Source organism: Budorcas taxicolor, chromosome X (genome assembly GCF_023091745.1).
Source record: "Budorcas taxicolor isolate Tak-1 chromosome X, Takin1.1, whole genome shotgun sequence".
In the NCBI taxonomy this organism is placed as follows: Eukaryota; Metazoa; Chordata; class Mammalia; order Artiodactyla; family Bovidae; genus Budorcas; species Budorcas taxicolor.
In genome coordinates, this window is record NC_068935.1 from 81653565 (window position 1) to 82744948 (window position 1091384).

Sequence of the window (1091384 nt, forward strand, 5' to 3'; positions counted from 1 at the left end):
TTCCAACGCAAACACCCTCTTCCAACAATACAAGAGAAGACTCTACACATGGACATCACCAGATGGTCAACACCGAAATCAGATTGATTATATTCTTTGCAGCCAAAGATGGAAGGCTCTATACAGTCAGCAAAAACAAGACTGGGAGCTGACTGTGTCTCAGATCATAAACTCCTTATTGCCAAATTCAGACTTATATTGAAGAAAGTAAGGAAAACCACTTGACCATTCAGTTATGACCTAAATCAAATCACAAAGAGAGTATGTGGGTAAATATTTAACTACTTACCAGTCACAGAAAGCAGAAGAGAAAACAAAGGGTGTATTTGAGGACCAGGAGGAACTCCAGTGTATCTGGACACAAATTCAAATTAGTTAGTTAGTTAGTTAATGTTAGTCTCTCAGTCGTGCCCAACTCTTTGCGACCCCATGGACTGCAGTCCACCAGGCTCCTCTGTCCATAAGATTTTCCAGGCAAAGATACTGGAGTGGGTTGCCATTTCCTTCTCCAGGGGATCTTCCCAACCCAGGGATCGAACCCGGGAAGCAGACGGTAAAGCGTCTGTCTACAATGCAAGAGACCCAGGTTCGATCCCTGGGTTGGGAAGATCCACTGGAGAAGGAAATGGCAATCCACTCCAGTACTATTGCCTGGAAAATCCCATGGACAGAGGAGCTTGGTAGGCTACAGTCCATGGGGTCACAGAGTTGGACATGACTGAGCGACTTAACTTACTTATGATTATACAGTGGAAGTGACAAATAGAATCAAGGGATTAGATCTGATAGACAGAGTGCCTGAAGAACTATGGAGGGAGGATTGTGACATTGTACAGGAGGCAGTGATCAAGACGATCCCCAAGAAAAAGAAATGCAAAAAGGCAAAGGTGATGGAATTCCAGTTGAACTATTTCAAATCCTAAAAGATGATCCTATGAAAGTGCTGTACTAAATATGCTAGAAAATTTGGAAAACTCAGCAATGGCCACAGGATTGGAAATGGTCAGTTTTCATTCAAATCCCAAAGAAAGGCAATGCTGAAGACTATTCAAACTACTACACAACTGCACTCATCTCACACACTAGCAAAGTAATGCTCAAAATTCTCCAAGTGAGGCTTCAACAGTATGTGAACAGTGAACTTCCAGATGTTCAAGCTGGATTTAGAAAAGGCAATGGAACCAGAGATCAAATTGTCAACATCTGTTGGATCATCGAGAAAGCAAGAGAGTTCCAGAAAAACATCTACTTCTGCTTTATTGACTACCAAAACCTTTGACTAGTGGATCACAAAAAACTGTGGAAAATTCTGAAAGAGATGGGAATACCAGACCCCTGACCTGCCTCCTGAGAAATCTGTATAATAAACAGTTAGAACTATACATGGAACAACAGACTGGTTCCAAATTGGGAAAGGGGTACACCAAGGCTGTATATTGTCACCCTGCTTATTTAACTTATATGCAGAGTACATCATGTGAAATGCTGGGCTGGAGGAAGCACAAGCTGGAATCAAGACTGCTAGGAGAAATATCAATCACCTCAGATATGAAGATGACACCACCCTTATGGCAGAAAGTGAAGAACTAAAGAGTCTCTTGATGAATGTGAAATAGGAGAGTGAATAAGTTGGCTTATTCAACATTCGGAAAACTAAGATCATGGCATCTGGTCCCATCACTTCATGACAAATAGATGGGGAAATAATGGAAACAGTGAGCGACTTTATTTTATTGGGCTTCAAAATCACTGCAGATGGTGACTGCAGCCATTAAATTAAAAGTCACTTGCTCCTTGAAAGAAAAGCTATGACCAACCTAGACAGCATATTGAAAAGCAGAGACATTACTTTGCCAACAACGATCAGGCTAGTCAAAGCTATGTTTTTTCCAATAGTCATGTATGGATGTAAGAGTTGGACTATAAACAAAGCTGAGCACCAAAGTATTGGTGCTTTTCAACTGTGGTGTTGGAGAAGACTATTGAGAGGCCCTTGGAGTTCAAGGAGATCAAACTAGTCAATCCTAAAAGACATCAATCCTGAATATTCATTGAATGGACTGATGCTGAAACTTAAACACTTTAGCCACCTGATGTGAAGAACTCACTAATTTGAAAAGCCCCTGATGCTGGGAAATAGTGAAAGCAGGAGGAGAAGGGGGCGACAGAGAATGAGATGGTTGGACGGGATCACTGACTCGAGGGACATGAGTTTGAATAAGCTCTAAGAGTTGGTGAAAGGACAGGGAAGCCTGGCATGCTGCAGTCCATGGGGTTGCAAAGAAATGGGCATGACTGAGTGACTAAACTGAACTGAGACCATTTTCAAAAGAACTCATTTCACTTTTTCATGTGTGGAGAAAAGTAAATGATTAACAAGCACTGTAAGAAATATTTTAATGAATCTAGCTAAGGTCCCACACGGGAAAGATGAAACAGAAACTGGCATATTAAGTTAATACTGGATATTTATTTTGCTTTCTTGGGGAAGTATATTGCCTTTCCTAAAAATCTATAACATCTAATTTCTTTACTTCCCCTCTCCTGATTCCCTCTGGTTCTGGTTCCAGCATGAAGGATGGACAGACAGACACATCAAACTAAGCTCTTATCCTGGATGACCTGAACAGGATAAGCTCTTATCCTGGATGACCTGAACTGAACATTGTTGACCCTTAGAGCTGTCCTGCAACTCCACCTTGGAGTAGTCCACTAAAATGATTAACTCAGTTTCATGTTCTAGTTCTTAAACTCTGAGAATCTTTGCCATGTTACAAAGCTGCAGACCCTGTGAGTATTCTGAAAGTTGAGATAGCATATTAATTACACCACAAACCAGATTAGAGTTTCTATGTGAGTTGAAATGTTAATTACTCTGAATGTGCCTTTTTAGTTTCCTATGATGATGAACAGGAATCAAATTATGTTATTAGAAAGAGAGTGAGAGAGAGAGTAATATTTTCTAGGAATATCGTTGTGAATAATGACTCCTCCCTGCCTCTGATGCTATCCATCAGAACAAGAACAATGAAAAAGCACTGGATTCAACCAACATTTATCAAGGAGTTATTATGTGCTAAGGACTTCCATATACATTACCTATGGTTAATCCTTAGAAGAAGGTACTATTCCAAGGATAGTTTACATGAGTTGCTCAAGGTCACAGCATTTCTAAAGAATGGAGTCAGATTCAACATCAGGCCTCTGTTACTTGTATTTCTTCAAATTCAGTATTCTTTCCACAGCATCACAGCTGAAATAGGATGATTCTTTAGGGATGAGGTATTTGTTGTGAATTAAGACTGTGGAGGTGGTGTTACTTTGACATACAACATGCATGGGAAATAAGATTTCTGTCCTTCCACAAAAGTTTAAAGACTTTATTTTTAGGGCAGTTTTAGGGTCACAAAAACTGAGAGGGAGGTACAGAGATTTCCTCTATATCATTGCCTCCAACATATGCATAACTTTCCCTCATTATCAACATCCTCCACCAGAGTGGCACATTTGATGAACTTACATTGAAACCACATCATAATCACTCAAAGTCCAAATTTTACACTAGGGTTCACTCTTGGTGTTGTACATTCTATGGGTTTGGACAAATGTATAATGAAATGTATCCACCATTATTATATCATACAGAGCATTTTTACTGCTATAAAAATCCTCTGGTATTCTACCTATTCCTTTCTCTCTTCCCTCCTCACAGTCCTGGAAACAACTGATCTTTTTACTGTCTCCGTAGTTTTGCCTTTTTTAAAATATCACATAGTTGGCATCATTTTGTATGTAGTCTTTTCAGATTGACTTCTTTCACTTAGTAATATGTGCATGTGTTTACTCCATATTTTTTCATGTCTTAATAGCTCATTTCTTTTTTAAAAAATTTTTATTGGAGTATAGTTGATTAACATTGTTGTGTTAGTTTCTGCTGTACAGCAAAATGGATCAGTTATACATATACATCACTTGCCTGGAGAATCCCAGGGATGGCGGTGCCTGGTGGGCTGCCGTCTATGGGGTCGCACAGAGTCGGACACGACTGAAGCGACTTGGCAGCAGTTCAGTTCAGTTCAGTCGCTCAGTCGTGTCCGACTCTTTGTGACCCCATGAATTGCAGCACGCCAGGGCTTCCTGTCCATCACCAACTCCCGGAGTTCACTCAGACTCACGTCCATCAAGTCCGTGATGCCATCCAGCCATCTCATCCTCTGTCGTCCCCTTTTCCTCCTGCCCCCAATCCCTCCCAGCATCAGAGTCTTTTCCAATGAGTCAACTCTTCTCACGAGGTGGCCAAACTCTTGCATCCATACATGACCACTGGAAAAACCATAGCATTGACTAAACGGACCTTAGTCGGCAAAGTAATGTCTCTGCTTTTGAATATACTATCTAGGTTGGTCATAACTTTTCTTCCAAGGAGTAAGCGTCTTTTAATTTCATGGCTGCAGTCACCATCTGCAGTGATTTTGGAGCCCCAAAAAATAAAGTCTGACACTGTTTCTACTTTTTCCCCATCTATTTCCCATGAAGTGATGGGACCGGATGCCATGATCTTCGTTTTCTAAATGTTGAGCTTTAAGCCAACTTTTTCGCTCTCCTCTTTCACTTTGATCAAAAGGCTTTTTAGTTCCTCTTCACTTTCTGCCATAAGGGTGGTGTCATCTGCATATCTGAGGTGATTGATATTTCTCCCAGCAGTCTTGATTCCGGCTTGTGCTTCATCCAGTCCAGCGGTTCTCATGATGTACTCTGCATATAAGTTAAATAAGCAGGGTGACAATATACAGCCTTGACGCACTCCTTTTCCTATTTGGAACCCGTCTGTTGTTCCATGTCCAGTTCTAACTGTTGCTTCCTGACCTGCATATAGGTTTCTCAAGAGGCAGGTCAGGTGGTCTGGTATTCCCATCTCTTTCAGAATGTTCCACAGTTGATTGTGATCCACACAGTCAAAGGCTTTGGCATAGTCAATAAAGCAGAAATAGATGTTTTTCTGGAACTCTCTTGCTTTTTCCATGATCCAGCGGATGTTGGCAATTTGATCTCTGGTTCCTCTGCCTTTTCTAAAACCAGCTTGAACATCAGGGAGTTCATGGTTCACGTATTGCTGAAGCCTGGCTTGGAGAATTTTGAGCATTACTTTACTAGCATGTGAAATGAGTGCAATTGTGTGGTAGTTTGAGCATTCTTTGGCATTGCTTTTCTTTGGAATTGGAATGAAAACTGACCTTTTCCAGCAGTAGCAGTAGCATACATATATATCCACTCTTTTTTATAGATTATTTTTCCATATAGGCTATTACAGAGTACTGATTAGAGTTCCCTGTGCTATATTATATATCCCAGGACAAGTTCCCTGTCCTTATTTTATACATAGTGGTATGTATATGTCAATCCCAATCTTCCAGTTTATTCCCCCTCCTACCCTCCACCCCACTCCTGTAACCATGTTTGTTTTCTACATCTGTGACTCTGTTTCTGTTTTTTAAATAAGTTCATTTTTATCATTTTTTTAATATTCCACATATAAGTGATACCATGATAGCACATTTCTTTTTAGCTCCGAATGATATTCCATTCCATGGATGTATCATAGTTTATTTATCCATTTACAAATTATGAGTAAAGTTGAAAGGGGAACAATTTTCAAATCACTAAATTCATTTAGTACTATTTGCTAAATGATGTTTGCTAAATAGTTGCTAAAAATGATTTGCCTTTCCCACTTCTTTTCCCCACCTCTTTTCCCCAGTCTCTAAAAAGAAAAGCATACCTTTCAAATGTCAGGAATCTTACTGTGATACTTTGACTCAGGCTGCATAAACCCTTGAGGCTAAGTAAAACAACAATTCAAATATTCACAGCCAGGAATCTTCTTTAACTCAAGACCCTGTAACCTACCTCTTCCTCATCCATTTCACTAATGGATGCATTTCAAATAAAATTTTATATTTTATTTTTTAATAATAATCACGATGTATAATATCTTCATGCTATTCTTACCTATTGTGTATGTATAACAATTACAACTATAACTCAATCTAGAAGACTTTTGATAATTAGACACTTATGGCTACAAGGAAATAAAAATAATTCAATTTCTATTTATGTACCTATTTTGTTGCAGAAAAATTCAATATGGAGTTCAGTAGAGGACTTTCAACTATAAAAATATATTATGATAGGCTATGATTCTATAGGAAGAATGTAATGGATATTTGATTTCAAGGAGAAAAAAGAAACAATGCATTTTTCCTGATGGTTAAAGAAAAGTTAACACTTTCAAGTTTAATGTTTGATGATAGACATCAATTGCCCTGGTTTCTAGAATCCAATGAATATCTTTAAATATGTAATGTAACAGTTTTATTTTAAATTGTCAATATGTATAGTATGCTAGAAATTATACCTTTTGCAACTGCTTAAACATGATGAAAAATTTAGATGTTAACTTAGAAATGAGTGAGGGAGTAAATAGCTTCTCAAAAAACTTTTAGGAATTATGTGAACAGACATTTGAAGATCCCAATACTATAGGGGGTATTGTCAGGGTTAGGTTTAGTGTGTGCAAAGCATCTAGGATAACAATACTGCTATTAACTGAAGGACTAAGTTCTAATTTTAACCCTCTTTCTTCCTTGGTATTTGTTCCAGGACACTTTTATAAAGGATAACACAGATGACTGTAAATCACTTTGAGTGCAGGGATTAGATGATAGCTAAACATTAGTAAGGTTAATGATAATTTTCATCATGATGAAAATATAGGCATAAGCTCTATAAATCAAGAAATAAAGTAGGTGTTCAATAAATGTTTATTGAATTAGTTGATGAATGTTATAGGGAATATTCCTAGAATGAAAGACCATTTACCCATTCCTTGGGCATCTTCCCTTAGTATCTGCATTGGTGTTTTTAAAGAAAATGGACATTTTCTCATAACGAAAAATGAGTAGGAAATAAAATCCTTTCCTGGGATGTGGCTACCTATTAATTCTCAGAAAGTTTCCTCATTGGACTCTTGTCCATTACTGTGATATAGTGTAGTGGTTAAGAGCAAGGTAGGCTCCACATGTAGGTCAGATGGCTAGTGGGAAGCTGCTATATAGCACAAGAAGTTCAGCTCGGTGCTCTGTGATGGCCCAGAGGGGTGAGATGGGTGGTAGGAGGGAGGTTCAAGAGGGAGGGAGCTCAAGAAGGAGTATATATATGTATACATATAGCTGATTCACATTGTTGTACAGCAGAACTGTACACATGTCACTCTAAAGCAATTATACTCCAATTGAAAAAATTTAAAAAAAAGATTTTTTTTTAAAAAAGCTGGGTAGGTTCAAGTTTGCACTAGTTGAGGTTAAGTCACTTAACCTCTCTTCAACTCAGCTGTTTCATCTTTAAATGGATATAATAATAACAATACTAACTTCATAAGATTGTTTTGAGGAATCACAAAGTCGGTTATGGGCTTCCCAGGTGGCTCTAGTGGTAAAGAATCTGCCTGCTGATGCAGGAGATGCACGTTTGGTCCCTGGGTGGCGAAGATCCCCTGGAGTAGGAAATGGCAGCCCACTCCAGTATTCTTACCTGGAAAATTCCATGGACAGAGGAGTCTAGTGGGTTACAGTCCATGGGGCCCCAAAGAGTTGGAAATAACTGAGCCACTGAGCATGCATGCCCCCATACATGTGCAAGTTGGGTTGTGGGATTATAGACTGTGTGGAAAGTAAAGAATATTTCTTCCATAGACATCCATGTCACAATCCCTAGAATGTGTGACTGTATTGTCTTACATGGCAAAAGGACTTTTCAGGCTTAAGTATCTTGAGATGGGGAGATTATCTTGGGTTATTGGTGGGTCCTTATAAGAGAAAGAGGGAGGCAGGAGGGTCAGTGTCAAAGTGATGCAGTGGGAGAGAGCCTTGACTGGCTACTACTGGCTTTAAAGATGGAGGAAGGGGGCTATGAGCCAGGGGATGTGGACAGCTTCTAGAGGCTGGAAAAGGCAAGGAAATGGATTCTCTCTTAGAGTCTCCAGAAAGGAACACAGCCTGTTTGGTATCTTGATATGGCCCACAGAGTTGTATTTTTAATTTCTGACTTCCAAAAGTGTGAGATAATAAATTTGTGCTATTTCAAGTCATCAAAGTTGTGATTATTTGTTACAGCAGCAATAAGATACTAATAGAGGTAGAGAAGCTGTTACTATTCTATTTACAATCTCCTTTAGTTCTGGCTTTCTTCACAAGGCAATGTAATCTAAACACTTTCCCAAAATTGAATTCAATCTTTTTTGCTCATGTACACACTATTTTCCAGCCCCTAGTTACTGTTAGTCTAAAGGCAGCCACCTGTAAGAGTAGCCCTAGTTCTCCTACAATAGACAATGGACAAGAGGCCTCTCAGGGAAGCTGCAAGACAGTTTATAACATCCTCTTTATAGCTTTTCTAGTTACACATGGAAAATCACATGCTTTAATCAACAGCCAATGCAATGAGTTGGATCACAAAAACCACACTTTGTGGTCCTATTCAGGGAAAAATGAATTCCTAATTATGGCCTCCTTTCCTCTGGCAGGGGGTTCTGAGCTTAACACAGAGATCCAAGAGCAGGAGTCAACCCTTCAGGTAGAAGGCACATGGGAATTAGAGCTCATAGAAATGGGAAAGGGCGGAGAAATAGAAGTGGGTCAGTCAGAGGGAAGCTGGAAAAAGAAAGGGAAAAAACAACAACAAACAATCCAGCCAAATAAAGAGAAGTGAGAGACATCATCCCACAGTTGATCTCTCCTGGGTTCTCACTCCCTCCCATTTTGGAAACTTTCCAGAAATACTCTAGGGGCTTCCCAGGTGGCTTAGTGGTAAAGAATCTGTCTGCTAATGCAGGAGATGGTGGGGAAGATCCCCTGGAGAAGGAAATGGCAACCCACTCCGGTATTCTTGCCTGGGAAAGCCCGTGGACAGAGGAGCCTGGTGGGCTACAGTCCATTGAGTCGCAAGAGATTCCCACACGGCTTGGCGACTGAAAAACAACAACTAGTGCGGGCGCACCTGCCTCTGGAGGCTGCGCTGGGACAGCTATTAGCTGGGGTGGGCTGGGAATACTCTTTGTGAGAGCGGGCGCCCTGGCGGGGTAATGCGGAGATAGCAGGAAGGAGTCACAGGGCGCGAAACGGAAAGACTACATCTCCCAAGCCGCCACGCTTTCCAACTGGAGTCTAGGGCGCTGACTGCTCCCCAGTTTCCGTAGGGAAGCGCCGGGCTACCGCAGCTATTGTGCGTCGCGCTGTTGCCCTCCTCTTCCCGTTCGGGCGTCTTTGGAGGAAGGCTACGTTTCATTGTCGCCCGGCTTAACACCTCTGGCGCTTAGCAGGACAACAGGCCGCTCCCTCGGACCAGGAAGAACTTTAGGAGACGGCAGATTCTGGTAAAGAGACCCTAGGGTGCAAGTAAGATACAGTTTAAGGAACCCGAGTACCCTGCCTCGGTACATGGGCTTCGCCGGGAAAGGGCGGAGGCGCTGGCTTTAAGAAGGGGGAGGGGACAGTGCACTCCGGGTTACCCGCGGAGCTCGGCAAAGGAAATCTTGGGCTGGCTCTGCAGTTGGGAGCAAGGAGAGGCACCTCCCACGCTCAGCGCTCACCCCCGCCTACACCCTGGGCGGGCCAAAGTGTCACGTTTGCAGTTGCTCGGGAAGGATCCAGCCGCTCTCCGGAGAAGAGACGAGTTGGTTTCTGCTGCTTGTAAGGGGAGCTATGACTAGGGGGCATGTTGCTTGTTAAGCAGCACCCCGCCGGGATCCAACTACGTTAGTTAGCTCTCCCCGTCACCTGAAGCAATCGCCGGGCCGCCCGTTTCCGGTACAGACCAGCCAGTTCTCCCCAGGAATCTCATCTGAACAGGTAGGTATCTGTCCTCTAAAGGGAGGGAGGCTGCAGCTTCCTAAACGGGTCCTGCATTCTGTGCAAACCATCTTTTCCTCCTACTGTGCCACTGATGCTCTTGGTCTTTATGTCTTTCCTTTCTCCTCCCAGTCCCTGTCATCAGAACCATGGGGCATCCCCCGCTGGAGTTCAGCGACTGCTACCTGGACAGTCCTGATTTCCGTGAGAGGCTCAAGTGTTATGAGCAGGAACTGGAGAGGACCAATAAATTCATCAAAGATGTGATCAAAGACGGCAACGCGCTTATCAGCGCAATGAGAAGTAAGTGGAAGACTTAGATGAGCAGTTTCTGTGAGCTGGTGGTTCTGGCCTTTGGAGATCTTCCACACCCCAGCCCAAGTGTCTGAGGCTCATGGTTTTCCGGATATTTTGGAAGTGGGGTCAGTAGAAGTGGAAGTTGGTGGCTACAATTAGAATTGGGGTTTTCCCCTTTAGTGGTTTTGGTTTTATAAGACAGGATCTGTAGCTGAGGGACTGTCTTGTTCAGCAGCTATCCTTTCTTGTCAGACTCCTGTTCTAAAGGGACAGGCCGCTTGTATTGCCAGACATGTTTATACCCATGTATGAAAGGGACATCTAAGCTGACCAAGGAACTGCCCCACAACCTCCTAAAGAACTGGGAATTCAGGCCAACAGCTTGAGTCAGGGTTTTGTTCCTGCTTGGCCTCTGGTTGCTGCAGATAAATATGGGGGTAGTGAAAAATTGCCAATGGCAAGTTATTTTCTAAGGAAAGCACCTTTGCTCTTTAAGTTACTGAGTTATGGTTGTGTTCAAGGTTGGTCTAAGTTTAGAATTATTAAATGACCTCACGTGCCACTGAATTCTCCTTGCAGGTGGAACAAAGATTTGCCTAGTCCCTATTAGGAGGAGCCCAGATCCCTGGGAGCATAGAGAACTCAGGTTGAGAGTCAGCAGGTTGAAGGAACCTTACCTAGCTTGGCTTTCCAGGTCCTCAGAACTAAGAACTCTGGGATCCTCCCCTGCTTCCCCACTGTGTATAGATTTTTTATTTCTGCTAGTTGGCAGAAGGTTTGGAGTAAGAGAAAGAATAATAAACATCCCCAACAAGAGTGCAGGCAGATCAATCCATTGTGCCAAAGTATATACCCAGAAGAATGGAAGATAGGGAATGGGTGGTAATAATCCATTTTTTCTCTTCTTGGTTGAAGGATGATTATGAAAAATAAAGTCAAAGTCACTGGCAAATATATTCTGTATACCTGTAATATTTTTTTTCTGAGTGGATTTATCCCACAAATAGTGTGTCTGATCCAGCGTGGGGACCTTCTTAAGGCAAATACAGCCAACCAAGAGCAAGGAGAAAGACTTGGGAGCCACAGTGCAATGGTTTTTGTTGTGCAGCTCTCCTGATTTGCCCCTTGGAGTCTGGGCTTTCCCTGTATATGTTATCTGCCTACTTTGGTCGTAAGTGTTGCAAGTTCCTACTTGTTGTTTCATTGAATTGGATCATGTGATGGTGTGTCTTATTTTAGTCTGAACAAGAGTAAACTCTTGGTTGCATCTTAAAGATGGGGTATTTGAAATGCTGATCCGTAGAGACTTTTAGCCCAGGGTTTGGGGTGTTTTGCGACTTAATAGACTTCATTGAGAGGTTAAAGATATGCTGGCTGTGCTACAAAAGTAGTTAGAAAGGTGAGGGTTCCTGAAAGGAAAAGCGGGAAATGTTTGGGTTTTTTGTTTTGTTTTGTTTACTCGTTACAGTAAACTACTTAGTGCAGTATTCATAGTTAAATGAAGCTCATCCAAGCCCCCAGAAGGGACTGGCTTTGTGAAGTATAGGATAAGCTGAAAGTATTTGTGAAAATACAGTTAATAAAATGGTGGGGGAAGGGCAAAAGTTTTCTAGGCAAGTGGTAAATTGCGGTTTTTATTCTTTCCTTTTGGGGGATTAAAAGTGGTGAGAGTCGACAATTATGCAGGTTTAAACCTTTGCATATGGGCAGAAGATCCAAGAGTTATTTTGGCTCAGGGGGTTCTTGGTATTTATGGTGGTTTTCCTTTCTTGAGTATACACAGAAAGCCAAAAATAGGACAGTTAGGAAATAAAACCCAGCAGCTAACCCAGACTCCATTTCTTTTCTTTAAGTTACATGATTCTAAAAACATGATTTGCTAGAGGCAAAGACAGGATGTTTCCTGCTGTCTTGACCACAGTAATGTTTATACTCCCACTCTGCTTCCTCAAAATGGGCTAGCTGGGCAACTTTTTCAGAGTAAGTGAGGTAGACGCAAAACAAAGGTATACTTTTGCTTTGTATGGAGGAAAAAGGAAGAGAGAACACTGGAATTAGATTAGAAGACCTGGGTTACAATCTTGGCTTCACCATTTTGGGATAGGAAGGCACATATCATATATTTCAGATACAAAATGAGGGTAATTATATGCACCTCACAGAGTTGTTTTGAGGCTCAAAGGAGTTAATGGATTGTGAAAGTATTTTGTAAGTGGAAACGGCTAAATATTTTAAGTTGTTGATAATACATCTTCAGGTTAATAATATACTGGCTGAATATACTTTTTGGTAGGTTGCTAAAGGGAAATCCATAAACAAAAGTAGTTGGAAACATTTTTTTTGCTGTCATCTTGTTGGAAAATTCATTCCCTATATTGGCATGGCTCAGTGATTAATTTTGTATATGTGTGTGGATTCATTTTGTCATTTGGAATCTGGCATTAAAAGTAAAGAAGAATTATTGTCATTTTTTCATTTAATTTATTAAATTGGCCATCAAATCAACTGGTTAGTATTTCTGGTAACCAATGAAACCTGGTGCTTCATGCTGCAAAAATCAGCTGCAGTTTTTGTTTAAGTTGTTAAGCTAGTTGGAAATTGATTTCCAGCTTGTGTTTGATTTTGTACAGAGCTCTAGATAAGGTTTTAGTCACAGCTGTGTGTGATAATTAGTTTATTAAATATGGATTCTATTTGAATATCTAGATTTTCTTAGATCTGTGCTCAGAGGTAATTGATGTTATGAATGATATTCAGTATGTCTTCTTTGGGAAAGTGACTGATTTGCTCCCTCCCCTTAAATGTGATCTATTCATAATCATTGGAGTTAAAAATGGTGATTATAATTTAAATCAATGACAAATAAAAACATTGGCACCCTGAAAGGTGAATATATTGCCCACTTTTCTTTTTGTTCTATTTTAAAAAATATTTATTTATTTGGTTGCATTGGGCATGTGCGATCTTTTGTTGTGGCTTGCAGGCTGCCCCATGGCATGTGGAATCCTAGTCCCCCCCACCAGGGATTGAACCCATGTCCCCTGCATTGCAAGGTGGATTCTTAACCACTGGACCACTAGGGAAATCCCTGTTCTTTGTTTTTATATTGGCAGCTTTGGTCCTTGATGTTGTATGAATATTTTCTATGCACTTAGGCTAGGTATTTACAACAAGTGAACATGATACACCTAATAAATGTTATAGAATTCAGTGAACATGTATCATTCATTCAGTAAATACTCATTCATATACTAAATTCAAGCCATTGTTCTCAGGGTTGTTACAAATGTTACAGAGAAAGTCACAGATGGGATCCTGCCCTCAAGGAGGTCCTAGATTGGTAAGGGAGATAAGATATGTGTAGAGATCACTGAAGTATAAGGTAGTAGATATGGATCAGAGCCATAGAGTGGGACAGGTGGATATTATGGTTTACAACATGACGGAGAGGTCATTTCCCTGTGGAAGGATAAGGGAAAGCAAAGGAGAAAGTAGCATTGTAATTGGGGAGAATTGACTTATCACTTATTTAGCTGTTCCTATATGTTGTTGTTGTTCAGTTGCTCAGTCATGTCCTACTCTTTGCGACCTCATGGACTGCAGCAGACCAGGCTTCCCTGTCCTTCACCATCTCCTGGAGCTTGCTCAAACTTGTGTTCATTGAATCAGTGATGCCATCCAACTATCTCTTCTTCTGTCATCCCCTTCTCCTGCCTTCAGTCTTTCCCAGTATCAGGGTCTTTTCCAATGAGTTGGCTCTTTGCATCAGGTGGCCAAAGTATTGGAGCTTCAGCTTCAGCGTCCATCCTTCTGATGAATATTTCCTTTAGTATTGACTGGTTTGATCTCCTTGCAGCCCAAGGGACTCTCAAGAATCTTCTCCAACACCACAGTTCAAAATCATCAATTCTTTGGTCCTCAGCCTTCTTTATGGTCCAACTCTCACATCCATACATGACTACTGGAAAAACCATAACTTTGACTATATGGACCTTTGTCAACAAAGTAATGTGTCTGCTTTTTAATGTTCCTGTATGCCAAGAATTAAAATCTTATAATAGACTTATGAGGCAAGGATTATTATTTCCACTCTTTATGTGAGAAAACTGAAGTTCAGAGGAATTAAGTAACTTTCTTAGTTGATAAGGGCAGGAGTCTGAATTAGAGCCCAGACCTGACTCTGAGGGCCCTGCATTGCACTATATTCAGGACAGGGGATTTCATGTAGTAGGAATGACATAGAGAATGTAAAGGGATAGCAAATAATTCAGGTCATCTGGGTTATATGGTGCAAGAAGAGAAGTTTGGGAGATGACCTTGAAATGGAAGGTTGAGGGCCTTGACTGTGCATGACCTGTTAAGTACTTTAGGCTTTTCTTTACAGGCAGGGAGTATTAAAAACATTTTTGATAGCACAGAGGCATGGTCTGAACTGTGTTTTAGGAAAATTGATCTGCGAGTGATATAAGATGTTCCAATTCTAAACAAATATTTGTGACTTTTCTGCAGATTATTAGGAACTTTAAATTTTCTTTGATATAGCTCAGGGGTCAGCAGACCTCTTCTGTAAAGGGCAATATTTTAGGCTTTGAGGGCATGTAGTCTCTGTGGCAATTACTTAATTGCCATTGTTGCTAGAAAGCAGCTATAGATAATATGCACATGAAATGAGAGTGGCTGTGTTCTAATAAAACTTTACTTATTGACATTGAAAAGTAAATTTCCCATAATTTTCATGTCACAAAATATTATCTTCCTTTGAATTTTTCAGCTGTTTAAAAATATAAAAACCATTTTCACCTTAGCTAGAGCAGGGGCATACAGAAATAGCTATGGGCTGGGTTTGATTCAGTGGTTGTAGTTTGCAGAACTTTAAATGAGTAGTTAACCTAAATGGATTTTTTTATTGGTAAGGCCGTGAATATAGTTATTGGTAAAACATAATGCCATATGTAATATTTTCCATTAGTTTATTTAGTTTATTTTACTTTGGTGTGCTGTTAATTATGCCTGCACTGGATTCAGGGTTCACAGGTTCCAGTGCTGTCTCCGTGGCCAAAGAGAAAACAGAAAGTATGAAGCTATTGGAAGTGGGTTAATAGGACTGGAGTAATTGGGGTAAAATACAGCAGCTTCATCTCATTACAGAAGCCTTCACTTTCTTTAAAACTGTGGTAGCTAACTGAAATGTATTCACAGCCTGGATTCAATCAGGTTGCAATTCCTGAGCTAGATGATCTACCTCTAACAGTCTAGGAGTATTGGAAATGGGCTAGGAAAATGAAAAGTGATAGTCTCCAGAAAGAGATTTCTCTGGGGAAGCACCACTAGACACTGCAAATGGAGAGAGGCAGAATGATGGTATAGTGGGAAAAAACCCTAGATGTGATGGGTATGGTGATGGTTCTGCTACTAATAGGATCTGTGACCTTGGTAAGTCTTTTTGCTGGGGTTCTTGGTCTGCAGCTTTACATAAGTGAGGATTGATAGGGGATATGTAAGCCCATTTTCAGATCTAACATTCCATGACTTTTTCATTGCATATTATAATTTAATCATTTGGGAAGGGAATGAGTAACTTAATTATAGGATCTTATTTTATACCTACATACATTTTCACATTATATTGTGTACTGACAGTATTTAATTAAATACAAAAAATTTAACAGAAATTTAACAAAAATTTAAAGTAATCTTTCAAAAACCAAGGATAACGTACTTTATATGTAGAAAACAGATGTCAGAAAAAAGAATTATATCATTAAGCTCACTCATATACATGCACAAACCACAAACACAGAGGCTGTCTTGGACTAATGGAAACTTATGTTTTAAAAGAATGCAAAAATGTCACTTTCTTACATTCTGTACTTTTAAAGATAAAGAGTTTTAGATGTTTACATTAAGGTGACCTTTTGGGGTACCTGTTCAGCTCTTGCTTTGGCAACTGGGACACCTATTTGGTAAATTTTTGTTTTCCTGAAAGGATGGGTCAGTTCCATCTTTGAGGCAAATTTCATATTGAATATACTTTATGGAACCATCTCTAGCTTTACACACAGAGAACCTGGGTGCTGGTTCCAACTGTGCCACCTCCTAGCTATATGACTCTGAGTAAGTCTTTAGTTTCATGAACCTGAGTTTTCCCATTTCTAAAATTAGAGGTTTTGTCAGTGAGTTTTAGGGTTCCTCCTGGTTTCCTCATTCGGTTTTCTGGGCTGCCACTGTATTGCACAGCCAAGCAACCTAAATTGATTCCATTGTAAACTTTGGAGCAAATTCGCCTTTCCTCTGAGAGAACGGACAAAATGAAAATTGAACTGATATGTTCGATGTGAATAAATAACATGAATCATGCTAGCCTATTTGATTATCCTCTTGATGAATGCTTCTTGAGAGGTCCCAACCCAGTGCCTTTCAGTTCTGTCCTGAATAGATCTATACTGAGGGAGACCAAAGCTTTTAATCCCTTTGGAGTGGGTATAGTGCTATATGGTGTGCAGGGAGGAGTTGAGGATGTAATATATACATTCTCAGTCAGCAGATATCCTGTCATTATCCTGGTGATAGTTAATCAGTGCCTTGGAGGACATGTTGTTACAGTCGGCTCTGTATCTGCAAGTTTTGCCTCTCTGGATTCAACCAACTGGGGATAGAAAATATTTGGAAAAAATTCCAGAAAGTTCCCCAAAGCAAAACTTGATTTGCCACATGCTAGCAACTATTTACGTAGTATTTACATGAGATATTATAAGTAATAGGAGGCTGTGGGTAGATTATATGTAAATACTTCTCCATTGTATATAGAGACTTGAATATTTTGTGGATTTTGGTATCCACCGGGGTTCTGGAACCAATTCCCCACAGATACTGAGGGAAGGACTGTATTTTAGATGTTCTGAAGAGTAGCTCAGATCAATGTAATGAGTATTTTATATGGTATTGCTCTTAGTAGGTATGAAGCAAAGTCAAATGAAATTTGCAGAAGGCAGTATTACTATATTCATAGAAGGCCCTTGGAAGACCAGATTCCAAAGTAGCCAGACGAGTGCTGTGGGGACTAGGGTGCAAAAGTGAACCGAGCCAGCCTTTCAGTGTGTGACCATTTACAAGAAGCGTTTTTTTAAAAATGGATGGTGAATGGTACAGGGAAGATTATGCCTTGATTTGCTTATTAAGAAAAGTTTTTCAGAGCTTAAAGTGATGAAGGAAAATTAGTTTTCAGCTTCATTTTTACAGCCTTGTTTTGTAAAGCATAACCCAAACCTTCTGTTTAATCTGACATCTGTTTCTCTAATCAGTTACTATAGAAATTTCCTAAAAGTTCATAATGATCTGGAAAGATACATGCTTTTCCAGAGGAGTTTTCTGGAAATCTAGAGCTGAATTTTTCACCTCCTACCTCCATCGGGTGGAGGGCCCTCATGATGCTTTACTGGGCTTGTATCAAGTGCTAAAGCCTTACACAATGTACAGGTAATTAATTTTAATTCGAAAAGGATTTACGAAGCACCCACTCTGTGTCTGGCAACTGGAGATACAATGGTGAATAAGGCTGATACGGGCTTTGCCCTCTTGGAGCATACATTAAACGTCTGATTACTCACATAATATAATTACAGTTATGAGAAGAGCTATGAAGAAGTTCAGGATATGATATATATTCTGTCACATATTATAAAAGTGGATCATTGTAGGGGAAAAATGAGCTAGACCATGGGGATGCAACTGTCCATAGCAAAAAAGAATAAACTGAGGGAAAGAATTAAGTCAAAGATATCTGCTCTATTGCTGTGGTAGTTAATGGTCATAATAACGAGCAAGACTCTTTAAGTGAATGAAGAGTGCTGGTTAAACTCTCAGTAGGGTATAGTATATCTCATGGTGTCTTTGGTCATACTGCATGGCTTGTGGGATCTCAGTTCCCTGATCAGGGATTGAACCTGGGCCACAGCAGTGAAAGCATGGAATCCTAACCACTAAAGCCACCAGGCAACTCCCCTCCTTCTCCTTTTATAATTATATTAAAAATGTTTTTTGAGTAAGTAACACATGAACATGGTAAAAATTTCAAAAGATACAAAAGGGTAAACCTTTTTTTGTCTCCTGTGTCCCAGTTCCCCAGTTCTTCACACTAGAGGTAACAACTGGCGATTTTTTGCTTACCGTTTGGAAAGACTTTTCCTAGTGCTTTTTTCAGCTTCCAGTACTCAGGAATGTGTTCATTGTAGGCAAATTGTTAGTCATACTGGAGCAAGGTTTCTTTAGGGTTGTACTTGGAGGGAATGGTAAATTAAAGATCTCATAAAATCAACTCCTCCATAAAAACAAAAAGGGCACTGGCAAAAATTGATAAAATCAACTTTTTCAGAACTCTGTAAATGAACCAAAAGGCTCATGACAATCTGAAGAGTGTTTATTGATGGAAACACATTGAGCCTTAGTAGCAGCAGATTTTGTGGCATTTTAACTTAACCCTGCCTCTCATTCCCTTTTCCAGAGCTTTGTGGTAACCTTGAAAACTAACAGCCCTTTGACCACAGTAGCCATGGAAACCAGTAACCTTTTAACACCTTAGTGGGGAGACTGGGTTTGTAGTTCCTCAAAAACTCACAAACCTATAGTCTTGTCATTATTTAATATGTCTTAAAGCTAGCTAGAGAAGCCTCATTCACACAGCTTCTCATTACTTTACCTGACTTAGAGCTACCTCAGAGGGAAAAGTTCTGTCCCCAAAATGTTTAACATCTCAGGTAATTTAGACGAACTGAAACTAACTAGGGCAAACAAAAACCTGGCCAAAAACAGAAAAGGGGAATGAAACATATACTGGGGGCTTTGAAAAGATCTGACATATTCCTGGGATCTAGATGGCCACGTGCATGCCCTGGGCTGTACATGTGCCTAGAAAAGACCTGAGAAGGCCTTTTAATAATTTATCTCCTATGGCTGAACTTGAGGTAGTTATAAACTGTTTGGCTAAATGTTGAAGAAATGATCCAACATGCAACACAGAGCACCTCAGAAAAAAGTAGAAGACTTAATGATTCAAGACATTTAAGGAGATCTGTGAACAATTATTAGCTGGCCACTTATCTAACCAGGCAGAGATTTCAGGGGACACACTCCAAGGAATACAAACATTATAGAATCTGTCTAAGAAATATGTCTAAACAAACAGCGACAATGACAGTGACAAAAACAATAACAACAAAACCTGGGGGAAATCTGATTTCCAGAAGAACCATATTATATTGTGTCTAAACTTCCCATTTTCTACAAAAATGATCAGATATGCAAAGATACAGAAAAGTATGGTCCATACATAGGAAAAAAGCTGTCAATAGAAACTGTCCCTGCTGGAGTCTAAATGTTGGAATTTAAACAAAAAAATTAAGTCAGCTAATATGTGTGTTAGTCTCTCAGTCATGTCTGACGCTTTGTGACCCCACAGACTCTAGTAACCTGCCAGGCTCCTGTGTCCATGGAATTCTTCAGGCAAGAATATCGGAGTGGGTAGCCTGTTCCCTTTCCCAGGGGATCTTCCTGACCCAGGGATCAAACCCAGGTTGCCTGCATTGCAGGCAGATTCCTTATCATCTGAATCACCAGGGAAAGAACTAAAGGAAACCATGTCTAAAGATTTAAAGAAAAGCCTGAGAACAGTGTTTCGCCAAAGGGACAAGGAAAGCCTGAGAACAGTGTTTCACTGAGACGATATAAAGAGATGAAAATAATAAGGAAGAGTCAGATAAAAATTCTAGAGTTGAAAAATAAAATAGCTAAAATGAAAAATCCATTAGTGAGTTTCAACAGTGGATTTGAACTAGCAGAAGAGAGTCATAGAACTTGAAGATAATCCAGTCTGAGATTATCCAATCTAAGCAAAAGAAAGAAAAGATGAAAAGAAAATGAACAGAACCCCAGAAATTATGTGATGCCATCAAGTGTATCAACATAGGTGTAATGAAAATCCCGGAAGAAGATAGAAAAAAACAGAAAGAATATTTGAAGAAATAATGGCCAAAACTTTCCAAATTTGATAAGCAACACTAATATCCAGATCCAAGAAGCTAAAAAAACCCAAGTAGGATAAACTCAAGAATATCCATACCTAAGATACATTATAGTCAAATTGATGAAAACCAAAGGCAAAGAGAGAATCTTAAAAGAAGCAAGAGAAAACTAACTCATCAGTTGAAAAGCACCCTCAATAGGATTGAGAGCTGATTTCCCATCAGCAACCATGGAGACGGGAAGGCAGTGGCTTGGCATATTCAAAATGCTGAAAGAAAAATGATGTAAACTAAGAATTCTTTATCAAAACTATTCTTTTAAAATAAGGGAGAACATTCAGAAGAACATGTACTTCTGCTTTATTGACTATGCCAAAGCCTTTGACTGTGTGGATCACAATAAACTGGAAAATTCTTAAAGAGATGGGAATACCAGACCACCTTACCTGCCTCCTGAGAAATATGTATGCAGGTCAAGAAGCAACAGTTAGAACCAGACATGGAACTACGGACTGGTTCCAAATTGGAAAGGAGTATGTCAAGGCTATCTATTGTCACCCTTCTAATTTAACTTCTATGCAGAGTACATCAGGAGAAATGCTGGGCTGGATGAAGGACAAGCTGGAATTAAGACTGCTGGGAGAAATATCAATAGCCTCAGATATGCAGATGACACCACCCTTATGGCAGAAAGCAAAGAGGAACGAAAGAGCCTCTTGATGAAACTGAAAGAGGAGAGTAAAAAGGCTGGCTTAAAACTCAACAATCTAAAAACTAAGATCATGGCATCTGGTGCCATCACTTCATGGCAAATAGATGGGGAAACAATGGAAACATTAACAGACTTTATTTTCTTCGGCTCCAAAATCACTGCAGATGGTGACTGCAGCCATGAAATTAAAAGACACCTGCTCCTTGGAAGAAAAGTTATGACATACCTAGACAGCATAGTAAAAAGCAGAGACGTCACTTTGCCAACAAAGGTCCATATAGTCAAAGTTGTGGTTTTTAGTCATGTATGGATGTGAGAGTTGGACCATAAGGAATGCTGAATGATGAAGAATTGATGCTTTTGAACTGTGGTGTTGGAGAAGACTCTTGAGAGTCTCTTGGACTGCAAGGAGATCAAGCCAATCCACACTAAAGGAAATCAGTCCTAAATATTCATTGGAAGGACTGATGCTGAAGCTGAAACTCCAATACTTTGGCCACCTGATGCGAAGAACTAACTCATTAGAAAATACCATGATGCTGGGAAAGATTGTAGGCAGGAAGAGAAGGAGATGACGGAGGGTGAGATGGTTGGATGGCATCACTGACTCAATGGACATGAGTTTAAGCAAGCTCTGGGAGATGGTGAACGATGGTGCAGTCTATGGGGTCACAAAGAGTCGGACAGGACTGAGGGACTGAACTGAACTGAAGACATTCTCAGAATAACAGAAACCAAAACTGAGCTAGCAGGACTGCCTTACAGGAAATACTAATGGGAGTCCTTCAGGATGAGTTAAGCAATGATGTATGGTAATTTAAATTTGCACAAAATAGGAAGAGTATCAGTAAATGTAACTACATAGGTATATATGAAAGATGGTATAACTGTGTTTTGTTTTGTTTTGTTTTGTTTTTTAGTAACTCCTTTCTTCTCCATCTGGTTTAAATGACAACTGCATTGTGCAGTAGTTAGAAAACTTAATCAGCTTATAATATATAAAAATGCAACATGCACAAAGGAGGGGGATGAAACAATTATATTGTAGTAACATTTCTGTTGGGTTCCTCCCTGTAGCTCAGATGGTAAAGAATCTACTTGCAATGGGGGAGATCCTGGTTCGATCCCTGGGTGGGGAAGATCACCTGAAAAAGGGAATGGCAACCCACTCCAGTATCCTTGCCTGGAGAATTCCATGGAGAGAGGAGCCTGGGGAGCTACAGTCCATGGGGTCACAGAGTCAGACATGACTCAGCGACTAACACTTCCTTACTTACTTAACATGTCTGTATGTTTTCTAAGTTAAGTTAAAATTAATCTAAACAATATTGTAATTTAAATTCTGAGATCAGTCACTAAGAAAATAAAAAAATATAGTGAAAGTAGTAATGAGAATCAAAATAGTACAGTAGACAATATTTAACACAAAGTTAGTAATGGGAAAGTAGAGGAAAAAAGATGACATATAGAAAACAAACTAAATGGCAGACAAATCTTTTCAGTAAGATAAAATGTAAATGAAATGCACACTTTTAATAGAAAGGTACAGATTGGCAAAGTTGATAAACTGATCAAAAATGGATTAATTGATTGAAATACATGCTGTCTTTTAAGATACACATTTTGTGCTCAAAGATACAAATAGGTGGAAAGAAAAAGGATGGAAAAATGTACCAGGCAAACAGTAACCAAAGAGAATTAGGATGACTATATAAACATCAGACAAAATATATTTTAAGACAAAATTTTCATGACATACAGACAAGACATTTTATAATGGTAAAACCATAAATATATCAGGAGAATATCCATTATAAACATACGCACCTAACAACAGTGCCCCAAAATTCATGTAGCAAAAGTAGACAGAAGTGAAGGGAGAAAGAGAGAGTCTAACAGTAATAGTTGGAGACTTTAATACTGTACTTTCAGTAATGGATAGAACTACTATACAGAACTCAATGAGTAAATAGAGGAATCGAACAACACTATAAACCAAGTAGATCTTCTATAGACATCTGTAGAATACTCGTACAGCAGCAGAATACACATTTTTCTTAAGAGCACATGGAACGTTTTCCAACACAGACCGTCTGATAGGCCATAAAACTTGCCTGAATATATTTCTTTATACAAATTATGTTCTGTAGCCACAGTGGGATGAAATTACAGATCAAAAACAGAAGAATATTTATGCAGTTCATAAATATGTGCAAATTAAATATCACACTCCTGAATAACCAGTTGGTCAAGGAAGCTATCACAAGGGAAATTAGAAAATATTTTGGAATGAATAAAAAATGAAAACTCAATGTGCCAAAACTGATGGGATGCAGCTAAAGCAGTGCTTAGGGGAAATTTTTATAGCTTTAAACAACTATATTAGGAAAGAAAAAAGATCATAATTCAATAACCTGACCATTAAGAAACTAGGAAAAAAACAAACAAATCTGAAAGCAAGTAGAAGGAAAGAAATGATAAAATTACAGTAGAACTAAATGAAATAAAGAATAGGAAGATCTCTTTTCTCTATATAAAACAGAAAATTTTAAAAATCAATAGTTGGTTTTTAAAAACAACAACACTGAAAAAACATTAACTAGACAAGAGAGAAAAGACTCAAATTATTAAAAGCATAAATGAAGGAGGAGACACTATTACCAAACTAAAAAAATTAAAAAGAACAAATGGAAATATTATAAATAACTGTATGCTAATAAATTATATAATTTAAGATAGAATGGACAAATTTCTAGGAGGACCCAAACTACCAAAATTGACTCCACAATAAATGGAAAGTCTGTATAGACCTATAACAACTAAAAATTAGTGGGCAGTACTGCCCACAAAGAAAAGCCTAGGCTTAGATGGCTTCACTGATGAATATTTCCAACCTTTTAAAGGAAAATTAATACCCCATCCTTCTCAAACTTCCAAAAGTTAGCAGTTTCTTAACACATTGAGGCCACTCTAACTAATTAAGATACCAAAACCAAAGACATCACAAATAAACTATTGACCTAATTCCCTTAAGAATATAGAAGCAGACTTCCCTGGTGGTCCAGTGGTTGAGAGTCCAGCTGCTGGTACAGGGAACATCGGTTGGGTCCCTGGTCCAGGAGGATTCCACATGCTGTGGGGCAACTGGGCCCAGGCGTAATTACTGAGCCTGCACTCTAGGGCCTACCAGCTGCAATTACTGAGACTGTGTGCCACAGCTACTAAAGCTCTTGTGACCTGGAGCCAATGCTCCACAACAAGAGGAGCCATAGCAATGAGAAGCCCACCCACCACAATGAAGAGTAGCCCCTGCTCACCACAATTAGAGAAAACTCGCATGCAGCAGTGAAGACCCAGTACAGTCAAAAATAAATAAATAAATATATTCAAAAGAATATAGATGCAAAAACCCTTAACAAAATACTAGCCAAACCAAATCCAGCAGCATATAAAAAGAATTATATGTCATAAGCAAGTTAAATTTATTCCAGGAATGCAAAGTTAGTTTAATATCTGAAAATCTTTCAGTATAATAGTGTAATATTTATATCATACATAATAATTGGAATAAGGGGAAAACATTATTATATGAACAGATGCAGGTATTTTTAAAAGTCCACTACCTTATTATGCTAAAAAATTTAAATGAACTATGTATGTTAAGTGACTGGTTGTCTCGGGCTGAGAGAGAGGGTTAGGATTATTTTGACTACTAATGGGTAAAGGATTTCTTTTGGGGATTGTGAAATTTTTCTAAAATTAGATTGTGATGATAGTTGCACAACTCTGTGAGCATACTAAAAACCACTTAATTGTACACTGTAATACATGAATTTTATGGTATGTGAGTCATATCTCAAAGCCATTTTTTTTTAAAGACTGTGCTTGGAGAAACAGAGGTCCTTGGCTTATGTACCTACATCTTCCTTTGGCTCTTCCTTATAGAACAAAAGACCTGGGAAGCTGTTTAGAAAGCTTCCCATCCATTCTGTTGAGTTTATATCTAGAGAAAGGAAGCAAAGAGAGAGAACTGCCAGGGGTCTAGAGCTAGAGTATGAATTGGGACGAGAATCAGGTTTTCTGGTTTCCCATTCTAAGGCTCTTTCTATACTGTACTCCAAAGTAGGTACATTGTGTTAAAACTCTGGATGTTCTTTACTGGGGCTGGGGGTGCTTTTGTTTGAAGTGACTCACTTGGCAGTGAAGAACTGTGCTAGTGGAAAGTTTCCTCTCTTTTTTTTCCCTCCATTATCATGGCTGTGATCAGGTGTTGTCCCTGTTGAGCAATATAGCCCCAATTTAATTAGGGCCTGGTTATGTTTTCTTTTTGTCCCAGAAGAATGGCAGTATATTACATCTTGGTGGTGTACCACCTGTCCCCTTTGTTTCCTGCTCCAAGAGCCTACACCAGCTGGTTGGGCAGTTCCAGAGGCTTCTCGTCTTTTCTGCTCATCTGTTGGCTTTTTACAGCAAATGCAGCTGCTTTTCATGTAGAATATAGTGTATATTGGAAAATGTGTGGTGTTACTAAAGGGTGACAAAGTTCTCCCCCCGTGTTATTTTTATCCCTAGGCTGCATGGAATTTCTCATGAGAGGCAAGCAGTAGGCCCAGCCCTATACTACCATATTAGGAATTTCAAGGCAGTTCTTTGCAAAAGGTTTTCATTAAAAGGACTTCCCAGAAGCAGGAGAGCCACATTTCAGCTTCCAGCTCTCTTTCCAGAGTCAGGCTATTGTGGAAAGAGCCTTTCCCTGTGATTGAAAAAAATATGTATTATGCATGTGGCAGTTGACAGCTGGAGACTAATCCTGAACTCATCCATCCTGAATTCATTATGTGGGGGGAGGAGGATGGATAACAAGCCATTGAGGTATTTTATAGCTGCCCCTTACAACTTCTGCTTAGAGCAGGAAAAAAAAAAACTGAAAAGAGAGTTCTTAAGAGAATGTCTCTGCTACCATTATCACTATACTGAATTTCTCGTGCTCTTAACATGGGAAATATTGATATCTTTCCATATTTGGTTTATCTGGAGTGATTTGTCTTCTAGATTCTAAGCCCAGTGTTCCAGGGTTTGTGGAAGTGAATGTTCTGTTGTGGTACTAAATGGGAAAGCAGTTGGGTAACAACTCAGTCAGGGAGTATATGGCTGAATCAGCAGAATGAAAGGGGAGGGAAATCTGGGGTTTCTTGGCATTTTGTTTGCATTTCCTTTGTGAAAAGCAGATGCTGTGTAACTGTTCCCTTTTCTTTCTGATTAATGGGCAGTATCTTGCTGGAAATGGACTCATAGAATTCTAAGGGAATTAAGAGAACATTTCGTTTAACTCTTCCATATTTCAGATGAGGAAACAAACCTAAGAGGGGATGTTCATTGTCTAAGGTCACTGAGACAGTTAATCACAAAGTCAGTATGGGAACCCAATAATCAGTCCCATTCTTGGGCTCTGTGCAGTGTCACTGTGCCTTTTGAAAACAGTCTCTACCCTTCACCAACCTCCTTTTTGCTGAGCCTGTGATTTTTTTTCAGAATCAGTTTCAGCTTGTGAAAGAAAATAATTATTTCCTCTTCACTTCTTCTTGCCAAGAATGCACCTCCAGTGTTGATCTGAAGGCAGCCAAGCATTTCACAGACCTGCGAGAATGGAGTAGGGGAAGGTCAGGAAATCTGAAGTCACTGATGTACTTTTTCTGATTGGCCCTTGATTAGTAGGAATTTGATGAAATGGAAGATGAAAAAACAGACCTTCTATGATAGAACATTTACCCCTAGATATGTGGAATTTAGAGAATCCAATTACGAATGAGGAAGAAGCAACTCTAATACAAATTGAGTTGAGATTTAGGATTGGTCATGTTCGTACTGGGCGATAGCAAGGCTGGGATCCGTGAACATGATCTCACTCAGTTGACCAATTACCTGGATGTGAGCAATAGATATAGATATGGGCATAAGCTAATATTTGCAGAGCACTTTATAATGTACGAGGCACTTTCACATACATATTTAACTTAATCTGGGAAGAAAAGTGTTACTTCTGTTTTGTAGATGAAGAAACTAAGGCTTAACAGAGTTTAAGAACTTTCATGGTGCTAGTCAGTAGTAGAACTAAGACTTAGATTTTCTGAATATTTGCACTGTTCCATTTTTATTTTATTTCCTTTAATAATGAAAGAGAATATAAGTGCTGTTCAGAGGAACATGTGGTTCAGAAAGTAGAGTTATGAAGACGAGACATAGGGCCTTCTGTAGAGAAATGGGAGCAGCCATTTCCAGTACACACCTCTACAGGAAGTAGCCATTAGGATAGGCTTGTAAGCTGGAGAACAGCAGTGGATGAATGGTAGCGAATAGGACTAATAGACCAGAGCTTTTGGTAGAGTTTCTGGCGTCATCAAACTTGGGCTATTCTGTGAAGGTTCCTGTTGAGAAGACTATCTAGACCAAAGTAGAGGCCTTAAAAGGAAAATTCTCTGAACCATTCTCAGTGGAGGTGGTTAAAAGGAATTAGGGAAGCTTCATACTGGATGAGAGAGAGGGTGATCCTAGGCTTTTTTGATTATATCTTTAGGATGGAATATAAACGTAAAATTGTAAATTAGTTAACAAGGAAGAAAAATAGGGACATATTTTAATAGGCTGTTTGGTTTTTGATTCTGAAAGTTTCATAGGTGGTACAGACATTTTTTTAGCCCAAGTTATCTGTGAGTATTGAATTTTGGGGCTAATACACATCTTGTTTAAAACCAGCTTAATTCTTATGTGAAGTTATTTGTTTAAACTGTTACCATAAATAATAACATTTCATAAGAATAATAAAAGTATAACATCTTTCTTCATATTTTTCAGTTCACCAAACAGTTTGATCTCTACAACAGCCCTGTGAACCAATCAAGCAGGGTACTGTTAATGTTCTTTTTATATAGATAAATTAACAAAGGGAAGATAATGGTTTCACAGTTTTATAGATAAGGAAATTGAAATTCAGAGTAGTTAAGTGATTTGCTTAGAGCTACTCAGCAGTGTGTGGCAAATAAGATCAAAATCCAGATATTCTGCTTCCTAAGGGATGCAAATTTTCTACTATGTTCTGATGTATGCTCTGTAGAAAGGGGTCAGTACTTATACCTTACAGGATGTGTATGGGAAGTTTGTGTCTCTGGCCTTTCCTGTATGGTACATTCCTGTAACAGTTACCTTGTTGCAGGAAGGGAGAGCCCTTCCAGGGCCTGAGAGTGGACTCTTGCCTAACACTTGGAAATGAATTGTCTGAGGATGCAAATGTGCTGACAAAGCAAGAGACTTTATTGGGAAGGGGCGCCCTGGCAGAGAGCAGTAGGTTAAGGAAACCCAGGAGACTACTCTGTCATGTGGCTCACAGTCTCAGGTTTTATGGTGTTGAGATTAGTTTCTGGGTTGTCTCTGGCCAATCATTCTGACTCAGGGTCCTTTCTGGTGGCACATGCATTGCTCAGCCAATATAGATGGCAGTGAGGAGGATTCTGGGAGGTGGTAGGACACATGGCATCTCCTTTTGACCTTTCCTGAATTCTTCCAGTTGGTGGTGGCTTGTTAGTTCTGTGTTCCTTACCAGGACCTCTTGCCATGAAATAACTCACACAAATGGTTACTGTGGTACCTGGCCAGGGTGTGTGGTTTTAGTCAGTGTGTTCCTGTAACAACTTCCCCTTGAGATACTTCTTGGGAATTGGGTTGGAGGTTTCTTTCGTCTGTAACTACGTACAGCTGAGAGTTGTTGTAGTCCTGCCTAGTAGAGCAGAAGTCTCCCTCTACCTGATCTAAATCAAGGTATTCTGTGCCTGAAACCAGTTTTCACCCACGTAGTAACAGCAGTTCAGCTAGAAACTGTTGGACCCTGTCAGAGATGAAAAAGATAGGGGCCAAACAGGAGGCCTAACAGGACAGTCATCACCGGGCCTAGAAAAGGAAGGCAACATTTGGAGTGAGGGATGCAGGATATGTGACTTTCTTCTGATTGATTGGTGGTGAGGTAGCAGTGTAGTACTCCAGGAATCTTGCACTCAGCCTGGTTACCATACTTCACTTGGTTGGGGACTCCAGTTCTGCAATGAAATCAAAGGCATTGCTATGGATATTCCTTGAATAGGAACCAGGACCTTGCCCCAAGGCTGTACCACCACTTTACTGCTCCTCCCCTGTTTCTGTATCCCCTCCCTTCCCTGACCAGCAGTGGTTTGAGTCTGCCCTTTGGAACTCAGGGAAGGTCAAGGATGCTGAACAAAGCCTATATCCTACAAACAAGAAATAGGGGACACAGAAAGGATTTGTACTGAAGAGTCCCAGAGTCCTGCTCAGTGTTAATTCAGGGAACTGGGCAACTATGGCTCTGACAACTTCCTGTCAAAATGGGGCATAGTGCTGCCTTCAGTTTGGAGAACAGACACTGAATTGGAAGTATTTGAGTTCCAAGCCCTGGATGTGAGTCTTGTATGATTAAAACCTCAATCCCTTGGTGTACCATTTTATTGTAACAGACCCAATTAGAAATAGTCAGAGGAGTGACAACTAGAATTTTAATAGACAAAATAAATCTCATTTCTTTTCAGAAGAATAAGCCTGAAATCCAGTCTGGACCTGGCATTTTGGGGGGACTTATAGCCAGGTAGCCAGTTGTTTAGTTTTATCTGCTGCTGCTGCTGCTGCTGCGTCTCTTCAGTCATGTCCGACTCTGTGCAACCCCATAGACAGCAGCCCACCAGGCTCCCCTGTCCCTGGGATTCTCCAGGCAAGAACACTGGAGTGGGTTGCCATGTCCTTCTCCAATGCATGAAAGTGAAAAGTGAAAGTGAAGTCGCTCAGTCGTGGCCGACTCTTAGCGATCCCGTGGACTGCAGCCTACCAGGCTCCTCCGTCCATGGGATTTTTCCAGGCAAGAGTACTTACTGGAGTGGGGTGCCATTGCCTTCTCCGTTAGTTTTATCTAAGTAGGTTTTAACATTTAAAGTAGTATTGACGTACAGATAACAGGTGCTATTGGTAATCATACATGTCTCTTCTTTTTGTTAATGTATGATCTAAAGCAATTTCTTGTCTAAAAATGTAATACAAGAAGAAACCTTTAAAAAGTAAGGTTACAGTTACTGGCTGCCAGCAGACATTGTTTTGAGAATATCCAGGGACATCTGGTGGGATCCATAAGTCTGACACAGCTCAGAAAACTCAAGTTCCTGTAAAAAAACTTGTCTGAATTATACCCATAATGTCACCTAGGTATTTCCTTGGATGTCTGAACCATAACTACTCCATTTTGACTTCGATTATCCTTAGTAGCCAAGGCAGATGTCACCATTAACAATGTTAGTGTTTCTCTAGGTATGAGAAGATGCAAGAATTGGGACTCATAAAATCTCCTGAAAATATCTAGCTATGTGAAGGCCTGTTCTGCCAGTGTTTCCCAGAGCACAGAGTGCCTCATTCCTGATCTCCACCCTGAACTTCTTTCAGGGAGTGTTGCAGGTCAGAAGTTGCAGTGGCCATGGTCTAATCTTTGTAGAGGTAGATGGCAAGTGCCAGTTTCCAATTGGCAGGGCTTATTCATGGTCATAAATTTGATCATGGTTTGGGTGGTGCATTTCATGACCACTTCATCCCATGATGCTGGGAATGCTCATTCTCAGGTCTGGCAAAGAATTTGCTGATAGGCTACTCAATGTGTTGTTACTGGATTAGGCCCTAAAACAGTATCCAAAATTCTCTGGACCACCTCTCTATATTAGCCTCTTATGTATGAGGAAAATAAGTGTGGGCTCTTGTCTAACATTCAGAAATGAATTGTCAAAGGTGACACATGGGCTGACAAAGCAAGAGACTTTATTGGAAAGGGGCGCCCGGGTCAAGAGCAGTAGGGTAAGGAATCCCAGGAGAACTGCTCTGCCACATGGCTCGCAGTCTTGGGTTTTATGATGATGGGATTAGTTTCTGGCCAATCATTTTGATTTATGGATCCTTCTTGGTGGTGAACACATTGTTCAGCTAAGATGGATCCCAGCCAGGAGGATTCTGGGAGGTAGTAGGACACATGGCATCTCTTTTTGGCCTTTCCCAAATTCTTCCATTTGGTGGTGGGTTGTTAGTTCTGTGTTCCTTATCAGGACCTCTTGTCATAAAATAACTCACACAAATGGTTACTATGGTGCCAGAGTGGGCGGTTTTAGTCAGTATGTTTCCCCTAACAATCTGATTCTTCCCGATGTCTGTCTCAGCTCTGACCTGGCTTTGCATCCAGCCTTCTGTTGTTCCTTGAGCCTTTCCTCCTAACACCATCTCCAATGCAACTCATTCTCTGTAAAACCCTCACTGTTACCTGTTGCCAGCTGCCATTTCCTTCTACCTCCCTTTCAGAGACCTTGCCTTAATGTTCCTTGTTTTTATGTCTGGTTACCTGTCCTTACTCTGAGGTGTCATCTGCCAACCTCCAAATTGTGATTTAAATTCTACTGGACCCTCTCATGCCACATGTTAGCCCCCTTTCAAAGGAGCTCAAAAATATTGGTGGGCTTTGGTGCTATTTAGGACCAATTCTTTTTCCTTTCTCTTAACCCTGTGCCTTTAATCAGCTTCTGCTTCCCTGGCAGTATGGGAATAATTGGCTTATTTCTTAGTCAGAGCCCATTATATAGATTTCTCTGACAGCAGGCAATTTTGCCCTAGTCCATATCTGGCATTGAGTGAAAGTCACTCAATCGTGTCCAACTCTTTGCAAACACATGGACTATACAGTCCATGGAGTTCTCCAGGCCAGAATACTGGAGTGAGTAGCCAGTCCCTTCTCCAGGAGATCTTCCCAACCCAGGGATCAAATCCAGGTCTCCACATTGCAGGCGGATTCTTTACCAGCTGAGCCACCAGAGAAGCCATATCTGGCATTATTACCAAGGTGATTGCTATTGTTTTATCAAGTCTAACAAGTCCAGCAGGTCTTGCTGATTGAAGCATTGCAAGGAGGCACTTGCTTGGTAAGTCTCTCCAGAGAGAATTCTTTTCTTCTGTTAGTGGTCTCACCCTCAAGGAGTTAGTAGCCCCCTTCAGGACTGACTTTCTCAAAGTGTGGCCCTCCAGGAATTTCTGGGTGTTCTGAAGCCTGCTGACCAGTTGTAGCTTTGATGTTTCTTATGGGATGTTATCTGAATTTCTGCATCAGGCTGGAATTATTAACATGATATTTAATAAAATCCATGTGTCCTCCCATTGGCATACCAGAGAAGGTATTTCTGATCTGTCCATTGGACCAGTGAAGGTTTTTATTTTCTAATGGTGATAAGTACAATTAAGTAGAATGGATACTCACAGGCCTTGTTTACTTTGAAGTATTTTATAGTCTCTAACGTTGAGAATAACTGATTGAGGAACCTTCTAGCCTTGCACCTTTGGTCTTTGTTCCTTCTCAGGAGTTCTGGGCAGAAGGGCAAGGGAAGAACAAAGAGTAACTTGATTTCTCAAAGAGGTCTCCTTGCTTACTTTGCACTAAAGAAGGGTCAGCATACTAGGGCCCATGAACCTAATTCTGCTCACCACCTGTTTCTGTAAATAATGTCTGTTTTGTTTGTTTGTTTGTTTGTTTTTAGATTTTTAAAAATTTTATTATTATTTTTAAAATATAAATTTATTTATTTTAATTGGAGGTTAATTACTTTACAATATTGTATTGGTTTTGCCATACATCAACAATTATCCGCCACAGGTATACACGTGTTCCCCATCCTGAACCCCCCTCCCTCCTCCCTCCCCGTACCATCCCTCTGGGTCTTCCCAGTGCACCAGCCCCAAGCATCCAGTATCATGCATTGAACCTGGGCTGGTGACTCGTTTCATATATGATATTATACATGTTTCAATGCCATTCTCCCAAATCATCCCACCCTCTCCCTCTCCCACAGAGTCCAAAAGCCTGTTCTATACATCTGTGTCTCTTTTGCTGTCTCGCATACAGGGTAATCGTTACCATCTTTCTAAATTACATATATATGCGTTAGTATACTGTATTGGTGTTTTTCTTAACATTTTATCAGCATGTAGCCACACTCACTTGTTTACATATTGTCTACAGCTGCTTTTCCTCTAGAATGGCAGAGTTGAGGGCCATTATATTTCTCAAAGACTAAATTAAGCTGTGAATTTATTGGCTATTGTTGGATAGGGCAGGACATTGAGTTTGTTGAGTGTTTCCTGGACCTTCTTATTGTTCTCCATCTTGAGCTGAGTATGTGAAGAGAGATATGCAGGGAAGTGGTTTTGGAAATAGCCTACTTCCTCGTAAATAATGAAGATTTTTAGAATCCATATGATGCTACTAGGTGTTTTCTTGTTTGAATGGGCAAAATCTCCATTATCAGTGATGCATTCCTAGTACCTACCCCAGGGCCTGACACAATTTCAGCTCTGGTATCAATAAGCTATCATCCAGGGGTTCTGTTTTTCCCAGTGGCCAATTAGAAACATACTACTTCTCCAATGTAGAAACAGTTTGCTCTTTTTGATTGTCTGTTGTTATTTCATCATGGACCCTTATTTCTTTCCCATTATAGACAGTCATTGGATTTTTTACAAAGGCCCTGCATAGTTTATATACATTTATTGATTTTGAATTTTAAACTGGTCTATTAAATATTAAGCCCCAAGGTATACGGTGTATGTGTGTGTTAGTAGCTCAGTCGTGTTTGACCGTTTGTGACTCCATAAACTGTAGCCCACCAGGTTCCTGTGTCCATGGAATTCTCCAGGAAAGAATACTGGAGTGAGTAGCCATTCCCTTCTTCAGGAGAAGTTCCAGACCTGGGGATTGAACCCAGATCTCCTGCATTGCAGGCAGATTCTTTACCATCTGAGCCACCAGGGAAGCTCAAGGTATATGAAAGTGGAAGTGACAGCACTCAGTCGTGTCTGACTCTTGGTGACCCCCATGGACTATACTCCATGGAATTCTCCAGGCCAGAATTCTGGAGTGGGTAGCCTTTCCCTTCTCCAGGGGATCTTTCCCACCCAGGGATCAAACCCAGGTCTCCTGCATGGCAGGAAGATTCTTTACCAGCTGAGCCACAAGAGAAGCCCAGTATATGGTACAACTAAATAATATATAAATAATGTATGGCTCTGCTGGAAGGGAAACCTATGATTTCTGATGTATTATTTATCATGAGATAAATTAAATGACAGGAATCTCCTTCTCTCTCTGACAAATTTGGCAACTGCTGGTTCATTAAAGGGGCTAGACCAGCATTTCCCTTTATAGTTAACAATGATGTAATATACCAAGTAGTGAAGGTGACAGGACAGGAACCACAAAAGTCACAACAGGGCATGTTGCCTAGTCAGACTTTCTCCACTGGTCAGATAATATTTCACTGAGGTCTAAAGAAATGAAATGTCACGAACAGGAGTACCTCTCAGCTTCCATGGTACTTATTCATTCCTTGTGATTGATTGGTATGATTATGATATTTTGCTGTGATTATTCTGATATAATTTAAAAGGAATTTTTAAAATGTGACAGTTGCTGGATGCAATTTCATATTATTGGTGGTACTTTACTAAAATGGACCAATTAGGCATCTAAAACCTGGTCGTATAGACTAACCTATATTTTATTCTCCTATATAAATAGGGCAAAGAGAATAAGAGCTATAGTGTTGGGGTGGGGGTCTGGGAGTTCATGGAGTCCACTGGAGTGGGAGTGCTTTGTTTTCCAGGCATCAAAACCAACCAGTATAGGTAAGAGCTAGAGAAAAAATTAGATTGTTGCCTTGGTGATGTTTTTCATGATTAATTTCTGTCCTTTGGGAACACTAGAAACTAGTTTGTTAGGGAAAATATAACTTTTGGACCCCAGGGCTTTATAATTAACTCTTCTTTTTAAAAAAAAAATCTCAAATGACATTTGGGACTAAGTGGTCAAAGATACAGTTTTGGTTGAAGTTATGGTATTGAGTTTAGGTATTTCAGCATATTCTCTATCTAGGAAAGAGAGCTAGCTCATCAGTAAGGCAGCATGGTAAGGCTTAGCACAGTGGTTGCTCTTGTGGGAATAAGTGTTGTCACTGAAAGAACACAGACCTATGTTTGTATTCCATATCTGCCATGGATTAGTTGGGTGACATTTGGCAAGCTACCAACCTCTTAAAGTATCAGTTTCCTCAACTGTAAATGGAGACAGTAATACCAGTATTGGGTCATTAAGTGTATTAATAAAATAACATTTAAAAGTAACATGCCTTTAATAAATGTTAGTCTCTGTTAGCTAGGAATTTTCTTACAAAACATATTTTTGATTGAAATGTAGTTGATTTACAATATCATGTTAGTTTCAGGTGAAGAACACAGCAACTCAGTTTTGTACACACACACACACACACACACATATTCCTCTTCAGATTTTTTTTTCCTTATATGTTATTGCAAAATATTGAGTATAGTTATCTGTGTTATACAGTTAAAAAAACATTTATGGCTTTACTTGTGGCATGAATAAACTTTAATTTAATTAGCAACTTGGTTTGAGTTTGGATATGGGCCATTTCTCCAGAATTCAAGAACATGTTTTACAAAGAGAAGAGCAAAGAATGTGAGTCATATTGCTTTCTGTCATACAGCTCTGCAGTTACTCTAGTGATAGTAAAGTAGGGACTGATCAGAAAACCTTCTAGGCTGGCTTATAAAAGCAACTTCATTCACAAAGAAAGTATGGGTATGCCTGGTCTTGGTCTCTTTTTCTATAATAACCATTTGAGTAAGATTAACATTGTTATTTGTAGTGCCCTTGAGTGTGATGTTACATGATACCTTTGCTTTGATTCTACTGGCACTGAGAAAGAGAACACTTGGTAGGTCTGGTCAAAGTGCCTAATCCTTAGTATTCTCTAAATGTTTTATTTGAATTGAGTAGGGATACCTTATTTTACAGCAGATGAATTGAGACACAGAACAGTTAAATAGCTTATCCAGGAATTAACACACAGAGACTGTAGCCTTGTCCGTATGGGACCTGGTTTCCTTCCCTGGTTTCTTAACACACATCCTTCTGTTTCTAGCCTGTCTTTCCTCTTACTCAAAGCATATTTTGCAGTATAAAGACTTCCTTCCCCTTTCCAGCTGGTGATTTGCTTTTACCTAAATTAGGGGAGTGGGTTAAAATGCAGTCAGAGTGTATATGGCAATTCAAATGTTTTATATAGGATTTTGCAGTTGAAATCACAACAAACAGGGACAACACTTTTTGTCTGTTTCATCAGAGCTGAGGTTGAACAAAGGGTCTTGGGCGGGGCTGTGGAAAAGGATGGGTGGTCATGGCATAGATTTTTATAGACAGATGGTGTTGGCTTGGAAGAAAAACAAACTAACAGTGGTGTGTGTGGGGGGTTATAGAGAGTATATCTCCTCCTACAGCCTGAATCTTTGAATCTGGTTACATTCCCCAGGGACTTTGCATTGATTTACTTAAAGTTGCTTATTCTGATAGAGAAAGTCATAGGAGGAAGGCTAATGTACATTAATGGAGCTGTGTGTAGAAATCCTCTCTTTCAATATGCCAGACATCCTCTGCCTCTAGAAAGCTGGCCTCTGTTTGAACTTATCACTATGCTCCAGTTGTTGCAGAAGTAATTTAGAAGCCCCAGAAGAAATACGTTAACAAGGTCTATTACACACCAGGCTTAAGTTGGAGAGGAATAGTTTCACATTTAATGACAGACTGTTTGGCCTGTTTGTCTTTCCTCTCCCTTTGCTTCCTGTCTGATGTTGAGTCATTGCAACAGCTCTTTATGATTGTAGGGAGCCTTGGCCAAGGAGGGAATGGAACCCAGGCATTTTGATTTCTGATCTGACATCTGGACTACCTTCAGAATGCTCCTGGAACTTGTATAAATGAAGAGATGCTTTTAGGATTGAAGTGAAGTGAAGTGAAGTTGCTCAGTCATGTCCGACTCTTTGCGACCCCATGGACTGTAGCATACTATGCTCCTCCGTCCATGAGATTTTCCAGGCAAGAGTACTGAAGTGGGTTGCCATTTCCTTCTCCAGAGGATCTTCCTGACCCAGGGATCGAACCCCAGTCTCCCACACTGTAGGCAGACGCTATACCATCTGAGCTACCAGGGAAGTTCAAGCTTTTAGAATTAATACTAGACAAAAAATTAAACACTTCTGTATGAAAAGCAAGCCTTAGTTGCTTAGTTGTTTTCTTTCCCTTTCAGGTCCCAAGTACACAGCTGAGATGGGCTTATTGTCTTTCTTTCATATACTGTTTTAGACAAATTCTTCTCTGTTCATAGTTCCTTCTGATTATCAGTACTCCTTATGAGGTCAGGAAAGAGGTATGTTTAATAGAGTCTGATGAATAATTTAATATTGTTTCTAATTATGGTAAAACATATATAACATAAAATTTACCAGTGTAAACATTTTAAGGGTTCAATTCAGTGATTTTAAATAAATTCATATTGTGCAACCATGACCACCATCCATCTCCAAATTAATTTCATCTTTCAAACCTGAAAGTCTATACTATTAAATAATAATTCCCATTTTCCTTTGCCTCAGCTCGTGGTAACCATCATTCTGCTTTCTGTCTCTGTGAATTTGACTCTTCTAGGTACTCCATATTATGGACTCACACTATTTGTCTTTTTGTGACTGGCTTATTTCACTTAGCACAATGTCCTTAAGGGTTTATTCATGTTGTAACATGTATCAGAATTCCCTCTTTTTTAAAACTGAAGAATAATTGACTTACAATATTATATTACTTTCAGATATACAGCACAATTATTCAATATTTTTTACACATTACAAAATGATCACCATAATAAGTCTAGTTGCAATCTGTCACCATACAAAGTTTTCACAATGCTATTGACCATATTCCCTATGCCAAATAATAATTACTTCTCTGTGATTTATTTTATAAGTGAAACTTTCTGCTTCTTAATTTCCCTCACCTATTTTACTCATCCTCCCCACCCCACTCTTCTGTCAACTGCCAGTTTGCTCCATGTATCTATTAATCTTTTGTGTTGTTTTATTATGTTCATTAGTTTTGTTTTTGAGATTCCAACTGTAAGTGAAATCATGTGGTGTTTGCCTTTCTCTGCTTGACTTATTCCACTTAGTATAATACCCTCTAGGACCATCCATGTTGTTGCAAATGGCAAAATTTCATTCATATTTATGACTGAGTAATTCTCCACTGTATGTATTTATGGATGTATGTTGTTCAGTCGTTCGGTCATGTCCGACTCTTTGCAACCCCATGGACTGTAGCATGTATGTAGCATAAAGATATCTTCTTTATCCATTTGTCTGTTGATCGGCACTTGGGTTGCTTCCATGTCTTGGCTATTGTAAATAATGCTGCAATAAATATAGGCATGCATATAGCTTAAAAAATAAATTTATTCATTTTAATTAGAGGCTAATTACTTTTCAATATAGTAGTGGTTTTGCCATACATTGACATGAATCAGCCACGGGTGTACATGGGTTCCCCATCCTGGATCCCTCTCCAACCTCCCTCCCCATCCCATCCCTCTGGGTCATCCCACTGCACCAGCCCCAAGCACCTTGTCCCAAGCATTGAACCTGGGCTGGCGATCCATTTCACATATGATAATATACATGTTTCAATGCCATTCTCTCAAATCATCAAACCCTTGCCCTCTCCCACAGAGTCCAAAAGACTTCTACACATCTGTCTCTTTTGCTATCTCGCATATAGGGTTATCGTTACTATCTTTCTAAATTCCGCATATATGCGTTAGTATACTGTATTGGTGTTTTTCTTTCTGGCTTACTTCACTCTGTATAAGAGGCTCCAGTTTCATCCACCTCATTAGAACTGATTCAGATGTATTCTTTTTAATGGCTGAGTAATATTCCATTGTGTATATGTACCACAACTTTCTTATCCATTCATCTGCTGATGGACATCTAGGTTGCTTCCATGTCCTGGCTATTATAAACAGTGCTGCAGTGAACATTGGGGTACATGTGTCTCTTTCAATTCTGGTTTCCTCGGTGTGTATGCCCAGCAGTGGGATTGCTGGGTCATATGGCAGTTCTATTTGCAGGTTTTTAAGGAATCTCTGTACTGTTCTCCATAGTGGCTGTACTAGTTAGCATTCCCACCAACACTGTAAGAGGGTTCCCTTTTCTCCAAACCTTCTCCAGCATTTTTTGTTTGTAGACTTTTGGATTGCAGCCATTCTGACCGGCGTGAAATGGTACCTCATTGTGGTTTTGATTTGCATTTCTGTGATAAAGAGTGATGTTGAGCATCTTTTCATGTGTTTGTTAGCCATCCGTATGTCTTCTTTGGAGAAATGTCTGTTTAGTTCTTTGGCCCAGTTTTTGACTGGGTCATTTATTTTTCCGGAATTGAGCTGCAGGAGTTGCTTGTATATTTTTGAGACTAAATCTTTGTCAGTTGCTTCGTTTGCTTTTATTTTCTCCCATTCTGAAGGCTATCTTTTCACCTTGCTTATAGTTTCCTTCATTGTGTAGAAGATTTTAAGTTTAATTAGATCTGAGTTGTTTATTTTTTCTTTTATTTCCATTACTGTGGGAGGTGGGTCATAGAGGATCCTGCTGTGATTTATGTCGGAGAGTGTTTTGCCTGTGTTTTCCTCTAGGAGTTTTATAATTTCCGGTCTTACATTTAGATCTTTAATCCATTTTGAGTTTATTTGTGTGTATGGTGTCAGAAAGTGTTCTAGTTTCATTCTTTTACGAGTGGTTGACCAGTTTTCCCAGCACCACTTGTTAAAGAGATGGTCTTTTCTCCATTGTATATTCTTGCCTCCTTTGTCAAAGATAAGGTGTCCATAGGTGCGTGGATTTATCTCTGGGCTTTCTATTTTGTTCCATTGATCTATATTTCTGTCTTTGTGCCATTACCATACTGTCTTGATGACTGTAGCTTTATAGTAAAGCCTGAAGTCAGGCAGGTTGATTCCTCCAGTTCCATTCTGCTTTCTCAAGATTGCTTTGGCTATTCGAGGTTTTTTGTATTTCCATACAAACTGTGAAATTATTTGTTCTAGTTCTGTGAAAAATACCATTGGTAGCTTGATAGGGATTGCATTGAATCTATACATTGCTTTGGGTAGTATACTCATTTTCACTATATTGATTCTTCCGATCCATGAACATGGTATAGTTCTCCATCTATTTGTGTCCTCTTTGATTTCTTTCACCAGTGTTTTATAGTTTTCTATATATAGGTCTTTTGTTTCTTTAGGTAGATATATTCCTAATTATTTTATTCTTTTTGTTGCAATGGTGAATGGAATTGTTTCCTTAATTTCTCTTTCTGTTTTCTCATTGTTAATGTATAGGAATGCAAGGGATTTCTGTGTGTTAATTTTATATCCTGCAACTTTACTATATTCATTGATTAGCTCTAATAATTTTCTGGTGGAGTCTTTAGGGTTTTCTATGAAGAGGATCATGTCATCTGCAAACAGTGAGAGTTTTACTTCTTCTTTTCCAATCTAGGTTCCTTTTTTTTTTCTTTTTCTGCTCTGATTGCTGTGGCCAAAACTTCCAAAACTATGTTGAACAGTAGTGGTGAGCGTGGGCACCCTTGCCTTCTTCCTGACTTTAAAGGAAATGCTTTCAATTTTTCACCATTGAGGATAATGTTTGCTGTGGGTTTGTCATATATGGCTTATATTATGTTGAGGTATGTTCCTTCTATTCCTGCTTTCTGGAGGGTTTTTATCATAAATGGATGTTGAATTTTGTCAAAGGCTTTCTCTGTATCTATTGAGATAATCATATGGTCTTTATCTTGCAATTTGTTAATGTGTTGTACTACGTTGATAGATTTGCTGATATTGAAGAATTCTTGCATCCCTGGGATAAAGCCCACTTGATCATAATGTATGATCTTTTTAATATGTTGTTGGATTCTGTTTGCTAGAATTTTGTTAAGGATTTTTGTATCTATGTTCATCAGTGATATTGGCCTGTAGTTTTCTTTTTTTGTGGTATCTTTGTCAGGTTTTGGTATTGGGGTGATGGTGGCCTCATAGAATGAGTTTGGAAGTTTACCTTCCTCTGCAATTTTCTGGAAGAGTTTGATTAGGATAGATGTTAGCTCTTCTCTACATTTTTGGTAGAATTCAGCTGTGAAGCCATCTGGTCCTGGGTTTTTGTTTGCTGGAAGATTTTTGATTATAGTTTCAATTTTTGTGCTTGTGATGGGTCTGTTAAAATTTTCCATTTCTTTCTGGTTCAGTTTTGGAAAGTTATACTTTTCTAAGAATTTGTCCATTTCTTCCACATTGTCCATTTTATTGGCATATAGTTGCTGATAGTAGTCTCTTATGATCCTTTGTATTTCTGTGTTGTCTGTTGTGATTTCTCCATTTTCATTTCTAATTTTGTTCATTTGATTCTTCTCCCTTTTTTTCTTGATGAGTCTGGCTTATGGTTTGTCAGTTTTATTTATCTTGTCAAAGAACCAGCTTTTAGCTTTGTTAATTTTTGCTATAGTCTTTTTTGTTTCTTTTGCATTTATTTCTGCCCTAATTTTTGTCATTTCTTTCCTTCTACTAACCCTTGGGTTCTTCATTTTCTCCTTTTCTAGTTGCTTTAGGTATATAGTTAGGTTATTTATTTGACTTTTTTCTTGTTTCTTGAGGTAAGCCTGTTGCTGTGAACCTTCCCCTTAACACTGCTTTTACAGTGTCCCATAGGTTTTCAGTTGTTGTGTTTTCATTTTCATTCATTTCTCTATATATTTTGATTTCTCTTCTGTGATTTGTTGGTTATTCAGCATCGTCTTGTTCAGCCTCCATATGTTGGAAGTTTTAATAGTTTTTCTCCTGTAATTGACATCTAATCTTACTGTATTGTGGTCAGAAAAGATGCTTGGAATGATTTCAGTTTTTTTGAGTTTACCAAGGCTAGATTTCTGGCCCAGGATGTGATCTATCCTGAAGAAGGTTCCGTGTGCACTTGAGAAAAAGGTGAAATTCATTGTTTTGGGGTGAAATGTCCTATAGATATCAGTTAGGTCTAGCTGGTCTATTGTATCACTTAAAGTTTGTGTTTCCTTGTTAATTTTCTGTTTAGTTGATCTATCCACAGGTGTGAGTGGGGTATTAAAGTCTTCCACTTTTGAAATTAGTGTTTGTTTTAATATTTAGGATTTTCTACATAGTATGGTAGTGCATTTTTAACTTTTTGAGGACTCTCTATTATTTTCCATAGTGGCTGCACCAGTTTACACTTCCATGAAAAGTACATGAGGGTTCCTTTTCCGCCACATCCTCACCAGCACTTGTTTTTTGTTTTTTTTTTTTGTTGCTAGCCCTTCTGACAGGTGTGAGGTGGTATCTCACTGTCATGTTGAATTGCATTTCCCTGATAATTAGTGATGTTGAGCATTGTTACATGGGTCTATTTGCAATCTGTATATCTTCCTTGGAAAAATGTCTATTCAGGTCCTCTGGCCATTTTTTAATCGTGTTATTTGCAGGTTTGTTGTTGAGTTGTGAGTTTTTTGTTTATTTTGGATATATCCCCCATCAGAGTTATTGTCTTCAAATTTCTTCTTCCATTCACTAGGTCACCTTCTCATTTTGTTATTTCCTTCAATGTGCAAAAACTCTTTAGTTTGATGTAGTCTCATGTATTTATTTTTGTTTTTGTTGTCTTTGCTTGAGGTGACAGATCTAAAAACCATTGCTAAGAATGATGTAACAAAGTGCCCATGCTTTCTTTTAGTTTTATAGTCTCAAGGCTTAAGTTTTTAATCCATTTTAAGTTCAGTTTTGTAAAGTTGTATTTTATATATGGTGTAAGATTAGTTTTTAAGATTAGATTAGTCCAGATTAGTTTTTTTACATGTAGGTATCCATTTTCCCCAACATCATTTTATTGAAGACACTGCCTTTTCCCACTGTATATTCTTGTCTCCTTTGTTACAGATTGACCATATGTGTGAGTGTGTTTAATTTTGGGCTGTTTTGTTCCACTGGTAGGTGTGGAACAAAATGTGTGTTTTTCTGCCAGTGAAAGTGAAAGTGAAGTCGCTCAGTCGTGTCCAACTCTTTGCGATCTCGTGGACTGTAGCCCTCCAGGCTCCTCTGTCCATGGGATTCTCCAGGCAAGAATACTGGAGTGGGTTGCCATTTCCTTCTCCAGGGGATCTTCCCAACCCAGGGATCGAACCCAGGTCTCCCGCATTGCAGGCAGACGCTTTAACCTCTGAGCCACCAGGGAAGCCAGTATCATAGTGTTTTCATTATTATAACTTTGCAGTACAGTTTGAAGTGATTCCTCCAGTTTTGTTCTTTCTCAAAATTGCTTTCACTATTGAAGTTTTTTTTTGTGTGTGTGTGGTTCTGTACAAATTTAGGATTATTTGTTCCAGTTCTGTCAAAAATGCCATTAATATTTTGATAGGGATCACATTGAATCTGCAGACTGCTTTGGGCAATATGGACATAATAAAAATATTAATCCTTCTAGTTCATGTGCATGGAATAGCTTTTAATTTCTTTGTATCTTCTTTAATTTCTTTCCTCAGTATCTTACAGGTTTCAGAGTACAGGTCTTTAAAAAAGATGTTAGTTGCTCAGTCATGTCTGACTCTTTGTGATCCCATGGACTGTAGCCTGCCAGGCTCCTCTGTCCATGGAATTCTCCAAGGAAGAATAGTGGAGTGGGTAGCCATTGTCTTCTCCAGGGAATCTTCCTGACCCAGGGATCTACCTTGGGTCTCCTGTATTACTGTCTGAGCCACCTCTTCAGTTAAATTTATTCCTAGAGTATGTTATGCTTTTTGATGCAATTGTAAATGAATTGCTTTCTTAATTTCTGTTTCTGATGGTTTGCTCTTAGTACATAGAAATGCAATAGATTTCTATATATTAATTTTATATCCTACAGTTTTACCAAGTTCATTGATGAGCTCTAGTAGTCTTTTTGTGGTATATTTAGGATTTTCTATGTATAGTGTCATCTTCAATCAGAGACAGTTTTACTTCTCCCTTTCCAATTTGGATTTCTTTTTTTTCTTGTCTGACTGCTGTGTTTGATTCCAATACTTTCAATACTGTGTTGAATAAAACAGGTGAGAGTGGTCATCTTTGTCTTCCTCTTGATTTTAGAGGACATACTTTCTTCAGCTTTCACTATTGAGTATGAGGTTGGCTGTAGGTTTTTCATCTGTGGCCTTTATTATGTTGAGATATGTTTCTTTATACCAAATTTTTAAAGAACATTTGTCATGAGGGTACTAAATTCTGTCAAATGTTTTATTATGCATCTATCAATAGGATCGTGTGATTTTTATCCCTTATTCTATTAGTGTGCTATATCAAGTTCATTGATTTGCAGGTGTTGAGCCATCCCTGGAATAAATCTTAATTGGTCATGGTGTATGATCCTTTTAATGTGTTGTTCAATTTGTTTTGTTTATCATTTGTTGAGGACTTTTGCATCTGTGTTCATCAGGGATACTGGCATGTAATTTTCTTGTAGTAATTGGCCTGTGATGTCCTAGTCTGGTTTTGGTTTGGGTCAGGGTAATGCTGGTGTCATAAAATGAGTTTGGAAGTATTCCCTTCTCTTTAATTTTTTGAAAGAGTTTGAGAATGACTGGTATTATTTCTTCTATAAGTGCTTGGTAGAATTCACCAGTGAAGCCATATGATTCTGCACTTTTGTTTGCTGGGAGATTTTCAATTACTGATTCAATCTCCTTACTAGTAAGCAATCTATTTAGATTTCTTTAAGATTCAGTCTTGGAAGGTCCTATGTGTCTAGGAACTTTAGACACTTCTTTTGGGTTGTCTAACTTTTTGTCATATAATTGTTCATAGTATTCTCTTACGATTTGTGTATATCTGTGGTGTCATTTTTTAATGTCTCCTCTTTCATTTCTGACTTTATTTATTTTAAAAAATATTATTTATTTATTTTTACTTTACAATACTGTATTGGTTTTGCCATACATTGACATGAATCTGCCACGGGTGTACATGAGTTCCCAATCCTGAACCCCCCTCCCACCCCCCTCCCCATATCATCTCTCTGGATCATCCCAGTGCACCAGCCCCAAGCATCCTGTTATTTGAGCTATATCTTGATTTCTTGGTGAGTCTACCGAAAGGTTTGTCAATTTTTGCTTACCTTTCAGGTCTTGGCTTCATTGATATTTTCTGTTGTCTCTTTAGTCTGCATTTCATTCATTTCCACTCTGTTCTTTGTTATTTCCTTTCTTCTACTGACTTTGGGTTTTGTTTATTCTTCTTTTTCTATCCTGGAGGAGTAAAATAAGCTGTTTATTTGAACTTTTTTCTTATTCTTGATGTAGGCATGTATCACTGTGAACTTTCTTCTTAGAACTGCTTGTGTTGTATCCCATAAAATTTTGTATACTTCCATTTTCATTATTCTGAAGATATTTTTTGATTTCCTTGTTGACCCATAGGTTGTTTAGCAGTATTTTGTTTCACTCTACATGGTTGTATTTCTTCCATTTCTCTTCTTTTTTTAAAAAAAAATATTTTTAAATTTATGTTTGGTTGTGCTGGGTCTTTGTTGCTGCACAGGCTTTTCTCTAGTTGCAGTGAGTGGAGGTTACTCTCTAGTTTCAGTGCACCAGCTTCTTATTGCAGTGTCTTCTCTTGTTGTGGAACAAAGGCTCTAGGGTGTGTGAACTTAAGTAGTTGTGGAAAGTGGGCTCAGTAGTTGTAGTTCCTGGGCCTGAGAGCACAAGCTCTGTAATTGTGGCACATCAAACCTGGGTCTCCTGCTTGGCAGGCAGAGCCACTAGGGAACCCCCATTAGGTCTGTTAATGCTTGTCATATATTTAGGTTCTCCTATGTTGGGTGCATAAATAATTGTTACATTTTCTTCTTGGGTTGATACTTTTTATCATCATGTAATGTTCCTTCTTGTCTCTTGTTACAGTCTTTGTTTTGAAATTTGTTTTGTCTCATGTAAGTATAGTGATCCCAACTTTCTTTTAGTTTCCGCTTGCATGGCATATCTTTTTTCCATCCTTTTACTTCATTCTTTGTTTGTCCTTACATCTGAGGTGAGTCTCTTGTAAGCAGCATGTAGATGGGTCTTGTCTTTTTATCCATTTACTCACTATGCCTCTCTCAATTGAAGGTTCATTTCTTGATTTAGTTCATTTACACTTGAAGTAGTTTATTGATACACATGTCTGTATTGATTCCTGGCTGTTTTATAGTTTCTTTCTTTTATTTTCTTCTCTTGTTCCCTTCCTTTGTGGTTTGATGATTTTCTTTAGAGGTATGCTTAGATTCTTTTCTCATGTTTTTTGTATATACTATAGAATTTGCTTTGTGGTTTTCATAAAGCTTACATATAACAATCTATTTTTATAGCAGTCTGTTTTAAGTTGATAACATTTTAAACGCATTCTGAAACTATATTTTTACTCCCCCAACATATTATGTTTGTGATGTCACATTTTACATCTTTTTATCTTGTGTATCCTTTATTGTACCTATAGTTATCTTTACTACTTTTGTCCTTTAAAGCTTCATATGTTGTGCTTAGTCATTCAGTTGTGTACGACTCTTTGTGCCCTCATGAAATGTAGCCTACCAGGAGCCTATGTTAATGGGGATTCTCCAGACAAGAATACTGGAGTGGGTTCTTCCCAAACCAGGGATTGAACCCAGGTCTCCTGCATTACAGGAAGATTCTTTATTGTGTGAGCTACCCAGGAAGCCCTTAAAGCTTCATATTTGGTTTATAAATGATTAATCCACTACTGTGACTATGTTTTTCTTTACCAGAGAGATTTATAATTTCATATATTTTCTTGTTAGTAATTAACACCCTTTTTTCATCTTAAAGGAGTCCCTTTAAAATTTCTTATAAGGCCAGTTTAGTGGTGATGAAATCCTTTAGCTTGCTTCTACCATTTCACTTTTGTGAATAACACTGCTGTGATCATGGATGTACAAATATCTCTTGGAGACCACACTTTCAGTTCTTTTGGACATATACCCCAAAGTAGAATTTCAGAATTATATGATAGTTCTATTTTTATTTTTTGAAGAACTTGATAAATATTTGCATGGACTAGTCATAAAAGCATTAGTTATACCACTTTGATTCAGACCCATGATCTGTTCAGCCCAAGGTTTTTGGACATTGGACATTTGTTTTGATTTAAACCCATTATAAATGGTTTATGGGCAGAGTTACATCACCTCACAGAATTATTAGATACTAAAAAAATCTGAATTCTCTGGCTTGATTCCATATTAATTTTTCTTACAATTGCATTCCACATACCTTAGAGTAAAGAATTCCATGAGTCTACCACATGAAAATATTACATTCTTTAATTTGTCCTTAAATTGATTATTTTGAAACTTCAAGAGGATACCTCCTTAACTTTTGTGTTTTTCAGTTCAGTTCAGTTCAGTTCAGTCACTCAGTTGTGTCCGACTGTTTGCGACCCCATGATTTACAGCACGCCAGGCGTGTCCATCACCAACTTCCGGAGTGCACTCAAACTCATGTCCATCGAGTTGGTGATGCCATCCAGCCATCTCATCCTCTGTCGTCCCCTTCTCCTCCTGCCCCCAACCCCTCCCAGCATCAGGGTCTTTTCCAATGAGTCAACTCTTCACATGAGGTGGCCAAAGTATTGGAGTTTCAGCTTTAGCATCAGTCCTTCCAATGAACACCCAGGGCTGATCTCCTTTAGGATGGACTGGTTGGATCTCCTTGCAGTCCAAGGGACTCTCAAGAGTCTTCTCCAACACCACAGTTCAAAAGCGTTGATTCTTCAGCACTCAGCTTTCTTCACAGTCCAACTCTCACATCCGTACATGACCACTGGAGAAACCATAGCCTTGACTAGATGGACCTTTGTTGGTAAAATAATGTCTCTGTTTTTTAATATGCTAACTAGGTTGGTCATAACTTTCCTGCCAAGGAGTAAGCATCTTTTGACTTCATGGCTGCAATCATGATCTGCAGTGATTTTGGAGCCCCCAAAAAACAAAGTCTGACAGTGTTTGCACTGTTTCCCGATCTATTTTCCATGAAGTGATGGGACCAGATTCCATGATCTTAGTTTTGTGGATGTTGAGCATTAAGCCAACTTTTTCACTCTCCTCTTTCACTTTCATCAAGAGGCTTTTTAGTTCCTTTTCAGTTTCTGCCATAAGGGTGGTATCATCTGCATATCTGAGGTTATTGATTATTTTTTTTTGTTTTTAGACTTGCTAAAAAATATATTAACATTTCCTTACCTTGTGTGACTCTAAACTTCTCTATTTTCAGCCATTAGCCTCTAACTTTTCAGACAAAAGAATTGTAATTTTTCTATTTGCACCTCATTTTTAAATATATTAGTTTCTTGGCCAGTTTATTTTGGTCCTATCTCTGGATCATCTCCAGCTTGCATATGAGGTTCTGAACATTGTCCTTAGCATTTCAGCTCATTGCCAATCCTTGGAAAGAGATTTTAGCCTTCAAAGTTTATAATCCTCTGCCTGGTGATGATCCCCGTTTACTTTGGCTTGTATTTTGGGGGAAGGAGTCCATACTTCCTCCTCTCTAGGACTGTAGCTTATAAAATGTTCCTCAGAGATACTGTACTTGTAGAGATGCTCCAGAGTGTCCATCAGAGTCAGCAGCATGAGCACTGGCCTGGGATTCCTAGAACCAGAATTCAAGTCCCAAACTTTCAGTAACCAGATCTTCAGTTCAGTTCAGTTCAGTTCAGTTCAGTCGATCAGTCGTGTCCGACTCTTTGCGACCCCATGAATCACAGCACGCCAGGCCTCCCTGTCCATCACCATCTCCTGGATTTCACTCAAACTCACGTCCATCGACTCGGTGATACCATCCAGCCATCTCATCCTCTGTCGTCCCCTTTTCCTACTGTCCACAATCCCTCCCAGCATCAGAGTCTTTTCCAATGAGTCAACTCTTCGCATGAGGTTGCCAAAGTATTGGAGTTTCAGCTTCAACATCATTCCTTCCAATGAACACCAAGGGCTGATCTCCTTTAGAATGGACTGGTTGGATCTCCTTGCAGTCCAAGGGACTCTCAAGAGTCTTCTCCAACACCACAGTTCAGAAGCATCAATTCTTTGGTGCTCAGCTTTCTTCACAGTCCAACTCTTGCATCCATACATGACCACTGGAAAAAACCATAGCCTTGACTTAAAGGACCTTTGTTGGCAAAGAAATATCTCTGCTTTTGAATATGCTATCTAGGTTGGTCATAACTTTCCTTCCAAGGAGTAAGTGTCTTTTAATTTCATGGCTACAGTCACAATCTGCAGTGATTTTGGAGCCCCAAAAGATAAAGTCTGACACTGTTTCCACTGTTTCCCCATCTATTTCCCATGAAGAGATGGGACCAGATGCCATGATCTTAGTTTTCTGAATGTTGAGCTTTAAGCCAACTTTTTCACTCTCCTCTTTCACTTTCATCAAGAGGCTTTTTAGTTCCTCTTCACTTTCTGCTATAAGGGTGGTGTCATCTGCATATCTGAGGTTATTGACATTTCCCCCAGCAATCTTGATTCCAGCTTGTGCTTCTTTCAGCCCAGCATTTCTCATGATGTACTCTGCATAGAAGTTCAATAAGCAGGGTGACAATATACAGCCTTGACATACTCCTTTCCCTATTTGGAACCAGTCTGTTGTTCCATGTCCAGTTCTAACTGTTGCTTCCTGACCTGCATATAGGTTTCTCAAGAGGCAGGTCAGGTGGTCTGGTATTCCCATCTCTTTCACAATGTTCCACAGTTGATTGTGATCCACACAGTCAAAGGCTTTGGCATAGTCAACAAAGCAGAAATAGATGTTTTTCTGGAACTGTCTTGCTTTTTCCATGATCCAGCGGATGTTGGCAATTTGATCTCTGGTTCCTCTGCCTTTTCTAAAACCAGCTTGAACATCTGGAAGTTCACGGTTCACGTATTGCTGAAGCCTGGCTTGGAGAATTTTGAGCATTACTTTGCTAGCATGTGAGATGAGTGCAATCATGCGGTAGTTTGAGCATTGTTTGGCATTGCCTTTCTTTGGCATTGGAATGAAAACTGACCTTTTCCAGTCCCATGGCCACTGCTGAGTTTTCCAAAGTTGCTTGCATGTTGAGTGTAGCACCTTCACAGCATTATCGTTCAGGATTTGAAATAACTCAACTGAAATTTCATCACCTCCACTAGCTTTGTTCGTAGTGATGCTTCCTAAGGCCCACTTGACTTCACATTCCAAGATGTCTGGCTCTAGGTGAGTGATCACACCATTGTGATTATCCAGGTCGTGAAGATCTTTTTTGTAGAGTTCTTCTGTGTATTCTTGCCACCTCTTCTTAATATTCTCTGCTTCTGTTAGGTCCATATGATTTCTGTCCTTTATTGAGCCCATCTTTGCATGAAATATTCCCTTGGTATCTCTAATTTTCTTGAAGAGATCTCTAGTCTTTCCCATTCTGTTGTTTTCCTCTATTTCTTTGCATTGATCACTGAGGAAGGCTTTCTTATCTCTCCTTGTTATTCTTTGGAACTCTGCATTCAGATGCTTATATCTTTCCTTTTCTCCTTTGCTTTTTGCTTCTCTTTCACAGCTATTTGTAAGGCCTCCTCAGACAGTCAGTTTGCTTTTTTGCATTTGTTTCCCATGGGGATGGTCTTCCCTTTCTCCTGTACAGTGTCACGAACCTCCATCCATAGTTCATTAGGTACTCTATCTATCAGATCTAGTCCCTTAAATCTATTTCTCACTTCCACTGTATAATCATAAGGGATTTGATTTAGGTCATACTTAAATGGTCTATTGGTTTTCCCTACTTTCTTCAATTTAAGTCTGAATTTGGCAATCAGGAGTTCATGATCTAAGTCACAGTCAGCTCCTGGTCTTGTTTTTGCTGACTGTATAGAGCCTCTCTATCTTTGGCTGCAAAGAATATAGTCAGTCTGATTTTGTTGTTGACCATCTGGTGATGTCCATGTGTAGACTTCTCTTGTATTGTTGGAAGAGGGTGTTTGCTATGACCAGTACATTTTCTTGGCAAAACTCTATTAGTCTTTGCCATGCTTCCTTCCATATTCCAAGGCCAAATTTGCCTGTTACTCCAGGTTTTTCTTGACTTGCTACTTTTGGATTCCCGTCCCCTGTAATGAAAAGGACATCTTTTTTGGGTGTTTGTTCTGAAAGGTCTTGGAGGTCTTCATAGAACCATTCAAACTCAGCTTCTTCAGCATTACTGGTTATGGCATAGACTTGGATTACTGTGATATTAGATGGTTTGCCTTGGAAACGAACAGAGATCATTCTGTCATTTTTGAGATTGCATCCAAGTACTGCATTTCGGACTCTTTTGTTGACCTTGATGTCTACTCCATTTCTTCTAAGGGATTCATGCCCGCCGTAGTAGATATAGTGGTCATCTGAGTTAAATTCACCCATTCAATCCAGATCTTATGTACAGCTAATCTTTTAGAATCTCAGTTTCCTTGTGTGTGAAACAGGATTAAAAACACTTGTACTCTTTACCCCACAAGATTATTCTGAGAATCTAGTGAGATCATAGAAGTTAGAGTATTTTCTTATTAAGTGCTTGAAAGAAATGTTGAATAATTGAGACTTAAGTACTGTGTTGTTTTTAGTTGCTAAGTTATATCTGACTCTTCTGTGACCCCATGGACAATAGCCTGCCAGGCTCCTCTGCCCATTGCAATTTCCAGTCAAGGATATTGGATTGGGTTGCCATTTCCTCCTCCAGGGTATCTTCTTGACCCAGGGATCAAATTGTATCTCTTGCATTAGCAGGCGGATTCTTTACTGCTGAGACACCAGGGAAGCCCCTTAAATACTGGCATCCGTGTGTACTAAGTCACTTCAGTTGTGTCTGACTCTTTGTGACCCCCAGGGCTGAAGCCTGCCAGGCTCTTCCATGCATGGGATTCTCCTGGCAAGAATACTGGAGTGGGTTGACATTTCCTTCTCCAGGGGATCTTCCCAACCCAGGGATTGAACCTGCATGTCTTAGTCTCCTGCATTGGCAGGTGGTTCTTTACCACTAGTGCAGCCTGCAGAGCTCCCTAAAATACTGGAAGGTGTATCAGATAATTTTGCTTCCCTGGCTTAATTTATTCTGGCCCTTGGACCAGTTGCTAAGAATAATCAGCTTATCATTCATAACACTGATCTCATTGCTTCATTACAGTAATAGCATTATGCATTTGGATGTTGTTATTCTAACCTTAACATCTAGAATACAACTGGTACTCTATAGCAGTTCACCCCCAAAGGCCTCAAAGACATAAAGTGATTTTCAGTGGGTACTCTAATTCATGGTAGAGGATATGTTTTCCTACTCCTGAGAACTTTAGAAGTAGAAACTAGGGATATGAATGTGAAGTGGGAAGAAGTATAGAAAAAGAACTTTGAAATAAAATGTTATTCGCAATTGAAGTGAAATTCAGCAAGAGACTGAAAATACCTGAAAAACAGATGTAAAGTATCTAAATCATTGTGCTTTGGGCACATTTTGTGTAGGAGTAAGTAGTTCTACTTACTTGAACACTCAACAAGTCTATGACAAATTCAAATTAATTGTTGATGTCATGATGATAAAATTCAGTTATGTAAAATTCATTTAAGAAGATAGGGAAGGTATTAAATGTTAGCTTTCCATTAAAATGGTTAAAACAAAAAAAATTCTCAGTGCTTAAAAGGATAAGCTTTATTGATGTTGGTAATTAGTTTTCTTTAAGTTTATTATCTCATAATGCTAAATAAATAGGATATCACTGTATTAATATTTTATTAGTCATTATATTATATGATTATTTTTATTTCTTGCAGTTGGATAATTTTTTATTTTTATTCCTAATGTATAGGTAGAGAGCATTGACAGGGTATTATTATGCCAAGCTTATAGCATCACTGGGAGAGGAGAGGAATATATGGTTCTTCCTTCTGGTATATTACCAAGGTCTATAAATTATAAATTGTATAGAACTTTCCTATAGGCATAGTCTCATTTTACCTCCATCATGATCCATTGAGGTACACATTGTTACTGCTGTTTTACAAATGAGAATGCTGAGGCTTCTAGGATCAATACAGTCTGATCATATAAGTGGTAAAGCACTGGATTTAAATTTCGTCTTTGATTCTATAGCTTTTGTTTTTACCAAGTCTTACACATGGGTATCATCTTTTGCTTTGTGTTTTAGAACACTTCTGGAAAGGAAGTTAGGGCTTATAGGCATCCTTACTCTTATTTTATTGTCTGAGGAGATTGAATGGGAAGATCAATCCATGTGAATTGCCAAGGGTCACATGATGGCTAGAATCCAGGTTTACTGATTTCTGGGACATTCAGTTCAGTTCAGTTCAATCGCTCAGTCGTGTCCGACTCTTTGCGACCTCATAAATCGAGCACGCCAGGCCTCCCTGTCCATCACCAACTCTTTATTTTGAATTGTCAATACTTTCAAACTTACAGTGAAGTTTAAAAATAATACAAAGAACTTCAGTACATCATTCATTCAGATTCACTGATTGTTAACATGTTGCTAATTCTGTCTCTGAATATTTCCATATTATTATTTTTTCTCAGCCATTTGAGAATAAGTTGCATATATCATTAGCCTTTCTCTTGAATTATTCAACATGTATTTCCTAATAATAAGTATGTTTAGAATGGAATCAAGATGGTGGAGGAGTTGTTGGGTGTGGAATACATCTCTCTCCATGGGTGCATTACAAATATATCTACAACAATTCTCCAGAACACTGGCTGAATATTAGTGGGAGTCCCTGACCACTGGAAAGGATTATATGAATCCACACATGGCTGGGTAGGACAAAAGAAAGAAGGGAGAAGGAGGAGGAGAGCAAGTAGGACTGGACTTGCACTTTGGGGTGGGGGACCTGAAGTAGGGGAGAGACTCCTATAACCAGGGCAATTGGTTGGGACAGAAGCAAAGCATTTAAGGCTATCAGAGGAAGGTGAAGCAGCTGATCTGTGACAGTCTGAATAGAGAGAATCACACAGATAATCTGTGCCATGGTCCTACACACCTCGGACAAGGTTGCGGGTCTACTGATGTATGCAGGGGCTGGGAGCTGGAGCGTGGGGTTTGGAGAGAAATCCTGGGGCGAAGACTGCTGTTGACTGTGGGGAGATGGCTTGAGGGAACTGGAGGGAGGAAATCCGCAACAGGGAATGCCTTTGGAGAGAAACTGGGTAGCCATGGAAGCAGGGAGCTACTTCTGAGTCATATGCAAGGGGTAAATCCACCACTATAGCCTCTTTCTGTCTACAAGAAGGCACCAGTAGCTGTGAAATAGAGAAGGATCCCAGCAAGGGAAGCCCTTTGAGTGCCTGCTGCTGGAGGCTAGAAAAGGCTCCTAATAGAGTCATATCTCTTGTGCCTATGGCCACTGGCTTCCCGTGCACCTGGCCCTGCTGAGTTCTCTGCAGTTCAAACAGGCATGCCACCTCGTTGCTGTACCTTCACTGGAACAGACCCAAGTACTCCAGGGTATCCTCTTGGAGCAGACTCCTGTGGGTGGCCCACACACAGAGGTGGAGATAAAACCACAGTGAGCTCTAGGGGTGGAGCAACTAAGGAAGAGGATTGAAAACTTTTCTTATCAGCTGCACAAGCTGCAGATTAAATCCACATGATTAACTAAGTAGACTGTATCTATGGAATATATGAAAGGACAATGAGTGTTCCTCAAAAGAAAACACTCTAGCTCTGGAAGCTGTGGATATTGGAGGCAAACACATGTGGAAGTAGGGCCAGATTAGAGTCTGAGCTGTCCCCATGCCTGGAGACCAGACCTCCCCAGCACTGGAAGGACTCCTAGGGAGACAGAGGCGGGCTATGACTTATAGCAGGAGCAAGGGCATTGAAAGCTGGGACCCTAGGAAAATACATATTAGTTTTTTTGATTCATTCTGTTGTTGGCTCTGTTTTTATTTTATTTTTCTTTTTCCTCTGTTGTTGTGGTTGTTATTATTATTGTTTAGGCTTTTGGGATTTTTTAAAAATCATACTTTTGATTTTCTTTATATATTTCTACAACTTGGCCTTTCTGCTGTTCTGTGTCTTTTAAATATATATATCTTTTAAAAATATACTTCTATTTTAACTTTGCTTTTCTTTCTTTTTTTTTTTTTTTTACCATTTTTGTCTGTTTGTCTTGTTTGCTTTATTCCTCAGCTGGTGCTCTGGTTAGGTTTTGATTTCTAATTTGTGCTTTAGTAAGATTTGTGTTTAATCGGTTGATTTCATTTTTGGTTTCTTTTGTTCTCCAGGTTGCTCTCTTATAATTTGTTTTCTTTTGTCTGTTTTGGTTTCTTTTGTGTGTGTATGTTCCTTCATTTTTGTCTCTGTTTGTCTGGTTTTGTTTTTACCATTTGTCTGGATTTTGTTTTTTTGTGTTTTTTGGTATTTTTAAAAAAATCTTTTTTATTGAAATGACAAACGGCTGGTGGAGTCTTGGTTCCCTGACCAGAAGTTGGGCCTGAGCCTCTGGTGTGGGTGCACTGAGTCCAGAACTCTAGACTGTCAGAGAATTCCTGACCCCAGTGGGTAGTGATCAGTGAGAACTCCCATGAAGGCCTCCATCCAAATCTAAGACCCAGCACTACCCACCTGCCAGCAGCACCCAGCACTGGATGCCTCACTCAAACAACAAACAAGACAGCAACACAGACTCAACCATCAGCAAGCAGACAGACTGTCCAGATACCCCAAAACACAGCATGTCATAGGGCTCTGCCCATCAGACAGAAAAAACTGACTTTCACCCACCAGAATGCAGAAAAAAGTTCCTCTCAACATGAACCTACACAAGCCATTGAAACACAGTCACCCACTAGGGGCAGAGGCCAGAAACAAGAATTACAACTTTACAGCCTGGGGAAAAGATACCTCACACATAGTAAGTTAGTAAAAATGAAAAGTCAGAGAAATATGATGCAGATGAAAGAACAGGGTAAAAACTAACAAGACCAAATAAATGAAGAGGAAATAGGCAAATTACCTGAATAAGAATTCAGAGTAATGACAGTAAAGATCATCTAAAATCTTGAAAATAGAATGGAGAAAATGCAGGAAATATTTAACATATTTATCAAGGACCTGGAAGAAATAATGAACAAACAGTGATGAAAAACACACAATTACTGAAATTAAAAATATTCTAGAAGGAATCAATAGCAGAATAACTGGGACAGAAGAACAGATAAGTGAGCTGGAAGATAGAATGGTGGAAATAACTGCTGAAGAGCAGAATAAAGAAAAAATAATGAAAAGAACTGAGGACAGTCTTAGAGACCTCTAAGGACAATATTAAACACAGCAACAGCTGAATTATAAGGACCCCAGAAGAAAAGAAAGAGAAAGGGTTTGAGAGAATATTTGAAGAGATTATAGTCAAAAACTTTCCTAACATGGGAAAGGAAATAGTCAAAGTCCAGGATGAGCAGAGAGTCTTATTAGGATAAACCCAAAGAGAAACACACTGAGACACTTATTTATCAAACTAATGACCTTTATTAAAAACCCACAGTATATCTATTAAAACCAGGATATTTAACACTGATCTACTACTACTATCTAATATAAAGTCCATACTCAAATTTCACTAATGTTCTAATATTGACCTTTATGGCTGTTTGTCCAGGTCCTAGTCTAAGATTATGAATTGCTTTTATTTCTCACTGGATTATTACTCTTTATATAATAACTTGTTGCTTCCCTTAGCCCATTTTCTCCTAAAACTTTATGAAACATTTCTTGGATGAAAGATGTACATAAAGTGAATTAAAAGATAATAATGGGAACATCGGCACACTTTACTTTGTACTCACCTCAGGTTGCTTGAGGTTCCTCTCTGGAACCTCACCTACCACCTAGACCCGATGAAGATGTTTGTGCCATCCCTCCAGTGTTCTTGAGATGTGATTATGGCACTTTTCTTTTAGAATTTTCCTTGATCCTATGTGGTACAGCTGTATCCTTTGCTCAAGAAATGCTTTACTAATCAGGCATTGTTTCTGGTACAGTTCCTGATGTCATAGTGGTCAGAATGCTGCTTCAGTTGAGACTTATTACTTCTCCTTTGCATTGTGCTCTTGAGCCTGGGAATGCATAGAGGACATATATGAGGAAGCTGCCAATTGGCACAGCTTTTTCATTGATAGCGAGTTTTCCATTTTTAGAGTTAAAAGGCACAATTGTTTTTTTATTTAGCTGCTGAGCACCGAGTCTCTCTTTATATTTTTACAGATTTAAAGCAGATATCATTTCAACATAAAATTCTCCAAATATAACACACTCCTGCACTCATGCAAAATGATTGCTGATCTGTAGAGATGAGTGACAGTTTTAAAAAAAAGCAAATTATTTCTATATTCCAATTGTAATAGTAAACACTATCATTTTCTCTAGGATATTTCCTATCAGGAGTTGTTTCTCCCTGATTTGAATTTTTAAAATTTGGTTTCCATTTTATTTGGTGCCTTTTCCTCTTTCCATAAGGATCATCTCAGTAATCTATTGTGTTAAAGTTAAAGGCATTTGACTGTTTTTTTTTTTTTTCTTTTAAACTGGGCTCTGATGTAGTAGTGTGAAAGCTTCTAACATGAGACCTCTGACTTACAGATTCCTGAATAAGGTGTCCTATTGGAGTCTGCAAACTTAAAATATTTGGCATTGTTCTCCTTTTCCTATTCAGCACACAGGAGCAGTTGGCAGCTGGAATTGTGTCTTAATTCTCTGTCCTAGGCTTTGTTTCCTTCATCGTCTTTCCAGTTCACCCACTTCATGCTGGCCTGTTAAAGTTCTGTCTTCTAGGAAGTTATCATTTTTTCTAGGCAGGCTATCAAAAGGTTAGATTTTTATTTCAAATACTTCTGTATAACTCTTTGTAGAGTTTTGTGGAAATTCCTTTCAGTTTTATATTTTAATGTGTGAATAAGTGCTAATGTATGTTTTTCTCAGGGAATAAGTCTATAGAGTTCAATTCCCAAAGTTTAAAAACTGCTGGCCATATTCAGAAGTGAGTGGTATGATATATGTAAGTGATGAGAGAAAAAATATACAACCAAGAATATGTACCTGGCAAGGTTTTCATTCACTTTTGAAAAATAAATCAAGAGTTTTACAGGCAAGCTAACATTTTAAAAGGCCAGTACCATAAAAGCAGCTTTATAAGAAATGTGAAAGAAATTTTTCTAAGTAGAAATGAAAAGGCCACAACTAGAAATATGAAAATTATAAAAGGAAAAATCTCATTGGTGAAGGCAAATATACAGTAGAGGTAGGACATCAATCACTTGTAAAGGTAGAAGGAAGGTTAAAAGACAAAATTGGTAAAGTCATCTATATCCACAATAAGAAGTTAAGGGATTTATAAAACAGAAAGATGTAAAATATGGTGTCAAAAATGTTAAATGTGGTTGAGGGTTGTAAAAATGTAGGGTTATTAAAATGCATTCAAACTTAAGAGATCAGCAACTTAATCACATATATATATAGATTGGTATATGTAAACCTTATGGTAATCACAAACCAAAAATTTATAGTAGATACATATACACAAAAAGAATAAGGCTTTTAAGTATAACCCTAAAGATAGTCATGAAATCACAAGGCAAGAGAGTGAAAGAAGAAAAAAGGAACAAAAAAGTATCAAAATAATCCTCAAACATAATAAAATGACAATGAATACATACCTATCAATATTTGCTTTAAATGTAAATAGACTAAATGCTATAATCAAAAGACATGTATTCACTGCTATATTTTAAATGGGTAACCAGCAATGACCTATACTGTACAGCACAGGAAACTCTGCTAAGTGTTATGTGGCAGCCTGGTTGGGAAGGGAGTTTGAGGAAGAAAAGATACATGTATATGTATGGCTGAATACCTTTGCTCGCCACCTGAGATGATCACAGCATTGTTATTTGTCTATACAGCAACATAAAATAAAACTTTTTTTAAAATAGAGTGGCTGAATGGATAAAAAAGCAAGACCCATCCATATGCTGCCTGCAAGAGACTCACTTCAGGGCCAAGATACATACAGATTAAAGTAAAGAGATGGAAAAGACATTCCATGTAAATGAAAACTAAAAGAATGTTGGGATACCATTACTTACATAAGACAAAATGAAGTTTTAAACAAAGACTGTAACAAGAGACAAAGAGGGTCATTATATAACTCTAAAAGGATTAATCTAAGAAGATATAACAATTGTAAATATATGTGCACCCAACATAGGAGCACTTAAATGCAGAGGGCAGATATTAGTAGATATAAAGGGAGAAAATAAGAGTAACAATAATAGTAGTGGACTTTAATATTCCACTTACGTCAATGGACAGATCATCCAGATAGAAAATCAGTAGGAAAGTACTGGCCTTAAATGATACACTAGATGAGATGGAATGCACATACACACAGACACACATAATATTCCATCCCAAAGCAGCAGAATGCACATTCTTTTCAAGTGCACATTGAACTTTCTCAAGGATAGGTCACATGCTAGGCCACAAAACAGGGCTCAGTACATTTAAGAGATTGAAATTATATCAAACATCTTTTCTGAACCCAATGCTGTGAGACTAGAAATCAATTATAAGAAAAAACTTGCAAAAATACAAACTTCGAGGCTAAAATATATGCTATTAAACATCCAGTGGGTCACTGAAGAAATCAAAGAAGAAATAAAAAATAAATGTAGACAAAAACACAATGATCCAACATCTATGGGATGCAGCAAAATCAGCTCTGAAAGGAAAGTTTATGATGATAGAATCCTAACTCAGAAAAGAAGAAAAAATTCAAATAAAAAACCTAAAGTTACATCTAGAGGAGCTAGAAAAAGAAGAACAAAGGAAACCCAAAATTAGTGGAAGGAAATAAATAATAAGATCACAGCAGAAAAAAATGAAATAGAGACTAAAAAAAAAAAGGTAAGGTCAATGAAACTAAGAGCTTGCTCTTTGAAAGGTAAAATTGAAAGTATTTAATCAGACTTATCAAGGAAAAAGAGAGAGGGCTCAAATCATACTTTCAGATGGTATATTTGACAATAGGTTAGCATCCAACATATACTAAAACCTTATATAACTCAACATTAGAAAACAAGCAACCCAATTAAAAATGGACAGAAGAATTGAACAAAGAGTAAATCATTTAGTAAATCCAAATAATTATCACAAGGAGAAATACATTTTTCCATTTTAATTTTCTACCTATATGAAATGATTGATAGTCATTAAACTTATTATGGTTATCATTTCATGATGTAAAAGTCAAATCATTATGCTGTACCATTTAGCTTATACAGTGCTGCATATCAATTACATTTCTTTAAAACTGGACAAGAAAACCATAATCATAATACCAAAAAAAAAAAAAACACTCCTGGCTATATGTTGAACCTGTCTTGGTCCTTTTCATTATGAATATGTGTGGAATTATTTGAAAACTTGATTTTATAAGAACTCATCTGAATGTCTTATCAGGGCTTATTTCTTAGGTCTCTAGTTCTTGGTATAGCACTATCTATAACTCTTATTGGGCAGTTTGAAGAGAACAGATCATGATACCTGTCAAAATAAGATATGCAACAGGATTATTTATACTTGGGCTTTAATGTTTTGATTTATGCTGACATTTAGTCAGCATTTTCTTTGTCTTTGTTTTGAGTCAAACCCAGCTATGCATTTTCCCCACATCCTGCTGACTTCTTTATTTGATTCATGGCGTCCCCAATTTTGTGAGTTGGCCAGACTTGAAACCTCAAAGACAGCTTCTCTTTCTTTGTGCCAAGAACCTCACATCCAATAAATGGCAAGCCTGGGAAATTTACCTCCAGCAATGTCTTTTGCATATCGCTCTATCTTTCTTTCTCCTTCCCCCTCACACCACATTTCAACCAACCCTTTTACTTTTTGCCTGAGCAAAAACTGTTCCCCAGCTGTTCCTCTCTTTTTCATTTAGTTCATCCTTTACTAATTCCAGACGAAGTATTCCAAACCAAAGCATCCATCATACCCCTTCCTATGTAGGTAGGCTAAGTGGCTTATCCTTCTGTGAACATCTGTTTTTTTTTAAAGGAATATTCAGCCTGACCTTCAGGAATTTCCAGATTATGCACTCAGCTGTCTTTCTCCGTCTTGTTTTCTGCCACTTCCATTTCTATCCTTTGCTTCCAAGCTAAATTTGATTCCTCAGTGTTCTCCAAAACTGTGCTCAGCTTTGTTCCACTTCAGTCCTTTTTACTCAAGCCATTTATTTTTCCTGGAATGCTGTTACCTCCATCCATCTCTGTTTGTTGTAATCCGACCATCTTGCAAGGCCCATCTCAAATCTCACCTTCCTGTATTCCTCCCAGGTACTCTCAATTGAATATGATTTCTTCCTCATTTGAATTGTTATCTGTGTCACATGATGCTTGTGTAAGCTTTGATGTTAGATATTTATACACTCATCTTCACTGCTACATTGGATGCTGTCTTTGGAAGACAAGAGATGTTTCTTAATAATTTTCATGTTATTAAACAATATGAGGCCTGACATCTTGGGACTATCCAGTTTTCAGTTTATTTGCACAACCAGAGTTGTTTTCCTTAGTTTTTTTTTTTAATTGCTCCAAGTTTATTTTGAGTCTTTGTAGACCAGTCCCAAATACCACCTTCTGAGTTAGAATTACCACTCCCCACTTGATTGTGACTTATATGTTGTTTATATAGCCGTCTATCTTAGTCATATTTGTGAATATATTCCCTACCTTCATGAGAGAGGCATTGGTTCTGACTGATCTTTGTATATCTCATGCCACTTAGTACAATACCTGGCTCACAGAAAACATTGTTACCCTTAGGTGAATTGAGTAACTCTTTCAATACAATTATCTTAGTTGTTATGTTGTTTTCACTTTTTTCCAAGGTAGGTATTCTTGTAACCGATGAATTCAGGTGAAGGAGTTATTTATTGTGGTCTTGATGGTTTGCCCTTAGGTGGGAACATCCCTATGCAGACTGCACGTGCTAGTGCCTATGGTGGGAGAGCTGTATTTGATGAGGACACAAGTCATGTTTTTCTTCAGGTTGTGCTGACAGCTATCACCTTTGTAGGGTATGGGGCTGAAGTTGGAGGGACTATTGCTGGATCTCGGTGTGAAGTGTGACTTCCCCTCTTCTCAGTGGCCATCACCACCCTAGTGGGAGTGCACTATAATCCCAGGTTGTTGGAGCAGTAGTCCTGAGGGCCAGTTCTGAGTGGGCTCTGTTTCCTTTAAGTGTGTTATTTCTATCTCAACCCTGGAACTTTAGCCCTAAAGTGAGTAGTGCTGAAGCAAAGGGGACCCAGGTGGGTTCTCCACTTGTGTTGTCTGTAGACAGAGTTTTGAGATATCTCTGATGTGTTGCCTGTGCAGGCAGTGGCAGTTGTTCCCCTCACTCTGGATGCAGCCTTGAGTCAAAGTTCCCTTTGTCCCTCATGGCCAATCACTGTACCCACTGTACTCCTGTCATCCCTGCCCTGTTTTGGAGCCAAACCACAAGGCAGGCAGGCCCTGCATGGACTCTGGGTATATAATGGGTTATGAACTGAGGTGACAGGCCACAGCCAGTGTTCTGGGCTATTGTTAGCACTGTTTGAGTATGTGCCAACAATGGCGGCTGCCTCTCCACCCAGATGCTGCCCCAGTACTGACTTGCCTTTGCTTTCAACAGCTGAGATTTTTGCTTAGTCATTGCAGTCTTAGATCCAGTGTTATGCTGTCTTGTTAAGTAAGTGGGAATGTGGTGTGCATGCTCCTCACAAGTGGAGTCCAGTCTTCCACAGCCCTTCTGGTAGTCCCAGTGACTCTCCATCTTCCCTGTGTAGGACCACAAGACTGGGATGCTCAATCACACCCTAGGGTGTGTCTCTGCCTTTTCCTCCCTTTTCCTCTGAGATCCCCCCAGACAGAGCAGAGTTGCCAACTTGATCACTTTTTTTCTCTTCCTACCTGATTATGTGTGGATTTTTCTTACAGCCTTGGTTGTACAGGAGTCCTTCTACCAGTTTCCAGTTAGTTTTCAGTGAGAATTGTTCCACATTCAGATGTACTTTTGATGTGTTTGTGGAGGGAGGTGAGTTCCATATTCTCTTACTCCACTATCTTGATAAATCTCCTCAAAGGTTTATTTATTTATATTTTTATTATCATGCATGTCCTTGGAGGTTTGGCTGCGCACTCTACTTATCATAGATTCTCAGACTGAGGTTCATGGTGCTTCATTTTTATACATGCTTTCATGATCACTGGGGAAGGGGAAAAAGAACATGAGGGATTTCTTTGTGGCTCTCAAAGCTTTTATTAGAAATGACACATATCACTTCTGGTCATATTACATTTGCTAAAGTAAGTCACCTGGCCATAGCTGCCTTTATGGGAGGTGGGGAAGTGCAACCCTAGTAGATGCCTTGATAGAGGAATCAGCAATATTTGGTGAGCAGCACTAATATTTACCAGGGCTTCCCAGCTGACTCAGTGGGTAAAGAATCTGTCTGTAATCAGGAGGTACAGGAGACGCAGGTTCAATCCTTGGGCAGGGAAGACCTGCTGGAGGAGGGCATGGCAACCCACTCCAGTATTCTTGCCTGGAGAATCCCATGGACAGAGGAACCTGGCAGGCTACAGTCCATAGGGTCACAAGGAGTCAGACATGGCTGAAGTGACTGAGTATAGCACAGCACAACCCACTAATATCTACCACACATGGTAGTAACTTCATGAAAGGAATATCTCAACAATCAAATTCAGGATGCTTAGGAAGGGTAGGTGAGAGGGATAAGGAAGTGTTCAGCTCAATCAGAACTCAAGTCCTTAAGAAGTAGTTAGCAATCACCTTTTATATACTAGGCATTGGATAGTGTGGTGAACAAGACTAACATGGTCTCTGCCTTCAGGGAATTTATATTCCAGAGGCAGGCAAACAACAAGTAAGCAGACAAATAAAATGATTATAAGTTATGATAAAATTGTGAGGGGACTAAACAAAGCCTGAGAGAATAACAGAGGGAGGCCTTATTTTGGTAGTGTGGTCATGAAAGTCTTCTTAAAAGAGGTGATATTTAATTTGAGAACTGAATGATAAGAAGGCACCAAACATAAAGATCTGGGTAGGATATTAGGAAGAACTTTCCAAGCATAGGGAACAGTAATGCAGAGACTCTAAGCTTGCTTTTTTCCCCCCTTCAGGATACTAAGAGGAGCAGTATGGTTGGAAGGTATTGAGTAGTTGCCTGGTCATTCAGAACCTATGGGCCAGATAGGGAGATACAGTATGAATCCATCAGAACATTTAAAGCAGGAATGTTCCAGTGATGTGATTGATATTCTGAGCTTACTCTGGCTGCACTGTGGAGAATTACTTCAGGATGGGCATTAGGTGGTAGCTGCAGTAGAGAGATGATGATGGCTTAGACTAGAAATGGAAAAAAAAAGTGTGTTAAAGACATATTTGTGAGTTTAAATCAATGGGATTTGGTGATGGATTAGATATGGAAGGTGATGGAGAGAGAGAGAGCATGTATGATTACCTGGTTTCTAGATGCATGGCAGGGCTATTCTATGAGATGAGGGATTCCTGGAGAGGACCAGTTGTTTGAGGGAAGATTGGATGTTCGATTTATATATATTGAAGAGCCTTCAAAACTCACAGTCTGAGTAATCACACTGCCTCTTGGTCAGTGCTTTAACTTACTGATTTTGTGTAAATGTTACCCTCATTTAAGACAGAAGTACCAGAGCAAGTGGTGTCTTCTTTTTTTTTAAAAAAAAAATATTTATTTTTTAATTGAAGGATAATTGCTTTACAGAATTTTTTGTTTTCAGTCAAACCTCAACATGAATCAGCCATAGGTATACATATATCCCTTCCCTTTTGAAACTGCCTCCCATCTCCCTCCCTATCCTACCCCTCTAGGTTGATACAGACCCTCTGTTTGAGTTTCCTGAGACACACAACAAATTCCCATTGCCTATCTATTTTACATATGGTAATATAAGTTTCCATGTTAGTTTCAACATACGTCTCACCCTCTCCTCCCCTCTCCCCATGTCCACAAGTTTATTCTCTATGTCTGTTTCTCCATTGCTGCTCTGCAAATAAATTCTTTGGTGCCATTTTTCTAGATTCCATATATATGCATTAGTATATGATATTTATCTTTTGCTTTCTGACTTACTTCACTCTGTATAATAGGCTCTAGGTTCACCCACCTCATCAGAACTGACTCAAATGCATTCTTTTTTATGGCTGAGTAATATTCCATTGTGCATATGTACCACAACTTCTTTATCCATTCATCTGTTGATGGACATCTAGGTTGCTTCCATGTTCTAGCTATTGTAAATAGTATTGCAATGAACAGTGGGATACATGTGTCTGTTTCAATTTTGGTTTCCTCAGGGTATATGGCTAAGAGTGAGATGGCTGGGTCATATGGTAGTAGGAAACTTTAACACCCCACTCACACCAATGGATACCTCATCAAAACACAAGTCTTAAATGATACATTAGATGAGCTGGATCTCACTGATTTCTTCAGGACATTCCATCCAAATGCAGAAGAATACACCTTTTTCTCAAGTGAACATGGAACATTCTCCCAGATAAACCACATCTTGTGTCACAAATCAAACCTCAGGAACTTTAAGAAAATTGAAATCATATCAAGCATCTTTTCTGCCCACAATGCTATGATACCAGATATCAATTACAAGAAAAAAGTATAAGAAATACAAACACATGGAGATTAAATAATACATTTCTAAATCACCAACAGGTCACTGAAGAAATCAAAAGGGAAATCAAAAAATTTCTAGAAACAAATGACAATGAAAACATGACAACTCAAAACCTATGGGATGCAGCAAAAGTAGTTCTAAGAGGGAAGTTTATAGCATTACAGTCCGATCTCAAGAAACAGGAAAAACGTTGAAGAAGCAACCTAACTTTACACCTAAAACAACTGGAAAAAAGAACAAAAAACCCTGCAAAATTAGAAGGAAAGAAATCATAAAGATCCAAGCAGAAATAAATTAAAAAGAAATGAAAGAAACAATAGTAAAGATTAATAAAACTAAAAGCTGGTTCTTTGAGAAGATAAACAAAGTTGACACTTAGCTAGACTCTTCAAGAAAAAAAGAGAATAATCAAATCAACAAAATTAGAAATGAAAAAGGAGAGGTTACAACAGACAATGCAGAAGTACAAAGGATTATAATAGACTATTATGAACAACTATATGGTAATAAAATGGATAACCTGGAAGAAATGGACAGATTCTTAGAGAAGTTCAATCTTCCAAGACTGAACTAGCAAGAAATAGAAATTATGAATAACCCAATTACATGCAATGAAATTGAAACTGTGATCAAAAGTCTCCCAAAAAGCAAAAGTCCAGGACCAGATGGCTTCACAGGAGAATTCTATCAAACATTTAAAGAAGAGCTAATACCTATCCTTCTAAAACTCTTTGAAAAATTTGCAGAAGAAGGAACACTCCCAAACTCATTCTGCGTGGCCACCATCACCCTGATACCAAAACCAGACAACGCAAAAGAAGACTACAGGCCAATATTACTGATGAACATAGATGCAAAAATCCTCAACAAAATTTTAGCAAACAGAATTCAGCAACACATTGAAAAGCTCATACACCATGATCAAGTTGGGTTTATTCCAGGGATGCAGGGATTCTTCAATATATGCAAATCAATCAATGTGATACACCATATTAACAAATTGAAAGATAAAAACCCTATGATCATCTCAATAGATGCAGAAAAAGCCTTTGACAAAATCCAGCAAGTGATTTCTTTACAAGCCTGGCAGCCCTGTGTTCCTATGTAGTTTCTTTTCTGCCATTAAATGCATGGTCAAAAGTGTTGGAGACATTTTTGTGGGTTTGAAAATTTCAAGTGAAAAATGTTTTGGCTTGAAATCTTTGGAAACCATTCCGTAGGGTTGTTAAAGCTATAGCTGACATCAATTAACGGAACAGCAAATTAAAATCCAAAACATCCAAAGATTATTCAAATGCTGGGGCACTGTTGAAGTGACTTTACACCCCACTCTCCAACTCTCCCACTTTCAGTGGGAGAAAGGTCACTTTCTCCTACTGCATAGAGCATGAGAAGAATGTATACACATGTGGTCGTGAAAAACTATTAAAGTGTCTCCTAAGAATAATAGCAAATGAAAGCTAGTAAATGGAGGTGGAGAGAAAAGACAGGAGGCAACATAAGATCAAAATCAGCTCTGGTTTCTTTGCAGTACCTTGTCTCCCAGTCTGGTAATTATCCTCCACATGCTCTGGTCTAGATAACATCTTGCTTCTCAGTCATTCTTTGAATCCCACTTGCCCCTGAATCCCCAAACAGAATCATGGAATTCTATTTTTGTTAATGTTACAGGATGCAATAGGAAGGAGCCAGATCTGAGAAGAAGTAAAAAAAGTAGAAAGGAAGAACAATGTTAGATATGCCAATGCTAAAAAAAAAAGCTGGTGGTGATAATGAAAAACGTGTTAACTAGTTAACCTAACAGAAAAATAAAAAGCCAAAAGAAACAGGCCCTAGGGCTGTGTTGAGGTCACAGTGTGGAAACTGTTCCAGCTACCTGAAAATCTGCAGGTTTGCAGTGAAATATAATTGGCTTCACTGATAAGAGGCTGGGATACTGGGGGAAGCTTGTTTTGTAAGCTTTTGGGAATCCTTTAGGAAACACCTGTGGTCCCTAGTTTATAGCCAGTTAGAAGTCAGGAGCAAATAAAACAAACAAACAAACAAACAAACAAAGAAGGAAAAGGTTGTTATTCTTGCTATCAGTTCAGTTCAGTCGCTCAGTTGTGTCCAGCTCTTTGCGGCCCCATGAACCGCAGCACGCCAGGCCTCCCTGTCCGTCACCAACTCCCGGAGTCCACCCAAACCCATGTCCATTGAGTTGGTGATGCCATCCAACCATCTCCTCTGCCCTCCAACCATCTCCTCTGCCCTCCAACCATCTCTTCTGTCATCCCCTTCTCCTCCTGCCCTCAATCTTTCCCAGAATCAGGATCTTTTCAAATGAGTCAGCTCTTTGCATCAGGTGGCCAAAGTATTGGAGTTTCGGCTTCAACATCAGTCCTTCCAATGAACACCAAGGACTGATCTCCTTTAGGAAGGACTGGTTGGATCTCCTCACAGTCCAGGAGACTATCAAGAGTCTTCTCCAACACCACAGTTCAAAAGCATCAATTCTTCTGCACTCAGCTTTCTTTATAATCCAACTCTCACATCCATATATGACCACTGGAAAAACCATAGTCTTGACTAGATGGACCTTTGTTGGCAAAGCAGTCTCTGCTTTTTAATATGCTGTCCAGGTTTGTCATAACTTTCCTTTCAAGGAATAAGCGTCTTTTAATTTCATGGCTGAAATCACCATCTGCAGTGATTTTGGAGCCCAGAAAAATAAAGTCAGCTGCTGTTTTCACTGTTTCCCCATCTATTTGCCATGAAGTGATGGGACCAAATGACATGATCTTAGTTTTCTGAATGTTGAGCTTTAAGCCAACTTTTTCTTTTTTTTCATTTGAAATATTTTTATTATTATTTATTTATTTTTTACTTTTCAATATTGTATTGGTTTTGCCATACATCAACATGAATCTGCCATGGGTGTACATATGTTCCCAACCCTGAACCCCCCTCCCACCTCCCTCCCCATACCATCCCTCTGGGTCATCCCAGTGCACCAGCCCCAAGCATCTTGTATCCTGCATCGAACCTAGACTGGTGATTTGTTTCTTATATGATATTATACATGTTTCAATGCCCTTCTCCCAAATCATCCCACCCTCTCCCTCTCCCAGAGTCCAAAGCCTGTTCTATACATCTGTGTCTCTTTTGCTGTCTCTCATTGGGGTTATCGTTACCATCTTTCTAAATTCCATATATTTGTGTTAATATACTGTATTGGTGTTTTTCTTTCTGGCTTACTTCACTCTGTATAATCAGCTCCAGTTTCATCCACCTCATTAGAACTGATTCAAATGTATTCTTTTTAATGGCTGAGTAATACTCCATTGTGTATATGTACCACAGCTTTCTTATCCATTCATCTGCTGATGGACATCTAGGTTGCTTCCTTGTCCTGGCTATTATAAACAGTGCTGCGATGAATATTGGGGTACACATGTCTCTTTCGATTCTGGTTTTCTCAGTGTGTATGCCCAGCAGTGGGATTGCTAGGTCATAAGGCAGTTCTATTTCCAGTTTGTTAAGGAATCTCCACACTGTTCTCCATAGTGGCTGTACTAGTTTGCATTCCCACCAACAGTGTAAGAGGGTTCCCTTTTCTCCACACCCTCTCCAGCATTTATTGCTTGTAGACTTTTGGATTGCAGCTATTTTGACTGGCGTGAAATGGTACCTCATTGTGGTTTTGATTTGCATTTCTGTGATAAAGAGTGATGTTGAGCTTCTTTTCATGTGTTTGTATGTCTTCTTTGGAGAAATGTCTATTAAGTTCTTTGGCCCATTTTTTGATTGGGTCGTTTATTTTTCTGGAATTGAGCTGCAGGAGTTGCTTGTATATTCACTCTTCTCTTTCACTTTCATCAAGAGGCTCTTTAGTTCTTCACTTTCTGCCATAAGGGTGGTGTCATCTGCATATCTGAGGTTATTGATATTTCTCCTGGCAGTCTTGATTTCAGCTTGTGCTTCCTCCAGCCCAGCATTTCTCATGATATACTCTACATATAAGTTAAATAAGTAGGGTGACAATATACAGCCTTAACATCCTCCTTTTCCTATTTGGAACCAGTCTGTTGTTCCATTTTATCTAAATAGAACTTACATTGCAGGCTGAGAGGGAATTAAAAAAAAATTGTGTTGAACTGTTCTGGAGGCTATTTCCACACAGCTCCTGCTTAGCAGTCGTGGTACTGCTCCCAAGGTGAGAGCTACTTACCATGGGAAGGTAGTTTTTATTAGCCGCACAAGGAAGATTAACCACAGGATCGAGTTTTTTGCAGTCTCTCTGAGCCCTTCAGTCTAGAGACAGCCACATACCTCTGGGGGTAATCTCCTCTGAGAAGATGGGGAGTGATGCATGACTTTCTAACCAGTTACTACTGACGGACTCAAACTGCAAACAAGAGTATTCATTAGTATTGAGTCAGGAACTCCCTAGCAACATCAAACTAGGTTTTAGGCCCTAGATATAAGAAGAAGGCATGTGGCTTTACTTAGGTTCCCCAGCCTTGATGCTTATTATCTATACAGGGAAGTCCTGCCTTGTTCTGTCTCAGGGAGGAATGGGTGAGAGTCCTACCAGCCAACCTCCACCCTCAGTAATCTCTTGGTCTGAATATGTAAAATGCCTTCAAAGAAGGACCCTAGACTCCTTAAGTATCCTGAAATCATCCTGAAATTGCCTTCGTATAAAATAGTAACAGAATATATAATGGAAGAAAAGACCCCATTTAATTAGCAACAGAAAAGAGAAATACCTAAGAATAAACACCTAATATACAAGTTGTACATGAAGGAGAGTAAGTATTAGTGAGGAAAACCAAAGAAGACTTAGACTAATAGAAAGACACTTCATATTCTTAAATGGAAAGATAATATAAAAATATCAGTTCACCTAAGAGTAGGATAAATTAAACTTAGTTCAAATAAAGGTACATTTTTTGGTTAATCTGGTTGTAAAAGTCATATATAAAAACAGGGAAGCATGGGACTTCCCTGGTGGTCCAGTGGTTAAGATTCCACACTCCCAACGCAGGGGTCCCCAAGTTTGATCTCTTGTTGGTGAACTAGATCTCACATTCTGCAACTAAGAGTTTGTGTGCTGCAACTAAAAGACCCCACTTGCCTCAATTAGAAGATCTCACATGCCACAACTAAAACAATAATAATAAAAACAAGCAGGCCTGAAAACCCAGAGAAATTAGGAAACAGGGAGTAGTTAGGGGAAATTCGTTTCAGCAGAGATTAAAAGTAAAATGCCATTAAGCTGCAGTAGTTAAAACAGTGTGGTACAGGTACATCTGATAAAGATGGTATTGCAGATTAGTAGGGAAAAATGAATTATTTAACAAAGTTGTTGGGACACCTTCTTCAGGAAGGAGAGTTATTTCCATACACCTCATACTTAACACCCAAGTAAGTTACAGATAAATCAAATAATTAAATGTAAAATATAGGGCCATAAAACTTCTATAAAAAGTGGGAGTGTTTAAAATTAGAGTATGGAAGGATTTTAAAAATAAGATATAAAATTAGGAAGTAATAAAATGAAAAGTTGATATCTCTGAGACCATGAAACTCAAACTTCTATATGGAAAAAGAGCATCATATAAAGTCAAAACTGAAATGAGTGTTCTTCATACATGGCTGTAGTAGAAACTGGCAGAACTTCTGTGGAGGTAGTTCAGAAGTTTAAGTCAAAATTTTAAAATGCACATACCTTAACCTAGGAATTATACTTCTTTGATTTTATTCTATAACTATACACAATATCTCCATACATGTGCACAAAGATATATGTGCAATGATGATCTTCATTGCCAGTGTAATAAATTACCACAAATTTAGTGGACTGAAACAACACAAATTTATTCTCTTATAATTTTGGAGGTTATAAGTCCAAAATCAGTTTCACTGGGCTACAATCAAGGCATAAGCAGGGCTGGATTCTTCTGGAGACTCTGAGGGGAGGCTCTGCTTCTTTGCCTTTTTCAACTTCTAAGGCTGCCTGTATTCCTTGGCTTGCGGCCCCTACCTCCATCTTTAAAAAGCATCACTCCAGTCTCTTCTTCTGTTGTCACATTGCTCCCTTCTCTCCCATTAACACTTCAGCTTTCCTCTTATAAAGACCTTTGTGATTATATCTAGACTTATCCAGAGAATTGGTGATAAATGCCCTATCCCCACATCATTGAATTAATCACATCTGTGAAATCCATTTAGGAATGTAAGATAAGATAATAATAGGTTCTGGGGATTAGGACATGAACATCTTTGAGAGAACTTATGCAGCCTACCATAGACATGTTCTTGTATACCCTATTTCTAGAAGAATAAGAAATTGCTAATGATAAATGTTTTTTGGACAGAGAAACCTGGAGGCTGAGGGACAAAGGACAAAGGGACAAAGGACAAAGACGCTACTGCAAACCTCTTGTGCTTTTTGTTTATGTATCTGTAGTCTCTATTTTTAAAAATGTGATATATGGTCATTATAGAAATTTTAGAAATTGCAAAAAAGAGAAATGCATAAAATATTAATCATAATCAACCATATAAGCTGAACAACTGTTAATGTTCCTGGTGTATTTTCTTCTATCATTTTTTCTATTCATAATTATGTTTGTAGTAAACAAAATAAATGGCTTTCCAAAGATATCCAAACCCTAATCTCCAGAATTTGTGAACATGCTGCCACACATGGTTAAAAGGACTTTTGTAATGTAAGTGAGGATTGTGAGATAGGGAGATAATCCTGGATTATCTGGGTGGACTCAATGTAGTCACAAGGATCCTTATAAGATGGGGTTGCAAGAAGGTAAGAGAAGGAGAGAAGGTGATGTGTAAAGGAAACCAGTGGTACAGTTATGCAACAAGGAGCCAAGGATAAGTATAGCCGTTAGTAGATGAAAAATGGAATGACTGAACTCCTGGACTTCTGTCCTCTAGAATTGTAAGAGAATAAACATGTCAGTTAAAAATATTAACAGTTTGGTAATTTGTTACATTTAGGAAACTAATGCAATGTCTTTAAATGATAAACATTTCCCCATGTTCTTTAACATCTTTTGTGCATACTATAATGATACCTTACATAATATTAATATTTATGTATTTGCTTTCTCTTCTAGACACTAAATTATACAAGGTCAGGGACCGTTTATGTCTTTTCTCCCAACTTTATTAAGGTATTAATAACGTATGTGTCTGTTTAGAGTGTACAACATGATGATTTGATATATGTGTATGCATGCGTGCTAAGTCGCTTCAGTTGTGTCTGACTCTGTGTGACCCCATGGACAGCAGCCTACCAGGCTCCTCTGTCCACATGATACTCCAGGCAAGAATACTGGAGTGGGTTGCCATTTCCTTCTCCAGATATGTGTATATATTGTGAAATTATTACTGCAATAAGGTTAGTTAACACCTTTGTCTTATCACATACTTTTATTGGGTATGTGATGATGACATTTAAGACCTATTCTCAAAACTTTCAACTATCAATATATAATACTGTACTGTAAATTATACTATACAGTTAATATTGTACTGGTGATAGACAGGGAGGCCTGGCCTGCTGCAGTCCATGGGGTCGCAAAGAGCTGGACACGACTGAGTGACTGAACTGAACTGAACTGAGCTGTTAACTATAATCACCACACTGTCCACTTGAGCCCCAGAACTTATTCATCTTATATCTGGAAGTTGGTAATCTTTGACCAGTATATCCTCGTTTCCCCGAACTCCTAACCTCTAGTGAGACCATCAATCTACTTTCTACTCCTTTTTTAAAAATAAAATTTTATTGTTGTTATATTATCTTTTGGCCACAGTGCACAGCATGTGAGATCTAGTTCCCTGACCAGGGATCAAACTCGTGCCACCTGCCTTGTCAGCACAGAGTCTTAACCACTCTATCACCAGGGAAGTCCCTCTCTATTCCTTTTTTTTTTTTTTTTTACAGTGATATAAGTAGTTGTGTTTATTATAGTAAGTCAATAACAAATGAATTCATATTCTAATAGCTTTTTTATACCTAGTACTTTGTACCTCTTAATCTCCTTCCCCTACTTTGTTCCTCCCCTCACTCCTAAACCCACTGATAACTGTTAGTTTGTTCCCTATATTTGTGAGTCTGTTTCAGTTTGTTGTATTTATTCATTTTATTTTTTATATTACACATATAAGTGAAAGCACAGTACTTGTCTTTCTCTATCTGGCTTACTTTACTAAGCATAATATTGTCCAGGTCCACCGATGTTTTTGCCTTTTATTTATTTTTTAATATAGATTTATTTATTTTAATTGGAGGTTAATTACTGGCAAAATTTTATTCTTTTCTATGGCTGATAATATTACATTGTGTGTGTGTGTGTATATCACATCTTCTTCATTGTTTCATCTGTTGTTGGAAACTTAGTTTGCTTCCATATCTTGGCTACTGCAAATAATACTATTATAAAACATTGAGTGCATATATCTTTTTAAATTTGTGTTTTTATTTTCTTTGGATATGTACCCAGGAGTAGAATTGCTGAATCATATGGTATTTTGAGATTTTTGAGGACTCTCCATACTGTTTTCCACAGTGGCTGTACCAATTTGCATTCCCACCAACAATGTACTAGGGTTCCCTTTGCTTCACATCCTCACCAACATTTATTATTTGTTGTCTTTTTGACAATAGCCATTCTGACAAATGTGAGGTAATATCTCATTGTGGTATTGATTTGTTTTTTCCTGATGATTTGTGATGTTGAGCATCTTTTCATGTGCCTGTTAGTGATCTGTGTTTATTCTTCAGGGAAATGTTTATTCAGGTCTGCCCATTTTTTAATTGTATTGTTTGTGTGTGTGTGTTTTTTTTCATTTTAAGTTGTATGAGCTCTTTATTTTGGACAAAAGTGAAAGTGTTAGTCGCTTAGTCGTGTCTGACTCTTTGTAACCCCATAGAGTGTAGCTGACCAGGCTCCTCTGTCCATGGAGTTCTCCAGGCAAGAATATTGGAGTGGGTAGCCATTTCCTTCTTCAGGGTATCTTCCTGAACCAGGGATCAAACTCAGGTCTCCTGCATTGCAGGCAGATTCTTTACCATCTGAGCCACCAGGGAAGCCAACTTGTTAGACATATCACTAGTAAATATTTTCTCTCATTCACCAGGTTGTCTTTTCATTGGTCGATGGTTTCCTTTACTATGCAAAAGCATTTATATTTCTTAGGTTCTATTTATTTTTGTTTGAATTGACTGAGGAGACAGATCCGAAAAATATATTGATAAAACTTAAGGTCAAATGAGTGTGCTGCCTACATTTTCTTCTATTAATTTTATGGTTTCTGGACTTATATTTAGATCTTTAATCCATTTTCAATTTCTTTTGTATATGGTGTGAGAAAATGTTGTAATTTCATTTTTTGACATGTAGCTGTTCAGTTTCCCGAAGACCACTTATTGAAGAAAATGTCTTCTCCTCATTGTATATTTTTGCCTCCCTTGCCATAGATTAATTGATCATGCATGTATGGATATATTTCTGGACTCTCCATTCTGTTCCATTTGTCTTTCCTAGGTATTTTATTCTTTTAATGTGATTCTAAATGGGATTGTTTTCTTGCTTTTTCTGATTAGTATATAGAAAAACAACAGATTTCTATATATTAATCTTATATCCTGCAACCTTACTGACTTTATTAGTTCTAATAGAATTTTTTTTTCATGGATACTTTAGGGGTTATATAATTGAAAGGAAGAAGTAAAAGTGTCGTTACTTGCAGATGATGTGATACCTGTTATTTTTCTTTTATGATTGCTGTGGCTGGGACTTCATGAACTCCTTATTGCCAAATTCAGACTTAAATTGAAGAAAGTAGGGAAAGCCACTAAACCATTCAGGTATGACCTAAATCAAATCCCTTATGATTATACAGTGGAAGTGAGAAAGATTTAACGGACTAGATTGGATAGACAGAGTGCCTGATGAACTATGGAAGGTTCCTGACACTGTTCACGAGACAGGGGTCAAGACCATCCCCATGGAAAAGAAATGCAAAAAAGCAAAATGGCTGTCTGAGGAGGTCTTACAAATAGCTGTGAAAAGAAGAGAAGTGAAAATCAAAGGAGAAAAGAAAAGATATAAACATCTGAATGCAAAGTTCCAAAGAATAGCAAGGAGAGATAAGAAAGCCTTCCTCAGCAATCAATGCAAAGAAACAGAGGAAAACAACAGAATGGGAAAGACTAGAGATCTCTTCAAGAGAATTAGAGATACCAAGGGAACATTTCATGCAAAGATGGGCTCGATAAGGGACAGAAATGGTATGGACCTAACAGAAGCAGAAGATATTAAGAAGAGGTGACAAGAATACACAGAACTGTACAAAAAAGATCTTCACGACCCAGATAATCACCTCGAGCCAGACATCCTGGAATGAGAAGTCAAGTGGGCCTTAGAAAGCATCACTACGAACAAAACTAGTGGAGGTGATGGAATTCCAGTTGAGCTGTTTCAAATCCTGAAAGATGATGCTGTGAAAGTGCTACAATCAATATACCAGCAAATTTGGACAAGTCAGCAGTGGCCACAGGACTGGAAAAGGTCAGTTTTCATTCCAATTCCAAAGAAAGGCAATGCCAAAGAATACTCAAACTACCGCACAATTGCACTCATCTCACATGCTAGCAAAGTAATGCTCAAAATTCTCCAAGCCAGGCTTCAGCAACACATGAACCGTGAACTTCCAGATGATTAAGCTGGTTATAGAAAAGGCAGAGGAACCAGAGATCAAATTGCCAACATCTGCTGGATCATTGAAAAAGCAGGAGAGTTCCAGAAAAACATCTATTTCTGCTTTATTGTCTATGCCAAAGCCTTTCACTGTGTGGATCACAATAAATTGTGAAAAATTCTGAAAGAGATGGGACTACCAGACCACCTGACCTTCCTCTTGAAAAACATGTATGCAGGTCAGGAAGCAACAGTTAGAACTGGACATGGAACAACAGACTGTTTCCAAATAGGAAAAGGAGTACATCTAGGCTATATCTTGTCACCCTGCTTATTGAACTTCTGTGCAGAGTACATCATGAGAAATGCTGGGCTGGAAGAAGCACAAGCTGGAATCAAGATTGCCGAGAGAAATATCAATAACGTCAGATATGCAGATGACACCACCCTTATGGCAGAAAGTAAGGAGGAGCTAAAAAGCCTCTTGATGAAAGTGACAGGGGAGAGTGAAAAAGTTGGCTTAAAGCTCAGCATTCAGAAAATGAAGATCAAGGCATCTGGTTCTATCACTTCATGGGAAATAGATGGGGAAACAGTGGAAACAGTGTCAGACTTTATTTTGGGGGGCTCCAAAATCATTGCAGATGGTGATTGCAGCCATGAAATGAAAAGATGCTTACTCCTTGGAAGGAAAGTTATGACCAACCTAGATAGCATAAGCAGAGATATTACTTTGCCAACAAAGGTCCATCTAGTCAAGGCTATGGTTTTTCTAGTGGTCATGTATGGATGTGAGAGTTGGACTGTGAAGAAAGCGAGCGCTGAAGAATTGATGCTTTTGAAGTGTGGTGTTGGAGAAGACTCTTGAGAGTCCCTTGGACTGCAAGGGGATCCAACCAGTCCATTCTAAAGGAGATCAGTCCTGGGTGTTCTTTGGAAGGAATGATGCTGAAGCTGAAACTCCAATACTTTGGGCACCTCATGCGATGAGTTGATTCATTGGAAAAGACTCTGATGCTGGGAGGGATTGGGCGCAGGAGGAGAGGGGGCGACAGAAGATGAGATGGCTGGATGGCATCACTGACTTGATGAACATGAGTTTGATGAACTCCAGGAGTCATTGATGGACTGGGAGGCCTGGTGTGCTGCGATTTTCATGTCGCAAAGAGTTGGACACGAGTGAGCGACTGAACTGAACTGAAGACTTCCTATACTGTATTGACTAGAAGTGATGAAAATGGACATTCTTGTCTTGTTCCTGATATTAGAGGAAAAGTTTTCATCTTGTTACCATTGAGTATGATGTTAGCTGTGGGTTTATCATAAATGGTCTTTAGTATGTTGAGATTATGCATTTTCTGCATTTGTTAAGATTGTCATGTGATTTTATTTTATCTTTCTTTCCTTTTGTTAATATGGTGCATCATATTGATTTGTGAATATTGAACCATCCTTGAGTCCCTGGAATAAATCACATGATCATGGTATATGACCCCTTTTATATATTGTTGAAATTGGTTTGCTAAAAGATTTTGTGAAGATTTTTGCTTCTGTAGTGATGAGAGATGTGTGTGTGCTGAATCCCTCAATGTGTCCTACTCTTTGTGACTCCATGTACTGTAGCCCGCCAGGCTGCTCTATCGATGAAATTTTCCACGCAAGGATACTGGAAATATTACAGGGGATCTTCTGACCCAGGGAGCGAACCTGCATCTCTTGTATTTCCTGCATTGGCAGGTGAATTCTTTACCACTGTACAATCTGGGTAATATCTTTGCTTTGGTGTCACGGTAATAGTGGCCTCAAAAAATGAATTTGGCAATGTTTCCTCTTCAATTTTTTTTTTTTTTTGGCAGTAGTTTGGGAAGGAGAAGTATTATGTTTTCTTTGTATGCTTGGTATTCAATAGAATTCTCCCATGAAGACTTATGGTCCTGTACTTTTTTGGGGGGGAGTTCTTTGATTACTGATTCAATTTCAATCCTAGTAATTGGTCTGTTCAGGTTATATCTTTTTGATTCAGTTTTGGAAGAATGTATGTTTCTAGTAATTTATGCATATCTTCTAGGTTGTCCAATTTGTTGGCATATAACTGTTCATAGTATTCTCTTATGATTGTATCTCTGTGATATCTGGGGTGAATTCTCCTGTTCCATTTATTATTTTGTTCATTTGATTCCTTGCTTTTTTCTTACTGAGCCTGGTTAAAGGCTTATCAATTTTGTTTTCAGAAAACCAGTTTTTGGTTTCATTGATCTTTTTTTTTTCCATTGTTCTCTATTTCATTTATTTCCACTGTCATGTTTATAATTTCGTTTCTTCTTCTGACTTTGAGCTTTGTTCTTTGTTGCTAATTCCTTTGGATGGTAATTTAGGTTGTTTATTTGAGATAGGCTTGCTGCTATTTTGTTACTTGTTTTCCCATTTTTCTCATTTTCTGTGTGTTTCTTATTCTTTAGGTATTGGTCCCTTGTGGTTTGATGATCTTCTTTTGTGTTTTATTTGTGTTCCTTTCTAATTTTTGTGTATCTATTGTACATTTCAAGCTGGTTTTAGAAAAGGCAAAGGAACTGGAGATCAAATTGCCGACATCTGCTGAATCATCAAAAAAGCAAGAGAGTTCCAGAAAAACATCTATTTCTGCTTTATTGACTATGCCAAAGCCTTTGACCCTGTGGATCACAATAAACTGTGGAAAATTCTGGAAGAGATGGGAATACCAGACCACCTGACCTGCCTGTTGAAAAACCTGTATGCAGGTTAGGAAGCAACAGTTAGAACTGGATGTGGAACAACAGACTGGTTCCAAATAGGAAAAGGAGTACGTCAGGGCTGTATATTGTCACCCTGCTTATTTAACTTATATGCAGAATAATCCATGTGAAATGCGGGGCTGGATAAGGCACAAGCTGGAATTAAGTTTACCAGGGTAAATATCAATAACCTCCGATATGCAGATGATACCAGCTTTATGACAGAAAGTGAAGAAGAACTAAAGAGCCTCTTGATGAAAATGAAAGAGGAGAGTGAAAAAGTTGGCTTAAAGCTCAGCATTCAGAAAACGAATGGCATCTGGTCCCATCACTTCATGGGAAATAGATGGGCAAACAGTGGAAACAGTGTCAGACTTTATTTCTTTTTGGGTCCAAAATCACTGCAGATGGTGATTGCAGCCATGAAATTAAAAGACACTTACTCCTTACAAGGAAGGTTATGACCACCCTAGATAGCATATTCAAAAGCAGAGACATTACTTTGCCAACAAAGGTCTGTCTAGTCAAGGCTATGGTTTTTCCAGTGGTCATGTATGGACGTGAGAGTTGGACTGTGAAGAAAGCTGAGTGCCGAAGAATTGATGCTTTTGAACTGTGGTGTTGGAGAAGACTCTTGAGAGTCCCTTGGTCTGCAAGGAGATATAACCAGTCCATCCTAAAGGAGGTCAGTCCTCGGTGTTCATTGGAAGGACTGATGGTAAAGCTGAAACTCCAATACTTTGGGCACCTCATATGAAGAGTTGACTCATTGGGAAAGACTCTGATGCTGGGAGGGATTGGGGGCGGGAGGAGAAGGGGCGACAGAGGATGAGATGGCTGGATGGCATCACCTACTCAATGGACAAGAGTTTGAGTGAACTCTGGGAGTTGGTGATGGACAGGGAGGCCTGGTGTGCTGCGATTCATGGGGTTGCAAAGAGTTGGACATGACTGAGCGAGTGAACTGAACTGATTGTACATCTTTCGTTTGTGTTTGAAATTGATAATCCCTTAAATTCAAACACATTCTAAAAATCTACATTGTTCAGTCTTGCCTCACATTTTGTGTTTTGGATGTATTTTGCATCTTCATGTGTACCCCTTAACTGTTTATTGTAGTTATAGTTGACTTCCCAATTTTTGTCTTTTAATCTTTGTACTTGCTTAGTTAAATGATTGATCCACAGTTCTTTACTATATATTTGCCCTTACTTATTGGTTATTTGTTTTCTTACAATTTATCTCTTGTAGCCTTTATCACCCGGAGAAGGCAATGGCACCCCACTCCAGTACCGTTGCCTGGAAAATCACATGGACGAAGGAGCCTGGTAGGCTTCAGTCCATGGTATCTCTGAGTCGGAGAGTACTGAGCGACTTCACTTTCACTTTTCACTTACATGCATTGGAGAAAGAAATGGCAACCCACTCCAATGTTCTTGCCTGGAGAATCCCAGAGACAGGGGAACCTGGTGGGCTGCCGTCTATGGGGTTTCACAGAGTCGGACATAACTGACGCGACTTAGCAGCAGCAGCAGCAGCAGCAGCAGCAGCAGCAGCCCCAGCTTTTTTCACATAACGAAGATCCTTTAACACTTCTTGTGAGATGGTTTAGTGTTGATGAACTCTTTTAGTATTTGCTTATCTGAGAAGCTCTTTATCTTTTTCAATTCTAAATGATAACCTTGCTGGGTAGACTGCCCTAAGTTGTAGACATTTTTTCCATTCAGCATTTAAAATATATCATGCACTCTTTCTGGCCTGTAAAATTTCTACTGAAAATTCAGCTGATAGCCTTATGAGGATTCTCTTGTATGTGGTTTTTTGTTTTTCTCTTCAGTTCAGTTCAGTTCAGTTCAGTCGCTCAGTCGTGTTTGACTCTGCGACCCCATGAATCGCAGCACGCCAGGCCTCCCTGTCCATCACCATCTCCTGGACTTCACTCAGACTCACATCCATTGAGTCCGTGATGCTATCCAGCCATCTCATCCTCTTGCTGCCTTTAAAATTCTCTCTTCATCTTTTGCCATTAACATTTTGATACATCTTGGTGTAGGTCTCTTTGCGTTCATCTTGTTTTGGACTGTCTGTACCTGAATATCTGTTTCCTTCTCCCTGTTTGGGAAGTATCCAGCCATAATTTCATTAAATACATTTTCTATCCCTTTCTCTCATCTCCTTCTGGGCCTTATATAATATGAATGTTATTATGCTTGATATTGTCCCAGAGGTCCCTTAAACTATCCTCTTACAAATTTTTTCCCTTTTACTGTTTTTATTGGGTTATTTCAAATATTCTTATTCTATCTTCCAGTTCATTTATGCATTATTTGCTGTCACCTAATCTGTTAATTCCTTCTAGCGAATTTTTAAATTCAGGTGTTGTATTATTCAGCTCTGACTGGTTCTTTGCATATTTTCTAGTTTTTTGTTAAAATTCTCACTGTGTTCATCTATTCTTTTCTCAGTTCATTTAGTGTTCTTATTACTATTGCTTTGAACTCTTTATCAGGTAGATTATCTGTATCATTATGGTTTTTTTCATATGTGGCCTTGTTCTTTTGTTTGAAACACATTCCTCTGTCTTTTCATTTTAACTTTTTCTGTCACTATGATGTTAGGTGAAACAGTGACCTATCCAAGTCTTGAAAAGTGTTCTTGAGTGGTAGCTCCATTATGCAGTCTACATGTGTCCAGTGGCTTTCGTGGGAGAACTGGACTTTAAGTGGGCAATGGCAGCATCTTTGCCTGGGGTACACTGGCAGCCACCACCTTGGTGGGAGGTAGGGCTGGAGCTGAAGCAGCCAGAGCCGGAGATAGAGCCATGTGTGAGCCAGAGCTTCTCCTATTCTCAGTGGCCATTATTGTCATAATGGGGAAAGTGACAGGACGTGAGAGGCTGAAACAGGAGTCCTGAGGGAGTTGGGTTCTCCTGGGTGTAATGGTATTCTTTGCTTTGGTTGGGATCGTGGTTGGAGCTTGGGACTGCAGTTTTGTGCTGGTTTCATTCTGTTGTGTGTATGCCTTGGTTAGAGACTGGTTTGGGGCCAGAGGGGTTGGTGCCACACTAATGAGCTGCTTTCTTTCCTGCTGCAGATGGTGGTCTCTACTCTAGAGCTAGGTTTGTTCCTCTGTAATCTTGGTTTGGACATGTACACTGACAGTGACTTCCTCTGCCCTGTTTAGAGGCAAGGCTGTAGTCCAAGCTGGCTCCATTTCCTCTAAGTGTGAGCACACTAATTGGCAAAAGCAGCCTCTGCCTTAGTGGGCAGCAGCACTGGAGAAAGAGGAGCTGGAGCAGGATCCTGGTATCAGCTGGGTGTGTGTAGTGGAGCAGTCCTACCAAGCTGGCTAGAGCCCAGGCAGCTTTGAGTATGCTGCCTCTGTATGTGCATTCTTCAAGTGTAGAGTCTTATTTTCTTCCAGCTTTCTGGTAAACCTGACTTATTTTCAAACCAGATCCTAGGACTGGGGTGCCTAATTTTCTTCCTGTCAGATTCTGTGTGGATCTTCCTTTACAGTCTTGGTTGTGAAAGAGCTGTTCTGCCAGGTTATTTTCACATGCAGTTGTATTTTGGATGTTTGTGAGGGGAGGTGAGCTCAGCCTTCTCCTGCTCAGCTATATTTATCTCTCTCCCCTACTCTCTAAATTCATCTTTTTTTTTTTTTTTAGATTCTACGTATAAAGGAGAATATATAGAACTTGTTTTTCTTTCTGACTTATTTCACTTAGCATAATGCCTTCATGGTCCATCCATATTGCTGCAAAATGCAGGATTTCTTTCTTTTTAAATGGCTGATTAATATTACGTTATAGTTATCCAGGCAACATTATGTTGTTTCCGTGTCTTGGTTATTGTGAATGCAATGAACATGGGGATATAGGTATCTCTTTCAGATAGAGTTTTCATTTTCTTTGGAAAAATATATGGGAGTCAAATTGCTGGATTGTATGGTAGTTCTATTTTTAATGTTTTGACAAATTTAAATACTGTTTTCCTTAGTAGGTACACCAACTTACATTCCTATAAACAATGCACAGGGGTTCCTTTCTCTACATCTTCTCTAACATTTATTGTATTAAATTTTTTATCCATTCTAATAGGCATGAGGTATTATTTAACTGTGGTTTTGATTTCATTTCATGATTAGAGATATTATGCATTTTTTCATGAACATATTGGGCATTTGTATGTCTTTTTTGGAAAAAATATCTGTTCTGGTCCTTCGCTAATTTTTAAATCAGGTTACTCTTTTGGCTGTTGAATTTGAATTCATTATACATTTTGGATAATGTCTAATCAGATGTCTAGTTTGCAGATATTTTCTACCATTCTGTATGTTGTCTCATCACTCTCTTGATTGTTTCTCGTGCTTTACAAAACTTTATTAGCTTGATTTGGTCACATTTGTCTATTTTTCTTTCACTTTTATTGTCATATCAAAAAAACGTTTTAAAGACCAATGTCAAGGAGCTTTTCTCATCTGTTTTCTTCTAACAGTTTTACACTTTGAAGTCTTGCATTCAAATCTTTAAGCCATTTTGAGTTAATTTTTTTTTTTCAAATTTTAACATGGTAAATCTTTTTTGGGTTTTTTAAAAATTAATCTATTTATTGAATGATAATTGCTTTACAGAATTTTGCTTCTTTCTGAGTTAATTTTTGTGAGTGGTTATAAGATAGGGGCCCAGTTTCATTCCATTGCCTGTGTGTATTTAGTTTTTCCAACACCATTTATTGCAAAGGCTATCCTTTCCCATTGAGTATTGACTCCTTTGTCAAATATTAGTTGACCATGTATATACATGGGTCTATTTCTGGGCTCTTAATTCTTTTCCACTGTTCTATGTGTCTGTTTTTATGCCAGTAGCATTCTGATCTGATTACTATAGCTTTGTAATAAAGTTTGAAATCAGGTATTATGATTTCTCCAGGTTGTTTTTTTCTTTTAGCTCAGGTTGCTTTGGCTATGTGGGTCTTTTGTTGTTCCCCATGAATTTTAGGATTTTTTTTTCTATTTTTTCTAATATGCCATTGGAATTTTGGTAGAGATTGCATTGATTCTGTTTATGGCTTTAGGTAATAATGGGAATTTTAATAATACTAATTCTTGCAATCTATGAACAGGAGATATCTTTCTATTTATTTGTGTTTGTCAGTTTTTTCATCAATGTTTATAATTTTCAGTGTATAGATCTTTCATCTTTTTGGTTAAATTTATTTCTAGGTATTTCATTCCTTTTGATGCTATTGTAAATGGGGTTGTTTTCTTTATTTATCTTTCTGATTAGTTCATTGTTACTACATATAGATGTAGCTGATTTTTATATAGTGGTGCTATATAAGAAGGTATAACTGCCTTCTGTTTATGTCTTGATCAGCATTAGAATTCCACTGTCTTTTTCACAGTGGGCCCTTACTGGCTACTCATTTAATGTCAGTGAATTTGCAATATCTTACTATTATTTCATTTTAGATGTTAAGATATTAGATATTTTTCCAGTGCTTTGCCTTTTTTAAGTAGCTCTAGCTAAAATATAGCTGATAATGCTATTGCTATTCCTACTGCTACTACTACCACTAAGCTCTTAAGTGCTGTAATTACTTTATTTCAACTTAATCTTTATGAAAACCTCATGGGATTGGATGCTATTATACTCTCCCTTTTTCTGGGTCACAGTAAGTGGCAGAAACCTAGTTCTGTCAGATCTATCACTAAACTGCTCCATCCTACTGTCAACCCACAAATTGGATCATATCGTATATGCTAATTTTGATAACTTGCTTTTTTACTAAATTAAACATCATAAATATCTCCTTGTCTGATTACAAAATTTTTCTATCATATAAAAATGTTGCTTAATGTTCCATTATATGTATCTATTCTTAATTTATAGGTCTAAGACTTTATTACTAAATATTTTAGATTATTTCCACTGCACATGTAATTAAATTTATTTCCAGTTTTAACATGGAAAAATCTAAATATGCACAAAAGTAGAGAGGATAATATAAAGAGCAGTTATGTACCTGTCATTCAGCTTCAATAATTGTTAATATATGGCCTATCTGTTACCTCATGCAGTACTTTTCCCCTGGGCCTGGATTACTTTGAATCAAAATTTGCAGACTGTCATTTCATCTGTAAATACTTTATCACTGAACACAGTTTTTATACTCTACAGTTAGAGTGATAGTTTCCTAGTAGCTTACTAATTCAAGTTACCCTAGAAATGAGTATTCAGAGACAACCTGGTAGAGCTAATATCTCACTTTGGTTGGAAAAAGCACAGTTAGATGTCTATCCTCCATGATCTGTAAAAGAAAATTTTGTGTATTCCAAGAGGGGGAAAAAGTTCAGATCTATGGTTCTTAATCTTGGCTGAACACTGGAAATACCTGAGGTACTTTAAAGGTATTGATCTCACTCCCAGAGATTCTGATTGAATTGGTTTAGGATGGGGGCCTGATAATTTTTTTTTTGTTATTTTGGTAGAATATACATAACATAAAGTGAATCTTTTTAACCACATTTAAGTATAAAATTCAGTGGCATTTACAATATTCACAATATCATACAACCATGACCACCCCACATTTCCAGAACTTTCATTATCTCAAACAGAAGCTCTGTACCCATGAAGTAATAATTCCCTGTTTCCCTGTCCCCTCAGCCCCTTGCAATCACCATTATTCTTTTTGTTTGTATGGATTTTCCTATTTTAGATATCTAATATAAAGTGGGATCATATTGTATTTGTGCATTTGTGTTAGGCTTCTTTCACTTAGCATAAAAATTTCAAGCTTATTCCACATTGTAGCATGCATCAGAATTTCTTTTTTGGAGTAATATTGCATTTATGTATCACCACATTTGCCACTCTGTGTATCTGTCAATCTGTTGATAGACATTTACATTTTTTCTGCCTTTTGGTTATTGTGAATAATGCTGCTGTGAATATTGGTGGTTGAATATTGAATATCTGCTTGAATTCCTGCTTTCAGTTATTTTGAGTATAAATCCAGAGTGGAATTATTGCTTGATCATATGGTATTTCAATATTTAGTTTTAAGAGGACCCTCACCCTGTTTTCTACAGTAGCTACACCATTTAATTTTACCACCAGCAATACACAAAAGTTATAATTTCTCCACATCCCTGACAATGCTTGTTCTTTCATTTTTTTATCAGATCAGTTCAGTTCAGTCGCTTGGTCGTGTCCAACTCTTTGCGATCCCATGAATGGCAGCACGCCAGGCCTCCCTGTCCATCACCAACTCCCGGAGTTCACTCAAACTCACGTCCATCGAGTCAGTGATGCCATCCAGCCATCAAATCCTCTGTTGTCCCCTTTTCCTCCCGCCCCCAATCCCTCCCAGCATCAGAGACTTTTCCAATGAGTCAACTCTTCTCATGAGGTGGCCAAAGTACTGGAGTTTCAGCTTCAGCATCATTCCTTCCAAAGAACACCCAGGGCTGATCTCCTTCAGAATGGACTGGTTGGATCTCCTTGCAGTCCAAGGGACACTCAAGAGTCTTCTCCAACACCACACTTCAAAAGCATCAATTATTCGGCGCTCAGCTTTCTTCACAGTCCAACTCTCACATCCATACATGACCACTGGAAAAACCATAGCCTTGACTAGATGGACCTTTGTTGGTAAAATAATGTCTTTACTTTTGAATAAGCCGTCTAGGTTGGTCATAACCTTCCTTCCAAGGAGTAAGCGTCTTTTAATTTCATGGCTCCAATCACCATCTGCAGGGATTTTGGAGCCCCCCAAAATAAAGTCTGACACTGTTTCCACTGTTTCCCCATCCATTTCCCATGAAGTGATGGGACCAGATGCCATGATCTTCGTTTTCTGAATGTTGAGCTTTAAGCCAACTTTTTTACTCTCCTCTTTCACTTTCATCAAGAGGCTCTTTACTTCTTTTTCACTTTCTGCCATAAGGGTGGTGTCATCTGCATATCTGAGGTTATTGATATTTCACCTGGCAATCTTCATTCCAGCTGTGCTTCTTCCAGCCCAGTGTTCCTCATGATGTACTCTGCATATAAGTTAAATAAGCAGGGTGACAAAAACAGCCTTGACATACTCCTTTTCCTATGTGGAACCAGTTGTTCCATGTCCAGTTCTAACTGTTGCTTCCTGACATACATACAGGTTTCTCAAGAGGCAGGTCGGGTGGTCTGGTATTCCCATCTCTTTCAGAATTTTCCACAGTTTATTGTGATCCACACAGTCAAAGGCTTTGGCACAGTCAAGAAAGCAGAAATAGATGTTTTTCTGGAACTCTTGCTTTTTCCATGATCCAGCAGATGTTGGCAATTTGATCTCTGGTTCCTCTGCCTTTTCTAAAACCAGCTTGAACATCTAGAAGTTCACGGTTCATGTATTGCTGAAGCCTGGCTAGGAGAATTTTGAGCATTACTTTACTAGCATGTAAGATGAGTGCAATTGTGCGGTAGTTTGAGCATTCTTTGGCATTGCCTTTCTTTGGGATTGGAGTGAAAACTGACCTTTTCCAGTCCTGTGGCCACTGCTGAGTTGTCCAAATTTGCTGGTATATTGATTGTAGCACTTTCACAGCATCATCTTTCAGGATTTGAAATAGCTCAACTGGAATTCTATCACCTCCACTAGCTTTGTTCGTAGTGATGCTTTCTAAGGCCCACTTGACTTCACATTCCAGGATGTCTGGCTCGAGGTGAGTGATCACACCATCGTGATTATCTGGGTCATGAAGATCTTTTTTGTAGAGTTCTTCTGTGTATTCTTGCCACCTCTTCTTAATATCTTCTGCTTCTGTTAGGTCCATACCATTTCTGTTCTTTATCGAGCCCATCTTTGCATGAATGTTCCCTTGGTATCTCTAATTGTCTTGAAGGGATCTCTAGTCTTTCCCATTCTGTTCCTTTCCTCTATTTCTTTGCATTGATCACTGAAGAAGGCTTTCTTATCTCTTCTTGCTATTCTTTGGACCTCTGCATTCAGATGCTTATATCTTTCCTTTTCTCGTTTTTGCTTCTCTTCTTTTCATAGCTATTTGTAAGGCCTCCTCAGACAGCCATTTTGCTTTTTTTGAATTTCTTTCCCAGGGGGATGGTCTTGATCCCTGTCCCCTGTACAATGTCATGAACCTCCATCCATAGTTCATCAGGCACTTTATCTATCAGATCTAGTCCCTTAAATCTATTTCTCACTTCCACTGTATAATCATAAAGGATTTGATTTAGGTCATACCTGAATGGTTTAGTGGTTTTCCCTACTTTCTTGAATTTGAGTCTTAATTTGGCAATAAGGAGTTCATGATCTGAGCCACAGTCAGCTCCCAGTCTTGTTTTTGCTGACTGTATAGAGCTTCTCCATCTTTGGCTGCAAAGAATATAATCAATCTGATTTTGTTGTTGACCATCTGGTGATGTCTATGTGTAGAGTCTTCTCTTGTGTTGTTGGAAGAGGGTGTTTGCAATGACCAGTATGTTCTCTTGGCAAAGCTCTATTAGCCTTTGCCCTGCTTCCTTCCATATTCCAAGGCCAAATTTGCATGTTGCTCCAGTGTTTCTTGACGTTATAGTAGCCATCTTAATGAGTGTGAAGTGGTATCTTCTAGTTTTTATTTATATTGTCTTAAATGGCTAGCGATGTTCAGAGTCTTTTCATTTAGTTATTGGCGATTTCTATATGGGAGAAATATCTATTCAAGTCCTATGCCCATTTATTAATTGGATTTTTGTTGTTTTGAAAAATTTTTGTTGGAGTATAGTTGATTAACGATGTTGTGTTAGTTTAAGGTATACAGAAAAGTGAATCAGTTATACATACATATATAATATATATATATCTCCATTGTTCTTTTTTTAGGTTATTTTCCCTTATAGGTCTTTACATAGTATTGACCAGAGAGGTCTGGTAGGTTCTTATTAATTACATATTTATATATTGTAGTGTGTATATGTCAATCTCATTCTCACAATTTATTCTTTACTCCCTTTTCTCCTGGTAACCATAAGATGATTTTCTACATCTACATTTGGTTGACTCAAATTCCATGTTGTAAATCAGTTCATTTGTACCCATTTTTTAGATTCCACATAGAAGTGATATCATGTTATATGGCTTTCTGTGTCTGACTTACTTTACTTGGTATGACAATCTCTAGGTCCATCTATGTTGCTGCAGATAGCATTATTTCATTCTTTTTAATAGGTGGGTAATATTCCATTGAACATATGTACCACAACTTCTATATTCATTCATCGGTCATTAGACATTTCAGTTGTTTCCATGTCCTGGCTGTTGTAAACAGTGCTGTAGTGAACCCTGGGGTGCTTGTATCTTTTTGAATTACGGTTTTCTCCAGGTGTATGCCTAGAGGTGGGATTGCTGGATCATATGGTAGTTCTATTTTTGGTTTTTTAAGGAGTCTCCATACAGTTCTCCATAGTCTCTATTAGCAATTTACATTCCCACCAACAGTGTAGGAGGGTTCCATTTCCCTACACCCTCTCCTGAATTGATTGGTTTTACATTGTTTGATGATTGCCAGTCTGCCTGTTGTGAGGTGATACTTCATTGTAGTTTTGATTTGAACTTCTCTAATTAGTGATGTTGAACATCTTTTCATATGCTTTTTGGACATATGTATGTCTTCTTTTGGAGAAGGAAATGGCAACCAGTGTTCTTGCTTGGGGAATCCCATGGACAGTGAAGCCTGGCAGGCTACAGTCCATGGGGTCGCAAAGAGTTGGACACAGCTAAGCAACTAACACACACGCACACACACACATACACACACACCCCTTCTTTGGAGAAATGCATGTTTAGCTCTTCTGTCCATTTTTGATTGGGTTGTTTTCTGGTATTGAGCTGGTCTTTTTATATTTGGAGATTTTATATTTTATATTTTGGAGATTTTATTTAAATTTTAATCCATTTTGAGTTCATTTTTGTGTATGGTGTTAGGATGTGTTGTGATTTCATTCTTTTACAGAAGCTGTCCAGTTTTCCCACCACCACTAATTGAAGTGGGTATCTTTTCTCCATTGTATATTCTTGCCTCTTTTGTCAGAGATAATGTGTCCATAGGTGTGTGAGTTTATCTCTGGGCTTTCTACTGTCCCATTGATTGATCTGTATTTCTGTTTTTGTGTCAATACTATACTGTCTTGATTCCTGTAGTTTTGTCGTATTATCTGAAGTCAGGGAGCCTGATTCTTCCAGCTCTGTTTTTCTTTCTCAGGATGGCTTGGGATTTTTGAGGTCTTTTGTGTTTCCAGAGATATCATAAAATTTTTTGTTCTAATTGTGTAAAAAATCTCATTGGTAATTTGATTAGGATGCACTGAATCTGTTAATTGCTTTGGGTGGTATAGTCATTTGCACAATATTGATTCTTCAAGTCTAAGAATGTGGTATATCTGTTTGTGTCATCTTTGATTCCTTTCATTAGTATCTTGTATTTTTCTGAGTACAGTTTTGCCTTCTTAGGTAGGTTTATTCCTAGGTTTTTATTCTTTTCATTGCAATGGTAAATGGGATAGTTTCCTTAATTTCTCTTTCTGATCTTATGTTGTTGGTGTAGAGGAATACAAGAGATTTCTATGTATTAATTCTGTATCCTGTGACTTTACTAAATTCATTGATTAGCTCTGGTAGTTTTCCAGTGGCATCTTTAGGATTTTCTGTGTATAGTATCATGATATCTACAAACAGTGACAGTTTTACTTCTTTTCTAGTTTAGATTCCTTTTATTTCTTTTTCTTCTCTGGTTGCTGTGGCTAGGACTTTAGAACTATGGCGAATAATAGTGGCGAGAGTGGGCACCCTTGTCTTGTTCCTGATTTTAGAGGAAATGCTTTCAGTTTTTCACTGTTTGGAATAATGTTTCCTATGGATTTGTCATATAGGGCCTTATTATGTTGAGGTAGGCTCCCTGTATGCCCACTTTCTGGAGAGTTTTTATCATAAATGGGTGTTATTTTTCCCTTGCTGCTTTTAATATTTGCTCTTTGTGTTTGATCTTCGTTAATTTGATTAATATATGTCTTGAGTTGTTTCTCCTTCCATTTATCCTGTTTGAGACTCTCTAGGTTTCTTGGACTTGGGTGGCTATTTCCTTCCCAATTTTAGGGAAGTTTTCAACTATTATCTCCTCAAGTATTTTCTCATGGCCTTTCTTTTTGTCTTCTTCTTCTGGGACTCCTATGATTCGAATGTGGCATTTAACATTGTCCCAGAGGTCTCTGAGATTTTCCTCATTTCTTTTAATTCTTTTATCCTCTCTGCTTCATTTCCACCATTCTATCTTTCATCTCACTTATCCTCTCTTCTGCCTCAGTTATTCTACTGTTGGTTCCCTCCAGAGTGTTTTTGTTATCAGTTATTGAATTATTCATTATTGATTGATTCTTTTTTTAAATTTCTTCTAGGTCCTTGTTGAACATTTCTTGCATATTCTCAATGCTTGTCTCCAGTCTATTTATCTGTAACTCTGTTTTGTTTTCAAGATTTTGGATCATCTTTAGTGTCATTATTCTGAATTTTTTTTCGGGTAGACTCCCTATCTCTTTTTTTTTGGTTTGGTGGGCCGTTTATCATGGTTTGGTGGGCATTCCTTTATGTGTTGAATATTTCTCTGCCTTTTCATTTTGTTTAGATTGATGTCTTTGGGGTGGCCTTTGTGTAGGCTGGAAGTTTGTGGTTTCTCTTTATTGTGAAGGTTGTTCCCTCTGAGTGGGCTTGGACTAGTGTCTTTTCAAGGTTTCCTGGTTAGGGAAGCTTGCGTCTGTGTTCTGGTGGGTGGAGCTGGATCTCTTTTCTCTGGAGTGCAATGTCCAGCAGTGAGTTTTGTGGTCTCTATGGGTTTGGCATGACTTTTGGCCATCTGTATTTTAATGCTCAGGGCTGTGTTCCTGCATTGCTGGAGAATTAGCATGGTATGTCTTGCTCTGGACCTTGGGTGGAGCTTGGTTTCAGTGTAGGTATGGAGGCTTTTGGATAAGCTCTTGTTGATTAATGTTCCCTGGAATCAGGAGTTTTCTGTTGTTCTCAAGTTTTGGATTTAAGCTTCCTGCCTCTGGCTTTCAGTCTTATTCTTACAGTAGCCTCAAGACTTCTCCATCAGTACTGCACTGATGATAAAGCATCTAGGTTAATGATAAAAAGATTCCCCACACTGAAGGACACCCAGAGAAGTTCACAGAGTTACATGGAGAAAAGAAGAGGGTGGAGGGAGATAGAGGTGACCAGGAGGAGAAGAGGGGGAGTCAAAAGGGGAGAGACCAGTCTAGCCATTAATCAATTCCATAAGTGTTCTCCACAGCCTGGAACACCCAGAGAGATTCACAGAGTTAAGTCGAGAAGAGAAGGGGGAGGGAGGAGATAGAGGTGACCTGGGGGAGAAATGGGAGAGTCAAAAGGGGAGAGAGCAATCAAGCCAGTAATCACACCCCTAAGTGAAAATGGATACTGAAGATTAGATTCTTCAGTTCAGTTCAGTCGCTCAGTTGTGTCCGACTCTTTGCGACCCCATGAATTGCAACATGCCAGGCCTCCCTGTCCATCGCCATCTCCTGGAGTTCACTCAGACTCATGTCCATCGAGTCTGTGATGCCATCCAGCCATCTCATCCTTGGTCGTCCCCTTTTCCTCCTGCCTCCAATCCCTCCCAGCATCAGAGTCTTTTCCAATGAGTCAACTCTTCACATGAGGTGGCCAAAGTACTGGAGTTTCAGCTTCAGCATCATTCCCTCCAAAGAAATCCCAGGTTTGATCTCCTTCAGAATGGACTGGTTGGATCTCCTTGCAGTCCAAGGGACTTATGGGTACAAAATTGATAAAAATTCCAAAAAGTAAAATGTAAAAATCTAGACTAGAGGTTAGACTTTCAAAGAAAGAGTATTGAAAATACAAAACAAAATCAAGCACAAAAATTATAAAAAATATATACATGAAATTTGCTTTAAAAATAGGGTCTTTTTTGGTAAGTTAATAGTAGCATATAAAAATGAAAATTAAAGGCATAATAAAGAACTTAAAAATAAAAAATAAAAATGATAATAGTAAAAATATATCTAGAAATTCTCTGGAGCTGTTGTGGGCAATGTGGGGTCAGATAGCTCCTTGTTCCAGCTTGTGTTTCTCCAGGTCTTTAGGCCCCTTCCAATGCTTAGTCAATGTTAACTACAGGGTTCTAATCTGTTGCACCTGTAACTTCCAGAGTGGTTCCCTCTTTATTTATTTTGGCTTCCTTTGTTTTCAAGTCTCTTCCTTGTTTAATTTCCACCCTGACACAAGGGGGCGAAGGTGGTCACTTATTTAGGCTCACTTGTTCAGTTGTGCTGTGGGGAGGGAGGAACACTGTAAACAAATATCACTGGCATGTGTAAAGAGTTCTCGCAGTGTATGGACCACACTGGGTTTGTCCAAGCTCATGGTGGTTTGTGCTTTCCGGGTCTATACTGCTCAGGCTCTAAGATGCTCTGCAGAGGTACTGTCCAAAGCCTGCACTGCATTTCGTGCACTTCCAGGGTCTTAGCTGCTCAGTTTCAGATTCTTGGGTACTCTGCAAGGGCACAGACTTGGTTGGGCATACATTTTTTTCCCTTCCCAGGTCTGAGCAGCTCAGGTGACCAGGTGCTTGGTGAGCACACTGTCCCAGGTGGGCTGTGCATCTTAATCACATCCTTTGTCCTGGCTGCTTGGTTTCCCAGGTGCACTGCAAGAGCATCATCTCAGGTGTGCCATGTGTCTCTGGGGAGCTGATCTCAGGCTGTGACCCTCCTGGCCTGTATTCTGCGTCTGGAAAAATTCCTTTAGCATTTGTTGTAATGCTGGTTTTGTGGTGCTGAATTTTCTTAGCTTTTGCTTTTCTATGAAGCTTTTGATTTCTCAGCCAATTCTGAATGAGATCCTTCCTGTGTAGAATAATCTTACTTGTAAGTTTTCCCCTTTTATCACTTTAAATATGTCTTGCTACTCCCTTCTTGCCTGAAGATTTTCTGCTGAGAGACCAGCTGTTAACATTATGGGATTCCCTTGTATGTTATTTGTTGCTTTCCCCTTACTGCTTTTTTTTTCTTTGTGTTCACTTTTTTGTTACATTGATTTACATGCGACTCTGCATGTTTTTCATTGGGTTTATCCTGTATTGGACTCTCTGAGCTTCCTGGACTGGGCGACTATTTCTTTTCCCATATTAGGTAAGTTTTCAAATATAATCTTTTCAAAGATTTTTCAGAACCTTTCTCTTGCTCTTCTTCTTCTGGGACCACAAGAATTTGAATGTTTGTATGTTTAATGATGTCCCAGAGGTCTCTGAGGGTATCTTCACTTCTTTTCAATTTTTTTCTTTTTTCTAGTCTATGGTAGTTATTTCCACCATTCTATCTTCCAGCTCACCTAGCTTATCTTCTGCATCAGTTATTCTGCTTTTGATTCCTTCTAGTGTATTTTTAAGATGTTGTACATCATTCTTTGTTTCTTAGTGCTTCTAGTTCCTTGTTAAATGTTTCTTGTATTTTCTCCATTCTATTTTCAATATTTTATATCATCTTTACTCTCGTTACTTTGAATTCTTTCTCAGACAGATTGCCTGTTCCCTTCTCATTTATTTGGCCTTAAGCATTTTTTTTTTTACCTTGCTCCTCAGTGGCAACATGTTTCTGTGTCTTTTCATTTTTTTAACTTACTGTTTTTGGGATCTCCTTTCCACAGGCTGCAGGGTCTTAGTTCCTCTTCCATCTGTTGTGTCTTCGCCCTGTTGGTAACAGTGGTCCAGTGGCTTGGGTAGGCTTCCTGTTGGGGGTCACTAGTGCCTGCATTCTGGTGGCTAGAGATTGATCTTGTCCCTCTGATGGGCAGGGCCATGTCAGGTGGTGTGTCTTGGGTAGCTCTGAGCTTTGTATGACTTTAGGCAGCCTGTCTGTTAATGTGTGGGATTTTGTTTCTGTCTTGCTAGTTGATTGGTGTGAGGCATCCAGCAGGGGAACTTGCTGCCAGTTGCATGAGGCTATGTCTTGGTATTGATATGGAAACCTCTGGGAAATCTCTTTGTGATTAATAGTCCCTGGTGCTGGGAGATTGCTGGCAGTCCAGGGTCTTACACTTGGCTCGGACAGCTCAGAGGCTCAGGCCTGACCTCTGGTCAGAGAACCAGGACCCCACAAGCATCAGAGCATAGAAGAGGAAGAAAATAATCATTAAAGAAAAAGAAAAAGGAAAAGAAAGCTAACAGACAAATCCCCCAAGACAAATGGTAAAAGTAAAACCAAAGAAACAAAAACACACAAAGAAACACCCACAGACACACAAACTGACAAAAAAAGAAAGAAAGAAAGAAAATGAAGGGAGTAAACAAGCAAATAAACCTCAAACCAAAAATGAACTATAAAAACTAAAGTAAGAAAAACAAAGCAGCAAGCAAATTAATAAAAAGAAAAAAAGATAAAATCAGAACTAATGAAAGAAGAAAACAGCAACAAAACACAAAACAAAAAAATATGTAAAAATGGAAAATTACAGAATATAGTTCAAAAAGGTGATAAAAACAAAAAAAATGAAAATAAGGAAAAACTGCCATATAGAAAGAGGTAAAGTAGAAAGTAAAACAAAATAAGATATATATTACAAATGGAAGCATAAAAAAGAAAAAATAAATAAAAATAAAAAAATAATAAAGGAAAACAACAATAGAACAGAATGAAACAAAAAATAGTACTACTACTATTAATATTATTGCCCTCAGCTGTCAGTTTCCTCATCCCCACATTGAGCCACAGCCAATCTTCACCTTCCCAGGAAGTCCTCTGATAGTTCTAGGTAGGTCTCTCAACATGCTGTGGACATTGTGGTACCAGTTCAGGATCTGACCTGGCCCAATTCCCCCATGTACTTGCCCCCAGAGTCCACAGTTATTAACACTAGACCAGCCTCAAATTGTGGGAGCCTTCATTTGTTCAGATATTCCACAGCTGCAAGGGTTATTAAGCCAATTGTGGGGATTTAATCTACTGCACTTGCTGTTCCTGTGCTCTCTTCTCACTGAGAGAATTCCTTCTTTTCTTTGGTTGTACCATCCCTGGGGCTCAGCAGGCTGATTCGGGCACACTTAGGCAGGTTGAAGTGAGGGGTGGATATGGCAGCCACAGTTGGGATGTGTGGGGAAAGCCTGCAGCCTTTAGAGGATGGCAGGAAGCTGCAACAGTCTGGGACATGCCCAGTGCTCTCCCAGGGATGTTGTCCCTGGATTATGGGACCCTTGGCAGTGGCAGACTGCAAACCCTCCCAGGAAGGTGTAAGCATTGTCTTGTGCTTGCTCACAGGACCCTTAGAGGGACTGGTGGCAGTAATAGCAATCCCTATCTTCATTCTTTTGTATGTGGATGTCTAGTTTACCTAGCATCACATGATGAAAACCCTGTTCCCCATTGAATGATCTTGGCATTTCTATTGATAATCAATTGATCATATATGCAAAGATTTATTTCTGGGATCTCTATTCTATTCCATTGTCCTATATGTCTGTCTTTATGCCAATACCACATGGTTTTGATTACTATACCTTTGTAGTAAGGTTTGGAATCTGAAATTATGAGTACTCCAACTTTATTCTTCTCTTTCAAAATTGCTTTGGCCATTTTGGGGTCCAAATTGAGGCCATTCAGATTCCTTATGGGGTTTTTCTGTTTCTGTAAAAACTGCTATTGGGAATTTTATAGGGCTTAAATTTAATCTGTTGATTACTTTGGATAGTATTGCCATCTTCGTGATATTAAGTTCTTCAATCCATGAGCATTCTTGTTGGTCTTTAATCTCTTTCAGCAAATTTTAGTTTTCAGTGTGGAAATCTTTCACCTCCTTGGTTAGATTTATTCCTAAGTTTTATTATTATTATTATTTTTGATGTTACTGTAAGTGGAATTGTTTTCTTACCTTCCTGTTTGTTTTGTGTATTACTAGTATTTAGAAATACAACTGAGTTTTGCATGTAGATTTTGTATCTTGCCACTTTGGTGAATTTGTTTATTAGGTTTAACATTTTCTTGTGTGAAATCCTTAGGATTTTCTAGACATAAGATCATGTAGTCTGTGAACAAAGATAATTTTACTTTTCCAATTTGGATGCTTTTAATTTCTTATTATTCCTTTAATGCTCTGGCTAGAACTTCCAATATTATGTTGAATGAAGGTAGTGAAAGCAGACATCCTGGTCTTGTTCCTGGTCTCAGAGGAAAAGCTTTTTTGTTTCACCGTTTAGTATGATGTTAGATATTGTTCATGAGGAAAGAATACTGAAGTGGTTTGCCATTCCCTTCTCCAGTAGACCACATTTTGTCAGAACTCTCCATCATGACTTGTTTGTCTTGGGTGGCCCTAAATGGCATGGTTAATTGTTTCATTGAGTTAGACAAGGCTGTGATCCATGTGATCAATACATTAGCCATCATTAATTTTGTTGGAGGTCTGGTTATACATTAGGTAATGCAAGAGGCAACAATCTTAGAAAATAGATATAAGTAATATAGCTGCTGCTGCTGCTAAGTCGCTTCAGTCATGTCGAACTCTGTGCAACCCCATAGATGGCAGCCCACTAGGCTCCTCTGTCCCTGGGATTCTCCGAGCAAGAATACTGGAGTGGGTTGCCATTTCCTTCTCCAATGTATGAAAGTGAAAAGTGAAAGTGAAGTCGCTCAGTTGTGCCTGACTCTTAGCGACCCCATGGACTGCAGCCTACCAGGCTCCTCCATCCATGTGCTTTTCCAGGCAAGAGTACTGGAGTGGGTTGCCATTGCTTTCTCTAAGTAATAAAGCTAGTAACATTAATAAGGTTATTATACAGCAGAGAGAGACACAAAGCATAAATAATTTGAAAATAACAAAAATATAACAAATTTTCAATAACTGCTATCAGTTCAGTTCAGTCGCTCAGTCATGTCCGACTGTTTGGGACCCCATGAATTGCAGCACGCCAGGCCTCCCTGTCCATCACCAACTCCCGGAGATCACTCAAACTCACATCCATCGAGTCAGTGATGCCATCCAGCCATCTCATCCTCTGTCGTCCCCTCTTCCTGCCCCCAATCCCTCCCAGCATCAGAGTCTTTTCCAATGAGTCAGCTCTTCACATGAGGTGGCCAAAGTACTGGAGTTTCAGCTTCAGCATCATTCCTTCCAAAGAACACCCTGGACTGATCTCCTTTAGAATGGACTGGTTGGATGTCCTTGCAGTCCAAGGGACTCTCAAGAGTCTTCTCTAACACCACAGTTCAAAAGCATCAATTCTTTGGCGCTCAGCTTTCTTCACAGTCCAACTCTCACATTCATACATGACCACTGGAAAAACCATAGCCTTGTCTAGATGGACCTTTGTTGGCAAAGTAATGCTATAGCTAGTTGTAATTTGGTCACAAAGAGTTGCAAAGAGTCAGACATGACTGAGTGACTGAACTGATGATGTTAGATGTGCACTTTTCATATATGACCTTTATAATGATGATAAGGTTTTTGTCTACTCCTATTTGAGTATTTTCATCATGAAAGGGCGTTGAATTTTGTCAAATATTTTTTGCATTGATTAAGATAATCATGTATTTAGTTCTTCTTTCATTGCATTGATTGATTGATTTGCGTGTGTGTGTGTGTGTGTGTGTGTGTTTAAATATCCTTGCATTCCAGGAATAAAACTCATTTGGTCATGGTCTATAATCCTTTTAATATGCTGTTGAATTTGGTTTGCTTGTATTTTGTTGAAGAGTTTTGCATCAGTATTCATAATGGATATTGGCCTATGGTTTTCTTGTAGTTTTTTTAAAAAAAATTAGTTAATTTATTTTCATTGGAGGCTGATTACTTTACAGTATTGTGGTGATTTTTACCGTGAAGCAGGGCACTCAAAACTGGTGCTCTGGGACAACCCAGAGGGATGGGGTGGAGAGGGAGGTGGAAGGGGGCTTCTTGTAATATTTTTATTTGGGTTTGTATCAGGGTAATGTTGGCATCATAAAATCAGCTGCTGCTGCTAAGTCACTTCAGTCGTGTCCGACTCTGTGCAACCCCAGAGATGGCAGCCCACCAGGCTCCCCCGTCCATGGGATTCTCCAGGCAAGAACAGTGGAGTGGGTTGCCATTTCCTTCTCCAATAAAATCAGCTAAGAAGTGTTATCTCCTTTTCTGTTTTTGATGAGCTTAAAACTGATTGGTCAATGAGATTTTTTAAAGCTCCCAGGTAATTCTAATTGGCAGCCAGTGTTGATAGTTATTGCTCAGCAAAGTGTGGTTCCTGTGCCAGCTGCAATGACATCACTTGGGAGCTTATTGGAAATGTAGAATATTGGGTTCCTCCCCACACCTGCTGACACAGAATCAGCATTTTAAACAAGATCCCTAGTTGACTCCTATGCATGTTAAATTTTGGGACATGTTGGTTTATATTAGAATTATGACAAGTGACTGAGATTACTTGATAAGGCTTATCTGGGGTAACTGTTTCCCAGGCTCAGATAAGATCCACTGACTCAAACTCTGGATGTGAGGAGCCTGCTAAGCTCTCTTGTAAAAAAAAAAAAAAAAAAAAATTGAAGTTCTTATTTTCTGTGAAAGTTTTGAAAAACTGCCTAGGTGATGGAGCTAAGCAGTGCAATGATTCTCAACCTTGGGTATTCTGGAGCAAAGGGACCTAGTTGAACACCAGGGTGGTAGGGGATCATGGGGGAATGGTTGTAGTCCTTGATGCAGGAGGTAGGACGAGAGACTGTTTTTAACTCATACCCTTCTGTACAGGTTGAGTTTTTTCTTCCCACGAACATATATTGTTTTCAAAGATTAAAAAAAAAAAAAAGAAACCCTAAAAGTTGATTTACATTCTGAGAGATTTAGATATACTAGTTCTGGGGTGTGGAGATGGCAATGGCAACCCACTCTAGTACTCTTGCTTGGCAAATCCCATGGATGGAGGAGCCTGCTAGGCTGCAGTCCATGGGGTCGCTAGGAGTCGGACACGACTGGGCGACTTCTCTTTCACTTTTCACTTTCATGCATTGGAGAAGGCAATGGCAACCCACTCCAGTGTTCTTGCCTGGAGAATCCCAGGGATGGGGGAGCCTGGTGGGCTGCTGTCTCTGGAGTCGCACAGAGTTGAACACGATTGAAGCGACTTAGCAGCAGCAGCAGCAGCAATAGTTCTGGGGTGGGACTAGGAATCCATGATGTTTAAAAATAATTTCTTAGCTGAATTGGTAGCAGGTGGGCTTCCCTTGTGGCTCAACTGGTAAAGAATCTGCCTGCAATGTGGGAGACCTGGGTTCGATCCCTGGGTTGGGAAGATCTCCTGGAGACGGGAAAGGCTACCCACTGCAGTATTCTAGCCTGGAGAATTCCATGGACTGTATAGTCCGTGGAGTCACAAAGAATCAGACAGGACTGAGTGACTTTCAATTGCTTTGCCTCTCTTCAGTTTGTGCACTCTTGCCCCTGTTGCCTGGGTTATCTTCCTAAAAAACAGATCTGATCAGTAGATATATCTTGGATAGATGAATCCCTTTTACTCTTTGCTTGCAGTTGACCCCTGCCCCGTCTAATACCAAACTTCTTAATAAGACATGTTTAAGATCCTTTATAATCTGACTGCAGCCCATATCTTCAAGCTTCTTTTTCTATCATTTTCTTCTCTCTATATATGTATATTCTCTGTTCCACATACCAAATTAATTACTGTTTTTTGAACATAACTGGAAGTCTTGTGCCCATATCCTTGCTTAAGATGCCATTCTTTGCCTGTGCTCTTCTCTTTGTCTGCCACGCCCTTCACACATTTTATTGGTCTGGAAAATGCACTCACTCTTCAAGTTCCAGTTCAACTTTATTCTCACCCGTGAAGCTTTATGCATCTCACCCAAACACGGTCAGGAGATTACTCTGTATTGTTCCAGTGACTTTCAGTGATCTATCCTTTTTTAAAACTGCATTCACAGCATTGTGTTGTAATTATTTAATGTTAAATCCATCCTGTGACTTCTCCAGGTCATGGACCATATCTTCTTTGTCTCTATTGCACATAACACCTAGCAGAGTTTTGTCAGATAAGGGCTCACTGACAGTTTATTGAATAATCATTTATTTATTCATTCTGAAAATATTTATTGAACATATCCTGTATGCCAGGAACAGTTCTAGGTTTGTAGATACAGTAATGAAAGAGACTGAGTCCTTTCTCTATGGATCTTGAATTTTAATGGGGAGAGACATAAAATACACTAGTAAACAAGATATTTTATGATAGTTATTAGTTCTATAAAGAAAATATAACAAGATAACAGGATAGAGAATACTATGTATATTGTATTTTTAAAAGAGAATTCTGGCTTCTGCAAGTTTAATGGATTGTAGGAGTAAGGGTCGAAGTAGGGAAATCAGTTATAAGTCTATTGCAATAATCTGGTCAAGAGATGATGATGGCCTGGACTAATATGATGGTGGAGGTGATGAGAAGCACCTTGGGATTCAGGATATACTTAGAAAGTGGAGCCATTTTTGCTTATTTCTTGTCAATGTATTAGATGCGGGGGAAGGGAGGGGAAGGGAGAAAAATCAAGGATGAGTCATAAGTTTATTTGGCTTGAGCACCTGGATCATGTGTGTGTGTGTGAGAGAGAGAGTCAGAGACAGAGACAGAGAGATATTGAGAGTTCTGTTTGGACATAATATTGGATTAGCCAAAAGATTCATTCAGTTTTTAAGTAAGAATAATAGACACATTTTTTATTTTCACCAAGAACTTTATTGAACAATGTACTCACCATTTGGTTCGACTACCTTCTGCCACTTTTCAGACAACTTTCTTAATTGCATCTTCCCAAAACTTTTTATCTTTTTGAGCAAAGAACTGTCCCAGGTGCCTTTTACAGTCTTCTAGGGAATTGAATGTTTTTTCCATTCTGAGAATTTTGTAAAGACCTAAATAAATGGAAATTTGAAGGTGCAGTGTCTGGTGAATATGGTGGATGAATCAGAACTTCACAGCCAAGCTGTAACAGTTTTTGTCTGGTCATCAAAGAAACTTGAGGTCTTAAGTTATCCTGGTGGAAGATTATGTGTTTTCTGTTGATTTATTCCAGTTGACTAATTCCAGATACTTTTCATTAAATGCTGCTTTCAGCTGGTCTACTTGCTGAAAGTAATCCTTTGGTTATCTGGAAGGAGCTCTTAATAGAGGACTCCCTTCCAACCCCACCATGTACATACACATCACCTTCTTTGGATGAAGGCCTTTGTTGTGGTTGGTGGTGATTTATTTCACTTGCTTTATGATCTCTTCTGTTTCATGGTTTTATACAGAAAACATCTCCCATCACAATTTGTTTTTAAAATAGAACATTTTCATTATGTTTCAGTAGAGAATCACATGTGGAAATATGGTAAAGAAGTTTTTTTTTTTTTTTTTTGCTTAATTTACATGGAACCCAAACTTCAAAGTGATGAACATAACCGGGTTGGTGCAAATGATTTTCAGTGCTTGACTTGGACATTTTCAGTACTTCAGCTATCTCCCATGTAATATAAAAGTTGATTGTTCTCAGTTAATGTCTCGATTTGATCCCTATTAATTTCGACTGGTCTATCTGATTGTGGAGCATTGTCCAGCGAAAAATCTCTAGCACAAAACTTCCCAAACCACTTTTGGCATGTTTGATCAGTCACAGCACCTTCTCTATATGCCACACAACATTTTTTTTAGCCTTTTCAGTTGAGTTTTTACCTTTCCTGAGATAATAAAGCATAAAATGCTGAAAATGTTTTTTCTTCAATCTTCAGCATTAAAATGGCTACATAAAAATTCACCAATTTTGATAAGTTTTTAATGCACACTGATATGACAGCTGTCACAATACAATCTAACAAAATTGTTTCAAATGAAGTTTAAAGACAACTAAGCACTATTTATAGCCATCTTACAGAAAAAAAAAAAAAAGGATGAACTTTTGGGCCAACCCAATAAAATTTGAGATATCTTTTTGATATGAATAAAGCAAGATTACTTTTATTCAGTCTAAAATTTCTGAAAATCAGTTTGCTGAGGCATGAAAGTTGCTAAAGTTTACCCAGGTTTCTTTAATATTGTACATTTTGCAAATGTTAGATGGAGACAAGATGTTGTTTTCCCCTCCCCTTCCTTATTCAGTTTACAAAATAACCTGACCGACACAACTAGTCTTTAACAAGGGCTATTTAGGTCTATGAAGGTTGTGGGTAGACTTGGCCAGGATAGGTTAACTTGTCGATGGCAGGGAAAATAGCTGAGTTGTCAGAATCAAATATGGGTATTAGTTCTTCCAGAATAGATGAGAATTTACTGGTAGCAAAATATTCTTAGATATAAGATACTGCTAAACAGTAAGGATTATTGTTCAGTATTGGGTTTGGCCTTATTTGAAACATTAGACCCTAGAGTTTGAACAGCAGCCTAGTGAGGCCACTGGTGAAAAATACTAGCACAACTTAGGATTTTTATACTTCTGGAATTTGAGGCTACATTGTAGGAGACTGCTGCCAAGATGGGGCTGGCCACAGAGGTCTGCTTTTTCTCCCACAGAAAATTACTGCTGTTTGAAATACACCCTTAAAAGGAAAGGGCTTTTTCATTATAGCCTCTTGTCTAGTTTCAGGAAAGGGCTAAATTTGGCTTAGATAAGCAGTGGGTTTGGATGGAATTATTACCATTTGTGTCCAGAGAAATCAGAAGAGTGATTTTTTTCTCAAAGCCATCTTCTCAAAAGATTCTATTTAACAGTTGACCCTTCATTGGGGTGTGAGAGGCTTTGATTTTCTCTCTCTGGCTGCTGGTATTGTATTAGTGAGTTAACTGCCCGTTTATAAGTATGTGGTTAAAACCATGGGATTAGAATTTTTATTCCAACTGATTTACTTTCTGATTGATAAGTAGCAGACACAAAGAGTTCATTGTTTATAATCCATAAGGCAGAGTATACCATGCAGATTTGTGGGAAGAATTTCAAAGCAGACATTAAAAATAGTAAATTAATAAGCAAAGCTTCTTCAACTGCATCCTCTCAACTCTTGGGATGCAGCTGATAAAGAAGCATTCATGCTTTTTTTTTTTTTATTTTATTGGACTGAAACACATGAATCCAGCAGGGTGAACATTTTGCTGTTTTATGAATTCTTTTCCAAACTTCTCTTACTTGCCCCTAATTCAGATGTACTTGGATTTCAAATGTGAACAACAGCCTAATGGAATTCACTGTTTTTTTTTTTTAAACAAATGGTTGTTAAAGAACATCTGGTTACAGTTAATAAAGTTCCTTCTGTATGTGTGTGACTGTGTGTAATATGTCTCCAGAAGTAAGGTTCATTTCATTGCCAGATTTAGATCTTATTGCAAAGTGGGGAAAACTACTAGACCATTCAGGTTTGACCTAAACCAAATCCCTTATGATTATACAGTGGAAGTGAGAAATAGATTTAAGGAACTAGATCTGATAGATAGAGTGCCTGATGAACTATGGATGGAGGTTTGTGACATTGTACAGGCGACAGGAATTAAGACCATCCCCATGGGAAACAAATGCAAAAAAGCAAAATGGCTGTCTGGGGAGGCCTTACAAATAGCTGTGAAAAGAAGAGAAGTGAAACGCAAAGGAGAAAGGAAAAGATATAAGCATCTGAATGTAGAGTTCCAAAATATAGCAAGGAGAGATAAGAAAGCCTTCCTCAGTGATCAATGCAAAGAAATAGAGGAAAAGAACAGAATGGGAAAGACTAGAGATCTCTTCAAGAAAATTAGAGATACCAAGGGAACATTTCATGCAAAGATGTGCTCAATAAAGGACAGAAATGGTATGGACCTAACAGAAGCAGAAGATATTAAGAAGAGGTGGCAAGAATACACAGAAGAACTGTACAAAAAAAGAGCTTCACCACGCAGAATATCACGATGGTGTGATCACTCACCTCGAGCCAGACATCCTGGAATGTGAAGTCAAGTGGACCTTAGAAAGCATCGCTACGAACAAAGCTAGTGGAGGTGATGGAATTCCAGTTGAGCTATTTCAAATCCTGAAAGATGATGCTGTGAAAGTGCTACACTCAATATGCCAGCAAATTTTGAAAATTCAGCAGTGATCCAATCCCAAAGAATGCTCAAACTAGCTCACAATTGCACTCATCTCACACGCTAGTAAAGTAATGTTCAAAATTCTCCAAGCCAGGCTTCAGCAATACGTGAACTGTGAACTTCCAGATGTTCAAGCTGGTTTTAGAAAAGGCAGAGGAACCAGAGATCAAATTGCCAACATCTGCTGGATCATGGAAAAAGCAAGAGAGTTCCAGAAAAACATCTATTTCTGCTTTATTGACTATGCCAAAGCCTTTGACTGTGTGGATCACAATCAACTGTGGAAAATTCTGAAAGAGATGGGAATACCAGACCACCTGACCTGCCTCTTGAGAAACCTATATGCAGGTCAGGAAGCAACAGTTAGAACTGGATATGGAACAACAGACTGGTTCCAAATAGGAAAAGGAGTACATCAAGGCTGTATATTGTCACCCTGCTTATTTAACTTCTATGCAGAGTACATCATGAGAAACGCTGGGCTGGAAGAAGCACAAGCTGGAATCAAGATTGCTGGGAGAAATATCAATCACCTCACAGATGCAGATGACACCACCCTTATGGCAGAAAGTGAAGAGGAACTAAAGAGCTTCTTGATGAAAGTGAAAAAGGGGAGTGAAAAAGTTGGCTTAAAGCTCAACATCCAGAAAACTAAGATCACGGCATCTGGTCCCATCAATTCATGGGAAATGGATGGGGAAACAGTGGAAACAGTGTCAGACTTTATCTTTTGGACTGCAAAATCATTGCAGATAGTGATTGCAGCCATGAAATTAAAAGACGCTTACTCCTTGGAAGGAAAATTATGACCAACCTAGATAATATATTGAAAAGCAGAGATATTACCTTGCCAACAACGGTCCGTCTAGTCAATGCTATGGTTTTTCCAGTAGTCATGTATGGATGTGAGAGTTGGACTGTGAAGAACGCTGAGCACTGAAGAATTGATGCTTTTGAAGTGTGGTGTCGGAGAAGACTCTTGAGAGTCCCTTAGACTTCAAGGAGATCTAACCAGTCCATCCTAAAGGAGATCAGTCCTAGGTGTTCATTGGAAGGACTGATGCTGAAGCTCAAACTCCAATACTTTGGCCACCTCATTCGAAGAGTTGACTCATTGGAAAAGACTCTGATGCTGGGAGGGATTGGGGGCAGGAGGAGAAGGGGACGACAGAGGATGAGGTGGCTGGATGGCATCACCGACTCGATGGACGTGAGTTTGAGTGAACTCCGGGAGTTGGTGATGGACAGGGAGGCCTGGTGTGCTGCGATTCATGGGGTTGCAAAGAGTTGGACATGACTGAGCGACTGAACTGAACTGAACTGTTTGCACTGGGTTCTAGAAAAGATTTTGTTAAGTACACATTTTAGAGCATGATTAAATGTAGGATAAACTGTTCTATTTTTGACCAAGCAAAAGATGACTGGTGTTTCCCCTCTCTTCAGAAATAAAAGGACAATCACAGTGTAGCAGTTTTCTTTGGCCGATGGGGTGAAAGATTTTAAGGGCTGATGAGATCTTAATTATTTTATCCAGTTATTTCTGGACGGGACAAGTAATGTACTCGACATTTTGAGCAGCCAGTTCTTCACTGTTTGTCTGTGCTCTGGACATTGCTAGCTGCCCCTCCCTCCCCTGCAAAAAATGCCAGTAGTGTTCTCTGAGTCGTGCTAAACTAAATCACCTCCACACCTTTCCAGATGCCCCATGGGGTAATACTACCTTGAGATTGAGAACTGCTGCTTTACTTTAAACCCCTCACCTTTCAGAGGAGGAAACCGAGGACCACAGAGAGCTGCTCAAGGCATAGAACTATTGACAAAACTGGAATGAAATCCAGCTCCCTTGAATCCTTGCCTAGTGTCCTTTCTTGCACTTTATTTTGAAGGGCTCATTTAAATACTTCATACTGGTACCTTTAGTGGTTTTAGGGATTTTTTTTTTTTTTTTTTACTGCTGGTAAGGTATTCTTAGGCATTCATATCGTGAAAGGACAGTAGAGTGGAATTTAAAGAATAGCATGTTGTTGTTCAGTCTCTAAGTTGTGTCTCTGTGACCCCATAGACTGCAGCACACCGGGCCTCCCTGTCTTGCACTATCTCTGAGAGTTTGCTCAAATTCATGTCCATTGAATCAGTGATGCCATCTAGCAATCTTATCCTCTGCCATCCCCTTCTCCTTCTGTCTTCAGTCTTTCTCAGCCTCAGGGTCTTTACAAATGAGTTGGTATTCGTATCAGGTAGCCAAAGTATTGGAGCTTCAGCTTCAGCATCAGTCCTTCCAATGAATATTTAGCATTGATTTCCTTTAAGATTGCTTGGTTTGATCTCCCTGCACTCCAAGGGACTCTTAAGAGTCTTCTCCAGCACTACAGTCCAAGGGATGGACATGATAAAGGACAGAAATGATTAGGACCTAACAGAAGCAGAAGAGATTAAGAAGAGGCAGCAAGAATACACAGAACTATCCAAAAAAGATCTTAATGACCCGGATAACTATGATGTTGTGGCCATTCACCCAAAGGTAGACATCCTGGAGTGTGAAGTCAAGTGGGCCTTAGGAAGCATTTCTATGCACAAAGCTAGTGGAGGTGATGGAATTCCAGCTGAACTATTTAAAATCCTAAAAGATGATGCTGTTAAAGTTCTGCCTTCAAAATGTCAGCAACTTTTGAAAACTCAGTAGTGGCCACAGGAGTGGAAAATGTCAACTTTCATTCTAGTCCAAAAGAAGGGCAATGCCAAAGAATGTTCAAACTACTGTACAATTGTGCTCATTTCACAGGCTAGCAAGGTAATGCTGGAAATCCTTCAAGCTACGCTTCAACAGTATGTGAAATGAGAACTTCCAGATATACAAGCTGGCTTTAGAAAGTCAGAGGGACCAGAGATCAACGAATAGTATATTCTAATCTTATTTAACCAAGAAATTTTGTGCTTGTCTGTTGTGTGACAGGTGGAAAAATGGACCTCTCAGAAGCCTCTGCTCTTGACATAATATAAATGAAAATGGATGATGGTATGAAGGAAATTTCCTTAAGCATCTAGAGAGTGATCTATTTTAAGTTGATATGCAATGAAATGCTTACAATCCATTTTCTCTTTTCCTCTATATAGTTCCTTCCCAGTATTCAGTAGGAATCACCAGCAGCATTTTTTTTTCTTCAGTCACTCCTCCTCCATAAGTTGTAGATGATGAACAGATTTCTCCTCATTTTCTAGTTATTTTATCCAGATCTGAGTGTAAACTGATCAGGTACATGGAAAAGACTGTGACTTCTGGGTCTTGGCTTAGTCACCAGTAAAACTAAGGCAAACGAGAGAAGGAATTGAAAGTACAAGTTGGAGCTGTCTGAGCATCCTTGGGCCTTATCCCCTTCTGGACAGCCTATTGTTTCTCCATTTGTTTTTTTCCTTGCTTTCCATGTTGAGCTTCCCTTCGGAGGACTTTTCCCCAACACTTCTGTTTAGTTACTTTTTGATCATGGCAACAACCTAGATGTCCATCAGCAGATGAATGGATAAGAAAGCAGTGGTACATATACACAATGGAGTATTACTCAGCCGTTAAAAAGAATACATTTGAATCAGTTCTGATGAGATGGATGAAACTGGAGCCGATTAATACAGAGTGAAGTAAGCCAAAAAGAAAAACACCAATACAGTATACTAACACATATATATGGAATTTAGAAAGATGGCAATGATGACCCTGTATGCAAGACAGCAAAAGAGACACAGATGTGTATAGTGGACTTTTGGACTCAGAGGGAGAGGGAGAGGGTGGGAGAATGGCATTGAAACATGTATACTATCATGTAAGAATCTAATCGCCAGTCTATGTCCAATGCAGGATACAGCATGCTTGGGGCTGGTGCACGGGGATGACCCAGAGAGATGTTATGGGGAGGGAGGTGGGAGGGGGGTTCATGTTTGGGAATGCATGTACACCCGTGGTGGATTCATGTCAATGTATGGCAAAACCAATACAGTATTGTAAAGTAAAATAAAGTAAAATTAAAAAAAAAACCCAACTTTTTGTGAGTGGACTTTTCCAATCTGTAGCTTATCTTTTTAAAAATCCTCTTATAAGGATCTTTCATAGAACAAAATTTTTTACTTTTATGGAGTCCCATTTATTTAATTTTCTTTATAAATTGTGCTTATGGAGTCATGTGTAAGATGTCACATAACCATATGTCACTAAGATGTTTTATTTTTTGTAGTAGTTTTATAATTTTAGGTTTTATATTTAGATATATGATATATTTTGAGTTTATTTTTATATAAGGTTGTTGCTGTTCAGTCTCTCAGTTGTGTCTGACTCTTGGCAACCCCATGGACTGCAACACAGCAGGCCTCCCTGTCCTTCACTATCTCCTGGAGTTTGCTCAAACTCATGTCCGTTGAGTCAGTGATGCCATCCAACTATCTCATTCTCTGTTGTCCCCTTCTCCTCCTGCCTTCAGTCTTTCCCAACATCAGGGTCTTTTCCAATGAGTCAGCTGTTCACATCAGGTGGTCAAAGTATTGGAGTTTCAGCTTCAGCATCAGTCCTTCCAGTGAATGTTCATGGTTGATTTCCTTTAGGATTGACTGGTTTGATCTCCTTGCTGTCCAAAGGACTTTCAAAGGGTCTTCTCCAGCACCACAGTTTGAAGGCATCAGTTCTTTGGCTCAGCTTTTTTTATTGTCCAGCTCTCACATCCATACATGCCTACTGGAAAACCATAGCTTTGACTACATGATCTTTGTAGGCAAACTAAGGTCTCTGCTTTTTAATAACGCTGTCTAGGTTTGTCATTGTTTTACTTCCGAGGAGCAAGCATCTTTTAATTTCATGACTGCAGTCACCATCTGCAGGGATTTTGGAGCCCAAGAAAATAAAGTCTGTCACTGTTTCCGTTTTTTTCCCATTTATTTGCCATGAAGTGATGGGAGTGGATGCCATGATCTTAGGTTTTTGAATGTTGAGTTTTAAGTCAGATTTTCCACTCTCCTCTTTCACCTTCATCAAGAGGGTCTTTCCTTATTACTTTCTGCCAAAAGGGTGGTGTTTTCTGCATATCTGAAGTACAAGGTACCAGGTTTAAGTTGAGCTTTTTAAAAAATTTATTTGGTGAAGTAAGCCAGAAAGAAAAACACCAATACAGTATACTAACACATATATATGAAATTTAGAAAGATGGCAATGACGACCCTGTATGCAAGACAGGAAAAAAGACGCAGCTGTGTATAACGGACTTTTGGACTCAGAGGGAGAGGGAGAGGGTGGGATGATATGGGAGAATGGCATTCTATCATGTATACTATCATGTAAGAATTGAATCGCTAGTCTGTCTGACGCAGGATACAGCATGCTTGGGGCTGGTGCATGGGGATGACCCACAGAGATGTTATGGAGAGGGAGGTGGGAGGGGGGTTCATGTTTGGGAACACAAGTAAGAATTAAAGATTTTAAAATTAAAAAAAATAAAAAACTTAAAAAAAAATAAAAAAAAATAAAAAATAAAAAATTTATTTGGGCTTTTTTGACCTATGAATGTCCAATTGTTCCACACTGTTTTTTGAAAATCTCTGCCACTTCTTAACTGTAATATCTTGGGAAATGACTTAACCTCTCATGGATTTGATTTTCTCAAAACTGAGGATACTAATAGGTCCTGCCTCCTAAGGCTGAAGTGAGGATTTTAGACTATATGTTTAAACACCTAGTGCACAGTAGATAGTCGTAGCCATTATATTTATAGAATTTCAAATTTTGAGATTTTAGTTTATGATTTAGAAAATTTGAGAACGTATGATACATTATTCCTTTTAATCCCTTCCAAGGGTATTAGGGTATATGGATACATGCTGAGGTGGGGTTCTGATGGATTCTATTGAGATGGTGACTGAAATCATTTATAATCAGGAAGTCATAGCAATTTCTAATTGGGAAGGGAGCTGAGTCCAAGGCCAGTTCAATAAGGCAAGAGTGTGTAGCCAAAAGCAGGAAATGAAAAGCGAATTCAGATGCTGTGGAAGTCAAGAAGAATTCAAAAATTCTTCCTCATTAAATAGGTGAAAGTGAAAGAGTTTTAGACCTCAAGTATGGCCAAAGCAGGATATTGAGGTATATGGAGTACTTGCCCCATAGCTTTGTTTAATGTGTTGGCCTTGGTTTTTCACTTTAGGATGGATTTCACTAGCTGTGTATGAAGTGTTTTGCTCTCTGTTCTCCAAACAGATCTAGTCCAAGACTGTTTTTGCTGTGAGCACTGTTGTTTTGGTGCCAATAGCCTGGGGATGTGCCAGGTTCTCTTTGGGTAGTCTTTCTAAAACATACTGCTCAGGAGAGCTGAGAAGGCTGAAGAACCCTCTCAGCAAGCTGATTATGCCTGTGGTAGGTCTTCATCTGGGAGCCATTTCACAAGCTGGATACCACTGCCATTTTGTTGTTCCTTACTATGCTTTCTGTCATTTCATGCTGTGTCAGCTCCCCTGGAAGTCTCCTTAGCCTCCCTGAGAAAGAGCTGTCACCTTCAATGTGTGTGTATTTTACTTTCTTTCTGATCAATGTTATGAGATCCTTAGGTGAATTAATCTTTTGTGACAAGCATGTGCAAGATACCTTAAAAGGTATCTTGTGCTCTTAAATGAAAAAGTTGTAGTTACAACCAGTCTGACTAGAGATCCTTATCAGGCTGGTCAAGTGTAAAGTTTTATCACTTGGAGTGTTGTCATTGGAAACTTAGAATGCTGTTGAAATTGCCTGAGCTGCAGGATATGACAAAACACATATGTTTTATTGCACAGTGCTGAAAAGCAACTTAATGTTGTAATTTAGGTATAAATCTTCAAGATAATAATGGCACTTGACTTCAACTCTTTGTAGTTTAGAAAGCCCTGTGCTATTCTTTATTTAATTTGATTCTTACAAAAGTATGAGAGAGAGAGTACAGGGATTATTATTTATATTTTACAGATATAGTGCTGTCAGTGTGTTCCAACTGGCAGGGCCTGGGATATCATCCATGGTGGTCAAGAGCACAGGCTCTGAGGCAGATTGTTTACTCAAAACATTTATTTTCAATTTTGAACATAAGTGTTCAATTCAGTGGCATTAATTACATTTGACATGTGTAACTATCACCTCTGTTTCCCATTTTTTTCATTACCTCAAACAGAAACTCTGTAAGCATTAAATAACTTCCCATTGCTCTCTCCCCTCAGCCAGTAAAAACCTCTGATCTACTTACTGTCTGTATGAATTTTCCTGTTCCAGATATTTCCTATAAGTGGAATCATATGCTATTTATTTTTTTAATCTGGCTTATTTCACTTAGCATAATGTTTTTAGGGTTCATCCATTTTGTAGCACATATCTTCTTATTGCCAAAAAATGGATATTTTATACACACATACACACCACATTGTTTATTTATTTATCTATTGATAGGCATTTCACATACTGGCTATTGTGAATGAATAGTGCTGCTATAAACATCCATGTACAAGTTTTTATTTGAATATGTTTTAAGTAAGTCCCTTTGGGTATATACCTAGGAGTATATTTGCTGGGTCTTATGATAATTCTATGTATTGCTTTTTTGAGAAAGTTTCAAACTGTTTTCTAAGCAGCTGTAGCATTTTACATCCCCCAGCAATGAATAAGGTTTCCAACTTCTCAATATTCTCACCAACACTTATTATTTATTTATTTTATAATTATTGTATTAGTTATGAAGGGGGTATATTGTTATAGTTTCAATTTCAATTTCTTTAATGATTAAAGATGAGTGTTTTTTCATGTTTATTGGGCATTTGTATATCTTTTTTGGAGAAATGTCTATTCAAGTCCTTTGCCCATTTTATTGCAAAATTGAGTTATTTACCTATTTGTTATTGAGTTGTAGGAGTTATTTATGTATTCTGGATATTAACTCTTACCAGAAACATGATTTCCAAATATTTTCTCCCATTCTGTAGGAGACTTAGTGTACCTATATCCACTCTTTTTTAGATTTTCTTCCTATTTAGGTCACCACAGAGCACTGAGGAGAGTTCCCTCTGCTTAACAGTAGGTTCTTATTAGGTATCTATTTTGTATATAGTAGTGTATATATGTCAATCCCAATCTCCCAGTCCATCCCACCCTCTTTATCGTCTTGTTAATCATAAGTTTTTCTCCATCTGTGACTCTATTTCTGCTTTGCAAATAACTTCATCTATACTACTTTTCTACATCCCATATATAAGCAATATTAAATTTCTAACTTAATCTCACTTTGATGATGTCTAGGTCTAGTCGTGTTGCTGCAAATGGCATTATTCCATCCCTTGTTATGGCTGAGTAATATTCCATTATATATATGTACCACATCTTCTTTATCCATTCCTCTGCTGATGGATATTTAGCTGATGCTGATGCTTCCATGCCCTAGCTAGTGTAAATAGAGCTGTAGTGTACATCAGGGTCCATGCATTCTTTCAGATTATGGTTTTCTTTGGATATATGCCCAGGAGTGGGATTCTTGGACCGTATCGTGGCTCTATTTTAGTTTCTTAAGAGACCTCCATAGTATTTTCCATAGTGGTGCTTACCAATTTACATTACCACCAACAGTGTAGGAGAGTTCCCTTCTCTCCATACCCTTTCCTGCATTTATTGTTTGTAGATTTTTTTGTTGATGACCATTCTGATTTGTGTGAAGTGATACCACATTGTAGTTTTTTTAAAAAATATAAATTTATTTTAATTGGATGTTAATTATTTTACAATATTGTATTGGTTTTGCCATACATCAACATGAATCTGCCACAGGTATACACGTGTTCCCCATCCTGAACCCCCCTCCCTCCTCCCTCCCCGTACCATCCCTCTGGGTCGTCCCAGTGCCCCAGCCCCAAGCATCCAGTATCATGCATCAAACCTGGACTGGCGATTCATTTCAAATGTGATATTATACATGTTTCAATGCCATTCTCCCAAATCATCCCACCTTCTCCCTCTCCCACAGAGTCCAAAAGCCTGTTCTATACATCTGTGTCTCTTTTGCTGTCTTGCATACAGGGTTATCATTACCATCTTTCTAAATTCCATATATATACATTAGTATACTGTATTGGTGTTTTTCTTTCTGGCTTGCTTCACTCTGTATAATAGGCTCCAGTTTCATCCACCTCATTAGAACTGATTCAAATGTATTCTTTTTAATGGCTGAGTAATACTCCATTGTGTAGTTTTGATTTGCATTACACTAATATTAGTGATGTTGATCATCTTTTCATGCATTTTTTTTTTTTTTTGCCATCTGTATCTTCTTTGGAGAAATGTCTATTTAGGTCTACTGCTCATTTTTTTTAAATTGGGTTGTTTGTTTTTTATATTGAACTGCATGAGCTGTTTAACCCCTTGTAAGCTGTTTCATTTGCAAATATTTTTTTCCCATTCTGAGGGTTATCTTTTTGTTTTGCTTATGGTTTCCCTTTGCTGTGCAAAAGCTTTTAAGTTCCATTTATTTTTGTTTTTATTTTCAGTACTCTAGGCAGTGGGTCAGAAAAATTTCGCTGTGATTTAGTTCAAAGAGTGTTCTGCCTATTTTTTCCCTTAAGAGTCTTAGAGTATCTGGCCTTACACTTACGTTTTTAATCCATTTTGAGTTTATTTTTGTGTATGGTGTTAGGGAGTGTTCTAATTTTATTCTTTTACATGTAGTTGTCCAGTTTTTCCAGCATCACTTATTGAAGAGATTGTCCTTTCTTCCATTGTATATTTTTGCCTCCTTTGTCATAGATTAGGAAGCCACAGTGCACTGGTTTATCTCTGAACTTTCTATCCTGTTCCACTGATCTATATTTCTGTTTTTGTGCCAGTGCCATACTGTTTTGATTACCAAAGCTTTATATTGTGAAGTCAGATAGCCTGATTCCTCCAGCTCTGTTTTTCTTTCTCAAGATTGCTTTGGATTTTGGGGGTCTTTTGTGTTTCCATATGAATCATAAAAGTTTTTGTTCTAATTGTGTGAGAAATGCCATTGATAATTTGATAGAAATTGCATTGAATCTGTAGATTGTTTTGGGATAGTATAGTCATTTTCACAATATTGATTCTTCCAATCCAAGAACATGGTATATCTTTCCATTTGTTTGTGTCATCTTTTATTCCTTTGATCAGTATCCTATATTAATAGTTTGCTGAGTACAGGTCTTTTATCTTTTTAGGTAGATTTATTCTTAGGTATTGTATTCTTTCTGATGTGATTGTAAATGGAATTGTTTTTTAATTTCTCTTTCTGATCTTTGATTGTTAGTGTACAGGAATGCAATAGATTTTTGTATATTAATTTTGTATCCAGCAACTTTGTAAAATTTATTGATGAGCTCTAGTAGTTTTCTGGTGGTGTCTTTAGGATTTTCTGTGTAAGAGTCATGTCATCTGCAAACACTGACAGTTTTACTTCTCTTCCAATTTGGATTACTTTTGTAGGATTCTTTCAGCTCTTCACCATCGAGTATGATGTTAGCTGTAGATTTGTCATATACATCCTGTATTTTTATGTTAAGGTTACTTTCCTTTAAGCCTACTTTCTGAAGACTTTTATTTTAAAAAAATCATAAGTAGGTGTTGAATTTTGTCAAAAACTTTTTCTGCATTTATTGAGATGATCATACAGTTTTTAATCTTCAATTTGTTAATGTTATGTATCACATTGATTGAGCTTCCTCAGTGGCTCAGTGGTAAAGAATCTTCCTGCAATGCGGGAGCCGCAGGAGAAGAGGGTTTGATCTCTGTGTCATGAAGATCTCCTGGAGGAAGTCATGGCAATCCACGCCAGTATTCTTGCCTAGAGAATCCCATGGACAGAGGAGCCTGGCAGGTTATAGTCCATGGAGTCACAAAGAGATGGACATGACTGAGTGACCCAGCACAGCAAAGCACCCACAGTATAAATTGTAGACCTGGTGATATTATTTCTTTACATAGAGATTAAAGCCTGTGAGAAATACATGCAGAGCAAATTAGTGGGCTCTGGTGATTATCTAGTTTCTATTAAATAGTAATGTGACTTGGGGATGGCTTTTTTTTTTTCATTTTGTTGATCATATTCATTCAGTTTCCTTAATCACTGTTTTATAGTTTTCAGTGTATAAGATATTCACCTCCTTGTTTAAATTTATTCTGAGGTATTTCTTTTTGACACAATTTTAAACGGACTTTTTTTTTTTTTTTTACATTCTGATACATCATTATTACTGTAAATAAATGCAAGAGATCTCTGTATATTAATCTTACATCTGCTACCTTGGTGAATTCATTAATTAGTTCTAATAGTTTTTGTGTGAAGTCTATAGGATTCCCTGTATCATGCTTTCTGCAAATAAGGACAGTTTTACCTCTTCCATTCAAATTTGAATGCCTTTTATATCTTCTTCTTGCCTGATTGCTGTGGCTAGGACTTCCAATACTACATTAAAGGAAAGTGGTGAGAGTGGGCATCCTTCCTTGTATTGTTCCTGAATTAAATGGGAAGGCTTTCAGCTTTTCATTAAGTATTATGTTGGCTGTGGGTTTGTCATAAATGGCTTTTATTATGCTTAGGTATATTCCCTCTATGCCCACTTTAGTGACAAATTTTTATCATGAATAGCTGTTGAATTTTATCGAATCCTTTTTCTGTGTCTATTGAGATGATAATATGGTTTTTGTCTTTTCCTTTGTTAATGTGATGCATTGCATTGATTGATTTGTATATGTTGAATTGTTCTTGCAACACTGAAATGAAGCCAACTTGATCATGATGTATGATCCTTTTTATTTGTACTGTGGGATTTGGTTTGCTAATATGTTGTTGAGGATTTTTGCATCTGTGTTCATCAAAGATGTTGGCCTGAGATTTTCTTTTTTGTAGTGTCTTTGTCTGGTTTTGGTATCAGGATGATGATTCATAGAGTGAACTTGGGAGTGTTTCCTCCTCTTATATCTTTTGGAATAGCCTGAGAAAATTGGTATAGGTTCTTTGTATGTTTGGTAGAATTACCCAGTGAAACTGTCTGGTCCTGGACTTTTGTTTGCATGGAGCCTTTTATTATTATTATTATACAGTCTATTTCACTTCTGGTGATTAGTCTGTTCAAATTATATGTTTTTCTTGATCGAATTTTGGCAGACTGAATGTTTCCAGAAACTTGTCCGTTTCTTGTAGGTTGTCCAATTTCTGGCATATAACTGTTCATATTATTTCTTACATGTTTTGCATTTATGTAGGGATAGAACCTTTTAAATCAGTGCTTCCCCTTACTTTCTGGAACTATATACAGATAAATTGGAATTTTATAATTCTCTTTTGAGAGCACTCTTGAATGTACACTCATTGGAGAGAAGAGAGAAAATAATGCTACTGACTTCCTAGCCTATGTCTTCCCCTTCCTGTGACGTACGTAGTCATGTAGCTGAAATCTACTTAAGGGAAACACAAAAGAATCTCTGATAAATAAAGAAGTCACTTAAAGATAATATGTGTGCTAAGAGATTTGAAAATATGGCAGAGGCAATCTTCAATCTTACACCTTAGTAACACTTAACATGTTAAAGGCTCTCCCTACCATGAATATATGATTTGGTTATTTTTTGGTTCATAAAAGTTTTTGTAGGTTGAAATTTAAATTTTTTTGTGTGGCATTCAAGGCTTGTCAGTTTTTCTTCTATTTATAATACTTCTTCAGTTTTATTTCCTGTTGCTTCTCCTCATATCCCCTACTTGTCAACTGTGTTCTCAGAATCTTTCTATTTTTTCCCCCTAGATTCATTGCCTCTTTATTTGATATTTTCTCTGCCTGTAATTTCACTTCCTTTCTCACTTGGGTGAATATCTCTTTACCTTTTTTTTTTTACCATACATTCCAGGGGTATGTGTGGGGAGCTTTTTTGTTTGTTTTTACATTTATGCAGTTTATATTGCTTGACCCATAAGTAACACTTATAAGATTAATAGGGCCATAGTTTTAAAGAGTATATACAGAGCCCCACTGTGCATATGGGCTTCTTAGGTGGCTCAGTGGTAAAGAATTCACCTGCAATGCAGGAGTTGTAGGAGATGCAGGTTCGATTGCTGGATCAGGAAGGTCCTTGGAGGAGGGAATGGCAACCCACTCCAGTATGCTTGCCTGAAGGATCCCATGGGCAGAGGAACCTGGCGGGCTACAGTCCATAGGGTCGCAAAGAGTTAGACACGACTGAAGCCACTTAGCACGCACACATGCCCTGTGCATACTGAGCCTTTTTAATATTGAAAAATAAAGAAAAATGAATTTTCCATCACTAGGAAATATAAATTTGACCATCTAAACTTATAAACCCTGACTAAAATATAAGCGACCATTTCATCCATTCCCTGGCTCAGCCTGTAGAGAATCCGCCTGCAATGCAGGACACCTGGGTTCAATCCCTGGGTTGGGAAGATCCCCTGGAGAAGGGAAAGGCTACCCACTCTAGTATTCTGGCCTGGAGAATTCCATGGACTATACAGTCCATGGGATCGCAAAGAATTGGACATGACTGAGCAACTCACTTTCACTTTCATCCATAAATGCTGTTTTTGGTTCCCTAACAAATCTAATACTACAGTGTAACAAACATCTTACATTTCAGGGATATAAAAATATTAACTTTAAAATCTGAGCTGTATAGTATGTATATTAATATTTGTACCATTAAATTAGAAATATACAAGTCTATGAAGTACTGCATTATAAATAGTAATGTTCTTTTCAATCTGTAGTTGGAGCTAATACAATATAATGTTTACTTGGCTAGTGAGGGTTGGAAGGGGATGAGGTGGCTTCACATGATGGGATGCACAGTGTTGGCTGAGTCACATGATTACATGCATGCCACACAACAGGACAAGTCATTAGTACCTGGACCAACCAGACACAGATGAATGACAAACACCATTGCTTTACAAAGGCAGCTCAGATTCTCCATTGTCTGAAATCAACACTCCCATGCAATCACTTCTCAAAAGCTTCTTGCAGATCTCTTGAGGGTTGGAGATCAAAGCACCTGTGATGTACCCAACAGGCACAAGAGATTCTCTTTATCTTTGAAATTACAGCCAAATATAAATCATTATTTTATGAAACCTCTTCTATGCCAAAATAGTCGCCCTCTTGTTTGTGTTTTCAGCCCTATACCTGTCACAGTTCCTGACACAAAGTAGATGCTGAGTAAATAAACATTTGCAGGAGGTTTTTTCCTTCTCCCATTATAATAATAACAGTATATATTCACTAAGAAAATTTGAAAAATACAGAGGAGTATAAATAAGAAAGTAACACTCATGGACAGTCTCAGTGAAAACCACTTTTTTTGACATTTTCCTTCAGTCTTTTCCTCTATGCATATCATATATTTTGTAGACTGTTGGTGATTGATTGTTTTGGTAAATGTTTAATAAACTGCTCCTCTTCTATACTTTTTTTTCCAGTCTCATGTTTCATTATTCTTGTAATAGGTTTCTTGCTCTGGTCCTGTTCATACAGCTACTATGTTTTCTCTCCATCATCCACTTTCACACTTGCTAGTTCCCTTTTCAAAACTTGATTAAATGCTCTTCTCTCTGCCAGCTATGCCCTCCAGTTATAAAACTGCATATAAAACCAACACTCAGAATATGAGTTTTGCATGACTGAGTGCATCTGCTTCTATATTTTGTTTTAATAGATAATACATTTGAATGTTTAAGTTGGAAAAAATCTTGGGGAAAGTAGTTCTCCCTTGTCATTTTGTATAACTCATATGCCTGGCACATAGTAGATGCTCAGTCAGTGTTACTGCCCTCCCTAATCCTAGCCTGTTGTTCCTATTAAAGTCAACCAACTGGTAATTGGCAGCCTCAGAACTAGATTCCAGGTCTACTGATTCCCAGGCCAATGTGTATTTCTTGACAGGTTACTCTGTTAAAGTGTTGTTTAAGATCTCTTTTATCTCCGAAATTCACGTCTTCTCCCTCACCAAAATTCTTGCAAAATTTCTATTCTTTATATCATAGTTTGACTGATCCACTGACCCTGATTAGAATGGCTCCTTCCTTTGGAACGTACTCAGGTATATCCAGAGAACTTTTTAGCAGAGTTAGTGATAAAATCAATAATTTTGGACTCTTAAGTTTTGAATTTAGGCGATTGGACCAACTGATTTCCCAGAGGAGAGTTCCTAATTTTCTCATAAGGAAATATACATTTGAATATATTCAATATATTCAAACTCTCTATAGGTGTTAGGAATTTGATTATGGCAGTGTTAATTTAGCTTTCACAAAATCATAGTACGTTAAAGGTGGGAGAAACCTTTGAAGTCATCTCACTGTAGCCCTCTCATTTACTGATGAAGGAAATTGGGTGCAATATTACTTAGCTGTGAATAGCTGAGACAGTACTAGGAGATCAGGCCTCCTGTCATTTGTTCTAAAAGACATTAGAGGATATGCCTAGGTAGGAGCCAGGGGATAGGTGAAAGAGATGGGCTTTGGATATGTGTCCTTCCTCTGACATAGCAAGTATCATACTGACAAATGTCAAGTGGTCTACAGTTCTGTACTTGCTTCTTACACTCTGTCTTGTATATACATATGAGAGATTATTGAAAGTAGTTAAAGAAACTGGATTGTTTTCCCAGAAGAATTCTCTGGAGAGCAATTGAGATTACATTGCCTGATTTTTTACAATGAACACAATTTGGAATATAATGATTTGAAGGCTTTTGATTTCCCTTGTAAAAAATAGTTACATTCTAAGCATACAGACGGAGAAGGCAATGGCACCCCACTCCAGTACTGTTGCCTGGAAAATCCCATGGATGGAGGAGCCTGGTAGGCTACAGTCCATATGGTCGCTAAGAGTCAGACACGACTGAGTGACTTCACTTTCACTTTTCACTTTCATGCATTGGAGAAGGCAATGGCAACCCACTCCAGTGTTCTTGCCTGGAGAATCCCAGGGACGGGGGAGCCTGGTGGGCTGCTGGCTATGGGGTTGCACAGAGTCGGACATGACTGAAGCGACGCAGCAGCAGCAGCAGTAAGCATACAGAGATTTGGAGAAAACAGTTGGTGTTTGTGGAAAGAGATCTGGCCTGGTATTAATTGTTAGAATACATTAAGCCAGAACTCATTGTGGACTTTTCACAATGTCCTTCTCCTTTTCTTGGCCTAGGTTTCCAACTGTGTAAAATCATAGGTTACCCTGGTTCCTCTCATGGGTCTTCCTGTACTGATATTCTAGGTTCTAGGGGCATTTTTAGCATTCTACTGAAGCAGCCACTTCTCTCAGCCACCTGCTGTATTCCAGGAAGGGTCCCCATTATCTCCTTATTGCCTAATTAGATTGTTTCATGTTATAGACTAATGGATATGTTGTGCTTGTCATTTCTACAGATCTCTTTGTCTTCTCTTGAATCACTGTTGTTTCTTTTCTTGCTCATTCCTCTTCGGACTCTGTTGTACTCCTATTAATAGTGGTTTGTCTTCTTGGTCACCTCTCTGTTCAGCTCTTCAGTTATGAGAATTACACCTTTCATGTAGTGCTCAGGGTACTCCACTCCTTTATTGTTTCAGCTGGTTTGGCTCCACCTATAACAGTGTGTGTGTTTCAAGGTCGTTCAGTTGGCACTTCTGCTAATAATGGTCTCTATAGCTTCTTTAAAAGAGGTATTTATTTACTACTAAAATACTCTTGTAATAACAGTGAAAACTAATTTTACCCATAAGGTAAGCTTTAAAAATTTTTTATGCACCTATTTTACTCATATGTGTTTACATATTTGTTTTTTAATTCCCCCCCCCCCAAATAAGTCAGTGCTGCGACATAAAAATCCTTGAAATAAAGAAGAGGAAAATAAATCACCTCAGAATGCCACCACTCTAATTTTCTTGTTAATTGATAGCATATTGTTTTATTTATTTCTGATTTTTCCCCTTCCTTTATTTTTTAATTAATTATTTTAATTGGAGAATCATTATTTTACAATATTGTAGTGGTTTTTGTCATACATGAACATGAATCAGCCATGGGTGCACGTGTGTCCCTCCCATCCTGAAACCCACTCCCACCTCCCTCCCCATGCCAACCCTCTAGGTTGTCCCAGAGCACTGGTTTTGGGTGCCCGGCTTCATGCATCAAACTTGAACTGGACTTCTATTTCACATATGGTAACATATATGTTGCAATGCTATTCTCTCAAATCATCCCACCCTCACCTTCTCCCACAGAGTTCAAAAGTCTGTTCTTTACATCTGTGTCTCTTTTGCTGCCTTGCATATAGGATCATTGTTACCATCTTTCTAAATTCCATATATATGTGTTAATATACTTTGTTGGTGTTTCTCTTTCTGACTTACTTCACTCTGTATAATAGGCTCCAGTTTCATCCACCTCAGAACTGATTCAAATGCATTCTTTTTAATAGCTGAGTAATATTCCATTGTGTGTATGTACTACAACTTTCTTATCCATTCATTTGCCAACGGACATCTAGGTTGCTTCCATGTCTTATGTTCTGGTATGTTCCTTCTATGCCTGCTTTCTGGAGAGTTTTTTTTTTTAATCATAAATAGGTGTTGAATTTTGTCAAAGTCTTTCTCTGCATCTATTGAGATATGTATATATGTGTGTGTGTGTGTGTGTGTGTGAGGTTTCTAGGATTTTTTTAATTTCCCTTTTGATTTCTTCAGCAAGCTGTTCATTATTTAGAAATGTATTGTTTAATCTCCCTGTGTTTGTGTTTTTTACAGTTTTCTCCTTGTAATGAAAATCTAGTCTCTTTAACATTGTGGTCAGAAAAGATGCTTGATATGATTTCAATTTTCTTAAATTTACTGAGGTTTGAGTTGTGCCCCAAGATGTGGTCTATCCTGGAGAATGCCCTTGAGAAGAGGTGTGTTCTGCATTTGGGTGGAATGTCCTGAAGATATCAATGAGATCCATCTGGTCTAATATATCATTTAAGACTTGTGTTTTCTTATAATTTTCTGTTTTGATTATCTGTCCATTGTTGTAAGTGGGATGTTAAAGTCTCCTACTATTACTGTGTTACTATCAATTTCTCCTTTTATGTCTGTTAGTGTTTGTCTTATGTATTGATGTGCTCCTGATAGCTTATGGTGAACGATGTTGGATTCGTGATCTCTGAAGTTTTAGTTTCAGGACCAGGGAGCAGGCTTGATCACTCAGGAGCTTTTGTGTAGCAGAGTTTTAATAAAGTTACCCCTTATTTGTTTATAATATTTGTAAAGAGAGTTCTGATCATTAGAGTTTGTTTAATTTTAACAATCTTTGCATGAAGGCAATGGTAGATGACAAATATAATTATCAAGACAATCATTAAAATTACAGTTCCAGACCCGATGTTATGAGTAATGCTTTGAGACCATCCACGTGGTTCTAGCCCAGATAATTGATTAGCTAGTTGTTCAGCTAAAGTTTTCAAATTAGTGAAAGAAGGCAGATTATTAGAAAAGGTTTCAAATATTTCTTTTTATAATAATTGTACATTCAGAGAGACATTATCATGTATGTTTTGTAAATGAAATTTGATTTGTTCCCAGTTATAGGCATTATTATTTAAATGAACAGGAGTAACATAAAATTGAGTAGAATTCTAATCACATTTTAACATTACCTGTTTTTGTACATCTGTTAATTGATCTCCAATCTATATGATGGCTGTTTTTAGTTCCTGTATTTCCTCTTGAATATCTTCATCTATCTGAGACTTAGTGGCCCACACAGTATGGGCATCTTTAGTCCAATTTTGAATAAAATTACATGTTTGAATTGAGGTTTTTAAAGCAATACCAGTGACAGCAGCAGTGGTGCAAATAGCTATTGATCTCAAAATGCCAAAAATTAGTTATCCAATGAATTGCTTAGATCATTGGAGCAATTTAGTAAGTATCTGGGAAGCAAGTCCAGCCATGGGACCTCCTTCCTAGGGCCGTTGGAGATTTTGGTAACCGTAGATTATGTTGAAATCGAAGAATCAAAAGGGAGTCATTTCTCAATGAAACAGAGGTGTTAATACAAGTATATAATTTACAATTTATGCAAGTTACAGAACATAAAGTCTTATTGAATTTAAGTTTCTTATAGTTACAACAAAAGGAAGTGGAACACAGGCTTGTATAAAATATGATTAATTATAGCAAAAGAAATAATTGCTATGGCTACGATTAGTCCTTGTGAAATGTCCAGTCCAAGTCCCAAGTTCTTTGATGCTTTCAGCAAGTTTCCAGATGTCCCATTGTTCAGGCCCAATCTGTTTATCAAGAACGATTTGAGGATGAGGCAGGGCCATTCCATCGTCAAGCCATCCAAGAAGTCCTCTGTCATGGTAATGCTCCATTGTAGTATTAGTAACTTTCTATGTTATTTAAGTTATATAATCATATATAGTGTTATTAATATCATCTGAGCAGTTCAGTGAAATCAGTGAAGTCGCTCAGTCGTGTCCGACTCTTTGCGACCCCATGGACTGTAGCCTACCAGGCTTCTCTGTCCATGGGATTTTCCAGGCAAGAGTACTGGAGTGGGTTGCCACTTCCTTCTCCAGGGGATCTTCCCAACCCAGGGATCAAACCCAGGTCTCCCGCATTGCAAGCAGACTGTTTACCCTCTGAGCCACATACCATGGGGTCCCCAATCAACAATTGTATGATTAGCCATAAACATTAATTTTCTTGATTTGGCCTGACCTTTGCATAGTGTTCTTTGTTTTTTCCTTAACTCTTTCCCTAAAGTTTTAGTAGTATAAACATGGTTCATGGACAAAGAAAGGACAAAGAAAGGGTAGTAAATAATCCAAGCAGTGTCTGAAAGTCCTCTTTTAGAGGCAGGGTGAAAGCCCAAGTTTGTCGGCTGACATTTATGCATAATTCTGTTGGGCCCATATACAAAGAAAGGACTTCATAACCTAGAGAGATATTAATTTTAGTTTTTCTTCTTCTTCAGGGTGAGAGGGCCCCTCCAAGTTCCAAGGAGGGGCATATGTGTTGAGTCATTAGTGGATATGACTAGTCTTATATCTGTCCATTTTATAACCTACAATAGAAAAGGGGGGTTAGGTATATAAGCCCATTAAGTGTGATCAATAAGTCAGCCTAAGCAGGGGAAGCAAAAGCAAGCAAAGCAAGCATAGCAAAGAAAAATATTTTCAGGATTCCGAGGCATTCCCTGTTGAGAAATCAGATTTTCAGCTTGATTAGTAAGGGTATTTATCTGTCCCCAAGTAGGGAGATCATAAGTTTGGTGATGTCGAGTGCAGCGTTTTTTGGAAATTTTTAAAGTCACCGTGGCTTGTATTGGAATTCCTTTTTCCTGAGTTTTTTTCTTTGCATTGTCTCTAGTCTGAATGTTGGGGGCCCCCTTAGGTTGAATCTTCTGGAGAGGAAGTCATATGAGTTCATTGGATCCATCTGGAGAAATAGAAGCATATCCCTTTCCCTGTAAGATGAGTTTCTTAGACTTCCATAGGTTAGTTAACCCATCTTGATATCAAATGGGCAAAGGAAGGGAGGTGACCTTTAATGTTTCAAAATGTTTTTCTGCTTTTGTCAAAATATCTGCTTGTGGTAAGTTTAAAAAATTTAAAACAAATAAAGCTATATTAACAATAGTTATAGAAAGAAAGGAAAGTGATAATGATGAAAACACTCCTAGGAAATATTTCAGTCCAAAAATAATCATCTAGAGATCTGTTTGGGGATTGGTAGATAATGTCCCCCAAGAGGACATTGAGAAGCTTTTATTTTAAATTGACCTTGACTCTTGACTACTTAAAACTTTCTTCTTGAATGTTGTTTCCATGAATTTATTTCTGTGTCAAAGGTATGAGTCATCATCTTGTTCAGCCAATGCTATTGTTCTTCTTTTGCATATATGTAAATCAAATAGACTCAATTTTGGTTTTAGGTTAATTTATTGGTCTTTGGGCATTTTGGGATTGACAACATTGATATTGTTAGAGGTAGGTTTTTCTGGTTGATATAGTTTATGCCTCATGTTTAACAGATGGGACAGTTAGTGGCTTAAAGCAAGCCTTTGTAGATATATGTACCTATTTAAAAAATATTTTTTTCATTAGGCCCAGGTATTAGTGGCATAGTCTGTCTAATGCAGAGTTTATCAGTTCCAACCAAGCAATGTGTCGGTAAGTAAGTGAGTTTGCCCTAATTTCCATGAGGTACTATAGTCTTGTTTTCATTATTAAGTAACCATGAAAATTTGTCTATGGTTTTGAAATAATGGGTTGATTTCTTTCTCATTTAGCATATATGTATTTTCTGATATAAAAAGAAATGGAATCTGACTGTGTTTGAAGTGATTTGTGTTATTTGGGGCAAAGGATTAGGAGCAAACATTCAAATATTTTTTCTTAAGTGAAATTATTGAAAAGCTGATGCAGAACAACTTGATAAATGAAATGTTGCTCATACCCAGATATATTTGACCTTGTCCTTGGAAAAGAAATGAAGCCTGGCAGTTGTTGAATCTTTCTGTTCAGTGTGTCAAAGAAGATGATTATACTTTTAAGACATACCTGAAAAGAAGGTGAATATTTTGCACTTTTGATATTCCTAGGAACAAACAATCTTTTTGGCAAATGGTGTCTTTTTTATGTTGTTTTTGTTTTGCATTGTGAAACAGGCATTGAAGTTGATGTTATTTTGTTTTAAGAATCTTACAGATTGGAAATAGAAATAAAGCTATATTAATAATAGTTATAGGCTTAAAGACTATATTGTATTAGAATATAGTAAAGTGTGTTCTGGGTAGGGAAGATAAAAGTGTTCCTGTGTATTTTTCTTTATTCAATTTTCTATTTGTAGATATAGTGTATAATGTGTTTGTTTAATTATGTCTTGTGTTTGTGGATTATAAGGAATGTCTGTATTCTGTTTACTAGAGAATGAATGTAAAAATTGTTTGAATTTGCTTAGAAATATAGGTAGGGCCATTGTCTGTTTTTATAGAATTAGGTATTCTCATTATTGTAAAGTAAGCTAATAGGTGGGTGATAACACATTGTGTAGTTTCACCTTGGAGAGGTGTAGTCCATATAAAATAAAAAGAATTTGTATCGATTGAGACATGTAAGAAGGAAGAGGAAGAAAGTTCAGGGCAATGAGTTATATCCATTTGTCATAAAATTTTCTTTCATTTGTCATAAACTCTTTTTTATATTTTTGTATTCATCATTTTATTTGCCATTTCTTATATCCTTTTATCAAAAGCGTATATCTTACTTTTCTTTAGCAACAATGAAGTGTCTTGTATGTTAGTATTTTATAGATTGGTGAAGATATTTATTATATCATATTATATATTATATATTTATTTTTATATAAACATATATTTATATATATATTTATTAATAGTTTAAAATCTCTTTAGTTTTTCTGTAAGAAAAATTTTATGTAAGAGGAAGTTAATGTTCAGTGATTAATGTTTTAAAATCTTACTTCATTTGGAAATGACATAGCTATTTAATAAACTTTTATTATTTAGTATAACTCCAGAAACTTAAGTTACCCCAATCCTAAGAGATTATTTTAGATTATAATAACAGATTATTCTATTAAAAATAATTATTTTTAATAAAGTTTATTTAAAAGTTTTCATCATATATATATATATATATAAAGTTACCCTTTTGTTGACAAATTTAATTTACCTTAAACCTAGGCATAAGAAAAGTATTCTATAATGTTGATGACTTAAGACATGTCTTAATTAGATTAGCAAACAAGTGAATTTAAATAGAGCTCATTAATTTCATATTATTAAAAAACAAAGACATATTTTGAGGCATAGATAATATTAGATAGATAGGCGTAGTTTTCTTCTTGAAATTTAAAATATCTTTTTGGTTTATTTTTGAATTTTAATATATTTATATATTAAAAAAATTTTGTTTTTAGTTCCACCAATTCATTTATGGCTGGAGTCCTAGATAGAGTGGGCTGTGTATCCCAAGGACATGATGAGTTAACTTTGGGTTTTTTCTTTGGCCTGTTTTTGTTTTCCAGGCAGAATTGGAGCTCCAAAAAAAGTTTTTTAAGGAGTTAACCTTTTCCTAACTGCACGTGTAAAAAGAACCGGTTTTGCAATTTCAAAAAAGATTTTATTTTAATCAGTTTTCTCTGGAGTCTAAAGAATATCATGGCCATTCAGTATCAAAAATATCATTTCTCCTTTTTGTAGTTACAGTATATTATTAATGATATATGCATGAGGGAATTGCTGTCACATAGGAAGTAAAGCTTTGGCTATGAAATTCTGATAAATATTAGGATTGTTAAGCATATCTTGAGGTAACATAGTCTATTAAATCTTTTATGAGTCCTGATATGATTAGGATAAGGGAGAGAAAAAGTGACTCTTTCCCGGTCTAAAGGGTGCAGAGGTATATTTAAAAAGTTATCTTGTAAATCAGTAACAATAATGTGCCAATTTTGAGGAATAGTAGTGGGTGATGGGATCCCTGGTTGTAATATATTCATAGGTTTCATAGATGCATTAACTTTTCTAAGGTCTGTTAAGAGACACCATTTGTTAGATTTCTTTTTTATAACAAAAATAGGAGAGTTCCAAGATGAGCAAGATTCCTCAATATGTTTCAATTCTAATTGTGTGTCTATAAGTTCTTTAGTAGCCTGTAATTTATCTTTCATAAGGGGCCATTGCTCTGTCCAAATAGGCTCGCCATTCTTCCAGGTTATTTTAATAATTGCTTTGTTTGTTAAATGAGCAGTGGCCTCTAGGAAAAATGTGGAATGTATATCTGAGTTTGCAATTGCATAAGTAAGCCTCTTTCTATTAAGTTAAGGGGTGCATTTATCAAATAAGGTATTAATGTTATAGGCTGGCCTTTTGGTCCTTCATATGGGTAGATTTGAATATTTTGATAAATTTCTGGTACTTTGGTTTGAGAAATTTCTGCAATTTGGTAAGAGATTTTTTGTATAGGCTAGGATTTGTGCCATAAGTGTTTGGAAATAAAAGTAATATCAGATCCAGTGTTGAGGAGACCAGAAAATCTTTTATCATTAATTTTGATATTTACATTTGATCGGGCATATTCAGATACCAATGATATCCATAAGGATTGTTTTTGATCTGTACTGCCGAACCCGTTTGTCCGTACATTATTAGAGGAGTTAATAGAAACGTAAAGCAAAAGAAGTAATTGAGCAATTTTGTCCCCCCTTTTGAATTGCCATAGAATCTGAGATGACATCATAATTTGAATCTCTCCTTTATAATTTAAATCAATTATTCCAGGGTGGACAGTAATTCCTTTAGAAGCCAAACTAGATCAGCCAAATAAAAGACTGAAGTTTTGTGGGGGCAGGGGTCCAAAAAGTCCAGTAGGTATTCTAGAAGGGACTGCTTGAGGGTAAAGGAAAATATCATTTAGGGCTGGTATATTGACAGCAGCACTGCCAGATGTTGAGGGTTTGAGGGAAAAGATAGAATTTGGCCCTGGTTTTTGTTGTAGGGGACCTGGGGGGTCCCCTGTTTGGAGTTTCTTGGAATAGGCTTTCCTTCAACATCAAATTTAGATTTACAGTCTTTGGCTCAATGCATTCCTCTACGGCAGTGAGGGCGAATTCTTGGAGGTTTTTTTATTAGCCTTTTTAGGGTAGTCCCTTTTTAAATGGGTTTTATCTCCACTTGTAAAGCATCCTTCATTTCCCTTTTCAAAGGTAGTAGCCATTGTTTCAGCTAGCATTTGCATCTTTTGAGATTCTGATCCCAGATTGTTACAAGCTTTCAAATAATCAATAATAGTCCCAGTCTTATGAATTGCAGCGATAGCTCTCTGACACTCCTGACTTGCATTCTCATAAGCAAATAATTTCTCTAGCTGTTTCTTGGTTTCTTCTCCAATTACAGTATAGGAAATAGCAGTTTCTAATCTAGCTAAAAAATTAGTATAACTTTCATTAGGTTCCAACAAAGGAGAGACTTTTGGAGTTGTGCCTGTTTGCAGGGGAGGAGCATTTGGAGCAATGGGGCAGGACTAGTAAGAAAATTTTGAAATATTTTATGTTGTTCTAATTGGGTCTTTTGTAAGTTTTATCATCTAATTCATATTCATGCAATAAGTGTTCTGTCTGTTGCCAAATATTAGGAGGGTTAGAATTTACCTTGAAATGGCCAGAAATCAATTGGAATATGTTTTCCTCACTTGGTGGCTTGTTCAACATTTTCTGTGATCTGGTGCCAAATTTCTAAATCCAAACTGCCTTTATCAGGGAACCAAGGATTACATTTAACCAGTGTTTGAAAGTAAGCCTCTATTCATTGATGCGAAACCAAAAGTCCCTGAGCTTTAAACAAATGGTGAAGTAAAGTAGAGAAATGATGGGGCTTTCCAGCTGTATAAACCGTGTTTTAGTACTTACTGATCTCAATAGGTCCCGACCTCAATAGGTCCTGAATCCCTCAGCCGTTTGACCCAAGTCTTAATACTTAACCGACCTCAGTAGGTCCTGACCTCAATAGGTCCTGAGTCCCTCCGACCGAAATGCCACGTACACTAGTGTCCCTGTTCAGGCGCCACTTGTTGGGGTCTTTTAATGGACCAGGACCTGGCGGTCCGGAGGCGACGATAAGAAAGTGAAAGAGAGAAAGAGGCTGATACTCCCTGGTTTACGCAGAAAATCAATAAAGTCCTTGACACAGGACTTATGTCTCTCATGAAGGCACCAGGCGTCCTCTCGAAGCAGGGTGAAGGCACAGGGCACCTTTTCGAGAGGGTCTTAGAAGCCCAGGCAGGAGAGTGAGCAAGACGGATCTCTGTGCTCCAAGGAATCAGCTGAAAAGAGAGAGAGAGGGAGAGAAAGACAGACACGGGGACCCAAGCTCTGAGGGAGCAAAGGTGCTTTAATGATTTTTCTGTGAGTTTATATAGGCTATAGTACAAGAAGTTTCTTTTGTCAATGATAAAGATCAGAAAACCAAATGTACAGTAACCGTTACCAAGGGAACAAGGGATGATGATGGTCACAAGGTCAGGAGACAATCCATATCTCAAGAAAGGGGATTGAGACTAAGCAGTTTTGTGATAAAGAGAATGTTTACTAAAGGAGATTCAAGCCTGTCTCACACAATGACCCCAGTTCCTGGGAGCAGCGTGCTGTTCCACTTAAAAATAAACAAAGGACTTGTGAGAAACAGCATGTAGGAATCCTCCTGTTTAAACATTCCCTGACAGTGAACGATGTTGGATTCGTGATCTCTGAAGATTTAGTTTCAGGACCAGGGACCAGGCTTGATCACTCAGGAGCTTTTGTGTAGCAGAGTTCTATTAAAGTTTAACAAAGGACAGAGAAAGCTTCTGACATAGATATCAGAAGGGGGATGGAGACTGCCCCTCTCTCTAGTGTTAGCAAGGGAGTTATATACTTTTTCTATTGTTTATTAACAATAAATCAAGAGAATGTCTCAAGGTTGTAAAGGTCTTTCAGGCCCACTCCCACAACTTACATTTTGAGATAATGGGAGTAAACATAACAATAGAAAGATCTTACTAGACCTGCTCCCACAATATACATATTAAGATGACAGGATTAGTCAGAAAGTTCTTAAGAAGGAGAAATATGTCCTAGAGCAGGATACATTGTTGCTATATAATCATTGGTACAGAGTTTAAGGAAAACCATATCCATGAGCAAGATGAGTTGTTTTGTTGTGTAATCATTAGCTCTGGGCTTAAAGAAAAAAACCTTTATGTGACTAATAGGAGGGAGTGTATAAAAAAATGTCCTTTTCTCCTCCTCAAGAGCCCCACACCCCTTTCTCCTCCTTGGGAATCCTGGACTTCTTATCAACCTACCTAAGCATTAAGTCTCATATCCCCCGTTTCTTTTAGAAGTATGTTGCCAAGGGTCGGCATTTTCATTCTATAACTACTTCCTGCTGGGATGTGGTGCTGTCCCTAAATTGTTGAGGCAAGATATTTTCCTAACCCTCATATTGAGGGTTGGAGAGGGCAATGGCACCCCACTCCAGTACTCTTGCCTGGAAAATCCCATGGATGGAGGAGCCTGGTAGGCTGCAGTCCATGGGGTCGCCAAGAGTCAGACATGACTGAGCAACTTCACTTTCACTTTTTACTTTCATGCATTGGAGAAGGAAATGGCAACCCACTCCAGTGTTCTTGCCTGGAGAATCCCAGGGTTGCACAGAGTTGGACAGGACTGAAGTGACTTAGCAGTAGCATATTGAGGGTTTCTGATCCAGGAGCCCCAAGTAATAGTTGGAGGAGGCTGTGGCATTGCTAGAAGCCTGGACAACCATTTGCAACTTAAAGCTTTTGAACGGTTAGAAACAAATCCAGTTACACAGTTACAGATGCAGGGAGCAAACAGTTAAAACTGAACAATTATAATTATTACAATTAAGATAGTTTTCCACCATGGGGAGTTAGTTAATGTTTCCCAAAGTGAGGTGACTGAGGCTTCAGGAGTATCCATAGCCTGAATCATCTCGTTTGTGTGTTTAGTAAAGTGAGTAAGAGTTGTGCTCATATCTGGTATATATATACAGCATTGCATATGAATAATGACACAAGTTCCTCCTTGTGCAGCCATTAGAATATCTAAGGTCAATCTGTTTTGTAAAATCACCTTTCTAATTTGTATTTGTTTAGCATTAAGGGCTGAACTAGCTTTTTGAGAATCTTGTAAAGCCTGTTGAGTAAAGTTAGTCAGAGCATCAACTCGTAGCATAATGTCTGTAGTTCTTAGAGAGGGAATGAATATTTTGAAATACAGACCTTGCCCAGTGAGTTTTAAGGTGTGACAGATTAGCAGCCTTCTCTGGAAGCTTTGAAAATATGAGGCCATGCATAAAAGCTAGACCTAGGGTGGATCTCCCTATCCAGCCAGGGGGAAGCCATGCCCATAGGTAACAGCCACATATCCAGTAGGTCCTGTTTGGAGCAAGTCAGACTGAAGGATCCAGTCCCAATCAGTGTCTGGCCAGCCAAAAGGAGGAACTGAACTGGGATTGGAAAACAGGAATGATTACATTGCTTATTTCCTGAGGCAAAAATCTCAATTGCTTCCTGTTATTATAATTAAGTTGTTGGCTAACTTCTGGGAATGACTCTATTTGTTCTTAGTATATGGGGGGTGTTAGATAGTAGGTGTCCCTTTTTAGGAGGTAGCCATATGACCTCATCTCTTATTTGATAAACATCAGGTAGAAAACCACTATATCTAGACCCGTTTACCTTCTTATATGTAGCAAAATAGTTATTAAACCAAGATAATGTATAATCAAAGTTAAAAGTCACATTAAAGTCCATAGTTAAGGTACAATATGTTATACCAGTCCATCTTAGGATTCATAGATGTTGAGTTGAGTAAAGTCTTTTCCTTGAAGTTGAGAAACCCACCATGGGAAGCTTTCAACTGATGAAGAATGGGGTACTCCACAGACTCAGCAATTAGACCAATTGTGGACTGCACAGTAAGAATGAACCTAGGACAGGAAGGTGTTGTCTTGAGGGTCAAACGGCAGACTCAGGACTTTTGGAGTCAGTAGAAGCAAGCTCATATATGTTATCAGACCAATGTCTGTTCCTGACTCAAACAGTGGCTTGCTTGACTCAGCAGCTGGGTCAGGAGTCACCTCCTGGAGTTCCTCTAATGTCTGTTGAAAAGCTAAAAGCTGAGTCACATAGTTATTTCTGAGGCTTCAGGATCTATAACAATATCTATATGTAAAAACAGTCTGTCATAGAGATAGTCCCTTCTTCTTAGGGGCAGTTCAAGCCCTCATTAAAACTATGGGTAAAACTTTAAACCAACTGTCTTGGGTTTCCTGAGTTAGCTTATGCAGATGCCTCTTAATAATGTCATTAGCCTTTTCAACCTTTCCTGAAGATTGGAATGTCCAGGAATAGTGTAAGTGATAATCTATTCCTAGAGTTTTGACACCCCTTGAGTTACAGCAGCTTTAAAGGTGGAGCCATTGTCACTCTGAACTTTAGAGTTTAAGATTCTGCTCACATCATGAGAAATCAGTACAGTAAGATTTCGCCCACTAGTAAACTTAAGAGCTTCAGGCACTAGCATGGCAATAGAAACTACAGGTTGTCGGTGAGAGCCTTGGGGTTGTGTCATAACTCCCAAGGCCATACCTTTTCTTTCAGTAACAAACAGATTAAACTCTGATCCTGTGGGCAGGTTTAAAGCAACCTAGATCATCTTTACTATCATTTTTCTGAATTGTTTTTCAAGTAGTTTGCTTATTTCATCTTCATTCATTTAGACTTGTGTATTTCTATGCTGTTCCTTCATTTGTGCAGTGTTTCTTTGCCTTTTCATGATTTTTTAAAAACTTATTGTGTTTGAGGTCTCCTATCCCAGGGTTTGAGGTTGAATTCTTTCTTCCTTTTGGTTTCTGCTCTTGTAGGTTGGTCCAGTCATTTGTGTAAGTTTCATGTAGGGTGTGACTTCCTCTGGTGGGAGTAACTGAGTTTCATTTTTTTCCTCTGATGGGCAGGGCTGAGTGAGTTGGTAATATTGTCTACTGATGACTGAGTTTGTATTTTTGTCTTGTTTGTTGTTTGGATGAGACATCCTGCACAGGGTGCTACTGGCAGTTGGGTGATGCTGAGTATTGTATGCAAGTGGTTGCCTTTGTGGGAGTTCTCACTATTGGAAACTTTCTAGAGTTCTCTGGCAGTCTAGGGACTTGGAGTCAGTGCTCCCACTCCAAAGGCTCAGGGCTTGATCTCTGGTTGTGAATAGAGATTCCAAAGGTGGTTTTATGGCATTAAATGAGATTAAAACAAAGACCCAAAAATGAGAAACAAAAGAGTCACCCCAGATAAATGGCAATTACAAAATCAGGCAAATAATAAGTAAAATAATGGAATATACACAGATACATACACACCTATAAGCAAAATCAAAACAGCCCCCACCCAAAAAAAAGTACAATAGATTGACCTGGAAAATAAAGGAAACCAAAAATGATATTCACCAGTTAAGAACAAAACTATCAAAAGCACAGATCAGAAAACAAACTAAAGCAATGTGCTGAACGAGGAACAAAGCAACAAAAACAAAACAAACTAACAAATATGGTGAGAAAGAGAAAGGAAAGAAAGAAAAGAAAGAATAGAAATGCAAAGTTAACTAGAGGTAGATAAGGAAGATTTATATATATATTAAAGATTATCTGCAAGGGGAAAAGAACAGTAGTAAAAGGAAACAAAGTAATAAATGTAGAAAAATTAATAACTTTAAAAATTCAAAAATTAAAGTTAAAAAGAGAGAGAAAAAAAGGAAAATTCCACAGAACTTCAAAAGACCAACTAGATATTAAAAATGTGATTAAAAAAATTCTCAAAAGCTCAATTAGATTTGATAAAACTAATAAATTCAACAACTACAACAACAGAGGGGGGGAAAAGGAGAAAAAATCCAGAATAAATTACAGAACAAGTCAAAATATAAGAATAATAAATGTTTTTTCCTTGCTGGGAGTTACAGTCCACCTCACCTCCCTAGAAGGCTCTCCAAACTTCTCTGGTCTCTGGATCTGCTGTGGGGGCAGCTCAGACTCTAATCTGGTCCTACTCCTGTGTGTTCTTGCTGCCAATGTCCACAATTGTCGCAACTAGTGTGTTTTCTTTTGTGAGAACTCTAATTGTCCTTTTATATATTCCATAGACACAGTCTGCCTAGTTGATCATGTGGATTTAATCTGCAGCTTGTACAGCTGGTAGGAAGGTTTTGGTTCCTCTTCTTTAGCCACATTGCCCCTGGGTTTCAATTGTGGTTTTATCTCCACCTCTGCATGCGTGTCATCCACAGGGGTTTGCTCCTGAAGCTGCCCTGGAGGACTTGGTTCTGCCCCAGAGAGTGCCAGGTGTGAAGATGGTATAGCTGCTTGGGTAGCAGGGGCCCTGGCAGCACCAGGTACTCAGGGGAGTTGGTGGCTAGGGCAGCAGTAAATTTGGTGCTCTAGAAGGATATGGCTACCCATGCCAGTATTGCTGCCTGGAGAATCTGCCAGACAGAGAAGCCTGGCAGACCATAGTCCACAGGATTGCAAAGAGTTGGATACAACCAAAGCAACCCAGAAAACACAGAACTTTTTCTCGCCTGGGTTACCTCCCCCAGTGAGGATTGAGTGTGAAGGCGGTGCAGCTGCTTGGGTTGTGGGGACCTTGGCAGTGCCAAGTGTGTGGGGACACGGACTACCTCAGCCGCAGGAGCTATGGCCCTATCAGAGTCTTTTTCTAGCCTCTGGCAGCTGGAGATCAGAGGGTCTGTTTGGATAGTCCTCCATTGTTCCACCCATTCAGGCATTTAGAGGGCTCCCCTGCCTGTGGTCCTTCTCTGTTGCTCAGCTCGTCAGGTACATAAAGGGGCCCCCTGGCTGGGGCCCTACTCTGCTGGCAAGTCAGGCACTAAAAGTTCTCCCTCGACTGGGGTCGTTCTCTGTGGTTTGGTGCATCAGGCACTTAAAGGGGCACCCTGGCTGATGTCCTACTCTGTTGCTCAGGCCACATCAGGTGCTTGAAGAGCCAGCCTCTGTTGTTCAGCTGTGGATGCTGGCGTGTGAGGAGAGGGAGGCTATGGTGGTAACTCCATCCCATACGCAGGACGGAGCAGCATCACCTTGCTTCCATGGCTGCCTGGCTTTTCTCTGCAGGCATTTCCCACCACAATCACCTTCCTCATGTCCCCTCAGGCTGTCTTCCTTCAGTTAACAGCAGACCTTGCCCTTGGATTTCTTTACAGTCCCTATGCTCCAGCTCCCAATTGATGTGCCTTGTATGGGACCTGTTCCCTATCCAGGGTATGTATGACTGTGGCAAGGATAGTCTGTGTCATTCTCATTCCATTTAGGTTGCCACAGATCAGCTGCTTCATTCTCAGCCTCAAATGTTTCTGCTGTGACCAAAACAGTTTCCCTGATGGGGATCGGACCACTGCTTCAGTTCCCCAACCCACCAAGGGCAGGTCTAGTCCTGCTAACTATTTTGTTTTTCTTCCTAATTCCTTCCCGCTACCCAGTTTTAAAAGTGAAAGTTGGTCACTTGTGTCCAACTCTTTGCAACCCCATGGACTGCAGTCCATGGAATTCTCCAGGCCACAATACTGGAGTGGCTAGCCTTTCCCTTCTCTAGGGGATCTTCCCAACCCAGGGATCCAACCCAGGTCTCCTGCATTGCAGGCAGAACCACAATGTGGTTCTTTACCAGCTGAACCACACGGGAAGCCCAGGAATACTGGAGTGGGTAGCCTATCCCTTCTCCAGCAGATCTTCCTGATTTCAGGAATCGAACTGGAGTCTCCAGCATTCCAAGTGGGTTCTTTACCAACTGAGCTATTAGGGAAGCCCACCGAGTTTTACATGTTTCTATATATCCTTTTCTGGTGGCCAGGTACTCCTGACCACTCTCAGCTGGTGTTCTGCAAGCACTTCTGTGTCAGAAGGTGTATTCCTGATGTATCCATGGAGAGAGATGTACTCCACATCCACCTACTCCTCTGCCATCTTGTTCCTCTCCAACTTTTATTCTTGAATTGTTTATTTCTCCCTTCAATTTTGTCACTATTTGCTCCATGTATTTTGATGACTCTATTGTTAGGTACACATAGGTTTATAGTTTTTAATAACTTCATGATGGATTAGGCCTTTTATCATGTACAGTGTTTTTCTTTATTTCTAGTATCATTTTTTTGCTTTGAGATATGTTTTATCTGATACTTATATAGCCATAACGCTTTTGTGTATCTATTACATCTTTTTACTTTTGACATGTTTGTATCTTTGAATGTGATATGTGTGTCCTGTAAAGAGCATACAGATTATTTTTTTAATTCATTTTGTCACTCACTATCTTTTATTTTATTTATTGATGTATAGTTGATTTACAATGTTGTGCCTATCTCTGCAGTACAGCAAATTGACTCAGATATACACATATAAGATGTTCTCTTTTTATATATCACTCACCATCTTTTGATTCAGTTATTTAATCAATTTACATTTAATGCTGTGATTGAAAGAGTTGGATTTCTATCTGCCATTTTACTTTTTAAATATATTTCATATTTTTTTGTTCATATATTTCTCACTTACTGTTTTTTTTTCTGTTTTAAATGCCATTTTTGATATATGTGTTGCTGTTAAGTTGCTTCAGTGGTATCTGACTCTGCGTGATCCCATAGATGGCAGCCCACCAGGCTCCCCTGTCCCTGAGATTCTCCAGGCAAGAACACTGGAGTGGGTTGCCATTTCCCTCTCCAATGCATGAAAGTGAAAAGTAAAAGTGAAGTCGCTCAGCCATGTCCAACTCTTCGTGACCCCATGGACTGCAGCCTACCAGGCTCCTATGTCAATGGGATTTTCCAGGCAAGAGTACTGGAGTGGGGTGCCATCTCCTTCTCCGATATGTGTGTTACATCTGTATATTTAGAAAACTAACAATTCATGTTATAATTACCTTTTAAAGAAGTTGAGAGAAGAAAGGAGAATAAGCATACATTTATGGAGTTTGCTATATTGACTTTCTTCGGTGTAATTTCTTGTTCTCTTCATTTGTTTTTTGTTTTTGAAAGTTACCATTTTGTGTCGCACTTTAAAGCTTTGCTTTCACGTTCCTTCTTTGTGATTATATTCTAAAAATTACGTTTTTGTATGTTCAGTTCAGTTCAGTCGCTCAATCGTGTCTGACTCTTTGCATGTTACAGTCCCCAAAATGCAATCATATGCATAAAGTTTTATGCAAATACCTTTCATATCAGATAAGAGAAGAAGGGAGAAGATATGTATCATAGTTATTATTTATTTGTAGTCATTTATAATTGCAAAATTACTGTTGCAGGCAATCTCAGTTTTTCATGTGAATTTGGATTACTCTCAACTGTCTATTGCTTTTTAAAATTTTATTTTCTAAAATTTAACTAAGATATGTGTGTATATATGTATTTTCTTCTGGTTTTATTGAGATATAATGGACATATAGCACTCTAAATTTAATGTGTACAGCATAAAACATGTATAGCACTTGCACATATGATGTGATGGTCACAGCATGTTTAGTGCATATTTATCATATCATATAGAGGCAAAATTAAATAGTAAAAATCTGTTTTCCTTGTAATGAATATTCTCAGGATTTGCTGTTTTAACTACTTTCATATATAACATACAGCAGTGTTAATTATATTTATCATCCCACACTTTACATCTCTACTACTTATTTTTGTGCATGTATGTGTGATAGTAATTAAAACTTTATTTGTAGAACCATCATTGTTTTATTAATATTACAGTGACAGAGCATGCAGTAAATAGTATTAATTATAGACTAAACATAAAGTATTAGTACTCAGATATAAAACGTCTCCTTGACATACTGTGGAAACTGACCATGGATCACTTCCCATGGACATAAAAAAATAAGCTCACATTCATTTATTTTTATTAATTTTATTGGAGTATAGTTGATTTACACTTTTGTATTACTGTTTGCTGTTCAACAAAGTTAATCAGTTATACATACACTCTTTTTATGGATTCTTTCCCCATATGATCATTACAATCTATTGAGTACAATTCCCTGTGCTATACAGTAGGTTGTTATTAGTTTATCTATTTTATGTGTGTGTGTGTGTGTGTGTGTGTGTATGTGTGTGTGTGTGTATGCTTAGTCACTCAGTAATGTCCGACTCTTTATGATCCCATGGACTATAGTCTGCCAGGCATCCCTGTCCGTGGAATTTTCCAAGCAAGAATACTGGAGTGAGTTGCCATTTCCTACTCCAGTGGGTCATCTTGACCCAGGGATCAAACCCATGTCTCTGGCATCTCCTGTACTGGCAGGCAGATCCTTTACCACTGCACCACCTGGGTAGCCCTATTTTATATATATTAGTGTGTATATGTTGGGATCTCAATCTTCCATTTATCTCTCTCCCCACCTTCCCCTCGGTAACCATAAGATTGTTTTCTGTATCTTTATTTCTGTTTTATAAATATGTTCATTTGTACCACTTTTTAAGATTTAACATATAAGCGATATCATGCAATATCTGTCCTTCACTGTCTCACTTCACTGAGTATGACAATCTCTAGGTCCATCCATGTTACTGCAAATGGCATTATTTCTTTTTTTTTTTTTTTTTTTCTTTTTTTTTTTAGTGGCTGAGTGATACTGGGCTTCCCTGGTGGCTCAATGGTAAAGACTCTGAGTAATATTTATGGCTGAATTATATTGGGCTTCCCTGGTATTTCATTAGTAAAGAATGTGCCTGACAATGCAGGAGATGTAGGTTTGATCCCTAGGTTGGGAAGATACCCTGGAGACAGAAATGGCAACCCACTCCAGTATTCTTGCCTGGGAAATCTCATGGACAGAAGAGTCGGGGTCTCAAAAGAGTCAGAGATGACTTAGCGACTAAACAATAACAGCATATACACTTATAATAATATATATGTTATATATATATGTCATTCAACCATAAAATATTACTCTACCATAGAAAAATAATAAAATAATGCCATTTGCAGTAACATGTATGGATTTAGAGATTGTCATACTGAGTGAAATGTGAGACAGAGAAGGACAAATATCATGTGGTAATATATATATATATTTATATACCACATCTTTATTCCTCTGTCAGTGTATATTTAATTTGCTTCCATGTCCTGGCTATTACAAATACTGCCACAATGAACATTGGAGCACATATATCTTTTCAAATTGTGGTTTGCTCTGGGTATATGCCCAGGACTGAGATTGGTGAATCATATGGTAACTCATATGGTAATTTTTAGTTTCTTAGGAATATCCATACTCTTGTCCATAGTGGCTGTATCAATTTACATTTCCACAAGCAGTATAGTAGTGGCAACCACTTTTTTGTTCTCTGAATGTATGACTGTTTATGTTTTGTAATTTCATTTGTTTTATCGATTCAACATACAGATGAAATCATGTAATATTTGGGTCTCTGTCAAACTTATTTCGGAGAAGGCAATGGCATCCCACTCCAGTACTCTTGCCTGGAAAATCTCATGGATGGAGGATTTTAGTACAATACCTTCTAGGTGTATGCATGTTACTGCAAATTGCAAGATTTCATTATTTTGTGGCTGAGTAATATTCCATTGGATGTATATCCCACATCTTCTTTATCCGTTTACTTATTGATGGGCATTTAGGTTGCTTCTTTATCTGGGGTATTGTAAATATAGGGTTGCATATATCTTTTTAAATTAGTATTTTTGTTTTCTTCAAATAAATTCCCATGATTAGAATTAGATCATATGCAACTTTCGTTTTTTGAGGAATGCCCATACTTTTTCCATAATGACTGCACCAATTTACATTCCTACCAAGTACATGAGGCTTCCATTTTTTTCCCACATCATTGCTGACATTTGCTGTCTTTCTGAAAATAGTCGTTCTGACAGGTGTGAGGTGTAAGGTGATATCTCAGTTTGGGTTTGAATTGAAATTCCTTGATGATTAGTTATGTTGGGCATCTTTTCATGTGGCTATTGCCCACCTATATGACTTTGTTAAAATGTCTACTCTTCTTCTGTTTTTTAAATTAGGTGGTATTTTTTTTGAGTTGTATGAGTTCTCTGTGTATTTAAGATGTTAGCCCTCAAATTGGTGAGAATGGGCATCTTTGTCTTGATTTTAGAGGAAATGCTTTCAGCTTTAATCATTCTGTATGTTGTTATTTGTGGGCATATCATATATGGTCTTGGTTGTATTGCTGTGTGTTACTTCTATACTCACTTTGTTGAGAGTTTTTTTTTTTTTATCATAAATGAGTATTGAATTTTGTCAAAAACTCTTTCAGTGTCCATTGGGATGATCATATGATTTTTATTCTTCAGTTTGTTAATGTGATGTATCACACTGATTAATTTGTGGACATTGAACCATCCTTGCATCCATGGGATAAATCCCAGTTTATCATGTTGTATGATCCTTTTACGGAGAAGGCAATGGCACCCCACTCCATTGCTCTTGCTGGGAAAGTCCCATGGATGGAGGAGCCTGGTGGGCTGCAGTCCATGGGGTCGCTAAGAGTTGGACATGACTGAGCGACTTCACTTTCACTTTTCACTTTCATGCATTGGAGAAGGAAATGGCAACCCACTCCAGTGTTCCTGCCTGGAGAATCCCAGGGACAGGGGAGCCTGGTGGGCTGCCGTCTATGGGGTCGCACAGAGTTGGACACGACTGAAGCAACTTAGCAGCAGCAGCAGCAGCATGATCCTCTTAATGTATTGTTGAATTCAGTTTGCTAATATATTGTTGCGGATTTTGTGTATATGTTCATCAGTGATTTTGAGTCCTAATTTTCTTTTTAGGTAATATCTTTGTCTGATTTTGATATCAGGATGAGGCTGGCTTCATGGAATGATTTCATGAACATTCCTTCCTATACATTCTTTGGTAATAATTTCAGAAGGATAGGTGTTAACTTTCCTTTAAATGTTTGGTAGAAATGATCTATATTGAAATTGAGTCAGTAATAAAAACAGCTCCCAACAGACAAAAGTGAAAAGTCCTGCACTTTTGCTTGCTGAGAGTTGTTTCTTATTACTGTTTCAGTTTCATTACTGGAAATAGGTATGTTCATATTTTCTGTTTTTCCTGGTTCAGTCTTGGGCTACTGGACATTTCTAGAAATTTGTCCATGTCTTCTATGTTGTCTATTCATAAGGCTGTAAGTATTGGTAGTTATTGATTATGACCTTATGTATTTATGTGGTGTTGGTTGTAATGTCTCCTTTTTCATTTCTGATTTTACTTATTTGGGCTTTCTCATGCTTTTAGCCAAAAGTTTATCAATTATTTTTACATTAAAAAAAACCCAGCTTTTAATTTCATTGTTCTTTTCTATTATTTTTTTAGCCTCTATTTTATTTATTTTTATTCTGGCCTTAATGACTTTTTCCATCTACCAACTTGTGGTTGTGGTAGTTCTTTTTTTCTGCTAGTTCCTTTCGTTATAAGGTTAGGTTGTTTATTTCAGCTTTTTCTTGTTTCTTGTGGTAGCCATGGTTTCCTGTAAACTTTCCTTTTAGAAACACTTTTTGTGTATCCCATAGATTTTGGACCACTGTGTGTTCCCTTTCACTTGTCTCTAGATATTTTAACTTTTTAATTTCTTCAGTGATCATTCAGTTGATTAATAGCATGTTGTTTAACCTCCACATGTTTATGTTTTCTGCAGGTTTTTTCTTCTGCATGTTTTTTCTTATTGTTGTGTTCTAGTCTCATAAGGTTATGATCAAGGAAGATACTTCATGTGCTTTCAGTTTTCTTAAATTTATGGAGACTTGTTTTTTGGCATACTATGTGATATATTTTGGGGAATGACCCACGTGCACTTGAAACGACTGTAAATTCTGCTACTTTTGTATGGAATCTTGTACATATATCTATTGAGGCCAATGATGTAATGTGTTGTTAATGAGTTTTTTGTTGTTAATGTTTCAGTGTTCATCTTCTGTATGGATTACCTGTCCATTTGCTATAAGGGGGATGTTAAAATCTATTATCATTTTGTTACTATATATATCTCCCTTCAGTTCAGTTCAGTTCAGTTCAGTCACTCAGTCATGTCTGACTCTTTGCGACCCTATGAATTGCAGCACGCCAGGCCTCCCTGTCCATCACCATCTCCCGGAGTTCACTCAAACTCACATCTATCGAGTTGGTGATGCCATCCAGCCATCTCATCCTCTGTCATCCTCTTTTCCTCCTGCCCCCAATCCCTCCCAACATCAGAGTCTTTTCCAATGAGTCAACTCTTTGCATGAGGTGGCCAAAGTACTGGAGTTTCAGCGTCAGCATCATTCTCTCCAAAGAACACCCAGGGCTGATCTCCTTTAGGATGGACTGGTTGGATCTCCTTGCAGTCCAAGGGACTCTCAAGAGTCTTCTCCAACACCACAGTTCAAAAGCATCAATTCTTTGGAGCTCAGCTTTCTTCACAGTCCAACTCTTGCATTCATACATGACCACTGGAAAAACCATAGCCTTGACTAGATGGACCTTTGTTGGCAGAGTAATGTCTCTACTTTTCAATATGCTATCTTGGTCATAACTTTTCTTCCAAGGAGTAAGCATCTTAATTTCATGGCTGAAGTCACCATCTGCAGTAATTTTGCAGCCCAAAAAGATAAAGTCTGACACTGTTTCCACTGTTTCCCCATCTATTTCCCATGAAGTGATGGGACCAGATGCCATGATCTTCGTTTTCTGAATAACTTTTTCACTCTCCTCTTTCACTTTCATCAAGAGGCTCTTTAGTTCCTCTTCACTTTAAGCCATAAGGGTGGTGTCATCTGCATATCTGAGATTATTGATATTTCTCCCAGCAATCTTGATTCCAGCTTGTGCTTCTTCTAGCCCAGCGTTTCTCATGATGTACTCTCTATATAACTTAAATAAGCAGGGTTACAGTATATAGCCTTGACGTACTCCTTTTCCTATTTGGAACCAGTCTGTTGTTCCATGTCCAGTTCTAACTGTTGCCTCCTGACCCGCATACAGGTTTCTCAAGCGGCAGGTCAGGTGGTCTGGTATTCCCATCTCTTTCAGAGTTTTCCACAGTTTATTGCGATCCACACAGTCAAAGGCTTTGGCATAGTCAATAAAGCAGAAATAGATGTTTTTCTGGAACTCTCTTGCTTTTTCGATGATCCATCTATTAATATGTGTTTTATGTATTTAGGTGCTTCTATGATGGGTGCATATGTATTTACAATTGTTTTTTTCCTTTGATGAATCCCTTGATTATTATGTAATGCCCTTCTTTTGCTCTTGTTACCTCCTTTGTTTAGAAGTCTTTTTTTTTTAATGATAGCATTATTGCTGCTCTGGCTTTATTTTTATTTCCAGTTGCATGGAATTTATTTTTCTTTTTCTCACTTTTAGTCTGTGTGTGTTGTTAGATCTGAAATGAGATTCTTGTAGGCAGCATATATTTAGATCTTGTTTTTGTATCCATATAGATGGGCCTTGTTTTTATATCCATTCAAGTACTCTTTATCTTTTGATTTGAACATTTAGTCAATTTACATTTAAGATTGTTTTTCTTATTGCCATTTTTTTGTTTTTAGCTGCTTTTGAGCTTCTTTTTTCACTATATTCCCTTATGATTTGATGACTGTCTTTAGTGTTATGGTAGAATTCCTTTCTACCATATTTGTGTGTGTTTATGTACAACAATCTATATGTGTATCTCTACCTATATATGGGATTATTTTAAATTGCTGATCTTTTAAAGTCAACTGCATATTAATAACTATATCTTTTTGCTCCCCCACCCTGTTTACTGGCCTTACCCAGTGATTCAGTGGTAAAGAATCTACATGCTAGTGTAGGAGATGCAAGTTCAATCCCTGGGTCAGGAAGGTCCCCTGGAGAAGAAAATGGGAACCCACTCCAATATTCTTGCCTGGGAAATCCCATTGACAGAAGAGCCTGGTAGGCTAAAGTCTATAGGGTTGCACAAGAGTCAGACACAACTTAGCGAATTAATAACAACAATCCCATTTACTGTTGTTGACATCATATTTCGTATCGTTTTCTTTTAGGTTTCCTTTATACACTTATTCTGGATATAGGTTATTTTACTGCTTTTGCTTGTAACTGTCTTACTTGCTTTATACATCCATGATTTACAAACTTTACTATGTATCTGCCTTTATCAATGAGATTTTTGATTTCATAATTTTCATATTTCAAGTTGTGGCTTTTCTATTGCTTGTAGAGATCCCTTTAATGTTTCTTGTAAGGTTGGTAAGATGGTGCTGAAGTCTTCTAACTTTCACTTGTCTGTAAAATTTTTTAATATCTCTATCAAATGTGAATGAAGGCCTTGCTGGGTAAAATATTCTTAGTTGCAGATTTCCCCCTTTCATTCCTTTACATATATTGTGTTACTCCCTTCTGATCTGCTGAGTTTCTGTTTAAAAGTTGTTGTTGTTCTGTCAATAAGATGTGTCCAACTTTTTGCACCCCCATGAATGCCAGGCTTCCCTGCCCTTCACCTCCTCTTGGAGTTCGCTCAAAATCATGTCCACTGAGTCAGTGATACTATCTAACCATCTCACCCTCTGTTGCCCCCTTACTCTTTTCCCCTTCACCTTTCCCAGCATCAAGGTCTTTTCCAATGAGTCTGTTGTTTGCATCAGGCCAAAGTATTGGAGCTTGAGCTTCATGCATCAGTCCTTCCAATGAATATTCAGGGTTGAATTTCCTTTAGAATTGACTGGTTTGATCTCCTTGGTGTCTGAGGGACCCTCAAGAGTCTTCTCCAGCACCACAGTTGGAAAGCATCAATTTGTCAATGGCATCCCACTCCAGTACTCTTGCCTGGAAAATCCCATGGATGGAAGAGCCTGGTAGGCTGCAGTCCATGGGGTTGCTAAGAGTCAGACATGACTGAGCGACTTCACTTTCACTTTTCACTTTCATGCATTGGAGAAGGCAATAGCAACCCACTCCAGTGTTCTTGCCTGGAGAATCCCAGGGACGGGGGAGCCTGGTGGGCTGCCATCTGTGGGGTCGTACAGAGTCAGACACGACTGCAGTGACATAGTAGTAGCAGCAGCAGCCTTCTTTATTGTCCAATTCTCACATCCTTACATGACTACTGGAAAAACCATAGCTTTGAATATATGGACCTTTGTCACAAAAGTGATGTCTCTGCTTTTTAATATACTGTCTAGGTTTGTCCTAACATTCCTCCCAAAGAGCAAGTGTCTTTTAATTTCATGGTTGCAGTCACTATGCTCAGTGATTTTGGAGCCCAAGAAAAAAAATCTGTCACTGTTTCCACAGTTGCCCCATCTATTTGCCATGAAGCGATGGGACCAGAACCATGATCTTTGTTGTGTTGAGTTATAAGCCAGCATTTTCACTCTCCTGTTTCAGCCTCATTAAGAAGCTCTTTTCCATATATGTGCATTCATATATGTTATTTATCTTTCTCTTTCTGACTTACTTCACTCTGTATAATAGGCTCTAGGTTAATCCACCTCATTAGAAGTAACTCAAATGCATTCCTTTTTATGGCTGGGTAATATTCCATTGTGAGAAGTCAAGTAGGTCTTAGGAAGCATCACTATGAAAAAAACTAGTGGAGGTGATGGAATTCCAATTATGCTATTTTAAATCCTAAAAGTGCTATACTAAATATGCCAGCCAATATGGAAAACTCATCAGTGGCCACAGGACTGGAAAATGTCACTTTTCATTCTAATCTCAAAGAAGGGCAATGCCAAAGAATGTTCAAACTACCATACAATTGCACTCACTTCACATGCAGGAAAATAATGCTCAAAATTCTCCAAGCTAGGCTTCAACAGTACATGAACTGAGAACTTCCAGATGTTCAAGCTGAATTTAGAAAAGGAAGAAGAACCAGAGATCAAATTGCCAACATCCATTGGATCATAGTAAAATCAAGAGAATTCCAGAAGAACATCTACTTCTGCTTCATGACTACACTAAAGCCTTTGACTGTGTGGATCACAACAAACTGGAGAATTTTTAAAGACATAGGGACTACTGGACCACCTTACCTGTCTGCTGTGGAACCTGTATGCAGATCAAGAAACAGCAGTTAGAACCAGACATGGAAAAATGGACTGGTTCAAAATTGGGAAAGGAGTATATAAGGGCTGTATATTGTCACCCTGCTTATTTAGCTTATATGCAGAATGCATCATGCAAAATGCCCTGCTGGATGAAACACAAGCTGGAATCAAGATTGCAGGGAGAAATATCAATAAGCTTGGATATGCAGATGACACCAGCCTTATGACAGATAGCAAAGAGGAACTAAAGAGTCTCTTGATGAAGGTAAAAGAAGAGAATGAAAAAACTGGCTTACAATTCAACACTCAAAAAACTAACATCATGGCATCTGATGCCATCACTTCATGGCAAAGAGATGTGAAAACAATGGAAAAAGTGACCAACTTTATTTTCTTGGGCTGCAAAATCACTGCAGATGGTGACTGCAGCCATGAAATTAAAAGATGCCTGCTCCTTGGAAGAAAAGCTATGACCAATCTAGACAGCATATTAAAAAGCAGAGATTACTTTGCAGACAAAGGTCCATCTAGTACAATCTATGCTTTTTTCCAGTAGTCATGTATGGATGTGAGAGTTGGAGCATAGGAAAGCTATGTGCCAAAAAATTGATGGTTTTGAAGTGCAGTGTTGGGGAAGACTTTTGAGAGTCCCTTGGTCTGCAGAGGAGATCTAACTGGGCAATTCTAAAGGAAATCAATCCTAAATATTCATCAGAAGGACTGATACTGAAGTTTCAATACTTTGGCCACCTGATGTGAAGAGCCAACTCTTTAGAAAAGACCTGATGCTGGGAAAGATTGAAGGCAGGAGGAGAAAGGGATGACAGAGGACAATATGGTTGGATGCCATCACCAACTCAATGGACATGTGTTTGAGCAAACTCTGGGAGTTGTTGAAGGACAGGGAAACCTGGCATGATAGAGTCCTTGGGGGTGCAGAGTTGGACACGATTGAGTGACTGAACAACAACAATATTCCATTGTATATGTAGCATAGCTTCTTTGTCCATTCATCTGTTGATGGACATCTAGGTTGCTTCCATGTTCTACCTATTATAAATAGTGCTGCATTGAACACTGGTGTACATATATCTTTTTCAGGTTTGGTTTCCTCAACCTAGTGGGATTCCTGGGTCCTATGGTGGTTTTATTCCTAGCCTTTAAGTAATCTCTGTAATGTGCCCATAGTGGTTGTATCAATTTACATATGCACCAGCAGTGCACGAGGTTCCCTTTTCTCCACACCCTCTCCAGCTTTTATTGTTTGTAGACTTTTAATGATGGCTCTTCTGACTGGTGTGAGGTGATATTTGATTGTAGTTTTGATGTGCATTTCTCAAAAATGAGCAGTGTTGAACATCTTTTCATGTGTTTGTTAGCTATCTGTATGTCTTCTTTGGAGAAATGTCTGTTTAGGTATTTTCCCCAGTTTTTGATTGGGTTGTTTGCTTTTCTGGTATTGACTTGAATGAGCTGCTTGTATACTTTGGAAATTAATCTGTTGTCAGTTGTTTCATTTGCTATTATTTTCTCCCATTCTGAGAACTGTCTTTTCACCTTGTTTATAGTTTCCTTTACTGTGCCAAAGCTTTAAGTTTAATTAGGTCCCACTTGTTTATTTTTTTTCCCATCACTCTAAGAAGTAGATAATAGAGGATCTTGCTTTGATTTATGTCATTGTGTGTTCTAGCCATGTTTTCCTCTTAAAAGTCTATAGTTTCCAGTCTTACATCTAGCACTTAATCTATTTTGAGTTCATCTTTGGGTATGATGTTAGAAAGTATTCTAATTTCACTCTTTTACATGTAGCTGTCTAGTTTTCCTAGCACTGCTTATTGAAATAGCTATCTTTCCCCCATTGTATATTCTTGCCTCCATTTTCAAAAATAAGGTACTCGTAGTCTTGTTCCTTTGGTGTATATTTCTGTTTTTGTGCCAGTACCATACTGTCTTGATGACTGTAGTTTTGTAATATAGTCTGAAGTCAGGAAGGTTAATTCTTCTAGGACCATTCTTCTTTCTCAAGTTTGCTTTGGTTTTTCTGAGTCTTTCATGTATCCATATGAACTGTGAAATTTTTTATTCTAGTTCTGTGAAAAATGCCATTGGTAATTTGATAGGAAACACATTGAATCTGTAGATTGAATTTGGTAGTATACTCATTTTCACAATATTGATTCTTCTAGCACATGAACATCTGGCACTGGGCTTTTTTTTGTTGGAAGATTTTTGATTATAGTTCAATTTCTGTGCTTGTAATGTGTCTGTTAAGATTTTCTGTTTTTTTCTGGTAAGGTTTTGGAAGGTTATACTTTTCTAGGAATTCACCCATTTCTTCCAAACTGTTCATTTTATTGTCATATAGTTGTTGATAGTAGTATCTTATAATCTTTTCTATTTCTATTTTTTCTGTTGTGATTTCTCCATTTTCATTTCTAATTTTGTTGGTTTGATTCTTCTTCCTTTTGTATTTTTTTGATGAGTCTGACCACTGGTTTTTGTATTTTATTTATCTTCTCAAAGAACCAGCTTTTAATTTTTGTTGATTTTCGCTCATTTCCTTTGTTTCTTTTTCATTTATTTCTGCCCCAATTTTTATGATTCTTACCTTCTTCTAACCCTGGGGTTCTTCATTTCTTCTTTTTCTAGTTGCTTCAGGTGTAAAGTTAGGTTATTTATTTGATTTTTCTCTTGTTTCTTGAGCTAAGCGTGTATTGCTCTGAACCTTTCCCTTATCACTGCTTTTACTGCATCCCATAGGTTTTGGGTTGTCGTGTCTTCATTTTTGTTTGTTTCTATGCATATTTTGATTTCTTTTTTGATTTCTTCTGTGATTTGTTCGTTATTCAGCCTCCATGTCTTTGTATTTTTAATAGTTTTTTTTTTTTCTGTTGTTGACATCTAAATCTTACTGCATTGTGATCAGAAAAGATGCTTGAGATCATTTCATTTAAAAAATTTTTTCAGGGCTAGATTTATTGCCCAGATTGTGGCCTGTCCTGGAGAATGTTCCGTGTGCATTTGAGAAAAGGTGAAATTCATTGTTTTGGGGTGAAATGTCATATAGATATCAATTAGGTCTAACTGGTCCATTGTATCATTTAAGGTTTGTGTTTCCTTGCTAATTTTCTGTTTGGTTGATCTATCCATAGTGTGAGTGGGATATTAAAGTCTCCCACTATTGTGTTCCTGTTAATTTCCCCTTTCATACTTTTTAGCATTTGCCTTACATATTGTGGTGCTCCTATGTTGGGTGCATATATATTTATAATTGTTATATCTTCTTCAATTGATCCTTTGATCATGATGTAGTGTTCTTCTTTTGTTTCTTTTCATGGCCTTTATTTCACAGTCTATTTTATCTGATATGAATATTGCTACTCCTGCTTCCTTTTGGTCTCCATTTCCATGAAATATATTTTTCCAGTTCTTCACTTTAGGTCTGTGTGTGTCCCAAGGTTTGAGATTGGTGTCTTGTAGACAGCATATATAGAGGTATTGTTTTTGTATTCATTCAGCCAGTCTATGTCTTTTGGTTGGGGCATTCAGTCCATTTACATTTAAGGTAATTATTGATAAGTATGATCCCGTTGCCATTTATTTGTTGTTTTGGGTTCCAGTTTATACACCTTTTCTGTATTTCTTGTCTAGAGAAGATCCTTTAGCATTTGTTGAAGAGCTGGTTTGGTGGTGCTGAATTCTCTGAGCTTTTGCTTGTCTGTAAAGCTTTTAATTTCTTCTTCATGTTTGAATGAGATCCTTGATGGGTTTAGTAATCTAGGTTGTAGGTTTTTCTCTTTCATCACTTTAACTATATCCTGCCATTCCTTTCTGGCCTGAAGAGTTTATTTCTATGGGGCTCCCCTTCTGTGTTATTTGTTGCTTTTCCCTTGCTGCTTTTAATATTTGCTCTTTGGACTTGATCTTCATCAGTTTGATTAATATGTGTCTTGGGGTTTTTGACAGGGACACCCAGTGAGGGATATCCTGAAAGGTTCACAGAGTCACATGGAGATGAGAAGAGGGAGGAGGGAGATAGAGGTGTCCAGGAGGAGAAGAAGGGGATTCAAAAGGGGAGAGACAAATCTAGCCAGTAATCAGTTCCCTAAGTGTTCTTCACCACTCAAGACACCCAGAGAGATTCACAGAATTAAGTAAAGAAGAGAAGGGGGAGGGAGGAGATAGAGGTGACCTGGGGGAGAAATGGGAGAGTCAAAAATGGAGAGAGCAATCAATTCAGTAATCATACCCCTAAGTGAAAATGGATACTGAAGATTAGATTCTTGAAGGGACAAAATTGATAACAAATACCAAAAAGCAAAGATTAAAAATCTAGAGTAGAGGTTTCCACTCACAAAAACAATATTAATGCAAACTAGTACAGCCATTATGGAGAACAGTGTGGAGATTCCTTAAAAAACTGGAAATAGAACTGCCTTATGACCCAGCAATCCCACTGCTGGGCATGCACACCGAGGAAACAGAATTGAAACAGACACATATACCCCAATGTTCATTGCAGCACTGTTTATAATAGCCAGGACATGGAAGTAATCTAGATGTCGATCAGCAGATGAATGGATAAGAAAGCTGTGGTACATATACACAATGGAGTATTACTCAGCCATTAAAAAGAATACATTTGAATCAGTTCTAATGAGGTGGATGAAACTGGAGCATATTATACAGAGTGAAGTAAGCCAGAAAGAAAAACACCAATACAGTATACTAATGCATATATATGGAACTTAGAAAGATGGTAATGATAACCCTGTATGCGAGACAACAAAAGAGACACAAATGTATAGAACACTCTTTTGGACTCTGTTGGAGAGGGAGAGGATGGGATAATTCGAGAGAATGGCATTAAAACATGTATAATATTCTATAAGAAATGAATCACTATTCCAGGTTCGATGCAAGATACAGGATACTTGGGGCTGGTGCACTGGGATGACCCAGAGGGATGGTATGGGGAGGGAGGAGTGTGGGAGTTTCAGGATGGGGAACATGTGTACACCCGTGGCAGATTCATGTTGATGTATGGCAAAACCAATAAAATATTGTCATTAGCCTCCAATTAAAATAAATCAATTTAAATTTAAAAAATTCTTAAAAATTCAAAACAAAATAAGCCACAAAAATCGTTAAATATATATATATATATAATTTGCTTTAAAAACAGGGTCTTTTTTCCAAGGCAATGAATGAATGAAATTGCTCAATCGTATCTGACTCTTTGTGACCCCATGGACTGTAGTAGGTTATAAAAATGAAAATTAAAGGAGTAATAAAGAACTTAAAAAATTAAAAAGTGATCATAGTAAAAATATATCTAGGAATTTCTGTGGAGCTATTGTGGGCGGTGTGGGGTCAGTTTAGCTACAGATAGTTCCTTGTTCCTGCTTGTACTTGTTCTCAAAGTCTATAGGTGCCCTCCAATGCTTAGTCAATGTTAACTTACAGGGTTTTTATCTGTTTCACCTGTCACTTCCAGAGCAGTTCCTTCTTCTTTGTTTACTTTGGCTTCCTCTGTTTGCAGTTCTCTTCTGGGTCTAATTTCCACCGTGACACAAGGGAGTGAAGTGGTCACTTATTTAGCCTCACTTTTTCAGCTGTGTGGAGGGAGGGACACTTCAAACAAATATTGCTGTCATGTGTGGGGTGTGCTCACTGTGTATGGATCACACTGGGTTTGCCCCAGCTCAAGGCGGCTTGTGTTTCCTGGGTCTACATTGCTCAAGCTCCAGGGTGCTCTGCAGGGGCACTGTCCAAAACAGGTCCTGCATTTTGGGCACTACACAGATCTAAGCCACTCATGTTCTTGGGTACTTCACAAGGGCACAGACTCAGTTGGGCATGCGTTTTGTGTCCTTCCCAGGTCTGAGCATCTCAGGCGACTAGATATTTGGTGAGTGCACTGTCCCAGGTGGATTGTGCATCTTAATCACCTCCCTGGTCCCAGCCACTCAGTTTCCGGGGTGCACCATGAGAGCACTGTCTCATGTGTGCCATGTGTCTCCTCTGGGGAGCTGATCTGAGGCTGTGACCCTCCTGGTGGATGTCAACTGTTTAGGATCCCAGGAATACATGGTTAGCAACTGGGAGCCTGCTCAGAGTTTGGTGGAAGATGCTGGTCTCTGGGGCTGAGATTGGAGCAGCCCCTTGTCTTCCGGCTTTGGCTGTGGCATGCCTGCCTCTGTGCCTCCAGTTATGGGGGCGGGGGGAGGGGGGGATGTGCTGTTCGGAGTCGGCTAGGTCTCCTTTGGTATTTGTTGAATCCTTTGTTCTATGGGCAGGCCAGGCTGTGTGTTAAAGCCTCTAGTGGGTAGGTTCTCTCTTTTTCTCTTTGGCGATCCCACAGTTTGGGTTGCTATCTCATGTTAGCTCCCTCTGATTGTCTTCAGGGCATTCAGGCCTGGTCCTTACCCTAAGGACTGATAATGCAGCCCATGCCTTCCTGTCCAGCCCCCACTTGCTGGTGGCAGACGTGAGTCTTTGGGCCACTTCTTGGTTGGCGTTTGTGGTTAGGCGCATATTTTGTGTTGTTGTTTTTTCCTCCTGGTTATGTTGCCTTCTGAAATTCCAAAACTCCCCAAAGTCCCACCTGTGAGAGGGTTTCCTACTGTTTGGAAACTTCTCCTCCGTCTTGACTCCATCCCCAGCACAGATCTCTATCCCTAACTCTTTTTGTCTTTTATATTTTGTCCTACCTTCTTTAAAAGAGAATGGGCTGCCTTTCTGGGTGCCTGGTGTCCTCTGCCAGCATTCAGAAGTTATTTTGTGGAAGTTGCTCAGCATTCAAATGATCTTTTGATGAATTTGTGGGGGGAAAAGTGGTCTCCTTGTCCTACTCCTCTGCCATCTTCTCTACATCTGTCCATTGTTCTTCACGCAGTCTGTCTACCAGATCTAATCCTTTGAATCTATTCATCACCTCTAGTGTATAATCATAAGGGAATGAATTTAGGTCATATCTGAAATGTCTAGTAGTGTTCTCTACTTTCTTCAATTTAAGCCAGAATTTTTCAGTATGGAGCTCATGATCTATGCCACAGATTAAAAGTTAGCTGATAGCTTAATAAGAGTTTCAGGAGATCAGCCCTGGGATTTCTTTGGAAGAAATGATGCTAAAGCTGAAACTCCAGTACTTTGGCCACCTCATGGGAAGAGTTGACGCATTGGAAAAGACTCTGATGCTGGGAGGGATTGGGGGCAGGAGGGGAAGGGGACGACAGAGGATGAGATGGCTGGATGGCATCACTGACTCAATGGATGTGAGTCTGAGTGAACTCCGGGAGATGGTGATGGACAGGGAAGCCTGGCGTGCTGCGATTCATGGGGTCGTAGAGTCGGACACGACTGAGTGACTGAACTGAACTGAACTGTATTTAATGTGCTGCTTTTCCTTTGCTAATTTTAATATTTTCCCTTTCTCTTTATTTTTTTCAATTTTAATTAAAATGTGTTTTGATTTGGTCACCATTAGCCTGATCCTGTTTTGGACTCTCTATTTTTCTTGCAACTGGATACCTGTTTCCTTTCTCACGTTGGGTACTTTTTTAGCTACTATGTTTTCAACTATGTTCTTTGCCCCCTTCTTTTTCTGGGACTCTTATAATGCAAATGTTAGCACACTTGATGTTGTCACTGAAGTCTCTTTTATTGTCCTTACTTCTTTTCATTCTTTTTCTCTTTTTCTTCTTCAGCTTCAGTAATTTCCACTACTTTGTTTTCTAGGTTGCTGTTTACTTCCTGTGTATCATTTAAACTGTTGTTTTTTCTTTCTATTTTTTTTTAAATTTCCATAAGTATATTCTTCATCTCTGTTTGGTTCCTCTTTATATTTTTAGCTCTTTGTTAAGACTTCTAACTTTTCCTCTTTTCATCCCTTCTTCTTCTGAATTCTTTGGATATCTTTATTTTCATGAGTTTGTACTGTTTATCAGATTGATTACCTATCTCTATTTCACTTAGTTCTTGTTAAAGGGTTTTATTTTATTCATTTCTTTTAACGTATTCTTTTGTCAAATCATTTTGACAAACTTGTTGTCTTTATTTTTATCTATCTGGTTGGTTGGTTGCATTTCTCACTTTGGAGAAATGGCCTTTTATAGGAGATGTCCTGTGTATACCAGCAGTGCATTTTCCACTCATCACCTGAACTAGATGCTCTTGTGGTGACTTTTATGTCATCTGTGTGGATCCCTCGGTTGTGAGGCACTGCCTGCTGTGGGCTGTCTAGTAGATGTGATTGGCCCTTGGTATAGTTGATGCCAGGCCCTACCTTGTATGGAGGCCGAAGGCTACTGGTTGGTGGGATAGGTCACAAAGTTTCTTATTGTGAATTCCTTGGTGGGGTAGTGCTGGTCTAGTTTGGGGCGGAGCTGGATTCTTGGGTGGGTGGTTGTGGGTTTGAGGGTTCTAGGACTACTGTCACCCTGCTGGTAAGCAGGCCAATTCTTGATACCACTGATTGTGGTGTTCAGTGTTTCCCAAAACTCATGAGTGCTGTTGGATCCAGGGGCAGCTGACTGAGGGTTCTAGGGTGTTTCACAGTTCATGTTGGCCTGCTAATGCATAGTGCTGGTTTCTGGGACCAGTGACTGAGGGGCCCAAGGCCCAAAGTGTTTCTCTGCTGATGGGTAGTTCCTAGTCTTGGTGAGTCCCTGGGCTGATGCCTGGCGAATGCTGATCCACAGTTCAGTGAATCCTGGTGCTGATGCCCATCCAGTGGTATGTGAAGCTGGTCCTGGGGCTCATGTCAGCCAACATTTGGGTAGAGTCAGGGCCTGGGGTCTCTGGTTGCAGGACCCTTGGTTTCCTGGAGTTGTTGCCAGTCTACTTTTGGGTGAGTCCATGTCCCAGTATCTGCCTGCAGATCCTAGGTGGTTGCAGGGATACTAATGGTGCACTGCTATGTGGACCTCGGTCCTGGGCCTTCTGATCAACAGAGCTGGCTCCTGGTATGACTGTGGACTGAAAGGGTGTTCAGGTTGGTGGAGTGCTGGAGAGTTGGGCTATGTCCCTCTCTGGATAGCTGCTTGACCTCAGGCAGCCCAAGACTCATGTTGAGACACTAGTACGTAGGCCTTTTTCTTTTTCTAATAAGCTAGAGAGAAGTTTTCAAAATACTGATTGCCAGCACCAGTGTTCTCATGGTAGAATGTGCTACCCCAAATGGCTGTCATCAGTGTCTCTGTTCCCAGGGTTAGCTTCAGTTTCTACCTGCTTATCCAGGAGCCTCTCCAAATCAGCAGTTTGTTCTTTTCACATTGCTGCTTTTACCAGGGGGTCCCAGAGTGTGTGAGTTTCTGGTACACCTTAAGAGGGAAATCTCTATTTCCCACTGTCCTTGGCATCTCCCCAAAATATGCCTTGCTGGCCTTCAAAGCAAAATATCCTGGGTGTTTATCTTTCCCATGCAGAACACCTGGGTTAGGGAGCCTGACATGAGATTAGGATCCCTTGCTTCTTGGGGAGAACCTCTGTAATTTAGTTATCCTCCCAATTGTTGGTAACCTACCCAGGGTTGTGTGTCTTGAGTATACCTGTCTCTGCCCCTCTTATCCATCTCCTTGTGGTTCTTTCTTTGCATCTTTAGTTGCAGAAGATATTTTTTGCTAGTCCTCAGGTCTTTCTCATGGATAGTTTCTCTGCAAGTCTAATTTTGGTGTGCACTATTGTTTCTCTTGACTGTTCTTCCTTTGTCTCACATCTCCTACCTTCCCTGATGTTTGAACTCCTTCCCTACTCCTACTGTTTGAACCTGCCCCTTGGAATTCAGGATAGGTCATGGAGGCTATATGAAGCCCATTTTTTGCAATCAAAGAAATGAGGGACAAAGGAATGCTGCTTTTGTGCCCAGGAGCCCCACAGGGTTCTGCCTGGTATCAATGTCCCTTTGTAGACTACTGATATTAAGCCTGTATGCATATGTAAGACATCACTGTGAACAAAGGAAACTACAATTTTTTGAGCATATATTCTGAGAAACTGTATATGTTATCTCACTTAGTCCCTGTTTTACAAGTAGTGATAGAATAAGTTAGCAATCTATTTTCCAACTCTATTGGAATACAAACATTGAAATCCAACATTAAAAACCAATTATATAAAAATCCAACTACACTGAAATCCATGACTAAGTAAAAATTCAAGTATATCAAAATCCAATAGGAGAGAGAGACGAGGAATGGTGTTTATTAAGGGTGTTAAGAGCATTTTATTGCACTCTTCTACCTCTTCCCCAAGAAAAGCACACAATTGTGACTTGTCTTATTATTAGCTAGAGTCTGTTAAAATTTAGCTATGATACTACACTAATTATGTTTTTGATTTAGGGGAAATCATGCTTCCTTCCTATACTTCAATCTTTTCATTTTAAAATAAGCTGTTTTACCAAAAAATCTTTAAAATATCCTTTTAAATTTCATCTGTTTGTTTAATATGTGCTAAGGTGTGAAATTTAGTGATTATTAAAAGCTATAAGAACTTTTTCCCTAGTGAACTTTAAGATTAGAGAAGTAAGTATCTTTCTGGTATGGATTAACTATCAGTGTCAATATCAGATTAAGATTTATTGGATTGTATTGGACTGAAGTAGAAAATGACAGCTGAATTAGGGAAAATTTCCCTGTCAAAATTGGGCCTTAGAGTATGATTAGAGGCTCTTACAAGTGAGAGATAAGCCTGAAATTAATGATACTTGTTTTCTGATATAGAGTTCGGTAGGTTCAGTCAGTTCAGTTGCTCAGTCCTTTCTGACTCTTTGTGACCCCAGCACGCCAGGCTTCCCTATCCATCACCAGCTCCTGGAGCTTGCTCAAACTCATGTCCGTTGAGTTGGATGACAACATCCTCTGTTGTCCCCTTCTCCTCGTGCCTTCAATCTTTCCCAGCCTCAGGATCTTTTTCAATAAGTCAGTTCTTCTCAACAGGTGGCCAAAGTACTGGAGCTTCAGCTTCAGCATCAGTCCTTCCAGTGAATATTCAGGACTGATTTCCTTTAGGATGGACTGGTTGGATCTCCTTGCAGGCCAAAGGGCTCTCAAGAGGCTTCTCCAACACCACAGTTCAGAAGTATCAATTCTTTGGTGCTCAGCTTTCTTCATAGTGCAACTCTTACATCCATACATGACTACTGGAAAAACCGTAGCTTTGTCTAGACAGATCTTTGCCAGCAAAGTAATGTCTCTGCTCTTTGATATGTTGTCTAGATTCATCATAGCTTTTCTTCCAAGGAGCAAGCATCTTTTTAATTTCATGGCTGCAGTCAGCATCTGCAGTAATTCTGGAGCCCAAGAAAATAAAGTCTGTCATGGTTTCCATTGTCTACCCATCTATTTGCCATGAAGTGATGGGACCAGATGCCATGATCTTTGTTATTTGAATGTTGAGTTTTAAGCCAGCTTTTTCACTCTCCTCTTTCACTTTCATCAAGAGGCTCTTTAGTTCCTCACTTTCTGTCATAAGGGTGGTATTATCTGCATATCAGAGGTTGTTGTATTTCTCCCAGCAATCTTGATTCCGGCTTGTGCCTCATCCAGCCTGTTGTTTCACATTATGTACTCTGCATAAAAGTTAAATAAACAGGGTAACAATATATTGCCTTGACGTACTCCTTTCCCAATTTTGAACCATTTCATTGTTTCATGTCCAGTTCTAACTGTTGCTTCTTGACCTGTATACAGATTTTCATGGGGCAGGTGAGATGGCCTGGTATTCCCATCTCGAAGAATTTTTCACAGTGTGTCATGATCCAAACAGTTAAAGGCTTTGTCATAGTCAATAAAACAGAAGTAGATGTTTTCCTGGAACTCTGTTGCTTTTTCTATGATCCAATGGATAAAGAGTTACTTTTTGTGTGATGAGTTGCTGTCAGTGTGATGGTGCTCATTTTCTATATTTTATCATAGCCCTTTAATATATAGGTTGTGAGTGTGTATGTGTGTACACGTATATAGATGCTTTGAAGTACCAGTATTGTTAGCTGTATAGTATTACATTATATGTAGTATTTATATGCATTTCTTGGTCACCATTATATATATGTATTGTAATATTACTTTAACAGGGGCTAGAGTGTGAACTTAAAGCTGCAGCATTTTGGTTCCTTTCTCTGTAAGTTTGAATAGACTGGAAACTAGCTGATTGATAGAGTAGTCAGTCTCTGAAGAAACTGTCTTCCTGTGGTAAAGAAACACATTGGACCCCAAGGGACATTTGCTATTGTCCCTGCATTCAGGCAGCAGAATCTGTTCACTTTACCTCCTGTAGATATGTATATAGGTATAGCAACAGCCTATGTTCTTATGGTTTGAAAACGTTAATCTTTCTGCTTAAAATAAATTCTACAAATGAAAAATTAGAGTAGGAAAAATATTGGAGTGGTTATAAAGATTTCCCCTCTATCCTCTTTGGCCCAGAAGTCTCCTCCTTTGTTTTCTTAAAAACTGAATCTTTTGCAGAGGCTTTGCTAAGCAGAATTGGAGTTTTCCCTTGGGAATCAGGAAAGGCGTAGTACTCAGCAAATTTGAAGAAAGAAAAGCTTTTCAAATGTTAATGAGCCTAAGCAGGACCCAGGACTCTTTGTGTTCTAGGGGGCAGATTAAATACATAAGCAGTATAACCTTTCCCTGGCCTATAGCCACGTTCTTAGTTGGTGATAACTGCAATAAAGGATTACAAAGGTAGAAATCCCCCAGATGGCATCACTCCGAACTTGGAATTCAGAACAACTCCCAAAAGTCACAGTGTGTGAAAAAGTACTGACAACATCAGGCAACATTTTGGGTGCCAAGTTTTCACATTTTCTTTGGTTTTCTCTATGTCCCTAACCTTGGCTGTTAGTGAGTGCTGAACTGCCAACTGCTGCCACAAACATAATATAGGAAACTTGAGGGAAAAAACTCTGCTTTAGAAAGAGCACAAGAGCTCAGGGGAAACCCAGTTACTTGTTTTATTAGTATCATCACTACTCATACTATTGATGCAAATTTAAAAGCACAAAGAGTCATATAGAAAAAAGATTTTTGGATTTATCCCTGAAGATGAACACTTTGTCATGTTTGCTTCATTGCTCTCTTTCTCTCAACAAAACATTGCAGAGATAGTGAAATATGCTTTTAACCCTATTACCAGTATTCAATAAAAGGAACCACAACCCTGAATTGTGTGTTTATACTTCTTGGTGATATTTTAGGAGATATATATTATATATATATATATGTAAAATACATTCATATATATTTCTGGGATATACACACATATGTCTAGGATTACTTTATATATATATATTTTTTTCTCAAGTGGCATCATACAACAAGTACCATTGAACTTAATTTTTTTACTTAGCTTTATTCCTTTTAGATATTTAGATGTTTTAACATTGAGATACATACATATATATATATATATATATATATATATATATATATACACACACACATATATACACATATATATAATCCCTTTTCTTTTTATATAATGAAAATACAACTGTTATGAATGCTATTGGGGAAAATTAAAAAATAAAATTTTCTACCAATCCAGGAAGTATTTTCATAGATGTAGAAAAGAAAGAAAACCATTTTATGATTAAATAAGCATTAAACCATAAAGAAGAGTTGGACCATGAAGAAGGCTGAGCACCAAAGAATTGATGCTTTCAGACTGTGGTTTTGGAGAAGACTCTTGAGAGTCCCTAACCAGTCAATCCTAAAGAAAATCAACCCTGAATATTTATTGGAAGGACTAGTGCTGAAGCTCAAGCTCCAATACTTTGTCCGTCTGATGCAAAGGTGGTCAGCTCATTAGAAAAGACCCTGGTGGTGGGAAAGATTGAAGGGAGGAGGAGAAGGGAACAACAGAGGATGAGATGGTTGGATGGCATCATTGACTCAATGCACTTGACTGTGAGTAAAGTCTGGGAGATGATGAAGGACAGGGAAGCCTTGCATCCATTGGGTCACAAAGAGTTGGACATGACTGAGTGACTGAACCACAACAAAGCATTAAACCAAACTGGGTTGCAAGTGACAAGCAGTCCAAGAAGACTGCAATGATAGAAAAAAATCTTAACTCTATTAAATAGCTAACCAAATATAATCCATTATGTAGATGTTCCAAGATAAACCATAAACTGACCTCAAGTAAAATGACTTGACAGCACTATTTGCTGTACAGAATTTAACCAAAGTGCATCTAGCAATTGGGGTGGCCATGAATTAGTTAATTCCCTTTGTCCAAAGGAAGGAAAAAAATGAAACTTTTCTTATCTCTATGATAAGCAGGCAATTAAGATTTAACTAGGGGCCTAGGCAAAGCTCCCAGGTTACAGTGAAATAGGACCTGTCTTCCTTGTTGTTGTTGTTCAGTCACTAAGGCATATCTGACTCTTTGTGACCTCAGGGATTGCAGCATGCCAAGTTTTCCTGTCCTTCCCTATCTCCCGGAATTTGCTAAAGTTCATGTCCATTCAGTCAGTGATGCTATCTAACCATTTCATCCTCAGCCGCTCCCTTCTCCTTTTGCCTTCAATATTTCCCACTCTCAGTGTGTTTTCCAATGACTCAGCTCTTTGCTTCAGGTGGCCAAAGTGCTGGAGCTTCAACTTCAGCATCAGTCTTTCCATGAATATTCAGGGTTGATTTCCTTCAGGATTGAATGGTTTGATCTCCTTGCTGTCCAGGGGACTCAGAGGAGTCTTATCCAGCACCACAGTTGGAAAGCATCAATTCTCTAATGCTCCACATTCTCTATATATCTTTCATATCTGTAAATGACTCCTGGAAAAACTATACCTTTGAGTCTATAGACATGTATTGGAAAAGTGATGTTTCTGCTTTTTAATATGCTCTATAGTTTTGTCATAGCTTTCCTTCCAAGAAGCAAGTGTCTTTTAATCTCATGTCAGCAGATACCATCTGCAGTAATTTTGGAGCCCAAGAAAATAAAATCTGTCACTGTTTATACTTTTTCCCCTTCTATTTGACAAGAAATGATAGGACTAGATGCCATAATCTTAGAGTTTTGAATGCTGAGTTTTAAGCCAGCTTTTTCACTCTCCTCTTTCACCCTCATCAAAAGGCTCTTTGGTTCCTCTTCACTTTCTGCCATTAGAGTGGTATCATCTGCATATCTGTGGTTATTGATATTTCTCTCAGCAATCTTGATTCCACCCTGTGCTTCATCCAGCCTGGCATTTTATATGATATACTCTACATAGAAGTTAAATAATCAGGGTGACAGTATGCAGCCTTGTCATATTCCTTTCCCAATTTTGAACCAGTCTGTTTTTCCATGTTTGGTTCTACCTGTTGCTTCTTAACTAGCATACAAGTTTCTCAGGAGACAGGTAAGATGGTCTGGTATTGCAATCTCTGTAAGAATTGGTCACAGTTTGTTGTGATCTACACAGTCAAAGGCTGTAGCTGATGAAGCAGAAGTACATGTTTTTGTAGAATTCCCTTGACTTCTCTATGATCCAGCAAATGTTGGCAATTTGATCTCTGGTTCCTCTGCCTTTTCTGAATCTAGCTGGTACATACTGTCTTGATGACTTGATGTCTTGATGAATGTAGCTTTGTAGTATAGCCTGAAGTCAGGAAGCTTGATTCCTCCAGCTCTGTTTTTCTTTTTCAACATTGCTTTGGCTATTTGGTGACTTTCTGTTTTCATACAAATTGTAAAATTTTGTATTGTGGTTCTCTGAAAAATGCCATTGTCAATTTGATAGGAATTGTATTGAATCTGTAGATTGCTCTGGGTGGTATAGTCATTTACATGATATTGATTCTTCCAATCCAAGAACAAGGTGTATTTCTCCATTTATGTTGTCTTTGATTTTTTTTTCATCAGTATCTTACAGTTTTCTGCATGCAGGTCTTTTGTCTCTTTAGGTAGGTTTATTCCTAGGTATTTTATTCTTTTAGTTGTAATTTTGAATGAGATTGCTGTCTTAGTTTCTCTTTCTGATTTTTCATTGTTAGTGTATAGAAATACACTATGTATTAATTCTATACCCTACAACCTTACTATAGTCATTGATCAGCTCTATTTTCTGGTGGCTTCTTTAGGGTTTTCTATGTATTGTATCATGTTATCTGCAAATAGTTTGAGTTTTACTTCTTCTTTTCCAATCTGTATTCTTTTTATTTCTGTTTCTTCTCTGATTGCCATGGCTTGGACTTCCAAAACTATGCTCAATGATAGTGGCAAGAGTGGGCACCCTTGGCTGTTCCTGATCTTAGAGGAAATGCTTTCAGTTTTTCAACATTGAGAATAATGTTTGCTGTGATCTTGTCATATGTGGCCTTTAATATGTTGAGGTAAGTTCCTTCTGCACCAATTTTCTGTAGACTTTTTATCATATATGTGCATTGAATTTTGTCAAGAGCTTTTAGCTGCATCTATTGATAGGATCATATGGTTTTTATATTTCACTTTGTTAATGTGGTGTATCACATGTATTAATTTTTGTATATTGAAGAATTAGTACATCTGTGGGGTAAATCCCACCAGCCACATGACACAGAAGAGAATGAAAAAGAAAGAAACAAAAAAGAACAAACAGACAAAACTCCAGGAGAAATGGTAAAAGTAAAACTAAACAGACAAAAGCACAGAAAGAAGTTCACATACTCACACTCAGTAAAAGACAAGAACTGAAAAAAAAAGAGAAGAGGAAAAGCACAAAAGGGGAAACAAAAGAGAAGAGAGCAATCAAGCCAATAAGGAAACCCATAAATGAAACAAACACTAAAAACTAAAGTAGCAAAAAAACAAAACTGAAATGTAAAGAAATGCAGAAAGCCAACTAAAAAATTGCAAGGAAAGCATAAAACAAAGCCATCAATACAATGATAAGGAAAAATATAGAAATAAAAGAGAGATGAAAACAAAAGGAAAAAGTGTAAAACATCAAAGAATTAAAGATAGCAAAGTATGAACTATAGTTAAAATAGACAAAAATAAGGAAAAAACCAAAAGCAAGGAAAAAATGCAGTGTAATAAATATACTGTGGAGTTAGGAAATAAAGTAAATTTATTTAAAAATAAAAGCATAAAAACTGAAACAGTAAATAATAAAAATTAAAGAATAATACAACAAAAGAACAATGAAACAAAATGAACAAAAAGGTATATATGTAGTGGGCTTCCCTCATAGCTCAGTTGGTAAAGAGTCTGCCTGCAATGTGGGAGACCTGGGTTTGATTCCTGGGTTGGGAAGATCCCCTGGAGCAGGAAATGGCAATCCACTCCAGTATTCTTGCCTGAAAAATCCCATGGACAGAGGAGCCCGGCGGGCTACAGTCCATGGGGTCACAAAACTCAGACAGGACTTAGCGACTAAACCACCACCAAAGCGGTAGTAAGAATATTTTCCTGTTGCCTCTGTTGTCAGTGTCCTCACCACCACAGTGATCTCCAGCTAATCTGCCTTCTCAGGAAGTCCTCCAGTATTTCTAGGAAAGTCTCTGGACCTGCTGTGAGCACCTTGGGACCAGCTCAGACTCAGATTTGACCTTGGTCCCGATTGTAGTTGCTAAGTCCATAATTGCCCCCAATGTCCACAGCCTCAGTGTGGGAACCCTCATTCTTTTTTCTGACAATTCACACATGCAGGGTTAGGAAGCGAATTGCAGAGATTTAATCTGCTACTCCTGTGGCTGCACAGGTAAAATCCCTTTCTGTTATTTGGTCATACAGCTCCTTGTTGTTAGCTTAGGTTTTGGCATAGTCTCTTTTTGTATGTTGTCCTCTGGTGTCTGTTTCCTCCCCTACCCAGACAAAAGGGGGCTAATGCAGTGGCTGATTAAAGCTTACTTGTTCACTTGGACCAGGGAGAGGGAAGAATATGGTGGACACATGTGGGATGTGTGGGAGGAATGCCTGTTTTGGTAGAGGCCTGCAGGAATTTGCTACAGACTAGAATTGGTTGTGTGCTCTCCCAGGGGAACTGGCCCCAGGTCATGGGTCCCTCAGCAATGTCAGGCTGCACAGGCTCCTAGGAGGGTATGGGCAGTGACCTGCACTTGCTCACCACTCAGTGGCAGTGGCAGGGCTGTTGCTCCCACCTCTAGGTCAGAGCCCACAGCCATGGGTCACTCCACATCTGGCACTCCGGAAAGCAGTGCCCTACCATCTGTGAGTGCACAGAGTTAGAACATCCCTGGCTGACCCGCCCTTCTTGCCTACCTGGCGTTGAGATCTCTTGCATCTCTGGCACCCCCAGACTTTTTTCAGCACTCTCTGAACTGTTTCATAATACCCACTCAGACAGTCTTCATGGCAGTCAACCTCAGTCTTCTCCCTGAGGTCTCACCTCTGAAGCTTGAGCCTCAGGACCCAGTCCCCACCAGCCCTGGTGTGCATGCAGATAGTCATTTCAGAGTGGGGAATACTACTTTGGCACTGATCTCTGTGCAGAATTCTCTCTGCTTTACCTTCTGCACATGTTACTGCACTCTCCTCTGAGGTTCTGAAGCTCCTCCATGAGGGGTTTTCCAAGTGTCAGAAATTTTTCCTCCTTCACAGTTCCCTCCCAGGGGTGCAGGTCCCATCCTGATTCCTTTGTATTTTGTTTCTTATTTCTTTCGCCCTACTCCATTGTGTGGAGATGAGCTTGCCTTTTTGGAAGTCTGGGGTCTTCTGCCAGCATTCAGTAGGTGTTCTGTAGGAGTTGTTTCACATGCAGATGTATTTTTGATATATTTGTTGGGGGAAGTTGATCTCCACATCCTACTCCTCTGCCATCTTGAAGATCCTCCTCTCTTTTTTTTACATGTGTTAAAGTTTTGCTCTCCACATTTAGGTTAGAATCCATCTAGTTTTATTTTTGTGTACGATGTGAATAGGTATCTAAATTTTTGTATGGATAGACAATTGTCCTAATATATTTTATGTAATAACATATCCTTTTTGCACTGGTTTGTTGTGTCCTCTGTGTCTTATACTGTTTTCCCATATATATGTGGATCTGTTTCTGGGATTTCTATTTCTACTCTATCTAGTTACTTGCCTCTCCTTGTACTTATACTGTCTTAATTATTATAGCTTGTAACAAGTCTAGCCTATTGATAGGGAGAGTCTGACTAACTTGTTCTTAAATATTCTCCTGACTGTTCTTGGTTTGGGACTTCTCTATTGAATGAATGCATTTATCAAGTTCTGTTAAAAATCTACTGATTATAATTGCATTAAGCTTATAGACTGACCCCTTATTATATCATGTTTTCCCATGTTTGGAAATGGATAATTATTTCCCCAATTAGGGGGAATTTATGTCTTTCAATATTGTTAAAATTTTTTTTCATGAATTCATGCACATCTTTCCTTAGATGTATTTTAAGGTAGCTTATTCTTTTAGTTGTTATAATCAATCCTTTTAAATTATATTTTATAATAGTTTATTTTTGACATATAGGAATTCTGTTGAGTTTTCATGTTTATTTTTAAATTTTCTATTGAAGTACAGTTGATTTACAATATTATATTAGTTTCAGGTATACTGCATAGTGATTCAATTTTTTTTCTAATTTTTAGGTTGTACACCACTAAAAGTTATCATAAGATCGTGGCTGTAACTCCTTGTATTATATAATATACAGTATCCTGTCATTTACCTATTTTATACATATTAGCTTTTATCTCTTCATATCATACCTCTAATGGGCCTCTCCAGCTTTCCCTGTTCCCACTGGTAACCACTAGTATGTTTTCTATAACTGTGAATCTGATTCTGTTTTACTGTATATTCACTTTATTTTTTACATTCCATGTATAAGTGGTAGCATACAGTATTTGTCTTCTCTGTCTGAGTTATTTCATTAAGCATATCGCCTAGGTTCATCCTCATTGCTGCAAATGGCAGAATTTATTTCTTATGACTGAATAATATTTCATTGTATATATGTATTTTTATACCTACCATATCATCTGTATAGGTTAGGTTGTTGATGGCCACTTAGATGCTTCCATATCTTCGTTGTTGCTGCTATGTTGTACATGTATCTTTTTGAGTTGGTATTTTAGTTTCTTCCAGATATATACCCAGAAGTGGAATTACTGGGTCACGTGGTAATTCTATTTTTAGTTTTTTGAGGCACCTCCATACTGTTTTTCATAGTGGCTGTGCCAATTTACATTCCTATCGACAGTGTACAAGGGTTCCCTTTTCTCTGCATCCTCTCCAATATTTGTTATTTGTATATATTTGTAGCCATTCTGACAGAGATAAGGTAATATTATTGTTTGGATTTGTATTTCTCTACTAATTAGCAATGTTAATCATCTTTACATGTGCCTGTTAGCCATCTCTGTGCCTTCTTTGAAAAAGTGTCTGTTCAGGTCTTCTGCCCATTTAATTTGGCTGTTTAGGAATTTTTGGATATTGAATTGTGTGAACAGTTTATATATTTTAGATACTATCCCCTTGCCAGGTACACCATTTGTAAATATTTTCTCACATTCAGTAAGTTGTCTTTTTATTTTGTCAGTGGTTTCCTTTGCTATGCAAAAGCTTTGAATTTTAATTAGGTCCCATTTGTTTATTTTTCTTTGTTCCTTTTGTCTTAGGAGACAGAGTAAAAAATATTGCTACCATTTATGTTAGACTGTTCCGCTTATATTCTCTTCAAGGAGTTTTATGGTTTCAGGTATTACATTTACATATTTAATCCATTTTGAGTGCATTTGTATATATAGTGTGAAGAATGTTCTAATCTTATTCTTTTACATGGAGCTGTCTGGTTTTCCCAGCACCACTTACTGAAGAGACTGTCTTTTCTCAATTGTATATTCTTTTTTTCCTTTGTTGTAGTAGACTAGTTGACTAATAGGTGCATGACTTTATTTCTGGGTTCTCTATTCAGTTCCAATGATCTGTGTGTCTGTCTTTGTGCCAGTACTGTGCTGTTTTGATTACTGTAGCTTTGTCATATAGTCCAAAGTTTGGGATTTTTCACATGTCTAGATTTTTTTCTTTTTTTTCCTTGAAGATTGCCTTGTCAATTGGGGTTTTCAGTGTTTCCCTAAGAATTTCAGGATTGTTTGCTCTAGTTCTGTGAAAAATGTCATGGGCATTTTGAAAATGATTGCATTGTCTGTAGATAGCTTTGGGTATTATGGCTGTTTTAACAGTATTCTTCCAATTCAGGGGTACAGGTTATCTTTTCATTTCTTTGTATCATTAATTTCCTTCATCAGTGTTTTATAGTTTTCAGAGAATTGGTCTTTCTGTTCATTGGTTAAGGTTATTCTTAGATATTTTACTCTTTGATGAAATTTTAAGTGATATATTCTTAACTTTCCCTTTCTGATGTTGCATTATTAGTGTATAGAAACACTTCTGTGTGTTAATCTTGTATCCTGTAACCTTCCTGAATTTATTAATTCTAATTGTTTTTTGGTGGACATTTAGAGTTATTCATATATCATGTTCTCCTCAAATAGTGAGAATTGTTCTTCTTCCCTTCCAATTTGGATAACTTTTATTTCTTTCTCTACTTTGACCGCTATAGGTAGGGCTTCTAATTAATATGAATTTTTCTTGGTTCAGCCTTTGCTTGGTTGTAATAAACCTTTGACTGTTTCCCAGAGCTCCTACACAGTTGGTTTAGACAGCTTCTGGTTGTTTTCGTTTGTTTGTTTGTTTTGAAGTTCCTCTGGTGGACTAAGATCCTGGAGTTTCACAGCCTGTCATTTTGCTGACCTCTACCCCCATCTCTTTTGCTCTCTTCTTTTGTTATTCCTGTTAGGGCCTCTTGTCTTTCTGCCTCTTTCATTTTCTTTTATATTTTCTTTATGTTTATTTTTCTATGCTGTTCTGGGGGTGATATTCTCAGGTCTGTTTTCCAGTTCAGTATCAGTAGGTTGATTGTTATTTTCTCTTATCATGTTAAAATTAATACTTCATTTTATTATTTATATTGGTTATTATTAAATGGTATGTTTGATTATTGTCCCTTCTGAGATAATATACACATAGATTTTATTTTTTACTTTATGTCTGAATATTATAAATATACTTATTAAAATACCTTTTAGATTGTACTGTAATTCTAATTCTCTCAGAAAATAGTATTCTGATTTATTTTGGCTCTTATGTTACTTTCCTAGTATCAGTTGTAATTTTTGACTATTGAATTCTCCTGGGTGGGAGATCTTTGAAATTTCCTCATGTACCCTGGATTCTGGAGGCATCTTTAATGGGGCAGTTATCCTTTTACTTCTTGGAGCTTGCTGGTGCGGGTTCATGATCAGTTTTAAAGTTAATTTCTTTTCACCTATTTGCAAAGTACAAATTTGAACCTCAGCCAACAAAAGCCTGTGGTTCTTGATTACTATTAATTTTACCTTAGTGTTAGACTGATTGTCTGCTGTATTCCCTGCAACATTTTAGGCCAGTGTGTTTCATGCAGAAACTTCATTCTAGCTTTCACCTCCTACAAAATATTACCCTTGCTTGTTGATAAAATCCCAATTCCCACATACATTTACTTCTTTTTATTCATGGTAATTATCTTTTTAAAGTCATTAGAGGAAACCAGAAATGAAAGAGACACATGTACCCCAATGTTCATTGCAGCACTGTTTATAATAGCCAGGACATGGAAGCAACCTAGATGGCCATCAGCAAATGAATGGATAAGAAAGCTGTGGTACATATACACAATGGAGTATTACTCAGCCATTAAAAAAGGATACATTTAATTCAGTTCTAATGAGGTGGATGAAACTGGAGCCGATTATACAGAGTGAAGTAAGCCAGAAAGAAAAACACCAATACAGTATACTAACACATATATATGGAATTTAGAAAGATGGTAATGATAACCCTGTATGCGAGAGAGCAGAAGAGACACAGATGTATAGAACAGTCTTTTGGACTCTGTGGGAGAGGGAGAGGGTGGGATGATTTGGGAGAATGGCATTGAAACATGTATAATATCACATAAGAAAAATAATATAGTGTGACAACTCTGAAAGTTAGATCATATCCCAATCCCCAGGGTTTGTTGTAAGTGACTGTTGTTGTTTGTTTGTGTTTTGAACTCCTGGACTATTTCTGTGTTAAAGTCTGTAGTTTTTGTTGTGTGAAGCCATTGAAGCCTTTGATAGGTTAGCTTAGTGTTCAGCTAATGATTGGGCAGTGAATTTATGAAATAATTTGAACCTGTAAGTCTCCAAGCTTTGCTGAAGGGCTTTCTGTATGTGTTGAGGCATTTCTTAAATATTCAGCCAGTAAATTTACAGCTCTGCCTTACCACTCTCTTCCTGCTTATATGGGGCCTCAAATTCAGGCAGAAGAGAAAGAGAATTCTTTCATGGGCAAACACACAACCCAGAGTGTGCATATGTTTCTTTGCATGAATGTGTCTTTCTAGATTCTAGGAAGAGTTTGAATCTTTGTTAAGACCCCTGTGGACATGTCATTCTCTAATCTGTCACCCTCCCCCATTTATTTAAGTGTTTTGGTCCATCTCTTTATAACTCCAATTTGTACATTGCCCTAGGTCATCATAGTCTTAAATGATTTCAGATGATTGTTTTTGATAAATGCTCCAATGGCAGCATTGTTTACAGAGAATAAACTTTGGGTTAAGGCAAGCAAAGATAAACTCTAAGAATGGAGGTTTCTGTATCTGTCAAACTGGACAAATAGTGATAATTTTCTGAGAGTGGGGCCTTGTGAACATCTAACACCCTTCTGCCTTCTCCAGTGGCTGCTAAACTGTTGATTTCATAGGTACTATAGTTATGAGGCTGTTGGTTTTCAGTGGTTATTACAGAGCTGGAAAGAAGGTGATTTGATTAGGGTAACTTTATATACCAAAAGTTCATTGGTTTTTAAAATCAAAATTCACTCATTTTTCTTCAATAGACAGTCCTCAGATTATTAAAACTTTAGTTAATTTAGATAGTATCTGAGATATATATATATATATTTATACAGAAAACATATCTAGAATATATAAAGAAATATTATAGCTCAATAATAAAACAAGCAACATAGTTATAAAACAGGCAAAAGTTTGAACAGATCCTTCATGCAAAAAATATGACAAATGCCCAATAAGTATATGATAAGATACTCAGCACCATTAATCATCAGGAAAATGCAAAGTAAAACTTGTTAAAAACCACTATATACCCATTAGAATAACTAAAGTTAACATGCAGAAGTAACCAGATGCTGGAAAGTATGTGGATCAGCTGAAATTCTCGTATGTTATTAATAGGAACACAAAATGGTACAGTTGTTTTGGAAGACAGTTTGACCTTTTCTTGTGTATTTTAATTAATAGACACTTACCAATTAACCATTCACTGCACTCCTAGAGGGCACTCCTTGGGAGAAGTGAAAGCATATGAACCAGAAAGACTTTTACATGAGCATTTATAACAGTTTTTATTCACAATAATGAAAAGCTAAAAACATTGCAAATGTCCCTGAATAGGTGAATAAATGAATTATGGTATATTTATGCAATGTGATATCACTTTTCAACAAAAAGAATGAATTACAGGTTAATAAATTACCAAGACATTGTGCAGACTTAAACAAGCTAGAAATAAAAGAAGATATTCTGTATAATTCTGTAGAAAAGTATAGTGATAACCAAATTGTAATCTGTGTAACATGAATTAATTATTAACTAATCAATCCCATTTATGTTCTACCTCATTCCCATAAAACTTCAATTGCCTCATAGGCACTATTCAACTACATTCTTAAATGAATTAGAAAAAGATGAGGGTAAAACATTATAGAAGACACATGAATAAATAAGTAGTTGATGGAGAGAGAACCAACAAAGATAGTTTGAAAAATTATGAGAGAGTGGCTTTTTGGGTGGGGATGGGGAAATATCAGGGAGGATATAAGGGTGAGTTTACATGGTCTGCATGATACAGTGAACTTCAGAATGATAAGAAAATAAATGTCCTTTCCATGACAAGCCTTTCTAAGTTATCTGTTGATTCTTTGTAGTCAAGAAATTCCCCAACAGTTTTATCTAAAATATGAGTCTTTCCTGGCACTTCCCTTAATACAGAGGCCAAATAAATGAAACACTGTTTTCATGAAGAGCTGTTAATTTATGTTTGTATTTTTGTGCATGTGACTTGCTGCATTGTCTCATTTTCTGGGTTTGTTTATAAGGTGAGGATGGTAATACCAATCTTTAGATACTTGGGGAAGGTAAATGAAAGGTATTTGTGCAAAGCCTTTCATAAACATTTTCAAGCTCTGTGCAGATGTAAGTGTAGTGTTTTTGAAGTCCCAGAAATCTGGAGAAGAGTGTTGGTGCAAATAATGAAAAGGGGAATGAATGTAACTCCTTTCTCACTCCATGCCTTTACTTACAAAATACTGTAAATGTTGAAAATTGTAATATTTGAGGTTTTTGAAGTGTTCATATAATTCTAAATGAGAAGTCATTTGTAACTGTACTTAGCTTAGCTCAATTTATGAAATCCTGGTATTTATGAAAGAGCAATATAATGAATATTATATTTAATTTCCCAGAGTCAAGCAGAGTGCATGGGAACTTCTGGGGTTGCCTTTTATTATCTTTTTTTTTTTGCTGCTGGCCAAAGAGGCCAAAGAAAAGGTTTTCAGATATGGAACCAGTTTTGTTTTCTCTTTGCTGATGAAATGTGGAAGGCAGTGTATGCATACTCCTCTCATATTTATGTGGCCTAGATTTGAAGTGGAAACGTGATTCTAAAATGTGGAAATTTGAAAAGGCATGGTAACCTGGTCTGCAGCCTCCAATCTCTGTGAAGTATTTTTTTTTGTTGTTATTATTGCCATTGATGTGTTCAAAGGATCAAGCTTCTAAATAATGAAAATAAGAACTTCTGAAAACAGGACATAGACAAAAAGATGATAAAACTCTTTGCAGGTTTATCTGTTTCAAACAAATGCTTGAGCATGTTTTATTGTATTTAACCATGATAGTCTAACCATGATAGATTTTCACTGAAAGGGATAGGTACTGTTGTTTGTATTGTCTCTCTTTCTGTTAGGGTGAGAGCAAAAATTTTCTGTAGCTTGTATATCTGATAGATATGAAGTTGGGGGATTGTGAAACTAAGGAGTGAAAGAAGAAATAAGAAAGGGGGAACAAAAATTATAAGAAGCTTGATATTTCCTAGAATATGGTCTTAATGTGTTACTTTAGTTGGTGAGAGCAGTGCTCTTCAAACTCTAAAGAGCATGTGAATCCCCTAGGGGTTATATAAAAATGCAGTTTCTGATTCAGCAAGTCTGGGGTGTGACCTGGGAATGTGTATTTCCATTAAGCTCCCAAATGATGATGATACTGGTGGCCTAAGAACCTCTCTTAGAGTAACAAAGTTGGAGATTTGACTGAAGATCTTGGTGAAGGTCATACTTTAAAATTTTCAATAAGGTTAATTTGTCATAATGGTAGCTAGTTGTGTTTAATTTTACATCATCAATAAACTTTTATATAATAAAATTTAAAATCATTGACCAAAAATCACATATATATGTCTGGCATACCACCCTCAATTTTTTCATCAACTATTTCCATATTTTAGATCCCTTAGTAAATACTCAGTGAAGAAGTTAAATTTGTGTTTCTGCCAGATAGTACCTTCACTAAAGCTGCCATCTGGTTAATGTGTAAAATGTTAAAGTGTTGTTTATATGGTCATAGGAAAGGCCCCAGAAAGGCAGACAGACCACTAGGCTTCTAGTTCCATCTCTCCCAGCTAGCTTTGGAACCTGGAGCTTTTTTTTTTTTTCTTTTGCAAAATGACTGTGAATATTTGTTTACTAGACTTGAGAAAGTATCTAGTCCATTGTCCATAATAGGTACTCAAAAAAGCTTAAGGAGACTCTTAAGAGTAGAACTAAGCACAGGTCTCACAGGTCGGTCACATAGGACAGGGACTGAGGATAAAGCATGTCCAATAACTTAAATGGAGGACTTCACTAAGCTGCCCTACTTCATCTTTAATATGTGATTTTAGTTGCTCAAATCTTCTGTGGAAGGTCTGATCTTTTCTTTAACGTCTTCCAATGCAATTTGCTACCTGCCGGGAGCACTTCCCTTTGTCCTTCTCCTGTCTGTCCTAACAGAGATGAGGAAATCAGACAAAAGGCTGCAGCACTGACCATTTCTCCCATTTCCCTTCCTTTGCAGATTATTCCTCTGCTGTTCAGAAATTTTCTCAGACATTGCAATCTTTTCAGTTTGATTTCATTGGAGATACACTGACTGATGACGAGATTAACATTGGTAAGTCTTCAGCTATTTGTAGACATGTGACTCTCAAAGCAGGTCTGAAAAAAAGCAGCCTCCTTGGTGGATATAGAGAACGTGAGAATCTTTGATCCCCCCTTTGTCACCTGTTGTCCTAAGTTCCTGGGAGACTGCTCAAGAAACATAAAGAAACATTCCCTCCTAGTCCCATTTCTTCCTCATACAAAAGCAATCAAAAGATATCCCTTTGGACTTCCCTGGTGGTACAGTGGATAAGAATCTGCCTACCAATGCTGGGAATATGTGTTTGATCCCTGGTCCCAGAAAATTCCACAAGCCTTGGAGCAACAGGCCCATGTACCACAACTACTGAGCCCATGTGCTGCACCTACTGAAGCCTGTGCTCCACAACAAGAGAAGCCCCCACAATGAGAAGCCCATGTACCACAATGAATAATAGCCCCTGCTCACTGCAATGAGAGAAAGCCCATACACAGAAAAAAAGACCTAGCACAACCAAAAATAAATAAATAAAAAATATATGTTTAAAAAATATCCCTTAATCTTCCATTTAGGTCTTTGACTCAGTTTGCAGAATTTTTCTTTAAAAAAATCTGAAACATGAAAACGGAGCCTCCCAGGTGGTGCAGTGGTAAAGAATCCACTTGCCAATGCAGGAGACACAGGTTTGATCCCTGAGTCAAGAATATCCCCAGAAGAAGGAAATGGTAAACCATTTCAGTATTCTTGCCTGAAAAATTCCATGGACAGAGGAGCCTGGTGGGCTACAGTTCATGGGGTTGCAAAATTGGATATGACTGAGCAAAACACATGAAAATATATATATTTTTGGTGAAGAATGAAAATTAATTTCTTGGTTTATTTCCCCAAATAATTCAGAATAAGGTTCTTCTAAGGAACAAATCCCCTCGAAAGTTTAATATTAGCATTTATGTATGTATACTTTTCAGGCAACAGGAGATTTGGCATCTCCCTTGGGAACTGAATTTAAGGACTTGCCTTAGTGTTTTCCTCTGTAAAATGTGGTTAATGTGTATCTCTCAAAGATGTTATAACTAGGAAATTGAACAGTGGAAATAAAAAGAGCTTTGTGTTTGTGTCAGTTATGAAGTTAAAGTAGTATCAGCAAAGTATAAGTCTTCCCTGGTAAAGAATCTGCCTGCAAGGCAGGAGACTGCCATCGTAGGAGATGCAGGTTCAATCCCTGGGTCAGGAAGATCCCCTGGAGGAGGAAATGGTAACCTACTCTAGTATTCTTACTAGAATACTGGAAAATCCCATGGACAGAAGAGCCTGGTGGGCTACAGTCCATGGGGCAAAATATGGCCCATAGACTTAACTGAAATACAGTTAAATATTGTCTATGGGTGGTTTTGTATTATAACAGCATTGAGTAGTAGTTGCAGAGGCTACATGGTTTTCAGAGCCTCAGATATTTGCTGTCTGGCCATTTAAAAAAAAGTTTTGTAACCACTGAGTTAAAGAGTTAGTGCAAAACATTTGCTAGATGAGAGCACAGAACTATTATGAATGATCTAATGTCACTGAAATAATTATGTGTATGAACCCGAGAAATAAAATATAAAAATATATTATTATTATATTGAATGCTTGTGCAGTAAATATGAATAATATATAAATGTATAAAATATGAAATTACCTATACTAATAAGGTATTCCAACATAGAACTGTTTTGTGTGTATGTAATTTAATTCATACTAAATACATAATTTTATCTAATTTTAATCGAACATTTCATCAAGCATTTTCTCATATCATTTAAAAATCTTTGAATGCTTCATGGGAGTGTAGGACAAGGACATTGTTTCATTCATTTCTATTTCCCTAGCATGTAGAGGAGTACCTAGCATATAGTAGATAATCAATACATGTTTGTTGAATGAATGAGTAATGGATGCATTTGAGATTCATTATTATAGGAGCTATACTTTACATGCTGTTCAACTATTGTTAGAAATTTGGCTTATTTCTAATTTTTCATGATTATAAATAACCCTGCATTGGATATTTTTATGAGGTTGATGACTAATGTTTTGGATAAATGTGGCAGTATAACCAGTGAGACAGAATTTGTATTTGGATTATTTCTTTACTCATGCCACATCATTCTACTTCTGTGTATCTATCTTGGTCTGAGGGCATGGCTTATTTAAAGATTAATATTGTGAGGGTTTGATAGCCCCAGTTTGAACTCTAGTTTCTCAATGTATTAGCTATGTAATCTTGGCAAGTAACTTCACCCCTAAGAGTGTAACATTTCTCATCTGTAAAATGGGAGTGAGGTAATCAATGCCAAGTGTTCAGCGTCTAAATAAATTTTAGCTATTTAATCATTGTTGTTAATATAAGATTTGACTACTTTATACTTTTTAATGGACTGAATGTTTTTGTATCTCCACAAATTCATATGTTGAAGTTGTGACAGTAGTAGGAGGTTGGTTCTTTGGGAGTTAATTAGGTCATGAAGGTGAAGCCCTCATGAGTGGTATTAGTATCCTTATCTCTGTGACAATCTAGAAGGGTGGGGTGGGGAGGGAAATGGGAGGGAGGTTCTGGAGGGAGGGGACATGGTTGTAAAGAGGGCTGATTCTTGTTGATGTATGACAGAAAACCACAAAATTCTGTAAAGCAATTATCCTTCAATTAAATTTTTTTAAAAAAAAGAGAGAGAGGGAAAAGAAAACAGATTCTAGAGCACTCTCTCACCCACTTTCTATCATGTGAGGATACAGTAAGAAGTTGGTAGTCTGCAGCCTGGAAGAGAATGCTCATGAGAAACTGACCTTGATCTCAGACTTTTAACGTCCAGAACTGTGTGAAATAAATAAGCCCACCCAGTCTATGGTATTTCCCTATAGCATCCTGAACTCAAACAAACAAACAAAAAAAGAGCAGGAATTTGTACTGAGATTTGGAGGGTGTTGCTATAATGAACACCTGAAAATGTGGACGTGGCTTTGGAACTGGATAATGGACAGAGGCTGGAAAAGTTTTGAGGTACATGATATAGAAAGCCTAGATTGCTGTGAATAGAATTTTAAGGGTGATTCTGGAGAGAGCTATGAAAGAAGAGAAGGGTAGAGAAAGCCTCAATATTCTTAGAGAATACCTAAGTAATCATGCATGAAATATTAGTAGAATATAGATGGTAGACTCCATTTTGATAAAGTCTCAGACAAAAATGAGCAACATGTTATTGGAAAATGAAGAAAAGGTGATCCCTGTTATAAAGAGGCAAATACTAGGCTACATTTTTTGTATTCTAGTGTTCTGTGAAACGCAAAACTTGTAAGCAATGAAACTCAAAATTCGGTTTATGCAATTTCTAAGCAAGTGTTAAAAGAGAGGTTTGGTTTCCACTGGCTATTATACTAAAATGTGAGAGGAAAGAAATGAACATAAGGTAAAATTTTTAAGGAGAAAGGAACCATAACTTAAAGATTTGTCCATATTACAAAACATGAGGAAGCTTATTTGGAAGAAAACACTATTGCACTTCGCAGGTGGTGCACTGGTAAAGAATCTGCCTGTCAATGCAAGAGTCGCAAGTTTAATCCCTGAGTCAGGAAAGGGTTTAATCCCTGAGTCAGGAAGATCCCATGGGGTAGAAAATGGCATCTCACTCCAGTATTCTTGCCTGGAAAATTAAATGGACAGAGGAGCCTGGAGGGCTACAGTTCATGGGGTCACAAAGAGTTGGACACCACTGAGCATCTCACGCACTAGTAAAGAAATGCTCAAAATTCTCCAAGCCAGGCTTCAGCAATATGTGAACTGTGAAATTCCAGATGTTCAAGCTGGTTTTAGAAAAGGCAGAGGAACCAGAGGTCAAATTGCCAACATCCGCTGGATCATCGAAAAAGCAAGCGTTTCAGAAAAACATCTATTTCTGCTTTATTGACTAAGCCAAAGCCTTTGACTGTGTGGATCACAATAAACTGTGGAAAATTCTGAAAGAGATGGGAATACCAGACCACCTGACCTGCTTCTTGAGAAACCTGTATGCAGGTCAGGAAACAACAGTTAGAACTAGACATGGAACAACAGACTGGTTTCAAATAGCAAAAGGAGTATGTCAAGGCTGTATATTGTCACCCTGCTTATTTAACTTCTATGCAGAGTACATCATGAGAAACGCTGGGTTGGAGGAAGCACAAGCTGGAATCAAGATTGCCAAAAGAAATATCAGTAACCTCAGATGCAGATGACACCACCCTTATTGCAGAAAGTGAAGAGGAACTAAAAAGCCTCTTGATGAGAGTGAAAGAGGAGAGTGAACAAGTTGGCTTAAAGCTCAACATTCAGAAAATGAAGATCATGGCATCTGGTCCCATCAGTTCATGGCAAATAGATGGGGAAAGAGTGGAAACAGTATCAGACTTTATTTTTGGGCTCCAAAATCACTGCAGATGGTGATTGCAGCCATGAAATTAAAAGACGCTTATTTCTTGGAAGGAAAGTTATGACCAACCTAGATAGCATATTGAAAAGCAGAGACATTACTTTGCCAACAAAGGTCCGTCTAGTCGAGGCCACGGTTTTTCCAGTAGTCATGTATGGATGTGAGAGTTGGACTGTGATGAAAGCTGCTGCTGCTGCTAAGTCACTTCAGTGATGTCCGACTCTGTGTGACCCCATAGACAGCGCACCGAAGAATTGATGCTTTTGAACTGTGGTGTTAGAGAAGACTCTTAAGAGTCCCTTGGACTGCAAGGAAATCTAACCAGTCCATTCTAAAGATCAGCCCTGGGTGTTCTTTGGACGAAATGATGCTAAAGCTGAAACTCCAGTACTTTGGCCACCTCATGCAAAGAGTTGACTCATTGTAAAAGACTCTGATGCTGAGAGGGATTGGGGGCAGGAGGAAAAGGGAACGACAGAGGATGAGATGGCTGGATGGCATCAGCGACTCGATGGACATGAGTTTGGGTGAACTTTGGGAGCTGGTGATGGACAGGGAGGCCTGGTGTGCTGCAATTCATGGGATCACAAAGAGTCGGACATGACTGAGTAACTGAACTGAACTGAACTGAACTAGGCCACTAACTGAGCAGACATACACATGGTTCAGTTCGGTTCAGTCACTCAATCATGTCTGACTCTTTGTGACCCCATGGATTACAGCATGCCAGGCATCCCTGTCCATCACCAACTCCTGGAGCTTACTCCAACTCATGTCCATCAAGTTGGTGATGCCACCCAACCATCTCCTCTTCTGTCTTCCCCTTCTCTTCCTGCCTTCAATCATTCCCAGCATCAGGGTCTTTTCCAATGAGTAAGTTCTTCACATCAGGTGGCCAAAGTATTGGAGTTTCAGATTCAGCATCAGTCCTTCTAAAAGAAATAGAGGACTGATTTCCTTTAGGATGAACTGGTTTGATCTCTTTACAGTCCAATGGACTCTCAAGAGTCTTCTCCAACACCACAGTTCAAAAACGTCATTCTTTGGCACTCAGCTTTCTTCATAGTCTAACTCTCACATCCATACATGACTATTGGAAAAACCATAGCTTTGACTAGATGGACCCTTGTTGGCAAAGTAATGTTTCAGCTTTTTAATATGCAGTCTAGGTTGGTCATAGCTTTTCTTCCAAGGAGCAAGCATCTTTTAATTTCATGGCTGCAGTAATCATCTCTCAAACTTAGGGACAAATGCAGACTGAAAGTGAAGGGCTGGAAAAAGATATTTCACGCAAATGGAGACCAAAAGAAAGCAGGAGTAGCAATACTCATATCAGATAAAATAGAGTTTGAAATAAAGGCCACGAAAAGAGACAAAGAAGGACACTACATAATGATCAAAAGATAAATCCAGGAAGAAGATATAACAATTACATATGCACTCAACATAGGAGACCTGCAATATGTAAGGCAAATGCTAACAAGCATGAAAGGGGATATTAACAGGAATACAATAATACTGGGAGACTTTAATACCCCACTCACACCTATGAATAGATCAACTAAACAGAAAATTAGCAAGGAAACACAAACTTTAAATGATACAATGGATCACTTAGACCTAATTGATATCTATAGGATTTTTCACCCTAAAACAATGAATTTTACCTTTTTCTCAAGTGCACACGGAACCTTCTCCAGGATAGATCATGTCCTGGGCCATAAATCTAGCCTTGGTAAATTCAAAAAAATTGAAACCATCTCAAGCATCTTTTCTGATCACAATGCAGTAAGATTAGATGTCAACTACAGGAAAAAAAGCTGTTAAAAATACAAACATATAGAAGCTAAAAAAGACACTTCAGAATAACCAACAAATCACAGAAGAAATAAAAAAAGAAAAAAAATATGCATAGAAACGAATGAAAATGAAAACAAAACAACACAAAATCTATGGGATTCAGTAAAAACAGTGCTAAGGGGAAGGTTCATAGCAATATAAGCTTACCTCAAGAAACAGGAGAAACATCAAATAAATGACCTGACCTTACACCTAAAGCAACTAGAAAAAGAAGAAATGAACTACCCCAGGGTTAATATAAGGAAAGAAGTCATAAAAATCAGGGCAGAAATAAATGCAAAAGAAACAAAGGAGGGCATAGCCAAAATTAAGAAAGCTAAATGCTGGTTCTTTGAGAAGATAAATAAAAATGACAAACCATTAGCCAGAGTCATCAAATTATAAAGGAAGAGTCAAATCAACAAAATTAGAAATGAAAATGCAGAAATCACAAGAGACAACACAGAAATACAAAGGAACATAAGAGACTACTATCAGCAACTATATGCCAATAAAATGGACAACTTGAAAGAAATGGACAAATTCTTAGAAAAGTACAACTTTGCAAAATTGAACTGGGAAGAAATAGAAAATCTTAACAGACCTATCACAAGCATAGAAATCGAAACTGTAATCAGAAATCTTCCAACAAACAAAAGCCCAGGACCAGGTGGCTTCACAGCTATATTTTACCAAAAATTTAGAGAAGAGCTAACACCTATCCTACCCAAACTCTTCCAGAAAATTGCAGAGGAAAGTGAACTTCCAAACTCATTCTATGAGGCCACCATCACCCTAATACCAAAACCAGACAAAGATACCACAAAAAAGAAAACTACAGGCAAATATCACCGATAAAAATAGATGCAAAATCTTTGACAAAGTTCTAGCAAACAGAATCCAATGACATATTAAAAAGATCATACATCATGATCAAATGGGCTTTATCCCAGGGATGCAAGGATTCTTCAATATCTGCAAATCAATCAATGTAATTTACCACATTAACAAATTAAAAGATTAAAAACCATATGATTTTCTCAGTAGATGCAGAGAAAGCCTTTGACAAAATTCAACATCCATTTATGATAAAAACCCTCCAGAAAGCAGGAATAGAAGGAACATACCTCAACATAATATAAGCTATATATGACAAACCCACAGCAAACATTATCCTCAATGGTGAAAAGTTGAAAGCAGTTCCCCTAAAGTCAGGAACAAGACAAGGGTGCCCACTCTCACCACTACCATTCAACATCGTTTTGGAAGTTTTAGCCACAGCAATCAGAGAAGAAAAAAAATCCAGATTAGAAAAGAAGTAAAACTCTCACTGTTTGCAGATGACATGATCCTTTGCATAGGAAACCCTAAAGACTCCACCAGAAGATTACTAGAGCTAATCAATGAATGTAGTAAATTTTCAGGATATAAAATTAACACAGAGAATTCCATTGCATTTCTATACACTAACAATGAGAAAACAGAGAAATTAAGGAAACAATTCCATTCACCACTGCAATGAAAATAGTTAAATACTTAGGAATATATCTACCTAAAGACGTAAAAGACCTATATATAGAAAACTATAAAACACTGATGACAGAAATCAAAGAGGACACTAATAGATGGAGAAATATATCATGTTCATGGATTCCAGGAATCAACATAGTGAAAGTGAGTATACTACCCAAAGCAATCTATAGATTCAATGCAATCCCTATCAAGCTACCAACTGTATTTTTCACAGAACTAGAACAAATAATTTCATAATTTGTATGGAAATACAGAAAACCTCGAATAGCCAAAGCAATCTTGAGAAAGAAGAATGGCACTGGAGGAATCAACCTGCCCTAGTTCAGGCTATATTACAAAGCTACAGTCATCAAGACAATATGGTACTGGCACAAAGACAGAAAACTAGATCAATGGAACAAAATAGAAAGCCCAGAGATAAATCCACGCACCTATGGACACCTTATCTTTGACAAAGGAGACAAAAATATACAATGTAGAAAAGGCAATCTCTTTAAGAAGTTCTGGGAAAACTGGTCCACCACTTGTAAAAGAATGAAACCAAAATACTTTCTAACACCATAGACAAAAATAAACTCAAAATGGATTAAAGATCTAAATGTAAGACCAGAAACTATAAAACTCCTAGAGGAAAACATAGTCAAAACACTCTGATGTAAATCATAGCAGGATCCTCTATGACCCACCTCCCAGAGTTATGGAAATAAAAGCAAAATTAAACAAATGAAACCTAATTAAACTTAAAAGCTTTTTCACAATGAAGGAAACTATAAGCAAGGTGAAAAGACAGCCTTCAGAATGGGAGAAAATAACAGCAGATGAAGCAACTGACAAAGAATTAATCTCAAAAATATACAAACAACTCCTTCATCTCAGTTCTGGAAAAATAAGTGACCTAATCAAAAACTGAGCCAAAGAACTAAACGACATTTCTGTAAAGAAGACATACAGATGGCTAACAAACACATGAAAAGATGCTCAACATCACTCATTATCAGAGAAATGCAAATCAAACCACAATGAGGTACCATCTCACGCCAGTCAGGATGGCTGCTATCCAAAAGTCTATAAACAATAAATGCTGGAGAGGGTACAGAGAAAAAGGAATCCTCTTACACTGTTGGAAGGAATGCAAACTAGTACAGCCACTATGGAGAACAGTGTGGAGATTCCTTCAAAAACTGGAAGTAGAACTGCCATACGATCCATCAATTCCACTGCTGGGTATATACACCGAGGAAATAAGAATTGGAAGAGACACATGTACCCCAATTTTTATCACAGCACTGTTTACCATAGCCAGGACATGGAAGCAACCTAAATGTCCATTGGCAGACAAATGGATAAGAAAGCTTTATTACATATACACAATGGAATATTATTCAGCTATTAAAAAGAATGCATTTGAATCAGTTCTAACGAGGTGGATGAAACCAGAGCCTATTATACAGAGTGAAGTAATTCAGAAAGAAAAACACCAATACAGTAGATTGACACTCATATATGTGGAATTTCAGTTCAGTTCAGTCACTCAGTCGTGTCCGACTCTTTGCGACCCCATGAGTCGCAGCACGCCAGGCCTCCCTGTCCATCACCGAAAGATGGTAACAGTGACCCTATATGTGAGACAGTGAAAGAGACACAGATGTAAAGGACAGACTTTTGCACTCTGTGGGAGAAGGCGAGGGTGGGATGATTGAGAGAATAGTATTGAAACATGTATGTTATCATATGTGAAATAGATCGCCAGTCCAGGTTCAATGCATGAGAGAGGGTGCTCAGGGCTGGTGCACTGGGATGACCCTGAGGGATGGGATGGGGAGGGAGATGGGAGGGGGGTTCAGGATGGGAAACACATGTACACCCATGGCTGATTCATGTGAATGTATGGCAAAAACCACTACAATATTATAAAGTAATTAGCCTCAAGTTAAAATAAAAAAAAAGAAAAAGAAAAAGAGAAAGAAAGTAGAAAATACAGCCAAAGAGCCTTATTCTCAAAACTTAAGATCACATGGAACTTGCCTTGCTAGATTTTGGGCTTGCTTGGGACCTATCACTCTGTCCTTCTTGACTTTTTCCCTTTTGGAGTGGGAATGTCTATCTTATGCATGTCCCATCATTGTATTTTGGAAGCACATACCTTGTTTGTTTTCACAGGTTGACAGCTAGAGAGCAATTTTGCCTTCATACAATTTGTACCTTGAGTTTCACCCATTTTGATTTAGATATTTAGATAAAATTTGAACTTTTAATCTAGGAGTTAATGCTGGAATGAGTTAAGACTTGTAGGGCTGTGGGAATAGATTTAATATATTTTACATAAAAGAAGGATGTGGATTTTGTCAAGCAGTATTGGAGCTTCAGCTTCAACATCAGTCCTTCCAATGAACACCCAGGACTGATCTCCTTTAGGATGGACTGGTTCAATCTCCTTGCAGTCCAAGGGACTCTCAGGAATCTTCTCCAACACCACAGTAATCAGTAGCATTAACCCCTTTGTAGATACCAGCTGAGCAACAGAGATGGTAGTGATTTCTAGGGAAAGTCTGAAGCTTCTCTGAACAGTTTCTTCCTTTGTTGATCAGCCTTTAGGTCTCACAGTCTATATATAACAGAGACAAGTGAGAGGAAGTGTCTGACTGCCCTGACTATGACATTTGTCACTGCTTTAGAGTATGACATGTATACTTTCAACTGACATTGCCTGACCTTTTCTCTATCTCTATGGCCCAGTAACTAGAGGAAATTCTAAGTATTTAGGTAGTGGGTGTCTGTTTCAGGTTTGATGTTTAGTTATTGGCTATGAGGTCTTGAAAAAATTACTTGGGTCTCTGTTTTCCTCATTTGTAAAGTAGAGAGTATAATCTACTTTCCAGAAATGCGAGGAGTAAATTATATAAATAAATATATCAGAGGGTTTATATAAATCCTTTTTCTCAGCTTCTGGTGATACTACTAAGAAGGTGGAGAACCTAATTTTTGGAGAAAGATGTTAGTTTGAAATTATTGCCTAAGTTTACTACAAAATGAAAAGGTAGAAAAAAATCAATATTTAAAGGGACCTTAGGAAGCATCTAGTTCAGTTAATCTTAATATAGCTTTGTATCAGAATTACCTGGAAAGCATGTTGATCCAGAGTCTCAGGACCCATCTTAGGTGAAATGAATCAGTTTATTTGTGCATGGAGAAAGAAAAAGCAGTGTTCCCAAGTCTCAGACTGCAAATCAAATTTCTAATCTTGTCATTGTAATATATTTGACATAAGTCCTTTGCAGACCAAGCAGATTGATTTAAAATCAAACTTGCAAGTAGAAGTTCCATCAGCCACCCATTACTGCTTTATAGGAGCATAGGACTCAGGACGTTCTACATTGTCTATTCCCCCTAGCCCCCACACTTATATTCAACATGAATATTATTAATTGCTAATAACTCATAGGTAATCATAAATCTGATTGGGATAAAGTAGGGCTTAAGAAATAGTCTCTTGAGGATGTTTGTTAGTGTTTTTCTATAAAATCAGTTAGACCATCTTTTTAGATTGTGATGGTCAGTTGTTTTAGGGTCCTGAAATTCAGTTATCCTAAAAGAAGAGGGATGCCCTAAATGAAAAAAAAAATATTAATATAAAACTTAAAATTATTTAAGTTTTATTTTTATTGAAGTATAGTTGATTTACAGTGTTGTATTAATTTCTGGTATACAGCAAATGATTGTGTTATATATGTATATATATATAATCTTTTTCATATTCTTTTCCATTATGTTCTATTATAAGAAATTGAGTATATTAACAGTTCCCTGTTGTATACAGTAGGACCTTGTCGTTTAAAGCAAAAGCTTCTACTACAGAAAAGAGATGTGAATTGAACCCTGAGGGTCCAGTGATTTCTAACTGGTCAGTAGTAGACATTTATTTTTGATTACATAGTGTCACTCATTAGAGTTTCTTGAAGCTCTCAAGGTAGGATGCTATTCCTCTAGGTGACATTGTCCACAGTCCTGGCAGTCTTTCCTATAAGGGCATATATGAATTGAACATTTTACCAGACTTCCTTAACTCAGATAGTGGTTTGTCCAGGGAAAATTTAAGCCCAGTGCATGGTCTGCTATGGTGGCAAGCACTTAGAGATTTATATCAAGTCATCAGATTTTAGTTTATAGATCTTCTTCAGATCATGGGGAAAGGGTCAATTGCATGGTGACCTGGAATCCTTATAGGGATCTGGATCATCAAGTCTCAGGTCTCTCTGATTCCAGGTCAGATGAGAAGGGGAAATTTAGGATTGCTAGTTTGGAGTATTATAACTAGATATTGGAAGAAATAGAAGGGATTGAAGATAGGCTAAATATAAGTTGGGTAAAGTAACAGGATCCAGTTCAATTTACAGATGGATACCAAAACAGTTTTTTTTTTTTTTCTTTTTTTTTTTACAGAAGGGGTGCAAGTCATTTAAATCTCAACCAGACAGGTCTGAGTGTCCATCCTTATAGGTTACCCTCCAGTAACAAGAGGTGCAAATGTTCAGCTAGCTCAAAGACAAAGAATAGGGCAAACTTCTGATAATCCAAAAGGATGTGATCATATAATTGCTAAATAATAGTCTCTTATGATCCTTTGTATTTCTGTGTTGTCTGTTGTGATCTTTCCATTTTCATTTCTAATTTTATTGATTTGATTTTTCTCCCTTTGTTTCCTGATGAGTCTGGCTAATAGTTTGTCAATTTTATTTATCCTTTCAAAGAACCAGCTTTTTACCAGAGCTCATCAATGAATATAGTAAAGTTGCAGGATATAAAATCAACACACAGAAATCCCTTGCATTCCAATACACTAATAATGAGAAAATAGAAAGTGAAATTAAGGAAACAATTCCATTCACCATTGCAATGAAAAGAATAAAATACTTAGGAATATATCTACCTAAAGAAACTAAAGACCTATGTATAGAAAACTATAAAACACTGGTGAAAGAAATCAAAGAGGACACTAATAGATGGAGAAATATACCATGTTCCCGGATCGGAAGAATCAATATAGTGAAAATGAGTATACTACCCAAAGCAATTTATAGATTCAATGCAATCCCCATCAAGCTACCAGCGGTATTTTTCACAGAACTAGAACAAATAATTTCACAGTTTGTATGGAAATACAAAAAACCTCGAATAGCCAAAGCAGTCTTGAGAAAGAAGAATGGGAGTGGAGGAATCAACCTGCCTGACTTCAGGCTCTACTACAAAGCCACAGTCATCAAGACAGTATGGTACTGGCACAAAGACAGAAATATAGATCAATGGAACAAAGTAGAAAGCCCAGAGATAAATCCACACACCTATGGACACCTTATCTTTGACAAAGGAGGCAAGAACATACAATGGATTAAAGACAATCTCTTTAACAAGTGGTGCTGGGAAGACTGGTCAACCACTTGTAAAAGAATGAAACTAGATCACTTTCTGAATGAAACATAGGCAAAACACTCTCCAACATAAATCACAGCAGGATCCTCTATGACCCACCTCCCAGAATATTGGAAATAAAAGCAAAAATAAACAAATGGGACCTATTTAAACTTAAAAGCTTCTGCACAACAAAGGAAACTATAAACAAGGTGAAAAGACAGCCTTCTGAATGGGAGAAAATAATAGCAAATGAAGCAACTGGCAAACAACTAATCTCAAAAATATACAAGCAACACCTGCAGCTTAACTCCAGAAAAATAAATGACCCAATCAAAGAATGGGCCAAAGAACTAAATAGACATTTCTGCAAAGAAGACATACGGATGGCTAACAAACACATGAAAAGATGCTCAACATCACTCATTATCAGAGAAATGCAAATCAAAACCACAGTGAGGTACCATTTCACGCCAGTCAGAATGGCTGTGATCCAAAAGTCTACAAGCAATAAATGCTGGCGAGGATGTGGAGAAAAGGGAACCCTCTTACACTGTTAGTGGGAATGCAAACTAGTACAGCCACTATGGAGAACAGTGTGGAGATTCCTTAAAAAACTGGGAATAGAACTGCCTTATGACCCAGCAATCCCACTGCTGGGCATACACACGGAGGAAACCAGAATTGAAAGAGACACGTGTACCCCAATGTTCATCGCAGCACTGTTTATAATAGCCAGGACATGGAAGCAACCTAGATGTCCATCAGCAGATGAATGGATAAGAAAGCTGTGGTACATATACACAATGGAGTATTACTTAGCCATTAGAAAGAATACATTTGAATCAGTTCTAATGAGCTGGATGAAACTGGAGCCTATTATATAAAGTGAAGTAAGCCAGAGAGAAAAACACCAATACAGTATATTAATGCATATATATGGAATTTAGAAAGATGGTAACGATAACCCTGTATATGAGAGAGCAAAAGAGACACAGATGTATAGAACAGTCTTTTGGACTCTGTGGGAGAGGGCGAGGGTGGGATGATTTGGGAGAACGGCATTGAAACATGTATAATATCATATATGAAACGAATCGCCAGTCCAGATTTGATGCATGATACTGGATATTTGGGGCTGGTGCACTGAGACGACCCAGAGGGATGGTACGGGGAGGGAGGAGGGACGGGGGTTCAGGATGGAGAACACGTGTATACCTGTGGCGGATTCATGTTGATGTATGGCAAAACCAATACAATATTGTAAAGCAATTAACCTCCAATTAAAATAAATAAATTTATATTAAAAAATAAAAGAAAAAAACCAAATGGATGTGATCTAGACAATTATCATTTTCCATTGAAACACAAAAGTTCTCCCTTTTGATGAAAGTTAATCTCAAAGAAAAAATATTCTTGATTAAAAAATAAGGCTAGTCTCATTAGATTTGGCCTAATTATTTGTAGTTGCAATAAGGATAATCATTTGATATATGGGTCTGTTTAAGTTTGCATTACTGAAAGTTTTCAAGAATTGTAGATTGTAATTTTTAAAATATAATTTATTTATTTTAATTGGATGCTAATTACTTTACAATATTGTATTGGTTTTGCCATACATCAGCATGAATCCACCACGGGTGTACATGTGTTCCTCTTCCTGAACCCCCCCCCCCCCCCCATCTCCCTCCCCATACCATTTCACCTGCAGAACCTAAAAACTTGAGTGAGTTCTTCTCTAGATAGGCAAAATATCCTGAAGTTTTCATTTCTGCCAGGAAGAGACTTTCCTCACTCAACTTTAAGGCCAGGAACTCTGCAAGCCAGGTATTAACCTGATTTTCCCAAGAGGGCTTTGTAATCTTTGTTAGCCCCATAGTCAACCTTGCTCATTAAACGTATCTAGTCATATCCGCTTCAATGAGAATAATTTCAGGTATGTCATTACAGGTAAGGCCTTGGTTGCGTAAAGTAATGTTTCCAATCATTTCCTAATAATAAAGAGGACAGACCCTAATTTAACCTATGTAAATAATGATACTGTTGTGTAAATGAGATTATTTAATTTCAGTTTCTGAATCCCGGAGGGGATTTGGCAGAGATAATTTGACTTACAAATGTAATTTAAAGGTGAAAGTCATTTCATCCCCACTTAACAATAGAATAATCTAAATTGTTTTGAATTATAATATTTATAACTTACCAAATCTATATGTGTAGTTACAGAGTAAGAGAAATGGGTTCCTTTATATATCCAAAAATAAAACTTTATAGCATCAGTATTCCCATGGACAGAGGAGCCTGGTGGGCCACAGCCCCATGGGATCACAAGTATGCGACATGACTTAGCAACTAAGTCACAGCCACATCAGTAATATTACAGACGAAACCCTCAGTCATCCTTCATTAATTCATTCAGTCCTATGTCGTTCTTGTTTTACTAAACCTTGCATTAGCAAACCCATAAATTCATCTGATCCTCTATTAGAGTTCTCAGAATCCTGACTCAGTTCAATGGTATGATCTCAAAGTATTTTAAAGGGTTTTATCAGAAGCCTGTACACAAAAGGATTGGTATAGTCCTTTTCTTTGGGGTTCTGAGAAAGTCCTTGTTTGTTAACAGTGAAGTACTCTGGCCTGTAAACAATTGCAAGCGCTTTCAGGGATGTATTAGATTAAAATATAAAGTTATATCTATAGATGAGGAAAAGATTCTCATAGCTGTGGCTAACTTTCCACTAGGCATTTTCAAAAGTGAGAGATATGATGAGAGTTCATTAATAATAATGCAACAGACAAAGACTTGTGACTATTTCTGTGATATACAGAACAAATAAAGTCAATCCAAAAAAAGGTTTTGGACAAAATATTTATGAACATAATGATTTCTAGCTCCAAGGAAGGGTGGATGTTGCATCTAATTTATAAAATGGGTGAATATAATCTTTAGAAAAAAATCTTCAGGTACAAGGTAATAATAATGGCATAATATACCAACCATATAGTTAGAGTATACCAGAAATACATTAAAAATATCATGCAAATGGAATCAATAATCTGGGGTAGTCCTAAACATCTCTATATTAATAAGATTTCAACAGTAAGAGAAATGAGTCCCCAATTGAAACCACTGATTTGAAGACACTAAATTCAAATTAAAGAATCAACATTACGTTCAAGTTGACATTAAAAAAATAGATTACAGCTGATAAGACTATACTGCTTTCTAGTATTAGGCAGGGAGTAGGAAATGGCAACCCACTCCAGTATTCTTGCCTGGAGAATTCTGTGGACAGAGGAGCCAGGAAGGCTGCTCTCCATAGGGTCGCACAGAGTCAGACATGACTGAAGCGACTTAGCATGCATGCCTGCTTTGGAGAAGGAAATGGCAACCCGTTCAAGTATTCTTGCCTGGAGAATCCCAGGGACAGGAGCCTGGTGGGCTGCCGTCTATGGGGTTGCACAGAGTCGGACAAGACTGAAGCGACTTAGCAGCAGCAGCAGCAGCAGCAGTATCAGGCAGGGAAGCACCAAGAAACATATCATGGACAATGAGAGCGTTGACAATTTTCTAGTAACTTCCTGTACAACATATAATGTTTGAAATATGTGTAATAAAACATTTTACCCACACACATTTAACCCAGGGGAGGCTAAGCATTTATTTGATTTAACAGTGTTTCCTATGCAACCCAAATGATAAAATCAAAAGTACCCAAACTGTGCACTGGCCAGTTTAAGAAGGTGATTGTATGCACAATCTTGTCATAGGGAAAACCTTCATTAATGAGGAACATTTTAATGAAAAAGAAGGATACTTGGGGGTATTGTAGAGGTAGGTAAACAAGAAAGTCATTTGTGAGTCTTATGGTAGTCATGAGAAAGATAGAGATAGGTCTTGTATGTGAGGGCAGGGTGGTCCTTTGTGGTTTGTTGTTTTTCAGCACATGAAAGGGTATTTCTTAATAGTCTCTGCTGTCCTGGAGCCCAGAGCTCAGAATAAGTTCAATGTTGTCAGTGTTCTAAGATTCACAGTGCAGGGTATAACCAAGAGTTTCAAAGGGAAGTGCCAGCTCTCAGTTCAGTTCAGTCGCTCAGTCATGTCTGACTCTTTGCGACCCCATGAATCACAGCACGCCAGGCCTCCCTGTCCATCACCAACTCCCGGAGTTCACTCAGACTCGTGTCCATCGAGTCAGTGATGCCATCCAGCCATCTCATCCTCTGTCGTCCCCTTCTCCTCCTGTCCCCAATCCCTCCCAGCATAAAAGTCTTTTCCAGTGAGTCAACTCTTCGCATGATGTGGCCAAAGTACTGGAGTTTCAGCTTCAGCATCATTCCTTCCAAAGAACCAGTAAACTACTAGAGCTCATGAAAGAATTTGGTCAACTTGAAGGATACAAAAGTAATATACAGAAATCTGTAATGTTTCCATGTACTAACAACCAATTATCAGAAAGAGAAATGAAGGAGATAATCCCATTGAAACTATTGCATCAAAAATAATAAAATACCTAGGGATACAGACCTGTCTAAGGATGTGAAAGACTTGTACATGGAAGACAATAAGACACTGATGAAAGAAAATGAAGATGACACAAACAATTGAAAAGATACGCATTGGCAAAATTAAGTAATCAAAATAAGCATACTACCCACGACAATCTATAGATTCAATGAAATTGCTATTAAAATACCAGGGACATTTTTCACAGAACTAGAATAAACAAGTTTAAAATTTGTATGGAAACACAAAAGATCCCAAATAACCAAAGGAATCTTTAGGAAGAAGAAGAAAGCTGAAGGGATTGTACTCTCAGACTACAGACTATATAAAAGACTGGAGTGCTGCAGTTCATGTGGTCACAGTGTTGGACGTGACTTAATGACTGACCAACAGAAACAGTTATAGAAAAAAATATGGTATTGCATAAAAACAGACAAATAGATCAATGGACCGGTATAGAGCACCTTGGGGGGGAAAAAAAAAAAAACCACACACTTATGATCAATGAATGTTGTCAAAGGAGGCCAGATATAAAATGAAGAAAAAAATCTCTTTAATAAATGGCACTGGGAAAACTGGACAGCTTCATGTAGAAGAATGAAATTCTCTTACACCATATACAAAAATAAATTCACAACGGATTAAAGACATAAATGTAAGACAGAAAAACATAAAACTACTTGTTGTTCAGTCACAAAGTGTTTTCTGACTCTTTGCAACCCCATGAAATGCAGGACATTATACTTCCTTGTCCTTTACTATCTCCCAGAGTTTGCTCAGATTCATGTCCATTGAGTCAGTGTTGCCATCGAACTGTCTCATCCTCTGTCTCCTTCTTCTCCTTGGACCCTCAATCCTTTCTAGCATCAGGGTCTTTTCCAAGGAATCGGCTCTTCACATCAGAAGAACAAAGTATTGGAGCTTCAGCATAATTTCAGTTCTGTTCAGTCACTCAGTCGTGTCCAACTCTTTGAGACCCCATGTACTGCAACACGCCAGGCTTACCTGTCACCAACTCCCAGAGCTTGCTCAAACTCAAGTCCATCTAGTTAGTGATGCCATCCAACCATCTCATGCTCTGTCATCCCCCTCTCCTCCTGCCTTCAATCTTTCCTAGCATCAGGGTCTTTCCCAATGAATCAGTTCTTCATATCAGGTGGTCAAAGTACTGGCACTTCAGTTTCAGCATCATTTTCCAATGAATATTCAAGGTTGATTTCCTTTAGGATTGACTGGTTTGATCTCCTTGCAGGCCAAAGGACTCTCAAGAGTCTTATCCAACACCAGAGTTTAAAAGCATCAATTCTTTGGTGTTCAGCTTTCTTTATAGTCCAACTTTGACATCCATACATGATTACTGGAAAAACCAGAGCCTTGACTAGACAGACCTTTGCTGGCAAAGTAATGTCTGCTTTTTGATATTCTGTCTAGGTTCATCATAGCTTTTCTTCCAAGCAGCAAGCGTCTTTTAATTTCATGGCTGCAGTCACCATCTACAGTGATTTTGGAGCCCAAGAAATAAAGTCTCTCACTGTTTCCATTGTTTCCCCATCTATTTGCCATGAAGTGATGGGACTGGATGCCATGGTCTTAGTTTTTTGAATGTTGAGTTTTAAGCTAACTATTTCACTCTCCTCTTTCACTTTCATGAAGAGGGTCTTTAGTTCCTCTTCACTTTCTGCCAGAAGGGTGGTGTCATCTGCATATCTGAGGTTATTGATATTTCTCCTGGCAATCTTGATTTCAGCTTGTGCTTCATCCAGCCTGGCATTTCACAGGATGTACTCTGCATATAAGTTAAATAAGCAGAGTGACAATGTATAGACTTGATGTACTTCTTTCCCAATTTTGATTCAGTCTGTTGTTCCATGTCAGGTTCTAAATGTTGCTTCTTGACCTGCATACAGATAAGGTGATCTTGTATTGCCATCTCTTGAAGAATTTTCCACAGTTTGTTGTGATCTACACAGTCAAAGGCTTTGGCATAGTCAATAAAGCAGAATTAGATGGTTTTTTTTTTTTTCTGGAACTGTCTTGCTTTTTTGATGATCCAGTGGATGTTGGCAAATTTATCTCTGGTTCCTCTGCCTTTTCTAAATCCAGCTTGAACATCTGGAAGTTCTCGGTTCACATACTTTTGAAGCCTCGCTTAGAGAATTTTGAGCATTATTTTGCTAGCTCGTGAGATGAGTGCAATTGTGCAGTAGTTTGAACATTATTTGGAATTGGAATGAGAACTGACCTTTTCCAGCCCTGTGGCCACTGCTGAGTTTTCCAAATTTGTTGGCATATTGCGTGCAACACTTTCACAGCATCGTCTTTTAGTATTTGAAGTAGCTCAACTGGAATTCCATCACTTCCACTAACTTTGTTTGTAATGATGCTTCCTAAGGCCCACTTGACTTCTCATTCTAGGATGTCTGGCTCTAGGTGAGTGATCACACCATTGTGGTTATCTGGGTCATGAAGATCTTTTTTGTATAGATTTTCAGTGCATTCCTTCCGCCTCTTCTTCTTCTGTTAGATCCTTTCCATTTCTGTCCTTTATTGTGCCCATCTTTACATGAAATTTTCCCTTGGTATCTCTAATTTTCTTGATGAGATCTTTCATCTTTGCTGTTCTATTGTTTTCCTCTATTTCTTTGCATTGATCACTGAGGAAGGCTTTTTTTAATCTCTCCTTGATATGCTTTGGAACTCTGCATTCACTTTGGTATATCTTTCTTTTTATCCTTTGCCTTTTGCTTCTTTTCTTTTCTCAGCTATTTGTATGGCCGCCTCCGATAACCATTTTACCGTTCTTTTTTTCAGCATCACATCTTCCAATTCAGGATTATTTTCCTTTATGATTGACTGGTTTGATCTCCTTGCTGCCCACGGTACTCTCAAGACTATTCTCCAGCACAACAGTTTCAAACCATCAGTTCTTCAGCACTCAGTCTTCTTTATGGTCCAATGTTCATGTCCGTACATGATTACTGGAAAAACCATAGCTTTGACCATACGTACTTTTGTTGGCAAAGTAACTTCTCTGTTTTTAATGCTCTGTCTAGGTTTGTCAAAACTTTTCTTCCTAGAGCAAGTGTCTTAATTTCATGGCTACAGTCACTGTCCACATTCATTTTGGAGCCTGTTAAAATAAAATTTGTTACTCTTTCTACTTTTTCTCCATCTATTTGCCATGAAGTGATGGGACCAGATACCATGATCTTAGTGTTTTGAATGTTGAGTTTTATGCCAACTTTTTCACTGTCCTGTTTGACCCTCATCAAGAGACTCCTTAGTTCGTCTTCATTTTCTGCCATTAGATTGGTATCATCTGCATATCTGAGGTTTTTGATATTTCTCCCAACCGTCTTGATTGCAGTTTGTGATTCATCTAGCCTGGCATTTCACATAATGTACTCTACAAAGAAGCTAAATAAGCAGCATGACAATATACAGGCTTAATGTATTCCATTCCCAACTTTGAACCAGTCTGCTGTTCCATGTGCAGTTCTAACTGTGCTTCTTGACCTGCATACAGGTTTCTCATGAGACAGGTAAGGTGGTCTGGTATTCCCATCTCTTTAAGAATTTTCTGCAGATGGATTTACTTCTTACAGTCGAAGGCTTTTATGTAGTCAATGAAGCAGAAGTAGTTTTCATATAATTCCTTGCTTTTTGTACAATCCAACAAATGTTGGCAATTTGATTGCTGGTTCTTCTGCCCTTTGTAAATCTAGCTTGTACATCTGAAAGTTCTCAGTTCACATACTGCTGAAGCCTAGCTTGAAGCATTTTGAGAATTACCTTAGCATGTGAAATGAGTGAAATTGTACATACTTTGAACAGTCTTTGCCATTGTCCTTCTTTGAGATTGGAATAAAAACTGACCTTTTCCATTACTGTGGCCCCTGCTGAGTTTTCCAAATTTGCTGACATATTGAGTGCAGCAATTGAACGCTAAAATGTTAGGATTTTAAATAACTGACCTGGGCTTCCATCACTTCCACTAAATTTGTTCATAGTAATGCTTCCTAAGACCCACTTGACTTCACAGTCCAGAATGTGTGGCTGCAAGTGACCACACCATTGTGGTTACCTGGGTCATTAAGACCCTTTTTGTATAGTTCTTCTGTGTATTCTTGCCACCTTTTAAAAATCTCTTCTGCTTTTATTAGGTCCTTCTTGTTTCTGTCCTCGTGCCCATCATTGTATGAAATGTTCCTTTGGTATCTCCAGTTTTCTTGAAGAGATCTCTAGTCTTTCCCATTCTATTGTTTTCTTTTATTTCTTTGCATTGTTCACTGAAGAAGGCTTTCCTATCTCTCCTTGCTACTCTCTGGAACTCTACATTCAGTTGGGTATATCTTTTCCGTTCTCCTTTGCCTTTCAATTTTCTTCTTTTCTCACCTATTTGAAAGGCCTTCTCCAACAACCACTTTTCTGTCTTGCATTTCTTTTTCTTTCGGATGATTTTGGTAAACACACAAACGTCCATCCATAGTTCTTTAGGCACTTGGTCTACCGGATCTAATCCTTTGAATCTATTTGTCACCTCCACTGTATAATCATAAGGGGTTTTATTTTGGTTATACCTGGATGGTCTAGTGGTTTTCCCTACTTTCTTCAATTTAAGTCTGAATTTTGCAATAAGGAGCTCATGATCTGAGCCACAGTCAGCTCCCAGTCTTGTTTTCACTGATTGTATAGAGCTTCTCCATCTTCAGCTACAAAGAATATAATCAGTCTGATTTTTGTATTGACCATCTGGTGATGTCCATGTATAGAGTCATCTTTTGTGTTGTTGGAAGATGGTGTTTATTTTCTTCAAATTCTTTTCTCATATAGAGTGAGTCCTTGTGCTATACCATAGGTCCTTGTTGATTATCTGTTTTATATAGAGTAGTGTATATATGTTAATCTCAACCTCCTGTTTTATTCCTCCCCAACTTTCCACTCTGGTAACCATAAATAAGTGTTTTTTTTTTCCTATGTTTGTGATTCTGTTTCTGTTTTTAAGATAAATTCATTTATATAGTTTTGGATTCCACATAAGTCATAGTGTGGGAGACCCAGGTTCAATCTCTGGGTCAGGAAGATTCCCTGGAGAAGGAAATTGCAACCCACTGCAGTACTCTTGCCTGGAAAATCCCATGGATGGAGGAGCCTGGTAGGCTACAGTCCATATGGTCGCAAAGAGTCAGACACAACTGAGTGACTTCACTTCACTAAGTCATATCATATGATAGTTATCTCTCTGTGTCAGATTGCTTCACTTAGTACGATAGTCCCTATGTCCATCCATGTTGCTACAAGTGGAAATATTTCATATTTTTATGGCTGAGTAATAATTACATTTTATATATGTGCTATATATACAGATAGCATCTCAGACTCAGTGGACATGAATTTGAATAGGAGATAGTGAAGGACGGGGGAGTCTGGCACGCTGCTGTTTCTGGGGTTGCAAAGAGTCAGTCATGAGTTAGTGATTGAACAAAAACAACATTTATGTACCACATCTTCAGTATCCCTTCATCTGTTGATGGATATCTTGGCTATTGTAAATAGTATTGAAATGAAATTTTTATGCATATGTCTTTTCAAATTATGGTTTTCTCTGGATATTTGCTGAGGAATGGGATTGCTGGATCATGTATGTGTGCACATTTGTCTGCTAAGTCTGCATTTCCATTGCTACCCTGCAGATTGATTCATCACTACATCTTTCTAGATTCCATATACATGTGTTAATATACAATATTTGTCTTTCTCTTTCCGAGTTACTTCACCTCATTAAGACTACTCAAATGTGTTCTTTTTTTATAGCAGAGTTATATTCCATTATATATATATATATATATATATATATATATATATATAATCTATTCATCTATGAATGGACATCTAGGTTGGTTTCATGTTCTAGCTATTATAAAAAATGCTTCAACAAACATTTTGGTACATGTGTCTCTTTATATTATGGTTTTCTCAGGGTATATGCCTTGTAATGTGATTGTTGGCTTATATGGTAGTTCTAGTCCTAGTTTTTTAGGGAATCTCCATACTGTTCTCCAGTGGCTGTATCAGTTTACATTATGAAAACTATAAGACACTGATGAAAGAAATCAGAGATGACCCAAATGGTGAGATAGATCATATTCTTGAATAGGAAGAATCAATACTGTGAAAATGACTATACTACCCAAAGTAACCTAAAGATTCGGTGCAGTCCCTATCAATCTACCAGTTGTATTTTTCACAGAACTAGAACAATCAGTTTCACAATTTGTATGGAAAGACAAAGAGCCTGCATAGCCAAAGTACTTTCAAAAAGAAGAATGGAGCTGGAGGAATGAAGCTTCCTGACTTGAGACTATACTACAAAGCCACAATCATTAAGACAAAGCCAAAGTGCTTTGAAAAAGAAGAATGGAGCTGGAGGAATCAACCTCCCTTCAGTTCAGTTCAGTCGCTCAGTCATGTCCGACTCTTTGCAACCCCTTGGGCTGCAGCACGCCAGGCCTCCCTATCCATCACCAACTCCCAGTGTTTACTCAGACTCATGTCCATTGAATCAGTGATGCCATCCAACCATCTCACCCTCTGTTGTCCCCTTCTCCTCTCATCTTAAATCTTTCCCAGCATCAGGATCTTTTCCAGTGAGTCAGTTCTTTGCATCAGGTGGCCAAAGTACTGAAGTTTCAGCTTTAGCATCAGTCCTTCCAATGAATATTCAGGGCTGATTCTTTTAGAATAGACTGTTTGGATCTCCTTGCAGTCAAAGGAACTCTCAAGAGTCTTCTAAAAGCGTCAGTTCTTTGGCACTCAGCTTTCTTTATAGTCCAACTCTCACATCCATACATGACTACTGGAAAAACCATAGCTTTGACTAGATGAACTTTACTTGCCAACAACTTTTGTTTCTTCAGACTGTGCTACAAACTGCAGTCATTAAAACAGCATGGTATTGGCACAAAAACAGAAATAAAGACCAGTGGAACAAGTTAGAAAGCACCTATGGGCACTTTATCTTTGACAAGGGAGGCAAGAATGCACAATGTAGAAAAGACCATGTCTTCAATAAGTGGTACTGGGAAAACTGTACAGCTACATGTAAAAGAATGAAACTATAGAATACTTTCTAATACCATACACAGAAATAAACACAAAATGGTTAAAAGATTTAAATGTAAGGCCAGAAACGATCAGGCTCTTAGAGGAAATCATGGGCAGTGCACTCTTTGACATATATCACGCAAGATCCTCACTTAGAGTAATGGACTAAAAAGAAAAGTGAATAAATGGGACTTAATTAAGCATAAAAGCTTTTTCATAGCAAAGAAAATAAACAAGTTTAAAAAGACAACCCTCAGAATGGGAGAAAATAATTTCAAGCGAAACAGCTGACAGTGGATTAATTTCCGAAACATACACAGCTGATGCAGCTCAATACCAGAAAAACAAACAACCCAATAAAAAAATATGAGTGAAAAACCCAAACATTCTCCCAAAGAATACATACAGAAGGGCAACAAACACATGAAAAGATGCTCAACATTGCTTGTTACTAGAGAAATGCAAATCAAAACTACAACAAGGTATCACATCACACCAGTCAGAATGGCCATCATTTAAAAATCTACAAAAAATTAATGCCATAGTGGATGTGCAGAAAAAGAAACCTTTCATTTATTGTTTGTAGACTTTTTTGATGAGTATTCTGACCAATATGAGATGATACCTCACTGCAGTTTAGATTTTCATTTCTTTAATAATTAGAGATGTTGAGCATCTTTTCATGTGATTTTTGGCCATCTGTATGTAGCTCTATTTTTAGTTTCTTAAGGAACCTCCATACCAATTTATATTCCCACCAAGAGTGTAGGAGACTTCCCTTTTCTCCATATGCTCTCCATCATTGTTGTAGACTTTTTGATGATTGCCATTCTGACCAGTGTGAGGTGATACCTCATTGCAGGTTAAATTTGCATTTTTTTAGTAATTAGTGCTGTTAAACATCTGTTCATGTGTTTTTGGCCATCTGCATGTGTTATTTTGAAAAATACATATTGAAATATTCTGCTCATTTTTTAAAATTGGGCTGTTTATTTTTTGATATTGTGCTGCATGAGCAGTTTGTATATATTGGACATTAATTCCTTGTGCTGTTTGCAAATCTTTTCTCCCATTCTTTGGGTTGTCTTTTATCTTTGTTTATGGTTTCCTTTTCTGTGCAACAGCTTTTAAGTTTAATCAACACACAGAAATCCCTTGCATTCCTATACACCAATAATGAGAAAGTAGAAAAAGAAATTAAGGAAACAATTCCATTCACCATTGCAACGAAAAGAATAAAATACTTAGGAATATATCTACCCAAAGAAACTAAAGACCTATATATAGAAAACTATAAAACACTGGTGAAAGAAATCAAAGAGGACACTAATAGATGGAGAAATATACCATGTTCATGGATCGGAAGAATCAATATAGTGAAAATGAGTATACTACCCAAAGCAATTTACAAATTCAGTGCAATCCCTATCAAGCTACCAGCCATATTTTTCACAGAACTAGAACAAATAATTTCAAGATTTGTATGGAAATACAAAAAACCACGAATTGCCAAAGCAATCTTGAGAAAGAAGAATGGAACTGGAGGAATCAACTTGCCTGACTTCAGGCTCTACTACAAAGCCACAGTCATCAAAACAGTATGGTACTGGCACAAAGACAGACATATAGATCAATGGAACAAAATAGAAAGCCCAGAGATAAATCCACACACCTATGGACACCTTATCTTTGACAAAGGAGGCAAGAATATACAATGGAGTAAAGACAATCTCTTTAACAAGTGGTGCTGGGAAAACTGGTCAACCACTTGTAAAAGAATGAAACTAGATCACTTTCTAACACCGCACACAAAAATAAACTCAAAATGGATTAAAGATCTAAATGTAAGACCAGAAACTATAAAACTCCTAGAGGAGAACATAGGCAAAACACTCTCCGACATAAATCACAGCAGGATCCTCTATGATCCACCTCCCAGAATTCTGGAAATAAAAGCAAAAATAAACAAATGGGATCTAATTAAAATTAAAAGCTTCTGCACAACAAAGGAAAATATCAGCAAGGTGGAAAGACAGCCTTCTGAATGGGAGAAAATAATAGCAAATGAAGCAACTGACAAACAACTAATCTCAAAAATATACAAGCAACTTATGCAGCTCAATTCCAGAAAAATAAACGACCCAATCAAAAAATGGGCCAAAGAACTAAATAGACATTTCTCCAAAGAAGACATACGGATGGCTAACAAACACATGAAAAGATGCTCAACATCACTCATTATCAGAGAAATGCAAATCAAAACCACAATGAGGTACCACTTCACACCAGTCAGAATGGCTGCGATCCAAAAATCTGCAAGCAATAAATGCTGGAGAGGGTGTGGAGAAAAGGGAACCCTCCTACACTGTTGGTGGGAATGCAAACTAGTACAGCCACTATGGAGAACAGTGTGGAGATTCCTTAAAAAATTGCAAATAGAACTGCCTTATGACCCAGCAATCCCACTGCTGGGCATACACACCGAGGAAACCAGAACTGAAAGAGACACATGTACCCCAATGTTCATCGCAGCACTGTTTATAATAGCCAGGACATGGAAACAACCTAGATGTCCATCAGCAGATGAATGGATAAGAAAGCTGTGGTACATATACACAATGGAGTATTACTCAGCCGTTAAAAAGAATTCATTTGAATCAGTTCTGATAAGATGGATGAAACTGGAGCCGATTATACAGAGTGAAGTAAGCCAGAAAGAAAAACACCAATACAGTATACTAACACATATATATGGAATTTAGAAAGATGGCAATGACGACCCTGTATGCAAGACAGGAAAAAAGACGCAGCTGTGTATAACGGACTTTTGGACTCAGAGGGAGAGGGAGAGGGTGGGATGATATGGGAGAATGGCATTCTATCATGTATACTATCATGTAAGAATTGAATCGCTAGTCTATGTCTGACGCAGGATACAGCATGCTTGGGGCTGGTGCATGGGGATGACCCACAGAGATGTTAAGGGGAGGGAGGTGGGAGGGGGGTTCATGTTTGGGAACACATGTAAGAATTAAAGATTTTAAAATTAAAAAAATAAAAAACTTAAAAAAAAAAGAAAAAAATAAGTTTAATTAGGTTACATTTGTTTATTTCTTTGTATGGTGTTCAGTTCAGTTGCTCAGTTGTGTCTTACTCTGTGACCCTATGGACTGCAGCATGCCAGGCCTCCCTGTCCATCACCAACTCCCGGAGTTTACTCAAACTCGTGTCCATTGAATCGGTGATGCCATCCAACCATCTCATCCTCTGTCGTCCCCTTCTTCTCCTACCATCAAATTTTCCCAGCATCAGGGTCTTTTCCACTGAGTCAGTTCTTTGCATCAGCTGGCTAAAGTATTGGAATTTCAGCATCAGCATCAGTCTTTCCAATGAATATTCAGGACTGATTTCCTTTAGGATGGACTGGTTTGATCTCTCTGCAGTCCAAGGGACTCTTAAGAGTCTTCTCCAATACCACAGTTCAAAAACATCAATTGAACTTTGAACTGTATGGTGTTAGAATGTCCTGATTTCTTCTTTTACATGTAGCTCTCCAGTTTTCCCAGCACCAATAATTGACAATGCTGTCATTTTTCAATTGTATATTCCTAACTTTTTTATCTTCGACCAATTGACTAAATATGTCTGGGTTTCTTTCTGGGCTTTCTATCTTGTTCCACTTATCCAGAAGCCTATCTTTGTGCCAGTACCATATGTTTTGCTTCCTGATTCCTCCAGATCTTTTTTTTTTTTCCTTCTAAATTGCTTTGGCTATTTGGAGTTCTTTGTGTTTTCATAGAAATTTTAAGAATTTTTGCTTTTAGATCAGCAAAAAAAAAAAAAAAATGTTATTTTGATAGGGATTTCATTCAACCAGTAGATTGCCTTGGGTATTAGAGTCATTTTGACTAAATCAGTTCTTCCAGTTGAAGAAAATGTTGTATCTTTCCAAACCTGTTTCTGTCATCTTCAGTTTCCTTCATTACAGTTTTTGGAGTACTTGTGTTTGGCCTCCATAGGTACCTTTATGCCTAGGTATTTTATTTTGTTGCTGATGTGATGATTTGGGATAATTTCCTTAATTTTTCTTTCTGATCTTTTGTTGTTAGTGTATAGATATTCAACAGACTTTTTTGTATTAATTTTGTATCCTGCTAGACCATTCAGGTATGACCTGAATCAAATCCCTTATGATTATAGAGTGGAAGTGAGAAATAGATATAAGGGCCTAGATCTGATAGATAGAGTGCCTGATGAACTATGGAATGAGGTTTGTGACATTGTACAGGAGACAGGGATCAAGACCATCCCCATGGAAAATAAATGCAAAAAAGCAAAACGGCTGTCTGAGGAGGCCTTACAAATAGCTGTGAAAAGAAGAGAAGTGAAAAGCAAAGGAGAAAAGGAAAGATATAAGCATCTGAATGCATAATTCCAAAGAATAGCAACAAGAGATAAGAAAGCCTTCTTCAGCAATCAATGCAAAGAAATAGAGGAATACAACAGAATGGGAAAGACTAGAGATCTCTTCAAGAAAATTAGAGATACCAAGGGAACATTTCATGTAAAGATGGGCTTGATAAAGGACAGTAATGGTATGGACCTAACAGACGCAGAAGATATTAAGAAGAGGTGGCAAGAATACACAGAAGAACTGTACAAAACAGATCTTCACAACCCAGATAATCATGATGGTGTGATCACTCACCTCAAGCCAGACATCCTGGAATGTGAAGTCAAGTGGGCCTTAGAAAGCATCACTACGAACAAAGCTAGTGGAGGTGATGGACTTCCAGTTGAGCTGTTTCAAATCCTGAAAGATGATGCTGTGAAAGTGCTGCACTCAATATGCAAGCAACTTTGGAAAACTCAGCAGTGACCACAGGACTGGAAAAGGTCAGTTTTCATTCCAATCCCAAAGAAAGACTATGCCAAAGAATGCTCAAACTACCGCACAATTGCACTCATCTCACATGCTAGTAAAGTAATGCTCAAAATTCTCCAAGCCAGGCTTCAGCAATACATGAACCGTGAACTTGCAGATGTTCAAGCTGGTTTTAGAAAGGGCAGAGGAACCAGAGATCAAATTGCCAACATCTCCTGGATCATGGAAAACACAAGAGAGTTCTAGAAAAACATCTATTTCTGCTTTATTGACTCTGCCAAAACCTTTGACTGTGTGGATCACAATAAACTGTGGAAAATTCTGAAAGAGATGGGAATACCAGACCACCTAATCTGCCTCTTGAGAAATCTGTATGCAGGTCAGGAAGCAACAGTTAGAACTGGACATGGAACAATAGACTGGTTCCAAATAGGAAAAGGAGAAAGTCAAGGCTGTATATTGTCTCCCTGCTTATTTAACTTATATGTAGAGTACATCATGAGAAACGCTGGACTGGAAGAAACACAAGCTGGAATCAAGATTGCCGGGAGAAATATCAATAACCTCAGATATGCAGATGACACCACCCTTATGGCAGAAAGGGAAGAGGAACTAAAAAGCCTCTTGATGAAGGTGAAAGAGGAGAGTGAAAAAGTTGGCTTAAAGCTCAACATTCAGAAAACAAAGATCATGGCATCTGGTCCCATCACTTCATGGGAAATAGATGGGGAAGCAGTGGAAACAGTGTCAGACTTTATGTTTTGGAGGGGGGCTCCAAAATCACTGCAGATGGTGATTACAGCCATGAAATTAAAAGATGCTTACTCCTTGGAAGGAAAGCTATGACCAACCTAGATAGTATATTCAAAAGCAGGGACATTACTTTGCCGACTAAGGTCCATCTAGTCAAGGCTATGGTTTTTCCAGTGGTCATGTATGGATGTGAGAGTTGGACTATAAAGAAAGCTGAGCGCCGAAGAATTGATGGTTTTGAAGTGTGGTGTTGGAGAAGACTCTTGAGAGTCCCTTGGACTGCAAGGAGATCCGACCAGTCCATTCTGAAGGAGATCAGTCCTGGGATTTCTTTGGAAGGAATGATGCTAAAGCTGAAACTCCAGTACTTTGGCCACCTCATGCGAAGCGTTGACTCAGTGGAAAAGACTCTGATGCTTGGAGGGTTGGGGGCAGGAGGAGAAAGGGACGACCGAGGATGAGATGGCTGGATGGCATCACTGACTCGATGGACGTGAGTCTGAGGGAACTCCGGGAAATGTTGATGGACAGGGAGGCCTGGCATGCTGCGATTCATGGGGTCGCAAAGAGTCGGACATGACTGAGCTACTGAACTGACTGATTGAGTGTACTAAATTCACTGATGAGCTCTAGTAGTTTTTTGGTAGCATCTTTAGGCTTTTTATTTATAGTATCCTATCATCTGTAGCAGTTAGAGTTTTACTTTTTCTTTTATAATTTGTATTGCTTTATTTCTTTTTTTTTTTTTCCAATTACTGTGACTTTGTCTTCCATATTATGTTGAAAAAAAATGTGTGAATTCAGAGTGGACATCCTTGTCTCCTTTCTATTCTTAGAGGAATGTTTTCAGGTTTTTTTTCTATTAAATTTCTTACAATATTACTTCTGTTTTTTTTTTTTTTTTTTTTTTGGACATGGAGCATGTGGGATCTCAGCTCCCCAGCAAGAGATCAAACCCAGAAGTGTTAATTGAAAGACAAAGGCTTAACTGGATTGCCTGGGAAATACTGTGGAGAGGTTTTTTTTTTTTTTAAAATCATATATGGGTAATTTTGTCATAAGATTTTTCTACATCTATTGAGATGATCATATGGTTTTTATTCCTCAATTTGTTGATGGAGTGTACTGCAGTAATTGATTTGTGGATATTGAAAAATTTTTGTATCCCTGAAATATATCCCATGTGATCATGGTCTATGATCCTTTTAATGTATTTTTGAATTCAGTTTACTGTTATTTTGTTGAACATCTTTGCATCTATATTCATCAGTGATATTGGCCTTTAATATTCTTTTTTATGGTATATTTTCTTGGTTGTGGTATCAGGGTGATGTTGGACTCATAGAATGAGTTTGAGAGTGTTCCTTCCTTTGCAATTTTTTGGCATTGTAGTTTGAAAAGAATAGGTTTTAAATCTTCTATAAATATTTGATAGAATTTGCCTGGAAGCCATCTTGTCCTGGACTTTTGACTGTTGGGAGCTTTTAAGTCACAGTTTGTATTTAATTTCTTGTGGTTGATCTGTTCATTTTTTTTTTTTTTAATTTCTTCCTGGTTCAGTCTTGGAAGCTTATACTTTCTAAGAATTTGTCTAGTTCTTCTTGATTTTCTATTTTAATGTCATACAGTTGCTTTTAGTAGTCTTTAAGAATTCTTTGCATTTCTATGTTGTCAGTTGTAACTTCTTTTTCAATTCTGAATTTACTGACTTGAGCCCTCCTTCCTTTTTTTTTTTGTGTGTGGTTCTGGGTAATGTTTATCCATTTTGTTTATATTTTCATTGATCTTTACTGTTCTTTTCTTCATCTCTATTTCATTTATTTCTGTTTTGTTCTTTATTTCCTTCAACTAACTTTGAGATTTTTTTTTGTTGTTGTTGTTGTTCCTGTAGATATAAGGTGAGTTTGTTTATTTGAAAATTTTGTTTTTTAGGTAAGGTATTATTGCTATACACTTCCCTCTTAATACTGCTTTTCCTGTTTGCACAGGTTTTCATCATTATGTTTTCGTTGTCTTTTATCTCTAGATATAGTTTGATTTCTTCTTTGATATCCTCAGTGATACATTTATTGTTTGGTAGAATATTTTTTAGCCTGCACATGTTGATGTTTCTTTTACAGTTATTTCTTTCTTGCAGTTAATTTCTGATATCATAGTGTTGTGGTCTGAAAAAATGTTTGATATTTCAGTTTTCTTAAATTTACTGATGCCTACTTTTTGGCCCAGAATAAGATCTATCCTGTCGAATGTTTCATGTGCACTTGAAAAGAATGTGCATTCTGTTGCTTTTGGGTTAATAAATATCAGTTAAGTCTAGCATGTCATATAAGGTCTGTGTCCTTACTGATTTTCTGTCTGGGTGATCTGTTCATTGCTGCAAGTGAAATGTTAAAGTCCCTCACTATCATTGTGCCACTGTTTCTCCTTTTATGGCTGTTAGCATTTGCCTTATGTATTGAGGTGCTCCTTTGTTGCGTGAATGTATTTACTGTGCTATGTCCCTTCAGTCATGTTCCCAGGTGGCACTGGTGGTAAAGAACCTGCCTGCCAATGCAGGAGACATAAGAAATGCAGATTTGATCCCTGGGTCAGGAAGATCCCCTGGAGGAAGAAATTACAACCCACTCCAGTATTCCTGTCTAGAGAATCCCATGGACAGCAGAGCCTTGTGGGCTATAGTCCATGGGATTGCAAAGAGTGCATATATATTTATAATTTTTATATCTTTTCCTTATTGGATTGATCTTGAACATTATGTAGTGTCCTTCTTTGTCTCTTTTAACAACCTATATATTAAGGCCTATTTTATTAGTGATGAATATTGCTACTCTGTCTTTGTTTTGATTATAGTTTTCCTGGAATACCCTTTTCCATCCCCTCACTTTCAGTATGTGCCCCTAGATGTGAAATTAATCTCTCTGACAGCATACATACAGATCTTGATTTTGTAATTCTTCAGTCAGTCCATGTCTTTTGGCTGGAGCATTTGATCCTTTCACATTTAAGTTAATTACCAGTATGTATGTTCTTATTGCCATTTTGGTAATTGTTTTGAATTGGTTTTTGTAGCTCTGTTTTCTTTCTTTCCTCATTTGTTCTCTTCTCTTAGTTTTTAGGACTATCTATAGTGTTGTGTTTGGATCACTTTTGTGTGTGTGTATATATCTGTTATAGACTTTTGGTTTGCAGTTACCATTAGATTTTTATATTGCAATCTACATATATACAAGATTGTTCTAAGTTGCTGGCCTCTTAATTTCAAATGCATTACCAATATCCCTTCATTTGTACTCTCCTCGTATTATGTTGTTTGGTTTTGATATCTTATTTGTGTGTGTATGGTTTCCTAACCTTATTGTATGTTTGCCTTTACTAATGAGCTTTCCCATTCATAATTTTCTTTTTTCTAGCTGTGCCCTTTTCTTTTTTGCCTAGAGATATTACTTTAGCATTTGTTGTAAAGTTGGTTTCCAAACCAATTGAATTCTGTTAGCTGTGCTGAATTCTGTTAGCTTTTGCTTCCCTGTTAATTTTTTATTTGTCTGTTGAAACTGAATGAGCACCTTGATGGATAGAGTATTCTTTGTTGAAGGTTCTTCCCTTTCATCACTTTTATTTAATTATTTATGTTTGCCACACCACGTATCATATGAGAGCCTAGTTCCTTGATGAGGGATTGAATCCATGCTCCCTGCATTGGAAGCATGGAGTCTTAATCACTGAATCACCAGGAAAGTCCCCCATCCTTTTAAATATATCATTCTATCCCTTCTGGCTTGCCAAGTTTCTGATAAAAATCAGCTAATAACTTTATGGAAATTCTCATGTGTTATTTGTTGCTTTTCCCTTGTTTCTTTTAATATTTTCACCTTGTTTTTAAGTTTTGTCAATTTGATTACTATGTGTCTCATCATGTTTCTCCTTGTGTTTATCCTGCCTTGGACTCTCTGAACTTCCAGAACTTGGGTGACTGTTTCCTTACCCATGTTAATGAAGTTTTCAGCTATTATCTCTCTAAATATTTTATTAAGCCCTTTTTTTCTTCTCCTTCTAGGGCCCCTATAATGCTAATATTGGTGTGTGTAAGTTGTCCTAGAGGGCTCTTAAGCTGTCCTCATTAAAATTTTTTCCCTATTCTCTCTTCCTTTGCAGTGATTTTCCCCATTGTATCTTCCAGCTTACTTATCCATTCTTTTGCCAAATTTATTCTCCTATTGATTCCTTCTAGTGTATTTTTCACTTCAGTTATTGTGATGTTCAGTTCTATTTGTTCATTTTATCTTCTAGCTTTTTGTTAAGCATTTCTTGTATCTTCTCCTCTGTTCTTTTTTTTGCAGCTTTGGATCTTTACTGCCATTACTCTGAATTCTTTTTTAGGCATATTGTCTATCTCCAGTTCACTTAGTTGTTTTATGGGTTTTTACTCTGTTCCTTTCTCTTGTGTTTTATTTTGTCTAAATTTCCGTGTTTGTGATATCTGTTCTATAGGCTGCAGGATTGTCACTCCTCTTGCTTCTGGTGTATGTCCCCTGGTGAGTGAGGCTGGCTTAATATGCTTTTACTTGCTTCCTGGTGGGAGGGACTGGTGCCCTTCTACTGGTGGGTGTAACTGCATCTTGTCCCTCTGGAGGGCAGTGCCATGTCAAGGAGTGATTTTAGAGGCTGTTGTGGGCTCAGGAAGACTTAAAGCAGCCTGTTGGTTAATGGGTGGGGCTGCATTCCCACTGTGCTGGTTGTTTGGGCTGATGCATCTCAGCATTAGAGCCTATAGGGTATTTGGTGGGACCAGGTCTTACTGACATAATGCTGGTCTTTAGTTGAGCTCAGTTGAATGAGTACTCCTAATATTTCCACTTCCAGTGTCCTTGTCCCCTAGAAAGAAGCACAGCTACCCTTAAGCACCCCAGAAAACCCTGAAAGAAATTCAGGTAGGTCTGGCCTAGGTTCCTATGAGGTCATTGCTTTTTCTGAGGCCCTGTGCACACGAGTCCTTGTGTCCACCCTCTAGGAATAGAGTTTCTGTTTCCCCCAGTTTTGTGGACTTCCTATGATCAAGTTCTGCTAGCCTTCAAAGTTAAATGCTCTGAGGTCTCTCTTCCTGCCTCCTGACCCCAGACTGGGGAAGTTGACTTGGAGCTCAGAACTCTCACTCTTATGGGAAAACTTTTACTATATAATTATTTTCAATTCATGGGTTGCCCATCTTGCTGGTATGGGATATGACTGTATAGGGAGTGCACTCCTACTATCTAGTGGTATTTTCTTTATCCTAATATGTAAAATACCATTTTTGGTAGGTTTGAGTCTTACTTTCTATGGTTGGATAACAGTTAGTTGTGATTTTGGTCTTTTCATGAGAGGAGGTTAGCTCAAGTACTTCTACTCCATCATCTTGTCTCCAAACTTCCTATCTTTTATCCTTTTAATACTACTCATTATAAGAGGCATAAGTTGATTTTGATTTGTATGTTTCATTATGGTTTCAATTTGCACGTTTCTAATGGTTAGTGAGAAATGCTGGGCTGGAAGAAGCACAAGCTGGAATCAAGATTGCCAGGAGAAATATCAATAACCTCAGATATGCAGATGACACCACCCTTCTGGCAGAAAGGGAAGAGGAACTAAAGAGCCTCTTGATGAAAGTGAAAGAGGAGAGTGAACTAGTTGGCTTAAAGCTCAACATTCAGAAAACGAAGATCATTGCCTCTGGTCCCATCATTTCATGGGAAATAGATGGGGAAAGAATGGAAACAGTGTCAGACTTTATCTTTTGGGCTCCAAAATCACTGCAGATGGTGATTGCAGCCATGAAATTAAAAGACGTTTACTCCTTGGAAGGAAAGTTATGACCAACGTAGATAGCATATTCAAAAGCAGAGATATTACTTTGCTGACTAAGGTCCATATAGTCAAGGCTATGGTTTTTCCAGTAGTCATGTATGGATGCGAGAGTTGGACTGTGAAGAAAGCTGAGTGCCAAAGAATTGATGCTTTTGAAGTGTGGTGTTGGGGAAGACTCTTGAGAGTCCCTTGGACTGTGAGGAGATCCAACCAGTCCATTCTAAAGGAGATCAGTCCTTGGATTTCTTTGGAAGGAATGATGCTAAAGCTGAAGCTCCAGTACTTTGGCCACCTCATGTGATGAGTTGACTCATTGGAAAAGACTTAGATGCTGGGAGGGATTGGGGGCAGGAGGAGAAGGGGACGACAGAGGATGAGATGGCTGAATGGCATCACCTACTCTATGGACATGAATTTTAGTGAACTCCGGGAGTTGGTGATGGACAGGGAGGCCTGGTGTGCTGCAGTTCATGGGGTCGCAAAGAGTCGGACATGACTGAATGACTGAACTGAACGGAACTGAATGTATAGTGATTCTAAGCACTTTTTTATTTACCTGATGGCTGTTTCAATATCTTTTTTGGCAAAATTCTTGTTCAGTTCCTTCATCTATTTTTAATTGAATTATTATTGTTGCTATTGAGTTGATGAATCCTTTATGTATTCTGGATATTTACCCTTTATTAGACATAGGATCTGCAAATATTATCTCTGATTTCACAGGTTGCCTTTTAATTTTGCTACTCATTTCTTTTGCTGTTTGAAAGTCTTTTGTTTGATGTAGTCTCACTTTAAAAATTTTGTTGTTTGTGTTTTAGGTATCATATTCAAAACTCATTGCCAAGACGAATGTTGAAAAGCTTTTCCTTTATGTTTTCTTCTGGTTTTGTGGCTTCAGGTTTCACATTTAGGTCTTTAATCCATTTCAAATTAATTTTTGTGAATGGCATAATATAAGGTATAGTTTCATTCTTTTACATGTGAACATCCAATTTTTCCACCATCATTTATTGGGAAAAAATGTCTTTGCTTCATTGAATATTCTTGGTTCTCTTATCCAATATTGGGATGGCTCTATTTATGGGTCTTACTTTTGTCCCATAAGTATCTGTTTTTAATGCTGTGCTATTTTTATTACTATAGATTTAAAATATAGATTGAAATCAGGAAGTGTGATGTCTTCCACTTTGTTTTTCTTTCTCAGGACTACTTTGGCTATTAGAGGTCTTTTGTGGTTCCACACAAAGTTTAGAATTATTTTTTCTACTACTGAAAAAAATGGCAATGGGATCTTGATAGGGGTTGTATTGTACATAAAGAGCCTGACAGGCTACAGTCCATGGGATCGCAAAGAGTCTGACACGACTGAGCCACTTCACTTCACTTCACTTCACTTCACTTCATAGATGTCTTTAGGTATTATTGTCATTTTAACAATTTTAATTCTTCTAATCCATGAAGATAGGATATTCTGCCATTTGTATCTCTTCATTTTCTCTTGTGGGATTTTTTTTTAGTTTTCAGCATAGTGATTTTTCACCTTCTCAGTTAAATTTATTTCTATTTATTTTATTTTTTGCTGTTATTGTAAATGGTATCATTTTCTTTCTTTTTCAGCTAATTCACTATTAGTATATAGAAATTTTTCTGAATTTTGTATTTTGATTTGTATCCATTAACTTTCCTGGATTTGTTGGTTATATATCAGTTTTTTGGTGTAATCATTAGGATTTTTCTGTATATAAAATCATGTCATGTTCATAAAAACAGTTTAAATTCCTCCTTTCTAATTCTGTTGCATTTTTTTTTTTCTTTTTGTTGTCTGATTGCTCTGGCTAGGACTTTCAGTACTCTGTTTAATAGGAATGTTGAGAATGGGCACACTTGTCTTGTTCCTCATCCTAGAGGAAAACCTTTCAGCCTTTCACCATGGAGCATGACATTAGCGGAGAAGGCAATGGCAACCCACTCCAGTACTCTTGCCTTGAAAATCCCATGGACGAAGGAGCCTGGTAGGCTGCAGTCCATGGGGTCGCTAAGAGTCGGGCATGACTGAGCGACTTTACTTTCACTTTTCACTTTCATGCATTGGAGAAGGAAATGGCAACCCACTCCAGTGTTCTTGCCTGGAGAATCCCAGGGACGGGGGAGCCTGGTGGGCTGCTGTCTATGTGGTCGCACAGATTTGGACACGACTGAAGCGACTTAGCAGCAGCAGCAGCAGCAGCAGCATGACATTAGTTATAGGCATGTCATATGTAGCCTTTATTATGTTGAGGTAAGTTCCTTGTGTACCTATTTTTTTGAGAGTTTTAATGACAAAACACAGTTTTTTCAAATGCTTTTCCCACATCTATTGAGATGATCATATGATTTTTATTTTTCATTCTATTAATGTGACATATCACACTTATTGATATGCTTATGTTAAACTCTCTTGGCATCCCAGAGGTGAATCCTACTTGAACATGGTATATGATCCATTTAATGTGCTGCTGAATTCTGCTTACTAGTATATTTTTGAGAATTTTTGCATCTATGTACATCAAGGATATTTGCCTGCAATTTTCTGAGAGTTCTTTTATATCCAACTCATTTTATCCTCACAGTCACCCTTAGGAGTAGCTAGAATTACTTTCATTTCATAGATAAGCATAGATTGAGGGAGTAGTAATGGATATACTTTCTAAAGGAAAATGGTACAATAATCCTGAGAATTGAGTTTAGTTCCCCACAGTACTCATTGATCTAGAGAAATTTCTCTCAATTTAGCCCTTTCATGCCTCAATTTCCTTGCCCATAAAACAAAGATATTACTAATTGTTACTTCAGAGTCATTATAAAGATGGAATAAAAACAATTAGTTTCTAACAATTTTTGTAAAATACTGTGTCATTTTTCCTGTGTTAACAGCACTGTGGTTGAATAGAAAGCACATATGAATTACTAACTCTGTGACCTTTGGCAAGTTACTCAAATTCTCTGAGACCCAGGTTTGTTACCTAGAAATAATAATTCCTGTCTCATAGAGTTACTTCATGTTTGTGTTGAATGTGTTAGTCATCCAGTCGTGTCCAACTCTTTGCAACTTCTTGAAACCATAGCTTTTTAGGTTCCTCTGTCCATGGGATTTTTCAAACAAGAACAGTTGAGTTGGTTGCCATTTCCTTCTCCAGGGGATCTTTCCAATCCAAGGATTGAACTCGGTCTCCTGTATTGTAGGTGAATTCTTTAGCATTTGAACCATCAGGGAAGCTTTGTGATTAAATGAAATAATACATGCATAACTCTAAGCACCAACAAAAGCCTTTTTAAAATGTTAGTTTTGCTCCTTCTAGAATGTAAGGCAGATATTCAACCCTGGCTACATATTAGAATAATCTAGGGAGCAATACTTCATCTTTCCTCATAACACTTATACCCAGATCCATCTGCTAAGTTTCAAAAAGCCTAGTTGGTGTGAAATAATACCACAGTAGAAGTAGAAGTGAACACCCAGAGGTTAAGCCAGGAAATAAAGCTTAATTGCCTGACAGTGTGTTCTTATATTGAAACAAAAAATGATTGAACAAAAGAAAATGACAGCAACAATAAAACTCTATTCTTGTAGTACAGAGAACCATAAACCCCAGTTGGCCTCTTGTTCTTTCTGTGTTTTTTTTTTAACTTTAAATTAAAAAAAAAGATTATTGATATTTGTCTCTTTCTTATTGTATTTAACTATCAGCTCCTTGACCCAGTTCTATCAGAATTTGAACAATAGGCCCAAAACAAAAACAATATAAATAGTAACAGAATCTGTCCATAGTAACAGAGAGGACTCAGATGGTCTTATTTCTTTTTTTAGTTTATTTTTAAAATTAATTTATTTTAATTGGAGGCTAATTACTTTACAATATTGTATTGGTTTTTGCCATACTTTGACATAAATCAGCCATGGGTGTATATGTGTTCCCCACTCAGATGGTTTTATTTTTTATTTATTTATTTTTTTTGCTGTTTATATCATTTTTTTAATAGTTTTTTATTTTTTTAATTTTAAAATCTTTAATTCTTACATGTGTTCCCAAACATGAACCCCCCTCCCACCTCCCTCCCCTTAACATCTCTGTGGGTCATCCCCATGCACCAGCCCCAAGCATGCTGTATCCTGCGTCAGACATAGACTAGCGATTCAATTCTTACATGATAGTATACATGATAGAATGCCATTCTCCCATATCATCCCACCCTCTCCCTCTCCCTCTGAGTCCAAAAGTCCGTTATACACAGCTGCGTCTTTTTTCCTGTCTTGCATACAGGGTCGTCATTGCCATCTTTCTAAATTCCATATATATGTGTTAGTATACGGTATTGGCGTTTTTCTTTCTGGCTTACTTCACTCTGTATAATCGGCTCCAGTTTCATCCATCTTATCAGAACTGATTCAAATGAATTCTTTTTAACGGCTGAGTAATACTCCATTGTGTATATGTACCACAGCTTTCTTATCCATTCATCTGCTGATGGACATCTAGGTTGTTTCCATGTCCTGGCTATTATAAACAGTGCTGCGATGAACATTGGGGTACACGTGTCTCTTTCAGTTCTGGTTTCCTCGGTGTGTATGCCCAGCAGTGGGATTGCTGGGTCATAAGGCAGTTCTATTTGCAATTTTTTAAGGAATCTCCACACTGTTCTCCATAGTGGCTGTACTAGTTTGCATTCCCACCAACAGTGTAGGAGGGTTCCCTTTTCTCCACACCCTCTCCAGCATTTATTGCTTGCAGATTTTTGGATCGCAGCCATTCTGACTGGTGTGAAGTGGTACCTCATTGTGGTTTTGATTTGCATTTCTCTGATAATGAGTGATGTTGAGCATCTTTTCATGTGTTTGTTAGCCATCCGTATGTCTTCTTTGGAGAAATCACAGCAGGATCCCCTATGATCCACCTCCCAGAATTCTGGAAATAAAAGCAAAAATAAACAAATGGGATCTAATTAAAATTAAAAGCTTCTGCACAACAAAGGAAAATATCAGCAAGGTGAAAAGACAGCCTTCTGAATGGGAGAAAATAATAGCAAATGAAGCAACTGACAAACAACTAATCTCAAAAATATACAAGCAACTTATGCAGCTCAATTCCAGAAAAATAAACGACCCAATCAAAAAATGGGCCAAAGAACTAAATAGACATTTCTCCAAAGAAGACATTCAGATGGTTTTATATAGCTCTTCATGCAACATCCATTAACAGCCATCCTCATCACACACCTCTAGTGATAATAGTGGTAACAAACTTTTCTAGGTGTGCCCAGGACTATCACAGTTATAAAACTGAGCAACCCACATCTGTGGAAAACCTCCAGTGCCACTTTAACCAGGACTGTTAACCCACCCTAACTGACAGGGTCACATTCTCTCCTGAGGCAGGCCATTTCTCACTTTCAGCATGACTCCACTGAAAACCCATTCCTTCATATTAAACCTAAAACCATCTTCCTGCATTCTGCTTTTATTTCTCCTTGGGTTCCTAAAGAGCTCTTTTGGGACTGTAGATCCAAAAGGCATGTGGTATATTAGAAAGAACAATAGATGTGGTAAGAGATGTGGTAAAAATCAGAGACATTACTTTGACAAAAAAGTAGTCAAAGCTATGGTTTTTCCCGTAGTCATGTATGGATGTGAGAGTTGGACTATAAAGAAACGTGAGACCCGAAGAATTGATGCTTTTGAACTGTGGTGTTGGAGAAGACTCTTGAGAGTCCCTGGGACTGCAAGCAGATCCAACCAGTCCATCCTAAAGGAAATCAGTCCTGAATATTCATTGGAAGGACTGATGCTGAAGTTGCAACTCCAGTACTTTGGCCACCTGATGTGAAGAACTGACTCATCAGAAAAAGACCCTGATGTTGGGTAAGACTGAAGGCAGGAGGAGGAGGGGATGACAGGATGAGATGGTTGGATGGCATCACTGACTCTATGGACATGAGCTTGAGTAAGCTGCAAAAGTTGGTTATGGACAGGGAAGCCTGGTGTGCTGCAGTCCATGGGGTCGCAAAGAGTTGGACATGACTGAACTACTGCGCTGAATTGAAGAGATGAAGAGGATTCTAAGTGAGGGGACAGGATAGAGAAATAGAAGATAAAAACCCAGATTAGTTTAGGACATCAGACAATGGCATTTCTTTCTTTGGGGACTGAAGTTGCTGCACACTCCTAAGGAAATCACAGTTGTAAATACAGAAAATTAAATCTCAAATTGAGCATAAAGAAGAATAACAATCAGAAAAAATAAATAGGAAAAATGAAAATATTCACTGATCTCCTGTATCTAAATACTTTATATTACAAAAGGAATCAGAGAGATATTTTTGTTATTCTGGTACTTTTTGAGGGAAGATCAGTTTGCCTACAGAGGAAATGTAATTATTTAATATTGGAACATTTAAAGGGAAATTGTAATTTCCTAAAAGGTAATTGTGTCAAGCCCTTTGATTCAGAGTTTAATCCTCACAATGAATTTATTAGATACATGTAATTATCCCTAATTTGAATGGAAGAAAACTAAGACTCAGAGAGGCTAAGTAACTTGTTCAAGGGCACACAGAAAATAAATGGTAGAACTAGGTTTCAAATTCAGATCCATCTTGCTGCAGAGCTAAGTTCTTGCCACTTTCACAATGCCTGCACTGCACCTTCAGGTAGAGGTAACCAAAAAAAGGCTTATTAAATACTATTTGAACAGATGATCGAATAGAGTTGGGAGGAGCTGCTACTATCAGCAGCTAGGCTTTTAAAATGACTAAGGCTTCATTATTCATGAAGTAAAACTTCAAAATTAAACCATACTAACTGTGGAAAATTCTGAAAGAATGTGAATACCAGACCACCTGACCTGCCTCTTGAGAAATCTGTATGCAGGTCAGGAAGCAACAGTTAGAACTGGACATGGAACAACAGACTGGTTCCCAATAGGAAAAGGAGTACGTCAAGGCTGTATATTGTCACCCTTCTTATTTAACTTATATGCAGAGTACATCATGAGAAACGCTGGACTGGAAGAAACACAAGCTGGAATCAAGATTGCCGGGAGAAATATCAATAACCTCAGATATGCAGATGACACCACCCTCATGGCAGAAAGTGAAGAGGAACTAAAAAGGCTTTTGATGAAAGTGAAAGAGGAGAGTGAAAAAGTTGGCTTAAAGTTCAACATTCAGAAAACGAAGATCATGGCATCTGGTCCCATCACTTCATGGGAAATAGATGGGGAAACAGTGGAAACAGTGTCAGACTTTATTTTTTTGGGCTCCAAAATCACTGCAGATGGTGATTGCAGCCATGAGATTAAAAGACGCTTACTCCTTGGAAGGAAAGTTATGACCAACCTAGATAGCATATTCAAAAGCAGAGATATTACTTTGCTGACTAAGGTCCATCTAGTCAAGGCTATGGTTTTTCCAGTGGTTATGTATTGATGTGAGAGTTGGACTGTGAAGAAGGCTGAGCACTGAAGAATTGATGCTGTTGAACTGTGATGTTGGAGAAAACTCTTGAGCGTCCCTTGGACTGCAAGGAGATCCAACCAGTCCATTCTGAAGGAGATCCGCCCTGGGATTTCTTTGGAAGGAATGATGCTAAAGCTGAAACTCCAGTACTTTGGCCACCTCATGCGAAGAGTTGACTCATTGGAAAAGACTCTGATGCTGGGAGGGATTGGGGGCAGGAGGAGAAAGGGACGTCCGAGGATGAGATGGCTGGATGGCATCACCGACTTTATGGACATGAATTTTAGTGAACTCCGGGAGTTGGTGATGGACAGGGAGGCCTGGTGTGCTATGATTCATGGGGTCGCAAAGAGTCGGACACGACTGAGTGACTGAACTGAACTGAACTGAAGGATGCCTATAAGTGAGCTTTGGCTAAATGATTATTTTATAAATCAAGATATTATTTACACAGAAATGTACCATTTAAAAGTGTGCACCGCAATGGCTTTTAATATTTGAAGAAAGTTGTACAAACATCACTGTCATAGAATTCCTAATTATTTTCATCACTGCTAAAAGAAACCACAAACCGTTAGTATCAATCCCCATTGCCACCTTCCCCCTACATTCAATGAACCACTGATCTGCTTCCTGTCTCTATAAAGTTGCCTAGTCTGGACATTTCATTTAAACAATAATATAATATGTGGCTTTTTCTGACTGACTTCTTTGACCAAGCATGTTTTCAAGGTTATTTCATGTTATTCTGAGTGTCAATCCTTTGTTTCTTTTTACTGCTTCAAATTGTTCCTTTGTATACCTGTGTCACAACTGTGTAACCATTCAGCAATTGATGAATACTTTCATTCTTTCTATTATTGGCTATTATGAACAGTGTTCAAACTACTTAACAATTGTGTTCATTTCACATGCTTATGCTCAAAATCCTTCAAGCTAAGCTTCAACAGTACATGAAATCAGAAATTCCAGATATACAAGTTGGATTTAGAAAAGGCAGAGGATCCAGAGATCAACTGCCAACATCCGTTTGATCAGAGGAAGCAAGGGCATTCCAGAAAAACATCTTCTGCTTTAGTGACTACGCTAAAGCCTTTGACTGTGTGGATCATAGTTCAGTTCAGTTCATTCGCTCAGTCATGTCCGACTCTTGGAAACCCATGGACTGCAGCATGCCAGGCTTCCCTGTCCATCACCAGCTCCCGGAGCTTACTCAAACTCATGTCCATCAAGTCGGTGATGGTATTCAACCATCTCATCCTCTGTTGTCCCCTTCTTCTCCTGCCTTCAATCTTTCCCAGCATCAGGGCCTTTTCCAATGAGTCAGTTCTTCACATCAGATGGCTGAAATATTGGAGTTTCAGCTTCAGCATTAGTCCTTCCAGTGAATAATCACGATTGATTTCGTTTAGGATTGACTGGTAGGATCTCCTTGCAGTCCAAGGGACTCTCAAGAGTCTTCTCCAACACCACAGTTCAAAAGCATCAATTTTTCAGGGCTCAGCTTTCTTTATAGTCCAACTCTCACATCCATATATGACTACTGGAAAAACCATAGCCTTGACTAGATGGTGCTTTGTCAGCCAAGTAATGTGTCTGCTTTTTAGTATGCTGTCTAGGTGGGTCATGGATTTTCTTCCAAGGAGCAAGCACCTTTTAATTTCATGGCTGCAATCACCATCTGCAGTGATTTTTTAGCCCGAGAAAATAAAGTCTGTCACTGTTTCCATATCTATTTGCCATGAAGTGATTGGACCAGATACCATGGTCTTAGTTTTGGAATGTTGAGTTTTAAGCTAACTGTTTCACTCTCCTCTTTCACTTTCATTAAGAGGATCTTAAGTTCCTCTTCAATTTCTGCAGTAAGGGTGGTGTCATCTGTGTATCTGAGGTTACTGACGTTTCTTCTGGCAATCTTGATTCCAGCTTGTGCTTCATTAAGCCTGGCATTTCACATGATATACTCTGCATAGAAGATAAATAAGCAGGCTGACAATATACAGCCTTAATGTGCTCCTTTCCCAATTTGGAGCTAGTCTGTTGTTCCATGGCCAGTTCCAACTGTTGCTTCTTGACCTGCATACAGATTTCTCAGGAGGTTGGTATGGTGGCCTGGTATTCCCATCTCTTAAAGAATTTTCCACAGTTTGTTGTGATCTACATAGTCAAAGGATTTGGCATAATCAATAAAGCAGAAGTAGATGTTTTTCTGTAATTCTCTTGCTTTTTCTATGATCCAACGGATGGTGGCAATTTGATCTCTTGTTCCTCTAAATCCATTGGAAATCTGGAAGTTCATTGTTTACATTCTGTTGAAGCCTTGCTTGGAGAATTTTGAGCATTACTTTGCTAGTGTGTGAGATGAGTGCAATTGTGTGGTAGTTTGAACATTCTTTGGCATTGCCATTCTTTGGGATTGGAATGAAAACTGACCATTTTCAGTTCTGTCGTCACTGTTGAGTTTTCCAAATTTGCTAGCATATTGAGTGCAGCACTTTAACAGCATCATCTTTTAGGATTTGAAGTAGCTCAACTGGCAGTCCATCACCTCCGGTAGCTTTGTTCATAGTGATGCTTCCTAAGGCCCACTTGACTTCGTATTTCAGGATGTCTTGCTCTAGGTGAGTGATCACACCATCATGGTTATCTGGGTCTTGAATATCTTTTTTGTATAGTTCTGTGTATTCTTGTCACATCTTAATATTTCCTGCTTCTGTTAGGTCCATACCATTTCTGTCCTTTACTGTGCCCATCTTTGCATGAATGTTCCCTTGGTATCTCTAATTTTCTTGAAGAGGTCTTTAGTCTTTCTCATTCTGTTGTTTTCCTCTACTTTCTTTGCACTGATCACAGAAGAAAGCTTTCTTATCTTTCCTTGTTATTCTTTGAAACTCTGCATTCAAATGGGTATATCTTTCCTTTTCTCCTTTGCCTTTAGCTTTTCTTATTTTCTCAGCTATTTTGAGGTCTTCTCAGACAACCATTTTGCCTTTTTGCATTTGTTTTTCTTGGCAATGGTCTTGATCACTGCCTCTTGTACAATGTCACAAACCTCTGTCCATAGTTCTTCAGGCACTGTGTCTATCAGATCTTGAATCTATTGAATTTATTTGTCTCTTCCAGTGTAATAATAAAGGAGTTGGTTTAGGGCATACCTGAATGGTGTAGTGGTTTTCCCTCCTTTCTTCAATTTAAGTCTGAATTTTGCAATAAGGAGTTCGTGATCTGAGCCATAGTCAGCTCCTGATCTTGTTTTGCTGAGTGTATAGAGCTTCTTCGTTTGGCTGCAAAGAATACAATCAATCTGATTTCAGTATTGACCATCTGGTTATGTCCATGTGTATGTAGAGTCTTCTCTTGTGTTATTGGAAGAGGTTGTTTGCTGTGACCAGTGTGTTCTCTTGGCAAGACTCTGTTAGCCTTTGCCCTGCTTCATTTTGTACTGGTCCATTTTGTGGATCACCAGAAACTGGAAAATTCTTAAAGAGATGGAAATACTAACCAATTTACCTGCCTCTTGAGAAACCTGCATGCAGGTCAAGAATCAACGGTTAGAACCAGACAAGGAACAGCAGACTGGTTCCTAATTAGGAAAGGAGTATGTCAAGGCTGTGTCTTGTCACCCTGCTTATTTAACTTTTATGCAGAATCCATCATGCAAAACGTTAGGCTGCATGAATCACAAGCTGGTATCAAGATTGCAGAGAATCATATCAATAACTTCAGATATGCCGATGATACCACCCTAACGATAGAAAATGAAGAGGAACTTAAAAGCCTCTTGATGATAGTGAAAGAGGAGAGTGTAAAAGCTGGCTTAAACTGAGCGTTTAAAATCTAAGATCATCGCCCCTGGTCCCATCACTTCATGGCAAATAGATGGGGAAAAAATGGAAACTGTGGTAGATTTTATTTTCTTGGGCTCCAAAATCCCTGTGGACGGTGACTGAAACCATGAAATTAAAAGACATTTGCTTCTCGGAAGTAAAAAGGTATGGCAAACCTAAACGACATATTAAAAAGTAGCAACATCACTTTGTTGACAAAGGTCTGTATAGTCAAAGCTTTCTTTTCTCCAGTAATTGTGTAAGGATGTTAGATTTGGACCATAAAGAAGGCTGAGTGCTTAAGAATTGATGCTTTCAATCTGTGATACTGATGAAGACTCTTGAGAGTTTCTTGGACAGCAAGGACATCAAACCAGTCAATCCTAAACGAAATTAACCCTGAATATTCATCGGTATGAATGAAGCTGAAGCTCTAGTCTTTTGGCCACCTGATTAAAAGAGCCATCTCATTGAAAAGACCCTGATGATGGTCAAAATTGAAGAGAAAAGGAAAAGAGGGCCAGGATGAGGTGGTTGTATAGCATCATCGACTCAATGGATATGAGTTAGAGCAAGCTCTGGGAGTGAGTAAAGGCCAGGGAAGCTTGATGTGCTGCAGTCCATGGGGTTGCAAAGAGTCGGACATACTGAATTGACTGAGCAACAAACAGCAGTGAATAAAACAGTCAACAATATTTGTACAGAAATGTTTGTCTGGATATGTTTTCAGTTCTTTTGCGAATATACAAGGCATGGAATTGCTGAATCATATGATAACTATATGTTTAACTTGTATTTATTTTTTTTAGCACTTGTCAAAGTCACTTTAAACTTACAGAATGTTATATGTCAATTACATATCAAAACTGCAGGGAAAAGCTGAGGTAGGAACATTCCCCCAAGAAAAGAGAAGGAAAAAGGAAATCAATATTGGATTGAATAGGTACTGAACTTTTCTTCTTTTGTCCTTAGATTTGACACCTGTAGTGGTGCCATTGGGTTGTGGCACTGGTTCCTGTAGTGATGCCATTGCGTTGTGGCACTGGTTTCTACCTCTTTTCCCTTAGACCTCTGCCCACTTGCCCGTCAAGGACCATAATTAATTTGGTTTATCTTTTATTCTGTCCTTTCAGCTGAATCCTTCAAAGAATTTGCTGAATTGCTCAACGAAGTAGAAAACGAGAGGATGATGATGGTAGGTCATTAACACTTGGCCGGGAGCCAAGATCATGGGTGACTTTGGACATTTTTTCTGTCCTCATTAGTTGGAGTGTTGCTTTTTTGTTTGAATTTCTGTCTCATTACAACCTGGGTACTATAAAGACTGGAATTTGATTTGGTTATTCTATCTCAAGTTCCCATTCTGAGAGTTTAAAGGGAAATCACTCTATTCATTTCAGTGAGATAATACTTGAGAGGACATTAAATTTGGCTGTTGAACATATTGACAAAAATTGTGGTCTTTAGTGTTCTTAAACAAATTATCTATTTGTGTTTATCTGCTTTTAGGAATAATGAGTTTATATTTATATGTTTACATTTAAATGTGATAGTTTTATTTATATCTATGTGATAACTTTTTCTTACATTTAAAATCTAATTCATTTTAATGTTAATAGACTTTGATATTTAGAGCAGTTTTAGTTTTGTAGAAAAATTGAGTGAAAATACAGAGATTTCATATACAGATGCCCTTTGAACATGTGTTTGAGCTCTGTGAGTCCACTTATATGTGGGTACTTTTCAGTGAATACGACAGTACTACATGATCTGACTTTGGTTGAATTTATGGGTACAGAACCTCAGATGCTGGAGGACTGAGTGTAAAGCTATATGCAGAGTTTTCACTGCACAGGGTTGGGGCTTATGCCCTTAACACTTGCACTGTTCAAAGGTAAACTGTACTCCCTTTCTCCTTGCCACCACTCCCCATATAGTTTCCCTTATTATTAACATCATGCATGTGTGGTTTCCCTTATTATTAACAACTTGCATTTGTTCCAATTAATGAACCTATATCAACACAATATTATTAGCTAAAGTCCATAGTTACTTTAGGGTTCAATTTCTGTGTTGAATATTTTATCACTTTTGACAAATATTTAATGGCATATATACGACATCAAAGTCTCATCATACAGAATATTTTCACTGCCCTAAAAATCTCCTGTGATTGCCTCTACTTTTTCTGACACCCAAACCCCTGACAAACACTTATCTTTTTACTGTGTTTTGCCTCTTCTAGAATGTCATATAATTGGAGTTGTATAATATGGCTTTTTCAGATTGGCTTCTTCGACTTAGCAACATGCATTTAAAGTTCCTCTATGTCTTTTCGTGGCTTCATAACTCATTTCTTTTGGTCAGTGAATAATATGTATGCATATATTATAGTATATATTCCACTATATGGATGTGCCATGGTTTCTTCATTGTTTCACCTTATGAAGAATATATTGGTTACTCCCAAGTTTTGGCAATTATGAAAAAACTTCCATACACATCTGTGTACAGATTTTTATGTGGATATAAATTTTCAGCTCTTTTCAGTAAATTCTAAGGGATACAATTTCTAGATTGTGTGATGAGTAGGTCTAGATTTGTAAAACACTGCCCAACTGTTTTCCAAAGTGGCTGTACCATTTTGCAATCTCACCAGCCATGAATGACAGTTCTTGTTGCTGCACATCATTGCAAGCTTTTGATTTTGGCTGTGATTTGGATTTCACCCACTCTAATATGTATTTTCGTTGTTGTTTAATTGCTAAGTCATGTTCAGCTCTTTGTGACTCCATGGACTGCAGTGTGCCAGACTTCCCTGTATTTTACTATCTCCTGGAGTTTGCCCAAACTCATGTCCATTGAGTTGATGATGCTAACTATCTCGTCATCTGTTGCCTCCTTCTTCTCCTGCCTTCAGAATTTCCCAGCATTAAGTTCTTTTCCAATGAGTTGGCTCTTTGCATCACGTGGCCAAAGCAGTGGAGCTTGAACTTCAGCCTCAGTCTTTCCAGTGAATATTCAGGGCTGATTTCCTTTATGATTAACTGCAAGGTTTGATCTCCTTGCAGCCCAAAGGACTCTGAAGAGTCTTCTCCAGGACTAGAATTCGAAGGTATCAATTCTTCAGCACTCATCCTTTATGGTCCAACTGTCACATCAGTACATTACTACTGGAAAAACCATAGCTTTGGCTATACAGATTTCTGTTGGCAAAGTGAAGTTGCTGATTTTTAGTATGCTGTCTAGGTTTATCATAGCTTTCTTTCCAAGGACCAAGTGTCTTTTAATTTCATGGCTGCAGTCACCACCCACAGTTATTTTGGAGCCAAAGAAAATAAAATCTGTCACTGCTTCTACTTTTCTCTCTTCTATTTGCCAGCAAATGATGGGACCAGATGCCATGATCTTAGTGTTTTGAATGTTGAGTTTTAAGCCAGCTTTTCACTCTCCTCTTTTACCCTCATCAAGAATCTCTGTAATTCCTCTTCAGTTTTTGCCATTGGTGGTATCATCTGCATATTTGAGGTCTTTGACATTTCTCCCAGCAATCTTGATTCTAATTTGTGTTTTATCCAGTCTAGCATTTCACATGAGGTACTCTGCATACATGTTAAATAAGCAGGGTGACAATATATAGCCTTGAGATACTCTTTCCCCAATGTTGAACCAGTCCATTTTTCTATGTCTGGTTCTAATTGTTGCTTCTTGACCTGCATACCAGTTTCTCATGAGACAGGTTAGGTGGTCTTGTATTCCCATCTCTTTAAGAATTTTCCATGGTTTGTTGTTGCCCACACAGTCAAATACATTTGTGTAGTCAATGAAGCAGTAGTAGGTATTCTTCTGGACTTCCCTTGCTTTCTTTATGATCCAGCAAATGTTGGCAATTAAGTCTGTGGTTCCTCTGCCTTTTGTAAATCCAGTTTATACATCTGGAAGTTCTCAGTTCACATACTGCTGAAGCTTAGCTTGAAGGATTTTGATCATTACCTAGCTAATGTGTGAAATGAGTGTAATTGTACAGTAGTTTGAACATTCTTTAGCATTACCCTTCTTTGCAGTTGGAATGAAAATTGACCTTTTCCAGTAGTCCTGTGGCCACTGGTAGGTTTTCCAAATTTGCTGACATATTGATTGCTGCACTTTAATAGCATCATTGTTCAGGATTTGAGATAGCTCAGCTGTAATTCCATTGCTTTCACTAGGATTGTTCTTAGTAATGCTTCCTGAGGCCACTTGATTTCACACTCCAAGATGTGTGGCTCTGAGTGAGTGACCACACCATCGTGGTTATCTGGGTCATTAAAACCTGTTTTGTATAGTTCTTCTGTGTATTCTTATCACCTCTTCTTAATGTTTTCTGCTTCTGTTAGGTACTTATCGTTTCTGTCGTTTATCATGCCCATCCTTATATGAAATGTTCCTTTGTGTATAATGGTAAATGTTTGCTGTTGTAGTTTGCTTTTTCCTGATGACATTTGATTTGGAACATATTTCCATATGCTTATTTGCTATCTATACATCATCTTTCATGAGGGACATGTTCATGTCTTTTGCCTACTTCTTGAAAGTGAAAGTCTCTCAGTAGTGTTCAACTCTTTGTCTTAATTTCTTTTTCCTATTGTTAAGTTTTAAGATTTCTTTGTATATTTCGGATGCCAGTCCTTTATCAGAAATGTTCTTTGCATAAAATATTTCAGTCTGTGACTTATCTTTTCATTTTTTTAAGAAAGTCTTTTGCAGAGCAGAAGTTTTGAATTTGAATAAAGTCCATTTTATCAGGTCTTTCATCAATCATGCTTTTGGGGTTGTATCTAAAAAGGCATTACCAAACAAGTCATCTATATGGTTTCATATGTTACTTTGTGAGGCTTCCCTAAGGCTCAATGGGTAGAGTATCTGCCTGTAATACAGGAAATACATGAGATATATGTTCAGTCCCTGGGTTGGGAAATTCCCCTGGAGGAGGAAATGGTAACCCACGCCAATATTCTTGCCTGAAAAATTCCCCATGTTGAGGAGCCTCATGGGCTACAATCCAAAGGGTCACGGAGAATTGGACACACTTATGCACTGGCATAAGATCTTGTAGGAGTTTTATAATTATGTTATACATTTAGGTCTATGACCCTTTTGAACTAATTATTTTTTTGTTTGTTTTCTTTTTAAAAAATTTATTTATTTTTAATTGAAGGGTCATTGCTTTATATAATTTTATTTTCTGTTAAACATCAACAAGAATCAGCCATAAGTATACCCACATCCCCTCCCTCATGGATGTCCCTCCCATCTCCCTCCTGATCCCACCCTTCTAGATAGTCACAGAGCCCCTGTTTAAGTTTCCTGAGCCATACAGCAAATTCCCGTTGGCTATCTATTTTGCATATGGTATTGTAAGTTTCCATGTTACTCTCTCTATGAATCTCACCCTCTCCCTCCCCCCCTCCCCTCATGTCCATAAGTCTGTTCTCTATGTCTGTTTCTCCATTGCTGCCCTGAAAATAAATTCATCAGTACCATCTTTCTAGATTCCATATATATGCCTTAGTATATGATATCTATATTTCTCTTTCTGACTTACTTCACTCTGCTTAATAGGCTCTAGGTATGTCCACATTATTAGAACTGACTCAAATGCATTCCTTTTTATGGCTGAGTAATAGTCCATTGTATATATATACCACAGCTTCTTTATCCTTTCATCTGTCAATGGATATCTAGGTTGCTTCTATGTTCTAGCTATTGTAAATAGTAGTGCAGTAAACATTGGGATACATGTGTCTTCTTCAATTTTGGTTTCCTCAGGTTATATGCCTAATAATGGGATTGCTGGGTCATGTGGTGGTTTTATTCCTGGTTTTTAAAGGAATCTCCATACTGTCTTCTATAGTGGCTGTATCAATCTACATTTCTCCATACCCTCTCCAGCATTTATTGTTTATAGACTTTTTGATGATGGCTATTCTGACTGGTGAGAGGTGGTATCTCATTGTTTTGATTTGCATTTCTCTAATAATGAGTGATGTTGAGCATCTTTTCACGTCTTTATTAGCTATCTGTATGTCTTCTTTGGAGAAATGTCTCTTTAGGTCTTTTCCTCACTTTTTGATTGGGCTGTTTGTTTTTCTGGTATTGAGTTATATGAGTGGATAGTATATTTTCAAAATTAATTCTTTATCAGTTGTTTCCTTTGCTATTATTTTCTCCCATTTTGAAGGGTTGTCTTTTCACCTTGTTTTCAGCTTCCTTTTCTATACCAAAGCTTTTAAGTTTAATTAGGTCCCACTTGTTTACCTTTATTTTTATTTCTGTTACTCTAGGAGGTGGGTCATAGAGGATCTTGCTTTTAGCATGTTTTCAAGTATTCTGCCTGTATTTTCCTCTAAGAGTTTTATAGTTTCTGGTCTTATATTTAGGTTTTTAATCCATTTTGAGTTTATTTTTGTATATGGCATTCAAAAGTGTTCTAATTTCATTGTTTTACATGTAGCTGTCCAGTTTTCCCAGCACCACTTATTGAAGAGGCTATCTTTGCCCGATTGTATAGTCTTGCCTCCTTTGTCAAAATAAGATACCCATTGGTGCATGGGTTATCTCTGGGCTATCTATCTTGTTCTACTGTTACATATTTCTGCTTTTGTGCCATTGCCATACTGTCTTGATGACTGTAGCTTTGTAGTATAGTCTGAAGTCAGAAAAGTTGATTGCTCTAGCTCCATTCCTCTTTCTCAAAACTGCTTTGGGTATTTGGGCTTTTTTGTGTTTCTGTATGAATTGTGAACTTTTTTGTTCAAGTTCTGTGAAAAATGCCATTGGTAATTTGATAGGAAACACATTGAATTTGTAAATTGAATTTGGTAGTATAGTCATTTTCACAATGTAGATATTCTTACCCAGGAACATGGAATATCTCTCCATCTGTTTATGTCATCTTTGATTTCATTCATCAGTATCTTATAATTTTTGATATACAGTTCTTTTGTCTCCTTAGGTAGGTTTATTCTTAGATATTTTATTCTTTTTGTTGCAATGGTGAATGGGATTGATTCCTTAATTTCTCTCTCTGATTTTTCATTGTTACTATATAGGAATGCAGGCCATTTCTGTGTATTGACCCTGTATCCCACGACTTTGCTACATTCACTGATTAGCTCTAGTAATTTTCTGATGGTTTCTTTTGGCTTTTCTATGTATAGTATCATGTCATCTGCAAACAGTGAGAGCTTTGCCTCTTCTTTTCGATCCGGATTCCTTTTATTTCTATTTCTTCTCTAATTGCCATAGCTAGGCAAAATTATGTTGAATAATAGTGATGAGAGTGGACACCCTTGTCTTGTTTCTTATCTTAGAGGGAATGCTTTCAGTTTTTCATCACTGAGAATGTTTGCTGTGGGCTTATCATATGTGATCTTTACTATGTTGAGGTAGGTTTTTTCTTTGCCCATTTTTGGATGCATTTTAATCATAAATTGGTGCTGAATTTTGTCAAAGACTTTTTATGCATCTATTGAGATTATCATATGGTTTTTATCTTTTAGTTTTTTAATATAGTGGATCACATTGATTGATTTGTGTATATTGAAGAATCCTTACATCCCTGGAATAAATCCAACTTGGTTATGGTGTATGAGCTTTTTAATGTGTTGTTTAATTCTGCTTGCTAGAATTTTGTTGAGGAGTGAATCTATGTTCATCAGTGATATTGGCCTGAAGTGTTCTTTCTTTGTGTGTTGCCTTTGCCTGATTTTGTTATCATGGTAATTTTGGACTTGTAGAATGAGTTTGAATGTGTTCCTTCCTCTGCAACTTTTTGGAATAGTTTCAGAAAAATAGGCATTAGTGCTTCTTTAAATGTATGATAGAATTCTCCTGTGAAGCCATCTGCCCCTGGGTTTTTGTTTCCTGGGAGAGTTTTGATCACAGTTTTGATTTCAGTATTTGTAATTGCCTTGTTCATAATTTGTATTTCTTTCTGATTCAGTCTTGAGAGGTTGAACTGTTCTGATTATCTGTCCATTTCCTGTAGGTTGTCCATTTTATTAGCATATAATTGCTCATAATATTCTCTTATGATCCTTTGTATTTCTGTGTTGTCTGTTGTGACCTTTCCTTTTCATTTCTGTTTTTTAATTTGATTTTTCTCCCTGATTTTCTTGATGAGTCTGGCTAGTAAATTGTCAATTTTGTTTATCTTCTCAAAGAACCAGCTTTTAGTTTTATTAATCTTTACTTGATTCCTTCATTTCTTTGTCATTTATTTCTGCTCTAATCTTTATTATTTCTTTCCTTTTGATTAATTTGGGGTTTCTTGTTCTTCTTTTTCCAGCAGCTTTCGATGTAGAATTAGGTTGTCTATTCAATGTTTTTCTTGTTTCCTAAGGCAGGATTATATTACTATAAACTTCCCTCTTAGAACTGATTTTGCTGAACCCCATAATTTTTGGCTCATCATGTTTTCATTTTCATTTGTGCTAGGAATCTTTTTATTTCCATTCTTATTTCTTCAGTAACATCTTCGTTATTTAGTAATATATTGTTTAATCGCCGTGAGTTTCTAGTCTCAGCGTTGTGGTCAGAGAAGATACTTGATGCAATTTCAATTTTCATAAATTTACTGAGGCTTGATTTGTAGCCCAAGATATGGTCTATCCTGAAGAATGTGCCATATGCACTTGAGAAGAAAGTATATCCTACATTTGGATGTAAAATCCTGAAGATATCAATTTGGTCCATTGTGTTTCCTTATTGATTCTGTTTTGATGATCTGTCCATGGGTATAAGTGAGGTGTTTAAGTCCCCTACCATCAACTGTGTTGCTGTCAATTTCCCCTCTTATGCTTGTTAGTGTTTCCCTTCTGTATTGAGGTGCTCCTGTGTTGGGCGCATACATCTTTACAATTGTTATGTCTTCTTGGATTGATCCCTTTATCATTATATCCTTGATCATTATGTCTTTCTTTGCCTCCTGTAATAAGTCTGTCTTGTCTGAATTAAGGATTTCCACTCCAGCTTTCTTTTGGTTTCCATTCTCGTGGAATATCTTTTTTCATGCTTTTATTTTCTTCCTTTTACTTTAGGTCTGAAGTGGGTCTCTTGTAGATGACATATATATATATATATATGAGTCTTGTTTCTATATCCATTCAGCCATTCTGTATTTTTTGATTTGTGCATTGCATGTTCCTATTGGCGTTTTCTTAATTGGTTTGGGTTTGTTTTTGTAGGTCTTTCCTTTCTCTTGTGTTTGCTGGTTATGTAAGTCCCTTTAGTATTTGTTATAAGGCTGGTTTGGTGGTGCTAAACTCTCTGAACTTTGGCTTGTCTGTGAAGCTTTTGGTTTCTCCATCAATTCTGAATGAGATCTTTGCCAGGTATAGTAATCTTGGTTGTAGATTTTTTTTTCTTTCAGTACTTTAAATATATCCTGCCATACCCTTCTTGCCTACAGAGTTTCTGCTAAACGATCTGCTGTTTATCATGTGGGTTTTCCCTTGTATGTTGCTTTTCCCTTGATGCTTTTAGTATTCTTTCTTTGTGTTCAATCTCTGTTAGCTTGATTGATATGTGTCTCAATGTGTTTCTCCTTGGGTTTATCCTCTAAGGGACTGTCTGTGATTCTTGGACTTGATTGACTATTTCCTTTCCCATGTTGGGGAAGTTTTCAACTATAATTTCTTCAAAAATATTTCTCAGTGCCTTTCTTTCTTTCCTTCTTACTCTGGGACACCTATATTTCGAATATTGGTGCATTTATTGTTGTCCCAAATGTCTCTGAGAATATCCTCAATTCTTTTCATTCTTTTTCCTTTATTCTGCTCTTCAGCAGTTATTTCCACCATTTTGTCCTCCAGCTCACTTATCCATTCTTCTGCCTCAGTTATTCTGCTATTGTTTCCTTCTAGAATATTTTAACTTCAGTAATTGTGTTATTCATTATCTGTTTGTTTATTCTTTATTTTTTTCTACATCCTTGGTGATTATATTAACTGTGTTGTTCCTTGCATTTTCTCCATTCTATTTTCAAGTCTTTGGAACATCTTTACTGTCATTGTTCTGAATTCCCGTCCAAGTAGATTGCCTATTTCCTCTTCATTTATTTTTTCTTGTGAGTTTCTACCTTATTCTTTCATTTGTTCTCTATTCCTCTGTCTTTCCATGCTTTTTTCTAACTTGCTCCATTTGAAGTCTCCTTTTCACAGGTTTTATAATTGTATTCCTTCTTCCTTTTGGTTTTTGCCCTTGGAGAGAAAGGTTGGTTGAGTGGTTTGCATTGACTTTTTGTTAGGGGTGACTTGTGCCTGTGTTCTAGTTAGAGGAGATCAAGCAGATCAAGCAGGTAATTACAGAAATAATGGGACACATACATACTTCCACCCACACAGTTATAACCAAAATATTCTAAAGAAAAGAGTACAGGTGACTGACTTAGTAAACAAGGGAAACCAAAGTTGATAATGACCAATTGAAAGCAGAGCTCACTAATGTTCAGTATTTAAAGCTGAGCCTGGGCAGAGTGCTATCTGGGGAATATAGCAAAGATAGCACAACAATTTAAATTACATGATGAAAAAAGAAAAAGTGAGGGAAGGAAAAAAGGGAGAAGAGAAAGAGAAAAGAAAGAGGAGAAGGGAGAGAAAAGAAGGAAGGGCATGAAAGAGAGGGTAAATAAAAGAGAAAAAATAGCAAAGCAAAGATAAATAGAGACATGTGACAAAGGTTTATGTATATTCAGGAATAGCTACAGCTGATAAAGAAGTTTAAGAAAGCAGTCAAATATATAAAAAACAAAATCACAAAAATCACAAAAAAATGGTGAAAAAAATCTTAAAAAGAATTTTTTTAACAAGAAAAACAAAGAGGAAAACTCTACAGCACTGCAAAAGGGTAATGTGAACATGGAAGTATGTAGGGGGAATAAACAGTGATTCATAAGGAAAAAAAAAGTTCTCAAGATGGTAGTTCTTCTGTTTGTGGAGTCTGCCCCCATGGATGGGGTTGGATTAATGTCCTGTGATGTTTTCCTGGTTGTCGGAGCTTGTGCCTGTGTTCTTCTGGTTGATGGAGCTGAATCTCGTCTCTCTGAAGGGCAGTGCAGTGTACGTTGGTCGGTTTGGGGGGTGTCTGTCGGTTCAGTATACCTTTGGACAATCCTGGCTTTGTCAGTGTTAGACACATCTATTTCCACAGCTGTTTCAAAGTGGCCCTCTCAGGATAATTTTACTGTCTCCAGCCCCCTACTTGTCCCTGGAATCTTCTCTGGTGCTTCTGTTTCCTGGTCTTGCCTTGGATTGCAGACCAAAGCTTGCCAAGTCGGGCCCTGTATGGATCTTTCTCTCTCTGCTCCCTGACCCTTCCCTTTGTATCACGGAGACGTGTATGGGCTTCCCTCAGTCCCCTGAGGTTGCCCTATATGTCACAGGGCTTGTGTGCATTTGCTTGCTTGGTTTACTGGAGCCACCCTCTATGTTGCAGGTATTGTGTGCACTTGTCTCAGGCCCACTCTCTGCGTGGAGTGGGTGAGGTGGGGACCTGTGTGCACTTGTCCCGTCTCACTGGGCCTGCCCTCTATGTCGCAGGGCGTGTGTGTTCTTTTGGACCCCCAGGCCTGCTCTCTATGCTGTGAGGTTTGTGTGTGTTACAGAGGTTTGTATGCCACGCCTTTCTTGGCACCCTGGGCCCACCCTCTGTACCACAGGGCTTCTGTGGGCTTGTTTCAGTTCCCTGAGCCCAGTGTCTGGTTGGGACCACAGTCTGTGAGCTGTCTATGGGCTGAGAAGTGCAGCCTTCTCTGTTCTCCGACCTCTAAGTCTCTGCTTTGTCCAGCCTTCTGAGATTGTGCAGATACCCCTCCCCACAATGAGGTTGCCTCCCAGCTCATGGCAACTGCCCCTGTTTCCAAATTCCCTCCCTCCCTCTCTCAGTGCACAAGCTCCCGTCCAGATGTTCTGTGCCTTTTCCCTTTTTATATCTCCATCTTCTCTCCTACCTCATTCCAGGGAGCTTAGCCTGCCCCCTGGAGGCCTGGGGTCTTCTGCTGTTGCCTACAGGTTGCTTTGTAGGAGTTGCTCCATATCTTATTGAGTTTTTGATGTATTTGTGGGGAGGCTGACCATCTCCCTATCTTACTCCTCTGCCATCTTTTTCTGGCCTTTTCCCCCTTTAGAGCTAATTCTTGAGAAACTGTAAAGATTGTCTCCAGATTTTTTTTTTAAATGTGGATATCTGGTTGTTTCATCACTATTTCTGAAAAGACTGTCCTCTTTCCATTGAATTACTTTAGCTTCTTTGGCAAAGATCAATAGATTATTTTTGTGTGAATCTATATCTGGGCTCTGTTCTCTTCCACTGATCTATTTGTCTATTTCTTCAGCAATATTATACATTTTTTTGCAATGTTAAAAAATCTTGAAATATAGTTAATTTAAATATTGTGTCAGATATATGTTGCTTTTGTTTAGTCACTTAGTCATGTCTGAATCTTTTGTGATCCCATGGACTGTAGCCTGTCAAGCTCCTTTGTCCATGGGATTTCCCAGGCACGAATCCTGGAGTGTATTGTTATTTCCTTCTCCAGGGGATCTTCCTGAATCAGGGACTGAACCCATGTCTTCTGTATTGCAGGTGGATTCTCTATTTCCAAGCCACTGGGCAAGCCCATAATTCAGATACATATACATTAAAATTATTTTCCATTATCAGATATTACACGATGTTGAATATAGTTCCCTGTGCTATACAGTAAATCCTCATTGCTTATCTATTTTAGGTATAGTAGTTTGTTTGTGTTAATCCTATCCCCTTGGTAACTGTAAATTTACTTTTTATGTCTGTGAGTGTGTTTCTGTTTTGTATATAGATTCACTTGTATTATTTTTTAGCTTCCACATGTAAATGATATTATATGATACTTGTCTGACTTACTTCACTTAGTATGGTTATCTTTAGGTCCATCCCTGTTGCTGCAAATGGCAATATTTCATTGTATGAATCTGTGCTTATATATACATATGTGTGTATATTTTTATATATACATATATATATAGTGTATATATATACCACATGTGTATCGGCTTCCCTGGTGGCTCAGACAGTAAAGAATCTGACTGCAATGTGGGAGCCCTGAGTTCGATCCTGAGTTGGGAAGAACCCTTGGAGGAGGGCATAGCAACCCACTTCACTCTTCTTGCTTGGAAAATCCCCATGGACAGAGGAGCCTGATGGGCTACAGTCCATGGGCTTGCAAAGAGTCAGACATGATTTAGCGACTAAGCACAGAATGAATATATATATATATATATATATATATATATATATATATATACACACACACGATATGTGTAAGATGTGATATATATATCACATCTTCTTAAGCCAAACATGTGTTGATGGGCACTTGGTTGTTTCTATGTCTTGGCTGTTGTAATAGTGCTGCTATGTACATTGGGGTACATGTATCTTTTGGAATTAAAGTCTCATTTTTTTGGATATATCCACAGGATTGTGATTGCTAGATCATATGGTAGCTCTATTTTTAGTTTTTTAAGGAACCTCCATACTGTTTTCCATAGTGGATGCACCACTTTATATTCCCACAAACTGTGTAAGGGTTCCCTTTTCTCTGTATACTCTCTAGTATTTATTATTTGTAGAATTTTTAATGATGACCATTCTGACCAGTGTGAGGTGATGTTGTTCACTTGCCCCCTTGTGTCTGACTCTTTGTGACCCCATGGACTGCAGCACACCAAGTCCCCCGGTCCCTCACCATCTCCCAAAATCTGCCCAAGTTCATGTCCATTACATTGGTGATGTCATCCTGCCATCTCATCCTCTCATGCCCCTTTCTCCTTCTACCCTCAATCTTTCCCAGCATCAGGGTCTTTTCCAATGAGTCAACTGTTCACATCAGATGACCAAATTACTGGAAATTCAGCTTCAACATCAGTCCTTCTAAATGAGTATTCAGGGTTGATTTCCCTTAAGATTAACTAGTTTGATCTCCTTGCTGTCCAAGGAACTATCAAGAGTCTTCTCCAGCACCAGAGTTGAAAGTGAAAGTGACTCAGAGTGTCTGACTCTTTGCGACTCTGTGAACTGTAGCCCACCAGGCTCCTCAGTCCATGGGATTCTCCAGGCAAGAATACTGGAGTGGGTTGCCATTTCCTTCTCCAGGGGATCTTCCCGACCCAGGGATCGAACCCAGGTCTTCCACATTGCAGGCAGGCGCTTTAACCTCTGAGCCACCAGGGAAGCACTACAGTTGGAAGGCATCAATTCTTCAGTGCTCTGCTGTCTTTATGGCCCATCTCTCACAACCGTACATGACCATTGGGAAGGCCATAGCCTTGACTATATGGACCTTTGTCAGCAAAATAATGTCTCTGCTTTTCAACACACTGTCCAGGTTTGCCATTGTTTTCCTGCCAAGAAGCAAACGTCTTCTGATTTCATGGCTACAGTTACCATCTGCAGTGATTTTAGAGCCCCCAAAGAAAAAATCTGTCATTGCTTCCACTTTTTGCCCTTCTATTTACCATGAAGTAATGGAGCTGGATGCCATGATCTTAGTTTTGTTTTTTTTTTTTAATATTTAGTTTTAAGCCAGCTCTTTCACTCTCCTCCTTCACCCCCATCAAGAGATTTTTTAGTTCCTCTTTGCTTTCTGCCATTGGAATGGTATCATCCAGATATCTGAGGTTGCTGATCTTTCTCCCACCTATCTTGATTCCAGCTTACAACTTATCCAGCTTGGCATTTCTCATGATGTGCTCAGCATATGGATTAAACATGCAGGGTGACAGCAGACAGCCCTGTTGTACTTCTTTCTCAATCTTGAACCAACCAGTTATTCCATACAGAGTTCTAACTGTTGCTTCTTGACTTGCATATAGGTTTCTCAGGAGACAGGTAAAATGGTCTGGTATTCCCATCTCTTTAAGAGCTTTCCACAGTTTATTATGATCCACACAGTCAAAGGCTTTTGTGTAGTCGATGAAACAGAGGTAGATGTTTTTCTGGCATTCCCTAGCTTTCTGTATGATCCTGCGAATGTGTGAGGTGATACCTCGTGGTTTTGATTTGCATTTCTCTAATTATTTAGTGATATTTAGTACCTTTTCATGTGACTGTTGACCATCTATAGTTCTTTGGAAAATGTCTATTTAGATCTTTTGTCTAGTTTTTAATTTTTAAATATTAAATTGTGTGAGCTGTTTGTATATTTTGGCTATTAACTCCTTGTTATTCACATTGTTTGCAAATAATTTCTTCTATTCTGTAGGTTGTTTTTTCAGTTTGATGATTTCTTTGCCATACAAGAGCTTTTAAGTTTCATTACATCTCATGTTTATTCTTGTTTTTATTTATTTTGTTTTCAGAGACTGAGCTAAGAAAACATTGCTGATTTATGTCAGAGAATGCTTTGCCTATGTTCTCCTCTAGAATTTTTATGGTATCATGTCTTATATTTAGATCTTTCTTCCATTTTGAGTTCATTTTTATATAGAGTGTGAGGGGCGTTCTAATTTCATTGATTCACATGTAACTGTCCAGCTTTTCCAACACCACTTATTGAAGAGACTATATTTTATCCACTGTATATTCTTCTTGCATCCTTTCTTATAGTTTAATTTACTATGTGTCTGTAGATTTACTTCAGGGCTTTCTATTCTTTTCTTGTTGTTCTTTTCTTGTTGTCGTTGTTCAGTGGCTAAGTTGTATCTGACTCTTTGTTGACCCCCATGAACTGCAGCATGCCAGATTCCCTGTCCTTCAGTATGTCCTGGACTTTGCTGAATCTCATGTCCATTGAGTCAGTGATGCCATCCAACATCTCATCCTCTGTCACCCCCTTCTCCTCCTGCCTTCAGTCTTTCCCAACATTAAGGTCTTTTACAATGAGTTGGCTGTTTGCATCAGGTGTCCAAAGTATTGAAGCTTCAGCTTCAGCATCAGTCCTTCCAATGAATTGATATTCCTTTCTATTGATCTGCATTTGTGCCAATACCATGCTGTTTGGATAACTGTAGGTTTGTAATGTTGTCTTAAGTCTGGGTGAGTTATGTCTCTAGCTTTGTTCTTTTTCCTCAGGATTGTTTTGGAAATTCTGAAATTTTGTCTATTATATGTTCTAGCTCTGTGAAAAATGTTATGGACCAACACCACACTATCTTGATTTAATGTAACTTTGTAAATAAATTGTGAAGTAGGGTAGGAACTTTAGAACCTATTTATCAATATCCACAAAATAAATTGCTGGGATTTTGGTATTATGTTGAATCTATAGCTTAAGTTGGGACAAACTAACATCTTAAAAATATTGTCTTACTATTCATGAGCATCAATTATCTCTTCATTATTTATACCTTCTTTGATTTCTTTCATCAGAGTTTTATAGTTCCCTCCTATTAGATTTACTTTTTTGGATATATTTTTTTGTGAACTATTTTAACAGTTGAAAAAAACAAAAAAATAAAAAACTCTAGACCCATACCAGCAGTGCTACCTGGAAAAATTGGTAGAAATGCATGTCTTTAGCCACACTCCAAAGTTGTTTGAGACTTAAATATGGAAGTACCTATGTTGTTCAATATTTATTTTTATTAGGAGCATGTGGTTGAATTGGAAGCAATGTAAAGGACCACAAAATGGTCTATCTTCCCTTTCTGTCATTAGATGACTTTCTATTGGCAGCTCAGTTTTGTTAAACCCATTTATTCTGATAGCAAGAGCTCTTTAATCTTCCTGCTTCAACAGGAAGTAATCACTCTTCCTGCTTCAACAGAAAGTAATCACTCTTCCTTTTCAACAGTGTGATTTCTCAGAATACTGCTACCATTTTATCTCAGCTCCTGGAGAGTTAGGATTGAAAGCAGGGCCTTTAAGCAGGAAAATAATTGCTGTGCCAATAACTTGGTTGTTGACTTCACACTAATCACTTTATTTCTTCTAGTCTCCCTTTTTTTATATGTAGAGTGAGAAAATACTTCCCACCTCCCAAGTTTGTTGTATATACATCAAATGATAAAATGAATATGGAAGTGTTGCATAAATAGAAAAAACACCAATCATATAAATGTTTCTAGTTATCTTTTGTTACCTAAAAGATTAGGCTTGTGGAAATGTGACTTTGGGAATTTTCTTCATTTAAGAAATTTGCTTTTGAAAAGATACTGAAGAGTTCAATATGGGTAGTCTTCCTGGAGCCTATTAGATGCCCCACTAGTTTAATGTTTTCTTCTATCACAGGAGTTTTTGGACTGCTACAAATTTGATCTCAAAGGCATTCACCCCCATTTCATTCAGATGCCACTAGAAATGTCATCTGTACAGCTCTTAAGCTCTATTTGTTTCTTGACCTCTTTTATTGATCCCAAAGCTCTAAAATATGCACCTTTTGAGATGTTTTCCTCACCATTCTTCTGGCTGTTTTCCATAGGACTAGCTAATTTTCTTCTGTCTTTAATTATAGTGTGCTCACTCAATTCTTCAATCATATATTGAGTGTTGGCTTCCCATTTCCTATTTAATTCCAGGAATGCTGCTGTGAAGGTAGGGCTAAATGAAGGCCTTTTACAACATGCCAGGAATTTATTGCTTGACTGCATCTCTTTCATCTCCTGGAAGTGTAGTAAAAGTACTTGTGTACCTCAGTATGGTAGCTGTTAAAGAGCTTTTTATCATTTCTCTAAGAGGAGGCCAAAAAAAGCTTTAGTAGAAGAAGGAGGAAGATCACAATCCTAGCATGTGACAACTGCAAATATTTAGTCATTCTCATAAATAAGTTTTAACATGTGGAAGAAACTATGGGGAAAACAAACAAAGAGAAGCCTTTATTTCTTAACAAGTACAGTGGAGGAGGTAGTAGTACCTCTGAAAGTGTCCTTTAAAAATCTCGATAACAGACTTTCTCTATAATTAAAGATAGGAGGCTTGGCTAGGTGCCATTCTGACTCTGAAGGGAACTCTATTGGCAACGGTAAGGTCTGTTTTTGAGGACTGCAAAAAATGAACTTAAACAGTGTACTTTCAATGCCTTCTTTTTGTAATATGTTAACCATTTACTAATGATCTATTGCTACATAACACCCTATTCTAAAACTTATCAAGTTAAACTAAAACTATTTAATTTTATTTCATATTTTTTTTTGGGGGGTCGGGAATTCAGGCAGGGATCACCTGGGAGATTCTTCTGCTCTATGTGGTGGCATTCACTTGGGATATGGGGTGGTATGGAAGATAAAAAATAGCTTCATTTACATATCTGACTCCTTAGTGAGATGACTGGAAGCCTGAACTCAGCTGAACTACTGACAAGAATGTCTACATTTGACCCCTCTAGCTTGGTAGTGGCAGGATATTTCAACTTCTTATACTGTGGCTCAGTTCTTATGAGGACTGTTCCAAGGCAAGCAAGTGGAAGTTACTGGCTTTTTATGACCTAGCCTGAGATGTCATGTAGTATCACTTCTGCTGTATTTTGTTGGTTCAGAACAGGAACAAACTCACTTGTATTCAAGGTAGAGGGAATAGAGGCCTTTCTTCTCAGTAGGAGGAGCATCATAGAATTGGTGGCCATGCTTTAAAACTTCCACTGTAGTAAAGAAAAAAATTATTCCCTCTATGTGATCTGTGACACCAAAGATTAGTTTATTTCCAAGTGGGTACACAAAGTTGATAGCACATAATTCACAATCCATGGAAAAGTAGCATATATTAGGCAAGAGAGACAGGCTGGTACTTTTAGTAAGAATATTATTGTTTTCAATTGAAGATAGTCATGGAGCTTTGATTGGATGAGAGTTTGCCCATTTATTTGAACCTTAAATCATACCTGGTTGCAAAATAAGAGGTCCTGCTTGTAGGACCTGAATGCAATATGTATTAATGCTTCAACTTGCCTTGCTCTTTGTTGATAGTTTAAAAATTGCTTCTTAGTTTGGAAAATAAGGGGTTCCCTGATAGCTCAGTTGGTAAAGAAGCTGCCTGCAATGCAGGAGAGCTGTGTTTGATTTCTGGGTTGGGAAGATACCCTGGAGAAGGGAAAGGCTACCCACTCTAGAATTCTGGCCTGGAGAATTCCATGGACTGTATGGACATGGGGTTGCAAAGAGTCGGACACGACTGAGCGACTTTCACTTTTGGCAAACATAGGACTGGTCAAAACTGGCTTTCTAGTCTGTCTTCTGTTTTTGTTATAAAGATACTTCTTGTCTTACTGATACTTCAGTCTCATCAGATAAGGAAACTAGTCCCTCTTTTTTTTTTTCTTACCTTGTAATAGATCAAAATTAAAGCATAGCTAACTTGCACCTCTGAAAAAACAAACCCTGCTTGTTGCATTGGATAGATGCAAATTCCCAAGAGGTTTATATGACCAACAAAGCTTTGTATATCTCTGCCTTCCCAGTGTACAAGGGCTTCGGTTTGGCAATGATGTTTTTAATTTCCAAAACCAATATTGCCAATATTTTTAGTATGTGGAAAGGCTGTTCCTGTCAGGTTCTGAGCATACAGTTACGTCTTTTGAAGGCCTGGTCCAGTATTCTCTGTGATGCTGTAATAAATTCCTAGTTCTGAGGGAAATGTTCTGGCTGTATGACAAACCAGGGCAGGGCTAGAAAACAGTTTATACTGGGATATTTCCTGGTGCTATTACTATTAACTCATTTGCTTCCCATGAAATGATTTGTACTTGGTGCAATTGCCCTTTTCATGTGTTTTTGCATTCCCCTTTTTGTCTCTTTTTGACATATACTTCAGGCTTCCTGTGTCTGTTTCTGGTCATAACTCTGGATATTTATCAATTAAAAACTCAGATCATACTACCGGTAAAGTTACAGAGAAAGGCCCCTAATGTTTCATTTCTCATTTTCTCTGAAAGCATTGGATTTTAAAAGACCAATATGGGAAGACAGTAACAAAACCCAACAAACCAGCAAACTAGTTAACATTTTGCACTAATACACATTGATGGTGTATTATAAGGAAATATTCTAGTAACAATGAATCTTGAATCTGAACCTTGCTAATTTGAAAGTTATTTTGTATGTTTTTTCTTTTTCTCTAGGTACACAATGCTAGTGATTTGCTGATCAAACCCCTGGAAAATTTCCGGAAGGAACAAATAGGCTTCACAAAGGTACATTTCTCTATGTGTGTAGATTTTTTTTTTATATATAGCATGTGGATAGTTGTGTGGGCTACCACCCTTCACCCTTCAAGCTTGAGGAGGATTCATCTCTATAAGAAAACTTCTTATCAGAAAGTGAGAAAATCTGGATTTGGCTCCTGACTGTGCTTCCAGCTACCTCTGTAACTGTGGACAAGATACTTCTCCTTTTGGAGCTTCAGATTCTCCATATGGCAAATGGGGAACTTGATAATAATAGATATTATTTAAAGATGACTTACTATGTGCCAAGCCCTGGGCTAGGTGTTTTACATTCATTCTCTTAATCACAACAAACCTGTGAGGTTCTGATATTATCCCCATTTTACAAATAAGGAAACTGAAGTTTGAACAAGATTAATAACATGACCAAAATTATCATGATGTAATTAGTAACTGACAGTCACTGAGATTTAAAACTGAGGATCTATTTAGCTTCAAATCCCACATTCTTTCCATTAAACTATACTGTCTATATCTGTGCTATCCAATATGGTAGCCAAAAACTATATAAAGAAAACAAAATCAGTTTCTCAGACATGCTAGTCACATTTCAAATGCTTAATGAGTCACATGTGGCTAGTGGCTGTTGTATTGGATAGTGCAAACATAGAACATTTCCATTATTGTAGAAATTTCTACTTGGCAGCATTGTACCAGATAATGTCAAATTCCCATGGATCTCTCTGATTCCCCAGTGTCTTGTGAAGGGGCCTGAATAGATGTCATATTTCTTCTTTTTCATTAGAATATTTGGAGAAACTTTATTCATAATAGCCCTCAAACTGGAAACAGCCCAAAGTTCCATCGATGGAGAAATTATTGCCAATGAGTTTTCTAACATGCTTCCATGTCCTGTTGTTGTTCAGTTGATAAATTGTGTTCAACTCTTTGCTATCACATGGACTGCAGCCTGCCAGGCTTCCCTGTCCTACACATTCTCCCAGAGTTTGCTCTAACCCATTTCCACTCAGTTGGTGATGCTATCTAATGATCTAATCCTCTGCCACCCACTCTCCTTTTGCCTTCAATCTTTCCCAGCATCAGGGTCTTTTCCAATGAGTTGGCTCTTTGCATCAGGTGGCCAAAGTATTGGAGCTTCCGCTTCACCATCAGCCCTTCCAATGAATATTCAGGATTGATTTCCTGTAAGATTGACTGGTTGATCTCCTTGCAGTTCAAGGAACTCTCGAGTCTTCTCCAATACCACAGTTCAAAAGCATCAATTCTTTGATGCTCAGATTTCTTTATAGTCCAACTCTCACATCCATACATGAACTGGAAAAACCATAGCTTTGACTAAATGGACCTTTGTCTGCTAAGTGATGTCTCTGTTTTTTACTATGCAGTGTAGGTTTGTCATAGTTTTTCATTCAAGGAGCAAGCATCTTTTAATTTCATGGCTGCAGTCACCATCTGCAGTGATTTTGGCACCCAAGAAAACAAAATCTCCCATTGTTTCTACTTTTCCCCCATCTATTTGCCATGAAGTGATGGGACTGGATGCCATGATCTTAGTTTTTTGAATGTTGAGTTTTAAGCCAGCTTTTTCATACTCCTCTTTCATCTTCATCAAGAGATCTTTAGTTTGTCTTCACTCTCTGCCATTATATTTGTATCATCTGCATATCTGAGGTTGTTGATATTTTCCCTGACAGTCTTGACTCAGCTTGTGATTCATGCAGCCCAACATTTTACATGATGTATTCTACATGTAAGGTAAATAAACAGGGTGACAATATACAGCCCTGTCATACCATCTCCTAGCTATTTCAATGAATATTGGGGTGCAGGTATCTTTTTGAATTCCTTTTTTCTATGGGTATATGCCCAGTAGTGGGATTGCTGGGTCATATGGTAGTTCTACTTTTATTAATAGATTTTTATAGAATCTTTATAGTGTTCTGCATAGTGGCTGTGTCATTTTACATTCTCACCAACAGTGTGTGAGGATTCCCTTTTCTCCACACCCTCTCCAGCATTTATTCTTTATAGATTTCTTTGATGATGGCCATTCTGAAGTTTTTGAAGTGATGCCTCATTGTAGTTTTTATTTGCATTTTTCTAATAATTAATGCAGAGTACATCATGAGAAATGCTGGGCTGGAAGAAGCACAAGCTGGAATCAAGATTGCCAGGAGAAATATCAATAACCTCAGATATGCAGATGACACCCCCATATGGCAAAAAGAGAAGAGGAACTAAAAAACCTCCTGATGAAAGTGAAAGAGGAGAGTGAAAAAGTTGGCTTAAAGCTCAACATTCAGAAAACGAAGATCATGGCATCCAGTCCCATCACTTCATGGGAAATAGATGGGGAAACAGTGGAAACAGTGTCAGACTATTTTGGGGGGCTCCAAAATCACTGCAGATGGTGATTGTAGCCATGAAATTAAAAGACGCTTTCTCCTTGGAAGGAAAGTTATGACCAACCTAGATAGCATATTCAAAAGCAGAGACATTGCCAACAAAGGTCCATCTAGTCAAGGCTACGGTTTTTCCAGTGGTCATGTATGGATGTGAGAGTTGGACAACAAAGAAAGCTGAGCGCCGAAGAATTGATGCTTTTGAACTGTGTTGTTGGAGAAGACTCTTGAGAGTCCCTTGGACTGCAAGGAGATCCAACCAGTCCATTCTAAAGGAGATCAGTCCTGGTTGTTCTTTGGAAGGAATGATGCTAAAGCTGAAACTCAAGTACTTTGGCCACTTCATGCGAAGAGTTGACTCATTGGCAAAGACTCTGATGCTGGGATGGATTGGGGGCAGGAGGAAAAGGGGACGACAGAGGATGAGATGGCTGGATGGCATCACTGACTCGATAGATGTGAGTCTGAGTGAACTCCGGGAGTCGGTGATGGACTGGGAGGCCTGGCATGCTGCGATTCATGGGGTCGCAAAGAATCAGACACGACTGAGCGACTGAGCTGCACTGAACTGAACTGAATGATTAATGACATTGAGCATTTTTCATGTGCTTTTTGGCCATCAGTATGATTTCTTGGGAGAAATGTCTCCTTAGGTTTTCTGTGCATTTTTTGATTGGGTTACTGATTTTATTGATATTGAGCTGCAGGAGCTGTTTTTATATTTTGTAGGTTGATTCCTTTTTGGACATTTCATTTTCAAATATTTTCTCCCATTTTATGGGTTGTCCTTTTCTTTTTATTTATGGTTTCCTTTGCTGTGCGCAAGCTTTTAAGTTTAATTAATTTATTTTTTTTTCATTACTCTAGGAGGTGGGTCAAAAAAAAGGCTTGTAGTCATTTATGTCAGAGAGTGTTCAACCTATAGTTTCCTCTAGGAGTTTTATAGTATCAGATCTTACGTTGTCTTTAATCCACTTTCAGTTTACTTTTATGTATGGTGGTGGTGGTGGTGTTCAGTTGCTGAATCGTGTCTGTCTCTTTGCGACCCCGAGGACTGCAGCATGCCAGGGTTCCCTGTCCTTCACTATCTTCCAGAGTTTGTTCAAATTCATGTCCAATAAGTCAGTGATGACATCCAACCATCTCATCCTCTGTCATCCCCTTCTCCTCCTGCCTTTAATCTTTCCCAGCATCAGGGTCTTTTCCAAGGAGTTCTCTCTTTGCATCAGATGGCCAAAGTATTGAAGCTTCAGCATGAGTCTTTCCAATGAATATTCAGGGTTGATTTCCTTTAGGCTGACTGGTTTGTATGGTTTTAGGGAGTGTTCTAATCTCAGTTTTACCTGTTGCTGTCCAATTTTCCCAGTACTACTTACTAAAGAAACTATCTTTTACCCATCATATATTCTTGCCTCCTTTGGCATAGATTAGTTTACCTTAGTTGCATAAGTTTTTTTCTGGACTTCTTACCCTATCCCATTCATCTATATTTCTGTTTTTGTGCCAGTATCATCCTATTTTGATTACTATAATTTTGTAGTATAGTCTGAAGTCAAGGAGCCTGATTCTTCCAAATCTGTTTTCTTTTCTCAAGACTGCTTTGGCTATTTGTGGTCTTTTGTGTTTCCATATGAATTGTAAAAATTTTTGTTCTAATTTTATGAAAAACAACATTGATAATTTGATAGATATTGCTTGAATCTGTACATTTCTTTATAGGTATTGCTTGAATCTGTACATTTCTTTGGGTGGTATAGTCATTTTCACAGCATTGATTCTTCTAATCCAAGAACATGGTATATCTCTCCATCTATTTTGTCATCTTTGATTTCTTTCATCAGTGACTTAATTTTCTGAGTACAATTTTTTGTTGTTGTTGTTGTTTTAGGTAGATTTGTTCATTGTATTTATTCTCTCTAATGTGATGAGAATTGGAATTATTTCCTTAATTTTTCTTTCTGATATTTTGTTGTTAGTGTGTAGAAATGCAAGAGATCTTTATGTATTAATTTTGTATCCTGCAACTTTTCCAAATTCATTGATAAGCTCGAGTAGTTTTCTTGTAGCATCTTTAGGATTTCCTATGTATAGTATCTTGTCATGGGCAAACAGTGACAATTTTCTTTTCCATTTTGGATTTCTTTTCTTTTTCTTCTCTAGTTGCTGTGGCTAGCTATGTAGAATTAAAGTGGTGAGAGTGAATATTCTTGTTTTGTTCCATATCTTACAGGAAATGCTTTCACTTTTTCAACATTGAGAATGATGTTTGCTGTGTGTTTGTCTGTGTTCCTTTGTGTTGAGATACATTCCCTCTATGCCTACTTTATGGAGAGTTTTTATTATAAATGGTTGTTCAAGTTTTTAAAAAGCTTTTTCTTCATCTTTTGAGATGATTATGTTTTTTATTCTTCAGTTTGTTAACGTGGGACATTGCTTTGATTTGTATATATTGAAGAATCTTTGCATACTTGAATAAGTCACATTTGATCATGGTGTATGATCCTTTTAATGTGTTGGTGATTGGAATTTTCTAGTATTTTCCTGAGGATTTTAGCTTATATGTTCAGCAGTGATATTGGCATTTAATTTTGTGTGTATGTGTGTGATATCTTTTTCTGGTTTTGCTATCAGGCTGATGGTGGCTTCATAGAATGAGCTTGAGTCTTCATCTGCAAGTTTTCAGAGTTCAGAAGGATAGGTGTTATCTCGTCTTAATATTTGATAGTATTTACCTTTCAAGCCCTGTAGTCATGGAATTTTGTTTGTTGGAAATTTTAAAGTTATGGTACAATTTCAGTACTTGCGATTGTTCTTTTCATGTTTTCTTTTTCTTTCTGGTTTGGTCTTCGAAGGCTTTCTACAAAATTCCTTATGTCTTATGAGTTGTACACTTTACAGACATATAATTCTTGTAGTGGTTTTCTATGATTCATTTCTGTGCTATCATTTGTACATTTCTTTTTTTATTTCTACTTTTTAAAATTTTATTTATCTTAACTGGAGGACAACTACTTCACAACACTGGTGGCCCCTGTCACACACTGACACAGATCAGCCGTGGGTGCACATGTGACCCCCCATCCTGAACCTCCCTTCATCTCCCTCCCCACCCCCAACCCTCTGGGTTGTCCCAGAGCACCGACTGAGTGCCCTGCTTTATACATTGAATTTGAACTGGTCATCTATTTTACATATGATAATATACATGTTTCACTGCTATTCTCTCAAATCATCCCACCCTCGCCTTCTCCCACATAGTCCAAAAGTCTGTTCTTTACATCTATGTCTCATTTGCTGCCTTGCATATAGGATCATCATTACCGTCTTTCTATTTTCCATACATATGCATTAATATACTGTGTTGGCGTTTTTCTTTCTGACTCACTTCACTCTGTATAATAGGCTCCAGTTTCATTCACCTAATTAGAACTGATTCAAATGTGTCCTTTTTTTATAACTGAGTAATATTCCATTTTGTGTATGTACCGTGACTTCCTTATCCATTCGTCTACCGATGGACATCTAGGTTGCTTCCATGTCCTGGCTGTTGTAAACAGTACTGCAATGAACACTGGGGTACACGTGTCTCTTTCAGTTCTTGTTTCCTTGGTGTGTATGCCCAGCAGTGGGATTGCTGGATCATATGGCAGTTCTATTTCCAGGTTTTTAAGGAATCTTCACACTGTTCTCCATAGTTGGCTGTCCCAGTTTGCATTCCCACTGAGTGTAACAGGGTTCCCTTTTATCCACACCCTCTCCAGCATTTATTGTTTGTAGACATTTTGATGGCAACCATTCTGACCAGTATGAGATGATATCTCACGGTGGTTTTGATTGGCATTTCTCAAATAATGAGTGATTTTGAGCATCTTTTCATGTGCTTATTAGCCATCTGTATGTCTTCTTTGGAGAGATGTCTGTTTAGTTCTTTGGCCCACTTTTTTATTGAGTTGTTCATTTTTCTGGTATTGAGCTGCATGAGCTGCTTGTATATTTTGGAGATTAATTTTGCTTGTCAGTTGCTTTGTTTGCTGTTATGTCCTCCTATTCTGAAGGCTTCCTTATCATCTTGCTTGTAGTTTCTTTCCTTGTGCAAAACCTTTTAAGTTTAATTTGTTCCCATTTGTTGAATTTTGTTTTAACCCATTACTCTGGAAGGTATATCATAGATGATCCAGCTGTGATTTATGTCAGAGTGTTTTGCCTTTGTTTTCTTCTAAGAGTGTTATAGTTTCTGGTCTTACATTTTGATCTTTAATACATTTTGAGTTAATTTTTGTGTATGGTGTTAGAAAGGTTTCTAGTTTCATTCATTTTCCAGTGGATGACCAGTTTTCTCAGCACCACTTGTCAAAGTGATTGTCTTTTCTCCATTGTATATTTTTATCTCCTTTGTCAAAGATAAGATGTCCATAGGTGCATGGATTTATCTCTGGTCTTTCTATTTTCTTTCATTGACCTATATTTCTGTCTTTGTGCCAGTACCATACTGTCCTGAGGACTGTAGTTTTATAATATATTCTGAAGTCAGGAAGGTTGATTCCTCCTGGTCCATTTTTTCTGAAGATTCTTTGGCTATTCAAGGTTTTTTGTGTTTCCATACAAACTGTAAAATTATTTGTTGTAGTTTTGTGCAGAATACTGTTGGTAGCTTGATAGTGATTGGTTGACTCTATAGATTGCTTTGGGTAGTATACTCATTTTCTCTATATTGATTCTTCCAATTCAAAAACATGGTATATTTCTCCACCTATTTGTGTCATCTTTTCTTTCTTGCTCAGTGTTTTATAGTTTTCTGTATATAAGTCTTTTGTTTCTTTAGGTAAATTTATTCCTAAGTATTTTATTGTTTTTGTTGCAATGGTAAATTGGATTTGTCAGGGAACATTTAACAGGAGGATTCCTGCATGTTGTTTTCTATTCCTCAAAGATTCTCTGTTCCTTATCAGTTCCTATTCCAAGAATTGAGTAAAGCTGCACACAGTTCTGAAGACTGAGGTCATAGGATGAGACATGCAGTGACTCTTTTCAGCATCAGTGACCTTTTATGTATTAGACTATCCAATACTCTTGCCTGGAAAATCCCATGGATGGAGGAGCCTGGTAGGCTGCAGTCCATGGGGTCGCAAAGAGTCAGACACCACTGAGTGACTTCACTTGCACTTTTCACTTTCATGCATTGGAGAAGGAAATGGCAAGCTACTCCAGTGTTCTTGCCTGGAGAATCCTGAGGACGGGGGAACCTGGTGGGCTGCCGTCTATGGGGTTGCCCAGAGTCGGACATGACTGAAGCAACTTAGCAGCAGCAGCAGCAGCAGCAGCAGCCTCCTCAGACAACCATTTGCCTTTTTTCATTTCTTCTTGGTAATGGTCTTGATTGCTGCCTCCTGTACAGTGTCACGAACCTCAGTCCATTGTTCTTCAGGCACTCAATCTATCAGATCTAATCTCTTGAATCCATTCGTCACTTCCACTGTGTAAGAGATTTGATTTAAGTCATGCCTGAGTGATCTAGTGGTTTTCACTACTTTCTTCAATTTATGTCTGAATTTGACAATAAGGAGTTCACATTCTGAGCCAAAGTTAGCTCCCAGTCTTGTTTGTGCTGACTGTATAAAGCTTCTCCATCTTCGGTTGCAAATAATAGAATGAATCTGATTTTGGTATTCACCATCTGGTGATGTCCGTGTGTAGAGTCTTCTCTTGTATTGTTGGAAGAGGGTGTTGGCTATGAGCAGTGGGTTCTCTTGGCAAAATTCCGTTAGCCTTTGCCCTCCTTCATTTTGTAGTCAAGGACCAAGCTTGCCTGTTACACCAGATATCTCCTGACTTCCTACTTTTGTATTCCAGTCCCCTATGATGAAAAGGACATCTTTTTTTGGTGTCAATTTTGGAAAATCTTATAGGTCTTCATAGAATCATTCAACTTCAGCATCTTTGGCATTAGTGGATGTGACATAGATTTGGATTACTGTGATATTGAATGGTTTGCCTTGGAAAAGAACAGAAATCATTTTGTCATTTTTGAGATTGTACTGAAAAACTGCATTTTAGCCTCTTCTGTTGACTTTGAGAGCTACTTCATGTCTTCTAAGGGATTCTTGCCCGCAGTAGTAGATATAATGGTCATCTGAATTCAATTTGCCCATTCCAGCCCATTTTAGTTCACTGATTCCTAAAATGTTGATGTTCACTCTTGCCGTCTCCTGTTTGACCACTTTCAATTTAGCTTAATTCAGGGACCTAACATTCCAGGTTCCTATGCAATATTGTTTTTTACAGTATCAGACTTGCAAATGGGGTGATACTCTTCAAACAACACTGAAATAGCAAAATGTCTTATGTGAAATTTGTGAAACGGTGATGGGGCAAGCATCATGAGGGGTGACTCGTGATACTCAGTAATCTCTTGTGGGTCCTGAATGGACAGATTTTGAGCTGTTGCTCAGGGACTCTTTTGCTAGATAATGCAAATCAACCCATTTGCAGAGTTAATTTGTATGCCAGTTGAATCTATTGTCACTTTAACTTGTTTGTTTAGGCCCCAGTGGATAGGCTCTTTCAATACTCTGAATGTCAGAAAGCTGTTTTGTAGCTGAGTCATTTCACAAAGACAGTGGTTCCCATCAGATTAGCCAATGTGATATCTTCTGTTACACAGTAGCTTCTAAATAAATGGTTGTCAGATGGTTCCCTTCCCAAATATCATATAGATGCCAATCAGGGCACTGTTGAGTTCCTGGACATGGAAGACATTTTCTTCCCTATTTCTTGTAGGCAGGACTCCAGCCTCCATGATCTTCCCTGAGTTCCAAAGGGCAAATTCAAACCCTTGCTAATCATGTGAGGAGCAGCCCAGAAACCACCTGAGGCAAGATTTAAGGAACTAGAGAAGTTCATCAAGATTAAGAGACCTGGCCATTAGAGTTGCTGTCAGTTCAGTTCAGTCGCTCAGTTGTGTCCGACTCTTTGCGACACCATGAATCGCAGCATGCCAGGACTCCCTTTCCATCACCAACTCCTGGAGTTCACTCAGACTCACGTCCATCGAGTCAGTGATGCCATCCAGCCATCTCATCCTCGGTCGTCCCTTTCTCCTCCTGCCCCCAATCCCTCCCAGCATCAGAGTCTTTTCCAATGAGTCAACTCTTCGCATGAGGTGGCCAAAGTACTGGAGTTTCAGCTTTAGCATCATTCCTTCCAAAGAAATCCCAGGACTGATCTCCTTCAGATTGGACTGGTTGGATCTCCTTGCAGTCCAAGGGACTCTCAAGAGTGTTCTCCAGCACCACAGTTCAAACGCATCAATTCTTCGGCACTCAGCCTTATTCACAGTCCAACTCTCACATCCATACATGACCACTGGAAAAACCATAGCCTTGACTAGACGGACCATAGTCGGCAAAGTAATGTCTCTGCTTTTGAATATACTATCTAGGTGGTCATAACTTTTCTTCCAAGGAGTAAGCGTCTTTTAATTTAATGGCTGCAATCACAATCTGCAGTGATTTTGGAGCCCAGAAAAATAAAGTCTGACACTGTTTCCCCTGTTTCCCCATCTATTTCCCATGAAGTGGTGGGACCGGATGCCATGATCTTCGTATTCTGAATGTTGAGCTTTAAGGCAACTATTTCACTCTCCTCTTTCACTTTCATCAAGAGGCTTTTTAGATCCTCTTCCCTTTCTGCCATAAGGGTGGTGTCATCTGCATATCTGAGGTTATTGATATTTCTCCCGGCAATCTTGATTCCAGCTTGTGTTTCTTCCAGTCCAGCGTTTTTCATGATGTACTCGGCATATAAGTTAAATAAGCAGGGTGACAATATACAGCCTTGACGTACTCCTTTTCCTATTTGGAACCAGTCTGTTGTTCCATGTCCAGTTCTAACTGTTGCTTCCTGACCTGCATACAGATTTCTCAAGAGGCAGGTTAGGTGGTCTGGTATTCCCATCTCTTTCAGAATTTTCCACAGTTTATTGTGATCCACACAGTCAAAGGCTTTGGCATAGTCAATAAAGCAGAATAGATGTCCTTCTGAAACTCTCTTGCTTTTTCCATGATTCAGCGGATGTTGGCAATTTGATCTCTGGTTCCTCTGCCTTTTGTAAAACCAGCTTGAACATCTGGAGGTTCACGGTTCATGTATTGTTGAAGCCTGGCTTGGAGAATTTTGAGCATTACTTTACTAGCATGTGAGATGAGTGCAATTGTGCGGTAGTTTGAGCATTCTTTGGCATTGCCTTTCTTTGGGATTGGAATGAAAACTGACCTTTTCCAGTCCTGTAGCCACTGCTGAGTTTTCCACAGTTGCTAGCATATTGAGTGCAGCACTTTCACAGCGTCATCTTTCAGGATTTGAAACAGCTCAACTGAAATTCCATCACCTCCACTAGCTTTGTTCATAGTGATGCTTTCTAAGGCCCACTTGACTTCACATTCCAGGATGTCTGGCTCTATGTGAGTGATCGCACCATCATGATTATCTGGGTCATGAAGATCTTTTCTGTACAGTTCTTCCATGTATTCTTGCCACCTCTCCTTAATATCTTCTGCTTCTGTTAGGTCCATACTATTTCTGTCCTTTATCGAGCCCATCTTTGCATGAAATATTCCCGTGGTATCTCTAATTTTCTTGAAGAGATCTCTAGTCTTTCCCATTCTGTTGGTTTCCTCTATTTCTTTGCATTGATCACTGAGGAAGGCTTTCTTATCTCTTCTTGCTATTCTCTGGAGCTCTGCATTCAGATGCTTATATCTTTCGTTTTCTCCTTTGCTTTTCAACTCTCTTCTTTTCACAGCCATTTGTAAGGCCTCCTCAGACAGCCATTTTGCTTTTTTGCATTTCTTCTTCTTGGGAATGGTCTTGATCCCTGTCCCCTGTACAATGTCACGAACCTCCATCCATAGTGCATCAGGCACTCTATCTATCAGATCTAGTCCCTTAAATCTATTTCTCACTTCCACTGTATAATCATAAGGGATTTGATTTAGTTCATACCTGAATGGTCTAGCGGTTTTCCCTACTTTCTTCAATTTGAGTCTGAATCTGGCAATAAGCAGTTCATGATCTGAGCCACAGTTAGCTCCCGGTCTTGTTTTTGCTGACTGTATAGAGCTTCTCCATTGTTGGCTGCAAAAAATACAATAAATCTGATTTAGGTGTTGACCATCTGGTGATGTCCATATGTAGAGACTTCTCTAGTCATATCAGACTAATCCCGTTTTATAATGCTTCACTTTTCAAAAAATAGTTTGTAGTTTTTGCATTCTGAAGATTGAAATTACATATAGTCCCTCCCAACATATATAATTTCAAATGATATAGTATTGTTGACTGAAAAAAGTGCACCACCTGAAATTTGAAAAGACACAGCTCTGATCAGGTAAGGCATGAGCCAGGATATGTTGGGTTTTTTTGCAGCAAAAATCAGCCAGTTAGAACTTAAAAAGATTACTGTTAATTAAAGAAAAGTGGGCATCTCAGGTTAATGAAACTAGCATATGAATTTTCTAGTGTATGGAAAGAAGCAAGAGCCTAGGCTCATTGAGATCATTCCTTTGATATGTATCATAACTATTAGGGCCAGTATCCTGTTTTACTCAATCCTGAATTCCCTCAGAGTGCACAGTTGGAGGTGGATGCAATGGGTGATGAGTTGATGGCTGCAACAGCTTTCATTTGCTGAAATGGCAGGAGACCTTCTTAGTCCATAGTATAATAAGATCTGTAAAGAGACTCAGCAGTCTCCACTCTTTCATTCCTTCTCAGAGGCATCTTTTTTTTTGTTTGTTTCCATTATTGTTTGTTACAGTGTATTAAATATAGTCCCCTGTGCTTTCAATAGAACCTTGGTATTTATCCATTCTATATATAATAATTTGCCTCTGGTAGTCTCAAACTCCCAATCAAATTCTCTCCTCTTCCCCATCTCCCTTGGCAACTACAAGTCTATTTTCTATGTCTTAGAGTTTATTTCTGTTTTGTATATGAATTCATTTGTAAATTTTTTTCAATTCCACCTATAAGTCATATCACTTGTCTTTCTGTGATTTACTTCAATTAGTATAATAATCTTTATGTCCATCCATGTTACTGTAAATGGTATCATTTTATTCTTTTTTTATGGCCAGATAATACTTAAAGAGATGAGAATAGCAGACCACCTGACCTGCCTCTTGAGAAATCTGTATGCAGGTCAGGAAGCAACAGTTAGAACTGGACATGGAACAACAGACTGGTTCCAAATAGGAAAAGGAGTACGTCAAGGCTGTATATTGTTACCCTGCTTATTTAACTTATATGCAGAGTACATCATGAGAAACGCTGGGCTGGAGGAAGCACAAGCTGGAATCAAGATTGCCAGGAGAAATATCAATAACCTCAGATATGCAGATGACACCACTCTTAGGGCAGAAAGTAAGGAAGAACTAAAGAGCCTCTTGATGAAAGTGAAAGAGGAGAGTGAAAATGTTGACTTAAAGCTCAGCATTCACAAAACTAAGATCATGGCATCTGGTCCCATCATTTCATGGTAAATAGACGGGGAAACAGTGGAAACAGTGGCTGACTTTATTTTTCTGGGCTCCAAAATCACTGCAGTTGGTGATTGCAGCCATGAAATTAAAAGATGCTTACTCCTTGGAGGGAAATTATGACCAACTTAGACAGCATATTAAAAAGCAGAGCCATTACTTTGTCCACAATGGTCCATCTAGTCAAGGCTCTGGTTATTCCAGTGGTCATATATGGATGTGAGAGCTGGACTATAAAGAAAGCAGAGCACAGAAGAATTGATGCTGATTTGTACTATAAAGAAAGCTGAGCACAGAAGAAGTGATGCTTTTGAACTGTGGTGTTGGAGAAGACTCTTGAGAGTCCCTTGGACTGCAAGGAGATCCAACCAATCCATCCTAAAGGAGATCAGGCCTGAGTGTTCATTGGAAGGACTGATATTGAAGCTGAAACTCCAATATCTTGGCCACCTAATGCAAAGAGGTGACTCATTGGAAAAGACCTTGATGCTGGGAAAGATTGAGGGTTGGAGGAGAAGGGAATGACAGAGGATGAGATGGTTGGATGGCATCACTTACTCAATGGACATGGGTTTTGGTGGACTCCGGGAGTTGGTGATGGATGGAGAAGCCTGGTGTGCTGCAGTTCATGGGGCCACAAACAGTCAGACACTACTGAGCAACTGAACTGAACTGAACTGAATACCTCATTTTATACACATATTGCACCTTCTTTATTCATTCATCTGTCGATGAATATTTAGGTTGCTTCCATGTCTTGTCTGTTGTAAGATGTGCTGCTATGAATATAAGGATGCACATATCTTTTTGAGTTATAGTTTTGTTGAGATATATGCCCAGAATTGGGATTGGTGGACAACTCTCTTTTTAGTTTTTTGAGAACCGTTTATAATGTTCTGTATAGGGGCTGCACCAGTTTATATTCCCAGAACAGTGTGGAAGTCTTCCCTTTTCTCTCCAGCCTCTCCAGCATTTGTTATTTGCAGAATTTTTAATGATGGTCATTCTGACCAGTGTGAGTTGGTACCAAATTGTAGTTCTGATTTACATTTCTCAGAGCCATCTATTTTTAACCAGTTTCATTTGTACTCTCTTGGTAGTTATTTTCCTATTTAAAATATACTTGTATTGCTGTTTCTTGATTTATCAAATTTAAAAATTATTTCTTCATGCTCTAAATACAAGAAAGCATTGTTGACACCTGTCTTTTCCTCCCTTTAAAATTCTTTTGAATAATTATAAAACCCTTTTTGCTTCCTCTGTTGCTTAACTCTGTTACTTTAAATAATATAATTAAACAACTATTTCCTACTCATCAAGTTCTCTTTTTTGTGTGTGTATCAATATTGTTTTTCATACCCTTTTTCCTTCCAGTTTTCTTGACAGATATCACTACATAAGTTTAAGGTTTATACTATAATGATTTGACTTACATCATGAAATGTTTTTTACAATAAATTTAGGGAATATCAATCAACTTCACATAGATACTAAATTAAAGATTTTTTTTTCTTGTGGTGAAAACTCTTAGGATTTACTCTCTTAACAGCTTTCATATATAATATACAGCATGTTAATTATATTTATTATGTTGTACATTATATCCCTTGTACTTATTTATCTTAGAAACAGATGTTTGTACCTTTTGATTGAATACATCTAATTCTTCCGATCTTTCACCCCTAGCCTCTGGTAGCCACAAAACTCTCTTTTTCTATGAGTTTGTTTATTGGTTAGTTTGTTTTTAAAGTATAACTCACCTATGCTATTGTCTTAGTTTGTGGTACATAGTGATTTGATTTTTCTGTATGTTCAAAATAATTGCCATGATAAGTCCAGTTGTTATCTGTCACCATACAAAGATTATATTGTTACTGACTATATTCTCCATAATGTATATGTCATGCCCATTACTCATTTATTTTGTATCTGGAAGTTTGTACCTCTTAATCTCCCCCACCTATTTTTTTTCTCCTCAAACTTCTCTCCCCTCTAGCAACCATTTGCTTGCTCTCCTGATGTAGAACTCATTTTCATTTTGTTACATTTGTTCACTTGTTTCAATTTTTAGGTTCCACATATAAGTAAAATTGTACAGAATTTGTCTTTCTTGGTCTGACTTACTTCACTTATGATACTCTCTAGGTCCTTCCGTGTTGACATAAATAGGAAGAATTCATTTAATTATGGCTGAATAATATTTCATTGTGTGTATATGCTACATCTTCATCTGTTCATCTATTGATGGGTACTTAGGTTGCTTCCATATCTAGGCTATTGTAAGTAATACTGCAAGGAAATTAGTGTTTTCATATTCTTCAGATAGATACCCAGGAATGGAGTTGCTGGATCATATTGAAGCTCTCTATTTAAGTTTTTGAAGAATGTTCATAATGTTCCTCATAGTTGTTGAACCAATTTACATTCCTACCCACAGTGCACGAGGGTTTCCTTTTCTCCACATTAACTCCAAAATTTGTTATTTGTTGCCTAGAACTCATCAATAAGTTTGGTAAGGTTGTAGGATTTAAGATTAATATACAAAAATCTGTTGCATTTCTATACATCCACAATGAACTATCAGAAAGAAAAATAAAGAGAACAATCCTATTTAGAATCAAGCAGAGAGAATGAAATACCTAGGAATAAATATAAGTGAGGAATTAAAAGACTTAAAACTGGGGAAGAATTAAGATACCAATGGAAGAAACTGAAGGTGAAACAGAGGGAAAGATATACTGTGTTCTTGGATGGAAAGAATTAATATTGCTTAAATGTCCATATTACCCAGGCCAAGCTACAGATTCAGTGCAAACCCTATCAAAATGCCAATGCTCTTTTTCACAGAACTAAAGCAAATAATTATAAAATTTGTTTGGAACCACATAAGACTTCATATAGTGAAAGTAATAATGAGAAAGACGAATATTGGAGGCATCAGACTTCATATTTTCACACTATAATACAAAGCTATAGAAATCCAAACAGTATGGTAAAAGCACTAAAACAGTCCAAATAGACCAATGGAGCAGAATACAGAGGCCAGAAATGAGCTCTTACATATGGTCAACTAATTTATAACAAAGGAGGCAAGAAGATAAAATGGGGAATTAGACAGCCTTTTCAATAAATGATGTTTTATGATGCTCGTGTTATAGTTATGATACGGTGTGTTCTCACCAAAGAGATTTCTTCTCAATGAACAAAGATCAAAGAGAGAACTTTAGGCAAAGGGCTTATTCCGGAGGAAGATGGGTTTGAAAATGTGCAGAAGATAGAACAAGGCACAAACATGCTATTCTGGGTAGATGCAAACAAGCATGTTAGTCTGCCCTGCATTCCAAAGGCCAGTGTCCTAGGAGAGGAAGAAAACAGCTACAAATCGCCATCATGTGCCACAAACGACTTGCATTTTAGTTGGCCCCTGCTCCAGTTAGGGTCTCAGTGGCCACAAGATCACATTAGCAAGAAGAATCAAGTAGTTAAGGTACCCAAAAGCTAAGCTTTGTGATAGTAATTCATAAATGATTTATGAGCTAATATTGAATATTTTACAAGGCTTATAATTATCACCTAGTTGGTACTTGCTATATGTTTTCTTGCTGGTGGTTTAGTTGCTAAGTCGTGTCTGACTCTTGCAACTCCATAGACTGTAGCCAACCAGGCTCCTCTGTCCATGGAATTTCCCAGGCAATGGGTTGCCTGGAATGGGTTGCCATTTCCTTTTCTAGGGGATCTTCCTGATCCAAGGATTAAACCTGTGTCTCCTGCATTGCATGCAGATTCTTTACCACTGAGTCACAAGGGAAGTCCTCATATGTTAAGCATTATTGTCCACATCCTATAGATGAGAATGTAAAGACATAATAGTCAAATAGCTTGTGCAAGGACACAGTTATTAACAAGCAAGCTTCAACCAAATTTGTGTTGCTACAGAAACTATATTCTTTCCACTCTACTGCACTCTGAACCTAACTTTGTGGGGCTGTGATGGATGGATATTAAAAAAAAAAATCAATAATTTCTTTGAATAACTGAATCAGTTCAGTTCAGCTCAGTCTCTCAGTCGTGTCTGACTCTTTGCAACCCCATGAAACCCTGTCCATCACCAACTGCCGGAGTCTACCCAAACCCATGTCCATTGAGTCAGTGATGCCATCCAACCATCTCATCCTCTGTCATCCCCTTCTCCTCCTGCCCTCAATCTTTCCCAGCATCAGGGGCTTTTCAAATGAGTCAGCTCTTTGCATCAGGTGGCCAAAGTATTGGAGCTTCAGCCTCAACATCAGTCCTTCCAATGAACACCCAGGACTGATCTCCTTTAGGGTGGACTGGTTGGCTCTCCTTGCAGTCCAAGGGACTCTCAAGAGTCTTCTCCAACACCACAGTTCAAAAGCATCACTTCTTCTGTGCTCAGCTTTCTTTATAGTCCAACTCTCACATCCATACATGACTACTGGTAAAACCATAGCCTTGACTAGATGGACCTTTGCTGGCAAAGTAATGTCTCTGCTTTTTAATATGCTATCTAGGTTGGTCATAACTTTCCTTCCAAGGAGTAATGGAATTTGTGGTAAAATTCATATTGTTTTAGCCATGAGAATGAATGAACTAGAGATATTGTATACCACGATGATTGAATCCAACAAATACAGGGTTAACAGAGGGGGAAAGTCAGTCACAAAATATTACTTGCTGCATGAGCCCATTTCTGTAAAGTTCAAAAACAGAAAACTAAGTGATGGTATTAGAAGTCAGGATAAGTGTTACCTCAGAGTGGGGCAATAGTAACAAAAAATAGCACAAGGGGGCCTTTACTAGTGTTGGTATTTTTTTTAATCTGACTGCTGATTACACAAGTGTGTTCAGTTGGTGAACATTTATTGAGATTTATGCAGAGTATTTTTCAGAGTATATGTTATAGTTTTTTTTAATTCAAAAAATTTTAAGATATTAGTATTTCCTTATAGCATGTTTTCCACTGACAGTCTGGTGTGTATGTACATATAAGGAGGCAGTGGTTGAGAGAAGCTCTGGGTTTATCCTCCTAATTATCTTTACATATGAACCTTCCTACTCTATTATGACTTTCCTTCCCTTTTCCCACATATGTGAATTTCCCAAAGCAATACATAGTATTATTTTATATAGTATAGTGATTCAACTGTATAATACAAGTAAAACTACCTGGATTTTTATCCTGTCTCTTCCATTTACTAGCTCTTGAGCTTAGGAAAGTCACTTATTTTCTCTGGGCCTTAGTTTCCTTAACTATATGGGGTAAGTAATAATACCTACCTTATAGAATTTCCCTCAGAACAGAGATTGAAAGCCAGTGACCCCATATATCTTGGTGTCTGGGCAGTTGCTGAATTGTGCCATCTCCCTTTCCATAATTTTTCTTGAATTTAAAGGTGATACTTTAAAAATGGATTAAAGACTTAAATGTAAGGCCTGAAATTATAAAACTCTTAGATGAAAACGTAGACTGTACACTCTTTGACATAAATCACAGTAGTATTCTCTTTGACCCACCTCCTAGAATAATGGAAATAAGAATAAAAATAAACAATTGGGACCTAATTAAAAGTTTTTGCACAGCAAAGGCAACCATAAACAACATTAACAATATTAAAAGACAACCCTCAGAATGAGAGAAAATAATTGCAAACTAAGCAACTGACAAAGGATTAATCTCTAAAATATGTAAGTAGCTCATACAGTTCAATATCAGAAAAAGAAAAAGCCCAAACAAAAAATGAGCAGAAGACCTAAACATAGATTTCGCCAAATAAGGCATACAGATGGCCAATAACACATGAGAAGATCCTCAACATTGTTCATTACTAGAGAAATGTAAATCAGAATTACAATGAGGTATCACCTCACACCAATCAGAATGGGCATCATCAAAAAACTACAAACAATTAATGTTGTAATGGATGTAGAGAAAATGGAACCCTCCTTCATGTTGATTGGAATGTGGATTGGTACAGCCACTATGGAGAACAGTATATTGATTCCTCAGGAAACTGGGAATAATATTACCATATGACCCAGCAGTCCCACTACTGGACATATACCCTTAGAAAACCACAATTCAAAAAGACACATGTACCTAATGTTCATTGCAGCATTATTTACAACAATCAGGACCTGGAAACAACCTACATGTCAAGCAACAGATGAATGGATAAAGAAGTTGTGGCACATATATGTATATATAATGGAATATTACTTAGCCATAAAAAGGAATGAATTTGAGTCAGTTGTAATGAGGTGGATAAGCCTAGAGCCTGTTATAGAGTGAAGTAACTCAGAAAGAGAAAAACAAATATCATACATTAGCACATATATATGGAATCTAGAAAAATAGTACTGATAAACCTATTTACAGAGGAGAAATGGAGATGCAGACATAGATAATGGACTTGTGGGCACAGTGCAGGAAGGGGAGTCTAGGAGAAATAAGAAAGTAGCATTGACATATACATACTCTCATGTGTAAAACAGATAAGTAGCAGGAAGCTGCTATATAACACAAGGAGCCAAACCTGGCACTCTGTGATGAATAAGAAAGATGGAATGGGGTTTGGGGGTGGAGGCTCAATAGGGAAGCTAATATAGTATTGTACTGTGCTTAGTCACTCAATTGTATTTCACTGCGATACCATGGACTGTAGCCTGCCAGGTTCCTCTGTCCCTGGGGATTCTTGAGGCAAGAATAGTGGAGTGGGTTGCCATCCCCTCCTCCCAGGGATCTTCCTAATCCAGGGATTGAAGCCAGGTCTCCCACATTACTGGTGCATTCTTTACAGTCTGAGCCACCAGGGAAGCCCAAGAATACTGAAGTGGGTAGCCTATCCCTTCTCCAGGGGATCTTCTCAACCCAAGAATCAAAACAGGGTCTCCTGCTGCATTGCAGGCAGATTCTTTACCAGCTGAGCTCCCAGGGAAGCCCCATACACACACACACACGCACGCACACACACACAGACAATTATGACGAATTCAGTTTGACGTATGGCAAAGACTACCACAACTTTATAAAGCAATTATCCTACAATTTTTTAAAAAGATGATACTGAATCTGAATTTTATATGTAGTGTTGAAGGTGAATCTTACATTATAGTTTTGAGTTGTTTAATTTGTTATGTTTATTATTTCTTCTCTGAACCCCCAGAAAGAAATTGTTAAATCTTTGCTGCTGCCCTTGTATGGAAGGGCCTGAGTATGTTGCTAAATGCTAAGTCATGTTCTGTGAACAGAATCATCATCCTTCTTTACAAGGATTAATGCACTCTACACATAAAGCTCCCAGTCCTGTTTGCTGCATGCTGGGATCCTCAGGGATTGGTAAAAGTAGGTGGAGGAGGTTATATAACTTAACATCCCTTTCCAAGTGGGAGGAGGAGACAGTCAACAGCTGCCAATTCGACAGCTTTTCTTGCCAGCCCAAGTGATCCCAGACTTATTTGGCCAGAGGAGCTTCCTCAGCATTTAGAGGGGAGATTTGCTGAATGATAAACAATGTCTTAAACCTTTGGCAATTTATGTTAACTTCCTCCAGCTAGGAAAGAAGATTATTTTGCATACCTTCGACTTTGCTGAATACAGTTATTGGTTATTATGACTTTCCAGTGAATCTTGGGATTTGGGGATTTTCATGTCATCTATGAATTGGCTTCTCTCGTGACTCAGTCAGTAAAGAATCTGCCTGCAATGAAGGACACCTGGGTTCAATCCCTGGGTTGGAAACATCCCCTGAGGTAGTAAATGCCAACCCACTCCAGTATTCTTCCTTGGGAAATCCCATGGATAGAGGATCCTGATGGGCTCCAATCCACGGAGGTCACAAAAGTCAGACATGACTTAGTGACTAAATCACCAACCACCACCATCTATGAACAGAGATAATTTTACTTTTTCCTTTGCAATGTGAATGCATTTTAATTTCTTTTTCCTGCCCAATTGCTCTGGTTAGAACTTCCAGTACAGTGTTGAATAACAGTGGTGAAGCCAGGCATCCTTGCATTGTTCCTGACCTTAGGGGGAAATTTTCAGCTTTTTGCCATTTAGTACAATGCTAGCTCTGCATTTTTTATAATTACCCTTTATTATGTTGAAGAAGTTCCTCTCTGTTTCTAGTTTTCAGAGTGTTTTTACAATCAACTATTTTGAATTTTGTTCAATGACTTTTCCACATTAATTGAAATGATCATATGGCTTTTTTCCCCTTCATTCTATTAGTGTGGTATACTACATTGGTTTTCTTATGTAGAACCATCCTCACACTTCTGGGGAAAAATTCACTTGGTCATGGTGTATAATCCTTTTAAATTCTCTTAAATTTAGTTTGTTAGTATATTATTGAGGATTTTAAAAAATCTATATTCATAGCTGATATCAGTCTATAACTATTTTCTTGTGGTGTCTTTATCTGACTTTGGTATCCGGATAATGTTGGCCTTGGGGCTTCCCTGGTGGCTTAGTCATTAAGAATCCACCTGCCAATAAAGGAGAAACAGGTTCCCTTGGAGAAGGAAATGGGAACCCACTCTAGCATTCTTTACTGGAAAATCCCATGGACAGAGGACCCTGGCAGGCTATAGGCCATGGGGTCGCAAAAAGTTGGCCAGGACTTCTTGACCAAACAGCAATGTTGACCTCAGACAATGAAATAGATTTTACCAAGGAAGGCCTTGATTTTTCTTTGTTGGGAAGTTTGTGATTACTGATTCAATCTTTGTGCTTGTTATAGGTGTGTTAATATTTTCTATTGCTTCCTGAGGTGGCTTATGTACTTTGGTTGTTTCTTGCAATTTGTCCATTTCATCTAGGTTGTCTAATTTGTTGGCATTTAATTTTTCACAATATTCTTTTATAATCCTTTTTATTTCTGTAAAGTTGGTAGTAATGACACCAATTTTACTTTTTATTTTACTTTGTCTCTTTTCTATTTTTTTGTCCATTTGCTTAAAGAGTTGTCAATTTTTTCCAAAGAACAAACTTTTGTCTTTTTATATTCTACTCTTCCTGTTATTTCATTCTGTTTGCTCTAAGTTTTATTCCTACATTCTACTAGCTTTGGATCTTACTTTGCTCTTCTTGTTCTAATTCCTCAAGGTATATATGAAGGTTATTTTTCAATGAGTGGGGAGATGTGTTAAATGTACATGTTAGAATTTTAAGATATTTAAATATACAGCAATTTTTAGATTGATGCACTTAGAGTTTTTTTTTCCCTACAGTTTTATTGAAATATAATTGACATACAGACTTTAAGTTGAGGTGTAGAACATGATTGACTTATATACATCATGAGATGATTATCACAATAAGTTTAGTGAACATGTATAATCTCATGTAGATAGAAAATTAAATAGAAAATTTTTTCCTTTAATGAAAATTCTTAGGATTTTCTCTCTTATCAACTTTCATATAATACATACAGTAGTATTAATTACATTTAACATGTCCCTTCATTGTGTTCCCAGTACTTATTTATCTCATAACTGCAGCTTCATATCTCTTGACTTCCTCCATTCAATCACCCCTCTCCTCATCCCATGCATCTGGTAGCTACAAATCAGATAGCTTTTTTTATGACTTTCTTTGTTTTTGAAGTATAATAACCTCCTAGTGAACAACATAGTGATTCAATATTTCTGTAGAGTTCAAAATGATCATCACCATAAGTCTAGTTACAATATGTCATCATACAAAGAGATTACACATAGTCATTGATTGTGTTCTCCACATTGTTTTTTTGTACCTGTGAATCATTTATTTCACAAGAAAGTTTGTGCCTCTTAATCTCATAAACTGTTTCTTTCCACACCTTAATCCCTTACTATCTGGCAACAACTGTTTTTTTCTCTGAATTAATAACTCTGCTTATGTTAACTGTTCATTTATTTTGTTATACTGATTCCACATATAAGCAAAATTCTGCAGTATTTCACTTTGTCTTATTTTACTTAGCATAATACTGTCTAGGTATATCCACGTTTTTGCAAATAGCAAATTTTTTTTAAAGCTAAGGAACAGTCTAGGCACTTAGGTTGCTTCTGTATACTGGCCATTGTAAATAATGCTGCTGTGAACATCAGTTCCATTTAGTCGCTCAGTCGTGTCTGACTCTTTGTGACCCCATGGACTGCAGCACGTCGGGCCTCCCTGTCCATCACCAACTCCTGGAGTTTACACAAACTCATGTCCATTGAGTCAGTGTTGCCATCTAGCCATCTCAACTTCTGTTGTCCCCTTCTTCTCCTGCCTTCAATCTGTCCCAGCATCAGGGTCTTTTCAAATGAGTCAGCTCTTCGCATCAGGTGGCCAAAGTATTGGAGTTTCAGCTTCAACATCAGTCCTTCCAATGAATATTTAGAACTGATTTCCATTAGGATGGACTGGTTGGATCTCCTTGCAGTTCCAGGGACTCTCAAGTCTTTTCCAATACCACAGTTCTAAAGCATCAATTCTTTGGCACTCAGCTTTTTTTATAGTCCAACTCTCACATCCATACATGACTACTGGAAATACCACAGCCTTGACTAGACGGACCTTTGTTGGCAAAGTAATGTCTCTGCTTTTTAATATGCTGTCTAGGTTGGTCATAACTTTTGTTCCAAGGAGTAAGTGTCCTTTAATTTCATGATGTGGTCACCATCTGCAGTGATTTTGGAGTCCAAAAAAAATAAAGTGTGACACTGTTTTCCACTGTTTCCCCATCTATTTGCCATGAAGTGGTGGGACCAAATGCCATGATCTGAGTTTTCTGAATGTTGAGTTTTAAGCTAACTTTGTCACTCTCCTCTTTCACTTACATTAAGGGGCTCTTTAATTCTTCTTCACTTTCTGCCATAAGGGTGGTGTCATCTACATATTTGAGATTATTGATATTTCTCCTGGCAATCTTGATTCCAGCTTGTGCTTCATCCAGCCTAGCATTTCTCATGATGTGCTCTGCACAGAAGTTAAATAAGCAGGGTAACAATATACTGCCTTGATGTATTCCTTTTACTATTTGGAACCAGTCTGTTGTTCCATGTCCAGTTCTAACTGTTCCTTCCTGACCTGCAGTGCATGTATTTTCTAACTAGTGTTTTCATTTTTTTCTGACAAACACCCAGGAGTGGACTTGCTGATTCATATGGAAGCTCTATTTTTAAATTGTTTAGGAATCTCCATACTATTTTCTGTAGTTGCTGCTCCAGTGAGCATTCCCACCAAAAATGCATCGGGGTTCCCTTTTCTTCAAACCTTCATTTACCATTTCTTATCTTCTTGGTAATAGCTATTCTGACAGATGTGAAGTGATATTTTATTGTGGTTTTGATTTTTGATTTGCATTTTCCAGCTGATTTGTGATGTTGAGCATCGTTTCATGTGCATGTAGTCATCTGTATGTCTTCTTGGGAAAAATACCTTTTCATATCCTCAACCTATTTTTCAATCAGATTTTTTTTTGATGTTCATTGTATGACTTTTTATATTTTGGATATTAACCATTTATTGGATTTATTGAATGAAAAGTAGGTAGCTTTTCATTTTGTTGATAGTTTCCTTTTCTTTGCAGACCCTTTTTAATTTGATGTAGTTCCACTTGTCTGTTTTTGCTTTTGTCTTCCTTATCTGAGGAAACATACAAAAAATATTATTAAGACCAATGTCAAAGAATTTACTCCTATGTCTTCTGGAAGTTGTATTATTGCAAGTCTGACATTTAAGTCTTTAAGCCATTTTCATTTGATATTTGTGCATATTGATAGAGTATTCCAGTTTAATTCTGTTGGTTATAGCTGTCCAGTTTTCTGATCATCATTTACTAAAGAGGATGTCTTATCCCTGTTGTATCTTCTTACCTCATTTGTTGTAGATTAATTGCCCATATAATTGTGATATCATTTCTGGGCTCTCTGCTCCATTCCATTGATCTTATGTATCTGGATTTTTTTTTGCCCTTATTATACTCTTTCCACTGCTGTAACTTGGTAGGATAGCTTGATATCAGTAAGCATGATACCATCAGCTTTGTTCTTCTTTCTTAAGATTGGTTTGGCTTTTCTGGGTATTTTGTGTTTCCATACAAATTTGTAGATAATTTGTCCTAATTCTATGAAAGAATGTCATTGATATTTTAATAGGGATTGCATTGACTCTGTAGATTGGCTTGGGTAGTATGGTCATTTAAACAATATTAATTCTTCTAATCCATGCTGTATTTTTCCATCTTTTAACTCCTTGTTTAGATTTATTCCTAGGTATATATTTTTCTTTTTGATGTAATTTTAAAAAGACTTTGTTAATTTCTCTGATAGTTGGTTCTTAGTGTATAGAAATTCAACAGGTTTCTACTTAATTTTGCATCATACAACTTCGCCAAGTTCATTGATAAGTTCTAGTAGTTTTTTTGATAGCATTTTTATGACTTTTCTGTGTATAGTATTGTGTCATCTGCAAATAATAACAGTTTTACTACTTCCTTTATTTCCACTTTGGATTCCTTTTATTTCTTTTTCTGGTCTTATTGTGGTAGCAAGGACTTCCAATACTATGTTGAATAATGATGGTGAGCATGAGCATTCTTGTTCTTAATATAGTATTGTCCTCCTGGTAGGTAGGGCCAGTTCCCAAAGCAACTGGCTAAAGGACCCAAAGTATCTGAGAGCTGGCACTGGCCTGATGCTGTATAGGTCTGGGGCCCAATGAGACCTGGGGCTACAGCTGCCTACTGGTGTGTTATCTGGTTCCTGATAACACTTGCTGTGGGGCTAAGGTGGTCCTGGGGCTGTTGTCTGCCTGCTGGTGGTTGGGCTAGGGCCCAGGAAATTTCAGGATTGGTGCCCACCCACTGGTGGGTGGGAGTTCAGTATTGGGAACTTTGTCTGTATGGCCTGGGTATCCTGGAGTTGGTATTTCTTCTCACTGGTGGTTGAGGGTAGGGCTCAGGGGGTTCTGTCAATGGTGCCTGCCCACTGTTGGGTGAGACTGGCCCAAGTGCTGGTTCTAGCATACTGGTATGCAGGGCAGTATCCTATGCCATCTGGTAGACAGGGCTGGGTTTTGGGGTGACTGTGAGCTCAGGGGTTCTTTGGCAGCCAACCTGTTGGTGGATTTCGGCTATTTTCCTACCCTGCTATCTGCTTGGCCTGAGCTGTCCCGGTATTGTTGCCTAAAGGCTGATGGGCAGGTTTGTATTCTGGTGCTAATAAGCTAGCTAGAGGATTCCAAAATGGCACTTGCCAACATTAATGTCCTTTTGATTGAGGAAGCTCCCTAAAATCACTGCCTCCAGTGTATATGTCCTCAGGATAAGGTCCTGCCTTTCTGACAGGCACTCTAAGATTAGAAGGTGGGTCTGATCCAGACTCCTTTCAAATTGCTACTTCTGCCCTGGTTCTCAGAGCATGTGAGGTTTTGTTTGCCCGTTGAGAGTGGAATCTCTATTTCCCTAGCTCTCCGAATCTCCCAGAAGTAAACCTCTCTGGCCTTCAAAGCCAAACATTCTGGGGACTTTTCCTTCCAATACAGGACCCCCAGGCTGGGGAGCCTGGTATGTAGGGCTGAGACCCCTCACTCCTTGAGGATAACCTTTGCAATTTAATTATCTTACTGTTTGTGAGTCACCAGGAGTATGGGTCTTGACTGTACTGCATCTCTGTCCTTCACTCCTCCTATTTGTCTCATTGTGGTTGCATCTTTATATCTTTAGTTGTAGAAAAGCATATCTGCTAGTCTTCTGGTCTTTCTCATCAATAATTGCTCTGTGAATAGTTGTAATTTTGGTGTGCGAATGTGATAAGGTGAACTCACATTCTTGACCACTTCTATCACAGCTATTGGTTTTGCATCTTTCTTCTTTTTTAATGTATGCATTTGCAATTTAAAATTCTCTCTGAGCATTGCCTTTGTTGCATCCCATACATTTTGTATTTTGCATTTTCATTTTTACTTATCTCTAGAAAGAAAAGAAGTAGAAAGTGTCATTTGCTCAATCATGTTCAAGTCTTTGCGATCCCATGGTCTGTGCATGGAATTCTCTAGGCAGAATTTGGAGTGGTTGCCATTTCCTTCTCCAGGGGATCTTCCTGACTCAGGGGTCAAACTGAGTTCTTCTGCATTCCAAGTAGATTCTTTACTATCTGAGCTATCACGGAAGCCCCTTGCTGCTGCTGCTGCTGCTGCTAAATTGCTTCAGTTGTGTCCGACTCTGTGTGACCCCATAGACGGCAGCCCACCTGGCTCCCCCATCCCTGGGATTCTCCAGGCAAGAACACTGGAGTGGGTTGCCATTGCCTTCTCCAATGCATGAAAGTGAAAAGTGAAAGTGAAAATCATGTCCCGACTCTTCGCGACCCCATGGACTGCAGCCTACCAGGCTCCTCCGCCCATGGGATTTTCCAGGCAAGAGTACTGGATTGGGTTGCCATTGCCTTCTCCGATCAGGAAAGCCCCTTACTTATCTCTAAGTATTTTCTTATTCCCCTTGTGGTTTATTTTTTGTCCCATTGATTGTTTGAGAGAATGTTGTCTGATTTCCACATATTTGTGAATTTTCCTGCTTCCCATCTGTTACTGATTTTGATCTTCACTCCATTATGGTTGGAAAAGATATTTTGAGTAATTTTAAAGTTTAAAAATTTATGCAGACTTATTTTGTTTTCTAGCATGTTGTCTATCCTGGAAAATATTCTGTGTATACTTGAGAAGAACATGTTTTCTGCCATTGTTGGTAGGGTATTTTATATATGTCTGTTATATGTAGATGGTTTATAGTGTTGTTCAAGCATTCCATTTCATTATTGATCTTCTGTCTAGATGATTTATGCATTATTGAAAGTGGGTATTCAAGTCTTCAACTATTATTGTAGGATTGTGTATTTCTTCTCTCATTTCTGCCAATATTTGCTTTATATATTAGAAGGCTTTTTTGTTTGGTACCTAATTCTTAGTAATTTTTATATCTTCTTTATGAATAATCCTTTTATTAATATATAATATTCTTATTTGTCTGTTATACTGGTTTTTTACTTTAAGTTTGTTTTTATCAGACATTCTACCTGATAAAAGCCACCTCCATTTGTTTTTGGTTTTTATTTGCATGGAATATCTTTTTCCACATATTCACTTCCAAACTATTTGTGTTTTTGAATCTGAAGTGAGTCTCTGGTAGATAGCATATAGTGGATCATGTTTTTAAATTTTTTCAGCCAATCCATACCCTTTGATTGGATATTTTAGTCAATTAACATTTAAAGTAATTAATTACATGAAAGGACTTACTTCTGTCATTTTGCTATTTTTTCATATACCTCATGTCTTTTTGATTATTTCCTTATTACTATATTACTTTGTGTTTGTTTGAATTTTGCAGTGAATCATTTTGATTCTCCTGTCATTACCTTTTGGGTTTATGCAAGCCTATTTCAGAGATACTGCAGGTTCGGTTCCAGACCACCACAATAAAGTGAATATCACAATAAAATGATTTACACAATTTTTTTGTTTTCTAGTTCATACAAAAGTTATGTTTACAGTATACTTACTCTGTGTACAATTGTATTATGTCTAAAACATTGATGTACACACCTTAAATTTAAAATACTTTATTGCTAAAAATGCTAATCATCATCTGGAAGCCTCAATGAGTCATAATTTTTTTGCAATAGTTGCATCAATGATCATTGAACACACATCACTATAACAAACACAAATAGTGAAAAAGTTTGAAATACTGAAAGAATTGCCAAAATGTGACATGGAAGCACTTAATTGAGCAAATGCTGATGGAAAAATAGCACTGATAGACTTCTTCAGTGCCGGGTTGCCACAAGCCTTTAATTTGTGAAAAAATGCAGTATCTGTGAAGAACAGTAAATCAAAGTGCATAAAAGGAGGTCTATTTGTATTTTGGATATTTTATTTGTGGTTGCCATGGGGATTACCTTTAATATACTAAATTTATATCAATTAAATTTTAATTCTTACTCACTTAACTTCAGTAACATACAAATACTTTGCACCTTCTCCTTGTATTGTCACGTTTAAAAATTACATTTTTTTACATTTGCCCAGTAACATAGATTTATTGTTATTTTATGCATTTGCCTTTTAAATGATATAGTAAATGAATAAGCAGAATTACAAAACAAAAACACTAATCTGTTCTATGTATATATAGTTATTTTTACTGGCAAATTTAATGTTTTCATATGGCGTAGAGTTGTTGTCTAGTGCTGGCTCATTAACACTTGAATGACTCCGTTTATTATTTCTTGTAGGGCAGGTCTACTGATAATGAAGTTTCTCAGCTTTTGTTTGATAGGCAATGTCCATAGTTTTTGAAGGTCATTTTTGCCATATATTGAATTCTTGGTTATCAGGGATTTTTGTTTTGTTTTTAGCCCTTTTATATGTCATCCATCTGCTTTCTGGCCTCTTTGGTTTATGAGGAGAAATTGACTGTTAATCTTACTGAGGATTTTTTTACATGACAAATTGCTTCCTTTATGCTGCATTCAAAAATGTCCCTCCGATTTTAGGTTTCAAAAGAAAAAATGTTAAGTGTGTTACCAGTGTATATGTCTTCGAATTTATCCTATTGGAATTTGTTGAGATTCTTGGAGGCATAGATTCATGTCTTTCATCAAATTTGGGTTTTGTACATTGAGTTCCACATTAGGTGAAACAGAGGAAAGTGCTTTCTTTAGTCCTTCAGGTAGTGCCCAGACAGTTTAGAATAGACATACATAATAATTTGCAAATAATGCCTGTTCTGCTGCTTCCCTAACCAGGGACACCAGTGCATGAGTGAGAATGTGGTCTAACATCTTCAAGATAACCATCAAGCTAACTAACTGCTGTGTGAACAATGCATAGTAGTAGGGCTAAAGTGCTATCAACTATGCCAGATGGGAAGCTACTGCAGTCATCCAGGTGAAAGATGAGTGTGGTCCTAACTTAAGTGGCAGTAGTAGAGATGGTGATAATCATCGCTATCTATCACTGTAGATGAGAAGTGAGTCTATAGTGCCTATAATAACTTGGTGAGTTAGAAATCTACCTGCTCACTTCTTCCTGCTTTCACTCAAAACTCTTACTTTGAAGCAACTATCCCTATTATTAATGCCTATTGCTGGAGGTTTTATATCATATAATCAAATTGCAGTGTTGAGAGGTATGGACACAAAATAGTTTAAACCTTATTCCGTATTTCCTTTTAAAGAAATTTCTGTTTTTTTTTAAATGAATTATATGTACTCATTGTTTAAAGAATGAGGCATATAGTATACTAGAAAATATAAATCATGGAAAAACCTTTTGCTGGAAATTACCTAGAGATAAACAGGTTAACATTTTGATGAACCTCTGTTCAAGCCTGCCCCCTCAGCCCCTTTCTTTCAGTGCCCCCTGCTTTTGCTTGTTTCTACTTTCTACCTGACACCTAATGTTAACATCAAATATATATATATGTATACATACACATACAAATGCTGATATATGTGCATTGTTGTTGTTGTTCACTCACTAAGTTGTGTCCAGCTCTTTGTGACCCCATGGACTGCAGCATGCCAGGCTTCCCTGTCCCTCACCATCTCCCAGAGTTCACCCAACTTCATGTCCATTGAATCAGTGATGCTATCCATGCATCTCATATTCTGACACCCACTTTTCCTCTTGCCTTCAATATTTCCCATCATCTGTATCTTTTCAATGTGTTGGCTGTTCACATCAGATTCAGCATCAGTCCTTCCAATGATTGTTCAAGGTTGGTTTCCTTTAAGATTAACTGTTTTGATCTCTTTGCTGTCCAAAGGACTCTCAAGAGTCTTCTCCACCACCACAGTTCAAAAGCATCAATTCTTCAGCTCTCAGCCTTCTTTATGATCCAACTCTCACATCTGTACATGACTATTGTAAAGACCATAGTTTTGACTATACAGACCTTTGTTGGCAAAATGATGCATTTGCTTTTTAGTATGCTGTCTAGGTTTGTCATAGCCCTCCTAAGAAGCAAGTGTCTTCTAATTTCATGGCTGCAGTCACCATCCATAGTGATTTTGGAGCCCAGGAAGAGAAAATCTGTCACTTCTTCCACTTTTCCTCTTCCTATTTGCCATGAAGGTATGGGACTGGATACCATTATCTTAGTTTTTTGCATGTTGAGTTATAAATCAGCTTTTTCACTCTCCTCCTTCACCTTCATCAACAGGTTCTATAGTTCCTCTTCACTTTCTTCCATTAGAGATTATCTGCATATCTGAGATTATTGATATTTCTGCATATCTGAGATTATTGATATTTCTCCTGGCAATCTTCATTCCAGATTATAACTCATCCAACCTGCATTTCGCATGATGTATCCTGCATATAACTTAAATAAATAGGGTGACAATATACAGCTTTGTCATACTCCGTTCCCAATTTTTAACCAGTCAGTTATTCCATGTATGGATCTAACTTGCTTCTTGACCCACATACAGGTTTCTCAGGAGATAGGTTAGATGGTCTGATTTTCCTATCTCTTTAAGAATTTTCCACATTTTGTTGTGATCCACTGTCAAAAGACTTTCACATAGACAATGAAACAGAAGTAGATGTTGTTTTTTTTTTTTTTTCTGGAATTTTTTTGCTGTCTCTATAATCCAACGAATGTTGGCAATTTGATCTCTCATTCCTCTGCCTTTTCTAAACCCATTTTGTGCATCTGGAAGTTCTTGATTCAAGTACCGCTGAAACCTAGCTTGAAGGATTTTGAGCATAACCTTACTAGCAATTATCTGGTTGTTTGCACATTATTTTTCATTGCCCTTCTTTGGAATTGGGTAAAAACTGACCTTTTCCAATCCTGTGGCCACTACTGGGTTTTCCAAATTTGCTGACATATTGAGTGCAGCACTTTAACAGCATCATCTTTTCTTTTAAATACTAAAATATATGAGCTGAAATTCCATCACTTCACTAGCTTTATTGGTAGTAATGATTCTTAAGACTCACTTAACTTCACACTCCAGGATGTTTGGCTTGAGGTGAGTAACTACACTATCATGGGTATCTGGGTCGTAAAGACCTTTTTTGTACAGTTCTTCTGTGTATTCTTTCTCCTTCTTTTTAATCTTGTCTGCCTCTGTTAAGGCTTATTGTTTCTGTCCTTTATCATGTGTATCTTTGCATCAAATGTTACTTTGATATCTTCAATTTTCTTGAAGAGATCTCTAGTCTCCCATTCTATTATTTTCCTGTATTTCTTTGCATTGTTCATTGAAGAAGGCCTTCTTATCTCAACTTGCTATTCTCTGGAACTCTGCATTCAGTTGGGTATATCTTTCCCTTTCTTACTTGCTTTTCACTTCTTTTCTCAGCTATTTGTAAAGCCTCCTCAGACAACCACTTTGCCTTCTTGCATTTATTTTCATTTGGGATGGTTTTGTTCACTGCCTTTTGTACAGTGTTATGAACCTCTGTGTATAGCTCTTCAGGCACTCTACTAGATCTATTACCTTGAATCTATTTGTCACCTCCCCTGTATAATCATAATGGATTTGATTTAGTTCATACCTGAATGGCCTAGTGGTTTTCCCCACTTTCTTTAGTTTTAAGCCTGAATTTTGCTATAAGGAGCTGATGATCTGGAGCACAGTCAGCTCCAGGTCTTGTTTTTGCTGACTGTATAGAGCTTTTCCATCTGCAGCTGCAAATAATGTAATCAATCTGATTTCAGTACATCCATCTGCATGTGTATGTGTATATATGCATAATTATAGATAATTTTACATTATTGGAATCATATGTCATGCTGCTTTGTAACTTTTGTATTCTACTTACCGATCTCATGGCCATCACTCTATGTCAATAAATATAAATGACAATGACTCATGATGTTCTCTTATATAAATAAGTTATAATTTAGGAAACATGCTGTTTTTAGGTTTTGTTTGATTTTTCTCTTACTAGTAATTTAATAAGACATCCTCATGATAAATGAAATTAATGAAGTAGTTAAAACAGTAATTGTATTGGAAGATTTTATGTGCCTCTCAGAAATCAATTGTAATAGAGCAAAATAAGCAGCAATACTAGTTGCTGCTGCTGCTGCTGCTGCTAAGTCACTTCAGTCATGCCTGACTCTGTTTAACTCCAGAGACGGCAGCCCACCAGGCTCCCCCAACCCTAATCTTGAGATATTCTAAATACAAAGAGGATAAACAGAAGATACATATTCTTTTTGAGAATACAGGGAACATTTACAAAAGTAAAGTATATATTAGGCTATACAGGAAGCCTCTCATATTCCAAGGAATCAATATCATATAGACTGTGTTCTCCAACCATGATAATAAAACCGAAAATTAATTATAAATATTAAAATATCCCATGTTTGGTAACTATCATAATGTTTAATATTCTTTGAGTTAAAAAAGGAAATACATTTTAGAATGGAATAATGAAGTTACTATACATCAGCATTTGTGGAAAACTATTTAATACTTGAAATATATTGGTCATCAAGCAAAGGTTAAAAACAAATTTGATGAGCATTTAATTGAATACATTGGAAATAGCAGAGAACACCCAATGTAACAAGACAGACTCAACATACAAGAGTTAAGGGTAGAAATTAAATAAGTTAAAAGATTACTAGAATAACAATAAAAATAGCAGAGATTATTAACAAGTCAAAATTGAAAGCCTGAAAAGTTTAGCAAGATAAACCACCTGTAGGACTGACGAAGGAAAAAGATGTAAAGAAAAAAATACAAATATAGAATAAAATAAATAGAATATTATAAATACAAAGGATTTTTTAAAAGACAAAAGAATTATCAATAGCTATATGATAACATATTTGAAGGATTAAATTCCTAGAAAATATAAAATTATAAAAGTGGCACAAGAAAAAAATAGTAGACTAATACATTTTATTTTTTTAACTACTTGCTTATTTTATTTATTTTTTAATATAAATTTACTTATTTTAATTGGAGGCTAACTACAATAGTGTAGTGGTTTTGCCATACATTGACTTGAATCCATCATGGGTGTACATGTATTCCCCATCCTGAACCCCCTCCCACCTCCCTCCCCATGCCATCCCTCTGGGTCATCCCAGGGCACCAGCCCTGAGCACCCTGTCTCATGCATCAAACCTGGACTGGCAATTCATTTCACATATGATAATATACATGTTTCAGTGCCATTCTCCCAAATCATCCCACCCTTTCCCTCTCCCCCAGAGTTCAAAAGACTGTTCTATACATCTGTGTCTCTTTTGCTATCTCGCATATAGGGTTATCATTACCATCTTTCTAAATTCCATATATATGCATTAGTGTACTGTATTGGTGTTTTACTCTCTGGTTTACTTCAGTCTGTATAATAGGTTCCGTTTTCATCCACCTCATTAGAACTGATTCAAATGTATTCTTTTTAATGGCTGAGTAATATTCCATTGTGTATATGTACCACAGCTTTCTTATCTATTTTTCTGCTGATGGACATCTACGTTGCTTCCATGTCCTGTCTATTATAAACAGTGCTGTGATGAACATTGGGGTACATGTTTCTCTTTCAATTCTGGTTTCCTCAGTGTGTATACCCAGCAGTGGTATTGCTGGGTCATATGGCAGTTCGGTTTCCAGTTTTTTATGGAATCTCCACACTATTCTCCATAGTGTCTATACTAGTTTGCATTCCCACCAACAGTGTAAGAGGGTTCCCTTTTTGCCACACCCTCTCCAGCATTTATTGCTTGTAGACTTTTGGATAGCTGCCATTTTGACCGGCATGAGATGGTACCTCATTTTGGTTTTGATTTACATTACTCTGATAATGAGTGATGTTGAGCATCTTTTCATGTCTTTGTTAGCCACCTGTATGTCTTCTTTGGAGAAATGTCTGTTTAGTTCTTTGGCCCGTTTTTTGACTGGGTTGATTATATTTCTAGAATTGAGCTGCAAGTGTTACTTGTATATTTTTGAGATTAATTCTTTGTCAGTTGCTTTGTTTCCTCTTATTTTCTCCCATTCTGAAGGCTATATTTTCACCTTGCTTATAGTTGCCTTTGTTGTGCAAAAGCTTTTAAGTTTAATTAGGTCAGATTTGTTTATTTTTGCTTTTATATTCAATGCTCTGGGAGGTGGGTCATAGAGGATCCTGCTGTGATTTATGTCAGAGAGTGTATTCCCTATGTTTTCCTCTAGGAATTTTATAGTTTCTGGTCTTAATCTATTTTGAGTTTATTTTTGTGTATGGTGTTAGAAAGTGTTCTAGTTTCATTCTTTCACAAGTGGTTGACCAGTTTTCCCAGCACCACTTATTGAAGAGAATGTCTTTTCTCCATTGTGTATTCTTGCCTCCTTTGTTGAAGATAAGGTGTCCATAGGAGTGTGGATTTATCTCTGCACTTAGTATTTTGTTCCATTGATCTATTTTTCTGTCTTTGTGGCAATACCATACTATCTTGATGACTGTAGCTTTGTAGTATAGCCTGAAGTCAGGCAGGTTGATTCTTCCAATTCCATTCTTCTTTCTCCAGATTGTTTTTGCTATTCGAGGTTTTTTTGTATTTCCGTACAAATTGTGAAATTATTTGTTCTAGTTCTGTGAAAAATACTGTTGGTAGCTTGATAGGGATTGCATTGAATCTATAGATTGCTTTGGGGTAGTATGCTCATTTTCACTATATTGATTCTTCCAATCCATGAACATGGTTTATTTTTCCATCTATTTGTGTTCTCTTTTATTTCTTTCATCAATGTTTTATAGTTTTCTATATATAGGTCTTTTATTTTTTTTTTTTAGGTCTGTATATTCCTAAGTATTTAGTTATTTTCATTGTAATGGTGAATGGAATGGTGAATGGAATTGTTTTCTTATTTTCTCTTTATGTTTTCTCATTGTTAGTGTATAGGAATGCAAGGGATGTCTGTGTGTTAATTTTATATCCTGCGACTTTACTATATTCATTGATTAGCTCTAGTAATCTTCTGGTGGAGTCTTTAGGGCTTTCTGTGTAGAGGATCATGTCATCTGCAAACAGTGTGAGTGTTTCTTCTTCTTTTCCAATCTGGATTACTTTTATTTCTTTTTCTGCTCTGATTGCTGTGGCCCAAACTTCCAAAACTATGTTGAATAGTAGTGGTAAGAGTAGGCACACTTGTCTTGTTCCTGACTTTACGGGAAATGCTTTCAATTTTTCACCATTGAGGATAATGTTTGCTGAGGGTTTGTCATATATAGCTTTTATTATGTTGAGGTATGTTCCTTCTATTCCTGCTTTCTGGAGGGGTTTTATCATAAATGGATGTTGAATTTTGTCAAAGGCTTTCTCTGCATCTATTGAGATAATCATGTGGTTTTTATCTTTCCATTAGTTAATGTGGTGTAGTAATGTGGTTGATTGTTTTGTGGATATTGAAGAATCCTTGCATCCCTGGGATAAAGCCCACTTGGTCATGATGTATGATCTTTTTAATATGTTGGATTTTCTTTGCTAGAATTTGGTAAGGATTTTTGCATCTATATGTTCATCAGTGATATTGGCCTGTATTTTTCTTTTTTGTGGCATATTTGTCAGGTTTTGGTATTAGGGTGATGGTGGCTTCATAGAATGAGTTTGGAAGTTTACCATCCTCTGCAATTTTCTCGAAGAGTTTGAGTAGGATAGATGTTGGCTCTTCTCTAAATTTTTGGTAGAATTCATCTGTGAAGCTGTCTCATCCTAGGCTTTTGTTAGCTGGAAGATTTCTGATTACAGTTTCAATTGCTGTGCTTGTAATGGGTCTGTTAAGATTTTCTATTTCTTCCTGGTTCATTTTTGGAAAGTTCTACTTTTCTGAGAATTTGTCTATTTTTTCCAAGTTATCCATTTTATTGGCATATAGTCGCTGATAGTAGTCTCTTATGATCCTTCGTATTTCTGTGTTGTCTGTTTTGATTTTTCCATGTTTGTTTCTAATTTTGTTGATTTGATTCTTCTCCCTTTGTTTCTTGATGTTTCTCCACAGTGAGGGACACCTGGAGAGGTACACAGAGTTACATGGAGAAGAGAAGAGGGCAGAAGGAGATAGAGTTGACCAGGAGGAGAAGAGGGGTATCAAAAGGGGAGAGAGCAAGCTAGGCAGTAATCACTTCCGTATGTGCTTTCCATAGTCTGGACCCCTCAGAGATGTTCACAGAGTTACACAGAGGAGAGAAGATGGAGGAAGGAGACAGAGGTGGCCAGGAGGAGAAAAGGGGGAATCAAAAGGGAAGAGACAGATCCATCTAGTAATCAGTTCCCTAAGTGTTCCCCACAGCCCAGAACATACTAAAGAGATTCACAGAGTTGGGTAGAGAAGAGGGAGCAAGGAGATAGAGGCGACCTGGTGTAGAAAAAGGAGATTCAAAAGGGGAATAGAGCAATCAAGCCAGTAATCTCACTCCCACGTCAAAATGGGTACTGAAGATTGGATTCTTAAAGGTATAAAATTGATAAGAAATACCAAAAAGCAAAGATTTAAAATCTAGAGTAGATGTTAGATTCTCAAAAATACAATATTAAAAAAACAAAATTCACAAAAATTATAAAATATATATATGAAATTTGCTTTAAAAGTAGGGGTTTTTTTTTGCAAGGTAATAGTAGCTTAGAAAAATGAAAATTAAAGGAGTAATAGAGGACTTAAAAATTAAAAAATTAAGTTTAGAAAAATGATAATAGTAAAAATATATCTAGGAATTTCTCTGGAGCTGTTGTGGATAGTGTGGGGTCAGTTCATTTTTCAGGTCGTTCCTTGATCCAGCTTATACTTCTCAAGATCTGTAGGCCCCTTCCTATGTGGTTGGTGCTAACTACAGGGTTTTAATCTGTTGCACCTGTCACTTCCAAAGCAGTTTCCTCTGTTTATTTTAGCTTCTTCTGTTTGCTGGTCTATTCAGTGTATAATTTCCACCCTGACACAAGGGGGCGATGGTGATCACTTTTTTAGGCTCACTTGTTCAGTGGTGCTGTGGGGAGGGAGGAACACTGGGAAGAAATATCAATGGCGTGTGTGGGGAATGCTCGCAGAGTTTTAGCTACTTTGGGTATGACCGCACTCACGGCGTGTGTGCTTTCATGGTCTACACTTCTCAGGCTCTAGGTTGCTGTGCTGGGAACTGTCTGAGGCAGGCCCTGGTTTGCTTGCCCTTCCCAGGTCTGAGCTACTCAGGTTCAGGTTCTTGGGTACTCCACAAAGGCACAGGCTCAGTGGGGCCTGTGTTTTGTGCACTTCCCAGGTCTGAGTAGCTCAGGTGAGCAGGTGCTTGGTGAGCACAGTCACCCCGAGGTGGAGGGTTCGTCTTATCACCTCCCCCGTCCCAGCTGCTCAGTTTTCCTGGGTGTACCACAGGTGTGCCTTCTCAGGTGTGCTGTGCGTCTCTTCTGGGGATCTGGTCTCTGGCTGTGACTCTCCCGGTGGATGTCAGCTATTCAGAATCCCAAGAAGTCTTGGTTAGCAATGAAGCCTGCTTGCATTTTGGTAGAGGATGCCTCTCTGGGGCCAAGATTGCCCCCTTCTGGCTCTAGCTGCCTCTGCCTGCCTGTCTCATGTGGGGAATGGGCCAGTCTGCAGCCTGCTAGCTCTGCTCAGTCCTTTGTTCTGTGAGCATTCCTGGCAGTGTCTTAGGTTAGAGCTTTTCACAGTACAGTTCCCTCTCTCTCTCTCTCTCTCTTTTTTTTCCTCTCTCTCTTTGACTATCCCACAGTCTGGGTTGCTATCTCATGTTAGTTCCCTCAGAGTGCCCTTAGGGCATTCAGGTCTGGTCCTTAGCCTAAGCAATGCATCCCAAGCCTCCCTGTCCAGCCCCCGCTTGCTTGTGGTGGATGCAAGCATCCTGCTTCTGCTCTGGGAGTTGCTGTTAGGCAGGTAATCTGTGGGGTTTAATTATTTATTTATTTTTCCTCCCGGTTATGTTGCCCTTTGAGATTCCAAGACTCACCACAGACCTGCCGGTGAGAGTGTTTGCTGGTGTTTGGAAACTTCTCTCTTTTTTAAGACTTTCTTCCCAGGAGGGATCTCCGTCCCTACCTCTTTTGTCTCTCTTTTTATCTTTTATATTTTTTCCTACCTTCTTTTGAAAACAATGTGCTGCCTTTCTGGGTTCCTGATGTCCTCTGCCAGCATTCAGAAGTTGTTTTGTGGAATCTGCTCAGTGTTCAAATGTTCTTTTGATGAATTTGTGGGGGAGAAAGTGGTCTCCCCATCCTATTCCTCTGCCATCTTGGGACCGCCTAGACTAATACATTTTAAAGAAATTGAAATAGAAGACAAAGATGTCCTCTTCTCTTTAATCACCAACAAAAGTGGTCCTAGTTGGCTTTGTTGGTGAGTTGTAACAAGCAATTAAGATAACAGTTAATTGTTATTGGTATATAAATTATTCCAAGGAATAACATAAGAGTGAAAGCTCTCAGAATAATTTATAGTAGTATCATAATTTTGATTTCAAAAATGAGATAAAAAAATCATCCCGTTTTGCTTATGGACATAGGTGAACTCTGAAGAATGAAATTAAAAAAGCAAAACAGAGACATATTTCATGTTCATGGATAGGAAAACAATGTCAAAATGTAAGTTCTTTCCTACTTTAATGTAGAGATTTAGTGCAATCCAAATCAAATTCCTAGCAAGTTATTTTGTGCCTAACAGCAAAATTAATCTGAAGTTTATATGGAAAGGCAAATATACCTAGTAGCCAACACAACATTTGTGGTTTTGTTGTTCAGTTGCTCAGTCATGTCCGACTCTTTGCGACCCCATGGACTGCAGCACGCCAGACTTCCCTGTCCTTCATCATCTCCTGGTGCTTGCTCAAACTCATGTTCATTGACTTGGTGATGCCATCCAACCATTTTGTCTTCTCACACCCACTTCTCCTGCCTTCAGTCTTTCCCAGCATCAAAGTCTTTTCCAATAAGTAAGCTCTTCACATCTGGTGTCCAGGGTATTGGAACTTCATTTGTGGCTTAGAGGAACAAAATTGGAAGACTAGCACTATCCAAGAAGGGGATGACAGAGGATGAGATGGTTGGATGGCATCACCGACTCAATGGACATGAGTTTGAGTAAACACTGGAAGTTGGTGATAGACAGGGAGGCCTGGTGTGCTGCAGTCCATGGGGTGGCAAAGAGTCGGACACGACTGAGTGACTGAACTAAACTGAACTGAACACTCTGGCTACAAGGCTTAATATAAAACTATAGTAATCAAGACACTGTGGTATTGGAGAAAGAATAGACAAATCAATGGAACAATCTCGAAAGCCCAGATATAACACATATAAATATGGTCAACTGATCTTTGACATCATGGCATCTGGTCCCATCATTTCATGGCAAATAGATGGGAAAACAATGGAAACAGTGAGAGACTTTACTTTTTTGAGCTCCAAATAGAGATGGTGACTGCAGCCATGAAATTAAAAGGCACTTTCTCCTTGGAAGAAAAGCTATGATCAACCTAGACAGCATATTAAAAAGCAGAGACATTACTTTACCAACAAAGATCTGTTTAGTCAAACTACGGTTTTCCAAGTAATCATGTATGGATGTGAGAGTTGCACTTTAAAGAAAGATGAGTGCCAAAGAATTGATGCTTTTGAACTGTGGTGTTGGAGAAGACTCTTGAGAGTCCCTTGGACTGCAAGGAGATCCAACCAGTCCATCCTAAAGTAGCTCAGTCCTGAATACTCATTGGAAGGAGTGATGCTGAAGCTGAAACTACAATACTTTGGCCACCTGATGCAAAGAGCCAACTCATTGGAAAAGACCCAGATGCTGGAAAAGATTGAAGGCAGGGGAGAAGGGGATGACAGAGGATGAGATGGTTGGATGGCATCACTGACACAGTGGACATGACTTTGCGTAGGCTCTGGGAGTTGGTGATGGACAGGGAAACCTGGCATGCTTCAGTCCATGGGATTGCAGAGTCAGACACGACTGAGTGACTGAAGTGAACTGAACTGATCTTTGACAATGGAGCAAAGAAAATACAATGAAGCAAAGGTAATCTTTTCCACAGTTGATGCTGGAGTTGCATGACATTCACAGACACACACAAAAGAATCCACATGAAAAGAAACCTTACCACTTCACAAAAATTGACTCAAAATAGGTCATAGGCCTAAGTATAAAGTGCAGAATTTTGAACCTTCTAGAAGATAAAATAGGCAAAAAAAAACTAGATGATTTGGGGGATGATGATGACTTTTCAGATACAATATCAAAGGCATAAATCATGAAAGAAATAATTGTTAACGTAGACTTCATTAAAATTAAAAACTACACCATTGAAAACAATGTCAAGTGAGTGAGAAGACAAGCCAAAGACCGTGAGAAAATATTTGCAAAAGACATCTGATAAAGATATATATGGACAACTCTTAAAGATCAACAGGAAGAAAGCAAACAACTGGATTAAATATGGGCTAAAGAACTTAATAGACACCTCGCCAAAGAAGATATACCTATTGAAAAATTACCATATGAAAAGATTTTCTGCATCATGAAAGGTATTATTGAAACAAGAATAATAATCTCTGTAAAGGAGATACTCCTTTACACCTGGTAAAATGGCCAAAATCCAGAACACTGATGAGGGTGTGAAGCAACAGGAACTTTTATTTACCAGTGATGGGAATGTAAAATGGTACAGCTACTTTGGCTTCCCAGGTGAGGCTAGTGGTAAAGAATCCACCTGCCAATGCAGGAGACATCCGAGACTCAGGTTCGATCCCTGAATCAGGAAGATCCCCTGGAGAAGGGCATGGCAAACCACTCCAGTATTCTTGCCTGGAAAATCCCATGGACAGAGGAGCCTGGTGGGCTACAGTCCATAACTGTCGAGTCAGACATGACTGAAGCGACTTAGCAGGGACAGCTACTTTTGAAAACAGTTTGGCAGTTTCTTAGCAAACTAAACATACTTTTATGAACCAGCACTCCTTGCACTCCTTGAAGGTGCTGAAAACATATTCACTTAAAAATCTCCACATAGATGTTTATAGCAGCTTTATTCATAATTGCCAAAATCTGGAAGCAAATAGGATGCTCTTCAGTAGGTGAATGAGTACATAAATTGTGGTACATAGAGGCAATGCAATAGTATACACCACTGAAAAGAAATAAGCTATCAAGCCATGAAAGGAAATGAAGGAAATGTAAGTGCATATTGCTACGTGAAAGAAACCAATCTTCAAAGGCTACGTACTCTATGGTTTCAATTCTGTGACACTGCAAAACTATGAAGATAGTAAAAAGATCAGGAGATGATGGGGGAAATAATGAATAAGTGGAGTACAGAGGATTTTTAGGGCAGTGAAAATATTCTTTATTTTACCACTATAATGATGGATATATGTCATTATGCACATGTCCATACCCATGGAATATACCACACCAAGTGAACACAAATGTTAGCTATGGAATTTGGGTGATTATGTGTTAATGTAGTGGTAACTACATCAGTGGTAACAAATGTACCACTTTTGTGGGGGATGTTGTTATTGGGGAAGGCTATACTTGTAGGGAGTAGGTGGGAACTTCTGTAGTTTCTTCTTAATTTTGCTGTGAACCTAAAACTGCTTTGAATAAATAAAGTCTTGGAAAAAAACAAAGACTTCTTTTACTTAATGAAAATAGAATGCTGAAGTATTAGCTAACTGAATCCAACAACAAAAATACACACACACACATACAACCACACACTCACACATTGAAGATATTGTGGTTCCAGATCCTTAAAGTGATTATTGCAATAAAATGAGTCACATGATTTCTTTTTGTTTCCCACCGCATATAAGTTATACCTACAGTATACTGTAGTCTACTAAGTATTCAATAGATTTATGTCTAAAAAAACAATGTATATAGCTTAATTTAAAAATAATGCTGTTGGAGAAATGATTGTAGTAAACTTACTAAACATGCGGTTGTCACAAAACTTTAATTTGCAAAAAACACAATCTGCGACGTTAAATAAAGCACAATGCAATAAAACAAGGAATGCATATATATGTGTGTGTGTATGTACATGTATATCAGGAATATATACATGCACACATGTATATCAGGAATCCAAGGAAATCATCCTTAGAAATCAGTCATGTAATTCACTTAATTTTTAGTGTAAAGGAAAAAAATTTTATAGTTATCTTCAACTAGAATTGAACGGAAAATTCTTAACTTGATAACGGTTATACAGATATTCCTCAACTTAGTAATGACGTTCAGCTTTATAGTGGTTCAATACTCATTCAGTAGAAGCCATAATTCAAATTTTGAGTTTTGATGTTTTCCCTGGCTAGCCATATGTCAAACAGTACTCTTTTTCAATACTGGCAAGCTTCAGCTCCCAGTCAGCTATATATACATTCATGACGGTAAAAAACAGATACACTTACATCCATTCTGTACCAACACAACCATTCTGTTTCTCACTTTTAGTATTCAGTTCAGTGCAGTCACTCAGTCCTGTCCGACTCTTTGCGATCCCATGAATCGCAGTATGCCAGGCCTCCCTGTCCATCACCATCTCCCGGAGTTCACTCAGACTCACGTCCACTGAGTCTGTGATGCCATCCAGCCATCTCATCCTCTGTCGTCCCCTTCCCCTCCTGCCCCCAATCCCTCCCAGCATCAGAGTCTTTTCCAGAGTCAACTCTTCTCATGAGGTGGCCAAAGTACTGGAGTTTTAGATTCAGCATCAGTCCTTCCAAAGAAATCCCAGGGCTGATCTCCTTCAGAATGGACTGGTTGGATCTCCTTGCAGTCCAAGGGACTCTCAAGAGTCTTCTCCAACAACACAGTTCAAAAGCATCAATTCTTTGACACTCAGCCTTCTTCACAGTCCAGCTCTCACATCCATACATGACCACTGGAAAAACCATAGCCTTGACTAGATGGACCTTTGTTGGAAAAGTAATGTCTCTGCTTTTCAATGTGCTGTCTAGGTTGGTCATAACTTTCCTTCCAAGGAGTAAGCGTCTTTTAATTTCATGGCTGCAAGCACCATCTACAGTGATTTTGGAGCCACCAAAAGTAAAGTCTGACACTGTTTCCACTGTTTCCCCATCTATTTCCCATGAAGTGATGGGGCCGGATGCTATGATCTTTGTTTTCTGAATGCTGAACTTTAAGCCAACTTTTTCACTCTCCACTTTCACTTTCATCAAGAGGCTTTTTAGTTCCTCTTCACTTTCTGCCATAAGGGTGGTGTCATTTGCGTATCTGAGGTTATTGATATTTCTCCCGGCAATCTTGATTCCAGCTTGTGCTTCCTCCAGCCCAGCGTTTCTCATGATGTACTCTGCATATAAGTTAAATAAGCAGGGTGACAATATACAGCCTTGACGTACTCTTTTTCCTATTTGGAACCAGTCTATTGTTCCATGTCCAGTTCTTATTGTGGCTTCCTGACCTGCATATAGTTTTCTGAAGAGGCAGGTCAGGTGGTCTGGTGTTCCATCTCCTTCAGAATGTTCCACAGTTTATTGTGGTCCACACAGTCAAAGACATTGACATAGTCAATAAAGCAGAAGTAGATGTTTTTCTGGAACTCTCTTGCTTTTTTCATGATCCAGGGGATGTTGGCAATTTGATCTCTGGTTCCTCTGCCTTTTCTAAAACCAGCTTGAACATCTGGAAGTTCACGGTTCATGTATTGCTGAACCCTGGCTTGGAGAATTTTGAGCATTACTTTACTAGCATGTGAGATGAGTGCAATTGTGTGGTAGTTTGTGCATTCTTTGGCATTGCCTTTCTTTGGGATTGGAATGAAAACTGACCTTTTCCAGTCCTGTGGCCACTGCTGAGTTTTCCAAATTTGTTGGCATATTGAGTGCAGCACTTTCACAGCATCATCTTTCAGGATTTGAGAGAGCTCAACTGGAATTCCATCACCTCCACTGTCTTTGTTCAGAGTGATGCTTTCTAAGGCCCGCTTGACTTCTCATTCCAGGATGTCTGGCTCTAGATTAGTGATCACACCATCATGAAGATCTTGGTCATGAAGATCTTTTTGTACAGTTCTTCTGTGTATTCTTGCCACCTCTTCTTAATATCTTCTGCTTCTGTTAGGTCCATACCATTTCTGTCCTTTATCGAACCCATCTTTGCACGAAATGTTCCCTTGGTATCTCTAATTTTCTTGAAGGGATCTCTAGTCTTTCCCATTCTATTCTTTTCCTCTGTTTCTTTGCATTGATCACTGAGGAAGGCTTTCTTATCTCTTGTTGCTCATCTCTGGAACTCTGCATTCAGATGCTTACAGCTTTCCTTTTCTCCTTTGCTTTTCTCTTCTCTTCTTTTCACAGCTATTTGTAAGGCCTCCCCAGACAGCCATTTTGCTTCTTTGCATTTCTTTTCCATGGGGATGGTCTTGATCGCTAACTCCTGTACAATGTCATGAACCTCCGTCCATAGTTCATCAGGCACTCTATCTATCAGATCTAGTCTCTTAAGTCCATTTCTCACTTGCACTGTATAATCATAAGGGATTTCATTTAGGTCCAATAAAGTAGACTGGATATAATGCAACCTTCAACAAATTACTTCACCTTTTTTGAACCTTAATTTCCTTTACAATGTGAACTTTTCAGGGTTGTGAAGACTTAATGAGATAAGGATTTTAAATACCTAGCAAACTGCCTGGCCTGATTTAGGCCTGAGTTAATGTTAGCTTCCTCTCTGACATTTTTCCCTCTGGTTAAAATACATATTCCTCTTTTTTAAAAAAACAAATGAATTATCTCTATTTTTTAAAATTAATTAGTTGATTTTTTAATTGAATGATAATTGCTTTACAGAATTTTGTTGTTTCCTTTCAATCCTCAACATGAATCAGCCATAGATATACATATGTCCCCTCCCTTTTGAACCTCCCATCAATCTCCTTCCCTATCCCACCCCTCTTGGTTGATACAGTCCCTGTTTGAGTTTCCTGAGCCATACAGCAAATTTCCATTGGTCATCTATTTTACGTATGGTAATATAAGATTGCAGGTGGTGATTGCAGCCATGAAATTAAAAGACTCTTACTCCTTGGAGGGAAAGTTATGACCAACCTAGATAGCATATTAGAAAGCAGAGACATTACTTTGCCAACAAAGGTCCGTGTAGTCAAGGCTATGGTTTTTCCAGTAGTCATGTATGGATGTGTGAGTTGGGCTGTGAAGAAAGCTGAGCGCCAAAGAATTGATGCTTTTGAAGTGTGGTGTTGGAGAAGACTCTTGAGAGTCCCTTGGACTGCAAGGAGATCCAACCAGTCCATCCTAAAGAAGATCATTCCTGGGTGTTCATTGGAAGGACTGATGCTAAAGCTGAAACTCCAGTACTTTGGCCACCTCATGAGAAGAGTTGACTCATTGGAAAAGACTATGATGCTGGGAGGGATTGGGGGCAGGAGGAGAGGGGGATGACAGAGCATGAGATGGCTGGATGGTATCACCAACTCGATGGACATGAGTCTAAGTGAACTCCGGGAGTTGGTGATGGACAGGGAGGCCTGTTGTGCTGCAATTCATGGGGTCGCAGAGTCGGACACGACTGAGCGACTGAACTGAACTGAATGTAAGTTTCTATGTTTCTCTTTCCTTATATCTCTCCCTCTCCTCCCCTCTCCCCATGTCCATAAGTTTATTCTCTATGTCTGTTTCTTCATTGCTGCCCTGTAAATAAATTCTTCAGTACCATTTTTCTAGATTCCATATGTGTGCATTAGAATATATTTATCTTTCTCTTTCTGACTTACTTCACTCTGTATAGTAGGCTCTAACTTCATCCACCTTACTAGAACTGACTGAAATATGTTCCTTTTTATGGCTGAGTCATATTCCATTGTGTATATGAACCACAACTTATTTATCCATTTATCGGTCTATGGACATCTAGGTTGCTTCCATGTTTTAGCTATTGTAAATAGTGCTGCAGTAAACAATGGGATACATATGTCTTTTTCAATTTGATTTTCTCAGAGTATATACCTAGGAGTGGAATTGCTGGGTCATATGGTGGTTTCATTCCTAGCATTGTTTAAAATTAATTTATTTTTTATTGATGGATAATTACTTTACAGAATTTTGCTGTTTTCTGTCAAACCTCAACATGAATAAGCCATAGATATACATATATCCCCTTCGTTTTGAACCTCCCTCCCATCTCCCTCCCCATCTCACCCCTCTAGGTTGATACAGAGTCCCTGTTTGAGTTTCCTGAGCCATATAGCAAATTCCATTGGCTATCTATTTTACATATGGTAATGTAAGCTTCCATGTTACTATTTCCAGTGTTCTTGCCTGGAGAATCCCAGGGACAGGGGAACCTGGTGGGCTGCCGTCTATGGGGTCGTACAGAGTCGGACACGACTGAAGCGACTTAGCAGCAGTAGCAGCATGTTACTGTTTCTACTCTTTCCATACATCTCACCCTCTCCTCCCCTCTCCCCATGTCCATAAGTCTATTCTCTATGTCTGTTTCTCCATTGCTGCCCTGTAAGTAAGTTGTTTGGTACCATTCTTTCTAGATTCTGTATATATGTGTTAGAATAAGGTGTTTATCTTTTTCTTTCTGACTCACTTCACTCTGTTCTAGCTTCTAGGTTCATCTACCTCATCAAAACTGACTCAAATGTCTTCCTTTTTATGGATGAGTAATATTCCATTATGTATATATACCATGGCTTCTTTATCCATTTCTGTTGATGGACACCTAGGTTGCTTCCAGGTTCTAGCCATTGTAAATAGTACTGCAATGAACAATGGAATACATGTGTCTCTTTCAATTTTGATTTCCTCAGGGTATATGCCTTGGAGTGGGATTGCTGGGTCATATGGTGGTTTTATTCCTAGTTTTTTAAGGAATCTCCATACCGTCTTTCATAGTGGGTATATCAAGTTACATTCCCACCAACAGTGTAAGAGCATTCCCTTTTCTCCATACCCTCTCCAGCATTTGTTGTTTGTAGACTTTTTGAGGATGGCCATTCTAGCTGGTGTGAGATGATATCTAACTATAGTTTTGATTTGTATTTCTCTAATAATGAGCGATGTTATACATCTTTTCATGTGTTTGCTAGGCTTTTGTCTGTCTTCTTTGGAAAAATGTCTGTTTAGGTCTTTTTCCCACATTTTGATTGGGTTGTTTGTTTTTCTGGTATTGAGTTGTATGTGCTGCTTGTATATTTTGAAAATTAATCCTTTGTCAGTTGTTTTATTGATTTTCTCCCATTCTAAGGGTTGTCTATTTACCTTGCTTATAGTTTCCTTTGCTGGGAAAAAGCTTTTAAGTTTAATCAAGTCCCACTTGTTTACTTTTGTTTTTGTTTCCATTACTCTAGGAGGCGGATCAGAGAGGATCTTACTTTGATTTATGTTATAGAGTGTTCTGCCTATATTTTCCTCTAAGAGTTTTATAGTTTCTGGTCTTATATTTACATCTTTAATTCATTTTGAGTTTATGTAAAAAGCACATTCTTGACAGATAAGAGGTCACTCAGTTTTGCCTTGACTTCCTGACCAGCAATAGATTGCCTCTAGAAATAAACCATGGGTGAGGTATATATTTTTTTTTTCCTGTGTGTCACTTGCTTTGCCTCATCTAATACTTGGCACGCTATAGGTACTCAGTGAGTTTAGATTTCCTATGTGACAACACAAGCCTTTTACATGAATTTCCCAATGTGGTGCTGAGAGCATTGCAGGATGCCAGCATTAGTCTGTGACAAGCTAGCATTCTTAGTGCTCCTTTGGAGACTGTGTGATTTCTATTAATTGTTGTGCTGAGAGGCAGAGAGCTTAACACAAATAACGAGTGAGTCATCCATCCCTCATAAGGCTTTTCAACTCCTGATTTTCAGTTAAGCCTTGCAGGATTTTTCCATATCTTTAACATCATCTTTTAACATGTAGTACTGAAATGCTTAAACAGTATCAAAAAACTTATAATTTACAGAGTCAGTCTTAGATTCCAATTTTCTTCGAAATGTTTTACTTATTATTAGACTGTCTAAATGCATTGTAGATTAACATTTGAAAGGCATATTCACTGTTGAATATTGTGTTCCTTCTTCTTTTCAAAAATTAATGTAGTTAATACATGTGAAAAATATTGAGGAGAGAAAAAAATTAACTGGTATACAGGTGAATTTTAAGTGTCATTGTCTGAGCATTAGCTCCCAGAGCCTTTAGCTATACCAATAGTAACTACCCTTTGCGTAGGTGAAGTTGTTCAAGGTTATATTTGAAGAAGCTGAAACTGCTGAGACAAAATCCTGACTTGCTTTTCTGACACTGTGTTGTTCATTCTCATTTCTGAGCAGATTGAATTAAAATCACAGACATCTTACTCTTTACCTTCTCTCCCACCTCTAGGAGCGGAAAAAGAAATTTGAAAAGGATGGAGAGAGGTTTTATTCCTTGCTGGATCGGCACTTACATCTGTCTTCCAAAAAGAAAGAATCTCAGTTACAAGAGGTATGTTCAAAAAGCCTGTCCCTGCCTTCTATTAACAGGTATGCCTTGGTACATGGCAGGTTCCTATTGCAAGGGTTGTCTCTTACTCTGCCTCAGCAGAGAACCATGTATAATGGTTGTGCTTGCAGATTCAACTATGGCCAGGGTCTCAGGACTCCTGAGTTCTTAAGTCAGCTCCTCCACAAACTCACAGTGTTACTTTGGATAAGATATTTCTTTCTTGGCCTGTTTCTTTGTCAAAGGAAGTGTGGTACTACTCACAGATCCCTTCCAGTTCTAAGTTTCTGATTCCAGATGAGGTTATAGAGTTAAATTAGCATTGTAGGACAGAAGATGGTGGAGGAGTAAGATGGGGAGATCATCTGCCTCCCCACAAATACATAAAAAATTCATCAGAATATGGAACAAGTCCTACAGAACAACTTCTAAATGACAACAGAAAACCCCAAACCTCCAAAAAAGGCAAGCAAATCTCCTCTGAATGAGGTAGGACAAAGGATAAACACACACTCAAACACACACACACACACACACACACACACACACAAAGACAAAGGACTTCAGGGCGGGAGCTTGTGCCCCAAGAGAGGGAGGGAATCATGAAGGAGGAAAAGTTTCTGAGCACTTATAAAGCCCCTCACAGGCAAGACCAAGAGGGGAGCTGTGAAACCTCAGAGTGCTGTGCAACAGCAGTGACTCAGAAGGCAAAATACTGAGAAAGCTGCCTAACAGCACTTCTCGGCCCATAAGCAGCTCACAAGCCCCAACCTGGAATTGGGGAGTAGCCGTGCAGGGAGCCAAGCCTCCAATGAAGATTCCAGGGAGAGGTAGGGGGCTGGTGGCCATGACGATATGTGCTGAGAGTGCTACTTTGACAAGGCTGAGGAATTAGACATGCCTGCCACTGCCAAAGCCAGGAAAGGTGCTGGAAGCAACAGATAAAACACTACTGATACGTTCCCAGTCCCAGAGGTTGCAGCTAGCACCAGGCCATGAGCAGGCACAGGTTACTGCCCACACCTTGCAGGGAACTTAAACAGCTTGGCTCTTTCTAGAGACCCATGAACTGGGGTCCCTAGACCCCTGTTTTCTCTGGGAAAATTCACAAGCTGCCTTAGACTGTAACAGCATCCAACAGCTTACTACTTTCACAGGCATTCCCCTGTACAACTTATATGTGGCTGACATATCCTCCTCTCTCCCTAGCGCAAGAGAGCCAAGTGAGCATTAATGAGCCTCAGCCTTCACTCTCTTTTGTCCAGGTGGGGAACAGACTGTGAACTCTAGGAGAAACTGAACTTTAGGAGCAACTATAAACTGAAATGAGGCCAGATGTGATACTGACTCCATGCTGCCCACAAGTTTCAGAGACCTTCCTAGAAGTATTAGAAGACTTCGGTATAGGTTTCACTGAGTATTCTGGGCTGCCGAGTGTTGCCTTCATCACTAGTATAGGGAACTTGTCTTTTGCGTTGTGTGGCTTGTGAGGTCTTGGAGCTTCAATAGGCAATGAGCCTGAACCCCTGAGGTAGAGACGCAAGCCCAGGGCTTTGAACCACTAGAGTACACCTGACCCTAGGGAACATTAATGGATGAGAGACCCCCGAAAGGCCTCCATCTCAACACCAAAGCCAAACCCACCCAAAGGATAGCAAGCACCAATACCCAGATACCCCATGCTAATCCTTCAAGAAAACAGAAATAAAACATTACACACTAGCAGACAGGCTGCCCAAAGTGACACTGAACCCATAGACACCCCCAAACCTACTACTGGACATGGTGCTACCCATCAGAGAGATGAGATCCAGCTCCATCAACCAGAACACAGGCACAAGTCCCCCCAACCAGGAAACCCTTACATGGCACTGGTCCAACCTCATTCATGGGCGACTGACTCCACAACTAAGAATAATGACCTTGAGACTTTATTATTTTTTTAAAAAATCACAATCTTCATTTCCATTATATACTTTTACCTCTGCACTGGCCTTCTGTGGTGCTGTGGATTTTTTTTTTCCTTTTTGAATTTTTTTGTTTTTCTTCTGTTTGAATTTTTAAAAAATTATTCTTTCCTGCTGTAGTAGTTTAATATATTTAAATCATTTTTGCATACTTCTATTTAATCTCACTTTTCTTTTTTCTTTTCTTCCTTTTCTTTTTCTTTTTTTCCCTTATTTTATTCTTCTTTTTTCATCATGTTTGTTAATTTGTTTTGTTTTCTTTGCTTTATTCCCCAATTGGCACTCTGCTTTCGTTCTGTTTTCCAGTTTAAGTTTTAATTGGCTCTGTTTTTAATTGATTGATATATTTTTGGTTTCCTTTGTTTGCCAAGTCAATCTCTTGTACTTTAATTTCTTTGGAATATTTTTGTTATGTTTGTGTGTGTGTAAGTATGTATACGTGTTCCACTATTTTTTTAATTATCTGTCTGATTTGTATTTACCATTTGTCTGGGTTGGTCTTTTGTTTCTTTTAATGTTTTGTTATTTATCTCTGTGTGTTTGTTTTAATCCCATTGAATACCATAACAAACAACTTGAGGAATCTCAGTCCCTTGACCAGGGATTGGGCCTGAGCCTTTAGAGTGGGAGTACTGAATCCAGGACCTCAGAGTGCCAGAGAACTCCTAATCCCAGGGAGTATTAATTAGTGAGAAATTCCATGAAGGCCTACACCTGTATACAAAACCTAGTATCACACAGCTGCTGATGGCACCCAGTGCAGGATGCCTCACCCAAGCAACAAAGAAGACAAAAACACAAAAATAATCATCAGCAGACAGTATTCTCTCAGACACTCCAAAATATATCACCTCACACAACCCTGCCTATCAGAGGGGAGAAAATGCAGGCGCAAGTCACCCCCAACATGAAGGTAACACCAACCACTAGACCAACCTTAACGATTGAGGGCAGAACCCAAAAGGAAGAAGAAATACAACCATAAAGCCTTGGAAAAGAAGACCTCAAACACATTAAGTTAGAAAAAAATGAAAAAACAGAGAAATATAGCACAAATGAAGGAACAAGGTAGAATTTCACAAGACCAAATAAATGAAGAGAAAATAGGCAAACTACCTGAAAAACAATTCAAAGTAATGACATTAAAGACATACTAAGGCCTCAAAAATAGAATGGAGAAAATGCAAGAATAAATTAACACAATTAACAAGGACCTAGAAGAAATAAAGAGACAAATAGCACAATTACTGAAATTAAAAGTACTCTGGAAGGAATCAATAGTAGAATAACTGAGGCAGAGCAGATAAGTGAGCTGGAAGATAGAATGGTGGAAATAACTGCTGAAGAGCAGAATAAAGGAATGGAATCAAAATAATTAAGGATAACCTCAGAGACATCTGGGACAATGTTAAATGCACCAACATTCTAATTATAGCGATCTCAGATGAAGAAGAGAAAAGTAAGAGGTCTGAGAAAATTTTTGAAAAGGCTATGGTAAAAAAAATCTTCCTTAATATGGGAAAGAAAATAGTCAATCAAGTCCAAGAAATGCAGAGAGTCCCATACAGGATAAACCCAAGGAGAAACATGTCAAGACGCATACTAATCAAACTAACAAATAGTAAATACAAAGAAAAAAAATTAAAAGCAGCAAGGGAAAAGGAACAAGTAATGTACAAGGGGAAACCCATATGATTAACAGCTGATCTTTCAGCAGAAACTCTGCAGGCCAGAAGGAAATGGCAGGATATATTTGAAGTACTGAATGAAAAAAAATCTATAACCAAGATTGCACTACCTGGCAAGGATCTCATTCAAAACTGATAGAAAAATGAAAAGTGTTACAGACAAGCAAAATTTAAATGAGTTTAGCACCACCAAACCAGCTTTACAACAAATGTTAAAGGTATTACTATAGGCAAGAAACACAAGAGAGAGAAGAGACCTACAAAAACAAACCAAAACAATTATGAAAATGCCAGTAGGAACATATATAAAAATAATTACTTTAAATGTAAACGGATTAAACACCACAACTAATAAACTCAGAGTGGCTGAATGGATACAAAAACAAGACCCATATATATAATGTCTACAAGAAACCCACTTTAAGATCTAGCGACAGATAAAGACTGAAAGTAAGAGGATGAAAAAAGATGTTCTATGCAAATGGAAATCAAAAGAAAGCCAGAGTGTCAATTCTCACATCAGACAAAACAGGCTTTAAAATAAAAAAATATTACAAGAGATAAAAAAGGACAATATATAATGATCAAGGGATCAATCCAAGAAGACATAAAAATTTTGCATATTTATGCACCCAACATTAGAACACCTCAATACATAAGGCAAACTCTAACGGACATACAAGAGGAAATTGACAGTAACACAATAATAGTAGGCGACTGTAACATCCCCCTTACATCATAGGACATATCATCAAATTAGAAAATTGACAAAGAAACACAAACCTTAATTGAAACTTTAAACAAAATGGACCTAATTGATATTTTCAGGACATTCCATCCAAATGCAGAAGAATACACTTTCTTCTCAAGTGAACATGGAACATTCTCCAGGGTAGACCACATCTTGGATCACAAATCAAGCCCAAGTGAACTGACGAAAATTGGGATCATATCAAGCATCTTTCCTGACCACAACACTGTGAAACTAGATATCGGTTACAGAAGAAAAAAGACTGTGAAAGCACACACATGGAGGTTAAACAATACATTTCTAAGTAACGAATAGGTTACTGAAGGAAGAAGGGAAGTTAAAATATTTCTAGGTAAAAAATGACAGCAAAAATATGACAACCCAAAGCCTGTGAGATGCAGCAAAAGCAGTTCTAAGAAGGAAGTTTATAGCAATACAATCTTACCTCAAAAAATAAGAAAAACATTGAATAGACAAATTAACTTTATGTGTCAAATAACAGCTGGAAAAAGAAAAACACAAAATATCAAAGTTAGTAGAAGGAAAGAAATCATAATGATCAGAGCAGAAATAAATGGAAAGAAATGAAGGAAACAATAGTAAAGATTAATAAAACTAAAAGCTGGTTCTCTGAGAACATAAACAATATTGAAAAAAACCATTGTCCAGACTCATCAAGAAAAAAAAGGCAGAAAAGTCAAATGAAAAAAATTAGGAATGAAAAAGGAGAGGTTACAACAGGCAATGCAGAAATACAAAGGATCATAAGAGATTATTAAGAGCAACTATATGCCAAATATGGACAAGCTGGAGGAAATGGATAGATTCTTTGAAAAGTTCAGCCTTCCAAGATTGAACCAGGAAGAAGTAGAAATTATGAATAAGCCAATCACAAATATTGAAATCAAAACTGTGATAAAAAGTCTCCCCATAAAACAAAAGCCCAGGGCCAAATGGCTTCAGAGAATTCTGTCAAACATTTAGAGAAGAGCTAATGCCTATTCTTCTGAAACTCTTCCAAAAAATTGCAAAGAAAGGAATACTTGTGAATACATTCTGTGAGGTCACCATCACCCTGATGCCAAAACCAGACAAAGACATCACACACACAAAAAGAAAATTACAGGCCAATATCACTGATGAACATAGATGCAAACACCCTCAACAAAATTCTAGCAAACAGAATTCAACGAAAGATTAAAATATCATGCACCATGATCAAGTCAGGTTTATCCCAGTTATGCAAGGATTCTTCAATAGACACAAGTCAATCAATGGGAGACATCATATTAATAAATGGATAAAATCCATATGAAAATCTCAATAGATACAGAAAAAAACTTTAACAGAATTCAATACCCATTTATGATAAAACTCTTCAAAAATTGGACATAAAAGGAACTTAACATAATAAAGGTCATATACAGCAAACCCGCAGTGAACATTATTCTCAATGGTAAAAAAACTGAAAGCATTCCCTCTAAGATCAGGAGCAAGACAAGCCTGCCTACTCTCGCCACTATTATTTAACATAGTTTTGGAATTCTCAACTATGGCAATCAGAGAAGAATGAGAAATAAAGGGAATCCAGATTGGAAAGGTGACTAAGATTGGAAAGAAAGAAGTGAAACTCTATCTGCAGATGACATGATATTGTACGTAGAAAATCCTTAAGATACTATAACAAAATTACTAAAGCTAATCAGCAAATTTAGTATCACAGGATACAAGATCAATACACAGAATGCCCACCATCAAAAAATCCACAAACTAGTGCTGGGGAGGATGTGGAGAAAATGGAATGCTCTTGCACTGTTGGTGGGAGTGTAAATTGATACAGACACTATGGAGGACAGTATGGAGATTCCTTATAAAACTAGTAATAAAACTACCATATGACCCAGCAATACCACTTCTAGGCATATACCATGAGGAAACCAAAATTGAAAAAGACACATGTACCCCAATGTTCACTGCAGCACTATTTACACTAGCTGAGACATGGAAGCAACCTAGATGTCCATTGACAGATGAGTGGATAAAGAAGCTATGGTACATATATACAATGGAATATTACTGAGCCATAAACAGGAACACATTTGAATCAGTTCTAATGAGGTGGATGAACCTAGAGCCTATTATTCAGAGTAGGTTAAGTCAGAAAGAGAAAAACAAATATCATATATTATACACACATGCACATATATATATATATGGAATCTAGAGAGATGGTACTGATGAACCCATTTGCAGGGCAGAAATGAAGACACAGATAGAGTGATGGATGTATGGACACAGTGGAGGGGAGGAAAGAGAGGGTAAGACAAATGGAGACAGTAGCATGAAAGCATGTATGCTATGACTTGTAAAATGGATAGCCATTGGAAATTTCCTGTATGACTCAGGGAACTCAAACTAGGGGTCTGTAACAACCTAGAGGGGTGGGAAAGGGTGGGAGATGGGGAGGAAGTTCAAGAGTGCAGGGACATATGTGTACTTATGGCTAATTCATGTTGATGTTTGGCAGAAGGCAAATCAATATTGTAAAGTAATTATTCCTCAATTTGAAAAATTTAAAAAGATAACTAGCATTGCATTTGATAGGTCAGGAATAGATATGCTTTTTTCTGTGAGGTTTTCCAACAGTAAGTTTTTTATTTTAGGTTCTGCACTAGGTCTACAATCACAGAAAACTAAACAAACTGATCATATGGATTGCAATCTTGTCTAACTCAATGAAACTATGAGCAATGCTGTGTAGGGCCATCCAAGACAGATGGGATATGGTGTAGAGTTCTGATAAAACATGTTGGACTAGAGAAGGGAATGGCAAATTACTTCAGCATTCTTGCTGTGAGGACCCCATGAATAGTATGAAAAGGCAAAAAGATGTGACAATGAAAGATGAACTCCCCAGGTTGGTAGATGCCCAATATGCTATTGTAGAAGAGCAGAGAAATAGCTCCAGAAGGAATGAAGAGGCTGGGCCGAAGCAGAAACAGTGCCCAGTTGTGCATGTGTCTGGTGGTGAAAGTAAAGTCCTATGTTGTAAAGAACAACATTGCATAAGAACCTTGGACGAGGTCAGTGAATCAGGGTGAATTGGAAGTGTTCAAACAGGAGAAGGCAAGAGTGAACATTGATATTTTAGGAATCAGTGAACTAAAATGGATGGGAATGGTCCATTTAATTTAGATGACCATTTTATTATACTGTGGGCAAAAATCCCTTAGAAGAAGTGGAGTAGCCCTCACAGTCAACAAAAGTGTCTGAAATGCAGTACTTGGGTGCAATCTCAAAAACGATAGAAAGATCTCAGTTTGCTTTCAAGGCAAACCATACATCACAGTAATCAAATCTATTCCCTAACCACTAATGCCAAAGAAGCTGAAGTAGAGCAGTGCTATGAAGAACTGCCACACATTCTAGAACTAACAACAAAAAAGATGTCCTTCTCATCATAGGGGACTGGAATGCAAATGTAGGAAGTCAAGAGATACCTGCAGGAATAGGAAACTTTGACCTTGGAGTACAAACTGAAGCAGGGCAAAGCTAACAAAGTTTTGCCAAGAGAACACATTGGTCATAGCAAACACCCTCTTCCAACAAAACAACAGAAGACTCTAAACATGGACATCACCAGATGGTCAATACCAAAATCAGATTGATTATATTCTTTGCAGCTGAAGATGGAGAAATTCTATTCAGTCAGAAAAAACAAGACCTGGAATTGACTGTGACTCAGATCATGAACTCCGTATTGTAAAATTCAGACTTAAATTGAGGAAAGCAGGGAAAACCACTAGACCATTCAGGTATGACCTAGGTCAAATCCCTTACGATTATACAGTGGAAGTTACAGATAGATTCAAGGGATTAGATCTGATAGAGAGAATACCCTAAGAACTATGAATGGAGGTTTATAACATTGTATAGGAGGTGGTGATCAAAACCATCCCCAAGAAAAAGAAATGCAAAAGAGCAAAATGGTTGTCTGCAGAGGCCTTACAAATAGTTGAGAAAAAAAAGAGATTCAAAAAGCAAAGGAGAAAAGGGAAGATATACCCATCTGAATACAGAGTTCCAAAGAATAGCATTACTTTGCCAACGTCTTAGAAGTGTTCTTTTTGTCTTAGAAGTGTTCCATGTGAGTAAAATCAGATTGTGTGAGCTCCACAGAACTATCAGAGTCCCACATTACTTTGCCAGCAAAGGTCCGCCTAGTCAAGGCTATAGTTTTTCCAGTAGTCATGTATGGATGTGAGAATTGGACTATAAAGAAAGCTGAGTGTCGAAGAATTGATGGTTTTGAACTGTGGTGTTGGAGAAGACTCTTCAGAGTCCCTTGAACTGCAAGGAGATCTAATCAGTCCATCCTAAAGGAGATCAGTCCTGAGTGTTCATTGGTAGGACTGATGTTGAAGCTGAAACTCCAATACTTTGGCCACCTGATGTGAAGGGCTGACTCATTTGAAAAGACCTTGATGCTGGGAAAGATTGAAGGTGAGAGGAGAAGGGGGCTACAGAGAATGAGGTGGTTGGATGGCATCACTGACTCAATGGATATGAGTTTGGGTAAATTCTGGGAGTTGGTGATGGACAGGGAGGCCTGGTGTGCTGCAGTCCATGTGGTCGCAAAGAGTTGGACATGACTGAGCAACTGAGCTGAACTGAACTGATGCTGGTTCTTTAGACTGTGTTTATTGGTGTATTTCACTTTTTTGTACACTTTGTAACTTTTTGTTGAATGCTGAACATGATGCCCTGGGTAAAAGGAACTGAGATAAAAGGATGTTATTATGTGGTTTTATGCTTATCTGACTAGGATTTAGACTGTGCTTAATTTGCTATAACTGCTCTTGCTAGAAGCGAAAATCTCGTCTGGTATCTTTGTGTTTTGTCTTCCCTATTGTCTTTGGATTTTTTTAATTGATTAATTTATTTATTTTACTTTACAATATTGTATTGGTTTTTTAAGATATCTTAAATAAGGTCTGACACTTGTTGCAGCAACAGGCTTCTGCTTCTGGGCTTCTGCTCTGATAATCTCAGATTCTCTGTATTCAACTATCTATCCAATTTTTGAGACAGTTGTTTTTCCTTTGACTTCAGTGGTCTGTTGGTTCTAAGAACAGTGGTTGATTCTCAGTTTAGCTTTTCCTTGTATGAGGATGAGCACAATAACTTCCAAGCTTCTTATTTTTTAGGCCAGAAACCAGATATCGTGCATCAGTCACTTTTTCTATCTTGGCTTCACGTTTCCTATTTGTAAAATAAAGGGATAAGATCACTGCTTGGTAGCATAATTCTCTTCCAGCCCTAGCATTCTGTTGAATCCATAAACACTGACTTGCACGAATGACTATGCCAATATGTGACATTTATTACCCTTCTTCTTCAGGCAGACCTCCAGGTGGACAAGGAGAGGCACAATTTCTTTGAGTCATCCCTTGATTATGTTTATCAAATCCAGGAAGTTCAAGAGTCTAAGAAGTTCAATATTGTGGAGCCAGTAAGTTCTAATGATGAATGGTCTAAAAATATTTACCAAATGTCAAGTAAATGTAGCGAACTTTGATCATAAAATTGGAGTCTCAAAGAATATGAACATAGTCAATGCTTAATAATGAATGTCAAAGAAATAGACACACTGGCTTGTGTTATTCTTGCTCTCCAACCGATGTTCTCTCTCTCACTCTTCCTCACTCTTCCCCACATTCCTTCCTCCTCTGATTTCTCTCTATAGCTATGATTTTTCTTTATATTTCTTTTCCTCCTCTCCTTTCTCTTGTTCCTTGATTTTTTGTCACCCTTCATTTTACCTTGTTCTCCTCTCTTCCTTTCTCTCACACTTTCATAAGGTTTCTGAAAATACCCATCATATCCCAGACACTGTTCTAAGAATGCATGTTTCTTGCATTCAATGACTTCCCATTCTATTTTTACTTCTATCCTTTGAATATTTTTCTAATTAAATATCCTTAATATATTATAGAAGATGATGTACTGTGGTTTGATAAGTATTTTGATTTTTAGCAACTTTCTTTTTTATTATAAAAACAATGTAAAAACAGTTGCAGAAAAAGCTAGAAAAAAATTTTAATATGTGTAAAACAAATACAACATATCCCCCATACAGAGATGATCACTGTTAATATTGTGGTGTTTACCTCCTGAATTCTGTGTGTCTGTTATATTCTTTTGTTTATCTATTATGCCTATGTGCTTGTTGGTGTGGGTGTGTGTACACATGTGCATGTGTGTGTACACATATTACACATAAGCCTGTATATCTGTGTACATGTTATCTGTGATCACAGCTGTATATATCTGTATATATACATTTGCAAACAAATATTTATTCATTCATCCAATAATCATTTATTGAGCCTCTGTTATATGCAGGCACTGTGCTAAACACTGGGTATCATACAGTGAAAAAGACTCAGTTTCTGTCTTTGTGAAGACTACATTTTCATGGGGTGGAAAGAAGGATACACATAAATAAAATAATTTGTGTTATGCTGCTGCTGCTGCTGCTAAGTCACTTCAGGTGCGTCCCACTCTGTGTGACTCACTAGACGGCAGCTCACCAGGCTCCCCCATCCCTGGGATTCTCCAGGCAAGAACACTGGAGTGGGTTGCCATTTCCTTCTCCAGTTTGTGTTATGATAACGGCTAAAACAAAGAACAGGAGCAGACAGCTACTTCAGGTCCAGTGGTCAAGGGGGATCTCTGAAAGTGTCATGTAAGTTGAGATCTAAGGAAGGAAAAGATAAGGCAATGTGAATAATGAGAAGAGAACTTTCGAGGCACAGAAAAAAACACATATACATAGTCCTTAAGTTAGTAAAGAATGGTGAGAATGGTGTTAGTAAGTCCTTAATGGTGTTAGTTAGAACAACACCATTAAGGAACAACACTCAAGCAACAGTTAGAACTGGACATGGAACAACAGACTGGTTTCAAATAGGAAAAGGAGTATGTCAAGGCTGTATACTGTCACCCTGCCTATTTAACTTATGTGCAGAGTACATCATGAGAAACGCTGGGCTGGAAGAAGCACAAGCTGGAATCAAGATTGCCGGGAGAAATATCAATAACCTCAGATATGCAGATGACACCACCCTTATGGCAGAAAGTGAAGAGGAACTAAAAAGCCTCTTGATGAAAGTGAAAGAAGAGAGTGAAAAAGTTGTCTTAAAGCTCAACATTCAGAAAACGAAGATCATAACATCCGGTCCCATCATTTCATGGGAAATAGATGGGGAAACAGTGTCAGACTTTATTTTTTGGGGCTCCAAAATCACTGCAGATGTTGACTGCAGCCATGAAATTAAAAGATGCTTACTCCTTGGAAGGAAAGTTATGACCAACGTAGATAGCATATTGAACAGCAGAGACATTACTTTGCCAACAAAGGTCCGTCTAGTCAAGGCTATGGTTTTTCCAGTGGTCATGTATAGATGTGAGAGTTGGACTGTGAATAAAGCTGAGCGCCGAAGAATTGATGATTTTGAAGTGTGGTGTTGGAGAAGACTCCTGAGAGTCCCTTGGACTGTAAGGAGATCCAACCAGTCTGTTCTGAAGGAGATCAGCCCTGGGATTTCTTTGGAAGGAATGATGCTAAAGCTGAAGCTCCTGTACTTTGGCCACCTCATGAGAAGAGTTGACTCATTGGAAAAGACTCTGATACTGGGAGGGATTGGGGGCAGGAGGAGAAGGGGACGACAGAGGATGAGATGGCTGGATGGCATCATGGACTCGATGAATGTGAGTCTGAGTGAACTCTGGGAGTTGGTGATGGACAGGGAGGCCTGGTGTGCTGTGATTCATGGGGTTGCAAAGAGTCGGACACGACTGAATGACTGAACTGAACTGAACTGAACGGTGTTAGTAGTAAGTCCTTAATTTAGTACAGAATGGTGAGTATCACTGATGAAAGAAAAGGAGGGTGGCAGGAAATAATATCTGACCAAAAGGCATAGGGCCTGTAGGCATGGTGAAGGGGTTAGATTTTAGCCTGAACTGTAGTAGAAAAATCACTGATGTATATTAAATAGGATATGACATGAACTGTTTTTGTTGTGTGGAGAATAGCTTGGAAGAAGACAATGTTGGAAATTAGGAAATGAGTTAGGCTATCCCAGTGGTCTAAGCAAGTGAAAATATTGCTTTGGATTAGGGTGGTGGTAGTAGAAATAGAAAGAATGATTGGATTAGAGATATATTTTGGAAGCAAAACTGGCAGGGCTTACTGATTGATTAGACTAAGATGTGAGTGAAAGAAAACCAGAATTATTTGCTTTTTGGCTTGATTAACTAAGTAAGTAGGTGGTGGTATCATTTCTTTGGATGGGAAAATTTGAAAAGGAAAAGGAAGGATGTCTTCATAACTATGTGTGTGGTACATACACTCATGTGCATTTATAAATATATTTGTACATGTACACATATATAACTGTATGTATGTATGTATATTTAGGGCTTCCCTGGTAGCTCAGTCAGTGAAGAATCTGTTTGCAGTGCAGGAGACTAGGGATTGATCCCTGGGTCAGGAAGATCCCCTGGAGAAGGAAATGGTAATCCACTCCAGTATTCTTGCCTGGGAAATCCCATGGACAGAGGAGACTGGTGGGCTACAGTCCATGGGGTCACAAAAGTTGGACTTGAATTAGTGACTAAACCATCACCACCACTGTGTGTGTATATATATATATATATATATATATATATACACACACACATATATACACACACATATACACATGTATATAGTACATAAGTATGTACATAGTTTTTAATATGTTTATGTATATATACATATATTGGGTTACCCAGAAGATTTGTTTACGTTTTCCCATAATAAAATCTTACAGAAAAATCCAAATAAACATTTTGGCTAACCCAATATATTTAGTTTGTGTTTGTGTGTTTTTGTATTTGTTAGTCGCTCAGTCATTTTTGACTCTTCGCGACCTGCCAGGCTCCACTGTCCATGGGATTCTCCAGTCAAGAATACTAGAGTGGGTTGCTGTTTCCTTCTCCAGGGGATCTTCCCTACTAAGGCATCAAACTTGGGTCTCCCACACTGCAGTCGGATTCTTTACCATCTGAGCTACCAGGGAAGCCCATAGTTTGTGGTTATGTATATGTATATTTGGCAAATTTGGAAAACACAGCAGTGGCCACAGGGCTGGAAAAGGCTGGTTTTCATTCCAATCCCAAAGAAAGCCAATGCCAAAGAATGTTCAAACTACCACACAATTGCACTCATCTCACACGCTAGCAAAGTAATGCTCAGAATTCTCAAAGCCAGGCTTCAACAGTATGTGAACCGTGAAATTCCAGATGTTCAAGCTGAATTTAGAAAAGGCAGAGAAACCAGAGATCACATGGCCAACATCTGTTGGATCATCAAAAAAGCGAGAGAGTTTCAGAAAAACATCTACTTCTGCTTTATTGACTCTGCCAAAGCCTTTGACTGTGTGGATCACAAGAAAGTGGAAGAGTCTTCAAGAGTTGGGAATATCAGACCACCTGACCTGCCCCCTGCAAATCTGTGTGCAGGTCAAGAAGCAACAGTTAGAACTGAACTTGGAACAACAGACTGGTTCCAAATCAGGAAAGGAGTATGCCAAGGCTGTATACTGTCACCCTGCTCATTTAACTTATATGCAGAGTACATCATGAGAAACGCTGGACTGGAAGAAACACAGGCTGGAATCAAGATTGCCAGGATAAATATCAATAACCTCAGATATGCAGATGACACCACACTTATGGCAGAAAGTGAAGAAGAACTAAAGAGCCTGTTGATGAATGTGAAAGAGGAAAGTAAAAAAGTTGGCTTAAAATTCAACATTCAGAAAACTAAGATTATGACATCCAGTCTCATTGCTTTATGGCAAATAGATGGGGAAACAGTGGAAACAGTGTCAGACTTTATTTTTCTGGGCTCCAAAATCACTGTATATGGTGACTTCAGCCATGAAAATAAAAGACACTTGCTCCTTGGAAGAAAAGCTATAACCAACCTAGACAGAATATTAAAAAGCAGAGACATTACTTTGCCAACAGAAGTCCATCTAGCCAAAGGTATGGTTTTTTCCAATAGTCATGTATGGATGTAAGAGTTGGACTGTGAAGAAAGCTGAGCGCCGAAGAATTGATGCTTTTGAACTGTGAAGAGAAGTTTCTTGAGAGTCCCTTGGACTGAAAGGAGTTCCAATAAGTCAATCCTAAAGGAAATCAGTCCTGAATATTCATTGGAAGAACTTATGCTGAAGCTGAAACTCTAATACTTTGGTTACCTGATGTGAAGAATTGACTCATTGGAAAAGACCCTGATGCTGGGAAAGATTAAAGGCAGGAGGAGAAGGGGATGACAGAGGATGAGATGGCATCACCGACTTGATGGATATGAGTTTGAGTTTGTGATGGACAGGGAGGCCTGGTGTGCTGCATTCCACGAGGTCGCAAAGAGTTGGACATGACTGAACCACTGAACTGAACTGAACATATATATTAATACTCACATATAGATGTATGCATATAGTATATAAGTGCATATTTATATGTGCTTTGTTGTTTACTTTCTAAAAAGAATTCAGTTCACTTCAGTCACTCAGCTGTGTCTGACTCTTTGTGACCCCATGAATTGCAGCACGCCAAGCCCCCCTGTTCATCACCAACTCCTGGAGCTCACCCAAACTCATGTCCATCAAGTCGGTGATGCCATCCAGCCATCTCATCCTCTGTCATCCCCTTCTCCTCCTGCCCCCAATCCCTCCCAGCATCAGAGTCTTTTCCAATGAGTCAACTCTTCGCATGAGGTGGCCAAAGTGTTGGAGTTTCAGCTTTACCATCAGTCCTTCCAATGAACACCCAGGACTGATCTCCTTTAGGATGGACTGGTTGGATCTCCTTGCAGTCCAAGGGACTCTCAAGAGTCTTCTCCAACACCACAGTTCAAAAGCATCAATTCTTTGGTGCTCAGCTTTCTTCAAAAAGAATAGAGCAGTTTTTACTACTTCCTCTTACACTTTACTCCCTGGTGGCTCAGATGGTAAAGAGTCCTCCTACAGTGCAGGAGACCTGGGTTTTATCCCTAGATCAGGAAGATCCCCTGGAGAAGGGAAGGGCAACTCAGTCCAGTATTCTTGCCTCGGAAATCCCATGGACAGAGGAGCCTGGCAGTCCCCAGCCTATGTGGTCGCAAAGAGTCTGACACAACTGAGCAACCAACACACACACAGACACACACACACACACACACACACACACACACACACACACACACACATTGCACTTTAGTATTGCCTGCATTTAGCACTGATTTTTAATATGTTTGTATTTCACAGATGAATTTCTTTTCTGTTGTTTGTATATATTTGATTTTTATTGGAGTGAACATTTGAAACATTAAAAATATAGTTTATTGATCATATCTGTGTCTTCTGCAATGTCCCACCCCCTCCCCAATACGTTTCTAGTTTAAAGATTGTTTTTCAAAAAGAGATCCTTGGATATTTTAGCATTATGATATTGTTCATTATGATCATTTTTCCATTTTTACTTATTGTTTTTATCAACAAATATTTGAGTCTCCTTCCTCAGTGGCTCAGCATTAATCTGCCTGCAGTGCTGGAGATGCAGGAGACAGTTGTTCAATCCTTGGGTCTGGAAGATCCCCTGGAGGAGGGAATGGCAACCCACTCCAGTATTCTTGCTTGCACAATCCCATGGACAGAGGAGCTTGCAGACTACAGTCCATGGGATCACAAAGAATCCAACACTACTGAAGTGACTGAACATGCATGTATTTATGAGTACTTACTCTGTGCCAGTCCTGAAGATATAAATACAGCTATTCCCACATTATGTTCATCCTGTCCACATTTTGATTGGTTTCATATGCTATCTGAAAAGGGTATTGTTGAATAAATTTGTTAGTAGTTCTTACTTTCTGGATTTGAGTCCAGTGTGAATGTTTAACCTAATTGAAAGAATAGCTATGTGTAGACCTATTTGTGTTTGCATTACGCTTTTGACACTATACTGGTTAAACACTGTGAAGTTTCTTTTTTGTGTATCTTATTTCCCTTTATTTGATTAATGAGAAGATGGTGGTGATAAAGTTATTTTTATACATTTTCTCTAGGTCTTGGCCTTTCTTCATAGCCTCTTCATTTCCAACAGCTTGACTGTGGAACTAACACAGGATTTCCTCCCGTATAAACAACAGCTTCAGCTCAGTTTACAGAATGTGAGTTTGCATGTGGGTTTCTTCACCAGTCTTTGCATTACAGTTGGATTTCACTCTCAATATCTTGACTTTGGAATTTTAGGTTATTATATCCCAGCTAATTTGTGAGGACCAACTGGTGTGGATCACAAATATTTTAGTGTAATAGATTGTTTTTACTCTTCCAGTTTCAACCATTCTTTATCTTTGAGACTGTTGTTCAAACCCACCCTTCCACCCACTAACACATCTATCTAGCCAATATTTATTAAATGTTGCTAATTTGCTATATCTCTCCCAGATTAGAACCCATCTATGGGCTTATTTAAGTACAGGTCAGGTCTTATGCTAGTTAGTCAAGATACTCTCTTTGTAGGTTTTATTAATATGAATGCCCATTCCTCCCTTCCTTTTCTCATTTCTTTTCTCATTACATTAATATAATTAAATTATCTTGAAAGATTATTTCAAACTTCTTTCCCATGCTGTCCCTTATAGATGAGCATAGGCACAGCCTTCCCTTCCTTGTCGCATGTCATTTTTCTCATTCAGTTATTTAACCCACATTTAACAGTTACTTATGCAGAGAAGGCAATGGCTCCCCACTCCAGTACTCTTGCCTGGAAAATCCCATGGACGGAGGAGCCTCGTAGGCTGCAGTCCATGGGGTCGCTAAGAGTCAGATATGACTGAGCGACTTCACTTTCACTTTTCACTTTCATGCATTGGAGAAGGAAATGGCAACCCACTCCAGTGTTCTTGCCTGGAGAATCCCAGGGACGGGGGAACCTGGTTTGCTGCCATCTATGGGGTTGCACAGAGTCGGACACGACTGAAGTGACTTAGCAGTAGGTATATAATGAATGCTTTGTGTCAGGCATTGTAAAATGCACTGAACATACCATAATGAGGCACGTTAGCTTTTGTCTTCAGGGATTATTCAGTCTCAGAGCTTAGAGAGATAAACAGAGATACAGCATGATTACTTATGAAAAGTGCTAAAATAGAGTTAAGACCAAAAAAGTTAAAAAAGCACAGAGTATAGAATAATTGTCTGATACAGTAAAAGAAGGCACCATTGAGGTAGTGATTTTGGACCTGTTACATTGCATAAAATTTATAGATGAATTTTTGGATGAAAACAATTTGTTGTTTAGGAGACTCCTGACTTACACTTGTTTCTTTCTGGGTACTCTCTTTCACCAGAATGTTAGAATTCCTATCTTCTTCTGATTTACAAAATATTTCTATAACTAGGTCAGTTACTTAATCTTCCTCCAAACATAACTTGAAAAGTCTGAGTTTAGCAACAAATATTTGCATATATATATACATATATATTGGTCTTTATTAATATATATATATACACACACACACACACACACACACACACACACACACACACACACACACACACACACACATATATATGGCTTCCCTGGTGACTCAGAGGTTAAAGTGTCTGCCTCCAATGTGGGAGACCTGGGTTCGATCCCTGGGTTGGGAAGATCCCCTGGAGAAGGAAATGGCAACCCACTCCAGTATTCTTGCCTGGAGAATCCCATGGATGGAGGAGCCTGGTAGGCCACAGTCCACGGGGTCTCAGAGTCAGACACGACTGAGAGACTTCACTTTCACTTTCATATATATATATATCAAACTCACAAGATAATCTACAGAGTGAGTTCAACTAGGTAGGACAGCCCACATCACCTTTTTCAATGACATCATGTGACAATCTTGAGACTAAACACTAAAGACTTATCTCTAGTGATTCTGATACACACATTTCAAACTGTGTTTTGCCATTGTTTTTTAGTAATGTACTTTTAAACATACTACTTCTTAATATTAGCTTTTCTTTTTCATGAGCATGAAAACATAGGTTTTCTGTTGACCTATGTTCAAAGAGAGCACACTCTCATAGCCTTTATTCTAATGGCCAGGATTTGATTCAGTGTCAAGTAATCAGTAACTTTACCTGAGGTAGAATGTAGAAGTTGCCATGATAATATTATCCTAAGGAACCTTTTTTATAGCCTTCCTTTTTGTAAGGCAGAGTTAGTGTGAAGCTCAGAATTCTTAGAGCTTTTATTTCTTGGAAGCTTTTGTGATTTCCATTAGAAAATGTCTCCCAGGTACATTGTTATTTACATTTCTCTCTCCCTTTTACCCTTTAGTACTGTTAAGCTACACTAAATTGTTTTCTAGTTACTATGCCACTCAACACTTGTTTTTTGCTATGTTGTAGCACATGATAAAAGCTGAGAAAACTCTGCACGAAGTCTCTGATCATTGAATGCTTATTAATGATGATGGTCCTGATGATAATGATTATGATAATATCTTGACAGACAAGAAATCATTTCTCCAGTACCCGAGAAGAGATGGAAGAACTTAAGAAAAGGATGAAAGAAGCTCCACAGACATGCAAACTTCCAGGACAGCCAACCATTGAAGGCTATCTCTATACGCAAGAGAAATGTGTGTAGGAATACAGGGATAGCCACTGGGTTTAAGTAGGCTGATACACACTGCCACTTGGCCTCTCCAAACTCCAGGCACCCATATAGTTCATAGACCCCTTCCAGCTATACCTCTTTGGAAACCAGCATGAGAACAGAGAAAATAAAAAGGAGGGCGAAATTAAAGGGGGAGGTTAAGGATGTGTATTACAAAGGCTGTGGGATGATAAGACTTAAGATTTTCTCTGAGATTCAAAATGAGGGTTGTTAATGGCTTAATGCTTTCAATGACTCTGACTTAGACTAAAAGGAAGGTAGGAGAGAGGAGGCATAAAATAATATTTATTATACCTATTATGTGCTAGGCATGGTGTTAAGTGCTTTAAATATACTACTTCATGTAACCTTTGAGAACACTTTACCATACCCATATTCACATGAAGCCATGGAGGCTTAGAGAGATCACTAACTGAAAGTCACCTAACTATCAAGTAATAAGGCTAAGTGTAAAGTCAGGTTTTTGAAATGCCAAAACCTATGCTCCTACAACTGTACCCTATACCTTCCATTACCTTAGGATCACAAGGTTGCCTTTAAAGCACTACCCAACCATTGTGATTTCAGTGAACAACACAGTTGTTCATTACTAACTAAGGGAAATGGGTTATCTTATTCAGTTACTGAATATTTCAGAGGTTTAAGCTTTTCTGCCTCCTAATGTTATGTAAACCTGTACGTGCTATTTGATTTCCTTTTGAACTGTGATAAAATGTCTCCAAAGCCTGTGACTTCAGTCTCTGACCTAGTGAGTAGGTAGAAGAGACTATTCAGAGGTTACCAGTGGCAAAACCCACTGAAATTCACAAACCATGGTATTTCAGCATTGGTATTATCATACTTTTCCTCCCTTAGAGCAGTCCACTTTGATGATTTTCAAAGGTGTGTTCTATTTGTCAGGTTCAGTTCTTCACCCCTCCATTGCAAGATCTCTCAATCTCAGTGCTATTGACATTTCAGGTTGGGTAATTCTCTGTTTTAAGAGGTCATCCTATGCGTTATAGGCTGTTTTGAAGCATCTGTAGCCTCTCCCCACTTTATTCTGATAGTACTTCTAAACTTCGATAACCTAAGATGTCTCTTGGCATTGCCAAATGTCCTCTGGGAGGCAAAACTGCTCCTAGTTGAGAACCACTGCTGTGTTATACAAGGGGCAGAGTAATGTGTATGTTGTCTTGACTCTAATATCAACTAACTATGTGATCTTTCTATTCCCCAGTTTTTTAAATTTTAAAATGGATATGACATTCCTACTCAGTTGAATGTATGTTTACCAAAAATCCTTTTTGCCAGACAATGTGTAATGCATTGGGGGTACAAAAAATGGATCAAACTTAGTTTTTGACCTCAAGAAGTTTACGGTCTAATGAAGACACAAGTATATTAAGAATTATAATGAAGTGTGTTGAGCATTGCATTTGGAGAATATATCTATGGGCTTCACTGAGGAAGTGATATATGAACTGAAATGTGAATTAAGAGTGGGAGTTTGACAGGTAAAAAAAGGCAAAGAAAATTCCAGGTGTATACCATTGCATGAGTCAAGGCACAGAGGTATGTGAGAGTGTGTTATATTTGTAGGGTCTTGGTTATCCAGGAAGAGTCCTGGTTTATACTTGTTGTCCATATACAATTATTAATAGTGCCCTGTTCACTATTAAATATGTCCTGAACTTGGTCTATCAATTATATCCCCAAACTATTTATTTGATAACTGAATGTAATTCAATGAGTCAGGGGCATAGAGGTGAAGGGGGCAAAAGCCAAGTTGAAAAGCTAAATACAATCACATTATAAAAGGCTTTGTGAGCCAACCTAAGGAATTTGGAGAGAATGGGAAATCCATAGGTGGTTTATAATAAGAGGAATGATATAAATAGAGATATATACTTTTAAAATATTCTTTAACAAAAGAGTAGAAAATAGGCTAGAAAGGAGTGATCAGAGAAGGCCACTGAAATCATTAATTGGAGAAATAGTGAATTTTTGTTTTTCTTGGAATATCTTATAAAACATTTTTTTTTTGCCAAACATCAGAAATAGAGTCTTGAATGAATTCAGCTATAAAAGGAGTGAAAAAAGACATGTAGGGAGTAGAATGAGCAGAACCCTACCACCAATCAAATAGGGCAGGTTATAGGGAAGAAAAAGCAGAAGATTACAGATGTTCCTAGCTCATACAATAAAATGTATAATGGGAGCATTCACAGGGAACACAGTAAGGAGAGTGGTTTGGAGCAAGCCAGAATAGATGTGGAAAGTAGTTGATGAGGATTACAATAACCATATGTGTAGTAGGCTGGTGGTACTGCATAGCTGGAGCTCAGGGGAATGGTAGGACTAGATCTGGATCATGACCATGAAAAGTAAACTGTGCACAGGTTCTGTCTTCCAGGTAAACTGACCATGCAGCCAAAATACTTATTCTATCATCTCACTGTTGCCTGTCTTTGTAGGGGCTTTGGGAATATCCTGGGTGAAATACTACTGCCAATATGAGAAAGAGACCAAAACGTTCACTATGACGCCTATGGATCAGAAGCCAGGTGCTAAGCAGCAGGTCAGTTCTTTTATGGGCCACATTTTTTTGAAATGCATCTGTGACTGAATCTCAGAAAAGAATATATATATTGACTTCATGTCAAAGAATTGAGTCTACCACTGTCACATGAACCCATGTCTTCATATGTTTTCCTTGGCCTAAGTTTGCATTGGCCCAGATACTACTCAGTTGAGTGAAGAATCTCTGTTAATGATTTCAGGCCTTCAGAAAGTGCCTTTACTCTTTTAGATCATTTTTACAAGTGTCTATCTCATTGTACAAAGAAAATTTACAAAAAAATATGGATAAATTGAAGGAGAGTATTACTTGCTTTTAAGAAGGCTCTACTATGGATTCTTTTAAATAGTGTTTAAAAAGAAGCATTTTCCAAAATTCCTTTTTTAAAGGAGTATTCTGTCATCTAAATTTGAAACAACCTATATACTACATTTTATGCAATGCTCAAATATCTTTAAGCACTTAATTCTTCTGGAAAGGCCTCCAGACTTTCCTCTACTCCCCAAAATGGCAAGGTGAGTTTGACACACTGACATGATAGTTCACTTACTATCATGAGGAGGAATTTGATACTATTTATATTATATTATAAATTCTATACTATTTCATATATGACCACCCAGCTAAAAAATTTAGTCTGTCATCTCACTTTTTCCTATCTTTGTAGGGGTTTTGGGAACATACATACATAGAACCCTGAAGGTTTCTTAAGATAAAAGCTAATAGACTGACTATTCATATTCTAAAAGTAATATCACTTTAACTGTCTTTCAGACAGGGCCTTAGGGCATAATTTATAAAATTTTCCATTATTTACAAATTGTTTACAAAATGAAACAAAGTTTACTTGTTAGCATTGAAAGTTGTGATGCATGAAGACCCAATTTCCATAGGCAGAAATTTGGAGACTTTTGGGGCCATTGCTGGTGATTTCCATGGAAGATCGCTCTTGTGTGGCTTGTTCATAGGACTATACTACAAAGCTACAGTCAACAAGACAGTATGGTTCTGGCACAAAGACAGAATTATGGATCAATGGAACAAAATAAAAAGTCCAGAGATAAATCCACGTACCTAAAGACACTTTATCTATGGCAAAGGAGATAAAAATATACAATGGACAGAGACAGTCTCTTCAGCAAGTGGTACTGAGAAAACTGGCCAATTATATGCAAAAGAATGAAACTAGAAAAATTTCTAACACCAAACACAAAAGTAAACTCAAAATGGATTTTAAGACCTAAATGTAAGGTGAGAAACTATAAAACTCTTAGAGGAAAACTGCTTTTCTTTTTTTGTCATTAACAAGAAATTTTGGGATTCTACTTTGAATGTGGTTTAGACATGGGATGCACCTCTCACAGAGCATACCAAATGGGGTTTTCACAGTCTTCACCCATGTTTATATGTAGGTCAAGTTGCTCATTCATGACTTCGGTACTCTTTAGTTTCTGGTCTGCCAATTGCTGAAGAATTTTTAAATGTGGTTCCAGTAAGGTGTGTTGTCACATAGAATTTGTTCCTTTTCTGTGAGAAGTTAGCTTAAGTATTAATATCTGACTAACAAATGCTTTTAAGCAACCTGTAATCTCTTCCTTCTCTTTTTCTACACATATTACTTTCCAAACCTTGGACTTCAAAATTGCTTTCTTAGGTCCTACAACAAAGATCAAGCCACAGGCAGCAGATATTAATACTACTTTCATAGTTTCTTAATATCTTCTGCTTCTGTTAGGTGCATACATTTTCTGCCCTTTATTGTGCCCATTTTTGCATGTAATATTCCCTTGGTATATCTGATTTTTTAAAAGAGGTCTCTAGTCTTTCCCATTCGATTGTTTTCCTCTATTTCTTTGCACTGTTCACTTAAAAAGGCTTTCTTATCTCTTTGTGCTATTCCTTGGAACTCTCCATTGAGATGGGTATATTTTTCCTTTTCTCCTTTGCCTTTCACTTCCCTTCTATTCTCAGCTATTTATAAGGTCTCTGAAGACAAGCATTTTGCCTTTCTGCATTTTTTTTCTTGAGGATGGTTTTGTTGACTGCCTCCTATGCAATGCTATGAAATTCTGTCCATAACTAGAGATGCCAAGGGAACATTTCATGAAAGATGGGCATAATAAAGGAGAGAAATGGTATGGACCTAAGAGAAGCAAAAGATATTAACAAGAGGTGGCAAGACTGCACAGAAGAACTATACAAAAAAAAAAGGTCTTAATGACCTAGACAACCGCAATTGTGTGGTCATTCACCTAGAGCCAGCCTACCTGGAGTGTGAAGTCAAGTACACCTTCAGAATCATTACTACCAACAAAGCTAGTGGAGGTGATGGAAATCCAGCTGAGCTATTTCAAGTCCTAAAAGATGATGCTGTTAAAGTGCTACACTCAATATGCCACCAAATTTGGAAAACTCAGCAGTGGCCACAGGACTGGAAAGGTCAGTTTTCATTCCAGTCCCAAAAAAGGATAGTAGCAATGAATGTTCAAATTACCTCAACGTTGTACTCATTTCACATGCTAGCAAGGTAATGCTCAAAATCCTTCAAGCCAGGCTCCAGCAATACATTAATTGAGAACTTCCAGTTGTATAAGCTGGGTGTAGCAAGGGCAGAGGAATGAAAGATCAAATTGCCAACAACCACCGTATCATAGAAAAAGCAAAGTGATCCCAGAAAAACATAGAAAAAGCAAAGAGATTCCAGAAAAACAACTGCTTCATTGAATACACTAAAGCCTTTGTGTGAATCACAGCAAACTGGAAAATCCTTATAGAGATGGGAATACCAGACCACCTTACCTGCCTCCTGAGAAAACTGTATGCAGGTAAAGCAGCAAGAGTTAGAACTGGACATGGAACAACAGACTGGTTTAAAATTGGGAAAGGAGTATGTCAAGGTTTCTCTGCTGAAGCACATCATGTGAAATGCTGGGCTGGATGAAGCACAAGCTGGAATCAACATATACTGGAGAAATATCAATGACCTCAGATAGGCAGATGACACCACCATAATGGCAGAAAGTGAAGAGGAACTAAACAGCCTCTTGATGAAGGAGAAAAAGTAGAGTGAAAAAGCTAGGTTAAAACTCAACATTCAAAAAACAAAGATCATGGAATCTGGTCCTATCATTTCATGGCAAATAGATGGGCAAACAATAGAAACAGTGACAGACTTTATTACCTTGGGCTCAAAAATCACTGTGGATGGTGACTGCAGCCAAGAAATTAAAACACACTTACTCCTTGGAAGAAAAGCTAGACAACATATTTGCTGACATATTGAGGGCAGCACTTTCACAGCATCGTGTTTTAGGATTTGAAATAGCTCAACTGGAATTCCATCACCTCTACTAGCTTTGTTCATAGTGATGCTTCCTAAGGCCCACTTGACTTCGCATTCCAGTATGTCTGGCTCTAGGTGAGTGATCACACCACTGTGGTTATCTGGGTCATGAAGACTCAGATAGTTTTTTGCATAGTTTTTCTGTGTATTCTTGCCACCTCGTCTTAATATCTTCTGTTTCTGTTAGAGAGTGAAAGTGAAGTCGCTCAGTTGTGTCCAACTCTTTGTAACCCGTGAACTGTAGCCCACCAAGCTCCTCCATCCATGGGATTCTCCAGGCAAGAATACTGGAGTGGGTTGCCATTTCCTTCTCCACTGTTGCTGCTGCTAAGTCGCTTCAGTTGTGTCCGACTCTGTGCAACCCCATAGATGGCAGCCCACCGGGCTTCTGTGTCCCTGGGATTCTCCAGGCAAGAACACTGGAGTGGGTTGCCATTTCCTTCTCCAATGCATGAAAGTGAAAAGTGAAAGTGAAGTCGCTCAGTCCAGTCCGACTTTTAGCGACCCCATGGACTGTAGCCCACCAAGCTCCTCCGTCCATGGGATTTTCCAGGCAAGAATATTGGAGTTGGGTGCCGTTGCCTTCACCACTGTTAGGTCCATACAATTTCTCTCCTTTATTGTGCACATCTTTGCATGAAATGTTCTAATTTTCTTCTAAAGAGATCTCTAGTTTTCCCATTCTATTGTTTTCCTCTGTTTCTTTGCATTGATCACTGAGGAAGGCTTTCTTATCCTTCGTGCTATTCTTTGGAACTCTGCATTCAAATGGGTATATCGTTTCTTTTCTCCTTTGCCTTTCACTACTTTTCTTAGCTATTTGTAAGGCATCCTCAGACAACCATTTTGCCTTTTTGCATTTTTTTTTTCTTGGGGATGGTCTTGATCACTGCCTCCTATACAATGTCACAAACCTCTGTCCTTAGTTCTTCAGGCACTCTGTCTATCAGATCTAATCCCTTGAATCTATTTGTCACTTCCACTGTATAGTTGTAAAGGATTATATTTAGGTCATTCCTGAATGGTCTAGTAGTTTTCCAAACTTTCTTCAATTTAAGTCTGAATTTGGCAATAAGGAATCCATGATCTGAGCCACAGTTAGCTATTGGTCTTGTTTTTGCTGATTGTATAGAGCTTCTCCATCTTTGGCTATAAAGAACATAATCTATCTGATTTTGAAATTGACCATCTGGTGAGGTCCATGTGTAGAGTCTTCTCTCCTGTTGTTGGAAGAGGGTATTTGCTGTGACCAGTGTGTTCTCTTGGCAAAACTCTATTAGCCTTTGCCCTGCTTCGTTTTGTACTCCAAGACCAAATTTGCCTGTTCTCCAGGTGTCTCTTGACTTCCTACTTTTGCATTCCAGTCCTCTATAATGAAAAGAACATCTTTTTTTGGGTGTTAGTTCTAGAAGGTCTTGTAGGTCTTCATGGAACTCTTCAACTTCAGCTTCTTCAGCATTAACTGGTCGGGGTATAGACTTGAATTACTGTGATATTGAATGGTTTGCCTTGGAAACGAACAGAGATCATTCTGTCATTTTTGAGATTGCATCCAAGTACTGCATTTTGTATTCTTTTGTTGACTGTGATGGCTACTCCATTTCTTCTAAGGGATTCTTGCCCACAATAGTAGATATAATGATCATCTGAGTTAAATTTACCCATTCCAGTCCATTTTAGTTCACTGATTCCTAAAATGTCAGTGTTCACTTTTGCCATCTCCTGTTTAACGTCTTCCAATTTGCTTTAATTCATGGATCTAACATTCCAGATTCCTATTCAATATTGCTCTTTACAGCCTCGGACTTTACTTCTATCATCAGTCACATCCACATCTGGGTGTTGTTTTGCTTTGGCTCTGTCTCTTCATTCTTTCTGAAGTTATTTCTCTACAGATCTCCAGTAGCATATTGGGCATGTACTGACCTAGGGAGTTCATCTTTCAGTGTTCTATATTTATTTCAAATACTAAAAGATGATGCTGTGAAAGTGCTGCACTCAATATGCCAGCAAATGTGGAAAACTCAGCAGTGGCCACAGGACTGGAAAAGGTCAGTTTTCTTTCCAATCCCAAAGAAAGGCAATGCCAAAGAATGTTCAGTCTACTATATGACTGCACTCATCTCACATGCTAGCAAAGTAATGCTTAAAATTATCCAAGCCAGGCTTCAATAATACGTGATCTGTGAACTTCCGTATGTTCAAGCTGAATTAGAAAAGGTAGAGGAACCAGAGATTAAATTGCCAATATCCACTGGACCATCAAAAAAGCAAGAGAGTTTCAAAAAACCATCTGCTTCTGCTTTATTGACTCTGCCTAATCCTTTGACTGTGTGGATCACAACAAACAGTGGAAAATTCTTCAAGAGATGGGAATACCAGACCAACTGACCTGCCTCCTGAGAAATCTGTATGCAGGTTAAGAAGTACAGTAGAATGGGACACGGAAGAGCTGACTGGTTCCAAATCGGGAAAGGAGTATGTCAAGGCCATATAATATCACCCTGCTTATTTATGTGCAGAGTACACCATACGAAATGCTGGGCTGGATGAAGTACAAGGTGGAATCAAGTTTGCCAGGAGAAATATCAAGACCCTCAGATATTCAGATGACACTGCCCTTATGGCTGAAGGTAGAGAACTAAAGAGCGTCTTGAGGAAAGTGAGAGGAGAGTGGAAAAGTTTGCTTAAAATTCAACGTTACAAAAACTAAGATCATGGCATCTGGTCCTATCACTTTATGGCAAATAGATTGGGAAACACCAGAAACAGTGACAAACTTTATTTTGGGGGGCTGCAAAATCACTGCAGATGGTGACTGCAGCCATGAAATTAAGAGACCCTTGCTTCTTGATAGAAAAGCTATGATCAACCTAGACAGCATATTAAAAAGCAGAGACATTACTTTGCCAACAAAAATCCATCTAGTCAAAGTTATGGTTTTTCCAGTAGTCATGGATACATGTGAGAGTTGGACTATAAAGAAAGCTGAGAGCTGAAGAATCGATGCTTTTGAACTGTGGTGGTGGAGAGAGTCTCTTGGACTGCAAGGAGATCCAACAAGTCCATCCTAAAGGAAATCAGTCCTGTATATTCATTGAAAGGATTAATGCTGAAGCTGAAACTCCAATATTTTGACCGTCTGATGTGAAGAACTGACTCATTGTAAAGGACCCTAGTGCTGGGAAGTATTGAAGGCGGAAAGAGAAGAGGTAGACGGGATGAGATAGTTGGATAGCACCACCGACTTCATGGACATGAGTTTGAGTAAGCTCTGGGAATTGGTGGTGGACAGGGAAGCCTGCATGTTGTAGTCCATGGGGTCAAAAAGAGTCAGACATGATTGAGCTACTGAACTCAATTGAACTGAGACAGCATATTAAAAAGCTGAGACATTTATTTGCTGGCAAAGGTCCCTATAGTCAAAGCTATGGTTTTTCCAATGGTTGTGTACAGATGTGAGAGTTGAACGATAAAGAAGGCTGAAAACTGAGTTTTATGATTTCAAACTGTGTTGCTTGTGAAGACTCTTAAGAGTCTCTTGGAATTCAAAGAGATCAAAGCAGTCAGTCCTTAAAGAATCAACTCTGAATATTCATTCAAAGGACTGATGCTGCAGCTGAAGCTCCAGTACTTTGGCCACCTGACGGGAAGAGTCAACTCAATTGAAAAGACCCTGATGCTGGGAAATATTGAAAATAGGAGAATGGGGTGACAGTGGATGAGATATTTCGATGGCATCATTGACTCAGTGGACGTGAGTTTGAGTTAAATCCAGGAGGTAATGAAGGACAGGGAAGCCTAGTGTGCTGCAGTCCATGGGTTGCAAAGAGTTGGATATGTGAGTGACTGAACAACAAAAACATAGCTTCTTAGCAGATTAGAGCAAGCCCTTCTTTCACTTGTTCTATCCCTCTGCCCTTTTAATTGAGTTATTTGTGTTCCTTTTGATGATAGTGATTCAGACAGATGTGAGGTGAAAGCTGATTCTGGTGAAAGCTCATTCACCCAATGATTAGTGAAACTGAACATCTTTTAATGTTCCTGTTGGCCATTTGTTTGTTTGTTTGTTTGTTTCAAAAAACTTAGCTCCCTTGTGCACTCTTTAATATTTTCTTTGATTTTGAATTTTATGAGTTTCCTGTATATTTTACATATTTACCCTTTATCAGGTATATCATTTACAAATATTGTCTTCCATTCAGAAGGTGGCTTTTTCATTTTGTTGATAGTTTCCTTTGCCTTGCAAAAGCTTTTTAGGTTGAGGAAGTCCCATTTGTTTATTTTTGCTGTTGTTACTTTTTCCTGAGAAGATTAGAAAAAAAAAAAAAAACAAAAAACTGGGATGACCCTAAGGGATGGGATAGGGAGGGAGGTGGGAGGGAGAGTCAGGATGGGGAACACATGTATACCCATGGCTGATTCATGTCAAGGTATGGCAAAAACCACTAATTATTGTAAATAATTAGCCTGCAATTAAAATAAATTAATTAATTAACAAAACAAAAAATATTGCTAAAGCCCAATGTCAAAGAGAACTGCTTATGTTTTCTTCTAGGATTTTTATGCGCTCAAATTCTCCACCTGAGTCTTTAATTCATTTTGCATTTAATTTTGTTTTCAGTGTGAAAAATAGTCCAGTTTAATTATTTTGCATGTAGCTGTCCAGGTTCCCAACACCATTTACTAAAGAGAATATTTCCCATTGTATATTCTTGCATTCTTTGTCACAGAATAATTGGACCGTATAAGTGTGGGTTCCTTTCTGTTCTCTGTGTTCTGTTGCATTGATTTTTGTGTCTGTTTTTGTGCCAATAAAATACTGTTTCGATTATTCTGCATGCATTCTTAGTTGCTCATTTGTGTTCAGCCCTTTGCATCCCCATGTACTGTAGCCCACCAGGCTCCTCTACCTGTCTGGAATACTGTAGTGGGTTGCCATTTATCTTTATAGTATAGCTTGAAATCAGGGAGTATGTTAACTTCAGCTTTGTTATTCCTTCTCAAAATTGTTTTTGCTATTCAAGGTCTTTGCATGTACATACAAATTTTAGAATTACTTGTTTTAGTTATGTGAAAAATGGCATTGCTATTTTGATAGTGATTACATACAATCTGTAAATTATCTTGGATAGTATGGTCATTTTAATAATACTAATTCTTCTAATCCACGAGTATGGAGTATCTTTCCATTTGTTTGTATCATCTTCAGTTCCTTTCATTAGTGCTTTACACTTCTCTGAGTACAGGTATTTTACCTCCTTAGATTATCTCTAGGTTTTTATAGTCTTTTTTATGTGATTGTAAATTGTTTTATTAGTTTCTCTTTCTGACAGTTTGTTTTCAGTGTGCATAAATGCCACAGATTTCATTTTAAATTATTTCTTTTTAATCGAAGGATAATTGCTTTACAATTTTATGTTGGTTTCTGCCATACATCAACATGAATCACCCATAGGTATACGTATGTTCCCTCACTTTTGAACCTCCCTCCCAGCTTCCACCCCATCCCAACCCTCTAGGTTATCACAGAGCACCCATTTGGGGTCACTGAATCATACAGCAAATTCCCACTGGCAATCTATTTTATAAGACCTTATAGAACTAACACCCCCCAAAAGATGTCCTTTTCATTATAGGGGACTGGAATGCAAAAGTAGGAAGTCAAGAGATACCTGGAAAACAGAAATATTTGGTCTTGGAATACAAAATGAAGCAGGGCAAAGGCTAACAGAATTTTGCAAAAAGAACACATTGGTCATAAAAAACACCCTCTTCCAACAACACAAGAGAAGACTGTACACCTGGACATCACCATATGGTCAATACCAAAGACAGATTGATTATATTCTTTGTAGCCAAAGATGGAGAAACTCTATACAGTCAGCAAAACAAGACCGGGAGCTGACTGTGGCTCAGACCATGGATTCCTTATTGCTAAATTCAGACTTAAATCACAGAAAGTAGAGAAAACCACTAGACCATTCAGGAATGACCTAAATCAAATTCCTTATGATTATACAGTGGAAGTGACAAATAGATTCGAGGGATTAGTTCTGATAGACAATGTGCCTGAAGAAATATGGACAGAGGTTCCTGACATTGTAAGGAGGCAGTGATCAAGACCATCCTCAAGAAAAAGAAATGCAAAAAGGTGAAATTGTTAACTGAGGCGGCCTTACAAATGGCTGAGAAGAGAGGTGAAAGGCAAAGGAGAAAAGGAACGATATACCCCTTTGAATGCAGAGTCCCAAAGAAAGCCTTCCTCAGTGATCATGCAAAGAAATAGAGGAAAACAATAGAATGAGAAAGACTAGAAATCTCGTCAAGAAAATTAGAGATACCAAGGGAATATTTCATGCAAAGATGTGCACAATATAGGACAGAAATTGTATGGACCTAACAGAAGCAGAAATTTTAAGAGGTGGCAAGAATACATAGAAGAACTATACAAAAAAAAATCATCATGACCCAGATAACCACAGTGGTGTGATCACTCACCTAGAGCCAAACATCCTGGAATATGAAGTGAAGTGGGCCTTAGGAAGCATCACTGTGAACAAAGCTGGTAGAGGTGATGGAATTTCAGTTGAGCTATTACAAATCCTAAAAGATGATGCTGTGAAAGTGCTACATTTAATATGTCAGCAAATTTGGAAAACTCAACAGTGGCCACAGGACTGGAAAAGGTCAGTTTTCATTCCAATCCCAAAGAAAGGCAATGCCAAAGAATGCTCAAACTACTGGACAATTTCACTCTTTTCACATGTTAGCAAAGAAATAGTGAAAATTTTCCAAGCCAGTCTTCAACAATACGTGAACCATGAACTTCCAGATATTCAAGGTGGATTTTTAAAAGTTAAAGGAACCAGAAATCAAATTGCCAACATCCGTTGGATAATTGAAAAAGCACAAGAGTTCCAGAAAAACATCTACTTCTGCTTTATTGACTATGCCAAAGCCTTTGACTGTGTGGATCACAACAAACTATGGAAAATTGTTAAACAGATGGAAATACCAGACCACATGACCTGCCTCTTGAGAAATCTGTATGCAGGTCTAGAAGCAACAGTTAGAACTGGACGTGGCACCAGAGACTGGTTCCAAATCAGGAAAGGAGTACGTCAAGGCTGTATATTGTCACCTCAATTATTTAACTTATATGCAGAGTACATCATGCGAAGTGCTGTGCTGGATGAAGCACATGCTGGAATCAAGATTGCCAGGAGAAATATCAATAAGCTCAGATGACACCACACTTATGGCAGAAAACAAAGAAGAACTAAAGATCCTCATGATGAAAGAGGAGAATAAAAAGTTGGCTTAAAACTCAACATTCAGAAAACTAAGATCTTGGCATCTGGTCCCATCACTTCATGGCAGATAGATGGGGAAACAGTGGAAACAGTGACAGACTTTATTCTTTCAGGCTCCAAAATCACTGCAGATGGTGACTGCAGCCATGAAATTAGAATACGCTTGTTCCTTGGAAGAAAAGCTATGACTAACCTAGACAGCTTATTAAAATACAGAGATGTTACTTTGCCAACAAAGGTACATCTAGCCAAATCTATGGTTTTTCCAGTAGTCATGTATGTATATGAGAGTTGGAGTATAAAGAAAACTCAGTGCTGAAGAATTGATGCTTTGGAATTGTGGTATTGGAGAGGACTCTTGAGAGTCCCTTGGTCAGCAAGGAGATCCAACCAGTCCATCCTAACAGAAATCAGTCTTGAATATTCATTGGAAGGAATGATTTTGAAGCTGAATCTACAATCCTTTGGCCACCTGATGCGAGGAACTGAATCATTGGAAAGGACCCTGATGCTGGGAAACATTGAAGGCAGGAGGAGAAGAGGACAACAGAGAATGGTATGGTTGAATGGCATTACTGACTCTATGCAGATGAGTTTGAGTAAACTCCAAGAATTGGTGATGGACAGGGAAGCCTGGTGTGCTGGAGTCCATGGGGTCGCAGAGTCAGACAGGACTGAGTGACTGAACTGAACTGGTCTATTTAACATATGGTAGCGTATATGTTTCCATGCTTCTCTCTCCATTTGTCGCATTCTCTCCTTCCTCCCCTGTGTCCTCAAGTCTGTTCCTTTGTCTGTGTCTCCATTCAGTTCAGTTCAGTCACTCAGTCGTGTCCGACTCTTTGCGACCCCATGAATCGCAGCACTCTAGGCCTCCCTGTCCGTCACCATCTCCCGGAGTTCACTCAGGCTCACGTCCATCGAGTCCGTGATGCCATCCAGCCATCTCATCCTCGGTCATCCCCTTCTTCTCCTGCCCCGCAATCCCTCCCAGCATCAGAGTCTTTTCCAATGAGTCAACTCTTCGCATGAGGTGGCCAAAGTACTGGAGCTTCAGCTTTAGCATCATTCCTTCCAAAGAAATCCCAGTGTTGACCTCCTTCAGAATGGACTGGTTGGATCTCCTTGCAGTCCAAGGGACCCTCAAGAGTCTTCTCCAACACCACAGTTCAAACACATCAATTCGTCGGCGCTCAGCCTTCTTCACAGTCTAACTCTCACATCCATACATGACCACAGGAAAAACCATAGCCTTGACTAGATGGACCTTAGTCGGCAAAGTAATGTCTCTGCTTTTGAATATACTATCTAGGTTGGTCATAACTTTTCTTCCAAGGAGTAAGCGTCTTTTAATTTCATGGCTGCAGTCCCCGTTGGTACCCTGCAAATAGTTTCATCAGTGCTATCTTTCTAGATTCCACATACATTCATTAATTTACAGTAGTTTTTTTTCTTTTTCTGACTTACTTTACTCTCTATAATAGGCTTTAGATTCATCCACCTCATTAGAACTGAGTCAAATGTGTTCGTTTCTATGCCTGAGTAATATTCCATTGTGTATATATACCACTGCTTCTTTATCCATTCACTTGTCGATGGGCATCTAAGTTCCTTCCATGTCCTAGGTATTATAAATAGTGTTGCAATGAACATTGGGGTACCTGTGTCTTTTTCCTTCATAATTTTCTCTGGGTGTAAGTCCAGTAGTGGAATTGTTGGATCATATGGTAGGTTTATTCTGCCCTTTTTAAGGAAACTCCATTCTGTTTACCATAGTGGCTGTATCAATTTACATTGATACAGTTTCCTGTAAAAGTTTCCTGAAAAAGTTTCCCTTTTCTTCACACCCTCTCCAGTATTTATTGTTTCAGAACTTTTTTGTATTTTAATTTTGTATCATGCAACTTTACTAAATTCATTGATGAGTTCTAATAGGTTTTTGGTGATTTCTTTAGGATTTTGTATTTGTGATATGTCATCCACAAATACTCGCACTTTATTTCTTCTTTTCCAGTTGGGATTTGGTTTATTTTATTTTATTTTTTCTTCTCTGATTGCTGTCGACTAGAATTCCAATATGTTCACTAATAGTAGCAAGAGTTGGTATCCGTGTCTTTTTCCTGCTCTTGAAGAAGATGCTTTTAGCTTTTCACCATTGACTGATGTTAGTTTTGGCCTCATCATATTTGGGTTTTAATAATAAAGGTATGTTGAGGTATGTTCCCTGCGTATCAACTTTATTAAGAATTTATTTTATCATAATGGATGTCACATTTTGAAAAAAGTTCCTTTTGCACCTATTGAGGTGATCACATGATTTTTAGTCTTCAGTTTATTACTGTGTTGTATCACATTGATTCATTTGCAGATATTGACCCATCTTTGCATTCTTGGGATAAATCCTAGTTGATCATGGTGTACAAACTTTTTAATGTTAAATTGGATTTGCCAAAGTTTTGTCGAGGATATTTTCATTTATGTGCATCAGTGATATTAGTGTGCAATTTTCTGTTTTTGTAGTATCTTTGTCTGGTTTTGGCCTTTTAGAATGAGTTTGGAAATGTATTACCACTGAATTTTTGGAAATGGTTTGAAAAGAATAGGTGTTAATCTTCTTTAAATGATTGATGGAATTCACCTGTGAAGCCATCTGGTTGTGAACTTTTGTATGCTGGGATTTTTTTAAAATTACTGATTCAGTTTCATTACTGGTAATTGGCCTGTTTGCATATCTATTTCTTTTTTATTTCATTTTGGAAGATTGTACATTTATTCATAGGCATTTCTCCTTGGTTGTCCATTTTTTTGGTATGTGAGTGGCGTTAGTAATCTCTTATGATCTGATATACTTTTGTGTTGTTGGTTGTAACTTCTCCTTTTTTATTTCTGATTTTATTGATTTGGGCTCTGTTTTTTCCTTGATGACTCTGAGGAAATATTTATCAATATTGTTCATATTTTCAACTAGCTCTTAGTTTCATTAATCTTTTCTGTTTTTTCTTAATTTTTGTCTATATTTCATTTTTTTCTGCTCTAGCTTATGATTTCTTTTCTTGTAGTGACTGGCTTTTGTTTATTCTTTCTCTTGTTACTTTATGTGTAAGGTTAGGTTGTTTGAGATTTTTCTTGTTTTATGAGTTAGGCTTATATTGCTATAACATTCAATTTTTGAATTGCTTTTGCTGCATTCCATAAAACTTGGATTGTTGTGTTTTCATTGTTATTTTGTCTCTAGATATTTTTGATTTCTTCTTTGATTTCTTCAGTGATCCTTTTGGTTGTTCAACTGTTTATCCTCTATATATTTATGTTTTTTGCAGTTTTTTTCCTTTAGTTGATTTCTAGTCATAATGTTGTGATTAGAAAAGATACTTAGTGTGATTTCTATCTCTTTTAATTTACTGACACTTGTTTTGTGCCTTAGCTTGTGATCTAGCCTTGAAAATGGCTCCTGTATATTTGAAAAGAATATATATTCTGCAGCAAGCTTTTGAATAGAATGTTTTATATATAAAAATATGCCCCTTCTTTTGGTGGGGCCTACCAGTACTTTGGCCACCTCATGTGAAGAGTTGACTTATTGGAAAAGACTCTGATGCTGGGAGGGGTTGGGGGCAGGAGGAGAAGGGGACGACAGAGGATGAGATGGCTGGATGGCGTCACTGACTCGATGGTCATGAGACTGAGTGAACTCCGGGAGATGGTGACGGACAGGGAGGCCTGGCATGCTGTGATTCACGGGGTCGCAAAGAGTCGGACACGACTGAGTGACTGAACTGAACTGTACTGTTGTGGGCACACTGGTGAGCATGGGCTGATCCCCTCCACCTGATTGTTTATCTACTGCTGAAGCTGCTTCCTGCTGATGGGCCAGTCTGAGTTCTATTGCATTTGGTGGTGGGGCCCAAGGAGCCCTGTTACTGGTTAATGCCCCTTGGTAGTTTAGGCTGTGTCCTGGTCCTGGCCCACTGGTGGGCTTAGCTGGGCACTGGTTGGCTTCTTGTGAGGCCTAAAGAAAGTGTCCCAGAATGGTTGTCAAGCTGCTGCTGGATCAAGCTGGGGCCTGGGGCTTGGTATCAGCCTGTTGTTTGGTGGGTCTGGATCTTGGGTAAGCTGTTTGTAGGACATGATGTATCTCAAAGTAGCACATTGGTTGGCAGTGTTGGGGCCCAATATGTTCTAGGGCTGTTATCTGTCTGCTGCAGAGTAAACGAGTTCCTTGGGGCTCATGCCAGCTTATTGGTGGGTGGGGCTGGGTCCTGGAGTGTCTGGGTAGTCCAGGGGGACCTATTGCTGCCTCTAGCCTGCTGGTGGATGTGGCTATATCCACACCAGGCATGCCAACTGGCTGGTGGATAGGGCCATGTCCAACATTAATAAGCTACAGGGCGGATTCCAAAATGGTGCCTTCTAGCATCTTTTTCCTCATGGTAGAATTAGCACCTCAGAATGGTTGCCTCCAGCTTCTATGTCCCCAGGGTGAGTTCCACTTGTCTCATGTCTCTGTATGGCTCTCTACTATCAGCAGGTCAATATGACCCAGGCACCTTCCACCTTGCTTTTGTCCTGGTTCTCAGAGCATGTGAGATTTTCTGTGCAACCTTTAAGTATAGAATACCTATTTCCTGTACAACTCTGGCTCTCCTTAAAGCAAGCCCTGCTGGCTTTCAAAGCTATATGTTCTGAGGCCTTGTCTTCTAGGTTCAGGACCCCTTGACTAGGAATCTAATATGGGGATCAAACCCCTTGCTCCTTGGGGATAAACTCTACAATTGTTACTATCCTCTTATTTGCAGATCACCTGTTTAGAGGTGTGGGCCTTGACTATACTATGCATACGCCCCTCCTACCTATCTAGTTGTGATTCTTTCCTTATATCTGTAATTGTAGGAGATCTTTCCTGCTAGTCTTCAGGTCATTCTCACCATTGACTGTTGCTCTGTAAATAGTGGTAATGTTACCGAACAGGGTTCTTGGCCTTCCCCAATCAATAGAAATTGACTACAGGCCAGACAAGAAGTTCAGGCAAGGCTTTATTGTGGCTCCTGATGTAGCAGGGGCAGTAAGAACAGACAACAAGTTCCCTTTCTTGATCACCTCCCAAAGCAGGGCAAGGCTGTTTCTTTTAGGGGTGAGTGTAGAAGTGTGTCCACGGGTTGGAGCAGAGGGGTAACAGGTGTTTTGCCCACACCATAGGTGGTGGTATGTGTAGGGGGCTTGCACAATACTCTGCTTTTGCTCCCATCCCCCTGCTTTTGCTCCAGGCTCTTCAAAAGAGGCAGGGTTTTTTTTGTCTCTTTGTATCTTTTGTCCATAATTTGTCCCAACTGGGCATGCATGCAGTTACTTTTAGTCCCATACAATTTGCTTGTATTTTGTTGCTGGAAGAGTGGTGTGGCCATGTGCAAGCATTGCAACATTGCAGCAAAGGGTCTGAGGTCTGTCTGTCTCAGTAATTTTGGTGGACCCATGGGAGGAGATAAGCTCAGGTTCTTCCTACTCCATCATCTTGGACACACTTGTTTCAAGAACTAGTCTGAAATCCTAGTTCCAAGGCCTAGTAAATTGTGATCTTGAGTAAATCAGTTATGGTTGCTCACCATCATTTTTCTCATCAGAAAAAAATGTCAAGGATGATAGTCTAGTTTATAAATATTTATTGAGCATTAACTTTTTACTAGGTGCTAGAGATATAAAGATAAATAAGACGCTGCCCACATCCTTGAGTTCTTAGTCAAGTAGGGGAATCAGACATGGAAAAGAGAGGCTTGAATACAATGCAGAAAACACAAAGCAGACAATATATATATATATTGGGGAAAGATTTTTGAGGAAATGAAAGCTGAACTGCAGGTTGTAGCACAAGTAAGAGTTTGTCAGTCAAAGACTATAGATAAAGTCATTTTGGGTGGAGGAAACAATATATGCAAAGTTGGAGTCATGAAAGAGCATAATACATGTGTGAAACAGGAGTACTTTTACACTGATGGGACATCATAAATTAGATGAGGGTGGTTGAAGGTGAACCTGGAGTGGTGGGCAGGATGTTGTACCCTGAGCTGTGATGTCATCTCACCAAATCTAACGGAGTTGAGAGTTTAAAAAGGGAATGTGAGCACGTGATGTAGTTAATTACTCTTATCTTGCAAGGCTAACAATGCTTGATATCCTAAGTATTGGAGTTTTAGAAGGCAGATTGAAAGATGAATATGGAGTTGTGTTTCTATAGTGCAGAAGCAAGAAAAAGGATAGACCTGCAAAGGGCTTGAGTGTGACAATGAGAGAAAATTTATTTGATGATCAACTGTATGGGCCAGTTAGGACAGTATAGTGCTTAGGTACAGACTTGGCACTTTGGGCAGAAACACAAATTCAGTGTTTCTGAATTTGAGACAGCAAGGTTGGTAGTATGATTCCCATTTAATTGATTATGAAGTTTATATTCAGAGAGGAAAAATTATTTACCTTGGGCCACATACCTAGTAAAAGTCATAACTGAGACAAGACCCCAGCTTTTAAACTTCTTAGTTTATTGATATTTTTATTATACCGACTTGGATGACTGGGTGAGCCATTTTACCTCTCTGAGCTTCACTTCCCTCTGAGGGCTGTTATGAAGAAAAGTGGTTTAAAAATACCTAGCATAATATGTGGCATGTATTAGTAATCAATAAATGTTACTTCTCTTTTCTATACCACATTGCCTCTGTTGTAAACTGAACTAGGTGGGATTTGAGGAATTTTAATCTGTTAATATGGGCTTCCGTTATGGCTCAGTGGTAAATAATCTGCCTGCAGTGCAGAAGCCACAGGGAACACAGGTTCAATCCCTGGGTCAGGAAGGTCCCCTGGAAGACATGGCAACCCACTCCAGTATTCTTGCCTGGAGAATCCCATGGACAGAGGAGCATGGCAGGCTATAGTCTATGGGGTGGTAAAGAGCTGAACATGACTGAAGCAACTTAACACACACTCAACCTGTGAACCCAATGGATTTCTATGGCCTTGTTAAGTGCCCACAAGACTAATATGGGACACATTGTCCTGCACACATGAAATACCAAATTCCACCTTGACTATCACACAGATATCCTTATTTTCCCTACTCCTGCCCTATCTTTGGAGAGACTGCTTTTGTAATTCCCATCATCTTAATGGTTCTGGAAGTGGGGAACCAAAAATGTTTTTCCTCCTATCTTCTATCTGATGCTGTAATGGAAGGGACATTTCAGAAAACCACTTACTCAGTTTAATCTCCCTACCTAGAAGTCTCATGAAATTTTATTTTGTATGCTTAATACCATTTTACACCCCATTTCTCCTACATCCCCCTTATGAGTTTCCTATTTAATATACCATACTAGGAAAAGAACACTGGTTTATCCTGAGCAGTTTCTTCTGAACTCAGTCATTGATTTTTGGAACAGAGAAAAACCATCTGCCACTTTGCTACAATTACCCTTTGAGGGGACATGGTCCTCAGTGAGGCTAAACATTGTTCCTGCTGCTGTAACAGATGCCTTCCAAGTGACATTAAGGACACTGCAGTAAGCAGAAGAAGCTTCTGTGTATTTTTTACAAACTGGCTGTTAATCCTTCTGTTATTTCAGGGGCCCTTGGACTTAACCCTGAAGTACTGTGTGAGAAGGAAGACGGAGTCTATCGATAAGAGATTCTGTTTTGATATAGAAACAAATGAAAGGTAAGGATGTGAACTGGCAGCATCCCATGTTCCAGTTTCTGAGCCTGGGTAGGCATTTTATTTTCATCTGTCATCTCTTTTTGGTAAAAATGAGCAAAACTATTCATGACACCATTTTCTTGGCTCTTTTGGCTGCCCCTCCCAGGGATCGCTGTTAGAGCTGGACCAGAGCTGGTTCTCTCTATTCAAGGTTCAGTCAGCTTTGCCTTAATTGCTGTAGGCAGAAGTTACTCCTAGGATTTAATTTGCTATGATATATGCAAAAAGTCAGTATTTGGTAGTGCTGCAAAAGAACAGGATAACAAAACTCATTCTTTTTTATCCCAATATACAAGAACAAATTAATTAAAACACATATTTAAGGGAACGTAGATTGGATGGAGGGTGGTAGTAGTATTGGGGATGCTTTTTTTCCCCCATTTGGTACAAATAATGTGGACTTTTCCTACCTTGCAGATATTTACATAAAGTGTAAATAGTTTAATTATCAACTTTCTGATTTCAGCAAAGCTTGCAATCTTTGGACTTGGTTACATTTGTTCCTATCCAATTTTCTCTATTCGTCTTTTCAACCTGGACAATTTATTGGTAGGGAACTTTAACTTTTACTTTTGAATTTTAAAATGAGAGCATTTGGAGTTACTTTGGAAAAAGGCATGTTATATAGTTGGGAAGTTGATCCAGAATTTAGTGAGTAAATGTGTTTCTATATTTTATTTCCATCCATTATTCCTATATATTAGGCATTAAGTATTATAATAGAATTTAACAAAAGATCAGATTGCTAGAAAGGAACTTGGTTGAATTCCAATATCATATGAGCAAAACTGGAAGAAGGCAATGGCACCCCACTCCAGTACTCTTGCCTGGAAAATCCTATGGATGGAGGAGCCCGGTAGGCTGCAGTCCATGGGGTCGCTAAGAGTCGGATACGAATGAGTGACTTCACTTTCACTTTTCACTTTCATGCATTGGAGAAGGCAATGGCAACCCACTCCAGGGTTCTTGCCTGGAGAATCCCAGGGACGGGGGAGCCTAGTGGGCTGCCGTCTGTGGGGTCGCACAGAGTCGGACACGACTGAAGTGACTTAGCAGTAGCAGCATGAGCAAAACTATCAGTAACTAGAATCATATAGATCAGATTAAGAAAATAAGGCATTTTTTTTGTCTTGGTATAAGTAGCTATTAATTCTCTTCCCCATTTTAAATTTATGTTTGTGAATCTATATGCTTTCTTTGTTAAGAATGGATGGTCCCAATCAAAGATGGCTGTAATAGTAAACAGTGTTAGTGATAATCATGAGGCTGTCACTCATTTCCACCCCACAACTTTGAGCTCAGTAGGAAGGGGAAAGGAACTGTTGGCTGTGGCTTCCTTTTTATAAACCTCTAGTGTCTTTGGGTCTGCTGAATTAATGTACTTAAATAAAGTTTAATTTTTCTGTGTCTAATTCCATTCTGATTCAATTTTCAGCTTAAATTTGCAAGCCACTTTGAAAGTATTATTCTCATAGACTCAAAGCATTTGCAAACAGTTTGGCCCTGAGGTTAAGGGCAAGGATCAATATATATTTATATATTGATAAGGATCTATCTATCTATAGATATATTGCATCTAGTGCTATGTATGGCTCATGGTAGATACTGAATCTGGTATTCATTTAATAAATTTTTCCCTACCCAAGAATACTGGGGAATTCTGAAACTAGAACCCAGGATTAAAGTTTTGATATAGCTATGATATTACTTACCACATATTGGGCATTTAAAAAATATTCCTCCACTGAACTCCACCCTCAGTTTACAGGTGAGGAGACTGGGACTTATATATGTTTAATTGCCTTGCCTAATCAAAGTCACATAGTGGCAAGGTTGAGCTCAAACTCTGGTCTGTAGGTCTCCAAACCCCATGTTCTTTTAAATTTTATTCCATTGTCTATTATAAGCAGAATAAATATGTTGTGAAATAGGGGGTCAAATATAATAATGCACAGATGCTGAGGTGCCTCTGTGCATGTGGAGTTTTCTGAGTAATATGACATCTGCATCTGCTTTCCTGGCTGGTCAATCTGATATAAGGGACAGAGGCAGGCCTCGCAGTAGACATCAGGCTCCTGTACTCATGTTCCCTGCTGAATTGAACAGATGACTCTTTGAATCCCCTTTTCTATTTCCGGAATAGAGGATAACATTTTTTTTGTTCCTACCAATATTTGAAGCCACAGTCTCATAGCCCACCAGAACTTGAAGGACAGTAATTATAGTAATAATAATAATAACATTGATGATGACGATGACAGCAACAACTGCTAACATTCACTGAGTGCCTCTATGTGCTAGGCACCATTCTCAGCCTTTATTTTATTGTTTTTCTTTGCTTTTTTAAGTATTTATTTTAATTGGAGTCTGATTTCTTTACAATATTGTGGTCGTTTTTGCCATACATTGACACGAATCAGCCAGGGTGTACATGTGTCCCCCCATCCTGAACCCCCCTCCCACCACCCTCCCCACCCCATCCCTCTGGGTTGTCCCAGAGCACCAGCTTTGAGTGCCCTGCTTCATGCATCAAACCTGCACTAGTCATCTGTTTTACATATGGTAATATACATGTTTAAGTGCTGTTCCCTCAAATCATTCCACCCTCACCTTCTCTCACAGAGTCCAAAAGTCTGTTCTTTACATTTGTGTCTCTTTTGCTGTCTTCCATATAGGGTTGTCATTACCATCTTTCTAAATTCCATATATATGCATTAATATGCTGTATTGGTGTTTCTCTTTCTGACTCACTTCACTCTGTATAATAGGTTCCATTTTCATCCACCTCATTTTAAATGTATGATTTCCTTTAGTCTTCATCACAGTCACATGAAGCGGGTGGTGTTTCTATCCCAGTCTCACAAAGACCAGGAGACAGAGAGAAGTTAAGCACTTAGATTATACAGCTAGTAAATGGTAGAGCTAGGATCCAAATCCAGGCATACTAATTTCCAAGCCCACATTCTTAACCACTGAACTCTACTGCAAATATATGTGCCTTTTTGGTTTAGAGGTGTGACTGAGACCTCAGGGTGGGCACAGGATTTGTCTAAAATCATGATGGAAAAGCCTGGCCTAGAAGTCAGTACTCTTTCTACTTTGTCATTTTGTTCTTAACAATATTGTTCTTTGAATTTGACTTTTAGAGGCACCAGAGAATCTCCAAATGCTTCCTGAATAGTCACTTATTTATTCTTTCAGCTTCTCTGTATGATCAAGGAAGGATACATACCAGCTTTCTGATTTCCTAAATAGGAAAACTGTGTCTGTAATAGGTTTAACTTCATATCTAGTCTACAACATCTGCTTTATGTTTTTTGCCCATTTTCTTGCTTTCCTTCTTTGTAGCTTCAGGATCCAGCTGGGTAATTATTTTTACAGAGAGTTGTAGAATTTCTAGCCCCATAAGATGCGTCTAAAAGGTTGGATATTTCTTAGAGAAAGGTAGACTTGAAAGAGTCCAGTACTGAAAGCCAAGTTCTAGTTTTCAGTTGATTCTGGCTTAAAGATCATTTGGGGGCTTTACTTATTAAGGAGTACTTGAGATGGCTGGATGGCATCACTGACTCAATGGACGTGAGTCTGAGTGAACTTCAGGAGTTGGTGATGGACAGGGAGGCCTGGCGAACTGCGATTCATGGGGTCGCAAAGAGTCGGACACGACTGAGCAACTGAACTGAACTGAACTGAACTAATGTAGTAAGAGACAGAAGGACAGGTAGGATAGGAATCCCATGGTGTCAGAACTAAAAAGGACCTACCAGTTCATTAGATCCAAATTTTTTATGGCTAAAGAAATTGAGGCACAGTGACTTTCCCACTGAACTCTCTTGTCATTACTCTGTTACTATTTCATGACTCAGAGAGGTCTTATCTTAACATGGAAGGAGCAAGAGGAACAAATATCTCCTAGTGGTACAACTAGGCCGAGAATGGAAGAGACCTTATGCCTGCAAGTAATATGATTAATCCTCAAATTCCAGTTTGGTTTTGAAGGTCCGAGAAGAACAGTGTATACCAAATTGGGGTATATCTGGGTATATAGTTGCAGTTACTGCAAATAAATAAAATTGGATTTCAAGTTGTATGTCATGCAGAAGAGGCCTTATAATGTATTAGCTAAGAAAGAACATGGCTGCTGGAATAAAATTCCTAAATCAAAACCCTGGCTCTACACTTACGACGGTCTCAGGTAACCTCTCTGTGCCTCAGTTTTCCCTTCTGTAAAATAGGGAGTTCTATAGTCCCTGCTTTATAGGCTTCTTGTGTAGATTAAGTGAATTTATACCTATAAAGTACTTTTAGTACTATGGCACTTACTGAGCATTCAGTAACTAGTAGTTGTTGTTATTATTTATAAGATTGCTTAAATCAGCCAGAAGGCCTCCCTGTGCATGTTGTTGACTTCTTTCCATCCAAAATGTTCCTTGGACATCCTAGGCGGTAGAAGTAGCAAAGCCATTTTTCTGATATATGTACTTATAGTGAACATGCTCAAACCCGTTTGAATTCAGACCAAATGACTGGCTTCTAAGAGCAAGAGGCAGGGAGAGCTTCAGTTTGTTTTAAGCACACAATGGGGTCAATTTAAGTCTATTTTATGGTGAGAAGTCAGCATCTGCCTTCATATTTCCTTGCCTGACCCTGGCATGAAGCCACCAAGAAACTACCTCCACCAATGTTTTCAAAATTACTGTTCTCTAAGTTCCACTGTTTTTCTGAGTAAACAAAGATTTTGAAAAATTGGAAATCTATATTCCTGTGTCTGCTCAGTGTCATAAACTCCCAGGGCTGAGAGGAACCCTAGATTATAAGACTCCATTCTCTCAGTTAACTTTTCTGCTCTCAACTTGTCATTTATTCCTTAGACCAGGAACCATCACTCTGCAAGCTCTTTCAGAAGCTAACAGAAGACTATGGATGGAGGCTATGGATGGGAAAGAACCTGTAAGTTACCCTGGGGAAACGTCAGTAACATAGGCCAGTATATGAGTGTGCTCTAGTGGTAGCAGTGAGTCCAGGACAATTAAATGGTGATAGATAATTCATACTCAAAAGTTTAGAGTTAGAAGGAAATGCTGAATAACATTTCTTGTTTAACAAGTTAGGAAACTTGAGTTCCAGAGATGATAAAGGACTTCTCTAGAATTAGCCTCAGAAAGGCATCGCAATGGACCTAGAAACTAGGTCTCTCAGCTTCTTTCTTCTTATACAGCTATGCCCACCAGGTTTTCTTAAGAAAGAAATTAAGCCTGTTTGTAGTTTACAGCATTAATATGTGTTCATATATAAGGATGGAAAATAATTTTCATGACTGTGAACAAGCATTTATTAAAATTTTATTCAGAATGGTTTTACTGCTTCTCCCTTACATTCCTAAGTCAATTTATTCTCTTTAAGGGCAGGAGATCGCATTGTCATCCTATATCCCAAAATGCACCATTCCATTTAGAACACTGTTACATAGGATTACAAGCAATACTTTTACAGGGCTGACAATTATCATAGAAAGACCAATATGAACAGTCAGGTCACCAAAAAGCATTTTTTTTCTTCAGTATCTTCTGTGTAGGTTTCTTCCCGTGGCATATGACGTAATGTCAGCTTCTTAGTTTTGGAATCCAAAAAGGTTATATTTGGGTCTGGTTCTGCCATTCAATGATTGTGTGACCTTGAGCTACTTATTTAATTTCTCTGAGATTCTTCTCTTCAGTAAAATGGCTTTAATAATTTCTGTTCTAGCTATCTCACAGAGTTGCTTTGAAAAAAAAATCAATTGAAAGCCAGTTTGTCAGCCATAATATGCTATATCAGTTTGAAGTTCTTCTCACTGGTCTGAAGGCTTGGTGCAAAGCTACTGAAGTTCAGTAGTGTTTGGGTACAATCTAATCTTCTTGCTTTATGCAAGGCAAAAGCCTGCTAAAATGGATAATATATTACAGGGACTTCTTTCTGTGGTTTCTAGTGCCTTGAAGACTAGTGAGGAAGGCCCAGCTATAAGACTGCATGTATAGCAACCAAGAAGATAGCAGGAAAGAAGTGGTGTTGTAAGGACTGTCATCCAGAAAATAGGCCAGGGCCTTTCTCTGCTCCCTTCTCTCACAGAAACTTAGAGCTTAACCATTACATGCCTATGATATTTTTCTAGCAGGATACTAGCAAGCCCAGCAAGACATTTTATTCTTTTTGTTGTTGTTGTTCATATTTATTTCTTATTTTTTAATCAAAATATAGTTAATTTACAATGTTGCAAGTCATTTTACTGTTAATTCCCTCTCCTGAACTTGCTCTCCCTTTAAAGTTTTTTTTTCTTTTTTTAATATAAATTTATTTATTTTAATTGGAGGTTAATTACTTTACAATGTTGTATTGGTTTTGCCATACATCAACATGAATCTGCTGCAGGTATACACGTGTTCCCCATCCTGAAACCCTCTCCCTCCTCCCTCCCCATTCCATTCCTCTGGGTCGTCCCAGTGCACCAACCCCAAGCATCCAGTATCATACATCGAACCTGGACTGGCGATTCGTTTCATATATGATATTATACATGTTTCAATGCCATTCTCCCAAATCATCCCACCCTTAAATCAAAGGGTACAGATGGCTTCTTGTGAAGAATGATGTTAGAACATGGGCCCTCTGAATGTGGATCCTTATCAACTTGACGTGTCTCAGTGACCTATCCATGGGCATACACATATAGGCAGAAAATTTTATTTTAAAAGGAGAGATTGTTAAAGCAGATTATACAGATGGCATATAGAGGACTTATTTCCTGCATTACTAATGTTGCTTCTGCTCTACTAACAACCCCCTCCCCAATTCACTAATATTATACATAGTAAGAAGATCAGTTCTTGAAGGAACATCTACCGCAACACTGATCATTTTAGAGATATGAATTTTGAAGTCTAGAGAATGAATGGCACATGCCTAAGTTTCATAATGATGTAGCCATAAAGCCAAGACTAGGCTTCAAAAGTCAAGGATATTCTCTTGTTTCTCACATAGCTATCACAATTCATACTTCAAGATGACTCAGAGAGAGTTTGGTGAATACATGGATCTCTTTCAGATGGGCACTTGCTTTTCTACCCATCTGGGTAGAAAATACCCACTAACACCTTTGGGTAAGAAGATTGGTATTAGTAATATTTAAACTTTACCATCAGCTATTCAACACTACAGTCTCTTATCCAGATCATTGAAGGTTTGTTTGATGAGGCTTATTACAGCAAGATCTAACTCTGCTTTCTTCTGTCACTAACCTGGAGAAAACCACTTCCTTTCTATCATACTCTGTTGCTCCATCAGGAAAATTTTCTAAGTTTTACATAAGTAAATGTCTAAGATGGGTAGGCTACCACTGCAGTGAGCTGTGTGAAATCCAATGTAATCTTCAGGGATTGTTAATCCTACTGTTTCTAGTGACCTAGGCAAAGATGATTCTGTTTAGCCCATTTTATTACTTGTTAAACTCGTAAAGTCACTAATGCTTTTGATGGCTTATTTGAGGAAAAATATTTAGTATTTGCTGTACTTACTTATAGTGATTCGCAATATCCATGGCTCTTTCTGTCTCTTTTTTTGTAGATCTACCACAGCCCTATAACAAAACAGGAAGAAAGTAAGTCAGATTTCTGATCGACTGGCATTGTAAACTGTTAGCTGTCCTAATCACAGTAAATGCTATCATCAATAATTTGTAATATTGATACAAATGTATTTATGGATACCTTTGTGTGAAATGAAATTCAGACCTGTTTTTTTAGAAGGTGTCTTTCGATTGAGCTAAGGAAGTCACTTTATCTATCTTAGCTTTTTGGTGGGGTAGTTGTAGTAATATAGAGAAACACTAATTATATTCTTCTTTTTCTAGACACACAATAGAAATTATGTGCATTTCCAGCTTAATTTTTCACATTTGATGTAGCTCATGCCTCAAGCAGATATACAAAAAGGGTCAAGTAAAAACATTTTGTGTTATAAGAGTAAAAACTCTAACCCCTTCTCTCACCCAAATGAAGAATCTTTCCATTTAAAGGTGATTGAAGGAGAGAGACTAAACCCCTAATTCTCTCACTGTAGTCTCTTAACCAGATCCCTGAAGGTTTGTTAGGTGAGGCTTATTACAGCAGGATCTAACTCTGCTTTCTTTTGCTTGAAACAGTGGAACTGAATGAAGTGGGGTTCAAGTTTGTTAGGAAGTGCATCAATATAATTGAGACCAAAGGTAAGATATGAGCCATAGCCTTGGCATTGTTTGAATCTGATTATTCTTTTTTTAATGATTTAAAAAATATATTTAATTTTTATTGATGTATAGTTGATGTGCAATATTAGGATCACAGCCTTGTCATGGCAAAGAGGCTTGCATAACTCAATAAAGCTATGAGTCATACCATGCAGGGCCATCCAAGACAGATGGGTCACAGTGAAGAGTTCTGACAAAGCAAAAACCTCCAGTGATCCAATGGAGGAGGAAATGGCAAACCACGTCACTATTCTTGCCTGGAGAACCCCATGGACAGTATGAAAAGACAAAAAGATACGGAACTGGAAGATGAGTCCCCCAGGTTAAAAGGTGTCCAATATGCTACTGCAGAAGTTCTGAGGGCAATTACTAACATCTATAGAAAGAATGAAGCAGCCAGGCCAAAGTGGAAATGATGCTCAGTTATAGATGGTGGTGAAAGTAAAGTCCAATGTTGTAAAGAACAATATTGTATAGGAACCTGGAATGTTAGGTCCATAAATCAAGGCAAACTGGACATGGTCAAGCAGGAGATGGAGAGCATGAACATCAAAATCTTAGGAATCATTGAACTAAAATGGACAAGAATGGGTGAATTTAATTCAGATAACCATTATGTGTGTGTGTGTGTGTGTGTGTGTGTGTGTGTGTATAATATCTACTACTGTGGGAAAGAACCCCTTAGAAGAAATGGAGTAGAACTCATAGTCAACAAAGGAGTCCAAAATGCAGTATTTGGGTGCAACTGCAAAAAGGGCATAAACAGTTCATTTTCAAGGCAAACCATTCAACTCCACAGTAATATGTCTATACCACAACCACTAGTGCTAGAGAAGCTGAAGTTGAACAGTTCTATGAAAACCTACAAGACCTTCTAAATCTAACACCAAAAAATGTCCTTTCCATCATAGGAGATTGGAATGCATAAGTAGGAAATCAAGAGATACCTGGAATAACTGGCAAGTTTGGCCTTGGAGTAAAAAATGAAGCAGGGCAAAGGCTAACAGAGTTTTGACAAGAGAATATTCTGGTCATGGCAAACACCCTTTTCAACAAGCCAAGAGACAATTCTACACATGGACATCACCAGATGGTCAATACCAAACTCAGATTGATTGTGTTCTTTGCAGCCAAAGATGGAGAAGCTCTGTACAGTCAGCAGAAACAAAACCTGGAGCTGACTGTGGCTCAGATCATGAGCTCCTTATTACAAAATTCAGGCTTAACTTAAAGAAAGTAGGGAAAACCACTAGGCCATTCAGTTCAGTTCAGTTCAGTCACTCAGTCGTGTCCAACTCTTTGTGACCCCATGAATTGCAGCACACCAGGCCTCCTGTCCATCAACAGGTCCCAGAGTTCACTCAAACTCACATCCATCGAGTCAGTGATGCCATCCAGCCATCTCATCCTCTGTCGTCCCCTTCTCCTCCTGCCCCCAATCCCTCCCAGTATCAGAGTCTTTTCCAATGAGTCAACTCTTTGCATGAGTTGGCCAAAGTACTGGAGTTTCAGCTTTAGCATCATTCCTTCCAAAGAAATCCCAGGACTGATCTCCTTCAGAATGGATTGGTTGGATCTCCTTGCAGTCCAAGGGACTCTCAAGAGTCTTCTCCAACACCACAGTTCAAAAGCATCAATTCTTCGGCGCTCAGCTTTCTTTGTTGTCCAACTCTCACATCCATACATGACTACTGGAAAAACCATAGCCTTGACTAGATGGACCTTTGTTGGCAAAGTAATGTCTCTGCTTTTCAATATGCTGTCTAGGTTGGTCATAACTTTCCTTCCAAAGGAGTAAGTGTCTTTTAATTTCATGGCTGCAGTCACCATCTGCAGTGATTTGGGAGCCCAAAAAAATAAAGTCTGACACTATTTCCACTGTTTCCCCATCTATTTGCCATGAAGTGATGGGACCAGATGCCATGATCTTCATTTTCTGAATGTTGAGCTTTAAGCCAGCCTGTTCACTCTCCTCTTTCGCTTTCATGAAGAGGCTTTTTAATTCCTCTTCCCTTTCTGCCATAAGGGTGGTGTCATCTGCATATCTGAGGTTATTGATATTTCTCCCGGCAGTCTTGATTCCAGCTTGTGTTTCTTCCAGCCCAGCGTTTCTCATGATGTACTCTGCATATAAGTTAAATAAGCAGGGTGACAATATACAGCCTTGACGTACTCCTTTTCCTATTTGGAAGCAGTCTGTTGTTCCATGTCCAGTTCTAACTGTTGCTTCCTGACCTGCATATAGGTTTCTCAAGAGGCCAGTCAGGTGGTCTGGTATTCTTATCTCTTTCCGAATTTTCCACAGTTTGTTGTGATCCACACAGTCAAAGGCTTTGGCATAGTCAATAAAGCAGAAATAGATGTTTTTCTGAAACTCTCTTGCTTTTTTGATGATCCAGTGGATGTTGACAATTTGATCTCTGGTTCCTCTGCCATTTCTAAAACCAGCTTGAACATCTGGAAGTTCATGGTTCACATATTGCTGAAGCCTGGCTTGGAGAATTTTGAGCATTACTAGGCCATTAGGTATGGCCTGAATCAATTCCCTAATGATTATAAAGCTGTGATGAATGGATTCAAGGAATTAGATTTGGGAGACAGAATATCTAAGGAACTATGTGTGGAGGTTTGTAACATTGTATAGGAGGCAGTGACCAAAGCTATTCCAAAGAAAAAGAAATACAAGGAGGCCATGTGGTTGTCTGAGGAAGCATTACAAATAGCTGAGGAATGAAGAAAAGCAAAGGCAGGGGAGAAAGGGAAAGACATACCAAACAGAATGTGGAGGTCCCGAGAATGGCAAAGAGAGAGAAGAAGTCCTACTTAAACCAATGATGCAAAGACATAGAGGAGAACAATACAATGGGAAAGGCTGGAGATCTCGTCAAGAAAATTGAAGATATTATGGGAACATTTCATGCAAAGATGGGCACAACAGAGGACAGAAACATTAAGGACGTAACAGAAGTAGAAGATATTAAGAAGAGGTGGCAAGAATACACAGAAGAACTATACAAGAAAGGTCTTAATGACCCAGATAACCATGATGGTGTGTGGTTACTCATCTAGAACTAGACATCCTGGAGTTTGAAGTCAAGTGCGACTTAGGAAGCATTACTATGAACAAAGCTAGTGGAGGGGACAGAATGCCAGCTGAGATATTTAAAATACTAAAATATGATGCTGTTAAAGTGTTGCACTCAATATGTCAGCAAATTTGGAAAATTCAACCATGGCCACAGGACTGGAAAAGGTCAGTTTTTATTCCAATCCCAATGAAGGGAAATGCCAAAGAATGTTCAAACTACTGTACAATCATGTTCATTTCACATGCAAGTAAGGTTATAGTCAAAATCCTTTGAGCTATGCTTTAGCAGTATGTGAACTGAGCTTCTGGATGTACAAGGTGGGTTTCAAAGAGGCAGAGGAACCAGAAATCAAATTGCCAACATTCTTAGGATTATGGAAAAAGCAAAGGAGTTCCAAAAACACATGTACTTCTGTTTCATTGACTATGCTAAAGCCTTTGACTGTGTGGATCCCAACAAACTGTGGAAAATTCTTAAAAAGATGGGAATACCATACCACCTTACCTTTCTCCTGAGAAAACTGTATGCTGGTCAAGAAGCAACACTTAGAACCAAATGTGAATAATTTGTGGTTTCCTGCTTTTAGTTATAAAGAAATTCAAATGGCATATAAAATATTTTTAAATACTATCTGGTACTTTTGAAGCAGTGTTATGATAGTTCCACCCTAAATAAATAAGAGTTCAGTTTCTGCCACAATACATATTGATTTAAAAATTGTTGGGGACAAAGTTAAAATCAAGCAAATGTGGCATTAATATTTTTCCAGATTAATGATACTTTGTTACTTCTGAGAATATTTTGAATGTAGGCAATAGTAGTGTATACGCCAGGGCTCTTTTCTCCCCCACCCCCCAAATGTTGCTTCAATCTTTCTCAGTACACAAAATGTTTATTTGCTTCACACCTGCCATACTGTAGCTCTCTCTTACTTTATATCTCTGCCCAGGGACAACTTGAAGGTTGATATCTCCTCCTTTTTCAACTAAACCCAAGCTTCTTTCCAAAATGACGACACTGTTCTCTGTTATCCGCTGCTACTCACATAAGCATTTTTTTTTTCCTATTTACAATAGAATGTGTTCTTTTCTAGTCATGTTATTGAGGGCTTGGTACAATCCAAATGAAAATACGGAAAGAATAATTTGCAAAGATGTTTCAGGACTGTTTCCCTATTGTAGAGGAGGGCTGGAGAGATTGGAGACAGTAGGGAGATCATTTCTTGTTTGAACTGAATCCATTGTGTAAGTACCCACTTTCTCTACCTTGAGGGAGATGAAAGTTCTAGCTATATTAATAAAACTGACCTGGTTTTCTTTCTCTAGGAATCAAGACAGAGGGATTGTACCGTACCGTGGGCAGCAATATTCAGGTTCAGAAGCTGCTGAATGCCTTTTTTGGTAACAATTTTAATTTCATAATTCTTTTGGAGAGTTGTTTGTATATTAGAAAGAAATATGGCTATAAGAGAAAGGAGACATTGATAAAGGTTGTAGAACATATTTTTAAATATAAAGTGTACACTTACTTGCCTATGCTGAGTCAGAGACACCTTTCCTTGAAATAATGATTAGCATCTCTCCTTCTCAAATCTGGATTCTACCCCAACCTCTCCATTGGAACTACTCTGGCCAGGCATAGAAGGTATATTCTTATGAAATTCAGTGAACTCTTTTCAGTTTCTGTCTTAGTTGATATCTTTATTGACCACTCCCTCCTTTTGAATTTCTCTCTAAATGACGTTTATGATTCAACAGTCTCTGTTTTTTAATTTTTATTTTTACTTTATTTTACTTTACAATACTGTATTGGTTTTGCCATACATTGATATGAATCCACCACGGGTGTACATGCATTATTCCTTTCAAGTGACTTTTGTCAGGTCCTTTTTCTTCTTATTTTTTAAATCTTGTCTGGGTATTTCCCAGCCTTCTATCTTTGCCCCCCATTCACTTCTTCTACATGTTTTCCTACTGATTAGATTTTTATCCTAGCTATGGATCATATTTTTCTTTTTTTTTACATAAGTCTGGTAAGTTTTGTTACATGCTGTACATTGTGACTTGAGTGTTGCAGTTTTGGTGATTTCTATTTTAGTGTGTTGAATTTTGTTTTGCAGTCAGTTATTTGTGTATCAGCTTGCTTCATTTGAGGATTATTTTTAATCTTATTAGGACAGATATAAAGTATTCTTTCCTGGTTAGTTTACCCTTACATCTAAGGTCTAATTTCTTTTGTCTCTTCATTTTTAGTGTTTGGAACTTAAACAGTTGCCAGCTCTGTGTGAGTTCTGGGTATTCTTCAGAATAAAGCTTCTTGGTATTTCTTTGGCCTCATGGATTTTCATCTTAGGCACTCATGGTTTTTTGTATTCAGTGACAGACACAAGTGGACCCACAGCTAAGGGTTTTTCAGTTCTTTTTCTACATAGATCCCTCTTCTCTGGTACTGATCTTCTAGTTTACTCAGCCTTTCTGACCTCTGATCTTTGTCTCTTCAACTGAGCAAGACGTCCATGCTCAGCTTGAGCTCTCACTCCCCATGCTACCATTCAAAAAATGTTTTCAGGTAGCAAACTGGTAATGATAAGGCTTATCTTGCTTCCCCCCCACTGTTTTAGGGTTCTATACTGTGTATTGTTCAAGTACTACAAACAGCTATTTCATATATTTTGTCCCAGATTCTAATTGTCACCACAGGAGAGAAAGTCTGGTTCTAGTTACTTCAAATCTCTTTGGTTTTTACTAGCACCTCTGTGCTGTCAACCCACCAAAATCACTAATCCAGACATCATATCATGAGTTCTAAACTAATGGATCCAGTTTCACACTGGACCTGTGCTTTTCAAACATATTTAGGTCATGGCACACATTGGGCTTCCCTGGTGGCTCAGTGGTAAACAATCCACCTGCCAAAGCAGGAGATGAGGGTTCTATCCCTGGATCAGAAAGATCTCCTAGAGAAGGAAATAACAACCCACTTCAATATTCTTGCATAGGAAATCCTGTGGAAAGAGGAACTGGGCAGGCTATAGTCCATGGGGTTGCAAAAGAGTCAGACATGACTTAGTAACTAAACAACAACAGCTATGCACTAAAATGATCATATCTGTGTAACACACTCTGGTAAATGGATAAAACTGATCATGGCTGAGGCAGTAATCCCCAAAGGCTGAGGAAATCAGTACTTGAATTTTTGCACAAGATCTCTGTACATAGATACAGGTACATATGAGTTACATGCCCAAAACTAAATTCATTTTTTATGTCTTCCTGAAAACCTGCTCTTCTTCCTTTTTTTGAATGGTGATGAACTGTCTGCTAAGCTCACTTCTCATAAAGTTTCACAGAACAAGTTGAGTGTGGAAAGATGCAGTTTGGATAAAGCATATATTTTTGGTCTTTTCTGTGGTGCATAGCTTAACTTCCACAACCTTACAGACCTGACATCTCAACCTGTTAGCACTTGAGGGTGCTATAGTATCCAGTAATAACAGTAATGTAGATTTTCCATTGCAGATTACATCACTGATGCCTCAATATATGTCTTTGTTTATCACTTTACACTGTTGACTTTTAAAAATGTAAGTTTTGTTTTCCTGGACAATTAACATTGCATTTTATAAGCTAAAGGACACTTCATATATAAAACAATTGACAACATGGCCCAGGATATTTAGTCTCTGAAAAATTATTTACTCTTATAAGTTATTTAGAATTCTATTTCCAGTATCACTACATTCTTCTACCTGATATATAATAAGCTAAAACAAAATGTCATACTACTCATCCCACTGATTCAGTTATAGGGTTCAATAGGACCAAAATGGTTCATTCAAATCACACATGACAGTACAATTCAGTTGGTATAGTGCATCTGTGTACATCAACCTCCAAATAGGAATATCTAAAAAATAGACAAAGAAGTTATGAATATAAATATTTATAAATGTAAAATAGTGTTAATTTACTTATGTGTGCATAAAACTGGTAAACCTTGATCCCTGGCCCATTATCTAAGTAATTCTAGATCTGGTGATGATCCTAATTCATTTATTCATTAATTTTAGCTAACATTTGAGTACCTACAAAGGGCCAAGCATTACACTCAGGGCTATAGCTTAAACGCTGAACACCCTACTTGTATATCCTATCTTTGTGTGACTTACATTCTATGGAGAAGACTCAGCTAGCACATAATCTATACTTATGTAAGGAGACTTCCTTTCAAAGCTTCTCTCGTATTATGTCTTCTGGAGATTCTCATTGGGATACTCAATTTCCCTGCTTCTTTTGACCTATCCTGATCTTTTCCCACACCACTATGAATTGGCTGCCTTGGCTTCATGTAGGCTCACCATAATTTATCTAGGAAGAAAAGCATTCATTTTCTTTTACCAGTATATCTTGTCCTTAATTCTTTTCTTATGTCTCATGCTCTTTTCTAGCTATTTTTAACCCCTAAATCTGTATACTATAGACTACCTTCTATGACATCTGTAATATTTAACTGTAGGCGTTCTTCTGTTCTTTACTAGAGCCTTTCATACTTCCTTTACCTGAAAATATGTCTTTTTGGCAAATAAAATATAACAATCAAAAGGGATATATCCACAATTAATAATTATTTTTCAATCAGTTTGTTGGTTGACTAATCACATTTCTCCCCTACCCTAGATTGTTGCATGATACCCTACGTGAATAGATCTTATAAACTGTGAGGAATAGAGTCTACACTTGCAGTAGATCCATCAGAAGCTAACTTGGTCACAGAGAAACTAATCTGCTTACCTCCGAGATAGCTTGTACCTCAACTAAGAGTTCTGCTTGTTCACCTTTTTACCAAGTCATATGCATCTTATCAATGATAATGCCTACTGTTATCATTATAATCTTGATAATCAAAATTATGCTCTTGATAATGCCACATACCTAGTCCACTGTGTTCACTCAGTAACTGTTCCTTCAATGAAGCTCTAAAATCATGCTGTGCTTCAGAGACTAAGTATTTGACAATGATGAGTAGATAGAGGGGATGAGGCATAGAGAGTGAAGAAACTGGATATATTAACTGAAGTCTTTGATGAAATTGAACCTGGCTAGGAAAGTTATGACCAACCTAGATAGCATATTGAAAAGCAGAGACATTACATTGCCAACAAAGGTCCGTCTAGCCAAGGCTATGGTTTTTCCAGTAGTCATGTATGGATGTGAGAGTTGGACAACAAAGAAAGCTGAGCACTGAATAATTGATGCTTTTGAACTGTGGTGTTGGAGAAGACTCTTGAGAGTCCCTTGGACTGCAAGGAGATCCAACCAATCCATTCTGAAGGAGCTCAGCCCTGGGATTTCTTTGGAAGGAATGATGCTAAAGCTGGAAGTCCATTACTTTGGCTACCTCATGCGAAAAGTTGACTCATTGGAAAAGACTCTGATGCTGGGAGGGATTGGGGGCAGGAAGAGAAGGGGACGACAGAGGATGAGATGGCTGGATGGCATCACTGACTCGATGGATGTGAGTCTGAGTGAACTCCGGGAGTTGGTGATAGACAGGGAGGCCTGGCGTGTTGCGATTCATGGGCTCGCAAAGAGTAGGACATGACTGAGCGACTGAACTGAACTGATGGGACTGCATAACATAATCTTAGTTTTTTCAATAATGAGTTTTAATTGGTGAAAAATCGCTTTACAGTGTTGTGCTGGTTTCTGCCATACAACAGTGTGAAATAGTAATATCAGTTCAGTTCAGTTCAGTTCAGTTCAGTATCCCCTCCTGTTGAGCCTCCTTCTTCCCCCATAGCACCACTCTAGGTCATCAAAGAACACCTGGCTGCACTCCCTGTGTTACATAGTAACCTCCCACTATTTTACACATGATCCTGTATATATGTCAATGGTGCTTTCTCACATCTTCCAACCTCAACTTCCCCTGCTTTGTCCACAAGTCTGTTAGAGAATGGTTCGGTTCATCAGTGCCCTTCTTCTAGACTCCATATGTGTTAATAGATATTTGTTTTTCTCTTTCTGACTTGACTCCGTGTAAGAGGCTCTAGGTTCATCCACCTCACTGCAACTGACTCAAATTTGTTCCTTATTATGGCTGAGTAATATTCCATTATCTACCACATTTTCATTATCCATTCATCTGTCCACGGGCATCTAGGTTGCTTTCATAACCTGGCTATTGTAGCTATTGCGGCAATGGACATTGGCATACATATGTCTTTTTGAATTGTGATTTTCTCAGGGTATATGCCCAGTAGTAGGATTGCTGGGGTCATATGATAGATTTGTTGCTAGTTTATTAAGGAATCTCCTTACTGTTATCCATAATGGCTGCATCAATTTACCTTCCCACCAACAGTGCTGAAGAGTTCCCTTTTCTCCACATCCTCTCCAGCATTTATCGTTTGTGAATTTTTTGATGATGGCCACTCAGATTGGTGTGAAGTGATACCTCATTGTAGTTTTCTTTTGCATTTCTCTAGTAATGAGCGATGTTGAGGATCTTTTCATATATTTATTTGCCATCTGTATGTCCTCTTCAGAGAAATGTCTGTTTATGTCTTCTGCCCATATTTTGTTAGGATTGTTTGTTTTTATGATATTGAGCTGTATGTGCTTCTTATATATTTTGGAAACTAACCAGTTGTTAGTTACTTCATTTGTAATTATTGTTTCCCATTCTGATGGTTGTCTTTCCATCTCATTTATAGATTCCTTTGCTTGTCAAAAACTTTTAAGTTTCACTAGATCCCATTTTTTTATTTTTGTTTTTATCTCCATTAATCCAGGAGGTGAGTCAGAAGGAATCTTGCTGTCATTTATGTCAAAGAGTATACTGCGTATGTTTTCCACAGAGAGCATTATAGCATCTGGCCTTACATTTCAGTCTTTAATCCATTTTGAGTTTGTTTTCATGTATGGTGTTAGGTAGTGTTCTAATTTCATTCTTTCACATGAAACTGTCCAGTATTCCCACTGAAACTTGTTGAAGAGACTGTCTTTTCTCCATTGTATATTCTTGCCTCCTTTGTCAAAAATAAGGTGCCCATAGGTGCATGGCTGCTCTATCTTGTTCCATTCGTCTCTATTGCTGTTTTTGGGTCAATACCATTCTGTTGTGATGACTGTAACTTTGTAGTATAGTCCGAAGTCAGGGAAATTGATTCTTCCAGCTCTGATTTTCTTTCTCAAGATTGCTTTGGCTATTTGGGATCTTTTTTGTTTCCATACAAATTATAGATTTTTTTGTAGTTCTGTGAAAAATACTATTGTTTATTTGATAGTAATTGCATTGAATCTGTAGATTCATTTGATTAGTGTCATTTTCACAATGTTGATTTTTCCAGTTCAAGAATATGGTATATCTCTCTTATCTGTTTGAGTCATCATTGATTTCTTTTGTTAGTGTCTTTTAGTTTTCTGCATACAGGTCCTTTGCTCTCTTAAGGGAGGTTTAGTCATATGTATTTTATTCGTTTTGTTACAGTAGTGAATGGGACTGTTTCATTAATTTCTGTTTCTGAGTTTTCATTGTTAGTGTATAGGAATGCAAGGGATTTTTGTGTATTAATTTTATATTCTACAACTTTACTAAATTCATTGAAAAAGTCTAGGGATTTTTGATGGCAGTTATAGAGTTTTCTATCTATAGTATCATGTCATCTGCAAATAGTAGAGTTTTACTTCTTTTCTAATCTGGATTCCTTTTATTTATAGTTCTTCTCTGATTGCTGTGTCTAGGACTTCTAAAACTATGTATAGTAATAGTGACCAGAGTGGGTACTATTGTCTTGTTCCTGATCTTAGAGGAAATGCTTTCAATTTTTCACCACTGAGAATAATATTTGCTGTGGGTTGGTCATATATGGCTTTTATTGTGTTGAGGTAGGCTCCTTCTATGACATATTTCTGGAGATTTTTTTTTATCATCAGTGCGTGTTGAATTTTGTTGATTGCTTCCTGTGCATTTATTGAGAGAAGCATAGTTTTTTTTCTTTCAATTTTTTAATATGGCATATCACATTGATTGATTTGCATATATTGAAGAATCTTTTCATCCCTGAGATAAATCCCACTTCTTTTAATATATTGTTGGATTCTGTTTGCTAGAACTTTTTGAGGATTTTTACATCTATGTTCATCAATGATACTGGCTTGTAATTTTCTTTTTTTCTGATATATTTGTCTACTTTTGGTATCAGGGTGATAGTGGCCTTGCAGAATGAATTTGGGGGATTTCCTCCCTCTGAAATTTTTTGGAAGAGTATAAGCAAGATAAATGTTAGCTTTTCTCTAAACATTTGATAGAATTTGCATGTGAGGCCATCTGGCTTTTGTTTGCTGGAAAAATTTTTACCACAGTTTCAATTTCAGTGCTTATGATTGGTCTGTTCATATTTTCTAATTTTTCCTGGTTCAGTCTTGGAAGGTTATACTTTTCTAAGAAAATGTACATTTTATCCAAGTTTTCCATTTTATTGCATGTAGTTGCTCATTGCATGTAGTCTGTTATAACCCTTTGTATTTCTGCCTGTCTGTTGTAACTTCTCCTTTTAAATTTTAAATTTTAATGATTAGAGTCATCTCCTTTTTTCCTGATGTGTCTAGTTAATGGCTTTTCATTTTTTTTAATCTTCTCAAAGAACCAGTTTTTAGTTTTATTGATCTTTTCAGTTGATTCCTTAATTTCTCTTTCATTTATTCCTGCTCTGATCTTTATTATTTCTTTCTTTCTACTAAGTTTGGGATTTTTTTTTTCTTTTTCCCATTGCTTTAGGTATAAGTTTAGGTTATTAATTTGAAGTTTTTCTTGTGTTCTGATCTGGCTTGTATTGCTCTAAACTTACCTGTTAACACTGCTTTTACTAGTTGTCATGTTTCCATTGTCATTTGTTTCTAGGTATTTTTAAAAATTTCCTCTTTGATTTCTTCAGTGACCTCTTGGCTATTTAAAATCATATTGTTTAGCCTCTATGTGTTTGTGTTTTTTATGGTTATTTGTTGAGTCCATCTCAACAGCACAGGTTCCTGAAAGCGCAGCACAGCAAAAGAATGAGAAACAGTCAAGAAAGTTACAGCAGGGATAAGGGGACCAAAACCACCATGAGGTGAAGGTGCCCAAACTATCTCAAGTCTGCTTTATTATACTTTTTGAGACTTGCTTGTACATGTTTGGGTTTCCCTGGTGGCTCAGACAGTAAAGTGTCTGCCTGCAATGCAGGAGACCTGGGTTCGATTCCTGGGTCAGGAAGATTCCCTGGAGAAGGAAATGGCAATCCTCTCTAGCACTCTTGCCTGGAAAATCCCATGGATGGAGGAGCCTGACAGGCTACAGTCCATGGGGTCGCAAAGAGTCGGACATGAGCATAGCAGGCCAGGTGGCCTTCAATGATAATCCTGTGCTGTTAACATTTAATGCTTTTGTATCCCTGTTTTTCTGCCTCATGGACAAAGACCCAGTTAATCTTTATTTACCTCCCAGGTGCCAAAGATAGGAACAGTCTGTTGATGGCTTTTCATCCCCAGGCATTGGAGAAGGAAATGGCACCCCACTCCAGTACTCTTGCCTGGAAAATCCCATGGATGGAGGAGCCTGACTGGCCGCAGTCCATGGGGTCACTAAGAGTTGGACACCACTGAGTGACTTCACTTTCACTTTCATGCATTAGAAAAGGAAATGGCAACCCACTCCAGTATTCTTGCCTGGAGAATCCCAGGGACAGGGGAGCCTGGTGGGCTGCCATCTGTGGGGTCACACAGAGTTGGACATGACTGAAGCGACTTAGCAGCAGCAGCAGCAGCAGCGCCCCCAGGCATACATCCTGCTTTCAAGATGTTTTTTTGTTCCTTCTTGGATTCCTTTGGGAGTCACATACTGGAGTCCTGTCCTCTCAGCAAGATTGTTTAATTCTTTTGCCAGGCCTTTTAGTAGGCCTTTCTCCTACAGTTATTTTTCTGTAATTAATATGTAATGTTATAGCATTATGTCAAAAAATTCTTGATACAAATTTGAATTTTGTTAAATTTACCGAGGCTTGATTTGCGACCCATGGTGTGATCTATCCTGGTGAATGTTATAGGTACACTTGAGAAAAAAGTGTATTCTGCTGTTTTTGGTTTGAATATCCTGTAGTCATCAATTAGGTCTATCTCGTCCAATGTGTCTTTTAAGTCTTGTATTTCCTTGTTAATTTTCTGTCTGGATGATCTGTCCATTTAGGGTGTTAATGTTTCCACTATCATTGTGACCCCTGTGATTCGAATGTTGGTGTGCTTAATGTTTTCCTAGAGGTCTCTGAAACTCTCCTCAATTGTTTTAGTTATTTTTTCTTTATTCTGCTCTGCTTCAGTTATTTCCATCATTGTATCTTGCATCTCACTTATCTGTTCTTCTGCCTCAGTTATTCCACTATTCCTTCCTCCTTGAATATTTTTTTTAATTTCAGTTATGTTGTTGATTGTCATCTATTTCTTCTAGGTCCTTGTTAAACATTTCTTGTGTCTTCTCAATCCATGGCCCCATTTGATTTATCTGTGCCTTCATTTCATTTCCACAGTTTACTGTCATTACACTGAATGCTTTTTCAGGCAGACTGCCTATTTCTTCTTCATTTGTTTGGTCTGGTGGGTTTTTACCATTCTCCTTCCTCAGTTGCATGTTTTATGTCTTTTCATTTTGTTTCATTTACTATGTTTGATGTCTCCTTTACACAAGCTGCCACATCATAGTTCATGGTTTCTGCCTCCAGTGCTGTGGTTTTTGTAGTGCCTTGTGAAGTTTTCCTGGTGAGGGGGACTGGTGCCTATGTTTTGATGGGTGCAGCTGGATCTTGTCTTTCTGAATGTCAGTGTCATGCCCAGTGATGCATTATTGGGTGTCTGTGAGCTTGGTATGAGTTTGGGTAGCCTGTCTGCTAATGGGTAGGGTTGTGTTCCTACTTTGTTAGTTGTTCAATATGAGTCATCTGCCTACTCAGTGAAAGTGAAAGTCACTCAGTCATGTCTGACTTTTTGTGACGACATGGACTATAGAGTCCATGGAATTCTCCAGGCCTAAATAGTGGAGTGGGTAGCCTTTCCCTTCTCCAGGGGATATTTCCAACCCAGGGATCAAATGCAGGTCTCCTGCATTGCAGGAAGATTCTTTACCAGCTGAGCCACAGGGGAAGCCCAAGAATACTTGAGTGGGTAGCCCATCCCTTCTCTAGCAGATCTTCCCAACCCAGAAATCGAACTGGGGTCTCTTGCATTGTAGGTGGATTCTTTACCAACTGAGCTATCAGGGAAGCCCTGCCTACTCAGAAAGTCCCCTTGTATTTCTAGGAAGGTCTGTGGACAATGTGGGGTCAACTCCTACTCAGATCTGGCCTTATTCCAGGTTGTTCTTTCTTGCAAGGTCCACAGGTGACTCCAAAGTCCACAGTCTCAAGGTAATTGTGGGAATTTAATCTGCTGCACCTGCTGCTGCAGGAATGAATTCCCTTCCTCCTCTTTGGTCACACAGCCCCTGGTACTCTGCTTTTGTTTTGGCCCCACCTTTGCTTGTAGGCCACGCCTCCCACCCCCACCCCCGAATCTGTTCCTTGCCCATACAAGAGGTGGCAAAAGCTGTGGCTTATCAGGGTTCACTTTCTCAGTCAGGCTGGGGAGAAGTGGTATGACAGTTTAGGGAGTGCCTGCAGCAGTATAGACCTGCCAGAAATTGCTAGTCTGAGGTGGGTTGTGCACTCTCTCAGAGGTACTGGTTCTGGTCATAGGTCCCTTGGATGAGCCAAGCTACATAGTCCCCCAAGATGTTGTGGGTAGTGAAATGCCTGCTCACAGCTTGGCAGTCAGTGCAGCAACAATCATGCCCACCTCTGAAGTCACAGCCCTGTCTTTTCCCCTACCTCTGGCACTCATGCCAGCTTTGGCAGCAGCAGGTCCATATATCCACCTCTGGGGTCATAGACCACAGCCAGCTCATCCCACCTATGGCACTTTCGAAGGTGGGTACCTGCCATCTGTGAGTGCATGGAGTTAGAGGGTCCCTGCAACAATGATCTTGTCTCTCTGGTGGGCCTGGCATTTTCCCTAGACTCCCTTGGCTGTGTTGTACTAACCCCCTCAGAGTATCTTCACAGAAATCAACTCTGGTCCTCTCCCTCGGGTTTGACCCCTGGTTCCTGAGCCTTCACAGCAGACTGCATTTACCACAGTGGGTGTGCAAACCACTTCTTGGCTGGGAGGTGATGGTCAACAGTGATCACTGTGGTGAATTCTCCATTTTGCCTTCCAAGTATCTACTGTATCATTCCCCAAAGCTCCCCGCTTCCCCACCTGTAAGGGGGTTTCCAAGTATGCAGAAGCTTTTCCTCCTTCACAGCTCCCTCTTTGAGATGCAGGACCTGTCTGGTTTCTTCTCTCTCTCTCTCTTTTTTTTTTTCCCTCAGTGCTATTTCCCTAGTGCTTAATGTGGAGATTAGCTTGTCTTTTTGGAAGCCTGAAGTCTTCTGCCAGCATTCAATAGATGATCTGTAGGAGCCTTTTCACATGCAGCTGTATTTTTGATGCATTTGTGGGGAGATGATCTTCATGTCTTACTCCTCTGTCATCTTCAACCCCTCCTCTTGACATTATTTCTTGATGCATGTCTCTCCCCAGGATATAGATATATATATTTTATCAGAAGCAGGAACCATTCCAGATATGGCTTGGAGTGCTGTGCTCAGTTGCTCAGTCGTGTCTGACTCTTTGGGGCCCCATGGCCTATAGTCTGCCAGGCTCCTCTGCCTATGGAATTTTCCAGGCAAGAATACTGGAGTGGGGTGTCATTTCCTATTCCAGGAGCTCTCCCCAACCCAGGGATCAAACCTGTGTCTCTTGCGACTCCTGCATAGGCAGGCAGATTCTTTACCACTAGTACCACCTGGGAAGCTTGTACTTAATACTATTGTACAAGTTCCTACCCTGTATACTTTCACAAAGCTGCTATGAATCACTACAGGTAGCATCAAGTTATTTGAACTGACATGTAATTAATATTTGAGAATAATAGAATTAGCAAGTCATTAGGTTGTTCTTTTTTTTTTTTTTCCTGCATGGGGCCTAGAATTTTCAAAGATGCCTAAATTCCAATTAGATGCAATTCTTCATTTAAACTATATAGAGGATAATGGACAAAGGGAAATTGCAGCTGTTCTCTCTGTTTGAGGGCACCTTTTATTTGTTCTTCCTATTTGCTGGCCAGATGATCACGTCCAGTTTTCCTGTTGGCTCTTCTTACCTGGGTAGTTAGTTCAGTTGTAATATTTCTCCCTGTTCCAGTCATGTTTTTTATTCATTCCATTTTTAGACATGTTGTGGTCTCCTTCTAGTGGAAAAACTGTGGTCTCAGATAAAAGGGAAAGAAACCAATGCAATATAAATCAGACTGTTTGGTCATTTGGTCATTCATGCTTCCACATTTGTCCACCATGTGAATTCTTGTTCATCATCAGATTTCTCTTGATATTGTATCCTTTGAAGCCAAATCTCATCTTACCAAAAGAGTTAATCACTTCCTTTTCTCTACCAGTTTTACACTTTGCACTGTTTCTATTATTGTGTATTTCTTGCTGTGACATAATTACATCTGAGTTTATCTGACCTGCGCGAGTGCGCAGGAAGAGGGACTATTTCTTAACCTTGAGGAAGAAAGACTAGTCTTGAGGAAGAGGGACTATTTCTTAATCTTGGTTGAGAATCATGTGTACATACGTCTCCAAAATTTCTAGACTTTTAATTTAGTGGAATATGACTACAGGTCTTTAATCAACTCCATTTCCCTCTGAAATTCCTGGAAATGTCTAAAATTTGGGACACTTCTACCACCAAATTACCTGAATAATATTTAGATATAATATATCAGCAGTAGAGATTTCAAAGCTTCTTAGCAGTTCCTCTTGTTTCAATATCAACTTCAGTTCTTCTAAGGACCCTTTAGAATAGTCTGCTTTCCATTGCATAGTCCCAGTTAGGTGCTTGTATCTGTGTTTAGTTTTTGTACATAAAATGCTTGTGACACCTAAAATTCCAAAAAGTCCAGAGAGGATCCTGCTCTTTCTCTTCTCCCAATGAGCCTCTCCTTTTCCTCTTCCCCCTCTCCCTTCTTTCTTTTTTTCTTCTCCATACCCAGCTTCTCTTTCTTTTATCCTTTTCATATGTGATTCCTTCTGTCTTAGGATGCCTTTATTCCCAAAGCACTCAGTTACCCCCAAACCTTTTATTTCCCTAAACATATTCAGGATAGGACCCTCTCAGTGGATATTGGTTGTTGCACACATGTAGGCTCCCCAGTGGAGTAACCTCTACTTTAGGAAAAGAAACCACAGCCCTTCTTATTAAGTTCATCCTAAGATTTTATCAAACTGTAATTGTTTGCATACCTCTAATCTGTTTTTTACTCTTGAGCCTAAGGTGCAACAACCACCCTATATCTGTGTGCATTTGCCAGTGTTCTGGGAGATCAGCCTTCTCTTAAGCCCACCTGCTCAGCTAAATAACTGCCTTCTACAGAGACTAATTACCTGCTAATATCTCTAGTCATCCAGCCACTGGTCAAGGTACTAGACATGGGATTTGTGTACCCCATGGACTGAAATTCAGATTTGACATGTGAGTGGAAAATAATCCTAAGATAAGGATGACGTATATATATGCCCAATAAAATTCCAATTTCAAATCAACAGATTAGGGACATACTTATATTAAAAAAAATTAACCATTGTTTACATGAAATTCAAATTGAATTGGGCAACCTGCATTTTATTTGCCAATCTCAGTCTGGGGCTTTGTCTGCAAGACCTTGTCAGTCATATTAAGAGTTTTATTCCAGAATCTAATGACCCATAAGTAAGTAAGTAAGTGTTAGTCGCTCAGTCATGCCAGACTCTTTACGACCCCATGGACTGCAGCCCACCAGGCTCCTCTGTCTGTGATATTTTCCAGGCAAGGATACTGGAGTGGGTTGCCAATTCCTTTTCCAGGGGATCTTCCCAACCCAGGAATCAAACTCGGGTCTCCTGCACTGCTGGCAGATTCCTTACCAACTGAGCTACAATGACCCATATGTATGTATAATAATTTTCCATTGAAAGATAAAATGTCTCTGTAGAGTCCTCCCCTTTAAAAAGGGGAATCTAAAGATTCTTGTTTAGAAAATTTTAAGGTTGTTAAATTTTTATTATTTACGTAAGCACAGCAATAATTTTGATTGACTATATAGGCCTTTTTAAATTTGCTTTGCTGGAACTTTCTGTAAAGAATCTCAGATTATGTGGATATCATTTTCCTAGTGACATTTATTGAAGACTGCCTTTCCCCATTGAACGGTCTTGATACCCTTGTAAAAAATCATTTCACCACATGTGGGAGGATTTATTTTGGGGAGGATTTTTTTTCTCTATTCTTTTCCTTTAGTTGTCTTTATTCAGTACACTGTTTTTTCCCCATAGTTATTTTTTCACTTGTGATGAGAGCTTCTAAGATCTACTCTCTTAGTACCACACTTTGATTACGCTAGCATTGTGAAAGACAAGTGCACAAGACAATTAAGAAAATAGTTTTATTAAATAGTTTTATTCAGTCTTTTGCAATAGCCAGAACCTTTATTAATAATGAGCATCTCAAATACCTATCATAGAAAAGGAAGAAAATTTGGGGTTTGTAGAAGTATTATTTTATGTTATTATGCAGTATTACTCAACCATAAAGAAAGATTGCATTTGAGTCAGTTCTAGTGAGTTAGCTGAACCTAGCACCTATTTTCAGAGAAGGCAGTGGCAACCACTCCAGTACTCTTGCCTGGAAAATCCCATGGATGGAGGAGCCTGGTGGGCTGCAGTCCATAGGGTTGCAGACAATCGGACATGACTGAAGTGATTAAGCAGCAACAGTACCTATTTTACAGCATGAAGTAAATCAGAAAAATAAATATAGTGCATTAACTCATATATATGGAATCTAGAAAAATGATATGGATGAACCTATTTACAGGGAAGGAATGGAGACGCAGATATAGAGAACAGACTTGTGGACACAGTCGAGGAAGGAAAGGGTGGGATGAGTGATTAAAGTAGCATCACATGTATACACTACCAAGTGTAAAACTGAGAGCTGTCTGAGATATATGTCTGGAGTTGCTGCTGTGTATGCCACTTGGGATGCTTTAATTTCAACACCTAGCAATCTTCTCAACTAGTTGTCCTACTGCTAAATCACAATAGATGGTTCAGCTGGTCCTTAATGAACAAAAAGGTGACCATATAGGAAGTGGACTTATATTGTTCAAAGGAGCAATAATGCCTATTGTATTGTATAATAGATAAGCAAGGGAGTCAGCATGAATTTTATGTAGGTCATGTGGAAGGACAGAGATGTGTCATATTCAAGGGCAAGGTGGTCCTTTGAAGTTTGTTGTTCTGGATACAAAAATAATGAGGGTGATTTCTTAATTATCCCTGTTTCCTTGGAACATAGGGTTCAGGTAAAGTTCAACATTGTCACTATACTTAAGTTGGCCTTTTTTCTTTGTCAGAATTTGGATTAAAATATTAATACTATCCTGGATTTTGAACAATGATTCACTTTTTAAAGATATTTATTTAGGTGTTTGAATAGGAAAAAAACTTGCTTTGGCTTAAATAGTTACATTCCTTTTTAAATCATGCTATAATTTATTTTTTCCAACTAAATACATTAAACATACAACCAATTATGTACTTAAGTAACTCTGCTTGCCTTGCAAGATAATATTTTGTGTGTGACTCAGAAGACAGTTTGATTTGTTTAATGTGCTTAGATGACATAATTATTAGGTTTACAGTATAAAGTTTGTTCCAAAACCTGTATCTCCATTTTGATTGTTGAGATAATCTCACAAATAATGATGTGTGAAAGTAAAAGTCACGTAATTGTGTCCGACTCTTTGTGACCCCATGGACTGTACAGTCCATAGAATTTTCTAGGCCAGAATACTGGAGTAGGTACCCTCTCCCTTCTCCAGGGAATCTTCCCAACCCAGGGATCAAACCCAGGTCTCCCACATTGCAGGCAGATTCTTTACCAGCTGAGCCACAAAGGAAGCCCAGGAATACTGGAGTGGGTAGCCTATCCCTTCCCCAGTGGATCTTCCTGACTCAGGAATCAAACCGAGGTCTCCTGCATTGCAGGTGGATTCTTTACCAACTGAGCTATCACCCTGTCATTTAAATTATTCTTGGGTTTTTCCTTATGTGTTATGAAGATTACTTTTGGACTTACTCTAAAAATAGAACTTTAATATTTGGGATGAGAAAAAATCAAAACCAGTCTTGTTTGGAATGATTCATCTAAAATCCAAAGAGCTATAAAACATCCATAATTATGTGAAAAAATTAGAAATTTTGAATTTTTTAATAGTTTCTTGGGTTTTAGATGAATCATTCCTAAAAAGTCTGGTTTTGACTTTTTCTCCTCTCAAATGTTAAAGTTCTATTTTTAGAGTTAGTCCAAAAGTAATCTTCATAACACATAAGGAAAAGTCCAAAAATAATTTAAATGACAGGGCTATAACAAAAGAATATGACTGCATAGTTAGGAAGTGTGCCTTTAATAGGAAGAAAAGAGCCACTTCTGATAGTAAAAAAAGTCCAAGAACAATTTAAATGACAGGGCTACAACAAAAGAATATAGCTGCATAGTTAGAAAATGTGTCTTTAATAGGAAAAAAAAAAAGCCACTTCTGATAGTAAGAACATTTTTTCAGTGTTTCAAGGATAGGCTTTTGGCTTTTATTTACCCTTTTTATTTTATTTTATTTACTTGACTATCTGTTTTATTGGGGTGAGGTGCACCACAAAGATGATGTAAACAAGAAAAAAAGGACAAAGTCCAAGAAACAAAAATAAAAACAGAAACCTACCCAATAAATGTCACATGGCAAAGATGCTTGCTCCTTAGAAGAAAAGCTATGACAAACCTAGACAGAGTACTACTAAAAAGCAGAGACATCATTTTGCAGACAAAGGTCTGTATAGGCAAAGCTATGGTTTTTAAAATTGAGGTATAATTATTCTCAGATGGTTAAGCATCTGTCTACAATGTGGGAGGCCTGGGTTCAATCCCTGAGTCAGGAAAATCCCCTGGAGAAGGAAATGGGAATCCACTCCATTACTATTGCCTGGAAAATCCCATGGACTGAGAAGTTTGGTATAGTCCATGGGGTCACCAAGAGTTGGACATGACTGAACGACTTCACTTCACTATTGGACAGATCTTAAATGTATATTTAAGGGTTATACATGGATCTTAAATGTATATTTTTAATAGACACTTTAAACTTTATATTGGAATATAGCCGATTAATCATGTTGTGACAGGTGACCAGCAAAGGGAGTCAGTCATACATGAATATGTATACGTTCTCCCCAACCTCCCCTGCCATCCAAGCTGCCATATAATATTCAGCAGTTCCCTATGCTATACAATGTCTCAGACGGTAAAGTGTCTGTCTATAATGCGGGAGACCTGGGTTTGATCCCTGGGTCGGGAAGATTCTCTGGAGAAGGAAATGGCAACCCCCTCCAGTACTCTTGCCTAGAAAATCCCATGGATGGAGGAGCCTGGTATCCATAGGGTCACAAAGAGTGGGACATGACTGAGTGACTTCACTTTATGCTATACAGTAGGACTTTGTTGGATATTCATTTTGCTTTACAATATTATGTTGGTTTCTGCCATATAACAACACAAATCAGCCCTAATTAAACATATATAACCTCCCCCTTGAGCCTCCATCCCCTGCCCCTATCCCGCTCCTCTAGGTTATCACAGTGCACCAGGCTAGACTCCCTGTGTCATATAGCAGCTTTTCACCAGGTGTCTATTATACACATGGTGGTGTATATATGTTGATGCTACATTCTCTATTTTTCCCACTCTTTCCTTCCCTCACTGTGTCTGTAAATCCATTCTTTATGTTGTTTTTCTAGACTCCATATATATGCATTAATATACTATATCTGTTTTTCTCTTTCTAACTTACTTCACCTGTTAAATAGGTGCTAGGTTCATCCAACTCACTAGAACTGACTCAATGTGTTCTTTTATATGGTTGAGTAAGATTTCATTGTGTATATGCACTTCATCTTTATTCATCTGTCAATGGACATCTAGGTTGTTTCCATGTCCTAAATTTTGTAAATAGTGCTGCTATGAACATTGGGGTGTATGTCTTTTTCAGTTATGGTTTTCTCAGGGTATGCCCAGCAGTGGAATTGCTGAGTCATGTGGTAGTTTTATTCCTAGGTTTTTGAGAAATCTCCTTACTGTGGTCCATAGAGGCTACACCAATTTATGTTCCTACCAACAGTACAATAGGGTACCCTTTTTTCGACATCCTCTCCAGCATTTATTGTTTGTATATTTTTTGATGATGATGACCATTCTGACTGGTGTGAGGTGATACCTCATTGTAGTTGTTATTTCCATTCTCTAATAATTAGTGATGTTGAAGGCAATGGCAACCCACTCCACTACTCTGGCCTGGAAAAATCCCATGGACTGAGGAGCCTGGTAGGCTGCAGTCCATGGGATTGCTATGAGTCAGACATGACTGAGCGATTTCACTTTAACTTTTCACTTTCCTGCACTGGAGAAGGAAATGGCAACCCACTCCAGTGTTCTTGCCTGGAGAATCCCAGGGACTGGGAAGCCTGGTGGGCTGCCATCTATGGGGTCACACAGAGTTGGGCACGACTGAAGCGACTCAGCAGCAGCAGCAGAACATCTTTTAATGTGTTTATTGTGCATCTGAATGTCTCCTTTGGAAAAGTCTCCTTAGGTCTTCTGCACATTTTTTTATTGGGCTATTTGTTTTTCTGATATTGAGCTCTATGAGCTATTTATTCACTTTGGAGATTAATCCTTTTTTAAGTTGTTTCATTTGCAATTATTTTCTCCCATTCTGAGGGTTGTCTTTTAATCTTATTTATGGTTTCCTTTGCTATGCAAAAGCTTTTAAATTTGATTACATCTGATTTGTTTAATTTTGTTTTTATTTCCATTAATCTAGGAGGTGGGTCAAAGAGGATCTTGCTTTCATTTATGTCAGAGTCTACTACCTATGTTTTCCTTTAAGAGGTTTACACTTTCTGGCCTTATATTTAAGTCTTCTGTCCATTTTGAGTTTGTTTTTGTGTATGGTGTTAGGAAGTGTTCTACTTTGGTCCTTTTACATGTACCTGTCCAGTTTACCCAGTGTCACTTATTGAAGAGGCTTTTCTCCATTGTGTATTCTTACCTCCTTTGTCAAAGGTAAGGTGCCAATAGGTGTATGGGTTTGTCTCTGGGCGTTTTATCTTGTCCCATTGGTCTATATTTCTGTTTTTGTGCCAGTACCATACTGTCTTGAGGGATTTGGCTTTGTACTTTAGTCTGAAATCAGGAAGGTTGATTACTCCAGCTCTGTTTTTCTTTGTCAAGATTCCTTTGGCTATTTAGGATCTCTTGTTTTCCCATATAGATTGTCAAATGTTTAGTTCTAGTTCTATGTAAAATACCATTGGTAGGTTGTTAGGGATTGTGTTGAATCTGTTTGTTGCTTTGAGTAGTATAGTAATTTTCACAATACTGATTCTACAATCGAAGAACATGGTATATCTTTCCATCTGTTTGTGTCATCTTAGATTTCTTACATCATTGTCTTATAGTTTTCTGCATACAGGTCCTTTGTCTTTTTCAGTTCAGGTCAGTCGCTCAGTCGTGTCTGACTCTTTGTGACCCCATGAATTGCAACACGCCAGGCCTCCCTGTTCATCACCAACTCCCGGAGTTCACCCAAACTCATGTTCATCGAGTCGGTGATGCCATCCAGAAATCTCATCCTCTGTCGTCTCCTTCTCCTCCTGTCCCCAATCCCTGCCAGCATCATGGTCTTTTCCAATGAGTCAACACTTTGCATGAGGTGGCCAAAGTATTAGAGTTTCAGCTTTTGCATCAGTCCTTCCAATGAACACCCAGGACTGATCTCCTTTAGAATGGACTGGTTGGATCTCCTTGCAGTCCAAGGGACTCTCAAGAGTCTTCTCCAACACCACAGTTCAGAAGCATCAATTCTTCGGTGCTCAGCTTTCTTCACAGTCCAACTCTCACATCCATACAGGACCACTGGAAAAGCCATAGACTTCACTAGATGCACCTTTGCTGGCAAAGTAATGTCTCTGCTTTTGAATATGCTATCTAGGTTGGTCATAACTTTCCTTCCAAGGAGTAAGTGTCTTTTAATTTCATGGCTATAATCACCATCTGCAGTGATTTTGGAGCCCAAAAAGATAAATTCTGACACTGTTTCTACTATTTCCCCATCTATTTGCCATGACCTTAGTTTTTTGAATATTGAGCTTTAGGCCAACATTTTCACTCTCATCTTTCACGTTCATTCTGTCAGAAGGGTGGTGTCATCTGTATATCTGAGGTTATTGATATTTCTCTCAGCAGTCTTGATTCCAACTTGTGCTTGCTCCAGCCCAGGTTTTCTCGTGATGTACTCTGCATATAAGTTAAATAAGCAGGGTGACAATATACAGCTTTGACATACTCTTTTTCCTTTTTGGAACCAGTCTGTTGTTCCATGTCCAGTTCTAACTGTTGCTTCCTGACCTGCATACAGGTTTCTCAAGAGGCAGATCAGGTGGTCTGGTATTCCCATCTCTTGAAGAATGTTCCACAGTTTATTGTGATCCACACAGTCAAAGGCTTTGGCATAGTCAATAAAGCAGTAATAGATGTTTTTCTGGAACTCTCTTGCTTTTTCCATGATCCAGCAGATGTTGGCTATTTGATCTCTTGTTCCTCTGCCTTTTCTATAACCAGCTTGAATATCAGGGAGTTCACGGTTCACGTATTACTGAAGCCTGGCTTGGAGAATTTTGAGTATTACTTTACTAGTGCATGAGATGAGTGCAATTGTGTGGTAGTTTTAGCATTCTTTGGCATTACCTTTCTTTGGGATTGGAATGAAAACTGACCTTTTCCAGTCCTGTGGCCACTGCTGAGTTTTCCAAATTTGCTGGCATATTGAGTGCAGCACTTTCACAGCATCATCTTTCAGGATTTGAAATAGCTCCACTGAAATTCTATCACCTCCACTAGCTTTATTCGTAGTGACGCTTTCTAAGGCCCATTTGACTTCACATTCCAAGATGTCTGGCTCTAGGTGAGTGATCACACCATCATTATTATCTTGGTCATGCAGATTTTTTTGTACAGTTCTTCTGTGTATTCTTGCCACCTCTTTTCAATATCTTCTGCTTCTGTTAAGTCCATACCATTTCTACCTTTATTGAGCCCATTTTTGCATGAAATGTTCCCTTGGTATCTCTAATTTTCTTGAAGAGATCTCTAGTCTTTCCCATTCTGTTGTTTTCCTCTATTTCTTTGCATTGATCTCTCCTTGCTATTCTTTGAAACTTTGCATTCACATGCTTATATCTTTCCTTTTTTATTTTGCTTTTTGCTTCTCTTCTTTCCACAGCTATTTGTAAGGCCTCCTCAGACAGCCATTTTGCTTTTTTGAATTTCATTGTCTCGGGGATGGTCTTGATCCCTATGTCTTATACAGTGTCACAAACTTCCATCTGTAGTTCATCAGGCACTCTATCAGATCTAGGCCCTTAAATCTATTTCTCACTTCCACTATATCATCATAAGTGATTTTATTTAGATCATACCTAAATGGTCTAGTGGTTTTCCCTACTTTCTTCACGTACCTGAATGGTCTAGTGGTTTTCCCTACTTTCTTCAATTTAAGTCTGAATTTGGCTTAATTAGGATGAATTAGGATGGCCTGGTTGGATCCCCTTGCAGTCCAAGGCACTCTCAAGAGTCTTTTCCAACACCACAGTTCAAAAGCACGAATTCATCGGTGCTTAGCCTTCTTTATGGTCCAATTCTCACATCTCTATGTGATTACTGGAAAAACCATATGTTTGATTATATGGACCTTTGTCAACCAAGTAATGTCTCTGCTTTTTAATATGCTGTCTAGGTTGGTCATAGCTTTTCTTCAAAGAAGGAAGCGTCTTTTAATTTCATGGTTGCAGTCACCATCTGCAGTGATTTTGGAGCCCCAAAATATGAAGTCTGACACTGTTTCCACTGTTTCCCTATCTATTTCCCATGAAGTGATGGGACCAGATGCCATGATCTTCGTCTTCTGAATGTTGAGCTTTAAGCCAACTTTTTCACTCTCCACTTTCACTTTCATCAAGAGGCTTTTTAGTTCCCCTTCCCTTTCTGCCATAAGGGTGGTGTCATCTGCATATCTGAGATTATTGACATTTCTCCTGGCAATCTTGATTCCAGCTTGTGCTTCTTCCAGCCCAGTGTTTCTCATGATGTACTCTGCATAGAAGTTAAATAAGCAGGGTGACAATATACAGGCTTGACGTACTCCTTTTCCTATTTGAAACCAGTCTGTTGTTCCATGTCCAGTTCTAACGGTTGCTTCCTGACCCTTTTAGAGATGGTTGACCAGTTTTCCCAGCACCGCTTTTTAAAGAGATTGTCTTTTCTCCATTGTATATTCTTGCCTCCTTTATCAAAGATAAGGTGTCCGTAGGTGAGTGGGTATATCTCTGGGGTTTCTATTTTGTTCCAATGATCTATATTTCTGTCTTTGTGCCAGCACCATACTGTCTTGATGACTAGCTTTGTAGTATAGCCTGAAGTTAGGCAGGTGAATTCCTCTAATTCCATTCTTCTTTCTCAAGATTGTTTTTGCTATTCAAGGTTTTTTGTATTTCCATACAAATAGTGAAATTAATTGTTTTAGTTCTCTAAAGAAATAGTGTTAGTAGCTTGATATGGATTGCATTGAATCTATAGATTGCTTTGAGTAGTATACTCATTTTCATTATATTGATTCTTTGAATGCATGAATATGATATATTTCTCCATCTATTTGTGTCCTCTTTGAATTCTTTCATCAATGTTTTATAGTTTTCTATATATAGGTCTTTTGTTTCTTTAGGTAGATTTATTTTTAAGTATTTTATTCTTTTTATAGCGATGGTGAATGGAATTGTTTCCTTAATTTCTCTTTCTGTTTTCTCATTGTTAGTGTATAGGAATGCAAGTGATTTCTGTGTGTTAATTTTATATCTTGCAAATTTAGTACATTCATTGATTAGCTCTAGTAATTTTCTGGTGGAGTCTTTAGGGTTGCTATCTAGAGGATCATGTCATCTGCAAACAGTGCAAGTTTTACTTCATCTTTTTCAATCTGGATTCCTTTTATTTCTTTTTCTGCTCTGATTGCTGTGACCAAAACTTCCAAAACTATGTTGAATGGTAGTGATGAGAGTGGGCACCATTGTCTTGTTCCTGACTGTAGGGGAAATGCTTTCTATTTTTCACCATTGAGGATAATGTTTGCTGTGAGTTTGTCATATATGGCTTTTATTATGTTGAGGCATGTTCCTTTTATGCCTGTTTTCTGGACTGTTTTTTATCATAAATGGATGTTGAATTTTGTCAAAGGTTTTGAGATAATCATATGGATTTTATCTTTCAATTTGTTAATGTGATGTATTACATTGATTAATTTATGGATATTGAAGAATCCTTGCTTCTGTAGGATAAAGCCCACTTGGTCATGCATGATGTATGATCTTTTTACTATGTTGTTGGATTGTATTTACCTGAATTTTGTTAAAGACTTTTGCATCTATGTTCATCAGTGATGTTGGCCTGTAGTTTTCTTTTTGTGTCATCTTTGTCTTCTTTTGATATTAGGGTGACATTGGTCTAATAGAATGAGTTTGAAAGTTTACCTTCCTCTGCAATTTTCTGGAAGAGTTTGAGTTAGCTCTTCTCTGTATGTATGGTAGAATTCAGCTGTGAAGCTGTCTGGTTCTGGGCTTTTGTTTGCTGGAAGATTTCTGATTACAGTTTCAATTTCCATGCTTGTGCTGGGTCTGTTAAGATTTTCTATTTCTTCCTGGTTCAGTTTTGGAAAGTTATAGTTTTCTAAGAATTTGTCCATTTCTTCCAAGTTGTCCATTTTATTGGCATATAGTTGCTGATAGTAGTCTCTTAAGATGCTTTGTATTTCTGTGTTTTCTGTTGTAATTTCTCCATTTTCATTTTTAATTGTGTTGATTTGATTCTTCTCCCTTTGTTTCTTGATGAGTGTGGCTCATGTTTTGTTAATTTTATTTATCATCTCAAATAACCGGCTTTTAACTTTATTGATTTTTGTTATGGTCTCTTTTGTTTTTTTTTTTTTGCATTTATTTCTGCCCTAATTTTTAAGATTTCTTTCCTTCTACTAACCCTGGGGTTCTTCATTTCTTCCTTTTCTAGTTGCTTTTGGTGTAGAGTCATGTTACTTATTTGACTAAGTTTTGTTGCTTGAGGTAAGCCTATATTGCTATGAACCTCCCCCTTAGCACTGATTTTACAGTGTCCCATAGGTTTGGGGTTGTTGTGTTTTCATTTTCATTCATTTCTATGCATATTTTGATTTATTTTTTTATTTCTTCTGTGATATATTTTTTATTCAGAAACATGTTTTTCAGCCTCCATATGTTGGAATTTTTGATAGTTGTTCTCCTGTGATTACATCTAATCCTACTATGTTGTGGTCAGAAAACATGCTTGGAGTGATTTCAATTTTTTTTTAATTTACCAAGGCTAGATTTATGGCCCAGGGTGTGATCTGTCCTGGAGAAGGTTCCATGTGCACTTGAGAAAAAGGTGAAATTCATTGTTTTGTGGTGAAATGTCCTATGGATATCAATTGTGTCTTCCTGGTCCATTGTATCATTTAAAGTTTGTGTTTCCTTGTGAATTTTCTGCTTGATTGATCTATCCATATGTGTGAGTGGTGTTTTAAAGTCTCCCACTATTATTGTGTTATTGTTAATTTCCCCTTTCATTCTTGTTAGCATTTGCCTTGCATATTGTGGTGCTCCTATGTTGGGTGCATATATATTTCTAATTGTTATTTCTTCTTCTTGGATTGATCCTTTGATCATTATGTAATGTCCTTTGTCTCTTTTCAGAGCCTTATTTTAAAGTCTATTTCATCTGATACGAGTATTGCTACTTTTGCTTTCTTTTGGTCTCTATTTGAGTGGAATATCTTTTTCCAGCCCTTTTCTTTCAGTCTGTATGTGTCCCTTGTTTTGAGGTGGGTCTCTTGTAGATAGCATATATAGGCATCTTGTTTTTGTATCCATTCAGCCAGCCTTTGTCTTTGCTTGGGGCATTCAACCCATTCACATTTAAGGTAAATATTTATACGTATGATCCTGTTTCCATTTATTTCGTTGTTTTGGGTTTGAGTTTATACACCCTTTCTGTGTTTCCTGTCTAAAAAAGATCCTTTAGCATTTGTTGAAGAGCTGGTTTGATGGTGCTGAATTCTCTCAGCTTTTTCTTGTCTGTAAAGCTTTTGATTTCTCCTTCATATGTGAATGAGATCCTTGCTGGGTACAGTAATCTGGGTTGTGTCTTTTTCTCTTTCATCACTTTAAATGTGTCCTGCCATTCCCTTCTGGCCTGAAGAGTTTCTATTTAAAGATCAGCTGTTATCCTTATGGGTATCTTCTTGTGTCTTATTTTTTGTTTTTCCTTTGCTGGTTTTAATATTTTCTTTGTGTTTGATCTTTGTTAATTTGATTAATATGTGTCTTGGGGTGTTTCACCTTAGGTTTATCCTGTTTGGGACTCTCTGGTTTTCTTGGACTTGTGTGACTATTTCCGTCTCTATTTTAGGGAAGTTTTCAACTATTATCTCCTCAAGCATTTTCTTACGGCCTTTCTTTTTGTCTTCTTGTTCTGGGACCCCTGTGATTCTAATGTGGCATTACATTGTCCCAGAGGTCTCTGAGCTTGTCTTCATTTCTTTTAATTCTTGTTTCTTTTTCACTCTCTGATTCATTTATTTTTACCATTCTATCTTCTACCTCACTTATCCTATCTTCATCCTCCATTATCTTACTGTCGGTTCCCTCCAGAGTGTTTATGATCTCATTTTTTGCATTGTTCATTATTGATTGACTCTTTTTAATTTCTTCTAGGTCCTTGTTAAACGTTTCTTGCATATTCTTAATCCTTGTCTCCAGGCTATTTATCTGTAACTATATTTTGCTTTCAAGATTTTGGATCCTTTTTACTATGATTATTCTGAATTCTTTTTCAGGTAGACTCCTGAGCTCCTCTTCTTTTGTTTGATTTGGTGGGCATTTATCCTGTTCCTTTACCTGCTGAGTATTTCTCTGCCTTTTCATTTTGTTAATTTGCTGTGTTTGGGGTGGCCTTTCTGTATTTTGGCAATTTGTGGTTCCTCTTTATTGTGGAGGTTCCTCGCTGTGGGTGGGGTTGGATAGCTGGCTTATCTAGGTTTCCTGTTTAGGGAAGTGTGCGTTGGTGACTTTTTAATGATGGCCATTCTGACTAGTGTTATGTGATAACTCATTGTAGGCTTGATTCACAATTCTCTAGTATTCAGTGATGTTTAACATCTTTTCATGTGCATTTTGGGCATCTGTATGTCTTCTTTTAGATCTTCTGCTCATTTTTTTTCACATTTTTATCTATTTTTTGTTTCAATTAAATAAGTTTTATTGGAGTGTAGTTGATTTACAATGTTATGTTAATTTCAGTTGTACAGAGTGAAGTAAATCATACAGTCATACAAATATCATATGAAATCATTTATATGTGGTATCTAAAAGAAGGATAGAAATGAACTTATCTACAAAACAGAAATACAATTACAGATGTAGAAAACAAGCTTATGGTTCTCAGAAGATAAGTTGGGGTGTATAATTTGGAAGATTGGTACTAACATATACATACGTAAAGTAGATAACTGATCAGGATCAACTGTATACCTCGGGGAACTCTACTCATTACTTTGTAATGACCTATATGGGAGAAGAATCTAAAAACAAGTGGATATATGTATATCTGCCTATTTTTTGGTTGGGTTGTTTGTTTGTTTTTTTATGTTGAGCTGCATGAAGTGTTTGTATATTTTGAACATTAATTCCACATTGGTTGTTTTGGTAGTAAATAAATTCTCCCATTCTGAGGATTGTTTGTTCATTTTGTTTTTTAATTTTGGGGGGGATATCATTGATTTACAATGTTGTGTTAGTCTCATGTTCTTGCTTTTCCTTTGTTGCTTTTAATATTTTTCCTTGCTTTTAATTTATGTCAGTTTGATTAATATGTGTCTTGGCATGTTCCTCCTTGGCTTTATCCTGTGTGGGACTCTCTGTCCTTTCTGGACTTGGGCGACTGTTTCTTTTCCCATGTTAGTGAAGTTTTTGGCTATAATCTCTTGAAATATTTTCCAGGCTCTTTGTCTTTCTCTTCTTCTTCTGGAATCTCTATAATGTGAATACTGATGTGTTTAATGTTGTCCCACAAGTTTCTGACGCTGTACTCCTTTCTTTTCATTCATTTTTCTTTTTTTAAATATAAATTTATTTATTTTAATTGGAGGTTAATTACTTTACAATATTGTATTGGTTTTGCCATTCATTTTTCTTTATTTTGTTCTGTGGCAGTGATTTCTATCAATCACTGTTTTCCTTCTCACTTCTGTGTTCTACAGCCTCAGTTATTCTGCTTTTGATTCCTTCTTCTGTATTTTTCATTTCAGTTATTGTGTTGTTCATCTGTTTGTTTGTTCTTTAATTCTTCTATCTCTTTGTCAAACATTTCTTGTATCTGTGACTGTGCATCCATTCTTTTTCCAAAATTTTGAATCATCTTTACTATCATCACTTAGAATTTTTTTAGGTATATTGCCTACCTTCTCTTTGTTTGGTTGTTCTTGTGGAGTTTTATCTTGTTCCTTCATCTGCTACTTGTTTCTTTGTTGTCTTATTTTGTCTAACTTTCTGCATTTGTGGTTTCCTTTCTACAAGCTGCCGGATCATAGTTTTTCTTGCTTCTGGTGTTTGTCTCCTGGTGGATGAGCTATGTCCAGGAGCTTGTGCTGGATTCCTGGCTAGAGAGACTCATGCCTTCCCTTTGGTGGGTGTAGCTGGATTTCATCCCTCTCGTGGGCAGAGCTGTGTCAAGGAGTGTGTTTTGAAATGGCTGTGCAGCACAGTATGACTTTAGGCAACCTGTCTGTTTATGGGTGGGGTTGTGGGTTGTTTTCCTATTTTGCTGATTGTTTGTCCTAAGGCATTCCAGCACTATAGCATGTAAGCCATTGTATGGATCTGGGTCTTGTTTCCAAAATGGGGACTTCCTGGACAGCTCATGTCAATAAATATTTTCTGGTTTCCCTGCTACCAATATCCTTGCTCCCACAGTGAGCTGCAGCTGATCCCTATCTTCTTCAGAGACTCTCCAAACAGCCTAGGTAGATTTAGCCTAGGTTCCTATAGAGGTACTTCTTTGTGCTGGGTCCCAGTGCTCTTTAGATCTTATGTGCACCCACCAAGAGTGGAGTCTCTATGTACCCCAGCCCTGTGGAGTTCCTGCACTGAAACCCTGCTTGCTTTGTCAACGTAAAAAAACATACAAGTTAAGAGTTTTTCATTCAGTGGAAATTTTAAGGGCTTTAAGCATGGGACACACCATCTCAAGTGACTCTGAGGGAATTGCTCCAAGGAGGCAGGGGAAGGAGTCAGGTTATATACAAGTTTACAAAAAAGGGAAAGTAGTCCGAATATCAAAAGTATTTTTGTTAATTAAAGAAAACTAGACACCCCAAGCTAAGGAATTTAGCACTTTTCTATGCATGGGAAAATGCAAGAATCTGGGCTCACTGAAATCATTTGTTTCATATGTATCTCAGCTATCTGGGGCCACTATCCTCTGTTTTATACATCCTGAGTTCCTTGGTGCTCACCATAGGGTGTGGCTGCAGCCTGATGGCTGCCAGATCACTGGTATTGTTCTTCTTTCTCTGTGCCCTCAGGGCTCAAAAATTCACGTTTGGAGGGCCTGAGTCACTGATGAGTGTGACATCCTTGCTTACTGATATGGGAGGAAATACTCCATTTCTCATCTTCAAGACTAGATGACACGGGAGTTCTTCCTAATGCCAGACCCTCAGACTGCCTTAGAGGGCTATTTTCATGTGGGAACATCCTTGTGTAGCCTGCATGCTTTAATATTTTTTAGTGAGAGTGTTATTTTTAGTATGGATGTCTACCACACCTCCTTCCTCAGTGTATGCTGGCCATTATCCCCTTGATAGGTGTAGCTAATATTATAGTGACCAGAGCCTGCCCTGGATATTGAGCTGGGCTTGCCCTTTGCTCTCTGGTTGTCATTGCACTGTTAGCGATGGAGTCTACTCCCTAATTGTTGGAGCATAGACCCTGGGATCTGTTTCTGTGTTGTTTCTGATCTGTAGTGCAAGGTACACAGGATTGGAACATTCCCACTGGGAGAGTAGCCACTGAGTATTCTTCCTCTGGTTCTGCTCACCTGTGAGTGTACTCTGTTCTGTCATCTTTTATAAGTTGTGCAAATTGCACTGTTTTTGTAACTTCTCTCAGCCCCATCTTAACTGTCAGTATGCTGTCAATTTGTACTGGTGCCTCTCAGGTGTTGTTTTCACTAGGCCATCAGCATAGATCCACTGATGTCATGTCCCTGTACTGCAGTAATCATGGACCAGTACATGCTGTGTGCACTGTGGGGACAGCTCAGACTCTGGCCTGTTCCACACCTATATGTATGTACCCACAAAGCCTATAGCTGTTAAAGCTAGACCTGTCTCAGATGCAGAGGCATTCATGGTTTGCTTAGACGTTCCACAGACACTGATTTTCCAAAGCCAAGAGCGGATGTGTATGTCTGTATTTTGCACAGGTGTGAGGAGAGATTTTGGAGAAGGAAATGGCAACCTACTCCAGTGTTTTTGTCTGGAGAATCCTAGGGACGGAGCCTGGTGGGCTGCAGTCTATGGGGTTGCACAGAGTCAGACATGACTGAAGCGACTTAGCAGCAGCAGCAGCAGCAGAGGAGAGATTTTAGCTCTTCTTCCTTAGTTTTACAGCCCCTGGGACTCTGCTATTGTTTCAGCCCTGCCTTTGCATGTGAGCAACCCACCAACATCTGGTCCTGAGGCTGCCCTAGAGTGCAGGAGCCTACTCTTGTGGGACTGGGGTAGGGGTGGTGCTTGAGCAGGGCACATGAGCCTACGCTGAAGGGGATTCTAGTTATATGTTATGTAGTAAAAATAAAATACAATATCCTCTAGCCTAAAAAGTAAATTTTATTATTTAACGACCACATGAGTTGTTAAGGGAAATGACTGGTAAATACAATCAATTATGTGATCAACTCCTTTGTATTCTAGTAATAGTTTATGACACAATTCCTATTTGATTAAGGAACATAATAAGCAGGTTCACAGTATAAAACACATTTCTAAAATTATTTTTCCTGTGAAAAATTGAAAAGTTACTATTTCCCATATAATGACTGTTGAATATACACTTTGGAAGGCATAATTTTAAATTATATAGCTATATTTTAGAGATTCTTGGCAATTAAAGAGGAATAATTTTGGGAAATAATTCTTCCATTCTCCTCAGCTTATATTCTAAAATCATTTCTTTTTTCTATTTTAGCAGTTCTGATAATACTTTTTATACTGTCAACTTAAAAAAAAAATCACAAACAAAAGTTGAGAATTATGCTCTGTTCAGTGGGAATTTTTAAGACTTCAAGCCTGGGAGACAGCATCTCAAGTAACCCTCAGAGAATTGCTTCTTAGGAGTTGAGGAGCCAAACTATACAGAAATTTTCCAACAAAGGGCAGGTCTTCTGAACATCGAAAGATTATTCTTAATAAAGAAAACCAAATATCCTAAGTCAAATTTAACACTTTTATATGTATGGGAAGATGCAAAAGTCTGGGCTCACGGAAACCATTCCTTTCATTTATCTGGGCCAGTATCCTGTGTTTTTTATATCCTGAGCTCCACTGGGGCTCACCTTAGGGAATGACTGCAGTCAGATGGCTGCTAATTCACCAGTATTTTTCTCTTTCTGAGTACACTTAGGGCTCACCAGCTCACATTGTAGGGCTGTAATCACTGAAGACTGTGACATCCTTGTTTACTGATATGGCAAGAAATGCTCCATTTCTCAATATCATCCAGAGGATTTGACTGTTTGGCCTTTCAGTTCAGTTCAGTTCAGTTCAATCACTCAGTCGTGTCTGACTCTTTGTGACCCCATGAATTGCAGCACGCCAGGCCTCCCTGTCCATCACCAACTCCTGGAGTTCACTCAAACTCACACCCATCGAATCAGTAATGCCATCCAGCCATCTCACCCTCTGTCGTCCCCTTCTCCTGCCCCCAATCCCTCCCAGCATCATGGTCTTTTCCAATGAGTCAACTCTTCGCATGAGGTGGCCAAAGTACTGGAGTTTCAGCTTTAGAATCAGTACTTCCAATGAATACCCAGGACTGATCTCCTTTAGGATGGACTGGTTGGATCTCCTTGCAGTCCAAGGGACTCTCAAGAGTATTCTCCAACACCACACTTCAAAAGCATCAATTCTTCGGCACTCAGCTTTCTTCAGAGTCCAACTCTCACATCCATACATGACCACTGGAAAAACCATAGCCTTGACTAGGTGGACCTTTGTTGGCAAAGTAATGTCTCTGCTTTTCAATATGCTATCTAGGTTGGTCATAACTTTCTTTCCAAGGAGTAAGCGTCTTTTAATTTCATGGCTGCAATCACCATCTTCAGTGACTTGGAGCCCCCCTCCAAAAAATAAAGTCTGACACTGTTTCCACTGCTTCCCCGTCTATTTCCCATGAAGTGATGGGACCGGATGCCATGATCTTCATTTTCTGAATGTTGAGCTTTAAACCAACTTTTTCACTCTCCTTTTTCACTCTCATCAAGAGGCTTTTTAGTTCCTCTTCACTTTCTGCCATAAGGGTGGTGTCATCTGCATATCTGAGGTTATTGGTATTTCTCTTGGCAATCTTGATTCCAGCTTGTGCTTCTTCCCGCCCAGCGTTTCTCACAATGTACTCTGCATATGAGTTAAATAAGCAGGGTGACAATATACAGCCTTGGCATGTTCCTTTTCCTATTTGAAACCAGCCTGTTGCTCCATGTCCAGATCTAACTGTTGCTTCCTGACCTGCATACAGATTTCTCAAGAGGCAGGTCAGGTGGTCTGGTATTCCCATCTCTTTCAGAATTTTCCACAGTTTATTGTGATCCACACAGTCAAAGGCTTTGGCATTGTCAATAAAGCAGAAATAGATGTTTTTCTGGAAGTCTCTTCTAGAGTGAGTCAGTTCTTCACATCAGGTGGCCAAAGTATTGGAGTTTAAGCTTCAGCATCCGTCCTTCCAATGAATATTCTGGACTGATTTCCTTTAGGATCAACTGGTTGGATCTCCTTGCAGTCCAGTGGACTCTCATGAGTCTTCTCCAACACTACAGTTCAAAAGCACCAATTCTTCAGATCTCAGCTTTCTTTATAGTCCAACTATCACATCCATACACGACTACTGGAAAAACCATAGTTTTGAGTAGACAGATCTTTGCAAACTAATGTCTCTGCTTTTTAATATGCTGTCTAGATTGTTCATAGCGTTTCTTCCAAGGAGCAAGCATCTTAATTCATGGCTGCAGTCACCATCTGCAGTGATTTTGGAGCCCCCTCCCAAAATAAAAAATTTCCCACTGTTTCCATTGTTTCCCCATCTGTTTGCAATGAAGTGATGGGATCAGATGCCATGATCTTAATTTTCTGAATTTCTCAATGTTGAACTTTAAGCCAACGTTTTCACTTTCCTCTTTCACTTTCATCATAGGCTCTTCAGTTCTTTCCTTTCTGCCATAAGGGTGGTTTCATCTGCATATCTGAGGTTATTGATATTTCTCCCTGCAATCTTGATTCCGGCTTGGGGTTCATCTAGCCCAGCTATTCGCATGATGTACTTTGCATATAAGCTAAATTAGCAGAGTGACAATATGCAGCCTTGACATACTCCTTTTCCTTTTTGGAACCAGTCTGTTGTTCTAAGTCCAGTTCTAACTGTTGCTTCCTGACCTACATACAGATTTCTCAGGAGGCAGGTCAGATGGTCCATTATTCCCATACCTTGAAAATTTTTCCACAGTTTGTTTTGATCCAGATGTCAATGGCTTTGGTCAATAAAGCAAAAGTAGCAAAAGTATTGACTATAGTCAAATAGCAAAAGTAGATGTTTTTCTGGAACTCCCTTGCTTTTTCGATGATCCAACATATATTGGTAATTTGATCTCTGGTTCCTCTGCCTTTTCAAAATCCAGATTAAACATCTGGAAGTTCATGGTTCATGTAGTGGTCAAGGCTGGCTTGGAGAATTTTGAGCATTACTTTGCTAGCAGGTGAGATGAGTGCAGTTGTGTGGTAGTTTGAACATTCTTTGGCATTGCCTTTCTTTGGGACTGGAGTGAAAACTGACCTTTACCAGTCCTGTGGCCATTGCTGAGTTTTCCAAATTCGCTGGCATATTGAGTTCAGCCGTTTCACAGCATCATCTTTTAGGATTTGAAATAGCTCAACTGGAAATCCATCACCTCTCCTAGCTTAGTTCATAGTTATTCTTCCTAAGGTCCACTTGATTTCCCATTCTAGAATGTCTGGCTCTCGGTGAGTGATGACACCATGGTTGTTATCTGGGTCATGAAGATCTTTTTTTCTATAATTTTTCCATGGACTCTTGCCACCTCTTCATAGTATCTTATTCTTCTCTCAAGTTTTATACGATTTCTGCCCTTGATTGTGCTCATCTTTGAATGAAATGTTCCCTTGGTATCTCTGATTTTCTTGAACAGATCTCTAGTGTTTCCCATCCTATAGTTTTCTTCTTTTTCTTTTCATTGATCGCTGAGGAAAGCTTTAGTTTCTGTCCTTGCTATTCTTTGGAACTCTGCATTCAAATGGGTCTATCTTTAATTTTTTTCTTTGCCTGTAGCCTCTCTTCTTTTCTCAGCTATTTAAGGCCTCCTCAGACAACAATTTTGCCTTGTTTGCATTTCTATTACTTGGAGATGGTCTTGATCACTGCCTCCTGCACAATGTCATGAACCTCTGTCCATAGTTCTTCAAGCTCTCTGTCAGATCTAGTGCCTTGAATCTTTTTGTCACTTCCAGTGTATCATCATAACGGATTTAATTTTGCTCATACCTGAATGGTCTAGTGGTTTTCCGTACTTTCTTCCATTTACTCCTGAACTTGGCAAAAAGGAGTTCATGATCTGAGCCACAGTCTGCTCCCAGTCTTATTTCTGCTGACTCTATAGAGCTTCTCCCTCACTGACTGTGAAGAATATAATCAATCTGATTTCAGTATTGAACATTTGTTGATGTCCATGTGTAGTCTTCTCTTGTGTTGTTGGAAGTTGTTGTTTGCTATGACCAGTGCATTCTCTTGGCAAAACTCTATTAGCCTTTACTCTGCTTCTTTTTTAACTTCAAGGCCAAATTTATCTGTTACTCCTTTTATCTCTTGACATCCTACTTTTGTATTCCAGCCCCCTATAATGAAAAGGATGTCTTTCCTGAGTGTTAGCTCTAGAAGGTCTTGTAGATCGTGATCGAACCATTCACTTCAGCATTACCGGTCAGGAGATAGGCTTGGTTTACTGTGATATTGAATGGTTTGCCTTGGAAACGAACAGAGATCATTCTGTAGTTTTTGAAATTGCATCAAAGTATTGCATTTTGAACTCTTTTCTTGACTATGATGGCTCCATTTCTTCTAAAGGATTCTTGCACACAGTAGTAGATATAATGGTCATCTGAGTTAAATTCACCCATTCTGGTCCATTTTAGTTTGCTGATTCCTAAAATGTTGATATTCACTCTTGCCATCTCCTGTTTGACCACTTCCAATTTGTCTTCATTCATGTACGTAACATTCCAGGTTCCTAGATAATATTGCTCTTTACTGCCTTGGATGTTACTTCCATCACCAGTTGCATCCAAAACTGGGTGTTGTTTTTGCTTTGGCTCTGTCGCTTCATTATTTCTGGAGTTATTTCTCCACCACTGTCTAGTAGCGTATTGGGCTCCTACCAACCTGGGGAGTTCATCTTTCAGTATCCTATTTTGCCCATGAACAGTATGAGAAGGCAAAAAGATAGGACACTGAAAGAGATATAGAAATGGCCACCACTATTATCCTATTCCCTGCATTCCTATTTCCTCTTCCTTTTTTAGTCAAATATTATTATAATACCTGTTTTGCCTGAATCCAATACAGCTTTGTACCAAGTGCATCCTTGGGCTGTTATTGTGAAGTATATTGCATTATATTTGTTATAGACCCCCAAATATAATAATAGAGATTTTAAAGAATTGATTTTTGCCTCAGCTATGAGAAAATACAAAAAATGCAGTTACACTGCTTTTTTTTTCATAATTTTTGAAGATATTTTAAAAGTTTATTTTAATTAAAGGCTAATTACTTTACAGTATTGAGGTGGCTTTTGCCATACATTGACATGAATCAGGCATGGGTGTACATGTGTTCCCCATCCTGACCCTCCCTCCCACCTCCCTCCCCACCCCATGTCTCAGGGTCATCCCAGTGCACCAGCCCTGAGCACCCTGTCTCAAGCATTCAACCTGGACTGGTGACCTATTTCTCATATGATAATATACATGGTTCAATGCTATTCTCTCAAATCATCCCACCCTTGAGTTCTCCCACAGAGGCCAATAGTCTGTTCTTTACATCTGTCTCTTTTGCTGCCTCGCATATAGGGTCACCATTACCATCTTTCTAAATTCCATATATATGCGTTAATATACTGTATTGGTGTTTTTTGTTCGGAATTACCTCACTCTGTATAATAGGCTCATTTCATCCACCTCATTAGAACTGATTCAAATGCATCCTTTTTAATAGCTGAGTAATATTCCATGGTGTATATGTATCACAGCTTTCTTATCCATTTGTCTGTCGATGGACATCTAGATTGCTTCCATGTCCTGGCTGTTTTAAACAGTGCTGTGATAACATTGGGGTACACGTGTCTCTTTCAATTCTGGTAACCTTGGTGTGTATGCCCAGCAGTGGGATTGCTGGGTCATATGGCAGTTCTATTTACAGTTTTTTAAAGAATCTCCACACTGTTCTCCATAGAGGCTGTACTAGTTTGCAGTTCCACCAACAGTGTAAGGAGGGTTCCCTTTTCTCCACACCCTCTCCAGCATTTATTGCTTGTAGACTTTTGGGTCACAGCCATTCTGACTGGCATGAAATGGTACCTCATTGTGGTTTTAATTTGCGTTTCTCTGATAGTGAGTGATGTTGAGCATCTTTTCATGTGTTTGTTAGCCATCTGTATGTCTTTGGTGAAATGTCTGTTTAGGTCTTTGTCCCATTTTTTTATTGGTTCAATTATTTTTCTGGAATTGAGCTGCAGTAGTTACTTGTATATTTTTGAGATTAATTCTTTGTCAGTTGCTTCATTTGCTATTATTTTCTTCCATTCTGAAGGCTGTCTTTTCAGCTTGCTTATAGTTTCCTTTGTTGTGCAAAAGCTTTTAAGTTTAATTAGGTCCCATTTGTTTATTTTTGCTTTTATTTCCATTACTCTGGGAGGTGGGTCATAGACGATACTGCTATGATTTATGTCAGAGTGTTTTTCCAATGTTTTCTTCTAGAGTTTTATAGTATCTGGTCGTACATTTAGATCTTTAATCCATTTTGAGTTTATTTTTGTGTATGGTGTTAGAAAGTGTTCTAGTTTCATTCTTTTACAAGTGGTTGACCAGTTTTCCCAGCACCACTTGTTAAAGAGATTATCTTTTCTCCATTGTATATTCTTGCTTCCTTTGTCAAAGACAAGATATCCAGTGGTGTATGTATTTATCTCTGGCCTTTCTATTTTGTTCCATTGATCTATCTTTCTGTCTTTGTGCCAGTACCATACTGTCTTGATGACTGTAGCTTTGTAGTATAGCCTGAAGTCAGACAGGTTAATTCTTCCAGTTCCATTCTTTATTGAGATTGCTTTGGCTATTTGAGGTTTTTTGTAATTCCATACAAATTGTGAAATTATTTGTTCTAATTCTCTGAAAAATACTGGTGGTAGCTTGATAGGGATTGCATTGAATGTATAGATTGCTTTGTGTAGTATACTCATTTTCACTATATTGATTCTTCACATCCATGAACATGGTATATTTCTCCATCGATTTGTGTCCTTTTTGATTTCTTTCATCAGTGTTTTATAGTTTTTTTATATATAGGTCTTTTGTTTCTTTAGGTAGATTTATTTTTAAGTATTTTATTTTTTTTTGTTGCAATGGTGATTGAACTTGTTTCCCTAATTTCTCTTTCTGTTTTCTCATTGATGGTGTATAGGAATGCAAGGGATTTCTCTGTGTTAATTTTATATCCTGCAACTTTACTATATTCATTGATTAGCTCTAGTAATTTTCTAGTGGAGTCTTTAGTGTTTCTATGTAGAGATTCGTGTCATCTGCAAACAGTGAGAGTTTTACTTTAATGTTTGCTGTGGGTTTATCATATATGGCTTTTCTTATGCTGAGGTATGTTCCTTCTATTCCTGCTTTCTGGAGGATTTTATCATAAACGGATGTTGAATTTTGTCAAAGGCTTTATCTGCATCTATTGAGATAATCCTATGGTTTTTATCTTTCCATTTGTTAATGTGGTGTATCACATTGATTGATTTATGAATATTGAAGAATCCTTACATCCCAGGGATAAAGCCCACTTGGTCATGATGTATGATCTTTTTAATATCTTGTTGGATTCTGTTTGCTAGAATTTTGTTAAGAATATTTCCATTTATGTTCATTAGTGATAGTGGCCTATTAGTGATATTGGCCTTAGTTTTCTTTTTTTGTGGCATCTTTGTCTGGTTTTGGTGTTAGGGTGATTGTGGCCTCATAGAACGTGAGAGTTTGAGTAGGATAGGTGTTAGCTCCTGTCTACATTTTTTATAGAATTCAGCTGAGAAGCCATCTGGTCCTGGGCTTTTGTTTGTTGGAAGATTTTGGATTACAGTTTCGGTTTCTGTGCTTGTGATGGGTCCGTTAAGATCTTCTGTTTCTTCCTGTTTCAGTTTTGGAAAGTTGTACTTTTCTAAGAATTTGTCCATTTCTTCCAAGTTGTCTATTTTATTCACATACAGTTGCTGATAGTAGTCTCTTATGATCCTTTGTACTCCTGTGTTGTCTGCTGTGATTATTTTTGTTCTAATTTTGCCGATTTGATTCTTTTCCCTTTTTATCTTGGTGAGTCTGGCTAATGGTTTGTCTAATTTATTTATCTTCTCAAAGAATCAGCTTTTAGATTTGTTGATTTTGGCTATGGTCTACTTTATTTCTTTTGCATTTATTTCTCCCCTAATTTTTTATGATTCCTTTCCTTCTACTAACCCTGGGGTTCTTCATTTCTTCCTTTTCTAGTTGTTTTAGGTGTAGAGTTACGTTATTTTTTGATTTCTCTCCTGTTTCTTGAGGTAGGCTTGTATTGTTATGAACCATCCCCTTTGTACTGCTTTTACTCAATCCCATAGGTTTTGGGTTATTTTATTTTCATTTTCAGAGAGGGCAATGGCACCCCACTCCAGTACTCTTGCCTGGAAAATCCCATGGACGGCAGAGCCTGGTGGGCTGTAGTCCATGGGGTCACTAAGAGTCAGACAGGACTGAGCAACTTACCTTTCACTTTTCACTTTCACACACTGGAGAAGGAAATGGCAATTTTGGTGTGACTTTTGGCTGCCTGTCCTTTTGTTATTAGTGTTATGTTCCTGCATTGTTGGGAAATTAGCTTGGTATGTCTTGCTCTGAAATTTTTTGGCTCTTGGGTAGAGCTTGGTTTCAGTGTAGGTATGGAGGCTGTTGGATGAGCTCTTGTCAATTAATGTTCCTTGGAGTCAGGAGTTTGCTGGTGTTCTCAAGTTTTAGATTTAATCCTCCTGCCTCTTGCTCTCAGTCTTATTCTTACAATCACCTGAAGACTTTGCATCCATACAACACTGATGATAAAACATCTAGATTAATGGTGAAAGTATTCTCCACAGTGAGGGACACCCAGAGAGGTTCACAGAGTTACATGGAGAAGAGAAGAGGGAATAGGGAGATAGAGGTGACCAGGAGGATGAGAGGGGGAATCAAAAGGGGAGCGAGCAATCTAGCCATTAATCAATTCCCTTTTTGCCCTCCACAGTCTGGAACACTCATAGAGGTTCATGGATTTCCATAGAGAAGAGAAGAAGGAGGAAAGAGATAGAGGTGACCTGGAGGAGAGGAGGGGGAATCAAAAGAGAGAGACCAATTTTGCCTGAGATCAGTTCCCTAAGTGTTCTCCACAGCCTGGAACACCCAAAGAGATTCACAGAGTTAAATAGAGAAGAAAAGGAGGAAGGAGGAGATAGATGTGACCTGGTGGGGCAAGGGAAATTCAAAAGGGGAGAAAGTGATCAAGCCAGTAATCACACTCTTAAGTAAAAATGCGTACCTAAGATTGGAGTCTTAAAGGTACAGAGTTGATAACAAATATCAAAAAGCAAAGATTAAAAATCTAGAGTAGAGGTTAGACTCTCAAAAATACAATATTAAAAAAAAAACAAAATCACAAAAGTTATAAATATATATATGAAATTTGCTTTAAAAATAGGGTGTTATTTTTTCCAAGGTAATAATAGGCTTTAAAAATGAAAAATAAAGGAGTAATAAATAACTGAAAATTAAAAAAATTATAATAGTAAAATATATCTAGGAATTTTTCTGGAGCTGTTCAGTTTCCGATAGTTCCTTGTTTCAGCTTATACTTCTTCTGAAGGTCTATGGGTCCCTTCCAGTGTAGCCAGTGCTAACTACAGGGTTTTAATCTGTTGCACCTGTCACTTCCACAGTGGTTCCCTCCTCTTTGTTTGTTTTGGCTTCCTCTATTAGCAAGTCTCTTCAGTATCTAACTTCCACCCTGACACAAGGGGGTGAATGTGGTCATTTATTTAAGCTCACTTGTTCGATTGTCCTGCGGGGAGCAAGGAACCCTGCGAACAAATATCACTGGTGTGTGTGGGGAGTGCTCGCAGTCTCTGGGACACACTGGGTTTGCCCCCACTCACAGTGTGTGTGCTTTTGCGGTCACCACTGCTCAGGCTACAGGTTTCTCTGCAGGGGAATTCTCTAAGGCGGGCCCTGGTTTGCGTATACTTCCCAGGTCTAAGCCGCTCAGGTTCAGGTTCTCGGGTACTCCAGAAAGGCACAGACTCAGTTGGGCCTGTGTATTCTGCCCTTCCCAGGTACAAACAGCTCAGGTGACCAGGTGTTTGGCGAGTGCACACTCTGCAGGTGGGACGGTGCATCTTATCACCTCCCCCGTCCCAGTCGCTCGGTTTCCTGGGTGCACAGAGGGAGCGGCATCTCAGGTGTGACCTCTGTCTCTTCTGGGGAGCTCATCTCTGGCTGTGACCCTCCTGGTCGACGTCAACCATCCAGGATCCCAGGAAGACTTGGTTAGCAACTGGAAGCCTGCATGGATTTTGATAGAGGATGCTGTCTCTGGGGCCGAGTTTGCCCTTTGCCTTCTGGCTCTGGCTGTCACCCACCTGCCTCCCTGCCTCTGGTGGGGGATGGGCTGGTCCACTGTCAGCTAGCTCTCCTCTGATATTCGCTCAGTCCCTTGTTCTGTGAGCAGGCCTGGCAGTGCCTTAGGTTAGAGCTTTTCATGGGAAAGTTCTCTCTCTCTCCTTTTTTTTTATCCTCTCTCTGGCTATCCCATGGTTTGGGTTGCTATCTCATGTTAGTTCTCTCAGATTGTCCTCAAGACATTCAGGCCCAGTCCTTACCCTAAGCAATGCAGCCTGCGCCTCCCAGTTCAGCCCCCACTTGCTGGTGGTGGATTTGAGCTTCTGGGATATTTCTCCACTGGAAGTTTCAGTTATGTGTGCAATCTGTGGGTTTCATTTATTTATTTTTTACTCCCAGTTTTGTTGCCCTCTGAGATTCCAAAACTCCCCACAGACCTGCTTGTGAGACTGTTTCCTGGTGTTGGGAAACTTCTCTTTTACAACTCCCTCCCTGGGATGGGTCTCCATCCCTAACTCTTTTGTCTCTCTTTATATCTTTTATATTTTGTCCTACCTCCTTTTGAAGACAATGGGCTGCCTTTCTGGGTGCCTGGTGTCTTCTGCCAGCGTTCAGGAGTTGTTTTGTGGTATTTGCTCAGTGTTCAAATGATCTTTCAATGAATTTATAGGGGAGAAAGTGGTCTCCCTGTCCTATTCCTCCGCCATCTCACAGTGCTTTTTATAATTGCCTGAAAGTGATAGTTGCTCAGTCGTGTCCAACTCTTTGCTACCCTATACAGTCCACGGAATTCTCCAAGCCAGAATACTGGAGTGGGTAGCCATTCCCTCTTCAGGGGATCTTCCCAACCCTTGCATCAAAGCCAGGTCTCCCACACTGCAGGTGGATTCTTTACCAGCTGAACCACTTGTGAATCCCTTTATGATGGCCTAATTACCTTTATTGGTACTTTTGTGTGTGTCTGTGTCTGTGTGAGTACTCAAATTATTGTTTTGCACTTTTGTTAGTTGGAGAAGGCAATGGCGTTAGTCTCAAGAGCTTTCTTTACCATTTTTTGAAAATTGAATCTGCTGGTAAAAGAATTCTTTCAGTTTTTTAGAGATCCTGAAATGTCATTATTCCATATTTGCTCTCAGAAAACAGTTTTACGTAAGATAAAATTTGTGATTGATTTTTTAAATTTCCTTTTTAACTTAGGCTACATCATCTCATTGCTTTCTGTCCTCCATTGTTCCTAATGTGATATGGGCTGTATTGATCTTTTAAGATCCCTTTGTATGTGACAAGTCACTTTTCTCTTGCTGCTTTCACAATAATTTTTTTCCTTTTTCTTATGACATTTTTGCTATAATATGTCTAGGTGTAAGTGTTAGTTACTCAGTTGTCTATGTCTCTTTGTGACCCAGTGGACTTAACCTGAAAGGTTCCTTTGTCCATGGAATTCTCCAGGGAAGAATACTAGAGCGGGTAACCATTCTCTTCTCCAGGGGATCTTGCTGACCCAGGGATTGAACTCGGGTCTCCTGCACTACAGGCTGATTCTTTACCATCTGAGCCACCAGGGAAGCCTGGGTCTAGGTGTACATATTTTTCAGATTATCCTACTTCAATCTCACTAGCCTTCTTGGATATGTAGATTAAAATTTTAATCAAATATGGGATATTTTCAACCATTATTTTAAAATATATTTTATATACTACTATCTCATTTTTCTGGTAATGCCATTTCATATATGTTGGTGTGCTTAACAGTGTCTTATAGAGAAGGCAATGGCAACCCACTCAAGTACTCTTCCCTGGAAAATCCCATGGACAGAGGGGCTTGGTGGGCTACAGTCCATGGGGTCGTGAAGAGTCGGACACGACTGAGTGACTTCACTTTCACTTTTCACTTTCATGCATTGGAGAAGGAAATGGCAACCCACTCCAGCATTCTTGCCTGGAGAATCCCAGGGATGGTGGAGCCTGGTGGGCTGCCATCTATGGGATCGCACAGAGTCAGACACGACTCATATGACTTAGCAGCAGCAGCAGCAGCAACAGTGTCTTACATTTCTTTGAATCTGTTTATTTGTCTTTATATTTTATTTTCATTATATTTTCGCTCTTCTTCAGATTGCATAATTTCTACCCGTCTATCTTCAGTTTCCTAATTTTTCCTTCTGCCAATTGAAGTCTGCTATTGAGCTCCTCTTCCTTGGTGGCTCAGTGGTAAAGAATCCACCTGCCAATGCAGGAGATGCAGATTTGATCCCTGGGTTGGGAAGATCCCTTGAAGAAGGAAATGGCAACCCACTCCAGTATTCTCACCTGGGAAATCTCATGGACAGAGGAGCCTGGTGGGCTACAGTCCATGGGATTGCAAGAGTCAGACATGACTTAGTGACTAAACAAAATCAACACGAGAATTGTTTTATTTCATTTTTGGTACCATTCACCTACAAAATTTGAAATTAATTATCTTTAAAATAACTTGTTTTGCTTTATTGACATTCACTATTTGCAGAGGCATTGTTCTCATACCTTCCTTTACTTTTTTAAAGCAGGTTTTTCTTTAGTTCTTTGAAAATATTAAAAATAATTTTCTGCAAGTTCAATACCCAGGCATTTTCAAAGGCTATTTTCCATGTGATTCAGCCAAATTTTTCTTTTTCTTTGCATATCTTGCAGTTTTTTGGTCTGTAACTGAACATTTTAGATTATATACATATATATAGATATAGATATAGATATAGATATACATACACATATATTATAGCAACTCTGATTTCTAATGTACCATCCCCTCTGTAAACTGAGAGCTTAGTGGCTTTATTTAGCTGTTTATTGGTTTGTTTACTGACTTGTCTGGACTCTTCAAGCAAAAACCATTTTCCCTGTAGTGTATAGCCTCTGATGTTGCTCCTCAAATAGCACTGCCTTGGGCATGTGCTTATTCAGTCTGACTTGGCAATAGTTTTACCAAGGCTGTCTTTAACTATCTCTCTGATCTCTGCATTAAATCATTTGCCTTTTTTTGATATCAAACTGAGCTATTAGCCCTGAATAATTATTAGCTGATTGCTACATTGACTTTAAAAATACCCAGGGACATAAGTTGTTTCACAGTGTTTCAGTTAAATTTGGGTCCCTTCCCAGATTGTTCAATTGGTGAGGAATCCACCTGCAATGCAGGAGACTCCAGTTCAATTCCTGGGTTGGGAAGATCCCATGGAGAAGGGAAAGACTATCCACGCTAGTATTCTGGCCTGGAGAATTCCATGGACTGTATAGTTCATGGGGTTGCAAAGAGTCAGACATGACTGAGCAACTTTCACTTCACTTCCAGAGGGAGTCTTCGAGGCCATTGTTTCAGGATTGACCTATCTTTTCTTGGGCTGTTCTTAGCTATCCATTTCCTTGTTTGTTTGTGTTAAACTGGCTGTTTTGTGGTTTAGAGAGCTCATGAAGATACCATGCATGCATGTGTGTTAAGTCACATCAGTTGTGTCCAGCTCTTAGTGACCTTATTGACTGTAGCCCACCAGGCTGTTCTGTCCATGGGATTCTCCAGGCAAGAATACTAGCGTGAGTTGCTATGCCCTCCTCCCAGGGATCTTCCTTACCTAGGGATCGAGCCTGTGTCTCTTACTTCTCCTGCATTGGTAGACAGATTCTTTATCACTAGCACCTCCTGGGAAGCCCCATGAAGATACCACCTTCCTCTTAATTGGTTACCATCAAAAGTTCCATTATATTTGAGAGTACCTTTAGGCTTGAACTTCCTAATATGCTCTTTTAAATAAAGTCAGTCTCTTTGGGGACAGATTTGAAACTTTTTATTGCCTGCCCCTCCCCCTGGATAGAACCTCTACACAAATGAACTGGGAGGTGGGGATGGGGACAGTGACATGCTTCTCACAGAATTACACTCATGCTCTATGATTCTGCTTCAGTAGCAGCACAATCTCTTGGTCTTCTCAGTTTCTCTCTCCCTGCATGGAACTATTTCCCTGTGAGTGAGCAGGCACAGAGATAATTTAGACCCATTATTCTAGTCCTGCTGTTTCTAGAATCAAAATTATGCCATATGAGTGGAGATTGTGCTGAGGGAGAGAACTCTAAATCTCTTTGACATGCTTTCCTGGATAGAACTTCTGAAAACTGGTGCTAAGAGTAATAATAGAAATGTTGAAGACTTTCTCGGGGAGAGAGAGACCTGTCTTTTGGCTGCATGTGGCAGGAGCAGGGCTTCTGTCTTGCTGAACTGGCAGGATAAGATTGAAAGTGGCAGATATTGGGGCTCAAATGCCATAGACTCTCACTGTTTTCACAGATATTTATTAGATTTTGCTAAATGTATTTATCCATATATGACTTTGCTGGAGTTTCTAGAGATTATGGGCTTCCCTTGTGGCTCAGCTGGTAAAGAATCTGCCTGCAATGTGGGAGACCTGGGTCCGATCCCTGGGTTGGAAAGATCCTCTGAAGAGGGGAAAGGCTACCCACTCCAGTATTCTGGCCTAGAGAATTCCATGGACTATATAGTCCATGGGGTTGCAAAGATTTGGATACAACTGAGTGACTTTCACTTTCACTAGAGATTATAAATGGATATATTTTTGTTTAAATGATTTTCTCTAAACACAGAAATGGTTGTTTCACTGGGAAGAGGATCCATGGAGCACCTCTTGCTGCCATTTCACATCTCCTAACTTGGAGAATCATTTGACATATGAAAAATGTATCTTTATTAATAACAACATAACCAAGCTTTCTGAACACCATTAAAGGTTTCTGCCCCCAAATCTTTATTTCCTACACTAATTTTTTCTCAGTCTTTTATATGTCACTGTCCGCCAGCCACAGTAGCTGCCATGCTATATTTAGAAGCATGCCCAGCCTATAGTTGCTTCAGGCCTTTGCTCTAGCTATTTTGCCCTTCTGCAGTGCTTTTATCTCATATATTTATAAGGCTTACTCTGCATTTTCTTCAGTTCTCTTCACAAACCTCATTTGAGATTTCCCCAGACCATTCTATCTAAAATAGCATCTCATCTCCTCTTTCTTGTTCCCTCACACTTTTTCTATTTTATCACCATTTAATATATTCTATGTAATATATTTTGTTTATTTGTTTATCTTCTCTTTCTCATCATTAGCACTTAAACTCCACAGTGGTAGAAATTTTGCCTGTTTTGTGTATTAAAGTATCTCTAGTACCTAGAGTGGGCTTCCCTGGTGGCTCAGTGGTTAAAAAGTTCGCCTGCCAATGCAGGGGATTCAGGTTTGATCCCTGGGTCTGGGAAGTCCCTTGGAGAAGGAAATGGCAACCCACTCCAGTATTCTTGTCTGGGAAATCCCATAGACATAGGAGCCTTGTGGGCTATAGTACATGGGGCACAAAACAGACACAGCTTAGCGACTAAACACAATAACAGTACCTAGAGCAGTGTCTTTTACATAGTAGACTTTTCATTATTATTATCTGAAGGAATGAATGAATCATACTATGACAGTTTTATGTATCTTTAGAGTAGCATTGTCTAATGGAATTTTCTGCAATGATGGACATGTTCTCTGTCTGCATTGTCCAGTACAATAACTGCTAGCTATGTTTGGCCATTGAAGACTTGAAGTGTGGCTAGTGCAACTGTAGAAGTATATTTTAAATTTTAGTTAATTTAATTTAGATTAAAATAACCAAATGTGGGTATGGTTGCTTGACAACCCAGGTTGAGAAAGTCATATGCCTTGCCATGGAATCTTTTCATGGCTTATTTTTAATTTTTTTATTTTCATTCATAGTGTTAATTCTACCATTCCTGACACTGCTATCATTTATCCTATATACTGTGTATGGTGTAAGCTTCTTAGGTCTTTACAGAAACTCCCTTTGGTTATAATAGCTATTAATAAACAAAGTTGGGAATTCTGAAATATTGTCTACAAATGAAATCAAATCCTCAGTTTTGCTTGATTTTGAAAATCAACATCTAATTTTATCCCCATCGTTCATTTCATATGACATAATTAGTATTTAAGATACACATTTTTGTATGTACATTTAATGCAATATTTTCTGCAAATAAATAGGATAAATTACTGATACATGTTAAAACATGGATAGACCTTGAAAACATACTGATTGAAAAAAGGCAATAATAAAAGCCTATATGTTATAAGATTACTTATATATATAATTTCTGTAATAGACTAATTCATACAGAATGAAAGTAGATTAGTTTTTCCATAGAGTGGGGGGTGGGGAAGAGAAAAGAAAAATGGATAGTGACTGCTAAAAGTATGGTCTTTCTTCTACAAATGGTAAAACTCTTTAATAAATTATTGTGGTGATGTTTGTACAACTTTGTGAATTTTATCTAAAGGTCACTGAATTGTATAGTTAAATATTTATTTATGTGTGTGCATAAATGTACTTCTATATGCTTTTTTCTTGGCCTCCTCCCATAGACAGTTCTGATTCAGTAGACCTAAGATGGGAGTCTGCATTTTAAACAATTCAGTTTTAACCCAGATGACCAAAACTTATTTGAGAAATACTGTCTTAGGCAAGAATGTTTATTTCTTTTTTACTTTTTTTAACAAAAGAAATTTGTGCTGAAGTAAGGTGGTGCATATCTTTATCTTTGGTATATACTGATACCTTGGCCTCCTTGGCTATATTTTGAACTAATTCAGATCTGGGTGATGTTGACACATTTTCTCTAAATGACAGGTCACTGCTACTTTAGGCAGACCATGACAGTTGCTGTGGGGTACTTAAATGGCTTTATCTTCTCAGTTGAAATTTCTTTTTCTTTGATTTTCCTTTCAAAACTAAAATTGATATTTGTTATAGTATATCCTCTGCAATAGGTTTCAAAGTAATTGTAAAAGTACTTTCTCTACATTATCCTGTGTGCTTAAGCTCAGTCATGTCTGCCTCTTTGCAACCCCATAGACTGTAGCCCGCCAGGCCATGGAATTCTCTAGGGAAGAACACTGATATGGGTAGCCTTTCTCTCCTCCAGGTACACAGTCTTGAACTGTGGTCTCCTTCATGGCAGGTGGATTCTTTACCAGCTGAGCTGCCAGTGAAGCCCAATCTTCCTATTTCGTTATATGCATCTCAGATGGTGGGTTGGGTTATCTACTGAGATATTTGCAAGATAGCCTACATAGGCCAGTGTATATCTACATGTGGTGGTAGGCTACCTGTTTCTGAGTCATCTAGAATGTTTGTTAAACTTCCCTGAACCCAAGATTCAAAGTCTCCAAAGGTAGAGCCTAGAAATCTGCATAAATATTATACATACTAAAGTTTAAGAACCACTGACTTATGTAATGATCTTTGTCTTTGAATTTTCTAATATACGACTTGAGAAGAGTTTTAAATTTTTTCTAATTTTTCTTGTATTATTTATTTATTTATTTATTTTTAAAATTTTTATTTTTACTTTATTTTACTTTACAATACTGTATTGGTTTTGCCATACATTGACATGAATCCACCACGGGTGTATATGCAATCCCAAACATGAACCCCTCCCACCTCCCTCCCCACAACATCTCTCTGGGTCATCCCCGTGCACCAGCCCCAAGCATGCTATATCCTGCATTGGACATAGACTGGCGATTCGATTCTTACATGATAGTATACATGTTTCAATGCCATTCTCCCAAATCATCCCACCCTCTCCCTCTCCCTCTGAGTCCAAAAGTCCGCTATACACATCTGTCTTTTTTGCTGTCTTGCATACAAGGTCATCATTGCCATCTTTCTAAATTCCATATATATGTGTTAGTATACTGTATTGGTGTTTTTCTTTCTGGCTTACTTCACTCTGTATAATCGGCTCCAGTTTCATCCATCTCATCAGAACTTGCTTTTTCTAGGAAGGGTAGACTTTTGCTTCCATGCTTGAAGCTCCTAAGTTTTATTTGTTTGTTTTTACTTCATCTTGCTGTTTTAATAAGAACTGTACTTTTGCCATTTTCATGTCTAGTTATGCTTTTAGTCCTGCCCACTTCCCTGCTCTGATTTCTGGACTAATTAACTTTGTCAGTATGTAATTCATCTTGCTCTATGGACAAAACGTCTATTGTGTGTGTGTATATACAGTATTATTGCTGCTAAATTTTTATTCATCTTTGGCTGTTTTTTTAATAGGTGAAAGAAAATAGTACAGGCTCTGGAATCAGACTGTAGCTGTAAATTCTGACCCTACCTATTCCTAGTCATGTTGTTGGTTGAGTTAACTAATAATTCTGGGCATCTATTCCTCCATAGGTAAAAGGAGAAAAATAATAGTACCCACATCATATAGTTATATTGAGGAATACACCCATGTGAAGCATTTAACACAATGCCCAAAATATAATAAGTAATCAATACATGTTAGCTGATTTTTTTTATTTTTTTAATGTTTATTTTTACTTTATTTTGCTTTACAATACTGTATTGGTTTTGCCATACATTGACCTGAATCAGCCAAGGGTGTACATGAGTTCCCAATCCTGAACCCCCCCCTCCCACCTCCCATCCCATATCATCTCTCTGGATCATCCCTGTGCACCAGCCCCAAGCTTCCTGTATCCTGTATCGAACACAGACTGGCGTTTCGTTTCTTACATGATAGTATACATGTTTCAATGCCATTCTCCCAATTTTTAAAGTAGGAATCTTAAATGCATATTTTGAACTCTGTACAGTACATCAGATAAATATTGCTATTAAAATAATCATCATCATTAATGAAGTGATTCTGTGAGTGAAGGGATCTACATATAGTGTCTCATTTAATCATCAGAAATTCACTAATCCTATCAATTTTTATAGACAAGGAACTGAGTTTCAGAATGATTACAAAATTTGACATAGACTGAAGTGAAGTGAAGTCACTCAGTTGTGTCCGACTCTTTGCGACCCCATGAACTGTAGCCTCCCAGGCTTCTGCGTACATGGGATTTTCCAGGCAAGAGTACTGGAGTGGGTTGCCAAAAGACTGCTGCTGCTGCTAAGTCACTTTGGTCATGTCCAACCCTGTGCGACCCCATAGACGGCAGCCCACCAGGCTCCCCAGTCCCTGGGATTCTCCAGGCAAGAACACTGGAGTGGGTTGCCATTTTCTTCTCCAATGCATGAAAGTGAAAAGTGAAAGTGAAGTTGCTCAGTCATGTCCAACTCTTAGTGACCCCATGGACTGCAGCCTACCAGGCTCCTCCGTCCATGGGATTTTCTGGGTAAGGGTACTGGAGTGGGATGCCATTGCCTTCTCTAATAGGTAGTAAATGGCTGTGTGGACATCAGGCACCTGGTTTTCCTTAAAAAAAATCCTGTGCTGTTTTTTTCTTCCAGTTTTTTTGAGATTAATCAACATACAGCATCTTATAAGTTTAAGGTGGATAGTGTAATCATTTGACTTACATACATCATGAAGTGATTATCACAGTGTTTGTTGAACATCTGTCATCTCATACAGATACAAAATTTAAGAAATAGAAAAAATATTTTACTTGTGATGAGAATTTTAAAGATTCACTCTTGAAAACTTTTATCTGTAATATACAGCAGTGTTAATTACCTTTATCATGTTGTACATTATATTCCTAGTACTTATTTATCCAGTATTCCCAGCCCCATTTGTTTAAGAGACTACTCTTTGCCTTTTGGATATTCTTGACTCTTTTGTTGCAAATCAGTTGACCTTATATATGTGGGTTTATTTCTGAGCTTTCTGTCCTTTTCTGTTAACCTATATGTATAACTTTATGCCAATACCATACTGTTTTAATTACTGTAGATTTGTAATGTATTTTGAAATCAAGAAATTTGATGCCTTCACCTTTGTTTTTCTCAAGATTATTTTGGCTATTTGGTGTATTTTATGGTCCCATATGAATTTTATGATTTTTAAAAATATTTGTTTAGATACTGCCACTGAGGGTTTGATGAGGATGACATTGAATCTGTAGATCACATTGGGTAATATGAATACTTTAAAAAATATTAAGTCTTCAAGTAAATGAAAATAAAATGCCTTTCCACATATTTGTGGCTTTAATTTTTCATTAATATTTTGTAATTTTATGTGTATAAGTCTTTTAGTTCTTTTGTTAAGTTTATTCCTAGGTACTTTAAATATTTTATTTTTTTAATGGTATAGTAAAGGGGATTGTTTTCTTTAGTTTTTGTAGCTATACAGTCGGAGAAGGCAATGGCACCCCACTCCAGTACTCTTCCTGGAAAATCCCATGGATGGAGGAGCCTGGTAGGCTGCAGTCCATGAGGTCTTGAAGAGTCGGACATGACTGAGCGACTTCACTTTCACTTTTCACTTTCATGCATTGGAGAAGGCAATGGCAACCCACTCCAGTGTTCTTGCCTGGAGAATCCCAGGGACGGGGGAGCCTGGTGGGCTGCCATCTATGGGGTCACACAGAGTCAGACATGACTGAAGCAACTTAGCAGCAGCAGCAGCAGCAGCTATACAATATTATACAAGTTATAGGTGCACAATATAGTGACTCACAATTTTTAAAGGTTATACTACATTTATAGTTATAGCATATTGGCTATATTCCCCATGTTGCATGGTATATCCTTGTTGCTTATTTTATACATAATAGTTTGTACCTTTTACTCCTCAACCATTTTATTGTCCCTCCCACTACCCTCTCTGCATTGATAACCACTAGTTTGTTCTCTGTATCTGTGTCTGCTTTTTTTGTTGTTGTTATATTCAGTAGGGTTTTTTTTTGTATTTTGTTGATTCCACATATACATAGTATCATACAGTACTTGTCTTCTCTGTCTAACTTACTTCACTTAGCATGCTCAGTGGCTCAGTCATGTCTGACTCTTTGTGACCCCATGGACTATAGCCTGCTGGGCTACTCTGTCTATTGCATTATCCCAGCAAAAATACTGGAGTGGGTTGCTATATCCTCCTTCAGGGAATCTTCCCTAGAAATGGATCAAACCTGGCATCTCCTGCATCTCCTTCATTGACAGGAAGATTCTTTACCACTGTGCCACCTGGGAAGCCCTCACTTAGCACAATGTCCTCCAATTCCACCCATGTTACTGCAAATGGCAAAATTTTGTTTTTCTTTATGGTTGAATAGCATTCCATTTTATCTCTATCATCAGTATCTACATGCCACATCTTCTTTATCCATTCATCTATTTGTGGACACTTAGGTTGGTCCCATATTCTGTAAATTGCAGATAATACTGCTATGAACATTAGGGTTCATGTATCATTTCAAATTGCTATTTTTTATTTTTTTAAATTTATACCCAGAAGTCAAATTGCTGGGTCATATGGTAGTTCTATTTTTGTTTTCAAGAAATCCCCATACTGTTTTCCACAGAGGCTGCATACCAATTTACATTTCTGCCAACAATGTATAAGGAGTGATTCCCTGTTCACCACATGCTTACCAATATTTGTTATTTGTGCTCTTTCTGATGATAGCCATTCTGACAGGTGTGAGATGATATCTCATTGTGGTTTTGATTTGCATTTCCCTGACAATCAGTGATGTTCAACATCTTTTCAAGTGTATGTTGGTCATCTGCATTTCCCATTTGGAAAAATATGTGTTTAATTCTTCTGTCCATTTTTAACTTCAATTGTGTGGGATTTTTCTGATGTTGAATTCTATGAGCTGTTTATATAGGTTGAATATTAATCCTTCATCAGTCATATCATTTTCAAATATTTTCTCTCATTCTGAGGGTTTTTTTTTTTGTTGTTTATGATTTCCTTTCCTGTGCAAAAGCTTCTAAGTTTAATTAGGTCCCAGTTGTTTATTTTTGTTTTTATTTTCATTACTCTAGGAAGTGGGTCAAAAAAGATCTTGCTGTAATTTATGTCAAGGAGTGTTCTGCCTATGTTTCCCTCTAAGAGTTTTATAATGCCCAGCCTTACATTTAGGTCTTTAATACGTTTTGAGTTTATATTTGTGTATGGTGTTAGGGAATGTTCTAATTCCATTCTTTTACATGTAACTGTCTAATTTTCCCAGTGCCACTTATTGAAGATACTGTCTTTTCTCCACTTTATGCTCTTGCTGCCTTCATCTTCAGTACCATCCTGTTTTGATTATTGTAGCTTTGTAGTATAGTCTGAAGTCAGGAATCATGATTCCTCCAGCTCTGTTCTTCTTTCTTAAGAATTGTTTGGCTATTCAGGGTCTTTTGTGTTTCCATACAAATTTAAATTATTTTTTCTATCTATGTAAAAATGCCATTTGTTCTGATAGGAATTGCATTGAATCTGTAGATTTCCTTGGACAGTATAGTCATTTTAACAGTATTGATTCTTCCAATCCAAGAACATGGTATATCTTTCTGTTTGTGTTGTTTTCAATTTCTTTCGTCAGTGTCATATAGTTTTCCAAATATAGGTCTCTTGCCTCCTTCAGTTCAGTTCAGTCACTCAGTCGTGTCCGACTCTTTGTGACCCTATGAATTGCAGCACGCCAGGCCTCCCTGTCCATCACCATCTCCCGGAGTTCACTCAGACTCATGTCCATTGAATCCGTGATGCCATCCAGCCATCTCATCCTCTGTTGTCCCCTTCTCCTCCTGCCCCCAATCCCTCCCAGCATCAGAGTCTTTTCCAATGAGTCAGCTCTTCGCATGAGGTGGCCAAAGTACTGGAGTTTCAGCTTTAGCGTCATTCCTTCCAAAGAAATCCCAGGGCTGATCTCCTTCAGAATGGATTGGTTGGATCTCCTTGCAGTCCAAGGGACTCTCAAGAGTCTTCTCCAACACCACAGTTCAAAAGCATCAATTCTTCGGTGCTCAGCCTTCTTCACAGTCCAACTCTCACATCCATACATGACCACAGGAAAAACCATAACCTTGACTAGACGGACCTTAGTCAGCAAAGTAATGCCTCCTTACGTATGTTTATTTCTAAGTATTTTATTCTCTTTGATGTGATGGTAAATGGGATGGTTTCCTTAGTTTCTTTTTCTGATCTTTCATTGTTAATGTATAGGAATGCAACAGACTTCTGTATATTAATTTTATATCCCATAACATTACAGAATGCATTGATGTGTCCTAGTAGTTTTCTGGCAGCATATTTAGGATTTTCTCTGTATAGTATCCTGTCACTTGTTAATGGTGACAGTTAAAGGTGATTGTTTTCTTAAATTCCTTTACAGGTAGTTCCTTGTTAGTCTACAGAAATTCAGTTGATATGTTGATTTATATGTTAATTTTCTATCCTGCAACTTCACTGAGTTAGTTTTTAGTTCTAAAACTTGATTATCAGCACATAAGATTGTGTTATCTGCAGAGAGAATTCTCTTACTTCCTTTCTGTTCTGGATGCTATGAATTTTTTTCTTGCCTAATTGCTCACTTCAGACTTTCAGTACTATTTTGAATAGAAATGGTAAGAGTTGGCATCTTTATCTTTTTCCAGATCTTAGATAAAAAGTTTTCAGGTTTTCCACATTGAGGATGTTTGCTATGGGACTTTCCTATATGGTCTTTATTATGTTTAATTTCTTTCTATACCTAATTTGTTGAGAGCTTTAAATCATGGAATTGTCTTGAATTTTGTTCAATGTTTTTTTATGCAGGTGTTGAAATGATCATATATTTATCTTTTGTTTTTTTTTTTTAACATGGTGTATCATATATATTAATTTGCATATTTTGAACTATCCTTGCATCCCAAGGATAAATCTGACCTCCATCACAACTGAAAGGAACAAGCTGCATTCACATAGAGAGAATCTCAGAAAAATTATGCTGGTGGAAAATTCTGAGCCTTCAGTTCAATGGCTTTATACCTGCCATGAACAATATGCCTGGACGTTAATTTAATATGTGTTGGCTACAACTTGGTATAACTTCTCATGAATTGGTTTCTTCTATATTCATTCATTCTCATAAATTTGTTTCTTCTATATCCTGCCACTCAATGATGTAATAATATTTTGACAGTTTGCAAGGGACTTGGAAAGGTAAGTGTATGTGGTGATTTTTTCTTGTGGCTTAATCAGTTATTTCAATTGCATGGGTTTCAGGGCTGCAGGTGCAAGACCAAGGAATTACTTAGTGGAGTGATTAAGACTGGTAGGGTCTGATTCATCAAAACGTCAAATGTGGCTTTGCTAGTCTTCATAATAATATTCCTAAATTTGGGAATTTTCGCAAAGCATCTGCAGGACCAAATTATGTTTTCCAACAGTTATATGCTCTTTCTCTTTAATAAGCCTCTTCTTCCAGTAAAGTTCTATTCTATGACTGTTTTAGTATCAACACAAATATTTTGCAGACTGGATTATATTGATATTTTATTTTAATTTTAAAAGTAATTAAAACATTTCATGGGCCTCTAAAAATATCATGGGCCCTAGACATAAAACTTATTACTGTGTGTAGTGGATGTCAACCTTGGATATATGGACATATTCCTCATGATATATATTATTGCCCTTTGTGATTTTTATTGTCATTGACTTATGAATCCTTAACCATTACTGTGATTACTTCCTTGTAATATTAATAATTTTCTTTACAACTGAATGTGTGTGTATGTCACTCAGTCATGTCTGATTCTTTGTGACCCCATGGACTTAGCCTGCCAGCGTCCTCTGTCTATGGAATTCTCCAGTCAAGAATACTAGAGTGGGTTACCATTCCCTTCTCCAGGGGATCTTCCTGACTCAGGGATCTAATCCGGGTCTCCTGCATTGCAGACAGATGCTTTACCATTTGAGCCACCAGGGAAGCCTCCTTTAAACTATATTGAAACTATGATGAAATATTTTTTCATCAGTGTCATTATGGAATAAGAACTTTTTTCATCAGTTTCATTATGGAATAAGAACTATTTTAGAATCTCAGCTTTTTCCATTTCATTTTCATTTTCTATTTAATATCCTGCCATTTTTGCAATATTACCATTTGAGCTCTCAGATGTTGGGAAGGTCTTCTCAGATCAAGCCTTTGGTTTAGCATATTATTTTTGTTTAAATATATTTCAAAGGATCAAGTTGAGTCCATTTGATGTCCAGTGACAGCACTGGGGAGACATGACAACACAGGCTGGAAAAGAAAAATTCACACAAGTGAGGATTTTTTTTAATTGTGAAAAAATGGAAGAAATAAAAATCAGCATGTTATAAATTCACACAATGAAATACTACACAGTGATTACCGTGAACAAACTGTTACAAGAGTTGGAAAACTCTATAAAGAGCCAAACAGTAAATAGTTTAATTATTTATGGTTGTATGGTCTTTGTCTCAACTACTTTACTATGCTGCTCTAGTTAGAAGGCAGCTGTAAATAATATGTCAGCTAATGAGAGTGGCTCTGTTCCAATAAAGCTTCATTTACAAAAACGGGTGGTAGACTGTTTTTGGCCCAATGATAATAATTTGCTGGCCCTTAAACTAAAGCAGAATATATCAGCATGTATAAGTATCAGACATGTAATTTACTAGAAAGATTCATAGATTGTATTGCCATTTGGAAAAGTTTAAATACCTGCAACGTATATGTTTATGTATATGTGTGTGTGAGTGTGTGCACACCTACATTTGTGTGTGTGCACATATGCATGGGGATGATGAACACTGTATTCATGATACCTATTATTTAGTAGAGTGAGTAAATTTAATTTCTTTATAAGAGCTATCTGATGGAAATATGGCATCATCTTAAAATACGATTAGTATATGAGTGTTTGCTTTATTTTTTCTTTGTATCTTCATGTTTGAAATATTTTACAATAAAAACTACACTGGCAAAGCCAATCAAAACATATTTTCAGGCTGAATTTGACTCAGATGCCATCACTTTGCCACCTCTGCTGTTTATGCATCCAAGCATTCTAAAGGATACCAACATCATGGAAAATAATGAGTCTTTATGTTAACAGGTTGGAATCTATTCCATATGTATCTGGAGGTTTTAATGTGTTAACAGTCATTGACAGGTGCTCTGGATATTAACCAGAATGTAAGCTACTTTTCATCAATATAACCTTTCTCTTTCTTTGCAAAACTGTTACAGAAGTTATTGACAACATATATATCATAGTTACCGTTTTATGATTTTATTCTCTAGCTTTCCATTTCCTCTGTCATTTTGCGGATTCTTAGACTCAGCTTGTTCCAGTTAGAACTAATTATTTCAAAATCCAGTTAACCACCTCTCCTCATCATGGAAGCCTTTTCTCAGACTTGCCTCTAGACATCCCAGCACTATCCTAGAAAATTTGGAAAGCATTGTGCCTTTTTAACAATATGATGTTCTATAACCTTTGTTTTTCTTGGTCCAATATCAAGGCTGGGTAGCTTTTTTGTTGGCCTTGATCCTGTTAAGAGTCATGAAGTGATCCATATGTTGAGCTCTATTAGGGCAGAGATTTTGCTTTATTTCCTGCTATCTTCTTATTCATATGTGTATATATATCAGATTGTATATAATATGCTATGTGTTGCTTCATTCAATTTCATGTGTTAGATAGATTTTATAAACCTAAACATGCAAATGCCAACTTGTGGTTTCTTAACTGAAATTTGTTTTTATAACTATGCCAATTTTCTTTATACTTAATATTTATATCTGTGATGTTATCATTTCCATGGCATTTTAGTACATTACTCTCTATACTTGCCACCCTTTATGATACAGTGCAACTAGTCAGTGTCAATTGAGTTATTAAAGACTGAAAAGGAAATTTTATCTCTTCTTAAACTAGTCCTGAAAATGTACTACCTATATGTATTGGGGATCTCAAAAACTACCCCCAATTTGGTTATTTGCTAACAGGAGTCAGAATTCAGAATATAGTCATACTCATAACTATGATTTTTTATAGTCAAATGATAGGAAAATTAGCAAAGGGTAAAGGCACATGGGGTAAACTTGGCACAAGTTTCCAAGAGTTCTCTTCCAGTGGAGCAACAGAGTGTGCTCTTGATTCCTCCAGCACTGAATTATGACAATACATGTGAAGTATTGTCTACCACAGGAGCTCATTAGGTTTTTATTGGTAGCTGGTCATGAAGACAGCTTCATCCCAGCATGCACCAGAATTCTAGACTGCCAGTGAAAAGCAGGTGTTCAGCATAAACCATGGTGTTTGTACAACCAGTCTAGGCACAATGAGCCACTTTTATCAGTTCTGGAAATGATGGAAACACTTCCAAAATTCGAAGTTCCCAGACACCAGCCTAGGACATACCTTGAGAGGAGGCCTTTCTAAGGATAGCAGTCTCAGGTCTGTTACATTAACTTCTTTCTGTACACAATATGAATATAATTCTATATGAATTTCCCTAAGTGATTAGCTTAATATAGGAAGCCTATTTTGGCATACTGCCTATCAGTGAAAGGGAGAAGATAGAAGCTCATAACACATAAAAATGTTTGTAAGGTAAATGGATATTAATATCATTGATTGGTTTGTTAGATTATGAATTTATCCAGGTCCTTTTCCCCATGTTTTAAAATTTCAAAAGTGGTGATTATCTGTCAGCCTCCAGTAACAGAAGATATAGGTATACCTTCATTTGGACTATACCAATTATCCCATTTAGAATGCTGTCAGTATGATCCCAGAAATGGTATGTCTGCTGACCTTTTGAGTATTCACTATCTCCTCACTTAGCCTCACTATCTCAACTGCAGATGGGCCCTTGTCATTACCAAGCCCCAGTTCCCCAAAGATGAAATCAAATTTCATTTTGTTGTTACTTAAGATCTTTTCCTTTTTCTCCTCCTTGATAGTTTCAACTCTATGCCTTCACCACTAAGCAGAACTTCAAACTTCCTCTAATCAGCTTCTCTCTTTAACTAATGTGAAGATTCCTTTTCCTACATTCTATCTCAGAATGCAGCTTGTTGATTTTATATTTAGTACACTGTTATACATATAGCATGTTTATTAGAAAGTTTCCACTGATGCCAAGCACTGAGCAGTCTTGTTATATGCCACACATAGGGTGTGATTCTAAAAAGTATTATCATATATTGATTTCTGTAGGTATTTTGGGGGCTTCCAGAATCTTCACTGATAGCCTAGTATTCCTTAGGAAAAGAGGAGGTTTTCACGTTTGAATCCAAGATAAAGAAACTTATGGAGAAGGCTTGTTCTATATGGCACTTAGTATAGAAGATAACAGGCCACAAACCATATCAGTTGACTAATATGGGGAAACTAAGCAACTGAAATCAGACAAGACAGAATGATCCTTACAGGACAATATGTACCAAAAACAGTGGCTAACTTTTCATCTAAGTTTTTGAACTTGAATGTATGATTTCCATTTGACATTTTAATTTTTATGGAGTGAGTCTGATAGTAGATTTTCATTAAAGAAAAAGAAGCATAGCCACAATTCAAGTGCTGGCCATACTCCATCCTAGCAAAACTTTCACATGTATATTATATCTCAAATATTCCCAATATTGTTATAAATAATTCCTAGTCACTTTTCTTAACTTTCCAGAGGTAAAGTCAAATATAAAAGAGACTAGGGCAATGTATAAAGTAAAACTTCGATGAGTCCTGTTTCTTGGCGGCTCAGACAGTAAAGAATCCGCTTGCAAGGCAGGAGACCTGGGTTCTATCCCTGGATTGAAAGATACGCTGGAGAAGGGAAAGGCTACTGACTCCACTATCTGTCCTGGAGAATTCTACGGATAGAGGAGCCTGTCAGGCTAGAGTCCATGGGATCACAAAGAGTCAGACACGACTGAGTGATTTACACTCAGATTTTACCTAATTTAACTACTTCCTAATTGTTCTCCTTTTTTATATTCTTCACCACAGATTAGCGAGTATGGATAATTTATCTCAAGATTTTATTTCATAAATCTCTAAAATAATGATACCATTTACCAATAAATATTCATCCTCTCCCAAATTAAAGCCAGCTGGGAAAATGTTTCATTCCTTTTAACTATTAATTGCATACTTGTCCCTATCTCGTTTTATTATAATGCTTTATTTTCATGTATGACTCTTACACTACACTATATGTTCTTTAAGACTTTGAATAATCCTTTCTCATTTTCATTTGTGTAACACCTAAACACCTTTATAAAAGTCAGCATGCTTTTGCAAGAATTTCCCAGAGTATTCATGGCCTGGAAGATTGCTGTTTGTGTCATAAGTCCTGTGTCAGCACCATCAAAATATGGACTAGGCACTCTTAGATTTCAGTCAGCTAAATAGATGCTTAACCAACATTTGAAAGACCATGGAGGAGAATTAGGGAAGGGGACAATATCAGAACCCCAGGGCCTATTTGCCAGGGGCTTAGTCGTGGGCATCATCCCTGGGACTGTCCAGACTCTGTCTGGCAACTGTCCAGGCAACTGTCTCATTTTTAACTCTTCTGTGCTTCCCTCTCTAATTCCCTTTTTCTGAGCAGCATCACATTTTCTGCTATTAAATTGTCACCAACTTCATTTTCTCTTCCATTTTTGGCTTTTCCTTTCCTGGCCAGAATGTTCTTTCGGTTTCTTCTAGGGACTTTCTTGTCCAGAAATCTCAGATTTCAAACCCTTTTTTGTGAAATACTATATTCCCAATGGGAATGAGCCAGTCCAAACAACTATAAACCTCATATTTCATTGATTCTAGGAATTACACCGTTTTCACATTTTAACTTCTGTTAAATTTGAATTCAGTCTTATAATTTTTCATATGTCACAGTACAGTTGGCAGAGTTTTTTTCTTTCTTAGTAGTATAAAAATGAAGATGGAAATTACAATTAAAGCCATGTTAGATTTGAAGTAGCAGTGATTTTTTAAAAAAATACACAAAGTTACACTGGTAACCTGCACACACAAATTTTGCTTGCATGTAATTTCTCTTTTCTTGCCTGACCTCACCACACTGCTTCATACTGGCCTGTTAAATCAGAATAACAAACAGCCTTCACTCTGGTCTGAGTCTTCCCTTTTATATACGTCTCTCTTGAGTCTGCCAGTTTAATGTTTGCTGAATATTTGCTATGAGCCAAGCATGGTGGTAAGGATAGAAAGATGAGCAAAATCAGAAATAGTTTTTGCTGTTTTGATTATAAACTCTTTTAAGATAGTGTTATTGATTAGAATTATAAATTGGTCTGATAATAGGCCAGATCATTCACTGGTTCCAGCAGTACATAGATTCCTCAATTTTTCCATCTTTCACAAGGAAGAAACTATTCTGGGTGATCATTTTGGACTTGTGTCCAATGAACCTGTAAAGATATGGCAACAGTTTGACTTGACCACTTCAAGTTGATTTATCTCTTTCATGGCATCATTAGTTATCTCTCTAAGTTTTTCTTCCTAATGTGCAGATCCAGTCTGTTTCAAAGGAACTATAACAAGTCCAAATACAATTTCCTCAGGGTTTGATTTTTCTCATTACTCATAATAATAATTTTAAATAATTCCAAGGAGTATTGCTCAGAGAATGTGTCAGCTAGCACTTGCTCTGCCCTACAGGGGAGCTGTTACTTAAGTTATTCTCAAGAGATTGGTGTCTGTGTAGATATACCTCAGTGCCCTACCTGTTTTCTTAGTCTTCTATGTTTTATGTATAACCACTTTCCCTTGATACAACAAGTACCCAATATTCACTCTCTTGATATGTGCCTGCCCATGATGAGGTTTTTTTCTTTTTAAAAATTTTTGTTGAGATATAACTGACATATTTTGAACATATATTGAACCTCTCTACCCAGCACCTTGATTCAGCATGTATCAACAAGTAGTTAGCCTTGTTTCAGTATACCATCACCCACTTTCTCCTCCATCTGCTGAATTATTTATTTTTCCTTTAAAAAAATTATTGAAGTATAGTTGATTTACAATGTTACTTTAGTTTTAGATGTACAGCAAAGTAATTCAGTTGCTGTACTTAGTCGCTCAGTTGAGTCTGACTGCAAGCCCATGGACTGTAGCCTGCCAGTCTCCTCTATCCATGGAGATTCTCCTGGCAAGAATACTCAAGTGGGTTGCTATGCCATCCTCCAGGGGATCTTCCCACCCTAAGGATCAAACCCAGGTCCCCTGAATTGCAGGTGAATTCTTTACCAGCTGAGCGGGGATTCCCTGGTAGCTCAAAGGGTAGAGTCTGCCTGCAATGCGGGAGACCCGGATTAGATCCCTGGGTCAGAAAGATCCCCTGGAGAAGGAAATGGCAACCCACTCCAGTATTCTTGCCTGGAAAATCCCATGAACAGAGGAGCTTGGCAGGCTGCAGTCCATGGGGTCACAAAGAGTCGGACATGACTGAGTGACTTGACTTTCATTTCCATATATATATATATTTCAGATTAGTTTCCATTACATGTTATTACAAGATACTGGATATAGTTCCCTGTTCATGACTGCTAAGTCACCTCAGATGTGCCCAACACCCCATGACCCCATGGACTGCAGCCCCCAGCCCCCCACCCACCCCTGCCCTGTCATCCACGGTATTCCCCAGGCAAGAACACTAGAGTAGGCTGCCACACCTGGCTGTTTTTTCTTTCTTTCAGTTTATTTGTGTAAATAAACTGGATTGTTTATCCTGTAGAATATTCCACATTTTTCTAATTTCATCACCAGATACAGTCTGTCTGTCACCAAATACAACCTCTGTTCTATAAGCTGCTATTTTGATTTAGAGATTTGATCAGTGTGGTAGGTTCTATTTATGACACATACTTTATAGGCAGTGTTTATGTGGCTATATTCAGTTTTAATATTATGGATAAATCAGGCAAATTGCCTGTTTTTGTTTTATTTTATTTTATTTTTTATAGCATTTTGATTAACTGCATAGACTCTGTAACCAAATTGCCTGAGTTTGTATCCAAGTGTCATAGCTTAGTTCCTGTATAATCTTGGACAAGTAATTCCATCTCTCATTGCACTTTTTCTCATCTATAGATTGGGCATAGTAATAGCACCTAAGTCATAATGTTTTTGTGAGGAATAACAGTTAAATATGTGTACTGCATTTAGAATAGTACCTTGGCACATGATAGGTGTTAATGCTTACTATTAGACTGTTATATTTTCATTTCTGTATCATCTGATATGCTATAGCCAGAATTTCCATATTACCAAACTCCAGGGATCACCATTTATTTCTGGGCATTGTGAATGATATTCATCTGGTAGAGTATACATTGTACAGTCTGTGTGGCCGTATGTGGAAACCCAGATGTAGCCTCACATCGTTCAGCTTTTATGTTTTCCAGCAATATTTTGCAAACAAGATTTAGTCTCCATGTGAATTTCTTGTTAGCAAACATATATATCAACTGCTTTATTTCTATCCTCCTCTTCCTTGAAATGTGCATGTATATGCACCCATATGTACATATCCCTTTAAAGTCAGAGCTAAACAATACTGCTCATACAACCTCTCTCCTAGCCTTGTGATGTTAAGATCAAGTGTCTTTGGTGCATTCCACTTAACATTCCATAGTATACATCCATGGAGAGTTGAGGTTTTCAGTCACATACCAGCAAATTAGACATCTCTATTCCTAGTTACCCATGTAGTCGTGTTCAGCAATCTCACAATTTTTTTTCTGTATCTTTCCTTAAAATATGGCCAAGCAATGCAAGATAGATGCCTTCAGAATGAAGACCCTGTGGAGTGGCCTAAAAAAATCTGGACTTCTTAATTGTTGCCAAGCTTAATAGTTCCTCCGGAGCAATTTACTTCTCTGTTTTTCCTCAGTTCTAGCATGGGAGCCATTAATGGAAAAGTACATCTTTCTAGATTGCACTCAAGAGGGCAAGTGAGAGGGGAGAAGGAATCAGTCACTAATAAAATCTTACTCGTATCCTTTCTAATTTAACAAAAAGACAATATAATTTCCACAAATGTGGCACCAAAGAATTAGGGAATGCAGAATCCTCATTTTTAAAGTTTTTTAACTCACAGCTAATTCACTCATGCACACACACACATACATACATACATGCCCAACTACCTAAATAATATATAGTTACAATAATCCGTTCATTAAAAGTCAGCCATGGGCTTAGTTGAAGCAATAGCAAATTTAGCTTATTGGGTGGTTTAGATGGAATGTGCCCAGCAAGGTCCTATTACACAGAGCATTTAGGAAAGCCCAAGAAAACTCTCTGGTGATTTAATTATTATATTCTGGATACTTACCATTAACCATAAATCAGTTTCAGATTGAACCAGAGTATGCTTGATATTGAAGTAGGGGTCGATTTGATAATCTGTATTATCTAAGGTCACCATTCTGTTGACTAAGGTCTGCTTATGGGTCATAAGCCAGTCAAGGCTTTACCCAAGCTTATCCATGAGGGCAAATGCAAATTCAAATTTTAAAATGTTCTTTATAAACCAGTCTCTCTTGTCTTCCTTTCCTATGATTTAATTTATTTTTTCATGATATAGGCTTAGTTAGTATTACCTATAACCATTCAATCTACCAACGATATGCTGTCATGCTTTGACAATACAATGGAAATTGACAGAGTTAGCCCTGGCAAATATAGAAATCACTGTAATATATTGATTCATCCTGTCTCATATTATATCACCCACCAATAACACACCTGCTCATATTCATAGATGTATTATTATTCAATAATTTTTATACAGTGCAAATTTTACACATATTTACTTATTCATCATAGCAGTGACACTGGTACACACATAGACAATATATTGAAAAATTCTGAGCCTTTTTCAAGACATTGGCTTGAAGGACTTTCCTGGTGGTCCAGCAGTTATGACCCTGAGCTCCCAATGCAGGGGGTACTGGTTCAGTCCCTGGTCAGGGAACTAAGATTCTACATGTCACATAGTATGGCCAGGGGAAAAAAAAAAAAAAAGACACTGGCATGAAATCTTCCAAACACATGTTTCTCAAAACCTTTCTTATAAAACATTTATTTATTCATACTCTGCCCTGACTCAAATTCAATTGTTGGCATCTAGTGATATATTCCAAACATAATCAACCAATTTGTCACTGTGATTTTACACCACAAAGAAATACCATTGATTTGGCAGTTACTATATGCAATGATATGTGCTAAACATTTTGTAAATATAAATTCATTTAAACCTCACATCATGTCATCGAATCAGATTTTTTATTATTATCTCATTTTACAGATGAAATAACTTAAGGCACAAAATTTAAGTAGATTCCAAAAGTTAGAACCAGGATTTGAACCCAACCTTTTTGTGTCTAGTGTCCATGATTTTAAAACTACCTTATGTAATACACTGCCACTTTTGCTTCTAAGGGCTTCCCTGGTGGCTCAGAGGTTAAAGCGTCTGACTCCAAAGCAGGAGACCCGGGTTCGATCCCTGGGTCAGGAAGATCCCCTGGAGAAGGAAATGGCAACCCACTCCAGTATTCTTGCCAGGAGAATCTCATGGACAGAGGAGCCTGGTAGGCTACAGTCCACCGGGTCGCAAAGAGTCGGACATGACTGAGCGACTTCACTTTCACTTTGCTTCTAAAATTGTGACCTGTTAGGCTTGCCTTTATTTCTTTCTGTTACAACTTGGCTGATAGGATCTAGTACAGCATAGTCCAAAAGAACTTTCCTGCTGCTGGAAGCGGTTTTTATCTGTACTGTCTAATATGGAAGCCAGCAGGCATAAGATGTTATTAAGCATTTGAAATATGACTAGTGAGAATAAGGAACTGAACATTTAACATGCCATATGTAGCTAGTGGTGACTGTAATGAATAGCACAGGTTTTAGCACAATACCTGGCATAGGGATGACATGAAGTAAGCATTTGTTGGATGAAGGAATGGCCCTCAGATTTATTTCTCCAGCCCAGATCTCTCCCGTAAACTGCTTATTTGGAGCGCCTCCAAACTTATTATGTATAAAGTGAACTACTAATTTACCCCTCCGAATCTATTGTTTCCACAGATTTCTCAATTTCAGTTTTTTTTTTTTTTTAACTCTCTCAAGCTAAAAGTTCAGTTCAGTTCAGTCACTCAGTCATGTCCGACTCTTTGTGATCCCATGGACTGCAGCACGCCAGGCCTCCCTGTCCATCACCAACTCCTGGAGCTTACTCTTACTCATGGTCATCGAGTCAATAATACTGTCCAACCATCTCATCTTCTGTTGTCCCCTTCTCCTCCTGCCTTCAATCTTTCCCACCATCATGGTCTTTTCCAATGAGTCAGTTTTTCACATCAGGTGGCCAAAGTATTGGAGTTTCAGCTTCAACATCAGTCCTTCCAATGAATATTCAGGACTGATTTCCTTTAGGATGGACTGGTTGGATCTCCTTGCAGTCCCAGGGACTCTCCAGAGTCTTCTCCAACACCACAGTTCAAAAGCATCAATTCTTTGGTGCTCAGATTTCTTTACAATCCAACTCTTATATCCATACATGACTACTGGAGAAACCATATATTTGACTAGATGGACCTTTGTTGGCCAAGTAATGTCTCTGCTTTTTAATATGCTGTCTAGGTTGGTCATAGCTTTTCTTCCAAGGAACAAGTGTCTTTTAATCTCATGGATGCAGTCATTTTGCAGTGATTTTGGAACCCCCCAAAAGAAAGTCTGTCACTGTTTCCTTTGTTTCCCCGTCTATTTGCCATGAAGTGATGGGACTGGTTGCCATGATCTTAGTTTTCTGAACATTGAGTTAAAAACTGTATAGCTAAAAACTGTAGAGTTATCTTTAACTTCACTTTTTATTCTCATAACTATGCATGAACAAATTCTACAGCTCTTTCTTCAAAATGTTTCTATATAACCTTACCATTTCTAACTATCTCCATTTTGTATGGCTGAATAATATTCAACCATATACCCACATTGTGCTTATCTGCAGATCAGTTGAGGAACACTGGTTTGTTTCCACATTTTATCTGTTATGAATAGTGCTGCTATGAAGCCAACATGATTTTGAAAAGGATCACATTGAATCTGTAGATCAATTTGTGAAATGGTGTCATCTTAACAATATTGTTTTCCAATTGATGAACATGGCCTGTCTGTCCATTTGTTTGAGTCTTCTTTTCTAACAATGTTTTGCAGTTTTCAGAAATAAGTTTAGTACTTCTTATATTAGATTTATTCCTAAATATTTTATTTTTGATGCTATTGTAAATGAAATTGTTCTCTTAAATTTATTTCAGTTTAATAGTCACTTTTAACTTTAAAATTATGTTTACATTTTAAAGTCTTGAAAGAGTCTAAATTTCCAAAACTGTATTTTTCCTGAAAATTGATACATGATTCTTTTATGTGTTTTAAAGGAATCCTTAATTTAATACCTTAATTGCTTAAGTAAATTCTACCATTTTTTTCAATAAATTGCCTTCTTGTATTATTTTTTCTTCTTTCTCACCTTTTGTTGGTTTCATTAAATCTTCTTTGTTCCATTTTTTTTCCACTAAAAATTTGAAAAATTTATATAATATTCTATTCTGTTGTTGTTCAGTTGCTCAGTTGTGTCTGACTCTTTGTGACCCCATGGACTACAGCATGCCGGGCTTTACTGTTCTTCACCGTCTCATGCAGTTTGCTCAAACTCATGTCCATTGAATTGATGATGCCATCCAACCATCTCATCCTCTGTAGCCCACTTCTTCTCCTGCCCTCAGTGTTGCTGAGCATCAGGGTCTTTTCCAGCGAATCAGCTCTTCACATCAGGTGACCAAAATATTGGAGTTTCACCTTCACCATCAATCTTCCCAATGAATCTTCAGGGTTTATTTCCTTTAGGATTGACTGGTTTGATCTCCTTGCTGTCCAAGGGACTCTCAAGAGTCTATTCCAGCATCACAGTTCAAAAGCATCATTCTTCAGTGCTCAGTCTTCTTTATGGTCCAACTCTCACATCCGTACATGACTACTGGAAAAACCATAGCTTTAACTAGACAGACCTTTGTTGGCAAAGTAATGTCTCTGCTTTGTTAGTGCGTACCCTAATTTTTCCCATAATTTTTGATTATATTGATTGACATTTTGCCACATTTACAAGTGTTCTCTGTCTCTGTCATGATATCTGTCTCTATCTGTATTATTTATATATCTTTATCTTATTTTATATTAGAGACAGGGAGAGAGAATACACCCACATACACACAACACTCCCAAATGTGTCAACATGGAACTCCTAAGAATAATTCTCATATGTAACCATAGTATTATTGGCCTAAACAGTTATTTCCATAAGATTATCTGATATTAATTCATAGTCAGATTTATCCTGTTTTAAAATAATTTTTGTTACATCTTTAATCTCTTTTAATCTAGAATAGTCCCTCAAACTTTTTTTCTATGATGTTGACTTTTGGCAGAGTCCTATCCAGTGTTCTCGGAGAATATCCCATGTTCTAGATTTGTCTCATGTTTTGATCAGTTCATCATTTTATTTAATTTTTTTCTACTATCACCCATGTTTCCTACAAATTGGAGGTTGGGTCTGAAAGATTGACTATATCAGCATAAACATTTTTGCAAGAATGCTTAATAGGTGAGATTGCATACTTTTCATTGTATCATATCAAGAGAAACCTTCTTGTACCATTGTTAGTGATATAGTTTGATCTCCTGCATGAGCTAGTGATTGCCAGATATTCCCAATATAAAAGTGTATTTCTCTTTTGTATTTAGTAGTTAATTTATTAAGTGATACTCTGGCATCATTTGAATAGTCTGCTTCCTAACAACCTTATTTGCAATGGCCTTACAATCTATTCATGATTCTGGCCTGCCTGAATCAATTATTATATTGGTGGTGGCCCTTATGTATTCTTAACCCATATGCTTAAACATATTTTGATAGGTTTCAAAGAATATTAAGTCATTTTATCTAAATTAACTCTTGCTTATATTTAAAAATTAACTTATTCATAAGGAGTCAGTAAACTTGACTTGTGAGCTATTGGTTACATGGATATATGTTTTTTTCTTAAAAGAAAGTGAAAGTGTTAGTCACTCAATCTTGTCGGACTCTTTACAACGCCCTGGAGTGTAGCCCATGAGGTTCCTCTGTCCATGGAATTCTCCAAACCAAGAACACTAGAGTGGGTTGCCATTCCCTTCTCCAGGATATCGTTCTGACCCAGGGATTGAACTCAGGTCTCCCACATCACAAGCAGAGTCTTTACCATCTGAGCCACCCCTTGCATCAGCAGTGTACCATTAGGCTTGAGAGTGAAGGCATATTCAAATCATAGCTCCTCTGCTTACTAATTGTGTGTCCTTAGCAGGTAACAGAATTTCTCAATGCACGTTTCTTTATGTATAAAATGAGACATTTAAGATTACTTGTTTCATAAAGTTTCAAGGATTTAATAAGATAATCTATGTAAAATACTCAGCAAATTTTCTATCATATAGCTAAATACTCCATATTTGTTAGTTATTAAAAATAAATGGTTGTTAACATTATGATTTGGATTATAATGAACATTGTAACTCCCTCCTGATCTTCTCTGGCTTGTTTATAATCTTTCCTTTCCCAAAACAGGAATACTTTTTCTTTCAAATTAATCTACCTTTTCTTTCTGTTTTAGGTCATGGAGATGTCTCTTAGATATTTTGAGCTTCTTTAACCTCTGATTCATTGTAGTGATCCAGGATATAGTATAACTTTTACAATGTGAAGATTCTAATTCCACTACTTACTCCAGTGACCTCCCTGGGGTGCTGGCAATGTAGACAAGACCGGTCTGCTTTTTAGTATCTTAGAAAAGTTTACTGACTTCTTCCATGTCTTTTAGAAAGGCTTATAGAGCTATACATCTGTCTTTATTATAATAACTTTTTCAGTTCTCTCCCAATTAAACCCCATCTGGCATCATAAGCAGTAGCGAAATAAATGGTGATGGAGAGATACTGACGTCTTTCTTGAGATTCCTTTTGTAGACTTCTGATATCTTGTGATACAAGTCATCTGCAGTTAACACTAACAAATGGAACCAAATTCTTAATCTAAGTGCCTAAGGACTTATTAAATTCATGTGTCTCCTGCATGCAGATACCAGAATGAAGAGTGCCAAGGGACAATAATTTTGCTGAGAAATTAGTGAAAGAGGCACCCTAGGTCTAATTATCTAAATAGAATCAAACAGGGAGCCTGAAAAAATATGCTAAGGCAAGATAGATTGTAAGGTCAAGATGGTGAAATAGGAAGATATGGAGTTTTCCTTTCCCCACAAGTACATCAAAGATACACCTACAAGTGGAACAATTCTCACAGAGCACCTGTTGATCACTAGCAGAGGATCTCAGACACCTCAAAGTACAAGAAAACCTCTCATGTAACAGGATAGGATAAGAAAAGAGGAAATGAGACAAATCCTGCACCCCTGGGTTGGTGAACTAAAGGAGAAGACAGGTTCCCACACTCAGGGAAGCCCGTCTACCAATGGGGAGCTCAGCTAGGACAGAGAAGGAGCTTCAAGGGATCAGAGGAGAGCACAGCAGGGATCCGTGCCAGGCAGGACATAGTAAGACTTACACAGATGATCTGTGCCACAGCCCTGTGTGCCCCAGCCTGAGATAGGTGTCTCCTAGTGCACAAGAGTTCTAGGTGCTGGAATATGTGGTCTGGGGAATGGACAAGGGAGGAGACAGTGGTTTGTGAAGAGACAGACTGAAGGGATAGAACTAAGGAACTCCACAACTGGGAAAGATTGTGGAAAAAGCCACCATAGGATCAGGCACCACTGTTCAGTGGTGCAAAAGGGGAGGGGCCCCCATTGCAGCCCTTTTCCCCATATGCCAGCCCCTACCTCCATGGGCACTAGGAGGGGCACCTGTCTTGAGCAGCCTTCCTTGCCCCTCAAACCAAAGCCTTCTCTACCCAGGCTTGCAGAACTGCCTGTGCACTACTCCCTGCCAAATCCTCCTCTGCTTTTACCTCCTTCTTCCTGGTTGGGTGCCTGTGCTCTAGGCAATCTTGGGAGCAGACACTGGTGAGAGGAACACACACAGAGGTGGGGCTTAAACCACAGCTAAGCCCCTGGGACAATGCAACTAAGGAAGAAGAACTGAAATCTCTCCTCATGGCTGAGGGAACCACGGATTCACACCCCAGCTGCTGGCTTTGTAAACCCAGTGCCTGCACAATGTCTGAATGGATGAGTGCTCCTGCAGCTCAGATTGGTCTAGCTTTACCAGTGATGGACTTTGTGGGCACACATGGATAAGGATTGAGTCAGATCAGAATTGAGATGCCTCAAAAGCTCACACAGTAGTTTCAGGTAAACAGTTAATGCAGTTCTGGGACATGACTTTGGTAGATGTGCACTGGTGGCCTGGTGAAAACAGCACCTGAAAGACATGAGGATCAAGTCTTCTTGCCGGCATATCCATGGTTAAGGTGGAGCTGAGATTAGTTTCAGTGATGATATTTATGAGCAAGCATGATGGGTGAAAAGTGATATGAGAGCACACTCACAGCTCCAGAGGAGGAATACTCAGAGGCTTCTCTCCAAGTGGGAGTGCTCAAATCCCACCTACTTCACATGGATGATCAGAAACACAGCTCTGAAACAGATATGTGAGCCTCTATCCCAACAGCTAAGGAGTAGACCCTGCCCCTGGCAGGACAGTAATAACCACAGAGAAAAGGGGAGGACCTGCTTAATATGCAGGGGAGGCTTAGGTCACCACATCATCAGTTCCCCCACCTTCAATCAAGGGGATAATGGCCAGCATAAACTGAGGAAAGTGGTGGCAGACATCCATACTAAAAGCAGCTCTCATACCCAAAAATTTGGAACACATAGGGAATACACAGGGACATTCCCACATAAAAATATCCCTCCAAGACAGTCTGAGGGTCAGGCATTGGGAAGAACTCCCAGAGCATTTGCTTTGAAGGCTACTGGGGCCTGAGTGCAAGAGAGCCATAGGGCTGGGAGAAAAAGAGACTCCACTCTTGAAAAGTGCGCATAAGTTCATACATGCATTAGGAGCTAGCATAAAACAATACCTTCATGCAAACCAGGGATACACCTGACTATGGGTCTGGGAGGGCCTCCTGGGGAGGTGGGGATAGACTGGAGTTCTGTCTGGGTGCAAGGACATTGGTGGCGGAGGTCCCAGATAACATTAATTGGTGTGAGCTCTCACAAAGTTCCCTATTTTTGTACCAAGACCCAGTCACACCCAATAACCTACAGGCTCCAGAGCTGGAACATCTCATGCCAAACAACCAGCAAGACAGGAACACAGCCCCATCCAACAGCAGACAGACTACCTAAAGTCATACTGGGCTCACAGTTACCTCAAACACAGGACTTGACACAGCCTTTTCATCAGAGGAACATGACCCAGCTCCACTCAGCAGAGGGCAGGAACCAGTTCATCCCATAAGGAAGCCATCATGGGCCCCTTGACCAACCTCATCCAACAGGGGACAGACAAAATAAGCTACAGGAGCTACGATCCTGCATCCTCCAGAAAGGAGACCACAAACACAGGAAATTAGACAAAATGAGATGACAGAAAAATATGTTGCAAATGAAGGAACAATACAAAAACCCACAAGAACAACTAAATGAAGAGGAGATAGGCAATCTGCCTGAAAAAGAATTCAGAGTGATGATAGTAAAACTGATCCAAAATCTGCAGAAAGGAATAGATGAATGGATCAAGAAGGTATAAGAAATTTATTAACCAAGAGTTAAAAGATTTAAAGAAGAACAAATGAAACAAACAATAACTGAAATGAAAAATTGCCCTAGAAGGAATCAATAACAGAATAACTGAGGCAGAGGACTGGATAAGTAAGCTAGGAGACAGAGTGCTGGAAATCACTGCCATGGAATAAAGAAAAGAGAATGAGAAGAAATAAGGACACTCCCAAAGACCTCTGGAACAACATTAAATGCACCAACATTCACATTATAGGGGTCCCATCAGAGAAAGACAAAAGGCCTGAGAAAATGCTTAAAGATATTGTAGCCAAAATTTTCCCTAACATGAGAAATGAAACACTCCAATCCAGGAAGCACAGAGAATCCCATATAGTATAAATCCAAAGAGGAACATGCTGAGGCATATATTAATCAAACCAACAAAAATTAAAAGGCAAGGAAACTTATTTTTTTTAAATAACAAGGGAAAAGCATCAAATAACATACAAGGAAATCCCCATAAGGTTATCAGCTGATTTTTAAGCAGAAAATTTGCAAGCCAGAAGGGAGTGGCATAATATATTTCAAATGAAGAAATAAAAATAACCTACTATCCAGAATACTCTATCCAGCAAGGCTCTGAAATGATGGAAAAATCAAAAACTTTATGAACAAGCAAAAGCTAAGAGAATTCAGCACCACCAAACTAGCTTTAAAACAAGTGTTAAAGGAATTTCTATAGGTGAGAAAGAGACCAGCAACTCAAAACAACCTTTACACACACAAACTTCTTTATCAAAATTTCATGGGAAAAGCAAATGAAAGAAACTGCAACAGATACACATACAAAAAAGAAAATGCAACCAAAACATGACACCAAAAATAGTCATCAAACCACAAGAGAACGAAAGAGGAAGGGAAGAAAAAGAACTACAAAAACAAACACCAAACAAATGAGAAAATGGCAATAGGAACATACATATCAATAACTACCATAAATGTAAATGGATTAAATGCTCCAACCAAAAGACATAGACTCACTGAATGGATACAAAAACAAGACCCATGTAAATGCTGTCTACAAGAGATTCACTTCAGATCTAATGATACAGAAGGTGAAAGTGAGGAGATGCAATAGAAAGCTTCCATGTAAATGGAGACCAAAACCCAAAAATGATGGAGTAGCAATACTCATTGGAGAAGGCAATGGCACCCCATTCCAGTACTGTTGCCTGGAATCCCATGGATGGAGGAGCCTGGTAGGCTACAGTCCATGGGGTCGCTAAGAGTCAGACACGACTGAGCGATTTCACTTTTACTTTTCACTTTCATGCATTGGAGAAGGACATGGCAACCCACTCCAGTGTTCTTGCCTGCAGAATCCCAGGGATGGGGGAGTCTGGTGGGCTGCCGTCTATGGGGTCACACAGAGTCGAACATGACTGAAGTGACTTAGCAACAGCAGTAGCAGCAGCAATACTCATATCAGAGAAAATAGACTTCAAAATAAAGACTGTTAAAAAGAAGGACACAATGTAATTATCAAAGGGCCAACTCAAGAAGAAGATATAACAGTTTTAAATATATATGTGCCCAACATACAAGCATATATAAGTATATAAGCAAAATGCTAACAAGCCATAAAAAATGAAATAGACAATAACACATAATGGTGGGGTTGGTATTTAACACCCCACTTACTCCAATGGACAGATCATAGAGACAGAAAATCAATAAGGAAACAAAAGCCTTAAATGACACATTAGAGCAGACAGACTTAATTGATATTTATAGGAGATTTCGTGTGAAAGCAGTAGAGTAAACTTTATTCTCAACTGCAAATGGAACATTCTTCAGAGTAGATCACATCTTGGACCACAAATTAAGCCTTGGTAAATTTAAGAAAGTTGAAATTATATCAAGTATCTTTTCTGATGATAACACTATGAGTCCAGAAATCACTTGCAGGGAAAAACTGTAAAAACACAAAAAACAGGGAGGCTAAACAATAGGTTTGTTGTTCATTCACTAAGTCATGTCAAAATCTGCGTTTCCATAGACTAGCATGCCAGGCTCCCCTGTCCACTGTCTCCCAGAGTTTGCTCAAAGTCATGTTCATTGGGTTCCTGATGCTATCTAACCATCCCATGCTCCATTGCCTACTTCTCCTTTTGCCTTCAGTCTTTCCCAGAATCACTTTTCAATGAGTCTGCTCTTTGCAACAGGTGGCCAAAGTATTGAAACTTCAGCATCAGTGCTTCCAATGAGTACTCAGGGTTGATTTCTTTTAGGATTGAGTGGTTTGACTTCCTTGCAGTCCAAGGGACTCTCAAGAGTCTTCTCTCTAGCACCACAAATTTGAAAGCATCAATTCTTCAGCACTCAGCCTTCTTTATGGTGGATCTTTCACATCTGTACATAACTACTTCTCTGGTGCCTCAGATGGTAAAGCATCTGCCTACAATGTGGGAGACCTGGGTTTGATCCCTGGGTCAGGAGGATCTCCTGGAGAAGGAAATGGCAACCCATTCCAGTGTTCTTGCCTGGAAAATCCCATGGACAGAGGAGCCTGGTAGGCTACAATCCATAGGGTCGCAAAGAGTCAGACATGACTGAGCAACTTCACTTTCGCTGGAAAAAACATAACTTTGACTATACGGACTTTTGTCAGCAAAGTGATGTCCCTGTTTTTAATATGCTGTCTATGTTGGTCATAGCTTTCCTAATAAGCAGCAAGTGTCTTTTAATTTCATGGCTGCAGTCACCATTGACAATAATTTTGGAGCCCAGGAAAATAAAATTTGCCAATATTTCCAATTTTTCCCCTTCTCTTTGCCATGAAGTGATGGGACTGGCTGCCATGATCTTCATTTTTTGAATGTTCAGTTTTAAGCCAGCTTTTCCACTCTCCTCTTTCACTCTCATCATCAGGCTTAGTTCCTCTTCACTTTCTGGCATTAGAGTGGTATTATTTGCACAACTAGGTTGTTGATACTTTCGCCAGCAATCTTGATTCCAGCTTGTGATTCATCCAGCTCAGTATTTCATACTGTTTATATTCTTTGCAGCCAAAGATGGAGAAGCTCTATACAGTTAGCAAAAACAAGATCAGAACCTGATTGTGGCTCAGATCATGAGCTCCTTATTGCAAAATTGAGGCTTAAATTGAGGCAAGTAGGGAAAACTAGTAGGCCATTCAGGTATGACTTGAATCAAATCCCTTATGATTATACAGTGAAGATGACAAATAGATTCAAGGGATTAGATTGAATAGGATGCCTGAAAAACTATGGAGGAAGGTTTGTAACATTATACTGGAGGCAGTGACCAAAACAGTCCCAAAGAAAAAGTAATACAGACAGGCAAAGTGGTTGTCTGAGGAGGCTTTACAAATAACTGAGGAAAGAAGACAAGTGAAAGGCGAGAGAAAAATGGAAAGATACATAAAACTGAGTGCAGAATTTCAGTGAATAGCAAGGAGAGATAAGAAGACTTTCTTAAATGAACAGTATAAAGAAATAGAAGAAAACAATAGAATGGAAAAGACTAGCAATCTCTTCAAGAAAATTGGAGATATCAAGGGAATATATCATGCAGGGGTGAATATGATAAAGGACAGAAATGTTGGCGACATAACAGAAGCAGAAGATATTAAGAAACTGTGGCAAGAACACACAGGACAACTATATTCAAGACTGAGCGACTGAACTGACCTAATGACCTGGATAACCATGATGGTGTGGTCACTCACCTAGAGCCAGACATCCTGGAGTATGAAGTCAAATGGGCTTTATGAAACATTTCTATGAATAAAACTAGTAGACATGATGGAATTCCAGCTGAGCTATTTAAAACACTAAAGGATGATGCTGTTAGAGTGCTAAACTCAATATGTCAGCAAATTTGAAAAACTCAGCAGTGGTGACAAAACTGGAAAAGGTCATTTTTCGTTCTAGTCACCAACTAGGGTGATGTCAAGGAGTATGCAAAGTATGACACAGTTGCTTTCATTTCACATGCTAGCAAGGTTATGCTCAAAATCCTTCAAGCTAGACTTCACCAGTATATGAACCGAAAATTCCAGAGGCACAGGCTGGGTTTCAAAGATGCAGAGGAACCCAAGATAAAATTGCCAGCATTCATTGGATCATAGAGAAAGGAAGGGAATTCCAGGAAAAAAAAATCTGCTTCATTGACTATGCAAAAGACTTTGACTGTGTTTAGTTCAATTCAGTCAATTAGTCGTGTCTAGCTCTTTATGACTCCATGGACTGCAGCACTCTAGGCTTCCAGACTGCCAGAGCTTGATCAAACTCATGTCCATTCAGTAGGTGATGCCATCCAACCATCTCATCCTCTGTTGTCCCCTTCTCCTCTTGCTTCAGTCTTTCCCAACATCAGGATCTTTTCCAATGAGTCAGTTCTTTGCATCAGTTGGCCAAAGAATTGGAGATTCAGCTTCACCATCAGTCCTTCCAATGAATATTCAGGACTGATTGCCTTTACGATTGACTGGTTGGATCTCCTTTCAGTCCAAGGGACTCTCCAGAGTCTTCTCCAACACCACAGTTCAGAAGCATCAATTCCTCAACACTCAGCTATCTTTATGGTCCAACTCTCACGTCTATACATGACTACCGGAAAAACCATAGCCTTGACTGGATGGACCTTTGTTGGCCAAGTAATGTCCCTGCTTTATAGTATGCTGTCTAGGTTGGTCATAGCTTTCCTTCCAAGGAGCAAGTGTCTTTTAATTTCATGGCTGCACTCACCATCTGCAGCGATTTTGGAGACCCCCAAAATAAAGTCTGTCACTGTTTCCATTGTTTCCCCATCTATTTGCCATGAAGTGGTGGGATTGGATGCCATGATCTTAGTTTTCTGAAAGTTGACTCTTAAGCCAGGTTTTTCACTCTCCTCTTTCACATTCAACAAAGGTTCTTCAGTTCCTCTTTGTTTTCCGTGATAAGGGTGGTGTCTTCTGCATATATGAGGATATTGATATTTCTCCCAGTGATCTTGATTCCAGCTTGTGCTTCATACAGCCCAGCATTTTGCATGATGTACTTAAATAAACAAGGTGAAAATATATAGCCTTGATGTACTCCTTTCCCAATTTGGAACCAGTCTGTTGTTCCATGTTTGGTTCTTACTGTTGCATCGTGACATGCATACAGATTTGTCAGGAGGCAGGTAAGGTGGTCTGATACTCCCATTTCTTGAAGAATTTTCCACAGTTTTTTTTGTGATCCACACAGTCAATGGTTTTGGCAGAGTCAATAAGGCAGAAGTAGATTTTTTTCTGGAACCCTCTTGCTTTTTCTATGATCCAATGAATGTTGACAATTTGATCTCTGGTTCCTCTGCCTTTTCTAAATCCAGTTTGAAAATATGGATGTTTTCAGTTCATGTACTTTTAAAGTCTTGTTTGGAGAATTTTGAGCATTACTCTGGTAGCATGTGAGATCAGTGCAGTTGTATGGTAGTTTGAACATTGTTTGGCATTGCTTTCTTTGGGATTAGAATGAAAACTGACCTTTTCCATTTTGTGGCCCCTGCTGAGTTTTCCATTTGCTAGCATACTGAGTGCAGCACTTTCACAGCATCATGAAATAGCTCAGCTGGAATTCCATTACTTCCACTAGCTTTGTTCGTAGTGATTCTTCCTAAGGCCCACTTGATTTCACATTCCAGGATGTCTGGCTCTAGGTGAGTGATCACACCATCGTGATTATCTGGATCATGAAGATCTTTCTTGTATAATTCTTCTGTGTATTCTTGCCGCCTTTGTTTAATATCTTCTGCTTCTGTTAGGTCCATACCGTTTCTGTCCTTTATCATGCCCATCTTTGCATGAAATATTCCCTTGGTATCTCTAATCTTCTTGAAGAGATCTTTAGTCTTTCCCATTCTATATTTTTCCTCTATTTCTTTGCATTGATCACTGAGATAGGCTTTCTTATCTCTCTCCTTGCTGTTATTTGGAACTCTGCATTCAGATGGGTATATCTTTCCCTTTCTCTTTTCCCCTTAGCTTCTCTTATTTTCTCAGCTATTTCTAAGGCCTCCTCAGAGAAATATTTTGCCTTTTTGCATTTCTTTTTCTTGGGGATCACTGCCCCTTCTACAATGTCACGACCCTCCATCCATAGTTCTTCAGGCACTCTGCTTATCAGATCTAATCCCTTGAATCTATTTCTCACTTCCACTGTATAATCATAAGAGATTTTGTTTAGGTCATATATGAACAGTCTGGTTGCTTTCTATACTTTCTTCAATTTATGTCTGAATTTTGCAATGAGTACTTTATCTGAGCCACAATTAGCTCACAGTATTGTCTTTGCTGATTGTGTAGAACTTCTTCCTATTTGGCTGTAAAGAATATAATCAATCTGATTTCAGTATTTACCATCTGGTGATATCCACGTGCAGAGTTGTCTCTTGTGTTGTTGGAAGAGGGTGTTTGCTATGATCAGTGTGTTCTCTTAGCAAAACTCTGTTAGCCTTTGCCCTGTTTCACTTTTTACTCCAAGGCCAAACTTGCCTGTTATTCCAGATGTCTCTTAACTTCCTACTTCCTACTTTTACTTCTGCTATGATGAAAAGGACATCTTTTTTCGGTGTTAGTTCTAGAAAATCTTGTAGGTCACCCTAGAACCATTCAGCTTCAGTTTCTTTGGCATTAGTGGTTGGTGTATAGACTTGAATTACTGTGATATTGAATGGTTTGCCTTGGAAACGAACAGAGATCATTCTGTCATTTTTGAGATTGCACCCAAGTACTGCATTTTGGACTCTGTTGTTGACTATGAGGGCTACTCCATTTCTTCTAAGGGATTCTTGCCCTCAGTAGTAGATATAATGGTCATCTGAATTAAATTCGCCTGTTCCAGTCCATTTTAGTTCACTGTTTCCTAAAATGTCTATGTTCAGTCTTGGGATCTCCTATTTGACCACTTCCAATTTACCTTGATTCATGCACCTAATATTCCAGGTTCCTATACAATATTGTTCTTTTCAGCATTGGACTTTGCTTCTATCACCAGTCACATCCACAACTGGGTGTTGTTTTTGCTTTGGCTCTATCTCTTCATTCTTTCTGGAATTATTTCTTACTCTTTTCCATAGCATGTTGGGCACCTACCAACCTGGGCAGTTCATCTTTCAGTGGCATTTCTTTTTGCCTTTTCATACTGTTAATGGGGTTCTCAAGGGAAGAATACTTAATTCCTTTCTCCAGTGCACCACATTTTGTCAGACATTGTAGATCACAGCAAACTGTGCAAAATTCTTAAAGAAATGGGAATACCAGACCACCTTACATGTCTCCTGAGAAATCTATATGCAGGTCAAGAAGCAACAGTTAGAACCGGACATGGATCAATTTACTGGTTCAAATGTGGGGAAGGAATATATCAAGGCTCTATATTGTCACACTGCTTATTTAATGTATTTGCTATATATGTGTTAAATATTTCCTCCCAGTGTCAATTTTCTGTTAGTATGCTGCTGCCGCCAAGTTGCTTCAGTCATGTCCAATTCTGTGCGACCCCATAGATGGCAGCCCACCAGGCTCTGCTGTCCCTGGGATTCTCTAGGCAAGAACACTGGAGTAGGTTGCCATTTTAATTTATAATAATTCTGGCCCGTATTTAAAAGCTTTCTGAGTAGTGAATTGTATCAGTATTTTACGTTATTGCACCTAGATTTATAATCATAGTTAGAAAGACTTTCCCTACACACAAGATCTGAGTTTTCTCCTAGCACTTCTGTGGTTTTGTGTTTTACATTTATATCTCAAATGCATTTAAGAGCTTATTGGAGGAGTGGCCAACATGGGAGGACTCTGAGCTCACCACCTATCATAGAAACACTAAAGTGCAACCATTTACAGAGCAGTCATCAATGAGAAAGAACAGAAGACTAGCATAAATGTTCTTCTACAGCAAAAGATATTTATATAAAGAGGGAACCACAGTGAGATTTTAGCAGGAGTAAAGATGTAGTATATTCAATTTTCATACCCCCAAGTGGGCAACCCACAAATGGGAGGATAAGTAAAGTTGCAGAGGTTCTTCCCAAGGACAAAGGAGTCTGAGCCACCCATTGAGCTCCTCAGCCAGGTATCCTGTGCCAGGAAGATGAGCCCTTAGAATGTTTGCCTTTGAAAGCCTGGAGAGGGGGGTTACTTTTGGGAGAGCCAGTGGGCTGTGGGAATTTGAGACTCCGTTCTCAAAGAGCACACACGAAATCTCATATATACTACATGACCCAGGGCAGAAGCAGTAATTTGAAAAGCCTGGGTCAGACCGACCTGATGATCTTAGCCTCCTGGAGAAGCAGAAAGCAAGTGGAGCTCATCTTTGGGACATAGTCATGCGTAGCAGAACTTTGTGGGAGCTAGTTCTATCACAAAAACACTGTGTTAGCAAGTTCCATTTTGGAATCCTCCCTCTAGCTTATTATTTCTGGAACCAAACCTCACCCACCAGCCTGTCTTACCAGTACTGGAATGTGTCAGGACTAGCATCTAGCCAGCTGGAGACTCAGGCCCATCCACCAACAGGCTGGCTGTCTTAAGATACCCTGAGTCCATAACCACCCTGGGACCTGGACTTGTCCAGGTATGGCCCAGCCTTTCATACCAGTGCACTGGTACTAGTCCCTGCATTCCCAGGGCCTGACAGCCAGTTACCCCATGATCCAGCTCTGCCCACCAGTGGGTAAGAATGAGCCTTGCTACCCACACACAGGGCCCTTGCCCCATCACCAGGAGGCTGATACCAGCTGTAGGAGCCCCCAGCCCCACCCACCCACCAGCAAACCAGCACCTGCTCTGAAATACCGTGGACCCCTCAACAAGTTCCCCTATGATTCAGTCCCACTCATCAGACAGCCAACACCAGTTTTGAGAAACCATGGACCTGGCAGCCAACCATGTCAGAAACCAGCTCTATCCACTAGCAGACTGACATTAGACCCAGTACCCCCAGCCCCACAACCACCCACCCAATATCCTAGCTCTGCACACAGTGGGCCAGCACTACCCCCCCATGACCCCACAGGGCCCTGAAACCAGCTTGCTTGTGACCCAGCCCCACCCTCCAGTGGCCAGCAGGCTCCACACAAGATGGCCTTGTGTCAACTGGAGTGGGAAACAGCCACACCTCTAAGCCTGCCCATAGTAGTCAGCCAGCTACAGGAGGACAAATGCCACCCACGTAGAGGGTATGCAAGAGCACATGGCTCTGTTGACCAAATGGATATGTACTGGTGGAATCCATAAGACATCCACAAAAGGCCACTTTGCTAAAATTGGAAATTGTAATTCAACCTACCAAATACATAACAGTGAAAACAGCAATTAGGCAAAGTGAGACTACAAAGGAATATGTTCCAAACCAAAGATCAGAATAAAAGCCCAGAAAAAATATGTGAAGTGAAGATAGGCAATCTGCCAGACAAGGCATTCAAGGTAATGATCATAAAGATGTTCAGAGAATGCAGAAGATTGGATGAACAAACTGAGAAGTTAGAGAACTTTCTAGCAAGGAGAAATGGTAAAGAAGAGAGTTGAAACATGCAATAACTGAAATGAAAAATACACTAGACTGAATTGATTATAGGTTAGATGATACAGAGGAACAGATCAACAAGCTGGAAGACAGAGTGCTGGAAATACTGATGTTGAACAGAAAACAGAGAAAAGATTAAAAGGAAATGAGGACCGTTTAAGACCTCTTCAACAATATCAAGCATACTAAAATTTTCATTATAGTGTCTGAGACCACCATAAAAGGGGCAGAGAACATAATTTAAGACATAATAGCTGAACACCTCCCTAACCTGGGAAGTAGAGCAAGTCCCAAATAGGATCATACCAAAGAGGACCACATCCAGGCATGCTGTAAGTAAAATGGCAAAAAAAAATTAAAGAGATAATATTAAAACAGGTTACATACAAGGGAACTCCTATAAGACTATCAGCTGACTTCTTAGCAGAAGCTCTGCATACCATAGAAAAGTCACACGTGATATTTAAGGTGATAAAAGAGAAAAATCTACAGTAAAAAATGCTCTATCAGGCAAGGATTCCATTCAAGTTTGATGGAGAAATCAAAAGTTTTACAGATATGAAAAAGGTAAAAGAGTTTTGCACCACCAAACCAGCTTTAAAAGAAATGTTTAAAGGACTTTGCTCAGTGAAAATGAAGCCACAACTAGAAATAGGAAAATTATGAAAGGAAACACCTCATTGGTAAAGTAAAATACATAGTAAAAGTGGTAAATCAACCACATATAAAGCTATTAGGAAGGTTAAAAGAGAAAAGTAATTAAGGGAGGCACAAAGAAAAAATGATGTAAAATATGTTGTCAAAAACAGTAAATGTGGAGGGGTGGAGTAAAAATCAGTGATGTGATGTTCAAATGTATTTGAATTTATACACACACACCCCTCATGGTAACCACAAACCAAAAATCTCTAACGGATATACCAAAAAAGACAAAGGAATCCAATGATAACACGTTTTTCCAAAGACATTCCTTACTGAATGCTTCAATTGCTTTAACTTTCTCATTTGTTCTATAGATTTTTTAGGTATACTCTCATATTATCTGCAAATAAAAATAATGTGCCTTGTGTTTTCCAGTTCTTAGGCTCTTCTCTCTCTTTGTGTGTGTGTGTGTGTGTGTGTGTGTGTATTTTATTATGTTAAGAATTCTAATCTATCAATTTCTAATTGTAATCTTTTTTAAAGTCAGGAAATTTTGTTTAGAATTTTGTTGAAGGTGTTTTCAATATCTTTGGGGATAATCATGATTTTTCTTTAAACCTATTAAAATGGCATATGAGTCAATTTCCCAATACTGAACCACTGTATATTTCTAGATGCAATTCTGCATTTTTGCAATAAATCCAGTTTAGCTATGGTATATTATTTCCTTAATATGGTATTGGATAATGTTCGCTAATAATTTATTTTAGATATAGCATAATTATTTATAGGTGATATTGTTCTGTGAGTTTCTAGTACTATCTTTATTAGATTTTATTATGATTATTATACTTGTTTATACAAAAGTGTGCAGACTTTTTCTTTGTTTTCAATGTCCCAGAATGATTTATGAATCATTGGAACTCTCTGTTCTATGTTTAGTAAAATTTCCTCTGTAAGTGTGTATGTGTGTGTCCCCACATTAGTTCAGTGGTAACTTTCTCTATTGCCACTGTGAAAAATTATCTTTTAAAGCTATCTACTTCTAATGGGATCAACCTTGGTAAAATTTCATCTAGCTTTAACATTTATTAGCAATGAGTTCTGAGTCTCTTATGACTTTTAAAATTTCTTCCATTTCAGTGATTTTTTTTTCCTTTTTGTATATGTGTGCTTTTTGGATATTTCTTCTTTTTTGATAAAATTATGCTATGGTTTGTCTATTTTGTAATGGTTTTTCCAAAAAAGGATTTAAATTTATTAATTAGGTCAACTGTTTTTTATTCCCCGCCTCATTAATTTTGACTTTTTTGTTGTTTCTTTTCTTACTTTTGATTTGCGTTGCCATTCTTTCCTTAGCATTTTGAGCTTACAATTTATTTTTACTCTTTCACTTTATTGATAAATGCATTTAAGTTAGTGAACCTTCCTTCTTATCATTTCATTAAATATATCTCATAGGTTTTCACATGTAGTGTTTTTATTATCATGGTATTTTTTTCAGAATTTTTGTGATTTTAGCTTGCATTTCTTCCTTTACTCAAGAACTATTTAATAGAAAGTAAAAGTTTCCAGGTAGATTGGACTTATCATTTCTAGTTTTATTGCACTGTGATTAGAAAATGTTTACATTTCAATTTTGTGGAACTTATTGATGTTATCTTTGTGAACTAGTATGTGGTTAGTTTATGTGTTTTATGTGCACTTGAGAAGCAGTGTATTCTCTATTATCAAGGTATATAATTTAATATACATCTATAATAACAACCATATTGATTATATTATTTAGCCTCTGTATTTTAACTTGTTCCTTGTCCACTTGATCTATTGTTTGATAGAACTGGTATGTTTAAAGTCTTTTAGTGTTTCTAATGACATTTCCTTTTATCTGTTGTATTTTTGCTTTATAAAGTTGGTTGCTGTATTATTTGATGCACCAATATTTATAGGTATTCTTTTTTTTTTTTTTCTATTTTGAGTATGGCTGTTAGCATTTAAAAATATCCTTTGTCCCATTTAATGCTTTTTGGCTTGGAATTTACTTTGTCTGATATTGATTCTGTTTGCCTGGTAGATCTTTGCCCATTTCTAAAATTTCCTCCTTTGTTTCACTTTCCTTTGTCCGCTCAACCTTCTAAGGGTGTTTTTCCTTACTTTTTGCCTCCCTCTTTTTAGAAGCAATACCTTTCAAAGACTGCCTTTTGAATACTTCTTATAACACCTTTCCCTAAGTGCTGTGATCTACCCTGACTGTTTTTCAGAATTTTCATATTTTGTATAGACCTTCTTTCTGGTTCAGTTCAGTTCAGTTCAGTCGCTCAGTCATGTCCAACTCTGCAACCCCATGAACCGCAGCACGCCAGGTCTCCCTGTCCATCGCCAACTCTTGGAGTCCACCCAAACCCATGTCCATCGAGTCAGTGATGCCATCCAACCATCTCATCCTCTGTTGTCCCCTTCTCCTCCTGCCCTCAATCTTTCCCAGAATCAGGGTCTTTTCCAATGAGTCAGCTCTTTGCATCTGGTGACCAAAGTATTGGAGTTTCAGCTTCAACATCAGTCCTTCCAATGAACACCTAGGACTGATCTCCTTTAGGATGGACTGGTTGGATGTCCTTGCAGTTGAAGGGACTCTCAAGAGTCTTCTCCAACACCACAGTTCAAAAGCATCAATTCTTTGGGGCTCAGCTTTCTTATAGTCCAACTCTCACATCTATACATGACCACTGGAAAAACCATAGCCTTGACTAGATGGACCTTTGTTGGCAAAGTAATGTTTCTGCTTTTTAATATGCTGTCTAGGTTGTGCATAACTTTCCAAGGAGTAAGCGTCTTTTAATTTCATGGCTGCAGTCACCATCTGCAGTGATTTTGAAGCCCAGAAAAATAAAGTCAGCCACTGTTTCTACTGTTTCCCCATCTATTTGCCATGAAGTGATGGGACTGGATGCCATGATCTTAGTTTTCTGAATGTTGAGCTTTAACCCAACTTTTTCACTCTCCTCTTTCACTATCATCAAGAGGCTCTTTAGTTCTTCTTCACTTTCCGCCATAAGGATCGTATCATCTGCATATCTGAGGTTATTGATATTTCTCCCAGTAATCTTGATTCCAGCTTGTGCTTCCTCCAGCCCAGCATTTCTCGTGATGACACTTGACAATATACAGCCTTGACTACTCCTTTTCCTATTTGGAACCAGTCTGTTGTTCCTTGTCCAGTTCTAACTATTGTTTCCTGACCTGCATATAGGTTTCTCAAAAGCCAGGTCAGGTGGTCTGATATTCCCATCTCTTTCAGAATATTCACAGTTTATTGTGATCCACACAGTCAGAGGCTTTGGCATAGTCAATAAAGCAGAATTAGATGTTTTACTGGAACTCTGTTGCTTTTTCGATGATTCAGCAGATGTTGGCAATTTGATCTCTTGTTCCTCTGTCTTTTCTAAAACCAGCTTGAACATTTGGAAGTTCACAGTTCGTGTATTGCTGAAGCCTGTCGTGGAGAATTTTAAGCATTACTTTACTAGCGTGTGAGATGAGTGCAATTGTGTGGTAGTTTGAACATTCTTTGGCATTGCCTTTCTTTGGGATTGGAATGAAAACTGACCTTTTCCAGTCCTGTGGCCACTGCTGAGTTTTCTAAATTTGCTGGCATATTGAGTGCAGGTGATGGCTTTAAATTAATCTTAGGCCTCTATTCCTCTTTCTTTCTCATGAATGAACTTCTACCAGGATTGCCGTTGCTTCCTACAAAGATTTATGGGCAGAAACTGAGTGATATCTCACTAGGATTTAGTGTTCATTTTCCTAGTTACAGTTAACTTGGAATTTGGGTATTCTCTGTGTTTTTATGTGGAAGGCATGGCTTTGTGTACTTTTAGGTATTTCTAGTGCTTCTGTGTTGTTTTATGGAAGATGTCTAGTATGGGGATTTAGAGTTTTCATGACCACCATTACCTTGACATAAGCATTTCCCATATGATTAAAAATTCTTTATATGTATTTTAATGGCTGCATAATATTATGATAGATAAAAGAACCAAAATTTATCAGATAATGTCCTTCTTTTTCAGCATTTCATGTGTCTCCTTTTTAGTGATTATGTAATTTGTGGATGAGTTAGTTTTAATGTATACTTTGCATACATTTGCCAAAGTAGAATTAGTGCCTCAAGGTTATAAATATTATTAACAATCTTTGTATAATTTGAATCCAGGAAGAACCAATAGGTCACTTATGGAGTTATTTTAATCTGCTAAGTTAGCTTCTACCTTTTCTTCAGATAACATCCCTCTCTTCTATATATATAGCAGGAACCAGGTCTGAAATAGCTGAGATGCATCAGTCTGGCTATTTCTGATGCTTACAGCCAGCACCTCTGCTTATTGATGGAACCATGTGCCATTAATAGTTATTAAATATTTGAAGGTCTACTGCTGCCATTGTTTATAGCATTTGTTTTCCTATGGATGTATTGTCTTTTATCACTGTACTTGAGACACACACATATAGCAACAACAAAAGAAAAGTGACCTTTATTTCAGCTGTCCTTTAGTCTGCCATCCCTGGGTTTTATAACTAAAGAGCTGGCAAGATTCTAACTTGGTGAAATTAATCAATCTTCACATTAGTCATTACTGCATTTACCACTTGTGTCAGAGCCCCATAGGTTCTTTTTCTGTCCACTTTCTGTTAGTCACTTCTCTTTTCTTCCTGTCACTCTGTCAGTTTCATCAACTGCAAGTAATCCAAACTTGTCTTAACTATTAATGCAACCAGAATTTTCATAGTAATATTATGTTACTAATGTTTTCTTCATTAATTGTTATACTCTGACGTGACTCTGGTGTTTTAGAGGAACCACTGTAACCTTCTTGCTGTTTGGTGATGGGGGGTGTTTTTGTTATTGTGTTTTTGTTTGGGTTTTTTTTAACCTCTAAATGTGAGGGAAAAAATCTTTATGCCCACATTTGCAGTGGTTTTTAGAACTTTGACCAAGATATGATTATTTTTACTCCCAATCTTATCATCTTTCATGTTGTTATTGCTTTTGTTGTTGTTTAGTCATTGTTGTGTTTGACTCTTTTCGACCCCGTGGACTGTGGCCCACCAGGCTCCTCTGTCCATAGAATTTCCCAGGCAAAATGCTGGAGTGGGTTGCTGTTTCCTTCTCCACGGCGTCTTCCCAACCGAGGGATTGAGCCCACGTCTCCTATGTTGAGAAGCAGATTATTTGCTGCTGAGCCACCAGGGAAGCCCTGTCTATCACATTACACAATAGGAAAACAGGCTCATCCTAGAATCATATGTGAGAAGTTGTTACAAAAAATCAAAACAAAACATCCCAGGCTTAATCCTTAACCTGATGAAACAATCTCATGTATTGAGATACAAGAATCTGTATTTCACAAAGTTTCCCAAATGACTCTGATGCAGTTTCTCACCTGACTGTAGGCTCATTTTGGGGATGCATAGTTTCAGTGAAAGTTCTTCATCAAATCATGACCCCATTATATCTCCCAAGTGGTCATTTCTGTGTCAATTTCTAGACCTTGCCAACTTTGCAGTATATTCATGACATGCTCCAGGGTGCATACAAAACTTAACTTTCTAAAATACTCAGAATGCTATTCCAAAACCAAGAGCCTGTAAAAATTCATTTGTGTTTTTTTTGTGTGTGTGTGAATTGAATGGTTATTTATTTATTTATTTATTTTTTACATTTTAAGTCTTCTGTTAATTAGAAATTGACTATGTTGTTTGGCTGTAAAATAGGAATCTAACTTTATTTTTTCCAAATTGTTAATTTTCTATGCTCCATTTATTGAACATGTCTTCTTTTTTCACTAATTTATAATGTTTCTTGTATATTATTGAAGGTGGGAGGAGAAGGGGTCGATAGAGGATGAGATGGTTGGTTGGCATTACTGACACAATGGACGTGGGTTTGAGTAGGCTCTGGGAGTTGGTGATGGATAGGGAAGCCTGACTTGCTAAAGTCCATGGGGTCGCAGAGTCAGACATGTCTGAGTGACTGAACTTATTGTGTATTAAATTCTTATATTTACATGATGATCTCTTCATGAGCTCTTCACTTTTTCCACTTGTTCTTGTACTAGTATGACCTTGTTACTGTTGTAGCATCATTAATTATTTTCTTATCAAGTAGCACAAATCCTCCTTACACATTCTTCTTTGAAAAAATGTTTTAGCCATTTTTCCCCACTGATTGTCCCCATAAACTTTTTATCATGTTCCAGAAAACAGAAGCTTTTTGATATTTTTATTTAAATCATGTTAAATCTGAAACTTAGTTGGAGTCAAGTTGATAACTTTTCAATATTTAGCCTGTATGTCCAAAATCACAGGACTTGTTTTCATTTATGTGGTTTTATTTTTATATTTTGGACTTTTATCTAGATAAGTCCTAAATATTTATGCATATTTATTCCTAGGCTTGATTATATAAATAATACACATACATGTACAGTGTACCATTTTTCCTAATAAACTTTTGAATTGATTATTGCTTGTATTTAAGATGCTTATAATTCTCATATCTTTACTTTCTGACCAGGGATTTTAACAAGGTTTCCTCTGTATTTTAACAACTTTTTTATTGTTTATTTTGGGTTTTTCAGGAAGAAACTTATATCTTAGATAAATAAATGTTACTCTGTCTCCTTTCTAACAGCTTTAAGTTCCCAATCTTGTTTACATTACGCATCCTAGGTATTCACTGTCTTTGCCATTCATTAAAATCATCTGGAGACTTTAGGAAACAACCAAGACTCACCTCCCAAGATTCTGATTAATTTACATAGAATGGAACCTGGGCATTCTTTTTTAAAAAGCTTCTCAAGAAATTTCTAGAAGCTAGTTTTGAGAATCATTGTTCAAAGCACTCTGATCCAATGATAAGTAGTAATGATAAAAGAAGGTTGAGATGGTTGGATGGCATCACTGATTCAATGGACATGAACTTCGGTGAACTCTGGGAAAGGGAGAGGGATACCTGGCATGCTACAGTCCATGGGGTTGCAAAGAGTTAGACGTGATTTAGTGACTGAACAACAACAAAGAAGGATTCCTTTCTGGCTTCTGACCTTAAGCTTTAACTGTGATATCAACTGATCATTTGAGACAGATTCAGGGGTGTACTGGATGAGCACATACTGGCTCATGAGACCTGATTTTGCACATTATTTCCCGAGTTTATTGAAGTCATGTGGTAACTTGGAATTGGCCCCACACCACAGAAGTTGGTATATGTTGCAAATCAAGGCTCGCCTCCTTCCCCAGCCAACTTGGTCATTAAACATTTACCAGCACATCATTGTAAATCTTTATCTTCTATTCCTAGGCTAAGAATAATTTTTATCTTCATTACTATTTGAGTTTTATTGAAGTCACCTTTCATCATATTGACAACTTGTCACCAAAATTTTAAAACTTTTTATTTCTTACAATATTTTTTTTTCCAGAGGAATCCCTATATTCTGATTCTTCAGAGTATCTCCCTTGTTTTGAACTGCATTGGCTTTTCCTAGATCTAATAACTTTTCAGTTTGTTGCTTTGATTGCATTATAGACATGGAGGTGTCAAATTTGGGTTTGTAAGATTTTGGTTTAAATTCTTGCTCAAAACTTTCAGGTCCAAATGAGTAGAAGACAGAAGAATTACTCCAACAATGCCTGCTGTGGTTATCCACAGATTCAGAGGGTAGTTAGGGTAGAAAGGAAAATTTCAGTCACTGGAGTATCTTGACTGCATGTCTCTCTAATAATTCTCTATAAATACCACCTTGTCACAAAGTTATGTATAAAAATTAGCTGATATAAATCTAAAATTGTCATTCTCTGAGAAGTAATTGGAATGCAGAAATCATAACCATGTCAGTTACATGCAGATGCTTTACAATCAAGTGAGCTGAAATTTGGATTGATAGATTCTTATGAAAATTAAGGAGTCTGAATAGGACACATGGCTAAATTGGTGGTCATTTTACTTACACTGAGAATGGACAGGTCTTAGACAGGGCCAAGCTTTTACATGAATAAAGCTGCAGTAAGCTTCAGAATATACTGGTTACCAATTTATATAGGAAAATATTTTCATTCAAGCAGTTGTAGTGTTGATTCTGTAGACAGGAATCTTTTGCCTTTATTTAGTGCAAAAGGCCACCTCATGCAAAGAGTTGACTCATTGGAAAAGACTCTGATGCTGGGAGTGATTGGGGGCAGGAGCAGAAGGGGACGACAGAGGATGAGATGGCTGGATGGCATCACTGACTCAATGGATGTGAGTCTGAGTGAACTCTGGGAGTTGGTGATGGACAGGGAGGCCTGGCATGCTGCGATTCATGGGGTCGCAAAGAGTCGGACACGACTGAGCGACTGAACTGAACTGAACTGAGTGCAAAAGGATGAAGCTTACCTACTATATGCCAGACACCCTTCTGAGAGAAAAGGGTTATATCAGGAGAAGCATAGGCACAGGCTTGAAGTGGTTGCCCCTCTAGAGGGCACAGGCACTAAACTTTGTGGGCACCAATGCAAGTGCCAGCATGCAGAGTGCAAGAGCTATGGAGATATGACTACTTCCACATGCATGTTGGTAGATGGAGACAAAGGACTATTGTGAAGGTATGGCCATCACAGATTGCCCCCACTGGTGCAGTGCCCAGTGGTGCTGTGGGGATGGGGCTGCCTCCATTACCCCAGTCTTATAAAACCACATGTATGCAGTTCCAACCTTGGAGAGTCACCTGTCCTGAACTCTAACCCAAGAGAGCTGCTGAATAGGCTGTGCCACCCAAACCATGGGAGCAGGGCTGTCCAAAGCCTTGGGGACCTGACCACTACCAAATATGTCTAGAAGGCAAGATCCCTACTCAAAGTGGCCTTAAGATGTGGGACTTGATCAATACTAGTACCCCCTTTCAATTTTTCTATTTCTATCTTTTAGAGTGAGAGTGTTTGTTCTATGCCTGTCCCATATCTATTTTGGAAGCATCTAACTTGTTTTCAGAGGTTGCCAGCTAGGGAGCACATTGCCTCAGGATGAATTATCTTACCCATATCTGATTTATATGATATGTAGCTGAGGCATTCAACTTAGACATTTTTAAAATCATAGATTTTTATTTAATCTGATATATTAAGAATATTATCAATTTAATGTGTAATATAATAAATTATTAATGAGGTATTTTACACTATAATTTGTACTAATTGATCAAAATATGGTGTCTATTTGATATGTAAATAATATCTCAATTCAAAATAACTATTTTTCCTTCCATTTTTATTGAGATATAATTGACTTTGAGTGTTTGGGTGTCTCCTGCAGAGATATGGGTGAGCAGGGGCCTTCTGCGGGAACAGGGGCTCTGGCTGCCACAGACTTAGTAGGCACAGCGTGTGAGCCCCACCATAGCGCCACCGAGCAGATAACCCACAAACTGGAGAACAATTATACCAAAGAAGTTCATGCACAGTTGCAAAAGTTCTAGGGCCCACAATAGATTTCCCAACCTGGGGATCCAGCAAAGGGGCTGAGAACCCCCAGGGAATTTGACTTTAAAGGCCAGTGCGATTTGATTACAGAATTTTCACAGGACTGGAGGAAGAGGCTCTTGGAGGTCTCAAACAAAATCTTATATGCACCAGGACCCAGGAGAAAGTAGCAGTGACTCCACAAGAGACTGAGCCAAACTTGTCTGTGAGTGTCTAGGAATCTCCAATGGAGACGTGGGTCAACATGACCTGCCATGGAGTCAGAGACACTGAATACAACATCCTGGCATAAGTCCTTTTGAAGGAGGTCGAGATTAACACCACTACCCCTACAGTAACTTGGCCTGAGGCCAAACTATGGAGAGGGAACACAGCCCCACACATCAACAGAAAATTGGATCAGAGCAAGACCAAGATTCCCCCACAGCCAGCCTTTCCCATAAGGAAACTTCCACAAGCCTCTTATCCTTATCCATCAGAGGGCAAACAAAATGGAAACCACAATTACAGAAAACAAACACAACTGATCACTTGGATCACAACCTTGTCTAACTCACTGAAACTATGAGCCATGCCAAGATGGAGGGGTCATGGTGGAGAGTTCTAACAAAACATGGTCCACTGGAGAAAGGAATGGCAAACTACTTCAGTATTCTTGCTTTGAGAACCCCATGAACAGTATAAAAAGGCAAAAAGATAGGACACTGAAAGATGAACTCCCCAGGTTGGTAGGTGTCCAATATGCTACTGGAGAACAGAGGAGAAATAGCTCCAGAAAGAATGAAGAGATTAAGACAAAGTGAAAACAATGCCCAGTTTGTGGATGTGACTGGTGATGGAAGTAGAGTCCAATGCTGAAAAGAACAGTCTTGTATAGGAACCTGGAATGTTAGGTCCATGAATCAAGGTAAATTGGAAGTGGTCAAATAGAGATGACAAGAGTGAATATCCACGTTTTAGGAATCCATGAACTAAAATGGACCAGAATGGGTAAATTTAACTCAGATGACCATTATATCTATTACTGTTGGCAAGAATCCCTTAGAAAAAGTGGAGTAGTCCTTATAGTCAACAAAAGAGTCTTAAATGCAGTACTTGGGTGCAATCTCAAAAATGACAGAATGATCTCTGTTCGTTTCCAAGACAAGACATTCAATATCACATAATCCAAGTCTATCCACCAACCATTAATGCCAAAGAAACTGAAGTCGAATGTTTCTATGAAGATCTACAAGAACTTCTAGAACTAACACCAAAAAAAGGTGTCCTTTTCATCATAGGGGACTGGAATGAAAAAGTAGGAAGGCAAGACATACCTGGAGTAGCAGGCAACTTTGGCCTTGGAATAAAAAATGAAGCAGGGCAAAGGCTAACAGAGTCTTGCCAAGAGAACGCACTGGTCGTAGCAAACACCCTCTTCCAACAATGCAAAGACGACTCTACACATGGACAAAACCAGATAGTGGTCAATACAGAAATCTGACTGATCATATTCTTTGCAGCTGAAGATGGAAAAGCTCTATAGAGTCAGCAAAATCAAGACCAGGAGCTGCCTGTGGCTCAGATCATGAACTCCTTTTTGAAAATTCAGACATAAATTGAAGAAAGTAGGGAAAACGACTAGGCCATTCAGGTGTGACCTAAATCGAATCCCTTGTTATTATACAGTGGAAATGAGAAATAAATTCAAGGGATTAGATCTGATAGACAGAGTGCCTGAAGAACTATGGACAGAGGTTTGTATCATTGTACAGGAGGTGGTGATTAAAACCATCCCCAAGAAGAAGAAATGCAAAAAGGCAAATGGTTGTCTGAGGAGGCCTTACAATTATCTGAGAAAAGAGAAGCAAAAGACAGAGGAGAAAAGGAAAGATATACCTAACTGAATGCAGAGTTCCAAGAAAGAGCAAGGAGAGATAAGAAAGCCTTCCTCAGGGATCAATGCAAAGAAATAGAGGAAAACAATAGAATGGGAAAAGCAAGATACTTCTTTAAGAACTTTAGAGATACCAAGGGAATAGTTCATGCAAAGATGGACACAATAAAAGACATAAATGGTATGGACCTAACAGAAGCAGAAGATATTTAGAAAAGGTGGTAAGAATACACAGAAGAACTATACAAAAAAGATCTTAATGACCCAGATAACCATGAAGGTGTGATCACTCACCCAGAGTCTGATATACTGGAGTGTGCAGTCAATTTACGTTAGGAAGCATTACTATGAACAAAGCTAGTGGAGGTGATGAAATTCCAGCTGAGCTATTTCAAATCCTAAAAGATGATGCTGTGAAAGTGCTGCACTCAGTATGCCAGCAAATTTAGAAAACGCAGCCACAACCATAGGATTGGAAAAGGTCAATTTTCATTCCAATTCTAAAGAAAGGCAATGCCAAAAAATGTTCAAGCTACTGCAGAATTGCACTCATCTCACACTAGTAAAGTAATGCTCAAAAATCTCCAGGTTAGGCTTCAACAATACACTAACTGATAACTTAATCAGTTCAGGCTGGATTTAGAAGAGGCAGAGGAAGAAGAGATCAAATTGCCAACATCTGTTGGATCATAGAAAAAGCAAGAGAATTCCAGAAAAAACATCTACTTCTGCTTCACTGAGAACGCTAAATCCTTTGACTTTGTGTATCACAACAAACTGTGGAAAATTCTAAACAGACGGGAATACCAGACCACCTTACCTGCTTCCTGATAAATGTGTATGCATGTCAAGAAGTAACAGTTAGAACTGGACATGGAACAACAGACTAGTTCAAAATTGGGAAAGAAGTATGTCAAGGCTGTATATTGTCACCTTGCTTATTTAACTTATATGCAGAGTACATCATGCCACATGCCAGACTGTATGAAGAACAAGCTTGAATCAAGATTGCCAGGAGAAATATCAATAAGCTCAGATATGCAGATGACACCACCCTTATGGCAGGAAAGTGAAGAGGAACTAAAGAACCTGTTGGTGAAAGTGAAAGAAGAGAGTGAAAAAACTGGCTTAAAACTCAGCATTCAAATAACAGAGATCATGGCATCCACTCCCATCACTTCATAGTAAATAGATGGGGGAGCAATGGAAATGGTGAGAGACTTTATTTTCTTGGGCTCCAAAATCACTGCAGATGGTGACTGTAGCCATAAAATTAAGAGATGCTTGCTCCTTGGAAGAAAAGCTATGACAAACCTAGATACCATATTAAAGGGCAGAGACATTACTGACAAAGGTCCGTCTAGTCAAAGCTATGGTTTTTCCAGTAGTCATGTATGGATGTGAGAGTTGGACCATAAAGAAACCTGAGCGCCAATGAATTGTTGTTTTCGAACTGTGGTATTGGAGAAGGTTCTTGTGAGTCACTTGGACAGCAAGGAGATCAAATCAGTCAATCCTAAAAGAAATCAGTCGTGAATATTCATTGGAAGGACTGATGCTGAAGCTGTAACTCCTATACTTTGGCCACCTAATGTGAAGAACTGACTCATTGGAAAAGATCCTGATGTTGGGAAAGACTCAAGGCAGGAGGAGAAGAGGTTGACAGAGGATGAGATGGTTGAATGGCATGACTGACTCGAGCTGTGGGTGTTGGTGATGGACAGGGAAGCCTGGTGTGCTGCAGTCCATGGGGCACAAAGAGTCTGACATGACTGAATGACTGAAATGAAGTTTAAGGTATACAGAAAAATGATTTAATTTACATGCTCAGTCACTTCAGTTATGTCCCACTCCTTTGCGACCCCATGTCGCCTGCCAAGCTCCTGTATCCATGGGATTCTCCTTGCAAGCATACTGGAATGGGTTGCCATGGCTTCCTCCAGAGGATCTTCTTGACCCAGGGAATGAACTTACATCTCTTATGTCTCCTGCATTGGCAGGCAGGTTCTTTACCACTTGCACCACCTGGGAAGCCTGATTTGACTTACTTATATCATGAAATGATTACCACAATAAGCTTAGTAAAAATGCATAGTCTCATATAAATAAAGCATAAAAGAAGTAGAAAATAAAATTTACTCTCTTAACAACTTTCATGTATAGGATACAGCAGAGTTAATTATCTTTGTCATGTTGTAAATTACATATTGAGTACTTATTGATCTTCTAACTAAATGTTTATAGCTTTGACCACCTTCATCTAGTTGCCCATTTCTCCCATCCCCTGTCTCTGGTGACCACAGGGCTGATCTCGTTTTTTCTGAATTTGTGTGTTTTTGAAGTACAGTTGACCTACAACACTGTATTAGTTTCTGGTACACAAAATAGTAATTTGATATTTCTTTACATTTCAAAGTGATCACCAGATAATTATAGTTTTCATCTGTCAGCTTACAAAGATATTATATAATTATTGACTATATTCCCCATACTATACATTTCATAATGTATCTGGCAGTTTAATCTCCCTCACCTGTTTCTCTCCTCCCCTCAACTACTACTCCACTGATAAATAACCTCTTTGTTTGGTTATATTGTTGCATTTGTTTTTATTTTTATTCCACATATAAGTGAAATCATATGTTATTTGTCTTTCTTTGTCTGATTTATATCACTTAACATAATACCTTCTAGGTTCATCCAAGTTGTGACAAATAGCAAGATTTCATTCTTTTCATGGCTGAGTAGTATTTCACTGTGTATATATACCACTTATTGTTTATCCATTCATCTATCTATAGACACTTAGGTTGAACCTCCATATTTTGGCTATTGTAAATAAAGCTGCATATATGATCCATGTATCTTTTTGAATTAGTATTTTCATTTTCTTCACATATGAAATTTCTAGATTGTATTGTAGTTTTTCAGCTTTTTAGGGGATCTCCATATTGTTTTCTAGGGCCTACACTAGTATACATTTCTACCAACAGTGAGTGAGGGTTCTTTACTCCATATCTTCACCAACACTTGTTATTTCTTGTCTTTTTGGTAATAGCCATTCTGACAGATGTGTGGTGTTAGCTCACTGTAGCTCGTTTGAGCTGCATTTCCCTCATGATCAGTGATGTTGAACATCTTTTCATGTGCCTGTGGCTATCTGTATATCTTCTTTGGAAAAATCTCTATTCATGTCCTCTGTCATTTTTTAAATTGAGTTGTTGCTCTTTTTAAAGTCAAATATATGATTTATTTTTATATTTTGAATATAGAAATATTATATAATAGATATATATTATCCTTGTTGGATATATCCTTGTTGTGTATGTGAATATGTATGCATATATATATAATATATATATTTATAGTTGTAGAGATATATATATATATTAATATATATAGTTTTGTTTTTGTTTAGTCATTAAGTCATGCCTGACTCTTTTGTACCCCCATGGACTATAGTCTGCCAGGCTTCTTTGTCCAGGTGGTTTCCCAGGCAAGAATACTGAAGTGTATTGCCATTTCCTTCTCCAGTGGATCTTCCTGATCCAGGGATCAAACCTGGGTCTTCTTCCCAGGAGGTGCAGTGGTAAAGAACCCATCTGCCTATACAGGAGACATAGAGATGCAGGTTCAATTCCTGGGTCAGAAAGATCCCCTGGAAAAGGAAATGGCTCCCCAATCCAGTATTTTTGCCTGGAAAATCCCATGGATAGAGGAGGTTGGAAGGCTACTATCCATGGGGTTACAAAGAATTGGACACAACTGGGCGACTTTATATACACAGAGACATGTATTCTTGGAGAATTAATCCTTCTGTTTAATGACCCTCTTTACCCATGATAATTTTCCTTAATCTGCTTTATTTGAAATGAATGGAACTACCTCAGTTTTTTATTCATTAATCTTAGTATGGTATATCTTTCTCTATCCCTTTTAGTTTCAGAAGTTCCTACTGACATTTCTTCAGGTTCACTGATTATTTTCTCAACTATGTCCATCAATGAAATTCTTCATTTCTGTTATGGTGTTTTTGATTTTTAAATTTTCCTTTTGATTTTTTCTTACAGTTTCTATCTCTCCACTTACATTAATCCAATTCATTGTTTTATGTTAACCACTTTATTCATTATGATCCTTAGTGTACTCATCAGTTATTTGAATTCCCAGTTTGATAATTCTAAAGTGTCTACCATATCTGATTCTGATGTTTTCTGTGGTTTTAAGGTTTTTTTGGTGTGTGTGTGTGTGTGTGTGTGTGTGTGTGTGTGTGTGTGTCTTTTAGTGGGTTTTTTTTTCTTTTTTTAATAATTTATTGTTTTAATTGGAGGCAAATTACTTTAAAATATTATAGCGGCTTTGCCATACATTGACATGAATCAGCCATGGGTGTACATGTGTTCCCCATCCTGATCCTGGAAGCAGTGAAAGGTTTTCTTTTATTGGGCTCCAAAATCACTGTGGACAATGACTGCAGCCATGAGATTAAAAGACAAGTGCTCCTTGGAAGGAAAGCTAAGACAAACCTAGACAGTATATTAAAAAGCACAGATATCACTTTGTCTGCAAAGGTCCATATAGTCAAAGCTATGGTTTTTGCAGTAGTCAGGTACCCATATGAGAGTTGGACCATAAAGAAGGCTGAGTGCTGAAGAATTGATGCTTTTGAACTGTGATGCTGGAGAGGACTATTGAGAGTCCCTTGGACAGGAAAGAGATGAAACAAGTCAATTTTAAAGGCAATCAACCCTCAGTATTCATTTTTTAAAATTTTTATTTATATTGGAGGCTAATTACTTTACACTATTGTGGTTTTGCCATACATTCACATGAATCAGCCATGGGTATACATGTTTTCCCCATCCTGAACCTCCCTCCCACCTCCCTCCACATTCCATCTCTCAGGGTCATCCCAGTGCACCAGCCCTGAGCGCCCTGACTCATGCATCAAACCTGGACTGGCAATCTATTTCACATATTATAATACACATATTTCAATGCTTTTCTCTCAAATCATCCCACCCTCGCCTTCTCCCACAGAGGCCAATAGTTTGTTCTTTACATCTGTGCCTCTTTTGCTGTCTCGCATATAGCGTCATGGTTATCATCTTTCTAAATTCCATATATATGTGTTAATATATTGTATTAGTGTTTTTTTTTATCTGAATTACCTCACTCTGTATAACAGGCTCCAGTTTCATCCACCTCTTTAGAACTGATTCAAATGCATTCTTTTTAATAACTGAGTAATATTCCATTGTGTATGTGTACCACAGCTTTCTTATCCATTCATCTGCCAATGGACATCTAGGTTACTTCCATGTTCTGGCTATTTTAAACAGTGCTGCGATGAACATTGGGGTACATGTGTCTCTTTCAATTCTGTGTATGCCCAGCAGTGGGGTTGCTGGGTCGTATGGCAGTTCTATTTCCAGCTTTTGAAGGAATCTCCACACCATTCTCCATAGTGGCTGTTCTAGTTTGCATTCCCACCAACAGTGTAAGAGTGTTCCTTTTTCACCGCACCCTCTCCAGCATTTATTGTTTATAGACTTTTGGACAGCAGCCATTCTGACTAGCATGAGATGGTACCTCATTGTGGTTTTGATTTGCATTTCTCTGATAATGAGTAATGTTGAGCATCTTTTCATGTGTTTGTTAGCTATCTGTATGTCTTCTTTGAAGAAATGTCTGTTTAGTATTTTGGCCCTTTCTTTTTTTTTGATTGGATCACTTATTTTTCTGGAATGGAGCTGCAGGAGCTGCTTGTATATTTTTGAGACTAATTCCTTGTCAATTGCTTCATTTGCTATTATTTTCTCCCATTCTGAAGGCTGTCTTATCACCTTGCTTAGAGTTTCCTTCCTTGTGCAAAAGCTTTTAAGTTTAATTAAGTCCCATTTGTTTATTTTTGCTTTTATTTCCATTACTGTGGGAGGTGGGTCATAGAGGATCCTGCTGTGATTTATGTCAGAGTGTTTTGCCTAAGTTTTCCTCTAGGAGTTTTAAAGTTTCTGGTCTTACGTTTAGATCTTTAATCCATTTTGAGTGTATTTTTGTGTGTGGTGTTAGAAAGTGTTCTAGTTTCATTCTTTTACAAGTGGTTGACCAGTTTTCCCAGCACTACTTGTTAAAGAGATAGTCTTTAATCCTTGCCTAGTTTAATTCTTGCCTCCTTTGTCAAAGATAAGATGTCTATAGGTGCATGGATTTATCTCTGGGCTTTCTATTTTGTTCCATTGATCTATATTTCTATCTTTGTGCCAGTACCATATTGTCTTGATGACTGAAACTTTGTAGTATAGCCTAAAGTCAGGCAGGTTGATTCCTCCAGGTCCATTCTTCTTTCTCAAGATTGCTTTGGCTATTTGAGGTTTTTTTATTTCCATACAAATTGTGAAATTATTTGTTCTAGCTATGTGAAAAATACCATTAGTAGCTTGATAGGGATTGCATTGAATCTATAGATTGCTTTAGGTAGTATAATTATTTTCACTATATTAATTCTTCCAGTCCATGAACATGGTCTATTTTCTCCATCTATTAGTGTCCTCTTTGATTTCTTTCATCAGTGTTTTATAGTTTTCTATATATAAGTCTTTTGTTTCTTTAGGTCAGTTTATTCCTAAGTATTTTATTCTTTTTATTGCAATGGTGAATGGAATTGTTTCCTTAATTTCTCTTTCTGTTTTCTCATTGTTAGTGTATAGGAATGCAAGGGATTTCTGTGTGTTAATTTTATATCCTGCAACTTTACTATATTCGTTGATTAGCTCTAGTAATTTTCTGGTGGTCTTTAGGGTTTTCTATGTAGAGGATCATGTCGTCTGCAAACAGTAAGAGTTTTACTTCTTCTTTTCCAATCTGGATTACTTTTATTTCTATTTTTTCTCTGATTGCTGTGGCTAAAATTTCCAAAACTATGTTGAATAGTAGTGGTGAAAGTGGGCACCCTTGTCTTGTTTCTGACTTTAGGGGAAATGCTTTCAATTTTTCACCATTGAGCATAATGTTTGCTGTGGGTTTGTCATATATAGCCTTTATTATGTTGAGGTAAGTTCCTTCTATTCCTGCTTTCTGGAGGGTTTTTATCATAAATGAATGTTGAATTTTGTCAAAGGCCTTCTCTGCATCTATTGAGATAATCATATGGTTCTTATCTTTCAACGTGTTAATGTGGTGTATTACATTGATTTATTTGCAAATATTGAAGAATCCTTGCATCCCTGGGATAAAGCCCACTTGGTCGTGATGTATGATCTTTTTAATATGTTGTTGGATTCTGTTTGCTAGATTTTGTTAAGGATTTTTGCATCTATGTTCATCAGTGATATTGGCCAGTAGTTTTTTTGTGTGTATGTGTGTGTGTGGCATGTTTGTCTGGTTTTGGTATTAGGGTGATGGTGCCCTCATAGAATGAGTTTGGAAGTTTAATTTCCTCTGCAATTTTCTGAAAGAGTTTGTGTAGGATATGTGTTAGCTCTTCTCTAAATTTTTGGTAGAATTCAGCTGTGAAGCCATCTGGTCCTGGGTTTTTCCTTGCTGAAAGATTTCTCATTACAGTTTTGATTTCTGTGCTTGTGATTGGTCTGTTCATATTTTCTATATTTTCCTAGTTCAGTTTTGGAAAGTTATACTTTTCTAAGAATTTGTCCATTTCTTCCAAGTTGTCCATTTTATTGTCCTATAGTTGCTGATAGTAGTCTCTTATGATGCTTTGTATTTCTGTGTTATCTGTTGTAATTACTCCGTTTTCATTTCTAATTTTGTTGATTTGATTCTTTTCCCTTTGTTTCTTGATGAGTCTGGCTCATGTTTTGTCAATTTTATTTATCTTCTCAAAGAACCAGCTTTTCGCTTTGTTGATTTTTGTTATGATCTCTTTTGTTTCTTTTGCATTTATTTCTGCCCTAATTTTTATAATTTCTTTCCTTCTACTAATCCTGGGCTTCTTCATTTCTTCCTTTTCTATTTGCTTTAAGTGTAGTGTTAGGTTATTTATTTTACTTTTTTCTTGTTTCTTGAGGTTTGCCTGTATTGCTATGAACCTTCCCCTTAGCACTGTTTTCACAGTGTCCCACAGGTTTGGGGTTGTTGTGTTTTCATTTTCATTCATTTCTATGCATATTTTGATTTCTTTTTTTTTATTTCTTCTGTGATTTTTTGGTTATTCGGCAGCGTGTTGTTCAGCCTCCATATGTTGGAATTTTTAATAGTTTTTCTCCTGTAATTGACATCTAACCTTACTGCATTGTGATCAGCAAAAAGGTGCTTGGGATGATTTCAGTTTTTTTGAATTTATCACGGCTAGTTTTATGGCCCAGGATGTGATCTATCCTGGGGAAGTTTCCGTGTGCTCTTGAGAAAAAGGTGAAATTCATTGTTTTAGGGTTAAACGTCCTATAGATATCAATTAGGTTTAACTGGTCCATTGTATCATTTAAAGTTTATGTTTCCTTGCTAATTTTCTGTTTATTGATCTATCCATAGGTGTGGATATCTATCCATAGGGGTATTAACGTCTACAATTATTACTGTGTTATTCTTAATTTCCCCTTTCATACTTGTTAGCATTTGCCTTACATATTGCAGTGCTCCAATGACGGGTGCATATATATTTATAATTCTTATATCTTCTTCTTGGAGTGATCCTTTGACCATTCACAGCTTTTATTTCAAAGTCTATTTTATCTGACATGAGTATTGCTACTCCTGCTTTCTTTTGGTCTCTATTTGCATGCAATATCTTTTTCCAGCCTTTCACTTTCAGTCTGTATGTGTCCCATGTTTTGAGGTGGGTCTCTTGTAGACAGCATATATAAGGGTCTTTTTTTTTTATTTTAATCCATTCAGCCAGTCTTTGTCTTTTGGTTGGGGCATTCAACCCCTTTACAATTAAGGTAATTATTGATAAGCATGATCCCATTGCTATTTACTTTCATGTTTTGGGTTCCAGTTTATACACCTTTTCTGTGTTTCCTTTCTAGAGATCATTTAGCATTTGTTGAAGAGCTGGTTTGGTGGTGCTGAATTCTCTCAGCTTTTGCTTGTCTGTAAAGCTTTTGATTTCTCCTTCATAGTTGAGTGATATCCTTGCTGAGTACAGTAATCTGGGATTTAGGTTTTTCTCTTTCATCACTTTAAATATGTCCTGCCATTCCCTTCTGGCCTGAAGAGTTTCTATTGAAAAATCAGCTGTTATCCTTATGGGAATCCCCTTGTGTGTTATTTTTTGTTTTTCCCTTACTGCTTTTAATATTTGTTCTTTGTGTTTGATCTTTGTTAATTTGATTAATATGTGTCTTGTTGTGTTTCACCTTGGGTTTATCCTGTTTGGGACTCTCTGGGTTTCTTGGACTTGGGTGACTATTTCCTTCCCCATTTTAGGGAAGTTTTCAACTGTTATCACCTCAAGTATTTTCTCATGGCCTTTCTTTTTGTCTTCTTCTTCTGGGACTCCTATGATTCGAATGTTGGGGCGTTTGACATTGTCCCAGAGGTCTCTGAGGCTGTCTTCATTTCTTTAAATTGCTTTTTCTTTTTTCCTCTCTGCTTCATTTATTTCCACCATTCTATCTTCTACCTCACTTATCCTATCTTCTACCTCAGTTATTCTCCTGTTGGTTCCCTCTAGAGTATTTTTTCATCTCATTTATTGCATTATTCATTATTGATTGACTCTTTTTTATTCCTTCTAGGTCCTTGTTAAACATTTCTTGCATCTTCTCAGTCCTTTTCTCCAGGCCATTTATCTGTAACTCCATTTTGTTTTCAAAATTTTGGATCATTTTTACTATCATTATTCCGAATTCTTTTCAGGTAGACTCTCTATCTCCTCCTCTTTTGTTTGGTTTGGTAGGCATTTATCATGTTCCTTTACCTGCTGAGTATTTCTCTGCCTTTTCATCTTGTTTAGATTGCTGTGTTTGGGGTGCCCTTTCTGTATTCTGGCAGTTTGTGGTTCCTCTTTATTGTGGAGGTTCCTCCCTGTGGGTGTGGTTGGACGAGTAGCTTGTCAAGCTTTCCTGGTTAGGGAACCTTGTGTTGGTGTTCTATTGGGTGGAGCTGGATTTCTACTCTCTGGAGTGCAATGAAGTGTCCAGTAGTGAGTTTTGAGATGTCAGTGGGTTTGTTGTGACTTTGGGCAGCCTGTATATATAAGCTCAGGGCTGTGTTCCTGAGATGCTGGAGAATTTGCATGGTATGTCTTGCTCTGGAACTTGTTGGATCTTGGGTGGAGCTTGGTTTCAGTGTAGGTATGGAGGCTTTTGGATGTGCTCTTATTAATTAATGTTCCCTGGAGTCAGGAGGTCTCTGGTGTTCTCAGGTTTTGGACTTAAGCCTCCTGCCTCTGGTTTTCAGTCTTATTCTTACCGTAGCATCAAGACTTCTCCATCTATGCAACACCGATGATAAAACATATGGGTTAATGGAGAAAACATTCTCCACAATGAAGGACACCCAGAAAGGTTTGCTGAATTACATGGTGAAGAGGGGGAATCAAAAGACGAGAGAGCAGTCTAGCCAGTAATCAAACCCCTATGTGCTCTCCACAGCCTGGAACACCCAGAGAGATGCAAGGAGTTACATAGAGAAGAGAAGAGGAAGGAAAGAGATAGAAGTGACCAGGAGGAGAAGTCAGTTCATTCGCTTAGTCATGCCTGACTCTTTGTGACCCCATGAACTGCAGCATGCCAGGCCTCCCTGTCCATCACCAATTCCTGGAGTCCACCCAAACCCATGTCCATCAAGTCGGTGATGCCATCCAACCATCTCATCCTCTGTCATCCCCTTCTCCTCCCATCCTCAATCTTTCCCAGCATCAGGGTCTTTTCCAATGAGTCAGCTCTTTGCATCAGGTGGCCAAAATATTGGAGTTTCAGCTTCAACATCAGTTCTTCCAATGAACACCCAGGACTGATCTCCTTTAGAATGGACTGGTTGGATCTCCTTGCAGTCCAAGGGACTCTCAAGAGTCTTCTCCAATACCAAAGTTCGAAAGCATCAGTTCTTCAGTGCTCAGCTTTCTTTATAGTCCAACTCTCACATCCATACATGACCACTGGAAAAAACATAGCCTTGACTAGATGGACCTTTTTTGACAAAGTGATGTCTCTGCTTTTTAATATGCTGTCTAGGTTCCTCATAACTTTCCTTCCAAGTAGTAAGCATATTTTCATTTCATGGCTTCAGTCACCATCTGCAGTGATTTTGGAGCCCAGAAAAATAAACTCAGCCACTGTTTCCACTTTTTCCTCACCTGTTTGCCATGAAGTGATGAGACTGGATGCCATGATCTTAGTTTTCTAAATGTTGAGCTTTAAGTCACTTTTTCACTTTCCTCTTTCACTGTCATCAAGAGGCCCTTTAGTTCTTCTTCACTTTCTGCCATAAGGGTGGTGTCCTCTGCATATCTGAAGTTATTTATATTTCTGCATATAAGTTAAATAAGCAGGGTGACAATATACAGCCTTGACGTACTCCTTTTCCTATTTGGAACCAGTCTGTTGTTCCATGTCCAGTTCTAGCTGTTGCTTCCTGACCTGCATATAGGTTTCTCAAGAGGCAGGTCAGGTGCTTTGATGTTCCCATCTCTTTCAGAAGAGGGGGCATTAAAATGAAAGAGACAGATCTAGCCAGTAATCAGTTCCCTAAGTGTTCTCCAGAGCCCAGAATACTGAAAGAGATTCACAGAGTTGGGTAGAGAAGAGAATGGGGAGGGAGGAGATAGAGGTTAACTAGGGAAGAAAAAGGAGTGTCAAAAAGGGGAGAGGGCAATCAAGCCAGTAATCACACTCCTGAGTAAAAATGGGTACTGAAGATTGGCTTCTTAAAGGTACAAAATTGATAACAAATACCAAAAAGCAAAGATAAAAATGTAGGGTAGAGATTAGACTGTCAAAAATACAACATTAAAAAAAATCACAAAGATTATAAAATATATATATGAAGTTTGCTTTAAAAATAGGATCTTTTTTTTTGCAAGGTAATAGTTATAAAATTAAAATTAAAGGAGTATTAGAGGACTTAAAATTTAAAAAAATTAAATGATAATAGTAAAAATATATCTAGGAATTTCTCTAGAGCTGTTGAGGGCAGTGTGGGGTCTGTTCAGTTTCAGATAGTTCCTCCTTCCAGCTTATACTTCTCAAGATCTATAGGCCCCTTCCTACGTATTTGGTGCTTATTACAGGGTTTTTATCTGTTGCACCTGTCACTTCCAAAGCAGTTCCCTCTGTTTATTTTGGCTTCTTCTGTTTGCAAGTCTCTTCAGTGTCTTAATTTCTGCCCTGGCACAAGGGGGTGAAGTTGGTCACTTATTTATTCAGTCGTGCTGAGGGGAGGGAGGAACACTGCTAACAAATATCACTGGTGTGTGTGGGGAGTGCTCACAGTGTCTTGGCCACACTGGGTTTGCCCCTGCTCTGGTGTGTGTGCTTTCCCAGTCTACACTGTTTAGGCTCTGGGTTGCTCTGCAGGAGAACTGTCTAAAGTGGGGCCTGGGTTGTGAGCACTTCCCAAGTCTAAGCCACTCAGGTTCTGGTTCTTGGGTACTCCACAAAGGTGCAGACTTGGTTGGGCCTTCGTTTTGTGCCCTTCCCTGGTCCGAGCAGCTCAGGCGACCAGGTGCTTGGCGAGCGCGCTCTCCTTAGGTGCAGTGAATCTTATCACCTCTCCTGTCCCAGCTGCTTGGTTTCCAGGGTGCACCATCTCAGGTGTGCTGTGTGTCTCTTTTGGGGAGCTGATCTCTGGCTGCAACCCTCCCGGCAGATGTCATCTGTCCAGGATCCCAGGAAGACTTGGTTGGCCACTGGGAACCTGCTCGTAGTTTGGTGGAGGATCCCGTCTCTGGGGCTGAGTTTGCCCCTTTTAGGCTCTGGCTGCCACCTGCCTGCCTCCCTGCCTCCGGCGGGGGATGGGCCAGTCTGTTCCTGGCTAGCTCTCCTCTGGTATTAGCTCAGTCCTTTGTTCTGTGAGTGAGCCTGGCAGTGTCTTATGTTAGGGCTTTTTGTGGGAAAGTTTTCTCTCTCTCTCTCTCTCTCTCTCTCTCTTTTTTTTTTTTTACTTCTCTCTCTGGCTATCCCACAGTTTGGATTACTATCTCACGTTAGCTCCCTCAGCTTGCCCTCAGAGCATTCAGTCCTGGTCCTTACCCTAAGCAATGCAGCCCACACCTCTCTGTTCATCCACTGCTTGCTGGTGGCAGATGCAAATGTCGGGGCAACTTCTCCACTGGGAATTGCCATTGGGCATGTAATCTGTGGGTTTTATTTATTTATTTATTTATTTTTCCTCCCAGTTATGTTACCCTCCAAGATTCCAAAACTTCCCACAGACCAGCTGGTGAGAGAGTTTCCTTTTGTTTGGGAACTTCTTTTTTATGACTCCCTCCCCAGGAAGGAGCTCAATCCCTAACTTGTCTCTCTTTTTATCTTCTATATTTTGTCCTACCTCCTTTCGAAGACAATGGGCTGCCTTTCTGGCTGTCCTCTGCCAGCGTTCAAACGTTATTTTGTGGAATTTGCTCAGCGTTCAAATGTTCTTTCGATGAATTTGTGGGGGAGAAAGTGGTCACCCTGTACTATTCCTCCACCATCTTAGGACTGCCCTCATCTTTTAGTGTTTTCTAATGATTTTTGTTCCAAGCCAGACATGATGGGTAAAAGGAACTGAGGTAAACAGGTTTTAGTGAGAGGTTTTATTTATCTGACTAGAGTTTAATCTGTTTTTTGTTTGCTTTTTCTGTACATGTCAGAAGCTCAACTTACCTCTGGTGTTCTTCTTTTTATTATATTGATTGTCTTTTGTTTTCCTTAGAGTCTTCTTAAATGTTTCTGAGAATACTTCTTTTAGTCACTTTCCTTTGTTATTATCCAGGAAGTCTGTTGATGTGGTGGTAAATTGTGAGGAGAGAGGTAGCATTATAGAATTCTACAATCATGTCTCAGCACTTCTTTTTATTTAATTATTTTAATTGGAGGATAATTACTTTACAGTGTTGTGATGATTTTTGCTATACATCAATATGAATCGGCCACAGGTATACACATGTCTCCCCATTCTGAACTCCCCTCCCACCTCCGTTCCTACCCTATCCCTCTGGGTTGTCTCAGAGCACTGTCTTTGTGTGCCCTGCCTCATGCATCGAACTTGTACTGGTCATGTATTTTACATACGGTAATATACGTGTTTCAATGCTATTCTCTCAAATCACCCCACCCTCATCTTCTCCCACAGAGTCCAGAAGTCTCTTCTTTACATCTGTGTCTCTTTTGCTGTCTTGCATATAAGGTTGTTGTTACCATCTTTTTAATTTCCATATATATGCATTAATATACTGTATTGGTGTTTCTCTTTCTGACTTACTTCACTCTGTATGATAGGCTCCAGGTTCATAAACACCTCATTAGAACTTATTCAAATGCATTCCTTTTTATAGTCGAGTAATGGTCCTTTGTCTATCTGTACCACAACTTACTTATCCATTTATCTGCTGATGGACATCTAGGTTGCTTCCATGTCCTTCGTATTGTAAATAGTGCTTCAGTGAACATCAAGGTGTATGTGTCTCTTTCAATTCTGGTTTCCTTGGGGTGAATGCTCAGTATTTTACTGAACCTGTGCTTCTCGCTTATGATCTTCACAAATGTTGTTCAGTTTTGTTTCAGTTTTCCCCCTTAGAAGAGACAGGGAGGCATTCCAGTTCTCAAGTTGTGAATTTCCCCTTTCCAAGGTCAGTCAAGCTCTGGTAAAATAGTTTCTCTTGAGGGTAGGTCTCATTAAGAAAAATGAAATGGTCTGTGCATATTTTTAAATGGCTAATTTTCTTATCCACTTTTCAGAATGACAGTAACATGATGGAATTTTTCTCAGATCTTCACTGTGAGAATCTGATAAGGCTCCTGTAGGTAAAACTCCCAAAAGCTTAGGAGTCCCCTAGGACTGGGCCTGCTTAAAATTTTTAACTCTCAAGCCTGTTCACACTGAGCTTCTAGCAATTTGCCAATTATTGATTAGGTTTTCATAGCCCTGCACTGGTTCCCAAGGACTTATCTGCTCTTGGGCTTCTGCCCTATGTGTTTTGATTCTCTGTGTCTGCTTGTCTGTTTTTTCAGCTTGCCCTATGACCTCAGTTCTCTGATGGAGCTAAGAGGAGTTGATTTTCAGGTTGTTCCATTTTTTGTCTTCTTGTGTGAATGAAAGAGTTGACTTTCAAGCTCCTTGCATGCTTAACTGGAATGCAAGGGAATTTTTTGATACCTCAAAGACATGTTTGTTGTAAAGTTTTCATTTTGTGAAAACTGGTTAGAGTAACTATCTTTTAATTAATGTACTTTATTTTTCTTTTAAAGGGGCAAAATCTAGTATCTTGTTGAAAAATAACTTTTTTCATTTTTTTTTTCCTCTTGAATAGATCCTAAATGCCCAGGAGATATTGATTTTCATAATAGTGACTGGGACATTAAGACAATCACCAGCTCCTTGAAATTCTACCTCAGGTATGTCTGATATGATTTGGAGCATTACTTTTCAGAATTGATGGAATTTGGATGGATGGAGATGGGTTAATGTAGTCCCAATTTTGGGAGGTTAGATAGAATTGCTAAAGAAAAAAGAATGAAAAGAATTTTTGTTAAAGAAAAATGTGCATTAGGAGCCTTTTTTAAATTGGGAATTTAAGCAAGGGAAACATCAAAATAATAGAATTATTATTGAAATGTGGATTTCTGAAGAAAATTTGCTTTAAAAACAATTTGAAGGTTTGCCTTTGTGCACAGAGTGATATCACAGTGGGTTCACCAGCAAACTCAGGAGTTGTGAAAACTCAAGGTTGTTAACCTGTATTGTTGAATAATAATAATTTTGAAACATTAAATTGCATTTACACAAATATAATTTGTGTATTTGTATGTATTTTTTAATAATGTGAATAAAACCCCCAAAAAAATAAATATAAAAAAGTTAGAACTGAAAAAGAAAAACAAAAGTTAGAACTAAATGAAGTGATGGCAGTAGGAAAAAATTAACTCATGAGCAAAATTTGGGGATACACAATGACAGTTTATTGGTATAACTTTATATTGTATAAAATTATTTGTGACATATATACTTTTTAAACTCATTCATTTCTTACCATTTTCTATGTCCCATAGTATGCACCATACTTTATGTGCTAAAATGTCTTTTCAAATTATTGTACTCTTTAGTCGTTAAAATAGCTATTTATAATATGAGAAATATCATTAATCCAAATAGATTGGGTCCCAGATATTATTATTAAATGACCTTCTGCTATTGCATCATCTTAGAACTTTAAGTAAATATGAATGCTCTTTCCAGGAGTATTTCTCTTGCATTTGCCAAAGAAGAAAAATCACTGTTCTAGGAGGGTTTATTCTGTGCTAGGCAATGTTCTAGTTGCTTATGTTGACAATATCATTGTAATCTTATGAGGTAGGTGTTACCATACTTATTTTACAGATGAAGAATTACAACATACTTTCTCCGTCGTTAAGTAATATTCATGATCACAACTCATATTATTTGAACCTAAGTATCTCTAACTTGTAAAGCCACTGGTATTAGAGCATCTTATTTCACTATTCTCCACATCCCAGGGGCTGTGACTTTCTTGGAATTGCTTGGGTAATTTAGTAAAGACAGAGCAATCTGCTATGCACACTTTCAGGAGACTTATGATGATGATAATAGTGCAAATAAATGACTCTATGTCTCTAGCCTCTTTAAAAGGAGTTACTTTTTAAATAGATTTATGTAGGGTAATTCCCTCCCGCATTTTATCTTTCCCAGCTCATTGTATAATAAGCAGTGAAGCCCATTTGAAATATGAACCTGAAACTTTGAATGGCCAGCACCTCCAATAAGAGATATTTATTGTTGAGAGTCTTATGAGCCTTTAATATGTACTAGCCAGTTAACACCTTTTCGATTTCTTTTTTAAAAAACTGTGTTGGTATCTTCAAAATGAACTTGTGTTGGTATCTTCAAAATGAACTTGCTTCATTTGTGTTTTAGACACCTAATTCATGCCTTGTCTCCAATATTTCTAGAAAATTACTCTAAAAACCATCCCTTCTCTCTTCTGCATCTTTAACCTTTCTCATTTAATGGATTCTTTCCTCTGAACATACAAATAGGAAGACCCCAACCACAGAAAACTAACCAAAATGATCACATGGATCACAACTTTGTGTAACTCAGTGAAATTATGAGCCATGCCATGTAAGGCCAGCCAAGACAGATGGGTCATAGTGGAGAGTTCTGGCAAAATGTGGTCCACTGGAGAAGGGAATGGCAAACCACTTCAGCACTCTTGTCTTGAGAACCCCATGAACAAATATGATCCAACATTGCACATCTCTCTAACCTTGTGTTTTGTTTCATTTATTCATTTATTCCACCATTCACTAAACCATTTAGTAAACATTTCGTGAGTACCTACTCAGTGCCTAGCATAGTATCTGGCAGTTGGTACACAGTCGTGAGTAGATATGACCTTTAAAAGGTTATAGTTGGGACTTTCCTGGTGGTCCAGTGGTTAAGGATCTGCCTGCCAATGCAAGGGTCACCGATATGCCACAGCACAATTAAGCCTGTTGCTGCAACTGCATTTGAGGGATATGACAGTAAAGAGTAGCCCCTACACTGCAACTACAGAAAAGCTCAGCACAGCCAAAAACAAATAAATAAAACATTTTTTTAAAGTTATAGTCCAGTGGAATGGACAGACAAAAAACAATTATACAAATATAATGAACTGTAATAAGTGCTCTGAAATGAAAACTGCAAAGTGCTATGCAGTCATATAATAAGAAAGCCTGATTTATTCTGGTTTTCATTTTGAACTGAGGTTTGAATTATAACTTGGAGTCAACTGGCAGGGGGAGGCAGTTCCAGACAGAAATAACGTCATATGCAAAGACCTTGAAGCACAAGGAGGACCCTTTTAAGGAACTACATGTACCAGTATATGTGGAGTATTGAGTGTAGAGGGAGGGAGAGATATGTAGGGCCAGATCATTCAAGGTCTTTTAGGATATGTTTAGAATTGGAGTATGAATATATATTTAAAGGAATGGGAATATACTGAAAGATTTTAAGCAGGAGGTTATATGATGAGATTTGCATTTTGAAAAAATACAGAGAGATGAGATTAGAGAGAGGTGAAATAAGTAGAGGTGGAAACCAATTAGCAAGCTACTGCTGTGGTACCGGAAAGAGATGATGCTTCTGTGGGACTAGGGAGTAGCATTAGGAATAGACAGAAATAAGCATAGTCAAGAGAATTAAGGAATAAACTTAGATATGAAGATGGAGGAGAGGGAGATAAAAGAATGACTTCCACATTTCCAGCCCATGCAACCAAATGACGGTCATACATTTACTGATTTGGGAAACATTTAAAAAAAGTTACCTCATTTGAGGGAGATGACAAATTAGGTTTTAAATATGTCAAATCTAGGTGTCTTTGTAGAAACTAGGGCAAGAATTTTAAGTAAGCACTCTGATATATAGGAAATATATAGGAATGTAACTCAGAATTCTGGGCTTGAGTTAAGAAATTGGGGATCATTAACAGTGCAGATGACACTAGGAGGCAGGAGCTTAGATGAAATTGCCTAGTGAGATATTTCACCCCTTCCCAATCTAGCTTCAGTGTATGAAGTAATACACACCCCCACCTTTACTTTTAATCTCCGAGTTTACTTTTTAACCCACTGCAATCTGACTCACGCCCTCTCCTCTATGAAGCTGCTCTTGCCAAGGTCACCAGTGATTCTCAATGCTAAACACAATGGATGATTGTCAACCTTTACCTTATTTGATCTCTTTGTAGCATTTGAAGCTGTTAACAAGCCCTCCTTGAAACTTTTTGTTCTTTTGGATTCTGTTAATCCATTACTTTTGGATTTTCTCTCACCTCTTTAATCACTTTAAAAGTCCCTTTTATGGGCTTTCTACCTGGTATTTCCCAGGGCTTTCTTCTCATTTTGCTATACGGGAGGAATGGAAAATACAAATATTTACAGGAATAAGGACATGAAAATGACTGAAGGACTACTTTCATATTAAACTTGTTGCCTATAAAACCCTTACTTGCATGGCAATCCCTTTGTTTATATATAAACAGCAATATTCTTTACTCCCACAAACAACCATAGGACCCCAATATAGACAGATCTTTCCATTTTTCAATAGAGACAGATAATATTGATCTTATATGTGAAATACTCAATTTTCTTCATATTATGATGACTGATTCAATTCCATTTCTTTTTTACACACTATTCTGGACTGGAAAGAAATGTTGAAAGACCTCATGTAACTGTTGGCTGCCAGTTTGCCATCTCTTCTTGAGCCACGGTATTCGTTCTTATCGTTCTAATAAGCCCTGCTTCTCAGATCTGGAAAAGCACTTCATCCATCTTCCTAATAAATATCTGCCTTTGGCTATCCCAGAAACCCCTCAGACATAGCATCTCTACTTCCCTCTGAATCACTTTCTAATATGTTCAGTCCCAAACCAGATTACTCTGGTTTTGTGTACCCAAACCAGATTACTCTGTCCCTCATCAACATTAATCTCTCCCTTATAACTGTTGAAGGAGCTGTCTTTAATGTCTTTCAAATAACTCTCCTCACCTTTTCTTTCTACCCCTAATGGCACTATTTTCATTTAGGCTTTTATTATCTCTTGCCTATATTACTACAATAAGAGCAGTGGCAAGCAGTATAACATAATGATAAAGAACATGGACTTGAGACAAACTGCTTACTTCTACCACTTACTAACTATGTGGCTTAGGATGAACTATTTAACTTTTCTGAAGTACCCTTTCCTTATCTAAAAAATGGAGATAATATTAGTATCTAACTTACAGGGTTGTCATGAGAATTGAATGAGTAAATAAATATTAAACACTTAGAACAGTGACGAGTTTGCTATTATTACTATTATTAGTGGATTGCTTCCTTCTTCTGGGCCACATACTACCCACTTTTATCATTATACTTGTTACCTTACATTACAAATTTTGTGTATGATACTCTCCCCAACTAGACTGTTAGCTGCTTGAAGGTTTAGACTACGTCTAATTCATCTGGATTCCCAATACCTGGCACAATGCCAGTCACAAGTAGGTGTTGAGTCTCTCTCTATATATATATATATACCACACCACACAGCCTGTGGGATCTTAGTTCCTTGACCAGGGGTCAAACTCGTGCCCCTTGAAGTGGAATTACAGAGTTTTAACCACTGGGTCACTAGGGAAGTCACTCAACCAGTATTTTTTTTGTCTAAATAAAGAAACCTATCTTAGCCTCTATTTCCTTCTCCATTAAACAGGGATTTGAATTACTTCTTCACAGGATTTTTGAAGGGATCAAATGGCAGGACAGATGTAAAAGAACTTGGAAACTGAGGAACTAACAAACTGTAAGGACTTCATAGTATCAATCATAGTGGGTCCACTTTGGAATTTTGCAGGGCTGGTCTGTGCCTCTTTTCACTTTGGGGAACTAGTTGGAGACCCTGCTCAAGGTCTTGGCTCATACTTTCTTCTGTTGAATTACGAGAAATGAGGATTCCTCTAATAAATTTTCAGTTGAACAAAAAATACATATAGTCATATCAATCTGTGAGCTCAGAAACTTCAGCTTTGCTTCTCATAGAACTGAGATTCTAAGGCCTCACTACTCCCTCCCCAAAGGAACTTACAGTCTTCATTAATTTCAGGAATCTTTCTGAACCTGTCATGACCTATAGACTTCACAAAGAGCTGGTCTCTGCTGCCAGTAAGTATTTATGTTACTTAGTTGATTGTGTTTTCCTGGCTTCTAACTAATATTTACAACAATAAGCCTAGAAGACTGCTTGAGGGAAAGTAAATGAAAAAACAAACATACTTACAGGTTTTGTCCACTGTCACATGAGGATATTCTTACTTGCTAACTCACGTGCTGTATTAGTTTTCATAAATCAGTGTTAGTTGAGTAAATTGGAGAAAACTGGCTAACTTGAGGGATGCAAAAGTTCTGAGGACTTGATTGATTGTGCCTTATATCAGAACAAGCATATTGGCTCACATTGTCAGGAAACAGCAAAATGGTTCCATTACAGTTATTGTTTCAGCTTTTTTTCAACACTTTGCCCTTTCAAATGCTTTTCAATTGTGTTGTGAATTATTACTCTTAATTTTTTAGTGCTGGCATCACAATGTTTAGATTATGAGACCAATGGTGAGACTGGAGGAGTACATAGGAAATAAGGTATATAGAATCACTCAAAAAGTTGGCAGCTGAAGAAGCATTAGAAGTTTTGGCTGAGGCCACTGTATGAGTATCCCTCCCTACCTCCATGTGACTCTTTTGCATTGTGCCTTGTATGGTATTGAGGAAAAAGATTCAGGGGATTTGTCCTCATAATGAATCTTTGTTGAGGCAAGAGAGCCTTGATTTTTACTCTGAGCTCTCTCAGTAATTTTCATAGGAACCTAGAGGCAGCAGCACACCTCCCAGTTCCACAAGGAAATTTGCTGGGCAAGCATTTCCAGCTGGAAGTTTACATGCGGAAAGAGCAACCTGCTGTATCTAGAATTCTGACTTGTTCTGATACAGTCTTCTCTTCTCTCTTCTGTTTTCTCTTCTCTCTTGTATATTATTCTCCTTTCTAGACTAATTTGTTTTAAGTCTATGTTTTTATCTTTTAGTCAGTCTCTCTCTTCCCCCTTCAGTGTCTTTGTTTCTTGGTCTCTTTCTGTCATTTTGTCCCTGTGTCTATATATCTCTCTTTTCATCTCTCAGACTTTCTATGTGTCTCTGATTATCTCTGCATGTGCACATGCATGGGTGTGTGTATGTGTGTCTGTGCATGAGAATTTGCTTAATCCAGTTGCCCAGAAGGCAAAACTCTCTCTCTGTTCTCTCTCAGAGTCTGACAACCTGGATTATCGATTGGGAGCTATTCACTCCCTGGTATATAAGCTACCAGAAAAGAACCGAGAGATGTTGGAACTTCTTATAAGACACTTGGTCAAGTAAGTAACTTCTAGGTTTTCAGGAAGAGTTCCTGTTAGAATGACCCACATGATAGCACTGCAGATAAACTTTCTTTAAGCTCATTAAGTCCCGACCCCCAATTACTTCATCCTAGGCAATCTGAGTGCTCGGTGAGAAACAAGATTTTGCCTTTACCCTTGTATGTATCTTATCCAGGTCATTGTGCATCTTATTTGAGGGGTTTTCTCAGTTGCTTTGCTGTAAGATAAATCTGGTTTCAAATACCAGCTCTACCCTTTAGCTTTATAATCTTAGGAAAAGCTCTCTTAACCTCTGTTTGCTGCTGCTGCTGCTGCTAATAAGTCACTTCAGTCGTGTCTGACTCTGTGCCACCCCATAAATGGCAGCCCACCAGGCTTCCCTGTCCCTGGGATTCTCCAGGCAAGAATACTGGAGTGGGTTGCCATTTCTTTCCCAATGCATGAAAGTGAAAAGTGAAAGTGAAGTCGCTCAGTCGTGTCTGACCTTCAGCGACCCCATGGACTGCAGCCTTCCAGGCTCCTCTGTCCATGGGATTTTCCATGCAAGAGTACTGGAGTGGGGTGCCATTGCCTTCTCCGAACCTCTGTTTGGTCATCTTTAAAATAAGAGTAGTATTGTTTGCCCCTTAAGACTGTTGTGTGGATTTGAATGAACACAGGTAAAGTGCCTGGGAAATAGGAAGTTCTCAAGGCGTGGGAGTCATGATTATAGTCATCTTCTTTGCTTGGGTATGGCAGGTAGGAAGAGAGCAGCATTTCAGAATAGATCTGGTGATAGGCTCTAAGTTGGGTGGGTATAAGGGGCATGTGTGCCCCACTGTGGTGCTTCCTGACCAGAGGGTTCAATGTTGTGAATACAGATAAATTTACTTGACTCATCAATGTTCATCACAGCACTGTTTATAATAGCCAGGACATGGAAGCAACCTAGATGTCCATCAGCAGATGGATAGATAAGAAAGCTCTGGTACATATACACAATGGAGTATTATTCAGCCATTAAAAAGAATACATTTGAATCAGTTCTAATGAGGTGGATGAAACTGGAGCTGATTATACAGAGTGAAGTAGGCCAGAAAGAAAAACAGCAATACAGTATACTAACACATATATATGGAATTTAGAAAGATGGTATGATAGCCCTGTATGTGAGACAGCAAAAGAGACACTGATGTATAGAACAGTCTTTTGGACTCTGTGGGAGAGGGAGAGGGTGGGATGATTTGGGAGAATAGCATTGAAACATGTATAATATCATGTAAGAAACAAATTGCCAGTCTAGGTTCGATGCAGGATACAGGATGCTTGGGGCTGGTGCACTGGGATGACCCAGAGATGGTATGGAGAGAGAGGTGGGAGGGGGGTTCAGGATTGGGAACTCATGTACACCCGTGGTGGATTCATGTTGATGTATGGCAAAACCAATACAGTATTATAAAGTAAAATAAAGTTAAAAAAGAAAAAAAATGGCTGCTCTAAGGAAACAATGTGAAACAGAGAAAAGTACTGTAGCCAGGAGTGAGCAAACCTGGGTTCCAGCATCAGTTCTGCTACTTGCTTTCTTGATGATCATTGACAGGTCACTCTTAAGGCCCCTCCTACTGTGTTAAAAAGTAAATAAATGAGACAACAAGCTTAGAAAAATTGTGATGTATTCTAAGTCTATGTAACAAAATTAAGCTATCAGTACACTCATAAAAATGCATCTGGAAATCACTTCAAAAACAACATTCATATTTCCTCATTGTTTTTCATTCCTGTATAATGCCATATTGTTTGAATACACAATTATTTATACAGGTAGTCACTTATTGTTGGAGAATATCTCAAACACTAGGGGATAGGTGATGAATAGGGTGGAAGGGGTAGGCATGGATGCTAGACTCCCCTGAGTCTGCCTCCTTTTGACTTTTGTGCCATATTAATATTTTATGTATCCAAATAGTAAAGTTAAATCAAAAGGAAAGTATTACAAACTCTGAAATGAAATGCAAAAAAGGCAAATTATTCTAAATATCAAATTCATAGCATACTAGTAGAGAGAAAACAGTTATTTCATCAAACTTGTCAACACAGCTGCTAATTCATGCTAATAAAATATATTCTGAAAATAAGAAAAGCTGTGAAAAAGTTATAAGCATCACCCAATAGGATTATTAGTACTATTATTCATACAAGTTTTGCCAAGAGAATGGACTAGTTATAGCAAACACTCTCTTCCAACAACGTAAGAGACAACTACACATGGACATCATCAGATGGTCATTACTGAAATCAGATTGATTATAATCTTTGCAGCTAAAGATGGAGAAGCTCTATACAGTCAGCAAAAACAAGACCTGGAGCTAGCTGTGGCTCACATTCATGAACTCCTTATTGAAAAATTCAGACTAATATTGAAGAAAGTAGGGAAAACCACTAAGCCATGCAGGTATGAGATAAATAAAGTCCCTTATGATTATATAGTGGATGTGAGAAATAGATTCAAGGGATTAGATCTGATAGACAGAGTGCCTGAAGAACTCTGGATGATGGTTTGTAACATTGTACAGGAGATGGTGACCAAAACAATCCCCAAGAAAAAGAAATGCAACAAAGCAAAACAGTTGTCTGATGAGGCCTCACAAATAGCTGAGAAAAGAAGAGAAACTAAAGGCAAAGGAGAAAAGAAAAGATATACCTATCTGAATGCAGAGTTCCAAGGACTAGCAAGGAAAGATAAGAAAGCCTTCTTAAGTAAAAAATGCAAAGAACTGGAGGAAATCAGCAGAATGGGAATTACTAGAGATCTCTTTGAGAAGATTAGATGCCAAGGGAACATTTCATGCAGAGATGGGCACAGTAAACGACAGAAGCATTATGGACTTAACAGAAGCAGGAGGGATTAAGAAGAGGTGTGAAGAATACACAGAACTATACGAAAGAAGTCTTAATGACCCAGATAATCATGATGGTGTGATCACTCACCTAGAGCCCGACATCCTGGAGTGTAAGTTCAAGTGGGCCTTAGGAAGCATTACTACAAGCAAAGCTAGTGGAGGTGATGGACAATCTAAGCTACTTCAAGTCCTAAAAGTTGATGCTGTTGAAGTGCTGTTCTCAATATGCCAACAAATTTGGAATACTTAGCAGTGGCCACAGGACTGAAAAAGTTAAGTTTTCACTCCAATCCCAAAGAAGGGCAATCCAAAAAAATGTTCAAGCTACTGCACAATTGTACTAATTTCACATGCTAGGAAGGTAATGCTCAAAATCCTTCAAGCTAGGCCTCAACAGTACATAAACCAAGAACTTCCCTATGTAAATGCTGGATTTAGAAAAAGCAGAAGAACCAGAGATCAAATTGCTAACATCTGTCAGATCATAAAGAAAGCAAGGGAATTCCAGAAAAGCATCTACTTTTGCTTCATTGACTACATGAAAGCATTTGACTGTGTGGATCACAACAAATTGTGGAAAATTCTGAAAGAGTTGGGAAAACTATATCACCTTACCTGCCTCCTGATAAACTTGTATTTGATCAAGAAGCAACAGTTAGAATCAGACATGGAACAATGAACTGGTTCGAAATTGGGAAAGAATGAAAATGCTGTACATTGTCACCCTGCTTATTTCAGGTTATATGCAGAGTGTGTGAGTGTGTGCTCAGTAGCTTTAGTCTTGTCCAAATCTTTGTGACCCTATGGACTGTTGCCTGTCAGGCTCCTCTCTCCATGAGATTCTCCAGGTAAGAATACTGGAGTAGGTTGTTGGGGCCTCATCCAGGGGATCTTCCCCACCTAGGCATCAAACCTGAGTCTCCTGCATCTTCCACATTGCATCATGTGAAATGCAGGGCTGGATGAATCACAAGCTGGAATCAAGATTGCCAGGAGAAATATCAATAACCTCAGATATGCAGATGACACCACTTTAATTGCAGAAAGTGAAGAGGAACTAATGCGCATCTGGATGAAGGTGAAAGAGGAGAGTGAAAAGCTGGCTTAAAACTCAACACTCAAAAAACCAAGATTATGGCATTCAGTCCCATCACTTCACGACAAATAGATGGGGAAAAAATGGAAACAGTGACAGACTTCATTTTCTTGGGCTCCAAAGTCGCTGCAGATGGTGACTGCAGCCAAGAAATTAAAAGACACTTGCTCCTTGGAAGAAAAGCTATGACAAACCTAGACAGTATATTACAAAGCAGAGACGTTACTTTGCCAACAAAGGTCCATCTAGTCAAACCTATGGTATTTCCAGTAGCCATGTACAGATGTGAGAATTGGACCATAAAGACGGCCAAACACCAAAGAATTGATGCTTTTGTACTGTGATGTTGGAGAAGACTCTTGAGAGTCCCTTGGACTGCAAGGTGATCAAAGCAGTCAATCCGAAAGAAATCAACCCTGAATATTCATTGGAAGGATCAATGTTGAAATTGAAGCTCCAAAACCTGATGGGAAGAGCTGACTCATTGGAAAAGACACTGATGCTGGGAAAGATTGAAAGCAGGAGGAGAAGGGGGTGACAGAGGATGAGACAGTTGAATGGCATCACCAACTCAATGGACATGAGTTTGAACAAACTCCAGGAGTTTTTGATGGACAAGGAGGCCTGGCATGCTGCAGTCCGTGAGTTTGCACAAAGTTGGTCATGACTGAAGGACTGAGCAGCAACAACACTCTACATAAAAATAAGCTCAAAATGAATTAAAGACCTAAATATAAGACCTGATACTATGAGTCTTAGAGGGAAACGTAGATAAGCCATTCTTTGACATAAATTTTAGCAATTTTTTTATATCTGTTTCCTAAGGCAAAGTAAACAAAAGCAAAAGAAAACTGGGACCTAATTAAACATAAAACCTTTCTAACAGCAAAGGAAACCATCAATGACATGAAAAGACATTCTGTTGAATTGTAGAAAATATTAGTAAATGATATGACTAATAAGAGGTTAATATCTAAAATATATAATCAACTCATGCAACTAAATATCAAAAAAGTGAACAACCTGATTAAAAAACAGAAAAAGGAATAACATTTTTCCAGAGATGATATACGATGATCACCAGATGCATGAAAAGATGCTCAACACTAATAATAATCAAAGAAAGCAAATAAAATCGCATTCAGATATCACCTCATGAACATGTCAGAATGACTATCATTAGTGGGGATTGGGAGATTGGGATTACTACTATGTGTAAAATAGATAGCTAATGAGAACCTACTATATTGCAAAGGGAACTCTACTCAGTGCTCCATGGTAATCTAAATGTGAAGAATATCTCCAAAAAAGTAGACATATTTATATGTATGTCTGGTACATTTTGCATCATAGCAGAAACTAACACAGCATTGTAAAGCAACTATACTCCAAGAAAAATTAAAAAAAAAAAAGACAAGCCCATGCACCTATGGTAAATAAATCTATGACAAAGGAGACAAGACTACCTAATGTTGGAAAGAAGCTTTTCAACAAGTGGTGCTAGGAAAACTGGATAACCACGTGTGAAAGAATATTTTAGATCATTCCTTTACTTCATACACATAAATAAGCTCAAATGGATTTAAAGACCTAAATGTGTGACTGGACACTCTAAAACTCCTAAAGGAAAGCATTGGCAGAACACACTCTGACATAAATCACAGCAACATCTTTTTTTATACATCTCCTAGAATAATGGAAATAAAATTAAAACTAAATGGAACCTACTTAAAAGCTTTTGCACAGCAAAAGAAACAATAAACAAAATGAAAAGACAACCCACGTATTGGGAGAAAATATTTGCAAATTATGTGACCAATAAGAAATTAGTCTCCAAAACTTGCAAACAGCTTATGAGGCTTAATTGCATCAGAACAAACAACCCACTCAAAAAATGAGCAGAAGACCTAAATAGACATTTCTCCAAAGAGGGCATACAGATGGCCAATAGGCACATGAAAAGATATTCACTATCAGAGAAATACAAATCAATATTATAAAGAGATATCACCTTACTGCAATCAGAATGACTGTCATCAAAAAATCCACAAAAAACAAATGCTGAAGAGAGTTTTGAGAGAAGGGAACCCTCCTACACTCTTAGTAGGAATGTAAATTGGTACAGTCTCTATGGAGAATAGTATGGAGTTTCCTTAAAGAACTAAAAATAGAGCTATCATATGACCCTGCAATCCCACTCCTGGGCATATATCTGGGAAAAATAAAAACATGATACATTCACCCCAATGTTCATCTTAGCACTGTTTACAATAGCCAAGATATGGAAACAATGTAAATGTCCATCAACAAAGGAATGGATAAAGAAGAAGTGGTACATATATACAATAGAATATTACTCAGCCATCAAAAGAATGAAGGAATGTCATTTGCAGTAACATGAATGAACCTAGAGAGTGTCACACTGAGTAAGTTAGAGAAGGAGAAATATATGGCATCTCTTATATGTGGAATCTAAAAAGAAATGATGCAAATGAACTTAACTTACAAAACAGAAAGAGACTAACAGACTTAGAAAATGAACTTATGGTTGCCTGGGGGGAAGGGAGAGTTAGGAACTTTGGAACATCATATACACACTGCTATATTTAAACTGGATAACCAACAAAGACCTATTGATAGCAAATGGAACTCTGCTCAATGTTATGTGCCAGCCTGGATGACAAGGGAGTGGGGTGTGGGGAAGAATGAATACAAGTATATGTATGGCTGAGTCCTTTTGATGTTCACCTGATACTGCCACAAGATTGTTAATCAGCTATATAGGGTTAGTAGAAGGAAAGAAATCTTAAAAATTAGGGCAGAAATAGATGCAAAAGAAACAAAAGAGACCATAGCAAAAATCAACAAAGCCAAAAGCTGGTTCTTTGAGAAGTTAAATAAAATTGATAAACCGTTAGCCAGACTCACCAAGAAACAAAGGGAGAAAAATAAAATCAACAAAATTAGAAATGAACATGGAGAAATCACAACAGACAACACAGAAATACATATCATGAGACTACTATCAGCAACCATATGCCAATAAAATGGACAACTTGGAAGAAATGGACAAATTCTTAGAAAAGTATAACTTTCCAAAACTGAACCAGGAAGAAATAGAAAATCTTAACCCATCACAAACACAGAAATCGAAACTGTAATGAGAAATCTTCCAGCAAACAAAAGCCCAGGACCAGATGGCTTCACAGCTGAATTCTACCAAAAATTTAGAGAAGAGCTAATACCTCTCCTACTCAAACTCTTCCAGAAAATTGCAGAAGAGGTAAACTTCCAAACTCATTCCATGAGGCCACCATCACCCTAATACCAAAACCAGACAAACATGCCACACAAAAAAAGAAAATTACAGGCCAGTATCACTGGTGAACATAAATGAAACATCCTTAACAAAATTCTAGCAAACAGAACCCAACAACATATTAAAAAGATCATACACCATGACCAAGTGGGCTTTATCCCCGGGATGCAAGGATTCTTTAATATCTGCAAATCAATCAATATGATACACCACATTAACAAATTGAAAGATAAAAGTCATATGATTTTCTCAATAGATGCAGAGAAAGCCTTTGACAAAATTCAACATCCATTTATGACAAAAACCCTCCGGAAAGCAAGTATGGAAGGAACATACTTCAACATAATAAAATCCATATATGATAAACCCACAGCAAACATTATCCTCAATGATGAAAAATTGAAAGCATTTCCCCTAAAGTCAGGAACAAGACAAGGGTGCCCACTCTCATCACTACTATTCAACATAGCTTTGGAAGTTTTAGCCATAGCAATCAGAGCAGAAGAAGAAATAAAACAATCCAACTTGGAAAAGAAGAAGTAAAACTCTCACTGTTTGTGGATGACATGATCCTCTACATAGAAAACCCTAAAGACTCCACCAGAAAATTACTTGAGCTAATCAGTGAATATAGTAAAGTTGCAAGATATAAAATTAACACACAGAGATCCCTTGCATTCCTATACACTAACAATGAGAAAACAGAAAGAGAAATTAAGGAAACAATTCCATTCACCATTGCAGTGAAAATAATAAAATACTTAGGAATAAATCGACCTAAAGAAAAAAAGACCTATATATAGAAAACTATAAAACACTGATGAAAGAATTCCAAGAGGACAGAAATGGATGGAGAAATATACCATGTTCATGTATTTGAAGAATCAGTATAGTGAAAATGAGTATACTACCCTAAGCAATCTATAGATTCAATGCAATCCCTATCAAGCTACTAATGGTATGTTTCAGAGAACTAGAACAAATAATTTCACAATTTATATGGAAATATACCCAATACAAAACAAAAAGTTTAAAGTTTGGGTGGGGGGGAAACATAGACAACAGCAACTTTTTTATGTTGGGAAAGGTAAGCACATAAGCACAAAGTGTTGTGCAGTATTTTAAGTAAAAGATACTCATTGCAAAAGCAAGGGTGTAAGGGTGAGTAAGAGGAAAATAAATTTTAATTGATAGCTCAGAAAAGTATTAATTTTATAATATGTTTTCAATCAGTAAAATGTGACACAGTTTAACCTGCTACACTTTTCATCAGAGCATTTGGCAGAATTTAAAAATCAAAATCCAGCTTTTATGGAAAAAATAAATAAGACTTTGGATATGAATGTATGCTTAATGTCACTACTTATTTTTGAGGAGAATTAATAAAAAGGAATTCCATAGGGATGCTCCAGTTCCTGCATGATTTGTAACTTTCTCCAAGTTCAACAGTGTATCATAAGGATAAGTGGAAACATCCTGGATCTAAGGGATGCTTTTTTTTCTTTCTTTCTTTATTTTTTGGATTGAAGGATAACTACAATATTGTGTTGGTTTCTGCCATACATCAACATGGATCAACCATAGGTATACATATGTCCCCTCCCTCTTAAGACTTCCTCCCGCCCCATCCTATCTCTCTAGGTGGTTATAGAGCCCTGGTTTGAGTTCCCTGAGTCATACAGCAAATTCCCAGTGGCTGTCTATTTTACATATGGCAGTGTATATGTTTCCATGCTACTCTCTCCATTCATCCCACCCTGTCCTTTCTACCATGTAGAAAGTGTGTCCATAAGTTTGTTCTCTATGTCTGCATCTCCATTGCTGTGCTGCAAATAGGTTCGTCAGTATAATCTTTCTAGATTCCATATATATGTGTTAATATACAATATTTGTTTTTCTCTTTCTGCCTTACTTCACTCTATTATAAGTTTTAGGTTCATCCACCTCATTAGCACCGACTCAAATTCATTCCTTTTTATAGCTGAGTAACATGACATTGCATATATGTACCACAGCTTCTTTATCCATTCCTCAGTCGATGAACATCTAGGTTGCTTCCATGTCCTAGTTATTGTAAATAGTGCTGCAGTGAACATGGGGTTGTTGTTGTTCAGTTGCTAAGTCATGTCTGACTCTTTGTGACCTCATAAACTGCAGCATGCCAGCCTTCCCTGTCCTTCACCATCTCCTGGAGTCTGCTCAAACTCATGTCCATTGAATCAGTGATGCCATCCAACCATCTCATCCTCTGTCACCCCCTTCTCCTCTTGCCCTCAATCTTTCTGAGCATAGGGTCTTTTCCAATGCACCACCTCTTCCCATCTGGTCGCCAAAGTATTGGAGCTTCAGCTTCAGCATCAGTCCTTCCAATGAATATTCAGGGTTGATTTCTTTAGGATTGACTACTTTGATCACCTTGCTGTCCAAGAAACTCTTAAGAGTCTTCTCCAGTGTTCATAACCATGTCAATTACAAATGCCAAGATGTGGAAGCAACCTAAGTATCCATCAACAGATGAATTGATAAAGCAGCCATGGTATATATATGTACAATGAAATACAACTAAGCCACAAGAGGAATGAAATTTTGTCATCTGCAACAACATGGATCGACTTGGAGGGTATTATGCTAAGTGAAATAAGTCAGATAGAGAAAGACAGATACTCCTTGTTATCATTTATATGTGGAATCTAAAAAAAGTTAAATGGATGTACATAGCAAAGCCACAACAGACTCACAGATATAGAAAACAAACTAGTGGTTACCAGTGGGTAGAGGGAAAGGGGGAAGGGTAAGATAGTGGTAGGGGACTAAAGTACAAAGTGTATGCTTACTAAGTCACTTCAGTCCTGGCAATCTTGGTGTGACCCTATGGACTGTAGTCCCCCAGGGTCCTCTGCCCATGGGAATTTTCCAGACAAAATACTGGAGTGGGTTGTCATGCCCTCCTCCAGGGGATCTTCCTGACCCAGGGATCGAACCTGCCTCTCATGTCTCCTGCACTGGCAGGCAGGTTCTTTACCAGTAGCACCACCTGGGAAATGCTATACAAAGTAGTGTGTATAAAATTAAGCTACAAGGATATATTCTACAGCGCAGGAAATATAGCTAATATTTTATAACTTTGAATGGAGTATAATCTATAAAGATATTGAATCACTGTATTGTACTCCTGAAACTAATATTGTAAATCAACTATACTTTAAAAGAAAAACTACTAGTTTGCAACCTCAGTGCCCTGTTTCAGGCATAGATCAATACCATTGGGTAAAAGATTTTTCAGGAACAAGATATGCATAAAGTTTCAAAGTATTATCCACAGATTACTTACTAATTACAAATGAAAAACTTTATCTTTACAATGAAGTTATCTGGCAAACACTGCCTTAATTAATTGATCAAATTTAGCATCACTAATAATAATACAAACTGACCTGATGGGATATGGTAAGACGTATACAACATAAACAAATATTTTTGCCAAGAATGTTTCAGTTCAGTTCAGTCACTCAGTCGTGTCCGACTCTTTGTGACCCCATGAATCGCAGCAGGCCAGGCCTCCCTGTCCATCACCAACTCCTGGAGCTCACTCAGACTCACGTCCATCGAGTCAGTGATGCCATCCAGCCATCTCATCCTCTGTTGCCCCCTTCTCCTCCTGCCCCCAATCTTCCTGAGCATAGGGTCTTTTCCAATGCACCACCTCTTCCCATCTGGTCGCCAAAGTATTGGAGCTTCAGCTTCAGCATCAGTTCTTCCAATGAAATTTCAGGGTTGATTTCCTTTGCAGTTGACTGGTTTGATCACCTTGCAGTCCAAGGGACTCATAAGAGTCTTCTCTCCAGGACCACAGTTTGAAAACATCAGTTCTTCAGCACTCAGCCTTCTTTATGATCCAACTGTCACCTCTGTACATGACTACTGGAAAAATCATAGTTTGACTATATGGACCTTTGTGGGTAAAGTGATATCTCTGCTTTTTAAAATGCTGTCTAAGTTTGTCATAGTTTTACTTACAAGGAGCAAGTGTCTTTTAATTTCTTGGCTGTAGTCATCATCCACAGTTGATTTTGGAGCCCACGAAAATAAAGTCTGTCACTATTTCCATTTTTCCCCTTCTATTTGCCATGAAGTGATGGGACCAGATACCATGATCTTAGTTTTTGAATGTTGAGTTTTAAGCCAACTTTTTCATTCTCCTCTTTTATCCTAATCAAGAGGCTATTCAGTTCCTCTTCATTTTCTGCCACAGAGTGGTATCATCTGCATATCTGATGTTGTTGATATTTCTCCTGGCAATCTTAATTCCAGCTTGTGTTTCATCCAGCCCAGTATTTTGCATGATGTATTCTGCATAGAAGTTAGATAAGCAAGGTGTCAATATACAGCCTTGACATATTCCTTTCCCAAATTTGAACCAGTCCTTTGTTTCCTCTCTGGTTCTAACAGTTGCTTCTTGACTCACATACAGGTTTCTCAGGAGGCAGGTAAGGTAGTCTTGTATTCCCATCTCTTTAAGAGTTTTCCACAGTTTGTTGTGATCCGCACAATTAAAGGATTTAGAATAGTCAACGAAGCAGAAGTAGACGTTTTTCTGGAATTCCTTTGTTTTTTCTATGATCTAGTGGATGTTGGCAATATGATCTCTGGTTCCTTTGCCTTTTCTAAATCCAGCTCACATATCTAAAATTTCTCAGTTCACATACTGTTGAAACCAATAACCTGCTAGTATGTGAAATAAGCACAATTGTATGGTAGTTAGAACATCTTGTGGCATTTCCCTTCTTTTGATTTGAATTAAAACTGACCTTTTCCAGTCCTGTGGCCACTGCTGAGTTTTCCAAATTTGTTGGCATATTGAGTGCAGCACTTCAACAGCTTCATCTTTTAGGATTTGAAATAGCTCCACTGGAATTCTGTCACTTCCACTAGCTTTGTTCATAGTAATGCTTCCTAAGGCCCACTTGATTTCATACTCAAGGATGTCTGGCTCTAGGTGAGTGATCCCACCATCATGGTTATCTGTGTCATTAAGACCTTTTTTGTATAGTTCTGTGTATTCTTGCCACCTCTTCATCTCTTCTGCTTCTGTTATGCACCTGTCCTAGAGTGTGCAAAAAAACTAACAAATACATATATCAAATCCCTTCCATTATTAGGAGCCCTTATCTTTTTCAGATTGTAACATGAATTCTGGCTCCCTCTTAGAAACAATGGCTTCTTAAAATCACTGTTATCAGGTGGCAGTTTTTATGTAATTGTCATAACTTCTACATGCATGAACATGGTCATTGCTGCTCATGTTGTAGTCATTTTAGCTAAATTGTATTCATTGTTGAATTTATTTTCTATTTAAAATGTCTTCAAAAGCATAATGAGTTGATAGTGAAATTTTTTTCTTTCTTAGTAGTACACAATACAATAATGATGTCATTGCAATTAATGACATTGGTGAAATTCAGGACATTTCACTGGCTATGTGTAAGTATTTAAAGTAAATTATGGATAACATAACACCAGTATAACACCAGTGGAAGAAACCAAAGCTGTCTACACATGGATGGTAATGTTAGCAAAAGCTCAGCTTCTCTGTATACTGTTTTGAATCTAATCTTGGTGACAGAGTTTTTGGGTGAAGTAGAAAAGAATGGCTTTATTATTTTGCCAGGCAAAGGGGGACACAGCAGGTTCCTGCTTCAAAAAAAAAAAAAAACTGCCTGTCACAACCCCAGAGGATTTGATAAAGGGTTTTATAACAATGGTTCAAGGATAAGGTCTCTGACAAGATTAGGGTGTGAGCAGGGCTTGTGCTCCTTTAATCTCATCTCAGGTGGTTGGTCTTCTAATCTTTTTGTTTTGTTTTCTCTTTCTTTTTGAATTATGAAATTATGATAACACATTTACAGAAGACTTAGAAAATACAGAACAAAGTTACATATAGTTCCACTATATATTACAATTATTTTTTCAGTAGATAAATTAAGATTTTTAGTTAGAGTTTCAATATCAAACTCCTAAAATTAATAGAATAAATATACAGAGGAGTAGAAGGATATAGAAGACCTGAAAAGCACCATGAACCAATTCAATATAATTAAGATTTATACAGTTTTCACACAACAGTAGAATAAAGTTCTATTCCAAAATGGCAACCCACTCCAGTGTTCTTGCCTGGAGAATCCCAGGGATGGTGGAGCCTGGTGGGCTGCCATCTAGGGGGTTGCACAGAATCAGACGCAACTGAAGCGACTTAGCAGCAGCAGCAAGTTCCTACAGACTGTAAACTTCTAATCTTGATGAGCTTCTCTGGTCTCTTTAATCTTGTCTCAGGTAGTTACTTGGCTGATCCTCACTTGATTAGCAATTGTTCAAATCTGCCCTTTGGATGCAAGGAAAGTCATGAAGGCTGGAATCTGTCTATAAGTAATGGGTGACAAAAAAGGCCTCCATGCCTGGGAGCCCCACAGGGCCCTGCTTGGTTTCAGGGACTGCTCACTTAGTGACAGACACTGACTCAATCTCATTCATTTAAAAACTATATTATTCAAGACTTTAGGTATATGCAATATTTAATACTGATATGTTGTTGTTGAGTATTTAATATTCAAACATAAAAAACAGAAGGAATAGTAAAAGGAACTCTCTCTCGTATGCCTACTACCCAGATTCAACAATTATCAACATGTAGCAAATCTTGTTTCATTTATATCCCTATTATTTATTATTTTCCCCTCCTCTATTTTATTTTGAAGGAAGTCTAAAACATTATATTACTTTATCTATAAATATTTCAGTATGTATATTTAAAATTAAAGTTCTTTGTACTTATCAATGCAATATAATTTATCATATCTTAAAAAAATTGTTAACAATTACTTAATATTATTAAATATTCTGTGATCAATTTTCCAGTAGTCTCAAATTTGTTATATGTTTTTCTTTGAATCAGGATCCAAATAGTATCCACACATAGAAATCTTTTCTAATATTTTTTTTAATTCTCTTAATCTCTAGCAGAAATCAGCAAAACGTTTTCTGGAAAGGATTAGACAATGCATACTGAAGGTTTTGTGAGGTATATGGACTTCCTCCAAGCTACTTAGTTCTACCATTGTAATATAAAACAGCCATTAAAATATGTGGATGAATACACAAAACAATTCTCCAGTGAAACTTTACCTACAAAAACATTGGATTTGGCTGAAGGGCTACAGTTTGGTGATTCCTTATCTATAGCAGTGGTTCTCAAACTTTTGTGTGTATCAAAATCACTTGTGTGTGTATTTGTCACTTAGTCCAACTCTTTGCAACCCCATGGACTCAGGCCTGCCAGGCTTCTCCATCCAACCATTGCCTTCTCCATCCAGCCATTGCCTTCTCCGTCCAGCCATTGCCTTCTCCAGAGGATCTTCCCAAGCCAGGGATTAAACCCTGGTCTCCTGAATTGCAGGCAGATTCTTTACCATCTGAGACACCAGGGAAGCCCATCAGAATCACTTGGAGGGCTAATAAAGAACATAGAGGCCAAGGTTTAATAGGATAGAGTCTCCATGATTTTTTTGTCATGTTCCTAATCTATAAGTTCCTTCTTTTGAATGAAATTATTTATTTATTTTTGGCTGTCCTGGGTCTTTTTTGCTACACGCAATCTTTCGCTAGTTGCAGCAAACGGGGGCTTCTCTCTAGTCATAGTACATAGACTTCTCATTGTGGTGGCTTCTCGTCACAGAACACAAGCTCCAGAGTGAATGGCTTTCTGTAGTTATGAAGCAGGTGAAATCTTCCTGGACCAAGAAATGAACCATGCCCATATGTCCTCTGCATTGGCAGATTCTTTACTGCTGTGTTTCAAGAGAGTGAGTTGTGAGTGGATGGTCATGTCCCACGCCTCAGGAAAGTCCCTGAGATGGCCAACAAGTGCAGATTCTTGGCTTTGCACAGGAAAGAATTCAAGGGTGAGCCATAATAAAGAAAAAGAAAGTTTATTCAGGGAGATACACACTCCATAGACCCATAGACAGAGTGTGGGCCATCTTAGAAGGCAAGAGGCAAGAGAGAGAAAGCACAGGGTTGACAGTTTTTATAGGACTGGGTAATTTATAGGCTAATGAGTGGGAGGATTTTTCCAGCTATTTGGGGGAAGAGGTGGGGATATCAGGGAGTTGGGCTCTGCCCACTTTTTGAACTTTCATGGTCAGCCTCAGGACTGTCATGGTGCCTGTAGTGTGTCATTTAGCTTGCTAGTGTATTACAATGGGGCTTCCCAGGTAGCTCAGTGGTAAAGAATATGCCTGCCAGACAAGTAGATATGGGTTCAATCCCAGGGTCAGGTTCGATCCCTGGAGGAGGAAATGGTAACCCATATCAGTTTTCTTGCCTGAAAAATCCCGTGGACAGAGGAGCCTGGTGGACTACAGTCCATAGGCTCACAAAGAATCAGACGTGACTGAGTGACTGAGCACACATGTATGACAATGAGCATATACTAAAGTTCATGAATTTGGGTAAACTCCAGGAGCTGGTGGTGGACAGGGAGGCCTGGTGTGCTGCGATTCACGGGGTTGGAAAGAGTCGGACACTACTGAGTGACTGAATTGAACTGAACTGATACTAAGGCTCAAGTTCTAGTGGAGGCCGACTTCCCACCATCTTCGACATACTTAGTTCTAGCCAGTCTGCAGTGTCCTTGGGCAATGTCATTCCTTCCTGCCCCATTCCTGTCTCCACTGGACCACTTTTTTTGTTGAGTCACTAAGTGGTGTCCGACATTTTTGTGAACCCATGGATTATAACTATCCATGTTTCTCTGTCCATGGAATTCTCCAGGCAAGAATACTGGGGTGGGTTTCCATTTCTTTCTCCAGGGGATCTTCCTGACCCAGGGATCAAACCGGAGATTCCTCCATTGCCAGGAAAATTGTTTACCACTAAGCCACCAAGGAAACCCTCAGTTCAGTTCAGTACAGTCACTCAGTTGTGTCCGACTCTTTGTGACCCTATGAACTTCAGCACACCAGGCCTCCCTGTCCATCACCAACTCCCGGAGTCCACCCAAACCCATGTCTATTGAGTCGATGATGCCATCCAGCCATCTTATCCTCTGTTGTCCCCTTCTCCTCCCACCCTCAATCATTCCAAGCATCAGTTCAGTTCAGTTCAGTTCAGTGGCTCAGTTCTGTCTGACTTTTTGCAACCCCATGAATTGCAGCACGCCAGGCCTCCTTGTCCATCACCAACTCCTGGAGTTCACTCAAACTCATGTCCATCGAGTCGGTGATGCCATCCAGCCATCTCATCCTCTGTCGTCCCCTTCTGCTTCTGCCCCCAATCCCTCCCAGCATCAGAGTCTTTTCCAGTGAGTCAACTCTTCACATCACGTGGCCAAAGTATTGGAGTTTCAGCTTTAGAATCATTACTTCCAAAGAACACCCAGGGCTGATCTCCTTCAGAATGGACTGGTTGGATCTCCTTGCAGTCCAAGGGACTCTCAAGAGTCTTCTCCAACACCACAGTTCAAAAGCATCAATTCTTCGGCACTCAGCTTTCTTCACAGTCCAACTCTCACATCCATACATGACCACTGATGGCCTGGACTAGACGAACTTTTGTTGGCAAAGTAATGTCTCTGCTTTTCAATATGCTATCTAGGTTGGTCATAATTTTCCTTCCAAAGAGTAAGTGTCTTTTAATTTCATGGCTGCAATCACCATCTGTAGTGATTTTGGAGCCCAGAAAAATAAAGTCTGACACTGTTTCCACTGTTTCCCCATCTATTTCCAATGAAGTGATGGGACCGGATGCCATCATCTTTGTTTTCTGAATGTTGAGCTGTAAGCCAACTTTTTCACTCTCCTCTTTCACTTTCATCACAGGCTTTTTAGTTCCTTTTCACTTTCTACCATAAGGGTGGTGTCCTCTGCATATCCGAGGTTATTGATATTTCTTGCAGCAATCTTGATTCCAGCTTGTGCTTCCTCCAGCCCAACGTTTCTCATGATGTACTCTGCATGTAAGTTAGATAAGCAGGGTGACAATATACAGCCTTGATGTACTCCTTTTCCTATTTGGAACCAGTCTGTTACTCCATGTCAAGTTCTAAATGTTGCTTCCTGACCTGCAAACATATTTCTCAGGAGGCACGTCAGGTGGTCTGGTATTCCCATCTCTTTCAGAAATTTCCACAGTTTATTGTGATCCACACAGTCAAAGGCTTTAGCATAGCCAATAAAGCAGAAATAGATGTTCTTCTGGAACTCTCTTGTTTTTTCGATGATCCAGCGGATGTTGGCAATTTCATCTCTGGTTCCACTGCTTTTTCTAAAACCAGCTTGAACAGCTGGAAGTTATTGGTTCACATATTGTTGAAGCCTGGCTTGGAGAATTTTAAGCATCACTTTACCCGCGTGTGAGATCAGTGCAATTGTGCAGTAGTTTGAGCATTCTTTGGCATTGCCTTTCTTTGGGATTGGAATGAAAACTGACCTTTTCCAGTCCTGTGGCCACTGCTGAGTTTTCCAAATTTGCTGGCATATTGAGTGCAGCACTTTCACAGCATCATCTTTCAGGATTTGAAATAGCTTAACTGGAGTTCCATCACCTCCACTAGGTTTGTTTGTAGTGATGCTTCCTAAGGCCCACTTGACTTCACATTCCAAGATATTTGGCTCTAGGTGAGTGACCACACCATGGTGATTTCTGGGTCCTGAAGATATTTTATGTACATTGCTTCTGTGTATTTTTTTTCTTTTTCTTTTCCTTTTTTATTTATTTAAGTTTATTTATTATTATTATTTTTTTTTTACTTTACAATATTGTATTGATTTTGCCACACATCAACATGAATCCGCCACACCACCTCTTCTTAATATCTTCTGCTTCTGTTTGGTCCCTACCATTTCTGTCCTTTATTGAGCCCATCAGATGTACTATTAGTTCCTTCTTCATCTTTTTCTTTTTTCTTATAACTTATTTGTTAAATAAAGCAGGTAATTTGTTCTTTAGTTTACCATAGTTGAATCAAAAGGCTTGCTCTGATTCAAGTTCTTTTTATTTCTTTTTTGTGCGATTTGAGTTTTTGTTGTTGTTGTTGTTATTTTGGATTTTCTTTGAGAGGGTGTTTCAAGTAAGGAGGGCAAACATACTTAATAAATGGTTCTGTGTTCTTCCAACAGTAGACACATAATGTGTGACTGTCTTTTTTTCTAATTATTTTCCAGAGAGGATGCTCATAGAGTCACTGAATGGCAGAGCCAAAAGGCTTTTTGGATTACACAATAATCTTATTTTAGATGTGAATGAACAGATACTTAGGGATAGAAAAAGATATGCCCAAAGTCATATAACACATTATTGATGGAACCAGTTTAATGAACTTATTTAGGTTTTGCTTTTATTTTTTTCATGCTTGTTGAGGTTTAATTGACAAATAAAGTTGTATAATTTATGCTGTATAACTTATATACCATAATGACATTTGGTATATCTATATTCTGTGAAATAAATGCCATAATAAAGCTAATTAGATGCCAGTTTGATCCCTGGCTTGTGAGGATCCCTTGAAGAAAGAAATGACCACCCACTCCAGTATTCTTGCTTGGGAAATTCCATGGACAAAACAGCCTGGCAGGCTATAATCCATGGGGTCGCAAAAGAGTTGGACACAACTTAGTGACTAAATAACAACATCACCTCATATAGTTACCATTTTCTTTCTTCCTCCCTTCCTTCCATCCTTCCTTCCTTCCTCGCTTTTTCTTTTTCTTTCTTTTTAGTAAGAACACTTATGATATACCCTGTTAGTAAATTTCAAGAGGAAAATGCAATATTGTTAACTACATTCATATTGATATATATTAGATCTCCAAACTTACTCATCTTATGTACCTGAAACTTTGTACCTCTTGACCAATATCACCCCATTTTTCCACCACACTCCTCAGTCTCTGGCAACTACCATCATTTCACTCTCTGTGTCCGGCTTATTTCACTTAACATAGTGTCCTCCATGTTGATCCATGTTATTGCAAATGGCAGGATTTCCTTCTTTTGAAAGGTGTATTGATAAACCATTGTATGTATACCCTTATCTGTTTGTCCATCTAAAGACACAGGCTATTGTGACTAATGCTGCAATGAATATAGGAATACAGATATTCTCTTTGAAATTTTGATTTCATTTCCTTTGGATATGTACCTAGAACTGGGATTATTGGATAATAAAGTAGGAATTTTGATTAGATGGTTTAGATCAGAGGTTATAAATTAAAATGTCTATAAAAACAAAACTTATAACCTCCTATCTAAACCATTCAATCAAAGTTATTTTTTCCTAAACTTGAGGCTTCTTAAGTGCTGTGATTAGTCACTCAGTTATGTCCAACTCTTTGCAACCCCATGGACTGTAGCCCACCAGGCACTTCTGTCCATGGGGATTCTCCTGGCAGGAATACTGAAATGGGTTGCCATGTCTTCCTCCAGGGGATCTTCCCAAACTGGAATCAAACCCAGGTCTCTTTCATTACAGGCCGATTCTTTACTGTCTGAGCCACCAGGGAAGCCCTTCTTATAACCTCCCTATAATACCTGTTTCTTTGTTTTAAATTTGATCTTCAAAAAGTTGTACCCATTTTCTCTAGTCTAAGTGACCTAGAGAATTTAAGATTTCTTTGCTCTCAATTCATGTTACCAACTCCTACATAATTCACTACTCATGATGCCCTTATTTTTGGTTTTGTTCATCTTATTAACCAAAAATTATGCCTCTTAATGGTTTTCAAAATGTATAATAAAAGGAGATATATCACATGGAAAGAAATTTCCCCAGAGAATAGAGTAACTGTCAAATCTCATAAGAAGACCAAGAAGGAAAAGAATGTCTTAAATGAAATACCAAGCAAATACATCAGAGAAATATAAGGTAGCTTTAGCTTAAAAAGGATCCCATTGGGGCTGATTTCTTGACAGGAACTAGATACTAGATAAGGAGGCAGTGGGATGCAATGAGATGACTGTAAGACTTGGAGCCCAACAGATATGGGTTTGAATCCCTGTATTGCCATATACTCACAATTGACCTTGACTAAGTGCTTTTCCCTCTGTGAAACTAGGCTTCAGAGATCAAATACTACGCCTTTTGGAGTTATGGGATTAGGTGAACTGCATATTCAACCAAAGTAACTTTCTTGCAAAACTCTAAGAAGGAGATAAGCAATCATACATGCTGGAGGCTGTTGTCTCACTAGTGTCCTTGATTTGTTACTAATGGTTTAGCCATTCTGGATCCCTTGGTGGCAGCATGGAGTTGCTTTTCTATTTCAACATCTAAACAATTCTGTCACTAAAGAATAAAGGTTAATTAATTGTGTAAGTATTTAAGGTTGAAAGGGATCCATCACCAGTCCAGCTATATCAAAGGCCAGTGAATAGTTACTGTTCATTATCATCTGAATGGTACCCAGCCTTTGTCATGGGATTAACAGATTTCGTTAGGATTTGTTTAAGGATTCAGTCCCTGTCAATTTACTCAGTGACTAGAGCCTGCCTCTTGATGCCAGTGAATCTTTCAAGGGCCTTGATCTGGACAGGATTTTCAATTTGGTTTTCAGTGAGCTATTCCACTGCCTTATCCCCTCAACTCACAACCAAAGTGACCAAGGGCCAAACAGTTTTTACTTGGCTGCCTGAACTACTACTACATAAAAGAGCACTAGAGTCTCTCAGTTCTATCAAAATAATTATCAGTATCTGCTCTGTGTGAGGCACACACACACTTGGAAGTTATTTATCAATTAGTAGGAAAGGCAGATAGGAAACAGAAAATTGCAACATGCTAGACTTACCAATGGTGTCAATCAAGATGAGGACAGTGGGCTAAGAGAGCCCTGAAGAAGATGTCACCTAAAGTGAATCCCAAAGGATAAATAGACATTCTTTGGATATAGGAGGATGGAGACATTAGAAACAGAGGAAATAGCATGAAGCAAATATATGGAGATCTGAAATAGCATAATACAGCCAGAAAACCTTATCTAGGCAGTGTAGTATATGTGTCAACATTTTAGGATTCAGTAAATTAAAATGGACCGGGGGGGGGGGGTAAATTTAATTCAGATGACCATTATGTCTACTATTCTGGGGCAAGAATCCCTTAGAAGAAACGGAGTATCCCTCATAGTCAACAAAGGAGTCCGAAATGCAGTACTTGAGTGCATTCTCTAAAATGAAAGAATGATCTCAGTACATTTCCAAGGCAAACCATTCAACATCACAGTAATCCAAGTGTATGCCCCAACCACTAATGCGGAAGAAATACAGGTTGAATGGTTCTATGAAGACCTACAAGACCTTCCAGAACTAACACCAAAAAAGGATTTCCTTTTCAGCATAGGGGACAGGAATGCAAAAGTATGGAGTCAAGAGATGCCTAGAGCAACAGGCAAGTTTGGCCTTGGAGTACAAAATGAAGTAGGGCAGAGGCTAACAGAGTTTTGCCAAGAGAACGCACTGATCATAGCAAATACCGTCTTCCAACAACACAAGAGACAACTCTACACATGGACATCACCAGATAATCAATACTGAAATCAGATTGATTATGTCCCTTGCAGCCAAAGATGGAGAAGCTCTATACAGTCAACAAAAACAAGACCTGGGGCTGACTGTGGCTCAGATCATGAACTCCTTATTGAAAAATTCAGACTCAAATTGAAGAAAGTAGGGGAAACCACTAGGCCATTCAGGTATGACCTAAATAAAATCCCTTATGATTATACAGTGGAAGTGACAAATAGATTCAAGGGATTAGATCTGGTAGACAGAGTGCCTGAAGAAATATGGATGGAGGTTTGTAACAATGAACAAGAGGTGACCAAAACCATCCCAAAGAAAAATAAATGCAACAAGGCAAAATGGTTGTCTGAGGAGGCCTTACAAATAGTTGAGGAGAGAATAGAAGAGAAAGGCAAAGGATAAAGGGAAAGATACACCCATCTGAATGCAGAGGTGCAGAAAATAGCAAGAAGAGAAAAGAAAGCCTTCTTAAATGATCAATGGAAGGAACTAGAGGAAAGCAATAAAATGGGAAAGACTAACGATCTCTTCAACTAGCAAAGCTAATGCATACAGCATCATTTCATTCCTTTTTCAGTGATGTGTGGCATATTTCTTTTTTGCTACAGTCTTTATAATGTAATTTTATAAAGTAATATAAAATTTTTAACTCAGAATGTTATGAAGGAATGTGTTGACCTTAAGCATTTTAAAAGGTTACAAAAATAATGTACAGTAGTAACAAGAAATGAAACATAACAGAGGTGTACCAAGCACAAAACCAGTTACCCTACTCCTCACATTTTATTTGTATGATTCTTAATATGTACCTTTTTTGTTATTGGACAGGATAGGTAGATTTTGATTAAATTGTGGGAAAAGGCCCAATAGGAGGAAAAAGCAAATCATATTTGATTCAAAAGATAGTTAACTGTACTTTTTATTATTCTACTTATGCTTTATTTTGTAACTACTACTAGTCTGTCTCCCCGTGTAAACTGTGATCTTCTTGATAGCAGAGACAAGGGTATTTTCATTTTTTATACAGTACTTTGCACATAGTAGGCACTCATATGTTATTTGAACTGAATGCACAGTAGAAAGTGCCATGAACTGGATTTTTTTGCTCTGCTCTCTTGTTCAGCATTGTTGTGTTTTAACTCAGTGACCTGGGGCAAGCTGCTTCATCATTCTGTGTCTCAGTGCAGGTAATTCACCAGGAAGGTCAGAGACTGTGTCCCTTATGGCTCCTTCCAACTCTAAATACTTGTAACTTTATATGTAGGCTAGAAATTATTTCCATAATTGTTAACCTTTTTTTTCATATTTATATAGTGCTTGTAATTTGAAAAAAAAAGGGTATATATATATATATATATATATATATATGTATGTGTGTGTATATATATATATGTATATATGTTTATATGTATATATGTATATACATATAAACTAGTCTATCTCGGAGAAGGCAATGGCAACCCACTCCAGTACTCTTGCCTGGAAAATCCCACAGGTGGAGGAGCCTCGTTGCAGTCCATTGGGTCGTGAAGAGTCGGACACGACTGAGCGACTTCACTTTCACTTTTCACTTTCATGCATTGGAGAAGGAAATGGCAACCCACTCCAGTGTTCTTGCCTGGAGGATCCCAGGGATGGGGGAGCCTCATGGGCTGCCATCTATGGGGTCGCACAGAGTCGGACATGGCTGAAGCGACTAGCAGCAGCAGCAGCAGCAGCAGCAATCTCTTCAAGAAAATTAGAGATATCAAGGGAACATTTCATGCAGAGATGAGCACAATAAAGGACAGAAACTGTAAGGACCTAACAGAAGCAGAAGTGATTAAGAAGACATGAGAAGAGTACACAGAATAGCTATACAAAAAGAGGTCTTAATGATTTGGATTACCACAATGGTGTGGTCACTCACCTAGAGCAAGACATCCTAGAGTGTGAAGTCACGTGGACTTTAGGAGGCATTACTAGGAACAAAGCTAGTGGAGGTGATGGAATTCTAGCTGAGCTATTTCAAATCTTAAAAGTGATGCTGTTAAAGTGCTGCACTCAATATGCCAGCAAATTTGGAAAACTGAGCAGTGGCCACAAGCCTGGAAAAGGTCAGTTTTCTTTCCAGTCCCAAAGGGCAATGCTAAATAATGTTCAAACAACCTCACAGTTACACTCATTTCACATGCTAGGAAGGTAATGCTCAAACTCCTTCAAGCTAGGCTTCAGCAGTACATGAACCGAGAACTTCCAGATGTACAAGCTAGATTTAGAAAATGCAGAGTAACAGAGATCATATTGCCAACAACAATTGGATCATAGAAAAAGCAAGGGAATTCCAGAAAAACATCTTCTGCTTCATTGACTACTTGAAAGCATTTGACTGTATGGATCACATCAAATTGTTTAAAATTCTTAAAGATATGGGTATACTTTGGTATACCCACCTTACCTGCCTCTTGAGAAATTTGTATGCAGGTCAAGAAGCAAAAGTTAAAACTGGACATGGAACAATGGGTTGGGTCATAATTAGGAAAGGATTACATCAGGATGTATATTGTCATCCTGCTTATTTAACTTATATGCAGAATATATCATATGAAATGCTGGGCTGAATGAATCACAAACTGGAATCAAGATTGCTGGGATTAATATCAGCAACCTCACATATGCAGATGATACCACCCTTATGGCAGAAAGTGAAGAGGAGCTAAAGAGCCTCTAGATGAGTTTGAAAGAGGAGAGTGAAAAGGCTGGCTTAAAACTCAACATTCAAAAACTAATATCATGAATGACACTTAGTCCCATCACTTCATGGCAAATAGATGAGGAAAAAAATGGAAACAACAGTGGATTTTATTTTCTTGGTCTCCAAGATGGCTGTGGATGGTGACTGAGGCCTTAAAATTAAGACACTTGCTCCCTGGAAAAAAAGCTGTGACAAACTTAGACAGCATCTTAAAAAGCAGAGACATCACTTTGCCAACAAACGTCCATATAGTCCACACTATGGTTTTTCCATTAGTCATGTACAGATGTGACAGTTGGACCATAGAGAAGGCTGAGTACTAAAGAACTGATGCTTTCAAACTGTGGTGCTGGAGAAGACTCTTGAGAGTCTTTTGGATGGCAAGGATATCAAGCCAGTCAATCCTAAAGGAAATCAACCCTGAATATTGAAAGGACTGATGCTTAAACTGAAGCTCCAATACTTTGGCCACTTGAAGAGAAGAGTTTTCTCATTGATAAAGACCTTGATGCTTGGAAAAATTTAGGGCAGGAGGAAAAACAGGCAACAGAGGATGAGATGATTGGTTGGCATCACTGATCCAATGAACATGAATCTAAGCAAACTCCAGGAGACAGTGAAGGACAGGGAAGCCAGACTTACTGCAGTCCACTGTAGCCTACCATAGACTGTAGCCTACAGGTTTCTCTATCCATGGGATTTTCCAGGCAAGAGTACTGGAGTGGGTGGCCATTTCCTTTCCCAGGGGATCTTCCCAACCCAGGGATCGAACCCAGGTCTCCCACATTGCAGGCAGACACTTTACCCTCTGAGCCACCAGGGAAGCCCAGTTACTACAGTCCATGGGGTTGCAAAGAGTCAAATACCACTTAGAGACTGAACAACAACAACCTATGGGTGTTATATGTCTGCAATTTTTAGATGGAGCCTCCCGGAGAGGTCATTATAATAGTAGATACTTCTAATTAAATATTTCTAGGATACCTTTCTAATGTAATTTAGCTCTATTTATTTCACAACCTTCTGAGATGTATACTATTTTCACAAGTGGGAAAGTTTAAGCCCAGAGAGGTTAGGTCACCAACATGCACTGTTACACATCTAATGGGTGACAGTGTTGGGATTCAAACCCAGGTCAGCTTCAGAGCCCAGGCTGTGCATTGAGATTGGAGGTAGGTGGCAAGTTACTGAAGAGTTTAATTGCTACTTTAAGGACAATTGGCAGTGCCCTATAAGTAATAGGAAGCCACTAAAGGTAATTTAAGTAAAGAACGTAATTAAGGACAAGAAAATTTTGGATTACAGGCCCTTCAGTAATCAAGCTAACTGATTATGGCTTCAGCCAAATCTCATTCATTGGACCTCTATTTTCTCATCTATAAAGTAAGGATAATGCAAAAGTGCTGTTCTTAAAGATCTCTTTTGGTTCTTTGAGCTCTTTGCCTCTCTAGCTAGAGCTGAGGAAGAGATTAGATTCCTGACTGCTAAGAGTGGTAGGAACTTTCTCTATGTGCTTTTTCTTTATATATGCTGTAACTCTTGCCCTGGAATGCCATCTTGCTTCTCACCTGTCTTTCCAGACACCATAGCCATCTACTTCCCTTCTCGTGACTTGTACAGTGCTACGAACTAAGTTAGCTATGTTTCACTTTGGCCCCTAATTAAACACTATCTTGTATTCTTTGCTAGTTGCTTCCTTTGTAATCTTTTCTTACCATTTATATTTTGGAACTCTCCTTTTCTTCTGCTTTGTAGTTTCTCTTACCCCCTAAAGCATCTAACACAGTTTTAGTTACAAGAGGGTCTTGGAAAAAATCTTGTTAATCATTTTCTTTCTCTTCTGGCAGTGTATGTGAGCACAGCAAAGAGAATCTTATGACCCCCTCTAACATGGGGGTGATCTTTGGGCCCACTCTCATGAGAGCTCAGGAGGACACTGTGGCTGCCATGATGAACATCAAATTCCAGAATATTGTGGTGGAAATCCTAATTGAGCACTTTGTCAAGGTATGTATTTCCTGTCCTCACCATCACTCCACCAAACATGTGACATTTTCCCCTAGCCAATTTTTAAAGCTGTATCTTCTCTCTGGCTCAGGTTACAATGGAAGGAAATTCCATATGATATAGTGACATTTAATAGCATTATTGACCTTGTGAAATTCATTTATTCAACAAACATTGCTTGAGTAGTCAACTATTTTTTTGTCAAGCTCCATGCAAGAATGTATAGAAGAAGAAAAATATCACAGTCCATACCTTTAAGGAATTAATTGTATAATATGGACACAATTATGTAAACAAAGGAAAATGATAGGTGTAAAAATGGTATTTGTACAATTAAACCATAAAGAAATGGTTTAAATCCCCTTATTTAAATCCCATCACATTCTGAAAGAATTTAAGGTGTTATATTTTTATGGTATGTAAAATATGAGGTAGTGTACATTATAATTAGGTCAAATCAAAAGTGAAAAATAATGATACAGACAGAAAATAAACCCAAGGATGAAGCTAGACAAGAAATATTTATTGACAAGTCCTATACACTTGCCTGGAGAATCCTAGGGACGGGGGAGCCTGATGGGGTCGCACAGAGTTGGACACGACTGAAGTGACTTAGCAGCAGCATACACTTGCTATGAATGACCCTACATTTGACTCTTAGCTTTCTAGCAGCCAGTACCCTCTTCAGTTCAGTCGCTCAGTCGTGTCCGACTCTTTGTGACCCCATGAATTGCAGCACACCAGGCCTCCCTGTCCATCACCAACTCCTGGAGTTCACTCAGACTCAGGTCCATCGAGTCAGTGATGCCATCCAGCCATCTCATCCTCTGCTGTCCCCTTCTCCTCCTGCCCCCAATCCTTAGCAGAGCACAATTCAATAAAAAAGTTTCTTCATGGGGAAGGGACTGGTGATATAGTCCAGGTGGTATGTACCATTCAAATCCAAGCTCTTAGGATAGGATACATTAGGTAAGATACATAGATTAAGCTGCTAAGACACCACAACAGCTTCAAGACATTTATTTCTTGGTTCTGTAACAGTTCAGCAAGTTTGTCCAGGCCTGATAAGGTGATTTCACAAGGACTATAACTCAGGTTACTTCTTTGTTGTTCTGTCATCCCTAAGGTGTTGCTTCACTTACATGACCAAGTGTTTTCTACATTATATCAACTGGGAGGGATGAAAGAAAGGAAGAGGATATAGCTGTTTCCTTTAAGGCAATGACCTGGAAGTCTCACATATTACTTTTATTTACATACCATTTATCAGAACTTAATCTCATGGTCACATCTAGCTATAAGCTGCTGCTGCTGCTAAGTCACTTCAGTCGTGTCCGACTCTGTGCGACCCCATAGATGGCAGCCCACCAGGCTCCACCGTCCCTGGGATTCTCCAGGCAAGAACACTGGAGTGTGTTGCCATTTCCTTCTCCAATGCATGAAAGTGAAAAGTGAAAGTGAAGTTGCTCAGTCATGTTCAACTCTTCACGACCCCATGGACTGCAGCCTACCAGGTTCCTCCGTCCATGGTGGGTTGCCATTGTCTTCTCCACTAGCTATAAGAGAAGCAGGGAAATTTAGTTTTTATTTGGGGCAGCCATGTGTCCAGCTAAGACTTTAGTTTTTTTACTAAAAGAAATAGATCATGGGTTTGGGGAACAATTGGTATTCTTTGCCATAATATCTTTGTTACCTTAAATAATGTAACTTCTCTGGTAGTCATTTTTTTTTCAGCTGAAATGTGAAGTTGATAATAAACACATGCTGTGTGATAGTTGTGCTTCCCAGGTGGCTCAATGGTAAAGAATCTACCTGACAATGCGAAGCTGCAGGAGACTCTGGTTCAATCCCCTAGCCAGGAAGATCCCCTGGAGGAGGAAATGGCAACCCACTCCAGTATCCTTGCCTGGGAAATATCATGAATGAGGAGACTGGTGGGCTACTGTTCATGGTACCGGTAGCAAGAGTCAGACATGACTGAAGCAACTGAGCACACACCCACATGTGATAGTTACATGCCCCAAACTTAGCTAGTGACAAACCTGGAATTTAAATCCAAGTACCTGGCTCAGAGTTGAAGTATTTAATCACTATGCTGTGCTGCCTCAGCAATCATTTTGGTACAGTTGTATTACTGGGTATATACGGGGCACTTTGGGTTTATCAAAGATGGGTACTTGCAGAGAAGTACAACCTATATCAGTATTTAAAGTGGGAAAGAAAGGAAAATAGGGAAATGAAATTTCCAGAAGATGGTCCAGCATGAACTAAGGCCCAAGGGCCTAAAATCCCTAACCATTTTATGTTATTGGATCATGAAATGGAAATAGGAGTGGCAGGAGATGTGATTGGAGGCAGACAGTGGCCATATCCTAAAATGACTAGACTCTGACTCATTAAGGAGTTTGGAATGTTTGAAATAGTTCTTGCAAGTGATAGCTTATGATGAAAGATGTTGGAGTCTGATCTCCAAAGAAGACTTAGCTTTGGGACCAGGGACCAGGCTTGATCACTCAAAAGCTTTTGTGTAGCAGATTTTTATTAAACTGAAAAAGGGACAGAGAAAGCTTCTGACATAGACATCAGAAGGAGGCCAAAGAGTGCCCCCCTGTTAGTCTTAGCAAGGGAGCTACTTTTTAATTGATTATTATAATAAATCAAAAGAATGTCTCAAGGTTGTAAAGATCTTACTAGACCCATTCCCACAACTTACATTTTAAGATGATAGGATTAGAACTAACAATAGAAAGATCTAACTAGACCCACTCCCATAATATACATTTTAAGATAACAGGATTAGTTAGAAGGTTTTCAAGAAGGAGAAACTGTTCTCAAGCAGGATACATTATTGTTATATAATCCTTAGTACAGAGTTTAAGCTGAGTTGTTTTGTTATGTAATTATTAGCTCTGGGCTTAAAGAAAAAAACATTTTATGTGACTAAGTAATGTAGAAAAAAATGTTTGTCCTTTCCTCCTCTTTGAGAATTCCAGACCACTATCTCCTCCTTGAGAGCCCCAGACCCCTTTCTGCTCCTCGGGGACCCCGGACTTCTTATCAACTGGCCTAGAAATTGACTCTCTTACAAGCTTGGGAAAGCCTTGCTTCAAACTTAAGTAGTATGATGAAGACTTACATTTGGGATACTGTGTGGATGGGGCTGTACTTCATACATGTAAGAAATACAGAATGAGAAAATTTTGGAGGGATGGAGAAAAAGATCAATTTGGGCCATATTGGATTTGAGATTTCTGAAATATATCCAGAGATCAATATCTTAGAAGTAGTTGACTATGAATCCAAAGCAGGAATTGACAAACTTTTAAAAATTAATTTATATTTTTATTGTAGGATAATTACTTTATATAATTTTGTTGTTTTCTGTCAAACCAATAAAATTCCATTGGCAAAACTGGCAGCAGACCTGTGAGCTATAATTTTCTGACTCATGGTCTGAAGAGCAAATATTATATATTGATTAACTGGTTTGGTTCATTCATTCAGAAAATATGTATTGAGTACCCACATTTGTGATGTGGAGAGCTGACTCATTTGAAAAGACCCTGATGCTGGGAAAGATTGAGGGCAGGAGGAAAAAGGGACGACAGAGGATGAGATGGCTGGATGGCATCACCAACACAATGTACATGGGTTTGGGTGGACTCTTGATTTGGTGATGGACAGGGAGGCCTGGCGTACTGCGGTTCATGGGGTCGCAAAGAGCCAGACACAACTGGGCGACTGAACAGAACTGAGCTGAACCCACATTTGCCAGGTATTGTTTTAGGCGCTGGAGATACAACCTTTATGTAAATTAGAAAAGCAGTGTCCATGTAAGTAAAATATATAGTATATTAAATGGTGATGACCATTAAGATGAACAGTAAAGCAGAAAAGGGGCATAGGAATAGTTGAGAGAAGTGATTTTCAAATTTTAAATACAGTGCCCAGGAAGACCTCATTGGTCTTCTGAGAAGACCTACCTCTTCTGAGAAGAGACCTACAAGAAATAAAGGAATAGTTCATTCAGGTGTCAGTGGAGAAAGCAATCTAGGCTGAAGAAATGTTAAGTAGAAAATGTCTGAGGCAGAAATGTGCTTATCATGTTCATGGTACAAAAATGAGGCCAGATTGGCTAGAATGGATGAATCAAAAGAAGAAACAGAAGAATATAGGTTCAGAGAGGAAATAGGGAGGGAGAGCTGAATAGATCCTATAGGGCCTTAGAAACCTTTGGAAGGAATTTGACTTTGCTATCTGAGTAGGATAAAGTGATGTTTTTGACTAGAGAAATGACATGATTTGACTTAATAGAAATATTCTGGATGGATAACAGCTGTAGGGGAACAAGGGTAGAAGCAAGAAGACTGATTAGGAACCTGTTTCAATAATGGAATTAAGAAGTGGTTTGTACCTCAGATGATGGTGGTACAAACAGTGGAGATGGTGAAAAATGGTTAGATTCTAAATAATTTCGAAGGCAGAGCTGTCAGGACTTGCTGACAAATCATATGTGGAATATGGGAGACAAAGAGGAGTCATTGATAACTTCGAGGTTTTATATCTTAGCAACTGGAAGGATGAAGTTGCCATTTTACTATGATGGATAGGCTGAGGAAGGAGAAGAATTGGAAAAAAAAAGAAGAGCATGAGTTCAGTTTGGGACAAGTTATGATAGATAGGCTTGTGAGACCTCTGAGGTAAGATAGGAAAACAAGATTAGGGACATACAGTTGGCCTTTTATAGCATAGAAGCAGTGGTTAAAACCATGCGAGCAAATAGTCTTGCCTAGGGAATACTTGAAGCAGGAGAATAAATGTTAGACCAAAGATTGAAACCTAGGGAGTGCCAATGTTTTAAGGGTCATTAGAAGAGACCACAAAATAAATTCAAAAAAAAAAAAAAAAAAGAAGAAGAAGAAGAACGTTCAGTTACAGGAGAATGAGGAGCTAGGGAGTCATAGACTCCTGGAAAGGAGATGGTTTTCGGAAGGAACAAGTGGACAGTGGTTTCCAGTTCCCAAGACATGTCATGTAAGACAGGTACTGAAAAGTATCTACTGTTTTAAGTGTTTTTAAAATTTTTAAATATGAGCTGCTGCTACTGCTGCTGCTAAGTTGCATCAGTCATGTCCGACTCTGTGCGACCCCATAGATGGCAGCCCGCCAGGCTCCCCCGTCCCTGGAATTCTCCAAGCAAGAACACTGGGGTGAGTTGCCATTTCCTTCTCCAATGCGTGAAAGTGAAGTCGCTCTTAGCGACCTCGTGGACTACAGCCTATGAGGCTCCTCCGTCCATTGGATTTCCCAGGCAAGAGTACTGGAGTGGGGTGCCATTGCCATCTCCATAAATATGAGCAATACATGGTAAAAATTTCCAACCATGAAGAAAGTGTAGAATAAAAGAGAATTCCACCCTTTACCTATTCTCAACTCCTGGTTCCAATTGTCATTTCAATAATTTCTTCTTTGTCATTCTGTCAAAGAAAAGCAGTACATATACACATACACAAATGCATTAATGTGCATATTTTATTCCTCTACTTGAAAAGGTTAAAAACACTAGACACTATATATGAAACCAGCACAGAACAGAAACAGACTCATAGACTTAGACAACAAATTTATGGCTAATAGGGGAGTAGAGTAAAGGGCAGGGAAAAACTGGGAGTTTAAGACTGACAAGTAGACACTGCTATATTTAAAACAGATAACAAGGAACTACTGTATAGCACAGGGAACATTGCTCAATATTCTGTAATCTAAATGGGAAAAGTACTTTAAAATTAATAGATACATGAATATGTATAACTGAACCACCTGAAACTAACACATTGTTAATCAAATATGCTCCAATATAAAATTTTTAAAAAATTAAAAAATGAAGAATCTAAAATTTGAAGGGAATAAGGCACACCAGACCAGCTATGGATCTTGGGACCTGAGGAATGATGGGGCCACAAGTCATCAGAGGTTTGTTTTTGCCTCATGTTTCCCAGATTGAGTGGTATAGAAGCTGACAAACTAAGAACATCAATGGGTACAGTCGAAATGGTCCCAGCAAAAACCTGTTCTCACTATCCAAGGGAACTGGAGAAAAACAGCCTAACAACAAAAAAAAAAAATTTTTGATAACCCCTTCACACCAAAATGCCACCAAAAACTTGAGGCCTCACCCCCAGTCTCAGCAAAGGCAGAGCGGAAAGCCAGTCTGTAACAAGGCACCTCAACCAACCTCTTCCTGCTCCATGTGATTATCTCAAGGAGGCCAGTTGGGAACCAGACTTCATGCTCACCTTCATCCTCAACCTCCCCCACCATCTATTATGTCAGAGGAGGCCTGCTGGAAATACAGGACATTATCACTCAGTGGTAATAAGTCTACCACACTGGTGTCAAAGGAAAGAAGACCATGTGGGGAAAAGTAATGGACACCCTTCTTTTCCAGCCAGAGTGGTATCAACAGGGCCTAGTTGTTGTTGTTGTTCAGTCACTTAAGTCATGTCTGACTCAGTGCAACTCCATGGACTGCAGCATGCTAGGCTTCCCTGTCCTTCACTATCTAAGAGAGTATACTCAAAACTCAGGTCTGTTGAGTCAGTGATACCATTCAACCATCTCATTCTCTGTCACTGCTTTCTCTTTCTGCCCTTAATCTTTCCCAGCATCAGGGTCTTTTCCAATGAATTGGCCCTTCGAATGAGGTGGCCAAAGTATTGGAGCTTTAGCATCAGTCCTTCCAATGAATATTCAGGACTGGTTTCCTTTAGGATTGCCTGGTTTGATCTCCTTGCTGTCCAAGAGACTTTCAAGAGTCTTCTCCAGCACCACAGTTCAAAAACATCAATTATTTGGCACTCACCCTTCTTTATGGTCCAACTCTCACATCCATGCATGACTGCTGGAAAAACCATAGCTTTAACTGTACTGACCTTTGTTGGCAAAGGGATGTCTTTGCTTTTTAATACTCTGTCTAGGTTTGTCATAGTTTTTCTTTCAAGGAGCAAGCATCCTTTAATTTCACGGCTGCATTCACCATCCACAATGATTTTGGAGCCCAAGAAAATAAAATCCACCACTGTTTACATTTTTTCCCCATCTATTTGCCATGAATTGATGGGACCAGATGCCGTGATCTTAGTTTTTTGAATGTGGAGGTTTGGTTTTTTTAATTAATTTATTTATTTTAATTAGATACTGATTATTTTACAATATTGTAGTAGTTTTTGCCATGCATTTACATTTATCAGCCATGAGTGTACATGTGTTCCCCATCCCGAAATCTCCTCCCACCTCCCTCCCCATCCCATCCTTCAGGGTCATCCCAGTGCACCAGCCCTGAGCACCCTGTCTCATGCATCAAAGCTGGACTGGCGATCTGTTTCTCATATGATAATATACATGTTTCAATGCTCTTCTCTCAAATCATCCCACCCTCTCCTCTCACAGAGTCCAAAAGTCTGTTCTTTACATCTGTGTCTCTTTTGCTGTCTCTCATATAGGGTCATAATTGCCATCTTTCTAAATTCCATATATATGTGTTAATATACTGTATTGGTGTTTTTCTTTCTGATTTACTTCACTCTGTATAATAGCCAGCCTTTTCACTCTCTTGTTTCACCTTCCTCAAGAGGCTCTTTAGTTCCTCTTCACTTTCTGCCATTAGGGTGGTGTCATCTGCATATCAGAGGTTGTTGACATGTCTCCTGACAATCTTAATTCCAGATTATGATTCATCCAGCCCAGCATTTTGCATGATGTACTGTGCGTATAATTTAAATAAGCCAGGGGACAATATACAGCCTTGACATAGTCCTTTCACAGTTTGAATCAATCCATTGTTCCATGTCCAGTTCTAACTTACTTCCTTACCTGCATACCAGTTTCTCAAGAGGCAGGTAAGGTGGTCTGGCATTCCCATTTCTTTAAGAATTTTCCACAGTTGTGATCCACAGTCAAAGGCTTTCATGTAGTAGTCAATGAAGCAGAAGTAGATGTTTTTCTGGAATGCTCTTTCTTTTTCTGTTATCCAACGGATGTTGGTAATTGGATCTCTGGTTCCTCTGCCTTTTCTAAATCCATCTTGTACATCTGGAATTTCTTGGTTCACATACTGTTGAGGCCTAGCTTGAAGGATTTTGAGCATTACCTTGCTAGCATATGAAATGAGTGTAATTGTATGATCATTTGAACATCCTTTGGCATTGCCTTTCTTTGGGATTGAAATGAAAACTGACCTTTTTCAGTCCTGTGGCCATTGCTGAGTTTTCCAAATTTTCTGGCATATTGAGTAAAGCGCTTTAACAGCATCATCTTTTAGAATTTGAAGTAACTCAAGTGGAATTCTATCACCTCCACTAGCTTTGTTCTTAGTAATTCTTCCTAAGGTCCACTTGTCTTCACATTCTAGAACAGGGTGTAGTGAGGAGCCTCAACTCCTACTTTTGCCTATCAGTGACAAGAATTTTTTCCTTCCCATGGGGATGTAGAGGGAAAGTTGAAAATCTGGATTTCCAGGCATCCTGGTAATAATAAGATAGTGCTTCCCCCATCAGAGACACTGTCAGAGGAGGCCTGCACTAACAGAAAGTATAAGCAAAAACAAGATTTGCATAATTCTCAAAATGTACAGACTTCAGTTGAAAATTATTTTCCATACCAGGAACCAGGAAGATCTCAACGTGAATGAGAAAAGACCTCCAGTAGCAACACAGATGACAGATGATATAATTGTTAATTTTCTGATAAGAGTTTTAAAGCATTCAGCATAAAAATGCTTTAATGACCAATTAGGAATACATTTGAAACAAATGGAAGGCTTGCTCCTTGGAAGGAAAGGTGTTGATAGGTGAACAGTGTTAGTTGCCTAATCCCTGAAGATTTAGCTTGGGGACCAGGGACCAGGCTTAATCATTCAGAGCTTTTGTGTGGCAGAAGTTTTATTACAGTGGAAAAGGACAGAGAAAGCTTCTGACATAGACATCAGAAGGACAGAGAGTGCCCCACTTGCTAGTCTTATCAAGGCCTTATATATTTTTACCAGACTCACTCCCACAACATACATCTTAAATTAACAAGATTAGAACTAACAGCAGAAAGGTTTTACCAGACCCACTCCCACAACATAAGTCTTAAAATAACAAGATCAGTCAGAATGTTCTTATTAGGAGAAACAAGCAAGATACATTGTTATATAATCATTAGCACAGAGCTTGAGGAAAAACATACCCTTGAGCAAGATCAGTTGCTCTGTTGTGTAATCATTCAGTTCAGTTCAGTTGCTCAGTCGTGTCCGGCTCTTTGCAACCCCATGAATCACAGCATGCCAGGCCTCCCTGTCCATCACCAACTCCCGGAGTTTACTTAAACTCACGTCCATCGAGTCAGTGATGCCATCCAGTCATCTCATCCTCTGTTGTCCCCTTTTCCTCCTGCCCCCAATTAGGCTTAAAGAAAGTTAATCTTAAAATATTGTTTTCATAACAGCTCAGAATTTAAGAAAAAATGTCTTATGGACTGTGTCCTTTCTCCTCCTTGAGATCCCTGGACCCCTCCCTCCTTGAGGACTCTTAGATCAACCCACCTAATAATTAGCTCTCTCAGTATGACCTAGACAGCATATTAAAATGCAGAGACATCACTTTGCTGACAAAGCTCCATATAATCAAAGCTATGGTTTTTCCAGTAGTCATGTACAGATGTTAGAGTTGGACCATAAGAAGATTGGACACTGAAGAATTGATACTTTTGAATTGTGGTGCTGGAGAAGACTCTTGAGGGTTGCTTGGACTGCAAGGAGACCAAACCCATAAGTCCTAAAGAAATCAACTCTGAATATTCATTCACTGGAAGGACTGATGCTGAAGCTGAAGCTCCAATACTTAGGCCATCTGAAGCAAAGAGCAGATTCATTGGAAAATACCCTGATGCTGGGAAAGCACCAACTGAATGGACATGAGTTGGAGCAAACCTAGGGAGATAGTGAAGGACAAGGAACCCTGGCATGCTGCAGTCCATGGGTCGCAAAGAGTTGGACACAACTTAGTGACTGAACAACAATGGAAAATTTCTGTAGAGAAGTACAAAGACTCAGCAAAGGAACAGGAGATATAAATAAGAACCAATTGAAAATATAGAATGGGAAAATGCATTGAGTGAAATTTTTAGATTGAGTGGATGGACTAAACAATACAATAGAAAGGCTAGGAAATAGAAACAGTGAACTTTTTGAATAACAGAAATTATGCTATCCAAACAACAGACAATTATGAAAATTTGTTACAGCAGACATGTTCTAAAAGAGAGGTTCCTAGGTGGTACTAGTGGCAAAGAAGCTGATAACCCTAGTCATATCATGGCAAAACACTTGTTAATTATATTACAACTGATTCCTTATAAATCAGATCACTTTCTAACAGAGCCGCTAGCTGTAGTGGTACTGGTTGAAAAATATCATGTTGATATGTGTTAGCTGCTTCTTGCCACTTTTAGCAAAGTCTTATGAAAGAGACACACTTAAGCTGATTTAAGTGGTAACTTTGTGGAAGCAGCTTCAACAGGAAATAACCAAGTGGCCTTCAAACTTTCTCAAGCCAGCCCTTTTGAAAATTTTCAGTTAGACAGTGGTGGCCAGACTAGCACCAAAGATCAGGTTGTTTCAGATAGCTTCAGGGTAACTGCCATTAAGATAAGAGAGAGGGGGCATAAACAATACAGATACAAATACAGAGATAATTAAAGTTTTAAAGTATAAAAACTATTTCTCGGATACTGAGAAAGGTTAAAGATTAGATATATCCAAAAACTCTTTGCTCTGGAAAAAAAAAAATCAATGAGAAAACTGTCAAAATTGTCAACTTCATATTTTCTAGGACTCTGGAAATTAAAGGTTTGTAGCAGTCTGGGGATGGACTTCCAAGGTGGTTAAGTGGTTAAAAAAAAAACAAACACCCACCTGCCAATACAGGAGACATAAGAGACATGAGTGTGATCCCTGGGTCAGAGGAGGACATGGCAACCCAGTATAATATTCTTGCCTAGAGAATCCCATAGACAGAGGAGCCTGGTGGGCTACAGCCCATAGGGTCACAAAGAGTCAGACATGACTGAAGTGACTGAGGACACACACATGCATCCTGAAAGAATGACTAAAGAAAGTTCTCTAAACAGAAAGGGCACAATAAAGGAAGGGCTTTTGGAATAGCAGGACAGAATAAAAAACAACAGAGAGAGCAAAATTGTGGATACATTTAATAGATTTTTCTTCTCCCCTTGAGTTTTCTCAATTATGTTTGATGCTTAATGCATAAAATAAATTTTTCCAGCTTTATTGAGATAAAGCAAAAATTATAATGTGATCTGATATGAGTCTCAGTGTATGTGAAGAAAATACTTGATAGTTGTATTATAATGGATGAAACACAAAGAACATCAAGTGAAAAGAAATTTGCACATTTCACCAAACACATGAAATGTTGACACTTAGTAGCCTATAAGTTATGTATGTACAATATAATACCTAAAGTAACCACTAACAACCTGTATAAAGAGATGCACTCAGAAACCCTATAGATCAATGAAATTGGAATTCTAAGAAATGTTCAAGAAAACATAGCAATCCTAAATGGTTATGCACAAAATAATCAAAGAAGCTTCAAATCAATGAAGCAAAAACTTTTAGAACTGAAAGAAGAAAGAAAAAAATCCATAATTAAACTTTAACAACCTCCTCTCCCAACAACTGAAAATGCAATTATACAGAAAATAAGAAATGATTTAGAAGTCAAGAGCACCATCAAACAACAGGATCTGATCAATATTTATGAATACTATACCCAACAATAGCAAAATATACATTATTTTCAAGTGACCATAGAACATATAACAAGGTAGACAATATCCTAGTCTATAAAACAAGCTTCAATTTTTTTAAATTGAAATCATGCATGATTTCTCTGGTTCCAATGGAAGCAAACTAGAAATCAATAACAGAAAGGCAACATGAAGCTTGGCAGAAAAAATGGTGATGGTAGAAAATCTAACTTCCTTGTCCCCTCATATTGATCAATGATTGGATAGCTATCCATGAACAAAAACCTCTAGGAGGCTTCTATAGTCTACTTAAGAAGTTTTAGAAACACATTAGAACAACAAAAACAACAAAAAGAGAATAATTTCACAAAAAGAGAAGGAAGAAATTACATTTTGGTTGCATCATCCCCATCCTTCAAGTCAGCATTGTTTGTGCCAAGAAAGAACTTCCCAGCTAGAAAGAGTTCCTTTTGCCAAGAAGGAAAGAGGAAGGTGAGTGACCAGCTTCTCCAGCCTCTCATGGTACTATGCAAAGGTTCTACTTTGGTTTCATACTATTCAGACCAGCAAAGCAGAAATGTATACAGCTGACTGGGAACAAAGAAGAAAAGCAGAGGCTGTTATTAGCAGACATGCAGTGGGACTGATTAAACTCCACAGAGACCTGCTCTGCAGACAAAACTCAGAGGATTTCACCATCGATGAAGCCAGTGGTCAGCACAGCTGCTGTGGACCCCTTATAGATCTCATCAACTTTCTCCTCACAGGTATTCATGTTCCCTAATGCCAGCCAACTGAATCAGTCTCCACTCTCTCCACCCACTCACCCCTGATGAGTCCAGGAACCACATTGGCAGCCATCCAAAGTGTCTGCAGCTGCACAAGTGTGAAACACAAGCTGCCTGAGACCCTCCTCACCCCACTGGAGCCCAGGAACCATGCCTACAGCCAGTGTGGGCCTGCAGCTGTCTGAACAGGGCTGGTTTAGTACACCAGCTTACAGACCCTAGGGTCCCCACTGCCACTGTGCCCACATTTGGAGCTAGCCTACCCATTTGTGCCCCTGCATTCCACTGGCCTGATCCTCGTCTTTGGCCTCCACCATAATGCACACATCCTGGGGGAAAGGCATGCAGCCATGGATGACAGCTGCTTGTGGACCTGAATCAAGCTCTGCCTTCTGTCACTGGCCAGCATCACTGTGCCCAGCTGTAACTTGCCCTTCTGGCTATGTACCTGCATACCCGAAGCCCAACTCAAATCACCAGCTGCTACTGCAGCATGCATGCCTGGGGCGGGGGTTGGAGGGGCAGTGTATGCAGCTGCAGGAATGTACACCAATATCCAGGGACTCCACCACTACTTATGGGCTCAGATCAGGCTATGTACGCCTTCTGTCACTGGCCAACACAATAGCACCCATCCTTCCATCTGTGGGCCTGCATATCTCTAACCTGAACTATGTCACAAGCCTCTACTGAAGTGTGCATACTTGGGGGAAGAGTGTGCAGCCATAGGAGATCATTCTGACATCTAGGGCCTCTACAGCTATCAGTGAGCTCATAGTTGGCCCTGACCTTTGCAATTTGCCCTTGTTCCCATCACTTTACATGTCTGTCTGCAATTAGCCCTTGCCTATAAACAAGCACCTGCAACTGGTCCCTTTAGCTGAGTTTGTGTACACCAGCAACTCCACCCATCACTGCTGACTGCCTTGGTCCCTAGCTATTGGTCCTGGAGGTTCCACTTAGGATGCCAGTAATCCTTGCAGCTACTGTTGACCCCCCACAGTACCCACCAAGCACCATGGAGTTGATGATACTGTGGACCCCGGTAGCTTCAGCCAAAGAGACATCATGCCCCCACAGTGCCTGACGTGCTCCTAAACTTAGCACACTATACTACAAGACTGGGGGTCATAGCACAACCCTGCATGCCTCCACTCACAGGTGAAAGGTAAAGTCAATCTTTACCAAATCTTTACCTTTACCAAAGTCAATCCATAAAGTCTGGAAAATATGACTGCTTCTTCAAATGAGCAGACACCTATGAAAGGCTACATGGGATTATGAAGGATTTGAGAAACATGTCTCCACCAAAAGAATATGGTAAACCTCTAACAGCTGGCCCCAAAGAAATGGAGACCAGGAATTGCCTGACAAAGAATTCCAAATAATTGTTCTACAGTGACCAGAGAGTTATAAGAGAAAACAGACAAATGTTTTATCAAATCAGGAAAACAAAATGAGGAGTTCAATAAAGAGATGGAAAACATAAAAAAGAAACATTTTGAGGCTGAAGAATATGACTAACGAATTCAATCAGAATTCAATCAACAGTAGACTTGAATATGTAGGAGAGAATCAATACGCTAGAAGACAGACTAATTGAAATTATCTAATCAGAGAATAAAAAGAAAAAAATATGAAAAATAATGAAGAAAACCTGCAGGACTATGAACGAATATCAACAAAAATAATGTACTAATGATTGGAGTCTCAGAAGGAAAAATAGATTTAAAGTTTATTTGAATTAATGGCTGAGAACTTCCTACACCCAGGGAAATATTTCTGTATCCACGATCATGAAGCTAATTTTAGATCACCTCAAAATTTCAATCCACAGCAATATTCTCCAAGATACATAATAATAAAACTGTCTAAAAGTGAAGATAAAGATTTTTGGGGGGGTGGAAAAAATAGTTTATTTGGGGTCTTAGGAGACACAGCTTTGGGTAAAAATGAAAGAGTAATCTGGGGAAGAGAAAGTTAAGAACTTATAAAGACAAAATTAGCTACAAAGATGTTCATTGTTTTCTGGCGAGAATTGTGACTGACTCTAATACAAATCAGGAAATATTTGCTGTTAAGGCATCACAGGTTATTTTAGGGTAGATGTCTGAGAAGTAGACAGGCTGTCATAAGTTATTTTAGAGTAAAGGTCTAAGAAGTATCTTGAGTTTCTGGAAGATGTTCTGAATGACTTCGTTAGGAGAACAAGTGGTCAAAAAGTCAGATTCTATCCAGGCTGAGATGTATTAATACATAAGCCACACTTACTTTATGGCCTCCCAGCTCCATTTTACAGAGCTCTCTGAGCAATACTAACTTCATTTTGATTTTTCTTTCATAATATCCGGGAGCATTTTCCATCTGAAGTGTTTACAAAAGGAAGACTACAATATTTCCTTGTTACATCAGTGGTTCACCATTGGTTTTCCTGGTTCTCGTTGGTCTCATTGGTTCACCTGGTTCTCCCACATTGCACTCAGATTCTTTACCATCTGAGCCACCAGGGAAACCCATTTTGCATGGGAGTGAACTTAAATTGCTAGCATAAAATAGACTTTTGTATATAAGATGTTTTACGTAAAATTCATAGTAACCACAAAACAAAGACTTTCAGTAGATTCACAAAAGATAAAGAGAAGGCAATCAAAACACACCACAATGGAAAATCATCAGTTTACAAAGGAAGGCAGCAAAGAAAGGAAGAAAGAAAAATAGAAGTAGAAAACAGCCAGAAAACTATAAGATGGCATTAGTTAAGTCCTTAGGGCTTCCCAGGTGGCTCAGCGATAAAGAATCTGCCTTCAGTGCTGGAGACACAGAAGACATGGGTTCGATCCCTAGATCAGAAAGATTCCCTGGAGGAAGGCTTGGCAACCCACTCCAGTATTCTTGCCTGGAGAATCCCATGGACAGAGGAACCTGGCGGGCTGCAGTCCATGGGGTTGCAAAGAGTAGGACATGACTGAAGCAACTGATCATGCACAAAGCTAAGTGCTTACTTGTTATTAATTACTCTGAATGAGTAGTAGATATAATTCTTCAATCAAAAGACAGAGTGGCTGAATGGATAAAAAATAAAAAAAAAAACCAACCATATGCTAACTCGAAAAGATTTACTTCAGCTTTAAGGATACACATAGGCTCAAAGTGAAAAGAGGATAAAACACATTTCATGCCGATAGGAACCAAAAGAAAGCATGGATGACTTATATTAATATCAGACAAACCAGACTTTAAACAAAAATGGTAACAAAAGACAAAGATGGTCGTTATATAATAATAAGATCAATTCGTCAAGAATATATAACAATTATGAATAAATTTGTACCCAAGATTGGAGTACCTAAATATCTTTTTTAAAAATTGGAGCGCCTAAATATTTTAAGCAAACACTAAGAAATCTGAAGTGAGGCATAGACAAAAATACAACAGTAAAGGACCTTAATACCTCCCTTTTAACAATGGATATATCATCCATGCAGAAAATAAACAAGGAAATGTTGAACTTGAACCATACTTTAGGCCAAATGGAACTAACAGACATACATATACATAGCTTGCATGTATTGTGGGTACAGTTCCAAACCACTGTAATGAAGTGAATATTGTAATAGAGTGAGTCACACAAACTTTTTCTTTCCCAATGCATATGTTATGTTTATAGTATAGTGCAGTCCATTATGTGTGGGATAACATTATGTCTGAAAAACAACATGCACACTTTAATTTTTTTATTTATTTTTTTATTTTTTACTTTACAATTTACAAATTATTTATTGCTTAAAAATGCTAACTATCATCTGAGCCTTCAGGAAGTTGTAATCTTTTTGCTGGTGGAAGATCTTGCCTCAGTGGTGATGGCAGGGTGTTGGTCGCTGAAGGTTCGAGTGGCTGTGGCAGTTTCTTAACATAAGGCAGCAATGGTGTTTGTCACATCAGTTGTTCCTTTCATGAATGATTTCTTTGCAGCATGAAGTGCTGTTTGATAGCACTTTACCCACAGTAGAACTTCTTTCAAAGCTGGAATCAATCTTCTCAAAACCAGCCACTGCTTCATCAACTAAGCTTATTTGTAATATTCTAAACCCTTTTTGTCATTTCAACAATCTTCATAGAATCTTCACCAAGAGTAGATTCCCTCTTCAGAAATTACTTTCTTTGCTCATCCATAAGAAGTAACTCACCATTCATTACAGTTTTATCATGATATTGTAGCAATCCAGTCACATCTTCTGGCTCCACTTCTAATTTTAGTTACCTTGCTATTTCTATCACATCTGCAGTTCCTCCTCCACTTAAGTGTTGAACCCCTCAGAGCTATCCATGAGGGTTGGAATCAACTCCTTTCAAACTCCTGTTAATATTGATATTTTGACCTCTTCTCATGAATCACAAATGTTCTTAATGGCATCTAGAGTGATGAATTCTTTCCAGAATGTTTTCATTTACTTTGTGTGGATCCATCAGAGTAATCACTATCTATGTCAGTTATAACCTCATGAAGTGTTTTTGTTAAATCATGAGACTTAAAAGTTGAAATTACTCTTTAATCCATGGGCACCACAATGAATGTTGTATTAGCAAGCATGAAAACATTAATGTCATTGTACATTCTCCATCAGAGCTCTAGGGTGACTAGGTGCACTGTTGATGAGCAGTAACATTTTGAGAGGAACCTTTTTTTCTGAGCAGTAGGTTTTAAGAGTAGGCTTAAAATATTCAGTAAACTATGTTGTAAACAGATGTGCTGTCATCCAGGATTTGTTGTTGCATTTGAAAAGCCCAAGCAGAGTAGATTTAGCATAATTCTTAAGAGCCTTAGGATTTTCAGAATGGTAAATGAACACTGACTTCAGCTTAAAGTCACCATCTGCATTCACCCATAACAAGAGAACCAGCTTATATTTTGAAGCTTCAAAGCCAGGCACTGACTTCTCCTCTCTAGCTGTGAAAATTCTAGATGGCATTCTTCCGATAAAAAACTGTCTTGGTTATATTGAAAATCTGTTGTTTAGTGTAACCACTTTCATTATCTTCGATCGATCTTCTGAATAAGTTGCTGCAGCTTCTACATCAGCACTTTCTTTTTCACTGTACCCTTTTATGTTACGGAGACAGTTTCTTTCCTTAAACCTCACAAACCAACCTCTGGTAGCTTCAGACTTATATAATTTTCTCACCTCTCTTACATTCACAGAATTGATGAGTTAGTATCTTGCTTTGGATTAGGCTTTGGCTGAAGGGAATGTTGTGGCTGGCTTGATCTTCTATCTAAGCCACTAAAACTTTCTCCATATCAGCAATAGGCTGTTTCAACTTCCTTTTTTTTTTTTTTTTACTTATTTTTATGTTTAATTTTCATTGAAGTATAGTTGATGTACAGTACTATATAACTTACAGATGTGTTATATAGTGTTTCACAATTTTAATAGTTATGCTCCATTTATTGTTATGATAAAATATTGGCTAATTCCCTGTACAGAACAATATATGCTTGTAATTTATTTTATACATAATAGTTTGTACCTCTTAATCCCCTTACCCTCCCTGCTTCTTTCTCCCACTGGTTACCACTAATTTGTTCTCTGTATCTGTGAGTTTGCTTCTTTTTTGTGTTATATACACTAGTTTGTTTATTTTTTGGATTTCACATAAAGTGACATCATACAGTATTTGTCTTTCTTTGTCTGACTTATTTTGCTCAAACATAATACCCTCCAAGTCCATTTGTGTTGCTGCAAATGGCAAAATTTTATTCTTTTTATGGCTGATTAGTATTCCATTGTGTATGTACATATATATATATATATATATATATATATATCACATTTATCCATTCATCTCTTGATGGACACTTATGTTGTTTCTATATCTTGGCTATTGTAAATAATGCTGCTATGAATGTTGGGGTATGTATATCTTTTCAAATTAGTGTTCTTTGTTTTTGTTGGATATATATCCAAGAGTGGAATTGCTGGATCCATTTTCAATCCCGAGAAAGAAGAGCAAAGCTGGAGGCACCATGCTAATTGATTTCAAACTATACTATTTAAACAAACTATAGTAAACAAAACTCTATGGTATTGACATAGAACTAGACACATAAGCAAATGGAACTCAATCAAGAGCCCAGAGATACCCTTCTATATATACAGTTAACTAGTATCTGAAAGAATACTCATTGGGGATAGGATAGTTTTTTCCATAGTGTTGGGAAAACTAGATTACCACATGCATAAGAGTGAAATTGGAACCCCATCTTAAATTTTACTCAAAATGAATTAAATACTTAAACATAAGATCTGAAACTGTAGATATCTGAGAAGAAAACATAAGGAAAATGTTCTTTGACATTGATCTTGTAGTTATTTCCTGTAAAGCATAAGTAACAAAAGAAGAAACAAATAAATGGAACTACATCAAACTAAAAAACTTCTGCACAGCAAAAGAAAAAATAAACAGAAACAGACAATGAAATGAAAAGGCAATATAAGGAATAGGAAAGATTGTTTGCAAATCATATATTGGGTAAGGGCTTAATAACCAAAATATATAAAAAACTCATATAACTCATTATTTAAAAAAAAAAAAACCCTATTGAAAAGTGGGCAAAGGAACTGAATAGACAGTTTTCCAAAGAATACATACAAGTGAACAACAGGTATATGAAAAGATATTCAGCATCACTAATTGGTGAAATGCAAATCAAAACCACAGTGAGATATCACTTCCCACCAGTTAGAATGACTATTATCAAAAAGGCAAGAGATAACAGGTGTTAGCCCTGATGCTGGGAAAGATTGAAGGCAGGAAGAGAAGGGGGCAAAAAAAGATGAGATGTTTGGATGGCATCACTGACTCAATGGACATGAGTTTGAGCAAGCTCCAGGAGTTGGTGATGGACAGGGAAGCCTGGGGTGCTGCAGACCATGGGGTTGCAGAGTCAGACACAACTGAGCAACTGAACTGACTGACTGAACAAGTGTTACCAAGGGTATAGAGAAAAGGGGAACACGTGCACTGTTAGTGGGAGTGTAAACTTGGTACAGCCACTATGGAAAATAGTATGGTGATTCCTCAAAAATTAAAAATAAAACTACCATACGATCCAGCAATCTCACTCCTGGGTTTATATCCAAAGGAAACAGAAACTGATTTTTAAGGGATATCCGCACCCACATGTTCACAGCATAATTAACGATAGCAAGATATAGAAACAATCGAAGTGTCCATCACAGATGAATGAGGAATTTGTGAGATTATGAGATTATAAATAGTATGAGTGAAAAAAGATGTTGTGAGGTTAAATATAACATATATAGACATGAAAAAGAAAGAAATTCTGCTGCTTTGCAATAACTGGGTGACCCTTCAGGACATTATGCTAAATGAACTTAATAAGACAGAGGAAAAACAAATGCCGTTTGATATCAATTATTTGTGGAATCTAAAAAAACCAAACTCAGAGAAATAGAGTGGTGATTACCAGGAACTGGGAGGTAAGGGAAATGAGAAAATACTGTCAAGGAGTACAAGCTTCCAGTTACGAGAGTAATAAGTTCTGGGGATCTAATGTACAGCATGGTGATTGTGGTCAGTAATACTTTATTATATACTGGAAAGTTGCCAAGACAGTAGATCTTATATGTTCTAACCACAAAAAGAAATGGTAATGCTATGGGGGTAATCATTTGTAACATACAGTGTATCAGATCAACAGACTGTATACCTTAAGCTTCCACAATGTTATATGTCAGTTACAACTCATAAAGCTAGAAAAAAAGAAGCAAAATGTGAAGATTCTCCAAACACTTAAATATTAAACACACTCTTCAATAATGCATGAGTAAATAAGGAAGTTTCAAGAGAAATAAGAATAACACTGAACTGAATGACAGTATAAATATATCTCAATTTATGGAAAACAACTAAATCATTTGTTGAGAGGCATACTCATAGGATTGAATGCTTACCTTAGAAAAGAGGAAAAGTCTAAATCAATAAACCAAAATGTCACTTCAGAAACTTAGAAAAATAAGAGCAACATAGTAGAAAGAGGGAAATAAATATAATTAATGAAGATACAAGTTTTAAAAATCCCTGGAGTTGAAAACAGAGAAACAATACAGAAAAATCAATGAATGAGTTGGTTATAAGAGAAACAATATCTAAAAATCAATAAAATTAATAATTTTTTAGAAGGCTAATGAAGCAGAACAGAAGAAGCAAAGGAAGTGAGTGAACACAGACTACCAATGTCAGGAACAAAGTGGAAGGTATCATACTGATTGTGTGAATCTGGAAAGGATAATAAAAGAATAATATGAACAGTTCTATACACATAACTTTGGTAACTTAGATGATATGGATGAGTTCCTTAAAAAGTAAAAAGGAACTCACTCAATATGAAATAGATCATTTGAATAGCCCTAAAACTACTAAGCATATTGAATTCATATTTAAATAATCTCTGAAAAAGAAATCATTAGGCCTGGATTGTTTTACTGGAGAATTATACCAAAAATTTAAATAAAAATTAGCATAAATTATGCAAAATATCTCCTGGAAAGCAGAATAGGAGAAAATACTTCCTAAATTGTATAAAGGCAGTATTTGTCTGACATCAAAACCAGAAATAAAAATGATATAGAGAAAAGAAAGTTATAGAAAATTATAGACTAATAATATCCCTCATAAATATAAGTGCAAATATCATTAATAGTATGAAGATAGAATTCATAAAAACTAAAAAACCAAAACTATACACCATGATAAAATGAAGTTCATTCCAGGAATGCAAGGTGGTTCAGTTGATTTTAAAATAAATCATTTTATATATTAACAGGCTGAAGAAGCAAAATCACAAAAACATGTTAGTTACATAAATTTATGCAGAATATGTACTTGAAAAAATTACCACGCATTTGTAAACACACACACACACACACAAAAATCCTCAACAAACTAGGAATAGGAAATAATCACCTCAGCTTGGTAAAGAACATCTTAAAGAAAACCCTGTAGCTAACATCATACTTAATGGTGATTTGTTGAATACTTTTCATATAAGATTGAGAATAACATGAGAATGTTTGCTCTTGTCACTGCTATTCCTTATAGGAATGGAATTTAGGGGAAAGGGTGGGAGAGGGATAAATTAGGAATTTGAGATTAACATATACACATTATAGCACAGAGAACTATACTCAATATTTTGAGTGTATATGTATGTATATATGTATACACACACACACACACACATATATATATATATATATATGAAATTGAATCACTTTGTGGTATACCTGAAATTAGCACAATATAAATCAACTATAATTCAATTTAAAAAATGAAATAACTTTAGAAAGTAAAAAAGGAAAAAAGGAAAGGAAATAAAACATAGTTTGGATACGAGGAAATACAAGTCCCTACCTGCCAATGACGTGATTGTCTACATAGAAAATTCTAAAGAGGACATTAAAAAAAAAAAAACACTTCCAGAAATAGAAAGGGAATTTATCAAGGTTACAGGATACAACGCCAACATGCAAAAATCAATTGAATTTTTATACTAGCAATGAAAATGTGAAAAATGAAATTAAGAAACAGTGCCATTTATAATCTCTCAAAACAACTGAAATGCTTAGGTATATGTCTAATAAAACATTTATAAGATTTATATGCTGAAAATTATAGAATGCTGATAAAAGAAGTTTAAGAAAATTTAAACAGAAAGACATAAGGAGTAGAAAACTCAATATAGTGAAGGTTTTCATTTCTTTCAATATATATATATATATATGTGTGGTAATTAATATGAAAACCTGAGCAAGATTTTTTGCAGAAAGAGACAAGGTTATACTAACATGTGTATATATACATACACACACACATATATATATATATACACACACACAATATAGTATGCATATATACATATAAACACACATCCATGTACACAGAGGAACTAGAAGAGCTAACAATTTTTAAAATAAAAAATGAGGAGATATTATTAATGTTTATTATATTGCTTCAGAAGTCAAACAGTCTGAAATTGGCAGATGGATACACACATACATCGATGTAAGAGAACCATCTATAAATAGCCTTATAGTTCAGTTCAGTTCAGTTCAGTTCAGTTGCTCAGTCCTGTCCGACTCTGCGACCCCGTGAACCGCAGCACGCCAGGCGTCCCTGTCCATCACCAACCCCTGGAGTTTACCCAAACTCATGTCCATTGAGTCGGTGATGCCATCTAATCATCTCATCCTCTGTCGTCCCCACTCCTCCTGCCTTCAATCTTTCCCAGCATCAGGGTCTATTCAAATGAGTCAGCTCTTCGCATGAGGTGGCCAAAATGTTGGAGTTTCAGTTTCAACATCAGTCCTTCCAATGAATACCCAGGACTGATTTCCTTTAGAATGGACTGGCTGGATCTCCTTGCAGTCCAAGGGACTCTCAAGAGTCTTCTCCAACACCACAATTCAAAAGCATCAATTCTTCTGTGCTCAGCATTTTTTATACTCCAACTCTCACATCCATACATGAATACTGGAAAAACCATAGCTTTGACTAGACGGACCTTTGTTGACAAAGTAATGTCTCTGCTTTTTAATATGCTATCTAGATTGGTCATAACTTTTCTTCCAAGGAGTAAGCGTCTTTTAATTTCATGGCTGCAGTCACCGTCTGCGGTGATTTTGGAGCCCCCAAAAATAAAGTCTGACACTGTTTCCCCATCTATTTGCCATGAAGTGATGGGACCAGATGCCATGATCTTCGTTTTCTGAATGTTGAGCTTTAAGCCAACTTTTTCACTCTCCGCTTTCACTTTCATCAAGAGGCTCTTTAGTTCTTCACTTTCTGCAAAAAGAATGGTATCATCTGCATATCTGAGGTTATTGATATATCTCCCAGCAATCTTGATTCCAGCTTGTGCTTCCTCCAGCCCAACGTTTCTCATGATGTACTCTGCATATGAGTTAAATAAGCAGGGTGACAATATACAGCTTTGATATACTCTTTTTCCTATTTGGAACCGGTCTGTTGTTCCATGTCCAGTTCTAACTGTTGCTTCCTGACCTGCATACAGGTTTCTCAAGAGGCAGGTCAGGTGGTCTGGTATTCCCATCTCTTGACTTTTCCACAGTTTATTGTGATCCACACAATCAAAATCTTTAGCATAGCCAATAAAGCAGAAATGGATGTTTTTCTGGAACTCTTTTGCTTTTTCAATGATCCAACGGATGTTGGCAATTTGATCTCTGGTTCCTCTGACTTTTCTAAAACCAGCTTAAACATCTGGAAGTTCACGGTTCACGTATTGCTGAAGCCTGGCTTGGAGAATTTTGAGCATTACTTTATTAGCATGTGAGATAAGTGTAATTGTGTTGTAGTTTGAGCATTCTTTGGCATTGCCTTTCTTTGGGATTGGAATGAAAACTGACCTTTTCCAGTCCTGTGGCCACTGCTGAGTTTTCCAAATTTGCTGGCAAATTGAGTGCAGCACTTTCACAGCATCATCTTACAGGATTTGAAATAGCTCAACTGGAATTCCGTCACCTCCACTAGCTTTGTTCGTAGTGATGCTTCCTAAGGCCCACTTGACTTCACATTCCAGGATGTCTGGCTCTAGGTGAGTGGTTACAGCATCATGATTATCTGGGTCATGAAGATCTTTTTTTGTACAGTCTTCTGTGTATTCTTGCCACCTCTTCTTAATATCTTTTGCTTCTGTTAGGTCCAGACCATTTCTGTCCTTTATTGAGCCTATCCTTGCATGAAATGTTCCCTTGGTATCTCTAATTTTCTTGAAGAGATCTCTAGTCTTTCCCATTCTGTTGTTTTCCTCTATTTCTTTGCATTGATCATTGAGGAAGGCTTTCTTATCTCTCCTTGCTATTCTTTGGAACTCTGTTCAAATGGGTATATATTTCCTTTTCTCCTTTGCTTTTCAATTCTCTTCTTTTCACAGCTATTTCTAAAGCCCCCTCAGACAGCCATTTTGCTCTTTTGCATTTCTTTTTCTTGGGGATGGTCTCGATCCCTATCTCCTGTACAATGTCATGAACCTCCCTCCATAGTTCATCAGGCACTCTGTCTATCTGATCTAGTCCCTTAAATCTATTTCTCACTTCCACTATATTATCATAAGGGGTTTGATTTAGGTCATACCTGAATGGTCTAGTAGTTTTCCCCACTTTCTTCAATTTTAAATCTGAACTTGGCAATAAGCAGTTCATGATCTGAGCCGCAGTCAGCTCCTGGTCTTGTTTTTGCTGACTGTATAGAGCTTCTCCATCTTTGGCTGCAAATAATATAATCAATCTGACTTTGGTGTTGATCATCTATTGATGTCCATGTGTAGAGTCTTCTCTTGTGTTGTTGTAAGAGGGTGTTTGCTATGGCCAGTGCATTCTCTTGGCAAAACTCTATTAACCTTTGCCCTGCTTCGTTCTGTACTCCAAGGCCATATTTGCCTGTTACTCCAGGTACCTCTTGACATCCTACTTTTGTGTTCCAGTCCCCTATAATGAAAAAAACATCTTTTTTGGGTGTTAGTTCTGAAAGGTCTTGTAGGTCTTCATAAAACCGTTCTACTTCAGCTTCTTCAGTGTTACTGGTCGGGGCATAGACTTGGATTATCGTGATATTGAATGGTTTGCCTTGCAAATGAGCAGAGATCATTCTGTCATTTTTGAGATTGCATCCAAGTACTGCATTTCAGACTCTTTTGTTGACTATGATGGCTAATCCGTTTCTTCTAAGGGATTCCTTCCCGCAGTAGTGGATATAATTGTCTACTAGACTAAATCTGATAGACAGAGTGCGTGATGAACTATGGACAGAGGTTCGTGACATTTTACAGGAGATAGGAATCAAGACCATCCCCAAGAAAAAGAAATGCCAAAAAAGCAAATAGCCTCATAAAGTATGGCCAAATTGTTTTTGACAGAGTTACAAAAGCATGTAGAAGGAGGAAGGATAATCTTCAATAAAAGATGGTGAAAGTGAAGTCACTCAGTCGAGTCCGACTCTTTGCGACCCGTGGACTGTAGCCCGCCAGGCTCCTCCGTCCATGGGATTCTCCAGGCAAGAATACTGGAGTGGGTTGCCATTTCCTTCTCCAGGGGATCTTCCCGACCCAGGGATCGAACCCAGGTCTCCCACATTGCAGGCAGATGCTTTAACCTCTGAACCAGGTGGAGCAATTCATATCTATAGGCAACAAAAGTGAACATTGACCTAAAACTCACATCTTATGGAAAAATTAACTTAAAATCAGCATACATAAAAATGCAAAAGTATACAACTTTTAGAAGATAATATAAGAGGAAATATATGGACCTATTGAAGAGTTTTATTGAGCAGATTTTTGTGTTTACACAAAAGCACAAAGAAATACATTAATAAATTGAACTTCATCAAAATAAAAATATTTGCTCTGTAAATTATAAAGATAACCAATCTACAGACATGGAGAAAATATTTACAAACCATGTGTCTGATAAAGGACTCATAACTAGAATATTAGCTCAGCTGATACAGAATCTGCCTGGAATGTAGGAGACCCTGGTTCTATTCCTGGGTCAGAAAAATCTCCTGGAGGAGAGCATGGCAACCCGCTTGAGTATTCTTGCCTGGAGACTCCATGGACAGAGGAGCCTGGTGGGCTACAGTCCATGGGGTCACAAAGAGTCAGACATGAATGAGCAATTAAGCAAAACTAGAATATACAAAAAACTCTCAAATTTCAATGGTAGAAAAAAAAATCAGACAATCCAATTCTAAAATGAGGAAAAGATGTGAAAAAGATAACTGTATGACAAATAAACACATCAAAAGATGTTCAAGATCACTAGCCATTCAGTTCAGTTCAGTTCAGTCACTCAATCGTGTCCGACTCTTTGCGACCCCATGAATTGCAGCACACCAGGCCTCCCTGTCCATCACCAACTCCCAGAGTTCACTCAAACCCACATCCATCGAATCAGTGATGCCATCCAGCCATCTCATCCTCCATCGTCTCCTTTTCCTCCTGCCCCCAATCCCTCCCAGCATCAGAGCCTTTTCCAATGAGTCAACTCTTCACATGAGGTGGCCAAAGTACTGGAGTTTCAGCTTTAGCATCAGTCCTTCCAAAGAACACCCAGGACTGATCTCCTTTAGAATGGACTGGCTGGATCTCCTTGCAGTCCAAGGGACTCTCAAGAGTCTCTTCCAACACCACAATTCAAAAAGCATCAATACAAACAGTAATATGACCAGGGTATACAGAAACTAGAGCTCTCTTATACTTCTGGTGAGAATAAATTGATTCTGGAAAAGTTCTTAAGTTTCTTTGAAAAAAAAAAAAGTACTTACTGTACAACCCACCATTTTATCCTCCAGGGCATTTAATTCAATGAAACGAGAACTTGTTCACACAAAACTTCTACAGATGTGTACATAGTATTTTCACTTGTAATAACCAAAAACTGGATATAATCCAGATTGTCCTTCAATGGATGAATGATTAACAAATTACAGTAATTCATATTCTAGAATACTATTCAGTAGTTTAAAAAAAAAATCGTGAATTTTTCATGCACACAACAAGTTTGATGGAACTCAGGGGTATTATATTGAGTTAAAAAGCCTATCTCAAAGAGACACATACTGCATAATTCCACTCAGCACTCAAAAGGAAAAAATTCTAGAGATGAAAAACAGATTGATGGTTGCCAGTGTTTAGGTGATGGTAGGGTTGGAGGGTGGTGGGTATGACTATAAAGGGGGTAGCATGAGAGAGATATCTGAGATAATGGAATGGTGTCTTGACTCTGGTGGTGGGTACATGAACCTACACATGTGATAAAATGGTAGAGCACGATTTATACACATTGTGCTAATGTTATTTTCCTAGTTTAGACATTGTAGTATAGTTATGTAAGATGTCCCCTTTTGGGGGAAACTGAGTGAGCAGAATGTGCAACCTCTCTGTACTATCTTTGCAACTTCCTGTGAATCTATTTTATTTCAAAATAAAAATTTAGAAAATATAAACCAACTCAAATTTACATTTTTTTATTTTAATAAAGTATATTTAAAAAATTTAAATGAAAACCTCATATGGAATGCTTTCTATTATATACTGAAAACAGCGGAGTGCAGAAATGTGTCTATAATATGATACCCTTATGGAAGGAAGGAAGGAAGGGATATAAGAAAATATAAATGGATTCGTTTATTGTGAAAGGGATTTACAGGACAGGTAAACCAGAACCTAATGAATTGGTTACCTATAGGTGTTCAGCCGGAGATGGAAATGGCAACCCACTTCAGTGTTCTTGTTTGGAGAATCCCATGGACAGAGGGGCCTGGTGGGCTGCAGTCTGTGGGGTTGCAAAGAGTCAGACACGACTAAACAACTCAGACACACACACACACACACACACACACACGGGTTCAGCAGGTATGGGGTGGTAACAATGGGATAATAACAGTAGTACAGCAATAATGAGAGAGGAGCAACTCTTTGAATGTACATTTTTTTGCATCAGTCAGTTCAGTCACTCAGTTGTATCCGACTCTTTGCAACCCCATGGACTGCAGCATGCCAGGCTTCCCTATCCATCACCAACTCCTGGAGCTTACTCAAACTCATGTCCATAAAGTCGGAGATGCCATCCAACAATCACATCCTCTGTTGTCCCCTTCTCCTCCCACCTTCAATCTTTCCCAGCATCAGGGTCTTTTCCAATGAGTCAGTTCTTCACATCAGGTGGTCAAAGTATTGGAGTTTCAGCTTCAGCATCAGTCCTTCCAATGAATATTCAGGACTGATTTCCTTTAGGATGGACTGGTTGGATCTCCTTGCAGTCCCAGGGACTCTCAAGAGTCTTCTCCAACACAATTCAAAAGCACCATTTCTTCGGGGCTCAGCTTTCTTTATAGTCCAACTCTCACATCCATACATGACTACTGGAAAAAACATGGCTTTGACTATATGGACCTTTGTTGGCAAAGTGGTGTCTCTGCTTTTTAATATGCTGTTTAGGCTGGTCATAACTTTTCTTCCAAGGAGCAAGTGTCTTTTAATTTCATGGCTGCAGTCACCATCTGCAATGATTTTGGAGCCCCTCAAAATAAAGTCTGTCACTGTTTCCATTGTTCCCCCATCTATCTGGAATGAAATTACGGGACCAGATGCAATGATCTTAGCTTTCTGAATGTTGAGTTTTAAGCCAACTTTTTCACTCTCCTCTTTCAGTTTCATCAAGAGGCTCTTTAGTTCTTCTGCACTTTCTGCCATAAGGGTGGTGTCATCTGCATATCTGAGGTTATTGATATTTCTCCCAGCAATCTTGATTCCAGTCTGTGCTTCCTCCAACCCAGCGTTTCTCATGATGTACTCTGCATATAAGTTAAATAAGCATGGTGACAATATACAGTCTTGACGTACTCCTTTTCCCATTTGGAACCAGTTTGTTGTTCCATGTCCAGTTCTAACTGTTGTTTCCTGACCTTCATACAGGTTTCTCAAGAGGCAGGTCAGGTGTTCTGGTATTCCCATCTCTTTAAGAATGTTCCACAGTTTGTTGTGATCCACACAGTCAAAGGCTTTGGTGTAGTCAATAAGCAGAAGTAGATGGTTTTCTGGAACTCTGTTGCTTTTTTGATGATCCAATGGATGTTGGCGCTTTTTTTTTTTTTTTTTGCATAGGTCTGATTTATAGACTCATAGTATTGTTTCTTGTACTCAAACTAAATAAAAAAAAAATCAACCTTACAGTTGGAAGGACCCAAAGTGAAGCATAAAGTGTAACAAATCAACCTAATTATATTACAAATTAGGAACATAGCTATACAGAAAAGGATGGGATGAACTAGCCAAATTAATTTTGGAAAGCAGTATTTCTACTGTATATTTTAGGACTAAGGATGAAAAAGAACTTTTTACAAACACTGCCCTGGTTGGTAAATATATAGCTCACAGGGATATGGGTTAGCAACTCTGAAACTAATATACTTACATTGTGGGTTTAAATAAATAAGTAAATATATTATGAATAATGAAAACTAGATTTCTTGCTATTGAAGAAGAACATTTCAAATGAGCAAAGAAGAAGTGCTAAATTTATCACTGTAGTATTGAATTAGAATGGAAGCAGTCAATGTTTTTAAAACTCATGTTTTACAAATATACAGATAGATACAAAAGTAAATATAGGTAAGTATTTGTATATTCATAGAATACCTAGAAGCAATGCCACTCTAGTAGCAATGAACTCACTTAGAACACAGGCCTTGGTTTTTAAATAATATTCTCCTGTAAAATATCCTGGGCTTCTTGGAAAAATAGCTGATTCCAGGGATGGGACACGGAAAAATATGAGACTGGAATATCTTATGGTGCCAAAAAGTAAGGAAGTGCTAAAAAAAAATACAGAAATATGATAAAAGAACATGGGAGCCAACATGGAACTGGTCCCAGTGGTCAAAGTGGGAATATTTGAGCAACAAGACAAATAAGGATATTCTTGGACTATAGCCCATAGAATAAAATAAACTAACAAATGCACACACACAATGGAGAAAGAATGGCTTGCTCTTACAATAAACTATCATTTAAAACAAGATATGAGCAAAGTGGAAAATTACTACAATATATGCAACAGTCATTTGTGGATGTGAATCATCAACAAAGACTGAAAATAGCAGGTGAAAATGTGGCAAGAATCAGGATGTATGCATAACCTCAAATATCTCACTTCAGGATATCTATTAATGATAAGGGGAAAAATAATGTCTTTACAGTAGATAATATCTTTACTGGCATCACCAGTAATAAGATATAGCAACATCTTATAATATTAGTATGATTCACTGAGAGGGGTTCAGCATCACTTCTTCTCCAAAATGTTTAACCTAAATATATTCATGAGAAGGCATCAGAAAAACCCAAGTTGAGTGAATTCTATAAAATAACTGACAAATTGCATGTATCTTGCCATGTAATTTAATATGTTTATAGGTTTGGGGGTACTAAGATGTGGACATTTTTAGGGTCATTATTCTGTCTGCCACAGTTCACTCTCTGGCCTCAAAAAATTTACATCAATCTTATTTCAACCTCCCGAAAAGATTTAACTGACTATAGCATCAATTCAAGTCCAAAATCTCACCTAATTATAATCTGCTCAAAAGTCCCAAATATCATCATCTGAATCATCCAAGCTGGGTAAGATAAGTTTCTGGCTGTGATTCACTGGGTAAAATTCCTTACTCTCTATTCACCTGTGAATCTAAAAAACAATGGATTTGCTCCCAAAATACAGTAATAGGATAGGTATAGGATAACAATTAAAGATATTCCCATTCCAAAAGGGAGAAAATGGAAGAGAAAAAGATGAGTCACCAATATCAAGTAATCTTGAGGTCTAGTGGGCAAATCCCTTTAGATCTCAAGACCTGGAATAACCCTCTGTGAATGTGGCTCAATCCTTTCAGCTTGCAGCTCCACCCTCTTAGTCATCTTTCCTATTTTGTAAGTAGCTGTGTGTTTGAAACTGAGTAATCTTATCAGCCTGTTTCTTGCTTGTAGAATTATGGGGATCTGAGAGACTTCTTTTTATTTCACCTTATCTCTGTCCCTTTTAGGTGTGTTTATATTGGTATAACATCCTCAACATTTTGTGGGTCCCCCAGTATGTCATTGAGATTCATTCAATTTGGCAAGAGGATCCTCCACACAAGTCATTCTTAAATAATTGCCTTAGCTGTCCATCCCCTCTCTGATTATGGTTTCTACTGAGATAGCTGAAGGGATCCATGAGTCATGTCAACTTTAAGAAAAGATTCACTCTGTCAGAGTTGTGAATTAAGTTTTATCTGAGGCAAAATGAGCACTGCAGCCTGAGAGACAGCACCTCAGATAACTCTGAGAAACTGCTCCAAAGAGGTAGGTGGAGGGAGGTCAATATATGTGATTTTGGTGAAGGGGGAGTTCATACAATCAAGCATTTTTCTCACAAAAGGTTTTCTGCTAGTCACAAGGAGTTAATGTCATCATGAAAGGATGTAGTGTTTTTCTAGTTATGAGGAGATGCAAGGATTGGGTTCATAAACTCAGTTCCTGAAAATATCTAACTGTCTAAAAACCAGTTCCACCAGTTTTCCTGGAACACAAAGTGCCCATTCCTGTTATTCAGCCTGAACTTCCTTCAGGGTGTGTGGAAGGTGAACAGCTTCAACAGCACAGGATTCAGTCTTCTCAGAGGCAGATGGCAAATGCTCTTGGCAAGCACCAGTTGACAGTCACATACCTCATCTCTTTAAAGAGCCCCCCAGACCCCCTGGAGGAGGGCACAGCAACCAACTCCAGTATTCTTGCATGGAGAATCCCATGGAGAGAGGGGCCTGGTGGGTTATGGTCCATAGAGCTGCAAAGAGTTGGACACGACTGAAGAAAGTTAGCATGCACACATGCAATGTATAACTGAATACTGTGATCTTTTGACACTCTGAACCACTAGCAAAAGACTGTCCAGCCCCACCCTTGGCTTTCTCTTAAGAACATGCCTTCCTGACAATAAATCTCCTAATTTTGACATTTTTTGTAATCTGCATAGGCTGAGAATTTCCTATATTAATAGTCCTAGGAGTCCTAGTTCCTTTTTGCTTCAAAGTTCTTGCCTCAATTTTTCTCCTCACACATTTTACTATATGCAGCAAGAACAAGCCAAGCAATACCTGTAATACTTTGCTTGGAAATCTCAGCTAAATAACCAAGTTAATGGCTTACAAGTTCTGCTTCCCACCTAACTGTACAACACAATTCAGCTAAGTTTTCTGCCATATATAACAAGGATCCCCTTTTCCCCAAGTTTGTAATAACATGTTCATTATTTCCTTCTGAGTCTTCAGCAGCAGCACTGTTAACATCCATACTTCTATGAACAGTCTGCTTATAATGATTTAAAAGTGTTCCTTTAGGGGCTTCCCAGGTGGCTTAGTGGCAAAGCACCCACCAGCTAATGCAGGAGATATGGGTTCGATCCCTGGGTCAGGAAGATCCCCTGGAGGAAGAAATGGCAACCGACTCCAGTATTCTCACCTGAAAAATCACATGGACAGAGTAGCCTGGTGGTCTACAGTCCATAGGGTCACAAAGAGTCAAATACAACTGAGCAACTGAGCACATGTTACATCAGTATACATTTTTCTCTACTGTGCTCCTCACTTACTTCTGAGCCCTCACTAGCAGAATTGTTACTTTGCACCTTTTAACAGTTTGTTCAAAGCAATCAAGACTGTTTCTGACATGCTCCTCTAAATTCTTCCAGCATCGTCTCACTGCCCATTACAAAGCAACTTCCACATTTTTTTCAGTTTTTATTTTACTTTTAATTGGAGGATAATTGCTTTACAATATTGTGTTGGTTTCTGCCACACATCAACATGAATCAGCCATAGGTATATATATATATCTTCTCCCTCTTGAACATCCCTCCCACCTCCCACTTCATCCCACCCCTCTAGGTTGTCACAGAGCACTGGATTTGAACTTCTTCATCATACATCAAATCCCACTGGCTATCTATTTTATATATGGTTATGTGTATATTTCAGTGCTACACTCTAAATTCGTTCCACCCTCTCCTTCCCCCAATGTGTCCACAAGTCTGTTCTTTATGTCTATGTCTCTTCTGTTGCCTGCAAATAGGTTCATCAGTATCATCTTTCTAGATTCCATATTAACATATATATATATGATTTTTTTTCTTTCTTACCCCTCACTCTGTATAATAGTTCTAGGTTCATCCACATCATTAGAACTGACTCAAACACATTCCTTTTTATAGCTAAGTAATATTCCATTGCATATGTACCACAATTTTTTTTTTTAGTGTGGAAAGAATTTTATTTTATTTTTATTCTTTTTAATTTTTATTTTTACTCTATTTTACTTTACAATACTGTATTGGTTTTGCCAGACATTGACATGAATCCACCACAGGTGTATATGAGTTCCCAATCCTGAACCCCCCTCACACCTCCCACCCCATATCATCTCTCTGGATCATCCCCATGCACCAGCCCCAAGCATCCTGTATCCTGTATCGAACATAGACTAGCGATTCGTTCCTTAAATGATAGTATACATATTTCAATGCCATTCTCCCACTTCATCCCACCCTCTCCCTCTCCCTCAGAGTCCAAAAGTCCGTTCTATACACCTGTGTCTCTTTTGCTGTCTCGCATACAGGGTTCTCATTACCATCTTTCTAAATTCCATAGATATGTGTTAGTATACTGTATTGGTGTTTTTCTTTCTGGCTTACTTCACTCTATATAATTGGCTCCAGTTTCATCCATCTCATTAGAACTGATTCAAATGTATTCTTTTTAATGGCTGAGTAATACTCCATTGTGTATATGTACCACAGCTTTCTTATCCATTCATCTGCTGATGGACATCTAGGTTGTCTCCATGTCCTGGCTATTATAAACAGTGCTGTGATGAACATTGGGGTACATGTGTCTCGTTCAGTTCTGGTTTCCTCGGTGTGTATGCCCAGCAGTGGGATTGCTGGGTCATAAGGCAGTTCAATTTGCAATTTTTTAAGGAATCTCCACACTCTTCTCCATAGTAGCTGTACTAGTTTGCATTCCCACCAACAGTGTAAGAGGGTTTCCTTTTCTCCACACCCTCTCCAGCATTTATTGCTTGTAGACTTTTGGATTGCAGCCATTCTGACTGGTGTGAAGTGGTACCTCATTGTGGTTTTGATTTGCATTTCTCTGATAATGAGTGATGTTGAGCATCTTTTCATATGTTTGTTAGCCATCCGTATGTCTTCTTTGGAGAAATGTCTATTTAGTTCTTTGGCCCATTTTTTGATTGGGTCGTTTATTTTTCTGGAATTGAGCTGCATATGCTGCTTGTATATTTTTGAGATTAGTTGTTTGTCAGTTGCTTCATTTGCTATTATTTTCTCCCATTCAGAAGGCTGTCTTTTCACCTTGCTTATATTTTCCTTTGTTGTGAAGAAGCTTTTAATTTTAATTAGGTCCCATTTGTTTATTTTTGCTTTTATTTCCAGTATTCTGGAAGGTGGATCATAGAGGATCCTGGGGTGATGTATGTCGGAGAGTGTTTTGCCTATGTTCTCCTCTAGGAGTTTTATAGTTTCTGGTCTTACGTTTAGATCTTTAATCCATTTTGAGTTTGTTCTTTTGTGTGGTGTTAGAAAGTGATCTAGTTTCATTCTTTTACAAGTGGTTGACCAGTTTTCCCAGCACCACTTGTTAAAGAGATTGTCTTTACTCCATTGTATATTCTTGCCTCCTTTGTCAAAGATAAGGTGTCCATAGGTGTGTGGATTTATCTCTGGGCTTTCTATTTTGTCCCATTGATCTATATTTCTATCTTTGTTCCAGTACCATACTGTCTTGATGACTGTGGCTTTGTAGTAGAGCCTGAAGTCAGGCAGGTTGATTCCTTCAGTTCCATTCTTCTTAAGATTGCTTTGGCTATTCGAGGTTTTTTGTGTTTCCATACAAATCTTAAAATTATTTGTTCTAGTTCTGTGAAAAATACCGCTGGTAGCTTGATAGGGATTGCATTGAATCTGTAGATTGCTTTGGGTAGTATACTCATTTTCACTATATTGATTCTTCCGATCCATGAACATGGTCTATTTCTTCATCTATTAGTGTCCCCTTTGATTTCTTTCATCAGTGTTTTATAGTTTTCTATATATAGGTCTTTGGTTTCTTTAGGTAGATATATTCCTAAGTATTTTATTATTTTTGCTGCAATGGTGAATGGAATTGTTTCCTTAATTTCTTTTTCTACTTTCTCATTATTAGTGTATAGGAATGCAAGGGATTTCTGTGTGTTGATTTTATACCCTGCAACTTTACTATATTCATTGATTAGCTCTAGTAATTTTCTGGTGGAGTCTTTAGGCTTTTCTATGTAGAGGATCATGTCATCTGCAAATAGTGAGAGTTTTACTTCTTCTTTTCCAATTTGGATTCCTTTTATTTCTTTTTCTGCTCTGATTGCTGTGGCCAAAACTTCCAGACTATGTTGAATAGTAGTGGTGAAAGTGGGCACCCTTGTCTTGTTCCTGACTTTAGGGGAAATGCTTTCAATTTTTCACCATTGAGGATAATGTTTGGTGTGAGTTTGTCATATATAGCTTTTATCATGTTGAGGTATGTTCCTTCTATTCCTGCTTTCTGGAGAGTTTTTATCATAAATGGATGTTGAATTTTGTCAAAGGCCTTCTCTACATCTATTGGGATAATCATATGGCTTTTATTTTTCAATTTGTTAATGTTGTGAATTACATTGATTGATTTGCGGATATTGAAGAATCCTTGCATCCTTGGGATAAAGCCCACTTGGTCATGGTGTATGATCTTTTTAATGTGTTGTTGGATTCTGATTGCTAGAATTTTGTTAAGGATTTTTGCATCTATGTTCATCAGTGATATTGGCCTGTAGTTTTCTTTTTTTGTGGCATCTTTGTCAGGTTTTCGAATTAGGGTGATGGTGGCCTCATAGAATGAGTTTGGAAGTTTACCTTCCTCTGCAATTTTCTGGAAGAGTTTGAGCAGGATAAGTGTGTGAAGCCATCTGGACCTGGGCTTTTGTTTGCTGGAAGACTTCTGATTACAGTTTCAATTTCCGTGCTTGTGATGGGTCTGTTAAGATTTTCTATTTCTTCCTGGTTCAGTTTTGGAAAGTTGTACTTTTCTAAGAATTTGTCCATTTCTTCCACATTGTCCATTTTATTGGCATATATTTGCTGATAGTAGTCTCTTATGATCCTTTGTATTTCTATGTTGTCTGTTGTGATCTCTCCATTTTCATTTCTAATTTTATTGATTTGATTTTTCTCTCTTTGTTTCTTGATGAGTCTGGCTAATGGTTTGTCAATTTTATTTATCCTTTCAAAGAACCAGCTTTTGTCTTTGTTGATTTTTGCTATGGTCTCTTTTGTTTCTTTTGCATTTATTTCTGCCCTAATTTTTAAGATTTCTTTCCTTCTACTAACCCTGGGGTTCTCCATTTCTTCCTTTTCTAGTTGCTTTAGGTGTAGAGTTAGGTTATTTATTTGACTTTTTTCTTGTTTCTTGAGGTATGCCTGTATTGCTATGAACTTTCCTCTTAGCACTGCTTTGATAGTGTCCCACAGGTTTTGGGTTGTTGTGTTTTCATTTTCATTTGTTTCTATGCATATTTTGATTTCTTTTGTGATTTGTTGGTTATTCAGAAGCGTGTTGCTCAGCCTTCATACTTTGGAAGTTTTAATAGTTTTTCTCCTGTAATTGAGATCTAATCTTAATGCATTATGGTCGAAAAAGATGCTTGGAATGATTTCGACTTTTTTGAATTTATCAAGGTTAGATTTATGGCCCAGGATGTGATCTATCCTGGAGAAGGTTCCGTGAGCACTTGAGAAAAAAGTGAAATTCATTGTTTTGGGGTGAAATGACCTATAGATATCAATTAGGTCTAAGTGGTCTATTTTATCTTTTAAAGTTTGCGTTTCTTTGTTAATTTTCTGTTTAGTTGATCTGTCCATAGGTGTGAGTGGGGTATTAAAGTCTCCCACTATTATTGTGTTTTTGTTAATTTCCCCTTTCATACTTGTTAGCATTTGTCTTACATATTGCGGTGCTCCTATGTCGGGTGCATATATATTTATAATTGTTATAGCTTCTTCTTGGCTTGATCCTTTGATCATTATGTAGTGGCCTTCTTTGTCTCTTTTCACAGCCTTTGTTTTAAAGTCTATTTTATCAGATATGAGTATTGCTAGTCCTGCTTTCTTTTGGTTTCTATTTGTGTGGAATATCTTTTTCCAGCCCTTCAGTTTCAGTCTGTATGTATCCCTTGTTTTGAGGTGGGTCTCTTGTAGGCAGCATATATAGGGATCTTGTTTTTGTATCCATTCAGCCAGTTTGGTTGGGGCATTCAACCCATTTACGTTTAAGGTAATTATTGCTAAGTATGATCCCATTGCCATTTACTTTATTGTTTTGGGTTCAGGTTTATATGCCCTTTTTGTGTTTCCTGTCTAGAGAATATCCTTTAGCATTTGTTGGAGAGCTGATTTGGTGGTGCTGAATTCTCTCAGCTTTTGCTTGTCTGTAAAGCTTTTTATTTCTCCTTCATATTTGAATGAGATCCTTGCCAGGTACAGTAATCTGGGCTGTAGGTCATTTTCTTTCATCACTTTAAGTATGTCTTGCCATTCCCTCCTGGCCTGAAGAGTTTCTATTGAAAGATCTGCAGTTATCCTTATGGGAATCCCCTTGTGTGTTATTTGTTGTTTTTCCCTTGCTGCTTTTAATATTTATTATTTGTGTTTGATCTTTGTTAATTTGATTAATATGTGTCTTGGGGTGTTTCGCCTTGGGTTTATCCTGTTTGGGACTCTCTGGGTTTCTTGGACTTGGGTGATTATTTCCTTCCCCATTTTAGGGAAGTTTTCAACTATTATCTCCTCAAGTATTTTCTCATGGTCTTTCTTTTTGTCTTCTTCTTCTGGGACTCCTATAATTCGACTGTTGGAGCGTTTCATATTGTCCTGAAGGTCTCTGAGATTGTCCTCATTTAATTTAATTAGTTTTTCTTTTTTCCTCTCTGATTCATTTATTTCTACCATTCTATCTTCTATTTCACTAATCCTATCTTCTGCCTCCGTTATTCTACTATTTGTTGCCTCCAGAGTGTTTCTGATCTCATTTTTCGCATTATTCATTATATATTGACTCTTTTTTATTTCTTCTAGGTCCTTGTTAAACCTTTCTTGCATCTTCTCAATCCTTGTCTCCAGGCTATTTATCTGTGATTCCATTTTGATTTCAAGATTTTGGATCATTTTCACTATCATTATTTGGAATTCTTTCTCAGGTAGATTCCCTATCTCTTCCTCTTTTGTTTGGTTTGGTGGGCTTTTCTCCTGTTCCTTTACCTGCTGGGTATTCCTCTGTCTCTTCATCTTGGTTATATTGCTTCGTTTGGGGTGGCCTTTCTATATTCTGGGAATTTGGAGTTCTCTTTATTATGGAGTTTCCTCACTGTGGGTGGGGTTGTATCAGTGGCTTGTCAAGGTTTCTTGGTTAGGGAGGCTTGTGTTGGAGTTCTGGTGGGTGGAGCTGGATTTCTTCTCTCTGGAATGCAATGAAGTGACCAGTAATGGGTTATGAGATGTCAGTGGTTTTGGAGTAACTTTGAGCTGCCTGTGTATTGAAGCTTAGGAGTGTGTTCCTGTGTTGCTGGAGAATTTGCGTGGTATGTCTTGCTCTGGAAGTTGTTGGCCCTTGGGTGGTGCTTGGTTTCAGTGCAGGTATGTATGCGTTTGATGAGCTCCTATCGATTAATGTTCCCAGGATTCAGGAGTTCTCTGATGTTCTCAGGATTTGGACTTAAGCCTCCTGCTTCTGGTTTTCAGTTTTATTTTTACAGTAGCCTCAAGACTTCTCTATCTATACAGCACTGATGATAAAACATCTAGGTTAAAGATGAAAAGTTTCTCCACAATGAGGGACACCCAGAGAGGTTCACTGAGTTACATGGCGAGGAGAAGAGGGAGGGGGTAGTTAGAGGTGACTGGAATGAGATGAGGTGGGATCAAAAGAGGAGAGAGCAAGCTAGCCAGTAATCACTTCCTTATATGCACTCCATAGTCTGGACCACTCATAGGTGTTCACAGAGTTATACAGGGAAGAGGAGAGGGAGGAAGTAGACAGAGGTGGCCAGGAGGATAAAAGAGGGAAATGAAAAGGAGAGAGACAGATCCAGCCAGTAACCAGTTCCCTTAGTGTTCTCCACCGTCTGGGACACAGAGATTCACAGAGTTGGGTAGAGAAGAGAAGGGGGAGGAAAGAAACAGAGGCCAACTGGTAGAGAAAAAGGAGAGTCCAAAGGAGGAGAGAGTGGTCAAGCCAGTAATCTCACTCTCAGGTAAAATTGGGTACTGAAGATTGGGTTTTTAAATGTACAAAATTGACAGCAATACCAAAAAGCAAAGATTAAAAATCTAGAGTAGAGGTTGGATTTTCAAAAATACAATATTAAAGAAAAGAAGAAGAAGAAAAAAAAAGCCACAAGAATTATTAAAAAACAACAACAACAACCACAAAAAACTATATATGGCATTTGCTTTAAAAATAGGGTCTTTTTTTTTTTGAAAAGTAATAATAGGTTATAAAAATAAAAATAAAGGAGAAATAGAGGACTTAAAATTTTAAAAAAGTTAAAAAAGAAGAAGAAAAAGAAAAGAAAAAACAATCACACAACAACATCAACAACAACAAAAAAAGGAATGATCGTAAAAATAGTAAAGATATATCTGGCCCTTTCTCTGGTGTTGTGGGCAGTGTGGGGTCAATTCCAAGGCGGTTCCCTCTGTTTAACTTCTTCTGTTTGCTGGTCTCTTCAGTGTCTGATTTCCGCCCTGACACAGAGGGGTGGTGGTGGACACTTTTTCTTTTTTTAGGCTCACATGTTCAGTCGTGCTGTGGGGAGGGAGGGATGCTGCAAACAAATAACACTGGCGTGTGCTTGCAGTGTCTCAGACCCACTGGGCCTGCCCCTGCTCGCGGCGCACACCGCTCAGGCTCTACGTTGCTCCACTGGGAACCGTCTGAGGCCGGCCTTAGGCTGCATGCACCTCCCCGGTCTAAGCCGCTCAGGCTCAGCACTCAGGTAGCCCTCAGAGGCACAGATTCGGTTGGGCCTCCCAGGTCCAAGTAGCTCAGGTGTTTGGTGAGCACAGTCACTGCGACTTATCACCTTTCCTGTCTCTGCTGCTCAGTTTTCTGGGTGTACCACTGGCGTCCCTTCTCAGGTGGATGATGACTGTCCAGAACCCCCAGAAGTCTTAGTTAGCAAAGAAGCCTGCTTGCATTTTGGTAGGTAATGTTTCTCTTGGGCTGCAATTGCCCCCTTCCAGCCCTTATGGCTCTGGCTGCCTGTCACCAGAGAGGGGTGGTCTGCAGCTGGCTATTTCTGTTCTGTCCTTTGTTCTGTGTGTGGTCCTGGCGGTGTCTTATGTTTGAGCTTTTCGCGTGGTAGCTATCCCACAGTCTGGTTTGCTAGTCCAAGTTAGTTTGCTCTGGTTATGCGCAGGGCGTTCCGGCCCAATTCTTAAAAAGCACTGCAGTCCGCACCTCCCTGCCCAGCCCCCACTTGCTAGTAGCGGATGCAGGCGTCTGCACTGCTTCTCCACTGGGGCAGTTACCGTTGGGCTCATAATCTGTTGGTTTTAATTATTTATTTATTTTTCCTTCCTGTTATGTTGCCCTCTGTGCTTCCAAGGCTCACCACAGACTCGGCAGTGAGAGTGTTTCCTGGTGTTTGGAAACCTCTCTTCTTAAGATTCCCTTCCCGGGACGGGACTTCCTTCCTGGGACGGAGCTCCCTCCCTACCTCCTTTGTCTCTTTTTTTGTCTTTTATATTTTTTCCTACCTGTTTTTGAAGACAATGATCTGCTTTTCTGGGTGTCTAATGTCCTCTGCCAGTATTCAGAAGTTTTTTTGTGAAGTTACTCAGCGTTGAAATGTTCCTTTCATGAATTTGTGAGGGAGAAAGTGGTCTCCCCATCCTATTCCTCTGCCATCTTTGGACCACCTCTCTGTACCACAACTTCTTTATCGATTCATCTGTCAATGGATATCTAGGATGCTTCCATGCCCTAGCTATTGTAAATAGTCCTACGATGAATATTGGGGCACATATGTCTTTTTCAATTATGGTTTCCTAAAGCCAATAGGGAAGCCCCAAAATATGCTCAACATCACTCATTATTAGGGAAATGCAAGTCAAAACTACAATGAGGTATCACTTCACACAGGTTAGAATGGTCATCATCAAAGCATCTTCAAACAATATATGTTGGAGAGAGTGTGGAGAAAATAGAATTCTCTTGTACTGTTGGTGGGAATGTAATTTGATATAGCCAGTATGGAGATTCCTTTTGTAAAGCTTTGACTTCCATTGTTTCTAAGTATTCTTTTTACAGAAACATACTACTTCCAGGCATCAAAATTTATATTAATTTCCTATTGTTGTTGTAACAAATCAGTACAAAATTTGTGACTTCAGTTCAGGTCAGTCACTCAGTTGTGTCCAACTCTTTGTGACCCCATGGACTGCGGCACACCAGGCCTCCCTGTCCATCACAAACTCCCGGAGTTTGCTCAAACTCATGTCCATAGAGTCGGTGATGCCATCCTCTGTTGTCCCTTTCTCCTCCCGCCGTCAATCTTTCCCAGTATCAGAGTCTTTTCCAATGAGTCAGTTCTTCGCATCAGGTGGCCAAAGTATTGGAGTTTCAGCTTCAGCATCAGTCCTTCCAATGAATATTCAGGACTGATTTCCTTTATGATGGATTGGTTGGATCTCCTTGCAGTCCCAGGGACTCTCAAGAGTCTTTCCAACACCACAATTCAAAAGCATCAGTTCTTTGGCACTCAGCTTTCTTTATAGTTCAACTCTCACATACATTCATGACTACTGGAAAAACTATAGCTTTGACTAGACCGACCTTTGTCAGCAAAGTAATATCTCTGCTTTTGAATATGCTATCTAGGTTGGTCATAAATTTTCTTCCAAGAAGCAAGTGTCTTTTAATTTCTTGGTTGCAGTCACCATCTGCAGTGATTTTGGAGCCCCCCAAAATAATCTGTTGTAACTTAAAACAAATGCATTATCTTAATATTTCTGGATGTCAAAAGGATAAAATTTGTTCACGATTCTGTGTCTCTCTTTCCTATCCTTTTTTAATATAAATTTATTTATTTTAATTGGAGGTTAATTACTTTACAATATTGTATTGGTTTTGCCATACATCAAAATGAATCCGCCACAGGTATACACATGTTCCCCATCCAGAACCCCCCTCCCACCTCCCTCCTTCTGGAAACCTCCTGCATTCTTTGGTTTGTGGACCTTTCCTCAATCTTCAAAGCATATAATTTATCTTTCCCTCATTTTTATTCCCACTATTACTCTTACTGTCTCCCTCACTTAAGTTTGCCTCTGTCATTATATCTGATGATATCTGATGATATTTTCTCTCTGAATCTCCTGTATTTCTCTTATAAGTACCCTGTTATTACATTGGGCCTATCCAGATAATCCAGGATAATATTCCCACCTCAAAATCCTTATCTTAATCATATCTACAAAGTCTCTTTTTCTATGTAAGGTAACATACTAACAGGTTCTGGGGATTAACACATGGACATCTTGAGTATCATTATTCTGTATACCACACCAGTACTCTTAGAAAGTCTTAGTCATTAAAGACAGAGAGATTAAGGAACTAGCACAGACTGGAGAAGACAAAGGTAACATGACACTTTAATGCTTTATGGGGGCCTGGATTATATCCTAAATCATAAAAGAATGATATTAATGTTAAAACTAACAAAATTTACGTAAATTCTGTGGATTAGATAATATTATTGTACTAATATTAATGTCCTGGTTTTGATAATTGCACAATGGCTATGTAAGATGTTAACTTTAAGGGAATTTGGATAAAGGTTATGCAGAAACTCTGTAATAAATCACAATTTTTCTGTAAGTCTAAAATCATTTCAAATTAAAACATTTAAAAAAGGTTTTATTGATGTATCCTGCCACCATCCTGTTTCCTCACATAGTTAATAAATTTGAATATTCCCAAATATTTTAATGTCATTCAGCTCATAAGTAAATAATTATATTTCATTAAATTATGGATGAAATTTAATATCTTTCCATACATATATTAGTTGTTTTATTAATTTGTTAGGGCTGTAGTAACAAAATGCCACATATAACATAGCTTAAGTGGCATAATTTGTAAGTCAAGATACTGGGATGGTTGGTTTCTCTCCAGGCTTCTCTCATTGGTTGCTTTCTCACAGTGTCCTCGTGCAGACTCACCCATGTGTATGTGTCTCTCTAGTGTCGCTGCTTTATCTTAAAAGGACACCAATTATATTGGCTTGGGCTCAACTTATATGACCTCAAGGTAATTTGGAGCCCCTATCTCCAAATACAGTCACATTAAGGGTAAAGTCTTTAAGATATGAATTTTGAGGGGATACATTTCAGTCCTTAACAACTGTCCATTTCAGTTGAGAGATGGGGTGGCATATTGTTTTTATTGGATTGACATTTGAATGTGTGCCTTTCCTTTTCATGCACTCATTTAACCTTCAATCACTGAAAACTCTACTTTACAATAGTGGTTACCTCTGTGAAAGGAAAGGGAGTATAACTGGGAAATGTTATTGCTCTTAAAGTAAGTGGTAGTTTCACAGAATATTTTAATCTTATCTATATAGAATATTTCATAATCATTTAAAAAATCATTTAATGAGAGATGAGGAAATGAAGGAAATGGTAAACCACTTCAGTATTCTTGCCTCATGGACAGTAGGAAAAGGCAAAAAGATAGGACACTGAAATATGAACTCTCCAGGTTGGTAGGTGCCCAATATGCTATTAGAGATCAGTGGAGAAATAACTCCAGAAAGAATGAAGAGACAGAGCCAAAGCAGAAACAACACTCAGCTGTGGATGTGACTGGTGATGGAAGTAAAGTCCGATGCTTTAAAGAGCAATATTGCATAGGAACCTGGAATGTTAAGTCCATGAATCAAGGCAAATTGGAAGTGTTCGAACAGGAGATGGCAAGAATGAACATCAACATTTTATGAATCAGTGAACTAAAATGGACTGGAATGGGTGAATTTAACTCAGATGACCATTATATCTACTACTGTGGGCAAGAATCCTTTAGAAGAAATGGAGTAGCCACCATAGTCAACAAAAGAGTCTGAAATGCAGTACTTGGATGCAGTCTCAAAAATGACAGAATGATCTCTGTTCATTTCCAAGGCAAACCATTCAACATCAGAGTAATACAAGTCTATACGCCAATCAGTAATGCTGAAGAAGCTAAAGTTGAACAGTTCTATGAAGACGTACAAGACCTTGTAGAACTACACCCAAAAAAGATGTCCTTTTCATTATAGGGGACTGGAATGCAAAAGTAAGAAGTCAAGAGATACCTGGAGTAACAGGCAAATTTGGCCTTGGAGTACAAAACAAAGCAGGTCAAAGGCTAACAATTTTTGCCAAGAGAATGCACTGGTCATAGGATACACTCTTCCCACAACAAAAGAGAAGACTGTACACATGAAAATCGCCAGATGGCCAATACCAAAATCATATATATTATATTCTTTGCAGCCAAAGTTGGAGAAGCTCTTTATAGTCAGCAAAAACAAGACTGGGAGCTCCTTATTGCCAAATTCAGACTTAAGTTGAAGAAAGTAGGGAAAACCACTAGACCATTCAAGTATGACCTAAATCAAATCACTTAGGATTATACAGTGGAAGTGACAAATAGATTCAAGGGATTAGATCTCATAGAGAGAGTGCCTGAAGAACTATGGACAGAGGTGCATGACATTGTACAGGAGGCAGGGATCAAGACCATTCCCAAGAAAAAGAAATGTAAAAAGGCAACATGGTTGTCTGAGGAAGCCTTACAAATAGCTGAGAAAAGAAAATACACTAAAGGCTAAGGAGAAAAGGTAAGATATACCAATTTGAATGCAGAGTTCCAAACAATAGCAAGAAGAGATAAGAAAGCCTTCCTCAGTGATCAATGCAAAGAAATACGGGAAAACACTAGAATGTGAAAGACTAGAGATCTCTTCAAGAAAATTAGAGATACCAAGGGAGCATATCATGCAAATTTGGGCATAATAAAGGACAGAAATGGTATGGACCTAACAGAAACAGAAGATATTCAGAAGAGGTGGCAAGAATACATAGAAAAACTATACAAAAAATATCTTCATGACCCAGATAACAACGATGGTATAATCACTCACCTAGAGCCAGACATCCTGGAATGTGAAGTTAAGTAGGCCTTAGGAAACACCACTACAAACAAAGCTAGTGGAGGTGATGGAATTCCAGTTGAGCTATTTCAAATCCTAAAAGATGATGCGGTGAAAGTGCTGCACTCAATATGCCAGCAAATTTGGAAAACTCAGTGGTGGCCACAGGACTGGAAAAGGTCAGTTTTCATTGAAGTCCCGAAGAAAGGCAATGCCAAAGAATGCTCAAACTACCGCATGATTGCAGTCATCTCACATGCTAGTAAAGTAATGTTCAAAATTCTCCAAGCCAGGCTTCAGCAGTATGTGAACCATGAACTTCCATATGATCAAACCAGTCAATCCTAAAGGAAATCAGTCCTGAATATTCATTGGAAGGACTGATGCTGAAGATGAAACTCCAATATTTTGGCCAACTGATGGGAAGAACTGACTTATTGGAAAATACCCAGATGCTGGGAAAGATTGAGGGCAGGAGGAGAAGGGGACAACAGAGGATGTGATTGTTGGATGGCATCACTGACGCTATGGACATGAGTTTGAGCAAGCTCCCTGAGTTGGTGATGAATAAGGAAGCCTGGGGTGCTGCAGTCCATGGAGTCACAAAGAGTTGAACATGATTGAGCGACTGAACTGACCTGACCTGAGGAAATTAATATCAAGCAGTTTGCTTGTAAAGGGAAAGAACAATTGGAGGCAATGACTATAGAGGCCTTGATTCAAGAGAGAATCTTTTTAAGGCTGGGAAACATGTACATATTCCCAGGGACACTGAAGCTCGTATGGAGGAAGAGATTGAAGATCCAAGTAAGATAGAAAATAATTGATGGAGGGAGGCCCCTGATAAGCTTTGAGCATATGACCTCTAGATTATTTTATTATCTTTCAGGGAGAGAGAGGAAAATAGAATCGGATGCATATAAATTTTTAAGCTATAGACATGAGGAAGCAGTGTCTGAAAATTCAGGAACATAATGTTTCAGTTCAGTTCAGTCGCTCAGTCGTGTCCAACTCTTTGCGACCCCATGAATCACAGCACACCAGGCCTCCCTGTCCATCACCATCTCCTGGAGTTCACTCAGACTCACGTCCATCGCGTCTGTGATGCCATCCAGCCATCTCATCCTCAGTCATCCCCATCTTCTCCTGCCCCCAATCCCTCCCAGCATCAGTCTTTTCCATTGAGTCAATTCTTCGCACGAGGTGGCTGAAGTACTGGAGCTTCAGCTTCAGCATCATTCCTTCCAAAGAAATCCCAGGGTTGATCTCCTTCAGAATGGACTGGTTGGATCTTCTTGCAGTCCAAGGGACCCTCAAGAGTCTTCTCCAACACCACAGTTCAAAAGCATCAATTCTTCAGCACTCAGCCTTCTTCACAGTCCAACTCTCACATCCATACATGACCACAGGAAAAACCATAGCCTTGACTACCCGGACCTTAGTTGGCAAAGTAACGTCTCTGCTTTTGAATATACTGTCTAGGTTGGTCATAAGTTTTCTTTCCATCTGCAGTGATTTTGGAGCCCCCCAAAATAAAGTCTGCCACTGTTTCCACTGTTTCCGCATCTATTTGCCATGAAGTGATGGGACCGGATGTTATGATCTTCGTTTTCTGAATGTTGAGCTTTAAGCCAACTTTTTCGCTCTCCTCTTTCACTTTCATCAAGAGGCTTTTTAGTTCCTCTTCATTTTCTGCCATAAGGGTGGTGTCATCTGCATATAAGTTAAATCATTTTCTCACATAAAATGTAAGTTTCTCATACCTGCTGAGAGTAAAAGAAAGTGGATGTAGGGCTGGATGCTTGAGGAAAGTAAAAAGATTTAGAAAATTTTGTGAAGGGAATGGAAAGAGAGGTAACCAAGGACATGTTAAAGGGCTGTTATTGAAGGAAAATGCACACCATAAATCTAGAGTGGTATCATCCCATCGGCCTCTTACCTCTCCTAAAACACTGCTCAAAACTAGTGTGTAAATGTTTTCTCCCATTCTGTATATTGATTTTTGTTTTATGGTTTGCTTTGGTGTGTAAAAGCTTTTAAGTTTATTTAGGTCCCATTTGTTTATTTTTGTTTTTATTTTCATTACTCCAGGAGATAGGTCAGAAGAGATCTTCCTACAATTCATATCAGAGTCTGTTCTTCCTGTTTTCCTCTAAAAGTTTTATACTATCAGGTCTTACATTTAGGTCTTTAATCCATTTTGAGTTTATTTTTATGTGTGATGTTAGAGAATGTTCTAGTTTCATTCTTTTATATGGAGCTGACCAGTTTTCCCAGAACCATTTATTGAAGAGAATGTCTTTTCTACATTATATATTCTTGACTCTTTTGTCATATATTAGGTGACCACAGGTACATGGGTTTATCTCTAGGCTTTCTATCCTTTTCCATTCATCTGTATTTATTTTTTTGTGCCAGTATCATATTGTCTTGATTACTGTAGCTTTGTATTATAGTCCAAAGTCAGGGAGCATAAATCCCCCACTTCTGTTTTTCTTTCTCAAGATTGTTGGCTTTTCAGGGACTTTTGTGTTTCCATACAAATTGTAAATTTTTTTGTTCTAATTCAGTGAAAAATGCCATTGGTAGTTTGACAGGGATTGCATTGAATCTAGAATGCTTTCAGTAGTGTGGTCATTTTGACAATATTGATTCTTCCAATCCAAGAACCTGGGATATCTCTCCATTTGTTTGTGTCATTTTCTATTTCTTTTATCAGTATCTTATATTTTTCTGTGTACAGGTCTTTTGCTTCCATACATAGATTTATTCCTAGATATTTTATTCTTTTTGTTGCAATGGTAAATGGGATTATTTTCTTAATTTCTCTTTCTGAACTTTCCTTGTTGGTGTATAGGAATATAAGAGATTTCTGTGTATCATTTGTTTATCCTGCAGTGTTACTAAATTTATTGATGAGCTATAGCAGTTTCCTGGTATTTCTCTTTGTATATTATCATGTCAACTGCAAACAGTGATAGTTTTACTTCTTTTCCAATTTGGATTCCCTTTATTTCCTCTCCTTCTCTAATTGCTATGATTAGGACTTTCATAATTATGTTGAATAAATGATGAGAGTGGACATCCTTGGCTTGTTCCTGATCTTAGAGGAAATGTTTCTAACTTTTTACCATTGAGTATGATGTTAGCTGTCGGAGAAGGCAATGGCACCCCACTCCAGTAATCTTGCCTGGAAAATCCCATGTACGGAGGGGCCTAGTCTGCTGCAGTCTATGGGGTCGCAAAGAGTCAGACACAACTGTGTGGCTTCCCTTTCACTTTTCACTTTCATGCATTGGAGAAGGAAATGGCAACCCACTCCAGTGTTCTTGCCTGGAGAATCCCAGGGATGGGGGAGCCTGTTGGGCTGCCGTCTATGGGGTCGCACAGAGTCGGACATGACTGAAGTGACAGCAGTAGCAGTAGCATGATGTTAGCTGTAGGTTTGTCATATATGGCCTTTATTATGTTGAGTATGTTCCCTTGATGTTCACTTCCCGGAAAATTTTTTATCATAAATGGGTGTTGAATTTTTTCACAATTTCTTGACATCTTTTAAGATGATCATACCATAGCTTTGACTATACAGACCTTTGTTTTTCTTCCAAGGAGCAAGCATCTTTTAATTTCATAGCAGCAAATACTATCCACAGTGATTTTGGAGCCGAGGAAAATAAAGTCTGTCACTGTTTCCATATTTTCCCCCATCTATTAGCCATGAAGTGATAGGCCCAGATGCCATGACCTTAGTTTCTTGAATGTTGAGTTTTAAGCCAGTTCTTTTCATTATCCTCTTTCATCTTCCTCAAGAGGCTCTTTAGTACGTCTTCGATTTCTGCCATTAGAGTGATATCAGTTTGTTGATATTTCTCATAGTAAAATTGATTCCAGCTTGTGATACATACAGCCCAGCATTTTGCATGATGTACTCTGCATAAGTTAAATGAGTAGGGTGAAAACATACAGCCTTGACATACTCCTTTCCAAATTTTGAAAAAGTCCATTGTTGCATGTCTGGTTCTAACTGTTGCTTCTTGACCTGCATATAGGTTACTCAAGAGACTAGTAAAGTGGTCTAGTATTTCTATCTCTTTAATAATTTTAAACAGTTTGTTGTGATCCACACAGTCAAAGACTTTCACATAGTCAATGAAGCAGAAGTAAATGTTTTTTTGGAATTCCCTTACTTTTTCTATTATCCAGTGGAATTCTTCAATTTAATCTCTGATTCCTCTGCATTTTAAAATCCAGCTTGTATATCTGGAAGTTCTCAGTTCACATACTGTTGAAGCCTAACTTGAAGGATTTTGAGCATTACTTTGCTAGCATGTGAAATGAGTGCAATAGTACAGTAGTTTGAACATTCTTTGGCATTGCCTTTTTTAGTGATTGGAATGAAAACTGACCTTTTCCAGTCCTGTGGCCACTGCTGTTCAGTTCAGTTCAGTTCAGTTCAGTCACTCAGTTGTGTCTGACTCTATGTGATCCCATGGACTGCAGCACACCAGGCCTCCCTGTCCATCACCAACCCCCAGAGTTTACTCAAACTCATGCCCATTGAGTCGGTGATGTCATCCAACCATCTCATCCTCTGTTGTCCCCTCCCCGCCTTTCAATCTTTCCAGCATCAGGGTCTTTTCAAATGAGTCAGCTCTTCGCATCAGGTGGCCAGAGTATTAGAGTTTTAGCTTCAGCATCCTTCCTTCCAGTGAATATTCAGAACTGATTTCCTTTAAGATGCACTGGTTGGATCTCCTTGCCATCCAATGGACTCTCAAGAGTCTTCTCCAACACCACAGTTCAAAAGCATCAATTCTTCAGCGCTCAACTTTCATTACAGACCAACTCTTCACATCCATACATGACCACTGGAAAAACAATAGTCTTGACTAGATAGACCTTTGTTGTCAAAGTAATGTCTCTGTTTTTAATATGCTGTCTAGGTTGATCATATCTTTTCTTCCAAGGAGCAAACATCTTTTAATTTCATGCCTTTAGTCACCATCTTCAGTGACTTTGGAGCCCCCAAAATAAAGTCTGTCACTGTTTCCACTCTTTCTCCATCTCTTTGCCATGAAGTGATGGGACTGGATGCCATTATCTTTGTTTTCTGAATGTTGAACTTTAAGTCAACAATTTCACTCTCCTCTTTCACTTTCATCAAGAGGCTCTTTAGTTCTTCTTCACTTTCTGCCATAAGGGGGGTGTCATCTGCATGTCTGAGGTTATTAATATTTCTCTCAGCAGCTTGATTCCAGCTTGTGCTTCATCCAGCCCAGCATTTCTCATGATATACTTTGCATATAAGTTAAATAAGCAGGGTAACAATATTCAGCCTTGACATATTCCTTTTCCTATTTGGAACCAGTCTGTTGTTCTATGTCCAGTTCTAACTGTTGCTTCCTGACCTGCAAACAGATTTCTCAGGAGGCAGGTCAGGTGGTCTGGTATTCCCATCTCTTTCAGAATGTTCCACAGTTTGTTGTGATCCACAGTCAAAGGCTTTGGTGTAGTCAATAAAGCAGAAATAGATGTTTTTCTGAAACTCTCTTGCTTTTTCAATGATCCATCGGATGTTGGCAATTTGATCTCTGGTTCCTCTGCCTTTTCTAAAACCAGCTTTAACAGCTGGAAGTTCACGGTTCATGTAGTTTTGAAGCCTCTCTTGGAGAATTTTGAGCATTACTTTACTAGTGTGTGAGATGAGTGCAATTATGTGGTAGTTTAAGCATTCTTTGACATTGCCTTTCTTTGGGACTAGAATGAAAACTGACCTTTTCCAGTCCTGTGGCCACCACTGAGTTTTCCAAATTTGCTGGCATATTGAGTGCAGCACTTTCACCGCATCATCTTTTAGGATTTGAAATAGCTCAACTGGAATTCCACCACCTCCACTAGCTTTGTTCGTAGTGATGCTTCCTAAGGCCCACTTGACTTCACTTTCCAGGATGTCTGGCTCTAGGTTAGTGATCATAGGATCATGATTATCTGGGTTGTGAAGATCTTTTTCGTACAGTTCTTCTGCATATTCTTGCCACCTCTTCTTAATATCTGCTGAGTTTTCCAAATTTGCTGGCATATCAAGTGCAGCACTTTCACAGCATCACCTTTTAGGATTTGAAATAGCTCAACTGGAATTCCATCACCTCCACTTGTTTTGTTCATAGTAATGCTTCCTACGACCCACTTGACTTCACAGGATGTCTGGCTCTAGGTGAATGACCACAGCATCATGGCAATCCAGATCATTAAGACCGTTTTTGTATAGTTCTTCTGTGTATTATTGCTACCTCTTCTTAATCTTTTCTCCTTCTGTTATGTCCTTGCCATTGCTGTTCCTTTATTGTGCCCATCTTTACATGAAATGTGCCCTTGATATCTCCAATTTCCTTGAAGAGATTTGTAGTCTTTTCCATCCTATTGTTTTCTTCTATTTCTTTACATGGTTCCCTTTGGAAGACTTTCTTATTTCTTCCTGCTGTTATCTGGAACTCTTCATTCAGTTACAGATGTATTTCCCTTTCTTTTCCTTTCACTTTTCTGCTTTCCTCAACTATTTGTAAGGCCTCCTCTGACAACTGCTTTGCCTTCTTTTATTTCTTTTTCTTAGGGATTATTTTGATCTCTGCCTCCTGTAGAGTGTTATGAACTTCTGTCCATAGTTCTTCAGGCACTATATCAGATTGAATCCCTTGAATCTACTTGTCATCTCCATTGTAAAATAATAAGGGATTTGATTTAGGTCACACCTAAATGGCCTAGTGATTTTCCTACTCTCTTCAATTTGAGCCTGAGTTTTGAAATAGGGAACTCATGATCTGAGCCACAGTCAGCTCCATGTCTTGTTTTTTGACTGTGTAGAGCTTCTCCAACTTTGTCTGCAAAGAATATAATCAATCTCATTATATATATCAATCAATGTTGACGGTCTGGTGATATCCATATGTAGAGTCATCTCTTGTGTTGTTGGAAAAGGATGTTTGCTATCACCAATGTGTTCTTTTGACAGAACTCTATCAGCCTTTGCTCTGTTTCATTTTGTACTCCAAGGCCAAATTTGTCTGTTACTCCAGATATCTCTCTCTTTTTTATAAGGGACAGTATTTTTCATTTTTTTCATTAATTAATTTATTTTATTTGGAGGCTAATTACTTTACAATATTGTAGTGATTTTTGCCATACACTGATATGAATCAGCCATGGGTGTACATGTGTTCCTCATCCTGAACCCCCCTCCCACTTCCCTCCCCATCCCATCCCTCCGGTATCTCTTGACTTCTGACTTTTGCATTCCAATCCCCTATGATAAAAATTACATTTTTTTGGTGTTATTTTTAGAAGATCTTGTAGGTCTTCATAGAACCATTCAACTTCATCTCCTTTGGCCTTAGTGATTCTTGCATAGACTTGCTTTGATTTTGCATGGTTTGCCTTGGAAATGGACCAAGATCATTCTGTCATTTTTTTAGATTGCACCCAATACTGCATTTTGGACTCTTTTGTTTTCTATTAGAGTTACTCCATTTCTTCTAAGGAATTCCTGCTCCAAAATAATAGGTATAATGGTCATATGAATTAAATTTGCCCATTCCTGTCTATTTAAGTTAACTGATTCCTAAAATATCAATGTTCATTCTTGCCATCTCCTGCTTGACCACATCCAATTTACCTTGACTCATGGACCTAACATTTCAGGTTCCTATGCAATATTGTTCTTTACAGCACTGAACTTTACTCTCATCACCACACACATCCACAACTGAGCATCATTTCCACTTTGGAACACCCTCTTCCTTCTTTCTGGAGCTATTTCTCTGCTCTTCCACAGTAGCATATTGGACAGCAACTGACCTGGGGGGCTCACCTTCCAGTATCATATCTTTTTACCATTTCATACTTATCATGTTGTAATTGAGGCAAGAATACTGAAGTGGTTTGCAATTCCCTTCTCTAATGAACCATATTTTGTCAGAACTCTCCACCATTACCCATCTGTCTTGGGTGGCCCTGCACAGCATTGCTCATAACTTCATTGAGTTATACAAGGCTATGATCTATATGATAATTCTGTTTAGTTTTCTGTGATTGTGGTTTTCATTCTGTCTGCCCTCTGATGGATAAGGATTAGGCTTGTGCAAGCTTCCTGATGGGTGGGACTGGCTTTGGAGAAAACTGTGTACTTGTTCTGGTGGACAGGACCATGCAGAGTAAATTTTTCATCCAATTGCCTGTTGATGGTTGAGGCTGTGCTCCCTCCCTGTTCATCATTTGACCTGAGACAACCCAATTCTGGAGTCTGCAGGCTTTATGTTAGGTCTTTTGGCTACCTCATGACAACATGAGACTCCCAGGACTGCTGTTTCTAGTCCCCCATCCCCATGGCAGGCCTCTGCTGTCCCATGTCTCTGCAGGAGACCCTGAAACACTCACAGACAAGCCTGGCTCCGTCTCTTACAGGGTCACTGCTCCTTTCCCCTGGGTCCTGGTGTGACCAGGTTTTTCTTGTGCCCTCTAATATTCTCTGTTTCTCCCATTCCTGTTAAAGTTCTGTAATCAAATCTTGCTGTCCTTAAAAGTCAGATGCCCTAGGGATTCCCAATCCTTTTGCTGAATCTCAAGGTTGGGAAGTCTGATATGGGGCCTCGAAACTTCACAATGCTGCAAGAACTTCTTTGGTATCATTGTTCTCCAATTTGTGTATCACCCACCCAGTGGGTATGGGATTTGATTTTATCACGATTACTCCACTCCTGCCACCTCATTGTGGCTTCTCCTTTGTCCTTATATGTGGGGTATCATTTTGGTGGGTCCCACATCTTCCTGTCAATAGTTGTTGAAAAGCTAGTTGAAAATTTTGGTGTTCTCACAAGAGAAAAAGAGTGTATGTCTTTCTACTCTGCCACCTTGGATTATAAAATCTTTTTTGTGAACTTAGTATGTAGCCTGTCTGCTGATGCATGTGGCTGTATTCTTATCTTGATGATTGTTTGGCCTGAGGCATTCACCAATGGAGTTTGTACATAGTTGGGTGGAGCCCTATTTTGGTGCTGAAATGGAGGACCTGGGGGAGAGCTCATGCCAGTTAATATTTCCTCAGCCAAGAATTCTCTGGCCATCCAGCATCGAGGACTTGGTGCTGTTACCACAGGGGCTCAGTTTTGATCCCTGGCTGGGGAACTAAGGCTCCATAAGCCATGTGGTGTAACCAACAAAAAGAATAGGGGTAGACAAGCAAAAATGAAGACAAACAACACAAACATAACTAAACAAAACAAACGAAGGAAAAAACCACAGAGAAAACAACAACAAAAAGCATCCAAACAATTAATCCCCAAACCAACACAAACAATAGAAACAAAATTAGCACAATAAAAAAGAAAAGAAAAACTAAAACAAAAAAACATAGAAAATAAAAATTAATTCACAAAATTACTGCAAAACAAAAACAAAAACCCAAATAAGGAAAAGAGGCAAAAAAAAAAAAAAGACAAACAGCATAAATATAATCAAACAAGGACATAAAGAAACAACAACAACAACAAAAAAAAAAAAAAACACAAAGAAAACAGAAAAAACCAAAACACTTCAAAACCAAAAAGAATACAAACAAAAACCCAAACTAGAACAAAAAAGCAAAGAAAACAAACAAAGCAAATAACAGAAAAATAAACTCACGAAATGACAAAACAAAATCTAAAAAAGGAAAAGAAAGCAAGTAAAAAGCAAGACAAACAATAAGAAAAACAAACATACAAAAACAAACAAACAAAAAAAAATCCAGAGAACAAAAAAAGAAAACAACAACCAATCAAACAAAAGTACCCTGAAACCAAAACAATGAAAACTAATTATAGGAGGGTCCTTTTGTCTTTTTAGGTGTCTGTGGTCCTCTGCTAGTGTTCAGTAGTTCCTCTGAGTGAACTGTTCCACTTGTAGATGTATCTTTGATGTACTTGTGGGAAGAACTTAACCCCAGGTTTTCCTATTCCACCATCTTGACTGCTCCGTCTTTCAGACTGACAGCCATTCCTGGCTGCAAATAGGGCTTTAGCTGGGGAGGTCCCTTCCAAGAATGGTGGCCTTGTGGCTGTGGGCAGCGTTGGGGGTTGCACTGCTCTCCTCTCAAGTTCTTGGACAGCTTAATGACAGCAGAGGGAAAAGACACCTGAGCCAGGATTTTCAGCCCTGCAGGGACCAGGGCTCCAAACCTGGCAGCAGGGATGGGGCCACTGGCCTTAGTCATTCAGGAAGGGATGTGGGGGCACCTGGGAGGAAGCTCCCAAGAGCTCGGTGCAGTGCCTTGCCTCAAGGGGCATCCTGGAGGGGCATTCCAGGCATGGGGGTGAGGCCACCCTCTGTGATCACAGCCCCAGCCAAACAATACCTAAATGTCAGAGTTTGGAGCAGAGAAAGGCTTGTTACAGAGCCACTCAAAGAGATGGTTGGCTTATGCACCCTAAAACCTCTTTGTTGTTATTCTTTACAATTTCTTAGGTGAATTGCCAACTTCAGTTTTTTCCAGAAAATCCATTTTTCAATGAATGAGCTCAATCCCTATTGAGTTTCTGAAAGTGTGATTTTGCTACGATTTTGACCAAGATATCAGAAGTGTATTCTGTTGGGTGATTTGCAGAGCAATTGAAGTGCTAGTTACCTGTTATTGCTCTGACCTAATAGGAGATTATTTCTGTTAACCAGTGGTCAGCTTTAAGTGAAGTTGTTACACCCTTGTAACCTATAAATATGTATTGAATTATTGAAGTTCTGACCTTTGTATGATACTAGAGATGAACTGTGATCATATTTTCCAAACAAAGACATGGTAATCAAAGATTTTTCTGATTTATGAATGTATTCATATGAAGATATATGGAGATATAAAAAGTACCAACTTAATAAACATTTATCAAATTGTATTTTTCAAAAAAGAACAAAATGAAATGTGGGTGAGATTGTTTCAGAAATTCTGGACTTTATGTATGTGTAACTTCATAGGATGGTTGTGGAGATTAAAAGAGAAGAGTTATGCTTCTTTACAAATATCAGGGATTATATGTTCCTGCCACATTGTTCTGTTAATGGGATATGACTTTTCAGTTGACATATATTATAATTTCAGTAATGTGTTTTTTTTTCCATTTACACTTGCTCTTTAATAGAAAAAGGCTTAAACACATTGGTTTTAAGTTTCCTTGTCCTTGTCTTCCTTTTGCCTCTCTTTTAAGAATATCTATGTTCTGTAAATAAAACTTAAGTGAATCAAAAGTATTGATACTTAAAGGAGTCCATTCTTAAGTCTTTTAAAAAGAGTATTTGAAAACAATTTGAATCATCATCTTTAAATTACTTATTTTCTGAGTTGGTGGGTAAGTAAGTTACAGGGTAAGAAAATCTACCTCTATACTGATCCCTCAATGGTGTCAATGATTCTTAAGTTCTCTCACTTCAATCTCACTGAACAGTATCTATCAAAGTGCCCAAATCTAATGCTGATGCTTTGAGACAAAGAAGCCATTTAGATAGACAGAGGAATGTTGACTTCTGTTTCTGAAAATTTTGTTTCGGGGAAATGTGGCGAATTACAGGGGAATAGAGAGGTCAGTCCTGAAGGCAGTTCTTAGCAATTTTTTTGAGGACAATTATTTATTTTAAACTTAAGGGGACAAAATGTGGAATAGAACCATTTGAGTATTAGAACTATAAAGGGACCTTGAAAACCTTCTGGTACAGGCTCTTCATTTTACAAAAGTCCTTTTGTGCATGCTGCAGTAGTGGTGGCAAATTTTTCTTTCTCTAACTCCATTCCTACTCATCTACTCTTTGGAACTTTAGTTCACCCCCCACTAACCTAGCCCCACAGTTCTTCTTGTCTCACTTGCACTTTGCAAACTCATCTTCTTAGTTATGCAATCTGGCACTGGACATTTCCTTCCTTTATTATTGCTGGGATCATTGTATTGGGGCTAGGAACCTCTTAAATTTAGACTTGTATTCAGGGAACATGAAATCAGGCTAGGTGCCATATATGGGGCAATGTACTTTTATCTCATTCAGTCATTATTCTAATTCTGTGAATGATAGATATTATTATTTCCTTTTTTAATTAGGAAACAGAGGCACAGAGTGTTGTAAGTGGCCAAGTTGAGACTTAACTCTAGGTCTGTTGGGTTAAGCCTGAACTTCAGGGAATGGGGACTTGTTTTACATGAGATGTTAAAGACAACAGCGACTTGTACTTCTCTTTTCATCACTGACATTGACTTAGCTCTTCTAACCTTAACTCTTCTCTTGAGTTCCTTTCCAACTGCTAATTTTTCTCTTTTACTGGGTGGTAAGCTGCTTTTGTGAGCTTTTCTAGTGGCTCAGATGGTAAAGAATATGCCTGCAATGCAGGAGACCTGGGTTCAATTCCTGGGTCAGGAAGATCCCTTGGAGAAGGGAATGGCTACCCATTCCAGTATTCTTGCCTGGAGAATTCCATGGACAGAGAAGCCTAGCAGGCTATACAGTCCATGGGGTCGCAAAGAGTCACACAAGACTGAACGACTAACACTTTTACTTTCACTTTTCAAGCTGCTTTTTAATCCAACAAGTTCCTTCTTTATTGCCTTATGTACAGTTTTCTAGGTGAATAATTATTTTCAAAGTAATTAGAAAATCTATTATCAATGTATATGAAAATGGATTTTATTTTTATGTCTAAAAATGTATGGTTAGAAACCATGGTTGAGGGAACTGAATGGTACAATCTTTGCTGAAGATACAGATGGTTAAGAAAAGTTTTTTCCTATAAATTGGCCACAGAAAGTTGGGTTGTTCTCAATGCAGAGTTTGTGGGAACTCAATTGCTGCCTATGTTCCCAAATGGCCAAATGGGATATTGTCCAGAAAAAAACCCGACATTATAGCAATGTAATGGATTTAGGGAGGCAAACAAGAGTTCCTTTTAAGGACCAGCTCTGGTTTATGTTATTCTTCAGACACCCAGTCTAGCAACTTAGAGGAAACAGATTTCTTTTAGTCGTAGCCTATGCCTCCTGTCTCTCTGAAATATGGCTTCTGTCAATTTTGTTCTGCCACAAGAGGGCAGCAAAGGAATAGATGAATATTTCCCTCTACCTCTGCTTTCTGGAATGATAGGTAAGCAGGTTGGTAGAGAGATAATTATTTTAAAATATGTATAAATATAAATGTAGATTTATACTTTATGGATTTGTATTTTATGTATCTTAAAATATGTCTTTATGTATCTATCTACACATATACATATAGATACAAAACACACACATGTACACAAATGGAGAGAGAGAATCTAATTAAGCCAGGTTTATACATCATTGCCTTTAAATCCTGAAATGATAGAGTTAAGCTAAAAGCTATTAAAAATAACATTTGTATTAGTCTGTACATATGAGAACAGTATAAAGAGTATAAAAAAAGACAGTATATGAGAATATAAAATGTACTTAACTAGGGATTTGGCAAACATTTTCAAATGAATCTTCAGAAAAAAATTACTTTAAGTAGTGAATATTAAAAGCAAAGTATAACCTGAAGAAAAATATCTTTGAGCAAAGAATGATTCGATTGAGAAATTTCAAATATGTTTATCAGTCTTGAGCAAAGAATGATTCGATTGAGAAATTTCAAATATGTTTATCAGTCATAGTGAATCTTTGAAAACACAGCTTTAAGTTTCCAATTCTTACTAAATCAAGAAGATCTTCACACACTTTCAAAAAGCCTAATTCTCTTAGCTTTGAAGTGAGGTCAGGACCTGTTTGAAGTGAATAAGCATGTCCAAACCTGATGAGATAGTGTGATAAGTGTACGATACAGCTGTAACCTGGGGTTTACCCCTCAGTGTTCAGAGAGCTGAAACCTTCCTCATGAGTCATCCTTTTGATTCTTGTCGTCCTAAGAATTATTGTCAAGATTCAGTAAAAGGCGGGAATACCCTCTCCCTTCCTTTTCCTGTCTCCAGCTGGCACTGAAACAAAAGTCACAATAGTACAAATAATAGTTGGCCTTTATCTAGATTTTGCTACTAGTGCCACTACTACTTGTGCCACTGGCTGTGCTGAAATTTTGGTATTCAACATCTTCAGTGTCTCATTGACTTCTCATAACTTTTATGAAGTATTTCCTTATTTTACTTACAGGTAACTGAGACCTGAAGGGATTAAATTTGTTATGGATTTCAAAGTCAATTATCTGTTTTTATTGTATTTTTGGTGGCTTCTGATTTGCTTGTGTGTGTGTGTGTGTGTGTGTGTGAGAGAGAGAGAGAGAGAGAGAGAGAGAATGAGAGAATTAACATATAATCAGAGATTTTTGAGAATTTAATAAGATCTCCCCATATCATATAGCCCATTCCCCTCAGTGGTCAATGATTTTCCCATATCATATACTTTTGTCTTAGCTATTCTCCTTTGGGTGGTCTGAATCTCAGGTTTGAACATCAGAGTCTGAATAAGACTGGGGCCACTGTGCTAGAGGGTCAGATAGGTATAATTTGGCAGCTAGACATGAAGCAGACCGAGGTTCCTCAGTCTGGTGACACTACCCGTAGGAATTTCAGAAATCAGGTATCAGCGGAGGAGCATTGAGATTGGGTGAACTTTTTCTTTGCTCTGAGATTTTGGGACTAATGGCTGTCACTGCTATTTTGGGATTAAGACTGAAAACTGAAAATGCCTAACCCACATCTATAGGTTTTCCAAATAACCATAAAGATGAGAGTATTATGGAAATAATGGAAAATAACTTTGGAAGCAGATGACCCTGAGGCTGAATTCCAGCTCCAATATTTGCTAGCCAGGTAGTCTTCAACAAGCCAATCTACCTCCCTGAAACTTGTTTCCTTCATCTTAAAATTGGGACTAATAATTAAACTTACCTCACTCAGTTGTTGGGAAGGTTCAATGAGATAAATATATTAAGTACTTTGTACATAGTGTTGCCCACTAAATGCTACTGAGTTAGCCAAAAAGTTTCTTTGGGTTTTTCCCTAATATCTAACAGAATGAACTTTATAGCCAACCCAATACCTTCCCATCCCTTTAGTATATTGATAGGAAACTAACTTTATCTCAGTGATGACACTCTTCCATAATCTACGGTATAAACTAAGTAGTCAAAGTGGTACTTTTTAGAAGTCCTTAGATCATTGTCTAGGTTGTCTAGGTTGGTCATAACTTTTCTTCCAAGGAGTGAAGTGAAGTGAAGTCTCTCAGTCATGTCCGACTCTTTGCTACCCCATGGACTGTAGCCTATCAGGCTCCTCAGTCCATGGGATTTTCCAGGCAAGAGTCCTAGAGTCGGTTGCCATTTCCTTCTCCAGGGTATCTTCCCAACCCAGGGATTGAACGCAGGTCTCCCGCATTGTAGGCAGATGCTTTACCATCTGGTTTTCTTCCAAGGAGTAAGCATCTCTTAATTTCATGGCTGCAGTCACCATCTGCAGTGATTTGGGAGCCAAAAAAATAAAGTCTGACACTGTTTCCACTGTTTTTCCATCTACTTGCCATGAAATGATGGGACCAGATGCCATGATCTTAGTTTTCTGAATGTTGAGTTTTAAGCCAACTTTTTCACTTACCTCTTTCACTTTCACCAAGAGGCTCTTTAGTTCTTCACTTTCTGCCATAAGGGTGGTGTCATCTGCATGTCTGAGGTTATTGATATTTCTCCCAGCAATCTTGATTCCATCTTGTGCTTCATCCAGCCCAGCATTTCTCATGATGTACTCTGCATAGAAGTTAAATAAGCAGGGTGATAATATACAGCCTTGACATATTCCTTTCCCTATTTGGAACCAGTCTGTTGTTCCATGTCCAGTTCTAACTGTTGCTTCCTGACCTACATACAGATTTCTCAAGAGGCAGGTCAAGTTGCCTGGTATTCCCGTCTCTTTCAGAATTTTCCACAGTTTATTGCGATCCACACAGTCAAAGGCTTTGGCATAGTCAATAAAGCAGAAATCAATGTTTTTCTGGAACTCTCTTGCTTTTTCAATGATCCAGCGAATGTTGGCAATTTGTTCTCTGGTTCCTCTGCCTTTTCTAAATCCAGCTTGAACATTTGGAAGTTCACAGTTCATGTACTGTTGAAGCCTAGACAGCATATTAAAAAGCAGCAACATTACTTTGCCAACAAAGGTCCATCTAGTCAAAGCTATGGTTTTTCAAGTAGTCATGTATGGATGTAAGTGTTGGACTATAAAGAAAGCTGAGTGCTGAAGAATTGATGCTTTTGAACTGTCATGTTGAAGAAGACTCTTGAGAGTCCCTTGGACTGCAAGGAGATCCAACCAGTCCATCCTAAAGGAAATCAGTCGTGAATATTCTTTGGAAGGACTGATGCTGAAGCTGAAACTCCGAAACTTTGGCCACCTGATGCAAAGAACTAACTCATTTGAAAAGACCCTGATGCTGGGAAAGACTGAAGGCAAGAGAAAGGGACGACAGAGGATAAGATGGTTGGATGACATCACCGACTCAATGGACATGAGTTTGAGTAAACTCCGGGAGTTGGTGATGGACAGATAGCCCTGGCATGCTGCATTCCATGGGGTCACAAAGAGTTGGACACGACTGGGTGACTGAACTGAATGAACTGAGATCATTGTTAATTCATAGTTGCTAAATGATGCAGAGCTCTTCACTTCCCTAGTCTGAAGGTATTGTAAGTAGGTCTTAAGAGAAAACTCCACTTGAAATCTGCCATTGCATTCTTAGTAGAACACAAAATCCTTGCGAAGTGGATGGAGGTGTCCTTAGCAGATTCTGACTTAATTCTTTCCTAAGTATCCTCTTCCCAAGGCAACTAGAAGGGGAATGGACTGACAGACCATGGATTAGACATGTTAGATACAATCAACAGAAGTATAAAACAGTTTCACAAAGGAGGTACTATGTTTTAAGGGGATAGGGCACTAGATTGAGGATTAGAATTTTGGGGTTCTAATTGAAGTTTTACCACCTACTAGCTTTGGAGACATGAGCAAACCGCTTCCTCTCTTTGGATATCAGTTTTACCTTAAGTATGTTGTATGGGTTGTGTGTCATGTAGAAGAACCTTAAAGTCTATATGTTGCAGAGACCAAAGACAAGCCTGGTGACAGCCCTCTTTAAAAATTTTTGGCTCTTAGTAACAACAGACATGATATTTTCAAAGTTCTGTGCAAACTCTGAGAGAACTTGTTGACACACTTGATGTTTAAAGTGGTCTCTGCCAAATGCTAAGAGCTCATTATTTTTTAGCCAATCACCACCTTTGTTTCTAATGAAGTTCAGAGTGCAGTTTTTGCTAATATAACGAGACCTCAGAAAGTGCAACACAGCCTCAGCCAGAGTGTAAATGGAGGCTCAGTAGAAAGCTGAGCTTCATCAGGGCCAAGTCTTATATCTTTGATTTATAGAAAGACAAGATGCTTTTTGTACAGTCTGATATTTGCAACCCTGAAGCAGCATCTGGGGAGAATCTGGATAGTTACTGAGTTCTGTCAAAATTTCCAAGAATTTAGATGACTGTGGATCTTATTGTTTTTGGCAATTGAAAAATGATTATCTTATGTTAAATTTTCTTCTATCTTTCATGCCTAAAGACATGATAGAGAAGAAACTTTGGGGGGATTAATATGTTATCAAATTCAGGCAAGAGTTTCATTAACTCCCTCTGCAGTGAAAGTGATACCTCTCCTGTCTGTGCCTCAAAGCCCAACAAATGTTATCATCCAGCTTTAGTCCTCAGGAGCCTTCAGGGAAAGGATTTCCAGGAGCTGGACTCATGATGACCATCCCAGACAATAGCCAAGGCCCAACAGAGTGAAATAATATCCTTGTATATTGATTTCTCTTAGACTGAGTCTTTAGAATTCAACTCAGCTAACATTCAGGGCCAGCCATGTGCCCAGAAAACAAATATCATTGGTTTGCTACCAGACTCTGTACTGGTTATTCTCTGGGACTTTTCCCAAAGTCAGTATTAAAGACCATAAAATTCTAGGTGTTCTTAACCAGTTTGCAGAAAGCCAAATCAGTTCACCCTCTTTCAGGAGTTTTGCAAGGTGGGAAAACAAGTTTGGCCTGATACTGTTCCCACCCAAGGAATTATTTTTAAACTTAAAATGTTTTCTTCTGTGTTATATAGCAGAAAGAATATTAACCTTAATGTCAGACAAATCTTAAGTTCATGTCATAGCCCTGCCACTTAGGCCTTCTCCTGCTACTGGTATCACTTCCCTTTTTCAAAGATTGCATGAGATACAGAGGAGCTAGTTGTGCATCCTCTGCCACCTGGTATTTCACTCCATCCACCCCTATAAGAAAGCCTCACACATTATGATTTTCCCATTCTTTTGAATTTATTTTTTTTATCATCAGAGGGTACATTGTGATTCCTCTCTTAGAACATACTTTCATGGATACTCAAGAAGTCAATAGGGAATTGAGTAAAACAGAGTTTCTTTTCTTAGGCCTTTCTTAACATTAAAATTGAGTTGTCAAAACTAAGTTCAGAGATCTTGGGCCCATCATTTCTTCTTCTTCCTCTCTTAAGAGAAACTATGGATATTTGCCAGGTTTTCATTCCCAGGACACTAGTTATATCTGTAGTTTGTATTCCTCCTTCAAAGAACTAATGATAAAATTTAAATTTCATAAACACTAAATTCTTATCACATACCAGGCAAAGTTTTTGGCACTGAAGATAGATATACTTGTGAATAAAACAAAGGCCTTTATTTCATGGGTCTTGTATTCTATTGGGAAGTGACAGATGATAAACAATTCAATATATTGTCAGGTGGTGATAAGTGCTGTGAATAACAAAGTAAAGGATGGTTATCTGTGGTTATCTTGTAGAAGGTGGTATTAATATGATTTGTAGGCAGAAAACTAAATAAAGAGTATTAGCCATGGTGGATAGCCTGAGAAAGAGCAGTTCCAGGAATAGTAAACAGTGAATGCAAAGTTCATGAGGCAGAACTGTCCTTGGCATGTGGAACAGCAATGAGGCTAAACTGGCTAAGGTTGAATGAGCAAGGAAGGCAAATTTACTCCATTTCTTTTACCAAAGGGAATAGCAGTAACATATAGGTTAAAGCTCATCATTTAAAAATAGATCTGATGTCGGGCTTTTTGAGGGCCCACAGAACAGAGAGACAGGTAAATGGATTCTCCCTACCACAGTAATTGCCAGTGTTTCCACATTAAATCTTGGCTTCAAGGTTTACATCTGTAGGCCAGCTTTGGGATGAATGTTGCAATCCATGTTGACTCTAGGTTTATCCAGGCCATGTTTTAATTTTAGAAAGGACACACAATAGGAAGTATCCCCTCGGCTTTTCTAGACTTTTCTCATTTAGAAAGACTGGTTTTAAACCTACTGAGCAACTTCTCTGAGCCCGGCCCATGGGCACATTGGCAGAACTTGTCTCAAAACTTTCCCAACCAATGTCTCAGTCTACCTGGAGGAGACAGAGCCTATAGATAGCAGCCTGTCCAGGTGGATTTTGCTGGCTTTCATTGCAAACCCTAAAAAGTAGTGATCCCATATCCTTCTTGGGGTCTGGGTAGCTCTTTGAAGATGAGCAGGCTGTGAGGAAGGAGTTTTGCCAATGAGAAACAAATAACTGCTATCACTAGAGGAAATAAATAAAATAACTTAATCTGACAGAGACCTCAAAGAGCCATCAAGTCCACAACTTCTGATTTGCATAGCACATAACCACTTCACCCCTTATTGCTTTAGTCTCAACCTCCCTCTGTCCCCTATTCCTTACCCCCTCCATCTAATCTCTCCATCCCTCTCTCCCTGCTTCTCTCCAAGGAAACATGAGTTTAAGTCATTTTTAGGGTTGCGGTAGTTACCATCTATAGAGTGCTTAACATGTTCCAGACTAGGCTCTTTACATTTATTTTCTCATTCAGTCATCACAACAACCATATGAGGTAGGTGGTTATAGTGATTATTATCACTATTTAGGAAATTGAGGTTTGCAAAATGCAAACTGAGCTTCACGTTTGAGGCACATATAGTTTAAGTACCTTTCCTGAGGTTGCATTGTTAGCAAGTGGCAAAGCATCTACACAGCTGATTCTTGCTCAAAGCTAGTTCTTTAATCTCTGACTTATACTCTCTTTCCCCATTTCCAGCTGGAGAAGAAACAAGTGAGAAAAGTCTCTAGTATTTAATAGGCCTCAAGGGGCCTGGCAGCCAAAACCCATCCATTCATTATAAAAACTGTCACTGTACTGCTTTTTTTTGTCTGGTATCCTAATAAGGCTCTAGTTTGTAGAGATGAATGAGACAAAAGTCTCTACTGTCAGGAAGCTCATGATACTGAGAGGAAATTGGGGGGTAATCAGCACTCAGGATACAGTGTAATAAGTAATATGAAGATGTACATCAGATGCTATGGGAGCAAGTGGAAGTAGAACATATCTCTGGCCTGGGAATCAGCTAAGGCTTCCCATAGCCTCAGTACTAACTCATGTTAGTACATGAGTTAAGACACAAAAGTTAAAAGGGGATGAATGAATTAAGGTACAGTCTAACTTCCTGTAATACAAAGAAGAGCAAATTTGGTGACTTAAATAAAAGACAAGTTCATTTTGCATTCATGCAAAAGTCCAGAGGGAAACAGTCCAAAATTGGTGGAGTAGTTCTGCTATCCTTACTGCTTGGCCTTAATCTTTGGGTCCAACGTACCTGTTCCATCAGTCTTCATGAAAGAGAAAGGGAAACAGAATGGAATGCAGACAAATTCTTTATAAAAACGTGATCCAGAAGTTTGTATAAATCACTTCCTCCTGTATTTTATTGTTTAAAACTTAAGTGCATGGCCTTACCTAGCTTTAAGGGAAGCTGGGACATGTAAGCATGGGTACTCAGCTAAAATTCAATGACTTCCATTAATATTAGTAAAAGGAAGAAGGGTGGATGGATATCATAGTATAAAGTGATGGTAAGAATAGAGGAAGATGAAATTGGAGATTGTAGTCAGGGGCCAGATTATACAGCACTTTGTTTACTAACTACAGAGTTTGGACTTTGTCTCAAAAATAGTGAGGAGTCACTAAAATATAAGCAGAAGGGTAAGACAATTATGTTTTGAGTTTAGGAAGGTCCCTCTATTCATACTTTCATAGACAGATTAAATAAAAGAGTGACATGAGACACAGAGAATAGTTACAAGACCACTGTGGTAATATTAGAAAGACATGATGAAACTCTGAACTGAGGCAGTGGTATTGAACAGAGAGACTAGATTAGAGAAATATTAAGGAAGTATAACTGATGGAACATGGTGACTAAATGGATATGGGATGTGAGAGAGAGGGAAGATGCTAGGATAACAATACCCAGATTTCTGGATTGGACATTAGCATTGTTTTAAGGAATAAACAATTAAAAGAAAATAAATAGTGTAATTTTAGAAATGCTGAAGTTGAGATGCCTCTGGAATATCCAGATGTCAGTATTGAGTAAGCAATTTTATATATATAAGGAATCCAGGTGAGGGATTATAACACCTGGTGAATTCAGGTGAGGGATTATAACACCTAGTGAAGCAAAGAAATAAGAAAAGACACAATGAGGAAGAAAGATAGAGTCACTGTCTTTCATCCCTCTCCCAAGATTCAGCCCAGTGTGGAGAATGACAGTCTTTTTGGGGGAGGAGAATGAAGTGAACACTTGATTTCACTGTTAAACCCTAGTACCAGCCCACCTCAGCATCAGACCAACTCCTGCAGACAGATGTCTCTCATGGCCCCAGGCTCCCAATGGTATCCCAGGCAAACCCAGGCCCTTGCCCTACGCTGTTATCCACCAGCTTCTGTGGCCCCAGGCATTTCCCAAAGTCCAAGAGAGCTCCTGCAGCACCATGCTACCAGAAGGTTCCTGCCAACTCAAGCTCTCAAAACTCTCAACATTGCCCAGCACCTATATCCCCAGACAGTTCCTGAGGCCTGTATGTGCTCACACAAACCCAGGTTCCTGGATGACCCCACTGTCAGCCAGCTCTGTCACCAGGCTTCTAGTGGATTCCTGAATGCAGATTCCTGGCCCATTCCAGAATGGGTCAGCTCCCACAGACCTAACCTCTAGACCAGCTTACATAGACTGAGGCACCCAGCCTACCTCAATTCCAGGATTGCTCCTATGGCTCAGGGTCCAGACAGGCTCCTGTAGACCCAAGCTTCTGGCCAACCTCAGTGTCAAACAAGCACTTGTGGCCTCAGCTTATAGGCTGGCTTCCAGAGAGCCATACTCCTGTCCTATATCAGCAACAAGCTAAACCCCATAGACTTAATCTCTAGGCTGGCCCTTGAGGCCCAAGATGACAGGCCATCTTCCATGGCCCTTGGCTCCCAGTGGGCCCAAAGGGCAAACTAACCCCATTGCCCTAGGTTCTAGCCCAGTTCCTATGAAATCAGGCTCCTGGCCCATCCAGCACCAGAATAGTCCCTGTGGACCCAGATTGTAGGCCCACCCAGTGATTCCTTATCTTGGTCAGCCCTCATGGACCCAGATCCAGATTCATTCACATGAACCCAAATAATAAGCCTATCACTGCAAACTCAAGTGTTAGGCCTATCCCAGTGAATCCAAGCCCCAGTCCATACACTTGGACCCAGGCACCAGGCTTGCCCTAGTGGATCCAAACACCAAGCTTGCCCACCTGATGACCAAGGCACCAAATTTGACTTCCAAAGAACTCAGGCAGCTAGTCTCCCCCAGACACCACCAGATGGCCCACCTAGAATCTCAGGATAAGAATGTGAAGAAAAGGGAAGAACCCTATTCATTGTTTATATGAAATTCAGATTTAACTAGCACCTTCATTTTTATTTGCCAAACCTGGCAAGGGTAATTACCAGGTTTTAGACTTAGGAGAAGGCAATGGCACACCACTCCAGTACTCTGGCCTGGAAAATCCCATGGACGGAGGAGACTGGTGGGCTGCAGTCCATGGGGTCTCTAAGAGTCGGACATGACTGAGTGACTTCACTTTCACTTTTCACTTTCATGCATTGGAGAAGGAAATGGCAACACACTCCAGTATTCTTGCCTGGAGAATCCCAGGGACGGCGGAGCTTGGTTGGCTACCGTCTATGGGGTCACACAGAGTCGGACACTACTGAAGCGACTTAGCTTAGGTAGTACATTGCTGGTGGAAATGCAAGGTGGTGCAGCCAATATGGAAGTCAGTGTGGATGGTCCCTAAAAAACTAAAAATAAGATTACCATATGATTCAGCAAGTCCACTCCTGGGTATATATCTGAAAGAAATTAAAACATTAATTTGAAAAGATATATATACCCCAGTATTCATCATAGCATTATTTACAATAGCCAAGATATGAAGGCAACCTAAATGTCCATCGCTGATGAATAAAGCAGCTGTGTGTGGACTATTAGCCATAAAAAGGAATGAAAATTTTGCCATTTGCAACAACATGAATAATTTAGAAAGTATTATCCTAAGTGAAATGTCAGACAAAAACAAATAGTATATGCTACCACTTATATGTGGAATCTAAAAGCTAAAACAATTGAATAAAATAGAACAGAAACAAACTCAGATATAAAGAACAAAAAATGGTTATCAATGTGATGAGGGAAAGAGGGGAGAGCAGTATAGGGTAGGGGATTAAGATATATGTAGGGATGGAGCCAAAGCAAAAACAATACCCAGTTGTGGCAGCCCTGGGATTTCTTTGGAGGGAATGATGCTGAAGCTGAAACTCCAGTACTTTGGCCACCTCATGCGAAGAGTTGACTCATTGGAAAAGACTCTGATGCTGGGAGGGATTGGGGGCAGAAGGAGAAGGGGACGACAGAGGATGAGATGGCTGGATGGTATCACTGACTCGATGGACGTGAGTCTGAGTGAACTCTGGTAGTTGGTGATGGACAGGGAGGCCTGGCGAGCTGTGATTCATGGGGTCGCAAAGAGTCGGACATGACTGAGCGACTGAACTGAACTGATGTATACTTTATATAAAATAAATAAGCTACAAGGACATATTATATAGCATAGATAATATAGTCAATATCTTATAATTACTTTAAGTATAATCTATAAAATTATTGAATCACTATGTTGTATACTTGAAACTAGTATAATATTGTAAATCAACTATGCTTTAATTAAAAAAGATATTCAGTAAACTATAAGAAAACAAAGATAAACAACTAAATGAAATTAGGGACATAAGGCATGAACAAAACAAGGTCAACAAATAAACGGAAATCATTAAAAAACAAAAACAAAACAGAAATCCTAGAGTTCAAGGAACAATGACTGGACTGAAGAATACAATAGAGAGCTTCAATGTTACACTCTATCCAAAAGAAGAAAGAGTTAGTGAATTAGAAGACAGGTTGTTTGAGATCATCTATTCACGGGAGCCTAGATGGGGAAAAAGTGGAAATGGTGACAGACTTTATTTTCTTTGGATCCAAAAATCACTGCAGATAGTGACTGCAGCCACAGAATTAAATTAAAAGATGCTTGCTCCTTGGAAGAAAAGCTATGACAAACCTGGATAGCATATTAAAAAGCAGATATATCACTTTTCCAACAAAGGTCTGTATAGTCAAAGCTATGGCTTTTCCAGTAGTTATGGATGGGTGTTAGAGTTGGACCATAAAGAAGGCTGAGTGCTGAAGAATTGATGCTTTTGAGCTGTGCTGAAGAAGACTCTTGAGAATCCTTTGAACAACAAGAAGGTAAAACCAGTCAATCCTAAAGGAAATAAACTCTGAATATTCCCTGGAAGGACTGAGGCTGAAGTTGAAGCTCCAATATTTTGGCCATCTGATGCAAAGAGCCAACTCACTGGAAAAAACCCTGATGTTGGGAAAGATTGAGAGCAGCAGGAGAAGGGGGCGAGAGAGGATGAGATAATTGGATGGCATCATCAACACAATGGACATGAGTTTGGGCAAACTGAAGGAGATAGTGAAGGACAGGGAAGCCTGGCATGCTGCAGTCCATGGGGTTGCCAAGAGTTGGACATGACTGAGGGACTGAACAACAATATCAATATTCAGGGCAGCATAAAGAAAAAATAATGAAAAAGAATGAATATAGTCTATGTGAATTATGGGGTCCATTAAAAGAAAGAGTTTATGAATTGTTGGAGTCTCAGAGGTCCCAGAAGAAGAATGAGAGAAAACTTTTTAAGGAAGTAATGTCTGAGAATTTAAACCTAGGGATAAATTTATGAAGCCAACAGTTATCTCAAAATGTCAACCCAAAACAGTCTTTTCCAAGACACATTGTAATGAAAGAGTTTAAAATCAAAGACAGAATGTTAAAAGCAGCAAGAGAAAAAACATACCCTCACATATACAGCTATCAAAAGATTTCTCAGCAGACCCCTTGCAGACCAGAAGAAAGTTGGATGGTATATGCAAACTGCTGAAAAAAAGAAAAACTTCCAACCATGAATATTTTACCCAGCAAAGTCATCTTTCAAGAAATGAAGGAAAGATAAAGACTTTACCAAACAACTAAAAGCTGAGGGAGTTTGTCCACACTAGCCCTGCCTTTCGAGAATACTGAAAGGAGTTCTTCAAGCTGAAATGAAAGGATGCTAGTTAGTAAGGCAAAAATATATGAAAGTATAAAACCTATTGATAAGATAAATATATTGTCAAATTCAGAATATTCTCATACTGTAATATGGCACTGTGTTAATTATGTAACTCTAATATAAAGGTTAAAGGACAAATATATTAATGATAACTTAGCTACAGTAATTTGTTAATGAATATACAATATAAAATTGGGTAAGTTGTGATGTCTGAAACATAAAATATAGAGGGAGATGTAAAATGGTAGGGTCTTGGTATATGATCAAAGATAAGCTGTTATCAGCTTTAAATAGATTTTTATATCTATAGTTTTGTTTATATAAGCCTCATAGTAACCACAAATGCAAAAACCTGTAGTAGATAAAAGATAGATAAAAGACAAAAGATAGAGAGAAGGAAATCAAAGCATGACATTACAGAAAATGATAAATTCATAAGAATAAAGACAACAAGTGATGAGGAAAGAAATAAGGGAATTTCAGAATAGCCAGAAAATAATTAAGATGGAATTAATAACTCCTTGCCTTCAATAATTACTTTGAATGTAAATGAATTAAATTATCTAATCAAAAGGCAGAGGAGACACATAGGCTCAAAGTTAAGGGTTGGAAAAGTTATTTCCTGCAAATAGAATCCAAATGAAAGCAGGGATACTTATATCATACAAAATAAACTTTAAATCAGAAACTGATTTAATGGAATGAAGAAGGTCATAATTTAATGATAATGTGGTCTATTCATCAAGTTCAGTTCAGTTCAGTCGCTCAGTCGTATCTGACTCTTTGCGACCCCATGAATCGCAGCATGCCAGGCCTCCCTGTCCATCACCAACTCCCAGAGTTCACTCAAATGCATGTCCATCGAGTCAGTGATGCCATCCAGCCATCTCATCCTCTGTCGTCCCCTTCTCCTCCTGCCCCCAGTCCCTCCCAGCATCAGGGTCTTCTCCAATGAGTCAACTCTTCACATGAGGTGGCCAAAGTACTGGAGTTTCAGCTTTAGCATCAGTCCTTCCAAAGAACACCCAGGACTGATCTCCTTTAGGGTGGACTGGTTTGATCTCCTTGCAGTCCAGGAGACTCTCAAGAGTCTTCTCCAACACCACAGTTCAAAAGCTTCAATTCTTCAGTGCTCAGCTTTCTTCACAGTCCAACTCTCACATCCATACATGACCACTGGAAAAACCATAGCCTTGACTAGACAGACCTTTGTTGGCAAAGTAATGTCTCTGCTTTTGAATATGCTCTCTAAGTTGGTCATAACTTTCCTTCCAAGGAGTAAGCATCTTTTAATTTCACGGCTGCAGTCACCATCTTCAGTGATTTTGGAGCCCAAAAAATAAAGTCTGCCACTGTTTCCACTGTTTCCCCATCTATTTCCCATGAAGTGATGGGACCAGATGCCATGATCTTTGTTTTCTGAATGCTGAGTTTTAAGCCAACTTGTTCACTCTCTTCTTTCACTTTCATCAAGAGGCTTTTCAGTTCCTCTTCACTTTCTGCCATAAGGGTGGTGTCATCTGCATATCTGAGGTTATTGATATTTCTCCCGGCAATCTTGATTCCAGCTTGTGCTTCTTCCAGCCCAGCGTTTCTCATGATGTACTCTGCACATAAGTTAAATAAGCAGGGTGACAATATACAGCCTTGATGTACTCCTTTTCCTATTTGGAACCAGTCTGTTGTTCCATGTCCAGTTCTAACTGTAGCTTCCTGACCTGCAAATAGGTTTATCAAGAGGCAGATTAGGTGGTCTGGTATTCCCATTTCTTTCAGAGTTTTCCACAGTTTATTGTGATGCACACAGTCAAAGGCTTTGGCATAGTCAATAAAGCAGAAATAGATGTTTTTCTGGAATTTTCTTGTCTTTTCCATGATCCAGCAGATGTTGGCAATTTGATCTCTGGTTCCTCTTCCTCTTCTAAAACTAGCTTGAATGTCTGGAAGTTCATGGTTCATGTATTGCTGAAGCCTGGCTTAGAGAATTTTAAGCATTACTTTGCTAGCATGTGAGATGAGTGCAATTGTGCAGTAGTTTGAGCATTCTATAACAATTGTACATATGTGTGCACCTAGCATTGCAGCACCTAAATATATTAAGCAAATACTAACAGCTCTGAAGGGAGAAATAAACAATAAAATAATAGTGAAAGACTTTAATATTCTACTTTCAAGTTTGCATAGATCATTCAGACAGAAATTCAATTAAAGAAACATTGTACCTGAACTATACCTTAGACCAAATGAACTTGAATGACATATACAGAACATTTACCCACCACCAGAATACTCATTCTTCTCACGTGGACATGGAACTTTCTCTAGGATAGTTAATGTTAGGTCATAAAATAAGCAAATGTATGAAGATCGAAATCTTATCAAGTATTTTCTGGTCACAATGGTATGAAACTAGAAATCAATAACTGGAAGAAAACAAAAATTTTCAAATATGTGGTAGACAACGCACTTTTGAACAACCAAAGGGTCAAGCAAGAAATCAAAAGAGAGAAAGCAAGAAATAAAAAAAATATCTAGAAATATGACAATAGAAAAACAACCAATCGAAACTTATGAAATGCAGAAAAGGCAATTCTAAGAGGGGACTTCTACAAAACTCTACATTTACACTACATTTACATTACATTACATTACACTGCATTTACATTAAGACAAGAGAAAGATCACAAATAACCTAACTTAACATCTCAAACAATTGGTAAAAGAACAAACTCAGCCCAAAGTTTGCACAAGGAAGGAAATAACAAAGATCAGAGCAAAAAAGAGAGAAATCAATGAAATAGAGAACAGGAAACCAATAGAAAAGATAAATGAAATTATGTTGAGTTTTTAAAAAAATAAATAAAACTGAAAAACTTTAACTAGACTAAGAAATAAAGAGAGAAGACCTGAATACATAAAATCAGAAATAAACAAAGATACACTACAGAAATAGAAAGGATAATAAGAGACTACTATAAATAAACCTATGCCAACAAATTGGATAACCTAGAAAAATTGGTAAGTTCCTAGAAATACATAACCTAGTGAAACTGAATCATGAAGAAATAGAAAATCTGAACAAATAGTGAGTGAGGAGCTTGAATCAGTATTCAGAAATCTTCCAAAGAAGAAAAGCTCAGGTCCAGATTGTTTCATTGGTGAATTCTACCAAATATTAAAAGAAGAATTCATGTCAATTATTATCAGTTAAAAACGTTGAAAGAGAGAGAACACTCCCAAACTCATTTTATGAGGCCAACATTACCATGATGCCAAAGCCAGTTTCAGTTCAGTTCAGTTCAGTCCCTCAGTCGTGTCTGACTCTTTGCGACCCCATGAATCACAGCACGCCAGGCCTCCCTGTCCATCACCAACTACCAGAGTTCACTCAGATTCATGTGCATCAAGTCAGTGATGCCATCCAGCCATCTCATCCTCTGTCGTCTCCTTCTCCTCCTGCCCCCAATCCCTCCCAGCATCAGAGTCTTTTCCAATGAGTCAACTCTTCTCATGAGGTGGCCAAAGTACTGGAGTTTCAGCTTTAGCATCATTCCTTCCAAAGAAATCCCAGGGTTGATCTCCTTCAGAATGGACTGGTTGGATCTCCTTGCAGTCCAAGGGACTCTCAAGAGTCTTCTCCAACACCACAGTTCAAAAGCATCAATTCTTCAGCACTCAGCCTTCTTCACAGTCCAACTCTCACATCCATACATGACTACTGAAAAAACCATAGCCTTGACTAGACAGACCTTTGTTGGCAAAGTAATGTCTCTGCTTTTGAATATGCTATCTAGGTTGGTCATAACTTTTCTTCCAAGGAGTAAGCGTCTTTTAATTTCATGGCTGCAATCACCATCTGCAGTAGTCTATTAAAAAAAAAAAGAGAAGGAAGAGGAGGAGGGGGAAAGAGGACGGAGGAAAAGAAAGCTATAGGCCACAGGCCAACATACCTGATGAATACAGAAAGCATATATTTTCTACAAAATACTAGCATGCTTAATTGAACAGCACTTTAAAGGAATCATAGACTATTATCAAGTGGAATTCATCCCTGGGATGCAAGGATGCTTCAACATATGAAAATCAATAAATGTGATATACCACATTAATAAAATGAAAAATAAAATTCTCAGTGGATGCATAAAATACATTTCCCAAAATTAAATATCCTTTTGTGATAAATACTTTCAACAAATTTGGTATGGAAAGAACAGACCTCAACATTACTAAGACCATATAGGAAAAGCCCACAGCTAACATCATCAGTTCAGTTCAGTGTCTCAGTCATGTCTAACTCTTTGTGACCCCATGAACTGCAGCATGCCAGGTTTCCCTGTTCATCATCAATTCCTGAAGATCACTCAAACTCATGTCAATTGAGTCAGTGATGCCATCCTACCATCTCACCCTCTGTTGTCCCCTTCTCTTCCTGACTTCAATCATTCCCATCATCAGGGTCTTTGCAAATGAGTCAGCTCTTTGCATCAGGTGGCCAAAGTATTGGAGTTTCAGCATCAGTCCTTCCAAAGAATACTCAGGACTGACTTTCTTTAGGATTGACTGGCAAGGTAGACAACTGTTGCTAAGATCAGGAATAAGATAAGAATATTCATTGTAACCACTCCTATTCAATACAGTACCACAGTCCTAGCCAGAGCAATTGAGCAAGAAAAAGAAATAAAATACACCAAAATTAGAATGGGCTATTGGGGAATTTGAGGGAGAATGGATACATGTATATGTCTGGTTAATTTCCTTTGATATCCAGCTGAAACTATCACAGCATTGTTAATTAGCTATACTTAAATATAAATATAAGAAGTTTAAAAAGAAATAGCTATGAATAATTTATTTCTGATAATTTTTTATCAGACACAAGACATTAATTTTACCTTCTTGAATTCTGGCTATTTTTTAATTACTATAGGTAATATTCTTGAGCTTTTTCTGGGGTGCAGTTGTTACCCAAATACAGCTTAATATTTACAAGTATTTTCTTTAAGCTTAAGCAGAAAAAGAATAGTATTTAGTTATGTTAATTTTTCTTTGTGAATGAGGCAAAACTTGTCTGTGTACTCTACTCAGTGCTCTGTGAATTATTTAATAGCTCACTGTGGCTAGTGAGAACAGGAACTCTTCCAGCCACTGTGTTTCCCTTTAATTTAGTCCTGTGGTTCTTGCCTTACACATATGTATTGATCAGTGTGCAGCTAAATTCTTAAAGAGGACACCTGAAGATCTCCAGCGTTCTCTGTGCAGTTTATGGAGACTGCTGGGCTCTTCTGGGTTCCTTGTCTTGTAGTATGGCCTGAAGAATCTTTCCAGGCTTTATGCTGGGACAATCATGGAGTTCACTTCATTTATTTTTCCTCTCTCATGGATCACTGTCCTTCATTGCCAGGTTTCAAATGCCCTAATAATGATCAGAATCATTATTACATTTTTTTCTAGCTTTTTAATTGTTCCATGCTGATGATATAAATCTAGGCCCTTTTACCCTATTTTGGCTGGAAGGGAAAGTGGCTGTCATGTTATTTTCAGAGGACAATTTGGCCTTTTATATCAGAATTTTAAATGTGTTAGTTTTTTGGCCCAGCAATTCTAGTCACTCTTCTAACTTCTGGAGATACAACAGTGAACATGATGATCTACATTAGTATAGTATACAATCAAGTAGAGAGGCAGATAACCAAAAGCTAAATAAGTACAATATATGGTGTTAAAAGACCCTGATGCTGGAAAAGTTTGAAGACAAAAGGAGAAGAGGGAGGCAGATAATGAGATGGTTAGATAGCATCACCGACTCAATGTACATGAACTTGAGCAAACTCTGGGAGATAGTGGAGGACGGGGAAGCCTGGCGTGCTGCAGTCCATGGGGTTGCAAAGAGTTGGACATGACTTAGCAACTGAACAACAACAACAGCAGTGTTAGAAAGTGATAAGAAAATAAGTTAAATAGAGATGGGGGATAGAAAGCACAACAGAGGGAAGCATGTCAAAATTTTGATACATTTATCTGCAAGGACTAGCTGAGAGGAGTGTATTTGATCATTAATACTACTGAAATCAAGAGCACAAGCTAAGGATATGGTTACCTGGAAGAAGTGCACTCCAGGTAGATGAAACATTCAGTGCAAAGACCCTGGTGCACCTGATAAATAACAAGGGATATTTGTAACAACTACTACATCTGCTTAAGATGCTCACAAAATGGTAGCTATTTAGAATATTATTACTAATGATGACACCAGAAATATGACCTAAAAGTATATGGCCTCAAAGCTCATCTGCTTGCTACTATGTCATATTCTTTTTTCCCTATTCCATGAGATACTGAAACATGTACTGCCTTATGGTTCTTATTACTTTGTTCTCTATCATTGTGCAGCTTTCACACAGGCTTGCCTTGTGTTCCCAATCATGTAAGTTCTGTGTCTATGCAAACTATGTTGATTCTTGCCTGATAGAATGTTGGGCTATGACATTATTTTGCACAAATCATTGGGATTGATTTTATTATTGCAATGTAACCAGTTCCCTTCCTCCATCATCACATATGTGTGTCTTTCCAAACTGTGTGCACTCTGGCCAAAAGGTCATTCTCCTCAGGTGTAGGAAGATCCTTAAGTACATATGAGACACTATATACAAATTTTAATCACAGCTCCTCCCTCACTTATCCAGCATTATCATAACTTCAAGGAACTTTGTTTTTATCCTTTCTCTGTTGAATAAGTAATGCATACATGGTTTGAAAATTTTTAAAGATCAAAATGATATAGGAGTGAAAAATAAGTTTCCTCCATCCTTCCCTGAGCCACTCATTATTCCTGTCTTGTGCAAACAATGTAATCAGTTTCTTTGTATCTTTTCAGAAATATTGAATGCATGTGGTTATTTTTAATCATTCTTCACACCCTACCTCTACCCACCTCTACCCATACAATGTACTTTGACTACCTTTCCACTTGGTTCTCAACACATCCTGTGATAGGTGGTGCTCCCTGTAATTTACAGATGAAGAAGCTAAGGCTCAGAGATGGGAGGTGATTTTTTAATGAGTTTTGCTTGGAAACCTTTTTTACAGTTTTTGTTGGGAAAAGCTTTTTTACAGTTTCCCAGGCAGTAAGTGGAAAATTCAGGACTGATGTTGCACAATTCTTTTAATAATAATTTAATTGGTTTTGTTCAGTGAATATGTCATGCAGCAATCCCACCTAATATATAGAAGAGTACACTCCTGATGTTGCCGTTTTTGTCTGCATTCTTCCCTCCACACTGAGAAATCCCAGGTCCTGCACCTCAAACATGGTGGGAAATCTCTACTTGCTGGTGGTTAGAGTGTTTAAGAAAATATCCCCAATTCCTTTAGTAATATTAGAATTTCTATGGCAGACACTAGGTGTAATGCTGATGGGCATCAACTGGTAGTTAGCATTAGGAATACAAAAAGTTGACCTTTCTAATTGTTTTCTGGAAATACTCCCCTTCTACAGATCTATTCAGGTCCACCTGAGGAAAGTACTGCACCCCCAGTGCCTCCACCTCGAGTAACAGCAAGAAGACACAAACCAATTACAATTTCAAAGCGCTTGCTGCGGGAAAGGACAGTTTTCTATACTTCTTCCCTGGATGAAAGTGAAGGTCAGTATTAAAGTTTACCCTTATCTTCTTAATAGTGACTGGAGAATAGAAGTATATTGAAAAGCAGTAGAGGCATAATCATTTTTTTTTTCCATGTAAAGGTAGACTTTTTCTGGGTCCTGAGCCAGGAAAGGCAAGGTTTGTAAAATTTGTGCCCAAAAAGTGAGTTAGTCTTTTGGCAGTGGATAGGACAGAGATGAACCCATCCTAATCAATTTACAGATGAATCTGTGAAATTATTTTCCCTTAGCAGATCAGTGGAAGATACAAGGTGTTCTTAAATCTGTACTTCAATACATTGAAATAGGTGAGCAATGTGTTTTCTGAATATTCTGAGATTTTAAATAAAATTCTGCTAACCCAGGGGACAGATGGCTTAACAAGCATTTCTAGTGCTTTTCCCTTCACAGTAACGTGAATGAATTCAAACAACTATCTATGCAATAAAAGTCCTTCAATGAGAGCTATGGAATCCATATGACAGATAAGAATACCTGGGTGGAGTACAGAAATAAGAAAAAGTGCATTGCAGATGCTAGAAATGACACTTTCATATTACCCATGTCACCCTTCCCCAAAGCTCACACTATGTAGTCCAGGGAGAGATCCCTTCCACATGGAGAAAGGAGAGTGAGGGGAGCAATCAACTTTACCTTGGACTGCAGCACCAGGCCTACCCCAGTAAACTCAAGCACCAACTCATCCTCCATTTTTCCAGACTCCAGGCCAGCCTCTACAAAGCTAGGCTCTAGACCTGCCCCAGTACTAGGCCATTCCATGTGGTCTCAGGCTCTAAGCCTGCCCCTAAAGACCCAGTATCCAGGGCCAACACATGCCAGGCTGGCCCTGTGGCTCTAATCACCAGGGTGTAACCACAGCTCAGCTTCTAGTCCAGTCTTCTGTGGACCAAGCCTCTAGGTCTGTCTCAGTGCCAGGCTAGCCCCCTGGGCCTAGGCTTCAAGATCCAGGCTGATCCCCTGCAGATCCAGGCTGAAAGCTTGCCCATTCACTGACCCAGGCACCAGATCAGCCTACTCAAGGACTCCAGCAGCAAGCTCACCTGTGGAGCCTGCCAGGTGGCCTGGTTGTGCTGATGAATAAAAGGCTTTCCTCACCAAAGCCAGTCTATAAAGACTGGAAGATGTGCCTAGTTCTTCAAATAGGGAAACACCAACTAAAGGCCACTAGGATGAGGATTAATCAGGGAAACATGACACTACCAAAGGGACCAAATAAGGCACATGAACTGGTCCTAATAAAATGGATATCTATGAACTGTCTGAAAAGGAATTCCAAATAACCATCTTAAAGAAGCTCAGTGAACTACAAGAGAACTCAGACAACTAAACAAAATCAGGAAAATGATGCATGAGAAGTTCAAGAAAGTCATGGAAATTATAAAAAAGAACCAAAAAGAAATTCTGGAACTGAGGAGAAGAAAGAATCACTGCACTCAAAGACAGGTCACTTAAAATTAACCAGTCAGAGGAAAAAAAGGAAAAAATATTATAAAAGAAACTAATGGGATACCATATACAAACCAATATACACATATGGGAGGGAGTCTCAGAAGGAGCACAGAAAGTAAAATGGGTACAAAGCTTATTTAAAGAAATAATGGACCAAAAGTTCCTAAATCTGGAGGAGGAAATGAAAACCTGCATCCTCGAAGCCCAAAGAAATGCAAATAAATTATAAAGAGATTTTAGCCAGAAACATTTTTATAAAATTCTCAAAATTCCAAGATGAAGAGAATTTTGAACATACCATGAGAAAAGCAAATCATCAAATAAAAGGAAACTCCAATAATACTATTAGCAGATTCCTCATCTAAAACCTTGCAGGCCAGGAGAAAGTGGGATGATATCTTCACAGTACTGAAAGGAAATAACTTCCAATCAGGAATACCATATTAGACAAAGTAATCCTTCAGAAATGAGGAGAGAGAAAACTTTTCCAGACAAACAAACCTGAAGGAATTGATCACCAATAGACTTGGTTCAAATGTATGGGAAAACCAATACAGTAATGTAAAGTAAAATAAAAATAAATAAATAAATAAAAGATAGCATACTAAGTGAAGTAAGCCAGACAGGGAAAGACAAATATCATACAAAATTTGCTTATATGTAAAATCTCAATAAAGAAACAGATGCAAATGAACATAATTACAAAACAGAAATAGACCCACAGACATAGAAAACAAACCTATGATAACCAAAGGGGAAAGTGGAGAAGGGATAAATTAGGATGTTTGGATTAACACATACACATTACTGTATATAAAATAGATATATGTGTTGATGTATGGAAAAAATCAAAATGTTGTAATTATCCTTTAGTTAAAATATATTTAAAAAATAGATAGTCAATAAGGACCTACTGTATAACACAAGAAAGTGCACTCAGTCTTTTTAATAAGCTATAAGGGAAAAGAATCTAAAAAAAGTATATATATATATATTTAGAGAGAGAGAGAGAGAAGAGTCAAGATGGTGGGATAAAAGGATGCAGAATTCATGTCTCTTCACAAGTACATCAGGAATACATATACAAATATAACGATTCTCACAGAGCACCTGCTAAACACTGGTGGAAGACTGTGGACAACTAAAAGAAAAGAAAACTGTCCTTGAAACTGGATAGATTGAAAGAAGTGAAAAAAGAAAAGAGGAATCAAAAAAGGGACCAGTAACTCTGGCAGGAAGCTGAAGGTGAGGAGAATAAGTCAAAAAGGAAAAACAAATATCATATATTAATGCATATATACGGAATCTAGAAATATGGTAGTGTTGATCTTTTTGCAGAACAGAAATAAAGACACTGACTTATACAACAAATGTATGGGAGGAGGAAAAGGGAAGTAGGATGAATTGGGAGACTGGGATTGACATACATACACTGCTATGTGTAAAACAGGTAACTAATGAAAATCTGCTGTATAGCACAGGGAACTCCACTCAATGCTCTAACCTAACCAGGTTAGTGGTAACCTAACTAGGAAGGAAATTTTAATAAAGAGGGTATATGTGTAAACATTTGGCAGATTCACTTTGACGTACAGCAGAAACTGATGTAGAAGTGTAAAGGAACTATATTCCAATAAAAAAGAATATATGTAACTGAATCACAGTGCTGTACATCTGAAACTAACACGACATTGTAAATCACCTGTATTTCAATAAAACAAGTAAATAAATCAATAAGACATGCTAAAAGAGGGTCAGTCCAGTTCAGTTAAGTCATTCAGTTGTATCCAACTCTTTGCGATCCCATGGACTACAGCATGCCAGGCCTCCCTGTCCATCACCAACTCCTGGAGCTTATTCAGACTCATGTCCATTGAGTGGATGATGTCATCTACCATCTCATCCTCTGTCGTCCCCTCCTCCTTCTGCCTTCAATCTCTCTCAGCATCAGGGTCTTTTCAGATGAGTCAGTTCTCCACATCAGGTGGCCAAAGTATTGGAGTTTCAGCTTCAGCATCAGCATCGGACCTTCCAGTAAATATTCAGGACTGATTTCCTTTAGGATGGACTGGTTGGATCTCCTTGCAGTCCCAGGGATTCTCCAGAGTCTTCTCCAACACCACAGTTCAAAAGCATCAATTCTTTTGTGCTCAGTTTTATTTATAGTCCAACTCTCCTATCCATACATGACTACTGGAAAAGCCATAGCTTTGACTAGAAAGACCTTTGTTGGGAAAGTAATGCCTTTGCTTTTTAACATGCTGTCTAGGTTGGTCATAACTTTTCTATCAAGGAGGAAGCGTCTTTTAATTTCATGGCTGCAGTCACCATCTGCAGTGATTTTGGAGCCCCCCAAAATAAAGTCTGTCACTGTTTCCATTGCTTCCCCATCTATTTGCTGTGAAGTGGTGGGACCAGATGCCATGATCTTAGTCTTCTGAATTTTGAGTTTTAAGCCAACTTTTCACTCTCCTCACTTTCATCAAGAGGCTTTTTAGTTCCTCTTCACTTTCTGCCATAAGGGTGGTGTCATCTGCATATCTCAGGTTATTGATATTTCTTCAGGCAATCTTGATTCCAGCGTGTGCTTCTTCCAGCTCAGTGTTTCTCATGATGTACTCTGCATATAAGATAAATAAGCAGGGTGACAATATACAGCCTTCATGTACTCCTTTCCTGGTTTGGAACAAGTCTGTTTTTCCATGTCCAGTTCTAACTGTTGCTTCCTGACCTGCATACAGATTTCTCAGGAGGCAGGTCAAGTGGCCTGGTATTCCCATGTCTTTCAGAATGTTCCAATTTGTTGTGATCCACACAGTCAAAGGCTTTGGCATAGTCAATAAAGCAGAAATAGATGTTTTTCTGGAACTGTCTCACTTTCTCCGTGATCCAACGGATGGATGTTGGCAATTTGTTCTCTGGTTCCTCTGCCTTTTCTAAATCCAGCTAGAACATCTGGAAGTTCATGGTTCATGCACTGTTGAAGGCTGGCTTGGAGAAGTTTGAATATTACTTTGCTAGCATGTGAGATGAGTGCAATTGTGCACTACTTTGAGCATTCTTTGGCATTGCCTTTCTTTGGGACTGGGGCTTCCCTGGTGGCTTAGAGGGTAAAGCCTGCAATGCAGAAGACCCAGGTTCAATCCCTGGGTTGGGAAGATTCCCTGGAGATGGAAATGGCAACTCACTCTAGTACTCTTGCCTGGAAAGTCCCATGGATGGAAGAGCCTCGTAGGCTACAGTCCATGGGGTCACAAAGAGTCAGACACAACTGAGCGACCACACACGTTCTTTGAGACTGGAATGAAAACTGACCTTTTCCAGTCCTGTGCCCACTGCTGAGTTTTCCAAATTTACTGGCATATTGAGTGTAACACTTTCACAGCATCATCTTTTAGGATTTGAAATAGCTCAACTGGAATTCCATCACCTCCACTAAGTTTGTTCGTAGTGATGCTTCCTAAGGCCCACTTGACTTTGCATTCCAGGATATCTGGCTCTAGATGAGTGATCACACCATCCTGATTATCTGGGTCACGAATATCTTTTTTGTATAGTTCTGTGTATTCTTGCCACCTCTTCTTAATATCTTCTGCTTCTGTACCATTTCTATCCTTTATTGTGCCCATGTTTGCATGAAATGTTCCCTTGGTATCTCTAATTTTCTTGACATTCTATTGTTTTCATCTATTTCTTTGCATTGATCGCTGAGGAAGGCTTTCTTATCTCACCTTGGTATTCTTTGGAACTCTGCATTCAATTGGGTTTATCTTTCCTTTCCTCCTTTGCCTTTCACTTCTCTTCTTTTCACAACTATTTGTAAGGTCTCCTCATACAACCATTTTGCCTTTTTGCATTTCTTTTTCTTGGAAATGGTCTTGATCCCTGCCTCATTTACAGTGTCACAAACCTCCGTCCATAGTTCTTCAGGTACCCTGTCTATCAGATCTAATCCCTTTAATCTATTTCTCACTTCCATTGTATAATCCTAAGCGATTTGATTTGGTCGTACCTGAATGATCTAGTGGTCTTCCCTACTTTCTTCAATTTAAGTCTGAATTTGGCAATAAGGAGCTCATGGTCTGAGCCACAGTCAGCTCCCAGTCTTGGTTTTGCTGACTATATAGAGCTTCTCCATTTTTGCCTGCAAAGAATATGATCAATGTGATTCTGGTATTGACCATCTGGTTATGTCCATGTGTAGAGCCTTCTTTTCTGTTGTTGGAAGAGGGTGTTTGCTATGACCAGTGCATTCTCTTGGCAAAACCTATTAGCCTTTGCCCTGCTTCATTCTCCACTCCAAGGCCAAATTTGCCTGATACTACAGGTATTTCTTGACTTCCTAGTTTTGCATTCCAGTCCACTATAATGAAAAGGACTTCTTTTGGAGGTGTTAGTTCTAGAAGGTCTTGTAGGTCTTCATAGAACCATTCAACTTCAGCTTCTTCAGCATTACTGGTCAGGGCAGACTTGGATTACTGTGGTATTGAATGGTTGCCTTAGAAACAAACATAGATCATTTTGTCGTTTTTGAGATTGCATCCAAGTACTGCATTTCAGATTCTTTTGTTGACTATAACAGGTATTCAAGTTGAAATTAATGGACATAAACAATATGAAAACCTGAAAGTATAAACCAAATTTTTAAAGATAAGAATATAACCCTATTCACAATATTCTACTGTAATAGTGATGTGTAAATCACTTTTAACTCTAGTATGAAAGTGAAAATACAAAAGTATTTAAAATTACTTTATGTACAATAATTTATTAATAGATACACAATCTAAAAATCTATAAATTATGACATCAATAACATAAAATGGAGAGGTAAGGAAAATTAAAATGTACAGTTATTGTATATAGTCAATGTTACTTTGCTAGCTTCAAACAAACTGTTATGTTTTATATAAACCTCAAGAAAAAGACTCCAAATATGCAAAGCAATGTTGAGAAAGAAGAGCAAACTTGAAGATACCACACTTTCTGATTTTAAAATATAATATGAAACTATAGTAACCTACACAGTATAGTTCTGGCATAACAGCAGACATATAGACCAATGAAATAGAATAATGAGCGAGAAAAAGTACACACATTTATGGTCAGTTAACCTTTGACAATGGGGTCAAGATTACACAATGGGAAAGTATAGTCTTTTCAATACATGGTATTAGGGAAAATGGATATCCACATGCAGAGAAACTGGATCTTTATCTCACACAGTGTACAAAGATCTCAAAATGGATTAGAGACATAAATGTAAGACCTATAGCTGTAAAACTACCAAAAGAAATGGTAGGGGGAAAGCTACTTGGAATTGTCTCATCTGGGCAGTGATTTGTTTGGATATAACTCAAAAAGTACAAGCAACGAAAGTAGAATAGACAAATGTGATTACAGAATGCTAAACAGCTTCTTCACAGCAAAGGAAACAATCAAGAAAGTGAAGAGACAACCTACAGAATTATATGAAGATATTTGCAAACCATATATCTAATAAGGGATTAATGTCCAAAATAAATAAGGAACTCATACTACTCAAGAATTAACCCAGTTTTTAAAGGTCAAAGTACCTAAATAGACATTTCTTAGAACATGACATATAAATGGTCAAAAGATATATGGAAAGTTGCTCAACATCACTGATCACCAAGGAAATGAACATCAAAACAACAATGAAATATCACCTCACACTTATTAGGATGATTATTACCAAAAAACGACAAAAGATAATTAGTGTTGAGAAGAATTTGGAGAAAAGGGAACCTCTTTGACTGAACTGAACTGAACTGAATGCAAATTAGTGCAGCTATTATGGAAAACAGTATGTAGGTTTCTCAAAAAAATTTTAAAAAACTACCATATAAATTTGTCAATTGCCTGGTTGAATGTCCAAGGTATGCTCAAACATTCATACAAAACCCCGTTTCAAAGACTTGGAGTCATATTGGTGCTTGGTGTTTTAAAGTAATCTCTGCCTAATCATTAGCTAACCAAAAAGCTAACTAAGCATTGTCTTTGAGGGCCACACTTGACAAATGATAAAGATTTAACAGAAATGGGTGGAAAAAGTCAGTAAACAAACTAACAACAATAACTAAAACAAATAGCAACAACAACAAATCAGGGAGGAGAGAGAATCTGATTTCCCGAGATGCTATATTAAACTGTCCAGTTTTCAATAAAAATATGATATGTAATAAAACAAGGAAGCATGACCCATACCCAAAAAGAAAGACAAAAAACAGTCAGAACATGGCTTCACAAAGACTAACATTTGAATATTTATAGCAGCTTTGTACATACCAGCCCAAAGCTGTAAACAACCTAAATGTTTGTTAACTGACAAATGAACAAACCTGTTGTGGCATATACATACAATGGAGTACTACTCAGCAATAACACACAGGAATGAACTACTGATACATAAATCATCCCTATCCTCCAGGTATATCAGGTTCTTTCAAGATCTCTAGCATGCCTCATAATCCAGGCCTCTGCACTTGCCATTCCCTTTGCTGGACACTTTGCCCTGCACCTTCACATGACTGGGTCATTTTCATGCTCCAGGTCCTGAGACCTGGTCCAGATAAATGCCACCTCTCCAAAAGACCCTCCTTAACCACACCCAAAGTGGCTCTCCTTGGTTGTTTGCCTATGCCCTTAGTTTGTTTCATTCATGCCACTTACTAATAATTCTTCATATTTTGTGATCATGCTACTTCTTTTTGGTTGTCCATAGAATAATAGTTACCAACTGTGTCAATTAAAAATCAACACTAGCAGTAATTCTATTTCTGAATATATATCCAAAGGAAATGAAATTAGTATATCAAAAAGATATCTGCCCTGTCATGTTCATTGCAGCATTATTTACAATAGCCAAGATACGGAAATATCAAAGTGAAATATTAACAGGTGAATGGATAAAGAAAATGCGAGAGGTACACAGATACTTACTCAGAAACACACAGACACACACACACATAATGGAATATTATTCAGCTTAGATAAAAAGAAGGAAAGTGTATAATTTGTGACATAGATGAACCTGAAGGACTTTATGCTAAATGAAATGAACCAAGCACAGAAAGACAAATGCTGCATGATCTCACTTATATGTGAAATCTAAAAATGTCAGACTCATAGAAGCAGAGAATAGAATGGTGGTTGCCAGAGACTTGGGGGAGAGTGAAATGGGGAGGTGTTGATCAAAGAGTACAAAGGTTCAGTTGTGCAGGATGAATACATTCTGGAAATATGATACAACACTGTGATTGTCGGTAATAATACTATATTGTATACTTGAAGTTTATGAAAAGAGTAGATCTTAACTGTTCTTATCACACATAAAAAATGGAAACTATGTGAGGTGATTGATATGTTAATTAGATTGAGTGTGGTACTCATTTAACATATATTCATATATCAAAATATCATATTGTATACCTTAAACATATACAATGTTTGTCAATTTTATCCCAATAAAGTTGGAGAGGAAATCAGCTCACATGGATTGAATAAGTACTGGGTTAGGTGGAATTAAGACACCATCCCTGGCCTCAAGGAGTTTATAGGCTAAATGGAAATAGATAATAGACAGATAAACAAATAAATGCCATTGAGGAGAGTAATTGTTAGTATGGAACCTGCACCAATTCTAAATGGGCCTTTCTCCTCAGTACTCTGTGGAGACCATTTTTTGTCAAAATAACCAGCAATCTCCATGTGCTATTCCACTATTCTAAACATACTCAGCTTGTGAGCAGCATTTCAGTTTACTAATTCTTCCTTCTTGAAACATTTTATTCATTTTGCTTTCAGGACACCAAACTCTCCTTCTGCCTCACTAGACATTCCATCTCAAGTCTCCTCTTGATTTTCCTTCTCTTCTCAATTTCTGCATGTTGGAAGGTCCCAGAGTTGTGTTTTGTATTTCTCAGTCCGCTTTTCTGTCTATATTTGTTTCCTTCATGATTGCATTGTCTCACAGCTTTAAATATCTTTTAAATATGAGGATGATATCCAAATTTGTATATCTGGGAGTATTATCTTCCTTCTTCCCATCTTAAACTCACTGCGCAACAGTTCTCCTTAGATGACTCAAGGAAATCTCCAATTTTAAAATGTACAAATACCCTAGATTGCCTATTCCTCCTCAATCTGGTTTTCCTCTGGTCTCCCTCGTGTAAGTAATTGGCAATGTTTTTGTTGTTGTTCAGTCACTAAGTCATGCCCAACTCTTCGTGACCCCATGAACTGTTGCATGCCAGGTTCCTCTGTCCTCCACTGTCTCTGAAGTATGCTCAAATTCATGTCCATTGAGTTGGTGACACTATCTTAACTATCTCATCCTCTGCCACCCCCTTCTCCTTTTTTCTTCAGTCTTTCCCAGCATCAGGGTCTTTTCCAGTGAGTCAGCTCTTCACATCATGTGGCCAAAATATTGGAGCTTCAGCTTCAACAACAGTCCTTCCAATGGATATTCAGGGTTGATTTCCAATCTCTTTGCAGTCCAAGGTACTCTCAAGACTTCTTCTCCAGCACCACAACTTGAAAGTATCAGGTCTTTGGCAGTCAACCTTCTTTATAGTCCAACTCTCACATCCATACATGACTACTGGAAAAGCCATAGCTTTGCCTATATGGACTTTGTCAGCAAAGTGATGTCTCTGCTATTTAATATGCTGTCTAGGTTGGTCATAGCTTTCCTTCCAAGGAGCAAGCATCTTTTAATTTCATGGCTGCAGTCATCACCATCTGCAGTGATTTTGGAGCCCCCCAAAATAAAATCTACCAGTTTCCATTTTTCCCCATCTACTTGCCATGAAGTGATGGGACAAGATGTCATGATCTTAGTTTTTTGAATGTTGAGTTTTAAGCCAGCTTTTTCACTCTCCTCTTTCACCCTCATCGAGAGGTTCTTTATTTCCTCTTCACTTTCTGCCACTAGAGTGGTATCATTTGCATATATGAGGTTGTTGATATTTCTCCCTGCAACCTTGATTCCAGATTGTGTTTCACTCAGCCCAGATGAATTGGCAGTACCAGTCACCTAGTTAGTAAGGTCAAAAACTTTCAGATCATCCTTGACTATTGTCTTAGCTTTTTCCCTCATATCTAATTCATCAGCAATTCCTGTTAGCTCTATGTGCACATTATATGCTGAACCTACTAATTCCTACTGCTACCTTACTAGCTGAGCCAGCATCATCTTTTACTTGAGTGGCTACAGGAGCTTCCAAACTATTATCTTTACTTTTCTTCTTGCCTGACAACAGTTTGTTCTCTGCAGCAGCCAGTAAGATATACAGTCTTTTAAAACTGGAAAGCAGATCATATCATTCCCTCTGATCTAAATTTCCAGTGATTTCTCTTAATTTTTAGAAGAAAATTTACATTTTATTTTGCTTTATATGGTCTGCACATACGTTTTTTATCTCATTTCTGAACTTCACTATCTCTATGCACCCTTTGTTCTCTGCTCTGATCTCACTGGTTATGCTGTTTCTTATAGATGTCAGACTTACCCAAGGGCCCTTTCATTTGCTGTTTTCTTGGTCCTGAACATTCTTCCTCCAAAACTTTGCAATTTCACTCCTTCATTCAGATCTCTGCTAAATGACATCTCTTCATAGAGACCTTCTCTGAGTACTTTATTTAAATAGATCTTTCTCCTCCTCCATTACTGTCTGTCCTTTAAACTGTATTATTTTATTCATGTCACTTGCTGCCATTAATATTTAATAGCATGATTATTGTTTGTCTTTCTCAATAGAATGTCAGATCCACTTTCATCACCAGCCTCTAGAACAATTCCTGTATATTGCATGTGTTCAGTAAATACTTGTAGAATAAATGAGTGGGTGTAGAGGGAATAATGAAGAGAAAAAGATCACCCAACTTAAGGGATCACCTCCTTAGGAGATGATGTAGCATTTAGGGAAAAGTGAAAGGGAACATTAAGTGCTTACCCTGTTGTTCCATAATCTCATTTTAATTGGATAAACTCACTTATTTGTCTATTCACATCTCCCCAAATACACATCAGAAAATATAATTTCTATGCCAGCAGAAAATTTTCACTCTGTATCCCATAGTATCCAGCATATCATATGTCCTCAATAAATATGTGTAATAAATGAATGAACTAGGTGTTGGTAGACCTGGGATAAATTTCCTCTTGGCTCCTAGCTTGCTCAATAACTTGGGCTAATCATTTCCTTATTCTGGGTCTTAATTTGCCCCTCTTTGTGATGAGGCCTTCATGCCAGAAGTTCACCATTGGGCACCTACCCTAGCCATACCTTTTTTTTTTTTTTAACTGAGATATATTTCATATGACATAAATTCACCCTTTTCAAAGGTAGGTCAGTGCATTTAGTATATTCATAAGCTTGTGCAACAGTCTATTTCCAGAACATCTTCATCATCCAAAAAGAGCCTTGTACCTCCCAATACTTCCCTTCTCCCTTATTCCTGATAATCACTAATTTACTTTCTGTCTCTATGGATTGCCTATTCTGAGAAAATTTCATATAAATGGAATCATACAATCTGTGGTCTTTTTGTGGCTGGCTTCTTAGGATAATTGTTTCAAGGTTCATCCATTATGAAGCATGTATCAATACTTCATTCTCTCTTATGAATGAGCGATATTGTATTATATGGCTATAACACATTTTGTTTATCATTCATCATTTGCTGGATACTTGGATTGTTTCCACTTTTTGCTATAATACTGCTATGAACCTTTATGCACAGATTTTTATGTGGATGTATGTTTTCAGTGATTCTTGGTGTATATATAAGAGTGGAATTTCTGGGTCATACAATCACTGTATATTTTATCTTCGAGGAATCATTTTGAGGCTATTTTTAGAATCAGGTGCACCATTTTACTTTCCCACCAATAATGTATGACAATTCCAATTTCTCTGCATTTTTGCCAGCACTCTTTTGTGTCTTAATTTAGTAAAATTGTATATGTTCAAGTTACACAAAGTGATGATTTAATACACATATACATAGTGAATTGATTATTGCAGTCAAGCTAATAGACATGTATTTATTTATTTATTTTGGATGACAGTACCTGAAATCCACTCTCCACAAATTTCCATTATTCAATGCTGTATTGTTAGCTATACTTGTTATGGTATACATTAGATTTCTAGGCTTATTCATCCTATATAACTGCAACTCTATCCTTTGGCCAACATCTCCCCATTTTCTCTATCCTCTTGCTCCTGGTAACCACTGTGCTCTCTGCTTCTAAGTATTTGACTTTTAAGCATTCCACATATAAATGAAGTTATGTAATTTTTTTCTTTATTTGTCTGGCTTATTTCACTTAGCATAATATCTTCTAGATTCATATATATTATAGCAAATGAATGGCAGGAGATCTTTCTTTTTTAAGTCTGAAACAAACAAACAAAGTATTTATTCATCCACTGATGGATACTTAGGTTGTTTCCATATCTTGTTATCTTTTAATTCTAGCCATCCTAAATGGGTGTGAATTCATATTCATTTAATCCTCATCACTTCTCATAGAACAAGCATTAGAGGCTTAGAGATGGTGTGTAGTTTGCCTAATTCACACAGCTAATGAATTACAGAAAAGCAACTTGCATTGGTCTTATTCCAGAGCTCATTTATCTACTGTAATATTGTACTTCCTATAACCTCTTTGAACGCTGTTCTGAGAAAGAACAAATCCCTCTACTCACCACTGTTCTTTACCAGTAGCATTTCATTATCTTACCTCTAAACTTGTTATTCCCCTCATATATAGTATTATAATGAATTCTTTCACTATCGTCATGGACTCCCTCACATCTCCATATCTAAGCCCTGTGCATTCCACTCCCTTAATGGCCCTTAAATCCGTCTCTCTTTGCTGCTGCTGCCACTCCAGTTTAGATCCAGCAGCCCCCATTTGGTCTCCCTACCTCCAGTCTCCTCTAGTCTGTTTAGTTCAGTCTACTCTTCGTCATGAACCTAAGGGTATATCCAAAAAATACATGTGATAGTGCCACTTTTCTGTGAAAAAAAGTCATGGTCCTCTGTAGCCCAATGATAAAATTCATATCCCTGAACATGGCATTCATGATATAGCCCCACCCTACCTTAATAACTCTTCTCCAACTACTCACACTTGTTACCTAAAATTCGTTCCTATGCTCAAACCATACTAAGTATTTTCTTTTACATTTTCGTAAACAAACCATGAACTTTCATTCTTTCAAGCTGCTCTCTCTTTGAAATTCCCTTTCCTTCTTTTTTCCGTCTATTGCAATCCTTCAAGGCCTAGCTCAACATTACCTCTTTCACAAAATTTTCTTCAACATCACCAGAAAGAATTAGCACTGTCATTCTCATAGTGCTTATTTGCATGATTCTACCTGTATTATAATAATTGATCTATTTCTCCTGCTGGACTAGTGTACAACCTCTTAAAGCTATTCCCCATCACTTGCCTACACTTAGAAGAGAGGCCTCTAGTTGGCCACTTGCCTATTTATGAGGCCTCCTTTTCTGATACTTATTCACTCCTAGTTCTCTGCAGTTTCTGAAGCTGGCTTTTGTATTTTCCCATGGAAAAAGATGGCTGGTTAGAGAAAGGGGATGATGCTGAGCTCTTATTACCCAACAGGAGCAATGAACGCTGTCTTCAGAAAGAGTATGTACTCTGAAAACAGACTTCAAGCTATGAAAACTGGCCCTAACATATTAGTTTTGTGACACTGAGACTTTTAGGGTTGATTTCTTATCTGTAAAATGGGACTGATAACAATTTTACAGAGTAGTTTTGAAGGTTATGAGAGATAATCCATGTAAAGCACTTAGAACAGGCCCTGACACAAAGAAAGTGTTTAAATAATGGTATCTACTAGCATTATTTTTATCATTGTCATTATTATAATTATTACCATTTTATCTTTATTATTCAGCATATCCCAGAGCCTTGAAATGGTTTTCCTGGCAGAATGGCCTAGTTCCAAATCCTTACTGCTGCTATCATCATATGTCTTATTTCCAAGCCAGGAAAAGATCCTTTCCAATGTGGAAGGTAGTGGCCTGAGACTGTGTTTGTGGATCATCTTTATGAGATTGGACCTTCTTTTACTGTATTGAGATGGTGATGATACCATAGAGCATGACCAATCGCTGTTGCTTTCCCTAAGTGAGAACAGGGATGGAATTTCCTAGAGTTTCTTCACCAAAAGAAAGCATTCAGATAGAAACATGTAACTGAGATGTTAGACTCAAAGCATGTGGGAGAATGAATTTATATCACTTCATGTGTGACATAAGAATTTACTTCATACTTTCTAGAAGGTACATGTGCTTAAGGTTAATCCTAAGTGCTGTAGGTTAGATGGCCTCTGCCACAAGGCATCTTCCGGAAGCATGTGATCTAATTACATTGCACTTTTGAGCTATGTCAGTAGTATTATTATTAATGAGTCTTTGATATTTTTTGTTTGACTAGTCTGATGGCAGTTGTACTAGGGTTAATAAAAGCAGGGCTATGTATCTACCCTGGGACCAAAGTAGGGGAGCTATAGAGGAACTCCTTGGCTCTAACCCTTATGGTGGTAGCAGCAGGCAGTCATCAATAAAAAGCTCCCAAGAAAAAGAAAACTCTTGTGGAAAAATTCTTTGAAACAAGACTTACTCTTTCTTTCCCCATGGAAACTCTTGCCCCACTGCCTACTGAGAACATAATAGTATAAATAATAACTAGCAATTATTGAGTGTTTGTTATGTACCAGGCACTGAAATAAGTATACTACCTCATGTAATCATCACCACAACCTCATGAGGTAGGTACTACTATTATTTCTTTTACTGAGGAGAAAATTTTAGATATAGAAAGAGTATGAACTTGCCCAAGATCTCGCAGTTGGTAAGTAGCACAACTGGCTCCAGAACCTGCAGTTCTTTTAAAACTTTATTGTGGAGAGTTTCAAATGTAAAAGGAAATTGTATATTTAATAAAAAAAATATACAGTATAACATACAGCATAACATATTCCACATGTCCATATTGCCCAGCTTCAACATTTACAACTACATGCCCAATCTTGTTTCATCTATACCCTTACCCATTTCCCTAAAACAGACATTATGTCATTTCTTCCATAAATGCTTCAGTATGTACATGTAAAAGATGAAGACTCTTTTTTAACCAAAACCTCAATACCATTATCATACATAAAAGAAACTAAACAAAATAGTAATTCCATAAAAGCAGTAACTATCTGGTCAGTGTCCTAATTCTCCTTCTTACATTTAAAAAAAATTAATCAGGATCCAAATAGGACCCATGTGTTTTAATTGCTTGACATATCTCTCAGGTCTCATTTAGCTGACCAGAACCTCTGTTCTTAACCACTACACTCTGACACAAGTTTTCTATTACCAAGGAAGGTGACAATTTCCATATAGCAGGAGTTCTCAATTAGCTGTTCATTAACAGATTCAGGGGGCTCTATGAATCTCTTAAAATTGGTTTTCAAAATTTTACATGTATTTGTGTAGGTTAATTTTTCTAGGGAGAATATCCTTGGCTCTCATTAGAGTCTCAAAACTTTAATTAAGACATAAGACAACTGAAAAGCATATGCTATTGTCACAGGAAATTGTAAACCACAATAGCTAGGGGAAGGCCATAAAGTGGCTAGTTGAGGATGGGAAAAGAAGTTAAATTCAGTTTAGCACATTACACTGAAATATTAGAGATATTTATAAATAACTTTTGAGATAAATAGAAATAGTTGAGGATTACCTGATGTCTGTATTTGAAAGTAATATAATCTTGGCATATTGTGGTTTTGCTCAATTGTGGTCATGAAAATAATTGAATTCCTTGTATTATGAGACCTGTGTCTCCACATGAAGTGGGGTAGGTAGAGACTGATTTTTGTGGGATATCATTGATTTGTTCCATAACAAAAGCTCCTTTGAATATGTATATAATTTTGTAATCTTGTGTCTACATGTCTAAAAATGAAAAGGTGATAAAGGTTGTCATTAATCTTTCCTCTACACCAACTTTTCCTAGATGAAATTCAACATAGAACACCCAATGGTACTATCATCAGCAGCATAGAACCCCCCAAGCCACCACAATACCCCAAAATGCCTATGCAAAAAAGTGTGGAAGCAGATCCTGGGAGGAAGTCCCCAAGCAGGCTTGTTTCAGATGTCAAGTTGGAGACCTGCCTCGAGGTGGACGTGGGGAAATTGGTGTCTAGGCTGCAGGATGGAGGGACCAAGGCCATACCAAAGGCCAGCAATGGACCTGTGCCAGGCCCTGGGACCACTAAGGCCCCCTCTTTCCACATAAAGAGATCAGCACCTCGGCCCCTGGCTCACCACAAGGAGGGTAAGTGCTTGGGAATTCCAAGAGAAAGAGAAATGACCTCAACTACTTTGCACCTTGAAACACTTATGAGGTTGTAGGTATTTAAGTAGAAATCTGTTCCGGTTTATTACTACTAATGTTGAAATCTTCTTTGCGACCCTATGGACTGTAGCCTGCCAGGCTCCTCTATCCGTGGGGATTCTCCAAGCAAGAATACTGGAGTGGGTTGCCATGCCCTCCTCCAGGGACTCTTCCCAACCCATCGATTGAACCCAGGTCTCCCACAATGCAGGCAGATTTTTTACCAGCTAAGCCATCCGGGAAGCCCAAAAATACCGGAGTAGGTAGCCTATTCCTGGGCTTCCCTGGTGGCTCAGAGGTTAAAGCATCTGCCTACAATGTGGGAGACCTGGGTTTGATCCCTGGGTTGGGAAGATCCCCTCGAGAAGGAAATGACAACCCACTCCAGTATTCTTGCCTGGAGAATCCCATGGACGGAGGAGCCTGGAGGGCAACAGTGCACGGGGTCGCAAAGAGTTGGACACGACTGAGCGACTTCACTTAGCCTATTCCTTCTCTAGGGGATCTTCCTGACCCAGGAATTGAACCAGGGTCTCCTGCACTGCAGGTGGATTCTTTACCAGTTGAGCTACCAGGGAAGCCCAAGAATATAGAAACCATTCACAATAATCACTAGAATGTAAGCTTTATGAGGGAGGGATTTTTGGCTGTTCTATTTACTCCTATATCCCAAGTACTTAGAACAATGCCTGATTGTCACATAGTAGGTACTCATTATTTGTGAAATAAATTAATAATAATGGTATTATTTTTTCCATTATAGGTTATTACAGGATATTGAATATAGTTCCTTGTGCTATATAGTATGACCTTGTTCATCCATTCTATATATAATAGTATGTATCTGCTAATCCCAGATTCCCAATCCATCCATCCTCCACATGACTCCCCCCTTGGCAGCTGCAAGGCTGTTCTCTATGTCTATGACTCTTTTAAGGTTTCATAAAATAAGTTCCTTTGTGTCATATTTTAGATTCCATGAATATTAGTGATACCATATTTGTCTTTCTCTTTCTGACTTACTTTACTTATTATGATAATCTCTAGATCTATCCATGTTTCTTCAAATGACATTAGTTCATTCTATTTTTGTTTGACTAGTATTCCATACAATATATGCATACACACACACACACACACACACACACACACACACACACACACACACAGAGTGAGAGAGGATTCCCAGGTGGCCCTAGTGGTAAAGAATCTGCCTGCCAGTGCAGGAGACACAAGAGACTCAAGTTTGATCCCTGGGTTGGGACGATCCCCGGGAATAGGTAATAGCAACCCGCTCCAGTATTCTTATCTGAAAAATTCCATGAACAGAAGAGACTGGCAAGCTATAGTCCATGGGGTCGCAAAGAGACACAACTGAGTAACTGATCATGCACACACAGACACACACACAGACACACACACATATATTGCATCTTCTTTATCCATTCATCTCTCGATGGACGTTTAGGTTGCTTCCATATGTCTTGGCAATATAAATAATGCTCCTGTGAACAGTGGTGTGCATGTATCTTTTTGAATTGATATTATTTATTAATATAATTTTTGCTGTCATTTATTTATTTCTACTTCTGTATGCATTATGGCATGCTCACCACCAAGAATTTAGTTTCTATCCATCACCATACAGTTTATTCCCTTTACTCATTTCACCCGCTCCTTCCCCTCTGGTAACCATTGCTCTGTTCTTTGCATCTGCATGTTTGTTTTGTTTTAGTTCGGTTTGTTCATTTATTTTGTGTTTTTTTTTTGTTCATTGATTATTTTTTATCTTTTTCCACATAAACAAAATCATACAGTATTTGTTTTTCTCTTCTTTCACTTAGCATAATATGCTTAAGGTTCACCCATGTTGTTGTGAATGACAGTATTTCACCTTTTTATGACACAGTAGTATTCCTTTGTATATATCACATCTTTACTTATTCATCCATTGTTGTGCACTTAGGTTTTCCCCCATATCTTAGCTATTATAAATAATGGTGTGATGAACATAGAGTTACATATATTTTTTGAATTAGTATTTTCATGTTATTTGTATAATATCCACAAGTGGAATAGCTGTATCATATGGTAGTTCTAGTCTTAATTTTTGAGGAATCTCCATACTGTGTTCTATAGTGGCTATACCAAGTTACATTCCCACCAACAGTATAAGAGGGTTCACTTTTCTCCACACTCCTTTCCATAATTTGTTATTGTCTTTTAGGAAATAGCCATTCTGATGGGCATGATGTGATATCTCACTGGGGTTTTGATTTTGCATTGTCCTAATAATTAATGATCTTGGACACATTTTAATATTCCTGTTGGCCATTGTTATGTCTTTTTGGAAAAATGTCCATATAGCTCTTCTCTCCATTTTTAAAGTAGGTTGTTTAGGGTTTTTTGTTGTTGAGTTACATGAGTTCTTTAAATGTTTTGGACATTAACCCCTTATAAGATATATGATTCAAAAATATTTTCTCTCATTCAGTAGATTGTCTTTTCATTTTTGTGGAAGGTTTCCTTTGCTGTGCAGAAGTTTGATATAGTCCTATTCAGTTTGATATAATCCTTTTTGCTTATTTTTGCTTTTGCTTCCCTTGCCTGAGGAAAATATTCAAAAAGATATTGTTAAGATCACTGTCAAAGAGTGTACTGCATATGTTTTCTGCTAGGAGTATAATGGTTTCAGGCATTACATTCAAGTCTTTATTTTGAGAGTTTTTTGTATGTTGTGAGATAGTGGTCTAGTTTGTTTGTTTCTTTCATTTTTTGTGGCTGTGCAGTTTTCCTAGCAACATTTATTGAAGAAAATATCTTTGTCCATTCTAAGATCTTTAGTCCTTTGTCATAAATTAATTTTCCACATATTTGTGGGTTTATTTCAGGGGTCTCAATTTTGTTTTATTGATATATGTGTCTGTTTTTCTATCAACACCATGCTGTTTGATTACAAGAATTTTATAATATAGATTAAAATCAGGGATTATAATACCTACAGCTTTGTTCTTTTTTTTTTTTTTCTCAAAATTGCTTTAACTTTTTGACTTCTTGAAGAATTGATGCTTTTGAACTGTGGTGTTGGAGAAGACTCTTGAGGGTCCCTTGGACTGCAAGGGGATCCAACCAGTCCATTCTGAAGGAGATCAACCCTGGGATTTCTTTGGAGGGAATGATGCTAAAGCTGAAACTCCATTACTTTGGCCACCTCATGCGAAGAGTTGACTCATTGGAAAAGACTTTGATGCTAGGAGGGATTGGGGGCAGAAGAAGGGGACAACCGAGGATGAGATGGCTGGATGGCATCACTGACTCGATGAACGCGAGTCTGAGTTAACTCTGGGAGTTGGTGATGGACAGGGAGGCCTGGCGTGCTGTGATTCATGGGGTCGCAAAGAGTCGGACACGACTGAGCGACTGAACTGAACTGAACTGATGGTTCCATATGTTTTATAATTGTTTGTTCTATTTCTATTAAATCTGTCATTGGGATTTTGATAAGCCTTGCCATAAACCTGTAGATTGCTTTTGGTAATACGAGTATTTTATTATTTATTTATTTATTTTTAATATAAATTTATTTATTTTAATTGGAGGCTAATTACTTTACAATATTGTATTGATTTTGCCATACATCAACATGAATCCACCATGGGTATACTAGTATTTTTTGATTTATTTTTTTAAACTTTTATTTTGAATTGAGGTATAGATGGTTAGCAATGTTATGATCATTTCAAGTGAACAACAAAGGGACTCAGCCATACATATACATGTATCCATTCTCCCCCAAATTCCTCTCCCATCCAGGCTGCCACATAGCATTGATAAGAGTTCCATGTGCTATACAGTTGGTCCTTGTTGGTTATCCACTTTAAATATAGCAGAGTGTACATGTCCATCACAAAGTTCTCCCCACCCCTCCCACCAGCAACCATAAATTCATTCTCTCAGTCTATTAGTCTCTTTCTGTGTTGTAAGTAAGTTCATCTGTATCATTTCTTTTTAGAATCCACATATAATGGATGTCATGTGGTATTTCTCCTTCTCTATCTGACTTACTTCACTCAGTATGACTATCTCTAGATCCATTCATGTTGCTGCAAATGGCACTATTTCATTCTTCTTAATGGCTGAATAATATTCCATTGAATATATGTACTACATCTTTACCCATTTCCCTATGGGTGGACATTTAGGTTGCTTTCGTGTTTTGGCTATTGTAAACAGTGCTACAATGTTAGGGTGCATGTATCCTTTTGGATCATGTTTTTCTCTGGATATATGCCCAGGAGTTGGATTGCAGGGTCATATGGTAGCTCAATTTTTAGTTTTTTAAAGAACCTCCATACCATTCTCCATAGTGGCTTTTCCAACTTACATTCATGCCCACAAGGGTTCCCATCTCTCCACACCCTCTCTAGCATTTATTGTTTGTGGATTTTTTGATGACAACCATTCTGGTTGGTGTGAGGTGATAACTCACTATAGTTTTGATTTCCATTACTCTGATAAATAGCAGTGTTGAACATCTTTTCATGTGCCTCTTGACCATTTGTATGTCTTCTGTGGAGAAATGTCTACTTAGGTCTTCTACCCATTTGTTGATTGGGTTGTTTGTTTTGATGCTGTTAAGTGTCGTGAGCTGTTTATAAATGATGGAGTCTAATCCCTTGTCAGTCACATCATTTGCAAATATTTTCTCCCAACCTGTGGATTGTCTTTTCATTTTTTATTGTTTCCATTGCTATGCAAAATCTTTTGAGTTTAAGTAGGTCCCATTTGGTTATTTTTGTTTTAATTTCCGTTATTCTGGGAGTTGGATCAAGAAAAGATATTGCTGCAATTTACATCAGAGAGTGTTCTGCCTATGTTTTCCCTTGGGAGTTTTATAGTGTCTGGTTTCACATTTAGACCTTTAATATATTTTGAGCCTTCTTTGTGTATGGTGTTAAAGAATGATCTAATTTCATTTTTGCATGTAACTTTCCAGTTTTCCCAGCACTATTTGTTGAAGAGAGTTTCTTTCAATCATTGCGTAGTCCTGCTTCCTTTGTCATAAATTAATTAACCATAGGTGCAAGGGTTTATTTCTGGGTTTTCTATCCTGTTCCTTGGACTATATTTCTGTTTTTGTGCCAGTGCCGTACTGTTTTGATAACAGTAACTTTATAGTATAGTCTGAAGTTGGGGACCTGATTCTTCCAGGTCTTTCTCAAGATTGCTTTGGCTATTCAGGGTCTTTTGTGTCTACATAAATATCTTGAGATTTTCTGTTCTAGCTCTGTGAAAAAATGTCATCGGTAATTTGATAAGAATTGTGTTGAGTTTGTAGGTTGCCTTGAGTAGTATAGTCATTTTGACAAAGTGAGTTTTCCAATCCATGAGCATGGAATATCTTTCCATCTTTGTGTGTCTTCTTCAATTTCTTCCATCAGCATCTTATAGTTTTTGGAATACAGGTCTTTTTACTCCTTAGGTAGATTTATTCCTAGTTATTTTGATCTTTTTGATGTGATGGTAAATGGAATTGTTTCTTGAATTTCTCTTTCTGATCTTTCCTTGTAAGTGTATAGAAATGCAAAAGATTTCTGTGTGTTAATTTTGTAACCTGCAACTTTACCAAATTCATTGATTAGCTCTAGTAGTTTTCTGGTGTCATCTTTAGGGTATTCTATTTATAGCATCATGTCATCTGCAAAGAGTGGTGATTGAACTTCTTTTCCAACTGAATTCCCTTTACTTCTTTTTCTTCTCTGGTTTCTGTAGCTAGGACTTCCAAAACTGTTGAATAAAAGTGGTGAGAGTGGACTTCCTTATCTTGGCCCTGACTTAGAGGAAATGCCTGCAGCTTTTCACCATTAAGTATGATGTTAGCTGTAGGTTTGTCATCAGTTCAGTTCAGTTCAGTCGCTCAGTCGTGTCCAACTTTTTGTGACCCCATGAATCGCAGCACGCCAGGCCTCCCTGTCCATCACCAACTCCCGGAGTTCATTCAGACTCACGTCCATCGAGTCAGTGATGCCATCCAGCCATGTCATCCTCTGTCGTCCCCTTCTCCTCCTGCCCCTAATCCCTCCCAGCATCAGAGTCTTTTCCAGTGAGTCAGTTTGTCATATATAGCCTTTATTATGTTGAGGTATGTTCTTTCTGTGCCAACTTTCTGCAAAGATTTTTATCATAAATCGGTGCTGTAATTTGTCAAAAGCTTTTCCTGCATTTATTGAGATGATCATATGTTTTTTATTCTTCAATTTGTTGATGTGGTTTTATCACATTGATTGATTTGCAGATATTGAAAACTCTGCATCCCTGGGATGAATCCCACTTGATCATGTTGTATGATCTTTTTAATGTATTGTTGAATTCAGATTGCTAGTATTGCTAGTTTAGGATTTTTGCGTCTGTGTTTATCAGTGACGCATGTGTGCATAAGTTGCTTCAGTTGTGTCCAACTGTTTTTGATCCTATGCACAATAGCCCACCAGGCTCCTCTATCCATGGGGTTCCCCAGGCAAGAATGGTGGAAGGTTGCCATGCCCTCCTTTCACGGATCTTCCTGACCCAGGGATCCAACCCACATCTCTTAGGTCTCCTGCATTGGCAGGTGGGGTCTTTTCCACTAGTGCTATCAGTGATATTGGCCTGTAATTTTTTTTTTTTTGGTATATGTTTTTCTGATTTTGATATCAGGGTGATGATGGCCTCATAGAATGAATTTGGAAGTTTCCTATCTTCTGCATTTTTTTTGGAAAAAGTTTGAGAAGGATGGGTTTTAACCCTTCTCTACATGTTTGATATAATTCACCTGATGTGAAGACCTTAGGTCCTGGACTTTTGTTTGTTGAGAGTTTTTCGATCATAGTTTCAATTTCAGTACTTGTGAGTCATCTGTCCATATTTTTTATTTCTTCTTGGTTCAATCTTGGGAGACTGTACCTTTCTAAAAATTTGTCCATTTCTTCAAGGTTGTCCTTTTTATAGGCATACAGTTTTCTCATAGTAGTCTCTTATGATCCTTGATATTTCTGTGGATCAATTATAACTTCTCCATTTTCATTTCAAATTTTTTGAGTCCTCTCCCTTTTTTTCTTGATGAGTCTGGCTAAAAGTTTATCAATTTTGTTTATCTTTTCAAGGAACAAGATTTTAGTGTCATTGATCTTTCCAGTTGTTTTCTTTGTCTCTACTTCATTTATTTCTGCTCTGATCTTTATGATTTCTTTCCTTCTGTTAACTTTAGGGATTTTTTGTTCTTTTTTCTCTGGTTGTTCTAGGTGTAAAGTTAGGTTGTTTGAGATTTTTCTTGTTTCTTGAGGTAAGATTTTATAAATTTCCCTCTTAGAACTGCTTTTGCTGCACCCCATAGGTTTTGGACTATTGCACTTTCATTTTCATTTGTCTCTAGGTATTTTTAATTTCCTCTTTGATTCTTTCAGTGACCCATTTGTTGTTTAGTAACATATTGTTTAACTGCCATGTGTTTGGTTTCTTATAATTTTTCCTAGCAGTTTATTTCTAATCTCCTAGCGTTGTAATCTATAAAGAGTCTTGATATCATTTCAAATTTTTAAATTTGCCAAGGCTCATCTTTGTTTATTTTCATTTTGTTGCATTTTATCAATGAAAATAGTTATTTGATGAAATCTTTAGAATTTTCTTTAGATAAAATAATATCATCCTCAAATGTGGCAGTTTTACTTTTCCCTTTCCAATTTAGGTGCATTTTATTTATTTTTCTTGCTCTGGCTAAGACTTCCAGTTTTATGTTTAATAAGAGTGATGAGAGTGGGCATCCTTGTCTTACTCCTTTTCTTGAAGGGATAGCTTTCGGTTTTTCACCATTGAGTATGATGTTAGCTACACATGTATAATATGTAGTCTATGACCTTCACTATGTTGAAGTACTTCCTTCTATACCCATTTTGTTGAGAATTTTTATCATTTGTGGGTATTGAATCTTGTCAAATACTTTTTCAGCCTCTATTGAGATGATATTGTATTTGATTTGCTAATATTTTGAGATTTTTTTACATCCATGTTTACCAGGGATAATGGCCTGTAATTGTGTGTGTGTGCATGTGTTGTCCTTGTTTGATTTTGGTATCAAGATAATGTTTGCCTTGTGAAATAAGTTAGGAAGTGTTCCCTCCTCTTTTTTAGAAAAACTTGAGGAAAATACATATTACATCGCCTTTGAATGTTTGGTATAAACCACCTGGGAAGCTGTCTGGTCATGGACTTTTGATTATTAGAGGTTTTGTTTACTGTTTTAATCTCTGTATTAGTGATCAGTCTATTCAGATTTTTCTATTTCTTCATGACTTAGTCTTGGAAGATTGGGATTCAAAGAATTTGTCCATTTCTTCTAGGTTGGGCAATTTGTTGACATATACATTTATTTGTTCATATCATTGTCTTACAATTATTTGTATTTCTGTGGTATCTGTTATTGTTTCTGTTCTTTCATTTCTAATTTTATTTATCAGAGACTTTTACTTTTCTCTTTTTTTTCTTAGTGTCTAGCTAAAGGTTTGTTAATATTTCTTTTCATCATTTCAAAGAATCAACTCTTAGTTTCTTTGACCTTTTCTATTATCTTTTTGGTCTCTGTTTCAATTTACTTCCACTCTGATCTTTATTATTTCTTTTCTTGTACTGACTTTGGGCTTCATTTTTCCCCCTTTTTTTCTAGTTCATTTATGTGTAAGGTTAGATAGTTTCCAGATAGTTTCTTTGAGATTTATTATTTCTGTTTTTAAAAGTTTCTTTCTTTCTTTATTATTTATATTTGGTTGTGCTTAGTCTTCATTGCTGTGTGGACTTTTCTCTAGTTGAAGCAAGAGGGGGCTACTCTCTAGTTGCAGTGTACAGGCTTCTCATTTCAGTGGCTTCTCTTGTTGCTGACGTGGGCTCTAGGGCATTCAAGCTTCAGTAGTTGCAGCACTTGAGCTCAGTAGTTGTGGTTCCTGGGCTTTAGAGTACAGGTGCAATAGTTGTGATGAATGGGCTTAGTTGCTCTGTGGCATGTGGGATCTTCCTAGACCAGAGATCAAACCTGTGTCCCTGCATTGGCAGGCAGATTCTTTACCACTAAACCACAAGGGAAACCCTAAATTTTATATCTTGGGGTAGCCTCTATTGCTATAAACTTCTCTCTAGTACCACTTTTGCTGCATCTAATATATTTAATATGCCATGTTTTCACTTTTACTTGTCTTCAGGTAACTTTCAATGTCTATTTTGATTTATTTGTTATCTCAATAGTTGTTCAGTAGTATGTTTTTCATTCTCCACATATTTATAATTCTTAAAGATTCTTGTAGTTGATTACTAGTTTCATTCCACTATGATTGGAAAAGGTGCCTGATATGATTTCAATTTTCTTAAATTTATTGAGACTTGTTTTTTGTCCCAACATATAGTCTTTCCTTGCGAATGTTCAATGTGCACTTGAGAGGAACATATATTCTGCTACATTTATTTATTTATTTATTTATTTATTTTTTAGTTTTTATTTTTACTTTATTTTACTTTACACTACTGTATTGGTTTTGCCATACAATGACATGAATCCACCACGGGTGTACATGCGATCCCAAACATGAACCCCCCTCCCACCTCCCTCCCCACAACATCCCTCTGGGTCATCCCCGTGCACCAGCCCCAAGCATGCTGTATCCTGCATCGGACATAGACTGGTGATTCAATTCTTACATGATAGTATACATGTTTCAATGCCATTCTCCCAAATCATCCCACCCTCTCCTACAATGTTTTGTATGAACCTATTAAGTCCATCTGCTCTACTGTTTCATTTAAGACTTCTGTTTCCTTGTTAACTTCCTGTATGGATGATCTATTAATTGATGTGAGGAGTTAAAGTCCCCTACAATTGCTGTGTTGCTATCAATTTCTCACTTTGTTGTTGTTTTTCAGTCACTAAATCATGTCCAACCTTTTGTGACACCATGGACTGCAGCGTGCCAGCTTTCCCTGTCCTTCACTATTTCCTGGAGTTTGCTCAAACTCATGTCCATTGAGTCAGTGATACCATCCAACCGGTTACCTCTTTCAATTTAAGCCTGAATTTTGCAATAAGGAGCTCATGATCTGAGCCACAGTCAGCTCCAGGTCTTGGTTTTGCTGAGTGTATAGAGCTTCTCCATCTTCAGCTGCAAAGAATATAATCAATCTGATTTATATATTGACCATCTGGTGATATCCATGTGTAGTATCTTCTCTTGTGCTATTGGAAGAGGGTGTTTGCTCTGACAAGTGTGTTCTCTTGGCAAAACTCTGTTAGCCTTTGCCCTGCTTCATTTTGTACTCTAAAGCCAAGCTTGCTTGTTACTCCAGGTATCTCTTGACATCCTACTTTTGCATTCCAGTCCCCACTGATGAAAAGGACATCTCTTTTTGGTGTTAGTTCCAGAAGGTCTTGAAGATCTTAATAGAACTGTTCAACTTCAGCTTCTTCATCATTAGTGGTTGGGGCATAGACTTGGATTATTGTGATGTTGACCACAAAGGATGAGATGGTTGGATGGCATCGCTGACTAAATGGACATGAGTTTGAGCAAGATCTGGAAGATGGTGATGGGCAGGGAAGCCTGGAGTGCTGCAGTCCATGGGGTTACAAAGTTCAGACACACCTGAGCAACTGAATAAAAACAGCAGCTGTGATGTTGAATGGTTTACCTTGGCAATGAACCAAGATCATTCTGTCATTTTTGACATTGCATCCATGTACTGCGTTTCAGATTCTTTTGTTGGCAATGAGGGCTACTCAAGTCCTGAGAAATCTATAAATGCTATGATTCTTTAGTTATGATCATTTGATAGAGAATGGGGAGGGAGGGAACAAGTTGAGCTGGAGAGGCAGATAAAATTTATAGTAAGTCACGTTAAAGTCCAAGGTTAAACATAAATTACAAGGAAGTACCATTTGGTATAAATACCACTAAGCTGAAAAGGCTTAGTGAAGTCTCAGGTGTGACTTAGGCTCCAGAGTCTCTGAGACATGAATTTGAATCTTGGTCCTGCCTCATCCTAGTTGTGGGACCTTGGAGAAGTCACAGCCTCTTTGAGCCCAGTTTTCTAACTTCTAAAATGAAGATATTTATGTGTATAGGATTGCTATAATGATGAAACGAGATACCTATATAGTTAGCACATAAGGAGTACTCAGTTTAAGGTAGCATTTGTTTTGATTTTACAGGAATCCAGTTACTAACTACATGATCTTAATGAGGTAAACTTCACTTCTCTGAGCCAGTTTTCTCAACTGTAAGTGAAGACAATGCCTATATTGCAAATGAGTTTTTTTTTTTTTTTTTTTTGGTGTTTAAGTAAGATTAGGCATACAGAATTTCTGGTAATATAATAGAAGTTCAAAAAATGGTAGTGCTACTGATTGGGTAACAGCCTCTTAGGAAATGGCAGGCATGGAAGATGGTAGATGTTTACTCTTCTATATTCTAGAGCTGATGAGAAGCCTCAAGCTCTAAATGTAGAGGTTATAAAAGAGCTCAGAGCTACTTTTTCCACCCTCAGCCTATTTCTGACCATGCCAAACACTCAGGAATAGGAGGACAATTGATAAGGGGAAGGGGCAAGGAAGGCTTCTTAGCCATCTTCCTCAAAGTCCAGCCTTTTGACAATCCTACCCCAGGGAACTCTCCCTTAACTCATTTCTTTTGGCACCCAAGTTTGACCCTTTAGTGTGGATGCTGAGTTACAATACTCATGCTTATTTCCCATGAGTATGACTCATTCTTAAACTCAGTTTTAAGCCTCTGGATGGCAAAGTCTATGTCAAATCATTTTTTTGCATCTCTTGTGAGAGCATAAGGCTGGGCACAAAACCCCTCAAGAAACACTCAATAAATTGAATACCTTTCAGTTTATGTTTTAGAATAACCCTCAAATTTGGGTATATCATGTTTGTGTGTGTCACAGATGGCACAAATGGGGACTTCAAAAGGGAAAGCTTTTCCCATTGTCCTTCTAGTGGACTGAGCTACATTTTTCTTTTCTCAGTGAGTATTAAATAGCATCTACATGCAAGGCAATTTACTTGGGCCCTTGCTGAATAAAGAGAGAGATCTCACCTAGATCTAGCTCTCAGGTTGCTCCATCTTAATCGGGGAGGTAAAGTCAACAAAACAAAGAGCCCTGAATTAAAGTACAAGGTGATTAGTGCTGTAAGAGTGAGAGAAAGGAATTTGCAGCATATTAGGCTTCCAAAAGATATGAAACTTAAGTTGAATCTTGATGGATGATGCAAATTGTGGTATATAAGAAGGGGTAGAGGGCATCTTAAAAAGAGATTATTAATTGTATGATGTGTACATGGAACAAGAAGTAATACTATTTATGTGGACTATAGGATATGTGAAGAGGAATGGTGGAAAGGTAGACCAGAATGATCAGTTGAATTGAGACCAAAGAAGGTAATAAATTCCAGGTTTAAAAATGTTTGTGCATATACTGCAGATAACAGGGAGCTGTGAAATCTAAAACCAACTATTATCTATCTAGCTATCTGTAGATTTTTTTTTTCAAACTGATTAGGTACATGATCAGAACAGGCTTTTAGAGTAGCATATGAAGGTCAGCAGGGAAAGATATAGGCCTATAGACTTATATCATGGACCCATTGATCTGGAAAGCAGTCCAAGTCCACATTGTAAAGGTAGGGAAATGATCCATTCAAGGTCACACAGCAAGTTAGTTTTAGTATTAATACTGGAATCTAGGTCTCTCAACTCTTGGGTATTATTACTCTTCCCTCTCTGCCTGTTTAACTTGTGGCTTTGCTGTGACACATTAGAGGTAGGAGAGAACAACATTGGGGTCTTTCAACCAAGAAAGCCCTTTGCTACTATTCCGAAGTTCGACTTTATAATGAAACATCAATTTGTAGCTCCCAATAAGGAGGCTGGCAGCTGAACTGGTGAATCCACCTGCAATGCAGGACACCATGGTTCAATTCCTGGGTGTGGGATGTCCCCTGGAGAAGGGATAGGCTACTCACTCCAGTATTCTCAGGCTTCCCTAGTGGCTCAGATGGTAAAGAAACCACCTGCAATGTGGGAGACCTGGCTTTGATCGCAAAATTGGGAAGGTCCCCTGGAGTAGGGAGTGGCTACTCACTCCCTTATTCTGGCCTGGAGAATTCCATGGACAGAGGAGCCTGGCAGGCTACAGTACATGGGGTCACAAAGAGTCAGACATGACTTAGTGACTTTCACTTTCATAAAGAGCCTAGGAAGATGCAAGTCTAATGACATTTGTTTTCCAAGGCCCTAGGTAGATGTCTATTTGGATGTGCCTGCAACTGGTAAATGAATGGGGTGTCATCAGGGAGTGTCATCCAGTTCTCTCATCAAAGGAAATGATAGCCTTAGGGTGGACACAGCTTCAGGTAGAAATGTTTTCTGGCTCTGATTGAAGTGTATGCTTCCTATCCAGTACTCACTCCAGCAACCAGTAGAAATGGAACAGTGTTGTCAACTGTTATAATCTGATCTGCAGGTGAGCAAGAACCATCATGTGGCTAGAGGTTCTCAACTATGGCTATACATAGTGTCACTTGGGGAACTTTTAGAAAATATCCATACCCAGGTCCTACCCTAATCAATTAAACTGGGATCTCTGGCTATTGCGTCTCCAGTACTATATAATTTCAATGTTCTCTATGTTTAGCCAGGGTTGAAAATCACTGGTACTTGTGACTACTTGGGCTTTGGAAAGTAGATAGACCAGGATCTATTGCCAATTAACTATGAGGTTACTTATCTCTCTGTTTCTTCAGCTGTAGAACAGGTATAATACTTTTTATCTTTCAGGGTTATGGTTAGTGTTAAATGAGAATATGTGCATAAGGGACTGAGTATAGTATCATAGTACCTAGAACAGAGCAGGTGTTCAATAAAAAATGGTAGCTAAATTTTTATTACTTATTTTATTACCATTATCATTATTGTTATCATTTATAACTTTTTCCTTTTTAATATATTTTTTATTGAAGGATAATTGCTTTACAGAATTTTGTTGTTTTCTGTCAAACCTCAGCATGAATCAGCCATAGGAATACATATACCCTCTCCCATTGGAACCTTCCTCCTATCTCCCTCCCCATCCTACCCCTGTAGATTGATACAGAGCCCCTGTTTGAGTCTCCTGAGCCATACAGCAAATTCCCTTTGGATAGGTATTTTACATATGGTAATGTAAGTTTCCATGTTACTCTTTCCATACATCTCGCCCTCTTCTCCCCTCTCCCCATGTCCACAGTCTATTCTCTATGTCTGTTTTCCCATTGCTGCCTTGTAAATAAATTCTTCAGTACCATTTTTCTAGATTCCATATATGTGCATTAAAATATGATATTTATCTTTCTCTTTCTGACTCACTTCACTTTTACTACTACTAACAACAAAACAGCAAACACTGAGAAAAACAGTGGATGCAGAAATAGGAGTTATAAGTCTTAGTCCTCTCTCTACCACTTACCTAATTATGTGATCGTGGATGAGTGAGTTCACCTTTCCAAACCTTAGTTTACTTCTCTGTAAAATGGAGAAGATAAGACCCATCTACTATTCTTTCCTTACAAGCTTATTGTGAACATCAGTAGTTATCTGAAGAGTACTTTGAATGGTATAACATTTTAGAAAAATTAGATTATTATTATTATTTTGGTCATTATTTAGCTACAATTCTGTGTACATGACCTGGTGCTAAGGGGAATGGTGTGTCCAGAAATGTAAGATACAGCCTAGATGGGGAGACAGAATTTCTCTGTGTGTGACTGAATAGTACTTGGCTCATATCACCATTAGAGCACAAATCATACTGTATTATCATTATCATTTTTTTCATATCTGTCTCCCTCACAAGAATGACTAGCTAGAGGAATGAAAAAACCCTACAGAGCAATATATGTACTTTATGAGCATTTACATGGATGGAAATTACCTATGCCAGGTGGAGTGTTCAGAGGATTGAGATTTGAGCTGAGTGTTTAGGGGTGGTTTCAATACAGATCGGGCTTCCCTGGTGGCTCAGAGGGTAAAACATCTGCCTGCAATACGGGACACCCAGGTTTGATACCTGGATCAGGAAGATCCCCTGGAGAAGGAAATGGCAACCCACTCCAGTATTCTTGCCTGGAGAATCCCATGGACAGAGGAGCCTGGTAGGCTACAGTCCACGGGGTCGCAAAGAGTCAGACATGACTAAGCGACTTCACTTTCTTTCTTTTCTTTTTCTTTCAATACAGATCAAACATGAAAACAAGGGTATATATTGGACAAGAAGCAGGACAGAGTCTAACACTCACTTATCCCAGCTGTCAGCTAGGTACTCTCTATCAGCCATCTAATTTAGTTCTTACAACTACCTCGTGAGGATACCCATTTCTCAGATGAATACCTTCATAGTCAAAGAGTTGAAATAACTGTCCAGGGTTTCACAGCTTAGAAATAGCAGAACAAGGCCTGAAAGCCAGATCTGCCCAACTCAAGACTCTGCTTTTCACACTGTACCATACTGTCTCATCTAGAAGTAAGAACCAAGGGATTGCTTTGATAGGGCCAGTTAGGAGACTGGTTTAACAAAAGTAGAGCTGGAGTTAAAGTCCAGTGTTAGTGCCTGGGATAATAATTTGGGACCAACTCATAGAAGGCCTTGAATTTTTGCTAGGGAGTTTGAACTTCATCCTGTACGTTTTGTAGCCACTGAGAAAATCTAGAAAAACAATTTTCAAATACTTAAGGATTATGGATAAAAGTTGATATTTTTTACATTTACCTTAAAAAGTTTTGTAGAAGAAAAAGTGATTATCAGGGTTTACTGACAAAAACTGAATGAATATCAAAACCTGATAACACCCTTGCATAGTTACACATGTGTCTATTTCCAGATGGGGTTCATCAGGCCATGAATATTTCTGTGGCCTTTTCTTCAGTTAATATTATTTTATATGAATACATTTTTCACCTAGTCCAAATCCTTGTTAGTTCATGCATAATATGTATTGGTTAAATGCCTGTAAGAATTTAATTATTTCCTTTGTGCTTGAGTCTGACTTTGTGCTATTAAGAAGCATGTTTTTGTGCTGATTGCTTATTTTTTCCTCTTGGGTTAATTTCTTTGGGTCTGTTCTTCAAAGTGGATTAACTGGATCAATGAGCATGAACTGTCTCATATGTATTATTTTGCATTTCATCCACATTGTTCCACAATTCTTGATGTCAGGCTATCTAGATAGAGTAAGCCCACTGTATAGTGCTACGAGCAATGTGTACATGCATCTGTTTCAATATATTCCTGCCAGAACTGTTTTATTAAAAAAAATTATGTGTATTTATTTTGTGCTGAGTCACATGGAGACTAGAGACATAGAGATAGAAAGTTCAGTTAGGAGACTGCTACAATAGTCAAGGTTTAAGTGAAAAGAACCTGATTTTTTGGTGATGATGACTATAACAAATTCATCATCAGATATTGACTAAGCACCTGCTATGTGTCAGTCACAATACTAAACATGTTAGTGAAAAGTGAAAGTGAAGTCGCTCAGTCGTGTCCAACTCTTTGCCACCCCATGGACTGTAGCCTATCAGGCTCCTCCATCCATGGGATTTTCCAGGCAAGAGTGCTAGAGTGGACTAGCCATTTCCTTCTCCAGGGGATCTTCCCGACTCAGGACTCGAACCCGGGTCTCCCGCATTGCAGACACTTTACCATCTGAGCCAGTACCTAAGTAAATTCTCCCAATGCCTCTGTAAGGTAATGTATTATTGGTCTTAATTATATTGTTGAAGAAACTGAGACTGAGCAAATTGATACCCTCAGTTCAGTTCAGTTCAGTTGCTCAGTCATGTCCAATTCTTTGCGACCCCATGTACTGCAGCATGCCAGGCTTCCCTATCTATCACCAATTCCTGGAGCTTACTCAAACTCATGTCCATCTATTCAGTGATCAGATATTGACTAAGCACCTGCTATGTGTATTATTGGTCTTTATATAGTTGAAGAAACTGAGACTGAGCAAATTGATGCCCTAGGTGACACAAATATGAAATTTCAGAGCTGGAGTTCAAACATAGACTATCTGAAGGGATAGCTGCTAGAATAATTTTTTAATCCAGAGTTGTTAGTAACCAAAAAGAAACAGGGACCAAGAAAGGTGGCCAATATCACTGCAATATCAAGTATCTCCTGAGGAGTAGTGTTCAATTTGGCTAACTGTTCAAGTTCTTGTTGTTCTCTCTTCCAGGAGACTCTGACAGTTTCAGCAAAGTGCGGCCTCCGGGAGAAAAGCCAACCATCATCAGACCCCCAGTGAGGCCTCCAGACCCTCCCTGCCGGGCAACTACTTCCCAGAAACCAGAACCAAAGCCAGATGTTATGGCTGGCAATGCAGGGGAAATCCCATCATCTGTGTAAGTAGGGCTGTTTTTCAACCTTGACCTAAAGCCCACCTTAGATCACTAAGAATGCATTTAAGATTATCATTATGGCTATAAAGGGTGTACAATGCACAACCCTGGGGCATCATTCACTTCATAGTGAAAGGAACTGTCACAGACCAGCCCTGTTCAGAGTTTTCTACTGGGAGAGTTTCCTGAGAGTTTTCCTAAGCTGAAGTGTTTAAAACTTAATGCCTGATAGGACACCCATTTTTCTTAGTTGCCCTGACCTCTGTAGGGTAATAAGATTACCTGCTGCTTTCATGCTTCCTTGGCCTGGAAATTTTTTATCTTATTATTACTACTTGTTTTTAAAGTAATTTAATGAACAGATTTGTTCATTTTACTTGTACTTTAAGGCTTTTTTTAAAAAAAGGGAAAGTATGATTTTAAAATTTTTCCAAAATGACTCTCATTCTCCAAAGAGCATCTTACAGGGTAAGAACAGAACTAATATCCAGCAGGTCTTTCTGAGGCTGGTTTGCAAGCCAAGAGACCAGGGATAGAGCAGCTAAGATGGGGCCACAGCACCTCTTAGGGACCAGCCTTGCTTGGCCACAAAACTAACCTGGCTGGCTTCTCCATAGCCAGTGCCTGGGACCCCTCTCAGTATCCTGCTTCCTGGTTTTCCTTTTTCTTGTGTTTATTGTCTCATAATTGTAAAATTGAGGAAGTAAGAAAATAAAAGCCTCTACCACTTGGACTGATTAGCTAAGTGTATTTATAAAATGCCAAAAACTATACTCTGAAACCAATAACTTGTTTTACTTATTTCTCCCAAGAGTAGCCTGAATGCATATCATACTTAGACCATTCTGAACTAAGGGGAAGCAGAAAGTATCAGCCATAGCCTTGGGAGTGCTTATGGCGTCTGAGCCATTTCACATTCTGATATGTAGATTTTCCCTCAGACCCAGATCCTTTGCAAGCTAAGGCAGAACGTGACATTGGTGGCCTGTCTGGTTCATATTTTATTCTCATTTCCATTGGCCATTGGTTCTCACACGTATTTCAGAGCAGTTCATGGGACTTGGTTGACTTCTGTTTGCAGAGTGGCTTCCAGGACCAGATTCTTTGAAACAGCTTCCCGGAAAACAGGAAGGTAAGAGATGCACGTGACAGAACTTCAACCAAATCACTTTTTAATAAATGCATCATGAGTGTGTCATTTACTATCTTAACATTCTCCTTTTCTGTTTCCTATAGCTCTGTCTCTGTCTGACTGTGTTTGTTCCTTTCTCTCCCTCAACACTGTCTTTCTGTCTCCCCAATCTTAACTTGTGTTTCTGCCTTTTCCCTATACCTGTGTGTCTCTCTGCCTATGTCACTCTTACCTATTTGTTTCTTTTACACTATTTCTTTCTCTGTCTCTGTAATTCTCAGTCTCTTTCTCTCTCTTTCTGTTTTTCTACTTATGTCTCTGTTTCTTTGTCTCTCAGTTTCCCTATCTCTTTGACTCTTTCTGTCTCTCTCTCCATGTCTCTTTCTTTGTCTATCTCTGTATTTGTTGTCTCTGCCCCTCTGACTCTGTTTTTCAATCTCTCTCTCTCTCTCTCTCTCTCTCACACACACACAGTACTCACATGCCAAGTGGTATTGCAAAAATATTATGCTCATTGTAGGTCTTTTTTGGTTAGTTTGCTTATTTAGATCCTATTTTATTCTAAAAGGGCAACCGATAGAAATATATAGAGTGCAATATTCTAACATAAATGGCCTTAGAATGAGCATAGTCCTGATTTCAGAGGTAAGCATTAGACTTAGGTGGCTGTTTTCAAACTGGCTGCACATATAAATCACCTGGAAATTTTTGAGGGAAAAAAAAAATGAATACAGATTCCTGCCTTCCACTCTAGACTCATTAAAACAGAATCCCCAGGAGTAGCACCTGGGAATCTAGGTTTTTACATTTCTTTCCTTTCTTCTTTCCAATTAATTTGTTTTTAAAATTCTTCAAATGCTAGTATAGACTTTTCAAGGCCTATCATTTGGGACCCTTTAGATTGGAACACTTGGAGAAATGATTGCTTATCCTTCAGGGACTCTTCTGTGAGTTCACTTAGTGTTGCTTATCAGAGAGATCAAAATTGTGTTTCCTGGTGGGTGATAGGAGTGTAACTCTTCTGGGTGTTCAATTAAAAGCAGAGTAATATGCCTTTACAAGCACTGGAGCTGGGATAGGTTAGACATCATTTAGTTAAAACTGTGGGCCCTGACTCACCAGGACATGATTCTGAATAGCAGGCCACTGAAATTCTGCTTGGCAGTCAGTCACATGGAACTCTAGTCTAGACCAAATTCTTCTTAGACAATAATTTACCATTTATTCTACCATAACAGATGAAAGCGAGGTCAAAGCCCTAGATTTCTCCTACTGATATAATGAAGATAAAGTTTTTGCCTAGAATATTTTTTGAAGCAGGCTTAATCAGATAGGCTTGAGGGGGGGAAAAAAAGAAAAACAGAAAGAGACACCTTAATATTCTTAAAGCATCTGCCTATAAGCAGGACTATTTACTACTTCTGGGTAGTCCTTCCTCCCTCCCTAGGATAAGCCATATGATAAATAAATACCAGGAAAATAGAATAAAGCAATCTTGAATTAACAGAATGAAGTGTGCATATCTAAAGGAAAGCTTTTTAGAGGTAGTGGTATCTGAGATGAAGCTTGAAAGATGGGTAGAATACACTGAAAATGAGAACTATTGTTCTGTAGTCTTGAACAGGGAACCAAGGCATTGAGCTGTATATGTACTAGGCATGAACAAAGTCCAGTAGAATCTTTAAGGCAGCTTGATTTCTAATAGGGAAACTATAGCCAAACTGATGTTGAAAATGTGGAAAGATTGCTAACCATTGCCTAGGCTTTGTCATAGTGCTCAGAGAAGTCTTGAACCAACTGCAAAATAGGGTACTATGGCCAAAGCAGGCACTTCAGGATGGAGGATGACCCTCCCAGTCCTATATTCAGGCCTCTGGAACCTAAATTTAATCCTCTTCCTTATCCCCAGATTCTATCTTGGCAGGAGTGTGTAAGACCAAGGTGGGTACACCAGTCCTCCAATATGTCATGAGTCACCTTCCTAGATACCTACAGAGTCCTCCCATTCAGCATAGACATGACAAAAGCACCCCTTCCGTCTAGACCCGTTTTTAAAAAGTAATTTAATTGTAGGCTAATTACTTTATAATATTGTAGTGGGTTTTGCCATAAACTGACATGAATCAGTCACAGGTGTACATATGTCCTCCCCATGCTGAACCCCCCACCCTTCTCTCTCCCCATCCCACCCCTCTGGGTTTTCCCAGTGCAACAGCTTTGAGTGCCCTGTTTCATGCATTGAACTTGGACTGGTGATCTATTTCACATATGGTAATATACATGTTTCAGTGCTATTCTCTCAGATTATCTCACCCTTGCCTTCTCCCACAGAGTCCGAAAGTCTGTTCTTTATATCTGTGTCTCTCTTGCTGTCTCGCATATAGGGCCATCATTACCATCTTTGTAAATTCCATATATATGTGTTAATATACTGTATTGGTGTTTTTATTTCTGACCCCAGTTTTGTAACCACCATTTTCATCAGTGCATCTACATGCTGGCTGCTGGTCAAAATTCTTAGACTAGCCACAGTCAATCTCATCTCATCGCTAATGAAAATGATAATCTATTTAACCTTTGCTGTGCCCCTTTTTGCCTCCAATTTGTACACCTGACTATATGTAACCTGATATTTGAATGACCTCACTTTTCATTTATCTCCCATATACAACAATTTAAAAATTAAAAACTCAAAAGAAGAGAAAGGAGGGGGAAATATTTCAGTAAGACAGAACCACTTATTCAACGCAAGTTCACACAGAGCTTAGTGTTCCACTTTGGCTGGAATGTGGGGTTGAGGGGAAGAAGCTCAGCTGGAAGTGAGGCCAGGAAGATGGATTGGGGCCAGATTATAAAGGCCTTATATAACATACCAAGGAGTTCAGTCTTTATCCCCTAGTCATTATGGAGAGCTTAAAAGCTTAAAAAATGACAATGCATATTCTAATCTGCATGAATTATTTTGAAAGGCACACACATTCTGTTGGTAATGAGGAAGATAGGAGAGTAAAACCTGAAGGCAATGAGACCAATTAGGAGGCTAATCATCCTAGCAAGAGTTGATGAGGTCTTGATATATGGCATTGTTAGCAGGAATAGAATGAAAGGATAGATTTGAGGTAGACTCAGTAAGACCTTAATGACTTTTCAAATATGGAACATTGGAGAAGGATTAAGAGAGAAAAAATCTAACTTGGATAGCTGGGTAGATGGTAGCAATAGTTAATCATGGTGGAACAGGTTTTGTGGAAAACTTTCTCTGATCAATTTTGGACACTGTGTATGAAGATTCTGTGTGACATCCAGATAGTAATGACCAATGGGTAACTACAACTTAGACTAGTAATTGGTACTGGACCTACATACATTTAGGGGTAGAATTATTGAGTACAGACACTGTACAAATTTATTCACATATACTACAATATGAATAGTATCCTTTGGGGTGGGAGTGGGGTCTCAGTGCTTGATGGGAATTGAAATCATGAATGGGAATAAGATCACTCAGGGAGTAGGTATAAATAGACTCAAGAGAGAGGAGAAAAACAATGTTGAGAACATAGCCCTGGGACCAGCTGTTGTCTGGGATTTTCTGCCCACATTATATGGACCTTAATTCTCCAGGGTTTTCTCTTTCCTCCAACCATCTCTAGACAAGGTGACCATAGGACTGATCTAAAGACATCAAGAGGCCAGGCAAAGCTTGTTTGGTCTCTGAGGCAAAGGAAGATTCATGTTTCATAGAAGGTATTTGCCTTTCCTCTTTGCCCTTCTCTCATTGGAGATAATCATAGAATGTAGTCTTTGGTCTTAGGGCAATTTCTCTGGTCTCCCCTAGCCTCCCATTGTATGACACTCAAAGGATTGTGGTAGCACCTGAAAGATGTTTTTGTGTCTGGGACACTGGGCTCTCTAAATCTGCTAGAAAGGTAGCCTAACCTATAAGCATGGAGTGAGATGTTTTGAAATATCTGGATGGAATCACTTCCTAATTTTTCAAATGGCCTGATTGGCACTGTCTTGGAAGGGTTACCCACCCACTTGTTTTGCCTTTCCAGTTCTGATTTCTAGAGTCTTAGTGAAATGTCTTTCATCCTTTACCCGCAGTTCTCAAGGCAGACTTCCTGGAGATGAGAGTTGAGGCCTCAGGTATGTAGTATCCTCTTCTGATTACAAAACCTTGTTACACATATGCCTTCTTTTATGAGATCTGAGTTTTTGAGAACTGGAATGCCATGTAGGTCTAGAGGGTGGGAATTCACCTCTGTGGCTCAGTTTACTACTTTGTAATTACATGACCCTTATACTTACTGTCATTTAATACTGAGGTTCTCTGTTTTTAAGTTTACTTTTTCTTTCTTTCTCTCTCAGCCAAACTACAGTATAATTTTATGAATTGCCTTTGAATCAAGGTCATTAGAAATCCTAGGTTGTGATATTTGGGGCAATTACATTTCCTTTCCTGGGCCTCAATTTCCTAATATGTAAAATGAAACATTTGGAACCTTTTAATTCTGACATCCTTTAGGTCTGTAAGAATATCAGTAAACTCTCATTTGATATTTTGGTAAGTCCCAAGAGTCTACCTTAGTATTTGTAGAGGGATTTCATTCCTTCAGCCCAAATCACTATTTCATACTCCTTGAACCTTCATCCTTAGTTCTTTATATATGTCAAATACAAAACACTTTCACATCCATTAGCTCATTTAGTCCATATCAAATGTCAGAAATAAGGAAGATAATATGTACTTTCACTAAACATATAAAGAAACTGAGGTTCAGAGGGGATACGTAACTTACTAAGATCACCAGAGCCATGGAGATCATGGAAATTTCTTTCTCTGCCTAGAAGTTCTGATTGACAATCAGAGTGTTGGCATGATATAAACCAATACATGCATAAACAAGATCCAGGTATCTGGAGCAGAGCTTTCCATGTACTCCTCAGCCTTCCTTTTCTTCCTATCACTGCCAGTCCTCAGAGGTCTGTGGGTAGATAAGCTTTTTCTTGTCAGCTCTCATGAAGGTAAAGTCCCAGTAAAAGGAAATCTGGAGTTATTGTAGGGCCATAAAGGCAGTGACCATTCGGCAAGGGGGGTAAATCTCAGAGATATCAGGCTTCTATATCCCCTGTAGACTTTTTGAGGATTAGAGTTCAAGCTAAAGGCACAGGGTTTCCAGCCCTGATTATAGCACCATATTGGGCCTGGTCTATGGAATCTGAGTTATAAGGGCTTTTTCCTAGCCAGCTGCTGTTACTCAGCAGATTTGCTACCTACCACGAGAGGCCCTACTGCCCAGTGGCTATTAAGTGCTTAACCAATCATAGCTAATTCCTTACTCTCTTCTTTCCCTTTCAGGTTGTAAAATCCTTGGCCTCAGGGGACCCTTTCCAGGTTCTAGAAGGGTCTTCTTCAAATCCTTGTGTGCTGAAGAGCAGATTCTTCCTGTCCCTGCACCTTCAGGCTCTGGGAGGCTATAAAATAAGGGGCACATGTCCTATACACAAGTTTATTTCTCCTTTGTATTCTCTCTTCATTCCCCTAGAAGGTCTATCTTGAGCTCCTATAAGACTGTGAATGGCTGAACTTCCTCAAGCCAGACTGCAGAAACCAAGCTGTCCACTGACCTGAGTCGAAGAGAGGAGCTCAGTTTTCAACTGTTTTCTGAACTTCCTGCCTCCTCAAAAGGCCATCTATCTCTGAAAGATTTGGGGCTAAAGATTGATCTTAGAAGTCTTACCCTGAACTAAAAATTACTTGAGTTGGGGCCATTGCTTACCTTGGAAATAAGGGAGTAGGAATGTTTGCTGAACTTCGGAGGCTCTTACCATGTCTCTCTTACTGAAGATATGGACTTTAGTGCCAGTTTGGAGCTCTGGCATAGTACTACATTGCCAAGAATGCATCTGCTCCTATGGCCCAGACAGAAAGAGTGATGCCTCTATAATCCCTCCAATGTGGACTCAGGAAGGTGCCCTTCCTGCTTTTATATACTTAGGACAAATCTGCAAAGCATGTTTTGCATGTCAAAGCCTATGTCTGTTTGAATTATTCTTCTTCCTGCTTTGTCCTAACAGCTTCCTTTCCAAGCAATCAGAAAGAAACAAAAGTTTAAAACAGTTCTTTTTTTTTTTTAAGGCAGACTGTGTTTGTTCTGTAGGAGTTCCATTTTGGGATCAAATGCTGGGGAAAATTGTTAAGATGGATAAAGGCCAGGTAGTTGTCATTGTTGTTTCATGTTTGCTTTTTGAAGATAAGCTCTTTTATCGCCTGAAAGAAACAGTTCTTAACCCAGTATCTATGGACTCAGGAACTTCATAAAGCCTCTGAAATGGTATGTAGACTTCCACAACAATGTGCCTTTTTTGAGGAAATGGGCCATAACATTCTAGTGAATTGCAAATTGGACCTGTGACATAATAAAGATTAAGAACCACAGCCCTTGAGACAAAAGACTCTTTTTACAATTCCTAAAATAATTGATTAGAAAGGCCTTCCAGTATTAGTCAAACTGCTTAGTTTACTATTGGGGAAACTGAGGCAGAGAAAGTTAGCAGCTGTGCCTAAACAAGATCCAATATCCCTACTCAAGGTTCTTTCAATTATACCATGCTTATCAAGCAAAGGGCCTCATGATTGGTAGCTTTAGGGGCCACCATTTTGAGAGTTTGGCTTTTACCCTCTTTCTTAAGCCACATATACTTGCCGCCAAATGGGACTTCCAGAACTAAGCTCCTGGTCTTCCTCATTTGATGTTTCAATCATTGAAAAGGAACTAAAACACAATTAATTAGTGAAGTGAGTCAGAAATCTGACAAGTAGACATTTCTGATTCCTATTTGTTGAAGAGAAGCTGCTGGAAAAAGTGTCACCACTTGTTTCCACACAGGTGCTTTGATTTAAGGATAGGTTTTAAGATAGCCTGTCTTTCAGTTCAGTTCAGTTGCTCAGTCATGTCTGACTCTTTGCGACCCCATGAACTGCAGCACACATGGCCTCCCTGTCCATCACCAACTCCCGGAGTTCACTCAAACTCATGTCCATCAAGTTGGTGATGCCATCCAGCCATCTCATCCTCTGTCGGATCTGTGTAATTATTGGGTTGGTCAAAAATTCATTCAAGTTTTTCCATATGATGATACAGAAAAACCCAAATGAACTTTTTGACCAGCCCAATATAATGTGGTCCAGTGTGAGAGAAAGGACTTTCCTATTGGACTCTTCTAGCAAGGCCCCACTAGTGCACTTACTATAGTACCGAGAAGAAGCATAGACATGGGGAAAAGAGGAGGCGAGAGATGGGATGATGAGAAGAGAATGCACACATGCACTAACCAACTCTGAGATGCCTTTGGAACAGTGTTACTGAAAGGCAATAGCTACTTTCAAGATTTAACTCTGCTGCTGCCACTGCTGCTAAGTTACTTCAGTCGTGTCTGACTCTGTGCAATGCCACAGATGGCAGCCCACCAGGCTCGCCCATCCCTGGGATTCTCCAGGCAAGAACACTAGAGTGGGCTGCCGTTTCCTTCTCCAATGAGTGAAAGTGAAAAGTGAAAGTGAAGTCACTCAGTCGTGTCCGACTTTTCACGACCCCATGGACTGCAGCCTACCGGGCTCCTCCGCCCATGGAATTTTCCACGCAAGAGTACTGGAGTGGGTTGCCATTGTCTTCTCTGAGATTTAACTCTAAATATGGCTTATTGATGAGTTAGTGACATGTTATCTGACATAAACACACTGAGAACCTTGGTGGAAATAATTTAGTAGAAATTTGACAACATTCTTAATGAAGGTGTACCCAAGTGGCCATATTGGACTCTCAGCTCTACCCAGTCTCAAAGGCCAAGTTGCTAAGAAACCAGGAGCAAGTAAGCCAAGTGGCTACCATTCTACCTGCTGCTCACCCCCAAACAGAATCTCTGTGAGGCCTGGTGGACTCAGTCAGGAAGTACTCATTGAGCCCTAATCTCAGAGCTGTGGACTCTCTGCTCTGTTCCATTAGATGACTAACTAAACCAAGCAGGTATGCAGATTTTAGCCACAGAAGCAGTGTCCATTCAAGCCTCAGTACTTTTGAAGATATTAGAGATATGGTTCCACTGTGGTTTCCTTGGGGGCAAATTCCACAATCAATTTTTATTCCACCATAAATATTGAGAGATTATTGAGAACCAGAGAAAGTGAAAGTCACTCAGTTGTGTCCAACTCTTTGTGACCCCATGGACTGTACAGTCCATGGAATTCTCCAGGCCAGAATACTAGAATGGGTAGCCTTTCCCTTCTCCAGGGGATCTTCCCAACCCAGGGATCGAACCCAGGTCTCCTGCATTGCAAGCAGATTCTTTAGCAGCTGAGCCACAAGGGAAGCCCAAGAACCAGAGAAAGATACCACAATTCTAGTGGAATATGTGTCCCAAAAATGTGGCTGTGAGATTGCTATGTGTTTCCTTGGAAACAGATCAAAAACCTGGTCTAAAGTGTTGGGACCACCAGTCTGGCTGGAAGCCAAGAGCAGTGACTGGCTAGCTCTGTTCCTGCCCTGGGCTATACTCAAAGAATTACAAAGAATGAACCTCAGCATCTACCCTTTTGTTCTCTGATTTAAAGAGAAAAAGCTTCTGTGAGAAGAGATTGACTTGACCTGGGGTTGATGGATAGTCATTCAGAAGAGGCTACGGCAAGGGGGTGATAATTGAAGTGTGTCAACTATAGGAAATTATCTGCATACCTCAGTCAGGAGGCTAGAGAAACTGGCAATGTAAATCTTGAGCTGACAGTAATAGCATTTATTAAGCACCTACTAAGTGCTAGGTGCTTCATATACCTTATATCCTTTAGTCCCTACAACAAGCATACAAGTGGGTACTATCCTCATCTTACAGATAAAGGATTTATGGCCCAGCAGGCTAAAATAACTGGCGCAAGGTCACACAAGTAAAAAATTGTTATTCTAATCCAGATCTCTCTGATTCTGCACCCCATATTGTTTTCCTTTTGTAATATAAAGGCCATATTACTGGAGCTGACATGACTCTCTGACTCTTGCCTGATTAACAAAATATTGAAAGGCAAGCATTTGAGGGGAAGGAGGGAATGTAGGTCCAATTTACTGGGGGGAAAAAAAACTGGGCTGAGAGCGATTTCTGTTATGTTTCCTCCTCCCATTCAGTATGACCATTTCTTACGGTTTAAAAAAAAAATCATTTACTTTTACATTGTGACATGAAGGATTTGTTTTTTGTTGGTAGTTGTCAAATCCTTGTCTTAGCTGCTTTTCAAAGAAGAAAAGGCCCTTCTATATGTCTGTTACTTCCCCAAAGTTCTAGCATGTGCAGTGTCACCCTGAGACTGGTGACATCCATACATATAGTTTGAGAAGATGAAATGATCTTGGTGCTTCTGCAATACTTGATGCCTTGGGATCAAATCCCTATTAAAGGTTTTCTCTGGTGATGGCAAAAATTAAGAGATGATTTAGAATAAAAAATATTATTGAATTTTTTCTTTAAAAAATATGAGGGATATTGTCCAGCCACTGAGGGACAAAACTCAGCATCCAAGTTGAGTCATAAGTGTTGTCATGTAGACTTATTTCTAAAATAAGTTGCTATTATGTGAAAGAATCCTTCCCTTTTCAAGAAGTTCTTTAATGCTGTAATAGCTAGAATAAATAAAGTAATGAAAAAGTACTTCTGTGACTAGAAAAATTGCTTTTGAGAGAATGTAGATCAATGATACTATGTTTAATGTAGCTGCCTCTAATGGCCTTGACATATTACAAGCCCAGAAAAAGCTTCAGAAGCATTTAAAAATTGCAGAGAAAAGCAAGATAACTTGAAGAGACGTTTTTGATGAAGAAAAGCCTCCATTTTCATAAGGAAAATAATCATTTGATACCAAGGAAATTAATAGATCCTAGAAAGATGCCTTTATGAAATACATGTGTAACATCAGAAGAAAAAGAATTAGATCCTGGAGTACATTCACATGACTTTTAATAAAGTATACAGACTGTCTAGTATTAATGGCCTCTATCTGCAGTTTGTCATGGAAACAATCTTTGAGCATATTATGCATGATCCAATCATTGTTCCTATTGTCTTCTGTAATTTTAAGGAAATATATGGCCCAGAATCTGTTTGTACCTAGGGATCTCCATCTGCAGTCTATTTTGCACCAAGTCCAGTTATTCCTTAAGTCCTCACAACATCACTGTGTGAAAGTGATAGCCCCATTCTATAGATAAGAAAACTTGAGACTCAGGAAGATGAGAAATAATTTGCCCAATGTCATACAGTTAGGGATTGATTAAAAACCCAGCACTAGAAGCTACAGGAGCAATCCTGTTTCTAATATAGCACACTACTCCAAGTGGTAAAGGAATTCTGACAGTAAGTGGAGATGATGTTCAGAAATGAGACTAACATCTGCAAGTCTTGCTACTCAAAATAACGGTCCATAATCAGCCTCAGCATCAGTATTACCTGGGAATTTACGAGAAATACAGATTCCTGGGCCCCCCTCCCAGACCTCTGAAATCAGAAGTTGTATTTTAATAAGATATCCAGTAGATAACTATGCACATTAAAATTTAAGAAGCACAGATTGTAAGCCAAAGTAGGTTGAGGAAGGAGAGATCTTGGTGAGGTAAAGACCAAAAATGGTAGATAAGACTAATTTGGTATGTTGGAAATGTTTACAAAGATTATGTCCATAGATGCCTGCTTCTTACATTGCTTTGTACATGGTCTTATACTTTGATGAAATATAAATGAAGTTTTTCTACTTCAAAGAATAGTGAAACCACCTTAAGACTGAAAGTTACCTGAGTCTCAAATCTCTGAGCATTAAAAGCAGTAGAAAGGCAACATGGAGCATTGTAAAGAGTTCATTCAGGAGTGTTGGGGGTCCAGACTCACTACTCACTGCCTGTTTGTAATGCTGAGCAAGTCTACCCTAAATTATCTGCCTTTAAACCAGGTAGTCTCAAAAGGTATTTTCAGTCTTGACATTCAGTTATTCTCAGCTGTGGATTTTAACTACAGTCAACCTTGTAATGAAAGCATGGACAATTCTACCGGGTTTTGTCTGCCTAGAGATTAGTATCTTAGTTCACATGAGAAGGAGTATTCTGAGAGGAAATACCACAGTCATGACAAAGCTACGTTAATGGAAATTGCAAGAAACTGGGAGGAGCATGACTCTAGTTAACTGATTTGAAATTGGCAAGTATTTTAATTACTGTATAACCAAGGTATCCATATTCCTTTGAGAACCAGCTGCTTCAAACCACATACTTGGAAATCAACTCTTATATCCTGAATAGGGCATACTTAACAAAATTTAATAAAACTCCTCTAATTTGGGATGGGGAGGTAGTTTATTCGGGGTAGGAGAGACTTGTGAAAAAGAGAAGACTCTTGTTCATCCTCCAGCTGGCATCTCTCCAGGTGATTCTGATGCTCATTAGCTGAAAACAACTAGTTATAATCTAACCTCTTAAAATGGAGAAACAGACTCAGAGAGGAGAAGGAACTGATCTAAGGTCACATGCCAAAGCCAATGGCAGAAAACAGGTGCTCAGTGTACCACCCCAAGGGCCTTTCAGCTCTACTTTCTTTGGGTGACTAGTTTACCAGAATCAAGATCTCTGCTTTCAGCAGTAAGGCACACACTGGGAAGGATGAATATGCCTTCCATCTGAGTACTTTGCTTCCATCACATATTCACACTCATTTCTTTATTGAGGCTCAGAGAGATAACATAACTTGCCCAAGGTCACACAGATAGGAAATAGACTTGTACCTAGGTTTTCTGATTTCACCTATGCTGTACTACTTCTCTAGGAGAGAAGCAGCCCTCCAAACCCTCAGCACTTCTCCTGGGAAATGTCAGGAGCTCTAAGCTTTTGATTGCTTTAATCCAGTTGTTTCAAAACAGATCAATTTTTTCCCTACTGGAGAATATACTAACAGCTTTATAACTTGTAACTCTGCAGAGCACACTTATGTCCATCATTTTGTTCTCAGACCCATAAAGTATGTAAGATAAGGTATTAAGCCCTCATTTGACATGTACAAACTGAGGCACAAAACCACTGTATTAATTTTCTATTGCTGCTGTAACAAATGATGACAAATTTAGTAGCCCATCAGGCTCCTTTGTCCATGGAATTCTTCAAGCAAGAATACTGGAGTGGGGAGTCATTCGCTTCTCCAAGGGATCTTCCTAACCCAATGCAGGTCTCCTGCATTGCAGGCAGATTCATTACTGTGTGAACCACCATCTGCTATATGCCAAATGTGAGCCTTAGTACTTTGCATGAGTTTACTGTATTTGTCCAGATAATATTCCTATGAGGTAAGTACTGGCATTAGCCTCATTTTACAGGTGAGAAAACTGAGGCACAGAATAGCTACATAATTTGCTCACGTTCCCTAAGCCAGAAAAGGGTGAATTCAGGATTCAAATTCAGACTTTGTGCATGCGTGCTGAGTTGCTTCACTCATGTCCAACTCTATGCAACCCTATGGACTGTAGCCTGTCAGGCTCCTGTGTCCGTGGGATTCTCCAGGCAAGAATACTGGAGCGGGTTACCACGCCCTCCTCCAGGGAATCTTCCCAACCCAGGGATCAAACCCACATCACTTAACGTCTCCTGCAGTGGCAGATGGTTTCTTTACCATTAGAGCCACCTGGGAAGCCCACAAACTGAGACCATTCCCTTAACTAAGTCCTTGTGTCTTCTATAAGACTGAGAAAATTCTCCTAGAGGAGATGTAAAAGTCAAATTAATGTCCCTTGCACCTTTGATGCTCTAAGCTTGCCCTCAGAGCCCTGGCATTCTGATAACCCAAGTCAGCACAGCTGAGTATCCTGAAGGAGTCAGAGACTTGCTGTGTTTTATGGGGTCAGTGGGGGCTTTCCCATTGGCTCAGCAGTAAAGAATCTTCCTGCAATGCAGTAGATGCAGGTTCAATCCCTGGGCCAGGAAGATCCCTGGAGGAGGGCATGGCAACCCACTCCAGTATTCTTGCCTGGAGGATCCCGTGGACAAAGGAGCCTGGCAGGCTACAGTCCATAGGGTCACAAAGAGTTGGACACAACTGAAGCAAATGAGCATGCGTGCACACATGGAGCCGATGGAGTACAAAGCGAAGGTGCCCAACACTTTCTCAGAGACTGGAAGAAAAGGAGCGTGTCAGTCCAGGTAGGTGGGGTCTAGATGGGTTGGTCCAGGGACTTCCCTGTTAGCTCGGTGGCAAAGAATCTACCTGCAAATGAAGGAGGCATGGGTTCAATCCCTGATCTGGGAAGATCCTACATGCCACAGATCAACTAAGCCTGTGCACCACAACTACTGAGCCCATGCACCACAGCTACTAAAGGCTGCACTCACTATAGCCTGTGCTTCACAAGAGAGGCCACCACAATGAGAGGCCTGTGTACCGCAACTAGAGAGTTGTCCCTGTTCACCACAACTAGGGAAAAACCTTCCCAGCAACAAATAGCCAGTACAGCAAAAATAAACTAATCTTTTTTCAAGAACAGATGGACCGTTACTACATGCAAGGCAGCAAAAGAGACAAAGATATAAAGAATAGACTTTTGGACTCTGTGGGAGAAAGCAATGGTAGGATGATTTGAGAGAATAGCATTGAAACTTTTATATTACTGTATGTACACTAGATAACCAGTTGCACGTTCCATGCATGAAGCAGGGGACTCAAAACCAGTGCTCTGGGACAACCCAGAGGGATGGGGTGGGGAGGGAGGTGGAAAGCAGGCTTCAGGATGGGGGTACACATGTGCACCCATGGCTGATTCATGTCGATGTATGGCAAAAACCATCACAATATTGTAAAGTAATTATTGTCCAATTAAAATAATTTAAGTTTGGTTTTGTTTGTTTTGTTTTTTTAAAGATGGGGCAGCCCCAGGAATACCCTCTGCAGAGTAATATTTCCACTGATTCCCCATGAGACAGGTGGGCCTCCCTGTTGTGGTGTGCATTCAAGTTGTGTCATTTCCTCTGAAACTCTATGAAGCCCATTTCTTGAAGACCCAGGCCCTGAGCATGCCCCTAAAAAGTGCCTGAAATTAAGGCTGCAACAAAGAGTTTTCCTGATTCTGGAGAACAGGGCTACACAATGACTTTCACTATACCTTACATTTCCCAGCATTTGACAAGACTGTGGTTACTAAGTTTCCACTCATATTGTCAGCCCTGGACTTATTCCTCTTATTTCTACTTCCTCAGTTATTTTCATCTAGGTACCATGATGCTGGCAGGTGCCACTCTACTGTAATTTCCAGAGCTATCATGATGTGAGGTAGGTAGGGTATGGACAACCTCAGTCCTGTCACTCACCTCTTCTCCACCCCTGCTACCATCCCTTAATACTCAGAATTCTGTCTCCTTTCTGAGCTTGAGATCTAGAGGGACTCAGTAGAAGTTGAGATCCTCTATTCTCCATGTCTCCTTTGCTAGCCCTGGCCTCTAAATGCCCTGAAAGGAACTCAAACACCATTATCCATATTCATGCCTCAATCACCATTGGCAACTTACTTTATCAAAATAACCATGATTGGCCTTTAAATAATGCTCAATTAATATTAACAAGTGGTGGTAGTAGCAGCAGCAGCAGCAGCAGCAGCAATAGCAGTGGCTGCCTTAGTTGCTATATAAGAATGGGTTCTCTATACCTATTCAGGGCTAGTGGAACATGCCCTGCCATTCAAAATCTTCCCAAATGTTAACTATCTATCACTTGATTCTTGAATTCTTCAGTATAGTGAAATGATTGTCTGGAAACAGTCATGTTCATTGGCCCTATACCTAGCCACCTTGATCCCCATCACCCTGTGGAATGGGGATCAAGGGTGCTTCAGTTTCCCCAAAATACTTACTCTCTTATGCAGAAGTTTCATGTCAATAATCCAGGCCCACTACTCTGCCCTGTGCAGTTTCCAACAGTCAGGTCTATGAAACATTCCTGAAGCATTCCCATGACTTGAGGAATAGAGACTCCTTCCTGCCATGGCCGTTAAACTCTTGGTTATGTGGCTTAGGTACCTTCACCCTCATGAAGACCAATCTTCTGGGGAACAGCTGTTTTTCCCACATTGCTTACTCTCTGTTTCTCTACATTTTTCACTCTTATTGTCATTACAATAGTGCTTATTGTGTTTCCTCAAATGTCTTCAGTGAGCAAGTGGGTAGGTCTTGAAGGAGATATAGAAAAAAAGCACTATCCTGCTGCCAACTGGTTTCACACTTAATTAGAAATTAATCTTGCCTCTTGGCTGTCCAGGGTACATTCATATCCAGTAAGAAATCACATTATTTTCCCTGAAGTGAATAAGACATCACAAAATACCTTTGGATATGGGTGTAAAGATTCTTTCAATGAATTTGAAGAGCCCTGGGAAAGAAACATAGGAAGCTAAGTAGCCAAACTGGTTCCACTGTGGCAAAGAGGACAGTGGACTTAATCCTGACCACAAGTGAACAGTTTATGAGAATCTGATCCAGAACCTTTGCATAATTTGTCCTTCTAGAATTCAGAGCCTGGGAAGTTGAAACAAGCCCCATAATGGAACTGGGTGTCCCCTGGGACCAAGGGAAGGAAATAAACTTGTTCAGCATTTATTGTGTCAAGCACAGCTGGGAGAGGCCTGAATCCTTGAGCCTTCCCAGTAGATCTGGCAAAAGAGTTAGGGTGGTAATTGGGTTAAAAAATGTACTACAATTGGACAGGCACATTGCATACATTTTCTATACATTGTCTCATTTGAGTCTTTTAACCACCTCATTTTAGATCTATTTTACCTATAAAGACTTGAAATACAGAATGATTGTTACTTGCTCAAAGTTTCATAGAGAGCAAAAGGTAAAAGCCTAGATAGGAATGGACTCCTAAGCCTATACAAAGCATATTTTCATTACTAAAACATTCTCTAACACAGAAGACTCAAGTACCTAGGGTTGAACCAGTTTTCGAGAAAGAACTTTTCATTGCTTTTGCTGTGATGCTGGAGGTGGAGCAAGGAAAGAGTAAATAAGGTTGTGGCCAGTACCTGAAGCAAGTTGTGATAGGAAAGGTGAAGGACCACTTATAGCTTATATGGAGACTTTGTGTGAACTGGACATAGCACCCCTTGCTCAAGATACTTTATAACCATATTCCATAAAATTGTAACAGATACATAAATCTCTTATTAATATGTGAGAGACACTGCTAGATGTGGCCATATTAACTGCATTTAATAGCCCCAAGGAGGTGAAATAATCATGGGGCTAACTGAAGCATTAAGAAGTGTGCCTCAGATCCATGTAAGGCCTAGACAGTCATTCTACAGATTATAGCCTAAGCAATTCTAAATGAGAAGGGATTATGGAGCTTAGTTAATGGGAAGGAGGGGCTTTGAATTTATAGAATTAAATTACATTTTCAAAGCCCTGAAAGTTTTAGGATGCTGATTGGGAGCTGAGAGAAAGAACTGGGCAATGGGGGAGGGAAAGGTCCTCTGTTAAAACTTTTACACTTTTTTATATACTCCTCACAACAGTCATGGACTTCCATCGTGGCTCAGACGGTAAAGCATCTGTCTACAATGCAGGAGACCTGGGTTCGATCTCTGGGTTGGGAAGATTCCCTGGAGAAGGCAATGGCAACCCACTCCAGTACTCTTGCCTGGAAAATCCCACGGATGGAGGAGCTTGGTGCAGGCTACTGTCCATGGGTCGCAAAGAGTTGGGCACAACTGAGTGACTTCACTTTCACAACAGTCATGGGAAAGATAGTATTATCTTAATTTTAGATATGAGAAAACTGAAGCTCTAAGTTTAAATAACTTACCTTAGATCACACAGATATTAATTGTGGTCCTAGGATTTGCCCCCAGGTGTGTCTAACACAAGAAATAGTACTTTACTATTGGGCATTTAGGTGTGCATTCAATCAGTCAGAAGCATTAGGTTGCTGGCAGCCTTAGAGAATAAAGAAGCTCCACAAATCATATTCAGGAGTGCATGATCCTTGACTGAGAAAAGGGTAATAACGAATACTCAGATCATAATGATTGAAATCATACCTGTACAGGGCAGTGAGAGTCTCCCTAGTGACCATCAGCTTTACTCCACTCACAGAAGGGTTTTCAGTGGTAAGTGGAGATCATACTTTCCTCCCTTCCCACCCCAGATTTCCAGGAAACCCTAAGGTATCCATAGACATATACACATCTATGAATGATGTATATCTTTATCAGTTCTGGGTCAAGAAGGTATGGCCATGGAATTTTTTTTTCCCTTGCTAATTTGACTCTAGTGTGAAGGAATCTGAAATGTGTAAGTTTCTGGGTTTTTTTTGAATCAGATAGTGTTTTGATTCTCAAGCCCTGCTTTCATAATCTATAGTCAAAACTTCCAATCCTCCAGATGATTATCTCCATTCTTGCTATCATCTCAGCAGCCATTTCCAGATATGAAGGTAAAATAGAGGTCAGAGAGAGCTAGCTAACCAACATCAAGCTGTAGTGAGAGAACAAGGGAGGGTGGGCACAAAAATTCACAAGACAGAGAAACCATATACTTTCTCTCAAGGTTTTCAGATTGGGTCTCTCTATTTCAGCCATTAGCCTTAGCCTTTCTCCAGGTTTAGGAGAAAAGCTGATTTTCTTCTGGGAGAGTCTGCTTCCTGATCTAGTTCCTTTCTTTTCTTCTCCAGGCCCAACAATGGAAGAATCAAGAGATTTTAAAGGAATAGAAATGGCTCTATATTTTAAAAATATATGACATTGACTCTGTGTCACTCTTCTCAGTGCTTTACAAATATTAATGCATTTAATCCTACAACAATACTATGAGGTAGATACTATTGAGACACAGAAAGGTTATACTTAACTTGCTCATGGTCATATAGCTAAGACACGGAGGAACAAGGATTCAAAACCAAGTTTTTAATTCTGAGGTTTTAACCAGTATATTGTACTGCTCATGTGATACTGTAGGAAAAATATTGGCTTTAGAAGTCAAGTAGCATCTGAATTCCAATGCTTATTCTGACACTTGTTAGCTACTTTACACCCTAGTAAATCATTTCCACTAAGCCTTAGTTTCCTCGCCTGTAACATGAGGGTGATAGCACATGCCTCTCAGGGTTGTAGTAAGGAATAAATGGAAAATGTTCAGCCCAGAGTAGGTATTCTAAGTTGATTCTTCTTTTCATTTTCCTAAGACTTGATACAAAACTGATTTAATATCAAAACTCAATAGCCACATCAACTTAGACTGTGCCAGAGTTAAACTAAGCAAACACTGCTTGGCACTATCGGTGGCATTCAATTCTGCTGGAGTGCTATATTTCCACCAGAAGAGATGATATAACCGGCATTTCTAAAGACAGAATTCTATCAGAATTATTTAGCTATATGGTTCTGTTTCTGCACAGACATGGGGAAGACATGGCCAGCAGAGGGACATTTGCAGGAAATGAAGGCATTGTGCCCAACCAAGAAGTCTCATTCACACTCCTGCACGTACCCCACAAGGTACCACCAGCACCTTTAGTTAATAGATGGGCCAATGAACTTAGGTGGAGATATCTTTCTTACCCCATAGAGTATAAAGTTGTAGGGCTGAAAGACACTCTAAAGGTCATATAGACTAATTTATCATCCAACTTGGTCTAGTGAAGCACCCAAATGCTAGACTTAAGCAGGAACAGGTTCAAATCCTCATTTTCTATTGATTAGCAATCTAGTAGGCAAGTTATTTCTCTTTCCTGAGACTTAGTTTTTTTCACTTGTAAAATTGAGATCAATAAGTGCTCACTTTTAAGAGTTGTGAAGATTCGATGAGATAATGGAGATAAAATGTCTGGCACACAAAAAATATTCAGTAAATTGTAGATCTTAATTCTGGCCTCATCTGTGTAACAAATCAACAAACCTCAGGAGTTCCCAACTGAGAACAAAGTTGGTTCATAAAGGCTCTTCATGACCTACTCACAAAGTCTTTCATGAAAAGAGTCATACAAGACTCTGCCATGTAGACTCTGCCTCATCTTCTTTCTGTTCTCCCCAGTCACACACTTTAAATTCTGTGAAAACTGGACCTGTGAATGTTCTCAGTTACATTTTCAGTGGTCCTGCAGGAATTAAATTGATAACTTTCAAAACTGTGGCTTAGTGGTATCAACAAGACATGGTGAAGCACTCAAGGTCTAGGAATAACAAGGAAGCCATTACACCTTTGAACTGGAGGAGTAAATAAATGGGGAAGTGTTACCAGCACCTAGAGAGAGCTGGAGCTGTGAAGAAATTCCTAGTAGAAAATATAATCAGGGAAAACTCCAGGCAGTGTCAGAAATGAGAACTAGAGCAGTAAAATAGTGAGGAAGAAATAGCAAGACCCACTCTTGACTTGTCAGTGTTTCTCGTTAGCCAAACCCAGCCAGAAGCCATTAGACAAATTAATAGAATCACAAGATTAGCCTCTTGGAAGACAGAGGAGGGAAGATAATGGCAGAGAATGGATCTGGAGGTGGCAGATGACAGCCAAAGGATAACTATTAGGTAAGCTCAGCTTTCCTATCTCCATGCCTTTCATATTTGGTTCCCTAAAACTGTAATGATATTTTGTGAATCAATGAATACCTGTTCATCTTAAGGTCCTGCTCACCTTCTTCATTTCATTATAGTCACTCCTTCTCCATTTCATTATAAAAATGTAATGGGCTTTATTTCATTAGTCTGTCCCTGATAGCTCAGTTGGTAAAGAATCTGCCTGCAATGAAGGAGACCCCAGTTTGATTCCTGGGTCAGGAAGATCCCCTGGAGAAGGGATCGGCTACCCACTCCAGTATTCTTGAGCTTCCCTTGTCGCTCAGCTGGTAAAGAATCTGCCGGCAACACTGGAGACCTATGTTTGATCCCTGGGTTGGGAAGATCCCCTGGAGAAGGGAAAGATTACCAACTCCAGTATTTTGGCCTGGAGAATTCCATGGACTGTATAGTCTGTGGGATCACAAAGAGTTGGACATGACTGAGCCATTTTCACTTTCATTTCAGTATTAAAAAAAAGCCTTTTCCATTTCATTTTAGTCATTCCTTCTCCAATCATACTGATTTTAGTGCTGATAATACTATGTATTATACTATGTATACTATGTATTTCTGCCTGATTTCCTGAAGAGAATATAAACTTTTCAGGGGTATGAGCTTAGTTTTATTCAAGTCTGTATTTCAAGCTCTTTGCAGAAGGTATGGTTCAAATGTACCCCCAATTAAATGGGTTAAATTGACCGAATAAACTCCACCCTAGAAGCTTTACCATAGGACAGTGTCTACAAGACATCCAAACACCAAATTAATTTTCATTAACATCCTTTAGACCCCTGTCCCTGGGGTAGCCTTTCTTAACTAGCCAGATGCTATAGAACAAGCAGCATGCTTTAGAGTTAGCTTCATTTGGAGGATGCACAGAAACTCTCTCTTGACAGTTAACAAATGCTTTTAAAACAAATTTTAGCCAAAGAGAATATTCACAGTATATGCCATTTGAAAAATTATGGGAAAAGCAAAGTTCCTGAAACAGGCAATTACATTTTTCACAAAATTCAAAATATTGCTTTAGGTTTCACCTCCTGGAGAAGGGCATGGCAACCTACTCCAGTGTCCTTGCCTGGAGAATCCTACAGACAGAGGAGTCTAGCAAGCTACAGTCCATGGGGTCTCAAAGAGTCAGACATGACTGAAGCTACTGAGCATGCATACACACAGGCCTCTCCTAGTGTTTTTTATCCAGGCCTAGGGAGCCAAATAAGGGCATTGTGTGTAACAGGCAGTGGTAACAGAACATCAGTTCAATTAGTCTTCTTCAGATGGGAGCAATAGTTTTCAGAAGGCCTCCTGAATGCCTGCAGGTCCCTCAGACATTTCATTTAAGGATAATGACTAGACAGTGTGGATGGAACTGAAGAAACTAAAAAGGATAAGAATGGTGTTAGAAAGTGTTCTAGTTTCATTCTTTTACAAGTGGTTGACCAGTTTTCCCTGCATCACTTGTTAAAGAGATTGTCTTTAATCCATTGTATATTCTTTCCTCCTTTGTCAAAGATAAGGTGTCCATAGGTGTGTGGATTTATCTGTGGGCTTTCTATTTTGTTCCATTGATCTATATTTCTGTCTTTGTGCCAGTACCATACTGTCTTGATGACTGTGGCTTTGTAGTAGAGCCTGAAGTCAGGCAGGTTAATTCCTCCAGTTCCACACTTCTTTCTCAAGATTGCTTTGGCTATTCGAGGTTTTTTTGTATTTCCATACAAATTGTGAAATTATTTGTTCTAGCTCTGTGAAAAATACCATTGGTAGCTTGATAGGGATTGCATTGAATCTAGAGATTGCTTTGGATAGTGTACTCATTTTCACTATATTGATTCTTCCAATCCATGAACATGGTATATTTATCCATCAGTGTCCTCTTTGATTTCTTTCATCAGTGTTTTATAGTTTTCTATATATAGGTCTTTAGTTTCTTTAGGTAGATATATTCCTAAATATTTTATTCTTTTTGTTGCAATGGTGAATGGAATTGTTTCCTTAATTTCTCTTTCTATTTTCTCATTATTAGTGTATAGGAATGCAAGAGATTTCTGTGTGTTGATTTTATGTCTTGCAACTCTATTATATTCATTGATTAGCTCTAGTAATTTTCTGGTGGAGTCTTTAGGGTTTTCTATGTAGACGATCATGCCATCTGCAAAGAGTGAGAGTTTTACTTCTTCTTTTCCAATTTGGATTCCTTTTATTTCTTTTTCTGCTCTGATTGCTGTGGCCAAAACTACCAAAACTATGTTAAATAGTAGTGGTGAAAGAGGGCACTCTTGTCTTGTTCCTGACTTTAGGGGAAATGCTTTCAATTTTTCACCATTTAGGATAGGTTTGCTGTGGGTTTGTCATATATAGCTTTTATTATGTTCAGGTATGTTCCTTCTACTTGTAAAAGAATGAAACTAGAACACTTTCTAACACCATACACAAAAATCAACTCAAAATGGATTAAAGATCTAAATGTAAGACCAGAAACTATAAAACTCCTAGAGCAGAACATAGGCAAAACACTCTCCGACATATATCAAAGCAGAATCCTCTATGACCCACCTCCCAGAATATTGGAAATAAAAACAAAAATAAACAAATGAGACCTAATTAAAATTAAAAGCTTCTGCACAACAAAGGAAACTATAAGCAAGGTGAAAAGACAGCCTTCAGAATGGGAGAAAATAATAGCAAATGAAGTAACTCACAAAGAACTAATCGCAAAAATATACAAGCAACTCATGCAGCTCAATTCTAGAAAAATAAATGACCCACTCAAAAAATGGGCCAAAGAACTAAATATACATTTCAACAAAGAAGACATACAGATGGCTAACAAACACATGAAAAGATGCTCAACATCACTCATCAGAGAAATGCAAATCAAAACCACAATGAGGTACCATTTCACGCCAGTCAGAATGGCTGCAATCCAAAAGTCTACAAGCAATAAATGCTGGAGAGGATGTGGAGAAAAGGGAACCCTCTTACACTGTTGGTGGGAATGGTAACTAGTACAACCACTATGGAGAACAGTGTGGAGATTCCTTTAAAAACTGGAAATAGAACTGCCATATGACCCAGCAATCCCACTGCTGGGCATACACACCGAGGAAACCAGAATTGAAACAGACACATGTACCCCAATGTTCATCGCAGCACTGTTTATAATAGCCAGGACATGGAAGCAACCTAGATGTCCATCAGCAGATGAATGGATAAGAAAGCTGTGGTACATATACACAATGGAATATTACTCAGCCATTAAAAAGAATACATTTGAATCAGTTCTAATGAGGTGGAAGAAACTGGAGCCTATTATACAGAGCGAAGTAAGCCAGAAAGAAAAATACCAATACAGTGTACCAATGCATATATATAGAATTTAGAAAAATGGTAATGATAACCCTGTATGTGAGACAGCAAAAGAGACACAGATATATAGAACAGTCTTTTGGACTCTGTGGGAGACGGAGAGGGTGGGATGATTTGGGAGAATGGCATTGAAACATGTATAATATCATGTATGAAAGGAATTGCCAGTCCAGGTTTGATGCAGGATACAGGATGCTTGGGGCTGGTGCACTGGGACGACCCAGAGGGATGGTACGGGGAGGGAGGAGGAAGGGGGGTTCAGGATGGGGAACACGTGTATACCTGTGGCAGATTCATGTTCATGTATGGCAAAAGCAATACAATGTTGTAAAGTAATTAACTTCCAATTAAAATAAATTTATATTTAAAAAAACAAAATAAAAAGGATAAGAATATGTCCCATGAGTTGCTTTTCATCTGTGTCAACATGATTAAAGATTTATTGTTCTTAGATCAGGCCAAAGTCAAGGGTTACTTCCTTTAAGAATATTCCAACACAGAATTTTTTAAAGCTCAGTTCAGTTCAGTTCAGTTCAGTCGCTCAGTTGTGTCTGACTCTTTGCAGCCCCATGAATCGCAGCACGCCAGGCCTCCCTGTCCATCACCATCTCCCGGAATTCACTCAAATTCACGTCGATCGAGTCAGTGATGCCATCCAGCCATCTCATCCTCTGTTGTCCACTTCTCCTCTTGCCCCCAATCCCTCCCAGCATCGAGTCTTTTCCAATGAGTCAACTCTTCTCATGAGGTGGCCAAAGTACTGGAGTTTCAGCTTTAGCATTAGTCCTTCCAAAGAACACCCAGGGTTGATCTCCTTTAGAAGGGACTGGTTGGATCTCCTTGCAGTCCAAGGGACTCTCAAGAGTCTTCTCCAACACCACAGTTCAAAAGCATCAATTCTTCGCCACTTACCTTTCTTCACAGTCCAACTCTCACATCCATACATGAAGACAGGAAAACCATAGCCTTGACTAGACGGACCTTTGTTGGCAAAGTAATGTCTCTGCTTTTGAATATGCTATCTAGGTTGGTTATAACTTTTCTTCCAAGGAGTAAGTGTCTGTTAATTTCATGGCTGCAATCACCATCTGCAGTGATTTTGGAGCCCCCAAAATGAAGTCTGACACTATTTCCACTGTTTCCCCATCTATTTCCCATGAAGTGATGGGACCAGATGCCATGATCTTAGTTTTCTGAATGTTGAGCTTTAAGCCAACTTTTTCACTCTCCACTTTCACTTTCATCAAAAGGCTTTTTAGTTCCTCTTCACTTTCTGCCATAAGGGTGGTGTCATCTGCATATCTGAAGTTATTGATATTTCTTTCAGCAATCTTGATTCCAGCTTGTGCTTCCTCCAGCCCAGCGTTTCTCATGATGTTCTGCACATAATTTAAATAAGCAGGGTGACAATATACAGCCTTGACGTACTCCTTTTCCTATTTGGAACCAGTCTGTTGTTCCATGTCCAGTTTTAACTGTTGCTTCCTGACCTGCAGATAGGTTTCTCAAGAGGCAGGTCAGGTGTTCTGGTATTCCCATCTCTTTCAGAATTTTCCACAGTTCATTTTGATCCACATAAGTTAATTCTCCTTCTCTCCAGAGCCTTCAATAGTTTCTGCTCTATGTAACAGCTTCCATGTAGAGAAGTATGCAAAGAATAGCAGGAATTTAGGCTCTAGCTCTGCCACTCACTTGCTGTGGAACTTAGATGTCTCCTTCTTTTCTGTGGATTTCAGTTTCGTTATTTGTGAAAATGAAAAAGACAGTTATGTACATTGGAGAAAGTAAGTACATTGGAATAAGTAAGTACATTGTACTCATAAAGTACATTGGAGAAAGTAAGAAGAGATCAATAAAGCTGCCAAGTAGGGAAGGGGGACCCAGAGAAATATGATGTTCAAATTGGCTAGATGTCCTAGGCATGGAGGTAAGAATGAGAATGGCAAATGGAAGGACTAGCAAGTTACCTGATACAGATGCAGCTGATGTGTGGAAAGCAGTGCATGGAGGGGAGTGATACGAAATGAGACATAAAAGGGAGCTTTAAGCCTGTCTATAAAAGGCCTTGAATTCTTAAAGGCCATTAAAGCTTAAGAACCAGGTAGATGACATGGGTAGTATAGGGGAATTGTTCTCAAGTGTTTTGATTTCAGTATCACACTTATACTCTTAAAAATTACTGAGGACTTCAAAGAGGCTTTGATGTTGTGGTTGATATCTATTAATGTTTACCATATTGCAAATTAAAACTGGGAAATTAAAAAAATTTTATTGCTTCATTGAAAAAATAACAAAACAATTATACTCCAATAAAAACAATATTAAACCAATGTATATTAACATATTTTTATTTAAAAATATATTTTCTCGTTTCATTTTAAAAAATTTTATTGGAATATAGTTGACTGACAATGTTGTGTTAGTTTCAGGTGTACAGCAAAGTGACTCTGTTATGCAGATACATATATCCACTCTTTTACAGATTCTTTTCCCATATAGGCCATTACTGAGTATTGAGTAGAGAGTTCTCTGTGCTATACAGCAGGTTCTTATCAGTATTTCATGTATAGTAGTGTGTATATGTCAATCCCAACATCCCACTTTATCCCTCCTTCTCTTACCTCCTGGTAACTATAAGTTTGTTTCGTACATCTGTAACTCTACTTCTGTTTTATAAATAAGTTGATTTGTACCATTTTTTTAGATTCTGCATGTAAGTGATATCCTATGATATTTGTTTTTGTTTTACTTCACTCACTATGACAATCTCTAAGTCCACCCATGTTGCTGTAAATAGTATTATTTCATTATTTTAAATGGCTGGGTACTATCCCACTGTATATATGTAACACATCTTCTTTATCCATTCCTCTGTTTAATGCACATTTAGGTTGCTTCCATGCCTTGGCTATGGTAAATAGTGATTCAATGAACACTGGGGTGTATGTATCTTTTTTAAAAATCTACTTAAAATATAATTTACTAAATTGTTGTAAGCCTTAATGATAAAAAAGAAGATTCATAGAAAGGACTATTAGACAAGTATACATTTCTGATAAATTTCAGAGTTGTATCTTTTTGAATTATGGTTTTCTCCAGTTTATGCCCAGGAGTGGGATTGCTGGCTCATATGGCCACTGTATTGTTAGCTTTTTAAGGAACCTCCATAATATTCTCTGCATTCCTACCAACAATATATTAATAGGAAGATTTCCTTTTCTCCACCCCTTCGCAAACATGTATAGTTGGTAGATTTTCTGATGATAGCCACTCTGCCACGTGTGAGATGATACCTCATAGTTTTGACTTGAATTTCTCTAGTAATTAATTATGTTGAGCATCTTTTCATGTGCTTTTTGGTCATCTGTATGTCTTCTTTGGAGAAATGTCTATTTAAATCTTCTGCCCGTTTTTGATTCAGTTATTTTTTTTTTCATATTGAGCTGCACGAGCTATTTTTATATTTTAGAGATTAATCCCTTGTCAGTTGCTTCATTTGCAAATATTTTCTCCCATTTTTAGGGTTGTCTTTTTGTTTTGTTTATGGTTTCCTTTGCTGTGCAAAAGCTTCATATATTTTCCAAAAATAAAACATACTGAGAAGAATGGTATCATTTCAGATTTTTCCAAAAACCCTTTCTCTATGGTTTAGTAGAAGACAGCCAGATTCTAGTGGCTGTTTCTGCATTCAATCTCTTATGATGTCATTTTATTTGAAGGAAATAAAGAAAATCTGGCCTTACTCGGGTGTGTGGATAATCTTTGTGCACGCATGCTCAGTCATGTCCAACTCTTTGCAACCCTATGGACTGTAGACTGTCAAAATACTACACCAAAACTCCACAAGTATAGTTTTTTAAACTTTAGTTACAGTGTGGATCCAAAAACTATCTTAATGAACTTTTCATATTCTATGACATTAAAATCCATTGATCTATATTGCACTTTGAGTGAATCATTTACCCAGGAATGATTTTGTAACACCATGCCTTGGTCATTTGGAAAACTTTTAGTACACTTAGTAACACAAATCCTGCATGTACATTTCATTATACACTGATTTTAAAAGACTGTGTTAATAATACCATTGATCTTATCAAAAATATTGTGGGAAACTCAAGCTCATGGTGGAAGATAAAATTTTTTGAAAATTCCAATTTCTACTTGAAAACTCAAATGTCATCATTGACAACAAATATTGTCACTTGTTTTCTGTAAAGTGACAAGTTCACATCATTCATTTTAAAGAAAATGTCTTCCAAATATCTAAGTCTGAATAAGCATAGTTTATCTCTCAGTTGCTCTGTCAAATTTGACCTCAAAGTGAAAATGAAAATGTTAGTTGCTCAGTCATGTCCTACTCTTTTTGACCCCATGGACAATAGCCTGCCAGGCTCCTCTGTCGATGGAATTCTCTAGGCAAGAATACTGGAGTGGGTTGCCATTCCCTTCTCCAGGGAATCTTCTTGACCTAGAGATTGAAGCTGGGTCTTCTACATTTCAGGCAGATCCTTCATCAACTGAGCCACCAGAGAAGAATGGACACCCTAAAATTATCTCAGGGACCTCCATGAGACCACAGTTCTCTTCTCTGAGAACTCCTTATAGAGAGGTGTTTTGAAAGAATGGATTATTGGAAACAAGAAGACCAGTAAGGAGATGGTTGCAGATAATACAAGTGAGAAATGATAAGAACTTCAACTAAGACAATCTCAGTAAGAATGGGGTGGCAGGTATTAATACAAAAAAAATTTAAAATATTTAGTCAGTGTGACTGTGTTCCTTTTATTATATTTTCAGTAGCTCCCTCTAAACTAATCACTTCTCTGAAGTCCTATGCTGCTGCTGCAAAGTCGCTTCAGTCGTGTCCAACTCTGCACAACCCCATAGACGGCAGCCCAAGAGGCTCCTCCATCTGAAGTCCTATAAACATACTCAAATGTCTTCTATCTTAAAAAAATTTCTCCCACAACCAATATTTCCTTCTCATCCTCTTCTCTCTCTACACACTTCTAGTTCCTGCTCCATTGTTCTTCTGTACATAGCCAACCAAGGCTTTTGAAAGAAAGTTAAGTCGCTCAGTCTTGTCCGCCTCTTTGCGACCCCATGACTGTAGCCCACCAGGCTCCTCCGTCCACAGGATTTTCCAGGCAAGAATACTGGAGTGGGTTCCCATTTCCTTTTCCAGATCTTCCCAACCCAGAGATAGAACCCAGGTCTCCTGCATTGTAGGCAGACGCTTTTACCATCTGAGCCACAAGGGAAGGCTTTTGAGAGACTTGATTATGCTCAAAGTCTCAAATTCCTTAACTTCTCTCACACTTCAACCCACTACAGTCTGGCTTCCCTTCCTACCACTTAACAAAAATTGCTCTTGCCAAGGTCACTAAGTACCCCAGTGATATTAAAACCAATAACACTTTTCAGTGCTGATTCTATTTTTCCTGTTACATTTGACACCAGTGTCCAGTCTTTACTCATTGAAATTCTTCCCAGGACAATATCTTAGTTCTCCTTCTGCCTCTTGTCTATTTGTTCTTCATCTCCTCTTTTGGTTATTACTGGACTTTCCTTAGAGATCAGTCTTAAGCCCTTTTCATCTCTTCTATACATGTTCTTCCTGGAGATTCATACATGCTCATGGCTTTAAATAGCATCTTTTTGTCAAAAAATTTGAAATCTCTCTCTTCAGCCCATACAATTATTCTGAGCTCCAGATTTACTAATCCAACTATCCATTTAACATCTCCATCTGAAAGACTCTGGCACCTCAAAATAAACATGTTTAAAACCAAGCACTTGATTTATTTCCTATCTCAGTCTAAATATGTTCTTCCTTCTATTAATAAATAGTAATCTCCATCTATTAATACAATTGCTCATGTCAAAGATAACTGGGCATAATTTTAATGGCTCCTTTCTCTCACTCATCACCCAGGTGCATCAGTCGTTTTTGTTGTTCAGTTGCTAAGTCATGTCTGACTTATTGGAGCCCCTTGAACTGAAGCACACCAGGCTCCTCTGTCCTTCACTATATCCCAGAATTTGCTCAAACTCATGTACATTGAGTTGATGATGCCATCCTAGCATCTCATCTTCTGTCACCCCCTTCTCCTCCTGCCCTCAGTCTTTCCCAGCATCAGAGTCTTTTCCAATGAGTTGGCTCTACACATGAGGTGGCCAAATTATTGGAGCTTCAACTTCAGCATCAATCCTTTCAATGAATATTAAGGGTTGATTCCTTAAGGATTGACTGGTTTGATCTCCTTACATTCCAAGGGACTCTCAAGAGTCTTCTCCAGCACATTTAAAAAGCATCAACGCTTTGGTACTCAGCCTTTTTTATGGTCCAACTCTCACATCCATATATGACTACTGGAAAAACCATAGCTTTGACTATATGGAACTTTAGTCAAAGTAAAGTGACGTCTCTATTTTTAAATTTTCTGTCTAGGTTTGTCATAGCTTTCTTCCAAGGAGCAAGCATATTTTAATTTCATGGCTACAGTCACTGTCTGCAGTAATTTTGGAGCCCAAGAAAATAAAATCTGCCACTATTTCCACCTTTTCCCCATCTATTTGTCATGAAGTGATGGGACCAGATTCCATTATCTTAGTATTTTGAATGTTGAGTTTTAAGCCAGCTTATTCATTCTCCCTTTTCACCCTCATCAAGAGGCTTTTTGTTTTGCTTTCTGCCAGTAGAGTGGTATCATCTACATATCTGGGTTTGTTGATGTTTCTCTTGGCAATCTTGATTCCAGTTTGCAATTCATCCAGCCTGGCATTTCACATGATGTACTCTGTGTATAGGTTAAATAACCAGGGTGACGATGTACAGCCTTAATGTACTTCTTTCCCAATTTTGAACCAGTTCATTGTTCTATGTCCAATTTTAACCATTGTTTATTAACCCACATACAGGTTTCTCAGTAGACAGGTAAGGTGGGCTTGTGTTCCCATCTCTTTAGGAATCTTCCACAGTTTATTGCAATCCACACAGTGAAAGGCTTTAACGCAGTCAATAAAGTAGAAGTAGATGTTTTTCTGGAATTCCCTTGCTTTTCCCACAACCTCCAGAATGAAAAGCACTATCACAGAAAGCTAAACAAAATTAACACATGGATCACAATCTTGTGTAATTCAATGAAGCTATGAGCCATGTCATACAGGGCCACACAAGACAGATGGGTCATGGTGGAGAGTTCTTACAAAACGTTGTCCACTGGAGAATGGAATGACAAACCACTGAAGTATTCTTGGCTCGATAACCCCAGTATGAACAGTATGAATAGGAGGGCTGAAATTCTGAAATATCTGGAAATCTCTAACAAGAGTTATGTTAGAGTGCTGTAGACAGGTATAAGCCTGCTCTCCATATAAGAAATAGGATCCCAGCAGAGCACAGTTTGTATTAAGAGCATAAATATAATTTATTATCATAAGGGTGATGAATTTTTGTTCCTTAAAATGCACAGATACTTTGAGTGGAATCAAATCATTTATTTAAAGCAAACTGAAGTGCCTCTAAAGAGAACAAAATGACTATCATAGCCAAGATACCGCCCCCCCCCCCAATATATAAGCCTATTTCTGATTGACTAGGCCTTGCTGCTAGGATTATAATGACCTCCACATTTTGCTGACATGAAGTCAAAGTTTAATTTTTATAAGACTGAAGGTTTGGACTAGTGTTGTTAGAGAAAGTTAAGTACTAAAGGGACTTTTAAAAGGAAGTTGTCTTTTGAAAGATTTAAAGGAACAGCTATTAAATGTTTGTTATATAATTCAGGTGAGAGGTGTTTAGTAGCTATCATCTGGGGAAAATATATAAGAGAATTTTGAGTCCTCTTCAATGATAGGAGACCATAAGGATCAGAAATAATAGGATAATGATAAGGGAGATCAGGAGATCATCTTAGTGGTTTAGTTAACCAATCCCTCAAAGTGGATTAATAGGCAGTTTAGTAGTAAAGGGACAGGAAACAGTGCTGAAGAATCAAGAAACGAAACTATTCCACTGTCTTGAACCAGGGAACAGAGGGAAGCTGTCCCTATCGGATGTGATAGTTTCCAGGGGATTTGTAAGAATCCTGTTTAGATTTTAGTTAGAATAGATACTCAGTAGTCAGGAAAGAGGAATGTAGCTATTTTGAGCTGGGAAATATGCATGTAAGGGTCTATAACTTCAAGTTTTATTTCTGTGTCAGTTGTTAGCAGTATCTGATAAGGTCCTTTTCATCAAGCCTAAAGGGCAGTGTTTTTTCCAAAAGATTAAATCTCAGATTTGAAGATCACAAAAAGATTTATTTTTGTGCATGTTTTAGAAATGGAGTGTATTGAGTGTCACATGAGTCACATGAGTCTCTTGAGGTAATTAATCATATCTGCTTGCAATATAAAATTCTTGGGGTGGCCTATTGCTATTTTATAAGGAGATAACCTTCAGATTCTAGAGAGAGTTGATCTTCTATACATTAAAGGTGATAGCAATACTTTAGAATATGAAAGTTCAAGAATTTCTGAGAATGTCTTTAATTTTAGTTTTAGAATTCTGTTAGTTTTCTTTTCTCCCTAATGACTGTGGAAAAAAAGGCCCTTGACTATTTTGGGTAAAAGTTAAAATTTTACATATTTCCCTGATAATATACTGGTAAAATGAGAATCTATGTTGATAGATAAATAGGAATTACCTGGGTTGGATAAAGGAATCACTGGGGTTGGGGAGGCGGTTTACAGTGTTGTAGCTCTCCAGTAAGGAAAGCTTTAACCCATTCTAAGAATAAACAAAAATAACTGGAAAATATCATAGCCTGTAGCATAAGGCATTTGTATGAAATCCATTTGGAGGTGCTTAAAGGGCTTTTGAGGCTTTGGTTTCTGCCCACGTCCTATCTTCCCAGTTTTTCCAGGATTGATTTGCTGGCAAGTAGGACATGTTTTGGGTCATCCTTGGCAATACCACTAAAATTACCCCACCAATGATGGTTTAATATTGTTGCCAGGTTATGTCTGCAATTGTTAATAATGACATGAAACATTTTTACTAAATTCCATTTTAAATTGTTTAATGCTATCAGTTGGCAATCCTGATAGCATTATCCTGAGAGTGCCAATTATTCAGTTCAGTTCAGTTCAGTTCAGTTGATCAGCCTCATTCAACTCGTTGTGACCCCATGGACTGCAGCATGCCAGGTATCCCTGTCCGTTATCAACTCCTGGAACTTGCTCAAACTCAGGTCCATCGAGTTGGTGATGCCATCCAAACATCTCATCCTCTGTCATCCCCTTCTCCTCCTGCCTTGAGCATGAGGGTCTTTTCCAATGAGTCAGTTCTTAGCATCAGATGGCCAAAGTATTGGAGCTTCAGCTTCAGCATTCATCCTTCCAATGGATATTCAGGACTGATTTTCTTTAGGATTAACTGGTTTGATCTCCTTGCAGTCCAGAGTCTTCTGCAAAACCACAGTTCAAAAGCATCAATTCCTCAGCACTCAGCTTTCTTCATTGTCCAACTCTGACATCCATACATGACTACTGGAAAAATCATAGCTTTGACTATACAAGCCTTTGTTAGTAAAGTAATGTCCCTCCTTTTCAATATGCTGTCTGGATTTGTCTTAGATTTTCTTCCAAGGATTAAATCATCTTTTAATTTCATGGCTGCAGTCACCATCTTGCAGTGATTTTGAAGCCCCCCAAAATAAAGTCTGTCACTCTTTCCATTGTTTCCCCATCTATTTGCAATGAACTGATGGGACCAGATGCCATGATCTTCATTTTTTGAATGTTGAGTTTTCAGCCAGTTTTTTCACTCTCCTCTTTCACTTCATCAAGACACTATTTAGTTCCTCTTAGCTTTCTGCCATAAGGGTGGTGTCATCTGTATATCTGAGGTTATTGATATTTCTCCCTGAAATCTTGATTCCAGCCTATTCTTCATCCAGCCCAGCATTTCATATGATGTACTCTGTGTATTCTTGATACCTCTTCTTAAAATCTTCTGCTTCTGTTAGGTCCATATCATTTCTATCCTTTATTGTGCCCATCTCTGCAAGAAATCTTCCCTTGGTATCTCTAATTTTCTTGAAGAGATCTCTAGTCTTTTGCATTCTATTGTTTTCCTCTATCTCTTTTCATTGATCACTTAGGAAGGCTTGTTTCTCTTTCTCTCCTTGCTATCCTTTTGAGCTCTGCATTCAGATGGATATATCTTTCCTTTTCCCCCTTGTTTTTTTTTTTTTTCTTCTCTTCTTTTCTCAGTTATTGGTAAGGCCTTCTCAGACAATCATTTTGCATTTTTGCATTTCTTTTTCTTGGAGATGGTTTTGATCACTGCCTCCTGAACAATGTCATGAACCTCTGTCCATAGTTCTTCAGGCACTCTATCAATCAGATCTAGTCCCTTGAATCTAGTTGTCACTTCCATTGTATAATCATAACGGATTTGATCTAGATCATACCTGAATTGTCTAGTGGTTTTCCCTACTTTCTTCAACTTAAGTCTGAATTTGGCAATAAGGAGTTCATGATCTGAGCCACAGTCTGCTCCCAGTCTATCTTTGAATGGAAAGTATATAATCAATCTGATTTTGGTATTGACCCTCTGGTGAGGTCCATGTGTAGAGTCATCTCTTGTACTGCTGAAAGAGGGTGTTTGCTATGGCCAATGTATTCTCTTGGCAAGACTCTGTTAGACTTTGCCCTGCTTCATTTTGTACTCCAAGGTCCCACGTGTCTAGTACTCCAGGTATCTCTTGACTTCCTACTTTTGCATTCCAGTCCCCTATCATGAAAAGGACTCCTTTTGGTTTTAGCTTTAGACAGTCTTGTAGGTCTTCATAGAACTGTTCAACTTCGGATTCTTCAGCATTAGTAGACCTGTATTTCTGTGGTATTGAAAGGTTTGCCTTGGAAACGAACAGAGATCATTCTGTGTCTCTATTTCTGCCCTGTAAGTAGATTAATCAGTACCATTTGTCTAGATAACATATATATGTGTTTACCCACAGTATTTGTTTCTCTCATTCTGATATACTTCATCCTGTAAAACAGGCTCCAGATTCACCCACATCAGTTCAACTGACTCACATTTATTCTTTTGTGTGGCTGAGTGATATGCCATTGCATATATGTACCATAGTTTCTTTATCTATTCACCTGTTGATGGACATCTAGGTTGCTTCCATGTCTGGGCTATTGTAAATACTGCTGCAATAAACACTTGGGTATATGTATCTTTTTGAATTATGCTTTCCTCAGAGTATGCTGTCCTTGTTAGTATAGTGGTGAGTATCCCCGCCTGTCATATGGGAAACCAGGGTTTGATTCCCCAACGGGGAGGCAACACACCCTTTTGGTTTTCCCTCATAACTCAGTAAAGAATCTGCCTGCAATGCAGGAGACCTGGGTTCAATTCCTGGGTCGGGAAGATCTCCTGGAGAAGGAAATTGCAGTCCAGTCCAGTATTATTGCCTGGAAAATCCCATGAACAGAGGAGCCTGGAGGGCTACAGTCCATGGCATCACAAGGGTTGGACACATATTGCTGCAGATGGCATTATTTCATTCTTTTTAATGGTTGAGTAATATTCCATTGTATATGTATAACACATCTTCTTTATCCATTCCTCTGTTGATGGACATTTAGGTTGCTTCCATGTATTGTCTATTGTAAACAGTGCTGAAATGAATATTGGGGTGCATGTAATACTTTTTGATCATATTTTTCTCTGGATATATGCCCAGGTGTGGGATTGCAGGGCTATATGGTAGCTCTACAAGACCTTTCAGAACTACCCCAAAAAGATGTCCTTTTCATTATAGGGGACTGGAATGCAAAAGTAGGAAGTCAAGAAACACCTGGAGTAACAGGCAAATTTGGCCTTGGAATACAGAATGAAGCAGGGAAAAGCTAATAGAGTTTTTCCGAGAACACACTGGTCATAGCAAACAGCCTGGCAAGAATACAAAGAAGAACTGTACAAAAAAGAGCTTCACAACCAAGATAATCACGATGGTATGATCACTCACCTAGAGCCAGACATTCTGGAATGTGAAGTCAAGTGGGCCTTAGAAAGCATCACTACGAACAAAGCTAGTAGAGGTGATGGAATTTCAGTTGAGCTATTTCAAATCCTGAAAGATGAAGCTGTGAAAGTGCTGCACTCAATATGCCAGCAATTTGGAAAACTCAGCAGTGGCCACAGGACTGGAAAAGGTCAGTTTTCAGTCCAATCCCAAAGAAAGGTAATACCAAAGAATGCTCAAACTACCGCACAATTGCACTCATCTCACACGCTAATAAAGTAATGCTTAAAATTCTCCAAGCCAGGCTTCAGCAATACGTGAACCGTGAACTCCCTGATGTTCAAGCTGGTTTTAGAAAAGGCAAAGGAACCAGAGATCAAATTGCCAACATCCACCGGATCATCAAAAAAGCAAGAGAGTTCCAGAAAAACATCTATTTCTGCATTGTTGACTATGCCAAAGCCTTTGACTGTGTGGATCACAACCAACTGTGGAAAATTCTGAAAGAGATGGGAATACCAGACCACCTGACCTGCCTCTTGAGAAACCTATCTGCAAGTCAGGAAGCAGCAGTTAGAACTGGACATGGAGCAATAGACTGGTTCCAAATAGGAAAAGGAGTACATCAAGGCTATATATTGTCACCCTGCTTATTTAACTTCTATGCAGAATACATCATGAGAAACCCTGGGGTGGAAGAAGCACAAGCTGGAATCAAGATTGCTGAAAGAAATATCAATAACCTCAGATATGCAGATGACACCACCCTTCTGGCAGAAAGTGAAGAGGAACTAAAAAGCCTCTTGATGAAAGTGAAAGAGGAGAGTGAAAAAGTTGGCTTAAAGCTCAACATTCAGAAAACAAAGATCATGGCATCTGGTTCCATCACTTCATGGCAAACAGATGGGGAAACAGTGGAAACAGTGGCAGACTTTATTTTTTTTTTTTGTGCTCCAAAATCACTGCAGATGGTGACTGCAGCCATGAAATTAAAAGACACTACTCCTTGGAAGAAAAGTTATGACCAACCTAGATAGCATATTGAAAAACAGAGATATTACTTTGCCAACAAAGGTCCGTCTAGTCAAGGCTATGGTTTTTCCTGTGGTCATGTATGGATGTGAGAGTTGGACTGTGAAGAAAGCTGAGCGCCGAAGAGTTGATGCTTTTGAAGTGTCGTGTTGGAGAAGACTCCTGAGAGTCCCTTGGACTGCGAGGAGATCCAACCAGTCCATTCTGCAGGAGATCAGCCCTGGGTGTTCTTTGTAGGGTATGATGCTAAAGCTGAAACTCCAGTACTTTGGCCACCTCATGCGAAGAGTTGACTCATTGGGAAAGACTCTGATGCTGGGAAGGATTGGGGACAGGAGGAAAAGGGGACGACAGAGGATGAGATGGCTGGATAGCATCACCGACTCGATGGACATGAGTTTGAGTGAACTCTGGGAGTTAGTGATGGACAGGGAGGCCTGGCATGCTGTGATTCAAGGGGTCACAAAGAATCGGACACGACTGAGCGACTGAACTGAACTGAACTGATGGTAGCTCTGGGATTCTATGATAACTCAGTTGGTAAAAAATCTGCCTGCAATGCAGGAGACCCCAGTTCAATTCCTAGATCAGGCAGATCTCCTGGAGAAGGGAACAGCTACCTACTCCAGTATTCTGGCCTGGAGAATTCCATGGACTGTATAGGTCCATGGTGTTGCTAATAGTCAGACATGACTGAGCACTTTCACTTTTATGGTAACTCTATTTTTAATTTTTAAAGGCACCTTCATACTGTTCTCCATAGTGAATTTCTTGAATTTATTTTTCTGATCGTTTGTTATTATTGTATAGAAATGCAACAGGTTTCTGTGTATTAATTTTGTAATGTTCAACTTTACCAAATTCATTGATTCACTCTAGTAGTTTTCTTGTGGCATCTTTAGGGTTCTCTGTATATGGTATCATGTCATCTGCAAACAGTGACAGTTTAGTTTTTTTTTTTTTCCAATTTGGATTCTCTTTACTTCTTTTTCTTCTCTGATTGCTGTATTTAGGACTTCTAAAACTATGTTGAGTAAAAATGGTGAGAGTGGACATACTTGTGTTGTTCCTGCTCATAGAGGGAATGCTTTCAGCTTTTCACCATTGAGTATGATGCTAGCTATAGGTTTGTTATATACAGCTCTTGTTATGTTGAGGTATGTACCCTCTATTCCCACTTTATAGAGAGTTTTTGTTTTATCATAAATGGGTGCTGAATTTTGTCAAAAGCTTTTTCTGCATCTATTGAGATCATATGGTTTTTATTCTTCAATTTGTTGATGTGATGTACTGCATTAATTGATTTGTGGATGTTGAAAAATACTTGTATCCCTGGGATGAATCCCACTTGATCATGGTATATGATCTTTTTAATGTGCTGTTTGATAGAGATTACTAGCATTTTGTTGAGAATTTTTGCACCCATGTTCATCAGTGATATTAGCCAGTAATTTTCTTTTTTTGTGTGTGGTATCTTTTTGTTATCAGAGTGATGGTGACCTTATAAAACAAGTTTGGAAGATTTCATTCCTCTCCAATTTTTTGGAACAGTTTCAGAAGGATAGGTGTTAACTATTCTCTAAATGTTTGCTAAAATTCACCTTTGAAGCTGTCAGGTCCTGGACTTTTGTTTGTTGGAGATTTTAATCACAGATTCAATTTCAGTACTCTATTTCTTCTTGGTTCTGTCTAGGGAGACTTTACCTTTTTAAGAATTTGCCCATATCTTCCAGGTTGTTCATTTTATTGGCATACAGTTGTTTGTAGTAGTTTCTTATGATCCTTGGTATTTCTGTGGAGTCAGTTGTAGCCTCTTTTTCATTTTTAATTTTATTGATTTGAGTTTTCTTTTTTTAATTTTATTTTTACTTTATTTTACTTTACAATACTGTATTGGTTTTGCCATACATTGACATGAATCCGCCACGGGTGTATACGAGCTCGCAATCCTGAATCCCCCTCCCACCTCCCACCCCATATCATCTCTCTGGATCATCCCCGTGCACCAGCCCCAAGCATCCTGTATCTTGTATCAAACATAGACTGGCACTTCGTTTCTTACACGATAGCATACATGTTTCAATGCCATTCTCCCAAATCATCCCACCCTCTCCCTCTCCCTCACAGTCCAAAAGTCCTGGTGAGTCTGGCTAAAGGTTTATCATTTTTTAATCTTTTCAAAGAATCAGCTTTTAGTTTCCTGATCTTTGCAATTGTCTTCTTTGTCTTTATTTTATGATTTCCTTCTTTCTACTAAATTTAGGTTTTGTTTGTTTTTGTTTCTCTAGTTGCTTTAGGTGCAAGGCTAGGTTGTTTCCTTCCCCAGTGGATCTTTCCAACCCAGGGATCAAACCTGTGTCTCCTGCATTGAAGGTGGTTCCCTTCATTGCAGGCAGATTCTTTACTGACTGAGCCACCAGGGAAGCCATTTTTTATGTTTCTTGAAGTATGATTGTATTCTCTCTTAGAAATGCTTTTGTTGCATCCTATATGTTCTGGACCATTGTGCTTTCATTTCCATTTGTCTCTAGATATTTTTTAATTTACTCTTTGATTTCCTCAGTGATTCAATGGTTGTTGAGTAGCTTTTTTTTTTTAACTGCTATGTATTTGTGGTTTTTAAAGGTTTTTTCCTTCTAGTTTATTTCTAATTGCATAGCATTGTGGTCAGAAAATATGTTTGATATAATTTTGATATTAATTTACCAAGGCTTGCCTTGTGGACCAGCATGTGGTCAATCCTGGATAAGGCTCTGTGTGCACTTGAAAAGAATGTGTAATATGCTACTTTAGGGTGGAATATTCTATAAGTATCAATTAAGTCCAACAGGTTTAAAATGTCATTTAAGGCCTGTGTTTCCTTATTAATTTTCTGTCCAGATGATCTGTCCATTGATTAAAGTGGAGTATTAAATTCCTCCACTATTATTGCATTACCGTTGATTTCTCCCTTTATGGTTGTTAATATTTGCCTTTGTTTCTATGTTGGGTGCATATATATTTATTTGTCATATCTTCTTGGATTGAACCCTTGATCATTATGTATTGTGTGTTGTCCTTCCTTGTTTCTTGTAATATTCTTTATTTGAAAGTCTGTTTTGTCTGACATGAGAATTGCTACTCTGGCTTTCTTTGGATTTCCATTCTCATTGTTTCAGTCTGTATATGTCCCTGGGTCTGCAGTGGGTCTCTTGTAGATAGCATATATAGGAGTCTTATTTTTGTATCCATTCAGCCAGTCTATGTCTTTTGGTTTGGAGCATTTAATCCATTTACATTTAAAGTAATCATATGTGTGTGTGTGTGTGTGTATGTGTGTGTGCGCACACACACGCATGCATGTGTGTATTTGTGTGTGTTCTTGCTGGCGTTCCCTCAATAGTTTTAGGTTTATTTTTGTGGTTCTTTTTATTCTCATGTATTTCCCACCTAGAGCAGTCATTGTAGCATTTGTTGTAAAGCCGCTTTGGTGGTGCTAAATTCTCTTAACTCTTTTTTTAGCATTAAAATGTCTAATACTTATTAAAATTGTGTTAATTCTCACTCCCCCGTATGTATTACTTACATTAAAGCACACAGATTGGCGTTCATGTAGGTAAATTTATTGTCCACGAGTTATCTTTTAGTCTGTAAGAATGGAAGCTTCAACTCTTTCTTCTCCAATAGGGATTAGCTTAATTTCTATAGCAGCATCTGTGTCTTGAGTGTTTTGCAATATCCCCTTGGGATATATTTCATATTTTTAAAAATATTCAGTTCAATACTACAGATATCTAGAGATTGAGTAGTTAAGGACTGAATGTGCATGGACTGTAGATTCGTGATTTTTTTGACCAATATCTTGAACACCTGGACCAGAATGCATTTAGCTAACTGTTTTGCCATCCAGAAACTAAGGTATTAAAGGACATATAAAAGTGGGATTGGAGGCAGTAATTTTTATTTATTCCATTGGTAGCAAAAATGTGGAGAATTTTTGGATGTATACTAACTGATTTTTATTTTTTGTCTGTGTGCATACTTTATTTGTAGTTTAAGAGTTGCTTCTTATAAGAAATGGAGCAAAATAATTTCTAGTTACTACCAGAGTGACCTTCATGACCACCTTAATCATGTACACTGTTTCTTTAACTAGATTGTAAGCTCTAGGAAAGTATGAGTGGGTTTCTATTTCTCACGATTATGTACACTATTGCCCCATGGTTGATGCTAAATTATTATGTTGAATAAAAAGAATGAAAATCAGAGCTCTCTCAAGTTTTCTGCAGTATATCTCTCCTTCTCAATGAAACATTGCTGCCATCACCATACTGATGTTCATTTATTCATTTGTTGGAATAATTTTATTCTATATAAAATGTCTTTTTTTTCCTGTTAGAAATGGTTTTATTTGGTGTCTCAACATCTTTTCAGTATATTCCAATGATTACCAGTTTGGTTTTTGCATTGATGCTCTGTGATGACCTAGAGGAGTGAGATAGGGGGAGTAGAGGGAGGTGATATATGTATAATTATGGTTAACTTGCATTGTTGCACGGTAGAAACCAACACAACATTGTAAAGCAATTTTCTGCCAATTAAAAAATAAATTATAAAATAAAAGAGCAGAGAAAGTTGTAAACCATAGTTTAAAGATTTTTAAATATAAATTTATTTATTTATTTTAAATATAAATTTATTTGTTTTAATTGGAGGTTAATTACTTTACAATATTGTATTGGTTTTGCCATACATCAACATGAATCTGCCTCGGGTATACACATGTTCCCCATCCTGAACCCCGCTTCCTCCTCCCTCCCTGTACCATCTCTCTGGGTCCTCTCAGTGCACCAGCCCCAAGCATCCAGTATCATGCATCGAACCTAGACTGGCGATTCATTTTATATATGATATTATACATGTTTCGATGCCATTCTCCCAAATCATCCCACCCTCTCCCTCTCTCACAGAGTCCAAAAGACTGTTCTATACATCTGCGTCTCTTTTGCTGTCTTGCATACAGGGTAATCATTACCATCTTTCTAAATTCCATATATATGCGTTAGTATACTGTATTGGTGTTCGGCTTACTTCACTCTGTATAATCGGCTACAGTTTCATCCAGCTCATTAGAACTGATTCAAATGTATTCTTTTTAATGGCTGAATAATACTCCATTGTATATATGTACCACAGCTTTCTTATCCATTCATCTGCTGATGGACATCTAGGTTGCTTCCATGTCCTGGCTATTATAAACAGTGCTGTGATGAACATTGGGGTACACGGGGAGCCACTATGGAGAACAGTGTGGAGATTCCTTAAAAAACTGGAAATAGAACTGCCTTATGACCCAGCAATCCCACTGCTGGGCATACACACCAAGGAAACCAGAATTGAAATATAAATTTATTTATTTTAATTGAAGGCTAATTACTTTACAACATTGTATTGGTTTTGCCATGCATTGACATGAATCCTCCATGGGTGTACATGTGTTCCTCATCCTGAACCCCCCTCCCACCTCCCTCCTCATACCATCCCTCTGGGTCATCCCATTGCACCAGCCCTGAGCATCCTGTACCATGCAAAAAACCTGGACTGGCGATTCGTTTCACATGTGATAATATACATGTTTCAATGCCATTCTCCCAAATTCTAGAGTATTTTTAATTTCAGTAATTATGTAGTTTGTCACTGTTTGTTTATTCATTTATTCTAGGTCCTAGCTAAATGTATTAAATGATTGTTGCATTATCTCCATTCTATTTCTGAGATTTTGGATGATCTTTACTATCATTACTCCAAGTTCTTTTTCAGGTAATTTCCTATTTCCTTTGCTTATTTGGTCTTATGGGTTTTAACCTTATTAATTTATCTGCCTAGTGTTTCTCTGTCTTTTCGTATTATATAACTTACTGTGTTTGAGTTCTCCTTTCCCCAGCCTATAGGGCCATAGTTCTACTTGACCCTAGTCTGGTCTCTGTCATCCGTGAGTGAGGTTGGTTCAATGGCTTGTGTAGGCTTCATGGTGGAAGGGACTTTTGCCTGTGTTCTGGTGGGAGAAGGTGAGGTTTTTTTTTTTTTCCTTCTGATGGACAGAGCTGTGTGAGGTAATGTATTTTGGGGTATCTGTGGGCTGTCTGTCTGCTGATGGCTGTGCTTGTGTTCCTGTATTATTTGTTGTTTGGTTGAAGTGTCCAGTGCTGTGGTCCTGTATGCTGTTATGTGGTGCCAGGTCTTAAGTTCAGGTAGAGGCCTTCGTGGGCATATTTACTGATTAATACTCCCTGGGGTCAGGGGTTCTGTCACAGACTAGTGCCCTGAAATCTATCCTCTCACCCCAGAGGCTCAGATCCATCTCCTCTTCAGGGAACCAAGACCTCCCAAGCCATGTATCATGGAAATAAAATGGATTTTAAAAAACAAAACCCAAAAAAACACTAAAAAGCAAAAAATGAAAAACAGACAAATGATAAAAGCAAAATCAGACAAACAGAAACAAAACAAAGGAACACACGAACACACAAACACACACACATGCACACACATGAGAAACCAAAATAGAGCAAAAAAAGCAAAGTACAAGAAAGTGACCTGGTGCACAAAAGAAACCAAAAATGAAATCAACTAATTAAAAAAAAAAAAAAACAACTGAAACAGAAAACAAAACCAAAGCAGAGTGCCAACTGAGAAATAAAGCACAGAAACACAAAGGAAATAAAAATGGTGAAAAATAGAAAATCAAATTTAAATAGAAGTATATAAAATTTATCTATGTATATAAAAAAAACAAAGTAAAACAACCAAAAAACTAAGCAGATTTATAAAAAAACAACAGCAGAAAGCCAAAGTAGAATTATAAATATTTAAAAGAATTAAAGTGCATTATTTAAAAAAAACACAAAAGTCTAAATAGAAGTAATAATAATAAAAACAACAATCACAACAGTAGAGAAAAACAAAACCAAAAAAAGCAAACAAACAAACAAAAACGGAACCAACAACAGAACCAATCAAAATATAAAATCATAATACTTGTTTTTTTTTAGCATCTCAGCTGTCAGCATCTTTGCCTCTGCTGAGCCACACAGCACAATCTCTGCCTCCCTAGTAGGCTTTCCAATGTACAGGAGGGCTTGTCTCTGAACCTGTTGTCAGGAGAGAGTTCAAACTCCAGTTTGACCATATTTTGTGTATTCTTGTTTCCAACGTCCACAGTTGTCAGAGGTAGAGCATTTTCTTTTGTGGGAACACTCATTGTCCTTTAATATATTCCATAGATACATGCATGTGTGCTAAATTGCTTCATTTGTGTCTGACTCTTTGTGACCCCATGGACTGTAGCCCACCAGGCTCCTCTGTCCATGGGATTCTCCAGGCAAAAATATTGGAGTGGGTTACCATTCCCTTCTTCAAGAGATCTTCCTGACCCAGGGATCGAAACTGTGTCTACTGCATCTCCTGCATTGCAGGCGGATACTTTACCACTAAGCCACTGGGAAAGCCCATTCCATAGATACAGACTCTACCTATTTGATTTTGTGGATTTAATCTGCAACATTTGCAGGTGATGGAAAGGTTTTTGTTCCTCTTCCTTCCTTGCTCTGCCCTTGGAGCTCAATTGTGATTTTATCCCCACCTCTGCATATGGACCATCCACAGGAGCCTGACCTCAAGGCTGCCCTGTAGGACTTGGGTCTGTTCCAGTGAGGACAGGGCATGGAGGTGGCATGGCTACTTGGATTTCAGGGACCCTGGCAGTACCAGATATGCAAGGAAGCCAGTGGCCTTGGGTGCAGGAGATATGGCTCTATTAGGAGTCTTTTCTAGCCTCTGGCAGCTGGCAATCAAAGGGCTGCCCTGCGTGGTGCTTCTCTATTGCTACGCACACCAAGCAGTCAAAGGGGCATCCTTGCTGAGGTCCTTACTACTGTTTCGCCGTCAGCAGCAGGTGTATAGGGAGAGAGAAGCTAAAGTGGTATCCACTGTGTGTGAATCATCAGTAGTGTCCTGTTTCATTGCCAGTTCAGTTTTCCTTCAAAAGCATTCCCTGCTGCACATTTTCTCACTCCCATTCCCTGCTGCACATTTCTCCCTCCCATTCCCTTAGGCCATCTCCTGACAGTCAACAATAGTCATCACCCCACGGTTGCTCTCTAATCTCCATACTCCAGCTCCTAGCTCCATCCACACTAGTGGAGATGGGTCCCTGTCTGAGGTATGTAGGGCCATGGCATTGATTGTCAGTGTGGTTCTCACTCTTTTAAGATTGTCATACCATCTGACAGACTCAAATTCTCCCCCTGTGTCCCAACTGATTTCCCTAGTTGTGGGATCTCTCGTCTTTTTTGGCTCTCCCCCCTACCCAGGGGCAGGTCCAGTTCTGCTAGTTCTCCTCCTCACTTTCCCCCTCTTTCTTTTGCTTTACCTAGTTATGTGTGTTGTGTTCTGTGAGAGCTGAAGCATCTGTAGATGAACTATTTATGCATCTATGGAGAGAGATGTACTCCATGTCCACATACTCCTACACTATCTTGCTGCTAAGTCGCTTCAGTCATGTCTGACTCTGTGCGACCCCATAGACGGCAGCCCACCAGGCTCCCCCATCCCTGGGATTCTCTAGGCAAGAATACTGGAGTAGGTTGCCATTTCCTTCTCCAATGCATGAAAGTGAAAAGGCAAAGTGAAGTCGCTCAGTCATGTCCGACTCTTCACGACCCCATGGACTGCAGCCTACCAGGCTCCTCCATCCATGGGATTTTCCAGGCAAGAGTACTGGAGTGGGGTGTCATTGCTGCTCCTCAATGAACTTTCAGTTCAGTTCAGTTCAGTTCAGTCGCTCAGTCGTGTCCAACTCTTTGCGACGCCATGAATCGCAGCACGCCAGGCCTCCCTGTTCATCACCATCTCCCGGAGTTCACTCAGACTCACGTCCATCGAGTCCATGATGCCATCCAGCCATCTCATCCTCGGTCATCCCCTTCCCCTCCTGCCCCCAATCCCTCCCAGCATCAGAGTCTTTTCCAATGAGTCAACTCTTCTCATGAGGTGGCCAAAGTACTGGAGTTTCAGCTTTAGCATCAGTCCTTCCAAAGAAATCCCAGGGTTGATCTCCTTCAGAATGGACTGGTTGGATCTCCTTGCAGTCCAAGGGACTCTCAAGAGTCTTCTCCAACATCACAGTTCAAAAGCATCAATTCTTCAGTGCTCAGCCTTCTTCACAGTCCAACTCTCACATCCATACATGACCACGGGAAAAACCATAGCCTTGACTAGATGGACTGTACTTGGCAAAGTAATGTCTCTGCTTTTGAATATACTATCTAGGTTGGTCATAACTTTTCTTCCAAGGAGTAAGCGCCTTTTAATTTCATGGATGCAATCACCATCTGCAGTGATTTTCGAGCCCAGAAAAATAAAGTCTGACGCTGTTTCCCCTGTTTCCCCATCTATTTCCCATGAAGTGATGGGACCAGATGCCATGATCTTCATTTTCTGAATGTTGAGCTTTAAGCCAACTTTTTCACTCTCCTCTCTCACTTTCATCAAGAGGCTTTATAGCTCCTCTTCCCTTTCTGCCATAAGGGTGGTGTCATCTGCGTATCTGAAGTTATTGATATTTCTCCCAGCAATCTTGATTCCAGCTTGTGTTTCTTCCAGTCCAGCGTTTCTCATGATGTACTTGGCATAGAAGTTAAATAAGCAGGGTGACAATATACAGCCTTGACGTACTCCTTTTCATATTTGCAACTAGTCTGTTGTTCCATGTTCAGTTCTAACTGTTGCTTCCTGAGCTGCATACAGATTTCTCAAGAGGCAGGTTAGGTGGTCTGGTATTCCCATGTCTTTCAGAATTTTCCACAGTTTATTGTGATCCACACAGTCAAAGGCTTTGGCGTAGTCAATAAAGCAGAAATAGATGTTTTTCTGAAACTCTCTTGCTTTTTCCATGATCCAGCAGATGTTAGCAATTTGATCTCTGGTTCCTCTGCCTTTTCTAAAACCAGCTTGAACATCAGGGAGTTCACGGTTCACGTATTGCTGAAGCCTGGCTTGGAGAATTTTGAGCATTACTTTACTAGCATGTGAGATGAGTGCAATTGTGCGGTAGTTTGAGCATTCTTTGGCATTGCCTTTCTTTGGGATTGGAATGGAAACTGACCTTTTCCAGTCTTGTGGCCACTGGTGAGTTTTCCAAAGTTGCTGGCGTGTTGAGTGCAGCACTTTCACAGCATCATCTTTCAGGATTTGAAACAGCTCAACTGGTATTCCATCACCTCCACTAGCTTTGTTCGTAGTGATGCTTTCTAAGGCCCACTTGACTTCACATTCCAAGATGTCTGGTTCTAGATTAGTGATCACATCATCATGATTATCTGGGTCATGAAGATCTTTTTTGTACAATTCTTCTGTGTATTCTTGCCACCTCTCCTTAATATCTTTTGCTTCTGTTTGGTCCAGACCATTTCTGTCCTTTATCGAGTCCATCTTTGCATGAAATATTCCCTTGGTATCTCTAATTTTCTTTAAGAGATCTCTAGTCTTTCCCATTCTGTTGTTTTCCTCTATTTCTTTGCATTGATCACTGAAGAAGGCTTTCTTATCTCTCGTTGCTATTCTTTGGAACTCTGCATTCAGATGCTTATATCTTTCTTTTTCTCCTTTGCTTTTCGCCTCTCGTCTTTTCACAGCTATTTTTAAGGCCTCCCTAGACAGCCATTTTGCTTTTTTGCATTTCTTTTCCATGGGGATGGTCTTGATCCCTGTGTCCTGTACAATGTCATGAACCTCATTCCATAGTTCATCAGGCACTCTATCTATCAGATCTAGGCCGTTAAATCTATTTCTCACTTCCACTGTATAATCATAGTAACTTTTAAAATAAACAAAGATAAAATCAAATTTATTATTCACATACCTCTGACTTTGCAATTACTGTACCTAGCTGAACTGTCTACATTCACTAATATCTTTAATTAAGGTAAACAATTTGCTCTTTTTTACTCAAGACACAAAACTTCCTAAGGAGAGAAAGTTAATAGCCATTCAGTTATTATTTTTCAGCTTCATTCATATTATTTAAACAATTTGAAGGTCAAAAACAGACATAGACATATTATTAATCAAAACTATTTGCATATTTTGTTAATCTCCTGACATAATAAGAAATGAGAAAAAATAAAATTTAAGCTTAGTAACCAGTATTTTGTAATTATTTTCTTTTTAGAAACTGTTCAAACACTCAGAGAGTATTTATTTATGAACTTAAGTTCAAATCAGTTCATTACAGTCACTCAGTTATATCTGACTCTTTGCAACTGCATGGACTGCAGCATGCCAGGCATCCCTGTCCATCACCAACACCTGGAGATTGCTCAGACTCATGTCCATCAAGTCAGTGATGCCATCCAACAATCTCATTGTCTGTCAACCCTTTCTCCTCCTGCCTTCAATTTGTCCAAGCCTCGAGGTCTGTTCCAATGAGTCAGTACTTCACATCAAGTGGCCAAAGTATTGGAGCTTCAGCTTCAGCATTAGTCCTTCTTAAGAATATTCAGGACTGATTTCCTTTAGAATTACTGGTTTGAACTCCTTATAGTCCAAGGGACTCTCCAGAGTCTTCCCCAACACCACAGTGCAAAAGCATCAATTCTTTGGTGCTCAGCCTTCTTTATGGTCCAACACTCACATCCATACACGACTACTGGAAAAACCATAGCTTTGACTAGATGGACCTTTTGTCAGCAAAGAACTGTCTCTGCTTTTTAATATTCTGTCTATGTTGGTCATAGCTTTTCTTCCACAGAACAAGCGTCTTTTAATTTCATGGTTGCACTCACCATTTGCAGTGATTTCGGAGCCCAGGAAAATAAAGTCTGTTACTGTTTCTATTGTTTCCCCATTGATTTGCCATGAAGTTATGGGACCTGATGCCATGATCTTCGCTTTTTGAATGTTGAGTTTTAAGCCATGTTTTTTCACTCTCTTCTTTCATCAAGAGGCTTTTTAGTTCCTCCTCACTTTCTGCCATAAGGGTGGTGTCATCTGCAAATCTGAGGTTATTGATACTTCTCCTGGCAATCTTTTTTTTTTTTAATTAATTGATTTATTTTAATTGGAAGCTAATTACTTTACAATATTGTGGTAGCTTTTGCCATATGTTGACATTAATCAGCCATGGGTGCACATGTGCCCCCCCCCCATCTTGAACACCCCTCCCACCTCCCTCCATACCTCATCCCTCTGGGTTGTCCAGAGTACCAGCTTTGAGTGCCCTGCTTCATCCATCAAACTTGCACTGGTCATATATATTACATATGTTAATATGCATGTCTCAATGCTATTCTCTCAAATCGTCCCACCCTCATCTTCTCCCACATAGTCCAAAACTCTAAATTCCAAATATATGTGTTAATATACTGTATTGGTGTTTCTCTTTCTGACTCACTTCACTATGTAAAATAGACTCCAGTCTCATCCACCTCATTAGAACTGGCTGAATGTATTCTTTTTTATAGCTGAGCAATATTCCATTGTGTATATGTACAAGAATTAATTACCCATTTGTCTGCTGATGGACATCTAGGTGGCTTCCATGTCCTAGCTGTTGTAAACAGTGCTGCAATGAACTTTTGGGTACATGTATCTCTTTCAATTCTGGTTTCCTTGGTGTGTATGCCCAGCAGTGGGATTGCTGGATCGTATGGCAATTCTATTTCCAGTTTTTATAAGAATTTCACATTGTTCTCTATAGTGGCTGTACTAGTTTGCATCCCCACCAACAGTGTAAGAGGGTTCCCTTTTCTCCACACCCTCTCCAGAATTAACTGGTTGTAGACATCTTGATGGCAGCCATTCTGACTAGTGCGAGATATACCTCATTGTGGTTTTGATTTGCATTTCTCTGATAATGAGTGATGTTGAGCATTTTTTCATTTGTTTGTTAGCAATCTATAGGTCTTTTTTGGAAATGTCTGTAAATTCTTTGGTCCATTTTTTGATTGGGTAGTTTATTTTTCTTGTATTCGGCTGCATGAGCTACTTGTATATTTTGGAGATTGATTCTTTATCAGTTGTTTCATTTGCTATTATTTTCTCTCTTTCTGAAGGCTGTCTTTCACCTTGTTTATAGTTTCCTTCGTTGTGCAAAAATTTTTAAGTTTACATAGGTCCCATTTGTTGTTGTTGTTGTTGTTTTTAATTTTGTTTCCATTACTCTGGGAGGTGGGTCATAGAGGATCTTGCTGTGATTTATGTCTTGCTATGATTTCCTCTAAGTGTTCTAAAGTTTCTGGTCTTACATTTTAGATTGTTAATCCATTTTGAGTTTATTTTTTTGTATGCTGTTAGAAAGTGTTCTAGTTTCATTCTTTTACAGGTGGTTGACAAGTTTTCCCAGCATCACTTGTTAAAGAGATTGTCTTTTTTCCATTGTATATTTTTGTCTTCTTTGTCAAAGATAAGGTGTCCATAAGAGCATGGATTTATCTCTGGGCTTTCTACTTTGTTCCATTGATCTATATTTCTGTCATGTGCTAGTACCATACTGTTTTGATGACTGTTTGGAGTATAATCTGAAGTCAGGCAGGTTGATTCCTCCACTTCCTTTCTTCTTTCTCAATATTGCTTTGGCTATTCAAGGTTTTCTTGTGCTTCCATACAAATTGTGAAATTATTTGTTCCAGTTTTGTGAAAAATACCATTGGTAGCTTGATAGGAATTTCTATGAATATATAGATTGCTTTGGGTAGTATACTCATTTTCACTATATTGATTCTTCCAGTCACGAACATGGTATATTTGTTCATCTATTTGTGTCCTCTTTGATTTCTTTCATCAGTGTTTTATAGTTTTCTATATATAGGTATTTTGTTTCTTTAGGTAAATATATTCCTAAGTATTTTATTCTTTTTGATGCAATGGTGAATGGAATTGTTTCCTTAATTTCTCTTTCTGTTTCTTGTTGTTATTGTATAGGAATGCAAGGGATTTCTATGTATTAATTTTATGTCCTGCAACTTTGCTATATTCACTGATTAGCCCTACTAATTTTCTGGTGGTATCTTTGAGGTTTTCTATTAGAGGATCATATCATCTGCAAAGAGAGTTTTACTTCTTCTTTCCCAATCTGGATTCCTCTTATTTCTTTTTCTTTTCTAATTGCTGTGGCTAGGATTTCCAATACCATGTTGAATAGTAGTGGTGAAAGTAGGCACCCTTGTCTTGTTCCTGATTTCAGAGGAAATACTTTCAGTTCTTCACTGTTGAGTATAATGTTTGCTGTGGGTTTGTCTTGTATGCCTTTTATTATGTTGAGATATGTTCCTTCTATGCCTGCTTTATGGAGAGTTTTTTTTTTTTTAATCATAAATGGATGCTGAATGTTGTCAAAGGCTGTCCCTGCCTCTATTGAGATAATCATACAGTTTTTATCTTTCAGTTTGTTAATATGGTGTATCATGTTGGTTGATTTGCGAATATTGAAAAATCCTTGCATCCCGAGGACAAAGCCCACTTGTTCATGGTGTATGATCTTTTAAATATGTTGTTGGGTTCTATTTGCCAGAATTTTGTTGAGGATTATTGCATCTATGTTCATCAGTGATATTAGCCTTTAGTTTTCTTTTTTTGGTGACATCTTTCTTTGGTTTTGGTATCAGGATGATGGTGGTCTCATAGAATGAGTTTGGGAGTTTACTCTCCTCTGCAATTTTCTGGAAGAGTCTGAGTAGGATAGGTGTTAGCCCTTCTCTAAATATTTGGTGGAATTCAACTGTGAAGCCCTCTGGTCCTGGGCTTTTGTTTCTTGGAATATTTTTTTATTACAACTTCCATTTCTGTACTTGTGATGGGTCTGTTAAGATTTTCTATTTCTTCCTTGTCAATTTTGGAAGGTTCTACTTTTCTAAGGATTTGTCCATTTCTCATAAGTTGCCCATTTTATTGGCATATAAGTGCTCAAAATAGTCTCTTCTGATTTGTTGTATTTCTGTGTTGTCTGTTGTGATTTCTCCATTTTTATTTTTAATTTTATTGATTTCTTCTTCCTTTTTTCTTGATGAATCTGGCTAATGGTTTATCTATTTTATTTATCTTCTCAAAGAACCAACTTTTAGTTTTGTTGATTTCGCTATAGTCTCCCTTGTTTCTTTTTATTTACTTCTCTTATTTTTATGATTTCTCTCCTTCTACTAACTTTGGGGTTCTTCTTTTATTCTTTAGTTACTTTAGTTGTAAAGTTAGGTTGTTTATTTTATGTTTCTCTAGTTTCTTGAGGTAGGTTTGTATTGCTATGAACACTCCCTCTTAGTACAGGTTTTACTGAATCCCATAGGCTTGGGGTTGTTTTGTTTTCATTTTCATTTGTTTCTATGCATTTTTTATTTCTTCTGTGATCTGTTGATTACTCAGAAGCATGTTGTTTAGCCTCCATATGTTTGTCTTTTAATATCGTTTCCTCTGTAGTTGACATCTAATCTTACCACATTATTATTAGGAAAAATGATGGAAATGATTTAAAATTTTTTAAACTTACCAAGGCTAGATTTATGGCTCATGATGTGATCTATCCTGGAGAATGTTCCATATGCACTTGAGAAAAAGGTGAATTCCGTTGTTTTGGGGTGAAGTGCCCAATAGATATCAATTAGGTCTAACTGGTCCATTGTATCATTTAGAGCTTGTGTTTCCTTGCTAATGTTCTGTTTGGCTGATCTAGCCATAGGTGAAGGTAGGGTGTTAAATCCCCCACTATTATTGTGTTACTGTTGATTTCCCCTTTCATATTTGTTAGTATTTGCCTTACATATTGAGGTGTCCTATGTTGGGTGCATATTTATTTATAATTGTTATATCTTCTTCTTGGGGGTTATCCTTTGATCATTATGTAGTGTTCTTCTTTGTCTCTTATCACGGTCTTTATTTCAAAGTCTATTTTATCAGATATGAGTATTGCTACTCCTGCATTCTTTTGGTCCCTATTTGCATGAAACATTTTTTCCCCCCAGTGCTTCACTTTATCTCTGTGTGTGTCCCAAGGTTTGAGATCGGTGTCTTGTAAACAACATATATAGGGGTCTTGTTTTTGTATCCATTCAGCCAGTCTTTTTCTTTTGGTTAGAGCATTTAAACCATTCACATTTAAGGTAATTATTGATAAATATGACCTCGTTACCATTTTATTTGTTATTTTGGGTTTATTTTTATAAACATTTACTGTGTTTCCTATCTAGAGAAGATCCTTTAGCATTTTCTGTAGAGTTGGCTTGTTGGTGCTGAATTATTTCAGCTTTTGCTTGTCTGTAAATCTTTTTATTTCTCCTTCATATCTGAATGAGATCCTTGCTGTATAGAGTAACCTTCACTGTAGGTTTTTCTCTTTCATCACTCTAAGTATGCCCTGCCATTCCCTTCTGGCCTGAAAAATCAGCTGTTATCCTTATAGGGATACACTTATGTGTTATTTGTTGCTTTTCCCTTGCTGCTTTTCATATTTGCTCCTTGTGTTTAATCTTTGTTTGATTAATATGTGTCTTGGGGTGTTTCCCCTTGGGTTTACCCTGCTTGGGACTTTCTGAGTTCCTTAGACTTGGGTGGATATTTCCTTCCCCATATTAGGGGAGGTTTTGAGTATTATCTCCTCAAGTATTTTCTCATGGCCTTTCTTTTTGTCTTCTTCTTCTGGGACATCTATGATTCGAATGTTGAGGGTGTTTAACATTGTCACAGAGGCCTCTGAGGTTGTCTTCATTTCTTTTAACTGCCTTATCTTTTCTCCTCTCTGCTTCATTTATTTCCACCCTTCTATCTTCCACCTATGTATCCTTTCTTCTGCCTCAGTTATTCTACTGTTGGTTCCTTCCAGAGTGCTTTTGATCTCAGTTATTGCATTATTCATTATTGATTGAATCTTCTTTATTTTTTCTAGGTCCTTGTTAAACATTTCTTGCATCTTCTCAATCCTTGTCTCCAGACTATTTATCTGTAATTCCGTTTTGTTTTCAAATTTTGGGATTATCTTTACTATCATTATTCTGAATTCTTTTTCAGGCGGTTCTATATCTCCTCTTTTGTTTGGTTTGGTGGGTTTTTATCACGTTTCTTCACCTGATGAGTATTTCTCTGCCTTTTCATTTTGTTTAGATTGTTGTGTTTGGGGTGCATTTTCTACAGGCTGGAAGTTTGTGGTTCCTCTTAACTGTGGAGTCTGCTCCCTGTGGGTTGGGTTGGAGTAATGTCTTGTCAAAATTTCCTGTTTGGGGGAGCTTGTCTCTGTGTTCTGGTGGGTGGAGCTGGATCTCTTCTCTCTGAAGCACAATGAAGTGTCCAGTACTGAGTTTTGGGGGGGTGTCTGTGGGTTTTGCATGATTTGAGCCTCCCATCTTTTAATGTTCAGTGTTGTGTTCCTGTTTTGCTGGAGAATTAGCATCGTGTGTCTTGCACTGGAACTTTTTGTCTCTTGGGTGAAGCTTGGTTTCAGTGTAGGTGTGGAGACTTTTGGGTGAGCTCTTGTTTAATAATATTGCCTGGAGTCAGAAGTTCTCTGATGTTCTAACATGTTGGAGTTAAACGTCCTGCTTCTGGATTTCAGTCCTTCTCTTATAGTAGCCTCAAGACTTCTACATCCACACAGCATAGAACATAAAACCCCTAGGTTATTGGTGAAATAATTCTCCACAACCAGGAGCACCCAGAGAGATTCATGGAGACATACAGAGAAGAGAAGAGGGAAGTGGGAGACAGAGGTGACCTGGAGGAGAAAAGGGGGTGTCAAAACAGGAGAGAGCAATCAAGCCAGTAATCAAATCCCTAAGTGAAAATGGATATTGAAAAGTTGATTCTTAAAGGTACAAAATTGAAAACAAATATCAAAAAGCAAAGATTAAAACCCTGGAATAGAGATTAGACTCTCAAAAATACAATATAAAAAATACAAAACATAATCACTATTATATATATATATATATATATATATATATATATATATATGGAATTTGCTTTTTTTTAAAAAAAGATGCTTTTTGAATGGTAATAGCAGGGTATAAAATGAAAGTTTAAGGGGTAATATAAAACTCAAATATTTTTTAAAAAATTAAAAAGTCATAGTACTAAAAATGTATCTAGGAATTTCTCTGGAGCTGTTGTGGGCAATGTGGGGTCAGTTCAGTGTCAGATAGTCCCTTCTTCTGGCTTGTACTTGTTCTCAAGGTTTATAGGTGCCCCTCAAATGCACAGTCTCCAGTATTAAATGCAGGGTTTTAATCTATTGCACTTGTCAACAGGTACAGTTTCCCCCTTCTTTGTTTATTTTGTCTTCCTCTGTGTGCAGATCTCTTCAGGGTCTACTTTCTGCCCTGACACAAGAGGGTGAAGGTAGCCACTTATTTAGGCTCACTTGTTCAGTTGTATTATTGGGAGGGAGGGACACTGCAAACAAATACTACTGGCATGTGTGGGGAGTGCTCACAGTGGATGGACCACACTGGGTTTGCAACAACTCAAGGTGGCATGTACTTCCCAGGTCTACACTGCTCAGGCTTCAGGGTGCTCTGAAGGGGCACTGTCCCAAATGGGCCCTGTGTTTCATGGAGTTCCCAGGACTAGGGCACTCAGGTTCTCAGGTGCTCTGCAGGGGCACAGACTCACATGGGCTGTGCATTTTGTGCTCTTCCCAGATCCAAGCTGCTCAGATAACCAGGTGCCTGACAAGTACACTGTCCCAGGTGGGCTGTGTGTCTTATTTATCTCCCCAGTCCTAGCTGCTGGATTTCCGAGGTGTGCCATGAGTGTACAGTCCCAGGTGTGCCATGTGTCTGGGGAGCTGATCTCAGGCTGTGACACACCTGGCAGATGTCAACTATCCAAGATGCCAGGAAGATTGGGGTAGCAATGGGGAACATGCTCACAGTTTGGTGGAAGATGCAGTCTCTGGGGCTGAGACTGCAGCAGCCCCTTGCCTTCAGGTTCTGGCTGTAACATGCCTGCATCTCTGCTTCCAGGGCCCTATATGGCAACAAACTTGCTCTCCTTTGCTATTTGCTCAGTCCATTTTTCTATGAGCATGTCAGGGGTCACAGCAAGGCATCGGAGCCTTTTGCAGGAAAAGTCTCTCTCTCTCTTTCTTTTTTGTCTCCCTGGTGATCCCACATCAGTTATCTCACATTAGCTCCCTCAGATTGTCCTCAGAGCACTCAGGCCCAGTCCTTATCTTAAGGACTGATGATGCAGCCCACGTCTCCCTGCCAAGCCCGCACTTGCTAGTGGCAGACGGGAGTATCTGGGCCACTTCTTCACTGGCAGTTGTGGTTAGGGGCTTATTCTGTGTTTATTTTTTTTTTTTCTCCCAGCTATGTTGCCCTCTAAGATTCCAAACCTCCCCACAGATATGCCCGTGAGAGGGTTTCCTACGGTGTAGAAACTTCTCCTTCACAACTCCATCCCCAGGACGGGTCTCCATCCCTAAATCTTTTGTCCCTGCTTTTGTCTTTTATATTTTGTCCTACATCCTTTTGAAGAGATTGGGCTGCCTTTTCTGGGTGCCTGGTGTCCTCCACCAGGGTTCAGAAGTTATTTTGTTGAAGTTGCTCAACATTCAAATGATCTTTTGGTGAAACTGTGGGTGGGTGGGGGGGGGGGGGGTAAAGTGGTCTCCCTGTCCTATTCCTCTGTCATCTTGGTACTGCTCCCATCCTGGCAAAACAGGTTCTAGCTTGCATTTCATCCAGCCTGGAATTTTGCATGATGCATATAAGTTAAATAAGCAGGGTGACAATATACAGACTTGACGTACTTCTTTCCCAATTTGGAAATCTGTTGTTCCATGTCCGGTTCTAACTGTTGCTTCTTGACTTGCATACTGATTTCTCAGGAGGCAGATAAGGTGGTCAGGTATTTCCGTATCTTTAAGAATTTCCCACAGTTTGCTGTGATCCACACAGTCAAAGACTTTGGCATAGTCAATGAAGCAGAAGTATATGTTTTTCTGGAATTCTTTTGCTTTTTCTTTGATCCCATGGATGTTGGCAATGTGATCTCTGTTCCTCTGCCTTTTCTAAATCCAGTTTGAACATCTGCAAGTTCTGGGTTCACGTACTTTTGAAGCTTAGCTTGGAGAATTTTGAGCATTATTTTGTTAGCATGTGAGATGAGCACAATTGTGCAGTAGTGTGAACATTCTTTGGCATTGCCTTTCTTTGGGATTGACTTGAAAACTGACTTTTTCCAGTCCTGTGGTTACTACTGAGTTTTCCAAATTTGCTGGCATGTTGAGTGCAACCCCTTAACAGTATCATCATTTAGGATTTGAAATAGCTCAGCTGAAATTCCATAATCTCCACTAGTTTTGTTCATAGTGGTACTTCCTAAAGCCCACTTGACTTCGCATTCCAGAATGCCTGGCGCTATTGTGATTATCTGGGTCATGAAGATCTTCTTGTACAGTTCTTCTGTGCATTCTTGCCAACTGTTCTTAATTTATTCTGCTTCTGTTAGGTCCACACCATTTTTGTCCTTTATTGTGCCCATCTTTGCATGAAATGTTCCTTTGGAATCTCTAATTTTATTGAAGAGAGCTCTAGTCTTTCCCATTCTATTATTTTCCTCTATTTCTTTGCATTGTTCATGTAGGAAGTCTATCTTATCTCTCCTTGCTATTCATTTGATGTTGCATTCACATGGATACATTTTTCCTTTTCTCTGTTGCCTTTCACTTTTCTTCTTTTCTCAGCTATTTGTAGGAACTCCTCAGACAACCATTTCTTTTTGCATTTCTTTTTCTTAGGAATGGTTTTGATCACTGCCTCCTGAACAATGTCACGAACCTCCATCCATAGTTCTTCAGGTACTCTATCTATCAGATATAATCCTTTGAATCTATTTGAATGAAGCAGGTAAAAGGCTAACAGAGTTTTGCCAAGAGAATGCACTGGTCATAGCAAACACTTGCTTTCAACAACACAAGAGATGACTACACACATGGACATCACCAGGTGACTAATACCATAATCAGATTGATTATATTCTTTTCAGCCGAAGATGGAGATGCTGTATACATTCAGCAAAAACAAGACCAGGAGCTGACTGTGGCTCAGGTCATGAACTCATTGCAAAATTCAGACTTAAATTGAAGAACATAGGGAAATTAACTAGATCCTTCAGGTATGCTCTAAATCAAATCCTTACAATTTATTAACTTAGTAAGGTTAATTAATCTAGAAATTACAATTTAGTTATCACACTAAATCTTTCTGAATTGTAGCATTTAAAAACTAAACCCTTAAAAAGGCATTCACTGTAATTATATTTAATTAAATATATTTTTAAATTAGAAAAGTTATGGAAACAGTGAAATATTATTTAACTCATACAAGTAGTTTCAGGCTATTTGGAAGTTTAAATCATGAGAAATTTACTGTTGGTTCTGAACAAACCAAAATATTATAGTAATATTTTATTTTTGGTAAAGCAATTTTTAAGTCTGAATTGTATTTAGAAGCATCTTCATACCAATTAAAATAGTTTATTTGATGAGGTTTATCTCCTTTTGTTTTAAGACATTTTTAAAAACAATCTGTCCATATCAAAGTTCCCCCAATGTTACCACGTAATTTCAAATTTTCTGTGGTGCGATTGTGACAGTTTGAAAGTTATGCATATTAACTTCTAGTTAGAAAGCAAAATAAGCAGGTGTTTGACCTGAAGGAAGCAGTTTTAGATGGAAAAGGCTCCACAAAACTACACCATGTCCATAAAAAGGTGTTTCTATGACCTATGTATCCAGAGCTTGGTCAATGACCCGTAGTCATTGCTCAAGAGGTGGACAAAACTTCCCAATTCTCGGCAGACTGAACTAAATATCAGAAATTCTCAAGAACACAAAAACAAGACTGAAAAAGTCCTTATTACGTTTTGTTATGGTGACCTAGGACAAAGTTTGTCCTAAGAAAAAAAAATTTAATTTCTCAGCTCCTAAGGTTAGTGTGAGGACAGACTTATTGGACAAGTGCTCCTCCTCTCTCTGTAGACTTTTCATCTGATAAAAAAGCAACAGTCAATACATTATACAAGAATATAGACAAAAAAGGCATTAGAGAGTCGGTGTTAGATGCTAGAAAATATTTCATCAAACAACAATGCAAATCTAATCAATAACCAAAATCTCAAAGAGGGATTTATTCTTAGGAAAGCAAAAATTTAACTCAATGCTAAAAGGCTTCTGTGAAATGGTGGAGCCAATTCAGCATGGATTTATTGCTTAGTCAATAGCATGTGAAACTTTGTTCAGATAGAGACACAAGGAATCTCAAATGTGCACAGTGTTATATACTAAAGTTCTCAGTCCAAGGGATTGAGTTTCTCTGGGAAATCTTTGTTACCTCAAATTCTGTTAATACAAGTCAACCAAAGACCACCAGGGACATCTTGTAATTAAACAAGTTGAGTTTGTTACTCATTGCAGCAAGAGAGAACACAAATCATGTAGAACCATGGGGTAGCTCAGTGAAAAAAAAAAGTTAGAAAGAAACTGTTATAAGATTTGGGCTTTTGTGTGATTTTAGAGAGGGTCTAAGAGAGTGGACGTTTGCTTTAGGAGCTGTTGAAAATATGGGGGGGGGAGCAATTTTAAGATTAGATATGCTATAGGTGACACAGTCACCTTGATTTTGTCTCTGTTGTTGTTGTTTAGTCTACAAGTCATCTCCAACTCTTTGCAACCCCATGGACTTCAGCACACCAGGCTTCCCTGTCCTCCACTATCTCCTGGAGTTTGCTCAAACTCATGTCGATTTAGTTGGTAATGCTATCTAACCATCTCATCCTCCGTCTCGTCTCCCCCTTCTCCTGCCCTCAATCTTTCCCAGTATCAGTGTCTTTTCCAATGAACTGGCTTTTGTGTCTGCTTAGACAAAATTATGAAGAAACCTTGTTTTGCTTCACTTTGACTTGGTTTCAGAGTAATATTGCCTGGGCTGGTATTCTATGAGATATTTTCTGTCCAACAGGAGAAGAAAATCACCTGGTTGTGTGTCTGACCAGTGTGTAATAATACTGAGTTTGAATCATAAATACAAGATCAGTTGTGGACATCAGGAGCCGTTTTTGTCTTGATCAGTGCCAAGTATTATTCAATGTGCTGGTGTACAGAGGTTAAATAAAAGCAAACAAATGAACCCCAAAGTTTTATTTTCTTGGAGCCCTAATTCTAGTTGTGGGGATAGGGAGAAAAATAATGCTGGGTAAAAGACGCTTACTCCTTGGAAGGAACATTATGACCAACCTAGGTATTATATTGAAAAGCAGAGACATTACTTTGCCAACAAAGGTCCGTCTAGTCAAAGCTATGGTTTTTCCAATGATCATGTATGGATGTGAGAGTTGGACTGTGAAGAAAGCTGAGCACTGAAGAATTGATGCTTTGAACTGTGATGTTGGAGAAGACTCTTGAGAGTCCCTTGGACTGCAAGAAGATCCAACCAGTCCCTTCTAAAGGAGATCAGCCCTGGGTGTTCTTTGGAAGGACTAATGCTAAAGCTGAAATTCCAGTACTTTGGCCACCTCACACAAAGAGTTGACTCATTGGAAAAGACCCTGATGCTGGGAGGGATTGGGGGCAGGAGGAGAAGGGGACGACAGAGGATGAGATGGCTGGATGGCATCACTGACTCGATGGACACGAGTCTGAGTGAACTCTGGGAGTTGATGGACAAGGAGGCCGGGTGTGCTGCAATTCATGGGGTTGCAAAGAGTCGGACACAACTGAGTGACTGAACTGAACTGAACTGAAAGGGAAGAGAGAATGATAAGGTTGATGTATTATGTTAAACAAGGTAGTCAAGAATGGACTATTTGACAAGGCTACATTAGAGCAGAGATGTGAAGTAATTGAAAGAATGAGACATATATATTAAAGATGATTCCAGGCAGAAGGAAAAGGGAATGATCAAGGCAAAGGTTCTGAGAAGGACACATGCTTGGTGAGGAAGAGAAAGCATGCCAATGTGATTGGAGCACAGTGAAGGGGGAAATAGTAAGAGATGAGGTCAAAGAGTTCTTATGGACATTTAAATGGCTTTGACTTTTCTCATTGAGTTTGGAAGCCATTCATGTTTCTGAGCAGAGGAGTGGCATGACTTTTGTGGAAGGTACTTGATTTTTTTTTTTTTTTTTTGGATGAGGGAAAGGAATAAATGGAGAGAAAGGTTGGGGATAGAGAAGAGATGGAGAGAATGGGAGAGAGAAAAAGTGAGAGGTTGTAGAATTTTCATAGGTAATTTTTTCCAGGCGAGGATGTTTCTTTATATTCCTAGTGTATGAATGTTTCTACCATAATAACTTGACAGATTTTGTCAAATGTTTTATCTGCATGTATGGAGGTGATAATGTGGTTTTTGTTTATTATTCTATTGATATGGTATATATATATTACATTAATTGATTTTGGGGGGGATGTTGAAACAACCTTGCATCCCTGAGATAAATCCCATTTGGTCATTTTGTATAGGTTTTTAAAATGTTTCTCAATTGGGGTTATTAGTATTTTTGCATTTATATTTGAAGGATATATTGATCTTAGTTTTCTTATCTTGTGATGTCTTTGCTTTGATATTAGGTAATACTGGGCTCATAGAAATTGGAAAGTTTGCCTGCCATGTCTATTTTCTGGAAATTTATATATATTATTTTAAAACTTTTGATAGAACTGAATGGTGAAGCTTTCTAGGCCCAGGCTTTCCTTTGTAGGTAATTTTTGGTTACCAATTCAGTCTCTTTATTTGTTATAGATCTATTCATAATTTTCATTTCTTCTTGAATGAATGTTGCTAGTTTGTGTCTTTTTAGGAATTTATCTGTGTCATTTATTTTCTAATTTATTGGCACACATTTTTTCATAGCATTCCTACCTTTAATTTCTGTAAGGCCACTAGTAATCTCCTCTCTTTAATTTTCTGGTTCCAGTAATTTCAGTTTTCTCACTATTTTCTTCGTCAATTTAACTAAAGGTTTGCCAATTTTTTAAATTTTTTCAAAGGAACAGTTTTATTTCATTAATTTTCTCTATATTTTTGCATATTCTATTTCATTAATGTCTTCTTTAATCTATATTACTTTGTCCATCTCCTTGTCTTAGGCTTAATTTTTACCATTATTTTTCCAGTGACTTATGGTGGAAAATGAGGTTCTTGATTTGAAATAAACTTTATTTCTTAAAATAGGCATCTATAGCTATAAATTTCCCTCAAAGCTCTGCTTTAGCTGTATCCTGTAAGTTTGAATATGTTGTATCTTCACTTTTATTTATCTGAAAATATTTTCTAATTTCCCTTTGGTTTCTTCTTTGACTCATTGGATATTTAGGAAGAGGTTGTTTAATTTTCACATATTTCTGCCTTTCCCATATTTCTCTTTGTTATTGATTTCTAATTTCACACCATTGTGATTAGATGATGTACTTTGTATTATTTATATTCTTTTAAATTTATTAAGGTATAGTTTATGGCCTAGGTATGGTCTATCATGGAGAATGATCCATGTCTACTTGCCAAGAATACATAGTCTGTTGTTGTTGAATGGAGTGTTCTATCGATATCTGATGTAGTTGGATTATAGTATTACTCAGGTCTTTTATTTCCTTGTTGATCTCCTGCCTAGCTGTTCCATCCATTATTGAAAGTGAAGTATTGAAATCTCCAACGATTACTGTTGAATTGTATATTTTCACTTCATTTCTATTAGTGTTTACTACATGCATTTTTGTGTTCTATCATTAGATACATACATATTTATAATTGTTATATATTCTTACTGGATTAACATTTTATCATTAGAAAATTTCACCCTTTATGTCTTTAATTTTTTTTGTTGTTGTTTTAAAGTCTGTTTTGTCTGATATTATTGTAGTCACATCGGTTTTCTTGTGATTGCCATTTGTGTGATATTTCTATCTCTAGTCTTTGACTTTCACTATATTTCATTTTTAAACCTCTAGTGTTTTTTTTTTGTAAACAGCATAAATTGGATCTTTTCTTAATCCATTCTAGTAATTTTAGTGTTTTGAATGGATTATTTAATCCATTCCCATTTAATGATATTATTAATATACATGGATTTACATCTGTCATTTTACTTGTTGTTTCTATGTCATATATCTTTTTCCTTCCTCTTTTCCTCCTTTACTGCTTTCTTTTGAATTAAGTGAATATTTCCTAATGTATCATTTTAATTTCTTTAATGACATTTATATTTTTGAATTATTTCCCTAATGGTTGCACTAGAGCTTACCATGTACATACTGATCAGAATCAGCTTCAGATTTATGTTATTAATATCTCCATTCCAGTGTGATATAGAAATACACACACACACACACACACACACACACACACACACATATTCCACATTCTCCTTTTATGGTATTATACGTATTACATGTATGCATGTTTCAAATTCAATAATACATTGCAACAATTATTACTTTATATAATTTTATGTCTTTTAAGAAATTGAAAGAAGAACAGAGAACAAGAATATATTTTTATCTGTCTTATATTAATACCCTTATTTACTATTTTTGGTTCCCTTCACTTATCCTTGTGTTTGAGTTGTCATATAGGCTCATTTAATTAGCAAAATGTATCTTTTTCTTCACACCCAACCTTCTTTGTGCTGCAGTTGGCAAATATGCTACATTTTGTTATATTATAGGCCCCCCAAATACAATATATACATAATATTTTACACAGCTGTTTCTTTTTTTAATCTCAGTTTTATTTATGTATTTATTTACTTACTTTGCAATATTGTATTGATTTTGCCATACATTGACATGAATCAGCCATGGGTGTACATGTGTTCCCCATCCTGAACCAACCTCCTACCTCCCTCCCCATCCCATCCCTCTGGGTCATCCCAGTGCACCAGACCTGAGCACCCTGTATCATGCATCGAACCTGGACTGGCAATTCATTTCACATGTGATAATTTACATGTTTCAATGCCATTCTCCCAAATCATCCCACCCTCTCCCTCTCCCACAGAGCCCAAAAGACTGTTCTATACATCTGTGTCTCTTTTGCTGTTTTGCATATAGGGTTATCATTACCATCTTTCTAAATTCCATATATATGTGTTAATATACTGTATTGGTGTTTTTCTTTCTGGCTTACTTCACTCTGTATAATAGGCTCCAGTTTCATCCACCTCATTAGAACTGATTCAGATGTATTCTTTTTAATGGCTGAGTAATACTCCATTGTGTATCTGTGCCACAGCTTTCTTATCCATTCATCTGCTGATGGACATCTAGGTTGCTTCCATGTCCTGGCTATTATAAACAGTACTGCAATGAACACTGGGGTACATGTGTCTCTTTCAATTCTGGTTTCCTTGGTGTGAATGCCCAGCAGTGGGATTGCTGGGTCATATGACTGTTCTATTTCCAGTTTTTGAAGGATTCTCCACACTGTTCTTCATAGTGGCTGTACTAGTTTGCATTCCCACCAACAGTGTAAGAGGGTTCCCTTTTCTCCACACTCTCTCCAGCATTTATTGCTTGTAGACTTTTGAATAGCAGTCATTCTGACTGGCATGAAATGGTACCTCGTTGTGGTTTTGATTTGCATTTCTCTGATAATGAGTGATGTTGAGCATGTTTTCATATGTTTGTTAGCCATCTGTATGTCTTCTTTGGAGAAATGTCTGTTTACTTCTTTGGTCCACTTTTTGATTGGGTCGTTTATTTTTCTGGAATTGAGCTGCAGGAGTTGCTTGTATATTTTTGAGGTTAATTCTTCTTCTGTTGCTTTGGTTGCTATTGTTTTCTCCCATTCTGAAGGCTGTCTTTTCACCTTGCTTATAGTTTCCTTTGTTGTGGAGAAGCTTTTAATTTTAATTAGGTCCCATTTGTTTATTTTTGCTTTTATTTCCAACATTCTGGGAGGTGGGTCATAGAGAATCCTGCTGTGGTTTATGTCGGAGAGTGTTTTGCCTATGTTTTCCTCTAGGAGATTTTTAGTTTCTGGTCTTACATTTAGATCTTTAATCCATTTTGAGTTTATTTTTGTGTATGGTGTTAGAAAATGATCTAGTTTCATTCTTTTACAAGTGGTTGACCAGTTTTCCCAGCACCACTTGTTAAAGAGATTGTCTTTTCTCCATTGTATGTTCTTGCCTCCTTTGTCATAGATAAGGTATCCATAGGTGCATGGATTTACCTCTAGGAGCTGTTTCTTAAATCAGTAAAGAAAAGAGGGGAAATTATGTTAATTTATATTATCTTTTATAATTACTAATTTTCCTTTACCAGTGCTGTTCATTTTTTGTTTGTGAATTTCAGTTACTATCTGGGATCACTCATTTTTAGCCTAAAGAATTTGATTCAGTAATTTTTGAAAAGCAGATTATTAGCAAAATTTATCAGCTTTTTGTTTATCTGGGAGTGCCTTTATTTTGCCTTCAGTCTCAGAGGGTAGTTTTGCCTGGGTAGATTTCTTGACTGATCAGTTTTTTATTTTCCCTTTTCTACTTTGAATGTGTTATGCCACTGCATTTTGGCTTCTGTTGTTTCTGCTGGGAAATCAGCTGCTAACCTTACTGAGATTCCCTACACATTTAGGAAGCTCAACAACTCCAAGTAGGATAAACATAAAGATACCCACAAATAGACACACCATAGTAAAAATGCTGAAAGCAAGAACCAAGAAGATAATCTTAAGAGCAGCAAGAGAAAACTGTATTTTGTAATGAAGTCTTCTTTTACATATGGATATCTTTGACATCATGTTCAAAGGACCCTCAGTTAAAGTCATCAAATTCATTCTTAAATTTAGGTATTATATTTTGCAGTTTTAAAATTTTCTTATGACTCTTTTGTGAATTTCAAATATCTGAAGAAATTCTCTTTTATCTATTTTATTTACCTATTACTTGTTTTGAACTTAATGGTTGTAATCATTTTAGGCTTCTTGTAAATTAACCCTAATATTTAGACAATCTTTGGGCGTATCTTTAATGCCTATTCTCTCCACTTTTCATCAAGTGGTCTTTGTTTTAGCTCAACACAATTCTTTTTCAGTGAACGTCAGATATGGTGTAACAATTTTGCTAAGTCAAATTAGGATTATCTTCCTTCAGAAAAGCTTCTGTCTTCACTCTATTAGGTAGACATTAGGTAGATAGCATTGTGAGTGATGACCTTATTCCAATCAAGAACTGTGCTAAGTTACCTCTGGGTTGCACTTCTGCTGGTAAGGCTCAATATTTATCTGGTTTGCTGTAGGACTTTCAAGGCTTTCAAATTAGTCCTGGTGTAATTTGTAATTTCTAGTGGATCTTCAACTAATTTTTGATTAATGTTAGTGTCATAACTTAAGTGCTCTAATTTTCAGGATCTCATAGGATTTGTCTTCTACTCCAAGTATTCCTGCTGCTGCTGCTACTGCTGCTAAGTCGCTTCAGTCATGTCCGACTCTGTGCGACCCCATCGACGGCAGCCTACCAGGCTCCGCTGTCAATGGGACTCTCCAGGCAAGAACACTGGAGTGGGTTGCCATTTCCTTCTCCAATGCATGAAAGTGAAAAGTGAAAGTGAAGTCGCTCAGTCGTGTCTGACTCTTCACAACCCCATGGACTGCTGCCCACCAGCCTCCTCTGCCCATGGGATTTTCCAGGCAAGAGTACTGGAGTGGGGTGCCATTGCCTTCTCCGCCAAGTATTCCTAGTATCTACCAGTTATATGAGGGGATACAAGCCATACATTTGAAGTGTCTCCACCTCCACCAAAAGCTCTGCTGGTTCTATGACCCACAGAAACAGCCCACATTACTGACTACTGGATTACCAGGTCCATACCCATACCTAGAACAGGCAAATTTTACCGGGGTAGAAGTGGCTACAAAGTTTTGTTCACCCCTTTAAGTTAATATTATCTCTGTATTGTTATCTTCTCTAGTTTCTGTTGTCTCAGTTCTGTATTACATTCAAATAGAATATTTTGTTTTATCCAGCTTTTCTGGTCATTCTAGATAGAAGTACTAGATTCTATCATCTGTTATATGCAGTTATGAACATGACCCAGTATCTGCTCCATTCTTTTCTCTGTATCTTTTCTTCACTGCTAATTTTTGCTCCCTAATATACTCTATTCTCTCCTAATTTTGGCTTGTAGTTACCTTATAATGGACTTCCCTGGTGGCTCAGACACTAAAGAAGCTGACTGCAATGCAGGAGACCCAAATTCAATCCTTGGGTCAGAATGATCCCCTGGAGAAGGGAATGGCAACCCACTCCAGTATTTTTGCCAAGAAAATTCCATGGACAGTGGAGCCTGGTGGGCTATAGCCCATGGTGTTGCAAAGAGTTGGACATGACTAAGTGACTAGCACAGCTAGCCTATAATAACCCTTCATGATTCTTCCAGTCTTTCTTCATCATGATCTTTCAGCTTTAGTGCCTGCTGTTAACTGATTTCTTTTCTTGGAACATCCTAATTCAAATTTCTGTGAGATAACTTAATTGGCTTAGGTCAACGTTTGATGTCAGATTACACCTATAATTGGGTAGCCTATGTGTAGTTTTTTTTTCCCTTAGTTAGGTGGTCACCTTGGTTCAGTTAGTGATGGCTAAGTTGGAGAGGGGGCACATCATGTGACCCAAAGCATGGTTACCTAAGGATGGCCCTAATAGGGCTTTGGAAGGGCATCTTTCCTTAGAAAACACTGTACATATGTGACAGATATCACAGTTAACATGTCTAGGACAGACATGCCTATTCATTCTAGATACCAATATCCAGAGAAAAGGAAGCACCATAATTTTCCTTTTGAAGTATCCTGCTACCAAGACTACAGCACAGCTGCCATGTCAACAAGAGGATCTAGTTGCAGAGGTGCTAACAACTCTGTGTAGGCTGGGCTGGATGTGGGAGAAAGGCTAGATGTAGGAGATGTGAGAGAAAGGCTAGATGTGGGAGATGTGGGAGAAAAGCTGTCTTCTGTTGCTCTTGACTGTCAGATTACTGGTCATGTCAAATACTAATGCTCAGTCACCAGACTTGTGTGGGTGAGGAAAGAAGATAAACATGACTAATTTATTCATTCGACAAACACATACTAAGCACCTACTGTATTCTAAGAACTGTTCGTGTGCTGGGAAACAGCAGTGAATAAAGCAGACCAAATTTTTCTATACTTATACAGTTTATATTCCATTATAAACTTCAAAAGTACATATGGAGAATGAGAACAGTAACAATTACTGAGCACTTCCTATGTATTTGTTATCATAAGTATGTACACATATTAATTCGTTTAAGTCTATCATTGGATAGCTATTAGTGTTATCATCATAATTATTATCCCAGTTTTAAAGTTGAAAAAAAAAACAGGAAGCAGCAGGATTAGAATTTACACTCAGATGTGGTGGCTACAGATGCTCTTCCTTAAGCACAAGGCTCAATTGGCTGAATCATAAACTAGAAAATCTTGCATCTAGAAGTTCCCCAACTCTTGTCTATGATGGAGAGGTAAATAATATGTATTTATTTTTTCATTTGGCTCCCACAACAACCCCGAGGAATGTACTGTAATTCTAATTGTATAAACCTAGAAATGAAGGCTTAATGTCTGGCCCAAGATCACACAGCTAGTAACGGACAGAATTTAGATTTGAGCTGAGGTCCTATTATTCAAAAGCCAATCTTCCTCTTTTCACTAAACAGTGCTACCTTCTATACCTGTCATTTTACCTGAGAGACACTGGGAATTAAAACTTTCTAAATTGAATTGAAGCATGTATTGGAATTGGTTGAGTTTATCAAGAGGACAGGTGGGAAAATGACATGTGCTAATTATTTTGAAAACGAAAAGGACGGGATGTGTTGTGGAGTGGTTTTGCATCATGAATATACACAGATGTGCTTAAGCTATATATATATATATATATATATATATATATATATATTCACATGATAAGGAGGGATGGTATGGGGAGGGAGGAGGGAGGGGGAGTTCAGGATGGGGAACACGTATATCCTGTGGCGGATTCATGTTGATGTATGGCGAAACCAATACAATATTGTAAATTAATTAACCTCCAATTTAAATAAATTTATATTAAATTTTTTTTAAAAAGCTATATTTTTAGGCCAACAAAAAGAGGATCTTTTGGTCTGTTTCTCTATGGCCACAGGATGTAGGTAGGGAGGGCACAAAGTATTCTGAATCACATTGACTGCTCTCAGCCACAAGTTCCCTTTCATTTCCTTCCCACAGGCCCTAAGGACTTGGCTTGCTTTTCTCTCCTCTAAACTGCCCCTACTATTCTGTTCCTCAAGACCCCACTCTCCACAGAGTTGGGATTGAAGTGAGCTTTCCTCTCCTTTGCTGCTCTCCCTTAGAGAAACCCTTTGTGGTTGTAGAATTTTACAGCTATTCATCTCCAGTGTGCGTGTGTGTTTATGTGTGTGTGTGGTGTGGGGGGGGGGGGTTGGGAAATAGAGGCTCAGAATGGGAGAACACCATGAGATGAGGAAAGAAAGAACATGGCAAGGAAACAAGAAGGGAAATGCAAAGAGGGTCACAGCTTTAAGAATCTAATTACCTTATTTTAACTGGGAATCTCTAATCTCAGTCGTGTCTGACTCTTTGCAACCCCATGGAATGTAGTCTCCAGGCTCCTCTGTCCATGGGGATTCTCCAAGCCAGAATACTGGAGTGGGTTGCCATGCTCTCCTCCAGGGGATCTTCCTAAGCCAGGAATCGAACTCAGGTCTCCTGCATTGCAGGCAGATTCTTTATCAGCTGAGCTACTCGGGAAGCCCCTATGTGAAGAACAAATGGCTGACAACTCACACAATTTGGCAAAGGAAATCAAGTTACAGATTCATTCACCACATCAGAACCCAAAGAAGATAAATATGAAGAAACTACACTTGAATACATAAGAGGCAATCTTCTAGAAATGAAAGATAAAAAGAAATCTAGAAAATAGCCAGTGAAAAATGACACCTTATACATGGGACAATTATATATGAAACAATTTAAATATCTGAAACAATTCAAATCGTAATATTCAGAATTCATGAAGTCCAGAGGAGAGTGGAGTAGTATCATTAAAGTGCTGAAAGAAAAATTGTCAGTTTAGAATTCTACATCTAGTAAAAATAACCTTCAAGAATGGAGGTAAAATTAACATATTCTCAGATAAAGGAATTCTGAAATAACTCACTGCCACTAGATCTAGACTATACAAAAACTGAACAGGATTCTTTAGGTTGTAGAAAAATCATGCTAGAGGGAAACCCAGATCTTTGGGACTAAATGAAAAGCATCAAAAATATAAATATCTGGGTGAATATAAAAAAATATTTTTTATACATATTTCAATGCCATTCTCCCAAATCATCCCACCCTCGCCCTCTCCCAAAGAGTCCAAAAGACTGTTCTATACATCTGTGTCTCTTTTGCTGTTTCGCATACAGAGTTATCATTACCATCTTTCTAAATTCCATATATAGGCATTAGTATACTGTATCAGTGTTTATGAAACGAATCACCAGTCCAGGTTCAATGCATGATACTGGATGCTTGGGGCTGGTGCACTGAGACGACCCAGAGGGATGCTACAGGGAGGGAGGAGGTAGGGGGGTTCAGGATGGGGAACACGTGTATACCTGTGGTGGATTCATGTTGATGTATGGCAAAACCAATACAATATTGTAAAGTAACTAACCTCCAATTTAAATAAATTTGTATTTTTTAAAAAAGTATTTTTTCTCTTACTTTCTTTAAAACAAGACTTACTGTATATGTGTGTGAATAAGATTGACTTAAGTTTATAATGTATGTAGATTAGTATACATAGCTATATGTATTAAATATTGTATAAAAGATTGAGGATTGCTGTAATAATAAATGTATATGTTGCCAATTTTATATTTTCGATGAACTGCAAACACATGGTGAAGTTAGGTATGTATGCTACAATCTGTAGGATAACCACTTAAAAATGCAAATGCTGCTGCTGCTGCTAAGTTGCTTCAGTCATGTCTGACTCTGTGCAACCCCATAGATGGCAGCCCACCAGGCTCCACTGTCCCTGGGATTCTCCAGGCAAGAACACTGGAGTGGGTTGCCATTTCCTCTCCAATGAATGAAAGTGAAAAGTGAAAGTGAAGGTGCTCAGTCGTGTCCGACTCTTCGTGACCCCATGGACTATAGCCTACCAGGCTCCTCCATCCATGGGATTTTCCAGGCAAGAGTACTGGAGTGGACTGCCATTAATAGATAAAATGAAAAGATGTTTACACTGAAAAAAGTTAGCAAATCCAAAACAAGACAGGAAAAAGAAATAGTAGGACAAAAGCTAGAAGAGAAAAATAGGGAAAAAAAAGAATAAAATAATATTCTTAAATCCTACCATTTCAATTAATTGCATTACATGTTAATAGACTAAGTGCTCTAACTGAAAGATAGGGATTATCAAAATGAATTAAAAAGACAAATCAAACTATATGTTATCTATAAGAAGCCCACTATAAATGTAAAGACTCAGAAAGGTTGAAAGAAAATGGATTCAAATGGCTATGCCTGGCAAATAATCATATGAAGTCTGAAATGGCTATATTAATATCTGATAAAATAGACTCCATAAAAGAAATATTAACCCCAAAGACTGCTATTTCATAAATGCAAAATGACATATTCATCAGGAATAAAAATCATAAACATGGATACGATTAATAAAAAAGCCTCAAAGTACATAAAGCAGAAACTAGCATAGCTTATGAGACAAATAGGCAATTGAACCATTGTAGTAAGAGATTTTACTACCTTTACTACCTTTCTCTCAGAAATTTATAGAAAAAGAAAACAAAAAGTCAGTAAAGATATAGTGGATCTAAACAATACAATCAAACACCTTGACATTTAAATTTGTAGAAAAGACTATGCAAAATCTTCTGACTGCATACTCTGTTCAAGTGCTCATTGTACATTCACCGAGAGACCATAAAACAAGTTCCCCAAGAGACTGGTTCATAAAACAAGTCGCAATAAATTGAGAAATTTAAATCATATAGAGAATGAAATCATATTGAGAATGTTCTATGACCATAATAGTGTTAAGCTACAAATGTTGCAAGATAGCTAGAAAAACAATAAGTAGTTAGAAATTAATCAATAAACTTCTAAATAAAGAAGAAATCACAAAGGGAATTAGAACATAGTTTGAATGGAACAGTGAAATACAACATATCAAAATGTGTGGGATCCAGCTAAAAGCAGCGCTTGTATGGCAATTTATAACTTTATATGTTTAAATTAGAAAATAAGAAATGTTTTAAATTAATGAACTGAAGCTTAATTTTGAGAATCTAGGAAAAAGAAACAAAGTAAAGTATGACTAAACTAAGAAAAAGACATACAAAAATAAAGATAGAGGCAGAAATAGATGAAATATTTAAAAAGCAAATGATAGAACAAATTAAGAAGGCCACAATTTAGTTCCTTTAAAAAGTTTAATAAATAGGGACTTTCTTGGTAGTCCAGTGGCTAAGACTCCAAGCTTCCAATGTAGGGATGTCAGGTCTGAACCCTGGTCAGAAAACTAGTTCCCACATGTCACAACTAAGTGTTCGCATTGCACAACTAAAGATTCCACATGCTGCAAGTTAAGATCCCACATGCAGCAATGAAGGTTGAAGATCCTGCAGGCCATGACTAAGACCCAGCACAGCCAAGTAAATAAATAAATAATTTTAAAAAGTTCAACAAATAAAAAAATTCAACAAACTGATAATGCTCTAGCAAGACTAAACAAGGAAAACAAATCAGCAATGAAAGCAGCATTACCACGACATTTCTTACAAACACTAGTATACAATAATATGGACAAGTCTATTCCAAAATTTGAGCAATTTAAATGAAATGAAGAAATTTATTTTTTTTAATTTACCAAAATTGACTCAACATTAAACAGAAAATCTGAATAGTTTTATGTCTATTAAAGAAATTGCAGTTATCATTAATAGCTCTTTCATAAAGAAAAATTGCAAGGCCATTCATATATTTTTACTGTTGAATTCTGTCAAACATTAAAAGAATGAATAATACCAATTTATAACACAAAAAATTTTCAGAGAATAGAAGATGAAGGAAGATTTCCCAATTCATTTTAATAGACCAGTATAACCTCAATACCAAAAGCTGATAAAGGCATTAAAAAAGAAAAAAAACAAACAAAAAAGGCTTCCAGTTCAAGATGGTGAGGAAGAAGGATGTGCACTCATCTCCTCCTGCCAGAGCACCAGCTGTTGAATAACTATTGACAAGAGGACACTGGAACCTACAAAAAATAGAAAAAGTAAAGATACCTCACGACAAAAGACAAGCCACAGTGAGACAGTAGGAGGGGCACAATCACAATAAAATAAAATTCCATACCTGCCAGGTGGGTGACCCACAAACTGGGGAACAATAATACCATGAAGTTATCCCACTGTTGTTAAGGTTCTGAACCCCACATCAGGCTTCCCAACCTGAGGACTCAACAAAGGGACAGGAAATCCCCAGGGAATCTGACCTTGACAGCCAACAGGATTTTCTTTTTCTTTTTGATTTATTTTTTTTTATTGAAGGACAATTGCTTTACAAAATTTTGCTGTTTTCTGTCAAACCTCAACACAAACCAGCCATAGGTATACATATATCCCCTCCTTTTTGAACCTCCCTCCCATCTCCCTCCCCATCCTACCCCTCTAGGTTGATACAGAACCCTGAGTTTCCTGAGCCATACAACAAATTCCTGCTGGCTATCTGTTTTACATATGGTAATGTAAGTTTCCATGTTACTCTTTCCATCCATCTCACCCTCTCCTCCCCTCTCCCCATGTCCATAAGTCTATTCTCTATGTCTGTTTCTCCACTGCTGCCCTTTAAATAACTTCTTCAGTACCATTCTTCTAGATTCCGAATATATGTGTTAGAATATGATATTTATCTTTCTCTTTCTGTATAATAGGTTCTAGGTTCACTCACCTCATCAGAACTGACTCAAATGTGTTCCTTTTTATGGCCAAGTAATATTCCATTATGTATATGTATCACAACTTCTTTATCCATTCATCTGTTGATGGACATCTAGGTTGCTTCTATGTTCTAGCTATTATAAATGGTGCTGCAATGAACAATGGGATACATGTGTCTTAAAATTTTGGTTTCCTCAGGGTATATGCCTAGCAGTGGGATAGCTGGGTCATATGGTGCTTTTATTCCTGGTTTTTTAATGAATCTCCATATCGTCTTCCCTAGTGGCTATATCAATTTATAGTCCCACCAGCAGTGCAAAAGCATTCCCTTTTCTCCACATCCTGTCCAGCATTTATTATTTGTAGACTTTCTGATGATGGCCATTCTGACCTGTGTGAGGTGATATCTCATTGTAGTTTTGATTTGCATTTCTTTAATAATGAGCAATGTTGAGCATCTTTTCATGTGTTTGTTAGCCATCTGTATGTCTTCTATGGAGAAATGTCTGTTTAGGTCTTTTTCCTACTTTTTGATTGGGTTGTTTGTTTTTCTGGTATTGAGTTGTATGAGCTGCTTGTATATCTAGGAAATTAATCCTTTCTCAGTTGTTTCATTTGCTATTATTTTCTCCCATTCTGAGGGCTGTCTTTTCATCTTGCTTATAGTTTCCTTTGCTGTGCAAAAGCTTATAAGTTAGTCAGGTCCCACTTGTTTACTTTTGTTTTTATTTCTATTACTCTAGGAGGTGGGTCATAGAGGATCTTGCTTTGATTTATATCATCAAGTGTTCTGCCTATGTTTTCCTCTAAGAGTTTTATAGTTTCTGGCCTTACATGTAGGTCTTTAATCCATTTTGAGTTTATCTTTGTGTAATTGGAGAAGGAAATGGCAACCCACTCCAGTGTCCTTGCCTGGAGAATCCCAGGGATGGGGGAGCCTGGTGGGCTGTCGTCTATGGGGTTGCACAGAGTCGGACACGACTGAAACGACTTAGCAGCAGCAGCATGGTGTTAGAAAGTATTCTAATTTCATTCTTTTATATGGAGTGGTTCAGTTTTCACAGAACCATTTATTGAAGAAGCTGTCTTTGCCCCATTGCATGTTCTTGCCTCCTTTGTCAAAAATAAGGTACCCATAGGTGCATGGGTTTATTTCTGAGGTTTCTATCTTGTTTAGCTGGTCTATATTTCTGTTTTTGTGCCAGTACCATACTGTCTTGATGACCATAGCTTTGTAGTATAATCTGAAGTCAGGAAGGTTGATTCCTCCAGCTCCATTCTTCTTTCTCAAGGCTGCTTTGGCTATTCTGGGTCTTTTGTGTTTCCATATGAATTGTGAAATTTTTTTATTCTAGTTCTGTGAAAAATGCCTAGGTATTTTGATAGGGATCACATTGAATCTGTAGATTGCATTTGGTTGCATAGTCATTTTCACAATATTGATTCTTCCTACCTAGGAACATGGAATATCTCTCCACCTGTTTATGTCATCTTTGATTTCTTTCATTAGTGTCTTATAATTTTTCTTGCACAATTCTTTGTCTCCTTATGTAAGTTTATTCCTAGATATTTAATTCTTTTTGTTGCAATGGTGAATGGGATTGATTCCTTAATTGGTCTTTCTGATTTTTTATTGTTAGTATACAGAAATGCAAGTGATTTCTGTGTCTTGATTTTGTATTCTACAACTTTCCTAAATTCACTGATTAGCTCTAGTAATTTTCTGATACTATCTTTAGAGTTTTCTACGTACAGTATCATGTCATCTTCAAAGAGTGAGAGGTTTACTTCTTTTTTTCTGATCTGAATAACTTTTATTTCCTTTTCTTCTCTGATTGCTATAGCTAGGACTTCCAGGACTATGTTGAACAATAGTGGTGAAAGTGAACACCATTGTCTTATTCCTGATCTTAAGGGAATGCTTTCAGTTTTTCACCATTGAGAATAAAGTTTGCTGTAGGCTGGTCATATATGGCCTTTACTACGTTGAGGTAGGTTCCTTCTATGCCTATTTTTGAAGAGTTATAATCATAAATGGGTACTGAAATTCCTCAAAGGCTTTTTCTGCATCTATTGAGATTATCATTATTTTTATCTTTCAATTTTTTAATAAGGTGTATCCCACTGATTGATTTGTATGTATTGAAGAATCCCTGCATTCCTGGAATAAAACCAACTTGATCGTGGTGCATGAGTTTTTTGATGTGTTGCTGAATTCTGTTTGCTAAAATTTTGTTGAGAATTTTTGCATCTATGTTCATCAGTGATATTGGCCTGTAGTTTTCTTTTTGTGTTGTCTTTGTCTGGTTTTGGTATCAGAGTGATGGTAGCCTTGTAGAGTGAGTTTGGAAGTGTTTCTTCCTCTGCAATTTTTAAAAAAGTTTTAGAAGGACAGGCATTAGCTCTTCTCTAAATGTTTGATAGACTTCTCCTGTGAAGCAATCTGGTCCTGGGCTTTTAATTTTGTGGAGACTTTTGATCACAGCTTCAATTTCAGTGCTTGTAATTGGGTTGTTTGTAATTTCTATTTCTTCCTGGTTTAGTCTTGGAAGATTGAACTGTTCTAAGAATCTGTCCATTTCTTCCAGGTTATTCATTTTATTGCCATGTAGTTGTTCATAATAGGCTCTTATATTCCTTTTTATTTGTGCTTTGCCTGTTGTAACCTTTCCTTTTACATTTCTAATTTTTAAATTTGATTTCTTGATGAGTCTGGCCAAATGTTTGTCAATTTTATCTTCTCAAAGAACCAGCTTTTAGTTCTATTAATCTTTACTATTGTTTCTTTTATTTCTTTTTCATTCATTTCTGCTTGGATCTTTATGCTTTTTTTCCTTCTACTAATTTTGGTGTTTTTTCTCCTTCTTTTCCCAGTTGTGTTAGGTGTAAAGTTAGATCATCTATTTGATGTTTTTCTTGTTTCTTGAGGTAGGATTGTATTGGTATGAACTTCCCTCTTGGAACTGCTTTTGCTGCATCCCATAGGTTTTGTGTTTTCATGTTTTCATAGTCATTTGTTTCTAGAAATTTTTTATTTCTCTTTTGATTTCTTCAGTAACCTGTTGGCTGTTTAGAAACATATTGTTTAATCTCCATGTATTTGTGTTTCTTACAGTTTTTTTTCTTGTATTTGATATCTAGTCTCAAAGAATTGTGGTCAGAGAAGATGCTTGATAAGATTTCAATTTTCTTAAATTTACTGAGGTTTGATTTGTGACCCAAGATGTGGTCTATTCTGGAGAATGTTCCATGTGCACTTGAAAAGAAGGTGTATACTTCTGCATTTGGATGGAATGTTCTGAAGATATCAATGAGATCCCTCTCATCTAATGTATCATTTAAGACTTGTGTTTCACTATTAATTTTCTGTTTTTTATGATCTGTCCATTGGTGTGAGTGAGGTGTTAAAATCTCCTATTTTTGTTACTATTATTTTCTCCTTTTATGTCTGTTTGTGTTGTCTTATGTAGTGAGGTGCTCCTATTTTGGGTGCATAGATCTTTACAATTTTTATGTCTTCCTCTTGGGTTGATCCCTTGATTATGTAGTGTCCTTCCTTATCTCTTGTAATCTTCTTTATTTTAAGGCCTATTTTGTCTGACATGAGGATTGTGACTCCAGCTTTCTTTTGCTTCCCATTTGCATAAAAATATTTTTCCATCCTCTCACTTTTAGTCCATATGTGTCTTTAAGTTTGAAATGGGATTTTTGTAGACAGCATATATGTGGCTCTTGTTTTTGTATCCATTCAGCCTGTCTTTTCTTTTGGTTGGAGCATTTAATCCACTTACATTTAAAGTAATTATTGATATATATGTTCCTATTGCCATTTTCTTAATTGTTTTCAGTTGATTTTGTAGATCTTTTTTCTTCTCTTGTATTTCATGACTATATAATTCCATTTAACATTTGATATAAAACTGGTTTGAGGTGAGGTGAAGTCGCTCAGTTGTGTCCGACTCTTTGCGACCCCGTAGACTGTAACCTACCAGGCTTCTCTGTCCATGGGATTCTCCAGTCAAGAATACTGGAGTGGATTGCCATTTCCTTCTCCAGGGGATCTTCCCAACCCAGGGATTAAACCCGGGTCTCCCGCATTGGAGCAGACGCTTTAACCTCTGAGCCACCAGGGAAGATCAAAACTGGCTTGGTGGTACTGAATTCTCAACTTTTGCTTATCTGAAAAGCTTTTTATTTCTCCATCAGTTTTGAATGAGCTCCTTGGTGGGTACAGTAATCTTCATTGTAGATTTTTCCCTTTCAGTACTTCAAATATATTATGCCATTCCCTTCTGGCCTGCAGAGTTTCCGCTGAAAGATAAGCTGTGAAGCCTATGGAGTTTCCATTGTATGTTGCTTGTTGCTTCTCCCTTGCTGCTATTAATATTCTTTGTCTTTAGTCTTTGTTAGTTTGATTAGTATGTGTCTTGGCATTTTTCTCCTTGGGTTTTTCATGTATGGGACTCTTTGTGCCTCTTGGACTTCATTGGCTGCTTTCTTTTCAATGTTTGGGAAATTTTCAACTATTATCTCTTCAAAAGTTTTCTCATACCCTTTCTTTTTCTCTTCTTCTTCTGAGACCCCTATAATTCGAATATTGGTGCATTTGATATTGTCCCAGAAGTCTCTGAGACTATCCTCAGTTCTTTTCATTCTTTTTACTTTATTCTGCTCTTCAGAAGTTATTTCCACCATTTTATCTTTCAATTCACTGATTCGTTCTTCTGCTTCAGATATTCTGCTATTGATTCCTTCTAGAGTATTTTTAATTTCAGCATTTGTGCTGTTTATCTCTGTATGTTTATTCTTTAATTCTTCTAGGTCTCTGTTAATTGAGTCTTGCATCTTCTCCATTTTGTTTTCAAGGTTTTTGATCTTTACTATCATTATTATGAATTCTTTTTCAGATAGTTTTCCTGTTTCCTCTTCATTTATTTGGACTTCTGTGTTTCTAGTTTATTCCTTCATTTGTGTAGTATTTCTCTGCCTTTTCATTATTTTTTTTAACTTATTGAGTTTGAGGTCTGCTTTTCCCAAGCTTCAAGGAAAGTTGAATTCTTTCCTTGAAGAATGTTGAATTTTCCCTTCCTTTTGGTTTCTTCCCTCCTAAGGTTGGTCCAGTGGTTTGTATGAGCTTCATATAGGGTGAGATTTGTGCTGAGTTTTTGTTTGTTTGTTTATTTTTCCTCTGATGGGCAAGGCTGAGTGAGGTGGTACTCCTGTCTGCTAATGATCTGGTTTGTATTTTTGTTTTGCTTGTTGTTTAGATGAGGCATCCTGCACAGAGTGCTACTGGTGGTTGGGTGATGCTGGGTCTTGCATTCAAGTGGTTTCCTTTGTGTGAGTTCTCACTATCTGATACTCCCTAGGGTTAGTTCTCTGGTAGTCTAGGGGCTTGGAGTCAGTGCTCCCATTCCAAAGGCTCAGAGCTTGATCTCTAGTTAGGAATAAAGATTCCCTAAGTGTTTTGTTATGGCATTAAGTGAGATTAAAACAAATAGCAAGAAAAGAAGAAACCAAAGATTAACCCAAGACAAATAGTGGTTACAAAACCAGGCAAATAATAATTAAAATAATGGAATATACACATGTACATATACAACCATGAGTAAAGTCAAAATAGTCCAACAAAAATAAAGATTGACCTGGCAAATAAAGGAAATTAAAAAAATTATATTTATGAGTTGAGAACAAAACTAACTAAAGCACAAACTGGAAAACAAAATTAAAGTAAGGTGCCAAGTGGGGAATAAAGCAATGAAAACATAACTAACAAATATGTTGATAGGAAAGGAAAGAAAGAAAGAATAGCTATGCAAAGTTAAATAGAGGTAAATGAAGAAGACTTATATACATTAAGATTAACTGCAAGGTGAAAAGAACAGTAGGAAAGCTATACAAAGGAATAAATGTAGAAAAAATATAATAGGTTTAAAAGTTAAAATTATAAAAAAGAGAAAAGAAGAAAAAAATGGAGGAAGGAAAAAAAAAGGTGGGGGGCAGGGAAGGAAAACTCCACAGAACTGCAAAACCTCAAAATAGAGGCAGAAGTTTATAATGACAATAAAAAAGTGTGACTGAATATACACATATACATATACACCCATAAGCAAAATCAAAACAGTCCAACAAAAATAAAGTACAATAGATTGAACTGGCTAACAGAGGAAACAAAAAATTATATCTACCAGAAGAAAACTCACTAAAACACAAATTGGGAAATAAAACTAAAGCAAGTTGCCAATTGAGGAATAAAGCAATGAAAATAAAACTAACAAATATGTTAAGAGGAAAGGAAAGAAAGAAAAGAAATAATAGATATACAAAGTTAAATAGAGGTAGATAAAGATTTATATACATTAAAGATTAACTGCAAGGGGCAAATAACAGTAGGCAGGGCAAACAAATGAATAAATGTAGAATAATAATAATAGGTTTAAAAAAATTATAAAAGAACAAAAAGGAAAACTCCACAGAACTGCAAAAGCCCAATGTGGGGGCAGAGGTTTATAACAACAGCAAAAAATGTGACTGAGAAAAAAAAAAAGCTAAAAAACTTAATTTGATTTCATAGTGCCAATAATCAACAAATACAACAGAGTGAGGGAAAAGGAAAGAAAAAGAAAAATATTCAAAAGAATCTACAAAACAAGTTAAAACATAAGAGCAATAAATATTTTTTTGAGTCGCTGCTATCAGAGCACTTTCCCTCACTGGGAGTCACAGTCCACCTCACCTCCCTAGAATGCCCTCCAACACTGTGCTGACCTCTGCTGTGTGGGAAGCTCAGAGTCTGATCTGGTCCTACTCCTGTGTGTTCTTGCCTCCAATGTCCACAGCTATCATAACTATCAGAACTGTGTTTTCTTTTGTGGGCACTCTCAATGACCTTTTATAAATTCCATAGGTGCAGAGTCTGCCTAGTTGATCGTGTAGATTTAATCTTCACCTTGTACAGCTGGCAAGAAGGTTTTGGGTCTTCTTCCTTAGCCACACTGCCCCTGGGTTTCCAATTATGGTTTTATTTCGACCTCTGCATGTGCGTCGTCCACTGGGATTTGCTCCTGAGTTTGCCTTGGAGGACTTGGGTTTGCCCCTGTGAGGGCCAGGTGTGGAGGTGGTGCAGCTGCTTGGGGTGCAGGGGTTCTGGCAGCACCAGGTACTCAGGGGGGTTGGTGGCTAGGGAAGCAGGAAATATAGTGCTCTGGCTATGGCTTTTCCAGTGGTCATGTATGGATGTGAGAGTTGGACTGTGAAGAAAGCTGAGCGCCAAAGAATTGATGTTTTTGAACTGTGGTGTTGGAGAAGACTCTTGAGAGTCCCTTGGACTACAGACTGCAAGGAGATCCAACCAGTCCATCCTAAAGGAGATCAGTCCTGGGTGTTCATTGGAAGGACTGATGCTAAAGCTGAAACCCCAAAGATTTGGCCAGCTCATGCGAAGAGTTGACTCATTGGAAAAGACCCTGATGCTGGGAGGGATTGGGGGCAGGAGGAGAAGGGGACGACAGAGGATGAGATGGCTGGCTGGCATCCCAACTCGATGGACATGAGTTTGGGTAAACTCCGGGAGTTGGTGATGGACAGGGAGGCCTGGCGTGCTGTGATTCATGGGGTTGCAAAGAGTCAGACACGACTGAGCGACTGAACTGAACTGAACTGAAAAAGGGTAGGGCAACCAGTATTGGCCAATATGCTCCAGTATTCTTGCCTTGAGAACCCCCCTCACTGACAGAGAAGGCTGGCAGACCACAGTCTACAGGGTCGCAAAGAGTCAGACACTACTAAAGCAATCCTGCATGCATGGACACACAAGACTTTTTTTTTGCCTGTGGCAGCTCTGCCCCAGTAAGAGTTGAGCATGAAGGTGGTGCAGCTGTTTGGCTTGCTGGGACTCTGGTGGCGTCAAGTGTTCAGGGACATGGACTGCCTCCGTGGCAGGAGTTATGGCCCTATCAGAGTCTTTTTTCAAGCCTCTTGTAGCTGGTGAAGGCCTCTTTGATCAATCTTTCTCTGTAGCTCCCTCTATTCAGGTACTTAGAGGGCTCCCTTGCCTGGGGTCCTTCTCTGTAATTTGGTGCATCAGGCACATAGAAGGGCCTCCCTGTCTGGGGTCCTACTCTGTACATTGGCTCATCAGACACTTAAAGGGGCACCTTGGATGGGGTCCTACTCTGTAGTTCAGTACATCAGGTGTTTGATGGGCCAGCCTCTCTATTGTTCAGCTGCCGATGATGGCCTGTGGGGAGAGAGAGGCTATAGTGATGGCTCTACCCCGATGCATGACTCAGCAGTATCGCCTTGCTTCCATGGCTGCCCAGCTTTCCTCCACAGGCATTTCCCACCACAGTCTCCTCCCTCACATCCCCTCGATCCGTCTCTCCACAGTCAACAGCAGCCCTCACCCTGGGATTGCGCCACAATTCCTTAACTCCAGCTCCCAGTTGCTGTACCTTCCAGGGGACCTGCATCCTTATCCAGGTTATGTATGACTGCTCAAGGACTGTCTGATTCTCATTCCACTTAGGCTGCCCCAAATCAGCTGTTTCACTCTTAGCTTTAAATGTTTCTCCTCTGACTCAGACAATTGCCCCAATGTGGGGATTGGACCCCTGCTTCAGTTCCCCCACCGGCTGAGGGCAGGTCCAGTCCTACTAACCCTCCTGTTTTTTTCCCCTAGTCCCTTTGTCCTATGGAGTTTTGCATGGTTCTATATATTCTTATCCACTGGTCAGGTACTCCTGTTTGCTCTCAGCTGGTGTTCTGCATGCACTTCTGTGTCTGAAGCTATGTTCCTGATGTATCCATGGAGAGAGATGTACTCCACGTCCACCTACTCTTCTGCCATCTTGTTCTCTCCAAAACTTATGAATTTTTGCCTAACTGAAATTTATGAAATTTTGATTCTATTTGTTTGAGTTAATGTAAATAGAATGCTAGATTTCTAATTTAAAGATAGATGTGCAACAACCAACAAAAGTTTATTGTATAGCACAGGAATTATACTCAATATCTTGTAATAACCTATAATGCAAAATAAATTCAAATATAATATATGTGTCTATTTATAACTGAATCACACAGAAAAAATAATTCTACTTTTTGAAATTTTATTAAGTTTATTTTTTTGCCAGTTTTTCTAAATGTCCTATGGATATCTAATAACAATGTGTGAGATATAAAATTTTAAATATAGTTGCATAGGATATACAATTAATAAAGTTAAATATAAAACTATTATTTTAAAATTTTCAATATGACAACATTTAATATACTCCTCTTATTTTTCTGCACTTGATAAAATATTCAGAAAAATATTAATATGTCTCACTATGATTATATATTTTTTTATTTTCCCTTAATATCATCTGATTTTTGCTTTATATATCTTTTTTTCTTTGTTGTTAGGTGTCTAATGTTTTATGATGTCTATATTCTTTGTGAGTTGTACCTTTTTTCATTAAAGATATTTATCTTTGTTTCATTTAAAATAAATAAATATAAAGGAAAAAAGAGGAGGAGAAGGAGGAGGGGTAGAAAAAAAGGGATGGGGAAATAAGATTACAGATCAGTAAAATTCATGAATATAGATCCAAACATCCTTAACAAAATATTAGCAACTCAAGTCAAACAATATACATAAAGGCAGTACACAGTGACCAAGTGGGGCTTATACCAGAAATGCAAGGTTGGTTTTGCATTTGAAAATTCAGTGTAATTTACCATATTGGCAGAATAATGAGAAACAAACAAATATCATTTTAATAAGTGCAGAAATACTATTTGACGAAATTCAGGGCTCATTCATGATTCAAATCCGTCTGAAGCTGAAACTCTAATACTTTGGCCACTTGATGCAAAGAGCCGACTCATTGGTAAAGACCCTGATGTGGTGAAAAATTGAGGGCAGAAAGTGAAGGGGGCAACAGAGGATGAGATGATTGGGCGGCATCATCAACTCAATGGACACGAGTTTCAGCAAACACCAGAAGATAGTGAAGGACAAAGAAGTATGGCATGCTGCAGTCCATGGGGTCACAAAGAGTCAGACATGACTTAGCAAATGAAAAACAATTCATGATTAAAATCCCTCAGGAAAATAGGAATAGGTACAACTTCGCCAAAATGAGGAAACTGTGAGTAAAACTACAGCTTAAATTATTTATAATGATGAAATATTGAGGACATCCCTCAATATCAAAAAATAAAATAAAATAATTCCTGCCCTCACCACTTCTATTCAAGATTGTACTGGCGATCCAACTCATCATAATAGTGAAGTGGAAAAAAAGGCATAAACTTTAGAAAGGAAGAAGTAAATCTCACATTTTTATATAAGCATGTTAAACAATTTGAAAATGAATTATTAAAAAAATTAAAATAGCACTAAAACCACAGTACACTTAGGATTAAACACTTACTAAAACTGTGCAATGTTGCTGAGATTAATAAATGAAGGACTAAATAAATGTGGAGATACATTATGTATATGAATTGAAGGCCTCAATATTATTAATATGTCAAGTCTTGCTAAACTGTTTTACAGATTCAACATAATTTAAATAGAAATTTTAGTACATTTTTAAAATAATTGGCAAGATGAATCTAAAATTTCTATGACAATGCAAAAAACATAATAATTTTTTTAAAATATGGGATATAATTGCTTTACAAGTTATGTTACTTTCTGCTGTACAACAAAATTAATCAGCTATATGTATACATATATCCTCTACCTCTTGAACTTCCCTCACACCCCACCCCAGTTCCACCCATCTAGCTCAATACATAGCACTGAGATGTGTTTTCTGTACTATACAGCATTTGCACTAGCTGTCTCTTTTACACATGGCAGTGCACATACGTCAGTCCCAATCTCCCAATGCATCCCACCCTCTTCCTCCACCATGTCCACATGTCCATTTATGCCAGTGTCTCTATTCCTGCCCTGCATATAGGCTCATCTGTACCATTTTTCTAGATTCCATATATATGCATTAATATATGATATTTGTTTTTCTCTTTTTGGTTTACTTCACAATGTACGACAGACTTTAGGTCCATCCATTTCTCTACATATGACACAATTTTGTCCCTTTTTATGTCCGAGCAATTTTCCATTATCTTTATCTATTCCTTTGTTGATGGACATTTAAGGTTGCTTCCTTGTCCTGGCTATTATAAATAGTGCTGCTATAAAATTGGGGTGTATGTATTATTAAAAATTATGGTTTTCTCAGTAGTGGGATTGCTGGGTTATATGGTAGTTCTATTTTTAGTTTTTTTTCTAACTCTATACTGCTCTCCATACTGGCTATTTCAATTTATACTCCCACTAACATTACAAGAGTGTTCCCTTTTCTCCATATTCTCTCCAGCATTTTTTGTTTGTAGATTATTTGATGATGGTCACTCTGATCATTGTGAGGTGATATCTCACGGTAGCTTTTATTTGAATTTATTTAGTAATGAGTGATGCTGTGCATCTTTTCATGTATTTGTCGGCCATTTATATATCTTCTTAGGAGATATGTCTATTTAGGTCTTCCACCCAATTTTTGATAGGGTTGCTTATTTTTTTGATTTGAGCTTCATGAGCTGTTGTATATTTTGGAGATTAATCCCTCATCAGATGCCTTATTTGCAAATATTTTATCCCATTCTGAGGGTTGTCTATATGTTATGTTTATAGTTTTCTTTTCTGTGCAAAAGATTTTAAATTTAATTAGGTCCTGCTTATTTATATTTGCTTTTATATTCATTATATATGAATATCTATTCATTAATCTGGGAGGTGGGTCAAAAAAATTCTTGTAATTTATGTCAAAGAGTACTCTGCCTATGTTTTCCTCTGAGTTTATAGTGTCTGACCTTAAATTTTGGTCTTTAATCCATTTTGAATATATTTTTGTCTATGGTGTTATGCTGCTGCTGCTGCTAAGTTGCTGCAGTCGTGTCCGACTCTGTGCGATCCCATAGATGGAAGCCCACCAGGCTCCCCCGTCCCTGGGATTCTCCAGACAAGAACACTGGAGTGGGTTGCCATTTCCTTCTCCAATGCATGAAAGTGAAAAGTGAAAGTGAAAAGTGAAAGTGAAGTCACTCAGTCGTGTCCGACTCTTCACGACCCCACAGACTGCAGCCTACCAGGCTCCTCTGTCCATGGGATTTTTCAGGCAAGAGTACTGGAGTGGGGTGCCATTGCCTTCTCTGGTATGGTGTTATCAGTTCAGTTCAGTCGCTCAGTCGTGTCCGACTCTTTGCGACCCCATGAATCGCAGCATGCCAGGCCTCCCTGTCCATCACCAACTCCACGAGCTCACTCAGACTCACGTCCATCAAGTCAGTGATGCCATCCAGCCATCTCATCCTCTGTCGTCCCCTTCTCCTCCTGCCCCCAATCCCTCCCAGCATCAAAGTCTTTTCCAATGAGTCAACTCTTCACATGAGGTGGCCAAAGTACTGGAGTTTCAGCTTTAGTATCATTCCTGCCAAAGAAATCCCAGGGTTGATCTCCTTCAGAATGGACTGGTTGGATCTCCTTGCAGTCCAAGGGATTCTATTCTAATTTCATTCTTTTATATGCAGTTGTTCAGTTTTCCCAGTACCACTTATTGAAGAGACTGTCTTTTCTCCACTGTATATTAGTGCCTGATTTGACGTAAATTAGGTGACCATAGGTTTATGGGTTTATCCCTGGGCTTTCTATCCTGTTCCATTGATCTATGTTTCTGTTTATGTGCCAGTACAATACTGCCTTGATGACTACCTTTGTAGCTTACTCTGAAGTAGGGAGTCTGATTCCATCACTTCCATGTCTCTTAAGATTTCTTTGGTCATTCAGGGTCTTTTGTGTTTCCATACATATTGTAATTGTTTCTTGTTCTAATCTGTGAAAACTGCCATCAGTAATTTGATAGGAATTGCATTGAATTTGTAGATTGCTTCTTGGTGGCTTCCCAGGTGGTGATAGTGGTAAAAAACAAACAAGCAAAAAAACCACCTGCTATTTCAGGAAACATAAGAGACAGAGATTCAATCCCTGGGTCAGGAAGATTCCCTGGAGGAGGGCATGGCAACCCACTCCAGTATTCTTGCCTGGAGAATCCCATGGACAGAAGAGCCTGACAGGCTAAAGTCCATAGGGTCACAAAGAGTAGGATACAAATGAAGCGACTTAGCACACATGCACAAATTGTAAAAATTTTTGTCCTAAATCTGTGAAAAATGCCATTGGTAATTTGGCAGTGATTGCATTGAATTTATAGACTGCTTCAGGGAGTATTTGTAATTTTTATCATATTGATTCTTCCTATCCAAGAATATGGTATATCTCTCCATCTCTTTGTGTCATCTTTGATTTCTTTCATCAATGTCTTACAGTTTTCTGAGTACAGGTCTTTTATCTCCTTAAGTAGGTTTTCTTGTTATTATTGTTCAGTAGCTGAATTATGTCCGGATTTTTGTGACCCCATGGACCCCAGCATGCTGGGCTCCTCTGTCCTTCACTATCTCCTGAAATTTGCTCAGATTCATGTTCATTGAGTCAGTGATGCTATCTAACCATCTCATCTTCTGCTGCTCTCTTCTGCTTTTGCTTTCAATCTTTCCCAGCATCAGGGTCTTCTCCAATGAGTTGGCTCTTTGCATCAGATAACCAAAGTATTGGAGAGTCAGCTTCAGCATCAGTCCTTCCAATGAATATTCAGGACTGAGTTCCTTTAGGGTTGACTCGTTTGATCTTCTTGCAGTCCAAGGGACTCTCAAGAGTCTTCTCCAGCACCACAGTTCAAAAGCATCAATTCTTCAGCATCAGCTTTCTTTATGGTCCAACTCACACACCCATACATGACTACTGGAAAAACCATAGTTTTTGCTATATGGGCCTTTGTGGGCATTTCAATATGCTGTCTAGGTTGGTCATAGATTTTCTTCCAAGGAGCAAGCATCTTTTAATTTCATGGCTCTATCCACCTGGTAAAGGTGTCAACCCAAACCAGTAGTTTTTGATGTCCCTTGGCTTTTGGCATATGAGTAAAGTCTATCTGCCAGTCCTCTCCAGGATATCTTCCTGTACACTGTAAGCCTGGGAGAACTGAGTGGTTGTTATGGGAATTATTCTGACAGCCTTTTCATCCTTTAACAATCTGGCTTATAAAAACGAGATTAATAAAAACTTATTAATAAAAATGTATTAATCCTTTTCCCTTGAAAAGACTCTTAGGAAGTTGGTAAGTATTTTCAATTCCCAAATGGAAAGTTTGGTGTAGAGTTTTAAGAATTTTCTGTTGGGTGCTAGAGAGAGGGCAACACAAGTTTTTCATCTTCTGTTTGAAGTCATTCAGAGGGGAGTAGAGAATCTTCACGAGAAAAAGAGTATTGAAGTTCCTCGGGAGAATACTTGGGTTTTATGTCAGTGGGAATCTTATCACAGAGGAGGGAAGCCTGAGTATTAAAAGGTGGGTGGCTGCCTTTTTCGCTTGTCAGTTGGCTCTCCTATTTCCCTCCATTATGTCAGAATTATCCCTTTGATGCCCCCAGGAGTATATTACTGCCACTTCTTTGGGTAGCTTAAGTGCATCTAAGAGGTGCATAATTTCTTGGTAGTATTTAATGGGGATGACATTTGAAGTTTTAAAGTTTATTTACTTCCACATGGCAGCATGAGCATGATGGATTAAGTAAGCATATTTAGAGTCAGTATAGGTGTTCACTCTTGTTAGTCCCCAGCTGTAAGGCTCTGCTTAAAGCAATCAATTCAGCTAATTTAGCACCAGAGGGTCAGGTGCTAAAATTTTACTCTAGAAAATTTTAGATAATGTGACCACTGCAAAACCTGCCTTATGGTCTCCTTTATCCACGAAGGAGCTGCCATCTGTAAACATAGTTTCATCAGGATTTTCTAAACGCTTATCTTTTAAGCCCTCCCTGGCTGAATAATTTAAAGCTAGGACTTGATGGCAATCGTGTTCTGGCTTCTTATCTAATCACTCAGGAAGGAATGTTGCTGGGTTTAAGGCTGAACAAGTTTTTAGCTGAACTATGGGTCCTTCTAAGAGCAGAGATTGGTATCTGAGAAGCCGATTGTCAGATAACCATAGCCCTCCCTTCAGTTCAGTTCAGTTCAGTTCAGTTCAGTCGCTCAGTCGTGTCCGACTCTTTGCGACCTCATGAATCACAGCACGCCAGAGCTCCCTGTCCATCACCAACCCAGACTTATGTCCATCGAGTCAGTGATGCCATCCAGCCGTCTCATCCTCTGTTGTCCCCTTCTCCTCCTGCCCTCAATCCCTCCAAGCATCAGAGTCTTTTCCGATGAGTCAACTTTTCGCATCAGGTGGCCAGAGTACTGGAGTTTCAGCTTCAGCATCATTCCCTCCAAAGAAATCCCAGGGCTGATCTCCTTCAGAATGGACTGGTTGGATCTCCTTGCAGTCCAAGGGACTCTCAAGAGTCTTCTCCAGCACCACAGTTCAAACGCATCAATTCTTCGGCGCTCAGCTTTCTTCACAGTCCAACTCTCACATCCATACATGACCACTGGAAAAACCATAGCCTTGACTAGACAGACTTTTGTTGGCAAAGTAATGTCTCTGCTTTTCAATATGATATCTAGATTGGTCATAACTTTCCTTCCAAGGAGAAAGCGTCTTTTAATTTCATGGCTGCAGTCACCATCTGCAGTGATTTTGGAGCCCAAAAAAATAAAGTCTGACACTGTTTCCACTGTTTCCCCATCTATTTGCCATGAAATGATGGGACCAGATGCCATGATCTTCGTTTTCTGAATGTTGAGCTCTAAGCCAACTTTTTCACTCTCCACTTTCACTTTCATCAAGAGGCTTTTGAGTTCCTCTTCACTTTCTGCCATAAGGGTGGTGTCATCTGCATATCTGAGGTTATTGATATTTCTTTCAGCAATCTTGATTCCAGCTTGTACTTCCTCCAGCCCAGGGTTTCTCATGATGTACTCTGCATAGGAGTTAAATAAGCAGGGTGACAATATACAGCCTTGATGTACTCCTTTTCCTATTTGGAACCAGTCTGTTGTTCCATGTCCAGTTCTAACTGTTGCTTCCTGACCTGCAGATAGGCTTCTCAAGAGGCAGGTCAGGTGATCTGGTTTCAGAATTTTCCACAGTTTATTGTGATCCACACAGTCAAAGGCTTTGGCATAGTCAATAAAGCAGAAATAGATGTTTTTCTGGAACTCTCTTGCTTTTTCGATGATCCAGCAGATGTTGGCAACTTGATCTCTAGTTCCTCTGCCTTTTCTGAAGGCAGCTTGAACATCTGGGAGTTCACGGTTCACGTACTGCTGAAGCTTGGCTTGGAGAATTTTGAGCATTACTTTACTAGCGTGTGAGATGAGTGCAATTATGCGGTAGCTCGAGCATTCTTTGGCATTGCCTTTCTTTGGAATTGGAATGAAAACTGACCTTTTCCAGTCCTGTGGCCACCGCTGAGTTTTCCAAATTTGCTGACATATTGAGTGCACCACTTTCACAGCATCATCTTTCAGGATTTGAAATAGCTCTTCTGGAATTCCATCACCTCCACTAGCTTTGTTCATAGTGATGCTTTCTAAGGCCCACTTGACTTCACATTCCAGGATGTCTGGCTCTAGGTGAGCGATCACACCATCGTGATTATCTTGGTCGTGAAGATCTTTTTTGTAGAATTCTTCCGATTGTCAGATGACCATAGCCCTCCCTTAGAGTTTAAAATTCCAGAGATATCATGTGAATATAGACTGTCAGATCTTGGCCTATAATTAACGTAGTTGTTTCAGGAATTAATAGAGCTACTGAGGCTACTATTCATAGACAATGTGGCCATCCTTGGGCTACAGAATCGAGCTCTTTTCTTAAATAAGAAATAGATTATTGTGGGCTTCCTTTGGGCTGAGTTAGAACTCCCAGTGCTATTCCTGATCTCTATGTTACAAAAATATTAAGTTGGTCTCCTTCAGGCAGGCTGAGAGCAGAAGCCTGAAGAAAAGCCTGTTTTAAAGTCTTAAATGCATGTATTTCTCCATTTTCCCATTGTGATATCTTTTGTCCTGATTGTTGAGTCTCTTTTAGTAACTTATATAAAGGTTGAACCAGCTCTTCATATTTGGCAATCCAAATCCAGCAGTAGCCAGTTATATCAAGGAAACCATGGAGTTGTCTAATAGTATTACGGAGATTATGTTGTAAAATGGATTCCATTATTTTTTGCTCCATGGGAGAGTTTGAATACTAAATATCTGACTTCTTGGCACATTTGAGCTTTGGATGTTGATATCTTGTGGCCACATCGAGCTAGATAGTTAAGAAGGTCACAGGTGGCTTGGTTACATTTTTTCTCTGTGTCAGCACAAAGGAGAATATCATCTACATATTGAATGAGTTTGATAGATTCAGTTGTCCAAAGGCAGCTAGGTCTTTGGCTAAAGCCTGCCTGAATAAATGAGGGCTATCTCTAAATCCTTGAGACAATACTGCCCAAGTTAACTGAGTAGAGGAATTAGTTGGATCCTCAAAAGGAAGCAAAAATTGTGAACTTTGAGCTAAGGGTATGCAAAAAAAGGCATCCTTCTAATCTAAAATGGTAAAATAAGTGGCTGTTTCTGGTATTTGGGAGAGTAGAGTATAGGGGTTAGGCATGACAGGATGTAATGGAATTACTGCTTCTTTACTGGGGCAGAGGTTCTGAATTAGACACCATTCCCCATTAGGCTTTTGGACTCGCAGAATAAGTGTATTACACGGGCTGTTACATTTGATTAAGAGCCCCTGCCCTTTGAGATTTTTAATCAAGGGAATGAGTCCCTGTTTTCCTTCTGGCTTTAGAGGGTATTGCTTCTGATGAGGAAAGTTATTAGGATTTTTAAGAGTTATCTGTACTGGTTGAGCTGAGATGGCTCTTCCTATCTTTCCTCCGGTTGCCCAGATTTCAGGGTTAATTTCTACTTTTGTCAGGGATAAGCATAAGTTTTCTGTAGATTCCACTTCCATATGAATGGAAGTGTGAATTTTACATAGAATACCTCTTCCTAGGATGGGGGTTGGGCTATCTGGTATTATCAGAAAGGCATAAGAAAAAAGAATAAAATCCCAGTTACAACTCAACTGCTGTGTAAAGAATTTTGTAATCGGCTTTCCAGAAATGCCACCTATAGCAGCTGACTTAATATAAGGAAGACCCAGATTAGAGAGGAGGGCTGAAAAATTGGCTCCTGTATTGAGTAGGCAGTTAACAGGATGGCCTCTTACAGTTAGAGTCACCCGAGGCACCTGTGCGATGAGGAGAACAGGAGCCAAAATGGGAAGCCCTGGGCTCCATCAGTCTTGATCCTGGGTCTGAGTTTCTGAGCCCTGAAACCTACATCCCTGGGGACAGTTATTCTTCCAGTGATCTCCTTTGCAAATGGGGCAAGGCCACTGCGGTGGCCTCTGCTTGCCTTGAGGGCATTGTGCCTTAAAGTGTCCATCCTTCCCACAATGGAAACAGACTCTGGCATTTGGCTTTTGTCCTCCCACCTTTGGAGCCTTAAAGTTAACTCCCTGTAGGGCCATAAAAAGAGCTTCAGCCTTTCTGTTTTCTCTCCTCTCTTTTCCCCTATGCTCCTCTTGATCTCTGTTAAAGAATACTGATATGGCAGCTCTTAGGAGACACTCTAAATCCATATTAGGGCCGAAGGCCAATTTTTGGTTTCCTCCAAATAATTGGAGCCAATTGAGTAATAAATTAGTCTTTAGGGATAAGTTGGCCCCCTGGGATATGTCACACACTAGCAAAGTAATGCTCAAAATTCTCCAAGCCAGGTTTCAACAGTATGTGAACCAAGAACTTCCGGATGTTCAAGCTGGATTTAGAAAAGGCAGAGGAACCAGAGATCAAATTGCCAACATCAATTGGATCATAGAAAAAGCAAGAGAGTTCCAGAAAAACATCTACTTCTGCTTTATTGATTATGTCAAAGACTTGGCTTTATGGATCACAACAAACTGGAAAATTCTTAAGAAGATGGGCTACCAGACTGCCTTATCTGCCTCCTGAGAAATCTGTATGCAGGTCAAGAAGCAAGAGTTAGAACCAGAGATGGAACAATGGACTGGTTCCAAATTGGGAAAGGAATACGTCAATGCTTTATATTGTATGCAAAATACATCAGGTGAAACCCTGGGCTGGAGGAAGCACAAGCTGGAATCAAGATTGCCAGGAGAAATATCAATAACCCCAGATATCCAGATGACACCATCCTTATAGCAGAAAGTGAAGAAGAACTAAAGAGCCTCTTGATGAAGGAGGAGAGTGAAAAGTTGGCTTAAAACTCATTATTTAAAAAAATGAAGATCATGACATCCAGTCCCATCACTTCATGGCAAATAGATGGGGAAATAATTGGAACAGTGACAGGCTTCATTTTCTTGGGCTCCAGAATCACTGCAGATGGTGACTGCAACCATGAAATCAAAAGACACTTGCTCCTTGGAAGAAAAGCTATGACCAACCTTGACAGCATATTAAAAAGCAGAGACATTACTTTGCTCACAAAGGTCCATATAGTCAAAGCTATGGTTTTTCCCAGTAGTAATGTGAGATGTGAGAGTTGAACCAGAAAGAAGATTGGGCACTGAAAAATTGATGCTTTTGAACTGTGGTGTTGGAGAAGACTCTTGGGAGTCCCTTGGACTGCAAGGAGAGAAAACCAGTCAATCCTAAAGGAAATCAGTCCTGAGTATTCATTGGAAGGACTGATGCTGATGCTGAAGCTCCAACGCTTTGGCTATCTGTTGCAAAGAACTGACTTACTGGAAAACACCCTGATTCTGGGAAAGATTGAGGGTAGGAGAAGGGGATGACCGAGGATGAGATGGTTGGATGACATCACCAACTCGATGGACATGAGTTTGAGCAAGCTCCAGGAATTGTTGATGGACAGGGAAGCCTGATGTGCTTCAGTACATGGGGTCACAAAGAGTCAGACATGACTGAGCGACTGAACTGAACTGAACTGAACTGAGGAATCTGGGTCCAAATAAGTGTAGTTTCTCAATGTCTCCCTGAGCCCTTCCAGAAAAGCTATGCGATTTTCCTCCCTTTCCTGAGTCAATCCAGATAGTTTGGAGTAGTTCAAGGACTTAGCTCACAATCTTCAAAAGCCTTAATGCAAGTGGTGAAGTGAACTCTCCTCCAGTCATCACTGTCTTTGTCGTGTGCCCAATTAGGATCAGCTATGAGCACTGCCTGGAGTCCTGTAGGTAACCAGGCTGATTCACTGTCAGCTCTCCCCTGCGTGTTAGTAGAGTACCATTCATTTCCCCATTCCTGGGCATTTTTATTTAGTCTACTTCTTTCATTGTCAGGATTAGCATATCTTTCCTTGCCATTTCAAAAGATTAGCTTAGACTCTGGAAAACACATATAATTATCAGGATCTCTAGTAAAGCTTCCCAGGTCTAATTTAATTTGTCTTTTCTTGGAGAGGGAAAAGGATATGGTTTTGCATGGGTCCCAAGTCCCCATTAGGAACTTCCTGTAATGGAAGGAGAGAAGGATACAGGCTAGAGATCACCAAAGTTGTTTAGGAGCCACTGGGGTAGGGGCTGCTGCTGGTTCCAGAGGCATTGCCAGAGATTGTGGTGGCTCCTCTTGGCTAGGATTGGGCAGCCCTGGATAAGGGGGAGAGTTTGAACCCAAGGGTTTGGTGTAAGTTATAGGTAACATAGAAGGAACAAGCCCACAACTCCTGCCTAAGAGGGTGTTTTCTCTCAAGACAAAGAAAACCTATATATATGGGACTTCTGAACATTTTCCTTCTCCTCTACAAAGGAGGTCTATTTGGAGGATGGTATTATAATTAAGTGAGCCTTCAGGGGGCCATTTTTCACCATCAGGTAGATCATATTGAGGCCATGCCTCAGTGCAGAAAAAGATTATACACATCTTTAACAGGGTCTGAGGGTCAAACTTCTTCCAGTTCTTCAGTATACATGCCAAAGGCATCCACTTTGAGCCAGGTAGGGGACTCGAAGACGTTGCTTCTATCTGAAAGAGAGAAGACCAGCATACAGCACTCTTTGTCTTTTCTCTGGTTCCTCTGATAGAGGGTGTCTCTTACTTGAGGAGTGGGAGCAAAGAAGCACCAATAACGTATGCTTCCCTCAACTTTGGTGTGGACCCAAGCTTGACCACCCTTATCCAGGTGCCCTGGGCCTTTGTCCTCTTCCTGTCTCTATCTTCGCTTTCACCTAGAGATAGGTAGAGTGAGACTTCCACATGCCATGTTTTTATAGCATAGGTGGACTTCCTATGCTCTTGAACATTGGGTATGCCTGAAGTGGAGTTCCCCTTAAGCAAGCTATGCAGTGCACAAGGTTTTGTAGCATTTACCCACACTCCAAAATGATCCTACCTTAAGTGAAAAATCTCATGACCTCTAAATGTTAGGAAAGAGAAATGATAGATGTCCAGAGGTTCTCACTGAGGCAGCAGCCTAGCAGAGGTTTTGCTCAGCACCTCCAGGTCTGTTGACTGGCCAATACCGAGATCTGAGGCCACTGTCTACTAACTCTGTCTGCCTTTGGAATTCATGCAGGCTTGTGAAACAAAGAGTGGCTCAAGAGACCTGCAGTTAGATTAGGTAACAAGAGGTGAATGACAGTGTTGAGAGTGTCTGTGTTTACTTTGAGTAGGCATTGAGGAATCCTGGATGAGCCCCCAAAAGATGAGACAGGAATCCCGAGTTCTTGTCCATGGAGCAAAGAATGGAATCCACAAACATGCAAACACTCATGGTAGCAAGCAAACAGGATTTATTAAAGATGAGGCAAGTACAAAGCTCTTAGCATAGACACTGGGAGGGGGTAAAGAGTGCCCTCAAGGTGGCACTTAAAGCAGTTTTTATATCCTTCCTTAAATCACATTATTTCTAACCAATGAATTTAAGGTCAAGATACCTAACATCTTTATGGCCTCTCTTGATTCTTGGATTAAATTACCACCCTTTTTCATGCCCTCTGGCTATTTTACCATGAACCAGATGTATGGGTTTAAGATTAATGATCTCCAATTGTTTCTCCCTCAAACATATGGAACATAATTTAATTTCTGCTCTTCTCTGGATCTGAGTGCTGATAATTTATCAGACTAAAGACACATTCCAGGAATTCAGGACAATGGAGCAGGGTATTTACTGCAAACAAGACCCAGGTTTCAGAATTCTACACTGACTGCCTAGTAATTTCTACCTCAGTGAGGCCCTGATGACCTGCACCTCCACAGGAGCCACTCTGACACTAGCAGGTAGTTTTGGTTCAGTCTCCTGTGGGGTCACTTCTCCTTTCCTCTGGGTCTTAGTGTGTGAAATATTTTGTTTGTCCCTCCAGTCCCTCCAATACTGGAGTCTCTGTTTCCTACAGTCCTGTGGAAGTCCTGTAATCAAATTCCATTGGGTCAGATTCCCTGGGTATTCCCAGTCCCTTTGTCAGATTCCCAGGCTGGGAAGACTGACATGGGGTTCAGAATCTTCACAACAGTGGGGGAGCCTCTTTAGTATTATTATTCTCCAGTTTGTGACTCACCCATCAGAAGGTTATAGGATTTGGTTTTATCATGATTGCACCCCTCCTTCCATCTTGCTGCAGTTTCTTTGTCTTTGGACGTGGGGTATCTGTTTTCAGTAGGTTCCAATGTCCTCATGTGGATGGTTGTTCAATAGCTAGTTGCAATTTTGGTATTCTTGCCGGAAGAGATGAACATACATCCTTCTACTCTGCTTGAACTGCAACCTCACATCAAACATTTTTGAAAATGCTTCTTATACATGCTTTTTTATGTACAAATATTTATCTTTTAGTCTTTCACAAATGCCATTACTTCATTGAATGGTACATACAATTTTTTTTAATTTTAATGAACACTACCTGCCTTCCACAAAGTTCTGTATGAATTTATTATATTTTCATCAACAATGTATGAGAATGTTTTTCCCATCACCTTCATCAGTATTTTATATTACCATCATTTAAAATTCTTGTCAGTTTGATGGATGAACAGATCACATTCTAATTAGATTAGAATCACCAATATTATAAGTGATTTTTGAGCATCATTTAATTTGTTTTTTAGCCTTTTGGATTCCCTATTATGTGAATTGCTTTTATTTCTCCATTTCCAATTGAATTGTTTCTCTTTTCTGTCTTGGTTTGTAAGTGTTCTTTTTACATTCCAGATGTTAATTCCATGAAAATAATTTTCTAAATCTATTAGTTTTATTTTATGTTTGCTTTTTGTTTTAGAAAGTTTTTGCATTTTGATGTCAAATTTATAAATCTCTTCCTTTAAAATTTGGATTTTTAATCTTATATAAGAATTTCATACTCCACATTTACAAATATTTGCTAAAATCAATAACTGTTTTCCACATTTAACTGTTTAATTAATGTGAAATTATTTACTTTTGTAACTGGTATCAGATGGGGATTTCTTTCTTTCTTTTTTTTTTAAAATAATATGACCAATTGTTCCCAATCTATTTAGTAAACTCAACCATTCTTTCAACACTAATGTAAAATACCATCTTTGTTACATATCAATTCACGTCTTTATCTATGTTTATGGCTATAAACATATAGTCTGTTCCTAGACTCCATTTTGTTCTATTGATTTGTCTGTTCTTGTGCTGATTATACTTTTTCAATAATTAAAGCTTCATGTTTTGATATCTGATGGGAAAATGTTTATGTTACTTTTATTTTCAAAAATATTATATATACATATATATGTGCATTTCTTCTTGAGAACAAATTTTAAAATTTCCACTTAAATAAGACATATTAGATTTTATTGAGATCTCTTTAAATTTACAGAGCAATTTTGAGAGAATTATCATCTCTTTAATATTTTCTGTCTTTGAAATGGACATGTCTCTCTACTTATTTGTGTTTTTTTTATTGTTAAGTAATGTTTTATTGGTTTTTATTTCATATATGTCTTACATATTTCTTGTTATGTTTATTCCTAGATTGGAGAAGGAAACGGCAATCCACTCCAGTACGCTTGCCTGGAAAATCCCATGGACAGAGGAGCCTGGTATGCTATAGTCCATGGGGTCGCAAAGAGTCGGACACGACTGAGCAACTTCACTCACTCACTCAATCTATTCCTAGATATTTTGTAGTTCTGGTTGGCATTATAATCATTATATTTTTGTCTGTAACATTTCCTAATTAATAACTACCAATGAATGTTTATTTTGTGTCTGAGCTCTGTTACTACACAGTGGCTGATCAGATCTATGTTACTTAATTTCTTAAGTCCTCACATACGCCTCACATACTTGGGTGAGTGATGTTCTATTAGTCAACTGGCAGGCCAAAATCCTGACTGAGCTCCTTTTAGCCCTCTTCTTTAGTTGGCTGAATCCAGTTCTCTTTCTTGTGTAAATTAAACTAAATTTTGGTTTGTTCTGAGAATGATCAATGGCCAATAATATCCTCTTTATACCCTCATTCGTTTAGCATTTTACCCTCACTGGATCCTTTTAGATCCCAATGCCTATTGTATTTAATGGAAGTTTACTGCCTTCGATTATTCCATACTGGTCTTTTTCTGGGAAGTAGATATGGCTACTGCTGCTATGGTATTATGTTCTCTGTTTCATCCTTACCTGGAATGCTCTCAGCTCATTCCATCATGCTGTATGTTTAAAGTTCTTGACAGAAAATACATGCTCTGGAAATGTTAGTTCTATTTATGCTAAAAAATAAAGTAAAATATAATCCTAAAGGACACTCAAATATCCAAATGAAGCAGATACCCAACTTTCCTGTCTTGTAAGACCTCTACATTATGTGAACAGCAATAGTGGCATTTTCTAACCCCTTGGGGGAGTCCAAAGATTCTCCTATTCTCCTCTTTTCGTCTCTCTCTCTCTTTTTTAACCAAAGAGACAACAGCAAAACAGACTCATTTAAGATATAAAAATGAGGTCACTGGATTCATGAAATCAAGAATTAAACAGAGGCTTTTTCTTTGGGCTCACTGTTCAGGGGCGCCACTAGTAATTATGGCAATTAGATCCAGAAAACCATGATCTCTGTAAAATTCTGAGGGCTTTTTGAGGAAGGAGGGCATAGGACAAACTGCTTAGCCCTGTATCTGGTCCCTGTCAGCCCAACCTGATAAACTCTGATCTTAGTGATAGGAAACAACCTTGGAGTTTGGGTCTAGACCCCTGACATGGAATAAAAATTCTATGTTGGCCTAGTGTCAGCTTGTCATCTAACCATTATGTTCTTTGAGGATTTAGTATGATGGTCTGCAGCTGGTAAAGAATCGGAGTTTTAGGGTCCTAGCCAACATCTCTTCCCATAAGAGACACAACTAGAGTCAGAGCCAGTATCTCTTCTAATTGTTGGCAGATGTGAGCAGACATTCATTTTATTTTAGTGTTTAACTTGAAGTTCTGAAATGTGAAATGTGTTCACTGTAGCTTGGAAAGTGTAACAGATATTGAGAACTCAGTTCTTCAGATCCTAGTCCAGTTCATAATATGTTTCCCAACCTCACACTTGCTCTAACCTGTTTTTCTCCACTGCCCATGGACAGACATTTAAGATGTTGCCGGATCTCTCAGTAAATTCTATTCCAGGCCTCTCCATCACTGTACTCCATATGTCCAGTAACCCCTCTATTGCTAACTGCAGGATCTTTTGGAGTCTATTGATTATTTGGATCATTACCTGTTGCTGTTCTCTGTATTTTCTGGGTATCATGTACTGTGAAGAATTAGATTTTCTGTTAGTACTTGAAACAGAGAGGGAGAAAGAAAAAAACAGTATAGACTAAAAGTTAGATCGACCTCAGTTTAATTATTTGTTCTGTTAGTTCAAAAATACATATTTTATGACTTTTGGATATATTTACTATATGGGAAATTTTTTTAAAAAATAATTTATTTCGAATCCACCATGGGTGTACATGCGATCCCAAACAGAAATTTCAGGAAAAGTAGAACAAACATCTCCATTAATCATGAAGAATTGGCAATTAATATTGAAATAGTTAATGCTGCTATTTTCCATTTTATCATATTTGTTTCAAGTATTTTTAATCTAAGTACATTATTATAGGTAAAGCTAAATCTCACTTTTTTCCTATCCTCATTCCCATTTCACTCTTTTTTTCCTTCTAAGCAGTTGTGATCATTAATTTAATGCATGCTTTCCTCTTTTTTACATATTCCTATATCCATGAACAATATATAGTAATGTTTTGTGTGTGCTTTAAAAATGTACATCAGTAGTATTATTTGATGTTATATTATAGGGATCAATTGATATTTATAAGTTTTTATGTTGACTGGTTATATGTTTTTACAAACATATAATGCATTACTTTTTCTATATAGTCTATCATGTACATATGTTGCTGTTCAGTCATTCACTAGTGTCTGACTCTTTGTGACCCCATGGACTGCAGCACTCCAGGCTTCCCTGTCCTTCATCATCTCCCAGAGCTTGCTCAAACTCATGTCCATCGAGTCAGTGATGCCATCCAACCATCTTGTCCTCTGTCATCCCCTTCTCCTCCTGCCTTCAATCTTTCCCAGCATCAGGGTCTTTTCTAATAAGTTGGCTCTTTGCATCAAATGGCCAAAGTAATGGAGCTTCAGCTTCAGCATCAGTCCTTCCAATGAATATTCAGCATTGATTTCCTTTAGGCTTGACTGGTTTGATATACTTGCAGTCCAATGGACTCTCAAGCCTTCTCCAACACCACATTTCAAAAGTATCAATTCTTCGATTGATGAAAGAAAGCTCAGCCTTCTTTGTGGTTCAAATCTCACATCCATACATGACTACTGGAAAAACCATAGCTTTGACTATATGGACCTTTGCCAGCAAAGTAATGTCTCTGCTTTTTAATATGCTGTCTAGGTTGGTCATAACTTTTCTTCCAAGGAGCAAGTGTCTTTTAATTTTGTGGCTTCAGTCACCATCTCCAGTGATTATGGAGAAAAAGAAAATAGAGTTTCTAACTCTTTCCATTGTTTCCCCATCTATTTGCCATGAGGTGATGGGACTGGATGCCATGAGCTTCGTTTTTTGAATGTTGAGTTTTAAGCCAGCTTTTTCACTTTCCTCTTTCACTTTCATCAAGAGGCTCTTTAGTTCTTTGCTTTCTGCCATAAGGGTGGTGTCATCTGCATATTAGAGGTTATTGATATCTCTCCCAGCAATCTTGATTCCAGCTTTTGCTTCATCCAGCCTGGCATTTCACATGATATACTCTGCATAGAAGTTAAATAAGCAGGGTGACAATATATAGCCTTGACTTATTCTTTCCCCAATTTGAAACCAGTCCATGTTGTTCCATTTCCGGTTCTAACTGTTGCTTTTTGGCCTGCATACAGGTTTCTCAAGAGTATATATATATCATGCACCTTTACATCATATATATGTACATGATATATATGTATGTGTATATATGTATATATATATAGTACATATACCACAGCTATAGAGTGAATGTTTAGGTTTTCCCCAACTGTTTTCTAATATGAATGTTACTGCAATAAACATCCTTCTACATGTGTCCGTATATGTACAAGAGTTTAACTAGAGATTAAAGAAATACATTTGCTGGATCCTAGGGTATGTGAGCTTTCCATTTTTCTATTTACAGTCAAATAGATTTCTTAAATGATTAGAGCAATTCTCATCTCCACCAGCAGCGATAGGTTTCTATTTACTCACCATCTTGCCAAGATGTAAAATGATATCTTTCATAATATTTCTCAATCTAATGCGTGAGAAATAAAACTTATTGTTTTAATTGTTTGGTTTGCATATTCCTGACTACTAATGATGTTGAGTATTTTCTCATATGTTCATTAGACATACATATTTCTATTCTGTAAATTGGTGATTCATTTCCTTTGGTGACTTCTTTCCTACTTAAAATATTTTGTTTTACTATTGGATATAATTTAAAAATTTCAATTTACTTCACTTTTTGAAAAGTAGATGAACAGAGTAAAGGAAAATCACATGACATAAAATGATATACAATTAAAAGTAATTCTGACTTTCTTCCTCTGATCCCAGTCACCCAGTTCCCCTTTCTTAATGCAACTGTTATCCAATTTTGTATATGTTTTCAGAGATCTATGTATTTATACACACAGTATTTTTCTTCACAAATATTAATTTTGCACTTTTCTACACCTTGTAACTTTAACTTAATGTGTTGAAACCCTTTCCATGTAGTGCTGACTTATTCTTTTATAAATTTAATTTTATGTTTTTAAATTAATTTTATATTTTTAAATTAATTTTTATTGGACTGTAGTTGTTTTCCCAGGTGGTGCACTTGGTAAAGAATCTGTCTGCCAATGCAGGAGACACAAGAGACACGGGTTCAATCTTTGGGTTGAGAACATCCCCTGGAAAAGGAAATGGCAACCCACTCCAGTATTCTTGCTGAAAATTCCCATGGACAGAGGAGCCTGGCAGGCTACAGTTCATGGGGTCCCAGAGAGTCAGACACGACTGAGGATGAATATTATTATTATAGTTGATTTACAATGTTGTGTTAGTTTCTGCTATACAGCAAGGTGAATCAGTTATACATATACATATATCCACCCTTTTTAAGATTCTGCTCCAATATAAATCATCACAGAGTACTGAGTAAAGTTCCCTATGCTATATAATAGTTTCCTATTAGTTATCTGTTTCATGTATAGTAGTGTGTATATATCCATCCCAATCTCCCAATTTATCCCATCCCCCTTTCTCCCCTTTGGTAACCGTAAGTTTGGTTTTTACATCTGTGCTATTGTTTCTGTTTTGTAAATAGATTCATTTGTACCATTGTTTAAATTCTACATATAAGCAATATCATATGGTATTTGTCTTTCTCTGTCTGACATTTCACTCAGTATAACAATCTCTTAGCAACAATCCATGTTGCTGAAAATGGTATTATTTCCTTCTTTCTTATGGCTGAGTAGCATATATGTACCAAATATATATGTAATAGTATATATGTACCACATCTTTATCCATTCCTCTGTCAATGGGCAGCTAGGTTGCTTCCATGTCCTGGCTATTGTGAATAGTGCTGCAATGAACATTTGGATACATGCATCTTTTTGAATTATGGTTTTTATCCTGATACATGCCTCAGGGTGAAATTGCTGGATCATATATTAGCTCCATTTTAGTTTTTAAGGAACCTTCATACTGTTTGTTTTCCCTAATGGCTCTACCAATTTTCACTCCCACCAACAGTATAGGACAGTTCCCTTTTCTCCGCATCTTCTCCAGTATGTATGGTTTGTAGATTTTTTTATGATGGCCATTCTGACCAGTGTGAGATGATACTTCATTGTAGTTTTGATTTGCATTTCTTTTACAGTTAGTGATATTGAGCATCTTTTCATATGCCTACTGACCGTCTATATGTTTTTGTTGGAGAAATATCTAGATCTGCCCATTTTTTGATTGGATTTTCTTTTTAATATTGAGCTGCATGAGCTTTTTGTATATATTGGAGGCTAATCCCTTGTCAGTAGCTTTGTTTGCAAATATTTTCTCCCATTGTGTGGGTTGTCTTTTCTTTTTGTCTATGGTTTCCTTTGCTGTGTAAATGGTTTCTTTTGCTTTTTATTTACATTTAATTAGGTCTCATTTGTTTATTTTTATTTTCATTACTCTAGGAGGCGGATTAAAATGGCTTTGTTATTTTGTTAGCTATTTCATTATATTTTGCCATATAGTGTGAAGGCATTTTAAATTAATTTTCCAATTAGTAGATAACTATAAGGCATATTTATGTGCTAATAAGGTACTTGAATATATAAAATGAAATTTCTGTAGCGGTACAAACTTATAGAAATAAACCTGGTAGTGTGAAATTTTAATATAACACAGTTTTTGAAGGGTCAAGTAGCCAAATATTATTAAGGCTACAAGGCTTTTGAAACATGTAATTATTAATAACTATATTGAACATTTTACCCTATAAAACAGAGCAAAATCTTACTTTCCAGTGTTCATTAAACATTTACAAAATTTGTACCATTATCAAGTTTCAAAATTTTCAGAGTAAGTAGTCTATGTATGAAATGATTTGATACAACTAACAAATATTATATAATTTAAATATAGAATAATTTTACAATACCTAGTTTACCATTCATTTTCTTAAAAAATTATTTGTGTATAACTGGTTTACAGTGCTGTATTCCTTCTGTACAGCAAAGTGAATCAATCATACATGTACATATTGCACTTTTTAAAGAGTCTTTACCCATATAGTAGTTTACCATTCATGAACATGGTCTAGCTCTCTGTTTACTTAGATCATCTTTAGATGATCAGTGAAAGTTCATATTTTTCTCTACAATGGCCATGAGTATTTCTTCTTATGCTTATTTCTAATTTCTTTATTTTTATGTTGTTATTGTGATTATAAGTTATATAACTCTTACATTTTTAATTGACAATAAATGATTTGTAGGAAAGCTATTATTTTTTATATTTTGTGGCTACATATTTTCTTAATATATGTAATATAAAATTAAAAGATCCTTGCTCCTTTGAAGAAATGCTATGACAAAACTAGACAGTGTATTAAAAAGCAGAGATATCACTTTGCCAACAAATGTCCCTATAGTCAAATGTATGATTTTTCCAGTAGTCATATATGGATGTGAGAGTTGGACCATAAAGAAGGCTGAGTGCTGAAAAATTGATGCTTCCAAATTGTGGTGCTGGAGAAGACTCTTGAAAGTCCCTTGGACTGCAAGGAGATCAAACCAGTCAATCCTAAAGGAAATCACTCTGAATATTCATTGGAAGGACTGATGCTGAAGCTGAAACTCCAATACTTTGGCCAACTGATGCAAAGTGCTGACTCATTGGAAAACACTCTGATGTTGGGGAAAATTGAGGGGGTGACAAGGATGAGATGATTGGATGTCATCACTGACTGCACATAAGTGTGAGCAAACTCCAAGAGATAGTGAAGGACAGGGAAGCCTGGCGTGCTGCAGTCAATGGGGTTGCAATAAACTGAACATAACATAGCAACTGAAAAACAATTTTCTTAATATGATAGTTGTTCCTCTTTGAAAACATCTTTATTCTTTGTTGTAGGTTTATCTGGGTATTTTTCTGGTTTTGATGAAAATGATTTTATTTCAACTTTATGCTTCATATGTCCTGCACGTTTCTTGAAGGACATATTTTCAACTTACGGGAGTTCTGTTATATGTTAGCTTGCCAAGGTTTTTTTTCTGTGAAATAATGGATGTGAGATTTTTACCAACTACTTTTTCCACATCTGTTGAAATGATCATGTAATATTTTGTCCTTTAATCTGTTAAAGATAGACTTCCTGATTTTCTGTCATTGCATTTCTGAGACAAACTTCACTTAGCTATGCTTTATTATTTTCCTAATATGCTACTGACTTAATTTGTCAATATTTTATTTAGATTTTTTCATTTGTGTTAATAAGCAGCATTATTGCATATTGGTTAGAATTATGGATTCTGTAGTGAAAATATCTGAATTTGAATTATGGCTTAATCATTTATTAGCCCTGTGATCTTAGACAAATTACTTATTTCCTTTCACCATTTGTAAAATAGGGATAATAATTGTATTTATTCTCTATGGTTATTAAAATGATTAAATATACTCATATACATTTTAGTTATCTTTTACTGTATAAAAGATGCAACGGGTATTTGTCTGCATTGGTTGAAATCTATTTCAAATGACAATTTCTGTTCCTGTTCTTCTTTTACATAACAAATAAACAAATATAGTGGCTTAAGACAATGATTATTCTTATTATATCTTGTAGTTATCTGGGATTACTAAGGTGTCTATCAGCTGGGAGCTCAACGAGGCTGGAATGTCCAAGATGGCTCACTTGTATGACTGGCAGTTGATGCTACAGATGAGGTTGTCTTTGGGGATGCCTACATTTTGTCTAACTATGTGGTTTGGCTTTCTCACAGCTTAGAGCCTGGATCTTAGAGAACACTGCAAAAGAACCAGATGAAGTTGAAAGGCTTCTTATAATTTAGCTTTTGAGGTCTCAGAATACCACTTCCACTGGAGCTCAAGAACTTCTTCCAAGCTCATGGAGGATATTGGCAGAATTTATTCCTTGTGGTTGTAGAACTGAGTATCCATATTCTTGCTGCCAACTGCAGAGGGAAGGATTTTTCTCTACTCCTAGATGCCATCCTCAGGCCTAAGCCATGTGGCCCTCTGATTACACGACAGTTTACTTCTGCAAAGAATCCTTTTTCAGTATGCTATTTCAAGGGCTTATAAGTAATTGTGACATTGACTATCTCATCATATTTGTAATATAGTGTAACCTGATATCAACTACCCATCATATTCATAAGTCCCACTCACACTCTAGTGAAGGACATGTTCACCAAGTACTGAGAATCTTGAAAGTTTTCATTTTAGAAATTTTCCTATCATAAGGGGCAAAAGGCATGAATAGGGAAACCGCAAGAAATAGAAATTGCCATTAAAGACCTGGAAAATAATAGTAATAAAATAAGTGCAATTAAAATGTTACCACTTTCCCCTTTGTCGGATTGGTAAAGAGTTAAAAAGACTGATAGCTCAGTATTGGGCAGAATGTGAAGAATTTGCCATTTTTACCTACTGACATGACAGCTTACATCCTTGATGGCTCAGCAGGTAAAGAATCCACCTGCAATGCAGGAGACACAGGTTCAATCCCTGGTCCAGGAAGACCCCCTGGAGAAGAAAATGGCAACCCACTCCAGTGGACCTGGAAAATCCCATGGCCACAGGAGCCTGGCATGCTACAGTCCAAAGGGTCACAGAAAGTTGGACACAACAAAGTGATGAAGAGAGAGAGAGAATCTTTCATAAGATCAACTTGAAGACTAAAAATATTATTACTCATATTTTTATAGTTTGAAATTCATTGAAGCCCTCTTTATAATAGCAAAGCAATTAGAAAGCACCTAAGTGTAACAATAATGTGGGATTAGTTAATTAAATTAGATCTTTAAATAGACTTTGCAACCATATTTAATTACTGAGGGAAATCTTCATAAAAAGTAAATAAAATGGTACTGAAGAATTTATCTGCAGGGTAGCAATGGAGAAACAGATGTAGAGAATAGAATTATGGACATGGGGAGAGGAGATGAGAGGGTGAAATGTATGGAGAGAGTAACATGGAAACTTACATTACCATATGTAAAATAGACAGCCAATGGGAATTTGCTGTATGTCTCAGGAAACCCAAACATGGGCTCTGTATCAACTTAGAGGGGTGGAGTGGGGACGGAGATGAAAGGGAGGTTCAAAAGGGAGCAGATATATGTATATCTATGGCTGATTCATGTTTAGGTTTGACAGAAAACAACAAAATTCTGTAAGGCAATTATCTTCAATTAAAAAATAAATAATATTTTATTTTATTGTTTTTTACTTTTATTTTTATTTATTTATTTATTTTTTTACTTTATTTTATTTTACAATACTGTATTGGTTTTGCCATACATTGACATGAATCCACCATGGGTGTACATGCGTTCCCAAACATGAACCCCCCTCCCACCTCCCTCCCCAAAAATGTCCAGAATTATCTCATAAAAAAAAAAAAAAACAAAAAACACCTTTCCCATTTGCTAGTGTTAAGGGCTCCTTCAGGTTGGGAGTGGTCAGACAAAAGGCTATGTCACTTCACATAAGAAGCCATTCTTCCACACTTTACCTTTCATTCTTTGAGTGTAAGGTAACATGAGGTGTATGTTAAGAAGTTTAAGTGAAGTGGTAGTAGTAGGCATCATGCCATATAGAACCAGATAAGTGTAATGCTTTGAGGGAACTCAGAACTGTACTTGTTTTCTACATGGAGAAGCAGTGTGGAACACTAGAAAGAGTACAGGATTAGGAATAAGAAGACTTATACTCGAGTTTATTTCACTCACTTGTTATGACATCTTTGACATTTCTTTTCACCTTTGTGAGCCTCAATTTGCTGACATGCAATGAAAAGATTGGACTGTATCAGTGCTTCTCAACCTTGACTGCACATTAGAATTATTTATGAATTTTTTTAAATGCTGATGCCTGAAGCCCCAATCATGACTAATCAAATATGAATTTCTAGGGATAAAGCTGAAAGGACTGATATTTTTGTAAAGGTTCACCTCTATCATTGAAAATTCTGATGTTAATAGCCATGATTGAGAGCCATTCAACTAGCTAATTCTACCGATAGATCCTCCCAAGTGTGATAGTTGAGATTCTTTGAGAGACAAAGACTTGACATTGAGGTGGTTCTGTCAGTTCAACAACCCCCCCCCCCACACACACATACGCACACACACACACACACACACACACACACACACATAAAACAAAAGGACACACAAGGTGTCCAAGGATCATAGGATTCAAGGAGAGAGTTATACAGCTAACTCCCAACAACTAATTGGAAAGCAAACACTGGATAGAATGGAACATATTTCAATAACTGTGCCAATATTTACCTCTTCTGGATTTTCACCTCCTTCTCTGCCCAAGTTCATCAAATTTTTTAAGATGCTAAACTTAGGAAACTTTGTTCACATTTGATCTCACCCATCTCTTTAGGTCAGTTGAAGTGTGACCAAATCCTTTTCCCTTTATCTAAGCTACAAGTGAGTTGGAATGTTTGAAAGATTTCTCCTGAGAAATATGTATGCAGGTCAAGAAGCAACAGTTAGAACCAGACATGGAACACTGTCCATGGAACATTGTTCCAAACTGGGAACATGGTTCCAAATTGGGAAAGGAGTACGTCAAGGCTGTATATTGTCGCCCTGTTTATTTAACTTCTATGCAGAGTACAGAAGTCACTCAGACATGCCTGAGTGACTGAACAACAACAAGAGAAGAATTACTCAACAAGAAAATGATAAACAATAGAAAAGACGAACTAAACTAAGATTAAAAACGAACAAATTTGACAACCCTTAGCTATATTTACCAAGGAAAAAAGAGAGAGGACTCAAGTCAACAAAATTATAAATGAAAAAGGAGACATTATACCTGACACCACAGAAATTAAAGGGAGCCTATGAGGATGCTATCAATATATATACAGTAACAACCTAGACAGCCTAAAAGAAATGGAATCACTTTTAGAAACATAGAATCTACCAAGACTGAATTAGAAAGAAATAGAAAAGTCTGAATAGATGGAGACTAAATCAATAAATCAAGAATTTCCCAGTGAAGAAAAACCCTGGACCAGATGGCTTCACCAGTGAATTTTAACCAAATTTTTAAAGAATCAAGATCAATCCTTCTCATGCTTTTCATAAAAGTTGAACACGGGTAACACTTCCCAACTCATTTTACAAGGATAACATTATCCTGATACCAAAGCCAGAAAAGGGCACAAGAAAGAGATCTACAGGACAATATTCATGATTAACATAGATGTAAAAATTCTGTATAAAATACTAGCAAATTAATTTAGCTGAACATTAAAAGGATAATTTACTACCATCAAGTGGGATTTATCATTGGGATGTAAAAATGGTTCAGCATGTGCAAATCAATAAATGTGATACATTGTATGCATAGAATGAAAGAAAAATCACATGATAATTTCAAAAGAGAAAAAAATACATTTGGTGAAATTCAATCGGTTCATGATAAAACAAAATTAGAGAAGGAACATAACTCAGTGTAATAAAGGCCATATATCACAAGCCCACAGTTAACATCATATTCCATGGTGTAAGGTTGAAAGCTTTTCCTTTGAGATCAAGAACAAGACAAGAGTGCCCACTTCCATTTCTCCTATTCAGCATAGTTCTGGAAGACCTAGTCACAGCAATTAGGCAAGAAAAAGAAATAAAAGACATCACAATTAGAAAGGAGGGAGTAAAATTGGCTATTTGTGGATGATATAATTTTACATATAGAAAATCTTGAAGATTGTACCAAAAAAAAGCTGTTAGATCTGATCAGCAAATTTAGTGAATTCACAGCAAACAAAATGAACATACAAAAATCGTAGTGTATAATAAATTATTTGAAAGATAAAGGAAACAATCCATTTGCAGTATCACCAAAAACAATAAAATATTTAGGGATAAATTTAACCAAAAGAGAACTACAAGATACTGATAAAAGAAATCCAAGAAGACACAAACAAATGAAAGGTATCTTATGTTCATGGGTCAAAAAATTAATGTTTTTAAAAAGTCAGTATTGACAAAAGCCACATACAGATTCAGTTCAATGCAATAAAGATACCAACAGTATTTTTTACAGAAATAGAAAAAATTCTAAAATTTAGATTGAACCACAAAAGAATCCATATATTCAAAACAATCTTGAAAAAGAAGAGCAAAGTGGATTACATATACTTTCTGATTTCAAGTTTTGTTAAAAAACTATAGCAATTGAAACAGTATGGTACTGGCATAAAAGCAAATACATGGACCCATGGAACAGAATAGAGAGCTCAGAAATAAACCTGTTCACATCTGGTCAATCAATAATTGATGGGGGAGCCCATAATACTCAATGGAGAAAAGACAGTCTCTTCAATAAATAGTGCTGGGAAAATTGGATATTCACATTAAAAGGAATGAAACTAGACCCCATCTTATGCCACTAACATAAATTAACTCAAAATCATTTAAAGACATAAATGTAATACATTAAACCACAGGACTCCTAAAGAAAAGACAGGAAAAATCTCCTTGACATGGTTCTTGGCAATTAGTTTTTTGGAAGTGATACTCAAAGTACAGCAAACAAAATAGAAGTCAAACAAGAGGGATTTCAACAAACTAAAAGGCTTCTGCACACTAAAAGAAATGCAGAAAAAATGAAAAGAGAAACATTATGGCATGAAAAAGGATTATTTGAAAACCATTTATCTAATGGGAGTTAATATCCAAAATATACAAAGAACTCATACAACTCAATAGCAAAGAAAGCTACACAATACAGTTAAAAACGTGCAAAGGACCCAGTCATTTTCCAAAGAAGATATACAAGCAGTCAAGGTGTTCAACTAATCATTCAGTTCAGTCACTCAGTCGTGTCCGACTCTTTGTGACCCCATGAATTTCAGCATGCCAGGCCTCCCTGTCCATCACCAACACTCGGAGTTCACCCAAACTCATGTCCATCGAGTCAGTGATGCCATCCAGCCGTCTCATCCTCTGTCGTCCCCTTCTCCTCCTGCCCCCAATCCCTCCCAGCATCAGAGTCTTTTCCAATGAGTCAATTTTTCGCATCAGGTGGCCAAAGTATTTGTTTCAGCTTTAGCATCAGTCCTTCCAAAGAACACCCAGGGCTGATCTCCTTTAGAAGGGACTGGTTGGATCTCCTCGCAGTCCAAGGGACTCTCAAGAGTCTTCTCCAACACCACAGTTCAAAAGCATCAATTCTTTGGCGCTCAGCTTTCTTCACAGTCCAACTCTCACATCCATACATGATTACTGGAAGAACCATAGCCTTGACTAGACAGACCTTTGTTGGCAAAGTAATGTCTCTGCTTTTGAATATGCTAACTAGGTTTGTTATAACTTTCCTTCCAAGGAGTTAGTGTCTTTTAATTTCATGGCTGCAATCACAATCTGCAGTGATTTTGGAGTCCAAAAAAATAAAGTCTGACACTGCTTCCACTGCTTCCCCGTCTATTTCCCATGAAGTGATGGGACCAGATGCCATGATCTTCATTTTCTGAATGTTGAGCTTTAAGCCAACGTTTTCATTCTCCTCGTATCATTAAGGAAATGCAAATCAAATACACAATGAGATATCACCTCATGTCTGTTGGAATGACTATAATCAAAAAGACCAAAGATAATGTAGGCAAGGTTATAAAGTAAAGGTAATCCTCTGAATTATTAGCAAGATTGTAAATTGGTACAGCAACCATAGAAATCTGTATAGTGGTTCTTCAAAAAATTAAAAATAGAATTACCATATGAGTCACCAATTACACTTCTGGGAATATATTTAATGGATACAAAAACAATATTGAAGAGCTATTTTATGAATTGAAGCATATTCATAGAAGCATGTAAGCATTATTTGTAATAGCTGAGACATGGAAACTAAGTGTGCATGGATGGATGGACGTATAAAGAAGTTGTATATATATATATATACTGATTTGAGGAAGGTGGAGATAAATCCCCCCTTTTCAGACAATCAAAAACTTGAGGAGAGTGAACAAGATTTTGGATGTGAGAATAGTCAGCACATGGCTGAAAAATACTACATAATTATTTCTTTTCTTCTCATTTTTTAATTTTAATGTGAGAAAGGAGAGTAACATAAGTTATTCCATCTTGGATGCTAAGATCTAAGAGCAGAGAGTCTCTTGCTGTGCTATATAGTAGACATATTTTTGAAACCACAGCTTTTAAATAAGCTCTTTTTTGAATGAATATAACTACAGAGATTTACACCAAGGAGCCTGAAAATTTTAATTTAATGGAATAATGAAATTACAGAGTTATAGCATGTCAGAGTAAGAAGGATACATAGACTAAAAAGTTAGAAAATTCTATCTCTTATCTTAATAGATGAGCCATGGTGATATTTGAACTGATCTTTTAGTTCAGTTCCTCCAGAAGCATCTGTTGTATCCCTAGAATGTGACAGGAATGTGCAGGAATTTGGTGTATATTTGTGAGTACAAAATATCTCTCCTTTTATGGATTTTAGTAGCCCAGTAGGGAGCACAGGGAATATACAAGTAAATAAATGAATAAATAAAAACATATACACACAACTTGAAATGCTATAAAAATAAACAAGTACTGAGAGAATAATCATGTGGTGGAAGACAGGAAATTTATTAACCTTGTTAGTAGATTGTTTGTTCAGGAGAAACCTCAGAGAATATTTAACTATTAAGCTGAGACCTGAAAGAGTAACAGTAGTAAACGTTTTGAGAAAGAGCATCAAGAAAGGGTAATAGCATGTTCAAAACTGCTAAAGCTAGGAAGTATTCCAAGAACTAAAGAACAGCAGAGCAGAAAAAAATTAGGGGGAAGTACAAAATTAAGTTGGAGAGGTAAGCATGGGTTAAATGATGAAAGACCTTGTAAGCCAAGATGTAGAATTTGGATTTTATTCCAAGTGCAGTGGGAAATAATTGTGAGGTTAAAGCAGAGGAGTGATATCCAATTTACATTTGTAAAAGTTTACTCTGTCTATCTTGTAGCAATTAAGTGGAGAGAGCAGTAAAGGCAATAGGACCAAAAAGTTCAGCAAGAAATGACGGTAGCTTGGAATAAGGTAGTGGTGGTGGAAATGGAGACAAGAGCATGGGTATAGCATACATTTTGTAAGTAGAATAAAAAGAAATTACTCAAGAAAATTTAAAGCACAGAGAGGGAGAAGTCAATGAGTATTCTCAAATTCCTGCTTTGAGTAACTGATAGATAGTTGTATCATTTACTGAGATTCATAAGATAATGAAGTTTTGAAGGGGTAGTGGAAATCAAGAAATCCTTTTGGAATATATTAAGATTAAAACATTTGCAAAATTTTCAATTTGAGATGTTAGATAAGCAATTGGATATATAATGTTAGAAAAGAAGTATGGGCTAGATATTTAAATACAGGTGTTGTTTACCTACAGATGACATTTATAAGGCCATTGATGAATGAGAGCACCTGGGAAGAACATGTGAAAATAAAATAGAAGACGCCATAGTAGGAAATTAAGTGCCAAGGAACCCAGGGAAGGAAAGAGTCAGAAAAGGTGTCAGTAATGAGTGACCAGAGTGTGGATCAGAGCAAACTGTGGAAAATTCTAAAAGAGATGGGGATATGAGACCACCTCACCTGCCTTTTGAGAAACCTGTAGGTGAAGAAGCAATAATTAGAACCAGGCATGGAACAATGGATTTGTTCAAAACTGGGAAAAGAGCATGTCAAGGCTGTATATTGTCACCCTGCTTATTTAACTTCTATGCAGAGTATGCAATGTGAAATGCTGGGCTAGATGAAGCTCAAGTGGAATCAAGACTGCCAGGAGAAATATCAATAACCTCAGATATGAAGATGATATCACTCTATTGGCAGAAAGTGAAGAGGAACTAAAAAACCACTTGATCAAAGTGAAAAAGTTGGATTAAAATTCAACATTCAAAAAATGAAGATCATGTCATCTGGTCCCATCATTCATGGCAAATATGTGGGGAAACAATGGAAACAGTGACAGATGATGCTTGCTCCTTGAAAGAAAAGCTATAACAAACCCTAGAGAACATATTAAAAAAGGGAAACATTACTTTGCTAACAAAGGTCCCTAAAGTTAAAACTGTGGTTTTTCCAGTAGCTGTGTATGGATATGAGAGTTGTATCATTAAGAAGGCTAAGCACTGAAAAACTGATGCTTTTCAACAGTGGTGTTGAAGAAGACTATTGATAGTCCCTTGGACTTCAAGGAGGTCAAACCAGGCAGTCGTAAAGGAAACCATCTCTGAATATTCATTGGAAGGACTGATACTGAATACTTTGGCCACCTGATGCAAAGAACTGACTCATTGAAAAACACCCTGATGCTGGGAAAGATTGAGGGCAGGAGGAGAAAGGGACGACAGAGGATGAGATGATTGGATGGCATCACCAACTCGATGGATATGGGTTTGGGTGGACTCTTGGAGTTGGTGATGGACAGGGAGGCCTGGTTTGCTGCCGTTCATGTGGTTGCAAAGAGTCGGACACCACTGAGAGACTGGGCTGAAATGAACTGAACACCTATCCTACTCAAACTCTTCCAGAAAATTGCAGAGGAAGATAAACTTCGAAACTCATCCTATGAGACCACCATCACCCTAATACTAAAACCAGACAAAGATAACAAAAAAAGAAAACTACAGGCCAATATGAACATAGATGATGAACATAGATGCAAAAATCCTTAACAAAATTCTAGCAAACAGAATCCAACAACATATTAAAAAGATCATACATCATGACCAAGTGGGTTTTATCCCAGGGATGCAAGGATTCTTCAAAATTCACAAATCAATGTGATACACCACATTAACAAGTTGAAAGATAAAAACCATATGATTTTCTCAGTAGATGCAGAGAAAGCCTTTGACAAAATTCAACATCCATTTATGATTAAAAAAACCTGCAGAAAGCAGGCATAGAAGGAAAACACTTCAACATAATAAAGCCATACATGATAAACCCACAGCAAACATTATCCTCAATGGTGAAAAATTGAAAGCATTTCCTCTAAAGTCAGGAACAAGACAAGGGTGCCCACTTTCACCGCTACTATTCAACATAGTTCTGGAAGTTTTAGCCACAGCAATCAGAGAAGAAAAAGAAATAAAAGGAATCTAGATTGGAAAAGAAGTAAAACTCTCACTGTTTGCAGATGACATGATCCTCTACATAGAAAATCCCAAAGACACCATGAGAAAATAACTAGAGCTAATCAATGAATATAGTAGAGTTGCAGGATATAAAATTAACATGCAGAAATCCCTTGCATTCCTATACACTAGCAATGAGAAAACGGAAAGAGAAATTAAGGAAACAATTTCATTCACCATTGCAACGAAAAGAATAAAATACTTAGGAATAAATCTACCTAAAGAAACAAAAGACCTATATATAGAAAACTATAAAACACTGATGAAGGAAATCAAAGATGACACAAATAGATGGAGAAATATATCATGTTCATGGATTGGAAGAATCAACATAGTGAAAATGTGTATACTACCCAAAGCAATGTATAGATTCAATGCAATCCCTATCAAGTTACCAACAATATTTTTCAGAGATCTAGAACAAATAATTTCACAATATGTATGTGTTTTTCAAAAAACCTTGAATAGCCAAAGTAATCTTGAGAAAGAAGAATGGAACTGGAGGAATCAACCTGCCTGACTTCAGCTACTACAAAGCTACATTCATCAAGACAGTATGGTACTGGCACAAAGACAAAATTATAGAACAATGGAACAAAATAGAAAGCCCAGAGATAAATCCATGCATCTATGGATACCTTATCTTTGACAAAGGAGTCAATAATTACATAATGGGGAAAAGAAAATCTCCTTAACAAGTTGTACTAGGAAAACTGGTCAACCAATTATAAAAGAATGAAACTAGAACACTTTCTAACATGATACACAAAAATAAACTCAAAACGGATTAAAGATCTAAACGTTTAAGACCAGATACTATAAAACTCCTAGAGGAAAACTTAGGCAAAACACTCTCTGATGTAAATCATAGCAAAATCCTCTATCACCCACCTCCCAGACTAATGGAAATAAAAGCAAAAATAAACGAATGGGACCTAATTAAACTTAAAAGCTTTTGCACAAAGAAGGAAACTACAAGCAAGGTTAAAAGATGGCCTTTAGAATGGGCAGAAAATAATAGCAAATGAAGCAATTGACAAAGAATTAGTCTCAAAAATATACAAGCAGCTCCTGCAACTCAATTCCAGAAAAATAAATGACCCAATCAAAAAAAAAAAAAAAAGGGCCAAAGAACTAAACAGACATTTCAACAAAGAAGACATACAGATGACTAACAAACACATGAAAAGATATTCAACATCACTCATTATCAGAGAAATGCAAATCAAAACCACAATGAAGTACCATCTCACACCAGTCAGAATGGCTGCTATCCAAAAGTCTACAAATAATAAGTGCTGGAGAGGGTGTGGAAAAAAGGGAACCCTCTTACACTGTTGGTGGGAATGCACACTAATATAGCCACTATGGAGAACAGTGTGGAGATTCCTTAAAAAAACTGGAAATGGAACTGCCATATGACCCAGCAATCCCACTGCTGGGCATACACACCGAGGAAACCAGAATTGAAAGAGACACGTGTACCTCAATGTTCATCGCAGCACTGCTTACAAAAGCCAGGACATGGAAACAGCCCAGATGTTCGTCAGAGACGAATGGATAAGAAAGCACTGGTACATATACACAATGGAATATTATTCAGGTATTAAAAAGAATGGATTTAAATCAGTTTTAATGAGGTGGATGAAACTGGAGCCTATTATATCGAGTGAAGCAAGCCAGAAACAAAAACACCAATACGGTATACTAACGCATATGAACTCTGGGAGTTGGTGATGGACAGGGAGGCCTGGCATGCTGCGATTCATGGGGTCACAGAGTTGGACACGACTGAGCGACTGAACTGAACTGAACTGAATGCATATATATGGAATTTAGAAAGATGGTAACGATGACCCTATATGCGAGACAGCAAAAGAGACACAGATGTATAGAACAGACTTTTGGACTCTGTGGGAAGCGAGGGTGGGATGATTTGAGAGAATGATATTGAAACATGTATATCATCATATGTGAAACTGATCGCCAGTCCAGGTTCGATGCATGAGACAGGGTGCTCAGGGCTGATGCACTGGGATGACCCTGAGGAATGGGATGGGGAGGGAGGTAGGAGAGGGGTTCAGGATGGGGAACACATGTACACCCATGGCTGATTAATGTCACTGTATGGCAAAATCCACTACAATATTGTGATTAGCCTCCAATTAAATATATTTTAAAAAATAAAAATAAAATAATAATTCATGCAACAAATATTTATTGTATGGTATGTGCTACTCACTATTCCAAGAGCTCAAAATAATAATTCATGCAACAAATATTTATTGTATGGTATGTGCTACTCACTATTCCAAGAGCTCAAATTCATCAGTGTACAAAACAATACAATCCCTGCCTTTATAGAGCTTGCATTATATTGTGTGAAGAGAAATGAAAACAATAAACTGAATCAATCAGTCAAACAATCACATATGCTTATATGCAATGAAAAACATAGAACAGGGTAAGGGATATCAGGAGTTCTGAGAGAAGGAAGATTGTAATTTAAATAAGGTGTTTGATATAGACCTCACTAAGTAAATGAAATTTGAGGAATGAGAAGGAAGTATGGAAGGTTGACATGCTGTTTTCTAAAGGAAGAGCCTTCCAGACACAGGGAATAGTCGATGCTGAGGTCTAAAAGATACAATATGCCTGATGTGTCTGAAAGATGGCAAGGAGATCAGTGTGACTGAAACAAAGTGAGCCAGGGAGAGCAAATAGGAGAATAACAGGATTATGTAGACTCTTAACAACCATAGTAAGTCATTTGGTTTTTCCTCTGAATAAAATGGAAATCCACTGGAAAACTTTTAGCAGTCCTCCTGGACTTTCTCATTTACCCCTTTGGGTGCTTATGAAAAGCGATATTTCCCTGTGTCTGGCCTCCATTTCATCAATTGCTCCAGTCTATTCCTTCTGTGTCTTGCTCTTTGGAAATGGAGAGCAACTAGTCCTCCTCAGCTGTATAGCCAGCCTCCAGCTCCTTCAAGTACTGTGGGATGCAGGAGGACCCTTCTAGTTGAGGTAATAAATAAGAATTTCACTACTCCCACTCTGTTTTTTATGACCTAATTTGGGCCTTGTAACTGGAGCTATCAACTGTTCTGTTGTGTTTTGAGTTTCCAAAGAGAAATGATCCCTTACCTTGGAAATCTCTGCTGGGCCCATATACTCCGAAGTTTCTCCTCATTCAGAAGTGTATGAATCTTACACCACATACTTAACTGTATAAGAACTATTATATATACTTGAAATGAATCCCTTCTGGGGTGATGGGAAATTCACCCTCAATGCTAGAAAGATCCCTTCTTCTCCCAAAGGTCTCACAAAAATCCAGAAAATTTTGGTGGTATCTATAAAATGGGAGAAAACATTTCAGTCTTCAATCCATCATTGCTGGCAAATCTTCTTGCTCTAAGCTCACAAAGTTCCTATGCCAGATAGAGTGTGTCAAACCTTACTGAGGCTTAGCATCCTTATATATATAAGGTCCATATTTCCAGAGTGCTCCATGCCACCACTCACTTACGTTCTGCAATAATTGTAAGGCTCAGCCAGTGATCAAGGTATAGATGCTCTCTACCTATGGGAAAACAGATTTAATCCCTTTCCTAATCTATGAAAATTTCTCTTTCTTAGTGCTTTTACTCTCACACAGAAGTCAGTTATTTCACTCCTCACTTCGTCTATCCAAATCCTTCCCCACCTCAAAACATTTAGGATGATGAAAACCAGAAAAGTGAGTTCTCTGCAGACAATTTCTTTTTGTTCAGGAACACAAACTTCCTTTGACACAAGCGAACACATGATCATGATACTTCTTGGAGGGTATTCAGACTATAGCTAATCTTCAATATCAATTCTTCCATTTTCCCCTTATTAACAGAGTCCCCAACTTTCAGTTGGGCAAACGGCCACCCAGTATAAATAATATATTTTCCAGGCTTCTTTTCAGCTTTGTGTAGCTCTCTGGCCAACAGACTGTGATCCAAATCAATACATGCAACCACCAGTTCCTCTCTTTAAGGTAAAGAATATTCTCCTCCTTCTTTCTCTTTCCCCTTCCTGATGGTTGAAATGCAGGAGTGATGATGGAAGCTGGAACAATCATTGAATATTTGGGCATTTTTAAGAATAGCATAATAATTATATAGAAAGGGCCTCAATCTTCAAATGTCCATACTGCAAGTGTTCAACACTATTAAGTATCTATACTAACCCTGAGCTCCTGACCTGAATTTATAAGAATTAAGACTCTATTTTAAGGCATTATATTTTAGGGTGACTTTCTGTTAAATCAACCAACCATGTATACTCACTAACAGAATTTGTTACCAGAATTGAGATACTACCAGTATTAAGCATGAGTAGCACACATAGAAAACACAAACAGTGCAAGTTAGAAAGCTGATAATCCTAGTCATATCATGGCAAAACACTTATGAATTATATTACAACTCATTCTTGTAAAACAAATCACATTCTAACAGAGTCTCTAGCTGCCTAGTCGTACTGGTTGCAAAATATCATGTTATAATGTGTTAGCTGCTTCTTGCCACTTTCAGCAAAGTCTTGTGAAAGAGACACACTTAAGCTGATTTAAGTGGTAACTCTGAAGAAGCAGCTTCAGCAGGAGATAACCAAGTGGCCCTCAAACTTTCTCAAGCCAGCTCTTTTGAAAAATTTCAGTCAGACAGTGGTAGCCAGCCTAGCACCAAAGATCAGGTTGTTTCAGATAGCCTCAAAGTAACTGCCATTAAGATAAGAGAGAGGGGGCATAAACAATACAAATGCAAATACATAAATAATTAAAGTTTTAAAGTGCAAAAACTATTTCTTGGATGTTGAGAAAAGTTAAAGATTAGGTATCTCCAAAAACTCTCCACTCAAACAAAAAAAAATCAATAAGAAAACTGTCAAAATGTTCAACTTCATGTTGTCCGAAATTCTGGAAATTAAATGTTTGTATAATCTGGGGATGGACTTTGAAGGTGATTCAGTGGTAAAGAACGCACCTGCCAATGCAGCAGACATAAGAGACGTGGATTCGATCCCTGGGTCAGGAAGATCCCCTGGAGGAGGGCGTGGCAAACCACTCCAGGATTCTTGCCTGAAAAATCCCTTGGACAGAGGAGCCTGGTGGGATACAATTTCATGAATCACAAAGAGTCTGACACGACTGAGCACTGAACACACACACAGACAGCAGTCTGTGGAGTATTTATTTAAGAAAAATGGATGAATCTTAGTAACAGTAAACAGTGAGATTTGCAGCAGTTCAAGTTGACCTATTCCCATTCCTCTGTTGTCAGCTCTGTGGTAGCCTTGAAAACTGAGTCTGCAATCACAGTGTAAACCAATTCAGGCTGGCAACCACTGGAGGCAGCAGAATGGGGTATGTGCTCCTTCAAAGCCTCATTCCCAGAGAACTGTCTTTATTAACCTGTATATGGGTTGAAAATGCCACCTGCAAGGATATCTTTGAATTGACTCAAGCTTGCCCTGTGTGAAAAGATCTTTCACTGGGGGCATCAGCTGAAAGCATTTAGAGGTAATCTAACTTCACTGTTGCCTGAGGAGATGGATAACAATTGGGGCAAACAATAGGTTAAACAAAATTCTTTAAGGAAAAGATGATCAATGAGATATCCATAAGGGCTTTGAAAAGCTATGACAGAGTTCTAAGAATTTATAAAACCAGATACATCTCTAAGGCTGTGTGCATGATTAGGAAAAACATGCCAAGGCCCCAATTTCTCACCTCTGGCTAAACTTGAAGCTCTGCACAAATAAGAAGTGAAGGCTAAGGCATAGCTGTCAGCTACATGGCTGAGTGTTGAAGTCATATCCCAATACATACACAGATCCCCTTGCCAAAGACTTGAAGGCTCGTTAATTCCAGACATTTAAAAGAATTTCTGTTCAATCATTACCTGACTACTAATCTAGCCAAGCAGAGATGTCAATGACCATAAGAAAAAAGAATGCAGAATTAGTTCAAAAAGTCAATAAGCAGAAAAATTCATCACAATAGACATAAACAAGAACAAATCCTGATGAGATGGAAAAATCTGATTTCTAGAGTTGTCAATATATATTCAAAATGTTAGCTTTCAACAATGAAAATTACAAGACAAACAAGATAATATGACCTATATATGGAGAAATCAGTACAAACTTTCCCTGTGAAGGCCCAGATATTGAACTTACTAGATGAAGACTGTCAATCGTCTACTTTAAATATATTAAATCAAGAAAAATATGTTTGAAGAGTGATATCTCACCAAAGAGAGAATTTTTGAAATGATGGAAAATTTTAATAGAATACTTTGGTAGTATTGCCATTTTAACAAAATTAATTCTTCCAAACCAAAAAATGGGATATCTTTTTAATTTCTTCAAATCCTTTTGCATACTAAGTCGCTTCAGTCGTGTCTGACTCTTTATGACCCTATGGACTGTAGCCTGCCAGGCTTCTCTGTCCATGGGATTCTTCAGGCAAGGATACTGGAGTGAACTGCCATGCCCTCCTCCAGGGGATCTTCCTAACTGAGGGATTGAACTCACATGTCTTACATCTCTCTTGCACTGGCAGGTGGGTTCTTTACCACTAGTGCCACCTGGGAAGATCAAATCTTTTTAAATTTTCTTGTTTTCATTGTCTAAGTATATAAATCTTTCACTTCTTTAGTCAGGTATATTCCTAGGTATTTTTTGATTCAATTTTTAAAGGTTTTTTTTTTTAACATTTCCTTTCTGATATTTCATTGTTAGTGTAAAGAATGCATCTGATTTATTTATTTTCTTTTACATATATGTATATATTCTCTTTCTTTTTTATTTTTATTTTTTTCTCATGAGTTTAATTTTATTTTTTTATTATTATTATTTTTTTTACTTTATTTTTCCTTACAATACTGTATTGGTTTTGCCATACATTGACATGAATCCACCACGGGTGTATACAAGCTCCCAATCCTGAATCCCCCTCCCACCTCCCACCTCATATCATGTTTCTGGATCATCCCCATGCACCAGCCCCAAGCATCCTGCATCCTGTATCGAACATAGACTGGCACTTCGTTTCTTACATGATTTTTAGATTATGAAAGTATGATAACACTTAAAGGAGACTTCAGAAATAAAGATCAAAGTTACATATATTTCCACCATATGATGAAATTATTTTTTTAAGTAAATGAATTTAGATTTTTAGTTGGAATTTCTGGCTCTCACCAAGAGTCAGACATCCTGGTATGTGAAGTCATGTGGGCCTTAGGAAGCATTACAACAAACAAAACTAGTGGATGTGATGGAACTCCAGCTGAGCTATTTCAAATCCTAAAAGATGATATTGTTAAGGTGCTATACTCAATATGTCAGCTAATTTGGAAAACTCAGCAGTGGCCACAGGACTGGAAAAGGTCAGTTTTCATTCCAGTCCCAAAGAAGGGCAATGCCAAAGAATGTTGAAACTACTGCACAACTGCCTTCATTTTACATGCTAGCAAGGTGCTCAAAATCCTTCAAGTGAGGCTTCAACAGTACATGAACTGATAACTTCCACATGTACAAGCTGGATTTAGAAAAGGCAGAGGAATCAGAGATCAAATTGCCAACATCTGTTTGATCATAGAAAAAACAAGGAACTCCAGAAAAATATCTACTTTTGCTTCATTGACTATACGAAAGCATTTGACTATGTGGATCACAACAGTGGGAAATTCTTAAAGGGATGGGAATACCAAACCATATTATGTGCCTTTTGAGAAACATGTATGCAGGTCAAGAAGCAACAGTTAGAACTGGACATGGAACAATGGACTAGTTCAAAATAGGAAAAGAAGTATGTCAAGGTTGTATGTTGTCACCTTTCTTATTTAGCTTATATACAGAGTACATCATGTGAAATTCCAGGCTGGATGAAGCACAAGCTGGAATCAAGGTTGCCAGAAAAAATATCAATAACTTCAGATATGAAGATGACACCACCTTAACAGCAGAAAGAAAAGAGGAAAAACAGAGCCTCTTGATGAAGGTGAAAGAGGAGAGTGGAAAAGCTGGCTGAAAATTAAACATTCAAAAAACTAAGATCATGCCATCCAGCCCCATCACTTCATGGAAAATAGATGGGGAAAAAATGGAAACAGTGGCAGGCTTAATTTTCTTGGTCTCCAAAATCACTGTGGACAGTGACTGCAGCCATGAAATTAAAAGACACTCTCTCCTTGAAAGGAAAGCTTTGAGAGACCTTTGTTTGTTTGTTTCTTTGTTTAGTCACTAAGTTGTGTCTGACTCTTGAGACCCCATGCACTGTAGCCCACCAAACAACTCGGTCCATGGGATTTTATAAGCAAGAATACCAGAGTGGGTTGGGATTTCGTTCTCCACGACAAACCTAGATAGCGTAATAAAAAGCAGAGTCATCAATTGGATAGCAAAAGTCCATCTAGTCAAAGCAATGATTTTTCCAGTAGTCATGTATGGAGTGACATTTGGACCAGTAAGAAGGCTAAGTGCTGAAGAACTGATGTTTTTGTATTGTGATGTTGAAGAAGACTCTTGAGAGTCCCTTGGACAGAAAGGAGATCAAGTCAGTCAGTCCTAAAGGAAATAAACCCTGAATATTCACTGGAAGGACTGATGCTGATGCTGAAGCTCCAAAGTTTGGCCACCTGAAGAGCTGACTCATTGGATAAGACCCTGATGCTGGCAAAGATTGAAGGCAAGAAGAGAAGGGACCAACAGAAAATGAGATGGTTGGATGGTATCATCGACTCAAGGGACATGAGTTTGAGCAAAAGCCAGAAGTTAGTCAAGGACAAGGAAGCCTGGAGTCCATGGCTGCAGTATGTGATGTCCTTGGGTCAAAGCGAAGCTGTAGTCCATGGTGTTGCAGAGTTGGACATGACTGAGTGACTGAACAAAAGCAAGTTGAAATTTCAATATCAATAGAATATATACACAGAAAATTGGAAAGATACAGTCGACCTGGAAAGTACCATGAGCCAATTCAACACATTTAAGATACAACAGTAGGATACAAGTTCTATTCAAGTTTCCATAGACTATAAACTAGGAGACACTGGAAAATATCCAGGGACATAAACAAGGTGCAAAAATTTCATGTTCTAAAGGTATTGAAATCACACAGAGTCTGTTTGCTTATCACTGTAGAAATATGTTAGAAACCATTATCAAAAGACATTTGAAAATAAGCCACATATTTTAAAGTGCTATATAACACTTACCAAGAGAAATCTTTGTCTTAGCCATGGAAACTTTCAATAAAGTTAGAAGATTGAAAATAGCATAGTGGGTAATTGCAGAGAAGAGAAAAGTTAAATGAGAAATTAATATCAAAGTGAGAATTAATATCACAAATAATATTAAATATACTTTAAACAAAATCCCATGTATTTGGCAATTAAATTGTTATTCAGTTGATAAGTCATGTCCCACTCTTCACGACCCCATTGACTGCAGCGCACCAGGATTCCCTGTCCTTCACTATCTCCCAGAGTTTGCTCAAATTCATATCCATTGAGTCAGTGATGCTATCTAACCATCTCATCACTTTTATTTTATTTTTTTTAGTAAAAAGTGGAACTGTGTTTATTTTATTTATTTATTATAATTGGAGGCGAATTACTTTACAATATTGTAGTGTTTTTTTGCCATACATTGACATGAATCAGCCATGGGTGTACATGTGTACATCCTGAACCACTCTCCCACCTCCCTCCCCATCCTATGCCTCAGGGTCACCCTGTCTCATGCATTGAACCTGGACTGGAGATCTGTTTCACATATGATAATATATATGTTTCAATGCTATTCTCTCAAATCATCCCACCCTCGCCTTCTCCCACAGAGTCCAAAATACCGTTCTATACATCTGTGTCTCTTTTGCTGTCTCGCATATAGGGTCATCATCACCATCTTTCTAAATTCCATATATATGTGTTAATATACTGTGTTGGTGTTTTTCTTTCTGACTTACTTCGCTCTGTATAATAGGCTCCAGTTTCATCCACCTCATTTGAACTGATTCAAATGTACTCTTTTTAATGACTGAGCAATAGTCCACTGTGTATATGTACCACAGCTTTCTTACCCATTTGTCTCTGATGGACATCTAGGTTGCTTCCATGTCCTGGCTATTATAAACAGTGTTGCATTGAACATTGGGGTACATGTGTCTCTTTCAATTCTGGTTTCCTCAGTGTGTATGCCCAGAAGTGGGATTGCTGGGTCACATGGCAGTTTGGTTTCCAGTTTTTTTAAGGAATCTCCACACTGTTCTCCATAGTAGCTGTACTAGTTTGCATTCCCACCAACAGTGTAAGAGGGTTCCCTTTTCTCCACACCCTCTCCAGCATTTATTGCTTGTAGACTTTTGGATTGCAGCCATTATGACTGGCGTGAAATGGTACCTCATTGTAGTTTTGATTTGCATTTCTCTGATAATGAGTGATGTTGAGCATCTTTTCATGTGTTTGTTAGCCAGACTCCACCAGAAAATTACTAGAGCCAATCAATGAATATAGTAAAGTTGCAGGATATAAAATTAACACACAGAAATCCCTTTCATTCCTATACACTAATAATGAGAAAATAGAGAAGTTAAGGAAACAATACCATTCACCACTGCAACAAAAAGAATAAAATACTTAGGAATAACTCTACCTAAAGAAACAAAAGGCCTATATATAGAAAACTATAAAACACTGATGAAAGAAATCAAAGATGACACAAATAGATGGAGAAATATACCATGTTCATGGATTGGAAGGATCAATACAGTGAAAATGAGTATACTACCCAAAGCAATCTATAGATTCAATGCAATCCCTATCAAGCTACCAATGGTATTTTTCACAGAACTAGGACAAATAATTTCACAATTTGTATGGGTTTACAAAAAACCTCAAATAGCCAAAGCAATCTTGAGAAAGAATATAGAACAATGGAACAAAATTGAAAGCCCAGAGATACATCCATGCAACTATGGACACCTTATCTTTGAAGAAGGAAGCAAGACTACACAATGGAAAAAAGACATTCTCTTTAACAAGTGGTGCTGGGAAAACTGGTCAACCACCTGTAAAAGAATTAAACTAGAACACTTTCTAACACCATACCCAAAAATAAACTCAAAATGGAGAGGGATGGTAGGGGGAGGGAGCAGGGAGGGGGGGTTCAGGATGGGGAACACGTGTATACCTGTGGTGGATTCATATTGATATATGGCAAAACCAATACAATATTGTACAGTAATTAACCTCCAATTAAAAGAAATAAACTTATTTTTTTTAAAAAGATATAAATGTAAGCCCAGAAAAAATAAAACTCCCAGAGGAAAACATAGGCAAAACACTCTCTGACATAAATCACAGCAGGATCCTCTATGACCCACCTCCCAGAGTAATGGAAATAAAAGCAAAAATAAACAAATGGTACCTAATTAAACTTAAAAGCTTTTGCACAAGGAAGGAAATTATAAGCAAGGTGAAAAGACAGCCTTCAGAATGGGCAGAAAATAATAGCAAATGAAGCAATTGACAAAGAATTAGTTTCAAAAATATACAAGCAGCTCCTGCAGCTCAGTTCCAGAAAAATAAATGACCCAATCAAAAAATGGGCCAAAGAGTGAAACAGAGATTTCTCCACCTCGTCACTTTTAAATGATGGGTGTGTCTAAGAAGCCATAATGAGGAAAATTAGAAAATATTTTTAATGGAATAAAAATGAAAAGATAGTTTGCCAGGTTTGTTGCATGCAGCTGAACCTGCTCAGTGCAACTAAATACAGTGTGCAATCTTGAATAAGGTATCAAAACAAATAGTAGACACTAGCATAAAATTTTGTGAAATTTGAACAAATTAGCAATATTGCAGCACAAGTTGATTTCCTGTTTTTCTTAAAATAGTACCTCTTTATACTTTCAGAATTGGATTAGAGATGCCAAGCCCTGTTCAATTTTTTTATACCACTAAGATAATACACTTTCTAGACTTTTAGCAATAATACTAGATGCCAAGATACATGAAACTATATCAAATTTTTGACCAAATATAAATTAGAAATCTATTAATAGCATTCTATTCATACAAAGTCAAACAAGTGGAATCAAAATATAAATTTTAGCTAGGCAAAATTTTTCTAAAAAATATATTGTGTATATATATATATATATATATATGCACACAAAAGTTTTTCTACTATTGTTAAGGAAGAACAAAAGCAACAAAATGAAAAGGAGAAATTGTAAAACATACTAAATAAAATGAGAACACTGAATATGAAATAGAAAAAGTGAAAGATCATCACATAGTCCAGCTGTTTTTAAACATGGTTGCTCATTAGAAACACATCTGGAGCTTTGGAGGACAAAAGCAGTACCTGGACATTTATATTTTTCAAATAATTCCAAGATAATATTGATATTGTTGTTCAGTTGCTCAGTCATGTCTGACTCTTTGTGGCCCCATGGACTGCAGAACATCAGGCTTCCTTGTCCTTCACCGTCTCCTGAAGTTTGCTCAAATTCATTTCCATTGAATCAGTGATACCACCCAACCATTGTGCCCTCTGTCACCCCCTTCTCCGTCTGCCTTCGGTCTTTCCCAGTGTCAGGGTCTTTCTAATGAGTCAGTTCTTCACATCAGGTGCCAAAGTATTGGAGCTTTACTTTCAGCATCAGTCCTTCCAGTGAATATTCAGAGTTGACTGGTTTGATCTTCTTGCAGTCCAAGGGAATCTCAAGAGTCTTCTTCAACAACACAGCTCAAAATCATCACTTTTTTGGCACTCAGCCTTCTTTATGGTCCAGCTCTCTCATATTCCATATATAAAACACATCTCTTTTACCTATTCCTCTGTTCATGGACATTAAGGTTGCTTCTATGGCCTGACTATTGAAAATAGTGCTTCAATGAACATTAGGGATCATGTGTCTTTTTTTTTTAAATTGGAGTATAATTGCTTTACAATGTTGTGTTAGTTTCTGCTGTACAACATATATATATATATACACACATTATATATATATATATATATATACACATATGTACATGTATACATACACACACACACACACACACACACACACACACATATATATATATTTATATATATAAGCTCCTTCTTGGACCTGCCTCCCATGGCCACCCATCCCACTCATCTGGGTTGTCACAGAGCACTGAGCTAGATTCCCAGTGCTATACAATAGATTTCAAATAGCTATCTATTTTACACATGGTAGTGTAGATATCTCTCCCAATCTCCCAATTCATCTCACTCTCCCCATGCCCTACTGTGTCCACAAGTCCATGTCCAGGGCATCTATATTCCTGCCCTGGAAATAGATCCATCAGTACCATTTATCTTGATTCCAGATATATACATTAATATATAATATTTGTTTTTCTCTTCCTGACTTAAAATTGGACCATAGACAATTTTGTTCCTTTTTACGTGTGAGTAATATTCCATTATATATATCAAAAAAGAACTGAAAGGAGGTATCACCTCACAGCAATCAGAATGGCCATCATCAAATAAAACAAAATACAAACAACAAATGCTGGGGAGGGTGTGGAGAAAAAGGAACGCTATATATATGTGTATGTATATATATATATATATATCACTATATATATAATGCTATGTATATATATACATATATATATACCATATATTCTTTATCCTTTCCTCTGTTGATGAACAATTATATTGCTTACAAGTCCTGGCTATTATAAATAGTGCTGCTATGAACATTGGAGTGCATGTGTCACTTAAAGTTATGGTTTTCTCAGGATATACGCCCAGTAGTGGGATTACTAGGTCATATGGTATTTTTTACTACTATTTTATTACTGGGTCATATTTTTAATTTTTAAGAAACCTCCATACTGGTCTCCATAGTGGCTTTATCAATTTACATTGCTACCAATAGTGTAAGAGCGTTCCCTTTTCTCCACACCCTCCCCAACATTTGTTGTTTGTATTTTGTTTTATTTGATGATGGCCATTCTGATTGCTGTGAGGTGATACCTCCTTGCAGTTCTTTTTTGATTTTTCTAATAATTAGTGATGTCAAGCATCTTTTCATGTGCTTTTTCACCATCTGTATGTCTTCTTTTGAGAATGTCTATTTATCTCTTCTGTCCATTTTTACATTGGGTTGTTCACTTTTTTGATATTGAGCTGCATGAGCTACTTGTATATTTTGGAGGTTAATCCTTTGTTAGTCGCTTCATTTGCAAATATTTTCTCCCATTTTAAAGATTGTATTTTCATTCTGTGCATGGTCTTCCTTTTCTGTGCAAAAAATTTCATTTGCTCATTTTTTTTTTTAATTTTCATTACTCTAGGAGGTGGATCAAAAAAGATATTCCTGTGATTTATCTCAAAGACTGTTCTGCTTATGTTTTTCTCTATATTTGTATAGTGTCTAGCCTTACATTTAGGTTTGTAATCCATTTTAAATTTATGTTTCTGTATGATATTAGAGAGTTTTCTAATTTCATTATTTTACATGTAGTTGTTCAGTTTTTCCAGCACCACTTATTGAAAAGGCTGTCTTTCTTCAATGTATATTCTTTCCTCCTTTATCATAGATTAGGTGACCATAGGTGGTGGACTTATCTCTGGGATTTCTACCTTGTTTCCTTGATCTATATTTCTGTTTTGTGCCAGTAGCATGCTATCTTGATTACTGTAGATTTGTAGTATAGTCTGAAGTCCAAGAGCCTGATTTGGCCAGTTCCTTTTTTCTTTCTCAAGATTGCTTTGGCTATTTAGGGTCTTCTGTGTTTCTGTACAAGTCATAAAATATTCTATTCAAGTTCTATCAAAATTTATTGGTAATCTGATATGTATGCACTAAATTTGCAGTTGCTTTGATTTTCACATTGTTGATTCTTCCAAGAACACCTGTTTGTGTTATCTTTCATTTCTTTAATCAAGATCATTTAGTTTTCTGAGTACAGGTTTTTGGCCTCCTTAGATAGGTTCATTCCTAGATATTTAATTAATTTTGATCCAGTGGTTAATGGGATTGTTTCATTGATTTTTCCTTCTGGATCTTTCATTGTTAGTGTATGGGGATGCAAGAGTTTTGTGTGTATTAATTTTGGATCCTGCAAATTCCCTAAGTTTATAGATAAGCTCTAGTTGTTTTCTGGTGGCATCTTTAGGATTTTCTACGTAAACTATCATGTTATCTGCAAACTGTGACAGTTTTACTTATTATTTCCAAGTTGGATTCCCATTATTTCTTTTTATTCCCCATTGTGTATAGAGTTTCCAAAATGATGTTCAATAATAGTGGTGAGATAAATGCTTTCATTTTTTTGACTGTTGAGAATGATGTTTGCTGTGAATTTGTCATATATGCCCTCTATTATGTTGAGTTAAGTTCCTTCTATGCACACTTTCTGGAGAATTTTTAATAAAAAATTGATGTTGAATATTATCAAAAGTTTTTTTGCATATATTGAGATGATCATATTTTTTTTTGATTTGTTGAAGTGATGTATCACATTAATTGATTTGCATATGTTGAAGAAAACTTGAATCCCTAGGATAAATTCCACTTGATCATAGTGTCTGATTCTTTTAATGCATTGTTGGATTTGGTTTGCTACATTTTGTTGAGGATTTTTGCATATATGTTCATCAGTGATATTGGCCTGTAATTTTCTTTTATTGTGACATCTTTGTCTGGCTTTGTTATCAGTGTAATGGTGGCCTCTTAGAATGACTTTGTTCATGTTCCTCACTCTGTCATTTTTTGGAAGATTTTGAGATAGACAGGTGCTAAATGTTCTCTAAATGTTTGATAGGATTAATCATTGAAGGCATCTGCTCCAGGACGTTTATATGTTGGAAGATTTTTCATCATAGTTTCAATTTCAGTACTTGCAATTAGTCTGTTCATACTTTGTTTCCTCCTGGTTCAGCCTTGGAAGGTTGTACTTTTTAAGAATTTGTTCATTTCCTCCAGTTTATCCATTTTATTGTCATACTGTTGCTTGTACTAGTCTCTTATGATCCTTTGTATTTATATGACAATACTTGTAACTTCTTTTTCATTTTTAATTTTATTGATGTGAGTCCTCTTTTTTTTTCCTCCATGAATCTGGCTAACGGTTTATCAGTTTTGTTTATCTTATGAAAGAACTTTTAGTTTCATTGATCTTTGGAGTTGTTTTCTTCATTTTTATTTCATTTATTACTGCTCTGATCTTTATGATTTCTTTCCTTCTACTAACTTTTGATTTTTTTTTTTTGTTCTTCTTTCTATAGTTTCTTCAGGTGTAAGCTTAGCTTGTCTATTTATTTGTTTCTTTTGTTCTGAGATAGGGTTGTATTGCTATAAACTTCCCTCTTAGAAATGCTTTTGTTGCATCCTATAGGTTTTGGGTCATCATCTTTTCATTGTCATTTTTTTCTTTTCTTTTCTTTTTTTTTTTTTGTAAATTCCTCTTTGATTTGTTCAGTGATTTCTTGGATATTTATTAGCATATTGATTAGCCTCTCTGTGTTTGTATCTTTTACTTTTTTTCCCCTATAGCTGATTATTTTTTCATGTACTCTTGTGTTCATAAAAGATTCTTGATAAGATTTCAATTTTCTTAAATATACTGAAGTAAAGTGGCCCAAGATTTGATTTATCCTGGAGACTGTTCCATGTAATTTTGGGAAGAAAATGTATTCTATTACTTTCCTATGGAATGTTCTATAATTACAATTAACTCTATTTTGTCTACTGTGTCATTTATGGCTTGTGTTTTCTTACAAATTTTTTGTTTGGGTGATCTGTCCATTGGTGTCAGTGGGGTGTTAAATTTCTGCAATATTAGTGTGTTGATGTTGATTTCCTCTTTTATGGTTGTTAGCATTTGTCTTTTGTATTGAGGTGCTCCTATGTTGGGTGCATAAGTATTTAAAATTATTGCATATTCTTAGATTGATCCCTTGATCATTGTATAGTTTCTTTCCTTGTCTCCTGTAGTAATCTTTAAGTATTTTTTTTTGATATGAGTATTAATATTCCACCTTTCTTTTGATTTTCATTTGCATGGAATATATTTTTCCATCCCCTCACTTTCAGGCTGTGTATGTCTCTAGGTCTGAGGTGAGTGTCTTGTAGGTAGTATATATATTGGTTTGTTTTTCTGTCCATTCAGCCAATCTGTGTATTTTGGTTGGATCATTTAATCAATTTACATTTAAGGTAACTATCAATATGTATATTCTTATTATCATTTTCTTAAGTGACTTGGATTTGAACCCCCTCCATTGGCAGTGCAGATTCTTAACCATTGGATACTAAGGAAGTCCCTGTTTGGTGTTTCTATTTGTAAGTCTTTTTATTCTCTTGTTTTTTCCCACCTAGAGAAGTTTTTTATTATTATTTTTTAATTTGTCATAAAGCTGACTTGATTGTGCTTAATTCTTTTAGCTTTTGCTTGTCTGTTAAGCTTTTGATTTCCCCTTTGAATCTGAAGCAGATACTTGCTGGGTAGAGTAAAATATGCCCTGTCCTTCTCTTCTGGCCAGTAGCATTTCTGCTGGAAAATTAGCTGATAAACTTGTGGAGATTCCCTTGTATGTAGTTGGTTTGGCTGACAAGTTCATTTAGATAATTCTGTAGGATGTTAAAGAAAATCTCTAATGAACTTTTTGACCAACCCAAATTTGTTGCTTTTCCCTGCTGCTTTTAATATATTTTTCTTTGTAGTTTCTGTTAGTTTGGTTAATATGTATCTCAGTGTTTCTCCTAGTGTTTATCCTGTATGAGAATCTTCGTGCTTCATAGAATTGATTGATTATTTCCTTTCCTATGTCAGGAAAGTTTTCAACTACTATCTATTCAAGTATTTTTTCTGTCCCTCTCTTTTCTCCTTACACCATTGTAATTGTAATGCTGGGGCATTTAATGTTGTCCCACATGTCTCTGAGTGTCCTCATTTCTTTTCATTCTTTTTTCTTTACGTTGTTCCTTGACAGTTATTTCCCCATCTAATTTCTAGCTCACTTATCCATCCTTCTGCCTCAGTTATTCTGCTACTGATTCCTTGTAGTGTATTTTTCATTTCAGTTACTGTATTATTAATATTTGTTTGTTTCTTTTATTTAGTTATTCGAAGTGCTTGTTAACCTTTTCTTATATTTTCTCAATCCATGCTTCCATTTTATTTCCACGATCTCGGATCACCTTTACTATCATTAATCTGAATTCTTTTATTAGGAATATTGCTTATTTCCTGTTCATTCATTTGGTCTTCTTGATTTATCCTTGCTTCTCCACAATGTATTTTTTTGTCATGTGATTTTTTTTTCTCTGGCTTGTTTTGATTATATTCTCCTTCCTGCAGGGCATATTTTCTCTTGGCTCTTTTGTCTGACCTTTGATGGATGCTGTTTGTCCAGGGGCTTGTGTGGACTTATTGGTGCAAGGGACTGATGCCTTTGCTCTGGTGGGTGTAGCTGAGTCATTTCCCACTGATGGACAAAGCCACATCAAATGGTGTGTCTGTGTTCCTGTCTTGCTGGTTGTTTTGTGTGAGAAGTCCAGCACTGGAGCCTGCAGGCAGTTGGGTGATGCCAGGTTTTGGTTTTGAGATGAATGTCCTCAACAGAGTACATGCTGATTAATATTCTGTGCTGTGAGTCCTTTGGCAGTTTAGTTTCCTGGACTTGGCGTTCTCACCCTGGAGGCCCAGGGCTGACCTCTCACAGGGCACTAGGGCCCACAAACCATAAAGTGTGGCCAGAGAAAAAAGAAGGAAAAGAAAGACATAAAATAGAAAAGAAAGCAAACAGCCAAAAAATATTCAAGACAAATAACAAAATGAGAACAAACAGCAATAACAACAACATAACACACACATACACAAAGAAGAAAGAAAACAGATACACTAAATCCAAGGCAAATGAAAACAAAACCAAGCTCACTGAAACAAAAAAAAAGCAGATAGAGAAGAAAAAAAAAATCAGGAGCACAAACAGAAGAACTCAACAATGAGAACAGTTAATAAGGATTAAATTAACAAAAAGAAAAAAAAGAAAAATAAAGAACAGCAGAAAGTAAAGTTGGGGGAAAAAAGGATGTATACAAAAACACATAAAAGTGACCAGAAATGAAAATAAAAAAAATATATTTTTTAAATAATTTTTTTAAAAAAACTAAAGAACAAAACCCAGACAAAACAACAACAACAACAACAACAAAAAGTAAAAATATATAAAAATAAGAAAAGAATATATTAAAATAAAATCAAGAACATCAACATCAGAACAAAGTGAAACAAACAAAGAATTATAGTAATAGGAATATTTTTCCAGGCATTCTCCACCACGTGTCATTACACCCACAGTGAACCACAAAAACCCCACCTCCCCAAGAGGACATCCAGTGCTTCTAAATATGTTTCTGGATCTACTGTGGACCCTGTCAGGCTAGCTAAGACTTTGACATGCCCCAACCGCACATGGTGGGGCAAGGCTGCCAAAACGCCCATAGGCCAGCTCCTGGTTCTGCAGGCACTGGGAGAGACTACCACAAGAGCAAGTGAACTCCATTTCTCTAGTGTTTGCCTTTTAAGAGTTTAATTCATTTACAGTTTAGTTACTAATAAGAAAGGACAGATTCCTGCCATTTTGCTGTTTATTTTCTGTATGTCTCATACTTTTTGCTTTTCCAATTTCTCTCAATGCTTTCTTTTGTAATTTAGTAGGTTTTTATAGTGTATTATTTCAATTTTTTCTGAAATATATTTCTATATATTTACTAATTTTTGGTTACCTCAGGGGTTAGAAATAACAGCTTAAATTCATAGCCATAAAGTTTTATTTGAATTTCCCAAGTGGCTCAGTGGTAGAAGAATACACCTGCTCAACAGGAGATGTTCAGTCTCTGGTTAGGGGAGATCCCCTCCAGAAGGAAATAACAACCCACTCCAGCATTCTTGCCTGGGAAAAAACCTTAGGACTTTCTTAGGTTTTTTTTGAGTGTATGCTCTGCCCTGGGCATGCATGTGGACTTACAGATTCTCAAGGATATGTTGAAGCTTCCAAAGCTCTTATTCCTCAAAGCATTTTACTTCTCCACATATTTCCTTTCTGGCTTTGGGTGTGTCTACTCTTTGCCCTAATTGATATCCTTAGTCCTGAGCAGCAATGGCTGATTTATTTGTCTAAATATTTTTGACAAACACTTTGTGTTTGTCACACCAAGAGCATTCAAGTCAGGTGAAATAAAGGCAAGCCCTTTACATTGCTGACACGGTCTCCTTTGGTGTCTTCTCTGAGGACTTTGGGTCTCTGGACGCACGCGGGGCTCTGGGCTTTTGGGCCACCAGCTGGCGCCTGATTCGGCTCTTGCCGCTGGAGCCGCCCACCTGGGCCCATGCACTGGCTCCTGTGTGGTATTGTCTGGCTGACTCGACCTGTGGTGCCACCTCCGAGTTGGGCTTCCCTGGTGGCTCAGAGGTTAAAGCATCTGCCTGCAATGCAGGAGACGTGGGATCGATCCCTGGGTCAGGAAGATCCCCTGGAGAAGGAAATGGCAACCCACTCCAGTATTCTTGCCTGGAGAATCCCATGGATGGAGGAGCCTGGAGGGCTACAGTTCACGGGGTCGCAAAGAGTTGGACATGATTGAGCGACTTCACTTTCCTTTACATTAGTCTTTTTGGGAGCTAGCAAATGCATCAAAATGGTTATTTGAGAATAAGTTTTAATTGGTTCCCTCTAGCACCAGTAAGCAACGCCATAAAGGCGGGATGCCATCTTCAAGACTGCCAAGTCAGACAGGGGAGATATGGAAAGTGTAAGGTGAGATATGGAAAGTGTAAGGTAAGATATAGCAAAGAATTCCTACTAGGTTTCAGCCAAAAAGTTTATTATGACAATTTTCCCCATGTTTCTGTAGAAGGACAAGCTCTGAATTTCCCAGCCCTTGTCATTTTTGCTGATATCACTTCTTTGTATTACTTTTTAATAATAAAAGAAAACATTTCTTTCCAGTTTAAACAAAAAGAAAATGTAAACAATGGGATAGCCTTATGGAGTACCTCTAAAAGAACTTTTCTTGAGTAGTCAAGCTCTATTATAAAGAAGTATGGAGGACACTGGTGGTAGAAAGAAAGAGGCTTCTTAGTTCATTGTGATAGCCTAATAGGTAATCTCACAATGTATTATGCACAGTTAAGGGAATCTATGCTTGTCTCCACCCTCTTTTTCTCTCTTTTAATTTTCTTCTATTTCGGATTTAGAAATGATTTCCCCCTAATTAGTCGGACACAACTGAGCGACTTCACTTTCACCTTTCACTTGCATGCATTGGAGAAGGAAAAGGCAACCCACTCCAGTGTTCTTGCCTGGAGAATCCCAGGGATGGGGGAGCCTGGTGGGTTGCTGTCTATGGGGTCACACAGAGTCAGACATGACTGAAGCAACTTAGCAGCAGTAGCAGCAGCACAACATAATCCAAGGTATTGTATGAACTCTCTTTCTTTCACCACTACCACTCCCTCCATTAATGATAGTTCTCTGAGGCTAGTTGGGAGAGAGAGATGAGGCTCAGTGCTAGAAAAATGATAATTCTAGAATGTCAAAGCAGCCAAAATTCTTAAAGACTATCTGGCTGACTATTTTTTTGGGTAACTTTTAAAGAAGAGGAAGAAAAGTATATATATATATATACATATATATATATGTATATATGTGTGTGTGTGTGTGTGTGTGTGTGTGTGTTTAAAAAGGAAGTCTCAAAAAAATAAAAAGGAAGTCTCACAAAGAATATAAACACACAGACACACATAGACATTATTTTTTCCATGTGTTACTTGAAGAACTCCACAGAATTATTGGATTTTAAAAGTACATTATCAAGTCTACTAATCCAGGCCATCACTCACATTTTATTGTTAAGGTAATTGGAACTCAAGGAGGGGAAGATCTTGACCAGCCAAAGCTCTTCGGAGATTCAGTGGCAGAGTCAAGCCTAAGTCCTAATCCTTTCTAACACCTTTCTTTCATTGCCTCTATCCCTAAGCTAGAAATCATTCCCTGTTCATTTCCAAGAATCTTCAGAGCTAGAATGTAAGTGTTCTTATTTCCACAACAGTCATTGAATTGCATAATGGCGAAGTGAAAAAAATGCAGCTTATTAAAGACTAGCTGATGCTGAGAAGTAATCAAATAGATTGAATATGCCAGAGAAAAAGGATAGAGCCATGGGGCACCCCTGAGGTCTTTCAAGGGTTCTATGGTAATTATACAAACAACTTGGGCAATAGAACTCTCCCCAGCATACTAGCCAGAGAGTTCTGTATTCAAGCATTACCATCAAAATGACGGTTACACTTTATGTTGCCTCAATTGCAGACATTGGTTCAGCAATGTAAAAAGCCATATTGATGGGAGTGGAGATCAAATAATTCATAAGTATTTCAGCTGTATTGTTAGTCCTGACAAAAGCCTTGAGCTGAAGTTCTGGTAGTAGGCCTTTTTGGAATTCCAAGGTGATATTGACTTAGTTTTCTCCAAAGAGATTTTATTTGCTGCTTGGTATGACTCCTCAACTGCTCAGCCTACTGCTAAGTTGGATTTCCTTCCTCACTCCTTCCTTCTAATTCTTGCTCTCTCCCATCATCTTTCACATTATAGAACAATATATTGGCTTATAGCTTAATCCATCAAAAGAAAATTGGATTAGAGATTTACTGAGCATGGCCCCACCCATCAGAGAAAGACCCAGATTCTCCCACAGCCAGTCCTTCCCATCAGGAAGCTTCCACAAGCCTCTTATCCTTTCCCATCAGAATGAAAACCATCATCACAAAAAAACTAACCAAACTGATCACATGGATCACAGCCTTGTCTAACTCAATGAAACTATAAGCCATGCCATTTAGGGCCACCAAAGACAGACGGGTCATGGTGGAGAGTTCTGGGGAAAAAAAAAAAATGAGGTCCACTGGAGAAGGGAATGGCAAACTACATCAGTATTCTTGCCTTGAGAACCCCATGAACATTATGAAAAGGCAAAAAGATAGGACATGGAAAGATGAACTTCCCATGTCTATAGGTGTCCAATATGCTATTGGAGAAGAGCAGAGAAATAGCTCAGGAAAGAATGAACAGGCCAAGCCAAAGTAAAAACAATACCCGGTTGTGGTCATTTCCAAGGCAAATCATTCAATATCATAGTAATAGTAGTTTATGCCCCAACCACTAATGCCAAAGAAGCTGAAGTTGAATGGTTCTATGAATACCTACAACATCTTGCAGAGCTAACACCAAAAAAAATATGTCCTTTTCAACATAGGGGACTGGAATGCAAAATTAGGGAGTCAAGAGATACCTGAGTAACAGGCCAGTTTGGCCTTGGAGTACAAAATGAAGCAGGGCAAAGGCCAACAGAGTTTTGTCAAGAGAACACACTCAAAGCAAACACCCTCTTCCAACAACACAAGAGACAACTCTACACATGGATATCACCAGATGATCAATACTGAAATCAGATTGATTATATTCTTTGCAGCCAAATATGGAGAAGCTCTATACAGTCAGCAAAAGCAAGACTGGGAGCTGTCTGTGGCTCAGATCATCAGCTCCCTATTGCAAAATTCAACCTTAAATTAAAGAAAGTAGGGAAAACTACTAGACCATTCAGGTGTAACCTAAATCAAATTCCTTGTGATTATAAAGTGAAAGCGACAAATAGATTCAAGAGATTAGATATGATAGACAGAGTGCCTGAAGAACTATGGACAGAGGTTCGAAATATTGTACAGGAGGCAGTGATCAAAACCATCACCAAGAGAAATAAATGCAAAAAGGCAAAATGGTTGTCTGAGGAGGCCTTACAAAGAGAAAAGAAGAGAAGAAAAGGACAAAGGAGAAAGGGAAAGCTATATCCATTTGAATGTAGAGTTCTAAAGAATAGCAAGGAGAGATGAGAAAGCCTTCCTAAGTGATCAATGCAAAGAAATAGAGGAAAAAAACAGAATGGCAAAGACTAGAGATCTCTTCAAAAAATTAGAGATATCAAGGGAATATTTCATGCAAAGATGGGCACAATACAAGACAGAAACAGTATGGACTTAACAGAAGCAGAAGTTATAAAGAAGAGGTGGTAAGAATGCACAGAAGAAGTATACAAAAAAGATCTTAATTACCTAGATAACCATGATGGTGTGATCACTCATGTACAGCCAGACATCCTGGAGTGTGAGGTCAGATGGGCCTTAGGAAGCATCACTATGAATAAAGTTAATGGAGGTGATGGAATTTCAGCTGAGCTACTTCAAATCCTAAAATATGATGGTGTGAAAGTGCTGTACTCAATATGCCAGCAAATTTGGAAGATTCAGCAGGAGCCACAGAACTGAAAAAGGTCAGTTATCATTCCAATCCCAAAGAAAGGCAATCCCAAAGAATCTTCAAACTACCACACAATTGCACTCACTTCACAAGCTAGCAAAGTACTGTTCAAAATTCTCCAAGCCAGGCTTCAACAGTTCATGAACTGAGAACATCCATATGTTCAAGCTGGATTTAGAAAAGGCAGAGGGACTACAGATCAAATTGAAAACAACCATTGGATCATAGAAAAAAGGAAGAGAATTGCAGAAGAACATCTACTTCTGCTTCATTGACTACGTCAAAGTCTTTGACTGTGTGAATCACAACAAACTGGAAAATTCTTAAAGAAAAGGGAATACCAGACCACCTTACCTGCTTCCTGAGAAATCTGTATGCAGGTCAAGAAACCACAGTTAGAACTGGATGTGGAACAACAGACTGGTTCCAACTTGGAAAAGGAGTACATCAAGGCAGTATATTGTCACCCTGCTTATTTACTTTTATGCAGAGTATGTCATGCGAAATGCCAGGTTGGATGAAGCACAAGTTGGAATCAAGATTGCCTGGAGAAATATCAATAACCTTAGATATATAGATGACTCCACCCTTATGGCAGAAAGCAAAGAGGAACTAAAGAGCCTTTTGATGAAAGTGAAAGAGAAGAGTGAAAAAGTTAGCTTAAAACTCAACATTCAAAAAATGAAGATCATGACATCTGGTCCCATCACTTCATGGCAAATAGATGGAGAAACAGTGAACGGTGACAGACTTTATTTTCTTGGGCGCCAAAATCACTGCAGATGGTGAAAGCAGCCACAAAACTAAAACACACTTGCTCCTTGTAAGAAATGCTCTTACCAACCTAGACAGCATATTAAAAAGCAAAGACATTATGTTGCTTACAAAGGTCTGTATAATTATAGCTCTCATTTTTCCAGTAGTCATGTATGGATGTGAGAGGTCGACCATAAAGAAAGATGAGCACTGAAGAATTGCTTCTTTTGGACTGTGGTGTTGGAGAAGACTTTTGAGAGTACCTTGAACTGCAAGGAGATCAAATCAGCCAGTCCAAAAGGAAATCAGTCCTGATTATTCATTGGAAGGACTGATGCTGAAGCTGAAGCTCCAATACTTTGACCACCTGGTTTGAAGAACTGAATCATTGGAAAATATTTCGATGCTGGGAAAGATTGAAGGCAGGAGAAAAAGGTGACTACAGGGCAAAATTGTTGGATGGCATCACTGACTCGATGGCCATGAGTTTGAGCAAGCTCTGGGAGCTGGTTTTGGACAGAGAATCCTGGCCTGCTGCAGTCCATGAGGTCACAAAGAGTCGGACATGACTGAGTGACTGAACTGAACTGATAGCTCAACTAGGAACTAGATATCTTGCATTATGAGATTAAAGAATGTCAGTGCCATTGTCCTTATCAATTACTCAGATAATCCTACAAGTTGTTAAACTGGAACTCTATAGCAGTCATGTAACTTTCCTAAAGGCAAGCAAATAATTGGTGATGGACCTGGAACTGTAACATTTCCTGAGTCTCAATCTATTTTCCAATTTTCCACTAAACCATGTGGAGAAAGAAACAGAAGACGAGAGTTTTGAGACAAAATGGAAGCCTGTATCAGGGTATCAGCTCCCGTACCGATGAGAATTTGCTTTTCCTTTCAACACTCTCCTTACAAACTGTTCTACTCATTACCTGAGGCCCCTGATTGTATGCTGACATGAAAAGAAATGATCTATCCATCTGAGGATGATGGATCTATTTAATCTCAAGAGTATTTTCTCTCAATGAGATGAGGATAGTTTCCAAGTTTAAGGTAGAGCAGAATTTCTTTGCATATTTCATAAGGAAGGAGCATGTGAACATTGAGCACAATGTTCATAAAGGAAAAAATGAGGGAGATATGGGAACAGTGTATGACTAAGTAGAGAAAAGATGAATTTGAGATATTAAATATGGTCATTGATGGTAACTTTGAATTCCTTTGCTGAAGAGTGTGTGATATAAATTCATCCCTTCATCTCCTCTAATTTTTTTAGTCAAGATTTGTATTATTTAACAATTCCTTTGTTCAATAAGATTCTGTTGGAAAGAGGGAGCTTAAAGAGGAAGATGAAAGGAATATCTGCAAGGAACCATAAAATCTCAACTCAACTGATGCAAATAGTACCAACTCTACAATTTTTCTTAGGAAGAAGTCCTAAGTAAGACAACTCAAGGGTTGGTAATTCAGTGGTTATACAAATACAAGATCCCAGGTTCTTTCCACCTTTCTGCTATCATATTCTCAGTATGTCAGCTCTTCTCGAGGTCAGCTCCCTTCAGTAATCAAGTTGATGCCACACTTTCAGGCATCACATTTAGAGCTAATGACATGTAGCAGATTGGCTCTCACCTGGTGGTAACTCTACCTCCCAAGGGACATTTGAAAATGTTTGGAGACATTAGTGAATTGTCACAATTCAGAAGGGTTGCTACAGTCATCTTGAAGTTAGAAACCATGAATGTTGCTAACTATTCTCTAACACAAAGGAAAGCTCCACACAACAAAGAATTATCTAGTCTCATATATCACTGAGTAATCCAGCTATTGATAAACCTGATTCAGCAAAAGAAAAGGAGTTATACTTTCTCTTATGCTTCTGAGAAGACTTCTCATGTTTCAAAATTGGGTTACAAGCCCATCTTTAAAACACTCACTGACAAGGACAATGAAACAACATTTTAAACTTAGACAAATCAGTACTCAACACTCAGCCCATTAGAGATAGAACAGCAAAGAAGAGGAGGAAATTTCTAGTATAGAAGTCATCATCAGTCCTAGCTACAAAGGGATAGCTATTTGGATAACACACATTATGTCCCAAGCACAAAGCTAGGTGCATAAAAAATATTTAATGTTAATTTCTTAAAATATTTACTTAAGACTTTGGGTTCAAGATGGCAGAGTACAAAGATGTGTTCTCATCTCCTCCTGCAAGAACACCAAAACTGCAACTAGCTTTTGAAAAACCCACCAAAAAATGATAGCACACGTCCAAAGACAGGAAGCTATAATGAGATGGTGGTAGGTACTCAATCATGATAAAATCAAATACTGTACCTGTTGGGTAGGTGACCTATAAACTGGACAGCAATATACTAAAGAAATCTTCCCACTCTTGTGAAGATTCTGACGACCATGTCAGGGTTTCAAGCCTGGGGATATAGGCTTGAAAGAGACTGAGAATTCCTAGGGAATCTGACTTTGAAGGCCATCACGATTTGATTACAGGACTTCCATAGGACTGGGGGAAACAGACTGCACCTTGGAGGACACAAGGAAACTCTTGTGTGCACCAAGAACCAGGAGAAAGGAGCAGTGATCCCACAGAAGACTGAATCAGGCCTACTTGCTAGTGTTGGGGGTCTCCTGGGGTGGCATTGGTCAACAGTGGCTCAGCATGAGGACGGGGGCAGTGGCAGGAGTAGTCCTGGAAGGGATCCTTTGGCATAAGTCCTCTTGGAGTTTACCATTAATCCTACCATAGAGCCCATAGATCCCAGAGCTGGGTTGCCTCAGGCTAAACAACTAACAGGGAGCCAGCCCCACCCATCAGCAGACAATTGAATTAAAACTTTACTGAGCCCAGCCCTGCCCACTAGGGCAAGATCCAGTTTTTGCCACCACCAGTCAACCCCATCAGGAAGCTTACACAAACCTCTTAGCCTTCTCCACCAGATGGAGGCAGAAGTAAGAAGAACCACAATCCCACAGCAGCTAGAACAAAAGACACATTAAAGAAAGTTAATCAGGATAAAGAAGCAGAAAGTTATGTCCCAGAAGAAGGGACAACATGAAACCCCAGAAAAACAGTTAAATGAAGTGGAGATAGGCTAACCTCCAGAAAAAGAATTCAGAATAGTGATAGTGAAGAGGATCCAGGATCTCAGGAAAACAAGGGAGAAAATGTAAAAAATGTTTACCAAAGACCTAGAAGAGCTAAAAAAAGACATGAACAATACACTGAAAGGAATCCATAGCAGAATAACTGAGGCAGAAGACCAGATAAATGACTTGGAGGACAAATTAGTGGAAATCACTGCTGTAGGACAGAATATAGGAAAAGAATGAGAACAACCTAAGAGACCTCTGGCACAACATTGAATGCACCAACATTCACATTATATGGGTCCCAGAAGGAGAAGAGAGAGAGTTAGGACCTGAGAAAATATTTGAAGAGATAATAGCTGAAAGCTTCCCTAACATGGAAAAAGAAATAGGCAACAAAATCCCAGGCAAGATATGCCCAAGGAGGAACACACTGAGACACATACAATCAAACTGACAAAAATTAAAGACAAAGATAAATATTAAAAGTAACAATGGAAAAACAACAAATAATATTCCAGGGAACTCCCATAAGATTATCAGTTGATTTCTCAATGGAAACTCTGCAAGCTAGAAGGGAATGGCAGGATATATTTAAAGTGATGAAAAAGAAGAACCTGCAACCAAGAGTACTCTACCAGAAAGACTCTCATTCAGATTTGATGGAGAAATCAAAAGCTTTCCAGACAAGCAAAAGTTAAGAAAATTTAGCATCACCAAGTCAGCTTTACAACAAATGCTAAAGGAACTTTTCTAGGCAGGGAACATAAGAGAAGGAAAAGACATACAGAAAATAAACCCAAAACAATTAAGAAAATGGTAATAGGATCATGCATATCGATAATTACCTTAAATGTAAATGGATCAAATGCATGAACATAGACATAGACTGCCTGGGCAGATGAGAATCTGTGCGTGTATTCACTTCTACTTACCACATCACTCTACTTAATCTTTCAAATTGTATGTAATTATTTTATATTGTTAGATTAATCATGTTTCCATCATGGCTTGCAATTGTAGTGATCTTTTACTTTTTGTCTGTCTATTGATTGTGAAAACTGATAAATATATTTTACTATTGTGATTTTTGCTTAATACAATAATTTTATTATGATACAATTATTGCTTAATACAATAGAAAATTATAGAAATAGAAAATAGAAAATTATAGAATTTTATAGAAAATTATAGAATTTATATCACTAAAATTACCATTTGATAGAAAAACCTGTAATCCCTTTTCAAAATCCAGATGCATATCAGAATTATCTTGGGATTTTTTGAAAAATGCAAACACCCAGGTATTCCTGTTTTTTTTTTTTTTCTCCAAAGCTACAGATTTGTCTCTAATGAGCAGCCATGTTTAAAAACAACTGGATTATGATGCTATTTTACTTTTATCAAGTTGGTTTCACTTTTTCTATTTCACATTCAGTGCTCTTACTTCAGTTCATTCAGGTTTACATTTTCCAATTTACCCATCTTTTAAAAAAATGTTCTTTCTCAAGCCTTTATCAAGCATAGTAGAAAAGCTTTTGTATACATATATATTAAAAATGTATGTATGTACAAGTCTGGGTATCAACCTTAGGCTTTGACATGGCACTATTCATCCTCTAGCCAGATGGCTGTGGTTTAAGACACATACTTTTTTTTTTTTTAGGTTTTGGCTTTATCTTTTATCTATTTTTAAAATAAATTTATTCATTTTAATTGGAAGCTAATTACTTTACAATATTGTAGTGGTTTTGCCACACATTGACATGAATCAGCCACTGGTGTACATGTGTTCCCCATCCTGACACTCCCTACCACCTCTCTCCCCAATCCCATCCCTCTGGGTCATCCCAGTGCACCAGCCCTGAGCATCCTGTCTCATGCATCAAACCTGGACTGGCGATCCATTTCACATATGATAATATACATGTTTCAATGCCATTCTCCCAAATCATTCCATCCTCGCCCTCTCCCACAGAGTTCAAAAGACTATTCTATACATCTGTGTCTCTTTTGCTGTCTCGCATATAGGGTTATCATTACTATCTTTCTAAATTCCATATATATGCATTAGTATATTGTATTGGTGTTTTTCTTTCTGGCTTACTTCATTCTGTATAACAGGCTCCAGTTTCATCCACCTCATTAGAACTGATTCAAATGTATTCTTTTAATGGCTGAATAATATTTCATTGTGTATATGTACCATAGTTTTCTTATCCATTCGTCTGCTGATGGATATCTAGGTTGCTTCCATGTCCTGGCTATTATAAACAGTGCTGTAATAAATATTTGGGGTACATGTGTAAGACACATACTTTTTAACAGCTGATACTGCATAAAACAAAGACGGAATGCAAAATTAGGCTTTGATTGGCACTTTTTGAAAAATATGGAATAATTAAGGGATATAATCTGGATGGCCACTTCTGTACTTAATGTGAAATATTTAGATACCTTTCAAACACTTAATAGTTTCTTTGAAAATGACTTTTATAAGGATTGATAGTATATAATCCTTGGATTTTGCTGTATTGTCACCTAAATTGCTACAGGCACTGAGGAAAATCTAATGGATAAGTATAATACTCTTGGTCACATGTTTTTCCTGCAGCCTGAAAGTTTTTAAAAGAAAAAGATATCAAATGCCTGCTGCTGCCACTCTTTTAAATTGCTATCTTTTGGAAAGCACCAGTATGTGTTTTAGACTGATTTCCCTATTTTAGGGAAATGACAGTCAATAGCTTTCACTTCTGGTGGTATAAGCAAACAAATAAAACATGTTTATAAAAGTTGTACCTTGAAACACTGGCGTTCAACAGTTAGCAGCTTATGTGGTTCACCCCTTGCAGTTTAGTGTTACCAATTTTATGGTTATCTCCGGCAGCTATTTCTACAGTACTTGCCCTTATCTTTTGTCTAACCCTAACTGAATTATCTGTTTCACATGGAGGTATTTATATTAAAAATGGTGATTCCTTCCCATAGATACGTATAGGGAGAGTCCCAAGTCTGATGACAATGGACAGTTTAGTAATTTATGTACGATGTTGAAATTTGTGCCAGCAGTTGAAGCACTAGTTCTGTGTGGCTATGAACTAAATGTTGCTTGTTGTATCCCACTTTGACTTCATGGGGAATTAACCCCACCTTATATTAAGCAAGGGGAATTTCCCTGGTGGCTCATATGGTAAAGCGTCTACCAGCCATGCAGGAGACCTTGTCCAATCCCGGGGTCAGGAAGATCCTCTGGAGAAGGAAATGGCAACCCACTCCAGTACTCTTGTCTGGAAAATCCTATGGATGGAGGAGCCTGGTAGGTTACAGTCCATGGGGTCGCAAAGAGTCGGACACGACTGAGCGACTTCACTTCACTTCACTATATTAAGCAAAGGCTACTGAGTTAATGGTATTTTCTGTGCAGAAATTGAATTTAGTTTTCAGCCTTTAGCTAAGGACTTTTCCAGTAGGTGCTCATCTACTTAAACCCATAAAACTATTCTCAAACATTCATCATTAGACAACTGGAGTTTTTGATGGTTTTGTAACCTTTTAAAATGGGTAGGCTATTGAGCATTCCATATTCAAAAGTTTGTAGGGTGGTGGGGAAAGGGGGAATCTTCAATGTTTGTTTTAAAATAAAAGAAGTTCTTGACTTAAAAAAATGGGTGTATTATATATATATTTTAGAAAACTTACAAATTTTTGACTAGCTAAAAAAATTATGATATCTTGATTCCACTTGTTTGACTTTGTATGAATAGAATGCTAGAATTCTAATTTACAGTCACTTAAAATTTTGATATAGTTCCATGTATTTTGGCATCTAGTATTACTGCTAAGGGCTTCCCTGGTAATTCAGCTGGTAAAGAATCCACCTGCAATGCAGGAGACCCCAGTTCAATACCTGGGTCAGGCAGATCCCCTGGAGAAGGGATGTGCTGCCCACTCAGGTATTCTTCCTGGCAAATTCCCATAGAGCCTGGCAGGTTACAGTACATGGGGTTGCAAAGAGTTTGACATGACTGAATGACTAAGCACAGCATAGCCCATTACTGCTAAAAGTCTAGAAAGTTTATTATCTTAGTGATTAAAAACAAAATTTGAATGAGGCTTGAAGCTTCTAATCCAATTCTGAGTATATAAAAAAATATTATGTTGTAAGAAAACAGAAAATTAACATGTGATATAGAATTAGTAACTAAATTATAAATTTTGTTCAAATCTCACAAAGTTTTTCACTAGTGTCCATTATTTGTTTCCATATCTTATTCAAGGCTTCATATTGTATTTAATTGCATTGAGTAGCTTCTGTTACATGAAACAAATTCTGGTAAATTCTCTTTTCATTTTTCTTCTATTACAAGTATTTTCTAAAACTCCTTGTTATGGCTTCTTAGATATACCCATCACTTAGAAGCACACATTTAATTTCCAAATAATGGGATTAAAAAAATATCTTTGATATTAATTTCTCATTTAAATGCTTTTCTCTCTGCAGTCACCCTCTGTGTTTTTTTCAGTCTTCTAACTTTATTGAGGATTTCAATGGCTAAGTCAAAGATCTCTCTTATAAATGTCACACTTGAAAACACGTGGGTTATTTTCAAATATCTTTTGATATTGATCTCTAACATAATTCCACAGTAATAAGAGAATAGACTCTGTATGATTTCAATATCTTTAGACCATGAAATTTCTGCACCTGAACTTATGTCTCTGGATATTTTCCAGTGTCTCCTAGTTTATAGTCTATGGGAACTTGAATAGAAGTTTTATCCTACTGTTGTGTGAAAATTGTAAAAATCTTAATTATGTCAAATTGGTTCATAATGCTTTTCAGGTCTACTATATTCTTATACTTCTCTGTACATTCATTCTATTAATTTATGAGAATTTGATACTTAAATTCTTACTAAAAATCTTAATTTATCTACCTAAGTCAAACAATTGTAATATATAGTAGAACTATATATAGCTTTGTTCTGTATATTCCAAATCTCCTGTAAATGTGTTATATTTTTGCAATTTGAAAAATAAAAAAGAAAGCTAAAAATTATTTACTTAAAATCCAATGTAAGAAAATAATATTTTTAAATCAAAGAAATGATGTCTTCTTGCAACAGCGCAGAAGAGGGCATAGGAAGGTACTCAGCATGATTCCCATCTGGTAAGAAAAATAGAGGTCAATTCCAGATGTGCAGTCAGGCAGGCCAAGCACAGTGGTATGAGACACAGTCACGATTCAGTTGAAATTTCCATACTTCTATACTATACAAAATTCTTATATACTTTCCATAGAATATATATAAGATTTCCATACTCCTATACTATAAGAAATACCTTTATACTATAAGGACTATAAAGAAAGCTGAGTGCCAAAGAATTGATGCTTTTGAACTGTGGTGTTGGAGGAGACTCTTGAGAGTTCCTTGGACTACCAGGAGATCAAACCAGTCAATCCGGAAGGAAATCAGTCCTGAATATTCATTGGAAGGACTGATGCTGAAGCTGAAACTCCAATACTTTGGCCACCTGATGCGAAGAACTGACTCATTGGAAAAGACCCTGATGCTGGGAAAGATTGAAGGCAGGAAGAAAAGGGGACGACGGAGGATGAGATGGTTGGATGGCATCACTGACTCGATGGACATGAGTTTGAGCAAGCTCTGGGAGTTGGTGATGGACAGAGAAGCCTGGCATGCTATAGTCCATGGGGTCACAAAGAGTTAGACACAACAGGGCTACTGAACTGAACGTCCATACTTCAGTCTGAGGCACAAGGGGTAGTTGGTATCTCAAAGCAGAAGACCTTCCTCATACCCTTTCTATCAGTCTACATATGTTTCTAGAAGATAAGTAAAGCCTTGTTCTTCTATGCCCAAACAGATGAGGCATAGAAGAATGTGAGGGTTGCTTGGTATCAGAATACAAGGCATGATGTTTTCTTGCAACAATGCAGAAGAGGGCATAGGTACTCAGCATGAGTCCCATATGGTAAGAAAAATAGAGGCCAATTCCAGATATGCAGTCAGGCAGGCCAAGCACAGTGGTAGAGGTATGAGACATAGTCATGGTTCAGTTGAGAGTCAGTCAGGCAGACAGCCAATCAGGGCAGTGCCCGCTACTTCTAAAGAGCTGCCCCGAATGGCTCTTTTCTTTTTCTGGAATCAAAATGGCTTACTTAAAGTTGCTTATCCTGAGTAGAAATAGAATTGTGGTTTTATTTCGTGCTGTAAATTTGGGCAATTGGCCTTGGAAATTTTAAAGAGGAACCTCACTGCTGTACTAACCAGGAAGTCTGTCCGTGGGAGGCAGATTACAGTCACAAGTTAGGAAAGCATAGAGGCTAAGAGAAAATAATTTGGAATCAGGCAGACCTGAGTTCCAGTTCTGCCTCTGTGTCTTCCTAGATGTGTAATTTTAGCTAATAACTTAAACCTCTTTGAGCCCTGTAGGACCCACTCAAAATGATGAGCAGAGGAAAGGAGATGACAGTGGGGTTCCTCTTTAAAATTTCTGAGACTGATTTCCCAAACTCACAGCACAAAATAAAACCATAGTTCTATTCCTACTCTGAATAAACAACTGTTAAGTAAGCCATTTTGATTCCAGAAAAAGAAAAGAGCCATTAGAGGAAGCCTCTTTAGAGACTTGTCAGAACTCAGCACACCTCTTCCTCCGTGGAGAATTGTGGTAGAATGACTGACTGAGGTATTACTTTGTGTTTTGTTCTCATTGTATAATTTCCCTCACCACTTGATTTCAAAGTGCACTTCTCAACACATATATCTTGTATTATTTAGGATGAATAATTGACTAATATAAAGTTCAAAATACAGTGGCTTAACTGAGATAAATATTTTTTCTCTCTCATATGATAGACTGCTTATATTTTTCCCAGGACATCATAGGTATAGGGATTTGACAGTGAGATGTACCTTGTTATTTGTCATTTAAAATAAAACATGACTTCCATCTTATGGTGCTAGATGACTGCTCCAGTCCTTATCATCATATCCACATTCCAACCAGGGGAAATGGGAGATCGTCAAGGTGAGATGGATAATTGGGAAGAAACTAAAATTCATTATTGATACTTTCCTTTGACTTGAGCACCTAAGTTCTTCTCTCGACATAGGGCACAATCACCCACTCCCAGGGAAGACAAGTCAAATTTTCTCCCAGTTGCTAAATTTGGCCCTAAAGCCAGAATATCTGGACGATACACAGTTCTATCAGATTTGAATGTATCTTCATATAGTCTAGTGATCTAGAAACTGTGGAATATATTATTTACCTCTTCATCTCCCAAATCCAAAATATATTGGTGAAGTAGGAACAGACAAATGTAATAATACTTTCATATGGAAAAGGGAATAATTAGAAACACACAGTAGTCATTGGTACAAAATAATTATCAAGTCTCAATGGGCAGGAACAGTAAAACTTCCCTGCCAAAGAAGTGTAAGTAAGTTTATAGCTTAACCCTGGAGGTTCCTGGCTATTTGTAGAGAATGACACTTTGGTCTAGCCTTCTCTACAGCCCCTGGTTCTTCAGTGTTCATTATTACCCATGCCAGTTCTGAAGTGGTCATTGGAGAATAATTCAGCATTTGTATTCATTCCCCTTGACTCAGATATGGAGCCCATAGTTGATTCAGATGTTAAATGATAATGGATTTTTGCAAGCCAGGATGTGAATCCTTTTTCAATACAATTTATTTAAAAATTTATATCACTATTACCTCCCTCCTCTTAGTGCTGGTATGGTCACAAAGTTATACCTGTATACATTACATGCCCATAAACACAGATTTATAATAATTTATGCACTTGTTTTTTCAATGAGATAGGGTGAAAAAAGAGCCACTAAAAATACTTACAGTAAACTGATATTTGCCAGTGTGTTTTTCTTATTCCTACTTATTTCTTCATATGGATTTGAATAACTCTTTATGTCTTTTGATTTCAGCCTGAAAGACTTCTTCTAGTTTTTCTTATAGGTCAGGTTTACTAGCAATAAATTTTCGCCATTGTTTATCTTGGAATGTCTTTATTTCTCCTTGATTTTTGAAGTAAAGCTATGCTGGATATAGAACCGATATAGAATTGAAACGTATTTTATTTGAACAAGTCATTTCACATCCTTCTGGCCTCCATAGTTTTCATGGGTGGGGGGGGGAGACAGTGAAGAATTGTTGACTTATTGAGGTTTCCTTTTATGTGATGAGTTGCTTCTTTCCTGTTATCGAAATTTATTCTTTGCTTTGACTTTTAATAGATTTTCTATATATCTATGGGTGGAAATCTTTTAGTTTGCCTTATAAAAGTCCAGAGATCAAATTTCCAGCATCTGTTGGATCACTGAAAAAGCAATAGAGTTCCAGAAAAACATCTACTTTTGCTTTATTGACTATGCCAAAGCCTTTGACTGTGTGTATCACAACAAACTGTAGAAAATTCTTAGAGATAGGAATACCAGACCACCTTACCTGCCTTCTGAGAAATTTTTATGCAGGTCAAGAAACAACAGTTAGAATTGGACATGGAACAACAGATTGGTTCCAAATTGGAAAAGGAGTATGTCAAGTCTATATATTGCCACCCTGCTTATTTAACTTTTATGCAGAGTACATCATGAGAAATGCCAGGCTGGATGAAGCACAAGCTGGGATCAAGATTGCTGGGAGAAATATCAATAACCTCGGATACACAGATGGCATCACCCTTATGATAGAAAGCGAAGAACAACTAAAGAGCCTCTTGATGAAAGTGAAAGAGGAGAGAGAGTGGAAAAGTTGCCTTAAAACTCAAAATTCAAAAAACTAAGATTATGGCATCATGGTCCCATCATTTCATGGCAAATGGATGGGGAAACAATGGAAACAGTGACAGACTTCATTTTCTTGGGCTCCAAAATCACTGCAGATGATGACTGTAGCCATAAAATTAAAAGATGCTTGCTCCTTGGAAATAAAGCTATGACCAACCTAGATAGCATATTAAAAAGCAGAGACATTATTTTGCCAATGAAGGTCCATCTGGTCAAAGCTATGGTTTTTCCAGTAGTTATGTATGGAGGTAAGAGTTGGACTATAAAGAAGGCTGAGAGCTCAAGAACTGATGCTTTTGGACTGTGGTGTGAAGACTTGAGAGTCCCTTGGACTGCAAGGAGATCAAAGCAGTCAATCCTGAAGGAAATCAGTCCTGAATATTCATTGGAAGGACTGATGCTGAAGCTGAACTCTCATACTTTGGCCACCTGATGCAAAGAACTGACTCATTTGGAAATACCCTCTTGCTGGGAAAGATTGAAGGCAGAAGGAGAAGGGGATAAGAGAGGATGAGATCGTTGGATGGCATCACCAAATCGATGAACATGAGTTTGAACAAGCTCTGGGAGTTGGTGATGGACAGGGAAACCTTAGCGTGCTGCAGCCCATGGAGTCACAAAGAGCTGAAATGAACTGAACTGATCTGATAAAAGTTCAATGAGTTTCCCAGATGTGTAGATTAATGTTTTTAGTCAAATTTGGGCAATTTTGGCCAGTATTCCTTCAAATGCTCTTTCTGTGTCCTTTATCTCTTCTCTCCTTTGGGATTCCCTTTACATGTATGTTGGTATATTTGATAATGTTCAATAACTCCCTTAAGCTCTGTTCACTTTTCAACATTCCCTTTTGTTTGTGCTTATTAGACTGAATAAATTCCAATCAAGTCAAATACCTTTAAATTCACTGATTCTTTTGCTGCCAATTAAAATCTGTTGCTAAGTCCTTCCAGTAATTTTTACATTTATTGTACTTTTCAGCACCATAGTTTTTATTTTGCTCATTAAAATTTTTCCATCTGCATTTTTCACATCATTTTTTAAAATTAAACTTTGTATTGGAGTATGGCCAATTAACTATGTTGTGATAGCTTCAAGTGAAGAGCAAAGGAACTCAGCCATATATAAAAATGCATCCATTCTCTTCCAAACTCCCCTCCTGTCTAGGCTGCCACAAAACATTAAGTAGAGCTCCTTGTACTATACAACTGCTCCTTGTTGGTTATCCATTTAAAATATAGCAGTATATACCTACTATTTTTATATTATTTTCCATTATGATTTATCCTAGGAGATTGAATATAGTTCCCTGTGCTATACAGTAAGACCTTGTTTGTTTACCCATTCTTAAGGTGCAAAGCTTAGTTCAGTTCAGTTCAGTCTGTCAGTTATGTCTGACTCTTTGTGATCCCATGGACTGCAGCATGCCAGGGTCCCCTGTCCATCACCAAATCCCAGAGCTTGCTCAAACTCATGTTCATCGAGTCAGTGATGCCATCCAATCATCTCACCCTCTGTTGTCTCCTTCTTCTCCTACCCTCAAGCTTTCCCAGCATCAAGGTACTTTCCAGTGAGTCAGTTCTTTGCATCAAGTGGCCAAAGTATTGAAGCTTCAGCTTCAGCATCAATTCTTCCAATGAATATTCAGAACTGATTGTCTTTAGGATTGACTGGTTTGATCTCTTTGCAGTTCAAGGGACTCTCAGGAGTCTTCTCCAACACTTCTCCAGCAGTTTGAAAGTATCAATTCTTTGGTGCTCAGCCTTGTTTATGGTCCAACTCTCATATCCATACATGACTACTGGAAAAATCATAACTTTGAGCATACGGACCTTTGTTGGAAAAGTGATGTCTTTGATTTTTTATATATTCTCTAATTTTGTCATAGCTTTCCTTCCAAGGAGCAAGCGTCTTTTAATTTCATGGGTGTAGTCAATGTCTATAGTGAATTTGGAGCCCAAGAAAATGCTTTGACTTTTTTTTTTTGGCAGACTGGGAATGAATTTTATTTTATTTTTTAAATATAAATTTATTTATTTTAATTGGAGGTTAATTACCTTACAATATTGTATTGGTTTTGCCATACATCAACATGAATCCACCACAGGTATGCTCCTGCTTTCACTTTTTACCTTCTTCTTTTTTTTTTTCCATGAACTGATGAGACCAGATACCACGATCTCAGCTTTTTGAATGTTGAGTTTTAAGCCAGATTTTTCACTCTCCTCTTTCACACTCATCAAGAGGCTTTTTAGTTCCTCTTCACTTTCTGCCATTAGGTAGTATTATCTGTATATCTGAGGTTTTTGAGATTTCTCAAGCAATCTTTATTGCAGCTTGTGATTCATTCACCCTAGCATTTTGCATAATGTTCTCTGCATATAAGTCAGATAGACAAGGTGAAAATGTACAGTCTTGTCATACTCCTTTCCCGATTTTAAACCAGTCAGACATTTCGTGTAAGGCTCTAACTGTTGTTTTTTTGACCTGCATACAGGTTTCTCAGAAGGCGGGTAAGGTGGTCTAGTATCCCCATCTCTTGAAGAATTTTTCAGTTTGTTGTGATCCACATAGTTAAAATCTTTAGCATAGTCAATGAAGCAGAAGCTGATGTTTTTCTGGAATATTATTACCAACAAATGTTGGCAATTTATTCTCTGATTCCTCTACCTTTTCTAAATTCAGCTTGTAAACATGGAAGTTCATGGTTCAAATAATGCTGAAGTCTAGCTTGAAGGATTTTGAGCATTACCTTGCTTGTTAGCTAGTGTAATTGTCCAGTAGTTTGAGCATTCTTTGGCATTGCCCTTCCTTTGGATTGGGATGAAAACTGACCTTTTAAAGTCCTGTGGCCACTGTTGAGTTTTTCAAATTTGCTGGCATATTGAGTGCAGCACTTTAACAGCATCATCTTTTAGGATTTTGAATATTTTAGCTGGAATTACAACCTCCACTAGCTGACTTGACTTCACACTACAGGATGTCTGGCTATAGGTGAGTGATCACACCATCATGGTTTTCTGGGTTATTAAGACTTTTTTGTATAGTTCTTCTGTGTATTCTTGCCACCTCTTCTTAATCTCTTCTGCTTCTGTTAGGTCTTTACTGTTTCTATCTTTTATTACACTTATCCTTACATGAAATTCCTGGTGGCTCAGACTTTCCTGGTGGCTCAGATGGTAAAACATCTGCCTACAATGCGGGAGAGCCACGTTCAATCCCTGGGCTGGGAAGATCTCCTGGAGAAGGAAATGGCAACCCATTCCAGTACTCTTGCCTGGAAAATCCAGGGCTGGAGGAACCTGGTAGGCTACAGTCCATGGGGTTGAAAGAGTCAGACACGACTGAGTGACTTCACTTTCACTTTGCATGAAATATTCCCTTCAGTTCAGTTCAGTTCAGTCGCTCAGTTGTGTCCGACTCTTTGCGACCCCGTGAATCGCAGCATGCCAGGCCTCCCTGTCCATCACCAACTCCCGGAGTTCACTCAGACTCATGTCCATCGAGTCAGTGATGCCATCCAGCCATCTCATCCTCGGTCGTCCCCTTCTTCTCCTGCCCCCAGTCCCTCCCAGCATCAAAGTCTTTTCCAGTATCTCTGATTTTCTTGAAGAGATCTCTAGCCTTCCCCATTCTATTGTTTTCCTCTACTTCTTTGCATTGTTCACTTAAGAAGGCCTTCTTATCTCTCCTTGCTATTCTTTGTAACTTTGCATTCAGTTGCATATATCTTTCCCTTTCTCCCTTGCTTTTTGCTTCTCTTCTTTCCTTAGCTATTTGTAAAGCCTCCTCAGACAAACACTTTGCCTCCTTGCATTTCTTTTCTTTGGGATGATTTTGGTCACTTCGTTCTGTATAGTGTTACAAGCCTCTGTTCATAATTCATCAGACAGTCTATCTACCAGAAATAATCCTTTGAATCTATTCATCACCTCCACTGTATAATCATAAAAGATTTTATTTAGTCATACTTCAATGCCTATTGATTTTCCCTACTTTCTTCTATTTAAGATTGAATTTTGCAATAGGGAGCCAATGATCTTAGCCACAATCACCTCCAGGTCTTGTTTTGCTAACAGTATAGAGCTTCTCCATCTTTGGCTGCAAAGGATATAATGAATCTTATTTCAGTATTGATCATTTGGTAATCTCCATTTGTAGAGTTGTCTCTTGTGCTGTTGGAAGAGGGTGTTTGCTATGACTAGTGTGTTCTCTTGACAAAACTCTGTTAGCCTTTTCCCTGCTTCATTCTGCACTCCAAAGCCAAACTGGCCTGTAACTCCAGGTATCTCTTAACTTTTTATTTTGCATTCCTGTTCACTACGATGGAAAGGACATCTTTTCTTGATGCTAGTTCTAGAAGTTCTATGCAAATCTTTACAGAACTGGTCAACAGCTTCTTTGCCATCAGTTATTGGGGCATAGACTTGGATTATTGTGATGTTGAATGGTTTGCCTTGGAAGTGAACTGATGTCATTTTGTCATTTTTGAGATTGTACACAAGTACTGCATTTTGGGGAGAAGTAAATGGCAACCCACTCTAGTATTCTTTCCTGGAGAATCCCATGGACTGGTGCCTGATGGGCTATGGTGCCACTACCTCGTGGGCTACAGTCCATGGGGTTGCACAGAGTTGGACACGACTGAAGTGAGTTAACATGCACTGCATTTTCAGACTCTTTTATTGACTATGAGGGCTACTCCATTTCTTCTAAAGCATTCTTGCCCACAGGAGTAGGCATAATATTCATCTGAATTAAATTCGCCTATTTTCATCCATTTTAGTTCACTAGTTCCAAAACTGTTGATGTTCAGTCTTGCCATCTCCTGTTTGACCACTTCCAATTTACCTTAATTCATGGACCTAACATTCCAGATTCCTATGCCATATTGTTCTTTACAGTATCAGGCTTTACTTTCACCACTGGACACATCCACAACTTGGCATGGTTTCCGCTTTGGCTCAGCCTCTTCCTTCTGTAACTATTTCTCCACTCTTCTCCAATAGCACATTCAACACCTACTCACCTGGGGGGGGGGGTGGGTCAGAGTTCAACTTTAAGTATCAAATCTTTTTGCCTTTTCATACTGTTAATAGGGTTCTTAAGGCAAGAATACTGGAGTGATTTGCTATTCCTTCCTCCAGTGGACCAAGTATTGTTAGAACTCTCCACTATGCCTTGTTGACCTTGGGTGGCCCTGCACAGCATTGTCATAATATCATTGAATTATGCAAACCATTTCACCACAATAAGGCTGTGATCCATGAGTTGATGTTATCCTCCAGGGGCTTTATAGTTTCTGGCCTTACATTTAAGTCATTAATCCATTTTGGGTTTATTATTGTGTATTGTGTTAGGTTTTCCCAGATGTTGCAATGTTAAAGACTGCCTGCCAATTCAGGAAACAGAAGTGATGTGGATTCGATTGCTGGGTCAGGAATATCTGCTGGAAGAGTTAGTGCAATCCCCTGCAGTGTTTGTGCCTGGAAAATCAAATGAACAGAGGAGTCTGATGGGCTACAGTTCAGTCAGTTCAGTCACTCAGCCGTGTCCGATTCTTTGCGAACCCATGAATCGCAGCACGCCAGGCCTCCCTGTCCATCACCAACTCCTGGAGTTTAAACAAACTCATGTCCATCATTTCGGTGATGCCATCCAGCCATCTCATCTTCTGTCGTCCCCTTCTCCTGCCCCCAATCCCTCCCAGAATCAGAGTCTTTTCAAATGAGTCAACTTTTCGCATCAGGTGGCTGAAGTATAGGAGTTTCAGCTTTAGCATCAGTTCTTCCAATGAACACCCAGGACTGATCTCCTTTAGAATGGACTGGTTGGATCTCCTTGCAGTCCACGGGACTCTCAAGAGTCTTCTCCAACACCACAGTTTAAAAGCATCAATTCTTAGGCACTCAGCTTTCTTCACAGTCCAACTCTCACATCCATACATGACCACAGGAAAAACCATAGCCTTGACTACATGGACCTTTGTTGGCAAAGTAATTTCTCTGCTTTTGAATACGCTGTCTAGGTTGGTCATAACTTTCCTTCCAAGGAGCAAGTGTCTTTTAATTTCATGGCTGCAGTCACCATCTGCAGTGATTTTGGAGCCCCCCAAAATAAAGTCTGACACTGTTTCCACTGTTTCCCCATCTATCTGCCATGAAGTGATGGGACCAGATGCCATGATCTTCTTTTTCTGAATGTTGAGCTTTAAGCCAACGTTTTCACTCTCCTCTTTCTCTTTCATCAAGAGGCTTTTTAGTTCCTCTTCACTTTCTGCCATAAGGGTGCTACAGTCCAGGGAGTCGCAAAGAGTCAGACATGACAGCACACATGCATGGTGTTAGGAAGTATTTTAGTTTCATACTTTTACATATAGCTATCCAGTTTACTCAGCACCACATATTGAAGAAGCTGTCTTTTCTGCATTGTGTATTTTTGCCTCCTTTGTCAAAGATAAGGTGCCCATAGATGCGTTGGGTTTCTATCTTGTTCCATTGGTCTATGTTTCTGTTTTGTGCCAATACTATACTGTCTTTTTTAAAATTTAAATTTATTTATTTTAATTGGAGGCTAGTTACTTTACAATATTGTATTGGTTTTGCCATACATCAACATGAATCCACCACGGGTGTACATGTGTTCCCAATCCTGACCCCCCTCCCACCCAACTTTGTAGTATAGTCTCAAGTCAGGAAGATTGATTCCTCCAGCTCTGATTGTCTTTGTCAAAATTGCTTTGGCTATTTGGTGTCCTTTGTGTTTCCATACAATTTGTGCTTTTTTTTTTTTTTTTGCTATACATCTATGAAAAATATCATAGGTAGTTCGAATCTGTAGATTGTTTTAGGTAGTATTGTCATTTTCACAATATTGATTCTTCCGATTCAGGAACATGATATTTGTGTCATCTGTTTGTGTCATCTTCGATTTCTTTCATCAGTGTCTTACAGTTTTCTGCATATACCTTTTTTCCATTTAGGTAGGTTGATTCATAGGTATTTTATTTCTTTTTGGCAATGGTGAATGGAATTCTGTCCTTAATTGCTTATTCTGATATTTTTATTCTTAGTATATAGGAATGAAAGGGATTTCTGCTTATTAACGTTATTTACTGAGACTGTCCTATATTCCTTGATTAGTTCTAGGAATTTTTTGATGACATCTTTGTTTTTCTATGCGAAGAGAATTTTACTTCTTTTCCAATTTGGATTCCTTTTATTTCTTTTTTCTTCTCTGAGAGATGTGGGTAGCTATTCCAAAACTATGTTGAATAATAGTTGTGATTATTGTCTTATTCCTGACCTTAGTAGAAATGCCATCAGTTTTTCTCCATTGAGAATAATGTTTGCTGTGGGTTTGTTATATATGTTTTGTCATGTATTTATTATGTTGCATCATGTTCCTTCTATGTCACTTTTTTGGAGACTATTTTTTTAAAAATCATAAATGGGTATTGAATTTGTCAAAAGGTTTATTTTCATCTATTGACATTTCAATTTGTTAATATACCCTACCTCATTGATTTCTTTGCATATATTGAACAATCCTTGCATCCCTGGGATAAAGTCTACTTGATCATGATGCATGATCCTTTTTATGTGTTCTTGGTTTCTGTTTGCTGGAACTTTGTTCAGGATTTTTGCATCCATGCTCATCAGTGATATTGGCATAAAGTTTTATTTTTTGTGGCATCTTTGTCTGGTTTTGGTATCAGGGTGATGGTAGCCTTGTAGAATGAGCTTGATAATTTTCTTTCCTGTGAAATTTTCTGGACAGTTTGAGCAGTATAGATATTATCTCTTCCCCAATCTCTTGGTAGAATTCACTTGCAAAATCATCTGGGCATGGACTTTTGTTTGTGGGGAAAAATTTTTTATTACAGTTTCAATTACAACTGGTGATTGGTCTGTTCATATTTTCCATTTCTTCTTGTTTCAGGTTTTGAAGGTTATGCTTTTCTAAGAAACTGTTCATTTTTTCCAGGTTGTCCATTTTATTGGAATATAGTTGCTCATGGTAGCCTCTTATGATCCTTTGTATTTCTGCATTGTCTGTGGTAACTTTTTACTTCAAAGTTTGTTGACTGAATCTTCTCCATTTTTTTTTTTTGATTAGTATGGCTAGTGATTTTTTAATGTTGTTTTCTTCTCAGAGAATCAGCTTTTAGTTTTATTGATCTATGCTGTTTTCTCCTTCATTTCTTCATCTTTTATCTTTGCTCTGATCTTCGTGATTTCTTTCCTTCTAATAACTTTGGAGTTTTTGTTGCTGTTGTTCTTCCTTTTCTAGTTGCTTTAGGTATAAGTTTAGGTTGTTTATTCGATGTCTCTCATTTTCTGAGGTAGGATTATATTGCCATTAACTATGATGCTTTTGAACTGTGGTGTTGGAGAAGACTCTTGACAGCCCCGTATATTGCAAGGAGATCCAACCAGTCCATTCTGAAGGAGATCTGCCCTGGGATTTCTTTGGAAGGAATGATGCTAAAGCTGAAACTCCAGTACTTTGGCCACCTCATGCAAAGAGTTGACTCATTGGAAAAGACTCTGATGCTGGGAGGGGTTGGGGGCAGGAGGAGAAGGGGACGACAGAGGATGAGATGGCTGGATGGCTCCACTGACTAGATGGACATGAGTCTGAGTGAACTCTGGGAGTTGGTGATGGATAAGGAGGCCTGGCATGCTGCGATTCACGGGGTCTCAAAGAGTCAGACACGACTGAGCGACTGAACTGAACTGAACATTCTTAGCACTCCTTTCAGTGCATCCCGTAGGTTTTGAGTTGCTGTGTTTTCATTGTCATTTGTTTTAGGTGTGTTTTGATTTCCCTTTTTATTTATTTATTTATTTTTTTGATTCCTTTTCATTATAGGTGACTGGAATGCAAAAGTAGGAAGTAAAGAAACACCTGGAGTAACAGGCAAATTTGGCCTTGAAATGTGGAATGAAGCAGGGCAAAGACTAATAGAGTTTTGCCAAGGAAATGCACTGGTCATAGCAAACACCCTCTTCCAACAACACAAGAGAAGACTCTACACATTGGACGTCACCAGATGGTCAACACCAAAATCAGATTGATTATATTCTTTGCAGCCAAAGATGGAGAAGCTCTATACAGTCAACAAAAACAAGACCAGGAGCTGACTGTGGCTCAGATCATGAACTGCTTATTGCCAAATTCAGACTTAAACTGAAGAAAGTAAGGAAAACCACTAGACCATTCAGGTATGACCTAAATCAAATCCCTTATGATTATACAGTGGAAGTGAGAAATAGATTTAAGGGCCTAGATCTGATAGAGTGCCTGATGAACTATGGAATGAGGTTCGTGACATTGTACAGGAGACAGGGATTAAGACCGTCCCCATGGAATGCAGAGTTCCAAAGAATAGCAAGAAGAGATAAGAAAGCCTTCCTCAGCGATCAATGCAAAGAAATAGAGGAAAACAACAGAATGGGAAAGACTAGAGATCTCTTCAAGAAAATGAGACACCAAGGGAACATTTCATGCAAAGATGGGCTCGATAAAGGACAGAAATGGTCTGGACCTAACAGAACAGAAGATATTAAGAAGAGGTGCCAAGAATACATGGAAGAACTATACAAAAAAGATCTTCATGACCAAGATAATCATGATGGTGTGATCATTCACTTAGAGCCAGATATCCTGGAATGTGAAGTCAAGTGGGCCTTAGAAAGCATCACTACTAACAAAGCTAGTGGAGGTGATGGAATTCCAGTAGAGCTATTTCAAATCTTGAAAGATGATGCTGTGAAAGTGCTACACTCAATATACCAGCAAAATTGGAAAACTCAGCAGTGTCCACAGGACTGGAAAAGTTCAGTTTTCATTCCAATTCCAAAGAAAGGCAATGCCCACGAATGCTCAAACTATCGCACAATTGCACTCATCTCACACACTAGTAAAGTAATGCTCAACATTCTCCAAGCCAGGCTTCAGCAATAGGTGAACCGTGAGCTCCAAGATGTTCAAGCTGGCTTTAGAAAAGGCAGAGGAACCAGAGATCAAATTGCCAACATCCGCTGGATCATCAAAAAACCAAGAGAGTTCCAGAAAAACATCTATTTCTGCTTTATTGACAATGCCAAAGCCTTTGACTGTGTGGATCACAATAAACTGGAAAATTCTGAAAGCAGACCACCTGCCCTGTCTCTTGAGAAACCTATCTGCAGGTCAGGAAGCAACAGTTAGAACTGGACATGGAACAACAGACTGGTTCCAAATAGGAAAAGGAGTATGTCAAGGCTGTATATTGTCACCCTGCTTATTTAGCTTATATGCAGAGTACATCATGAGAAACGCTGGGGTGGAGGAAGCACAAGCTGGAATCCAGATTGCTGGGAGAAATATCAATACTCTCAGATATGCAGATGACACCACCCTTATGGCAGAAAATGAAGAGGAACTAAAAAGCCTCTTGATGAAAATGAAAGAGGAGAGTGAAAAAGTTGGCTTAAAGCTCAACATTCAGAAAACAAAGATCATGGCATCTGGTCCCATCACTTCATGGGAAATAGATGGGGAAACAGTGGAAACAGTGTCAGACTTTATTTTGGAGGGCTCCAAAATCACTGCAGATGGTGACTGCAGCCATGAAATTAAAAGACGCTTACTCCTTGGAAGAAAAGTTATGACCAACCTAGATAACATATTCAAAAGCAGAGAAATTACTTTGCCAACAAAGGTCCATGTAGTCAACGCTATGGTTTTTCCTGTGGTCATGTATGGATGTGAGAGTTGGACGTGAAGAAAGCTGAGCACCGAAAAATTAATGCTTTTGAACTGTGGTGTTGGAGAAGACTCTTAAGAGTCTCTTGGACTGCAGGGAGATCCAACCAGTCTATTCTGAAGATCAGCCCTGGGATTTCTTTGGAGGGAATGATGCTAAAGCTGAAACTCCAGTACTTTGGCCACCTCATGCAAAGAGTTGACTCATTTGAAAAGACTCTGATACTGGGAGGGATTGGGGGCACGAGGAGAAGGGGGCAACAGATGATGAGATGGCTGGATGGCATCACTGACTCGATGAACGTGAGTCTGAGTGAACTCTGGGAGTTGGTAATGGACAGGGAGGCCTGGCGTGCTGTGATTCATGGGGTCGCAAGGAGTCAGACAGGACGAGCGACTGAACTGAAGTGAAGTGATTCCCTTTTTGATACCTCCAGTGATCTGTTGATTATGCAGAAGTGTATTGTTTAGCCTCCATGTATTTGTATTTTTTAATAGCTTTTCCCCTATAGTTGATATCTAATCTTATAGCATTATGTTCAGAAAAGAGTTGACATAATTTTAATCTTTTTAAAAAATTTACCAAGGCTTGACTTGTGACCCAAGATGTGGGGTCAAAATTCTTGGAGAATGTGCCATGAGAAAAAAGTGAAATCTACTATATCTTGGATGAAGTGTCCCTTTGTTGTTGTTGTTCACTTGCTCTGCCCTCAGTCCTTCCCAAGATCTAAGTCTTTTCCAATACATTGGCTCTTCACATCAAGTGGCCAAAGTATTAGAGCTTCAATATCAGTTCCTCCAATGAATATTCAGTTGATTTCCTTTAAGATTAACTGGTTTGATCTCCTTGCTGTCTAAGGGGCTCTCAAGAATCTTCTCTGGGACCACAGTTCAAAAGCATCAATTCTTTCATGTTCAGCTTTCCTTATGGTTCAACTCTCATATCCATATATGACTACTGGAAAAACCATAGCTTTGACTATATGCACATTTGTCAGCAAAGTGATAGCTCTGCTTTTAATGTGCCATCTGGTTTGTCACAGCTTTTCTTCCAAGAAGCAAGTGTCTTCTAATTTCATGGCTGCAGTCTCTGTCCACAGTGATTTTGGAGCCCAAGAAAATAAAGTCTGGCGCAGGTTCCAATTTTCCCCCTTCCATTTGCCATGAAGTGATGTCTTAGCTTTTTGAATGTTGAGCTGTAAGCCAGCTTTTTCATTCTCCTCTTTCACCTTCATCCAGAGGCTTTTTAGTTTGTCTTCAATTTCTGTCATTAGGGTGGTGTCATTTGCATATCTGAGATTATAGATATTTCTCCCAGCAATCTTGATTGCAGCTTGAGCTTCACCCAGCCTGGCATTTGGCATGATGTACTCTGCATAGAAGTTAAATAAGCAGGATAACAATATATTGCCTTGATGTACTCCTTTCCCAATGTTGAACCAGTCCATTGGTCCATGCCCAGATCTAATTTTTGCTTCTTGACCTGCATACAAGTTTCTTAGGAGGCAGGTAACATGGTCTGATATTCCCATCTCTTAAAAAATTTTCCATTTTGTTGTGATCCACAGAGTCAAGGCTTTAGCATAGCCAATGAAACAGATGTTTTTCTGTAATTCTCTTGCTTTTTAAAATAATCCAGTAGATGTTGTCAACTTGATCTCTGGTTCCTCTACCTTTTCTAAATCCAGCTTGTACATCTGGACATTCTCAGCTGACATATTGTTGAAGCCTAACTTGAAGGATTTTATGCATTACCTTGCTAGCATGTGAAAGGAGTGCAATTGAGCAATAGCTTGAACATTCTTTGGCATTGCCCTTCTTTGAGGTTGGAGTGAAAACTTACCTTTTCCAGTCCTGTGGCCACTGCTGAGTTTTCTAAATTTTCTGGCCTACTGGGCGTAGCACTTTCACAGCATCATCTTTAAGGATTTGAAGTAGCTCAGCTATAATTCCATCAGCTCCACTAGCTTTGTTCATAGTAATTCTTCATGAGGTCCACTTGACTTCACACTCCAGGATGTCTGGCTCTAGGTGAGTGGTCACATCATCATGGTGTGACCTTGGTCATTGACCATCCTGGTCATTAAGACCTTTTTTGTACAGTTCTTCTGTGTATTCTTGCCACCTCTTACCACCTTCTGCTTCTGTTAGGTCCTTACTGTCTGACCTTTATTTTGCATATCTTTTCATGAAATGTTCCCTTGGTATCTCTAATTTTTTTGAAGAGATCTCTAGTCTTTTCAATTCTATTGTTTTCCTCTGTTTCTCTGCAGTGTTCACTTAAGAACAATACAATATTGTAATGTAATTAACCTCCAATTAAAATAAATAAATTTATATATTTTTAAAAAAGAATGTTTTCTTATCTCTCCTGGCTATTCTTTGGAACTCTGCATTCAGATAGGTATATCTTTCCTTTTCTCCTTTGCCTTTCTCTTCTCTTTTTTTCTCAGCTATTTGTAAGGCTTCCTCCTCAGACAACATTTTTATATTCTTTCATTTCTTTTTCTTGTGGATGGTTTTGGTCATCACCTCCTGGACAATTTTACAAATCTATGTCCCTTGCTCTTCATGCACTCTTCCTATGAGATTTAATTCCTTGAAGGTATTTGTCACCTCCACTGTATAATCATAAAGGATTAGATTTGAGCTTTCCCTGATGGTTTAGGTGGTATAGAATCTGCCTGCAATGTGAGAGACCTGGGTTCACTCCTGAGTTGGGAAGATCCCCTGGAGAAGGGAATGGCTACCCAGTCCAGTATTCTGTCCTGGGGAATTCCATGGACAGAGGAGCCTGGTTAACTATAGTCCATGGGGGTCACAAAGAGTTGGACATGACTGACCAACTTTCACTTTTTTGAATGGCCTAGTGGTTTTCCCTGCTTTCTTCAATTTAAGTCTGAATTTTGCAATAAGGAGTTCATGATTTGAGCCACAGTCAGCTCTTGGTCAATTTTGGTGACTGTATCTTTTCCATCTTTGGCTGGAAAGAAGATCAAAGAAATGCCCTGTAGATATCAATTGGATCCAACTGGTGCAATGTGTCATATTTAGCTTGTGTTTTCTCATTAATTTTCTGTCTGAATGATCTGTCCATTGGTGTGGGTGGTGTATTATAGTCCCCCACTATTATTGTGTTACTGTCAATTTCCTCTTTAATAGTTGTTGGCATGTGGTTTATGTGTTGAGGTGCTTCTATGTTGGATGCATATCTTCTTGGATTGATTCCTTGATTATTGTTTAGTGTCCCTCTTTGTCTTACCTTGTAATGGTCTTCATTTTCAAGTCTATTTTTTCTGATATGAGTATTGCTACTCCTGCTTTCTTTTGATTTCTATTTGCATGGAATATATTTTTCTAGGCCCTCACTTTCAGTCTGTATGTATCTCTTGGTCTGAGGTGGATCTCTTGTAGACAACCAATATAGACGTCTTGTTTTTGTATCCGTTCAGGCATTCTGTGTCTTCACTGAAGCACGTAGCCCATTTACACTTAATATAATTATTGATTACATTAATTATTGTATGATCCTATTACCATTTATTGTCTTAGGCTTGTTTTCATTTTTGTAGGCCCTTTCTTTCTCTTGTTTTTTCTGTCTAGAGATGTTCCTTTAGTATTTGTTGTAAATCTGGTTTGGTGGTGCTGAATTAACTTTGCTTGGCTGTAAAGCTTTTGATTTCTCCTTTGAATCTGAATGAAATCCTTGCAGGATTGTGTAATTTTGGTTGTAGTTTTTCTTCCTTTCATCACTTTAAGTATATCCAGCCCCCTCCCTTCTGTTCTGCAGAGTTTCTGTTGAAAGATCACCTGTTAGCCTTGTGGTAATCCCCTTGTATATTATTTATTGCTTTTCCTTTGCTACTTTTAATATTTGTCTTTGTGTTTAATTTTTGTTAGCTTGATTAATGTGTTTCTTGGTGTATTTCTCCTTGGGTTTATCTTGTATGGGACTCTGGGCTTCCTGCCTTGGTGGCTATTTCCTTTCCCATTTTAGGGAAATTTTTTACTATAATCCCTTTGGATATTTTCTCATGTATTTTCCTTTTGTCTTCTTCTGGGACTCCCATGATTTAAATATTATTATACTTAATACTTCCCTAGAGGTCTCTGAGACCATCCTCACTTCTTTATATTATTTTTCTTTATTTCATTCTGCTTCAGTTATTTCTACCATTCTATCTTCCAGCTCACTTATCCATTCTTCTGCCTCAGTTGGTCAACTGTTGGTTCTCTACAGTGTACTTTTAATCTCAGTGTTTGCATTGTTCATCACTGATTGTTTGTTCTTTAATTCTTCTAGGTCCTTTTAAAACATTTTTTTACATCTTCTCAATCTTCTCAATAGCCTCGAATCTATTTATCTGTGCTTCCATTTTATTTTTAAGATTTTATGTCATCTTTAGTATCATTACTCTCAATTATTTCCTCTTCATTTGTTTTGTCTCATGGGTTTTTACCATGTTCCTTCATCTGCTGCATGTTTCTCTTTTCATTTTGTTCAATTTACTGTATTTGGGGTCTCCTTTCTGTAAGCTAGAGGTCATAGTTTCTCTTAATTGTGCAGTGTGGCCCCTGTGGATGGGGTTGAATCAATATCTTGGAAAGATTTCCTGATTGGGGGGAATTTGTGCCTGTTTTATTGTGGATGCAGCTGGATCTTGTCTTTCTGAGGTGCAATGACATGTCCAGTAGTGTATTTTGGTATGTCTATGGGTTTGGTAGGACTTTGGGCAGCCTGTCTGCTAATGTGCAGGTCTGTGCTCCTGTTTTGCTGAAGGATTGGTGTGAGACATCCAGCACTGGAGCTTGCTAGCCTTTAAGTATGGCTTGGTCTTAGTGTTGAGACGGAGTCATTTGAGAGAGCTCTCATTGATTAATATTCCATGGAGGCAGGAGTTCTCTGGTGGTCCAAAGTTCTGGACTTGGGTCTCCTATCACAGGCATTTAGGCCCTACTGTTTACATAGCACCAAGACCTCACGAGCCACACAGCACAGAAGACAAAACCTCAAGACTATTGGTGAAAGCAACACTCAACAGCCCAGAACACTCAGAGAAACTCACACCAAAGTCCTCCAATATTTCTAAGAAGGTCTCTGGATCTGTTGTGGCAGTATGGGGTCCACTCAGTCTCAGATCTGGCTTACTCCAGCTTGCACTTGCTCCCAAAGTCCACAGTTTTCCCTAGAGTCCTTAGTCTCAGGGTAATTGTGGGGATTTAATCCACTGCACCTTTGGTTGCTGGAGCTAATTCCCTTTCCTGGTGGCTCAGACAATAAACAATCTGCCTGTAATGAAGGAGAACAACGTTTGACCCCTGGGTCAGAAAAATCCCCTGGAAAAGGAAATGGCAACCCACTCCAATGTCCTTGCCTGGAGAATCCTATGGACAGTGAAGTGTGGTAGGCCACAGTCCATGGTGTTGCAAAGAGCCAAATACATCTGAGCAACTAATATTTTCACTTTCACTTTCTTCCATCACACAGTCCCTGGTGTTTGATTTGGTTTGGGGCCCAAGTCTGCTTGCAGGCCACCCTCCAGTGACTCTTCCTCACCCAGACATGAGAGGGTGAAGGCTCAGGCTTATTAGGGCTCACTTGCTCACTTGGGCTGGGGAGAGTAAGGGGTTAGGCAGTCAAGACTGGGATATACTGGGAAGTGCCTGCAGTGGTTGAGACCTGCCAGATAGTTTCACAATCTGGGTTGTGCACTCTCCTACTGGCTCCAGGTTGTGGTTCCCCAAGAAGAGCAAAGCTGTTTAGGCTCCCACAAAGGTATTGGCAGTAACCTGTGCCTGCTCACAGCCATGTGGCAGCTGTCACCTTTGGGACTGGGACCATGGCAGCAGCATTTTGTCTGCTTCCTCAGGCACTTAACACTGGCTTTGGTGGTGGATAGGAGCTTACATTTCTCCTCTGGGATCTTAAACTGCATTTACATCTAATTCCACTGCTGGCACTCTGACTGGTTTTTCCTATTTAGGTGGCCACCAGCAGGCACTCAGCTGCTGTCTCTGAGTATGGATTTAGAGTCCTAGTGATAACAACCTCTTGCCACTCTTGGATGCCCAGTCTTTCTCCTGAACTCTGTCGGCCGTGTCCTTCTAACCCCTCTAGAATAGCTTCATGATAGCCAACCTTGTTCTTCTCCCTGGTGTCAGACATCTAAGCCTGGGCTTCTCTGATAGCTCAGTTGGTAAAGAATCTGCCTACAATGTAGAAGACCCTGGTTTGATTCCTAGGTCAGCAAGATCCGCTGAAGAAGGGATAAGCTACCCACTCCAATATTCTTGGGCTTCCTTTGTGGCTCAGCTGGTAAAGAATCCACCTGCAATTCGGGAGACCTGGGAAGCTCCCCTGGAGAAAGGAAAGGCTACCCACTCTGGTATTTTGGCTTTGAGAATTCCATGGACTGTATAGTCCATGGGGTTGCAAAAAGTTGGACACCACTGAGGCTGAGCGACTTTCACTTTCACTTTTACTTGGCACTCCGCCCCCACACTCTGCTGCAGATGGAGGCATGTGAGCTGCTTTTGGGTTGGGAAGTGCTGTTTGGCACTGATGTCTGTGGTGAACTCGGTCTCTTTTGCCTTCTGAGTGCACGTTGTTACAGTTAGAGGGCAAAAACCTCCAAGGTTCTGAAACTCCTCCTGACCCCACCTGTGAGGGGGTATTCTAGTGTGCAGAGAAATTTCCTCTTCCACAACTCCCTCCCCTTGGTGCAGGTCCTTGACCTGAAATTCTTTATTTTTTAATTTTTTATTTTTTATATAAATTTATCTATTTTAATTGGAGGCTAATTACTCCACAATATTGCACTGGCTTTGCCATACATCACCATGAATCCACCACAGGTATACACGTGTTCCCCATCCTGAACCCCCCGCCCTCCTCCCTCCCTGTACCATCCCTCTGGGTCGTCTCAGTGCACCAGCCCCAAGTATCCAGTATCATGCATCGAACCTGGACTGGTGATTCGTTTCATATATGATATTATACAAATGTTTATTTTTTGCCATACATCATTCTAAGAAGATTGGCTTACCTTTTTAGAAGTCTAGGGTCTTCCTCCAGCATTCAGAAGCTATTCTGCAGGCGTTGTTCTGTATGCAGATGAATCTTTGATGTGTTTGTGGGGAGAAAGGTGATCTCCCTATCTTATTCCTCCAAAAATTTTTTTTTTTAATGTGTCTATTCTTTCTTAATTCAGACTTGGCAGTCTGCATGTTTCTAGAACTATATCCTTTTCCTCTAGGTTGTCTAATTCATTGGCATGCAACTGCTAATAGTATTCTCTTATGATTTTTTTTTTTTTGCATTTCTGTTGTATCAATTGTTATTTATCTTCTGTAATTTCTTATTTTGTTTATTTAGGTCCACTCACTTTTCTTCTTGGTGAGCCTGGCTAAAGGTTTATCAATTCAAAGGTTTTTCATTTCAAAAAATCAGCTCTTGGTTTCATTGATCTTTACTATTGCTTTCTTAAAGCCTCTCTGATCTTTATTATTTCCTTCCTTCTACTGATTTTTTTCTTCTTTTATAGCAGGTTTGCTAGTTTGTTTGAGAGTTTTGTTATTTCTTAAGTAGGCCTGTGTCACTATAAAATTCACTCTTAGAACAGTTTATGCTGTATCTCATACATTTTAGAAAATTGTGTTTCCGTTTTTTTCAAAGTATTTTTTTTTCAATTTCCTTTTGATGTCATCATTTACTCATTGATTTTTTAAAATAACATGCAAGTTAGTTTCTAAGTATTTGTTCTTTCCTATTTTCTTTCTCTATTTGATTTGTGGTTTTGTACTCTTATGGTCAGAAAAAAACGCTGTATATAATTTCTATTATCTTAAATTTGTTGAAGCTTGTTGTGTAACATATTATGTGATCTATTACAGAATACACTCCACGTGCACTTAAAAAGAACACATATTCTGCTGTATTGGATATAAAGTCCTGTAGATGCCAATTAAGTGCAACCAGTCTCTCATTTTATTTGAGACCACTATTGCCTGATCAATTTTCTGTTTCAATGCCCTTATTGATTTTCTGTCCACTGATGTCAGTGGAGTGTAAAATTTCTCTACAATTATTGTATTATTGTCAGGCTCTTCCTTTATGTCTGTTAGTACTTTTTTTATATATTTAGATGCTCCTGTATTGGATGTGTATGCATTAAAATAAGTGTAATATTCTCTTCTTATGCGACTCTCATTTATATTTTTAATGACCTTATTTGGCTTTTGAGATAGCCTTTATTTTATGGCTTATTTTTTCCAATATGAATATTGCTATCCCTGCTTTCTTGTAATTGCTATTTCAATGACATCTCTTTCCCCTCACTTCCAGTCTCTGTGTGTCTTTAGCTCTGAAGTTAGTCTCTTGATGTCATTGAAGGGTGTTGTTATTTTTATCTAATCAGCCACTCTTTGTCTTTTAATACATTGTGTTTTTTTCTATATTTATTTATTTATGGCTACACTGGGTCTTTTTTGCTGTGCATGGACTTTTTCTAGTTGGCAACCGAGGGCTACTCTCTAGTTGCAATGGATGGGCTTCTCTTTGTGGTGGCTTCCCTTGTTGCAGAGAATGGGTTCTAGTGCATGTAGTCTTTAGTAGTTTTGACACGTTGTTCAGTTGCCCTGCAGCATGTGGAATCTTTCTGAACCACGGATCAAACCTGTATTAATAACCACTGGACCACCAGGGAATTCCCACCTTATGTCTTTTGATCAAATCATTTATTCCATTGAAAGTTAAAGTATGTATTATTGTCATTTTATCATTTGTTCTGCAGTTGTTTTTGTTGTTCTTCTCTGTTCATTTCTTTTTTCCCATTGTGGTTTGATTGGTTTCCCTAATAGTATGATTGGGTTCCTTTTATTTTAGTTTTTGTACATCTATTTCAGGCTTTTTTATTTGTCATTACCATGGGGTTCAAATATGTTGAACCATAATTACATCTACTTGATTTAAACTGGTAGTCATTTAAACTCAAGCACATTTTTAAAAGATCTACATTGTTTACTATGCTCCCCTATATTTTATTGTTTTGATATCATATTTTCATGCTTATTTCATGCTTACTGTAGTTATAGTAGCTTTTATAATTTTTTGTCTTTTAATGCATGTACAGGTTTGAGTGACCTTCAATCCTTAATATATATTTGCTTTTCCTATTGGAATTTTCCCTTTCCTATATATCTTACTTCTTTTCCATATAGAGAAGATACTTTAATATTTATTTTAGGGTAGATGTAGTATTGATTAATTCTTTTAGTTTTTGCTAGTCTAAGAAGTTCTTATTACTCTTCTATTCTGAATGATAATCTTGCTGGGTGGAGTATCCAGGGTTGCAGGGTTTTCCTTTTCAGCATGTTGCCTATATCACACCATTCCCTTATGGCTTGCAAAATTTGTGCAGAGAAATCAGCTGATAGTTTCATGGGGATTCCCTTGTATATGACTGCTTTCCTCTTGCTGTCTTTAGAATTATCTCTTTAAAACTTTTGCCATTAAATTATGACATATCTTAGACATCTTTTTCCTTCTTTAAGCTTGGCAAGTTTTCAGTCATAATTACTTCCAATGCATTTACAATACTGTTTTCTCTCTTTCTCTCCTCATGGAACTCTTATAATGTGAATGTTTCCAAGTTTGTTGTTATATGAGAGATCGCTTATGCTGCACTCATTTTTACTTTTTATTTATTTTTAAATATAAACTTATTTATTTTAATTGGAGGCTAATTACTTTGCAATACTGTATTGGTTTTGCAATACTGTATTGGCTTTGCAATACATTGACATGAATCTGCCACGGGTGTACATGTGTTCCCCATCCTGAACCCCCCTCCCACCTCCTTCCCCATCCCACCCCTTTGGGTCATCCCAGTGCACCAGCCCCGAGCACCCTGTATCATGCGTCAAACCTGGACTGGCGATTTGTTTCACATATGATAATACACAGGCTTCAATGCCATTCTCCCAAATCATCCCACCCTTGCCTTCTCCCACAGAGTCCAAAAGACTGTTCTATACGCCTGTGTCTCTTTTGCTGTCTTGCATACAGGGTTATCATTACCATCTTTCTAAATTCCATATATATGTGTTAGTATACTGTACTGGTGTTTTTCTTTCTGGCTTACTTCACTCTGTGTAATAGGCTCCAGTTTCATCCACCTCATTAGAACTGATTCAAATGTGTTCTTTTTAATGGCTGAGTAATACTCCATTGTGCATATGTACCACAGCTTTCTTATCCATTCGTCTGCTGATGGACATCTAGGTTGCTTCCATGTCCTGGCTATTGTAAACAGTGTTTCAATGAACATTGAGGTACACGTGGCTCTTTCAATTCTGGTTTCTTCAGTGTGTATGCCCAGCAGTGGGACTGCTGGCTCATAAGGCAGTTCTATTTCCAGTTTTTTAAGGAATCTCCACATTGTTCTCCATAGTGCCTGTACTAGTTTGCATTCCCATCAACAGTGTAAGAGAGTTCCCTTTTCTCCACACCCTCTCCAGCATGTATTACTTGTAGACTTTTGGATAGCAGCCATTCTGACTGGTTTGAAATGGAACCTCATTGTAGTTTTGATTTGCATGTCTCTGATAATGAGTGATGTTGAGCCATCTGTGTTTGTTAGCCATCTGTATGTCTTCTTTGGAGAAATGTCTGTTTAGTTCTTTGTCCCATTTTTTGATTGGATCATTTATTTTTTGGGAGTTGAGCTGCATGAGTTAGTTGTATATTTTTGAGATTAATTTTCTGTCAGTTGCTTCATTTGCTATTATTTTCTCCCATTCTAAAGGCTGTCTTTTCACCTTGCTTATAGTTTTCATTTTTAAAATTTGTCTTTGTGTCTGCTATTGTGATGTGTTCTTCTGTCATATAGTCTCTTATTCATTGCTTCTAGAGTGCTTTTGATCTCAAATATTGAATTTGTTTTTGATAAAGTCTTCTTTATATTTGATAATTCTTTGTTAAAAAGATCAGTGTTTAGATCAATTCTCTTCCCTAACTCAGTTAACATATTTGTTAGCATTTAAAAAATTGTTTTATATGGTAAATTGTCTGATTCTGTTTCATTATTTATTTTTTAGGGTTTTTTATCATGTTCTCTCGATTGAAAGACTTTTGATTTTCCTTAACCTTCTCCATCCCTGAATTTAACTGAAACTGTTAACCACTGTTACCTATTGTGGTCTTGAATGTGTGTTTTTATGTGGGAACTTCCCTACATATAGACTGCATGCACGCATTATTTTCGGTGAGACAGCTAAATTTGATGTAGTCACCAGTCACATCTTTCCTCAAGGTGTGTTGGCTACTTTCACTAAGGTGGCTAATGATGGGAGAGCTGGAGCCTGCACAAGGTGTGAGGCAGGCTTCCTCTCTGCTCAGTGTCTGTGACCACCATGTCAGTGGCCGGGTTCAGCTTCCTTCCAAGTGTTTCCTTCTTCCCACACTGGGGCTTTTGCCTCAAAGGAGGGAAGTGTTGAAGCAAGTGGGGTTCATGCACTTACTAAGGTCCAGTGCTCTGTCTGTATAAGTACTTGTGGCTCTGCTCAGAGGAAATCCATGGTTGCATCTTTCTCACTTTTGTGGCTATTCCAGATCTAGTGTTAGTTAGGCTGTGGCAAAGAGTGAGTGTGATTGAATTGTTTGCTCAATTTAGGCTGGGGCATAGAGCAAGGTGATCACAGGAAATTCAACAGCAGCACTGCTGTTCAAAATTCTGAACTGCTTCTGGAGAACAGCTTGAATTAGTACCAAGAATGGCCACAACTGCCTCACCTGGGCTAAGCCTCAGGGCCCCTAGGTCACCTATGCATCTCTACATGGCATTTTCCCCCAGGTCCTCGTCTCTCTAGATACATTGCCAAGCTCAAACTGAGGAGAACAGTGAAGTGGTCATGGAAAAATATGAAAGGTAAAGCAACAATGTTTTCAGATGAAAATATGAGAAAATATCATCATGATTTCTTTATAAGACACAAATGCTGGAGGCCAGGCATAAAGATGACAGAGGAATAGGACGGGAAGACCACTTTCTCCCTCACAAATTTCTCAAAAGAACATTTCAACACCGAGCAAACTCCACAAAACAACTTCTGTAGGCTGGCAGAGGACATCAGGCAACCAGAAAAGCAGACCATTGTCTTCAAAAACAGGTAGGAAAAAATATAAAAAATGAAAAAGGAGACAAAGGAGGTGGGGAGGGAGCTCCGTCCCAGGAAGGGAAGCCCGTCCCGGGAAGGGAATTTTAAGAAGAGAGGTTTCCAAACACCAGGAAACACTCTCCCTGCCAAGTCTGTGGCGAGTCTTGGAAACACAGAGGGCAACATAACAGGAAGGAAAAATAAAGAAATAATTAAAACCAAGAGATTACAAGCCCAACAGTAACTCCCCCAGTGGAAAAGCAGCACAGACGCCTGCATCCGCCATTGGGAAGTGGGGGCAGGGCAGGGACGCACGGGAGGCGCGGGCTGCAGTGCTTTATAAGAATCGGGCAGGAACGCCCCATGCGCAACCAGAATGATCTAACTTGGGCTAGCAAACCAGACTGTGGGATAGCTACCGCACGAAAAGCTCGAACATAAGACACCGCCAGGACCGAGCACAGAAGAAGGACGGAACAGAAAAAGCTGGCTGCAGACCATCCCCCGCCGGGGACAGGCAGCCAGAGCCGTAAGGACTGGAAAGGGGCAATTGCAGACCCGGAGAGACTTTACTTACCTAACTGCAAGCAGGCTTCTTTGCTAAGACTTCTGGGGGTGCTGGACAGTCACAATCTGCCTCACGGGGGACACCAGCGGTCCACCCAGAAAGCTGAGCAGCAGCGGCAGAAAAGGTGACAAGCCGCGGCGATGACGCTCGCCAAACTCCTGAGCTACTCGGACCTGGGAAGGGCACAAAGCACAGTCCCAGCTGAATCTGTGCCTCTGAGGGCTGCCTGAGCGCCGAACCTGAGTGGCTTGGACCGGGGAAGTGCACGCAGCCTAGGGCCGGCCCCAGATGGTTCCCGGCTGAGCATCGTAGAGCCGGAGCGGTTTGTGCACCGCGAGAAGGGACCGGTCAAGTGGGGCTGAGACACTGTGTGCACATGACAGTGCTATTTGTTTGCAGCATCCCCCCTCCCCACAGCACGACAGAACGAGTGAGCCTAAAAAACCAGCAAACAGAAGAAGTTAAACAGAGGGAACCACCTTGGAAGTGATCCCACACGGCCCAAAACATCAGAGAAGGGCCAGATATATTTTTACTATTTTAAAAATCATTCCTTTTTTTTTCTTTTTTCTTTTTTTTCTAACTTTTTTTAAAATTGTTAAGTCTTCTATTTCTCCTCTAATTTTTATTACTATAACCTACTATTACTATTTAAAAAAAAAAAAGACTTTTTTTTTTTTTTTAAAGGCAAACACCATATATAGCCTTTGGATGGTTGTTGGTGGTTTTTGTTGTTGTTGTTGTTGTTGTTTTGTTTTGTTTGTTTGTTTTAATAATTCTTGTTTTTTTTTCTTTCTCTTTCCTCCTTTTTCCTTCTGCTTCTTTTCTTTAATATTGTATTTTTGAAAAACCAACCTCTACTCTAGATTTTTAATCTTTGCTCTTAGGTTTTTGTTGTCTATTTTGTACATTTAAAAACCCAAACTTCACTACCCAAGTTTACCTGAGAGCGAGATTACTGGCTTGACCACTCTCTTCTCCTTTGGACTCTCCTTTTTCTCCACCAGGTGGCCTCTGTCTCTTTTCTCCCCCATCTCTTCTCTATCCAACTCTGTGAATCTCTGTGTGTTCCAGACGGTGGAGAACACCTAAGGAACTGGTTACTGGCAGGATTTGTCTCTCTCCTTCTCATTCCTCTCTCTTATCCTCCTGGTCACCTCTGTCTACTTCCTCCCTCTCCTCTTCCCCGTATAACTCCGTAAATACCTCTGAGCGGTCCAGACTATAGAGCGCACATTAGGAAGTGACTACTGGCTAGCTTGCTCTCTCCTCTTTTGATCTCACCACATCTCATTCCAGTTACCTCTAACTACCCCCTCCATCTTCTCTTCTCCTTGTAACTCAGTGAACCTCTCTGAGTGTCCCTCAATGTGGAGAAACTTTTCATCTTTAACCTAGATGTTTTATCATCAGTGCTGTATAGATGGAGAAGTCTAGAGGCTACTGTAAAAATAAAACTGAAAACCAGAAGCAGGAGGCTTAAATCCAAAGCCTGAAAACATTAGAGAACTCTTGAATTCAGGGAACATTAAGCAATAGGAGCTCATCAAATGCCTTCATACCTACACTGAAACCAAGCTCCACCCAAGGGCCAACAAGTTCCAAAACAAGACATACCGCTCAAATTCTCCAGCAACACAGGAACACTCCCCTGAGCTTCAATATACAGGCAGCTCAAAATTATTCCAAAACCTTTGATGTCTCATAACCCATTACTGGTCACTCCACTGCACTCCAGAGAGAAGAAACCCAGCTCCACCCACCAGAACTCCAACACAAGCCTCCCTAACCAGGAAACCTTGACAAGCCACTGGTAGAACCCCACCCGCAGTGAGGAAGCTCCATAATAAAGAGAACTCCACAAATTACCAGAATAGAAAAAGGCCACCCCAAACGCAGCAATATAACCAAGATGAAGAGACAGAGGAATACTCAGCAGATAAAGGAACAGGAAACCAAACAAAAGAGGAAGAAGTAGGGAATCTACCTGAGAAGGAATTCCGAATATTGATAGTGAAAATGATCCAAAATCTTGAAATCAAAATGGAATCACAGATAAATAGCCTAGAGACAAGGATTGAGAAGATGCAAGAAAGGTTTAACAAGGACCTAGAAGAAATAAAAAAGAGTCAAAATATAATGAATAATGCAATAAATGAGATAAGAAATACTCTGGAGGCAACAAATAGTAGAATAACGGAGGCAGAAGATAGGATTAGTGAAATAGAAGATAGAATGGTAGAAATAAATGAATCAGAGACGAAACAAGAAAAACAAATTAAAAGAAACGAGGACAATCTCAGAGACCTCCAGAACAATATGAAACGCTCCAACATTCGAATTATAGGAGTCCCAGAAGAAGAAGACAGAAAGAAAGATCATGAGAAAATCCTTGAGGAGATAATAGTTGAAAACTTCCCTAAAATGGGGAAGGAAATAATCACCCAAGTCCAAGAAAAACAGAGAGTTCCAAATAGGATAAATCCAAGGCGAAACACCCCAAGACACATATTAATCAAATTAACAAAGATCAAACACAAAGAACAAATATTAAAAGCAGCAAGGGAAAAACAACAAATAACACACAAGGGGATTCCCATAAGGATAACAGCTGATCTTTCAATAGAAACTCTTCAGGCCAGGAGGGAATGGCAAGACATACTTAAAGTGATGAAAGACAATAACCTACAGCCCAGATTACTGTACCCAGCAAGGATCTCATTCAAATACGAAAGAGAAATCAAAAGCTTTACAGACAAGCAAAAGCTGAGAGAATTCAGCACCAACAAACCAGCTCTCCAACAAATTCTAAAGGATATTCTCTAGACAGGAAACACGAAAAGGGTGTATAAACCCGAACCCAAAACAATAAAGTAAATGGTAACGGGATCATACTTATCAATAATTACCTTAAACGTAAATGGGTTGAACGCCCCAACCAAAAGGCAAAGACTGGCCGAATGGATACAAAAACAAGACCCCTCTATATGCTGCTTACAAGAGACCCACCTCAAAACAAGGGACACATACAGACTGAAAGTGAAGGGCTGGAAAAAGATATACCACGCAAATAGAGACCAAAAGAAAGCAGGAGTGGCAATACTCATATCCGATAAAATAGACTTTAAAACAAAGGCTGTGAAAAGAGACAAAGAAGGCCACTACATAATGATCAAAGGATCAATCCAAGGAGAAGATATAACAATTATAAATATATATGCACCCAATATAGGAGCACCGCAATATGTAAGACAAATGCTAACAAGTATGAAAGGGGAAATCAACAATAACACAATAATAGTGGGAGACTTTAATACCCCACTCACACTTATGGACAGATCAACTAAACAGAAAATTAACAAAGAAACGCAAACTTTAAATGATACATTAGATCAATTAGACCTAATTGATATCTATAGGACATTTCACCCCAAAACAATGAATTTCACCTTTTTTTCAAGTGTTCATGGAACCTTCCCCAGGATAGATCACATCCTGGGCCATAAATCTAAACTTGATAAATTCAAAAAAATCGAAATCATTCCAAGCATCTTTTCTGACCATAATGCATTAAGATTAGATCTCAATTACAGGAGAAAAACTATTAAAAATTCCAACATATGGAGGTTGAACAACACACTTCTGAATAACCAACAAATCACAGAAGAAATCAAAAAAGAAATCAAAATATGCATAGAAACTAATGAAAATGAAAACACAACAACCCAAAACCTGTGGGACACTATCAAAGCAGTGCTAAGAGGAAAGTTCATAGCAATACAGGCATACCTCAAGAAACAAGAAAAAAGTCAAATAAATAACCTAACTCTACAACTAAAGCGACTAGAAAAGGAAGAACTGGAGAACCCCAGAGTTAGTAGAAGGAAAGAAATCTTAAAAATTAGGGCAGAAATAAATGCTAAAGAAACAAAAAAGACCATAGCAAAAATCAACAAAGCCAAAAGCTGGTTCTTTGAAAGGATAAATAAAATTGACAAACCACTAGCCAGACTCATCAAGAAGCAAAGAGAGAAAAATCAAATCAATAAAATTAGAAATGAAAATGGAGAGATCACAACAGAAAACACAGAAATACAAAGGATCATAAGAGACTACTATCAGCAGTTGTATGCCAATAAAATGGACAACGTGGAAGAAATGGACAAATTCTTAGAAAAGTACAATTTTCCAAAACTGAACCAGGAAGAAATAGAAAATCTTAACAGACCCATCACAAGCACGGAAATTGAAACTGTAATCAGAAATCTTCCAGCAAACAAAAGCCCAGGTCCAGACGGCTTCACAACTGAATTCTACCAAAAATTTCGAGAAGAGCTAACACCTATCCTACTCAAACTCTTCCAGAAAATTGCAGAGGAAGGTAAACTTCCAAACTCATTCTATGAGGCCACCATCACCCTAATACCAAAACCTGACAAAGATGTCACACAAAAAGAAAACTACAGGCCAATATCACTGATGAACATAGATGCAAAAATCCTCAACAAAATTCTAGCAATCAGAATCCAACAACACATTAAAAAGATCATACACCATGACCAAGTGGGCTTTATCCCAGGGATGCAAGGATTCTTCAATATCCGCAAATCAATCAATGTAATTCACAACATTAACAAATTGAAAAATAAAAACCATATGATTATCTCAATAGATGCAGAGAAGGCCTTTGACAAAATTCAACATCCATTTATGATAAAAACTCTCCAGAAAGCAGGAATAGAAGGAACATACCTCAACATAATAAAAGCTATATATGACAAACCCACAGCAAACATTATCCTCAATGGTGAAAAACTGAAACCATTTCCCCTAAAGTCAAGAACAAGACAAGGGTGTCCACTTTCACCGCTACTATTCAACATAGGTCTGGAAGTTTTGGCCACAGCAATCAGAGCAGAAAAAGAAATAAAAGGAATCCAAATTGGAAAAGAAGAAGTAAAACTCTCACTGTTTGCAGATGACATGATCCTCTACATGGAAAACCCTAAAGACTCCACCAGAAAATTCCTAGAGCTCATCAATGAATATAGTAAAGTTGCAGGATATAAAATCAACACACAGAAATCCCTTGCATTCCTATACACTAATAATGAGAAAGTAGAAAAAGAAATTGAGGAAACAATTCCATTCTCCATTGCAACGAAAAGAATAAAATACTTAGGAATATATCTACCCAAAGAAACTAAAGACCTATATATAGAAAACTATAAAACACTGATGAAAGAAATCAAAGAGGACACTAATAGATGGAGAAATATACCATGTTCATGGATCGGAAGAATCAATATAGTGAACATGAGTATACTACCCAAAGCAATTTACAAATTCAATGCAATCCCTATCAAGCTACCAGCCATATTTTTCACAGAACTAGAACAAATAATTTCAAGATTTGTATGGAAATACAAAAAACCTCGAATTGCCAAAGCAATCTTGAGAAAGAAGAATGGAACTGGAGGAATCAACTTGCCTGACTTCAGGCTCTACTACAAAGCCACAGTCATCAAGACAGTATGGTACTGGCACAAAGACAGACATATAGATCAATGGAACAAAATAGAAAGCCCAGAGATAAATCCACACACCTATGGACACCTTATCTTTGACAAAGGAGGCAAGAATATACAATGGAGTAAAGACAATCTCTTTAACAAGTGGTGCTGGGAAAACTGGTCAACCACTTGTAAAAGAATGAAACTAGATCACTTTCTAACACCGCACACAAAAATAAACTCAAAATGGATTAAAGATCTAAATGTAAGACCAGAAACTATAAAACTCCTAGAGGAGAACATAGGCAAAACACTCTCAGACATAAATCACAGCAGGATCCTCTATGATCCACCTCCCAGAATTCTGGAAATAAAAGCAAAAATAAACAAATGGGATCTAATTAAAATTAAAAGCTTCTGCACAACAAAGGAAAATATCAGCAAGGTGAAAAGACAGCCTTCTGAATGGGAGAAAATAATAGCAAATGAAGCAACTGACAAACAACTAATCTCAAAAATATACAAGCAACTTATGCAGCTCAATTCCAGAAAAATAAATGACCCAATCAAAAAATGGGCCAAAGAACTAAATAGACATTTCTCCAAAGAAGACATACAGATGGCTAACAAACACATGAAAAGATGCTCAACATCACTCATTATCAGAGAAATGCAAATCAAAACCACAATGAGGTACCACTTCACACCAGTCAGAATGGCTGTGATCCAAAAATCTGCAAGCAATAAATGCTGGAGAGGGTGTGGCGAAAAGGGAACCCTCCTACACTGTTGGTGGGAATGCAAACTTGTACAGCCACTATGGAGAACAGTGTGGAGATTCCTTAAAAAATTGCAAATAGAACTCCCTCATGACCCAGCAATCCCACTGCTGGGCATACACACCGAGGAAACCAGAATTGAAAGAGACACATGTACCCCAATGTTCATCGCAGCACTGTTTTTAATAGCCAGGACATGGAAACAACCTAGATGTCCATCAGCAGATGAATGGATAAGAAAGCTGTGGTACATATACACAATGGAGTATTACTCAGCTGTTAAAAAGAATTCATTTGAATCAGTTCTGATGAGATGGATGAAACTGGAGCCGATTATCCAGAGTGAAGTAAGCCAGAAAGAAAAACACCAGTACAGTATACTAACACATATATATGGAATTTAGAAAGATGGCAATGACGACCCTGTATGCAAGACAGGAAAAAAGACATAGCTGTGTATAACGGACTTTTGGACTCAGAGGGAGAGGGAGAGGGTGGGATGATTTGGGAGAATGGCATTCTATCATGTATACTATCATGTTAGAATTGAATCGCCAGTCTATGTCTGACACAGGATACAGCATGCTTGGGGCTGGTGCATGGGGATGACCCACAGAGATGTTATGGGGAGGGAGGTGGGAGGGGGTTTCATGTTTGGGAACACATGTAAGAATTAAAGGTTTTAAAATTAAAAAAAAAAAAGACACAAATGCTAAGCATAAAAATTGGTATATTATACTACATTGCAATTATTAATGCAATTTATACCTTAAGAAGAGGATGGAAAAAGAAAGATACATAGTGGGAAAAATGTTAGCAACAGATATTGATAATTATATATTTAGAATATATGAAAATTTATAGATCAATAAGGAAAAAATTAACAACCCAAGAAAAATGGGCTAAAAGTTTGAAGAACTTTAGAAAAGAGATTAGCTCAGTAGCCAATAAACGTACTAAAACTGTTCAATTTCCTCAGTCATTAAGGAATTTCCTTCATTAAAAAAGTTCAAATTGAAAATACAAAGAGTTCTGTAACCATAATGAAATAAAACTAGATATCATGATAGAAAGATGATAGAAAATTTATGAAAAACTTGTAAATTAACCATATACTTATAAATAATCCATGATTCAAATGGACGCCTTACAGGAAATTTAAATTAATGCTTAGAACTGAGTGAAAATGAAAATGCAATGTATCAAAAAATGTGGCAGTCAGCTAATTCAGTACTGAGAGGGAAATGTGTGATGCCAACTCTTTACATTGGAAAAGAACAAAAGTTTCAAATCCATAGCTTAAGTCTCTACCTAAAGGAACTTGAAAAAAGAGACAAAAATAAAAACAAAACTAGCAGAATAAAAGAATTAATAAAATGATAACAAAAATCACTAAAATAAATGTGACATGTCTATCATGGCAGCATAAGATATCTATCCTTCCCACCATAGAGTCACTATGGAAAACAGTATGGAGATTCCTTAAAAAACTAAGAATAAAACTACCATACTACCCAGAAATCCTACTACTGGGCATATACTTTAAGGAAACCATAACTGAAAAAGACACATTTATCTTAACATTCACTGCAACACTATTTACAATAGTTAGGGCATGGAAGCAACCTAGATGTGCATCAACAGATGAATGGATAAGGAAGTTGTGGTACATATACACAATGGAATATTACTCAATTATATATATAAAAAATATTGGTTCTTTATTTGGTTCCAAATAGGAAAAGGAGTACATCAAGGCTGTATATTGTCACCATGCTTAATTAACTTATATGCAGAGTACACCATAAGAATTGCTGGGCTGCATGAAGCACAAGCTGGAATCAAGATTTCTTGGAGAAATATCAATAACCTCAGATATGCAGATGATACCACCCTTATGGCAGAAAGTGAAGAAGAACTCAAGAGCCTCTTGATGAAAATGAAAGAGGAGAATGAAAACATTGGCTTAAAGCTCAACATTCAGAAAACTAAGATCCTGGCATCCGGTCCCATCACTTCATGGGAAATAGATGGAGAAACAGTAGAAACAGTGGCAGACTTTATTTTTGGGGGTTCCAAAATCACTGCAGATGGTGATTGCAGCCATGAAATTAAAAGGCACCTACTCCTTGGAAGGAAAGTTATGACCAACCTAGACAGCATATCAAAAAGCAGAGACATTACTTTGTCAACAAAGGTCCATCTAGTCAAGGCTATGGTTTTTTTAGTGGTCATGTATGGATGTGAGAGTTGGACTGTAAAGAAAGCTGAGCTCCAAAGAATTGATGCTTTTGAAGTGTGGTGTTGGAGAAGACTCTTGCGAGTCCCTTGGACTGCAAGGAGATACAACCAATCCATCCTAAAGGAGATCATTGTCCACTGGAAGAACTGTTGTTGAAGTTGAAACTCCAATACTTTGGCCACCTGATGCAAAGAGCTGACTCATTTGAAAAGACCCTGATGCTGGGAAAGATTGAAGACAGGAGAAGGGGATGACAGAGGATGAGATGGTTGGATGGCATCACTGACTCGATGAACGTGAGTCTGAGTAAACTCCGGAAGTTGGTGATGGACCGGGAGGCCTGGCATCTGCAGTCCATGGGGTCGCAGAGAGTTGGACATGACTGAATGACTGAACTGAGCTGAACTGAATACAAAAGAAGGCATTTGAGTCAGTTCTAATGGGGTGGATGAATCTAGAGCTTATTATACAGACTGAAGTAAGCCAGAAAGAGAATGACAAATACCATATGTTAATGCATATATATGGAATCTAGAAAGGTAGTATTGATGATCTTCCCTGCAGGGCAGCAAAGGAGACACAGACATAAAGAACAGACATTTGGACACAGTGGGAGAAGGAGACAGTTGGATAATTTGAGAGAATAATATTGAAACATATATATTGCCACATGTAAAATAGATATCCAGTGTTAATTTGATGTATGATGCAGGGAACCCAAAGCTGGTGCTCTATGGCAACCTAGAGGGGTGGGATGGGAAGGGAAGTGAGAGGGGGGTTCAAGAAGTAGGGGACATATGTATACCTATGGCTGATTCATGTTGATGTATGGCAAAAACATCACAATATTTTAAGGTAATTTACCCTCTAATTTAAAAGAAGACCTCTTCATTTGGTCTCCTTCCCTTTTAACAATAAAATATGCCATCCTCTATGGGCACTTGAAACTCTGTACAAGTTAGAGGATAACTCCCACATTTGAATCAGATAAAATGCAAACAGATCTCAGTATGGGTTGTGGAATAAGCAGGTAATTGTGAACCAGTTCCACCCTTCTCACCACAGTGTGGGGAAACCTATAGAGTGAAGACTTGGGCTAATACCTACTTACAGGCGAACTTTTGTAGAAGTCTAGGTATCCTGAGAAATTCAAACACTTCAATGGAACAAAAATATGAATTTTGATGCATTGGGGAGGGTAAGAGGAACTTTGCCTCAAGGTGGCACAGTGTGAGTCTGAACAAGTCAATAACTACAATACTTTTGGGGAAAAAAGAATGGGGAGTAAGTGCCCAGATGCCCCAGCTGTGTGGGACATTGTGAGAGAAACCCATTTCTCTGCCACAGCACTCAGAGTATTGAGGTGAGACCTCCATTACTGGTAGGGTGAGGGAGATCCAGAAAAGGGAAGTTAAAAGTATGAGGGTATTAACGAGAGTCTATTTCTACTGATTGAATTTAGGATTTGAGGAAGTAGCCTACCCATTAGCCATTGGTTCAGCCTCGTCTGAAGATTCCCCATCTGGTCATCAGTCACCCTAATGCTCAGAGAGTTAAATCAACACATCCTCCCACTGTGCAATGAGCTTCTTGTCCAAGTGCAGTCTCTAGTAGACAAAGAGTGCATGCAGAAAATAGGCTGTGGCCTGTGGGTAAGAGTGAAACAACAAACTTGAGCTGCAGGGTTACCTTCTGAAAACAAAAGAAAGGTTTCAAACAGCCAGCCTGGTGAAGTGTAAGATCAAAGTCATGTAATTAAAAAAATTCTGCTACAAGATAGAATAAGAAGTGTGAAACAAATGTATCCACACAGTCAGAGAAAGTCTCAGAAATAAGCAGGACCAATGGAAAATGTCTCCATCTTGAAGGCAACTAAAAAAGAGTGAAAGTGGTGGGTGTAATGTCAATTACAAAAACAGAAATGAAAAACACCAAGGAATAAGTAGAATCAAGGAAACATAAAAAATACCCATAATTTCCAGTAACTGAACTCAAAGACACAGAATTCTATACTTTACCCAATAAAGAAGTTAAAATAGCTGTTTTGAGGAAACTAAGTAAGATATATAAAAATACATGAAGACAATTCAATAATCTCAAGAAAAATATCACGAATTAACTGAGATATTTAACCAAGAGATAGTATTCATAAAAAAGTTAAACAGAAATTCAGGAGCTGAAGAATTCAATGAATGGGAAAAACCTTGCAATGGAGAACATTAGAAGCAGAATAGACCTGACAGAAGATAGAATCTATGATCAAGAACATAGGAACTTTAAAATAACCCAGTCAGGAGAGAACAAAGAAAATAAAAGAATGAAAATAGAGAAAAAAGCTATGTAGTATTAATGGACATCATCAAATGAGAAAAATATCACAATCACTATAGCACCAGAAAGAAAACAGAGGGAAATGAGGCAAAATTTTTATTGAAAAAATAGTAATGAGAAACTCCCAAACCTTGGGAGAGGCTTGGACATCTCAGTTTATGAAGCAAATAGATCATCCCATTATCATAATTCAAAATAAATTATCCAAGTAGAGTCCCAGAGGTAGACAACAAACTTCTGGTTACCAGGGAATAAGAGGGGAGGGATAATTTGGGAGATTGAGATTGACATATACACACTATTGTGTATAAAATAGATAACTAATAAGAACCTACTGTATAGCACAGGGAACTCTACTCAATACTCTGTAATGGCCTATATGGGAAAATAATATAAAAAAGAGTGGTTATATGTATACAGATAACTGATTCATTTTGCTATACACCTGAAATTAACACAACCTTGTAAATCAACTATACTCCAATAATTTATCATAAAAAGAACCCCCAAATCCCAAAATAACCTCTCCAAGACACATTATAATGAAACCATCAAAATGAAAAGGTGAAGAGAGTATCCTAAGAGCAGCAATAAAAAAAATATTGTAACCTACATAAGGACCCTCATTAGGTATATTTCTCAGCAGAAACCTGACAACCTAGGAGAGAGTGGAATGATATATTCAAAATCTGGGGAAAAAAAATGCCATCCAAGAATACTGACAAAGTTATATTCAGAAATTAAGGAGAAATACTTTCTCATGAAAACGAAAAGTTGAAAGAGTTCACCACCACTACAGCTATCTTTTAAGAAGTTCTTCAAGGTGAATAAAAAACGTTGCCTTGTAACATGAAAACATAGTACAATATACAACATAGTGGCAAAGGTAAATATCCAGTCATATTTATAAAACTATAATCATACATATTGTGCTGTTTTAAGCACTTGTATATAAAGATTTTAAAAAAGTGTAATAAACATAACTGTAGCTACTATAATTTGCTAATGAACACACAGCATAAAAAGAGATACATTTAACACTAGAAGCATAAAAGGAGGAAAAGTATAGTTTTCCATGCAACTGAAGTTCACTTGCTATTTGCTAAAAATGAACTTCCTAAGTGAGATATTTTATGTAAACCCCATGGTAAATACAAAACAAAACCTACAGTAGATTTGCAAAAGGTAAAAAGAGGAATCAGATCAGCACATACGACCATGGTCATTAACCAATTCACAAGTTTAGGAAGAGACAGAGGAGATCACCAGTCCAGGTTCAATGCATGAGACAGGGTGCTCAGGGCCAGTGCACTGGGATGACCCTGAGGGATGGGATGGGGAGAGAGGTGGGAGGGGGATTCAAGATGGGGAACATATGTACTCTCATGGCTAATTCATGTCAATGTTTGGCAAAAACCACTATAATATTGTAAAGTAATTAGCCTCCAATTAAAATAAATAAATTTCTTTTAAAAAATTCATGCTAAAGTGTTTAAAACTTATAAAAAGAAACAATGGAACTACAAAACAGGCAGAAAGCAATTAATAAGATGACAGTAATAGCTTATATGTCAATAATTACTTTAAATGGATGGATTAAAAAGCACAGAGTTGCTGGATGGATAAAGTATAAAATCCGATTATATGCTATCTACTTCACCTTTGCAGACACACATAGGTTCAACAAAGTGGAAGGAGGGAAAAAGATATTCCTTGCAGGTGAAACCAAAAGAAAGTATGAGAATTAATACTCTTAGACAAAATAGATGTTAAGCCTCAAACAGGAACAAAAGACAGAAAGATCATTATATAAAGTGGTCACTTCGTGAACAAGATAAACCAATCATATATGTGCACTCAATATCAGAGCACCTAAATATACTAGGTAAATACTAACAGATCTGAAGGAAGAAATAAATAACAACACAATAATACTAGAGTACCACAATACTTTCAGCAATGAACAGATCATCCAGACAAAATATCACAATGAAACATTGGATTTGGGCTAAACATAAGGATAAGTGGATCTAACAAACATATATACAGCATTTCATTTGCATGTTTCTCAAGTGCACATAAAATACAATAGGATAGATTATATGATAGGCCATAAAACAAGTCTTAGCAAATTTAGGGAAGATTGAAATCATACCAAGGAACTTGTATGACTACAGTGATATGAAATTAGAAATCAAAAACAAGAAGAAAGCTTCCCTGGTAGCTCAGTGATAAAGAGCCCATCTGAGAATGCAGGAGACATAAGTTCAATCCCTGGTCTAGGAGGATCCCATGCCCATGCACCCTAACTATTGAGCCTGTGCTCTAGAGCCCCCAAACCACAACTACTGAGTTCATGTACCACATCCACTGAAGCCCATGCATCCTAGAGCCCATGCTCCACAACAAGAAAAGCTACCACAATAAGGAGCCCAAATATCACAGCTAGAGAGTAGCCTCTGGTCCCCACAACTAGAGAAAAGCCTATGCAGCAACAAACATCTAGCACACCCAAAATAAAAAAAGAAATGCATAAAATAATTAAAAACAAAATAAGAGGAAAACTGGAAAATTTACAAACATGTGGAAACCAAAAAACATTATGAAATAACCAATGGGTTGAAGAAATAAAAACTAATGTTAAAAATATCTTGAAAAAGTTAAAATGGAACACACAAAAACTTATGAATTCCTGCAAAAGGAGTTCTCAGGGGGCCATTTATACCAATAAAGATATGCATTAAAAAGAAAGATCTCAAATAAACAACCTAACATTATATGTCAAGGAACTAAAAGAGAAAAAAAAAAAAAAAAAGCCAGAATTAGCGTAAGGAAGTAAATAACAAAGTTTGGAATGGAAATAAATGAAATGGAAACAAACAAACAAACAAAAAAACAGTAGAAAAGACCAAGAAAAATAACTTCCTTTTTTGGAAAGATAAAAACTTTAAAAAAAATTTAGCTAGTCTTATATAAAGCAAAAAACAAACAAACAAAAAAGGCACAAAAATAAAATCAGAAATGATAGAGGAGACATTGCAAGTGATATCACAAAAATGTAATCATAAGAGACTAATATTAGCAATTATATGCCAACAAATTTGATAACCTAGAAGAAATTAATCAATTGCTAGAAACATACAACCTACCAAAATGGAATCAGAAATAGAAAATCCAAATATACCAATAAAGAGTAAGGTGAATAAACAACAACAACAACAAAAGATATGATAATCAGACACCTTCCAACAAAGAAAAAGCCCAGGAGCAGATGGTTTTACTAGTGAATTCTAGCAAACATTTAAAGAGGAATGTATTAATTCTTCCTTAAATGTATTAATTTCAATACTTTTCAAACATTTCCAAAAAAATTTAAGAGGAAAGGATACTTTCAAATTTATTTTATGAGGCCAGCATTACCCTGATATCAAAGCCACATAAGGACACAATAAGAAAACTTGAGAACACTATCCCTGGTAAATATAGATGCAAAAATTCTCAACAAGATAACGCCAAATTGAATTCAATAACACATTACAACACAGAAATAGACTCACAGATATAGAAAATAAATTTGTGGTTACAAAGGGACGAGGAAAGGAGAGAGAAGCAAATCAGGGGTATAGGATTAACAGATATAACCATTATGTATAAAATAGAGAAGTGACAAGGTAATTTTAGTCATTACTTTGTAATAACCTATAATGGAATATAATCTGTAAAAGTACTGGATCATTAAGCTGTACACAGGGAACTAATATAATTTTGTAAATTAACTATATTTTAATTTCAAAATTCACATTGAAAGAATCAAGTATGATCTAGTGGGATTTAACCCTGGGTTCTGATTGTGGTCCAAAAGAAATAAAATAAATGTGAGATGTCACACTAATAGAATAAGTAATAAAAGTTATTAATGGAATAAGTAATAAAAGTTATATGATCACTTAAATAGATAAAGAAAAATCATTTGACAAAATTCAGCCATTTTTTGTGATTAAAAACCTTCAGCAATTTGTTACTTCTAGGAACACATCTTCACATAATAAAGGCAGGGGTGCCAAATACACAGCTGACATATCCATGACGATAAATTTAAAACTGTTCCTCTAATATTAGAAACAAGACAAAGAAGCCCACTATTACAACACAGTACTGGAAGTCCTAGTTGGAGCAATTAGGCAAGATAAAGAAAAAAATACATCTAAATCATAAAGAAGACATAAAATTGGATTTTTGGGTCATGCTGTGTGGCATGTGGGATCTTTGTTCCCTAACCAAGGATTGAACCTGTGCCTCCTGCATTGGAAGTATGGAGTCTTAATAACTAGACTGCAGTAGAAGTCTAAAACTGTTGTTATTGAAAATTATCTTTTGGGGCTTTCTGGTGGCTCAGCAGTAAAGAATATGCCTGCCAATACAGGAGATGTAGGTCTGATCTTTGGGTAGGGAGAGTACCCTGGAAAAGGAAATGACAACCCACTCCAGTATTCTTGCCTGGGAAATCCCATAGACAGAGGAGCCTGACAGGCTACAGTCTATGGGGTCACAAAAGAGTTGCACAAGACTTAGTGACTAAACAGCAACAGCAGCAAAGTTTTATAAATAGAAAAACCTGAAGACTCAACAACAAAAAAAGTTGGAACTAATTAACATATTCAGTAAAGTTGCAGGATACAAAATTAACACCAAGAAATTAGTGGCATTTTGGCTGCAACCCGGCGCCCTAAGTGCGGGCGGCTGTGACGTGGCGCCCTAAGTGCAGGGGAGAGGAGTTACCCCACGTCTGAGGTCAGGGGCAGCGGCCGAGAGTGCCAGGCTGCAATGGCACAGGAACGGCGGAGAGGAGCTACCCAAGTCCGAGGTCAGGGGTCGGCTGAGAGGAGCTACCCTGCGTCTGAGGCCAGGGGCAGCCGGGAGAAGCCACCTCGCGCCCAAGGCCAGGGGCGGTGGCTCTGAGGAGCCACCCCGCACCTGAGGTCAGGGGTGGCGGCCAGGAGGATCCACCCCACGCTGGGAGGCCAGGGGCAGCGGCCGGGAGGAGCAACCTGAGAATCGGTAGCTGAGCGGGCACAAGAGGGCCTAGAGGAGCCATCCCCTGTTGAAGGTCAGGGAGGATGGCAGTAAAGAGATACCCCTCATCCAAGGTAAGGAGCAGCAGCTGTGCTTTGCTGGAGCAGCCGTGAAGAGATAGCCCACACCCCTGAGAGAAACCCAAGTAAGATGGTGGGTGTTGCAAGAGGGCATCAGAGGGCAGATACACTGAAACCATACTCACAGAAAACTAGTCAATCTAATCACACTAGGACCACAGCCTTGTCTAACTCAGTGAAACCAAGCCATGCCCGCAGGGCAACTCAATACGGACGGGTCATGGTGGAGAGGTCTGACAGAATGTGGTCCACTGGAGAAGGGAATGGCAAACAACTTCAGCATTCTTGCTTTGAGAACCCCATGAACAGTATGAAAAGGCAAAATGATAGGATACCGAAAGAGGAACTCCCCAGGTTAGTAGGTGCCCAATATGCTACTGGAGATCAGTGGAGAAATAACTCCAGAATGAATGAAGGGATGGAGCCAAAGCAAAAACAATACCCAGTTGTGGATGTGACTGGTGATAGAAGCAAGGTCCGATGCTGTAAAGAGCAATATTGCATAGGAACCTGGAATGTCAGGTCCATGAACCAAGGCAAATTGGAAGTGGTCAAACAAGAGATGGCAAGAGTGAACGTCGACATTCTAGGAATCAGTGAACTAAAATGTACTGGAATGGGTGAATTTAACTCAGATGACCATTATATCTACTACTGCGGGCAAGAATCCCTCAGAAGAAATGGAGTAGCCATCATGGTCAACAAAAGAGTCTGAAATGCAGTACTTGGGTGCAATCTCAAAAACGACAGAATATCTCTGTTCGTTTCCAAGGCAAACCATTCAATATCACAGTTATCCAAGTCTATGCCCCAACCAGTAATGCTGAAGAAGCTGAAGTTGAATGGTTTTATGAGGACCTCCAAGACCTTTTAGAACTAACACCCCCCAAAAATGTCCTTTTCATTCTAGGGGACTGGAATGCAAAAGTATGAAGTCAAAAAACATCTGGAGTAACAGGCAAATTTGGCCTTGGAATGTGGAATGAAGCAGGGCAAAGACTAATAGAGTTTTGCCAAGAAAATGCACTGGTCATAGAAAATACCCTCTTCCAACAACACAAGAGAAGACCCTACATATGGACATCACCAGATGGTCAACACCAAAATCAGATTGATTATGTTCTTTGCAGCCAAAGATGGAGAAGCTCTATACAGTCAACAAAAACAAGACCAGGAGCTGACTGTGGCTCAGATCATGAACTCCTTATTACCAAATTCAGACTCAAATTGAAGAAAGTAGGGAAACTGCTAGACCATTCAGGTATGACCTAAATCAAATCCCTTATGATTATACAGTGGAAGTGAGAAATAGATTTAAGGGACTAGATCTGATAGATAGAGTGCCTGATGAAGTATGGAATGAGGTTCATGACATTGTATAGGAGACAGGGATCAAGACCACCCCCATGGAAAAGAAATGCAAAAAAGCAAAATGGCTGTCTGGGGAGGCCTTACAAATAGCTATGAAAAAAAGAGAGGATAAAAGCAAATGAGAAGAGGAAAGATATAAGCATCTGAATGCAGAGTTCCAGAGAATAGCAAGAAGAGATAAGAAAGCCTTCTTCAGCGATCAATGCAAAGAAATAGAGGAAAAGAACAGAATGGGAAAGACTAGAGATCTCTTCAAGAAAATTAGAGATACCAAGGGAACATTTCATGCAAAGATGGGCTCAATAAAGGACAGAAATGGCCTGGACCTAACAGAAGCAGAAGATATTAAGAAGAGGTGGCAAGAATACACAGAAGAACTGTAAAAAAAGATCTTCATGACCCAGATAATCATGATGGTGTGATCACTAATCTAGAGCCAGACATCCTGGAATGTGAAGTCAAGTGGGCCTTGGAAAGCATCGCTACGAACAAAGCTAGCGGAGGTGATGGAATTCCAGTGGAGCTATTTCAAATTCTGAAAGATGATGCTGTGAAAGTGCTACACTCAATATACCAGCAAATTTGGAAAACTCAGCAGTGTCCACAGGACTGGAAAAGGTCAGTTTTCATTCCAATTCCAAAGAAAGGCAATGCCAAAGAATGCTCAAACTACCGCATGATTGCACTCATCTCACATGCTAGTAAAGTAATGCTCAAAATTCTCCAAGCCAGGCTTCAGCAATATGTGAACCGTGAACGTCCAGATGTTCAAGCTGGTTTTAGAAAAGGCAGAGGAACCAGAGATCAAATTGCCAACATCCGCTGGATCATGGAAAAAGCAAGAGAGTTCCAAAATAACACCTATTTCTGCTTTATTGACTATGCCAAAGCCTTTGACTGTGTGGATCACAATCAACTGTGGAAAATTCTGAAAGAGATGGGAATACCAGACCACCTGACCTGCCTCTTGAAAAATTTGTATGCAGGTCAGGAAGCAGCAGTTAGAACTGGACATGGAACAACAGACTGGTTCCAAATAGGAAAAGGAGTACGTCATGGCTGTATATTGTCACCCTGCTTATTTAGCTTATATGCAGAGTACATCATGAGAAATGCTGGGCTGGATGAAGCACAAGCTGGAATCAAGATATCCAGGAGAAATGTCAATACTCTCAGATATGCAGATGACACCACCCTTATGGCAGAAAGTGAAGAGGAGCTAAAAAGCCTCTTGATGAAAGTGAAAGAGGAGAGTGAAAAAGTTGGCTTAAAGCTCAACATTCAGAAAACGAAGATCATGGCATCTCGTCCCATCACTTCATGGGAAATAGATGGGGAAACAGTGGAAACAGTGTCAGACTTGATTTTGGGGAGTTCCAAAATCACTGAAGATGGTGACTACAGCCATGAAATCAAAAGACGCTTACTCCTTGGAAGGAAAATTATGACCAACCTAGATAGTATATTCGAAAGCAGAGACATTACTTTGCCGACTATGGTCTGTCTAGTCAAGGCTATGGTTTTTCCCGTGGTCATGTATGGATGTGAGAGTTGGACTGTGAAGAAGGCTGAGCGCCAAAGAATCGATGCTTTGGTGTTGGAGAAGACTCTTGAGGGTCCCTTGGACTGCAAGGAGATCCAACCAGTCCATTCTGAAGATCAGCCCTGGGATTTCTTTGGAAGGACTGATGCTAAAGCTGAAGCTCCAGTACTCTGGCCACCTCATGTGAAGAGTTGACTCATTGGAAAAGACTCTGATGCTGGGAGGGATTGGGGGCAGGAGGAGAAGGGGATGACAGAGGATGAGATGGCTGGATGGCATCACTTACTCGATGGACGTGAGTCTGAGTGAACTCTGGGAGTTGGTGATGGATAGGGAAGCCTGGCGTGCTGCGATTCATGGGGTTGCAAAGAGTCGGACATGACTGAGCAACTGAACTGAACAAAGAAATATCTGGAAAGAAACAAAGAGTGCTCTACCATACACAATAGCACCATAAATAACAATATACTTAGGAATAAACTTAGTCAAGCAATTTAAAGATCTGTACAATAAAACCTATAATAATTTGGTGAAAGAAATGGAAAAATACAATCATGTTGAAAGATATGCTTGTTCATGGATCAAAATAATTAATATTAATATCAATTCCTGATTTCAAACTATATTGTAAATCCATAGTAATTATTAATTAAACAGTATGGTTTTGGCATAAAAATAGACATGTTATAATGTGGATTGGAATATACAGCCCAGAAATTATCCCTGCACACACATATGAGATCAACTAATATTTGAGAATGGAGCCAAGTTTACTCAATGTGAAAGAATAGTTTCCTCAATATATGGTGTCTGGGAAATCTAGATAATCACATAAAGTGAAATTGATCCCTTATCTTATAACACTCAAGAAATTAACTTGAAATGGATTATGGACTTAACTATAAGATGTGTTACCAAAAACTTATGTAGGAAATCTTTGGGAATAAGCTCCTTGACATTTGTCTTGGCAATGATATTTTGGACATAACATCAAAAGCATTATTAACAAAAACAAAAATCAACAAGTGGGACTACATCAAATCAAAAAGCTTCTGCAAATAAAGTAAATAATCACCAAGATGAAAAGGCAGCCTGCAGAATGGGAGAAAATATTTGCAAACTGTATATTAGATGAGGGTCAATATAAAAATGCATGCAGAATACTCATACAACTCCATAACAACAACAACAAACCAATTCAACTTAAAAATAGACAAACTGACCAGACAATTTTCCAAAGAACATCTTCAAATGGTCAACAGATGCATCAAAAGATGCTTAACATTACTAATAATTAAGGGAATGCAAATCAAAACCAAGATGAGATATCACCTCACACCTGTTAGAATGGCTATAATTAAGAAAAAAGAGATAACATGTGTTGACAAGGATGTGCAGAGAAGGGAACCACTGAGCACCATTGGTGAGAATATAAATTGGTTCAACCACTACAGAAAACAATATGAAGGTTCTTCAAAGAAAAATGCAGCTACCATATCACACAGCAATCCTACTTCTTAGTATATAACTAAAGGAAGAGAATCAGGATACCAAAAAGATAACCACATTCAAATGTTTATTGCACTGTTATTCACAATAGCTAAGATATGGAAACAACCTATTTCCATTAATGGATGAATGGATAAAAAGATGTGGTACTTATTTATGTTGTTTTTGTTCAGTCGCCCAGTCATGTCTGACTCTTTGTGACCCCATGGACTGCAGCATGCCAGACCTCCCTGTCCCTCACCATCTCCTGAAGCTTGCTTAAGTTCAGGTCCATTACATCGGTGATGCCATCTAGCATTAAGGACTTTTCCAGTGAGTAAGCTGTTCGCATCAGATGACCAAAACACTGGAGCCTCAGCTTCAGCTTCAGCATCAGTTCTTTCAACAGGGTTGGAAGTATTCAGGGTTTATTTCCCTTAAGATTGACTGGTTTTATCTCCTTGCCATCCAACGCAATGAAATATTATTCATCTATGAGAAAGAAGGTGTTCCTACTATAGTGATGATATTCATGGAACTGGAAGAGGGTATGATATGTGAGATAAGTCAGAAAAAGACAAGTACTGTACTACTTACATGTAAAATCTAAAAGAAAAAAACTTCTAAAAACAGAAAGTACAATAGTAATTACCAAGGGCTGGAGAGTGAATGAATTGGGAGATGTTGGTCAAAGTGTACAAACTTAAAATTAGAAGATAAATAAGTTCTGAAGATCTAATGAACAACACAGAATTTATAACCAACAATATGTTACTGACTCCAACCTCACTCTGCTGGCCTCTAGGCAGTTCAATAATTCAAGAGATGAGGTGTTGAGGAAGCTTTTTCAAATGATGGTTTTCTTCAGATGTATGCCCAGGAATGGGACTGGTAAATCATATGGTAGCTCTATTTTAATTTTTTTTTTTAAAGGAACCACCACATTGTTATCTATAGTGGCTGTAGCAATTTACTTTTCCAAAAACAGTGTAGCGGATTTCCCTTTTCTTCACATCCTCTCCATCATTGTTGTTTGTAGACTTTTTGATGACTGGTACTCTGACCTGTGTGAGGTGATACTTCGCTGTAGTTTTGATTTGCATTTCTCTAGTTGTTAATGATGTTCAGCATATTTTCACGTGCATTTTAATCATCTATATGTCTTCTTTGGAGAAATGTCTGTTTAGATCTTCATTTTTTATTTTGTTTTAATATGAGCTGCATGAGCTGTTTGTATATTTTGGAGATTAATCCCTTGTTGGTGCTTCTGTTTGGAAATATTTTCTCCCATTTTGAGGCTTGTCTTTTCTTTTCTATATCTTTTTTAAAAATTTTAATTGAAGGATAATTGCTTTACAGTATTGCATTGGTTTTTACCAAGCACCAACATGAATCAGCCATAGGTTTACCCATATCCTCTCTTACTTGAACATCATTCCCACCTCCCTCTCCATTCCACCCCTCCATGAAAACATACATTTTCATGTGTTAAATAGATATCCAATGGAAATTTGCTGTATGACTCAGGGAACTCAGACTGAGTTTCAATAATAACCTAGAGGACTGTCTTTTCATTTTGCATATGGTTTCCTTTGCTGTGTAAAAGCTTTTAAGTTTAACTAGGTCCCATTTTTATTTTCATTATTTTAGGTGTATGAAAACAAAATCTTGTTGCAATTTATGTCAGAGTGTGTTCTGCCTATGTTTTCCTCTAAAAGTTTTATAGTATCCATTCTTGCATTTAGATCTTAATTCATTTTGAGTTTATTTTTGTGTATGGTGTTAGGGAGTATTCTAATTTCATTCTTTTACATGTAGTTGTGCAGTTTCTCCAGCACCACTTATTGAAGAGACTATCTTTTCTCCTTTGTATATTCTTGCCTCCTTTGTCTTAGATTCAGTGACCATAGGTGCATGGTTTTACCTCTGAACTTTCTATCCATTTCCATTGATCTATATTTTTGTTTTTGTGTCAGTATATGTCATACAGCATTTGGATTAGAGGGATATTTAAGAGGGCCACAGACTTCCTAAAATATTTGGCAAAGTATAATTAATGTGTTCATTGGAAGGACTGATGCTGAAGCTGAAACTCCGATACTTTGGCCACCTTCTGTGAAGAGTTGACTCATTGGAAAAGACCCTGATGCTAGGAGGGAATGGGGGCAGGAGGAGAGGGCGACGACAGAGGATGAGATGGCTGGGTGGCATCATTGACTCGGTGGACATGAGTCTGGGTAAACTCTGGGAGTTGGTGATGGACAGGGCGGCCTGGCGTGCTGCAATTCATGGGGGCACAGAGTCAGACACGACTGAGCGACTGAACTGAACTGAACTGAATTAATGAGTAGCTTTTTTAGCAGGAAAAAATTTCATTATCCTCAATAGGTTAAGAAACTTTGTTCTGGATTCTTCTTGGATTTTTCATAGATCCCTGTTTCAGTTACTTGTGGCCAGAATATCAGGGTCCCATATCACATGGCATGACAATCTTATACAGAAACAACTGCCTAAGGCTGCTTCTTGAGAAGGGGTCAGTGTAAGAAGCAAGCATGTAGAACTTCCTATGCTATACATCTGCTAAACAGATACTGTTGAATTCTCAAATTATAAATCTTCATCATCATCATCAGTATCAGCAACAACTAACATTTTTATTGCTATTTATTATTTATCATGGAACAAAAACAATGACACCCTCTGAGATGGGCATAAATTGATTTTCATGATATGTATAAGGAAACTCAAGCTTGAAGAAGTTAAAGAACTTACTCAGAGTCATATAGCTAAGGCATTTTTTTAGCTCAGATTTGCATATATGCAGTTTCTGAGTTCAGATCTAAGCCTCTTAGCTGTTAAGGTGTAAATGTCTACAATCCATGATCATTATAGGTATTGAAAACACTATTAATCAAAACATCAGCTCATTAAATTGAAACAAGGTCTGCTTAAGAACCTAAGGTGAAATACTTGTCACCTTTTTATCCCCAGGACAGCTCTCTGGTGAAAGATAATCTAGTCGGTTCATTGGGAGAATAGAGTATATTTTTGAAGATCTTAAAATGTGTGCATATTTTTAAAGTAAATATATTTCTAGGAATATTTTTGGGTAAATATTAAGAATGGTGACAAGACTTGGCTGTGGTGGCACTTCTTAATTTTATATTTTAAATTATTATTTTAAAAATTGATACATTAAAATTTAATTTTTTTGGTGTGTGGTTCTGCAAATCTTTCAATCACCTGCACAATTAAGATGAAACATTCTTTGAAAAAATTATTTTGTGTTGCCACTTTGTATTTGAGCCTTCAGTTCATTTCCGACAAATGGAAACCATTTCTGTAGTTATATAAGTGAAATTTATAACATAAATGAAATTTTAAAACATTTTCCAGAATGTTATATAAATTAAATTACAAAATATGTAGTCATACTATACAATATGCTTTTGTTTATCCTAATATATTTGAGATTAATCTACATTTCATATGTTTTATTGCTGTGTAGTGCCACATTTTATTAATGTACCAGTTTTTTTATCCATCATCACCAATTAAATTGCATTTGGATTTTTCAAGCTTTGGTGATTACAAATAAAATTACTGTAATCACTGTACAGTTATTTTGTGAATATAAGTTTTCATTTCTCCTAGGTAAATGCATAAGAATAGAATTAATGAGTCATATGGTGAAAGTACATTTAATTTTATAAGAAACAACTGTTTCTCCAAGTGGCTGTAGCAATTTCCATTCCAATCAGCCATGTATGTTAATTCCAGTTGTTCCTACTTCTCCTCAGCATATAGTATTGCTGCTATTTAAAAAAAAAAAAAACTTTCACTATTCTAGTAGCTGTATATTGCTGCCTCACTATGATTTTAATTGCATTACTCTAATGAATAATAATACTAATATCTTGTTTTTAACAGTGAAGTAATTCATGTGTAAAACTGTAAGCTTTAACATTGACAGGTCTTTTGAAAAGTTTCATTGAGGTATAATTCAAACACAAAACACTGTGCATATTTAAAGTATACAATTTAATATGTGTGCAATTGTGAATTTATAGATTTTTGCCTTTTACCAAATTTAGTCAAACTTTGGAGATAACTTCTTCAAATTTTTTCTTGTTAATATCTTTTTTCTCCCCTTCTGGGACTGCAGCAACCTTAATGTTATACCTTCTGATTTTATTACATAGGCTTCTGAACCCCAGTTTGCTTTAAATACATAATTATCATTTCTCTTTAATGATTAGAATAATTAAGTTCTAGTCTCTTAGCAAGTTTTGATGATTATTATATTAATAGAGTACTGTTGTCTATATTCTCTATACTGTGAATTAGATCTCTAAGACTTGTTAGCTACTTCCTTCAAGCTTATACCCCCATTTCTTCTGTTTTTTTTTTTTTTTTTGTGTGTGTGTGTGTGAGTTTGACTTTTTCTTAGATTCCACATGTAAATAATATGATACAGTGTTGGCTTTCACTGTCTGAATTATCTGATTTAGTTTAACGCCCTCAAGGTCTATCCACATTGTTGCAAATGGCAGAATATCCTTCTTTCTCATAGCTAAATATCATTCTATACTATTCTTTCTGTGTCTCTCTACACACGCATATATGTGTGTGTATACATATCTATATATATTTTATATAGATCATTTTTATATATTATATCATTATCTATCTACCTATATAATCATATATCTTTATCTGTTCACCTACTAATGGGAACCTAGGTTATTTCCAGGTATTGGCTATGGTGAATAATGCAGCAGTAAACCTGGGAAAGAATGTATCTCTTTAATATCCTATTTTCATTTCCCTCATGTGTATACCCAGAAGTGGAATTGCAGGATCATATGACAGATATATATTTAAGTTTTTGAGGAACCTCCATATTGTTTTCCATAGGAGCTGAACCAACTTAAACTCCCACCAACATTTCACAAAGGTTCCTTTTATCCACATAATTACCAACACTTGTTAGATCTTGTCTTCCTGATAATAGCTATTCTAACAGGTGTGAGGTGACAGCTCAATGTGATTTTGACTAGTATTTCTCTGGTAATTGATAGTGAAAGTGTTAGTTCAGTCGTGTTCAACTCTTTGCAACCACAAGGACTATAGCCCTCCAGGCTCCTCTCTCCATGGGATTCTCTAGGCAAGAATACTGGAGTGGGTAGCCATTCCCTTCTCCAGGAGATTGTAGTGATGCTGAATACTTTTACATGCATTTGTTGGCCTTTCGGATGTCTTTGGAAAAATGTCTATTTAGTCACTATGCTCATTTTATAATTATATTGTTTTTTGTTATTGAGTTGTAATAATTCTTTATATATTTTGGATATTAACCCCTTATCCAATATATAGTTTGCAAAACTTTCTCCCATTTTACAAGTTACACTTTCTTTGGTTAATAATTTAATTTTCTGTGCAGAAACTTTTAAGTTGTATATACCCCATTTGTTGATTTTTGCTTTTGTTGTCTGTGGTTTTGATGTTCATCTAGAAAATCATTCAGTTCAGTTCAGTCGCTCAGTCGTGTCCGACTCTTTGCAACCCCATGAATCGCAGCACACCAGGCCTCCCTGTCCATCACCATCTCCCGGAGTTCACTCAGACTCACATCCATCGAGTCCGTGATGCCATCCAGCCATCTCATCCTCGGTCATCCCCTTCTCCTCCTGCCCCCAATCCCTCCAAGCATCAGAGTCTTTTCCAATGAGTCAACTCTTCTCATGAGGTGGCCAAAGTACTAGAGTTTCTGCTTTAGCATCATTCCTTCCAAAGAAATCCCAGGGTTGATCTCCTTCAGAATGAATTGGTTGGATCTCCTTGCAGTCCAAGGGACCCTCAAGAGTCTTCTCCAACACCACAGTTCAAAAGCATCAATTTTTGGCGCTCAGCCTTCTTCACAGTCCAACTCTCACATCCATACATGACCACAGGAAAAACCATAGCCTTGACTAGATGGACCTTAGTCGGCAAAGTAATGTCTCTGCTTTTGAATATGCTATCTAGGTTGCTCATAACTTTTTTTCCAAGGAGTATGCGTCTTTTAATTTCATTACCAACATTTGTGTTAAGGAGATTTTTCGCAGTGCTTTCCTACGGAAGTTTTTGGTATTATATATTAAGTCTTTTTTTAAATTTAAATTCATTTATTTTAATTGAAGGCTAATTACTTTACAATATTGTATTGGTTTTGCCATACATCAACATGAATCTGCCACGGGTGTACACGTGTTCCCCATCCTAAACCTCCCTCCCACCTCCCTCCCCATATCATCCCTCTGGTAGGTTAAGTCTTAATCCATTAAAGTTAACTTTTGTGATTGGTGTAAGATAGGGGTCTAATTTATTGTCAATTGAGTGTTCTTGACTTCCTTGTATAATATTGTTGTTGTTGTCAAGTTGCTCAGTCATGCCCAACTCTTTGTGACCTCATAGACTGCGTCATGCCAGGCTTCCCTGTCCAACACTATCTCCTGAGATTTGACCAAACTCATGTCCATTGAGTCGATGATGCCATCCAAATATCTCATTTTCTGTCATCCACTTTTCCTCATGCCTTCAATCTTTTCAAACATCAAAGTCTTTTCCAATGATTTGACACTTCACATCAAGTGGCCAAAATATTGGAGCTTCAACTTCAACATCAGTCCCCCCAATGAATATTCAAGGTTGATTTCCTTTAAAATTGACTGATTTGATCTTCTTGCTATGCAAGGGATTGCAAACATCTTCACCACCACAGATGAAAAGCATCAGTTCTTCAGCACTCAGCTTACTTTATGGTCCAAATCTCACATCTGTACATGACTAAGGGAAAAACCATAGTTTTGACTATATGAACCTTTGTCGGCAAAGTGATGTCTCTGTTATATAATACACTGTGTAGGTTTGTCATAGCTTTCCTTCCAAGAAGCAATTCACTTCAGTTCAGTTTCTCAGTTGTGTCTGACTCATTGTGACCTCATGGACTGCAGCACGCCAGGCTTCCCTGTCCATCACCAACTCCCAGAGCTTGCTCAAACTCATGTCCATTGAGTCAGTGATGCCATCCAATCAACTCGTCCTCTGTCATTCCCTCCTCCTCCTGCCTTCAATCTTTCACAGCATCAGGGTCTTTTCAGTGAGTCAGTTCCTCACATTAGGTGGCCAAAGTATCAGAGCTTCAGCTTCAGCATCAGTCCTTTCAATGAATAGTCAAGACTGATTTCTTTTAGGATTGATTGGTTTGATCTCCTTGCAGTCCAAGGGACTCTCAAGAGTCTTCTTCAACACCACAGTTCAAAAGAATCAATTCTTTGGTGCTCAGCATTCTTTATGGTCTAACTCTCACATCCATACATGACTACTGAAAAATCATAGCTTTGACTAGATGGACTTTTGTTAGCAAAGTAATGTCTCTACGTTTTAATATGCTGTCTAGGTTGGTCAGAGATTTTATTCCAAGGGGCAAGCGTCTTTTAACTTCATTACTGCAGCCACCATCTGCATTGATTTTGGAGCCCAAGAAAATAAGTCTGTCACTGTTTCCACTGTTTCCCCATCTATTTGCCATGAACTGATAGTACTGGATGTCATGATCTTCATTTTTTGAATGTTGAGCTTTAACCTAGCTTTTTCACTCTCTTCTTTCACTTTCATCAAGTGGCTATTTAGTTCCTCTTTTCTTTCTGACATAAGGGTAGTGTCATCTGAATATCTGAGGTTACTTATATTTCTCCCAGCAATCTTGATTGCAGCTTGTGCTTCATCTAGCCTGGCATTTTGCATGATGTAGTTTGCATGTAATGCTAAATAAGCAGCATGACAATATGCTGCTACTGCTGCTAAGTTGCTTCAGTAGGGTCCGACTCTATGCAAACCCATAGACGGCAGCCCACCAGGCTCCCCCATCCCTGGGATTCTCCAGGCAAGAACACTGGAGTAGGTTGCCATTTCCTTCTCCAATGCATGAAAAGTGAAAAGTGAAAGTGAAGTTGCTCAGTCATGTCCGACTCTTCACGACCCCATGGACTGCAGCCTACCAGGCCTTTCTGTCCATGTGATTTTCCAGGCAAGAGTACTCGAGTGGGTTGCCATTGCCTTCCCCAATGACAATATACAGCCTCTTTACTCCAAGAAGCAAGCATCTTTTAATTCATGGCTGCAGTCATCATCTGCAGTGATTTTGGAGTTCAAGAAAATAGTCTGTAGTGGTTTCCATTTTTTTGCCATCTATTTGCCATGAAGTGATGGGACCGGATGCCATAATCTCAGTTTTTTTAATGTTGAGTGTTAAGCCAGCTTTTCACTCTCCTCTTTCACCTTTATCAAGAGGTTCTTTAGTTCCTCTTCACTTTCTGCCATTAGGTTGTTGGCATCTGCATATATGAGGTTATTCATCCAGATAGTTTTGATTACAGCTTGTGATTCATCCAGCCCAGAATTTTACATGATGTACTCTGCATATACATTAAATAAGTGGGGTGACAACATAAAGTCTTGATGTACTCCTTTCCCCATTTTTAACCAGTCCACTGTTCCATGTCCAGTTCTAACTGCTGCTTATTGACATGTATACACAAGGAGGCAGGTAAGGTGATCTGGTATTCCTATCTCTTTTCAGATTTTCCACAGTTTGTTGTGATAAACATAGTCAGAGACTTTTGTATGGTTAGTGAAGTGGAAGCAGATGTTTTTTTGGAGCTCTCTTGCTTTTTCTATAATCCAATGGATGTTGGCAATTTTATATCTGCTTCCTCTGCTTTTCTTCTTTTAAATTAATTTACTTATTTTAATTGGAAGCTAATTACTTGCAATGTTTTGGTGGATTTTGCCGTACATTGACATGAATCCACCATGAGTGTACATGTGCCCCTCCATCCTGAAATGTCCTCGCACCTCCCTCTCTAACTTATCCCTCTCGATTTTCCAAGAACCCCAGGTTTGAGTGCCCTGCTTCATGCATAGAACTGGCATTGGTCACCTATTTTACATATGGTAATATATATGTTTCAGTGCTATTCTCTAAAATCATCCCACCCTTATCATCTCTCACAGAGTCCCAAAGTCTGTTCTTTATAGCTGTGTCTCTTTTTGCCTTACATTTAAGATCATAGTTACTGTCTTTCTAAATTCCATTTATATGTCTTAATATACTGTATTGGTGTTTCACTTTCTGACTTATTTCACTCTGTAAAATAGGCTCCAGTTTCATCCACCTCATTAGAACTGACTCAAATGCATTCTTTTTTTACAGCTGTGTAATATTCCATTTTGTATATGTACCATGACTTCCTTATTCATTCATCTGCTGATGGACATCTAGGTTGCTTCCATGTGCTAGCTGTTGTAAACAGTGCTGCAATGAACACTGAGGTACTTGTTCCTCTTTCAATTCTGGTTTCCTTAGTGTGTATGCCCAGAAGTGGGATTGCTGGATTGTATGTATGGATGTGAGAGTTGGACTGTGAAGAAGGCTGAGCACCGAAAAATGGATGCTTTTGAACTGTGGTGTTGGAGAAGACTCTTGAAAGTCCCTTGGACTGCAAGGAGATCCAACCAGTCCATTCTGAAGGAGATCAGCCCTGGGATTTCTTTGGAAGGAATGATGCTAAAGCTGAAGCTCCAGTACTTTGGCCACCTCATGTGAAGAGTTGACTCATTGGAAAAGACTCTGATGCTGGGAGGGATTGGGGGCAGGAGGAGAAGGGGACGACCGAGGATGAGATGGCTGGATGGCATCACGGACTCGATGGACGTGAGTCTGAGTGAACTCCGGGAGATGGTGATGGACAGGGAGCCCTGGCATGCTGCGATTCATGGGGTCGCAAAGAGTCGGACACGACTGAGTGACTGAACTAACTAACTAACTAACTATAGCATGTTATATTTCCAATTTTTAAGGAATCTCCACAATGTTCTCCATAGTGGCTGTACCAGCTTGCATTCCCTCAACAGCATAAGAGGGTTCCCTCTTCTCCACACCCTCTCCAGCATTTTCTGTTAGTAGATTTTGATGGCAGCTATTCTGACTGGCATGAGATTGTGGTTTTGATTTCTATTTCTCTAATAATTAATGATGTTGAGCATTCTTTTCATGTGTTTTTTAGCCATCTGTATGCCTTCTTTCAGAGAAGGCAATGGCAACCCACTCCAGTACTCTTGCCTGGAAAATCCCATGGATGGAGGAGCCTGGTAGGCTGCAGTCCATGGGGTCGCTAAGAGTCGGGCACAACTGAGCGACTTGACTTTCACTTTTCACTTTAATGCATTGGAGAAGGAAATGGCAACCCATTCCAGTGGGCTGCCGTCTATGGGGTCGAACAGAGTCAGACACGACTGAAGCAACTTAGCAGATGCCTTCTTTGGAGAAATGTCTATTCAGTTCTTTGGCCCACTTTTTGATTAGGTTGTTCATTTTTCTGTTATTGAGCTGCATGAGTTGCTTGTATATTTTGGAGATTAATTCTTTGTCAGTTGCTTCATTTGCTATTATTTTCTCCCATTCTGAAGGCTGCCTTTTCACCTTGCTTATAGTTTCATTCATTGTGAAAAATATTTTAAACTTAATTAGTTCCCATTTGTTTATTTTTGTTTTTATTTCCATTACTATGGAAGGTGGGTCACAGAGGATCTTGCTGTGATTTATGTCAAACAGAGTTCTGCCTATGTTTTTCTCTAAGAGTTTTATACTTTCTGGTATTATGTTTAGATCTTTAATCCATTTTGAGTTTATTTTTGTGTACGGTGTTGGAAAGTATTCTAGTTTCATTCTTTTACAGGTGGCTGACTAGTTTTCCCAGCACCACTTTTTAAAGAGAGTGTCTTTTCTCCATTGTATACTTTTGCCTCCTTTGTCAAGGTGAGGTGTCCATAGGTGCTTGGTTTTATCTCTGGGCTTTCTATTTTGTTCCATTGATCTATATTTCTTTGTGCCAGTACCATACTGTCTTGATGACTGTAGCTTTGTAGTATAGTCTGAAGTTGATTCCTCCTGTTCCCATCTTCTTTGTCAAGATTGCTTTCACTATTTGAGGTTATTTTTGTGCTTGCACATAAACTGTGAAATTGTTTGTTCCAGTTTTGTGAAAAAATGCCATTTGTAGCTTGATAAGGATTTCTTTGAATGTATAGATTGTTTTGGGTAGTATACTCATTTTCACTATATTGATTATTCCAATCCACGAACATGATATATTTCTTCATCTATTTGTGTCATCTTTGATTTAATCAGTCTTTTATAGCTTTCTATATATAGATCTTTTGTTTCTATAGGTTAATTTATTCTTAAGTATTTCATTCTTTTCACTGCACTGGAGACTGAAACTATTTCCTTAATTTCTCCTTTTTTTCATTATTAGTGTACAGGAATGCAAGGGATTTCTGTGTATTAATTTTATATCCTGAAACTTTACTATATTCATTGATTAGCTCTAGAAATTTTTGGGTGGTATCTTTAGGGTTTTCAAAGTAGTGAATCATGTCATCTGCAAACAGAGTTTTACTTCTTCTTTTCAAATCTGGATTCCTTTTATTTCTTTTTCTTCTCTAATGGCTGTGTCTAGGACTTCCAAAACTATGTTGAATAGTACTGGTGAGAATGGGCACATTTCTGTTGTTCCTGATTTTAGAGGAAATGCTTTCAATTTTTTGCCATTGAGGTTAATGTTTGCTGTGGGTGTGTTGTATATGACTTTTATTATGTTGAGGTATGTTCCTTCTATGTCTGCTTTCTGGAGAGTTTTTTATCATACATGGGTGTTGAAATTTGTCCAAGGCTTTCTCTGCATCTATTGAGATAATCATATGGTTTTTACCTTTCAATTTGTTAATATGGTATATCTCATTGCTTGATTTATAAATATTGAAGAATCCTCACTTCTTGGGAATAAACCCCTTGTTACACTTCTATAACAATTTGCCCATTTCTTCCAAGTTGACCATTTTATTGGCATACAATTGCTCATAGAGGTCTCTTATGATATTTTGTATTTCTGTGTTTTTTGTTGTGATTTCTCCATTTTCATTTATAATTTTATTAATTTGATTCTTCTCCCTTTTTTTCTTTTGAGTCTGGCCAACGGTTTGTCTATAAGATAAAAAGATTTAAAAAAAGATAAAAAATTTTTAGTTTTGTTGATGTCTGTTACAGACTCTTTCATTTATTTTTCATTTAGTTCTGCTCAGATTTTCACAGTTTCTTTCCTTCTAACTTTGTGGTCCTTCTGTTCTTTTTTGCTAGTTAATTTAGGTGCAAAGTTAGGTTGTTTATTTTATGTTTCTCTTTTTTCTTGAGGTAGGCTTGTGTTGCTATGAATCTCCCTCTTAGCACTGCTCTTACTGAATCCCATAAATTTTTGGTTGTCATGTATTAATTTTCATTTGTCTCTATGCATATTTTGATTTACTTTTTAACTTCTAACATGATCTGTTGGTTATTCAGAAGTGTGTTATTTAATCTACATATTTTTGTGGGTTTTTTAATGTTTTTTTTCCCCTGTAGTTGATATCTAATCTTACTTCATTGTGAGCATAAAAAATGATTGAAATGATTTCAATTTTTTAAAATTTACCAAGGCTAAATTTGTGGGAAAGCATGTGATATATCCTGGAGAATGTTGTGTGTGCAATTGAGAAAAAGGTGAAATCCATTGTTTTTAGATGAAATGCCCTATAGATGTCAATTAGGTCTAACTGGTCCACTGTATCATTTAGAGCTTGTGTTTCCTTGCTAATTTTCTGTTTGGTTCATCTATCTGTAGGTGACTGTGGTATTAAAGTCCCCCACTATTATTGTGTTACTTTTAATTTCCCCTTTCATATTTGTTAGCATTTGCCTTATGCATTGGGGTGCTTTTATGTTGAGTGCATATATATTAATAATTGTTATATCTTCTTCTTGGAGTCATCCCTTGGTCATTATGTAGTGTCCTGCTTTGTCTTTATTTCAAAGTCTATATTCTCTGATATAAATATTGCAACTCCTGCTTTCTTTTGGTCTCCATTTGCATGAAATAACTTTTTCCAGCCTGTCGCTTTCAATCTGTATATGTCCCTAGATTTGAGGTGAATCTCTTGTATATGGCATATATAGGGTTTTGTTTTTATATCCATTTGGCCAGTCTTTGTCTTTTGGTTGGAACATTTAACTCATTTATATTAAAGGTAATTATTGATAAGTATGATCCCATTGCCATTTACTTTGTTGTTTTGAGTTCTTTTTTATAAACCTTTTCGTGTTTCCTGTCTAGAGAAGATCCTTTAGCATTTGTTGAAGAGCTGGTTTGGTAGTGCTGAATTCTTTCAACTTTTGCTTGTCTGTAAAGCTTTTGATTTCTCCTTCATATTTGAATGAGATCCTTGCTGGGTACAGTAATCTGGGTTGTAGGTTTTTCTCTTTCATCACTTTAAGTATGTCCTGCCATTCCCTTCTGGCTTGGAGAGTTTCTATTGAAAGATCAGCTGTTATTCTTATGGGGATCCCCTTGTGTGTTATTTGTTTCTTTTCCCTTGCTGATTTTAATATTTGTACTTTGTGTTTAATTTTTGTTAGTTTGATTAATATGTGTCTTGGCATGTTTGGCCTTAGGTTCATCCTGTTTGGGACTCTCTGGATTTCTTGGACTTGGGTCCCTATTTCTTTCCCCATATTAGGGAAGTTCTCAACTATTATCTCCTCAAGTATTTTTTCATGCCCCTTCTTTTGGTCTTATTCTTCTGGGACACCTGTGGTTCAAGTGCTGCAGCATTTAACATTGTCTCAGAGGGCTCTGAGTTTGTCATCATTTTTTGAATTTCTTTTTTCCCCTCTGCTTCATTTATTTCCACCATTCTATCTTCCACCTCACTTATCCTCTCTTCTGTCTGTTATTCTACTGTTGGTTCCCTTCAGAGTGTTACTAATCTCAGTTATTTCATTGCTCATTATTGATTGACTTTATTTCTTCTAGGTTTTTGTCAAATATTTCTTGCATCTTCTCAATCCTTGTCTCTAGTCTATTTATCTGTATCTCCATTTTATTTCAAGATTTTGGATCATCTTTACTATCATTAGTCTGGATGCTTTTTTCAGGTAGACTCCCTATCTCCTCCTCTTTTGTTTGATTTAGTGGATTTTTATCATGTTCATTCACCTGCTGGATATTTCTCTGTCTTTTAATCTTGTTTATATTTTTGTGTTTGGGGTACCCTTTCCACAGGCTGGAAGTTCATGGTTCCTCTTAATTGTGGAATCTGCTACCTATGGGTGGGGTTGGACCAATGGCTTGTCAAGGTTTCCTGTCTGGAGGAACTTATGTCTGTGTTCTGGTGTGTGGAGCTGGATCTTTTCTCTCTGGAATGCAATGAAGTATCCAGTAATGAGTTTAGTGTGGCTTTGGGCAGCCTGTCTTTTAATGTTCAGGGTTGCATTTCTGTTTTGCTAGATAATTAGCATGGTGTGTCTTGCACTGGAACTTGTTGGCTCTTGGGTGGAGCTTGGTTTCAGTGTAGCTATGGAGACTTTTGGATGGGCTCTTGTCTATTAATGTTCCCTGGAGCCAGGAATTCTCTGATGTTCTAAAGTTCTGGAGCTGAGCCTCCTGCCTCTGGCTTTCTGTCCTTCTCTTACTTGAGTAGCCTCAAGACTTATCCATCCATTCAGCACAGAAGATAAAATCCCTAGGTTAATGGTGAAACAACTCTCCACAGCCAGGAATAACCAGAGAGATTCACAGAGTTATACAGAGAAGAGAAGAGGAAGGAGTGCGATAGAGGTGGCCAGGAGGAGAAAAGGTAGAGTCAAAAGGGGAGAGAGAAATCAAGCCAGTTATCAAATCCCTAAGTGAAAATGGATACTGAAGATTAGATTGTTTAAGGTACAAAACTGATAACAAATATCAAAAAGCAAAGATTAAAAGCCGAGGACAGAAGTTTGACTCTCAAAAATACAATCTAAAAAATACAAAACAAAACTGATCACAATTAAAAAAAAAAATCTGTAGAATTTGTTTTAAAAATAGCTTTTTTAAAAGAAAGGTGCCTTTTCCGCAGGCTGGAAGTTCATGGTTCCTCTTAATTGTGGAATAGGCAATTGTAGGCAATAAAAATGAAAGTTAAAGGAGTAATAAAGAACTAAGATTTTTAAAAAATATAACCCAGAGACATGTTGTGGGGAGAGATGTGGGAGGGGGGTTCATGTTTGGGAACGCATGTACACCCGTGGTGGATTCATGTCGATGTATGGCAAAACCAATACAGTATTGTAAAGTAAAATAAAGTAAAAAAAAAAAAAGTGATAATAGTAAAAAAATATTTAGAAACTTCTCTGGATCTGTTGTAGGCTGTGTGTGTTCAGTTCATTGACAAATAGTACCTTGTTCTGGCTCGTACTTGTTCTCAAGATATATAGGTGCCCCTCAAATGCACTGTTTCAGCATTAACTGCAAGGTTTTAATCTATTTCACCTGTCACTTCTGGGATGGTTTCCCCTTCTTTGCTTATCTTGACTTCCTCTGTTTGCAAGTTTCTTCAGTGTCTAATTTTTGGCCTGACACAATAGAACGAAGGTGGCCACTTATTTAGGCTCACTTGTTCAGTTGTGCTGTGGAGAGGGAGGGACACTGAAAATAAATATTGCTGGCATATGTGGGGAGTGCTCACAGTGGATGGACCACACTGGGTTTGCCACAGCCCAAGGTGGCATGTACTTCTCAGGTCCACACAGTTCAGCCTCCAGAGTGCTCTGCAAGAGCACTGTCCCAAGTGAGCCCTACGTTTTGTGCACTTCCCAGGTATAAGTCACTCAGGTTCTCCAGTGCTCTGCAAGGGCACAGACTCAGATGGGCTGTGCGTTTTATAACCTTCCCAGGTCCAAGATGCTCAAGTGACTGGGTGCTTGATGAGCACACTGTCCCAGGTGGGTCATTTGTCTTATGCACCTCCTGATCCCAGACGTTCAGTTTCCTGGGTGTGCCCTGAGGGCACAGTACCAGGTGTGCTGTGTGTCCCCTCTGGGGAGTTGGTCTCAGGCTGTGACACTTCTGGCAGATGTGAACAATCCAGGATCCCAGGAAGACATGGTTAGCAACTGGCAGCCTGCTCACAGTTTGGTGGAAGATGTGGTCTCTTGGGCTGAGATTGCAGCAATTCCTTGCCTTCCATCTCTGGCCATCACACACGTGCCTCTCTACTCGTGATGAGGGAGAGTGATAAATGGCAGCTGGTTTTCTCTCCTTTGGTATTTGCTAGGGCACAATCCTTTATTCTGTGAGCATGCCAAGGGACACCATGGAGTGTTAGAGCCTTTCGTGGGAAAGGTCCTTTTTTTTTTTTATCATCTCTTTGGTGATCCCATGGTTAGGGTTCTTATGTCAAATTAGCCCCCTCAGATTGTCCTCAGGGTATACAAACCTGGTTCTTACCTTAAGGACTAATAATGCAGCCCATGCCTTTCTGCCCAGCCCCCTCACTGCTGATGGATACAAGCGTCTGAGCTACTTTTCTGCAAGTTATTGTGGTTAGGTGCATATTCTGGTGTTTTTTTTTTTTTTTTTTTCTGACTATGTTGCCCTCTAAGATTCCAAAGCTCCCTACTAAAACACCTGTGACAGGGTTTCCTATTGTGTAGAAACTTCTCTTCCTTCATGACTCCCTCCCCAGAACAAGTCTCCATCCCTAAATCCTTTATCTCTGTTTTTTGTGTTTTATATTTTGTCCTACCTCCTTTCGAAGACAATGGACTGTCTTTCTGGGTGCCTGGTGTCCTCCAGCATTCAGATGTTGTTTTGTGGAAGTTGCTCAACATTCAAACGATCTTTTAATGAATTTGTGGGGGAGAAAGAGGTCTCCCCGTCCTATTCCTCTGCCATCCTGCAACCCCTCTTACTTTGCCTTTTCTAAATGTAGCTTGTACAACTGGAAGTTTTTAGTTCACATACTGTTGAACCCTAGCTTGGAAGATTTTGAGCGTTACCTAGGTAGCATGTGAAATGAGTGCAGTTGTGTGGTAGCCTGAACATTCTGTCACATTCCCTGTCTTTGAGATTGGAATGAAAACTGATCTTTTCCAAACCTGTGGCCATTGATGAGTTTTCCAAGTTTGCTGGCATACTGAGTGCAGCACTTTAATAGCATTATCTTTTAGGATTTGAAATAGCTAGCTGGAATTTCATCATCTGCACTAGCTTTATTCATTTTAATGCTGCCTAAGGCCCACTTGACTTCACACTCAAGGATGTCTTGCTCTAGATGAGTGACTACATCATTGTTGTTATCCAGGTCATTAAGACCTTTTTTGTACAGTTCTGTGTATTCTTGCCACTTCTTCTTAATATCTTCTGCTTCTGTTAGATCTTTATCTTTTCTCTCCTTTATTGTGCCCTTCTTTGTATGAAATATTCCCTGCTGCTGCTGCTAAGTCGCTGCAGTCGTGTCCAACTCTGTGCGACCCCATAGATGGTAGCCCACCAGACTCCCCTGTCCCTGGGATTCTCCAGGCAAGAACAGTGGAGTGGGTTGCCATTTCCTTCTCCAATGCATGAAAGTGAAAAGTGAAAAGTGAAAGTGAAGTCGCTCAGTCATTTCGGACTCTTTGTGACCCCATGGACTGCAGCCTACCAGGCTCCTCCATCCATGGGATTTTCCAGGCAAGAGTACTGGAGTGGGGTGCCATCGCCTTCTCCAGAAATGTTCTCTAAGTATCTCCTATTTTCTTAAAAAGATCGCTAGTCTTTCCAGTTCTATTGTTTTCCTCTATTTCTTTGCATTGTTCACTTCAGAAGGCTTTCTTACCTCTCCTTGCTCTTATTTAGAACTCTGCATTCAGTTGGTTATATCTCTGCTTTTCTCCTTTGCCTTTTGCTTCTTTTCTTTTCTCAGCTATTTGTAAGGCCTCGTCAGAGAACCATCTTGCCTTTTTGCATTTTTTTTTTTCCTTGGGGTTGATTTTGGTTATTTCCTCCTGTACACTGTTATGAACCTCTGACCATAGTTCTTCAGGCACACTATCAGATCTAATCCCTTGAATCTATTTGTGACTTCCACTGTATAATCAGGGCTTCCCCTATAGCTAAGTTGTTAAAGAATCCACCTGCAATACAAGAGACCCCGGCTTAATTCCTGGGTTGGGAAGATCGGCTGGAGAAGGGATAGGCTACCCACTCCAGTATTCTTGGACTTCCCTTGTGGCTCAGCTGGTAAAGAATCCCCCTGCAATGCAGGAGACCTGGGTTCTTTCCCTGGGTCAGGAAGATCCCCTGGAGAAGAGAAAGGCTACCCATTGCAGTATGCTGGCTTAGAGAATTCCATGGACCTTATAGTCCATGGGGTCGCAAAAAGCTGGACATGACTGAGTGACTTTCACTTCATTTCACACTGTATAATCATGAAATTTCATTTAGGTCATACCTGAGTGGCCTAGAGGTTTTATCTATTTTAATTTAAGGCTGAATCTTTCAATAAGGAGCTGATGATCTGAACCACAGTCTGCTCTTAATCTTTTTTTTTTTTTAACTGACTGTATAGAGCTTCTCCACCTTTCTTCAGGTGCAAAGAATATAACCAACCTGATTTTGAATATTAGCTGACATATATGTAAGGCTTTAATTCTAGAATCTCTAACTTGTTCCATTAGTCTGCATGTGTGCATGTTAAGTTGCTTCAGTAGTGTCCACCTCTTTTCAACCCTATGTATGTACTGTAGTCTGCTAGGTTCCTCTGTCCATTGGATTCTCCAGGCAAGAATCCTGGAGTGGGTTGTCATGCCCTCCTCTAGGGGATCTTCCTTACCCAGTGATCAAACTGGGGTCTTTTACATCTCCTGCTTTAGTAAGTAGTGAAGTTTTTTTGGTTGTTGTTGTTTGTTTGTTTGTTTTTACCACCGAGCCACCTGGGAAGCCCTCCATTAGTCTATATTTATGCAAACTCCATACAATCTTTATCATTATAACTTCATAGTACAGTTTAAAACCAGGAAGTGTGACATATTTAATTTGCTTCTTCTTCCTTAGAATTATTTTAGCTATTCATGGTCGTTTCAGGTTCCATACAAATTTTAGGATTTTTTTCCTATTTCTGTGAATAATTCCATGGGCATTTTGATGGGAATTGAATTGATAGATGGGTTCTATAGTACGCCCACTTTAACAATATTAATTCTTCCAATCCATGAACATGGATGTCTTTTTATTTGTTTGTGTCTTCAATTGCTTTCAATAAAGCCTGTAATTTGCATTTTATAGATATTTTATCTCTGTAGATAACTTTTTTCTTAGCTGTTTTATCGTTTTTAATGCTATAAATTGCAATATTGTTATATAGGATAGAATTTTAAAATTACATTTTCAGATATTTTGTTGTTAGGGCATAGAAATTCATGCAACCATAGTTTGTACCTTGATTTATATCCTGCAGATTTACTGGAATTTGTTGATTAGTTCCAACCTTTTTTCAGTTGAGTCTTTGTGAATTTCCAAAATCATATCATCTTCAAATAGCAACAATTTTACTACTTCTTTCTTGATTTGGATGCTTTTATTGCCTAATTGCTCTAGCTAAGACTTCTAATACTATATAGAATGAGGGGTGAGAATTAGCATCCTTTTTTTTTTTTTTTTCTGTTCTTAGAGGAAAAACTTTCAAACTTTCACCATGGAGTATGATGTTACCTGTGATTTTTGTTCTGTATGTCCTTTTCTATTTCTTATCATGAGAGGATGCTATATTTTGTCAAATGTTTTTTTTCCTGTATCTATTGCAATCGTCGTGTAATTTTTTTCTTTTATTCTATTAATGTGATGCATTAATTACATTTATTGATTTTCATAAGTTAAACACTGCATCTAATGAATAAGTCCTTCTTGGTCATGGTGGAAGCTTTCAAATGAGTTATTGAATTCAATTTGCTATATGTTATTGATAATATTTGCATTTATATTCATCAGGGCAGTGGCCAGTAGTTTTCTCATAGTGTCAAATCTGGCTTTGATGTCAGGTAATCCTAACCTGGTGGAATGAGTTTGGGGTGATCTCTCTTATTCAAAGTTGTGGAAAAGTTTGATAAGTGTTTATTATTTTTCCTTTAAATTTTTGATAATACCATATCAGTGAAGCAATCTGGTACTGGATTTTTGTTTTGCATTGGGAAGATTTTGATTGCTGATTCAATCTCCATATACTATATTTGTCTCTTTAGATTTTCTATTTCAGATTTAGTCTTGTATTTCTAGGATTTCATTCATTTCTCCTAGGTTACTAGTTTTGTTGACATATAATTGTTCACAGTAAATTCTTATGATCCTATGTATTTCTGTAGCATTATGTTAATGTGTTCTCTTTCATCTACTTATTTCAATCTTCTCTCTTTTTTTCTTAGTTGTTGCTGTTCAGTGTCTAAGATGTGACTGGCTATTTGCAAACCCATGGGCTATAGCACACCAGGCTTCCCTGTCCTTCACTACCTCCCAGAGTTTTCTCAAACTCATGTCCATTGAGTTGATGCTGCCATCCAACCATCTCATCCTCTGTTGTCCCTTTCTCCTCCTGCCTTCAAACTTTCCTAGCATCAGGATCCTTTCCAATGTGGCTCTTCACATCAGGTGGCCAAAATATTGGAGCATCAACTTCAGTATCAGTCCCTCCAGTGAATATTCAGGGTTGCTTCCCTTTAGGAGTGACTGGGTTGATCTGCTTGCTGTCCAAGATACGCTCAAGAGTCTTCTCTAGCACCACAGTTCTAAAGCATCAATTCTTCGGTGTTCAGCCTTCTTTACTGTCCAACTCTCACATCTGTAAGTGAGTACTGGTAAAACTACAGCTTTGACAAAACAGACCTTTGTTGGCAAAGTGATATCTCTGCTTTTTAATTTGCTGTCTAGACTTGTCATAGCTTTCCTTCCAAGAAGCAAATATCTTTTAATTTCATGGCTGTATTCACTGTCTGCAGTGATGTTGGAGCCCTAAAAAATAAAATCTGTAACTGCTTCCTCTTTTTCTTCATTTGCCATGAAGTGATGGGTCCTGATGTCATGATCACAGTTTTATGAATGTTGAGTTTTAAGCCAGCTTTTTCACTATCCTCTCTCAACCTCATCAAGAGGCTCTTTAGCTCTTCTTCACTTTCTGCCATTAGAGTGGTATCATCTGTATATCTGAGGTTGTTGATATTTATACTAACAGTCTTTTTTTTTTTTAACAATTTTACTTTATTTTACTTTACAACACTGTATTGGTTTTGCCATACATCAACATTAATCCACCACGGATGTAAGGTAATGATTCATCCAGCCTGGCATTTCACCTGATGTGCTCTGCATATAATTTAAATAAGCAGGGTGACAATGAACAACTTTGACGTACTTCTTTCCCAATTTTGAACCAGTCCACTGTTCCATGTCCGGTTCTGACAGTTGCTTCTTGAGATGTATACGGATTTCTCAAGAAACCTGAGATAAGGTGGTCTGGCGTTCCTGTCTCTTTAAGAATTTTCACAGTTTGTTATGATCCACACAATCAAAGGCTTTAGCATAGTCAATGAAATAGCAGTAGATTTTTTTTCCTGAAATTCTTTTGCTTTTTCTATGATCCAACAGGTGTTGGCAATTTGATATCTGATTCCTCTGTCTATTCGAAATCCAGCTTGTACATCTGAAAGCTCTTGGTTCACATACTGTTCAAGCCTAGCTTGAAGGATTTTTAGCATTACCTTGGCAGCATGGGAAATGAGCACAATTGTATGGGGGTTTGAACATTCTTTGACATTGCCCTTCTTTGGGATTCGTATGAAAATTGATCTTTTCTAGTCCTGTGGCCACTGCTGAGTTTTCCAAATTTGCTGGCATTTTGAGTGCAGCACTTTCACAGCATCATATTTTAGGATTTGAAATAGCTCAGCTGGAATTCCATCACTTCCACTAGCTTTCTTTGTAGCAATACTTCTTAGGGCCCACTTGACCTCACACTCCAAGATGTCTGACTCTAGGTTAATGATGATACCATCATGGTTATCTGGGTCATTAAGATCTTTTTTGGATAGTTCTGTGTATTCTTGCCATCTCTTCTTAATCTCTTTTGCTTCTGTATACCTAAAGTTTTGATTATCTTTTTCAAAGTCCAGCCCTTAGTTTTGTTGATCCATTCTGGTTTTTTTTTTCCCTTTTGTTCTCAATTAAATTTCTTTCAGCTCTTTTCTTTTAGCTTCCTTTCCTCAGCTAAATATGGGATTACTTTTAAAAATTTCCTTGACCTTTATTTTATTTCCTTGACTTTTAAAGATAGGTTATAGAATTTATTTATTTACTTATTTATTACTGATGCATGATTGGTTTATATTATTGTGATTGTTTTAGTTGTACAACAAAGTGATTCAGCTATATATGTACAGCAAGTCCCCTACATATGAACCTTAAAGTTGCAGACTTTCAAAGATGTGAATGTGTTTTCCATCAACATCAAGCATGAGTGACATTGCAGATTGCCCTCTGTTTCTTACTGCTGATGATCTTTCAACTCTAACATGTCCCACCTGATCCTCCTCCCATTTGTAACTCTCCTTACCTGTTCATTTGATGCCAGGACCTGTATGCCAGCTTTTGTACTGTAGGACTTCCCTGGTGGCTCAGACGGTTTTGTACTGTACTACTATACTTTTCAAGAAACTGTACTATAAGATTAAAAATGTTTGTTTGTGTTTGTTTGTTTTATCAATTATCCTTTTGGAAAGTATTTTAAACCTATTGTAGTACAGTACTATATATCCAAGTGTATTAGTTGGGTACCTGGTCTAACTTTGTTGAACTTATGTACAAATTGGACTTATGAACCTGCTCTCAGAATGGAACTCGTTCATATGTAGACTTACTGGAGGTATATACATATTTCAGATTATTTTTATATAGATTATTATAAGATATTATATATAGTTCCCTGTGTTATACAGTGAATCCTTTTTGCTTATCTATTTTATATATAGTAGCTTGTATCTGTTAATCTCATACTCCTGTTTATTTCTCCTCTTCCTTTCCCTTTTGGTAACCATAATTTTTTTCTACATCTATGAGTGAGTTTTTGTTTTGTTAATAGATTCATTTAAATTTTTTAGGTTCTACATGTAAGTGATATCATATAATATTTTTCTTTCACTTTCTGACTTTCACTTAATATGATATGTTTTAGGTCCATTCAGGTTGCTACAAATGACAATATTCCAGCACTTTTTATGGCTGAATAGTATTATATTGTAACACTTAAATCAAACATCTGTTGATGGGCACTTGGGTTGCTTTCATGTCTTGACTATTGTAAATAGTGTTGCTATGAATATTGTGGAGCATTTAGTTTTTCTTTTTTTTTAATTAGTTTTTTTTATTTTTTTTGGATATATGTCAATAAGTGGGAATTATCAGTCATATGTAGCACTATTTTTAGTGTTTTTGGAACCTCTGTGGTGTTTTCCATAGTGGCTGAACCTATTTACATTCAAAGTTATTATGGATCTTTAAAGTTTCATAATATATGCATTTATTTCTATAACATTTCCTCTTAGAAACTGCTTTTCCGTCATACTATATAATTAAATATGCTGTTTCCACTTTCATTAATTTTAAAAATTTATTTATATTTTAACTGAAGGATAATTGCTTTACAGAATTTTGTTGTTTTCTGTCAAACCTCAACATGAATCAGCCATAGGTATATATATCCCCTCCCTTTTGAAACTCCCTCCCATCTCCCTTCTCATCCCACACCTCTAGATTGATACAGAGCCCTTGTTTGGGTTTCCTGAGACATACAGCAAATTCCCATTGGCTATCTATTTTACATATGGTGATGTAAGTTTTCATGTTACTCTTTCCATACATCTCACGCTCTCCTCCCCTCTCCCCATATTGATAAGTCTATTCTCTATGTCTGTTTCTCCATTACTGCCTTGCAAATAAAGTCTTCAGTACCATTTTTGTAGATTTTGTGTATATGCATTAGTATATGATATTTCTCTTTCTCTTTCTGACTTATTTCACTCTGTGTAATAGGCTCTAGGTTCATCCACCTCATTAGAACAGGCTCAAATGCATTCCTTTTTACGGGTAAGTAATATTCCATTGTGTATATGTACCACAACTTCTCTATCCATTCATCTGTCAATGGACCTCTAGGTTGCTTCCATGTTCTGCTGCTGCTGCTGCTGCTGCTGCTAAGTCACTTCAGTCATGTCTGACTCTGTGCGACCCCATAGATGGCAGCCCACCAGGTTCCTCCATCCCTGGAATTCTGCAAGCAAGTACACTGGAGTGGGTTGCCATTTCCTACTTCAATGCATGAAAGTGAAAAGTGAAAGTGAAGTCGCTCAGTCATGTCTGACTCTTAGCAAACCCATGGACTGCAGCCTACCAGGCTCCTCCATCCATGGGATTTTCCAGGCAAGAGTACTGGAGTGGGGTGCCATTGCCTTCTCCAGCTTCCATGTTCTGGCTTCCAGCTATTGTAAACAGTGCTGCAATGAATAACGGGATACATACAATTTTGGTTTGTTCAGAGTATATGCCTAGGATTATAACTACTGGGTCATATGGTGCTTTTATTTCTAGTTTTTTTTTTTTTATGGAATCTCCTTATCGTATTCCATAGTGGGTGTATAAATTTACATTCCCATCAATGGAGCAAGAACATTCCCTTTTCTCCACACCCTCTCCAGCATTTATTGCTTGTGGACCTTTTGATGATGGCCATTTTGACCGGTGTGAGGTGATATCTGCTGGATCATCGAAAAAGTAAGGGAGTTCCGGAAAAACATCTATTTCTGCTTTATTGATTATGCCAAAGCCTTTGACTGTGTGGATTACAATAAACTGTGGAAAATTCTTCAAGAGATGGGAATACCAGACCACCTGACTTGCCTCTTGAGAAGTCTGTATGCAGGTCAAGAAGCAATAGTTAGAACTGGACAAGGAACAACAGACTGGTTCCAAATAGGGAAAGGAGTATGTCAAGGCTGTATATTTTCACCCCGCTTATTTAACTTATATGCAGAGTACATCATGGGAAATGCTGGGCTGGATGAAGCACAAGCTGGAATCAAGATTTCCAGGAGAAATATCAATAATCTCAGATATGTAGATGACACCACCGTTATGGCAGAAAGTGAAGAAGAACTAAAGAGCCTCGTGATGAAAGTGAAAGAGGAGAGTGAAAACTTGGCTTAAAGTTCAATATTCAGAAAACATAGATCATGGCATCCAGTCCCATCATTTCATGGCAAATAGATGGGGAAACAGTGGAAACAGTGGCAGACTTTATTTTTGGGGTCTCCAAAATCACTGCAGATGATGACTGCAGCCATGAAACAAAAAGATGCTTGCTCTTTGGAAGAAAAGTTATGACCAACCTACACCGCTTATTAAAAAGTAGAGACATTACTTTGCCAACAAAGGTCCATCTAGTCAAGGCTACTGTTTTTACAGTAGTCATGTATGGATGTGACAGTTGGACTATAAAGAAATCTGAGCACCAAAGAATTGATGCTTTTGAACTGTGGTGTTGGAGAAGACTTTTGAGAGTCTCTTGAACTGCAAGGAGATCCAACCAGTCCATCCTAAAGAAATCAGTTCTGATTGTCCATTGGAAGAACTGATGTTGAAGCTGAAACTCCAATACTTTGGCCACCTGATGCAAAGAGCTGACTTATTTGAAAACACCCTGATGCTGGGCAAGATTGAGGGCAGGAGGAGAAGGAGATGAGATGGTTGGATGGCATCACCAACTCAATGGACATGAGTTTGAGTAAACTCCAGGAGTTGGTGATAGACAGGAAGGCCTGGAGTGCTGCAGTCCATGGGGTTGCAAAGATTCGGACATGACTGAGCGACTGAAATGAACTGAACTGAAATATCTTATTGTAGTTTTGATTTGCATTTGTCTAATACTGAGTGATGTTTTCTTTAATAATGAGCATCTTTTCATGTGTTTATCAGCCATCTGTATGTTTTCTTTGGAGAAATGTCTGTTTGTCTTTTTCCTACTTTCTGATTGTGTTGTTTGTTTTTCTGTTATTGAGTTGTATGAGCGGCTTGTACATCTTAGAAATTAATCTTTTTTCAGTTGTTTCAGTTGCCATTATTTTCTTCCACTCTGAGGGTTGTCTTTTCACCTTGCATATAGTTTCTTTTGTTGTGCAAAAGTTTGTAAGTTTAGTCAGGTCCCACTTGTTTAATTTTGTTTTTATTTTCATTAGTCTAGGAGGTGAATCATAGAGGATCTTGCTTTGATTTATGTCATCGAGTGTTCTGCCCTATGTTTACCACTAAGAGTTTTATAGTTTCTGGTCTTACATTTAGGTATTTTAACCATTTTGAGTTGATCCTTGTTTATGGTGTTAGGAAGTGTTCTAGTTTCATTCTTTTACATGTAACTGTCCAGTTTTCCCAGGACCATTTATTGAAGAGGCTGTCTTTGCACCATTGTATATTCTTGCCTCCTTTGTCAAAAATAAGGTATCCATAGGAGCATGGGTCTATTTCTCAGCTTTCTATCTGGTTTCATTGCTCTATATTTCTGTTTTTGTGCCATTAACATACTGTCTTGATGACTATAATTTTGTAGTATAATCGAAAGTCAGGAACATTTATTTCCTCCAGCTCTGTTATTCTTCCTCAGCTCTGCTTTGGCTATTTGGGTCTTTTGTGTTTCCATGTGAATTGTTGTTGAGGTCCTTTAATGGACCAGAACCTTGTGGTCCAGAGTCGATGATAAGAAAGTAAAAGAGAGAGAGAAAGAGGCTGATATTCCTTGGTTTATGCAGAAAACCAATAAAGTCCTTGATACAGGGCTTGCATCGCTCACAAAGACACAGTACGCTTTCTCAAGAGGGTCTTAGAAGCCTGACCAGGAGAGTGAGCATGTCGGGTTTCTGAGCTCCAGAGAGTTAGCCTGAAAGAGAGGGAGAGGGAGAGAGGGAGAGGGAGAGAGAGAGAGAGAGAGAGAGAGAGAGAGAGAGAGAGAAAGAAAGAAAGACACGGGGACCCAAGCTCTGATGGAGCAAAGGTGTTTTATTCAACATTGTGTGGGTATTTATACTGTCTTACAAGGTAGCTATTTTCAGCAGAGATAAAAATCAAAAGTCCAGACTTACAAATTATCAAAGAAAACATAAGGAGATCCATATCAAAGAGAGAGGGTTGTAAATAATCACTTTTACCATATGGTTCATAAAAAGGAAGAGGGTCATAAATAGTTACTTATCACCCTATGGGAAAACTGATGAAGGAAATGCAGGCACTCTTCAGCCCCCGGGAGTAGTTTGCTACTCCACTTAATAGGAATTAATAAGGGACAGAAGATTCATGACAGATCCAAAACAGCACACAGGAAGCCTCCTGTTAAATGCTTCCTGACAAATTGTGAAATTTTTTGTTCTATTTCTATGAAAATTACCATTGATAATTTGATAGGGATGGCATTGAATCTGTAGATTGCATTTGGTAGTATAATCATTTTCACAATATAGTTTCTTCCTACCCAGGAACATGGAATATTTCTCCATCTGTTTATGTTGTCTTTAATTTCTTTCATCAATGTCTTATAATTTTCTGTGTACAGTTCTTTTGTCTTTAAGGTAAGTTTACTCCTAGATGTTTTATTCTTTTTATTGCAATGGTGAATGAGATTGATTCCTTAATTTGTCTTTCTTATATTTCATTGTTAGTATATAGAAATGCAATTTATTTCTGTATATTGATTTTGTATCCTGTAACTTTTATAAATTCACTGATTAGCTCTAGTAATTTTCTGATACTATCTTTAGGATTTTCTATGTACAGTATCATGTCATTTGCAAACAGTGAGAGCTTTGCTACTTCTTTTCTGATCTGGAGTCCTTTCTTTTTAAAATTTTTTAATAGTTTTTTTTTTAATTTTTTTACTTTATTTTGCTTTACAATACTGTATTGGTTTTGCCATACATTGACATGAATCAGCAATGGATGTACATGAGTTCCCCATCCTGAACCCCCTTCCCACTTCCCACTATTTCTTTTTCTTCTTGGATTGTGTAGCTAGAACTTCCAGGAAGTTTGTTGAATAATAGTGGTGAAAGTGGACACCCTTGTCTTGTTCCTGATCTTAGGGGGAATGCTTTCAGTTTCTTACCATTGAGAATAATGTTTGCTGTAGGCTGATCATATATGGCCTTTACTATGTTGAGGTAGATTCCTTTTATGCCCATTTTTTGAAGAGTTTTAATCATAAATGGGTGCTGAATTTTGTCAAAGGCTTTTTCTGCATCTACTGAGATTACCATATGGTGTTTCTCTTTCAGTTTGTTAATATGGTGTATCTCATTGATTGATTTGTGTATATTGAAGAATCCTTGCATCCGTGGAATAAACCCAACTTCATCATGGTGTATTAGCTTTTTAATGTGTTGTTGAATTCTGTTTGCTAAAATTTTGTTGAGGATTTTTGCATCTATGTTCATCAGTGATATTGGCCTGTAGCTTTCTTTTTGTATGTTGTCTTTGGTTTTGGTATCAGGGTGATGGTGGCCTGATAGAACGAGTTTGAAAGTGCTCCTTTCTCCACAATTTTTAAAAAGAGTTTTAGAAGGATAGGCATTAGCTCTTCACTAAATGTTTAATAGAATTCTCCTGTGAAGCCATCTGATCCTGGGCTTTTTTTTTTTTTGTATTTTTTGTATTTTTGATCACAGACTCAATTTCAGTGCTAGTAATTGTGTTGTTCATAATTTGTATTTCTTCCTGGTTCAGTCTTGGAAGATTGAACTTTTCTAAGAATCTGTCTGTTTCTTCCAGGTTATCCATTTCATTGCCATATAATTATTCATAATAGTCTCATAATCCTTTGTATTTCTGCACTGCCTGTTGTAACGTCTCCTTTTTCATTTCTAATTTTGTTGATTTGATTCTTCTCTCTTTTTTTCTTGATGAGTCTGGCTAAAGGTTTGCCAATTTTTGTTTATGTCCTAAAAAATCTAGCTTCTAATTTTATTAATCTTTATGATTGTTCCTTTCAAATATTTTTTACTTATTTTTGCTATGATGTTTTCTTTCCTTCTGCTAATTTTGGGATTTTTTTGGGTCTTTTTTCCCCAGGTATTTTAGGTGTAAAATTAGGTTGTCTGTTCAATGTTTTTCCTGTCTCTTGAGGTAGGATTGTATTCCTATAAATTTCCCTCTTAGAACTGCTTTTGCTGCATCCCACAGGTTCTGAGTTGTTGTGTTTTCATTGTCATTTGTTTCTAGAATTTTTTTTTTGATTTCCATTTTTATTTCTTCAGTAACCTGTTGGTTATTTAGAAACCTATTGTTTAATCTCCATGTGTTTCTTACTGTTTTTTTTTCTTGTAATTAATATCTAGTCTCATAGTGTAGAGGTCAGAAAAGATGCTTGATACAATTTAAATTGTCTTAAATTTACTGAGGTTTGATATTTGACCCAAGATATGGTCTATCCTGGAGAATGTTTCATGTGCACTTGAGAAGAAGGTGTATTCTCAGCATTTGGATGGAATGTCCTGAAAATATTAATGAGATCCATCTCATCTAATGTATCATTTAAGACTTGTATTTCCTTATTAATTTTCTATTTTGATGATCTGTCCGTTGGTGGGAATAAAGTGTTAAAGCCTGCTACTATTATTGCATTACTGTCAATTTCTTCTTTCATGTCTGTTAGTGTTTGCTCTATGTATTGAGGTGCTCCTATGTTGGGTGCATAGATATTTACAATTGTTATGTCTTCCTCTTGGATTGATCCCTTGATCATTATGTAGTGCCCTTCCTTATCTCTTGTAATTTTCTTTATTTTAAGGTCTATTTTGTCTGATATGAAGATTGCAATTCCATCTTTATTTTGCTTCCCATTTGCATGGAATATATTTTTCCATCCTCTCACTTTCAGACTGTATGTGTCTTGAGATCTGAAGTGGGTTTCCTATAGACAGCATATATATGGGTCTTGTTTCTTTTTTTTTGGGGGGGGGGGTCTTGTTTTTTTATCCGTTCAGCCAATCTGTATATTTTGGTTGGAGCATTTAATCCATTTTCATTTAAAGTAATTGTTGATATATATGTTCCAATTGCCATTTTCTTAATTGTTTGGGGTTTGATTTTGTAGATCATTTTCTTCTCTTGTATTTCTTTACTATATAAGTCCCTTTACCATTTGTTGTAAAGTTTGTTTGGTGGTACTGAATTCTTTTAACTTTTGCTTGTCTGAAAATCTTTTGATTTCTCCATCAAATTTGAAAGAGATCCTTGCCAGGTAGAGTAATCTTGGTTGTAGATTTTCACCTTTCAGTACTATAAATATATCCTGCCTTTCCCTTCTGGCCTGCAGAGTTTCTGCTGAAAGATCAACTATTAAATGTATGGGGTTTCCCTTGTATGTTACTTGTTGCTTTTCCCATGCTACTTTTAATATTCTTTCCTGGTGTTTAATCTTTGTTAGTTTGATTAGTCTTAGTGTGTTTCTCCTTGGGTTTATCCCATATGGGACTGTTTGCACCTCTTAGACTTCATTGACTATTTCCTTTTCCATGTTGGGGAAATTTTCAACTAAAATCTCTTCAAAAATTTTCTCACACCCTTTCTTTTTCTCTTCTTCTGGGACCCTGATAATTCAAATATTGGTGTGTTTGATATTGTCATGGAGGTCTCTGAAACTATTCTCAGTTCTTTTCATTCTTTTTCCTTTATTCTGCTCTTCAGAAGTTATTTCCACCATTTTATCGTTCAACTCAACAATTCGTTCTACTGCTTCAGATATTCTGCTGTTGATTTCTTCTAGAGTATTTTTAATTTCAGTAATTGTACTGTTTCTCTCTGTATGTTTATCCTTCAGTTCTTCTAGGTCTTTGTTATTTGATTCTTGCATTTTCTCCATTCTGTTTTTAAGGGTTTTGATCATCTTTACTATCATTATTCTGAATTCTTTTTCAAGTAGTTTTCCTGCTTTCTCTTCATTTATTTGGACTTCTGTGTTTCTCGTTTGTTCTTCATTTGTGCAGTATTTCTCTGCCTTTTCTTTCTTTCTTTCTTTTTTTTGACGTACTGTGTTTGAGGTCTCTTTTTCGCAGGCTTCAAGGTTAAATTCTTTCTTCCTTTTGGTTTCTGTCCCTCTAAATTTGGTGCAGTGATTTATTTAAGCTTCGTATAGGGTGAGATTTATGCTGAGTTTTTTGTTTTGTTTTTCCTCTGATAGGCAAGGCTGAGTTAGGTGGTAATCCTGTCTGCTGATTATTGGATTTATATTTTTGTTTTGTTTGTTATTTGGATGAGGCATCCTGCACAGGGTGCTACTGGCGATTGGGTGATGCTGGGTATTGTATTCAAATGGTTTCCTTTGTGTGAGTTCTCACTATTTTATACTCCCTAGGGTTAGTTCTCTGGTAGTCTAGGGTCTTAGAGTCAGTGTTCCTACTCCAAAGGCTCAGGGCTTGATCTCTCAACATTGAGTGTATCCTTGATTAATAATTCTGTAGGTCTCTGTAACAACCTTCTCTACCTTTTCTGTCTCATCACTCACTGGCTGTGAGACTCAGGCCAGTGATGCCATCTTGCTGAGCTTTCACATTTTCATGCATTGAATCACTATTTCTCAAAATGCAGTCCCAAGATCAATAGCATTGCATTTCCCGGGAACTTGTTAGAAGGGCAGATCTTACTTTCATTTGTTTTTACATAAGTTTTTCTTTCTTTCTCCCCCCCCCCCCCCCCCCACCGTTTTGACCCATCAGTGGCTCAGAACTGTGGTTACTTTTCATATATTTGTAGATTTTCCAGTTTTCCTTCTGTTGATTTCCAGTTTTGTACTATTATATTCAGAAAACAAGCTTGGTATTATATCACTTTTCTTAGAAAAGATGTTTATCTGTTTTATATCATCTGTCCTGTCCTGGAAAATGTTCTATGTGCACTTGAGAAGAATGTGTATTCTGCCACTGTTGAATGGAATGTTCTATATATTTGTGATAAGTTCAGTTGTTCTAAAGTATCACTCAGTTCTAACATTTCACTATTGATTTCCTGTCTGAATGATCTGTAGAAGAAAGGATATTTAGGTCCCCTCTTAGTGTATTACTTTATATTTCTCCCTTAATATCTGTTAGTATTTGCTTAATATATTTATATGCTTTGATGTTGTGTGCATGCTTCATTGCTAAGTCATGTCTGACTCTTTGCGATCCCATGGACTGTAGCCCACTAGGCTCCTTTGTGTCCATGGGATTTTCCAAGCAAAAATACTGAGTGGTTACCCATTCCCTTCTTCAGCAGATCTTTCCAACCCAGAGATTGAACCCAGTTCTCCTGCATTGCAGGCTGATTCTTTACCATTTCAGCCACGAGGTAAAGCCTTGATGTTGGGTGATTATGTACTTATGTTTTTATATCTTCTTGATATATTGACCCTGTTATTATTATATATTGACCCTGTTATCATTATATAATAACCTTTATGTCTCAGTGCTGTATTTGCTTTAAAGTCTGTCTGATATAACTGTGGATAACCCCCGTTTCCTTTTGGTTTCCACTTGCTTAGAATATCTTCTTCTTTCCTTTTATGTAAAGTCTATGAGTATATTTAGAGCTGAAATGAGATTCTTATTGGCAGCATATGGTTGGGTCTTATTTTTCTCTTTTTTTGGGTATCTGTTCTGCCACAGTATGACTTTTGATTGGTGAATTCAATCCATTTGCATTTAGAATAGTTATTTATATCTAAAGTCTTACTATTGCATCTTATTTTTTGCCTTCTTTTGATTTTAGATCTCCATCATTTCTTTTTCCTGTTTCTACTGGCAAATAGGTCGTTTTCCATTGTAGTGTGTTCTGCCTTCCCATTTTATGTTTTGTGACTCAACTCTAGATTTTTACTTTGTGATTTTCATATGGCTTAAATAAAAATTCTCGTAGATAAGAGAGCACATTTCATGTTGATAGCAGCATACATTTATTGCCCATATATGATCTACCTTCTTTACTTCTCCCCTTTTATGTTTTTCTGATTTATATTTTTAATATCACAACTTACCACTTTTTATCTTGCATATTTATTAAAAATTTTAGTAGCTATGATTATTCCCACTACTCTTTTCTTTCCAGGTTCATAAAATAGTTAAGTGATTAACATCATCATAATCTATAATCCTGGAGAAGGAAATGGCAACCCACTCCAGTGTTCTTGCCTGGAGAATCCCAGGGATGGGGGAGCCTGGTGGGCAGCCGTCTACGGCGTCACAAAGAGTCGGACATGATTGAAGCGACTTAGCAGCAGTAGCAGCAATCTATAATCCACATCATCCTAATACAGTGACAGTTTCCTAATTCTGATTATTTTTAAACTTATTAGAGTCTTTTTATGTCATTGATTAACATGTTTTCATTTCAGCTTGAAGAACTTTCAATATTGTTTGCAAGGTAAGTATTTTGGTGGTGAGCTCTCTCAGCTTTTGTTTGTCTGGGAAAACTTATTTTTCTTTCATATATGAAGGATAACTTTTTGGATAAGATAGTCTTGGTTGGTAATTTTCAGGCCTCTCAATACTTAAGTTATATCATTCCACTCTCACAGCCCCACCCATCAGCATAAAATTGGATTGAAGACTTAGTGAGCATGGCCCTGCCCACTAGAACAAGAATCGGTTTTCCCGGGAGCCAGTCCCTCTCATCAGGAAGCCTCCATGAGCCTCTTATCCTCATCCATCAAAGGGCAGGCAGAATGAAGACCACAATCATAGAAAACGAAACCAACTAATCACATGGATCACAAACTTGTCTAACTCAATGAAACTATGAGCCAGGCTGTGTAGGGTCACCCAAGAAAGATGGGTCATGGTGCAGAGTTCTGACAAAATGTGGTCCACTGGAGAAGGGAATTGCAAGCCACGTCAGTATTCTTGCCTTGAGAACCCCATGAACAGTATGAAAAAGCAAAACCATATGACACTGAAAGATGAACCCCACAGATCCCAATATGCTACTAGAGAAGAACAGAGAAATAGCTCCAGAAGGAATGAAGATCCTGAGCCAAAGTGGAAACAACACCCCATTGTGGATGTTGTCTTGTGGTGAAAGTAAAGTCTGATGCTGTAAAGAAGAATATTGTGTAGGAATCTGGAATGTTAAGTCCGTGAATCAAGGTAAATTGGAAGTGGTCAAACAAGAGATGGCAAGAGTGAAAATCAATGTTTTAGGAATCAGTGAACTAAAATGGACAGAAATGGGCTAATTTAATTCAGATGACCATTATATCTACTACTGTGGGCAAGACCCTAAGAAAAAATGGAGTAGCCCTATGGTCAACGAAAGTGCCTGAAATGCAGTATGTTGGTACAATCTGAAAAACGACAGAAAGATCTCAATTTGTTTCCAAGGCAAATCATACAATATCACAGTAATCCAAGTCTACACCCCAATCAGTAATGCTGGAAAGGATGAAGTTGGGTGGTTCTATGAAGACCTACAAGACCTTCTAGAACTAATACTGATAAAAGATGTCTTTTTCATCATAGGGGACTGGAATGCAAAAGTAGGAAGTCAAAAGATACTTGGAGTAACAAGTAAGTTTGGATTTGGGGTACAAAATGAAACAGGGAAAAAGCTAACAGAGTTTTGAGAAAAGAATGCACTGGCCATAGCAGCACCCTCCTCCAAAAACACAAGAGATGACTCTACAGATGGGCATCACCAGATGGTCAATACCAAAATCAAATTGCTTATATTCTTTGCAGCTAAAAAATGGAGAATCTCTATACAGTCAGCTCAGATCATGAACTCCTTATTGCAAAATGCAGACTTAAATTGAAGAAAGTAGGGAAAACAACTAGGCCAACCAGGTATGATGTAAATCGAAGCCCTTATGATTTTACAGTGTAAGTGTCAAATATATTCAAGCAATTAGGTCTGATAGACAGAATGCCTGAAGAACTATGGATGGCGGCTCATAACATTATACTAGAGGCAGTAATCTAAACCATCCCCAAGAATAAGAAATGCAACAAGACAAAAGAATTGCCTGAGGAGGCCTTACAAATAGCTGTGAAAATAAGAGAAGTGAGAGGCAAAGGAGAAAAGTAAAGATATACCCAACTAAATGAACAGTTCCAAAGAATAACAAAGAGAGATAAGAAAGCTTTCCTAAGTGATAACTGCAAAGGAATAGAGAAAAGCAATAGAATGGGAAAGACCAGAAGTCTCTTCAGGAAAATTAGAGATATCAAGGGAAGATTTCATGCAAAAGTAAGTCCAATAAAGGATGAAAATGGTATGTACCTAACAGAAGAAGAAGGCATTAACAAAAGATGCCAAGAATAAACAGAAGAACCATACAAAAAAAGAGATCTTAATGACCTAGATAACCACGATGGTGTGATCACTCACCTAGAGCCAGACATCCTGGAATGTGAAGTTAAATGGGCCTTAGGAAGCATCACTATGAACAAAGCTAGTGGAGGTGATGGAATTCCTGCTGAGCTATTTGAAGTTCCAAAAGGTGATGCTGTTAAATTGCTGCCCTCAAAATGCCAGCAAATTTACAAAACTCAGCAGTGGACACAGGGCTGAAAATAGTCAGTTTTCATTCTAATCCCAAAGAAAAGCAAGGCCAAAATATGTTTAAACTACCACACAATTGTGCTCATTTCACATGCTAGCAAACTAATGCTCAAAATTCTCTAAGCTAGGCTTGAATAGTACATAAACCAAGAACTTCTGATGCTCAAGCTGGATTTAGAAAATAGAGAGGAATCAGAGATCAAATTGTCAGCTTCCTTTGGATCATAGAAAAGCAAGAGAACTCCAGAAAAACATGTACTTCTTCTTCATTTACTGCACTAAAGCCACACCAAAGGCTGTGTGGATCACAATAGCCTTGGAACATTCTTAAAGAGGTGAGAATACCAGAATACCACCTTACCTGCTTCTTGAGAAACCTGTATGCAGGTGAAGAAACAACAGTTACAACAAGACATGGAGCCATGGACTGGCTCAAAAGTGGGAAAGGAGTACAAGGCCATATATTGTCATCCTGTTTATTTAACTTATATGCAGAGTACATCATGGGAAATGCTACACTGGATGAAGCACAAACTGGAATCAAGATGCTGGGAGAAATATCAATAATCTCACATATGTAGATGACACCACCCTTATGGCAGAAAGCAAAGTGGAACTAAAGTTGATGAAGGTGAAAGAGGAGAGTGAAAAAGCTGGCTTAAACTCAACATTCAGAAAACAAAGTTCATGGCAACTTGTCCCATCACATATGGCACATGGATGGGAAACAATAGAAACAGTAACATAACTTTATTTTCTTGGGCTCCAAATTCACTGCTGATGGTGACTGCAGCCACGAAATTAAAAGACACTTCCTCCTTGGAAGAAAAGCTATGATCAACCTAGCTGCTGCTAAGTCACTTCAGTCGTGTCCGACTCTGTTCAACCCCATAGACGGCAGCCCACTGGAGTGGGTTGCCATTTCCTTCTCCAATGCATTAAAGTGAAAAGTGAAAGTCAAGTCGCTCAGTTGTGCCCGACTCTTAGCGACCCCATGGACTGCAGCCTACCAGGCTCCTCCATCCATGGGATTTTCCAGGCAAGAGTACTGGAGTGGGGTGCCATTGCCTTCTCTGATGATCAACCTGGACAGCATATTAAAAAACAGACATTACTTTGCCAACAAAGGTACGTCTAGTCAAAGCTATGGTTTTACCCTTAGTCATGTATGGATGTGCTGCTACTGCTGCTAAGTCACTTCAGTCGTGTCCGACTCTGTGTGACCCCATAGACGGCAGCCCACCAGGTTCCCCCGTCCCTGGGATTCTCCAGGCAAGAACACTGGAGTGGGTTGCCATTTCCTTCTCCAATGCATGAAAGTGAAAAATGAAAGTGAAGTCACTCAGTCATGTCCGACCCTCAGCGACCCCATGGACTGCAGCCTTCCAGGCTCCTCCATCCGTGGGATTTTCCAGGCAGGAGTACTGGAGTGGGGTGCCATTGCCTTGGACCATAAAGAAAGTTGAGCTCCGAAGAATTGATGCATTTGAACTATGGTGTTGGAGAAGACTCTGGAGAGTCCCTTGGACTGCAAGGAGATCAAACCAGCCAATCCTAAAGACAATCAGTCCTGAATATTCATTGGGAGGACTGATACTGCAGCTGAAGCTCCAATACTTTGGCCACCAGATGTGAAGAGCCAAATACCCTAAATTTCTAAATTCCTTAGAAAATACCCTGATGCAGGGAAAGATAGAGGGCAGGAGGAGTAGGGGAGGACAGAGTATGAGATGGTTGGGTGGCATCACTGACTCAATGGACATGAGTTTGAGCAAGCTCCTGGAGATAGTGAAGGACAGGGAAGCCTGGCATGCTACAGTCCATGGAGTCGGAAAGAGTCAGACACAACTGAGCCAACTGAACAGCTACAATTTTCTCCTGACTTGAAATTTGTCTTTAGAAATCTGCTGATAGCCTAATGAGGATTCTTTTATAGGTTACTTTCTTTTTTACCCCGGCTGCTTTTAATATATTTTTTTATAGATTTCTGACATTTTCATTATAATGTTCATTGGAAGACACATGAATTGGGAGAAGATACTTGCAAATGATACAACCAATAACGGTTTTATTTCCAAAATATCCAAAGAGCTCATATAATTCAATAATAGAACAACAAATGCAACCCAATTAAAAAATGGGCAGAAGTCCTCAATAGACATATCTCTAAAGAAGACAACAAATGGCCAATAGACACATAAAAAAATGCTCAACGTTGCTACTTATTCAGTTCAATTCAGTTCAGTTGCTCATTCGTGTCTGACTGTTTTCAACCCCATGATTCGTAGCACGCCAGGCCTCGCTGTCCATCACCAACTCCCGGAGTTTACTCAAACTCACGTCCATCAAGTCCGTGATGCCATCCAGTTATCTCATCCTCTGTTGTCCCCTTCTCCTCCTGCCCTCAATCCCTCCCAGCATCAGAGTCTTTTCCAATGAGTCAACTCTTCGCATGAGCTGGCCAAAGTACTGGAGTTTCAGCTTTAGCATCATTCCTTCCAAAGAAATCCCAGGGCTGATCTCCTTCAGAATGGACTGGTTGGATCTCCGCGCAGTCCAAGGGACTCTCAAGAGTCTTCTCCAACACCGCAGTTCAAAAGCATCAATTCTTCAGTGCCCAGCTTTCTTCACAGTCGAACTCTCACATCCATACATGACCACAGGAAAAATCATAGCCTTGACTAGACGGACCTTAGTCGGCAAAGTTATGTCTCTGCTTTTGAACATGCTATTTCTACATTGGTCATAAGTTTCCTTCCAAGGAGTAAGCGTCTTTTAATTTCATGGCTGCAATCACCATCTGCAGTGATTTTGGAGCGCCCAAAAATAAAGTCTGACACTGCTTCTGCTGTTTCCTCATCTATCTGCCATGAAGTGATGGGACCAGATGCCATGATCTTCGTTTTCTGAATGTTGAGCTTTAAGCCAACATTTTTCGCTCTCCTCTTTCACTTTCATCAAAAGGCTTTTTAGTTCCTCTTCACTTTCTGCCATAAGGGTGGTGTCATCTGCATATCTGAGGTTATTGATATTTCTTTCAGCAATCTTGATTCCAGCTTGTGCTTCTTCCAGCCCAGCACTTCTCATGATGTACTCTGCATATAAGCTAAATAAGCAGGGTGACAATATACAGCCTTGACGTACTTCTTGTCCTATTTGGAACCAGTCTGTTGTTCCATGTCCAGTTCTAACTGTTGCTTCCTGACCTGCATATAGGTTTCTCAAGAGGCAGGTCAGGTGGTCTGGTATTCCCATCTCTTGAAGAATTTCCCACAGTTTATTGTGATCTACACAGTCAAAGGCTTTGGCATAGTCAATAAAGCAGAAATAGATGTTTTTTCTGGAACTCTCTTGCCTTTTCCATGATCCAGTGGATGTTGGCAATTTGATCTCTGGTTCCTCTGCCTTTTCTAAAACCAGCTTGAACATCTGGAAGTTCATGGTTCACGTACTGCTGAAGCCTGGCTTGGAGAATTTTGAGCGTTACTTTACTAGCATGTGAGATGAGTGCAACTGTGTGGTAGTTTGAGTATTCACGCAGATCCCTCGTTCTGGAGTAAAGGAAGGTATGTGCAGTGTTTAAGGAAACGTGGAATCTAACTTGTTCATTCATGAAACCATTTACACAGTTATGTGTAGGTTCTAAGTTTTATTTTCAAATGAGAAATTCCAGGTAGATATTTTGCAGAATGAGGTTAAATTTAAAAGTGCTTTGTGCCAAAAATCTCATACCTAATTCTCAGTGCTTTACCAGAATTTATACTGTTGATAATCTCTTTTAAAAGCAGCTTTCCTCTCTAACAGGGTAGATGAAAGAGGATTGTAAATGCATTAGTGCTAGAGCCCCTCCCAGGTGGAACTGCTCATGGTATCTTTTCCCTGTCCCTGCACGTGGGTGGTGGGCTCAAGCTGACGGCTGCAGGACCCCCCCCCCTTCCCTGGGCAGTGTGGCCTCCCCACACCCAGGGTCTTTTGCTGTTGACGACACAATTCTGAACTTTTAGGATTATACTAGATATTTTTTAAAACATACAAGAGGTGATTGTTTTGTTTTAAACCACATTATGGATTTTATAATGCCCTGCAACTCTAAAGCTTCTTTTTGTTTACACAGTTTTGTATGTTTTTTCAGATTATAATTTTAAAATTTCTATAACCTTCAGTTTGTATAGAACTTTCTCAAGAGCTCTGTCAGCACCAAATATAAAGTAATTTAAGAAGTGATTTTAATATATAATCTTGTGGCAGAGCATACATTTTGTGATTTTGACAGTAACTTTCCAATGCAGATAAGTAATTGCATGAACTGTACTAAAACTTGTTATCATTCATCAATGACTTGTTTTTAACCCCTTGCAAAAAATGAAAACCAAAACTGAAAGTTTTACAAGCTTGAGGTACCACCTGAAACTGGTCAACATGTTCATTATTTTAAAAAATGTCTACAATTAACAAATACTGGAAAGGGCATGGAGAAAAGGAAAATCTCCTTCACTGTTGGTGGTGATGTAAATGGTGCAACCACTATGGAAAAGATTATGGATGTTCCTCAAAGAGCTAAAAATAGAATTGCCATATGATCCGGTAATCTGACTTTTGGGTATATATCTGAACAAAACTATAATTCAAAAAGATACATTCAACTCTATCTTCATAGCAGCACTCTTCACAGTATCCAAGACATGGAAGCAACATAAATGTCCATCAACAGATAAATGGCTACAGAAGATGTGGTACGTATGTATGAAATGGAATACTACTTGGCATTAAAAAATAATGAAATACTGCCATTTGCAGCAACACAGATGGACCTAGAGAGTTTCATACTAAGTGAACAAATTCAGAAAGAGAAAGACATATCATATGATATCACTTGTATGTGGAATCTAAAACATGACACAAATGAACTTAAACAGAAACAGACTCACAGACATAAGGTACAGAATTTGTGGTTGCCAAGGGGAAGGGGAGAATGAGATGGATGAATTGAAAGTTTGAGATTAGCAAGTGCAAATCATTATATATATGTATAACTGAATCACTTTGCTGTATGTCAGAAACTAACACAAATTATAAATCAAATATGCTTCAATAAAATAGATTAAAAACAAGCATAATGTGACTTAGAGAAGGTCTTCTGGCATTGAGATAATAGAGTGTTGTGGTAGTTTCATGGATTGTATGTAAAAGTTCTTTCCCATGTCTGTGAAGTTCTCAGTTATTATTTCTTTTCTTTTCTTTTTTTCTTTATTTTATTCTTTTATTTTTTTAGAGAATACTTGCTTTACAGTGTTGTGTTTGTGTCTACAGTGCAAAAATGCAAATCAATCATAATTATATATATATATATATATATATATATATACACACACACACACACATGTGTGTGTGTGTTTGTATATATCTCCCCTCCCTCCTGATCCTCTATTTCCCTCCCAACCCACCCCTCTAGGTCATCACAGAGCATGGGACCCCTCTGTTATTAGGTGGTGCAAAAGTAATTGCGGTTTCAGATGTTGAATTTCAAATCATTATAACTAGGCTCAAACACATCTTTATTAATCAAAATAGGAACCATTACAATCAACACATTTTTGCCAATGAGAAATAAGTTTGTATGTAGCATAAACAGTCCATGCTTTGGGATTCAACGGACTCTTGGAAAGCATTTTATGTATCCCGTTAGTTGTGGAAGTGCTTTTCCCCTGCAAAAAGTTTTAGATGTGCTTGAAGAAGTGATAGTCAATTGTAGAGAGGTCAGGTGAATATAGTGGATGAGGCAAAACTGCATAGCCCAGTTTGTTCAACTTTTGAAGCACTGGTTGTGCAACGTGTAGTTGGGCAGGCATTGTCATTGAGAAGAATTAGGTTCTTTCTATTGAACAATACTGGCTACAGATGTTGCAGTTTTCAGTTCATCTCATCGATTTGTTGAGCATACTTCTCAGATGTAATGGTTTTGCCATGATTCAGAAAGCTTTAGGGGATCAGACCAGCAGCAGACCACCAAACAGTGACCATGACCTTTTTATGGGTGAACATTTGGCTTTGGGAAGTGCTTTGTATCATCTTCTTGGTCCAACCATTGAGCTGGTCTTCAACCCCAGTTGTCATATAAAATTCACTTTTTGTCACACATCACAATACAATCTAGAAATGGTTCATTGTTGCATAGAGTAAAATAATACAACACTTTAAAACACGTTTTTTTTTTTAAATTTCCACCCAGTTCATGTGGCATCCACTTATTGACCCTTTTCACCGTTTCAATTTGCTCCAAGTGCCAAATAACATAGAATAGCTAATGCTGAGTTCTCCAGCAATTTCTCGTGTTGTTGTAAGAAGATTGGCTTTGATGGTGGCTCTCACTGGATGTTGTCAGCTTCTGATGGTCAGCCACTACACTTCTCATTTTCAAAACTTTGTAAAACTTCTTGAAACACCACTGCACTGTACTTTTGTTAGCAGTTCTGGGGTCAAATGCATTGTTGATGTTGTAAATTCTCTTCACTGCTTTACAACCAATTTTTGATTCAAATAAGAAAACCACTCAAATTTTCATCTAACATTATTTAAATAATAATAAAACAAATATAAAATACACAGCAAGTAATAAGTCATTAGCAAAAAAGTAAAGCAAGACATGTGCCTTAAAATGGTATATAACATAATCACATTTACTTAAGAATATATTCCAATATCAAGTAGTAAATTTCAACAATGCAAAAACTAAAATTACCTTCACACCAACCTAATGTATAGCAGCTTCCCACTAGTTATCTATTTTACACATGATAGTGTATATATGTCTTTAAACTCTATACCTCCTTCCCCTTCTTTTCTCTTTTTAGGACACCAATTATTCTAATTTTTGCCTCTCTTATAGACTCTGATAACTCTCATAGTTTCTTCACTTTTAAAATGTCCTACTTCTTTCTCTTCATCTCACTGAGTTATTGCTGTATTTCTATCCTCCAAGTCACCTATTCTTTCTTCCATCTGGTTTGTCCTAGTACTGATTTGCTTTCTTACATTCTTCACTTCATCAAATTCTTCAGTTCCAGATTTCTGTTTGGTTCTTTTTTTATAATTGCAACCTCTTTCATAAAGAATTCCTTAGGTTTATCAATTTTATTCCTGAGTCCATTGAATTGTGTTATGAGGTTTCTTGTACTTCATTGAATTTCTTCATAATAGCTATTTTGGAATTCTTTATCAGTTAGATCACAATATTCTGTGCCTTTGAGTTCAGTCGCTGGATAATTATAATTTTTTAATATAATTTTTCCTTAATGGTTTTAGTGTTTGTAGGTATGTGCTTTGGATTTAGCATTTGAAGTAACAGATAGCTCCTTAATTAAGTTTTTGATACCTTCTTTGTTTTGTGCAATTTAGCAGGCTGGCTATTAGCAATATTTATTTTGTCTTCCAGAAGGTGGCATTATAGCTCATGTTTGTGGTTTCTCCCTTGCCCATGGACTTTGCTTTTTTCTGAGTTCATTCTGTGTCTACCAGAGCTTACATTCATAAGTGTACTCAGAAGCATCACAAGGGCCTGGCAGCAGAGTGGGGTGAATTGTGGATTTATTTCATCAGGTTTTCATGGTACCCATAGGCCTAGTGGAGGCATCCTTGAGTAGAGGTATTCCTAGAGTTCTCTGAGCACAGTTCCTTCTGAAGTCCTGAAGTAAACATCAGGGAACACATTCTTTTAATGCTCTTTGATATTCTTATCTGCTGCCTCACTTACTCCAGACATGAAGGGCCCTCTTCAGCAACTCAAATGCTTTTGGAGAGAAAGGGGTTGCTTCAGTTATGACATGCACATCTGGGTATCTGGACAGTCGCTTACCAAATTCACTTTTCACCTCTTTCATGGAAACATTCACCACTTTCCACCTTCTCTGACAAAAAAGTTGATGCTGCTGTGGTCAAATGCCCAGACTCTTGAAGTGTCATCCTGGCAAGGGGTGGGGGGGTGCCTTGGTGTGTTCTTCCCTCTCTTCTGTATCCAAAGTTGTCTCTAACCCATTCTGATGGGTGTGTGGGAATCCCCCTTCAGGCAGGCTGAACTTTCACAAATTCTCTCCTGCACATGGGTAGCTGCTCAGTTTTGCCCTATCTAGGTTCTTTTATCCCCCTCACCTGGATTACCTTAAGTGAGAATGAGGCTGATTTACAGATCCCTTGGATTTACAATCTAGTTATACTCTAGTTGCAAAGATGGTCTGTCTTTCAGTGTTTGATTCACTCATGGTACCATGCAGTTACATATATCTGAGGCCATTCTCAGAGGGAAAAATTGGGAGAAAAAGATAAAATTGTATAGACAGTCTCAGAACCACAGAATCTTCTATTCCCTTTTCTTCAACAAAAAAGATGAATTTTCTCTTGTAGCTTTAGGTACCACTGTACCACAGCTGCTACAGTACAACTCTATGATTGAGGCTACCCTTGATTCAGGGCCTGGAGAGAACCAGAGGGGGAAAAAAGAATAAAAACAGGGCTTATTTCAACACTCTCTGGCTCAAGATGACCTTCTTTCCCAATCCTGCTGCCAGCAAGACATGTTTCTTTCAGAGTCTTTGCTGTCCCTGCCTGCTGTGTAGTTCTGCACTAGGCCTGACTTAAGGACAAAGCCAAGAAAGGAAAATGGGGATAAAATCCAGTAAACTCCCTCCCATAGGGATCATTCTGGTTTTAATTCCTTCATGAATCTACTCACTGTTATTAACTATTTAAAGTTTTCAGATAGTTGCTTTTTGCATTTTTGTCCAGAGATTTTAGTTGAAATCATAGGTGAGATAGACTGTAGAGGCCCACCAGAAAATTCATTAGGATTATTTTTAATTGAAATTTTAATTTAGATAATTGTAGATTTATATGCAATTGTAAGAAGTAAGACAGAAAGATTCCTTGTGTACTTTGTCTAGGTTCTCTCTATGGTGACATTTTGCAAAACTATAGCATAATATTGGAGATACTGACATTGATACAATCTAAGAATTGATGCTTTTGAACTATGGTGCTGGAGAAGACTCTTGAGTCCCTTGGACTGCAAAGAGATCAAACCAGTCAATCCTAAAGAAAATCAATTGTGAATATTCATTGGAAGGATTGATGCTGAAGCTGAGGCTCCAATACTTAGGCTACCTGATGTGAAGAGCCGACTCATGGGAAAAGTCCCTGATGCTGTGAAAGATTGAGGGCAGGAGGAAGAGGTGGTGAGAGAAGATGAGATGGTTGGATGGCATTACTGACTCAATGAACATGAGTTTGAGCAAACTCCAGGAGATAGTGAAGGACAGGGAAGCCTGGCATGTGCAGTCCATGGGGTTGCAAATAATGAGACTTGACTTAGTGACTGAACAGCAGCAACAGTAGATCTTATTCAGATTTCTTCAGATTTTTAATCATTTGTGTGTGTGTCTAGGTGATGAAGGTGAAAGGAGAGAGTGAAAATTTGGCTTAAAACTCAGCATTCAAAAAATGGAAATTATGGTATCCAGTCCCATAATTTCATGGCAACTAGATAGGGAAATCAATGGACAGACTATATTTATAATGTAAACAGTGACAGACTATATTTTCTCGGGCTCCAAAATCACTGCAGATGGTGATTGCAGCCATGAAATTAAAAGACACTTACTCCTTGGAAAGAAGGCTATGACCAACCTATATAGCATATTCAAAAGCAGAGACATTACTTTGCCAACAAAGGTCTGTCTAGTCAAAGCTATGGTTTTTCCAGTAGTCATGTATGGATGTGAGTGTTGACTATAAAGAAAGTTGAGTGCCAAAGAATTGATGCATATGAACTATGGTGTTGAAGAAGACTTTTGCAAGTCCCTTGGACTGCAAGGAGATCCAACCAGTCAATCCTAAAGGAAATCAGCCCTGAATATTCATTTGTGACTGATGCTGAAGCTACAATACTTTGACTACCTAATGGAAAAAGCTGACTTATTAGAAAACATCCTGATGATGGGAAAGATTGCAGGCAGGAGGAGAAGGGGAAGACAGAGGACGAGATGGTTGAATAGCATCACCGACTAAATGGACATGAGTTTGAGCAAGCTCTGAGAGATGGTGAAGGAGAGAGAAGCCTGGCGTGCTGCAGTCCAAGGAGTTGCAAAGAGTCAGACATGACTGAGCGACTGAAAGACAACAACTAGGCGTGCATGTTGCTGCTGCTACTTTGTTGCTTCAGTCTTCTCTGGCTCTGTGTGATCCTTTGGACTGTAGTCCTCCAGGTCGTCTGTCCATGGAATTCTCCAGGCAAGAGTACTGGACTGGGTTTCCATGTCCTCCTCCAGTGGGTCTTTCCAATCCAGCTATGGAACCCAGGTCTCCTTTACCACAGAGCCACCAAGGAAGCCCCTAGGGGTGCATATTTAGTTCTATAATATTGTATCAATGGTATAGATTCCTATAGACACATCACAGTCAAATTACAGATAGTCTCAACATCCCTGTTTCATGCCAGAGACAAGTTAGTGATCTATTCCAAGGATTTATCATGTTGCTCTTTTATAACCAGACCTATTATCCCCCTGCCTCCTTCCTCTATTTCAAACCTAACCTAAAATTTTATTTCAAAAATATCATGTAAGTGGAGTAATACACTGTATAACATTTTCTTATTGGCCTTTTTTCCCCATTTAGCATAATTACTTGGATATTCATTCAAGTGGTTTCATGTTTCAATAATTTGTTCTATTTTATTGCTGAGTACCAACTAAAAAGCCTCTTGAAGAAAGTGAAAGTGGAGAGTGAAAAAGTTGGCTTAAAGCTCAACATTCAGAAAATGAAAATCATGGCATCCAGTCCCATCACTTCATGGGAAATAGATGGGGAAACAGTGGAAACAGTGTCAGACTTTATTTTTTGGGGCTCCAAAATCACTGCAGATGGTGACTGCAGCCATGAAATTAAAAGATGCTTACTCCTTGGAAGAAAAGTTATGACCAACGTAGATAGCATATTCAAAAGCAGAGACATTACTTTGCCGACTAAGGTCCGTCTAGTCAAGGCTATGGTTTTTCCTGTGGTCATGTATGGATGAGAGAGTTGGACTGTGAAGAAAGCTGAGCACCGAAGAATTGATGCTTTTGAACTGTGGTGTTGGAGAAGACTCTTGAGAGTCCCTTGGACTGCAAGGAGATCCAACCAGTCCATTCTGAAGGAGATCAGCCCTGGGATTTCTTTGGAAGGAATGATGCTAAAGCTGAAACTCCAGTACTTTGGCCAGCTCATGCAAAGAGTTGACTCACTGGAAAAGACTCTGATGCTGGGAGGGATTGGGAACAGGAGGAGAAGAGGACGACAGAGGATGACATGGCTGGATGGCATCACTGACTTGATGGGCATGAGTCTGAGTGAACTCCGGGAGTTGGTGATGGACAGGGAGGCCTGGTGTGCTGCGATTCATGGGGTTGCAGAGTCGGACACGAATGAGAGACTGAATTGAACTGAACTGAGTGCTACTTTAGCCTTTTTTCTTTTATCATTCACCAATTGAGATACATCCAGGCTGATTCCAGTTTTAAGATATTACAAATAAATATGCTATGGTCATTAGTTTATAGGCTTCTTTGGGAGCATTAGTTTTCTTTTCTTTTTAAAAAAATAAATGCCTAGGCGTCCAATTGCTAGGTCAAGTGATGGCCACACTTTAGTTTTTAAGAAACTGTCAAACTATTTTCCATAGTGGCTGTAATATCTTGCAGTCCAATCAAAATTGTGTGAGTGACTGGCACATCTGTGTCATCATTTGGTATTGTAAATATTTTTTATTTTAGTCATTCTGGTACATATATGATGATATGTCATTGTGGTTTAGTATGCATTTCCCTGGTTGAAAATTATATTGAACATCTTTTCATCTGTTCATTTGCCATTTGTGTATCATTAGTAAAATTTCTTTTTACATATATTTTCCCTATTTTCTAATTATATATTTTTGTTTGCTGTTGAGTCGTTTTTAAAAGAGTTTCTTTGACAGAATTCATATATCATCCAATTCAGTCATAAAGTATGCAATTCAATGAGTTTTCTTATATTCACAGACATGTATAATCATTATCATTCAACTTTATAATATTTTCATCAATAAAGAAAATAATCAAATATTTTTTAAACTATTTCCTCCTATTCATCTTCCTATTTGCCTTACCCAACTTAGATCCAAGCAGACACTAAGCTACTTTCTGATACACCTAGGGTTCTTTCTTCAATCTAGCTTTGAAAAATTGTTTTGGCCATGCTGCATGACATGGTGGCATGCAGTATCTTAATTTCCAACCGGGGATTTATCCTGTGCCCATTGCATTGGAAGTGCAGAGTCGTAACCACTGGACTGCCAGGGAAGTCCAACTCTAGTCTACTTTCTGTCTCTATGCATGCTTATATGCTCAGATGCTAGGTCATTATTGACTCTTTGTGATCCCATGGACTGTAGTCCACCAGGATCCTCTGTCCATGGGATTTCCCAGGGAAGAATATTGGGGTGGATTGCCATTTCCTTCTCCAGGGGATCTTCCTGACCCAGAGATTGAACCTATGTTTCTTGGATTGGTGTACAGATGTTTTATCACTGAGCCACCTGGGAAGCCCTCTGTTTCTATAGATTTTACTATTGTGAAATTCCTATGAATAAAATCACATAGTATGTGGTCTTTTGTGACTGATTTTTTTCCTTTAAGGAAAATCTCCAGCAAAGCTTTGTTTTAATGTTGCTTTGTCTGACGATAGTATAACCACTCTACTTTTCCTGTTTTTTGCATAATATGTAGTTCAGCCATTTTACTTTCAATTTGTGCTTTTTAAATCAAAAATTTGTTTTCTATACACAAGGTATAGTTGGATCATGTTTTTAATCTATCTTTTGGTTAAATTACTTGTATCATTCACATTTTAAATTATTACAAGTATAGTTGGATTTACCTCTGCCGTCTTTTTGTGTTCCAAAATCTCCTATCTTTATTAATCTCCTTTCCTTCACCAACTTATTTGTGTTGAGTGAATATTTTCTAATGTAGAATTTACTTTCATTAATGATTTTTCTTCATATTTTTAAATTATTTTTTAGTGGTTGCTTTTGTGTTCACCATATCTCTTATTAGAACCAGTTTCAGATCTTTATTAAATTCCAAGATTATATGCTGAAATGTTATGCTTGTATACCTACATTCACTTTTCTTCTTTGTTATATTTTGGTGTACATATTACTTCTATTGACACTATGAATGCAATAATATATGGTTATAATTATTGTTACCTATGTATGTCATTATATTGTCTATTATGTAATTTTCTAAGTCCACTGCAACTTTGTTTATATCCAATTACTCTGTGCTGTTATTGGCAAATATATTACCCATACATTAATTTCTGTGTGTCACAGACCAAGTAATACATTACATATAATATGTTTATACATAAAATGAATTGTTTATATTTACTCCCTTATTTTACTACTTTTTTTCTTTTAACTCATTTAAAAATCAGTATTCTAAAACAATATATATAGAAGGAGATCAAGATAGCACAATAGGAGGATGCTGAGCTCACCTCACCCCATGAACACATCAAAAACACATCTACACTTGGAACAACTCAAACTGAATATAAACTGGAGACTGTCAGAAAGACTTTTACATAACCATGGCTGTAAGAAAATGTCCACATGGAGTTGGATAGGAAGAGCAGAGAAACAGGTTGGGACCTATGCTCCTAGGCAAGGACACAGAAGAGGAGAGGGATATCTTGGGTTCAGAGATTCTACCTCAGGAAGTGAGCAGTTTGAACTATGCATTGGGCACCACAACCTTGGGGTATGGCACCAGGACTGAGTCACCTTAGCTGGTTTGAAGACCAGTAGGACTTACTAGAGGGATGAAAGAAACTGAGATTGTACTTGTAAAGAGTACACATATGCTTACTTACTCCCAGGTACAAGGAGGAGGGAGAATATTGAAAGTGCTTGCAACTCTGGTCATTTTCCCATGACCACCTCAGCATATGAGTTCCTCTTCTGGCACTGAGTGCCTGCTCTGGAACATTTAGCCCAGAGCAGCTCCACACTAGGGCAAAGGCTAACATTGCCAAAGAGAGTACAGTTTCGGAGGACAGAGCCAACTGAAACTTGGCACAGCATCCAATACTTGGTACAGCATACAAATAAGGCAAGGGTGTCCATTACTGGCATTCACTTGGCAGCAGGTTAGGAGAGGTTTGGAACTCTGACTAATGGGCCAGGACCCCCAAGCATGTGTGTAGGCCAATGCTGAGGACCCACTCTGGCCCTATTTGCTCTGTTGCAGCTTCATAAAAGGGAGAAGCCTGCCACTACTGAAGAGGGTATGCAATTGTTAGAGATGGAGCAGTTTGGACTTGGCACAACAGCCAAACTGAGCAAGAATGACCATTGCTGGCATTCTTGGCGGCATCCGATAGGGAGCAGTCTGGAGTTCACTGGTGTTCTGAGACTGCCACAGACCAGGCCACATCCCATGCTGAGCATGCACTCTGGCCCCTGTTTGGACCAGTGCTGCTCCCCTCTGGTGAGAAAGTGCTATGTCTGGGTGGAGAGAGAGCGCACATATTGAGGGAATAAACCAGATCAGATTGATTCTCAGGGCTTCAGCTTCAGCACTTTAAGACCTAGTTCTGTCCATGATAGTTTAGAAAAGAAACTCTGGTTTACACCTGGATTGGGATATATCCATTCTATCTCCAGCCCTACCACCCACCAAGGTGATAGCTGTCAGTAAACATTGGGGCAAGAAGTGACCCATTCTAACTTCAGATCCAACACTCCCAACAAAGCCATGGAACACTGGTAGACTGCATAAGGATACTTCCACACAAGGACACCATATCAAGAACAAGATAGGTAACTATTTCAACTAACTTAACAGAGACACAGAAAGTTAAGGAAAAAGAGAGGACAGAAATTTGTCCCAAATCAAAAAACAAGGGAAAAATCCTAAAAAAAACTAATGAAACAGAGGTAACTTACCAGATAAATGATTCAAAATATTAGCAATAAGTATGCTAACTGAAATAGGGAGAAGAATAGATGAACATGGGGAGAAGTTTAACAAGGAATTAAAAATATTAAAATGAGAACCTGTCAAGCTGAAGAATACAATACCAAAATAAAAAGCATGCAAAATAAATAAAATGCAGACTATATGAAACAAGAGAAACATAAATAATCTGGAAAACACAATACTGGAAATCACCCAATAAGAACAACCAGTAAATAAATAAATGAAATGATAGTTTATATGACTTTGGGGACAATATCAAGCATTATTGGGTGCCAGAGACAATGGCTGAAAATGTACTTGATGAAATGATGGCTGAAAACTTCTGAAACCTGAAGGAAATAGATATTCTGGTACAAGAATTACAGAGATCACAAAAAGATAGACCCAAAGAGACCCACATCAAGACATGTTATAACTAAAACGACAAAATTTCAAGGCAAAGAGAGATTTCTAAATGCAGAGAGAGAGAGAGAGAGAGAGAGAGAGAGAGAGAGAGAGAGAGAGAGATTGATTCACACCCAAGGGAATCCCCATAAGGTTATCAGATGATTTTTCAGCAGAAACTTTTCAGGCCGTAAAGAAATGGCATGATATATTTAAAGTGCTAAAAGGGAAAAACCTAAAATCTAGGATACTCTGTGCAGCAAGTCTAACACTCAGAATTAAAGGAGATATAAGGAACTTCTTAGACAAGAAAAAGCTAAGAATTTGTCACCATTAAACTGACACAATGAAAAGTGTAAAAGTGTCTTCTCTAAGTGGAAAAGAAATATTTACAATAAGAAGTAAGAATTCATAAGACATCCCACTAGTAAAGGCAAATATATAATAAAGACTATGGAACAATCAGTTTATAAAAGCTAGTATGAAGATTAAAAGACAAAAATTATAAAACTGATGATCTACAATAAAGAGTTAGCAAAAAACAAAAAATGTAAAATATTATATCAACAAAAACAAAAGACATGGAAACAAGTAAAAATGTAGAGGTCCTATAATGTTTTTAACTGTCAGTTTTAAAAAGTAGTTTCATTCATAAGACAATGTATAAAACAATGGATGAAGCCAAAAGAAAAAGAAAACTGCAAAAGAAACCATAAACTAAGCAATAAAATGTCAATAAGTACATACCTATCAAAAATCATCTTTAGGACGTATGATCACCTCCTCTTGTGAGAAAACTGAAATCACAAATAAGTGTTGAATGATAATCAACAGGAAGATGCAGGAGTCAACCAAAAAGATACTCCACATCCAAAGACAAAGGAGAAACTACAATAAGATGGTAGGAGGGACACAATCATGATAAAATCAAATCCTATAACCACTAGGGGGTGATTCACAAACTGGAGAATAATAATATCTAAGAAGTTCTCCTACTGTTGTGAAGGTTCTAAGCCACACATCAGGCTTCCCAGCCTGGGGATCTGGCAAAGGGACTTGGAATCCTTAGGGAATCTGACTCTGACAGCAAGATTTGATTATAGGAGTTCCATGGGACCCTGGGGGAAATAAAGACTCCACTTTTGGAAGGCAAAAATTAAGTCTTGTGCACACCAAGACCCAGGGAAAGGGAGCAGTGACTCCATAAGGAGACTGAACCAGACCTACCTGCTAGTTTTGAGGGTCTATGGTGGAGGTGTGGGTCAGAAGTGGCTTGCTGCAGGAATAGGGGCACTGAGAGCAAAAGTACTGGAAGGAGACCCTTGGCATAAGTCCTTTTAGAGGTTGACATTAACCCTACCATAAAGCCCCTAGACCCCAGAGCTGGGTTGCCTCAGGCTAAACAACTAACAGGGAGAGAGCATAAACTCATCCATCAGTAGATAATACGATTAAAGTTTTATTAAATACAGCCCTGAAAACCAGAGCAGGATTCAGATTTTGCCACCACCAGTACCTCCCAACAGGAAGCTTACAAAAGTCTTTTAGCCTCATCCACCAGAGGGAAGACAGAAGAAATAAGAAGAACCACAATCCTGAAGCACCTACAATGGAAACCACTTTACAGGAAGTTAATCAAGATGAAAAAGTGGAGGACTATATCCCAGATGATGGGACAAGGTAAACCTCCAGGAAAGCCACTAAATGAAATGGAGATAGGCAACCTTCCAGAAAAAGAATTTAGAATAATGATAGTGAAGATGACCCAGGATCTCAGAAAGAGAATGGAGAAGATGCATGAAATGTTTACCAAAATCAAGTAGAACTAAATAACAAGCAAAGAGAGATGAACAATACACTACGAATCAGTGCAGAATAACTGAGGTAGAAGAATGGATAACTGACCTTGAGGACAGAATGGTGGAAATCACTGCCACATAACAGGGAAAAAAAAAAAAAAGGAATGAAGAAATGAAGACAGCCAGTGGCCACAGGACTGGAAAAAGTCAGTTTTTATTCCAATCCCAAAGAAAGGCAATGCCAAAGAATGCTCAAACTATCACACAACAGCACTCATCTCACACGCTAGAAAAGTAATGCTCAAAATTCTCTAAGCAGGCTTCAGCAATACATGAACCGTCAACTTCCAGATGTTCAAGCTGGTTTTAGAAAAGGCAGAGGAATCAGAGATCAAATTGCCAACATTTGCTGGATCATCAAAAAGGCAAGAGAGTTCCAGAAAAACATCTATTTCTGCTTTATTGACTATGCCAAAGCTTTTGACTGTGTGGATCACAGTAAACTGTGGAAAATTCTAAAAGAGATGGGAATACCAGATAACCTGACCAGCCTCTTGAGAAACCTGTATGCAGGTCAGGAAGCAAAAGTTAGAATGGGACATGGAACAACAGACTGGTTCCAAATAGGAAAAGGCATACATCAAGGCTGTATATTGTTACTGTGCTTATTTAACTTATATGCAGAGTACATCATGAGAAACGCTGGGCTGGAACAAGCACAAGCTGGAATTGAGATTGCCAGGAGAAATATCAATAACCTCATATATGCAGATGACACCACCCTTATGGCAGAAAGTGAAGAACTAAAGAGCCTCTTGATGAAAGTGAAAGAGGAGAGTGAAAAAGTTGGCTTAAAGCTCAACTTTCAGAAAACTAAGATCATGGCATCTGGTCCCATCACTTCATGGGAAATAGATGGGGAAACAGTGGAAAAAGTGGCTGACTTTATTTTGGGGGGCTCCAAAATCACTGCAGATGGTGACTGCAGAGATGAGAGAAAAAAATGCTTGCTCCTTGGAAGGAGAGTTATGACCAACCTAGACAGCATATTAAAAAGCAGAGTCATTACTTTGCCAACAAAGGTTCATCTAGTCAAGGCTATGGTTTTTCCAGTAGGCTTGTATGGATGTGAGAGCTGGACTATAAAGAAAGTTGAGAGCCAAAGAATTTATGCTTTTGAACTGTGGTGTTGGAGAAGACTCTTGAGAGTCCCTTGGACTCCAAGGAGATCCAACCAGTCCATCCTAAAAGAAATCAGTCTTGGGTGTTCACTAAAAGGACTGATGTTGAAGCTGAAACTCCAATACTTTGGCTACCTGATGTGAAGAGCTGACTCATTTGAAAAGACCCTGATGCTGGGAAAGATTGAGGGCAGGAGGAGAAGGGGATGACAGAGGATGAGATGGTTGGATAGTATCACTGACTCAATGGACATAAGTTTGAGTAAACTCTGGGAGTTGGTGATGGACAGGGAGGACTGGTGTGCTGCAGTTCATGGGGTTGCCAAGAATCGGACATGATTGAGCGACTGAATTGAACTGAACTAAATAGACCTCTGGACAACATTAAATGCACCAACATTTGCATTGTAGGAGTCCCAGAAAGACAAGAGAGAGATAAAGGACCTGGAAATATTTGAAGAAATAACAGCTGAAAAGTTCCCTAACATGGGAAAGGAAATAGTCAACTAAGTCCAGGAAGTGCAGAGAGTCCCAGACAGGATAAACCCAAGGAAGAATACATAGAGACACATGGTAATCAAAGCAACAAAACTAAAAACAAAGATAAAGTATTGAAATCAACAAGGAAAAAAATGACAAATAACATAAAAGGGAACTCCCATAAAGTTATCAGCTGATTTTTCAAAAGACACTCTACAAGCCAGAAGAGAATGTCATCATACATTTAAAGTGATGAAAGGGAAGAACCTACAACCAAGAAAACTTGAAAAAGCAAGAATCTCTTTCAGATTTGATGGAAAATCAAAAGTTTTCAGACAAGAAAAAGTTAAGAAAATTCAGCAGCACCAACAAGCTGTAACAAATGCTAAAGAAACTTCTCCAGGCAAGAAACACAAAAGAAGGAAAAGATCTACACAAAATAAACCCAAAACAATTAAGAGAAAGGTAAGAAGATCATATGTATTGATAATTACCTTAAGTGTAAATGGATTAAATGCACCAAACAAAACCATAGACTGCCTGGGTAGATGAAAACCTGTGCATGTATGCACTTCCACTTACTGCATCTCTCTACTCAACTCCCCACATTGTGTGTAATTATTTTATATTGTTAGATTAATCATGTTTCAATTATGGCTTGCGATTTTAACTATCTTTTAATTTGGTTCTGATTATTGATTGGGAAAGTTGATAAACATCTTTTCCTATTGTGATTATGTAGTTATTATTTGCTTGATACCATTGTATCATGATTGGTCGACAGAAAATAATAGAATTCTATATTAGTAAAGTGAAGTGAAAGTGAAAGTGTTAGTCACTCGGTTGTGTCCTACTCTTTGTGACCCCATGAACTGTAGCCTGTCCATGGGATTCTCCAGGCAAGAATACTGGAGTGGGATGCTATTTCCTTCTCCAGGGGATCTTCAAAACCCAAGGATCAAACCCAGGTCGCCAGCATTGCAAGCACATTCTTTACCATCTGAGCCACCAAGGAAGTCCAATATCAATAAAACATTACTAGAAAAATCTGTAATCACATTTTAAGATTCAGATACATATCAGAATTATCTTGAAATTTTTTGAATAATATAAATGCCCAGGTATTGCTTTTTTCTCCAAAGCTCCAGATATGTATCTAATGAGCATCCGTATTTAAAAACAATTGGACTATATGATGATCATTTACTTTTATCTAATTTGTTTCACTTTTTCTATTTCATATTCAGTGCTATCATTTCATTGAGATTTAGTTTATGTTTTACAATTTCTCCATCTCTTTTTTTGTTGCCTTTCTCAAGACTTTATCAAGCAAAGTAGAAAAGCTTGTGTTTGTGTGTGTGTGTGCTGTTCATAGTTGCTCAGTCCTATCTGTCTCATTGCAACCCCACGGACTGCAGCACACCAGACTCCTTTGTCCATGGGGATTCTCCAGGCAAGAATACTCGAGTGGGTGACCATACCCTCCACTAAGGGACCTTCCCAACTCAGGGATCAAAAACGAGGTCTCCCCCATTGCAGGTGGATTCTTTACCGTCTGAGCCACCAGGGAAGCCCAAGAATACTGGGGTGGGTAGCCTATCCGTTCTCCAGGGTATCTTCCCATCCCAGGACTGAACCGGGGTCTCCTGCAATGCTGGCAGATGCTGAGCTATCAGGAAGCCCATATGTTTACAGTATGCATAATATAATATACATATTTCATGAAACTTATGAATTTTTACATAGCCAAAAATTATACTTTGCTTCCATTTTATTGACTTAGTATGAACAGAATGCTAGATTTCAAATTTATATTTACTCAAAAATTTGATATAACTCCACGTATTTTGGCATCTAGTATTTCTGCTAACAGTCTAGAAAGTTTATTATCTAATTATTTAAAAAAATTTGAATGAGACTTGAAACTTCTATTCCAATTCTGAGAATATAAAGAAATACTACATTTTTTAAAAAAGAAATCAACATGTCACACAGTAATTTAACTAAAGTACAGATTTTGTTCAAATGTCACAAAATTTTGTGCATGTCCATTATTTGTTTTCATACCTTATTCAAGACTCCACGTTGCATTTAATTGCATTGCACAACTTGAGCTGCAGGGAACAAATTTTGATAAATTCTCTTTACATTTCTATTCTATTGCAAACACTTTCTAATTTTCCTTTTTATGACTTCTTAGATACACCTATCATTTCAAAGTGGGCATTTAATTTCCAAATACATGGGTTTTAAAATTATCTTTGACATTAATTTCTAATTTTGATATCAATTTCTCATTTAAATGCATTCTTCTTTTCAATTACTCTGTGTTTTTTCAGTCTTCTAACTTTATTGAGGCTTTCAGTAGCTAAGTCAAACATCTCTCTTGGTAAATGTCACATTGCACTTGAAAATAAGTGCATGCATGCATGCTAAGTTACTTCATTCTTGTTTGACTCTTTGTGACCCTATGGACTCTAGCCCTCCAGGCTCTTCTGTATGGGATTATCCTGGAAAGAATATTGGAGTGAGTTGCCATGCCCTCTTCTAGAGGATTTTCTCAATCCAGTGACTGAACCTACATCTCATGTATCCTGCTTTGGCAGTGAGGTACTTCACCACTAGTGCCACCTGGGAAGTCCCTTGAAAAATTCGTGGTTTTATTTTTTTTAATCTTTTGATATTGATTTTTAACATAATTCCACAGTGATAAGAGAACAGACTCTATGATTTAAACATCTCTAGACTGTGGATTTTTTTACACCTTATTCTTTGTCTCTGGATATGTTCCAGTGTCTCCTAGTTTATAGCCTATGGGAAAGTGAATAGAATTTGTATCCTACCGTTGTGTGAAAATTGTATAAATCTTAATTATGTAGAGTTGGCTAAAAATCATCTTTAAATATCAATGAATAAATGCTCCTATCAAAATTAATAAGATGGCTGATTACATATGAAAATCAGAACCATCTATATGCTGCTTACAAGAGACTCACTTCAGATGTAAAGATACATAAGGACTGACAGTGAGGGGATGGAAAAAAAGATATTTGTGTAAATAGAAATAACAAGAAAGCAAGGATAGCAATACTCAGACTAAGTAGACTTTAAAATAAAGTCCATAACAAAAGATTAAGCAAGCATCATAAAATGATGAATACAAGATCAATACAAGAAGATAATATTATACTCATTGATATATGTTCCTAATTATAGGAGTATCTTAATGTATAAAGCAAATAATAACAGGCATAAAAGGAGAAATTGAAAATAATACAGCAATAGTAGGGAATTGACATCAATTGACAGATAAATGCAGAGAGAAAACCAATAAAGTAGCAAAGGTTCCACATGAAATAATACACTATAGGGCTTAATAATTATCTACATGACATTCCATGCAAAAACAGGAGAGTGTAGATTATTTTCAAGTGCACAAGGGATTTCTCTACTATAGATCCAATGTTAGTTCACAAAACAAGTCTTAAAATGTTTTAGAGGATAGAAATTTTATCAAGTAGCTTTTCAAACCAGAATGGAATGAAACAAGAATTCAATTACAGAATGAGAAATGGGAAAAACACAAATACTTGGAGACTAAACATAAAAGACCAAATCAGTTGGTTACTAAAAGACCAATCAGTTAATGAACAAATGAAAGAGGAAATCAACAAATCCCTTGAGACAAACTGAAATCAAAACATAACTTTCCAAAATCTATCAGATGCAGCAAAAGCAGTGTAAAGAGGGAAGTTGACAGTAACCCAGGTCTACTCAAGAAATAAGAAAAATCTCAACTAATGAAACTTATCATGAGAAGAAATTAGAAAAATAAGAGTAAATATGGCCCAAAGTCAGTAGAAGGAAGGAAACAATAAAGATCAGTGAGGAAATAAATAAAACAGAGGCCAAAATAAAAGAAACTATCAGTGAAAGAAAGCGCTGTTTTCTTACAAGATAAACCAAAGTGATAAGCCTTTGGCCCTGCTCATGTGAAAAAATAAAGACAAAAATTTGTTGTTCAATCAGTCATGTTTGACTCTTTCCTAACCCATGGACCCCATCACACCAGGCTTCCTGTCCTTCACTATCTCCTGAAGTTTGCTCAAACTCATGTCCATTAAGTCGATGATGCCATCTAACCACCTCATTCTCAGTTTCTCTCTACTCCTCCTGCTCTCATTTCCCTTACATCAGGGTCTCTTCCAATGAGTCAGTCTTCGCATCAGCTGGCAAAAGTTTGAAGCTTCAGTTTCAGCATCAGTCCTTCTAATGGGCATTCAGGGGTTATTTTCTTTAGGATTGACTGGTTTGCTATCCCTGCTGTCCAAGGGACTCTCAAGAGTCTTCTCCAGTACCAAAATTTTAATGCATCAATTCTTCATTGCTCAGTCTTCTTTATGGTCCAACTCTCACATCTGTACATGACTACTGGAAAAACCATAGCTTTGACTATATGGGCCTTTGTTCACAAAGTGATGTCTCTGTTTTTTTTATACACTGTCTGTCATAGCTCTTGTTCCAAGGAGCAAACATCTTTTAATTTCGTGCCTGCAGTCACTATCTTCAGTGATTTTGGAGCCCAAGAAAATAGTTTGTCACTGTTTCCATTTTTTCCCCATATATGTGCCTTGAAGTGATGGGACTGGATGCTATGATCTTTATTTTTTGAATGTTGAGTTTTAAGCCAGCTTTTTCATTCTCCTCTTTCACCCTCATCAAGAGGCTCTTTATTTCCTCTTTACTTTCTGCCATTAGGGTGTTGTCATCTGAATATCATAGGTTATTCATATTTCTCCTCACAATCTTGATTCTAGCTTGTGATTCATCCAGCCAAGCATTTTCACATGATGTACTCTGCATAGAAGTTAAATAAGCAGGTTGTTAATATACAGTGTTGACGAACTGCTTTGTCAATTCTGAACTAGTCCATTGCTCCATGTCCAGTTCTAACTGTTTCTTCTTGATCTGCATACAGGTTTCTTAGGAAGCAGGTAAGGTGGTCTTGTATTCACATCTCTTTAGGAATTTTTCACAGTTTGTTGTGATCCATACAAAGTCTTTAGTGTAGTCAATGAAGCAGAAGTAGCTGTAATTGAGAGCAATTACAACCAATATCACAGAGATATAAAAATTCACGAGCAAATACTAAAACCAGTTATATGTCAACAATTAGACATATAACCGAGAAGAATAAATAGATACATTTCTAGAAACATGTAATCTTCACAGACTGAATCAGGAAAAAATAGGCAATATGAACAGACCAATCAGTGTTACTGAAATTGAATTAGGGGAAAAAAAAAAAAAAACAAAACTCTAGGCAAAGAAACATCCAGAACTGTGCCTCTTCACAGAGGAATCCTTCCAAAGGTATAAAGACTAATACATATCTTTATCAAGCTATTCCAAAAGAAAATTAAAGCAGTGAAAGTCACTTAGTCATGTCCAACTCTATACAGTCCATGGTAGTCTCTAAGCTAGAATACTGGAGAGGGTAGCCTTTCCCTTCTCCAGGGAGAACACTCCCAAATTTATGCTATGATGCCACCATAACCTTGATACCAAAACCAGACAAAGACACTATCCCCAAAGAATTTACAGACCAGTATTCCTAATGAACATAGGTGAAAATTCCTCAACAAAATATTAGCAAACTACCTCCCAATATATTTAAAATATCATGGTCAAGCGGGATGTATTCCAAGAATCAAGGATGGTTCAGTATCCACAAATCAACCCATCTGCTATACCACATCAACAAAAGAATAATAAAAATCACATTATCACCTCAACAGAGGTAGAAAAGGGCATTTGACAAAATTCCATATCCACTCATGGAATAACACAAGCTGAAACTCCAGTACTTTGGCCACCTCATGCGAAGAGTTGACTCATTGGAAAAGACTCTGATGCTGGGAGGGATTGGGGGCAGGAGGAGAAGGGGATGACAGAGGATGAGATGGCTGGATGACATCATTGGCTCGGTGGACATGAGTCTGAATGAACTCTGGGATTTGGTGATGGACAGGGAGGCCTGGCATGCTGCAATTCATGGGGTCGCAAAGAGTCAGACATGACTGAGCAACTGAACGGAACTGAAAGTTGATATAGAGGGAACATGCCTCATTATAATACAGATCATACTTGACAAACCCATAGCTAACACTATATTCAGTGGGGACAAGCTGAAAGCTTTTTCTCTAATATCATGAACAAAAGAAAGATGTCCACTCTCATCATTTCTATTTAACATGGTACTTGAAGCTTTTAAAAATCACACAATCAGACAAGAAAAAGAAATGTAAGGCAGGGAGCTCAGGGCTGGTGCACTGGGATGACCCTGAGAGATGGGATGGGGAGGGAGGTGGGAGGGGGGGTCAGGATGGGGGACACATGTACACCCATGACTGATTACGTCAATGTATGTCAAAAACCACTACAACATTGTAAAGTAATTAGCCTCCAATTAAAATAAATAAATTGACTTTTTTAAAGAAAGAAATGTAAGGCATCTAAGTTGGAAAGGAAGAAATAAAACCGTGTCACTATTGGCAGATGACATGACACTATAGAAAATCTCATTATAGATAATCTCATTATATAAAATCTCAAAGTCTCTGCCAAAAAAACTATTATGACTAATCAGTGAATTCAGTAAAATTCAAGACAGAAGATTAATATACAGAAACTTGTTGCTTTCCCATACATTAATAATGAACTATCCAAGACAAAATATGAAAAACAAACCCATTTAAAATCCTACCCAAAAGAATAAAACACAAAGGAACAAAGCCTCGTATTTTGAAAATGATAAGATATTGATGAAACTGAAAATGATACAGAGAAATAATGTTCCATATTCATGGATTGCAAGAATGAATATTGCTTTAATTTCCACACTAAACAAAGCAATCTACATATGTAATGCAATCCCATCAATATACCCATAACATATTTCACTGAACTAGAATAAATAATCCTAAAATTTATATGGAACAACAAAAGACCCTGAATTTCCAAAGCAATCTTGAGAAAGAGAACAAAGCTGAGGTATCATGTGCCGATTTCAGACTACACTACAAAGCTATATTAATCAAACCAGTAAGATATTCATATAAGAACAGACATACAGATCCTTGGAACAGAATACTAAATCCAGAAATAAATCAACCCACTTATGGTCAATTAGTATATGACAAAGGAGGCAGGAATATACAGTGGGGAAAAGAAAGTCTCTTTAATAAGCGGTCTTGAGAAAACTGGGCAGTTACAGTTAAAATAATGAAATTAGAATATTTTCTCACAGCAAAAGAAAATTTTCTTTTATGCAAAAGAAAATAAAGATGAATTAAAACCCTAATTTTAACACTGTAAGTCATAAGACTACTAGAGGAAAGCATAGAACACTCTTGGACATAAATTGTAGCAATAATTTTTTTATAATAAGTCTGTCTACTATGGCAAAGGAAATAAAAGCAAAAATAAATGGGACCCAATTTAAAAGGTTTTGCATAGCAAAAACAAAACAAAACAAAACCCAAAAAACCTTTGACAAAAAGAGATAATCTACCTAATGGGAGAATGTATCTGCATGTTATATAACCAGTAGATGTTGGAATATATACAGTTCATAAGATTCAACATCAAAAAACAAATGACCCAGTCAATAAATGGACAAAAGATCTGAATAGACATCTTTCCTAAGAAGACATACTGATGACCAAGAGGCTTATGAGAAAACATGCAACATTGCTAATCCTCAGGAAATGCAAATCAAAACTACAATGAGATATCCCCTCACTCCAGTCAGAATGGCTATCAACAAAAAATTACAAATATCAAATGCTGGTAAGGACTGCAAACATGGAAACCCCTAGTACACTGTTGGCGGGAATGTAAACTAGTTGAGCCACTGTGGAAACAGCATGGTGGTTCATCAAAAACAAACAAACAAACAAACAAACAAACTACCATATCATCTAGCAATTCTACTCGTAGGTACTTATTTAAAGAAAATTAAAGCACTTTTTCCAAGTTCTGGCTAGTGTAAATCAAGTAAACTTCAATAAGACTGCATACAATTTATATAAGAATTTTATAATATATAATACAAAGTATAATATACACTATATGTAGATGATACTACCCAATGGCAGAAAGTGAAGAGGAACTAAAGAGCTTCTTGATGAAGGTGAAAGAGGAGAATTAAAAAGCTGGCATCTGGTCCCATCACTTCATGTCAATAAATGGGAAAATTGGAAACAGTGACAAATTTTATTTTTTTGGGTTCCAAAATCACTGCAGCCATGAAATTAAGAGACTCTTGCTCCTTGGAAAAAAAAAGCTATGCCAAATCTCAACAATGTATTAAAAAGCAGACACATCACTTTGTGGACAAAGGCCCATATAGTTATAGGTATGGTTTTTCCAGTAGTCATGTACAGATGTGAGAGCTTGACCATAAAGGAGGCTGAATCCCTAAGAACTGATGCTTTTGCGCTGTGGTGGAGAAGACTCTTGAGAGACCCTTGGACTTCAAGGAGATCATACCAGTCAATCTTAAAGGAAATCAACCCTGCATGTTCTTTGGAAGGACTGATGCTGAAGCTGAAGCTCCAATACTTAGGCAACCTGATGTGAAGAGCCAACTCATGAGAAAAGACCATTATGCTGGGAAAGATTGAAGACAAGAGGAAAAGGGAACAATAGAAAATGAGATGGCTGGATGACACGAGTCTGGGCAAACTCCAGGAGATGTTGAAAGACAAGGAAGCCTGACAAGCTGCAGTCCATGGGGTCTCAAAGAGTCAGATATGACTTAGTGACTGAACAACAATAAATATATAATTTTAGATAGTTGCATATGTAATATCAAGTATATATGATATATATAATTTTAAACAATTTCTATTTAAATGAATTAAGAGAAAAATGAGTAAAGTATGTATTAATGGTGTTCACTACAATTACATAAGAATACCTACAAGTATCTTCTTCTGCTTCATGCAAATTTAAATTACCAAATTATCATCTGAGGTCAATTCTTTCCAGCCTGAAAAACATTTTTAGGTGTTTCTCATAAAGCAAGTCTTCTATCAATGAGTTTTCTCAATTCTTGTTTATTTGTATAGTCTTTCTTTTGGCTTAATTTTTAATATTAATTTTGCTGTATGTAGAATCCTTGGTTGAAAGTGTTTTTCCTTGAACACTTTGAATACATTATCCTACTGCCTTTTGGCTTCCATTGTTTCTTCTGAGACATCACCTTTTAACCTTATTGGGGTTCTTTTATAATAAAAATATTTTCTTCTTTTACAGTGTTCAAGATTTTCTTATTGCTGATTTTCAGCCTTTTACCACCATGTGTCTGTTTATCAGTCTATTTGAATTTATCCACTTGGTCTTCGTTGAGCTTCCTAGATATGTATATTATAATTTTTTAAACAAATTTGAGAAGTTTTCAGCTACTATTTCTTTGAATAAGTTTCTTCATCTTATTTTTCCCCTCTCCTTCTGTTATCCCCATTAGGCACATGTTAACTTTCTCAGTGTTGTCTTACATTTCTCCAAAGCTCGGTTAATGTTTCTTCATTCCTTTTTCTCTGTTCTTTAGCTCTGTTAATCTATCCATTTGTGTTCAATTTGCTAATTATTTTTATTGCCTGTCAAATCTATTGTTTAACCCTTCTAGTAGGAATTTTATGTCAGTTATTGCAGTTTTAAAGTTCAGAATTTACATTTGGTTCTTTTTAAAAATTTGATTCTTTAAGTTTAAAAAAAAATTCCTATCTATTTATGCATTATCTTTTTTATTGAAGTATAGTAGATTTACAATGTTGTGCCAATTTCTGATGTACAGCAAGAGGACTCAGTTTTAAACATATATACATTCTTTAAAAAATGTTCTTTTCCATTGTGTTTTCCATTATCACAGAAGACTGGATATAGTACTTTGTGCTATACAGTAGGACCTTGTTGTTTATCCATTCTAAATGTAATACTTTGCACTGATCAAACCCAAATTCCAAGTCCATCAGTCTCCCTCCCCCAACTCCCCTTGGCCAACACAAGTCTGATCTCTTTGTCTTTGAGTCTGTTTTGCAGATAAGTTCATTTGTATCATATTTAAGTCTCCACATATAAGTGATATCGTATGGCATTTTTCATTCTCTTTTTGACTTACTTCACTTAGTATGTAAATCTCTAAGGAGTGTCCATGTTGCTGCAAATGGCATTATTTTGTTCTTTTTCGTGGCTGAGTAGTATTCCATTGTATACATGTACCACATCTTTATCCATTCATCTCTTGATGGACATTAAGTTTGTTTCCATGTTTTGGCTACTATGAATAGTGCTGCTATGAACACAGGGGTGTGTGTTTCTTTCTGAATTATAGCTTTGTTTGAGTATATACCCAATAATAGGTTTGTTGGACCATATGGTAATTCTATGTTTAGTTTGCTGAGGAACCTGTATACTCTTTTTCATAGGAGCTGCACAAAGTTATATTCCCACCAATATTATAATAAGGTTCACTTTTCTGTACACCATATCCAGCATTTATTTGTAACCTTTAATGATGGCCATTCTGACCAATGTGAGGTTGTTCTCATTGTAGTTGTGTTTTGCATTTCTCTAGTGATGAGCAATGTTGAGCATCTTTCTATGTGCCTACTGGCATTCCTTGGATGTGATGAGCCAATTCATTGGAAAAGATTCTGATGCTGGGAAAGATTGAGGGCAGGAGGAGAAAGAGTCAACAGAGGGTGAAATGGTTTGATGGCATTATTGACCCAATCGACATGAGTTTGAGCAAACTCCAGGAGATAATGAAGGACAGGGAAGCCTGGCATGCTGCAGGCCATGGAGTCACAAAGAGTCAGACACGACTGAGCAACTTGGAGAAATGTCTATTAGATCTGCTCATTTTTTTTGGGGGGGGGGGGATTGATTTGTTTGGTATTTTTGTTGAGTTGAATGAGCTGTCTCTACGTTTTGAATGAGCTGTCTCAGTCACTCTACATTAAAGCCTTTGTCAGTCACATTATTTGCATATATTTTATCCCATTCCCTAGTTGTCTTTTTGTTTTGTTTATTGTTTCATCTTCTGTGCTAAATCTTGTAAGTTTGATTAGGTATTATTTGTTTATTTTTGCTTTTATTTCAATTGCCTTGCTAGATGGACCTAAGGAAACATTGACATGATTTATGTCAGAGAATGTTTTGTGTCTGCTCTAAGAGTTTTTTGGTGTTATGTCTTATGTTTAAGTCCTTAATCCATTTTAAGTTTATTTTTGTGCATGGTATGAGGATGTGTTCTAACTTCATTGATTTACATGCAGCTTTCCAACTTTCCTAGCACCACTTGCTGAGAAGAATGTCTTTTCCCATTTTATATTCTTGTCTCCTTTGTTGAAGATTGATTGACTATAGATGTGTGGATTCATTTCTGGTTTCACTGTCATGTTCTATTGATCTGATATTTTTGTATCAATACTACACTGTTTTGAGTACTGTAGCTTTGCAGCATTGTCTGAAGCCTGGATGAGTTATACTTCTTGTTTTACATTTGTTCCTCAGAATTATTTTGGCAGTTCTGGGTCTTTTATTGTTCCATACAAATATTTGGATTATTTGCTCTGGTTCTGTGGAAAATGTCATGGATAATTTCATAAGGATTGCATTAAATTTGAAGATTGCTTTTGCGTTCAGTTCAGTCACTCAGTCATGTCCAACTCTTTGCAACCCTATGGACTGCAGCATGCCACGCTTCCCTGTCCATCACCAACTCCAGGAGCTTGCTCAAACTCATGTCCATCGAGTCAGTGATGCCACCCAACCAAATCATCCTCTGTCATCCCCTTCTCTTCTTGCCTTCCTTTCCCATCGTCAGGGTTTTTGCAAATGAGTCAGCTCTTTGCATCATGTGGTCAAAGTATTGGAGTTTCAGCCTCAGCATCATTCCCTCCAAAGAAATCCCAGGGCTGATCTCCTTCAGAATATAGTGGTTGGATCTCCTTGCAGTCCAAGGGACTCTCAAGATTCTTCTCCAACACCACAGTTCAAAAGCATCAATTTTTCAGTGCTCAGTTTTCCTTATAGTCGAACTCTTACATCCATACATGATTACTGGAAAAACCATAACTTTGACTAGACAGACCTTTGATGGCAAAGTAATGTCTCTGCTTTTTAATATGCTGTCTAGTTTGGTCATAGCTTTTTTCCAAGGAGCAAGTGCCATTTAATTTTGTGGCTGCAGTCACCATCCTCAGTGATTTTGTAGCCCAAGAAAATAAAGTCTGTCACTGTTGCCATTGTTTCCCCATCTATTTGCCATGAAGTGATGGAACCAGGTGCCATGATCTTAGTTTTTTGAATGTTGAGTTTTAAGCCAGCTTTTTCACCCTCCTTTTTCACTTTCAACAAGAGGCTCTTTCGTTCTTCTCTTTCTGCCATAAAAGAGGTGTTATCTGCATATCTCAGGTTATTGATATTTATCCCAGCAATCTCTATTCCAGCTTGTGCTTTATCCAGCCCAGCATTTCACATGATGTACTCTACATATAAGTTAAATAAGCAGGGTGACAATATGACATACTCCTTTCCCAATTTGGAACCAGTCTGTTGTTCCATGTCCTGTTCTGTTGCTTCTGGACCTGCATACAGATTTTTCAGGAGGCAGTTATGGTGGTCTGGTATTGCCATTTGTTGAAGAATTTTCCACAGTTTGTTGTGATCTACACAGTCAAAGGCTTTGGCATAATCAATAAAGATGAAGTAGATTTTTTTTTCAGGAATTTTCTTGCTTTTTCTATGATCCATTGAATGTTGGCAATTTGATCTCTGATTCCTTTGCCTTTTCTAAATCCAGGTTGAACATCTGGACGTTCTCAGTTCACATACTGTTGAAGTCTGGCATCAAGAATTTTGAGCATTAGTTTGCTAGTGTGTAAGATGAGTGTAATTGTGCAGTAGTTCGAACATTCTTTCTCATTGCCCTTCTTTGGGATTGGAATGAAAACGGACCTTTCAGTTGGGTGGAGTTAACATTATAATAATGCCAATTCTTGCAATCCAAGAGCATAGGATAGCTTTCCATTTCTTTGAATTACCTTTAATTTCCTTTATTAATGTTTTATAGTTCACAGCATATAAGCCTTTCACCTCTTTGGTCAGGTTTATTCTTAGGTATTTTTTGGTGCAATTTTTAAAAGGCATATTTTTTACATTCCCTTTCTGATACTTCATTGTTAGTGTAAAGAAATACCATCAATTTCTAAATGTTAAACTTGTGTCCTGCTACTTTGCCAAATTCATTTACTAGATCTAGTAGTTTTTGTGTGTAGTCTTTCCTATATGCAATATTATACCATCTGCATATAGTGACAATTTTACCTCTTCCCTTCCAATTTGGGTACTTATTATTTTTTAAATTTTTTGGTCTAACTGCTATGGCTAGGAATTCCAATACTATGTTGAATAAAAACGGTGAGTCACACAGCAAATTCCCACTGGCTATCTATATTCCATATGGTATTGTAAATTTCCATGTTATTCTGTCTATACATTTCACCTTTTCCCTCCTCCCCTCCCACCATGTCCATAGGTCTGTTCCCTATGTCTGTTTCTGCATTCCTGCCCTGAAAATAAATTCATCAGTGCCATATTTTATATTCCATATATTTGCTGTGTGACTCAAGGAAGTCAAACAGGGGCTCTGTGTCAAGGCTGAAGGGTGGGATGGAGAGGGAGATGGGAGGGAGGTGACATGAGTCTACCTGTGGCTGATTCTTGTTGATGTATGACAGAAAACCACAAAATTCTGTAAAGCAATTACCCTTTAATCAAAAAATAAAATTAACAACAACATAGAAAATGAAATGACAGAATAAGTGGTGAGAGTGGGCATCTATGTTTTATTCCAGATTTTAGCAGTAAGAGTGGGTATCTATGTTTTATTCCAGATTTTAGCAGAAGTCTTTCAGCTTTTTGGGCTTCCATGGTGGTTCAACTGGTAAAGAATCTGCCTGCAATGTGGGAGACCTGGCTTTGATCCCTGGGTTGGGAAAATTCCCTGGAGAGGGAAAGGCTAACATTTCCAATATGCTGGCCTGGAGAATTCCATGGACTATACAGCCCATGGGGTTGCAAAGAGTCAGACATGACTGAGTGATTTTCACTTGGCATTTTTCAGCTTTTCACAATTATTATATTGGCTGTGTTTGTCATATGTAGTTTTCACTATGTTGAGAAATGTTCCTGGTGTACTCATTTTGGAAAGAGTTTGTTTGTTTTATCATGAATGGATGTTGAATTTTGTCAAATGCTTTTTCTGCATCTATTGAGATGATCATGTGATTTTTGACATTTGTTAAGGTGATGTATTATATCAATTGATTTGCATATGTTGAACCATCCTTGTGACACTGGAGTGAATCCCACTTGGTCATAGCGTATGATATTTTTTTATGTTGGATTTGACTTGTCAATATTTTGTTGAGATTTTGCATGTATTTTCATCAAAGATTTTGGCCTGTAATTTTCTTTTTTTGGTGGCATCTTTGTCTGGTTTTGGTATCAGGGTGATGGTGACTTCATAGAATGTCCTTTTGAGTATTCCCTTCCCTTAAATTTTTTGGAAGACTTTGAGGAGAATCAGTATAAGTTTTTGTATGTTGGATAGATTTCATGTGTAAAGCTTTCTGGTCCTGGATTTTTTTCTGTAGGGAGTTTTTTTTTTTTTTTTTACTTATTTTAATTTTTTTCATATAAATTTATTTATTTTAATTGGTGGTTAGTTACTGTTGTAGGGAGTTTTTTTAAATCACAGATTCTACTTCACTTCTTCTAATTGATCTGTTCAAATTATCTATTTCTTGTTGATTGAATTTTGGTGAGCTGTATATTTCTAGAAAGTTGTCCATTTCTTCTAGGTTGCAAAATTTGTTGCATATAGTTTTTTATAGTTTTCTGTTAGGGTTTTTTGCATTTCTGTGGTATCAGTGGAGGTATTTCACTTTCATTTTAAAAATTTTGTTTATTTGGGTTCTTTTTCTTTCCTTCTTGGTGGGCCTGGACAGAGGTTGATCACTTTTGTTACTCTTTCAAAGAACCAGCTCTTTATTTTATTGATTTCTTCTGTTTTTTAATGTCTATTTTGTTTCCTCCGTGATCTTTATTATTTCCTTTCTTCTGCTGAATTTAGGTTTTGCTTGTTCTTCTTTTTCTTATATATTTATAATCATTTTGATCAATACTTTCTTCATATTTTCTTTTACTTCTTTATTCAAACTTTTCTTTGTTTCTGTGAACACATTTATAATGGCTACTTTAAAATATTTTCTTCTTAAATCTAACATCTAGTGACTCTAACAGGTAGTTTCTCTTGCTTTCTTTTTTATGGTTATGTTTTCCTATTTCTTTGTAGTCTTTGTAATATTTTTTGTTGGAAACTGGAAATTTTATATGTTTTAGCAATTATGTGTACTAGGCCTCCTATCCTGGAAATTGTTATTATTATTAACTTGTTTAATGAATGTCTTAATTATTTTACTGAAGTCTACTACATTCCAACTTTTCAGTTTTAAATCTCTGATATACCTCAGTGAGATGAAACTTTGGGCATGTCTACGGTTACCAGGGAATGATAATGGTAATGGTAGGACTTGCTTCCTCTCTTTCTCTGACAATATTCAGCTGCCGCTGCTCCTGCTGCTGCTGCTGCTGCTGCTGCTGCTTCACTTCAGTAGTGTCTGACTCTATGTGACCCCAGAGACGGTAGCCCACCAGGCTCCCCTGTCCCTGGGATTCTCCAGGTAAGAACACTGGAGTGGGTTGCCATTTCCTTCTCCAATGCATGAAAGTGAAAAGTTAAAGTGAAGTCGCTCAGTCGTGTCTGACTCCTAGCGACCCCATGGACTGCAGCCTACCAGGCTCCTCCATCCATGGGATTTGCCAGGCAAGAGTACTGGAGTGGGTTGCCATTGCCTTCTGCATTCAGATGCTAAGCTCCACTAATTGGTCCTTCATTGATCTATTGCTTACATAATGTGATGGAGTGTAAAATTCACCTACAAACTAATATAATAAAATTGTGCTCCTTTTATGGAACTGTTTCAGTGATTAGTATTTGATATTTGTTCTGACCTCAACAGAGCTCCTCCTGGCTCTCTTTTCCCCTAGTTTTATCCTCCAAATTATCCAGTCTATATTTTATATTGTTTGTTCATTAGATATGTGAATTTACTCTCAATTCCCTTCACCACAACCTCAATGGGTTTGACAGTACTCTTAGTTTTATACTTTTCCATATTCTCATGAATGAAGTTGCTTCCATTGCATGCTAAGTTGCCTAAGTCATGTCCAACTCTGTGCAACCTCATGGACTGCAGCCCACCAGATTCTCTGTCCATGGGATTCTCCAGGCAAGAATACTGGAGTGGGTTGCTGTGCCCTCCTCCAGGAGAGCTTCCCTACCTGTGAATCAAACTAGCATCTCCCTGCAGCTTCTACATTGCTGGCAGATTCTTTACCCACTGTTGCTTCCATTAAGAAGGGATTAAAAGGTATCAGTTTTAAATCCTCCTTTTCTACCCAAGCAAAATCTCTGAGCTAGGCTCTGGAGCTGCCACAATGGCAAGCATATGTCTGAGTGACAATCCTATTATAGAAGCTGAGTTGTCAGTGGTGGTGAGGAAGCTGGTCAGTAGCCTGAAATCCTCTCATCTTGTTCCTCTTGGTGTTGAACCACTATCTCACATGCTAGAGTGAAAGCTATTGGTACTTCAGTATTATCAACATGCCATGCTCAAGGTATAGACTCCATTCCATATGTAGAGGTTATGCATAAGGGAGCCTCCACCTCTAGACTGAACACAACTAGTATTTAGCCTCAGCAACAAGCATGTGGAGGCAACATGAGAAATGCTGTTTCCTGAAGTCCTGTTCCTCCAGGGAAGAATGCTGTCTTACTGGTAGTTGGGGGAAGAGGGAACCCTGTATTCTTAGCTGCAGTTCTTTAGAATGGCATCTTCATCTTACTAATCTGGTAGCAGAATAGGAGAGTGCGATAATGATTCAAACAGACTCTTGACTTTTGTATCTAATTTTCATATCTTTTCTTGAATAGATATTGTTTCATTTGCTGTTTGCCCTTGAGACCATTTCCAGTGTCTTTAAATGATTGTTTTTAAGTAATAGTCATGAATTTCTCTGGGGACTTGATCTGTGCTGTCATGCAAAAGCAATTTTAGTATTGAATACATTTAAATATATATATAGCGGTTTAGTCGCTAAGTCGTATCCGACTCTTGTGACCCCGTGGACTGTAGCCCGCCAGGCTCCTCTGCCCATGGGATTCTCCTGGCAAGAATACTGGAGTGGGTTGCCATTCTCTTCTCCAGGGGATCTTCCTGACCCAGGAAATGAAGCCGGGTCTCCTGCATTGCAGGCAGATTCTTTACCAACTGAGCCACCAGGGAAGCCTATATATATATATATATATATATATATATATATATATATATATATATATATATATATAATCTCCAATCGGATATGTGTTTTGCAAATATTTTATCCTGGTCTGTAGTTTGTCTTTTCCTTCTTCTTACATGGTCTTTCACAAAATAAAGCTGTTATCTTTTTAATGAGCTCCAACTTATCAATTTTTTTGATGAATTATGCCTTGATGGCAAATCAAATAACTCATTGCTTGCTTTAGATTCCAAAGATTTTTTTCCTACTTTTACAAAAATTTTAATGTTTGTGTTTTTTATATAAGTTGATGATGTTTTGATAAATTTTTGTATAAGCTATGATTTTAGATCAAAGTTCCTGGTTATTTTTGTCCATGAATATCCAACTGCTCCAGGATCACTTGTGGAAAAAGTTATCTGTCTTCCATTGAGTTGTTTTGCACCTTCTAAAACACTCAGTTGAGCATATTTCTGTGGGTCTATTTCTGATGCTTTTATTATGTTCCACTGATTACCAAATTCAGACTCAAATTGAAGAAAGTAGGGAAAACCGCTAGACCATTCAGGTATGACTTAAATCAAATCCCTTATGATTATACATTGGAAGTGAGAAATAGATTTAAGGTCCTAGATCTGATAGATAGAGTGCCTGATGAAGTATGGGATGAGGTTCATGACATTGTACAGAACACAGAGATCAAGACAATCCCCATGGAAAAGAAATGCAAAAAAGCAAAATGGCTGTCTGGGGAGGCCTTACAAATAGCTGTGAAAAGAAGAGAAGTGAAAAGCAAAGGAGAAAAGGAAAGATATAAGCATCTGAATGCAGAATTCCAAAGAATAGCAAGAAGAGATAAGAAAGCCTTCCTCAGTGATCAATGGAAAGAAATAGAGGAAAAGAACAGAATGGGAAACACTAGAGATCTCTTCAAGAAAATTAGAGATACCAAGGGAACATTTCATGCAAATATGGGCTTGATAAAGCACAAAAATGGTATGGACCTAACAGAAGCAGAAGATATTAAGAAGAGGTGGCAAGAATACACAGAAGAACTGTACAAAAAAGATCACGACCCAGATAATCATGATGGTGTGATCACTAATCTAGAGCCAGACATCTTGGAAAGTGAAGTCAAGTGGGCACTCAATATGCCAGCAACTTTGGAAAACTCAGCAGTGGCCACAGGACTGGAAAAGGTCAGTTTTCATTCCAATTCCAAAGAAAGGCAATGCCAAAGAATGCTCAAACTACCGCACAATTGCACTCATCTTACATGCTAGTAAAGTAATGCTCAAGATTCTCCAAGCCAGGCTTCAGCAATACATGAACCGTGAACTCCCTGATGTTTAAGCTGGTTTTAGAAAAGGCAGAGGAACCAGAGATCAAATTGCCAACATCAGCTGGATCATGGAAAAAGCCAGAGAGTTCCAGAAAAACATCTATTTCTGCTTTATTGACTACGCCAAAGCCTTTGACTGTATGGATCACAATAAACTGTGGAAAATTCTGAAAGACATGGGAATACCAGACCACCTGACCTGCCTCTTGAGAAATCTGTATGCAGGTCAGGAAGCAACAGTTAGAACTGGACATGGAACAACAGACTGGTTCCAAATAGGAAAAGGAGTACATCAAGGCTGTATATTGTCACCCTGCTTATTTAACTTCTATGCAGAGTACATCATGAGAAACGCTGGACTGGAAGAAACACAAGCTGGAATCAAGATTGCTGGGAGAAATATCAATACTCTCAGATATGCAGATGACACCACCCTTATGGCAGAAAGTGAAGAGGAGCTAAAAAGCCTCTTGATGAAAGTGAAAGAGGAGAGTGAAAAAGTTGGCTTAAAGCTCAACATTCAGAAAATGAAGATCATGGCATCTGGTTGCATCACTTCATGGGAAATAGATGGGGAAACGGTGGAAGCAGTGTCAGGCTTTATTTTTTTGGACTCCAAAATCACTGCTGATGGTGACTGCAGGCATGAAATTACTTGGAGTACTTCTTACTCCTTGGAAGAAAAGTTATGACCAACCTAGTTAGCATATTCAAAAGCAGAAACATTACTTTGCTGACTAAGGTCCGCCTAGTCAAGGCTCTGGTTTTTCCTTTGGTCATATATGGATGTGAGAGTTGGACTGTGAAGAAGGCTGAGTGCCGAAGAATTGATGCTTTTGAACTGTGGTCTTGGAGAAGACTCTTGAGAGTGAGTCCCTTGGACTGCAAGGAGATCCAACCAGTCCATTCTGAAGGAGATCAACCCTGGGATTTCTTTGGAAGGAATGATGCTAAAGCTGAAGCTCCAGTACTTTGGTCACCTCATGCAAAGAGTTGACTCATTGGAAAAGACTCTGATGGTGGGAGGGATTGGGGGCAGGAGGAGAAGGGGACGACCGAGGATGAGATGGCTGAATGGCATCACAAACTCGATGGACGTGAGTCTGAGTGAACTCCGGGAGATGGTGATGGAAAGGGAGGCCTGGCGTGCTGTGATTCATGGGGTTGCAAAGAGTCGGACATGCTTGATCGACTGAACTGAACTGAACTGAACTGATCTTTATATTTACTCACAGACAGTACTGCAGCCTTGATTATTGTAGCTATATAGGAAGACTTCATATCTCATAAAATTATTACTCTCATTTTATAGCATTTTTCCAAAATTGTTTTAGCGTGTCTAGGTTCTTTGCCTTTATGTTTACATTTTATCAAGAGCATAATCTTTTATGCATATGCAAAAATCTTGCTGGGATTATTTTAGGAATCAACATCTTTACCATGCTGAATCCTCCAACCCATGAACATGGTATTTCCATTTCTTTAGGTTTTCTTTGTTTCAAATTAGTTTATTTATTTTAATTGGAGGCTAATTACTTTACACTATTGTGGTGGTTTCTTCCATACATCAGCATGAATCAACCATGGGTGTACATGTGTCTTCCCATTCTGAACCCCCCTCCCACCTCCCTCTGCACCGGCCCCTTGGGTTGTCTCAAAACACTGGCTTTGTGTGCCCTCTTCATGCAACGAACTTGCATTGGTCATCTATTTTACATATGGTAATATATATATTTCAGTGCTATTCTCTCAAGTCATCCCACCCTCACCTTTTCCCACATAGTCCAAAAGTCTGTTCTTTACATCTGTGTCTCTTTTGCTGTCTAGTTTTTCTTCAATGTCTTTTATCAGCACTTTGTAATTTTCACCATATGGATCTTATAACCTGCACAAAAAAGGAAGCAGTTTAAATAGTCAACAATAGGGAATTTTAAAAATAAATATGAGACATAGTTACAATGAGGTAACCTGTAGCCAATTCAACTGACAATGTGGAAATGAAGTTTATATATATATATGTGTGTGTGTGTATATATATATATATATATACATATATATATATATATTCATTGTTAAATATCAGGATGCCATTCATCTTTTTTTGTTTGTTTTTTTCAGATTTCTCAAAATGGGATGCATACACAAAGGTCACTAGCCAAGTGTGAAATAAATGCTAATTTTACGCAAGATAACTGTCAAATAGAGCTTTGATTTAGAGAAAGTAGTGAAAGTTTGAAGCTGAATTGTGGCATTTTCCCTCTCATGAATCTGCAAAAGTGGGCTTGGGTACATTTACACAGCCAGTTCTATGAATGAGGATGAAAGTTTGCTACATACTTCAATTGCAGGCAGAAGAGAGTTAGGACAAAAGATAGCTAAATAGCAGGTTCTGGGCTCTTATCTAGTGCTTTATCTTACAGATAGGATATGGAAGAAGGTCAGAAGTGTCTAGGCAAAGAAAATGAAAAGAAGGATATTGTTTTTAAGTACTATTTTTTCCTGTGGTCATGTATGGATGTGAGAGTTGGACTGCGAAGAAGGCTGAGCACTGAAGAATTGACGCTTTTGAACTGTGTTGTTGAAGAAGACTCTTGAGAGTCCCTTGGACTGCAAGGAGATCCAACCAGTCCATTCTAAAGGAGATCAGCCCTGGGTGTCCATTGGAAGGACTGGTGCTAAAGCTTAAACTCCAATACTTTAGCCACCTAATGCGAAGATTTGACTCATTGGAAAAGACTCTGATGCTGGGAGGGATTGGGGGCAGGAGGAGAAGGGGACGTCAGAGAATGACATGGCTGAATGGCATCACTGACTCAATGGACGTGAATCTGAGTGAACTCCAGGTGTTGGTGATGAACAAGGAGGCCTGGCATGCTGCGATTCATGGGGTCACAAAGAGTCAGACATGACTGAGCGACTGAACTGAACTGAATATATATTTAAATGTGTGTGTGTGTGTGTGTATGAACAAACAGGGGATTAGTGAGGTTTTGAAGAAATAAGTCCCTCACTAGCATGAAACTCTGTGGGGAAAGAGAACAGAGGTCTCCTTATTTTAAATCCACAGCATGAAGATTGGCATACATTTTCCATGCAACATTCATGATGCATTCCGTAGTGAAAACGGCAGATGCTTGGGGCTGGTGCACTGGGACGACCCAGAGGGATGGCACGGGGAGGGAGGAGGGAGGGGGGTTCAGGATGGGGAACATGTGTATACCTGTGGCCTGTGGAGGATACACGTTGATGTATGGCAAAACAAATACAATGATGTAAAGTAATTAACCTCCAATTAAAATAAATAAATTTATTTAAAAAATAGTCTGTGTGTCATGATTGTATGTTTTAAAAAATTGAAACAGAATAAACAGGCAAATTTGCATAGAAAAATGTTTAGAAGTGTAGATAGCTCTCAATTTTAACAATAGTTATCTCTAAGTAATGAAATTCTAATTTATTTTCTATTTTATTTTTATGTTGTTGTTTACATTCTCTTATTTTTGCATGGTAAATTTATAATATTGTATTAATATGATTTTTAAAAATTAAAGCATTTCAAAGTGTGTATGAGCGTACAGTGAAGTCACAAAGAAATCTTTCAGAAATAGAAAGGCCCTTCAGTTCAGTTCAGTTCAGTCGCTCAGTCGTGTCTGACTCTTTGAGACCCCATGAATTGCAGCACACCAGGCCTCCCTGTCCATCACCAATTCCCGGAGCTCACTTAAACTCATGTCCATCAAGTCGGTGATGCCATCCAGTCATCTCATCCTCTGTCGTCCCCTTTTCCTCCTGCCCCCAATCCCTCCCAGCATCAGAGTCTTTTCCAATGAGTCAACTCTTTGCATGAGGTGGCCAAAGTACTAGAGTTTCAGCTTTAGCCCCATTCCTTCCAAAGAACACCCAGGACTGATCTCCTTTAGAATGGACTGGTTCGATCTCCTTGCAGTCCAAGGGACTCTCAAGAGTCTCCTCCAACACCAATTCCAGCACGGTTCAAGAGCATCAATTCTTCAGCACTCAGCTTTCTTCACAGTCCAACTCTCACATCCACACATGACTACTGGAAAAACTTAGGTAATAGTTAATCCATCTCTTTATGATTTAATGTAGAAACTAAGGCTCAAAGAGGAAAAGAGACATTTGAACCAATCCCAATCCTTCATAGTCCTGCACTGGAAAAATAGACAGCATCTCTCCCTTCTCAGAGGAAACAAAGACTTAAATGACTACCCAAAATTCACAAGGCAATTGGGAGGCACATTCAGAATTTAAACCTAGGCACAGCCTCCTTCTCCAGATATTTAGCTGTGAACAATCGTGAGGCTTTCTAGCTTATACTTCAGGTAATGATTTTGCCAAGACTAGGTTGTTTTTTATTTCACTTACAGAGTCATGGTATCAGAAATCTCTTTGTTTGAGTATCTGAGTGAGGCACATTATCAATCATTTGCTATGAATTATTAAATAATGTAAAACCAATTTAAATAAGCTAGCCTGAAAGCCAGCAGGAACTGCTGCTCTTCTGAGCACACTGGAAACTGGAACCTTCATCTTCTCTCATCATACATGCAGAGCAAGCCAAAGTCATTTTACCACTGCTGTTTGCTTCCTCCTCACCAGTGTCTCTTATGGACTTGAAGGTTGAGCACCTTAGGCCTTGACTTAAGGGAAGGAAGGACATGAACAGGAATAGGAAAATTTCCTGTGAGGGCACCTAGCATGGCAGTGCAGTACAGTGGAGAGAGTACCAGGTTGTAGACACACAAATTGAATTCAGATCCCACCACCACTGTCAGGTATTGATAGTAGAACCTCAACCAGGCCCTTCCATCTTTTATGTCTCAGTGTTCCCTCATCTGGAAAATTGGTGCATGGTGGATTTCAATGATCCACTTTAGCACTTACTTTTATCTTTTTAGTTTCTGTTTTAAATACACCTTCCCTGTCTTCTTCCAAGAATTTGGCACTGGAAATGTTTCCCTTTTCTTAGACTGTGGGCACACTCAAACATTTTCATGCCTCTTGAGCCCCAATCCAGTGCTTTGGGGTTTGCAGTTTTCAAACTGCAAATGCAAAGCAGATTTCTGCTGCATACTCACATACTGCAGAGCTTTGCGTGCCTCCAGCAGTTCAGACAGAATGCTCCTAATGGAGTGGACTGGAGGGTGGGGCCTGTCACCAATCACTGAAAGCTTCATCCACTGGAGACCAGATGGGCTCTAAGGCTGCCAGCTCCTTGGCCCTGGAAATAAGGGCTTGTCAGTGGAAAGCTGATCCCACTGTGGGTGTAAACTATCCTGATTCAGAGGTCCATGGCAGAGCAGAAAGAACATTAGAGTGGGAATTACATAGTTGTACAATGTGGCCTTGCACAAGTCATAACCTTTCTCTGGAACATAGTTTTTTCATTTTGAAAATGGGGATAATAACCTCTGATCCATTTATTTCACAGGGAAGGATTAAAATAAATCATGAGCATGCGTGCCTTAAAAGCTTTACTGCTCTATTTACACATGTGTTATTATTGTTATTGCAGAGTGCTTAATCTACATACCCAACTCTGGAATTTCAAGCTAGTAGATACTAAAACCAGGGGAATCAGTTAAACAAAGGTCTGAGCTCTCCTGGGAAATATAGTGAGGGCAATTTTGTAACTGATAATAAACATTAGACTCTGGGACAAAAAGAAAGGACAACAAATGAGCCAATAGAGGCATGGAGGCAGCAATTGCCCCTGGAGAGCAGGATACTCATCCTAAGGGAGTAGAAAAAAAATCAAACACACAAGTACCGAATCTTAAAACCATGGGTTACTCAGTTTTGAAAGATGTTTGGGACATAACAAAGGATGATGTTCGGTCTCTAAGGAATTTCTTTTGATAAGTTTCTGAAAAAAAACCTTGAATGCTTTTTGGGGGCCTCCAAATAACTGTGGCCTCATAAAGAGGGACTTTTGCAAGTTTAGCCTTGTGAATTGAAGTCCATTCAGGGAAACAACTTTCTGAGGAGCAGTTGAGCAGATTCTGTTTTTCAGAATCAGCTCAGAGCTTGACAGAATAAGGTACCAACATAAATAGGCCTCAAAGAATCTGAAGGAACAAATTTTATAAAACAGCCTTATAGCAAGGGGCCAAGAGTACAGGATCCAGTCCAGAGAGGTTTTGAGGAAATAAGAATATTTACATCATAGGCCATAGTCCAGCAAATGCAAGCCAGAGGCAGGGGATAGGATGCTTAAACTCCTAGAAAACTTGACCAGACATAGGCTAGAAACCTAGTGTCCTCTTTTCTTGCTTCCTTTCTCTTCTCCATAGTCCCAACATAAAAATTCTCTGACTTGACCTTCAGTCTTGCATTACCTACAGGCTTTGTCTCCTGAAGGCTCCTATAAGAGAGCACTGTTTAAATGCCCCTGTCTAGACTGAATCAGCAACCCTAGCAGTTTTCTCCTTTCCTTGTCTAATCCTCAGTTACCTTCCACAAACCTTCTGAAGGCTACATTTCTGCACTCAATTTTTTAATCTTTCTGTTTTTGTCTTGATCCTCATTTACCATCTCATTACTTCATGGTGTTTAGATTCTCCCTTTCTATCCAGTCCCAGAGTGACACATAGATAGTATTTAATGTACTGGAAAATCAATTAGTTGTGACTGCTTGGAACACCATATTGCAAAGTATTATCTGACTCTATCTGGGCTTGGTGGGAGGGAGTAGTCTGATTAGTACAGAATATCATAAGAGAGTGGATTGATGGTGGATTATTAGTGGCAGTATATGGTTTGTATATTTGTTGACTGGGATGAGCCACTTTGGATAAATGCTTTGAGAATACATTTGGTTTTGATTTTTACTTGTTTGAGATACTGACTTTTATATCAGTCCCAAGTCTTAGTGTAACCCTTACTCATCCCACTAACTTTGGGACAGCCTGTAAGAAAGTATTCTTGAATACTGGACATGCTCTCAGGATTCCATGATGAAGTCAGTACTAGGACTGTGGTCTTCCATCTAGGAGACAGATGTTGGGAGATCAGGGAGGAAGTGCACTATGCAGACAATAAGAAAGTTCTACCACTATGTATTTTCTGGCTTGTGTGTGCCCAGTCCAGGGTCAGAACATGACTGATAGGATAAAGGAACACAAAAATGCCAGCTTATGCAAACTCTTGGTTTATATGACCACACTCAAATATCTGTTGGGCCATTATAAGAGCTCATCATTTCAGCAACACTTTTTTTCTTTCTTGGCATCTTAGAGGGAAGTAAACTTCTAAGAAATAATTTATTTTACATTTTTTGCAACCAAACCCAACAATTTCTTCCCAATTTTCAAATAAGCACTTCACATAACAAGGGAAAATCCATTTTTCCCAAGTGCCCAGAAAAAGATATAGATTTCTTCTTGCCCTGTCATTGATGGCCCTCACCAAAGAGCCCTGTCCATAGATATATAAGTTAAACAATAAAAAATGGTAGTTTTCTGTTTATTATGGGTCTTATTTTTCTCACATAATGATAAGTACATTGTAGGTGCCACTTTCATGTTCTGAGAAATTGAATCTGTTTCTGGTCTTCCACTCAGCCTGGACTGTCATATTTGGTTGTGACAATCTACACTGTCCAGTGACGCCCAGTGAGGGGGTAAGTTAAAGCTGAAATTAATTGACCCTGTGTGTGGAGGTAACACCTTCACTTTCTAACAAAGGTACCATATGATTTGCCTGTGGTTAGTTATATCTTCTCAAGACAGTAAGATGGCTACTCTATTTCCTGTATCATATATACTTAAACATAAGGAAAAAAGAAAGGGCAGAGAGTGAAAAAATATGCAATATGAATCATTTTGACTTAAAGAGCATTTCTAGAAGCCCAATCTAAAGTCTTCTACTTGCATCTCAATGACCTGAACTCTGTCACAAGCCCACTGTGACAAACACAAATAATGAATAAATTGTCTTAGTATCATTTATTTAGTAATCTATACATTCCCTATTGATATGGAAGCTGTCTTAATTCTACACTAAATCACAGTATATTCTTTTTTTTTTAGTTTTATTAAGGTATACAGCATAATGATTTGATAAATGACTATATTGCAAAATGATAACCACAATAACTTTAATTAACATTTATTACTTCACATAGTTGATTTTTTTGTGATGAGAACTTTTAATATCTACTCTCTTAGAAAATTCCAAATATACAATACAGTATTGACTGTAGCCACCATGCCAAATATATCTCTGTAACTTTGTATTATAAATCTATTTTGTACCTTTTTGCTTCCTTCAACAATTTTACTCACGCCTATCCCCAACTCCAGCTGCCATCAATTTATTCTCTGTTTCTCAGTTTAGATGTTTTAGTTCCCTATATAAGTGAGATCACACGAAGTTTGTCTTTTTCGTCTGACAGTTCACTTTTAGCATAACACCTTCAGGATTTTTCATGTTATCACAAATGGCAAGATTTCCTTCTTTTTGTGGTCGAATAATATTTCATTCCTTATACGTACATCACATTTTCTTTATTCAGTCCTCTAACAATGGACACAAGTTGTTTCCATGTCTTGGCTATTGAAAGTAATGTGGGAATAAACATGGGGGTGCAAATATCTCATCAATGTATTGATTTTATTTCCGTCAAATATATACCGAGAAGTAGAATTGCTGTGTCATTTGATAACTATATATTAGTTTTATAGAAACCTCTATATTTTTTTCCCACTGTGGATATACCAATTTATGTTCCCATCAATAGTATCCTAAGGTTCTCTTTTTTCCTACATCTTTGGCAACACTTGTTATTTGTCGTCTTTTTGATTATAGCCTTTCTAACAAGTATGAGGCTGTATCTCATTGTAGTGTTATTTTTATTTCCCTGATGATTAGTGATGTGGAGCACCTTTTCATGTATCTCTTAGCAATTTGAATACCTTCTTAGGAAAAATGACTATTTAGGCTGAGGCCATGATTGACTATATGGTGATGATGATGATTTTGCTATTATATGAGTTATGTATAAATTTTTTATATTAACCCCTAATCACATATTTGAACTGCAAATATCTTCCTCCATTCCATAGGTTGCCTCTTCATTCTGCTGATTATTTATCTGGCTGTGCAAGAGCTTTTAACTTTGATGTAGCCATGATTATTTATTTTTACTTTTATTGCCTGTGCTTTAAGTATCATATGCAAAAAAAAAAAAAAAAAAATCATTGCCAAGACCAATGTCAAGGAGATTTTCCCTTATTTTTCCTAGGAATTTTATAACTTAAGGTTGTACATATAAGTCCTTAATCCACTTTGGGATAATTTTTGTGAATGGTGTAGATAGTGGCCTAGTTTCATTTATTCACACTTAAATATCCAAATTTCTCTAAACCATTTGGAAGAAGCCATCTTTAGCAGTAAATATTCTTGGATTTCTTGTCAAATATTAGTTGAACAAATATGTATAGGTTTATTTCTAAGCTCTTAGTTCTCTTCCATTGTTCTGTGTTTATGCCAATACTATATTTTTAAAACTGCTCTAGCTTTGTAATATAGTTTAAAATTAAGAAGTGTGATACTTCCTGCTTTGCTCTTCTTTTTTAGGATTGATTTAGCTGTTCAGGATCTTTTGTGGTTTCATACAAATTGTATGGTTGGATATTTCTATTTTTATAAAAATGCCACTGATATCTTGATAGGGATTCCACTGAATCTGTAGATGACTTTGAGTAACATTAATATTTTAACAATATTAATTTTCTAAGCCATGAACATAAGATGTATTTTTCTTCAGTTGTGTCTGATTCAATTTCTTTCATCAATATCTTATAGTTTTCACTGCAGAGATCTTTTACTCCCATAGTTTAATTTGTTCCTCAGTTCATTTCAGTTGCTCAGTCATGTCCAACTCTTGTGACCTCATAGACTGTAGCATGCCAGGCTTCTTTGTCCATCACCAACTCCTGGAGCTTGCTCAGACTCATGTCCATTGAGTCAGTCATGCCATCCAACCATCTCATCCTCTGTCGATCCCTTCTCCTCCCACCTTCAATCTTTCACAGCATCAGGGTTTTTCCAATGAGTCAGTTCTTCACATCAGGTGGCCAAATTATTGGAGTTTCAGCTTCAGCATCAGTCCTTCCAATGAATATTCAGGACTAGTTTCCTTTAGGATGGACTGGTGGGATCTCTTTGCAGTCCAAGGGACTCTCAAGAGTCTTCTCCAACACCACAGTTCAAAAGCATCAATTTTTCTGTGCTCAGCTTTCTTTATAGTCCAACTTTCACATCCATGCATGACTACTGAAAAACCATAGCTTTGAGTAGACAGACCTTTGTTGGCAACATAATCTCTCTGTTTTTTAATATGCTGTCTAGGTTGGTCATAGCTTTTCTCCCAAGGAGCTTTTAATTTCATGGCTGCACTCACCGTATGCAGTGATTTTGGAGCTCCCCAAAATAAAGTCTCTCACTGTTTCCTCATCTATTTGTCATGAAGTGATGGGACCAGATGCCATGATCTTCGTTTTCTGAATGTTGAGTGTTAAGCCAGCTTTTTCACTCTCCTTTTTCACTTTCAAGTGGCTCTTTAGTTTTTCTTCACTTTCTGCCATAAGAGTGGAGTCATCTGCATATCTGAGGTTATTGATATTTCTCCTGGCAATCTTGATTCCAGCTTGTGCTTCATCCAGCCCAGCATTTCTCATGTTGAACTCTGCATATAAGTTAAATAAACAGGGTGACAATATACGGCCTTAACATACTCCTTTCCTCATTTGAAACCAATCTGTTTTTCCATGTCCAGTTCTAACTTTTGCTTCTTGACCTGCATGCAGATTTCTCAGGAGGCAGGTCAGGTGGTCTGGTATTCCCCTCACTTTAAAAATTTTCCACAGTGTATTGTGATCCACACAGTCAAAGGCTTTGGCATAGTCAATAAAGCAGAAGTAGATGTTTTTCTGGAACTCTTTTGCTTTTTCAATGATCCAATGAATGTTGGCTAAGTATTTTTTTATTGTTTTTTATGCTGGTATAAATGGGATTGTTTTCTAAATTTCCTTCTGATATTTCATCTTAAGTTAAGAAACACGACTGATTTTTTTACATTGATTTTATATCCTTCAACTTCACTGAAATTCTTTGATTGTATCTAAAATTTTTTTGGTGGAGTATTTAGAATTTTCTATATAACGTAGTATCATCTTCAAACAAAGACAATTTTATTTCTTCCTTTTTGATTCAGATGCCTTTTATTTCTTTTCCTTGTTTAGTTGCTCTGGCTAGGACATCCAGGACTAAGTTGAATAGAATGCTGAAAGAGGGCACCCTTGTCCTTATTCCTGAAATTTTTATAATAAATGCTTTCAGTTTTTCATCTTAAGTATGATATTAACTTTTGCATTCCAGTCCCCTGTAATGAAAAGGACATCTTTTTTGGGTGTTAGTTCTACAAGGTCTTGTAGGTCTTCATAAAACCGTTCAACATCAGCTTCTTCAGCGTTGCTGGTTGGGGCATAGACTTGGATAACTGTGATATTGAATGGTTTGCCTTGGAGACGAACAGAGATCATTCTGTCATTTTTGAGATTGCATCCAAGTACTGCATTTCAGACTCTCTTGTTGACCATGATGGCTACTCCATTTCTTCTGAGGGATTCCTGCCCACAGTAGTAGATATAATGGTCATCTGAGTTAAATTCACCCATTCCAGTCCATTTTAGTTCACTGATTCCTAGAATGTCGACGTTCACCATTGCCATCTCTTGTTTGACCACTTCCAATTTGCCTTGATTCATGGACCTGGCATTCCAGGTTGCTATGCAATATTGCTCTTTACAGCATCGGACCTTGCTTCTATCACCAGTCACATCCACAGCTGGGTATTGTTTTTGCTTTGGCTCCATCCCTTCATTCTTTCTGGAGTTATTTCTCCACTGATCTCCAGAGGCATATTGGGCACCTAATGACCTGGGGATTTCCTCTTTTGGCATCCTATCATTTTGCCTTTTCATACTGTTCATGGGGTACTCAAGGCAAGAATACTGAAGTGGCTTGCCATTCCCTTCTCCAGTGGACGATGCTGGAATGCAAAAGTAGGAAGTCAAGAAACACCTGGAGTAGCAGGAAAATTCGGCCTTGGAATGTGGAATGAAGCAGGGCAAAGAGTAACAGAGTTTTGCCAAGAAAAAGCACTGGTCATAGCAAACACCCTCTTCCAACAACACAAGAGAAGACTTTACACATGGACATCACCAGGTGGTCAACACCGAAATCAGATTGATTATATTCTCTGCAGCCAAAGATGGAGAAGCTCTATACAGTCAACAAAAACAAGACCAGGAGCTGACTGTGGCTCAGATCATAAATTCCTTATTGCCAAATTTAGACTTGAAGAAAGTAGGGAAACCGCTAGATCATTCAGGTATGACCTAAATCAAATCCCTTATGATTATACAGTGGAAGTCAGAAATAGATTTAAGGGCCTAGATCTGATAGATAGAGTGTCTGATGAAGTATGGAATGAGGTTTGTGACATTGTACAGGAGACAGGGATCAAGACCATCCCCATGGAAAAGTAATGCAAAAAAGCAAAATGGCTGTCTGAGGAGGCCTTACAAAGAGCTGTGAAAAGAAGAGAAGCAAAAAGCAAAGGAGAAAAGGGAAGCTATAAGCATCTGAATGCAGAGTTCCAAAGAATAGCAAGAAGAGATAAGAAAGCCTTCCTCAGTGATCAATGCAAAGAAATAGAGGGAAAGAACAGAATGGGAAAGACTAGAGATCTCTTCAAGAAAATTAGAGATACCAAGGGAACATTTCATGCAAAGATGGGCTCGATAAAGGACAGAAATGGTATGGACCTAACAGAAGCAGAAGATATTAAGAAGAGGTGGCAAGAATACACGGAAGAACTGTACAAAAAAGATCTTCACGACCCAGATAATCATGATGTGATCACTAATCTAGAGCCAGACATCTTGGAAAGTGAAGTCAAGTGGGCCTTAGAAAGCATCACTACGAACAAAGCTAGTGGAGGTGATGGAATTCCAGTGGAGCTATTTCAAATCCTGAAAGATGATGCTGTGAAAGTGCTGCACTCAATATGCCAGCAACTTTGGAAAACTCAGCAGTGGCCACAGGACTGGAAAAAGTCAGTTTTCATTCCAATTCCAAAGAAAGTCAATGCCAAAGAACAATAAAACTACCGCACAATTGCACTCATCTCACATGCTAGTAAAGTAATGCTCAAGATTCTCCAAGCCAGGCTTCAGCAATACATGAACCGTGAATTCCCTGATGTTCAAGCTGGTTTTAGAAAAGGCAGAGGAACCAGAGATCAAATTGCCAACATCTTCTGGATCATGGAAAAAGCAAGAGAGTTCCAGAAAAACATCTATTTCTGCTTTATTGACTACACCAAAGCCTTTGACTGTGTGGACCACAATAAACTGTGGAAAATTCTGAAAGAGATGGGAATACCAGATCACCTAAGCTGCCTCTTGAGAAATCTGTATGCAGGTCAGGAAGCAACAGATAGAACTGGACATGGAACAACAGACTGGTTCCAAATAGGAAAAGGAGTACGCCAGGGCTGTATATTGTTACCCTGCTTATTTAACTTCTATGCAGAGTACATCATGAGAAACGCTGGACTGGAAGAAACACAGCTGGAATCAAGATTGCCAGGAGAAATATCAATAACCTCAGATATGCAGATGACACCACCCTTATGGCAGAAAGTGAAGAGGAGCTAAAAAGCCTCTTGATGAAAGTAAAAGAGGAGAGTAAAAAAGTTGGCTTAAAGCTCAACATTCAGAAAATAAAGATCATGGCATCTGGTCCCATTACTTCATGGGAAATAGATGGGAAACAGTGGAAACAGTGTCAGACTTAATTTTTTGGGGCTCCACAATCACTGCAGATGGTGATTGCCACCATGAAATTAAAAAATGCATACTCCTTGGAAGAAAAGTTATAACCAACCTAGATATTATATTCAAAAGTAGAGACATTACTTTGCCGACTAAGGTCCGTCTAGTCAAGGCTATGGTTTTTCCTGTGGTCATGTATGGATGTGAGAGTTCGACTGTGAAAAAGGCTGAGTGCCAAAGAATTGATGCGTTTGAACTGTGGTGTTGGAGAAGACTCTTGAGAGTCCCTTGGACTGCAAGGAGATCCAACCAGTCTATTCTGAAGATCAACCTTGGGATTTCTTTGGAAGGAATGATGCTGAAGCTGAAACTCCAGTACTTTGGCCACCTCATGAGAAGTGTTGACTCATTGGAAAAGACGCTGATGCTGGGAGGGATTGGGGACAGGAGGAGAAGGGGCGATCAAGGATGAGATGGCTGGATGGCATCACTGACTCGATGGACGTGAGTCTGAGTGAACTCCGAGAGATGGTGATGAACAGGGAAGCCTGGCGTGCTGCGATTCATGGGGTCGCAAAGAGTCGGACACGACTGAGCGACTGAACTGAACGGAACTGAACTGATGATATTAACTGTGGGTTTGTGATATATTGCCTTTATATATTGAGATAATTCTTTTTAAATTGAAATATAGTTGATTCACAATATTTTGTTATTTCAGGTGTACAGAAAAGTGATTCAATTATATGTATATATTTTTTCAGGTTATTTTCCATTATAGGTTATTACTAGATAATATAATTTCCTGTGCTATACAATAAAACCTTGCTGCTTATTTATTTAATGCATAATAGTTTTTATCTCTTAGTCCCTTACTCTCCATTTGTCCCTCTCTTTCCCTTTCTTCTTGATAACCATAAGTTTTTTCCCTATGTCTGTAGTTGTGTTTTTGTTTTGAATATGCATTAGTGCTTAGTTGCTCAGTTGTGTCTGACTCTTCACGACCCCATGTACTGTAGCTCACCAGGCTCCTCTGTCCACGGGGATTCTCCAGGCAAGAATACTAGAGTGTTTTTTTTTTAATGTGTTGTTGGATTCTGATTGTTACCATGATCAAGTGGGCTTTATCCCAGGGATGCAAGGATTCTTCAATATCTGCAAATCAATCAATGTAATTTACCACATTAACAAATTGAAAAATAAAAGCCATATGATTAGCTCAATAGATGCAGAGAAGGCCTTTGACAAAATTCAACATCCATTTATGATAAAAACTCTCCAGAAAGCAGGAATAGAAGGAACATACCTCAACATAATAAAAGCTATATATGACAAACCCACAGCAAACATTATCCTCAATGGTGAAAAATGGAAAGCATTTCCCCTAAAGTCAGGAACAAGACAAGAGTGCCCTCTTTCACCGCTGCTATTCAATATAGTTTTGGAAGTTTTGGCTGCAGCAATCAGAGAAGAAAAAGAAATAAAAGGAATCCAAATTGGAAAAGAAGAAGTAAAACTCTCACTGTTTGCAGATGACATGATCCTCTACATAGAAAACCCTAAAGACTCCACCAGAAAATTACTAGAGCTAATCAACGAATATAGTAAAGTTGCAGGATATAAAATCAACACACAGAAATCCCTTGCATTTCTATACACTAGTAATGAGAAAGTAGAAAAAGAAATTAAGGAAACAATTCCATTCACCATTGCAATGAAAAAAATAAAATACTTAGGAATATATCTACCTAAAGAAACTAAAGACCTATATATAGAAAACTATAAAACACTGATGACAGAAATCAAAGAGGACACTAATAAATGGAGAAATATACCATGTTCATTGATCGGAAGAATCAATATAGTGAAAATGAGTATACTACTCAAAGCAATCTACAGATTCAATGCAATCGTTATCAAGCTACCAGCGGTATTTTTCACAGAACTAGAACAAATAATTTTAAGATTTGTATGGAAATACAAAAAACCTCGAATAGCCAAAGCAATCTTGAGAAAGAAGAATGGAACTGAAGGAATCAACCTGCCTGACTTCAGGCTCTACTACAAAGCCACAGTCATCAAGACAGTATGGTACTGGCACAAAGACAGACATATAGATCAATGGAACAAAATAGAAATCCCAGAGATAAATCCACACACATATGGACACCTTATCTTTGACAAAGGAGGCAAAAATATACAATAGGGTAAAGACAATCTCTTTAACAAGTGATGCTGGGAAAACTGGTCAACCACTTGTAAAAGAATGAAACTAGATCACTTTCTAACACCACACACAAAAATCAACTCAAAATGGATTAAAGATCTAAATGTAAGACCAGAAACTATAAAACTCCTAGAGGAGAACATAGGCAAAATACTTTCCGACATAAATCACAGCAGGGTCCTCTATGATCCACCTCCCAGAATTCTGGAAATAAAAGCAAAAATAAACAAATGAGATTTAATTAAAATTAAAAGCTTCTGCACAACAAAGGAAAATATCAGCAAGGTGAAAAGACAGCCTTCTGAATGGGAGAAAATAATAGCAAATGAAGCAACTGACAAACAACTAATCTCAAAAATATACAAGCAACTTATGCAGCTCAATTCCAGAAAAATAAATGACCCAATCAAAAAATGGGCCAAAGAACTAAATAGACATTTCTCCAAAGAAGACATATAGATGGCTAACAAACACATGAAAAGATGCTCAACATCACTCATTATCAGAGAAATGCAAATCAAAACCACAATGAGGTACCACTTCACACCAGTCAGAATGGCTGTGATCCAAAAGTCTGCAAGCAATAAATGCTGGAGAGGGTGTGGAGAAAAGGGAACCCTCCTACACTGTTGGTGGGAATGCAAACTAGTACAGCCACTATGGAGAACAGTGTGGAGATTCCTTAAAAAATTGCAAATAGAACTCCCTTATGACCCAGCAATCCCACTGCTGGGCATACACACCGAGGAAACCAGAATAGAAAGAGACACATGTACCCCAAAGTTCATTGCAGCACTATTTATAATAGCCAGGACATGGAAACAACCTAGATGTCCACCAGCAGATGAATGGATAAGAAAGCTGTGGTACATATACACAATGGAGTATCACTCAGCCATTAAAAAGAATACATTTGAATCAGTTCTAATGAGATGGATGAAACTGGAGCTGATTATGCAGAGTGAAGTAAGCCAGAAAGAAAAACACCAATACAGTATACTAACACATATATATGGAATTTAGAAAGATGGTAATGATGACGCTCTATGCGAGACAGCAAAAGAGACACAGATGTGTAGAGTGGACTTTTGGACTCTGTGGGAGAGGGAGAGAGTGGGATGATTTGGGAGAATGGCATTGAAACATGTATACTATCTTGTAAGAAACGAATCACCAGTCTATGTTCGATGCTGGATACAGGATGCTTGGGGCTGGTGCACGGGGATAACCCAGAGAGATGATATGGGGAGTGAGGTGGGAGGGGGGTTCATGTTTGGGAACTCATGTACACCCGTGGTGGATTCATGTCAATGTATGGCAAAACCAATACAGTATTGTAAAGTAAAATAAAGTAAAAATAAAAATTAAAAAAAAATACTAGAGTGGGTTGGATTTCCTCCTCTTGGGGATCTTCTTGACACAGGGAATGAACACGTCTCTTTTGTTTCCTGCATTGGCAAGCAGATTCTTTACCACTGCACCACCTGGTCACATAATTTAAAAATAACAATTTAAAGTGAACACATTTCATTTAGAACATTCACATAATTTAGAAACAAAACATTTTCATCACTAGAAAATAAAGCCCTAGAGTCACTGAGCATTTTTTCCACATTTCCTCTCATCCTAGTTTCTGGCAGCAAATGTTGAATGTTTTTAAAGGTTTTTTCAGAACTATTAATATATTAATATAGTAGTTTATATTAATAGATTTTTTCTTAACTTGCTGTTGAAATCTGCTCGCTAAAATTTTATTTTGGATTTTTTTTTTTTTTTTTTACTTTAGACTATTTTATTGGTTTTGCCACTCATCAACATGAATCCACCATGGGTGTACACGGAATTTTTGCATCAATATTCATAAGTGATATTCATCTGAAATTTACTCCTTTTAAAATTATCTTTATCATATTGTAGCATATACCATGCTGTGCTTAGTCGCTCAGTCATGTCTGTCCTTTGCGACCTCATGAACTGTAGCCTGCCAGCCTCCTATGTCCATGGGTATTCTCCAGGCAAGAATACTAGAGTAGGTTGCCATGCCCTCCTCCAGGAGATGTTCCTAATCCAGGGATTGAACCCAGGTCTCTCTCATTGCAGGCAGATTCTTTACCCTCTAAGCTACCAGGGAAGCCTAGGATTTATATTTTAATTTGTATTATTTTTTATATTCCACATATCATGATATCATATATTTCTCTCTCTCTGATTTACTCAATTAAGTATAGTGCTGTCTAGGTCAATCCATCTGGTCCCACCATTTCATGGGAAATAGATGGGGAAACAGTGGAAACAGTGTCACACTTTATTTTTGGGGGCTCCAAAATCACTGCAGATGGTGATTGCAGCCATGAAATTAAAAGATGCTTACTCCTTGGAAGGAAAGTTATGACCAATCTAGATAGCATATTGAAAAGCAGAGACATTACTTTGCTAACAAAGGTCCGTCTAGTCAAGGCTATGGTTTTTCCAGTAGTCATGTATGGATGTGAAAGTTGGACTGTGAAGAAGGCTGAGCTCCAAGGAATGGATGCTTTTGAACTGTGGTGTTGGAGAAGACTCTTGAGAGTCCCTTGGACTGCAAGGAGATCCAACCAGTCCATCCTAAAGGAGATCAGTCCTGGGTGTTCATTGGAAGGAATGATGCTGAAGCTGAACCTCCAATACTTTAGCCACCTCATGCTAGCGCTGACTCACTGGAAAAGACCCTGATGCTGGGAGGGATTGGGGGCAGGAGGAGAAGGGGACGACCAAGGATGAGATGGCTGGATGGCATCACGGACTCGATGGACGTGAGTCTGAGTGAACTCCGGGAGTTGGTGATGGACAGGGAGAACTGGCATGCTGTGATTCATGGGGTCGCAAAGAGTCGGACATGACTGAGTGACTGAACTGAACTGAGGTCAATCCATAATGCTGCAAATGGCAATATTTCACTCTTTCTTATGGTTAAGTAATATTCCATTATATATATATGTGTATATATATATGTATGTATGTATGTATGTATTATATCTTCTTCAATCATCTGTTGATGCACTTGGATTGTTTCCTTGTCTTAGCTATTTAAATTGTGCTGCTATGAACAATGAAGTGTTTTTTGTTTAGAGATTTTCTTCTTTCCAAATATATACTTAGAAATGAGATTTTTCAATCCTATAGTAGCTCTATTTTTAGTTTTAAGAAAGTTCCACACCTTTTTTCAAAAATAGTTGCACCAATTCACATTCCCAGCTACAGTATAAAAGGACTACCTTTAAACATTTTCAGTATTTATTATTTGTAGATTTTTTTTGATGACAACCATTCTGACACATATTAGGTGATACCTCATTGTAGTTTTGCATTCAATTTCTCTAATAATTAGCAATGCTGAGCATATGTTCATGTGCCTGCTGGCCATCTGTATGTCTTCTTCAGAAAAATGTCTATGTAGATCTTCTGCCCATTTTTTGATTGGGTTGAATTTTTTTTAATATTGAGTTGTATAAGTCATTTATATATTTTGGATATTATCATTGTCAGTAGCATAATTTACAAATATCTTCTTTCATGTCATAGGTTGTCTCTTCATTCTATTGATTTTCTTTGCTGTGCATAAAAGCTTGTAAGTTTGATTTGGTCCCATTTGTTCATTTTTGCTTTTATTTCTTTCCTTTTGGGAGGCTGATCTAAAAAATGTTTCTACAATTTATGTCAGAAAATATTTTGCTTAAGTTCTCTTTTAGAAGTTTTATGGTGTCATGTCTTATATTTAGGTTTTTAAAATATTTTGAGACTATTTTCATATATGGTGTGAGGAGTGTTCTAACTGCAGTGATTTACATGTAGCTGTTGAGGTTTCCAAACACCATTTGTTAAAGAGACTGTATTTCCTCCATTGTATATTCTTGCTTCCTTTGTCATAGATTAATTAGCCGTGGGCCTGTGGGTTTGTTTCTGGAATTTCTATTGTGTTCCATTGACCTACATGTGAGTTTTTTATCACCAATACCATGCTGTTTTGATTACTGTAGCTTCATAGTATTTTGTGACATCCAAGAGGGTTATGCCTCTTGCTTTGTTCTTTTTCCTCAGAATTGCTTAGGCATTTCTGTGTCTTTTGTGGTTCCATGTAAATTTTAGGATTATTTCTTCTAGCTTTGTGAAAAAAATGTCTTGGGAAACTGATAGGGATTGCATTAAATCTGTAGGTTAATTTGGATAGTATGGCCATTATAACAATATTAATTATTCCAACTCCAAAGCATTGAATATATTTTCATTTTTTTGAACCATCTTCAGTTTCCTTTATCCATATTTATAGGTTTGAGTGGATAAGTCTTTTATCTCCTAGGTTAAGTTTATTCTAGGTTTGTTTTTTTGTGTGTGTGACAAGGTTTAAATAAGGTTTTATTCTTTCCTTTCCAATATTTCATTTTAGTGTGAAGAAATGCAACAGATTTCTGTATAATAATTTTATATCCTCTTACCTTGTTGAATTCCTTTATTAGTTCTAATAATTTTGTATGGAGACTTAGGGTTCTCTATATTAGTGTTTATGTCATTGGTAAATAGTGACCATTTTAACTTTTCCCTTCCAATTCGAATATATTTTATTTCTTTTTCTTTTTGGACTACTGTGTCTAGGACTTCCAATATTGTGTTAAGTAGAAGTGGTGAGACTGGGCATCTTTATTTTTTTACTGAATTTAGCAGAAAGGCTAAATTTCTTTTCACCACTGAGAATGTGAATGAAAGGCTTTCATCTTTTTACCAATGTTGGCTATGGATTTGTCATATGTGGCTTTTATTTTGTACATATATGTTTCCTCTACACCCATTTTGGTGAGAGGTTTTAAAATAAATGGATGCTTAATTGTGTCAAATGCATTTCCTGCATCCAATGAAATGGTCATACGATTTTTATCTTTCTTCTTGTTAATGTTCCTTATTACATTAGTTGATTTGCATCTGTTGAACCATCCTATGATCCCAGAGTGAATCCCACTTGATCATCCTTTTTATGTATTGTTGAATTCAGCTTGCTAATATTTTGAGGATTTTTCCATCTATATTCATCAAAGATATTGGTCTGTAATTTTCTGTGTGTTATCTTTCGTTTTGGTGCCAGGTTGATGGTGGCTTCATAGAAGGAATTTGAAAGTGTTCTCATCTCTTCAGTTTTTTGGAATACTTTGAACAGGATAAGTATAGGTTCTTTTTTGTATGTTTGAATGAATTTCCCTGATGTAACTATCTGGTTGCAGATTTTTGTTTGGAGGGAGTTTTAAAATTACAGACTCTATTGGTCTGTTGCAATTATGTTCCCTTTTTACTCTGCCTTGACAAGTTTTACATTTTTAGAAACATGTCCATTTCTTCTAGGTTGTCCAATTTGTTGGCATATAACTGTTTATAATATTTGCTTATAATTTTTTTGTAATTTGTGGTATAAGTTGGTTGTTATTTACTCTCTTTCATTCCTTATCTTATTGATTTCAGTCTCCTCACTTTTCTTCTTGATGAGCCTAGCTAGAGGATTGTCAATTTTATCTTAAGAACTCAGCTCTTTTTTATATTGATCTTTTCTATTTTATCCCTGTTTTATTTCCTCTCTGATCTTTATTGTTTCTTTCCTTCTGCTGACCATTGGTTTTATATGTTCTTTTCCTGATCCCTTTAGGTAGTAGGTTAGGTTGTTTATTTGATATTTTTTTCTTGTCTCTTGAGGAAGGTCTGTATTACTATAATTTTAATCTTAGAACTACTTTTGCTATATCCCATAGATTTTATAAGGCTGTGTTTTCATTTTCAACTGTGTTGAGAGATTTTCTGATTTCTTCTTTGATTTCATCATTTAGCCATTTTTTTTCTAACAGTGTGTTGTTTAGTCTCCATACATTCACTCCTTTCCCATTTTTCTTTCTGTGGCTGATTTCTAGTTTCATATCATTGTTTTCAAAAAAAGATTCTTGAGATAATTTCTATCTTCTTAAATTTGTTAAGGCTTTTTTATGACCTAGTTTGTGGTCTCTTAGAGAACACCCCATGTGCTCTTGAAAACATTGTACATTCTATTATTTTTTTCAGATATAGTGTCCTGTTGCTGCTGCTGCTAAGTCGCTTCAGTTGTGTCCGACTCTGTGTGACCCCATAGATGGCAGCCCACCAGGCTCCCCCATCCCTGGGATTCTCCAGGCAAGAATACTGGAGTGGGTTGCCATGTCCTTCTCCAATGCATGAAAGTGAAAAGTGAAAGTGAAGTCGCTCAGTCGTGTGCAACTGTTAGCGACCCCATGGACTGCAGCCTACCAGGCTCCTCCATCCATGGGATTTTCCAGGCAAGAGTACTGAAGTGGGGTGCCATTGCCTTCTCCAATAGTGTCCTGTAGGTATCAGTTAAGTCCAACTGGTCTATTGCATAAGTTAGACCTCTGTTGCCTTATTGATTTTGTGTCTGCATGATCTTTCCATTGATGTGTGTGGATTGTTAAATTCTCCTACTATCTCATCCATTTCTCCTTTATATCTGTTAGTATGGTTTTATATACTTAGGTGCTCATATTTTGGATGTATTATTTGAATATTAATGAGTATAATATCTTCTCTTTGTATTGACCCATTTAACCTTATATAATGCCTATCTCTTTCTTTCTTTATGGTATTTGTTTTAAAATCTATGGTACTTGTTTTAAAATCTATTTTAAAACCTCTACTTTTCTGTCCATTCCATTTGCATGAAATATCCTTTTCTATTTTCTCACTTTCAGTTTGTGTCTCTTTTACCTTGAAATGAGTCTCTTGTAGGCAGCATATTGTAGGTTCTTATTTTTTAATCCAGTCTTCCACTCTGTATGTTTTTAGTTCATTGACCTTTCAAATAATTACTGATGGGTATACACTAACTTCCATGTTGATCCTTATTTTCTAGTTGTTTTTATAGTTCGTTTTTGTTCATTTCTTCTTTTTGTTTTTCCTTTTGTGGTTTGTTGATTTTCTTTTGTAGTGTGCTTAAGTTGCTTTCTTTTTATTTTTGTGGATCTATTTTGTATGTGATTCATAGTTACCATGTAGCTCAAGTTTATTAACCCATAAATATATCTACTTGCTTTAAACTGACAGTTATACAAGTTCAAACATATTCTAAATGATCTATATTTTCCTACTTTTCTCCCTCATGCTTTGTGATTTTGATATCATATTTTATTTTCATGCTTTTTAAATGTTAATTACAATTATAGTAACTTTTACAATTTTTTCTTGTTTTTAACTTCATGTACTGGCTTTTAAAGTGATCGTGAATACTTTTATATATTTGCCTTTCCTATTGTGATTTTCCCTTTCTAATAGATTCCTGCTTCTTTTCTATTTAGACAAGGCCCTTTAATATTTCTTGTAAGGTAGGTTTATTATTGCTGAATTCTTTTAGTTTTTGCTTATCTAAAAAATTATTACTCACTCCTTCTACTCTAAATTATAATCTTTCTACATAGGGTATCCTAGGATGCAGATTTTTCCCTTTTAGTATTTAAATGCCACTCCCTCCTGGCCTACAAATTTTTCACAGAGAAATCAGCTGATAGCCTTATGGGGATTTTATTATAACTGACTTTTTTTGTTTTTCTCTTGCTGCCTTTAGAGTTCTCCCTTTAAATTTTGCCAATTATGATATATCTTTTTGTAAGTCTTTTTTGGTTCATCTTCTTTGGGACCCTCTGTGCTTCCTGTACCTAGATATCTCTTTCCTTCTTTAAGTTTTTTAATTTTTAAGCCATAATTTCTTCAAATACATTTTGATCAGCTTCTCTCTCTTACTCTCTTATAAGTCCTAATATGCATATGTTGGCAGGCTTAATATTATCCCATAAATCTGATGTGTTGCTTTCATTTTTAAATTGTCTTTCTGTTACTGTTCTGATTGGGTGATTTCCATTATTCTACTTTCAGATTACTTGTTCATTCTGTGCAATTAATCTGCTATCCAGTGCTTCTAGATCGGTTTTCATCTCAGCAATTTGTCTATTTTTAATTGGTTTATTTTTGTAAGTTCTAATTCCTTGTTACAGTAATCTGCATTTCTATTGATAATCTTTCTTAATTAAGTTAACATTTTAATTACCTCATTTTTGAACTCAGAGTCTAGGACAATGGTGAGGTCTGTTTCTTATTATTTTTTTTTTTTCTTTTAGGGGAGTTCCCTTGTCCTTGTAATTTCGAATAGTTCCTCTGATTTTTCGTTTTACTTTAATTTCTCTGTCTGTATGAATTTGGGAATATCAATTATCTACTGTGTTCTTAAAAGGGTGTTTTTGTGTTGGGGTATTCTTGTGTATACTGTGTTCATCCAATATTTTTTGCATGAGGTCTTGTTCTGATATGCATGCAAGCCCCATCTTTCTTCAGAGGGTGTTGTCAGTTTTCCCAGTGATAGGGAGTGTGGTTGGTGTTGTAGTATCTAGACTTGCTGGATGTGGGGTGGGGCTTCTTTTTTGCTTCATGGCTATCATCACCCTGCCAGGGGTGGGCCTGCTCCCAATTGGAGGAGAAATTCTGAAAGTCATGATCCATAAGGCTTCATTACCCTTGAGTATGTGCCATGCCCCCAAAGGATATGATTGCTGAAGCAATTGGGGCCTGTGGGGTCACAGCAAACCCACAAAACTGAGGAGTCCTCGTTTTTGCTCAGTAGCAGCAAAGTTCCTTGTTGTATTCTTCCCAGATCTAGTGTAAAGTTGTGGCCATGGCCTGTCTGCCCAAGTTTTAGCACTGAGTTGCTACGTGCTCTTGTGATGCTGCCTGGTGTGAGCACTGACAATGTCTCCTATGGCTAAATCCTCTGCCATTATGTGCGTTCAGGCAATGAACTCTGAAATTCCACCTGGATCACACCCCAGGCTATCTGGACTGTCTTTACATAGCTAGATCAAGTTCTCTCACATGGCGTATTTGTCTGATATTCACCACTTAGCATTTGGAAATGCCTGTGGCACCACCACAATGGAAACAGTGACAGACCTTATTTTGGGGAGGTCAAAAATCACTGCAGATGGTGACTGCCACCAAGAAATTAAAAGATGCTTGCTCCTTGGAAGAAAAGCTATGACCAACTTAGACAGCATATTAAAAAGCAGAGACATTACTTTGCCAACAAAGGTCTGTCTAGTCAAAGCTATGGTTTTTCCAGTAGTCATGCATGGATGTGAGAGTTGGACTTTAAAGAAAGCTAAGCACCAAAGAATTGATACTTTTGAACTGTGGTGTTGGAGAAGACTCTTGAGAGTTCCTGGGACTGCAAGGAAATCCAACCAGTCAATCCTAAAGGCAATCAGTCCTGAATATTCATTGGAAGGACTGATGCTGAAGCTGAAACTCCAATACTTTGGTCACCTGATGCAAAGAACTGATTCATTTGAAAAGACCCTGATGCTGGGAAAGATTGAAAGTGGGAAGAGAAGGGAATGACAGAGGATGAGATGGTTGAATGGCATCACCAACTCAATGGACAAGAGTTTGAGTAAGCTCCAGGAGTTGGTGATGGACAGGGAAGCCTGGTATGCTGCAGTCCATAGGGTCGGAAAGAGTCAGACATGACTGAGCAACTGAACTGAACTGAACTAATTGTGGCACCACCCAGCGCACACACTGTCAATGGTTTCTATGGCTCCTCCTCCTTGATCACACTCCAGGTAACCCAGTCTGTTTCTGAGTAGCCAGACAGAATCTTTGCCCTGATCTCATGCCAGGCTGTGGTATGGAATGAATGGGTCTAGAATGTCAGTCCCTTCAGTTTGGAAAGTACAGCAAGGTGGAAGGCACCAGTCTAAGGTTCTCTCTGTCCTCATTGTTAACATGCCAACATTCATGTATTTCAAGAGTAGAGTCTAGGCTTCTTCAACCCTTCTCTCTGGCTCAGTAGATTTCCTAGTAGGAAAGAGTGTGTGTCTCCTCTATGCAGGACACCAGGACTAGGATGTCCAGATTGTGAGTTGACTTTCTCACTCCCCAGAGCAAATGTCCACCTGTGTGTGCCTTCTCTCCCTTAGAGATCCCTACTAGGGGCACAGGTATTGACTGTTGTATTTTTTCCATCTTACCTAGTTATATGAAGATCTTTTTTTCAGTGTTGGCTGTATTGGAGTTCTTCTACCAGTTTCCAGTTAGCTTTCTATGAGAATTGTTCCACATGTAGACGTAGTTTTGATGTGCTTTTTGGGAGGTGGTGAATTCCACATTATCCTACTCTACCATCTTGATCTCCCTCTAAGGTAGTTCTTTTTATACCAAATTTACTGAGGGTACTTTTTTTTTTTTCTGGAATGGCTATTGAATTTCGTCAAATACTGTCTCTGCATCTCTTGAGATAATTTGATTTTTATCTTTTATTCTATTAATGTGATATATTGCATTTATTGTTTTGGTTATGTTCAACCATCTTTGCATCCTAGATATGAATACCACTTGATCAAGCAATGTGATCCTTGTAATGTGCTATAGAATTCAGTTTGTTAGTATTTTCTTGGTGACTGCTTATGTCTATTATTTTCAGAGATATTAACATGTAGTTTTCTTTCTCATATTGTGTTATCTGCTTTAGTATAAGTGTAATGCTGGCTTTGTAAAATGAGTTTTGGAGAGTCTTCGCATTTCAATATTTTGGAAGAATTTAGGAATTGTCAATAATTTTCTTTACATGTCTGTTAAAATACACAAGTGAAACCATCTATTCCTAAGCTTTCTTGTGTTGGGAATTTTTTCTTTATGGATTCAATATTCTTACTTTTTGTTGATCTGTTTAGAGTTTTAATCTCCTTATTCATTACTCTTTTGTTCAAATATCCTATTTCTTATCAGTTTTGACAGCTTCATTTTTCCAAGAATTTATCCCTTTCTCCTAGGTTTTCCATTTTGTTAACATATAATTTTCCAAAGTATTTCCTTATGATTGAGTTTCTGTGTCTTTGATTGTAATAACTCCTACTTCATTTCTGTTTTTATTTTTTAAACTCCTCTTTTTTCCTTAGTCTAGCTAATAGTTTTACATTTTCAAAGAATTAAAGACATTTCAGAAAAAGTCTTTACTTTGGGTGATGATTAGTATTATTTTTTCTGTCTCTATTTTATTTATTTATGCTATAATTTTGTTATTTTCTTACTTCAATTACCTTTGGGCTGAGTTCCATATTTTTCTAGTTATTGAAGTGCAAAGTTAGATTATTATTTGAAATCCTTTTTTCTTGATGTATTCAATTATTTCCATAAAATTTCTTCTTCTAGTATCTCCTAGAGGTGAACTTGTACACACTACTTGTGCCCTGTTTTTTACACCTGGTGCTCTGCTTTTGGTGTCTGCCACCCAAGGAAAGCCCCTTGTTTGCTGGCCAGCAGGGCTTTTTTGTGGGTCCCATGGGAATATGAGACTCATGCAAACAGAGAAGTAGTTCTCAGCTGCCTACAGCACAGAGAGCAGAATGAAATATAACACTTCATTTTCTGTGAAAGAGGCATATTTGCTGGTCCCAGAATTTTGACCTGAAGGGAAGGCTACTGGTTTGGCATATATCTAGGGACATACTGAAGTGCTGCCTAGAGACAGAGGCAAGTGGAGGCCATCTTTGACTATCCCTCTGCCTCGCTCCTGGTCACTGGTATATTTCAGAAAGAAAATTCTAAATTTATCTGGCACCTCTAATTTTGCAACCCTTTCCTTGGACTACTCTATATCTTCTGGATCTGGTGGCCAGCAGATATTGCAGAGTCTCACAACACTGTGTATATTTCCATACATTAAAAGTAGCTTCCTGAGTGTCTGAATTCCAGTCTGCCTTAATCTCAGTGCTGACTCAGATCCTCCTGATTGGGACATTGACAGGTTTTGTTGTTGTTGTTCAGTGTCTAAATCATATCCAACACCCTAAACTATTCAGTCCAGTTCAGTTGCTCAGTCATGTCCGACTCTTTGCAACCCCATGAATCACAGCATTCCAGGCCTCCCTGTCCATCATCAACACCTGGAGTTCACACAAACTCATGTCCATCGAGTTGGCGATGCTATCCAGCAATCTAATCCTCTGTTGCCCCCTTATCCTCCTGCCCCCAATCCCTCCCAGCATCAGAGACTTTTCCAATGAGTCAACTCTTGGCATCAGGTGGCCAAAGTTTTGGAGTTTCAGCTTCAGCATGAGTCCTTCCAAAGAACACCCAGGACTGATCTCCTTTAGAATGGACTGGTTGGATCTCCTTGCAGTCCAAGGGACTCTCAAGAGTCTTCTCCAACAACACAGTTCAAAAGCATCAATTCTTTGGCGCTCAGCCTTCTTCACAGTCCAACTTTCACATCCATACGTGATCACTAGCAAAACGTAGCTTTGACTAGATGGACCTTTGTTGGCAAAGTAATGTCTCTTTTTAATATGCTATCTAGGTTGGTCATAACTTTGCTTCCCAGGAGTAAGAGTCTTTTAATTTCATGGCTGCAATCACCATCTGCAGTGATTGTGGAGCCCCCAAAAATTAAGTCTGACACTGTTTCCACTGTTTCCCCATCTATTTCCCATGAAGTGATGGGACCAGATGCCATGATCTTCGTTTTCTGAAAGTTGAGTGTTAAGCCAACTTTTTCACTCTCTGCTTTCACTTTCATCAAGAGGCTTTTTAGCTCCTCTCCACTTTCTGCCATAAGGGTGGTGTCATCTGCATATCTGAGGTTATTGATATTTCTCCCGGCAATCTTGATTCCAGCTTGTGTTTCTTCCAGACCAGCTTTTCTCATGATGTACTCTGCATATAAGTTAAATAAGCAGGGTGACAATATACAGCCTTGATGTACTCCTTTTCCTATTTGGAACCAATCTTTTGTTCCATGTCCAGTTCTAATTGTTGCTTCCTGACCTGCATATAGGTTTCTCAAGAGGCAGGTCAGGTCGTCTGGTATTCCCATCTCTTTCAGATTTACCACAGTTTATTGTGGTCCACACAGTCAAAGGCTTTGGCATAGTCAATAAAGCAGAAATAGATGTTTTTCTGGAACCCTCTTGCTTTTTTGATGATCCAGCGGATGTTGGCAAGTTGATCTCTGGTTCCTCTGCCTTTTCTAAAACCAACTTGAACATAAGGAAGTTCACGGTTCACGTATTGTTGAAGTGTGGCTTGGAGAATTTTGAGCATTACTTAATTAGTGTGTGAGATGAGCGCATTGAGTATTCTTTGACATTGCCTTTATTTGGGATTGGAATGAAAACTGACCTTTTCCAGTCCTATGGCCACTGCTGAGTTTTCCAAAGTTGCTGGCATATTGAGTGTAGCACTTTCACAGCATCATCTTTCAGGATTTTAAATGGCTCCACTGGAATGCCATCACCTCCACTAGCTTTGTTTGTAGTGATGCTTTCTAAGGCCCACTTGACTTCACATTGCAGGATGTCTGACTCTAGGTGAGGGATCACACCATCGTGATTATCTGGGTCATGAAGATCTTTTTTGTACAGTTCTGTATATTCTTGCCACCTCTTCTTAATATCTTCTGCTGCTATTAGATCCGTAGCATTCCTGTCCTTTATCGAGTTCATCTTTGCATGAAATGTTCCCTTGGTATCTCTAATTTTCTTGAAGAGATCTCTAGTCTTCCCATTCTGTTGTTTTCCTGTATTTGTATTGATCGCTGAGGAAGGCTTTCTTATCTCTCCTTGCTATTTTCTGGAACTCTGCATTCAGATGCTTATCTCTTTCCTTTTCACTTCTCTTCTTTTCACAGCTATTTGAAAGGCCTCCCCAGACTGCCATTTTGCTTTTTTGCATTTCTTTTTCATGGGGATGGTCTTGATCCCTGTCTCCTGTACAATGTCACGAATCTCCATAGTCCATAGTTCATCAGGTACTCTATCTATCAGATCTAGTCCCATAAATCTATTTATCACTTCAACTATATAATCATAAGGGATTTTATTTAGGTCATACCTGAATGGTCTAGTGATCTTCCCTACTTTCTTCAATTTAAGTCTGAATTTGGCAATAAGGAGTTCATGAGCTGAGCCACAGTCAGTTCCTGGTCTTGTTTTTACTGAGTGTATAGAGCTTCTCATCATTGGATGCAAATAATTTAATCAATCTGATTTTGGTGTTGACCATCTGGTGATGTCCATGTGTAGTCTTCTCTTGTGTTGTTGGAAGAGGGTGTTTGCTATGACCAGTGACTCTTGGCAAAACTAACAGCCTTTGCCCTGCTTCATTCCGTATTCCAAGGCCAAATTTGCCTGTTACCCCAGGTGTTTCTTGACTTCCTACTTTTCATTCCAGTTCCAGATAGTGAAAAAGACATCTATTTGGGGTGTTAGTTCTAAAAGGTCTTGGATGTCTTCATAGAAATGCTCATTTTCAGCTTCTTTAGCATTACTGGTTGGGGCATGGACATAGATTACTGTGATACTGAATGGTTTGCCTTGGAAATGAAGAGATCAGTCATTTTTGAGATTGCATCCAAGTACTACATTTTGGACTCTTTTGTTGATCATGATGGCTACCCCATTTCTTCTGAGGGATTCCTGCCTACAGGAGTAGATATAATGGTCATCTGAGTTAAATTCACCCATTACAGTCTATTTTAATTCGCTGATTCCTAAAATGTCGACGTTCACTCTTGCCATCTCCTGTTTGACCACTTCCAATTTGCCTTGATTCATGGGAAATAGATGGGGAAACAGTGGAAACAGTGTCAGACTTTATTTTTGGGGGCTCCAAAATCACTGCAGATGGTGATTGCAGCCATGAAATTAAAAGACGCTTACTCCTTGGAAGAAAAGTTATGACCAACCTAGATAGTATATTCAAAAACAGAGACATTACTTTGCCGACTAAGGTCCGTCTAGTCAAGGCTATGGTTTTTTTCCTGTGGTCATGTATGGATGTGAGAGTTGGACTGTGAAGAAGGCTGAGTGCTGAAGAATTGATGCTTTTTAACTGTGTTGTTGGAGAAGACTCTTGAGAGTCCCTTGGACTGCAAGGAGATCCAACCAGTCCATTCTGAAGGAGATCAACCCTGGGATTTCTTTGGAAGGAATGATGCTAAAGCTGAAACTCCAGTACTTTGGCCACCTCATGCGAAGCGGTGACTCATTGGAAAAGACTCTGATGGTGGGAGGGATTGGGGGCAGGAGGAGAAGGGGACGACCAAGGATGAGATGGCTGGATGGCATCATGGACTCGATGGACGTGAGTCTGAGTGAACTCCGGGAGATGGTGATGGACATGGAGGCCTGGCATGCTGTGATTCATGGGGTTGCAAAGAGTCGGACACGACTGAGCGACTGAACTGAACTGAACTGAACATTCCAGGTTGCTATGCAATATTGCTCTTTACAGCATCGGACCTTGCTTCTATCACCAGTCACATCCACAACTGGGTATTGTTTTTGCTTTGGTTCCATCCCTTCATTCTTTCTGGAGTTATTTCTCCACTGATCTCCTGTAACATATTGGGCACCTACCGACCCAGGGAGTTCCTTTTTCAGTATCCTATCATTTTGCCTTTTCATACTTGGAGTTCTTAAGGCAAAAATACTGAAGTGGTTTGCCATTCCCTTCTCCAATGGACCACATTCTGTCAGACCTCTCCACCATGACCTGCCCGTTGTGGGTGGCCCCACATGGCATGTCCTAGTTTCATTGAGTTAGACAAGGTTGTGGTCCTAGTGTGATTAGATTGACTAGTTTTCTGTGATTATGGTTTCAGTGTGTCTGCCCTCTGATGCCTCTCAAAACACCTACCATCTTACTTGGGTTTCTCTTACCGTGGATGTGGGATATCTCTTCATGGCTGCTCCAGCAAAATGCAGCCACTGCTCCTTACCTGGAGGAAGGGTATCTCCTCACAGACGCCCCTCCTGACCTTGAACATGGAGTAGATCCTCTCGGCCCTCCTTCACCTGCGCAGCCACCACTCCCTAAACTATTGGGATCCAATAAAATGAAGTAGTCTACTTGTATAGTACATAGGTTTGAGAGACAGTCTAGGGCTTAGGCAGGGTTGAACAATAAGGTTAATCTCCAACATGAAATCACTCCTTCAAGACTGGGATCAGGGGTTTCCCTGGTGATACAGTGGTTAAAAATCTACTATGCTGTGCAATAGACCCCAGTTCAATCCCTGGTCTGTGAAGATCCCACATGCTGTGGAGCAACCAAACTTGAGCCTCACAAATACTGAGTCAGTTCTCTAGTGCTCATGAGCCACAGCTACTGAGCCCATGTGCTCCAACTATTGAAACTTGTGTAATTAGAGCCTGTGCTATGCAACAACAGAAGCCACCACAATTAGAAGCCTGCACACTGCAATGAGGAGTAGCTCCCACTCGTTGCAACTAGAGGAAGCCCATGTGCAACAATAAAGATCCACTGCAGTCAATAGATAAATAGATAAATCTTAAAAAAGATTTGGTACAGTGGCTGTTTTATCCAGTGCATTGAAACCAAAACAGAAGGTCAAGGGAAAAGAAGAAATAGAGGAATGTGTTTAAAACCAAAAATAAAATCTCAGAAAAATAACTTGATAAAAGATATGTAATGTACTTAATTAGGAATTTAAAATAATGCTCATAAAGTTGTTAATGAGCTCAGGAAGAAGAATGGATGAACAAAGTAAGAATTTCAACATAGAAAATATGGTAAAATACCAAATAAAAATCACAGAGATGAAGAAAACAATAAATGAGTTGAAAATTATAATAGAGGGGTTTAAGAAAAGATTAGATGGAGCAGAAGAAAAAATCAATTAACTCCAAGGCAGGGTAGTGGGACTCAGAGTAGCAAAACGAAGCAAGAATGACTAGAGTTTCAAGGCTTGTGAGACATCATCAAGTGGACCAACATTCCCATTGTAGTGGTCCTATAATGAGAAAAGAGAGAGAAAGGGGTAGAAAACTTATTTGGAGAAAAAATGACTGAAAACTTCCTTAACATGAGGAAAGCAAGAGATATACAGATCCAAAGAGCCCAGAAAGTTCCAAATAAGATGAAACCAGAGAACTATACAAAAACATTATAGTTAAAATGTCAAAAGCTAAAGACAACTTAGAGAGGTAAGATGGGGTGAGGGTGGGAGGGAGGTTCAAGAGGGAGAGGGCATATGTATACTTATGGCTGACTCACATTGTTGTATAGCAGAAACAACAACGTTGTAAGGCAATTATCCTCCAAGTGAAAATTAAAAATATAGAAAAAATCTTTAAAGACAAGGAGATATCTTAAAAAAACAGCAAGAGGAAAACAACTCATTATGTACCAGGGAACTCCCATAAGACTATCAGCAGATTTTCAATGGAAACTTTACTGTTCAGAAGAAAGCATTACAATGTATTCAAGGTGCTTAAAAAAAAAAAAAAAAACCTGCCAAAAAGAATATTCTGTTTTGTAAAGTTAGCCTTCAAAATTGAAGGAGAGGTGAAAAGTTTTCCAGACAAGCAAATGGTAAATGAGTTTATTATTACTTATGAGCTGGACTTAAAAGAAATTTTAAAGGGAATTCTTTAAGCTGAAAAGAAAGGACAGCTGTAGTAGCAGGAAAACATATGAAAGTATAAATCTCACTGGTAAATGTAAACACATAGTAAAATTTAGAATAATCTAATGTAAAGGAGATGGGTTAATCACATAGTATGAAGATTAAAAGAAAATAATAAAAGTAACCATAAGCACAATAATTTTATTTTATTTTTTCATTTTATATATGATATACATGTTTCAATGCCATTCTTCCAAATCATCCCACCCTCTCCCTCTCCCACAGAGTCCAAAAGACTGTTCTATACATCTGTGTCTCTTTTGCTGTCTCACATACAGGGTTATTGTTACCATCTTTCTAAATTCCATATATATGTGTTAGTATACTGTATTGGTGTTTTTCTTTCTGGCTTACTTCACTCTGCATAATCAGCTCCAGTTTCATCCACTTCATTAGAACTGATGCAAGTGTATTTTTAATGGCTGTGTAATACTCCATTGTGCATATGTACCACAGCTTTCTTATCCATTCCTCTGCGGATGGACATCTAGGTTGCTTCCATGTCCTGGCTATTATAAACAGTGCTGCGATGAACATTGGGGTACACGTGTCTCTTTCAATTCTGGTTTCCCTGGTGTGTATGCCCAGCAGTGGGATTGCTGGGTCATAAGGCAGTTCTATTTCCAGTTTTTTAAGGAATCTCCACACTGTTCTCCATAGTGGCTGTACTAGTTTGCATTAAAAAACTGTTTTATAAATATAAGTTGTTGCATGTAAACCTCATGCTAACAACAAAGCAAAAACCTATAGTATCTACTACAAAGATAAAGGAATCTAAACATTGGCACTAGAGAAAATCATCAAATTACAAAGGAAAGGAACAAGAGAAGAAGAAACTAGAAGAACTACAAACTAGCCAGAAAACAGTCACCAAAATTAAAATAAGTATGTGCATATGTGCATTGTTGTTCAGTCATGTCTTAGAGTTTGCAACCCCTGCCAGGCTCCTCTGTCCATGGAACTCTCCAGGCAAGAATAATGGAGTGGGTTGCCATGCCCTCCTCCAGGGGATCTTCTCAACCCAGGAATCAAACCCATGTCTATTATGCCTCCTGCATTGGTGGATGGGTTCTGTACCACTAGCAACACCTAGGAAGCCTACACACACACACACACACACACACACACACACACACACACACATGATTGTGCATGTGTGTGTGCTCAGTCATTCAGTCATGTCCAACTCTTGTGACCTCGTGGACTGTAGCCCTCCAGGCTCCTCTATCCATGGAATTTTTAAGACAAAGGTAAACTTATCCATGGGTAGACATATGGCTGATTTATGTTGATGTTTGGTAGAAACCAACACAATACTATACAACAATTATCCTTCAATTAAAAATAAATAAATAAAAAGAATATTGTAGTGGATTGCCATTTTCTCCTCTGGGAGATACATATGTGTATGCATAAGTATATGTATTTCAACTTTTAAAATGAAGGACATCTTGCCATTTGTGAAAATATGGTTGGACCTTGAAGGCGTTTTGCTAATGTTAAGTGAAATGTCAGAGAAACAGAGAAATATCAATATGATCTTGCCTACATATGAAATTTTACACAACGAGAACAACAATCTTACAGATACAGAGAATAGATTGTTGAGGCTGCCGAAGATGGGGAGATGGGTGTGGGAGAAATGAGTGAAAGTGGTGAAAAGGTACAAATTTTCACTTATGGAATGAATAAGTCATGGTTATGTAACATGTTTCATGGGAGATTATAGTTAATAAAACTGAATTGTATATGTGAAAGTTACTAAAATTGTGAACCTAAAAGTGTTCTTCAAAAGAAAAAATTGTAACTATGCTTGGTTATGGGTGTTAACTATACTTATTCTGGTGACCAATTTGCAATACATACAAGTATTGAATTATTATGTTGTAAACGTGGGACTAATGTTATGTATTGATTGTATGTCAACAAAAACATAAATAAAAAATCCACTTTATCTTAGAACTTCTTTTGCTTTATGCCATTATTTATGGTACATTTGATTTTCATTTTCCTATCTCTCAAGATATTTTAAAATTTCCCTTTTGATTTAAATGACCCATTGTTTACTTTGGATGTGCTTAATTTCTTATTTGTGGTTTTTCTGCTTTCTTCCTGTCAATTGGTTGCTAGTTTATTTTTTAAATATAAATTCATTTATTTTAATTGGAGGTTAATTACTTTACAATATTGTAGTGGTTTTGTCATACATTGACATGAATCGCCATGGGTGTACATATGTTCCCCATCCTGAACCCCCCTCCCACCTCCCTCCCCATCCCATCCTTCTAGGTCATCCCAGTGCACCAGCCCTGAGCACCCTGTCTCATGCATTGAACCTCAGAAATGATTCTTGATATGATTTCAATCTTGTTAAATTTGCTCACTTTTGATTTGTGGCCTAAAAGATTATACAGCCTAGAAAATGTTTTATATGCACATTAAAAGAATGTGTATTCTGGTGTTTTGGGGTGGTATATTCTATGTATGTATGTTAGGTCCACTTGCTCTAAAATGTTGAAATCCATTATTTTCTTATCAATTCACTGTCTGGATTGTCTGTTCATTGTTGAGAGTGGAATATTAAAGTATTGCATTGCTTCTTATTTCTCATTTTACTTATTTTAATATTTGCTTTATACATTTCTGTGCTGTGATGTTGGATGGATAGAATTTTCCAGTATATTTTCTTACCAATAATTGGCCTCTTTATCATTATATAATGACCTTCTTCCTAAAGTCTATTTTATCAGATATAAATATAGCTACCCTTGCTTCATATTTTTTCCATTCCTTCACTTTCAGTCTATATGTGTCTTTAAAACCAAAATGTTTTTTGTAGGCAGTATATCATTGGCTACTGGGCTTTTGAAAAATCAATTCAGTAATCCCACATCTTTTACTATAATAATCCCTTTAATTTAAACTAATTATTAATAGATAGACTTACTGTTTCCATTTTCTTTATTGCTTTCTGACTCTTTGTATATCCTTTGCTTCTTCTTTCCTACCTTGCTACCTTGTTTTCTAATGATCAATACCTTTACTGGTGAAATAGAAACAGTTCATTGTGTACTTAAAATATGACTCAAGTGATCACAACTTTTTCAAAAAACTAGGATCATGGAATCTGGTCCCACCACTTCATGGCAAAGAGATGGGAAAACAATGGAAACCATGGGAGACTATTTTGTGGGGCTCCAAAATCACTGCAGATAGTGATCATTTCCATGAAATTAAAAGATGCTTGCTTCTTGGAAGAAAAGCTGTGACCAACCTAGACAGCATATTAAAAAGTAGAGTTATTACTTTGCCAACAAAGGTCCATCTAGTCAAAATTATGGTTTTTCAAGGAGTCATGTATGGATATGAGAGTTGGACTATAAAGAAAGCTGAGCACCGAAGAATTGATGCTTTTGAACTGTGGTGTTGGAGAAGACTCTTGAGAGTCCCTTGGACTACAAGGAGATTCAACCAGTCCATCCTAAAGGAAATCAGTCCTGAATATTCATTGGAAGGACTGATGCTGGAGCTGAAACTCCAATACTTTGGCCACTTGATGTGAGGAATTGACTCATTGGAAAAGACCCCAATGCTGGAAAAGATTGAAGGCAGAAAGAGAAGGGGACGACAAAGGATAAGATGGCTGGATGGCATCACCGACTCAATGGATGTGAGTTTGAGTGAACTCCAAGTGTTGGTGATGAACAGGGAGGCCTGGCATGCTGCAATTCATGGGGTCGCAAAGAGTTGGACACGACTAAGTGACTGAACTGAACTGATAATGTATTTAGGGAGACAAAAGCTGCATTGTACAGTTAGAGTAAAAAAAAGAAGGAAGCAAGCTTCTTGATAGGACCAATGTCTGATGCTAGGTAAGCCACAGGCCAGGAGGAAAAGTCAAGAGTTGGTGAAAGAAAGGTGCTCAAGAAAATATGAATGGTGAAGTATAAATAGGATTTATTAATAACTTCTTTGTTTTAAAGCATGATTGGATTGGAAGGTCAAAGCAGAGAATGTACCTCTTAGTATCTTAGACAAAAAATCATTTATAGTATCCTAGTTGATTAATGGAGAGATGTATAGCAAATATGCAAGTTATATTGATTTCCAGCTGGTTGAATAATCATTTCCTAGAAGATTTGATAACTAATCTACATCAACTTCATTTGAATTAAATTTTATTGGGGTACATTTGCTTTATAATATTGTGGTAGTTTCTTGTTGTACAGAAAAATGAATCAGTCATATGCATACATATATCCACTCCTTTTTAGATTTCCTTCCCATTTAGGCCATCACAGAACGCTGAACAAAGTTCCCTGTGCTGTACATTAGGTTCTCATTTAATTATTTATTTTATATGTGGTAATCAATATATGGACTTTCTAGGTAGCACTAATGTAAATAACCCACCTGCCAAATGCAGGAGACAGAAGAGATGTGGGTTAGATCCCTGGGTCGGGAAGATCCCCTGGAGGAATGCCTGGTAACCCACTCCATTACTCTTGCCTGGAGGATCCCATGGACAGAGGAGCCTGGTGGGCTGCAGTCCATAGGGTTGCAGAGTCAAACATGACTGAAGCTATTTAGCACGCATGTGAGTGAATATATGCCAGTCACAATCTCCCAAGTCATCCCATCACTCCTTTTCTCTTGGTAACCAGAAGTTTGATCTCTACATCTGTGACTCTACTTTCAAGTGGTATTATATGATATTTAGTATTATACTTATTTTTCTCTTTCTTACTTCACTCTGTATAACAATCTCTAAGTCCATCCACATCTCTAGAAACGACACTATTTTATTTTTTTTCTGTGACTAGCATTCCGTTGTGTATATATATATATACGTATATACCACATCTTCTTTATGAATTCCTCTGTCGATGGGCAATTGGGAAGTTCCTTGTGCTGGCTACTGGAAATAGTGCTGCAATGGACATAAGAGTGCATGCATCCTTTTCAATGATGATTTTTTTTCTGATTATATGTCTAGCAATGGGATTACTAGATTATACGGTATCTTTATTTTTAATTGTGTTTTTTTTTAGGGAATCTCCATACTGTTCTCCATAGTGGTTGTAACAATTTACATTCCCACCAACAGTGTAGGAGTGTTCCCTTTTCTCCACACTCTGCAGCACTTACTGTTTATATAATTTTGATAGCAACCACTCAGTTTTCTGTGAGGTGAGAACTCATTTTAATTTTGATTTACAGTTCTCTAATAATTAATAATGTTGAACATCTTCTAATATGTTTTTTGGCCATCTATATGTCTTCTATGGAAAAATGTATATTTAGGTCTTCCACCCATTTTTTGACTGGGTTGTTCATATTTTTGATATTGAGCTGCATGAGCTGTTTGTTTATTTGGGAGATCAATTTATTGTTGGTTGTTTGATTTGCAAATATTTTCTCTCATTGTGAGTTTTGTCTTTTCATCCTGTTTATGGTTTCATCATGGTACAAAAGCTTTAAAGTTTAATTAGGTCCAATTTGCTTATTTTTGCTTTTATATTCATTATTCTAGGAGGTGGACAGAAAAAATATCTTGCTGAGATTTATGCTGGAATGTTCTATCTATATTTCCCTGTAAGAGTTTTATGGTATCTGCCTCTGAATTTAGGTTTTTAATCCATTTTGAGGTTTTTTTTTTTTGTGTGTGTATGGTGTTAGGGATGGGCTTCCCAGGTAGCTCAGTAGTAAATAATCCGCCCACCAATGCAGGAGACAGGAGATGCAGGTTTGATCCCAGGTGTGGGAAGATCCCCTGGAGTAGGAAACAGAAACCCACTCCAGTATTCTTGCCAGGAAAATTCCACACAGAGAGGAAACTGGTGGACTAGAATCTATGGGATCACAAAGAATCAGACACTAATGAGCACACACACCACATGGTGTTAGGGAGTGCTCTAATTTAATTCTTTGACATGTGGTTTTCCAGCTTTTCCAGGACTACTTATTGATGAGACTGTTTTTTCCCCATTGTGTATTCTTTGTCATAGATTAGGTGGGCATAGGTGTGTGGCTTTATTTCTGGACTTGGTCCCACTGATCTGTATCTCTGTTATTCTGTTAAGTATCCCACTTGTTTTGTTGTTGTTGATGACTGTAGCTTTGTATAGTCTGGAGGTCAAGGGGCCTGATTCCTCCAGGAATCTTCTTTCTCAAGATTGTTTTGGCTACTCAGTGTCTTTTGTGTTTCCATATCAAGTGTAGAATTGTTGTAATTCTGTGAAAAATGTCTTTGGTAATTTAATTGGGATTGCATTGAATCTGTAGATTGCTTTGGGCAGTATAGTCATTTTTACAATATTGATTCTTCAAAACTAAGAATATGGCATATCTCTCCATCTGTTTGTGTTTTCTTTGATATTTTCATCAGGATTTTTTCTGAAATTTATTTTTAATTGGAGGACTAATGGCTTTATAATATTCTGTTAGTTTTTGCCATACATCAACATGAATCAGTCATAGGTATACATATGTCCCATCTCTCTTGAACCTCATATTACCTTCCACCCCAGGCCACTCCTCTATGTTGTCAGAGACCACCAGGTTTGAGCTCTCTGAATAATACAGCAAATTCCCACTGGCTATCTCTTCTACATATCGTAATGTACATGTTTCAGAGTTATTCTTTCAATTCGTCCCTCCTCCTCCTTCACCCTGTCTGTCCACCAGTCTGTTTTTTATGTCTGCATCTCCATTGCTTCCCTGAAAATAGGCTTATCTGTGTCATCTTTTTAGATTTCATATATATATGTTAATATATAACATTTGTTTTTCTCTTTCTTACTTACTTCACCCTATATAGGGCTTCTCAGGTGGTGCTACAGGTAAAGAATTGGCCTGCCAATGCAGGAGATGCAAGAGACCTGGATTTGATCCCTGGGTCCAGAAGATCCTCTGAAGAAGGAAATGGAACCCCCTCCAGTATTCTTGCCTGGAAAACTTCATGGACAGAGGAGCCTGGTGGGCTAGTCCATAGCATCCCAAAGAGTCAGACTCAACTGAGCACAAGTATCTCATCTCTCTCACTCAGTATAATAGGCTCTAAGTTTGTCTACCTCATTAAAGTGAATTGAATATGTTCCTTCTTATGTCTGAGTAATATTCCATTGTATGTATGTATCACAACTTCTTTATCCATTCATCTGCCAATGGACACCTAGGTTGCTTCCATGTCCTGGCTATTGTAAGCAGTGCTGGAATGACTGGGGCACGTGTGTGTGTTTCAATAGTGGTTTCCTCAGGGTAAATGCCCAGAAGTGGGATTGCAGTGTCATATGGTAGTTTTGGGCTTCCCAAGTAGCTCAGCTAGTAAAGAATCCACCTGCAATTCAGAAGACCCCAGTTCGATTCCTGGGTCAGGAGGAACCCTGTGCTTGGACTTCACTGGTGGCTCAGACAGTAAAGAATCTGTCTGCAATCTGGGAGAACTGGGTTCATTCCCTGGTGTGAGAAGATCCCCTGGAGGAGGGCATGGCAACCCACTCCAGTATTCCTGCCTGAAGAATCCCCATGGACAGAGGAGGCTGGCAGGCTTCAGTCCATGGGGTTGCAAAGAGTCAGACATGACTGAGCAACTAAGCACAGCACAACATGGTAGTTTTATTCCTAGATTTTAAGGAATTTCTATACTGTTCTCCATAGTGGCTGTATCAATTTACATTCTCATTGACAGGGCAAGAGGGTTCCTTTTTCACCACACTATCCACTGTTAATTATTTGTAGGTTTTTTTTTGATGATGGCCTCTCTGGCCATTTTAAGGTGATAGCTCATTGTAGTTTTGATTTGCATTACTCTAACAATGAGCAATGTTAAGCATCTTTTCATGTGTTTATTAGCCATCTGGCTTATCCATCTTCACTATGTTTTCTTTGGGTAAATGTCTGTTTAGATCTTTTGCCCACTTTTTGATTGGTTTGTTTGTTTTTCTGGTATTGAGCTGCATGAGCTGCTTGAATATTTTGGATATTAACTCTTTGCCAGTTTTTCATTTGCTATTAGTTTCTCCCATTCTGAGGATTGTCTTCTCACCTTGCTTAGAGTTTCCTTCATTGTGTAAAAGCTTTTAAGTTTAATTAGGTCCCATTTGTTTAATTTTGTTTTTATTTCCATTATTCAAGGATGTGGATCATAGAGGACCTTGCTGTGACTTATGACATAGAGTGTTCTGCCTATGTTTTCCTCTAAGAGTTTTATAGTTTCTGATCTTGCATTCATATCTCTAATCCATTTTGAGTTTGTTTGTGTGTGTGGTAGAGGAGGTGTTCTAATCTCTTTCTTTTACATGTAGTTGACCAGTTTCCTGAGGACCTCTTGTTGAAGAGACTGTCTTTCTTCCACTGTATATTTTTGCCTCCTTTGTCAAAGATAAGGTGCCCATAGATGCGTGGGTTTACTACTGAGCTTTCTGTCTTGTACCATTGATCTACATTTCTGCTTTTCTGCTAGTACCATACTGTCTTGATCACTGTAGCTTTGTAGTATAGTCTGAAGTCAGGAAGGTTAATTCCTTCAGTTCTATTTTTCTTTGTCAAGGTTGCTTTTGATATTCAGGATCTTTTACATTTCCATACATATTGTGAAATTTTTTGTTCTAGTTTTATGAAAAATATCATTGGTAGTTTGATAGGAATTATATTGAATCTGTAGATTGCTTTGAGTTTTATAGTCATTTTCACAATATTGATTCTTGCAATCCAAGAACATGGTTTATCTATCCATTTTTTTGTGTCATCTCTGATTTCTTTCATCAGTGTTTTAAGATTTTCTGTATAAAGATCTCTCTCTTTAGGTAGGTTTATTCCCAGGCATTTCGTTCTCTTTGTTGCAATGGTGAATGGGATTATTTCTTTAATTTCTATTTATCATGTTTCATTGTTAGTGTATAGGAATGAAGGAATTTTTGTGTATTAATTTTACATCATGCAACTTTACTATATTCATAGATTAGCTCTAGTAATTTTCTGCTGGCATCTTCAGGGCTTTCTATATATGTTATCTGTAAAAAGTGCAAGTTTTGTTTCTTCTTTTCCCATCTGGATTCCTTTTATTCCTTTTAGTTCTTTGATTTCTGTGACAAAGAATTCCAAAACTATGTTGTAAAATAGTTGTGAGAGTGGGCACCCTCGTCTTGTTCCTGATCTTAGTGCAAATGCTTTCATTTATTCACCATTGAGATTAATGTTTGCTGTGGGTTTGTCATATATGGTGTTCATTATGTTGAGGTATGATCTTTCTATGCCTATTTTCTAGAGAGTTCTTTATCATAAATGAATGTTAAATTTTTTCAAAAGCTTTCTCTGCATCTATTGAGATAATCATATGGTTTTATAATCTTTCAATTGGTTAATATGATGTATCATATTGATTGATTTGCATCTATTGAAGAATACTTGCATCCATGGGACAAAGCCCACTTGATCATGATGTGTGATTCTTTTAATGTGTTGTTAGATTCTGTTTGCTAGAAATTTGTTGAGAGTTTTGCATCTATGTTTTTCAATGATATTGGCCTGTAGTTTTCTTTTGTGTGTGTGGCGTTTTTAATCTGTTTTTGGTATCAGGTTGATGGTGGCCTAGTAGAATGTGTTCAGGAAGTTTTCTTTCTCTTCAATTTTCTGGAAGAGTTTGAGAATTTCAGTGTTAGCTCTTCTGTAAACATTTCATAGAATTTGCCTGTGATGCTATCAGGCCCTAGAGTTTTGTTTGTTGGAAAATTTTTAATTATAGTTTCGATTTTTGTGCTTCTGATTGGTGTGTTCATATTTTGTATTTCTTCCTGATTCAGCTTTGGAAGGTTATACTTTTCTAAAAAATCTTTTCATTTCTTCCAGATTGTCCTTTTATTGGAATACAGTTGCTCATAGTATTCTGTTATGATCCTTGGTATTTGTGTGTTATCTGTTTTAACTTCTCCTTTTCATTTCTAATTTTATTGATTTGAATCATCTCTCTTTTTTTCCTTGGTGAGTCTAGTTAATGATTTGTGAATTTTGTTTATCTTGTCAAAGAATCAGCTTTCAGTTTTATTGATCTTGGCTGTTGTCTTCTTTATATCTTTTTCATTTATTTCTGCTCTAATTTTTTGATGTCTTTCCGTCTACTAACTTTTGGGGATGTTGTTCTTTTTTTAGTTGCTTTAGGTGTAATGTGAAACTATTTATTCGATGCTTTTCCTTTCTCTTGAAGTAGACTTGTATTGCTATTAATTTCCGTTTGAGCACTGTTCCCTGCCCCGCACCCCCCCCCCCCCCGCATCCCATAGGTTTAGATTTGTCATATTTTCATTGTCATTGTCTCTAAGTATATTTTGATTCCCTTTTTGATTTCTTCAGTGATCTGTTGGTTATTTGGAAGTGTATTGTTTAGCCTCCATGTCTTTGTAGTTTTTATAGTTTTTTTTTTCCCCTGTAGTTGATATCTAATCTTATAGTGTTATGGTCAGAAAAGATGATTGAAATTATTTCAGCTTTTAAAATTCTGACCCAATTTCTAATCTATCCTGGAGAAAATTCTATGTACACGAGAAAATGTGAAATCTACTGTTTTTGGATGAAATGCCCTGTAAATATTAATCAGCTCCAAATGATCCATGTATCATTTAAAGTTTGTGTTTCCTTTTTAATTTTCTGTCTTGATGATCTGTCCGTTGGTTCAAGTGGGGTATTAAATCTCCTACTGTTAGTGTATTATTGTCAATTTCTCCTTTAATAGTTGTTAGCATTTGCCTTATGTATTGAGGTGCTCCTGTGTTTGGTGCATAAATATTTACAGTTGTTATATCTTTGTGGGTTGATCCCTTGATCTTTATGTAATGTTCTTCCTTGTCTCTTGTAATGGTCTTTACTTTAAGGTCTATTTCATCTGATATGAGTATAGCTACTCCCACTTACTTTTGATTTATATTTGCATGAAATATGTGTTTTCCAGCCCTTCACTTTCAGTCTGTCTATATCCCTACATCTGAGTTTCATCTCTTGCAGAGAGCATATGTAGGGTTCCTTATTTTCATATCCATTCTGCCAATCTTTGTCATTTGGTTAGAGCAATTAGTCCATTTACATTACCATTTATTGTTTTGGGTTTGTTTTTGTAGGCCTTTTCTTTCTCTTGTGTTTCTTATGTAGAGAAGTTCCTTTAGTATTTGTAGTAAAGCTGAATTACAACTTTACAGTGGTGGTGGCAGTGCTGAATTCTCTTAATTTTTGCTTGTCTGTAAAGCTTTTGATTTCTCCTTTGAATGAATGAAATCCTTGCTGGTAGAGTAATCTTGGTTGTAGGTTTTTTTCCTTTCATCACTTTAAGTATATCATGCTACTTCCTTCTTGCCTGGAAAGGTTCTGTTAAATGATCACATGTTACTCTTATAGGGATTCTCTTGTATATTATTTATTGCTTTTCCATTTCTGCTTTTAATATTTGTTCTTTGTGTTTGATTTTTGTTGGTTTGATTAAGACATGTCTTGGCATGTTTCTTCTTCAGTTTATCCTTTATGGGACTCTCTGGACTCCTTGGACTTGAGTGACTAATTCCTTTCCCATTTTAGGTAAGTTTCTACTATAATCTCCTCAAATATTTTTTTCATGCTTTTTCTATTGTCTTCTTCTTCTGGGACTACTTTGATTCAAATGTTGTTACACTTAATGTTATCCCAGTGATCTCTAAGAATGTCCTCATTTCTTTTTATTCATTTTTCTGTATTCTGCTTTGTTTGAGTTATCTCCAGCATTATATCTTCCAGCTCACTTACCCATTCTTATGCCTCAGTGACTCTGCTATGTGTTTCTTCTAGCGTATTTTTAATCTCAGTGTTTGTTTTTCATTGCTGGTTGTGTATTCTTTCATTTTTCTAAGTCCTTATTAAACATTTTTTGTATCATCTCAATCTGTGACTCCAATCTATTTATCTGTGTCTCCATTTTATTTTCAAGATTTTGGTCATCTTTAGTATCATTATTCTGAATTCTTTTCAGGTAGACTGCTTATTTCCTCTTCATTTGTTTGGTTGTGTGTTTTTACCATGTTTTTTTCATCTGCTGCATGTTTTTCTGTCTTTTCATTTTGTTTAATTTGCTGTGCTTTGGGTCCCCTTTCTGCAGATTGGAAGGTCATAGTTCCTCTTACTTGTGGAGTCTGCCCTCGATGGGTGGTGCTGGACCAGTGCCTTGTGAAGGTTTCCTGATTGGTGGCACTTGTGCCTGTATTCTTGTGGGTGGAGCTGGATCTTGTCTCTCTAAAGGGTAGTGCTGTGTCCAGTAGTGAGTTTTGGGGTGTCTAGGTGTCTGGATTTGTTATGGCTTTAGGCAGTTTGTCTGCTAATGTAAAGTTTTGTGCCCCCCCCCCTTTTTTTTTGCTGAAGGATTGCATGGGACATTCAGCACTGCAGCTTGCTGACCTTTAGATGGCGCCTTGTCTTATTGGTGAGGTGGAGGCCTTTGGGAAAGCACTCACAAATTAATATTTCATGGGTTAGGAGTTCCCTGGTGATTCACAGTCCTGTAGTCTGGTCTCCCATGTCAGGAGTTCAGACACAACCCCCTATTGTAGCACCAAGACGTCACAGGCCACACAGCACAGAAGACAATATCCCAAGACTATTGGTGAAAGCAACACTCAACAGCCTAGAATACCTAAAGACACTCACACCAAAATCCTCCAATATTTCTAGGAAAGTCTCTGGACCTGTTGTTAGCAGTGTGGGGTCAACTCATTCTCAAATCTGGCCTTACTCCACCTTGTACTTGCTCTCAAAGTCTACAGTTGTTCCTAGAGTCCACAATCTCAAGCTGTTTGTGGATATTTAATACACTGCCCCTGCAAATACAGTAACTAGTTCCATTTCTCTTTTTCGGTCACACATTCCCTAGTGTTCTGGTTTGGTTTTGGGCCTGGCTCTGCTTGTAGGCTGTCCTCCAGTGTTTGCTCCTGAGGAAAGAGGGGCCAAAGTTTGAGGCTTATTAGGCCTCCCTTGTTCACTCCAACTGGGGAGAGGGAGTGGTAAGGCAGCTGCAATTGAGATGTACCAATGAGTGCCTCCAGTGGTAGAAACTTGCCAGTTGTTGTTAGTTTGAGGTGAGTTGTGCACTCTTCCAGAGGATTTGGTCCAATGTCATGGGTCCCCAGGAAAATCCAAGCTTCTTGGGCTCCCAGGAAGGTGTTGGCAGTAAACTGTGCATAATCACAGATTGGTGGCAGCTGCCACCTCTGGGGTCAGGATCACAGAGGTGGCATTGTGTCTGCTGCCTCAGGCACTTTTGCTGGCTTTGACAGTGGCTATTAGTTTACGTTTGCTGCTCTGGGGTTGTAAATTGCAAGTCACTTCTAATTCTGCTGCTGGCACTCCTACTGGTTTTGCTGGTTTTGGTGGCCACCAGGGCACACAGCCACTGTGAATGTGCATGGAATTAAAGTGTCCCAATGACATGATATCCTGCTTCTCTGTGACACCCAGTCTTTTCCCTGGATTCCTTCAGCTGTTGTACTAGCCCCCTCAGAGTATCTTCATGGCAGTCAACCATGGTCCTCTCCCTGGGTTCTGATACCCGAGCCTGAGCCTTAGCACTCTGTGTCCCACCTTCTCCTATGTGCACAAGCATGTGAGCCACTTCTCAGGTGGAAGTGCTGTTCAGAAACAAACTCTGTGGTGAATTCTCTTCATTTTGCCTTCTGGGAACCTTCTGTTTTGCTCCTCTCTGAGGTTCTGAAGTTCCCTCCTGTTCTCACTTGTGAAGGGGTTTCTGAGTTTGTGAAAATTTTCTCCTTCATGACTCCCTCCCCAGAGTGCAGGTCCCTGTCCAGAAATACTTTTCTCTTTTTTTTAATCTTCATCTTTTGCCCTACCTCATTCTAAAGAGATTGACTTGCATTTTCGGAAGTCTAGGGTCTTCTGCTAGTGTTCTGAAGAGTTGTTTCATATGTAAATGAATTTCTGATGTATTTGTGGGTAAGAAATTGATCTCCCTTTCTTATTCCTCCATCATCTTCCTTTCCCCCCTCATCAGTATCTTATAGTTTTCTGAGTACTGGTCTTCTATGTCTTCAGGTAGGATTATTCCTCAGTATTTTGCTGTTGTTATTGCAGTGGTAAATGGTATTGTTTCCTTAATTTCTCTTTCTTTTCTTTCATTGTTAGTGTATAGGAATGCAGGAGGCATTTGTGAATGAATTTTGTATTCTACAAATTTGCCAGATTTTTAGAGTAGTACCAGTATTTTTCTAGTTGCCTCCTTTGGATTTTCTGTGCATAGTATCATGTCATCTGCAAACAGTGACAGTTTTGCTTTTTCCTTTCCAATTTTGATTCCTTTTTTTTTTTCCTTTCTATGATTGCTATGGCTAGGACATCCAAATCTATTGGGTTGGCCAAAAACTTTGCTTAGATTTTTCTGTAAGATATAATGGAAAAACCTGAACAAACTTCTTGGAAGACCCAACATGTTGAATAACAGTGGTGAGAACAGATATCCTTGTCTTGTTCCTGACATTAGAGAGAATGCTTTCAGTTTTTTACCATTGTGAATGATTGCTACTGTAGGTCTGTCGTATATGGTCTTAATTATATTGAAGTAGTTTCCCTCTATGCCCACTTTCTGGAGAGTTTTTATCATAACCTAGATATTTTTTAAATTTCCTCTTTGATTTCTTCGTTAATCCATTGGTTGTTTTGTAACACACTCTTTAGCCTCCATGTGTCAGTGTCTTTTATAGCTTTCTTTTTCATGTAGTTGACTTAAATCTCATAGCATGGTAGTTGGAAAAGATGCTTGATGTGATTTCAATTTTCTTAAATTTACCAAAGCTTGATTTGTGACCCAGGATGTGGTCTGTCTATCCTGGATATCTAGCAGGATATCATAGATATCCTATCCTCTTCCATGTGCACTTGAGAAGAAAGTTTATTCTACTGCTTTCAAAAGGAATGCTTTATAAATATCAATTAAGTTTATCTGGCCTAATGTGTAATTTAAGGCTTCTGTTTACTTATTACATTTCAGTCTGAGCGATCTGTCCATTGGTGTAAGTGAGGTGTTAATGTTCCCCACTATTGTTGTGTTAGTGTTGCTTTCCCCTTTTATGGTTGTTAGTGTTTCCTGTATTTACTGAGGTTCTCCTTGTTGGGTGCAAAAATATTTACAATTGTTATATCTTCTCTTTAGATTGATCCCTTGATCATTATGTAATGTCTTTCCTTGTCTTTTGTAACAGTCTTTATGTTAAAATCTATTTTGTCTGCTGTGAGTATTGTTCCTCCAGTTTTCTTTTGATTTCCATTTGCATGTAGTATCTTTTTCCATCCCCTCACTTGTGGTCTGTATGTGTTCCTATGTTGGAAAAAGTTCTCTCATAGGTAGCATATATGTCTGTCTTGCTTTTGTGGGGTTTTAGGTTAGAGTATTTAATTCATTTAAATTTAAGGTAATTATTGAGATGTTTATTCACATTACCATTTCCTCACATGTTTTGGGTTTATTTTTATGGGTCTTTGTATTTCTCTTGTTTTTCCTTCCTAGAGAAGTTACTTTATCATTTATTGCAATACTGGTTTGGTGTTGCTGAACTGTCTTAACTTTTGCTTGCTTGTAAAACTTTTGATTTCTCCATCAAATCTCAATGAGAGCCTTGCTGGTTAGAGTAATTTTTGCTGTTGTTTTGTCCCTTTCATCATTTTAAATATATCCTGCCACACCCTTCTGGAATGCAGTTTCTGCTGAAAAATCAGCTAATAACATTATGGTCATTCCCTTGTATGTTTGTTGCTTTTCCCTCGTTGTTTTTAATATTTTTTCTTTGTATTTAATTTTTTCTGTTTTATTAATATGTGCCTTGATGTGTTTCTACTTGGATTTATCCTGTAGGTTTATATGACTCTCTAATACTTCCTGGACTTGGGTGACTGTTTCCTTTCCCATGTTAAGGAAATTTTTAACTATAATCTTTTCCAATATTTTCTCAGACTCTTTTTCTTTCTCTTTTTCTTATTGAACTCCTGTAATTCAAATGTTGGTGGACTTAATGTTGTCCCAGAAGTTTCTGGGACTGTCCTCGTTTTCATTCTTTTCTTTTTATTCTGCTCTGTGGCAATTATGTCCACCACTTTATTTTTCTGTTTACTTCTACCTCACTTAGTTTGGTATTGATTACTTCTAGTGCATTTTTCAATTCATTTATTGTGTTGTTTATCACTGTCTGTTTGCTTGTTTGTTATTCTAGGTCCTTGTTAAACATTTCTTCTATCTTCTCAAAGCTTTCATATTATTTTTGAGATATTGGATCACCTTTACTATCAGTATTCTGAATTTTTCAGGTAGATTGCCTATTTCCTGTTTATTTATTTGATCTTGTGAGTTTTTACCTTATTCCTTCATCTTCAATAAATGTCTCTGTTGTCTCATTTTGTCTAAGTTACTATGTTGTGGTTTCCTTTCCACAGGCTGTAGAATTGTAGTTCCTCTTGCTTCTGCTGTCTTGTAGTTGGGGGTTTATGTTTGCTTCCTGGTATAATGGGCTGGTTCCTGGCCTCTGGTAGGTGGAGCTGAGTCTTGTTCCCTTGATGGGCAATGTCTTCTCAGGGTGTGTGTTTTGGGGGTGTCCATGAGTTCAGTATAATTTTTTGCAAGCTGTTTGCTGATGGGTTGGGCTGTATTCTTGTCTTTCTGGTTGTTTGGCCTGAGGCAACCAACACTGGAGCTTGCAGGCAGTTGCATGGAACTGAGTCTTGAGTACCTCCAGGAAAGCTCATGTCTATTAGTAATTCTTGGGGCTGGGACTTGGTGCTCCCACACTTGGGGCTAAGGCTCAAATTCTTCCCAGGGAACCAAGATCCTGCAAGCCATGCATCATGGCCAAAAAAGAAAAGAAAAGAAAACAAACAGATGATCAAAACCCCCAAGACAAATAACAAAACAATCAAACAGTACTCAAGACAAATAGTAAAATTAAAATCAATCAAAACTAAACAAGAAACACTACCCCCCAAAAAAACAAAAACAAAAATTAAGAAGTCAAAGAAAATAAAAAATAAGAAAACAACCAACCAAATAGAACTCAAAAACCAAGACAAACAATAAAAGCAAAGCTAACGAGAAAAGAAAAAAAAAAGTAAACTTAAAAGAAATGCAAAGGAAACACTCAAGAATGATCAAAAAAAGATAAAGGCAAAACAAATAAAAAAGAAAAAGAAAAAAAAAAAAACCTGAAGAGAAGAAAAAAGTTTAAAATAGCTAAACAAAAACATGAAAAACTCTAAAAAACATTAAAATTAAAAAAATTAAACTAAACATAAATTTAAAAAATATAATAAATAAATTAACAAATTTTGTTGTTGTTGTTGGGGCTTCTACTGTCAGTCTCCTTCCCTTAATGGTGAAACACAGCTGACTTCCGCCTTTCCACAATGCCTTCTAATACCTCTAGGTATATCTCTGGATCCCCTCTGTGCACTGTGGGGGCAATCTCAAACTCTGTCTTGGCCCAACTGCCATGTATATTTGCCCCTAAACTCCACATCTGGTAAAGCTAGATTGGTCTCAGTTGTGGGATTACTTGTTTATTCAGATATTCTTCAAACAGTAGGTTTCCCTAGTTGATCATGGGAGTTTAGTCTGCAGCTTGTGCAGCTGTATGGACAGATTTCAGGTCCTCTTCCTTACTCACACAGTCCCTGAGATTCAGCTTTGGTTTTGGCCTCAAAACCAAAACCCTAGGTGACAGGAGACAAAGTCAGAACTGACTGGGGCACTATTTCTCACTTAGATGGGAGGGACAAGAAGCAGCAACAAACTGGGAATCACATAATCACTAAGGCAGAGAACGGACAAAGCAGCCACAACTGGGGTGTGTGTGCTTATTCTGATGGGAACCCCCTCTAACGCCCAAGGTGGCAGAGGCCTGCAGGAGTTTGCAACAGACTGAGATGGGATTGCTCTGCTGGGAGTCCCTTCTAGTGCCTGTGAAGGCAGAGGCTGGCTTGTTAGGGAGAGAGTCCATAATGGCAATCCCACTTCTTGCATGCCACTCAACAGTGGTTCCTCACTTCAGAGGTGGATCACACTTCCTCTAGGAGCATTCCCAGTCCTGGAGCTCCTCACTCTCATCTCTTCAGGCTATCTCTTTACAGTCAATTGCAGTCCTCTCCCTAGGTCCTCTCTCCTGTCCCCACATTTAGCACCTAATCTCTGCCAACATTTGCAGACACCTGTCTCAGGTTGGGCCATTCCAGGGCTGACTCCCCAGGAGGTCCTGGCAAGGGTAGCATATGGGCCCATGAGGGCCAAATTATGCTTTAGCTTGAGGTGGTAAAAATCTGCTCAGATGGGTGTCCATGAAGGCAGAAGCTGCTGGGTGGGAAAGGAGCTTGCAATGGTGGTCCTTCCCCTTGTGTGTCACTGAACAATGGCTTCTTGCATCTATGGTGGCCTGGCTCTCTTCTGCAAAATTTTCCAGTTGTGGAGCTCCCCACTCCCTTCCTTTTAGAATGTCTTCTCAAAGCAACTGATGTCCCCTCCCTGAGTTCAGTCTCCAAGGTCCACTTTTCAACACCCAGACCCTCTCTGTACCAGGAGACTCACAACTCAGGTTGAGGTGCACAGGAAAGCAGCACAGACCGAGTGCATAGATCCTACTCTATTCTGCCTCCCACAGACTGGTTGCTACATTCCCCTCCAAAGTCCCTCTCTTTCTCAGTTGATTCCCCTTCTGTGAGGGGTCTTCTCTGAGTGTGGGAACCTTTCCTTTCCTTCACCTCTGCTCCCTCTCTTCAGGGGAGCTGTTCTTTTCCCATTGATTTTTTTCTTTCTTTCATCCTGACCAGTTGTGTGGGATTTTTCTTGTCCTTTTAGGTGTCTAAGGTCCTCTACTAGTGTTCAGCAGGTGCTCTGTGAGAATTGTTCCATTTGTAGATGTACTTGTACTTGTTAGGAGAGGTGAGCTCAGTGTCCTCCTATTCCACCATCTTGACTCCTCATCTTGCTATATTCTTTTGTTATTTGATTACAATTACTAACAGTACACTTTGATTTCTTTATCATAATACTTTGTATATCTTCTACAAATGTTTCTATCTTGGTTACTATCAGGCTTACAAATGTATTGATAGCATCTTATGTTAACTTGATAACATCATTTGCACACATAAACCTTGTACTATGATTTCTCCCTTTTCACTTTTTTCTATTAAAATCACTATTAACATATTTAGATATTTTGTATCTACTATCAAATTACTGTCACTATAGTTATTCTTAGTATGGATTTTTTTTTGATTCTGTTTATTTTTTGTTTTGGAGGTTAATTACTTTACAATATTGTATTGGTTTTGCCATTTTTAACTGTAAATGTAGAGTTGTAAGTGAATTATGCAGTACCATTGAAATATTAGACAATCTGAAGGTGTATATTTGCCATCATCAGTGAGTTTTACACATATACCTCTATATTTTTACATTATTCACTATAATCCTTTTATTTTCCTTTGAAGAATTACCTTTAGCATTACTTGATAAATTAGGTGCAGTGGTGATGAACTTCCCTAGCTTTCGGGGTTTGGGGGGTAATTATTATCTTTCCTTCATGTCTGAAGGACAGTTTTGCCAGGTAGTAGTATCATTCAATGAATAGTAATATTAATTGACAGTCTTTTTTGCTTCTAATATTTTGAAATATCATTCCCCATTCTCTTTGTCTGCAGTTTCTGTTGAGGGATTCCCTATAGTTTTATGGAAGTTCATAATATATACTGTCTTGCTGCTCTGTTTTGTTCTTGCTGCTCTTTTGTTCTTTTACTTTGGAAATTTTAAGTATGTTTCTCAGTATATCCATTTTTTAGATTAAAATTATTTGGGGTTCTCTAGTCTCATGAATCTGAATATTCACTTGTCTGTACATGTGTGGGAAATTTTTAGCCATTATTGCTTTAAATAAATTTTCTGTTTCTCTCTGTTTTTCTTCTCCCTCTAGGATTCTATAATGCTTATTTATTCTTTTCTCATGTTTTATTAATGCTGTAGGCTGTTTTAACTCTTTTTCATTTTTAAAATTTTACCTTTCCCTATCACTGGATAATTTCAAATGATATATCTTCTAATTCATTACATCTTTTTTTAACTTGATTGAGTCTGCTGTTGAAATTCTTTAATTCTTCAGTTCACTTATTGCATTCTACACCTGATGGATTTCTGTTTATTTCTGATGGTTTCTATTTCTTTTTTTCATTATTCATTTTTCTAATTTTGCTTAGTTTTCTATGTTCCTGTCATTAATTAAACTCCTTTTAGAGGATTTGTTCTGAATTCTTTGTCATATATTTCATGGATCTCTATTTAGGGTCAGTTATTGGAACTTTATCAGTTTTCTTTGGTGATATTATGTTTACCTGATTTTTGATGATACTTCATTTCTTACATTAATATCTGTGCATTTGAGTAAATAATCTCTTCGTCAAGACATTACAGATTCACTTTGGCAGTAACTCTTCTTCATCAGTCAGTTCATTTTAGGATTATGGATAATTCAGCTGGTAACATCTTTGGGTAAGTGTGGCTTGCTATTGTCTCTATTTTGGCAAGACTGCTTCCTGAGATCTGCTGGCTGGTAACAGTTGGATAAGACTACTGGCTTGGTTCCCTGCTCAAACATGGTTGTAAGATGGGCTCCATAGTTGCCTGGACTCTCTGGTCAACCTTCCTAATCAGGAGGCACTGGATGCTATAATTAGCAGTCAGGCAGGAATATAAATTTGCTTCCTTTCCTGACAATGTGTTAGAAATGCTTCCATAGCTATTATGGCTCAATGACTGGATTCCTGAATCAAGCAAAGCTGTCCACTATACTCCCTGCCCAGATAAATATATCAATTTAGTTCTGCAGATGGACAGTGTCACTAGTTGGGCTCCTTGCTCAGGATCCTTTTAACTGTAACATGGGCTACACAGCCTCCTAGATGTTCTTGTTTGACTTCATTGTTAGTTGGGCCTAGAGGTTATATTTATTGATAAGTACCACTTCAAATTTATTTCATAGTTTTGATACAGTCATAGAACAAGTTACTCAGCCGGTATAACTAGTCTGTTAGGGATTTGAATCATGCAGAACTTCTGGCTGCATTCCGTGGACAGTAAAAGGTCACTGATTTAGCTGTGCAGGGTGAACATAATTGCTGGTCGGGCTCTCTGCTTTATCATAAGTAGGGGTGGAGAATGGGCCACACAGCCTCACTGGTCCTCTGGCAAGGCTACCTGGCCAGGCTGGATTGTAGGCTATATTCAGCTGTAGATGGAGATTTTAATCCACTTCTTTTTTGAGAGAAGGCCATAGAACAGGCACCTCAGCCAGTATGACTCACTGGTTGGTGACCTGGATCAGGCAGAACTGCCACCAAGCTCCCTGGACAGTTAGGTACACTAGCTTGTCTCTGCAGATGAGCAGAACCACTGACTGGGATTCCTATTAGATCATCATTGTAAGTGAGGCTATAGGATAAGCTATGCAGTTTCCTAGATGTTCTGAGTCGGCTTCTTGTTTGGATAGGGCTAAAGGTGGTATTTAGCACTAAACAAGCCTACAAATTAGCTTCACATGTCTGGCTTCTAAGGCCTGTATGGATTATTGGATGAATTAGGCAGAACTGTACATGGAATTAGGCAGAACTAGGAAGAATTCTGTACATGAATTAGGCAGAACTGTACACGGAACTCCTTAGCTATATGGGTTCAATAGTGGGTCTCTGTAGATACAAAGATTGGTGGTTGGGATCTCTATTCTGTTCCACCTTTGAGGAGGAATGTCATCTGCCAAACTCTAAGTGCTGATTGTTTCTCTATCACAGTTGGATCTCCATTATTCAGGTTCTACAGATGCTCCAATGGTCCCATGGTCCCTGTAAAGTGAAAAACAAGTGGGCCTCCTGGGAAACAATGCCACAGTGCTTTGAAAGCTAGAGGTTAACTTGAGGTTCTTTCATCTTACTAGAGAAATTGTGGCCCTCCGGGGGTGGGGGGTGGGGTGGTATGGCTGGTCCTCTCAGTGTGTTGCTGTTCTGGTCTAGAAAAGATATAATGTAGTTAGAGTGTAGCTATTTGTCTTACTCTTTACATATGGTCTTCCTCAGTCTCTGTGATCCAAGAAGAGTTTTTCATCCTCACCCTCATGTTCTGGGATTTTCACAATGAGGTCTTGTCTATAAACGGTTGCTAGTTAGTCTTCATGTGAGGAGAACTGAAGTTGGCAATAACTTATATTGTCATGATGATGACATACTCCTCTATGATATATTTTTTAACCTTACCTTGGGTTTTTACTCTATTCCTTTGAGATTATACTAGTACCATACAATCATAATACAGTCATGTTAAATATATTTTAATATCTGATAAGAAATATTCTTATTCATCTTCCATCCAGAAATACGGTACTCATCCTTATTTATGAATTTTTTCATTATGTCATTCACAATTTTGTACCTTGTTCATGTAGTTCCTACACATATCACATAAAGTTTATGCCATCATATTTTCTAATGTTCACTGATATTATGACTAGATTATTTCTTGATACATTTTCTAATTGGTTATTTCTAGTGTATAAAAGAAGGTATTAGCTTGTCAAAATATTTATTTGTTAAAAATTACAGTTTATCTACTACTATGGGCAAGAATATCTTAAAAGAAATAAAGTAGCCCTCATAGTCAACAAAGGACTCCAAAAATAGTATGTGGGTGCGGTCTCAAAAAACAACTGAATGATCTAGGTCCTTTTCCAAGACAAACCATTCAACATCACAGTAAACCAAATCTATGCTCCAAGTACTATTGCCAAAGAAGGTGAAGCTGATCAGTTCTATGAGGACCTACAAGACTTTTTTAGAACTAACGCCAAAAAAAAGATGTCCTTTTCATCAAAGGGGACTAGAATGAATAAGTAGGAAGTGAAGAGGAAGCTGGAATAACCAGCAAGTTTGGCCAAAATCAAACCCCTATGATTATACAGAAGAGGTAACCAATAAATTCAAGGAATTAGATCTGGTAGACAGAGTGCATGAAAAACTATGGGAAGAAAATTATAACATTGTATAGGAGGCAATGACCAAAACCGTCTCAAAGAAAAAGAAATGCAACGAGGGAAAGTGGTTGTCTGAAGAGGCTTTACAAAGAGCTGAGAAAAGAAGTGAAAGGCAAAAGAGAAAGGCAAAAATAGACTCAAGTGAATGCAGAATGCCACAGAATATGAGGGGGAGATAAGAAAGCCTTCTTAAACAATACAAAGAAATAGAAGAAAACAACAGAATGGAAAACAGTAGAGATCTCTTCAAGAAAATTGGAGATGTCAAAGGAATATTTCATACAAGGATGGGAACAATAATGGGCAGAAATGGTAAGACCCTAACAGAATCAGAAGATGTTAAGAAGAGATATTAAGAAGAATATACAGAAAAATGATTCAAAAAAGGTCTTAACGAACTGGATGACCTCAATGGTTGCTCACTCATCTAGAACCAGACATCCTGAAGTGTGAAGTCAAACGGGCATTAGGAAGCATTATTACAAAGCTATAGTACTTGGAGGGGATGGAATTCCAGCTGAGCTACTAAAATCCTAAAGGATGATGCTGTTAAAGTGCTACACTTAGTATGCCAGCTGCTGCTTCTGCTAAGTCGCGTTAGTCATGTCTGACTCTGTGCGACCCCATAGACCTCAGCCCACCAGGCACCCCCATCCCTGGGATTCTCCAGGCAAGAATACTGGAATGGGTTACCATTTCCTTCTCCAGCAAATTTGGAAAATTCAGCAGTGGCCACAGGAAAAGGTCAGTTTTCATTCCAATCCCAAAGAAGGGCAATGCCAAAGAATGTTCAAACAAGTGCACAATTGTACTCATTTCACATTCTAGCAAGATTATGCTCAAAATCCTCTAAGCTAGCCTTCAGCAGTACATGAATTGAAAATTCCAGATGTACAAGCTGAATTTATTAAAGACAGAAGAACTGGAGATCAATTGCTATCATTCATTGGATCATGGAGAAAGCAAAGGAATTCCAGAAAAACATCTACTTATGCTTCATTGATTATGCTAAAGACTTGACTGTGTCTATCACAAAAAAACTGTAGGAAATTCTTAAAGAGATGAGAATACCAGATCACCTTACCTGTCTCCTGAGAAACCTGCATGTGGGTCAAGAAGCAACAATTAGAACTGGACATGGAACAATGGGTTGGTTCAAAATTGGGAAAGGAGTATGTCAATGCTGCATACTGTCACCCTGTTTATTTAAATTATATGCAGAGTACATCATGTGAAATGCCGGGATGGATGAAGCACAAGCTAGAATCAAGATTGCTGGGAGAAATATCAATAACCTCAGACATGCAGATAACACCACCCTTATGGAAGAAGATGAAGAGGAACTGAAGAGCGTCTTGATGAAAGCGAAAGAGAGAGTGAAAAGCTGGCTTAAAACTCATTCAAAAAATGAAGATCATGGTATCCAGTCCCATTATTTCATGAAAAATAGATGGGGAAAAATTGGAAACAGTGACAGACTTTATTTTTTTGGGCTCCAACATCACTGCAGATGGAGACTGCAGCCATGAAATTAAAAGACGCTTGCTCCTTTGAAGAAAAGCTATGACAAACTTAGTGTATTAAAAAGCAGAGATATCACTTTGCAGACAAAGTCTGTATAATCAAAGCTATGATCTTTCCAGTAGTCGTGCACGGATGTGAGAGCTGGACCATAAAGAAGGCTGAGTGCTAAGTAATTGATGCTTTAAAACTGTGGTGCTGGAGAAGACTCTTTAGTGTCCCTTGGACACAAAGAGATCAAATCAGTCAATCCTAAAGGAAATCAACCCTGAATAGGAAGGATTGATGCTGAAGCTCAAATACTTTGGCCACCTGATGTGGAGGGTCGACTCACTGGAAATGGCCCTGATGCTGGGTAAGACTGAAGGCAGAAGGGGACCACAGAGGATGACATGGTTATATAGCATCACCAATGTAATGGACATGAATTTGAGCACACTCGGAAGATATTGGAGGACAGAGAGGTCTGGCAGTCCAGGGGGTTGCAGTCCATGGGGTCACAAAGAATCACACTCGACTTAGTGAATCAACTACAACAGCAATGGCTCATAAATTCTAATAACATATCTGTTATTTTTTTGGTTAAAAAATTATGTCATCTTTCCTTATCCTCTTATGTTAATCACTTTAAAATTAAAATAGCTTTATATTATTTTTGTTAAAAATGTTCTCAATACCCTTTGTTAAAAATATTCTCAATACTCTCTTATATTCTCTTTGTTAAGATCTATTATTAGTAAATCTTATTTTGTTGTTTATAAATCTATATTTTAATCAAACAATTTAGAATAATGTAGAAGTTAGGAGTTCTTATAGACCACAAGCTTTATTTGTTGAAGATGACTTTATTTTGTGTAACTGAAAACTTAAATTAATATCTAGATTGAAATCCCCTTAAATCAGATTTGCTTTTTTTTTTTTCCAATCAAGTCCAAGGTAATTCAGGGTTATTTTCCTCCCACCTTCCCTGGCTTGATTTTATGTTCTAGGAGACTAACACTGTGGTACATTCCAGGTTGGATAAGCTACCTAGTCTCTAATTGTTGACATTTATAGCCTACTGACTTCTACTGAGAATTGTGGGACCCCAACCAATCTCTTTTCATTGTTCTGAGAAAATTCTCTAGGGTTCTCAACCTGATCACAATGCTTATGAAACTTCCCTTGGTTTCAGTATATCTCGTGATAAAATTTTTAGCTTTGGCCCTTGAAAACAGGATTCAGTGAGTTTATGCCCAGTTGCCTAGGTACTCCATGCCACTAACATTGCTCTCTTATACACCTTTTAAAAAGCAGCGGAAAGTGGAACAAACATACATGTTTCTCAGCTGCACAAACCCACTGGGTGGTTTGTGTTTCTCTATCAATTTGAGGGACCAGGTTGCTTTGGGGCCCTCTGAGTGACTCCCCCCCACCCCACTGATCTGTGTCTCATTTCCTTTCTGAATCCCTATGTCTAGATTGTTAACTCTCACCACTAGAGTAGAATAACAGGCTCTTATGCCTTTATTCATTCTTCCTTATCTACAGACCATTTAGTAGACATTGATTCTTGGTATTCAAAAGCCTATTTTGAAAATAAAAATGCAAAAAATAGCTTTTATCACTTGTTATTCTTTTGTGGTCTCTTTTTGGGGCAATAAGACAATATTTCATAAACACTCTGAAATGGGGGAAATTTTCTAGGGTAACAGGAACTGTAAGGAGTTAAAAATGAGTTTTGTAACAGTAAAATATTGCCATAATATGAATACTTAAGAAGGAAGAGATTCCCTTTACTACTATCACTTTAGTCTTATTCATACTTCTTCACCAGAGTTAATAATTTTAATATATTTCTATATTATCTTGTTCTCTTCTTTTTAAGGGATCCCCCATTGGCTCAGATGGTAAAGAATATGCTTACAATGTGGGAAACCTGTGTTTGATTTTGGGGTTGGGAAAATCCCCTGGAGAAGGGAATGGCAAGCCACTCCAGTAGTCTTGCCTGTAGAACCCCTAGGACACAGGAGCTGGTGAGCCACAGTCCAGGGAGTTGCAAAGAGTTGGACACGACTGAGCAACGAACACTTCCACACACTTCTGGTGACTCAGTAGTAAAGAATCCATCTGCAATGCAGGTAACACAGGAGATGTGGGTTTGATCCCTGGATTGGGAAGATTCCCTGGAGGCGGGCATGGCAACCTACTCCAGTATTCTTGTCTGCAGAATCCCATAGACAGAAGAGCCTGGTGGGCTATAGTCCACTGGGTCCCAAAGACTCAGACATGAATTGACAAGCATGCATGCTTTTTAAAATCAGTACTATAAATAGAAAAGTGTAATATATATGCCTCTAAAACTTATGCTTTCACGTAAATAGCATATGAATCATTTTCTACTCTAGTTCATATAAGCCAATATTACTATTTAATGACTACATACACATAATATGTATAAGCTATAATTTAGTCATTTGCTTATCAGGAGACATTTAGTTAATTCCAGGCTTTTGCAATCTAAACATTACTACTGTCTAATAGGGATTCTAGAAGTTTGTAGACTCTAGGCACATCTCTATTATAATTATTTCTCTGCAGTAGCCCAACAACCAACTGGCATGCTGACTGGTCTTTCAATACACACTTGAGACTGTAAAGTTCTGAGATTTATGGAAGAGAAGGATGCTGTCAGATTTAACTGTCAATTCCATGAAGAGAGATAAGATTCTAGAAGTGGAGAAGAAATGTTCACTAGAGGATAACTGATAAAGGAGAACCTTCCAAAGTTGGCGGGGCAGCGGGGGGGGGGGGTGGGGGGACAAGGACCAACAAAGATAATGGACAAGGGAATGAATGCCTTCAATACTGCAGAAACATGAGCTCATTAAGAATGCTTCACCAATAAGGAAGAGAGCTTTAACAATTCCTACCCAGCAGAATTTGATAATTTTATATTTAAAAAAATAAAAGATCAGTGACTTCTGTGTAATCTCCTATTTTCTTTTACATATTGTTTTATTTCAGGCATATTGTTCCTTTTCCTTCATTGTATACTGTGTGTGTACAAATAATTTGTCCATTAGTATACTGTCATCACCACAGGAAGCCACATCTATACATGATGAAGCTAACTTCTCACTACTCAGAGACATTGAACTTGATGCAAGTGTTTCTTTTGAAGACAGGGTTGAACGTGTCTGATGTGTTGGGAGAGGACCACATATTTGGACGATAAATAGGGTTAAATGTTAAAAGTGACAAGTTCTTAAATATCCGTTTTAATCTTATTACATAGTAGCAAAACAGTAATAAAACTAAATTGTGATTAATGCAATGGGAATGGAGGTAACATGCAAATTCTGTGTCATATCCTTAAAAGGAAGAAACAAGCCCCCTTTTTCTGTTCTTTCCTTGAATTGAAATATAGTCAATTTACAATATTATGTTAGTTTCAGAAGTACAACATAGTGACGATATTTTCAGATTATAGTTCACTTAAAGTTTTTATAAAATATTGTCTGTATTCTCTAGGAAGAAACAAGCCCCCTTTTTCTGTTCTTTCCTTGAATTGAAATATAGTTAATTTACAATATTATGTTAGTTTCAGAAGTACAACATAGTGACGATATTTTCAGATTATAGTTCACTTAAAGTTTTTATAAAATATTGTCTGTATTCTCTGTGTTGTACATTACATCTTTGTATCTTATTTATTTTTTTTCTAGTGAAAGTGAAAATTTTGTTTATGCTCAGTCATGTCCGATTCTGTGACCCCTTGGACTATATAGTCCATGGAATTCTCCAGGTCAGAATACTGGAGTGGGTAGCCTTTCCCTTCTCCAGGGGATCTTTCCATCCCAGGAGTCAAATGCAGGTTTCCTGAATTACAGGCGGATTCTTTACCAGCTGAGATTTATCCCCTTCCCCTATCTTGTCCCACCTCCCATCCCTCTCCCCATTGATAACCACTATTTTTTTTTCTGATCTGAATCTGTTTCTGTTTTGTTGTATGTATTCATTTGTTTTAATTTTTAGATTCCATATATAAGTGAAAAATACAGTGTTTGTCTTTCTCTGTTTTACTTCTCTAAGCATAAGGCCCTCCACATATTTTTTGATGGTATCTTTTTCAATTAAATTTTAAACTTACTTTCTTGTTTTGGGGATATCAGAATGCAGTTGACTTCTGCATATTCATTTTTCATCAAGCAACGTTACTATTTAATTCTAATAATTTACTTTTAATGACTTTCCTTTTGTTTTATTCTGTATTAATAATCTTCTGTAAGTAATAGCAGTTTAAAAGTTTTAATGCTTTCCATTTTTATTCATTTTTCCTAGTTTACTGTTTTGGCTGGGACCTTTCCTATTAACTGAAATTAAAATGGTAGCAGTTGGAGCAGGATCAATTTGGCAGAGTAGGAAGATTCTGAGCTTGTCTCCACTTATGTACACTTCAAAACTACAACTCTCACTGAGAATGACTTGAGGACTAGTAGAATGGCTCTTCTACATCCAAGGCTGTAAAAAGAGAACCATATAGAGTCTCAGGAGGGGAGGAGAAACTATCTAATTTAGACCCACAACTCTAGCAGGTGACCCAGAAGAGTAGGGTGATACATTAGGCTTTATGATCATCCCTGGGGTGGGGGGTAGTGTGAAGGGTTTATGACACACATTAGGCACTCAAGCCCTGGGGTTCAATAGCAGAAAGATGAGCCCTCTTAGCTGGTTTGAAAACCAGTGAGGTTTACCAGAGGGCGGTAAGAAACTGAGATTCCACTCTTGAATAGTGCATACACAGATTTGCTTGCTTCCAGTCACAGTATAGATATAGAAGGTTAAAAACTGTCTGGTGTTCTGGCCAGCCTGCCAGAAATACCTAGCATATCCCCCCAGTCTACACTGGGCTCTGACTATAGCAGCTCCTGTTCTGGCACTGCCAGAACAAAGTGGGAGGTCATGATGGCAAATGTGCATGGACCCTGTTGTGAAAGAGAAGAGCCAGCTTAGGCTCTGACCCTATCTCTACCCAGGTAGAGGCAGCCATTGCTGGTATCTATATGTGTGTGCACACTGGAGAAGGAGCAGAACCAGCTCAGGCACCAGCCCTGTCTCAAGCCAAGGCAGAGACTACCATAGCTGGCACATGCATGTACCAAGAAAGAAGTGGAAAGAGTTTAGTAGTGTAGCTCCAATCCTTATGGCTAAACCTCATCTCTAACCAAAGCATGCAAACTGAGGAAAAGGTGAAACAAATATAAAAATGCAGCCTCAAATTCAGTGGTTAAGAACACCTCCAAATAAAGCAAAGACTTCCATCACAACAGGGAGAAATTCAAATCCCTCAGAACCTATGCTCCAGCACATAAAGCCCCAGAGATAGGATGGTGATCATCATTCCTCCTAGCAGAATCCTCAGTTTGCACCTGGTTCTGGGTGCAGAGCTTCTGTTTCCAGCCTAGCCTACCTGATGGCTGTCAGTGCACCTTGAGGGGAGACATAATTTCATAGAGACAGAAAAAGTTATCAAAATGAAAAGACAGAGGAGTATGTTTACAACAAGAAAAGAATCCTGAAAAACTCCTAGTGAAACAGATAAATAGTTTACCTGATAGAGATTTCAAAGCAGTAATGATAAGAAAATTAACTGAACTGAGGAAAAGATGAACACAAAGAAAATTTTAACAAAGTAGAAAAATATAAAATAGAATCAGTCAGAGCTGAGGGATACAATAAAGATACACTAGAAGGAATTAATAGCAGATTAAGTGAAGCAGAAGAATGTGTAAGTGATCTGGAAGATAAAATAGAAATGGCCTATTCAAAAGAGCAAAAAGGAAAAATAAATTTTAAAAGAAAAGAATACTGGAAGGGACATCTGGGGCAACATCAAGTGTACTAACATTCACACTACAGGGGTCCCAGAAGGAAAATACAGAGAAAAGGGGTAAAAAATGTATTTGAAAAAATTATGGCTGAAAACTTCCTGAACCTGAAGAAGGAAATAGATATTCAAGTATAGGAAGCATGGAGAATCCCTATCAAGATGAATGCAAAGAGACTAACACCAGAACATATCATAATTAAAATGGCTAAGGTTAGAGAAGTCTAAATGTAGTAAAATAAAAACAAAGTGTTACACGCAAGGGAACCCACATAAGGCTATTGGCTGATTTTCCAGCAGAAACTTTGCAGGCCAGAGGGGCAGGGTATGATATATTTAAAAGGCTTAAAGGAAAAACACCTACAACCTAGGGTACTCTATCAGTCAGAATTGAAATTGAGAAGGAATTTTTCAGACATGCAGACACTAAAGGAGTTCTTTACCACTAAACTGACCTTGAAAGAAATGTTATAGGGGCTTCTCTAATTCTTCTTTGAAAAGAGAAAGCTGTAACCAGAAATAAGAAAGCATAGAAAGGGAAAAATCCACTGGTAAAAGCAAATATATAAAGAAGGTAGGAGATCAAACACTTAAGATAGTATGAAAGTTAAAGGAAAAAATCATACAATTATTTATAAGTGCAGTAAACAGTTATGAAATAGGCATGTAGGTATAAAATACACCAAAAGACATAAAATGTTTGGAAAGAGTGAAAAATGTAGACATTTAAAATGTGTTTGAGCTTAACTGTCAGTTTGAAACAAGTAGACATAGCTGTTTAGTTATATTCCCTTGTGGCTCTGCTGGTAAAGAATCTGCCTGCAATGCGGGAGACCTGGGTTCAATCCCTGGGTTGGGAAGATTCCCTGGAGAAGGGAAAGGCTACCCACTCCAGTATTCTGACCTAGAGAATTCCATGGAGTGTATAGTCCATGGGGTCGTGGAGAGTTGGACACGACTGAGCAACTTTCACTTTCACTTTCAGACATAGTTAAAGGTCAACATTATAAATGTCATGGTAACCACAAATCATAGCTTATAATAGATAAACACAAAATAAAGAGAAAGGAACCCATATGGAACACTAAAGAAAATCATCAGACCACAAAGGAATATACTAAAAGAAAAAGAAAATAACAAAGAGGAACTACAAAGACAGTCAGAAAAAAAATGAAATAGCAATAAGTACATACCTGAGTAATCACTTTAAATATTTGTGGACTAAATGCTCCAAACAACATAGGATGCCCAATTGAAAAAGTAAGGTTTCTCTACATGCTACCTAGAAGAGACTCATTGTGAGAGGCTGATAAAGGATATTCCATAAATAAAAAGAAAGGTAGCGTAGCAATATTCATATTAGACACATACAAGTTTTTAAAAATCTATAATAAAAGGCATAAAAATACTGTATAAAAATAAAGGCATCAATGCAAGAAGATATAACATTCCTAAACATATATTCATCTAATATAGGAGCATCAAAATATATAAAGCAAATACAAGCAACCATTAAGGGAGAAATTGATGTTAATACAATAATAATAGGAAACTTTAACATCCCACTTACGTCAATGGATAGATTATCCAAACAGAAATCATTAGGTAAAGACTGACTTTTTTTTTCAGTTTTTTATTTTTTTAATTTTAAAATCTTTAATTCTTACTTGTGTTCCCAAACATGAAACCCCCTCCCACCTCCCTCCCCATAACATCTCTGTGGGTCATCCCCATGCACCAGCCCCAAGCATGCTGTATCCTGCGTCAGACATAGGCTGGCGATTCAATTCTTACATGATAGTATACATGTTAGAATGCCATTCTCCCAAATCATCCCACCCTCTTCCTCTCCCTCTGAGTCCAAAAGTCCGTTATACACAGCTGTATCTTTTTTCCTGTCTTGCATACAGGGTCGTCATTGCCATCTTTCTAAATTCCATATATATGTGTTAGTATACTGTATTGGTGTTTTTCTTTCTGGCTTACTTCACTCTGTATAATCGGCTCCAGTTTCATCCATCTCATCAGAACTGATTCAAATGAATTCTTTTTAACGGCTGAGTAATACTCCATTGTGTATATGTACCACAGCTTTCTTATCCATTTGTCTGCTGATGGAAAGTGCTCATGGAACCTTCTCCAGGATAGATCACATCCTGGGCCATAAATCTAAACTTGATAAATTCAAAAAAATTGAAATCATTCCAAGCATCTTTTCTGACTGTAATGCATTAAGATTAGATCTTAATTACAGGAGAAAAACTATTAAAAATTCCAACATATGGAGGTTGAACAACACACTTCTGAATAACCAACAAATCACAGAAGAAATCAAAAAAGAAATCAAAATATGCATAGAAACTAATGAAAATGAAAACACAACAACCCAAAACCTGTGGGACACTATCAAAGCAGTGCTAAGAGGAAAGTTCATAGCAATACAGGCATACCTCAAGAAACAAGAAAAAAGTCAAATAAATAACCTAACTCTACACCTAAAGCAACTAGAAAAGGAAGAATTGGAGAACCCCAGAGTTAGTAGAAGGAAAGAAATCTTAAAAATTAGGGCAGAAATAAATGCTAAAGAAACAAAAGAGACCATAGCAAAAATCAACAAAGCCAAAAGCTGGTTCTTTGAAAGGATAAATAAAATTGACAAACCATTAGCCAGACTCATCAAGAAGCAAAGAGAGAAAAATCAAATCAATAAAATTAGAAATGAAAATGGAGAGATCACAACAGACAACACAGAAATACAAAGGATCATAAGAGACTACTATCAGCAGTTGTATGCCAATAAAATGGACAACGTGGAAGAAATGGACAAATTCTTAGAAAAGTACAATTTTCCAAAACTGAACCAGGAAGAAATAGAAAATCTTAACAGCCCCATCACAAGCACGGAAATTGAAACTGTAATCAGAAATCTTCCAGCAAACAAAAGCCCAGGTCCAGATGGCTTCACAGCTGAATTCTACCAAAAATTTCGAGAAGAGCTAACACCTATCCTACTCAAACTCTTCCAGAAAATTGCAGAGGAAGGTAAACTTTCAAACTCATTCTATGAGGCCACCATCACCCTAATACCAAAACCTGACAGAGATGTCACAAAAAAAGAAAACTACAGGCCAATATCACTGATGAACATAGATGCAAAAATCCTCAACAAAATTCTAGCAATCAGAATCCAACAACACATTAAAAAGATCATACACCATGACCAAGTGGGCTTTATCCCAGGGATGCAAGGATTCTTCAATATCCGCAAATCAATCAATATAATTCACCACATTAACAAATTGAAAAATAAAGAGTGACTTTAAATGACACACTAGACCAGATAAACTTAGTATTATAGATATCTACAGGAAATTTCATCCATAAAATAGCAGAATACACATTCTTTTCTCTTTTTCTAACATTTAAAAATTTTAATTTTCACTTTTCTTTCATTTTTATTGATATAAATTATATACAATATTTATTTAATGTAAGATTAAGTTGTATAGCATGATTATTTGTATTTCATACATCACAAAATTATTACTACAATGAGATGAGTTAATATCCACCATCTCATATAAATAAAAAATGAAATATTGTTTTCCTTGTGATGATAACTCTTAGGAGTACTCTTTTAACAATTTTCATATATAGCATACAACAGGGTTAATTGTATTGTGTCATACATTATATCCCTTGTACTTATTTATCTTATAACTGGTAGTCTGTATTTTTAAATCCCTTCACCCAATTCCCTCTCTCCTGCCCCCTGCCTCTAGTAACCACAAATCTGATGTCAGTTTCTATGAGTTTGCTTATTTGCTTGCTTGATTGTCTTTGAAGTATAATTGACCTACAATACAATGATAGTTCTTGTTACATGACATACTGATCCCATATTTCTGTACATTTCAAAATGATCATTATGATAATTCTAGTAACCATTTTTCACCAAAGAAAGACATTACATAATAATTAACTATATTCCACACATTGTACATTTAATAACTATATTTTTTTGTAATGGAAAGTTTGCACCTCTTAAACTCCCTAACCTATTTTTTTCTACTCACCTCTACCCTCTGGTAACCACCTACTTGTCCTCTGGAAATACACATTCTCTTCAGGTGCACATGAAATGTTATCCAGCATAGATCACATGCTAGAATACAAAACATACCCTAATAAATTTATGCATGTCGAATTTTTATCAAACATCTTTTCCAACAACTATGGTATGAAACTAGAAATGAATTACAGGAAGAAAAATGGGAAAAAAATGAACTCACAAACATTTGGAGACTAAACAGCATGCTGTTAAAAAGAACAATGAGTCAACAAAAAATCAAAGAGATAACCCAAAATTCCTTTAGATGATTAAAAGTAAAATTTTTCCAAAATCTATGTGGTTCAGCCAAATCAATTCCAAAAAGGGAATTTATAGTGATACCTGCTCACCTCAATAAACAAGAAAAATCTCAAATAAACAACCTAACATACCACCTAAAGGAACTAGAAAAAGCAAAGTGGAAAGACAGCAGAAACAAGGAAATAATAACCATCACAGTGGCAGTAAATAAAAAAGAAGAGTCCAAAAAATTAAAAACATCAATGAAAGCAAGAGCTGGATTTTTGATAAGAAAAAAATTGAGAAATTCTTATCCTGTTTCATCGAGAAGAAAAACAGAGAAGACCCAAATAAGCAAAATATGAAATGAAAGAGAAGTTACAAGCAGCATAAAAATATACAATCATAAGAGAATATCACAAGCAGTTTTATGATTACAAATTGGACAACTGAGAAAAAAATGGATGAATTCCCAGAATCATATGCACTTCTGAGACTAATCAGGAAGAAAACTTGAACAATCAATTACTATTAATATTATCAAACTAGAATCAGTGGGACTTCCCTAGTTGTCCAGTGGTTAATCCACCTGCCAATGTGGGGGACCCAGTTTCAATCCCTAGTCTGGGAACTAAGATCCCACATGCTGTAAGGCAGCTAAGCCTGTGCACCACAACTACTGAAGCCCGAGAGCCTGTGCAATCCAACAAAAGAAGCCACCACAATGAGAATTCTGTTCAGTTCCATTAGAGAGTAGACTTAACTTGCCACAATTAGAGAAAGTCCACATGCAGCAACAAAGACCCAGGGCAGCCAAAAGTAAATAAATTTTTTTAAAAAATTTAAAAAGAAATAGAATCTGTAATAAAAAAGCTACCAACAGACAAAAGTACAGGACTGATTTCTTCACAGGAGAATTTTACCAAATATTACCCTGCTCTCCACACCATCTCCAGCATTTATTGATTGCAGATTTTTAAATGATGGCCATTCTGACTGGTCTGAGGCGATATCTTGTTGTAGTTTTGATTTGGATTTCTCTAATAATTAGTGATGTTGAGCAACTTTTCTAGTGTTTGTTACTCTAAGACCAGGAACAAGACAAGGATATCCAGTATTATTCAACATAGTTTTGGAAGTCCTAGCCATGGCTATCAGAAAAGAAAAAGAAATAAAATGAGGCAACATAATTCTCCTAAAAGAAAAGAGAGGAATGAAAGAGTAACAGGCAGGAAGGCCAGGGGTTTCCGAACGAGGAAATAGCCTGCAACTGTCAGACATTTTTATCTCTCTTAAGGGGCAGGAGGAAACAAACTAGCGATATTTTTCCCTTCTCTATACAAATTTAAAAGGAGGTTTCTCTTAAAATACTGTGTTGCCATAATTACACCTGGTTTCACCTGAAGTTAACTATTCTCAAACCTAGAGATAACCAATGCCTTTTTCTTATGGAAATATTTGGCTTAAGCTATGCTAATATACTATGCATTTACCCCAAACTCTAACTTTAAGTTGGTTTCACCTTTTGACTCAGAACTTACTTGACAAACCAGTATGTTATACTCAGATATTGTTCCCCTAATCTATGTAAATGAAACTATTTGTATGGTGATCTGCCCTTCTTCAAGATTCAAGTTAATCATTTTATGGCCCAGGATGAACCATTTGGTGCCAAGATTATCCCAAAATGCATCTTATGGGTGAGAGGCCTGATGCGATTCTGAGTTTTAAGACATCCTTTCTTTCATTAACAGACTGCTAGTGACTATATAACATCCAGCTGAAGACTAGCAGGAGGGTACTCTTTCTGCTCCTTTCTGATGCCTATGTCAGAAGCTTTCTCTATCTCCTTTATACTTTAATAAAACTTTATTACACAGATTGGAAAACATGAGTAAAATTGTCACTGTTTGCAAATGACATGGTACTGTATCTAGATAATCCTAAAGATGCCATCAGAAAACTACTAGAGCTAAGCAATGAATTTAACAACATCACAGAATACAAAATTAACACAGAGAAATCACTTGTGTTCCTACACACTAATAGTGAAAGATCAAAAAAGAGAAATTAAGGAAAAAAATCTCATTGGCCAATGCAACAGAAAGGGTAAAATACCTAGGACTAAATCTACCTAAGGAGGCAAAAGACTTGTATGCAAAATAAATAAACTATAAGACAGTGATGAAAGAAATGAAAGTTGTCACTAACATATTGTGAGTTTAATTTGTTTGAGTATCTTTGAACTTTATGAACTTGAATGTACAAATCTCTCCTCTGATTTAGGGAATTGTCAGCCTTTTTTTTTTTTCAGCCATTATTTTTAAAATAAAGTTTTATTACCCAATCTCGCTCCCTTCTCCTTCTGGAATTCCAATAATCTGTAGATTGCTTCCCTTAATGATATTCCATAGCCTTTCTCACTCATTTTTTTTTCTTTTTTTGACTGCATGATTTTAATTTATTTGTGTTAGATTTCATTTAGTCTTTCTTTTTCGAGGTCCAGTTTATTTTTGATGCTCCCTAAAGGTCCGTTTAATCAAGGCTATGGTTTTTCCAGTGGTCATGTATGGATGTGAGAGTTGGACTGTGAAGAAAGCTGAGCGCCAAAGAATTGATGCTTTTGAACTGTGGTGTTGGAGAAGACTCTTGAGAATCCCTTGGACTGCAAGGAGATCCAACTAGTCCATTCTAAAGGAGATCAGCCCTGGGTGTTCTTTGGAAGGAATGATGCTAAAGCTGAAACTCCAATACTTTGGCCACCTCATGCGAAGAGTTGACTCATTGGAAAAGACTGATGCTGGGAGGGACTGGGGGCAGGAGGAAAAGGGGACGATAGAGGATGAGATGGCTGGATGGCATCACTGGCTCGATGGACATGAGTTTGGCTGAACCATGGGAGAGTGAACTCCCTGATGGACAGAGAGGCCTGGGGTTCTGCAATTCATGGGGTTGCAAGGAGTCAAACATGACTGAGCAACTGAATTGAACTGAGTGAAATCTTCAGTATAGTCATGAATTTATTTAAACCCCAAACTTCTATTTGATTATTTTCTCTTTCCTCTTTGGTGAACTTCTCATTTTGTTCTGGTATTATTTTCCTAAATTCATGAAGTGGTTTTTTCTGTGTTCTCTTGCTCTCTGAGCATCTTTGTTGTCATTCACTCACTAAGTCATGTCTGAATCTTTGTGACCCCATGGACTGCAGCACGCAGAAGGGACAGGCTTCCCCGTCCTTAACCATCTTCCAGAGTTTGCTTAAAGTCATATTCATTGAGTTGGTAAGTGCCGTCCTGTCATCTCATTGCTTGTCATTCCCTTCTCCTGCCTTTAATCTCTCCCAGCATCACAATCTTTTCCAATGAGTTGGCTCTTAACATCAGGTGGCCAAACTATTGGAGTTTCAGCATCAGTCCTTCCAGTGAATATTCAGAGTCGTTTTCCTTATGATTAACTGGTTTGGTCTCCTTGCTATCCAAGGGACTCTTGAGAGTCCCCTCAAATACCACAGCTTAAAAGTATCAGTTCTTTGGTACACAGTTTTCTTTATGGTCCAATACTAACATCAGTACATGACTACTGGAAAAACTATAGCTTTGACAACTCAGACTTTTGTTGGAAAATTGAAGTCTCAGCTGTTTAGGTTTGTCATAGCTTTTTCTCCAAGGAACAAGTATCTTTTAATTTTATGACTGCAGTCACCATCCCCAGTGATTTTGGAGCCCAAGAAAATGAATTTGTCACTGTTCCCACTTTTCCCCCATTTATTTGCCGTGAAATGATGGGACTGGATGCCATGATCTCAGTTTTTTGAATGTTGAATTTTAAGCTAGTTCATCCACACTCTTTCACCATCATCAAGAGGCTCTTTAGTTTCTCTTTGTTTTCTGACATTAGGGTGGTATTATCTGCATATCTAAGGTTGTTGGGATTTCTCCCAGCAATCTTGATTTCAGCTTGTGATTCATCCAGCTTGGCATTTTGCAAGATGCAATATGCATAAAAGTTAAATAAGCAGAGTGACAATATACAGCTTTGACATGCTTACTTCCCAATTGTGAACCAGCCCATTGTTTCATGTCTGGTTCTAACTGTTCCTTCTCCACCATCATACAGGTTTCTCAGGAGACAGTAAGATGGTCTGATATTCCCATCTCTTTAAGAATTTTTCACAATTTTTTGTGATCCACACAGTCAAAGGCTTTAGTGTAGTCAATGAAGCAGAAGTTAATTTTTATTTTTTTAATTCCCTTGTGTTTTCTATGATCCAAAGAATGATGGTAATTTGGTCTCTGGTTCCTCTGCCTTTTCTAAACCCAAGTTTGTACATCTGGAAGTTCTTGGTTCAAATGGTTCAAGTACTGTTGAAGTCCAACTTGAAGGATTTTGAGCATTACCTTGCTAGCATGTGAAATGAGCATAATTGTATGGTAGTTTGAACATTTTTGGCATTGCCCTTCTTTGGGATTGGAATGAAAACTGAACTTTTCTAGTTCTGTAGCCACTGCTGAGTTTTCCATATTTTCTGGTATATTGGATGTAACCCTCCTAACAGCATCATCTTTTATGATTTTAAATAGCTCAGGTGGAATTCATCATCTCCAGTAGCTTTCTTTGTAGTAATGCTTCCTAAGATCCATTTGATTTCACACTCCAGGATGTCTATCTCTAGATAAGCAACCACACCATTGTTATCCAGGTCAATAAGACCTTTTTGTATAGTTCTTCTGTATATTCTTGCCACCACTATTTAATGCCTTCTGCTTCTGTTAGGTCCTTGCCATTTCTGTCCTTTATTGTGCTCATCTATTTATGAAATGTTCCTTTGGTATCTACAATTTTCTTGAAGAGATCTGTAGTCTTTCCCATTCTATTGTTTTTCTCTATTTCTTTGCATTGTTCACTTAAGAAGGCTTTCTTATCTTTCCTTCCTATTCTCTGGAACTCTGTATTCATTTGAGTTTATCTTTCCCTTTCTGCTTTGCCTTTTGCTTCTCTTCTTTTTTCACCTATTTGTAAGGCGTCCTCAGACAACCACTTTGCCTTCTTGTATTTCTTTTTCTTCTGGATGGATTTGGTCAAAATTCTGCCCATAATTGTTCAGTCTGTCTACCAGATCTTTCGAACGTCTTTATAATTGTTATTTTGGATGATTTGTCAACCAGTTAGTGTATGTTCATTAATCTCCATTTCTTGGATATCTGTTACTGAAAGTTTACTGTATTCTTTTGTTGGTGTCATGTTTCCCTGATGCTTTGTGTGTTTTGCAGTCTCATGTAGATTTGGGATAGGAGACGAGGGCATCAGCAGCAGTTCAGGATTCCAGAGCAAAAGAGAGAAAAGGCGAGAGATGGAGAGTCAGGTAGACGTCAGATTATGAAACCATCATGTGTCACTTTAAGATGTCTAGATATTAATGTGATTTGAGGAGTGGTTCATGGTCACATGTGCTTTGAGACAGGTGACTCTAAACACTATGGGAGGGATGAATTTGAAGGGCATACGAATAAATGGAGGGAGACGAATCTCAAGGCATTAATAATGAAATAAAAAAGGTGATGCAGGCCTGAACTGGGGGAGTGTTTCCAGAAACATTTAGGATATAAAACTTTCTGGGTCGAGTATAGAATAAATCTTTATGAAATGAATACATGTACAAATCCTGGGACCCTGAATGAGTAGACTCTGCTAGTTACTCTAAGAAGGTATCGACTGAGAAGAGAAATGATCTACATGAACTGTCTGAAGTTGCTTCTATTTATTTGGTATTTTTCCTATTTCACATCTTCCAGTGTTGAAGGGACTCATGTAGGTGTTTTATTTGAATTTGTGCTTCTTGGACCTACCAAGCTCATTGGGAAACAAGAGCAAAAACAAGTCACTTGTAGAGAGTTTTTTTTTTAAAGCACTTTGAGTTTATAGCTTGTAGTCATTATTTTAGGAGATAACTTAGAATCTTTTGTAAATGCAAAGGTAACTTCTACAGTTGAAGAAGGAAAAATAAAATAAAATAAATAACTATAGGAGTGAAAAAAGAAACTATAATTTCTTACTATAGCCCTAATGATATGACTGATTAAAGGCACTAAATTAATTCATATTTATGGACAATACATATTAAATGTGGTTACTCAATAGACTGGGCATTCAGTAGAATAAAAATTAATTTTCTATATGCTGCTTTTAAATGGTACAGCACTCCTTAAAACCAACATCCCTTCTTAAATATAAATTCATTACAAATAATAAAACAAGTTGATATACTAGGTGGATACAACTGAGGAGGTACTATGTAGCAACTTTCCCATGACTCCCATGATCACTGGGAAAGCCAATTGTAAAATATATAGTCATAGAAAACACAAGAAATATTTTAGTATTTGGTTTTAGAAGTGCTTTTGCAGTCATACTTAATATAACTTATAGCTAGTACTTATGAATACAGATTTATATAAAAATATAGCTAGGAAGCCACATTTTGAGAAGGCAATCTCTAGATGTCTACCTAGGTCTCCCAACGAGACCCCAAATTCTAAATATAATCCTGCCACCCACTCTCAGGTATATGCTAAATATTAGCCTAAATGAACTTACTTTCTCCAGCTCTCTTTGTCATTTATTGCCTTACTATGGCCAGAGGAAGAATGCAAACACCTTACTAAGAAATAGTGTTTGGCTGTAGGTTGCATAAAAGGAGTTAGCACAAGGTTGATTTTGCCACAAAATCTGATTTTGGAAACATCAGTGTCCAGGTGGCCCAGGGCTGAGTGCTCTGGGCTTCATTACCTTGTTTGCTTTCTCTGTGTTCTGGCAGCTGAGACTTACACAGGTCATGGAGCATGTGATTCCAATATTCACCTTTTCTTTATCTATTAAGGTGATCTGTCCAAATTCTGTGGATGCTGACTGATTTTTGGTCATTGAGTGTGAAACCAATGGACACTGATAATCAACTTGCAAATGCCTGGCTCTTTGATACATCTCATTATTGAGGTTCAAACTAGTAGAATCCCAACCTGAAAAATCTGAAAACAAAGTCTCCATTTATTAGAACGTGAGTAAGAATACAACTCTGACTATCTCCTACAAACTTTTTTTAAATTAATTTATTTTAATTGGAGGCTAATTAATTTACAATATTGTATTGGTTTTGCCATACATCAACATAAATCCATCACGGATGTACACGTGTTTCCCATCCTGAATCCTCTTCTCACCTCCCTCCCCATACCATCCCTCTGGGTTATTCTAGTGCACCAGCCCCAAGAATCCTGCATCATGCATTGAACCTGGACTGGCAATTTGTTTCACATCTGATATTATACATGTTTCAATGCCATTCTCCCAAATCATCCCACCCTCTCCCTCTCCCACAGAGTCCAAAAGACTGTTCTATATATCTGTGTCTCTTTTGCTGTCTTGCATACAGGGTTATCATTACCATCTTTCGTAATTCCATATATATGTGTTAGTATACTGTATTGATGTTTTTATTTCTGGCTTACTTCACTCTGCATAATAGGTTTCAGTTTCATCCACCTCATTAGAACTGATTCAAATGTGTTCTTTTTAATGGCTGAGTAATACTCCATTGCGTATATGTACCACAGGTTTCTTATCCATTCGTCTGCTGATGGACATCTAGGTTGCTTCCATGTCCTGGCTATTATAAATAGTGCTGCAATGAATATTGGAGTACACGTGTCTCTTTCAATTCTGGTTTCCCCAGTGTGTATGCCCAGTAGTGGCATTGCTGTGTGATAAGGCAGTTCTATTTCCAGTTTTTTAAGGAATCTCCACACTGTTCTCCATAGTAGTTGTACTAGTTTCCATTCCCACCAACAGTATAAAAGGATTCCCTTTTCTCCACACCCTCTCTAGCATGTATTGCTTGTAGACTTTTTATTTTATTTTATTTTACACTATTGTATTGGTTTTGCCATACATCAACATGAATCTGCCACAGGTGTACACGTGTTCCCAATCCTGAACCCCCCTCACACCTCCCTCCCCGTACCATCTCTCTGGGTCATCCCAATGCACTAGCCCCAAGCATCTTGTATCCTGCATTGAACCTAGACTGGCGATTCATTTCATATATGCTATTATACATGTTTCACGACTTTTGGATAGCAGCCATTCAGACTGGCATGAAATGGTACCTCATTGTGGTTTTGATTTGCATTTCTCTGATAATGAGTGATTTTGAGCATCTTTTCATGTATTTGTTAGCCATTTGTATATTTTCTTTGGAGAAATGTCTGTTTAGTTCTTTGGCCCATTTTTTATTGGGTCGTTTATTTTTCTAGAATTGAGCTGCAGGAGTTGCTTGTATATTTTTGAGATTAGTCCTTTGTCAGTTGCTTCATTTGCCATTATTTTCTCCCATTCTGAAGGCTGTCTTTTCACCTTGCTTACAGTTTACTTTGTCATGCAGAAGCTTTTAATTTTAATTAGGTTCCATTGTTTATTTTTGCTTTTATTTCCAATATTCTGGGAGGTGGGTTATAGAGGATCCTGCTATGATGTATGTTGGAGAAGTTTTGCCTATGTTCTCCTCTAGGAGTTTTATAGTTTCTGGTCTTACATTTAGATCTTTAATCCATTTTGAGTTTATTTTTGTGTATGGTGTTAGAAAGTGTTCTAGTTTCATTCTTTTACATGTGGTTCACCAGTTTTCCCAGCACCACTTGTTAAAGAGATTGTCTTTTCTCCATTGTATATTCTTGACTCCTTTGTCAAAGATAAGGTGTCCATAGTTGCATGGATGTATCTCTGGACTTTTGATTTTGTTTCATTGATCTATATTTCTGTCTTTGTGCCAGTACCATACTCTCTTAATGACTGTGGCTTTGTAGTAGAGCTTGAAGTCAGGCAAGTTGATTCCTCCATTTCCATTCTTCTTTCTGAAGATTGCTTTGGCTATTCGAGGTTTTTTGATTTCCATACAAATTGTGAAATTATTTGTTTTATCTATGTGAAAAATGCCGTTGGTAGCTTGTTAGGGATTGCATTGAATCTATAGATTCCTTTGGGAAGTATACTCATTTTCACTATATTGATTCTTCCAATCCATGAACACGGTATATTTCTCCATCTATTAGTGTCCTCTTTGATTTCTTTCACCAGTGTTTTATAGTTTTCTATATATAGGTCTTTTCTTTCTTTAGATAGATGTATTCCAAAGTATTTTATTCTTTTCGTTACAATAGTGAATGAAATTGTATACTTAATTTCTCTATTTTATCATTATTAGTATATACGAATGCAAGGGATTTCTGCAAGTTGATTTTATATCCTGCAACTTTACTATATTCATTGATTAGCTCTAGTAATTTTCTGGTGGAGTCTTTAGGCTTTTCTATGTAGAGAATGATGTCATCTGCAATGATGTCATTATTCTTTTCCAATTTGTATTTCTTTTATTTCTTTTCCTGCTCTGATTGCTGTGGCCAAAACTTCTAAAACTATGTTGAATAGTAGTGGTGAGAGTGGGCACCCTTGTCTTGGTTCTAACTTTAGGGGAGATGCTTTCAATTTTTCACCATTGAGGATACTATTTGCTGTTGGTTTGATATATATAGCTTTTATTATGTTAAGGTAACCTACAGACTCTTATTTCAAAAAATAAGTTTCATGTCCTCCTCTCCCCACTAACTCACTACTCCTTCACAGCTTATTGTATCTTACACATCACTGCCATTCATGAAATGTTAACTAGTGTCTCATATTTTCTACTTTTCAGTTCAGTTCAGTTCAGTTGCTCAGTCGTGTCCAACTCTTTGCAACCCCATGAACCGCAGCAAGCCAGTCCTCCCTGTCCATCACCAACTCCTGGAGTTCACTCAGACTCACGTCCATCGAGTCAGTGATGCCATCCAGCCATCTCATCCTCTGTCGTCCTCTTCTGCTCCTGCCCCAATCCCTCCCAGCATCAGAGTCTTTTCCAATGAGTCAACTCTTCTCATGAGGTGGCCAAAGTATTGGAGTTTCAGCTTTAGCATCATTCCTTCCAAAGAAATCCCAGGGCTGATCTCCTTCAGAATGGATTGGCTGGATCTCCTTGCAGTCCAAGGGACTCTCAAGAGTCTTCTCCAACACCACAGTTCAAAAGCATCAGTACTTCAGCGCTCAGGCTTCTTCACAGACCAACTCTCACATCCATACATGACTACTGGGAAAATCATAGCCTTGATTAGACAGACCTTAGTCGGCAAAGTAATGTCTCTGCTTTTGAATATGCTATCTAGGTTGGTCATAACTTTCCTTCCAAGGAGTAAGTGTCTTTTAATTTCATGGCTGTAGTCACCATCTGCAGTGATTTTGGAGCCCCCAAAAATAAAGTCTGACACTGTTTCCACTGTTTTCCCATCTATTTCCCATGAAGTGATGGGACCAGATGCCATGATCTTCATTTTCTGAATGTTGAGCTTTAAGCCAACTTTTTCACTCTCCGCTTTCACTTTCATCAGGAGGCTTTTTAGCTCCTCTTCACTTTCTGCCATAAGGGTGGTGTCATCTGCATATCTGAGGTTATGATATTTCTCCCGGCAATCTTGACTCCAGCTTGTGTTTCTTCGAGTCCAGCGTTTCTCATGATGTACTCTGCATATAACTTAAATAAGCAGGGTGACAATGTACAGCCTTGACCTACTCCTTTTCCTATTTGGAACCAGTCTGTTGTTCCATGTCCAGTTCTAACTGTTGCTTCCTGACCTGCATACAGATTTTTCAAGAGGCAGGTGAGGTGGTCTGGTATTACTTACATTGTTTCACTTAATCTTTTACCTATTCTTGCATTCCAAAAGAAGTTTATGAATAATTTAAATGCCACAGAATTATTAGATATTAAAAATCTTGCATATTTCAAAATCAGTGTACTATTTATTGAAAATAACAATTCTAGCATTTAGAGAATGAACCCTATTAATCTGTTTTGCTTCAAAACATAGTTTGGTTTGGCACATCATGCTAATGCTTCAAAGGATTTCTGTGAAACAACTGCCAAAAAATCAGCTATCTTAAAAAAAATAGTCAGTGCCTTCCATATTCAAATTAATCTACTTTGAATAACAAGTACCAGCACAACATATACCTTTGAAGACTTTGATCCCTTTGACCCCCTAAAGTCAGAAAGAAGACAAGGTGCCCACTCTCACTACTATTCAACATAGTTTTGGAAGTTTTAGCCACATCAATCAGAGAAGAAAAAGAAACCAAAGGAATCCAGAAGGAAAAGAAGTAAAAGTCACTGCTTACTGATGACATGATCCTCTACATAGAAAACCCTAAAGACACCACCATCAGAAAATTACTAGAGCTAATCAATGAATATAGTAAAGTTGCAGGATATAAAATCAATACACAGAGATCCCTTGCATTCCTATACACTAACAATGAGAAAACAGACAGAGAAATTAAGAAAACAATCCCATTCACCATTGTGATGAAAAGAATAAAATACTTAGGAATAAATCTACTAAAGAAAAAAAAAAGACTTATATATAGAAAACTATAAAACACTGATGAAAGAAATCAAATATGATACAAATAGATGGAGAAAAACACCATGTTCATGGATTGAAAGAATCAATATAGTGAAAATGAGTATACTTCCCAAAGCAATCTATAGATTCAATGCATTCCCTATCAAGCAACCAATGGCATTTTTCACAGAACTAGAACAAATAATTTCACAATTTGTATGGATTTACAAAACACCTCGAATAGTCAAAGCAATCTTGAGAAAGAAGAATGGAACTGGAAGAATCAACCTGCCTGACTTCAGGCTATTCTACAAAGGCACAGTCATTAAGAGAGTATGGTCCTTGCACAATGACAGAAATATAGATCAATGGAACAAAATAGAAAGCCCAGAGATAAATCTTCACATCTATGGACACCTTATATTTGACAAAGGAGGCAAGAATATACAATGGAGAAAAGACAATCTCTTTAACAAGTGGTGCTGGGAAAACTGATCAACAACTTGTAAAAGAATGAAACTAGAACACTTTCTAACACCATACACAAAAATAAACTCAAAACGATTTAAAGATCTAAATGTAAGACCAGAATCTAAAAAACAGAGGAAAACATAGGCAAAACACTCTCTCACATAAGACACAGCAAGATCCTCTATGATCCACCTCCCAGAGTAATGGAAATAAAAACAAAAATAAACAAATGGGACCTAATTAAACTTAAAAGCTTTTGCACAATGAAGGAGACTATAAGCAAGGTGAAAAGACAGCCTCAGAATGGGAGAAAATAATAGTCAATGAAGCAATGACAAAGAATTAATCTCAAAAATATGCAAGCAACTCCTGCAGCTCAATTCCAGAAAAATAAATGACCCAATTTAAAAAATGGGCCAAAATACTAAACAGACATTTGTCCAAAGAAGACATACAGATGGCTAACAAACACATGAAAAAATGCTCGACATCACTCATTATCAGAGAAATGCAAATCAAAACCACAATGAGGTACCATCTCACTCTGGTCAGAATGGCTGCTATCCAAAAGTCTAGAAGCAATACATGCTGGAGAGGGTGTGGAGAAAAGGGAACCGTCTTACACTGTTGGTGGGAATGAAAACTAGTACAGCCACTATGGAGAACAGTGTGAAGATACCTTAAAAAAACTGGAAACCAAACTGCCATACAACACAGCAATCCCACTGCTGGGCATACACACTGAGAAAACCAGAATTGAAAAAGACTTGTGTACCCCAATGTTCATCACAGCACTGTTTACACTAGCTAGGACATGGAAGCAACCTAGATGTCCATTGGCAGACGAATGGATAAGAAAGCTGTGGTACATATACACAATGGAATATAACTCAGCTATTAAAAAGAACACATTTGAATCAGTTCTAATGAGGTGGATGAAACTGGAGCCAATTATACAATGTGAAGTAAGTCAGAAAGAAAAAGACCAATACAGTATATTAACATGCACATATGGAATTTAGAAAGATGATAATAATGACCCTATATGTGAGACAGCAAAAGAGACTCAGAGATTTAAAAAAAAAAACACAAAAAAAACTTTTGGACTCTGTGGGAGAAGGCGAAGATGGGATGATTTGAGAGAACAGCATTGAAACGTGTATATTACCATATGTGAAACAGATCTTCAGTCCAGGTGCAATGCATGAGTCAGGGTGCTCAGGGTTGGTGCACTGGGATGACTCTGAGAGATGGGATGGGGAGGGAGGTGGGAGGGGGTTTCAGGCTGGGGGACACATGTACACCCATGGCTGATTCATGCCAATGTATGGCACAAAACACTACAATATTGTAAAGTAATTATCCTCCAATTAAAATGAGTAAATATTTTTAATTCTTAATTATTATTATATTAGTATATTTATAATATTATTAAATGTTTATCAAGTATTTAATCTCCTTATCCCTTTTTTTTTTGGTGGATTCCTGTTGATGTATGGCAAAACCAATACAATATTGTAAAGTAATTAACCTCCAATTAAAATAAATAAATTTATATTTTAAAAAGTTAAAAAATAAAATAAAATAAATTTATATTTTAAAATACTATTGAAGCAAGAAAAAATAAGTAAATAATTTTTTTTTAAATAAGAAGCCTCCACCTCTTCCAGACTTTATACTTTGATTTCAGTAAGGAAATGTGTTTATCTATGGATGGGGGTACACTAGAGCATGTTGTGAACCCAAGTCTAGTGGTTCAGGGCATGCTGGTTCAATCCCTGGGTTGGGAAGATCCCCTGGAGAAGGAAATGGCAACCCACTCCAGTATTCTTGCCTGGAGAATCCCATGAGAGGAGCCTGGTGGGCTACAGTCTATGGGGGTTGCAAAGAGTCAGACACGACTGAGCGACTTCACTTTCACTTTAAAATAAGTAAATATGTATTTTTAAAAAAGAAGAAGAATAATAAGAAGGCTCCACCTTTTCCAGACTTTATACATTGGCTTCAGTAAGGAAATGTGTTTATCTGTGGGTGGGGGCACACTAGAGCATGTTGTGAACCCAAGTCTAGTGGTTCAGGGCATGCTGCAGTTTTGTATTCAGAGGACATTATACTTCATTAGCTCACTTTGTGCTCCAAGACATTGGCAACTGTGTGGTTCTTGGAGAGTTCTCAAAGGTTCTGTTGAGCCTGCAAAGTCTATTATGGTCCTCAGTGGTGACTTCAGGTCCAGTGGTTAGGGACCAAAGCAGGTGGTGGTTTGGTTGGAACTGGCGGCATGTCTACACTTGGTTTCAGGGGCCAGCTACAGTTGCCTTTGTAGTGGCAGGTGTCATTTGCTGACACACACATAGTGGCAAAAGCCAGCACCAGTATAAGGACTTGGGATCAGCTATGAATGCACCAGCAGCTGTGGGGACCCTTGCTATCAATGTGTACTCCTATGGCTGTAGGGTCTTGCCATGAGCATGTGTATGGCAGTGGAGGCCAATGGTGGGAGGTGGGTTGCAGGTGCACAGCTGGAGGGCTTATTCATGAACACATGCATAGTGGGAGTGGAATACCACAGGAATCTTACATGTATGCACCATAGTCTTGTGCTGTTTGCTTGTGTGGATACTGAGCACTGGCAGCTGGTGGTAGAGAGGAGGGAGGGGGTAAGGATTGCATCAGCTGGATACAGACTGAATGCAAAGACATAAGGGGTAAAAACTTCATTGATAAACTCTATGGGGAGCCACTAATAAACATTCATGAGTTCAACAACACAAGAGACGACTCTACACATGGACTTCACTAGATGGTCAACAGGGAAATCAGATTGATAATATTAATTGCAGTCAAAGATGGAGAAGCTCTTTTAAGTCAGTAAAAAATAATACCAGGAGCAGACTGTGGCTCAGATCATGAACTCCTTATTGCTGAATTCAGACTTAAATTGAAGAAAGTAGGGAAAACCAATAGACCATTCAAGTATGACCTAAATCAAATCCCTTATGATTATACAGTGGAAGTGAGAAATAGATTTAAGGGACTAGATCTGATAGATAGAGTGCCTGATGAACTATGGACAGAGGTTCATGACATTGCACATGAGGCAGGGATCAAGACCATCCCCAAGAAACAGAAATGGAAAAAGGCAAAAAGGCTGTCTCAGGAGGCCTTACAAATAGCTGAGAAAATAACAGAAGCTAAAGGCAAAAGAGAAAAGGAAAGATATAGCCATCTGAATGCAGAGTTACAAAGAATAACAAGGAGAGATTAAAAAAAGCCCTCCTAAGTAATGAATGCAAAGAAATAGAGGAAAACAATAGAATGGGAAAGACTAGAGATTTCTTCAAGAAAATTAGAGATACAAAGGGAATATTTCATGCAAAGATGGGCACAATAAAAGAAACGGTATGGCCTTAACAGAAACAGAAGATATTGAGATAAGGTGACAAAAATACACAGAATAATTATACAAAAAATATTTTCATTACCCAGATAACCATGATAGTGTGATTATTCACCTAGAGATAAATATCCAGGAGTCTGAAGTCAAGTGGGCCTTGGGAAGCATCACTATGAACAAAGCTAGTGGAGGTGATGGAATTCCATTTGATCTATTTCAAATCCTAAAAGATGATGCTGTGAAAGTGCTGCACTCAATATACCAGCAAATATGGAAAACTCAGCAGTGGCCACAGGAATGGAAAAGGTCATCTTTCATTCCAATCCCAAAGGAAGGCAATGCCAAAGAATGTACAGACTATTGCACAATTGCACTCATCTCACATGCTAGCAACGTAATGCTCAAAATTCTCCAAGCCAGGCTTCAACAGTATGTGAACCAAGAACTTCCAGATGTTCAAGTTGGATTAAAAAAGGCAGAAGAGCCAGAGTTCAGATTGCCAGCATCTGTTGGATCATAGAAAAAGCAAGAGATGTCCAGAAAAAAATCATCTACTTCTACATTATTGACTATGACAAAGCCTTTCACTGTGTGCTTAACAACAAACTGGAAAATTCTTAAAGAGATGAGAATACCAGACCATCTTACCTGCGTCCTAAGAAAACTGTATGCAGGCCAAGAAGCCACAGTTAGAACTGGACATGGAATAGTAGACTGGTTCCAGATTGGGATGGAAATAGGTCAAGGCTGTATATTGTCACCCTGCCTATTTAACTTATAGGCATAGAACATCATGCAAAATTCTGTGCTGGATGAATCACAAGCTGGAATCAAGATTGCCAGGAGAGATATCAACAACCTGAGATATGTGATGACACCACCCTTATGACAGAAAGCAAAGATGAACTGAGGAGCCTCTTGATGAAAGTGAAAGAGAAGAGTGAAAAAGCTGGCTTAAAACTCAACTTTTGAAAAACTAAGATCGTGGCATCTGGTCCCATCACTTCATGACAAATAGATGGGGAAACAATGGAAACAGTGACAGACTTTATTTTCTTGGGCTCCAAAATCACTGCAGATGGTGACTGCAGCCATGAAATTAAAAGATGCTTGCTCATTGGAAGAAAAGCTATGACCAACCTAGGCAGCATATTAAAAAGTAGGTACAATACTTTACCGACGAATATCCATATAGTCATAGCTATGGCTTTACCAGTTGCCATGTTTGGATGTGAGAATTGGACCATACAGAAGGCTGAGTGCAGAAGATTTGATGCATTTGAACTGTGGTGTTAAAAAGCAGTCTTCCAACAAAAGTCTGTCTAGTTAAAGGTCTGTCTTGTTTTTCCAGTAGTCATGTATGGAAGTGAGAGTTGGACTATAAAGAAAGTTGAGTGCTGAAGAATTGATGCTTTTGAACTGTGGTGTTGGAGAAGACTCTTGAGAGTTCCTTGGACTGCGGGGAGATCAAACCAGGAAATCAGTCCTGAATATTCTTTGGAAGGACTGATGCTGAAGCTGAAACTCCAATACTTTGGCCACCTCATGCAAAGAACTGACTCATTGGAAAAGACTCTGATGCTGGGAAAGACTGAAGGCAGTAGGAAAAAGGGACAACAGGGGATGAGATGGTTGGATGGCATCATCGACTTGATGGACATGAGTTTGAGCAATCTCCGGGAGTTGGTGATGGACAGGGAAGCTTGGCGTGCTTCAGTCCATGGGGTTGCAAAGAGTCTGCCACAACTGAGTTACTGAACTGAACTGAACTGAACTAGTTAAGGAGATATCAACGGTAATACAATAATAGTGGGGGACATTAATACCCCACTCACACTGATGGTTAGATCATCCAGCTAGAAAATTAATAAGGACACACAAGCCTTAAATGATACATTGGATCAGTTGGCCTTAATTGATATCTACAGGGCATTTCACCCAAAAATAATAGACTGCACTTTTTTTCCTCAAATGCAAGTGGAACCTTCTCCAGTAGAGACCACATCCTGTGCAACAAATCAAGACTTGGTAAATATAAAAATAAAACTGAAATCATTACAAGCATCTTTTCTGATCACAATGATGTAAGAGAAGATATAAAATACAGGAAAGAAAAGTATAAGAATCAATCCCTTGGAGGCTAAAAAACACACTTCTGAATAAGCAACCAATCACCATAGAAATCAAAAAGGCAATCAAGATATGCTTAAAAATGAATGTGAATGAGAACATGACAACTCAAAACCTATGGGATGTAGAAAAAGCAGTGCTAAGATGGATGTTTATAGCAATACAAGCCTACCTCAAGAAACAAGAGAGACATCAAATAAAGGATCAACTCTTACAGCCAAAGCAGCTAGAAAAAGAACAAAAAACCCCACAAAGCTAGTAGAAGGAAAGAAATTGTAAAGATCTGAACAGAAATAAATGAAAAAGAAATGAAGGTAACTATAGCAAAGATCAATCAAACTAAAAGCTTGTACTTTAAGAAGATAAACATTATTGACAAACTGATAGCCACACTAATGAAGAAAAAAGAAAGATTCAAATCAATAAACTTGGGATGAAAGAGGATACCACAGACAACACAGACACATTAAGGATCATATATGTTTGTTATGAGCAACTAAATGCCAATGAAATGGACGGCTTGGAAGAAATGGAAAAATTCTTAGAAAAGCATAACTTTCCAAAACTGAATCAGGAATAAATATAAGATATGATCAGACCAATAACAAGCATGGACAAACTGCAGGGAACTCAAACAGGGGCTCTGCAACAATCTAGAAGTGTGGGATGGTAGGGAGATGGGAGGGAGGCTCAAGAGGGAGGGAACACATGCATACATATTACTGATTCATGTTGATGTTTGGCAGAAACCAACAAAATTCTGTAAAGCAATTATCCTTCCTTTAAAAAAAAATAAATAAAAAACTTTCAACAAACAAAAGCCCAGGACCAGATGGCTTCATGGGTGAATTCTACAAAAAAAAAAAAAAAAAAATGGAGAAGATCTAACACCTATCCTAGGTAAAAACTTAAAATTACAGAGGAAGGAAAACTCTCAAACTCATTTTACAAGGCCATCATCACCTTGATATGAAAACCAGACAAAGATGCCACAAAAAGGAAAATTACAGGCTAATATCACTGATGAACATAGATGCAAAAATCCTCAACAAAATTCTAGCAAACAGAATCCAACAACATATTAAAAAGATCATATATCATGATCAACTGTGCTTTATCAGTGTGATACACCATATTAACAAATAGAAAGATAAAAACCATATGATTGTCTCAATAGATGCAAACAAGCCTTTGACAAAATTCCAGGTCCATTTGTGATTAAATGAAAAAAAAGTCTCCAGAAAGTAGGCATAGAAAGAACATACCACAACATAATAAAATCTATATATGACAAACCCACAGCAAATATCATCCTCAGTTGATTTCCTTTAGGATTGATTGATTTGATTTCCTTGCTGGCCAGGGGATTCTCAAGAGTCTTCTCCAGCACCACAGTTTGAAAGCATCAATTCTTCAGCACTCAGCCTTATTTATGTTTCAAACCACATAATCATACATGACTACTGGAAAAAACATAGCTTTGACTATGTGGATCTCTATCAGCAAAGTGATGTCTCTGATTTTTAATATGCCCTCTAAGTTTGTCATGGCTTTTCTTCCAAAGAGTAAGCATCCTTTAATTTCATGGCTGCAGTCATAGCCTGCAGTGATTTTGGAGCCCAAGAAAATAAAACCCCCAGTTTCCTTTTTTTCCCTCTATTTTTCATGAAGCGATGGAACTGGATGCTATAATCTTAATTTTTTGAATTCTGAGTTTTAAGCCAGCTTTTTCACTCTCCTCTTTCACCTTTATCTAGAGGCTCTTTTAGTTCCTCTTATTTTTCTGCCATTAGGGTGGTGTTTTTGCACATCTGAGGTTATTGATATTTCTCCCACCACCCTTGATTTCAGCTTGAGCTTCATTCAGCCTAGCATTTTGCATGATGAACTCTGCCTATAAGTTACATAAGCAGGGTGACAATAAACAGCCTTGACCTACTCCTTTTCTAATTGCAAACCAGTGCTTTGTCACAATTTGTATAGAAACACAAAAAGACACCGAATAGCCAAAGCAATTTTGAGAAAGAAGAATGGAATTGGAGGAATCAAGTTTTGATGTCAGACAATTCTACAAAGCTCAGTCATCAAGACAGTATGGTACAGGCATAAAAATAGAAATATACACCAATGGAATGAGATAGCCTGGAGATAAATCCACCCACCTATGGGTACCTTATCTTTGACAAAGGAGGCAAAAATTTGCAGTGGAGAAAAGACAGTCTCTTCAGCAAATGGGCCTCAGAAAACTGGTCAGCTACATGTAAAAGAATAAGATTAGAACACCTCCAAACACTATACAAGAAAATAAAACTCAAAATGGATTGAAGACCTAAATGTAAGACCAGAAACTATAAACCTCTTAGAGAAAAATATAGGCAAAACACCCTCTGACACAAACCACAGCAAAGATCCTCTATGACCCATCTCCTAGAATAATGGTAATAAAAACAAAAATAAACAAATCAGGTGTAATTAAACTTAAAATATTTCACACAGCAAAGGAAACTATAAACAAGGTGAAAAGACAACCCTCAGCATGGGAGAATTTAATAGCAAATGAAACAACTGACAAAAAGTAATCTCCAGTTCATGTGGCTCAATACCACAAAAATAAACAACCCAGTCAAAACATGGATAGAAGGCCTAAACAGACATTTAGCCAAAGAAGACATACAAGATGGCTAATAAACACATGAAAGGATGATCAACGTCACTCATCATTAGAGAAATGCACATCAAAACTACAGTGAAGTATCACCTTACATCAGTCAGAATGGCCATCATCAAAATCTACAAACATTAATTGCTGGAGAGGGTGTAGAGAAAAGGGATCCCTTTTACACTGTTGGTGTGAATGCAACTTGATACAGCCACTGTGGAACACAGAATGGAGATTGCTTAAAAAGTTCAGAGTAAAGCTACCATATGACCCAGCATTTTCACTACTGGACATATACCCTGTGAATAAACCAGAATAAAAAAGACAAATATACACCACTGTTCATTGCAGCACTATCTACAATAGCTAGGACATGGAAGCAACCTTGATGTCCATTGACAGGTGCATGGATATGGAATTTGTGGTATATATACACAGTGGAATATACTCAGCTATAAAAAGGAACACATTTGTGTAGTTTTAAAGAGGTGGGTGAACCTAAAGCCTATTATACAGAGTGAAGTCAGTCAGAAAGGGAAAGATCAATATCATATACCAACACATACATGTGGATTCTAGAAAGATAGTGCTGAGAATCCTACATGCAGGGCACCAATGGAGACACAGACATAAAGAACAGAATTTTGGACAGTAGGGAAAGGAGAGGGTGGAATGCTTTGAAAGAATAGCATTGAAATACATACTTTACCATATGTACAAAGGATCACCAGTGGGAGTTCAATGTATGATGCAGGGAACCCCAAGCTTATGCTCTGTGACAACCTAGGGGTCTGTGATGGGGAGGGAGATGAGAAGCAGGTTCAAGATGGAGGGAACATATCTATACATAATGTCGATTCATGCTGGTGTATGGCAAAAACTCACAATATGCAGAGCAATTATCCTCTAATTAAAAAAAAAAACAGAAAAATAAGGTAAGAACAACTACCTTGTCCACCTCTCAGGGCTATGGGATAAAATTTTTTAAAGGAATGTGAACATTCCATACAAATATTAACAATTGCTAGAAATATAAGACTTGGGACTTGAGTAGCAGCATATTAAGAATATGGGAACTCACATATTTTGTAGAAGAGTTCTTATGAATATGGAAATGTTGTGGAAGAAGGAACATTTTGATTAAAAAGGATTAAGTTATAAGGAAACAGAGACTGGGAAGAGAGCAAGAGGTTAAGGGTTTCTATATATAGACTTAGTTTTTTGATTATAATAAACTCACTGTTTCTTTAAGTATGATAGATTTATTTTAGGGACATGTTCCCAGGAGCACAGGATAAGCAAATCACCTGGTGTTCAGTAAAAGGGAACTATAGAATGGGTCAAAAAAGTTTCACAGATTTCAGCAACTGGTTCCTCATTCTAGTAGTTTTCTATGATGGTAATGCAGCTACCCCATGGTTAGTCTGTGATTTCACATTTCAATTATAGGCAGTTTCTCACTCTTTTCATTAACTCTAAACATGTGGCTCTGTTTTCATAGAATTTACGCTGAAAATTGGCCCATGAAGGTTACCCTTGTCTCTCTTTACCACCATCTTTCAGATTCTAGTCTTCCTACTGTCTCCTTCTCTATATATTTTTTAGTTCAACTAACTTCTCAAGAATAGAGAATTTCCCCAATCAAATTTTTGAAGTAGGCAATATCACAAGTCATATGCAAGTCTATGGATAGGTTTGCATTTAATTAATTTTGCATTCATATTTTAATAGCTATAGCTCTGGCTATGCATGTAAGCATAGTCATGTCTTCCTGGAAGAAGATCTAAAGGTGTAGCCAGCTATCTATAAGAAACTGTGGGTGTGGCTGGTGTCAAGATTGTCATCTAGTGCACAAAGAATAATGTGTCGACCACAGTAGTAATTATAATTGTTGTTGTTGTTGTTATTCAGTCACTAAGTCATGTTCTAATCTTTTGTGACTCCATGGTCTGTAGCCCTCCAGGCTCCTCTGTCCATGGAATTTCCCAGGAAAGAATATTGGAGTGGGTTCCCATTTCCCTCTCCAGGAGATCTTCCTGACACAGGGATCAATCCAGCATCTCCTGCCTTGACAGATGGATTCTATACTAATGAGCTACCAGGGAAGCCCAGTAAGTATAGTACCAATTGATATTTCTTAACATAAAACTGAAGGACATTGGGGAAAAGGAGACTTCAGGGTTATGTTACTCAGAGACCAAAAAGACAATAATCCCTCCACCTCTTCTCTCTATTGGAAAACAAGTAGAATCCTTTCTTTCTGGGCTTCCTTATGCCTAAGTACCTGGAGCTGAATCTATGGACTCTGGGAATTGTACCATCTCAGTACTCTTCCTGATAGCTCAACAAGTAACTCCTTTATAACCATTTTAGATACTTTATTGCTCCTTTATTATCCAAGTGTCATCTGCTATTTTTTCTGTTAATGATCAAGCTAAGTAATAAGCCTTATGTCTCAAGCACTTTAGAGCTAAAATTAATATCATGCCCCATTAATAATAGGATTCATGTTGATGTATGGCAAAACCAATACAATATTGTAAAGTAATTAACCTCCAATTAAAATAAATAAATTTACATTAAAAATAATAATAGTAGGTTGATTTTATCTAGAGCCATTTTCCCCCTTGAGCTGTCAGGAGAAAACTGTTAAAACCTTTGTCAAGTGCCCTCTCTTTTTGCTCACCATTCAAAAAATGAAGATCATGGCATTCAGTCCCATCACTTCATGGCAAATAGATGGGGAAACAATGGAAACAGTGGCAGACTTTATTTTCTTGGGCTGCAAAATCACTGTGGACAGTGACTGCAGCCATGAAATTAAAAGACACTTGCTCCTTGAGAGAAAATCTATGACAAACCTAGATAGCATATTAAAAAGCAGAGACATTACTTGGGCACCAAAGGTCTGTCTAATCAAAGATATGATTTTTCCAGCAGTCATGTATAGGTGGGAGAGTTGGACCATAAAGAAGGCTGAGCGCCAAAGAATTGATGCTTTTGAACTGTGGTGTTGGAGAAGACTCTTGAGAGTCCTTTGGATTGCAAGGAGATCCAACCAGTCCATCCTAAAAGAAGATCAGTCCTGGGTATTCATTGGAGGAACTGGTGTTGAAGCTGAAACTCCAATCCTTTGGCCACCTGATGCAAAGAGCTTACTCATTGGAAAAGACTGATGCTGCGAGAGATTGAAGGCAGGAGGAGAAGGGGATGACAGAGGATGAGACGGTTGGATGGCATCACTGACATAATGGACATGACTTTGAGCAAACTCTGGGAAATGGTTAAGGACAGGGAAGCCTGGAGTGTTGCAGTCCATGGGGCTGCAAAAAATTGGATATGACTTAGTGACTGAACAACAAGCCCAGAAAATAATGTATTACATTTGTACTAAACATCAGGATTTATTCCTTTCAAAGCCCTTTCTTTCACTTATCTGAAGGATGGTACACAATCATCCCCTGAGCTAGATGGGGATTCTCATCCTCACTTGACTGATGGGAAAAGTAAAACTTTGCAATATTTATTTTAAACAACTTCCCCATGTTATCAAAAAATCAGCATCAAAGTTGGAAATTGAATCTCCTGACTCTTGTTCTAGCCTTCCTTCTTTATCCATAAAGGGATTTCAACCATGATAATAGGAAAGAAAGTTAGGTTAAGCTTTGTCAGTGAATTGGAGAACAGGGTAGAACATGAGAACATGAAAAACCTGTTGGTGGCCTTTGTGTCCCACAAATGGCTTAAAAACTTGATCATGATGACTGAGCAGGTTGATTCCAGAGGAAAAGAATAAATTGATCTTTAGGGGTTTATACTACTCTGTGGGTTCCTGTGCCCACCATCTAAGTATAAATCTGATTGTCTGTCTTCACAGAGTTACCCTGAGTTTTCCCCTGGTTTGGGCTTTTTACACCTCATCTTCACATTTCCATAAGTACCCACATCATCATTCTTTCAGGGCATATCTTATGTCTTACATTTTTAGTTGTGATGATTTTCAAAGGGCTTAAAAGACCAACATATTATCCACTCTAAGGTGACAAGTTGGTATTTTAAACTAGATGCAATGCCTTAGTTCAAAAGAATAAGCTGAATGATAATTTCAGGAGTTGCTTGAAGTCAGTAGGAAAGATCTTGAGGTGTGAGGTTTTACAATCTTTTCTTATTTTTTTTTTTTCAGGGATTTCCCCAATATCTTTCAAATTCTTTAAGAAACAAAATGTAAGTAGACACCTTGGTGGGGAGCTCCAGTCTGAAAATCTGACTCTTGAATACCCCAATCCAATAGGCCAGAATGACTTTGTCTTCATCCATCAGCTGAACTTTTCTCAGATTCAGAGATCAATGACTCACATTTATTGAACATCTCTTATGTCCCAGACTGTCCTTATGTATAAAATCTTTCAGATACACCATTGTAATAAACTCTGCAAGTTGCCTACCATTTATCCATTCTTTCCTTCTTCCTTATAGAATCATGATTTAACTAGGGTCAACAATGCACTCACTTAAAATTCTCTTTGCCAGACTCAATGAAGCTAGTATTAGCCATATGACTCAGTTGTGGTCAATGAAATACAAGCAAAAGATCCCTGATTGGGGCTTCCGGAAACAAATTTCCTGATGAAAAGTGATAGACTCAGCTGGCATGTCTTTTTGTCCTCCTCCTTTTCATGCTTAGAAAGTGATGTCAACATGAGAGCACAAAGAAAGAAAGATATATGCTTGGGTTAGTGGAGTCAAAAACCACAAGAATCTGGTCTTTAATGACTTTGTGAAACCGTTGTCCCACACCTCTGAGATCTACTTCTAGATTTTTGTTAGTGACACAAAGTCCCTATTTATTTTAGTCATTTTAGTTTAATTTCTATTATAGGGACTCAGTGCAGTTCAGTCCAGTCACTCAATCGTGTCCGACTCTTTGAAACCCCATGAATCGCAGCATGCCAGGCCTCCCTGTCCATCACCAACTCCCAGAGTTCACTCAGACTCACATCCATCAAGTTGGTGGTGCCATCCAGCCATCTCATTCTCTGTTGTCCCCTTCTCTTCCTGCCCCCAATCCCTCCCAGCATCAGAGTCGTTTCCAATGAGTCAAGTCTTCACATGAGGTGGCCAAAGTACTGGAGTTTCAGCTTTAGCATCATTCCTTCCAAAGAACACCCAGGACTGATCTCCTTTAGGCTGGACTGGTTGGATCTCCTTGCAGTCCAAGGGACTCTCAAGAGTCTTCTCCAACACCACAGTTCAAAAGCATCAATTCTTCAGCACTCAGCTTTCCTCACAGTCCAACTCTCACATCCATACATGACTATGGGCCTTTGTTGGCAAAGTAATGTCTCTGCTTCTGAATATGCTATCTAGGTTGGTCATATAGGGACTCAATACATTATTAACCATTATGTAATCAACTTTTTATTAAATCATCTCATCTACTCATCCCAGCAACACTGTGAGGAGGTTTTTTAATTCTCATTGGACAAATGAGGAAACAAGCTCAGAAAAGTTACATAATGTGTCATACAGGTTGTAAGTAGCAGAGCTTTAATCCAATCTTAGAGTTCTCTGAGTCCAGCTCCAGTGCTCTTTTTAATGCCACAATATGCCAGCTTCCTTACAGGATAACCTGCTTCCTGGCAAAAGAAGAATTGTGTGTGTGTATGAGAGAGAGAGGAACAGAGAAAGGCAAAGAGCCAGAGACAGAGTTTTTTGAGAGCAGAATCATTCATTGTCCTCATTAGGCATTTTTCTAGGTTTCTGATAGTTCTTATTGGGCCATATTAAAATAAAATAAGTATGTAGGAAGAGATCAGGAAACCTTGCTCTTGTCTTCTAAAAGTTTCTGGTCTGATACTAATAAGCCTGCTCTATTTATCTCCATTCCCACAGCATTGTCAGAACCACTTGTTTCAGTTTAGGTATAACATTAACCCATTTATTCATTCCTTTAGTGAATGATCCCCATGCATGTTCTCTGGGCCAGGCATATTAGAAAGAAAACTAGACTAAGAGTATGAAGTTTGGTATTACTACTAAATTTTATGCTTGAGTTCTATTTCCATATTCATAGGACATTAGACTATATAGTCTACTCTAATCAAACTTATAACCCTGACAGGTTAAGTTTCTTTGAATTGACTCAGTTTTAGCTGTCACTGAACTGCACTGAGAGAGCCCCCATGAGCTTACAGCGTCTTCATTGGGAAAAAGAGAGCCCAAGGTGGACATTCAGCTGCTCCAATGTTGTGGGTTACTTCTCAGAAGATCCACTCAGATCTTGCCTCATGAGATCACCAGAGTATCTGTGGGACTTGACTACTGGGGTCAGATAGTGATAGAGACGGGGCTTTCATCAACAAGCACTTGAGTCTTAGCAGACTGAGTTCCTACTGACAGCAGCACCCAAATGGAAATCTCAACCTGCAGAATTACTCATCTTTAGAGCCAAGACGGTGGCCCGGTCTTACCAGAGAACTTGACAGGGCACAAGTCTGCCTGATCCAGGATCCTCAAGCAACATGCCTTTTCAGACTTGGAGCTGTTCTGCTGCCCCATGGTGCAGAGAGGTTAACAGTTCTGCCTGCTGCTTAATGAAGCTCCCAGTCCCACCTGACCAGAAAGCCTGGTCAGAGCATCTAGAAGTCTACCAAATCTAATAGCATCCAAGAGAAGAGTGTGATGTGGTTCCCAAACAAGAAACATGCCAGCCTCAGGGCCTGTTCTACAGGCCTACATAGACAGATAAGGTAGTCCATACCCCTCATGGTCGTGTATAGCCATGAACCCTACCTTACCAGGAAACCTAATCAGAACTCCCAGGAATCTGTGTAGTCCATCCTACAACCCTCATTACACTGGCACTTGAGTGGAGAGCCCAGCAGGCAGCCTGCCCATTTGCAAAGTCAAGCAATGGCCCACCAGTCTGGGGAATTTTGTGACAGTTCTGCTTAGTTTGGCTCCCAAACAAGAGCCTTACTAACATTAGGCATGTCCACTGGAGAAGGGAATGGCAAGGCACTTCAGTATTCTTGCCTTGAGAAGCCCATGAACAGTATGAAAAGGCAAAATGATAGGATACCGAAAGAGGAACTCCCCAGGTCATTAGGTGCCCAATATGCTACAGGAGATCCGTGGAGAAACAACTCCAGAAAGAATGAAGGGATGGAGCCAAAGCAAAAACAATACCCAGTTGTGGATGTGACTGGTGATAGAAGCAAGATCCAATGCTGTAAAGAGAAATATTGCATAGGAACCTGGAATGTCAGGTCCATGAATCAAGGCAAATTGGAAGTGGTCAAACGAGATGGCAAGGGTGAACGTCGACATTCTAGGAATCAGTGAACTAAAATGGACTGGAATGAGTGAATTTAACTCAGATGACCATTATATCTACTACTGCGGGGAAGGAATCCCTCAGAAGAAATGGAGTAGCCATCATGGTCAACAAAAGAGTCCAAAATGCAGTACTTGGATGCAATCTCAAAAACGACAGAATGATCTCTGTTCATTTCCAAGGCAAACCATTCAATATCAAAGTTATCCAAGTCTATGCCCCAAACAGCAATGCTGAAGAAAATGAAGTTAAACAGTTTTATGAAGACCTACAGGACCTTTCAGAACTAACACCCAAAAAAGATGTCCTTTTCATTACAGGGGACTGGAATGCAAAAGTAGGAAGTCAAGAAACACCTGGAGTAACAGGCAAATTTGGCCTTGGAATATGGAATGAAGCAGGGCAAAGACTAATAGAGTTTTGCCAAGAAAATGCACTGGTTATAGTAAACACCCTCTTCCAACAACACAAGAGAAGACTCTACACATGGACATCACCAGATGGTCAACACCGAAATCAGAGTGATTATATTCTTTGCAGGCATAGATGGAGAAGCTCTATAAAGTCAACAAAAACAAGACCAGGAGCTGACTGTGGCTCAGATCATGAACTCCTTATTACCAAATTCAGACTCAAATTGAAGAAAATAGGGAAAACCTCAAGACCATTCAGGTATGACCTAAATCAAATCCCTTATGGTTATACAGTGGAAGTGAGAAATAGATTTAAGGGCCTAAATCTGATAGACTGCCTGATGAACTATGGAATGAGGTGTGTGACGTTGTATAGGAGACAGGGATCAAGACCATCCCCATGGAAAAGAAATGCAAAAAAGCAACATGGCTGTCTGGGGAGGCCTTACAAATAGCTGTGAAAAGAAGAGAGGCGAAAAGCAAAGGAGAAAAGGAAAGATATAAGCATCTGAATGCAGAATTCCAAAGAATAGCAAGAAGAGATAAGAAAGCCTTCTTCAGCGGTCAATGCAAAGAAATAGAGGAAAACAACAGAATGGGAAAGACTAGAGATCTCTTCAAGAAAATTAGAGATACCAAGGGAACATTTCATGCAAAGATGAGCTCGATAAAGGACAGAAATGGTATGGACCTAACAGAAGCAGAAGATATTAAGAAGAGATGGCAAGAATAAATGGAAGAACTGTTCAAAAAAAGATCTTCACGACCCAGATAATCATGATGATGTGATCACTAATGTAGAGCCAGACATCTTGGAATATGAAGTCAAGTGGGCCTTAGAAAGCATCACTACGAACAAAGCTAGTGGAGGTGATGGAATTCCAGTGGAGCTGTTTCACATCCTGAAAGATGATGCTGTGAAAGTGCTGCACTCAATATGCCAGCAAATTTGGAAAACTCAGCAGTGGCCACAGGACTGGAAAAGGTCGTTTTCATTCCAATCCCAAAGAAAGGCAATGCCAAAGAATGCTCTATCTCACATGCTAGTAAAGTAATGCTCAAAATTCTCCAAGCCAGGCTTCAGGAATACGTGAACCATGAACTTCCAGATGTTCAAGCTGGTTTTAGAAAAGGCAGAGGAACCAGAGATCAAATTGCCAACATCCACTGGATCATGGAAAAAGCAAGAGAGTTCCAGAAAGACATCTATTTCTGCTTTATTGACTATGCCAAAGCCTTTGACTGTGTGGACCACAATAAACTGTGGAAAATTCTGAAAGAGATGGGAATACCAGACCACCTAACCTGCCTCTTGAGAAATCTGTATGCAGGCCAGTAAGCACAGTTAGAACTGGACATGGAACAACAGACTGGTTCCAAATAAGAAAAGGAGTACGTCAAGGCTGTATATTGTCACCCTGCTTATTTAACTTATATGCCGAGTACATCATGAGAAACGCTGGACTGGAAGAAACACAAGCTGGAATCAAGATTGCTGGGAGAAATATCAATAACCTCAGATATGTAGATGACACCACCCTTATGGCAGAAAGGGAAGAGGAGCTAAAAAGCCCCTTGATGAAAGTCAAAGAGGAGAGCGAAAAAGTTGGCTTTAAGCTCAACATTTAGAAAACGAAAATCATGGCATCCAGTCCCATCACTTCATGGGAAACAGATGGGGAAACAGGGGAAACAGTGTTAGACTATTTTTTTGGGCTCCAAAATCACTGCAGATGGTGACTGCAGCCATGAAATTAAAAGACGCTTACTCCTTGGAAGAAAAGTTATGACCAACCTAGATAGTATATTCAAAAGCAGAGACATTACTTTGCCGACTAAGGTCCGTCTAATCAAGGCTATGGTTTTTCCTGTGGTCATGTATGGATGTGAGAGTTGGACTGTGAAGAAGGCTGAGTGCCGAAGAATTGATGTTTTTGAACTGTGAAGTTGGAGAAGACTCTTGAGAGTCCCTTGGACTGCAAGGAGATCCAACCAGTCCATTCTGAAGGAGATCAACCCTGGGATTTCTTTGGAAGGAATGATGCTAAAGCTGAAGCTCCAGTACTTTGGCCACCTCATGCGAAGAGTTGACTCATTGGAAACGACTCTGATGCTGGGAGGGATTGGGGGCAGGAAGAGAAGGGGATGACCGAGGATGAGATGGCTGGATGGCATCACAGACTCGATGGACGTGAGTCTGAGTGAACTCCGGGAGATGGTGATGGACAGGGAGGCCTGGCGTGCTGTGATTCATGGGGTCGCAAAGAGTCGGACACACTGAGAGACTGAACTGAACTGATGGTGGCTACACCTGGGAAGGGAAATTAATTTGTAGCCTCACCGACTGCTACATACACCCTTCAGCCTGCTCAAACAGGAAACCTAATAACAGTATATACTAAGCTGAGTAATCTATCCATCCCTTAACCCCTGCTTAAGGTGGCACTTGAGCAGATATCCAAGCCAATGACTCTCCCTAACAACAGAACAAAGTAAGTGGGCCCATATAGCCACAGAATTCCGTACATAGTTCTACTTGACTTGAGTCAATAAACAGCAAGACTTGCTGGCCTTGGTACCCATTCTGCTGCCCTGCATAGACAGAAGAACTAATTCATAGTTCTATAAACTACTGAATATAGTACCCACTCCTGACCATCCAGAAAACCTATCAGAGAAAGTTGGAAATCATGGAGCCCATCCTATAGCTTCACTTGGACAGGGAAGCAAGCATGAGGTCTTATTCAAATGTTTTCAGCAAGAGGCACTCCATCTGACCTCGAGCTTAAGCAGTAAGCTCTCCCAGAGAAGGACACAGATAGCAATCCCCACCTGCCAGATGATATCAGGTCACACTACAAGGACCGAAACTTGAGTTGACTGTTCAGATGAAGAGTTGTGAAGGGTTCTCTGCCAAAGCAAACTTGTAAAGTCAGGAAGAGGAGACCACTTACTCTAATATACAGATACAAATGTAAGCAATCAAGGATCATGAAAAATCAGGGAAACATAGAACCACAACAGGACTCTAATTAAGATCCAATAACTGATCCTAAATAAATGAAGATCTATGAACTGTGAGATAAAGAATTCAGAATAATCCTACTGAAGTTTAGTGAGCTATAAGAATGTAAATACAGACAACTAAACAAAATTAGGAAAATAATGTATGTACAAAAAGATAGGATCAACAACAAAAATATAAACCATAAAAAACCAGTTCAGATATGATACAGCTGAAGAATAAAATGATTAACTTGAAGAATTAAATAGTGAAAATCAGCAGTAGACTTGATGATACAGGAGAATCAGTGATCTAGAAGACAGAGTATTTGAAATTACTGTCAGGGGAGAAGAAAGAATAAAAGGAAAACCTATAGAACTCTTGGGACATTATTTAACCATGTCTTCATTGGTTGAATCCAAGAAAAAGAAGAAAAAGTAAAAGGGACAGAAAGTATATTTAAAGCAGTAATGACCGAAAAGTTGCCAAATCTGGGGAAAGAAATGGACATCTACATCCAAAAAACCCCAATAGGTTGAACCTGAAAGGGATAAACTGAATAAACTTTATAATTAAAATATCAAAAGTCAAAGAAACAGGAAAAGATTTGAAAGCACTAAGAGAAAAGATGTTGTTCAGTTGCTCAGTCGTGTCTCACTTTTTTGAGACCCCATGGACTGCAGCACGCCAGGGTTCCCTGTCCTTCACTATCTCCCAGGGTTTGCTCAAAATCATGTCTATTGAGTCGATGATGCTATCCAACCATCTCATGCTTTGTCCTCTCCTTCTCCTCCTGTCTTCAGTCTTTCTCAGCATCAGGGTATTTTCTAATGAGTCTGCTCTTCGCATCAGGTGGCCAAAGTATTGGAATTTCAACTTCAGCGTATCATCTTTCCAATGAATATTGAGGACTGATTTCCTTTAGGATGGACTGGTTGGATCTCCTTGTAGTCCAAGGGACTCTCAAGAGTCTTCTCCAACACCACAGTTCAAAAGCATCAATTCAAAAGTGCTCTGCTTTCTTCAGAGTCCAACTCTCACATCCATACATGATCACTGGAAAAACCATAGCCTTGACTAGACGGACCTTTGTTGGCAAAGTAATGTTTCTGCTTTTTAATATGTTGTCTAGGTTGGTCATAACTTTCCTTCCAAGGAGTAAGCGTCTTTTAATTTCATGGCTGTAATCACCATCTGCAGTGGTTTTGGAGCCCCCCAAAATAAAGTCTGACACTGTTCCACTGTTTCGCCATCTATTTGCCATGAAGTGATGGGACCAGATGCCGTGATCTTTGTTTTTTGAATGTTCAATTTTAAGCTTTCCTCTTTCACCTTTTTTAAGAGGTTCTTTAGTTCTTTGGGTGGTCATGGTGCTATATTCTCTTTAACTATTGCTTGTCTGTTAAACTGTTGATTTCTCCTTCGAATCTGAAACATATTCTTGCTGAAGAGAGTAATTTTTGTTGTAATTATTTTTCCCTTTCATCATCTTAAGTGTATGCTGCCACTCCCTTCTGGCCTGAGAGTTTCTGTTGAAATGTCAGCTGTTAGACTTATGGGGATCACCTTGCATAATCATTTGTTATTTTCCTTGGTGCTTTTAATATTTTTTTCTTTGTGTTTAATTTTTGCTATTTTGATTAATGTGTTTTGGCATGTTTCTCTTTGCATTTATCCTGTATGGGACTCTGAGCTTCCTGGACTTGGGTGGCTGTTTCCGTTCCCATGTTAGGGCAGTTTTTGACTATAATTTCCTCAAATGTTTTCTCATATACTTTCTTTTGATCTTCTTCTTCTGAGACACCTATAATTCAAATTTTGGTGCAATTGGTGTTGTTCCAGAGGTCTCTGAGACTCTCCTTATTTCTTTTTATTCATTTTTATTTACTCTGCTCTCTTCAGTTATTCCCACTATTCTATCTTCCAGTTCACTTATCTAGTCTTCTGCCTCAGTTATTCTGCTATTCATTTCTTCTAGTGTATTTTTCATCTCAGTTATTGTTTCATCTCAGCGTTGTTCATTATTGATTGTCTATTCTTTAATTCTTCTAGATCCTTGTTAAACAGTTCTTGCATCTTCTTGATAAGTGCCTCCAGTTTACTTATCTGTGCCTCCATTTTATTTCCAAGATTTTGGATCATCTTTACTATCAATACTCTGAATTCTTTTTCAGATAGACTGCTTATTTCCTCTTCATTTGTTTATTCATGTGGGTTTTTACTATTCCTTCATCTGCTGTATGTTTCTCTGTCTTTTCATTTTGTTTAACTTACTGTGTTTTGAGTCTCTTCTCTGCAGGCTTGAATATTGTAGTTCCCCTTAATTGTGGTGTCTGCTCCCCATGGGTAGGGTTCAACCAATGCATTGAGGGTATCCTAGTTGGGGAACTTGTGCCTTTTTTCTGCTGGATGAAGCTGGATCTTGTTTATCTGAAGAGTAGCACCATGTCCAGTAATATGTCTTGGATGTCTGTGGGTTTTGTATAGCTTTGGGCTGCCTTTCTGTTAATGGGAAGGGTTCTGTTCCTGTTTGGCTAAAGGTTTTGAATGATGCATCAGACACTGGAGCTTGGTGGCCTTTGCATGGATCTTGGTCTTAGTGTTGAGATGGAGGCCTTTGGAAGGGCTCTCACTGATTAATGTTCAACTGGGTCATCAGTTCTCTGGTGGTCCAATGGCTTGGACTTAGCTCTCCCACCATGGGTTTCAGGCCCAACTCCTTACTATAGCACCAATACGTTATAGGCCACATAGCACAGAAGACAAAATCCTAATATTAATGGTAAAATGACAGTCAACAGCAAAGAACACCCAAAGAGACTCACACGTAAAGAGAGGAGACAAAAAAGGGGGAAAAGGTGTGAAAAACAGGAGTCAACAAGAAGAGAGTAATCTAGCCAATAAACAAACCCTAAGTGAAAATGAGTACTAAAAATTAGCAAAAATACAAAATAAAAAACAGGATAAAAATGCAGTATAACTAAACAGTACTGTAAAACCAGGGAAAAGATGAAATAGATTTATTTTTAAAGTAAGGTGTTTTTAAAAAGGAAATTTAGGTTATAAATAAATAAAAATTTAAAAAATAATAAAAAACATTAGAACAATATGAAAATGATAAAAATAGGAAATACTGGGGAAAATATAGAGAGAGTGGTAGTAAGAAGAATATCCTTGTGATTTCTCATTTTCTCTCCATACAATATGTTCCAGCCAATCTTCCTACTTAGCAAGTTCTCCAATAATTCTATGAAGGTCTCTGTACCTCTTTTCAGCAGTGGGGATCAGCTCTTACTCAGAACTTGCTTTACTCCAGCTTGTAACTGCTCTCAAAGTGTACAGTTGCCCCTAAATTCCATGGTCTCGGGCTAATTATGGAGATTTAATCTACTGTGCCTGTGGCTGTAGAAGCACTTTCCCCTTCTCTCTTTTACTCACACAGCCTCTGGTGTTCCACTTTGGTTTTGGGCCAGCCTCTGCTTGCAAGTCACCCTCCAGTGTCTGTTCTCTATCCAGACATGGGGGAGTGGTGAAAGTAGAAGCTTATTAGTGCTCACTTGCTTAGTTGAGCTAGGGAGAGAGAGGGGTATGGTAGACATAGCTGTGGTGTATGCAGAGTGCCAGCCATGCCTGAGACCTGCAGGAAGTAGCCACAGTCTAAAGAAATTTGTGCACCTCCCCAGGGGGAGTTGGCCCTGGGTTGTGGGTCCTTTGGCAAAACCAAGCTGTTCAGGCTCCCAGGAAGATATGGGCAGCAACCTGTGCCCACTCACAGCTTGGTGGCACCTGTGACCCTGGGGCTGAGTGCCGGGGTCCAGCCCCGGTGGATCCAGGGAATTCAAAGGTGGGGACGGAGTCGGCATCTTTGGAAAAATACATATTTAATCACAGATATAGAGAGATTAGAAATGGATAGTGTAGTAGGAAGATTAGTGGAGAAAAAGAGGCTGAATAACTTGGATTATGTGGAATAGCATCCATGCTCCAGATGGGAATTCAGCCAGAAAAACGGGAGCAAGAAAGAAGCGACATGGGGGAATCAGTCTTTCCGGAAACTGATCCGATTTCTTTATTTTTTGGTTTGCTTATATACCTTTTGTTACACATAGGGATGAATACAGAGTCACGGGGCGGGGGGAGGGGGGGGGTCAGCAGTCCTGACCTTTATCAAAATCAGGTGCTTCACATAAAAAGGTCTTAGGGATTTTATGATCCTTTCTTTCTGATAACCAAAAAACTTATTTTTTCCAAGGGTGCTTTTTCTTAAACCAGGCACCACCCTCCAAATAAAGTTACATTCCTATAGGGTGAGGGTGTAGTGAGTTACAATCAAGAAAGGAATTTATTTAACCTAAGGTTAACATGATTAGTCTTAAAGGTTAATACTTATTTCTCCTATATGCTTAAAGGTTAATACTTATTTCTCCTATATGTTAGTTATATTCATTATAAGGGTAGGGAACATGGAGATTTAGCAGCAAACATCAGCCCAACAAATGAAAATCCTTTCACCAATGCTCCCCTTAAGATCTATTTAGTCTTAAGATATGAATAGTTACATTTTTACATAGCAAGGACACAGTGATTTATAACAAAGTACAGTGATCTATTACAAAAAAGAAAATCCATTAACTCAAAAAGTCTAGTATTGCTAACCTTAAAAACTACTATATTTCCTTTTCTATATTCCAAATACATTGATTAATATATTCCCAGGTGCCTAAGGATACGGAGGCCTGGTGGCAATCATTGACTCAACAAGAAGAAAAAGCCCTATGCTAATTAAGACTCTCAAAATACTCCAAAACTCTCTGTGCTGTTTATGGTTGAGAGGTAGTAAACAATCATGTGCCAGGAGTATGGATAATCCTGTCACACAAGCTAGTCTGTCAGCAGAGAGGTTTGACCTGAGACATCCTTGTCCCACCCAGAGCAGGGAATTAGCAACAATTATTGACACAACAAATGAAAAACCCTTCACCAATATAATTCCTAACCAACCCACTATACTAATAATTTCTAACTCCCCTAAAGAATTTGCCTTTAGTAAGTCTAAAAAATCTCGTGCCTCTCAGATTGGGAGGCTGTAAACAATCACATGTGGCCGGACGAACCTATACAAGTGGGCTAGATAACCTTCAGAACAGTCCGTAAGCTGAACCACTCTTGTCACGCCCAAGAATTTTTATTGCCTTGGAGCTGCAAGTTAACTCCTTCTCCGAGAGAAATGGTGATGGGGGAGAGCCCCCCATAAAGTCAGAGGTGTAGGTGAGAGCATAAAACAGACTCTGGTTTTGGGGTTAGATGCTTGGGAACAGGGGGTTTCCTGAGGCTTGATCACGCCTTTGTGTATGCCAAGCCTCCTTCCTCATGACCTTTGTCATGGGCAGAGTTCCTCACGCTGGCTCCCGGCAGCTGAGACTGTAGCAGCAACCTGTTTTCCACCTCTAGCATTGGCACCAGCTCTTCTACCTCTGGAGTCAGAGCCAGCTCATCCCCCTTCGGCATTCGCAAATGTAAGGTCCTGTGTTCTGCGCATGCAGAGAGAGCATTCCTGAGGCAATAACCTTTTGCCTCTCTGGCAGGCCCAGGCTTTTCTCTGGGCTCCCTCAGTTGTGTCATACTAGCTCCCTGAGAGTATCTTCATGGAATTCAACCCTGGTATTCTCCCTGAAGTCCAACTCCTGAAGCCCGAGCCTGAGCACCCAGCCCCTACTGACTCCAAGCATGGGCATGTGAGCCGCCTCTCTGCTGGGAAGTGCTGCTTGGCAATGATCTCTGTGGTGAATTCTTAGTTTTGCCTTCAGAGCACCTGTCACTGCACTTTCCCCTGAGGTTCCAAAAGTCCCTCCGACACTGCCCATGAGAGGGTTTCCGAGTTTGTGGAAACTTTTCCTCCTTCACGACTCCCTCCTCAGGGTGCAGGTCCCTGTCCCAAAATCTTTTGTCTCTTTTTAAATCTTTATCTTTTGCCATACCTCATTTTGAAGAGATTGGTTTGCCTTTTTGGTTGTCTCAGATCCTCTGCCAGCATTCATGAGGTATTCTGTATGTTCCGCAGACAGATAAATTTTTGATGTATTTGGGGGTCAGGGAGGTGATCTCTTCGTCTTATTTCTCCACCATCTTGAAAGGCTCCAAAATGTTTATATTTTAAACAAACTGGGATTTTTTTTTTTGATATGTGATATAGCAATATTTTCTAATTTAAGTGGTACTTTAATGATTATAAATGATGATATACTTTATCTGTAATGTCTGAAAATACAATCATTTTACTGTGATCATCTACAGGTATCAAATTTTAAATACAAAAAACATGTTGAATTGAAATATGAATAATTCCAATAATTTTCAATTTATGATTTGCTTTGTTCAAACTCTGTGTGTATTCATCACTCATGATTCATTTGTGAAGGTGTTTATTCAATATTAATATTGTTTCAAGTTGGTATGGGAAAATTATAGCTAAACATCTCATTGTCACCAGTCTCTAAAAGAAGCACATTTTTATCACTTTGTCTTGTTTGTAGTCATTAAATCATTACATTTGCATATTTAAAAAGAAATAGAACAGGGAACATCCTAGGTTTTGCCAGAGAAGAGTTCCAAAAGACAGAGATGTAGGAGGGAAGGTACAGCTTGTATCAGATGCCCATATTTTACCTCCTGGGTTTTGCTCTCTCTTGAAGGCTCTTTTTCACTGCCACCCCTTGTAAGGGAACAGCCTCCCTGATTTAATCAGAACAGAAGAAATTCCCTGGTTTGGATAAAGAGGAGCTTGGGAAGAAAGGCCTACAGGAAGGAAGGAGTGCCTTCCTCCAACTTTCCCCTCAGTATCACCTCTTTCATCTCTTTCTTAGAGGATTATGTTATCCCACTATTCTTTAAACTCCAGCTTAAGAAGGTATGCAAACTTACCAATCTGGGTTGCATTTGGCAACAACTACTAATAACAAAAACAAACAAACATACAAACAAACCCAGAGGTTTAAACAAGTAGGGTTCATATACATGCATATATATTTAACAAGAAATCAAGTGTTAGAGTCCAAGATCCACTGGATATTCAGGCCCCTGTGTCTTTTTTTTATTTTTATTTTTTGAAAATCATAGAAGCTTCTTAATCTTCTTAAAAGGAGATGACATATTCCCATGAATTTGTAGACACATATATTTCTGTACCTCCACTTGGGCCTATTTTAATCACCTTACTCAGAGTACTTCATAGTACATGTTTCACAGCACTAACATTCTCTAGCTTCATTTTCTAGTCAATGTCACAGTAATCTTATAGAAAGAAAAACAGTGCACCAGTATTGGGTTTCCTAAAACACCCAACTCAAAGTGTAACTTGTATCAACAAAAATCTACAGTGGCTTTTCATTGCTTTTTTTAATTTTTTTTTTATTGGAGGATAATTGCTTCACAGAATTTTTCTGTTTTCTGTCAAACATCAACATGAATCAGCCATAGGTGAAATAAACTCTCAAATCCTTTGCATGACATTTGAGGCTTTCTATGATCTAGCCCTGCCTTCCTTTACTAATCAACTCATCATTTTCTGAAGCCTGTGCTTCAGTTGACATTGTCACATCCTTTCCAAAATTGCTGCTTTTGCTATACTGCTCCTGCTACTTGGAAAACTCTGTCCATCCTATCTCACTCCCTTTCATCTACTTAAGGAAATCTTATTCATCTTTCAAGGATTAACCAAATGACACTCTCCCTGAAGCCCTCTCTGATTCCATCAGCAAAAATGAAGCACCTCTTCCCTTTCACCTTACCTGAACTGTATTTATTTGATATGTTGTGTTGGCCAAAAAGTTCATTTGGGTTCTGAACGAACGTTTTGGCCAACCCAATATTTTCATCTTCTTATACACAGAGTAGATTCTTGGTAGCTATATTCACCAAATAAATCCAAAAAATAAACCTAAAACTTCCCATACTTAAAAATGTCCCTCATTACATAATCCAGTACTTTCTTACAATGCTAAATATAGAGTCACTATATGACCTGCAATTCTTCTAGGTTCACAGGAGCATTATTCGTAGTAGCTAAAGACCTGGAATAAACCAAATGCTATCAGTTGATGGATGGACAAACAAAATGTGATGTATCTATACAGTTGAGTATTATTCAACCATTAGAAAGAATGAAGTATGAATGAACTACAATATGGATGAACCTTAACAATTTTATGCTAAATGAAGGAAGCCAGACACAAAAGACCACATATTACATGATTATATTTATATGAAATATCCAGAAAAAACAAATTCATAAAGACAGAAATTTGGTTACTGGTTGCCAACAGGCCCCTGTGTCTTTATACTCTACTATTCTTTCCTGCAGTGTCAGGTATAAGAGTCTATATATAAGACAGATAGCCCCTGTAGCACCAGGCGTCATGTCTGCATGATAGGAAGAAAGGACAGGAAAAGCAAAAAGTTATGTGTCCGTTGAGTCTACCTTCTTTTAAAAACTCTTTTATGAAGTTGCTACACAGTGACTTCTGCTTGCATATCATTGGTCAGAACTAAGTCTTCTGGCTACCCTCTGCAAACCAAGGGAAGCTAAGAGATGTAGGTTTTCCCCATCGCTTCTGGGCCCAGAGTTCTGTTAGACAGGAAGGAGAGGAGAATGAATATTGGGTAAGGACAAGCAGTGTCTGCCACACAACTTTTCTGCTTCTTCACATCGTAAGTGAAAGTGACTGCTATTTTACACACGCAAAAAAAAAAATAAACTGCTAAAAAAGATAAAAAAAAAAAAACAGAAAGGATGATGGAAAAAGAAATCTTATTAATGAAGTCAAATTTCAAAAGCAAATTTTTGTGGCCGGAAGACAAACCATCTCTGAGGTAACTCAGTGGTGCCTCATTGGCACCACATCTCAGGAAATGACTTCTTTTCCCTCCTAGCTTCCTTCCACATCTCAAACACTACCTCTGTTGAGCCTAACAAAACTCTTTCCAGAACAAGGCCAAAGACAGCAGTTGCCTGGGGCCCTATTATCACAAGCGATTTCCAACTTGCCTCATTCATAGACTTTCAGTTGAGTCACTCAGTCATGTTCGACTCTTTGCGACTCCATGGATTGCAGCATGCCAGGATTCCCTGTCCATCACCAATTCCCAGAGCTTACTCAAACTCACCTCCATCGAGTCGGTGATGCCATCCAACCATCTTATCCTCTGTTGTTCCCTTCTATATATGTGAAACATATACTGTGAGGTACTCTGAGTAAGGTGATTGAAATAGGCCCATGGGAATATGTCATCTCCTTTCAAGAAGATTAAGAAGCTTTGATGATTTGCAAAAAAAAAAGGGAGGAGACCACCTTCAATCTTTCTCAGCATCAGGGTCTTTTCTAATGAGTCAGTTTTTCACATCAGGTTGCCAAGTATTGTCAGGTGTCAGAGGTGGCCACGAGAAACTGGATATTAGAGGTCCTTCTTCCATTTTTTCTGGACACCTGCATAAGTCTCCTTGGGAGGGGATAATAATGTTTTACATAGAGGTAAATAAACGGGGTATTCCACATAGACCTGAATTTGTGCCTGAAAGTCATAACTAATGCTAATGCCTCCCACATTCTAATGTCTCCTTTTTGTTTCTCTACATGACCTTTTTTTTTTTTTTTTTTTTTTTTTATTAATTTACTTTCCTTGTACTAAAGTATGAAAATTCAGTCCTAACAATAGGTATTATAATTTTAAAAACATTTCCAAATTGTAAGAGTAAAAGAGTGTATTATCATTTTAATTTGAATTATTTTTGTCTCCTAGTGTGTTTAAACAGTTTTTATGGACAGAGGAGCCTGGCAGGTTATAGGCCATGGGGTCCCAAAGAGTCAGACATGACTGTAATGACTTAACATGCATGCACATGTATTAAGCATTTATATATACATGTTTTTGAGGGGTATACATTGCCTTTTAATGTTCTTTGTTTATTTTTATTTTCTTATTGCTTTTTGAAAGGCTATTTTCCTTAGCCTGTTATTTGTTTCTAGTGAGTTTTGTTAATTTTATATTTTCTTAATGATCAGAAGTTTAGTTTTTAAAAATTTGCTGCCCATACCTGTACTTTTTGTTTTAGGTTTGTTTTCTGTCTTTGGCATTTGACATTTAAAAAATCTTCTCTACCCAAAGTAGTAAGTGCATATTTCTTTTTTTAAAAAAATTTTCATCTTTTATGTGTAATTATTGAATCCATTTGAATTTATTTGGATGTATGTATGAAATGAAGGTGAAAGTGCTAGTTGCTCAGTTGTGTCTGACTCTTTGTGATCCCATGGACCATAGCCTGCCAGGCTCCACTGTCCATGGAATCCTTCAGGCAAGAATGCTAGAGTGATAGCCATTCCCTTCTCCAGGGCATCTTCCTGACCCAGGAATTGAACCTGGGACTGCAGCATTGCAGGCAGATTCTTCATTGTCTGAGCCACCAGAGAAGCCCATGTCTGAGATAGAAATCTAATTTTTAAAAAATGAGTATGAGTGTCTCCATCGTTTATTGCACTTTCTGCACTGAAATAAAATGACATTTTATTGCATATAAAATTGCTGTCTGTACTTGGACCTTTTCTTGAACATTCCAGACAAATCAGTCTATTTCTTTGTCATTCCGCAAACTATTCAGTTCAGTTCAGTTCAGTCGCTCAGTCGTGTCCGACTCTTTGCGACCCCATAAATCGCAGCAAGCCAGGCCTCCCTGTCCATCACCAACTCCTGGAGTTCACTCAGACTCATGTTCATCGAGTCAGTGATGCCATCTAGCCATCTCATCCTCTGTTGTCCCCTCCTCCTCCTGCCCCCAATCCCTTGCAGCATCAGAGTCTTTTCCAATGAGTCAACTCTTCGCATGAGGTGGCCAAAGTACTGGAGTTTCAGCTTTAGCATCATTCCTTCCAAAGAAATCCCAGGGCTGATCTCCTTCAGAATGGACTGGTTGGATCTCCTTGCAGTCTAGAGCTGTATAATATAATTTAATACCCAGTAATGTAGATCTTCTCACACATTATTCTTATTCCCCAAATGTTTTTGGTTAGTCTCTTGTGTTTTTCCAAATAAAATTTTGAATCATTTTATCCATTGATTCAAGTATTTGTTGAATGGATATTCTGTGCTAGGTATGGTGCATGATGTTGGGACTCTCGGAAAAGCTGACAGTCCCTGCTCTTATGGTTCATGCCCAAATATCCACTAGGAATTCTGATGAAGATTGTATTAATCTTATACAATAACTTGAAAGAGAATGTTAGCTTTGTAATATTCATTTTTTCTTTTTAGAAAGTTTACAGTCTCTCCTTTTGTTTAAGACTTTATTTTTTTTTTTTTTAATTTTTATTTTTTTTTAATTTTAAAATCTTTAATTCTTACATGTGTTCCCAAACATGAACCCCCCTCCCACCTCCCTCCCCATAACATCTCTGTGGGTCATCCCCATGCACCAGCCCCAAGCATGCTGTATCCTGCATCAGACATAGACTAGCGATTCAATTCTTACATGATAGTATACATGATAGAATGCCACTCTCCCATATCATCCCACCCTCTCCCTCTCCCTCTGAGTCCAAAAGTCCGTTATAGACAGCTGCGTCTTTTTCCTGTCTTGCATACAGGGTCGTCATTGCCATCTTTCTAAATTCCGTATATATGTGTTAGTATGCTGTATTGGTGTTTTTCTTTCTGGCTTACTTCACTCTGTATAATCGGCTCCAGTTTCATCCATCTCATCAGAACTGATTCAAATGAATTCTTTTTAACGGCTGAGTAATACTCCATTGTGTATATGTACCACAGCTTTCTTATCCATTCATCTGCTGATGGACATCTAGGTTGTTTCCATGTCCTGGCTATTATAAACAGTGCTGCGATGAACATTGGGGTACATGTGTCTCTTTCAATTCTGGTTTCCTCGGTGTGTATGCCCAGCAGTGGGATTGCTGGGTCATAAGGGAGTTCTATTTGCAATTTTTTAAGGAATCTCCACACTGTTCTCCATAGTGGCTGTACTAGTTTGCATTCCCACCAACAGTGTAGGAGGGTTCCCTTTTCTCCACACCCTCTCCAGCATTTATTGCTTGCAGATTTTTGGATCGCAGCCATTCTGACTGGTGTGAAGTGGTACCTCATTGTGGTTTTGATTTGCATTTCTCTGATAATGAGTGATGTTGAGCATCTTTTCATGTGTTTGTTAGCCATCCGTATGTCTTCTTTGGAGATGTGTCTATTTAGTTCTTTGGCCCATTTTTTGATTGGGTCATTTATTTTTCTGGAATTGAGCTGCATAAGTTGCTTGTATATTTTTGAGATTAGTTGTTTGTCAGTTGCTTCATTTGCTATTATTTTCTCCCATTCAGAAGGCTGTCTTTTCACCTTGCTGATATTTTCCTTTGTTGTGCAGAAGCTTTTAATTTTAATTAGATCCCATTTGTTTATTTTTGCTTTTATTTCCAGAATTCTGGGGGGTGGATCATAGAGGATCCTGCTGTGATTTATGTCTGAGAGTGTTTTGCCTATGTTCTCCTCTAGGAGTTTTATAGTTTCTGGTCTTACATTTAGATCTTTAATCCATTTTGAGTTTATTTTTGTGTGTGGTGTTAGAAAGTGATCTAGTTTCATTCTTTTACAAGTGGTTGACCAGTTTTCCCAGCACCACTTGTTAAAGAGATTGTCTTTACTCCATTGTATATTCTTGCCTCCTTTGTCAAAGATAAGGTGTCCATATGTGTGTGGATTTATCTCTGGGCTTTCTATTTTGTTCCATTGATCTATATGTCTGTCTTTGTGCCAGTACCATACTGTTTTGATGACTGTGGCTTTGTAGTAGAGCCTGAAGTCAGGCAAGTTGATTCCTCCAGTTCCATTCTTCTTTCTCAAGATTGCTTTGGCAATTCGAGGTTTTTTGTATTTCCATACAAATCTTGAAATTATTTGTTCTAGTTCTGTGAAAAATATGGCTGGTAACTTGATTACATGACCTTTTGAGTAGAATTTTTGCAACTTGCTTCTTGACATTTTCACCCTCTGTGTCTCTACTCCTCCAGTCTTACATGCCAGTCAAGTTGCTTCCCAATACTGTCTGAAAGAAGCAATATCATGTGGTGGTTAACAGCTCCAATTCTGAAGTCCAACTGTTTGGATACAAGTAATGCCTCCCATTTAACATTTCTGTCCCTCAGATACCCATCTGTAAATAAGGTTACAATATTACCTACTTCATAGGGTTACTGTCAGGATTAAATGAGTTAATGCATAAAGTACCTGACACATTGTAGGTTTCCAATAAGTGGTAGTTATTAAAATTCAGCCATGGGCTTTTGATATGGTAGTCCCTCTGGGGCACTCTTTTCCTCGTCTGTCAGCAAACTCCCTTTGTCCTTACAAAATTACTGAAAAATTATATCCTTCATGAAATGTTGCTTGAATTTCCTAAGCAAAATAAGACATTTATATATACTCAACACTTTGTACCTAACCCTGATCTGACACAAATCACTGTGTATTATAACACTGTCATACCTACTCCCACTAATCTGCAAACTCCTTGAAGATAATGGTTTGTGCTTTATTTCTTTGTTCCCAGCATTTCACACATATCCTGACCCACAATAGAAACTTGGTGACTGTTAAGGAATGAGTGAACTATTGATAAATGAATGAATATAGAATGTAGCAATGGGAATCATATTCTCTGTGTGCCCTAGACTTTCCAGTGACTGAGTTTATAAGTCCCTCTTTCACACTGTCCTAAAATGTATCGCCAGGCCTCCTGGTTTGTTTATGACAATATATGGTGCTAGTCCCTTGGACAGCAAGGAGATCAAATCAGTCAATCCAAAGGGAATCAACCCCGAATATTCATTGAAAGGACTGATGCTGAAGCTGAAGCTCCAATACTTTGGCCACCTGAAGCACTGAGCCAACTCATTGAAAAGGACCCTGATGCTGAGAAAGTTTGAAGGCAGGAGGAGAAGGGGATGACAGAGGATGAGATGGTTGGATGGCATCACTGACTCTATGGACATGAGTTTGAACAAACTCTGGGAAATAGTGAAGGACATGGAAGCCTGGGGTGCTGTAGTTCATGGGGTCACAAAGAGTCAGACACAACTGAGTGACTGAACAACAAAATGGTTCTAGAATGCACTAGGCTAACTATCAGCATAGGGGACTGGTTGTAAGGGTGGGTTCTGAGGAGAACAGAAGTTGGAATGGAAAAGTGCTAAGTCACCAAGTTTTCCAGAGTTGAAAAATTCCATTCCAGTTTCTTCTATGTGGCATGCTCTTAGAGGTATTCCTTAGGGAGAAGCAGAAATTTCATGGGTGATAGCAGCTCCTGTCTGTGGGAAGGATGGGGCAGCTGTCTTTGATTATGGATAAAGGGGCTGGGAATTCAGCCAGAGGAGTCATTAAAAAAATACCAGGGGCTCATAATATGCTTATGCTGTTAGATAACCAAGGTCCCAAGCATAATCAGGTGTGGCTGGTAAATGCTTTGTGCCAGACTGTAGAAAGGTGTAGGTCCCACTATCTGATAGTTTCCCTTGCATCCAGAAATTGGGGACTCATACAAAACCAAAAGCTGACAAGGATGATTTAGACTAGAGCACTGGTTGATAAGGTGCAAAGAATGTGGTAGGGAAATTTTGCAAAAATCAAACTACTATGTGATTGTTGCTCTTCCACAGGTTGAGAAGATTCTAGCTTTGCCACTGATTGACCGTGTGACCTTAAGCAAGTCCTTTCTCCCCCTAGGCTTGAGTCTCCCCATCTCTTCAATAAGGCAGTTAGATCTGATGATCTTTAAGAATCCTTACGATATTTAAATTGTGGCATAAACAGTGTAATGAGATATCCAAGTTCAGTTCAGTTCAGTCGCTCAGTCGTGTCTGACTCGTTGCAACCCCATGAACTGCAGCACACCAGGCCTCCCTGTCCATTACCAACTCCCAGAGTTTACCCAAACTCATGTCCGTTGAGCTGGTGATGCCATCCAATCATCTCATCCTCTGTCGTCCCCTTCTCCTCCTGCCCTCAATCTTTTCCAACGTCAGGGTCTTTTCAAATGAGTCAGCTCTTCACATCAGGTGGCCACAATACTGGAGTTTCAGCTTTAACATCAGTCCTTCCAATGAACACCCAGGACTGATTTCCCTTAGGATGGACTGGTTGGATCTCCTTGCAGTCCAAGGGACTCTCAAGAGTCTTCTCCAACACCACAGTTCAAAAGCATCAGTTCTTCTGCACTCAATCCTCTTTATAGTCCAACTCTCACATCCATACATGACCACTGGAAAAACCATAGCCTTGACTAAATATCCTTACAAATAGGAGAGATCTCTCTCAACTGTCTGGCTTGGATGAAAGGCTGCTCATCGTGAAGGCAGGGAGCTGTCTAGGATGATCCCATTGAGGACTCAGTGGGCCCTGAATGTCTGTGTTCCCCAGCATGGCTGGGGCTAGTTGTGAGCTGACTCCAGTCCAACAGACTTTGTATTTTTCTGAGTGCAACCCCCAGGGTGAAGTCCTTGCCTTGAAGAGTCTGGGAGAGGCCCTGGTTAATAAAGGTATTTCTTCCCTGGAGAGATTGGAATGGTTTTCTCAGCCTAAGAGAGTGATAATTTTTTTCACTTAAATCACATTTATTATAAACCTAAGTGGACTTTATTTGGAGAATAATTTAATTTCTCAAGATAACTGGAAAAAACCTATTAGCAGTGGGAGACTGCTCGAAGCAGCTGGCATTTTTATAGTTCTTTGGAGCTGAGAGTGGTGTGGCCAGAGGGGAATGCAGCTCCCCAGATCTAGGGCAGGGCCTGGAAGTCTTCATGTTACTGGGAATTGCAAGAGGGGAAGCATCCTTGAGTTACAGGGAAAATGGATAGGAAGATAATAAATATATTTAAAAAAAATAGGAGAAGCCCTAGGATCTGACTTAAGGGAAATGGCTTAGCCTGCAGAACTGTGGGATTATGATACTTAAAACCTAGAAGGGCCTTAAGAGATTATTTGGATCAAATATACCCATTTTTTAACTTAAATAACATTAAGGGGCAGAGATGTGTCCAAATTCATATACATACTTACACACTCACATTCATAAACAGACCTTACCATTATGGAATCAGAGATACACAGTATCCTTGAGCCAAATCCTTTTAAATCATTTTATCAACCCTCACTCACACTATAAATGGAGACCCAGAAACCTAAAGAGGAGAACATATCCATCCAAGGTCACACAGAGTCAGTGGTAAGCTGGAAAATTGAGACACAGACTAAGAAGTATTTGGAAACTTCTTGAAGCATAAAGTTGGAGATGGAAGCAAAGGCTGAGGATATCTGGCACCAGGGGCTTAGTAGGCAGACAACCCACAAATTGTGTGTTTACTCTAAAGGCAATTCTGTGTGGGATCATGGTTTTCATGTACAAATATTGCTGCAGAATAAAGGCTTGTAGGCCAGAGGCACATGGAAAAATTGCTATAGACTCCAGCCTTTGTTTTTTATTACTCGTCTCCTTGTCTCATCTCTCTTCACTTCTCTTCTCCTCTCTTGGCCTCCTCAGTACTCTCTGGTTACTCTCCCTTCTGTTACTGGTGTTTCAGAGTCACCATACTTAGCCCCAACTCCTTCCTACCCTACCATGGATCTATCTGAATGGCATCCCTTACAGCTGGAATGTGCATCCTATAAAAATCTATACAACATCCTTGCTCAATTTCTTTATACAACAAAGTGCTTGTTAACTTATCTCAGGTAAGTACATGAGAGGAAAGACCTACACACTAATGAAGACTCTTCCCTGCTCCCAGGTGTTATATAACTTTCCAAAGGAGAGCTCATTATCCCAATTACTTACTTATTAGTGGACATTTATGGTTGGACATGTGAAGGCAGGGAAGGGAAGATAGTTTGCGAGTTGGACTATAAAGGAAGCTGAGCATCAAAGAACTGATGCTTTTGTACTGTGGTGTTGGAGAAGACTCTTGAGAGTCCTTTGGACTGCAGGGATATCCAACCAGTCCATCCTAAAGAAAATCAGTCCTGGATATTCATTGGAAGGACTGATATTGAAGCTGAAACTCCAATCCTTTGGCCACCTGATGCGAAGAGCTGACTCATAGGAAAAGACCCTGATGCTGGGAAAGATTGAGGGCGAGAAGAGAAGGGGACCACAGAGGATGAGATGATTGGATGGCATCACTGACTCAATGGACATGAGTTTGAGTAAACTTCAGGACTTGGTGATGGACAGGGAGGCCTGGTGTGCTGCAGTCCATGGGGTCGCAAAGGGTCGGACGTGACTGAGTGACCGGAGTGAACTAACTGAACTACCCCTAATATAATACCTTAAAGGTCTATCATTAAGGGCTTAAAATTAGAGTATTCTTTCTTTGCAACACACATTACTTATTCTGTTTGAGGTTCTGTGTTAGATATGGGGAGGTTGTGGGAGTGAGGAAGGAGACTGGGGAAAAATAACGTGAAGAAGTTCCCAGGGAGTGTGGAAGGTGACTGCTTAAGGAACTAATTATAACCAAAGGTGAAAGGAAATGTGAGCTAAACAGCTCTTCATGGAAGCACAAAGGAGAGGCATGATATCTTCTATCTGAGAAGAAGTGAAGGGAATCAGGGAAGGCTGCACAGAAAAGCTGATATTTGAGTTCACCTAAAAAACTGACAGAGGAGCCTGGGAGGCTACAGTCTATGGGGTTGCAGAGTCGGACACGACTGAGCGACTTCACTTTCAAAAAACTGACAGTGGATATTATCCAAATGAAGGAAATAAAGGGAACAGAGGGAAGAGTAATGGTATATAGGCTTTAAAATACAGAAAAGGTTTGAGCATTGTAATTGGAGGATGCCAGGGAGGAGAGAGCAGATGAAGTTTTAAAGGTAAAAGTAGCATAGAAAGGAAGCCTGAAATGAGAGGATTATGGGTTTGGATCTTTTCCTGAAGGCGATGGAGACATAGTGAAGAATTTTAAGCAGGATAGTAACATGATTATTGGGGGTTTTGTTTTGTTTTGAATGACAATTATGGAAGCAGTGTGGAGGTTTAGCTGGAGGAGGGAAGGCCTAGAAATAGGGAGACTAGTTAGAATATTTTAAATGTCAGAAATGAATCAGTGGTATGATAGGCACTAGAATAAACAAAATCTATGTAATATTGGATTGAGGAAATTATCAGTCAGATCCTGCCACATTAATGCTGCATAAAAATCACGGAATCTCAATGTCATATAACAATAAGCATTTACTTTGCATTCAAATATGAGCAGGTCATCTGAGGTTCTACTGATTATGTCTGGGATTGTTTTGGATTGGTAACAGGGATCAGTTAAGTTCAAGTCAATCACTCATTCATGTCTGACTCTTTGCAAACCCATGGACTGCGGCATGGCAGGCTTCCCTGTCCATCAGTAACTCCCAGTGCTTGCTAAAACTCATGTCGATCAAGTCGGTGGTGTCATCCATCTCATCCTCTGTCGTACACTTCTTTTCCTTTCTTCAATCTTTCCCAGCATCAAGGTCGTTTCGAATGACTTACTTCTTGGCATCAGATGGCCAAATTATGGGAACTACAAATTCAGGATCAATCATTCCAATGAATGAATATCAGGACTGATTTTCTTTAAGATTGACTGGTTTGATTTACTTGCAGTCCAAGGGACTCTCAAGAGTCTTCTTCAACACTACAGTTCAAAAGCATCAATTCTTCAGTGCTCAGCCTTTTTTGTGGTCCAAATCTCAAATCCATACAAAATCACTGGAAAAAATATAGCTTTGACTAGACAGACCTTTGTAGGCAAAGTAATGTCTCCGCCTTTAAATATGCTGTCTAGGTTAGTCATAATTTTTCTTCCAAGGAGCAAGTGTCTTCTAATTTCATGGCTGCAGTCACTGTCCGCAGTGAATTTGGAGACCAAGAAAACAAAGTCTGTCACTGTTTCCATTGTTTCCCATCTATTTGCCATGAAGTGATGGGACCAGATGCCATGATCTTCATTTTTTGAATGAGTTTTAAGCCAGCTTTTTCATTCTCCTCTTTCAATTTCATCAAGAGTTTCTTTAGTTCCTCTTAGCTTTCTGCCATAAAGGTGGCGTTATCTGTATATCTGAGGTTATTGATATTTCTCCTGGAAATCTTGATTCCAGCTTATGCTTCATCCAGCCAGGTATTTCACATGATGTACTCTGCATATAAGTTAAATAAGCAGGGTAACAATATACAGCCTTGACATACTCCTTTCCCAATTTTGAACCAGTTCTTTGTTCCATGTTCAGTTCTAACTGTTGCTTCTTGACCTGCATACATATTTCTCAGGAGACAGGTAAGGTAGTCTGGTATTCCTATCTCTTTAAGAATTTTCCACAATTTGCTGTGATTCACACAGTCAAAGGCTTTGGCATAGTTAATAAAGCAGATGTAGATGCTTTTCTGGAACTCTCTTTTTCTATGATCCAGCAGATGTTGACAGTTCGATCTCTGCTTCCTCTGCCTTTTCTAAATACAGCTTGAACATCTGTAAGTTCTCAGTTCGCATACTTTTGAAGCCTAACTTGGAGAATTTTGAGCATTACTTTCCTAGCATGTGAGATGAGTGCAATTGTGAGGTAGTTTAAAAATTCTTTGGCATTGTCTTTCTTTGGAACTGTAGTGAAAACTGACCCATTCCAATCCTGTGGCTACTGCTGAGTTTTCCAAATTTGTTGACATATTGACTGCAGCACTTTCACAGCTTCATCTTTTAGGATTCGAAATAGCTCATCTGGAATTCCATCACTCCCACTAACTTTGCTCATAGTGATGCTTCCTAAGGCCCACTTGACTTCGCATTCCAGGATGTCTGGCTCTAGGTAAGTGATCACACCATCATGGTTATCTAGGTCATGAAGATCTTTTTTGTATCATTCTTCTGTGTATTCTTACCACCTCTTTTTAATCTCTTCTGCCAGGTCCATAATGTTTATGTCCTTTATTGTGCCATCTTTGCATGAAATGTTCCCTTGGTATCTCTAATTTTCTTGAAGGGAATCTGTAGTCTTCCCCATTCTATTCTTTTGCTCTATTTATTTGCATTGATCCCTGAGGAAGGCTTTCTTATATCTCCTTGATATTTTTTGGAACTCTGCATTCTGATGGATATAGCTTTCCTTTTCTCCATTTCCTTTCATTTCTTTTCTTTTCTCAGCTATTTGTAAGGCCTCCTCAGACAAGCATTTTGCCTTTCTGCAATTCTTTTTTTTTTGGGGGGGGGGGCGGGGAATGATCTTGATTACTGCCTCCTGTCAATGTCACGAACCTCCATCCATAGTTTTTTAGGCACTTTGTCCATCAGATATCACCCCTTGAATCTGTTTGTCACTTCCACCTCAATGGTTTAGTGGTTTTCCCTACTTTCTTCTGTTTAAGTCTGAATTTGATAACAAGGATGAGAAGACATAAAATATTTCTCAATGTCTAGGTTTTAAATTGGTGCACTGTCACTTATGCTAACTTTCCATCGGCTAAAGCAAATAAGATATGCAGGTCTTTAGTGAGAGTGGAAGGATACTACAATATTAAATGCCAGTGGGCATGGATATACAGAAGAGTGAAAAATTGAGACCACTAATGGTATTAATCTATGCAAGATGGATCTATATGATGCAAATGAGGAGAGATGGGAAAGACTATAAGACATTTGAGAAACTGAAATAAAAAGGCAGTTGGACTACAGAGAGCATGGGGAGAGTTGTTGTTGTTGTTGTTCAGTCCCTCAGTTGTCTCTGAGTCTTTGCAACCCCATGGACTACAGCATGCTAAGTTTCCCTGTCCTTCGCTGTCTCCTGGAGTTTGCTCAAACTCATGTCCATTTATTCGGTGATGCCATCCAACCATCTCATCCTCTGTCACCTCCTTCTCCTCCTGTCCTCAATCTGTCCCAGCATCAGGTCTTTTCCAATGAGTCATTTCTTTGAATCAGGTGGCCAAAGTATTGGAGTTTCAACTTCAGCATCAGTCCTTCCAGTGAACATTCAGGGTTGATTTCCTTTAGAATTGACTGATTTGATCTCCTTGCTGTCCAAGGGATTCTCAAGAGTCTTTGCCAGCACCAGCTTGAAAACATCAATTCTTTGGCCTTCAGCCTTCTTTATGGTCCACTTCTCACATTCATACATGATTACTGGAAAAACCATAAATTTGACTATGTGGACCTTTGTTGGCAAAGTTATGTCTCTGCTTTATAATATGCTGTCTAGCTTTGTCATAGCTTTTCTTCCAAGGAGCAAGCATCTTTTAATTTCATGGCTGCAGTCACCATCCTCAGTGATTTTGAAGACCAAGAAAATAAAGTCTGTTACTGTTTCCATTCTTTCTTTATCTATTTGCCATGAAGTGATGGGACTGGATGCCATGATCTTAGTTTTTTGAATGTTGAATTTTAAGCCAGCTTTTTTGCTCTCCTCTTTAACCTTCATCAATTTTGTATGCTATAAAACTGATAAGGCCCAGTCCATACAGGTTCCCTCAGGTCATATTAAGGGGTTTTGTCTTTATCCTTAGAGCAATGAGAAGCTACTATAGAGTTTTAAACAGATCCATAATTTTGCCTGGGCAGTTGGATACGTTACTTACCATTCACTGACCTAGGGAAACCTAGGGAAGCCTGGTCCTTCTTCAGCCCAAGAGCTAGAGGTAGGTATGTGGTAGACCTTGATAAGTCTAAGCTGGAGGTTCTCAATTTTCCACCTAATTCATATTTTAGGCTAGGTAATTCTTTGATGCAGTGGTTTATCCTTTGCATTGCAGGATGTTTAGCAGCATCCTGGGCTTCTACCCACCAGGTACTAATAGCAATACTTTCCTCAAGTTGTGATAACTAAAAATGCCTCCAGACACTGTCAAATATTTCCTAGTGGGCAAAATCACCCCTGGCTAAGGGCCACTGGGATAAACTAATAATGGAAATTTAATTTCCTTTGCCAGTGATTGTTTAAAAATAGTTTGTTCTTCAGAGCACTGGTCAACCCCAAGTATCCATTTTCCATTTCTTTCTTAGCAATAGAGTGCCAATTTTTAGCCTGGTACATTACTGGCAGATTTTCTTGCAGTTGGGTGGAGTGATGACACTGGCCAATGAAATTTAATTGTATGGGGCTTCTGGGAAGACTTTTAAATGGAGAGAATATACCTTTACATTTATTTCTTCCATCTTCCTTCCTGAATATGGATGTGATGACTGGACCTTCACCAGCTATCTAGGATCATGTAGATATGGGAAGTCCCTAAGGATGGCAAAATAGAAGGCTGTAAGGATCCTGGGTCTCTGATGATTTCAGCCTTGAACTGCTTGCCTCTGTTCTTATGGATACAATTTTATCATACTTAGGTCATCTGTTTTGATTTGTTTGTTTTTCTACTGTGTTGCTGCTGAATCTAAGCCTAACTTGTAATGTATATACCATGTGGTACAATTTTTGCTAGTGATGAGTGAAGAGAAATTTTTTGCAGAGATTTAGGTAAGATTTTACTCTCTCTAAAAGGTGTCAAAAGGAACAATTGCCCTGTCTTTCAGTCTTTGGACATTATTGCATGAAAACTTAATGTGTGATACTACTGTGGCCATTATTTGATCATAAGAGGAGTAGTTGACATACTGATGATAACAGAGCAAACAGATGGAAAGGACCTAGATTCTTGATATTATTGAGCCAATGAATTGGCCAACATATGTGACCATCTCCAGTATGTCTGTTACAGGCAACAAACTTTTATACATTTTATCATAATTTAATCAATTTACTTAATTTCTTTTTCAGTTCAGTTCAGTTCAGTCACTCAGTCGTGTCCGACTCTTTGCAACCCCATGAACTGCAGCATGCCAGGCCTCCCTGTCCATCACCAACTCCCGGAATTCACTCAAACTCACATCCATCGAGTTGGTGATGCCATCCAGCCATCTCATCCTCTGTCGTCCCCTTTTCCTCCTCCCCCCAATCCCTCCCAGCATCAGAGTCTTTTCCAATGAGTCAACTCTTCACATGAGGTGGCCAAAGTACTGGGAGTTTCAGCTTTAGCATCATTCCTTCCAAAGAACACTCAGGGCTGATCTCCTTCAGAATGGACTGGTTGGATCTCCTGGAAGTCCAAGGTACTCTCAAAAGTCTTCTCCAGCACCACATTTCAAAAGCATCAATTCTTCAGTGCTCAGCTTTCTTCACAGTCCAACTCTCACATCCTTACATGACTACTGGAAAAACCACAGCCTTGACTAGATGGACCTTTGTTGGCAATACCTTAAAACTTCCTAATTGATACAAATAGTTTAGGAAAGGGAAGTGATGAGTTAAGTTGGGATATGGTGAGTTTAGAAAAAAAAAATATGTGGCACATCTATGTTTGTGATGCCAAACAAACAGTTGGCTATATAAGTATGAGCCCAAAAGAAGACATGAGATTCTTTGATCTTGGGGAAGGAGTCCTACTCCTCATTGTTTCTGGAGGCCTGGCTATCCATTGTGACCACTCTCTCCTTACTTATGCCTAATATATTGGCAGTGTCATAAAAAGGGAGCTCTACTTCAGGGTCTCAGGGATAGAATAGCAAGGAGCTAGAAAAGAACAGCCTCCCTAGAATCAACGATAATGTCTTCAAGGCTGTAAGTCAGTAGTTACTCAGGCTAACTTCAGTATGTGCTTATGGTACTCTACCCAGCCTTCATTCTCCACAGCCCAAATTCTGATCTTGCCTTATAGCAGTAGCTATGGACAAAATTTCAACTCCTTCTGGGACTTCCCTTAGGTTTGCTACCAACTTGTTCCTGTCCCTATACAGCTATTAAAGCTTGGGGACTTCAACTAAGCACCTATACAAGTTCACAGCCACCAGAGGACAACACAGTCTGGAAAAGCCGTGCCAACAGGAAGAACAAACAAGTTCTCCTGGAGAGTCATTTATTGTCTAGACCAGAAGCCCTCCTACTACTGTTTAATTTTGGACTGAGACCTAAGAAGTCATAAGAAGGGAGCTCAGAGGCATTGAATTTTGAAGGGTACTGTAGCACCCTGTTTTTGTCTTTATTACTGTTTCAAGGAGATCAAACTTGAAACTTGCCAGGAGATCAAACCAGTCAATCCTAAAGGAAATCGGTCCTGAATACTCATTGGAAGGACTGATACTGAAGCTGAAGCTCCAGTACTTTGGCCAGTTGGTGCGAAGAACTGACTCCTTAGAAAAGACCCTGATGATGGAAATGATTGGAGGCAGGAGGAGAAGGAGATGACAGAGGGTGAGTTGGCTGGATGGCATCACTGACTCAATGGACATGAATTTGAGCAAGCTCTGGGAGTTGGTAATGGACAGAGAAGCCTGGCGTGCTGCAGTCCATGGTATCACAAACAGCCAGACATGACTGAGCAACTGAACTTAACTCAGTTTCAGGCTTTGTGGGAGAAGTAGGAACTCCACATAATGCCAGAGTGTCATGAGTTAAAGCCAAAAGCAGCTGGAAACACCGACCAAGAGATACATTTGGAAGGTGAATTCCTCCTCCTCTTCCTCTGGAAGGGGCAGGAAGACCTTGGTCTCATACCCAGATCACAGAACCACAGATTAGAGCTGAAAAAGCTCTTAACTATCAGGCAAGGATTCTTAGCCTGGGGATCCATGAGTCACCTAAAATTTTATTCAAAATTGTGGCATCTACATTCACAGATTTCATCAGATTCTCAGAAATCTGTGATCCCACAAAAAGTTAAGAAGCATTCCAAACCCTTAAAGTTACAAATGAGTCACTGAGAAAGGGGATGGAGAACTTGCCCAAAGCTGACAGAGTTAGTTAGGAGCAGAACTGGGACTAGAACTCATACCTCTGACACAAAAGGAGACACTGTTTACACTATGTAGTAATCTATTAAACCTTTCTCTTCAAACTGTAGTTCCCTGGGCACAGAGAAGGATAGAAGGTAATGACAGCACTAAGCTAGAGCTGGGAAGCAAGTGTAGCCCAGACTGCATTTATAAGTGATAGACTGGGCTGGAGGGGAGAATGTGAGGGAACCATAATCAGGAAATCCAGAAGTCTGCTGAGGAAGTTGCCTGAATGCCTTATGTTTGTCTGTCTGAGGCCTCTTCTTCCTATTTTTCTTTGACTCCAGGATCTGCTTACTTCTTCCAGTATTATGACTGACTTAGCATTCTTAAGTTCTATCCCATATGCCCATTTGGACTTTAACTCTGTGTTTGAACACAATCTCCTCATCTCTTTGCTTTTTAGCCTTCCCTAAAACTAAGTGTCAAGAAACTTTGGGTATTAGTGCTACTCACTTCTGGACCATGGAGGAACCATGCCAAATAAAGAATCTTACAGAATTTTTTTAGTAACTGGCTGTCTTCTATTACTAAGCTTAGTGGCCCATGAAATATCAGAAGGGGAAAAGATCTTAGAAAATTCATCAAGTTTAACTCCTTGATGACACAAAAGGGGTCCTATGATCGAGAGAGAAAGAGGGATAGACCTGTCAGCACAAGAACTTAAGGAACTAGAACTGTGCCCCAAGTACATATGAATCATAGCTTTCTCTATCATGCTATACTTCACCTGGCTGTCTTTTGCCCTGTCTAGGGTGATGCTGAAATCTCTTTTTGAAGCCCTGGCCAGCAGGCAAAACTGTTAGACTAGTGGGTTCGTTAGGCCCCACCAGAGTCTTCTTCCTAAATCTCATGCCTAATACAGGACACCCCCAAACCCTGCCACCAGGTCAATGCTCTAGCTCTCAACTCCTTAGCTATGTGCCCTTGGAAGCAGTATTGCAAAAAGGAAAGAGTCCCACAAACTTCATTTAAATATCAGATGCAACAGTTGCCAGGATGGTGACAGGCAAATCATGTCTCAAAGTTCAGCTATTTTATCTGTAAAATAAGGACAGTACCACACTGGGCATTCTTTATTCCTCTTTTTCAGGCTTCACATTTCTTTCACAGCATTTTTCACTCTCTTGCATACTTTATCATTTGTTTGCTTATTACTTTCCCAATTTTCTATTGGAATGTCAGCTGCCTGAGGATAGGGCCTTTTGGCTACTTCATCCATTTCTGTATGCCCAGCACCTATAACAGTGTTTGATTTTTTGTGTCTTCTCAATGAAAAGCTGTTGAATGAATGAATGAGGATTAAATAAGAAGAAAAAAAAAATGGGAGTGCCCAATTTATAGGAAGTTCTCACTTTGAGAATTCTCTTGGGCTCTTCTTGTGCTGTGTGGCAAGTGTGTGGTATAGCTGAATACCTGTCCATCTCCTTGGCATGCCTTCACAGCTATTGCTCATTCTCCCCACCCTATGCCATGGTGAGGTTGTGGCATTCCTGGTCATAAAGTTGGTGACCATGTACAAGGGCCAGACTGGGAGCTAGTGTAGGAAGTCAAGAAGTTATATCAGTCTAGACCTGTATCTGTTTTCCTTGGATGGTGGGATCTTTCCATGGGTGGAAGTTGTAAGTGCTGTGTTTTCTCCTCATGTAAAACAAAGATATAATCCATAAGAAGCATACATGATAGATTTATTTGCAATTGAGCATCCTTTGGTAGAATGAATTCAGAAGTGATTGGTACTTATGAAACTCAGGAATTCAAAGGTTAACTACCAAGTACATGAGACTGAGAGCTTTGTCATTGTAATGACAGTCCAATGGATGTTCAATTTAAGCAGGTTGGCTTCTTTTGTTCTCTCCTCACTCCTCTCCTCATCTGCCTCACCTTCATTGCAAGTTGCACTTGTCTTAATTGTCATCTGCCTGTCTCCCAGCCCATCTTATGTGTCTCCTCTCAGTCTACCCTTACTGGCTGACCTAATCATAATATTTGACAGTTTTTCTCTCAGTCTTCCTCTGGTTCTCAATTTTCATCCTGAGAAACAGTTTGTAGAAGATGCTTTTTGTAATTCCAAATGGCAAAGTAAATTGTCAGTAGATAATCCAGCACATAAGCTTCTGAACTCCCAGAGGAAAGGCTGTGGATCATCCCACAGAATCTTCTGAGACAGAAGTTGGTATCTCAGCCTCTATGGACTGTTAGACAGGCTATTTTTGAGCCTGTACAGGGGAAATTCTCAGCTTCATAGAGCCCAGAAAACTAGGCACACAGTTGAGGGAAGGCTAAGAAACCACCTACACTATGTCTATGCTCCTTAGCTGAAATGTGGTTCTCCTCTGCAACATCTTAAAGAATCAATTGTCTAGAGCTTTCCTGAACATCTCCCATGACAAGAGCTCACTCCGCATAATGGCAACTTGTTACATCTGTAGCCCATTCAGAAAGCTCTTTCTCCTGGTGAGCTGAAATCTGTCTCCTTATGGCTTCTACCCATGGGTCTTAACTCTGCCTTCTGGGGCTTCCTGAACTCATCTTCTTTCTCTGCCTTTACCAGCTCCTTAGAGGTTTGAAGTCAAAGACCACTTCCCATAAGAGTTCTATTCTCCAGCATAGAAAGTCACAACCCTTTTAGCTCCCTCCTCTGACTGTACACTTCTTTCTGAACAGATCTCAAATACGACCCTATAGATGTATGATAAACAGAGCTGGATACAGCCCTTCAGTAAGAGGCTAAACAGGGCAGAATGGAAAGGAATTGTAACTTACCTTGATCTGACACTATAGTTATATTAATGCAGCCTGAATTCCCATTAGAGTTCTTTTTTTACATCACACTGTGTTGCTGTGAATTTTAAAAATATTCAAAACATAAAAGTTTAGAGTTATGTTTCATTTAATGGAAATTTTTAAGACTTAAGCTGGTGGAGGGGGAAGACAGCATCTCAAGTAACACTGAGAAAACTGCTCCAATGAGGCGGGGGGGGGGGGGGGGGGACAGGAATTATAGAAGCTTTGCAACAAAGGACAGGCGGTCTGAACATCAAAAGATTACTGCAAATTAAAGAAAATCAGATATCCCAAGTTAAAGAACTTAGTGCTTTTCTAAAGAAGACGCAAGAGTCTGGGCTCACTGAAATCATTCGTTATACACCTTAGCATATTAAAAAGCAGAGACATTACTTTGCCTACAAAGATCCATCTAGTCAACGCTATGGTTTTTCCAGTAGTCATGTATGGATGTGAGAGTTGGACCATAAAGAAAGCTGACCACTGAAGAACTGATGCTTTTGAACTGTGATATTGGAGAGCTCTTGAGAGTCCCTTGGACTGCAAGAAAATCAAACCAGTTAATTCTAAAGCAAATCAGTCCTGAATATTCATTGGAAGGACTGATGCTGGAGCTGAAACTCCAATACTTTGGCCACCTGTTGTGAAGAACTGACTGATTGGAAAAGACCCTGATGCTGGGAAAGATTAAAGGCAAGAGGAGAAGGGGACAACAGAGGATGAGATGGTTGGATGGCATCACCCACTCGATGGACATGAGTTTGAGTAAACTCCAGGAGTTGGTGATGGAGAGGAAAGCCTGGTGTCCTGCAGTCCATGGGGTTACAAAGAGTCAGACACGACTGAGCGACCCTATGGACTGTAGCCTGCCAGGTGCCTCTGTCCATGGGATTATCCAGGCAAAAATAACTGAAGTAGGTTGCCACGCCCTCCTCTATCTGATAGATGATTTGCCAAAATTTTCTCCCATTCTCTAGGTTAATTTTTCATTTTGTTAATTCTGTCCATTTCTGAGCAGAAGCTCTTTAAATTAAAAAAAATGAAACATTTTTGATTAAAATGATTTACAATGTCATGTTAGTTTCAGGTGTAGAGCATAGTGATCCATTTATATATATGTGTGTGTGTGTGTGTGTGTGTGTGTTTATATATACATTCTCTCTCTCTCTCTGCATATATATATATATATATATATATATAAAGAATGCATATATATATATATGCCATGCTATGATCAGTTGTGTCCAACTCTTTGCTACACATGGAATGTAGCCTATCAAGCTCCTCTGTCAATATTGATTCTCTAGGCAAGAATACTCGGGTGGGTTGCAGTGTCCTCCTCATTCATATCTTATATATATTTTCATATATATATTATTTTTAAGATTATTTATCCTTATAGATTATTACAAAATATTGTGGATAGTTCCCTGTGCTATACAGTAGGTCTTGTTGGTTACCTGTTTTATATATAGTAGTGTGTATATCTTAACCCAAACCTCCTAAAGTATCCTTGCTGAGCCACTCTCCATCAACTTTCCACTTTGGCAATATAAGTTTACTTTCTGTGTCTGTTTTCTGAGTCTATTTCTGCTTTGTAAATAAGTTCATTTGTGTCTTTTTAAAAGTATATCTTACATATAAGTATAACCAAATATTTGTCTTTCTCTGTCTGGCCCACTTAACTTAATATAATCTTTAGGTCCATTCATATTGCTGCAAATGATATGATTTCATTCCTTTTTATGCCGAAGTAGTAATTAAGTATGCAAGGAGATCAAACCAGTCAATCTGAAAGGAAATCAAGTATTCATTGGAAAGACTGATGCTGAAGTTGAAGCTCCAATACTTTGGCCACCTGATGTAAAGAGCCAACTCATTGGAAAAGACTGATGCTGGGAGAGATTGAGGGCAGGAGAATAAGGGGATGACAGAGGATGGAGATGGTTAGATATCATCACCGACTCAATGAACATGAGTTTGAACAAACTCTGGGCAGTAGTAAAGGAAAGAGAAGCCTGGCATGCTGCAGTTCATGGGGTCACAAAGAGTTGGAGACAACTTAGCAACTGAACAACAACAACAGCATTCCATTGTCTGTATTCTACCACACCTTCTTTATCCATTCATCTATTGACAGACATTTAGGTTGCTTCCATGTCTTGGTTATTGTAAATAGTGCTGCAATGAACATTGGGATGCATGTTTCATTTTTTTTAAAATTTACTTTTTTATTGAAAGATAATTGTTTCACAGAATGCTGTTGTTTTCTGTCAAACCTCAACATGAATCAGCGATAGGTTTACATATATCCCCTCCCTTTTGAATCTCCTTTCCATCTCCTGCCCCATCCTACCCCTCTAGATTGATACAGAGTCCCTGTTTGAGTTTCCTGAGCCATGCAGCAAATTCCCATTGGCTATCTATTTTACATATGGTATGCAAGTTTCCATGTTACTCTTCCTATACATCTCACCCTCTCCTCCCCTCTCCCCATATCCGTAAGTTTCTTCTCTATGTCTGTTTTTCCATTGCTGCTCTGCAAATAAGTTCTTCACTACCATTTCTCTAGATTCTGTATATACGTGTTAGAATACAATATTTAACTTTCTCTCTCTGACTTACTTGACTCAGTATAATAGGTTCTAGGTTCATCCACCTCTTCAGAACTGACTCTAATGAGTTCCATTTATGGCTGAGTAATATTCCATTGTGTATATGTACCACAACTTCTTTATCCATTCATCTGTCAATGGACATCTAGGTTGCTTCCATTTTCTAGTTATTGCAATTAGTGCTGCAATTAACAATGGCATACTTGTGTATTTTTTCAATTTTGGTTTCCTCAGGGTATATGCCTAGGAGTGGGATTGTCAGGTCACATGGTGGTTTTATTCCTAGTTTTTTAAGGAATCTCCATATCATCTTCTGGGGTCACAGGCAGTGGCCCAGAGGAGCAACCACAAGTCCAAGGAGTGGTAGCTGTGTGGGCACAGGAGGGCCGAGAGGAGATACTCCACGTTCAATGTCAGGAGGGGCAACCTCGTCCAAGGTAAGGAGCAGTGGCTGTGCTTTGCTGGAGCAGCCGTGAAGAGATACCCCACGTCCAAGGTAAGAGACGGTAGGTGTGGCAAGAGGGCATCAGAGGGCAGACACACTGAAACCATAATCACAGAAAACAATGAATCTATTCATGTGGACCACAGCCTTGTCTAACTCAATGAAATTAAGCCATGCCGTGTGGGGCCACCCAAGGCGGCCAGGTCATGGTGGAGAGGTCTGACAGAATGTGGTCCACTGGAGAAGGGAATGGCAAACCACTTCAGTATTCTTGCCTTGAGAACCCCATGAACAGTATGAAAAGGTGAAATGATGAGATACTGAAAGAGGAACTCCCCAGGTCGGTAGGTGCCCAATATGCTACAGGTGATCAGTGGAGAAACAACTCCAGAAAGAATGAAGGGATGGAGCCAAAGCAAAAACAATACCCAGTTGTGGATGTGACTGGTGACAGAAGCAAGGTCCGATGCTGTAAAGAGCAATATTGCATAGCAACCTGGAATGTTAGGTCCATGAATCAAGGCAAATTGGAAGTGATCAAACAGGAGATGGCAAGAGTGAACATCGACATTCTAGGAATCAGTGAACTAAAATGGACTGGAATGGGTGAATTTAACTCAGATGACCATTACATCTACTTCTGTGGGCAGGAATCCCTTAGAAGAAATGGAGTAGCCATCATGGTCAACAAAAGAGTCCAAAATGAAGTACTTGGATGCAATCTCAAAAATGACAGTATTATCTCTGTTTGTTTCCAAGGCAAACCATTCAGTATCACGGTGATCCAAGCCTATGCCCCAACCAGTAATGCTGAAGAAGCTGAAGTTGAATGTTTCTATGAAGACCTACAAGACCTTTTCGAACTAACACACAAAAAAGATGTCCTTTTCATTCTAGGGGACTGGAATGCAAAAGTAGGAAGTCAAAAAACACCTGGAGTAACAGGCAAATTTGGCCTTGGAATACAGAATGAAGCAGGGCAAAGGCTAATAGAGTTTTACCAAGAGAATGCACTGGTCATAGCAAACACCCTCTTCCAACAACACAAGAGAAGACTCTACACCTGGACATCACCAGATGGTCAACACCAAAATCAGATTGATTATATTCTTTGCAGCCAAAGATGGAGAAGCTCTATACAGTCATCAAAAACAAGACTGGGAGCTCAGTGTGGCTCAGATCATGAACTCCTTATTGCCAAATTCAGACTTAAATTGAAGAAAGTAGGGAAAACCTCTAGACCATTAAGATATGACCTAAATAAAATCCGTTATGATTATACAGTGGAAGTGAGAAATAGATTTAAGGGACTAGATCTGATAGACAGAGTACCTGATGAACTATGTATAGAGGTTCATGACATTGTACAGGAGACAGGGATCAAGATCATCCCCATGGAAAAGAAATGCAAAAAAAGCAAAATGGCTGTTTGAGGAGGGCTTACAAATAGCTGCGAAAAGAAGAGAAGCAAAAAGCAAATGAGAAGAGGAAAGATATAAGCATCTGAATGCAGAGTTCCAAAGAATAGCAAGGAGAGATAAGAAAGCCTTCCTCAGCGATCAATGGAAAGAAATAGAGGAAAACAACAGAATGGGAAAGACTAGAGATCTCTTCAAGAAAATTAGAGATACCAAGGGAACATTTCATGCAAAGATGGGCTCGATAAAGGACAGAAATGGTATGGACCTAACAGAAGCAGAAGATATTAAGAAGAGGTGGCAAGAATTCACAGAAGAACTCTACAAAAAAGATCTTCACGACCAAGATAATCACAATGGTGATTATTAGAGCCAGACATCCTGGAATGTGAAGTCAAGTGGGCCTTAAAAAGTATCACTACGAACAAAGCTAGTGGAGGTGATGGAATTCCAGTGGAGCTATTTCAAATCCTGAAAGATGATGGTGTGAAAGTGCTGCACTCAATATGCCAGCAAATTTGGAAAACTCAGCAGTGGCCACAGGACTGGAAAAGGCCTGTTTTCATTCCAATCCCAAAGAAAGGCAATGCCAAAGAATGCTCAAACTGCCACACAATTGCACAATTAAAGTAATGCTCAAAATTCTCCAAGCCAGGCTTCAGCAATACGTGAACCATGAAATCCCTGATGTTCAAGCTGGTTTTAGAAAAGGCAGAGGAACCAGAGATCAAATTGCCAACATCTGCTGCATCATGGAAAAAGCAAGAGAGTTCCAGAAAAACATCTATTTCTGCTTTATTGACTATGCCAAATCCTTTGACTGTGTGGATCACAATAAACTGTGGAAAATTCTGAGAGAGATGGGAATACCAGACCACCTGACCTGCCTCTTGAGAAATCTGTATGCAGGTCAGGAAGCAACAGGTAGAACTGGACATGGAACAACAGACTGGTTCCAAATAGGAAAAGGAGTACGTTAAGGCTGTATATTGTCACCCTGCTTATTTAACTTCTATGCAGAGTACATCATGAGAAATGGTGGACTGGAAGAAACACAAGCTGGAATCAAGATTGCCAGGAGAAATAGCAATCACCTCAGATATGCAGATGACACCACCCTTATGGCAGAAAGTGAAGAGGAATTAAAAAGCCCCTTGATGAAAGTGAAAGAGGAGAGTGAAAAAGTTGGCTTAAACTCAACATTTAGAAACCGAAGATCATGGCATCTGGTCCCATCACTTCATGGCAAATAGATGGGGAAACAGTGGAAACAGCGTCACACTTTATTTTTTTGGGCTCCACAATCACTGCAGATGGTGATTGCAACCATGAAATTAAAAGACGCTTACTCCTTGGAAGGGAAATTATGACTAACCTACATAGCATATTGAAAAGCAGAGACATTACTTTGTCAACAAAGGTCTGTCTTGTCAAGGCTATGGTTTTTCCTGTGGTCATGTATGGATGTGAGAGTTGGACTGTGAAGAAAGCTGAGTGCAGAAGAATTGATGCTTTTGCACTGTGATGTTGGAGAAGACTCTTGAGAGTCCCTTGGACTGCAAGGAGATCCAACTAGTCCATTCTGAAGGAGATCGGTCCTGGGTGTTCTTTGGAAGGAATGATACTAAAACTGAAAGTCCAGTACTTTGGCCACCTCATACGAAGAAAGATCCTGATGCTGGGAGTTATTGGGGCCATGAAGAGAAGGGGACGACAGAGGATGAGATGGCTGGACGGCATCACCGACTCGATGGACGTGAGTTTTGGTGAAATCCAGGTGTTGATTCTGGACAGCGAGGCCTGACATGCCGAGATTCATGGGGTCGCAAAGAGTCAGACATGACTGAGCGACTGAACTTAACTGAATAGCATTTAATATAAACCATTTTTAAATTTTATTATCTGTCTCCCTCTACTGGAGTGTAAATTGCATAAAAGCAGTGATTCTTGTTTATTCTTTACTGTCATATCCTTGATATTCCCTCAACCTTCTCATCTAGATATATTAATAGTTTTCCCCATCTCAGTGCAATGCCCTATATTTATCCTTTGGATAGCACTTATAATGCCAGACTATTATTTTTTCTCCTTGTCTGCCTTCTGCACTATGTCTAGAGCTCCTTGCAAGGTTTTCACTATGTCAGTGTCTATTGTCTAACTGAATTTTACAGGTGGGTTTTGTAGCTGATGTGCAGGACTTTGCACTTGAGTAAGACAAATGCATCCTTTTAGCTGTGGCCCAGAACTCCAGTCTACACACACCCTCCTTGGACTGATGATCACCTCCTGGGTTATTGTCCCCTAAATCCACTCTTTCATAGCTTCTTGGCATTTGTGATTTTATTTGGCATGTTTTCTAGTTCAATAAGGCAACTGGCAAAATTATTATATACTAAGGTAGGACTGGGGGTAGGGGAATGCCTTGTGGCAAACTATCAAATGTATCAGCTGAAAAGACTATTCTATTTCTAAATGCTGTATAAGTGCACTCATGCAGTCATTCCAGGCATACCTGCCACAACTAGTCATTAAATTGGCCTTTGCTGTTCTCTTGGCTTGTCCATAGGTAGGCAAAAAGTCTTGACTCATCCCCCATATACACACATCCCTCTGGGCTTTAATACTATTGTCCCAATAACCCAGGATTTTCAGAGGTCTGAGGAACTGCAATATTAAGACATGTAAGTCATCATATATTGCCAGAGGCTTACCGTGTCTTAAGACCTGTGAAGAGTAGCCTGAGAGCTTTTGAGGGGAGGCACCTTATCTTATTCACCTCTGTATCCCTAAAATCTGGAAATTGGAAAAGAGTGTGGTGCAAAATAGACATGCATCAGATGATTAATAGTAAATGGATGAGTGAATGAATAAACCAATAAATTAAGCTGCTCACAGTCTAGAATACAAGAGGAGGAAAGAGAACTATTTGTTAGAATCATTAACCAAAAAAAAAAAGAAAAGAAAAAAGAAAAATCATATCTAGAAACCAAGGACTGAAAGTAGAAAACCATGTGAAGATTCTAGAGACCATGTGCCTTCCCATTCTTTTTAAATTTTTTACCAACTTACATTTTCCTGAAGAAATTATCAAGAAGTGACTCAAGGCTCAAAAGTAAATCTAGTGTTGATGAGAATATGGCAAAATGAGAACTCATATTCTGTCTGTATTTAGACAGAATATGAGTATAAATAATTTTAGGGAAGCAGTCCTAGCTCAGCAGTTCCATCTCCAGGAACTGAACGCAAGGAGAAAAACAGGCTATTTATTAGACTACAGGCTTCAGGATGATGGGAAACAAGTCTGCTTTGTCCATCAGATTTCTCTAGAGCTTAGCATGATAAGAACTTGTAAGCATTCAAACTTTTGTTGCATTTCTTTTTATTGGGGATGGTTTTGATTACCGCCTCCTATACAATATCATGAACCTCCATCCATAGTTCTTCAGGCACTCTGTCAATCAGATCTGATCTCTTGAACCTATTTGAATCTCCAAGAAAAAGAAATGCAGAAAGGCAAAATGACTGTCTGAGGAGCCCTTACAAATAGCTGAAAAAAAAAAGAGAAGTGAAAGGCAAAGGAGAAAAGGAAAGATATACCCATCTTAATGCAGAGTTCTAAAAAAAAGCAAGGAGAGATAAAACCTTCCTAAGTCATCAATGCAAAGAAATAGAGGAAAACAATAGAATGGAAAAGAGTAAAGATCTCTTCAAGGAAATTAGAGATACCAAGGGAACATTTCATGCAAAGATGGGCACAATAAAGGACAGAAATGGCATGGACACAACAGAAGCAGAAGGTATTAAGAAAAGGTGGCAAGAATACACAGAAGAACTATACCAAAAAGATTCTAATGACCCAGATAACCATGATGGTGTGATCACTCACCTAGAGCCAGACATCTTGGAGTGTGAAGTCAAGTGGGCCTTAGGAAGCATAACTACAAACAAAGCTAGTGGAGGTGATAGAATTCCAGCTAAGCTATTTCAAAGCCTAAAAGATGATGCTGTGAAAGTGCTGCACTCAATATGCCAGCAACTATAGAAAACGAAGCAGTGGCCACAAGACTGGAAAAAGTCAGTCTTCATTCCAGTCTTAAAGAAGAGCAGTGCCAAAGAATATTCAAACTACTGCACAATTGAACTCATTTCACATGCTATCAAAGTAATGCTCAAAATTCTCCTAGCCAGGCTTCAACAGTATGTTAACTGAGAACTTCCTCATGTTCAACCAGGATTTAGAAAAAAAAAAAAAAAAAAAAGGATTTGTTCCTGTTGAAACAAATGAAGGATTTCTAGTAAAGCTGCAAGATATAAAATCAAAATACAGAAATTAGTTGCATTTCTATACATTGATAATGAAATATGTGAAGAAGAAATGGAGAAAATCACTGCATTCACAATAGCCTCGAAAACAACAAAATATGTAGGAATAAATTTAACCAAAGAGATGAAAGAGCTGTATGACAAAAACCACAAGACTTTATTTAAAGAAATTAAATAAGAAACAAACAAATACAAAGACATCTCAAGTTCATGGGTTGAAAAAATTAATATTAATATTAATATTGTTAAAATATCCTGGATACTCATGGGCATGTCTGGGCCAGTTTCTTGGGGGGGTCACTGCTCCTAACTCCTGGGTCCTGGTGTGCACAAGGTTTTGTTTATGTGCTCCAAGAGTCTGTTTCCCCAGTCCTGTATAAGTTCGGATGGTTTTATGGTGGGGTTAATGGCGACCACCTCCAAGAGGGCTTATGCCATACCCAGGTCTGCTGCACCCAGAGCCCCTGCAGCAGGCCACTGCTGACCCATACCTCCACAGGAGACACTCACAGTTCTGGCTCAGTCTCTTTGGGTTGGGCATGCATTTTGTGCCCTTCCCAGGTCTGAGCTGCTCAGGTGACCAGGTGCTTGGTGAGCACACTGTCTCAGGTGGGCCATGTGTCAATCACCTCCGTGGTTCCGGCTGCTTGGTTTCCCAGGTACACCACTAGAGCACCATCTCAGGTGTGCTGCGTGTCTCCTCTGGAGAGCTGATCTCAGGCTGTGACCCTCCTGGTGAATGTCAACCATCCAGGATCTCAGGAAGACATGGTTAGCAGGTGGGACCCTGCTCACACTTAGGTGGCAGATTCCATCTCTGGGGCTGAGATTGTAGCAGCCCCTTGCCTTCTGGCTCTGATTGCAGCAAGCCTGCCTCTCTGCCTCTGTATGGGGAGGGGCTGGTGCATAGCCTACTAGCTCTCCTTTGTTATTACCTCAATCCTTTGTTCTGTGAAGGGGGCAGGATCCAAGTTATGTTTTTAGAGTCTTTCGTGGGAAAGTGCTCTTTTCCAAAGTTGCAGTTAGGTGTGTATTCTGTGTGTTTTTTTTTTTTCTTTCTCCCATTTATGCTGCCTTCTGAGATTCCAAAACTCCCTGCAGACCTGCCTGTTAGATGGTTCCTGCTATGTGGAAACTTCTCCTTCTTCACGACTCCCTCCCCAGGACAGGGCTCTGTCCCTAAATCTTTTATCTCTCTTTTTGTCTTTTATATTTTGTCCTACCTCCTTTTGAAGAGAATGGGCTGCCTTTCTGGGTTCCTCATCTCCTCCACCAGTGTTCAGAAGTTGTTTTGTGGAAGTTGCCCAGACATGCCCATGAGTGTCCAGGAGTCTCCTATGGAAGCATGGGTGGGTGATGGCCTGCTTCAGGGTAAGAGGCACTGAGTGCAACAGTGTGTGCATGGGACGATCTTCCCTGGTGACTCAGAGGTTAAAGCGTCTGCCTCCAATGCAGGAGACCCGGGTTCGATCTCTAGGTCGGGAAGATCCCCTGGAGAAGGAAATGGAAATCCACTCCAGTATTCTTGCCTGGAGAATCCCATGGATGGAGAAGCCTAGTAGGTTACAGTCCACGGGGTCGCAAAGAGTCAGACACGACTGAGCGACTTCACCTCACCTCACCTACCATTATCTTCATTATATCCACCATAGTTTGGAATCAGATCCAGCAATAGGGAGGGAACAAAGCCTCAGGCATCAACAGAAAATTGGATTAAAGATTTACTGAGCAAGACACCTGCCCATCAGAACAAGATCTAGTTTCCCCCTCAGTCAGTTTCTACCATCAGGAAGCTTCCATAAGCCTCTTATCCTTATTCATCAAAGGGCAGACAGAATGAAAACCACAATCACAGAAAACTGACTAAACTAATGACATGGACCACAGACTTGTCTAGCTCAATGAAACTATCAGCCATGCCCTGTAGGGCCACCCAAGACAGATGGGTCATGGTAGAGAGTTCTGACAAAACATGGTCCACTGGAGAAGGGAATGGCAAACCACTTCAGTATTCTTGCCTTGAGAATTAAATGAACAGTATGAATGGGTTAAAGATATGACACTGAAAGATGAACTCCCCAGGTCATTAGATGCCTAATATGCTACTGGAGAAGAGTGGAAAAATAACTTTGGAGCCCTCAAAAATAAAGTCTGTCACTGTTTCCACTGTTTCCTCATCTATTTGCCATGAAGTGATGGGACCAGATGCCATGATCTTCGGTTTCTAAATGTTGAGTTTAAGCCAACTTTTTCACTCTCCTCTTTCACTTTCATCAAGGGGCTTTTTAATTCCTCTTCACTTTCTGCCATAAGGGTGGTGTCATCTGCATATCTGAGGTGATTGCTATTTCTCCTGGCAATCTTGATTCCAGCTTGTGTTTCTTCCAGTCCACCATTTCTCATGATGTACTCTGCATAGAAGTTAAATAAGCAGGGTGACAATATACAGCCTTAACGTACTCCTTTTCCTATTTGGAACCAGTCTGTTGTTCCATGTCCAGTTCTACCTGTTGCTTCCTGACCTGCATACAGATTTCTCAAGAGGCAGGTCAGGTGGTCTGGTATTCCCATCTCTCTCAGAATTTTCCACAGTTTATTGTGGTCCACACAGTCAAAGGATTTGGCATAGTCAATAAAGCAGAAATAGATGTTTTTCTGGAACTCTCTTGCTTTTTCCATGATGCAGCAGATGTTGGCAATTTGATCTCTGGTTCCTCTGCCTTTTCTAAAACCAGCTTGAACATCAGGGATTTCATGGTTCACGTATTGCTGAAGCCTGGCTTGGAGAATTTTGAGCATTACTTTAATTGTGCAATTGTGTGGCAGTTTGAGCATTCTTTGGCATTGCCTTTCTTTGGGATTGGAATGAAAACAGGCCTTTTCCAGTCCTGTGGCCACTGCTGAGTTTTCCAAATTTGCTGGCATATTGAGTGCAGCACTTTCACACCATCATCTTTCAGGATTTGAAATAGCTCCACTGGAATTCCATCACCTCCACTAGCTTTGTTCGTAGTGATACTTTTTAAGGCCCACTTGACTTCACATTCCAGGATGTCTGGCTCTAATAATCACCATTGTGATTATCTTGGTCGTGAAGATCTTTTTTGTAGAGTTCTTCTGTGAATTCTTGCCACCTCTTCTTAATATCTTCTGCTTCTGTTAGGTCCATACCATTTCTGTCCTTTATCGAGCCCATCTTTGCATGAAATGTTCCCTTGGTATCTCTAATTTTCTTGAAGAGATCTCTAGTCTTTCCCATTCTGTTGTTTTCCTCTATTTCTTTCCATTGATCGCTGAGGAAGGCTTTCTTATCTCTCCTTGCTATTCTTTGGAACTCTGCATTCAGATGCTTATATCTTTCCTCTTCTCATTTGCTTTTTGCTTCTCTTCTTTTCGCAGCTATTTGTAAGCCCTCCTCAAACAGCCATTTTGCTTTTTTTGCATTTCTTTTCCATGGGGATGATCTTGATCCCTGTCTCCTGTACAATGTCATGAACCTCTATACATAGTTCATCAGGTACTCTGTCTATCAGATCTAGTCCCTTAAATCTATTTCTCACTTCCACTGTATAATCATAACGGATTTTATTTAGGTCATATCTTAATGGTCTAGAGGTTTTCCCTACTTTCTTCAATTTAAGTCTGAATTTGGCAATAAGGAGTTCATGATCTGAGCCACACTGAGCTCCCAGTCTTGTTTTTGATGACTGTATAGAGCTTCTCCATCTTTGGCTGCAAAGAATATAATCAATCTGATTTTGGTGTTGACCATCTGGTGATGTCCAGGTGTAGAGTCTTCTCTTGTGTTGTTGGAAGAGGGTGTTTGCTATGACCAGTGCATTCTCTTGGTAAAACTCTATTAGCCTTTGCCCTGCTTCATTCTGTATTCCAAGGCCAAATTTGCCTGTTACTCCAGGTGTTTTTTGACTTCCTACTTTTGCATTCCAGTCCCCTAGAATGAAAAGGACATCTTTTTTGTGTGTTAGTTCGAAAAGGTCTTGTAGGTCTTCATAGAAACATTCAACTTCAGCTTCTTCAGCATTACTGGTTGGGGCATAGGCTTGGATCACCGTGATACTGAATGGTTTGCCTTGGAAACAAACAGAGATAATACTGTCATTTTTGAGATTGCATCCAAGTACTTCATTTTGGACTCTTTTGTTGACCATGATGGCTACTCCATTTCTTCTAAGGGATTCCTGCCCACAGAAGTAGATGTAATGGTCATCTGAGTTAAATTCACCCATTCCAGTCCATTTTAGTTCACTGATTCCTAGAATGTCGATGTTCACTCTTGCCATCTCCTGTTTGATCACTTCCAATTTGCCTTGATTCATGGACCTAACATTCCAGGTTGCTATGCAATATTGCTCTTTACAGCATCGGACCTTGCTTCTGTCACCAGTCACATCCACAACTGGGTATTGTTTTTGCTTTGGCTCCATCCCTTCATTCTTTCTGGAGTTGTTTCTCCACTGATCACCTGTAGCATATTGGGCACCTACCGACCTGGGGAGTTCCTCTTTCAGTATCTCATCATTTCACCTTTTCATACTGTTCATGGGGTTCTCAAGGCAAGAATACTGAAGTGGTTTGCCATTCCCTTCTCCAGTGGACCACATTCTGTCAGACCTCTCCACCATGACCTGGCCGCCTTGGGTGGCCCCACACGGCATGGCTTAATTTCATTGAGTTAGACAAGGCTGTGGTCCACATGAATAGATTCATTGTTTTCTGTGATTATGGTTTCAGTGTGTCTGCCCTCTGATGCCCTCTCGCCACACCTACCGTCTTACTTGGGTTTCTCTTACCTTGGAAGTAGGGTATCTCTTCACAGCTGCTCCAGCAAAGTGCAGCCGCTGCTCCTTACCTTGGACGAAGTGTATCTCCTCACCACCGCCCCTCCTGACCTTGAACATAGAGTAGCTCCTCTCGGCCCTCCTGCACCCGCGCAGCCACTGCTCCAATAAAGAAAAAAAAAATAAAAGGATGAGATGTGTGGGGATAGGAGATATCATTTTAAATAAAATACAAGCACTGAGAACGTAATATTTGAATAAAAATCTTAAAAAAGTGAGCCACATGAATATCCAGGGGTAGAGAGTTCCTGGAAAAGGGAGTGACAAGTATAAATATTCCAATGTGAGTACACACGTTATATTCAAGGAAAAAGTAGGGAGACTGGTATGCTTGAAGCAGAATGAGGTAGGGTAGATAGTTAAACACAGGTCAGAAAGGTTAGGGTTATGAGGCAGGGCAAGGTGTTAGAGCATGTAGGGTCTTTCAGGCTACCATAATAATTTTATCTTTTACTGTTAATGAGATGGGAAATGCCTAGAGGTTTTTGCCAGGTCTCAGAGGAACTCGAGTGTTGTGTTCAGGACTTGGACTTTATTCTAGAGAATAAGGGATATCTCTGAAGGGTTTTGAAAAAGGGACTGACATGTGAATCTCTGTTACAAAGTTCACTCTGGTGGCTTGTAGAGGATAAATTGAAGGGGAGCACCTGGGAAACGGTGCATTTCTGATGGAACTTCAACCCTTGTGTTGGGACTTAAACCCAGTCAAATCCAAGTTTAGACTTGATCCCACTGATCTTTAATTAAAATCACACACCTGATCTCAAGTCTTAATGAAGTTCAGATTTTTGATGCCTTGTCAGAAAATGAAGTCAATGAGACAAAGTGATAAAAAGTGGATTTATTTAGGAAAGAACACAATCCACAGAGTGTGAGCCATCTCAGAAGGTGATAGGCCCTGAAATGCAGTGTGGTTGGGTAATTTCATAGGCTAATGAGTAGAAGAATTATTCCAACTATTTTGGGAAAGGGGTGGGGATTTCCAGGAATTGAGTCAACACTCACTTTTTGGCCTTTTATGGTTGGCCTCAGAACTTTCATGGCACTGGTAGGCGTGTTATTTAGATGCTAATGCTTTACAATGAACATTTAATAAGGTTCAAGGTCCTCTGGAAGTTGAATCTTCCACCATCTTGGATCTAGTTTGTTCTAACGAGTTTATGTTGTATCCTAAAGGACCATGTTATTCTTTTACTGGTTGTGTCCAGCCCCATTCCCTCTCATTTCACCTGGAAACAGGAAAATCAGTTAAGAAAATACATCATTCTCCATAAAATGCCCTGGGGTGGAGTAGTGATCATCTTTCATCTCAGTCCTTCTACTATTGTTATTGTTGTTCAGTTACCCAATGGTGTCGACTCTCTGTGACCCTATGGACACACGCCATGGCCTCCCTGTCCCTCATCATCTCCTGAAGTTTGCCCAGGTTCATGTTCATTGCATCAGTGATGCCATCCAGCCATCTCATCCTCTGATGCCTTCCACTGTTATTTCCACTTCTCTCAAATTCCTGAGGGAGCTGGAGTAGAGTTGGCCATTCTCTCAGAATCTGGAAACCTGAAAGCCAATAGAAGGGAGGAGGTCTAGAATGGTGACAGGGAAACCTGTTAGGAGACTGTACAACCATCTGAGCCTGAGACAATAAAGATCTTAGCAGAGAGAGATAATTTTGCTAGAGGATAAAGGTACAGGTACAATCACAAGCTGCAAAGTCAGGACTCAATAGCAGCAGTTCTGAAAATTGGCAATAAGTTGCTTGGCTTAATATTGAGATAGGACTATCCACAAAAGCTAAGGCACTGATAGGCTATATCAATAAAACAGTACCCGGAACAATTAAGGCTACCAATCTGCTCTAGTTGATTAGTTCAGACTTTCTTTTTTACCATCTCATAGTTCAGTAAGTTAACACTATGCACCAGACACTATGCTTAGAGCTGGAGTTATCTGGAGTTATCTCATTGAATAGTCACAACTCAATGTCATAGCTATCTTAACTCTGTTTTACAGATGAAGAAACAGCAACACAATATCATCAAACACTTTATTTAAAAACTGATATTTACTATGATATATTCATTTATTACAACATTCAAAGTGATATTGAATGCCTACTCAGTTCTTGAAGAGTTCTAGTAAAAGAGAAAGGACTTTTAGACACATAATGTCTTGCTACTTGCCAGCTGTGTGACCTTGAACAAATTACTTAACCTCTCTAAACTTCAGTTTTCTCATAAATAAAACCCATGGCTTAAGGTTGTTGAAGACCTTGTGCATAATCTATTATCATATTTTATCAAATCTAAGATGCCATTGAATGAAACCACATTGTCATTTTATATAATACAGAGGAAAAAACATACTGTAGATTAAATTACAACACACTTAAGTCACCAATAGTCTCAAGATGTCTCACAATTTCAAAGGCCCCAAAATGTGAAACACATCACACTGTTCTTTTATTTTATTTTTAATATAAATTTATTTATTTTAATTGGAGGTTAATTACTTTACAATATTGTATTGGTTTTGCCATACATCAACATGAATCCACCACAGGTATACACGTGTTCCCTATCCTGAAACCCCCTCCCTCCTCCCTCCCCGTACCATCCCTCTGGGTCGTCCCAGTGCACCAGCCCCAAGAATCCAGTGTCATACGTTGAACCTGGACTGGTGATTCATTTCATATATGATATTAAACATGTTTCAATGCCATTCTCCCAAATCATCCCACCCTCTCCGTCTCCCACAGAGTCCAAAAGACTGTTCTATACATCTGTGTCTCTTTTGCTGTCTCGCATACAGGGTTATCGTTACCATCTTTCTAAATTCCATATATATGTGTTAGTATACTGTATTGGTGTTTTTCTTTCTGGCTTATTTCACTCTGTATAATAGGCTCCAGTTTCATCCACCTCATTAGAACTGATTCAAATGAATTCTTTTTAATGGCTGAGTAATACTCCATTGTGTATATGTACCACAGCTTTCTTATCCATTCATCTGCTGATGGACATCTAGGTTGCTTCCATGTCCTGGCTATTATAAACAGTGCTGCGATGAACATTGGGGTACACGTGTCTCTTTAAATTCTGGTTTCCTTGGGGTGTATGTCCAGCAGTGGGATTGCTGGGTCATAAGGTAGTTCTATTTCCAGTTTTTAAGGAGTCTCCACACTGTTCTCCATGGTGGCTGTGCTAGTTTGCATTCCCACCAACAGTGTAAGAGGATTCCCTTTTCTCCACACCCTCTCCAGCATTTATTGCTTGTAGACTTTTGTACCACAGCCATTCTGACTGGCGGGAAATGGTATCTCATTGTGGTTTTGATTTGCATTTCTCTGATAATGAGTGATGTTGAGCATTTTTTCATGTGTTTGTTAGCCACCTGTATGTCTTCTTTGGAGAAATGTCTATTTAGTTCTTTGGCCCATTTTTTGATTGGGTCGTTTTTTTTCTGGAATTGAGCTGCAGGTGTTGCTTGTATATTTTTGAGATTAGTTGTTTGTCAGTTGCCTCATTTGCTATTATTTTCTCCCTTTACACTGTTCTTTAAAAAATTATTTTAATTTACTTTAATTGGAGGATTATGTTACAATATTGTGATGGTTTTGCCATACATCAACTATAGACTTACATATAAATATTTATTGAAAAAGTGAAAGTCCCTCTTTTCCATTTGACTGTGAGCTACTCAAGGACAGAATCTGAGTCTAAATCATCTTTATCTTTCCCAAATAAGGTATGGCACAGAGTGGTCAATTAATCCATTTTATGAGAATTGATTTGACTTCTCTTCTTCCCCACTTGATCCATGCCAGCTACTTGCAAAGCAGAGATAAAGTAGATTAGGTCCAGGCCCTCTAGGAGCTCCAAGTTTGATAACAACAACAAAAACTACAACAAAGAACTCATAGCTACCATTCATTGAGCTCTAACTATGTAAAAGCCTTTTTCTCATTATATTCAATGTATCATTTCCCATCTCCTTACTTTCTTTTTCCTTTTCCCCTCTTTTCTGCTTTTTCTGGTTGTAATGGAGCATTTTACTTTGAGCATTTTATATAAATTAATTTTCCCTTTTCTCTTAACACATCAATCATACTTTTTAAAAAATTAGTGGTTCTGATGTTGAACAACTAATCTAAGTCGACTTTCAAATAACCTATCTGGTATTAAATACAATTAATCTAATTAGTTTCAGTTCAGTTCAGTCGCTCAGTCGTGTCTGACTCTTTGTGACCCCCATGAACCAAATACAGCTAATTTGCAGCTAATCCATTTTCAAATAGCACTATACCACTTTCATGTGCAGTATAAGTACCTTAGAGTATCCCCAAACCCTCCTTTATAACATTGTTGTCATTCATTTAACTTTTTAAAAATTTTATTTATTTATTTTAATTAGAGGATAACTACAATATTGTGATGGATTTTGCCATACATCAACATAAACTGACATTAGATATACATATGTCCCCACCCTCTTTAAACTCCCTTCCACTCCCTCCCCTTTCCATCCCTCTAGTTTATCACAGAGCACCTGTTTGCTTTCCCTGCATCATGCATCGAACTGCAAAAGGCTATCTATTTTATGTATGGTAAAGTATATGTTTCAATGCTATTCTCTCAAATCATTCCACCCTCTCCTTCCCCCACTGTGTCTAAAAGTCTGTTCTTTATGTCCATGTCTCCTTTGGTGCCCTGTATGTAGGATCATCAGTTCTATCTCTCTAGATTTCATATTTATGCCATAGTATACAATATTTTTTTTTGTTTCTTACTTCACTCAGTATAATAGACTCTAAGTTCATCCACCTCATTAGAACTAACTCAAATATGTTCCTTTTTATAGCTGAGTAATATTCCATTGTGTATATGTACCACAACTTCCTTATCCACTCACCTTTCAATGGACATCTAGGTTGCTTCCACGTCCTAGCTATTGTAAATAGTGCTGGTGCTATTGGGGTGCATGTGTCTTTTTCAATTATGGTTTCCCCAGGGTATATGCCCAGTAGTGGGGTTGTTGGTTCATATGGCAGTTATATTTCTAGTTTTGTAAGGAATCTCCATACTTTTCTCCAATTTGCAAAACCTTCCGAAATTGAACAAGGAAGAAATAGAAAATATGAATGAACCAATCACAATCACAGAAATTGAAACTGTAATAAAAAATCTCCCAAAAAACAAAGGCCCAGGGTCAGATGCTCATCAATTTGCATTCCCACCAAGAGTGTATGAGGATTCCCTCTTCTCAACAGTCTCACCAAGAATTACTGTTTGTAGATATTTTGATGATGGCCATTCTGAAAGGTGTAAGATGATACCTCGTTGTAGTTTTGATTTGCATTTTTCTAATAATGAGTACTGTTGAACATCTTTACTGTGTTTGTTAGCCATCTGTGTGTCTTCTTTGGAGAAGTGTCTGTTTAGGTCTTCTGCCCACTTTTTAAAATTAATTAATCAACTTAAATTTTTATTGAAGGATAATTGCTTTACAGAATTTTGCTGTTTTCTGTTTTATGAAGACCTACAAGACCTTTTAGAACTAACACCTAAAAAAGATGTCCTTTTCATTATAGGGGACTGGAATGCATGAGTAGGAAGTCAAGAAACATCTGGAGTAACAGGCAAATTTGGCCTTGGAATGCGGAATGAAGCAGGGCAAAGACTAACAGAGTTTTCCCAAGAAAATGCACTGGTCATAGCAAACACCCTCTTCCAACAACACAAGAGAAGACTCTATATCTGGACATCACCAGATGGTCAACACTGAAATCAGATTGATTATATTCTTTGCAGCCAAAGCTGGAGAAGCTCTATACAGTCAACAAAAACAAGACCAGGAGCTGACTGTGGCTCAGATCATGAACTCCTTATTGCCAAATTCAGACTTAAATTGAAGAAAGTCAGGAAAACCGCTAGACCATTCAGGTATGACCTAAATCAAATCCCTTATGATTATACAGTGGAAGTGAGAAATAGATTTAAGGGCCTAGATCAGATAGATACAGTACCTGATGAACTATGGAATGAGGTTCGTGACATTGTACAGGAGACAAGGATCAAGACCATCCCCATGGAAAAGAAATACAAAAAAGCAAAATGGCTGTCTGGGGAGGCCTTACAAATAGCTGTGAAAAGAAGAGAGGTGAAAAACAAGGAGAAAAGGAAAGATATAAGCATCTGAATGCAGAGTTCCAAAGAATAGCAAGAAGAGATAAGAAAGCCTTCTTCAGCGATCAATGTAAAGAAAGAGAGGAAAACAACAGAATGGGAAAGACTAGAGATCTCTTCAAGAAAATTAGAGATACCAAGGGAACATTTCATGCAAAGATGGGCTTGATAAAGGACAAAAATGGTATGGACCTAACAGAAGCAGAAGATATTAAGAAGAGGTGGCAAGAATACACAGAAGAACTCTACAAAAAAGATCTTCACGACCCAGATAATCATGATGATGTGATCACTAATCTAGAGCCAGACATCTTGGAATGTGAAGTCAAGGGGGCCTTAGAAAGCATCACTATGAACAAAGCTAGTGGAGGTGATGGAATTCCAGTGGAGCTGTTTCAAATCCTGAAAGATGATGGTGTGAAAGTGCTGCACTCAATATGCCAGCAACTTTGGAAAACTCAGCAGTGGCCACAGGACTGGAAAAGGTCTGTTTTCATTCCAATCCCAAAGAAAGGCAATGCCAAGGAATGCTCAAACTACCGCACAATTGCACTCATCACACTTGCTAGTAAAGTAATGCTCAAGATTCTCCAAGCCAGGCTTCAGCAATACATGAACCATGAACTCCCTGATGTTCAATCTGGTTTTAGAAAAGGCAGAGGAACCAGACATCAAATTGCCAACATCTGCTGGATCATACAAAAAGCAAGAGAGTTCCAGAAAAACATCTATTTCTGCTTTATTGACTACACCAAATCCTTTGACTGTGTGGATCACAATAAACTGTGGAAAATTCTGAGAGAGATGGGAATACCAGACCACCTGACCTGCCTCTTGAGAAATCTGTATGCAGGTCAGGAAGCAACAGGTAGAACTGGACATGGAACAACAGACTGGTTCCAAATAGGAAAAGGAGTACATCAAAGCTGTATATTGTCACCCTGCTTATTTAACTTATATGCAGAGTACATCATGAGAAATGGTGGGCTGGAAGAAACACAAGCTGGAATCAAGATTGCTGGGAAAAATATCAATAACCTCAGATATGCAGATGACACCACCCTTATGGCAGAAAGTGAAGAGGAGCTAAAAAGCCTCCTGATGAAGTGAAAGAGGAGAGTGAAAAAGTTGGCTTAAAGCTCAGCATTCAGAAAATGAAGATCATGGCATCTGGTCCCATCACTTCATGGGAAATAGATCGGGAAACAGTGGAAACAGTGTCAGACTTAATTTTTTTGGGCTCCAAAATCACTGGAGATGGTGATTGCAGCCATGAAATTAAAGGACACTTACTCCTTTGAAGAAAAGTTATGACCAATCTAGATAGCATATTGAAAACCCGAGACATTACTTGGCCAACAAATGTACGTCTTGTAAAGGCTATGGTTTTTCCAGTAGTCATGTATGGATGTGAGAGTTGGACTGTGAAGAAAGCTGAGTGCCAAAGAATTGATGCTTTTGAACTGTGGTGTTGGAGAAAACTCTTGAGAGTCCCTTGGACTGCAAGGAGATCCAACCAGTCCATTCTGAAGAAGAGCAACCCTGGAATTTCTTTGGAAGGAATGATGCTAAAGCTGAAGCTCCAGTACTTTGGCCACCTCATGCGAAGAGTTGACTCACTGGAAAAGACTCTGATGCTGGGAGGGATTGGGGGCAGGAGGAGAAGGGGACGACCGAGGATGAGATGGCTGGATGGCATCACGGACTCAATGGACGTGAGTCTGTGTGAACTCCGGGAGTTGGTGGTGGACAGGGAGGCCTGGCGTGCTGCAATTCATGGGGTCCCAAAGAGTCGGACACGACTGAGCGACTGAACTGAACTGAACTGAACTGTCAAATGTCAACATGAATCAACCATAGGCACACATATATCCCCTCCTTTTTGAACCTCCCTTCCATCTCCCTCCCCATCCCACCCCTCTTGGTGCCTGTTTGAGTTTCCACCCCTCTTGGTGCCTGTTTGAGTTTCCTGAACCATAGAGCAAATTCCCATTAGCTATCTTTTTTACATATGGTAATGTAAGTTTCCATGTTTCTTTTTCCATACATCTCACCCTCTCCTCCCCTCTCCTCATGTCCATAAGTCTATTTTCTATGTCCATTTCTCCACTGTTGCCCTGCAGGTTTTCTGCCCACTTTTTGATTGGGTTTTTGTTTTTCTGGTATTGAGTTGCATGAGCAGCTTGTATATTTGGGAGATTAATCTTTTGTTAATTGTTTCATTTGATACCAATTTCTCCCATTCTGAGGGTTGTATATACATTACCTATAGTTTCGTTTGTTGTACAAAAGCTTTTATGTTCAATTAGGCTATATTTGTTTATTTTTGTTTTTATTTCCATTACCCTGGGAGGTAGGTCTTAGAGGATCTTCTTGTGGTTTATGTCAGATGTGTTCTGCCTATGTTTTCCTCTAAGAGTTTTATAGTTTCTGGTCTTACATTTAGGTCTTTAATTCATATTGAGTCTATTTTTGTATATGGTGTTAGAGGGTTCCAATTTCATCTCTTTACAGGTATTTGACCAGTTTTCCCAGCACCACTTGGACTGTTTTTAATCCATTGTATATTTTTGCCACCTTTGTCAAAAATAAGGTGTCCATAGGTGCATGGGTTTATCTCTGGGATTTTTACTCCTTTCCACTGGTCTGTATTTCAGATTTTGTGACAGAACCATACTGTCCTGATAACAGTAGCTTTGTAGTACAGTCTGAAGTCAGAAAGATTGGTTCCTCCAGTTCCATTCTTCATTCTCAAGATTGATTTGGCTATTTGGGTCTTCTGTGTTTTCATACGAATTGTGAAATTTGTGTGCTAGTTCTGTGAAAAATACCATTTATAGTTTGATAAGGATTGCATTGAATCTAGGCTGCTTTGGGAAGTATAGTCATTTTCACTATATTGATTCTTTCAATCCAAGAACATGGTATATTTCTCCATCTCCTTTTCATCATTGATTTCTTTCATCAGTATTTTATAATTTTGTGCACACAGATCTTTTGTCTCTTTAGGTAAATTTATTAATAAATATTTTGTTCTTTTTGTTGCAACAGCAAATAGGATTGTTTCCTTAATTTCTCTTCTGATTTTTCCTTGTTAGTGTATAGGAATGCAAAGGATTTCTGTGTATTAATTTTGTATCTTGCAACTTTACTGTATTCATCATTTAGCTCTAGTAATTTTTTGATGGCATCTTTAGGGTTTCTAGATAGAGAATCCTGTTATCTGCGAACAGAATTTTACTTCTCCTTTTTCAATCTGGATTACTTTATTTCTTTTTCTTCACTGATTTCTGTGTCTAGTACTTCCCAAAATATGTTTAATAATAGTGGTGAGAGTTGGCACTCTTGTGTTGTTACTGAATTTAGAGGAAATGCCTTCAGTTTTTCACCACTGAGGATGATGTTTGCTGTGAGTTTGTCATATATGGCCTTTTATTATGTCGAGGTCAGGTCAGTTCAGTTCAGTTGCTCAGTCGTGTCTGACTCTTTGTGACCCCATGGACTGCAGCATGCCAGGCTTCTCTGTCCATTACCAACTTCCAAAGCTTGCTCATGTCCATCGAGTTGGTGATGCCATCCAATCATCTCACCCTCTGCCATCCCCTTCTCCTGCTTTCAATCTTTCCCAGCAACAAGGTATTTTCCAGTGAGTCAGTTCTTCGAATCAGATGGCCAAAGTATTGGAGCTTCAGCTTAAGCATCAGTCCTTCCAATGAACATTCAGGACTGATTTCCTTTAGGATTGACTGGTTTGATCTCTTTGCAGTTCAAGGGACTCTCAAGAGTCTTCTCCAACACCACATTTTGAAAGCATCAATTCTTTGGCACTCAGCTTTCTTTATAATCCAACTCTCACATCCATACACGACTACTGGAAAAACTACAGCTTTGACCAGATGGACCTTGAGGTTGTTGAGGTATGTCCCTTCTATTCCTAATTTCTGGAGAGTTTTAATCATAAATGTGTACTTAAGCCTATCAAAAGCTTTCTCTGTTTCTACTGAGTTGATCAGATGGTGTTTATCTCTCAATTTGTTATTGTGGTGAATCATATTGATTTATTTGTATATATTAAAGAATCCTTGCATTCCTGGGATAAAAGCCACTTGATCATGATGTATGTATGATCTTTTTAATGTGCTGTTGGATTCTGTTTCCTAAAGCTTTTTGAAGATTTTTCATTCATGTTCATCAGTGATATTGGCCTATAATTTTCTATTTTTGGTGGCATCTTTGTCTGGTTTTGGTATCAGGGTGAGGGCAGCCTCATAGAATGAGTTTGGGAGTCTTCCTCCCTCTGCAATTTTCTGGAAGAGTTTGAGCAGAATAGCTATTAGCTGTTCTCTAAACATTTGTTAGAATTCCTCTGTGAAGCCATTTGGCCCTGGACTTTTGTTTGTTGGAAGATTTTTGATTGCAGTTTCAATTTCCATGATTGTGATTGGTCTGTTCATATTTTCTATTTCTTCCTTGTTCACTTTTAGAAGGTTATACTTTTCCAAGAATTTTTCCATTTCTTCCAGGTTGTCCATTTTATTGGCATATAGTAGCTCATAGTACTTTCTCATGATCTTTTGTATTGCTGTGCTGTCTGTTGTAAAGTTTCCTTTTTCATTTCTCTTTTTTATTGATGTGAATCTTTCTGAAGAGTCTGGCTAATGGTTTGTCAATTTTGTTTATCTTCTCAAAGAATCAGCTTTTAGTTTTATTGATCTTTACTATAGTCTCTCTCTCTCTTTTTTGTTTTTTCCATTTATTTCTGTTCTGATCATTATGATTTCTTTCCCCCTACTAGCTTTGGTGTTTTTTGTTCTTCATTTTCTAGTTGCTTCAGGTATAAAATTATGTTGTTTATTTGATGTCCCTCTTGTTTCTTGAGGTAGGCTTGTATTGCTATAAACTTCCCTGTTAGCATTGCTTGTACTGCATCCCACAGGTTTTGAGTTGTCATTATTTCAGTGTCAATGGTTCTAGGTATGTTTTGATTACTTTTTTATTTCTTCAGTTATCTGTTGGTTATTCAAAAGCATATATTGTTTAGCTTCCCTGTGCTTGTGTTTCTTATAGTTTCTGTCTTGTAGTTGATGTTTAATTTTACAGTGCTGTGATCAGAAAAGATGTTTATTTTTTTAATATAAATTTATTTATTTTAATTGGAGGTTAATTACTTTACAATATTGTATTGGTTTTGCCATACATCAACATGAATCCACCACAGGTATACACATGTTCCCCATCCTGAACCCCCCTCCCTTCTCCCTCCCCATACCATCCCTCTGGGACATCCCAGTGTACCAGCCTCAAGCATCCAGTGTCATGCATTGAACCTGGACTGGTGATTCATTTCATATATGATATTAAACATGTTTCAATGCCATTCTCCCAAATCATCCCACCCTCTCCGTCTCCCACAGAGTCCAAAAGACTGTTCTATACATCTGTGTCTCTTTTGCTGTCTCACATACAGGGTTATTGTTACCATCTTTCTAAATTCCATATATATGCGTTACTATACTGTATTGGTATTTTTCTTTCTGGCTTATTTCACTCTGTATAATAGGCTCCAGTTTCATCCACCTCATTAGAACTGATTCAAATGAATTCTTTTTAATGGCTGAGTAATACTCCATTGTGTATATGTACCACAGCTTTCTTATCCATTCATCTGCTGATGGACATCTAGGTTGCTTCCATGTCCTGGCTATTATAAACAGTGCTGCGATGAACATTGGGGTACATGTGTCTCTTTAAATTCTGGTTTCCTTGGTGTGTATGCCCAGCAGTGGCTTAAAATGATTTCAATTTTTAAAAATTTACCAAGACTGGATTTGTGGCCCAGGATGTAATCTATCCTGAAAAATGTTCCATATGAACTTAAGAAAAAAAGGAAATCTATTGTTTTTGGATTAAATGCCCCATAGATAACAGTTAGGTCCACTTGTCCAATGTACTATTTAAAGCTTGTATTTCCTTATTAATTTTTTATGTCTGGATGATCTCTCCATTGGTGTGAGTCGGGTATTAAAGACCCCCACTATTACTGTGTTACTATTGATTTCCCCTTTAATTATTGTTAGTATTTCCCTTATATATAGTAAGGCTCCTATGTTGGGTGCATATATATTTGTAATTGTTATATATTCTACTCAGATTAATCCCTTGATCATTATGTAGTGTCCTCCTTTTCTCTTGTAATGGTCTTCATCTTAAAATCTATTTTATCAGATATGAGTACTGCTACTCCAGCTTTCTTTTGATTTCTGTTTGCATGGAATAACTTTTTCCAGCCCCTAACTTTTAGTCTGTATGTGTCTAGGTCTTTTAGGTTTGAGGTGGATGTCTTATACATAGCTTATGTAGGGGTCTTGTTTTTATATCCATCAGCCAATCTGTGTCTTTTGGTTGGAGCATTTAGTCCACTTACATTTAAGGTAACTATTGATAAGTATGATCCTTTTTTTGTGTGTGTTAGTCACTCAGTTGTGGCCGACTCTTTGCGACCTCATGGACTATAGCCCACCAGGCTTCTCTGTCCATGGAATTCTCCAGGCAAGAATACTGGAGTGGATTGTCATTCCCTTCTCCAGAGGAATTTCCAAACCTAGGGATCAAACCCTAGTCTCCTGCATCACAGGCAGATTCCTTACCATTTTAGATACAGGGAAGTCTTCATTTATCAATACTTTTTATGAAAAATGAAATTCAACATATTGATATAATGCATACATAATATATTCAAAGATCTGAAATAGAACTGGTTTCTTCTTAACCATTTCTCATCTTTAATCAATAAAGATTATTCTTCTTAAGAGGAGGTGAAAAAATTTCCATATTAAAAACACTGATAATAAATATCATTAATAAGCATGATTAAATAATGAATAGTTCTACATCTTTCTAATAACCTCTTTGTATTCTGTCAAGTAGCACTCCAAAATAAAAATTATGACTTCTGTTATGGCTTCATATTTATTTGCAACAATCACTAAAGTAATTTCCAATTTGGTAAACTAATAACTTATGCCACTTAGTTTTAACAGAATCACATCTTAATCACCAATCTAAAGTGATAAGAAAATAATGACACTGTCACTCGAAGGTCATCTCAGTCTTCTGTTCACCATGTGTCTAATCAGATACCCTTAAATTAATTCCAGCAGAAAGTCTAAAGAATTAATGATCTTATTACCACTTACTCTATTCTTTTGAGGTTGATTTTGTAGACCTTTTCTGTGTTTTCTGTTGTCTAGAGAAGTTCCTTTGGCATTTGTTGAAGAGCTGGTTTGGTGGTGCTGAATTTTCCTAGCATTTGCTTGTCTGCAAAGCTTTTTAATTTTTTTTGCTCAAATGTGAATGAGATCTTTACTGGATAGAGTAATCTTGATTGTGGGATTTTTTTTTTTTTCCTTTCATCACTTAAAGTATATCCTGTCTTTCTCTTATGGCCTGCAGAGTTTCTGTTGAAAGATTAGCTATTAGCCTTATGGAGGTCCACTTCTATGCTGTTTGTTGCCTTTCCCTTGGTGCTTTTAATATTTGTTCTTTGTGTTTAATTTTTGTTAGCTTGATTAATATGTGTCTTGATGTGATTCTCCTTGGATTTACCCTATATGGGAATCTCTGGTCTTCCTGGACTTGGTTGGCTATTTCCTTCCCCATTTTAGGGAAGTATTTGACTATACTCTCCTCAAATATTTTCTCATGCCCTTTCCTTTTATCTTCTTCTGCGACACCTATGATTTGAATGTTGGGGTGCTTAATATTATTCTGGAGGTCTCTGAGGCTGCCTTCACTTCTTTTTATTCTTTTTTCTTTATTCCTCTCTGCCTCAGTTATTTCCACCATTCTATCTTCCAGCTCATTTATCCATTTTTCTGCCTTAGTTACTCAATTGTTGGTTCTGTCCAGTGTATTTTTAATCTCAGTTATTGCATTGTTCATTGTTGATTGCTTATTCTTTAATTCTTTTAGGTCCTCATTAAACATTTCTTTCATCTTCTCCATCCATGTTTGCAGTATATTTAGGATGGGGAACACGTGTACACCCGTGGTGGATTCATGTTGATGTATGGCAAAATCAATACAATATTGTAAAGTAATTAACCTCCAATTAAAATAAATAAATTTAAATTAAAAAAAAGATCTTGAAATCTTTACTATCATTATTCTGAATTCTCTTTCAGGCAGACTTCCCATTTCCTCCTTGTTTGTTGGTTTGGAGGGTTTGTACCATGTTCCTTCACCAGCTGCATATTTTTCTGTCTTTTCATTTTGTTTAGTTTATTGTGCTTAGGATCTCCTTTCTGTAGGCTAGAGGGTTTTAGTTCTTCTTAATTGCATAGTCTGCCTCTGTGGGTGGGGATGGACCAGTGCCTTTTGAAGGTTCCCAATTAGGGGGTTTTTGCCCATGTTCTTGTTGATGGAGTTGCATCTTGTTTCTCTGAAGGGCAGTGCCATGTCCAATAGTGAGTTTTGGAGTGTCAATGGGTTTGGTACGGCTTTGGGCAGCCTGTCTGCTAATGTGCAGTGTAATGTTCCTATTTTGTTGAAGGATTGGCATGGGACATCCAGGCACTGTCATTTGCTGGCATTTGGGTGAGCTTGATTTGGGTTTTGAGATGGAGATTTTGGGGAGGGCTCTTGCCTATTAATGTTCCCTGGGGTCAGCAGTTCTTTGGTGGATCAAATTCTTGGGCTCAGGTCCTCCACCTCAAGGGTTCAAGCTCGACCCTTACTATAGCATGAAGACCTCCCAAGCCACACAGTGAGGAAGAAAAGTCTCCAAGACTCACGGTGAGGGCAACACTTAACAGCCCAGAACACTCAATGAGACTTACTCCAAGGTCCTCTAATATTTCTAGGAAGGGCTCTTGGCCTGTTGTGGGCAGTGTGGGGTCAGTTCAGCCTCAGATATGGCCTTATTCCATCTTGTTCCTGCTCCTAAAGTTCACAGTTGCCCCTAAAGTTCACAGTCTGTTCCCCACCCAGACCTGTGCCTGATCACAGCCTGGTGGTAGCTGCCACCTGGGGTCAGGACTGCATCAGTAGTGTTTTGTCTGCTGCCTCAGGCATCTTCCCCAGCTTTGGCAGCGACAGTCATGTCTAATTCTGAAACCTTGTTAAAGTAGCCCTCTCAGTGTATCCTCAAGGCTGCCACATCTGACCTCTCCCTGGGATCTTCACTGGAGTTTTGGTTCCCAACTCTTGCCCTTTGTTGCAGACCAAAACTTGTTAGCCACTTCTCTCAGTTCCCTTCCTCTACCCTCTGCTCTGTGCTGAGGCTTATGAGCTGAGAAGTGATGTTTGGCAGTGATTTGTGTAGTGAATTTTCTCTGTGTTTTGCATTCTGAGCCCCAACTGTTGTACCACACTCTGAGGTTCTGTAGTTCCTCCCTGGCCCCACCTGTGAGGGAGTTTCTTAGTGTGCAGAAGCTTTTCCTCCTTCATGAATTTTTTCCCTGGGGCACACATCCATGTCCTGAAATCCTTTGTCTCCTTTTATGTCTTTATCTTTTGTCCTACCTTGTTCTAAAGAGATTGGCTTGCTGTTTTGGAAGTTTGAGGTCTTCTATTATTGTTGAAAAGTTGTTCTGTAGGTGTTGTTCCATATTCTGATGAATTTTAGTATATTTTGGGGGAGGCAGGTGATCACCCCATCTTACTCCTCCCCCATCTTCTTCAGTCCTCATGTCTTCAATTCTAACTTCACTTTCCTATGTGCTATTATATAATAACACAGGACAGGGTTACTAACATCACTTTAAACAGTTTTAGATCAATTCAGAGTAAAAAAAAATCTATTTTACCTTCATTTATTCCTTCTACTTTACTCTTCCTTTCTTTATGTGCATCCAAATTTCTGACCTATATTTTACTTCTTCTTAAATAGCTTCTTTTAAAATCTCTTGCAAAGCAAATTGGCTGGCAATTAATTCCCTCAGTTCTCGTTCATCTGAGAGTCTTCATTTTTCATTTACTTTTGAAGGATCATTTTGCTGGATAGAATTCTAGGTTCACAGGTTTTTTTTAAGACACTAAATTATTTACTCCACTCTCTTCTTGCTTGCATGGTATCTGATGAGAAGTCTGGTATTATTATTATCTTTGTTCACCTATAGATATTCTTTCTATCACACTAACCCCCACTTCCTGACATCTCTCAAGATGTTCTCTTTGTCTTTGGTTTTCTGCATTTTGAATATGACACATCTAGCTGTGCATTTGAGGAGCATTTACCTCATTGGATAAGATCTCTGTGCCTCCTGAATCTGTGTTTCAGTGTTTGTTATTAATTTGGGAAAGTTATCAGCCATTAATACCTCAAATATTTATTCTGCTCCATTTTTACTTTCTTCTCTGGTAATTCAAGTCCACTTTTTGATATTCTCATTGTTCTTGGATACTCTGATTTGCTTTTTGCTCTTTGCATGTTTGTTTTTGTTTATTTGTTAAGTCATGTCCGACTGTTTTGCAACTCCATGGGCTGTAGCCAGCCAGGCTCCTCTGTCCATGGGATTTTCCATGCAAGAATACTTGAGTGGGTTGCCATTTCCTTCTCCAAGGTATCATTCTGACTCAGGGATCAAATGTGTGTCTCCTACCTTGGCAGGAAGATTCTCCTGAGATTCCACTGAGCCACCTCAAGCCCTCTTTGCATTTTATGCTGTGTTTAAGAAACTCAACTGAGAGCTTGTTTGGAGGTTCTAGCAGGGGACCCAGAGGGATGGTATGGGGAGGAAGGAGGGAGGGGGTTCAGGATGGGGAATACATATATACCTGTGGTGGATTCATGTTGATGTATGGCAAAACCAATACAATATTGTAAAGTAATTAACCTCCAATTAAAATGAATAAATTTATATTTTAAAAATTCAACTGAATAAATTTGAAGATCTAATTTGCTTTAATAAGCAATTCGCTAATTGAGTAGCTTCCCATCACTTCTGGGGAAGTCGAAAGTCAGTTCATAAAGTCACTGAGCAATGAAATAGTGCTACATCCTTGGTTTAAAAGGATGACTCTATCAATAGGGTATTTCTTTGATGGGTCTTGGGAACCACAGCATGTCATATACTCTTAAAGGTTTTATTTAAAGCATGTCCACAGCCATTAACCACCAGAAAAATGATCACCCTAAGTCTGGAACATCAAAAAGGAAACAAAGAGAGTAACTCCAACTTAAGGATTATGAACTTGGAACTGTGATCTGTGAATATCAGGAGGATTAAACAAAAATATCATGACAATAAGTAACATGACAAAGATCATCAAAGCTACAGCGTGGTAGCTGGGAGTAATGCTAATTCCTTAAATCTTGATCATATCTCTTGGTTAAGCTGAGAGTCTGATCAAAGGGGGGGCAGTGATTATTGCAAAGAAAATCACAGGCCCAAAATGGCATCACTTCTGTTAAGGCCCATGATACCAAACCTAAATTTAATCTAATTATGATTTAAACCCTCAGAATTATGATCTTAATCAACTAGTCTGGAATTTTATAACTTATAATGTTGTATTATAACTTATAATGTTGTATATAATGTGTGTATAACTTATAATGTTGTGTTAGTTTCGGGAGTTAGTTAGTGTCATGTTAGTTAGTGTACAGAAAATGAATCTCACTATAGTACTCTGCTCTACCAACTGAGCTACTGAAGGTCCTGCTGTGAATCTCTTATACATACACATATATCCACTCTGTTTTAGATTCTTTCCCTATATAGGCCATTACAGAGTATTAGGTAGGGTTCCCCATGCTATACAGTTCCCTGTGTTTATTAGTTATCTATTTTATATATAGTAGTATGTATGTGTCAGTCTCAGTCTTCTGCTTTATCCCTCTCCCCTCTTTACCCCAGTAAATAGAAAATTAGCTTATTTTCTACATCTGTAACTCTATTTGCTTTGTAAATAAGCGCATTTGTATCATTGTTTTTAGATTCTACATATAAGTGACATCATATGATATTTGTCTTTTTTTGACTTACCTCACTTAGTATGATAATTTCTAGTTCCATCCATGTTGCTACAAAAGGTATTATTTCATCCTTTTCTATGGCTGAGTAATAAATATTCTATTAATGTATATGGGATAGCTCAGTTGGTAAAGAATCCTCTTGCAATGCAGGAGACCCCAGTTCAATTCCTGGGTTGGGAAGATCCGCTGGAGAAGGGATAGGCTACCACTCCAGTATTCTTTGGCTTCCCTGGTAGCTCAGTTGGTAAAGAATTGGCCTGCAATGTGGGAGACCTGGGTTTGATCCCTGGGTTGGGAAGATCCCCTAGAGAAGTGAAAGGGTACCCACTCCAGTATTCTGGCCTGGAGAATTTCACGGGCTGTATAGTCCATGGGGTCACAAAGAGTTGGACATGGCTGAACAACTTCACTTCACTTCACATTTTCACTATCCACTCCTCTGTTGATGGACGTTTATGTTGTTTCCATGTTCTGGCTATTGTAAACAGTGCTACAAGGAAAACTGAGGTGTATGTATCTTTTTGTATTATGATTTTCTCCAGATATGTGCCCAGAAATGAGATTGCTGAATCATATGGTACCTCTATTTTTAGTTTTTTAAAGGAAACTCCATACTGTTCTCCATAGTGGCTGTAGCAGTTTACACTCCCACCAACAGTGTAGGGGATGGGGGTTCCCTTTTCTCCACATCCTCTCCAGCACTTGTTGTTTGTAGACTTTTTGATGATGGTTACTCTGAATGATGTGAGGTGATACTTCATTACAGTTTTGAATTGCATTTCTCTAATAATTAATGATGTTCAGCATATTTTCCTGTACTTTTAACTGTTTGTCATCTTTGGAGGTAGCTCAATTAAAAAAAAACACACACACACACAATGAAAAAATGGGTGTATTTACTCCTAACCAGGAAAATATGGCTGTGCTAAAGAAAACTATTCCTGAACTATAAATTCCTCCTGGTATTTTATTTTCTAGAATATTTAGGGGCACAGCTAGATCACCTAAGGGGCATTGCTAGTTTATGTGTCAGCTACCTAAGCATTCATAGGACCAAGGAGAATGGTAACCATGACAGACAAAGACAAATCGTGTCAGGGCACAATGTGATCTTGAGAGCCTCAGCCTGCAGCAGCTTGAAACTGGGCTTTGGTTTCTGGCCAGAGATAGAGATCAGGTGATGGTAGTTAGAGAACCAAATGCTAGCAACTAGATCAATGGTCAGTGACAAGGTCCTGGCCCTTCAGTTTTGCAGAAATGAATTCCTACAAAGACAGAAAGTAGTGAATCAAGTAAAGTGTTTATTAGGAAGAAAAGGAGTATGTGTAGATAGACACATGTGTGGACTTAGAGTTGCACCCTCGTAGTAGTTTGAATTACTTATGTGGGCCTTTCATCTGGATTTCCTTTGGCCAATTGTCTTGCTTTGCCTGATTCTGAGTCCATATTTGGTGTATCTCAGGATCCTCCATCTCTTAGCCAAGATGGATTCCAGTGAAGAGGCCAATGGATAGATTGACATCTCTCTCCTTTTGACCTCCAGGAACTTTTCTGAGTATGTATAGTTGGGAATGTCTCCTTGACCTCTAGAATGAGAAATATGTTGTTGCTGTCTTTTATCTGGGCAGGGCTCAGATCTTTTTCCTGTTCATCTTGGAGTATCTGTCCACAGAGGATACTGTTCAGCCTGGGGCCCATCTATCTCTTGCCTCAAAACTACTTACTCTGGCACTACTAATTGATTTATTTACAGGAATTACTGCCTTTGCCTATTCAAGCCAGGGGTTAGTTAGATTTTCTCCTGACCTGAAAAAAAAAAGTTGTTCTAAATTCCAGAAGTTGCCCCTATAACAATGGCCTGAGAGATATGAATGTTGGTGTTATCTTTCTAGGCCAATACCAGAGTAAAGTAATGAAAGAAAAGATTTTATGTTTAGGTAAAGTGTGAAGTATTGATCCATTCTTGGGTGTAAACAGTCTACCTCAATGTCAGCTACTTCTTTTCCTCCTAAATATGATTTTTGTGTGTGTGTGTAATCAAGTTTTATTAAAGTAGAAAAAAGATAGAGAAAGATTCTGACATAGACATCAGAAGGGGGAGAAAGAGTGCCCCCACCTGCTAGTCTTTAGCAGGAAGTTATATACCGACTAGCAGGCTGCTAATTAGAGAAAGGAAATGTCTCAACACTCAGAGAGTGACACCAGGCCCCTCAACCACAACATGTATCTTGAGATAACATTGGCACAAGATGAGTCATCCTGTGCCATAAAAGGATTGACATGAAGCTTGAAGAAAGGCTGCTTTCCAAACAAATACATAGTCTTATTAACTTAGATTAGGAGAACAATTGTATGAGTAAAACATACTGGTTTGTTTAGAAGTGTCTAGAGTTTGTACAGGGCCAGATGTCAGTTGGAATCCTCCTTAGTTATGAGATGTGTTCCCAAGGCTCTATGTTTTCTAGTTTTGTAATAGTGTCAGTGTTTAGGAGCAATTGGTGAAGTCCCTGATAAAGGGACTTGAAGACAACCTTCATTCCTAGTGATTACAAATCAGAAAAGTGGGAGAAAATTGGAAATGTTAATTTGGTAAGTTGCAACCAAATACTTGAGAAAACTACAAGAACTCAGGATCCAGTCCAATTTATAGACATGTAACAAAACCTCAAAGACAATTAACAGGACTAGAATTTGATATCTACAAAAGTTCAAACAATTTTCCTCTCTGCAATTACCCTCATTTTTTTTAAAATCAAAGATAATCACAGTAAAACCATTTTTTTGTAATGAACTTAGCCTGATTATTTATATAAGGTTAAGAATGTGTGTGCTATGTGCTAAGTCACTTCAGTTGTTTCTGACTCATTGCAAACTCATGGAGTGTAGCCCACCAGGCTCCTCTGCCCAAAGGATTCTCCATGCAAGAATAATGGTGTCTACCATGCCCTTCTCCAGGGGATCTTCCCAGCCCAGGGATTAAACCTGTGTTTCTTATGTCTCTTGCATTGGTAGGTGGGTTCTTTACCAAAAGTGCCACCTGGGAAACCCAAGATAAAGAATACTCACTGAAGGATTTCCCTGGTAGTCCAGTGGTTACAGACTCTACCCTCCCAGTGGAGGTGGTATGGGTTTGATCCCTGGTCATGGAACTAAGATCCCACATGCTGCTTAGTGCAGCCAAAAATAAAGAATCAGTTCAGTTCAGTTCAGTTCAGTCGATCAGTCGTGTCCGACCCTTTGTGACCCCATGAATCACAGCACGCCAGGCCTCCCTGTCCATCACCAACTCCCGGAGTTCACGCAGACTCACGTCCATCGAGTCAGTGATACTCACTGAGAATTTCTTAACTCTGGAGGGACCAGCAAGGAAGAAAAAGTAAATGTTTCATCTTTGTTCATAATATTATAGCTTACAAAGTTGCTAACTTAAGAGAAAAGATTTATTTAAATCTGGGGGAAAAAAAGCATTAAAGAACCAGTTATATTTTAAATGAATTCATAAAAATTATAATTTCTTCATTACTTCATTCAGTCTCATGTTATTAATACTTGTCCTACTTGACCCCTGTTTTTCCATTAGTTTTCTCAGCCTTGCCTGATAATTAAGGATGATAGGGATAGTGATAAATCCAATAAGTTTGAAAGACTTTTGTTTAGACTTATATGATTTACCCAGTGAAGGGAGTGCTTTAGTCACTGGAAATTGTGGAAGGTATATTCCAAGTGGAAAATACATCTTCTAACAATTTATCTGTCACTTAAGGACTTTGGCCTTACAACAGGAGTTCTTCAACCCATCCAGAAAATATAAACACGATAACAAGAACATATTGATAACCCATACTAAGTAGCAGTTGAATGAAGTCCAGTTGCAGTTATTAAAATTCAGGCCTCTGAGGACAAAAATAATTTTTCTTAAATGCACTATGATGGGTGAAGTAATGTAAAAGCCAAAAATTGAGATTTGCCAGGCAGCCGTGAAGAACCAAGTGATTATTTCAAGTTTCTCATAGCCCTGACTTTCAATTTAATTTACACCCATTGTTAACCCATCCTAATTTGTTTGATTCAGAAGCAGACTATTGCCAGGTTACAAGGACATCAGAATGGCAAAAGCCTGGCAATGAGGGTTTATTTTCTTCCAGAAGCAAAATGGACTTCATCTACATGTGCTATAATCTTTATAGATTCTGTTGCTGCTGATTTTACATAAAAGCCAGTAAGGGCATTTCCCTGATAGTTTTGGTGTATCCTTTTCGTGTGGGCTTCAGTTTTAATGACAGCAACGTCAGAAGGTAAGAAAAAACAGGAAGAAGATTATTTGCTCATTGACCATTTCTGATTGGGGTCTCAGAGGACATCATACAATAATTAAAGATAATAAACTAGAATTACAAGTGAAAACATTATACCAGAGTATATCAGATTTCTAAGAATTACACAATTTCTGGAATATCTGTATTAATAACATATGTCTACACAAATATAATCAATTTAGCATCAATTATTTGACAATGCTTCTCATGTAATTTAATATATCAAATACGCCTGTGCATGCTGCATGCTACGTCACCTCAGTCATGTCTGACTCTTTGAGACCGTATGGACTATAGCTCACCAGGCTCCTATGTCCATGGGATTCTCCAGGCACGAACACTGCAGTGGGTTGCCATGCAATCCTCCAGGGGATCTTCCTGATCAAGGGATCAAACCCACATCTCTTATGTCTCCTGCACTGGCTCCACCTGGAAGCACCTATTGGTTTAATAGCTCCCCTTTTATATGGAGAGAGAAAAATTCTTTTGAAATTTTCCAGAAATCCTCTGGAAAGTTTCATAGTCTGCTGTCAAAATACTTCAGTTACAATTTGATTTTGGAAAGTTTGGCAAAAATAAATTTAAAAGTCTTGAAATATTTGCCTAAATAGAATCACAGACTACTATGAACCTTTACTTAATTATCTATTAGCAAAACTTAGGTAGGTCTGTTAGTATTAAGAAGACTTGGTTTACTTAAGTAATCAAAGACCCAATTAAGACACCTTAAAACAAAAAATATTTTTAGTAAACCAAGAATTTTTGCTTTTATGTAGATTACCTCAAAGGTAAAGAAAACTTTTCACAATCTCTTATTATCAAGAGCAGATCAATAATCCAAGAAACTTTTAGCAAATAAAAGGACATTAACTTCTTGTTTTACATAAGTACATTACTGATATTAAAGCTCAATTTATTATTATTTTTAAATTTACAATGTTGTGTTAGATTCTGCTGTACAGTAAGGTGATTCAGATTATATATATATATATATACATTCCTTTTCATTGCAAGTTATTACAACATATTCAGTATAGTTCCCTATGCTGTAAGCTAAGACCTGGTTGTTTGTCTATTTTATATATAGTAGTTTGTATATGATTTTCCAAACTTCTAATTTATCCCTCCACCCTGCATCTCCTTTGGTAACTAAGTTTGTTTTCTGCGTCTGTGAATTTGTTTCTGTTTTGTAAACGAGTAAGCAAATAGAAATTTTTTAATGATTTTTTTTGTTTTATTGCTTAATTTTTTTAAATATAAATTTATTTATTTAATTGGAGGTTAATTACTTTACAATATTGTATTGGTTTTGCCATACATCAACATGAATCCGCCACAGGTATACACGTGTTCCCCATCCTGTTGTAACCCTTACAATAACAATTCAATATTAGCCAGTTTTATTACACAAGTTAAAATTCTCTCTCTTTCTATATGCATTTAGCTTGTCCTTTATTTTCTTGCTTCTCATTTTGAAATAACTAGAAATTCTAGTTTAGGCAAATTTACTCCCATTTTCCTTAACAAAAATGCATTTCATTTCTCTTACCTTTCTTTAATCCAAAACACATTCTATTTTCCTTGTATATATTATTTTTAATATTAATCCAGTTAACTATATTCTAATTTAAACCCTTAGAATCCCTAATTTCATGTGAGTAATTATGAACTACTAATTATGTCATACTAGTATTTAATTAATTAATTACTTTTGGTGACAAATTTTGCAACAATGATAAAAGGAATTTATTTGACTAATAAACCTAGGTAACTGTATGCAAGACAGGAAAAAAGACGCAGCTGTGTATAATGGACTTTTGGACTCAGAGGGAGAGGGAGAGGGTGGGATGATATGGGAGAATGGCATTCTATCATGTATACTATCATGTAAGAATTGAATCGCTAGTCTATGTCTGACTCAGGATACAGCATGCTTGGGGCTGGTGCATGGGGATGACCCACAGAGATGTTATGGGGAGGGAAGTAGGAGGGGGGTTCATGTTTGGGAACACATGTAAGAATTAAAGATTTTAAAATTAAAAAAATAAAAAACTATAAAAAAAAAACCTAGGTAAAATGAAAGTTGTTTATCTACATTTTATTTAATGCTGATAACTTTAAAGACATGCCTGCTTCAATTGAATTAGCAAACTTAAAGTAACATGTATTTACTGCAGATCATTCCAGAATATATGAACTTCAAAAGCATTTGGGTTCTTCTTTATCTATGTATCTATCATCTATCTATACAAACCCATAGAACTGTTCCAGAAAGGGAGACACCTTCCAGGGCCTTACAGGGGACTCTTGACTAACACTAGGAAATGAATTGTTGGAAGAGACACATGTGTTGATGAAACAAGATTTTATTGGAAATGGGCATCCTGGTGGAGCACAAGAGGTTAAGGGCATTCAGGAGGACTGCTCTGCCATGAGGCTCATAGTCTTAGGTCTATGGTGATGGGATTAGTTTTTGGGTTGTATCTGCCCAGTCATTCTGACTCAGTCCTTCCTGATGATGCAGGCATTGCTCAGCCAAGATGGATTCCAGCAAGGAGGATTCTGGGAGGTTGGTAGGACATGTGGCTTCTCCTGACTTTTCCCAAATTCTTCAAGTTGGTGGTGGATTGTTAGTTCTATGTTCCTTACTAAGACCTCCTGTCATAAAATACCTCATACAAATGGTTACTGTGGTACATAGCCAGAGTGCGCAGTTTCAGTCAGTGTTTCCCCATAACATAAAGACAGATGCAACAGAGAGATCTTAGTGTTTGTGGAGAAAACGCTTAAGATTTTTCATTTTTTTCAGTTTCCAAATCTCTCTCTCTCTTTTTGTTTTTTCCTTTCTTAGAAGAAGCTTCTGCCTAAATTTTGTGTTTTCAAAGAATGGTTCTTAGGTCCTAGAGAAGATAGGGGTAGAAATTCTACATTACAAAGGCACATATTAAGTGCAGGAAAATTCTGTTTCCAATACCTTGGTTGTTTTTTAAAAATATACATTTATTTATTTTAGTTGGTTTTTAAAAGCATTTTGAGATGAAGAGGAGAGGTTTGGCAAAAAGTGCAGGTGAACTTTAGATCTAGAGACACACCTTTGACCCTAAAGAGATTTGCAAGATAAAGACAGTTTTTCCCAGTTCCCCAAGAACTGTGTTGTGATCTGAGTGATACAAAGGCTGATTTTTTAATTCTTTTGATAAACTGCTAGGATATTCCCTTAAGCAATTCCCTCTAAGTTTCATCAACTTTGGAATGGCCCCATATGAGCATATTTAAGTTGCTGTTGAAGAATTTCCATAGTGGTTTTGAGGACACTCTCTTTTACAGTATCCAAGTTGATTATAATAGACATTAAGTTTGGTGTTAGTGTTTTGATAATAGACCCCTAGGACAGTGAAATGAGGGATGCCTAGGTGTTGTTTCAGGTACTTTTGTGTATTTAATTTTTCAGTACTTTTGGCAATTAGTCTTTCAATGAGATTATTTTAGAACTTTAAAAACTTCTGGAGTCTTCTGCATACTCATTTAAATAAGTGTTTCATTTTGTCTGTTTGATTTGTGAGGCCCAGTTTTAGGTACACTTTTAAAATTATCTTACCTATTTGGAACATTACTCATAATGGCCATTGTAATTCTAGATTATTAATAGTAAAATCTTACCATCTTGTTAGATACTGCAGCTTCTAGGACTATAATTGTTAAACATAAAATAAGCAGGTGTGCTGAAAGATGGTGCACTCAAATCTTTGGATATAAATGATCCCATTTTTTTGTGCTCAGACTTTGGGTTTCTCAGGGCCAAACTAATACCTAAGAGTGATATGCCACAGGGTTGGGGATTATGGGGTGCTTTAGAGTGTACCTCATTGCACAGAAATTTTCTTGAGGTTGGTGTGTGACCTAGTGTCAATCTAACCCATTTTGTGACCAAGTTATCTAATCAAGGGAGTCTTCTTGAGGTGGCTAGTATTGTCAGATTTTAAATGCTTATCTCATGCCCACCGATTTTTGTAGCTTTTTCACTTCTGAGATTCCCATTTAGCCTTTACCTTATGTGCTCATTAACAGAAATCATAAAAAACCAAAAAATCTAGAAATTGCAGAAAATATTGAATCAACAGACCTCAAAGAATAGATATTTATCCCACAAAAATGGAGAAGTGCAGCTGCCACAAACAATTCCCAACATGGAACCTGGGGAATGATTCCAAACAAATGGGGAACCACAAACTTATGCATCAAGAGTTCACAATATGGAATCCAGGAACAAAGCCAAGGGCCAGGATTTAAACAATACTATAGCCTAAATTGGACCCAGTCTAATCCCAGACATAGTCTGTTTTTTAGGTTGAACCCAGTCCAAGTTAGGCCAGCAACAATCAAGCGTTCCCTATGTGGAACCTGAGGATTGGAGGGTGGAATAAACCAGCAGGCCCCAAAGAATGAGAGCTGCAGACTGATTCCAAGAAAATGGAGCACTGCAGCTGCTGCCACTAGTTCTCAAAGTAGAATCTGAGGAAGGATTTCAAGCAAACGTGGAGATACAAACTAAACAAGGGGGAAAAAATCAAGTGACTAGGATTTTCCACTCAAAATAGAGAACTATAGAAAACCAATTAGATTGGGAGCTTACCACAAAGAAAGCAGAACTCAAACCAAGGGGAATTCACCAATGGCTATGAGAAACGGTGAGAAAGACATTGGACTCAAAAGTGTCAACAGGGCACCACATCCTGTGTTTTTTCCATTACTGCTACCAATTGGTTAAAAAAAAAAAAAAACTCAATCAGGTAAATTTGAAGATATAATTGGCTTTTTTTAGAATTCATGAATTGGTCAGCATGCTGTCTAGCAACTGAAAAGGCACCTTGAAGAGTGGTACAAAATGGAGGGTTACTATGAAAAGGACGATAGAGCAAGGAAGTCATTAGTAAAAGAAAAGAAGGGGTATTTGGGGTCAGGAAATCCTTTGGGGGAAGGGAACAGTATGGGTTTTCATTGCACAGCTTGTCTCTTCTTCCTCTGGCACATAAAGAGGGCTCCTGTGACAGGTTACCTCCAATTGTGCTGACAACAAAATTTCAGACTGATTAAGATTACATTTCTGGGGAAGATAAAAACTGCAATTAGGTTAAGTATTAAATCTGGTTCAGTCTCATACACTTCAGCATAAATGATGCCATTTTGGGCCTGTAGTATTCTTTTTAACACTGGGAAGTTTCTGTTGACATATTTTCAAGCTCACTGATTCTTTTCTTGGCTGTGTGCACTCTACTGATTCTTAATTTCTAGGAATTCTTAATTCCTCGAATTTCCCTTTGATTCTTTCTTAGAATTTCCATTTCTCTACTTTCAGTACTTACCTGTTTTTGAATGTTGTCTACATTTACCATTAGTCTTTTACATATTAATTGTAATTATTTTAAATTTCTTGTCTAACAATTCTAAAATCTATCAACTACAAATTAGCACTTGCCATGGGTGTTTGCTATCTACCTATCTATTTGTACAAGGATTAAGTCATGTGCTGCTGTAACTGATGGCCTTCAATATGCCCTGAAAGGAGTTCAAACTGGAGAGCAGAAATGAGGTACTCTGTCTGGGGAAAAACTGGTAGGATAGGACTTCAGACAGTTAAATATCTTCAGAAGCCAATTTTATTAGCCCAATTCTTATATCTCCCCATATCCAGAAAAGCAGTAAAATCCTCCATGGTGATGACTGTTTCTTGTAACTAGCAGAAGCTTCATGAGACCAGCAGAAACCTTCTGGGAAAATATGTGCTTGGTTGCATGTATTCCTCCCTTACCAAAATCACATATATATTGACCTTTTCCCCTACTATTTTGGAATAGTTTCTCAGAGCTATCTAAGGTGCTGCCTCCTGGTCTGCAGTCCTTATTTTGCCCCCAGTAAAACTTAACTTGCAACTCTCATGTTGTGCATTTTTTTTTAAGGCAGCAGTTTTATGGTGACCATGAGGGATCCAGAGTAGACTTCCTCCTTTGCCTAAACTATGTGAGGAACCAGAGTCTTGGTACCAGCAACAGCCCTTTGCTGCTGCTGCTGCTAAGTCACTTCAGTCGTGTCTGACTCTGTGTGACCCCATGGATGGCAGCCCACCAGGCTCCCCCATCCCTGGGATTCTCCAGGCAAGAATCCACCTCCTTGTTCTCAAATCTCCCATATTGGTTGAAGATCCTGAGTTTTATTTGGCAGTGGAGCATGTTACCTGCCCCCTTCCAGTTGAAAAATACTGCATGGGTGGGGGGGCGGGGGGGGGGGGGCAGTGTTGAAAAATACCAAGGGAATACCCACCCAAGGGAATGGTTGGAACATACCAGGATTTGCTCAGCCGTAGGAGACTGAGTAGTCTGGGCTGAGTGGTTAGATAAGAGGCTGATCTGATACTTATACAAGGAGCATCAGAAAGCCAGCCTGTTAGCACCTCACCCAAAGTTATGCATGTACAAAACTTATACTTGAAAGTACTTACTTAATTGGGGAGACTATACTAAAGGAGATCCCAACCTAAAATGAACAAATTGGGGTTCTTTTCATATCCCAAAATTAATATTTATGCACACATAGCTAGAAAAAGTGGCCATAAGATCAAACAGATTGAATGGAATGCCTACTTTGATTGCTATCTAGAAGCTTCTCTTGAATCTATATCAGAACAACAACAAAAAGACTGCTAGCAGTTCGTCATCAGCTGTCTCTCACTCAAGGTATCCTCCTCTATCTGAATTACTTGGCCAGATGCTTTTTTTTTTTCTCTCTTACAACCCTTCCGCCTTCTGCTGCTCCACTTTCTCCAGCAAAGGAGGATTATAAAAACAAAAAGCTAAGCAATATTCTGGTTTGACACCTGAGTCATTCTTTAACCATCAAAATGATGCTTTGCTTAATTTTGCCTTTTAGAAGGCTTAGATGAGGATTTGGCTATTCTAGTCAAAAAGATAATCTAGGTTGTTCTGAGCTATACACTAACACTTGTTACACTGGCCTACCAACTTTTCAGAACTAATAAAAGAAAAAAAAGAGGGGTATTTACAAAAACTATGAAACTTCAATTGTGCCAGTTAAGTACACAATGCCACTCTAGGTTAGCTAACCCCCAATCAGTTTAATTGCAACCAGTAGAGAAAGTCAGCCAGAAAAACAAAAAATTATATATATATATTTACATTTATATATATTTATATATATATATATATATATTTATATATATATATAAAATGGTTGTCTGAGGAGGCCTTACAGATAGCTGAGAAAAGAAGTGAAGATAAAGGCAAAGGAGAAAGGGAAAGATATACCCATATCAATGCAGAGTTACAAAGAATAGCAGGGAGAGATAAGAAAGCCTTCCTCAGTGATCAGTGCAAAGAATTAGAGGAAAACAATAGAATGGGAAAGACTAGAGGATCGTGGCATCTGGTCCCATCACTTCATGGGAAATAGATGGGGAAAGAGTAGAAACAGTGTCAGACTTTATTTTTGGGGGCTCCAAAATCACTGCAGATGGTGACTGCAGCCATGAAATGAAAAGACGCTTACTCCTTGGAAGAAAAGTTATGACCAACCTAGATAGTATATTCAAAAGCAGGGACATTACTTTGCCGACTAAGGGCCATCTAGTCAAGGCTATGGTTTTTCCTGTAGTCATGTATGGATGTGAGAGTTCGACTGTGAAGAAGGCTGAGTGCCGAAGAATTGATGCTTTTGAACTGTGGTGTTGGAGAAGACTCTTGAGAGTCTCTTGGACTGCAAGGAGATCCAACCAGTCCATTCTGAAGGAGATCAACCCTGGGATTTCTTTGGAAGGGATGATGCTAAAGCTGAAACTCCAGTACTTTGGCCACCTCATGCAAAGAGTTGACTCATTGAAAAAGACTCTGATGCTGGGAGGGATTGGGGGCAGGAGGAGAAGGGGACGACCAAGGATGAGATGGCTGGATGGCATCACGGACTCGATGGACGTGAGTCTGAGTGAACTCCGGGAGATGGTGATGGACAGGGAGGCCTGGCGTGCTGTGATTCATGGGGTCACAAAGAGTCGGACACGACTGAGCTACTGAACTGAACTGAGAGATCTCTTCAAGAAAATTAGAGATACCTGGGAATACTTCATGCAAAGATGGGCACAGTAAAGGACAGTAATGGTATGGACCTAACAGAAGTAGAAACTATTAAGAAAAGGTGGCAAGAATACACAGAACTATACATAAAAGATCTTTATGACCCAGATAATCATGATGGTGTGATCACTTACCTAGAGTCAGACATCATGGAGTGTGATGATGCTTAGGACACATCACTATGAACAAAGCTAGTGAAGGTGACAGAATTCCAGTTGAGCTATTTCAAATCCTAAAAGATGATGCTGTGAAACTGCTTCACTCAATATGCCAACAAATTTGGAAAACTCAGTAGTGGCCACAGGACTGGAAAATGTCCGTTTTCATTCCAATCCCAAAGAAAGGCGATGCCAAAGAATGTTCAAACTATTGCACATTTGCACTCATCTCACAGGAGAGCAAAGTAATGCCCAAAACTCCCCAAGCCAGGCTTCAACAGTACGTGAACTGAAAACAACCAGATGTTCAAGCTGGATTTAGAAAAGGCAGAGGAACCAGAGATCAAATTGCCAGCATCCATTGGATCATAGAAAAAGCAAGAGAGTTCCAGAAAAAAACATCTACTTCTGCTTTATTGACTATGCCAAAGTCTAGTGTGGATCACAACAAACTGTGGAAAATTCTTCAAGAGATGGGAAGACCAGACCACCTTACCTGCCTCCTAAGAAACATGTATGCAGGTCAAGAAGCAACAGTTAGAACCTGACATGGAAAAATGGACTGTTTCCAAATCGGGGAAGGAGTACATCAAGTCTTTATATTGTCATCCTGCTTATTTAACTTATATGCAGAGTACATCATGCAAAATGCTGGGCTGGATGAAGCACAAGCTGTGCAAGATTGCCGGGAGAAATAGCAATAACCTCAGATATGCAAATGACATCACCCTTATGGCAGAAAGTGAAGAAGAACTAAAGAGTCTCTTGATAAAAGTGGAAGAGGAGAGTGAAAAAGTTGGCTTAAAACTCAACATTCAGAAAACTAAGATCATGGCATCTGGTCCCATCACTTCTTGCCAAATAGATGGGGAAACAATGGAAACAGAAAGTGACTTCATTTTCTTGGGCTCCAAAATCACTGCAGATGGTGAGTGCAGCCATGAAATTGAAAGACACTTGCTCCTTGGAAGAAAAGCTGTGACCAACCTAGTCATCATATTAAAAAGCAGAGACATTACTTTGCCAAGAAAGGTCCATCTAGTCAAGGCTATGGTTTTTCCAGTAGTCATTGTGGTTATGAGAGTTGGACTATAAAGAAAGCCGAGTGCAGAAGAATTGATGCTTTTGAGCTGAGATGTTGGAGAAGACTCTTGAGAGTCCCTTAGACTGCAAGGAGATAAAACCGGTCAATTCTAAAGGAAATCAGTCCTGAATATTCATTGGAAGGACTGATGCTGAAGCTGAAACTCCAATACTTTGACCACCTGATGAGAAGAACTTCCTCATTGGAAAAGACCCCGGTGCTGGGAAAGATTGAAAACAAGAGGAGAAGGGGACAACAGAGGATTAGATGGTTGTATGGCATCACCGACTTCATGGACGTGAGTTTGAGCAAGCTCCAGGAAATGGTGATGGTCAGGGAAGCCTGGCATGCTATAGGACATGGGTTCACAGAGTCGGACACAGCTCAGTGACTGAACTGATCTGACTCTCTCTCTCTCTCTCTCTCTCTCTCTCTATATATATATATATATATATATATATATATATATATATATATATATGAAATAAGTCTGAATTAGGAAAACCTGATTTTTGCTCCCTGTGCCTTGAGACCAGAGGACTCAGGGTCACTTATGTAGACCATCTCTAATTACTAGAGCAAAGAAAAAGAAAAGAGGGAATGAAGCCTTTAAAAATATATTTTATAAACTGCATGCATGCTCAGTCACTCAGTCATGTCTGACTCTTTGTGGCTTTGTTTTATAAACTTGTGAATTATATATTGACATATCTGATTCATGACTAAGTTTAGAAAATGAAGGTACACCTCTAGCTGTGTCTCCGTGAATGTATATATGTCTCAGTATGTCTTTCTCTTTGGATAGCATTGGTGAAGTTAATTTGTAAATAAGCTGTAATTGAATTGGCCTAGAAACCATTATATCTACTACTGCAGGCAGGAATCCCTCAGAAGAAATGCAGTAGCCATCATGGTCAACAAAAGGGCCTGAAATGCAGTACCTGGATGCAGTCTCAAAAATGACAGAATAATCTCTGTTCGTCTCCAAGGCAAACCATTCAATATCATGGTAATCCAAGTCTATGCTCCAACCAGTAACGCTGAATAAGGTGAAGTTGAATGGTTCTATGAAGACCTACAAGACCTTTTAGAACTAACACCTAAAAAAGATGTCCTTTTCATTATAGGGGACTGGAACGCAAAAGTAGGAAGTCAAGAAACACCTGGACTAACAGGCAAATTTGGCCTTGGAAAGCGAAATGAAGCAGGGCAAAGACTAACAGAGTTTTGCCAAGAAAATGTGCTGGTCATAGCAAACACCCTCTTCCAACAACACAAGAGAAGACTCTACACATGGACATCACCAGATGGTCAACACCAAAATCAGATTGATTATATTCTTTGCAGCCAAAGATGGAGAAGCTCTATACAGTCAACAAAAACAAGACCAGGAGCTGACTGTGGCTCAGATCATGAACTCCTTATTGCCAAATTCAGACTCAAATTGAATAAAGTAGGGAAAACCGCTAGACCATTCAGGTATGACCTAAATCAAATCCCTTATGATTATACAGTGGAAGTGAGAAATAGATTTAAGGGCCTAGATCTGATAGATAGAGTGCCTGATGAACTATGAAATGAGGTTCGTGACATTGTACAGGAGACAGGGATCAAGATCATCCCCATGGAAAAGAAATGCAAAAAAGCAAAATGGCTATCTGAGGAGGCCTTACAAATAGCTGTGAAAAGAAGATAAAGATCATCCCCATGGAAAAGAAATGCAAAAAAGCAAAATGGCTATCTGAGGAGGCCTTACAAATAGCTGTGAAAAGAAGATAAGCCAAAAGCAAAGGAGAAAAGGAAAGATATAAGCATCTGAATGCAGAGTTCCAAAGAATAGCAAGAAGAGATAAGAAAGCCTTCTTCAGCGATCAATGGAAAGAAAGAGAGGAAAACAACAGAATGGGAAAGACTAGAGATCTCTTCAAGAAAATTAGAGATACCAAGGGAACATTTCATGCAAAGATGGGCTCGATAAAGGACAGAAATGGTATGAACCTAACAGAAGCAGAAGATATTAAGAAGAGGTGGCAGGAATACACAGAAGAACTGTACAAAAAAGATCTTCATGACCTGGATAATCACGATGGTGTGATCACTCATCTAGAGCCAGATATCCTGGAATGTGAAGTCAAGTGGGCCTTAGAAAGCATCACTACGAACAAAGCTAGTGGAGGTGATGGCATTCCAGTGGAGCTGTTTCAAATCCTGAAAGATGATGCTGTGAAAGTGCTGCACTCAATTTGCCAGCAAATTGGGAAAACTCAGCAGTGGCCACAGGACTGGAAAAGGTCCGTTTTCATTCCCATCCCAAAGAAAGGCAATGCCAAAGAGTGCTCAAACTACCGCACAATTGCACTCATCTCACATGCTAGTAAAGTAATGCTCAAAATTCTCCAAGCCAGGCTTCAGCAATATGTGAACTGTGAACTTCTAGATGTTCAATCTGGTTTTAGAAAAGGCAGAGGAACCAGAAATCAAATTGCCAACATCTGCTGGATCACGGAAAAAGCAAGAGAATTCCACAAAAAAACATCTATTTCTGCTTTATTGACTATCCCAAAGCCTTTTACTGTGTGGATCACAATCAACTGTGGAAAATTCTGAGAGAGATAGGAATATCAGACCACCTAACCTGCCTCTTGAGAAATCTGTATGCAGGTCAGGAAGCAACAGGTAGAACTGGACATGGAACAACAGACTGGTTCCAAATAGGAAAAGGAGTACATCAAGGCTGTATATTGTCACCTGCTTATTTAACTTCTATGCAGAGTACATCATGAGAAATGCTGGACTGGAAGAAACACAAGCTGGAATCAAGATTGCCAGGAGAAATATAAATAACCTCAGATATGCAGATGACACCACCCTTATGGCAGAAAGTGGAGAGGAGCTAAAAGGCCTCTTGATGAAAGTGCAAGAGGAGAGTGAAAAAGTTGGCTTAAAGCTCAACATTCAGAAAACGAAGATCATGGCATCCGGTCCCATCACTTCATGGGAAATAGATGGGGAAACAGGGGAAACAGTGTCAGACTTTATTTTTTTGGGCTCCAAAATCCCTGCAGATGGTGACTGCAGCCATGAAATTAAAAGATGCTTACTCCTTGGAAGAAAAGTTATGATCAACATAGAAAGCATATTCAAAAGCAGAGACATTACTTTGCCGACTAAAGTCCATCTAGTCAAGGCTATGGTTTTTCCTGTGGTCATGTATGGATGTGAGAGTTGGACTGTGAAGAAGGCTGAGTGCCAAAGAATTGATGCTTTTGAACTGTGGTATTGGAGAAGACTCTTGAGAGTCCCTTGGACTGCAAGGAGATCCAACCAGTCCATTCTGAAGCAGATCAGCCGTGGGATTTCTTTGGAAGGAATGATGCTAAAGCTGAAGCTCCAGTACTTTGGCCACCTCATGCGAAGAGTTGACTCATTGGAAACGACTTTGATGCTTGGAGGGATTGGGGTCAGGAGGAGAAGGGGACGACCGAGGATGAGATGGCTGGGTGGCATCACGGACTTGATGGACGTGAGTCTGAGTGAACTCCGGGAGTTGGTGATAGACAGGGAGGCCTGGCGTGCTGTGATTCATGGGGTCACAAAGAGTCGGACATTACTGAAAAACTGAACTGAAAGAAATTAAATGGGCTTCCCTGGTGGCTCAGTGGTAGGAATCTGCCTGCCAATTCAGGATACACGTGTTAGATCCCTGTGTTGGGAAGATCCCCTGGAGAAGAAAATGACATCACATTCCAGTATTCTTGCCTGGGAAATGCCATAGACAGAGGAGCTTGGTGGTTCGCAAATGAGTCAGACATGACTTAGGGACTAAACAACATCACCAAACATAAGAAAAGTAAGTGCCTACAAATCAAACAATTCTAAATACAAGAGAACTTAAGCTAAATGAATTTCAGTTTCAGGTGAACTGGGATGTATTCAATATTAAATTGGTATTTGGGAGTTTTGTTTAAGTTTGTTGATCTAACTAATATAGACATGTCTTGAGTCAACCATTAAATATGATATTAAGTATAGTAATTTCAGTGTGCTTAGATTTAATATAAGTTAAATAAAATCTTGTTATATCTGTTACAAATTTGTTAGCAAGGAAAGTAAATAATAGAACAAAATTTTAAGGAAGGAAATTGTAAATGAGATAAGAGCTTTTAAATAAACTCTATTAAGAGTAGCTATGTTGCATTCTATACAGAATTTCGTAAATCGAATTTCTAGGGTTGTGCTAAATTAAGTGACGGAAGATTATTGAATAGCTATATCACTTACAAATAAAATAAGATACTGAAACATTAACTACTGACCACTGGCTTCCTCTTACAGAGAAACTAAAGGTATTTTGAACAATTAATGAATATGTTTGGTGCCATCCTGAGATATTCTCTATAAGAAAGCGAATGTATTTTAGAAATTATCACTGTGGCATTGAAACATGTATAATATCATATATGAAACGAATTGCCAGTTCAGGTTCAATGCATGATACTGGATGCTTGGGGCTGGTGCACTTAGACAATCCAGAGGGATGGTACGGGGAAGGAGGAGGGAGGGGAGTTCAGGATGGGGAACACGTGTATACCTGTGGCAGATTCATGTTGATGTATAGCAAAACAAATATAATATTGTAAAGTAATTAACCTCCAATTAAATAAAGTTATATTTTTTAAAAAAGGAAGAAATTATCACTGATATTTATACTCACCAATCTTAAGTATGCTAATATAAAAGTTAGTTCATTGTTTCTTAAGGAAAATAAGGATATGTGCTTTCAGTAAAATGACCCAGAGGGATGGTATGGGGAGGGAGGTGGGAGGGGAGTTCAGGATGGGGAACACGTGTACACCCGTGGCGGTTTCATGTTGATGTATGGCAAAACCAATACAATATTGTAAAGTAAACCCGTGGCGGTTTCATGTTGATGTATGGCAAAACCAATACAAGTATTGTAAAGTATTTTATTAGCTTCCAATAAAAAAAAAAAGACATGAGAAATTGAGTTGCATTTTATTGAATGAAAAGGAAGTAGGTCTGACTTACAGGTAACTGTTTTTAATGGACAAATTAAGTGATAGCTACAGAAATGTTTGTGGAAAGGGGATCCTGAGAGAAGAATTTTGCGCACGGTACTAAGTTTTCTTAAGATTTTGAACTGCATTTGTTAACATGTTTTAAGTTATTATACTTTTAAGTGATCGACTCTGTATTTGCCTTTGATTTTTTTAAATATAAATGTATTTATTTTAATTGGAGGCTAATTGCTTTACAATCTTGTATTGGTTTTGCCATAAATTTTTTATTGCTACTTTTGCTGAGTGAAAACCTATATTTTTTCCAAGTGACCTATGATCCTATCTGACTAAGTGTTTTAAACCTTTTGGATATTTATTGAAAAAACTTCCTAAATCAAAATTTAATAAAGCCTTTGACCTTTAGGTAAATTTGGGATGCTTCAAGGGGCCCTTGAAACATTCCAAAGTGAGATATTAAACTAGGTTTAATTAGGTTAATTTGATACATTAAATTACATGGGAAGTATTGTCAAATGAGTAATAAATCTTCTCAGGTTATAGTGAATGGTAAATGTTATTAATATAGATATTCTCAAATTTATATGAAGTTCCTAAAATTCTGACATGTTCTGGCAAATTGTTATCAGTCATAATTCTAGTTATTATCTGAAAGTGTTGTATGTCACAGCAGTAACAAAGTTACTTTGTTAACTGAATTGTAATCAGATTTTAAATGTGCTTTCTTAAATCTTTGTCATTATAGACAGTTGCAGTTTTATTCTGATTTCTTTGTAAAAATGCTTCTTCTTCAAGATGAATAACAGAAAGAGCTTCAGGATAAATACAATTTTCTGACTTTCAGCCAGTAATGCTGAACTGGGTAAGAAATTGAAGAATCCTAATGGCAAAACCTGATGGTTTTGTAAAACTGTTAACAGAAAGAATTAATTACACAAGACTGAGTGAACTGGTGAAAATGGTTATAATTTTTATGGTTTCTGTCTGGAAAATTACTGGTTTGAAACTGTGTTTTATAGGTGTAATGAAAAGTTTTCCCTTAAACTCATTATGACACAGTAATTTGGTAAATTATACTTTTGTAAGCAGAATTGAAACATTTATCTTTTTTCTCTATCTGCTCCCTCCAGAGACTGTAAACTCAGGTTTCCAGCAGATTTATCAGATAAGTTAGGAAAGCTATCTCACCAACAGGTACAGAAATCTCAAGATATTTTGGAGACATTATAAAGGGAGGAATTCACCTAGATTGGTAGGTGAGATATGTGATAAGCCCTTGGTTGGTGTGACCTTCCTAGCCATGAGAGTTTTTTTTAAGTTCAGTCAAAGACTATAAAAAAATTCAGTAAGCAAAAGTCTATATCAATTATAGTTATATAAATTATCAGGCCAAGTTTTTTTGAGACCAGACTTATTTTGCAACAGGTTAGTCTTAATTTTGATATATTTGGTAGAAATGGGGATAATTTTGAAAAGAAAAAGATCATGTTTCAGTGGACGTTAATTCCAGTTTTGTTGATGTAGCTCTGCATTTACTGACTTACTTCCTAGATAGTTCCTTGCTGTTATGCTATATTAATGTAAAGTTAATTGAATTAATAAAAAGACACTCTAAATTTTGTTTCTGAACCTTATCTCAGTAAATTTGGGACTTGTAACATGGTATTATGTATACTGGAAAAGACAATTTAGAGGGCTGTCTGAACTACAACTACACTAGGATAAGATGATGACATCAGAAGCAGACAGCTTACCCAAGATGCTGGACCTGATCTGTGTAGTCATTTATAATGTTTTCTTGACTTCTTGCACCTTTGCATATAGATCAAATATTTTCTGTCATGGACACAATCCTGTGCTAGTTTGTTTGTTTGTTTGTTTGTTTTTTAATCAATCCAGTTGGTGGGTTTTGGCCAATTATCTGTGTCTAGTACTTCTACATTACTTTGGTGGATTTGTCCACTCCAAGGCTCTAAATGGATGACCTTCAAAAATTTTTCAGAAGAAAGAAAGTTCACTTCTATTTAGGCTATCTTAATATTACTAGCTGGGACCTTCTTACTTGGCCAATTAATAATAGCTGCTCTGACCCTGGCAATAAAATATGAATTTATTCTAAGTTCAGTTCAGTCATTCAGTCATGTCTGACTCTTTGCGACCCCATGAATTGCAGCATGCCAGGCCTCCCTGTCCATCACCAGCTCCCGGAGTTCACTCAAACTCATGTCCATCGAGTCAGTGATGCCATCCAGCCATCTCATCCTTGGTCGTCCCCTTCTCCTCCTGCCCCCAATCCTTCCCAGCATCAGAGTATTTTCCAGTGAGTCAACTCTTTGCATGAGGTGGCCAAAGCATTGGAGTTTCAGCTTTAGCATCATTCCTTCCAAAGAACACCAAGGACTGATCTCCTTCAGAATGGATTGGTTGGATCTCCTTGCAGTCCAAGGGACTCTCAAGAGTCTTCTCCAATACCACAGTTCAAAAGCATCAATTTTTTGGCACTCAGCTTTCTTCACAGTCCAACTCTCACATCCATACATGATTACTGGAAAAACCATAGCCTTGACTAAACGTACATTTGTTGGCAAAGTAATGTCTCGGCTTTTCAATATGCTATCTAGGTTGGTCATAACTTTTCTTCCAAGGAGTAAGCATTTTTTAATTTCATGGCTGCAATCACCATCTTCTTCTAAGTTAGTCAAGCTCATTTAGAGCAATAAGGAAGATTTCAGCCAAGAAATTAAATCTCCCACAATTATGGAATTGATTTATGTGGTTAACACCAGGTTGTAGTCATTAAAGATTTAAGGTCCCCCTTTATCTTAGGAACAATTAAATTATATTAAGGATAACCCTTCATGGATCACAGCCTTGTTGTGGCAAAGGGGCTTGTGTAACTCAATGATGCTATGAGCCATGCTGTGCAGGGCCACCCAAGACAAACAGGGTCAGTGAAGAGTTCTGACAAAACATGGACCATTGGAGCCAGGAATGGCAGATCACGCCAATATTATTGCCTTGAGAGCCCCATGAACAGTATGAAAACGCAAAAAGATATGACACTGGAAGATGAGCCCCTAGGTTGGAAGGTGTCCAATATGCTACTAGAGAAGAGATGAGAAATAGTGCCAGAAAGAATGAAGAGGCTGGGGCAAAGCAGAAATGATGCCCAGTCATGGATGTGTTTGGTGGTGAAAGTAAAGTCCGATGCTGTAAAGAACCATATTGCATAGGACCCTGAAATGTTAAATCCATGAATCAAGGTAAATTGGATATGGTCAAGCAAGCGATGGCAAGAATGAACAAAATCTTGGGAATCAGTGAAGTAAAGTGGACAGGAATGGGAGACTTTAACTCAGATGACCATTATGTCTACTACTGTGGGCAAGAATCCCTTAGAAGGAATGAAGTAGCCCTTATAGTCAACAAAAGAGTCCAAAGTTCAGTACTTATGTGCAATCTCAAAAAAGACAGAATGATCTTGTTTCATTTCCAAGGCAAACCATTCGAAATCACAGCAGTCTATGCCCCAACCACTAATGCCAAAGAAACTGAGGTAAAATGGGTCTATGAAGACTTAAAAGACCTTCTAGAACTAACACCAAAAAAGATGTCTTTTTTATCACAGGGTATTGGAATACAAAAGTAAGAAGACAAGAGAAGCCTGGAGTAACAGGCAAGTTTGGCCTTGGAGTACAAAATGAAACAGAGCAAAGCTAACAGAGTTTTGTCAAGAGAATACAATGGTCATAGCAACACCCACTTCCAACAACACAACAGACAACCCTACACATGGACCTCACCATACAGTCAAAATCAAAATAAGATTAATTATAGTCTGTGGCTGCAGTCATGAAATTAAAAGACGCTTACTCCTTGGAAGAAAAGTTATGACCAACCTAGATAGCATATTGAAAAGCAGAGACATTACTTTGCCAACAAAAGTCCGTCTAGTCAAGGCTATGGTTTTTCCAGTGGTCATGTATGGATGTGAGAGTTGGACTGTGAAGGAAGCTGAGGCAAAAGAATTGATGCTTTTGAACTGTGGTGTTGGAGAAGACTCTTGAGAGTCTCTTGGACTGCAAGGAGATCCAACCAGTCCATTCTAAAGGAGATCAGTCCTTGGTGTTCTTTGGAAGGAATGATGCTAAAGCTGAAACTCCAATGCTTTGGCCACCTCATGCGAAGAGTTGACTCATTGGAAAAGACTCTGATGCTGGGAGGGATTGGGGGCAGGAGGAAAAGGGGACAACAGAGGATGAGATGGCTGGATGGCATCACTGACTCGATGGATGTGAGTTTGAGTGAACTCTGGGGGTTGGTGATGGACAGGGAGGCCTAGCGTGCTGTGATTCATGGGGTCGTAAAGAGTTGGACACGACTGAGCGACTGAACTGACTGACTGATAGTCTTTGAAGAAGCTGTTTACAGTCAGCAAAAGCAGGACCAGGAGCTGACTGTGGTTCAGATCATCAGCACCTTATTGCAAATTTCAAGTTTAAGTTGAAGAAAGTAGGAAAAACCACTAGGCCATTCAAGTATAACCTAAATCAAATCCCTTATGATTACACAGTGAAGGTGATCAATAGATTCAAAGGATTAGATCTGGTAGACAGAGTGCCTGAAGAACTATGGATGGAGGTTCATGACATTGTACAGGAGGCAGTGATCAAGACATCTCCAAGAAAAAGAATGCAAAAAGGCAAGATGGTTGTCTGAGGAGGCTTAACAAGTAGCTGAGGGAAGAAGAGAAGTGGAAGCTAAGGGGGAAAGGGAAAGATATATCCAACTGGATGCAGAGTTACAGGAATATCAAGGAGAGATAAGACATTCTTAAATGAACAATGCAAAGAAAGAGAGGAAAACAATAGAATGGGGAAGGTTAGCGATCTCTTTAAGAAAATTAGAGATATTAAAGGAAATTTTCATGGAAAGATGAGCACAATAAAGAACAGAAATGGCAAGGACCTAACAGAAGCAAAAGAGATTTAGAAAAGGTGGCAAGAATATACAGAAAAACTCCACAGAAAAGGTCTTAATGACCTGGGCAACCATGATGGTGTAATGACTCACCTAGAGCCAGACATCCTGGAGTGTGAAGTCAAGTGGGCTTTAGGAAGCACTACCACAAAATTAGTGGAGGTGATAGAATTCCAGCTGAGTTTTTTCAAATCCTAAAAGATGATGTCGTTAAAGTGCTACACTCGATATGTTAGCAAATTTGGAAAACTCAGCAGTAACCACAGGACTGGAAAAAGTCAGTTTTCATTCCAATCCTGAAGATCTATGTCAAAAATATTAAAGCTACCTCACAATTGTGCTCATTTCACATGTTAGCAAGGTAATGCTCAAAATCCTTCAAACTAGGCTTCAGTAGTGCATGAACTAAGTATTTTCATATGTACAAGCTGGTTTTAGAAAAGGCAGAGGAACCAAACAGACATCTAATTACCAATATCCATTGGATCATAAGGCAAGGGAATTCCAGAAAAAAATCATCTACTTCTGCTTCATTGTCTACACTTAAGCCTGTGACTCTGTGGATCACAACAAACTGTGGAAAATTCTTAAGGAGATAGGAATACCAGACCACTTTACCTGTCCCTTGAGAGTTCTGGAGTGTCCTGTTTGTTATTACCACTTGTAGGGAGCACCAGAATGAATGGAGTCTAGTGGCTCAGCAAATACTGAGGACCAAAGATGGAAGCCACATTTCACTAATCCTAGAAGGCCCAGTTGATCTTTTCCTTTCTAAGATATGATTCTGCTGAAAAGGTCCCCTGAATACATTCATTGTCTTGTCAGGGAGGTTAGGACTACCTAAAATACACCAGAACTAGTGTATAAATAGAACTGGAAGACTCTACAGATAAGAGAGAGTTGTTGTCATTCTTTGAGAAGTGCTGAATCCCAAAAGACCTATGCCCAAAATCATTTCCCCAGTGATTTACCTATGGCTCACCTCTAGCCATCTCCTCTGTTTAAGGCTGTGTCTTTAAACATTTCTAATTTTGGCCCACAGTAAAAATTTCATTTTATACAGTGAACCAATGAATGCTTTCACCTGTGTGTCTACTTGCATGTATCTTCATATATATATTTTCATGTACTTGTGGACTGAAGCTTTTATATGACAAAATTGCTAAATATTGGCAGCTTTATATTTGACCAAATATAAGAGTTTCAGTATCTTTAGTATGTGCAATCACTGTAATACTTTCTATTTATTCTATTTCATTTTTAAGAAGGGCCAGTTGTTGCTCATTTTGTTGATTTCATAATCATAATTACTATTTTGCTGTGACCCACAGTTTGAAAAACACTGGTTTAAGGTATTACCTCATAAAGACTCATTAAAATATAGGAGTTTTCCCTGGGATAGATAATGCCACAAATTAAGGCAAGAAGTTTCTCTAAAGAATGTGCAGATGACGGGAGTAGGAAGTGAGGGAGAAAGAGAGGGAAAGGCCTGACACTAGTAGAATAGGCCAAGTCAGAGTCTCTGGGAAGTCACGAAACAATGGAACTAGAAGGGTCCAAATCTGTCATGCTATTCATGGAGAAACTGGGATACAGATAAGGAAATGACTTGCTAAAGGCCATATTTTAAATATGTGACAGAGCCATAGTTATAACCTGAGGCTCTTGACCTGTAGTCTGGAGCATATTCCTGCCAAGGAGAATTGTGGCAAGACAGGGTTTATTCCCACTTAGCAAGCCCCACAGACCAAAACTGGCACAAAGTATTCACCAGCATTTGGGTCCTAGTGCATGGGCCAGTGGACAAAATTTAATCAACCTCCACTGGATTCTGTATGTCAGTATCAGCACTAGCCTATTTGACATACCTTGTTATCAGCAACCCATTCTGCTGCTGACAGCTCCTGTCAGCAGAACCAGTGTCTAATTACATGCTCATCCTAGCTAAGAAAAGGGTGGGGGAGAGGAATGTGGTCTGCATGCATAGCTGTTCCTCAAGCCAGCTCTCTGGTTTAGGCAGAGAAGATGTGGCACACAGCTCATAGAGCAGCTGTAGACAACAAAGAACCCTGAACTTTTCCTATTGGGCTGCCTTATTCTAATCTTATTCTCTAAGAACAGCTAGAATCCATTGACCTGACCTGTAAGTCCAGCATGACTTTAAATTGAGGCTTTAGCCCTAACCTCAAACAAGTGCCACTTGTTTCCCTTTTACAATTGTTGTGGTACTATTCTGGGTGCCCAACTCTGGCATTAAGTTTCCTTCCTGGATCACCTACATTTTGCCTCCAGCCCAGGGGTGTCACTCAGGGATTATGAGTCTGACCAGGTAGCAGCTTGTTCAGTGATTTTGAACCTGACCAAGCAGCATATTTATATGGCCTAGATCCAGGAAATCTGAATTCATCTCTGAGTAGCTGGGCTTTTAAGGATGCTACAAAGTCCTTTCACTCAGTCACAAGGTTGAGGGAGAAAAAGATGAACATCACAGAAGAGCTGCAGATCATTCAGGATTATTCTATTGAGTGGTTATTAAAATGATACCAAAACCCCAACATTTTTCATTGAATTATTCTACAGTTTCCTCGGGGAAACTTCTCCCTGGTGAAGTAACACAAATCCCAAAGCCAGTGGCCTTTGAATGAGAACCATGAAATTCTGGGGAAAATTTCAAATTTTTCCAGCAAAAGCAAAGGACTTGAAGCCCTGCTCCTTGTGTGAGAGTCTGGGTAGTTCTCTCCAAGGGAAGGCCAGATGGGTACCTGAAGACATTTTTCACCTACATCCACCTTCCTGGTGGTGGTATACTCAAAGACACATTGTAGGGTTTCACTATTTATTAGACAACAAAGTTGCTTAGTTTAGAGAGATTGACTGTCTTATCTGGTGACTGTTCACTTATAGTGCTGCATCCACCCAAAAGGGACAACTTTGTGTTCTTTGAAAGAATATGTAATGAGTTTGCCTAAAAAGGATTTTTTTTTTCCTAACTAATACTGCATAGGCTAGGGAAGCACTGATGAGACCTGAAGAACTCTTTTTATTTTTTTTAATATAAATTTATTTAATTGGAGGTTAATTACTTTACAATATTGTATTGATTTTGCCATACATAAACATGAATCTGCCACAGGTATACACGTGTTCCCCATCCTGAACCCCCCTCTCTCCTCCCTCCCTGTACCATCCCTCTAGGTCGTCCCAGTACACCAGCCCAAAGCATCCAGTGTCATGCATTGAACCTGGACTGGCGATTCGTTTCATATATGATATTATACATGTTTCAATGCCATTCTCCCAAATCATCCCACTCTTTCCCTCTCCCACAGAGTCCAAAAGCCTGTTCTATACATCTGTGTCTCTTAAGAAATGTTCCAGAAGCTTCTCTGGGCTGATCAGAGTTCCAAAACAGAGACCTCTGAAAACTAGACCTTTCCCTGATCACTCACTTTAACCCTCTGGTATTTCCTATTTCAAAGCTTTAAGTCTTACCTTCATGTTTATCTGTCCTTAATCCAGGGCTTCAGCAATATGTGAACCATGCACTCCCTGATGTTCAAGCTGGTTTTAGAAAAGGCAGAGGAACCAGAGATCAAATTGCCAACATCTGCTGGATCACGGAAAAAGCAAGAGAGTTCCAGAAAAACATCTATTTCTGCTGTCTTGACTATGCCAAAGCCTTTGACTGTATGGATCACAATCAACTGTGGAAAATTCCAAAAGAGATGGGAATACTAGACCACCTAACCTGCCTCTTGAAAAATCTGTATGCAGGTCAGGAAGCAACAGTTAGAACCGGACATGGAACAACAGACTGGTTCCAAATAGGAAAAGGAGTACATCAAGGCTGTATATTGTCACCCTGCTTATTTAACTTCTATGCAGAGTACATCATGAGAAATGCTGGACTGGAAGAAACACAAGCTGGAATCAAGATTGCCAGGAGAAATATAAATAACCTCAGATATGCAGATGACACCACCCTTATGGCAGAAAGTGGAGAGGAGCTAAAAAGCCTCTTGATGAAAGTGCAAGAGGAGAGTGAAAAAGTTGGCTTAAAGCTCAACATTCAGAAAATGAAGATCATGGCATTTGGTCCCATCACTTCATGGGAAATAGATGGGGAAACAGGGGAAACAGTGTCAGACTTTATCTTTTTGGGCTCCAAAATCCCTGCAGATGGTGACTGCAGCCATGAAATTAAAAGATGCTTACTCCTTGGAAGGAAAGTTATGACCAACCTAGATAGTATATTCAAAAGCAGAGACATTACTTTGCCGACTAAGGTCCGTCTAGTCAAGGCTATGGTTTTTCCTGTGGTCATGTATGGATGTGAGAGTTCGACTGTGAAGAAGGCTGAGTGCCAAAGAATTGACGCTTTTGAACTGTGGTGTTGGAGAAGACTCTTGAGAGTCTCTTGGACTGCAAGGAGATCCAACCAGTCCATTCTGAAGGAGATCAACCCTGGGATTTCTTTGGAAGGAATGATGCTAAAGCTGAAGCTCTAGTACTTTGGCCACCTCATGTGAAGAGGTGACTCATTGGAAAAGACTCTGATGCTGGGAGGGATTGGGGGCAGGAGGAGAAGGGGACAACAGAGGATGAGATGGCTGGATGGCATCACGGACTCGATGGACGTGAGTCTGAGTGAACTCCGTGAGATGGTGATGGACAGGGAGGCCTGGCATGCTGCGATTCATGGGGTCACAAAGAGTCGGACATGACTGAGCAACTGAACTGAACTGAACTGAACTCAGTCCTACTTTACTCTTAAACTTCAGAAAGATATTATCTAACTATCTACCTACCATCTCCATCTGGAGAGCATTCAGGTACCTCACACTAAGGGTACTTTCCAAACCACTAATCCTGCCAATATTCCCCAAATGTGCTGTACATTTGCTATTTGACCTGAATATTCTCTCTCCACTCTTCACACACTACTTGGTTCTCTGAAATTTTGACCTGTAGATACTTACTGCCTTCCCTGATTCTCTTTCCTTCTCACATGCAGTTCAGAATACATGATCCCTCTTTCTCAGCTCCAATAGCATTCTGGGTGTGGGATGAACAGGTTGTATATGTGAATGTTCCTGTGCTGAAAAGTGATCACTTTGATGGCAGAGACCATGATATATTTATCTTTGTAGCTCCAGTGCCTATCAGAGGGTCTGCTGTATAATAAGTACTCAGATGATTCTCAATTATGTTGATTTTTTTCTTTCCTTTTTATTTAACTTTTGGTGTGTGTGTGTATATACACACATGTGCTAAAACAGGTAGGGGAGTGGAGAATCAGTATACTGGAGATCATGACAAATTACAAGAAGGAGTTTAAAACCAAGGGTCCAGAATGGAAAAGAACACTAAAGAAGAAAGTAAAAGGCAGAAAGAAATTGAGATATAAGGAACATGTGTTATATGCCAGGCTTCTTAATCTCAGAGAAATTAAGTAATTTGCCAAAGGTCATAAGGCTAAGCATCTGGGAAAAAGCTGAAAGGAAAAGTAAATGTTTGGGTGAGTTATGGAAACACAGATAGGAAGGAAAGAAGTCAATATTTAGTATGACAAAATGGTGCAGGTTCTGCAGTGCAAATAAGCTCCTAAAGTGGGTAGGAGCTAGCCAAGGAATTTGGTAAACATTCAGATTCCTACATACCATTCTCCAATGATTCAGATTCAGTAGGCATAGGATGGGGCTTGGGTCCCACATGGTGCCTCACGTGATGCTTATGCAGAGGGTCTATAAACCACACTTTGAGAAACACCAAGGTAGGCAGTGGGATCCACTGGAAGATTTTTAAAGATTTTTTTTAAACTTATGAATTAATCAAATCTCAGAGATGGAAGAATCAAGAACCCCCTCTCCAAAGCCCCTAGCAAAGGGCCTTCCAGCCTCTGTCCCCATCCCATTAATTGAGACCATGCCCACATTACAAGGCAGTCTATCCAGGCTGTTGCTAGACTGATACCTAAGTTATTAGAAAATTCTTCTTTAAATTGAATCTAAATTTGCCTCTCCATTAAATGTCACTCATTTGCCCTAGCTTTGCCTTATGGAGTAGCACAGGTCAAGTTTCTCTGTCGCATGCTAGATAGGCAGGCAGCCCCAACAGACAGGAAGTGAGGGTGCACTGAGAATAGCTGCAGAGTGAAACTGAAATTCTCTGTAGGACTGAGTTACCACAGCTAGGAAAGCAGCAGAGCCAAGGCTTAAATTCATAACATCTGTGTTTTCTTTAGCAAAAAAAGCCCTTGTCTGAAGATCTAAAGGATTAGGATTAAGCCTTAGTTCTTCCCCCTAAGTCACTGTGTAACCTTTCCCTTTCCTGATTCTAGGTTCCTCATTTATAATACAATATGTAATAAAATACAGACCAGGGGCTTCAGCTAGATGACTATTAAATTTTCTTGCAGCTCATTCATTCATTCAGTCTAAATATGTTCACTCAGTAATCACCTCCTCAATGTCAGGCCCTGTGTGAGCAAGACACCATCTCTCCCTCACAAAGCTCCTACTTTAATGAGGGCAGAAGACCATACTAACCTGCCCTGAGTCTCAGGCAAGAGGAGAGTAATCACATGGCATCTATAAATCACAAATATTCCTGAATCAAAACTCTTCAAAAGGACCCAGGGTGTGAAGGTAACTAGAGACATATCCTGATGGCTCTAGAGGAGACACAGACTAAGGATTTTGGAAGTGTTAGTAGCTCAGTCATGCCCAACTCTGTGCAACCCCATAGACTGTAGCCCACCAGGCTATCCTGTCCATGGGGATTCTCTAGGCAAGAATACTGGAGTAGTTGCCAAGCCCTCCTCCAGTAGATCTTCCTGACCTAGGGATAAAACCCATATCTTTTACATCTCCCGCACTGGCAGATGGGTTCTTTACCATTAGCACCACCTAGGAAGCCCAAGGATTTGGGAAGGAAACCGTATAAAAGAAGTCAGGGAGATGACTGGGGACAGCAGAGAAGAGGTGATAAAAATGGGAAGAAAGGAAGGAAGGAGGGAAGGGGTAAGAGAGAGAAGAAGGGAAGTCTTCCTAGCCAGTATGTAGAAACAAGGTTGTCAATATATTATTTTCTACAGTCTTTTGTTCTTTGAGGCCCAAAGGCATCGTATGACTTGCCTTAGAACCTGACATGATTTAAAGGACCAAAGTGAGTCAATTCCAGCTCTATCACCTCTGCATTGTCGTTGTTGTTCAGTTGCCTAGTCATGTCCGACTCTTTGCAATCCCATGGACTGTAGCATACAAGGCCTCCCTGTCTTTCACCATCTCCTGAAGTTTGCCCACATTCTTATCCATTGCATTAGTGATGCCATCCAGCCATCTCATCCTCTGAATAGTGGCTACCAGCAATTACCTCTGTGTAGTGGCTTCTAAAGACTGGGTAGCCCAGGAGGTCCAGAGAAGCAATGAATATAGTAGGCAGATAGGAAACTTCATTTCTCTTCCATGCCATGAACTTTCAGCAGCCAGTCTTTTCCTATGTGCCATTATTATCAGGTGTCAGCTGGCTCTCAATCAGTTATTGCTATGAGGCCTGCTAATAAGTCTCAGGTTGTTCCCTTGGCTCCTCCCAAAAGTATGAAACATGAACAATGGAATTTCAGGCTTTGGGTCAGGTATTGGGAAGATATATGACAAGATCTGAAATGATCGTCATGCAGTAAATATGCCTCATTACCCAATACTTTGCCTGCAAAGGTCCATATAGTCAAAGCTATGTTTTTTCCAGTAGTCATGTATGGATTTGAGAGTTGGACTATAAAGAAGGCTGAGCACCAAAGAAGTGATGCTTTTGAACTGTGGTCGACAAGACTCTTGAGAGTACCTTAGACTGCACGGAGATCAAACCAGTCAATCCTAAAGGAAATCAACCCTGAATATTCAGAGGAAGGACTGATGCTGAAGCTCCAATACTTTAGCAATAGTATGATGCAAGGAATTCCAATACCTGATGCAAGGAACTGACTCATTGGAAAAGACCCTGATGCTGAGAAAGATTGAAGGCAGGAGGAGGGGGAAATAACAGAGGATGAGTTGATTGGATGGCATCACTGACTGAATGGACGAGTTTGAGCAACCTCCAGGAGATGGTGAAGAACAGGGAAGCCTGGCATTCTACAGTCCAGGGGGTGGCAAAGAGACAAAACTGAATGACTGAACAATAACACCCCATTCTGTGCTTGTGTACAAATCACTAATTGATCATACCACTTTCTTCTACAGAACTTAAATACTGTCTCAGAAACATCATCTGTAAATGGATAAACATGGGAATGAAAAACTATATTTGCAACCCTGCTTAGGCCTATCAGATCATGTTGTTGAAAGTTGTGTCTGACTCTGTAACCCCATGGACTACAGCACACCAGGCTTCTCTGTCCCTCACCATCTCCTAGAGTTTGCCCAAGATCATGTTTATTGAGTTGGTGATGCCATCCAACCATCTCATCCTCTGTCACCCTCTTCTCCTTCTGCCTTCAACCTTTCCCAGCATCAGGGTCTTTTCCAATGAGTCAGTTCTTTGCATCAGGTGGCCAAAGCATTGGAGCTTATGCTTCAGCATCAGTCCTTCCAATAGGCAACCATCTGCTCCATGTTTGCAAAGCATGTAGTTGAAAGTTTCAGTAAGTTTACAGAGGCTTATTTAACAAATGTTCTTCTTTTATACTGAGTACTGTCCTGAAAAGAACCAGAAGAGAGAGACTTGAAAGTGTCCTTAGAGATTATCTAGTGTTACTGAAGCACTTGTACTACTTGCACTTAGAAGCTTAGTGCTTGAGCTTCCTAGAGGCTAGAGAAAAAGGGACATATAGTGAACTATATAATTTCCATATTTGTTAAAAGAAAATTAGTTGTTTAGGAGTAACAAAGTTTCTCCTGGATTAAATGGAAAGGGAATTCATGCAGGAAAAATTTTATTGTGTGCTTCATATGTTTCATCATTATGATAGGCATCTTGACATAAAATACTGTTTTTCAAATTTGTGACAACCTTATGAGATAAGAATTATTAGTTTTATTTTGAAGATGATGAGATTAAGGAACGGAGAAGTAAATAATCCTGCCTTAAGTCAATAGCTAAATGATAGAATCAATATTTGATCAAGATTTGATAAATTTCATTGTAAAAGTTTTTATAGCATAGTATGTTACCTCCAAAAGTAACACAAGGTGACATAATGAAATTTTGTTCCATTGATTCCACAAACACATACTGAGAATGTCCTAGATGCCAGGCACTGTTCTAGTCACTGTAGGAAACAAGATAAATAGGATTCTAGTCACAGAGTTTATGATTTGGAGGTCAAGGGGTTAAGGAGGACACAGATCGTACTCAAAATATTTAAAATATTTTATTATAAACTATGAAAGTGTTAATAAGGGAGAAAATGCATATAACTGAATTGGATAAAATCTTTGAGGTTTGAGTTAAATCTGTAAGTGAAGAATAGGGAGAGTGCTAAAACTAACTCTCCAAGCTGATGGAAAAGCTCATGCAAAAATCCTGTGGTGGGAAGATTTGAAAAAAAACTTTACTATGCCAAGAACGTATCACCTTACCTGTCTCTTGAGAAACCTGTATGCGGGTCAAGAAGCAACACTTAGAACTGAATGTGGAACAACTGGCTAGTTCCAAACTGGGAAAGGAGTATGTCAAGGCTGTATATTGTCAGCCTGTTTGTTTAACTTCTATGCAGAGTACATCATGCAAAATGTTGGGTGGATGAATCACTAGCTGGAGTCAAGATTGCTGGGAGAAATAGCAACAACCTCAGATATGTAGATGATATGACTTTAATGGCAGAAAGTGAAGAGGAATTAAAGAGCCTCTTGATGAGGGTGAAAGAGGAGAGCGAAAAAGCTGGCTTTTAAAACTCAACATTTGAAAGTGGAGATCATAGCATCTGGTCCCATCACTACATGGCAAATAGAATGAAAGAAAGTAGAATCAGTGAGATTTTATTTTCTTGGGCTCCAAAATCACTACAGATGGTGACTGCAGCCATGAAATTAAAAGATGCTTGCTCCTTGGAAGGAAAGCTATGACAAACATAGACAGTGTATTAAAAAGCTAAGACATCACTTTGTCAACAAAGGTCTGTAGAGTCAAAGCTGTGGTTTTTCCAGTAGCCATGTATGGATGTGAGAGTTGAACGATAAAGAAGGCTGAGCACCCAAGACTTGAGGCTTTAGAATTGTGGTGCTGGAGAAGACTCTTGAGAGTCCTTGGACTGAAGGAGATCAAACCAGTTAATCCTAAAGGAAATCAGTCCTGAATATTCACTAGAAGGACTGATGCTGAAGCTCCCATACTTTGGCCACCTGATTCAAAGAGCTGACTCATTGAAAAAGACCCTGATGCTGGGAAAAATTGAAGGCAAAGGAGAAGGGGTGGCAGAGAATGAGATGGTTAGATAGCATCAGCGATTCAATGGAGATGAATTTGAGGAATACCCAAGGAGACAGGGAAGGACAAGGAAGCCTGGTGTGCTGCACTCCACCAGGTTGCAAAGAGTCAAACACGAGTTAGCAGCTGAACAACAAAAACAATGTCAGGACCACATAACATAAGGAGAAAAATGATAGGTGAAGAAGGCCCCATAAGCTTTGTTGAGGAGTTTGGATTTCATCTTATGTACAAAGGAAATCAATGGAGAAATTTAAGCAAGTAAATAAAAATGATCCAATATATATTTCAAGTAATTTTTTCATTATGATACATAGCATGTATGTAGAAAGCTGCATAAAAATGATTTGTGTAATCCATGAACATTTTTAGAATGAAATGCATATAACTGTCAGGACTGCTTTCTAGTTGCAGTGCGCAGGCTTCTCATTGCAGTGGCTTCTCATGTTGCAGAGCACAGGCTCTAGGCACATGGCCTTCAGTAGTTGCAGCATGCAGGGTCAGAAGTTGCAGTTCGCTCACTCACTACAGAGCATGTGGCTTCAGTAGTTATGGCCCACAGACTTAGTTGTTCCACAGCATATGGAATCTTTCCAAACCAGGGATTGAACCTCTGTTCCCTGTATTGGAAGGCAGATTCCTATCTACTGTACCACCAGGGGAGTCCCTCTAGTAATTTTTTTGCTCTGAATTGTTCTTCATCATATATTATTAGCTGTTCTTTTTAAATTAATGTTTATATGGCATATCTTTTCCATGCTTTTACTTTCAACGTAGTGATGTCACTGTATTTAAAGAGTTTCCTAAAGAAAGTATTTCACTGCATAAGTTATTTTTTCATTCTGGGAATATTTGTCTCAATTATATTTGGATGATTTACATTTAAGATAATTATTGATATATGTCTGTCGTATTTTTTCCTGTTTGGTTGCTCTGTTTTCTGTTCCCATTCTCTCACTCTTTTTAAACATTATTCTGGGTTACTTGAACATTTTTTTAGTATTCTCTCTTGATTTATTTATAGTGTGTTTTTTTTTATTACATCACTTTGTATCATTTTCTTAGTGGTGGTTCTAGATACTGATATACCTACATAACTTATCACAGTTTTCTGCTATTACCATTTCATTATTTCAATTTAAGTGCATCAACTTTACTTTCTTTAGATGCTTTTACCTCCCCCACTTTAAAAACATAATTTGTTAAGTATTTCTTCTCCATACATTGAGCACTATATCAGATTTAAGATTTTTTGGTTTGCTTATGAATATTGATTTAAGAAACTCATGAGAAGTAAGACAGTCTACTATAGTCATCCCTAGTTTTACCCATTCTAATGTTCTTTCCTTTAAATGGTTCAAAGCTTTCTTTTGTCATCATTTACTTTATATGCAGAGAACTTTTAGCCATTCTTTTCAGCTAGGTCTGCTGATGACAAATTCTCTCAATTTTTATTCATTTTAAAATGTCTTTATTTTCCTTGCATAATGAAGTATAATTTAACTGGATATAGAAAACTAGGTTGACAGTTATTTCCTATCAGTACTTAAAAATGTATCACTTTCTTTTGTCCTCCATTTCTTGGATCCCAAAGATACAAATGTTGGATCTTTTGTTATTGTCCCACAAGTCTCCACATATTCATTTTTCTCTCTGTTATACATATTATGTGAGTTATATTGTTTCATCCCCAAGTTTACTGATTTGATTCTCTGTCATCTCTACTCTTGGGCGTCCCTGATGGCTCAGCAGTAAAGAATCCACCTGTAATGCAGGAGATGTTCAATCCCTGGGTCATGAAGATCCCCTGGAGGAGGGCATGGCAACTGACTCCAGTATTCTTGTCTGGAAAATCCTGTGGACAGAGGAACCTGGTGGGCTACAGTCCATAGGGTCACAAAGAGTCAGATACAACTTAGAAACTGAACAACATGTCCCTCTCTAATAAATAATTCAAAACGTCTTCACAAAGTGTTTATATCAATTTGTATTTCCACCAGCAGTATATGAGAGTTCCCTTTATATTCTTACCGTCACTTGTTATCAGGTTTTAAAATATTTTTAAAACAACAAATATTTTAAAATATTTGTTATCAGAAATTTAAAATATTTTTGATGGGCAAGTCAGATATGCAATTAAAAAAAAATATCCCCAGCTCAATGCAGTGGAAGGGGCAAATGGACCACATCTTCAGCAGCAATTTTGTGGATGATATAGACATACTTTTTATTTTATCTTGGATTGCAATTGCAACAAAAGACATGCTGGTGAAACAGAGCTAAGAAAAGACATTTCAGCCAATGGAGGAGAAAACGAGGCAGTTACAACTAAGAAGGCCCAAGAATATAATGATGGGGTTGCTAAATTATGAATTGAGGTTCTTCTGGGTACCACAGTGAACTCACAGGGGCATGTAACATATTTTAATTTTTTGAGGGAAACACAGTAGTACTTGACATCTTTAAGACATCCTGCAAGTTACTAGCTTGAGATAGTTAAAAATTTCAACATTTTATTGTGCAACATTCCTTTTCATGGCTGTCATGATAAAATCAAGTATTGTGTGAAAATCCTTATGGAACAGGAAATGGAAGTAGTCATATCAACTGATTCAAGGATCTGAGAAATTATACACTGCCCAAAATATGATTATTTAAAATGAAATAAAATTATATATTACTGTATATTAACATGTGTATCAATATTTCTCTTTTAATGTATGTGTATCATTTCCAAGTAGCTACTAAGTTATTATGGCATGAATTTTTCAACTTGTTTGAACTTGACTATCTAATAAATGGGACTATTGGATATTTCTTTAGGCTTACAGACACTATAAAAAAAAATAATGAGATGCTAAGGGCATTGGTAACCAAGGAAGCTTGAGAACTTCTGATATAACCTGATAAATGAAGAGAAATAGATGGGAAGGTGCCCTAAATCCTTCCTCTCTTGCCTTTCTCCCTGCTGTGTTAGAAGCCACAAGACTGCCTGGAGCTTCCTTCAAGTTTCTCTTTTCCTGTCTCTGACTTCTCAATGTTGGGGGGAGGGGGGGATCAGTGTGTAAATAGGGGATCTGAATAAGAATTTCTATATTATCTGATCTGTCTCTAGATTAACCTACATTTTCAGCTTATTTTATGAAAAAAGGACCCACAAAAAGTGATTATAATCAAAATAAGAATTGTCATCTAGTTAATTGTAAGAAACTGAAAGCCACTCAGTCGTATCCGACTCTTTGCAACCCCATGGGCTATACAGTCCATGGAGTTCTCCAGGCCAGAATACTGGAGTGGGTACACTTTCCTTTCTCCAGGAGATCTTCCCAATCCAGGGATTGAACCCAGGTCTCCCGCATTGCAGGCAGCTTCTTTACCAACTGAGCCACCAGGGAAGCCCAATACTGGAGTGGGCAGCCTATTGCTTCTCCAGTGGATCTTCCCAAACCAGGAATCAAAATGGGGTCTCCTGCATTGCAGGTGGATTCTTTACCAACTGAACTATTAGGGAAGCCCCAGTGTTTTTAAGAAACTCATATACTAGATGCTATGCTTAACACAGATAAGTAAGTAGGTAGGTAGGTAAGTAGATAAATAGAAAGATAGATAGATAGAGATGGAGGTTTTATAAATATATAGATTCATTATTATGCACAAAAGAAAATATTAAACTATTAAATATTCTCATTAAGAAGGGCAAGAAAGAAAACTCAGAGGCTAAATAATAATAGAGTGTTAAGGTAGTCGGGTATCTAGAGACCTTCTGTCCACATTACAGATGAGATCAGCAAAGATTTAGGCAGATTCTAATGGGGTAGTGGGACACAGAAGCAGGGCCTAAGTCTTTGTTTGCTAAGGGAGCAAGCATAGAAAAAAGTTCTAGAATTGCCTTTCTTTTGTCATATGGCCTTGCTTTACATTGCTATTTCAAAAATCTCTTCATCAAAGTCTTAACAAGCAAAATATCAACATATTAATCTATTTTCAAAAAATTAGAAAGTTTCTACTTCAAGAGAATATGATCAAAGGAAGTTGCTATGTTTCTGGGAGATTCTGAGACCAAGGAAGGAAAAGAATGTTTCAAATATACATACTCAGGACTAGAGCACATGGATCTACTAACAGGCCCAAGCTCTGTCCAGTCAATCCAAGAATCCTGCCTATACTTCCTAGCAGCAGGGTTCAGGAAAGCCATAATATGAACTTGTTTTCTGAATTTCTTTAGGCTGAGGAACTCCTTCAACACAGGCAGCTTGGCTTCTGCATCTGATTTCAGGCCTGGTGCCAAGCTTGCAGGGATGGGAAACTTCCCAGACCTGTCTGCAGCTCTTGGCTTCACTAAGAGTTCAAGGGAAAGGACTGCTGAATCCCTTGGTGTGCCTGGGATTTGAAGCCCATTTGGGAGGCCTGCTAGAATGCTAGTTCCTAGCTGGCCCTGGAAGGAAATAGGAGAAAGGAAGAAAAGCAGTGAGTAAGGCAAGGAGGCAAACAGGCAGGGGGTTGGGTTCTCCAACTGTCCCTCCCAGCAGGCACTGGCCAGGACCATTAGGCCCAGCACTTATGGCCTCAGGGAGGCTGGAATCTGAGGATTGCTTGCTGGCTGGGTTTTCTCCTCCCTCCCTTTCCCTCCTCCTGCTCTTTGGGTTATGGTGACCCGAAACCGTCTCTCAGTGAGTTCTGAGGCGGCAGTGTCTGAGAATAGCTCACAGAACAGCAGCAGTCTTCTCCACCCTCTAAAAAGACAGGCAAGGGGAAAACTGTGGTGCATTCTACCCACCCTGCCTCTAAGTGACTTGGGGGGCTGAGCACAGGGGTTTGAGAAATCATGAACTTGTGTTCCTTGAAGTTATTTGATGTTGGTTTTGGCTGCATTCAGGAAGTTAAAAAGCACATAAAAAAATGAAGCTAATAAAACTGCAGGGATAGGGAATGGGCCAGACACAAGCTGTGGGCTCCCAGAGCAGCTGTGACTGAGCTCTCAGGCATGGCTGGTTCACCATTCTTCCAGGGTACTAGTTTGGGCCAGGTCAGAGTCAAATGGCAGAAATTAGTTAACTTTGGTGGCCTACCTTATTAGAAACTCTAACTTCATACACAGAAAACAATGAAGGGCACAGGAGGTGGACCTTTAGGCTTCATTTCTGGCATCCGTGGGTATAAGACTAAGGTTTCTTTCCTTCCAGGCAGCAATTACTCCATCCAGACTGGAACAATCGGGGTGTTTCTGCCTGTCTGTCTACCAGGGGTCTCTAGATGAAGAATAAGAGTGACAGCTGGTCTTACAAGGGATAGTGGCAACTGGATGGGAATAAGAAAGAAAGGATTCTGGACTGTGGCATCTGGTCCAGGTCAAAGAAGGCAGCTTATTCAAGCAGATACTGAGAAGCTGAGAGATTTATGGAATAACAGTGAAAATAGGAGTTATCAGTACCTGCTCCCTGATTATCTAAGCTGAGGCATGAAAACTAAAAGAATGCTTAGTGTGAGAGAAAGTTATCTGTAATTGTCTCCTCATCTCCACCATAAGTGATGGCCTATGAATATATGAAATCAGAAGGGGACTTTTTGCTACTTAGGCCTGACTGTAGTGGAAATTGAAGGTTAGGCTTTCCCAGAGGTGTTCACAGGGGTAAGGGCATTGGATTTGGGGTCAAAAAGCCAAAATCTTGACTCTGTAGCTTCTTAACTATGTGACTTTTCATAAGTTTGTCATGTTCCTATCTGCCATATTTTTCTCATCTGTAAAGTGATTATGACAGAGGCTGAGATGGTTGTATGACATCACTGACTCACTGGACATGAGTTTGAGCAAGCTCCGGGAGTTGGTGATAGACAGGGAAGCCTGGCATGTTGCAGTCCATGGCTTGCAAAGAGTTGGACATGATTGAGTGACTGAACTGAACTGAAAGTGATATAAACTGAACTGAAAGTGAAACTGAACTGAAAGACCTTTGCACAGATTAAATGAGATAACAAATGTAATGTATTTGGCTATGTTCAGAATATGCTCAGCATTCTACAAATTCTAGTGCCCTCTCCCATATTTACTAAAATCTAGGCTAAGGGCATGGTAATCCACTGCAGTATTCTTGTCTGAGAATCCCATAGACAATGGAGCCTGGCAGGCCACAGTTCTTAGGGTGGCAAAGAGTGAGACACAACTAAAGTGAATTAGCATGCACACATGCACCCTCACTAACATGGCCACAAATGTTGGTAAAGAAAGTGGAAATCTGGAGGCCTAGTAGAGCCCCAGAAAGAATCATTCCTATAGCTATTCCAAAGAGTAGAGTAGAGCCAGGGAAGAGGGAGGGAGAAGGATTTGTGCCAGGTGTCAGAAAAACTGGATGACTCAGAACCAGACAACTCCCACCTGATGTAGATCAATGACACTTTCTGTTTCAGTGTAGAAGTAGTAAAGAGGCTGAGCTCTCAGCTGAATTGGACATACTTATAGCTGCTATCTCTTTTCCACTTCCACTTGAGCATGGCCTTCACTCTGGTAATTTTTCCATTACCCTAACATCTATCTTATCTTCAATGTGACAGGGGTTATCAGACCCTTGCTCCACTTGTCCAATAGAAGAACAATTTGACCCAAAGCCCAGACCACCCAGCAGCAAAGGATAAGAGGTGTTATAATCTTGGGATTTACTGTACTGCTCTTTCCTGGTCAGCAGGAGAAAGGGTTGCATTAAATTCACTTAACGCTGAGAAACCTCAATGACAACATTGTGACATTATTTTTAGTTTCCAGAAAGGGAATCTAAGGTTTATAAAGTGACTCATCCACTGTCATCTGGTGATGGAAATGGAGCTGGAAGATGGGTATGTCTGACTATAATGAAGACTTCTTGGGGTGAAGAAGAGAAGGGGTGCCAAAGAGAAGACTCCATATGGAATTAAAAGGTAAGAAAGGCATCTCCAACCCTTTTCTCTTCAACAGTTGGCTTCTTAAGTCATTATTTACAACCTCCCCTTTGGGCAAAGTTTTAGTGGACAAATCCAGGGCCTGTTGCACTGACAAGGATAAATTCTGCCACTGTAGTGACACATGTGTATACACTCTGATAGGAAGTTCAAGCCAAACTTCTGACTATTAAAAACTAACCTCTAGTTGAGTGGTTCACTCTTCCCCTGTCATCTTCCAAGAAATATGGCTACTCATTGTAGGTTTGAATGCCACCACCAGAATTTTGGCTAGAACTGCTCCTCAGGCAGCTCTTCCAACTCTGATTTCTATTCTATCATTTCCAGTTTGCTTGTTCCAGCCTTTTCTCTTGAATCATGTTTTACCCAGACATCTGCTCCACTACTTCCTATTCCATTCTCATATCATTCCTGCTTTAACCAGCATAGTCTTTGCCCCCAGTCTCACTTTTCAGCCTTTCTCACTGGAGTTTTCTGTCCAATGGCCCTCTTAGGATTCCAAGCTCTCTCCCTTCAGCTCTCTTAGTTCCAAACTCTTTGTGCCCTTCCACTTGTTGGTTTCTCTTTCTTCTTTTCCTTCTAGGCAACATTTACTTCATCTAGGATGGAATGATCAAAGCATTTCTGCCAGCTAGCCTGCCAGGGAGCTCTAACCCAGGAATAAGTTTCAATGGCTGCAGTATATTTGGAAGGATATTCCAGTTTACACTTAATACACTGAAATGCTAAACTTGCATCAAAAGGAATTCCCTCACCCCCAATATGTGTATACAGGTTCCCTCACCCCCAATATGTGTATACAGGGAAGCTAATATTCCCATGTATATACAGGGAAGCTAATATTCTGAAAACTATCATGGGGTAGAGGAAGCCCACTTCTGTTGCTTTAAGACACCAAAAACAGACATAATGGCGAGTTAGGCCCTTCTATAACTGACTATCAAATTATGATGCAAATGGGTGGGTGGCAATTACTGCAGTAAGAGGTGTGTGTTGAAATCATTATGCCTCAAAATGAAATATTTGTATGACATTTTTTCTCCCATTTCCAATAAAATTAAGAGCTTTAGGAAATAAATGCTATAACCTTCAAAAGATACAGTCTGAGCATGGCAGTGTTTGCCTATGCACTGGAATAAAGCTTATAAATTAGAATCTGTCAGTCAGAGTTCCCCATGGAAAGGTTATGCTGTACCTGAAAAACATGTACTACCTAATTAATTCCAGTCTGGATTGTGGCTGTAGAAGCAAGATAATGTGGTGGGGGAGGAGATCAGGCTCAAACCTTCATTTAAGGCTGATTTCTTCATGACTTAGTTGCAAGAATTCCAGGGTCCCCAAGACCTTGGTGATGTGGGCCTGGTAGGAAGAAGATAACCTAAGGGAAGACTATCTTGACTGCAATTTTAGGGCCTAGTAGATACAGGTAGCCTGGTCTTGACAAGTCAGTGAAGGGAAGTGTTGTAGGCTACTACACATCTTGCATGATAAGTGATGAAAGACCTGGCTGTGGGTAACAGATGGGAAGAATGGAAGGCACAGGAGTGAAAACTACTCTAAGAGGAGGAAGGCTGGATTGGGAGGTAGATATGACCATGTGTTCAGAGTTCCAGGCCTATAGATGTGTGAAGCAAGATAACCAGGAAAGAGGCCAAGGTTATGCATTGGACAACCATGAGGTAAGGGGACAGAATACTGAATCTTAAGGGTTACACAGATGCTTCTGTCTTACTCCTCACCCACCAAGTGTCAAATTCAATTAGCAGCAAAAGACTAGTGGAAGTGGTAGGTATAACATAGTAACCCAATGTCAGGTCTCAGTTTGAGGAGTGTTAACTTCTTTCCAGGCGGCATTCACTGAAAGGAACAAAAATTCTAAGACTCTTTCTCCCTTGATCAAGACTGGCTAAGGACTTGTGGCAGTAAGAGGTCTGAGAATGAAGTCAAGGATGTGGCAAAATTTGGTTGGAAACTTGGGCAGGATGGGAGCTAGGGGTTATACAACACCTGGCTATTCCTCTCCCTTCCAACCTATCTTTATACTTATGCTCTACTGCTACTCTCGGGTTTAGCTCTTGGGGATAGATAGTGATCATTCCCAGCCCAGCACAGTAAAAATAGCATGGATTATGGAACCAGACACAAATCTTCATTCTCATATGCAATTCTTGTCATGCCTCTTTTCTTCAATGAACTTCAACTCTCACTTCAGATTCCTTGTCTGTAATATGGGGATAATAGCTCCTTATTTCTTTTCAAATTTGATGTGAAGAGTCAATGAAATAATGCATAATGCATAATGAAACTGAGCATAATGTCTGATATATGTGGTTTCTCTATAAATATTTGCTAAATTGAAATATTTGGAGCAATGTTTGAGATCTCTTTGATGTAGAGATTGGCCCTAGTACAATTCAAAGCTAACTACATTCTTTGGATGGTTTTGCACAGGCACCTAGCAGGAATTGGCAAGATTCTAAAATACGGGACCTAGGAGAGCTCACAGCTGAAGACTAGGGGAAGAGAGAGATTGAGATTGGAGAGAGAGTAAGACTGAACGGGGAGAGCAGAATGGGAAGTAAAATGATAAAGAAAAAAAAATCAAGAGAAGGAAAAACAATAGAGAGAGAAAAAAGATAGATAGGAAAAAATAAAAGGAAAGGGAGAAAAAAGAGGGAAGGAGATAGGTTGGGCAACTGAGAGGGAAGGGAACAGATAGGAAAAAGAGACAAAGACAGAATGAAAGATAAAATTAGAGAGGAAAGAAGGATAATGAAAATGAATGAGGACCTGGAACCAACTAAATTAATTTGCCATGTGGGCATATCTTATCCTGAGCCCTAGAGAAGAAATGGGTGGAAAGGAGTCATTAAGGGGATTTTGACAGAAGGCATGTTGTAGGATTTTCATTCATATGGTGATATAATGGGGTGGCAGTAATCAAGAGAAGATAGTATTTGTTTAAGGGCAGACATATAGAGCTATGGGATAGAACTGAGAGTCAAGAAATAAACCTTTAAATATATTTTCAATTGATTTTTGACAAGGGTGCTAAGTAAATTCAATGGGGAAAAATAATCTTTTCAGGAAACAGAGCTGGGACACCCAGATATCCACATACAAAATAATGAAATTGGACTTCCACCTCACACTATGTATAAAAATTAACTCAAAGACTTAAATTTAACAATTCAAACTGTAAAATTCTTAAAAGAAATGATAAGCATAAATCTTTGGGACCATGAATTAGGGTAATGATACCTTAGATTTGATGCCAAAGGCAAAAGCAACAAAAGAAGTAATAAAGTGGACATTATCACAATGAACTTTTGCATTTCAGGGATACTATCAAGAAAGTGAAAAGATATTCTACAGGATAAGGCGAAATTTTTGCAAATGATACATTTGATAAGGGCCTTATATCTAGAATATATAAAAGATGTCACAATTCAATAATAAAAAGACATGTCAGTTTGAAATAGGCAGATGACCTGAATGAATGTTTCTCAAAAGAATATGTACACATGGACAACAAGCACATGAAAAGATGGCCAATACCATTAACCATCAAGGAAGTTAAAATCAAACCCACAATGAGCTACTACTCCATACCCACCAAAATGGCAATGATAAAAATAAAAAAAAGTTATTGGGTGCTGCTGAGGATATGGAGAATTTGCAACCCTTATACACTGTTGGTGGAAATGTGAACTGTTGCAGCAACTATGGAAAATAGGCTGGCAGTTCCTCAAAATTTTAAACAAAGAGTTGCCATGTGATATATCAATTTCACATATAGGTATATACTCAAGAGAAATGAAAACAGATGTCCACACAAAATCTTATACATAAGTGTTGTTAGCATGCATCATAGCTGCCAAAAAGTATACACAGGCCAATTATCCATCAACTGATGAATGGATAAACAAACTGCAGTTTGTCCATGTAATGAAATCCTGTTAACAATAAAACTAATGACATTGATACCTTCTTCAATATGGATGAACTTTAAAAACATTAAGCTAGGTGAAAGAAGTCAGTCATAAAGGACAAACACTTTATGATTCCATTTATATAGAATGTACAGAGTAGGTGAATCTACAAAGAGAAAAGTAGGTTATTGGTTGCCTAGGCTGGAGGGACAGGGTATGGGGAGATCAGATGGTGATAGCTAAGAGGTATGGGGCTTCCTTTGGTGCAATGAAATTGTTTCATAATTGTGTCAATGGACACACAACTCAGTGAATCTATTAAATCTACTGAATTATATGAGAGAAATGTGTGGTATGTAAGTTGTATCTCAATAAAGCTATTAAACAAGAAAAAAGCAATCATACAGCAGGCTGATTTTCACCAAAGGGCTATGGTTTCCTGACCCTTGGCTTAGCCCATGGACTATTTTAAAACATGTTTTACATGTGCTTGAAAAGAATATACAGTCCCCAATGTTGAGTCTAAAGCTCTACATATGACAAACAAATCTTTTTGTTTAATTTTGTGGTTCAAAACTTTTCCTTATTGTTATCCTTATTATGTTTAGTCTCTTTAATCTGTCAATTTATGACTGAAATATGTTAAAATCACCTACTATATATTAAGACTGTTAACTGTGTCATTTCATATTTGCTTTATGTATTTTGAGGCCTTTTTATGAAAGGCATACAAATTATAAATGATGTCATCTTCCTGGTAAACTGGACTTTTTATCAATACAAACTTATCTATTTGTAGTAATGCTTTTGTCATATAATTTTGTCTATCAATAATATAAATAAATAAGAGTTCTCTGGTTGGTATTTGCCTAGTGTATATTTTCCATTCTGTGACTATCAAATTTTCTGATTATTATTTTCAAAAATATTATGTAGATATTTGATTCAATACAGTCTAAAGTTAAGGAGCAAAATTCAGCATCCATTCATGATAAAAGCTCTTAACAACTTAGATATAGAAGAAACATACCTCAACATAATAAAGGCTATATATGACAAGCCCACAGCTAATATTGTACTCAGTGGTGAAAGGTTGAAAACTTTTCCTCTAAGATCAGGAATGAGACAAAGGTACCTACTGTCACCACCACTTTTCAACATAGCGCTGGAAGTCCTAACCAGAGCAGTCAGGCAACAAAAATAAAGAAAAGGCATCTGAATTGGAAATGAAGAAGTAAAATTGTCTCTATTTGTAAATGACCTGATTTTCTATATAGAAAACCCTAAAGACTGCAACAGAAAGCCATTGTATTTGATCAAGTTCAATAATGTTGCAGGATATAAAATAAGCATATAAAAATCAGAATTTCTATACACTAACAACAAATCTGGAAAAGAAATAAAGAAAACAGTCCCATATACAAAACATTAAAAATAGTATGGAGATTTCTCAAAAAACTAAAGATAGCATTATCAGATAGTCCAGCAATTCTACATGTGGGGATATATCCAAAAACACTATGTTGAAGAGATATCTGCACCCTCACATTCATAGAGGCATTGTTTAGAATAGCTAAGATATGAATAAACTTAACTATTTGTTGACAGATAAATGGATTAAAAAGTTGTGGTATATATAGACAATGGATATTATGCAGCTACAGGAAATCCTGCCTTTTGTGACAACATGAATGGATCTTTAGGGGATTATGCTAGGTGAAATCAGTCAGATAAAGACAAATACTTGTCACTTATATGTGGAATGTAAATAAAACAAAACAAGAAACAAAAAAAAAGACAATAAAACAAAACAAAAATCAACCAAACTCAAAGAAAAAGAAATCAAATTTGTGGTTACCAGAGGCAGGGGTGAGGGGCAAGGAAATTGGATGGACGTGTTCAAAATACATAAACTTTCAGTTATAAGATAAATAAGTACTGGGGATGTATGACTATGCTATGACTATAGTAAGATTGCCATTTGGTATATTTGAAAATTGTTAAGGGAGTAGACCTTAAGAGTTCTCATCATATAAAGGAAAAAGCAGTTTTTAGTATCTATATGAGATGATGGATCTTAACTAAACTTACTGTGTTAACCATTTCACAATATATGAAACTCAAGTTATTACACTGTACACCATATGCTTACAGAGTTCTGTGTGTAAATTATATCTCAATAAAATTGGAAAAATAAAATAACTGGATAAAAATAAAGTTAGTGAGTATCTTTATCTTCTTTCTTAGCAAATTAAGGACTTAATTTTTATAACTGTAATGACTCCCTATCAATATATATGCAGTTTCCAAATTAATTCTATCTTGCTCTTTTCTCACAATATTAGATAGAAATCACAGTATTTTTGCTTATAGTCAATGTATGTTTAGATTTATCCATGTTTATGAATACCTTTGTTCACTATTAAATCTAGGGTCTCAAATCTTCTATCTAAGATCTTTCTCCAAATATCTGAAGTACGTCACTTAGAATTGCCTTTATGGAAGATCTGATTTAAAACATTTTTATTTTAACTTGAATGATAGTTCTGCTGGGTAGAGAGTTCTCTCAGTATATCAAAAGTCATTTACCACTATCTTCTGCTACTATTATTATTCAGTTCAGTTCAGTCACTCAGTCGTGTCCGACTCTTTGTGACCTCATGAATTGCAGCATGCCAGGCCTCCCTGTCCATCACCAACTCCCGGAGTTTACTCAGACTCACATCCATCAAGTCGGTGATACCATTCAGCCATCTCATCCTCTGTCATCCCCTTCTCCTCCTGCCCCCAATCCCTCCCAGCATCAGAGTGTTTTCCAATGAGTCAACTCTTCGCATGAAGTGGCCAGAGTATTGGAATTTCAGCTTTAGCATCAGTCCTTCCAATGAACACCCAGGACTGATTTCCTTTAGAATGGACTCATTGGATCTCCTTGCAGTCCAAGGGACGCTCAAGAGTCTTCTCCAACACCACAGTTCAAAAACATCAATTCTGCACTCAGCTTTCTTCATAGTCCAACTGTCACATCCATACATGACCACTGGAAAAACCATAACCTTGACTAGATGGACCTTTGTTGGCAAAGTAATGTCTCTGCTTTTGAATATGCTATCTAGATTGGTCATAACTTTTCTTCCAAGGAGTAAGCGTCTTTCAATTTCATGGCTGCAATCACCATCTGCAGTGATTTTGGAGCCCCTCAAAATAAAGTCTGACACTGTTTCCACTGTTTCCCCATCTATTTCGCATGAAGTGATGGGACCAGATACCATGATCTTCGTTTTCTGAATATTGAGCTTTAAGCCAACTTTTTCACTCTCCTCTTTCACTTTCATCAAGAGGCTTTTTAGTTTCTCTTCACTTTCTGCCATAAGGGTGGTGTCATCTGCATATCTGAGGTTACTGATATTTCTCCCGGCAATCTTGATTCCAGCTTGTGCTTCTTCCAACCCAGCGTTTCTCATGATGTACTCTGCATATAAATTAAATAAGCAGGATGACAATATACAGCCTTGATGTACTCCTTTTCCTATTTGGAACCAGTCTGTTGTTCCATGTCCAGTTCTAACTGATACTTAATATAATTTATTTTTAGTGTTTTGTTCAAGTTTTCCCGCCCTTACTGACTGATTTTGTAATATTCTTTTTCTTTAGCATTCTATAGTAACATCACTGTGATTTGTCTCATGTGAATTTCGTTTATTTGTCTAGCTTGGGATTTGTCAGGACTGTAGGTCTTAAAGATGAATGTCTTTCAACAATGTTGACAAATTCTCAGTTATTTTGTCTTTGAATGTTGCCTTTTTCCCTGCTCCATGATTGTGCTCTGGAAGTCTAGTTAGATATATGTATTAGATCTAGTTAGATATGTATTAGGTTTATCTGCACTACTTTCGTATCTCTTAACTTCTGATATTTTCCACTTTTTATGCTATATATTATGGATGCTTTGTTTGCATCCATCTTCCATTTCCCTAATTCTCTCTTTAGCGGTATATATATGTTCTCTAATTTATCAGTATATATTTAATTCTACTATTCTATTTTTTAGTTTGAGAGATTCTATTTTATTCTTTTTCTAATATACTTTTTTTCTTTATACTCTGTTCTTCCTTGTTTCTATTTTAACTATTTTATAAAGACATTTAATCACTTTACATAAAGTAAATTTTATATTCTAAATGTGATGGTTTTATATTTTATGGTCTGTAGGTCTGATTATGATGTTTGTTGTTTCTGAAGGTTGTTACACAGGGTGTCTTGTTTCTTTGTATATTTTGTAAATTTTTACTGTAAGATGTTCATTTTCTTTGGAATTTTATACATAGAAATTTTTGAGACTTAAATGAAAGTTGCATTCTTCTACAGAGGATTTGCTTGTGCCAATCATCTGTAAGAACTGCCAGTCTGGGATCTCATCTTTTGGTTTTTCAGATGTCATTAGCATCTTGAATTAGGACTAAAAACCACAGTCATCAATGTAGAAATTCAAATTTGGCTTTGATACTCAATTACTTCCAGAGTTCCTGCTTTAACTTCCTTTTTGACCATGGATTTTTTTTTATTATCATACTAATTAAAAAGTGAATTTTAAAATATTATTTTAAAATATTCATTTTATATTTTAACTTATATTTTAATTGATTTCATTGGGATGGTCATTCAGGGTATCTAGTAAAACACACTGCTAGAAATAAAAAGTCTCTAGCCAGCTTCTAAAATAATAATGCTTTCTTCCTGTCACATATTTAATTGGAATATTAATAATTCCTGCTGCACTTTCCTTATAGGGTTCATGTGAGTCTCCAATGAGATAGCTGATGTCAAAGTTCTATTATGTATAAAGCACTATTTAAATGACAATGGATTGCTATTGTTACAACTAAGTGCAAGCCAAAGCAATAGTGTGGGCTTAGGGGAAGGAGGTTGAAAGTTAAAAGGAGAGAGAACTGATTTCCCAGTGAGGAAATCAGGAAAACATACTGGATTTGGCTTTTGAGCTGAGCCCTTAATGGATAAGAAAGATTAACTTAGGCAGAAAAGAAGGCTATCATTTCACATGAAGGGAACCACAAAATGAAGACTAATAGAATATATTGCTCTATTCCCAAAAGGAAGACATTGGTCTGGTCTCTTGTCCATTAGTACTTATATAATGGCATTGCCTAGGGTCTCCCAGGTGGCTCAGTGGTAAAGAATCTGCCTGCCAATGCAGGAGACACAGGTTCGATCTCTGGGTTGGGAAGATCTGTGAGAGATGGGAATGGAAACCCACTCCAGTATTCTTCCCTGGGTAATCCCATGGACTGATGAGCCTGGTAGGCTATAGTCTGTGGGGTCTCAAAAGAGTTGGGAATGACTTAGCGACTGAACAACAACAGTGGCATTGCCTATACACTGGTTTCTGATCTGAACCATTAATAAAGTCCATACCACCTCCATCTCAGAGACTCCCCAGACAGTCACAACTGCCCATGTTTATTCTTGATAAGAGATATATCTATCAGAGTCTCTGGTCCATATCAAAATTGTCCAGGTACAGAATGACCCAAGAAGTATTAGTAGAAATGTACTATCACTGAGACTGGCAGGTGTCTTAGGCAAGGTGGCATGCTGTAGGGTGGAGGCTGTTGTGGAACACAAGCAGTGTAATACTGAGTGTGTTGCCAAAAATTCTGATGACTGGACATTTTCAAGTACAGCAAAAACTATAAGCTTTTTCTATGGTAGAAATTCTAAAATATAGGAATAAGATTACAGGCATTGGAGTGAGAGAAAGCCGGAAATTCCCAGACTGACAAAATTCTGGTTTTAGTCAAAACTTTCACAGAATCTAAAAAGGCTTATAAGAGAAGAAACCAGCCTAGTCTTTACCTCCCTTGCTTTACAGATGGGGACACTGAGGACCAGAAGAAGTAGAGGACTGCTAAAGTTCACCTGCTGGTTAATGGCAGAAGCTGGTATTCTGATTTCTTATCCAATGCCATTATGCCTTTATAGACAAAGATGCTCATAGGCTTTGTGGACAACCAGTGAATTGCTGTACTCCAGCGATCTCTAACCAGAGACAGAAATGAAAGCAAGAGGCTTGGAAAGACATTTGGGAGATGGTAGGGCTGGAGAAGACAATTTTTCGTCCCCAAAGTACTCATTTGAAGTTTGGGGAGTAGGTGGCTGCTCTGAAGAAATCATGGGCTCATACCAGACAACAGTTTCACTCCTGAGATGGGTAGTTGTAAAGACAATTCCATTTGTTATTTCCTTATTTTTATCTGTAATGCAGCCTGCTTTCAGTTCTTTGGGCCTCTATGCAAAGACTGAGAAAATCACAAACAAATAAAATAAGCAAACTATATGGCAGTGATCAAAACTGTAGGCTTTGACAATAAATGTACTTTAGAGTTCAGGATTTATTACTTAGAAGTAATCTTGGGTCTGAGCCAGAAATAATATGGGTCAGGAACTCAGTTTCTTCATTTATATTATGGGAGTAATTGTGCTCAACTCATAGGGTTAATGTAAGAATTATGTAAGACACAATATAAAGATCTTTGCTTTAGCACTTCTTTTCACATAGTGTATGCTCAATACATTTACCACTACTACTACTACCATTATTCCCTTGAGTCAATCTCTGTGTCACCTTTTATTGTATTCTTATACAATATGGTTTAACATAAGTTTCAAATCCTGAAACTAAGTATGTTATAGCTTTGTTCAAAAGTCCTTAGTTATCTCAACTGGTGTTCTCTCATTACTTATTAGGTGTGGCAAGTAGCATGTTGATAATATCCTAAGCATTGAAACTGGTAGAATTCTTTCTTAGTTATACTATAGGAAGTTCAAGATTTTCCCTTCAATATTGTCAATCTCACTTGTATTCATATTTGCTTTCTTAAGTGGGAGAGAAAGGGACTAAATGATAGTTATATATCAGGTATTGCATATAATCCTGGAGGCTCCCTTGAGAGAATGTTACACATTGTGGCCATTATCTTTCACATGTCTTAACTGAGAATGACTAGCCTACAGAAGAAATTTCATTTCTTTGCAGGACATGCAGGCTTTTCACAATGGAACCTTGCTCAGATTCATCCAACTATTACTTCTTACTAGTTCCTTTTGCTTTGTTCCAAAGCAGAATACATATATTCTTTCCTGCCTGCTCAGCTGCATTTCCTCCTGTGAATTTTCATGTCATTGTTCAAGACCTGAGTCAGATACCATTACCTCTAGGAAGGTGAAATGTTATATATTTTTGTCCAGCATCTTCTTTGACATTCCTATTTGGATGAATGAATGAGGCCCCACATCCATAGAGCACCAAATTGGCAGGCTTCCCACAGCATCAACTATCCCTTATGAAACTGCTAATAATCCTCTCTGGGATGTCTTGTCTGCCATCTTTAAAACTAGTGCCAGTGAGTGTCACCTCAGGAAGACAATGGCTTCCCAGGTGTTGCTAGTGGTAAAGAACCCGCCTGCCAATGAAGGAGATGTAAGAGACATGGGTTTGATCTCTGGGTCGGGAAGATCACCTGGAGAGGGAAATGGCAACTCACTTTAGTATTCTTGCCTGGAGAATCCCATGGACAGAGGAGTCTTGCAGGCTACAGTCCATAGGGCTTCACAGAATTGGACACAACTCAAGTGACTTAGCATGCATGCAGGAAGGCCATGGCAGGTATATGTGGCATAGTAAACAGTGCATGCTGTCACCACAGAGACTGTTGAATACATTCAAAGAGTTATACCAGCTCCAGGTTTTTGATAGATCATTCTAATGTGAGCAGCCTAAAACTGGAAATCAGGAGATTCAGGGCTTCCAGTTCAGACTTAGGACTGTTAATTATTCAGAACAGCTTTTGGGCCAATCACATCACTGTTCTGAGTGTCAGTTTTCCTATCTGCAAAATAGGCTCGATCTCTGGTCGGCCTGAATTCAGGATGTTATGAGGAATAGATGAAATCATTTGTCTGGGAACTGAAATGGTGGCAAGGATTTATATAGCTCTCCTTTAACCTTGAAATAAAGGCTCAACTCTTCAGTGTGACACATGTGCACTCACTGACTTTTGCATTTGCCTCTTTCTCTATTCTCTTCTCTCACAATCACCCTCTTTTTCAAACTTTTTCACTCAGGCTAGACTATTTGTCTTTTCCCTTGCAAGGTTGCTGTCTCTTGCCTGAGAAAGAATGCCCCTTTCTCCCCTTCAACCCTTTCTTCATTGAACTTGAATCACAGCCTGGACACAGCCTAAGGAGTCTTCTCTGACCTTCCCACTAGACTGGGCTAGGCACCCTTCTTTTGCACCCCAACAGAATATTGCATACCTTAGCATACCTTCTCTTGCCATAGCATTTATTACAATTGTCTGTGTCTGTCTGTCCTACTAGACTAGAAGTTCCATGAGGACAGAGACCATGTCTATTTTGTTCTTATGTCAATTACATAGTGGTTAAACAAACAAATGATAGTTGAATAAATGAAAGAACAAGTGTATCATATAACTGCATATTGTCCCTTGTGAAGAGTCCCAGGAGTCTTTTGAGGTGGTGGGATTCTCTCATACTATTAGTCCAACTTTGAAATTATCTACTCTTGGCACTGTGTTTAGGCATCAGGACTTGTTTCCTTTGGGGACAAGCATCTCTGCTCAGGTGGTAAATGTGTGACACCCACAGCACCTTTCTGCTCTGTTGACCTCTTTTTCAGTCTTAGATTTGAAGTGCTCCAATGTGGACTGGGGGACTATTTGCATAGAGTCTGGCTTAAGTCAGTTTTTGGGGTAGTTTTGCTGATTGGCACTCAAAGTTCTGCAAATGGTCTTCTTGCTTGAAGCACCTTGGGAAAGAAGTTGAAGGAAGAGGGGAAGTTGTGGCCTGAAAAATGGTGGCAGAAGAATCTGAGGGTTCGAATTGTCAGCATCTGCCTATTAACTCAGAAAACTAGGTTTTCATACTTCAGTGTGTCTTTTGAATGTTTCTCACTGCTTCTACAGTTCCTATTCCAGCTCCCCCAGTAACTCTCTCATCTCACTCTTTCCTGCAGTGATACGAAGAAAACCTCTGAGAGTCGGTAAAGTAGGTACTGCAGTTGGAGTAGAGATCCTTGGGCTGTGTACATGGGAACCACAGATGAAAAGTGGAGGCTCTTTAACCAAGGCTCTGCACCAGTATGCAAGGGGATGTGCCTGCAGGTACATGAAGGGGCTGTGAGCTGGGTGTGCTAGAGCTAGTCCTTTGCCACAGTTTTGTGCCTGGACTTTCTCATGTGAAGAATGTAAAATTTGGGCTAGATGCTATCTAAGATCCCTTCTAGCTCTAAAAGGCAATAATTACAAATCAAGGGTTAGTACAATCTTGTTTGGAGGATAGATGTGGGAGGGTTTGGGATGGATGTGATGGGTTTAAGTCCTGGAATGGCCTGGTCTAAGGTATTTAATAGACTGTAAACTCACTGAAAGCATGGACTGTGGCTTAAATCCTACTTATCTCTGCTATTTATGAGATTATCTAAATGGTAAACAAATTATTTTACTTTTGAGTAGTATCCCCACCCATCAAGGGGGTTGACAGCATCTATTACACAGGATTCATTTTTTTTTTTGACCCCCTGCCCCAGGTGTTTGGTAAATTTTTATTGAGTACAAAACATCAGAATTCTAGTTACAAAACTATGTGTTCTAGGGATAATAAAAGGCCCTTTGCTTTCCCCTTTATGTTACAATTTTTTAAAGTGTTGCTGTAGTTTGCAATAACTGTAGTATCTACACTGGAAGGGGCTCTCCATCTCTTCTAGTTCTATTTCATATCTTCAGGCACATTCATTTTATAGATGAGAAAACTAAAGTACAGAAAAGGGCAGAGGGTTGCCCAGTATCATATAGTGAATCAGCAGGCCAGAATCCTAGCTATACACTATATGATCATGATTAAGTCACATATAAGACTCCTGCCTCCAGGCTCTTTTTAATCCACTAGGTGACCTTTTACCCCTGACCTCTGTGCTGTTATAATTTTGGAAAATCTATGATGATGATAACTACTGTATCACAAGCTGAGTGGTCAATGAAACCAGGTAGGGTGGCTGTTAGGTCACTCTCTGTAGGTCCAAGAGAAGTGGAACTAAGCAATGGTCAGATGGGACTCTTCTGGAGGCAGACTCTGACTTCCACACACAACCCACAAACATTCATATTCTCTCCCTTTACTTAGACACACACAAATACACATCCTAAGAAGCTCTTGTTTTCTTCTCCTCTCTATCAAGCATTGCTCTCCATAAAAGTTTGAGAAATGCATCTACTGTGAGGTAATGATAAACATGGCTCAATGTAAGATCCGCCCCAGGGGTTCTGGCATTTTAGCAGGGATCAAAGCCACAGCAATAAGCCCACCAGTTGGATCATATACATTTTTACTGAATCCCCAAGCTGGACTAGTAAAGAGGCACTGTGACAACTCCTTTATATGTGAGGACACTGAGATTATTCTGATTATTCCTTAACACATCTGTCACACTTCACTGATGGCCTGTATCTCAAGCCTAGAGTTCAATTTAGGATCTCGTTAACTATTCACACTGAGAGGAGATGGGAGGAGGCTTTGCTTGAACTTTTGTAAACCCTAAAGAAGGCTGGCTCAGGTTTTACATTGGTGGTCAAGGATGATATTGGCCCTGAAAACCACTGAGGATGTGAACATGCCCAGCTTAATCTGAAGCTTGGCAAGAACTGGGCTGTGAAGCCTCCAATTATTTTATGCTCCCACGAAGATGAGAATGAGGGTGAACAGCTGGGTTTTGTGTAGCTTTCTCCTGACAAACTCAGGTTTTCTGATGAGATGTTGTAATGGACAGCCAGTGTCCATCTGTGCTTGCTAGCACAGACCCTTTGATATTTTGGTGGTCCCAGGTCAAACTATGCTAAAGGCCAAAGCAGGACAAATTTATAACCCCTGTGCAAAGATTTTTAAAAATATATGAAAATCAAAGTAGCATTAAAAAGTCACTGGGCATGATACCAGCTCGACTTCAATAAAGACAGCCAATAAAAAGACCTAATTAAAAGAACTCTGATGACATTCATCTGAAATTTTAGATTGTTTTATGTTTTAACAAATTAACAATGGTGATAAGAGGACATTAGCAGCTTTTCTTGGGTCTCTTTGTTAACAATAACTTGAGCCTGCAGCCACAACAGGGGCTGTGGCCAAGTTTTAGCTGGCAGGCCAGCAAGGCAGTATTTTACACAATGGATGACATTTCTGAAAGCAGAGACAGAGACAAACCCAGAGTCACACATGTATTCCAACAAACATGTTTCTGCCATTTTTAATTGTATTTAGAGCAACAAAAGTTTCCAAGATTACAAAAAGAGAATAGAACACTAGTGCTTGGGGCTGGTTCTGCTGCCCAGTGGAGGCCAAGTGTCGTTGTGAGAACTGAAGCCCCATCGAAAGACGTTTCAAGCAAAATGAATGTTTCTTTAAAAGAAAAAAAAAAAAACTTTATATGATGCTTTCTTTCTTTTAAATTTTTCCCTCAGCATAAAGTAAATTCTTATATCTGGTTACATAATCTGCTCTCTTCTGCTGCCAAATTAATCTCGAGGACAGCCCAAGAATGTCATGTCTGAGGCACTCCCTAATCAATACTCCAGTCTAGGGAAAAGCAGAAAGGTGTCAATGAATGGGGGGAGAAACTATTTTTTGTAGCTTGGGTCATCCCAATGGTGGGTACTCTCAGCACCTGAGTGGCTTATGGGATTGAACAACCCCACAGGCACATCACTGCAGTACAACACCAAGGGCTAAAGCTGGGAGAGACTGCAGGCTTGGTTTATCTACTGTACAAGGAACTGAGTTCCAAAATGTGAAGCATTAGCCCAGGAGGGCACCAACAGAGAAGCAGTATCATTCCAGAATTTCTTTTCCTTTGGGAACGGGTGTGAGTTCCAGTATTGGTGGCCAATGGAATCTGTAGCTATGTGACAGCCTTTGAAAGTAATGCATGTGCAAACTGTTTTAAACCACAAGGGCTACTCAGACCATAGCTTCTCATTTAATTCCGTAAAAAGCTAAGAGAGAAGTGGGATAAAGAAAGGAACCAGTACTCTTGCTCAACTGAATTGGGGTTGGAAACCAATCAATGTGTATCATTCATTTTATGGCCAAATCTAATGAGGAAAAATCAAAGATGAGTCAAAGGCTACTTTTCCCTTTAAAACTTTACCTGTTAAATTAAAATATTTACCACTTATTTTTGGAATGGGAACATTCTGAATGGTTTGTTACCTCAGCTGAAGTGTTTTTAGAGGAGTGACTAATTGTGGATTTTCCTGCCTTCACCTAGAAAAGGTTAAGGATTGGGAGGCTCTGGGCAACAGACCCCAGTGTCAATCTCTGAAGAAAAACATCCCTACCTGTGGGCAGAGATGGACCTGTACCTACAGATATACTACTTCTAGTACACTGATAATTTTTTAACAAATAGAAACACATTTTCATTGTCAAAATCTTTACAGAACATATCCAAAATCAGAATTAGAGCACATAGACACCCAGTAGCAAGAGCACCTCAATCGCAGGTGAGTGAATTGTTTGAAATGGAGCACTTGCTCCAGGTTCCCAAGTGCAGGAAACTGCCCTTTTCTCACTGGGGTGATGAAGAACAAAGAATACCCTTTCTTCTTCCAGCTGCACAGGTCCCATTAGGGGGCCACTGGCTAATTGTTTCGGTGGGTCTTTGCCCCCAAGTATGGGCCTTCCCTATGGTAAATCCCAGTCCATTTCAATGGGACTTCACCACCCTTTACACATTCATCTGTCTTGGGCTAGTAAAGTGCAACACATAATGTACCCTACCCTTTTCCCTTCTCTGTTCCTTTGCAAGGCCTGAGTCAGGCCTCAATAGGAACAGAGATCTCTTGGTTATCTGATCAACCCAGGTGTCTTTTCCATTCTGAGAGAGCTTCTAAAGTGTAGCTGTGGCCTCTCTTACAAGTACATGGTATTAGCTATGACCTGGAACCAAATATAAAGGTGCAGAGAGAGGTAAAGCTATTAGAACACATTATATCTATATATATATAATTCAATTTTGAAACATGGATACAAATACTCATTTACAATATATTTCAACCTTCTGCCTTAAACTGCAGAGAAATTTTTTGTGCCATTCAAAGTGGGCAGAAATGAGGATTTCTGCCTGCTGTCCCTCTAGTGCAAAATCTAATCCTTTAAATGCTCCCTTCTCAGCAAGGGCTTCACATCTTCAGATAAGCTAACATCAGAACTAGCAAACACAGTGGCCAAGACAGCTCCATTTCCAACCATTCAATGATGGAGCTTTAAGAATTTGCTCAGCAACTACTACATGAAAGGAAAGCTAGTTCTGTTTATAAAAATCACTTACTGAAGGACCCATAATTCCATTATTTTTCAAAATTATCTTCCACTGTTCTAAACATGTATATTGTGGAGGGGAAAACCCCACAAAACTCTTATAAGTCAGTCACCAGCAAAGTCCTTTAGTCTGTTTTTGGATAGGTTACCAAAGAGGCACTAATGTTTGCTCCCTCCCTGCCCTTAAAAATTTTGGTAAATTAGCAGATACAATGTAATCTTTGGTTACATAATGTGATGCACTGTCTTTTTTTTTTTTTTTTTTGGTCTCTATATCTTTTTTTCAAACTGCTTTCACAGATTTTCAAAGAAATTAGTGGTGAGAACAGACCTGCCTATAAAAGGCAGCAAGGGTAGAAACTTCCTTTTATAAGATAGTGCACATGATAAATGGATTATTTTAAGTTTCGGTTTGGATCTTGTGTTTTAGCATTCCTGATTCTCATGACCCCCTACATATAGTTGAGCATGAACATCACCTCCCTTGGGCCCAGTGTCCTCTCACCTGGGCAACTGCCATAAAATAATTAATATTCAACCTCTTGTCTTCCCAGGGCCATGTAGGAACCATGCAGGGACAGTTACTAAGCTGTCTGAAGAGAGTCTCATGAAGTGCAACCCTAGCACAAGACTGAGAGGGAGTAGAGGGAGTGGCTTGTACTTTTGAGTCATGCCCAGTATCAAGCAAGAAAAGAGGACAAGGCCATGTCTGTGCTGTGCCTAATGAAACAAATACTCAGAAGCTACTTGATGCTTAACATTAGATCATTTGTGTAGTATCAATATCATGTGGATGGTGGACCTATTTTCTCTTGAAGTACAAATAGAATATTTCTTGCTATATATGCATATATGTATATAGAAGTAGAGTATGAACAGAGAGGGATTCTAGCATCAGCGTGTTATTTCTCAACCTGGAAAATCACTTCAGCAACTACCCAAAGGACAGAGTGAAACTCTTTCCCCCCCACCTTTTTAAGTGCCAGTTAACATATATAAAAATATATGTATTACTGATTCTTTTTTTTCCAAAGATATACGACAGAATCCTTCAAAAATCTTCTTTCTTGTTAAAAAAATAATGAACTCTCCAAGAACAAAGATACTGTCTGTGGCATAGAAAAGCTATGGAACAAAGAACCCAACCCGCATTTCAACTCAGAGGCCGGGCCTGGGTAAGCTGCCCAATGAGCAAGAGCTGAAACTGCCACACGACTCTTCCTTGACCACAGAATTTATGAACCTGACAGCTGTCTGCTGCCCAGCACAGATGGGACTTTCTCCCTGGTGCTCCTTCTTTTTCTCTTCCTCACTCTCCATCCCCATTGAGCACCGCAAACCTTTTCGGGGATAGTCTCCATGGCTTGTCTGGTGAGTGATCCTCATCTTTACAGGTGAATGGGTGTGGGTGGCCGATCCTTCAAAGGTGAGCACAATGTACCAACCATATCAACTCTGTTTGTAGAGCAGAGTGCATGCAAAATGAGACTTCTGTCAATTACGCTGGCTGGAACAACAATGGCCAAAAGAAAATAAAAATCCCCCTTTCATCTGTGGGAGACAAAGCTAAGCTAAAATCTCTTTTGCTCACTGAAAGTGAAGCCAAAAGTGAAAGTAAAGTCACTCAGTCGTGTCCAACTCTTTGCGACCCCATGGACTGTAGCTTATCAGGCTCCTCCGTCCATGAGATTTTCCAGGCAAGAGTGCTGGAGTGGATTGTCATTTCCTTCTCCAGGGTACCTTCCCGACCCAGGAATCGAACCTGGGTCTCCCGCATTGCAGGCAGACGCTTTACCATCTGAGCCACCAGGGAAGCCCAGTGCAAAAACACTACACCTAAATACTTGTTTAGGCCATTTTCTCCTTGTCTTGCCATTTGGGAGTTCAGGGTAATCTAGTTGTTTCTGTTTTTAATTACATTGCCGTTTCACTGATTTTTGGCTTTCACAAGTGAAAAACATATACTCATAAAGACAAGAGTCACGATTGGGAAATCTAAAAAGATGAAAACCTTGATAGCCAGAGAAATGGAAAGGAGAGCATCTAGTATTTACAAGGAGAGGTATTAGAATAATATACTCAAATCCATGTACCACAAAAGATGAGGATCATTTCAAAACAGATGTAAAGGAACTATTAAAAAGTAACCTAGTTTAAATGAATAGAGTGGTGGATTTTTTTTTCCTCTTTAAAACAGCTAAAAGTGATCCTGTAAGCCTATATAAACCAAATGGTGTCATAACAAAGAAAAACAGAATTGTTCTATCCTACCCTATAAAGAGAACCTGTCAGCTTTAGTTTTGTCCAGCAGACTTGGATTGGTGTAACACACATCTTAAGTTCCCCTCTCCCTTGTTATTTAAAGAAGCTGTTTTGCAGGTTCATTTGGCTATTAATATCAGCAGAAATCAGGGGAGGAAACCCATGTAGATCATATCATGTCACTCAGAAACTATCTTCTCAACAAGTAGAGTGAACTAGCTGAAACGGGCAGCTTGGTAACTGGCCTCTAATTTGCTGTTTAGCAGATGAATTTAAGTGCTATGTGAAGAGGCAGTGGCCAAGATAAGAAAGTAGGTAGGCATTCCCCAGTACTCGTGACTGGGGGACAAAGTCAACAGAACAAAGGAGTGCCAAAGGACTATATGAAACCAGTGTCCCAGGAACACACCAAGTTCATAGGTGGCAGCCCATCAGAGCCACATCAACCAGACCTTTCCAAAGGAGGCCATGGTTTGGTAGTTTCAATATTTCAGCTTCCTCTGGCCGAGAGGCAGCAACAACAGTGGCTGAGTGAGTATGGCCAACATTAGAGCCCAGAATCAGCAGCAGAGAAGGATGGTGAATAAACTCACCAGATGGTGCCCATCTGGCCTTAGATTTTGCTTCTGAAAACTTTTAATTTATTAGTTTGTATTCTTTTGATTTCTTCTCTCTTCTTCCCCTGACTTCTGCAGGTGGATGTGTTGGACGGAAAGGAGAGCATTTACAGGATTTCTGTTTCTAGTGCCTTCCTTTTTCTCACCTTGGTAACAAACAGTTTTCTCTTCAACACAGATCTGGGTAGCCCCTTTAGCTGCTCTGAAGGAGGAAGTGGGCATTCTTCACTTGGTGGGAAGGTGTCATCTCTGGGGGACAAGGGCAAGACGCCCAGCTTGTCCAATCCCGTTGATGCCTTCTTTCCAGTTTGTCTAAGGTCTTCAGAGTTCTGAGAGTTCAGTTGATGAGAGACATAAGGTAAGAAGTCTTTGAGCCTACTGGCATCTAGAGATAGACATCAAGACTGCTGACTTGCTAGCCTTCTTGAGGGTGGGAGTTCTTAGCAGAGAATCTAAACATGCCCAAGGAGTGGACAAGTTTCACCATTGTGGCTGTAATGAAGTCTGGTGGAGCTCAGGCTCCAAAAACACAGAAGGGAGGATGGATGATGCTTGCAGCTGCATGGAGTCAGGGAGAAAACATTCAGGTCTCTTAAAGGTAGAGGCAAAGAAGGATCAAATCTTCAGTGTCCTAAGCAGAACAGTCAAGCCACCACTTCCTTTTCTTCTGACTCTAGCCCCAGGCTCCTCCCTGGGCCACAAATGGGAAAGCAGACCTGGATCAGAATGGGGCCTTACAAAAGGTCAGATCTCCCTCTCCTTCTTGCTGGTCTGATACTTCAGTGGAAGTGGCCAA

At 38.3% G+C, this 1091384-nt stretch overlaps 1 protein-coding gene across 1 annotated transcript; it reads left to right on the forward strand.

The window, feature by feature from the left end:
* Positions 1-10054: 10054 nt before the first annotated feature.
* On the forward strand, positions 10055-607220 carry OPHN1 (oligophrenin 1). The gene is made up of 24 exons (XM_052663238.1): positions 10055-10208; positions 175226-175321; positions 224050-224111; positions 242988-243059; positions 292383-292484; positions 302289-302399; positions 309051-309155; positions 311489-311618; positions 314113-314216; positions 332486-332577; positions 337485-337563; positions 340213-340246; positions 340790-340852; positions 345288-345362; positions 454184-454268; positions 459530-459588; positions 460724-460829; positions 487276-487435; positions 566066-566213; positions 582762-583085; positions 600436-600601; positions 601680-601730; positions 605838-605879; positions 607093-607220. The coding sequence occupies exons 1-23, from the start codon at positions 10055-10057 to the stop codon at positions 605869-605871; spliced, it is 2412 nt and encodes an 803-aa protein (XP_052519198.1). The 3' UTR covers positions 605872-605879; positions 607093-607220.
* Positions 607221-1091384: the final 484164 nt, after the last annotated feature.

Coding starts and splice junctions, on each gene's coding strand:
- OPHN1 (XM_052663238.1), top strand. CDS start 10,055: ATGGGGCATCCCCCGCTGGAGTTCAGCGACTGCTACCTGGACAGTCCT. Junction 224,112..242,987: donor AAAACGAGAGGATGATGATG/GTAGGTCATTAA, acceptor CTTTTTCTCTAG/GTACACAATGCTAGTGATTT. Junction 243,060..292,382: donor AACAAATAGGCTTCACAAAG/GTACATTTCTCT, acceptor TCCCACCTCTAG/GAGCGGAAAAAGAAATTTGA.